This window comes from Leptopilina heterotoma, unplaced genomic scaffold (assembly GCF_015476425.1).
Source record: "Leptopilina heterotoma isolate Lh14 unplaced genomic scaffold, ASM1547642v1 Lhet_358, whole genome shotgun sequence".
In the NCBI taxonomy this organism is placed as follows: domain Eukaryota; kingdom Metazoa; phylum Arthropoda; class Insecta; order Hymenoptera; family Figitidae; genus Leptopilina; species Leptopilina heterotoma.
This window is the reverse complement of record NW_025111038.1, coordinates 1-1,047,500: the sequence shown is the minus strand read 5'-3', so window position 1 is coordinate 1,047,500 and position 1,047,500 is coordinate 1. Positions and strand designations below refer to the sequence as shown.

General features: G+C 29.7%; 16 protein-coding genes and 1 long non-coding RNA gene across 31 annotated transcripts in view; 10 read left to right on the top strand and 7 right to left on the bottom strand.

The window, feature by feature from the left end:
• The window catches only part of LOC122505433, a 777-nt gene extending 341 nt beyond the window's left edge, over window positions 1–436 (top strand). Inside the window, exon 1 of the mRNA XM_043617043.1 lies at window positions 1–436. This exon is cut by the window's left edge and continues 341 nt beyond it. Coding sequence (XP_043472978.1) covers window positions 1–436 — 436 coding nt within the window.
• Window positions 437–81,089: 80,653 nt separating this feature from the next.
• On the bottom strand, window positions 81,090–81,992 carry LOC122505431. Its single transcript, XM_043617042.1, has one exon. It carries the CDS (start codon window positions 81,990–81,992, stop codon window positions 81,090–81,092), a length of 903 nt encoding a protein of 300 aa, XP_043472977.1.
• A 3,989-nt stretch (window positions 81,993–85,981) lies between these two features.
• Window positions 85,982–86,785, bottom strand: LOC122505430. Its single transcript, XM_043617041.1, has one exon. The coding sequence runs from the start codon at window positions 86,783–86,785 to the stop codon at window positions 85,982–85,984; it is 804 nt and encodes a 267-aa protein (XP_043472976.1).
• A 23,045-nt stretch (window positions 86,786–109,830) lies between these two features.
• LOC122505429 lies at window positions 109,831–113,751 on the top strand. The gene is made up of 4 exons (XM_043617040.1): window positions 109,831–110,118; window positions 110,162–112,058; window positions 112,159–112,421; window positions 113,587–113,751. Exons 1-4 carry the CDS (start codon window positions 109,831–109,833, stop codon window positions 113,749–113,751), a joined length of 2,613 nt encoding a protein of 870 aa, XP_043472975.1.
• Window positions 113,752–134,217: 20,466 nt separating this feature from the next.
• On the top strand, window positions 134,218–139,422 carry LOC122505428. The gene is made up of 4 exons (XM_043617039.1): window positions 134,218–135,030; window positions 135,321–135,737; window positions 135,915–139,271; window positions 139,408–139,422. The coding sequence occupies exons 1-4, from the start codon at window positions 134,218–134,220 to the stop codon at window positions 139,420–139,422; spliced, it is 4,602 nt and encodes a 1,533-aa protein (XP_043472974.1).
• Window positions 139,423–288,617: 149,195 nt separating this feature from the next.
• Window positions 288,618–290,118, top strand: LOC122505424 (ATP synthase-coupling factor 6, mitochondrial). The gene is made up of 4 exons (XM_043617034.1): window positions 288,618–288,748; window positions 289,051–289,201; window positions 289,313–289,443; window positions 289,853–290,118. The coding sequence occupies exons 2-4, from the start codon at window positions 289,059–289,061 to the stop codon at window positions 289,885–289,887; spliced, it is 309 nt and encodes a 102-aa protein (XP_043472969.1). The 5' UTR covers window positions 288,618–288,748; window positions 289,051–289,058; the 3' UTR covers window positions 289,888–290,118.
• LOC122505414 (DNA polymerase epsilon catalytic subunit 1) lies at window positions 290,114–304,589 on the bottom strand. Its single transcript, XM_043617011.1, has 18 exons — window positions 304,351–304,589; window positions 303,943–304,066; window positions 303,644–303,862; window positions 303,334–303,560; window positions 302,983–303,226; window positions 300,639–300,955; window positions 299,663–300,462; window positions 299,139–299,580; window positions 298,472–299,063; window positions 298,155–298,369; window positions 297,862–298,045; window positions 296,116–297,791; window positions 294,893–295,538; window positions 294,645–294,746; window positions 292,567–292,841; window positions 291,761–291,893; window positions 291,266–291,477; window positions 290,114–290,547 (listed from the first exon to the last, which is right to left on the bottom strand). Exons 1-18 carry the CDS (start codon window positions 304,434–304,436, stop codon window positions 290,229–290,231), a joined length of 6,813 nt encoding a protein of 2,270 aa, XP_043472946.1. The 5' UTR covers window positions 304,437–304,589; the 3' UTR covers window positions 290,114–290,228.
• A 2,566-nt stretch (window positions 304,590–307,155) lies between these two features.
• LOC122505423 (protein C19orf12 homolog) lies at window positions 307,156–313,941 on the top strand. The gene is made up of 3 exons (XM_043617033.1): window positions 307,156–307,416; window positions 307,763–307,964; window positions 313,477–313,941. Exons 2-3 carry the CDS (start codon window positions 307,772–307,774, stop codon window positions 313,734–313,736), a joined length of 453 nt encoding a protein of 150 aa, XP_043472968.1. The 5' UTR covers window positions 307,156–307,416; window positions 307,763–307,771; the 3' UTR covers window positions 313,737–313,941.
• A 228-nt stretch (window positions 313,942–314,169) lies between these two features.
• Window positions 314,170–321,860, bottom strand: LOC122505417 (transcription factor TFIIIB component B'' homolog). 2 transcript variants are annotated; one of them, XM_043617023.1, is made up of 6 exons: window positions 321,619–321,860; window positions 320,843–321,396; window positions 320,014–320,458; window positions 319,238–319,680; window positions 315,598–315,693; window positions 314,170–315,492 (listed from the first exon to the last, which is right to left on the bottom strand). In XM_043617023.1, exons 2-6 carry the CDS (start codon window positions 321,351–321,353, stop codon window positions 314,864–314,866), a joined length of 2,124 nt encoding a protein of 707 aa, XP_043472958.1. In that variant the 5' UTR covers window positions 321,354–321,396; window positions 321,619–321,860; the 3' UTR covers window positions 314,170–314,863. The 2 variants fall into 2 exon arrangements, with proteins under 2 accessions (XP_043472958.1, XP_043472957.1); XM_043617022.1 differs by having other exon boundaries at window positions 321,700–321,859.
• Window positions 321,861–327,529: 5,669 nt separating this feature from the next.
• LOC122505422 (proteasome subunit alpha type-4) lies at window positions 327,530–336,303 on the top strand. Its single transcript, XM_043617032.1, has 3 exons — window positions 327,530–327,686; window positions 335,348–335,975; window positions 336,076–336,303. The coding sequence occupies exons 1-3, from the start codon at window positions 327,684–327,686 to the stop codon at window positions 336,216–336,218; spliced, it is 774 nt and encodes a 257-aa protein (XP_043472967.1). The 5' UTR covers window positions 327,530–327,683; the 3' UTR covers window positions 336,219–336,303.
• An 11,978-nt stretch (window positions 336,304–348,281) lies between these two features.
• Window positions 348,282–349,014, bottom strand: LOC122505425. Its single transcript, XR_006301920.1, has 2 exons — window positions 348,873–349,014; window positions 348,282–348,600 (listed from the first exon to the last, which is right to left on the bottom strand). It is a non-coding gene; the product is annotated as an uncharacterized LOC122505425 (long non-coding RNA).
• LOC122505420 (serine protease easter-like) lies at window positions 348,597–353,253 on the top strand. Its single transcript, XM_043617030.1, has 3 exons — window positions 348,597–348,740; window positions 348,944–349,297; window positions 352,420–353,253. Exons 1-3 carry the CDS (start codon window positions 348,683–348,685, stop codon window positions 353,139–353,141), a joined length of 1,134 nt encoding a protein of 377 aa, XP_043472965.1. The 5' UTR covers window positions 348,597–348,682; the 3' UTR covers window positions 353,142–353,253.
• A 10,556-nt stretch (window positions 353,254–363,809) lies between these two features.
• Window positions 363,810–374,714, top strand: LOC122505418. 5 transcript variants are annotated; one of them, XM_043617027.1, is made up of 8 exons: window positions 363,810–364,086; window positions 364,227–364,439; window positions 364,601–364,789; window positions 364,910–365,146; window positions 365,593–365,877; window positions 366,417–366,632; window positions 366,743–366,766; window positions 373,149–374,713. In XM_043617027.1, the coding sequence occupies exons 3-8, from the start codon at window positions 364,739–364,741 to the stop codon at window positions 373,473–373,475; spliced, it is 1,140 nt and encodes a 379-aa protein (XP_043472962.1). In that variant the 5' UTR covers window positions 363,810–364,086; window positions 364,227–364,439; window positions 364,601–364,738; the 3' UTR covers window positions 373,476–374,713. The 5 variants fall into 5 exon arrangements, with proteins under 5 accessions (XP_043472962.1, XP_043472961.1, XP_043472959.1 ...); XM_043617026.1 differs by having other exon boundaries at window positions 364,518–364,789; XM_043617024.1 differs by lacking the exons at window positions 363,810–364,086; window positions 364,227–364,439 and adding an exon at window positions 364,131–364,226 and having other exon boundaries at window positions 373,149–374,714.
• A 20,203-nt stretch (window positions 374,715–394,917) lies between these two features.
• Window positions 394,918–395,697, top strand: LOC122505427. Its single transcript, XM_043617038.1, has one exon. The coding sequence runs from the start codon at window positions 394,918–394,920 to the stop codon at window positions 395,695–395,697; it is 780 nt and encodes a 259-aa protein (XP_043472973.1).
• A 23,857-nt stretch (window positions 395,698–419,554) lies between these two features.
• LOC122505416 (TLD domain-containing protein 2) lies at window positions 419,555–1,002,380 on the bottom strand. 9 transcript variants are annotated; one of them, XM_043617021.1, is made up of 19 exons: window positions 662,219–663,374; window positions 659,945–660,690; window positions 583,925–583,993; window positions 579,123–579,229; window positions 540,412–540,500; window positions 489,140–489,368; window positions 488,058–488,209; window positions 484,592–484,984; window positions 484,292–484,480; window positions 478,567–478,914; window positions 477,045–477,193; window positions 475,992–476,156; window positions 473,398–473,564; window positions 464,424–464,586; window positions 462,050–462,275; window positions 458,191–458,277; window positions 428,168–428,449; window positions 427,281–427,450; window positions 419,555–421,077 (listed from the first exon to the last, which is right to left on the bottom strand). In XM_043617021.1, the coding sequence occupies exons 2-19, from the start codon at window positions 660,568–660,570 to the stop codon at window positions 420,942–420,944; spliced, it is 3,747 nt and encodes a 1,248-aa protein (XP_043472956.1). In that variant the 5' UTR covers window positions 660,571–660,690; window positions 662,219–663,374; the 3' UTR covers window positions 419,555–420,941. The 9 variants fall into 9 exon arrangements, with proteins under 9 accessions (XP_043472956.1, XP_043472947.1, XP_043472952.1 ...); XM_043617012.1 differs by lacking the exon at window positions 475,992–476,156 and having other exon boundaries at window positions 662,219–663,372; XM_043617017.1 differs by lacking the exons at window positions 475,992–476,156; window positions 659,945–660,690; window positions 662,219–663,374 and adding an exon at window positions 1,001,777–1,002,380.
• LOC122505421 lies at window positions 520,012–527,116 on the top strand. The gene is made up of 2 exons (XM_043617031.1): window positions 520,012–520,087; window positions 525,872–527,116. Exon 2 carries the CDS (start codon window positions 525,974–525,976, stop codon window positions 526,874–526,876), a length of 903 nt encoding a protein of 300 aa, XP_043472966.1. The 5' UTR covers window positions 520,012–520,087; window positions 525,872–525,973; the 3' UTR covers window positions 526,877–527,116.
• A 26,299-nt stretch (window positions 1,002,381–1,028,679) lies between the features above and the next one.
• On the bottom strand, window positions 1,028,680–1,030,758 carry LOC122505426. Of its 2 annotated transcripts, XM_043617037.1 has the most exons (4): window positions 1,029,509–1,030,758; window positions 1,029,190–1,029,414; window positions 1,028,802–1,029,050; window positions 1,028,680–1,028,726 (listed from the first exon to the last, which is right to left on the bottom strand). In XM_043617037.1, the coding sequence occupies exons 1-4, from the start codon at window positions 1,030,289–1,030,291 to the stop codon at window positions 1,028,712–1,028,714; spliced, it is 1,272 nt and encodes a 423-aa protein (XP_043472972.1). In that variant the 5' UTR covers window positions 1,030,292–1,030,758; the 3' UTR covers window positions 1,028,680–1,028,711. The 2 variants fall into 2 exon arrangements, with proteins under 2 accessions (XP_043472972.1, XP_043472970.1); XM_043617035.1 differs by having other exon boundaries at window positions 1,028,700–1,029,050.
• Between the last annotated feature and the right edge of the window lie 16,742 nt (window positions 1,030,759–1,047,500).

Below are 1,047,500 nucleotides of genomic sequence, written 5' to 3'. Positions count from 1 at the left end.
TGATAAACTCAGAAAAAATAAAAATCGTCATGAAAATAGAGACGTTCCCTCGGCTATGGGACTATTATCTACGAAAGGTAATATTGATAAGTGTCTATTTTGCGATTCTAGTGAACATGACAGTTGTGGATGTGAGGTGGCGAAAAAGATGTCACTTGAAAAAAGACGAGAAGTGGTAAAAAATAAACACGTGTGTTTTAATTGTCTCAAAAAAGGACATAGCTGTAAAGTGTGTAGAAGTAAAATAACGTGTGCTTGGTGTAATCGTCGTCATCTCATAATTATGTGTCCTGAAGAGGGAAAACGAGATAACGTGCCAGAAGATTCTCCTCCTGTAACGACAAGTTGTATAGCAAACCAGAGTAGTGTGTCTGAAGTTTTCCTCCAGACTATTAAGGTTAAAATCGTTAATGGAAATAATAAAGTGGTTGTTTGAGCTGTAATAGACACTGAATCTCAGAAATCTTACATTACGAAAGCGATGTGTGATATCATAGGATATGAACCTAGTGGTGAGCAGTTAATGGTGCATTCTCTTTTTGGTGGAAAAAGTTCCGGGACTGTTTCTCACAAAAAATATCGTGTTTGTCTAAATAGTCTAGACGATAGTCATTCGTTTATTTTTGATGCACTTGATCAGAAAATTATCTGCAACGACGTACCCTCGGTCAGTAGTGGAGTGTGGCTTAAAGAGCTGAAGAATTTAAATATTAATATTACTGACGTTAACAGTAAAGATCAAAGTGTAGCTGTGTTAATAGGAGCGGATGTAGCTGGACGATTGTTGACAGGTCGACTACATAATTTGCAATCTGGTTTAGTGGCAGTCGAAACTTTATTGGGATGGACTTTAATGGGTGAAATTCCTGGAAATAAATCTGAAAGAAAGGATGAAGTTTTAATTACGACAACTCTGTTTGTAAACAATAATGACGTTTCAGATTTGTGGTCGCTTGATATCCTCGGTATAAAAGATCCCATCGAAGTAAAAACAAAGAGTTAACATGATCATGAAGTCACCGAGAATCTTTTAAAAACTTTAAAAGTGAACGAAGAGAATCGCTATGAAGTGCAGTTACCTTGGATATCTAATCATCGGGAATTGAGAGACAACAAAGAAATGGCCATTCGACGTCTACAATCTACTGTGAAAAAATTGAAGTGTGAAGGATTCTACGATGATTATGATGTAGTGCTTAAAGAATGGATCAAAGAAGACATAATTGAATATGTTCCCGAAGAAGAGCAAGAGCAGTGGGGTCGATACTTACCTCATCGTCACGTTTTCAAGGAGGAGAGTACGACAGCACTGAGACCTGTATTTGATGCTTCTGCTGCGGATAAGTCTTCACCGTCGTTAAATGAATGCTTGGAAAAGGGTCCCAACCTTATCGAAATGGTAACCTCTATCTTATTAAAATTTCGAGAGGGTAAGTATGCTGTAATATCCGATATTAAAAAAGCTTTTCTTCAGATAAGTATTGATCCTCGAGATCGAGATTGTTTAAGATTTCTATGGTTAACAAAAGATAATAAAATAGTGATTTTACGAGATCGACGAGTCGTTTTTGGGGTCTCTTCAAGCCCTTTTATTTTAAATGTCGTTATTAATGTTCATTTACAAAAGATAATAGATAGTATAAATAATAATTCTGAAAATAAATATTGCAAACAAAATTTTGAAAAACTTCAAAAAAGTTTTTACGTTGATAACTGTATTGCGACTGTTGGTTCGATAAGTAAATTAAATGATTTTATTAACGATTCTAGAATTGCGATGTTGGAAGCTGGTTTCGATTTCCGTGGATGGGAATATAAAGGTGATGGTTTGCCTAATAACCAGGTAGCAGTATTGGGATTGACATGGAATAAGGAAGAAAACTTTCTTACTTTGAATTTATCTGCTCTGGACCAGTCTTGCGATGAAAAAATCACTAAAAGGAAAATTCTGTCAATGGCTCATCGAATATTTGACCCACTAGGAATGGTTTGCCCAATCATGTTATGCCCTAGAATTTTACTGCAGGAGACGTGGGCGCAAAATTTATCGTGGGATGATATAGTCGATGACCAGGTTATAAATCGATTCTTAAATTGGGTAAGCGAACTAAAAGATTTAAATAAAGTTGCATTGCCGCGATGTATTTTAGGAAATATTAATTCTGATCATGATATTAGTATACACACCTTTTGTGACGCGAGTAAAATCGCATACGCCGCAGTTGTTTATATTAGGATTGAAAATGACTCAGGGGTAAAAGTGAATTTCGTGCAGGCTAAATCAAGAGTGACTCCGATAAAAAAGAATAACTCTGATAGTCATCCAAGTATACCGCGTTTAGAGTTATTGGCAGCTACAATAGGCATTAGAATAACTGAGTCTATAAAATCTTCACTAGATTCTTTAGATTTGAGCAAAGTTATAATAAAATCTATTATTGGTCAAACTCATCAACTGTTATTGCTTGGATTTGTCGCGATTGTAACTGGGGAACTTTCGTAATTAATCGTGTTAAAGAGATACGTGAGTATTCAAATCCTGATCAATGGAATCACGTACCAGGTAACTTAAATCCGGCAGATCTGCCATCTCGAGGTAGTAGTGTATCACAGTTGTTATCTTCCGGATGGTGGGAGGGACCGAAATGGCTTTATGCGAAATATGAAAATTGGCCTAATAATGAAATAAATTATGATGAGCCTGAAATAAATAAAGAATTAAGAAAATCGAAAACGATTATTAAAGAAAAAAGCGCGATATTGATGTCCTTAGTTGTTGATCGTAAAAAATCCGATGGTCTTGAGTTAGATGCAAGGTGTTCGAATTACTGGAAATTGAAACGTCTTGTGGGATGGATTTTTTGATTCGTGAATAATAGTAAAATTGATAAAGAATCGCGAAAAATTGGATATTTGAAGTTCGAAGAAATACAACAGGCTAAGAATTTAATATTAAAAATAATTCAAAACGAAAGTTTAACCGATGTTAGTGATAAACGGATAAGTACACTTCTTCCTTTCACTGATGAAGAAGGTTTAATTAGATTAAAAACAAAGATAACTTTGCGTGACGACTTGTATAATTTTAGTTGTCCGGTCATTTTATCTGGCAATCATGAAATCACGAAATTAATAATAAAAGGGATACACGAGGATTTGAATCCTTTAGAGTCGATCCCGACACCATTACCTCTGAATCGCGTCAGAGAAGCTGCCATTTTTGAAATTGTAGGAGTCGATCTTACAGGGCCTATCTTTCTCAAAGGAAAACAAAAGGCATGAATCTCCATATTTACTTGCGCTATTTATAGGGCCGTGCACCTTGAACTTGTTACCTCATTGTCAACAGCTTCATTTCTACTGGCATTGAGAAGAAACATTGCAAGGCGAGGTAGACCTTCCGTGATCTACAGTGATAACGGTACTAATTTTGGGGGCTTAAATAACTTATTTAATCGTATTGACTTTGACAAACTGGTCCAGACAGGAGCGGTTCAACAGATTGAGTGGATTTTTAATCACCTGCTGCTGCCTGGTGGGGTGGTTTCTGGGAGCGGTTAAATGGAATTTTAAAACGATTGTTGAGACGCACTTTGGCGAAATCTAGTTTAGATTATGAGGAGATGTTAACAGTGCTACTTGATTGTGAGGCTGTTATAAATTCAAGACCAATCACTTTTTTATCTGAGAGTGAACACGAGATCGTACCACTTTCGCCGTCTCTATTTTTACAGGAAATCAAAGAAATCGGAGTAATTGATTTAGATTATATCGAAGAATGTCAGTTAGACAAACGTTATTCCTATCGACAAAAGGTTAAAGAAGATCTCCGAAAACGATTTCGCAGTGAATATTTAGGTACATTAGTTCTTCGAAATTCAAAATGTAAAAATATTAGGAGTATTCGTGTGGGTGATGTTGTATTAATTGAAATGCCGAATAAAAAACGTGTTGAGTGACCATTGGCTCGTATTAAAAGTGTGATTCATGGTAATGACGGCGAAATTCGTGTTGTAAAATTGGATACAAACAATGCAGAATTAACGAGGCCAATCCAAAAGATTTATCCTCTAGAATTAAAATACGACGATGTTACAAAATGTTACGATGACGTTGTAATTGATAAATTTAAGGGAACTTTAAATACTAATAAGATTAACAAGACAGCTGCATTGGAAAAGGTTGTTCGTTCTGAATGTCCACTGCCCGATGTAACGACGAAAAGTGGAAGGATTGTTAAAAAACCAACAAGATTGTCTTACACCTAATTCAACCGGAATAGCTTCAATTTTTTTTTATTCTTAATCAAAGGAGCAACAGAAGATTCAGTGGATATACTTCTGGATTCAATCACTCCAGCAACGATGAATCAATATTCAGGCTGTTTAAAGAAATGGGTAGCATTTGCAAATGAGAAAAATTACAAAATTTTGAATCCAAAGAACCACGAAGTAATTAATTTTTTGAAGTCGAAATTCGACGATGGCGCTAGCTATGGAGTACTAAATTCTTCGAGATCAGCGATATCCTTAATAACGAAAACTGATTTGTCTGGTGATGTACTTTTATCAAGATTTCTGCGAGGCTGTTATAAGAATCTTGATCTGAGATTATAAGAAACGTGAACGTCCAGGCTGTGTTGGCATGGTGCATTGGTAGGCGTTAGTCCCGCGAAAGGCAGCTATTAACTGGGGTTCGAGTCCTCACAGATGCACAGTGCAGTCGTTCACGCAGCTTATTTTTTCAGATCAAAAATTAAATTCAAAAAATATAATTATATACCGACAACCATATCGGAATAATTATCTTAAGAATAACACCTGACTCTAAACCAAAGAGTTCAATCAACGTCTAATATCGCCTATTACGTCAGGATTTTGAGAAAAGTGGGCGTAAAGACCCCAAAAACGCTTTTTTAAAGATTTTCAAAATTTCTTTTCTCTTTAACCTGACGCATTAGAGACTTCCACAAGTTCTTAAGTTAAAGCTTGTAATGTGCACTACACATATTCATAAAATAGAAAAAAATTTTCAAAAAATGGGGTTAAAAACACAAAAAATGTGTGTTTTTCGATTGCGTTAATAGACATCTTGCAATTGCTTGGTTTCGCTTGAAAATAGTTACCCGGGGTTTTTGGGATCGCTGATTACGAATCGGCCATTTTGAATTTTTGAAAATTAATATCGGATTCGTAATCAGTGACCCCGAAAACCCCAAGTAACCATTTTCAAGCGAATACATTGCAAGAAGCCTATTAAAGCAATCCAAAAACACACATTTTTGGTGTCTTCAACTCCATTTTTTGAAAAAAAATTTAATTTTTTTTATTTTATGGATATGGGTCTTGTAGTGCACATTACAAGCTTTAATTTAAGACCTTGTGGAAGTCTCTAACACGTCAGGTTAAACAGAAAAAGAATGTTGAAAATTCTCAAAAAAGCGTTTTTGGGGTCTTTACCCCCACTTTTCTCAAAATTCTGACGTGATGGGCAATTTTGGAAGTCGGGATCGTCTTCAGCGTCCAAAAATACATTGGAAACCATTCCAATGTCTCATAAAATAAAGTTAGTCTTTTTTTGTTGACCAGTGTAACATATGTGCTATTGATTATTGCACTATTGATTTAACCCCTTAACTGTTTGAGGAAAATACAACATGATTGTCCCAAAATGCCTAGCGGAATCTGATACTTTTTTAAATAGTATAATATATTTAAATTATAACTAATTATTCAATTATTTTCTAAAATATCATTAATGACCCTTATAATGTCTTATAATATTGATATAAATAAAAATATCTAACAATTTATGTACAAATTATATTTATTTTGAGTGATAGTGAACACGACCCACGCCCACGGGTGGATCGGAAACAGTTATGGCCATACTTTTTCACGACCCACCCGTGGGTCGGAAACAGGCAACGCAACGGGTTAAATTTATCTTGTATTATACATTATTATAGAAGTTATAATGTTACCAGCAAATGCTATAATATCAAGAAATGCATTAGTGATTTGATATCTATTTTATTTTAAATAAATAGTATATGCTACCAATTTATATTGTGCATTGTTTAAATTATCAAATATGTTGCTTTTCTGGAAAAAATGTTTTAAAAAATAAACATATTTTTGCTCTTTTACATTTGAATATCTATTTCAAGAAACATTTTTTTGGGGTTTTACACACAACATATACAATAGTTTCTATAGAAAATCACAATTGGCCTAAACTTACATTTTATCACAATATAAACTTAATACACTATTTGTGTATTTATCTGGAGGTTATATTATATTAATTTAAACTGATTTAGGACATGTGCAGTAACGGAATAAGAAAGTAAACGTTTATTTTTAAAGGAAAATACACTATTAATTTGTTAACTTTGGTTAAAAAAAAATTATTTAAACAATTGAATATTTTTAAGTTTGCATGCAAGGATATCTTGAGAAATAATTCCCCTTTAATTTAAAACAAAGAACACTCAAATAGATTAAAAATTGTACGCTGTAGACAGTTTTCAAAAAATGGTTGTAAAATAATCCCACTGTGATGCTTGCAAGTGATTTTTGAAAATGTTTTAAAACTCATTCAACACATCAGACTCATTTCGGAACTTTTTGGAAAATCTTCTGTATATTATAAGGTAGAGTAGAAGGAGGTAATGTAGTGCACTTTTCTTTCGAAGACTGCTGTGGTCGCAATTTTGAACCAATTTTGATCAATAAGGACTCGTTGGAAAGACAATGCTTCTAGCTACATTTATGGTGTACATTATTTTTTTGTATATGTAGATGGAGCTTTTCTATATCCAAAAAACTAAAGGCACTTTTTTCGACATTCTAAAATTTGTGGGGCAATGTAGTGCACCACTTTATTAGTGAAATAAAAAGCAGAGAATATGTTATAAACGATTTTATTTTATTAGATATAATATTAGGAACATAAGAAACTTAAAAAACTATAAACAAGTAGTGATGCCCACGAGACGAGACTTTGCACGTAAACACCGAGACGAGATCGAGACTTTGCATGCGGTATCATCTCGTCTCGTGGACAGAACTATAATCTAGAGATTTCTTTGGTCCTGTGTTAGATAAAACTGAAAGAAAACAGCAAAAATTTGCAAAAAGCAAACATGGTTAAATAATACATATTTACGGTACTCTGTATAGTTGAAATATATTGCCCCCAACCCCGTGCACTACAATGCCCCCAAGCACTTTCTTCACGTTGACTTCAATATCTCAATAAAAACAAAATTAAACGTCAAAACAATACTAAATTTTTGTTCAGAAGTAAATTTTACATGGAAAAAGCACTTATCTGATACTTTTTTAACGAGCCTTACATTTTTTTCAAGTCACTAAAAAACGGAAATATGGTTTCGAAATCTAATGTTTTTGAAGTGACGCCACAACTTCTTTTAGAAGAAGCACAATAAACCCAAAATGATATACAATAATATACTTTGATACTTTAAACCTACCATACCAACGGCAAGTAATTCAATTCATTCGTTTAGTCGGTAAAGCCAGTGCACTACATTACCCCCTGCACTACATTACCCCTCTTTACTCTATAAATACATTTTAAAAAAATAAAAAAAATCCGGCCCAAAGGTAAAGAAAATTAATTTGTTCATAAAAAAAATTTTTTTTACATTTCTTAAAAGTCGAAAGAAAATTAAAACTTTCATTCTTTGACAACTTTTTTCTAAACTCAATATTTTCGGACTTATCAGCTGCTGAATTTACGTCTACAATTACAAGGCCAAAATTTTGAAAATTCATAACTCGAAAATTTGGACAATTAAACAAAAATAAAAAAATACGTATTTGTTTTTTATACAAAATAGAAAAAAAATACTTTTGACCGATTTTAAGAGGTTGACTTATATATCACGTGTATTGCCCATATACAGATGAATAGTATATTCATACATTTATAAACATATCATATAGTAAATTAGATAAATAGTTATAATAATCTAGTTACATTATTTAATTAATCTTCTTTAATCGTTATTTTAATCATTGTTAAATAAAGTATTTTTCTAAAGTTTATAGCATAATAATTAAAGGGCTAGCTGGAATAAGGGGACGAACGCGAGACTTGGAAGAGAAACTACCAGTCAGGTAGCAGTGATAAGCCTTGAGTCGCTCACTGCTACCTGACTGGTACTATCCCTTTCAACCACGCGTACGTCCCCTTATTGCACTCAGACCTTCAATTATATTATGAAATGCAATTGCTACGAAATAGTTCAAACTATACCCAGGTAGAAATTTCAACTCTGTAATAACCAGTCACTGGGAAGTTTTTCTAGCTTCTGGCCTGTGATTGACCAGAAAATCTGGCAAGTGATTGATTAGAAATGCACTGCTTTAGCAGTCACTGGTTAGATTATCTGGCCAGTGACTGTCAAGTAGCTGACTGGACAGTTTTTTGCTCAAAATCTAGATTAAAATATAATTTTTTCTGGCTCTTTTTATTTTGTTTATAATTACATATTTATTTATGTTTTTGTGATTATTCAAATATTTAAGACTAATGAACCCAATTGACATTTTTAACTATTCTTTGTGATATTATGAATGAGTCATAATCTATTTTGATTTAAAAACAAACAGGTTTGATATAAAAAAATGTTTATATACATATTTATATAACCTTACAGTTTTTAACTCAACATAGTTTAGAAAAATAAGAAAAGAATTTTTCGGGCGTAATTTATGTACAAAAAAGTATGTCTATTATTAAATGTAACAAACTTAATGTAGTCCATTGTTAAAAATGGACTACGTATTAATAATCAGCGACCCCAAAAACCCCCGAGTAATAAATTTCAAGCGGAATCAATCAATTTTTAATTTCTACGTTCGCCATATTAAATCCGTTATTTTGAATTCTGGAAAACTGACTTCAGATTTGTAGGGGAAAGGTGTACGAGATGATCCCTCTAAGGGAGAATGACCATTATTCAAAGAAAAATCAGCATTTTTGAGTTGGTTTTGTACGAACTAGTAGATAATTAATTCATCTAACTTTTCTAATTAGAAATGTATGCAGCTAATTAATATTTTACAAGTAAATTTAATTTTTCTAAAACCTTACAAAAGGATCATCTTGGACACCGGGGTGTCCAAGATGAACCAAGATCATCATCACCAAGATGATGTTATAAATGTCTTTGAACTCTTACCAAGATTCATTTTTCTATTTTATAATTACGAGGCATTGTCCACAACAAGAAAATTAATGAAATAGATGTAGATTTCAACTTTTTGTTTAAAATAAATTAGTTTTGATAATAAAAACATATAAGAAGCGAGAAAAATTGAATTTTTTATTAATACTAGAAAATTCACTTTGAGGTGAGACGAAATACATGGGAATCAGGGAGGTCATCTTGTTCACCCATTGAGGGATCATCTTGACCCAAATGCCACTATTTTGTAATTTGTTTGTAACTCAACCTACGAGCTCTGTTATTCCATAATACCAATCAGAACACTTAATTGAAGATATACTGAAGCTGTAAGTACAAGAAAAATGGAATTACAGCTGCTACAACAAAAGTTATCTAAGTAAAAAGTTAAGCTTTACTTAGATCAAAAGTATGAAACTTTAATTTTTTACAATAGAATTTTTTTAATGACGCGTGTTGTCATGACAGTTTGACTGATTTATAGGTATGTCAGTGGCAACGTATTACCGTATTTGCCTAAAAGGTTACGCTAATAGGCTCTCCAAAACTCAAAAGGATCATCTTGCCCCAAGGGATCATCTCGTACACCTTTCCCCTAATTAGCAACCCCAAAAACCCCCAAATAACAAATTTGAAGCCGATCCGATTATGAAAAATTGATTTGCACGAATGCTTAGATTCCCAGTCATTTTGACCAGGATGTCAAAAATACTTTAGGAGGTACTCGGTAAATACAGGTTCTCTGCTATTTTTACAGTACTTTTCAGTTTTGGTTCTTAAAGATAAAGGTTTGAGCTTCCTTTATTTATTTATTTATTTATTTACAACATGAGATTCCGCGATCCAAAGTGGATCATAAATGGGTAACGAGAAGTCGTACAATCTTATCGTGAAAACCATACATAAATATACATTTTAAGGCCCAGCGGTTTCGATTGAAACCACTTTTGTGTTCGAACATTCATAACGTTGTTAAAAATTAATCAATTTTTCAGTTCTCAACGCCAAAGATCCACAAATTTATATTACTTTAAAAAAAAATTATAGTGCAATAAATTTACAACAATCTTATAATTATAACTATATTGAAAAAAATGTTTTTGCTAAGGGTTGTTAAAAAAATTAACAATTGTTAAATTACTTCAAGTAAAGCTCATCAAAATGACTACTCAGGGGTTTATGGGGTCGCTGATTACGAAAAATCTAAAAATCTAATGTTAGTTTTTCAAAATTCAAAATGGCGGATACAATATGGCGGACGAAAAAATTTGAAAATTAAACGAGGCTCATGAAAATGACTACTCGGGGGTTTTCGGGGTCGCTGATTACGAATCGGATGTAATTTTTTCAAAATTCAAAATGGCGGATCCAATATGGCGGACGAAAAAATTTGAAAATTGTGAACAAGGCTCATGAAAATGACTACTAGGGGGTTTTCGGGGTCGCTGATTATGAATCTGATGTTATTTTTTCAAAATTCAAAATGGCGGACGGAATAATTTGAAAATTAAGCTAGGCTTATGGATACTATCACCTGGTGTTCTTGAGGTCACTGACTACAAATTTAATGTTATTTTTTTGAAATTTAAAATGGCGGATTTAATATGGCGGCCTATTAAAAAAAGATGTTAGATGTTTATGAAACATGGTGTTCGCACTGTTTTTTGCTTACTACTCGGAAAGTTTTGTGTCTTTTCTTTTAGTTTTTTAATGTCAATATTAGCTTGTCACTTGTTTCTGAACAAGATTTCGCACAAGGTATTTTTTCCTCACAATCACTTTTTCGTTTCTGACGATATTTTAGCGTTAGCAATTAGTTTCTTTCTGTAGTCGCCAATAGCGTCACTCGTTCGTTTCTAATTTTATTTTACCTTTAGGCTTTTGTTTCTTGTTTGATTGTCAATGATAGCTTGTCACTTGTTTTTGAATTAGGTTTTGTATTAGGCATTTCTTTTCTCCTACAGCCACCAATTCCTATAACCCGTTTATTTCTTACAATATTTATGCGTTAGAAATTTGTTTTTTTATAATCACCAATAACGTCACTCGTTCGTTTCTAATTATATTTTTCCGTTAGGCTTTTGTTTCTTGTTTGAAAAAAATAGTTACCGCTTGCGAGAGAATTTCTATAAATGTTTGCAATAAAAAAGCCGCATCATTTATAAATGATGGGTTTTGGAGCATATTAACCCCAAAATAATAAGGGTTTTGTATAAAAAAATTGGTCAAAAATAGGGGTAAAAAAATTTTTAATTATGAATTAATTGGTTTGAAACATGTTACTCAGGGGTTTTTGGGGTGGCAGATTACAAATCTGATGTTAGTTTTTCAAACTTCAAAATGGCAGATTCAAAATGACGAACGACTTTTTTAAAAAATTAATTAATTAGCTTAAAAATCGTTACTCAGGAGTTTGTAGGGTCGCTGATTACGAATCCGATGTCAGTTTTTCAAAATTCAATTTTTAAGTTAATTAATTTTTTTTTAAATTCGGCTGCCATTTTGAATTTTGAAAAACTAACATCAGATTCGTAATCAGCGACCCCAAAAACCTGCAAGTGATCATTTTCATGAGCCTAACTCAATTTTCAAATATTTTTATCCGCCATATTGGATCTGCTATTTTGAATTTAAAAAAACTAACATCAAATTCGTAATCAGCGACCTCACGAACCTCCGAGTAACGAATTTTAAGTGAATCGAAAGAAATTTTAAAAAAGTCGTCCGCCATATTGGATCTGCCATTTTTAATTTTGAAAAACTAACATCAGATTCTTAATCAGCTACCACATAAACCCCCGAGTAACGAATTTCAAGTGAATCCGATGAAATTTTAAAAAAGTCGTCCGCCATATTAGATCCGCCATTTTGTATTTTGAAAAACTAACATCAGATTTGTAATCAGCGACCACATAAACCCCCGAGTAACGAATTTTAAGTGAATCCGGTAAAATTATAAAAAAAATTTTCGCCATATTGGATCCGCCATTTTGAATTTTAAAAAACTAACATCAGATTCGTAATCAGCGACCACATAAACCCCCGAGTAACGAATTTTAAGTGAATCCGGTAAAATTTTAAAAAAAAATTTCGCCATATTGGATCCGCCATTTTGAATTTTAAAAAACTAACATCAGATTCGTAATCAGAGAACTTAAAAACCCTTAAGTATAGAGCATCACTTAAAAAAAGTCGGGCCTTAAAGGGTTAAAAAGAATAAACAATATAAGCATAAATATATGTATAAAATTTTTTTTTTAAACAATATAAGATTTTGCGCATTCTATGATAATTTAAAAATATAATACAAAAGTTTATTTTGCCGTCGTGTTACAATTAATCATCTATGAGACCTTTAATGTAACAATCCATAGAACTAGTGAATTCTTTAATAGACGAAAAAAACAAGTCTATGTCGGGTTTCATAGATAGATAACATAAAGAAATCTCAATTTCAATGAAATAACGTAACAATACTAGCGATAATCTAACTTCAAAATAATATTCAAAATAAGCAAAATTATATTCATAGCAAAATCAAATTAATAATTAATTAGAAAAAATGATCTAATAATTAAGCTAATTAACAAGTTAATTAACAGGCAAAATAATCAATACTAAAACCAATAAATTTGCAAAATTACAAAAGCAAGCAAAATAGTAAGCAAAATTTAAATTAACGCGATGTTAATTTCAAAATAGCAAAACAAGCAAAACAAAGCAAAATTAATTTTACGCGAGCGATTTACAAATACGATGATCAGGAACTCTTCTTCTGCTGTGGAACGATAAATTGGTAGGAGAGGTTGACTTCCAAAGGACAAAAACCAATTTGATCAAGGCTTTCGATCTTTAGGGAAAATAGTCAACTCGGCCTAAGTTGACAAATTTGTTGGAACTTCCAACGACAATTGGTGGCAGCGACCAGAGGAAACATCCTTCCACGTGAATGTGTGTGTGCGTGTCAAAACAACAGAACAGTATGGGTTTGGTCCAAAACCAAACGCAAGGGCAGCATCCAAACAGCCAGCAATAAAATAATATCTGGTACGACCAGTGGTTAAAATTCAGGCGTCAAACAGCCAAAAGTGCAGCTTCGAACAGCTAAGGTGCAGCCTCGAACAGACAAATTTAAAAGAGCAGAAACCGCTCAAAAGTGCGGCATCAAACAGCCAAATTATCAAAAGTGTAAATGTGTGGCCTCAAACAGCCAAGCAGAGCATCGAACAGCCAGTGTGGTGAATGGTTGGACAGTTAACCTCCAAATATCCAATATCGTTCCTTCTTCAGGACTCAGAGTACAAATCCAAAAGAGAATCGCTCGTGACAAACATAAAAAAATAAAGCAAAGCAGTAAACAAAAAATAAAATAAATCGCATTTTATCGAGGTCGAGTCGCAGAGCAGAGATTTTTGCAGAAAAGTGTCCAAAAGGAGAAAGCTATAATTTTTCTAAATTTTAAATTAAATTAATTTTACTCGGATGTAACGTGTAAAAATATTCACGTTACAAGTTAAAAGGTGCGTGAAGCTAGTCTGGGAATTTTTAAGTTAATCATAGACAAAATTTGGGGAGCATTTATCTGAGAAGAGAGAACTTTAAATATAAATAAAGTTGCCATTAAAATTCTTTTTTCGGCAATGGAATGGAAGTTAAATCGCTGACAAAGACATTTATAATCTGAACCAGGAGCCGGGTAGGAACCATTAGACTTATAGGCAAGGTATTTTAAGAATCTTTTTTGAACTTTCTCTAGGTCGTCATTATATTTGTCAAAGTATGGAATGGATATAGAACAAGCATAAGTCATGCGGGAAAGAACTAAAGAGGTATATAGCATTTTTAGAGTTAATGGGTTTGAAAAATACTTTGCAGACGCGAAGAGAATAGATAGTGCTTTTGTAGCTGATAAAACAACCTTGGAAATCTGCTCATTAAAAGAAAGTCTGTTGTCAAAGATCACACCGAGGTAACAAGTCGAAAAAACTAATATGGCTTTTATGTTTTCACATTTTCTTTTAACAGGATTTCAAAAAGTGCAAAAAAACACCGTTTTTTGATCATTCAACCCCTCTTATTATGGGTCTGAATAAAAAAATTCTTTTTTGCTATTTTCCTGTTCATTGACACATAAACTTTCAATAGGGTAATGTCACATTGAGCGGACCGCCACTTTGAGTGGACCACCTGAGCTTTTAAGTTATCTGACAGCGGAAACGTGAAATAAATAAAACGAATAGCAGCACCGCACCTAAAAGCCGTAAAAAATTATGTTCCGCGATAATCATATAAGTTATCGTTTGATGTAACGCATTTTTAAGATCACAAACCAAAAAAGAAGTCGCTCTTACAATGAGTAAAGTGATTCGGAAGTGTAAAAGTAGTGTAAAATTTAAGTTTTAAAAGGTAAATTATTTTTTTCCTACTACTTTGGACATTGAAATTGATTGTCTTAGTTTAATTAAGTGATAATTTTGACTCACAAAAAAATTTGGTGTCTGCCATAAAAAGTTGCATGACACCAGGACCACTGTTTATAACCATGAGTGGACTGCCTGTTTTTTATATTTTTAATGTCAGTTTACCATTTTTATAGCAATAAATTGACAATAAATTGGTTTGAAACTATGTTTTATGTTCTTTATTAATTTTTTTGTGATTTTGATGTGACATGTGCCAAAATTATTAAAAATGGTTTCACTTGTAAATATTGCGACACAAACATGGTCTGAAGCTGCATAAGCATAAATTTTGTTTCAATATATCAGAAATATTAAATACATTAAAGAATTTAGAATAACTTTTACAATTTTTTAAGAGTGGTCCACTCAAGGTTACACTTTTTTCATTCCTTAAAAATTAGCTATTTTTTTAAAGTCAATTGCTTTTTCCAAATAAAAAAAATCAAAGCTATTATGGTATAAACACTTATCTAGGGATCTAAACTAAAGCTTGGAATAGAAACCTCCGATTAATTTGCTGTCATAAAGAATTATTTAGAAAAAAAGCTTAGGTGGTCCACTCAAGGTAACATTACCCTAAACACAAAAATTTTGAAATAAACATGACATGACCATTTTTTTGTTACCCAGTAATTAATTAATCTAAATCCCGTGTAAAAAAATTGTTGGGTTCTAGTGTGGTGCCAGAAAGACAGTCTATTCTCTAACTGGGCGCTGAAAAGACTGTCTGACCATGGGCTAATCAGACCAGTGACGATCGAACCACGCGTTGGTCCAGACTGGACGTGTAATGAGCAGTAATTTAAAATTTTAGGTTCGATTTCAATATTTTAGTTTTTTAATTTTAAATAATTTACCCAAATTTACTCGGTTCTCACGTTTATTCAATGTAATGTGAAAATATGAATTATTAATAATAATAAATATTGAACCGTACAAGGCCTCTTAAATAATAAAACAATAAATATTATTTGAAGGAAGTGAATTTATCATTCGGTGATTAAATATTAAATTTGAAAGAAGTTAACAATTTTTCCGAATCAATCTACACAAATAAATTAAATATCTTAAATAAATCTCGATAAGCTCATGGGCTTCAATGTATCGACAGCACAGCTGCTCTAATACAGAAACCTGCTTAATTTGAAAAATATTTTCGAAATTAATTAATAATTTCAAAATTATCAAAGAACTCAGAAAAAACGGTAGCATGGTGGGATACGAGCCCACGACCTTTCTATTGCCGGTAGACTGCTCTGACCACTGAGCTGTAGGAAGGGATAGTATATTTTCAAGGAACTCGGAGAGTCTCGGGGTGCATGTAGCTCAGTGGTCAGAGCAGTCTACCGGCAATAGAAAGGTCGTGGGCTCGTATCCCACCATGCTACCGTTTTTTCTGAGTTCTTTGATAATTTTGAAATTATTAATTAATTTCGAAAATATTTTTCAAATTAAGCAGGTTTCTGTATTAGGGCAGCTGTGCTGTCGATACATTGAAGCCCATGAGCTTATCGAGATTTATTTAAGATATTTAATTTATTTGTGTAGATTGATTCGGGAAAATTGTTAACTTCTTTCAAATTTAATAAATATTATTGTTATTCATATATTTATGTGTGTATATGTATTTAATGACAATAACTTATTATAATAATTATATTATTTTCAAATAAATAATATACTGCACTAGCAGTAAATATCATTTAAAATAATAATATTGAAAAATAATTTTAATAAAAAAACAATTTGCGTTAATTGGTACATTTTTTAAATTCATTCTTTAACAGGCCTTTAACATTATTTACAAACATGTTTACAATTTTAATTTATAACACTTATACAGATTAAATATAGTAATTTTATTATTTTATATAACACTTACAATGAAAAATATCCGCTCGCATGTGGGATCAAACTCACGCCCCCACCCTTGACGACCCGACTCGAAGCATTTAAACCGCACGGTCACTGAAGTCTGGGTGTGAACTCTCCTAATTTACTATATCAATGCCAGTGTCATATCTTCTGTTGCTTATAAGGACGAAGTAAAAACTATGACTAAAATTATTACACATAACAATCCCGAATTATTTTAATTATTATATATGAATATTTAAATAAATAATTCTTACTACAATTATAATCATTAAACAATTTTTTAAAGTATTACTTTCAGTTTTATCAAAATTTTTTTTAATAATTGAATTCTTATGACGAATTTCAATAGAATTCTTAAGTATAATTATACACTTTTCGAAGAATTCGATTAAAATTGTATTAAAAATAATTAAGAAATTCTAAAATTAACTAAGAAATTTTTAATAATAAAAAAATTCGGAGAATTTTATTATTTATAAAAATAATTGAATTATTGAGAAGAAACTTATAAAAAATTTGTAAATACTTATTGAATTTTTGTGAAAGGTTTTTTATTTATGAAAGTAATTAAATTTTTCCTTACATTTTATTTTGCCAAGAATCTTGTTAAAAATTTGGAAAATAATTGAATTTCAGAGAACGATTTTATTATTTATAAAGATAATTGAAATTTTGATGAGAATTTAACAAAATTTTTTAACATAATTGAATTTCTGTGTAGAATTTTGTTACTTTTGAAAATAATTAAATTTATACAATAATCTGTAACTTCTCCAACACTCAATTGTTTATAGTGTTTTTACCTAAAATTCTTTTACAGATAAATTATTTTTAATAATTAATCAAATACAATATGTTAAAAAATTTATCTAATTTCAGGAGAATTTGAATTATTAGGCATTTTTCAGAAATCTAAGTTCTTTAGAATTTTTAATTAAATTCATTTAAAATTTTATTTATAATAATTCATATAAACCTACAATTTTTATTTTTGAACGATTCTTTAGATTAACTAAATTATTCCATTGAATTTTAAAGTGACAATCCATGTATAAATTCAAAGAAGACCGACAAATCGGGCACTAAAGTCTTGATTGTACTGTGATTTGTACTTTAAAAATTTTGAATTCTAGTGATGCCAATGAAGTCCCATATCGCATACAGTTAGAAAGTCTAAATTAGACCGTCCAGAAAAATCCCATATAGTATACAGTTAGACGTCCAGATTAGACCGTCCAGATGCGTCTACCCAGTGAGAAATTGCCAATAGACTTTAATCGGTCACATATCGGTCCAATATTGGTTGCCGTGCTGGGCGCCGATTGACTCCCAATACCAATATGGGCTGATGCTTTGGATGTAACGGGTTCGCCAAGCATCGGTTGTTAATATTCGTCCAATATTGGCCGAATATTAGCAACCAAGAGAAAAAATTTTTTTAAATAAATTTTTTTAATTAAATAATAATAATAAAAAATTAATGTTTATAATTTTTGTTTAATATGTTTATTTGTTTAATTATTTATTTTTAATAATTCATGTAATTAATAAATAATTTAATATTTATAAATTATAATTATTTAAAAATGCAGCAGCTATTAGGAAATAGCATTCTGCAAAAAAATTCTATCATTGAAAAATCAATGATAGGCGAGAGATATCTGCGTCATTAAATAGATTCACAGATGATAGGCAAGAGATATCCGCGTCATTAAACAGATTCGCAGATATACTCTGGTCTCGCGACGAATCTCTCGATACTTATATATACACTGGAGTCGCCGTGTCAGTTGCGAGAACGGTTACAGCGTCCCTCTTTCGGCAGAGATAAGAATTGTCACGTAAACTGCGGGTACAATAAGGCCGTCGGTAAAGCGATTTAGCAGTTTACGTGACAATTCTTATCTCTGCCGAAAGAGGGACGCTGTAACCGTTCTCGCAACTGACACGGCGACTCCAGTGTATATAAGTATCGAGAGATTCGTCGCGAGACCAGAGTATATCTGCGAATCTATTTAATGACGCGTATATCTCTCACCTTTCATTGATTTTTCAATGATAGAATTTTTTTGCAGAATGCTATTTCCTAATAGTTGCTGCATTTTTAAATAATTATAATTTATAAATAATAAATTATTTATCATTTACATGAATTATTAAAAATAAATAATTAAGCAAATAAATATATTAAACAAAAATTATAAACATTAATTTTTTATTATTATTATTTAATTAAAAAAATTTATTTAAAAAAATTTTTTCTCTTAGTTGCCAATATTCGGCCAATATTGGACCAATATTAACAACCGATGCTTGGCGAACCCGTTACATCCCAAGCATCAGCCCATATTGGTCCAATATTGGGAGCCTTTATTGGACCGATGATTGGTCTCTTGGCTCCCAATATTGGACCGATATTGGACCGGTAAGAATTTCTCACTGGGTAGTTGGGGCAATCACTGGACTCCAGACTGCCCCGAAATTTTTCTACACGGGATGTGTTGCATATATAATATAATTATAACGAAAAATATACAACATAAAATTATCACAGCACTGAGTAATAAATTCTGAATTTCAACAAAATGTATTACTATTTGTCCAATTTTATTCTTCATCTGTAGATGATTCATCAAGAGGGACATTCGCGGCAGCATCCTTCTCTTTTTCTGATTGCTCTTTTTTACTAAAATAAATAGAGATCAATTATTGATACTTTTTTTTTTTTTTTTTGCTTAGGGAATTTTGGGAAATCTGCCTACAGATACCTTGGACTCCGCACTCCAAGGTTATGTGGGGTTGGTGTGATAAAACAAAAGGAAATAAAAAAAAATTGAAAAATAAATATATAAAATAGTAAATTTAATAAACTGTCAACCTACAAATAAAATTATAAACAATTTTTGCAAGGATCTGGAAAATAAAGGTCGCCCGGTATATTAATAAGATGTACAAATATTATAAAACATTTTCATATATTTAGTTACTCCTTTCTGGTTCTTTGCTTTTTACACTGTATAAGTCAGTCTTCGATGCATTTATCAATAGATGTTTTTGTAGCTTGAGAGTCAAGTAATCGCACAGATTCTGAAAACGTTTTGACATGGGTAATATTGATAAGCTTAAACACAGTTATTAAATAAAATAGATTTCATAGGAATGTTAAATTCTAATGTATATTTACTGACTGCATAAAGTTTTGAATCATTGAAAGCGAGATTTTTTGGGAACTTTCTTTAAATGTAAACATTTCTCCGACTTTAAAAGACAACAAGTTCTCTCCTTTCATAATTTTCGTAGAGCTTTAACCTAAAAAAAGAAAACGCTGTAATTTTGTTAATTAAAAGATACAAAATATCAATAAAAAATTTTTTAATCCCAATCTAAAAATTTTTTATAAAAGCAGTACTTTAAATTATTATTCAAAAGCCACACTATCCGCGCGCAAGCGCGCGGGCATGTTGTATGGAACTGCTTATTTTAAACAATTTGAAGCCATTTTATTTAAAAAATTTTTTAAAGAAATAATTATTATTTCCTAACAAAAATATGTAACTAATTAAAGGTGAAAGAAGATAACAATTATAGAGATTTAAATTTTCATTTTGTATTATTTTGAAACTTTAAAATTACAAAAAAAAATTTAACAAATTTAAACTTCTAATTTTTTTTTTAAATTCAAATACACTAAAAAAAAGTTTTACTTAAAACAGCGATAAGTTTCTCTTAAATAGCGAAAGTATTAATTGAAACACTGAAAAATTTCGCTAATAATAAAGTGAAATCTGTAGTTTATCCTGGTAAATATTTTTTGTCGTGCATATCCAAAAAAATAATTAAACTAACATCATATCAGATTTTCTAAAGTCAAAATAACGAATTTAACGTAGAAATTAATCAATTCAAAACTTTACCAAATTCACTCCAGAAATCACTGAATCCGATAAATTAGAAGAAAGTCAGACAAATGGAAGCTCTATTTTATATTTCTAAAATGTAATGTCAAATTTAACGCATTAGAAACGAATTTCAAGTGAATCTTATAAATTTTGTTAAAATACTATTACTGTTGTTAAACTTTCTTGTTGTACAAAGAAAATTGAATCTCGCAAAAATTGTTCCAAATTTTAAAATTTTATTTTAAAAATAATTTTGATTACGAAAATTTTAAATTATTCTAAAAATTAAAAAAATAATTATTAATTTAGCTTTTTAAACAAAGAATTTTGTATCTTTCGAAATTAACATACTGCAAAAAATTATAAATTAATTGAAAAATGATAAAGTTAAACAACTTTTAAATCTAATTTTTTTGGAAAACAAATTATCTGTCGTAAAAATACTAAGTATAATTTGCATTAATTATTTAATAACAAGATGTAATATAAATAATGAAGCATCACATTAAAGAAAAATATTCTAAATTCATTTTTAGAAACAAAGAAAAAAAATTTTAGGTAAATTTTAGGCGTATGATAGCCCCCAAATTTTAATTCTATACATTGATTGTTTAATTGAGTTTTAACTTTATAATTATCATTTACTCGGCAGGTATGTGTCCATAATTTAATTTTAACATTATTTAAATATAATAGAAAAATTAGGAAAATTAATAGAATTAGGAAAAACAGATTAGGAAAATTTGATTAGGAATTTTAACTTTAGGAAAAAGACTTTTAGGAATTTCTAAAATTAGGAATTTTAGATTAGGACAATTGGTAGGGAATCATTGAGAATAGATATTTGATGTAAATATTTGGTAGGGGGACAGTTTTCCCAATCTGCATTTCCCAATAGTTATTTTTCCCAATGGTCATATTTTCCAAAATATTATTTTTTCCCAATGGACATTTTTCCCAAAATATTTTCTTCGTAGTAAATATATAAGATGTAATAAACTAACTTCATTGTTATGTAGTAACATGGTTGCCACAAAATGATAAATATAAAATTCTAGGCTGTTTCCAGGATTTTCCAGGTAAATACTTATAAAATTCCAGTCAAAAATTTAAAAAATTTCTGGCCCAATAACACATCTTCAGCTCTAAAAATTTTTTAAAAATTCTAAATAACAAAAACCTAATAAGAATAAAAGACCAAAAATTTTTCTTCCTTAGAGATTTTTATATGGCAATGAGATAAAAACATTTTTTAATTTTAAGTTAAAATATTCTTAAATATCTTAAATAGGCAAAATTCCATAAAATTTTTGAATTAAAAAAAAATTATTTATTGTTCCTAAACTATGAAAAGAACAATAATAATTAATATCTGGGTCATCGAAATGAATTTAATTCACAATTAATAAATGTAGCCACAGCCGATAATCAGCAGGAGATGAAAAATTATTTTTTAAGCGAACTTTATTTTCTGTTTATTAACAATTGTTAGTCAAAAAATTTTTTACTGTTCCTAAACAATGGCTAGAACAAAATTTTCTCAAAAATCTTTAAAAACAGGCAAAATTCCAAAAAAAATTTTAAATTCCATACTATTTATAATTTTTTTATTGTAATAATAATAAATCATTTTATGATCTACTTTTACCTGTAAGATACTTTCTTTATCACTATATACTTTTTTTGGGAATTATGTTCATTGGGAAAAACGACCCATTATTGGGAAAAATTATTAATAGGAAAAACGTCCATTGGAAAAAAACCTATTGGGAAAACTGTCTACCAACCAAATATTTTTAACTGAAAAAATTGTGGGTGCGCCTTGAGGACACCCCACTTTCTTCCCCGAATGGTGTATGTGAGTGTGCATGTGTGAGTGCGAGTCTCATGTAGAGAAACGTTCTAGCTGTCGACTGGGTAACACGTGGAGAAGTGTGCTGGGTGAGAGGAATGAGAAGTGCAGAGTGTTGGTTTCTGTAATGTGTGGATGCAGGCTGAAATAAATGGAAATAAGATGAAATTGGAGTCCTGTCATTATTCCTGGTCTACGCCCTTCCGAAAAGTCAATTGTTAATAATTATTGGAATCAAAATATCCATACTGGTGACCCCGACATTCGGACATTGAGGACCACGGAGAAGCAAGTATTCCAATCTGCCAATATCTTGGACATCCAGAGTTAAAAAATCATTTCCACTGCATAAAAGGACCAGAAACATTTATACCAAACTGGCCAAGTAAAAAGCATCAACATTTTCGCAATTCTTCTCAACAAGTTCCACACACGTTTTCAATCACCCACGCAATTTCCGCCAAACCACGTTAGAAAAACTTTTCACAATTACCACCTGGTTGAGCCAAACTCCAGGTAAAGTCGCAGCACATCTCTTAACACAAAAAAAAGAGATAAAAATTTTATTAAAACATTAAAATAATAAAATATAAAAAAACAAAAAAATCATTCACGGACAACGAGGGAGCAACACCGGAAGTGAATTCCGGACGACGTTTTTTCTGACCTGGGGGACGCAGTGACCGGAGCCAAGCTGAAAAAAGAAAAAATAAATCTACTACAAAAATCACAGGGTGTGATTTTCCAGTTCATTCGTTCATCATCTCCGAGGAACTTGAGTTTTGGAGCAGCATTTTTTCCCGAGCACATGGTCGACGCCATTTTGAATTTGCCAAGAGCAATTTCCGGCAGCAGAGTCTTTGGCATCATTTTACAACACTAACCAAGAAGCATCGTCGTCGGTGGATTCACCAGGTGAAATCAGCAACGTTTTCTCCAGGTAAAAGTAAAAAAAAATATATCAATTTAAGTGTAAGGTAAATTAACTAGTAAAATATAAAAAAAACAATGTAAAATTTTTCCGTAGAATTTCTTTCGTATTTTTTAAAACATTTTAATAATTTAACAAAAGTAAAATTTATATTTCTTTTCTTGTAAAATAATTTAAAATAAAACTTTACATTTAAATAGAAAGTGACTGATTTAAATTAAATAAATCTCGCCAGAAAAATAAATTAATTCATAAAAAGCTTTGAAAAGCATTTAGTACCACAACAAAATTGTTTCTATCCAGAATTTTTGACATAATATCGCAGTTATTTGTTTTTTTTGCAAAAATGGTAATGTTTGAGTAGAGTACGCGGGATGGCGCGACCAGCAATCAAATTAGTATACTTAACCTAACTTTTAATAAATAGATGGCGTTATTATAATGAATTCAGTGTTTCGAAGTAAACTGGTTGTATAAAAAACAAAAAGAATTTTTCTCTTCGTTTTTATTTTCATAATCTTTTGGTTTTCTTTTGTGTCTTAGATATAGTCAATCCCCTCCTATATTTCAAGATACTAAAAACAAAATTCATGGGATTTTCATGATATGAAAAAGTGAGAAAATGTATTTGAAATAATTAATTGGAACACTGAGAACAACCGTAAAGTGATTTAGAAAAATATTTGGTATTTTAACAATCAATTTTAACCGAATAATTTGTTGAATTATTTTGAAAAATTTTAATTTTAGAAATAACTTGGTAAATTTCGCGTTGCATGACAGCTGATTTACACCTGTCATTATATGATTGTTTACATAACCTCAAATGATTTTGAAGAATCATTTCAATGCTTATTAATTATAAAACAATTTTAAAAAAAAATAATAAATAATTAACAAAATCATAAGAATAATAATAATTAAAACTTTTATTAAGAAAAATATTTTTACTATTTTTTTTTTGATATCATTGATTGCTGGTCGTGCTTTATGACCTGTCACTTGATTTGCGTTGTGTACTGTTTACAAATTGTGAAATATTAATTGTTGCCTGAAATCCACTAATTTTAATCTACGAATATATGAATGATTTTAATCTTCGATAATTGTTTCTCAAATAAATATTTGTTTTTCGATCGACGAATATAAATACTACAAACTGGAAATAATTCTCTCTTTGCAGCAAATAATAAATACACAGCATTAAGTGGAAGGAGAAAATCGCTTTGAATTTTCTTTTACATTGCTATATACTATTTTCTCTTTTCGAATCAAGTATGTGGAGTAATTGAGGAGGCCTGGTGATTGGTCTCGCGATTCGGTGGGACATCGAGAATCTTTTTATTCATTTTTTATCCCTAATATTTAAATACAAACAATTAATTTAAAATTTAATAATAAATACTTATTCTAACTTTTTATAAAAAAAAATAAAAAATGGTCATAACAAGGGGCCAATCCCAACCGGGTACATCAGGTGGAGGTTCATCTATTACTAGAACACCACCACGTGCGGGAAACGGGGACTCAAATCGCCCTCCTGCAGATAATTCTCTTACAAATAATCCAACAAATAATCCGAATATCATACAACCTCCTAACACTGCAGGAACATCCGATGGTCGCGTACCTGTAACTCATCGAGAAAATAATCAAATCAACGCTGATCGTGAAATGGCTCGCAGAATAGCAAATTTAGACGAACGCGAAATAGAGTTAAATAGGCGCGTCGAACAATTAACCCGTCGCGAACGCGAACTCGAAGCTCGAGTTACACAGAATCAACAACTAGCCGCTCCAAATCAACAACAAACCGATCCGATTTTGCGTCCGACCGCTACTAATCAATTACAGGAAATACGTCTCGACGCGGTTGTTAATGGCGAAAATAATATTAGACAAGTCAATCACGAAAATCATTATCACGTTAAGCTTCCTCCTTTTAGTTCAAGCGATACTGAGATGTGGTTCGCTCAAGCGGAAGCTGTGTTCGATAGACATGGAATTGAAATGGAATTAGCAAGAGTTCAAATTATAGTTGCTCAAGTAGATTCGGAATCGCTTCGTTGCGTTCGACACATCGTTATGGTAAATCCAAAACCGGAAAACGTGTACACTTAAATAGAAAACGAATTAATATCTCATTTCACAATTTCTAAAGAATCTCGAGTTTTGCAAATGATCCGAGGAGACGTTATAATTAGTGGGAAACCGTCACAAATGCTAAGTAGACTTAGAAGTTTAAATACAGGCGAGTGTACTGACGACGTACTAAAAGCGATTTTTATTTCGAAGCTTCCCCACCAACATCAATTAGCTCTTGCATCTTGCAATCAATTACCATTGAACGAATTAGCTGAAAAGGCCGATAGTATGGCAGATATAGATAGATTAGCTAGTATTCAAAACGCGGCTATTGACATAGAGGCTCCTCCTGCCCCAGCGACCGATAAAGTCGAAGTTTTAGCGGCTGAGGTAGCTTCTTTGAAAGCAGAATTCGAAAAATCAACAAACCGCAAATCTCGCGATTCTAAACGTAATGACCAAGAAAATAGTAGCAATTATAATGATAATTTTAACAATAATTATAATAATCGAGGCAGAGGTCGCAATCGTCCTTACAATCGCGGATACAATAACTATAGGGGACGTTCACGTGGCAGAAGTTATCGAGGTAACAATTACAGAAGAGGGTTCAATCCACGTCACAATCAATTTAATAGAAACTACTCTCAGGATAGATTTAGGCATTCGAGTCCTCACAATTACAATATGCAAAACGATTGCCGACACCGATCGATATCGGAATCTCGTTGTTCAAATTCAAACAATAATTGTTGTAGTCATAATGATTCGGGAAATTAATGTGCCGTCATTGCATTGAGACGAGCTTTGTCGGCGTAGGTTCTCATCGTCTCCATGTATGCGATCGAAACTCTAGACAGATTTTCCTTGTTGATACAGGCTCGGATTTGTCCATTATACCCGTGAAATATTTGCGTGGCCGAAAAAAGACCGATTTGGTTTTACATGCGGCAAATAACACAAAAATAACGACTTACGGTGTGGAGCGAATGAGTCTGAGTTTGGGTTTGAAAAAGGAATTTTCCTGGGTATTTTGCGTGGCTGACGTTCCTCGACCAATTTTAGGGGCCGATTTCTTGTCGAATTTCGAGTTAATTGTTGACGTAAAAAATCAAAGACTGATCGATTCTAAAACAAATTTCGGTATTCGAGGAGAACTGAGAATTCCACCTATCTCGGGAATTAATATTATAGTAGTCAATGATCCTTACAGTAGAATAGTCTCGGAATTTCCCGAAATAACCAGCCTAGATCAGGAGATGACAGCTCCAGCTTGTGGTGTTTATCATAACATTCACACTTTCGGTCCCCTTGCAGCGCAACGGGCTAGAAGATTACCCCCTGACAGGTTATTGATTTATTTATATATATATATATTATTATTTATATATATAGTTATTGGTTATTGATTAACGAACACGGTATTAAACCTACTAAAGAAAAAGTAGAAGCAATTATATCAATTATCCCAAACCAAAAACCGTTTCAGATCTTCGTCGGTTTTTGGGAATGGTAAATTTTTACCGTCGTGCTATGCCAAAAGCCGCTCATACTCAAGCACCCCTCTTAAATTTTCTTCATAATTCAAAAAAACGCGATAAAAGAATTATTAAGTGGGATGTAGAAACCGTAAGTGCTTTTGAATTAATAAAAAATCAACTCGCTAACGCCACGTTATTAGCGCATCCCTCTGTTAATGCTCAAATTCGACTGGTAACCGATGCTTCGGACACCGGCATTGGTGCAGTTCTCGAACAGCGTAATAAAAACGCATGGCAACCCCTCGCATTTTTCTCTCGTAAATTAACTCCAACTCAGAAAAATTACAGCACGTACGACAGGGAACTTCTTGCTATTCACGAGGCAATTAAATATTTCGAATATTATCTTGGAAGCGGTAATTTTAAAATCCTAACCGATCATAAACCTCTGGTTTATATGTTTAGTCAAAAAAAAGATAAAATTAACAAGAGACAACAACGCTCAATATCTTTCATATCTCAGTTTACGACTTAGATCGAGCACATTTCCGGTGAAGACAACTTAGTTGCCGATGCCCTTTCTCGAATCGAATCGATTACTACTCCCGTTTCTTTTAACATTCGGGATCTCGCGGAAGCTCAAGCTCAAGATCGTGAATTAACAGAATATTTAAAATCGAAAAAAACCGGATTAAAGTTGAGAAAGATTGGTTTTGGTCCCGATGATGTAGGCATTGTTTGCGACACTTATGACGATGTTTTCCGACCGTACATCCCTTTGTCGTTGCGAAGAAAAGTTTTTGATACGTTTCATAATCCATCCCATCCTGGAATAAAGGCGACTCAAAAATTAATTCAGAGAAAATTTGTCTGGCATTTCATGAACAAAGACATCGCCAATTGGGCGAGTACTTGTTTAGATTGCCAGTCATCCAAGGTTACGCGTCACAATCATTTAAAGCCTGCTCATTTCGTCGAGCCTCAAGCTCGTTTCCGTCACGTACATATCGATTTGGTTGGTCCATTGCCTCAGAGCGATGGTTTTTCGTATTTGTTGACAATGATCGACAGATTTTCTAGATGGCCTAAAGCAATTCCGCTACAAAACATCAGCGCCGAGACAGTTTGTAGGGCTTTTTACGATCACTGGGTATCCCGTTTTGGAGTTCCGGACACTTTGACAACTGATCAGGGAACCCAGTTCGAATCTCGTTTAATGCAATCTCTTCTCAATTTGCTAGGCTGCCAAAGAGTTCGGACCACCGCTTACCATCCCGCATCCAACGGTATGGTGGAGCGGTGGCACCGTTCGCTAAAAGCAGCAATAATGTGCCATGCCAATCCAACATGAACTCGAACTCTGTCAACAGTTTTGCTTGGTTTAAAAACGAATGTCATGAAGTGCGGCTCTTCATCTGCCGAGTACCTTTATGGTACCACACTTCAAATCCCGAGTGAATTTGTTCTTCCTTCTAAAGAACATGAAATTAAAAATAATTTTCTGACCGAGTATAAGCAACATATTACGATCCCTTTAAAGTCATTAATCGTGTCAATGACAGAGTTTTCGAAATCGACGTGAACGGTACGCGAAAAAGAATTTCGATCGAAAATTTGAAGCCAGCTCATTATTTGATAGATCAGGAACCAAAAGAAATAAATTCTGATTCAAAAAAGAAAAAAATCGAAGTCGATCACTCGAAAATCACGGGAAAAAATTCGGTTGAAAAGAAATATCCTGGTAAATTAGTTAGCGATAAGAAAAATCTCGAACGCAAAGTGGAGGACGCTCCACCAATTGTCAATCGAGAAAATTCTCCTCCCGCAAATAAAGTTCCAGAGAAAGTCGTAACGTTAAATAAAGAAATGAGTTTACCAAAAAACGTAAATCTTAAAAAACAAAAACATATTCCGTCGATATTGCGTAGGAAAACGACAAACGAAAACGTGAATCCCGCGAATAAGTCAAACGAAATTCCAATCCATACACCCTCGACCAGCAATCCACCCCTTCCTGGGAATTCTGCTAAAAGGGAAAAGTTTGTTCCGTCAATTTTGCGTAGAGGTCCAAAAAAAGTTACATTTGGTATAAATAATATCACGAAATATTAAATTAATTTAAAGATTCAATAAAAATGTATTTCCTTCCGACTCGCGAGACTGATCACCTTGCGAATCCTTGACAATTTCATTTCGATGAGAAGAGAGGAAAATTCTAAAAATATAAAAAAATGCTAGCATAATAAACAAAATCAATTAAAACACTCCTACAAGGAAATAAATTACACACTGCTGTAGCATATTCTCATTGTGCCAATGCTGTGTATTTCAAAAGAAAAAAATGAGTGATATAAAAAAATGTAACCAAATATTATATGCATAGTAAATTGTTTTTAAAAGAAAAAGTATTTATGACGAAACGTTAAAGTTGAAAAGTACGAGTAAAAAAAGTATTAGCAAAATATATATAAAAATAAAATAAAATTTAAGTTTGACGAAGAATATTTATTTAAAAAAATATGTAAATTATATATCATAATTATGGAAGCGAACACTCGTTAATAAACAAAAAAATACACTAAATAAAGACTGATTAGGTTAAGACTACGGATATATCACCGCAAAAAAAAGAAAAAAATTATTTATATCGACGTTGTTAATTTTAATGCCTTCTGCTAAATCTCTCCTCGACAAAACAAATGTAAAATTTTCAATATAAATTTTTAACACACACACAAACAAATTAAAAATTAAGTGTTATATCGTTGACACTCGGGGGGAGTGTGTGGGTGCGCCTTGAGGACACCCCACTTTCTTCCCCGAATGGTGTATGTGAGTGTGCATGTGTGAGTGCGAGTCTCATGTAGAGAAACGTTCTAGCTGTCGACTGGGTAACACGTGGAGAAGTGTGCTGGGTGAGAGGAGTGAGAAGTGCAGAGTGTTGGTTTCTGTAATGTGTGGATGCAGGCTGAAATAAATGGAAATAAGATGAAATTGGAGTCCTGTCATTATTCCTGGTCTACGCCCTTCCGAAGAGTCAATTGTTAATAATTATTGGAATCAAAATATCCATAAAATTGACAATATAGATTTTCATTGATTTGTTGAATTTTCTATGAATCACGTATTAATTAAAAACATAAAAAATAAGACACGTTAAAAGTTTATAAAATAAACATATTAGACAATATTTTTATGTATATAAAAATTGTATTAAATTACTATTTTGTAAAATATATTTAAATAATTTAAATTTATGTTGTAGTCTTTAATAATATAGTAATTATTTCAAATAATAATTATATCTGTCAAAAATTATGAAAAATAAATATTATATTTTTAAGAATTACATTATTTAGAATTTTGCAAGTTAAAAAATTATTAAAAAGTTAAAAAACTAAATATTCTGTAATTAAGAAATTAAAAAAATATAATTCAATTGAATGTAAATTATATCAAATAACTTTTTTCAATAATATTGAAATAATGTTAACATTAAATTATAGAAAAGTATTTACCTTTAGAGCAAATGATGGTTGTAAAGTTAAAAATTGAATTAAACACAATAACAGTGCTGCTAGATGATTAAAACGACAAATCTTCAAACTTTTCTTATTTACCTTCAGAAATTTTTAAATTAGTCAAAAAACTTTCTTCAGATTTATAAAAAAATATAAAAAATGCCAATACTTAACCCACAAAATTTAATTTTCAAAACAAACAAATGAATGCAGATAATTTGCTAACGGAAAGGAAACTTACGATTTTATAATGTATGATGAATTATTTATTAGAATTTTAAATATTTTGCAATGGACATTTTGAAATAAATTGTAAATGGTTTTGTGATATTTAAATATTTCTACAGGATATTTAATATCTTTAAGAATTCCCTATATAATATGATTATAGAACAAATGTATTTATACCACATTAAAAAAAAACTTCGTATCTTGAGTTAGCTTTTCCTCAACTGTCTTTAATCCCTCTTCATCAGCTACTGAAAAAACACTTAAGGGGGGATATATACAGTCATGAGGCCAAAAAAGACGCTTTTTCTTGATTTTTTTTTCTTAAATGGTTCAATATATTTATTCAAAAAGTTTTGCATATTATTCATAATGTTTTAAACAAGAAACTTTTATTTTTGTATAGCAAAATATTAATAAATTTCTTAGTTATGAACAATTATTTTATATAAGTTTAAAAAATCGATCTTTAGCGTGGACACGATAACAGATGCCAGAATCATCTGAAATCAAAAAGCAAAAAAGATTTTGTTTTTAGAGTCCTTTCTCTCGGGGGTAGACAAAGGATTTTCAAAAAAATGGAATTTTTGATTTTTTAGAGAAATTTAAATTTTAACTAGTGATTTTTGTTTAAAAAAATTGACTATATTTTTGTTGTAAAATGTGTTCCAATAATTGAAAAAAAATTCTTCGTCCACCCCCGAGAGAAAGCTTCTGTAATCGTGTCCACAGAAAAAAATACAAATTTTTAAAATAATAATTTATAACGAAGAAATTGATTAATATTTTGTAATAAAAAATAAATGGTTATTTTTAACCCTCCGTCACACACCTTGGAAAAAATTACGACTTTACACACGTTTAGAGGGAATCCCTCACCACATTGTAAAATAAGCGACATTACAACATAAACAAAGAAATCAACAAAAATTTAGTTTTAACACAAACTTACAAATATGTAGTAAATTATTCTAAATTATAAAATTAATAAAATTAATTTTCGGTCTCAAAAATAAAAATTAATTACACGAATGCACATCTTCGAATGAATTACACTTTACATGTAAAAATAATGTAACATTAACAAATAAGCAAAAAAATCATTAAATAATTTATTTTAATTATATTTATAATATAATTTTGTCATTGACTCTCGCAAGAACTAAAAGCAACACTAAAAGCAAATAAGAAGTATTAAAAGGAGCAAATCGAGAACTTCGTAACCTCGGTTATGTCGAGAAAGGATCTCGACGGCCGCCAAAAAGCGTGATTTAAACAGCTTTTAATTTGTTTGTTTATTTTTTATTCATTTATTTTGTGATTTATTTGTCCTTATACATTTTTTAATTTGTTTTGTGTTTTTTATTCTTATTTATACAGTTTTATCTTTTCAACATTATATACGTGTTTACTTTTTTTTCTTTTTTTATCCGTTTACAATTTTATCTTTTGACTTTTAACACTTCTTAAACAATTTTTTTTTATTATTGTTGTGCTGTAAATTCCGCTTAGACTATGAAATAGTTTTAATCATTTTTTTAAACTACGGACGCAGGAAAACCGCAGAGAGAAGAAGAAGGTCGCATTAGCGACAGAGTTGGAGCGCCATCCTCGAAGGCTAAAGTCTTACGACAGTTCCACGGGTTTTAGTGGCTCGGGCTGGTAGTAGGTCGCCAGTTTATTAAATTTATTATAACATTTATTTATTTATCTTTTTTTTTAATATTTCCTTTTGTTTCATTGTACCAACCCCACATAAACCCACAGTGGAACAAAAAATGTTTTGAAAACTTGATATTTTTATTTAACATAACCTTACTTTTTCGAGTTTTCTCTGGCTTTGAAGCTTCATAATTAAATAATTATTATGTTTAAACTAAATGCTTTTTTGGAAATGTGTTGAGGAGTAAATTGTCGAAAGGTATAGAAACTGATTTTATTTTGCAATGAGGAAAACAAAAGTTATTTAAAAAATACTGAAACCGTAGAAATGGGAGAAAATAGACGCCATTTTCATATGGTCGAACAAATGAGTGACTTTACTCCTTGTCGTCAGCTATCTAAAAGCGCCATTTTTGTGCATGTGGGATAAAAAATCTTTTTTATCCACTGAAAATGAAAAATATAATTTATATATTGAAAATGAAAATATATAAATTGCAGGGACTCTTTCCAACACTAATGAACACAAATATCAAGTTTGTGTTGTGTTTAGAACACAACACAATTCAAAAAATTGAAATGTGTTGTGTTCTGAACACAAACAGATTTCAATAGTAAATTGAACTCGCCACATGTGTTTGAGCAAATGTGTTTTGTCGAACACAACACAATTTCAATATTCGAATTGTGTTGTGTTCTGAACACAATGGGTTGTGTTCAGACCAGGGACCGACACGGACACGAAAAAAAACGAAAATTCGTGTCGTGCCCGTGCCTTGGCACGACACAAAGTACGTTTGTAAATTGTTTAATGTTATTGATAAAATAAAATCTAATATTTAAAAATTTTTAATCCACTTGTTTTGATACAAAATATACTTTTAATAAAAATAATTTATTATCTGTTTAGAAATTTTTGTTTGTCTGTTTTTCAATTTTAATTTTAATTTACTGAATTTATCCCACATAGCACAGTTTTTTCCGGGAAGTTTCCCACACTTAGAAAAGAAAAGCACAGAATCCGTACTGTGACAAACACCGGCCGTGTAAAATGCGTGTCAGTGCCCGTTCTTAATTTTATTTAGTTGGTGTCATTCATAGTTCAGAGACTATGCTCAAGCAGCGCGGCGTCGGTACGAACTAATTAGTACAGGATCTGTTTCATAGCGACCGACAGATACTGTACTTCTAAACAGTAGCATTTGAAGTACAACATCTGTACCTCAAGCCAAAGTCAAAATCCGTTTCACATTTTAGCACGACACCTATCACACAGTGACACTGCTGCTGCGTTCAATTGGAGTACAGATGCTGAACTTTTCCATTTTAGAATCTGTGCTTTTCTTCTCTCAGTGCACGTTAAGTTCAAAAATTTGACATGTTAAGTTCCTGGAAACTTCCAGGAAACTTGATATGTCTCAAGATTTAAATTTTCCACTGTTAACTTCCAGGAAATTATCAATGGAATTTTCCTGGAAAAGGGAATGGAAATTTCCTGAAAAATTTTAGAAAGTTTTTTTGGAAGTTTCTCTAAAATTATTTCTGTTAATTTCACAATTGTTCAGTAAATGTTTTTAGAAAATTTCCACTAAAATAGAAACGAAAGTTTCTTGTATAATGTATTCGTTAATTTTACATTAATTATTATTTAAAATAATAATAAATATTTAATACTTATACAAAATGGGGTTTTTTCATAAAAATAAAATTAAAAAAATTATTTAATTAACTTATTTATACTTTTCCCGCAGTTGTTTCTACTATTTTTGTTTTTGGAAACCTTATATTAAAGAAGACAAACTTGAAAATAAATTCGGGGGAACGGGGGATCGAACGCGGGTTTCGACGGACGCAACGCAACTACCTAACTAACTACGCTAAACTAACATGTGTGTAGAGGAAAAAAAATCTTTCTCTTAAGGTACAAGTAATCTTAATAGTTAGTAAATATGAATGGCGGGATAATTTAAAAATTTTATTCTCACAATTCAAATATTTCTTAAATATAATTGTTAGAATTTCATTTTTATGGAGATTAATAATTTTAAATAGTGCTTATTACTGATTATTTCATACATAATATGAGAATAATCAAACAAGTAATACAAGCAGTTTTAATACGTCAAATTAAGATATATTAAATACAAGTTTTTCTTTACCAGCATTATATCAATTACATTCAAAAATTTTGCTCAAATCAATGATTTTCAATATCTACTATTTTAATAGACCCAAAAGAATTCAAATATTTAGAAAAAATTTGTATAAAATTGTACTCAAATATTTAATTATTTTCATAAATAATAAATATTTCACAGCAATTCAATTATTAACAAAATTTTTATAAATTTCTTCGCAATAATTCAATTAATTTCACAAATAATAAACTTTTTTTATGAATAAAATTTTTTTTTTTATTAATAAATTATTTTGTTTTAGGAATTAAATTATTTTCCTAAATTAAAACTAGTCGCAAAATTTTAATTATTTTTAGTTTAATTTTAATCGAATTCCTATGTAGAAAAATGTAATTATTCTTAAATATTTGATTAAAATTCGTCAAAAGAATTCAATTATTTAAAAATTTGTTAAATGGATTTATTAAAAATAAATGCATTTAATATTGATTTCAATTTCAATAGGAAGACTATTTCAATGAAAAGAATTATATCTGGTGAAGAAAAAATTGTATTTAATATATCTTAATTTCACGTATTAAAACTGCTTGTATTACTTGTTTAATTATTCTCATATGTATAAAATAATCAGTAATAAGCACTATTTAAAATTATTAATCTCCATAAAAATGAAATTCTAACAATTATATATAAGAAATATTTTAATTGTGAGAATAAAATTTTTAAATTATCCAGCCATTCATATTTACCAACCATTAATATTACTTGTACCTTAAGCACGGGGGTGACACTCTTGAGTTGGAACTAACCTGATAGTTGACCGTCGCCACCGGTGGCGCTGGCTGGACATTGGACCGAGATTGAGTGAAATGCATGGGATTGCAAAGAAAAATTTAATTTACAATCATTAATATTAATTTGATGGTATTTATTTGTACATAATATTGATTCAGTAACTTTTTAGCATATTTTATAATTTCAAAAACTTAGAAAAAGTGTTCAATATTTTATTTATAATGAAAATTGTGCAACAATAAATGGCGCGAAATTCAAATTAAATACTAAATAATATTATAATAAATAAATTATCTAAAATATTTCTATTTATACTGGTAAAATATTATTAAACAATAGCTAATAACAATAATTGAAATAACCGAAAATAATTATAATATTATTAATTTGAATTTCGCGCCATTAATTGTTGCACAATTTTCATTATAAATAAAATATTGAACGCTTTTTCTAAGTTTTTGATATTATAAAATATGCTAAAAAGTTACTGAATGAATATTATGTACAAATAAATACCATCAAATTAATATTAACTAGCGACATACACCTCGCTCGCTAACGCTCGCTCGGTTGTCATCTTATTTATTTCTCCTTACATATATATTTATTATTACACATTATTATTATAATATTTGAAATTTTATTATTTATTGAATAGCATCTTCATTGTTAATATATACATATAAGTAGTATATGTACATATTAATATTAATTTTGTATATAATTGCATATTATTAAATTAATAATTGAGTTTTTTTGATGAATTTTAATCTAATTTTTAAGAATAATTGCAATAATTACATTTTTCGAGGAAATTGATTAAAATTGAATTAACCCGTTGACTGTCGCTGACGCATATATGCGCAAAACTAAACTGGCCAAAAGTGATTCATGACGCATATATGCGCAACTTAAAAAAGGTGATTAAAAACTTCTTAAATGTTCCTGAAACCGGTTACTCGGGGGTTTTCGAGGTCGCTGATTACGAATATGACATTCGTTTTCCAAAATTCAAAATGGCGGATCCAACATGGCGGACAACAAAATAAAAAATTGATCAGATTGACTTGAAACGTAGTACTCGGGGGTTTTTGGGGTCGCTGATTACGAATCTGACATCAGTTTTTCGAAATTTAAAATGGCGGATCCAAGATAGCGGAATTTTTTCAAAATTCGTCGAATTTGCTTGAAACTTGTTACTCGGGGGTTTTAAGGGTCGCTGATTACGAATCTAACATTAGTTTTCCAAAATTCAAAATGGCGGATCCAATATGGCGACGACAAAATAAAAAATTAATTATAATGGCTTGAAACTGAATACTCGGGGGTTTTTAGGGTCGCTGATTACGAATCTGACATTAGTTTTTCAGGGTATTTATCGAAATTTGATTTCACCAAAAATTATCATACTGATGTCAGATTAACCAGCTTCAAACAAATTCAATAAATTTTAAAAAATTTTCCGCCATATTGAACCAGATATTTTGAATTTTGAAAAACTGATTTCAGATTCGTAATCAGCGACCCTGAAAATCCCCAAGTATTCAGTTTCAAGCCAATCTGATAAATTTTTTATTTCGTTGTCCGCCATATTGGATCCGCCATATTGAATTTTGGAAAACTAATGTTAGATTCGTAAACAGCGACCCTTGAAACCCCCGAGTAACAAATTTCAAGCAAATTCGACGAATTTTGAAAAAATTTCCGCCATCTTGGATCCGCCATTTTGAATTTCGAAAAACTGATGTCAGATTCGTAATCAGCGACCTTAGAAACCTTAGGGTACCAAGTTTCATAAAAATCCATTAAACATTTTTTCAACACACTTTTGGCCCAAACAGTGGAAATCTCGTTGACAGCCAAGGGGTTAAAAATAATTGAAATTCTGCAATGAGTTTTATTATTTATAAAAATAATTAAATTATTGCGAGGATTTTATAAAAAAAGTTTTAAATAATTGATTTTTTAATAACAATTTAGATAAATTCTATTTTTAATATTTCAATTCTTATGAAAGTTTAATTCTTTTAGAAAATAATTGAATATTCTTGTAGAATTTTGTCAAAATGTTTTTAAATAATTAAATTCTTTTTGGAAATTTTATTAAAATATAATAGATATATTTGATTTGATATAATTTTGAAAACTTAAGATATATATGTAAAGATGTAAAAGGTTGTTTTTGTTGAGAATCCACATTTTTATTTTCAAATTAAAATGTTAAGCTTTTCGTCCATCGACGACAGACCTCTTCAGACATACTTTAGAAAACTGATTTACAACGCAGGAGAAAACGATTTTCATTTTTTAATCGTATTAAGCGTAAGTTGACTTTAATCCATTTTTTCATATTTCTTACAACAGCTGTACCATAAGTAATGCTAATGGTGTTGAAATAACCAACGTTGTCGAAAAAAATGGATTAAAGTCAACTTACGCTTAATACGGTTAAAAAATCAAAATCGTTTTCTCCTGCGTTGTAAATCAGTTTTCTAAAGTATGTCTGAAGAGGTCTGTCGTCGATGGACGAAAAGCTTAACATTTTAATTTGAAAATAAATGTGGATTCTCAACAAAAACAACCTTTTACATCTTTACTTAAATTAAAAAATCCAAAAAACAAATTTTTACATCTTTACTTAAGATATATATGTTCGTAAACAATAGATATTTCTATTATATTATTATTATTTTTTTTATTATTATTGTTATTATAATTTTATTATTATTATTACATATAAAATTCAATCTTACCAACAATTAGCGACATCTATTAGATATCATTATAGTGTTTATTTTAAATTGAAGTGTTAGAATTATCATATCGACAAATAACACTAAATCTAAAACGTTAATGACATATCTAAGAATTATTATTAATTGCTGATAAAATCAAATTCTTTTATTGGAATTAAAAGTTTATATAATATTATTATTTAATTATTTAAATATAGATATATAAAATTTATTGAATATGTGCATAATTTTAATATTTTACAATGTTTGACGAATTATTTTTTTATTTATATTGCTTTTTAATATTGACGAATTATTTATAATAGTTTTTTTTGTTGACCTGATCAAATAATAATGAATGCATTAAATTATATGTTCTATAATAAATTAAATTATAATTATTAATAATACTAAAACTCTATTATATTTTGGTAATTTAAGTTAAGAATAATACTTTACTATCTATATTATTTAATTTTTGTATTAGTAGATGTATTTTGTTTTGAAAGAAAACAAAACATTCATAGTTCATTAGTCAGTAGCAATTTTGTAACTGACACTGAATATATATATTTAATTTTGTCTACTAAAATTGTCTACTAAAATTTTTCTTCATTTGTTTATAAAAAAAAAATTGTTAAAAAAATATTTTTTTAACATTCAACGACAAAAATTATCATTAGATCCCATGCCAGGATTTCAATAGTTACTTTTATTATTTCTGAATTCCTTTGCCTGTAGGTATCAATGGGTTAATGTAAAAAATGTTTTCCTTAAAGCATTTTTTCAGTTAGTAGAAAATAAATTTGACACAATAACGTTTGACTTTTGTTCCACTGAAGACCATAAAAATAAAAAATTAGAAATATAAGCCTGGATAAAGTGTGGAGGAAAAAACTTTTTACAATAAAAAAGGAAAATAATTTTTATAAAAAAGTTAAAAATATATAGTTAAACTGTTTATAATAATAATATATACGTATATGATTAATAAGTGTATTAGAGGCAAGCAGTAAAGGTCATATCATCTTTTAAAATACACTGATATAGGCGCTACTTATTGTTAGTTAGCGCAACGCACAAAAACTCGTAGCGCAAACTTCAAAAATTTTTTTCCCAAAAACATCAAAAAGCACATTTTTAAAAATTTAACCACTTATTAAGGAAGGTTTAAATTTTGAGAAAATAATTTTTTTAGGAAACTCCAGGATGTCCTTAGCATATTTTTTTAACAATAAAAAATTATTGTTCAAACAAATTATTGAAAATTTAATTTTTCTTAACTTTTTTTTAATATTATAAAAAAATGACATTTATTTATTTATTTTCAGTTTCTAATTTTTCAAATCTATATATCTTGCAAAAAAATTTTTTTTTGCAAAACTGTGTAACGTCCTGTAATAATGACGTCATATTTTAAATATTAGAAATTTCTGTATTTTATACAAAGACATATTTTGAAGAAAATATCTAAACTGAGAGAAGATAGTTATAAGCCTAAAAATCAATACTCTAAAATTTTGAGTTTTAATCTTAGAGTATACTATCTTCGTCTCCACACACAAATAGAGATTTCTTAAAACTATGTTCTTTTAGTCTATGCCGCTAAAAGGAAGATAAAATTCCTTTAAGATGAACCTTATTTTTTACAACAGTCCCTTTTTACACAACTTCATCAAAATATGTTTTCATGAAAATAATATTAAATTTCTTTTAAAATATATTCTGTTTAAATTTAAATAATGTTAATAAAATTCAAAATGTCAAATTAATTAATTATTACTAATAAACAATAAAAATTATTAACAAAATAATTGTTTTTAACAAATTAAAAATATTTCTAACTATATAAAATCGACATAAATAAATTAATTAATTTTGATGTTTCGAATATTATAAACAAATAATTAACAATAAACAATTAACAACAATTAGAATTAATTGTTGAACAGTTAAAATATTAAAGTCCGAAATTATTAAATAACAATTTTGATTATTTGTTTTATTAATTAATAGAATGTTCAAACATATTATCCATAGTTTATTGTTAAATAAAATGTTAATTAACAAATTGTTATTATAACTATTAAGTAATAAAATAATAATCAGAATGTTATCGAATTAGTTACAATAAACAAATAATTATTGAAATCATTGATTATATTGTTGTTAACTTGAATAATTATGAATGTTTAAACAAATTATTAACAATCAATATTTAAACATTGTATTAATTAACCAATTGATTTGAAAATTATTAAATAACGTAAATTTCATCGAATTGTTTGTATTAACTAAATAATTAATAATTTCATAATTGTTAATAATAATAATTGCAATTGTTTAAATTAATTATTATAAACAACCGTATATTATTATGTTGAATATTTTAAATTTAGAAATATCTTAAAATTAAAGAAAAATGCTATTTCTGTAAATTCTAGAAATTGGAGTTGGAAGGGAGATGAAGTTGGGGAACGATAAGACTCAGCCCCTTTTCAAAGATCCTCCTACGCTTGAAACTGATAAAAATGGGACGGACCCAAAATTCGCCTATCAGGCCCATTTCTTAATGCATTTTCTCTCCATTTTCTTTTTCTTAAACCAATCCTAAAAATACTCAACCTCTTTTTCCCTTTCTACAATATTTTCATCCCCGAATTTTCCTCCCTTGAGAAAATCAGAAGTGGGAACTGTTACATAAATATCCGTGTTCCTTAAGGAAAATTCAGTTCTCAAAAAGCTATCAACTAAAACTAGAGTTCTCGAACAACTATCAACTACAACTTAGAGTTCTCTCCAAGTTCAAGTTCAAATTCAAGTTCTAAATCAAGTTCTAAATCAAATTCTATTTCAAGTTCTAAATCAAATTCTATTTCAAATTCTAAATCAAATTCAAAATCAAATTCTATTTCAAATTCTATTTCAAATTCTAAATCAAATTCTATTTCAAGTTCTATTTTAAATTCTATTTCAAGTTCTAAATCAAATTCTAAATCAAGCCATAAAAAGAAGGATCCAAGTCGACTTCATCTCAGCTTCCAGTTCTAATTTCAACGAAAATCATCTTTAAAGTGTTATTAAAAAGTGAGTACAAAATTTAAATTGCTGTGTTCTTTCTTTCCTTTCCATTCTAAAATATTATTAAATTAATTAACAAATTCCGTACGTCTTATGCGAATGTGCGAATTTGTCTCTTATTGAATTTTTGTCTTTTCTTTATTACAGTAGAGACTCCATTATCCGGACCCCTATTATCCGGATATTCGATTATCCGGACAAATTTAAAATTAAAATTTTTTTTTAATATAAAGTTTATAAGGTCTCAAGCCGTTAATTAACTTCTATTTTAAATTTATTTACACGAAATGTTGCGTTTTAAAGTGTTTTAATTATTTTAAGAAAATATTTATGTAAACATTTTGAAATATTTCTAACTAAATATTTATTAATGTTGACTTTAAAAGTTTTAGTTTGTTTCAGTCTTATTTTAATACATGTGCAAATAAATACATAAAATTATGAATCAAAAATTTGTTTAATTCGTACTTTACTCGATTATCCGGATTTTCGATTATCCGGACAAGTGCCTGCATCCATTAGTCCGGATAATGGAGTCTCTACTGTAATTGAATCAATTAAAGAAGCTAATTTTTGAAAGTATTCCCAAGCTATTAGACGCAAGTCTAGGCTTAAAATAAATAAAATTAATCAAAAGTATATCATTACGAACCATAATTAATATTTTGGGACGTAACAACTGTTTCGTATAGTTATTTAGTACCCCAAATACTACAAAATTACAAACTTTAAGAAAAATCGGTGATCAACCATTTACTTTTCGTATGGAACTGCCCTTGATATAAAAATTTAAATTTGTAGTATCAAATAAATAGTTATTTGTAGCAAATTCGAATTATTTAAGTCAAATGAATGGAATAATTGAATCTAATAAATATTGCTTTAAATCAATTAGGTCAATTACTTGATTTAGTAATGCATGGATTTTAATTCAAATAAATATTTATTTGCATCAATAAAATAATTTTTTTAAAATACACTGGAGACTCCATAGAGAGTACAGTCCGAGTCTTAGCCCTCTCTATGGAGTTCGTCCTTGACGCCACCTCTGGCGTCGAAAACTGTAAACACTCAGGATTGTACATTGAATAATAAAAATGTGTCTTTTTGTACAATGCATATTTTAATACACATTCTAATATATTTTACGTTTTTATGCATCTAGAAGATGTCGGATAATAATTAATAGCTTTTATTTGAAAAAAAACCACTGTAACAAAACTACAATATTTAAACGTAACGAATATTTATCAACGGAACACTCAAAACATACGCTCCTGTTTCGACTTTTTCAATTTCGTCAACGCCTATCTCTCTCCTTCTGTCCCCCTACCGCGTCGCGACCAAAGTTTTACTCTCTATAGAGTCACTCTCTATGGAGTCTCCAGTGTAACTAAATATTTATGGGATATTCCGCACGTCAACGCGGACAAAACTCTAAACAAAAATTGTTTTGATAGATTTAAACGTTCTAGGGCTTAAAAGATTTCTACATTCTAGCACTTTAAGATGGCGATGGGCGTTTTTTGCAAAAAACGAGGTAAATTATTATGTAACTCATTCTTTAACAGTTTTTTAAGGTCCCCGAATATAAATCTAAAGTTTTTTTAAAAAAAATCTAAAATGTCGGATCCAATATGACGGACAAAATTAAAATTATATCAGATTCGATTAAAACTTGTTACTCGAATCTACACTACCGGTCAAAATTGAGAGACCATCCATTTTCAGGTGATTGAAAAACATTTTAAAACATAAAATGTATGGAAACTAAAATATTTTGCTTTTTATTTTTTGAAAGATGATAAAATTTTGAAAAGAACAAGATCTTTTAGAAGTCATTTGGCCAATATTTTATTTAGATATTTTTAAAAAATCTTCATTTTCAATGTTTTACAAAAATTTGAATAACTTTTAAAATAATGAACGCTTTTTTAATGATCTTAAGCTTATTTTAAAGGTCATTTGCTACACTATAAGAATTACTTATAGGCATTAACGTGTAATTTTTTTCCTAGAAAATGCAGGCCGTCAAACTTGGACCAAAAAAATTCAAAAAATTTGGAACAATTTTTCTGTACTAAAAACTATTTTAGAAAATATATAAAACATTATATGGTGTAGATTTTTCAAGAAAATTTAATAAAAAAAATACACTGGAGCTTCACTTATTTTCAGTCTCACTTATTTTCAGTCTCACTTATTTTCACCATTTCCAGTCTCACTTATTTTCAGTTAAAAGGTTCTCCGTGCGTTCTCATTGGTTGATGTAAAAGAATCCACCAATCAAATCAACTCGAATGTTACGTTTCAGAGTGAAAATAAGTGCGACTTTGCCTTTCAGTTTGTTTGGACTTAGTAAAAATAAGTGAAGCTCCAGTGTACTTTTGAATTTTAAAAATTATTTTTCTGTAAATAAGAAAGTTTCAAATTTTTTATATTTTTTTGGATCAAGTTTTTATTTTAGAAGTTATTCAAATTTTTGTAAATCATTGAAAATAGCGATTTTTTAAAAATATCTAAATGAATTATTGGCCAAACGACTTCTGAAATATCTTCTTCTGTTCAAAATTTTATCATCTTTAAAAAAATGAGCAGAAAAAAATTTTAGTTTCAATAAATTTTATGTTTTAAAACGATTTTCATTCGACTGAAAATGGGTGGTCTCTCAATTTTGACTGGTAGTGTAAAGTCACTTTTTAAAAATTCAAAATTGGCGGATCCAATATGACGAAAAAAATTTCAAATTTATCCTACTCCCTTAAGGGGGGGTAGGGTCAAACAACTTTCAAAAAATCGTTTTTTTTATTTTCTTATAGTAGAACATCTCAGAAATGTCCCTTGAAATTTTTAAGTCATTTGGAGCAAAATTGCCAAAGTTATGGAGCTTTTACCCCTTGATTGTCTCCGTACCTGAATTGACAAAAGTTATAAATAAACAATAAAAAGTGATAAAAAAATTTTGTTTTTACATTTTTCGGAAGCTATTAAGATTTTGTTCAGGGACATAAAATAAAAATTAAATTGATGCAAAACTCTAGTAGATACTACAATATTAACATGGTTTGAGCAGGTGAATATTTTGTCCAGCGAATACTTTTAAACGCGTTTTTCTCAAAACGACCATTTCCAAAGTCGGTGAACATCATAACTCAAAAACTACTGCACCAATCTTCACAAAACTTGGCATACTTTTTTAACACATAAAATACCCGACCCCAACGTTTTTCTTTTGTTTATTTATTTATTTTTTTCCAAGATATAGCAACAAAATGGCGGATTTTTTGAGTGAAAATAGCGTTTTTTGCTTCCTTTAGTCGCAAAAAAAAATTACAAAATCTTCTTCAAATACTAACTAATAATATGCAAAAAAATTTAACATATAAACTTTTACCATTTCTTCAATAAAAATTAACAAAAAGATGCTTTTTTTCAGCCGTTAGACCCTACCCCCCTTAAAACGTGTTACTCGGGGGCTTTTAGGGTCGCAGATTATGAATATAAAGTTACTTTGTAGAAATTAAAAATGATGAATCCAATATGGTGGAAAATTTTTTAAATTTGATCAGATTTAATTAAAAAGTGTTACTCGGGGGTTTTTAGCATATCTGATTACGAATTTGAAGTCACTTTTAAGAAATTCTAGCTTCATACTGTTCTATAATGTAAACAATTTGTTATTATTACAAACTTTAAGCGAAATGTATCAAAATTGGACATTTTTTCAGTCATATGGGATCCACTATTTTCAATTTTTAAATTGTGATTTCAGATTCGTAATCAGACACCTTAAAAAACCCCCGAGTAACACGTTTTAATTATATCTGATCAAATTAAAAAAATTTTCCAACTTATTGGATCCGCCATTTTTATTTCTAAAAAGTGATTTCATATTTGTAATCTGTGGCCCCATAAGCTTTCGAGTAACACGTTTTAAGGGAATCGGATCAAATTTGAAAATTTTTTCCGACATTTTGAATTTTGAATTTTTAAAAAGTGACTTCAGACTCGTAATCAGCGACCCTAAAAACCCCCGAGTAACAAGTTTTAATCGAATCTGTTCAAATTTGAATTTTGTCCGCCATATTGAATCCGCCATTTTGAATTTTAAAAAAACTTTAAATTTATATTCGGGGACCCTAAAAACTGTTAAAGAATGAGTTACAAAATAATTTACCCCGTTTTTTGCTTTTAATTCATAAAAGTATTTTGAGATTTTTCGACCTTTTGACTTTTGACAGCTCTATTGGCATCGGAAATGAAAATTTGCAAAAAACGCCCATCGGCATCTTAAAGTACATGAATGTAAAAATCTTTTAAGCCCTAGAACGTTTAAATCCATCAAAGCAATTTTTGTTTAGAGCTCTGTCCGTGTTGACGTGGAATTTCCCTTATTTATATCAAATATGCAATTATTTTTCATAATTAATTATTTTAATTTAGACCAATATCTCTTTAATTGCGTTAAATAATTATTTATGTAGTCCTTATACCAAATTTATAATAAATAAATTAATGTTCTTCCATTTGCATACGTAAAAGTATTAGCACACTAAAAAAATTATCCCATTCAAATAATTTTTGTTATCTATATATTTATTTGATTCAAATAACTTGAATTATGCGAATATACGAAACTTTTTTCTTAGAAAATGCAAGTTGACAAACTTAGACCAAAAGAATTTAAAAAAATTTGAAACAATCTTTTAAATCCCTTCGCTGTTTGGAAAAATAGTCATATGATTGGCCCCAAATGTTCAGCAAAACCTGGTAGATGAATTTTTATGAAACTTACTATACAAGGGTTTTTGGGGTCGCTGAATATAAAAATGACGTCAAAAAAAGTTCAAAATGGTGGATCTAATATGTCGGAAAAATTTTTAAATTTTAAACAGATATTATAAGCAAAAAAAACAATGAACAGAAAGTGTAATGTGAAACCTTTGCAGCCTCCACGCGGCACATTCTGGGTCATGATTCGTTTTATCAGCTAATGGAAAGGATATAGAATAGAGTACATAATTTGATAAAAATCGGGATGAATTAAAAAAATTACGTCCCTCATTTATTTATTACTTAATTTAGGATCATTGCAATCAATAATGTGTTAATAATGATATAAAAACAATATCATGCGTTATTTATTTTATAATTTACATAAGAAATTGCATTTATTTTGCGCTAAGAAGTTTACTACTTAAGGTCGTTAACAGGCAACGGGTTAACAGAAAAATAATTTTTAAAATTCAAACATTTTTTTTACTAAATTTTCTTGAAAAATCTACATCATATCATGTTTTATATTTTTTGAAGGATAGTTTTTTGTACAAAAAAATTATTTCAAATTGAAATTTTTGTGTATAACTTTGCCGACCTGCAATTTCTAAGAAAAAATTACACGTTAATGTCTACAAGTAATTCCCATTCTGTAGAAAATAATCTTTAAAGAAAGCTTAAAATCATTAAAAGTGTTCATGTTTTTAGAAGTTATTTAAATTTTTGTAAAACATTAACAATAATGATGTTATAAAAACATCTTACACAGAAACAGAATTGTTAAATCTCAATACTCAATAATCTAATTCTTTTCACTTACATTACAATTCAACACTTCTTATTTTGAAAATTTCATATTTTGGAAATTTTGTATTGTAGAAAAATAATTTTTAGATTATGTATGGATTAAAAAATTCAATTTTGAAGTTCTGAATGTTATTCGCATGCTTTATAGTGATAGAACACTACTGCGCATGGCTGACATTGTCAAAACATTACTGCGCATGCATAACATTGCCGAACACTACTACGCATGCGTTATAGTGATAGAACACTACTGCGCATGCCTGGCATTGATATAATACTACTGCGCATGCGTAACATTGTCCGAACACTCTGCGCATTCCTAACATTCACAGAACACTACTGCGCATGCGTTATAGTGATAGGACACTACTGCGCATGCCTGGCATTGATAGAATACTACTGCGCATGCGTAACATTGTCCGAACACTACTGCGCATGTCTGACATTTACAGAACACTACTGTGCATGCGTAATATTAACAGAACACTACTGTGCATGCGTAACATTGATAGGACACTACTGCGCATGCGTAATATTAACAGAACACTACTGCGAATGCGTAACATTGATAGGACATTACTGCGCATGCGTAATATTGACAGAACACTACTGCGCATGCCTGACATTCACAGAACACTACTGCGCATGCGTAACATTCACAGAACACTACTGCGCATGCCTGACATTTACAGAACACTACTGCGCATGCGTAATATTAACAGAACACTACTGCGCATGCGTAACATTGATAGGACACTACTGCGCATGCGTAATATTAACAGAACACTACTGCGCATGCGTAACATTGATAGGACATTACTGCGCATGCGTAATATTGACAGAACACTACTGCGCATGCCTGACATTCACAGAACACTACTGCGCATGCCTGACAGTTACAGAACACTACTGCGCATGCGTAACATTGATAGGACACTACTGCGCATGCGTAATATTAACAGAACACTACTGCGCATGCCTGACATTCACAGAACACTACTGCGCATGCGTAACATTCACAGAACACTACTGCGCATGCCTGACATTTACAGAACACTACTGCGCATGCGTAATATTAACAGAACACTACTGCGCATGCGTAACATTGATAGGACATTACTGCGCATGCGTAATATTGACAGAACACTACTGCGCATGCCTGACATTCACAGAACACTACTGCGCATTCCTAACATTCACAGAACACTACTGCGCATGCCTGACATTTACAGAACACTACTGCGCATGCGTAATATTAACAGAACACTACAGCGCATGCGTAACATTGATAGGACACTACTGCGCATGCGTAACATTGTCCGAACACTACTGCGCATGCCTGACATTTACAGAACACTACTGCGCATGCCTGACATTAATACAACACTACTGCGCATGCGTATATCTATATACAATGAGTATGTATATATACGATACGATGAATAAAGGATAAAAGCCGAACGACAGAACGATGAAGTACGGAGTTACACGAACGACGGACGACAAAACGACGACGAATATCTTAATATTATAGGAGATGATTGTAAATTAAATTCTTCTTTGCAATCCCATGCATTTTACTCAATATCGGTCCAATGTCCAGCCAGCGCCACCAGTGGCGACGGTCAACTCTCAGGTTAGTTTATTCTTATGGGAACTGCAGCAGTGTCACCCCTGTGACCTTAAGAAAAACATTTTTTATTCCTCTACACACATGTTAGTTTAGCGTAGTTAGTTAGGTAGTTGCGTTGCGTCCGTCGAAACCCGTGTTCGATCCCCCGTTCCCCCGAATTTATTTTCAAGTTTGTCTTCTTTAATATAAGGTTTCCAAAAACAAAAATAGTAGAAACAACTGCGGGAAAAGTATAAATAAGTTAATTAAATAATTTTTTTAATTTTATTTTTATAAAAAAACCCCATTTTGTATAAGTATTAAATATTTATTATTATTTTACATAATAATTAATGTGTGACGATGTGAATTGCCACAGCCCCACAAAAAAAAGTGTTGTGCGCGGCAGACCAGACTAGTCATTTCCTATGTATTTTGACGCGCTGAACACGAATCCGAAGTCCGTTTAGCTCCATCACGTGAGGATTTTTTTCTAACCTCAAAAAATCTGTCGGATTTTGAGAGGTAGGCTATTTTTTCTTAAATTAATGGATTTACTTCAAACTTGGTAACTAGGGGTTTTTTGGGTCGCTGATGACAAATTTGAAGTTAGATTTTCAAAATTCAAAATGGCGGCTCCAATATGGCGGACGAATTTTTTAAAAGTTAATGGATTTACTTCAAACTTGGTAACTAGGGGTTTTTTGGGTCGCTGATGACGAATTTAAAGTTAGATTTTCAAAATTCAAAATGGCGGATCCAATATGGCGGACGAATTTTTTAAAAGTTAATGGATTTACTTCAAACTTGGTAACTAGGGGTTTTTTGGATCGCTGATTACGAATCTGAAGTTAGATTTTCAAAACTCGAAATGGAAATTCTCATATACATAAGTAAGGTATTCACGTCTTTTTATGGTAGCGCACTCTTTTGTCCTCAAAGGATCTGTGTAATGGTTTTCGTTTCAAATTGGTGCCTCCAGGTACAATATCCCTTTTCAGCACCCAACAGTAGTCGGACATCATATTTACATCCCATCTTCCTTGATAACGACGCTCAAATTCTTTAAGATCTTGATGGAATCGTTCTCCTTGTTCTTCACTGTAATCTCCCAAATTTTCAGGGAATCGATCCCGATGCGAGTCTACATAAGTAATGCATCTTTATGCTCATTAAGCATCCTAACTTACCAAAATTTTTAATCATATCACTAACTATTTGCTCCCAATTTTCACTCTTGTGATTACCCAGAAAATTTTCGACAACTGCTTTGAAACTAAGCCATGCGGCTTTCTCCTTTTTATTCATCTTGGTAATAAATTGCTCATCTTTTAACAATTTGCGAATTTGTGGTCCGTCAAAAACCCCTTCTTTTAGTTTCGCATCAGATTTTTCTGGAAACTTTTGTTCCAGGTATTTAAAACAGTTTCCTTCTTTATCTAAGGCTTTGACAAATTGTTTCATTCCTCCTAGTTTCGTGTGTAAGGATGGAATTATCACCTTTGAAGGGTCGATTAGGGGATTTTCTATTATATTTTTTGAACCTGGTTCGAAAGAATTTCTTTTTGGCCATTGTTTTTTAATGTAGTGATTTGCTCGATCTCTACTGTCCCACAAACACAGGAAACATGTTGTTTTTGTAAAACCAGATTGTTGTCCAAGTAGTATGCTTAAAATCTTAAAATCTCCACAAATTTGCCAGTTGTGTTCTCGGTATCTAATTTTATCCAAAACTAGTTTCATATATTCATACTTTTCTTTCATTTCCGTTGAATGCGCTATTGGAATTGGAGCATAAATATTAGTATTATGTAGTAGTACTACTTTTAAACTTCTTTTCGAAAAGTCAATAAATAGTCTCCAATTTTCATCTTTGTATATATTTGTTTTTAATTTATTTATGAGTCCGACAACATCTGAGCAATATACCAACGACGGATTTTCATCTTTTGTAAAATATTGTCGGAATTCTTTTTCTCTGTCTCGATAAAAGCTAGCTGTTGTGCCTTTTGATAACAAGTTTTTCTTCTTCAACACTGATGCTAGGTGTTCTGCACAATCCTTCGGCAATTTTAAATCTCTAATGAGATTGCTAAGTTCTTCTTGGTTAAACGTTTGTCGAATCTTTATCTCCTGTTCATCATACGGAAGGTAATAGTCGTCCTCATCATCGGTTCTCATGTCTTTATTTTCAAAATCTAGAACATCTTCAGTTGAACTGTCAATTTCCAAGGTTTTGGGAGAAGAAGGTGGATTGCATGAAATTTCTGGTTTTTTTACAGTGGGGACATTAGCATACAATATGTTCTTTTTATTTTTGTTATTATATCCTTGCACATTGGTGTTGCAAAAATAACAATCTTTTTGATTTAATGGTTTTTCCCACAAAGTTGGCTTTATGAACTTTAGTTTATCCTCTTTTTTATGATTCCAACGAGTTAACATTGTGTAACAGGAACTGCAAATTTTGTGTGGAACAAAATTTTTATCCTGATTGGTTATCTCAAGATCAAAATAATCTTTGTAGATCTGTTTGATATTTTCATTTATTGATTTACGATTTTTGGGGACATCGAATTGTCCACATATGTAACAAAATGCATCTGCATTGCTGTCGCATAAGTGTTCCGACGTTGTTACTGCAAAATTAAGTTTTGATTGAGAAGCGTCTTTGGGTGAGTCAGTATCGACCCAGTGTTGTCCCAGTCGTGTCTCGTCGTTGGCATTTCTGCTTGCCAACTTGTTCAGGCAGAATTTCCTCTGACGATTGAGAGCATCTCAGAGGTATTGTTGTTTGTCGGGTTGTTAAAGAGTCGAGCATAGTTTATTAATTGAGCTTAAAATTAATTGTCGCCTGACGGCGAAATTTATTAACTTAAATTTCATATTATTATTATTGTTGGAAAGCGTCGGAGTTTGCCTGACGTAAGCATAAGTTTAAACTAGAAATCAAATAGTTTAAAATCATACGTCACAAAAATTTGGCGCCCAACGTGGGGCCAGGCTCGAACCGAGACACGACTATAAACATAAATTTGACATTGTGTTGTACAATTTTTTTGCCAGAATTCTGAACTTAAAATTGCCACAGCCGATTTATTTTGCCAATACCAGAATTTATTTATTCATAAATTATGAGTGAATTAATGCCAAAAACTGCGTAAAATAAAATTGTAGAGTGCCTTTGCCATTAAATTTGAAAATTTCTTTTCTTTTGAGACTGTAAAAATTTCCTGCCGTGATAAAAATTGAATTCAGCAATTTAGAAATTTTTTTTTGCTTGTCGAAAGCCAGTTTTGTGAGAAAAATCCGAGTAAAATTCCCAACAAACTCGTGAAAAATCAAAAATTTTCCCAAAAATTTATGCCGAGCACATATTAGACCGGAAATAAAATTCGAATTAGTCACGTGACTGCAAATAGTGCGCCGGACGGTCGAAAGAAACGACGCGCCGGGAGATTTAAAAATTTCGACAGCCGAGAGAAAGTTTGCGCGCGCCAGGAAAAAGTGGCCCAGTAGTAGTAGTAATAGCGGCTACACAGAGAAAGAGAGAGAGAACGAGAAAAGAGATAGAGGGAGAGTCGAGTCACCAGTCCGCCAGAAAAATTAAAATTTTAAAAGGGGTCCCTCCTTGAGTAGGCACGTCCTTGCTTCAAGACAGCACAGTGCCGTATATACTAATTGTGCACCTCCCTGAAAATTTAAAATTATTCAGACTTAGGAATTTTTCTTTAAAATTTTTTTGAAATGGCAAAGGCAATTAGCGAGATGGAGGATTACAAGAGACGAATGAGAGTACTAATTGAATACCCACAAGTGAGCCAAACGTGGGAAACCATTAGTGAAATGCAGGTTGGTCAGATAGTGACGAACCTATTACGGTACCAACTATGTATTAGCGGGTCGTTGCAAGTTCTTAGAGAGAGACTATTGCGTGGCGAGATGAGATTAGCCATGACGGACGGTAGTGACGTGCCATTCAGTGACAGGTACGATCACGGGAATTCTGATAAAATCTTTTTATTGGAAGCGTTCTCTGAGCCGAACAATAGCCCGTTTCCAAATGTCACACGTCGGAGAGCCGGCCGAATATCATCTGCGGATGATGAAGAATCAGATAGTGGGGCAAGTCAAGTCATTGAGCGTATTAGTGCCAGGAAAACGCTAAGGAGTGGGGGAAGTAGAACGAGAAATGGAGCATCGCAAAGTAGACTTAGTCCGACCATCGTTGTGTCCACCCGAAATTTTACACCCCCACCTCCCAGTCATGACAACAGCAAGCATGACGACATTTTCCCCCACCACAACGAGTGCTCAGATGAGCATGACAACGAGCACGACTATGACATCACCCCACACTATTCAGTCGGCCACAATGGCCCCAGTGGTCCAGAGCCTTCGTGATTCAGTCGCGCGTTTGGGTTTTTCACCTGAAATAAAGAAAATTATGGAGTATGCCAAACAAATGGACCGCCAGTATTCGGGAGGGGGGTGGGAATTACAACAAAGCCAGTGTAGGTCCGAGGTTGCCGAGGGGCACCATCTGATTCACCACCAGCAATCAAGATTCGTATCCCCTCAAAGAAACTCCTTTGTAGGCAAGACCTCACACAATCACCAAAATGATAAAGTAAGGCCCACGCCCGCCCCCAGGAGCCAGTCAAGCCGAAGTAGCGGGAATGAAGACAGTGTAACTCAACAAAGAGTGCCACGAAATGGAGAGCCGGTAGGAGAGCCAGTGAGAAAAGAGACTGAAAGAAGTACGAGTAGTAGAGGGGGAAAAGAAAAGATTAATACCAGTCATTCAGAGAGAAAGACAAGGGAGGATCACGAAGAAAGGGTTAAGAGAAAAAAAGTTGAGTGGAAAATTGAATATGACGACAGCGAGGAGAGCCAAGTTAGTAGGGGATGCAGTTGTGGGAAAAAGAGCAGCAAAAAGCGAAAGTCCGAGAAGTTTACGGGGGAGAGCCGAAGATTAATCTTGGATGACTCTACGAGTGAGTCTGAATCTGAGAGCGATCTGAGTCAGAACATTAGTAGTGGGGGGAAAAACAAAGAAATTAAGTCCGGCCGAAGGTCCAAGGTGATTAGAACACTGAAGGACTGGGACTTAAAATTCTTTGGTGATGACGACAGTGCCGAAGAATTCTTGAAGCGCTTGGAAGACTGTAAGGCTTGGTCAGATTTTTCTGATCAAGAAATATTGCAAGCGCTGCCAATCATCCTTCAGAAAACTGCCAGCAGTTGGTTTAGGTCGTTGCGCCGTGAAATTAATTCTTGGAAATCATTCCGGAGAGCCTTTAAAAACGAGTATTTGGTGACGGTCGACGATGATGACGTCATAGATGAACTAAGAGCCAGAACCCAGGGTAAAGGGGAGAAAATCTCACCATATCTGACCAGCTTTAGATTAATCTTAGGTCATATAAAGCGACCTCTCAGCCAGAAGAAACAAGTCAAGATTGCCTATAAAGGTTTGACGCCAGCATACAGACGTCAATTAGACAGGTTGTATTTCGAATCGTTGAGCCAAATAGAGAAGATTCTGAGAAAATATGAGCAGGCCAGGGACTTAGACGAAAGATATACCCCCCCTCCACCAAAAGAGAAGATGCGTTTTCCTGCAGCAGCCGTGAAGGAAAGCAAATTCAAGAAAATGGTGAGATCAGAAGCAGCGACATCAGAGGAGGAGTCAGAGTCGAGTGGTAGTGACCACTCTACCAAGGAGATTAGAGAGACGAAGGAGGACAAAAGAAAGGAGAAGCCAGAAAGTGTATGTGTAGACGCCATGACAATTATGACAGCAGCCCAAAAATCAGCAGAGCAGAGCCAAGTAGTCAGTTCACCCCCACTACATATCTTGCCAGGACCTATGCAAATTGCATACCCAGCCATGTATGCAGGAATTGTGTCAGGAGGAGCCAAACCAGTTGGTTTGCCAAATGTAGAACAAAATGGTTCACAAGAGGCAACAAAGCAATTTATGGGAGTTTGCTTTCAGTGTCAGTCTATAGGACATCGGGCCAGAGATTGTCCCAGGAGGATCTGTTTTCAATGTCAGCAACAGGGACATTATGCCAAACAATGCCTCCTGAGGCAAGCCCAAGTGGAGTCATGCCTAGTGTGCAAAACACAAGGAGTAAACTTTTTGAGCTGCCAGAATTGTGTGGCAATACGGAGAGTTTTGGAAAGCGGTGCCTGGAGGGCATAGAGAAGCCCTGTACACTTGGGCCACGACAGCGGGAAAAGAAGAGCCGAGAAAGAGAACTGTGTGAGAGCTGTGCCAGAACCGACCGAGTAAAGAGAGCTTACTCTGTCAAAGTGTAGTTGAAGGAAATGCTGACGAGTGTGGGACTAAAGGTACGGATGTGATCCCAGTACCTATAGTCCAGGGGAGGGGAGAGGCTGTGAGAGTCACAGCTGACCCAACCCTAAGAAAAAAAAAATTTTTTTTCTTTGAGATCAGAGATGTTAGAAAGCATTGTAGTCAGAAAATTGAGAGGAGAGCCGAGTTTTTTTTAAGCCGTGTGCCGTAGAGAAAAGAGCCGAAAGCCGTGTGAGGTAGAGAGGAGAGCCGAGTTTCGTGAGCCGTGTGCCGTAAAGAGAGAGAGGAGAGCCGTGAGTATAGTGAGGTAAAATTAAATAAAAAAAAAGAGTTCCACTGGAGAAGAGAGAGACTTATACCAGAAAAGCGAGCCAGCTATTGACATCGGACAGTAGTTAGTCATTGGTAATGACGGTCCTACTGGGAGTAGTACCGGTCATGGGGAGGGGATTGTGACGATGTGAATTGTCGTTCTTTATTTTGTCGAAATTCTGAATCGTCATGTCATCTGTCGGAATTATCCCTGAACCGTGATCGTTAATTGGTATGGTAATTTAGAAAGTCGAAACTGCCGTGTGACCCACTATCAGTGGTGAATGTGTGTCGCGCGGCTAGTTAGTAGGAGAGAAAGTGCTAGAGGGCAGAGCCGCTCATTGTTAAAGAGAGAGACCGAGAGAGAAGAGCCAGTGGAACGAGAGAGAAGAAAAGTTGAAGAAGCCGAGCACGTGTTGAGAAAAGCAAGAAACAGGTGCCGGTAGTTTTTCGCCGACATATTGCAATTAGTGACCTACGAGATTTGTAGGAGAGTTACTGCGAGACGTGTAGAGAGTAGTGTGTTAAGAGACTTGTCGAGAAAGTGTGACAGTTTTCGTAAAATTTTGAGTTTGTTGAGAAATTTGTGTGTTGTGTCGAGAAAAGGATTAATAAAGAGTGTGAAGAGAAGTGAAGTTGTTTTCTTTGGATTATTCCCTAGTTATCCCCGAAGAAAATAGTTGCCGAGAAGCCAACATAGAGGAGGGATTGAGAAGCGTCTTTGGGTGAGTCAGTATCGAGCCAGTGTTGTGCCAGTGTTGTGCAGAACTTTGAACTAGAAAAAAAATTAAAAATTAAAAATAACGAATAAACTATACAAGAAACTTTCGTTTCTATATTAGGGGAAATTTTCTAAAAACATTTACTAAACAATTGTGAAATTAACAGAAATAATTTTAGAGAAACTTCCAAAAAAACTTCCTTTAATTTTTCAGGAAATTACCAGTCCTTTTTCCACGAAAATTCCATTGATAATTTCCTGGAAGTTAACAGTGGAAACTTTAAATCTTGAGACATATGAAGTTTCCAGGAACTTAACACGTCAAATTTCCGAACTTAACGTGGGAAACTTCCTGGAAACTTTCCGGAAAAAACTGTGCTATGTGGGACGAAATATTTTTATAAACTTACAGTAAGCTAAATCTCATGGTGAATCATCATATCTGGAACCACCTCGATTGCGTTTTCGTTTTGATTCTTCGGAACCCATGTCTAAAGGCTTCTTTTCATTTTTTGTAGCTATTAATATACATAATTAACTAATCAATAGACATAGTCTACTTATAATTTTTAGCTTTTTCACCTTCCCCAGTTTTTTCAATTTCACTGCTTTTTAAATCCTTTAACAAATTTTCGGACAAAAGGCTATTTTCTGATTCAATTTCAATGGTATTAGAATTGTTTGCAGATTCCACTTCTACTTTGCCTGCAGCATTTTCGATAAATCCTGTAGAAAGACCATTGGACTTGCCTGCAAGTTCAAAAATTTTGTTTTTAATTTGCACAAGTTTATGTACTTGAAGTAATTTGTACTTGAAAAAACCAGTGAATTAATGGAATTAAATAAAGAAAAAATTAACTAATAATTAATCAATTAATTATTTATTTAATAATGAACTACATTTTCCTCATGAAAATTTACAAATAAAACTGGTAATATTGAAATATATAAATATAAACAAGGTATGACAAGGTAAACAATATAATTGAAAAAAATTCTCTTTGATTTTTTTACAAAAATAATTAAAAACTTTTTTAATTTTTGTAAAATTATAAAGGAAATTTTTATGTTTTATATTTGCTTACTAATTTTGTCGAAAATGTCTTCTCTTTTTTCGGATGACTGAAATGGTATTTTCGGTTTGAACAAAGAAATTTTTTCTTGAGAAGGCAATTTTTCAATTTTAATAATTTTTGCAAGTGTTTGTCGAGATTTTTTTAAACTTTCTGCATTCAATGCATCGTCGGTCACGGTGGTCAGGAACAGATTTTAAATGAAGTGAAAATGTAGAGAAAATCTGTTTACATAGATTTTTTGTATACATAACTACAAAACAGAATCACTTTAACTCACATCTTTATTAGATCATGTGCATGTTTTACAGCATTTAAAAAATTTTAATTTTCAAAAAACTTGAAAATTCACGTCATGTCAAGGTGTTTTAAATAATAAAATATATTCAAATAATAAAATTGATTTTATACATGTATGAATGAGAATGAAACGACTGCTTTCTTCAACATTGATGACTATTATGGGTGATTTATCGAATTCACTTTACTATTTATATTTGTTTCACACGGAGAAAAAGAATAATCAAATTTACCCTGAGGAGTATCGACCTTGATAAGTTTACACTCTTCTGTTTAGAACTTAACCTAAGGAGTGTTAAATTTATGTTTTTCATAATAGGTTCACAGAGAAAAATGGAAAAATGATTTATGCAGACAGTGTAGTACTCCTTTATAGAATAATATGTGACAGGTACACATTATAGTATAAGAAGTTTCATAGCTGAACACTTTGGGACTCAACACAAGTTATCCCATTCATCAGCTTAAACAAGACTTTATATAGTCTAAGAGGGAATAAGAGTATAAAAAATTGTAATGAGAAATTACTTTCTCATGTAATTGTTAAAAAACGTGTCAGTGTACAAAACACAAGTCAATAATAGAAGCGAATATTGAACAACTAGTACTCAGTCCAGTTCTTTTGAAAAATGAACACCGTGCATATAAAGTAGATACCTACTCGAAAACCACAAGTTATTCTCTCTCTCACACACTAATGGTCGTTCACTTATCTTACCGTTTCACTTACTCTTACTACTCTCAACTATTATGCAGTGCAGTTAAGTTCATTAAATTATTAAATATTGCTGTGAGAATAATTTATTATACATTTCATTCAAGGTCAATTTACTATTTTGTACACGAAAAAAATGAATAATCAAATTTACCATGAGGAGTGTTAAACTTGAAAAAGGTTAAGAAAAAATTAATGTTTTTTATTTATTTATTGTTAAATTCTAATAACCGTATAAAATTTAAACTAGTTGAGAATATTATTTATTCAATATTATGAATATTGTTCACATCCATACTTACATTTATTACAAAGTAAAATTCACGCATGATCTAATTTATTTCATTGGTAAGGGATGTTTCTTAAATAGGAAATTTCCCCCATCGATTGCATAGCCGAGAGGCTTAATGATGTAAAAGCGTGCGATTTATAATTTTGTGTATATTTAGTTGTATGGTTCACGGTTCGCCGGAAAGATGTTTTATATAAATTTTCAGGTACCTCCGATTTTCTTTTTGAAGATGATAGTTCGAGATACCAGGAAGTCAACCCAAAAGTTTTTAAAATCAAAAACAAATGCCCCACCTATAAAAACGTCATAAAACCAAAAAAAATTCAATAAATCAGGTTTTACGTACAGAAAAAATATGTGGCACTTCTATATTGACTGGTTTCTTACATTTTTTGTAAATGGTTTCTCTAACTAGAGATACTAGGAAGTCAGTCCAATAGTTTTTAAATCGAAAACAAATGCTCCACCCCTTCAAAACAGCATAAAATCAATAAAAATTGAAAAAAATTCATTTTTACATAAAAAACATATATAGGAAGAAATTTATTATTTTTATTTTAATAGTAAACATTTTAATGTTAAATATAAAATGAAATTACTGAAAGAAACTAAACATTAAAATAGATTTGAAGTTAAACTTATTTTACAATGGGTAATTCAATTGACGTGGCGGGCGTTGTATACACATACAGCACGAAGAAGTTTGGCTGCGTAATCTTCTTGATTTTTAGATGTCTTGTAAAAACCTCAGATTTCAGAAAAATCGTGGTGGGAGGATTCCACTGCCTGCTCTGAGAAAAATCCCAATCCCATTTGGTATTTTTGACAAAAATATGAAACATGTTCTGTAATTCCATGCAATGTTGGAGTTAAACGTATGTCAGAATCCTTCAGACTTTGTTTAAAATTTTCAATGTATGACTCATAATTTGGATCAAGATGGTTAGAAAAACATCCATCAACGACTTTTTTGAGGAAATCAAATGTTGTAACGTACTTTAGACAATTGATTGGTGAGATTTGCCGCAAATAACTAACGTTGCGAAGAAGCTTGGCACAAGCATTTCCATTAAATCCAGCATTGCCATATGTGATTGATTTTTCTACATAGCAAAATTTAGCCCAGTTAATACTTATATCTTCGAAATTTTAGCCATGGGTAAGAATTCCTGAAGTGGGCCCCTATTTTTCATTGGGTCGGTGGATTTTTCTCATTCTTATATGTTTCGATAGCCTATGATGGCATAATAAAAACTTGTAAATAGTTTTCCGAAATTCGAATATTTGCCAAAGTTATTCAAGGTCAAAGTTATTTGTAGCGTTTTAGTAAATAGCTAATTACTCGCGATCGGATGAACCGATTTTATTAAAAATTGGAGGAGAGTTTACCTAAAGAATTGTACTTTAGATAAATGATCAAAATTTTAATTAAAAAATATAATTTGTTTAAATAAATTAACTTTTTAATTTTTGGGGTTAAAAAAAAATTTGTTCTCCATCTTTTTTTTGGATTTTTTTTAAATAATCAAATAGAGAATACTTTTAAGATTTTGTTTCAACAATAAAAAAGTAGGATTCTCTATCACTTTAGAAAATATAATATTTTTAGTTACAAATTTTTTTGAAAAGTTAAAGAAATTTGAAGCAAAACAAATGAATGAACTAAACTCGACAATTTTAACCAACCAAGTTTAGTTCATTCATTTGTTTTGCTTCAAATTTCTTTAACTTTTCAAAAAATTTTGTAACTAAAAATATTATATTTTCTAAAGTGATTCCCACTTTTTTATTGTTGAAACAAAATCTTAAAAGTATTCTCTATTTGATTATTTAAAAAAATCCAAAAAAAAGATGGAGAACAAATTTTTTTTTAACCCCAAAAATTAAAAAGTTAATTTATTTAAACAAATTATATTTTTTAATTAAAATTTTGATCATTTATCTAAAGTACAATTCTTTAGGTAAACTCTCCTCCAATTTTTATTAAAATCGGTTCATCCAATCGCGAGTAATTAGCTATTTACTAAAACGCTACAAATTACTTTGACCTTGAATAACTTTGGTAAATATTCGAATTTCGGAAAACTATTTACAGGTTTTTATTATACCATCATAGGCTATCGAAACATATAAGAATGAGAAAAATCCACCGACCCAATGAAAAATAGGGGCCCACTTCAGGAATTATTACCCCCATATGATTGTAAATTGTATTTACTGCTCCTAAGAGTAGATGAAGCTCTGGCGGTGGTATGAGGTCAAGAATAAGAGTGTCGCCGTTGTTTTCATTCCAAAAAAGTGGATAATTTATACAATTTTTGAACAATTTAGCTCTAAAAGATTTTTTTCCATCCCTTAGCCACGCTTCATAATTTGCTACGCAACTGCCAATGGTACGGTACTCCCCAGATGAATCCAACAAATCTGACTGTTGATCGCACCACGTACAATGATGTGCGGAAGAATGCTGCATCAATCCGGTTATTATATTAGCAAGTTTAAGGTCTGTTGCAACAAAATCTAATCATTCGTTAATATTCAGTTCCTCCCATAATAGTCTAACGTTTTTGTAATTTTCCTGCACTTTTTCAGCCGTGGCGATTAAAAAAAAATTTTGACTCCTGAGTCCTTATAAATTTCTCTTAATCCGTTGTTTTCTTTATCAGCATAACGATCATTGGCCTGAATTGACAAACAAACTTTGAAAAATGAATTGCCACCGTCGAGTCCAATTTTGAGTTTATAGTCGGAAATTCCAGGTTCTTGGGCGACAAAATCAGCGAATTCTTTTAAATTGTTACAAACAACTGCTACTGATTTGACAAGAGTTTCTTTATTTTTTAAAATGTTTACAAAATCAAATTCCTTGATTTAAAAAAAATCGTCAAGTACATGGCTTTTTTCTTGTATCTTATTTGTAGCACACGATTCAACACTTTTGCGACTTTCACTACTTCTACGAATTGTGCTAGCTAGCTTACGTGTTTTATTGTCACTTAAACCAAGTTCAATTTGGATATTACTTAACGTTTCTGCAGATATCAGTGTTTTTGATTGTTCCATTGTAAAAAATTTTTGTTTCCCGTCCTTGTCTTGTCCAAAAAGATATCCCGACATTTTTTTACGACTATAATCTTTTGACTCCTCTTTGAATTTAAAATTTTCTTTTAAAATATCGATAACTAAATGATCTTTTTGTTTCTTACTGAACTTGTCGTTGATAGCTTCTGCCAAATTTTTTTTCTTACTGTCTGAATTACAATCGTGTTTTATTCCTCTGCCAATCAAATTAAAACATTTCGAGCAACGACGTTCAATCACCCTCTTACTGTTATAACATTTCTTCGTAGATTTTTTCGACAATAAATTCTTTTGATTAATATTATAATCCAAAATAATTTCGCACAATTTACAGTCACATGTTTCTTGAATTATAGTGGATCTAGTGATTACTTTCCTGGTTTCAAAAAATTTTTTGTATTCATCAGGAATTTTAAAGTTTTCCATTTGCTTTCCAGCAAGTTTTTTGTAAAGTTTTGTTTTACAAGCACAGCAGATGATAGCTGGAAATCGGCTATCGGATATGTCATTTTTAGAGCAAAATGTTAGAAATGCCGAAATTATCTTATCCTTTAGAACCGCTTTAATTTCACAAATAAGAGTAACTTTTCTCAAACAGAAAAAACAAATGTGACCTGGTCTATGAAAAGGGACTTTACGTGTCAAAAAATCATTTTTTACTTCTTTGTTGATTCGGATAGAGTTTGAAACGCTCTTTAAGATGGTGAAAACCAAAAAGTCATAAGTTGATTAGAAGTGTTTAAAAAAATTTTTTAAAGTCAAAAGAAACAAGAGTAAAAATACAAATTAAAATAACGAAGACGATAATTTTTTATTATTTTGAAAATTTGACAGTTTCTTTGACAACTGTCAACAGTTAAAATTCAAATTTTATATCTTATTCGTAACTAGCGACCTCAAAAACCTTCTTTTTTTATAAAAAACGATCACTTTTTAGAGAAGTTGACAGCTGTCAACTATCAACTGTCAAATTGGCAATTTAACATCATATTCGTAATCAGTGGCCTTGAAAGCCCTTACAAACATGTGTCACTTATTTATACTTATTGTTGCTATTTAGAAAACTTAGATTATTTTTCCTATGTTTGGGGAGTTTGTTATTAATTTATATAAACAATTATTGAAAAAAAAAATTCATTACTTGTATGTTTTTTATTTTGATACTGTGATCCACGGTGAAGAAAATAAGCCTAAATTGATTAAAAAATATTAATATTTTAAAAAAGTTACAAGGGTTTTTCTAAGTTAAACTTTAACTGCTGTTTTCTCGAAAACTTGTTTTCGCACGTAAGGTCACTTTTCACTGTCCAGGTCACATATCTTTAAACGATTTTCCTCGTGTGTGTATGAATCCTTCTTTCTTTTTCTTTTCTTAACAATTTTTCCCATTCTAAGTTTTGAAAAGTTATTTTCTCGATATCTTCTTGCACTTACTGAAATATACAAAATTAATAAATTATAAGTTGACTTAGAGAAATACTATGATAAACTTAAGAGTAAATTTTCCTGAAAAAATAGTGAGCAATAAAATATGAACTTACATTGATCTTCAATATAGCTTTGACACTAAACACAACATTAGTACCACATCGAGTGCAATATCAACATGAACATAGGTTAAATTAAAGGTTAATAAACAAATAACGTTCGCTTTATAATTTATAACAATACCACAATCTTCACGAAAAATATTAATTTTTTCTTTTACTAGTTCCATGCTGTTTTAAGGATAAGAAATGCTTTTTTGTCTTAGAAAAACTATTACAATAACTTTCTAGTATCCAGAAGTACTATTCACACGAAGAAATCTGAGATACTCGTCAATATAAAAGTGCAAGATATTTGTGTTTTATGTAAAAACGAATTTTTATTGGTTTTATGCTGTTTTGAAGGGGTGAGCATTTGTTTTCGATTTTAAAAACTTTTGGGTTGACTTCCTGGCATCTCGAACAATCATCTACAAAAAGAAAATCAGAGGTACCTGAAAATTTGTATAAAACATCTTTCCGGCGAACCGTGGGTTAGGTAGGTGTTCAATCCCGTATGATTGTAAGATTTTCCGATGCATTTAGTTGTTAATTGTAAGTATGGAGATGTGGGAAGAATAAAACTTGTGAATTAATGAATATGAATATATAAAGAGTGCATTTATCATATTTTTCTTTTTTTTAATGATTGGTTATTGTTTTTTTTATATAAAATTGACGAAGTGAATAAAAGGAAACACTCGTTTCGCGTCGCGTCAGATATTTATTTTGACAGGTTCCGCGCCTGCGTTCCTTTATTGTGAAAATTTCGAAGTAGAGGACTGAGTCCAGTTTCTCTACTATGCACACTGCAGCGCGCCTTATAATCTTCGCCTGTGTTTCAATGCTCTTTACAGTGAAATTTGGAACTAAGGCCCTCTATACACTATACGCAATACCCTAAGATGCTTGATGAAAATGAATTAATGTACTCTTGCTGGACTGAGTCCTGTTTTTTCAATATTGACTCTCAGTTTTTCAAACTCCATTTTTCTCCGTGTTTAATTATCCTTAAGGGGTTACCCCCACTTGTAACTTTGAAATTTTACAAATTTTTTTGTATATTTTTGAAGCATAACTATCTAATAATACGTTCTTAAAATTTCAAGTCGATCTGAAAAAATTATCTAAGATATGAACATTAAATGAACAGAATCCGTTGCGTTGACGAAAGTCTAGCATGATTATAAACCACTACCAACAAATGTTTTGAACGCTATAGTACCTATAAACACTGATCTAAGTAAAGAAACTTTACTTAAACAATGTGAAGAGTTACTAACTGGACACAAAATAGATTTTTAAAAAAATTTTCTTACAACTGTAAACTGAAGTTAAAATATTAAACGCGTTTTTCTCGAAATGGCATTTTTTAATTCGGTGACCAAAATAACTTGAAAACTACTGAACAGAACTTCTGAAATTTGGCAGGCATATTCAATACATAAAAATGTAGTCTTTAATCGTTCGATTTTTTTTCGATAGAAAATGGTTGTTTTATAGCCGAAAAAACGACCTTTTCTTTAGTGAAAATCGAAACCTGAATTTTGATTGTCAGTCATTTTGTCAAAAATGCATATTTTTATAAATCCTTCGATTAAAGACTAGTTCATAGTGTTATTTAACTAAACCTATTGACATTTTTTGTTTCACATTTTTTTTCACTACAATTCTGGTCACCGCAAAACAAAAATAATAAAAAGAACCTTCATTTATCAGAAATTTCTAATAAAATTATTCAATATTTTGTAATAAAAAAAAATTCTAAAATACATATGGGACATTCTTTGCCAAGCGGGCCACCCCATCTCTCTCCCCAACTCTAAGTAATAAATTTCATGCAAATCGGAGGTTCTTTTAAAATTTTTCTGTCATATTGGATCCGCCATTTTGTATTTTTTAAATCCAGACTTAAATTCATAATCAGCGACCCTAAAAACCCCTGAGTAACAAATTTTAAGAAAATCGGAGATAATTCAACATTCTGCCTCCATATTGGATTATCCATTTCAAATTTTAGAAATCTAACTTCTGATTCTTGTTCTGCGACCTAAAAACACCTTTGCAAGCTTATTTTGAAGTGTTCAAAAGAATCATTATGTATTATTTAGCTTTTAATGTAAGCAATTCCTAGACCTAGAAATCTCACTGGCCTTCATTTACGCATACGTAGCATACAAATATGCTAATTAATTCCTTAAATTAGAGTCTCTCATTTTGAAACTTTTAAAATGTTGTAAAACTTGTAAATGATCTATTAAAGATGTGTGTTGAAGTGATTCTGTTTTGTTGTTATGCATACAATGAATCTATGTACACAGATTTTCTCTACGTTTTCACTTAATTTGAAATCTGTTCCTGACCACCGTGCGGTATAAATTTCTGATAAATCCAAGAGTAACTCCAACAGTTTTGAAGCACTTTCATAAGAATCTAAATTGTTGAAAAATAATTTAATAACAAAACATCAGAAATTTACAAAAAATATTATATTCAATATGTAATATTTTTTAATGTTTTTGAATATTTAATAAATAATTGTTTTTGTTTCTAGAAATATTAAATTTGAAATATTTTCAACTTACGAGCATAGCGATGGTGTTGAAGCACAGGGTATTCTTTACCCCATTCAGAATCAGGATTTTTGTGACAGGTGATTGATTTTTCTATTTTTTTATCGTCACTGAATGGGTAGAAGCAGGAAATGCAATTGTCATCATCATCAAAAAATAACCAGAAAGTCAAAACTACGCTCATACCATCGTGAAACTGTACAACTGAAAATGGAGCAGTTGTAGAAGAAGTCGATGGAGGAATTTCCATATTATATCTGAAAAATAATTAATTAAAGAATATAAAATACTTTTTATTCTTTTCCTCTAAGACATTTACCGTAAAAGAAACGTCGCTGAAAATCAAACTTTCCTTTGACGGTTAAGTCTTTGCATTCAATATGACTTGAAACTGTATCTAGATTGAACGTTCTTTTGTTTCCCTTTCAAACATATCTTCATAAAAATAGTTGATTTTCAGCTGTAAGATTAGAAGTTTCTTAAAAATTTTTTTAAAGTCAAAAGAAACAAGAGTAAAAATACGAAAAAACTAATTTTTTTGTTATTATATTATACAAATTAAAATAACGAAGACAATAATTTTTTATTATTTGGAAAAGATGACAGTTTCTTTAACAACTGTCAACAGTTAAAATTCAAATTTAATATCATATTCGTAATAAACGACCTCAAAAACCTTATTACTGTCTTTTTTATAAAAACGATCACTTTTTAGAGAAGTTGACAGTTGTCAACTGTCAAATTGTCAATTTAACATCATATTCGTAATCAGCGGCCTCGAAAACCCTTACAAACATGTGTCACTTATTTATATTTATTGTTGCTATTTAGAAAACTTAGATTATTTTTCCTATGTTTGGGGAGTTTGTTATTAATTTATATAAACAATTATTAAAAAAAAAATTTCATTACTTGTATGTTTTTTATTTTGATACTGTGATCCACGGTGAAGAAAATAAGCCTAACTGGATTAAAAAATATTAATATTTAAAAAAGTTACAAAGGATTTTCTAAGTTAAACTTTAACTGCTGTTTTCTCGAAAACTTGTTTTCGCACGTAAGGTCCCTTTTCACTGTCCAGGTCACATATAAATAAAAAAATTTTAATTGCCTTTAATATCCTCACATAAACGTTGACCAAGGTATAGAAAGGAATTGAAAAGCACATAATTTTAAGTTAGGTATAGATAGGTAGGGAAGAATTGGGCATGTATAGTTAGGTAAGACCTTTTCGGATCTAGCGGCCAAACTTGAATATGTATCTACAAATGAAAAGTATTTTTGGAATGCCTGGTTATTTGGCTATAATTTTGCTGTACATTATTTTAGTGTAGACTCAAATACCTATGAGATATGAATGAAAAAGAAACAAAAATTTTTAACTATCCTTGCCCCAGTACCGGGGCAAGAATAGTTAAAAGAATTCGAATGCTAAAAATGTTATAGAAAATCAGTAAATTTTTGTTTTCTTTATTTTACTGGATTTTGACTATTCAATATTGATATTAAGTATTAAAAATATGTATGGAACATTTTCTGAATTGCAATTATTGTATTAAAATTCATCCGAACTAGAATCAGAGGTTTAAACAATTTTCTTCAGACGACCACCAATTTCTTGGTCATAAGCTTCGTTTTCCGTATATAATTACGCACCATTATGTATATCAACCTAAAAAGAACAATTAAACACTTTTTTAAAATCTGCAATGGCATTAACAGGATTTTACCGTGCCGTATTATCTCTAACTATCCTTGCCCAGTGAGCCCATATTTCAGTTTTTTCTAAATTTTAAGGAACGACGTGAATTAATTTGAAAATAAATACGATATTCGTGTTCAGCAGGAAATTCCACTCTGGAAAACACTTGCGTAAAAAATATTCTGAAATTCTAATGTAGAAAACAATATGATAAACATTACGTTGACATTTTAGCAAAACATACTTTTTTCAAAAATAATATCCCAACTTCGCAAATGGTGACAGATTGACTTGCAATTTTTACAATCATCTTTTGGTGTTAAAACGCAAATATACCATGAATTACGCGATTTTTGAGCAAGCCGTCTAAGCGTTCAGCAACAAACTATCCTTGCCCTAAATATTGGTATTTATGGCAAATTTGATGCTCATGAAGTCAATTTTTATGAGTAAGTGAAATAAAGGAAAGTAATAATTAAAATTAAATAAAGTTTTAAGATAAATTTTACATTATACGTGATTTACATGAAAATCACACAGCACCGAGAATTTCTTGAAACTGGACAGGAAATCGCTCAGTTTATATTAGCAGACAAAATTTTAATAATTAGGCGAATATTGCATGCAATATTTATATAATATTACCTAAACATGTCAAGTCATTATTTTCAGTAAACTTTTTGCTTAAGTTTGATATTCAATATATTTCCTTATATGCGGACATTTAAATAACCTCACATTCTCCATGAGTTTTACCACGCAGTAATTCTAACCTCGCTGGGCGAGGTCCTGTCTAGTTTCGAGAAATTCTCGGTTCTGTATGGGATTTTATTTGCACTTTGGTAATTTGCACCCGATTATATGCACATGGACAGTCGCAGTTGACGCCAGTTATCACCAGTTATAAAGTCAAGCAAATTACAACTGTCAATGAACAGAGCCACTTTCTTTTCTTTTTTCATCCTTTTCTCAAGTAACTTGGATTTTGATTGGTCAATTTTTGTTAGTTGTCTACCAACAAGCATTTGATTTACAAGGAATTAAAAGGGGTTAGATAGATCACAAATTTATTCCACTTTAATATGATTGGCGCTAGTCAATATTGTGACTGCTGAGTGTAACATTATAAAATTTGAGTACATTTCTGGTGACAAGATGTTTTTCAAAACTACAGGTCCTGAATATAATAAAAACGTTTTAAACTCAGTAGCTTTGTATTTGTTGTAATCCCACAATGAACGCGGTTGTCTAAAAAATTCTTTAGGAGTAGTTCGACTTAGTATTAATAATTTCTTGGAAATTCTATTTATTTCCCCTGCACCTAATCTGTCATTTAATTGACCCTTAATAAAATTGTAAATTTTATAGCGAATAAACTGATATAAGTTGCATAATTGTAAGTTAATTATTGCTAATATTACAGTCCAAAGATGAAAAAACACGGAAAATTCGACAAATTTTTCTCTCCCAACTTTCACTTACAATAAAATGCCGATAAATGGTCAAAAATGAAAACAAAAAATCAAGTGTACACATAAATTATTCGAAAAAGCAATTATGGTAAAAGAAATTTAATCTGTTAATTTGTTTGGTGGACAAAGACAAAAAAAGCAGAAAGCGGAATCTCAGCATCTAATAATCGCAAAAATTCAAATTTTGTCTCAAAATAAGTAAAAAAATTTACAATAATTATTATATTTTAATTTTCAAAGTTTTAAATTAATTACATAAGTTGTTAATATCAAAAGTTTTTTATTAAATTTTTTTCGTCAACCAAAGGCTTCCGGATATAATGACATTGCTATTGTGCTGGGTTCAACTATACAAAATTTACAACCCAATGCAGCAAGTGCCAGAATGTCCCAAAGTCGTAGAAAACGGCATATTAAAAGTAGTAATTTAGAAACTCAAGAAAATAAAAATACTGGCTAGAAACTGGCCAAGTGTTGTTATAACGCAAAATTTTTTTACATTATAGTTTAGTTTGAAACACAAAAATCAAATATTTGTGGTATAATATTTACAGATAACAAAATGCAATACTGGCCAAGTACTGGCCAAATACTAGTCTAGTTTTTTCTATTCAAAAAGTTTCTATTTTTATAATTTTTTCGCTATTTTAAACACAAAAATCTGATGTTCCCAGAAGAGTGCAAATCAGATAGTACAAACTTTCAGGTAGTTTATGGAGGGTTATAGTGAAACCTAAAATTTTATATCCATCAGAAAAAAGTAATAAATTTAAATTATGCTAGTGAAAACTCCTTAAAATCTTTAAGTCACTGTAAAATCAGCCTGCGATGTCAAGTTCAGTTGACAACGGATCTCCGTGCTGTAAGCTTTGTTCCCAAGTACTTAAAAATCGTATATTTTGTTTAAAATTAAAAAGAAATTCTTTACTTATTAAAAGTGGAATATGTCGGATACAATTTTGATACATGAAACTCGACAAAAATTAAAAGTTGTAAAAAACGGGTGGTAGTGGAGATTGTTTATTTTCTTCCTTAGCAGCTGGACTTGCACAGAAAAAAAAAGTCTTAAAACTGTGAAGGGCTAATTTTAAAATCAGGCTTAATTTTAGTCTGTAACGATATTTTAGCCTCATAATTAACTTAAGAGTATTGTTAACACGCCTTAATCTTAAAGCAATAAATATTTATGACTTAATTTTATATGTGAGTCTTAAATGTAGTCTCAGCGAGACTAGTAGAAACTTTAAGAACTCAACAGATAAAATGAAGTCGAAATGTAGACTAGTTTTTAGTCCCCTAGCATCTATAGTCCTCTGGAAGGGGAGACGCGCTTGGTCGTGATCAGGTGACGTGTCATTAGTTGTCGTGGCGTTGCCTTGAGTGTACGTGTTTCCTTTATCTGTTAATCACCTATAGATTTTCATATTTTTGTGTACCGAATAAATAAAATAAAAAAATAAATAAATAAATTCATTGCTACAATATTATTCAGAGAAAAAGTTGCGCAGTAAAAATCGAAAAGTATCGAAATGCTTATACAAAATGGTGACTTTTATATATTGTTACAACTCGTTTATATTCATACATAGAAGATAAATTTAAAACAAATATGTATGAAAAGTTTTTATTATATTATGTGCAAGCATAGTTACACTGAACTGAAATGAATTTGATTCAATTAACCGATTTCTTGTCTATTATTAAATAATGACACTTATAAGGTACATGTTAACAAATGTCATCATGAAAGTAGATGAAAAATTAAACCTCAATAATAAAAGAATAAATAAATAATTTCATTTTATTATTTTAAATAGCTAATTTAACTTTTCTTACAGATGCTTATATTACAATCTGTTACCGGCATCTCCTGATATAGTTAATAACTATAACTTTATATTCAATAGAAAAATAAATTTGAACTGTATTATTTACTACTTTTAAGTATTTAAGAAAGCTTTATTTTAGTCACTATATTGACTTGCGAGTAATTTCAAGTTTAAAAGGAAACTACTTTTAAGTCCACTTTTTGGCAATCGGCTATTTTTAAGACTACATAGCGACTTCATTCAAGCCTGAGTACCGACTTTTTTTAAGACTCTTTTTACAAACTAATTTTAAGTCTAGGATGACTACTTTTTGTTACATCTTAAAATTAGCTCGTTTGTAGACTTTATTCAAGACTTATTTTTTTCTGTGTGGAAAAAATGACTACAGTCCTCTTCGTAAAGAAATTGTAACGCATATAAATTCAAAGGAAAATTGGCCACATTATAGTTTTTATGCTAAATATGATTTTAATATTTATTCTTCTCTGGCATATTACTCAAAAATGAAACGGTGCGGAGAAAATGGTACATATTTAGAGTGTCGTGCAGCTTCAGAGATATATAAGTTAAATGTTAATTTGGTCAGGCTATTTAATAAAGAGCACTGCAAAAAATGGCGTCTAAAAATAAGACGTTTAGACATTTATAAACGTCTTATGTAAATAAGCGTATTTGAGCGTCTTAAATGAAAAACATTACCTCCAAATACATGCATTTTAGAAGGCAAATAAGACGCTTATAAATGTCTAAAATGTGACCACGTAAACATCTTAAACCAAGACGCTCTTTTTTTACACTGAGTACTACTTTGAACAATTTTTTACACATAGCGAAAGTTCATTGACAATATGGTTACTATCTACAGGAAAAAATAATTCACAAGGACATATTCAGCTATTGAAACCGATTACAGATTTATTCGTACAATCTAATGTACACTGCAAAAAGAAGTATCTTATTTAAGATGTTTTGGTAGTCATTTCTAAGATGTTTTTGTAGCCACTTTTAAGTTATTTAAAATATCTTAATTTAAGATGTTTAAAGTATCTTCGTACACATTTTCATCATATTTTTTGGGAAAAAAGTTTTGAGGTTAACTATGGGCTTATATGTAAGACATTTTATGCATCTTAGTTTTTAGTAACTTAAATTTTTTTCGTATCTTACAATTCAGAAGTATCTTATCGCTAAACATCTTATTGAGACAGAAACGTATTAATTAAGATACTTTAAAAAACTTACAGAAGTATCTTACTTTTTTAAGATAGAAGAAATATCTAAGACGTATAAAACATCTTAAAAATCAGTAAGATTCTTTAGAAAACATCTTATTTTAAGATGTAAGGTACCATTTTTCCATCTTATATCTAATTTTAAGATATCAAATAAGACACTTATTTTTGCAGTGTAGTATTAAAAAAAATGGACTTATCGTCTTCTGAGCAAGTGAATGTAAATGAACCGAACAATAGCACAATAATATCTCAAAATGTACAGAACAATAATATAAACAGTGAGAGAGTAGCTTTAGAATTCTTGAGTTTGCAAAGAAACGTAAAAATTCATTCTTATCTTTAGGTTTACTACTACCATAATACACTTCGACGGGAAAAACTTTTTTGGATTGTAGATCACTACATAAGATTGCCAGAAACTTTTATTTGTTGATTTAAAAATTGGAAGGCCGTCAATATTACAAATTAATTTGATGTGTTTCACATCCAAACCTTTCTTCTTATATTCTCGAATCATTCCTTCTACAGTTTTTTTGAGTCCAAAATGATAGTAATGTCCTCCTTCAATTAAAAAAATTTATGTTTTTCTTGGTGTCTTTTCTTTACGAACTTTAGTTCGTGCATACAAAAAATTAATACTTCCGGATGTATTCAAATCTTCACTAATAGAGCTAAATTTTTTCCTTATATAAATATCGATATCATCGTTTTCATCAAATATGTTTTCTTCAAATGCTTCATCACAAATGTCAATATTCTTTACAGCTAACATTTTTTCATCATCTTTCTTAGCTTCGAAACAAAAATCATTTAATTGGTTTTGATTGGTTAAAAGACTCTGAAAATAATTACAATCAGCTTTAGTTTGTCGTTATAATATATAAAATTGTTTAGTTAAGTTTTTAGAAGATATGAGGCGATCTCTGTCAGAAAAGCCACCTTAAAAAAAGTTTTTTTTGTCAATGAAATATGTTAAAGTATACATAAAAACAAGTATGTATAATACCTAAAACCATAACAAACCAAACATACCTAAAAGTATGTATAAAAACCTATTGGTTTTTAGGTCTGTTTAATGCGTGTTTGCCATGTTGTCAGGGGCTCAATTTTTTGCAGTATAATTTTCAATAGAAACATCTTTTTCCATATCAACGGATTTAAAAGTTGTAAAAACGTTTTTTGTAGAGAAATTTCCAAACTTTTAAATAAAATTACTGATTATTTAAAAAATATAGTTTTGTTTAAAAAGAATAAAAAAATTTTTCCTTTTAATTTTCCATCCTCTTTCCCTCCTTTAAATTTTTTCAAAAATACCCTAAAATATTTCTTATTTTGTAAGCTTTCTTTTCATCTAAGTTTCATTTTGGGACATTGAAATGCGTACAAGCGACAGATGATTATGTAACGCGGTGCATCTTATCAATTCTGAATACTATTATCATTTTCACCATAAAGTTGTGCAGTGACATGTTATTTAGGAATTTTTAAAAAGAATATATTTTTTGGAACATGTGAAATCAGATTTTCAAAATTCAAAATGTCGGATCCAATATAGCGGAAGACTTATTAAAAATCGATTTAATTTGCCTGAAAATTATTACTCGAGGGTTTTCCCTCACCGACCGGTGATTACGAATCTAACTACAGATTTTTTTATTTTGTCATCATATTTGTAATCAGTGACCTCAAGAACCATCAAGGTAAATCCAATCTTTTTTAAAATAGTTGTTTTCACGAACAGTGTGAGTCAATTTTCATTCTTGCCAACTGTTAAAAAATCATTTTTGACGGCTAATTTAGTTTGTTATTAGCAATGTTGATATATCTTGTAAAGTACAGGGTTCAGGCTTTAATTTGACTCCTATGACAAGTCTCTAATACGTCGGATTTACCCAGTAGTTTTTAAAAACTGCCAAAAACACCCGATAAGAAGGCTTGAATAGAAAGGTATTAAAAATTATTTCATCATCAATGCCTCTTGTTTATGATTTGTAAATTGTAAGCTTTCAAATTAAATTTAAATAAGATCTTAAACTTTTATTTATAATTTATCGTTTCATTTATTAATCAACTGAAATTTTGTACCTAATTCTAAAATTAAAAGTCAAATTTCAAAAATATTAGGTTACCTATATTACTATTTATTGTAAGTAGAAAATGGTTGTCACTATAGTGGCGTGACCATGCCGCAATGTGAACACACAGAACAAAAATGTTTTCTTGTATGAAAACTTTCAATTGAGAAAAAACCCGAGAACTCACTTCTAATTGATATTAATGTTTTTTTACTATTTGAAACGAAACTTTATTAATGGAAACAATGATATGTCTAATACTTAACGCGAGTAATGAGAAAAACCCTTACAGATACCTTTCTGATTTTACAATGATGGTTCGTGTGAGCGTTGAGATGGTGTTAGTATGTTGTCTTAAGATTTGTTTGAGTATGTTAGTGAGCGTCGCCCGAATACAAAGAAAATTTAAGTGTGAAGTTGTGAATTTTAGCGCGAAAATTGCTGGTAAAATGAAATCAGTGTTTTGGTGTCAAGATTAAGATTAGTCATGGAGTTTTCCATGAATGTTTGAAATTTGAGATCGAAAATACTGAATATTCTTAAATATCGAAAAATATGCTGCTCTATTCGAAGTTTTTCTATCTGATCAAAATATATTCCAACTTACAATTTATTTAATAGAGCAAGAATAAACAATTCAATTATATTGTAAACATTAAATAGAAATTTATACTTCAATTGTTAATTACATCGTACGTTCAATCTTTTCTATTTGTTCAAAATTGTTGTAAAATTTATAATAAATAAAGTTAAAAAAATCTGCCTGCCCTTCAGGTGAAAAAATTCTCATCCGCGCTTCGCGCGGAGGGCGCACTAATATTGGTCGTCGCGCTTCGCGCTCCGACCATTGTTGTGCGCAAATGGCTCGCTTCGCTAGCAGTCGTTCGCGACCGTTGTGCATTATTTGCGTTCTTGTTCTTGTTTCCTATTATGTTTTATAAAACCTTTTTTTTCTTAAAGTTACTTCGACTTTAAGGATTACAATCTCATCACATTTTTTGTTTACTGATGATTGCGAGATTAAGTGGGCTTATATGACCATTTTTTTGTCTTGATGATTTAAAATGCTCAAATTTGATATTTAATATTTCTTCACATGCAGACATTTAAATAACTACCTAATCTTCCATGAGCTTTGCCACTTAATATCTCTAACCTCGCTCAACGACATCATGTCAAGTTTCAGGAAATTTTTGGTGCTGTGTGTAGAATAAGACCTTATAGGAGTTATTTGGCCAGAATTTTATTTAGATATTTTTTAAAAATCGTTATTTTCAATATTTTACAATAATTTGAATAACTTCTCTGTTATTTTAATTTGAAAAATATATCACGTCATTTTAAATTTTGAAAAACTGCAAAATGCCCAAGTACCAATGTTTTTGTTTTGTCAACTGCATTATTTTATCCGACATTTCAAATTTTAAACACTGACCTCATATTCATATTGTGCTGTCCCAAAACCCACGAGTAACAAATTTTATATAAATCCAATTAAGTTTTACGTTTGTCAAAAACCATGAGAACTCCGCAGGAGAAAGCAAATTTTCTTGATGATCCTAAAGAGGAATTGACTTTAACGTTTGTCAAAAATTATGAGAACTCCAGATAGGGCTGCGCACGCGATGAGACAAGACGATATTCTTAAGTCTCGTCTCGGTCTCGTTTAAATTAAAAATTAATAATTTTAAAATAATTAATATTTGAAAGAGAAATTATTTAATAAACATAGAAATTGATATATTACATATCATTACATTAACAAAGTAAGGATTAAATAATTTATTATTCTGCTTTTAATATTAAATTTAAAAGAAGTTAACAATTTTCCCGAATCAATCTACACAAATAAATTAAATATCTTAAATAAATCTCGATAAGCTTATGGGTTTTATATGGGCAAATCTAAAAAACATGCTCACTTCGACATAAAAAGGGAAAATTTTTTAATTTGTGAGCACTCATGCATTGTTTATATCATTTTACTCATAATTATTCAATAAATCAGAAAATATCAATGTAATTAATATTCATAAATTGCTTCAAAAGTTAGACGGAAAACAAACTTTCGGGTATTCTATATCACAGTTACAAACGACCTGACTTGTGAAATATTAAACAAGAAATTTCTATCCCGTTTGAGGATTTTTAAATCTAGCGAAATTATTAATAAATACATGGCAACAGTAAATACTAACCAAGAAAAAAAAGTATTTTTAAATATAATAAAAATATAAAGGATAATATTAAATTACCTGAAGACATTACGGTTTCTTTACTTTTGACGTTAATGAATAGGTTACAATTGACAATTAGTATGAACTTCGTCAATTACAAAAAAAACATAAATGTTAGTTAATTTTAAAATCATAGCTTTGCACCAACTTCAAAATACATACATGAAAAACGACAAGATGCAATAAATCACGATTTTTATACATTCCTAATAAAAACTTTTGGAAGCATTTTACAGGTATATATAAAAATGATAAATCTATCAGTTACAAAAGAAATTATGTAGTTTTGAATTATTTTGTAAGTGTGCCTTCAAATAAGGTGTCATTTAAATAAATATTACACTCCACCTTTCAGAATATTTTACCATTAAAGGTCAATTTATTTTAAAGGCACACGTTTTGTTAAAATACCAAATTGTTAACAATCGTTTGTCAAATACAATGTGTACTTAGAAATTTTTAAAAATTAAATGCTTCAAAAATTACATGCAAAAAAACTAAATAATTTATTGTGGTTGAAATTAGAGTCACCCCTTATTAAATACTCACCATTTCGCTATTTTTTGTTGCACACTTTTCTCACTTAGTATATTTGAAATGAATAAATAAGAAATAATAATACACAAAATATCAGATTAATACATAAATTGCTTCAAAAGTTATTTTCAGTTCAATCTTCCATCTCCTAAAAATCACCGCCAAATTTTTGAGTTTTTCTATTATTCTCTGACTTTTAAGTCGCGTAACACATAAATTATTCAATTAACTACTCCAAACTTTTTCTAAGGCATTGAGTAGTACAACATGTATTTTATCCAGAAGGAATTAGGTTTGTTGTAGGGCATACGTACATAAAAAGCAAAGTCACATAAAAGTTGAATGTTTTTTAGATTTACCTATATGTATCGACAGAACAGCTGCCCTAATACAGAAACCTGCTTAATTTGAAAAATATTTTCGAAATTAATTAATAATTTCAAAATTTTTAAAGAACTCAGAAAAAACGGTAGAAAGGTCGTGGGCTCGTATCCCACCATGCTACCGTTTTTTTCTGAGTTCTATGATAATTTTTAAATTATTAATTAATTTTGAAAATATTTTTCAAATTAAGCAGGTTTCTGTATTAGGGCAGCTGTGCTGTCGATACATATGAAGCCCATGAGCTTATCGAGATTTATTTAAGATATTTAATTTATTTGTGTAGATTGATTCGGAAAAATTGTTAACTTCTTTCAAATTTAATATTTAATCACCGAGTGATAAATTCATTTCCTTCAATTATGCTTTTCAGTAAGATAAAGCACAAGAATTATTATTTTTCAACTTTGTTAAAAAAATGTACGTCACTGAAGTTGGAATCGACGATAAACGTAGAAAATTATTATTTGATAGTTTCAAAGATTTAAATGTCACTAATAATTCCACCTCTTATTTCCCTAAGAAGTTAAACAATAAAAAAGTAAATTTTTAATCTACAACATTTGTAAAAATCATTTAATTCTTTCCGGTTTCGTGAAAAAATCGGTCTTCGACGCTCAGCGTCGACATCAACTTTTCAGGGACTTTAAAATTTTGTGTTTTTGGATTAGTTAAAATATAAAAAATAACTACGTTTTTTGTTTAAAAATTTGTAAAAATAGAAATTAACGAGCAGTCATTATGAAATACATTTTTTATTTAGGAAAATTCTAGATTAATTTAATTCTTAGTATGTACGAGACTATCGATGAAAATCCAAGACGAGAATAATACAAGTCTCGATCTCGTCTCGAATATTTTTCTGTCATCTAGTCTCGGTCTCGTTACTGAATTTCCAGACGAGACTGAGGCTTTGCTTGTCTCGTGCGCAGCCCTACTCCAGAAGGGAGCAAATATTTGTGATGATCCTGAAGAGGAAGCAAAATATACATGCAATGAACATCTTGATTCACATCCTGTTAAATTTAAGAACACTGTAAACTTAAAATAAGATGTAGTAGATACAAAACGTATTTCGCGATAAAAGACTTGTCATTCGAATGTTCCTCCAGAAATGAAAACAATGAAACTAGAAAATACATAAAAAATTTTACATATATTATATGCCCACAGAGAGAGAGAGGGAGAGAGTTTGATGATTAAGAGGGGAGAGTCAAATTCAAGAAATTAGAATTTCTTTTAATTGATAGTTATAATATATTATTGTTATAATCTTTTTATTGTTGTTATTACACGTTTCCCGTAGACCTCAGTCTACACGTTTTTTGTGCTCTCCTCTCAAATCTGAGATCATTGTGAAGTTGATCTTCATTGGACGATTGGGATTTAACCATTCAGCAAGGATTTGGACTGTCCCATCAATTTGGACTTTACCATTGATTTGACTTTACCATTCATTTGGACTTGGTACCAACTGCCCTTTTTGGTTTTTGTTGCAGCAGAGTCATCTTAAATTTGTAACTTGATTATTTTATTATTTATATGTACTTTGTGTATGTGTGTGACGTATGTAAATGAATGTCGGGTATTTTAAAGGATTATATAAGACGTATCGCAGTTATAAAAACTATCAAAATTTTATTGTCTTAATCTATAAATAAATGATCAAATTGTTTGGTATATTAAATTCAATTTATTGATAAAATGCCCCTGCAACATTCACCAACAAATCCCAATGCGTCACAAGTTAATATTAAACTTCTTTTTCAGAAAAATATGATAATATCACAATATAGTAAAACAAGTAAATTTTGGTTAAAAAAGAACCTATTAAAAATGAAATTAAGGTTTCTTTAAAAACATAAAAGTGACTACCAAAACAATCAAAATTATAATACTTCTACTTAGAGAATAGTAAAAAATTACTTCAGCAACTCAAAAAAAATTTGAACTAAGAAAATAAAAACAATAGTAATATTTTTGTTATCTAATTATTAGGAAAAAATAAATCATTTCTAGAGAGATAGGACAAAAAGTTAAAAATGGAAAAAAAACTTTTAAAAAAATTAGGAAAATTAATGTAGGAAATTATTTGCTGATTAAGAATTTTAATTAAGGAAGATTTCGACTATATCAGCAATTAGTGACATCTATTAGACGTCGATTGAACTCTTTGGTTTAGAGTCAGGTGTTATTCTTAAGATAATTATTCCGATATGGTTGTCGGTATATAATTATATTTTTTGAATTTAATTTTTGATCTGAAAAAATAAGCTGCGTGAACGACTGCACTGTGCATCTGTGAGGACTCGGACCCCAGTTAATAGCTTTTTCAGATCAAAAATTAAATTCAAAAAATATAATTATATGCCGACAACCATATCGGAATAATTATCTTACACCTGACTCTAAACCAAAGAGTTAAATCGACGTCTAATAGATGTCACTAATTGCTGATATAGTCGAAATCTTCCTTAATTAAAATTCTTAATCAGCAAATAATTTCCTACATTAACTATACAGCTCTTCGACTAGTGTATGGGCTTCATCTGAGATTATAAGAAACGTGAACGTCCAGGCTGTGTTGGCATGGTGCATTGGTAGGCGTTAGTCCCGCGAAAGGCAGCTATTAACTGGGGTTCGAGTCCTCACAGATGCTCAGTGCAGTCGTTACGCAGCTTATTTTTTCAGATCAAAAATTAAATTCAAAAAAAATATAATTATATACCGACAACCATATCGGAATAATTATCTTAAGAATAACACCTGACTCTAAACCAAAGAGTTTAATCGACGTCTAATAGATGTCACTAATTGCTGATATAGTCGAAATCTTCCTTAATTAAAATTCTTAATCAGCAAATAATTTCCTACATTAACTATACAGCTCTTCTTTGATCGTTGCCAAATTCTTCAGGGCATAAAAACAGAAAAGGCCAAGGCCAACAATACAAAATTTAATGACAGAACGTCACGTTCGGGCCATGCGTCTAAAACTTTGTTGACAGTCGATTTCGAGTATTGTTTTTATTGTAAAGGCTTTCATTATATAACTGCATGTAGCTCATTTTTAAAACTTTCGGTACAATCGAGGATTGACGAAGCACGCAAATTGCATATTTGCTTAAACTGTCTAAAAAAAGACATAATACGCGCAAGTGTCGGAGTCAGTCTACGTGCGGAAAATGTTCTAAACTTCATGACACCGTGCTTCATTTAAAAAACATAGAAATAAAAGAGTCGTGTGATTCCGCGTCGACTGTGTCTGTGTTTTTCTTAGCAGCGTGTAACACAATGTCGAGTAAGAAACAAGTATTGCTGGCAACGGCAATCATAATTTAGTAAACGATAGAGATGGCAAGCCTCATGAGTGTCGCGCGCTTCTAGATTCTGCCTCGCAGTCCAACTTCATTACAGAGAATTTATGTAAAAAGCTCAAATTAAGCACTAAACCAATAAAAATAAATATCTCGGGAATCGGGCAAGGAGAATCTCAAATAACGAAGCATATTAATCTCGTAATTAATTTACGTGTAAACTCTTTTAAGGCTAAATTATCGTGCTTAGCGTTACCTAATATAACAACTAATGTTCCAAATGCATCTTTCGAAATTGATAATTTGAATATCCCGGATGATTTGCGCATGGCAGATCCTAAATATTTCGAGTCAAACCCCATTGACATTTTGATGGGCGCGTCTATTTTTTGGGATCTCTTGTGTCAGGGACAAATTCGATTAGGGTCAAATTTACCCACTTTACAAAAAGCGCATTTTGATTAGATTATCTCCGGTTCATTGTCGCTAATACAGGAACCAAAAAATTCTTTTTGTTACTTAACAAAAACAAACGATCTTAACGATCAAATGTGCAGATTTTGGGAGTTGGAGGATCAATATGTTACCTCGAAAATTGATATTTTAAAAAATTGTCCTCTCGAAAATCATTTTAACAAAAACACACAAGTCACTCCTGAAGGTCGGTTTAAGCAGAAACGGCGCAAACAATCTTTTTCATGTATGGAAATTGTTTGTGAGGGGGGAGGGGTATTTAGAATATAATACCGCGAGTAATCTAATCTAATCTATCAACCGAGATCGAACTGGATTTTCCTCAAGAGGGGAAAGTGAGCACCTAAGTTATAAAACCCATTGTACCAAACTCCAGCTCGCTCGTTTATCGCAACCCCTTAGAGTCCTGTTCTTCTCCAGAAGTCCAGTATCTCTTCTATCGATAGGTTGCTCACCTGCTTAGGGTCAATAATTGCTTGAACCCAGCTAGATAGCCAGATCCTAGCTAACGCTGGGCATTCTGATAATATGTGAGTCGAAATTTCGTTACTCTCCCCACACAGTCTGCACATAGGTGAAACTTGTCTGTCTATTTTATGCTGATGGTAATTCAATAGTCCATGTCCCGCAAGTAGACGAACTACGGTTCTAACTCTGATCTTATCGAGTTTTAGGAAATCGCTCGCTCGCCTCTTGTTGAGTACTAGCCCCAACAGAGTTTTCGCTTGCCTTCCCACCCCAACGTTCGCTCAATACTTCTCATGCTCTTTTTGACCCCATCTTCCTATGACTCCCTTAACCAAGCAAGGCATTATTGCCACTGCTGGTTCAGGACCTATAAATTCCGTCTCGGAACCGATTTTCGCAAAGACGTCTACTCTTTCATTACCCTTGATTCCCGAGTGTCCCGGTACCCAAATCAATGAAAGTTTATTTGCTGAACCTAACTCATCTAGTACGCTACGGCATTCCCAAACGAGTTTTGATTCTATTGTGGGATTTTTCAGAGCCCCTAAGGCCGCCTGACTATCTACACAAATACTAATCCTCTTGCCCTTTGTTCCATTTCGAATGGATATTTGGGCGCAAGTTAAAATCGCGCAGACCTCTGTCTGCCAGACCGTGGCATATTGTCCTGGTGACGCAGCCACTTTAATGCAGACAGTTTTTCGATAAATTCCGAAGCCTACACCGCAGTCCATCTTGGAGCCGTCTGTATACCAGACTTCGTCCCCAAGTTGAAAACCTTTCTTCCAGTCAATTCTGGAAGGTGTAATGATCTTAAAGCGGAGTTTAAATTTCACCCTCTTGATCATTCTAACTTGCACCATACTTAATTCTGGAATTGATAGAATTGAGCGTGGAAGCTTGGTGTGTATACCACCAACCTTCCACCTTCCCTGTGCGGTTAACCTGATCATAGTAAGAGCCGCCTTTTTCACCGCGGCAATATGCAGAGGTACCTCGGCTAGCATGAATCCCAACGCAGCTGTTGGCGTGGTTCTCATAGCTCCCGTAATACCCCTGAAAATCATTGCTTGCAGTTGGTCTAGTTTCTCTTTAACCGTTATCAGTTGAGTCCTAGACCACCAAACAACCACCGCGTGAAGAAACCTGGGTTTTAAGACCATCTGATAGAGCCAGTTGACCATATTAGGCCTTAGTCCCCACGATGACCCTATTGCCCTTCTACACGCCCAAAAAGCAGTACAGAATCTTCTATACTGATATTCAAAATGTTCCTTCCAAACCAACTTTTTATCCAGGATTACTCCCAGATACTTAGCCGATTCAGAAAAAGAAATTTCTTTTCCATAAAATATCGGTTTCTTCAAACTCGGTACCTTATATTTTCTTGTGAAAACTACTATATTCGTTGTTGAGGTTTCTAATTAACTTATCTGCCACCAAGCACCACAATAAAGGAGAGAGGACTCCTCCCTGTGGGTACCCTTTTGAGACAAGGCCTGTTACCTTAGCCTCACCATACTCTGCTTCCAGGGCCCTTTCGCGAAGCATGCTGTCGATCCACTTAACTAGCGGCTCGGGCACACCTCGCATCCTGGCTGCCCTACAGATAGCTTTGCTAGAGATGTTAGGGAAGGCACCTTCGATATCAAGAAAGGTACCAACCCCATAGCCACCACTGCTAATTTGTCCCTCTATTCTGCCTACTGCCGAATGGAGGGCTGTTTCTACTGAGAAGCCTGCTCTATATGCATGCTGTCCCTGATAAAGGGGAAAATCTCTAAGACATTCCTGTCTAATAAAATTATCCACCAGTTTCTCTAACGTCTTTAATATAAAGGAGGTTAGGCTGATTGGCCTGAAGTCCTTCGCCGCAGTATACCCTGACCGACCGGCCTTCGGAATAAACACAACCCTCGTCTTTTTCCAAGACTCCGGTGTATAACCAAGAGCTATACATTGTGACGTTACAAATTTTCCATAAAAATATTAACTGATTTTCATATTAAGTTTGCATAAATTTTAATTACAAACAATCATTTTTTTAACAATAATAATAACTAAAACAAAGCTTAAAAATTAAAACTAGTTTATTGCCTAAACATTAATTTGATAATATAAATATTATCTATCGTTTCGCTTTTGCGAATTTTTGTTTTTCGTATTCTCTGAATATTTCTAGTATTTGAAATCATCGAAAACGACGTTCGTCGGTCAACCTGCAAGCAGAGTTCCCCTCTCGTCGTTGACAATTTCCCCCTTTCTTCGTACGAATCAAGGAGAATTTCCCCATTTCTCCTAAGAAATGACTCTTCGAGACTTGCCGCTCTCGCTATGTTCTCCCCGTTTTCGCTTTCTCCTACCTACCGGAAACTACTAAGTCACCCAACTTAGCTTGAAATAATTTTGAAATTGTTACCTTTTTCTTGTACCTAACCCGAGAATTGTTATAAATAATAACCTGAGATTTATTAACTTTATTATTATTCCGGAATTTTGATTATCATTCAGGAGTATTATTTATGAAACAAATAAGGGAGAATTTTCTCGTCAAATTTTCTGCGTAGTGAAAACCTCTTGTCAATCAGGCCCGAATTAATCGTTGCTAAAGGCCCGCTCTGATTTCTGTATTTTGGTTTATTTAGTTGTTTTATTTAGTTTTGAATCAGAGTAGCAACAAATTAGGAACTAATTTCCTGAAACAGTTGATGACGAGAAAGACACGGGTCAAGATACCGAAATTAGGATGCCGACAACTGTTCTTAAAGCTGAAATTGGGCTATGGCTTTTCCAGTGGTTACGCTCCTTTTTCCGGCGTAACAATACAAGATTCTGAAGGGCTACCGGTGGGGAGAAGCGAAGAAGGACCAGCAGGGTACGAGCCGGCAATCATCGTTATCATCGTTCTTTTTGGATCCTGCCTTTGATCGAATCAGACGCTTTATTCAAAATTTTGAGTGTTCCTCAAGTTATTAAAATTTAGTTTACATTTTGTAATTTCTCTTTTGCGCCTTTCTCTGGTACTTTACGGCCTTCTGCTTTTCACCTTGTGGATTATGCGTTTGTGCTTTTAAGCTTGTAAGTTATATTTTTTTATTATGAAAAATTTAATTACTAAACCGATTCGTTAGAATCATGTGATCATTATAATTTTAGTTCAGCCGGCCTCATGGCTGAACAAGAGACTTTTCTTTATGTTTTTGAATCTGAAATTTATCAATTAATTTGGTTAAAATGATTTTATTGCAATTTGGATAATAATTAATTGACTATTAAATTATTTTATTTTATTATATAGTAGGTTATTTCAATGTCTCTTGTTCAACCACGTGTTGCCTTCTGCCACCCTTTTTCCCCTTTATATTTTAAAATTTTACAATAAATTCTTCCCCGTTACCAAAGTTACCAACCCAACAATAATTTATTTTTATTAAATTATTGAAAATGACCCTTCTAGCTTACCCCAGTAACCATATTTGTTACCCTTTTAGGTGCCCTTTTATCGTAAATTTGGCTGAACCATTTGTTTAATTTATAAATTTTGTATGAACATTCATGTGTATTTTGTGTGTATTTATTTGTTGTATTTTATGTCTGTAAAAATTGGAACTTTAGTGTAAGAATTTGATTTGTGTCATATTGTTAATTATCACTTTATTACCCTTACTTGTATAATTTGAATATTTTATTTAAAATATATTTTATAATTTTATTAGTAATTGATGAGTATAATTCTTTAAACCACGACGCTTCCTTTGACCTTTTTGGTCCTAGCTAACCGGCAAAATTCTGTATATTTTATCCGTTTCTTAATCTAAATCCCTTTTGCTCTTGTTGCGAAATTTTGTGAATTCAATTTTGTATTTGAATTTGGATTTTAGTCAATTTTAAGGTTGTTTTGATTAAAATTTGGTTTTCTTTAGAAGTGACGATTATCAGAGAATTAATGGTCTTATTTTTCTGTAATCTAGGTACTTAATTTAGTTTATAATTTGACTAAAATTCTTTTAAAATTTGTTTGTTTTAAGTGACGATTGTTTGAGAATCAATGGTGTTGTTTCTCGGGAATCTAGGTACTTGTTTTCGCTATTAATTTTTTAATTCTAAATTTCGGGGAAACAATGGTCTTGTTTCCTTAAAATTATACTTGATTTTGTTAATTCTCTAATTTTCTTTTTATAAGAAAATGTCCCTAGAAAGGACTTGCGCTCAACAAATTATTTAGGTTGAGAAATGTATAAAGTATTCCTCTCTCCTTCCTTCCAATTGTATTGGGTACAAAGACTTTGGCTTAAAATTTAATACTTTTTTTGTTGTTAATATTTTTTTTCTTTTGTGTAATATTTATGAAATTGGATTTAGTTTATTTGTTTGTTTATTAAAAATGGTAATTCTCTTTGTTATTATTATTATTATGGTTAATAATGATTTATTGATTTGACTGTTTGTTTTTTTTACAAAATTTATAAACATGATTGGATTGTTTGTTTTAAAAATCTTATAAACATTATCGCTTTGTGAAAAACCCATTACAACATGCTCTCATAATTTTACACAGGGGTACTCTAATACAATCCAATCCTTTTTGCAAAAGAACCGGATATATACCGTCCCCCCCTGAAGCCTTAAATGGTTTGAAAGTGCTTATTGCCCAATCAATCCCTTCCGGAGTTACGACCTTGGCTACTAGTTTCCAGTGTTCCCGATATCCTCGGTTCCTACCTGGTCCTATGCCATGGCTGTTCTCCAAACCTTCTCTAAAGTCCGGGAAGTTTACTTCCATCAGGTGCTTTAGACACTCCCTTTTATCCTGGGCATACTGCCCATTAGGCAGCTTAATAGTAGTTAATTTTGCCATTGGGTCTCGAGCTAGTACTTTATGAAGTCTTGAAGCTTCTGGTACTCTCTCGATTCCCTCGCAAAAACTTCTCCAGCTGACACCCCTTGCCCTCTCTACTTCTTTCTTGTAAGAAACGCGAGCGGTATGATATTCATCCCATGCTCGCTGATGCCTACGTTTCTTGGCTTTATTAAAAAGCTTTATTACAATTTTCCTATGTTCCTCCAAACGGGGGCCCACCATTACCGACCCCATTGAAGCCCATTTTCTTAACTACACAGTTCCTTTCAAAGGAACAGATAATAGAATCTCGCAGATATTCCGCTGCAAGCTCTAACTCCTCCCTCGTTCCATAAGAAGTGGGGAAGCATGCAATGGAGGCCTTGAGGTCTTCACTGTATGATGCCAGTCGGTACTCCTAGGATTACGTCCGCACTCCTGCTCCCGATCTATCGATTCCAATCTAAACGTAATAAGCCTGTGGTCCGAGAGGGAATCTTCATCAGACACCCTCCAGTCCCCCACGCCATCACACAAAGACTTGGAACAGATCGTAATATCCAACACCTCTTTTCTGTTAACAGTAACGAAAGTCGGCTCCTTACCCTGGTTTAGAATATCTAAATCTGTACCTAACAGAAAATCTAAAAGTCTTCTGCCTCTGTCATTAATGTCTGTGCTACCCCAAACAACATGATGCGCATTAGCATCACACCCTATTATCAAAGGAAGCCCTCGCCTTTGGCAGTACTCTACCAACCTCTCCACCTCTCTTGGTGGTGCAGGTTCATCCCCTGTTCCCGGAAAATAAGCAGACGCTATTACCACCTCCCTTTTATTTCCTTTCTTTTCTAGATACTTAGCTTTAACTACAGCTAAGTCCCTTGTAGTTAATTCCAAAAGAGGGAAAGCGTTTAGACCTTTATAGATCAGACACGCCCTTGGAACTGGTTCCTGTGGTAAACTAACCAGCTCGCCACAGCCGTTCAGACCTCTAATTCTCCCCTTGAAAACCCAAGGTTCTTGAATAAAGGCTAAAGCTGTCTGCATCTTTGTCAAGCTCTTGACTAAAATCGCCGAAGCGCTCTTACAATGATGCAAATTAATCTGCGTACAATGAATCCCGGAAGCAGCCATTTTTAAGGCTGATTCACTGTCTCCTCAGTCACTTCCCCCCCCTGGGTACCCTGCCCAGCAGCTGTGTCAGTACCTTGCCTCGCCACTCTTAGAGTGATTTGACCTAGCCCAAAACACAGTTTCAACTGCCGGGCTTGGAGAGCTTCAATGTCGCTCTCTGGTACTCCTGACGCCAGAGTCCAGCCCACAGGCGCAGCTTGGTCTGCTCTCCCCTCGCCTCCCGAATACACCCTCCACGCGGATGTATCCACCCCGGTGTTTTGTCTACCGAGGTTTTTAAGGATTGAAGCATGGTTCACCCTAGGACCGGGTACCCAAGCCACAACCCTTACCAGCTTGATCAGCTCAGCCGGATCCACCACCTTGATGGCAAGACCCCCTAACGCTTGACTGAACCTAGGTATACGGCTATTTAGCCATTCCCTAGATTCTGAGTCCAGGCATTCTACTAGGATCGCTCCCCTAGTGAGGCGAACCTCTCCGAAATGAGGATAGGGTCCAACTTCGTCCCCCCAATCTCCTCATGAATTGCCACCCTTAATTGGTCCAGATTAGCCAACGTCATCTGGACCCTAGGATAGCCTTCCGCGACGATCGCCCCGGCTAATGACGATCTAGTGATCTCCACAAACGATAAGGTTCCCCCTTGTGGGCCCCTTAACTTTTTTGACGGCATTCTATTGTTAGGGGAAGCCTCCTCCGAGTCCTGCCGTCTTTTTCCCGACTCGCGCCTCAATCGCCATGGCACAGTCAACGTAACCATGGAAGGGTTTCTTCTTGGTCAGACTTCCACCAGTAAGAAGTCTTCGGAATGGACCCGCGGTCAAGCCTCTGTCCATCCCGTCTCTCTCGATATCCCTCTAAATCCCCGTGCCCTGAGACACTGCCCAGCGAAACACAAAAGATTCGGTTTCTGTAGCGGCCGACACATTTTGAAGGGTTCGTCCCCCAGTCCCCACGAGAGATATCGAGAAGTAGCCTCCCACTGGGTAAGGCCCCTCGTGCGCCTCCCACCAACGGCAAGGTTTTGAAACCCCTAGGGAAGGATACCAATCGATCCATTTCTCTTAAATAAAATTAAAAATATATATATTTAACTTATGATACTCTATACTATTAACATACAATATTATTTAGTCTTTAATTTTAACCGACCAGAAAAGACACCCAAAACTACAAAAACAAAGTGGAAAGAGGAAATTGTTATACAAAATGAGGGTCAAATTAAATTCTTACAATCAATTTAAACTCGCTTACTCGAAAGTTGTAAAATTTAAATTAAATAACAAAAACTTTTCGTTTTTTGCTTTAAATGTGGATAGAAAAAATTAATTCAAGTTATGCGCAGTCAAATTTTTAATATTTTTTTCAAAATTTTCGTGTATGGAGTTCCATGCATGGATTCGTTTCATGTATGGAGAACTCCATACCATCCATACTGCTTGCGCCGGCCCTGGGTTTAAGGTCACTTTACCTATGAAGGCTGAGAGAGGAATTAATTTAGGAGATTCCAAAAAATAGCTACAAATCGATTTCTGTCATTAGAGAAAAAATTAGCAAAGAATAAAGAATTAAAATTTCAATATGATAAATTTATTCAAGAATATATCGATTTAGGTCATATGACCAAACTTGATAAAGATGACCCTCTTTGTAGTAACGGCAGACATCGCTAAGTTGTACCGTCAAGTTTTAGTAAATGAATCTCAAAGAACATTGCAACGCATAATTTGGCGTTTTCATCCCCACTTACCGATTGACACTTATGAGTTAAACACTCTGGCTTACGGTACGGGCCCAGCTGCTTATCTCGCTATTTTTTTTCTTTTTTTTCGCTTAGGGACTTTTGGGAAATCTGCATACAGATACCTTGGACTCCGCATTCCAAGGTTATGTGGGGTTGGTATAATAAAAAAAAGAAAAGGAAAGATAAAATAAGTAAAATAATAAAATTTAATAAACTGGCGACCTACTGCCAGCCCCGACCCACTAAAACCCGTAACCCTTCTTTTGGAGCCCTTTATCCACCCTCGGAACTGTCGCAAGACTTTAGCCTTCGAGGGTGGCGCTCCGACTCTGTCGCTCATGCGACTTTGTTCTCTCTCTGCGGTTCTTCTGCGTCAATAGTTAAAATTAAAAACCATTCCAATGTCAAAGAATAAAGGAACAAATGTTAAAAAGTATTAAAAAGATTAAAAGGTTAAAAGATAAAATTGTAAACGGACATAAAAACAAAAATTAATCTATTAAAAATAAAATGTAAAAAGGACAGTATAAAAACTACACCGCACTTAAAGCACGCAGCCGATCTGTCCTCCTTCTGGCATTTGGCTCCAATATGGCCGTATTCCAGGCATCGATGACACCGGACGACCATTACTCTTCTTTTGATTAAGCAACAGATAAAACCAATTTTTACGTGTCCCAATTTCTCCAGCCTGTTCGCCTCTTCCAGATTGGTGACTACAACCGCGAGCTTCATCTCTCGGCGGTTGGGTCCTAAGACCGTCACTCTCCTGTTTCCTGGCTTACCCATTGCTTCAGACAACACTTGTTGCACCTCAGCTTCTTGGGTAAGGCAATCCAAATCACGGATCTCGAGTGTAACTCTTCGATCCAATGACTGCACCTTACCCATGCTTCCAACCGCTTTGGTGACCTCGGCGGTGAAAGCGTCCTTGTCGGAGTCTCCTCTGAACTTAATCAGAAGGTCCCCCTTGTTTGTAGCTTTTGCTGCTACTATTCTCGTATGGCTGTCCTCCGGGTTAACCTCTTTGCGAAGCTTACCTAGAACGTCAGCATACGTCAATCCTTGACCGACTCGGATTAGAACTGTGGATCTTTTTGACCCAATTCTTTCCAATTGAGGAACTTTGGATCTGGTACTTCCGTTTCCATTGGAGGAGCTTCCTCCTTCTTCCTCTTATCGGTTTTGGTTCGAGTCTCTTCTGGACTGTCACCCTCTCTCTTCCGTTTCTGAGCATCTCTTATGATGCTTTTGAGATTACGCCTATATGAACGCTCTCTCTCTTCCTTACGGTCCTTGCGGTTACACTCGGCACCGCTCAGAACGCATGCCAAATCGACGTCCGACTCATCGGCCACGACATGCTTTGCTTTTGCTTCTTTCAGCAGGACTTCGATGACTTTAAGTCCATCTTTTACCGTCTTCTTGACGCCCCTCTGAATGTCGCAAGACTCCATCATCTTTGCGACCTCCAACTCCAATTTGTCGAGACAAGTCACCTCCTCCTTTCTGAGCCGCAAGCATATTTCGCGACTCTCTTCTATTGCCTCGTCGTCCACTTCCGAGTGGATAGCGCTGCGTACGGTCTTTCCGCTACTGCAACTTGACACACTCAGAAGGCTCGACGCGCTTCCTTTTCTCCTTCTTTCTTTTTCCACGATGTTCTGTGGTTCTAACCTTTCCACGATCACACGTGGTACTGCAAGAAATTGTGCGCTCCCACAATCCGCGCGCACTTGAGCATCAGTCCTGGGACCGATGGTGAGATTTCCCGTTTCCGGCCTGCTCACATGGGGTACCTTCTCTGAATTTTCTGAATCCATTTTTTCTTGCTGTTTAGTTGCCCTTTAGTGAAAAGCCCCGCCAATACGACAAGGTCTACCGAACATATCCATGATGCCAGTCGTGTCTGGCAGCGAACCCACTTCTCCCAACTCATCAAAGAAATCAATCATGTCTGGCAGCGGACCCACTTCTCCCAGCCCATCAAAGAAATCAATGATGTTCGGCAGTGGATCTACTTCTCCCAGTACATCAAAGAAATCAATGATATTTGGCAGTGGATCCGCTTCTCCCAGCACGTCAAAGACATCGATGATGTTCGGTAGTGGACAACCATCGGCGGGGGCTTATCTCGCTATTAGATGTCTCACCGAGATAGTGCTAGAAATTCAGGATTCTCTTCCGGCAATTAATAAAATAATATTAGACGATTTTTTTCTCGACGATGTTTTGACCGGGGGAAATTATTTGAACGATTAAAAATTCATTCACCAAGATCTTGTACGTATTTTAAAGGGGCGAGGGTTTAAGTTAAGAAAATGGTCTTAGAATAATCAAGAATTTCTAAAACAAATTCAAGCTATCAATGAACAGGAAGTAAATTTCGTGGTCGGTATGACTCAGTATTTTAAAACATTGGGACTTTTATTGAACCCGGGAAATGATATTTTGCTTTTTTCAGTCAATTTGACTATTAAAAGTCTAACTGTCACAAAACGACGAATTTTGTCCTGCATTGCGCAGATTTTCGACCCTTTAGGTTTTCTCACGCCTTTCGCAACTGAAGTCAAGGTCATTCTTCAAAAATTGTGGCAACTTAAATTGTCCTGGGATGAATCTATACCCTTCGATTTGCGCACTCGTTGGTTGACATTACGAGAAAGTTTACCTGCTCTAGATCAAATTCAAATACCACGTCACGTTTTGTGCCAAAACCCTGTAAATATTCAATTGCATGCATTTTCCGATGCATCAGAGATGGCTTATGGTGCATGCACAAAAAAATTTTTGGGACAGTATCTGTACCTTTTGGTGCATCGGTTATCCTTGTCTAAAAATTTTACTATTCAATTTACTTTACACTTATTATTTCCTATTGTTTTTATATGAAGTGAAGTTAATTATTGGATACAATTTTTAAAAGGTATATCATGTGCACCTTACATTTTTCCGTGTGTGTCTATATTAGAAGCTGCGATAAATTTAATAATTGTACGGTTCGATTTCTGACTTCTGAAGCACGGGTAGCTCCCTTGAAAAAGATTTCGATTCCAAGATTGGAACTTTGTGGTTCTCTCGTACTTAGTCAGTTGGTAAAAAAGGTAATCGATTCCCTACAGTTGACTTTCAATGAATTATATTTTTGGACTGACAGTACTGTCGCATTAGCTTGGATACAGTCTTGCTCCAGTAGATGGAAAACTTTCGTCGTGAATAGAGTTAGCTAAATACACGAAAACGTTGGAAAAGGTAACTGGTACCAAATCGCCGGCACTGAGAACCCAGCTGATATATTGTCGCGAGGTTTAAATCCCAAGTCATTGAGAGATAGTCAGTTGTGATGGGGCGGTCCCACTTGATTGGAACTTCCAATTTCCAATTGGCCTATAAATCATAATAAAGAAGTCGTAAACGAAATTGTATTTTGGAAGAAAAAACAGTAAGTTTAATAGCGATCAATAAAAAAGATTCGGATTTTTTATCCGCGTATTCGAGTTTTTAGAAATTGCGCGGAATAGTGGCTTATTGTCTGAGATTTTGTTATAATTTGAGAAATAAAAATAATAAAAATCTGGGAAATTTAACTAAGCTTGAAATTTGGAACGCTACTGTTGCAATTTGTAAATTCGTGCAAAAAGAAGAATTTTCAGTAGAACTCGCTGCTTTAAACAAAAATCAAAATATAGCAATTAAAAGTCAATTGTTACCTCTTAGTCCTTTTTTAGAAAATGGTGTTATAAGAGTGGGAGGCAGAATAAAAAATTCTGATTTTGACTACGCGAAAAAACACCCTATTTTGTTACTCAAAGGTCGCATAACGAAAATGATAATTTTAAACGAACATGAACGATTGTATCACGCTGGCACTCAGGCCGTTCTTGTATCGCTCAGAGAGTTGTTTTGGCCGAAATGTTATTGCGCAAATCCGAGAACAGCTGTTTCTCATATGGGTGATCTTCCATCATCGCGCGTGCTTCCAATTCGACCGTTTCTGCGGACCGGAGTTGATTACGCGGGTCCGTTCGCCGTAAAGGATCGAAAAACTCGTGGTGCAAAAACAACAAAAGCTTATGTGTGCTTATTCGTGTGATTTTCTACTAAGGCAATTCATTTAGAATTGGTAGGTAGTTTGATGAGCGAAAATTTTATAGCTGCATTGCGACGCTTTGTTGCACGCAGAGGCATACCATCCGATATTTATTCGGATAATGGTACCAATTTTGTTGGCGCTAAGAAGGAGCTCGCGGAAATGACGGAATTTTAAGTAAATGAACAATCTACCATAATTTCATTAGTAGTCGAGTTAAATATTCAATGGCATTTTATCCCTCCACGGTCTTCACATTTTGGGGGTTTGTTCCAACAAACAAACGCCTCCCGGCGGGCGTGACAACAGTAAAAAATCATATGAAAAAGGTTCTCACTTATGCTTGTCTGGTATATGAAGATTTTTATTCTATTCTGGTTCAGATAGAAGCGTGCGTGAATTTACGTCCTTTGACTCCTATATCAGACGACCCAAATGACCTTCTTCCCTTGATCCCTGCGCACTTCCTGGTGGGTGAGACCCTACAATCTGTACCTGATCCAGACTCATCTCATCTTGCAGAAAATCGATTATCAAGGTTTCAAAGGATGCAGAAACTAGTCTAACATTTTTGGAAACGGTTGTCCACCGAATACATTGCGGAGCTTCAAGGTCGTACCAAATGGAGAACGAACGAAAATTCCAGAATTGGCTGCTGCAGAAAATTTTTTTTGTTGGTGGGTGACACGATAAGTCAACAACGAATCATCTGAAAGCAAAAATCAAAACGGTTTCTTATTCTGTATGACATTGGCTATGGACGGTACTACAACCAAAAATATTCATTGTTATTTAAAAAAGTTATAAACAATTAAATGTGAAAAAATTAAAAAGTCCGCAATTTTTTTTGTGAAAATGTTTCATGTTACCGGCTATGGCCGGTACTAACCTGGCCTTAAGACTTGTACAAAAATTCATATTTCTATGAAATGCCTACGCGACGACGATGGCGATCGCCTTTAATTCCCCCAAATTTATATCCCTTAAGTGGGGATCGAAAAGAAACGCGCGAAGGAAAAATAGATGTAAAACTACAAACTACAGATTCACACGCGCGAAAGTTTGTACAAAAGTAAAATAAATTCTATTATATTAAATTTTAGTCTAATATGAAAGTACAAACAACTAAAAATTATTACCTGCAGATATTTTCAATATCTGTTAAAGAAAAGAAATTACCAAAAATTTTATTTTTCCTTTGAAATACTTACAGAAGACTTGAGCTAGGAGTAGAACTTTTGGGTTATTCCTATAGAGAGCGATGGAGTATAGTCTTAGGGTTATGTAAGTAGCGTATTTCTAAGTTGTGTATGCTGCAGCCCAAAATAAAGTTTTTGGGCATATTCACAATTGTTTAAATATAACTACTAAACAAGGAATTACTCTTTTCGAATTATTTAATCAATATTTTGGATCTCTGGCATTAAGATCGCATATGCATTAGTGCAGGAGATGATTGAGTCGTTATTAAAAATATGAATTTTTTAAATTTACAATCATGCAAGTATTTCATTTGAAAAATTGAACAATTTTGTGTAATCAGTGTAAGTCTTATTAAATTATTGTAAAGGGCTTTTGAGTAGGGTAGAGGGCCCTAAGGTGACCACCCTAGGGAAATTCTTGTGCATTATTTAGCAGCACTGAATGCTTCAGGTTGTTTTTACTGTTTATGGAGACGAAGTTTTTGATAATGTTTAGACGTGTATAACCCATTAACACCCAAATGTCCAAAATTTTTGACTAAAGTTCAAGGTAAGAACTTTTATCCTAAATGATTAGACTTTTAAAAACCCTTCAGTACTAAAGGGTATTGAGGTCAGCTCTTTCAGAATCCGGGGTCAAAAAAGCATTTCGACCATCAGGGAAACCAAAATGGCGCCCAAAATGGAGAAAATACCGAAAAAATAGTAAGGTTTTTTTTTGAAACACGCTTTTCACATAATTAATAAGATTTTTTTAGGCGGGTCTCATGTATGCTATAGGTGAATAAAATAGTTGTACTTTCGAACTGTGTACTTGACAACTTAAAAATTCAAGATGGCGGATCCAAAATGGAAGAAAAATCAGAGCAAAATACTTGATAAATAGCAAATGCATCATCAATATTCAAAACTTGATTTAAATCATTTGAAAATTACTTCTCGGGGGGTTTTCGGGGTCGCTGATTACGAATATTAAGTTTAATTTTAAAAATTCAAAATGGCGGATCCAATATGGCGGATAAAAATTTTTAAAAATCGATAAAATTGCTTGAAATTACTCACTCGGGGGTTTTTGGGGTCGCTGATTACGAATATCAAGTTCAATTTTTAAAATTCAAAATAGCAGATCCAATATGTCGGATAAAATTTTTTTAAAATCGATAAAATTGCATTAAATTACTCACTCGGGGGTTTTCGGGGTCGCTGATTACAAATATGAAGTTTAATTTTAAAAATTCAAAATGGCGGTTCCAATATGGCGGATAAAAATTTTTGAAAATCGATAAAATTGCATGAAATTATTCACTCGGGGGTTTTGGGGTCGCTGATTACGAATATAAAGTTCAATTTTAAAAATTCAAAATGGTGGATCTAATATGTCGGATAAATTTTTTTTAAAATAGATAAAATTGCATGGAATTACTTACTCGGGGGTTTTCGGGGTCGATGATTACTCTCACCACGTGGAGGTCGACTAATTTTAATGTTATAAAAAATTTTTAAATAAAATATAAATACAGTTAAAAACACAAAAAAATTTAAAAATGAAAAAGTAGGGTGATGTGGAGTGATGTGAAACATGGGGGGATGTGCAACACCGCCGATTTCTGATCTATAGTTCGATATTGAACAGAGCCAAGTATTGCCATTTGTTTGTATCCTCAGTAGCTTGTTTTTTTATATAAAACTCACGAGACAGCTCGCAGCCAGGTTTGCTGTACGTAAGTTGACTTAAATTTCTCGGGAAGGAAATATTTCTCGCGCTTTACATTTCTAGTCGTTTCGTGAAGGGTTTTAATTTATTTTATAGATAAGAATGTGCTTATTGTTGCTTCTTTAAGTGTTTTTTAATATCTTTTTATATTTTTTGTTTCCATTGCATTGTATTGCGTACAAATCATTTTTCGCAAAATATCATATTTTGGGTGATGTGCAGCACTTTTTTTGGGGTGGACGTAACTGCTTTTTACGTGCAATAACTGCGATTCACATTATCAATAAAAAATGATTAGTTATTTTCCTTTAATTATATTCCTTATTCAGTTATAAATAAATAAAAAATTAAACAAAGAAAATTTTTTTTCTTTGGTGAAATCTCCACTTTTTAGAGGTCAACTATACCTTAGTAAATTTTTTTGGCAGATTTCGATTAGTTTACATTGAAAAAGCCTAAAATTAATAATTAAAGAGATTTTCATCAATATTTGTGCATTACATACCTGAATTTTACTGGTGTTGCACATCACCCCAACTTTTTTGGAAAATGTAAAAACAGACGTTTTTGAAAAAGCAAAAAATTTGTAGGAAAAATTTAAAATTCTTAAAATCTAATAATGCAGAAATATTCTATTATAATGCCTCCAAGTCATTCAATTTTGAAATATTTAAAAATTTAAATATTGGACATGTTTTTCGTCCAACGAAAAAAAACGTTGCACATCACCCCACAACAAAATTAAAAAATTAAAAAATACAAAAAAATATTAAAAAATTGTTCAAAAAATTTTTTAAAAAAGAAGACAAAGTTAAGAAACTTTGTCGAACTCCACGTAGTGAGAGTTGGGCAACTTCAGAAAAACGTGACGGTAACAAACAAAATAAAGTCTCCAAAACAACTAGAAATTTATGAATTTGTAGTATTCAATTTTTCAAATTGCACTTTTAAAATTCGTAATCAGCGACCCCTAAAACCTCCGAGTAAGTAATTCCATGCAATTTTATCTATTTTAAAAAAATTTTATCCGCCATATTGGAACCGCCATTTTGAATTTTTAAAATTAAACTTCATATTCGTAATCAGCGACCCCGAAAACCCCCGAGAAGTAATTTTCAGATGATTTACATCAAGTTTTGAATATTGATGATGCATTTGCTATTTATCAAGTATTTTGCTCTGATTTTTCTGCCATTTTGGATCCGCCATCTTGAATTTTCAAGTTGTCAAGTACACAGTTCGAAAGTACAACTATTTTATCCACCTATAGCATACATGAGACCCGCCCAAAAAAATCTTATTGATGCACGGAGAAAAAGGAATAGTTGACACATCCAGATACATGGATATCACAGCCATATTATATTGAAAAATACGGGATATCCATAGTTAAGGTTGCTGCATCCATATTCTATGGCTGGCTGTATATTGTTGGAGCAGCAAAAGATCTATGGTTGGGTGATCCATAGTAATGGAAATGGGAAACAAAAAAATTAGAATCACTCAATTAATTAAATTCTATGTCACTTGAGATATTTTATACACATTTTTGTTAATTAATACACACCACTTATTGAATAACCGCATATTTACAAAATAAATTATTAACCGATGGGGGAGACACGAACCCTAGACCTAACGCATACTAAACACTAACGCTATCCACTACACTATACACGCAACTACAATATTTGAGCATATAATATTCCTTATATACTATACACATATTTCATGAAAATGAATTTACATAAACACTAATAGACAATAACGATAATAAATAATGAACAATTATAACACTATTTATACACAATAAACTCACAACGTGATTATATAAACGTGACAGGAAACCGACGCGACGGACAAATTGAGACGACCATTTTTAAATGGATGCCATGATAATGAATTGAGCGCAACATGTATCGAAATTTTGAACTAACTATGGATCTCCCAACCAAAGTTTATATGGATGAGGCAGCCATATGTGAAAATCCATAGCATGAATTGTAAGCCCAACCATGCCTGTGGATGTCACATCCATATTTGATTCAACAATATAATATGGCTCCCTCATCCATTGAATATGGAATGTGCTTCCATTCTGAAAGTTGTCTCTTCCATTGAATTGTATAACACAACAATATTCTGCTCAACAATATTTTTATGGATATCTCTTCCAGACCTTTTCTTTCCGTGTGTGAAAAGCGTGTTTCAAAAAAAAACCTTACGATTTTTTCGGTATTTTCTCCATTTTGGGCGCCATATTGGTTTCCCTGATGGTCGAAATGCTTTTTTGACCCCGGATTCTGAAAGAGCGGACATCAATGCCCCTTAGTACTGAAGGGTTTTTAAAAGTCTAATCATTTAGGATAAAAATTCTTACCTTGAAATTCAGTCAAAAATTTTGGACATTTGGGCGTTAATGGGATAACTAAACGCGTTTGTTTCTAACAGAGATATCGTTAAATGTTGGTAAACAAATTTTAAAAGCATTGTCAGGTCAGGTTTTTGTCACCCGAAATTAATCCGGATAAATCCGAACTCTATACGGTTTGTGAACAACTAGTAAATCCGAAGTTGGTCAGATAAAGTCCGAAATTAATCAGTTAATTTTAACTAGTGAATCCGGAATAAGTCCGAAACAGTCAAAAATTAGACCGGACAATTTAGTAAATGTTAATAAAAAAATAATTATTATTACACATATTAATTATCATTACTTTATGGTAGTTTAACATATTTTTCGATATACCTATCGCAATTTTATTTACATTAACTTAGAATTTCTAACGCTTGGGGATTCGAACCTACACCTATCTAACATTATAACGCACTGAAATCGAATACACTAACCACTATACCACGCTCGCATTGGATTTCAAATTCATAATAGAATTTATGAAGTGCCACGAAAAGAAATAACAAAAAAGTAACACATCAGTGTTAATTGGGTGATTCTACAAACGAAGGACGAAAATCAAGAAAATTTGGACACAACATTTTTTTCTCATTTAAGGTCTGAAAAGTATTTTAACTTCAAGTTAATGGTACTAATAAAGACATCCATAAGTGGTGAGACAAAATATTAAATTTTACAAAAGTTATGGTTATTTATAAACAATTTATCCAGAGAATTAAAATCGTGTCAAGAAAATTCACATTAACATAAAAATTAACGAATGGATTTTTATAAAATTGGTTACTCGGGGGTTTACGGGGTTGCTGATTAAGAATCCAATGTCAGTTTTTCAAAATTCAAAATGGCGGATCCAATATGGCAGACGACTTTTGAAAAAACTGATCGTATTCGTCTAAAAATCGTTACCCGGGGGTTTTTGAGGTCGCTGATTAAGAATCTAATTAAATGAATTTTAAAAAAATTGTTTGATTTTTATTAAATTTGATTTTGTAAAATATATTTAAACGTTAAATAAGTTATTAACCTAGAGGAAAAGTTAGAACTTACAATTTACAAGTTACCACCATTTTCGCAACTTTTGAATCAGATAGTTCAAGATTATTTAAAATACGGAATACTTGATGCATACGGAAATTTCCGAGGACTGAAAAGAAATCGAGTACCCGAAAAAATCGAATACTAAATACTTTGAGTACACCTCTAGTTTTTAACGTTGAGTTTAATTTTGCATTTACTTTTTAATAATTTATTAATTTATTTTTATTTAATTTATTTAAGTAATTAATAATTAATAATAATAATAATAAATTGTAATTAATTAATTAATTATGATTATTAAAAATTATTTAAAATTTATTTATTTATTTTTATACATGTATGAACTATAAATATAGTAGTAGAACTAAAAAACATAATTAAATTGTTTAAACAAATTGTAAAAACAATGGTTAATTTGAAAAAAGTTGACCTCGGATTGGTAATAAGCGAAACAGAAAATCACCGAGTAACGATTTTCAGAAGAATATGTTAAGTTTCTCCAAAATCGTCGGCCATATTGGATCCGCCATTTTGAATTGAAAAATTTTAAAAACTGACATTAGGTTCTTAATCAGCAACCCCGAAAACCCCCAAGTAACGATTTTTACGAGGATCAATGAAAGTCATCGGTTTAATTAATTTTGGTTGTAATTTAATTAATAATTGTTTATAACAAATTACGGATGGTCTATTTGTTTCTATAAGCACAATTTCACAAATCATAGAATTGTAAAAGTAAGTTCAAGTGTCTAATAATAAAGAACTACTTTGATAGTGGGCTAAACTTTATTCATATAAAAAAATACTTATTCCATTTGTTTGTTTATGTCAATATAATTATTTATGCGAAATGAAAATTGAAAATTCAGTTATAGCAATTTCTTGCAAATTTAATTAGGATTATTTTAAGACCAGAAAATCGAACAATAGTTGAAAATTGTTAGTTTTACGCTATTTTTAGTGATATAGTATACATCCTATCTCAAAAGTGCCAGACGAATGAGAACCAGACGAATGAGAATTTGGCATTTTTTGTTTAAAAAAATAAAAAAATAACATTAAATGAAAAAATCCTTCAGTACTATCTTATAGAGAATAATAATCTACAAAACATAAGTCTATAGAATAACCAAAAAATAAAATATTTTTTTAAAAAATGTATGCCAGACGAATGAGAATTTGTCTGGTCACAACACAATCTCCGTCACAAATTGAGAAATCTTGGTTAATAGATTAGAAGATTCAATAAAACCCGATTGGTATCACATTTAGTTTAGTTTGATTAACAACTACAACGAAGAGTCACTTCATCAGAATGTTGATTTTTAATAATTTTTACATTTTTTGCACTGCCAGACGAATGATAAAAAATTCAGGGGACAAACTTCCCGAACATATTTTATAAATAAGATATAGAGAAACGTCATAATTATTTTCATATTAGTAATCTACAACTATTCAAAATTACTAATTCAGTATGAAATTTCCGCAAAACATTTGAAAAGTGATATTTATTCTCAATATGAACTGTCATTCTCCCAAAGGGACATGCCAGACGAATGAGAATTTAGCACTATAATGTGTATTTTTTGCAAAAAAATATTTTTTTTCATCGGTTTTTTTTCTGTGCCATAAAAGAAACCATTAAGATTTACAATTTCCATTAAAAGTAAAATTATTCTTTCCAAAATTAATATACAAAACATGCTTCAGACATCAAAATTCCCTCTTTTGTAGAATCACCCAATTATAATATTAAAAAAGAACTAATAATACTACTAAATTTGTAAAAACAAATTGACTGCAAAAGTGAATATTTTATCTATCATAAGTAAATACCTTGAACAAAAAGTCGGACCGATTTCGGACTAATCCGGAATTTGTCCGCAAGAGTACGGTTTATTGTGGAGTTTTTTCACCCTGAATTAAGTTTAAACTGAATACAGTTTCTTTATAACGATTGAATCCGTAATTAGTCCGATTTAGTCCGAAGTTAGTCAGATCATATGCAACTAGTAAATGCAGAAGTAATCAGATTGGTTTAACCAGTGAATTTGCAGCTAATCCGAAACAGTCTGCTTATGGTCAGGTTTTTGTCACTCAGAATTAGCCCGGATGAATCCAAACTCAATACGGTTTTTGTATAACCAGTGAATACGGAATTAGTCCAATCTAGTCCGAAGTTAGTCTGATAATATGCAACTTGCAAATGTGAAATTAGTCCGATTTAAATCCGGAATTAATCTGGCTATGGTCAAGTTTATGTCATACGAAAATATATTTATAGTTTAAATTTATCTGAATTTAATACAAATTGTTTTTAATATGCAAATTCAATATTATACCAAAATCTTTGCATGCAGATTTTGGATTGTTCCATACTTGTTTCGGATTAAATCTTTCAACTGGATTACTTTCGGATTATTGCCGACTAATTTCGTATTCTTTACATATTGATTTCGCATTATTCCGTATTTATTTTAGATGAATTTTTAACAGACATAATTTCGGATTGTTGCGTAATAATTACAGACTTAATTCATAGACATTCATGATTACTCCAGACTGATTTAGGATTCATAATTTCGCTCGGATTAACGTTAGATTAATGCGGATCATTTTCGGATATTTTTCGTATAATTATCGTCCTAATCCACAATAATATGTCTGGATTTAATCCAGATTAGTCCGAAATTTTCGCCAGGGATGATTCAATATGATTCAGGTGTCCGATTATTTCCGGATTCTTATCATACATATTTCGGATTGTTTCGTATTTGTTTTGGAATAGGATTTTACCACACTAATTCCAAATTGAAGCGGACTAATGTCGGATTGTTAGCGTACAGATTTCAGATTGTTTCTGATTATGTCTTTCAATTGAATTAAATTCCAATTGTTGCAGACAATTTCCGGATTCGTTGCATACAGTTTTCGGATTGTTTCGTACTTGTTTCAAAATAGGATTTTGCAACACTTAATTTCAAATTGTTGCGGACTAATATCGGATTTCTTGCTTACAGAGTTCGGATTGCTTCAGACATTTTACGGATTAAGTTTTTTTAACTAAATTAAACTCGGATTGTTGCAAACTGATTCCGTATTCTTTACGCTTTGATTTCGGATAATTCCGTACTTATTTTAGAAGAATTCTTCACCGGTCATAAATTCGGATTGTTGCAGACTAATTACGGACTGAATTCGTAGACATTCAGTATTACTCCGGAGTGTTCTCGGATTCAGGTTTTTGTTCCGATTAACGCAAATCATTTTAAGACCTTTTTCGTACAATTTTCGGACTAATCCGTAATAATCTGTCCGTATTTAATCCGGAGTTAGTCTGAAATTTTTACCAGGGAATACAATAATATTATAAATAAATATCGATAAAATTGTGTGTTATACAATTTTTGATAACTTTTAAAAAATGTCGTCCTGGCCCTAATGTGGCCACCATGCGTTTTTATGTAAAATCACTTTTTAATTTTTTTATGATGTAATATTTATCAAAATATATTATGTAAAATGTATGAAATAGGATAAATAATTAACAATATTTTAAAATGGCTTCTTATAAGCAAAAAACAGAGTTTGGAACTATTGACTCTGTGATTATAAGCCAAAAACAATACAATTCAAATGAAATTACCTTTAATTGATTGTTGCAACTATTTTTTTAAATTTTTCAGTGCATTTTTAAATGGTGGACACCTTGGGGACACTTTTTTTAAAGCAAAATTGCAGCTGTTTTTCTAAAGTCGTCTAAGTTTTATTTTCCTTAGTAAAATGAAAAAATTTTGTTGCTACAAAATTAGCTAAGGAGATGCAGTTTCAGGGCATATATTATTAATTATGTTATATAATACCGTTTAGGAATTACAGTCGTTCTAAAGATGGGTGGCCACCTTGGGGCTCCTTACCCTTATTAATTTTTTTATAAATGTTGTAAGGGAGAATGGGGCAAGGATAGTTAGTTGCTGTTATGCTTAGACGGCTTGATCAAAAATCGCGTAATTCATGGTATATTCGCGTTTTAACACCAAAAGATGATAGTAAAAATTGGAAGGCAATCTGTCACCATTTGCGAAGTTAGGAGTTTATTTTTGAAAAAAATCTGTTTTGCTAAAATGTCAACGTAATGTTTATCATATGTGGACGTCCGCATGAAAAGGGACCACTTTGTCGGTTCTAGATTCCGAGATATTCGCAATTTACTAATTTTGAAGAAAAATATCGAAATTTTTTTTATCTTTTTTTCTTAATCTACAGGGTCTACCACGTCGATTCATGCAGTTTTTATTAATTTATTGACACTCTAAGTATTTTATTTCGTTGTTAGAAAAAAAAATGAAAAGGGACCACTTTGTCGGAGATCCATTATTTTGTCATTGTTAAAAAATGAGGGGGGGGGAATTCGAAACCTATTGATTTTCAATCTTAAGGGTGTACTAGACTTAAAACAACTCTTATCTGAATAACTTCCCAGAAGAGCCGGAGAAATTCGCGTTACAATTTTTAATTTCGTGTTTTTGGAAAAGGAATTTTTAATTTTTTCTAAGATTTTTTATAATAAAGTCGCTTAAAAAATTTTTTTAGGCTACTTTTCTTTTCTTTGCTTGAAATAACTTTAAAAAATAACACCGAACCTTTAAATTCGTTAAATATTCCACTTTATTAATTAATAACCGTATTTTTAGAAAAGGGACCACTTTGTCGGAGATCCATTATTTTGTCATTGTTAAAAAATGAGGGGGGGGGGGGAAATTCGAAACCTATTGATTTTCAATCTTAAGGGTGTACTAGACTTAAAACAACTATTATCTGAATAACTTCCCAGAAGAACCACAGATATTCATATTACAGTCTTTGATTTCGTTTTTCTCGAAATGACGTATTTGATACTCCAAACTTTAAAATTCTGTAACTCATCGAATTTTTCACCAAAAAGGTTGTAAGACCACTCAAAATTTTCCAAATTTTGTCAGGAATTCGCCCATATAGATAAGTCCAATAGTGCCAAAGTGGTCCCTTTTCATGCGGACGTCCACATATTGTTTTCTACATTAGAGTTTCAAAATATTTATTTATGTAAGTGTTTTCCGGAATGGAATTTCTTGCTGAACACGAATATCGTACCTATTTATTTTAAAATTAATTCACTTTGTTTCATAAAATTTAGAAAAAACTTTAATATTGACTCACGGGGTAAGGTTAGTTAGAGATAATACGGCACAGTAAAATCCTGTTAATGACATTGCAGATTTTAAAAAAGTGTTTAATTGTTCTTTTTAGGTTGATATACACAATAGTGCGTAATTATATATGGAAAACGAAGCTTACTGACTAAGAAATTGGTGGTCGTCTGAAGAAAATTGGTTAAATCTCTGATTCTAGTTCAGATGAATTTTAATACAATAATTGAAATTTAGAAAATGTTCAATACATATTTTTAATGCTTGAGATATCAATATTGAATAGTCTAAATCCAATAAAATAAAGAAAAGGAAAATTTACTGATTTTCTATAACATTTTTAGCAATCCAAAAATACTTTTCATTTGCAGATACATATTCAAGTTTGGCCGTTAGATCCGAAAAGGTCTTACCTAACTATCCTTGTTGTGAACTACAGATTTCTATAAAAGTTTTAACACTTTGGAAAATCAATAAAAAATTTTTAAGACAGTTGAGCTGGTCTGGCCCAAAAACTTTTTTAAAAAATTAAGTTTTTATGAAAAAATGTTATAGAGAAAAGTTGTTTGTATTTTCCTGATCTTAAGTAATAATATAAAGTTAAAAATTTTGAAATTTGAAAAAATTGAGTTTTCAAAATTTTGAAATTACTGTAGTTTTTGTAGTTTTCAACAAAAATGGCTGGTTAACAAACTTAGCCTTCATTTTAACATCAATTTTAAGTGTGTTAAATTTAAAAAAGGTCCGATAATTTTTTTGTCTACAGACAGACAGAAAGACCTACAAACAGACGCAATCGCCGGACCATGTTTATTGGATTCAGGGGACCCCAAAAAGTGAAGATTTCATAAAATTAGCGAAAGTCAATTTTCGACCAAAACTAATTCTTTCTCATATGATGAGAATGTAAAAATGTTTGTTTTAAATCTTTTTTAATTATTATTTAATAAAAGTAAATTAATAGAAAGAAACCGACAGATTAGCTCAGTCGGATAGATGCCTCGCTTGGAGGTCGTTTAAGTACCGAGGGTATAAGCACCCTCGGCTCTTGTCGAAGTGCGTAAGGCCAATAGGGCAGGAGTATAAACAATAAATAAAAAAAAATAAATAAATAATAGAAAGACTCAGATTATTGTAAAACATTTAATCCACTTTTTTAATAAATATGAATTACTGCCAATAAACTCCCACATAATATTTATAAATGTGATTTCTGGAAACAATTCAACAATATTCTCAATTAATATTAAAAGAATTTATATGTTTTTAATGATCATTGTAAGTTATATCAACGTAAGTATTTATTGTGAATATTCCTTAAATATAGGATTACAATTTTCCGTGAATATTATTCAGGAAAGTTCAAGGAATATTTCTCATGAATATTCCTTGAACTTACCTAGGGAATATTCTATATTCGCGGACATTTACCTACTTCCGTGAACCTTCCTGTAATATTCTTTGGAAGGTTCCGAATATGCCAATGGAATATTCCAGGAAGGTTCTTGGAATATGTTGTGCTGTCTGGGCTATCTTATACTAAAAATATTGTTAATTTTTTAAAAAATATATTATACTTTTTAAACCTGAATAAATGCATATACACTTATTTATGTTTCAAAAATCTTCCACGTGAAATATTAAGGAATATTTCTTATTTTTTTTTTTTTTTTTTTTTTAATTGTTTATACTCCTGCCCTATTGGCCTTACGCACTTCGACAAGAGTCCCCGAGAAATACTTTTTTGGATTAAGCATAACCATTCTACTTTAGAAATCTTCTATATATTAACCTAATTTTGCGTCTACAGCCGACTTTATTAGGAGTACTCGCATTACGCCTGGACCACCCGTCAATGGGTTTTCTCGCCAGAGAAGAGGGAAACTGTAGAAAACCTCTCTGAGTACAACTGGTTTATCGACAGTCGAGTTCTAATGGTGTGTACCGGACAATAATCGACGGTGCACATCATTATACCTCGACGTCAAACCTCCCGCTCAGATTGTCTCACGTGCCGGAAAAATACCAAGCCAAGTGGGCGCGAACCAAGGATACTTATACCCTTGGTTCTTAAACGACCACCAACGCCAGGCACCTATCCGACTGAGCCAATCTGTCGGTAATATTTCTTATTTAAAAGAAAGAAGTTTTCATTTAAGTATTAGCGCAATAATTTTTTTATAACCCTACTTGGTTTTCCCCAAAATAACATTAGACGGTTTGAACCCGTATAATCCTTGAAATGACAAATTAGTTTGAAGCGTCAAAGTGTTTAGAATGTAATAATGTGTAGTGACTTTTCTTCATAACTTCCCCTGTAGAACGAATTTCGCGATTTTGCGCATATTGTTGGAAAAATCAACTCAAATGCAATGTTTTTGCTGAACAATGAACATTGTAACAAAATTTGACCAAAAGATTCGAAGTTATAAGCAATTTAAAAAAAATGTTGTCAAAGTTGATCATGGTTGCCAAAGTTGAGCCACTGTAGAAAATCAGTTAAATATTTAGGTAAATAATTAAAAATTACCTTCGAATGATAGAATGACACTTGGGAATGAGGAAAGGAACCATGAAATTAAAATAAAATCCCATATCCCGTGTAGAAATTGCAATGTGGCACGGTTAGGGACCGTAGAAGTTTACCCTTTTAATATTAAGGACCAAATAGGGCAAATGGCTAGGGACCCCACCAGGGGTGGGATCACGCTTAGAGATGGCGCTATGTAGCTCTTTTTGCTATTTAAAACAAAAAAGTTACATTTTTTTTAGAAACTTATTGAAAATTAATTTTACAGTCCTATCCAATTGGTACTTTTATAAAAATTGTAAAGAAAATGTATTACGATGTTATTTTGTTTGGATTTGTAATTTTAGTGAGATCTTATTTTGTTTTTTGAAAAAATCCATTCATATAATTTTGTAATTATTTATTAGCTTTCGCCTGTCGACGACAGGCATCCTCAGATAATTTTAAACTGATCGCATTTAGTTTATTGTCTACCGTGCCAATGTGGAGCTTGCTACATTGGTGAGACTGGTAGATATATTAACCCTAGAAGGAGTAACTGGGATGTCTGGACACCCCAAGCAAAATTCAAAATATTCCCATGGCTTAACCAATAATTTTTTTACGCTCAAAACCCGTTGATAATTTATTTTGAACCTCTATTGTTTAACACCTGTATGTGCCGCCAAAAGTTTTGCTCTAGGAAGAGCTCTATCTCCTGTTAAAATACGTCTGGGGTGTCTGGACACCCCAGTTACTCCCTAACGTTAGAAAAATTGTCAAGATAAGTAAATTCAAATTTTTTTTAAAAATCGTTTTTAATCAATTAAAATCATCTGATAAAGTATAAATTAATAGGTTATGCATGAAAAAGTTGTATTTTATAAAAAAGAAACATTTTTATACAAAAATTCTATTTTTATGAAAAATAGATATTCTGTATTTATATTAACTTATGAAATTTGTTCAGAATGAATGAAAATTTTTGTAAAGGAATGACTCATTGCGAAATATAGAAAGAGGTAAAAGGTGTGATGGCCTTGATTGACGAGCATTTTTAGAGAGAAATTAGTCTCTCATAAGAGTTAATGATAAGTGGTTGAATTATTACGACGAACAAATTCGAATATTGAACTTGCAATTATTAATATAAATGTGGAGTGCTTTTCTTTATTTTAAATCAAATTGTGATAAATAAATTATTTCGAATTTCAAATTTAAGGAACTGTGTTTTATTTGTTTAATTAACATTGACAATTACTTTAGTATTTTATTGAGAAATTTTATTTTGAACTATACGCAACAAGATTTACTATTACAATTACTTGGCTTGATGCGTATCTATGGCCCTTCGAGCCGGATCCTTGTGTAATATTAGTGAAGTTACTACGAGGAATTGAACTTTTTAGTGTTTATGAATGAGAGACTTAACAATTTTATTGAAATTACCACTTATCATGAACATTTGAACTTATTGAAAATTGAAACGACTTGACTACACTCTAGTCAAGATATCTGAACAACAACCTCCTGATCATAAATGAAATACAACTACAAAAAGGGCCCAAAAATACTACATCCTGGGATTACAACGTATTGAGCATCACAATTTCTTCATCTTGGTCCAGTATTTGGCATTATCACGGTGATACTTGGATGTTCCCACTGAATTTTTGGATTTTCTACAGCGATAATAATTTGAGGATTTTATAACCAACTTCTTTTCAACGGCTGTTGCTGGCTCATCAATTGCGAAGATACGTAAGCTCATTAGTATAATTGATTGTTTGTTTATTGATTGTAACCTTGCTATTGTTATAAGTTTGTTTTTGGTATGGCTTCTAATTTAGAAAATGCTCGTCGAAAGCGAACGAATTGCAAGACCAGTTTAACTAAATTTAATACTTTTTTTATCAAAATTGGCGGATCCCAATCAAGCTCAAATAATTGGTGTTGAGGAGATTCGATTACGGTTAAAAAAGATAGAAGAGGGTTGGGATGAGTACGATAAAGCACAAACTTTTTTAGAAATAAAGGCTCCAACTCGTAAAGCAGAGCGCGGGGAATTTGAAGACGAGTATTTTAGATAAGTAGCAGTTGCAGATAAATTCATTAACATGCTTTCCCCTCAAAATTAATCTACAGCATCCAATGTTGATGACCAAGAACTCTTGCAATATCGTTCGCGTATCGCGCAGCTCGAATCCGATCTTATTGCGCAGCGACAAGCTGAAATTGAAAATCTTAGGGCCATGGTGGGGTCACGTGCCATCACACCTTCCAGTGATATGACAAGTATTAGGGTACACTTCCCACTACCGAAACTTGATCTCCCCACTTTCGGCGGTAATTACGATGAATGGCTTGGTTTTAAAGATTCGTTTGTAGCTATCATTCATAACGATGACTCGATCCCGAAAATACAAAAGCTTAGATATTTGAGATCGTACATAAAGGGAAATGCTGCTCAAGTAATTGACAATTTACAAACTACGGAGGCTAATTATGATGTGGCCTGGCAGCTCTTAGACGAACGATACAATAATTATAGAATTATAAAACAAAATCATATGCAAGGGATCTTAGAGCTGTCATCACTGAATAATAAAGACTCTGTCGCGAATTAGAGAAAACTAGTCGAAACGATTCTTAAACATGTTCTCGCCTTGAACGTACTCGGAGAACCAACAAGTCAATGGGACAAAATCACAAAATTAGATAAAGAAACACGTCGAGAGTGGGAAGGATCGATTAAAGGAATTGACATGCCAAAGTTTGATAAGTTGATTGAATTTTTACGTGAAAAATGTCAAATTTAGGAGTCAATTAATATAGAAACATCAGACCAAAATTAAAACAATTTGAGATCAGGCAATAAAAATATTGTAAACAATAATAAAAAATATTTGGGCAAAAATCTTGTAAATGTTCAATCGGTTATTAATTGTATAAATTGTAAGGAAAATCATAGTATTAGACAATGTGAAAAATTTATAAAATTATCAATTAGTGAAAGATTTCAATTTGTAAAGAACAAGGGGTTATGTTTCAATTGTTTGGGTGGTAATCATTTAATCAATGAGTGCAAATCTGGAAATTGTAATAAGTGTCATCGCAAACACCATACATTACTACATATGGAATCTCGCGCTAAATCTACAACCGAATCTGATAAAGAAGTTCCACCCTTAAATATGTATAGCCATTTAAATGTCCAAAATTTATCAGAAGTTCTTTTGTCAACCGCCTTGATCGATATTATTGATAATGAAGGAAAAAGTCATGTGTGTAGGGTTCTGCTCGATAGTGGCTCTCAACCTAATTTATTAACAAAGGATTTAGCTGATCGATTGAAATTGAAAAAGAGAAAATTAGAATCATCGGTTGAAGTCATAAATAGTCAACAGCTTTCTTGTAATGAATGGGTTTCCGCGAAAATTGAATAAAAAAAATCGAATTATAATGTAGAACTTGATTTCCTTGTACTTCCTAAAATTACTGATCTGGGATACTGGGATTGCTGGGTACATACCCAGCAATCCCATAAATAAAAAAATCCTTAACATTCCTGATCGTATTCAACTTGCTGATCCATACTTTGATAGGCCAGCAACAATTGACGCATTAATAGGAGGAGATTTATTTTATGACCTATTATTGACAGAACGAGTTAAACTTGCTTTACCACGAACAATGCTTCAAAATTCACACTTGGGTTGGATAGTGACAGGAAGAGTTGGATGTGCCCAAGGTCATAAGGGTTTAAAGTCAAATTTGATCAGAGATCCATTGGACAATTTGCTGCAAAAACTCTGGGAAATAGAGCATCTTGAAGATAAACAACATCTTTCATCTGAAGAAGAAGAGTGCGAACGTCATTTTTCATTGAATATTGGAAGGGACGAAGACGGTCGCTACGTGACTCATCTGCCATTCAATGAGAAGGTTCAGGATTTGGGATCAAATTTTGAATTGGCGAGAAAACGATTCTTTGCAATGGAACTTCGATTGGATAAAAACAAGAACTTGCGTGATCAATACAATTCATTTATGAAGCAATATGAAGACCTCGGACGCATGGTACGTTTGCCTTTTATAGACAAAAAGAAATATTTTATTCCACATCATGCCATATTTAAGGAGAACGATTCAATAATCAAATTCAGGGTAGTCTTTGATAGATCAGCTGATTCGGATTCTGGACTCTCTCTGAATGATGTACTACAAATTGGACCAAATATTCAAGATGGAATATTTGAAATAATTCTTCGTTTTCGGAAACACATTTTCTTATTCAGCGGTGACATCGAAAAGATGTACCGACAATTTTTAATTCATCCTGAGGATTGTCGGTATCAGCTGATTCTTTGGCGGGCAAGTAGTAGGGAACCATTGCAGGCATTTCAACTCAGGACTGTGACATATGGGACATCAGCAGCACCTTACCTGGCAACTCGCTGTTTAAAACAGCTTGCAATAGACGAAGAAGAAGATTTTCCTGATGCTGCTGAAGTGCTAAGGGATGACCTTGTGGAATTGGTAGGAAAAGCTGGATTGCAACTGCGAAAATGGACAGCAAATGACGAGAGACTGCTTCAGGGTTTGCCGAATTGTGGTGAAAAGGGTGATCAACAGCTCTGCAAGGATCAGGTTAACAAAATGTTGGGTGTTGCCTGGAACTCTGTGGAAGATGCCTTTCAATGCAAGGTCAATGTGAAACCGATGAATGATCTTATTACAAAGAGATCAATTTTAGCACAGATTAATGAATTATACGATCCTTTGGGTTTGCTTGCACCAGTCATTGTCTACGGGAAGATGCTGCTTCAGGACCTGTGGAGACTGAACATTGGTTGGGATAATCATGTTCCCGACGAATTATCATCTGTTTGGCGAGCGTATCGTGATCAGCTAAATTTAACATCTGAATGGAAACTTCCACGCTCGATCAAGGTCACGTCCTCGAATGCGCTTCAGTTGCATGGGTTCGCTGATGCCAGCGAGAAAGCGTATGGGGCATGTTTCTATGTTCGAGCATCAAATGATCAACACACTTCATCGGTACTCTTGTGCGCTAAATCACGAGTAGCGCTAGTTAAAAAGATTACCATCCCTAGATTGGAATTGTGTGTTGCAACACTTTTGGTCAAACTGCTAAAAACAGTCATTTCTACGATAAATTTACAATTTTCCAAGATCATACTGTGGTCAGATTCCACAATAGTCTTAAATTGGATTAAAACATCTCCTCGTTCTCTACAAACTTTCGTTGCCAACAGGGTGAGTGAAATTCAGTCAGTTGATCAAGATGTGGAATGGAAGCACGTTCCAACCAAGGACAATCCTGCTGATCTCATCTCGAGAGGTCAGCTACCCCGTGACTTCGTTGAGAATAACTTTTGGAATCGAGGTTCCAGAAAGAAAAAAAGTGGTACTGCTGATAACTACTAAGATTAATCGATCAGAATTGTGGAAACGTATTTCTTCGCTCAATGGATTGATCAGATTTGTTGCATTGTGTTTGAGATTTATCAAGAAGTGGCGAACAAAATCTATAAGCACTGATTCATTTGTGGAAGAGCATAGGAATGCACTGAAGAGAATAATACAGCTGATCCAGCATGATGAGTTTCATGAAGAGATGAAAGCATTGAACAACGAGCGAGAGGTATCAACGAGATCGACGATTTTTACTTTAAATCCATTTGTGGAAGACGACACGCTACAAGTGAGAGGACGAATAAAAAATCTGACCTTGAATACAATCAGAAACACCCCATCCTGCTTCCCAAAAAACATCCCCTAACTGACCTCATTGTACGAGAAGCTCATGAAAAAAATATGCATTCGGGGCCGAATGCAACTTTGAATACGTTAAGGCAACGATATTGGATAGTTGATGGTCGCAGTGTAGTTAGGAAAATTATTCATACATGTATAAGATGTTTTAGAGCGAAACCAAAAGACCCAATGTATATTATGGGTAATCTTCCAAGGGATCGAATAACAACAAGTTATCCTTTTGAACGAGTGGGAATTGACTATTGTGGCTATTTTTATATTAAAGAGAAGCGTTTCCGTAACAAGAACAAAATAAAGGTGTATGCGGCAATATTTGTGTGTCTCACGACTAAAGCAATACATATAGAGCTTGTTTGCGATTTAACGACGGAAGCCTTTATAGGTGCACTTCGCCGTTTTTTCGCTAGAAGGGGAAAGTCGAAAATTATATATTCCGATAATGGGACAAATTTTTTGAGCACTGATAGAGAGTTGAAGGAACTTCACAGTCTTATAAATTCTGAAAAACATAATAATACCATAAAAGATCATTTTAATAATCAGGAAATCGAGTGGAATTTTATACCTCCCCGTATCCCGCATTTTGGGCGGCTATGGAAATCCGCTGTGAAGTCCCTTTAACACCACATGCGCAGGACGATAGGGGAAACATTGTTTGCATATGAGGAGTTGTCAACCTTTATGTATGAGATCAACCCATTGACGGGTGGTCCAGGCAAATGCGAGTACTCCTAATCTCAAAAAGTCGTTCTGTAGAAACGCAAAACTAGTTGGTATATAAGAGTGTGTGTTCTGACAGTTGGCCTAGCTTCAAGTCATTTAATAAGAAAAAAAATGTATGAGATCAAAGCTGTCTTGAACTCGCGTCCGCTCACTCCGATGTCAAGCGAACCGACTGATTTGTGAGTGTTGACACCGGGACACTTCCTCATTTAAAACCGCTTAACACAATACAAAGTGATAATTTTACAGATGTATCGACGAACCGCCTTTCTGTATGGCAACACATACAGAAATTAAAAATCGATGTATGGAAGCGTTGGAGTCAAGAATACTTGACTGAAATGAATGTAAGATCGTAATGGTTTAAGGGAGAGTCGGAAAAAATTGAGGTTGGAAGATTGGTTGTTTTGAGAGAAGAAAATTTGCCTCCATTACGGTGGCTGCTAGGTAGAATTGCCGAAGTGCATCCAGGTGATGACGGCGTGATTAGAGTAGTAACTGTAAGAGGGAAAAGGTGTGATGGCCTTGATTGAAGAGCATTTTCAGAGAGAAATTAGTCTCTCATAAGAGTTAATGATAAGTGGTTGAATTATTACGACGAACAAATTCGAATATTGAACTTGTAATTATTAATATAAATGTGGAGTGCTTTTCTTTATTTTAAATCAAATTGTGATAAATAAATCATTTCAAATTTAAGCAACTGTGTTTTATTTGTTTAATCAACATTGACAATTACTTTAGTATTTTATTGAGAAATTTTATTTTGAACTATACGCAACAAGATTTACTATTACAATTACTTGGCTTGTTGCGTATCTAAAATTACAGTTAAGATTTATTAAAAATTTCTGTGCTCTCTCTACAGTCAGAAATTAAATTCTAATACAGAAAAGCGTAGTATATGATAGTCAAATTTAAATTATAAATTCTATATTGTTAATAATATTTTAACATATATTAGAGAATTGTTAATTAAAACTTTGATTAAATATTAATTTACAGAATCATTTCATAAGTTATTAATTTTAATGTTAATATATTCAGATATATTAAGTTTGTAAAATTTTAAATTTATAACACCATTTTTAGTAAATATTAATTGTTTAAGACCATTTTATAGTTCATTTTTATGATTTTCACTATTCGTCAATTGTCTTTAATTTCTTTCACTTCAGATACGTTCAAATAATTATGTTTTTTGGAAGTAATACAAAAACTAATTTTTTCCCCTAAAAGTATCTATTTAACTTTAAAAACCTAAAATAGTTTTTAAATTAGTCAAATTTTTAAGGAACTACGTTTTTTGTGAAAAAAGTAAATTTTGCAACTTTTTGGGTTTTTATGGTTTTTTTCAAAATTTTTTGATTTATAAAAATATGAATAATATTATTGTAGTCCTTACTAAAAAACCAATCAATTCACTATAATTAATTTTTTTACGTCAAATATAAACCTTATAAAACAAGTTTAAAGCGTGGGGTGTCGGGACACCCCAGTTACTCCTTAGAGGGTGAGTAAATTAACGTACTCCTTCTAGGGTTAAAGACAGATTAAGTGGACATAAGAGGGATTGTAGAAACGATAGTAGAAAAACAGCTTTGGTCACTCATGCACATGAAAATGACCATCTATTTAATTTCGAAGCAACAAACATCATTTGCAACGAACGCAATTACAGACGAAGGAAATTTAGAGAGATGTTTCACATTCTCAGGTCCGAAAACTCTGTTAATAAACAAACTGATTTAAATAATTTAAATCACACGCAGAAAAATGCGATTGAAAATTGTGGAGTTCAGCGCTAGTAACTTAGATTTAATGCCCAAACTTGTCTACCTTTGCGGCTCCAGGATAGAAAACAGGGAAATGAATCGTAAAAGGTTTAAAGCACGTCAGTAGGCTTAAAATGTTTTCGTTCTTATGCACACTTATACGCGGAACAAAGCAGACTAAACACATTCATAGGCGCTTCTGGGCGGAGTCCAAGGCAAGTCTAGTGCCGAGTCCCATACTGAATATAATGTGAGCAGATCTTCTATTTATTTTCAATAAATGTGTCATAACCAAATAATTATTACAATAATTAATTGCATTATTTTAGAAAATAATGATTAATTAATAAATGAATTTAATTAAAATATTAAGTAATTATTGGTTTCCGTTTCCGGTACCGGTTAAAGTAACACGTGTGGGAACGCGATCTTGAATTTTTGGAAATTTTTAGTGAATTTTTATCAGAGGGAGGGTTTTGAGTGAAGTTTTGAGTTGTGTGAGGTGTTTCTATTGGAATAATTGAAAATTTGGGGAAATTAGGGGAAAGGGTTGTGTGATATAAGTGTGAAAAGTGAAGCAGGGAAGTGAAGGTTAGGTGTTGCGAGTGGGGAGAGTGAGTTAGGTAGTAAAGGGTTAAGTAAGTAGTGAGGGGTGAAAAAGATAAGGGGGGTGGAATTTAAGGGTGAGGGGGTTGAGGGGTGGTTCCAAGAACGGTATAAGGGGTGTAAAGTTGTTAAAGGGGGAGTGTGTGGAGAAAAGAATTGGCGCTTTTGACTGGTGTGGTGTGTAGGTAAGGCAGTTATGGCGTTCTTAGAAAGGTCTCCGATAAAGGACCGTAGAGGGCAGGAGGTTACGGATGAAACGAGCGAGCCAAGCGAGTCAAGAATTGGTGAAAAGTGTGGGAAAGGAAAGAAATCTGATATGGCTGTAGCAGTAATTGATAGCGTGGGGAAATTTAATAAGAAATTAGCAGTGCGAAGGGGTAGGAAGTCAAAAGCAGAGCTGTTAGGCTTGGAAGACCCGGGTGAGTCGCCGGCTAGGATGCATGCGTGGCTACGGTCAGGGGATTTAAACAGCAAAGCGGTTAGTGAGGGGTCGAAAAGTGATGAGGAAAAAGAGGAAGAGGGGGAAGAAGGGGGATGGATGGAGAAAATGCTGAAGATGGGGGAGCAAACAAACCGGAATATTGCGGAATTAAGTAAAAAAGTGGATTGTGGATTGGATAGGGTGGGGGGAGAGCTAGTGGGACTGAAAAGGGTATGGAGAGAATGGGAGGCAAAATGGGAGGAGGAAAAGGAAATAATTTGGGGGAGGCTCGAAGAATTGGATAAGGGACAAAAGGACGAAAATGAAGAAGTTAAAAAAGAGATGAACGACTTAAAGATAAGGGTAGAAGGGTTGGAAAATGAATTGGGTAGAATTAAGGGGGAGAGTGAAAAAAGGGAGGGACAAAAAGGTGGGGGGGTAGGGGAGGGTTTAGAAAAAAAGGTAGACAATTTAGCATGGAAGTTGGGGCAATTGGAGAGGGAGAAGAGGAGGAACAATATTTTGGTAAGGGGATTAAAAATGACAGAACTTGGGAGGAGAGAAAGATGAATTGGAAGATTAATGAAAAAGTCTGGGAGGAAAGGAATAAAGGTAACACCGTAAGAAGGGGGAAGGATTGCGTGTGGATTAATGGGGAAAGGTGGGGAGTTAATTGGGAGACTGGGGAGTTAAATAAGAATGAAAGGGAAAAGGGTTTTGGGGGTATGGGGGGAGAGGTGGGGAATTAACGGAGAAGGGGGGGAATAAAAGTTGTGTTTTGGAACATCTCGGGATTGAAAAATAAGGATGACGGTTTTTGGAAGGATATTGGTAAATGGGATGTGATAATGCTAAGTGAGACTTGGGTTGAAGATAAGGATTGGGAAAGGGTCAAAAGCAGATTGCCGAAGGAATTTATTTGGGAATGTCAAGGAGCAATAAAGGAAAAGGTAAAGGGTAGGAGTGCGGGTGGTATGGTATCGGGGGTGAGAAGGGAGTTAAATATAAAAGAATTGATGGGTGGAGGTAACAAGGAGGATGGTTGTATGGTGAGGGGGGTTAAGTTTGGAATGGAAAAATTAACGGTGGTAGGGATTTATAGAAGAAGAGGGGAAAGAAGGGGCTGGAGACAGCTGGAAGAATGGATTGAAAAAGGGAAGGGGGAAAAGATTCTGATAGGGGGGGACTTTAATGCTTAGACTGGAGAACTGGGAGGAGGGGAGTGGAGTGAAGAGGAGGAAAAGTATAAAAGGGTGTCCAAACATAAGGAGATAGACAAGGAGGGAAGGAAGTTGATTAGCATTATGGAGGAAACGGGGTGGGAAATATGTAATGGAGGCATTGAAGGGGATAAAGAGGGAGAGTTCACATTTATAGGGAGGGGGGAAACGGTTATAGATTATGTAATGACGGATGGGAGGACGAAGAGTAATATTAAGCGGATGAGGGTGGGGGTTGAGGGTGGTTCGGGACACTTTCCATTGATAGTGGAAATGAAAGGAAGAAAGGAAAAGTTAAAGAAAAAGATAGGAAGTAAAAGGGTTAAAGTCAGAATGGGAAACTGGGGAAAGAAAAGCGTAGTGGATTTTGAAAACAGGATGCAAGAGATGGAGGAAAGATTTAAAGCAGAAGCAGGGGTAAATGAAAGAGTTGAGAGATTAAGATGCGTGATGGAGGAGGTGAAGGGGGGCATAGAGGAAGAAGAGAACAGAACGAGGAGGAGCAGAAAGGGTTGGTGGGATGAAGATTGTGTCAAAAGTAGGGAAAATTTGAGGAAAACGGTAAAGGACTGGAGGGGGGGTAGAATTAAAAAGGAAGAATATAATAGGATTCATAGGGAACATGGGAAGTTAATAAGAGGAAAAAGGGAGGAGGGTAGGATAAGATTTATGAAGGAAGTGGAAGCGGCAATAAAAGAGGGCAAGGAGTGGGATATAATAAACAGGGAAAGGAAAAGAAGACGAGGTTTGAACAGAGAGATAGAAATGGGAACATGGACGAATTATTTTAAGGGTCTAAGTGGAGGGGTAGGGAGTAGAATAAGGGGGGAGGGAAGGAGAAAGGACATAGGGAGGGATGAGAAACAAATTACCAAGGAGGAGATAAGCGAAGCCATAGACAGACTTAAAAGAAATAAAGCGGCTGGGGGGATGGGATGGAAGGGGAATGTTTAAAATATGGTGGGGAGGTGGTGACGGATGAAATGTGGAAAATTGCGAATTTGGTGTGGGAGGGGGAAGGGTGGCCAGAAGAGTGGAAAACGGGCTTAATAGTTTCAATTGTAAAAAAGGGGGAGGGAGGGAAGGTGGAAGATTATAGGGGGGTAACTCTGATGCCTGTCGGGTATAAGGTGTATGCGGAGGTGGTTAGGAAAAGGTTGGAAGAAGTGGTGGAAAGAATGGGGCTAATTCCGCATAATCAGACAGGATTTAGGGAAGGGATGGGGACGGTAGATAATATATTCGCATTAAATTTTTTGGTAAACAGAAGCATTAAAAAGGAGAAAGGGAAATTAGTGGCGGTGTTTGTTGATTTTAAGGCGGCCTTCCCATCGGTTAACAGGGGGATTTTGTGGAAGACTTTGAGAGATTTGGGTATAGGGCAGGGGTTAATAGAGAGAATTAAGGAATTTTATGAGGACACCAGGGAAAAGGTTAAAATTGGGGAAGAGTTGGGGGAGGAGTTTTGGTTGGGTAGGGGGTTAAGGCAGGGCTGCCCCCTTAGTCCAATCTTGTTTAATTTGTTAATGGCTGACTTGGAGGAGAAAATGGAAAGAAAAGGTAAAGGGGGTGTGATTCTGGGAAAAAGACGTGTGTATGTACTAGCGTATGCGGATGATGTAGTGTTGATGGCTGAGAATGAAAGAGGGATGAAACTGTTGATGAAAGAATTTGAAGGATACGTCAGAAAGAAAGATTTAAGTGTGAATGTGGAGAAGACAAAAGTGGTGAGATTTAGAAGGATAGGGGAGTTGGAGGAGGTGGAATGGAAGCTAAATGGAAGAAGAGTGGAAGAAGTGAATGAGTTTTGTTATCTGGGTTATTGGTTTAATTGGAACGGGGAGCAAGAGTTAAATATTGAAAGAAGAATAGAAAAAGGGGGAAGGGTGATGGGGCAGGTATGGGGAATTGGGGAGAGGAGATTTAAGAATGATTGGAAGAAGCGTGTATGGTTGTTTGATGCTTTGGTATGGGCGGTGATTAGTTATGGAGTGGAAGTATGGGGGTGGGGTGAGATTGGAAAGGTTGAAAGTTTGCATGAAAGGTTTTTAAGATGGACTATGGGGGTAGATAGGAATTGTCCGGGATACATGTTAAGGGAGGAATTGGGAAGGGAAAAGGTTGTATTGAGGCAAAGGAAGAGGGCAATGGGATTGGAGGAGAAGTTGGAGCTGGGAAGAGGGAGTGATATCGCGAGAGAGTGTTTGAGGCTGGTTAAGAAAGGGAAAGCGATGAGAAGGAAAGATATTCCAAGATGGGAGAGAGAAAGAAGAGATGCGTTGGAGGAGGGAAGGAGATGGGGCGGAAATGAGAGGGAGGTGATGGAGGGTTGGAAGAAAAAGGATGAGAATGAGAGGTGGAGCAGGATAGTGGAGTCAAGATATAACAGATGGTATAGGATGGTGAGGGGAGAGAAGGAGCCGGGGTATTTAGGAAAAATGAAAAAGTATGAAAGATGGAATAGATTGTGTAGGTTTAGAATGGGTGAAGGAGTGAAAGAGTGTAGGTATTGGATGGATGATGAAGAGAAAATGTGTAGGATGTGTGGGTTTCGGGTAGAAGATTGGAAGCATGTTTTGGAGGAATGTATGGGGGAAATTGAAGTGGGAGGGGTGGAGGGAGGGATGGGGGACAAAATTAAGTGGATTTTGAATGAGAATGGGAAAGGGGAAAAATGGATAAAAAGATTAGAAAGAATGAGAGAAGAGAGAATGTATTAGGGCTGATAAAGGGAGGGGTTTTTTGTTTTGGGGTAAAGCAGTAATGCTTAAATTGAAAAGTAGAGGGTAAAGGTAGTTTTTAAAGTTTTAAATTTTGACGAAGCCAAAAAGGGCAAATGGAACGGGAAACGGAAACCCGGTGCATTGGCGGATTGCGATTAGTAGATTTAAGTAGAGCGTATTAAGTTAGTTGTAAGTGAAAATGTATTTTAGTTTTAAGTAGAGGATGTGTATTAGGGAGTCTCGAACCCTGCGTGAGCAGGGAGAGTAAATAAAGATATATATTAAGGAATTATTTATTGAACCTTTTTTCAAAATTAAACAATTAAAAAAATTTGTTGTGCACTTATACTTTATAATTATTATAAATAAATTTATACTATTAATATAAATTTATTATTATTGAGATATTATTAATTATTATTATTGAGAATTAATAATAAATTATTAATATTAATAAATATTAATAAATATTAATATTCATGTTAATAATTTATAATTAATTCTCAATAATATTAATGTTAATTAATAATATCTCAATAATAATAAATTTATTATTATTGTGATATTAATTAAAATTATTAATATTATTATGTTCAATATTATTATATTGAGATACAATTATTTAATATATTATATAATAATAAAAATATAGCTGTAGCATTGACGCGTAGTTATTCGACAAGTTTCATTTCAGCTTGTGACACTTGAGAGTATTTAAGATTTGAGAGTCCCATGCGAGCGTAGCATAGTGGTTAGCGTGCGAGATTTCGGTGCGTAAATATTCGGTTAGGCGTAGGTTCGTACCTCCAAGCGTTATGATTTTTCAAATGTGTATGTAATAAAAAATTGCGTTTAAGTGTATAAAAAAATAAAAAAAATGTGTAAAGTGAACTGTCAATGAATTGTCATCAGTATTTATCTTTTGCAATTAATTATAATTTTTTTTATTGATATTTGTTGAAATTATCATTTGGATCCGATCCGGTTGTCAGTTGGTAGAATGCCAGCGCTCGGCTGGCTATTAAATGAAAAATCCACGGTCGGTAGAGTGCCAGGTCCCAGCCGGTTGAATTATACACGGAACGGCTTCTCCCGGCCGGTCAGCGGGCGGTAGAATGCCAGTTCCGAGCCGGTTGCCAGCGCGTTTCTGGCCTAGTCACTATTCGGTAGAATGCCCGTTCACATTCGGTTGGCAGGCGGTTCCCAGCCAGTACAGTTACATCGGCGTCAGTACGGGCTAGGATCCGCGCCGGTTAGAAAATTTCCGCCTGGGTATTCTTAAAAACTTAATTTCAATTCCTGAAAAAAATCAATTATTTAAAAAAAAGTTTTTTTAATATTTTTTGAAAGGATTAAATAATTATTTTCAAAAATTTAATAAAATTATTCGAAAGAAATTAATTGTTTTAAATACAATTTTAATTAAATTTTTTTGAAATATGTTATTCAATTATTTTTTTAAATTTTAAAATAAAATTTTTTCTAATATTTCAATTATTTACACAAATAATTTTTCGAAAGAATTCAATTATGTCAATAAATAAGAAAATCACTCAAGAAAATTCAATTATTTTGTGGTATTTTAATAAAATTCTTTTCAAAATTCAATTATTTTCATAAATAACAATATTCATCACAAGAATTCAATTTTTTAAAAAGTAATAAATTTCTTCTTGGAAATTCCATTATTTTAAAAAATTCTAATAAGTCGTACGAAAGAATTAAATTATTTTCATAAATGATAAAATGTTTTTTAGGAATTCAATGATTTTTAAAAAAATTTAATAAAATTTCCCACAGACATTCAATTCAGCGGATGGAAAGAAGAACTCGCCGAGCGCTCGACCGAAAGGGATAGTTCCAGTCAAGTAGCAGTGTATGGCCCAGAGGCACTCACTGCTACCTGACTGATATTATCCCTTACAACCGCGCGCTCGGCGAGTTCTTCTTCCCATCCGCTAAATTATTGTTGCCAAATTTTTTAATAGAATTCTTTGTAAAATTTAATTATCTTTAAAAACTTTTCGCAATTCAATGATTTTAATATTTACTACCCAGGTAAAAATTTCAACTCTGTAATGACCAGTCACTGGGAAGTTTTTCTAGATTCTGGCTAGCGATTGACCAGAAAATCTGGCAAGTGATTGGTTAGAAATGTAACGCGCTGCTTTAGCAGTCACTGGTTAGATTATCTGGCCAGTGACTGGCAAGTAACTGACCAGTAACTGGACAGTTTTTTGCTCAAAATCTAAAATAAAATATTATCAATTAACCCGTGTAGAAATTGCCATATCTAGGCCATAACATGGCATGAAAGCCCAAGTCTGGCCAGACTTGGGCCAGATCTGGGAAGGTGTTTCATGTCATGTTATGGCCTACACAATGATCAAAAGATCTGGCCCCTATTTGGGCCATGGTTAAATTTCTACACGGGAAATATTTACTTGAATCAAATAATATTTATTGGAGTCAATTAATTGGTATTTGAGCCAATACACAGGAAAAAAAGTCTGACTCCGTTTATAAGAAATACAAAAATTTTTATATTAATTAGTATAGAGAATCATATTTTTAAAAACATGTATAAAAGTGTGCATGTTATCTAAAATTATGAATGTTTTAAAAAGACTGTTACTTTAGACTTTTCTGATTTTGACCGTATGGAACATAAAAATTATTTTTACCTAATATGTAATTATAAATGATTGACTAAGAGTATAGGGGAGATTAGGGAATATGTGGGCCACCTCCATTATTTAATAATATTTACAAGTTTTGATCATCTAATTTTTTTTATTTTCTTTTGTTCGTTCAAAGTAAATTTTTCATAAGCATTTTATGACTTTACAACGCTTTACAAATTTACAATTACCTACAAACCGTTAACAAAAATCACCTGAAAAATTGCATTCAAATATTTATTTTGGGCCTTCATGTTTTTATTGTTTTTACTTGTCTAAATTGTGATTCCGATTAATTTCATTTTCTTACTTTTTGTTTTCTAATTTTAAACTAATAATTAAACACTTTTAATATTTCTAACCATTTAATAAATATATTTCATCGTTATTTTTTTTAACTTAATTTAGGCAGTGGCCCACAATTCCCCAACATTTTTAAAAATCATAAAAGTGCAGTCTTTGGTAAAACTGAAATTTCTTTTAGATAAGTGATAATTTTGGTAAACTGACTATAATATATGATAGTTTAGACCTCCTACTGACACGAAAAATTTTAAAATTAAAAAAAAATATTTTTGTGTAAGATATTGAGCTAAGAAAAAGTGTGGCCCACAATACCCCAATCTCCCCTATTTTCATGGGACTGGTGCTTTTTTTCCTTAGTGTCAAGATTTTCTAGCTAGAGATTTGAAAAAATCTAGAATAATACTTTTAATAGGATTCGGCAAGTTTTTCTGATCAGTGGTAGACCAGTTTTTCTAGGTGGAATCTTAAATAATTCTTCAAATCAGTGACTGGCCAGTGTCTGGAAAGAAATTCTTATCACTATTATGATCAAATTTTCTGGTCAGTGACTTGACAAAAGTACTGTTCACAAGTGGGAATTGTTTTTATCCAGTGAAACTGGCCAGTCACTTATTCAGGACTGGCCAGATTGTCTTGGCAAGTAAAACTCGCTCTCGACTCTACATCTCTACGATAATTTCTTTTTAAATAACTTAAATGTTGAACAACTATCATAAAATAATGACTTATAAATTATCAAATGAATGATTTTACTCAAATATTTCAAAATTAATTTAATTTTAAAACAGTTGTGTTTACAATTTTCATAAATAATTGAACTTCAAAAGGTTTTAATTTCAAATATTATAAAATTTCAATTTTGAATGAATTTATAAGTAAAAATTTTAAAAAACTTAAATTTTTGAAAAATTTTAATAATTCAAAATCTTCTGAAATAAGTTAAATTTGTAAATATATATATATATAATTATTAAAAATAATAGATTTATAGAAGAATTTTAGTTAAAAATACTAAAGAAAATTGAATTTTAAAGAAGTTACAAATGTGTGGAAATTTGTCTTGAAAAACTAGAGTTTTTATTGTTTCTATAATATGGTAAAGTCAAGTTCAACTATTCACACGAATCTATCTAGAAATTTTTAATATTCTATCTACCCAATGGGAAATTAACCATGCCCGCATTAATGGGCCTATATTGGGAGCCAGCAGTACCAATGATGGTGCAATAATAGCAACCAATATTGGGCCACTATTGCTAGAGTCTTGGGAGTTGGGATTATCACGACTTTGCCAAGCAATGGCAGCCGATATTGGATCACTATTGGCTATCAAGGCAAATGCCGGACTTTCCAAGCCTTGGTATTCATTGGCAACAAAGATTGGTGTGGTTCTAGACAATAAGCCCTTTCTAGAAAAACGAACACGATTTGAATTAACCTATTTAATCTTGATAATGTCAAAAACAATTCTTTTTTAATTTGATTTTTTCGAAAAAAATTATGCATCGATAAGTAAAAATCGCAGCCGAGTGAGAGCAACGGTGAAAAATTAATTAATAAAAATAATTACATTTATTATAACAGTTTGTTTTAATATAATATAGCTATTTAATTAACTTAAAAAACTATTTTATTTTTTAATATACAAAACAAAGAATTTTTTTTACACATTTGAAAAATTTAATTTTACATTATTTTCATGTTTACAAACTAACAAGGTTATTTCAAAATTTATATTGTAATTAAAGTACTTAATCTCAAATATGACACCGGCACACAAAAAAAATAAATTTCGATTGCCAGGACTGTCATGTGGTAGGTTCTCTTCACTGCAAAAATAAGTGTCTTATTTGATTATCTTAAAATAAGATGTAAGATGGAAAAATGGTACCTTACATCTTAAAATAAGATGGTTTGTATAAAGTATCTTACTGATTTTTAAGATGTTTTATACGTCTTAGATATTTCTTCTATCTTAAAAAAGTAAGATACTTCTTTAAGTTTTTTAAAGTATCTTAAATTAAGATGTTTCTGTTTCAATAAGATGTTTAGCGATAAGATACTTGTGAATTGTAAGATGCGAAAAAAATTTAAGTTACTAAAAACTAAGATGCATAAAATGTCTTACATATAAGCCCATAGTTAACCTCAAAACTTTTTTCCCAAAAAATATGATGAAAATGTGTACGAAGATACTTTAAACATCTTAAATTGAGATATTTCAAATAACTTAAAAATGACTACCAAAACATCTTAAATAAGATACTTGTTTTTGCAGTGTTCCTTAAGATGTACCTAAAGAGAAAAATGTAGTCCCACCTCAAAGTTAGTTCGCGTTCTCTTTTTACAGGCATGGTGGGGTTGTGAAGTTTGAGAATTTAATTTCTATGGAAATTTACTTAATTTCTACACCTTGCACTGATTTTTCACTTTTTCTAAATGCTGGTTTGGATTCAGTGACTTTTTACATTCTCATTGCCCATTCTTTACTTCGATACTTTTCGATACATTCGACCTTTCCACTCCATGTCTTTTTTAAGAAAGGATAATTAATTTTTATAATTTTTATTTTTCCTAATTCGTATTTTACATAATATATATTTTTTCTAAGGTGTAAATCCTCTAATTTACAATTTTTCAAATCGTTATTTGACAGAATAACGGCCGATTTCACCACCTGTGATTAGTGTAATAATTCGTGATTAAAGTATCTTAACCATCAGAATGCGTTTCACCATAATCCAAATGATGATTAACGGAAAGTAATCACCGATTAACCTAATTGTCCAAATTTGACTCGTTTAACAACTTAAACAGCGATTTCACGAAAAAAATACTATTTTAACACCATATGTGGTGTTAGAGTTACACGCAACATTTTTAACTGACACCTATTGAAAATAAACACAAGTAATTATTATACGTGTAGATTTGGACACATGTAAATACACGAAGAAAAGTTTTTACACGTATAATAATTTTTTACATGTGTAAATACGCGTATATACACTATTATTATACATATAAAAAACGTTTCTTTGTGTATTTACACTTGTATTTACATGTGTAATACATGTCTAAATAGACACATGTAATTACACGTGTAAATTTTCACTAATATGTACACAGTACACAATATATACTTTATATATACCAATCGATCCGTATTGGTGCAAAGAATAAGATTTTAGAAATAAATGAGTAAGATTTTCTTATACGGCAACATAATTTTGCGGAAAGAACTCATTTTTTGATAAAAATGCGAGTTTTTCAGCTTTAATTGTGATTAACTCTATAAATTCTCATACAATTTATACTTTTTATATACCAATCGATTCGTCTTGATGCAAAGAATAAAATTTTATTATATATTAACTTCAATAACCAACTTAAAAAAATTTTTTTGAAAAAAAAATTTTTTTCAGAAAAAAAAAATTTGTTTAGAAAACAGTAAAAAAACAATTTTTTTTGACAATTTTTTAAAGTCTATCAATCCATTTCGAGATATTTTTATGATAAATATACCTGGTAAATTTTAGCCAAATTCGTTAAAACCTCTTCGAGTTATCGTGTTCACAAATATCGGGATATCCACACTCACACACATCCGGACAATTGTCTTATATAACATAGTCCTATAAATATAGAAGAAAATTTGTTAAAAGGATTTTTGAAAATTTTATAAATTAAACGACTTCAAAGCTTCCTCACGAGGAAGCAAAATTATTAGATATTACAAAAATTTTGAAAACTATCTACTAATTCGAAGTAATATGAGAAGAGACAATACGGTAAAGTTATGGTTAGAAGAAATACAAGTTAAAAAATATAGAAATTATAAAAAATAATTATTAGGAGTACAGAAAATTATAAGGAATGTTAAGTCGAAAACGTTAAAATTAGTTTGAAAAACATTTCATGTTTTTTCAAACATATGCTTTTACTATTGCTATTCCATTTTTTGATAAATACAACGACGAACTCGAGAAAATTCAAAAACGATTCTTAAAAAATCTTGCTTTTAAGTCCGACGGCGTTTATCCTCAACAGGGTTCAGACTATAAGCGTTTGTGTAAGAGGTTTAACTATTGCTGAAAAACGTATATTAACCGTAACAATCTTTTTGTTCAAAGTGCTTAATTCTCAAATTTACATTCCTCACATATTATCTAAAATCAACTTTCGCGTGCCGAGATTTAAGTCGCGTAATTATGAACCCTTTCATTTGTCGATACCATCTATCTCCATATCATATTCTGAACCTATTTATTTCTCTTGTTTTAATATAAACCAATTGTATTTGAAAATGAAACCGGATTTAGACTTATTTTTTTCTTCTTTAATCAAATTTACTTCTACCATTGAGCACTATATCGACACATGCCTGAACGATAATAATTGTTAAATGCGGCAACATGACATTATTCTTCCATTGAAATTTTTATACAATTTTGTTTTTATAATTTATATTATATATATATTTATATACTTTAATCTAGTTACCATGTATGGTCCATAGGGACTGCGGGACTAATGTTAAATAAATAAATAACAAATGATATTTCGATAAAATAAAAGTTAGAAAAATTAGAATTTAGAAAATTTACACATTATAAGAAAATATGAATCTCGGAACAATAAATTTTATAAAAATGGGTAATTCGGTAATATTAAAATTATAATGAATAATAATTCGGGAACATTCTGTCTATTGGTCATTCAAAAACAAAATGTTTCTGACAATTATTTTTTCGATCAAAAGAAATTATTAATTCTTATTAGTTAAAAAGAAATTCGATAAAATAAAGATTCGGAAAATAAAAATTGGAGACTTTTCATGCGCCTCCCTAAATATAAAATAAACAATAATAAAATAAAGATAAATATTAAAAACATTAAAGATTAAAAAATATAATAAGCGAATAGCGTAGTGATTAGCGTATTAGACTTTGGTGCGTAGATTAGGATAGGCTTGGGTTTCGTAACCCCCTGCGAGCGTTTAGAATTTTAATTTGTGAAAAAAGTGTTAAATGTGTAAAAAATGCTTCAATAAATAATCTATAAATAAATATTAATTAACATGCACCTTGCATAGTTAATTAATAATTTTTTTAATTTTATTTTTCAATAGAGAATATAATTTGGTTCCCACCGCTTGCTAGACATACGAATGCCGGTACAACGCCGATTCCGCTGGACCGAGTCGTCTTTCGGAACAAAATTTCCCTGGCGGGTTGGGCTACCGTAAATCTACCGAAGTTATGGTAGATTTAAGGTAGGTTTTGGGTAGACTTAAAAAATTGCTATTATTCAATGAAATATTATAAAATAAATTATTGGGAATAATAAAGTAACATTTGTAGATTAAATTTTTAAATTATATTATGTAAATTAAACAATTAAAAATAAATTATTGATATGTAAAAGTGACAAAGTAGTTTCCAGTGAATATAGTGGGTTTTAAATAGCATATTTAGTGAATAATAAAAAGAAAAAATTAGGAAAACTTATTTAATTTAACAAAAGTAATCATTAAAGCATTTATTTATTACATATTTAGGGCAAATTAATGTTTACTTATTGAATAATTAGGTAATGTTTAAAGTTGGAGATGTCAGTTCTACCGTGAGATGTATGCGTGTGTGTGTGAAGCAATGATAATATACTACTTGATATATCGCCGCGCATTTCTCACGACAGATGGCGGGACTGATATTCGAACTCCTCTGTTTTATCCACATTCAAAACAAGAAATAGAAAAACCAACTTTCCAAGATGAATTTTATTTAAAGTGTTTGGAAACTAATACCTGTTCATATATATTATTTAGAAAATCTAGTTAAAAAATAAAAATAAAATAACTAGAATAAAATCGATCTTTTTAACAAATAAAAATATATCGAATATCGTTGAAGTAACGTTACCCAGATAGCAAAATGCGCGTACAATGATAGACATATCGCTCGCATGCGTGCTGATTAACCTACACGGCGTGACTTCATTTGAGCACGCAGCTGCGTCCTCATATGCGACGCATAGGGGGCACACAGCGTGAATGTTGCACGCGTGACTGTGAAATGCTTGTCTAGAATATTTAAATTGTTTTAAAAAAATTAATTTTTAAATTATGAAGCTTGAAAATCGATTTAATAAATAAAAATGCGTAAATATAAATTAAAATTTAAAAATATTTATTCTTAAAATTAATAAACATCAATATTAAATTATTTTGACGAAAATGAAAAACATTATATTATTTATATAAAAAAGTAACTTTCAGTAAATTATATGTATATTTTTATAAATAATCTTTCAAGTTTAGGACTCATCATCAGCATCTTCTTCGCTGTTATAATTTGCGGAATTTTCATTCTCACTGCCAGTCTCTTGTTCTCTTTCCATTTCTTCAATTTCTTTTCTCAAGGCATCTTCATCTAAATTCCCTTTTTTTAGTAGATTGCGGAATCGCTGTTTCGTATGTCGTAAAACTTCCAACATGTGGGTTTTAAATATGGTTTTGTCCTTAGGACCCTCAAAGTTGCGACTTTGTTTAGCAGCAGCTGAAATAATTTTACAAAATATTTATGTAAAAATATACATTTAATACATACAAACTATAAAAAATAAATTATTATTATTAAATGTATTTATAAAATAATCAGATTAAAGAAAACTAAAATGACTGAAAATAGAAATAAAAATAATAATATTGACAAAAAGATAAAAACAATTTAAAAAAATCTAACTTAAAGGGGATACATTTTTTAGAAAGTTAATATGGTAAATGTATATAATGATATTACAACTAAATAAAGAAATATGTCTCGTTCAATTAAAATTTAGTATTATATAAATAATAGTCAAACATATGGTAACCAATAAATATATTAAAAATAATTAAAGCTAAAAAACGTTTGATCTTGTCATTTGAATCATGATTTAAAACATACTGTGAAATGAATTAGTAACCAAAAGGCTGCAAAATTAGTATTTTTGTTTAAAGTTTAGAATTCAAAAAAGTAAAAAAGAATATTTTATAGTGATAATGTAATGAATATCAGAATATAATAATTATATTTTTTTGTTTAGTTGACAAAAGTTAGTGATAGATGAAAAACCAGTATTTTATATTATTTGAGCCAAAAAAGCATTAAATATCAGTTAGAGAAAAAATGGAAATCATAGAATTTTTTTAATCAGTAGAAAATCAGGGAATATAAATCATAAAAAACCACAAATTAAAAAACTTTGATTATATTTAATACATGGACATTGGCACGATTTAAATTAATTATAAATTTGCTTTCATTTTTTTATAATGAAAGTTTCAAGCACATTAAAATTTTTCAAACAAACAATTTTTAAATATCTTCTTTTTCTTTATAAATAAAATTGCTACTTAAAAATTATTATTTAATTTTTAGTTAGCAATGAAGAATATTAAAATATTTAAAAATTTGATAATCAGGAAAAATAAATAATAATTAGTCAGGAAAAGTCAGGGAATTCTGAAAATTAAGTTTTGCAGCCACCCTAATATTATTAATTTTTCAATTTTTAATTTAAGAATAAATATTTAAAAAATATTTTTGAAAAAATGATTTAAATAAAAAAATCCGATTTAAATCAAAACAATCGGATTGTTTTGATTTAAAAAAACATGATTTTTATCTGCCCTGCTTTTTTTATAACAAATTTTTGCATCGTTTGAGAAAAAAAATTAAAAACTCAAAACTGTTTTGCTAGAAATTAATAGGATTTTTTTAGGTAGTTAGAATTTAAAACAAAAAACACTGGAATCGGTTAAAAATCGTGGACTGTAGACATTAATTTTGAACAGTGATTTGTTAAAAAATCCCACTGTGGCACGGCGAACGAGCAAACTTTGATGGAAGTGATGTACCCAGTAAACGAAAACTAATTGAAATGAATTAAAAAGAATTCACAAAGAGCTTTCGTGAATCCCGCTTTGTGACAAATACGAATTGGAGCCATGATGCAATTTTCCTGAATTCGTGAAACTGTATTGAACTTCCGAACCTTCTATCCGTACCAATTCACTGGACAAGTTTTGAGCCTTTAATTTTTTTCAATTCGTTAGCACGAATTCAATGCATTCCTTGGCCATTTCTTTCGAATGCGAATTCGTTTGGACAAATTGGTACATATTGAATTAAATTCAATTGAATATACAAAGAGCTTGAGTGAATCCCGCTTTGTGACAAATACGAATTGGAGCCTACCAAAAATGTTAATTCGTTTCAATTCATTTGAATTAGTTTTTTTTTACTGGGTACGCTACTATTTAAAAAAATATATATTATTTATATAAAAATCTACTACTTAATTTCTTTTGATCCACTAATAAAAATTTGAATGAGTAATAAAGACAAACTTCAATACTTTAGAAAATATTGAATTTTTTAAAATAAATGATTTTTTATTAAAAGACCGATTGAAAAAAAATAATAAAAAACTGTAGAAATAAAAATAAGCGTACATATATCATAACGTTAAATACCACCAAAATTGCAAATTAAAAACCAATTAAAAATAAGAACCATTATAAATGCAAAGAAAGAAAGGAAATTATATTTTCAAAAAAAGAAGCAAAAATGAAGAGGTATTTATAAAAAAAATGGTGCTTACAAAAATTCTACAATAGAAAAAAATATCGACAATCATTATAATTTTTACAAAAATATAACTATTCAAAGAAATAACGTCTCTATATTTCTCTGAATGGTCAAATGAACAAAAAAATTTATTCTTTCGTAATTAAAAAAATATTGTGCGCGAATGAGAAACAAAATATAATTTAAATATTTACTATAAGTATTAATAATTATTTCTAAATATTAAAACTAATACATAGTAACAGAGATTTAATTTAAAAAAATTTATTTGAAATTTTAGTATTTGAAGAACTTGAAAAGTATGGAAATAAAAATAGAGGATTAAAAAGGTAAAACCACTACAGAACATGAAAATGATTGTGATTTTTTCACGCATGTACCTCATGTAGAAAAAATTGAAGGTTATGTTTATATACACAAAGCATGCAACTTTTAACGATTTTAACTTACCACAATTAGATGCAATAAAAACTTTTACAAAGATTTGTTCACAATCATAGAATGCTAAAACTAAAACCTCAAAATCTGCGATTAGAAATTGTCACCATCACAAAATAAGTACTTACCGAAAATAACAAGCAACAAAACTGCGTATTTATGCTTTTAGCCGGAACGTGTTTGATGGGTCTGATGGTGCGAAAGCCGGAAGAGTAGTATAGAGCGAAAGATGCTACGGAGTTGCGCGTAGCACCTGCGCAGTGACTAATACCGCGAACATTTGAAATGTTACAAAAACAAAAATTTGCATAAATTGTTTAAATTTCATTAAGTAATTTGTAACGTTATTGATCTTATTGATAATAATAATAAACATTATAATTTATAACTATAAATAATAAATTTATTTCTATTATTATAATTTTAAATTTTAATAATATCAATAACATTACAAATTATATAATAAAATTTAAACATTTTAAGCAAATTTTACTTGGACAATTTTTGTAAAATACGCAATAAAAAATTTCATTAATTTAAATCATGGGATAAGAAATGAAAATAGCTCTAAAATGCATATCTAATATAAAGAAACAAGAAATTTGTTTCTTATTTAATCATAAGAAAAAACTTTTTTGCAATTTTTTCATAAGCGTTTAATTTACTGTTAATTTCTATAATATATTAATAGGCAATATTACCATCAGCCGGATATTTTAATATGACTGGAATCAGTGTAATATTACCGGGTACATGGGTAAATTACATTACTCGAAAACTTATAATATTTAAACTGTTCTTAAGATTTTTATTATATTGTGTGATTGCCGACGATTTTTATACACTTTTCCATGATTTTAAACAATCAAGTCTGTGCATAAAATTTTTAATTATTTAAAAAAAATGAAAAAAAATAATAAATAATAAAAAAATAGTTACCTATAAATTATTTTTTTCATAGTAAAATATGATTTTAGGTTCTAAAAAATAGCAAAAAAATTGTTACTCCTATAAATAAAATTAATTTTGATTGGTATAAATTTCACATATGATCTAAAAAAATTCATCTCTTTTGTTTCACAATTTTCGAATTTTTTATAATAAACAATCAAACATTTAATATTCTTAAAACGGGCAACAATAAATAAAATTATATTTACAAAACAATTTTTCAAGTTTCATAATTCCTAATTTTATAAGATTCAATTTCTAAACAATTTTTTATTTTAAATAATTTGAAATAATAATATATTATTATTTATTATTGTAATTGAAATGAAGGCATTAAGCCTTCATTATGCCTTCACACTCGTGAGCTGTAACACGCACTCAACATCAGTAAAATAGCAGGCATTATGCTTGCACTGTACTAGCCTTATCACACATGCAGTTAAAATGTATGCTTTATGACCATCACTGCGTGACCTGCACGTAAAATGCGAGACGTGCGACGCACGATTGCTATCTGGGTATGTTCACACCGTTCGTTGGCGTCACTTCTCTCTTGTTCGTAAAACGTTGTGCACGCGGTCGCTCGTTCCTCAGATTTATAATCCGTTAATTATTATTTTAGCTTTCTTTAATCAAACAACTTTTGTTGAACGTGTTGAAAATAAGCAAAGTGTTTAAAATAAACTGTTCTTATTAAATTGTATTATTCTTGGCTTTATTTTCCCATTGGTACACTCTATCAGTGTTTTTTGAACTTTGAATTTAAGAAAAATTGAAAGGCAAATTGGTTTCTATTAGAATGTCTTTTCATCCCTTCTATTATCATTATTTGGCGATCCTGCCAGGATCCAGTGGGAAAGATTAAAGCTGTTTGGACATATAAAATTTGTGTTTGTGTATAAAAGAGAAATTTGTCGCTTTTCTGTTGCAATGTCGCGTGGTCTTAAAGTTTGCTACTAGTTTTTTTTCGCATTAATTGAGTGCTTGTGGCTCTGTTCATAAGGAGCTTCGGACATATTGTTTAAAATACTATAATTATTTGATCGATTTTGATTTCTGTGGATAAATCGGTTAAGTGTTATGCATTCTAGTGAAGTTGCCTTTCCTGTGTTAACGCCGCCATAATTGTTTTCGCCTTCTTGCGCAGAGCATAGTGCGCGTGCTGTTCAATGAACATTGCTTTCGTCTGTCTGAAAGACTCTTGATTTACTTTTCGAAACGTCAAAGGACAAAATAAAAATAATGTCGCAACCACCAGCTCAGGAACCATTATTTTTGCAACAACTCATCAATCAACAGCTGCGCAACATCGAAACCTTAAAACGTCATTGCAGTTCAGCAAATCGAGCTGTAAGCAACGATCATATGACCCTTTCCGCGTTGAACAATCGATTAAGATTAATTACACAAATTTGGGATGTATGTGTGGGTTCCGATGGAATCATTCAGAACACTAGGAAGGACGAAGTCGATCCATACTTCGATGAAAATATATTCGAGTCTGCTGAGGAATACTTTTTAGAATTCAATGATCACATATTGCGAGAGGTCACTCGTTTTGAACGATTGGAATACCAGGAAATATCTCAACGTGTCAGCACCACACCGCAAGCGTCAACACCTCGACTTCAATCAACACCACTACCTACAATAAACATTCCGAAATTTTCCGGTAGGTTAACAGATTGGGCAACTTTTCGTGATTATTTCAATTCTTTAATTATTCAAAACCCAAGTCTTGATAATTTGCAAAAACTTCATTTTTTAAAGTCGTTTGTCGAACGTGAAGCATCACTTTTATTAAAAAATACACCTCTTACGGAAAGTAGTTTCGAATCTGCATGGGATCGTTTAAAAAATAGGTATGAAAATTCTCGCGCAATTATTCAAGCTGAATTAAAAGCATTATTTTCAATTCCTGCAATGAAAAATGAGTCTGTTATATCACTTAAAAATATTCGCAGTATTGTCACTGAAAAAATAGCTGCTTTAGAAAATTTGAACAGATTTTCAAAATTAACTGTTATTCCGAAGGAAAATAAAAGTTCTGATGGTGTAAGTGATATATTAGTTTTTTATGTCTTGCAAAAGTTTGATGTTAGTACGCGCTTAGCTTGGGAATTGCACTTAGGAAATACAACAGAATATCCTCATTTTTCATCTATTTTAAGTTTTTTGGATTCTCGTATCAGGGCTTTAGATTATTTAAATGTATCGAATTTAAAAAGATATCTGCAGAACAACGATTTAAATTTGTCAAATCAAAACGTTTATGTATTAATTGTTTCAGCAAGGGACATTTAAGGGACAATTGTCAAAGTAAGTTTTTTTGCACACATTGTAAGGGCAAGCATCACACACTGTTACATTTCAAAACAAATGTGAAATCTGATGAAGCAAGGTCTACGCAAAATCAATCGTCAAAGCCGGATTTTTTATCTGACGAACCGGAAGATTCGTCTGTCGTGCAGTTGTTACATGCGGCTCCGGGAGTAGTGAAGTCTCATCGAGTTCTTTTAGCAACTGCTCAAATTATCGTGAAATCTGAAAGTGGGCGTGCGGTTCAGGTACGAGCATTGTTGGATCAAGGTTCAACTCGGACGTTTATTTCGGAACAGCTCGCGAATGCTTTGCAGATTCAACCAAGTCAATCCAATGTTCAATTAAGGGGGGTTGGTGATGTTCATGCCGGTGTATCGTCAGGTCATACTTCTATTTCGCTTTGTTCGAAAACGGAAAAAGCTTCTCTTATCGGTTCAAACGTATTAATCGTGAAACAAATTACAAAATACATCCCTACTGTTGACAGTAAAATTCTAGAAAAATCTTATTTGAAAGAGATAAATTTGGCTGACGATGAGTTACTCACTTCATCCAGATCAATTCACATTTTAATAGGAGCTGATTTGTAAGGTTTAATCATACGCGACGGATTAAAGAAAGGTAATGTTAATGAACCTATCGCACAAAATACCATATTCGGTTGGATTTTGTTTGGAAACGTGGTAGATGACAATATAAATCAATCTGAACATTTCAACGATTTTGCTACCTCGTGTTTATGTATTTCGAATGATGATTTAACTAAATCACTTCAGCGGTTTTGGGAGGTTGAAGAAGTACCTCACTCTTCTACTTTAACTCCAATGCATCAGGATTGTGAATCCTATTTTGAATCCACATATTCGCGTTTAGATGATGGTCGTTATACGGTTAGGTATCCTTTCAAATCCGGTCCGCCGATTAATATTGGAAATTCGCTCAACTCTGCAAAAGCTTCTTTATCTAATTTAAAAAGAATGTTTGAAAAATCACCGCATGTTGCTGATCAGTATAAAGCCTTCATGGCTGATTATGAGGATCAGGAACATATGACTCGCGTTCATGAAGAACTTATTGATAAATCCCAAGTCGTTTATCTTCCGCATCACCCGGTAATTCGAGAGTCTAGTTCAACAACAGCAGTTCGTGCTGTGTTTAATGGATCAAGCAAAACTTCGAATTCAACGAGTCTTAATGAGCACATGCATATTGGTCCGAAATTACAGGGAAATATATTCGCAATTATTCTACAATGGAGAACCTATCGGTTTGTTTATGTATCAGATATAGCTCAAATGTATAGGCAGATTAGAATAGACGACAAAGACCGCGATTATCAGAGAATACTTTGGTATGATGCAGCATTGGATCAAATTGTAGCGTTTCGTTTAAATACAGTGACTTATGGCACAGCTGCGGCCCCATATTTAGCATTGCGAGTACTTCAACAATTAGTGAAGGACGAAGGTGCATTATATCCATTAGCATCATTTGTTCTAGAAAATCAAATTTATATAGACGATTGTCTTTTTGGTGGAGATTCGAAAGAAGAAATTGTTAAAAATCGAAATGAAGTAGTTGCACTTCTTAGCAAAGGTAAATTTCCTTTAAGGAAATGGGCCTCCAATTCGTTGTCACTGCTCAAGGATATTGATCCTTCTGATCATGGTCACGCTCTTGAAAAACCCTTGAATGATGATGATTCGATTAAAATTCTCGGTATCGTTTGGGTTCCAGCACAAGACACTTACCAATTTAGAATTAATCTCCCTTCCAACCCAATTTTGACTAAAAGAGGAATACTTTCTTTGATCGCTCGGTTGTACGATCCTTTAGGCTGGGTCTCCCCAGTGGTTATCACTGCCAAAATATTAATGCAAAAATTATGGCTCAAGTCAGTTAATTGGGATGAACCGTTATCTACAGATTTAGAAGAATTTTGGCTTACTTACTACAGTGAATTGACTTGTTTGAATGAGTTGTCGATCCCGCGATGGACAGGACAAGGAGAAGAGGTTGTCGAATCAACAATTCATGGATTTTCGGACGCCTCAAACGTGGCTTACGCGGCTGTAGTCTATGTTCGTCTTGTCTTAAAGTCTGGGGAAATTCTTACTACTCTTCTTTCAAGCCGAACCAAAGTAGCTCCCATAAAGGTACTTTCAGTACCCCGACTTGAGTTATGTGGAGCATTATTGTTAACTCAACTTGTATCCGCGATAAAAGCTGTACCAGCTTTTGCAAATTTAACTTCGACTTATTGGACAGATTCTACGATCGTGCTCGCTTGGTTAAAAAGGCATGCTTCAGAATGGAAGACTTTTGTCGCTAATCGGGTTGCGGCCATTCAATCAATAGCTCCGTGCAAAAATTGGCGACATATCGATACTAAGGAAAATCCCGCCGATTTAGGTTCGAGAGGAGTTCGAGCGTCTCATCTAGTAGTTAATCAGTTGTGGTGGAAAGGTTCTCCCTGGTTAGCTTGTCAAGAAATTTCATGGCCTTCCTATCAGGAAGCATCTGATCTGGATACAAACCTCGAAGCACGTATTCATGTCTCTCATGTTATTACGGATCCACCTGTGTGGTTTAACACCTTGTTGACTAGAGTTTCAAGTTGGGTGAAGTTTGTACGTATCGTCGCATATATTTTAAAGTTTTTACAACAGAAGCTCAAATTGACAATTCACGGTCGCAAGTTAGAAGAAAATCTTTCGTTTGTTGAAAGGTGTCAGGATAGTCAGTCAGTTATTATTCGTTTAGTTCAGTCGAGTTTATTTCCAACAGAAATATCAATGTTAAAACAAAAGAAATCGATTCCAAAAAATAGTCCACTTGTGAATTTAAACCCATTCCTTGATGAAAAAAATATATTGCGTGTAGGTGGACGACTTTCTAATGCGCCACTGGAGTATGATAGACGCCATCCAGCAATTCTCAAGAAACATCCTCTCGTTATTATGATAATTCAGTACTTTCATGGAAAATGCTTGCATGGTGCAACTCAACTAACTTTAAATCAAATTCGACAATTCTTTTGGATTCTTCGGTCGCGCCAAGTTGTCAAATCGGTAATTTATAATTGCGTAACCTGTGTTCGTTTGAGGGCCACAGTTGCCGAACAACTGATGGGAACGTTACCTATTAATCGTGTTTCGCGTCCAGCTGGACCATTTTCACACGTAGGATTGGATTACGCTGGTCCTATTAAATTAAAATCGCAAAAGGGTCGTGGGCATACGTCTCATACAGCTTATATAGCAGTATTTGTATGTTTCGCTGTGCGAGCACTCCATCTTGAAATTGTTAGTGATTACACAACGGAGGCTTTTATTGCAACATTAAAGCGATTTGTAGCCCGTCGTGGATTACCTTTAGTCATTCATAGCGACAACGGAACCAATTTCAAAGGGGCGAATCGCGAATTGGATGCTAATTTTCAAACAGTCATTAGATCGCCGGAAGTACAATCGTACTTGATTAATGATAGAATTCGATGGGACTTCATTCCTCCTGCTGCTCCACATTTTGGTGGAATTTGGGAGTCTGGTGTTCGTAGCGTTAAGTATCATTTACGAAGAATATTAAAAGATCGAACTCCTCATTTTGAGGAATTAAATACCTTGCTCTGTCAGATTGAAATGTGTCTAAATTCGAGACCTTTAAGTCCACTTACCGATGATCCTTCTGATCTTCGTGTATTGACACCAAGTCATTTTCTAATTGGTGGGGAACTAACTGCGATACCAGAAGCATCCTTACTTAATATTAAAGAAAATAGATTGTCTCGATGGCAATTGTGGCAACAACTCTTAGAATCGTTTTGGAAAGCCTGGTCTCAGGATTACTTGTTATCCATGCAACAGCGTAATAAATGGAAACTTGTTAATAAAAATATTGAAATTAATCAGCTTGTATTAATGAAAAACGAAACAATGCCTCCCACGAAGTGGCCTCTTGGCCGCATTACCAAGGTAAATTTGGGAACAGACAATCTTGTAAGAGTCGTTACGATCAAAACTGCCTCCGGAACCTATATTCGACCGATATCAAAATTAATATTGTTACCTGTGATTCATAAAGATTGATTGAAATTTTGTTTTATTATAGTTCAACATGATGTAATCAAAGTTGCGTTAAAATCTTTTGAACTACCGAGAGTTCAAGGGCGGCGGTAATGTTTGGAAACTAATACCTGTTCATATATATTATTTAGAAAATCTAGTTAAAAAATAAAAATAAAATAACTATAGAATAAAATCGATCTCTTTGACAAATAAAAATATATCGAATATCGTTGAAGTAACGTTATGTTCACACCGTTCGTTGGCGTCACTTCTCTCTTGTTCGTAAAACGTTGTGCACGCGGTCGCTCGTTCCTCAGATTTATAATCCTTTAATTATTATTTTAGCTTTCTCTAATCAAACAACTTTTGTTGAACGTGTTGAAAATAAGCAAAGTGTTTAAAATAAACTGTTCTTATTAAATTGTATGATTCTTGGCTTTATTTTCCCATTGGTACACTCTATCAGTGTTTTTTGAACTTTGAATTTAAGAAAAATTGAAAGGCAAATTGGTTTCTTTTAGAATGTCTTTTCATCCCTTCTATTATCATAAAGCAAGTCTAAAAATTGTATATTGAAATTAATCTTTTTTTAATTTAATCAATTTCAATGACAATTATTAGTATATTTAATAAAATATAAAAAATAAAAAAGCAGAAAATAAATAATTATACTAAGAAAGACAAAATATGCAATTTTTTCCCATTTTTAGGGTTCCGTACACCTACGGTGTATCGGCGGAACCCTATTGGTGAGACTCTGTTGTCCGTAGCCAAATCGTGTCCCCCCCCCTAGCGGCTAAACTATTTGACCTAAAGAGCTCAAATTTGGTCCAGATATGTATTTTCACTCGTAGATTACAGGAAAAATATAGCGAATGTTATTGGACGTGATGGGCATACCGTTGTCAAGGAAATAACAAGATTTTTGGCCGAAAATGCATAAAAAGTGACCATTCCCCCCCCTTAACTTCTAAACTATTCGACATGGAGAGCTGAAATTTTGCATGCTGGTGTATTTTTACTCGAATATTACAGGAAAAATATAGAGAACTTGATATGTAATGATGGCCATAGCGTTGTCAAGAAAAAACTAAAAAATTTAAAAAAAAAAAATTTTTTTTCCTAACTTTTACATTATTTGACCTAATGAGCTGAAAATTGGTATCCTAGTGTATTATTACAGTCTGACGACAAAAAATTTATTTAAGAAACTTTTTGAAAAAAAATCAAAAAAAATTTTTTAAATTTTTTTTTAGTTTAAACACGTGGCATTAAATATTTTAAGGAAGAGAGTGAAATTTTAAGAGAATAAATGAGAGATTGTTTTCTGACTTTAATTTCTTAACTAAAAATAAAAAAAAATTGGACAAGTGCGAGTTGTACTCGCACTGCAATGGCGGGTTCCTTACACAAATATTAAAACAATACTTGCAACATTTATCGGTAATTGGTAGAATTAAAATAAACAATTAAAAAATATATTAAAATCATTTGATAAAAAAAAATAACTAAAAAAAATTAAAGTATTGTATATCTAATATTGTAAACAATAATAAGCAGAGGAACTATAATAAATTTTGAAAATTTTGTTCCTCTGCTTATTATTGTTTACAATATTAGATATATACAATACTTTAATTTTTTTTAGTTATTTTTTTTTATCAAATGATTTTAATATATTTTTATAATTGTTTATTTTAATTCTACTAATTACCGATCAATGTTGCAAGTATTGTTTTAATATTTGTGTGCGGAACCCGCCATTGCAGTGCGAGTACAACTCGCACTTGTCCAATTTTTTTCTAAAATAAATAGAAAATTTACTTTTTAGACCAATTAAAATGAGATTCTAACTCCTCCTACTTTAAAAAAGCAATTTTTTATTCGTTGGTTCAACATTACAAAAAGGGAGTGAATATTCAATTTTTAAAAAGTTACATTTAGTCTTAACCCATTAAGAAAAAAAGATGTCTGGCCAATAAAAATAAACTCCTCCTATTTTCAAAATGCAATTTTTGATTTGTTAGTTGAGTGAAATTAATATTTGAAAAATAAAACATAAAAATAATACCAACCCCCAAAGAAAAAATGGATGATTTAGACCAATAAAAATAATAAACAAACTCCTCCCATTTTCAAAATCAATTTTTCTATTTGTTAGTTTAGTTAAACAAAATGGAGAAAAAATTAATATTTAAAAAATAAATCATATAATTCCAACCCCCAAATGGAAAAATGGATGATTTAGACCCATTAAATTAAAATTTAAACTCCTCCCTCTTAATAAAAACTATTTTTTATTCGTGGGTTCAATAGAACAAAGTGGAGAAAATATTAAACTTTAAAAAATTTAAGTCTCAACCCCTCACGAAAAAAAATGCTATTAGCCAATAAAAAAATCAAACTCCTCCCATATTTTTATTCATTGGTTCAGTTAAACAAAATGGAGAAAAATTTATTATTTAAGAAATAAAACATATAATTCCAACCCCTAAAAGAAAAAATGAATGTTCTAGACCAAGTAAAATAAAATTTAAACTCCTCCTTATTAATCAAAGCTTTTTTTCAATTGTTGGTTAAGCTAAACAAAATGGAGAAAAAATTAAATATTTTAATTTAAAACATACTATTCCAACCCCCCAAAAAAATAAATGTTCTAGACTAATTAAAATAGAATTTTAACTCCTCCTTCTTAAAGAAACCTTTTTTTCTATTTGTTGCTTCAATAAAACAAAATGGAGAAAATATTAAACTCTAAAAAATATAAAATTTATTCCCAACCCCTCACGAAAAAAGAGACAGCTATTCTCCAATAAAAAAAATCAAACTCCTCCTACAGATATATTTATTTATGGGTTCAGTTAAACAAAATGGAGAAAAATTAATATTTAAAAAGTAAATCATATAAATTCCAACCCCCAAAAAGAAAAATGAATAATTTAGACCAATTAAAATAAAATTTAAACTCCTCCTTCTTAAAGAAACCTTTCTTTCTATTTATTGGTTGAGCTAAACAAAATGGAGAAAAAATTAATAATTAAGAAATAAAACATATAATTCCAACCCCCCAAAAAAAATGGATGTTTTAGACCAACTAAAATAAAATTTAAACTCCTCCTTCTTAAAGAACAAGAGTTCTTCAATAGAACAGAAATATATGATTTATTTTTTAAATATTAATTTTTTCTCCATTTTGTTTAACTAAACTAACAAATAGAAAAATTGATTTTGAAAATGGGAGGAGTTTGTTTATTATTTTTATTGGTCTAAATCATCCATTTTTTCTTTGGGGGTTGGTATTATTTTTATGTTTTATTTTTCAAATATTAATTTCACTCAACTAACAAATCAAAAATTGCATTTTGAAAATAGGAGGAGTTTATTTTTATTGGCCAGACATCTTTTTTTCTTAATGGGTTAAGACTAAATGTAACTTTTTAAAAATTGAATATTCACTCCCTTTTTGTAATGTTGAACCAACGAATAAAAAATTGCTTTTTAAAGTAGGAGGAGTTAGAATCTCATTTTAATTGGTCTAAAAAGTAAATTTTCTATTTATTTTAGAAAAATGGGAAAAAATTGCATATTTTATCTTTCTTAGTATAATTATTTATTTTCTGCTTTTTTATTTTTTATATTTTATTAAATATACTAATAATTGTCATTGAAATTGATTAAATTAAAAAAGGTTAATTTCAATATACAATTTTTAGAATTGCTTTAAATAAAATTCATCTTGGAAAGTTGGTTTTTCTATTTCTTGTTTTGAATGTGGATAAAACAGAGGAGTTCGAATGTCAGTCCCGCCATCTGTCGTGAGAAATGCGCGGCGATATATCAAGTAGTATATTATCATTGCTTCACACACACACGCATACATCTCACGGTAGAACTGACATCTCCAACTTTAAACATTAATTATTCAATAAGTAAACATTAATTTGCCCTAAATATGTAATAAATAAATGCTTTAATGATTACTTTTGTTAAATTAAATAAGTTTTCCTAATTTTTTCTTTTTATTATTCACTAAATATGCTATTTAAAACCCACTATATTCACTGGAAACTACTTTGTCACTTTTACATATCAATAATTTATTTATAATTGTTTAATTTACATAATATAATTTAAAAATTTAATCTACAAATGTTACTTTATTATTCCCAATAATTTATTTTATAATATTTCATTGAATAATAGCAATTTTTTGAGTCTACCCAAAACCTACCTTAAATCTACCATAACTTGGGTAGATTTACGGTAGCCCAACCCTCCAGGGTTGGTCCGCGGCGGTTGCTAGACGGACGAATGCCAGTATATAGTCTTACCGGCGTCGGTACAGGCGCGCGCGGTACCGCGCGCCAGTAGGAAACTCTTTTCAAAAGTAATAAAAATTTTAGTAGAAGTTCGTTTATGTTCAAAAATTTTTTTAAAATTCAGTTATCTTTAGAAATAATAAAATTTTTTAAAATTCAATTATTTTTAACAATAAAAATAATAAAATTTAACTAATAAAATTTTTGACAAATTTCAATTATACCAAAAAATTTTCTGAATTAAATTATTTTCATTTTCAGCTATTTTAATAAAATTTTCCAAAAAAATTGAATTATTTAAAAAAAATTTTAATAACTACGCAAATATTTAATTATTTTCATAAATAATAAAACTTATCGGAAAATTTCAATTATTTTTAACACAATTTTAATCTAATTTCTCGAAAAATGAAATTATTCTTAAATTTTTTATTGAAATTCGTCAAAAGAATTTTAATTACCTATTTAAAAATTTGTTGACAAAATTCTTTAAATGAGAGTTCAATTTTAAAAAACATTTAATTCCTCAATAAATTATTTACTTTTGTATTTAAATAATTAAATTCTTGTAGAATTTTTTTATAAAAATTGATTTAAAAATGTATTTTAGTTAAAATTTTAGATAATATAATTGAATATGTAAATGATTTTGAAGAAGTTACAATAACAATATTCTTATAATATAAAATAATTATTTTATCTTTCCAACATCTTTATATAATTATTATAAAAATGAAGAAATCGCTCCGAGCTCTTAAAGAAGATATTGATGTTTTTAAATAATTTTACAATTAAAGAAATTCGTAAATTAATGTAACAGAACATTTTTTTGAGTAAAATTTTTTCCTTTATTTTCTAAAAATTAAAAAATTTTAATTTTTAATTTAAATTTGTAATTGACAAATAAAATTTATAAACATTTTTTCCCTTTATGTTTAAAACAATTGAGGGGACGGCTTCTAAAAGGGGATACGCGTGGATTCTCACGTATAAGTATTGACCAATAGTGTGATTTTAAAACATTTTCAATTTTCAAATTCAATGACATAAATTTATACACAATGAAAATGTGGATCTTTTTTCTTCCAGAAATAAATTTATATCTTGTTTAGTTTATAAAATAATGAGAAAAAACTAAATTTTTGAAAACCGAAAAATTTAAATGTTTTACGTCTTTAACTCGTGCTGGTGTTTTTGATTTTTCATATTTTGTAATCAAACAAAAACAAACTCACAGATTTAGGTTTCCTGAAACCAACTATATTTTTAAAATTTCAAAATCTTAATTAATAAAAAGTTTATTAATTTTTTTGAAAGGCATTGCAAAAAATATTTTTTTTCAACTTTTAACGCTTCGTTTATCTAGGAAATTTCAAGGTACGAAAAACTTCCAGTGAGAAAGTTTTTTATTGCGATACGGACAAGTTTTTTCTAAAATTTTATTAAAATGATATGGATATTTACAAAGTTATTAATGTTTAAAGCGTATGGTACGTCAGATTTCTCGCGCCTGGAACGCATTGAGTCCCAAATTGTTCGTTTGCAACGCGTTAAAAATGTGTTTGTCAATATATATAATAAAATTTATTGAAATTTATTTTTAACATAAATATTTTATTTTGTTATATATGTACAAAAGTCAACTAAAATAATATTTCTTATTTTTAAGTTTCTTGTTTCATTTAGTTCAAGGTTTCCACTCTTCGTCAAAATGATCTCGTTTACTACATTTAATGTTTTTAAAATAATTATTAAAAAACTCCTGTCCGTTTGGAGAACGATATCGATTTCCTTAAATGTGATAAAAAAATCTCGAAATCCTGGGAAAATTGTATTGGGTTTTACCGAACCTTTTTTTTTTGTAGTCAACGGTCGCGGCAACCGCGACTCATCTGGACACCATACCCAGTAAAAAAAAACTAATTCAAATGAATTGAAACGAATTAACATTTTTGGTAGGCTCCAATTCGTATTTGTCACAAAGCGGGATTCACTCAAGCTCTTTGTATATTCAATTGAATTTAATTCAATATGTACCAATTTGTCCAAACGAATTCGCATTCGAAAGAAATGGCCAAGGAATGCATTGAATTCGTGCTAACGAATTGAAAAAAATTAAAGGCTCAAAACTTGTCCAGTGAATTGGTACGGATAGAAGGTTCGGAAGTTCAATACAGTTTCACGAATTCAGGAAAATTGCATCATGGCTCCAATTCGTATTTGTCACAAAGCGGGATTCACGAAAGCTCTTTGTGAATTCTTTTTAATTCATTTCAATTAGTTTTCGTTTACTGGGTATTTTTCCGTAGAGTGAAAACAAATGACAACTTTGAGAAAAATAGCATATAAAAAAGGGTCCCAGTGGGAAATTTCCAACCGGCGCGGATCCTCGCCTGTACCGACGCCGGAGTAGTGGTACTGGCTGGGAACCGCCTGCCTACCGCCCGAGAACTGGTATTCTACCAAAAGATGACTTGGCCAGGAGCTGGCTGGCCATCCGTCTCGGAACTGGCATTCTACCGCCCGGTAACCGGCCGCGAAGAGCCGTTCCGTGTATAATTCAACCGGCTGGGACCCGGCACTGTACCGACTGCGGATCTTTCATTTCCTAGCCAGATGTGCGCTGGCAATGCTGGCATTCTACCGCCTGACAACCGGCTCGGATCAAAATGATAATTTCAACAAATATCAATAAAAAATAATAATTAATTGCAAAAGATAAATACGGATGACAATTCATTGACAGTTCACTTTACACATTTTTTTATACACTTAACGGTATTTTTTTATATTCACATTTGAAAAATCCTAACGCTTGGGGGTACGAACCTACGCCTAACCGAATATTTACGCACCGAAATCACGCACGCTAACCACTATGCTACGCTCGCATGGAACTCTCAAATCTTAAATGCTTTCCAGTACACTAGCTAAAATGAAAATTGTAAAATTACTACGCGGCAATAAACAATTTTCAAATACGGACTGATGTTATACCGGTATTCATGAATATTTTAATATTTCGTTTAAAAAGGAACTTGTTAAAATTGTTATTTTATTATTATATTTTTTAATATTTTATTACGTAATTATTAATAATTGTATGAAATTTGAATGCACAACACATTTTTTTAATTATTTAATTTGCAGAAAAGTGTCAATAAATAATTACTTAATATATTGTTTAAATTAAAAAGAGATTATTAATTAATTAACAATAAATAAATTAATTAATAATCTGTTTTTTATATATTTATTTAATGTGTTATTTATTGTAGGTATTATTATATATTGAACACATTTTCTTTCAAGTTAATATTATTATTTATTAAAAATTATTTATTTGATTGCACATTAATAAAGTTGGATTTTTATAAATATAATGAAAAAATTAAGTTTCTTATATTCTTCCTTTGCATCAATACAATTAATTTATTTATTGGTTAAATAATAATAATAATAATAATAATAATAATAATAATAATAATAATAATAATAATAATAATATTATTATAATAAATGCAATTAGTTATTGTAATAATTAATTAGCTATGATATATATAATAAAATAAATTTATGATTATACTGATAATGTGAACTATAACAATAAATGACGAGATCCGCAGTCGGATCCGCCCCAGCACCGAGCCAGTACAGATCTAACATCCATCATTCTTCCGACGCCCGTAGAAGAATGAAATCCGCAGGCGGAACAAATCTAGTACCACGCCAGTACTGACGAAAGTAGAAAGGCGGATCCAAAATTCTGAGCCTAATCTGTTCCGCGCCGGTTGAATTTTGGGATCCGAATCGGTACAAAACATCGGTACTGGCGGTCCGCACGGGCGCGGATCCCAGGCGGTTGTATAATCCGACATTCGTCCGACTTTTCCTCCTGGGGTTACTTCCTTGAAAAGTGCACATGATAACAAAAAAAATCTATTGTATGAAAATGTTTGCCAAAATACAGATATAAATAAAATATGTTAACTTCAAGTATTAAATACAATATGGAATTATTGTACAATTTATTTTGCGAATAATTCTGCAATATTTTTTTTAAAATAATTTCATATGTCTTTACGTACATTACATGTTAGAATAAATAAACTGATGCTACTGTTACACGGAGAAACTTTTTCTTCTAATATTGAATATATTTGGTTATCTTTGTTCTAAAAGTACGTTAGAATGTGAGGATTTTTCGTGCGTTGTACTAATAATTTCAACATTAATACGAAAATATGATAAGTTCGTTATATATTAAGCAACCTTCGGTGTACAAAAATTACTATCTGCATTAGAAATAGTCTTATTTTTCTTTAGAAAAGAATAAAATGCTAGTTTTTGTTTGTGAAATAATACGGTAATTCTAACCTTTTTTCCACATATAGATAGAATATATAACAGACATTCTAACGTAACATACCAATTTTGGAAGGACTGCGGGCGGACTTAACCGATTTCGCCCGAGCATCACCGAGTCCATCACCTGACGTCGCGAACTAACCCTAATGTTTTCGAAGTTGAAATTCACACGTGTATGAAAGAAAAAAACCTTTTATTAATAAACGTGAATGTCTCCTCATGCCAAATTAAATTCAAGAACTGTTCCTCAATATAACATAATTTTTTTCACGACTTTTACTTATTTACATAATTTGATTAGTAAGTTATTTTAAAAAATGCTCTCTCTCGAAGGCACATATTTTTCCACTCGTTTAATATATAAGGACGATTCAGCTGTGTACTTCTAACGAATCGTGCGATCTTTCGGTTTCCGTGACCAATCGTCGTGTCTTTACTTGCGTGTGCGTGTGTGCGTTAATAATATAGGTTAGGTTCTTACGTTGTGTTAAATATATTTACCTACAGTTACAGTGACATACACTAATGCCATCTACCATCAGATCCAAGTATCACTATCGTTTCTATGAGTATCTATAGACAATTAATTTGTTGTGTTTCTTTTTAATTCATGGCTTTCCCAACTTTGCAAAAATTATTATTTTCTTTCTAAAACAACATACTAATTTTCGTTAGTTTCTTTATGAAGAACTGTAAAATATATACTGAATGAGTGTTTTTGATAGTCTCAATAGCAATTTCTATAACCTATGTCGTTTTTCCCTTGAATCTAACCTAACATACTAAAATGTCTCACCAGTTTTAAGAATTAGTGGTATTAAAAGTTTCTCCGTGTATATAAAGTTAGATGAATCGTCATAATCCATAGTTAAATATTATTTAAAAAAAAATTGCTTTGATATTAAAAAACCAGTCAAAAATTAAAATAATAATATTTTTACTATTCTTAATAAACATTTATTAGTTAAATTAACATTAAATTTATGTCAAAATAACTGTGTACTAATTATTTGTACGTCAGTAAATTTTAACTATTTCCAGCCGATTTTGGCTAATTATTATTGGTTACTTTTTAATAATAATTAATCGTTTTTAACTAAATTGTTATTGCAAAAATTTATCAGTGACTTTACTAAAAATTGTATTTCTTTTAAGTAAACAAATGAATAAACTAAAATAGTCTTAATATGTTCCATGCAAACAACTTTGGAATCAATGCGTTCCAGGCGCGAGAAATCTGACGCACCATACGCTTTAAATATTAATAACTTTGTAAATATCCATATCATTTTAATAAAATTTTAGAGAAAACTTGTCCGTATCGTAATAAAAAACTTTCTCACTGGGAGTTTTTTGTACCTTGAAATTTCCTAGATAAACGAAGCGTTGAAAGTTGAAAAAAAACATTTTTTGCAATGTATTTCGAAAAAATTAATAAACTTTTTATTAATTAAGATTTTGAAGTTTTAAAAATATAGTTGGTTTCAGGAATCCTTAATCTGTAAGTTCGTTTTTGTTTGATTACAAAATATGAAAAATCAAAAACGCCAGGACGAATTAGAGACGTAAAACATTTTAATTTTTTGGTTTTCAAAAATTTAGTTTTTTCTCATTATTTTATAAACTAAACAATATATAAATTTATTTCTTAAAGAAAAAAGATGCGCCTTTCCATTTTCCACAAACTTCGGTAATTCAAATTGCAATTTGTAATATTTTCAAAAATTGACCAAGTGGATAAACTTAAACACGAGAATCCACGCGTATCCCCTTTTAGAAGCCGTCCCCTCAATTGTAATTAAGAAGTAGAAATAATGTAAATTATTTCCTTATGAAAATTGAGAATTTTCTACAAAAAAATTAAGAAACGGGAATTGTAATGTTTTTTTCCAAAATAAAAGATTGAGTTTGTGAATAATATTGTTATTGAGAAATAAAAATTATGCATAAAATTTTATTTCCTATTTTTTAATCATAATTTTTTAACAATTTTCTATTTTTTATAAATAAACAAGAGAAAAATTTGCATAATATAGATCAGAAAAACGAAATTTGTTATAGAAAAAAGCATATAATAAACAAAAAAACATACACAAAAACTAACTTCAGAGTGTGAGGGACAGAAAAAATTAAAGAATGAATACGAAGATTATTATAATTAATTTATTGAAAAAAATATCATCCTTCCAATATGGCGGTCGCAACGGGGTAAAATTTTAACAAATACACATGTTTTAGACTTCTTTTTAATTATTTTTCTATTAAAAAGTTGAATAAAGCTAATTGTGGAGCTAAAAGTTGTTTCAATTTGTTTACACGCAAATTTTAAAAACTATTAAAATGCATTTCTCTTTAACTATTTAATATATGTATATGTAAAACAAATCACATTAGTGTTTCAGGTTATGTTTACATTCGAAATGCTCCTGTCAATATAAGAATTGTTTTCATATGGAAAAACATTTTTTACTTCATTAAATTATTATAAAAATATCTACTCTAAATATTTAATTAAAATTTGAAGTGGAAATACATTTCTTTTCACTAAAGTTAGGAGTTAATGGGTGAATAGTTTATAGGTTATGTTGTGTCTCTTGTTTACAAATCTGAAAATATTAAATAAATATATTGTAAGAGACACACTGCAATAAAAAAATAATAATTATAAACTACTTTTAATTTCAAATCTTGATTAATTGAACACTCAGAGAAAAAGTTTATTTTACTTAACCAAACTTTTTAATTAACCTACATGGAAAGAAAAGGTCTGGAAGAGATATCCATAAAAATATTGTTGAGCAGAATATTGTTGTGTTATACAATTCAATGGAAGAGACAACTTTCAGAATGGAAGCACATTCCATATTCAATGGATGAGGGAGCCATATTATATTGTTGAATCAAATATGGATGTGACATCCACAGGCATGGTTGGGCTTACAATTCATGCTATGGATTTTCACATATGGCTGCCTCATCCATATAAACTTTGGTTGGGAGATCCATAGTTAGTTCAAAATTTCGATACATGTTGCGCTCAATTCATTATCATGGCATCCATTTAAAAATGGTCGTCTCAATTTGTCCGTCGCGTCGGTTTCCTGTCACGTTTATATAATCACGTTGTGAGTTTATTGTGTATAAATAGTGTTATAATTGTTCATTATTTATTATCGTTATTGTCTATTAGTGTTTATGTAAATTCATTTTCATGAAATATGTGTATAGTATATAAGGAATATTATATGCTCAAATATTGTAGTTGCGTGTATAGTGTAGTGGATAGCGTTAGTGTTTAGTATGCGTTAGGTCTAGGGTTCGTGTCTCCCCCATCGGTTAATAATTTATTTTGTAAATATGCGGTTATTCAATAAGTGGTGTGTATTAATTAACAAAAATGTGTATAAAATATCTCAAGTGACATAGAATTTAGTTAATTGAGTGATTCTAATTTTTTTGTTTCCCATTTCCATTACTATGGATCACCCAACCATAGATCTTTTGCTGCTCCAACAATATACAGCCAGCCATAGAATATGGATGCAGCAACCTTAACTATGGATATCCCGTATTTTTCAATATAATATGGCTGTGATATCCATGTATCTGGATGTGTCAACTATTCCTTTTTCTCCGTGTATTTTATTTGTCACGATAAAACAATTTTGTTGATTTAAATAAAAATTTGGTTCATTTTAATAAATACGTAAAATTTGTTTGTTTATTGGAAAGAAATTTTTTATTTGAAGTTGTTTGTTTCATTTAACCAAATTTGTGTTTTGAATAAAGAATATTGTTTACTTAAATACAGTTTGTTCGACACAACACACAAATTTGTTTGATTCAACCAAATCATTTTATTTAAATAAAATGAAAAAAATTCCGACGTCGTAAACTACGTTGTACATGACGCCGTAAACGACATCGTATCGACGTCATATATCACGTAGTATACGACGTCGGAAACAAAAGCGGAAATTGGGATAGTGAATGACGTAGTATACGACTTCGTAAACTACGTAGTAAACGGCGTAGCAAACGACGTCGTTTACGGTGTGGCGAAAATGATTATTTTAATATTATTTAATAAATACGTGAAAAAAGCAGTTATTATATAGAATAAAAATTATTTTAATTAAAATAAAATCATACATCATTTCAAAAAGGTCGAATTCCTAATTGACAATAAATAAGACGTTGTTTTCATATTCAAATTATTTTTTATTAATATAATATAAAATATCTTTTTTAACATTATGTAACTCATGAAAATCCTTTAGAAGAACAAGTATAACAAGTTAATAAATATACACTGAAAAAAAAAATTTATTTAATTCAAATAATTCAAATTATTTGAAAAATATTTATTTGATTCAAATACTTTTTAGTTGGATCAAAAAAATATTTATTTGATTAAAATAACTTGAATTATTTGAATCACACTTATTTGAACCAAATAAATCGTATTTGATTCAATTAAATAATTAATTAAATTGAATAAATGAATTTGTGTAATACAAATAATGAGTTACTTGAAACTATTCTGCCGTCCTTTTTAAAAAAGACACTATCTACATTTTAGCTCAATCGGAGATATTGAAGGAAACGCGTTTGCATCTAGATCTCTTAATAAAATTAAAAATTTTATAAACAAACTTATGTTCTTCACTAATTCGGACACGCTCTTTTCATTGGTGCAAAAAAAATTATTAATTTTAATTTATTAATAAAACTGTAGATAGTGCACATTTTTTATCCGAAAATTATGGAGAATACATGAAAAGTGCACTATGTGGTAGATAGTACCTACGTTTAAAATTGCTTTGTCCGTCCACTTTCCTGTTTAAAGCGTCACTATCTACATTATTTTCTAACACAATCCTTTATTTCTGTTATATTTTCATTATTATTTTATATTTTATTTTATTTATTATTATATTATATTTTTTAATTTTGAAAATACCGAACGAAAAATCACGAACAATAGAGGGGCTGATAGTAAAAATGGTTTATAATAAATAATAATGGGAGCAAAAGTAGAATAAGTGACTTGAGAGAAAAAACGGGTTAAAATGATTATGTAATTTCTTGATAAATTAATTATATTAATGCTTAAAAAATATTGTCAATAATAAAAAAACTTATTTTATTTGAATTCATATTTTGTAATTATTATAATTAATTTATCAAGAAATTACACAATCATTTTAATCTGTTTTTGCTTCTAAGTCACTTATTCCACTTTTGCTCCCGTTATTATTTTAAACCATTTTTACTATCAGCCTTTCAATACATAAATTTTATTTAACTTTACAACTTTATTTGATTATTATGTTCTGCATTAAAGCTTTATTAAATTAAATGTTAACTTTACAAAAAAAATAATTAAAATTGTTTTTTAATTTGCATTAAATATATGTGTTAATACAAAATAAAAGCTTTATTTGCAAATTATTTTATTATTTTTATTTTATTTGCATAATTAAACTTGTAGATAGTGCTCTCTCTCGCGGAAAGTTAACCAAAGTTCGAGAAAAATATGTACGAAAAACGTCACAATGTACATAGTTCTCTACTTTTGTGACTTTTGAAATCAGTTTACTGATTACCCTACTAAAAATCCATGTATAAGATCTTGTACAAGAAAATGCACACGTTCAGCAGCTAAACTTGTACAAGTTCTGGTAAGAACATGTACAATTTCTTGTACCAGGATTTGGAACAAGTTCTTGTATTAGAACTTGTACAAGAAAATGTACGAGTACTTGTACAAGAAAATAAACTTGTACAAGAAAATGTACAAGAACTTGTAAAAGTTCAAGTACAAGTATTTGTACATGAACACGTTCATGTTCTTGCACAAGTATATTTATAAATAATTTTTTTTTAGAAAATTGGATTAAGTAAATTAATAAATAAATTTTTTTTTTAAATTGGCATTTTAATAACTTATAAGCATTAAGACTTTCCACTTTAGGCAAGCCAAAAACTATTGCGCAGCTCTAAAAGTTTATAAAAACTACTGCGCAGCCTTTAATGTTTTTAATTTTTACAACTTAAAAATAATGTTTAAAGAAAATGTACAAGTACTTGCACATGAACCCGTACAAGATCTTGTACAAGATCTTGTACAAAATCTTGTACGGGTTCATGTGCAAGTTTATTTTCTTGTACAAGTACTCGTACATTTTCTTGTACAAGTTCTAATACAAGAACTTGTTCCAAATCCTGGTACAAGAAATTGTACATGTTCTTACCAGAACTTGTACAAGTTCAGCTGCTGAACGTGTGCATTTTCTTGTACAAGATCTTATACAGGGATTTTTAGTAGGGTAACCTATGTACATGCTCGTGAATCAGGATTTCAGGGGTCAAATGGGTTGAAAATCCTGAAAATTTTGTAGTTAGGTCGTCTCCTTCTACAGATAGTGATACTTTAAAAAATATTTCTCGAAAATCTCTGTAGATAGTTTAATTAACAGCTAATTATCTTCTAATATAATTATAATTTTCAATTACGAATACGACTATTAGATTCGTCTTTTCATTACGAATCCAACGGTATAAAGAACTCATTTTTCGTAAAATATGTAGATAGTGCCTTTTTTAAACTGGACGGCAGTATTCTTTTATTTATTTCACTCAAATACTTCGTATATTTGATGCAAATAAAAATTATTTGACACAATAAATTTATTTTATTGATTATTATAAACTTAATTATTTAATCCGAATAATTCGTTATTCAAAGCTAATACACTATTTTATCAAGACAAATAAAAAAATATTTCAATCAATTAAATAATTATTTGAAACGAAAATAATGAATTACTTGAAACTGTTCATTTATTTATTTCACTTAAATATTTCATTTATTAAATATAAATAAAAAATATTTAACCCAATAGGTAAATTTATTTTATCGATTCTAATTAACTAAATTATTAAATATACGAATAATGAATTAGTTAATACTAATACCCTATTTTATGAAGACAAATAAAAAATATTTCGACAAATAAAAATGTGTTATTTGGATACAGAATATACGGCACTGGCATTGATATAGTAGATTAGGCGTGATGCCTTCCAGCCTTCTGTGGCCGAGCGGTTTAAATACGTGCGTTTAAGACTTTCGGTATGCGTTAGGGGTGGGGGGACGGTGAGTTCGATCCCACATGCGAGCGAATATTTTTCATTTTAAGCCTTTTAAGCGTTATATAAAATAATAAAATTGTGTGTTGTGTTGTGAATAAAAACTGTGTGAACGTGTTTGTAAATAATGTTAAAAGTCTGTTAAACAATCAGTTAATATATATACCCAATGGGAAGTAAACGATTGGTTCAATAATGGGCCATGCTTGGCGAACTCCGTTCCATTATTGGAACATTAATGGCAACCATCATTGGACCACCAATGGTTTAAACTTGGGATGATCACGCTACTGCCAATGATCGGTAGCATCGGGCCAATATTAGTTGCCAAGGAATTGCCAAGGAAACAAAATCGATTTTCAAAAGCTTGATTTTTTATTGGCAGCCAACAAAAAACAAAGGTTTTGAAAATTGATTTTTCTTCATTATTAATTAAAATTTATTTTTAAAAAATATATTTTTCAAAAATTTATTTTAAAAAAATATATTTTTTAAAAATATATATTTTTTTAAATTAATAGAACATATTAATTTAATTTGTCACCTCTGGTAAAACAAAGATGAAAGACTGATAAATTCCCTCACTTTATATTTTACAGTGGATGGATGACTGTGAATGTCTTTGCGAGAGAGGAGCAGGTACTTATATAGAGCCAGTGAAACAGGTCACAAGCGAGAAAAAATCACTAGCATGCACTCTGGCGGCGCTTGTCGGAACTGTTTTCTGGCGCGCATGCATATCCTGACATTATCGACACAGCGCTTGGCAACCAACGTTGCGCCACTTCCGACAAGCGCCGCCAGAGTGCATGCTAGTGATTTCTTCTCGCTTGTGACCTGTTTCACTGGCTCTATATAAGTACCTGCTCCTCTCTCGCAAAGACATTCACAGTCATCCATCCACTGTAAAATATAAAGTGAGGGAATTTATCAGTCTTTCATCTTTGTTTTACCAGAGGTGACAAATTAAATTAATATGTTCTATTAATTTAAAAAAATATATATTTTTAAAAAATATATTTTTTTAAAATAAATTTTTGAAAAATATATTTTTTAAAAATAAATTTTAATTAATAATTAAGAAAAATCAATTTTCAAAACCTTTGTTTTTTGTTGGCTGCCAATAAAAAATCAAGCTTTTGAAAATCGATTTTGTCTCCTTGGCAATTCCTTGGCAACTAATATTGGCCCGATGCTTGGCTACCGATCATTGGCAGTAGCGTGATCATCCCAAGTTTAAACCATTGGTGGTCCAATGATGGTTGCCAATTGTTTTGCCAAGAAAAAACCATTGGGTACCAAGCATGGCCCATTATTGAACCAATCGTTAACATTGGCAACTTCCCGTTGGGTAATATAATATATAAATATAATATAATAATATATTAATAAATTAAAAAAAAATACTAAATATTTAAAAAAAAAATTTTTGTATTAAATATAGAATGAAATAATTTTTAAAATTGATTCAAATAATTATTTACTAGCTTGAAATATTACATTTATTTGATTTGAATAATTTGTATTTGATACAAATAACTATTTATTTGATACGATAAAACAAAATACTTAGGTCTAGTAAATATTTATTTGAGTTGAATAATTTTTATAATTGATTCAAATAATTATTTATTAGTTTAAAATACTCCATTTATTTGATTTGAATAATTTGTATTTGATTCAAATAAATAGTTATTCAGTAAATCAATTAGAATTCACTGTTATTGAACAATTAACTACAACAAACGCTTATGATGAAGCATGTAGCATGTTGGAAAAGATTGTTGAAATCTCTAGGGAACAATCAGTAGTACAAACCATGGACATTTCCAAAGTTTGTTTTCATATGGATGAAATGGTACTTAGTATATTTGCGCTGTGCCAAATCTATACCATTATTAATTACTAAAAGTCTGTTAGTGCATTTTTCTGAGAAATGTTCCAAATTTTTAAAATGGAAATTGATTTTAGTTCAAAAATTATTACTTACAAGAATTTTATTACTTTACCTGACTTTTTTTTAAATTTTTAAAAACTTTTGAATTTGTAATAAGTTAAAAACGACCGTTGGTACGTAATGCTGTAAGCAATGCTCAAAACTTTGTAAGTTAAATTATTATCCTTTTATAAATATGAGTGATTTTATTTATTATCTTAATTTAAATTCATCTCACTTCAGATATTTTTACTTATTACTAGATCTTTGTTATTTACATGACCAGAGCTGGGTAAATATTTGAAATGAATCTATTTAAAATACCTATTTGAAATGAAAAATGGCATTTTCTATTTTATATTTCAAATAGAAATGAAACAACCATTTTGCATTTTCTATTTTAAATAGATTTACAACCTATTTTCCATTTAAAATTCCATTTCCATTTTCAGTACTATTCAATAGTAATGCAAATTTTCACTGCTGAATTAAAACCTTTCAATTAAAGGTCCACCCCCATGGCAGCGTGAAAGCGGAAAGCGTTAGATAATAGAAACTTATGCTACAATGGAAATCTTCTTATTTCCTTTGAATCGAATGTTTTTATTGGCTAAACGCTTTTCATTTTCCTTTTTCACGCCGCCGTGGGACTGGACAGACCCTTAATGCGTTATGAAAAATCAAAGATCTTTTTTGTAAGTACAATACAATCCTTCCATCATCGGCTCCTGTCAAACGACTTTTCAGCCACGCTGGAATGATTTTACGTTCAAAAAAAGGTCCATGGGAGACGACATTTTTGAAAAGCAACCCATATAGCACAACATTTTTCAGAAAGTTTGCAGCAAGTTTGCGGTGCAAAGTTCGGAAGTTTGCATGTCAAGTTTGCAGCAAAGTTTATGGATGTATAAAAATGTCTGCCCGATTTAAAGTTTGCAATGCAAACTTGCTGAAAATTTGCATGGCAAAGTTAAACTTAAATGTCTGCGCATTAGTTTTCTATGACAGTTGAGATACGTTAACGTTGAGATTTTTTAGAAAGTTTGCGGCAAATTATTCTCAAGTTTGCTATAAAATTATTTGTAAGTTTTCCGTGAAAACTTGTAGCATAAGTTTGCATTGCAAACTTTAAATCGGGCAGACATTTTTATACGTCCATAAACTTTGCTGCAAACTTTCCATGCAAACCTCCGAACTTTGCACCGCGAACTTGCTGCAAACTTACTGAAAAATGTTGTGCTATGTGGGAATTGCTTTTAAAAGCAAACAAGCATATTAAAATTAAAAAATTTTCGAACTGTTAGGATACTCTAGATCTTATAATAAAAATTTTTTAAAAACCATTTTGCATTTTATATTAACCTATTTCAAATACATATTTTGCATTTTAAATAAGAAACAGACAACTATTTTCCATTTTACATTTTAAATAGGTTTTATGAATCTATTTGGCATTTTGTATTTTAAATAGAAATAAAGAACCATTTTACCCAGCTCTGTACATGACATAGGTTATATTTTACAATAACTTTTAAATTTGTATTACCCAGTAAAAAAAAAAGTATTCAGAATAGAGAAAAAGTATTGGTGGAGACGTTCGGTGAATGCGTTTTCGCGACAAAACCGTATTGGTGGGTCACGGTGAATACATTTCGCTTACCGTGAATACTTTTTTTTTAAACTCTCGATTTAAAGATTCCTAAGCAAAGTTGAGAATATTTATAAAGAGCGTAAGTGATCTGAAGTATAAAAATGACGATTGCGAGAAGGAAATAAGAAATTTTGAGAAAAAACGAAAAATTAAATGTGACAAACCTACAGCGTATGATGATGAAAAGGAACATTGACGATACCGACAGAAACTTGAGAAATCCAAGTAAATGTATGTGAAACAGTAAGTTCCGCCGGTAACGTCAAAGTTCCTTTTAATCATCATACGTTGTAGGCACAGAAAAGCATATGGTAATTGATCAACATTTGACAATCTGTTTGTCACATTCAATTTTTCGTTTTTTCTCAAAATTTCTTACTTTCTTCTCCCAATAGTCATTTTTATACTTCAGGTCACTTACGCTCTTTATAAATATTCTCAACTTTGCTTAGGAATCTTTAAATCGAAAGTTTTTAAAAAAAGTATTCACGGTAAGCGAAATGTATTCACCGTGACCCACCAATACGGTTTTGTCGCGAAAACGCATTCACCGAACGTCTCCACCAATACTTTTTCTCTATTCTGAATACTTTTTTTTTTACTGGGTAAGTTAAAAACGACATTAGTGCGCACTTATCTGAAAAGTGCTTTAAATGTTTAAGTGAAATAATTGTTACACTCCATATTTTAAGTGATTGTATTTATTATCTCACTTAAGTTAGATTTTTTAAAATTGTTATGAGTTACATAATGTTAAAAAAGATATTTTATATTATATTAATAAAAAATAATTTGAATATGAAAACAACGTCTTATTTATTGTCAATTAGGAATTCGACCTTTTTGAAATGATGTATGATTTTATTTTAATTAAAATAATTTTTATTCTATATAATAACTGCTTTTTTCACGTATTTATTAAATAATATTAAAATAATCATTTTCGCCACACCGTAAACGACGTCGTTTGCTACGCCGTTTACTACGTAGTTTACGAAGTCGTATACTACGTCATTCACTATCCCAATTTCCGCTTTTGTTTCCGACGTCGTATACTACGTGATATATGACGTCGATACGATGTCGTTTACGGCGTCATGTACAACGTAGTTTACGACGTCGGAATTTTTCAACTCAATTGAGTCAAACAAAAATATTTGCTTGTCTCAAAAAGTACATGTGTGAATTTAAAAATGGCGATCTCACTTGTCTACAGTCCGCGTTCGCGTCAAATTTATTAGTTAAATCGGTAAATCAAAGAAAAAAAATTATAAGTGTCGGTTAAATAAATACATTGTGTTCATTTTAGACTTACTGCATATTTAATTTGTGCCATAGTGAGAAGAATATTTACAAAAAGGTTTTGTGAAGTTTTCAGTTGGTTGTTTCGAATAAACTTTTTTCTGAGTGCATGTATAAAAATCATATAATATGTTTAATGTAATATTTTTAATGTTTTTTAGGGTTCCGTACACCTACGGTGTATCGGCGGAACCCTATTGGTGAGACTCTGTTGTCCGTAGCCAAATCGTGTCCCCCCCTAGTGGCTAAACTATTTGACCTAAAGAGCTCAAATTTGGTCCAGATATGTATTTTCACTCGTAGATTACAGGAAAAATATAGCGAATGTGATTGGACGTGATGGGCATAGCGTTGTCAAGGAAATAACAAGATTTTTGGCCAAAAATGCATAAAAAGTGACCATTCCCTCCCTTAACTTCTAAACTATTCGACATGGAGAGCTGAAATTTTGCATGCTGGTGTATTTTTACTCGAATATTACAGAAAAAATATAGAGAACTTGATATGTAATGATGGCCATAGCGTTGTCAAGGAAAAACTAAAAAATTAAAAAAAAAATTTGTTTTCCCTAACTTTTACATTATTTGACCTAATGAGCTGGAAAAATTTTTAGGAAAATAAAGTGTCAAAATTGATACATGAAAAACATGTAAAAATTGATAAATATTCTCAATTAATATTTATAAAATTAATTGATAATCATATTTGTTTAAACAATTTATTGATTGACATAAATCAGAAAATTATACAAATACTATAAAATAAAGTTAATTTATTAATTTATTAATTCAGCAATTGTTTAAACAAATAATTGTTATTTACCAACTTTTTACACAATCAACCTAGAAACTAGCAGTTTTTTCTAATTTTGCAATAAGTAAATACTCAGATTAGTTAATTGCAAAATTTTAAAAGACTACAAGTGTCTAGACGCTTTATTGTCTTAAGAATTAATAAATAACAATTTTTTGTTTAAACAAATGCTGAATTGTTAAAATTATAAATTATCTTCATATTTCACTACTCAAGTGTAATAATCGCGAAGTTAGATAAAAAACTGCAAATTTTTAAGTAATTTGTTACAAAAGTTAATAAAACAGCATTTATTTATTTATTTAAACAGATACAGACTGCAATATAATTATATCATTAGTAAAATATATTTCTAATTTCGTTCGCTGATTTAAAGTTTCGTTCAAGTTGGTGCTAAACACTAAGAGATATTGCAATTTGAATGTGGGCTGACCCACCCAGGTCCAACCCAGGACCTACCTGGGCTTCCTAGTTTCATTAGCAAAAATTTCTAAGTCCAAATCTAAAAAATTTTTTGCAACAAAAAATTAATGCTTAAAATGATTTAGAATAATGAAAAACGTGTTTTTAACATAAATTTTTTTGACATTTTTTTAAAAAGTGGATCACCCGCTTAATTGATTAGGAAAAATTTCCAAGTCCAAAAGACGAATATTTTTTTAGACCAAGAAATTAATGTTAAAAATGATTAAGAACAATGAAAAACCTGTTTTTAACGAAAATGTATAGATATTTTTTTTCTTGATATAATATAAAAATATTAATTTTTGAATTTTTATATTTGGATATTATTTTATTATTATTGTTGTTGTTAAACTATTTTTTTTATTTATTATCGTGTATTAGTGTCAATAATTACTATATTGAATCATCAAAAGCAAGTCCACAAGTCACTGACAATAAAAATTTTGATCTCAACTATAGTTTCATTACACTGACAAAAATACATGAGACATTTTCAACTACATCCCCTTAGTAGAGTAGAAATTAATAAAACGAACTACTTTTTTAGTTGGTCTGGCTACTTTTGATACTTATTTTAACTGTTTTATGTAGTTAAAAATTATTAATTAAATTAATGTAATTTTATAGTTAACTTTGTAACTGCAGGTATGTTACAGAAATGACTACAGAAAGTAGTAGATTCTACTACTTAAAGTAGTTCGATAGACTAATTTTGTAGTAGTTTTTACTTCTTCTAGGAGTTGAATTATTTTCCATGTAATTTATGTTATAGATTTTTATAGAAGATTATCAACTGTGAAAAGTTGTAAATGCAACTACTTTAAGTAGTAAAATTAACTACAGTTATCAGTTGAACTGTGTCAGGAATGCCTTTAAGTATTAAGCAACTCATCGTAGCGGGCGAGCGTGGTTAGGTGGTTAGGTTATCGGTTTACGAATGTTAGGGTCGAGCGTTCAACTCCCGACGTTTAGAGATTTTTCTCCGTTAGGTATATAGACATTAAATAAATAAGGTATAGGTAAACAAAAGTGGGTAGGGGGAAATATAAAAATATACAACTCGATAATATTTATAATAAATTATAAATAATTTTATTTTACCATTTTCAGTAGTTGTCTTTATTACTGAGTTATCTTAGTAACTTTAACTACATATCAGCAGTTAATTCTACTGCAAAACTGTCATTGGTTCCTATTTAACTAAGAAAAGTAGTTAATGCAACTGTATTATCACTTCATTCAACTACATATCTGATAATTAATGTAAGTTCAAAATTATCTTTGGGGACTTATTGAACTAAGGAACGTAGTTAAAAAGTAGTCAAATCTACTAAGAATTTTTTTCAGTGTACCTACTTTGATGGAGAGTCCACAATATGTGCAAAATGCAGGTAGCAAGTGCACTGAAAAAAAAGTATTGAACCAAGAAAATTTTTCTTGGTTGAAGCAAATCGTGGAATTGAATACGGCCAAGACTATTAAAGTATTGATTCAAGAAAACGATTTTCTTGACATAGGATATTTGGGAGAAGAACATATATTCTTGATCCAAGAAAATATGGAATTCGACCAAGAAGTTAGTCTTCTTATACGAAGTATGAAATGTATTAAATGAATAAAATATTTTCTTGTTCTATAAGAATATATATAGTTAATTGAATTATTTTATTTGATTCATTCAATTTTTTGTAACGTTCGTTCAAGTAATTCAAGATTTAAATGAAGAAAACATTTATTTTGTGAGAAGAACAGATATTCTTGATCCAAGAAAATATGGAATTCGACCAAGAAGTTAATCGACTTGTACGAAATCTAAAATGTATTAAATGAATAAAATATTTTCTTGTTCTAAGAATATATATAGATAATTGAATTATTTTATTTGATTCATTCAATTTTTTGTAACATTCGTTCAAGTAATTCAAGATTTAAATGAAGAAAACATTTATTTTGTGAGAGAACGCAGATATTCTTGATCCAAGAAAATATGAAATTCGATCAAGAAGTTAAGTAGCATGTAAGAAATGCAGAATATATTAATTCAAAATAATTTATGTATCAAATCAAGAAAGTATGTTCTCTGTCCAAGAAAATATTTTCTTGATTTGAGAAAATTTATAAATTTCAATCAAAAAAATAATTTCTCAATACAAGTAAATTATTTACTTAAATCCCCCCCCCCTTACCCCATCCCATCTTTTCTAATACTTAGGTCAAACATTTTTATTATTTAATTAATTAACATTTATATTTTTTATTTAAATAATTAAATAGGGGAGAGTGGGGCAAAATGGGGTACCTTTTTGAAATTTGCTGTTTACAGATAACCAAACGAATAAATCGATTCAGCTAAACTTCAGAATTCTTCTTTGTACACTTAGCTTTGAGGAAATTATGATAATAGCGGAGAAAAAATTTTTTGAAAGAACTTATATCGTATTTTCTGAGAAAGTGCTAATAGTATATTAAGCAACAAGAGGATAAAGGCAGCCATTTCTTTACAGTGATTTTTGTGACACGAGTGAAGGTCGAGGGCGCCGTAGGCGCCCCGAGACCGGAACAAGTGTCACAAAAATCATCGTAAAGAAATTGGCTGCCTTTATTCTCGTGTTACTTACGATATTTTTTATTCCTAATGCACAAAAGCGGCGATTTCAGATAGCAGACGACAGGGAGTAAAAGTCATTCACTTGTTCGATTTGTATGAAAATGGCGGCCGATTTCTCCCTCGGGCAAGAAAAATGCATGTGAACAGCTAATTTTCTTGCCTTTGGGAGAACACGGCCGCCATTTTCATACGATCGAAGAAATGAATGACTTTCCTCCCTGTCGTCTGCTATCAGAAAGCGCCGTTTTTGTGCATGTGGGATAAAAAATCCCATTTTGCCCCACCCGTGGGGCAAAATGGGGTGTCATCAAATAACTATGCAAAACATGGAATATTTTTTCAAAATTCATTAAATTCTTGTTGTATGAGATTATAAATACAAACAAAAAGTAGGATTCTTTATTACTATGAAAAAACAAGTAATATTTATTGGAATTTAACAAAAAAACATCCATATTGCAAAATATCGATAATGAGACATCGATGGTATAAGTTTCCAAACAAAAATATTGATTTTTCTGCAGGAAACCTTTAAATATGCATAATATAATGTTTTTAAATAGTTTTAATGAAGCGGCGTAGCTTCCGGCATGCCCCACACTTAGGTACCCCATTCTGCCCCACACTGCATATTAAAACAAAATGCAATGTTTACAAGTTATTGTAAACAATTAAACAATCTATTCTATTGGAAATTACTCTAGAATAAGTACTAAAAAAGATTCCACACTTGCCAAATTAAATGCATTATCCCAAAAAGTTTGGTAAGCACTTTAATTTTGAAAAAAATTCATATTTTTTTTGCTTAAAACTTAAAAGTTGTATAACTTTCAAAAAAAAATTTTCTTTGGAGTGTCTTCATAATTAATAACAGTTTCTTATCAACATGAATGATATATGTCGAGGATAAAAAAATTAAAAGTACCTATCATGGAAAAACAGAGGTACCCCATTTGACCCGCCTACCCCATTTTGCCCCACTCTCCCCTAATTGTTATTTTACATATATATTTACATTTAATTATTACTTAACACAAATACAACAAATATACCTTGAAAGAAAATTTTCCACGGTCGGAGGAATTGAACTCGGGTTGCACGCACCAGAAGCCGTCACGCTACCACTATATGCCATCCTAGGCTCAATGGACAGTTTTCAAAAACTGATATTTAAGTTGCATATACATTTGAAGAAAAATATTTTCTTGGATCAAGAACACCGGCATTGTGTTAAGTAAAAAAAAGTTTCAAAGCAAATAAATAAAATGATTCGATTCAAGAAACATGAATTCTCCACACAATACTTTATTATTTCGCTTAAGAACATGATATTCTAGATTCAATACTTTTTGGTACTTCGGAAAAGTAAAATATTTTGTTGAAATAATTACATATTGAGTTCTGACAAATACTAAATTGTCAATTCAAGAATTCTGTTCAATGCTAATAATTACTTGACACAAGAAAATGAATTTCTTTCTTCAAATAAATATGGGATTAATTGAATATAATTTTTAATCAACTTGAAACAAATATTTACTTATATTAACCTTCGTATTTTCTTGAATCAGGATTATATGAGCGTTGAATTAAGTAAAAACTTTTTTTAAAGGAAACAAAAGAATGATTTAATTTAAGATCTTACACTTAATTGAATTAAATAAATAAAATATTTCATTCCAGAAAATATAACATTCTCGCAAGAAATTAATGATTTTGAAACATGAGAATATAGAAATGCTTAGATTAATTAATATTTCTTTGAAACAAAATAATTTTTAATTGAGTTGAAACAATTATTAACTTGTATTATAATCTTCCCATTTTCTTGGCTCAAGACTATGGGTGTTGGATGAAATAAATAGTTGCTTTAAAGGAAATAAAAAAATTATTTGACTCAAGATACCAAATGACTCAAGGTAAATTACTTGACGTGAGAACATGATATTCTTGATTCAATACTTTTTCGAGACTTGGCGCATGTAAAACAGTTCGTTTGAAACAGTAAGATATTAACTTATGTCAAACCCATATTTTCTTATTTCAATAACTTTGATCAATTCTCAAAATTACTTGACACAAGAAAATAAATTTCTTCCAATAAGAAAATATGGGTTTGTTTCAAATAAATCAGGTCAAGAAAATGCATTTACTTGATTCAATGAACTTTTTTTTCAGTGTGCAAGTGCAATTCCTATACATTTAGCATTGGTTCGCAGTTGCACTTGTACTTCTACTTTGCCTTTTGCACCTATTGTGGACTCTCCATCAGAGTAGCGATTTTACTATACACCGAAAAAATGCCTAGGACGTTTTGACCGATTGAAGTAAAATTTGTCAATCTTTTAGGTATTGGTCTGACTTAAAATATTAGCTATATTTGATGAAAAAATATTGAGATGAACAAAAGTAACAAATTTTTCAAAAAATTAAAAAAATTTTTTTTTTTTTTTTTTGCAGATTGGCATAAATTTTTTAATTTATTAATAATATAAATGATTTTAAAGATATATAATAATAAATTGAATTAAAAAATAATATTAATATGAAAAAAAATTATGAATGTTCCAAAAAATTCGAAATTTTTTTTTTATTTTGCCAGATTGCTGTAAATTAATTAGTTATGACTTTTGTAAAATATATATAAACAATAAATTTACAGATTTTAAACTTATTAGTTAGAATGGGAGGTACCTATTCATTTTTTTCAAAAAATTAAAAAAATGGAAAATTTCCAAATTTTATATTTTTTAATGTATATCTTTTAAATTTTTTGTAATTAAATATTGCATGTTATTTAGTCATATTTTAGCATAACTTTGAAAAAAAACTGTCCTATAACTATAAGATGGAAGTATGTATAAAAATGTTTTAATATCAAAAAATTAAAAAATTATAATTGAGAGACCAATTACTATCAAGCTTAATTCAGTAGTATTTTTGGAGTCTCTGATAAACTTTTGACGTCAAAATAATGGAATTTAGAATTATTTGTTTATTTAATTATTAAAAAAAATTTCAATTGCAAAAACTTCGAAAATATTAAAAATGGAGATTTTTTATGATAAAATTGATACTGCAGGAATTCAAGAATACTTGTGATACAATACTTGCATTATGATACTGGGAAAAAACTTAGATACCCGTGTGGAAAATGAAAATTGGTCCTAGCCAGATCCTACCTATTTTGCCCTGTTAATAGCTTGGTCCTAGGTTGGCAGTGTAGGTTGGACCAACAATGGCTGGTGATGCGATTCTAGCCTGGTCCTAACTTGCGAGCCTAGTTAGGACCAGTTTATTTATATATTTTATTATAATTTTAATTAGTTTATAATATTTGCTAAAGAAATAACCTAAATTATTAATAATAAGTATTAGTTTTAATTAATTATTATTTTTTTCAATTAAATGATGACCAAAAGCGAATTTATAAATAATGTTAGTATATGTAGAGATTAATATATATTCTTCTAATAAATACATTAAAAATTATAAAAAAATTAGAAATTTGTTAATTAAATTATTTTACAGTATATATAATCATTAATTTGCATACTTATACGAATACAATGCAGAAAAATCGAAATAAACGCAAACCTAAGAAGTAAATAAAATCTAACGCACGCGGGAATCGAACCTACGACCTACGGACTACGAGACTAACGCCCTAACCACTATGCTATAGTATTTCAGATCCCTATTCCAATAAAAATGATAAAAAATAAAAACTTGTAGATTTTGTAAATATTGAAAAATAAGTTTTTTTTTAAATAAGAAGGGTTAAATAATTTTTTTTAAAGTGTTCTGGAAATAAAAAGTACACAAAAAATGCTTTGAAATTTACTATATAAAAAATAAAATTTTTATAGAAGTTTTAATTTTAAGTTTTTTAATTTTTGTAGAAGTATGTGAATTTGAACATATAACAACGTCCTTTAATATCAAATATTTTTTTGACTGGATCAGTTCACGTGGAAATGCTGTAAAATTATAATATGCAATTAATGAAAATAAATTATCTAATATCTAGATATATTATTTCAAATATAACTATATATGTTATATTATACTTATAATCTATGGAACCGATTTTATAGTCAAATTTCTGTTAAACGGTATTTTAATCAACTTTAATTAACATAGACAGTGATCCCCTTAATGAGTGGAAAATGTTGTATTATATTATAACAACAATTTTGGTGTAAAAAAAATCCTTCTTTTTTCTGTGTAAGTTTACGAACGATGTTTTTGAGTCGTATTTCTTTTCCTGAAAACTTTACTATCGGAAATTTCGATAAATAAGCATGTCAATAGCCCAACGCTAGAACTACGCAGGTAACAGTGAACCCGTAGCTCTAAAGCGTAACGCTTACGAAAGGGACAGTGGCAGGCAGGGGTGAAGCTGCAGCTGCAGGCTGGCTGCAGGGCGCCTTTTGCTGGGTGTACAGAACTGAACCTTGTCATTACCCCCGTTCCCCACCTCAGTCAAAACCTTGCGCGAAGCAGTCGGTGCGTTGCGTCGCGGCTCGTTCAATCACTCTCAGTCGCCAGTCTTTGCTCGGCTGTTGGAGGGGCGATGTCGTTGCCAGACTTTTTTTCCACCAGGGATTTGTAGTTTTGCTGTGACTCCGACAATCGTCCTCTCCATTAAGAAACTAACCAACATCGACTCAAACTTCTAGTTCCGTTTTCCGGATTTTTTTTTCGTATGTATTGTGTGCAACCTTTGAAACTCTTTGCAAATAAAGAAGGAAAGGCGAATCTGATAACCCGTCTGCAGTGAGACGGATAAAACTAGTGGTGTGTGCGCAAGTGCAATATTATAGAAAATAGTAAAAAGCGCAAGTTTTAATAGAATTGTGCTTTCTTTTGGATACGTCGCATGCGGATATGGATTGGGCGATCAAGGCGCGCGTAACGTAAGTCGAAAGGTTGATTTTTAAACAAAGTCTCATCATGTGCCTTCCTATGAAAATTTGTGTCTGCGCGCGATCACGGGGCGGGGTTTTATGTCGCTTCGCTCCGAGGTACACCGAACGCTCGATACGATTACATGACCGACGGACTTAGTATCTGATACCAGCGATGCACTTCCTCTACAGAAAAATCGGATACGATCCTACTTTACGTGTGACCGGAAACTTCAAGTGGATCTGTAATGCGAGACCTCAACCCGATTGATGATATAATATGTGGCTCGAATCTGCTTCTTTGTCCTTACTTTAAACACATTCAAATAGTTATTTTTCCAATTCAATGTTTCACCCTCTACAAAAGGAAACTAAAATATTCCCTTTCTTCTTTGTGAACATATTTTCAATTTGTTTTAAATCACATAGTATCCTCTTTTAATTTTTTATATTCCTTCTATATTAAACACAGAATAATAAATGCATATAACACCAAACGTAGTGAGCGTAACCACAAAATTTATGGCAGAATTTCTGAACAGTGGAATGTGTTTTAAGTTTAGTAGTATTTTGTACTCTGTTACTTTTTTGGATTTTCGGCCAACAGTAACGCTACTTTTGAACAATTAAATGTTTTGTACTTATGGAGGTCAACTTACTAACCAATAAAATAGGCTTTGTCTCGGTAACAAAATCAATACCAGTGAGACAATCATGTTCATGTAATATCGCAGTATTAGAAATACCACACTATTCGATTCAAAAGAACAAAGTTGTTTTACTAACATTGATTTTGTTGCTCAGTATTAATTTGTACTTGATGTTTGTTGACTATTAACCATGCAGTGAAATTTATTTTGAACAGGCTTGGTACAACAGCCGGTTTAGTGTACAATAATAGTTGTATGAGAAATAAATCTTTTGGTGCAAAATATTCTTCTTTGTGAGATTAAACAGGTTTTCTGGAGTTATTCTCACAACAAAATTTCGATATAATAGGTGTAATTAGGATATCTGCCTTTCGTGGATAATTAATTAGCCAATGGTGAATTGTAACATATATGCTGATTTTCGTCAGTACAACTTCATTATTCGATTATATCTTGGAAAGCGAAATTTTAGAGGTGAAATTTCGATATTAAAGTTGCTTAGAAACTTAAACTTCCTTTATAATTAAAAAATACCTCTTAAGAGGATTATCTTTTTTACCCCACAAGCACAAAAATGGCGCTTTTAGATAGCAGACGACAGGGAGTAATGCCATTCATTAGTTCGACCGTATGAAAATGGCGGACATTTTTCCCTATAGGTAAAAATTACGCATGGTCCCATGCGTTTTTCACCAAGAGTAATAAGAACACCATTTTTATACAAGTCAAACAAGTGTATGACTTTTATTTCCTGTCGTCTGCTATCTGAAGTCGACTTTTCATTGTCTCTGGAATAAAAAGTATCGCCAGAAACACGCGGCCAAGGCAGCCGAATTGTTTACGTCGACGTAAACAATGGTTGCTTTGGCTCTTTGTTGTTTACTTTAATATACTTATACATATATATATATTTTATCGAGATTGTTAATGGAAGTTTATCTGGATGGTAATAAAACTAACTGGTAATTCTTCTATTGGATAATCTTAAATTATATCATATGATTGTGTGGATTCTTAAATTTTGAAAAAGTTATCTAGTTCTGGTTAGCTGATGCTAATTACTGATTCTAATTGTAAGAACTTACTTACAATTAGTAATTTGCTAATAATCCATAATAATAGTGAAAACTTTGTAAATCATTTAAAAAATTAGGTTCATTCAGTTTTCTGGAGGTTAAAGTTTTGAACGTTCAAATGAACGAAATTTATTTATTTCTTCTTCAAATTAAATTTTTATTACTATAATTTTGCGTCACTATTAAGCAAATTAATTATAATGTTTCTAAATGTAAAATTTGAGTTTTTAATTTGAATTGTAATCAATAATCTATGAAAATATTTTTAACAGAAAATATTTCGTTCATTTGAACGTTCAAAACTTTTTGTTCATCAGTTTTCAACTGAGTTGTATGATTTTACAGGGAAGGAACAAAAAGTTTTGAACGTTCAAATGAACGAAATATTTTTTGTTAAAAATATTTTCATAGTTTATTGATTACAATTAATGTTAAAAACTTAAATTTTACATTTAGAAACTTTATAATTAATTTGTTTAATAGTGACACAAAATTTTGTATTAAAAGTTTAATTTGAAGAAGAAATAAATAAATTTCGTTCATTTGAACGTTCAAAACTTTAAGATCATTACAGGGAAAATTTAGATGGCAATTCCGAAATGTGACAGGTCTTGTCAATATTTTGAAAATATTATTTTTGTTTTTTTTGTTCTAATAGGAGTAACTTTTATAAATGAAATTGAGTGCGATTTCATTATCAGTGCATGATGTACTTTATTACGAGATATGTTGCTGCGAACGGAAGTCGGTTTCATCGCTCATGTTCTAAAATTCCAGTTATAGTAGAATTCTGCTGTTCTAATCAACAGGAGGGACGAAGATGGCTGTCATATGGAATAAATTTGTTCCTCTCGTGTTCCGCAAACAACAGACCCTATTAAAATTCAAAACTATACTGAGATCTGTCTACCATCTGGTGCGCAGCTTTACTCTCTAGGCAACCATTTTCTTTAGTAACTGCCAAGGCAACATTCTTTAAAGACTTTTTGCAGAGAAATTTTCTCATTTTTTGTACGCTTTTATTATTAGAAATTTTGTTTTTAAATACTTTTTTCTCAATTTGTAATTCAACAATAACACTGAAAAAAATTTCTATCTCGGAAACAACGAGGTAACTATAATAATGAAGCCAATTTTGTTGAAATAACAAAGATTCCAATTTCCCAGTTGAAATAAAAATGGCCACTAATAAGAAAGAAATTAGGTTAGGTTCACAATGTGAAAAAGTTGGACAATAATGGAGTTAATCAACTAAATATTCTTGTCATTTTAACTAACTGCTTTTACTTGGCTCCTTTACTAACAAGGGAAAATAGTTGATTCCTTGTAAACGGGTGCAAAGAATTTTTTTGAGTGTTAACAACTGTTTTCTTGAAGGTATCAAATTGATACCAAATTGCATTAACAGTAAACACATTAGATAAAGAAACTTGAAATTGAGAGAAATTAAATTAGTTATTAACACAATTGACTATATGAAAAATAAATTTTGTAAACATTTAAAAAAAATTTACCTATCTCTTATTATCACAGTAAATTGTGAGGTATTAAAATAGGATGCAACGCTCTTATTTTAGTTAATTTTCACTCATTTTTGAATTATTTTAATCTATTTTTGTCTTATTTTAATTCAATTTGGTATTGAAATGAAAGCATTGTATCCTATTTTAATGCCTCACAAATTCACAATTTTCAGTGTAATTAGTATCGGAACATATATGCTGCAGATAGTTTTCCTAATCAATGGCAGCGAGAGTTATTTTCAGCTCTGTGGAATAGACACACATTTCACACAAGTTATGAACCCGTTATTCTTTGTTTTCAAAACTTGAATCAATGTCATACCCATGCAAATGCTCGGGTGCGCATATTTTCCTATTGATAACTTACTCTTATTTCAAGATTTATGTATATATTTTGTCAATTTCTTATGGAACACAACAAAAGATTTTTTCATCAATAAAATATTCTTTTTTTTTAAAACAATCTTGTTTATTTCCACTTCGAAGTTCAACAAATTATGATTAACAACTTTTAACCTTCGCGCTCCGAAGCGCGAAGGTCACCCGGGGTGACCAAACAATGAAAAAAGTTGAAAATCTGAGGTAGGTAAACCTACAAGTACCATTAATCTCAAAAACTACCTAACGAAAAAAAAATATTTTTTCAAAATTTTTTTTATAGAAATTTAGAATTAATTTAGTGCTCTTACATAGAATTAAAAGGAGTATTTTACAAAAACTACCCTTAACCTCAAAAACTACCTAGCAAACATAAAAATGTATATTTTTTCAAAACTTTTTTCCAAGGAATTTAGAGCTAATTTAGTGCTCTATAACAGAGCATTAAAAAGAATTTTCTAAAAAATACCCCTAACCTAAAAAAGTAGACAAAGGAAATAAAAAGGCATTTTTAAAATTCTTTCTTCACAACAATTTAGAACTAATTAAGTGCTAATTTAGTACCATATATAAAAAATTAGAGCTGTTAAACTTCTTAAGGAAACATATGGTACTACATATGCTTGACGTATAGCTCCAAGTACCATACCCTAAAAAATAAGAATTTTTAAAAAACGCTTTCACAGGAATTTAGAACTAATTTAGTGCTAATTTAGTACCATATATAAAAAATTAGAGCTGTTAAATTTTTTAAGAAAACGTATGGTACTACAGGCTTGACGAATAGCTACAAGTACCATACCCTAAAAAATAAGAATTTTTAAAAAACGCTTTCACAGGAATTTAGAACTAATTTAGTGCTAATTTAGTACCATATATAAAAATTTAGAGCTGTTAAACTTCTCAAGGAAACGTATGGTACTACATATGCTTGACGTATAGCTACAAGTACCATACCCTCAAAAATATGAATTTTTAAAAAACTTTTTTACAGGAATTTAGAACTAATTTAATGCTAATTTAGTACCATATATAAAAATTTGAAGCAGTTAAACTATCTATTTAAGAAAACGTATGGTACACTAAAAAGTAAGAATTTTTAAAAATCTCTTTCACAGGAATTGAGAATTAATTTAGTGCTCTACCATATCATTAAGAAGAATTTTCCAAAAAACTATCCTCAACCTCAAAAACTACCTAACACAAATAAAAAGGCATATTTTTCAAAAACTTTTACCATAGGAAACATATTTTTTGCAACACTAACCTGTAAAATTGAATTTTAAACACTGAAAACAGTGTGTAAAGTGATTTTCAGTGCGTAAAATGATTACTTTACGCATTCTAGTGACTGTTTGATGTGAAACAATGACATAAAGCTTTGAAACAACAATTTACAATCACATTTTTTTATTTTAGCTTCAAGAAAACTTAATTCACAGTTCCCCCAGTAAATCCAAATATGTACTAATATAGGCAAAAAAGTTTTTTAAATATTTATAATAAAAGACCTGAGAAAATTTTTTTTTAAATTTGGTCTTTTAAGAGCCTTCTAAAGTGTAGTAGTACCTACCTTAATACAGAACATAATATTACACAATCTAAATAAGAATTAGAAATTTCTATACTAAGTAGAAAATATGGAAACGTTTACTAATTCAATAGAACAATTTGCTAATTTCTAGTATAAACCTACTCAATTAACACTAGAAACTTAGTAATTTTATAGAAAAAAACCAATTATACGTATGCAAAAAGTTACATTTAATTAGTAGATATTTTACAATAAAGTTAGTAGACTCTCACTAATACATGAGTACTTTTAGACTAAATTGTCCCCGAGAAATACTTTTTGGATTAAGCATAACCATTCTACATATGAAAATTCTATATATTAACCTAACTTTGCGCCTACAGAGCGACTTGAAAATTAGGAGTACTCGCATTCGCCTGGACCACCCGTCAATGGGTTTTCTCGCCAGAGAAGAGGGAAACTGTAGAAAACCTCTCCTGAGTACAACCGGTTTATCGACAGTCGAGTTCTAATGGTGTGTACCGGACAATAATCGACGGTGCACATAATTATACCTCGACGTCAAACCTCCCGCTCAGATTTTCTCACGTGCCGGAAAAATACCAAGCCAAATGGGCGCGAACCAAGGGTACTTATACCCTTGGTCCTTAAACGACCGCCAAGCGAGGCATCTATCCGACTGAGCTAATCTGTCGGTTAAATAACATGCATTTAGATGTCATTTTGTCCACAGCAATTGAAGTACATGTATTTTACAAACATGTTACAATTTCTGCGGTAAGTAGAATTGAAAGTTAAATAATTAAACTAATTATATTTTTAATGTGTATCTTTATAGATCATTGTATCACGTATTGATCAAATTAATTTTTCCAAACATTTTTAAACATAATTATTTTGTTAAATTATAAATAATTACACATTTTACAAACGCGCAGCAATTGAAGCATCCGCAGCAATTGACGCACTTACCCTAGGTAGTTTTTGAGGTTGAGGATAGTTTTTAAAAATTGTTATTTTTGAGGGTATCGTATACTTGTAGCTATTCGTCAAGCCTGTAGTACCATACATTTTCTTAAAAAATTTAACAGTTCTAATTTTTTATATATGCTACTAAATTAGTTCTAAAATCCTGTCGAACAGTTTTTTAAAAATTCATATTTTTTAGGGTATGGTACTTGTAGCTATACGTCAAGCATATGTAGTACCATACGTTTCCTTGAAAAGTTTAACAGCTCTTATTTTTTATATATGGTACTAAATTAGCACTAAAATAGTTCTAAATTCCTGTGAAAGCGTTTTTTAAAAATTCTTATTTTTTAGGGTATGGTACTTGGAGCTATACGTCAAGCATATGTAATACCATACGTTTCCTAAAAAGTTGAACAGCTCTAAATTTTTATATATGGTACTAAATTAGCATTAAATTAGTTCTAAAATCCTGTCGAACAGTTTTTTTAAAAATTATTATTTTTTAGGGTATGGTACTTGGAGCTATACGTCAAGCATATGTAGTTTCCTCAGAAGTTGAACAGCTCTAAATTTTTATATATGGTACTAAATTAGCACTTAATTAGTTATAAATTGTTGTGAAGAAAGAATTTAAAAAATGCCCTTTTATTTCCTTTGTCTACTTTTTTAGGTTAGGGGTATTTTTTAGAAAATTCTTTTTAATGCTCTGCTAGAGCACTAAATTAGCTCAAAATTCCTTTGAAAAAAGTTTTGAAAAAATATACATTTTTATGTTTGCTAGGTAGTTTTTGAGGCTAAGGGTAGTTTTTGTAAAATACTCCTTTTAATTCTATGTGAGAGCACTAAATTAGTTCTAAATTTCTATGAAAAAAATTTTGAAAAAATATTTTTTTTTTGTTAGGTAGTTTTTGAGATTAAGGTCATGTTATTCAGTGGTCACGTGTTCCCATAGTAAAGTATATGGGACACGTGACCACTGAATAACATGACCTTAAGGGTAGTTTTTGGAAAATTCTTTTTAATGCTATGTTAGAGCACTAAATTAGTTCTAAAATCATATGAAAAGAATTTTGGAAATATGTGCCTTTTTAATTTCTGTAGATAGTTTTTGAAGTTAAAGGTAGTTTTTGTGAATTACTTTTAATTTCTATTCTTGAGCACAAAATTATCTCTAAATTGCTCTAAAAAAATTTTTAAGAAATAATTATGTCTTTATTTTCTTGTAGTTTTTGAGGTAAAAGGTAGTTTTGTGAAAATTTTTCTTGTGCATTGTTTAAGAACTCAATTACCTTAGGTTAAAATTAGTTTTTGGAAAATATCTTTCAGTACTAAGTTTGAGAACTTTATTAGCTTTAAAATTCTATCGAAAAATTTTTTTTTTTAAATTTGTTTCTTAATTTTTATTAGGTAGTTTTTGAGGTTAAGGGTAGTTTTTGTAAAATACTCCTTTTAATTCTATGTAAGAGCACTAAATTTCTATAAAAAAAATTTTGGAAAAATATTTTTTTTCGTTAGGTAGTTTTTGAGATTAATGGTAGTTTTTGGAAAATTCTTTTTAATGCTATGTTAGAGCACTAAATTAGTTATAAATTCCTCTGGAAAAGTTTTTTAAAAATTCTTATTTTTTAGGGTATGGTACGTCAAGGTAGCTATACGTCAAGGTGGCAGTACCATACGTTTTTTTAAAAGTTTAGCAGCTCTAAATTTTTAAATATGGTACTAAATTAGCACTAAATTAGTTCTTAATTCTGGTATAGAAGAAAAATTTCTTTGTGAAAGTGGTACTTGTAGGTTTACCTACACGGAAAGAAAAGGTCTGGAAGAGATATCCATAAAAATATTGTTGAGCAGAATATTGTTGTGTTATCCAATTCAATGGAAGAGACAACTTTCAGAATGGAAGCACATTCCATATTCAATGGATGAGGGAGCCATATTATATTGTTGAATCAAATATGGATGTGACATCCATAGGCATGGTTGGGCTTACAATTCATGCTATGGATTTTCACATATGGCTGCCTCATCCATATAAACTTTGGTTGGGAGATCCATAGTTAGTTCAAAATTTCGATACATGTTGCGCGCAATTCATTATCATGGCATCCATTTAAAAATGGACGTCTCAATTTGTCCTTCGCGTCGGTCTCTTGTCGAGTCTATATAATCGGGTTGTGAGTTTATTGTGTACAAATAGTGTTATAATTGTTTATTATTTATTATCGCTATTGTCTATTAGTGTTAATGTAAATTTATTTTCATGAAATATGTGTAGAGTATATAAGGAATATTATATGCTCAAATATTGTAGTTGCGTGTATAGTGTAGTGGATAGCGTTAGTGTTTAGTATGCGTTAGGTCTAGGGTTCGTGTCTCCCCCATCGGTTAATAATTTATTTCGTAAATATGCGGTTATTCAATAAGTGGTGTGTATTAATTAACAAAAATGTGTATAAAATATCTCAAGTGACATAGAATTTAATTAATTGAGTGATTCTAATTTTTTTGTTTCCCATTTCCATTACTATGGATCACCCAACCATAGATCTTTTGCTGCTCCAACAATGTACAGCCAGCCATAGAATATGGATGCAGCAACCTTAACTATGGATATCCCGTATTTTTCAATATAATATGGCTGTGATATCCATGTATCTGGATGTGTCAACTATTCCTTTTTCTCCGTGTACCTGAAAATCTGCTCGACTTTTGCATCAATCGAATCGCGATTTTAAGTCACTGAACAAAATTTTATCGCCTTTCGAAAAATAAAAAACTAAATTTTTTTTAATTATAGAAAGTGAATTTATCATTCGGCAGTTAAATATTAAGAAGATCTCGGGGTGCATGTAGCTCAGTGGTCAGAGCAGTCTACCGGCAATAGAAAGGTCGTGGGCTCGTATCCCACCATGCTACCGTTTTTTCTGGATTCTTTGATAATTTTGAAATTATTAATTAATTTCGAAAATATTTTTCAGATTAAGCAGGTTTCTGTATTCGGACAGCTGTGCTGTCGATACATATGAAATCTAAGAGCTTATAGAGATTTATTTAAGATATTTAATTTATTTAGTAAAAATTTGATTCGGATAATTGATAGCTTCTTTCTTCTTAAATTTTTTTTTATTTTTTCTTGTTTATTTATAACAATTAAAAAAGGATGTACTACTGAAAATTGCCGGGGTGTTTATTTTGTATATTGCAAAAAAATAAAATCATCAAATTTTTACAGTAAAATTATTTTATGTTAATAAATACAATATATTTTGATGTTACAAAGAATTTTTTATTTGTTTAAACAAATTATTGTTATTATTACCAACCTTTTACAGAATGCACCTAGAAAGTTGCAGTTTTTTTCTAATTTTGCAATTTACTAAATCTTAGATGATTACAGATTACAATTGAGGGCGTGGAACGGATAACTGCCTGTAACGCATGGACGAAAGGGACTATACCAGTGGGTCAAACATCAGTGAAAGGCCTAGAGGCGCTCACACTGAAAGAATTTTGGGCAGGCTGCAGGCTTTACATGAGTGCCGCTACACGGAAAAAATTAATTTAGTACATTTTACGAAACTAATTTTGGAATAGCGGATACGGAGAGGAGTTTAGTATAAGATAAAACAGAATCAATAGTAATATATGATGACTGCGTTTCTCGAAAACTCAAAAAAAATTCTATGGAATTCACAAATGATCGGTTGGACGTTCTAATTCAAGAGTTTTGTAAAATGTTTAGCCTGAAGCGCATGCGCCACGGAAAAAAATATTCACGGAGAAAAAAACGAATAAAGCAGAAAAAAGAATTTCTTAATGTACCAATGAGCTCTCAAGACCATTTTTTCTCGTCTTCTATAGGAGATAGATGATTGGTTCGACACATGTGACTGCCCTCTACAACGCAATGGTTCGCTTGGATTGGCTTATTTTATTCTGACACTAACTTAACGGAAATACGCATACATATAAACGAATTCTGACGCAACGCACATACAATATAACTCGCACTTGTAGATGAAAGAATTGAGTTTCTTTATATACTAACTGAGGAGATTAAAACTGCGCTTGTGAGAAATGTCAATATACTGAATATTAATTTTTAGAAAAATCATTTTTTTAAAAGTTATACAAAATATTTTATAGTTTTTAAAATAACATTTTTAATTATAATTGGTTATAAAATCTCTATAAAATTTTTCAATTTTTAAAAAATAATTTTATTCTTAATTTTAAATTATAAATAAATTGCAAAAAAATTTTCAAAATTAAATTCAAACTCAAAAAATTTTAATATTAAATTGTCTAAAATTTGAAGTATAATAACAGTTAAAACTAATAAAAATTAGAATTAATTAAAATTTTGAGAAATTAATATATATGTACATTTATTGTCATCGGTAAATATTATGATAAACTATGAAATTTATTGGAATGTAAATTAAAAGAAATTAATAATAATTAAAAGTTTGGATTACAAAATCACATAAAAAATGTTACGAATTTGGAACAATGAAATGTGAAATACGTAAAAGAAAACAATTATCCAAATGTTGCCGGCAGGTAAAGCAGTTCTCTTTTTCCTTCCATATTATCTCTATATACAGCAGACAAGTTAATACCGACGCGACGAGACAAGCTTCAACATATCTATTTATAACGCGACTTTTGGTACACCCCGTATAGAATTTTACGAAACTCTGTGTTCGAGAATTCACGATAGACAGCGAAGTGAAAACTCAAACCACGCGTTTTTAGATTGCACGAAACATTTTTACCATTTTCTGATAAAATGTTCACCAGAAAATACGAAACATTTCTACATTCAAGCTTGTTTTATAAATTACAACACTGGTTGCAGTTTCTCGAAAATTGTTCTGCTTAAAGTAGTGAAAGTTTCTGGGTTTTTGAAAAACTTCGTCAAGGAATCTTAAATATCCGCTAGTGCGAAATTAGTTTCGTAAAATCTGCTGAACTTATTTTTTCCGTGTAGAGCTCGCTGCCTCTAGCTCGCAGTTAACCTCAAAAAGGCGAGAATCTACTCCTGAAAGGTAAGCAGCAACTCCTCAGGGGCAGCTGCTCACCTTTCGGGAGTAGATGCTCGCTTTTTTTGAGGTGAGCTGCGAGCCCTGTGCAAGGGGCATTAATTTCGGACATGAAAAGCCAGCAGCTTACCTAAAATTCTTTCAGTGCACTATTGAGTCATGTAAAGTTGGCACTACTTTTTTGGAAAATCAAAAATTTTACAAGAGTTCTGGGCACTTTGGCAATAGTTCTAGAGTTCTCTTACGATTTTTTTTTTTTCTTATGATTAACAATAAAAAAAGCGACAATGAAAAATCATAGTGCTAACTTTGCAGAGCACTATGATTTTTGCAAAAAAGAGTTCTGACCTAATATTCTGAAAGAGAATAAAGAGTTCTAGAGTTCTCTACCAAAAAAAACAAGAGTTCTGCAAAATTTCAAAAGTTATTAACAAATTAAAAAAATAAGATATGAAAATAATATTTTGCAAGTTCTGAATAGAGTTCTGGCATCGTTGCGAAGAGTTCTATAAGTATGTCTTATGACATTTTGTTCTAAATCCAAAATCAAAAAAGTTACAGGACTTTGAAATTTTCATAAATTTTCAAAATTTTAAAATTCAGAGTTCTGAGAGTTCTGAAAAGAGTTCTGGCATCGTCATAAAGAGTTTTACACGTATTTCTAATGACATTTTTCTTTATACAAAAAATCCAATTGTTACAGGACTTTGAGAAATTACAAAAAATCGGACAAGTGCGAGTTTCACTCGCATTAAGATCGAGGGTTCCGTACACCAAAATAAAACTCATTGTTTATAAAAAAATTATTTCAAAAGTTTTTACAAAATTTCAAAAAAAATAATTAAAAAAATAGTAATATATTTTTTTAAATTTCGAATAAATATTTTTATTATTTTATTTTATTAATAAATCTTTATATTTTTTCTTTTATAGTACTTATCTTCGCCAATCACATTCTCTTTATTTTTTCTATAATTTGCACTTGAAAAAGAATATACAAGCTGAATCTTAACTCACCAGGTTTAAATTTATAAAAGTTAAAGTAGGGACAGTGTAATTTTTTCGAAAAATTCAAATTCTTGCCCTTCAATTTCGCAAATAACTCCGACAATCAGGTTTGCTATATTTTTCCTGTAATCTTTACTTAAAACTGAAGATCCCTACCGAATTTCAGCTCAACAGGATAAGATTTGTAAAAGTTAAAGGGGGGGACAGGGTCATTTTTAGCATTTTTTTCGAAAAAATTGAATTTCTTTCCCTCCTAGTTCGCAAATATGTTTGTCAATCGGGTTCGCTATATTTTTCCTGTAATCTGCACTTAAAACTGATGAAGATCCCTGCCGAATTTCAACTCACCAGGTTGAGATTTGTAAAAGTTAAGGGGAGGGGACAGCCCATTTTGCGTGGCTGGGACGGACACACGAGTGATTTCATAAGGGTTCCGTCAGTACACCTATGGTGTACGGAACACTAAAAATTTCAAAATTTTAAAATTTAGAGTTCTGAGATTTCTGAAAAGAGTTGTAGCATTGTTATAAAGAGTTCTATAAGTATTTCTAATGATATTTTACTCTGAACGCAAAATACAAAAAGTTAGAGGACTTTGAAGATTTCAAGAAATTTAAAAAATTAAAAATTCAGAATTCTGAGAATTTAATGTTTAATAATTTTGAGGCAATCATGTTGCACTTTCCTCAAACAGTTAAGGGGTTAAAGTCCTGTAATTTTTTGGATTTTGGGCTTAGAGAAAAATGTCATTAGAATTGCTTCTAGAACTCTTCGCAATGATGCCAGAACTCTAATAAGAACTTTCAGAACTCTGAATTCTAAAATTTTGAAATTTTTTGAAAATTTCAAAGTCCTGTAACTTTTTTGATTTAGGATTTAAAACAAAATGTCATTAGGAATACTTATAGAACTCTTTATTATGATGCCAGAACTCTAATCAGAACTCAAAATTTTTAAATTTTTTGAAAATTTTAAAGTTCTGTAATTTTTTGGATTTTAGATTTAAAACAAAACGTCATTAGAAATACTTTTAAGAACTCTTCGCAATGATGCCAAAACTCTAATCAGAACTCTCAGAACTCTGAATTTTAAAATTTTAAAAATTTTTGAAAATTGCAAAGTCCTGTAACTTTTTTGATTTTTGATTTAAAACAAAATGTCATTAGGAATACTTACAGAACTCTTTATGATGATGCCAGAACTCTTTTCAGAACTCTCAGAACTCTGAATTTTAGAATTTTGAAAATTTATGAAAATTTCAAAGTCCTGTAACTTTTTTGATTTTGGATTTAGAACAAAATGTCATAAGACATACTTATAGAACTCTTCGCAACGATGCCAGAACTCTATTCAGAACTTGCAAAATATTATTTTCATATCTTTTTTTAATTTGTTAATAAATTTTGAAATTTTGCAGAACTCTTGTTTTTTTTTGTTGAGAACTCTAGAACTCTTTATTCTCTTTCAGAATATTAGGTCAGAACTGTTTTTTGCAAAAATCATAGTGCTATGCAAAGTTAGCACTATGATTTTTCATTGTCGCTTTTTTTATTGTTAATCATCAGAACTATTTAAATAATCGTAAGAGAACTCTAGAACTATTGCCAAAGTGCCCAGAACTCTTGTAAAATTTTTGATTTTCCAAAAAAGTAGTGCCAACTTTACATGACTGCACTATTGTCTGACTGGTATAGTCAGGTATAGTCCTTTTCGACCATGCGTTACAGGCAGTTATCCGTTCCATGCCCTCAATTTATAAACAAATTATTAATTTGTTTAAAAATTGTTTAAATAATAATTCAATTTTTATTCTTCATCTGTAATCATGTAGAGTTTAATAAATTACAAAATTAGTAAGAAAACTGCAACTTTCCAGGTGCATTCAGTAAAAAGTTGGTAAATAACAATAATAATTTGTTTAAAGATTATTTAAATAATAATTCAATTTTCATTCTTTATCTGTAATCATATAGAATTTAGTAAATTGCAAAATTAGAAAAAAACTGCAACTTTCTACACTGAGAAAACTGGAGGATTGGACTAAATATTTTAAGGGACTAATCGTTCATATTTGAGAGTTGACTATTGGAAAGTCCTGAATACATTTTAAATGAAGGCAAAAGGCACCATTAATTTTGTTTTTGTATTCGTTTCTAGGACTCTTCTAAATAAGTTTTATGCAAAAATTAAAATCATCCCCTTAGCAGTTTTTTAAAAAAATTGATTTTTGAGAAAAAGAAATCCAAATTTCCAAGAATTAGTGTTCATTACGAAATTGGATTAATTATTTAATTGAAATTAATTAAAATAAAATAAAAATGTATAATAATATTATAAATAAAGTAATACAATTGTATAATAAAGTATTTAGATATAAATTTATTGAATACATAAACGTGAACGCTGAACAGGTCAATATTCAAAATCAAACATGTTGGCTATTGTATTCTACAACAGACTTCAAGAGATTTTTTGCGTAATTAATGTGTGATTTTTGTAACTTGTATTTTGACCACGTTTTTTTGAAATCGGCATGAACCGATTCCATGGCCTGTTCACTAAAGAGTCCAAGTCCTTTTTGTGTTTTTGAGCAGTAGTAGGAAACATGATGAAAAACTGCGTGAACCTTTGGAGTTATCGTAATTTGCAAAGCAATGTAACTGTTTCGAAACTCCTTTATATATTTAGAATAATCACAATTCAAATGAATTCCAAAGCAGGCATTTACTACTCGACGAAAATCTTCAAAACATTTGACGTATTTTACACAACCGAGGTTTCCATTAGATCTTAAAATGTCTACTTTGTTCAAGAGAGTTTTACAAGCGTTTCCAGCAAACATAGAGGCTCCATTAAAGACATTACGCGAAACGTTACACTTTTTGGCCCAGTCTAAACTTTCTGTCTCAAATTCTATTAACATATTATTGAAAATATGATTTACGATACCAATCAGTAGGTGAAGTTCAGGAGGAACTATTATGTCGATGATAGTGTCTTTTACATTTTGAGAGCAAATGGGAGGGGAAATGCAGTTAAAATATTCTTTTGCATTTTTTCTTATGCTACCTGCATCTCTCCAGGCTTCAAAATTTTTTATGGAGTCACCTACAGTTCTATACTGCCCACATGATTCCAACTGGTCTTTAGTGGCAGTGCACCACGTGCAAGGGAAAGTACTGGCATGAGACATTAAGCCGGCAAGAATATTAGCGATTTTTAAATCCGCAGCAATTATTGCTTCTTCAAATTCTCTGATTCCTAACAAAGACCATAACATTTCAATCACATCATAATTTTCATCGGAGCATTCAGCTATTCCAAGCAAAAATAATTTTTTTACTCCAGAATCTTTGAAATTGTTAGAACCAATGCCTTCTTGATATTTTCGACGTTTGGGTTCATTAGTCTCATCATTTTCACTGATAGATTGCATTGACAAACAAATTTTGAGAAACCCTCCTCCGCCATCAACACCAAACTTTAAAGTAACCTTTTTGTTCACATTGTCTCAATCCTTTCACATGGTCAACCAATCCCTTCAAGTTATGACAAAAAACTAAATTCTGAATGTTTACTTTTTTTTCTCCCTTTTTAATACTTACAAAATTACACTCACGAACTTCAAAGTACGAATCAAGAATATGATTAACAGATATCAACTTTTCCGTTAAACCGGTTTCAATTAATTTTCGATTTTTAGTAGCAAAACGTAGATCGCAGGCAAGACCACGGATTTTATTCAAAGATAATGAATATTTCGATCCTATTTTAGACATTTCTTCGACTGATATTTGTTGTCGGTTTGAATTTGTGGGCTCTTTAGGCGAATTTATACAAATCTTTAATGGCTTTCCCCGTTTCTGTGAAAGTATAATATCATTTTCTTTATTATTTTCACGCGGTTCGATAGATTTTATACATTCACTTAGCAAGTGCTCCTTATACTTTGGCGGCAAGTTTTCATTGAGATGATTTTTTATGTTTTCATAAGTACTAGAAATATCACACTTATGGCTAATACCTTTTGACAACAAAGATAAACATTTGGAACACTTCTTTTCATTTGACTTTTTAGTGTTTTTATTGAGTCCCTTCGGTTTCATGAAATTATAATCATCTCGACATCGAACATATTTGCACAATTTGCAGATGCAAATATTTTTAGGATCCGATCTTAATGATATTGGAATTTTCCAGTCAGAATAATCAGGCAACTTTAAACAATTTTCGCTATTCGGGTTTTTGATTGAACGATAAACAACGACTTTACAAGCACTACAAATAACGTTTGGAATACCAGGATTTTCAATACTGCATTGAACTATTAATTCAATGTTTTGTTTCAGCTTCCCTTGAACTTTTCTCATGTCCTTTTGATCCTCTTGATTTTCCGAATGAGTTCTAGCGTGATCCTTACAATATTTATTCACCATGATTATAATCTAAAAGAACATAACACAAATATTTAGAATATAACTTTTGAAATAATATAACAGAATTATTACTCAATCAATCTTACTTACTATATAAACGATGTCACAACAATTTTACTCTAACCTCAAAAATCGATTTGTCAATTGTTTAAGAATACACATCTTTACATGAAAACGAGTGATAAACTGCGATTAATTTTGTCACAAAACAACACAACGTCGCTGCACTTTAACATGGTTCACAATAACATACAGCTATACTAAAATAGCACCTGTTTTTCTGTATTTTAAAGTGTGTTAATGTATATATATATACATACATTATAAGTATATATATGTTTGCATGTGCTAAATGCAAAGAAATATGTTATAATAGTTTTTTGACTATAACTATTCATCAAGTTTTGCACTGAACACTAATTTTTGGAAGTTTAGATTTTTTTCTCAAAAATCGATTTTTTTAAAAAACTGCTAAGGGGATGATTTTAATTTTTGCATAAAACTTATTCAGAAGAGTCCTAGAAACGAATACAAAAAGAAAATTCATGGTGCCTTTTACCTTCATTTAAAATGTATTCAGTACTCCCGTGGCGCTAGTAGTTGTAAAGATGAATGTCTGCTTAGTAAAGTACCTAAACAAAACTAATTCTGTTCAAATTTTTTAATGAAATTATTAATTGAACTATAAAAAATATATTTAAATTAATTAAAAAGCTACTTATTACAAAATTAAACGAAATCTAGATAAAATATTAATTTTCAAAACTTTATTTTCTGTGATACTTATCCCTAGTAGAAATTTGTCATGGAGCCACTCGATTGTTCAAGTTACTGGACAGTTTTTGTCACGGACGCTGATTCTACGCGGACTGGTAAATAACTGTAAAGTTACTGACCAACGCTCTTCGTCAAAGATTCAAGTTGAATTTGATATTGGCTAGACATAACTTCTGTCTAGTTTTTTTAATGTTATACTTTAAAGTACTCCTAGAAATTATAGTTCTAAGTTTGTCGTGTCGATGACACTGCAATAATGTCTAATAACTATAGACAGCTCGACTGATTATTTGCTAGAGTTAAATTTGTTCTTATTCTTTCCAATATTTTAAAACTTTTCATTTTAATTTGTTATTAATTAAAAATTTAATTAATTTATTATTATAAATTAATAATATTAATTAATAAAATTAATTAATAAATATTTACAATCATTTATAATAAATAGAAAAATAATAAAATTAGTTAAAAATTAATTTTTTAAATTACATTTTAGTTTAATTATAATTTTCTATTACTTAAAAATTTAATGAATTTATTATTATTAATTAATAATCAATTAATCATTTTAAATAATAAAATTAATTAATAAATATTTATAATAAATTAATAAAAATAATAAAAAATTTAATTACAGTAATCAATTTATTTATTAATTTTTAACGTTGCAAATTAAATTACTAAAAAGTTCTCAGTATCTATTGCGTTGAACGGCCGAGTGCATTAAGCGGTGCGACTTTAGTCCAGCGAGACCCTAGTTCGCTCCCCGTTACCCCCCAAGATTTTTTCGGTGAAATTGCGTTATCGTTTTAAGATTTATATAGATTATAATTGTTTATACTAATAAAAAATATTTGTTTCAGTGTTATTGTTAATAATAGTGCATTAAAAAAATGAAAGTTGTTTGAAAACAGTAAATATTTAGGATATGGGGCCATACATAAACCACGTAGCCTCTTGAGGGGGAGGGGGGGGGTCAAGCAATTGACTACGACAAGAGGAAAAAATGGCGCTAATACATGTAATAGCGTACTACATGGGGGGAGGGGGGGGGGGTCAAAATTCCCAAAAAATGGGGCTACGTGGTTTATGGACGGCCCCTATTTGAATTTAGAATTTTTTTTTAATTGAATTAAAAATCAAAAAGTAATGTAGAAAATTACATGTAATAATTTACTATTTAAATTATTTTTATATAATAATTCAACTAATTAATTAAAAATTATAAAATATTATATAATTTTTTATTCTATTCCATTTATTATGTATATATTATAATGGATACAGAAATTTTCCAAAAATATTTTTTATTGAATTTCTTCGGTGCTAAATAGAAACTTTATATTAATTGCATGAAATAAATGTGTTAACTACAGTAAATCTTAATATTAAACAGATTTTCAGTATTTTAAAAGAATTAATTTGTCTAGTTTTTCTACAGAACCGTTGACCAGAATTGAGGGTTCACGTGCAATACTGATTATTTATGCTTGTTAGGGAGCGTTCACAAATTACCTAACATTATAAAGGGGAGGGGGGTCTAGCTATTTGTTATGTACAGCAGAAAAAATGGCGCTAATATATGTAACAGTGTATTACATGGGGGGAGGGGGGTCAAAATTTTCAAAAATTGGCGTTACGTAATTTGTGAACGGTCCCTTATTTCAAAAAATATTAGGTTATTGTTAAGTATCATAATTATAAAAATTTTTTTTTAACTGTTTATTCAATTATGCGACAAATATATTTTGTAAATAAATATATATAGATGATGATATAGGTAATATTAATATGTAGGTATAGATACATCGATTTTATAATCTTCTGTATTAAACTAAAGTAAAGTAAAGTATGATTTCATTGTATACCCTTTCGGGTCTTTACAATCTCCTCACCATCACTACTAAACTTTCCTAACTCACAAACTCTTTGGGGTCCCTACTTTTGCGGCTGCAGCTGACTTAGGTTAGGAGTACTCGCATTCGCCTGGACATTTGGCCAGGGGAGAGGAAAACTGCAGAAAACCTACTTCCCGAGTACAACCGGTTTATTGACGTCGAGTCATGAATGTACATTTGGATAGCCATCACAAATGCACAAACATAGCGTCGGGCGTCAAACCTCCCGTTTGATATATCTCGATCAGCGAAAAAACCAAGACTGTAGCGATATTCACAGAGGGTCACCCATCCAAGCACTTACCGCGCTCAAATGGTGCTGAACCTACAGAGGTTCACAGGATCACAGGATCGCAAGCCACGAGTTCCGCCAACCGAGCTATACCATCGGTCTTCTGTATTAAACTAAACAATTATAGAAATTATAATTTTTTAATTAGATTAGTATTGTTACCTTATATCACCTTTAATGTCTTTTTGTAAAATATTTGCAAAATTTCCACATATGAAAAATTCTCGGAAAAATAATTAGTCTCACATTTGACAAAATTATTTATTTAGAAACATTTAACTATTATAAAAATATTATAAAAGAGGTTAATTTTTATTTTGGTAAATTGTAAACAAAAACGTAGATTTGACATTTCATATCGTAGAAGATAACCACTTTATTATATTAATAATATAATTAATAAAACGGCCGTTTAGTAAAGTTTACTTTTTGTTTTGTTGAACGAAAATGTCACCATATTGTTTAGTAAACTATGACTCAGGGCTGAGTGTGAGGTGTGTGAAGTTGGCTCCTCCAGTTTAATATTTTTAAGTTTTCTATATTGCTTTCGATTGTCCACGATTAGTCCATGTTTGTCCAACAAAAAACTTTTTTTGTTCAACTTTTGATTTTTTTAAAAATTAAAAAAAAATTTTTTTTTTAAATTTTTAAAAAATGACAAAAACAGAAAATTTAATATTTCCATTCCACATATCGTTTTTCTCGGGTATTTCCACCTTAAATATTTTATTAAATAAACATTTTGATATTTAAGTTTAAAGAAAATTGAAAAAAACGTCTATAGTGACCACTTTTTTCTAATCCGAAAAATTTGAATTTCCAAAACGGAAACAAACTAAAGTTACTAAGTAGTGTAACAAACTAAAACAGGTCTAAAACAATAAACACAACTTTTAAGATTTCATTCGAGTTTTCTTCGTTTAAATTGGTGGACAAACCAATTTGAGGGTTGGACAAACGAATTCATTCAGGACAATCAAAAGATTCACTTATTTGACAAAAAATTATGGCTTTTCTTTTACTTCACAACATTTAACATTTCTTTTGAGTTTTCTCAAATTAAATTGGTGGACAAACCGATTTGAAGGTTGGGCAATCGAATTAAGTTGTTGGACAAACGAAAACAATTAATAAACAATCAAAAGATTCATTTTAGGGGCCATCCACATATTACGTCACACTTTAAGGGGGAGGGGGGTCCAGCAATTTGTGACATGGCGCTAATGTATATAATAGAGTGTGACATGGGGTACGGGGGGGTCAAAAATGACCAAAAATAGTGTGACGTAATATGTGGATGGCCCCTTACTTGAAAAAAATTATGGTTTTTTTTTTCACTTCACAACTTTTAACATTTCTTTCGAGTTTTTCTCGTTTAACATGGTGGACAAACGATTTCAGTTGTTGGACAAACGAAAACAATTAATAAACAATCAAAAGATTCATTTATTTGATAAAAATTACGGTTTTTCTTTCACATCACAACTTTTAACATTCCTTTCGAGTTTTCTTAAATTAAATTGGTGGACAAACCGTTTTCATGGCTGGACAAACGAAAACAATTAATGAACAATCAAAAGATTCATTTACTTGAAAAAAATTATGGTCTTTCTTTTACTCACAACTATTAACATTTCTTTCAAGTTTTCTTAAATTAAATTGGTGGACAAATCGATTTGAGGATTGGACAAACGAATTCATTTGTTGGACAAACGAATTCCGTTGTTGGACAAACGAATTCAGTTGTTGGACAAACAAAAACAATTAATAAACAATCAAAAGATTCATTTATATTTGATAAAAATTTCGGTTTTTCTTTCACATTACAACTTTTAACATTTCTTTCGAGTTTTCTCAAATTAAATTGGTGGACAAACCGATTTGAGGGTTGGACAATCGAATTCAGTTGTTGGACAAACGAATTCCGTTGTTGGACAAACGAAAACAATTTCCAACATTTTTTAATTGAACTGGCGGTTTAGGAGCTATTTATCAATAATTTATGAATTTTTAATTTATAATTAATTTAGAATTGATTAATAATAAATTTATAAATTTTTTTCAAATAAATAAATCTTTTGATTGTTTATTAATTGTTTTCGTTTGTCCAACAACTGAATTCGATTGTCCAACCCTCAAATCGGTTTGTCCATCAATTTAATTTGAGAAAACTCGAAAGAAATGTTAAAAGTTGTGATGTCAAAGAAAAACCATAATTTTTTATCTAATAAATGAATCTTTTGATTGTTTATTAATTGTTTTCGTTTGTCCAACAACTGAAATCGTTTGTCCACCATGTTAAACGAGAAAAACTCGAAAGAAATGTTAAAAGTTGTAAAGTAAAAAAAAACCATAATTTTTTTTCAAGTAAATGAATCTTTTGATTGTTTATTAATTGTTTTCGTTTGTCCAACAACTGAATTCGATTGCCCAACCTTCAAATCGGTTTGTCCACCAATTTAATTTGAGAAAACTCAAAAGAAATGTTAAATGTTGTGAAGTAAAAGAAAAGCCATAATTTTTTGTCAAATAAGTGAATCTTTTGATTGTCCAAGAACTGAATTCGTTTGTCCAACCCTCAAATTGGTTTGTCCACCAATTTAAACGAAGAAAACTCGAATAAAATCTTAAAAGTTGTGTTTATTGTTTTAGACCTGTTTTATTTTGTTACACTAGTAACTTTAGTTTGTTTCCGTTTTAGAAATTCAAATTTTTCGGATTACAAAAAAGTGGGCACTATAGACGTTTTTTTCAATTTTCTTTAAACTTAAATATCAAAATGTTTATTCAATAAAATATTTAAGGTGGAAATACCCGGGAAAAACGATATGTGTAATGGAAATATTAAATTATCTGTTTTTTGTCATTTTTTAAAAATTAAAAAAAATTTTTTTTTTAATTTTTAAAAAAATCAAAAGTTAGACAAAAAAAGTTTTTTTTTGGACAAACATGGACTAATCGTGGACAAACAAAAGCAATATAGAAAACTTAAAAATATTAAACTGGAGGAGCCAACTCAAGAAGGCTAGAGACAGGAGGTGAAACTTCGGTAGTGGGGATGAGTCAAGAGTCTTCCTTTAACCAGGCGTTTTTCGTTTCGAAAAGTCGCCGGCGCGGTGCTTCTGCACATCACTCACACATTCAAATTCTTGTATACCGTGTTTCACATGTGCACTGTAAAAAAATTTTTCTGTAGATTTACAGTTTTTTACAGGAATTTGTAAAATACCACCTTTGAAAGTAGCGAATTTACAATCCCTTTAATAAAATTACTACTTTCAGCGTGTCAATTTTACAATTTTCTGTAAATTTACTACTATGAAAGTAAGTAATAATCAGTAATAATTTTGTCCTTTTATTACCTACTTTCATAGTAGTAAATTTACAGAAAATTGTAAAATTGACGCGCTGAAAGTAGTAATTTTACTAAAGGGATTGTACACGGAAAAAAAAAAGTTCACGAATCTCTCGTGAACTAGTATATCACTTTTGGATGGGACACAAAATTTCAAAATTTTCATTCACTTTTGATTAGAAATGGCGAACGTCAACGAAAAACTGAAACAAAGTTAATGAATTTTTGATGAACTGTTAATGAAGAGTAGTTCGTCAAAAGTAGAGGTACAAGTTCACGAAAAAATCGTGAACTCGCGAGTGTCAGTAGTATGCGCATCAAATATGGCTGATCAAGCATTCATCATTCAGTCGGTGTCATCGGTGTTTACATTCGGGAAAATTCTTTGATGAAAGTTATTATTTAGAATCAGTGTTTTTTATTACTTAGTGAATATTTTTGTTTGCTAATTTCCTTTGTGAAACAAATAATTCATAAAATGAATTAAAAGTTGCGATAAGGGACTTTTTCTACTTTGCACGGTCCTGAGTTTTACAGCAGACAAAGCTAATCGTTTCGTTTGTCGAAGGACAGTGTATCTAGATTTAGCCGTGGCGGTTAGTTGTTAGAAATATTATGTTATAGGGTATAGGTACTAGGTTCGAATTCCGTGAAGCGAATTACGAATTTTAATGTCGATAAAATTGTGTATTGTGTGTAGTTGGATGCGTAATAGGCGTCAAGTTATCAAATAAAGTGAAATACTATAAAAAAGTAGTGTCTGGAAATTATTTTTTCTTGTTTTTAGCATTTTTTAAAAGTTCACGAATTTTTCGTTAACCTTGACGAAAAGTTCGGAAACCGTACTATGTTTCTAGTGAAGGAGTTGATGAAATTTTGACGAACTGTGTTTGTTGATTTTCAAGAATTTTGTGTCCCATCCAAATGTGATATACTAGTTTACGAGAGATTCGTGAACTTTTTTTTTCCGTGTAAATTCGCTATTTTTAAAGATGTTATTTTACAAATTCCTGTTAAAAACTGTAAATCTACAGAGAATTTTTTTTACAGTATGTATGATATGATTTTAATTTGAGGTTAACTTTAAAGTGCAATCGAGACACAATGTGTGTCATAACGGATATATATAGAAATAATGTGAGTGATTATTAAATTAAGTGTTATTCAAATAATTAAAAATTCCAAAAACGTGCTGTATGAAAAGTTGTAACAAGAAGAAAGTTAAACACAGCACTATGACTATTACTTTTTGTTAACTTTTAATACACTTCATGCTATAGTTTCCACATTTTTTTGATTTAAAAACTTTTTTTTGAATAACTAAAAGATGTTTGAAAATATAAACACTTATATTTCATATTGTATTTGTATAGAATATATTTTCCTGTGTTTACGTGTGTAGCTGCGCAGAAGTCCGTGTGGCCTATTGCGGCGAAAACTTTTCTTGAAAGTAAACGCCTGACCATACATCAGCTGATGAGCGACTCAGCATTGCCATACCCCCACTACCGAAGTTTTACCTCCTGTCTCTTCTAGTCTTCTTGAGCCAATTTCACACACCTCTGAGTATGATTGACTACTTTCTTCTCTCCGTGAATACAAACGATAAATTGAAAAAAGAAAATTAGGTTTACATATTTTTATATATTATTATTAATTTTCACAGCTACAAATACTTCTATATAAATCTTTTTTTTAACTTTACACACCACTCACATACTCATCTTTATAATTTTTTTATTTTTTCCAATCGAATAAATTTCTCCTAAACGGCTAAAACACACACACACACACAAACTTATCTTTTTTCGTCAGAAAAACACGGTAATACGGCATATCCCCGAGCGATCACCCGTCCAAGTAGTAACCGCGACCAAAGTTGCTTAACTTCCGTGATAGACGAGAACCGCCGCGCTCCAATGTAATACATCCGCCTGCGCAAACACGTGGTCAAGACAAATTCTTTCACTACACAACTGCAGGCAAACATTATGCGCAGGCGGGAGTCTATTCATCTGGAGGTATATCCGTTTATGAGCGCACGAGTATAAATATATGCCACTCGGTGTAAACTACTTCTATGTTGACAAAGGGAAAAAAAATCTTTTTGTAGTTACATTTCAAAAATAGTTAAAGGAATTAATTTAGTTAACTCTGTATATAAATTATGGAAAATATTTGTGTACAATATGAAAATTATTTTTTAATAAAAAATTATATACTCAAACAATGTATATTTACATTAGAACTATTTGAAACAAAAAATGAAAACAACACTGTAACTTATAAAATTTATTTTGCTTATTTACTTATTATTATCTTTAAAACAAAGTATAAAATTATCCTAAACTCTACTTGAGAAAATTTCGATAATTCGACAGTTTACTATTTTTGAGAAAAAATTGTTTAAAAAATTAAAATAACTTATATTATTTTATCTATATAATTAATTGGATTTCCTACACTGAGAGAAGAAAAGCACAGATTCTGAAATGGAAAAGTTCAGCATCTGTACTCCAATTGAACGCAGCAGCAGTGCCACTGTGTGATAGGTGTCGTGCTAAAATGTGAAACGGATTTTGACTTTGGCTTGAGGTACAGATGTTGTACTTCAAATGCTACTGTTTAGAAGTACAGTATCTGTCGGTCGCTATGAAACAGATCCTGTACTAATTAGTTCGTACCGACGCCGCGCTGCTTGAGCATAGTCTCTGAACTATGAATGACACCAACTAAATAAAATTAAGAACGGGCACTGACACGCATTTTACACGGCCGGTGTTTGTCACAGTACGGATTCTGTGCTTTTCTTCTTTCAGTGTAACCTAACATTTGCGCATCGAGATATTGACTCGATATCTCTGTCCAGAATTTATCAGGGGCCTTACCAGTTTTTTCAGTATGAATTTCCTCTCTAGAATCCAAGCGGGATCTAGGGAGATATTTCTAATCCGGATTTCCTCACAAGAATCTTGCCAGTTCTAGTCAGGCTTTCCTAGGCTAGATTCTCTGGCGTGGTTCTAGCTAGAATCCAACCATTGGTAGGGAAACGAAGGGAAATTTCTACACGGGAATAGTCAATATGTGCCAAAAATTTTGTATCTTTGTTGGCAAATTATAATTGCCAATATTAGGTCGTAGCTTGGCCCAGTAATGCACGCATAGAAAGGGTTTGCTGTGGCAGCGAACATTTTGTTGCCACAGAAAACCTTGTTCGTTGAAATAGGGACAGCGAAAATGTTCGCTGTGAGATCAAACAAGTTCGCTATGACAGCAAACTCGCATAAATTTTTACTAATGTTTGCTGTCACAGCTAACATGTTCCCAGGTGCGATTTTTTGGTCGGCCCATAGTTGGGCCAACTTTTACAAAGTCGGTCCAACTTCTCGTGCCAGAGGTTGGGCCAACCATACAGATGATAACGGCGACCGTCTAATGGCGACGATGGTTGGCCCGACAACTCATAAGGAAGTTGGCCCAACTTACAATGCATATGTTGTGCCAACTATACATTTCAATGGTTGGTCCAAAGACTGACGCCAAAGTTGGCACAACTTTAGATGCGTAAGTTGGGCCAACCACAATTTTCAAAGTTTGGCCAACTTCAACAGCCAAAGGTAAAAAATTATTAAAAAAAACTACATTATTTAAACAATTAACACGTTATTATTAGCGGGAACATCAGATATAACCTTTACCTATTATTATTAAACACAATCTCATACATACATTTTCGAAAATATCTATCGCTCGCTGGGATCGAACCCCTAACCTAACGCACCGAAGACTTATACACTGACCACTACGCTACGCTCACATGGGAGTGCATAACGCAAAATGTATATTTAAGCTGCAACAGTCGGGCCAACCGTGGCCCAGAGTTCGGCCAACCAAGAAAGTTTAAGTCATTTAAACCGCATTTGACAAAGTTTTGCCAACCGTTGGGCCAACCGTGGCCCAGAGTTCGGCCAACCAAGAAAAATCAAGTCAATTAAACTGCGTTTCACAAAGTTTTGCCCACCGTCGGGCCAACCGTGGCCCAAAGTTCGGCCGACCAAGAAAGTTTAAGTCAATGAAACTGCGTTTCTAGAGTTGGGCCAACCGTTGCCCAGAGTTCGGCCAACCAAGAAAAATCAAGTCAATTAAACTGCGTTTCACAGAGTTTTGCCAACCGTTGGGCCAACCGTGGCCCAGAGTTCGGCCAACCAAGAAAGTTTAAGTCAATTAAACTGCGTTTCACATAGTTTTGCCAACCGTTGGGCCAACCGTGGCCCAGAGTTCGGCCAACCAAGAAAGTTTAAGTCAATTAAACTGCGTTTCACATAGTTTTGCCAACCGTCGGGCCAACCGTGGCCCAGAGTTCGGCCAACCAAAATAATGTAAGTCAATTAAACTGTGTTTCACATAGTTTTGCCAACCGTTGGGCCAACCGTGGCCCAGAGTTCGGCCAACCGAAACTGAAAGTCTTTTAAACTACGTTTGGATAAGTTGTGCCAACCTTTGTCGCCAAAGTTGGCCCGACGGTTGGTTAAACTCTGCATTTAATGATTGGCTTGCAAAGTCGGGCCAACTGTGGGCACAAGTACTTGCCAAAGTTGGGCAAACTCTGGCAACCAAAACTTTGCTTGCCAAAGTTAGGCCAACCTTGGGCCAACCTTCAAACTCTGGCGGCCAACCTAAATTCGCACCTGGGTTCGCTGCCACTGCAAACTTCTTAGCTGTGGTAGCTAATTTTCAGAGATTTTACAGCAAACATATGCTTACTGCTGCAGCTAATTTCTTTTTTTCCGTGTGACACATTAACGGCTAAAATTTTATATCAATGATGCACCGAAAAAAATCTCGATGGTATTATTAACTATGACTCTATAGTTAATCTTAATCTAGTAAAAGTAATAAGGATTCCTAATCATTATGGTTAGGATCGCTAGGTTGATTCGACAAATTCAAGCTTGGCAAAAACAACCCTGCAAATCCTAGTCAAATTGACTAGGATTTTAGTAACTTTGCCTATTTCCATAATGCGCACGCGTCTGCTTCTGTTTTGACAGTGAGTACCTCTATATATCTTTCGCGTCATTTATCGTGATTTCGTAAAACGATTTTTTATCATTACTCGCGTCTATTTTTTGTACATAAAATGGAGTTCTTACATACATCAAAATTGCTGGTTTCTCGGAACCTCTGGAAATATAGATAGTCCATGTTTTAGAAAGTAAACTATTTAATTATATTAGTCAATTCTTTCAGACTTTTTTGGTTAGGTTTCAATATAAATCGTCGAAATTTTTACGCACGTGGTGACAACATTTTTACTATTTTAATCGCGCAGTGTGTTTGTAAATTTACCTTTGCAATAATTTGTGTATTTAAATTTAAATATTTATTTCATAAGTTTAAATTAATTCTAAGGTATATAAATACAAAGTCAAATATAAATATGTTTAAATACAATAATTAATTTTTTTCTTTTAATTAGTTTTTCTCTTTTATTTGATAATAAGAATTTGATTAGCAATTTCAAATAATTATGATACACAGTGTAAATCTAATATTATTCTCCTAGTCAATTTGACTATTTTTTCCTGATTACATCGACTAATTTTCCTGGTCACTTTAACTATGCTTGAATCTTATTACTTTGACCAGGATTCTATAGTTGGCTCCTCTCGTAACTAGGAAACCTAGTCAATTCCTGGTATACGGGTCCTAGGCATTTTTTCGGTGTGGCAAATTACAATTGTCAATAATGGGAGGTAGCTTGGCCCAGTAATGGCACATTAATGGCTAACATTTTGTATCTATGATGGCAAATTATAATTGCCAATATTGGAACGTAGCTCGGCCCAATAATGGCACAGTTTCGGCCAGTGTAGTGTTGCTTATAAGAAACCCTTTTGCTTCCTCGACTTCACGTCACAGTAGTCAGAGTGTTAGGCTTTGGTGCGTCAGGTTCAGGTGTCGTTCCCCGCGAGCGGTAAGAATGTTTCAAACGTTTGAAAGTTTGCGTTTAATTTGAGAAAATAAGCCGTATAAATATTATAAATTAATTAGTTAATTAATTAAAAAATGTAATTATTTTTTTCATTTTTACCAATACTATGGGAGTAATGGCAGCCATTAATGTCTGCCGAGATCTGGCTGCCAACCTCGGCTGACGACCAGCCGCGGTTAACCTCCCAAGAGTCGGTCCAGTACTGTCTGCCAAGATTCGGCACCAAATTTGCCAATACTTGACCATTATTGGGCCGTTTTTAATTTCGCACTTGGGGTGTTTTTCATTGTTTAAAATGATTGTAAACATTAATTTTTTGTTGTAAAAAAATATTTTTTGTTTGGACTTAGAAATTTTTGTTAGTCAATGATGTGGGCAATCCATGCGGGCTCCCTGCGTGGCCATCATGGATTTGCTCATATGGATCAGCCCTCGTCGGGGACCCTCACGTCGTGTGGGCTTGATGGGGGCTTTTCCACATGCGCAGAGAAAAATGGAAAAATGATTTATGCAGTCAGTGTTTATAGAATAATACGTGACAGGTACACACTATAGTATTATCAGTTTCATATAGCTGAACACTTTGGGACTTTGAGACAAGTTATCCCATTCATCAGCTTAAACAAGACTGTTTAAATAGTCTAAGAGAGAATAAGAGTATAAAAAATTAGAATGAGAAATTACTTTCTCATGTAATTGTTAAAAGAACGCGGCAGTGTACAAAACACAAGTCAATAATAGAAGCGAATATTGAACAACTAGTACTCAGTCCAGTTCTTTCGAAAAATGAACGCAGTGCACATAAAGTAGATACTCTCTAAATCTGAATAAGTGAATTTTCACTTATTTTAAGTGAATAATCACTTATTCCATGTTTCAAAACTCTTCCACGTAGAATAAGTGAATATTCACACATGAAATAAGTGAATATTCAATTATGAGAAAAGTGAATACTCAGACATTAAGAAGTGAATGTAAATAAATAATCAGGATCAATATTATATAAAAAAAATATTTATTTACTATCAACTATTTAACACTCTCTTCTCTTCTCATTATCAGTCTGAAACTTATAAACATATCAATTTTTCAACTTTTTTAAGCTAAATTCCCAAACGGTCACCCATCTTAATATTAACTGCAAGCAATGTCGCTTAACTTTTATGATCAACGAGAAACACTACAATGCCACTTGATAAGTTGCCTTATACTCATAGAAAATTATTGGGTGATACTTATAAAGAGTTAGTTTATTGTGTTCTACTTTAACGTTTTGTTTAAGATTTCTCTTATTATATAAGTGACTGTCCACGAGAAAACAGGGCTTAGCTCCCAAACGTGAATTTCACAGGGCGAGCGATTGAAGTACTACGATTGAAGTTAACTACGCTTGACATACCCATCTTTAAAACGATATATTGTCGAAAGTAGTTGATATTTTTAACTTTTGACTTTTGCATTTGAAAAAGCAACATAAAATCTGTCGATTACCATAAAAAACTCAAATTGATTTTTTGGACCTAAGCCGTGTTTTGTCGTGGACAGTCGACGATTGAAGTTAACTACGCTTGACATACCCAGCTTTAAAACGATATATTGTCGAAAATAATTGATATTTTTAACTTTGACTTTTGCATTTGAAAAAGCAACATAAAATCTGTCGATTACCATAAAAAACTCAAAATTTATTTTTTGGACCTAAGCCCAGTTTTCTCGTGGACAGTCACTATGTATATAAATACTTAGTAAATAAAAAGTTAGTTATTAGATTACTGTTAATATAATATTTAACTGAATATTTTTTAAAAAATTTATTAAATTTTAAATGACAATTTTTATAATTAAATAAAATAAAAAATTTCTAATATATTAACTGAAATGATAAAAACATTGTTTTTCAACATTTAAAAGTTGGTATAAATAATAAATTGTAATATAATGCGCAGATGAATTTCTTTTTAACTAAATATTTCACTTATACATAAGTGGGGATTTCACTTATTGATAAGTGAAGACAAGTTCACACATAAAAAGTGAATATTTCACTTATGTATAAGTAGATTCTACTTATTAATAAGTGAGAAAAAGGTTCACACATGAAAAAAGTGAAAATTTCACTTATTCAGATTTAGAGAGAAAGTTTCGAAGTAGAGGACTGAGTCCAGTTGCTCTACTATAGACACTGCAGCGCGCCTTATAATTTTCGCCTTTTTTTCAATGCTGTTTAAAGTGGAATTTGGAACTAAGGCCCTCTATACACTATACGCATCACCCTAAGATGCTTGATGGAAATGAATTAATGTACTTTTACTGGACCGAGTCCTGTTTTTCCAATATTGACTCCCAGTTTTTCAAACTCCATTTTTCTCCGTGTAATAATAATTTTTAATCCTAAAAAACACATCTGTAATGAAAATTATTATAAGATATTAATTGTCACCAAAGAGAAAATTAATTTGAAAAACAAATTAAAGGAGAAAAAACTCACCTTGTGTTTGATCACATCAATAATCATATAATAAAAGAATAAATATAAAATTTTTTTGAAAACCATGATGGTAAGAAAGTTTATGGTCAGGAGTAACTTAGAAAATAACTTAGAGAGTAAATAACACCAATTTTTTGCGATAAAGGATGTTGTGATGCAAAATTAATATAACGTCCAGACTAAGTACTTTTTCGGTACCAGTTAGTCTTTAAGCTATTATTTTCAACTATAAGTGATAAATCCAAAAAATTAATTATATTATTTTTCCAATACTCTAAAGTGAATTTTAAGTTTTTATTAGCATTATTAAATTTTGTTAAAATTTCCTGATACCAAATTTGCAGCACTATAGATGAAATTGGAGATCCAATGGGTAAACCAAAGATTTGTTTATAAAATTCATTATTATTATTATTATTATTATATTATTATTATTATTATTATTATTATTATTATTATTATTATTATTATTATTATTATTATTATTCGTTTTAGGATTAAAAATTATTATTATTATTTGTTTTAGGATTAAAAATTATTATTATTATTAAAAATTGCCTGATGAGGACTTAATCAAAGTCAAAACTTGTAGCAATTTATACAATTTTTGTAATAAACGAACATCTTTAACCGTAAAAGGCCTCTAAATACTATTATCAATATTATTAAAAAACGGATCTTAAATAAATTTATTAATTTATAATATTTATATTCTAAAACATATTAATTAAGAGGCTGAAGTCTGCAATGTTTTTAGAAACAAAAAATATGCTCCAATTTTTAAGAAATTAATGTTTTTCATAGAACAAATACCTCATAATAATTTAAATTTGTAGCCAAAATAATAAATATCTCATTAGTATTTTTCTTTTCTAAAAACGTTGCGAATTTCAGCTTCGTTATTAATTAAAATTTTTTCTTTAGTACATTTAAATCTATTTAAATGGCACAAAAAGTGAGCACTAGACAAAATTGAATTAATTTTGAAATAATAAGTAAAAATGCAAAAATAAATTCTTACTATAGAAAACATATGTTTACAGGTATCGTATTATAGAAAAATAACTGCTTTACAATTAAACAAATATTTGAAAATTAATTTTTAAGTTTTTAATTTTTCTTAATTAATTTCTTTTAAAAATTGATGTTTTAAAATGCGATGCAAGCTTTCACTAATTTCTTTTCCCCTGACTTTTACTTATTTGTAATATTGAAGTTTTTATTTCAACATTTCTTTTACACTTTAAATTCTCTGAAAAATTTCTGTACATTTTATAGAAACAGAAATTTATAATCTGAAATATTCTTTTAAAAATTATTTTCTTTATTTGTTAAAACTAATAATTCAAAAATATTTACTTACACGAATTAATAAATTTTTAGTATTATAGTTATTCACAAATACATTTTTCCATTGACATAAATAACTAAATTGCAAATGTTTAATTGACGGCTGGAAATAGTTCTGTTAAACTGTTGTATTGATATATTGTTTGAAAAGTTGGAAATAATTTTTATATGAAGCTTGAAATAATTGTTAAATTAATACTTATTGTTTAAAATTTATTGATTTAGAGAAAAGTATTAAATCGAGTCGTGCAGTCATGATGTGTGCACGTGAATCTTAATAATCAATTAGTTGTTATCGTCAACAAATCACAGATATAAACTCAAACGGGTTTTGCAAGAACAAATTACTTTTGTAATTAGGTAATTAGAAAATATGCTCGACGATAGTAGCTAACATTGGTAGTAATTTCTTGTTATCAAAAACATTTTTAAAGTCACTTTTCCACATTATTGGAAATATTAAATTATGAAGGAAACACCTTCTTCACTTTTAATCAATAATTACGTTTTGTTTATAAATTCTTTTTCTTAAATTTTTTATCCCTATGCTTCTAAAATAAGTTTCATTAAAATTATTATGTTTCACTTAACAAATTTTTGGCTTATGTTAATTAAAAAATGATAAGAAAAAAGAAAATTGTAAAATTTTTCAGCAGGAATGGCAGAATTGTCGATTTAAATGTTACTGATTATTAACATACATTTAAAAAAAAATTAATAAAAATTGTATAAAAAATTAATGCTCTATTTCAATCTATACTCTTGTGTAATTTTGACCTTGGGCTTCAAACGTTTTCTCATCTTGAAATAAACTATTCTCGAGTCTGCAGCAAATGCAAAACGTGAAAGGGAGTTCCACATTACAAATTCTTATATGAAACTGAAGTTACCAACGTTGATTCAACGAAAAAATTAAAAAAAATTTCTTTCTAAAAAGATCAGGATATGAATTTTTTGCAATAAAACTTTATTATTTTCACCCCTAGTAAACTCCCAATACCCAAAAATAAATAATAAATTGTAAAAACATTAGTTCCCAATTTTTCACAACAGACTTTACAAAAATTCTAGAGTTTCAAGTAAATTGACAATTTAACGCCCCGGTAGTTAATTTTTTCTTCTGATATTTACTTATTGTGATATCACAAACCATTTTTAAAAAAATCCAATAAATTTTGAATCGGGGAAAGTGGTGATTTTAATTTTTTTTGTTCACGGATTTTGCCAAAATTTGAGAATTTCAAGTAAATTGACAATTTAACGCCCCGGTAGTTAATTTTTTCTTCTGATATTCACTTATTGTGATATCACAAACCATTTTTAAAAAAATTCAATAAATTTGGAATCGGGGAAACTGTTGATTTTATTTTTTTTTTGTTCACGAAGTTTGACAAAATTTTAGAATTTCAAGTAAATTGACAATTTAACGCCCCGGTAGTTAATTTTTTCTTCTGATATTCACTTATTGTGATATCACAAACCATTTTTAAAAAAATTCAATAAATTTTTAATGGGGGAAAGTGGTGATTTTATTTTTTTTTGTTCACGAAGTTTGACAAAATTTTAGAATTTCAAGTAAATTGACAATTTAACGCCCCGGTAGTTAATTTTTTCTTCTGATATTTACTTATTGTGATATCACAAACCATTTTTAAAAAAATCCAATAAATTTTGAATCGGGGAAAGTGGTGATTTTAATTTTTTTTGTTCACGGATTTTGCCAAAATTTGAGAATTTCAAGTAAATTGACAATTTAACGCCCCGGTAGTTAATTTTTTCTTCTGATATTCACATATAGTGATATCACAAACCATTTTTAAAAAAATTCAATAAATTTGGAATCGGGGAAACTGTTGATTTTATTTTTTTTTTGTTCACGAAGTTTGACAAAATTTTAGAATTTCAAGTAAATTGACAATTTAACGCCCCGGTAGTTAATTTTTTCTTCTGATATTCACTTATTGTGATATCACAAACCATTTTTAAAAAAATTCAATAAATTTTTAATCGGGGAAAGTGGTGATTTTATTTTTTTTTGTTCACGAAGTTTGACAAAATTTTAGAATTTCAAGTAAATTGACAATTTAACGCCCCGGTAGTTAATTTTTTCTTCTGATATTTACTTATTGTGATATCACAAACCATTTTTAAAAAAATCCAATAAATTTTGAATCGGGGAAAGTGGTGATTTTAATTTTTTTTGTTCACGGATTTTGCCAAAATTTGAGAATTTCAAGTAAATTGACAATTTAACGCCCCGGTAGTTAATTTTTTCTTCTGATATTCACATATAGTGATATCACAAACCATTTTTAAAAAAATTCAATAAATTTGGAATCGGGGAAACTGTTGATTTTATTTTTTTTTTGTTCACGAAGTTTGACAAAATTTTAGAATTTCAAGTAAATTGACAATTTAACGCCCCGGTAGTTAATTTTTTCTTCTAATATTTACTTATTGTGATATCACAAACCATTTTTAAAAAAATCCAATAAATTTTGAATCGGGGAAAGTGGTGATTTTAATTTTTTTTGTTCACGGATTTTGCCAAAATTTGAGAATTTCAAGTAAATTGACAATTTAACGCCCCGGTAGTTAATTTTTTCTTCTGATATTCACTTATTGTGATATCACATACCATTTTTTAAAAAATTCATTAAATTTTGAATCGGGGAAAGTGGTGATTTTAAATTTTTTTGTTCACGGATTTTGACAAAATTTGAGAATTTCAAGTAAATTGACAATTTAACGCCCCGGTAGTTAATTTTTTCTTCTGATATTCACTTATTGTGATATCACATACCATTTTTTAAAAAATTCATTAAATTTTGAATCGGGGAAAGTGGTGATTTTAAATTTTTTTGTTCACGGATTTTGACAAAATTTGAGAATTTCAAGTAAATTGACAATTTAACGCCCCGGTAGTTAATTTTTTCTTCTGATATTCACTTATTGTGATATCACAAACCATTTTTAAAAAAATTTAATAAATTTTGAATCGGGGAAAGTGGTGATATTATTTTTTTTTCTTCACGGATTTTTGACAATATTTTAGAATTTCAAGTAAATTGACAATTTAACGCCCCGGTAGTTAATTTTTTCTTCTGATATTCACTTATTGTGATATCACAAACCATTTTTAAAAAAATTCAATAAATTTTGAATCGGGGAAAGTGGTGATTTTATTTTTTTTTGTTCACGAAGTTTGACAAAATTTTAGAATTTCAAGTAAATTGACAATTTAACGCCCCGGTAGTTAATTTTTTCTTCTGATATTTACTTATTGTGATATCACAAACCATTTTTAAATAAATCCAATAAATTTTGAATCGGGGAAAGTGGTGATTTTAATTTTTTTTGTTCACGGATTTTGCCAAAATTTGAGAATTTCAAGTAAATTGACAATTTAACGCCCCGGTAGTTAATTTTTTCTTCTGATATTCACTTATAGTGATATCACAAACCATTTTTAAAAAAATTCAATAAATTTGGAATCGGGGAAACTGTTGATTTTATTTTTTTTTTGTTCACGAAGTTTGACAAAATTTTAGAATTTCAAGTAAATTGACAATTTAACGCCCCGGTAGTTAATTTTTTCTTCTGATATTTACTTATTGTGATATCACAAACCATTTTTAAAAAAATCCAATAAATTTTGAATCGGGGAAAGTGGTGATTTTAATTTTTTTTGTTCACGGATTTTGCCAAAATTTGAGAATTTCAAGTAAATTGACAATTTAACGCCCCGGTAGTTAATTTTTTCTTCTGATATTCACTTATTGTGATATCACATACCATTTTTTAAAAAATTCATTAAATTTTGAATCGGGGAAAGTGGTGATTTTAAATTTTTTTGTTCACGGATTTTGACAAAATTTGAGAATTTCAAGTAAATTGACAATTTAACGCCCCGGTTGTTAATTTTTTCTTCTGATATTCACTTATTGTGATATCACAAACCATTTTTAAAAAAATTCAATAAATTTTGAATCGGGGAAAGTGGTGATTTTTTTTTTTTCTTCACGGATTTTTGACAAAATTTTAGAATTTCAAGTAAATTGACAATTTAACACTCCGGCAGTTTTTTTTCTTCTACCTCTTAGTTATTGTGATATCAGAAAGCATTAAAAAAAAATTAAAATTTTTGTCACGGATTTTGCCAAAATTATGGAATTTTATGTAAATTGACAATTTTACTCCTCGGTTGTAATTTTTTCTTCTGGTATTCACTTATTGTAATGTCATAAACTATATTTTAAAAAATGTACAAGATTTCTAGTCGGGGAAACCGGTGATTTTGGTTTTTGTTTCGGATTTTGACAAAATTTGAGAATTGCAAGTAAAATATACATAATACCTTTAAAAAATTTTTATTGCAAATTTTGAAAATAATTAAATTATCAAAACTTGTAATAAAAAAAATTCGAATGTAAATATAAAAATAAAATTGATAAAAATATTAAATAACCTTAAAAAAATTATAATTAATTATTTTTGCAAAAAGTAATTCTGGATTTTTACATTCAATTTTTTTAAAAATCAATTATTTTCTGTACTTTTTATCATAATTGTAAGGTGTAGGTATTTAAATTTTTTATTTGTTCCTTTCTGTAATAAGACATTTCGAATAAGTTAATAAATAAAAAAAGAAAATCTTGAATTATACAAACAGAAGCTTATAAAAAAAATTTATTTTAAATGGTCAGTAAGTTCTTAAGATAATATAAATAAGATAATATTTAGCGTCTGCGCAATACTTTCCACATTTAAATCTTTTTAAAATCTTTTTTTGGTTTGAGATATAATTAACGGAACTCGGGCACTTAAATTCCCGTCACTTTTAACCCTGCTCTCTCCTATTAATTCAAAATTCATGTTAAATGTTAAATTTTGGCTTTTTGTAAAATTTTAATTTTATCTCCACTTATTTTAGAAGATTACTGAAAAAAAGAAATTTTAAAAGAAATACAAAAAAATTTTGTTTAACTAAATGATTTATAATAACTATTACATTTAGCTCTAGACTTATAAGGCTGCGATTTAATGCTTTATTTTTAAAATTATTTTTGCAAATTGTTAAAATTAAAATACGCTGTTTTGAGGCAAAAATAAAGTTCATTCATCTTTTTTAAAAACCTTTTTTTTATTTTAATTACTTTGTTTATTTGTTATTATACATTTCTTTTAGTGCGGTAATCAAATAATTTAATATAATATTATACGTGTTTTTTTGAAAATTACGATACTTAAAATAATAAAAATATTAAAATAAGTTTTTATTGAAATAATAAGTTGGATTAAGAAATATAACTACTACTAATCTGTATTATATGAAAATCAACATTTGAGATAGAATATAATAACTATTCTTTTCTCGAACACAGGCAGCTGATCTTCATACCTGAAATTTAGTATAGAAAATCTTAAACATAAAAACAAATTAGTTTATTAAAAAAAATTATACTTAATTTAAATTCAAACATAAGTTTGCATTGTTTACTTTGCATTAACTAAATTCATAATTTTTATCTTAATATAAACAAAATATTTTTTCCACCTTTGTTGAAAAATATGATTTGTTTGAATACTTATGTTGGATTTAAAAAAGTTATTCCACTTTAGTAAAACAAAAAATATATTTAAGAATTTTTATATTATATTTAAAGTTTAAATAAAATATACATGTACTTTAAAATTTACAAAAATTTATGTTTTAATGAAAAAATTATTTTTCGAAGGATGTCAAATTGAGAAAACCTAGTCAAAAAATTTGTATAGAATTGGACTAGACTGATTTTAATTGAATATTCTATAGAATTTGAACAGAAAATTTGTTTTATTTTTCCAATAACTATATTATATTCTGTTGAAAATTTTATAATTAGAATGTGCTTAACAAAAATTGGTTATTTTTTGGCCTTGAAAAAATGTTTTCTCTTTTTGCACATCAAAATCGTTGGTAACTTCAGTTTCATAAATTAGCAGAAACTCGATAAAATGTTTCTAGTTAAATTATATTACATGTTCTATAGAATGCTCTAGTCTGTATTCCAATTCTATTGAACTTTTTTGACTGAAAAAAATATCAAAACATTGCATCGCAACAATTTGATACCCTCAAAAAAAAATTAAATTAAAAAAAAAATTCAAGCAAATGTAAGTACACTTGACATATATTATTAATGGAATGTTTATGTCTAGCAACGTCTATAAATATTAAAGTAATTTTAAACAGATATCAACATTATTTACCTTTTCCATTTTAAATAAGCTACAAGAAATACATATTTGACTAGAAATAAATATATTCCCACTCATTCCCAATTGTCTTTTTAGCTTTTAACATACATCAATAGGTGAGGTGTTATTATTTCATCACTACTGGCCATTAATTTACTTTGTGCCATATCATCATATTTACACCAACTTTGACCATTAAAAATAAATGCAGTATAATGACCACTGTTTTTCGTAGATGCGGAAGAAATATAATTAACGGCTCCAACAAGTAAATACTGTTCTGCTTCTACCTTAATTGTTTGATCTATCGTCTTTAAAAAAAAAGGTATTCGAGATTCCGAATTTTCCAAATAACTATCATCTGACATGAGCGATAAATCAATCAAAATGTGAGAACCGTATTCTCTTTTTAGTGTAATCTCATTTTTGCAGTTAGGACAAGTACTTCTAAGATCATTACGAATATCGTCGATTGCCCTTTGAATGCGATTGTCATTAACTGAAAGAACTATTTTCACGTTGATGGGAGTGTGAATGTTCTTACGTTCATTTTGATATTGGCATGTTCCACATTTTTTTTGCACTGTATGTGATGGAGGCAAATTCTGAAATAAATATTCACTTAAATGTGCCACGTTGCTATTGCAGTTGAAAGATTTTAAATTTCGGGTATTTCTTTCTTTTTTAGTGATTGGGAGGTCTCCTAAAATTTCGAACCTATCTTTATAATGCTCCGTCTCAATATTACCATTTGTTAGAATCTTCAAGGATAAGTTTCCAACTGGAACATTCGAATTATTAACGACATCATTAAATTCTTTGCTTACAGTCAAAGCTTGTAAGACTAACACCAAAAAGCTATCAAATGCACAAGTCTCAGAAATCGTAATTTTGCATTTCCCTTGCAGATACAATGGGTCACTTACACTGCCATTTTTCATAATAGGTATATCACCATCAATGTAAGTGATATTCGTTTTTAAATCCTTCAAAAGATTGTAATCGGACATCGAATTTTTTTCCTGCATAACAGAACAAGGTGTACTTTGGTAACAGTTTATGTCATTCAGTTGATCATTTTCGAGAGACATCAAATCGACATTGTTTTCTGTTATCATTTCTTCTTTCACTCTAATTTCTTTTTCATCACCTTCCAAAGAACAGTGATCTGACATTGAATTTGAATCTTTTTCATTTCTTCCCTTTTCTTCTTTCAATGTCTTAAAAATGTCATCGATTAAAATTTTATTCTTAGAAGATTTTGTGAACACATGTTTATCTTCCTTCTCTACAACATCTGTAAGCCTTCGGAATTTTTTCCCCTTCTCTTTTTGCTTCGTTGACTTTGATTTTGCTTTCCTCTGTAAATTTTTTTGTTGTCGTAAATACTGCTTGTTAAATATTTCCTTTTTGCTTTCTTCTATTGCCCTTTTCGCCATTCGTTTAATCGAATTCATTCGAAAGTGTTCTTTTTTCTTCGGTTTTCTTTCTTTCCCATCACTCCATACTTCTTTAATGAAAGGATTGTCTTCCGGTTCAGGATAAAGCGGTGATTTTTTCGAATGAAGATTCATTTTTGGTCCTATCGACGTTTTTAAACTCGCTTCCTTCATCATATCTTGGACATTAGCTTTTAAATCACGAACTACCTTACCAATTGTGTTCTGTTTTCGATTTTTAAAAACTTTATGCTTGATGACTTTATTGTATGACTCTACATAAGCATTGCTGACTCTTGAAATATTTTCGTCTATTAAACTGATCATCAACGTTCCGCATATTGAGATGTAGGGCATAAATTCAAGAGTCAAATATTCTAAAAATTTCGGAGCATATAATTCGTTTGAAATGTCCTCGATTTCAATAGAAGCTTCTTCCTCTGACAAAACTTTTTCTATCGCAATGAATTTCGAATAGTACCTTTTGTAAAAGGGCGAGGTACTGTATTTCGCAGTCGATTTTTCATAAATGAATTCAAATTCCGCCTCTGCAATCATTTCTTCTTTTGCTTTCTCGTAGTCTGTAAACTCTTTTCCAAGATCTGAAATTTCACTTTTCTTACTTAATTTAACTCCGTTCAAAGATGCCAATGTTTCTATCGCGTTCATTTTGTCTTTAGCTAGAAGAATATGGGCTACATTTTCGTAAATTGTGTCTAGCTCGATAACATTTTTGCATAATAGCAACAAGCTGAAAAATTCTAGAAAGATTTCTTTTTTTGGTTTTAAATTGGGAAAATTTTTATCTATATAACGCGATGCGGTATGCATGAGATGAGCAATACATGATAACAAAAATGTTATTCTTGAAGGTATTTTTCCTTCAGTTACATAATCATATGTTACCTGTATATACTGTTCGACTGACATTGCGTTCCATTCAAGCAATATTGAGGTCATGGCTGCCCAGGACCAATCAACTACTATTCCTGCGAATATAGGCCATATGTTGTCATTATTTGGATACAAACTGCAAACAAACGATTTAAAATCTTTCAAAAATTTACTGATAGAATTTGTATCATGTTGACATGTTATCATTTCAGCAGCTGGAAAAACAGACTCTACCAATCGACAGACAATGCAATAGTAATATATCTGATTACAATTGTATGGTCGACGAAGAAATCCTCCAGTCGAGTCTAAGTGTGCAATTAGAACTAACAGAGTTTCGACAATTGTTCTAATTTGACTCTTTGAAAACATTACTACCCTGAGGGGTAATCCTGCAGATTGAACGTAAGGATCATTCAAATCATTGTCATTTAGGCACAACTGAAACAGGTCCTGCAAATTTTTGCTTTTTAGCTCTAAGTTACTGTCTTTGTTCATTTCTGACGTTATTTTATGAACTGTATCTACTTTCACGACACCTTGTGGATGTCCCTTATCCCACAATTCTATATTCGTTTTGCGAATCCTATCACGATAAAAATCTCTAGCACTTTGATCTTTTAGTTTTTCTTTCGCTCTTTGACGCTCTTCTCCACGAATTTGCTGACATTTTAAAATTTTTGTTTCTTCATGAGATTCGATTATTTCATTATCACTTCGAATAATGAGAAGAGTAGTAGGGTTGTTCAAATTGTTGATTTCAAACCTGAAATGTTGATTGTGACTTCCACTATTACATTTTGCATATGCTACAATACTGTGTTTCATGTTATCATTTTCTCGCATAGATTGAAAGCCTAAAGGACACGACACCTGTACATCATCCTGCATAATTAATTTTAAAGATTCTCGAACAGCATCTCGAGAGTAATGACCTTCATCTGGATGTGTCCATTTAGTTCTTGGAACCTTGTAAGTTCCAATATCAATTGCATAATGAATATTTTTTTTATTACTACTAACATTTTGCTGTTTGGGAATTGAAGTGTCAATTTTTTCATTAAGGTTTATTTCACTTTTTGAAGTTGAGCTAGAAGAACTTGAAGCAGCGGCCAATGATTCACAATCTTGAAGCAGAGAATGTCTTCCTAAACTATCTAAGCTACATTCACTATTTGAGTCTTCCTCTTTGAAATCAAATATTGTCGAATCTTGAAGTTTTTTACAATCTAAGACTTCAAGTTCATCTCCATTTACGTCTATATCTGTATTACATAGGTTTCTGCATTTCTTTTCATCAAAAAAATTGATTTCCTTTTCGCCGTCAGTAGATAATATTTTACCAGTTTCCTTTGTATTAATCGAGTTGACCATTTTTAAATTTAAAGAATCACTACCAGGAGCCAATGATTCAGAATCTTCAAGCAGAGAATGAGTACCTAAAATTTCCAAGCTACGTTCACTATTCACATCTTCCTTGTCGAAATCAAATTTTGTCGAGTCTTTAGGATTTTTACAATCTATGCTTTCAAGTTCTTTTCCATTTATGTCATTATCTTTCATGCATACGTTTCTGCATTTCTTTTCATCAAAAAAATTGATTTCCTTTTCGCCGTCAGTAGATAATGTTTTATCAGTTTCCTTTGTATTAATCGAGTTGACCATTTTTGAATTTAAAAAATCACTACCAGGAGCCAATGATTCAGAATCTTCAAGCAGAGAATGTGTACCTGAACTTTCCAAGCTACGTTCACTATTTACATCTTCCTTGTTGAAATCAAACCTTGTCAAGTCTTTAGGATTTTTACAATCTAAGTGTTCAAGTTCTTTTCCATTCATATCATTATTTGTAATACATACGTTTCTGCTTTTCTTATTCTCAAGAACATTGATTTCTTTTTCGCCGTCAGTAGATAATATTTCATCAGTTTCCTTTGTATTAATCGAGTTGACCATTTTTGAATTTAAAGAATCACTACCAGGAGCCAATGATTCAGAATCTTCAAGCGGAGAATGTGTACCTGAACTTTCCAAGATACGTTCACTATTTACATCTTCCTTGTTGAAATCAAACCTTGTCGAGTCTTTAGGATTTTTACAATCTAAGTGTTCAAGTTCTTTTCCATTCATATCATTATTTGTAATACATACGTTTCTGCTTTTCTCATTCTCAAGAACATTGATTTCTTTTTCGCCGTCAGTAGATAATGTTTTATCAGTTTCCTTTGTATTAATCGAGTTGACCATTTTTGAATTTATAGAATCACAATCAGCAGCCAATGATTCAGAATCTTCAAGCAGAGAATGTGTACCTGAACTTTCCAAGCTACGTTCACTATTTACATCTTCCTTGTTGAAATCAAACCTTGTCGAGTCTTTAGAATTTTTACAATCTAAGTGTTCAAGTTCTTTTCCATTCATATCATTATTTGTAATACATACGTTTCTGCTTTTCTCATTCTCAAAAAAATTGATTTCCTTTTCGCCGTCAGTAGATAATTGTCCATCAGTTTCCTTTGTATTAATCGAGTTGACCATTTTTGAATTTAAAGAATCACAATCAGCAGCCAATGATTCAGAATCTTCAAGCAGAGAATGTGTACCTAAACTTTCCAAGCTACGTTCACTATTTACATCTTCCTTGTCGAAACCAAATTTTGTCGAGTCTTTAGGATTTTTACAATCTATGCTTTCAAGTTCTTTTCCATTCATGTCATTATCTTTAATACGTACGTTTCTGCTTTTCTCATTCTCAAGAACATTGATTTCTTTCTCGGCATGTGTAGTCGATTCTTTATTTATTTTAATCGAGTTGACTGTTTTATCTTCTTCTATGTTGCTATTTTTCAAGCTTTTCTCGACTTTTCTTGACTCTTTTTCTCTTGACTCTTTTTCTTCTAATACATCAAAATGCTTTTGTCGTTCATTGTTTTTATGATCGTGTGTAAGTAATAAATTTATGCACTCTGTACAATCATGGTTGTCAACAGGAATAAAGACATTAACCTTTTGTAATTGTGATTGTTCTTTTAAAATGTATAAGTTTACTTTATACTCGTATAAATTTGTGAACATGCTGACTTCAAAATCAGTCCCATACTCTTCATCTCTTCGCATTTTTTTTTCATACTCTTCGAATGTGTTGTAGTCAACGCATGTAGACTTTAATAGTTCAAAAAACTGATTCCAATTATCCTTTACGTATTCAAGAATTTCCTGTCTGATTTCTCTATAATTTTTTTGAGTCCCATGAGCAGCAAGCGACAGAGCACGAAATAAACCATTGTCGTCGGCAGTAATTGGAATAAGATTAAAGTTGTGAATGGAAACTAATTGGCTTTTTCCCTCCAATTCCAAGGAAACAATTTTTTTAAATTCCTGGTCATTTTTCCATATCCTATATAAACGACTTTTCAATAAATTATCACATTTCACCTTCGCTTTTCCAGCAACCTTGAAACACAAAATTATTATTTGGAAACTCACGTTGGTGAAATTTATAATTCTCATGATCTGATCAACAATTGTTAGAAATAAAAGCATCTTTACATTAAAAACAATATTTTTTGTGTACACATTTTTTTTATTGACTTAATATTGTGAAAGTTTTGTTACTAGACAAAAGTTTAAAGAAAAAATATTATTTCTTCTCAATTGTCGATTATAAACATTGTGAGAACTTCACCAACGTAGAATTTCTTATAAACCAAAAAATGTTTATTATTACAGGGTGATTGCATCAGTAGTGAATCAACTGCCATAAAAATGGTCATCTGTGCTTATGAGTTTGTATTTAATATTACAATTTGACAAATTTTTTATGTTTAAGTCGAACTCCTAGTTACTAATGTGGTGACAAAAATCAATGTTTCTTCTAAGGATGTGAATAAGAGCATATCTTCGATGTTCGCTTTAAAATAAAAAATTTTTATTTGTGATATAATTATCTAGCGAAATACGTGAAGATTTTTCGAAATATTAATATTTAAATTTCCTAGACAACTGTAAGTAACGAAATTTAGGCAAAAATACAGATCGACATTTTTGAAAAAAAAATTTTTTAATATTTTTTTGTAGTTCAAAAGTAGTATAATACCCTACTGTATTTTAATTTTCTTAAAAAAATTCTATTCTTTAAGAGAAAGTGTTTAAAAAGTGTATATTTTGGTGGAGTCAAAGTGGTGCAACCCCTTAAATACAAACACGTTAACATTGAAGACTATTTTTCTAGCAGTTGATCTACTATTGATGCAACCACCCTAGAGAAAAGTAACTTATAAATGTAAAAAAATAAAATTTGTACATTGTAAAATAAATTAAAGATAAATTAACCATTTATAAAAAGATAATTATTAAGAAAAGAAGTATCGCAAATTTTAGTATCACATTATTTTAGAAATTGTTTACTTCTTTTTTATATTGGAATTGTTTATTATAAAAACCTATGTGAAAACGTTCACGGGAATTATACCTAGGAATTCTCGGGAGTCACTTCCAGAGAGAGAATCCAGGGGAACCCTATAGAGATTTTTGAGAAATTCCTGGGAATTTGTCAGGAGTAAAAATTTTGTTTTTAAAACCGGAGAACCGTCACATTTTTGTTCATTAGAAATTCAATTAAAAACAGTATTATTAATAAAAATGTGAAAAGAATTATTGTCTGTTATTTTAAATGAATTAATTTATCATTATTTGTGACCTGGACAGTGAAAAGGGAACTTACGTGCGAAAACAAGTTTTCGAGAAAAAAGCAGTTAAAGTTTAACTTAGAAAAACCCTTGTTACTTTCTTAAATATTAATATTTTTTAATCAATTTAGGCTTATTTTCTTCACCGTGAATCACAGTATCTAAATAAAAAACATGCAAGTAATGAAAATTTTTTATTACTAATTGTTTATATAAATTAATAACAAACTCCCCAAATATAGAAAAAGTAATCTAAGTTTTTATCTAGCAACAATAAGTATAAATAAGTGACACATGTTTGTAAGGGTTTTCGAGGTCGCTGATTACGAATATGATGTTAAATTGACAATTTGACAGTTGACAGCTGTCAACTTCTCTAAAAAGTGATCGTTTTTTGTAAAAAAGACAGTAATAAGGTTTTTGAGGTCGCTGATTACGAATATGATATCAAATTTGAATTTTAACTGTTGACAGTTGTCAAAGAAACTGGCAACTTTTCTAAATAATAAAAAATTATCGTCTTCGTTATTTTAATTTGTATAATAACAAAGAATCAGTTTTTTCGTATTTTTACTCTTGTTTCTTTTGACTTAAATTTTTTTTTTTAAACATCTAATCAACTTATGATTTTTTGGTTTTCACCATCTTAAAGAGCGTTTCAAACCCTATCCGAATCAACAAAAAAGTAAAAAATGATTTTTTGACACGTAAGGTCCCTTTTCATAGACCAGGTTACATTTAATGATTAAATTTAAGAAAAATTTGAAATAGTGGTTGCAGGCTTCACAATGCCTCTAAAGAGCATTTAAGGGGAAATAGGGAACTGAAAATTTAAAAATAGGAGACTTTTAGGGGACCATAAAAAATAGTTAAATAAAGATAAAAAATATAATTTATTTATACAGGGTTGCTACAAAAATTTTACTTTATTTTTCCCTGACTTTTCCCTGATTTCCAAATATAACTTTAACTTATTCCCTAACCCTAAAGAATATTCTGATTCACTCACAAAATTATTAGATACTCAAAAAAATGTTCTATTAAATTTATTTACAAATTTCTTAAAAGTAAAATTATTCGAAAACATCAATAGTTTTATTTAAAATAAAAATTTAATCATTTTTTTCATTGGAATTAAGATGTTCAAAAATTTTTAATTCAAACATTTTCAAATTAAACAACTCCTAATAATCAGAAATGACCGACTGACAAAATCATTATTTTATTATTATAAGAATATTGTTACTGTAATTTCTTCAAAATTATTTGTATCATTTCAATTAAATTAACATTTTCTAGAATTTTTAACTAAAATTCCACTTTCAATCAATAACATCAATTATTATTCAATTAAACATTTTCAAAAAAATTAATTCTACAGAATAGTTAGTTAAAAGTACGAAAAACAATAATTTAATTCTACGAGAAATCAATTATTTACATACAAAAAATAAATAATATTGAATGTTTCCTAAAATTTAATTTTTACGAAGAATTGTATTAATAACTTTTAAAAATATTTAATTTCTTTTAAGGAATTTAATTAAAATTTTAATAAAATTTATTATATTAAAGAATTTTATAACAATTTTTGAAAATAATTGAAAACTTTTTGAAGAATTTTATTAAATTTTTTAAAAATAATTGAATTTCTGAGCAGAATTTAAATAATAATTGTTGAAAACAATTAAATTCATGAGAAGAGTTTTATTAAAACTTTTTTAAATAATTGACTTCTTCAGAAAAATTTTTAAAAAAATGTTGACAATAATTAAATTCATGAGAAGAATTTCCCTTTCTATTTATAAACATAATTTAATAAATTATTCACGAGAGTTTTTAAGAAATTTTGAAAATAATTGAATTTCGGCAAAGTATTTTATTCCTTTTTAAAAGAATTGAATTCTTGTGATGAATTTTGATATTTATCAAAATAATTGTATTTTTGAAAAGAATTTTATTAAAATTCCTTACAATAGTTGATTTTATGAGAAGAATTTATGCGATTTTGTTGTTTATCAAGCTAATTAAATTCTTTTGAAATAACATAAAAATTTTTGAAAATAATTGATTTTTTGAGACGAATTAAAAGGTATTTATGAAAATATTTGAATTATTGCTAAAAATTTTATTGTTTTATTGAATAATTGAATGTTTCTTAAAATTGAATTATTTCCACTAGTTTTAATAACAATGACCTTTTTCAAGGAATTTATTTAAAATTGTATTAAAAATATTTGAAATTCTGCGATAAAAATAATTAAATTCGTAAATGAAATTTTATTATTTATGAAAGTAATTAAATCTTTTCGTAGAATTGTATTAACAAGTTTTTTCTATAATTAAATCTGTTGATAAATTTTATGAAAATAGTAAATATTTAAAAACATTAAATTGCGAAAAACTTTTTAAAATAATTGAAATTTTGCAAACAATTTTATTTAAATTTTTGAAAATAATTGAATATTTGGCGAAAAATTTTGCTATTTACAAAAATAATTGAATTCTTGACGAGATATTCATTAAAATTTATAAAAATCATTGAATTCGTGCAAAGTATTTTATTGAATTTTGTTTAAATAATATAAATTTTGACAAGAATGTAAATAAAAAATTTTGACAATAAAATTGAATTCTTGAGAAGAATTTTGATATTTATCAAAATAATTGAATTTCGGAAAAGAATTTTATTGAAAATCCTTAAAATAATATTAATTTCATGGAGAGAATTTTGTTGATTATCAAGATAATTGAATTCTTTTGCAGAATTACTTAAAATTTATTGAAAATTAATTGATTTCCTGCAACAAAAAAAATAGGGGAAATTTTCAAAATAGGGAACGTTTAGGGGTCAAAATTAAAAAAGGGGACTTTTAGGGAAATAGGGGACAGACTCTGAAGCTTGTGGTTGAAATATGTTTTAAAATTTTGTTTATAAAATAACCTAATTTTATTATTTTAATCAATTAATTAGGATAAAGTGGAAATAATAAATGTAATAAGAACTCACGAAATATAAAGTATTTTCGATAAACTTCTAAATTTTCTTAACACTTTTTTGTGTTTTTTTAGGTTAATACACTGGGGTCAAAAAGTTTCAGTACATTTGTACTGATTACTGTTAAGTGCTCGCTTCACTTAAAATTCAAATATTTCTGTAAAAATGTATGTAAGAGCTATCAAAGTAGGATCATTTTAAAGTTCAATATTATTAGAGTCAAATAGGCTAAGATATAACCAATTTAATAGTGTAAATATTAAAAATATGATTCTTTAAAGTTAGAGATTTTTTGTGAAAATTGCGATTTTGAAATCCGGAATTCAAGCGTACGCCAATTAAAGAAATTTTTTTTTAAAGTTTTGATAATTGCACAATAAAAAGTACAAATTTCATTCTTTAATTCTAGACCAAAATAATTCACATATATTAAGTAATTTCTTCAAATTCTATAAAAATAATATCTCTTGCTCTAAATTTTTCGAAGAATATAAATTGCAAATTCGTCGTTTTCATTCACTTGTTCAATCAAATAACCACACTTTTGAAAAATATAGAACATCTTCATCTTAGGAAATTTAAGTTGTTGACATGAAATTTATCCCTTTTCTTATAATTTTACAAATTTTAACTCTATCATTATTCCTTATTTTCATTCTAGGTGTCTATTTTTTTATTTTTTAATAAAAAAGGTGCACATTTTTTCAAAAGTGTGGTTAATTGAAAAAACAAATGAACAAAAAAGACGAATTTGCAATTAATATTCTTTGAAAAATTTCGAGAGCAAGGGAAGTTATTTTTATAGAATTTGAAGAAAATACTTAATATATGTGAATTATTTTGGTCTAGAATTAAAGAATGGAATTTGTACTTGATATTGTGCAACTATCAAATCTTAAAAAAAAATTCTCTTCAATTGGCGTGCGCTTGAATTCTAGACTTCAAAATCAAATTTTTTACGAAAAATCTCTAACTTTAAAGAATTATATTTTCAATATTTACACTATTAAATTTGTTATATCTTAGCCTATTTGACTCTAAATTTATTGAACTTTAAAATGATCCTACTTTGATAGCTCTAACATCTATTTTTACAGACATATTTGAATTTGAAGTGAAGCAAGCATTTAAAAGTAATCAGTACAAATGTACTGAAACTTTTTGACCCCAGTGTACATGCAATTGTTTCAACTGGAAGTTGTCTCATCACTTCGACATTGAAAACTTGCCTATATTATTTTTTATATAATTAACATATTTACCAATTATATTCGTATATTTATATACTTAGTAATAACTTAAACATTTAAACAAGATTTGATTTATTCCATTCTGCAACAAATTATATTTTGATGTTATTTTAATTTATCTGACAGTCTAATTTTTAAATAATGATAAATTAATTAATTTTCAATAAAAGACTTAATAGTCCTTTTTACACTTTCAGTAATTCTTCTATGTTTTTTTAAATTTATTTTCTAATAGTAAAAATGTTACAGTTTCTCCGTATCATAAAAAAATGCTTTTTACTCCCTGAATTTCTGGGTATAATTCCAGGGAACTTTTTCACAAAAGAATATTGCTTGACGTAATAGAAAAATTTTAATTTGATAAACAGACATATATCGGTCAGGGAAAGAGAGAATTTTATTCAAAATAAAGAAAAATTCAATTTTATTCAAAAATTAAAATTTATTGTGAACTTAGAAATTTTTTAATTTAATTAACTTTAAATGGTTTTATCACCATTTTGTATACATTGTTAGATCTTAATTTATTGTTAAATGTCAGTCCAAAGAAAGCGGAAATAATATTAGTAAAATTTCTGAAAAAAAGTCAGAAAAGTCAGGAAATTTTTGTCTCAATCCTTATTAGAGACACTCTGATAAATTTTCAATTAATTTTATTGTTTTCCTATTAAAGTAATATTTTTTAAAAATGTAATGATTAAAAAATGCATTCTTCCTTTAAACGTACAGGACTTTTAGCATTTAAAGTGGAAAAAATGTCCACAAAAATTTACAGATCTTTCAGAAATTAGTTTAAAGTTCAGAAAAAAATCTATTTTGTTGCAATGAGTGATGGCACTTACCTTTTCAAAAAATTCTTGTGTCAGAATAATGTCCTCAAAACGGTCCCATGATTGTAAAACAATGTTCAGAAATGCTTTCTTAAGCTTTTTTTCGGCCATTTTTGCATCCAATATAAAATTAAATTTGACAAGCAGGTACAATCGACATAATATTCCAATATGAAATGATCGTCATTATTTAAAATAATTATTGAATCTTTCTAAGTCCATAATATATTTTTTTCACATGAATCACACTAATAATATCACAGTATTTTATTTTAAAATAAATAAGTCTTCCTTTGTAATTTTGATAATTTACATAAAAAACTATTCTTTTATTATAACACGTGCTTTTTCCAATACAAATATACAATAGCGGGAGAATTTTTCTTTCACCATGCGTCCATCCATACACACTAATGCAGAACATGATAAAACACGCACAGCGCTAGTGCGCGCAGTAGCGTGAGTTTGCGCAGTGCGACTACTCTCATGATGGCGCCAATATTTAAATGATGATAATATTTACTGGATAAATTAATTGCACTTAACCTAAAGTCGTTGAGGTGACGCTCCACGAGAGAAGGTACCTTACCAGTTTCAGCGATGCCAGGCGGCGTACGAAACGAATCCCCACTCTCGCGGTTCCATATGAGCACACACACATTCATACGTCCGGTTTCTGCTCTCGTCGATGAGCCTCTTTTTCGTTTTCCTCGGCTTGCTTGAAAAGTGAGGCGTGAAATGTGAAAATAATACTTCTCAGAGAAGTATTATTTCAAAGATTATTATGAGAAAATGAATAATTAATCACTACATAATTTTTACTTTTAAAAATAATTGAATTCTTGTAATTGAGAAAAGAATATTATTAAAATGAATCAAAATAATTGAATTTTCGGGAATAACTTTGTTATTTATCGACATAATTGAATTCTTTCGAAAAATTATTTATGTGAATAATTGAATTTTTAGGAAGAATTTTTTTAAAATATAAAACAATAATTGATTTATTTCAAAAAAATTTAATTAAAATTGTATTTAAAATAATTGAAATCTTTCGATCTATTTTATTAGAATATTTAAAAATAATTGAATTCCTGTAAAACATTCTAATATTTTTGTAAATAATTGACTTCTTCCAAAGAACTTAAAAAATATCATTTAAATAATTTAATTTTTCGAGGAATTAAAATTAAATTTTTTTTTAAAAAAATACATTCTTTGATCAATTTTTGTAAAATTGTACTAAAAATAATTGAAATCCTGCGATGAATTTTTTTATTTAAATCAAAATAGTTGAATTATTGCGAAAACTTTTAGTAAAATGTTTGAAAAGAATTGAATTTCTATATAAAAAATTTTGTTATTTAAAAAATAATTGAATTCTTCATAAGAATTTTATAAACATTGTTTTAAATAATGAATTTTTTCGAAATTTAATAAATATTATGATAATTTTATTTTAAATTATTCAATTATTGTAGAAAACTTTGTTTATGAAAATAATTGAATTTTTCAATTAATTAATTTGAAATGGGTATTAAAAATAATTCACATTCTTCAAAAAAAATTATTATTCATAAAATATATGAATTTTTCTTTAGAATTTTATCAAATTTTTTTTTAGATTGAATTCTATTTGGCAAATTTATGAAAATAGTAAACATTGAAAATCATTAAATTGAAAAAAGTTTTTAAAAATATTTAAATTTTACAAAGAATTCTTTTACAATTTTTAAGAATATCTGAATGTCTGTGTGGCATTTCATTAAAGTTTTTTTAAAAAGAATACACGGAGAAAGAATATATATTAAATTTTGTAAAAATATTTTCAAATTGGGGAAAAAGTGCGACAAAGCGAAATTTTGATATAAAAAATACTAAACTTTAAAAAAACTTATGTGAAATTTAGTATAATTATATCAAATATAAAGAATATTAATTAAATTCCAATCTAACTTTAATGAATTTCACAAAACTTTTTTTAAAGTTTAGTATTTTCTATACCAAAATTTCGCTTTGTTGCACTTTTTCCCCAATTTAAAAATATTTTTACAAAATTTAATATATATTCTCTCTCCGTATAAAATTTCCTAAAAGCATGTTAATATTTATGAAAATAAGTGAATTATTTTTAAAAAATTTAATTACAATTGTATTTAAAATAGGTAATTAAATTCTTTGATCAATTTCTGTAATATTGCATTAAAAATAATTGAATTCCTGTAAAAATTTTTATTAAAACGTTTAAAAAGAATTGAGTTTCTGTGAAAAATTATGTAATTTTTCAAAATAATTGAATTCTTGATAAGAGTTTTATAAACATTGTTTTAAATAATTAATTTTTTCGAAATATAATAAATTATGAAAATTTTATTTTAAATAATTCAATTCTTGTGGATTTTGGATGAATTTTATTAATTTTTTTATAATTGATATCTTTTGTGAAATTTTGTGATAATACGAGATATTGAAAATAATTTAATCGTTTTAAAGAATTTGATTATAATTTTTGAGAATAGTTTTTTGATTTCTAGTATTTTTAGGGTTTCTTAATTAAAAAAGCAAGTATTTAATTACTATTTATATAATAAAAATAATTTAATATTTTTTCTTAATTTAAAGTTAAAAGATTATTAGTAAATACAAAAAGTACATAAAAATAATAACTTTTAAATTAAAATATTATAATTTATTAATCAACAATGGATTAAGTTATTACAGAATAATGAGAGAATACAAAAAAATAAGAATCTGATAAAAAATATATTTACTAATATATAAATTATTTAATAATTAATTATATATTAATTAATTATTCATTTTCTCATAATAATCTTTGAAATAGTACTTCTCTGAGAAGTATTACTTTCAAATTTCACGCCTCACTTTTCAAGCAAGCCGAGGAAAACGAAAAAGAGGCTCATCGACGAGAGCAGAAACCAGACGTATGAATGTGTGTGTGCTCATATGGAACCGCGAGAGTGGGGATCGTTTCGTACGACGCCTGACATCGCTGAAACTTGTAAGGTACCTTCTCTAGTGGAGCGTCACATACTTGTAGAAAAATCAAAAATATTTTCTAGAAATGACAATTAATATACATATATAATTAAAGATAATTATTTAAGTACTACATTTCTTTAATATAATTTTTAATTTTCATGATAGATTGCGCAAAAAAGGTTAGTTTTTACAGCTGTAAAATTTGTTTAAAGAAATTTTAACAAGCAGCAAAATAAGTTTTAAATAAAAAATAATTTTAAAAAATCCGTTCAGTTACACAAACAACAAAATTTTGACTTTTACAATGTCCCTGAACTCAATTATAATGTTAACAATTGTCAACTTATATCAATAAAAAAAACATATAAAAAAAGTTGAAAAATTAAGATATTAATATTGCTTCTGACGCAAAAAATAATTAATTTAATTGAAATTCTCGTATTTTAGAAAAGCAATAAGCAAAAAGCTAAAATAACCACTTTCCCCGCCTCGAAATCTTTTAATTTTTTTTAAAATGGTTTATGATAATACAATAAATGAATACCAGAAGAAAAAAAACTACCCAGGCAAGAAATTGTCAATTATGGCAAAATCCGTGACAAAAAAAACAAAATCACCGCTTTCCCCAACTTGAAATCTTTTGCATTTTTTTAAAAATGGTTCCTGATATTACAATAAGTAAATATCAGAAGACAAAAAAAAACCGGAGCGAGAAATTGTCAATTTACTTACTTTTCAGGAATTTTTGCAAAATCCGTGATAAAAAAACCAAAATCACCACTTTCTCCGATTCAAAATTTATTGAATTTTTTTAAAAATGGTTTGTGATATCACAATAAGAGAATATCAGAAGAAAAAATTAACTACCGGGGCGTTAAATTGTCAATTTACTTGAAATTCTCAAATTTTGTCAAAATCCGTGAACAAAAAAAATTAAAATCACTACTTTCCCCGATTCAAAATTTATTGAATTTTTTTAAAAATGGTTTGTGATATCACAATAAGTAAATATCAAAAGAAAAAATTAACTACCGGGGCGTTAAATTGTCAATTTACTTGAAATTCTAAAATTTTGTCAAAATCCGTGAACAAAAAAAAATAAAATCAACAGTTTCCCCGATTCAAAATTTATTGAATTTTTTTAAAAATGGTTTGTGATATCACAATAAGTGAATATCAGAAGAAAAGATTAACTACCGGGGCGTTAAATTGTCAATTTACTTGGAATTCTAAAATTTTGTCAAAATCCGTGAACAAAAAAAATTAAAATCACCACTTTCCCCGATTCAAAATTTATTGGATTTTTTTAAAAATGGTTTGTGATATCACAATAAGTAAATATCAGAAGAAAAAATTAACTACCGGGGCGTTAAATTGTCAATTTACTTGAAATTCTCAAATTTTGGCAAAATCCGTGAACAAAAAAAAATAAAATCAACAGTTTCCCCGATTCAAAATTTATTGAATTTTTTAAAAAATGGTTTGTGATATCACAATAAGTGAATATCAGAAGAAAAAATTAACTACCGGGGCGTTAAATTGTCAATTTACTTGAAATTCTCAAATTTTGTCAAAATCCGTGAACAAAAAAAATTAAAATTACCACTTTCCCCGATTCAAAATTTATTGAATTTTTTTAAAAATTGTTTGTGATATCACAATAAGTGAATATCAGAAGAAAAAATTAACTACCGGGGCGTTAAATTGTCAATTTACTTGAAATTCTAAAATTTTGTCAAACTTCGTGAACAAAAAAAAAAATAAAATCAACAGTTTCCCCGATTCCAAATTTATTGAATTTTTTTAAAAATGGTTTGTGATATCACTATATGTGAATATCAGAAGAAAAAATTAACTACCGGGGCGTTAAATTGTCAATTTACTTGAAATTCTCAAATTTTGGCAAAATCCGTGAACAAAAAAAATTAAAATCACCACTTTCCCCGATTCAAAATTTATTGGATTTTTTTAAAAATGGTTTGTGATATCACAATAAGTAAATATCAGAAGAAAATATTAACTACCGGGGCGTTAAATTGTCAATTTACTTGAAATTCTCAAATTTTGGCAAAATCCGTGAACAAAAAAAATTAAAATCACCACTTTCCCCGATTCAAAATTTATTGGATTTTTTTAAAAATGGTTTGTGATATCACAATAAGTAAATATCAGAAGAAAAAATTAACTACCGGGGCGTTAAATTGTCAATTTACTTGAAACTCTAGAATTTTTGTAAAGTCTGTTGTGAAAAATTGGGAACTAATGTTTTTACAATTTATTATTTATTTTTGGGTATTGGGAGTTTACTAGGGGTGAAAATAATAAAGTTTTATTGCAAAAAATTCATATCCTGATCTTTTTAGAAAGAAATTTTTTTTAATTTTTTCGTTGAATCAACGTTGGTAACTTCAGTTTCATCCTTAAAATGATATTATAAATCTCAAATTTTATGACATAGAACATATAGTTCTAAAATATCAACTTATTTCAATAAATTGAAATCTAATATATTATTAGAATAAACTATTAAAGATTTTAGTTGCATATTTATATAAATCGTATTTTTTGTAATAACTCGATGTAATACAAAATTAATTTATCACAAACTAGACTGAGAATTATTCAAAGAATGTATATTTTTCTTTTAGTATGAACTTATAAACAAATCCATTGACAATCATAAAAAATTGGACATTTTTTGAACATAATATGAATTTTTTATTATTTCATTTCTTTATTTGAATCAAATTATCTCAACATCACACAATACAAACATTCTTTTTCTATTTCTTGAAAAAAAAACATGTTTTAGTACAGCTTTCAATATAGGTTAGGTTTTCAAGTGTAAAAAGAAAGTTTAACCTGAAAATACTAATAAATAAAAATATGTCCCACGTGATAACGCGAAAAACATTCGTAAAAAAATATGGAAAGTGGAAACTTTGAATGAAACTGCATTTAAAATATAAAATTAATACTTAATTAATTAAAATGGTTTAAATATTCTTTGACACTGATGAACTTAAAACGCAATATAATTCACATCAGAAAAGTTGTGAAATTAACAAATCTCTAAATCAGAGATGTGAATTTATGGCGTTTTTTGGTATAAAGTTTGACAGAATCAAACACAACTTATCACAGTAATGGTGACTATAATGTCTATTTTAGACATACTTACACTTCATTGGATTTCAGATTAATATTATTTCAAGTTTAGATATTAATTTTTTTCTGTGTATACGAAGATGAATTACGACATTGGAAGGTATTTAAAAAAACTGATTTAAGAAATGATGCATTTTCTTATGCCAATAAATTAAATGATGGGTTTTTTTATATAACGAAAAATTGGATATAATTTCAATAGAAATCATTTTCCAGAAACAAACAATTTTAAAAACAGTATTATGATAAACATTTATGAATAAAATTTTGACCCAGCATACAAAAGTATGTATTTATAATGTAAAATAAATTAAAACAATTTTGTATTTTGTTTTTTTTAAACAAAATATGGAGAAAATATCACTTTCTCACAAGTTCAGAAAATTTCTCGAGTTTAGTATTTATAAGGAAGTTGAGAACTGTATCTCCCAATGTGCGGTTGCGTTAAATGCGAAACAGCGGTTCAACTTGAGGTTAAGCACGCTGCTTACTCTCGAGGGGAGAACGGTTCTCCTTTTTGGGGAAAGCGGGTACACTTTTTGGAAAGTAAGCGGCTCTATTTGTGTGGAGAAGAGAACCGATACTCCTCAAAAAGTATAACCGTTCGACGTTTGCGACGCTACTGCTGTGCTTTATAAAGGGAAAACAGCGCTCTCTTGCCAAATCAAACGGCTCTCTTTTTTTTCTCTCCGTGTAGATCTCCGAAATTGTATATAGTTTGTGTTTGTATAGTATGATGCTTGCGTTAGCTCATTTGTGTGTGTGAAATACTTTCGAAACGATAATTCTATCCTCCTCCTTCTTACGTCTTTTTATTTTCTGTCCTTTTCGACTCACTCATAATTTTTAGTATTGACTATATTAAAGATTGCAATATGTATTTTATTCTAAAATTTAAAAGAATTATTTCAATTTTTCTTATTCTTTCGATACTTTCACAGACTGCGATTTTAATATAGTCATTTTCAAAAATTATAATTCTTTTATTAAATTGTATTACAATTTTATTAATTTTTGTAAAATATATTAAGGGCTGCCTACTAATATGAACAATATTAATTTTTAATATAAAACACGATTTCCCAAATTATGCCGAAATTATGGCAGTAGCATAGTAATAAAATAATCATAAATAATATTAGTGTAGTCTTTTTTGCAATTGACGGAAATGGGTGACTACACAGAGAAAAAGGAATAGTTGACACATCCAGATACATGGATGTCACAGCCATATTATATTGAAAAATACGGGATATCCACAGTTAAGGTTGCTGCATCCATATTCTATGGCTGGCTGTATATTGTTGGAGCAGCAAAAGATCTATGGTTGAGTGATCCATAGTAATGGGAATGGGAAACAAAAAATTTGAATCACTCAATTAATTAAATTCAATGTCACTTGAGATATTTTATACACATTTTTGTTAATTAATACACACCACTTATTGAATAACCGCAAATTTACGAAATAAATTATTAACCGATGGGGGAGACACGAACCCTAGACCTGACGCATACTAAACACTAACACTATCCACTACTCTATACACGCAACTACAATATTTGAGCATATAATATTCCTTATTTTCATGAAAATGAATTTACATAAACACTAATAGACAATAACGATAATAAATAATAAACAATTATAACACCATTTATACACAATAAACTCACAACGTGATTATATAGACGTGACAGGAAACCGACGCGACGGACAAATTGAGACGACCATTTTTAAATGGATGCCATGATAATGAATTGCGCGCAACATGTATCGAAATTTTGAACTAACATTGGATGAGGCAGCCATATGTGAAAATCCATAGCATGAATTGAAAGCCCAACCATGCCTATGGATGTCACATCCATATTTGATTCAACAATATAATATGGCTCCCTCATCCATTGAATATGGAATGTGCTTCCATTCTGAAAGTTGTCCCTTTCATTGAATTATAAATTTTAATAGAGAATGTTTCTGGGAATTGTTTAAAAGAAATATGTAGTAAATTGTCGCGGATTGTGGAATTAGGTAGGAGGACGCTAAAACATATGAAGTTGTAATATGGTTTTGAAGAACGTTAGAAATAGTACATTACTGAGACTAAGAATAGTTTTTGAATTATGACACAGACTTCAGTTTCAAGTATATATTTCCGCCGCATATACATATAATATAGTAAAAACTAAAAAGTCAGTTGGTTTATTTATTCAATTCTATAGTGAAAATTGACACTTTTCCCTATAATATATTCAACTTGAAAGGAATATTAGACTAAGATTTTAATAATAAAAAATCATTTGCACTTTGTTGTTCGTATGTTAAAATATTAAAATTAGCGCTCAGTTCTCGACTCTAGATTAATTTACTGAAAAATTTTAAAATTTGTTTTTAAAAAGTAAATGACTTTTTCTCTATTAAAAAAATCTTTTCCTTAATGAAAAAATCGAGAAACAATATAGAAAGAAGATAAACAGCTTCAATGAATACGAAAGTAGACAAAAAAATTTTTTATCATCCTATTAACAACCTAACATTTTAGATGTATAAATTTTTAAACAGAGCCTAAGATGTTAAATTTATTTTGAAAAAATGTTATAAAATGATAAATGAGTTTAAAATAATAAACAGTTTTAATAAACATTATTATTACTATTGTTGTAGTGGAAGAGTATTTTTTATTCGATAGACGTAAAATTAGGATAGATGTATATAAAATATTCATTGAGGTAATTTCGTGATAAACCCAGAACACTTTAATATGTCTAGATGTATATGTATTTGAGGGTCGCGCGATTAGCATCCGCGACAGTTGCACACTATATGTATCCAACCTCACAAAGAACAGTGTGTCATAAAAATTGGTTCTAAAAAATATGGTCGTAATTTTATGTCCCAACTACAAAATGAATTTTTCGGATTCTGTCTCAATTTTAAAATACTGAAAAAAATAATTCTTTCCATTTTAATTTAAGACTGTGGAATTCTTGAAGACTAAACAGTAGTTTTGAATTTTCTAATTAAAAAATTGCCTGAAATATGACTCATGAAATGAGTAAAGTTCAGAAATCCAATTGTTATTATTCCATTCACTTATTTAAGATATAAATATCTCCGATATTTATATCGGAGAATTATATCGGCAGAATGTTTGTAGTTCATTAATCGCATTAGTATAGTTATTTGCAGCTTCAGTAATTGAATATAATACTTATAACGAATATTGTCATAGATTATTTATTATTATTATTATTGAATTATGTCACTTTTATTGTGAAAAGAGTAAACGAGATTAGTTTTATTGACTACATTATTAAAAATTTATTCCATTCCCATGTTTCGACATTTAGTATATATATTTTCTATTATAACTTTGTCGATAAAAAAATTTATCTTTGCAGACTTACGATTAGCTTTCAACGATTCTATGTTTATCAAAATTGGTAATTATACTATTACTATTATTTTAACATTTTTTCATAGCAAATCATTTATTGTTGGAGACATACGATCTTTAATTTAATAAATAAGAAAGTGCGCCTCTGCGGTTTAAACTGTATTGGCTACCTTTTAAGGGTTTTGCACTATATTATATAAATTATTAGGGGAACATAGTCTAGGTCGGCCACCTTTTTGACTTTTGTTTATAACTTTTTTTTAAAAATGAATTTGGACAATTGAAGTATATGGTTGGAAAGTCCTGTTTAATAGGAACATTTTTTCTGTACAAAGTAAATTGACAGGTTTAAAAATGAAAAAGTTATAAAGATTTAAAAAAAAAAAAAATTTGTAGTCCAGGTTGGCCATTACAGTCAAGGTCGGCCATGTTTAAAATTCAAAGGGCATTAATCGTTAAAAAATAAAATAACATGTTTGGAGTTACGGAAAATTGATTCTTTATTGTTTACAGTTTGTAACTTAATGAAATAACAAAATAATAACAATAAACAATATAAAAAAATAAATATAAATAAAAAAAAGTTTTGCACTAAAATATTAATAAAATTAAATAAAAATATTAATAAGATGATCAATTATATTATGAGTTATACAGAATTGCAGTTTTTGCAAATGAAGTAGCTCGTCCTCAACTTTGCGCATTTTAAACACATAGTGGCCGACCTTGACAGTAAGTAACATTACCGAATTGTTGTAACCATAAAGAAATACGTTTCGGGATTCGATTTTTTACTTTGTTTTCCTTTCAACCATGAGTCCCACAAATTTTCTGCATACTTGCCTTGACGATTCAATTTGTTTTTTATCTTTTATTAATGGTTTTTCACATTATGCACAAAACTTTTTTTGAGCTTTTTTTGTACCGACGTCACAGAAAACACAATTTTCGATTTTCCGAAAATGTAATTGAACAAAAAGTTAGGTTTCACTAAGACAAGCTTCGACAAAAATGCGCGTAGGTGGCGCTAGTGAACTTGACAAAAAAACGCGAGTGGCCTACCTAGACAGTAGGCCAACCTTGACTACATTCCCCTATTATTATCATTTTCAAAATGATAAAACATTGAAATAGTCAGAAAAAATTATAGGGTAAAATCATTATTTTAATAAATAATGTTTTTGCTTATTTTTTTTAAATAATTGAGGCATAAAAATGTTTGTGTATTTGTTTCATTCAAAATTTTTAAGAAAGGTTTGCGTGTATGATGTCAATAATATATAATCAAAGATGCGGTGATTATATTTGGTTTTAATTAGTACAACTTTTCAACATGTTGAGGAGTTTATCTTTAGCAAAAGTGCAACAAACAGTAATGTAGAGTCCATAGAGTGAGTGTCGTTAGACTTAATGTCGCCCACGTTACATTAGAGTTTGATAAGATATACTCTAAATACTGTTTGCGAAGAGGCAAAGTACTTGCCGTTTCACATACACCTATAAATATATATAATATTTCTCTCTACAACCTTTTTTATCATTTTCAAAATTAATTTTAATTGACTAATAACAAGTAATAATAAATATTTTAACTTAGCGAGCGTGATAGAGAATTGATTGAATTCTTTAAATAATATTTAGAAACCAGAAAAAAGAATTAAGTTAATAAATAAATAATAAATGTTGAGATATAGATGATATTTTAAATCACAAATATTAATAATAATAAAAATAATATAAAAAAATTAAAAACTAAAACGTGCAGGTCGCGATGAGAAATTGACCGAATAAGTCATTTCTACGTATTCTAAGTTTGTCTCGCTTAAAAATAGAGCATTCAAGCTAATTGCAAATTCTTATTTGTCTCTCATAAATTAGTTGCTTAAAATAGCAAAGTACTCTTGGTAGATTATCAGCTAAACCGCACAGGTGCTTTGCAAATTCATTGTAAAATGGATCACACTAGAAGCAAACTTTCATTTAAGCCACTTTTCTTGCTTTTTTCAGCATGTAAACAATATTGTATGCGGGCTGAAAATCATGTGCGTAAGTTAGGATATAAGCTTAAAGTTTTGTTCAGTCTCAAGCCAACTGCCAAATTCAGTTTCTCTTTCAGCTAGCATATGCGGATTTGTTTCATTATTTACTCATGCTGTCTGCAGATTGTGCCTCACTTTTGGTTGGTTGAATATTGTCACTGACATATACCGGCAAGTGATGTCAAAATCATTGAAAAAATAAAAATTTTACTAATTATTTAGCGCAAAGCGATGTCATAATTAACAATAAAGATGAAATGACTTTTTGAAAATATTAGTGAAAAAATCTTTCTCTAAGACGTGAATTTTATACTGGAAATGCATTCTTTTAATAGTTAATTTCTTTGAATTTTCATTGTCAATCACGTCGTTCTTTTCGAGACGGGTATTTGAGAGAATAGCATATATGTAGTTAATACGTGATTTGAATTTAATAAAATTTTTATGTATTAAATGGTTTTTCATTCGTATATAATATATACATATAACCATTTACTTTATACACTATTTGAATAGCTATTTGGTAAGACGTTTGTTAATATTTTATAGCGGAAGTCATTTATTATTATTTTTTTTACTTTCAATTTTAAAACAAATCTTGTCTATTGATTTTATGCGATTCATTATTTTATTACCGTTTGGACTTTTATAATAAATTAATTAAGTGCATGTGTAAAATGTATATATGAATTTTTTAACATGACAGAGTGTTTCAAATTAAAGCTATTATTATTATTATTATTATTATTATTATTATTATTATTATTATTATTATTATTATTATTTATAAATTGAATAATTATTTGCTGTTTTCATTTTTAGGCATATGGCAAATTTTTAAAATGAACAAATGAATTTCTATGCTTTGGTTTTATTTTACAATAAAATAAAAGCATAGAAATTCATTCACTATACACAGAGAAAAAGGAATAGTTGACACATTCAGATACATGGATATCACAGCCATATTATATTGAAAAATACGGGATATCCATAGTTAAGGTTGCTGCATCCATATTCTATGGCTGCACGGAAAAAAATTTCTTATAGAAAACACAAACTTTTTAAAAGTTAGTTTTTTAAATAAATAATTAATAAATAAATTTTGTATTGTGTTGATCTTTCAGCACTAATTGAGCACTAAATAATATGCTATTCATAACTATTGTGTTGGCGTTTTTAATGTGTTTTTCGTAATGGTGCGGATAGCGGTTCGCTCACTCATTTAAATAAGTTTTTCTTTTAAATAAATAATTAATAAAAAAAATTTTTTATTTTGTTAATCTGCGAACACTATTTGAGCACTCAATTGTAGGCTATGAAAACGAATTATAAAACGAATTTAAAACATTTTTAAGGTGTTCACTCTTTCGAAGAAATGTTTTTTATAAATAAATAATTAATAAACAATTTTTTATTGTGTTAATATTTAAGCACTAATTGAGCACTAAATTTTAGGCTATTGATAAATATTTTGTTGTTGTTTTTGACGTGTCTGTCGTAATGGTGCGGTTAGCGGATTACTCACTCAATCGAAAAAAAATTTTTTTTTAAATAAATAATTAATTAAAAAATTTTTTATTTTGTTAATCTTTGAGCACTAATTGAGCACTAAATAATAGGCTATCGATAAATATTTTGTTGGTGTTTTTAGTGCGTTTTTCGTTATGGTCTGGCTAGCGGATTACTCACTCATTCGAAAAATTTTTTTTTTTAAATAAATAATTAATAAAAAAATTTTTTATTTTGTTAATCTTTGAGCACTAATTGAGCACTAAATAATAGGCTATTTATAAATATTCTGTTGGCGTTTTTAAAGCGTTTTTCGTTATGGTCCGGCCAGCGGAACGTTCACTCAGCAGAACCATTGTTTTTTTTAAATAAACATTGAGCACTAAATTCGGCAATATGGTACAAAAATAGCACTAATTCAGCACTAATTAATGGTATAATTTAAATTCATTTTTATGAAAGTGGTTCGGCCAGCTTCACAGACCTCAGACGGACTTGAATTGCGCAATCGACCAATTGAGAGACAAGCTGTTAAAAATAAAGGATACTTTTCAGCCAATGATATTCGTCGTTGGACCTTTAATAAAAATCCAGAAAGCAGTCGTAGTGGTAGATGAACAACACTACGAATTCGATTCGCAAATTAATGGAAAACCTGAAAAATCGGTTTTAAAAGCACTCGACTTCGCTTTCAAAGTATTTTTTGTGCTAGAATGTCATTATCCGAAAACATCGTCATCATTATGGCATTTCATTCAAAATAGTGCATACGACATATCAGTTGCTGGTGATAGGCCAAACGCGTCAGTTAAAGTATTAGTGGGATTAGTCAAACATGCGTTAGATCAAAAATAAGTCAAAAGTTATTTTATTCTCTTATGTTGAAAATTGTTTTCTAAAATGTTCGCGTTCACTTGTACAAATTGTACACTTGTACAAATTGTAAATGCTCATTTGAGACTAATCAAAACTTAATGAGACATGTTAATTTGACACATTCCCAGTTAACATTGTTCACATGTTTGGAAAAGTTTTGTCAAAAGTCATTTTCTTTAGTTGACTCGTTTTTAAGACACAGACGAATGAAGCATCAATATGTAAATCCGTTATCTAGTAATGTATCTACTTTTGAATCGTCTTTACCTTTTGTAAAAGATATTTTAGTTTCAGAAAGCGAAAATGTACATGTTTCTTTAGATTCTGAGAGTGAATCATCGTCGGATGAAGAGTTAATTTTTAAAGATCCCAATAAATCGGACAATACTAGTTTAGCTGAAGCAGTTTTTCAAGAAAAAAAGTAATTTTGAGTCAGAATTAAATTTTGCTAGTAAATATTTATCAAAGTTCAGATATATCAAGAAAAAAAGTAAATGAAATAATTAATGATGCTTCAAAATTAATAAAATGTACAGTTAATAACGTTCAAAATGAAGTTTGCAGTCGTTTGGAAAACTTAGGGGCTAGTGAAAAATATATTGACGAAATTAAAGATATTTTCACACAGTTTTCAAAGCCTTTTGAAAATATTAGAACTGAAAAGCAATGTTTCTGAAACTTTAAAAACTTTGACACTTTTATTGTCCCAGAAAGTTACAAAATTGGCGAGCGTAAAGAATATAAGTATGTATATACTTTCAGGAAGTGTTAGCAAAAATGTTCCCGTTGTAGGTCAGTTTATACCAATACGACATGTTTTTAAAAAGTTTTTTGAAATGCCAGGCGTTTATCACGAAACTATAAAATATATGAATTCATTAAATTCGCAAAATGAAATAGTATCTAATATTGTGCAAAGTCCTTTTTGGAAAAAAAAATTGCTTCGACATCCAGGAAAATTTGTATTGCTCTTATTAATGTATTTCGACGATTACGAAACTATTATCCGATACTGCAGGGTGTCTACTATTTTCGTTTAACAAAATTCCCGGTTATTTCCCGGTTTTTCCCGGATATATCCTAATTTTTTCCCGGTTTTTTTTCTTATCAAATGTAAATTTAAATTTGATTTTAAACATAAATAAATCATTAAATTTTCTGAAAATAATGATTTTTTCAAGTTTTTAAAAATAATCTTGTCTCTTTATAATTATAATTGAAAATTGGATTTTTCAATTTTATTAAAATTACATTGATAATAATTGAACTTCTGCAAAGAATTTTACTATTTATAAAAATAATTGAATCCTTCCAAAGAATGCTATTATTTATGAAAATAATTTAATTTTTGTGAAGAATTTTATTAAATTTTTTGAAAATAATAAGCAGCAATAATTAATTATTTACTTAATATCTAATAAACATTTAATTTGCTCAAGAAATAAATAAATATCATTTATTTGAACATTCAGAAATTTAAAATGATAAAAATTTAAGAGAAGTTCAATAATTATAATTATTAAATAATAATAGAATAGTATAATTTTTAGAAGCAAAAAATTGATTTAAAACTGTAAGAGGGACTTAAAATTTTAAAAATAAAATTATAATTATGGTCACTAACTTCCCTTGATTATTTTCGAAAAATTTAAATAAAATTCTTTAAAAAAATTCAATTATTTTTCAAAAAAAGTAAAAAAATTTCAATGATTTGTTTAGAAAAATTCAATTATCTTGAAACAATAAAATTGAAAAATTACAACAATTTTATTTTTTAGATTTAAAAAAATTTTGCGAAAGTTCAATTTCATTAAACAATTTTAAGTATGTATATTTTTTTAAATTAACTAATAAAAATTTTAATTATTAATCTTCGCAGTAAGAAACATGAATACATTAGAATTTAACTCTTTATAATATTCAATTATTAATCAATTATTAAATTAAAATACTTTGAAAATTCTATTTGTTAAAAAGTTTCTAATGAATTTCTTTAACAAATTTAATTACATATTTTCAGTCGAATTTCACAATATTTCTATTAACTCCATAATTTTTTAAAAATTTATTTACATAATATATTTGAATTGGTAACTGATTTTTTATCATCAAATTAATTATTTTTAACTAACTTAAATTTAGAGAACAGTATAAATATCTATAAAAATTGAAATAAAAATTGATTTTTTAAAAACAAATTAAAATAATAAAACTTTTTTAATTTTTGTGAAAAAATTCCCGGTTCGGTATAAAATTCCCGGCTGATTCCCGGTTTTTCCCGGTCAAATAAAATTCCCGGTTATTTCCCGGAATTCCCGGTTAGTAGACACCCTGGATAGGAAGTAGGAAGGGTATATCAAAATGTGGCGCAGTGTATCTAGGTTTGCCGAGTTTGCCACCTCAATTTCAATCAAAAATAGAAAATATATTTTTATTCATCTTATTTAATTCTTTAGATTGCACTGCATTTAAAAATATGATTGTTTTCGAAAAAGCAATTCAAGAATTGAAATTTCTACAAACAGAGGGTATATTAATAGACATCGATGGCATTCAAATAAAAATTTACTTTGATTTGGCAATAATAATAGGTGATAACCTCGGTTTAAATTCGATTTTCGGTTTCATGGAAGGTTTTAATGCGAAAAAATTTTGTTGAATGTGCTTAATTGATATCAGTGAAATAAATAAAACTTTTAAAGAATGCGATTGCGAACTACGAAACGTTTTTAATTATAACAGTTTATTAAAAGAAAATGATCAAAAAAAGTCTGGAATTAAGGAAAAATGTATATTTAACAAAATTCCCGGTTTTGATGTTACAAATAATCCAGCAGTTGACCTACAACACGACTTAGCAGAGGGTATTTGTCGTTATGACTTGGCTCGAATTTTACACAATTTCATTTAAATTAAAAAATACTTCAAATTTGAGCACTTGAATGAAATCATACAGGCATACAATTATGGTTCAAATGATAATATTAATGAACCACCTGAAATTACTCAGTCGCAGTTAAAAAATAATTGTATAATTATTTCAGCTGCAGAAATGCTAAATCTTGTAAGAAATTTGAATGTAATGATCGGCATTTTTGTTGACGAAGGTGACGAATGTTGAAAATTATTATTATTATTATAAGAAATAATAGAAATAGTAATAAGCAAAAACGTAACTATCGAAACACCGAAATTACTAGAACTTAAAATTTTTGATTATCTTAGCTTGCTGTCAGAGAAATTTCCGAGTAGTTTAAAACCGAAGCATCATTTGCTTATTCACTACCCCTCTGTGATGCGTCAAGTTGGTCCTCTCTGGCATATTAACTGTATGAAATTTGAAAGCAAACATCATGAAGCGAAAAAAATATATCATGCGGCTGTTTCTCGAGTCAATGTCTGCAAATCTATCGCCCTCAGGCATCAACTTATTTTAAATTATAGATTCTTGACTAATAATTCAGTAAAAGAATGTTATACTACTGGTCAAATCAAATCTGTTCCGATTCAGAATTTACAGGATGTTATGAATTTTATTCACTTAATCCCACAATGTTCGACTTATTTAGTTTCAAAGTTTATTAAGTATATGGGTTTCAAATTACAACAAAACAATGTAATTGTAAGCTTCTCCGAATTGGGACCTGTCTTTCATTTCATTCATTTAATTACTTTGAATGGAAAAGACGATTTTTTTAAAATTACTAAATGTATGACAGATTGTTTTTTTAATGAGCATTTCCAAACGTATAAAATCTACGATATTTCTTCTCATCATTGGGAAATCCTTAGAAAAACCGATTTAGATAAAGCTATTACTTCGCAAGTAAATAAACTCAGCGATGGCTTCTACTACATTTCAAAAAATTGGATGTGATTTGCGTTGTGATAATTAAATCACTTAAGATCTTCTTTGAAAGTAATGATTTGCTTGCTATTTATTTTAATTCGAAATTGTTTTATATAACTGTTATGATTCCATGTACGTTATTTACTGAAAAATATTGCATTTTATTTATGTATAAATAAGCAAAGCTTTATATATTTAGTTACATCAACAGAAAAAAAAGTTCAATAAAAAACATAGTTTAAGAGAAAAATAATGTTAAATTTTTAAATATATTTCTTTAACTCTTAATTTAAGACTATTGTTAATTGAGTTCAATAAAAAGTATTCATTCTGTATGAAAGAATTTTTCCTTAATAGTATATTCAAAATTTTTAATAATAGTTAAAAAAATAAATTTTAAATAAATAATTTTTAAATAAATTTTATTTATTATTATTATTTATTTATTTTATTTATATTTTTAAATAAATTTCTCTTTGTAAATTACACATATTATATTGCATATTGTATTTGTATTAAATAGTAATATTATTAATTCATTGTTTATTAATAATTAATTAAAAATTAATGATAATTAATAATAATATTAAATAAAAACTTTTTAAATTTATATATACTTTTTTAATACTTTAATAATTATACCTTCATATTAAATTAAAAAACTATAACAAATAATTAAATATTTAAATGTGAGAAACAAAATAGAAATTATAAAAATTTATTAATTAAAGAATTCTTAATATTAATTTTTATAAACATAAATTTACAATTTAATTTTTTTTTATTTTCTTAAGTAATTACATAAGCACAAATTATTAAAAAATATTTATTTTCTTAATACTATAAAAAAAATAAGCACAAATAATTAGAAAATATTTATTTTCTTAATATTATGAATAAAATAAGCACTAATTATTAAAAAATATTTTTTTTCTTAATATTTTGAATAAAATGTGTTCGTGATATACATTTTAGAATAATGAATTTTGAATTTAGCGCCACTTTTTACTCATTAAATGGTAGTTTACTTTGGACCTGATGTTTCAAATGAGTTTTAAAACATTCTCTAAAATCACTTGCAAGCATCTTAGTGGGATTTTTTTTACAATTAACTTTTTAAAACTGTCTACAGCGTAGAACCTTTAATTTAAAACAAAGAACACTCAAGTAGATTAAAAATTATACGCTGTAGACAGTTTTAAAAAGTTAATTGTAAAAAAATCCTATGATGCTTGCAAGTGATTTTTGAAAACTAAAACTTTCATTCTTTAAAAACTTTGTCCTAAACTCAATATTTTCGGACTTATAAGCTACTGAATATAGATCCACAATTAAAAGTCAAAAATTTCGAAAATTCATAACTCGAAAATTTGGACAATTAAACAAAAATAAAAAATGCGTATCTGTTTTTTTCGATACAGAATAAAAAAAATATTTTTGGCCTTTAGATTCGATTCGATTCGAAAATTTTTTATAAGATTCGATTCGAAGTAATTTTATCGGATTCGATTTGATTCGAGACCTCAATTCCTGATTCGCACATCTCTATCGCTGATTGGGTAGTATTACCAGATTTTTTCCGGTTAGGTTAAATATAATTCTGGTTGTATTAACTAGAATATCGTGTTAAATATACCCCAACCAGAACTTTTTTTCAGTATCTAGTAAAACGTATAAAGCATAATCTTATTTTAAGATGTATTTAAGATACCATTTTACCAAATACGTCACTAATAATTTTTTATTTACCATTTATGATTCTATCTAAATTTAAATCAGCGGAAAGTCGCTGAATGAGTAGCGATAAGTATGCACTAATGGAACAGGGAACAATGACTGCAATAATTTTTCTATATAGAAATATAATGAGCTGCACACTTATGTATCGCTACCCTATCAACGACTTTCCGATGATTCAAATTTAGAGAGTGATTTAATTATTATTACATAGCATTTATTTAATTAAGTCAACAGAAATTTATCGATAAAAAAATTATCATCTCGGAAATAGATTTGAAGTTTGTGATATAATTAAAAAAAGAGACTTTGGAATTGGGCGATATGCAATTTAACAAGAAGATGAAACAATCTGCGTGTCAGCAGTAGCGAAATATGTATAGCACTTTCGAGTGGGTGTTGGTACGCCTGTTGCAGAGAGAGAGGGAGAGAGAATAGCAAAACTGAATGAGAACTCATGTCAATGAGCGAGTGAAAGAAGAATGAATGAGTGAGCAGCATTGGCGAATGTTAGAGAGAAACTTGTTAAGATGAAGGCAGAGAAAGGTTTCATGGGAGTAGAAATGGAAAGGTGGAGAAGGGATAATAATAAAAATGTAAAGGAATCACGCGGGAGGGGAAGAGATGGGCAAGGAAGAAAATGAAACAAGTTTGCGTATAAAAAGAAAGAGAGAAAAATTGATAAACCGTGATATATTTGGTTTATTCATAGGTATATAAAAGCCATCGAAACATTATATACTATAGAAAATGTTTTTGCAACCAGACTTCCCAAGTGCGAAATGCCAAGACTGCAAAAACGGCCCATCATTGGTGCAGTAATGTCTGCCAAGAATTGGCAGTAGTTACTGGGCCATTATTGGTGTTAAAAACGTCCCATTACTGGGCCAATGATGGCGCCGATGGTCACAATTTCAAATTTTTTAAGACTGGGCCAGCTCTCGGCCCAATAATGGCACATTCATGGCAAAGTTTATCAATGTTTAATGGCAAAAGACAATTGCCAGTGATGTGCCGACCATCGGCCCAGTAATGGCTCATTATTGGCACTTTAATGGCAAAAAATTTGTATCGTTCATGGCAAATTATAATTACCAGTATTGGGGAGTAGCTTGGCTCAATAACGGCACAATATTGGCAAAGTTGATCAATCTTTAATGGCAAAATTCAATTGCCAGTGATGTCACGAAGATCGGACCATTAATGGCACATTAGTGGCACTTTAATGGCAAACATTTTGTATCTTTGATGGCAAATTATAATTGCCAGTATTGGGGCGTAGCTTGGCCCAATAACGGCACATTCACGGCAAAGTTGATCAATCTTTAATGGCAAAAGACTATTGACAGTAATGTGACGAAGATCGGCCCATTAAAGGTACATTAATGTCATTTTAATTTGGTAAAATTTTTTATAAGAATTTAATTTTAAGAAACATTCAGTTATTCAATAAATTATTTATTTTGTATTTAAATAATTGAATAAGCTTGAAAAGGATTCAAATTTAAATATTTGAAACTTTGAATTTTCTATATTTTTAACTGTCAATTTTAAAGAATTAATTTTTTTGAAAAAGTTTAATTAAGTATTAATTTAAAAAAGAAGTTATTAATGTTTTCAAATAATTTTACAATTAAAGAAATTCGTGAATAAATGTAACAGAAACCTTTTTTCGAGTAAAATTTTTCCTTTATTATCTAAAAATTAAGAAATTTTCAATTTCACTTTCAATTAATATTTGCAATTGACAAATAGAATTTATAAACATTTTTTTCCTTTATTTTTTTAAAATCTTTGAATTTTTCTTAAAGCAATTGTAATTAAGAAATAGAAATGATGCAAATTATTTCCTTAAGAAAATTTATTGAATAAATGAATGTTTTTTTAAATTTAATTCTCATAATTCAATTTTAGGAAACATTTAGTTATTCAATAAATTATTTATTTTTGCATTTAAATAATTAAATTCTCGTAGAATTTTCTAGTAAAAATTTATTTCAAAATGGATTCTAGTCAAATTTTTAGATAATAATTAAATATTAAAAATATACCATGAATTTTGATATTAAAATTTTTTTAAATTCAATTGCCAATGATGTGACGAAGATTGGCCCATTAAAGGCACATTAATGGCACTTTAATGGCAAAAATTTTGTATCTTTGATGGCAAAATATAATTGCCAGAATCGGGGCGTTGCTTGGCCCAATAATGGCACATTCACGGCAAAGTTGATCAATCTTTATTGGTAAAAGACAATTGTCAGTGATGTGACGAAGATCGGCTCATTAATGGCTCATTATTGGCACTTTAATGGCAAAAAATTTGTATCTTTCATGGCAAATTATAATTGCCAGTATTGGGGCGTAGCTTGGCCCAATAACGGCACATTCATGGCAAAGTTGATCAATCTTTAATGGCAAAATTCAATTGCCAGTGATGTGACGAAGATCGGCTCATTAATGGCTCATTATTGGCACTTGAATGGCAAACATTTTGTATCTTTGATGGCAAATTATAATTGCCAGAATTGGGACGTAGCTTGGCCCAGGAATGGCACATTAATGTCTATCATTTTGTATCTATGATGGCAAATTATAATTGCCAATATTGGGACGTAGCTCGGCCCAAGAATGGCACAGTATCGGCCAGTGTAGTGTAGCATATAAGAACCCTTTTGCTTCCTCGACTTCAAGTCAGAGTAGCAGAGTGGTCAGAGTGTTAGGCTGTGGTGCGTCAGGTTCAGGTATCGATCCCCGCGAGAGGTAAGAATTTTTCAAATATTTGTAAGTTTGCGTTTAATTTAGGGAAATAAGCCGTATAAATGTTATAAATTAATTGGTTAATTAAATAAAAAAAAATTTATTTTTTTCTAATTTTGTCAACACTGGGGGAGTAATGGCAGCCAATATTGGGCCATTAATGTCTGCTGAGATCTGGCTGCCAATAATGGGCCACTAATGTCTGCCGAGATCTGGCGGCCAATATTGGGCCATTAATGTCTGCCGAGATCTCGCTGCCGACGTCCAACCGCTGTTAACACCACAAGAGTCGGCGCAAAGTCGGGCCAATATTGTCTGCCAAGTCTCGATGCCAGCTTTGCCAATACTGGGCCAGTGTTGGGCCGCGTTGGTTTTCGCACTTGGGTTCTCTTAAATTTCCATAGTATATAGCTTAAACGTAAAAAAAATTCTCCCGATAATGTTTAAGGGGCCGTACACAAACCACGTAAGGCATATTTTGAAAAATGTTGACCCCCCCCCCTCTCCCCACCGTAAGTCATTTTCTATACATTAGCGCCATTTTTTCTGCTGTTCGTAAGATTTAACTTGACCCCCCCTCCCCCCTTAATGCCTTACGTAGTTTGTGTATGGCCCCTAAAATAAAAAAACTACTCCTCAAATAAAAAAAACACTGCTAAGTGGTTTTTGAATGAAAATGAATCTTATTCTGGGTATCTTATGTATCATAGGCGCATAAGATGCACTGAGATTGTATACGGAGTAACATCTTGATTGTAGTGGGTAACATAATATTTTTGTAACATCTTTGATGGCTCAATAAGAATTCAGTCTCATTTTTGTTGCAGCCCGAAATGAGAATTTCATAGAACGTGGCGCCACCTAAAAGTCTGATTTTTGTAATTTTTTCAGTGTAATGATAATGATGGTACCGGATAACAAACATATCTCGACTGAGTGTAAATATATTTATAATATATATAAAGTGTGGTTAGAATATTTATTGGAAATTATTCAATTATCTCAAGTAGGAGGGTAACGTGTATATACATATACCTAGTAAAATATAATGTGTGTGTAGGCTCATTCAAAGTATGTAACTAAATTCGCTCGTGGAGGCAAGTAGGGTCAAATTTTTAACAGCAGTTGCTCCAATAAATTTACGACTGTCAATTATTTCATCATAAGTACTATTAAACGGTTCGCACGTTATTGTATTTTGCGAGGGAGGAATGAATCGTTTCGTCGCGTTTATTGTCCAACTTTCCGAATAAAAAATATCAACTACCATATAAAAATATATTCTGTCTAAAACTGAATCAGTGAAATTTTACTCTATTCTCGCGATTTGAATCAGTGAAATTTCACTGAAGATCAGTTAAAAATGATTGAAATTTCAGTCATTTTTCACTGATTGGATAATTAAAAAATAACTGAAATTTTCAATATGAGTGACATAAATTTTCAGTAATTTTTTAATTGTCAAATCAGTGAAAAACGACTGATATATTTCAGTAATTTTTAACTGATTTTCAGTGAAATTCTACTGATTCAAATCGCGAGAATAGAGTTACTGATTCTCAGTCAAATTTCACTGATCTTCAGTGGAATTTCATTGATTCAGATTTAGAGAGTTCTTTTAACCGGAAAATTTATATGAGGCATTTCACGTCAGAAATATCACGATTTGCAAAGGGTATGCCGATTTGCGCAAAACTTCGTGGGATTATAGTTCTACATAAAATACTTCTTTCCGCCAAATTTTTTCAAAAAAAATTCAAAATTTTTGAAGATACGCCATTTTGAATTTTAATATTAATTTTATAAAATTTTGAATATCTCGGAATATTTTTTATGGTTTTTTATGAAATTTACACATTTTTCAGGTAAAAGTATGTACTTTAAAATGCAAATAAAGTTATAAAAAAATTAATTTTTAAATAAAAAAAAAAATTCTTTCATTCAAAAATCAATGATAGGCGAGAGATATCCGCGTCTTTAAATAGATTCGCAGATGATAGACAAGAGATATCCGCGTCATTAAACAGATTCGCAGTTATACTCTGGTCTTGCGACGAATCTCTCGATACTTATATACACTGGAGTCGCCGTGTCAGTTGCGGGAACGGTTACAGCGTCTCTCTTGCGGCAGAGATAAGAATTGTCACGTAAACTGCTAAATCGCTTTACCGACGGCCTTATTATACCCGCAGTTTACGTGACAATTCTTATCTCTGCCGAAAGAGGGACGCTGTAACCGTTCTCGCAACTGACACGGCGACTCCAGTGCACTGAGAGAAGTCCAGGGCGTAATAGTTACCGCTAGATGTCGCTATAAGCTACTGTTCTTGTTGCGTTTGAGATGTTTCGAATCTAGGGCTCAGACGCCCCGAGTCTGTCAAACATTGTTCCCGCATGTGAGAGAACAACTCGTGACCGAAACTAAAAGTTGTAAGTAATCCCGCTTCGGGACGTTCCACGTTTTTTATCGGGGCTTGAGACGTCCCGATCGAGGGTTCACATAAGAACATTCAAAATTATCACTCAAGCCTCGCACGGGACGTATTAGTTCCCGGACTTCTCTCAGTGTGTATATAAGTATCGAGAGATTCGTCGCGAGACCAGAGTATATCTGCGAATCTATTTAATGACGCGGATATCTCTCGCCTATCATTGATTTTTCAATGATAGAATTTTTTTGCAGAATGCTATTTCGATTATTTCCTAATAGTTGCTGCATTTTTAAATAATTATAATTTATAAATAATAAATTATTTATTATTTACATGAATTATTAAAAATAAATAATTAAACAAATAAATATATTAAACAAAAATTAAACATTAATTTTTTATTATTATTATTTAATTAAAAAAATTTATTTAAAAAAATTTTTTTTCTTGGTTGCCAATATTCGGCCTATATTGGACCAATATTAACAACCGATGCTTGGCGAACCCGTTACATCCCAAGCATCAGCCCATATTGGTCCAATATTGGGAGCCTTTATTGGACCGATGATTGGTCTCTTGGCTCCCAAAATTGGACCGGTAAGAAATTTCTCACTGGGAAGTCGCGTAGTACGTTACCGTAGTCGTGCATTGCTGCTGCAACTATGCCTATTTTTTACAAAAAGTTAAAGTCAATAAGCATGACTTTCCTTAATTATTATTAATTTTTTAAAAAATTTTATTAGACTTCTCTCTAAATCTGAATATGTGAAAATTCACATATTTGTACGTTATAAGTCGTCTTCTTGATCAATAAGTGCATATACACTTATAATAAGTGAAATTTCACTCAGAATAAGTGAAAAATTCACTTATTTATAAGTGTATATGCACTTATTGATCGAGAGGACGACTTATAACGTACAATAAGTGAAATTTCACATATTCAGATTTAGAGAGTTCTTTATTGTGCTCGTCGAGTACAAAATTCAGCACAACTTTTACTTTATTAAAATTAGGATTTTTGAAAAATTGACAAACAATAGCGCGTTAATGTCAAAAGGTATGATTTTCCTTGATTATTATTATTATTTTTTCAAAAAGAGTTATTTGACTTTTTATTGTTCTTGCCGAGCACAATAGCACAATTTTCATTTTTTTTAAAAATAAAATGGGTATTATTTAATATCGTTTTTAATTTTTTTAATTTAAAATTTTCAGAGCGTCCACCCAAGTAGAAATGTCCGGAGTTAGGACGGAGTTAAACACCGACATGGTACTGACTCAGTACTGACCGTCGGTACTGACTTTCGGAACCCGATCAGTACTGGGAGTATACTGACTCCAAAACCGAATCAGTACTATGTCGGAGTTAGAAAAGTTCTAAAATCAGTACTGGCAGAAAACTGGCTTAACACTAAATCAGTACTGCGAAGGAGTTAAAAAAACAATCAAAATTTGTTATAATGTAATTAAACATTAAACATCGTTTGATTTATTAACAATTAAAATATTTGCAAAGATTTGTAAAAACATTATTCATCAACAATAATATCAAACATTTTATTAATTTATTATTAACTAATAGATATATTTTAATAATATAATAATAAATTATTATTAATTAATTATTTTTAGAATTATTACGTATTATTAATAATAAAAAAAATTTTATTTTTTAAAGCTGTATATATATTTTTATTTATTTATTTAACAAAAATTTTTCTTAAATAAATTTTTTTTTATTATTATTTTAATAAATAATTAGATTATAAATAATAAATAAATAATTATATTAATAATTTTTACCATATTATTATGATGTATCTATTAATTACTACATAATGACTTGATAAAATGTATATAAAGATATATGTATAATAATTTTTCTTGAAATAAATATAATATGCAGTGGATTTATTATTAAAGCACTGTATATATCGGTCCCACAATTCAAAAGAAAGTTTATGCGAGATTACTCCCGAGCTTGCGTGGCTATGCGGTATGTGTATTCGATTTGCGTCCTCGAGGTCTAGGGTTCGGTCCCCCGTGCGTGCGATATTTTTCCGTCTTAGTTTTAAGTGTTTTGTGTATAATTCTTAACAGTGTTACATAAAGTATAAGTTTAAATAATTAATAACCAGTAATAATAATAATTTAGTCATTAATTTAAATAAATAAGATTTAAATAAATAATGAAAAAATAAGAAAAATATTTTTTTAAAACTTATTTTAATAAAAGGAATTCTAATAATTAATTAATAATAATTAATACTAATAATAATTATTAGTATTCAATAAATTACTCCCCATGCTTTAATAATTAAATAAGGAGCTTATACTGACTGCCGGTAAAAATCAGTACTGGACAGCGTTACCAGCCAGGGTTTTCCCAGTACTGACTTAGTACTGGAGTCAGTACTGCAATACTGGCAGTCAGTACAAGATCAGTACTATGCCAGTATTACATTTCTACTTGGGCAGCAAGGACTGAGAAAATTTTTTTTGAGTTTTTTCTGACTGTTCAGTGTTTACCAACCTTATTTCTACTTTCTTGGGACAAAAATATCGTTACTAACTTATTAATATGTTATAATATGGTTACTAATATATTTGTGTCAAATTTTCTCAAGTGTACCAATCTCAAAAGTTTGATTTGCGGAGATTGAAGTTTGATCACAGCGAAATTTTGATATAAAAAATACTAAACTTTGAAAAAAACTTATGTGAAATTTAGTATGATTATATCAAATATCAAAAATATTAATTAAATTCTAATATATAACTACTAAATTTCACATGTTTTTTTTAAATTTAGTATTTTTATCTCAAAATTTTATTGCTTCGCACTTTTTCCCCACTTTGTAAAATACTTTTACAAAATTTAATATATTATTCTCTCTCCGTACATATAAAGTATTTTTAAATAATTTTTAGTTATTTAATTATAAATATCTCAGAACCAAAAAAAAGGTCATTTCCTTTATTTCGCTTGTTGAAAGTATACGTCTTAAGCTTTATTTTAAACTAGAAAAAATGGGTCCTTTCTTTAAAAAAAGTCAAAAATATTTTTGATTTTAAAAAAGGGTTAAATTTTGAATTGTTTCAAAAAATTCATACCTGTTGAATAATAGAAAGAAACTTTCAAAAATCTGCTCTTCTGACAACCTGTAAATTTGAGGTTGATACACTTGAGAAATTTTCCCATTTATAAAAAAGTTAATTTGCATGAAATTCACTGCCATTCCCTGACCGCTGGACACTGTGATTTTAATAATGTCCTGGTAAAATCAAAATAAGCTTTTATTGAATGTAATAATCCCTTTCCCTAACAATGTAGTCCTTTTGTGTATTTTTACTTCAAAAATAATAAACACGTACACGGAAAAAAATAGTGTGCTAAAAACACACATAGCGAACTGTTGCGTATATTGCACGCACACTACCATGCGTGATTTGCTTGGAATCCATCCTATTTTCGCATGGTGTTGTAGTAAAAGCCATGGCTCATGTGGCTTTCGCCAAGGCACCCCAAGTAGAAATGTAATACTAGCATAGTACTGATCTTGTACTGACTGCCAGTATTGCAGTACTGACTCCAGTACTAAGTCAGTACTGGGAAAACCCTGGCTGGTAACGCTGTCCAGTACTGATTTTTACCGGCGGTCAGTATAAGCTCCTTATTTAATTATTAAAGCATGGGGAGTAATTTATTGAATACTAATAATTATTATTAGTATTAATTATTATTAATTAATTATTAGAATTCCTTTTATTAAAATAAGTTTTAAAAAAATATTTTTCTTATTTTTTCATTATTTATTTAAATCCTATTTATTTAAATGAATGACTAAATTATTATTATTACTGGTTATTAATTATTTAAACTTATACTTTATGTAACACTGTTAAGAATTATACACAAAACACTTAAAACTAAGACGGAAAAATATCGCACGCACGGGGGACCGAACTCTAGACCTCGAGGACGCAAGTCGAATACACATACCGCATAGCCACGCAAGCTCGGGAGTTATCTCGCATAAACTTCCTTTTGAATTGTGGGACCGATATATACAGTGCTTTAATAATAAATCCACTGCATATTATATTTATTTCAAGAAAAATTATTATACATATATCTTTATATACATTTTATCAAGTCATTATGTAGTAATTAATAGATACATCATAATAATATGGTAAAAATTATTAATATAATTATTTATTTATTATTTATAATCTAATTATTTATTAAAATAATAATAAAAAAAAATTTATTTAAGAAAAATTTTTGTTAAATAAATAAATAAAAATATATATACAGCTTTAAAAAATAAAATTTTTTTTATTATTAATAATACGTAATAATTCTAAAAATAATTAATTAATAATAATTTATTATTATATTATTAAAATATATCTATTAGTTAATAATAAATTAATAAAATGTTTGATATTATTGTTGATGAATAATGTTTTTACAAATCTTTGCAAATATTTTAATTGTTAATAAATCAAACGATGTTTAATGTTTAATTACATTATAACAAATTTTGATTGTTTTTTTAACTCCTTCGCAGTACTGATTTAGTGTTAAGCCAGTTTTCTGCCAGTACTGATTTTAGAACTTTTCTAACTCCGACATAGTACTGATTCGGTTTTGGAGTCAGTATACTCCCAGTACTGATCGGGTTCCGAAAGTCAGTACCGACGGTCAGTACTGAGTCAGTACCATGTCGGTGTTTAACTCCGTCCTAACTCCGGACATTTCTACTTGGTACCATGCGAAAATAGGATGGATTCCAAGCAAATCACGCATGGTAGTGTGCGTGAATATACCCAACGTGCGTGCAATATACACAACAGTTTCGCTCATGTCTTTAGCACACTATTTTTTCCGTGTATAAAATTTTGTTTGCGATAAATTATTATTTATAAAAAAATATATACACGGAGAGAAGGGCGTAGTTAGATTAACTACTTGCGCAGTTAAATGTACTAAACAGAATAGTCGATTTTGGACTGACTAGACTGGTAGTAGGATTTACTAAACAGGCGTTTAGTCATTCTGACTACTCAGGAAAAAGTTAATTCAACTGCACAGAAAGTCAAACGGACGAAACTGTTTAGTAAAATGTAAAAATATTGAAATATTGTTTTCTACATTTAATTTTGCAATAATTTCAATAGTAATAGAAAGTCAACGTGCAATTTTTATATTTTAACAGAAAACAAAAACATAATTATCACAAAAATTTCGAGCAGTTAATTTGCATATTTTTAAGAGGTTATGTTGATTTTTTCTGTAATCACTACAGAAATTATTTTTCAAACTAAATATAGAAAACTGCATTACTATTGGTAAACACATGTTTGGCAATAATAGAAGCGTTTCGTTCAATTTCTAACCTCAAAATAAGCACTTCGTGAATATCGAAACTTACCTGCAAAACGCATTAGCGCCATTTTGAAAAAAACAGTGTACTGCGCAGTGTTCTGTGAGTTTAACTAAGCATTCAGTGTCTTCGACAAAACTGTTTAGTAAAATCGACTAAACGAAACTAAATGATGTTTTTTAAATGTAACTGAATATTCAGTTATTATTACTACATACTGACTTACTAAACGTGTTAAGTAGAATTAACTACAACTTTTCTCTCCGTGTATTTTTACTCGATTTTTAATGTATAAAATAGAAAAAATTTAAAATAAAAACTCACTTTTATGAATCGATGATCAATTGGATATCCTTTTCGATGTGTGGGGCTTTCCTCATAAAAATCTTGTTCTTCATCTCCGTAATCATACAAGGATTCTAAATCCATGCTGCCTGAAAAAATAAATTCTAATTGACATACAGATTTTAAAGATAAAAATTATTTATTTGAATGAAAAAATTTCCATCAAGCTTGATGGAGCATTTTACCATTTTGTTAATGATTGTTCAATTGCATTGTAACTTTCCAGAAATCTTTTCTGGAATTTAATAAACAACAACACTAGAAGTTTGTTACTGCTCAAAATTCGACCGATAATAACGAAATCCCTCAAGTTTGCAGTGCATAATTTTTGTATCTGGTCAATGCACCAGTTAATGAACACTTATTAATTATTATCAAGAAAGAAAACTGGAGAGTCAAATTCAGAGGTTCAAAAAGTGTATGTTTCCTTTGCTTATGAAGAGAGTTAAATAGTCCTTCTAAAATAAATTTTGAATTGATTAAATAAAAAATTTGAGATAACAGATTGTAACACCTCTAGCGGACAAACGGTATACTTATAATTTTTCACAATGTGTCGTCTGCTGTCAAATAGTAAAACCATTTAAACACGCAGTAAACAACATCAGTGTCTAGAAAATGTTATTGAAACGTTAGGATTTGTTTAATCATTACATGAAATTTTAACCAAAAATTTATAGATTTCTATTATATGTAAAAAATGTAGATGAGAAAAGAAGGAAATATAAATGCTTTATGTAAATAGTACACGCAATTTTTTAAAAGATGTCTCTTTTTCTAGGTTATATCATCTCTCCTGAAAACACTATCTGTGTAGATGCTGCGTAGTGAATAATGGCAAATGCAAGGAATAATACGATAAATGTAATTTGCACATTCAAATATTTGCAAAATAACTTATATCAAGTTAATATGCCTTCCAAAAATTGGTCTTATTCTAAGGGAAACAATTCTTTCTTTGGATTTATAAAAATGGAAGAAAATGGTGATGTTAGAAAAAGAGTGGCATTATATTCTGAGTCAGGTGTGCGCATTTACATTGATGATAAATTGATTCCTTTTTCAAATCACATTAAATTTAGCAAGATTGAAGATCTTGAAAATCTTTTACAACACGGAGAGAAATATCTGGGCTTTTTAGCATGAAGTTCTTCATACTACGATTGCAAGAAACCTATGCGATTTCGGTAAAAGTTTTCTGCAATGTGATTGGTCGGCCCAGGCTCTGGGCGTGGCCTAATAGCCAGTTGCAAGGGTCTAATACCGAAAAAGCATAGGATTCTTGCAATCGCAGTATACTTTCTTGCAGTCATAGTATACTAACATTTCATACTTTTAAAATACAAAGCATTCATGCTATAAACGATTGATTTTTCTCTCCGTGAAGACATTGAAAATTATAAACAATGAGGGACACAGTAAAGTGAATTATTTTCTTTATTAATACTATTTTTTAAATGAAACATCAATTCATATTAGTCTTATTATTAGGTATGTACCTAATGCAAAGTAAACAATTGTTTAAATGTTTTTATTCAATTTTTAAATCTATCAAATTACAACAAAATAATTGCTATTTGTAACATTGATTTACACGCATAATATTTTCGTTTGATTAATTTTTTTAATGATAATTGTGTATGTTTCTTAACGGAACAAACTTATTTATTTTTATTAAGAAATTGCGACCTGATTTTTACATATAATAATCAATTCTTTTTTTTTATCTATACAATTATTATTTTTAATAATACTGCATTTTTACACACGTACAACACAAATATGTATTTAAAATATTGCGCTTACCGCAATATTTGATAAAATTATTGCTATTTATTTTATTGAAGACTTACTTATTTTAAATAAATTGTGTATAAATTTGGGTGACCAACAATGTTTGTAAGTTTTGTAATTAAATAAATTTTCTATATTTAACAAAAATAAAACGTTTTTTTGTTGCACATTTTTAATTAAAAATTGTGGAAGTGAGCAATTTTTATTTTATTTTTCTAGTTTTTTTCAGAGCCACTTCAGTTTTTTGTGACAATTTAGTCGCTTCAACCAATTTTGCCAATTTTCTTAATCTGTGTTCTGTTCCATCCGGCATTTTTGTTATAAACTCTGTTATGACATCGCTCTCTTCAAAATGAAGATCGCAGATTTTATTTTTTTTTTCAAAAAATGTTCACCACCAGGAATTGCTTTTCTCCACTCAAATAACATCTCCTCCTATAATTGATATATAAACATTAATTCATAAATAAAAACAGAATTTGTAAATAATTAATGCATATTACGTGAAGCAAAATGTTTTTAAATACTTTTTCAAAAGTCACATTCTTGACTGCAAAATTAATTTATTATACGTAAAATATTGATTACTAATTATTATTAGTTATATTTTATAAATATAATATTTTACTTGTAATTTATGACTATAAACTATTGTCATAATTAAATTAATATTTTAAACACAGGTAAATAATAGGTATATATGTATAAGTTTAAAATTCAAAATTGAGGTTATGTAGACACGTTTTATTTATTTCATGTTAAACTATATGTACTTACGGTACCAGGTGAAAAGAAATTATGTTTAATACATTTTTCATCACTTCTGTTCTTTTTTTTAATGTACCACGATGAAGGACACTGATTCACGAAACAGCTACTCATTTTGTTGATTCTTATTTTTTGAAATGTTTGAAACCGGCATCGAAAGTCATAACAACAACACACACAATTGACAGTTGATCACATATACAGACACACACATGTAATAAACACTATACGTGAATTGTAGTACAAAGCTACTTCATGCATTTTATGTATTTAATTTAGGGGTTAGGTTGCCATATTTATTCATTTCGCGCCGGATAAGGAAGGGATTTCTCAAGATGGTTAATTTGTCCCTCTGTTATTAACTCATTTTCCCTCCAAGAAAAATGGCACGAATATCTGTCAATGGTGTATTTGAACATTTAGATTGTTATCCAATAGTCAACTCTCAAATATGAACGATTAGTCCCTCCAGATGTTTAGTTCAATCCTCCAGTTTTCTCAGTGTAATTTTTATATAATTTGATAAAAGGAACCTTTTAAATGATTAATTAATTACAATTTCTGTATTAGATAAGGGGCCGTACACATAATACGTCACGCGGCTAGGGGGAGGGAGGGGGTCTAAGAATTGTGACTAAGTGTGACATGGGGGGGGGGTGAACTCATGTGTTACGTCACAATCTTTTAAATTCAAAGATTATAAGAAATTATATGTGACAATGTCACTTTTTCTATATAAAACAAGTTAAAAATGCTGTAAACTATTTAATATCTATCACGTACCTGTTTAACATCTATTGGTATATTATTTATAATATGATAAATAATATATTCTCTTAATTTGAATCAATTAAAAATCATGGTTTTTACTGACAATCAGCAGTGACTGACTTTTTGCTTCTGAATCAGTTAAAAATAACTGAAAAATTATCCACAAAACACCGAAATTTTTCTAAATATTGTATATTAAAGATTTGCTTGCATAATTCGAAAAATTTACTTGCAAAGTTTATTTTAAAATTGTGTAGGGTCAATTGGGGGTAAATGTAAACAGTAGATGTTTCAGCTAAATTTACAAATTTAAAAATAAGTACGACGTCAATATTTTTACCTCAGCTCACCTACAAGATGTTCTGAGTATTGCCAATATTTTATTTTGACAATTGGCAATGCCATAGTGTAAGTTATTTTTTAATGCAAAAATGATTGAAAATCAAAATTTTACTGTTTCAGTATTTTGTCTCGCATTTTCATAAAAATAAATTTAAAAATCAAACAAAAATATGTCATTCTTCCTTATTAATGAACTAACAAAAATTGACTTTGATTTTTGATTTTCGTCAATTTAGTTAATAAATAATTAAGTGTTTACATTTACCCCGAGAATTCGAAAACTCGGGGTAAATGTAAACAGAACTTTAACTACATTTTAAAAGAAAATAATTGAATAAATTTGCTTCTATTTCATAATTTCATTAATTTGGCAATGTAAATATTACATAGAAAAGGAAATTAGGTCCTCTTTGAAAAAAAAATTAAAAAAAAAAAAAAAAAAAAATTTGATCAATTTTTAAAAATATTTTTAGGTTCATTCGCCATTTTGAAAATTTAAAATTTGACTTTAAATTCGTATTCAGCGACCTCAAAAACCCCCGAGTAGCCAGATTCAAGCAAATTTGATCAATTTTTAAAAATATTATTTTTAGGTTCATCCGCCATATTGGATCCACCATTTTGAAATTTAAAAATTCGATTTTAGATTCTTATTCAGCAACCTTGAAAACTTCTTTTTACCAAGTTGAATGAAAATCTATTAAAATTTGTTCAAGTTATTCAAGTTTTTACATTACTAATTTTGTAATGGTTGATTGTTTATTTATATGATACATTATCAGTCAACTGGTTGATTTACTATACATCTACGAAGAATTTTTTTCCAGTTTTTCCATCCCTTAAAACAGTAGTATACTTGAAATAACTTGTTTCTTAAACCTCGCTTAACTACAGTGGTGTTTACATTTACCCCGAATTTTAGGAAAATTTCAAAATCTCGGGGTGAATGTAAACAGTCAGTTTTAGGCGATTCAGGTGCATCAATATTTTTTTGTACCTCATAAAATTTTTCTAGGTAACACTAGCAACAAGTTCATGCAAAAGAAATTCGTCCGTTTTACCTAACAAAAAAAACTAAGTTTTTTGGTGAAAGATACATATTCCGTTTACATTTACCCTAATTGACCCTAAAGATTTAAATTTCTCACTCCAATAAATGTCTATCGTCAAATTTTCTTAAAAATATAGCTTGAAAGTTTACTGAACATTTGAATTACATTTTCGACTATTATACTTTCGTGAAAATTTTCCTGAAAATTTAAGTTAAATTTTCAGGAAAGTTTCGCACTAAACACTTATTGAAGTGGGATATTTAAATCTTTACACAATCTTCACTAAACTTTGCATTTAAATATTTCGAAGCTTGCGAGTAAATCTTTAATAAATTGTTAGAACAGTTTCGGTGCTATGTAGGTAGTTAAACGTGACTAATTTGAATTAATAAAAAAAAATTGTATTGAAACATCAATTATTTTTAACTAATTGTCAGAAAAAATATTACTATTTGAATTAGTGTCTGATTTTTTGCTTTTAAATCAGTTATTTTTAACTGATTCAATAATTTAGAGTGTATAGGATATAATATATAATGTCCAATGTATAAAATTTACAGTGAAATTTACGTGTGTGACGTGACGTAGGGGGAGGGGGGGGGTTCAAGATTTGTGACGAAGTGTGACATAGGGGGAGGGAGGGGTTAAAAATGGTCAAAAATCGCGTGACGTATTATGTGTACGGCCCCTAATAATACTTATACTTCTTCGTCGAAAGTGTCCATCCATTGAATAGAGTGCAACCACTCTATTTAGAAAAAAATTTATAAAAAATATACGAGTTGAAGTGAAAAATTAAAATAAATTTCACGTTTTCAAAAAAAAAAGGTTGTTTTATATTATTTCGAAAATGATAACATAGATAGGATAAGAAATTTCATAAGAAAAAAGTTTGGTTACTTTGCAGGCTTCATGCTGGTCATCTGCATTGGCACATCAAAAAATAAACTCTTAAATTCAATCAGTGGAAAGTATATTAATAAATATTTACATAAATGAAATAATTTTTATTTAAATTACATAAATAAATTTAATTCCCAATGGGAAATGCACCACGGGCGCAGTACTATTCCAGCATTGGCAGTATCGGGGCTACACTGAATTTCAGTATTGGTACAATACAGATATAACGTAGGCATGTAGACAATGTTCTGTACTGACAATCGGTACTAACTCAGTACTGGCGTCAATGCAGAATGTTAGTGTTGCGGTAGTACAGGTGAATACATATTTTCCGTGACACGCCGATGTTATTTTTATTTTTATAAATAAAATTATAAATTAAAAAAAAAAAGAATTTTATGCTATTCTCATGTCATGTATGCTTGGAATGTTAATACCTGTCGAAGAACATTTGTTTTGCTATTTACCTGAATAATTACCATCATGAGGTCTTGAACGCAAGACGCTGCTAGGAGCGGATGCTCTACCAACTGCGCCACGGAGGCTCATGAATGGAAAATTAGAATATACATACATACATACGAATAAGGAAGTATGAAAATATACACTGTAACTTGAAAGTGGGATATTGTAATTGCAATAATAGTATATTATAATATATATGTGACTGTCCACGAGAAAACAAGGCTTAGGTCCAAAAAATCAATTTTGATTTTTTTATGGTAATCGACAGATTTTATGTTGCTTTTTCAAATGCAAAAGTTAAAAATATCAATTACTTTCGACAATATATCGTTTTAAAGATGGGTATGTTAAGCGTAGTTAACCTCAATCGTTGACTGTCCACGATAAAACACGGCTTAGGTCGAAAAAATCAATTTGAGTTTTTTATGGTAATCGACAGATTTTATGTTGCTTTTTCAAATGCAAAAGTCAGAAGTTAAAAATATCAATTACTTTCGACAATATATCGTTTTAAAGATGGGTATGTCAAGCGTAGTTAACTTCAATCGTAGTACTTCAATCGCTCGCTCTGTGAAATTCACGTTTGGGAGCTAAGCCTTGTTTTCTCGTGGACAGTCACATATATGAGGCAAAATTTCTCAAGTGTACCAATGTCAAAATTGCAAGTTGTTGGATCGGGCTAATATTTTCACAGTATTTAGTACTATGTATGAGTACTTCAAACACCAAGTATTATGAAATTTTATAAAAAATTGTAGAGGGGGAGGGGGTTGAAGATTTTGGATAAATAAAGTTAACGCAATTCTAAAGTTAGTACTGTAAAGCACTACAAAATCCGCATCCAGCGAGTCCAATATGAAGTATTTTGGATAAATTGACGTTTTATAAATAAATATTTATAAAAATTAATTAACAAATGAATATCATTTATAAAAATAAAGATAAAGTGTTAGTTTTTTTTAAACAAATGTTTATACAATTCTACTTTTAAAAAAATGTATTTCAGTTATTTGCAATAATTGTTTAAATAAAATATTCAACACCTTATGCGTGTGTTGTGCTGCATAACTATCTTCCCGGCTTAATATTATTTCACATTTCTATAAAGAATATTTTTTTATTTTTTACATATTTGATGTAAGAAAAGATGATTTATTTTTTACATCAATAATTTTTTATTATTTTAATAGTATTTATTATTATTAAATTATTTTGTAATTAATTTATTAGGAATTTTTATAAATATTTATTTATAAAACGTCAATTTATCCAAAATACTTCATATTGGACTCGTTGGATGCGGATTTTGTAGTGCTTTACAGTACTAACTTCAGAATTGCGTTAATTTTATTTTGTTGTAAAATATATCAATTTTTATTAATTTTTATTAATTAAATAATTAATAATTCGAAAACAAAAAAAAACGTCATTTTTTCGTTTTAGTTATTGAAAGTACACATCTTAAGCTTTCTTTTGGTACAAAAAAAGGAAAAAAGGGCCCTTCTTGAAAAAAAATTTTTAATTTTCAAAAAAAGGGTTAAATTTTGAATTTTTTTTCAAAATTTTTTCACCATTTGAAAGAGCGTGAAAAAACCTACCAAAAACATATGGGTCAAAATTTTTTTTACTTTATAATATAGAAGCTACGATTTTTTAGAACACTCACTGTTCATACTTATCCAAAACCTTCAACCCCCTCTACAATTTTTTTAGAAAATTTAATAATACTTGGTGGTTGACGTACTCATACATAGTACTAAATACTGTGAAAATATTAGCCCGATCCAACAACTTGCAATTTTGACATTGGTACACTTGAGAAATTTTGCCCCATATGTATATATATATATTTAATATATATTACAGAAGAATATTAAAATATAAGGAATCATTTAAAAATTAATTTTTAAATGAAAGATTAGCGCAATAAATTTAAGCTTAATGAATAAAATTCCTAAATTTTTATATAAAATTTATATTCTAACTTTTCATTTAAATAAAGAGATTTTAGAAAATTGTTTGCCATATTAATTTATTAAAAAAATTTGCCATTATGAATAACAATAATGCCAAATGCAAATAAGTACCGAATAATAACATTACACCATTAAAACAAATACGAGACTTTTATACATAAGAACATTGTTTAAATATTTATCAGAAGAATAATAAAACAATAAAGAATATTTCAAGATTCAGTAAAAAATGCTTCATGTCAATCATACTCAAAATTGAGATTTGCATATAATTAAAAAATGTCAAAAAAGTGAGGTTACTTTTTGTGAAATGTGAATGAAAACAATAACAACCTAACAAGATGGTTGGTTTTACCAAGAAGGTTGTGTTAATTTTATTAAATTTGTTTAACTTGTCCACTGTAGTTCGCTTTACCAGCTCTCACTAGTTATCAAAATCAAGTACAAAGTAAATTCAACAAAAGTCATTTTAACCATCTTAAAAAATAAAAAGTATATTCAACTTCACAATTTTAATTCATATTACTAAAAATTTAGTTAATATAAGAATATGACTACAAATATTTTAGCTAACGATAAATTGTTAATTTCGTATTGAATTTCTTTTCAGTGAATAATTAACAAAAAAATTATTCAATTTATTAATTTTGAAATTAAGTTCTTAAAAACATATTTACAGTACTAAGCCGAAGTTTACTTGCCAAGATTTGGAATTACTATGGCGAAAACATTTATTCTGTACTGCGCCAAGATTACCCTGCCAAGACTTGGCAAAATGCTGGAAGAACAAATGGTTCTGTCCTGCGCCATTTGTCACTGTTGGCATTGTACAGAGATTTCCCATTGGGATTTGAACCAATGAATTCAATATTGAAGTAGATACCATTTATAATTGATTTAAATAAAAATGATTTGATGCAAGTAAATATTTGTTCATAATATATACAAGTAATCAGTTATTTCAATCAAATAAATTTTTTTAGTGTATTGAAGCAAATGTAATGTAACATCTTTTTTGAACTCTTGAGGTAAAATTACATCCAAATATGTCAAAAAATTACAATAAAGAATCTCAACAACACAATACTTTTTCATAAGAAATCAATAAAAAACGAGATAAAGAAGACTTTATATATAACGCTCCACAAGAAAAGGGACCTTATTTAGGGGAGAGTAGTCAAGGTTGGATCAGGTTCTGACTGTTTTCTATAACTTCTCCTGTCTACCGAATTTGACGATTTCCTCTTATATTATTGGAAAGTTCTACTAAAATGCAATGTTTTTGCTAAACATTGTAAAAAAGTTGGTGTCGCTATGTGATAAAACGAAATAAGCGCCATTATCCAACCTTGACCACTCTCCCCTACTCTTGTCATAAGGTCCCTTTTCTCGTAGAGCGTCACATATTATTACACTTTAAGGGGGAAAAATATAAAACCTTTTCATGATTATGTTTTAAAAAATATGATAAGTTGCTTCTTAATGTTTTAAAATATGTAAAAATTTGTACTTCCCATAAGGCAAGAATGATTGTAAAAGAAAAGGTAGTGTAAAGTAAAACAAATAAAAATAAAATAAAAAATAAAATGCAATTGAAGCAAAAGAGGAACGTGAGAATAGCGAAGAAAGTTTTTCAGCTTTAAAAGATTTCGTGCACACTACACGTGTTCAGTGTATGTTATGCACATGTGTGGTGAATTGTGCGATCATCTGGAATGCTTCACTATATACAGAAAGACGAACGGAACCAACATCAGGTAGCTTTTTCCCAGGGGAAAAAGGAAGCAAAGACGAAAAGAAGAAGAAATAAAAGATTCCCAGAAAGTGGACCCACAGTACATGTTAAGGAGTTTAAAAGGACTACAAAAATTAAGATACGCGATTTTCTTAATACAGTGCAACATTTAGTTAAGCAGATGTAAAAAACATGTTTCACACTCGTTTTACAACTTTATTGTATTTTCTCTTCGTATAATAAGATCAATAATATTTTAGATGATAAAAATAAGATAAAATATAGGAAAGGAATGAGAACATTCGGTATCCATTTTAAATTAAAGGAAGAGTCTAATTTCTAAAAAAAGTCCACTTCATTAGAAAATAAATAATACCATAGTCTTCCTTACTACTTAACAAACAAAATCCACTATACAAAAGTTATTTTCATCAAATAATAAAATTTATAAACAGAAAACCAAGTACACAAATTTTCTTCCGACTTTACAAGCTAACCATCGCATCGGAACAACTTTGGGCACGACGGTTGGCACAACTCATGGAAACGTAGTTTAAAACACTTAATAAAGTTTTGAAATAGGGGAGACTGGGGCGAAAAGTTAAAGTGTCAAAACAGTTAAAATTCATTATCTTTCGAACGGAAATAGTTAGAGCATTGCAATTTTAATTATAGAAGGGTGTTATCACCCTAAGTAAATGTCCGGAGTTATGTGACATTCTGCTAATTTTTGTGGTGTCCATATTTAAATTTTTTTTTCACCCTACTTTTGAAAATTTTTTCGTAAAAGAAAATATCAACTTTTAAGTATATTTTTTGCATTTATTCTCACCGCGATTTTTTTACTTCATTATTTGGGTCCCCTGAAGAGATACCTAAAGGAATTTGCTAAATATCTTCAGTCAGATTTTTTATATTTGTTGTTAAAGCCAAAAACGCACCCTGGGGCGAAAAGTTAAATAATGGGTGGGGCGAAAAGTTTATTTATTTTTTTTATTTATTTAACAAGTATATGGGACAAGCCCTTTCGTACATAGTACTCTTACAATCTAAAAGTTATTGAAACCGCAACTTATATTATACAATATTAACTGTGTAATCAACGCTAGGTAGTTTTAACTCAAAAGTCTAAAATAAACCTACGCAATGAAGAGGTGAATCTTAAGAAGTTACTATAAAAAAAGTCAACAATATTTGACATCGAATTAGGCTCTCTACTTAATCTTGTTACAAAAGAGTGATAACCGTACTTTGTTCGATGAAAGGACTCCAAAAACAGTGTATAATTTCTAGTTGCCCTTATAGGGTCAGACATCATATTAAATAATGATAATAAATTTGAACAATTATTTATACCATTTATAATCTTATAATAAAAGTCAAGTCATTAAAAGTTAAGTCATTAAAAAAGTTAAATGTATTTTTACATGTTATTAAATTTTTTTTTTATTTTTCGTTTTTTTGGGTTTATTTGTTTAAAAATGATTTATTTGACATTAGGCAAATACTCTATCAAAAAACAAGACCGCTCACGTGAAATAAACCAAAATTTTTTTTTTTTTTTGAAATTTCAATTGAGGCCTTGGATCCAATAACTCGCCCGACGCTCGAAGGCACGCGCTAATGCCAGTCGGGTAGCAGTGAGTGGCCCAGAGGCGCTCACTGCTCACTGACTGGCAGTTGCGCGTTCCTCCGAGCGTCGGGCGAGTTATTGGATCCAAGGCCTCAATTTATTAACTTTATAACTATTCTAAAGCTTTTGTTAAATAAACAAAGATCTTTTATTAACTAAATTACTTGTTTACGTATACTTTAACTTATCTACTACTTAACACCTATCAGAAAATAGTTTTAGTAGGCTAAAAATAGAATTTAACTTTTTGCCCCAGCATGGGGCGAAAAGTTAAAAAAAACAAAATTTAAAAACAAAATTTTTTTTTTTTTTTAAACAAAATTTTCAAAAAAGGACAAAACATATATTGTATGCGAAAATATCAGAAACTTTTTTATTGAAAGTTGTAGGGGACAAGTTGCCCAACAATATTGATGTATAAATATTTGCATCTAAGCGGATTATATTGTCTAAAAAAAATCATTTATGCAAAATTTAACTTTTCGCCCCAGTCTCCCCTACATATATTTTTATACAATTCCAGTGATTAGCGTATGAAACCTCGGAGCATTAGGATAAGGGTTCAACCCCAGCGAGTGTTAGATATTTTCGAAAATGTAAGAGATATGTATATGTAAATAATGAGTTAATTGTGCAAATAACTTAATTATTTTTTGGGTTGGTATTACTATTTATTTAAAGTTAGACCGACTTTGGGAGAAGTTGTCGGGCCAACCTAACCGTTGGCATTTTGCTAGTTGGCCCAAGCATGGCCCAGCGTTAGGACAAACAATGTTCCTCGGAGTTTAGCCGTTTTTTGCCTTCTCAACTATTTTACAGTAGTTCTGTCAACGTTGTTTAATAGAAAAATACTCAAAACAGTACAAGTGACTAAAAATAAACAATGTATAGTACCTAATGATAAAAAAAGGAAAGCGAAAAATATAGAAAATCTAAAGATGTTACGTACTTCTAAGAAGTATACCACAAGGAGACAAATATAAAATTGAAAAAGAATGTGAGTCGAAGATTTCCCACAGCGCAAATTTTTTTGTTCCTCTCGAGTGAGTTTGAAAGATGGTCATTTAACTTTAAAGCAGGTCGTGACCGCGACCTTAGGGTGTCGAGGCTGTAAGATTCAGGAAACTTAGGGGATGTCGAGAGAGAGAGAGAAGAGCAGGTCATATTAACGTTAAAGGGGGGGGGGGTTGGAACCCTGGTTTTCTCTACAAAGATCAGGTTACTCTGTCACTTTTTCTCTCTCCACTCCCACGAAGCGACAGATGGTAGGTGTAAAATTTTCAACGCCCGATCTCACCGTTTAAAAACGGCCAATATACTTTCTAAAACACCATTTATATTACGGAAAATTTAATCTTTCAAATTATTAAATAAATAAATAAACAATAATGAATAATTAAATAAATAAATCCCCTTACACAGAAAAAAATGCGAATGGTAAAAACAACCACATTTGTGTAGTTAGAAAAAAAGTAGTTAAAACTACCATATTCAGCAGCATTTTAACTACACTTCCTCAGTTATTGGAACCAAAATGAAGTAGTTGGTTTTATGTAGTTAAAATAACTACTTTACGTAGTTGAAATAACTAACAGATGCTTGTAAATGGCTCAACTATAGTGTAGTAGTAAAAACTATTGTTAAAAACTATTGTTAAAAATAGTTAATTTTACTATTGTGTTAGCAAAAATAACTATTTTGTATTAGTTGCAAACAAAATGAGACTTACTGTTTTTATATAGTAAATACAAGCTCTGAAAGTTGTTACTTTTATGATTTATGAAGTTGAAACAACTATTTCTTACTAGTTGCAGAGAAAGAAAGAAATTTACTGTTTTCATATAGTAAAATCAATTGTTGAAAATAGTTATTTTTACTATTTATGCAGTTGAAAAGATCATTTTTTTCTACAGAGAAAAAACGTGAGTGGTAAAAGCATCCACATATGTGCAGTTAAAAAAATATAGTTAAAACTACCATATTCAGCAGCATTTTAACTGAACTTCCATAGTTAGTGGAACTAAAATTGAATAGTAGGTTTTATGTAGTTAAAATTACACCTACACGTTATGATTGTGAATAACTCAACAATAGTGATGAATCACAAGTTTTGAACGTTCAAATGAACGAAATATTTTGTATTAAAAATATTTTCATAAATTATTGATTCGAATAAAAATTTAAAACTTAGATTCTACATTTAAGAACTTTAAAAATTAATTTTTTTAATAGTAACTTAAAATTATTGTCATAAAAATTGAATTTGAGGAAGAAATAAATAAATTTCGTTCATTTGAATGTTCAGAACTTTAGGATCATCAATAGTGCAGTAGTTAAAAGTACTGTTAAAAATAGTTATTTTCGGAATTTCTGTAGTAGAAATATCCATTTCTTGCTATTTGCAAAATAAATTAAAATTTACTGTTCCAAAGAGTAAAAACAACTGCTGGAATTTGTTATTTTTGTGTTTAATGTACTTAAAAGAACCAATTCTTACTAGCTTTTAATAATTTATCTCTATGGTGGTAAGAAACATTTATTTTTATAACTACAAAAGTCATAAAAGTAACAATTTTTATGTTATTTTTACTATATGAAAATAGTAAGTTTAATTTTTTTATAACTAGTAAAAAGTGGATAATTTTACTACAGAAATTCTGAAAATAACTATTTTCAACAGTACTTTTAACTACTGCACTATCTTTGAGTCATTTAAAATCATATGCTGGCTACATTTCAACTAAGTCCTTGAGCTTAAAAAATTAGTTACTGCAACTAAACGGAGTAGTTATTATGACTGAATCTAAGAAGATTGTCCTCAAGTACGATGCCAGTCATCGTAGCGTGCGAGCGTGGTTAGGTGGTTAGGTTATCGTTTGCGAATGTTAGGGTCGTGCGTTCAATCCCCGGCGTTTGGGGATTTTTCTCTGTTAGGTGTATAAGAATTTAATATATAAATTATATATGAACAAAAATAGGTAAGAGAAAATATAAAAAAATGGACCTCAATAATAATAAAAAACAAATAAATAATTTCATTTTACTACTTTAAATAGTTAATTTAACTATTTTTTACAGTTGTTACAACTACAATTTGTTACGGGCGCCTATAGGAACTATGAGAATTTAGTTACTGCAACTAAATGAAGCAGTTAGTATGACTAACAACAAATAGTTAAGATAACTGTTTTAGTAGTTAAATTTACTGTAAAAATGGTATTTATTACTACATTTTACAGTTAGACTAACTATTCTGTCATAGTTTATTTTACTAAATAATGTTACGGGCGCCTATAGGAACTACAGAAAATAGTAAAAAAGTAGTCATATTTACCATATTTTTTTTTGTGTGTAGAATTAAAAGACAAAAAAGTGTTCTATCTTTTATACAGTAGGATCTTTCAATAGTGCAGTTCTGAACAGTGCAGTCATTAGTGAGTTGAGTAGACAAAGGGTTTCGGGAGGAAAAGGGAAAGGGAATCTGTGACGTCAAATACAGTGCCGTCGCTCATTTTATTATTTAATATCATTTAGTGGTGCCCAGTATTAAGTAGATAGAAGTAGACCCTTAATTTTCTTGACACAGACTATACACAGGTTATAAGGGGGGACTTAGTACGCGCCTGTACAGGTAGATAAAGTGACCATAATACGCCTGAGTTGTATAAAAATATTTAAGCGTAATAGATTTTAGCTGTATATAAATTTTAATTCCTTTGTATCTTCTCGACATTTCCTTATTTAGTCGTCCGTATTATCTCGTACTAGCGTCGCGTCAACCTCTTCGAAGTCGAATTCGCTGTCTTCGTTTCCATTCAACAAGTCCATTTATTTTAAAAAGTTTTATTGTTATATAAAATTTCTTTATTTAAATTTCTTTAAATGTTGTTTCTAAATTTATATTAATTAAAATAAAATAAAAATTGCAACTCTAATTATATCAATAATATTTAGAAGAGCGACTGTAGCTACATCTCTTAACTACAGTTCAGAAATGCCTTCTCTTAGGGAAGATAATTATTTTAAGCGTTTTGCACAATTTTTATATTATTTATAGTTCGTGTCAATAATTCCAACAGAATTCTGCTATTCCATTGGCTGATTTTTTATACAATATAGAAGGAAGGCAAACTTCGTAACATTAGTGCCTTCCCTAAAAAAAGGCATTTTTTATTACGACTGTAGATATGAGTTTTTTAAGGTACTTTTCATTTGAAAATCATGATCTTAATCTGAGCAACATTTCCTAAACTACTTATGTGAAAGAGAATGTGAAAATGATTTGACAAAAAATTAAATTTTTTTGTTAAATTTGAAAATTTTTTGGCTGAAATTTAAATTAAACATTTTTTTGGTCGAAAGTTAAAAATGAAAGTTGAAAGTGAAAAATATTTGGGTAAAATTAAAAGTGAAAATTTTTATGAGTGAATGTTGAAAGTAAAATTTTTTTGGGTGCAATTGAAAGTGAAAATTTTTTTGGGTGAAAATGTTTTAGGTGCAATTCATAGTGTAAATGTTTTGCGTGAAATTGAAAGTGAAAATGTTTTGGGTGAAATTTAAAGTGAAAATGTTTTGCGTGAAATTGAAAGTGAAAATGTTTTTGGTAAAATTGAATGTGAAATTTTTTTGCGTGAAATTGAAAGTGAAAATTTTTTTAAGTGAGAATTGAAAGTGAAAATGTTTTTGGTGAAATTGAAGGTGAAAATGTTTTGCGTGAAATTAAAATTTTTTTAGAGTGAAATTGAAAGTGAAAATGTTTTGCGTTAAATTGAAAGTGAAAATGTTTTAGGTGGAATTAAAAGTGAAAATGTTTTGCGTGAAATTAAAAATTTTTTTTGGTGAAATTGAAAGTGAAAATGTTTTAGGTGAAATTGAAAGTAAAAATTTTTTTGGGTAAAATTGAAAGTGACAAATATTTTGTTGAAAGTGAGAATGTTTTGCGTGGAATTGAAAGTGAAAATGATTTAGGTGAAATTAAAAGAGAAAAATTTTTTGAGTGAAATTTAAAGTGAAAATGTTATGCGTGAAATTGAAAGTGAAAATGTTTTTGGTGAAATTAAATGTGAAATTTTTTTGCGTGAAATTGAAAGTGAACATTTTTTTAATTGAAAATTGAAAGTGAAAATGTTTTGGGTGCAATTAAAAATGTTTTGCGTGAAATTGAAATTTTTTTGGGTGAAATTGAAAGTGAAAATATTTTGGGTGAAATTGAAAGTGAAAATTTTTTTTGGGTGAAAATTGAATGTGAAAGTGAAAGTTGAAATTGAAAGTGAAAATATTTTTGGGTGAAAGTGAAAGTTGAAAGTGAAAGTTGAAAGGGAAAGTTACGTGAACGCACCCCATTGATAAAATATCCCTGCTATTAAATAAATTGTATTAAAGATGGAGACTAATAATGCATATATAGTAAATGAAGTAGAATTGTTTATAACATTTAAAAATTAAATAATGTATTAGATTTTCAAATCTTACTCTCTAAATTTGAATTAGTAAAAATGTTTACTAATTCGAATTAGTGACTGACTTTTTGCTTTTGAATCAGTAATTTTTACTAAAAATTTAGTAGAACTTACTATTTAATAGTACAATTTACTAATTCAAAAGCAAAATGTCAGCCACTAATTCAAATTAGTAAAAAATTTTACTAATTCAAGTTTAGAGAGTAGTACCTAATGATTGGAATCTAGAAATAACGCAAACCTAAGAAAATAAACAAAATTGCGCACAAGGGGAATCGAACCTACGACCTATGGACTTACAGACTAACGCTCTGACTACTATGCTAACGGCGCGTGTGTAGTCATGTGAAGTTAGCATCACTTTTTCAAAAAATGAAAAAATCACATGACATGGTTGCCACAAAATCTAGATTTCAAAATTCCAGGCTTTTTCCAGGTTTTCCAGGTTAAAAATATTAAAAATTCCAGGTTCAAATTTAGGAATTATTTGTGATGAAAAAACAAGTATTTTACAAAACAGTGTTAACAATATTCATTATTATATAGTTATAAATTAATGTTCTCTTAAACAGTTAAAATCACAGGCATTTTTATGTTTATTTTTCTGAAAGTGATACTTTTGATATTCGATTTTTCAATTTATTTTTTTTTAAATTATATGGTTTTTTCTATTGAAACTACTTTATTTCATACTCAAAAGTAAGAATTTTTTATAAATATTATAATATAGAAAAATTAAACATCAGACCATTAACTTTATTTTAATGTGCATTCACATTTTTTTATAATATTTTTAATGTATAAAAACATCATTAATCATCGTGAAGTAATTTTAACTTAAACTGAAGACAAAATTTAAACATTTTTATCACATATAAAACGGAGGTACAAAAATTTTTAAAATGCACATAATGATAGAAAAACATTGTATTTTTTAACACTATTTTTAAAAAAAATTTAAGAGTTTGAAAAAAACCATAAAAATTTAGTTCTCTTATAAATTATAAATTTTTACTATAAAAATGGTTAATAATATTATTAGAGAGTAGATTCTATAAAATTAATCGAGATATCAAAAATGTCACTTTCCTTTTTTTAGAACAATCTTAACAACATTTTTCACAGTTTCAGTCAATAATTAAAAAAAAAATAAATTAATTTAAAGAGAAAACATGGAAAAGGGAAATTGCATGTTAACATTTTTAAAGAAAAAAAAACATGTTGAATGGAATTTTTCTTAATATCTTTCATTAACCCAAAAAAATTCCAGAAATTCGTTCAAATTCCATGCTAATTCCAGGTTTTCCATATCCTTTTTCAATTTCCATGCTATTTCCAGGTTTTCCAGGTTGTGTGGCAACCATGCATGAGTGCTGAGTTTTCTAGAAATAGTTCTGTAGTTCTATAACGATTTTTTCAATATTTCCGGCAATTGACACTAAAAAAACCATATGAAAAATTTGGAATTTTGACAGCAAATCAACACACAAATACTACACACAATTCCAATAAACTTTTATTCTAAACTTAAAATCAAAAAAACTACAAAATTTTGAAAAATTACAAAAAAAAATTTTTTGGGAAAATTTAATTCTTTTTGAGTTCTGAGCAGAGTTCTGATTAAAATTTTAAAATTTAGAGTTGTGATTAGAGTTCTGGCATCGGCATAAAGAGTTCTATAGGTAATGCCTTTTATGTCGATGCCAGAACTCTAATCAGAACTCGCAGAACTCTAAATTTGAAAATTTCAAAATCCTGTAACTTTTCTTATTTTGGGTTCAGAGCAAAACGTCATTAGAATTACTTGTAGAACTCTTTATGCCGATGACAGAACTCTAAACAGAACTGTCAGAACTCAAAATTTTTAAATTTCAACATTTCTTGAAAATTTTTAAATTCTGTAGGGGAGAGTGGGGCAAACCGGACCCCCTAACGGTTTTTTGACTCTTGTGACTAAACGAATCAACCGATTTCATTTTTCGATGGCTTGTTTGAAAGATCATTTAATTGCTCAACTTTTTCCCAGAGACACCTATACTTTATCTTTTATTGTTTAGTTGCTGTGTTAACCTTAAAAAATTTTGCAAACGGTCCGGTTTTCCCCACCCCCTGGGGTAAACCGGACCCCCCATGGGCAAACCGGACAGTTTGGTTTTTTATTTATAATATTGCATTTACATAATCTACAATAATAAATAAAAAAATCGGACAAGTGCGAGTTTCACTCGCATTAAGATCGAGGGTTCCGTACACCAAAATAAAACTCATTGTTTATAAAAAAATTATTTTAAAAATTCTTACAAAATTTGAAAAAAATAATTAAAAAAATAGTAATATATTTTTTTAAATTTCGAATAAATATTTTATTATTTTATTTTATTAATAAATCTTTATATTTTTTCTTTTATAGTACTTATCTTCGCCAATCACATTCTCTTTATTTTTTCTATAATTTGCACTTGAAAAAAAATATACAAGCTGAATATTAACTTACCAGGTTTAAATTTATAAAAGTTAAAGTAGGGACAGTGTAATTTTTTCGAAAAATTCAAATTCTTGCCCTTCAATTTCGCAAATAACTCCGCCAATCAGGTTCGCTATATTTTTCCTGTAATCTTTACTTAAAACTGAAGATCCCTACCGAATTTCAGCTCAACAGGATAAGATTTGTAAAAGTTAAACGGGGGGACAGGGTCATTTTTTGCAATTTTTTCAAAAAAATTGAATTTCTTTCCCTCCTAGTTCGCAAATATGTCCGTCAATCGGGTTCGCTATATTTTTCCTGTAATTTGCACTTAAAACTGAAGATCCCTGCCGAATTTCAACTCACCAGGTTGAGATTTGTAAAAGTTAAGGGGGGGACAGCCCATTTTGCGTGGCTGGTTTGATTGAATTTTAATTAAATAAATATTTTTTTTAATAAAAAAATAAAAATGTTTGTCATTATCAGGGAAACAATATTAAAGGGTCCAATTCTCATTGGAAGACAATTATTTTCATTGTAAGTAAATATTTTAATGAAAAAAACATTTTATTTAAAAATAATTTTTATGAAACTTTAATTCAATGGAAATATCCTATGGCCGGTTTGCCCCACCGAAAACGGTTCGGTTTGCCCCACAGGCCCATTTTGAATGAAACTGAAATTACCAACGTTGATTCAACGAAAAACTTACACTGAAAAAAAAAGTATTGAACCAAGAAAATTTTTCTTGGTTGAAGCAAATCGTGGGATTGAATACGGCCAAGACTATTAAAGTATTGATTCAAGAAAACGATTTTCTTGACATAGGATATTTGGGAGAAGAACATATATTCTTGATCCAAGAAAATATGGAATTCGACCAAGAAGTTAGTCTTCTTATACGAAGTATGAAATGTATTAAATTAATAAAATATTTTCTTGTTCTAAGAATATATATAGTTAATTGAATTATTTTATTTGATTCATTCAATTTTTTGTAACGTTCGTTCAAGTAATTCAAGATTTAAATGAAGAAAACATTTATTTTGTGAGAAGAACAGATATTCTTGATCCAAGAAAATATGGAATTCGACCAAGAAGTTAATCGACTTGTACGAAATATAAAATGTTTTAAATGAATAAAATATTTTCTTGTTCTAAGAATATATATAGTTAATTGAATTATTTTATTTGATTCATTCAATTTTTTGTAACATTCGTTCAAGTAATTCAAGATTTAAATGAAGAAAACATTTATTTTGTGAGAGAACGCAGATATTCTTGATCCAAGAAAATATGGAATTCGATCAAGAAATTAAGTAGCATGTAAGAAATGCAGAATATATTAATTCAAAATCATTTATGTATCAAATCAAGAAAGTATGTTCTCTGTCCGAGAAAATATTTTCTTGATTTGAGAAAATTTATAGATTTCAATCAAAAAAATAATTTCTCAATACAAGTAAATTATTTACTTAAATTCCCCCCCCCCCTTACCCCATCCCATCTTTTCTAATACTTAGGTCAAACATTTTTATTATTTAATTAATTAACATTTATATTTTTTATTTAAATAATTAAATAATTGTTATTTTACATATATATTTACATTTAATTATTACTTAACACAAATACAACAAATATACCTTGAAAGAAAATTTTCCACGGTCGGAGGAATTGAACTCGGGTTGCACGCACCAGAAGCCGTCACGCTACCACTATGCCATCCTAGCCTCAATGGACAGTTTTCAAAAACTGATATTTAAGTTGCATATACATTTGAAGAAAAATATTTTCTTGGATCAAGAACACCGGCATTGTGTTAAGTAAAAAAAAGTTTCAAAGCAAATAAATAAAATGATTCGATTCAAGAAACATGAATTCTCTAGACAATACTTTATTATTTCGCTGAAGAACATGATATTCTAGATTTAATACTTTTTGGTACTTCGGAAAAGTAAAATATTTGGTTGAAATAATTACATATTGAGTTCTGCCAAATACTAAATTGTTAATTCAAGAATTCTGTTCAATGCTAATAATTACTTGACACAAGAAAATGAATTTCTTTCTTCAAATAAATATGGGATTAATTGAATATAATTTTTAATCAACTTGAAACAAATATTTACTTATATTAACCTTCGTATTTTCTTGAATCAGGATTATATGAGCGTTGAATTAAGTAAAAACTTTTTTAAAGGAAACAAAAGAATGATTTAATTCAAGATCTTACACTTAATTGAATTGAATAAATAAAATATTTCATTCCAGAAAATATAATATTCTCGCAAGAAATTAATGATTTTGAAACATGAGAATATAGAAATGCTTCAAGTAAAAGAAATGCTTAGATTAATTAATATTTCTTTGAAACAAAATAATTTTTAATTGAGTTGAAACAATTATTAACTTGTATTAATCTTCCCATTTTCTTGGCTCAAGACTATGGGTGTTGGATGAAATAAATAGTTGCTTTAAAGGAAATAAAAAAATGATTTGACTCAAGATACCAAATGACTCAAGGTAAATTACTTGACGTGAGAACATGATATTCTTGATTCAATACTTTTTCGAGACTTGGCGCATGTAAAACAGTTCGTTTGAAACAGTAAGATATTAACTTATGTCAAACCCATATTTTCTTATTTCAATAACTTTGATCAATGCTCAAAATTACTTGACACAAGAAAATAAATTTCTTCCAATAAGAAAATATGGGTTTGTGTCAAATAAATCAGGTCAAGAAAATGCATTTACTTGATTCAATGAACTTTTTTTTTCAGTGATAAAAAAAAAATTTTCTCAGGATACAAATTTTTCTTGTCTACTTTTAACCCAAGTAAACCCTTTAAAACCTAAAATAAAAAAAAACGTGGGGAAAGTAGTGATTTTTAATTTTTTGTCGAATTTTTTTCAAAAATCACGCAATTTTAATTAAACTAATAATTCCTCGCATCGGTAGTCATTTTTTTCTTTAGATAATTGTTTATTTTGACATTAGACGTTATTTTAAAAAAATTTCAAGTCATTCCATGTCAGGGAAAGCAGTGATTTTTATTTTTTTTCGAATTTTTTCCACAAATCACGAAATTTTAAGTAAATTAATAATTTTTCGGCTCGGCAATCGTTTTTTTTTTTAATAATTGTTTATTTTAATATTAGACGCTATTTAAAAAAAATTTCAAAAGATTCCAAATCGGGAAAAACAATAATTTTGGTTTTTTTGTCACGGATTTTTGGAAAATTCGAGAATTTCAAGTAATTTAATAATTTTTCGCTTCGGTAGTTACTTTTTTCTTTTGATTATTGTTTATTTTAATATTAGACGCTATTAAAAAAAAATTTTAAGTGATTCCAAGTCGGGGAAAACAGTGATTTTAAATTTTTTTGTGTCACGAATTTTCCAAAAATATCGGAATTTCAAATTAATTTATGTTTCCTCGTCTCAGTAGTAATTTTTTTCTTTTGATAATTGTTTATTCTGGCATTGGACGTTATTTTAAAAAAATTTCAAGTCATTCCAAGTCGGGGAAAGCAGTGATTTTGATTTTTTTTGTCGAATTTTTTCCAAAAATTACGAAATTTCAATTAAAAAAATCAAAATCACTACTTTCCCCGACTTGGAACCACTTAACATTTTTTTTAAATGACACACGACAGTAGAATAAACAATTATCAAAAGAAAAAAACGACTACCGAGGCAAGGAATTATTAATTTACTTAAAATTTCGTGATTTTTGGAAAAAATTCAAAAAAAAAATAATAATCACTGCTTTCCCCGACTTGTAATGACTTGAAATTTTTTTAAAATAACGTCTAATGCCAAAATAAACAATTATCTAAAGAAAAAAATTACTACCAAGGCGAGGAAACATTAATTAATTTGAAATTTTTGAATTTTTGGAAAATTCGTGATACAAAAAAATTAAAAATCACTGCTTTCCCCGACTTGGAATGACTTGAAATTTTTTTAAAATAACGTCCAATGCCAGAATAAACAATTATCAAAAGAAAAAAATTACTACCTAGGCGAGGAATTATTAAATTAATTAAAATTCTCGCATTTTCCAAAAATCCGTGACAAAAAACCAAAATCACTGCTTTCCCCGACTTGGAATTACTTGAAATTTTTTAAAATAACGTCTAATGCCAGAGAAATCAATTATCAAAAGAAGAAAATGACTACCGATGCGAGGAATTATTAATTTAATTGAAATTGCGTGATTTTAAAAAAAAATTCGACAAAAAAATTAAAAATCACTATTTTTCCCATGTTTTTTTTATTTTAGGGTTTAGAGGGTTTACTTGGGTTAAAAGTAAACAAGAAAAATTTGTATCCTGAGAAAATTTTTTTTTTTAAGTTTTTCGTTGAATCAACGTTGGTAACTTCAATTTCATCATTTTGAGAATAAATGTTTGTCAAAAAGAAACGCTTTACAAATTCATCAAAGTTTTGTGGTAAATATTCCTGAGGTGTGTACCTTCAAAACCTAAGACCTAATATTTGGAAACATTACACGATTTCCTCAGAATTTCCTTAAGAAAAAATTCGTAAAAGTGTAGAAAAAAAAAAAAAAAAAACACTTTTGCTCCCTTCGTCGCACAAACGCAAGCTAAAACTGTCAGATTGAAAAAATAAGGTATACTAAACATGGTTGTTTTAAATTTGTAAACAACACTTTTTCCAATTTCCCCATTTCGGAAATATTGAGAGGGGTCCGGTTCACCCACCGGTCCGGTTTGCCCCACTCTCCCCTAATTTTTTGGATTTTGGGTTCAGAGCAAAATGCCATAGGAATTACTTGTAGAAATCTTTATGAAGATGCCAGAACTCTATTCAGAACTCATAAAATGTTATTTTCATAACTTTCTTTAATTTGTTAATAACTTTTGAAATTTGGCAGAACTCTTGTTTTTTTTTGGTAGAGAACTCTAGAACTCTTTATTCTCTTTCAGAATAATATTAGGTAAGAAATCTTTTTGACAAAAATAATAGTGCTATGCAAAGTTAGCACTGTTTCTCAATGTTGCTTCTGTTGTTTGTTAATAATCAATCAGATTTGTCTTGTAGTTTAGTCATTTTTAGGATTTGAAAACATTGTTATAAAGGTTTTTTATCGAACACTATTGGAGGTTCACAGAACTATGATTAGAACTCATGGAACTCTCAATTTATCAAAAACAAATTCTTTTTCAAACTTCAACGTTTTGTACTTCAGTTTTGTAGTTTTTAGGTTTTGAAAAATTTGTTATTACACGGAGAAAAAAATCAGGGCTTTGTAGCATGGAGTGGTCTGTACCTTTAGCGCATGGGCGCTTCCTTGCGGCGAAAGAACGAACTCGTACGATTGCAGCAAGGCTCCTTACTAAAATAGGGCGAGCTCTTGCTGCAATCGTACAAATTCGTTCTTTCGCCGTAAGAAAGCGCCCATGCGCTAAAGGTACAGACCACTCCATGCTAAAAAGCCCTGATTTTTTTCTCCGTGTAGGGTTTTAATTTTTCATAGTTCTGTAGTTTTTTTGATTTTAAGTTTAGAATAAAAGTTTATTGGGATTCAATAAGGTAGTCCAAGTTGGGTGGGGGAAATTCAATATGGCTGACATCAGCTGATTTACCGGAGGACAAACAATGCATTGAATTCAATGGGACAAATCAGTTTTTTAACCATAACTTTTTAAATATTCATTTTTGAACCATAGTGTAATGGAAAATTATTCTTTATTTATCGAAATCTATTTTTTAAAACAATAAAACCAAAAAATTAAATTTTATTGTTTTAAAAAATAGATTCCGATAAATAAAGAAGAATTTTCCATTACACTATGGTTCAAAAATGAATATTTAAAAAGTTATGGTTAAAAAACTGATTTGTCCCATTGAATTCAATCATTCAATGCATCGTTATTGTCCTCCGGTAAATCAGCTGATGTCAGCCATATTGCATTTCCCCCACCCAACTTGGACTACCTTATTGCCGGAACTACAGTAAACCCTCGTTAACACGAACTAGAAGGGACCGAAAAATTAGCAGTTCGTGTTAAAATAATTTGTGTTAACGAGGCATTCATAATAAATAACATAAAGTACCATAATTATTAATTTTGCTTTTAGGTCGATATTCGATTGTTTTCTTTCACTCATAGCAATGTAAACACTATTTCTTGTATTATTTGATGGAAATACGTTTTCATACTAATTGATCAAACGATTAATAGAATTATTACATTATCAAAAATATTTTAAGGGGTGAAAAAATATTTGGAACAAAGAACTCGAAGTGTGATGGTACCAATTTGTACGCGTTAACCGAGCTAAGAACGAAATGAGGACCGCAAAAACTGTTCGAGTTTCGTGTTAACCGAGGAAGTCTCTATACAGTTTATATGCATCTCTGCCGGGACCTCAATTTTTGTTCGTGTTAAGAGAGAATTCGTGTTAACCGAGTACGCGTTAACGAGGGTTTACTGTATTGAAAAAATCGTTTCTTTACCGCTTGCGAGAATATAAGGTGCAATGGATATTTTGTAAATCATTCATTGTAATTAGTAGGGCTTTAATAGGGGAACTTGTCTCGGGCCACATTAGTTTTCCACTGACATTTTGGGTAACGAAATTATTGATTCCACAACACTGCCGTGCAAATCGAAATAAGCGTATCTGCAATTTTTATCAAAATTGAGATAAATACAGCACAAGAAGGCTAGAGACAGGAGGTGAAACTTCGGTAGTGGGGATGAGTCACGAGCCTGTCTTTAACCAGGCGCTTCGTTTCGAAAAGTCGTGTGTTTCACATGTGTATGATATGATTTTAGTTTGAGGTTAACTTTAAAGTGCAATCGAGACACAATGTGTGTCATAACGGATATATAGAAATAATGTAAGTGATTATTAAATTAAGTGTTAGGGGAAGTGCGCCGGTTGTGGGCACCCCTACGTAAACTTCGACGGCAAGCAGACTTTACTGATCTAAGTATTGCAAGTCGTGTTCGTTGACAATACGGACTTTTCGCATTGATAACGAAACAAATATATGCATTTGTGTAATAGCTGTGAGCATAATAAAGAAAATTTGCATTAAATAAATAAAAAAGTAATTTTGTATTGTTTTCGAAGAGCAACAAATGGGTGTAGATTCGTTCAGAAAAGAAGGGTTTAATTTTTTTTTTGCAGTGTTGTCATTATATTTTGTGATTTACCTTCGTGTTTAACCAAAATCCTGCATCACAAAATGTGTTGGTCTTTTTAAAAAATGACTGTAATTCCCGGTTGTGGGCACCTTTATGTTAAGGAAGCTCTACCATCTGACAATGATGTGGACTACTGTCTCATCTATCTAAACTTTCTGCCAAGGAAAGTGACAGCCGCAAACTCCAATAAATGCGATGAATATAGTCGTTCAGTGCATTAGAAGTGCGTTATCCCGTGTAGAAATTACCCTACTAGGGCCATAGTAAGGAATGAAACGCCGCGCCCGATCAGGCCCAGATCGGGGCGACAAGAAAATGTGGATTTCCAGATCAGGGCCACATCGGGCGCGGCGTTTCATTCCCTAATAGGTCGGCCCTATCCGGCCCTGATCAGATCAGGGCCCCAGCGAAATTTCTACACGGGATGGTATGCGTACTAGCTACTTCACATGCAAGCATTATGCTTTTGTTAGCGATGAGCATAGTGTGAAAACGTGTCATCATTTTTGTTCTTTATCCCGGCAAATTCTCTTAAAATAAAGAAACTTTCATTTCTTCTTTATTTGTGTTGGTTTCCTTTAATATTTTTCCATTTTTAGCGGATTTTTCAAGGGTGCCCACAACCAGGTACAAAATTTTTTTTGTCAAAAAATTCCCATTTCACTAAATTTCTAATAAAACTTTTTTATTTAAAGGAATCAATTTAATTCCTTCACTGACAGTCACCTTAGACCTCTATAGCTTTAAATTCGTACACATATATTTGTATAATATGCACATGGACAAATGTTATGAGGCAAAAACAAAAGGGTGCCCACAACCGGAACACTTCCCTTATTCAAATAGTTAAAAAATGCCGAAAACGTGCTGTGTGAAAAGTTGTAACAAGAAGAAAGATAAACACAACACTATGACTATTACTTTTTGTTAACTTTTAATACACTTCATACTACAGTTTACACATTTTTTTGTTTTTAAAACTTTTTTTTTAATAACTAAAAGATGTTTGAAAATATAAACACTTATATTTCATATTGTATTTGTATAGAATATATTTTCCCGTGTTTACGTGTGTTAGATGCGCAGAAGTCCATGTGGTCTATTGCGGCGGAGACTTTTTTGAAAGAAAACGCCTGACCATAAACCAGATGAGCGACTCAGGTATTGCCATACCCCCACTACCGAAGTAGTGAGTTGAGTCTTTAACTTTACTTTACTTTTTAGCGCCATCGGATATTTTTTCTTTTATCGTAGCAGCTCAAGAATACTGAAAACAGCTTCAAATTGCTCGAAAGGATAGAAATGAAGGAACATTAATGTAGAAAGTCACTTATATGGTGCAGGCATCGTAGATTAACAGTGGTTTCATTTTTCATGTTTTCACATTACAAAAGTTTAAATGCGTTTTCTGGAAATGACGTTTTTCAAAAGGTGGGCAGTCTAGCTGGAACAGTTTTGATCGAATTGACTTCGGCCAAAGTGTACTAAAGTGTACTAATGCTTTCGAGTACTTAGCGGATTTTTGTTTGGTTTGATTCTTTTTTAATCAAACATAGATTTTTTGAAATAGATTTTTTGAATAATTTTCGCCCTAAAAATCGACTTTTTCCTCAAACAGCTGCCAAATACACAAAAATTAATATTTTAAAAATATCCTACGTACCCTAAAGCTAAATCTGTCAAAGATTCAGAAAAACTTTGAATTTTTGTTTTAGATAAAACGGTCTAACCAGAATCTGGCCCACCGATTTCCCCTGCAGAGAAACGAGACCAAGTTCGGCGCCCTCTATAAGCATCAAATTGAAACTTTTTTTAAGTATAAATATATTTTCGTAAACTTAAAAAGTTAACAAATAAAGTCCTCGAAACCAAATTTTATTTACTTAATTCCTGTGTCTTAAAAAAAATTCATGAAAAACAGGTTCAAAAGACACCTACTCAAAGGTGTCACTCCCCTTTATCATAACATAATATTTTACAACAAATTTTTTTAGAATTTTCTGGTGTGTTTTTTAGCCCCTACAGATTTTTAAAAAAAAGCATAAAAAAATCACGGCGTGCGTGAATTTAACTCACTGAAACGTCTAAAAAAAGTGGGTTTTAATCAGCCGAAACCACTATAGAGTGAAAAGGAAACATTTTTTGTCAAAAAATAATTGGCGGCGTTTTTTCAAATTTAGCCGATTTTTGGGGTAAAAAAACCCTTGTAAATTGAAAAATTTATTACCGATCGTTACACCGAAAAAAATGCCTAGGACCCGTATACCAGGAATTGACTAGGTTTCCTAGTTACGAGAGGAGCCAACTATAGAATCCTGGTCAAAGTAATAAGATTCAAGCATACACTGAGAAAACTGGAGTGTCAAATTCGGAGGTTCAAAAAGTGTATGTTTCCTTTGCTTATGAAGAGAGTTAAATAGTCCTTCTAAAATAAATTTTGAATTGATAATGGAAATCTACTTGTATATTCTCTCCCATTATATCTGAGGGTTAAAAGTTGCGCAGAAAATGTGTACGATCTGATGCGCGCGAAATTATTTTTCTGACATTTTATGTATTTAATTTAGGGGTTAGGTTGCCATATTTATTCATTTCGCGCCGGATAAGGAAGGGATTTCTCAAGATGGTTAATTTGTCCCTCTGTTATAAACTCATTTTCCCTCCAAGAGAAATGGCACGAATATCTGTCAATGGTCAGTATTTGAACATTTAGATTGTTATCCAATAGCTAACTCTCAAATATCAACGATTTGTCCCTCCAGATGTTTAGTCCAATACTCCAGTTTTCTCAGTGTAGTTAAAATGACCAGGAAAATTAGTCGATGTAATCAGGAAAAAATAGTCAAATTGACTAGGAGAATAATATTAGATTTACACTGTGTATCATAATTATTTGAAATTCTTAATCAAATTCTTATTATCAAATAAAAGAGAAAAACTAATTAAAAGAAAAAAGAAAAAATTAATTATTTTATTAAACATATTTATATTTTACTTTGCATTTATATACCTTATTGGAATTAATTTAAACTTATAAAATAAATGTTTGACGCAGGGGCACCGAAAAAAATCTCGATGGTATTATTAACTATGACTCTATAGTTAATCTTAATCTAGTAAAAGTAATAAGGATTCCTAATCATTATGGTTAGGATCGCTAGGTTGATTCAACAAATTCAAGCCTGGCGAAAACAACCCTGCAAATCCTAGTCAAATTGACTAGGATTTTAGTAATTTTGCCTATTTCCATAATGCGCACGCGTCTGCTTCTGTTCTGACAGTGTTTACCAGTGTTTACCTCTATATCTTTCGCGTCATTTATCGTGATTTCGTAAAACGATTTTTTATCATTACTCGCGTCTATTCTTTGTACATAAAATGGAGTTCTTACATACATCAAAATTGCTGGTTTCTCGGAACCTCTGGAAATATAGATAGTCCATGTTTTAGAAAGTAAACTATTTAATTATATTAGTCATATCTTTCAGACTTTTTTGGTTAGGTTTCAATATAAATCGTCGAAATTTTTACGCACGTGGTGACAACATTTTTACTATTTTAATCGCGCAGTGTGTTTGAAAATTTACCTTTGCAATAATTTGTGTATTTAAATTTATTTTCATTTGAATGTCATAAATAATTAAAAATAAATAGTTTTTGTTAAGTGTATAAAATTGTTTACTCGAAATGTATAAAACATTATCTGATTAAGTATTGTATTTTGACTCGAAAATCTATAGTGTCTATTAAAAAATTAAAATACCAAGTCGTGTTTAGTTCCAGAGGTTATATTTCCAGAGGTTCCGAGAAACCAGCAATTTTGATGTATGTAAGAACTCCATTTTATGTACAAAAAATAGACGCGAGTAATGATAAAAAATCGTTTTAGGAAATCACGATAAATGACGCGAAAGATATAAAGAGGTAAACACTGTCAGAACAGAAGCAGACGCGTGCGCATTATGGAAATAGGCAAAATTACTAAAATCCTAGTCAATTTGACTAGGATTTGAAGGGTTGTTTTTGCCAGGCTTGAATTTGTTGAATCAACCTAGCGATCCTAACCATAATGATAAGGAATCCTTATTACTTTTACTAGATTAAGATTAACTATAGAGTCAAAGTTAATAATACCATCGAGATTTTTTTCGGTGTATATCCGTATATAGTTCACTCTACAGTGGGTTTCGGTGCAGATTAAAACCCACTTTTTAACATTTTTTTCGGACGTTCCAGTGATCCAAAATCACGCACGCCGTTATTTTTTTATGCTTTTTTTAAATTTGCAAGAGCCAAAAAACATGCCAGAAAATTAAAAAAAAATTTTTTTAATATGTTGTGACGTTCCTGAAGTTGGCGTCGACGCTCAGCATCAAAAACTATTTTTTCTTATTTTTAGTGATAAAATTTTAACGAATTTTACGTCTTTCATTCGCCTAAGAAGAAAAAACTTCTGAAGACTACTTTTTTAATTAATATTAAACCTAGAGAAAAAATGAGTCATTTTTTCGGTTTTGTGAAAAAATTATTTTTCGATGCTCAGCGTCGACGCCAACTTCAGGGACCTATTGAAAAATAAATGTGCAAAGTCTCATTTAGATAAGTACAAGTACCTATCTCTTTTTATTTAAAAAAAAATTGCATTTGAAAAATTTCTTTTTTTTAGGATATACTGTCTTCTTAGTTATATCATTAATGCGGTTTTGAGAGAAAAGTACAAGTTTTAAAACACAAAAAATGGAAAAATTGATTAAAAATTGCTTAAAGTTAAGGAAATTCTCTGTCTTTTCTCTGACCGTTAAACACCTCATTATGATGCAGTAGGTGCCCGTGATGTCTCATGCCAAGATGGACTCATTTATCTGAATCAATGAAATTCCGTTGAAAATCAGTTGAATTTAACAGATTATTCAGTTTTAGAGAGATATGGTTTCACGACGTCGGGTCGGTAAAGAAAAAAAGACAACAAGAAACGTTAGACGATCGTGTGCAAAAGACACATTGCTCTCAAACTCCTTATATTCGAGAAATAAAATTCCTCAATCTCCCGAAAAGGTTTTCCATTTCTGAACCGGTCAATCAATGAGGTTTCCGTCTACAGCAACTTTTTCTCAGATACAACTTCAAGTTCAACTTGCGCATAACGGCAGATAATTTCTTCGAAATATAAACTTAACCTCTTAAGACAATAATCTAATGTTTAGTTCAACGAGTTCAACAAGCAAACTTAAAAAAGTAATAAATTAAAAATAATTTTCACCGCAATACAAAAATAATAATTTAACATATAAATATTTATATGTTAAATTAACGAAATCAATTGCATATGGATGGAAAAATAGAGAATTTATCATTGAGTCTCTACTCATCCATTTTGCATATTGTATGAATTTCATCTTTTAATGAATCAATGAATTACAGATTTTGCGGATAAAAGCAATAGAATATTTAATGTGTCAAGTTATTTTCAGAATGTGTCAAATAATGGAGGATTCATTCAACTTTCTTGCTCTTTAAATTTATCTCATTTTATATGGTCGCCGGAAACAACTAATCAATCATCATCGAGAGAACACTACGAAAATTTTATCAATACAAAAACTAATCACAACTGTAACTAATATAACCCCTACACATAGATATTGATTAAAGAGGAGTGACATAATCAAATTCGGGGTGTGAATTTCAAAAACTAGTGTTAACTATTTTCCTCCAGGGATTTAAAAATAAACGGAAATCCAAAACCGTTCTTTCCCGTTTTAGGAGAGAAAATATATATACGTCAAAAAATGTAAAAGAACTAAGAAGATAAATTTTTCTTCCTAAATAATATACCTAAGATTGAAAAAATATCTCAAACTTGATCACGTGTATGAATAAGATTTCTAGATATGGCTAGGTAAACCCATAACGGATTTCGAGTCTATTCGTGAGGACTTGCTATGAATACCAAATAAATGACGTTTCATTTGAATAGTGAAAATTGTTCTTTAAACAATCCGAACTAAGTGATGTTTAGTATTATAGGGTAAAATATTTTTAAAATAGGGTCAAACTTGAAAAGACTAAAACTGATTTCAAAATCATTCAACTATTTTTCAATTTTTACATTGAAAGAAAATAATTATAAAATTTTAAATAAAAAATATTAAATGTAAAATACTTTCAAAATTTAATAACTATTTTCTTTCAGGTGTAAATCTTTAAATAATTTAATTAAAATTTTCTTTACCTCTTTAAAAAAATTTTATCCCTTAATAGTTTTTATAAATGAAACATATTTTTCTTCTCTTTAAAATATTATTTGAAAGCACACATATAAACATAACTTTTACAATTGCCATAATTCAAGAGTTTTTCAAAGTGAGTTTTACATCTGTAAGCCATTCAGACATAAATATATATAAAAAGGGTTTAGAAGCTAAACTGTTCTAAATTACTTTACAACGTGCCTCCGGATGTGCTATTTCTACCTGATTTTACAGAGTCAGCTTTTAAAAAAAATTTTAACCTTTTTTTTGAAAGAAAAACAAAAATACACATGTTTTCAAAAATATATTTTATAAAGTGAATTTTCTTGTTGTACATATTTAATTTCGAAAATATTTTAATTCTTTATTTAATTTTACACACGAGCTGAAAATTCTTCAGATACATATTACGAGACATGAAAACGTAATGTTTGATTTATGCGAACGACTGCTAACAATAGAGAATAAAGACTATTCTTTAATAATACCCAATAATAGAGTAGGATTATGTTTTGCATTTCTATACTCGACAAGCTTTTCTTATTTGAATAATTAAATATTTGTTTTGTATATTTTAAGAAGCATATTATTACATTATACGCGTTCAAAAAAAATGGTACGTAATTTTTTTCGAATACGTGACTCTGTCAATATTAGAAAATTATTCTCGTTTGTATGACTTCGAAAGATAAATATTACTAATTAGAAACAAAAATTTCTTTCACTCGTGTAATTTTCAATTTATTTTTGTTTTATCAAGTGAATTTCGAATAGAAGGACAAAGACTACATAGTTATAATTTTAATTTTGAAAGAAAAATTTGAAAATTTCTTGTGAGAAAATGATGAATCTGTTTCAGTAAACGGAAATAGGAGGAAGTTTAAACTATCCAGGCCCTTTAAAGAAGGCTTTATTGTCTTAGGCTCTCTTTCAAAAGAAAGGTATAACATCATCTACCACGGGGTTATTAAAATGCGGGTAGTCCTTATACAGCCCCTATCTATAGATTTCACAGACCCACATCAATGAAAATCCCAATGTGCCACTGAACATTTTTTCAGAGATTTCTTAATCAAAACATTTATTCACCAAACTATTAATTTTCAATAAATTTCAATAAAAATGAGTAAATGACAAATTGCTTTTTTTAATTGAAAAATACCCCTACATAAAAATAAATATAAAATTACAACTAATAAAGAATAAAACACGTACTGAGAGAACTGGATAGTAATATAAATATAACAACATTTAAATAATAAATACAAACTAAAATGCACTAATATGAGAACCGAAATAAGAGCTAAATAAATATTACAATAATGACCAAAAAGGCCAAAAAGTGTCTAAAATCTGAGTGAAAACCAAATCATGCCTATAAAATGTGCAAATTTTCCAACGTTGACAAAAATCAACCATGTCCTCTTCCACACATGTGGACAAATTAGCGAAATTTCAAGAGTCGTAAACTCGACTTTAACAGTGGTCTTCGACATGTGACCAAAAAAAGAAAAAAAGGTTTTGCGATAGAGACCTGAGTATTATTTAGTGTGGAGTGAAGATTTTATTGTCCCTTCGACTTTTCTCCTGTAACTATAACGGACAAAAGATCAAAGCAATATGCGTCGTTTCGGATGCATGCGCCAAAATTCGAGAAAAAGAGAATATAAACTGAAAACATCGCCTTGAATTATTACGAGCACTTTGGTCCCCGAACTGTCCTACTACTGATTCTCTCATCTTATTCTTGCAGCATCATTTCTCTCTCTCTCTCCTTCATTTCATAGTATACTCCTTCACCAGGAGCGGATTCGTCGACTCAAAACTATATATTAAAACTCGTCCTCAAATTTATGATGTCTTTTAAAGTTTTTAAAATTAAATACAAAAATCCTAATTTCAAAATGAGTTTTGAGATTATTTATTTCAAGTTTGAATTTTTAAACTTGAATTTCAAAATTTCATTTTCATAATTTGATTAATATTTTTATTTGATTTTTAAAACATAATTTTAAAATTTAGAATTAAAATTTTAATTTGCAAATTCGTTTTTTAAAATTAACTAGCTCCTCCGACGGCCGCAAGCGGCCGTCTACGGTGCTAGTTTTTATATGTCCATTGTCCAAGTCCATTATTTCATTAATAATAATATTCAAATTTTTTCAGTTAATAATTTTCTAATTTATATTTGAAATGTTGACGTTTTTTTTGACAATGCAAAATAAGATTTATTATGAGTACTTTCTTTTAACAAAAATAAAATTTATATATTCGCGCTCTTTTTAAATAACATACGACTGCAGCGCCACCTTCACATGTACAAACAATTTTAAAAACACCCTTCTATTAAGATTTTACATTCTCATTGCCCATTCTTTACTTCGATACTTTTCGATACATTCGACCTTTCCACTCCATGTCTTTTTTAAGAAAGGATTTTCAAAATAATCTCATCAGCAACAACAATTCTCCACATTTTTTTTAGAGAATATAAAAATAATTTTTCGTCAAACGTCATAAAAAAATTAGTTATAAAGTTCTTACATAATGTTCAAATTCTAAAGAAATTCTTCTTTTCTGTAACACTTGAAATCAATAAAAAAAACTTTAGTCTTTGACTTGATCTTATACAAAACTAAGGAAACAATGTCAAGTTGCATTGAAATATTGTTATATTCTCATTAATAAAATTTTGTAATAATTTTTCCAGGCTCTAATATTTGCTGAGACGAAACAAACTCGAGAGAGGGAAAGAGAGGGAAATAGAGAGAAAGAAGGGCGCAAGGTGGATTATGCTGAGAAGAAGAGTGGTTCCTTTGAATTAGTCATATTCGTTTTGTTAGTGCGTCGCTTAACAAAGGTAGATTGAATTTTTTCAACAGAATGAAGGAGACAGGGGGGAGAAAAAGATAGAAAAAGAGAGGGGCGTTTCACGTGTAAAAACCGGCTTGATGATTTTTTAAAGCGATGGCTTTGGGTTTTTAGATTTTTAGGCCTTTAAGAATCAATGCGCCCCTGGACCTCTTTCTCTTTCTCAATCTTTTTTCTCTCCCGTGGATGATGATATTCGTCCCTCTCTTTTTTCGAGTTTAGCCTCTCCAACGCCAACTCTCCCTTGGTCTCTCTCTCTCTCGCTCTCTCGCAGGCAACTCTATCCAGAGCAAAAGCCCCGCGGCGTTGCCATGCCGGGGTTTCAAGATCCAAGAAACTCTACAAAAAACCACCACAGGAAAACATCACCAATACGAACAACATCTTCCTCCTCCATCATCGTCTCTTCTTTATAGTTATACTTCTCTCATCTTTTTTTCTAATTGCAAAGACACTACATGCCATGCACTTTGTAGAACATGCGACGTTACTTCGAATCCAATATTCAAGAAGAAGAACCCTTTCTTTCCTTCTCCGAAATCATTTTTCTTCAGAGTTCATAATTCGACATAATTCGACACTGAAACATTTTCACTTTTAAAACTCAGACTCGATTCAAAATAAACCCCCGCACAAAAAACGAAATCCACCAATCACAATTTCTACGAACATTTAAAAAAATATCCACAGAAATAAAATAAAGGAAAGAAAAAATTAAGAAGTCTAATTAAAAGCTACTTGAAAAATTTTATATTTTGAAACCGGTTTTTTTTCTACAAAACTTAGAGAAAAAAAATACATTTCTAGAATAAAAACTACAATGACGATTTCAATTTCAACACAGTGTACTTGACCAATTTACTTGGAAAAAAATATGAGCGAGATGAAATTAAATTGAACTCTCCGTCTGAGCGACCCATCATATTTATCTCTCCCACAAATAAACAATTTTTTCTCACACAAAAACTAAACGAATTCAATTGCTCTGCATGAAAACTCTTTTACGACAACAACCAATTGTTATTATTGTTATTTCTTTAATATTTGAAAGTGGTACTTTTCCTTGAGCCTGGTTAAAAGCCAAAACGGCCAAAACAAAGTGAACAATCATTGACAAAGACCCGCCAAGTCATAAAGAAGCGCAAAAATTTCCATGAAATATGACTCACTTTAAAACGACTAATAATTACTGATGATATTCTAATCCTCACCCGCAGCTTGTCGGCAAAACAAAAATAAATATACAAAATCGTTTAATGCGTGGGTTTTGTCACTGGTTTTGCAATGGAAAATATCGCGAAAGACAATTGCAAAATATCGTGAAAAGAAAAAAGTACTCCCGCGCGCAAGTTAAATTGAACGTAGGTACATATATGTTTAGATTCAACGAGGTTATGTATCATGTATTATATATATATATATATATATATATATATATATATATATATATATATATATGGGATATAAATACCTGTAGCTTCACGTGAAGCGTCACGAGGCGCCAAATCTTTCTCCCAATGTTCACACCAAAAAACAGTAAAAAATCACACAAAGAACACAAACAAAACACCAAAAAATAACAAATATCACGTGGAATTCGCTTTAATGTCCACGCACATTCAAGCAGCACTGTACACGACGAATCCGTACACAATAAAGGATTACAAATTGAATATTATGGCTATGCCCGAGGTTCATGAATGAAACTGAGAACAAGTTCTGCCTTCTGCCTCCCCCGAGATTCACAACAACCGGCCAATTGCCCAGAGAGAGAACTTGTATTACACCACTAGGTTTATTCCCCTAGGACTAAAACTGACAACACCGTGTGGGTGGGGAGACAACACTGATTGGTTCAAATTCCCTTTCCAGGCAACATGAAAAAATTAAAATTTTCCACCAAATTCCTACAAAAAACAAGAAATCCAAGAAATAAAATAAACGCTAATTGTTTTTGGTAAAACTAAGAAAACAACTTATTATTCTTATTATTGTTCAATGTTTGAAAATTGTTTTTAATGTTTTTAATGAACAAATGTAAAATATAACCTCAAATTATGTGACCAAATTTCCTAATTAGATTGGACAAACAATAGAAAGTATCATGCAAAAATTTATTAATAAATAAGTTCAATTATCCTATTTTTTTTATTTATAACACAGAGATGATATCTATTAGAAAATAACGAAAATAATAGCACAAAATTAAATTTTTCTCTGGTTTAGCGACAGAGCACTTCACAGGGAATTACATGACTATAAGTATAGCGATTGGTGAACCTGAAAAATTTGAAAACACAACCTGCTTCTTTGAGTGATTAAAATATTTGCATTTTATAAAATTGCAATTTCTTTTATCCTTTTTTATTTTTCATCATGCTTGAAAAATATTTCGTGTTTGTTTATTTTTAAATACTAATGTGTTTCAGTTGGTGAATATAATTTTTATTTGAATCATGTTGTCATTGTCGGAGTCGGCCATATTCATTTTGTAGCAGCTGATTTGTCACAGTGATTTTCTACAGAAATAAATCAGAAAAATAAAAAGTAAGTTTTTCAAAGAAACTCGTTATTAATTTAGTAATACCAACTTTTACTAAGCTATCCTTTTCTATTTTTGTCAATTTACAAGTAATATTTTTCGATTCTCTCATTGTACATGAGTATTTAATATAGTATTTAACTTTTCATAACCTAAAAATGTTTTCCAAATATTATATAATGTATAGAAAGAATATTTATTTTCGACTAATTTAAAAATCAATAAATGAATTTATTGGAAATCAACTACTTATTTATTCAAATAATTTATATGTTTATTGGAATATAAAACTAATTTTCGATTTCAGATTTTAAAATGCTGTCCCGAAGAATTACTGTGTCAATTCCAAAAATTGTAAAGAGAAATATCGGAATTACTGCACCTGCTTTACAAGCAGCAAGCGATCCTATTCAAAAATTGTTTGTTGACAAAATTAGAGAATACAAATCAAAGAGTTCGTAAGTTATTTAAAATTATCCTGTAAATTTTTATTTTTTTATAGAAAAGAATATTTGAGTTTATTTTCAATATTCAACTAATATTTCTTCAACTCCTTTTTTTAAATAAAGGGGTGGTAAATTAGTTGATCCTTCGCCAGAAATTGAGCGAGAAAGGAAACAAGAATTAGAAAAAATTGCTAAACAATACGGAGGAGATGGACAAACTGATATGACACAATTCCCTCAATTCAAATTCACAGGTTTGTTACTTTCATTTCATTTTTAATTAGGTAAACAAAATTTATTATCTATTTCATTTCAAAACTTTGTAAAAAGTGATTTTTTATAAATGAATAAATGGTTGTAAACATAAAAAAATTATCAGTAATATTAATTAAGAAAATTTTACAATAATATATGTAATATTGTGACTGCACTTTTCGTTTTGTCAGCAAGAACTTTAAGTTCAAGTTATTAAATTATTCTTTGATAGTTTGTTAATTAAAAATTAAATTTGAAAAATAAGGTTTACCAGATTTTGACAGTTTTTATATTTTTTACACGAAACCCGTAAAAAAGTTTTAAATTTAATAAAAATAAATCGAATTTGGTAAAATTAAAAAAACTGCAAATAAAAAGTAGAATAATTCTTGTTTTTTGATATTACAGAACCCAAAGTAAATGTTGGAACCGCAGAAAAGTAAACCATAGGAGGAATGCCATTAAGGAAGTAGAGAATGAAAAAAATTGGAATCCTTTAGATTCAAATGGATTCGCAAAAAATCAGTGATTGTTTTGCATATGTGTACAGGAACTTTTTTTCAATTATTTAATTAAAAACCCGACTCTCTTTGTTCAACCTAATTGTAATTTCAATTAATAGTTGTCATGATCATTTTCCTGCCTTAAATAGAATAAAATATGAAGAAATTTAAGAAAATGTTGAAATTTATTATTTTAACTTACACGTAGAAAAATATTTACAGTTCACAGAACTGACATCATTATTTTTTAATTTTTCTTAAAAAATTTTTTTATCTATTTTTTAGTCCATTGGTTCAATGATTTCGATGAGGTTTGTATTTTCCAAAGCTTCTAGTAAAATTTCCATTTGACATTTAACAGCAACTGTTTTATGAATCATTGCAAAAACTTTCATTTCTTTTTTGGTAATTAATGTCTTAAAATTACCACCGCATTGGCATAATTCTTTAATATTGTCCTTTTTCACTTCGAGACAGCGACGACATTGTAAATCTTGAAGAATATAAGCCATTGTTTTTCGATTTAAAAGATCCAATAGTGCCATTTCAATTTCATCATTTTCATAACTCATCTCACAAACTGGACATTTCCACACCTGTCTAAATATAAAAAAAATTTCAAATTAAATTTTATTTTTAACTATTTTGTTTTTATTCGGATATGATAATTTAGATTACTGAATCAAAAATAAATGTTGTTTATGTTCTGATTCTTATAACAAAATCAAAATTCCACTTTGTTTAGTTTTGATTCCAATATCAGAATGAAAAGTCTTTCCTTTTTAATTATGATATAAATATCTGAATCAAAATAAAAACTTTAGATATTTTAATATCGAGGGAAATAATGTTTTATGTATTGATGTCATGTTATATACACTATAAATTTGCGCAGTAACGTTTGATGTACATTTTAAATGCGTAAAATTTGTTGCGCATATCAAATATATCAGAAGATAATATCGTTTTGAGATTTGATTCAATGCCAAATCAGAAGTAGAAATTCGAATCGAATTCTGTTTCCATAAGAAAACCGAATGTAATTTGAAGTAGACTTTTGTTTCGTTACTGTATCAGAATCAAAATAGAAAGTGACTTTTGTTTCTATATCAGCAAACAAAACTAAAGTGGAATGGACTTTTGTTTCGTTACCAAATCAAAATCAAAATACATTAATAATTTCGTTTTGTTATAACATATAACGAAATCAAAATTCGATTTCCGTGAAGGTCCCTGTTTAGAAGCCATCGAAGTGACCTAAATGTTTAGTAATATTTCCATAGTGAATTAAAAATAATTTTCTTTTTTCAGTACTTACCTGTTATTTTCGAAGGCACGATAGTTGTCTCGTGAAAGATCAATGTCTCTGGTATGGTTACAACCCTGACAAATTACTTCCGGCAATGTGAAGGAAACGGAAGGATCTCTCCATTCAGCCTCATCACTATATACACTAACATTAACTAATCTCAATAAATTTTCTTTCAGATTGTTAATTTCTTCCGTGACTTCTTTGTCCAGTGATAAAACCTAAAAAAAATTATTAATTTATATATCATTAAATTAAATTATAAAAATCCAATTTAACTTTAAATTTTTGTTTTTAATAATTGCTTTTTTTAATTCATTTATTGATTAAATAATTATGAACTTAAAAATTTAGAACTATTTTTATTTTCAATATAGATTTTCAATTATTGGATTAAAATATAAAATTACAAAAAAGAAAAGTTTCTGATTAAAGTCATTTCCATTGACTTAAATAAAAAAATTGTAAAAAATTTTATTCTTTACGATAAAAAAATATATTTACTTGACAAACTGCTTTTGTTACTTCAACTGCGGGTTTGACTATTCGTTTTCCAGAAACTATTGTACCTAAATGAGGACTTTCCTCCGATTTTAATACTTTCTCGGGCAATTTTTTGTGTATTTTCTGAATGAGTCTGTAAAACAAATGATTAGTTTGTAAACATTTAACTAACAAGTAAAACTACCCAAGTGTCAGACGCCGAATTTATTGAAACTTTTCATACGTCAAGAGGGATAAAAAATAAGATATACGTGTTTTTTTTATATCGGCGGTAACTGACTTTAAAGGGTAGAAACTACCCTTTTAATTTTAAGGGATGTAAATATTCAATAGTTATCTTAAAATTGCTTAAATTCGATGGAAACTGGTTACTCGGGGGTTTTTGGGGTCGCTGATTACGAATTCGATGTCAGTTTTTCAAAATTCAAAATGGCGGTTCCAAAATGGCGGACGAGATTTCTGAAAATTGCTTAAATTCGCTGAAAACTGGTTACTCGGGAACCGCCATTTTGAATTTTGAAAAACTGACATCGAATTCGTAATCAGCGACCCCAAAAACCCCCGAGTAACCAGTTTCCATCGAATTTAAGCAATTTTAAGATAACTATTGAATTTACATCCCTTAAAATTAAAAGGGTAGTTTCTACCCTTTAAAGTCAGTTACCGCCGATATAAAAAAACACGTATATCTTATTTTTTATCCCTCTTGACGTATGAAAAGTTTCAATAAATTCGGCGTCTGAAACTTGGGTAGTTTTACTTGTAAGTGATGTGTAATATTAAAGAAACTATAGAAATCTATTAACTGAAAGAGTTTCTGCGACATTTCGCCAGTGATTAAAGTTTTAGCAAATTGTGCAGTGTTTTCTAAATTCGCCAAACCAAGACGTTGCGTGAAACTTTGACTGGAAACACTTTGGCTTCTTTGTCTTGGACGTGGAGTCGAGTTTCCTGGTTCGTTGTCATTCATGTGCTGATAAATTGCATTTATATAACCCGCAATAATATTGCTGAAAACTGTTTGACAAGCCGCTTCTTTTGGTAAATATTCCATTAAGTTCCAATTCATTATTATTTCCGGCTAGATATTTAAAAATAAAATGTCCAGTTATTATCTAGATGTATATTATAAAAAAGTATTTATTGTTTAAATGTTTTTTTTAAATTTGTTAAAAAATTAAAAATTACCTACTTCTATCAAAAATTAAAATTTTAGATTTTTAAAAAATTTTACTTAATTAGAAAGCAAAAATGTGTTCTTGAATTAAAGTAATATAGGGTAATGTCAAATTGAGTGGACCGCCTGAGCTTTTAAGTTATCTGACAGTGGTAACGTGAAATAAATAAAACGAATAGCAGCACCGCACCTAGAAACCGTAAGAAATTATGTTCCGCGATAATCATATACGTTATTGTTTAATGTAACGCATTTTTAAGAACACAAACCAAAAAAGAAGTCGCTCTTACAATGAGTAAAGTGATTCGGAAGTGTAAAAGTAGTGTAAAATTTAAGTTTTAAAAGGTAACTTATTTTTTTCCTACTACTTTGGACATTGAAATTGATTGTCTTAGTTTAATTAAGTGATAATTTTGACACAAAAAAAATTTTTTGTGTCTGCCATAAAAAGTTGCATGTCACCATGACACCAGGACCACTGTTTATAACCATGAGTGGACTGCTTGTTTTTTTCATTTTTAATATCAGTTTACCATTTTTATGGAAATAAATTAACAATAAATTGGTTTGAAACTATGTTTTATGTTCTTTATTAATTTTTTTATGATTTTGATGTGATATGTGCCAAAATTATTAAAAATGGTTTCACTTGTAAACATTGCGACACAATCATGGTCTGAAGCTGCATAAGCATAAATTTTGTTTCAATATATCAGAAATATTAAATACATTACAGAATTTAGAATACATTTTACAATTTTTTAGGAGTGGTCCACTCAAGGTTACACTTTTTTCATTTCTTAAAAATTAGCTAAAGCTTGGAATAGAAACCTCCGATTAATTTGCTTTCATAAAGAATTTTTTAGAAAAAAAGCTTAGGCGGTCCACTCAAAGTGACATTACCCTACTTGTTATCTTTAAATTCATTTAAGGGGTATATTTGAAAATATACTTTGAAATTTTCAAAAAATTGAAAAAAATTTTTTTTGCTTAAAATACTCTTTGCGGACACCAAAATGATATGTCATTAGTTATATATCGATATCTTAAGTAAAAAGACAATTTTCGAACTGTTCAAGCAGGGTCGCGCGCTAACGTTTACATTGTAATGAAAACTTTAAACTCGTTTTTCTCAAAACTGTATTTTAAAAATCGGTGGACACTCTAGCTGCCACAATTTTCAATCGATTCTCTTAATTCTTTTTTTATTTTGTTTGTGATATAATTATCTAGCGAAATACGTACGGATTTTTCGAAATATTAATATTTAAATTTTCTAGACAACTTTAAATTATGAAATTTAGGCAAAAATACGGACTTTTTCCTTCAAATCGATGCCATTTTGCGAAAAATAAATTTTTTTTAAAACGGATACGTATTTCGCTAGATTTTGAGCTACAGAAAATAAAGCATTTTTACTTTTTGGTCTAGCTTAATTCTGGACCGAGTTATAGTGTCCACCGTATGGCAATACATTTTTAAAGCACTTTAAGATATCATCTGTCAAACCGACAATTTAAAAAAAAAAATAAATTTATATATATTTTTTTGTAGTTCAAGAGTAGTACAATACCCTACTGTAATTTAATTTTCCTAAAAAAATTTCTATTCTTCAATAAAAATTGTTGAAAAAGCTTATGTTTTGAACAGGTCAAAGTGGTGTAACCCCTTAATTCGTTAGCTTGTTATGAAATTTAATTTTCTTACCCCTTCTTCACTTTCTTCCTCTTCATCATCCACGTTTTGTTCGGCTTGACTTTCTTCCATAACTGACTTTGGTACTTTGCCTCGAACACCACCATGATTCGTCTGCAAATTACATTTTTTTGATTAAGAAAACTGAAAAAGGACAAATTTAATTCGTAAATTGATTTTAATTTTCCTAAATAATTATTATTTAATTTTAACTAATTTTAATTGAATTGATATTTAATTAAGTTAAATAATTATCTCACCAAATCCAGCCATATCAAATATTCCCAACATTTTTCAAAACGAATATCAATACTGTGAAACAATTCCTTTCGTCGAATGGATTGATCAATATATTCGACATATCCTAATGCATCGAGAACGCTCCTTTTCTTCGTGCAAAGAATAATTTTATTAAAATTAGCAAAAACAATAACAGAGCCGAGTCTCTGAAATTCGGCGATTAATTGAAGGAATAACTTTTTCATGTAACTATGAAGTGTTCGACGTAGTGCAGGATCGTAAAGTAAAGACTGTGGTGAACGAAGCCAGCGATAAAAATGAATTATCTGATAATCAGCGAACATATTCTTGTAAATAGTCACATCTCTCAGCCAGGCGTTCACCATATTTCGCAACACTTTAAAAGCCGCACTGCACAATGCTGTCTCATCGTAACTTGGAATTCCTAATGTTGACGATTCACCGGCAATCATTTCCTGCAGTGTTGCTTGTGGTGCACTATGAAATGCAACAAATGAACTGGTTCCATCAACATCGTTTACGTGATGAGCCTGAAGTAATGTATTCACCGCTAAACTGTCAATTTCCAGTTCAACGCAAATGCTCGAGTAAGTGCCAGTTTTGTTGATTTCGCAACTCGAACTGTCTTCAAAATCCGTAAGCAATCTGTTTATTAAAATTAAATTAAAATTATATTAATGCAGGGTAATTCATAGAATTGTGAATTACTCAAATAAATTCTAGTTCATAATTATCATCTCCAATCAGGTTCGCTATATAATTCAGTGAACTAGAAAATCTGTCATACAAAAATTCTATTAAATAAATAAATCTTTACTTAAATAAAAACTCTGCAATATAAAGTTCCATTGACTGAACATTTTTAAAAAAAATTACAAGTTTTTTAAAAATTGAAACCTTTAGTATCATTTCTATTATTTTTCATTCCCACTGTAAAGTTTTATCCTAGTAGAAATAACTAAAAACTTGTATGTTTTGCATATGATTATTAAAATTTGGAACATATATATATATATATAATTTAGTATTTTTTGTTATCTAAAGAGAAAAAAGAAGGGTGCGGTGCTAACTTTTTGGGACTTTTAGCTATTTTTTGATTTTTTCCCATGAAAAATTATATTGATTATAGTTAAAAGAAAGAAGAAATTAAATTAAATGAATTACTATTAATATAAAAATAATGAAATTAATAAAAAATATAATATAATAATTTTGATCTCACCGATTATCGTCATTTTCACTGCCCCCAAAATCCGGTTTTTCAGTTGGCGAACACCAAAGAACAAAATTATTCTTCTGCAAGTGTCGCGCATAAAATAAATCGGCACCAAATAGTGTCGCATCCATTGGAATATTTCCAACTGGTGCGTGGAAGTATCTACACTGTTCTAACATTAAATGCAAAGTTTTTTCACATTCCAAATAATGTCGTATCATCGCCTTAGCACCAACTTTCTGCCACTCTAAAGTACTGTACAAGTTTTCAACATCCGCAATATGAGTCTTAATGAATGGAAATTCATTTATCATCGGCATTTGATTTGATAGATGCGAAACTTCCATTGCCGTCTGTAGAACCAAAATTGTTGCTCCCTTCATTTCATTTTTATAATTTTTCAAAGCTGTTTGTATGGCTTTGTAAATTTTCACTGCGTCCGTTTCGACTTTCACTTCGAAATGTAAATTTTCCGGTGTATTTTTAAAATTTTCCTCCAATTGTTTTTCATTAGCGAGATTCCTCTCAGCGGTGTATAACGAGCCCATGTTTGGCATCTGACTAGTTTTGGCCGAATTTAGAACGAATATGTGACAACGTTTACTGGGAGTTAGAAATAATCCCCAAATTGCTCGCTGATGATTCGATGACCAGTGATGGTAGAGGAAAATGTATTTCAAGGCTCCTGTTTGTTCCAAATACGGTTGGTAACCAACACTCTTGAAGGTTAGTTGTTCGAGTTCGAAAGTATCGGAACCGTCGGCAATCGTTGCACTCATTTGCCGATCAACAGTGCAAACACAACCCAGTTGCAGAATTGCTCTGAATTCGAGTGTCATTTGTGATTCGTAAATTCCCTCGACGTCTGGTGTCATCAACTCTTTCAGTAATCCCTCCTTATGGTCACGAAATTTCGATTCAGGGACACTGTACTTGAAGAGATTGTAGACGGTGCGACCTCGTGGTAAGATTTTTGTGCACTTTCGCCAATTTTGCTGTTCAGTTGGATCGGGCCGAGGGTTGCGACTGTTCATGTAGAAAATCCTTGGTACGATGAGACGTAATTGATGTAATTCTTGATCGACGAGTGCCCAGAGACGAAATAAGCCTGGCTCATTTGTCTCAATTATCTGTATTATTTGCCAGGGTGTAATGAGTAATTTTTGTTGTGCTCGACGTAAAAATCCACCTAAAGTGCTACTGGTTGGATTTCTTAAAACTGAGCGATTCACATGATCAAAATTATTGTCTACTTGTTTCTTTGTTCTCTTTGCGCCGGGTTCGCGGCCTTTTTGTTTCAATTGATAGACCCATTTTCGCTTATGAAATTCAATCCAAGCGATGAGCTCTTTTCTTGTTGTTCCCATTGAAGGTGGATTGCCTAAAACTTGTTGCCATGATTTTGTCATTGTTTCATTTTCATCCTCTGATGATGATACTGCCCGTTTACGCTTCGAAACGGCGGATGTTACCGGAACTTTAAAAATGGATGATTGTCTCGTCCCAATGTCTTCAATGTCAATTTCACTATCTGCTTCCATTGTTGAATCAAGATTTTCAACTTCTTTGGGGACAACTTTGAAAATTTCGTTTATTTTCATTTGGGATTTTGCTTTATTTTTCTCTGAAACTTTTTTATGTAACCAATCGGGATGCTTGACTCTTGGCACTGGATTCGAAAGCTGCAAAAAATATAATTTAATAGTAAATATTAGTTAAATTCTCCGAAATTGTAGAGAAAAAATGACTTACCCCTTGCATCGCTGCGGGGATGGTGATGATTTTTTGAATAGCACTTCCAAGTCTCTCAATATAGTAACCCCAATCCAAAATTTCCCGAATATTTGGCTCTTGAATACTTGGATCTTTCAGCCATTTTCTGAGATAATGTCTAGTAACGCTTGGCTCTGATTGGAAAATAGCTAAAGGTATAGCTCTAAAAAAATGTTTTTAAATTGGGTTCAAATTATTTTTCTAAAATCAATGGATGTAATAAGATAATTAATTTAATTTAATTTAATTTACTTTATTTAGTTATCAACTACCTTTCAGTGACTGGAGATCCTTCAGGCTTTCTTGAAATTATATATTTACATGCTAATCCCGCATCTTTTACCATTTGATCTCCTAAAAATTCCGCGAGTCGCTTGGCAGTGGAAATCGACGTTGATTTTTGATTTCCATAATCCTCAAGTGTTCTCGACATTGACTTATTTTCGGAAATCAATTCAAACAATTCCGAATCCGGAAGATTTGCTCCCTGAAAAATACATTCTTTTAAATAATAAAACAATAGATGCGAAAAACAATAATTTACATAAAAATTATGAAGGCTTATTTACTTATTTAGAATTAAACTTACTTTGCTGAAGAGTATATCGAGCCAATAATCCGCAACTTTTGCAACTGAAGCGTAGCACTGTTCAAGCGTTTCGCCTTTTAAAAACGATTCAAAAACGGATGACTGAAAAATTTTAATAAGCTGAAGTTCACCACGTCGTTTAATCTCGAAACCCTTTAATTCGGCAAGTGAACCATCAAAATTAAAAACGGCATATCTTTTCTTCAATTTCTTTCCCTCTTCCTTCGAAGCAGGCAATACCATTGCCAAATACGGTCCATCAACTTCAAAAAATATTGAATTCTCATTACGAACGTTATACGTTAAATTCTGCTTATCAACAAGATCATGATACACATTGTTCGTGAATTCGTCTTTAACCATGAAATTAAGCACAGCATTCGGATAAGAAATGGTAATTTTTGATTTTTTCGGATGTGTCGTCTGTATGACAACATTGTCGGGAAATGAGGCTGGTAAAATGCACCAAATTCCATCGGTGTCAAGTTCAAGTGGTCGGCCAACTTGTTCGACAATTTCACGAGCTTTCATAATAATATGCGCTCCCGTGTAACAAACAATGCCTCCCATTTCCATGCTGAACCATCGCGATCTGTGAATAATAATAATAATTATATTTCTTTGAGACGATTAAAGTTTAGAAATTAATTTTTCAAGAATGCAGTACCCGCGTCGCATGACGTATCCATAGAAAGAGTTCAGAATACATTTGTGAGCGAGCTGAAGGGAATCGTAGAGGACTTCTCTTCCTTTCGCCAATTTAATTTCAGCAGCGTCACCACTTGCAATGGCAGCGGAAACCTGCTGTTTCGCCACTTTTGTCATGCCTTTATATTCGTATCGTCTGTCCCTAAAAGCACGAACAGTATCGACGTAAAATGAATTCTCCCTCTGACAAATTGTTTGAGTTCTCTCCTCAGTTCGCGTTATTTTCACTTTTCTATAAGCTTTGCGACAAAATTCCGTCAATCTTTTTTTCTCATATTGCGCCTGATCTTGTTTCGAGAGCTGATGAAATGCTCTCTTTGGTCCACCGGGATACAGCGATGGAAATTTCTCTATTTCCAATTGTTGTTGTATTCGTTGATATTCGCCCAAACTTGCTGGCACTGCAAGTAAAAGAATATTAAATGTAACGTAAAAATAAAAATGTATAACAAAATAAAGAAGAAAAAGAAGAAAATTACTGACTGGTTTCGCCTCTCCACATCCACTTCATGTCTCGTTGACAAAGAGCGCCCGGTTTATTGTAATCGCAAGCAGCGCAAACAGTTTCGTTCACCATTGCCGAAGGTTGCAAACGATTCGTGAGAATAATATTCGGATACATTGCGCCAACGTCCAAATGATAAATCACAGGTTTTTCCATTCTAAACGGTTGATCTTTCAGTGCTTTAAGTTTTGTCTTTATCTCATCTAAAACTTGCTCAAAATTCGTAACCATGTCGAGTGGTATTTTTTCCTCCTCTTCAATTGCATGTTTCATTGCACCCTCAACGCCGCTTATCAATTTTTCGACGGCACTCGGTACAATTTTAAATTTGTATGGAATGTCGGCTCGAAAAACGCCCGATTCCAAAGCCTCCACATGACCGCCAACGTACGTCTCTTGATCCAATACGTGACCATCGGCAGTTAATTTATTGAACTCTGCTTCCTGTTTATTTGGATAGACAATATTTGCGTGATATGCCTCAACCATTAAAAGTGTTTCGCACAATGTTCCAGAACCTTTACGTAAAACTTCGTCAGGCTCCATGGGAATAATTGTAGACAGAGCGAAAATAAACGGATGCACATATTTTTGATAGAGATAGAATGTGGCGACTGCATCAGACACTGAATAACTTGCCAACACTGTTGGCTCCTCGGAGGCGAGTCGACACATTTCTTCGGGATCCAATTCAACTGGATCATAACGTAGCTTTGCCTTTGCAACGGCCTTTAAATTCTGCGAGCCCACTGGTAAATACGAGTCACGCTTTACCCAACTGGAAGTAGATTGGAATTATTTTCAAATTGTTAAATTATTCTCAAAAATAGGTAAAATTTTTTAATTCAAAAAATTTAAAAACTAAAAGCACCATATATAATATGGTTCAGAAGGGGAAAATAAAAATAAATAACAACTTGTAATTGTAATTGTCTAATTAAGTCAACTAAATACCATAAACAATCCATGTGCATTGCAGGTCTACTGACATAAACACCTTCTTTGTTTTTTGAGAATCCGATTCTCTCTTTCATGTCCATCCCGTGAATTGCAGCTCTTGTTTCAACGAATGGCCAATCGAAAAAGTCACCATTATACGATACAAATATGTGTGGTTTTACATCATTAATATGATCGAAGAACTTTTTAATTAAAGCTTTTTCATTTGGTTCATTGAAGACCGTGAAAACGCCTTCGAATTCTGGTTTTGGTGTGTATTCAAAATCTTCAATATCAGAAGAAATTATTTCCCTGTTTGTTATCAAGTAACCCTAAAAAAAATTCCTAACGTTATTGAATTGTATATTTATTAACTTCAAAGATTAAATAATCTTACGTTATTCATATTATATTATCTATTAATTTAATTATACATTATAGTTTGAAGTATAAATTAATAGTACTCATAAAAATATACATTAATAATCAGGGTGGTTACAAGATTCAATTTTGCAATTTCCCTGATAATTTACTGACATTAAAATGATTTTCCCTGACAAAATTCTTTTTACAGGAAAAATTGCCAATTTAATAGGATATATTTGATAACTTTTAGAGTTTATTCTGCTTTGCTTTGGTCTAAAGTTCATTTTCATAAATAAGTCTCAATTTCCTTAAGGGGGTCACATAATTGAAAAAGGTCAAGTCGTTTCTTTTTTATACAACAAGATAGACAGAAAAAATCATGTTTTTTTGAAAAAAAAATTCAAAACCGCGTAAAAATTCAATTTTTAATATTTTCAAATAATCCTAGTTAGATTGAAATGAAATTTCATTTGTTTATTTTAGATCAGTCAGTGTTATAATTTGGAATCATTAAAATATTTTTACTTGCAAAAATTTGAATTTGTTGTTCAAATGATATTGAATAATCCTAGAAAAACTCTTAAAAAACGACCAAATATATGGGCAATTCCACGTGAGATTTAAGTCGACCTCTTAAAATCGGACAAAAATATTTTTTTTCTATTCTGTATCTAAAAAAACAGATACGTATTTTTTATTTTTGTTTAATTGTCCAAATTTTCAAGTTACGAATTTTCGAAATTTTGGACTTTTAATTGTAGACCTATATTCAGTAGCTTATAAGTCCGAGAATATTGAGTTTGGGAAAAAGTTGTCAAAGAATGAAAGTTTTAGTTTTCTTTCGACTTTTAAGAAATGTAAACAAAAAATTTTTTTTTATAAACAAATTAATTTTTTTTAACTTTGGGCCGGATTTTTTTTTAATTTTTTTAAATTTATTTATATCTTATAGTATAGAGAAGATTTTCCATATAGTCCCGAAATGGGCCTGATGTGTTAAATGAGTTTTAAAACATTTTCAAAAATCACTTGCAAGAATCACAGTGGGATTTTTTAACAATTAACTTTTTAAAAATGTCTACAGCGTAGACCCTTTAATTTAAAACAACGAACACTCAAATAGATTAATAATTATACGCTGTAGACAGTTTTAAAAAGTTAATTGTAAAAAAATCCTACGGTAATGCTTGCAAGTGATTTTTGAAAATGTTTTAAAACTCATTTAACACATCAGGCCCATTTCGGAACTTTTTGGAAAATCTTCTATATATATTATAAGGTATAAATAAATTTAAAAAAAATTAAAAAAAAAATCCGGCCCAAAGTTAAAAACAATTAATTTCTTTATAAAAAAAAAATTTTTTTAATAAAAAATTAAAAAAAATTTTTGTTTACATTTCTTAAAAGTCGAAAGAAAACTAAAACTTTCATTCTTTGACAACTTTTTCCCAAACTCAATATTTTCGGACTTATAAGCTACTAAATATAGGTCTACAATTAAAAGACCAAAACTTTGAAAATTCATAACTCGAAAATTTGGACAATTAAACTAAAATAAAAAAATACGTAGAGTAGAACGGGGTGAAAAAGCCATTTAACTTTTATTTAAAAACTGTTAAACCGATTTATCAGCGATTTAGATTATACATAAATACTATTAGGTAATACGCAACTTTTGATTCTAGTTTGGGTGTTGTACCTATAGTAATATAGTTTTTATTGTAAATAAAAAATATTTCCGTCAAGAATATTCAAGCTTAATAACTAAACTTTCAATACCAATTGGAAATTTAAGAAAAAAAATTTTAAATTCAGATTTTATAGCGTAAAATGTAAAAATGTGGCTTTTTTACCCCGTTCTACTCTATCTGTTTTTTTTCGTTACAGAATAGAAAAAAAATATTTTTGGCCGATTTTAAGAGATCGACTTAAATCTCACGTGGAATTGCCCATATGTATCAATTAAATACGGTGATGAAATGTGAAAATACACCTGTCCGTCAATCATGTAAGAAATCATCATAATTTGATCGCTGTTCGCGTCTGGAAATTTTAATGGTAATTTTGTTGTCTCAATATCGTAGGCAAGGACAATTGGCTCGGGTCTTTCGACAATGTCGTCTCTCCTTGTAATTATCGGAGGATTTTGTGTGCCACAAGTTTTTATCGAGTACCAGGCGCCAACGAAAATTTTTAAATCAATTGATACCCGAACGTGATGAGGTACATCGTGTTCTCTGCGAAAAAAATATTCGTTTCAACTATTCTGTTAAGGCAATTTGCTTATACATGATAAATATAAAAGTACTTAAAATAACATGAAATTTTACATTCAATTGTTTACCTAATGTCAAGAATATTATCCATGTGATCGACCATTTTTTTTGTCTCATGAACATTGTTGGGATTTAATGTTTTCGTCATCAACTGATCATAATATGTGTTATTCTTCTCGCGCTCTTTATTAAGTCTCACTGCACTCATTATTTCTCTTTTCACTTTCATTAAATTTACCAAATTTGAGAATTTTAATTTCAAATACCTTTGTTTCAATCCGATCAAATGATTCGGCTGAAAGTTATAAACAATATTAAAATTAATAAATATTCAATAATAATAATAATAATATACATAATAAATTGAATTAAAATTACCAAATCGAGATCTTCTTTAGTAACTAATTCAATTTTCAAAATGAATCCAGAGTATTTTTTGAATAAATATGTCGAGACTTCCTGAATAGTGTCTTTTCGGCACAAGACATAAAAATATGGGTGATAAGGTAGGGAAACTTTAAAACGAGTAAAGTCTTCTTCAATAAAATAATAATCAACGCCACTAACAAGTTGTTTATCATCTTCAACAATGTCCGTCTAAAACCAAAATATATCTTTCATTAACGTAAACATAGTAAAAATACAGAGTTTTGTCAATATTAGGCAAATTTTATTACCGCGTGCATATTTAATAAAAATCCTATTCTTTCTTTAACGTCCGTTACTCTGTGGAACCCATATAAGGCATCAATTTTAATATTTTCGTTTACTTGGTTCAGTCTTGCCTCTGCAGTATTTTCTCTGTAAATCATTTTTTTAAATGCTCAAAAATCCAAACATTAATTCATTTTTTAAAAGTTTTAAGTACATATAATGAAAAATACAACTGTAAAGTATATAAATAAAGGTATAATACAATGTATTTTGAGGTTAAGTTGAGTTCATAAAAATGTTAGATTATATACAAAGTATTATAAAGATATCAAGTATTATTCAACATTCTCTTGTAAAAAGTTAATAGTAATCTTGTTTTGAACACACCAAATAAAATAAAAACTGCACAATATAAAAGTAAAAATGTTAACCTGGGGACATTTTCTCCTGGACCATTTTTCCTCCTCCATGCATTGTCACTTCTATCCGCACGATATCGTCCAGTATTGACAGACATTTTGAGAAAACGATTTTATACAGAGAAATAAAATTTCACACTTTCAATTACACTAAGTATACTAAATAATATCAGTTAAAATTGGGGAACATGACTTTTTCAGTCTGTCACATTTCGCCATTACCGCCATTACTGTTTTCCCGGTTTTCGCGCTTAAAGGCCAACGCAGAATAGATCTGTAACCGAAACCGCAATCGTAACCGTAAGCGTAAGAATGAGTTAGAGAAGGATAAACAATATACCTATCCTTCTTTAACTCATTCTTACGGTTACGCTTACGATTGCGGTCCGGTTACAGATCTATTCTGCGTTGGCCTTAAAAGTGTATTTAAATCACGTGACCGTATCATCAGCGCCATTGTGATGTGACGAGCGAATATTATCTCGCTCGAACATTCTCGATATATCGAATTGCGATATAAAAGCGCTAAATTTTAATAGTTTATAAATAAATATAAACAATTTGGTAATTCTAAATAATATTTCCCACGGGTTAAAGCGAAAATCTCTGAGATGAAAACAGGAAATTCTTTGTTAGAAGAATTGTCACACTTAAATAAATTCCAAACTTGTTGTGTTTATATATTACGAACGAAAAACATTTCTTAGAAATGTCGTAAATCTAGTAAAGTTAAAATAGAAATTGGATATTGAGTTTCTTCGGTCATAAAACCTAATCCTTCGAAGTAATGTAAAAAACATCTCAAGTGCCGTTTTCTAAAGGACAATGGAACATGTGTTCAACACATTTGTGACTGCAGGGATTGCAGTGGAATTTTAGAGAATACGAAATGTATAAAGAATCTGCGTTATAATTAATATTGATTAATTATATTATTAATAATTATTGTTATTAATTATTATTATTTAGAATACAGTATGTTATATGTTGTGAGATGATACTTCTTAAATGTGTGCACTGAAAGAAATTCTTAGTAGATTTGACTACTTTTTAACTACTTCCCACATAGCACAACTTTTCACTGTAAGGTTACCTGAGACGACATCTGTAGGGCTTGTAAGGTTATCAAGTAAGAGTGTGGTAAACACGATGAAGTCTAAAAACTTCCGCCTTACTGTAGCCTTACACATGAAAGTCACTGTAAGCTTACACAGTAAAGTCACTGTAAGCTTACACGGTAAGGTCATTGTAAGCTTACACAGTAAAGTTACCCTGCAGGGTAACTTTACTGTGTAAGCTTACAATGACCTTACCGTGTAAGCTTACAGTGACTTTACTGTGTAAGCTTACAGTGACTTTCATGTGTAAGGCTACAGTAAGGCGGAAGTTTTTAGACTTCATCGTGTTTACCACACTCTTAAGCTGCGGTTACACCTCTGCAGGCTGCCTGCCTGCGCAGGCAGGAGCAACGAGAGTAAGGGAGAAGTTTGAAGTCACTGACTCTCTTACTCTTGTACGTTACCATGACAACCTGCAGGCAGGCAGGCTGCCTGCAGAGGTGTAACCGCAGCCTTACTTGATAACCTTACAAGCCCTACAGATGTCGTCTCAGGTAACCTTACAGTGAAAAGTTGTGCTATGTGGGAATGGAGACTTACTCAACATTGCTCTGCCCTTTTCTGACTTCTAAACATGTCCAAAAATTGAACTAACTAAAACTTGTGATGAATTTTTTAAAACTGTTGGCGAAATCAAAGACATACTATACATGAAAAACTTCTATCAGATCCGAAGCAAACCCTGGTTCCATACATTTATTTCACGCAGAGAATGGATAACCTCTATAGGCAGAATGAGGAGTAACCATTACTCCTTAAACGCAAGCATGTACAGGAAGAACCTTGTAAGTTCTCCAGGATGTTCTTGTAACCCGAATGTGATACAAGATATAGATCATATCCTCTGGGCTTGTCCTAAATTTGATTTATATCGGAAACCACTACTAAAATCATTCTCCAAAGCTCTAAATTGCCCTCCTCCATTTCGCAGTATTCAGTTTTTAAGCAATCCAACACTCAGACTAGTATCACCTATATTTAGATTCTTAAAACTTTGTAATATAAAAGTCTAACTTTTATATGCTTCTACCAGGTATCATTTCAATTTTTTTTTTTTTTTTTTTTAATTAATTAATTATTGTTATTAATTATTATTTTTTTATTTTTTTTTATTAAAATTCTCTCCATGCGTTCACGAGTCTGTTCGATTGGTGCGGTGTCGTTCTCTCTCTCTCTCTTCAACTACGGTTGGAGAGAGAGGGAGATTGTGCGCAGCTTTATCTCCGAGTACGGTGTGGACTCGGTGGAGAGGCGGCTTGTTGTTTCAGATAGATCATGGCTGTATGTACAAGGCTTTAGTCCACAGTACGTTGCCAGTCGTGAGTTGTATTCAACCCATGACTATAAAAGCCTTTCTCTAAAGGCCTTTCTCCAATAGGATCCAAAAACTCTGCGAATGACTGCGTTGCGTTGATTTTAGCATGTGTTGCTATAGCAACCGACGCAGACGCAGAGTTTTTAAAACCTATTGGAGAAAGGCCTTAAAGGCCTTTCTCCAATAATCCCAAAACTCTGCGAATGACTGCGTTGCGTTGATTTTAGCATATGTTGCCATAGCAACCGACGCAACACAAAGTTTTGGGAACCTATTGGAGAAAGGCCTCAATAGGTTTTAAAAAGTGTGCGAAGGACTGCGTCTGCGTCGGTTGCTATAGCAACACATGCTAAAATCAACGCAACGCAGTCATTCGCACACTTTTTAAAACCTATTGGAGAAAGGCCTTAATAAGAAGAAGAAGAAGAAGATGAAAAGGTCTATAGCCTTATAATTGTTATTTCTAACAGTTATTGAGTTATTAATCGACGTAAATTGTTGTAAAGAATTTTTAAATAATTACAAATGACGAAAATAGTGCGTCAAATTTTAACTAATTTTAGACAGTATTAGATGACAACATCAAAAGATTCTTTTGTGAGCAGATTAAAAGGCGATTTATCGAAAAATATAAAATACTGACAGGTATCTAATCTTTCATTTTAATTTATTAAATAATTGAATATGAATTTATTTAATTTTATTATTATTATATATTTTCTATTAAACTTTCACATTCATCTCTTAAATAAGAAAGAATACAAATTATTTCCGCGATTATTTTTTAGTAATCTTATTCGCCTTTGAACTACAACAGATAATTTTGTGTTAGTAAATAAAAAAAAAAGTTTTGTAAATCGTTAAAAGGTTTCGTAAATTTCATTAAATTTGTATACGTTCAGTTGGTATAATTTTGCAAAAGTTTATAACCTAGAAATTAAAATTTAGATTAATTTTATATTTTTTATGATTAATTATATTATATTATTAGATTTTGACTATGGCCCTAGCTATGCAAATGACGACATTATTAACATCCTTGCCAACCAGGGATCTACTTTGGGAAATATCAAATTTAGCAGTGATGAAAGAAATGAAGGTTGCATTAAAAGAAACGACAAAAAGTGGGTTTCTCGTTGGTGGTGCTGTCATGTTATCGGGTCTTTTTGCCGGACCACCAGGAATATTGATTGGTAATTAAATAATTTAATCCATTTAATCATAAAAGTATACAACTTTAACAACTTTACAAATAAGTTTCAACATTCTCCATTCATTTTCATTTACATAATGTTTATTTACTTTCTCTGTTGGGATAATTTTTTAATTTAAAATTTTTAAAAAATCAGAGAAATTGAAAGTAGTTACAGAAATCAGGAAAAGTCAAAAAGTTCTATAAAAGTACTGTAAAAATATCAAAGTTTTAGGAATACTACAAAAATTCTCCTCATTGGTTAAAAGATGCATCTCAATAGATTAATTTATATGCAAAAGAAAAAAATATTGAACATTTTAAAGATTAAAATCAAAAACACTATAAACAAGTTGTTCATTTCATAAAATATATACCAATTGCTTAATTTTTCATTATAGATCATTTTCACAAGAATTAATTAAAATTTCGATACAGGAAAAAGTTATTTCAAAAAATACAAAAAAAATTTGTTTTCAAATTTTAAAAAAATTGTATAAAAAAAAATTTTGTAGATGAGTCATTTCATTATATTTCGACTAAAGTCGTTGCCGACTAATTTTAAAAAGTTATAATATTTTGCAGGAATGTTTTTTAAGATATTAGGATCACCGAACAAAACGAATTTTTAAAATATTTTTTATATTTATTGTAAAATAAGCATCTAAAGTATATGAAGTCGTAAAAACTGTCACATTTTCATCTATTAGAAAATATTAAAGAAAACACATAATTTACTATAAAAACGTAAAAAAATTATCAGAATTTATTAAGAATGAATTATTTTATTATTATAAATTGGTAGAAACAATTATAAATGAGAAATATTAAATAAAAAATGATTTTAAAGTTCACCTGGCAAATAACCTATTTTTGCAAATTTCATTCACCAAATGTGAGAAAGAGAAATTATTAAATTGAATAAAACCTTATGAGATATAAAGTACCTGTGATTAACTTTTAGTTTTTCTTAACACTTTCTTCCTTTTTTTCACAAATGTTAAAAAATAAGCAATTAAAACTGGCACTTTGCTTATTTTCACGACTTTAAAATGCAAATAACTTCTGCCCAGAAAAATGAAAAATTACGAAAATTGGGCAATAATTAATTGATCACTAGATACACTCACTGGAAAAAGATTTTCTTTGGTCCCGAAGCTATTTTCCGAATTAATTAACTTTAAACTTTTCACTATTTTTGTCAGGTTAATACATGTGTTTTTTAAAGGACGAAGTTGGCTCTTCTTGTTTAATCGTTTTGAACCAACATCAGTTTTAAGAGAACATTAATTTATAACTACATAATAATGAATATTGTTAACACTGTTTTGTAAAATACTTATTTTTTCATCACAAATAATTCCTAAATTTGAACCTGGAATTTTTAATATTTTTAACCTGGAAAACCTGGAAAAAGCCTGGAATATTGAAATCTAGATTTTGTGGCAACCATGATTACTATTTAAATGTTGTTTTGATTTTTTTCTAGTATTTTTGGGCATGTCAAGTGGAAAAAAGTCAATTGATTCAGAAGAAATCAATTCTAATGCTCTTGTTGAAGCTATTAAATTGTGTTTATTTGATAGTCATATTTTGGCGAATAAATATTATTATTTAGTATAGTATATTTATAATAATATATATATTATTAATATATTTAATTATTTCTACTAAACATAACGTTTTATGTCAAACTTATTAAATTTTAGCAATTTTTAATGAGTGTCTCACAACTGGAGACATTTTTTTTTTTTTTTGACAAAAGCGATGTGCTCGGAAAATGTATCGTAAAATTTTTTGAGTTCATCGAAACACTACACTTTCTTTTAATAAAAGTTGCGTATTTCTGTTACCTTTCGAACGGTGTATTTTATTTACAATTTCGTTTACCCGTTTACAATTTACGGGTCAAAAATAAAACCCGTCTCACAACTGGAGACTCTCCCCTACCATTTGTCAAAAGTTTCAAAAACACATATGTATTTTAAACAATTTTTTTCTATTAATCCCATTAAATGTCCATAATATATTATATGGAAATGGAAACTAGAAAAGTTAAGCTTTATTTTCATATAATTTTGATAAAAATCGACGGGGGGGGGTGTTTTGAGATATTAAGAGTTTTTTAACCTTTCAAACAGAAATTTCTCTAAGAAATTGAGAGAAATTTAAAAAATAAAAATAGCAATAGATACTTCATGAAATTCTCTACAAATAATTTAATTTTTATATAATAAAATTTATTAGAAAATCGCTCTCCTTGCGATTGGTTTTTCTCGGTGAAATAGTTTGAAATGAAATGCCTCATATATTCTAGATGAAAATGAGTCCATATAACTTTCTTTTGAAAAATTGAAAATCGTCACGAATGTGAAGCTTCCTTATGAGGAAGCAAAAAGTGATTTTTTTTAAAAGGAATAAATAAATCTATGACGTATTTTAATTAAATTTTTTATTCTATAATTTCATTACCAAACAACTTTTTAAAAAATTACACAAAAAGATTTCAAAAGAGTTATGGTAATGGTTCAAAATAGTCTAATTGATTTATATAATTTGATTGTTGTACAGAAAAAGTTCAACAACGCCAAAATTTAATAGGATGAAAAAGAAGTTTAAACTTAAATTTTAAAGGCAAATTCAGCATTTTTTCGTTCTTCTGCACAGGAGTCATAAGTGATAAAAATAACCAAAAATGAGCAAATCGTCAATTTAAAGGTAAATTTTTTTATATTTTTGCAATATAAAAATAAAAAGTCATCATAAGAAAGTATTTTTTCAACTAACATTTTGAACTTTTTTATACATTAATCAATTAATATAAGTCAATTGGGTCATTTTAAACAAGTATGAATAAAGCAATTTATATTATCATAATTGTTTTAATATACACTCAAATCTCGCTATAACGACCTTCTCTATAACGAGCGCTCTCTATAACGAGGGCTCTGTCTCTCGGTATAGCGAGAAAAATTTCCTCCTGATTACCCCCACTATTTATAAACAAATGCACATTCAGTTGGATTAAATTTGGTTAAAATCAATATTATTTATATAAAATAAAAATAAAAAAAGTCATAAAAAGTCACTTCTTATTTGAAATTATATCAATGAGTCGAATATCTTCAAAATTTTAGCTTATATAAATTTCTGTATGTTAAAGTTCAAATTAAACTAGGTTACGTTTGTAATTTTGACATTATAAAAATTGTAAACACTAAAAAAAAATGAATGAAGAATTGCGCTCGTAATAGAGGGAGACTTGACTCCCGAACTTCTCGTTATAGCGAGATTCGAGTGTATTTTTATTAAATTTTAATAGCTGTCAAATAACTTATTTTCTACCCAGTTCAATTTTTAATTCAAATTTCAATTTAAATACTAAAAATAATAATTTATTTATAAAATAATTGCCTAAAATGTCAATATATGTTAGATACTTTAGATACATTATTTAGATTATAATTATTTTAAAAATGTTTAATAAATTTTAAAGAGTTTTTAAGCATGCGCATGCAGAATTGTATTTTATATTAAGTTTACCTGTTTACGTCCTCATAAAATTTCACATTTCTCAGCAATATGTTTCTTTATCTTAGTCAAATTTTTTGCCAGTAAAAGAAACTTACGTTCTCTTTTTTTTCTGCAATGCAATGCTCGTAAGTGTAAGACCATTGCTGGAATGTCAAATATTTGCACAATGCAAAAATATGGGAGTCGGTTTCGGACCACCCCCATTATTTTCACAAAATGTTTTGCCGAACACTTATGTCAATGGAATCAATTTCATTTGAATATTGTACATTGAATTCAAGGTCATAAAGTCGATAAAGACTTTATTGGTATGGGCAATTTTACTAGTGGCATAATCTCCCCTATTAATTTTTTTATTTTTTCTAGTACAATTTGAACTGTATTTTCGTCTTGTCATTTTTTCAAACGAGAAGGTTAAGATTAATAAAAAACAAATATTACATAATACCTATTAAGTGCGTTTTTTATCTCATCAAGTACTTGGCTTTTTCACCCCTTTTTTTATTTTCTTTCATACCATTTTTACAATAAGCTATAACTCTGGTCTTCAAAAGGTTAAGTATAGTTTTCTCTTTATGTAAAAGCATTTACTTTTATTTTCCCTTCACTTAAACAAGTTGTAATACACTACCGTCCGTGAGTATCAGGATGCCCCTTTTTTCATGAGTGGAAAAATACTTAAAACGTAGAAAATAAGAATAACAAAAATTTTTCGTATTTTTTTCCTGAAAGCTAATGAAATTATGAAACGACTGACACCTTATCGAAGAATTTTCGTTGACTTTTCTGTCAGATACAGAAAAAATACTGGATTTTGCATGCTTTTCGTAATTTTAAATATGTTCATTTAATAGATATACTAAAATTCAAAAAAGCTTTTTAATTACTTAATTATTTAATTTAAAAAAAATTTTTTTTTGAAAAAGTGTCAATACGTTTTTCAAAATTTTTTTATCCGACTTTCACAGTTTCAAATTTTTTTGGAAAAATTTATATCACAATACCATTAATTAATTTAGATTCTACATTGAATAGAGATTGAAACAAGACCAAGAACGCTAAAAAAGTTCATTAGTTTTCGAGAAATTAAAAAATTACGAAAAGCATGCAAAATCCAGTATTTTTTCTGTATCTGACAGAATAGTCAACGAAAATTCTTCGATCAGGTGTCAGTCTTTTCATAATTTCATTAGCTTTCAGGAAAAAAATACGAAAAATTTTTGTCATTCTTATTTTCTACGTTTTAAGGATTTTTCCACTCATGTAAAAAGGGGCGTCCTGATACTCACGGACGGTAGTGTATGTTTGAAAAGTACACCGAGATTTTTTTGTGCAGAGCAACTCAAAAATTAAAATCCAAAAAAAAACTATAATATTATAGATACAACAGCCAAACGAGAATCAAAAGTTGCGTGTTACCTAATGAAACTTATATTCTAAATGTCTATGGTAAAACAGTTGAATAGTTTTCATAGAAAACTCAAATGGTTTTTAGTGTTTTTTTGTAAATAAAGGGGTTCAATTATTGTCGAGTATGTTGACAAATTATATTCTTTGAAATGAACAATGACAAATTAATATTTGTTATTTATTATGTGTTGTAAATGTAAATTTGTTCCTTCCCCCAGTCTAATCAATTTTAGTTAGAAAGAATACTTATTGATTCTTTAAAAAATTTATAGAATTTTTTCTTCTAATAATACATAATTGTTCTTCTTTTTCTAAATGAGCAACCTTTGAAGCTCGGGTTATTTCATCGGGTGCAGGGAAAAAGTCAAAATTCTTTTCGGAAATCAGAAAAAATTCGGGTAACCAAATAAAATTTTCAACAACAGTTGTTCCGAAAATTCATTACAAATAATAGAAAAATAGTCTTTTAAAAACCTATAAATTCTGTTCTTTACCTAATGAAAATAAACTTTAATTGTACAACTAATATTGTAATAGCAATTAATATTAAAAGAGTAATATTGTTTCAGGTGGTGTTGCTGGCAGTTGTTTAGCAGCGTACTTAGCACAAAATAAATTTAAAACAGTACCCGAAATATTTAACGAAGACCTCACTGATGAACAAAAGGAGAAACTTGCCGATGAATTGAGAAAATGTCTTACGGCACAAAATATTTTTACAATCGTCGAACTGGGGCTTCGTTTGCAAAACAATGACTTACTTATGGAAGCAATAGTGCAAATTGTTAGACAATTTATCACATCAGATTTAGCTTTAAAACTTATGTGACTTTTAATATTTTACAAGTTTTTATAAGAAATTCCAAAATATAACAAAATATAATTATGTAATTATACAATATCTACTTAAAGTATAATATTTTTTCTAATTCAAATTTAAAAAAAAGTCATTAAGTGAAAAATAATATATGCAACATTTTTATTACAAAAACATGTAAATAACGGGAAAATATAGATTAGTAAATATTTATATTTTAATAAAATAAAAATATTTTAAAATTTAAATTTACTTTAACACTTATTTATATATATCTAGGTATAAACCTATTCACTTTATTTTTTGTATACCTACTCGTTTGTTAGTATTTAATAAAATCACATTTATTAATAATAATAATAATTTTTTTTTTATTAAAATTTAATTACATTTATTGCAATTCAATTTCTAAATTCTTTTTACAATAAAAGAAAATTGAGTTAAGTATGTTTGAACTTTAGATATTTTATTAAAGTAATAATATAATTCATTATAAAACGTGTTTTTAACAAGTTTGATTTGGGAAAACAAAAAACAGGATGCGTAGTTTCTTGTATCATAGTTCTAAGTGTCAACTACAAGTAGAAAAGTACAATTACAAATGTACACTTTATAAACGACATTTACCACTAATATAAAGAAAAAAAATTGCTCTTTACTGCACGGAGAGAAATCTGTTGCTCTTAGCGCATGAGGAGGTCGTACTAAAAGCGCATACACACCACCATGCGTAAGTTGCAAGAAATCCATGCTGATTTTTCATGGATTTGAGCAACTGTGGCACAAGTGGGCACAAAGCTGTGCAAAGTTAACACCGGCCTTTGCAAAATTAGGTACAGACGTCTATGCGAAAAACGAACCAACATGTCTCTACCATTATTCGTAACACATTTCTCTCCGTGTGTAAAGCTGATAATTAATGTAGAAAGAAAAATAATATTCTTCTATACAAGATTGGCAAATAATTCTTCTTTTTAATCACATAATTTTTAGTTTATTCGAAAAATGTAATAGAGTTTCAATACCAAAACGTAAAGTGAAACTAAAAAGAATAAACTATCAATATAGTTTTAAACAAAAAGGGTTTTGAGTTCTGTTTTTAGTTTGAAATTGTCTAACATTGAACCCATACTAAATTGCTATTCATTAACGTTTGTCGCTTGTGATTTGACATGCACGGGTTGTGCTTCAGAAATTTTCGAATTAACTGTCGCCAAAAGTTCTGGCGATAAATCGACTGGTGTCATATTTTGTTCGGAATTTGGATCGTTTGCATTATAATCTTTACTTACCATATAAACCTGTACGACAGTTTTTCCTGGTTCGCCAGGTGATTCACGAGTTATAATAACTAAAGAACCGGGCTCAATATCTTTCATATTGGGAATGACGTTCGAAATAATGTCATGCGACTGTGACTCAGATCGTTCGGTTTCTGGGGTATTTTTCAATTCCGATTCTTGTGCTTTTGACTCGTCAGCATCGGAATAATCGGACGATTCAATATTTGGTGCTTGTAATTTTCGTCTCTTTGGCAATCGTCCCGATCTCGTTGGTTTCACATTATAAATTTCCATGTCCTCCGTATCGCTACTAGATTCATTTGTCTCATCATAAACTGACAATGAATTTAGGGATTTACGCTTACGTCTCGTTCGTCTCGATTTTTTCTGTGAGTCCTCGTTTCTCGATTCGCCGGAGCTTAAATCGCCGTCGATATCCTCGTCCCCAGAATTTCCGAGTTCTTCGATACTTCCAATCACGAAGCCTGGAATTAAAATGTATAAGTGTATGAGTAAAAAAAATATTATATTATAAATAATGAGTAAAAATCATTTTTATGTTTTGAATTATAAAATTATAATTAACTTACGACACTTGGAGGGACGTTTCGATTTCTGTTTTTTAGCCACTTCCGTTTTCATTTTTAAGGCCTCCGCTTCTTTTCTTTCATTTTCCGCAAAAATCTCTGTAAGAAAAATTCTATTATTTAAAAACGAAGATGTAAAATTACAGTCGAAATCTGCAGAATTAAAAATTACACATAATTTTTCGAAAACTAAAATTTTCGTTCTTTATAGTAAATTTTTTATTTATCCGAAAAGTAAAGAATCGATATCATCTTTTGATATACATGTTACGGTCGCGAATTCAATAATAATTATCATGGATATTTCAAATCAAATAATAGTGCATTTATAAATTACATTTGCTTGACATTTACTACACGTTTATTATGAATTCTAAATAACGAAACTGTAACAAAATTTTCAGTTTTAAACTACTTATTGAATTATATTTATAAAACTAGCTGCGATACCCGTCTTCGACGGTTTATTAGTTATTGTTATTCCTACTTATATATTAATAGCTACGATACCCGTCTTCGACGTGTTTCTTAGTATTTTTAAAGTTTTCCATATTGAGTATTGATTAGTATTTAACCAACTACATTAAACTAATTTTCTTGATGATTATTAATATTAATTGATGAAGAAGAAAACGAAATTTTAAGGAAAGTAAAAAGATAATGTTTAGAATTTTTAAAATCGCCCTAAGTGTGAAAACCATCATTGCTTAATAACGGCCCAGTACTGGCAAAGTTGGCACCTCGTCTTGGCCGATATTATTGGGACGACTCTCGTGGTGTTAATTACGGTTGGACGTCGGCAGACGCTAATGGCCCAATATTGACTGCCATTACTTACCCAGTATTGTCAAAAAACAAAAACTAATATAAATTATTACATTTTTTATTAATTAACTAATTAATTTATCATATTTATACGGCTATTATTCCACTCTGTTACTCTGACGTGAAATCAAGAAAGCATAATGGTTTTATAAGCTACACTATTTATCGATATTGTGATATTATTGGGGCGAGGTACGTCAAAATTGTAAAAATTGATGGCAATTGTATTTTGCCATCATAGCAGATACAAAATTTTTGCTATTAATGTGCCATTACTGATCCGAGCAGCGTCCCAATATTCTTAAACTGAAATTACCAACGTTTATTCGACGAAAATTTTTACTTTAGCTAATTGCTAATTTTAATATTAACAGCCCATTAAAAAAATTACGAAAGGATCACGGATTTCCCGAAATTACTGGAAATTCAACTAGATTATTGTTTCCTGACCACGCAAGCATTTTTTTTCTCTTAATAATAATATCTCTTAATAATCAGAAGCCATTTAAAAAAATTGCAAGAGGATTCAATGCGAGGAAAGTAGTGATTTTTATTTTTTTGTTACGGTTTTTCCAAAACTCCCGGAATTAAGTTTTATCCAACACTTTCGATTACAACTTGCCATCATAGATAGAAAAGTTTAGCCTAATAATCTGATAGTAATGTGCCACTATAGATCCGTGCTAAGTTTCGTTACCAGCAATGAGACGTTTTGAATGCCAATATTGGCCCAGTAATTTTTGCCAGTTTTCTGCAGACATTCACTGAAAAAATTACATTCTAATTTTAAGAAAATCTTCTTAAATATGCGCCAAGAATATTCCCCACTTAAATTAAGTGGGAAATATTCTTACAATAAGAAGAACATTATTATTAAAAGAATATTTCCCACTTTATTTAAGTGGGGGAATATTCTTGGCGCATATTTAAGAAGTTTTTCTTAAAATTAGAATGTAATTTTTTCAGTGTTGACGGGCCCGTTTTGCAGTCTTGGAATTTCACACTTGGAGCTTATAAAAAACCATTTATTAGCTTTTTTTCCGAGAAGCACCACGTGGAGGTAACCACTATTAGTTGTTTTTGGCAAGTTTTTAAATCCCGTGCAGAAATTGCCCTAACAGGGCCCTGACCCCGCATGAAACCATGAACCCGACCGGGACCTGACCTGGCAGCTCGTCAAATCAGGCTTTGCGCCATGGCGCCGGCCGGGTTCCTTGTTTCACCCAGGTCTGGACCCGGCCAGGCCCCTGTCAAAATTTCTACTCGGGATTATTTTCCAGGAGCTTAGTAAAACTAAAAAAATTCTTGTTAATTAAATTCGATAAAAAATATGAAACATTTTCATTTCAGTATTACTAAATTATCTTGGATCATAATTTGTAAAAACAAAAAACATCTTATTTAAAAGTAATAAGTAGGTAAAATAAAAAAAATTAGATATTAATATTTTCAATTTTTATAGGTAAAAATATTTAAACTTTTAAATTTTAGATTTAAAATTCCTATTTTTTTCTATTTTTATGATAAAATTGAAATTAAAATTACCAAGAAAACAAATTAATTAATTAATTAGAAAATATCAATACCAACTTAATGCAAGAATTAATTAATATTTAACCCTTTGAGTAGCAGTGATACATTTAATTCATATGAACATTTTTTTGTTAACTTCTGCATAACTTTCTTGATTTTAAAAACCGAATATTGAAACAATTTTTTTGGTCCAATGAGGCAAATTTCTTGCTTTAAATACTGGTCTTTAAATAAAAAAAGTTTAATAACTTTCCATAAAAAGCTTGTTTAAAAATCAAGAATCATCATTTTTGTAGAAAAAATTTGATCAGAAAAAACGAAAAAAATTTCAAAATACGTCTTTTTTTGAAATTTTAGTATAGAAATGGGTTGTATTTATCTAAAAAAGTTAGCTAAGGATAGTTTTGCATCCATTTTATAAATAATAAAAATTTGTCATTTTTTTGATTTTTCGAATTTTTTGAAAAAATGTCGTAACTTTCGTTCACAGAAATTTTTTTTTTACTTTTTTCGAATTCTCATGTCTCAAAACGAAAAAATATATAAAAATTTTCAAGCTTGGAGCATTGTACAGACAGAAGTCTGATTCTATTAATATAGATAGATAGATTTAATTACTAATAAATGAATGATTAATATTATTTGATTGAATAAATAGTTTTGTGTATAAAAAGTAAGAAATAAATATTATTAATATTATTTATCAGTTATTTTTTGACCAAATTTATTTATAAACCGTAAATAAATAATTTTTAAACATTAGCATTGTTATTAAATATTTTTAAGTTTAAATAATTTTTTTACTGAAAATCTAGTGCAATAGAAAAAATTTTAAGACAAACTTAGAAATAATTATTTAAATAAATAAAATTTTCGTTGCTTGATTTGTTTCTGAAAAATCCTACAAAAATTTCTAACAGTGTATAAAAGATGCACCTGCAAGACAGGATAACTGAATCGTCTTTTTTTATTCGTAAATAACATTGCCCAAAATTAAGTGGGCAATGACGACATTGCCCGGGCATTACTGACTATGCCCGGGCACTGTCACATTTTACTAAATTTTGTTAAAAATACCCGGGCAATGTCGACAATGCCCAGTGGCCGTGGGCATTGTCGACAATGTCCAGTGACTGTGGGCATAGTCGACTTTGCCCGGGCATTGTCGACAATACCCAAGAATCGACAATGACCGTAACATACATATAATATAAACGTAATTTTTTTATTTTTCTTATTAGAAAAATACTAAATATCTTTCCATTGTTATTATATTTTCTCTTACCCATTTCCTCCTTTAAAAGATCTTGATCGAAAACCTGACACTTAAGGGCCTGTTCAATTAATTGTCTATTTGTTTTTTCCTCCTTTTTAAATTTGAGTTTCAATTCTTGTCGCGTTCTCTTTGGGAAAAATCTTTGCATTAAAAGAAAATCAGTGCCAATATTACTGAGTGCTTTATAAAATCGTAAAGTGTCCCATTTTGACCAGTCTTTGCTTTTTTGACGTCGCTTATAAAAACCACCTCCATTCGTTTCATCGTGTACAATTGGTCCAGATCTATTCTTTTGCTCGGTTCGCTCGATTATTAAACTCTTTTCATCGACAATCAATTGTCCATCGGGACCAACTTTCACTCGAGGAACGGGCATTGCCGTTGGTTGCTCTTCTTCCTCCTCCTCCTCCTCCTCCTCGTCATCATTTTCCTGTTGATCTTCCGCGGCATTTCTGTAATTTTTAATATTATTGAGTTAATCCAAATTTTTATTTTTATTTCAAGTTGAAATAATTTCAAGTTTTATTAATGTTAATTGGATAATTAATTAGTTACTTTTAGTACATTATTTTTACTAATTTATTTTTAATCAATAATTAATTTTAAAAAACTCAAAAATTCCTACCAATTATAAATCCATAAATTTAATTTAAAACTATTAAAAAATTAATTTCCTTATTTAGTTTTACTACCTAAACTAAATTTTTAAAAATTGATTTAAATTTAAAAAATTGGGAAAAATCAAATTTGATTTGTACAAATAATGAAATTTCAAAACAACTCACGAGCTAACGGACATTTTTCTGGCGGCCGCTGAATTTTCCGATCTTGTCATTGGATTTGTAACTGGATTATAATAAATCAAATCGTACATTGTCAATTTAGTTCGATCGGGTGTTTTGTTCTCGTGTTTAAGCATAAATTCCCTTCGTGCATCGGCTAATTTTTTTGCTGATTCCGAAACTGTTAATCGTCTCTTCTGTTGGCCGACTTTTATTTTTGAAATATTATGAGCACCACTTGATAGCTCCTTGTTACTTTGTACAGAACAAATTGAATCGTTTCTTACACGCATGGGAGTAGATGATGATTTTCTACTGTCGTCTTCAGATTCACTTGCACTCGCCCCACTTCCTTGAATGCTATTTTTTCGTATTCTTCCGCCACTGTCGAGTCGTGGAACCGGTCGCATAAAGCACGAACGATTCGCAATTTGTTTTGAAGAATTCACTGTAATTTCACATTTTTTAAAATTCAAAATATGTTTAAAAAAAGCTAAATAAAAATATTAGTAACAAAATTAATCAAAACTGCTTCTCTAATAATAATTATTTACTTGCGGATTATATTAATAATCATAATGTAATACGGATATAAAATAAAATATGTAATTAAAATAGAAAGCGCTACCAAGCAGGGTGGACTTATCAATTATTTGAGATGTTTCCTCATAGGGTTCAAAAGACAAATTTAAAAAAATTGTTTACACTCTTGAACAGTCCCTAAATAACTTGTAAAGTTTAAAAATGTTCAATTTATATTTTTTGATAAAAGGTTTCATTAATCTTAATATTCAGAACTCATGAATCGTTTAATAATAAATATATTCTATACCTTCAACATGCGAACTCAAAGTTTCTTGAGTATCTTGATCACTTTGATTTTTGTCAACATTATCATCTCTATTCGCTGTAATTTGTTTCTCAGTTTCGTTATTCGAATCATTTGGTTCATTAATAATTTGAATATTGTTGGAATTTTCTATCTTATTATTATCCTGACTAATTTCAATTTTTCGACTTTGCTCAATATTTTCAACAAATTCTTGTTTCATATTATGTAATTCAATTGTGATTTCTGCATCATTCTCAGTCTCCACAACAGAATTTGCTGATTTTTCAGACTCATTTTGTTTATTGTCAGTGTTAGTATTTGAAATAGAAATCGAATTTGCAGATTTCCCCCCGTCAAAATTAGAATTTGAAATTGACTCATTTGATGGAGGATGCAAACTTTGTTTATCTGCATCTGAAGGCAAATTATTTGAATCGTCGGCTTTTGCTTGCTCTTGTAATTTTCGACGAATTGGCACAGTCGCCTGTACTTTTAAACGAGCACGTCGCATTTCTGATTTTTTTATGACATTTACGACATTTACAAATGAAAATCTGGAAAAAAGAAAATTTTAGTAACAATTTTGTTTTTCACATAACATTATTTACTTATTATGTTAAAATAAAATATGTTATCTTCGCTAAACAACGAAATTCGTTAAATTGTTTTCTCAAAAAAAGAAATAAATATTATATGATAATGCTATTTTTTTATGTACATAGAATAAAAATATTTTATATTGAGCAGATACTTATGTTGACAGATGGAAAGTTTACCTATATTACATATTCATGTTTTTTATACACATGTAGTTTATTACAAAATAAAGTTGTTCTTGTTTTAAATTTATTACTAACCTGATGAAAGAATAATAACTGATTTTTTTATGAGATAGACTTTTAACTGAAATCAGGAAAAATAGTGAAACAAATGCATCTCGAAGTCACATTATTCGCAAATAAAGGAGTAACAAACACAAACGTGCATTGCATGTAGGTTATGTTGATGTAACTTTCGTTCTTTTGCGTTATGCTTACGTTCCTTGTTTCTAGGAACATTTGGTATTCTTTTTTCAGAAATACTAGGGGTGCGACCGTCTGTACCAAAAACATGGTAAGTTCTCAAATGCGCCACTGGACAAAGGCAGGCCCCACATTTGTCATATCTGAGGAAAGTGAAAAGTTTGTTCGAGAGATGGAGCAGGTGTTCTTGGTATAGAAATTAGTCAAGTGAATTCAATTTCTTGCCAATTTCGCTCCGTATAGTGAAAATAAATTTAAGTGAATGGTTAATTAAATGGAAATTAATTAATTGTTCTATATCAATTGCGAATAACATTTTTTAAGTAAGTTGCTCTTTTTATTTTATATTAATAATAATAATAATAATAAATATTATTATTATTGTTTAAAGAAATGTGGAAATTTTTTTTAATAACTAATTTATGAAACATTTTATTTTTAAATCGTTTTTATTTATATTTTTTCTTTGGAATAATTTAATAATTCCTTTAATAATAAGATTTTTTGATATTTTCAAAAGCTCTTTATTTTTATAGAATTAGTTTGTATTTTAATTAAATAACGAGATTAAGAATTCTTTATTGTATTATACTTAATTTTACTTTCATAATTATAAATTAATTGCATTTATTTTAAACTTAGAAAGTACTTAAATTTTCTTGAAGACAAATAAAATATAATTTATTAACAATTGTAATATTGAATATAATTCTATTTTCTAATTTGAATTTCATTTAATTAATTTTTTAAATTAGCTAAAGTAAAAGTTTTTCTGAATTCACGTTCATACTTTTAGAAATGATAAGGGTGCGATCCCATGTGAGCAGAATACGTCGACCGAAAACAGAAAACCATGAGAGTAAAAAGAACAACAATATCTACCTATCTCTTTTGCACTCATGATTTTATGATTTCGGTTGACGTATTCTGCTCACATGGGATCGCACCCTCAGACTTCTTATAAAGTTTCAAATATTACGGAAGTTTAGAAAAATTATTCCAATTTTTATTTTATAATTAATGGTATTTATATTAAAAACAGTAATATTTTGAAAAATAATTTTTTTTTGTAATATATAAAAAAAGCAGGCTTCGCACTCATCTACTAAAATCTATACTATTTACTCCTTTTTTTGTCAAATTTCTGACACTAAATTATAATTATAATTGTTATTGAAAATTCTTTTAAACAATTGGAAATTGAAGAATGCTCGCAATGTTTTTTAATATTAAATTACCATGTATTGATGCGCAAAACTCCAAGGATTAATTTCAAAAAAGACAAATCAGTAAACTCCAATATTATATAGAAATTGTGTAGAATTTTCTGTCAAAATGCAGCCGAAAATCGACTTTTAATCTTAAAAATCCGCTTGGAAGCGTAAAGTTTTCAACAAAACAAGAGAAGATCTTATTTATATTCGTTTGCAATTTTATTTTTTTCCTGGAGCTCGAGTCGATTGTCGTCTGCATTTTGGCAATAAAATAATTTTTTTGCCAATAAATTTATATTCTTAATTATATTACAATTTTTATACTCACTTTATAATTTTTCTATAGTTATTAATATAATTTTTCTATAATTTTTCTATAGAATAATGCAATTTGTAATTGTTTTTGTTTAATATTTTTGAGAGATAGGATAGATATTAATTTAGCAATAATAGAGGGGTAAATAAGGATTTTATTTTAAAAAATTTAATTGACGAATAAAGTTACAAAATTTGGTCGAAAAATTGAGATTAAATTTTAACATATTTTTTAAAACTTTTAATTACATTATTTGGCTTTAATATAATTTTTAAAATTGTAACGGTCTGTGATGCCTAATTATTTATAACTTTTTTTATCGTCACTACATCTTAAGGCTCGATTTTAATCATCAGAGCTTCACTTTGATCGGAATCTAAAAAAAAGAAGTCACATATTTTAAGAGGTTAAAATAATGAAATATTTATAGAATTCAATACCATTGTCAAATAATTAATAAATTATTACTCTTTCTCAGGCTTCGCACTCGACAATTACTTTTAAAAAAGTAGCAGAAAGTAGCTTTAAATCTGAAAATAGTAGTAAAAAGTAGCGATCGAAAAATTAAAATTTGACGATTAAAAAAATCTCGTTTTAATCGAATCACAAAAAATTGATTGAGAATAATTTTTTTTCAATCATTAGAGGATTTAAACTAATGTAATTTGTGAAAATGTATCTTTTAGTGTCAGAAATTTGACAAAAAAAGGAGTAAATAGTATAGATTTTAGTAGATGAGTGCGAAGCCTGCTCTTTTTATATATTACGTTTCCAAAAAAAATTATTTTTTAAAATATTACTGTTTTTAATATAAATACCATTAATTATAAAATAAAAATTGGAATAATTTTTCTAAACTTCCGTAATATTTGAAACTTTATAAGAAGTCTTATCATTTCTAAAAGTATGAACGTGAATTCAGAAAAACTTTTACGTTAGCTAATTTAAAAAATTTATTAAATGAAATTCAAATTAGAAAATAGAATTATATTCAATATTACAATTGTTAATAGATTATATTTTATTTGTCTTCAAGAAAACTTAAGTACTTTCTAAGTTTAAAATAAATGCAATTAATTTATAATAATGAAAGTAAAATTAAGTATAATACAATAAAGAATTCTTAATCTCGTTATTTAATTAAAATACAAACTAATTCTATAAAAATAAAGAGCTTTTGAAAATATCAAAAAATCTTATTATTAAAGGAATTATTAAATTATTCCAAAGAAAAAATATAAATAAAAACGATTTAAAAATAAAATGTTTCATAAATTAGTTATTAAAAAAAATTTCCACATTTCTTTAAACAATAATAATAATCTCTCTATATTATAAAAAGATTTCGCCGCCGGATTCAGTGCCCTGAAGTTGGCCACAAATGGTCAAAGGTCATCGCTCTGAAGTTGGCCTCAGGTCACATACGTAGGTCAAGAGGTGAACATAACCTCAAAATCAGGTCAAAAGTTATTGCGGTCACAGACGTAGGTCACGAGGTAAACATAACCTCAAAATCAGGTCAAAAGTTATTGCGGCCACAGACATAGGTGGAGAGGCGAACATAACCTTAAACTTAGGTCAAAAGAGGGCCTATGAAATCGACAAATTTCCTTATATCTTCTGGAGTTAGATCAAAATTGACCTATTTATTAACTTACACATAAAAAAAGCCCTCATTAAGGCCTTCCAAGGGATCAAAATTTAGATAAAATTCAACCTTTTTTTTAACTTAAAGGGGGACATTAAGGAGTCGTTATCGTACGTCACAATTAATGTCAACAGTGTCAAAAATTAAATTACATTTCTACGTACCTTCCATATTATTTAAAATCGACTTCATATTATTACAAATTAAAATAAATTCAAATAAATTTTATTTTCAATTTACAAAAATTTACAAAAATAATCTATTAATTTTTGTAATATTATTAATTAAATTAATTTTCCTGCTTTATTGTTTATTAATATTACAGGGAAGAAACGAATTTTTTAACTCAAAATCTAAATAAAAAGAAATTATTCATGTCTTATATTTCGGACCTGATTTCAAATACTACAATCTGAATCTATAATTTTGAGATACAAAATTGGTTACTTCCCCGTAATGTATCTTGAAAACAAATTGAATAATACAAATAATTTCAACAAACACTAATTTTACTGAATTTGGCTAAAAACTAATATTGATAATAAATATTATTAATTAATTCTTAATTTAAAAATTAATTTTAAAATAAAAATAGAGGGTTGGCGATTCGATGTTTTTAGCATTCGACGTTTTTATCATTCGACGTTTTAAACATTCGACGTATTGACAATTCGATGTTTTGAGAATTCGACGAATTGACAATTCGATGTTTTCAAAATTCGACGTTTTTTCCATTCGACTAAATTACGAATCGTCTACTGGACAATTCGAATAGATGGCGTTTCGACTATTTAACCATTTTTACAAATAGCTTTTCCACCACTTTAAGATTATAATAGATGACGTTTCGGCTACTTGCTTTTTGGCTCAGGCTGGAGTCCCATGGTAGCGTTTTGCGTTGCGTTTTGTAACTAGACAATGAGTGCAAATAGAGCAAACATATATCTCTATCTCTCTCACACTCATTGCCTAGTTACAAAACGCAACGCAAAACGCTGCCATGGGAATTCAGCCTCAAATTAAATTCACCCACAAAAATTTTCTACCAAATTAGCTTTCGGATAATTTGAAATTCGCTTAGTTGTATTTTCCTTAAAAATTAGTTTAGATTAATTTGCATTTCGAGATTTCGAAATATCGATTAAAATTAATTCTATATAATAAATATTCGATTAAATGATAATTCGAACACTTTTAATTTCTATAGAATAAGGAATATGTAATATTACTTTTCGGTTCATTAAATTTAGGTTAGTTATAAATTTGGCTATAATAAATTTCGTTAATATTCACATTATATTGAACCACCATTCGACAAAATAAAATTAGGTTTAATTAAATTTCGGATTTTTAAACTTTCGACTAAATAAGAAATCGACTATTTTAAAATTTTTTCAATTATTGTTTAGTGAAAATAAAAATTATGTCAATGTTAATTCGTGAAAATAATTTTCTTAAATTTTGTATTCGATAAAAATAAATTCGTAAAGTTACAGATTCTACGTTTGTGAATTCGACATAATAGTCATTATGCTCTTTTCATTCTGATACAAATGTATGCAACCCGTTTTATACGTATAATACATTTTCGACGTATTATACGTATAAAACTGTATAAAACTAGGTAAAATACATAATCATGATGGCAGACTTATTTTGACATATTTACCCTCTTTACCATAACCTCAAATGTTTGTTATTTATTATTTATATTCCCATTATTCCTATATTTAAATTTAAAACAAAATTTTAATTGATAAAAAAAGTTTTGCACTACTATGACACTAGTGAATATACGTTATGTTGTATGCTTATATATACATCATATACATATATTACTGTGACGGCTATGATTAAATTTCTAAATAAAAGAAATTAAATATGTAAAGATTTTAATTAATAAACATTTTATTTTACTATTAACAAAACGATTAACAAAACAATCCCATGTGAGCAGAATACGTCGACCGAAAGCAGAAAATCATGAGTGCAAAAGAGATAGGTAGATATTGTTGTTCTTTTCACTCTCATAATTTTCTGCTTTCGGTCGACGTATTCTGCTCACATGGGATCGCACCCTCAGGGTACAGTCCCATGGCACCGTTTTGCGTTGCGTTTTGTAACTAGGCCATGAGTGTGAGAGAGATGAAGATATAGGTTCGCTATATTTGCACTCATTGCCTAGTTACAAAACGCAACGCAAAACGCTGCCATGGGACTCCACCCTGAGGCTGGAGTCCCATGGTAGCGTTTTGCGTTGCGTTTTGTAACTAGGCCATGAGTGCAAATAGAGCAAACATATATCTCTATCTCTCTCTCACTCATGGCCTAGTTACAAAACGCAACGCAAAACGCTATCATGGGACTCCACCCTCATACTTTACGCCGACGCTTCGACGCTTTGACGGTTTTACACCGACATGGGACGGCACCTTTATGTTTTTGGTACAGACGGTGGCACCCCAAATACTAAATAAGTATAGAATTTTTATTGCTAGCAATTGGCAGTATTGTGACTGTTTCCATGATTTCGGTCGGTAGCATTTTTTTGCACTGTCAGTTTATAAGGTTTATAATATAACGTTTATAAAAATTCAATAATCTAGAGTTTCTATTCCATTTTTTTCAATTCTAGAAGAAAATGGTAAGTATCTTTTAATAATTTTTATACGAATAGATAGGAACCCATTAGTATTTTTTATGTCACTTTTACTTTATAGATATTTTTAGGTTAGGAGGGAAATGCATTGTCATCAACAATTTCAAAGTTTAATAATCATTTCGCTCTAATATTTTTTTAAATAAAATAAAATTGAAATATTATTTTAAAGTTAATATTTAATTTTGAGTTGAACTTTGAAAAATAACATTCTATGAAATGAATGTCGGAAATGTAGGAAAATGAAACTATAATCTTTTTTGGGAATATTTTTAACAGAAAACCATATTTTTAAATAATAAATACGGAGTGGCTATTCGGCCAGTTAACTGTCAAAATAAGGTGGTTTAAATTTTGCCAGTGAACTGTCAGAATAAGTTGGTTTCCTTATTTGGCCAGTGTATCCAAAAAAATACACAATTAATATCTAAATTTGGCCAAATAAAAAAGGGACTCTATTTGGCCAGTCAAAATAAACAGTTTTTAATATTTCAATATACGGGCAAACTAATGTTTTGATAAATTTAAAAAAGTTAAAAAAAAACAAAGAACAAAATATATGAAGTAGAGACAATTTAACAAAAAGGTTGGAAAAGGTGAAAAAGTATTACGGAGTGTCTATTTGGCCCGTCAGCGGGCCAAATAAGTTACTTTTATTATTTGGCCCGTCACCCCAGTTCCATACATTTCAAGACGGGCCAAATAAAAAAAGTAGTTTATTTGGCCCGTCAGATAACAAATTAGCTGTAATTAATAACAATAGATTATTATTATTACTATTTTTACAAATAAATTAATTTAATCACCAGGTACTATTTTTTACATGAATTTGACATGCAGGTAATGTATATTTTAACCTCAAAGTAAAGATGCAAATTATAAACATATTTAGTACATAATATTATAAATTATATTTAAAAATAATTTTTAAAAGTAAACAATAAAATTCTTTAAAATATAAATGAATCATAAATCATAAAATATCAATGAAAATTTCCAATTTCCAATTTCATTTTTTAAAATTATTTACGGGAATTTAACTAAAAAAAATTTTAATTGCTTTTCTTGAAAAGGCTAATTTTTATTCATAGTTAAATAAATATTTAAATACTTATTTACTTTTTCAATAATTTCACTTTTTCTCACTTTAACTGTAATTATTCTAAAATTTAACTTTTTAAAAATATAAAAATTAAAATATTATTTTTACAATAATGAAAATTTCCGAAGTATACAATTTTTACATTCTCATAAAAAAATGAGAAAGTCTTGGATTTGTGCGATTTTTTTTAATTTAATTATTTCTTAAAATTTTGTTTATGAATTCTTCCAAAGGACTTTATAAAATTTTTTTTAGAGTTATAATTGCTGTGAAAATTTTAATATTTAGAAAAATAATTCAATGTTTGAGAAGGATTTTATTTAAATTTTTTAAAATAACTGAATTTCTGAAAATAATTTTTTTATTTATAAAAATAATTGAACTCTTGCGAAAAATGTATTTATTTATGAAAATAATTGAATTCTCACCTCACGTAGAATTTTATCAAATTTTTGTTTATAAATAATATTAAATTCTTTCGTGAAATTGTATTAAAATAGTAGATTTTTAAACTAATTGAGTTTTAGAGAATTTGATTATTTGCCAAAATAATTTATTTTTTTGTGAAAGATTCGTTTGTTTTTTAAAAATAATTCAATCGTTTCAAAGAATTTTATTAAAATTTTTAAGAAGAATTTTCTTATTACATTACCTGTCAAATTCATGTAAAAAATAGTACCTGGTGATTAAATTAATTTATTTGTAAAAATAGTAATAATAATAATCTATTGTTATTAATTACAGCTAATTTGTTATCTGACGGGCCAAATAAACTACTTTTTTTATTTGGCCCGTCTTGAAATGTATGGAACTGGGGTGACGGGCCAAATAATAAAAGTAACTTATTTGGCCCGCTGACGGGCCAAATAGACACTCCGAAAGTATTATTAATAAATAATATTAATTTTTTATTATTATTGCTTGTATTTATAAAAATATGTATATATATATATAATATGGGAGAGTGCTAGTTTCTCACAAAAAATTTTAAAAACAATTGATCGATACATACATTGTTAAAAATGAAATTTTATTTAAAAAATTTTAAAATCTTATCGTAAATTATTTTAAATTTTTTTAAAAATATTTTTATTAAAAACTACGCGTGAAAACAAAACTTTTCATCATAATAACGTCCAATTTGATCAATTTTTGACCGAGTTATAAGCATTTAAATCAAAAATTTACGTAAAAAACGTCATTTTTCAAAAATCTGTATCTCCTGAACCGCACAGAAAAAAATGCGAATGGTAAAAACAACCACATTTGTGTAGTTAGAAAAAAAGTAGTTAAAACTACCATATTCAACAGCATTTTAACTACACTTCCTCAGTTAGTGGAACCAAAATGAAGTAGTTGGTTTTATGTAGTTAAAATAACTACTTTACGTAGTTGAAATAACTAACAGATGCTTGTAAATGGCTCAACTATAGTGTAGTAGTAAAAACTATTGTTAAAAACTATTGTTAAAAATAGTTAATTTTACTATTGTGGTAGCAAAAATAACTATTTTGTATTAGTTGCAAACAAAATGAGACTTACTGTTTTTATATAGTAAATACAACCTCTGAAAGTTGTTACTTTTATGATTTATGTAGTTAAAACAACTATTTCTTACTAGTTGCAGAAAAAGAAAGAAATTTACTGTTTTCATATAGTAAAATCAATTGTTGAAAATAGTTATTTTTACTATTTATGCAGTTGAAAAGATCTTTTTTTTCTACAGAGAAAAAACGTGAGTGGTAAAAACATCCACATACACTGCAAAAATAAGTGTCTTATTTGATATCTTAAATTAAGATGTAAGATGGAAAAATGGTATCTTACATCTTAAAATAAGATGTTTTCTAAAGTATCTTACTGATTTTTAAGATGTTTTATACGTCTTAGATATTTCTTCTATCTTAAAAAAGTAAGATACTTCTGTAAGTTTTTTAAAGTATCTTAAATTAAGATGTTTCTGTCTCAACAAGATGTTTAGCGATAAGATACTCGTGAATTGTAAGATGCGAAAAAAATTTAAGTTACTAAAAACTAAGATGCATAAAATGTCTTACATATAAGCCCATAGTTAACCTCAAAACTTTTTTCCCGAAAAATATGCTGAAAATATGTACGAAGATGCTTTTAGTATCTTAAATTAAGATATTTTAAATGACTAAAAAGTGACTACAATAACATCTTAGAAATGACTACCAAAACATCTTAAATAAGATACTTCTTTTTGCAGTGTTCTACTACAGAAATTCCGAAGATAACTATTTTTAACAGTACTTTTAACTACTGCACTACTGTTGAGTTATTCACAATCATAACGTGTAGTAGTAATTTTAACTACATAAAACCTACTATTCAATTTTAGTTCCACTAACTATGGAAGTTTAGTTAAAATGCTGCTGAATATGGTAGTTTTAACTATATTTTTTTAACTGCACATACACTGCAAAAAGAAGTATCTTATTTAAGATGTTTTGGTAGTCATTTCTAAGATGTTATTGTAGTCACTTTTTAGTCATTTAAAATATCTTAATTTAAGATACTAAAAGCATCTTCGTACATATTTTCAGCATATTTTTCGGGAAAAAAGTTTTGAGGTTAACTATGGGCTTATATGTAAGACATTTTATGCATCTTAGTTTTTAGTAACTTAAATTTTTTTCGCATCTTACAATTCACGAGTATCTTATCGCTAAACATCTTGTTGAGACAGAAACATCTTAATTTAAGATACTTTAAAAAACTTACAGAAGTATCTTACTTTTTTAAGATAGAAGAAATATCTAAGACGTATAAAACATCTTAAAAATCAGTAAGATACTTTAGAAAACATCTTATTTTAAGATGTAAGATACCATTTTTCCATCTTACATCTTAATTTAAGATATCAAATAAGACACTTATTTTTGTAGTGAAGTATCCATTTCTTGCTATTTGCAAAATAAATTAAAATTTACTGTTCCAAAGAGTAAAAACAACCGCTGGAATTTGTTATTTTTGTGTTTAATGTAGTTAAAAGAACCAATTCTTACTAGCTTTTAATAATTTATGTCTATGGTGGTAAGAAACATTTATTTTTATGTTATTTTTACTATATGAAAATAGTAAGTTTAATTTTTTTATAACTAGTAAAAAGTGGATAATTTTACTACAGAAATTCTGAAAATAACTATTTTCAACAGTACTTTTAACTACTGCACTATCGTTGAGTCATTTAAATTCATATGCTGGCTACATTTCAACTAAGTCCTTGAGCTTAAAAAATTAGTTACTGCAACTAAACGGAGTAGTTATTATGACTGAATCTAAGAAGAATGTCCTCAAGTACAATGCCAGTCATCGTAGCGTGCGAGCGTGGTTAGGTGGTTAGGTTATCGGTTTGCGAATCTTAGGGTCGTGCGTTCAATCCCCGGCGTTTGGGGATTTTTCTCTGTTAGGTGTATAAGAATTTAATATGTAAATTATATATGAACAAAAATAGGTAAGAGAAAATATAAAAAAATGGACCTCAATAATAATAAAAAACAAATAAATAATTTCATTTTACTACTTTAAATAGTTAATTTAACTATTTTTTACAGTTGTTACAACTACAATTTGTTACGGGCGCCTATAGGAACTATGAGAATTTAGTTACTGCAACTAAATGAAGTAGTTAGTATGACTAACAACAAATAGTTAAGATAACTGTTTTAGTAGTTAAATTTACTGTAAAAATGGTATTTATTACTACATTTTACAGTTAGACTAACTATTCTGTCATACTTCATTTTACTAAATAATGTTACGGGCGCCTATAGGAACTACAGGAAATAGTAAAAAAGTAGTCAAATTTACCATATTTTTTTTTGTGTGCGCTTATTATGAAAAAAATCAAGGTAGCTCATTTCAAAGAGTACTAAAAGAAAAAAAATGTTTAAAAAAAATTTAAGATGCAAAAGCAAAATAATTTCCGATTTGGCCTGGAATGCCCCCTATATAATAAAATAATTGAAATTTTGTAAAATTTAATTGAAAATAATTTTTTTTAAAGTATTTTGTAACAATTTTTGAAAATCAACTTTTGAAGAATTTTCATTGCAAATTTTGAAGATACATAATTGAATTATCAAAAATTTTAATAGAAAATCTTTAAATGTAAATTTAAAAATGAAAATTAATGTAAATTATAGCTTCTAATTTTTTTAATTACATATTTCCGAAAATTCAGATATTTACAAAAAATAATAACATTTTAGAATTATTTTGAATATTTTGGAAAAAAAATCAAGTTCAAAATTTTTAATTGAAATTCCTCAAGAAATTAATTTGATTTTTTTAAATTATACAAAAATTCTTTTAAGAAATTCAACTATTTTCAAAAAATTACATTAAAATATTTTTAAAAACTAATTCTTTATGATAAAACAATTGTTTTATCATAATTTTTTAAGATTCAATTATTTTCGAACAAAGTAAATAAAAATTGATAAAAATTTACTGTTTTAGATTTTTTAAATTTTTGGAGAAATCATGGAGAAATCTATTATGCCACAAAACATTACCCTATTTCAAAAAATATTTTTTGCTAACAATAAGCATTCAAGTGCTAAATTCTCAGTTTCCTGGCATGTCCCAATGTGAAAATGAAAGTTCATAAAATATGTAAATATTATTTTTAAGCGTTTAAATAGAAATTTACACGTGGATAATAATTTCAAATAGTTTTACTTTACAAAAAATAAATAATTGTTACATTACTGTGCGGTTCCATGGGAGATTTTAGTTTTTTCGGAGTAAGTAAACCAATTGCATCATAAAAAACATTAAAATTATTAAGAATTTCCATTCCGATTAATTCACAATTTTTACAATGCAGTGGTTAGTAAAGGTTAACTAATTATATGATATCACTAGCATTTTACTTAATTTGCTGTTCAATTAACTAAAATTTTGTACTTTGTCATCGAAATGGGCATTTGGTCAGACAAATTCTCAGTTTCCTGGCACGCATTTTTAAAAAAAATATTTTATGTTTTTATACTTTTGTTGTTCTAGGTGTCGTAGAACCTTATTCCCTGTTGACCAGTATTCTGAATTTTGTTATTAAGCCTTGTTTTTCAGTTTTTCAGACGAAAAATGACCAAATTCTCAGTTTCCTGGCACTTTCTGACAGAACTTTCTGACACATGTGCATAAGGTGTAAAATTTACCATTTTTATTTTTTTGACTGGCCACTTTTAGGTAACTTTGATAATACTTTTAACTTGAATTAACCTACTTTTTAAAACCTGCACGTAAAAAAAATAATGTGCCAAAATTTTCTTCATTTTCTTCCTTCGTTTGTAGAACTACCCTTATAATTAAAAAATTATTATCTTTCAAAAATTATTGAAAAATATTTTTAAAAAATTAATTATAAGAATTTCTTTATTATAATTTTTTGAAAATATTATACCTTAATAAAGTAAGAAAAAAAACATGGACAAGTACAATTATTATAAGAAATTGACTTTTTGTTTTTAAATAATTGAATTCTTATAGAACTTTCGGAAAACTATTTAAAATAATTTATGCAGAGATGAAGTTTGTTGTAAATTGTAGAAAATAATTAAATTCAGGAAGGGTTATAATTGTTATTTTTAGAAATTATTAAAATTCATAAATTTTACTCATTTTCTGTAAACTTTTATTTTTTCCTATAAACAAAATTTTGTCAGGGAAAATAATTTTAATGTCAGTAAATTGTCAGGAAAATTGATAATCTGAAACTTGTGACCACCTTAAGGTGGTCACAATAATATTAAATAATAATAATAATATAATTAATAATATAATAATAATAATAAATATTATTAATATAATAATAATATAATTGATTTTCAATAGGCCAAAAGATACCTAATTTATTGTCAATTGACAATAAATTAGGTATCTTTTGGCCTATTGAAAATCTATAATTTAAATAACTTTATCGACATAAGAAGAAATTGTAAGAAAACTTCGTGAGACACAAATGTCAGAAAGTGTGTGCAGAATAAAAACAAATTGCTTTTTTTCCTTCAAATGTGCATAAAAAACTTGGTCTATACTATCAACAAAAATAACAAAAAGCATAAGATGCTGCTACTTTATACAAAAATTTTAAACGAAATGTACATCTTGGAGCCCTCTCCCCTATATATTTATTATTTTTATAATATTAATTATAGTATAAATTTTAACAAAAATTTCTTAATAAGTTTAGTTCATTTTCACACTTAAAGCAGAACCAATTTACCCGTTTTGGAATTTTTAAAAAATTTGTACAAGATTGGTTAAAATGTTAAACAAACAAATAAATATCCAACAGATTATTATGCCAGTTTTTCCTTTGACGCAGAATCGCCATGTATTTCTCGTCACTGGCCAAATAATCAAACCACCTTATTCTGCCAGTTAACTGCCCGTATAGACATGGTCTAATAAATATTAAGTGTAGTTGGTTAGTTTAATTGTTAATTTAAAGATAGAATTAAAAATAGAATCTCTAATTGACATTATAGTAAAAGTTGTAATTATTTGCCAGGCTCGACGATATGATACACGAACAACGATTTTTTCGCCTGAGGGTCGATTATATCAAGTAGAATATGCAATGGAAGCGATAAGTCATGCAGGAACTTGTCTTGGGATATTGGCGACTGATGGAATTTTATTGGCTGCCGAAAAGCGAAATACAAATAAACTTCTCGATGAGGTCTTCTTTTCGGAGAAAATTTATAAACTGAATGACGACGTTGTTTGCTCAGTGGCGGGTATCACGTCAGACGCAAATGTCCTGACAAATGAGTTGCGATTAATTGGACAACGATATCTCCTGCAGTATGGAGAACCAATTCCATGTGAACAACTTGTCTCTTGGCTTTGCGACGTTAAACAGGCGTACACACAATACGGTGGAAAGAGACCTTTTGGTGTTTCAATTCTCTACATGGGATGGGACCGTCATTATGGTTATCAGCTTTACCAGTCAGATCCGAGTGGTAATTACGGTGGATGGAAGGCGACGTGCATTGGTAATAATTCAGCGGCTGCAATTTCATCGCTTAAACAGGAATATAAAGAGGGCGAGACAACTTTAAAGGATGCAATGGCTCTGGCTATTAAGGTTCTTTCCAAAACTTTGGACATGAATAAACTTTCAGCCGAGAAAGGTACCGAAAATTTAGAAAATTCATGTTTTTATTCATTTGCAAATCTGAAGTATATACAAATTAATTTTTTATATTCATTAATATAATAAACTTATTCCAGTCGAATTGGCAACTTTAACCAGAGAGAATGGAAAAACAAAGACGAAAATTTTACCAGCTGCTGAAGTTAATGCACTAATTCAGGAGCACGACAGATTAGAGGCACTTGCCGAACAGGCCAAAAAGGAAAAGCAAAAATCTTAGTTTTATTTAAATGTGCTTCTTTCAATTGTCTACAAATTTGGTTAATAGATATCTATTCAATAAAATGGATTCTTTTTTATTCAAACAAGAGACTTCAATTTCTAAACATTAGAGTTTATGTGAATGATTTGCGGTGTGCTGCAACTCGCAACAAAATCATGTAAAACAAGAAAATCTACAAACCGGTTAATTTGTTTTTGTAAAATTAGTAATTTAAGAAAAGCTCCCAGGGATACCGGAAGAATTACGTGAAGTACTGTACCAAATTTCAGAACCATTGGTCCAGTAGATTTTGAGTTATGGCGTACAATTGTTGTTTTTCAAAAACAAGTTTCAGAAAAACGCTTCAACCTTTAAGGTTGAATATTTTAATACCTACCTACTGAGTTCGTTGAACTGACGATTTCGTCCAAAAACTAAAACACAAAAAATAAAAAATTTTGAATATTAACGCATGCTATAGTGCAAGAACAGTTTACCAAACTGCATTCTTTCCTTAAGTCCAACGCACAATAGGTTCGCGAAAGTCGTTCGCGAACGAGACGCGTGAGATAGACAAGGACACAAATATATCTCTGTCCTTTTCTAACTCATGCTTTGTGTTCACGAACGACTTTCGCGAACTTATTCTGCTTAGGCCTTTAGTACAGAACAGGGCTCGAACTAGGTCCGTAAATCCCGTAAAAGTCCGTAACTTTGCTTGAAGTCCGTAAAAGTCCGTTTTTTTTTAAAAAAGGTCCGTAAAGTACGTAAATTATACGATATAATTTGGATAATTTTAGAGAAATTACAAATGATTGAAGGAATTCAATTATTTTCAAAAGTAATAAAATTCTTCGCAAAAATTAAATTATGTTCAAAAATTTTTAAAAATTCTCGTCAAAATTTCAATTATCTTTAGAAATAATTAAATTCTTCGAAATATCAATTATTTTCAAAAATTTTAATAAAATTCTTGGAAAAATTTCAATTATTTTCAAAATTTTTCCTCAATTCAATGATTTTTAAAAAGTATCTATACTATTCTAATAAAATTTTCCAAAAGAATTCAATTATTAAAAAAAAATCTACTAAAATTCTACACAAACCTTTAATTATTTTCAAAAAATAATAAAAATTCTACAGGAATTTCATTATTTACAAATTTTTTTATAAATTTCTTCGCAATATTTAATTATTTTCATAAATAATAAAATTTTTACAGGTATTTAATTTTTTTAGAAAATAATAAAATTCTTATTAGGAATTCAATTATTTTGATAAATAATAAAGCTAATTGCAGAATTTCAATTATTTTTAATACAATTTTAATCGAATTCTTCAAAAAATGTTATTATTGAGGCATTTCACGTCAGAAATATCACGATTTGCAAAGGGTATGCCGATTTTCGCAAAACTTCGTGGGATTATAGTTCTATATAAGAGACTTCTTGCCCCCAAATTAAAAAAAAAAAAATTCAAAATTATTGAAGATACGCCATTTCGAATTTTAATATTAATTTTATAAAATTTTGAATATCTCGGAATATTTTTTATGGATTTTTATGAAATTTACACATCTTTCAGGCAAAAGTATGTACTTTAAAATGCAAATAAATTTAATAAAAAAAATTAATTTTTAAATATAAAAATTAAAAAAAAATTTTTTAAACAATTTTTTGTTTATTTACTCCTTTCTGAGAAAAATGTTATTAACATATTTGGATTCCTTGTGAATTCACCTTTAATTTCATAAAAAAAATTGATGGAGACTCAACTGGTTCCGGAGATATTGAATTTTTTGTAAAAAATAGTCATAGTTACAGCAGCAATGCACGACTGCGGTAACGTACTACGCGACTTGTGCAGTATGGTGCTATGGCGCGGCGACGTTTTTTTTTACAAAAAATTCAATATCTCCGGAACCAGTTGAGTCTCCATCAATTTTTTTTATGAAATTAAATGTGAATTCATAAGGAATCCTAATATGTTAATAACATTTTTCTCAGAGAGGAGTAAATAAACAAAAAATTTGTTTTAAATTTTTTTATTTAAAAATTAATTTTTTTTTATTAACTTTATTTGCATTTTAAAGTACATACTTTTACCTGAAAAATGTGTAAATTTCATAAAAATCCATAAACAATATTCCGAGATATTCAAAATTTTATAAAATTAATATTAAAATTCAAAAAGGCGTATCTTTAATAATTTTGAATTTTTTTTTAAATTTGGGGGAAAGAAGTCTCTTATATAGAACTATAATCCCATGAAGTTTTACGAAAATCGGCATACCCTTTGCAAATCGTGATATTTCTGACGTGAAAAGCCTCTATTCTTAAAAATTTTATTAAAATTTATCAAAGAAATTTAATTATTTTAATAACCTTTGCTACAATTTATTTATTAGAATTTAAATATTATTTTTAATAAATTTTTGATTAAATTTCTTTAAAGAATAAAATTATTACATTCAAAATTTTTAATGCAATTCTTTGCGTAAATTATCAATTATCTTTATAAATAATAAAATTCTTCTCTAAAATTGAATTATTTTCAAAAAATTTAATAAATTCATTTATTTATTCATTTAAATTTTCATTCATTTATTCATTTATTTAAATTTAATAATTTCTTGTCAAAATTTCAATTATTTTCAAAAATTTTCTCTAATTTAATTAATTTTAATATCTACTATTTTAATAAAATTTTGCAAAAGAATTCAAATTATTTGATAATTGATTGATACAATTCTTAAAAAGAATTCAATTTTAAGAAACATGTAATTATTTAATAAATTTTCAATAAATTGTTTTGTTTTGTATTTAAATAATGAAATTCTCGTTCAATTTTTTCATAAAAATTGATTTAAAAATGGATTTCAGTTAAAATTTTAGATTATAATTGAATATTAAAAGTATTAGAGTGTAAAGTTTTAGAAATATAATAATTAAATTTTGAAAAGGTTTCAGATTCAAATCTTTGAAAATTTGAATTTTTTATATTTTTAACTAACAATTCTGTGAAATTAATTTTTTGAGAAATTTTAATTGCGGATTTTTTTTTATATTATTTGAAGTTTTTATTTTCTAATACATATTTAATTGAAGAATTTACAAATAATTGAAATTTCGTAAAATTGAATATTGTAAAGAAATAGATTTGAAAATTGTCAAAGAATTTTTTCGAAAATTATTAAAAATAATCGATTTTAAGAAGAATTTTAGTTAAAAATTCTTGAAAATAATAATTGAATTGATAATGATTTTATCATTCTATCTTTAATTATTATAAAACATGAAGTAATCGATCGCTCCGAGTCGAAGAATCGGAGTTATCGATATCTTCATGTTTTTTAGTTATGAAAAAATCTAATTTATAGTTTTAAGTAAAATGTTCTCTTATATATATTTTTGTCAGTAATTGGTCCGTAAATGGTCCGTAATTTTTCATTTTTGGTCCGTAAAGTCCGTAATTGAAGGGCTACATAAAATAAGGGGACGAACGCGAGGCTTGGAAGGGATACTACCAGTCGGGTAGCAGTGACAAGCCTTGAGCCGCTCGCTCACAGGTCTCCTCAGAAGTGGGCAGGTTATTCTAAAATGTAACGCTGCAAACTTGGTGGGGAGTTGTTCCAAATGACTTCCAGATTTCAAATTTTCAAACCGATAAATCGTACCTGATCCTCTTTTCGAATTATCTCTTTTACAGATAGTCGGAAACTTAAAAATGTATTATCTTAATGTGGAAGCTTTGATTCAGAAGACTGCTGATTTTTCGTTATTAAAAAATTTTTAGACAAAGATTTTATAGATAATTATGTTCATGATTTTGAGAAAAGTGGGGGTAGGGGAGAGTGGGTCAAGACGGGGTACTTAAGGTTTAAAGCGCAAAAAACGAAAATTATCGAATACAAATTATATTATTTTATTTAATATCCATCTTTGGGAATCAGTCTTTAGTAATAAAGGCGCACAAAGGCCATTTGTTTCTTAAAAAATCATAAAATTAATAATATGGAAAAATTGCAAATCTCCCTATCTTGACCCACCGGCGCGGTACTAAAAAAGCAGCCTATTTCTGTCGACAAATTTTACAAGTAAAGGTTGCATCTTCATCTTCGTCATTGGCACCAGCACAACGGCACGAAGCCCATTGGCCGCAGACAGAAGAAGCAGCCCAGCCTTCATTTGAGTCTAAATAATAACCATTACAATTTATAGAGATCCCCAAGGAGCACGTAAGTTTATCTTGACATCACTGTAATATTACATTGGAGATTCGTTATATTACACTGTAATATTACAGTGATCTTACTGGGATATCAAAATGTCCGCCTGGAGGTAATATTACGTTGTTACATCAAGAGAATATTACCTGGTAATATTAAGGTAATATTACACTGTAATATTAACGTAATGTTAAGGTAATATTCAGATAAAATTAGAATAATTTTATAATTTAGAAAAAAACATTTCACAAAGTTGGACTCGAACCCAGAACCATGTGCATAGTAATCATGAGTCTTACCACTGAGCCAAACTTACTTGTAGTGTATTAAGATTCTCGACGGTATATAATCTTTGTAAGTTTTTTAAAGTTCTTCATATTTTATCAAAAATCTTAATACACTACAAGTAAGTTTGGCTCAGTGGTAAGACTCTTGATTACTGTGCGCAAGGTTCAGGGTTCAAGTCCAGCTTTGTGAAATGTTTTTTTCTAAATTATAAAATTATTCTAATTTTATCTGAATATTACCTTAACATTACGTTAATATTATCTTAATATTACCAGGTAATATTCTCTTGATATAACAACGTAATATTACCTCCAGGCGGACATTTTGATATCCCAGTAAGATCACTGTAATATTACAGTGTAATATAACGAATCTCCAATGTAATATTACAGTGATGTCAAGATAAGCTTACGTGCTCCTTGGGGACAAGGTGTATTTTCCACTTTACCATCGCTAATTATTGATTTAACCTGACAAGCTTTTTTCTTATTTATTCAGTCTTGATTTAAGTAGTTTTCTTAACTTCCCTTATTTCTCTTTTCTTTTGCTTCATTTGTGTACCCCGCCTTGCCCCACTCTTCCCTACCCTATCTTGCCCGCACCTACGAAATTGAATAAAATGATTAATTACTACAATTTACGATTCAGCAAAGAAAGAAACATATGCTTCCCTTCTTCTGTAACCCTTGCCAGCTATAAAAAATTTTATATAGTTCATTAACTGTTATTATTAAATAATAAACACCTCCTAAAAAAAGTGAAAAATTCACAAGAAAATCGTCGAAAACAGTTTTTTTAGTAAAACAGATAAAAAATTTGTTTTCATGGCTTTTAGGTTTTGTAAACAAGAGACTATCGTCTCGGTGCAGTATTATGTAAAATATAATCGCGATTGGTTAATTCGTTTGTTAAATAGGGCCGGTACCCCGTCTTGCCCCACTCTCCCCTATAAGTCCCAAAAATCACTTGTTAGTTTTTGTAAATACAACTGTTTTAAGAAATGATTGGATTGGTTTAAAATTTGTTACTCAGGGGTTTCTGGTCGCTGATTGCGAATATGATGTCAAAATAAAAATATCTGTGGACAAATTCCTAATCAGCGAAACCCCGCGAGTAACGTGTTTCAGGCAAATTGAATCGATTTTTAAAAGTCGATCGCCTATCTGTATAAGAGATAATTCGAAAAGAGGATCAGGTACGATTTATCGGTTTGAAAATTTTGAATCTGGAAGTCATTTGGAACAACTCCCCACCAAGTTTGCAGCGTTACATTTTAGAATAACCTGCCCACCTCTGAGGAGACCTGTGCGCTGCTACCTGACTGATATTATCCCTTTCAACCACGCGTTCGTCCCCTTATTTTATGTAGCCCTTCAATTTTAAATACTTTCACTGGTTCGAGCCCTGACAGAACGTCAAAGTTATGTCAGAATATGAGAAAATTAACTATTGTTCAAGATTTTATGTATTTCTATTACACTAGTTTAGAAATTATGTTGGGTAAGATTTTGAAAATATTATTTTTTTGACTAATGTAAATGATAATGACTAATGAAACGAAATAATGGTTCGTTTCTCAGTTATTGCAAGAAATATGGGAAATGGTGAGTAACAAATATAAAATTGTTAAAATTTGGACAGAACGTCATTTTTCTTTATGGCGAGGATGTATTGCTTGTATGAATATTATTGGTATTCTTTGGTTTATCGTTGCTGAAAATCGAAAAAAGCGATTTTTTTTTAAGTTTTTCTAAAATTTACGCGCTTTATTGCTTCTAATAAATTATATAAACATCTGTTCTGTATATTTTTATAATTGCATGTTGAAAATAATTACAAAAAAGTTTCTTATTTTTCATGATTATTATTTATTTATTTATATAGAAAAAATAAGTTCCTAGGGCTAACAAGCCCTCAAAGGAACAGTACATAGTAATAATATTTATTTATAATAGGTTACATCTTCACGAAGTTGCATCCAGCAATATTTTAATTATTATATAATTTCTTTTCGACCAAAAGTTTGAGTGTTCGTAAGAAAAATAAAAAGTTTATTTTTATTACAAACCAAAAAATACCAATAATATTCGTACAAGCAATACATCGTCATAAAGAAAAATAACGTTCTTTCCAAATTATAACAATTTTATATTCGTTGCTGGTAGTAGGTCGCCAGTTTATTAAGTATGATATTTTTATTTATTTATTTTTTTATTTTCTTTTTTATTATACTAGCCCCACATATCCTTGGAGTGCGGAATCCAAGGTATATATTATTTATTATTTCCCAAAATTCCCTAAGCAAAAAAAAATCATTTTCGTTTTCAGCGACTCTCAATTAGCCTGAAAATCACATTTCCAAAAAGGTACCCAACATGAAAAAGGAAATAATTATTTATTTCTAATAATACTTCTAAGAATTGAAATGAGATTGATGCAAGCGATAAATTACTTTGTCATAATATTTCAATAAGTGTTGTGCACCACGGTTCTCCCGCCCTTTCTATCCATGGTAAAAATAAAGGTAAATAGTTATAATTATTATTATTATTATTATTATTATTATTATTATTATTATTATTATTATTATTATTATTATTATTATTATTATTATTATTATTATTATTATATTTTTTCGACAGACTAATAAAAAATGGTGAAGTCAACTACAATATAGCTGTCAACTGTAGTCATAGTAAATCTGAGATAAATGAAATCATACTTATTTCTTAAGAGCTTACTAAATAACAATTTGACAAAAATTTTGTAACAACATTTTTTGTAGATATTAATAATACAGGCAAACCTCTATACGGCGGAAACTCGCCTGGTAGAAGTAGAAGGGATTATATATCAGTGAGAGTTGTGACTGTGTGAGTGCCATGAAATTCAGGGCCAAAAAGTTTCGAATTGTAATTTTTATACGGATGTTTTTTTATTTAAATTATTTAATTTATATTTGATTTATAATTTTTGTTCATTTTGTGATATATTTTATATATTATAAAAAATGATAAAATAAATAGAAAAACAAATCAAAGTAATTTTAAAAAAAAATAATTATATTTAAAATTCGTCGCAAAAATTAAATTATTTTTTATAAATAATAAAATTCTCCTGAGGAATTCAATTATTTTCAATACAATTTTAATAAACTTTAAAAATCAAATTTTAAAATTATTAACAGACACGATTATTTTAAAAAGTTGAAAAATTCTTTGTATAATTCAATTATACTTTCAAAATTTTTAATTATAACTATTAAAGAAACTCCATTATTTTAAAAAAGTTTAAAGATATTCTTTAAAAGAATTTACTTAGGATTTTTATAAATTTTAATTAAATTTTTCGCGAGAATTCGATTATTTTCATAAATAATAAAATTCTGCGAAGGAATTCAATTATTCTCAAATTTTTTGACAAAATTCTTTGCAAGAATTCAATGATTTTTAACACATATTTTTAAATAAGGTTATTAATAAATTATCATAACTTCTATTTCATATTTAAAGATCATATATATGATTTAAAATGGTTGATACATCCCTGAACGTTCACTCACTAATAGCATTTTAACGAACCTCTCTACGGTGGAATCGTCTAATTGCTTTCCGCCGTAGAGAGGTTTTCCTGTATCTACAATTTTTATTCAAAACTTTTTTCCTATCTTTAACAATACAAAATTTATAATTAGGTATAATTTACATTATAGAACAGAAACACTTCGGAGATAATTTAAAGGAAATTTTCTAATGAATAATTTGATTGGTAAAAGTTTTGATTATATTTATTGATTTTGGATAACTGCAAAGAGGGCGGACAATCATGGCCCTCACTCACTTTGAACCATTTTCTAGAGAATCGATAAATATTTGGTACGTATTTTTTTATTTTGGCAGGCATGCTATTTTCGAGGTTGAAAATGGGGGTAAAAATAAAAAAACCTTAAGTATGTGCGCAAAGATCAGTTTGATGCAGTTTTTTTAAATTCAGCGAATTCGCTTTAAATTCGTTATTCCAAGGTTTTTGGAGTCGCTGATTACGAATACGAAGTCCGATTTGCAAATTTCAAAACAGCGGATGACTTTATGTTTAATATTTATTTGATTCGCTTAAAAATCGTTACTCGGGGATTTTTGAAGTCGCTGATTACAAATACTGGCATCGGTATTTCTAGCAGGGCTAAAAGTATTGTTAAATTTTAAATAAACAAAGAATATTTTTTTAATAAAACGACGTTTTCTATATAGTTATAGAGTGTCTTTGTTGAACTAAGAAAGATCTAGATCAAGAAAATCAACAGGGATTTCACTGATTTCTAAATATTCAGTTAAATTCTTCTGCACTTGACTTTTGACTGAAAATAGTGTTAAAAAAACAAAAAAAAATTTTGAACTATGTTCTTAAATAGTTCAAAATTTAGGTGCGGGTCCCCTTAATAATTTTCCAAAAGTTTTTCCAGAATTCAATTATTTAAGTGCAAATATTCAATTTTTTATAATAATAAATGATAACTGTAACTATCTACGTTTTTTCAAAGTTATTATAAGATATTATATTTTCAAAAAATTATAATAATGAAATTTAAAAAATTTATTTTTTAAAAATATTTTTATATAATTTTTTGAAGACAATTTTCATTTTTAAATTTACAGACTTTCATTACCCATAATGAATCGAGTATTCAAAAATTTTATTTTAGTGCAATCAAACATAGAATACAGTCAATAGGGTTTAAGGCATAATGATCAGATTGAAAAATATTGTAATATAGATGGCTGATTGGAAATTTAATATTGTAGCTTTAACGTTTAAGTAACGTTAAAAAGAAATGCCTTTTTCAAGAATTGCAAGTATAGTTCGTCTGAAATCCAAAAAGGTAATTGATTTACATTTATTATAAGATTATCTAGTTATCCCAATTATTTCGATTGGATTTCTTTTTTTATTCAAAACTTTTTTTCCTATGACTGAAAATCGACATGATTTTTTTTAAAGAAAATCATACTCTTGACTTTGACAAGTCGCCATTTTGTCAAATATATATGAATTATTTTTTAAGTTTTTCGATTGATAACTAGGTAATCTTATAATAAATGTAAATCAATTTCATTTTTGTATTTCAGACGAACTATACCCAGTGAGAAATTTCTCACCGGTCCAATATCGGTCCAATAAAGGCTCCCAATATTGGACCAATATGGGCTGATGCTTGGGATGTAACGGCATCGCCAATCATCGGTTGTCAATATTGGTCCAATATTGGCCGAATATTGGCAACCAAGAGAAAAAATTTTTTTAAATAAATTTTTTTTAATTAAATAATAATAATAAAAAATTAATGTTTATAATTTTTGTTTAATATATTTATTTGTTTAATTATTTATTTTTAATAATTCATGTAAATAATAAATAATTTATTATTTATAAATTATAATTATTTAAAAATGCAGCAGCTATTAGGAAATAGCATTCTGCAAAAAAATTCTATCATTGAAAAATCAATTATAGGCGAGAGATATCTGCGTCTTTAAATAGATTCGCAGATGATAGACAAGAGATATCCGCGTCATTAAACAGATTCGCAGTTATACTCTGGTCTTGCGACGAATCTCTCGATACTTAGATACACTGGAGTCGCCGTGTCAGTTGCGAGAACGGTTACAGCGTCCCTCTTGCGGCAGAGATAAGAATTGTCACGTAAACTGCTAAACGCTTTACCGACCGCCTTATTATACCCGCAGTTTACGTGACAATTCTTATCTCCGCCGAAAGAGGGACGCTGTAACCGTTCTCGCAACTGACACGGCGACTCCAGTGTATCTAAGTATCGAGAGATTCGTCGCGAGACCAGAGTATATCTGCGAATCCGTTTAATGACGCGGATATCTCTTGTCTATCATCTGCGAATCTATGTTAAGACGCGGATTTCTCTCGCCTATCATTGATTTTTCAATGATAGAATTTTTTTGCAGAATGCTATTTTCTAATAGCTGCTGCATTTTTAAATAATTATAATTTATAAATAATAAATTATTTATTATTTACATGAATTATTAAAAATAAATAATTAAACAAATAAATATATTAAACAAAAATTATAAACATTAATTTTTTATTATTATTATTTAATTAAAAAAAAATTATTTAAAAAATTTTTTTTCTCTTGGTTGCCAATATTCGGCCAATATTGGACCAATATTGACAACCGATGATTGGCGATGCCGTTACATCCCAAGCATCAGCCCATATTGGTCCAATATTGGGAGTCAATCGGCGCCCAGCACGGCAACCAATATTGGACCGATATTGGACCGATTAAAGTCTATTGGCAATTTCTCACTGGGTACTTGCGGAAGGCTAGTCACCGGAATTCATGTTTTTTTCTGAGAGCGTCACTTAATGGCTCGTTTCTCAGAAAGTTTTTGATAAAAAAATGTTTTCTTTTTTTAAATTAAAGCCTTATATATGTACTTTTAGGTAATAAATTGTATTTTTTAAAAAGTTTAATGGTTTATAAGGAAAAAATCTTGAAAAAAGTAAAAAAAACGATATCTTAAGAATTGTTTTTTCTTAATTTTGTACTTCATTTTCGGTTTCGGCTGGCCATTTTACATGAGAAATGAGAGCCAAATGTCGTGGATCAAAATCACTGTAAAATTAGTATGTACAACGATTTAAATCTGTGTTAAAACTTTGAAAATAACCACTATAGTAAAGTTTTTAAACTTCAAATATGAGAATTTGATTTTTTTTCTCTTTTTGAGCCTTTTGACTGCACTGGCACAGAAGTAGCCGCGAGTTCTTCATCAATACACCTCCTCAATTTTCTTTCACAGAAAATTCTAAATCAAATTCTTTAAACTCTCGCTTTCTATCCCATTTTAAGTTTATGATATTTGTTGTGCGCCGCGCCGCGCCGGCATATTTGCTGAATTGAAAAAATAACAAAAAGCTTAAAAATCCAATCACTATTTGTCGTTTATCGACAGCACGTCGACAGCATGCTATGTGGGAATCATAAGCCATGACTAATGTGCCAGAGATAGTGGGGGACTTCTAATGAAAGTCAAGGTTCTTGATGGACCTCCAAAATATTACTTAATTAGAGTCGTTTCTTCTCGAGTCAAAATTATGGAGAGAAATACTTCCTTTCACGTCAAGTGGATTTTAAATCATTTGAAACCGCAGTCTCTAATTTTATTTTTCAGTTCTTATTTTTTTCTTTAATAGACCAATAACAAAAATTAAATAATAATTAATACATTTTTATAAAGTAATAGATTCAATAAAAAATTTACCTATTAAAATTAAAGTTTAATAATGAATTTAATAAAAGTCATGATTAAATAACAAATTGAATAGAAATAAAGATTTAATGATAAATATTTGTTTGTATTTAATAAAGACACATTACTTATTATATTTATGTATATGGAAAATATAAATGGCGGGAAGGTCATGCATATGAAATCAGTAAATGTAAAATAAAAATATACGCATCTAAATAATAATTTTTTTATTATCGGCATGGTAATCAAAACAAAAGTTTAAGAATTATCGAATGAGTTTAAAAAAATTTATTTACAAATTTTTGTTTGAAAATTATTTTTATAGTTCTTAAAAAACATAATCTTTTTCTGAGTTTCATGTATAATAAAATCGAGTTCAGAATATTGAATGGTATTTTACCGAAGTTTGAATAAATTATCGACGAATTTCGAAATCGCCTTGAAGATTTTTGTCATAGAATCCATAATAGTTATGGTGGGAGAAGTTCTTGATGAACCCAGTCTTTTTTTCTATAAGACAATTAGGGATTTGAGTTACATTATCAGTCCAAGATTGCCTCTTTCTCTCGTTGGATGTTTTAAATGCGTAGTCCTATTTAAAAACACAAAAAGAACGAAAATATATATCTATTCAAAATTCAGGGTTTTTTCCATTTTATTCATTTGGAATTTAAATGGAATTCTATCAACAATCTTGTTTCATTATCGTTATAATTTATTTTTTTACTATTCGTAAGTTAATATTTAAATTTTTATTGATAATTTAATAGGTACTTAATTTATTTATGAATTTTTAATAAATTAAAATTATTAATTCAATATTTTTATTTTCATTTTCAGTGATTAAACGAAATGTTTTCTTACATAGGTTTTTTTATTATTATATTATTATTATTTGTATGTTCCTAGAGAAAAACTAATGAAATTTTTTTCAGAATCGTCAGCTTTGGACTGTTATACTGCGAAAGGTGAATATGGAAGTTGCATTGAAATTCGGAGTTGTCCAGCAATGGTGGAAATTCTTAAAATGTATCCTCTGCAAAGTGAAACTGTGAAATATTTAAAAGAATCGAGATGTCGAGTTGCAGGATCATCAACTTCAGAAGTTATTATTTGTTGCCCTTCGCATTCATCATTATCATTCACAACATCAAATCCAAGTTGGAATGCCAGTGATCATAATTTACTTCCTACGAATTGCGGACAAGAAACTATGGGCAGAATTGTTGGCGGAGAAGTCACGGATATCGACGAATTTCCCTGGATGGCTCTGTTGGAATATCAAACACGTTAGTATTTTATTCATTTAAAAAAAGAAAATAAATATGGGTAATTCTACGTGAAATTTTTCTATGACATTTTAAAATCGGTTAAACATATTTTTTTCTCGTCCTTTATATTTTTATTTTTCTTCAACTTTTAAGTAATCTAAAAAAATTTGTTTTTAAATTTGGACATGATTAATTTAAATTTTTTATTTATTTATTTATACCTGATAATATACAGAAAATTTTCCTGAAAGTCCCGAGATGGACCTATGTTACGCATCACAGTGTGATTTTTTTTTACAATTGACTGTTCGAAACTGTCTACATCTAATAAGTTTTAACCGATTTGAATGTTAAAATGAAAAATTGAAGAATATATAGACAGAATCAACTTGCAACTTGCAAGCGAATTTTAAAAAATTGTTTAAACTCCTTAAACTCAATCGGCCAATCTCGGGACTTTTAAGAAAGTTTTCTGTATATTATCAGGTATAAATAAATAATGAAAAAATTAAAATTAATCATGTCCAAATTTAAAAAAAATTAATTTCTTTATAAAGAAATAATTTTTTAAAATTAAAAATTAATTTTTTCTTTTAAATTAAGTAGGGGAGATAATAAAATAATGTAAATAACCTGTGAACGCACTATTTTGTGATGCATATGTTGCATGAGGTTTTAGGGACATGTCATTTTTGCGAATACTATAATTTATTTCATATTAATGACCTATTTTATATTATATTCTTTGCATAGAACCACTTTATCAATAAATAAATAAAGAATTTATTTTAAAACACAAATTAGCAATCGAGCTGCTGAAAACAAACAAGTCTGAAAACTATAATTCATTTTATTATTATATTATATTAATTACATATTTTACATTATATATTATATTCTTTGCATATAACTACCTACAAATAAATAAACAAAGAATTGATTTGATTTTTCTACAAAAAAACGAAAATTTGTGTCTCTCTCTTTAATAAATTATCCGTGTCCGGTTTAGCCCCACCAATTTTGGGATTTTCGTTTTTGAGGTAGTCACCTTCGAAGCAATATATCACCAAAGCTACTGTAGTTTTTTAAAAACGAACAAGTGCGATTTGTCTTTTCAAAGTTATAAGCTACTGAAAATAGGTCTACTTTTAAAAATCCTAAATTTCGAAAATTTGGACAGTTATAAAAAAATAAAAAAATACTTATTTAATATTTTTCTATAAAGAACGAAAAAAAATATGGTTAACCGATTTTAAAATTTCGTAGAAAAATTTCACGTAGAAATTGACCATATACACTACCGTCGGAAATTATCGGTACGGCTCCACACGCACGGCCCAGAAACATAACAAAATTTAAATCACGATTTTCTGTATAAACAAATGTCAGAAAATTAACAAATATACCATTAGAAAGCTTATAATATTCTACTTTGAATAATACACAATTAAAATTTTTTAATACATTACACAAGATTATGGTAATCGACAAAAAAAAGAGAAATTAAAAAATGAAATTTTTTTTGACAATTTTTAAACTTCTGCATATTTTTTAAAAATTATAGACAAAATTTAAAACGTATATGATGTCATATCCTTCAAGTCTCAACTTTAATTTAAGATCGAAAAAATTAAAAAATCTTATTCGGTTCGCGAGATATCATTATAAATGTCAGAGCATGTTTTTGGTATTGAAATAGTCAATTTTGTACGGTTTTTGACTAAAAATGCTGTGCCGTTTATAATGATATCTCGCGAACCGAATAAGATTTTTTTTACTTTTTTTATCTTAAATTAAAGATGAGACTTGAATGATGACATCTATTTAAGTTTCAAATTTTGTCAATGTAATTTTTAATTACATACAAAATAATTTTTATTACAAGAGAGGAAATTTATTTAAAGCTTCTTATAAACAATAGATATCCACTGAAATTATCTGATAAATAATTGTAATTTAATATTAGAAGAAAGATTGATGTTACATTTATAGTTCTGTCAATAGCAATTGTTTTGAAAACAATTTTGAATAAGACTTTTTTATTGCATGAAAAATCTACTAAGAATTATTTTGCACCAAAAATTGAATAAGAATGTTATTGCATTTGTTTTTATATATTAAGCATTATATGAACGGGAGGCGTCGATATTTTTAAAATTTGACCTTAATTTTTTTAAGTTATTAAATTTGCTATTTTCACCGAATTCGGTCAGTTTAATTTTAAAATAAACTATATTACAAAGGAAAGCTGACGTTTTTTGCATAAACAACTCAAATATTTATTGGAAATTTATTGTTAGACTAAAACATACTTTTAACAAAAACAACAATTTTTTTAATGTATATTATATAATTATAATTGTTATACTGAACATGGTGGTAATGTAAAAACTGTTTTTAAAAATATAAAAATTTCAATCTATTACAAATTTAATGTACTTTTAGAAAGAAAGAAAAATATTGTAAGAAAGTTAATTTTGGGGAAGTTGAGTCATTAATTTATCACGATACCAAAAATATTAGATTCTTAGAATCTTGTCGAATTTTTTTGAAACGTGATAGTCAGTGGTTTATGAGGTCGCTGCGCTGATAAAGAAAATCTGACTTTTAGATTCCTAATCACCGAGCCCAAAAAACCCAGAATAACAAGTTTCAAGCAAATCCTATCAACTTAAAAAATATCACTATGTTTGGTCGGCCATATTGGATCCGCCATTTTGAAATTTGACCTCACATTCGTATTCAGTGACCTTTTAAACCTTTAGAATAATCATTATTCTCATATTTTTGATGGATTTGAAATAGTTGAAGAGTATTAGTGACTCAACTTACATCGGACATGATAAAATTGTTAAGAAATTTTTGTTTTCGAAATTTGCATTCTCTTTTTGCTATTTTTTAAAAATTAAAGAATTGACTTAGCATGCATGCATGCTTTATGAATAGAGCATCAAAAGATCTTGAAACATGTTTGCCAATATTTTTGTCATTACACAGAAAAAATTTAACAATAAATTATAGACTGACCGGTGTCAAACGTAATTGATAAAACTGGGAAAATTTTTGTTAAGTTACGTTATTACTAGATAGGATAGGAGAGTAATAAGTATAAAATATTAATGAAATTCTTGGAATTTTAGCAAACGGAATAAAAACACTCTGCAGTGGCGTTGTAATCAATAAACGCTACGTATTATCAGCAGCTCACTGCATCAAAGGCAAGGGCCTTCCTAAAAATTATAGAGCCGTGAATGTTCGCCTCGGCGAATACGACACAACTTCTAATCCAGATTGTATTATTCAATCGGGCTATCAAGTTTGCGCCGACCCGATTGTGATAATTCCAATCCAGGAAATAATAACCCACGAGGATTATGTTCCGAATTCAAAAGGCCAACCAAATGACATTGCCTTATTGAGACTCTCAAAAGACATTGTATTCACAAATTACATTCAACCAATTTGTTTACCACAGAATTCAAATGTCGAAAGTCTGTTGTATACTGCCGGATGGGGTAGAACTGAATATGGAACAAATTCTGACAAGAAATTAAAATTATCAGTTCCTGCAGTTAGCATTGAAAGGTGTATTCCTTGGTATAGATCGGCAGGGGCTAATCTAGGACATGGACAAATTTGCGCTGGTGGCGATAAGGGAAGAGATTCATGCCGGGGAGATTCTGGTGGTCCACTTATGGCGAAATCGCGGGGAACTGTTGACAATAAACCAAAATGGGTTAGCGTTGGAATTGTTTCATTCGGACCATCGCCTTGTGGACGTGAAGGGTGGCCCGGCGTTTATACCAAAGTACACGATTTTATGCCATGGATTCTTCGTAATATGAGACCTGCTAAAAAATAGTCAATTAATTACTTATTTTACATTATATTCATCCTTTATTAGCTCGATTAATAAAAACTATTATATAATGCAGCTGAATAATTTAAATAAAATTTTATATTTGAACAAATAATTCTTGAGTTTTTAAAAGATTTTATCTATTTAGAACAACATTCAGGGTGTCTACAACACCTGGAAAACCGGGAAATGTCAGGGAATTTTTTTCATCATGACTTGAAATACTTTTGAACAATATTTTTATTGCCCAAAATTATTTTTATAAATTTTTAGTAAAAAATTAATAGTACCTAATAATGAATATTGCCTTTCTAATTTGCAATTCTCTTTTATTTTGAGAAATAATATGAACCACAGACATACATATACACGGAAAAAAATTTTTACTGTGGGGAACAGCTAATTTCAAAAATAAATAACATAAAGAATCTATTCAACTAATTCAGTGAATGATTTCCAATGCAGTAGTCAAACGGTCAAACTGTTTCTCTGATATAGAGAAAATGAATTTCACTGGTCAGCCATATTGGAAATATTTGACAGTTATTTCAATATTTAATTACGCACAGTTAATAAAATGATCAGCCAACATGATACATATATAAAACTAATACTTCCTTTAAAAAATCACGTTTGTTAATAATAAATAATAATAACCTTTGTTCAATTTTACATAATATTCATCTACTCCAGGATTTAAATGAATGAAAGTTTCATCAGTTTCTAATAGACACACATCTTCATTTTCTTTATAAGTAATAGTACTACCATTCGTGTAGTATTCATTAATTTTTTCAATCTATTTTCTTTAGTATTTAATATTAATTTAATTTAACATTATAATTTATAATAATAATGAATTATTAATGCAATATTGAAATTTTTATAAATTTTAAATTTAAATTATTAATAATCATTATAGTAAGAAATTATTCTATTAATGATTAATAATAATTTAAATATAACTGTATTTCAATTATAATGCAAATACTTCTCATAATAAGTACTGACTGGTATAGTAAATTACTAATATTATGAATCAAAATTTATTATTAATTAACTATATTAAATAATTACAAGTAAATATACATATATTAAATTAATATATTATAAATATACATTAAATAAATATATTAAATAATGTTAAAAGAATGGTCCGAATGTTTTGATTTATTTACCTACTTTTGCTGTATAATTAATTCAATAATTATACCAATTTGAAAAATGAGAACTTTTGTTAAGTTAAAAGAACAATTTTTATAATAGAATAATGTATTCTGAAATGTAAAAAATAAATTTGAAAGATTTGTATATATAAATTTTCATAAGACTTTACCAAAATTAGAAAGATGTACCAAAATTTTTATAGGTTATGTGTTCACACATTTCAGAAATAGTCAAGAATTTCAGAAATGATCAGGAATTTCAGAAATGGTCACAGCTTCGAAAATGGTGGAAGTAAAGTGGGAGGAGCTTGTAAAGTATTTGGTTAGGAATGGTGAGAAACGTTCGAAAACGTCAGAAGTGGTGAGACTGTTCAGGAATGTTCAGAAATTCTGACCATTCATGACGATTCCTGATTTTATTTTTAGTAGGGTTAATGAATACTACACGAATGGTAGTACTATTACTTATAAAGAAAATGAAGATGTGTGTCTATTAGAAACTGATGAAACTTTCATTCATTTAAATCCTGGAGTAGATGAATATTATGTAAAATTGAACAAAGGTTATTATTATTTATTATTAACAAACGTGATTTTTTAAAGGAAGTATTAGTTTTATATATGTATCATGTTGGCTGATCATTTTATAAACTGTGCGTAATTAAATATTGAAATAAGTTGAGAATAATTTTTACAGATTGTGGCACACAAAATGATTTAGGAGGCGCAAAGCGGAAAACTTTGACAATAAAGCAGCTGTTATTTTCCGAAATTAATTTTATTTTTCTCTCGCCTGACTCCATCTAAAAAAATTTTTTATTTTTATTATATTATATATAATTTAAAATATGCATTTCTTTAACACATGCACATGCATTTTCATAACCTTCAAATGTACATGTACATAAACGTATTATAACAAAATTAAATTTACTTTAGAGAAAATCTTAAAAATTTTGTTCATTAACAAAAAAACAATTTTAATTGTATTTAATTACAAAAGATAAATTATAATTTACAATTAATTTAAGAAACTTACCGCAGAAATGCAAGAAATCAGTTTCGCTAAAAATCCTGAAAATGTTTTGAAACGTTTGAAACTAACATAGTATCAAGTGAACATAGTAACAAGCGAACACAGTAACAGTCTAAGGGTACAGTCACACGATCAATGCATCTGCATGATGCATGCATGCACAAACATTTGACTGTTCACACCTCAATTTTTCGCTCTCGAAAAATCATTTTTCTGGCGGGATATTTAAAATTGATTAAAATTTAAAAATAACGTATTACTAATTATTACAATAAAAAATAAAAAAAATTGAACGTTTATTATAAGGAATTAATTGTAAATAAATTTCTCTTAATTAGTGGCATATTTTAATATTGTGAATTTTTATAATTTAAAATATGCCACTAATTAAGAGAAATTTATTTACAATTAATTCCTTATAATAAACGTTCAATTTTTTTTATTTTTTATTGTAATAATTAGTAATACGTTATTTTTAAATTTTAATCAATTTTAAATATCCCGCCAGAAAAATGATTTTTCGAGAGCGAAAAATTGAGGTGTGAACAGTCAAATGTTTGTGCATGCATGCATCATGCAGATGCATTGATCGTGTGACTGTACCCTAACAGAGGAACCGGTAAGTTCTCAAATGCGCCATGTTACGCGCCGAGTTACCGTTTAATACGCAACTCTAACAAAAGTGATTGATTGGCCGGATTCAACTTGGTTAAATCCTTTAAAAAGGAAGCGGGATAATTTAAATAAAACAATATTAAATTCCGTATAACGGAAGGGAAACCCGTTCGAAAGAAGATAATTTATTTGTCTCCTTTCGAAGGTAAAACCCTTTAAGTTTATTGAAGTACTTTGTTCAATCAAGCTGGCTAAGGAACTTGACGACAAGAACCTTTCTAGTCAAGCGCAAGATTAGAACTCTGCAAGTTTGTTGTCAGATGAGACGGAGATGCTCTCCGTCTTGTGTACATTTTAGTCCGAGTGCGCATGCTCGCTATGACGCGCACTCTTGTTGGATATGTATTCAACATCGAGACACTAACACTTTTAAGGCACGACACTGTGAATTCTATACACACATAAAGGAGTATCTCTTATACATACTATTCACTCATCATACTTTTCTATATTTCTAATAAATTGTTCGATTATGATTAATGAATCTAAATTACAATTACACCACATTAAAATGTGTGAAGTGTCTTACATTACAATTTATATTATACATAAACAATATAACTTGAAGATAATATAATATATACATAATTTCTAATATGTAAACATACTCATGTGCATATATACATCTGCACATCATACATGCATATATATATATATATATACCCAATGGGAAATTTACAACTGGCGTAGTACTGCGCCAGCACTGGCAGCACTGGCGGCAAGGCTGAGAGCCAGCACTGGCATGGCACTGGGATGATAACGCCGTCTGGCGCTGCCGAAGTACTGTCTGTCAGTGCTGCCAGACAGCGCTGGCGCAGCACTGGACCAGTGCTGGCTGAGAATATTGCCGCAATAAATGCCGTATTGCTATTAATTAGTCGTAAATTCATAATTATAAATAATTTAACAACAAAATGGTAAATAATATTAATAAATAGTTATTATTCATAAAATATTTCTCTTCTTAAAGAAATTGTATTGAAGATGGAGACTAACAATGGATATAGTAAATGAAGTAGAAAAAAATTGTTTATAACATTTAAAAATTAAATAATAAACAATTACAGTAAGTGTGCATTAGATTTTCATACGTTAGAACCTAACGATTGGAATCTAGAAATATCGCAAACCTATGAAAATAAACAAAATTGCTGACGAGGGGAATCGAACCTACGACCTACGGACTAACAGACTAACGCTCTAACCACTAAGCTAACGACACATGTGTACTGTAAAGTATTAACATCTCAGTATCATTCAGACATACAATTATTGAGTCAAAGATGAGAAAAAAATAGGGATACGTTAGAAATAATAAATTGAAATAAAATAAATTAAACTAAATTTTTTATAATTAAATTAAGTAATTTTACTTTACTTATTGCATTTAACATTTTACGTAATTCTTAAATTACGTGGTAATTTTTTAATAATTTGTTATTCATAGTAAGAAGTATAATAGTATTTTAATAGGAACCAAATTATTATTGAGATTAAAGTTTAAATTTTGTTTATAATTTTAATTTGTTTAAATAATTTATTATTTACAAAATTAGACAATTGTGTTAAATTGTTATTATTAAATTTAATAAGAATAAAAAATGAACAACTGAAAAGTAAAATATTAATTTTTTTCAATAAATTTATATTTATAAACATTTATAAACTTTTTTAATAATTTTTTTCAAGTTTATGTCAAAAAAGCAATGTTGGCAAAGAGCGTTGTGAACAATTTTTCTATACTCAGCCAGCACTTGCCGCCGTGGCTTGTCCAAGCTTTGGCGAAACAAAAATTCTGTACTGCGCCAGCACTAATTGTCGAGGCTCGGCTAGACTACGCCGAACAATCGTCTGAGTACTAAGCCAGTGGTGAACATCGGCACTACACTGGCATTTCCCATTGGGTATATATATATATAAATTATTATAGAAATTATAAATGAAATCAATTCATATTTATTTATCAGAAAAAATGCCAAATGTGGAATTTCCAAAACGTGCCTTTTTCATGAGAAAAAGGATATAACGAATTTTGCAGACAGATGTAATTTTATTGCTCTACCTAAAAAGGGTCATCTTAAGAAATTGGTTCGCATATTTTTATGACACCTTCTTTACCTACGGTTTACAACTCTATTGGATTTCTAGAAAACGTTGTTTTTTTAGTTGACAAGAAATTCTATTTCCTTATTACTGAAAATGTGTTTTTGAGTCTTAGACTAAGTTTTATGATTTTATTAGAAGAACACATTGCTTGGAAATCCCTAAGGCTATTTCTTAATTCTTCTTTTCATTCGTATTTTCAACATAAGAATGTTTTTTGAATACATTCCTACTTGAAGGTATATTTGTAAAAATACGATGCTAAGTTCAATTCAATCTCAAGGCTTTAATCAAAATATAATTAATATTATATTTTGCCGCGACATTTTAAACACATCTCGATTAATCGAGAAATACTCGAGCGAGATAATAGTCGCTCGTCACAGCCACTGGACAAATGCGCCACCGGTCAAATGCGCCACGGATCAATTGCGCCACTGGACAAAAGCCCCACATTTGTCATATTTGAGGAAAGTGAAAAGTTTGTTCGAGAGATGGAGCTAGGTGTTCTTGGTGTAGAAATTTGTCAAGTGAATTCAATTTATTGTCAATTTCGCTCCGTATAGTGAAAATAAATTTAAGTGAATGGTTAATTAAATGGAAATTAATTAATTGTTCTATATCAATTGCGAATAACATTTTTTAAGTAAGTTGCTGTTTTTATTTTATATTAATAATAATAATAATAATAAATATTATTATTATTGTTTAAAGAAATGTGGAAATTTTTTTTAATAACTAATTTATGAAACATTTTATTTTTAAATCGTTTTTATTTATATTTTTTCTTTGGAATAATTTAATAATTGCTTTAATTTAATAATTGCTTTAATTTAATAATTGCTTTAATTTAATAATAAGATTTCTTGATATTTTCAAAAGATCTTTATTTTTATAGAATTATGTATTTTAATTAAATAACGAGATTAAGAATTCTTTGTTGTATTATAGTTAATTTTACTTACCTAATTATAAATTAATTGCCTTTATTTTAAATTTAGAAAGTACTTAAGTTTTCTTGAAGACTAATAAAATATAATTTATTAACAATTGTAATATTGAATATAATTTTCTAATATGAATTTCATATTTAATTAATTTTTTAAATTATATAACGTAAAAGTTTTTCTGAATTCACGTTCATACTTTTAGAAATGATAAGACTTCTTACAAAGTTTCAAATATTACGGAAGTTTAGAAAAATTATTCCAATTTTTATTTTATAATTAATGGTATTTTATTTATATTAAAAACAGTAATATTTTAAAAAGTAATATTTTTTTGGAAACGTTTAATATATAAAAAAAGCAGGCTTCGCACTGACGTACTAAAATCTATACTATTTACTCCTTTTTTTGTCAAATTTCTGACACTAAAAGCTACTTTTTTACAAATTACATTAGTTTCAATCCTCTAATGATTGAAAAAAAAATTATTCTCAATCAATTTTTTGTGATTCGAAAATGAAAATTTATAATTGTTATTGAAAATTCTTTTAAACAATTGTAAATTGAAGAATGTTCGCAATATTTTTAAAAGATTAAATTACCATGTATTGATGCGCAAAACTCCAAGGATTAATTTAAAAAAAAAGACAAATCAGTAATCACCAATATTATAGAAATTGTGTAGAATTTTCTGCCAAAATGCAGCCGAAAATCGACTTTTAATCTTAAAAATCCGCTTGAAAGCGTGAAGTTTCTAACAAAACAAGAGAAGATCTTATTTATATATTTATTTGCAATTTTATTTTTCCTGGAACTCGAGTCGATTTTCGTCTGCATTTTGGCATTAAAATAATTTTTTTGCCAATAAATTTATATTCTTAATTTTATTACAATTTTTATACTCACTTTTTAATTTTTCTATAGTTATTAATATAATCTTTCTACAATTTTTCTATAATTTTTCTATAGAATAATGCAATTTGTAATTGTTTTTGTTTATTATTTTTGAGAGATAGGATAGATATTAATTTCGCAGTAATAGAGGGGTAAATAATATTCAATACCATTGTCAAATAACACAAGCACACAAAAAAATAAAAAAGTCAAAACCCAGAGGTTACACCCCCCCATCTCCATGTTTTTGGGGTCGCTGAAACCGAATATGACCATGAAAATTTTTTTCGTCGGCCATTTTCCCGCTACCACCCCCTTACACCTGCTCCCTGGGGTTGGAATTTCAATTTTAAAAAAGTGGACAAGGGTGTCTATTCCTATGTTTTTTGGGTCGCTAACACCAAAAAAGACTACCAAAAACAAATTCTTCCCTCCCTTAACCCCTTACAACCCCCTTAACAACCCCAGGGTGAGGGTTCGAAATTCGAATTTTCGCGAAAAGTCGATTGCGGTGTCTAAACCTACGTTTTTTATTCGCTGAAACCAAAAAAGACTACAAAAATCAAATCCTTTCCACCCTCAACCCCCTACAACCCCCTTCAATAATTTTTGATAATTAATATTTAATTTTCAATTTCCCAAAAATCGGTCCGTTTTATTTAAAAAAAATTATTGCAGGGGGTAGTAGGGGGTTGAGGGTGTAAAGGATTTGATTTTGGTAGTCTTTTTTGGTTTCAGCGACCCAAAAAAAATAGGAATAGACACCCTTGTCCACTTTTTTAAAATTGAAATTCCAACCCCAGGGAGCAGGTGTAAGGGGGTGGTAGCGGGAAAATGGCCGACGAAAAAAATTTTTCATGGTCATATTCGGTTTCAGCGACCCCAAAAACATGGGGATGGGGGGGTGTAACCTCTGGGTTTTGACTTTTTTATTTTTTTGTGTGCTTGTGTTATTTGACAATGGTATTAAATATTATTTACCCCTCTATTACTGCGAAATTAATATCTATCCTATCTCTCAAAAATAATAAACAAAAACAATTACAAATTGCATTATTCTATAGAAAAATTATAGAAAAATTGTAGAAAGATTATATTAATAACTATAGAAAAATTAAAAAGTGAGTATAAAAATTGTAATAAAATTAAGAATATAAATTTATTGGCAAAAAAATTATTTTAATGACAAAATGCAGACGAAAATCGACTCGAGTTCCAGGAAAAATAAAATTGCAAATGAATATATAAATAAGATCTTCTCTTGTTTTATTAGAAACTTCACGCTTTCAAGCGGATTTTTAAGATTAAAAGTCGATTTTCGGCTGCATTTTGGCAGAAAATTCTACACAATTTCTATAATATTGGTGATTACTGATTTGTCTTTTTTTAAATTAATCCTTGGAGTTTTGCGCATCAATACATGGTAATTTAATCTTTTAAAAATATTGCGAACATTCTTCAATTTACAATTGTTTAAAAGAATTTTTAATAACAATTATAAATTTTCATTTTCGAATCACAAAAAATTGATTGAGAATAATTTTTTTTTCAATCATTAGAGGATTGAAACTAATGTAATTTGTAAAAAAGTAGCTTTTAGTAGTGTCAGAAATTTGACAAAAAAAGGAGTAAATAGTATAGATTTTAGTACGTCAGTGCGAAGCCTGCTTTTTTTATATATTAAACGTTTCCAAAAAAATATTACTTTTTAAAATATTACTGTTTTTAATATAAAAAAAATACCATTAATTATAAAATAAAAATTGGAATAATTTTTCTAAACTTCCGTAATATTTGAAACTTTGTAAGAAGTCTTATCATTTCTAAAAGTATGAACGTGAATTCAGAAAAACTTTTACGTTATATAATTTAAAAAATTAATTAAATATGAAATTCATATTAGAAAATTATATTCAATATTACAATTGTTAATAAATTATATTTTATTAGTCTTCAAGAAAACTTAAGTACTTTCTAAATTTAAAATAAAGGCAATTAATTTATAATTAGGTAAGTAAAATTAACTATAATACAACAAAGAATTCTTAATCTCGTTATTTAATTAAAATACATAATTCTATAAAAATAAAGATCTTTTGAAAATATCAAGAAATCTTATTATTAAATTAAAGCAATTATTAAATTATTCCAAAGAAAAAATATAAATAAAAACGATTTAAAAATAAAATGTTTCATAAATTAGTTATTAAAAAAAATTTCCACATTTCTTTAAACAATAATAATAATATTTATTATTATTATTATTATTAATATAAAATAAAAACAGCAACTTACTTAAAAAATGTTATTCGCAATTGATATAGAACAATTAATTAATTTCCATTTAATTAACCATTCACTTAAATTTATTTTCACTATACGGAGCGAAATTGACAATAAATTGAATTCACTTGACAAATTTCTACACCAAAAACACCTAGCTCCATCTCTCGAACAAACTTATCACTTTCCTCAAATATGGCAAATGTGGGGCTTTTGTCCAGTGGCGCAATTGATCCGTGGCGCATTTGACCGGTGGCGCATTTGTCCAGTGGCGCATTTGAGAACTTACCACCATGGGGTGTGTTCCACTGTTTCAAAACGTTGAAAACAGACTTGAGGTTTAGCTGGCCCCTCTGTTATACCAGGTGGCGCATAGAAGCTTCCGTACACTGTAAAAAAATCTGGTGTAAAATAACACGAAACTTGTAATTTCACACATCAAAATTATAGGTTGTACGTAGTAAATTTATTTCGTTCCAAAAGTAGTTTTACTATTTTTAATAATTTTACATTATACGACTATGTAATTTAATAGTTTTGTGTAAATTTACTACGTCCGACGTAGGAAAATTTGATCACTATGTCCGACGTGGTATTTTTACATTGCGTGTATTTCTACACTTTGACGTAATATTACGTCGCACGATCTGTACAATTACATGGCGAATGTAATTTTCTTATTCCTTTAAAATTTTCAAAAAATTTTCAAGTTTTTATAAATAACTCTAAAAAAGTGTATATAATGTACATTTATAGAAAGTATAATATGCTAATTTATAAGTAAATAATAATATTACAAAAAGTTTTGGGCAATATTTCATAAATACAAAAAGTTACGACTGAAAATATTATTTCAAAAAATATTTGCAGGTTATGTAGATTACAGTCGGCGTGTAAAAATACCACGTCGGACATAGTCGTCGGTCGTACCGGTCAGTTGCCACATAAAGGTGCTCAAACTGTTTATTTGAGACTATTTAGTTTAACCTAAATAGTCTCAAATAAGCACCTTTTTGTGGCAACTGACCGGTACGACCGACGACGTCGAAAACACCCATGGTAACACGTAAGAGTTAGGCTGCAGTCCCATGGCAGCGTTTTACGTTGCGTTGTAATGAGAGAGAATACAGCAAACGTATATTTGCGTCTTTTTCTCTCCCATTACGACGCAACGCAAAACGCTGTCATGGGACTCCACCCTAAAGGTACCGTCCCATATCGGCTGAAAACAGATATTACGTTCTCACTCACTCACATGGTTTACGCTTTACGCCGACGCTTTCACGCCATCATGGGACGGTACCTTTACATTCGCGAAAGATGTTCGCGAAGCAGTTGTGCGTTGGCCTTTAACCGATTGTCAGTATGCTAAGGCCTTATGAGTTTTACGAAGATATATTGTGATTCGGCCTATATTTGAAGGAAAATATAGAACAATTTAGAAAAGTGCTCAAGGCCAACGCAGAATAGATCTGTAACCGGAACCGCAATCGTAAGCGTAACCGTAAGAATGAGTTAAAGAAGGATAGGTATATTGTTTATCCTTCTCTAACTCATTCTTCCGCTTACGGTTACGATTGCGGTTCCGGTTACAGATCTATTCTGCGTTGGCCTGTAGCGTTTTGTGTTGCGTTTTTTAACTAGGCCATGAGTGCAAATATAGCCAACATATATCTCAATTTCTCTCACACTCATGGCATAGTTACAAAACGCAACGCAAAACGCTGTCATGGGACGCCAGCCTCACTCTTGGACATAACCAACCAACTAGTTAAATAAATAAATAGTTGAAAGTGAAATAAGTGAAATTCTTTATATAACAAATGCAACAGTCTGATTCTTTTGTAAGTATCATCATATTACAATCACATTATACTAAAAGTTCTACGTAAATAGTATTGATATTATTTTCTGAAGAAATACTATGATTAAAGGGAAGAAATTCTCGAGAAAATATGAATTATTGATACTTTGGTGTTTTCAGGTAAACATTTTGAATTAAGTCGTACGTAATAGAATCTGTAGTGACAAGTTTATTTTAATCGAGATTTAAACAGTTAAACTATGTCAAACATCGACTGTCGAGGTGTGAAACGGGGAAGATGCTCCTGCGAGCATTGCACAGAATTTTTGTCAACTTCTTTAAAAATTGAATGCGCTTATTGTGGCTGTATACCCGTGAAGCATTCAGTATTAAGTATATATTTTGTAACAATATTTATTTACATCTTTCTAAATTATCTTTTTAAACATGTTTAAAATGTTTTTGACATAGATTAAGAGAACTTGGTTTTACACTTTGATGGCGTAAATCAAAATGGTCAAAATATTCAATCTGGAAATAATCGTGATTTTCAGCCAGAAAATAATCTATTTGTTAATCCCGAACACGAAACTTCTGAAGCTATTGATGACGAAAATGAAAATCGTGAAGATTTTGATGCCGAAAATGAAAATCATGAAGATTTTGATGCCGAAAATGAAAATGATGAAGAGATGAACCGCAATCAATATGATAATCTGCCGGAGGAAGATTTAATCGAAATGGTATAATTATTAATTTTATATGAAGTACAAAAATTTTAATGCTTTTAAATGTTTACTATATTTATTTATGATAAACAATTATTTATTTCTGTTAAATTTATGTCAACATTCTTAAAACAGGTTAAGATGCAGGATTTAATACCGTCTACTTTTAATGAACACTTTCATTCGGACATCACAACTGAACTATTTAAGGAGAAAGAGTTGAAGAAAAATGATTTCTGTAAAATAGTCAGGTTAATTGCAAACAAATTAGTGGAGGCTGGCAAAACCAATCCAACATACATATTGTTAGCTTCAATTGTCGCTACACAAAGATTTCCTGGACTTAGAGGGAATAACACAGAAGTGATTCATGTTTGTATACCAAAATATCTATCTTGTTGTTAGCTGATCATATTATGTACCCAAACGCATTCATGCTGTCCTTCTGGTCTGGCGGAATTTTAAAAGCAGTCATTTCTGTCAAAATGTTATTAGTTCATAACATATGAATGAAAATTTGCACGTCACGAGTTAAGAATATTTGATAGAAATGATACTAATTTCCCAAATTCCGTCAATCCGGAAGAACAGCACTTATGTTTTTGAGTATATAAATTTTAATTTTTGTGTAGTGTGTAAAAGGTAAAAGTGCTGTAAAAACGATGCAATTATTACATTGATCTTTAATGTAAAAATTGCAAAGACTTTAATCTTTTTTTATATTTTGGTAAAGTTATTTCTGGGTACAATTGAAATGACAGTATTATTTTTCTAACCGTTATAAGTATAAACATAACATGTTTATATTACAATTTTAGAGAAGAATGCAGATTCGTCTAGCACAGTGTTTAAAAAATAAGGTACAGAGAGCAAAAGAAGTTTGTTCTAAAGAAAGTGAGAAGGAATATTGTGCCATTTCCGAAAACGAATTATTAGAAACAAATGTACAATTGCTGTTAGAGGAATCACAAAAGTCGAAAGTGGATATAAATAGAGTAAAAAATCTTCTGACTGCAACAAGAAGCGAAAGACAAAAAGATGCAAAATCGCTTCCAGCAGAAAAACTGCTTGAAAAATACCCTATTTTGCAGGATACTAACTTTGTAAGTATATAGGCCAAATTTTGGCCACATAACTTTTCATCCTTTTTTTATAGTTGTTCTTTTAATTAGTTGTTTATTACTCTACTTTATAATAATATTTTCATATTTTTTAGTTTAGATTATTACTTCGGTGTAAAGATATTTCTTATAACAACAGTTTTAGTTGCTTAAAAAATGACGAACATTACTTTAAATTTGTTTATTTAATATTTACTATAGTTATGATTTGTTAAAATTATTACAGTTTTCGAAAGTTTCGAATGAATACGTTAAAATTATGAAGTATCAATTAAGAAAAGCATTTAGACAAAACAAATTTTTTATAATGCAAAATATAAATTGTAATTTAAATATACTCATCCCAATAGATCCGATTTTGTAAATAAATTCACTATCATTTTTAATTTAAACTTTAAAGATTAAATTGTTAATTAAAAAGTAAATTTATTCCTATTATAAAAGATATCCTTTTTTATTATATTCAATACCTACTTATATTTGGTATTTCATACTATAGTGATTCTTTTTATTTTGTGCAGCTTCTATGGGAATTTGGGGAATTGGTAGGAATGTCTACCAACTCTATGAAAAAAAACTTAGCAATAGGTATACCAAAATTAGTGTCAATATTACCGGATGAGGACGTTACAGAAAGAGTTGATCTTTTTTTACTAGAAAAGGTGGATTCATTTTTTCCAAACAAAAATACAAAAAAAGGTTCTCAGGCAAGACGCAAACTTGTCACAGTTTTGGAGGTAATTATTTTAAAGTATTAATATTATTCATGAGATGCTGAACGGCACTACACTGTTATGAGCATATACGTTTAATTTAAAGGAAAATTTTTCTGAATAATCTTAAAAAGTTTTCAGTGGATTTGAGAAATAAGGTTAGATATTTTTAAATATATTTTCTAAACGTAGTTTCCCTACTAAAAATAAAATCAGGAATGGTCAGACAAATGGTCAGGCCGCCTGACCACTTTAATCCAGTTTTCTTACGATTCTGAATGGATCTCGTCAGAAATCTATCACAACTGATCAGGAGGAAGTTTAAAGTGGTCACAAGTTTGCTACTATCCCCTCCTCTTTGTTGACCCCGCCCATAATTGGTGACTATTTGAGACCATTTGTATCTCATTTTTGACCATATTTTTAAGCCACTTCTGTTTTATTTATTTAAACAATATCCAAAAAGTTGCAACAAATTAATTTTAAAAAATATATTTTATTAATTAATATCAGTTTGTTTACATACGGAACAACTTAAAACTAATTCCCGGAGTTAAATTAAAATTTGGACCCTACGGGGATCGAACCCCGACGCATGATCTAACCTAGTGCCTAAACTAACTGCCCTAACGACTGCGACTACCGAACCGACTTACATATTTCTGGATTCAACTGTCTATATATGAGCGGATGGGAAGAAGAACTCGATGTGACGCTCCGCTGCACGCTGTATTGTCAGTCAAGAGTTCCAAATGCCAATAAAATTAAAGTTTGAAATTTTAAATTTTAAAAAGTGCTACATTATAGAAAATAAAGAGGCGCATCTTTTTTTCCTTTGAATTTTTTTTTATAGGACAATTAGTTTAAATAGTAAGTGCAAAAAACTAAAAAAAATTTATTTTTATTTTTCATTCAATTTTAAAACATAAATCATCGTAGTTAAGACAAATATTGATAAAATTAATCGGTATTTGATATACAAACTCGTTAGAGTCTATAGAAGACGATAACATATCAAAAAACTTAAAAATTATTAATTGTTTAATAATATTTAATTATTATTAATGATCTACCAGCAATCACATTTTCTTACCTTCGCCGACAAAAAGTCAGTGGGGAAGTTTCGAATTAAAAGAACTTCCAGTGAGAGAGACATTCGTTCTTCAATGTATAAAGATGTTTTCTGAAAAATTTCAAATTGATTAATTGAAAAGTTTAGAAAATATCGAAGTTTAAACAAATTGCGCGTGGCGCGCTAGCGAGTCGCCGTGTATAGAGAATTATATTCTGTGTATAAATGATCTGCTTCTCATAACTTTTACATATACATTTATTTACTATCGCAAATAAATTGTTTTCAATTATATTAAACTTTTATAATAATAAATAATAAAATTATTTAAACATTTTTTAAATGTAATATGAGGCATTTTACGTGAAATGTCCTAAGTTGAAATTTCAACTTCTTGAAAAAAATTGAAACTCGAGGAATTTGTTGCTCTATCAAGTAGAAATGTGACCCAAAAAATATTTTTGATTTTTTCGAAAAATTGGAGGGGGTAGAGGGGGGTCAATTTGACCAATTTTGCCAACATCGGCTACTTTGTGAATTTTTTCTGAACATACTTGTAATGGGAAAAATTTTTTAGAATATGTTTCTGAAAGGTTTTTTCGTCCTCTTTCCAATGGTGTATTTTATTTTTTAATATTTTAAAAATTTACCCTAATTTTTGATGATTTATATTTAATTTTCAATTTCCCAAAAATCGGTCCGTTTTTTTTAAATAAATTATTGCAAACGAAAGCTGAGGTTTTTTCCTATCGGCATGTAAATTTTCAGAATGCCCTTTTTTTTTTGTTTTTGAGTTATTGAATTTCAAAGAATAATTGCGGCGCGCTGCGTCGCGGTTGCACTGAGCCGCGTGGCAACCCATGGCAACCGGCGTGAGACGAGGCGCCCGGGACGCTGCGCGCCGCAATTTATTCTTTGAAATTCAATAACTCAAAAACAAAAAAAAAGGGCATTCTGAAAATTTACATGCCGATAGGAAAAAACCTCAGCTTTCGTTTGCAATAATTTATTTAAAAAAAACGGACCGATTTTTGGGAAATTGAAAATTAAATATAAATCATCAAAAATTAGGGTAAATTTTTAAAATATTAAAAAATAAAATACACCATTGGAAAGAGGACGAAAAAACCTTTCAGAAACATATTCTAAAAAATTTTTCCCATTACAAGTATGTTCAGAAAAAATTCACAAAGTATCCGATGTTGGCAAAATTGGTCAAATTGACCCCCCTCTACCCCCTCCAATTTTTCGAAAAAATTAAAAAATATTTTTTGGGTCACATTTCTACTTGATAGAGCAACAAATTCCTCGAGTTTCAATTTTTTTCAAGAAGTTGAAATTTCAACTTAGGACATTTCACGTAAAATGCCTCATATATAATATTGAAACCTTATATTAAATTATTATAATTAAACACATTTTAATATGTGAAAATAAAAATAAATAAAATATTTTTTAAATACTAATAAATGTTAATAAATAACTCAAACTAATGTTAAGGCATTTTAATAACATATTTAATGAAATAATAGATACATAAAAATATTTTTAAATAACAAATTAATAAGAAAAATATTTATTCATATAGGTAATATAAATAATATTTTATTCTATTCATTTAGTAATAATTTATTAATTTAAACATTAAATCAATTTTAATTTATCAATATAAATAAATTGAAAACAATTTATTTGCGATAGTAAATAAATGTATATGAGGCATTCCATTTCAAAACGACCCCCTTCGTAAACAATTGCCAATGTAAGACAATTTTTAAATGAATATTTCTTCCATTCTGTAGAACCAAATTACTTTTTATATTAGTGATTACGAAAGTAGAATTTCTGAACTTTCTGATAAGAAAAAAATATATTTTTTTAATAATTTAATTTAAATAGAAAATTGAGTTTAAAAGTTAAGCTTTGAAAAATCTCAAAACACGTTACCTCCGATTTTAATAAAATTCATATTAAACGAAAACTTGAATATTCTTCTTTTTATTTATCAAACGATAATAATGGACATTTCAGTGGATTTTAAAAAAATAATTAAATTTTACAGACATTTAGAAGGTTATTATGCATAAATTGGGAAAAACAAATGCCGCCCTATACTTAATAAATGGTTTTCTCAATATAACCTTCGAAATGTTTGTGAAATTGTATTATTTTCTCAAAATCCACTGAAATGTCCATTATTATCGTTTGATAAAAAAAAGAAGAATATTCAAGCTTTTGTTTAATATGAATTTTATTAAAATCGGAGGTAACGTGTTTTGAGATTTTTCAAAGTTTAACTTTTAAACTCAATTTTCTATTTAAATTAAATTATCAAAAAAATATATTTTTTTATTATCAGAAAGTTCAGAAATTCTACTTTCGAAATCACTAATATAAAAAGTAATTTGGTTCTACAGAATGGAAGAAATATTCATTTAAAAATTGTCTTACATTGGCAATTGTTTACGCAGGGGGTCGTTTTGAAATGGAACGCCTCATATGTAAAAGTTATGAGAAGCAGATCATTTATACACAGAATATAATTCTCTATACACGGCGACTCGCTAGCGCGCCACGCGCAATTTGTTTAAACTTCGATATTTTCTAAACTTTTCAATTAATCAATTTGAAATTTTTCAGAAAACATCTTTATACATTGAAGAACGAATGTCTCTCTCACTGGAAGTTCTTTTAATTCGAAACTTCCCCACTGACTTTTTGTCGGCGAAGGCAAGAAAATGTGATTGCTGGTAGATCATTAATAATAATTAAATATTATTAAACAATTAATAATTTTTAAGTTTTTTGATATGTTATCGTCTTCTATAGACTCTAACGAGTTTGTATATCAAATACCGATTAATTTTATCAATATTTGTCTTAACTACGATGATTTATGTTTTAAAATTGAATGAAAAATAAAAATAAAATTTTTTTAGTTTTTTGCACTTACTATTTAAACTAATTGTCCTATAAAAAAAATTCAGAGGAAAAAAAGATGCGCCTCTTTATTTTCTATAATGTAGCACTTTTTAAAATTTAAAATTTCAAACTTTAATTTTATCGGCATTTGGAACTCTTGACTGACAATACAGCGTGCAGCGGAGCGTCACATCGAGTTCTTCTTCCCATCCGCTCAATATAAAGAGCAACTGTAAAATAGTAAAATTCAATTACCAATATTATCAAGAAATCAGAATAAACTGTTAAATAATTTTTATTAATTAATTATGTTTTAATTTAGTCATAATAGGTTATGTGAATTAATAAAAATTAACATTATTAATTGAATCAATAATAAATTAAGTCTTAACTTTACAATTTGGAATGTTTCATAAACTACACGGAGAAAAAAATGCTGTTGAATCAATGACATATGGGTTTGATTCATTGAATAGTGTCATAACGGGCTGCCTAACGTATATGCTGTTGTTTTGAAAGCACCGATTCTAATGATTCGATAGTATCACTTTCTTTGAAACAAAAGCATATTTCTCAAATTGACAGCATACTATGTTAATTCGAAGGTGAATCCTTTTGAATCAATAAACAAAATTTTTTAATTTAACAGTATATGCTTTTGAGTCAATGACTATAACTTTTAAATTTAAAAGCATCATTTTTATGATTCAAAAATTTGTACTCTTAATTTTTTTAGTTGTTGCTATCGATTGAATAACACCATACTGTTAATTCAATTCTTTTATGTGGTTAAATATATACCAACGATAAATTGAAAAAAGGGAATTTTTGTTCACATGTTTTTTATATACTATAATTAATTCTCACACCTTTAACACAACACTTTTTATACACATCTTTTTTTCAATTTTTCACACTAACATATACATCTTTATTATTATTTTCATTTTTTCCAACGGCTAAACACACACACACATACACATTCAAACACACTTATCTTTTTTAGTCAGAAAAATACGGCTATTCCCAAGCGGTCACCCATCCATTTAGTAACCGCGACCAACGACGCTTAACTTCCGTGATAGACGAGAACCGCCGCGCTGCAATGTAATACATCCGCTTCTCAACGTTGGGCACTTACTTTGTGGTTAAATACCGTGCTCGAGATTTTTCGCGTATATAAGGGAATTTATATAGTGAATTTATATTTAACTAGTCATTAATTAATTAAAAGAATTTAAATAATACTTTTTTATATTAGAATCTCAAAAATGACAGGTTTAATAAACATATAAATATATGCGGGTAAGTATTTCAATAAATTTAGTACCTGTCAATGTCTCAAAACATAGTGTTCTTATTTTTATAGCATATGCTATAGGCAGTCCGCAATAGCACCACTCATTGAAACGAAAGCATATGCTTTCGTTTTCAGAGCGCGCTTCTTTAGAGCAAACAATTTTTCATTTGATTTAAATTTACATGCATTTTCTTCAAATTTATCTATTAGATGCTTCAAATGAATAATGTCAAAGAAGCAATAAATTATTCTGTTGCTATATATAGATGAACTATAGAAACAATTTGCACAATATCATCAATTCTACAGTACCGTACTTTTAATTTAAACAGTTTCATTTTTTCGTTTTAAGCAATATACTTTTCGATTAATAAATGTGTCATTGAATCAATGACGGGGAATTCAATAGCATGGAGATATTTGATTCAACAGCACTTTTTTTTCAGTGTATAATACGAATACAGATTAATAATAATTATTATTATATCTGCATTTAAAATAAATTTAGTATTTAATATTAATTTAATTTAACATTATAATTTATAATAATAATGAATTATTAATGCAATATTGAAATTTTTATATATTTTAAATTTAAATTATTAATAATCATTATAGTAAGAAATTATTCTATTAATGATTATAATAATAATTTAAATATAACTGTATGTATTTCAATTATAATGCAAATACTTCTCATAATAAGTACTGACTGGTATAGTAAATTACTTAGTTAAGTTAAAAGAACAATTTTTATAATAGAATAATGTATTCTGAAATGTAAAAAATAAATTTGAAAGATTTTATATGTATATATAAATTTTCATGAGACTTTACCAAAATTAGAAAGATGTACCAAAATTTTTATAGGTTATGTGTTCACACATTTCAGAAATAGTCAAGAATTTCAGAAATGATCAGGAATTTCAGAAATGGTCACAGCTTCGAAAATGGTGGGAGTAAAGTGGGAGGAGCTTGTAAAGTATTTGGTTAGGAATGGTGAGAAACGTTCGAAAACGTCAGAAGTGGTGAGACTGTTCAGGAATGTTCAGAAATTCTGACCATTCATGACGATTCCTGATTTTATTTTTAGTAGGGTTGGATGAGTAAAATAATTTTAATATTGTTTACTTAATTTCATTTTTAAGTATTGTTTAATTTTTTTTAGTGTTCCTTACCAATAATTTTAAAACAAATTTTTTAATTTATCCAATTTGTTTTATTGAATATTAAACATTTTTTTAAGGGCACTAATGAAGAAAGTGGCGCAACGGAATCACCGGATGCAAATAGAGCACCATTTTTAATAATCTGTGGTGACTCCACAAAAAATGTCAAATGTTATGTTGACGCGGAACCACTTTTCGTGGAAACGCCATTAAATGCGATTTTATTAGTAATAGCCGCCTATTGGATTTTTGATATCAGCTTTGATAAACATTTTCAGAATCAATTGATTCTTTTAAGCATGGTCATGTTCGGTAATCAGGCTGAAAAAATTCTTGGTGCGCATAAAATCGAATCTATATCCGTAAATAACTTACTTATTAAAGCTAAATTAAGCAGTCGCTAAAAACTTGTCTGATTTGCAAAGTTAGTCAGGAGTAGTCAAATTTCATTTTGTTTTTATATTTTACTTCATTATTTTATATGCTATAAGCATAAAACTATTTTCTTAATTACCTTTAGACTTGTTAAAAATTTAACTGTTCTATTCAATATATCTGAAGGGAAAAAAGTCAGAATTATTTTTTAATTTATAATAAAACAGTATTATTTTCCTACATATTAAATAAGTGTTAAAAGGTAAAATTCATTCCACTTAAATTTATATTATTTTGTATTTTATTTTAGTTTTATGTATTATTGATTAAGAAAGTGTGTTGTACAATATATAAAAAGTTTATTCAATATGTATTAATACAGATGATATAAAATGTCACACATTATCTTTAATAAAAAGTTATTGAATAATAAAATAAAATTGCAAACAAATTTATTTCGAAACATACGACACAAACATAAAATATTTTTTATTTCAATTAAAAACAATTTTTTTTTCATTATTTTATTAAATCTGATAGCATAGTTTGATTGAGATTTGTTCATAAATAAGCGTTAAGCCGGAAGAAGAATAACAAATAGACTTGTATTCGTAATCGCATTTATAATTGTCTGTAGTTTATATATTGAATTTCTTTAATGTAATTCTTTTTTTAACAACATTCGAGATCATTGAAACTATATACAAGTTCACCGTATCCGACTAAACTGCGTTCCATTATCTGATGTTTTGTTTACTATTTGAAACTATTAAACAATTATTATGATAAAAAGAAAAAACAGAGAAGTATCTTATAATTAAGTAGAAGAAATAAATTTGTAGATAATTTTCATTCATTTAAAGTATTTGTTGCTCTGTTGTTGCATTAAAATAACAATAAATTGTGCTATGTTTAAAAAATGCTATGAAATACTTTCGATCCACAGTTGACAGTCGTAGATATTCCACATTTATATTTAAATATATGTTGATAAAGTTAGCAATAATAAATATTTATTCACAATGTTGTTTGTACATCAATAATTTAATAAAATAAAAGTCCTGACGTACAAAAATGTCTATTCAGTAAACAAATATTTTCAACAGTAATATAAGAAATAACAGACGAATTAATTTCATTTCGCTATTGAAATAAAAGGTTGTATTTAACATTTATTTATTTACTGTGTTTTGCCTACATACTCTGTAAAAAGCCGAATAATAAAAAAACATTTATTCACTTTAACACTTGTAGGTTAGGAGATTACTTTGTTTACAAATTAGTCATAAAGGTGCAGTCCACTGCGGTATCGTGAAACGGCAAAAGGTTGAGCCAATAAGAAATTTCTATTAAAATCATATTTCCATTGAATCGGAAGTTACTATTGGCTAAACGTTTTCCGTCTCTCGTTTTCAGGGTGCGGTCACATCTAAGCAGAAAAAGTAAAACCGAGTGTGTGTAAACATTTTATACCTGTCTTTTTCACTTTTGCATTATGCTTTTATTATCCAAAAGTTCGTAATTGTTTTTTTCAATTTTTGGAAAAATTGTTTTATTTGTTTGTAATAGTGTTGTTAATAATTATACGAATGATTAGAAAAATGAAAATTTTCAAGAGTTGTGATTGTAAGGAGATCCCAGTCTGTGCGATTTTCCCATTGAAGCTTAATGTAAGAATTCAATCGATTGTGGGACCCCCTTAAATCTGCTGTGACAAAAACATGAATAGAGGTTAGTATTTCACTTTATAAACAAACAAACTTTTTTTCTTATTCAATTGCTCACTTTTAATCAATTTTTGCTTTTTTCTTTCTTAAAATTCATAATAAAATCAGTTTAAGTACATAAAAAATCAGTGCCGTGAAGAAATTTATTAATAAACTTGTCAGTAACAACATGACAGCCATTGCAATTGTATTTTGATATCAATTTATGTATGAAAAAATGATTCCGATTTTCGGTTCATTTCTATAAAATAATTTCAATTTTTGTATCAATTTGATGCCTTAAATCAAATTAAAACGTTGCATACTAAAATGATACCATCCAATTTACTGTATACATACACGGAAAAAAAATCAGCCTAATAATGCATGGAGTCTATTGGTTCGATTTTTACATGAGCCCATTTTGCAAATATCACACAGGAGTTTACTAAAAATGCATGGCTTTTGTGACTTTTGCCACAGCACCATGCGAAAATAGGATGGATTCCAAGCTAATCACGCATGGTAGTGTGCGTGCAATATACACAACAGACGCTCATGTGTTTTTAGCCTAGTATTTTTTTCCGTGTACACTGTAAAAAATTGTTTAGAGAAAATTCACAAAAATTTCTTCTTTTCTGTGAATTTTACAACTAATGATGAATATTTACCAAGATTGAAAAAAATAATTGTAGTTTATAGAGATTCGTTTTATTTCACAAAATATGTTTGATTACAAAACTATTTAACAAAATATTTTTCACAAACCGTAACAAACAATTATGAAGAACAATAATAAAATAGTATCAATATTATATTAATCATATAACCCACACTAACAATAAAATTACTTATCCCTAGAAATTGAAATTCGTCGAAATTAACTGATGTACACAAGTAGATTAAAAATTCACTATATTGCTGTTCAATAAATAATTATAAAATATAATATTATAATATATTTATTTTGAATTAAATTTTAAACACTCATTTTTTATTTAAAACACTGTAAAAACAAGAAGAGTTTCACGCGCGGATGTATAGTTCCTATGGCAAATGCTGTAAAGCAACTGACGCTAAAAGGACCTTTTGTCAAAAACTTCTAAGAAATTGTAAAAATTTTCCAAACCAGATGTGACAAACATTTCAAAAAAAAAATTTTAAATAACAGTATTGAATTTTCAATAACAGTAATGAATTTTCAATAACAGTATTGAATTTTCAATAACAGTATCGAATTTTCAATAACAGTCATGAATTTTTAATAACTGTGTCTGTATTTTTCAATTACAAACCAATGGATTTTCATTTTTTCAATAACAGTAATGAATTTTCAATAACTGCGTTTGTATTTTCAATTACAAACCAATTAATATTCACTCGGTTGGAAGTGAAAAGAGATAAATAAGTAAGTATATGTGAGAATTGTTGCGATTATTATTGTTTATATACATAACTTAATTGTTACTAAAATTCCCTCTATAATTAAGAGAGAAGAATTGCAATTTTTCACTACACAGACAGCACCAGGCATTTTCACTCACAATTTATTTTTTACATGCTTCATTGAACTAACAATCACTTTTATAAACAAAATTAGAGGTTATGTCATGTCTTATTTTGTTTTTAAATATAATGATCTTCTCCTCCGCGAGAGGCTCTTCTATCGATGTAAGTGAGCCTAGAGGAATCACTGTTATGAAAAATGCGGCCACGTTTGACGCGGATTTATCACGGGCGTTCGGTCTCCTTATACTACTCCATGTATTCACTTCAAGTTCTTTAATTTTCAATTCAAGCTGAATTGAATTAAAATTCAATAACTTATGTAATTGAAAAGTTGTTGAATTTTCAATTCTTTTCTAACAGTGTACCTAACTTGCCATTTCACCAAATCACACAAATTTTTCACAGCAAAACTGTTTTCAGACGTTTCAGACTGAGTCCTACCGAACTTAACCTTCTTACTGTGTAAAATTATGATTATTGGTCAAATGGCAAGTTAGGTATTTGGCTACCACTGCGTGTATAAGAATTAAAAATTTCAAAATAAATAGATCCCATCGTTTGCCCACAATCAGACAAGGCTTAAAAATTGTTAATTTAGTGCTAGTTTCTTACAAAAAATTACCTTTATATTTTTGTTCGTAAATGGTCTGTAATTTTTCATTTTTGGCCCGTAAAGTTTGTATTTTTAAATATTGTGTCACTGGTTCGAGCCCTGACAATTTTTTTAAAAATGTTCATTTTATATTCATAATTTATAACGTTGGTGACGATTACAATGATTTAGAAAAAAAAAAAAAATATCGACAGATTAGCTTGGTCGGATGGATGCCTGGCTCGGTGGGCAGACCAAGGGTACTTGGTTCGCGCCCATTAGCCTGGGATTTTTCCGGCACGTGAGATATTCTAAACGGGAGGTTTGACGTCGAAGTATAAGGCTGCGGTTACACCTCTGCAGGCTGCCTGCCTGCGCAGGCAGGAGCAACGAGAGGGGCCGTCCATAAATTACGTAAGACATTTAGGGGGGAGTGTTCTAGGAATATCAGGCATGCGCAGTAGTGTTCTATGAATATCAAGCATGCGCGCAAAACACCCACACATGTATACTCAACATATACACTAATCACATGTACATGTATACTCACACATGTACATAAATTATATACACATGTATACTGACTCATGTGCAGATATAAACTGCTACATATACACAAATCACATATATAGATTTAATAAACGATTGATAATATAAATTGTTGAATTTTTTAAGGTTCGTTGATGCACGTAGTGTCTGTTGAAATTTTTTTAAATATACGTAAGTACCTCACTCGCTAGTGCTGCGCTGTCTGTGTTGTAAGGGAAATTATTTATTTACTTGTGTACTAACTTATTCCCAAGTGCGAAATTAAAAACGGCCCAAAACTGGCCCAGTGACGGCATAGTCAGTGCCTACTCTTGGCAGACAATAGTGGCCCGACTGTCGGGAGGTTAACCGCGGTAGGCCGTCGGCAGCCAATCATCGGCCGATTCTCGGTAAACATTAATGGCCCATTATTGGCTGCCATTACTCCCCAGTGTTGAAAAAATTAAAAAAAAATATATTTTTCATTTAATTAACTAATTAATTCATAATATTTATACAAGTTTATTTCCCTGAATTAATCGCAAACTTACAAATATTTGAAAAATTCTTACCGCTCGCGGGGATCGATACCTGAACCTGACGCACCACAGCCTAACACTCTGACCACTCTGCTACTCTGACGTGAAGTCGAGGAAGCAAAAGGGTTCTTATAAGCTACACTACACTGGCCGATACTGTGCCATTATTGGGCCGAGCTACGTCCCAATATTGGCAATTATAATTTACCATCATAGATACAAAATGATAGACATTAATATGGTATTCCTGAGCCAAGGTACGTCCCATTTCTGGCAATTATAATTTGCCACAAAATGTTTTCCATTAAAGTGCCACTAATGTGCCATTAATAGGCCGATCTTCGTCACATCACTGGCAATTGAATATTGCCATTAAAGATTGATCAACTTTGCCATTATTGAGCCAAGCTACGCCCCAATACTGGTTATCATAATTTGCCTTCAAAGATACAAAATTTTTGCCATTAAAGTGCCACTAATGTGCCTTTAATGGGCCGATCTTTGTCACATCATTGGCAATTGTCTTTTGCCATTAAAGATTGATCAACTTTGCCAATATTGTGCCATTATTGAGCCAAGCTACGCCCGAATTCTGGCAATTACAATTTGTCATCAAAGATACAAAATGTTTGCCATTAAAGTGCCACTAATGTGCCTTTAATGGGCCGATCTTTGTCACATCATTGGCAATTGTCTTTTGCCATTAAAGATTGATCAACTTTGCCAATATTGTGCCGTTATTGAGCCAAGCTACTCCCCAATACTGGTAATTATAATTTGCCATCAAAGATACAAAATTTTTGCCATTAAAGTGCCATTAATGGGCCGATGGTCGGCACATCACTGGCAATTGCTTTTTGCAATTAAAGATTGATCAACTTTGCCATGAATGTGCCACTATTGGGCCGAGAGCTGGCCCAGTCTTAAAAAATTTGAAAATCTGACCATCGGCGCCATCATTGGCCCATCAATGGGACGTTTTGAACACCAGTAATGGCCCAGTAACTACTGCCAATTCTCGGCAGACATTACTAGACCAATTATGGGCCGTTTTTGCAGTCTTGGCATTTCGCACTTGGGTTTATTTGTTTGACAGAAATCAACAATAATTTTTTAAATGGATAATCAGTGAAAAATGACTTATATTTCTGTAAGTGTAATTTTCAACTGACTTTTAGTAAAATTATTTGTTTGAAAGAAATTTACAATAATAAATAAATCACAATAAAATAACAATCAGTGAAGAATGACTGATATTTTAGTACTTTTCAACTGATTTTCAGTAAAATTCCACTGATTATGAATCCAAAGTCACTTTTTAAAAATACAAAATGGCGAATCCAGGATAGCGGACGAAAATAAAAGATTTATAAGAGAATACGTAAAAATAACATTTCGTATAATGTACAATGACAATTTTTTAAAATGTCACTTCATAATTTTTGTCTTATTACACAATGATTCTAAATAAAATAATTTATATTTTTATAAATATTAATAATTTTTTACATTTTCTAACCACTACAAGGTTTTAATTTTGTAAATGTTCAAGCTCTAGTTTAGAAAGAAAAATTTATATCTCCCTATATTACAAGAATATATCGCTGTCGCCGCTGTCGCCGCTGTTTCAAGATTCCATCCCCCCTCCTCAAAGGTCAAAGGTCAAAGGGCAAACATAACCTCAAAACCCCTTTCCCACTCAAGGTCAAAGGGCAAACATAACCTCAAAACCCCGTTCCCACTCATAGGTCAAAGGGCAAACATAACCTCAAAACCCCCTTCCCACTCAAGGTCAAAGGGCAAACATAACCTCAAAACCCCCTTCCCACTCACAGGTCAAACATAGCCTCAAAACCCCGTTCCCACTCACAGGTCAAACATAACCTCAAAACCCCCTTCCCACTCACAGGTCAAACATAACCTCAAAACTCCCTCCCTACTCATAGGTCACATGGCAAATATGACCACAAACCCCCCTCCCCACTCATAGGTAATATGACAAATGTAACCTCGAAACCCCCTCAAAACATTACCTTAAACCCTCATTTATATTATTACATTACACCCCTTCTTCCCACTCACAGGTCACAGGACAATCATAACCTCAAAATCTCCCCTCTCCTCTATTCTCACTCACATGTCACACGTCAAATATAACCTCAAAATTGCCCCTCCCTCTTTATCCCCAAGGACAGGTCACAGGGCAAGTATAACCTCAAAGGCCTCTTGCAAGTGAAAGCTATAGTATATTCAAAACAACCTTTTTTTACTTTTATATTAATTATTAATAAATTATAATTATTATAATTAACAATAATAATAAAATTCATAATTTCAACATAGAATTTTATGTTATTTATGTTATTTATTTATGAATTTTATGTTTTTATTTTTTTTTTAAACCAATAATTATAATTTTTAAATATTATAAAATACTATTGACGTAAATTATTAAAGAAAGAAGAAGAAAAAACAAGGGGGTTGGCGCGCGAAGCGCGCAGGGGGGCGGAGCCCCCCTAGTATATATATATATATATATATATATATATATAATATATATATATATATATTATATATAATATATATATATATATATATATATATACTAATTTTCACTTAAAAATCCATTTTAAGACGATTTTAAGGGTTTTTTTACAACCCCTTCCAAGTTTGAAAAAAAATATTTTTTTAAATAGAAGATTTAACTAGTATAACAGATATCAAAAGAAAAGTCACAAACACAACAGAAAGCAAATATCAAAACTCAAAATCATAAAAAATTACATTTTTTTACAAACTTAAAATATCAACAATATGTATGCAAACTAGACCAACTTGACAACAACATAAATGTAAAAATTAGAGTTATGAATTGACCAAGGATTTTATTTTTGGAAATGACTCCTAGTGAGTCTCCTAATCATCCTACACAATTTCAAAAAAAATCGCTGCCCGGAAACTCTCAATTTTTTGACCTAAAAAATCAAAAATGGTTTCTTTTTTGCTATGAAATCACCGAGAATTTTAATACAAAACTTTCAAATTTTTCTATTTCCGACAGTAATATTTCTTTTTAAATAACTTCATTCTTAAAAAACAATCATACAATTATTGTTATTTATAAATTATTTATTGAATAATTTTATTTAAATATTTCAATATTAATTGCCATTTAAAAGAATTGAGTTTACAATTTTCAAAAATAGATGAACTTCAAAAGGCTTTAATTTGAAATTTCATAAACTTTCAATTTTTAATGAATGTAATTAGAAACTTTAAAAAACTTAGATTTTTTCAAAATTTTAATAGTTCAAATTCTTCTTAAAATTAGTTACATTTATCAATATATCGTCGGTTGGGTGCAGAAAGATGCCAATTCAGACTAATTAACAAATAGAAATTTTTTTTATACAAAATTTTTTTTTCACACAAATTTTTGTTTATTTAAGTAATATATGTCGATTTTGGTAAAAATTATTTTGAATTTAACAATTACCATTGTTATGAACAATTACATGAACAATAATCAAGTTTCTTTGACATTTGTAAACATTTTATGCATTTTTTAAACATAAAATGTTTATATAATATGTACATTCTTTCAAAAACTTTAAAAATTTATTAGCACAAACAATTAATAATTTGTTTATAACAAATGTAATTACATTTGTTATAAACAAATTATTTACTTTTTAAACAAATAAATGGCTCTACTTGATTATTGATAACTAGATTATTGTTCATGTAATTGTTAATAACAATGGTAATTGTTAAATTCAAAATAAATTTTACCAAAATCGACATAGATTACTTAAATAAACATAAATTTGTCTGCAAAAAAAAAAATTTTTTATAAAAAAGTACAATAGTTATCTATTTGTTAATTAACATTGTTTGTAACAATTTAAATAAATTGTATTATACATTATTATTTGTCTGGTGGTCATGCTAGACTAATTTAAATTGATTCCAATCATCTGCAACGAAAAAATAAAAAAATTAACATGATTTTTTCTAAAAATATTGTAAATTATTAACTTTGAATAACAAAAAAAATATAAACAATTTAAAATTCAAAAATTGGTTTAGAGGAATCTCTTAGAAATTTTATTCCCTTCAATTTAAGACCAAATCCATTAAAATCCGATAAAATTTGTAGGTCCCAGACAATTTTAAACAGTAAATTGTAAAAAATGCCAATGTGCGCGGGGCGAGTTTAACGCCATATAAAGCTCTACAAAGCTGCAGTTTTTAATTAATAACATTTTTCTAATTGAGGCTTATTTTTTTTGAAATGGTTTTACACTCGGAGACATTTAAGGAATAGAATAAAATTTTAATTTTTTTGTCCCAATCTTATGTATGCGTTTCTCAACATTCTTTTCAGTTATATATGTTTTTCAGTGTTACGAAAAAGAAGCGCGAGTTCCAAAAAGGCCGCTAGTTCACACTTGTTACGCAATGTACTAATTGAGTATTAAGATTTAACAATAATTCTATTTCTGTGTAAGATATTTTTAAAAAATCATTATTGTCAATGTTTTACAAAAATTTAAATAACTTCTAAAAACATGAACACTTTTAATGATCTTAAGCTTACTTTAAAGGTTATTTTCTACAGAATGGGAATTACTTGTAGACATTAACGTGTAATTTTTTCTTAGAAACTGCAGGTCGGCAAAGTTATATACAAAAATTTCAATTTGAAATAATTTTTTTGTACAAAAAACTATTCTTCAAAAAATATAAAACATGATATGATGTAGATTTTTTAAGAAAATTTAGTAAAAAAATATGTTTGAATTTTAAAAATTATTTTTCTGTTAACCCGTTGCCTGTTAACGACCGTTGGGTAGTAAACTTCTTAGCGCAAAATAAATGCAATTTTTTATGTAAATTATAAAATAAATTGTTTTATATCATTATTAACACACCATTGATTGCAATGATCCTAAATTAGGTAATAAATAAATTATTATTTATTATTTTTAAATAATATAACAATTTAAAAACGCTGAATTCGAGTTTGACCATCATTTTTAAAACTTCAAAATGCAGGATCCAAATTGGCGGACATACTTTTTGAAATTCATTTGGATTTTTATTAATTTCAGTATCTAGGGGTTTTTCGGGTAGCTAAATTCAAATTTGACCTTAATTTTTAAAAATTCAAAATAGTGGACATAATTTTTAAAATTCATTTGGATGTTTATCAATTTCAGTATCTACGGATATTTTGGGTCGCTGAATTTAAATTTGTCTTTCAAAATAAAAAATTATGTGTTATCCATATTTTAAATAGTTTCTTTAAGTTAATTTGTTGCCGGCACTGTGGTGTCATTACCCAGGCACGAAGTGACGCCGAGTTCAGGCTTTATAAAGATTGGCCGAGCATTGGTCAACATTGATTGAGCATGAGTGAATCAGCGAGAGCAGGAATGATCGAAGCTTTAATGTAACACCGATTCCAGACTGCAGCGCGAGCCTTGATTCAGCATTGGACATCAATGCTCAATCAATGCTGCGGACGCCTAATGCAGGACTGAAACAAGACTGCTTCCACTGTTCCCAAATTTACTCGTTTCTCACGTTTATTCAATATAATGTGAATATATTAATTATTAATAATAATAATAAATATTATTGTTATTATTTTAATTCATGTGCGTATATATACATATATATTTAATGACAATAAGTTATTATTTGTAATAATTATATTATTTTCATATAAATAAGAATATATTACTAACAATAAATATCATTTGAATAGTAATTTTAAAAAAATAATTTTAGTAAAAAAAGACAATTTTTCTGTTAATCGTTACATTTTTTTCTTGATTTTTAACATACTTTTAACATTATTTATAAACATGTTCACATTTTTTATTCACGACACAACACACAATTTTATTTTTTTATATAAACGCTTATAACAAAGAATGAAAAATATTCGCTCGCATGTGGGATCGAAACACACGCATTTAAACCGCTCGGCCACAGATGGCTGGAAGGCTTCTCGCCTAATCTACTATATCAATGCCAGTGCCGTCACTCAGTATGGGACACCAATGTTCGTCCCATGCTCGATTCAAGACTCGGTCAATCTTGTTACAATATTCAGTTCCTTTATTGCCGTGTGCACTGTACAATATTAAATATAAATATTTATAAATTATTTAATATTAAAATATTTTTTCTGATAATTTTATAAGTTAAATTATATATTATTTTTTTTCTCGCACAGCGTGACGTTGCGATTGTCGTGCTCCCACCATCCCATCTACTCAATACACTTCCCGCCTGTGACGTCATGAGGGGAAAGCATTGAGTAGATGGGATGGTGGGAGCACGACAATCGCAACGTTTCAAGGTTATTTGTGTTTAGTCGCGCGCGTTTGACGAAAAATATATTTTTGATAATATTCAGTAAACAGTTAAACCTAGTGTAAAACTACTAGGCAAAAATATTTATTACTACCTAATGAACATTTTTTTCACTGAAAATTTTTCAGATAAACGAAACTCTTGAACTTTGAAATAATAATTTGACTCTGTGCAAGAAAAAAAATAATATATAATAATTTAACTTTATTGATATGAATCTTATGTAATTAATATATATAAATATTATACACTAAATAAATATTAATATTTATTTACCAATTGATATCTTAATAACAATAATAATAATACTTATTATATTATTTAATAATAATTAATAATAATAATTTTTAAATAGTATAAAAAATTACTAAAAATTATCAGAAATAATATTTTAATATTAAATAATTTATAAGTAATTATATCTAATATTGTTAAGTGCACACGGTAATAAATAAACTATCAAGATTGATTCAAGCTTGAATAAAGACTGGATGTTGAAGCTCCACTCACGAAGATTGACCGAGTGTTAAATCGAGCATGGGACGAACATTGGTGTCCCATGCTGAACCAATATTGAGTGACAATGATATAAAGACTGCTTCAACTCTGGGTTACCCACGCTGGGCGTTCAAGACTCAGTCAAGTTTCAACCCATCGTCAGCACTGGTCTTTCGCGCCTGGGTAGTGAGTTTTAAAAGTATAAGTTGGTAGTCTAGTGTGGACGAGAGAATCAGAATGTCTAAGATAGACTATCAAGCGAGACGTCGCGCAAAAAGTATCTGTAAAGCAGAAGGGCAATCGTGCCGTAATTTGTAATAGTAATCGTATTTGTTGTTGAGTGTGAATTGCGAGAATAGAGACCAAGTTGGGTCGTAATCGAGGACTTTAAAGTGAACGTTGTATAGTATCGGCTAACCAACTTCTTAAGTGTATATTAGAACTGAGCACATGCCACCTTTGTTGTCAATAAATATTAATTCCTATATTACTATTCTTACACACGAGGCTTTTAATTAAAACAAAACTATCCTAACATATGAATTCAAAATGAGGGACGTAATTTTTTTAATTCATCCCGATTTTTATCAAATTTTGTACTCTACTCTATACCCAGTAAAAAAAAACTAATTCAAATGAATTGAAACGAATTAACATTTTTGGTAGGCTCCAATTCGTATTTGTCACAAAGCGGGATTCACTCAAGCTCTTTGTATATTCAATTGAATTTAATTCAATATGTACCAATTTGTCCAAACGAATTCGCATTCGAAAGAAATGGCCAAGGAATGCATTGAATTCGTGCTAACGAATTGAAAAAAATTAAAGGCTCAAAACTTGTCCAGTGAATTGGTACGGATAGAAGGTTCGGAAGTTCAATACAGTTTCACGAATTCAGGAAAATTGCATCATGGCTCCAATTCGTATTTGTCACAAAGCGGGATTCACGAAAGCTCTTTGTGAATTCTTTTTAATTCATTTCAATTAGTTTTCGTTTACTGGGTATCCTTTGCATTAGCTGATAAAACGAATCATGACCCCAGAATGTGCCGCGTGGAGGCTGCAAAGGTTTTACATTACACTTTCTGTTCTTTGTTTTTTTCGTTTATAATATCTGTTTAAAATTTAAAAATTTTGTCCGACGTATTGGATCCACCATTTTGAATTTTTTTGACGTTATATTTATATTCAGCTACCCCAAAAACCCTTGTATACTAAGTTTCATAAAAATTCATCTAACAGATTTTGCTGAACATTTTGGGCCAATCATATAATTATTATTTTTCCAAACAGCAAAGGGGTTTATAAGATTGTTTCAAATTTTTTAAATTCATTTGGTCTAAGTTTGCCAACCTGCATTTTCTATGAAAAAAGTTTCGTATATTCGCACAATTCAAGTTATTTGAATCAAATAAATATATGTGACTGTCCACGAGAAAACAGGGCTTAGCTCCCAAACGTGAATTTCACAGGGCGAGCGATTGAAGTACTACGATTGAAGTTAACTACGCTTGACATACCCATCTTTAAAACGATATATTGTCGAAAGTAATTGATATTTTTAACTTCTGACTTTTGCATTTGAAAAAGCAACATAAAATCTGTCGATTACCATAAAAAACTCAAAATTTATTTTTTGGACCTAAGCCCTGTTTTCTCGTGGACAGTCACATATAGATAAAAAAAAATTATTTGAATGAGATAATTTTTTTTAGTGTGCTAATACTTTTACGTATGCAAATGGAAGAACATTAATTTATTTATTATAAATTTGGTATAAGGACTACATAAATAATTATTTGACGCAATTAAAGAGATATTGCTAAATTAAAATAATTAATTATGAAAAATAATTGCATATTTGATATAAATAAGGGAAATTCCACGTCAACACGGACAGAGCTCTAAACAAAAATTGCTTTGATGGATTTAAACGTTCTAGGGCTTAAAAGATTTCTACATTCGTGTACTTTAAGATGCCTTTGGGCGTTTTTTGCAAATTTTCATTTCCGATGCCAATAGAGCTGTCAAAAGTCAACAGGTCCAAAAATCTCAAATTACTTTTATGAATTAAAAGCAAAAAACGGGGTAAATTATTTTGTAACTTATTCTTTAACAGTTTTTAGGGTCCCCGAATATAAATCTAAAGTTTTTTTTTAAATTCAAAATGTCGGATTCAATATGGCGGACAAAATTCAAATTTGATCAGATTCGATTAAAACTTGTTACTCGTGGGTTTTTAGGGTCGCTGATTACGAATCTGAAGTCACTTTTTAAAAATTCAAAATAGCGGAAAAAATTTTCAAATTTGATCCGATTCCCTTAAAACGTGTTACTCGGAAGCTTATGGGGCCACAGATTACAAATATGAAATCACTTTTTAGAAATAAAAACGGCTGATCCAATATGGTGGACAAATTTTTAAATTTGATCAGATATAATTAAAACGTGTTACTCGGGGGTTTTTTAAGGTATCTGGTTACGAATCTGAAATCACAATTTAAAAATTGAAAATAGTGGATCCCATATGACTGAAAAAATGTCCAATTTTGATACATTTCGCTTAAAGTTTGTAACAATAACAAATTGTTTACATTATAGAACAGTATGAAGCTAGAATTTCTTAAAAGTGACTTCTGTTACAAACCAGAATAATAAATTTATGTTGTTCCTTTTATTCGAGCTTTTGAGATGGCTCTTATTTAAATTCGGTTTGGGAAGGCACCAAGCTGCCAGGGTCTTTAAGGCCCTGTTTAATTGTGTGGGTTCGTGATCCTACTTTTAAAAGTTACCGTTTCTGCTTTGTTTTAACTCTGATAAATAATTATTTCAATTTACTTTATTTATTTCAGGAGTTTTAAAATAAATAAAATCAGATTTGGCATTCACATTAAAATTTTATTTTAACAAGATTTTAAGAAATTTACAAACTTGCACATGTTTGAAAGAGAATTAAAGTTGAAAGTAACATTAAATCATTGAAACGATACAGACTTACCGCTAAAATCCTTAATCCTACCGACAGGGCATAATTTCTTTTAGACGGCGCAGGCGCTACGCTCGCGGACTGGCCGGTCGAGAAACAGGGATCCTCCATCGGGCAAAACACAAGTTGAATGTCGAAAATTAAGTCGTCTATGCGACCAATTTTTATTTACGCGAAGTCGCGAATTTTGTGGGGCCACTGCATTGAGACGGCGCAGGTACTAAACGTACGGACTGGCCGATTAACCTTTAAAGTGCTAAGTGTTGAAAAATCACGCTCAGTGCTAACCCCGGTCTGTCAGACCGCTATTCCCTTTTGACAGTTTTTTAGTCATTTATAATTTTTAAAAGACAACTATTATAAATATTTTTTACTTTTTAACAAAAAAAGTCATTTCTGTATTATGCATTTATTTATTTTATTTATTTTATAATAAATGCAGTCTATGAGAACTGTCAGTAGAACTAGCTGCGCGTCAAGTTGCGCAGACGTCACTCATTGGAATATACTGGAATATACTTTCACTTAAAGCTAACCCCGGTCTCACAGACCGCTATACTTCAAATATTTATTTATATTACAAAATTTAACGAATAAAAATTTTTGAAAAAGTTGTCTCCTAACAGATTTTTATAAAATATGAAGCTACTAAAAAGTTCAAGTTCTTATACTTTGAAAAAAAGTTACAAGCAAAGAAAATTTTAATAGCGGTCTGTCAGACCGGCATAGCACTTTAAAGGTTAACAAACAAGATTCACAATTGTTATAAATATTTAATTAATTGGAATCTCACTCAACACAGCGCGCACTGGACTCTGTCGGTTAGAAGATTCTATTTTATTTTTACGTCCGCCTTTCGCGTTATACTTGCTATGCAAAAGTTCTACGCGGGGTCCGACGCGCAGACGGGCTTAGTCCCGGCATTTCCTACTTTCTTGCGACCAACAGATCTGCTAGGCCGTAGCCGGGACAGGTGTTGATCGCTTGAAGAGGAAAATTGTACAGCAGCGATAGAAATTTTGCGACAAGCCTCTACTCCTTGTCCTGATGTCAAAGTGGGGTAAATTTGTCAACTAAGGATTTTTAGAATTAGAAGTAGGGAAATTCTTCAGGCCCATTGGACTTTGCACTATGCTGACGTTTCTGATTGCATGCAGTTTTCGTGAGAACGGAAACGGCGTTGTTAATTTGATACTTATCAGAAACAATTTTTTTTATAACTAAATATATAAATTATAATTATATTGTAAAGAAAGAATTTTTTTATTTATAATTATAATTTATTTATAGTTATAAGTGTTTAATATAAGTTGTATAAATAACGTTATATTGGTCCTACATTTTATAAGTTACTAGTATATGTATTTTGCATTCATAATTATACATATACACATATACATGCAACTTACAGTCCTCCGGCATTTCTATTGTTAACAATAAGTTACAATAAAATGTTTAGCTATTATCAAATTATTTTCTGTAAATTTGGAATAGTGCATAAGACGAATAAAATATATACGCTACATAAAGTGTTGAGTCAGCCTCCAAATGCATGTGCATTTGTTATGATATTCTAGTCCCTAAGTTTGTAGGCCCAAAGGGGAAAAAGGAAGGAGAGACAAGGAAAGACAATAGGAGAGACAAGGCAATGAGCAGAGGCATGTGTAGCATGCTTGCATGTGTGCCCGTAACGCGAAGAACTCAAGGGTGTGGTCGTGTTAGATCTTGTAGCCAGCGGAATCAGCGGATGTGCACGTATACACCTAGGTCGTCTCAATGCATATGTGTGAAATCCATTACCTTTAGTTATTTTCAAATAGAGGTTTCTTTTATTATATAAAATTTTAAGTATTAGGTAATAATGTTTATAAATTTATGCATATAATTTATAAACAATATTATAAAATATATAGGAATTTATTATGTTTTATAAATTCTGTCCTATCTTTTGTAGCTTTATTAAAAAGAAAAATAATAATAAAATAGTACCTGTTAAGTACCTTGTACGTAACAACTTCAAATTCGTAATCAGATACGCTATAAACCCCCGAGTAGGGGAGACCGGGGCGTAATGGCTAAGGGGCGTAATGAATAATTATAATTTGTTTAAAAACCGTAAATTGTAATAATTTCGCACAATAGACAAGTTATTGTACTTGGTATACTGCAAGTTTGTCGGAAGTTTCATTAATATTTATTCATTATTGTAAGAAATATAGTCGAAAAACTATTTTTGACATACGAAAGTAACTTTTCAAAATTTTCGTTTTTTCGTTCTATTTTTTTCAAAAATACCTTTAAAAAAAAACTGAAATGAGGTTTCGATCTTGACACGTTTGTTTTTAAGGGACAATTCGAGATTTTTGATTCACACTTCCGGTATTGTTAAAAATAAGCCAAATATTTGCCGAGTACCCCCGGGGCGTAATGGCTAGTTTTTCCCGGGGCGTGTTGGCTAATGCAATACGCTATGTATAAAGAGCAACCTACCATATCGGCGAAGTGTAGGTTTGTTTTCGCGGTTACTTGTCACTTAGTTTAAGTATGTTTAGGTGTTTTTAACAAAATTTTAAAGTTTTGGTCTAAAATTTACAAATAGTAGATTTCAAGCTACGATTTTAATGAGAAATTGAAGGGCTACATAAAATAAGGGGACGAACGCGAGGCTTGGAAGGGATATTACCAGTCGGGTAGCAGTGACAAGCCTTGAGCCGCTCACTGCTACCTGACTGATATTATCCCTTTCAACCACGCGTTCGTCCCCTTATTTTATGTAGCCCTTCAATTACAAAAAAAATTGAGAGAGTGCCAATATCACAGAATATTATTGAAAAAGCAATAGTTGAAGTATTACTGAATAAAAATAGCATTCACGGAATACCCAGGAACCTTAATTTACAATATACAATAAGATTAGAAACTGTAGATAATAATTAGCAATCATTATTCATTACGCCCCGGGAGTTATCCATTACGCCCCGGCTCGGGCCGTATTTTAGAGCTCTGCATTGCTCCAGAAAAACTGTTGTAGAATAAAAAGTAAGAGTCATATCGGGACGTTTGTAGTCTTAAAAGAAAGCTGAGATACCAAAGTAACTTTTCTGGATGATAAACATTAAATTAGAACAAAAATGTCCGAGTAAAACAACAAAAAGTGAAAAGTTAGCCATTACGCCCCGGTCTCCCCTAACACTTTTTAATTAAATCTGATCAAATTAAAAAATTTGACAACCATATTGGATTCATCATTTTCAATTTCTAAAAAGTAACTTTATATTCATAATCTGCGACCCCAAAAGCCCCCGAGTAACACGTTTTAAGGGAATAGGATCAAATTTGAAAATTTTATTCGCCATATTGGATCCGCCATTTTAAATTTTTAAAAAGTGACTTTACACTACCGGTCAAAATTGAGAGACCACCCATTTTCAGTCGAATGAAAATCGTTTTAAAACATACAATTTATTGAAACTAAAATTTTTTTCTGCTCATTTTTTTAAAGATGATAAAATTTTGAACAGAAGAAGATATTTCAAAAGTCGTTTGACCAATAATTCATTTAGATATTTTTAAAAAATCGCCATTTTCAATGTTTTACAAAAATTTGAATAACTTCTGAAATAAGAACTTCCCAGTGAGAAATTGCCAATAGACTTTAATCGGTCCAATATCGGTCCAATATTGGTTGCCGTGCTGGGCGCCGATTGACTCCTAATATTGGACCAATATGGGCTGATGCTTGGGATGTAACGGGTTCGCCGAGCATCGGTTGTTAATATTGGTCCAATATTGTCCGAATATTGGCAACCAAGAGAACAAATTTTTTTAAATAAGTTTTTTAATTAAATAATAATAATAAAAAATTAATGTTTATAATTTTTGTTTAATATATTTATTTGTTTAATTATTAATTTTTAATAATTCATGTAAATAATAAATAATTTATTATTTATAAATTATAATTATTTAAAAATGCAGCAGCTATTAGGAAATAGCATTCTGCAAAAAAATTCTATCATTGAAAAATCAATTATAGGCGAGAGATATCTGCGTCTTTAAATAGATTCGCAGATGATAGACAAGAGATATCCGCGTCATTAAACAGATTCGCAGTTATACTCTGGTCTTGCGACGAATCTCTCGATACTTATATACACTGGAGTCGCCGTGTCAGTAGCGAGAACGGTTACAGCGTCTCTCTTGCGGCAGAGATAAGAATTGTCACGTAAACTGCTAAATCGCTTTACCGACGGCCTTATTATACCCGCAGTTTACGTGACAATTCTTATCTCTGCGGAAAGAGGGACGCTGTAACCGTTCTCGCAACTGACACGGCGACTCCAGTGTATATAAGTATCGAGAGATTCGTCGCGAGACCAGAGTATATCTGCGAATCTATTTAATGACGCGGATATCTCTCGCCTATCATTGATTTTTCAATGATAGAATTTTTTTGCAGAATGCTATTTCGATTATTTCCTAATAGTTGCTGCATCTTTAAATAATTATAATTTATAAATAATAAATTATTTATTATTTACATGAATTATTAAAAATAAATAATTAAACAAAAATTATAAACATTAATTTATTATTATTATTATTTAATTAAAAAAATTTATTTAAAAAATTTTTTTTTCTTGGTTGCGAATATTCGGACAATATTGGACCAATATTAACAACCGATGCTTGGCGAACCCGTTACATCCCAAGCATCAGCCCATATTGGTCCAATATTGGGAGCCTTTATTGGACCGATGATTGGTCTCTTGGCTCCCAAAATTGGACCGATATTGGACCGGTAAGAAATTTCTCACTGGGTTGAACCAAAAAAATATAAAAAATTTGAAACATTCTTATTTACAGAAAAATAATTTTTAAAATTTAAACGTATTTTTTATTAAATTTTCTTATAAAATCTACACCATATAAAGTTTTATATATTTTCTAAAATAGTTTTTAGTACAGAAAGATTGTTCTAAATTTTTTGAATTTTTTTGGTCCAAGTTTGACGGCCTGCATTTTCTAAGAAAAAAATTACACGTTAATGCCTATAAGTAATTTTTATAGTGTAGCAAATGACCTTTAAAATAAGCTTAAAATCATTAAAAAGCGTTCATTATTTTAAAAGTTATTCAAGTTTTTGTAAGACATTGAAAATAACAATTTTTTAAAAATATCTAAATAAAATATTGGCTAAATGACTTCTAAAATTTGTGATAAAAAATAGTAATTTTATAAAATTTTTTTTTCTTTTCAAAAAGAAACTTATAATTTTGTAAACAAAATTGTGATTGAGAAACAGAAAAAATGCAAAATAATTTTTATTTCTTAATCTTAGTTTTTTTTAAACAATTTTCTAACTTTTATCAAAATTATGGAATTTTACAAATTTTAAGAAAATAAATATTAGAAATCATAACTTCTTAGAAAAACTTTTTGTAGAAATCAAAACTTCTTAGATAAACTTTTTTAGAAAACAGATTTCATGAGAAATCGCTTTTTTAGACAAAAAGGATTAGAAAATATTTTTTAGAAAAAGTGACCACCTACCACATATCGTCAGGTGAGGCTATTTTGTGCATCGTTTCTGCTATATTAAATCTTTTTTGTTTATTTTCCAGAATAAATTAAAAAAAAATAATTAATTAATTTTCTTTAAAAATTATTATAAATTGACAACTCGTAGGTACGTAAAAATTACCAACACAAATATTACTTTTTGACGAATTTTTTTCTGTTAACTGAAATATCAAATGTAAATAATTCATAATAAATATTATCGTCATTAAAAACCTCACTCGCACAAAATAGCTCCGCTTTACAGTAGAAAAATTATGTATTTTTTATTAGTTATATTAATTATTATTAATTAATAAAAATTAAATTTCTTTTAGTCTGAAAGAGACGTAATTGATGAAAATTATGTTGAAAAATGTGATGTCGAATTTGAAACAAATTATTTTAAAGAAGAGAAATTTATGCATTTTCAAGAAGTAAGTGTTAAAAAATATACATAGTAAAATACTTCATTTTTCATAAATTATTAATTGTTATCAATATAAATGTGCGAAAAGCTCGAATAGCTGAGCCGAAATTTTTTTGAACCGAGTCGGGTCGATGTATCGAGTACTCAACTAAATTCAAGTATGCAAAGTAAATTCGAGCACTCGATTGAATTCGAGTTTTTAAATTACTAAAAAACTATTAATAAGTAGAAAATTTTGAATGTATGTTGTATATTGAAGGAATAAAGTATATGAGTTTTCAGTTTCAAACTATATTTAAATTTACTAATTATAATATATGCAACGATTATTTTAATTTTCTCTAGAATTCGAAAATATTCGAAATACTCAAAATATTCGAGTGCTTGTAAAAAGAAAAGCTTGAAAAGACTCGATCGAGCTTTTTGCACTCCTCTAGTTATCAATTAATAAGAACTAAAAGGGATTCAAATATTGTTATTAAAAATTAAATTTCTTTTAGTCTGAAACTACTATAAGTGATGAAAATTACGTTGAAGAATCTGATGCTGAAACAAGTGACTGTATTTCCGAGGATGAAATAGAAAAAAATTCTAGTTTAAGACACTTTAACGATTATAATTATTATGCGCCAGAATATAATGAACTTCGCTTATGGGCAGTCTCAAGAAAAATTTGTCAGAATCATTTAGATGACCTGTTAAGAATTCTTAGACGGCGTCTTCTACCTTACTTGCCTATGTCATCAAAAACATTTTTAAAAACAACATCTGCACGATATAATATTATTACAATAGATGACAATGATGATACAAAAGGACAACTAGCTTATTTTGGAATAGAGAAGGGTTTAGCAGAATGCATTAATGTTAAAGAATATAAATCAGAAGAGATATGGCTAATATTCAATTCTGATGGACTTCCATTGTTCAAATCTGGCCCTGGAGAATTTTGGCCAATCTTATGTAGAATTTATAATGATCCTGATGTTTATGATCCTTTTCCTGTTCTTATATACCATGGAAATTCTAAACCAAAAGATTTAGAAGTTTATTTAGATGAATTTATCAATGAACTAAATTCGATTTTAGAAAATGGTATTTCGATATCTGGAAAAAAATTTAAAGTTTTGATTAAGTGTTTTACATGCGATACGTTAGCCCGCGCATTTTTAAAAAAATGTAAAGGTCATACTGGAAAGAATGCTTGTGAACGTTGTGTTGTTGAAGGGAAATCATCTGAAAATCGTATGCCATATTCTAAAATTGATTGTGAAGAAAGGTCTGACACTTCATTCCGTAATAAAACTGATTCTGAACATCACACTGGAACATCTCCCTTAGAAAAAATAAAGCCTAAAATTAATATGGTGCAAATGTTTGTGTTGGACATTATGCATCTCTTGTTTCTTGGAGTTATGAAGAGGCTTCTTTCATTTTGGACCACAGGCTCCAACTTTAATGTTAAACTTGGCAGAAACCAGATTAATGAAATTTCTAGGCGCATGAATTACATATGATTACAATTGCCATGTGAATTCCAACGTAAACCGAGACCTTTAAAATACTTATCATTTTGGAAAGCAACAGAATTTAGATTTTTTTATTATATTGTGGTATAATTTGTTCTCAAAAATATTTTTAAAAGCGTTAACATTTATAATCACTTTTTGTTACTTCACGTTGCAAGTAGAGTTTTATGTATACGAAATGTTTCTCAACGATGTAATAGACTTGCTAAGCAATATTTAACAAGTTTCTTTCAAGCAACGAATGCTTTCTATGGGGCAGCATCTCAAACAATCAACTTTCATAATTTAATTCATGTAGCTGATGATAAAATTAATTTTAATTGTCAATTATCAGCGGTTTCTTGTTTTCCTTTTGAAAATATGCTCGGAAAAATAAAATCTCTTCTTCGTTCTGCAAACAGGCCTTTAGCTCAAATTTGCCGTAGATTGCATGAAAGCGTAATTGCCAATAAACGAAAAAATTTAAGTTCTTATAAAACTAACATTTTGAAAGAAACAAGTTTAGGTATAACATCAGTAAAATATAAACAATGCACGCTTAATCTTAAATCACCCGATAATGTAGTAATCTTAAACAATGACATGATTTTTCAAATTCAAAGAATGTCACATTTTGAAAACACAGTACGTTTAGAAGGCTCAATATGGACAATCAAAAAAGAAATTTTTAACTACCCTTGTAATTCTGCAACTTTAAAAATGTGGGAGCTTTTACCAGAAAAGTCACAGAACACGTACTCATTTTTATTAGAAGACATTTACTCAAAAGCTATAAAACTAACATTAAATTTCAAACCCAATGCAATAGAAAAAGTTTATGTAATTCCCTTACTGCACTGTTCAGAGTAAAGAAATTTAAAAAATGTAAAAATTTTAAATAAAATGAATTTACTTGTTAAAAGTGTTTTTTTCTAAAATAAACAAATTTTATTCGTCTTTGTGCTTTAAACGTAGGTATATTAGATGTATCTTTAAACGAAAAAAGTTTCTATGTATTTTTATATTTTATATAATCTTTATTTCAGCCCATTCACACAGAAACGGACATAGTTAAAATTCATTTCGTTTTTATATATTCATTTATGCATTTATATTTTTTGTAGTAAGAATAACCTCAAATATACTTCATAGTATAAGCTTAAAGCGATAAAAGTAAAATGAAGTATTCATTTTGTGAAAAATTCCCAGGAGAAGACGTTAATTTAATACCAAGACCACCCTTAGCACCGTTAGGATGACGAAAGATGTTAGAGTACGCTTAGAATAAAGTATTGTTTTCATTTCTTCGAAAATTCCCAGGAGATGACGTTGACTTAATACCTAGACCACCCTTAGCACCGTTAGGATGACGAAAGTTGTTAGAGTACACTTACAGAAACGTAAAGTATTCATTTTGTCGAAAATTCCCAGGAGAAGACGTTGATTTAATATCTAGAGTCTAGACCACCCTAAGAACGGATGGGATTTACCAAAAGTTATCAAAGCTGTATAATTTTAGCCGGGATTGTCATGTAGTAGATGTTATTTAATAATTTAATTTTCGGGTTTGTTTAACAAGCAAGGTCACGCACTGATGACAAGAAATGTCTGTATAAATGATCTGATAAAAATTTTAAAAGTCGGGAAAAAGTCTGCTGGCGGTTACAAAACTTGGATGGGCCATGGATGGCTTCCATGTATGGCCCACAATTAAACATGGAGCAAAGCTAGGGAAATTTCTACTTGGGGAATGCAGATATTATAAAAGTAACTATTAAAATCCTGCCCTACTAAAAATCCCTGTATAAGATCTTGTACAAGAAAATGCACACGTTCAGCAGCTGAACTTGTACAAGTTCTGGTTAGAAAATGTACAATTTCTTGTACCAGGATTTGGAACAAGTTCTTGTATTAGAACTTGTACAAGAAAATGTACGAGTACTTGTACAAGAAAATAAACTTGCACATGAACCCGTACAAGATTTTGTACAAGATCTTGTACAAGATCTTGTACGGGTTCATGTGCAAGTACTTGTACATTTTCTTTAAACATTATTTTTAAGTTGTAAAAATTAAAAACATTAAAGGCTGCGCAGTAGTTTTTATAAGCTTTTAGAGCTGCGCAATAGTTTTTGGCTTGCCTAAAGTTGAGAGTCTTAATGCTTATAAGTTATTAAAATGCCAATTAAAAAAAAAATTATTTATTAATTTACTTGATCCAATTTTCTAAAAAAAAAATTATTTATAAATATACTTGTGCAAGAACATGAACGTGTTCATGTACAAATACTTGTACTTGAACTTGTACAAGATCTTGTACATTTTCTTGTGCAAGTTTATTTTCTTGTACAAGTACTCGTACATTTTCTTGTACAAGTTCTAATACAAGAACTTGTTCCAAATCCTGGTACAAGAAATTGTACATGTTCTTACCAGAACTTGTACAAGTTCAGCTGCTGAACGTGTGCATTTTCTTGTACAAGATCTTATACAGGGATTTTTAGTAGGGTGGCATGAGATCTAATGATAATTTTTGTCGTTGAATGTTAAAAAAATATTTTTTTAACAATTTTTTTTATAAACAAATGAAGAAAAATCGATTTTTATAAGAAACTTATAGCGCTATTTGATTCTACGCTAAAAACCACTACGAAAACATATATTACATAATTTTTTAAGAAAGACCTATTGGTGTAAAAATGTTATAAACAATTAGCCTGCATTCATATTGTATGAGGTATAAGGATCGTTTTTAAAGTTAAAGATTTTTTTTAAACAAAATTAGCTTAATCAAGAGAGTTTTTGACGTTAAGAATTTTTTTAACAAAATTTTTACCTCAAAAACTATTTATGTAAGTAGAAATAAATAATAAAATGTCTTCCGAGCGAGCGAGGAGTATGACGCTAGTATTTTATTAAAAAATAATTTTTTGAACTTTTTGACAAATATGTTTAAACAATTATTTTTTAAAGTTGTTTTTTTTCATGAATTAAAGCTTGGAATGTCCTTAAAAATTACCGCAATTTGTGAAGATGTCACGGTGGTCTTCAAGCACTTTTAGGTTTACCTAAAATGAGTCAAAATTGTGCTAAAGCAGTTTTATCTGGAATCGTCCCAAGATTCCAAATTTTCATTTCCGAAAATCGTAGCTGATTCTTTTTTCGAAAAAAACAGATATAGAGTAATGTCACCTTGAGTAGGCCGCCTACGCTTTTTTTCTAAAAAATTCTTTATGAAAGCAAATTAATCGGAGGTTTCTATTTCAAGCTTTAGTTTAAATCCCTAGATAAGTGTTTATGCCATAATAGCTTTGATTTTTTTTATTGGAAAAAACAATTTACTTTTAAAAAAAGCTAATTTTTAAGGAATGAAAAAAGTGTAACCTTGAGTGGTCCACTCCTAAAAAATTGTAAAAGTTATTCTAAATTCTTTAATGTATTTAATATTTCTGATATATTGAAACAAAATTTATGCTTATGCAGCTTCAGACCATGTATGTGTCGCAATGTTTACAAGTGAAACCATTTTTAATAATTTTGTCACATATCACAAAAAAATTAATAAAGAACATAAATCATAGTTTCAAACTAATTTATTGTCAATTTATATCTAAAAAATGTTAAACTGAAATTAAAAATGGAAAAAACAGGCAGTCCACTCATGGTGACAAACAACTTTTTATGGCAGACACCAAAAATTTTTTTTTAATCAAAATTATCACTTAATTAAACTAAGACAATCAATTTCAATGTCCAAAGTAATAGGAAAAAAATAAGTTACCTTTTAAAACTTAAATTTTACACTACTTTTACACTTCCGAATCACTTTACTCATTGTAAGAGCGACTTCTTTTTTGGTTTGTGTTCTCAAAAATGCGTTATATCAAACGGTAACGTATATGATTATTGCGGAACTTAATTTCTTACGGTTTCTAGGTGCGGTGCTGCTATTCGCACTATTTATTTCACGTTTCCGCTGTCAGATAACTTAAAAGCTCAGGCGGTCCACTCAAGGTGACATTATCCCTATGGGAAATTCCACGTGAGATTTTAGTCGACAGTGGGATTTTTTTACAATTAACTTTTTAAAACTGTCTACAGCGTAGACCCTTTAATTTAAAACAAAGAACACAAATAGATTAAAATTTATACGCTGCAGACAGTTCTAAAAAGTTAATTGTAAAAATATCCCATGTGATGCTTGCAAGTGATTTTTGAAAATGTTTTAAAACTCATTTAACACATAAGGCCCATTTTAGGACTTTTGGAAACTCTCCTCTATATTATAAGGTATAAATAAATTTAAAAAAAATTTTTTTAAATCTGACCCAAAGTTAAAGACAATTAATTTGTTTATAAAAAAAATTTTTGTTTACATTTCTTAAAACTCGAAAGAAAACTAAAACTTTCATTCTTTGACAACTTTTTCCTAAACTCAATATTTTCGGAATTATAGCTACTGAATATAAGTCTACAATTACAAGTCAAAAATTTCGAAAATTCATAACTCGAAAATTTGTACAATTAAACAAAAATAAAAAAATACGTATCTGTTTTTTCGATACAGAATAGAAAAAATATATTTTTTGGCCGATTTTAAGATGTGGACTTAAATATCACGTGGAATTGCCCATATACAGTACCGTCCGAAATTGTCAGTCCACCCATTTTCAAAGGAATGACAAACATTTTTTAACATAAAATTCATGAAAAGTAAAATTTTTTTTGGTTTATATTTTGAAAGACGATAAAATTTTGAAAAGAATAAGACCTTACAGAAGTCATTTGGCCAAAATTTGTAGAAGATATTCTTAAAAATCGTCATTTTCAATGTTTTACAAAAATTTGAATAACTTCTAAAATAATGAACGCTTTTTAATAATCTTAGGCTTATTTTAAAGACCATTTTCTACAGAATAAGAATTACTTATAGGCATTAACCTGTAATTTTTAACTTGGAATAAGCATGACGTCAAAGTTGGACAAAAAAATTCAAAAAATTTGAAATAATATTATTAAAAGAAAAATAATTTTTGAAATTCAAACATATATTTTTATTGAATTTTCTTGAAAAATCTACACCATATCATGTTTTATATATGTTCTAGAATAGTTTTTAGTACAAAAAATTGATTTCAATTTTCTACAATTTTTTTGTCTAATTTTGACGTCATGCTTCCCTATTGAAAATCCCCATATGGGAAACCACATGGGAAACCACATGGGATCCTATGTCAAAAACCATGTAAAACCCTACTTCCATGAAGGAAACCACGTGGTTTACCATGTGGTTTCCCATGTCAAACCATATGGGAAATTGAGACAGGATTTTAGTTAGGAATAGGCATGGGGTATTTGAACGGTTTATCTATGCATAAAACCATATCAAATCCCACATGTTTTTCCCAGTCAAATCCTAAACAGAATCCCATGTGAAAAACAGTATCATTTATTTATAATTATTTTCCCAAGTCAATCCCCAAGTGAAAAACAGTATCATTTATTTATAATTATTTTCCCATGTCAAATCCTAAACCAAATCCCATGTGAAAAACATTATCCGCCTTATTGAATATCTCTACATGGGAATCCACTTGGAATTTTACAAGGGATTTCACATAGGATTTTATATGGGAATTGACATAGGATTTCATGCAAGATTTCACCTAGGATTTAATGAGACATCACAAAGTATTTTATTAAAGATCCAATGAAGAAATTTTCAAAGGATTAAAAATTATTTAATAAAAAATTAAATAATAAATAGTATTAGTGTTACAAGTCATCAAAAAAGTAAAAAAACGATCATTTGAAACACGTCCTCTCTGCTACAGGTTCTCAGCTTTTATATACTTCCAGAATCGTCTCAACAGCGAGAGAAGTCACTTTCGCCACCTAGCGGTGAAAGTATAGGAGCGACAGTAATCTTTAACATTACTAAGGAAACCATGTGGAATACCACGTAGGATTCCATGTGGTTTCCTACGTGGGGATTTACATGGGATTTTACTTAGAAATTTAAGTAGAAATAAATTCCCAAATGAATTCCTAAGTAAAATCCCATGTAAATCCCCACGTAGGAAACCACATGGAATCCTACGTGGTATTCCACATGGTTTCCTTAGTAATGTTAAAGATTACTGTCGCTCCTATACTTTCACCGCTAGGTGGCGAAAGTGACTTCTCTCGCTGTTGAGACGATTCTGGAAGTATATAAAAGCTGAGAACCTGTAGCAGAGAGGACGTGTTTCAAATGATCGTTTTTTTACTTTTTTGATGACTTGTAACACTAATACTATTTATTATTTAATTTTTTATTAAATAATTTTTAATCCTTTGAAAATTTCTTCATTGGATCTTTAATAAAATACTTTGTGATGTCTCATTAAATCCTAGGTGAAATCTTGCATGAAATCCTATGTCAATTCCCATATAAAATCCTATGTGAAATCCCTTGTAAAATTCCAAGTGGATTCCCATGTAGAGATATTCAATAAGGCGGATAATGTTTTTCACATGGGATTTGGTTTAGGATTTGACATGGGAAAATAATTATAAATAAATGATACTGTTTTTCACTTGGGGATTGACTTGGGAAAATAATTATAAATAAATGATACTGTTTTTCACATGGGATTCTGTTTAGGATTTGACTGGGAAAAACATGTGGGATTTGATATGGTTTTATGCATAGATAAACCGTTCAAATACCCCATGTCTATTCCTAACTAAAATCCTGTCTCAATTTCCCATATGGTTTGACATGGGAAACCACATGGTAAACCACGTGGTTTCCTTCATGGAAGTAGGGTTTTACATGGTTTTTGACATAGGATCCCATGTGGTTTCCCATGTGGTTTCCCATATGGGGATTTTCAATATTTTTATTTTTTTTTAACAATTGTTCCAAGTTAAAAATTACAGGTTAATGCCTATAAGTAATTCTTATTCCGTAGAAAAAGACCTTTAAAATAAGCCTAAGATTATTAAAAAGCGTTCCTTATTTTAGAAGTTATTTAAATTTTTGTAAAACATAGAAAATGACGATTTTTAGGAATATCTTCTACAAATTTTGGCCAAATGACTTCTGTAAGGTCTTATTCTTTTCAAAATTTTATCGTCTTTCAAAATATAAACCAAAAAAAATTTTAGTTTTCATGAATTTTATGTTAAAAAATTTTTGTCATTCCTTTAAAAATGGGTGGACTGACAATTGCGGACGGTACTGTATATGTTTTTTTCGAAAAAAGAATCAGCTACGATTTTCGGAAATGAAAATTTGGAATCTTGGGACGATTACAGATAAAACTGCGTTAGCACAATTTTGACTCATTTTAGGTAAACCTAAAAGTGCTTGAAGACCACCGTGATGTGCTTTTTGATTTTTTCGAGAAATTAATTTTTGAATTTTTTATTGCTCGGCTCGGGCCATACGGCTTGCGTCACTTTTTTTAAAAGAATTTTTATCTTGTAAACTATTGGTCCTAGAAAAAAATGTTTTGCATAAAAATTGAAGAGAATGTATTGAATTTTGAGACGCATGCTTATTCCCGAAATCTTTTTTGACCAAATAGTTATTTGATATAAAACTACTTAACTTAAAATTCACATAATATGCACATTATTTGACATAAATTTCATTGCACACTAAAACCATTTAACATAAATATAATTTGTCATAGAATTCATTAAACAGAAATATTATGTTACATAAAACTCAGATAACTTAATTCCCATTTGACATAAAACTCATTTAACATAAATTTCTTTTGACATAAAATTCATTTAACGTAAATTTTATTTGTTATGAAATTCATTTGACATCAATTTCATTTGGCATAAATGTCATTTAACGTAATTCTCATTTGACATAAATATCATTAGACATAAAATTAGCTTGACATAGCACAATAGTATGAGGTAAGGTTATGTTGAGTACTAATCGTAAGGCACATAAGGTTACACAATATTGCTGCGGTAGACCTGAGGTGAACTAAAAACTTCCGCCATGGAGGTAAGGTTACATGTTAGGGTGTGGTGAGTATATATGATAAGGCCATGGTAACCTTACACGTTAAGGTTAAGGTAACCTTACACGTTAAGGTTGATGTAACCTTACACGTTAAGGTTGAGGTAACGTTACATGTTAAGGTTGAGGTAAGGTTACATGTCAAGGTTGAGGTAAGGTAATTATTAAGTTGTAAGGTTGAGGTAAGGTTAAGGTAAGGTTGTGATAAATTTACCAGTTATGGAAAATATTGAAAAAATAATTAATAAATAAATATTCAATTAAAAAGTTAGTTTGTTGCTCTTCTCTATTTTGGAAACCTGACATGAAGCAGAAAATTTTGAAAACAAATTTGGGGGGACTGGGATTCGAACCCGGGATCGACGCGCATAAACCTATCATTCTAACTAACTGAGCTAAGTAGAGAACTGGTAGAAGGAAAATTAATATTGCCTTTAAGGAGTTAATCATCTTCTTGGTTCACCTTAAAGGCAACATTAATTTTCCTTCTGCCAGTTCTCTACTTAGCTCAGTTAGTTAGAATGATAGGTTTATGCGCGTCGATCCCGGGTTCGAATCCCAGTTCCCCCAAATTTGTTTTCAAAATTTTCTGCTTCATGTCAGGTTTCCAAAATAGAGAAGAGCAACAAACTAACTTTTTAATTGAATATTTATTTATTAATTATTTTTTCAATATTTTCCATAACTGGTAAATTTATCACAACCTTACCTTAACCTTACCTCAACCTTACAACTTAATAATTACCTTACCTCAACCTTGACATGTAACCTTACCTCAACCTTAACATGTAACGTTACCTCAACCTTAACATGTAACGTTACCTCAACCTTAACGTGTAAGGTTACATCAACCTTAACGTGTAAGGTTACCTTAACCTTAACGTGTAAGGTTACCTTAACCTTAACGTGTAAGGTTACCTTAACCTTAACGTGTAAGGTTACCATGGCCTTATCATATATACTCACCACACCCTAACATGTAACCTTACCTCCATGGCGGAAGTTTTTAGTTCACCTCAGGTCTACCGCAGCAATATTGTGTAACCTTATGTGCCTTACGATTAGTACTCAACATAACCTTACCTCATACTATTGTGCTATGTGGGAGCTTGACATAAATTTCATTTGACGTGAATATCATTTAACATAATTATTATTTAACGTAAAATTAAATTTATATAAATTTCATTTAGCATAAATTCCATTTAACATAATTCTCATTTGGCATAAAATTTACTTGACATAAATTTCATTTGGTATAAATCCCATTTAACATAATTTTCATTTGACATAAAGTTCACTTGATATAAATTTCATTTGACGGATAACTATTACACATAATTCTCATTTGACATAAAATTCAGTTGTCGTAGATTTTATTTTACATAAAGATCATTTGACATGGAAATATAGGCGCGAATTTCAAAATTGGCGAATCACAATGTTGTTGATAATGAGGTGCTGTAAAATCTTATAATTACCCACTTGTCCAAATTACCACTTAACCGAAAATCATTTAACCGATTAATCAAACTTCAGAAATTTTGTTTAATATACTAAAACATTATCAAACTTTTGATTTAATACTGTTTTTAACTAGTAAAATATTTGAAATTCTTAACTTGTCATAAGTATAATTTTTGTTTTTAATAAATATTTGTATAAAATTTTATTTATTTAGTACAATTTTGAACATACCTAATACTTCTTTTAATTAAAATGAAATTCAGATATTTTTAGGGTTCCGTACACCTACGGTGTATCGGCGGAACCCTATTGGTGAGACTCTGTTGTCCGTAGCCAAATCGTGTCCCCCCCCTAGCGGCTAAACTATTTGACCTAAAGAGCTCAAATTTGGTCCACATATGTATTTTCACTCGTAGATTACAGGAAAAATATAGCGAATGTGATTGGACGTGATGGGCATAGCGTTGTCAAGGAAATAACAAGATTTTTGGCCAAAAATGCATAAAAAGTGACCATTCCCCCCCCCTTAACTTCTAAACTATTCGACATGGAGAGCTGAAATTTTGCATGCTGGTGTATTTTTACTCGAATATTACAGGAAAAATATAGAGAACTTGATATGTAATGATGGCCGCATAGCGTTGTCAAGGAAAAACTAAAAAATTAAAAAAAAAAAATTTGTTTTCCCTAACTTTTACATTATTTGACCTAATGAGCTGGAAATTGGTATCCTGGTGTATTATTACAGTCTGACGACAAAAAATTTATTTAAGAAACTTTAAAAAAAAAATTTTTTTTTTAATTTTTTTTTTCAAAAAAAAAAAATTTTTTTAAATTTTTTTTAGTTTAAACACGTGGCATTAAATATTTTAAGGAAGAGTGAAATTTTAAGAGAATAAATGAGAGATTGTTTTCTGACTTTAATTTCTTAACTAAAAATAAAAAAAAATTGGACAAGTGCGAGTTGTACTCGCACTGCAATGGCGGGTTCCGTACACAAATATTAAAACAATACTTGCAACATTTATCGGTAATTAGTGGAATTAAAATAAACAATTAAAAAAATATATTAAAATCATTTGATAAGAAGAAATAACTAAAAAAAATTAAAGTATTGTATATCTAATATTGTAAACAATAATAAGCAGAGGAACAAAATTTTCAAAATTATAGTTTCTCTGCTTATTATTGTTTACAATATTAGATATATACAATATTTTAATTTTTTTAGTTATTCTTTTTTATCAAATGATTTTAATATATTTTTTTAATTGTTTATTTTAATTCTACCAATTACCGATAAATGTTGCAAGTATTGTTTTAATATTTGTGTACGGAACCCGCCATTGCAGTGCGAGTACAACTCGCACTTGTCCAATTTTTCTTTTCTAAACTATAACTTTTTATAACTTTTGATAAGTTTAAATGCCAAATGACAAAAATTTTTCGTCGTCAAATTGGCATTTGTTTAAATTTTATACATCTAAATTACCCAGTAAAAAAAAAAGTATTCAGAATAGAGAAAAAGTATTGGTGGAGACGTTCGGTGAATGCGTTTTCGCGACAAAACCGTATTGGTGGGTCACGGTGAATACATTTCGCTTACCGTGAATACTTTTTTTTAAACTCTCGATTTAAAGATTCCTAAGCAAAGTTGAGAATATTTATAAAGAGCGTAAGTGATCTGAAGTATAAAAATGACGATTGCGAGAAGGAAATAAGAAATTTTGAGAAAAAACGAAAAATTAAATGTGACAAACCTACAGCGTATGATGATGAAAAGGAACATTGACGATACCGACAGAAACTTGAGAAATCCAAGTAAATGTATGTGAAACAGTAAGTTCCGCCGGTAACGTCAAAGTTCCTTTTAATCATCATACGTTGTAGGCACAGAAAAGCATATGGTAATTGATCAACATTTGACAATCTGTTTGTCACATTTAATTTTTCGTTTTTTTTTAAATTTCTTATTTCCTTCTCGCAATAGTCATTTTTATACTTCAGGTCACTTACGCTCTTTATAAATATTCTCAACTTTGCTTAGGAATCTTTAAATCGAAAGTTTTTAAAAAAAGTATTCACGGTAAGCGAAATGTATTCACCGTGACCCACCAATACGGTTTTGTCGCGAAAACGCATTCACCGAACGTCTCCACCAATACTTTTTCTCTATTCTGAATACTTTTTTTTTTACTGGGTAGTCATTCAAGTCATGTCTTATAAAATCAAATCAATAATAAATATAAACCCTTTTGAATCTAATGGTGAAAAGGTTTAATGTTTTTTTTATAAAATCATCATTTGTCACAATTTTCAAACAACATAACAATAACTCAACAGAAATACATTGTCTGCTAATTTTATAAAAAAAACATTAAACCTTTTCACCATTAGATTCAAAAGGGTTTATATTTATTATTGATTTGATTTTATAAGACATGACTTGAATGAATAATTTAGATGTATAAAATTTAAACAAATGCCAATTTGACCACGAAAAATTTTTGTCATTTGGCATTTAAACTTATCAAAAGTTATAAAAAGTTATAGTTTAGAAAAGAAAAAATATCTGAATTTCATTTTAATTAAAAGAAGTATTAGGTACACTGTAAAAAATTTCGGAATTTTTTCCGATAAAAAACTAGGATATTTTTCCGAAATTAGGTGGAAATTACGGATTTCCGAATATTTAGTAGGAAATATTTCCGAAAACAGTAGGAAAAATACTTTTTCCACAGAAAAATGGAAATTGTTCCTCAATATTCTGAAAATTATCCGAAAATGAGTAAGTGCACACTGAAAAAAATAAAATCTCATAGTGAGAGGAAATTATCTTAAAAATAAATTGACAATTTATCTTTGATGTAGGAATATTTATCTTCAAAAAGAGGATTTTTTGTTTCAATTTGAGAGGATTGATATGAAAAGATTACTTTTACATTTGTTTAAATTTTATACATCTAAATTATTCATTCAAGTCATGTCTTATAAAATCAAATCAATAATAATTATTATTGATTTGATTTTATAAGACATGACTTGAATGACTAATTTAGATGTATAAAATTTAAACAAATGCCAATTTGACGACGAAAAATTTTTGTCATTTGGCATTTAAACTTATCAAAAGTTATAAAAAGTTATAGTTTAGAAAAGAAAAATTGGACAAGTGCGAGTTGTACTCGCACTGCAATGGCGGGTTCCGTACACAAATATTAAAACAATACTTGCAACATTTATCGGTAATTGGTAGAAGTAAAATAAACAATTAAAAAAATATATTAAAATCATTTGATAAAAAAGAATAACTAAAAAAATTAAAATATTGTATATATCTAATATTGTAAACAATAATAAGCAGAGAAACTATAATTTTGAAAATTTTGTTCCTCTGCTTATTATTGTTTACAATATTAGATATACAATACTTTAATTTTTTTTAGTTATTTCTTCTTATCAAATGATTTTAATATATTTTTTTAATTGTTTATTTTAATTCCACTAATTACCGATAAATGTTGCAAGTATTGTTTTAATATTTGTGTACGGAACCCGCCATTGCAGTGCGAGTACAACTCGCACTTGTCCAATTTTTTTTTATTTTTAGTTAAGAAATTAAAGTCAGAAAACAATCTCTCATTTATTCCCTTAAAATTTCACTCTTCCTTAAAATATTTAATGCCACGTGTTTAAACTAAAAAAAATTTAAAAAAATTTTTTTTTTTTGAAAAAAAAAATTAAAAAAAAAATTTTTTTTTTAAAGTTTCTTAAATAAATTTTTTGTCGTCAGACTGTAATAATACACCAGGATACCAATTTCCAGCTCATTAGGTCAAATAATGTAAAAGTTAGGGAAAACAAATTTTTTTTTTTTAATTTTTTAGTTTTTCCTTGACAACGCTATGCGGCCATCATTACATATCAAGTTCTCTATATTTTTCCTGTAATATTCGAGTAAAAATACACCAGCATGCAAAATTTCAGCTCTCCATGTCGAATAGTTTAGAAGTTAAGGGGGGGGGGAATGGTCACTTTTTATGCATTTTTGGCCAAAAATCTTGTTATTTCCTTGACAACGCTATGCCCATCACGTCCAATCACATTCGCTATATTTTTCCTGTAATCTACGAGTGAAAATACATATGTGGACCAAATTTGAGCTCTTTAGGTCAAATAGTTTAGCCGCTAGGGGGGGGACACGATTTGGCTACGGACAACAGAGTCTCACCAATAGGGTTCCGCCGATACACCGTAGGTGTACGGAACCCTAAAAATATCTGAATTTCATTTTAATTAAAAGAAGTATTAGGTATGTTCAAAATTGTACTAAATAAATAAAATTTTATACAAATATTTATTAAAAACAAAAATTATACTTATGACAAGTTAAGAATTTCAAATATTTTACTAGTTAAAAACAGTATTAAATCAAAAGTTTGATAATGTTTTAGTATATTAAACAAAATTTCTGAAGTTTGATTAATCGGTTAAATGATTTTCGGTTAAGTGGTAATTTGGACAAGTGGGTAATTATAAGATTTTACGGCACCTCATTATCAACAACATTGTGATTCGCCAATTTTGAAATTCGCGCCTATATTTCCATGTCAAATGATCTTTATGTAAAATAAAATCTACGACAACTGAATTTTATGTCAAATGAGAATTATGTGTAATAGTTATCCGTCAAATGAAATTTATATCAAGTGAACTTTATGTCAAATGAAAATTATGTTAAATGGGATTTATACCAAATGAAATTTATGTCAAGTAAATTTTATGCCAAATGAGAATTATGTTAAATGGAATTTATGCTAAATGAAATTTATATAAATTTAATTTTACGTTAAATAATAATTATGTTGAATGATATTCACGTCAAATGAAATTTCTGTCAAGCTAATTTTATGTCTAATGATATTTATGTCAAATGAGAATTACGTTAAATGACATTTATGCCAAATGAAATTGATGTCAAATGAATTTTATAACAAATAAAATTTACGTTAAATGAATTTTATGTCAAAAGAAATTTATGTTAAATGAGTTTTATGTCAAATGGGAATTAAGTTATCTGAGTTTTATGTAACATAATATTTCTGTTTAATGAATTCTATGACAAATTATATTTATGTTAAATGGTTTTAGTGTGCAATGAAATTTATGTCAAATAATGTGCATATTATGTGAATTTTAAGTTAAGTAGTTTTATATCAAATAACTATTTGGTCAAAAAAGATTTCGGGAATAAGCATGCGTCTCTGAATTTTAATAATATTACTTCCTCATAGAGGAAGTATTGTAATACCAAAATTTTTCGAGTTCGTTTTTTTGACATATCTTTATGTTATTTGATCTCAGGAGTTCAAAAACGACATTTTTAAAAAATGTCATTCCGTATGTGTGTGTGTGTGTGTGTGTGTAAACATCACATTTGTTTTTTAAATTGTAAATCTCACCTGCGGACATAAAATGAGAGTACTTTGAGATAGATTAATAAAGATTAACTAAATTTTTTTTTATTTTTAATTTTGCAAAAAAACGTTTTTTGCCTATAACTTTAAAAAAATGTTTGGACACCTATCAATGTTTTTCCATAATTTTGTAGAGTTTTTTTAGACGCATCTTTTGAGCCCTAATTGATCATTTTTCGTCTATATTTACCGGAGATATTAAACTTTTAAAAATCAAAAATTTTGGAAAATAAGACTTTTTTGAAAATGTTGTTTAAAATGTAGAAGTAATATTAAAATTATCATTACCAACTTGTAGAGCATTAAAAAACGCTTCGATTGACCTATTTTTGAACCTAATTCAACAATAAATTTTGAAATTATTGGTATTTTAAAAACCAAAAATTGTGGAAAATGACATTTTCTCAACTTTTTTGTTGGAAAATTTTTGTTTAAATATTAAACTATTATAACTATCTTGTAGGGTATTATTTAAAAATGCCTTGATTGACCCAAGATTCAATCACTTTTACCATATTTATAAAAAGTTATTCATATATTTGTATTATTTTTATTTCTATGAGGAAGCAAAGTGTTCATGAAATGAGCACCAAAATTATAAAAAATGTACAACTTGGCAGCGGTTTTTTATTAAAAAATAATTTTTTAAACTTTTCGACAAATTTGTTTAAACAATTATTTTTTAAAGTTGTTTTTTTCATGAAGGGAATAACCAAATTTTATAAAAAATTAATTTCTCGAAATTATCAAAACTCACATCTGGTTCATCTGGTTCACTCACATTTGGTTATTCCCTTCATGAAAAAAACAACTTTAAAAAATAATTGTTTAAACAAATTTGTCGAAAAGTTAAAAAAATTATTTTTTAATAAAATATTATTAAAATTCAATACATTCTCTTCAATTTTTATGTAAAACATTTTTTTCTAGGACCAATAGTTCACAAGATAAAAATTCCTGAAAAAAAGTGACCAGAAAGTTTAATTAACAATATCTTGCAAAATAATTAAAATTTTGCAAAATTTTTGAGTGTAGGGGAGAGGGCCCCAAGGTGGTCAGGGCCCTAAGGTGGTCACCCTAAGAAAATTTTTGTATATTAGTTAGTATCTTCAAATGTTTTTTGTTATTGTTATTATTTGAGAAGACAAAGATTTTAGTAAAGTTTTGAGGTAAATAATCGTATGAGTCTCTTTGTAACGTGAACGTCGTAAAATTTCTGTTTTTAAATGATCGAGAAATTTTTTTCTCAGGGTGTTAAAATCATCGAAATTAACCATTTTAAATTAGTAAAAATCGTTATAATTATCTTTATATATCGTACAATAATATTCCAAATAAATATAATTAATATTGTGCTTTAAAAAATTTTTTCATTAACGTTTAAAAAATTGTGTCTTGGCCCTAAGGTGGACACTTTTTTGGCCACAAGGTGGTCACTTTTGATTTTTTATGAAAATGTGTTTATACGCCATATTTATCAACATTTATCACTGTGAATGTGAATTTTATCAATTTTTAAGTTTTATGATGAATAATAATGAAATAGAATTATTTTCAAAATTTTACCTGTCTAATACATACACAAAAAGTATCATTTTTGACGAAAGGACAAAGTGCAAAAAAAATATGCAATATGTTTCTGTGATCCTGAAAAACAATTAATATTAAATAAACAACTTATAATACGTTTTTTACATTTTTTTAAAACTTTTTTAGTGAATTTTTGTATGGTGACTACCTTGGGGCCACTTTTTTAAAAGTCGAATTTTCAACTTTTTTTAAAAAGTGCCATAACTTTTTTTTATTAATGAAATGAAAAAAACTTTATGATAGGAAGTTAGGTAATAAGATAAAGTTTCAAACGCCGTATTATTGACCTTTATATATAATTCCATTTGAAATCTACAGTCGTTCAAAAGATGGGTGACCACCTTAGGGCCCTCTCCCCTACTTTAAAAGCACCCTAAATACAACATATTAACCAAGTATAAACAAAATCTGAGATTCAAAAGTTCTTCCAGCTATGGAACGCCCCAATACCACAGTTCATATACTTTCACCGCCAGGTGGCGAGAGCGACTGCTCCCCCTGTTAACATAATTTTTTAACACTATATACACTACCGTCCGTGAGTATCAGGACGCCCCTTTTTCCGAGTGGAAAAATGCTTAAAACGTAGAAAATAAGAATGACAAAAATTTTTCTTATTTTTTTCCTGAAAACTAATTAACTTTTATTAGCGCTCTTGGTCTTGTTTTAATCTGTATTTAATGTAGAATCTAAATTATTAACTGGTATTGTGAAATAAATTTTTCCAATAAAATATGAAACCGTAAAAGTAGGATTAAAAAAATTCAAAAAATTATCATGAATATTAAAGTGTCAAAAAGGTCAATGTAAAATATGTTCATTTAATAGATATACTAAAATTCAAAAAATCTTTTTAATTACTTAATTATTTAATTTAAAAAAAATTTTTTTCTGTTGAAAAAGTGTCAATCTGTTTTTCAAAATTTTTTTATCCGAATTTCACAGTTTAAAATTTTTTTGGAAAAATTTATATCACAATACCATTAATTAATTTAGATTCTACATTGAATAGAGATTGAAACAAGACCAAGAACGCTAAAAAAAGTTAATTACTTTTCGAGAAATTAAAAAATTACGAAAAGCATGCAAAATCCAGTATTTTTTCTGTATCTGACAGAATAGTCAACGAAAATTCTTCGATCAGGTGTCAGTCTTTTCATAATTTTATTAGCTTTGAGGAAAAAAATACGAAAAATTTTTGTCATTCTAATTTTCTACGTTTTAAGCATTTTTCCACTCATGAAAAAAGGGGCGTCCTGATACTCACGGACGGTAGTGTAACTGAGAGTTTATAGCTCAGAAGAAGTGTTTCAAATTATAGAATTTTTTTTCTTACTGATGATTTGAAATGATAATACAATTTATTATTTAATTTTTAATTAAATAATTTTTAATCCTTTAAAAATTCTCACAATGTAATCACATATCAAATCTTTTGTGAAATCCTATGTGAAATCTTATATATGAAACATGAAAACCCATATGAAATCCTTTATGTATTCTCACATAGGACTTCATGTTGATTTTTATGTAGATACACAAACTCAAATTCCCACATAAATTCCTGTTTGAAATCGTGTCCCAAATATACATGTGCTTTTACATGGGATCCCATGTAGGATCCCATGTGGGTATTTTAAATTGGGAAAATTTTAGAAGGCCTGGAAAACCTGGAAATGTCAGGAAAATTTTTTTCAGATTAGTTGTAGACACCCTGATAATTTACCCAAGTGGCACGTAACATTACTGTAATGTGACATTTTCACATTGAACCTTCCAATTTTATTCTATACATGACTCGATTTGGACGCAAGCACATAATTAATATTAATGCTACCCGACTGATAATAATTGGGATGAGGTTCAATTTAGACTTAAATGGAAGGTATATAAAATAGACAAAACAGAATAAACGGAAATTACAAGGAAATACTCACTTATTTTTATAATATATTTTGGTTTATTTCTTATTCTTATTTACAAGGTCCAGTATGTATATATTTTTATATTTCAATAAAGTATAATGCGCACTGCTCTGCCAGAAAGTTCGGTAAGCCGAAAAGGAAATGTTTTATTATAGAAGCGATGTGATCGGCTGGAAGTCTGATATAGGAATTATTCTATTTCGAAAACTCGAGTTTATTGGGCAGGGATAAGAAACAATGATTTTCCTTTGTTTCATCATCTATAATATTGATAATTAATAATTATTCTTTATTAATAATCAATAATTAAATGAATATAAGTATTATAATATGTATTGTCGGATGTACACCGCCATCTTGATATTTTTGTGATTTATCTTCAAAACGCAAAAAGTGATAATTTGTGACTGTATAGTCAATTTTCATTTTTTCTTTTTAAATATATTAATTTCATTTTAATTCGCTGGTTCGACATAGGAACTAACAAGTTGCTAAATTTTTCTTTCATCAATTCCCTAAAAAGGACGAGCCTGCGGATTCGCTACGAGTTTTCATTTTTGAATTTATATTTTTTCTCTAGTTTTCTTTTGTTTTTTTGTTAATAATTAACATTTACAACGACGATGATGACGACGATGACGACGACGACGACGACGACACAGCTAGACATCAAAACGTAAAGTGTGTATGTTTTTTCTCTTTTTTAAAGATTTTTTTCTCTTTTATTTATTTATTTTTTCATTATTTATGCGTGTTCAATCCCTGCAGTCAGTCTGAATCTAATTGACAATGTACGAAAAAGTTCCCGTTGTTCTTGGTACTTTTTTTAACAATGGGCGCGCAAGAAAAAAGATCACGCTTCATTATTGGTCGCTGGGATGATTTTACAATTATGATGTTTTATCTTTTCTAAAACGTATCAAAAGAGTTCTCGAATTATTTTCCAATCTTGATTATTCTTTTTTTAAAAAGAAATTTTTTCCAACTCTATTTTCAAAAACATTTGATAATTCTCCAACATTTATTAACTTATAAATGAAAATTTTCTTTACTTACATAATTTATTTATTAAAAAATAAATAGAAATTTTATAAAATATTTTTTTTCAATAAAAATAATTTCTTTATTAGAATCTTTGAAACAGTTTGAACAAAATTTTGTAAATATTTCTTTAAAAATAAAAAAATGAAAAAGAGTAATTCCTCATGTTTAGAAAACATTGCGATGAAGCAAAAACGAATTACATTACAAATTATTATTTAAAATTCACGTCAATTTGGTCGTTAATTAAAGAACAGTTTAATTTATCATTTCAAACACCTACATTTTTTGAAAAATAACCTTAATGATAATTACATTATTATCATCGATTATTTTTAAATTAAATTTTTATTTAAAAATTGAAGTTAACGAAATTCAATTTCTAAATAAATTAATAATGAATAAAGGTGTTTGAAATAAATGTCATCGAAAATTTTCGAAAAAGTTTATAAATTTAAGTGATTGACGCTTTTTAGATCGATTTTTTTGTAAATTTTCACAAAATAAAAAATGAATAATTTACTCGATTAAATACTTAAATTAGTGAATTTCGCCTCCTGCAATATTGGAAATTCCCACTACGCCCATGGATGCTTTCTGTGCCGTAATCAAATCGATAGAAAATTAAAAAACAGGACCATAACTTAAAATAATTACAATTCTTAATTTAATCTCTATTCTAATTTCTCATCAAATTTAACGCGCAACAATTTATATATAAATATATGTAAAATTGACTAGAAAATCAATTCTTAATAATTCTAAAGTGTTTTTTTCTTCTTTTTTGTTTTGAAAAAAGATTATTTGAAAAATTTTCTATAATATAAAAATGGGACGTACCTGAAATTTTCCCGGTACCTTTTTTCTATTTATCACAATGTTTACAGGTACCTGGATTTTTTTAGGTACTAATTGACATTAGACAGATTTTCAACAAAAAAATAATACAATAATAGTAGAATAATTGAAAATTTCTAGAAATTTTTTTTTGAATATTAATCTTATTATGGTCCTGTTTGAAGAAAAATTTATTGCTACATAATCATATCAACAAGATTTAGAGAGTAATTTATTTGTAACAAATGTTTGACACACAGTAATATTTAATTTTTATAAATTCACAAGCAGAGTTGTAAATTTCTTTTTCAACAATAGACCAATTTTCTCATAGAAATAGCAAGAAACTTTTCTTCTGCCTTCTATTATATGTTTATCCAGTCGAAAAAATCTTCACACAATAATCATTTCTCATTATTTTTGTATCGAGGAACGATCGATTGCTGCTTATTTTTGTGTTGACTCGTCGTATGTAAAATATGAACCGAACGAGTCAGATATGACAGTTATTTTATTTTTTCGCAACGACACCCTTTATTAGCAAAGTGTTCAATCGTTACTATCGAACTCTAGAAGGTTACACTAACTTTACATCATTAGGTTTTTTTTCTTTTTTTCTTTTTTTCTTTTTAATAATTTTATTTAACATAGCGCCGTTTACGCTTAGCCTTTTTTTATATCATTTCCTCCACAACTTTCACATCGACTCTGTTTTTACAAACACGTACTTAAATCAAATGGAAATTTTTTTCGCCAAAAAATTGAAGCGGTGGGATTCAGTTTTGAAACAAAAATCAATTTTTTTCAAATTTCCTTGTTTATTACTAATTTTTTTTCTCCTCCTTGCTTAAATTGTGAATGAGACGCTTGAACTTTTTAAATTTTTATTACTATAAATTGAAACTGTTTATATTTATATAAATATAAAGAAATGATAGATTATTATTTGTTTCTAAGTAAAATTTCCATTTATATTCATTTTAATTTTTTACTTGCTTAAAAATATTTTTTTTTACTTGTTTAAAATAAAAAAATGAGGAAAATTCAAGGGTCTCTTTTGTTTAAATAAATAAAAAGAAAACGTTCAAAACTCATAAAACTACTTTCTAGAAATATAAAAATTCTTATAAAGCTAAGACTAAATATATAAAATTATATATATATAAATTAAAAAAGAAAATTATAAACCAAATTACATATGGCACTAAATTAACTTTAATCCAGACAAACCGAGAAAATCTTCCGTATCGCTTCAATTTCTAATGATATAATTATGTATTCACAATCGAATCTCTTTGAGTAAATTCGACCACTGATATGATTTGAAACTAAAAAACATTTTAACTTTGAAAATATTTGCAAATTTCAAAGTATTTGATATTTTTCTTAGGAAAAAAATTAGTTTAAGTCAAAATCATTGATAACGATAATTTAAATATATTTAGTATTGCGGGATTTATTTCATATTTTCGAGTTTGCTCTTTGAATTTTGTTAAAAAGAATTATTTCGTAAAAGATTTAATATAGACAATTATAATTTTCTTAAAAATTTACAAATTCTTTTTTGTAATTGAATTATAAAATAAAATAAAATTTAATTTTGACTCAAACTAATTCCTTTTACAAACACGAAGTACCTTAAAATTTTTACATTGATAATTTTTCACTTATTTTATCCCTTTCTTTAATTTTGAGGATCGAAAATCCACCGAGTGAAATATCGAAATAAAAAAACGAGAGCAGTTCGTTTTATTTTGCTGCTTAATCAAAGAGACAATTCAAAGATAGGTTTTTATTCGTTTTTCTCTTCCTCCTTTTTAAAACACGGCTTACGTTTTAATCGATTCGCCAACAAATTCAACTTCTATACAGTGCGTAGAGGCAGTAGCATTAATATATATTTTTCTCATTTTCTTTTTATTAGCGATTTCAAATATAATCTCTTTATTAATTTCCGAAAGTGAAATTTTTGAGGCAATTATCAGTATTCAATAATTAATTGAAAATTAATTTATAATTTAATAATTAAGAAATTAATTGTAAAGTAATTTTTTCACTCTGAAATAATTAATAATTAAATAAATACTATTCTTTATTATTAATTAGGTATATAATTAATTTTTCCGTATTTATTTTTATAGTTTTGCCTCAAAAAATGAACTTTCATTAATGCAATTTTTTCCTGTTTTTTTTTGCACTCGACTCATTTCTACGCCGACGTGCTTCTAAGATCCATTAAAGAGCTCGCTTCAAGCTTTAAAATCGGTCTCAACCATTTATACATACTTTTTGTTTCTGTGACTTTTCTTGCAAATCTACTTCGTAAGGAAAATAGTGTTTTACTTTCTAAGAAAGCGACGTTCCTTCTTGAAAGCGACTCTATAATGTATCAAGAAGCAACGCTATTTAGTATCACAAGAGTATGTCTAGATTTCTTTTTCTAAAATTACACTCTAGATTCTAGACATGATTCTAAAATTTTATTAACACGTCATACTGCATTTTTTTGGTTTGTGTGTGAGAGTGTGTGTGTGTGTGTGTGTGTGTTTTAATCTAAAGCTAAGCTGCCATCTAAACAATAAATTATTTTGTGCTCTAATTCATTTATTATCGCGTCGACTTCTCGTTCTCTCGTCAACAAAACAGTGAGAAATGTTCGAATAATTAAATTTTTTTATGGACCAAATTTATTAATAATTCATTTTCATTTATTTATTTAACATTTCATTTTTTGCCATTTTTTGAAATTTTGTTTGCAAATTAAAATTGTTTTAAACTCAACTTTAGTCTATTTTATTTTTTATACCTTTCTTATTACATTTAAATTTTCCTCTAGACATAGGAATTTTTATTTAATTTTGTTTTCTCAAATTTTTTTATTTTCATCGTAATTACCATTTTTTAGTTTCAAACTTTGTCTTATTTTTTATCACAACTAAAAAATTTACTCAACTCTTAAATATTAGATTTGTCAAATTCTTTATTTCCTTATCTTCAATTGACTGAAAGTTCTGTATTTTTTTAATATTATTTTTTCCAGGTTTATATTCCTTCATTTTAATTGTCTGCCTATTTTCCTTTTCTCATATTTATTTAAAAAAAAAAAAATAAATGATATTGAAATAATTTCAAAAAATAGCGAAAAATATAAAAATAATTTCTTCGTGAAAAAATGGATTATTTTTTCCCTAAACCTGAAAATTTAATTCTGGATTAAGAAAAAAAATGTAAAACAACTAAAGTTTGTAAAGAAAACAAATTTTATTAAGATCAAAAAATTGTAAAAACTTAAAAATTTTTTGAAAAAAAACTTCACTGGATAAAATTTAAATCACGAAACACTATGTGCTCGATGATTTAATACATATATAAATATATTTGTTCTGAACTTAAAAGACAGGATATTAAAAAAATGCCTCGTGTTTCACATTCTCGATTACAAAAAAAGGAAAGAATAAAAGTAAAAACGATACAATAAAATCACAGTCCTATGTACACAATAAATTTATCATTAAAAAATCGTTAAATCTAAATAAAAAAAAACTTAAAAATAAAATTGTATCGATTTTTGGTTTTCAATAAAAGTCTTTTCTGTTTGAAGAAGAGAGTTCCGAGAGTACGATGCGAGGCACAGGCGAGTTTTTCGTTGTGTGGTCTGTTAATGACATTTTTTTTCTTACACGAGCTCAGACAAAAATTTCCCCCCCAAAAAAGTACAAAAACAAAATTTAATCTTTTTTACAATTTTGTTAGTTCTCGTACCAGATTTATTTGTTTGTTTTTTAATATCAAGAAACAGCAAATATAATATATTTGTCTTTTTCACTCAGTGCAATGTATAATTTTTTTCCATTTCTTTTTTTTGTAATTTTTTTTTATTTATACGAATCATCTAATATAGGCTATATGATTCTGTTCAGATCTTAAATAAACGAGACACCCGCCGGGTTGAAAAAACGTCATTTCAGAAAAGAAATGCATTTTTCCTCACGCGCGAGTTCTCGGGGATTTGTATATAGCGCTCATCGAAACAATCATTGTAACACGATCGTAATGTATGTATATATTTACATTTACTATCTACATTATCTACACATCGAAAAACAGTTAGTTTTGCTTGATTATTTTTTGTATCTCATCATGATATCCGCGACACATCGATCTTTTTTTCCTTTTTTTATATTATTATTATTATTATTATTATTAGTAGTAGTATATGAAGCAAAAAACGGCCTTTTTAATAATAATCTCAGGAAATCATTGCCAAAGACATAAAAAATGATAAAATAATGATTCCATTGAGTAAAATATTCCATTTCTCTTTCTTTATAAAGAAGAAATAATAATGCCTTCTCAAAGAAAAAAAACAAAATTTAGACATGAAAAGAAAATATTAGTGAATAAATATTTTCTCGACGAAAAATTTTCTTGTTTTAGAAATTAAGAAAACGCGCGAGAATATATATAGATATATAGTACAACGCAAAAAAATAAATACTGCTAAATTAAAAAAAAAGAAATTTAAAAATAATAAAAGTCTATGAGCCGAGGTCTATCGTAGAGAAGAGGCGAGTTTTTGCTCTCTTCACTTTTCTTCTTCATATTTTTTTCATTCTCAAGCACTTCATCATCAATTATCGATAGGAATAAAATGAATATTCAATCATTTTTTGGGAGTCGACTTGTTTTTTTTTCACTGGGCTTTTTTTTTATCCATTCGACAATTGTCACTCTCCCCTTTTGTACCGGCTCTTAGAGTCAATTTTTAGTCTTCATCTGATCTCTCCTGGTACTGGGTGCGAGGTCGCCACAAAAAGGCCCTGAGTTTCAGGTTTAATTAGGCTCCAATGACGACAAAGATCACGGCATTAAATTTAAAGCCGAATCCTATATGAATGCCCAGCATTCCAATGTCTTGACGACAAAATCCTCACGAGGCGCCAGCGGCTCGTTACCATATGTACTGCAAGACTGTGTCCTGCCCTGGTACAAATCACCATCCAGCCATAAACCAAACTTCCCACTGAAAGAAAATTTATTTTCCATTAATTTATTTATTCAAAAATGTTATTTTATATAGTGATATATATGGGTGATTCTACAAACGAAGGACGAAAATCAAGAAAATTTGGACACAACATTTTTTTCTCATTTAAGGTCTGAAAAGTATTTTAACTTCAAGTTAATGGTACTAATAAAGACATCCATAAGTGGCCAGACAAAATATTAAATTTTACAAAAGTTATGGTTATTTATAAACAATTTATCCAGAGAATTAAAATCGTGTCAAGAAAATTCACATTAACATAAAAATTAATGAATGGATTTTTATAAAATTGGTTACTCGGGGGTTTACGGGGTTGCTGATTAAGAATCCAATGTCAGTTTTTCAAAATTCAAAATGGCGGATCCAATATGGCGGACGACTTTTGAAAAAACTGATCGTATTCGTTTAAAAATCGTTACCCGGGGGTTTTTGAGGTCGCTGATTAAGAATCTAATTAAATGAAATTTAAAAAAAATTGTTCGATTTTTACTAAATTTGATTTTGTAAAATATATTTAAACGTTAAATAAGTTATTAACCTAGAGGAAATGTTAGAACTAACAATTTACAAGTTACCACCATTTTCGCAACTTTTGAATCAGATAGTTCAAGATTATTTAAAATACGGAATACTTGATGCATACGGAAATTTCCGAGGACTGAAAAGAAATCGAGTACCCGAAAAAATCGAATGCTAAATACTTTGAGTACACCTCTAGTTTTTAACGTTGAGTTTAATTTTGAATTTACTTTTTAATAATTTATTAATTTATTTTTATTTAATTTATTTAAGTAATTGATAATTAATAATAATAATAATAAATTGTAATTAATTAATTAATTATGATTATTAAAAATTATTTAAAATTTATTTATTTATTTTTATACATGTATGAACTATAAATATAGTAGTAGAACTAAAAAACATAATTAAATTGTTTAAACAAATTGTAAAAACAATGGTTAATTTGAAAAAAGTTGACCTCGGATTGGTAATAAGCGAAACAGAAAATCACCGAGTAACGATTTTCAGACGAATATGTTAAGTTTCTCCAAAATCGTCGGCCATATTGGATCCGCCATTTTGAATTAAAAAATTTTAAAAACTGACATTAGGTTCTTAATCAGCAACCCCGAAAACCCCCAAGTAACGATTTTTACGAGGATCAATAAAAGTCATCGGTTTAATTAATTTTGGTTGTAATTTAATTAATAATTGTTTATAACAAATTACGGATGGTCTATTTGTTTCTATAAGCACAATTTCACAAATCATAGAATTGTAAAAGTAAGTTCAAGTGTCTAATAATAAAGAACTACTTTGATTTTAGTGGGCTAAACTTTATTCATATAAAAAAATACTTATTCCATTTGTTTGTTTATGTCAATATAATTATTTATGCGAAATGAAAATTGAAAATTCAGTTATAGCAATTTCTTACAAATTTAATTAGGATTATTTTAAGACCAGAAAATCGAACAATAGTTGAAAATTGTTAGTTTTACGCTATTTTTAGTGATATAGTATACATCCTATCTCAAAAGTGCCAGACGAATGAGAACCAGACGAATGAGAATTTGGCATTTTTTGTTTAAAAAAAACCGGACAAGTGCGAGTAGAACTCGTACTAAAACCGAGGGTTCCGTACCCACGTTTAAAACTTTTACTTTTTTGATGAAAAAATATAAAGATCAACTCCAATATTTTTCGCTGTATTTTTTCTGTAATCTACAGGTGAAAATAAATAAATAACCAATTTTCGTCTCTTCAGATAAAAAACTGTGGGCGCTAGGGTAAAAAACACGCATTTCTGACGAAATTTTTAAAAACTTTGAGTTTTTCGCTAAAAAAAATATGAAGATAAAATCCAATCATGTTCGGTCTATTTTTCCTGAAATCTACACATGAAAATTCATAAAATAAGCAAAACTATAGTCCAATAGGCCAAGAATTATGAAAACCAAGGGGGGGGTACACACTTTTTTTTTTAAAACGAAAAAAATTTTTAGTTTTTCGCAAAAAAAAATATGAAGATGAACTCCAATAATTTTTTCTGTATGTTTGTTGAAATCTACACGAAAAAATAAATAAAAATATATAACGCCAGTCCACTAGACTAAGAATTGAGGGAACTAGCATAGGTTATAATTATTATCAAAAATTGAAAAAAAAATTTAGGTTTGCGCTCAAAACGGAATGAAGATCAATTCTAATCATTTCCACTATATTTTTCCTGTAATCTACACGTGAAAATACAAAAGTGTACCAATTTTCAGCTCTTTAGGTAAAAAACTGTGAGTGCTAGGGTGAAATACACGCTTTTTTGACGAAATTTTTAAAAACTTTGATTTTTTCGCTGAAAATAATATGAAGATCAAATCCAATCATGTTCGCTATATTTTTCCTGGAATCTACACACGAAAATACATAAAATAAGCAAAACTGCAGTCCAATAGGCCAAGAATTGTGAAAACCAAGGGGGGGGGGGTACACACTTTTTTTTTAAAACGAAAAATTTTTTTAGTTTTTCGCAAAAAAAATATGAAGATGAATTCCAATAATTTTTTCTGAATGTTTGTTGAAATCCACACGAAAAAATAAATAAAAATGTATAACGCCAGTCCACTAGATTAAGAATTCAGAGAACCAGCAAGGGTTAAAGAATTTTCGAGCTTCCAAAAAGAGATTTTAGTTTTTCGATGAAAACACCATGAAAATAAATTCTAATAACTTCCGCTATATTTTTCCTGTAATCTATGCGTAAAAACGAATAAGTATGCCAATTTTCAGCTCTCCAGGTAAAAAAATGTAGGCACCAGCGGGGGGGGGGGGTACATGGATTTTTTTCGAAATTTTCAAAATTTTTGACTTTTTCAATAAAAACAGAATGAAGATCAATACCAAATGTGTTCGCTATATTTTTCCTTTAATCCATTTTTGAAAATACATATGCATACCAATTTTCAACTTTCTAGGTAAAAAACTGTGAGCGCTAGGGGGGAGGTACATGCCTTTTTTTGCGAAAAATGGCCAAAATTTGATGTTTTTTGTCGAAAACTCTATGAAGATCAATCCCAATCACGTTCGCTATATTTTTCCTGTAATCTACGCGTGAAAATACATACGTGTACGAAATTTTAGCTCTCTAGGTGTAAAACTGTGAGTGCTAGGGGGGGGGGGTACATGGTCATTTTTGTAACCGTTCCAATAGGGTTCCTACCGGGGTACGGAACCCTAAAAATAGAAAAATAACATTAAATGAAAAAATCCTTCAGTACTATCTTATAGAGAATAATAATCTACAAAACATAAGTCTATGGAATAACCAAAAAATAAAATATTTTTTTAAAAAATGTATGCCAGACGAATGAGAATTTGTCTGGTCACAACACAATCTCCGTCACAAATTGAGAAATCTTGGTTAATAGATTAGAAGATTCAATAAAACCCGATTGGTATCACATTTAGTTTAGTTTGATTAACAACTACAACTAACAGTCACTTCATCAGAATGTTGATTTTTAATAATTTTTACATTTTTTGCACTGCCAGACGAATGATAAAAAATTCAGGGGACAAACTTCCCGAACATATTTTATAAATAAGATATAGAGAAACGTCATAATTATTTTCATATTAGTAATCTACAACTATTCAAAATTACTAATTCAGTATGAAATTTCCGCAAAACATTTGAAAAGTGATATTTATTCTCAATATGAACTGTCATTCTCCCAAAGGGACATGCTAGACGAATGAGAATTTAGCACTATAATGTGTATTTTTTGCAAAAAAATATTTTTTCTCATCGGTTTTTTTTCTGTGCCATAATAGAAACCATTAAGATTTACAATTTCCATTAAAAGTAAAATTATTCTTTCCAAAATTAATATACAAAACATGCTTCAGACATCAAAATTCCCTCTTTTGTAGAATCACCCATATCTAATTAAAAAAAAGTCGTCGCGGTATACCCAGAGTTGCTTCTCAGGGTGGAGTCCCATGACAGCGTTTTGCGTTACGTCGTAATGGGAGAGAAAAAGACGCAAATATACGTTTGCTGTATTCTCTCTTATTACAACGCAAAGCAAAACGCTGCCATGGGACTGCGGCCTCAACGTCTTTAATGCGTGTTTAAAAGCCGGAGAGTTCCCCAGTGACTGGAAAGTGCAAAAGTTGGTCCTCCTTAGGAAAGGCGATAAACCTCTGGATAAAGTCTCATCGTTCAGACCAATTTGTTTATTGGACACGATGAGCAAACTTCTAGAGGGGATGGTTCTAGAAAGACTTCAGGAAATCCTGGTAGGCGAAAATAGCCTATCAGAGAACCAGTTTGGCTTCCGGAAAGGCCGGTCAACAGTTGATGCAATACTCTCTGTTGTGAAACTGGCAAAGGAAGTCAATCAGGGGAAGAGGAAGGGTTTCTGTGCTCTTGTTTCCATCGACATCCGGAATGCGTTCAATTCCGCGAGATGGGACATCTGCATTGAGTCGATGAGACGCAAAGGAGTGCCGACTTATCTGTTGCGAATGATAGACAACTATCTCAGTGACAGATGGGTCGTGTACGAAGGCAATGTGTTCCATCTCAAGGAAGAGATGACCTGCGGGGCACCACAGGGGTCTAAGGTGGGTCCATTCATATGGAACGTCATGTACGACGATCTCCTGAGAATGGAGCTGCCCGAAGATACGATCCTGAAAGCCTTTGCGGATGACGTACTTCTGGTGTGTAGAGCGCAGGAAACCAAATTCCTCGAGATAAAACTCGATGAAGGTCTGCGACAAGTAGAGCGTTGGTTGTCTCGTCATGGCCTGCAAATGGCCTTAGAGAAGACAGAGGCTCTGCTTGTTACAGTCCGGCGAGTTTTTGAAGCCCCAAAGGTGAAAATAGGTGGAACTGAAGTCTCATGGGGAAATCAACTTAAGTACCTGGGAGTGATGTTGGACCGAAGGTTAAGCTTCGGTCCTCACGTGAACATCACAGCACTCAAGGCCGCTGAATGTATGGGTAACCTATCTAGGTTAATGCCCAACATTGGTGATCTTAGGGAAAAGAAGCGGCGCTTGGTGGCGACCGTGGGTCTAGCAAAGCAGCTTTATGCTGACTCTGTATGGGCTGATGCCTTTAAGACCCACGCCATCTTGGACAGATTGCTCTCTGTGCAGACAGGGAGCGCATGGAGAGTAATCTCAGCCTACAGGACGGTGTCTGATTGCGCTGCTCTAGTTCTTGCAAGTACACCGCCAACAGATTTGTTGGCAAAAGAAAGACAGGAAGTCTTTCAGCTCAATAAAGAACGAGTTGTCTCGCAGGAACAACAGAGCGGCGGTAGCCTAAAGATGGCTATCCGCAAATCGGCAAGAATCAGACTAGTCGATAGTTGGCAGGCAAGATGGGATGGGGAATCCAAAGGAAGGTGGACATACCGCCTGATTCCCCACCTCGCCACCTGGTTAGAAAGAAAGCACGGCGAGGTTGGCTGTTACCTTACGCAGGCGATGACTGGTCACGGCTGCTTCGGTCAGTACCTTCATAGATTTAAGATAAGAGAAGAGGCGAAATGTGTGTATTGCGGCGCTGAAATAGACGACGCGGAACACACTCTCTTCTCCTGCGGGCAATGGAGTGAGCTAAGACGGGCCATGTTTGACGCGGTGAAAACTCAATTCACCGCTGATGACATGGTCTCAACTATGCTTCAAAGCGCGGACTCTTGGCGCCACATCGAGTTCTTCATTACCTCGGTAATGAAGATAAAAGATGTGGATGGAAGAAGAGGTTAACCTGGAGTAATCACTGGGGACGATTCGCGGGAGGGGGAGGAGGAACTAATTCTCGTTCCTCCTCCCACTCCCGCGGCTCCCCCCCGGTGGTTAATGGAAAGATTGTTTTTTAACAATGGACAGAGAGGAGTAAGAGAGAGGACTTCCACTTGCGAAGTAAAGCCATTAGGTAGTTCCGCAAGTGGAAATAGAGTCCTGGAAATAGGGAGTTGGTTTTAGTAGGTCGATAGAGCCTAAGCTAAACTTAGTTTAGCCTATGCTACACGCGGCTCAATGTTCAACCCTGCAAAACTCGTGGTACGGGCCACGAGGGATCTGATGAACAGATTTCCAACTTCCTTCGTAAAACAAAACAAAAAATCTAGCGAGTGAAAATATAGTAAATAACTTACTCTCCAGCGCCGATTGCTAAACTCTCATTGTTTCCCTTGATAAAGTAAAGATTGTCGCCAGTCCAGTTGAAGGCCTGGAACCTCGGGGTGAATCTGAACAAAAGGGATTCTCCAGTTCCATAGAAATGATCACTTACATGTAAAGAACAAGAGGTTAATGCTCCAAACACCTGGAAAAACAATTTTAAAAGATTAAAACATTATTTTTATTAAATTTAAAATTAACTAACCCGAGTCAAAATTTTAACTCTCTTTTAGTTCTAAATTTTGACTCGGGAAGCGATATAAAAAATATTTTTTCTAAACTAAAAAGTAAAAATAAAAAGAAATTTCAAAATCTTTGGGTAAAATTAATTTTTTTTCTTTTGCATTTTAATTGAAAATTCATCTTAATTCTTAGAACAGATTTGAAATCGTGTTTTTCAAAGCTTTATCTAAAATATTAATTTTTAACATTATCTTGTGCTTGAGTTATAATATGGATTTATGTGAAAGTAAAAAAGCAACAAGGAAATGGATACGTTGCACAATTTAATCATTATGCAAGCTGCCAAGCTGAGTGAATAAGATGGATTGAATTATTAATTTTTAATACAAGCTTTGTTTTCTTTACTTTCCACTTGGTAATTAATGTAAATCGAAAGATTGGAGAATTTCATATTAATCTATTCAAAAAGAAAGAGAGAGAAAAAGTTAAATGAATAGCAACAAAGATTTCTCATCTATAAGAAATCAACAGGAATCTAATGCTCGTAAACGACTGACTTTTCTTTCTTGAAAACCATTATAAATTCAAGTGACTTAAAAAACCAGATTAATTTTAAGTTGAAAAGGAATGATATGATAAAAAAGAGAAATATATATAAATAAAAGGAAAAATAACTCACATTTCCCTCGGTATCTTCGATAACGAGAAGAATTGGGCTTTCAACCTTGGCCATTTTTCTGTACATGCTATTGAGACTGAATCCATGTTGGCTCGTGCTGAAAACCAAAGTCCAAACATAGCCCTCCGCCCTGGCTGGCAAATGCCGACAGAGATGTTCTCTGTGATCATCACTGAGTATTTCTGTGGTACCGACTAGATCTGGAACAATAATTTCCGTGTCCAAAGAGACTGCACTATTCGCATAAAGGGCCCTTCTGAGCTCTTCACTCATAGACAGCACCTGCAAAATTTACAAGAAAACATTACTCTCTTTCTTCTCAAATTTTCCTTCATTCTATAATTATGCAGATATTAATCTGCAAGTCTCGCAAGTTCAATTTTGGTCAAAAATTACTTTTTAATGTCAAAAAATCGCAATTCAAACTCTCAAACGAAGTCACGAGGTTTGCAGATTAAGGTAACGATATTCAACATTAACTACATTGTATACCTAATGTATTTAAAAAATTTATTTAATATAATTAAATAATTATTTGGCATATTCATTAACTTACATAAAATTAAAATGTTCCAAAAATTAAATCAAGTATTAATCTTAAAAAGTAAGCAAGTAAATTATTTACTTTAATAAGATTTTAACATATTACAAGTCTAGAAATAGAAAATAAAAATGGGTTTTCATCATAATATGCGAATAATTTTTTTATTTGAATAATAATAAATTCAACTCTAGTTGAATTTATCAACAAGAGCTAAATTTTTACAATAATGTCAATGCAATCATTCAATCAATTGCATCAGCGTGCAACGATTGTTATTATTACTTCTTTTACATCTGTAACAATATGTAAAAAAATATTTAAAATTCTATTACAACCAACGCACATTTTCTTATCGAGATTCTAATAAATGTTATTCTTGTTTTGGACAAAGAAGATAAAATTCATCTGAATCTTGCTTTTGTGTCAGAAATCAAGATGCTTTTTTATTGGAAAATTCGTTGCAAGCTGAAAATGCGATTTAGAAATAATTCAAGTACAGTGCCGCTCAATAACTCTCTGCTGCATAAAGTAAAAACGGTAAAAACCTAGTGACCGCATTTTCCGTTAGGTCGTGATTTGTTTATAACCTAAGTGAACTTCGACCTTACGGAAAATGCGGTTACTAGCTTTTTACTTTGGACAGCAAGTAAAAAGTTTTGCCCTTTAATCACTACAGTGATTAAAGGCATTATAAAATGTTTTGTATATTGTTTATTATTAAAGTTACGAAACTCAATGAAGAAAAATATTTGAAAACTCATTTCCTAAGCTTATTAACACTATTGTATAGGATGTAAATAGCAAAACTTAAAAAAAACGTATTTTTTAAAATTGTTGTCAATAATTAAAAAGGAGCTTTCAAATAATACTTTATACCGATATTCGTAACTTTAATGATAAACAATGTAAAAAACTGTTTATAATGATTTTAATCGCTGTCTGGTGGGCAAAATTTATTCAGCGGCACTGCATATAAAATATTTGGAGACACCTGTGAATCATCTAATTTCTAGGGGTTCGCCTAAACAGTCTAATTATTCTAGGTCTCTACGTCTAGACAATAACATTGGCACATCTACAGAGTGTCAAGTGTCGTGTTGAAAATGTTAGTGTTGGGTTATTTCTTTAAATAACAAGACATGAAATAAGAATAATAATAAAAATATATCATTAGATATTGCACTAGAATCAACTGGGACAATGGTTACTTGGTTAGTCATCTATAAAAGAAGAACAGATTGCTTCAGTTGTATATAAAAGATTTCCCAACATAAAAAAATATGAAACAATTATTTTTTTAAATATTAATTCTTGTATTCTCATAAAGTAGTGGATATAATTTTTGAAAATTGGTAATTAAAAAAATTAGAAAACGTTGATTCTTAATATTATTGTATTATTAAAATTATTATTTTTATTATTATCTTATAATTATTATTGTTTTGCGAAAAAACTGATGCAAAGATCAGAAGCTTTGAGTGTACATCAATTATCGCGTTATCTTATTTTATTGTCATAATGATAACGATTCCTAGAAAGGTATTCCGTTTCTTTAACAAAAGAAGTTGCTGAATATAAACAAAATAGATAAATAATTTTACTTGCTACCCCTTTCAGGCCTCAATTTTTTTCTTACTAAAAGAATATAAAACAAAAATGCAAAACAAATTCTACTTAGAATTGAAAATTAAAATGAAAATTTTAATTACATTGAAATTAATGAAAAACCTTCTAATCTTGTTTTTTATATGAAAGGGATAATCCAATTCAATGAAACTTTAGCGACGATAACAAATAAAATTATATGCTCTCATAGTATATAAATCTTCCACGAGACAGATTAAAACAGATTATATTAGTGATGGTCCAGCTGCATCATCCGCTTATTTGAATATTTGTCACAATAGGAAAATTTTCGAATTAAGAAACTCGGACTTTGATTACTTTTTGCGTTTTTTTATATAGACACTTTTATAATCTTTACGAGAAAAATAATTGTTTAATTCAATTTTAATAACAATTAAAATTATTGAAATATTTCATCTTTGCGTCAAACATATAAGATTTTCACCGGGTAAGATAACAATGAAAAATGAGAAATTACGTACGTAGATTCTGTCTATTTGAGAATTCGTGTTTAATCTACAAATTATTCTTACAATTTATATGAATAATCGTCACGTGCAAATTAATAATCACTGTTCTATAAGAATGTCAATTTTTTGTATTTATATTTTAATTATTTTTTTATACACGTGAAACAATTTTCTCGAGATTCAAATAAATATTGCAATGAAAAATTAACTTTTCGTACGTTTGGAGTTAAAAGTGAAAAATTGTATAATTTGTCAAATTTTCCTTAATTCTCAAGTAATTTAATTGTGGAATCTTTTTTTATTTATATTTCTACTTGACACTTGTATTATAGTTGAGGTCGAAAAAATTTGCAGATTTACACGTGATTCAACTTTCTATTTGTTAATTATCACCTCTTCATGATTTTTCATTTAAAAAAATAATGCCAATCAAATTTATTTTTATTTTGTTAAAATTTTTGTCAAAAAAAGAAAATTTTTCAATTCTTATATATGAAAGAAATGAAAGCATCTCTTTAAAATAATAATTAGAAAAGCATTTCTAACTTTTTGCTGTACTTTTTAAAATTTAATTTAAAAAATCAGAACTTGAACATTTTTTTAATATACAAATTCTGAAATTTATTTTTGTTAAAAAACTATACGAATTTTAGTTGCAATATTTCCTCATGGAGGAAAGAAAAATTATCTGCTATACTTGAACCTTGAAAAAGAAATTTATAAAAAAATTGACAATCTATATCATACAAGTTCAAACTGGTATAGTATTTACATTTTTCGATGATTTTTTGCCACTTGAACTGAGTCTGATTAGAAATATTGCGTACGAGAGTTTAATGTTTACAATAATAAAAATTCGATAACCGGCGTGACTATCACGTTGCTCATATCAAAGAATAAAAAATGGCAGCCAATATTTACGAAAAAATGTACATCCAAATAAAAAATCAATAAACAAAATGACGAGAAAATGCAAAGAAGAGTAAAAATGTATTTTCGATTGCATTTAATGCAATGTGTGTTGAATAGATTTTTATCTTAAAGTCTTAAGGTCAAACGTTTGGAGAAGTAACTTCTTCCCGTTCTATGTCACGATTAAATTAATACATATATATGAGATAAAGACTATCCCTATGATGCAGTGCGTCTCTCTTATCATTAACTGTCTACTACAATGTGTTATTATTTTTATCAACAATTAAAAAATGATGTGCTACTCGTTTGCACGCGTTGATCAGCATGAATGATCTATTAACCCTGACATGAAACAATCATTCGCATATACAATTTATATGCTAAGAGGTATTACGTGAGTACGAAAAATAACAATAACAAATAAACCACAGTCAATGTCTTATTACTGTAGACACAATCTCTTGTTTATACGAAACTGCGTTATGCGAAATTTGGCAATTAGCCAAATAATCAATTGTCATATATTTTTTATCGAGGTTAATTTATTAAATAGAAATAAATACTTAATTAAAATAAATCTAAAAGAAATAATTCTCTTAAAAAACAAAGTCTTAAAGCACTTACAGCTGAAACGTGTTTTTCAAAAATTCAATCCATTTTTGGGCTTAAAAGATCATATATTAATAATTTAATTAAATATTCATTTTTATTGCTATAGGTATTTTTATTATAATTTTCTTTTTTATGAAGCCCTAATTAGTGAAAATTGTAAATTTATTGGAAACAAAAGAGGTTTAAAATAGAATTTCACAAGCAGCGGGTGAGAAAATTAATAATTATTATATAATTTGTTTTAAAATCAGGAATGTTATTTAAAGACTGAAAACAATAAACCAATTATCTGTAAATGCGTGTTTTGTAACTTTATACAACTGTCGCATCACTGACCTAAGTCACACACAACACAATAATAACAGGTATTTTTAATAATAAATAATGCTGTTCTTCTTTTTGAAAATTAAAACAAAAATATTATTTTAAATGCTTATTAAAAAAATACTCAATTATTTTTTAATAAAAAACATTAATTTTAAAACTTATTTTAAAAATCAAAATAATCTGAATCAAAGAAATCTTCTCTTCTACCTATATATTATTCAATTTTTCGCTGAAATCCAACCAGACAAGCTGGTTGTTTATCCGATATTCTCATTTGTTGATTTTTATTTTTTTACTTTAATATTTTATAAATGTAGTAATAATTAAAATTAAAGTTTCTTTGTCTCTAAAAATAAAAGCAACAGAAAATAATCAAGTAATAAATAAAGCAGGTGATAAAGTTAAAAATTTTCCAGCAAAATAGAATGCTTAGTAAGTTTTATAATCCATTCGATAAAGATATCAATTTCTTTGAAACAAGGACTCATTATTTATTTGATAAATAGCTATTTAAAGATCATATCAGATTTTGTAGAAAAAACTTCTCTCAAAATAGAAAATTTATAAAATTATTTGAAAAATTGTAATAATTTATAATAATTATTATACACTCAGAAAAAGAGTTAGCTGCCATAACCAATTAAATAGTTGCTATAGCGCGATCCAATTAATTGGTTAGCACATCCAACTATTGGATACTGTTTCCATGCGAAAAGGTACCCCAGCTATGTATGTAATGCAGCTAAAAAGTTGGATGTATCAACCAAGAAATAGTTGCCCCATCCAATAAATTGGATCGCGCTATAGCAACTATTTAATTGGCTATGGCAGCCAACTCTTTTTCTGAGTGTATAGTAATAGTATCAATAGGTAATAATTAAAGGGCCTAATTATGAATTATTGGAAAATTTTGACATGTCCCTATTAATGAGGCATTAGCAATCCCTGTGTCTTATTAAATTCTGTTCCAATTTATAAGACACTCATTTAAATCAATATAAATATTGTGAATTAAATTTACTTTTGCTATAGCTTAATTAATCATATTTTAATCATATGAAATATCAATATTTTTATTTGATTTTTAGTAGTAGTATCTTATTAAATGTCTGATGATTGGAACCTATTGAAAATATTATTCTAAAATTTAAATTCTCAGAAATTTGATGGACATCGAATTGACATCTGCTTGGAGCAAAAAATAAAAAAAGTGACAAGGCAACACATGAGCTGAATTTAAAAATATCTATTTTCCTTTTACTATTAAGTAATCTTGGACGAAACCCAAGAATTTTTTCTACACAATTTCGATGATGATTATTATATTTTTAAAACCATAAGGAAAGCTCATCGTCAATATATTAAAGAAAATTAATTACCGAAAGCATTCTCGATGAATGTTGAAAGACATAATTTAAAGTGGAACAAGTCTCAGCTGTCATAATGAGATTAAAAAAAAACACACTTTATGAATGTCTCCCACAAGTATCGCGGAGACAAAGTCCCGAACAAATATTTGACGTATTTTCAGAAGAAATTTACGATGTCACTGTAGAGAAAATCTTTTGTGCACGAGGACCGAAAACGAACTGCAAATCAAATGAGATTCTCATCTGCTATTATTCGATGAAAGTTTTGCAAGAAAAAATAAACACGAAGTAAAAATAAACAAGAAAAAAAGATACATCTTCCCTTTCACCCCTTCTCTATACTCGGTTACCTTACTCAAAATGTTCAACTATATATATATTTAACACCTTGTAAATTCAAGATCAAGAAACTTACTTGACCTTGAATTTTATTATGTTCCCCTTTCGCGGTCCTTCGCTGAGAATTTATTTTTGGATTCGATTTAAGAAAAAAATCTTACCAATAAACTATCCGGAAAAGGCGGAGCTTATAAAAGAAGAATGCTTTTTTTAGTTGAAAGATACTGCATTTTGCTGATGAAATTGTTTCATCTCCCGAAAGAAAGAAAAAAAGAGAGAGAGATAAGATAAACAATCCAAAAACTTATTTTTCGTTGAATAAATATAATAAAAAAGGTCTACTATAAAATTAAATCTTGGCATTTTTATTTTTCACGATAGTTTAATAATTTTTCCATAACAATGATTAATGTTTATAAGACTTTAGTCTGACCTAAACATACAGTATTGGTGTTCCTCGCATATACGTATGGCTGAAACAGCAATACAGTGAAGCAATCATTACTATGGAGATGTGACGATTGCTATTAGTATATTATACAAACGTTTCAAAGATCGTTAAGAAATAAAAAAAATATTCAACTTATAATTACAAACAAAGGAACCCGCAGGAAATTCATTAGTTATTTGCGCCCCAGTTGATTTTATCTTATAGATTTTCAATTTTAACTTCGTATTCAGTCTGAAGAAAACTATTAATTTCGAAAACTTATATAGGAAAATCGACTGGGACTCAAAACTATTTCCTGCTGGGATTTTTATTAATAATAACATGTTGACAAAATTTTGACAAATCATAGAACGTCAGGTATTTGAGATATTTTGACCTATATGTGGAAAAAACAAGTTCTTTGGCTATTTATTAAGTCACGTAGCATAAATAAAAAACTTATGTCTCTTTAAAAAGCCTTTTGAAACTTAAAAAAATCTTTATTTGGCTCTGAGATATGGTGTTTAACCTTTTTTGTAAATTACATATTTAAAATCAGAATTACAAAATTCAAAATGGAGAATTCATTATGTCGGCTGAATTTTTTTAAAAGTCAAACGGATTCGCTTATGAAACTTGTTACTCAGGGGTTTTTGGGGTTAATCACTGGATTACGAATCTGATTTCAGATTTTTTAAATTAAAAATGTCGGATCTAATATGTCGGCCAAAGGTTTAGAAATTCAACAGATTTGCGTTTGTATTTTAAAAGACTTTGCAGAACAAAATAAAGATTTTTCCAAGTTTCAAAATCCTCTTTAAAGGGGAAGAATGATACTTTCAGATGGCGTTAAGAATTTTTAGAACAAACATTCTTTACTTATGATACATAATGACTTCATAAATGTCCAAAAACGGGATTTTTACACTTTTAGGTAAGAATTTGTCAAAAACGTGACGTATTGTTCAGTTCTTGATTCTGATATTCGTCAAAATTTTATCGACCTATGTAATGAATAATAATGAAGGAATTACTAATAGAAACTATAATGACTATACTTTTGATACTCTTATTATTGGATTTTCTGTTTTGAATTAAATATTCATTTATGTAAGCAAAAAAAATTAATTAGTATAGGAAATTACGCACTAGAAAAATTATTTCACTTTAATATAAAAAAACCGTTTTGTTGATTTTCAATACATATGTACCTAATCTCCTTTTTTCGCCACAATAGTAAAAGAATTAATTAAAATAATCAAAAAGATAACTAAAGCAATAACAATTTAGACAGTAAAATATCATTTTAACAGAATATAGAATTGTTAGAATGTTATAGCTTGGCAGAATTTTCATTAATAAAAATCGATTATCAACGTTTTAGAATTTTTATTCGTAAGAATAGTAATGGGACAGAAATGAAATATGATTGAATTTTAAATGTTGTGAAAAGTTGTTTGTCAGAATTTAAATTAAACAGAATAGAAATTTAAAAGAATATTAATTTAGCAGAAAAAAAAGTAGAAAGAATTCTCATTTAGTAGAATATTTATTTGTTCGAATTATAATTTAGCAGAAAGTTAATTTGATCAAATTTAAATTTACCAGAAATTTAATTTGACCGAATATCAATTTATGCGAAACGTTTTTTGATAGAATTATAAATTTACAGAATCGTAATTTAATAGAATCTTAATATGTATTTTTAGCATCGATTTTAATTAAATTTAAAAACTTGCCCCCCCCCAATTTTCATATGAAACATACAAATGTAGGATGTACTCGCACTTAGTTTGTATTCAAATAAATGCTTTGGTTGTATAATATGAAAGAAATTCGTGTTTCAATGAGTTAATGAAATATTTCGTTGCCATCTTTTCCAAATGACAGTGAGCATAAAATAAAGCGCAATTTCCTAAATTATATCGTTTAAGTGCTTCTGCTTTATAAACGAAATCTGAAGCACGTGGGTGTGACGCACAAGCAGCACAACGAATGAAATCTGTCCCCCTTTAAGTATTATCTGCAATTTTCTAAATTAGATAATTCTCCCTATGAAGAAATAAAAATTTACTCGTGACCTTCTTCCTATTCCATGCAATACTTAGCAAACAAAATAAGTTTAAAAATAATAAAACTGTGAAAATAAAATAAATCTCGTTTACTTCTAAGAAACATAAGAAGATTGTATCTTCAAGAGAGGAAAACAAAAGAACAATTGAAAGGATAAAATTCGACAAAATTTTCCATTCGACTGTTGGTAAATTTTAGAGTGCAACTGATCGTTGCGACCGCGAAATAATCGCAAAAGGCCCTTGGCGAGTTTCTAAAGTGGCCATTCAAGGCGACCGGGAAGAGATTACCAAAAGTCACCTCACCAATGTTATATTGAAAAGCGACACGAAATAATCCCAAAAAATTATTATTTTAATTATATTATTATTTCTTCAAAAATTAGAAGATATCTTCTCAGCATCAATAATTTCAAAGGTCAGAGGATTGACAAATTAAGAGATTACTTTAATCGAAAATTGCTCAAAGTTACTGCACACAATTGATTATTGTCCTTGAACTTGAAGAAAAACTTTTCCATTGTTCAAATTAATCATTTAACTGAAATTAAACTTTTGATAATATAATGTGTTGCAAAAGATGTGTCAATTGTGTCTTTTAAGTATACTCTGAAATAATTTATTTCCTTAAATATTTCATTTCTTAAAAAGTTTAAAAACTTTTTGAAATTCCAAATTTAATTTAATACTAATTTTAATATTTTATAGTAGAAATAAATATATCATAAGTTTACCATAAATTTTATCGACCTGACGTCACAGTGTTTTTCGTCACGCGGAAGTGTTTTTCCCCGAATCCTAAAAATAGTATTGCAACCCCCCAAAAGAATTTCGACTCATTAAAACTAAATCCCATCATTTTGTTTATTAAGAAAAGAGAAGAGAAAGATTTATTCAAAGAAAGATTTATTCAACTAAATAATAAAAAGAAAAAATTAACTGCGAAATAGCTTGGTTTTCTTTGTATGTAAATTATAGAAAAGGAGGAAAAGAAAATTAGACATAATTTTTGACTCTTTAAATTAATAGTTACGAAATCTTGTCTCATTATCAAAAGATAAAGATAAAATTTACTTTTAGATAATAACTTGAAAAGAGGGGAAGGTATCTAAATTGATAAAAAAAACGCAAAAAAATTTTACAACGCAATATAAATGTTCTTAAAAATAAAAAAAGAACAGGCTTATAATAGAGGCTTACTTTTAATTATATTTTTAAAAACAAAAAATGAAAATTTCTCTCTCCATAAATAATAATTTAATTTTCGTTATTTTTAGTCACATTTTTCTATATTTAACCTGACAATTATCTTATCAAACAAATGATAATGCTCTCTGCTTGTGAACAATTAACGTGTATGTTTTTTTAATAAAATTAATATAAATCTAATTATAAAATTATCTGATTACCTTTAAAGAGGAATATTAGTGATAGATTTCTATTTTTTTTAAATGATTTGATGATAAAGAAATTCACGTTTCATCATTGCAACAAAGATAAAAAAATCCGGGGGTCATTGGTGATTCGATAAAAGAAACAAAATTATATGCAATACACTTAATACAATAAACGAAAAAAGAACAGGAAAAAATATAATAAAGTAATATAAAATAATAATAATAATAATTACTATTATTTTTATCTTTGTAAAAGAACTTTTAAGAATTGAATTTTTTTTTAAAATGCCTATAATATGTAAATCTTTTCTGCGAATAGTAAATTTTGGTATTTTTTCATTATACCAAAACTGTAAGTTTAATTAAACGTAATTAAGGAATTAATTTAATTTTTTTTAATTGTAAAATTTGAAAAATCTTTGCTTTCGGTTTTTTAGAATTATGACCAATTCCAGTGATTAGGGGAGAGTGGGGCAAAGGCGCTATGCGGGGCAAAGACGTTTTTTAAAATATCTCCTTTATTTTCTGTCTATTTCAATTGGTATTAAAAATTAAGTTGCAATGCAATCAGACCAATTGATTAAAAAAAGAAAAACCTAAAAATATCAAATATTTTAAGAAATATAACAAAAAAATTATTTTGCAAAAATAAAATGATAATTTTACTGAACAAACTTTTATTTTTTAAAACATAAGTTTAAGTATTTAATTTTTAAAAACGTAACATGTAAATAAATTAAATATTTCTCTACACAACTGGCGTGGTGTTTTAGTTTAATTTTGTATCTAAATATTTTTAATTTAAAGTAAAAAAAGAAGTTTGTTATGTGGGGCAAAGGCAATATTGAACATAATTTGTTTAAAAACAATTGAATATTCGAATTTTTCTATGTATTTATCGTATTTATTCACAATATAAGGTTAAAATCACTAAAAGTTTTTATTTTCTATTTAAATAGTTTAATTCTTTTAATAATATGTTGTTAACCTTATGTTTCGTAAATATTATACTGAGCAATTCCACGCCAAGTGATCATAAGAATTTTCGATGATTTTAGCAATATTAAAAATACTTTCAGAATTTGTTCCTTTTTATACATGGAATAAAAGTGTATAAAAGTTTTTTTTAAATTTTCAAAATTTTTTGAGTTACCTCTTACTCAAAATTTTGGTCGGTTTTTCAAAAAATGCACATAACTTTTTTTCTTGTTAACCGATTAAGATAATTTTTTTGGAAAATACTCATAATAAGAAGTACTTTAAAGAAAAAAAATAAAATTTAATAAAAAATTTTTTTTGCCCGAAAAAAATTTCAAAAAATTTTTTGAATTCAAATTTTGAAAAAAATATATCTTCGATTTGAAAAGTTTTTTTTGGTAAATATTGTCAATTAAGTAAAGAATACTTCCTGTAAATTTAATTATGGGACAAAAATAACTTTACGAGAAAAAAAATAAAGTGTGCAGCGCGGCGTGCCGGGACTTGTGCATGTATTCACTTATGGCTGCGCAAGTTTCGTTTCAAATCACTCTAATAGGTCACAATTCTTTACCAAAACGCTTTTTCTTTTTTATAAATCTTCGTAATTAAATTCTCTATCAATCTCTTGAGCCTTATTTTTGAATTTTTGTTTTTAAACATTTTTTAAATAACAATAAGTATTAAAAAAATCATAAAATCGTAAAATATATTTTTTTAGTTTTATTAATTAAGAAAATTAATCAAAAAACCTATTAAAATAATTTTTAATTGATAAAAAATAAAAAATTATTTAGTTAAAAATTGTTATACAATAAAAAGTTATTATTTTGTCATAAACTGTACTTAGGGTTAAAAATTTATATTTTTTCTGAATTGTGCAATTTTTCATAAGTAAAGTATTCAAGTATAAAAGAAAAACTAAAAATTTATTATTTAACCCTTGTTTAAACAATTTATAATTTTCAATTTTTCAATTAATTGTTTAGAAAAAATTAGAAATTTCTAACCCAAATGAAGCTTATGAAAAAATGAAAAAAGTACATAAGAAACAAATATAAATTTCTTACCCTAAGTATAAATAGTTTATGAAAAAATAACAACAATTAATTGTTTAAACAATGTTTTAATAAATAATTGTTTTTTTATCATCAGTAGATATATTACTCATGAAAAATTGTACAATTGAGAAGAAACTAGTAATTTCTAGGCCTAAGTATACAGTTTATAAAAAATAACAACAATTAATTAATTAAAAAGTGTTTAATTAATTTATTTTTTATCAATCAAACATTATTTTAATAGGTTTTTTAAATAATTTTCTTAATCAATAAAACTAAAAAAAATATATTTTACGATTTTATGATTTTTTTAATACTCATTGTTATTTAAAAAATGTTTAAAACAAAAATTCAAAAATAAGGCTCGAGAGATTGATAGAGAATTTAATTACGAAGATTTATAAAAAAGAAAAAGCGTTTTGGTAAAGAATTGTGACCTATAGTGTGATTTGAAACGAAACTTGCGCGGCCATAAGTGAATACATGCACAAGTCCCGGCACGCCGCGCTGCACACTTTATTTTTTTTCTCGTAAAGTTATTTTTGTCCCATAATTAAATTTACAGGAAGTATTCTTTACTTAATTGACAATATTTACCAAAAAAAATTTTTCAAATCGAAGATATATTTTTTTCAAAATTTGAATTCAAAAAATTTTTTGAAATTTTTTTCGGGCAAAAAAAAATTTTTTATTAAATTTTATTTTTTTTTCTTTAAAGTACTTCTTATTATGAGTATTTTCCAAAAAAAATTATCTTAATCGGTTAACAAGAAAAAAAGTTATGTGCATTTTTTGAAAAACCGACCAAAATTTTGAGTAAGAGGTAACTTAAAAAATTTTGAAAATTTAAAAAAAACTTTTATACACTTTTATTCTATGTATAAAAAGGAACAAATTCTGAAAGTATTTTTAATATTGCTAAAATCATCGAAAATTCTTATGATCACTTGGCGTGGAATTGCTCTACTAATAAATATCACTTGTTAATTTTTTTAAGGCTTATAAATGCTTTCTTTTAGAAATATAAGCGAAAACGTCGCTGCCCCAGCGTGTGGGGCAAAGGCATTATTTTGTATTGTTTTAAAATTTCATTACATAATGTATTTATAATTATAATATACTAAATAACAACTATTACAATTTCTTGTTGATTAGTTTTAGAATAATGAAACACAAAGACCGCATAAATTAATTGCTTAATTTAAAAAATATACATCGATAAATGTAAACCTAGCGCCTTTGCCCCACTCTCCCCTATAGAATATCGTTTAGATAAAAAGTTATGCAAATAAGAAAAAAGTTGGATTTAATTAATTGTTATGTTTTAGTTATTTATTTTTTCCCTGAAGAGATAAAGGTCGCGCAATGCAGTGTATAAAAATATTCACTAAATGAAAAAATTTACAATTATTTTATAATGACATATAGAATTACACAAAAACAGCAAAATAAAAAAAAACAATATACAAATACCTAAAATATGTGACGCTTCATGGTGAAAGGTGGAAAAAATTTTAGGTTATGTTTATAATCGTTTTACCTTGATTCATAAGCATTTTTTATATATTTTTTAAAACCAAAAGTCTTTTTTTTTAATATTTTAGTGATGTAAAAAATTTTTTAATATCATTATCTCGTACTGAGAGTTAATTCTCTTTATGTATTTTCACTTTATAGTGAGCAATCATAACCTAAAATTTTTTTCATCGTAAAAGGTATCTTTCACCGTGGAGCATCAGGTATAAATTTAAATTACCTTTAAATGTTTTTGAAGTGCAAGGTTTTTACTATATGTATTCAAATTCCAATGACACTTTTGAAAAAAATTAAAAGTAAAATCTTGATTCAATTAGTAATAAATAAATAATTTAGTACTGAAAAGAAGCCTCTGATTTATTACTATTCTTATAGTTTGGATAATTAACAAGCTTTTAAAATATGAATGAAGATAGTAAATTATTTTTTCAATAAAGTGGGTATTGATCTGTCAGATGAATCTGCATACAATTTTTATTTTTTTATCCTTTTTTTGCAATTTCTGCAAGTATGTATCTCATTAAAAACGAGTACGATATCTTCCTAATGAAATTCAATCCCAAGAGACTCAACCAGTTTTATCCAGGAATTGTTAATAATAATCTCACATCTGAATCTACGTGTTGAAAATTGTCTATTAGTTATAAACGAAATCTCCCTACAACGTTTTTCTTTTGAAAATTAGAAAATTAGAAAAAAGAATTGAGGCATTCTTTTACGCGCATAAACATAATATATAAAATTTAACTAGAAAATAATTTTATAAATAAATGTAAAATTCATCATCATATTAGTTAAAATTAAATATTAAAAATGAGAAAAACGAGAAAAATGTAATTTATTAATAAAAATAGAATTTCTTGGATTCTAAATAAATTTTTAAAAAATTTAAATCTTTTAAAAAGTTTATGACTTAGATTTACATGGCCGATAAATGATTAATAGGAGGTGAAGAGAGAAATTTCAAAAAGCGCTACAAAATTAAAGAAAAAACATAATTATAGTTAAACCTAATAATTAATAAGATTTTGTATCCTTATAATGTGGTCTATAGCTAAAAAATATCCGTCCCTTTTTGGTTTGGTAAAACAATGCTTTCATGAGGAAGCAATAATGTAGTAATGATTTATAATATATCAATAATAATAATTTAATTCAAAATTGATATGTAATTAAAAAACATTATAACTGCTAAAAGTTGCATTCAATAAAGGTGTATATTTTTATTATTGCAAGTGCGTTAAAAAGTTTTTGTTAATTTTCAAATTATTGAGAAAATGTACCTTTGTTTTTCTTTTAAGATATTTAGTAATCTTGGAGATTGGATTTGTAAACTTTGGCCTGGCCATCTTGATTAAATTAAATTTGAAATTCATTGTTGAGACTTCGTTACTCCGACTCGACGTGGAATGCAATTTTTCTCGTAGTTTTTGCATTGTTGGTATTCAAATTATTCACGACTCAAATCGATCTTTTTATTTGTTTAGAGAATTTTATAAAAAAAAATTTGCAAGAAATCTCTCACTACTGTCTAAAAATGACAATTTTATCTTATACTGAATGATTAATAAGTGTTTATTCTTTTTTAAATTAAGAATCAAAAATATTTTTTAATAAGAAAATAAAACGCTTTTAAACACTAGTTTTTCATTTTTGTTCTTGACCACGAAACGCTTTTTATTGTTCACAAAATATATTACAGAATGATATATTTTCTTAGATATGCTACTTTTTGAAGAGATCACATCTCGCGAGTGACTTGTTTACTTTTTTCTAAGCCGTCAATTATTCTTTTTCCGACACACTTCACTTGCCAGTGACTAAAGCTGTACTGAAATGACTGAAAGTCTTCTGTTGTCGAGTGTCGACGAATTGATTCATATAAGGGGGCAAGGAATTATTAGCTAATGCGAGTCGCGGTTAAGCTTATCTATCGCGCATTGCCGGTCGCGCAACACGTGTTTACAATTTACTATAGAATAAATTTATTATTTACCCGTGTGACACAGTGCACGTAGTAGGTAAAAATTACTACTTAATTGCTCTGTCTTACAAATCATTTGAAATATCCTTACTTGATTAAAAGGATTAAAAGTAAGGTCAATTCGTTGAAAAAGTGCATATTTTTGAGAATTTTTTTGTCAATACAGAGAGAGAGTTAATTTGTTTTATCAATTTCTATTTCTATATATATATATATATATATTATAATACTGCTCAACATTATTTTTCCAAATTTTCATGTCAAAATATTGAGAATTGAGCGAATGAATGTGAATCTCCTAAGGCCTCCCAGGGATACCTGAGGAATTATGTGAAGAAGAACCATTGAAAGGATCTGGCATTATTTATAAACGTTAAAATATACGAATATCAAAATATGACAATTTCTACAAGGGTAGTTTTGTAGAGCCTTTCATGACGAATTTTTGACCCCTTATTTAAACTTTTCGGTAATATTAGCCAAAGTAATTAACATTTTAAAAAATCAAAATTTTGAAAAAAGTTACAACTTTAAGGTAATAAATTGATATTTAATTATTTTTCTTTTTTTTCAAGTTTGCAATGCTTTTTTTAGAACAAATATTTCGACTCCTCATTGAATATTTTTTGGACATGTTAGCCAAAGTTATTGACAATTAAATAACTTGCTAATTAATTGCAAAATTAGCAATTTTGAAAAAAATAACTTTTTGTGGTTTTGTTGGTATTGAATTTTCAATAATATATGACAATAATACAACTTATAAAATTCATAAAATGAAGACAAAAATTGGCGTTTTAACTTTTACAACGGTTTTGTTAACTTTCTTTTTAAACCTCTTTTGAACCTCTCAACGATGAGGAAAAATTCAGACGTTTAGAGGTTGAAAAGAGGAGTTAGAAGTTTTAAGGAGACTTACACAGGAAAAAAAAGTCTGACTCCGTTTACACCTTAAATTCAGCCCATGTATTTCACGTAAGTCTTGTATAAGAAGAATACCCCAAGGATTTGGAACAATGAACATGTACAAGAACATAACGAAAAAAATTAGTTCACTCTTGTGTACTTGTACAAGATCGTGTATAAGTTTATGTACACGGAAAAAATTTTGGTGCACCAGTCGTTCCTACTAGTGCACGAGCTATACCAAACCGCAGGACGAATGTTGTCCTAGCGCTTAGTATAGCAGACGTACCGTTTTGTGACAGCAGGCGCACCCTTTTGGTGAGCCCTCTGCATTATTTAACCCCTTCGCAGTCAAGACCAAAATCTCATAAGTGGGCTCAAAATGTCGACAACTTGTTAGAAAACTAAAATTTGTGCAAACGAGCATACTATTGTATTTGAAGTCGCTGATTACGAATCCGATATCAGATTTTGAAAATTCAAAATGGCGAATCCAATATAGGGGACGAAATTTTCTAAAATTCATCGGATTCACTTAAAACATTTTACTCGGGGGTTTTCGGGGTCGCTGATTACGAATCCGATTTCAGATTTTGAAAATTCAAAATAGCGGATCCAATATGGCGAATGAAATTTTCTAAAATTTATAGGATTCATTTGAAACTTGTTACTAGAGGGTTTTCGCTGATTACGAAAAACTTTTAAAATGATAATAAATACAAAAATTTCCGACGCAGTCAGCTGTTAAGTATACTACGTTACTTACGACCGGACCCCAGAGTTTACCACGTGGAGGTATGCGGTCGAATTTTACACTTCTTTATTTATAAATTATTGTTTAATAATAATAACCTTTAAACATTCATAAATTAATATTTTTATTATTTAAAAAAAAATGTCAAAACATTTCAGTTAAAAATAATATTTATAAATTAATAATAAAAAAGTACATGTTTCGGTAACCTATTCGCAGTTTGAAGTTAATTGTTGTTTACATTTTGGTTTCTTAATCTTTTTTTAATTTTTCTTTTCAAATACTTTCAATTTTAAAATTAATGTATTGAAAATCTTCGAATTGTTGCAAAGAATTTTATCAAAAAATTTGATAATAATAGAATATTCCTTCAAAGAATTTCTTTATTTAGAGAAATAACTAAATTCTCGCAAAGAATTTTATTAATATTTTTAAAAATCCTAATTAAATTTTTTTGAAAAATTTCTTTGAATTTTTTTTAAACTAATGGAGTTTTTTTAATAATTTTAATTGAAAATTTCGAAAGCAATTGAATTTTATGAAGAAGAATTTTATTAAAATTGTATTGAAAATAAGTGATTTCTTGCGAAGAATTTATTAAAATTTTAAGAAATAATTAAATTGTTTATGAAGAATTTTATAGAAATATTTAAAAATCATGAAATTTTTTCGAAAAATTCAATTAAAGTTGTTTCGAAAATAATTGAATTTCTTTAAAGAATTTTATTAAAATTAAGTATTATTCAAAATAATTGAATTCATCATAAGAATTTTAATTACTTTTCGAAAATAATAGAATTATTTCAATTCTTTTGACGAATATATTCAAAAATTGTATTGAGCTAGTAATTTAATTCTTATATAGAATTTTTTTTAAATATTTTGAGAATAATTAAATTGTTTTTCAAAAATTTTAAATTCTTGTTGAAACTAAATTTTATGGGAATTTTTGAAAATAATTAAATTCTTTCGTTTAATTTTATTTTAATTGGGTTAATAATTATTTAATTCTTGCAAAGAGTTTTAGTATTTATAAAAATAGTTGAATTATTTCGAAGAATTTATTAAAGTTTAAGAAAATAATTGCAATTTATGAAAATATTTTAAAATATTTGAATTCATCTAAGGAATTCAATTAAAATTGTTTTGAAAATAATTGAATTCCTGCAAAGAATTTTACTATTTATAAAATTAATTGAATTCTTCTGAAGAATTTTACTATTTATAAAAATAATTGAATTTTTTCGAAGGATTTATTAAAATTTTAGAAAATAATTGAATTCTTTCGTGAAATTTTCAAAATAAAAAATTTTGTAATTTGCAAAACAGTAATAAGTTGAATATCTTGTACCGCGTGTAACATTTCCTATTGCATAAGAATGTGGTAGAAGCAATACAGGGTTTAAGGTTCAATTACGACTTAAAAAGGAGTTGTCAGAGTTAAATAGAACTTACGCAGGAGGAAAAAAACACCAAGGGTTTGTTAGGTGCAGGTTAGGGTTAAATTATTATACTTACCAGGAGGTAAGCAGGTCTAAAAGTTCGACTCGGGTAGTATCTAATTTCTAAATGCATAACGTATTTTATATATAGACCCATTGTCAACCTCAAAACATTTTTCTCCAAAAATATGCTGAAAATGTGTACGAAGATATTTTTAAAATCTTAAATTAAGATATTTCAAATAACTAAAAATAAGTTTCTAATAAAACATCTTAAATTAAGATACTTCTTTTTGCAGTGCGATAGATAATTTAACACTTAATAATTGTTATCTCCTTATCGAGCATTTTTGAAGAACTTTAAACACTTAAAAAGTATAATTGTCCTTTCAACTTTCATCTTATTTCATTTATAAATTGAGGTCTCAATTTTTCAATTAAATCTCACGTCTTAAAAAAGAGGTTAAGATATTTACAAGTACTTTTCAAATATTATAAAATATTATTATCGAACACGATTCAAGAAAACAAAAGGTTGGGAAATTAATCGACTATTCATGAGATCATTTCTGAAAACAAGTGTCGACTGGCAATGAAGAAGTTTTAACCTCTCTGTCTCTCATAATGAGATGATAAATGTCTACATAATTAAAATGAAAACTTCCACCTAGGTAGACCTTGAAAAACATTTATTTACTTCGAAATTCTTTCACTGAGAAAACCATTTATTTGAATCAAACATATTCCCTTTAAATAAAACTTGGAATATATTTTTGCTATACAGTCAAATATAATTATGTATAAGTTTAATTCAAACCTATTTTTTGGTCCATTTAAAGAAATAATATATACATATATTATTTGTATCTAATTCAAACATAAATTATATGTTAGAAGAAGAAGAAGATTGAAAATTATCAGTTAATTAGATAATTGTGTTCTATAGCACGTAATCAAGTGCAAACAAAATTTTACTAGGGTAAGAATTCCTGAAGTGGGCCCCTATTTTTCATTAGGTCGGTGGATTTTTCTCATTCTTATATGTTTCGATAGCCTATGATGGTATAATAAAAACCTGTAAATAGTTTTCCGAAATTCGAATATTTACCAAAGTTATTCAAGGTCAAAGTAATTTGTAGCGTTTTAGTAAATAGCTAATTACTCGCGATCGGATAAACCGATTTTAATAAAAATTGGAGGAGAGTTTACCTAAAGAATTGTACTTTAGATAAATGATCAAAATTTTAATTAAAAAATATAATTTGTTTAAATAAATTAACATTAACTTTTTAATTTTTGGGGTTAAAAAAAAATTAGTTCTCCATATTTTTTTTGATTTTTTTTTAATAATCAAATAGAGAATACTTTTAAGATTTTATTTCAACAATAAAAAAGTGGGATTCTCTATCACTTTAGAAAATATAATATTTTTAGTTACAAAATTTTTTGAAAAGTTAAAGAAATTTGAAGCAAAACAAATGAACGAATTAAACTTGGTTGGTTAAAATTGTCGAGTTTAATTCGTTCATTTGTTTTGCTTCAAATTTCTTTAACTTTTCAAAAAATTTTGTAACTAAAAATATTATATTTTCTAAAGTGATAGAGAATCCCACTTTTTTATTGTTGAAATAAAATCTTAAAAGTATTCTCTATTTGATTATTAAAAAAAAATCAAAAAAAATATGGAGAACTAATTTTTTTTTAACCCCAAAAATTAAAAAGTTAATGTTAATTTATTTAAACAAATTATATTTTTTAATTAAAATTTTGATCATTTATCTAAAGTACAATTCTTTAGGTAAACTCTCCTCCAATTTTTATTAAAATCGGTTTATCCGATCGCGAGTAATTAGCTATTTACTAAAACGCTACAAATTACTTTGACCTTGAATAACTTTGGTAAATATTCGAATTTCGGAAAACTATTTACAGGTTTTTATTATACCATCATAGGCTATCGAAACATATAAGAATGAGAAAAATCCACCGACCTAATGAAAAATAGGGGCCCACTTCAGGAATTCTTACCCACTAAAGGTAAAAAGGTCTGCCACAACAATAAAGAAGATTGCAATATCTATCCCAGATAGATCGAAATCTTACAATCAGTGTTTAAAAATCGTCAAAATAGGAATAAATGAAGAAGTAATAATGAAAACAATTTTCTTTTGAGTTTGAAAAAGTAATTAACAATTAATAACAAAAATAATCTAGCCGAGCCTCGAAAATTAGTACTGGCGCAGTACAGAACTTTTGTTTCTCCAAAATTCAGACAAGCTTCGGCGTCAAGTTCTGTCTGAATATAGAAAAAATGTCCACAAAGCACTTCACAGGCATTGATTTTTATTATATAAACTTGAAGCAAAAAAAATGTTGGAATAAACAAATAAATTTTAACAATTCATAATTACTTTTTAAGTAATTAAATTTTTAATTACTTTTTCATAATTAGGGTTAAAGTCTTTGGTTAACTTTCGTCGAACCCGGGTTTAATTCCCAGACCCCTTAAACTTATTTCCAAAATATTTCTCATGAATGCTATGCATGGACATTTTGCTGTTTGCGACAAGCTTGAGGCAATCATGCCAAGCTTGCTGTAAGCTCTTGTGCTATTTGGGATTAATATCATAAAACAGAATTTTTAGCGGCAAGTTTTACAGCAATCTTGCTGCAAACGTGACGTAAGTTTGCTGTAATCATAGCACAATATTGTAGCAAGCTTACCATCCCAAGCGGCGCGTAATATCATTTTAATGTCACTGTAATATTACAGTGATCTTATTGTGATTTTGAAATATCCGCTACATGATAATATTACAAGTGATATTAAGGTAATAATTTTATCCTGTATAATGGAAAACAAAATCATTTTGATATTAGGTACACCTATTACGAATTTCCAATGTATTATCACAGTGATGTCAAGATCATATTTTACTATTTATTCATATTATTTACCCTTTTGTTGTTAAATTATTTATTACTATTAATTTATAATAAACTTTAAATATTAATAAGATATTTATTGCGTCAATATTCACAGCCAACGCAGTACACAGTCAGTTGTACTTTTCCCATTGAGCTAGACTATGATTTTTAGCTGATTTTTAGCTTATTTTTAGCTGATTTTTATTGATAGCAATAAAAAAAGATATTCGTAAAAAAATTATGTATATTTGCCTGACTAATAGATATAAATTTGTGACGCGCTCCGAAGAAAGGTACACAGAAAAAAATGCGAATGGTAAAAACAACCACATTTGTGTAGTTAGAAAAAAAGTAGTTAAAACTACCATATTCAGCAGCATTTTAACTACACTTCCTCAGTTAGTGGAACCAAAATGAAGTAGTTGGTTTTATGTAGTTAAAATAACTACTTTACGTAGTTGAAATAACTAACAGATGCTTGTAAATGGCTCAACTATAGTGTAGTAGTAAAAACTATTGTTAAAAACTATTGTTAAAAGTTAATTTTACTATTGTGTTAGCAAAAATAACTATTTTGTATTAGTTGCAAACAAAATGAGACTTATTACTGTTTTTATACAGTAAATACAACCTCTGAAAGTTGTTACTTTTATGATTTATGTAGTTAAAACAACTATTTCTTACTAGTTGCAGAGAAAGAAAGAAATTTACTGTTTTCATATAGTAAAATCAATTGTTGAAAATAGTTATTTTTACTATTTATGCAGTTGAAAAGATCATTTTTTTCTACAGAGAAAAAACGTGAGTGGTAAAAGCATCCACATATGTGCAGTTAAAAAAATATAGTTAAAACTACCATATTCAGCAGCATTTTAACTGAACTTCCATAGTTAGTGGAACTAAAATTGAATAGTAGGTTTTATGTAGTTAAAATTACACCTACACGTTATGATTGTGAATAACTCAACAATAGTGATGAATCACAAGTTTTGAACGTTCAAATGAACGAAATATTTTGTATTAAAAATATTTTCATAAATTATTGATTCGAATAAAAATTTAAAACTTAGATTCTACATTTAAGAACTTTAAAAATTAATTTTTTTGATAGTAACTTAAAATTATTGTCATAAAAATTGAATTTGAGGAAGAAATAAATAAATTTCGTTCATTTGAACGTTCAGAACTTTAGGATCATCAATAGTGCAGTAGTTAAAAGTACTGTTAAAAATAGTTATTTTCGGAATTTCTGTAGTAGAAATATCCATTTCTTGCTATTTGCAAAATAAATTAAAATTTACTGTTCCAAAGAGTAAAAACAACTGCTGGAATTTGTTATTTTTGTGTTTAATGTAGTTAAAAGAACCAATTCTTACTAGCTTTTAATAATTTATCTCTATGGTGGTAAGAAACATTTATTTTTATAACTACAAAAGTCATAAAAGTAACAATTTTTATGTTGTTTTTACTATATGAAAATAGTAAGTTTAATTTTTTTATAACTAGTAAAAAGTGGATAATTTTACTACAGAAATTCTGAAAATAACTATTTTCAACAGTACTTTTAACTACTGCACTATCGTTGAGTCATTTAAAATCATATGCTGGCTACATTTCAACTAAGTCCTTGAGCTTAAAAAATTAGTTACTGCAACTAAACGGAGTAGTTATTATGACTGAATCTAAGAAGATTGTCCTCAAGTACGATGCCAGTCATCGTAGCGTGCGAGCGTGGTTAGGTGGTTAGGTTATCGTTTGCGAATGTTAGGGTCGTGCGTTCAATCCCCGGCGTTTGGGGATTTTTCTCTGTTAGGTGTATAAGAATTTAATATGTAAATTATATATGAACAAAAATAGGTAAGAGAAAATATAAAAAAATGGACCTCAATAATAATAAAAAACAAATAAATAATTTCATTTTACTACTTTAAATAGTTAATTTAACTATTTTTTACAGTTGTTACAACTACAATTTGTTACGGGCGCCTATAGGAACTATGAGAATTTAGTTACTGCAACTAAATGAAGCAGTTAGTATGACTAACAACAAATAGTTAAGATAACTGTTTTAGTAGTTAAATTTACTGTAAAAATGGTATTTATTACTACATTTTACAGTTAGACTAACTATTCTGTCATAGTTCATTTTACTAAATAATGTTACGGGCGCCTATAGGAACTACAGGAAATAGTAAAAAAGTAGTCAAATTTACCATATTTTTTTTTGTGTGTACCTAAGAAGCAAAAGATTGTAGGTTATTATGTTTATTGTAATTTTTGAAACGAAAATACACAAACAGCAATAATAAAATATAATGATATTTACATCTAAAATAATTAATAAAAAGTGATTTGAGTTTTATATAGGTACAATTACACGGAAACTTTTAATTATAAGGCAAAAAAAAACACAAACATAATCTGAAAATGATACACATCTTATAGGTACCTTTCTTCGGAGCGCTTATATGTATTCGACCTAATATATTGTAAATAAAAAAATGTATGTATGCAGCTCTTTGCACACGGAGAAAAATGAGTTTGCTATTATATGGATAGCGAATTTTTAGCTATTACAGCTAATAATTAGCTGTTTTAGCAAAAAAAGTTAGCTATTTTAGCTAATTATTAGCTGCATTAGCTAACAATAATTGCTATCCATATAATAGCAATTAAGGTTAGCTAAGGTAGCTAAAAATTAGCTGAAATAGCTAACTATTTTTCTCCGTGCAGTATTACGTAAACAGTATGTAAACAATCAATATTGAGAAGAGAATAAAAAATTTCAAATCTTTGTGCTAATGAGAGAGAACAAAACTGTATCTAAATGAAAAGTTAAACTATTTAACTATCTATGAGTCAATAGTACGGGAGATTCTCCGAAAAAAGGGAAATTTTAATCTTTTTTCTTAAAGATCGTACACTGAAAAAAAAATTTATTTGATTCAAATAATTCAAATTATTTGAAAAATATTTAATTGATTCAAATACTTTTTAGTTGGATCAAAAAAATATGTATTTGATTCAAATAACTTTAATTATTTGAATCACACTTATTTGAACCAAATAAATCGTATTTGATTCAATTAAATAATAAATTGAATTAAATAAATGAATTTGTTTAATACAAATAATGAGTTAGTTGAAACTATTCTTTTATTTATTTCACTCAAATACTTCGTATATTTGATGCAAATAAAAATTATTTGACACAATAAATTTATTTTATTGATTCTAATAAACTTAATTATTTAATCCGAATAATTCGTTATTCAAAGCTAATACACTATTTTATCAAGACAAATAAAAAAATATTTCAATCAATTAAATAATTATTTGAAACGAAAATAATGAATTACTTGAAACTGTTCATTTATTTATTTCACTTAAATATTTCATTTATTTAATACAAATAAACAAATTTTCGACAAATAAATGTGTTATTTGAATACAGAATATACGGCACTGACATTGATATAGTAGATTAGCCCGAATTCTCACCAAGTCTCAGTGGCCGTGCGGTTTAAATAGGTGCGTTAGGGGCGGGGGGACGTGAGTTCGATCCCACATGCGAGCGAATATTTTTCATTCTTCGTTTTAAGCGTTATATAAAATAATAAAATTGTGTGTTGTGTTGTGAATAAAAACTGTGTGAACTTGTTTGTAAATAATATTAAAAGTCTGTTAAAATATCAGTTAATAAATATAATATATAAATATAATATAATAATAAATTAATAAATTAAAAAAAAAACGAAATACTTAAAAAAAAATTTTTGTATTAAATATAGAATGAAATAATTTTTATAATTGATTCAAATAATTATTTACTAGCTTGAAATATTATATTTATTTGATTTGAATAATTTGTATTTAATACAAATAACTATTTATTTGATACGATAAAACGAAATACTTAGGTTTAGTAAATATTTATTTGAGTTGAATAATTTATATAATTGATTCAAATAATTGTTTATTAGTTTGAAATATTCCATTTATTTGATTTGAATAATTTGTATTTGATTCAAATAAATAGTTATTTGATGCGATAAAATAAAATATTTAGGTCAAATAAATATGTATTTGGTTCAAATACACATTTATTGGATTATAACCAAATAAATGATTTATTTGAATCAAATAATTTTTATTTGATTCAAATAAATTTTTTTTTCAGTGTATAACTATTCTGCTTGATTCCGATAAATAAAAATTAAAAACAATATGTAAAATTTCTATAAAGTAAATGAAAAATCTATTTTGGAAAAAATTGTCTTCACTATACTTAACAAGTAGTAAACTGTTAACGGAAATGTTTGTAAAAGCACAATGCATATATTGACGCTCAAAGGTCAATTTATATTTTAAAAGCTGATATTCAATAACTCAATCTGCGATGTATTTTTCTTAATGAATGATTAATAGAGACATTGCGATAGGACTGGAAAACTAAAACCCGTTAACCTTTCAAAGTAACAGGAATATATTTTATTAAAGTAAACTAAAAATTCCTTTTCATTCTCTGCGGCAAGATTTGGTTCAATTTGATTTGATTCAATAAGATAAGAAATCAATGCATGAGACTCACTCGAAAAGAATAATAAAAAAGGGGATGGTGGTACTATTATTATACTTCGGCTGAAATTAAGAAAAGGAGCTTTTAAATTTCAAGTACTTCTAGGGGCTTTGAAAAGCCTTTGTTTATGCCATACGATAAGACAAACGATTACATTGGTTGAAAAATCGATTTCTGTTATTGCGTAAATTGTTAGCTTCTCAGTCAAAGGGTAGCCTTACAATCACAGCTTCGCCATGATAACTTCATGACCGAACTCTCGTTAAAAAGGCTACCCCGTTTCAGAGTTTTATTTATTTACACCAGCTCCTCCGACGGCCGCTAGCGGCCGTCTACGCGGTGCTAGTTTTTATATGTCCATTGTCCAAGTCCATTATTTCATTAATAACAATATTCAAATTTTCTCAGTTAATAATTTGCTTATTTATATTTGAAATGTTGACGTTTTTTTTGACAATGCAAAATAAGATTTATTATGAGTACTTTCTCTTAACAAAAATAAAATTTATATATTCGCGCTCTTTTTAAATAACATACGACTGCAGCGCCACCTTCACATGTACAAACAATTTTAAAAACACCCTTCTATTAATATTTATTAATTATTAAATATTAATTATTATTAAGTTTGCTTAATATTAATAAATAATTAATAAATATTTATAAATAATAAAAATAATAATTTTTTTTAACTGCCGCCAAAAATCGGCCTGTTCCGACTACAGCGCCTAGTCAACTCTTTGCCATCTTATTTTTAGCAGTTGCATAGATCTGTTTTCGATACATTCGACCTTTCCACTCCATGTCTTTTTTAAGAAAGGATACACTACCGTCCGTGAGTATCAGGACGCCCCTTTTTTCATGAGTGGAAAAATGCTTAAAACGTAGAAAATAAGAATGACAAAAATTTTTCGTATTTTTTTCCTGAAAGCTAATGAAATTATACCACGAACCCCTAACCTAACGCACCGAAGACTTATACACTGACCACTACGCTACGCTCACATGGGAGTGCATTACACAAAATGTATATTAAAGCTGCAACAGTCGGGCCAACCGTGGCCCAGAGTTCGGCCGACCAAGAAAGTTTAAGTCATTTAAACTGCATTTGACAAAGTTTTGCCAACCGTTGGGCCAACCGTGGCCCAGAGTTCGGCCGACCAAAAAACTATAAGTCAATTATACTGCTTTTCTTGAGTTTTGCCAACCGTCGGGCCAACCGAAACTGAAAGTCTTTTAAACTACGTTTTGATGAGTTGTGCCAACCTTTGTCGCCAAAGTTGGCCCGACGGTTGGTTAAACTCTGCATTTAATGGTTGGCTTGCAAAGTCGGGCCAACTGTGGGCACTAGTACTTGCCAAAGTTGGGCAAACTCTGGCAACCAAAACTTCGCTTGCCAAAGTTAGGCCAACCTTGGGCCAACCTTCAAACTCTGGCGGCCAACCTAAATTCGCACCTGGGGTTTAAAACACACATTCGCTCTTTCAGTTTTATTCTTACATTTGTTTTAAATTGTGTGTGTACTTTCGGGCAATAAAAAATAACTTCTTTAACTTTAAATACGTTTTCCAATGATTTTTACCGCCTTGTTCCTAATAGCCCCATTTTCTAATTTCGAAAAAATGCTTTTTTTTGTCTTTTTTGCTTAAAATTTCATCTTTGATCAAGACAATTATTTAACCCTTTAATGTGCTCGCCAAGATCAAGAAAAGAAACAAAAAATTAAGGCAATATTTCAATACACAAAAATGTTACAAGCCTTTAAAGTTGAAATCCGTTCCTAATAGCCCCAGTTTACGGTACCGTACATTATGTACGGTACCGTACCGTATTTTGATTTGTTTAAAATAAATTGTATTTAAATAGAACTATAAAATGCTGACAAATTTAATTAAATCGGACACACGTATATTTTCTAATTCTGAATTAGTAAAAGTTTTGACTGATTTCTATATTATAGTGAATTACATTGTACTGCAGGTCAGTTAAATTTTACAAATAAATTGATTTTATTAATTAATTAGCAAAATTGAACTAATTTTTAACAAAAAATGAACCACTAATTAGAATTAGTTAAAATGTTTAATAATTCTGATACAAAAAGTACCATTTTCTCCTTATAGCTGATTACTTTGATTGCTTTATCGTTTCGGTTAAATACCAGTACTGTCGTACTACTGCGCCATTTGTAAATTCTTACTTTGAAAATATTAAAAACTTTAAATTTAAACATTAGAAATTTTGAAAAAATTTATTGTTTCTGGTTTTTTAGTTTTAAATATTATTATCTAAATTTTAATATTTTATATCTTGAAAGTATTTTATTTTATAAAAAGCAAATCTTAATGAGGAAGCAAAGTATTCATAACATGAATGAAATGAATACAAAACCTTATATTTTAACTTTGCCTTGTCATTTATAAAATTGTTTAATTTCGGTTAAAAAAGTTTTATCACTATCAATGTATAAAAAATAATAAAAATACCTAGTAACTTATTATCAATTTTTTTAAAACTGAGGCGAAAATATTCTATTCTATTTATAGATACTTAAAATTTCTTTCACGACCAAAAAATGGTCTTTTAATCCTCAAAGAAAAAGAAAAAAACATCTAATTCTTGTGAATATGAAGTATATTATCAAGATAAATCTTGACGCTTAATCATACCGTGCAATTGAAACAGGTATTTGAAAAGTGTAATGTGTTATTGTTGTTTGTAGTTTTCAGCATGCTATATCCAAGGCAATCACCTTGGAACATAAGTAATGTTTACAAAGGATTTTCCACACAAGTTGTATTATAGTGAAATGTTCCAAAATATTGAGTGATAAGCGTTAAAATATTATAATGCAATATTACATCAAGATATGTATATATGTATATGCTTATATAAACATATTCGCATGCACGACAGTGTGTGAAGTGCAATTGGGCAAAAATATCGAGTGCCGAAAATTTTCACAACAAAGTTTTTTAATAAAAATTATCATGTGTATAGTAGCCTGAAAAAGGGGATAACTATTATGTGCAAGCAAAAATTACCGACGGGAAGTAAAGTTATATAGAGTTCACGTAAGAATAATCGTTCATTGAGATTGATACTCCGCGAAGAGAGATATTTTTGTCCATGAAACAATCACCTTGAAATTTCAGGTTAAAAAAAATATCACATTACAGATACGAACCAATTTAAAAATAAGCCAATTCACTTTTTTCATTGGCACAATCACTATGGCAAATATAATTATTAAAATCAATTATAATTTCATTAATTAGATGTTATAATTTTTGTTATCAAAACTCGATCAAAATAAATAAATGGATGGAATCGAAATAATTAATCAATAAAATTTGTCATTATAATGTATGTATCTAATGTAAAAATAGAATTAAGGCGATCAATAGCTTTTCTCATCTTAGTAACGAGATTTGGAACAATGAATTGATTTTTTATTTAAAACTCATCGCTAAAAATATTAAATTTTATATTGGATGGAGTTCAATCTCGAATTTTTGATATGACCTCAATGAACGATTAAGATTTTGTGATTAAATCTTTGACGAATAAATTTATTTATTAATTTTTTGAATTCATTCAATTTTTAAAGTATTTGTTGCTTTTATTTATATAATTTTTGTTTTCGTTTTTTCGTCAAAAATTTGTAAGAGAAAAGTTTGCAGCTAAAACAGTGTGAAGTGACATCGATTATTTATTATAAGGGTGCCTTTCGAATAGCCAAAGAGGTTGTACCTCTGGATCCTGAGGCTGCTCGTAATAGTCGGCGGAAGCTGTTGTCTTCAGGATGCTGTAGAGTTTAACGTATGGAGCCTTGATCAGCTGCGATACGAAGGCAACCCCAAATGTCAATTTTATATCTCTTTACATAAATTGCTAAAAAGTTTTCGCATTAACGAAATTGTTTCTGTCTCTTGCTTATCAAATTTTGGTTTAACTTTTCTTTAAAGAATTAGTAGATAATAAATAGTCAATAATAAATAACCTATTGATGTATAATATTATGTAATAATAATTAATAATAATAGTTTAACTTTACCAAGAAAATAGAAATAAGACAAATTTCTATATATTCACTATAATTTTAAAAAATAACACAGTGGAACACCAAAAAATGGGTTAAGATTTGACTGTAATGGGATGAAAGTACTACCCCCGCAGAGTAAAATCCCCAAAGGATTTTGAAAAATTAGCGTCTGTTTGATTTTTATTGTAATTTTAAGTTTTGATAATTCAGTAGTTTATTGAATAATCGCTCTAATCAACTTTTGGTCAGTAAATAAATAACAACAATAACTTCTTACTTTCTTGAATAAAATTGTAGTTTTTATTCCAATAAACAAATTTTATTAACGAACTACATATGGTTAAAAATTACCTTTAAGTAATGTTTTGGGGGAAATTATTCGATTTTTCTCAATTTTTTCACACTACGCCGCAAAATCTTACATTTTTTTATTTAAATTTTAACTGAAACGTTACTGAAATTAAAATTAAATAACTCTTTTGAATATTTAAACAAAAAATGTTACTCAAGTCGGATTAGTGTCTATAAATTCCGTTTAAGAGACTAAAATTTCAATGTTTTAAGGTTTTTGGTCTATTTGGAGAAAAATAGCAGTATATATTTTTCTTTAACTTTATCACTTCAAATTATAATGTCAACTTTTTATTTTAATGTAGTGTATAATTTAAGTGACATTATTTCAAAGGTGATTCGAAATCAGTACAAAAGTACTAAAATAGAAAAGTTGTCAAAAATGCACGATTTACTGATCGAAAGCTGATTAGAGCGATTATTTAATAAATTACTGAATTAGCAAAACTTAAAATTACAATAAAAATCAAACGGCTGCTAATTTTTCAAAACCCTTTAGGGGTTTTACTCTGCTAGGGTAGTACTTTCATCCCATTATAGTCAAGTCTTAACCCAAAAAAATTGTTCTAAAATTGTTCTAAACTTGTTCCACTGTGTAATTAATATTTTTTTCTGTGAAAAATCTATACCTGCATAGCACATTATCTTGATGTAATGCTTACTAGCGATATTCGTCAAGTTCGTCATTAAACTCAGAGCAACTGTGATATGTCCGCATCATAACAATGTAGAATCACTGTAAGCTTACACCTTAAGTTCAACGTAAGCTTACATGCAAGATTACCGTAAGCTTCCATCAAAGGCTCGCTTGAAGTCTACACTATAACCTTACTGTAAACTTACAGTGTAATCTTACGTTGTAAGCTTCCAGTGAGCCTTAAATGGAGGCGTAAGTTGACCTTTGAATTTATAATCGAGGGTTTTTGGGGTCGCCGATTATGAATACGGTGTTAGTTTTTCAAAATTAAAAAGGACGGATTCAATATGGCCGACGACTTTTTCAAAAATCGATCTAATTTACTTGAAACTCATTACTCGGCGGCCGCTGATTAGAAACACAAGGTCAGGTTTTCATAATTTTTAAAATTCAAAATGGCGGATCCAATAGGAGGACGACTTTTTCAAAAATCGATCCAATTTGCCTGAAATTTATATCTCGGGGGTTTTTGGGGTCAGACAAAACACAATAGTAGTGGAACAAAGCAAAGAGTCGGTTTTATGATCCTGCTCCTTAATTATTTAAAATTTTGAAAACCTGACATCGGATCCGTCATCTGCGACCCCGAAAATCAAAGTGTAATGCGTTTCAAGCGAATCTAGATGACTTTTAATTTCTTTTGTCTGCCATCCCTACTAAAAATCCCTGTATAAGATCTTGTACAAGAAAATGCACACGTTCAGCAGCTGAACTTGTACAAGTTCTGGTAAGAACATGTACAATTTCTTGTACCAGGATTTGGAACAAGTTCTTGTATTAGAACTTGTACAAGAAAATGTACGAGTACTTGTACAAGAAAATAAACTTGCACAAGAAAATGTACAAGATCTTGTACAAGTTCAAGTACAAGTATTTGTACATGAACACGTTCATGTTCTTGCACAAGTATATTTATAAATAATTTTTTTTAGAAAATTAGATCAAGTAAATTAATAAATAAATTTTTTTTTTTAAATTGGCATTTTAATAACTTATAAGCATTAAAGACTCTCCACTTTAGGCAAGCCAAAAACTATTGCGCAGCTCTAAAAGCTTATAAAAACTACTGCGCAGTCTTTAATGTTTTTAATTTTTACAACTTAAAAATAATGTTTAAAGAAAATGTACAAGTACTTGCACATGAACCCGTACAAGATCTTGTACAAGATCTTGTACAAAATCTTGTACGGGTTCATGTGCAAGTTTATTTTCTTGTACAAGTACTCGTACATTTTCTTGTACAAGTTCTAATACAAGAACTTGTTCCAAATCCTGGTACAAGAAATTGTACATGTTCTTACCAGAACTTGTACAAGTTCTTACCAGAACTTGTACAAGTTCAGCTGCTGAACGTGTGCATTTTCTTGTACAAGATCTTATACAGGGATTTTTAGTAGGGATATTACATCCGCCATTTTGAATTTTGAAAAACTAACACCGGATTCATAATTAATGGTCCCAAGAACCCCCTAGTATTAAGTTTTAGACAATTTGGATCGATTTAAAAAAATTGTCCGCCATATTTGATCCGCCATTTTGAATTTTAAAAAAGTAACACCGGATCAGCCAGTTTTTAAAAAAAAATTTATCTTTGGGATGAAATTTAAATTTTTTTTATAATTTCTACAATATTTTTAAGAGTATGGATTAATAAAAGAGAATAAAAATTTTCTTAAAATTTATACAGTTTTATCAAATTTTATAATTTTTGCTTCATTATTTTTAATCTCCCTTTATTCGAAGGTGTGTATTTTGAAAGGAGTTCTTTATTTTTAAACGTCAAGTATATGTAGTTGTTGCTCTGCCTGTCCTCTTTAAAATGAGGTGTTTTTGGATTTGATATGTTCATTTTTATTTTTTACGAAAGTTATGATTTTTTGAATTTGGTGTGACATATGTGTCACGCTGTGACTCAAAGGGTTAAAGTGTGAATATCGCTCGTAAGCTCAAGGGTAGTCTCATTTTTTCATTTTTAAAGCCTTCTTAACATTTGGAACAAGAAACAATTTCTAATAACGCAAATGTGAAAAAATGAAGATCAGTCTACATCTATCAATGTCATTAAACAAAATCATTTGAAAATTATTCGAAAATCTAAATTATAAAACTGAGACGAAGAATGAAAAATTAGGACAAAAAAATTAATTTTGCCACAAAAACAATTTAAACACATTGTATCAAAGACGAAGTAGAAAAAAAGTCCACTCACTGAAATGCTGACTTGACTTATTCACATTTTTAAAACAGTAATGAAATGACGAATCTGTTTTAAATATAAGAAAACAAAGAGGAGTTAAGCGAAACTCGTTAATGAAAACTTATTGAAGAAACAAGTTTCTTAATGCGTAGTTTGGGACAAATCATGAAATAAAAAGAAAATGAAATGAATTTGTGATGTCTTCCCGAAAATGTTTCTTCTCCCTTAAATATTCGCGAAAAAATTACATCGGACAATATAATAAATAAATAAAAAAAAAATGATAAGGAGAGAATGTGTGTAAAGAAAGAAAAAGATTTACCTCCCAAGACTCGCGTGTTAAATCGGAAATGTCATCGCTGTCGCTGTTACGATTTTTATCGTCTTCGGGATTTTCACCACCCTCAGTGTCGTGCGGCGATAATTCCGGTGAAAGATCCGTGTCCGTGTCAGATAAAATATAGCCACGTTCTTTCCAATAATTCTCGTCCAGTTCACCGTAAAGCGATGGAACCCAAGCGTGGATGAACTTGTAAAGATCGTCCACTCTGCAAAATAAGAATAATAAATAAATAAATAAAATGACATTGTTCGCTAAATATATAGAAAATGAAAAACAAATTGAAAATAATTAGACAAATGAATTAAGGTCAATAAAAAGGTAATTTAAAAATAATAAAGAGAAATGAAAAAATATTTTGGAATAAAAAATAATAAAAAAAATTGTATAATTGAAAGCGAAACGATTGATGCATTACCTGCGAGTTAAAAACAACTGAGCGTTTCCAACTAAACCCGGTATGTTGAGATAATCATAGAAGCGAGACATTTTCTTGACTGTATAATGATTGTCAACAAAGTCTATTTTGCGAGCAGCTTTAAAATGAATTTACGATGAAATAGAAAAGGATAAAGATATTCTACGACTTCTATATCTATTATTATTGATGCAACTTCAAACTTAATGTATTAAATATATTCCTACACTTGCGCACGGTTCAACGTCATTTGCATTCCAAACTTATAACTATTCAAAATCTCGTCTTTAACATGACTTTTTACTCATGCCACGTGACTTGGATTCATTAATAAATATTACATTAACTCGAAAATCAGTGTCAAGAAAAGCACCAACATTAAATGCTAATTTTATTCTAATTGAGACGAAAATTGCCATTTAAAACGTGAACACTTGTAATCTTATCGCTTCTTAAACATTTTGCAAAATTAATATATTACATTCTTAAAAATATGTGCGCTCTTCTTTCAATACTTACAATAGTACTATGTGAAAACATTCATTCGAGGGGATATTTACTGGTTGAAAACGTGTACACTCCAATACACTTATTACGCTAAAATTACACTTATTACCAAGTATTACAGGACAATACAGAGATATGTCTAGGTATTACACCCACGTAATAACGTACTATTACGCCCTATTACGCGATATTACACGACTATTACAAGAAGAGTGTACATTCCAATACGGGAGTATATACCCCCTCGCATTCATTAATTGTTTCTGAAAAATTTTCTCCAATCTTTTTTCTTTAATTTATTAATCTTCTAAGCTTTTTCTCGTTTTCATGAATTACTTCCCAAATATTCATCCCACTTTTTATGTAGGTAAATTAAAATTGACTTTTTTTGAGAGAAATAACAAAAATTGTTCAGTCATTTCCCGGATCTTCAATTCAGTGGACACCAGATACAAAATAAGTAATTTTTTAAATCTAATGAGAATAAGAATTCTCAGACATTAAAGAATAATTGTAGAATAAAAAGAAACGAAAAATTAGAGAAAATTTTTAAATAAAAATTTTAATTTTTCCGGTGATAAATAATTATTGTCAAAGGACAAATTGTGTGAGATAAAATTCTTTTAAATTTTATCTGAGTTAAAACCTCTATAATCAGAAAACGATTGAAATTACTCTTAAATTGTTAGTGGTCAGCACTAATTGCACCTGATGACGTCATTTCTATAAAAAGAAAAGAAACTTTTTCACAGCTGCTGCTACTGGAAGTTTATTTTAGTTAAAATTAATTCTAAAACTTGTTGACACGCGCGTTACAATAAATATTACAGTTAAGCGTGAATACGAGTTATTTGTTCTATAATTGCGAATTGTGGAAAAAATTTGAGAAGAGAACAGTTAACTTTGCTGCTTATTACGTGGCTAACTGATTGTACGCAGGTAAACAGACCTGACACTCTCACAAGCTCTTTTTATAATTTATAGGTACGTGTGAATCGCGCCAACTTTAAAAAACTTCTGACAAGGATAAAAAGATCTTATTGTATACTAAAAATGGAAAATAAATTATTTTAAAAAATAATAAAATATAATATAGATAAAAATTTATGTTTATCTTCTTTTATTTAGATATTATTATTATTTCCATCAAAATTATAACCATTGAAATTGTTGAAAAATGCTTGAAAAAAGCTTGAAATTATTGAAATTTTAATAAGACTTTGAATGCGAGAAAAAAAGAAATTCATTACAACGCAAATCAGAAGATAAAATAACAGTAAACGAATAATAAAAGAGACGGAACTCATTAAATGAAACAAAAGAAAACAAAACTCATAGTGAAGAAGATGTATGAGCATAAAATGAGTAAAACGATTGTGAAAAAAGGGAGTTTAGAACAAAATGAAAAATGAGAAAATTTCCCCATCTTACCTGTTGCGTGGAACACTGAACCAGTATTCAGGTCGCAATTTCTTTTTCCCATAGCTCATAATTGGAGTTGATCTCGGGATTTTCTTGTCCTTTGGCCTTCCAGTTCGAAGCCTCAAATATAAAGGTGGATCCTCGCACGATCGTGCCGGTCGTGGAATTAATTCTATTTGTAAGAAAAAAAGACAAGAAGAATAAATATTTTTTTCTATATGCAAATTTTTTAGTAAAAAAAAGGTAAATTTCAATCAGTAGCGCATTAGCTTAAAAATAATTCACTGAAGCTCACGCAGCTTTCCACAAAACGTCCACCGAAAACTTGAACAATTCGCACAGAAAAAGACAAAATAAAAAAGAATTACATTGATTGAATTAACACACGTTTCACCAAATAAACCAGCTTATTTAATTAATGTACGTGTAATAAAAAAATACTTCCTCTGTGAAGAAACAAAATGTGAAAAAAATTTATTCATATTTGCAAAACTGAAGGGACAGTTAATAAAATTGTTTTTCGAAGAAACTTAAGCATATGACGAAAAAGTAGAAAGAGTATTAAATATGTAAAGATACAAATAAAACATTAAAAAATAATGTTTTTTTTATATTTTTTAATATTTAAACTTTGAATGGCTTCATAATTAAACAAAATTGTTAATAATTACTACAATTAAATTACAATAAAACTAAAAAATATAATAACTTTTTAAAATAATTATAAAAGAATTACAATAGGAACATTTTCCGTTTTCGCATTAAGTAAAAATTCCTGAAGTGCCCCCCCCCCTATTTTCGCAAAGTTGCAAAATTTAAAATAAGTATTTGTATTTGAAAGTACCAGTATCTGGTAATATTTTCACGGAGTATTTTAAAAATATTTAAATTATTTATATTTTTTATTGTTACTTAAATATTTATGAACCCTTATAATAAAATAATTTTAACTAATTGAGTTTTTCCATAAATTAAACAAAAATTTATGGTTATATCAGTGAGACTTTCAAATAGGTAATAAAATAAAAAATTTTTTAAATTATTTTTTTTATGTTTTAATAATTTTGTTACAAACAAATGCAGTTTAAAATGCTTTCCACACGCGATTAAAAAAATTTTTTTTCTAAACGTTCTTTACAATGTAGGTAAACTTGATTTTTAAATATTAATTGTTTATAATTTTTTTAATTTTAAACAAATTAATACAATTTTTTAAAAAAGGCTTTTTATTTTCCTATTCCGTTATTGCACATGGGGTCAAACCATTATATTTCGAATAAAGTCGTTGCGGCATAATTTTTAAAAAAATTGATACTTTTAGAAATGAATCTGTTTGATCTCTGAAGAACGAAATGAAAAAAATTATGTTAAAATATTTATTACTTTTCTTAAAAAAGGAGTGTAAAGTGGAGAAGGTGCGGAAAAATATCACTTTTTCAGCAATTAGAAAATATTTAAAAAAGCATAGAAAAATTCTTAAAAATGCATCAAGATTTATTGATTCATGTTTAAAATTAGTTGATTAATTATTTTTTAATAATAAAACTAGTGACAATGTAAAAATAATAGATAAAATATGTTTTTAAAGTCGATCCGCCAAATAACCTAATTTTGACGTTTTTATCAATTAATTACGGGAAGGTGGAATTATTGAATTAAATAAAAACTCACCGAATATAGAGTATTTTTGATGAACTTTCAGGATTTCTTATAGCTAATTAATTTTTCTTTTAAATATACAAAAAAACAAAAAAAAAACATGAATCAATAAATCTTGATGCACTTTTAAGAATTTTTCTATGCTTTTTTAAATATTTTCTAATTGCTGAAAAAGTGATATTTTTCCGCACCTTCTTCACTTTACACTCATATTTTAAGAAAAGTTAAATATTTCAACATAATTCTTTTCATTTCGTTCTCCAGAGATCAAACAGATTCATTTCTAAAAGTATCAATTTTTTAAAAATTATGCCGCAACGACTTTTTTCGAAATATAATGGTTTGACCCCATGATCTAATCTAAATCAGTTCATATTAATCCAATATGACCATCAGACAATTAATAAATCATAAAATAATGTATTTAAATTGTTATAAACAATATTAATTAACAAGTAGTTAACTTTTGTTCCTCTTCACCAAAAAATTATTTTTTTCACGTTTACTTTTTTATTTAGGTTCATTTAAAAAATATAAGAATGTAAGTATGACTACTTATTTTAAATAGGCTGTGAAATTAAAATAAATACTTATACTCTCATTCTTATATTAATCAAATAAACCTAAAAAAAAGTAAACGTGAAAAAAAATTTTTAGTTCAGAGAAATCAAAGTTAACTATTTGTTAATTAATATTGTTTATAACAATTTAAATAAGTTACTTTTTAAACAAAAAAGGACACATATTCTTGAAATGAACTTAAATTAAAAAGAAAATGTGGAAAAAAACATTTTTCAATGAAGAGGAATCAAAGTTATCTATTTGTTAATTAATATTGTTTATAACAATTTAAATAAGTTACTTTTTAAACAAGAAGGACATATATATTCTTGTAAATTTGTAATGAACTTAAATTAAAAAGAAAATGTTAAAAAAATCTTTTTTTAGTGGAAAGGAATCAAAGTTATCTAGGTATTTGTTAATTAACATTGTTTACAACAATTTAAATAAGTTATTTTATGTTTTATTAATGGTCTAATGGTCACATTGGATTAATTTGAACTTATTTAGATCATGTGCAATAACGGAATATGAAAATAAACGTCTTTTTTTTAAAAATTGTATTAATTTGTTTAAAATAAAAAAATTGAGGGCGTGGATCGGATAACTGCCTGCTACGCATGGTTGAAAGGGACTATACCAGTCAGACAACAGTGAGCGCCTCTATAGGCTTCTCACTGATGGCTGACTGGTACGTCCCTTACTCCCTTTCGATCATGCGTTGCAGGCAGTTATCCGTTCCACGCCCTCAATTATAAACAATTAATGGCTTTCGTCAGACTTTCTTTAAACTTTGCATTTTTGCAATGCATAATTTTTTGACCGTATCAAATTATAAATATATTGAAAGATGAGAGAATAAAAAAATATTAATAATAAAAAAAAAATTATAAAAATTCAACTAATGATATACAAAACCGTGAACGTGTCAACAGCGCAGCGCGCGAATGTATAGAAAACTTATAATAATAGACCTATCTTATAGAAGAAAATGAAAAACTGTACACTGCAAAAAGAAGTATCTTAATTTAAGATGTTTTGGTAGTCATTTCTAAGATGTTTTGGTAGACACTTTTTAGTTACTTGAAACATCTTAATTTAAGATGTTAAAAGTATCTTCGTACACATTTTTTGTGTATTTTTGGGGCAAAAAGTTTTGAGGTTAACTATGGGCTCTTATATGGAAAACACTTTATGTATCTTAGTTTTTAGTACTTATGGCGCATCTTACGATTCTCAAGTAACTTATCGCTAAACATCTTATTGCAACAGAAACATCTTAATTTAAGATACTTTAAAGAACTTACCAAAGTATCTTACTTTTCTAAGATGGAAGAAATATTTTCATCACTGCTAAAACGTATAAGGCATCTTAAATATCAGTAAGATGCTTTAGAAAACATCTTATTTTAAGATGTAAGATACCATTTTTCCATCTTACATCTTATTTTAAGATATCAAAAAAGACTCCTATTTTTGCAGTGTATATTTAAGTTTTCATAACATTGATAATTATATATATAATAAATTAATCTTTTCGATTTTTGGAAGACGTATAAAAGGTAAAAAAAAACACTTTTTATAATACGTCTTCCAAAAATCGAAAAAATTAATTTATTAAATAATTGTAGAAGAATTTACTGAATATTTAATTGATATACGTGCAGTAAATAATTGCTTCCTCATAGAGGAAGTATTGTAATACCAAAATTTTTCGAGTTCGACTTTTTGACAAATCTTTATGTTATTTGACCTCAGGAGTTCAAAAATGACATTTTAAAAAAATGTCATTCCGTGTGTGTGTGTGTGTGTGTGTGTGTGTGTGTGTGTGTGTGTGTGTGTGTGTGTGTGTGTGTGTGTGTGTAAACATCACATTTTCATAGATATCTCAAAATCATGAAGAGCTTTTGGGTTGAATTTTTTTTTAAATTGTAAATCTCACCTACGTACATAAAATGAGAATACTTTGAGATAGATTAATAAAGTTTAACTAAATTTTTTTTTGATTTTTAATTTTTCAAAAAAACGTTTTTTGCCCATAACTTTAAAAAAATGTTAAGACACCTATAAATGTTTTTCCATAATTTTGTAGAGTTTTTTAAACGCATCTTTTGAGCCCTAATTGAACATTTTTCGTCCATATTAAGGGGATTTGAACCTTGATGACGTCACAGTTTGTGCAAAGCATTAGTTTTAAATCTGTGACGTCATCATGGTTCAAATGCCCTTAACCGGAGATATTAAACTTTTAAAAATCTAAAATTTTGGAAAATAAGACTTTTTTGGAAATTTTGTTGAAAAATGTTAAAGTAACTTTAAAATTATCATTAGCAACTTGTAGAGCATTAAAAAACGCTTCGATTGACCTATTTTTGAACCTAATTCGATAATAAATTTCGAAATTATTGGTATTTTAAAAACCAAAAATTGTGGGAAATGACATTTTCTCAACTTTTTTGTTTGAAAATTTTTGTTTAACTATTATACTATTATAACTATTGTAGGATATTTAAAAAACATTGATTGACCAAAGATTCAATCACTTTTACCATATTTATAAAAAGTTATTCATTTATTTTTATTATTATTATTATCTCTATGAGGAAGCAAAGTGTTCATGAAATGAGCACCAAAAATTATAAAAAAAATATACAACTTGGCACCGGTTTTTATATTTGTTGCAAATATTAATTATAAAGAATTCAAAATTTGTTTAAGTGAATCATACCTATTTGAATATTTTGTGGATGAACATTTACATATTAATAATATTATTAACTGTCAGTCTAATATTTTTTAAAGGTTTAAGCCCCTATTATTTAATACCCCTATTTTTTTAAATAAAAAAAATATTTAGAGGTCGCTCAAAGCGCTCACAGTTTCCCATGTAAAATGCATGGGGAAAAAACACTTTTTCGTAGAATTGGTATAGAATCCTTGAAAATCAATATTTTTCATTCAGCAAACTCTGTTTCTCTTCAGAAGACTTCAAAGAATAATGCTAAATTATTTATTTAATCATTTTTTTAAATTAACTATTTTTTATAGTACTCCAAAAAACCCCATAAATTTCAAAATTACAAAAAAATCGTTAAAAAATATTTTTTATTATTTTTATCAAAGTTTTTTCCTAGATTATGAATAAATAACACAAATATTGATTTTTAAACATTATTCCATGTAATTGCTAATTTGTTTAAAAAACAATTATTATTGTTTATTTACAACTTTTTATCAAATTGAGCTAAAGAGTTTCGATTTTTTCTCAATTTTCCAACTTTTCAGGCCGAATGTAACCAGTCACTATCAACTAACTAAGAATATTAATTTTACCAAGTGTTTAAACAAATTACTATTGATTAATTTTATCTTTTTATCAAAATGAGCTACAGAGTTGCAACTTTTTTTTAATTGTACATTTTATTTTTTTTGTGAGGTAATAATTAATGTAAGACTTAATTATCGAGTAAAAATTGTGAACAATAAATTTATTATTATAAAAATTTTAAGTACAAAAATTTTTATTTACGTTATTGAAATTACTACTGCGATAGCTTCAAATTTAAAATAACAATTTGTTTAAACAATTCGTAAAATTGTAATTCTTAGATTGTTGTTAGTAACTAGTTACATTTGGCTTGGAAAAATACAAAATTGAGAAAAAAATTGCGACTCTGGAGCTCAATTTGATAAAAAGATAAAATTGAACAATAACAATTTGTTTAAACAATTGGTAAAATTAATATTCTTAGTTAGTTGATAGTGACTGGTTACATTCGGCCTGAAAAGTTGGAAAATTGAGAAAAAATCGAAACTCTTTAGCTCAATTTGATAAAAAGTTGTAAATAAACAATAATAATTGTTTTTTAAACAAATTAGCAATTACATGGAATAATGTTTAAAAATCAATATTTGTGTTATTTATTCATAATCTAGGAAAAAACTTTGATAAAAATAATAAAAAATATTTTTTAACGATTTTTTTGTAATTTTGAAATTTATGGGGTTTTTTTTTTGGGGTACTATAAAAAATAGTTAATTTAAAAAAATAATTAAATAAATAATTTAGCACTATTCTTTGAAGTCTTCTGAAGAGAAACAGAGTTTGCTGAATGAAAAATATTGATTTTCAAGGATTCTATACCAATTCTACGAAAAAGTGTTTTTCCCCATGCATTTTACATTGAGCGCTTTGAGCGACCTCTAAATATTTTTTTATTTTCAAAAAAAATAGGGGTATTTTTTTCTCCATATAGAACAATCCTAGGGGGTGAGAGCATTAAAATTACGATTTTATTTTTTTCCCATGTATTTTTGGACCACCCTAATGTGGAACCAGCCAACTTCAATTGATACGTATTAATATTCCCACCGGTTTTCTTAAAAAATATAAAATAAATTTTGACAAAATATAAGGAAAATGGTATTTTATTTATAAACGCATGGGTACACATGGGTATCTAGTTATTCATTTGAGGCTAAACTTTGCTTGAAAATATTATTTTTTAAATGAAAAGTTTGATATTTTTCAAGAAAAAAAGACAATCGAATACAAATTGACATTAAGGATTGAGGGGGTATATACTCCCGTATTGGAATGTACACTCTTCTTGTAATAGTCGTGTAATATCGCGTAATAGGGCGTAATAGGGCGTAATAGTACGTTCTTACGTGGGTGTAATACCTAGACATATCTCTGTATTGTCCTGTAATACTTGGTAATAAGTGTAATTTTAGCGTAATAAGTGTATTGGAGTGTACACGTTTTCAACCAGTAAATACCCCCTCGTTAAGGATGTACAGTAGGTTTCAATTATTCCTTCTTAGTTTGAACGTGTCGCACTCATATGTTTCCATGGGAACATATGAGTGCGACACGTTTATGCTAGGAAGGCATTTTTGAAACCTACTGTACGTGCACGTTTTTTTTTTTTTTTGCACTTTTTTTTACACATATCAAAAGTTGTACGTAAAAAAAAAATTTCTTGCAAAGTTTGGAGTCGGTTTACTACGGATTTATTGAATAATACGAATTTTAAATTATAAACTTTTAACATTGATGTGACAGTAACAAAAAAAGTTTTTTTCTGAAGTATGAATATATCCAATATGAAAAATCTCATTTTGAGGTTTATATTTTTGTCAGGGAAAGTCGCGCACGTTCATCCTTAAAACAAATGAAGAAATTTATATTTTTCTATTTAAACATTCATTTTTTTACATTAAAATTACTTTATTTGTACCTATAATAATAATTAGCTATAATTTATTGAATAAAATTAATAATTAAAAATTGAGTATAATTAGTTGGTGATTAATTAATTTCTTCAGTACGATAATCTTTTGGACAAAAAGAGTTAAATAATGCTTAAGTGAATTGAAAATACGCTACTGATAGAGTAGGCTACAATTTTCTAAAAAAATACCTGCTGACGATCAAAGAACGAAAACAATTTTCTCGTCTTTGCTTATGAAAGATGTAATAGAAAATTGTCTCGTTCGGCAATTACTTTTCGTTAATGTTCAAAAACAATAATTTAATAATGACTTATTATTTATGAAACATTATTTGTATTTGTATTTGTATTTGTATTTTTTTTGTATTTGTATTTACTTTTAAAATATAAATTAAATATATGATTAAACAGATATTATATATTTTTGATTTTCATTAATTAATATATTAATTATAGTACAGTTTATTTAAATATTTTTAATTTTGTTAATCAAGCCGCTACAAATTTTAATTTTCAATGTTAATTACAGTGTCTACAAAAATCATTAATTTAATACTATCTTACGTGCCCTTTAAATGTAATGAATATTAAATTCTTTATTCGAAAAATGATAAATGGCTAACAATAAGTGGAAAAATAATGATAATACACATTTCCATAAAACGTAGATTGTGATAATGATAGAGTGAAAGCAGAAAGCAAAGATGCCCGAAAACTCAAAGAAAATCTCAATTTGAGCAAATTAAAAATAAATATAAATATAGCTACATATATGAGATAAAATTGAGAACAAAGCATAAATTTTGTCATAAAATGTCAATTACAAAATATACTCCAAAAAGCGTTAAAATAAAAAGTATGCACACGAAGCTTAAAAAAGAAGAACAGAATAGAAAATAATGAAAATATGAAAAAGAGACAGAAAGCGAAATTTTCTGAAACGCAAATCGCGAAAAAGGAGGGGAATACAAATGCAATTACAATATGAACCTACCGAGGCCTTCAAGTTCGGGAAAATTAGGTGCTTGGACTAGAGGGACAACAGAAACAGATGATATTTTACCATTAGTATGAAATACAAAGATTCCACTTTTAATTATTAATAATAATAATGAAATTTGATGATGAAATGATTTTTGTAATTTCTATCAATGAAAATGAATTTTGCAAATGATTTTCACTCCAAGATGAAAAATGTTTCCAAATCTAAAAAATGATTTTGCACACGTTTTTTTCTCATTATTCTCAAATTGAATATAATTAATTAAAAACAAGGTTTTTATAGTTAGTAAATAGAAAGAAATTATCTGATTTAAAATTTAAATAAGAAAACGAAACTTGACAAAGAGTTAAAAAAATTCCACACTAGCTTTATTGAAACTTCAAAAGCACATTATTATTTCATTGTTTGAAACAAAAAAATAATAAGAATCATAAATGCGTCAGAGGATCTAATCGTGAAAAACTGTTTAAGATTGGAATAAGAAATAGAAAAATAAGAAAAAAATTGTAAATGAAAAACTCACTGTCAAAACTGACGAAAAGTTCGGGCATGTCATCGACGGACACCATGCTACGATAATCCAATTTTGGTGGTACTGTCGAGGCTTTACTTCCTCGATTACTATCCACACTGCTGCTCCCCGAAGATGTCAATGGCTGTTGGCGAATAAACGTCCCAACCGAAGATCGTCTGCAAAAAATAAAAACTTAGTATTTTTTCCTTTTTTAACAATCGAACAAACAATTGCGCTTAAAAATTACGATTCTATCACATATTTTCTACTCTCAGTTTGATAAAATAGAACGAAACAATAACAAATTGCATAATAAACATTAAATAAAAAAAGTGAAATGAAAATTGTAACATTTATCTTGTTGTGCGTTTACTATTTTCTTTTATTATTTTTCCATTCTAAAATTAATTTAAAAAAACTTCTAATTTAATTTAATTTAATTTTCAAATTTATACAAATTTTTTAATCAATTTTCTTTTAAAATAATTTAATTCTGAAAATAATTTAACCTTTATTTGCCACACCTTTGTAGGTCCATTGGACCCCAATTTGGAAAATTGTTATAAAAAAATCTATTGACATATTACAAAAAATATTGTCGCTAAGTGGTTCATTAAATGAAGAGTTTTATGATAAAAACGAAGAAAAATAGGCCATTGAACTCCTCAGTGGCAAATAAGGGTTAATAATTGTTAGTTGCAACTTCTTTTGATAAAAATTTTGTCAAATTACGAAAAAGATTAGTGACCAACCACAAAAAATTCAAATAAATAGAAATTTTGCAAATAAAAATTTCATTTAGTAGAAACTTTTGTTTCTACTAAAAGTTTATCCTGAGGTCATTAATTTTAGATCGTAAACATCGGCCCTATATCATTAAAGAATAAGTAAGTGACAATAATTTTAAAGACTCGTAATTTGTAAGCTCACTTAAACAGCTTGACGACACTGAATGGACAATGACTGAACAAATTCAATGCCAGCGAGAAACAGTAAAAATAAATTGCAAATTCGTACGCAAAAAAGCTGTTTTACTGTGTCAGCCGTGTCAGTAAGCTAAAAGAAACTGCAATAGTTGCAAGTGAAGTTTCTTTTAATTGTAAACCTTTCCTAAACAGTTAAAAGTATAAAATGAGTATTTACTCATGACATGTCATTTAAGTATTTGTTGGTTCATTTATTTTTTATAAAATAAGTAAAACGTTACGCAAATGAAAGATATTTTTTTTAATAAAGTAAGTTGAATAACATTTTGAAAATTAATTGTAAAACTTTCTTTATCTTAATAAATTATTGCAATATTACAGTTCAATTTCACAAAATCATACACTCAATTGATTCAATTTTTTAAATTAAAAAAATTGTCTTCACTTGTAAATAATGCGTAAGCAAGAACCTAGTGTAAGCGCATTGAATAACGAAAAGAAAAAATGTCCTGTACAATCGTTGTTTTCCTGTGTATTTCCAAGTATTTCCAGTTTTTATAATTATGGTGAACGAAAAACTTATAACAAAGCCGAATGAAAAAGAAAAATTTTAAATGACGGTAAGAACAATGAGGAATTTTTATTACATTTTACGATTACAGTACAAAAAGTCCAAAATAAAAGGTCCAAGACAAAATGTCCAAGCCGAAAGGTCCAAAGAAAAAAGATCCAAAGTCTGGAAAGTCCAAAGTATTTAAAGTCCAAAAAGTCCAAAACGAAAAATTTTTATTTAAAATTAAGGCACAAAGATTTTGTTAATTAGTTAAAATTTCAAAAATGTAGAGTGTCCAAGTGCTTCCATGTAAGACAAATGTCGATCTTCTTCATTGTAAACTTGATATCGTGAAACAATGCTAAAAATGTTATCTTCTGTAATTTGGAAAGAATTTCGCGGTAAGTTCCTCACTCAACGTGTAAATAACGAGTTTTCCTCATTATTATAACTTCCGCTTCTAAGTTATCCATTTTAGAAAAAAATAACACAAAAATTTAAAAAAACGAAATAAATTGCAATTGACAACACGAAAATTTGAATGTAAACGATGTAAACAGCATGAAAAATTTTGTGAAACTAAGGTTACGCGTGAAACAACATCATGTCAAACAAAAGACAGCGGAATAAAATATTTGTTTTCTGCTTAAATTAAATTATTAATATTAATTAGGTATTATTTAAATAAAATTATTTTTGACTTTTCCTTTTTCGGATTTGTTATTTCGTATACCTTTTGAACATTTAGACTTTTTGTACTTTGGAATTTCTAATTATTTGGACCTTTTGTACTGCTATTACATATGTTGATAAATTGATGGATTCGAAATTCTAACCGAATAGAGCTAATTCTTAAGGAGACCTTTAATTTAGAATATGATAAAATAATAATTTCCATAATAAAATTCTTAAATGTAAAAATAAAGAACAGCTAAAAGAAACGAGAAGTCGGAAAAAATAAAAAGGAAAAAAGTATCCTCATTTTTCTTTCCTCAGGGCAAGTTGATGATAGTTGAGTCTGATATGAGGCGATGAGATTTAAACAAAACATGGGAGGGAGGGTGGAAGGGGAAAAAGGGACGAACAAGGGATTTACTGGACGAAGTTTTTGAGGCGAAACTCACCCCATAAGACTTGAAGAGATATGAGGATTGCCGAAGGCGTCCTGAGAGAGTGTGGAGGCAGTGAGTGGAGGGGTTCCTCCAACTCGACCACCTCCGCCGCTCTCTTCGCTGGGGGTTTTAGCGAATAGGCCCGAGCTAAAGTCACTCACCAGGTTGATCGGCGAGCTTTAGTCCACCACCATTTACACATTCTTAGTTATTCACAAGATGAATAATTTCCACAGTACTTAAGCATTAATTGCCCGCATTTTTATCAACAAAATACATAGACACTTCTCATTTCGTTTGCCTTCGCAAATATTATTCTTACCAAACATTTATATTTTAATCCTTTTAAACTATTAATTACCTATGATAATTAATAATAATTATATTAGTTAATTTTACTCTAAACTGAAAATATTCTTTTCTTTCAAACCAACTGCATTAGATCTAGTTTAGAAATTAATTGAAAAATTGGACACATTTATTACAAATTATAAAAATATTGGAAAATTAAATTTTTTATGCGGAAGAAAAATAAAGTAACTTTTATTACTTTCATATTAAAATTTAAATTGTCAGGAATTTATGCTCCTTTCTAGTAATGTTTACTACTTCTGAAGGAGATATTAGTAAAAATTAATAAAACATAATTCGATCATAGCAAAGTTTACTCCAAAAATAATTTACTATTTGTAAATAGTAAAAGTTACTCTATATTTCGTTTTGGCTATTTTAATATATTATGTATGTATTTTTATCAATACAAGTTAAAAATAATGAAAAAAAATTGTGGCGTGCGAAACCAAATGAGATGCATCTTAAAATTGCTTATCGGCTTGCAGCGAAGTTAATCAATTCAAATGAATTTGATAATCGCTTCATGCATTTCAAAATTTAATTAAAATGTTGACTTCGTGTCTCGTTCGATGCATTAATAAAGAGAGCAATTTAAAAGGCGAAGCCTATGTCTATATATAGAGAAATAATTCGAACGAGAACGAATTTTACGAAATTTGCACGAGTGATTAGAGAAAAATAAAAAAAAACAAAAAAGCAGGAAAACCTCACCTGGAAAATACTTTGCTGAAAACGGAAGAATGTTGACTGTCAGCGCTATTTGGCAGACTTGACAATTTTTCACTCGATCTACTGTCCTCTTCTTTGTCACCTGTTAGGCCCTCCATCCAAGTCAATGGATATGAAAGTCGTTTCAACATCTGCAAACGTAGTTAATGAGAGAAATGAGAAAGTATTTTTAATTATCATTTATAGTCAAGTTTTTGACAAAAATTATCTTTCTTATTTGGTTTATTTGTCATTTTCAGTTCATGTATAATTTTAAGTTTACTGTTTTCTTGTAGTTTATTTCAGAGATGGCTTCATAATTATATAGTCTACCCAGGTAAAAATGATTCGTACGAATTTCGTTCAGAAATCCGACCAAATTCGTACAGAATTCGTATGAATTTACTAGTAAAATTCGTGTGGTGTTTTAAAACGTTTTTTCGCACGAATATTCGTGCGAATAATACCCGAATTTTTAATATGGATTTTCAAAAAACAAATTTCGTTCGGAAATTCGTATGGAAATTCGCACGGAAATTCTTTTGATAATTTAATTAAAAAATTTTCGGCTAATTTTCTTAACAAATTCCGTACGAAATTCGAGCGAATAACTAACGGATTTCTTTTGGAAAATTTTTTAAAAATCGGAAATTCGTACAGAATTCCGCATGAAATGCCAGCTAAAAATTTCTTTTAAAAATTTTCGGCCAAATTTCCATTCGAAATTCAAGCAAAATTCGAGCGAATTACCACCGAATTATTTATGGAAAATTTTTAAAAATTTCTTCTCGGAAATTCCCTATGGAAATTCGTACTGTAATTTTATAAATAATACAGTAAAATGATGTTCATTGAACGATTTAAACTTACAAGTAAAGTCTTTCTGTTTTGAAATTGATAAATAAAGCAAAATGTTTGTGTCCTCCCAAAATTTTGTTTCTTGAATTTCGTTATTTATTTGTATATTATATTTAATAAATTGGATTCATTAATTCTTTATTTCAAATATTAAAATAAATTTTAAGTATTTAAAGAAGGAACAAATTATACGAGGAAAGAATAAACGGAAGCAGAGAATTTTTTATCATTTCTGTTAAATTATATTTCTTTTAAATAAAAACTCGATTAAATAGAAATTTTGTAACATTAAAACTTTTTTAAGACCTGATACACTGATACACTTCTCACGTAATAGTCATGTAATAGTCACGTAACAGAGTGTAATAGAGCATTATTACGTCAGTGTAATACCACATAATATAGAGGTAATATTCTGTAATAATCAATAATACCCTGTAATAGTTCTGTAATTCCCTGTAATACTGGATAATACGCGTAATAGCAGGAAAATTTAGTGTATTAGAGTGTACACCATTTTAATAAGTAATTACCCTCTCGGAACTTATAGTGAGCTGATATTTCCTTGAAATGAGGTTTTTTTATTTAATTTCTATTAATGAATTTAAAATTAAAGAAGAAAAAAGACTTATATTTTCATCTTCTTTTTAAATTTTTATATTCATACCTTATTTTTCCTTGTCTCTTGCTTATCTTCCTCCTTGTGCTCGTCGTCCTTTTCAGCCTCTTCGGCATTACTGTCTAAACTGAATGACACGGAACTTGCCTTCTTTCTACAAACACCGGAATCAGCGTCAAGTGTTGTTGTGACATTCGTCGGTGCAATTGTAATCGGTGGGACCCAGTCTGTTGAAAGAACAATGTCCGCGTCAGAATAAACTTTTTTCGAAGGAATTGGTTGCACAACTGGAAGAGGAGGATTTGGGTCGCGAATATCGATACCAGAATCGTGGCACGATTGCTTGACTAGAGAACCTTCCTCCTCAGGAATGGAATTTGGTTTTGTTCCATCCACCTGCAAATAAAACATTTAATAAAAAGTCTGTCATTTTAATTTAATTATGCATAGAATCAATAAATTTATCAATAAAATTTCCCGTTCAAAAATAGTCAGTTTGTTTTTCATTCAAATAATTATTATTAAGGCACCTCTCACCTCTACTGCCTGCCGCAACGAGAGTAAGAGAGAAAAAGATTTAATTTTCTTTAAGTTTTCTAAACTCAGCAATTAAAAAATCACTTTTAAAAAATGTCGCTTTGTGTGTGTATACATTTTCAAAATTCTCGATTTTCTATAAAAGCTACAGGGATGAACTTTCTTTTAATTGCAGATCTCATTGAGGGACATAGAATCAATAGTCTTGAATTTTAATTGATCAAGTTTAATCATGTTTTTTCGTGTTTTACAATTTTTCAAAAAAAAGTTTTTGCAAATATTTTTAAAAAAGTGTATAAGCATTTAATCAAAAAGTTTAAGAAAATCATTACTCGGGGGTTTTTGGGGTCGCTGCTTACGAATCTGACATCAGTTTTTCAAAATTCAAAATGGTGGATCCAATATGGCGGTCGAAAATTTAAAAAGTTGTGTTAAACTTCTGGAAACATATTAGATAGGCATTTTGAATTTTGAAAAACTGACATCGGATTCGTAATCAGCGACCCCAAAAACACCAGAGTAACAATTTTCAAGCGAATCCGATGAATTAAAAAAATTTTTGGAAAAGGTCAGCCATTTTGAATTTTCAAAAATAGACACCGGATTCGTAATCAGCGACCCAAAAAACTATTAAAGCATGTTGAGATATAAAATTTTCTATACAGGGTAAATTGAACCATTTTGGTACCGATTTCTGCAATTTAATTAAACTGTAGGAGGGTTAATAACTTAAAAAACTAAAATTTTTAAAAATCTTCCCAGTAAAAAAGGATTTTTTAATATAGCATTTTGGACGATTGAGCAAGCCGTCTGCTCAATTGTCCAAACGGCATTTGGACAATTGGACTGGTTGCTCAATTATCCGATGCATTAGGTACAATCATCCCAAATGTTTTTCGAGGCTAAAAAACTGCTAAATTAAAAAAAAAAAGTACTGAAATGTTACAGAAACTTTAAAGAATTCTTAATTCCAGACAAATACAGAAAAATTAGGTATAAAAATACCTCGAGTGAGGAAAAAGAACAAGATTTCTAAAATATTACTATTTAACTGACAGTGCAATGCTGTACCGTAAACTGGGGCTATTAGGAACAGATTTCAACTTTAAAGTCTTGCAACTTTTTTGTGTATTGAAATATTGCCTTAATTTTTTGTTTCTTTTCTTGATCTTGGCGAGCACATTGAAGGGCTAAATAATTGTCTTGATCAAAGCTGGAATTTTAAACAAAAAAGACAAAAAAAAGCATTTTTTCGAAATTAGAAAATGGGGCTATTAGGAACAAGGCGGTAAAAATCATTGGAAAACGTATTTAAAGTTAAAGAAGTTATTTTTTATTGCCCGAAAGTACACACAGAATATAAAATAAATGTAAAAACAAAACTAAAAGAGCGAATGTGTGTTTTAAACGTTGCTGGTATCATAGTAGAGGTCGATGATGGAATCACTAGTCGTTTTTTGCGACTAGTCGGTACCAACACTCTTTTACAATTTCGAACCATCTTTGAACACTAAAAACCAAATTAGGTGATAAAAAACAAAAGAAATTACGAAAAACTTACATTTTGACAACACACTTTAACAATTCGGAAGAAATAATTGTGTTCCTTATGTACCCGCCGTTTGTTAATTTTGGTTTTTGCTTCTAAAATCTTACTGTAAATACAAAATAAACGTATTTATTACTTAGTGAACTCAATAAAGTTTATCATTAGAAATCCCATTAATAAAAAACAATCACTTTGAGATTTTAAAAATGAAACAACTTACATCAGCAATCAAATGTTTTCCACGTTTGAAACTTCACTAAAACACATTAAGTCACTTACAAGCTACTATTGTTCACAAAATATTTAATAATCACAATTATTGCATTGAAAAGTGTTGCCAGTTACCGCAGCAACAATTTGTCAAAAGCAAGTAACACAATTTATCGATAAACGGCGCCGATAGCATCAACTCCACTCGAAAACAGAATTTTGTTCCTAATAGCCCCAGTTTACGGTACTTGAAATTTATTCTCTAAAGTTTCTGTAACATTTCAGTACTTTTTTAGGGTTCCGTACACCATAGGTGTACTGACGGAACCCTTATGAAATCACTCGTGTGTCCGTCCCAGCCACGCAAAATGGGCTGTCCCCCCCCCCTAACTTCTACAAATCTCAACCTGGTGAGTTGAAATTCGGCAGGGATCTTCAGTTTTAAGTGCAAATTACAGGAAAAATATAGCGAACCCGATTGACGGACATATTTGCGAACTAGGAGGGAAATAAATTCAATTTTTTCGAAAAAAATGCTAAAAATGACCCTGTCCCCCCCCTTAACTTTTACAAATCTCAACCTAGTGAGCTGAAATTCGGTAGGGATCTTCAGTTTCAAGTGCAGATTACAGGAAAAATATAACGAACCTGATTGGTGAAGATATTTGGGAACTAGGAGGGAAAGAAATTAAATTTTTTTGAAAAAATTGCAAAAAATGACCCTGCCCCCCCCCTTAACTTTTACAAATCTCAACATTATGAGCTAAAATTCGGTAGGGATCTTAAGTTTCAAGTGTAGATTACAGGAAAAATATAGCGAACTCGATTGACGGACATATTTGCGAACTAGGAGGGAAAGAAATTCAATTTTTTTGAAAAAATTACAAAAAATGACCCTGTCCCCCCCTTTAACTTTTACAAATCTTATCCTGTTGAGCTGAAATTCGGTAGGGATCTTCAGTTTTAAGTAAAGATTACAGGAAAAATATAGCGAACCGGATTGGTGGAGTTATTTGCGAAATTGAAGGGCAAGAATTTGAATTTTTCGAAAAAATTACACTGTCCCTACTTTAATGGAGCTCTCACAGCTCTGCCTGCCTGCCTGCGCAGGCAGTAATTGGAGTAAGAGAGAAAATCAATTAGAGTGAAAGAGACAGTAAATTCAAATTTGTATGCTGCCTACTAGCTGTGAGAGCGCCTTAACTTTCATAAATTTAAACCTGGTGAGTTAAGATTCAGCTTGTATATTCTTTTTCAAGTGCAAATTATAGAAAAAATAAAGAGAATGTGATTGGCGAAGATAAGTACTATAAAAGAAAAAATATAAAGATTTATTAATAAAATAAAATAATAAAAATATTTATTCGAAATTTAAAAAAATATATTACTATTTTTTTTAATTATTTTTTTCAAATTTTGTAAGAATTTTTGAAATAATTTTTTTATAAACAATGAGTTTTATTTTGGTGTACGGAACCCTCGATCTTAATGCGAGTGAAACTCGCACTTGTCCGATTTTTTTTCTTAATTTATCAGTTTTTTAGCCACGAAAAACATTTGGGATGATTGTATCTAATGCATCGGATAATTGAGCAACCAGTCCAATTGTCCAAATGCCGTTTGGACAATTGAGCAGACGGCTTGCTCAATCGTCCAAAATGCTATATTAAAAAATCCTTTTTTACTGGGTTATTAGCGTTATCATGGACTATCAAAACATAGATGGGTGATTCTCCGCGTAGCGCACGATTTGGTTTATGAAATTAAAAAAATTTTTTTTTTCGTTATGATTAATATCAATATATTTTTTTGAAGATAAAGGCTTTAGAAAGAAAAATCCATAGCGGGCCGGAAAAATTATTTATAATTTTTGTTGTAAACAAGTGTAGTAATTAACTAATTCACTGTTTGGACACATTCTGTCAAAAAAAAATTTTGCGGTAATTTAAACAATATTATATCATAAATCTCATTTAAAAATTATTATTTCGGTAATTTATGGTAATTTATGGAAATTTTTGCGATAATTCATAAAAATATGTAAAATTTAAATTATTAGTAAAAATTTGGATTTTGGTAATTTATGGAAATTTTTGGAAATTTATGGAAATTTTTGCGATAATTCATAAAAATATGTAAAATTTAAATTATTAGTAAAAATTTGGATTTTGGTAATTTATGGAAATTTTTGGAAATTTATGGAAATTTTTGCGATAATTCATAAAAATATGTAAAATTTAAATTATTATTAAAAATTTGGATTTTGGTAATTTATGGAAATTTTCGCGGTAATTTATGGAAATTTATGGCAATTTGTAAGGTAATTTAAAGAAATTTTGTCGGTAATTTTTAAAAATATTCAAAGTAGAAATCACAATTTAAAATTTTTATTTCGGTAATTTATGGAAATTTTTGCGGTAATTTATAAAAATTTTCGTGGTAATTTATGGAAATTTATTTAATTAATTTATGGTAAATTTTTCTGAGCAATAGGTTTTTTTTATTCCTTATATATGTGGCACCATAACACTACATTTGCACTAGGTTCTTCGTAATACAAAGGTCGGTGGAAATTCTGATGCCGGTGGAGACTAAGGTCGGTGGAAACTTTTTTCAATCGCCTTCAGTTATTTTTATTTTTTTAAAAAAAATATCATTAATTTTCAATCGGTTTCAAATGGACTTCATTTGTATTGACTAAAATAATATAACTACGCTTCATTTAACCTTTTTTATAAATAATTGTTTAATTTGTAATAAAATATTTAAGGGTCGGTGGATGCCGGTGGAGACTATTTTGTGATTCCCTTTTCAAATTCCCAACATAAAATGAGTGAAAAATGAATAAATCAATTAGAACATTGATTCTTTTTCCTGAATTAACTTAAGGAAGTTATTTCTTGTGTTTACAAAAGTAATTTTAAGTTAACATTTCATTTTCATTTAAATAATTCACTGTTTGTTAATAAAATAATAAATAGCATCCAAATTTGCTGTCAAGCATAAACTGAAAAAAACATATATAAAATGAATTTTAAAAAAAAATTTTTTTTATTCAACTGTACTAAAGTAGACAATACTAAAATGTCAATAGTAATTGTATTTATTATTGCATATTACTAAAATTATTAACTTTTTTTTCTAAACTTCCTATGGGGACAGGTAAAAATTTGACGTTTTCAGCCTTAAAACCACTTATTTATGAAAAATTATAATATTAGATACAAAAGTAATTATTGGTTTTTGTTTCTAAACATATAGATAACCTTTTTACGTTGGAATTGTAAAAATATGGTCAGTGAGTCAGTGAGCAGTGAGCGCCTCTGGGCCACTCACTGCTACCCGACTGGTATTAGCGCGTACCTCCGAGCGTCGGGCGAGTTATTGGATCCAAGGCCTCAATTGAAGAATTTATGTGTAAATAAGAAATTGTAGTATTATTCATTATTAATTTAATATTATGTACTTATTCAATACCTTATCAGAATTAAGAGAGTCTTGTTGCTCATCGTCTACTGATAACGAACATCGGTCTTTGCTGGGAACAGCCCAGTGATGGTCCAGCATCGAACGCCTGCGCTCTTCCAATGTTTTGTTAGCTTGACCCCCGACAGCCTCACCGCTGCTCTCCTTATCCTTATCTTTGGTCGAAGCCGAATTTTCATCCTGTTACAACATCCATTCAAATAAAAATTCAATTCAATTTTAAAATACAAATTATTATTATTATGTAATTTTGTAATACGATGTACAAAATTTGAAAAAGAGAAAACTTACGGTTTGTAGATTTGTAGGTGTGACGAGATCTCTCTCGAAAGCTTTGGGAAAAGCATCTCCTTCACGTTCAGCACAACTGCAAACACTCTCACTATCGTCGGTTGTTAATTCCGGGAAATTCTCATCTTTCCCAGGAGATTGACATTTACTTGCTCCAGATTGTGAAATTTTTTTCATGTAATATATTTCCGGTTTTTTATCTTGATTATTTGATTCCGTATGACTGACACGCATGTGAGCGATGTCATAATAAATTGCGGCATTAACGACAAATTCCATGGGCGCAATAACACCATAGGATTCAGCGCCATGCTCAATGACAAGTGGATCCGAGACATTCGGATCAAACATCACTGCATTTGGTGTTACTAGTAAAACACCTCCAACCACTCCCTAAAAATATTGACAAATTAAAAAGAATAAATTATCATCAACTCTCTAAATTTAAATTAGCGACAAGGATACAAGGATTAGCGACAGAAGGTTCAAATTAAAAGATCTAATCCGAAAGGTCCGACAACTTAAAAGCGCCAAGAGATAGATAAAACCTATCCAAAAGTTTTAAAAATTTCAATCCTAAAGGTCCAAAAATTTAAATGTTTAAAAATTTACCTTCTTTTGATTTTAAGTTTACTTTTTTTTATTTATAACACTTGTTGACAAAGTTTGTTGGTGAGGTAGACGGAAGGGTAGAGGGGAACTGTGAGCGGCACCAGGAGCGTATATATAAGTTTTTAATAAAGGCATACAATGAAATATTCATCTAGGCAGTTCGTACGGCCCTGTTTCTTTTTATTTTCACGTTTGACTGATCCTCTCGATCGAAGCGTTAGGTCCCCCGAACCGACGCATCGATTGAAATTAGTGATCTTCGAGCGAGTCTCGTCTCGAAAAGCCGAGAATCTCGAGAGAAAAACAATGAAAACAATAAAATTGAATGTTACTATTTCATCTTTTTCTTTCTATGAAAGGACAGAGTCTCGTCGTGCATCTCTAATTGAAATTCCAGTGTACACTGTTTTTATCTTTTATATATTGGTTTTGGAATACATTTTTTGTTCTGGACATTTGGAACTTTTTGTACTTTTGGAAATTCTGTCTCTTGGACCTTTTCAAACCATATCGGACAGAGAAATCTGTTTAACCAGTCAAACACTAGTTATATATATTTTTTTAATTATAAAGTTTATAAGCATTTAATACCATAAATTTTCTAAAAATTAGAATTTCAATACGTTGCGTTTTTATGTATATTTTAATGATTTTAACAAAATGTTTGTGTAAATCTTTTGAAATATTTCTAACTAAACATTTATTAATGTTGATTTTAAGAATTTTAGTTCGTTTGAGTCTTACTTAAATACATATGCAAATAAATACATAAAATTATAAATCAAAAATTCGTTTATTTATTTCGTACTTTTTTCGATTATATCAATATGATAAATCATATTGCAGATAGTCTTTTATTTTATAACTTAACACCGTCCGACACGATTTTTCACACACAAAAAAATCAAACATTTTTGGAAACTAGGACCAAAAAAAAAATACCTGTGTCTGGCCGTTTTGCTGGATCAAGTCGTTTGTGGCTTCTAGGGGTGAAAACAACCCTTAAATGAAAAGTGACAAGTAATAATTTAAAAATAGATTCAATTTGCCTAAAACTCGTTACTCGGGGGTTTTTGGGGTTGCAGATCACGAATCCGATGTCGGTTTTTTAAAATTAAAAATGGCGGATCCAATATGGCGGCTGTCAAAATAAAAAATTGATCGGATTCGCTTGAAACTTGTTACTCGGGGGTTTTTGGGGTCGCTGCTCACGAATCCGATGTCAGTTTTTCAAAATTCAAAATGGCGGATCCAATATGGCGGACATATTTTTTAAAAAATGATTTAATTTGCCTGAAACTCGTTGCCTGGGGGTTTTTGGGGTCGCTGATTACGAATCTCATGTCAGTTTTTCAAAATTCAAAATGGCGGATCCAATATGGCGGACATCTTTTTTAAAAAATGATTTAATTTGCCTGAAACTCGTTGCTTGGGGGTTTTTGGGGTCGCTGATTACGAATATGATATTAGATTTTTGAAATTCAAAGTGGCGGATCCAATATGACTGCTAACTTTTTGAAAAATAGATTCAATTTCCCTGAAACTCGTTACTCAGGGGGTTTTGGGGTCGTTGATTACGTATCTTAAGTCAGATTTTAAAAATACAAAATGGCGGATCTTATAAAGATGAAGATTACAACAAATTTCAATATTTTTACAAATGTGTCTTTGCATATTGGACATTTTTTTAATGACAAAGCTAACTTTGTGGTAAGTAAATTTATTCGATAATAGGAAGCGTAAGTAAGATGAATTATTAAATATAAAGTGATTGTTTAACAATGCTTCTAAAGTGAAAATATCAACTATTGACATTTGTTTAAAAATCGTTTAAAATCAATTAAGAATATTTAATTGCAAAAAACAAAAAAGAATCACACAATTAAATTTTCCAGTTTCATTCTAGATCTGTAATCTACATTTTGATCCTACATTTTTAATTTTGAAAATCTGACTTAAGATTCTTAATCAGCGATCCCAAAAACCCCCTGAATAACAAGTTTCAGGGAAATTAAATCTATTTTTAAAAGTGTTGACAGCCATATTGGATCCGACATTCTGAATTTTGAAAAACTGACATCGGATTCGTGATTTGCGACCCCAAAAACCCCCGAGTAATAAGTTTCAAGCGAGTCCGATCAATTTTTTATTTTGACAGCCACCATATTGGATCCGCCATTTAAAATTTTAATAAACCGACATCGGATTCGTGATCAGCGACCCCAAAAACCCCCGAGTAACAAGTTTCAAGCGAATCCGATCAATTTTTTATTTTGACAGCCGCCATATTGGATCCGCCATTTTTAATTTTAAAAAACCGACATCGGATTCGTGATCTGCGACCTCAAAAACCCCTGAGTAACGAGTTTTAGGCAAATTGAATCTATTTTTATAATATAACTTGTCACTTTTCATTTAAGGGTTGTTTTCACCCCTAAAAGCCACAAACGACTTGATCCAGCAAAACGGCCAAACACGGGTATTTTTTTTTTGGTCCTAGTTTCCGAAAATGTTTGATTTTTTTGTGTGTAAAAAAAAAAGTTAAATTTTGTCGGACGGTGTAATAGTTAAATTATTGTAAAAATTAGAAAGCAGGACTAATAATCAATAACATTAATTTTTCCATTTTCATTTGTGTGACTAGAATTTTAGTGTTTGACCAGTCGAACAGCTTCGATATGTGTTAAAGTTTTTGACCTTTTGGATTGAACCATTCAGATTGAATCTTTTTTTTGGACCTTCTGTACCATTTATATTAATATTTCAGGCCTTTTACTCGTTCGAATTGCGCTTGTGAAATTCATTAAGTGAATAATTAGTCTATCAGTTTATTAAAGAAACGGAGTCTTCTTACCTGTCCATCTGTAATGTGACGAACATTAATTTTAAGAAACCTCTCTTTATATGGTCCATCTTCATCCATGATTGTAGTGTTGCTTTGAGGTGTTTTAACCCTTTCCAAATGTCCAGGTTTGGGAGAAACAGGTCTTAGATTGTCCAAAAGTTCTGTGAATTAAATGAAGAAAAGTTGAAGAATTAATCTACTACATAACAAAATTGAAAATAAAAAACAGATTTAAAAAATTGCTTATTTCTGTACAAAAAATAATTATTTCAAAATTTCAGGAAAATTAACGTTTTCTGCTGGGTATTTTAAAAAAATGTTGTAACATTTCAGTGAAGTGAAATGTCCACAAGGAAAATATCGATTAAGACTGATGTAAAGTGTCACTGCTTGCTTTTTCTTTCTTTCTTTTTTTTAAAGAGTTGAGTCATAAAACTTGATATCTACTTTATGGTATATAAACTGTGCGATTAAACATTTTGTGATTACGTTTTAACGATTGAACGAGCTGTTGCCTAGTCCGGGTCACTTAAAATTTAAATAAATTAAAATTTCTAGTCACTAGCAGTTTATATAAAGCAACAGTACTGTCACATAGAAGTTATTTTCTAAAAATAAAAAGCCAGGTTTGAAAAATGAACTTTCTTCTGTAAAATATTGAATTTAAGAGAGAAGAAAAGAGTTACCTGACTTCTGGAACATAACCTGAGTGTCTATTGGCGCTATCAGTTGAATAGACAGCTTATGAATAACTATTTTCAGACAAACCAGAATTGTGAGAGACTCTTATCAATTCGGTAGTTATTTGAAGAGATGCAAAGCAACTGATAAGCTTCTGAACGTGATATATTCACATTAGAAGAAACTTAAACAGTTCTGAGCTCAAAGCATTCATTCGTAAACAGGCAAAAGGTGACATGCTCCTTTCTTTATTATTTATAACATTAATTTTACGTTTTCATTTTTTATGCATTATTCAACATTTTTATTCTCTCAGTTACTATAAAAATTTTTGTATGCAAACAGTTTCAGTTGATCGCATAGTTGGCATAATCAATTGAAGAAGTAAATTAAATATTGAAACTACTTGCCTTTCTCTTCAGGTGGAAGATCATCTTGAGAATCATGGTCCTGAGCAAGATCCGGACTTGGTGCTTCGGCAGTCACACCTTCTCTTAGGCAACCTTCTCCTTTTGTTGGAACCCATAATTGTTGACCGGGATAAATAAACGTGCTACCAAGCCTGTTGAGTTTGCTCAATTCCGACGGTGTTGTATCGAATCTCGCCGCTACCGATGTAAGTGTATCTCTGTCGCCCACCTAAGAGAAGAAAAATAAAATAAAAACATGAATCAATATCTTCATTCCTAACTCTTAAATAATTCACTCGTTTCTCTCTAGAAAAAAATTACATCACAATGTCAAGTTGTTTTGAGATAAATCTGTTTTACAAACAATGATTCAATCGGAAAACTGACAAATATCATAAATCAAATATTAGCAATTTATTAATAGCCTTTTATCATTCTTAATGTTTATATTACATTAATTTTAGCATTAATGAAACATAAAGAGCAAAATAACAATAGTAAATATAAATATTTTTATAAAAAAAAGTGCAGTAAAAGAACTGTAGAAAACAAAACCTAAAGGTTTTTAATAATATATATTAATAATATTCCTTAATAAAGGAAATCTGAAAAATTGACTAAAAAAGAATAAGAAATTTTCTTCTTGTACCTATAATATACAAAGAATTAAATAAATTTGTTCGGAAATAAACCGCAAGTAAATGAACGGATAATCGAATTAAAACATCTGGTAAAACCATCTTCAATATGGCATTGATCCAGTAAAGGTGAATGAATATTTTTCAACTGAAGAAAAATAAAATAAAATTCTATAGAAAATCCTTTAAAAAACTTATAGGTGATCTTATGTAGAATTCTTTCTAGAATATTGAGTTGACTATGTAGGTTGATAATGTCCCAAGCAGGACTGAAACTTTTATAAAAATTTATTAAAGATTTACTTGCAAACTTCGGAGTATTCACTTGCAAAGTTTAGTGAAAATTGTGTAAAGATTTAAATGACCCACTTCAATAAATGTTTAGCGTTTAACATTCAAATTTAATTTTCGTCTACATCTATTTAGGCGAAACTGTAATTTAAATGTTTAGGTGAGTTTCACGCTAAACATTTATTGAAGTGAAACATTTAAATTTTTACACAATTGTCACTAATATTTTCAAGTCAATACTTTGATGTTTGCAAGTAATTCTTTAATAAATTTTTAGGGAATTTTCGGTGCTGTGTGGGGTATAACTTTGTACATATACATACGAATCATGTACGTATACCACCCTCTTGAAAATTACCACATGCTGTTTGTTTGGTTGTTTTTATTGGTTTTAAGTGTTTATTGCGGTTAAACTTTCATATTTTTGTTATAGTGAAGGAGAATAAAACGAAAACATTCGGACAAATAGTTTTTAAAATTAGTTTACTCCAATGTTTCGAAATCTTAATGATTTCCTCTTCAGGGAGTTTATAAAAATATAAAATAATTTTACAAAAAATATAAAATAATATACAAAAAATATAAATAATATACAACAAAATATAAAAATAATATGCAAATAATATACAACAAAATATAAATTAATATACAAAAAATATAAAGTAATATATAAAATAATATGCAAAAAAATATAGATATACTTAACATTCGTCAATCAGAAAAATTATAAAATTTAAAAAGTATATAAATTTCAAAACAAAATATAATTAATCTAACATTTATTCATAAATAATAAAAAGGTTATAATAATATCTTACCAAAAAAATTAATAAATAAACATTCGTCAGCAAAAAATAAAAACAAATTCACCTATCAAACGTCAGAGAAAACATAGAGTTTGGAGTCATAACTAAAATAAATGAGAATCGAAATTATAATAAAGAATAATAAAGAATTTAGAATTAATAAAGTAAAATAAAATATCAAAGTTTTAATTAAAAGAATTAAAAAAATTTTAATAGTTACTTAATTAAAATAGGGGAGACTAGGTGCGGTTGTTACTCAGGTTAAAATCCCCGTACAGGATCCTTAAAGGATCCTCTCGGGATCCTGTGCAGGTCCTATGCAGGATCCCGACCGGATCCCGTACCCGTCCTGTACAGGATCCCGACCGGATCCCGTGCAGAAAATTGGAACAGGGTTCCTGTGCAGGTTCCGATGCAGGAACCTTAGCTATCAAAGGTTCCTGTAAAGGTTCCTGTACAGAAACACTTGCAGGATCATGCACAGGAAACTTTGTAAAGGTTCCTGCACAGGAACCTTTACAGTTTTGTAAACTGCAGGTACTTAAGTATAAAGGATCCTGTAAGGAACCCGTAAAGGATCCTACACAGTTTCCTCAATTAATTTATTTATATTTTTAACTCCTGCGCAGTAGTTTTCTATGAGTTTCTCGGATGCGCAATACATTTTTCTGTCCAACATTGTTATACGAGCCTAACATATTGAAATATGAAGTCTATGTATGTCAAATGTTGCTTAACATATAAAAATTTAAAAAATTAAAAAGTTTCCTGTACATGATCCTGCAAGTGTTCCTGTACAGGAACCTTTGATAGCTAAGGTTCCTGCATCGGAACCTGCACAGGAACCCTGTTCCAATTTCCTGCACGGGATCCGGTCGGGATCCTGTACAGGACGGATACGGGATCCAGTCGGGATCCTGCATAGGACCTGCACAGGATCCCGAGAGGATCCTTTAAGGATCCTGTACGGGGATTTTAACCTGGGTACGTTGTGCAGTTGTTACAAATGGAATATCTCAGAAACAGTAAGTTATAGAGATGGGGTTCCAAAGAGAAAAATGTTTAGTTCTTATGTACGAACTTATTGCAATATGTTTAAAAATTATATGCAAGCTTTATAAGTAAAAAAATAGGCACATTGCTTTTGAGGATAAAAGTAAATATTTCTCTGCCTGATATGATATTTTTTAAATCATTAATAGACCTTTATACTTAACAAAGTAAATTTTTTTAATATCAATTCTATGAGGATTAAGCTTTAAAAAACTGCCTTGGTTGTCCACATTTAGTGTATACTTATTTTTAATAAAGTGTTTTATTGTAAAAAATTTACTTGTTGTGCAGTGTTGTTACAAGTGATAAATAATGAGAACGGATATTTTTTCCAAAATTCAGCATATTACTTTGAAATGTAAAATATTTGTCAAAAATGTAATCACACTCATTTTTTATGAAAAATCTCATGGTTTTTCTAAATACGTCTTAAAAATTAATGAAAAAAAACTTTTTTATGTTTCTTTCATTTCGAAACAATATTAATGCTGCCATCTCTATGGAACTGTCACGTACTATTACGTTGAGTCAAAAATTATGAATAATTAATAAAAGTTGTTATATGAAATTATTTGTCTTTAATTTAGAAATGTTATAGATGATTCTTGGTGTTGTAACAACCGACATTCACTTTGTGCAGTTGTTACAATATACACGTCTTTAATAAAAATTTGTCAAGAATGTGATCGTTTGTTTTCGAATGACATAAACAAAAGGTTGTCGAAGATTTTCTTGGAATTGCAGCGAATTTTAAGGCTTCTACACTGCAAAAACTGGTATCTCACTCGTGTCTTAAAATGAGTTGCTTTAAGTGTTTAAACCATTCAGATACAAAATCTGTTTTATATTGAGACATTTAATTTCATCTCGTGTCTCATTTTAAGACATTAAAGGTAACTCAATGCGTATAAGACACGTAAAACGTCTTCTTAGTGTGAGACGGATACTCGAAACACATTTCGTGTCTCAAAATGCATTGCTAAATGTGTAAGACACTTTGAAACGTCTTAAAATGAGACACATATCTGTTTCAAATATGTGGACTAAGACATTATGTGTTTCAAATATGGGACAAAACGTCTCAAAATGAGACACTTGTTTTTGCAGTGTAAGAACGTGAAATTCAAAAGCTCCCATTACCCCACGCTCCCCTAAATCTTATTTTAAGGACTATCTGAAATTAAACAAGTCTTGAAAGTAATGCAAGTCTTAATTTAAACCCAGCTTGCGTGAAAATACGGATAGGCAATCTGAATTCATAGTTCTACCTTTTAAATTAAGTATACAACTGATGATTTTTAACATGATTCTCTTAAATTCAGCACATTCTTTGCTGATAATCAGCATGCTTTGCTTTTTAAATTCAGCATAAATGTATGATTTGCAATTCAACGAGGGCTGTCTTAAAAATGTTCCATCTTAAATTAAGAAACCTTTCATTTTATGCCAATCATTAAAAAAATATGTAGGGGAGACTGGGGTAAACCCGCTCACTTTTTTTCAGATCGGATAAAATCTAGGAAATTATTCTCTAAATCCAAGTTAATTTATATCATTTGAAAGCTTTTGATTTCTACTAAAAAAATAAAAAATAGTTTTTGATTTATTTTTTTTAGTTTTACTTAGCGAAACTTTTTAATAAACATATACCAAATTTCGAAATCACAATTTTCCAGGGTAAACCCGCTCACTTTATCTTTTCAAGACGGAACAGTTTTATTTTTTAAATATTAAAGTTCGTCTTATTCCCGTCTTAAGTATGATTTATTATTGATAATTTATGAGTTATATAAACAATTCTATAAACAAAAAATTGGTTTAATAAATAATTAACATAGATTTCATGAATTACAACTATGGATTTAAATAGTGTTATATTTTATTAAGAGAAAGTGAAATGTAGTTACAATTTTGGTTTTAATAAGTCATAAATTGTGTTATTGTTGAAATATAATACGTGAAATTATTTTATTCTAAATTTTAAATTTAAAACTAAGTGAGCGGCTTTACCCCGACTTCACGTGAGCGACTTTACCCCGAGTGTATTCCTCACATTTCAGAATAAATTTAATTAAATCTTTTTAAAATAAGACAAAACTATATATGTACTTCGATGAAGGACATCCAATAGCAACAAAACAAAATTTCCCAGATAAATTAAGACTCAAAAATAATGATCGAAAAACTTAAAAATCCAAAATACGTTTTTTTTTCTGACACCTCTAAAAACATTTGATCGTCTCTGATTCTGTGTTGAATTCATGAAACTAAACAAAAGTTCGTTAATATAAGTTGAATGTTAAGTACTATTCACAGTACCAATATCTCCATCTTAAGTTGAGTTCATAGCGTAAAATCGCTAGTGAGCGGGTTTACCCTGTGAGCGGGTTTACCCCAGTCTCCCCTAAATTAAAAACAAAATATTTCATGTTGTTTTCATGTCATACATACTTGGAATGTTTATACCTGTCGAAGAAAATTTGTTTTGCTATTTACCTAAATATTTACCATCATGAGGTCTCGAACGTAAGACTGCAATATTCCAACAATACACGGAAAATCTTTGTTCAAGAAAGATTACAAAATTTCTTCAGGAAATGAAGATATGGAAAAAATTCTATGACTGTTTATAAATGTTTTGTATAATAAATGAAACTTTTCTCTATTTTTACGAAACTGTAAATAAATCCTTTTTAATATTTTAGGAAAAGGTATAAATGAAATTTCAGAAATAATTTCGGAGAATCGGAGCTCTTTATAATTCTTTTGAAAGTATTCAAATTGGGCGATTATCAATTCGCTCCCGTGAGGGGAAGGGGCCTTCCCCACCATGCGGCCTTGTACCTGACTTCGGGGTTAGGAGCGAACGTAACACAGCGGGGCGCCCGGTCCCTTAATCCCTCATTAAGTCATCCTTCCTTAATGACATTCTTTAAAAAATATAAATTTCTCAAATATAAACATTTTTCAGTTTTCTTTATTGAATTTAGATTCCTTATTTTATTACGAATCCATACGTATGTTGTTTGCCTTAAAAATGTTAGTATTTAAAAAGTTTAAAATTTATTATTAACTGACTGATTATAATTCTCAAGTTTTTCCAGAATTCAACTGAAGTAAAAAGTAGATTATACTGCCAGAGAAAATATACATTTGCTTCAAAGTCAAATTTACTATGAATTTATTTGAGTGTCAGTTGAAAATAAATTAAAATTTTTTTAAATATTAACATTTTTAAGGCAAACAACATATGTATGGATTCGTAATAAAATAAGGGATCTGAATTTAATAAAAAAACATTAAAATGTTTACATTTGAGAAATTTATATTTTTTAAAGAATGTCATTAAGGAAGGATGACTTAATGAGGGATTAAGGGACCAGGCGCCCCGCTGTGCTACGTTCGCTCCGAACCCTGAAGTCAGGTACAAGGCCGCATGGTGGGAGAATGCCTCTTCCCCTCACGGGAGCGAATTGATAATCGCCCCGCCCCGCTGTGCTACGTTCGCTCCGAACCCCGAACCCCGTGAGGGGAAGTGGCATTCTCTCATTATGCGGCCAGGGGTTCGGAGCGAACGTAGCACAGCGGGGCGCCTGGTCCCTTAATCCCTCATTAAGTCATCCTTCCTTAATGACATTCTTTAAAAAATATAAATTTCTCAAATATAAACATTTTAATGTTTTTTTATTAAATTCAGATCCCTTATTTTATTACGAATCCATACATATGTTGTTTGCCTTAAAAATGTTAATATTTAAAAAAATTTTAATTTATTATTAACTGACACTCAAATAAATTCATAGTAAATTTGACTTTCAAGCAAATATATATTTTCTCTGGCTATATAATCTACTTTTTACTTCAGTTGAATACTGAAAAAACTTGAGAATTATAATCAGTCAGTTAATAATAAATTTTAAACTTTTTAAGTACTAACATTTTTAAGGCAAACAACATATGTATAGATTCGTAATAAAATAAGGAATCTGAATTCAATAAAAAAAACTGAAAAATGTTTATATTTGAAAAATTTATATTTTTTAAAGAATTTCATTAAGGAAGGATGGCTTAATGAGGGATTAAGGGACCGGGCGCCCTGCTGTGCTACGTTTGCTCCGAACCCCGAAGTCAGGTACAAGGCCGCATGGTGGGGGAAGGCCCCTTCCCCTCACGGGAGCGAATTGATAATCGCCCGACTGCCCATTCATAGTATAATTCGTAAAAGTCATAATAATTTTTTTTTGAAAAATTAAATTTGAACATAAATATGTTTAGAATATTATTTTTTTATTGTTTCACTAGAGATCATGGAGCCGTTCCGAAATGAGGTAAAAAGTGTTAATTAGTTTATACTGACAAGTTATTAGACCTATAAAATTTATGTATTAAAGTGAATGGTTCTTTTCTTTAAATTATTAAGTGTATATACTATTTAAGAAAATAAAATTGCTTGTCACAAATTGTTCCACTTGAATTCGTAATTTATAATATTAAATTATTATATTGGTTAGCATTGATTTAAGGAGTGGTTTTGCATATATATTCTTTAAATATTGTAATAAATAAATTTAAATGAATAAAACATTAAAATTTATATAAAAATATTAAAATGTATAAGTAAAATAATTACTAGCTTTTTAATTTCGTCAAAATATAGAATCTTTTCAGTCGAAAAAATTAACCTTTACTTAATTATTCCATATTACATTTATTTTAATTTAAATTAATTAAAAAAAGTTAATTTTATTAAAACCTTATTTCTTCTCACAAGTGGCTAAGAAAACCCAGGTTTAGTATATAAGAGAGATTCAAAGCAACTCGTGGTATGTTATGCGTGCGTGCGAAAGCGAGCGTTATATGTATTCGTATAGTTGTAAGATAGTGTTAGTTTTAGGTGCGTTATTATAGTGTAAGTAATCTGTGACAGAATTATATACTTTGTGTGTGTCAGTGTGTGTGCGACCCCTTCTAAACCCGTGTGTCTGCGCAGGTCTGTTCCTTCAGCGTAACTCACAGACATTTAATTTTTTCACGCGAGCCCGTATTTTTACGAAACTGCTCTTGAATTCTTATTTTCTGACGTAATAATTCAATAGACACTTTAACTATTTTTCTAAATTTTTTTACATATCCTCATTTCCTGAAGAAATTTTGTAATCTTTCTTGAACAAAGATTTTCCATGTAGTATAATTATGTTATGTATTGGGAATGGACGTGGCTTATTCAATATGGCGGCTTATATACCCCAAAATAGTGCAAAATAAACGTGTAATATCAATTTTTTTCCAAAATGCTAATTAAAATAGAAAATATTTTTGCTTGGGCGAATACAACTTCTTCCCATAAAAACATGATTGCAGGAAATCGCGTTCTTAATGCCAATTATATTATTATGATTGGAAAACTTAAAAATAATGACAGTGACTAATATAAAAGAACTGCCGCATGAAATTAATAATTATTAATTATTATTTATGTTGTCTTTCTTTTTCATTTATTACAATTTATTTATAAATTTTATTTTGAAAATAAAAAACATGATTAAAATTTTGTTTACTATAGGTTAGGTTACTCCAAAACAATTTTCAACTGTAAATAAATGTAAATAATTAAAAAACAAAAAGGCACACTCTTTTCTTGATTGTAACTTTATTTAATTTCACAGCGATTTTCTAAGCCTTTAATTTATCCATTTTTTCCCCTTTTCTAAAAAAATATTCAACTTCTACCATGCAATAATTTGGTTTTGGAAATCTATGTAGAGATACTAATAAGTATTTTTTGCATTACTGTTACATCCAGAAAGTGAACAATTATAATTCTTAAAGTGATAAGAAGTTTTAGAACGATTTACTAGCTTTACACCTTCCATTTTTCGAAAATTAAATATATTTACATTTGAGACACTGTTAACTTTGATCAAATCGGGGTATTTAAATAGTTTGATTTTCTGCCACCAGTTGGCGTCCGATTTATGTCAATTCCCAATAATATACATTATATTTAATATATACATAATTTTACTTTAAACAGTGTATAAAATTGTCCAAATCCCAAGTTTTTTTTATTATTAGGTCTTTGATGAAAGATAAGGAATTTGTGATATTTCTTAAAGTAACAGTAAATGTATTGCAGTTATACTGCTAAAACCTAAAAATAAGGAGGATGATGACTGTCTTTTCGGGGCAGGCGGCGAGAGGGGAATTCACATGCTTTTATATGGGATTAAAACTGCAAATACCAACTGTTTTAATATATATTTTATAAGTGAAATATGCAATACTTAATATATTAGACATAAAAAATAGTATTTTTAATAATTCCAATTCATTATTCTTAAAAAATATTTTAAAAAATAATTATTTAATTACGTAAAAAAAATGTTGTAAAAAAATTTTATGAGCATGGAGATCGTGACAACAGCGCATTCCATATGCATGCTAGAAACAGTGTTGGTAACACTGAATAAGATTTCATTCGTATATGATTACATTGCGACGTTGCCACGTTTCTGTATATTATGTTAGAGAGGTTAGAAAATCTGTAATTTTACGTCAGTTTTAATGTTATTTCTAAAAATCAGGACAGTCGGTTTACTCAATTATTTTTTTAAATTATTCCAAAAGTATTAAACTTTAAAAAAGTATAATTTTTAAAAAAAGTTTAACTTTTTTACACAAGTTATTATCAAAATAGTGGCACTTCAAATAACACTCCCCATAAGAGCCCATATAAAAACATGCAATTACAACAATTAAATTCTCAAAAACGGGACAGTAAAAAATTTAAAAATAAATTGTTCCATAATTTAGACATTCTTAACAACGAGTTTTTCCAAATTTCAAAAAATTCTTAATATTTTTATTTGAGTCACCATCCTCCTTAAATGCAACTGCATCAGTAAAATCAAAATCAGTAAACTAAATAAAATATTGTAATTCTTGCTGTTAGTCTTGTTTCATCATTAAACTATAAAACGGAATTGATGATCACCTGAATATATATTATATTAAGTAGAATATAATATATAGGAATTTCTGTTCCACATAGAGTCATTGTTATAATATGATGATAGAAGAAAAGAGATCAATTACTCGACTTTTTTTTGCTATATATAACATATACCAAATGAGAAAAGAGAAAAATAGGCTTTAAAACAAGCCAGAAGAAGAAATGGGCAACTGAAAGGTGAAAAATGAAAAAAGTTGACATCAGACACTGCACTGTTCTATAAAATGAAGAGACGGTAAAGTTATATATACACATATGGGGCAAAATTCCTCAACTGTCCAGGTCAAAAAATGAATTTTCTCTAAACTTTGCTAAAATGTTACTTTTATTAGTAGAAGTGTAAATATAAATTTTTTTTGAATTTGATAAAATATTTTTTGAGTTATGGAGTTTCAAAATTTTGATTTTTTTGAAAATATCTTTTTTTCAATTTAATATAATGATAAGTAAAATTAATCAAATTTAAAGTATGAATAGTGATTTTTAAAGGGGTTTACACGGGCTATAAGCTGGTGATGAAAAAAAGTTGTTTTCTTTCAATTTGACCTTGAAATTCAAGGTCAAATTCTTAATTTCAATATATCTCAAAATCGATGTTTTTTTTTCTATAACCTATCCCAATCGAAAGCTTACCTTTTTTCCTATGAGCCATGCAAAAATCAGAGTGGGACCATAGAAACTTTTGAGGAAAATAATAATTTATCATTATTTTACATAGAAAATAACGATTTATAATTAATTTCTTTAAAAATTTCCATGGTCCCACTCTGATTTTTACATGGCTCATAGGAAAAAAGGTAAGCTTTCGATTGGGATAGGTTATAGAAAAAAAACATCGATTTTGAGATATATTGAAATTAAGAATTTGACCTTGAATTTCAAGGTCAAATTGAAAGAAAACAACTTTTTTTCATCATCAGCTTATAGCCCGTGAAAACCCCTTTAAAAATCACTATTCATACTTTAAATTTGATTAATTTTACTTATCATTATATTAAATTGAAAAAAGATATTTTCAAAAAAATCAAAATTTTGAAACTCCATAACTCAAAAAATATTTTATTTAAATAAATAAATAAATAAAAATAAATAATAAATATTTTTTTTAAATTCAAAAAAAATTTATATTTACACTTCTACTAATAATAGTAACATTTTAGCAAAGTTTAGAGAAAATTCATTTTTTGACCTGGACAGTTGAGAAATTTAAGACCAAAAGAGTTCAAAAATCTTAATCGGTTCGTGAGATATCATTATAAACGGCAGAGCATTTTCAGCCAAAAACCGTTCAAAATCGATTAATTCATTGCATTTGTCAAAAAACATGCTCGGACGTTTATAATGATATCTCACGAACCGAATAAGATTTTTGAACTCTTTTGGTCTTAAATTAAAGATGAGACTTGAATGATCACACCTATATAAAGTTTCAAATTTTTTTCTACAATTTTTAAAAAATGTGCAGGGGTTGAAAAAATTTCCAAAAAAATTTTATTTTTAAAATTTTTTTGTCAAATTTGTCGATTGCTGCAATCTTTGTATAAATTATTAAAATTTTCAGTTATGTATTATTAATCGTAGAATTTAATTATCTTTCGAATGGTATATTTGTTAATTTTCTGACAATTGTATTTACAAAAAAATCGTAATTTAAAGATTGGTATGTTTTTGGGCCGTGCGCATACAGCCGTACCGATAATTCCCGACGGTAGTGTATATATATTTTTTTATCCCCTTCCTCATTCTAAAGTTTCAGAGCACAAAAGTGTTTCTTCATATCTGTTATATAGTCCAAAGAGAAAAATTTATTATTGAGAGGAAGCCTCTTCCAGAAACACCAGACAATTGAGATTCTCTAGCTGCTCTCATTTTTGCTTCTTCTCAGCTAAATTATATCTTTCAATTCTACCAATATAAATATTTCGTGAAACTTACTTTTCCTGATTAAGTGTACACGACCTTCTTTCTAAAGTCAATATTATCAAATCAAAAAGTAATGTAGAAAATTACATGTAATAATTTACTATTTACATTATTTTTATATAATAATTCAACTAATTAATTAAAAATTATAAAATATTTTTTTAATTAATTACAGTCGGGTCCCCATACTGTTACATTTCCAGAAATTTCCCACTCCTCCAGACTCAGCTCTGTTATGTGCTCAAAGTATGTCTACTGCGCACCTTTCAGGAACGTAAATATATACACCTCAAGTTTGGCCTAGAAGTATATGCCCCCTTTTCTTTGGGCTTAAGAATACGGCCCTGAAAATTGGTGACGTAACGTGACGTCACCTAACACTTCTGAATTTGGAGGTTATGCAAAAACATAACACTACTGAGGACATAACAGTTTGGAATCTAACAGTATGGGGACCTGACTGTATAAATATTTTTTGACTTTTGTTTATAACTTTTTTTTAAAAATGAATTTGGACAATTGAAGTGTATGGTTGGAAAGTCCTGTTTAATAGGAACATCTTTTCTGTACAAAGTAAATTGATTGGTTTTAAAATGAAAAAGTTATAAAGATTTAAAAAATAAAAAATTTGTAGTCCAGGTTGGTCCTTACAGTCAAGGTCGGCCATGTTTAAAATTCAAAGGGCATTAATCGTTAAAAAATAAAATAACATGTTTGGAGTTACGGAAAATTGATTCTTTATTGTTTACAGCTTGTAATTAAATGAAATAACAAAATAATAAAAATAAACAATATAAAAAAATAAATATAAATAAAAAAAATTTTGCACTGAAATATTAATAAAATTAAATAAAAATATTAATAACATGAACAATTATATTAATAGAGTTATACAGAATTGCAGTTTTTGCAAATGAAGTAGCTCGTCCTCATCTTTACGCATTTTAAACACAAAGTGGCCGACCTTGACAGAAAGTAACATTACCGAATTGTTGTAACCAAAAAAAATACGTTTCGGGATTCGATTTTTCACTTTGATTTTCTTTCAACAATGAGTCCCACAAAATTTCTGAATGCTTGCCTTGACGATTCAATTTTTTTTTTATCTTTTATTAATGATTTTTTACATGATGCACAAAACTTTTTTTGAGCTTTTTTTGTACCGACGTCACAGAAAACACAATTTTCGATTCTCCGAAAATGTAATTGAACAAAAAGTTAGGTTTCACTAAGAAAAGCTTCGACAAGTATGCGCGTAGGTGGCGCTAGTGAACTTGACAAAAAACGCGAGTGGCCTACCTAGACAGTGGTCCAACCTCGACGATACTCCCCTATATATTATAATGGATACAGAAATAATAATAATAATAATAATAATATGTTTATTTGTTTTAAATCTACAAAGATTTATACAAAGAGGTTTAGCCTTAAATTACATTGTTACATTCGAGGTGTTACCTCAGTATTTAGTATTTCGGTTATGAAGGACAATATTTTTTTCCCATTAGTTTTATCCAAATTATTTAGGTTATCATACCATTCATCTCTTATCTCAATCTGTTCATTCTTTCCAATTATACTCCATCTTATACTTGAGAATCTTGTACATTCCGTTAATACATGATACAATAAATCTTCATACTTAAAAAGTCTCTGGCAGCAAAAGTCACAATACGAGTCTTGATTAATGCTAAAATTAAATAACTTTCCCCCCATTTTAATAACTGGTTGAAACTTATTAATTGATCTCAGTTGTGCAATTGTTTTACTCTGACTGAAGGAAATGCCCAATGAGGTGAGATACTTTTGCGGTCCCTCTGACAGGCCAGAAACTATCTGATTATATAGAAGAAGAGGGGAAGACTTTTGAGCTTTTTGCAAGTCTTTAAATCTACATTTTGCTATATAACGTTCTATCCAATGTTTTTTATTTTTTTGTAACGAAATCAATGATAAATTTTCCCATTCCTCCTCCCCCACCTCCACAAAGAATTCCCTAACCTGTCTAGCCTAATTAAATTTTCTTTTTATCTTATCCCCTTTTTTCATTTTTTCCAACTTCCTCAGTCTCACAAGACACTTCTTTGGATATCGATCATCGGTCATGTTTAAAATTTTTTCAATCCAATTAAGTATAAGTTTAAATATTTCGCATGACAGATGATTTCTTCCAGTTTCCAATCTAATTGCATAACCAGGTGTATTAATTGGCACATTTAAAATTCTTTTAAAAAAATTTGTTTGGATTTTCTCAATCGTATCTAGGTATCTTAAACCCCAAATCAGCGCAGCATATAGAGGAACACTAAACACAAGACTTTTATAAAGACGAGAAATTGGATCCAATGCGTCCAGTTTCATTCCCGCTGTTAAAGATACTGTGGAATTTACGTACAGATTAGACTTTTTTACAACTTCTTCACTTGCATTCAGAAAAAGAGAGGATTGTGAAAACATTACTCCCAAATATACATAATTTTTAACTATTTCCACCTCGCTAGTTCCATATTTAAAAATTGGTAGTTTTTTGTTATGACAATGTCCTCCTCTTCTGAATATAACAATTTTTGTTTTTTAAGTTAACCTCTAGACCGTTTAATTTACAATATTCCTTTAAGTATGAAAGTATTTTTCTCATATCCACCAAGGAGTCAGCAGGGATAGCTATGTCAACAGCGTATGCTAAAAGTACTATTTCAGTTAAATTATTAATTGTAACACCTTTTATTCCCTTAGATTTAAGAAACTCTTCAAAGTCAGCAATAAAAAGTGAAAACATCAATGGACTCAAAACTTCTCCCTGCATAACTCCCTTCGTGATTCTGATTGGTTCCGATATACCACTCTTCAACTTGACTGAAACAGTAGCCTTGCTATACAAATCTTTCACTATATTCACAAATTTTGTTCCTACTCCCATTAAATATAATTTATTTAATAACAGATTATAGTTTATAGATGGGAATGCAGATTTGAAATCTATGAAGAGTACGTATAATTTTCTACCTTCCATACTCAATCTATTTTGTATTAATGAGTTTAACGTAAATATATGGTCCGTATATTCCCTTTTTTTCCTAAAGCCCGCCTGCCACTCTGGTATAATATTTGATTCATCCGCCCAAGCTGTTAACCTATTTGAAAGAATTTGAGTAAATATTTTAGTAATATTATTAACCAAATTGTCTGTATTTGTTAAATCTCCTTTTTTATATAGCATTCTTACTAACGTATATGACCAGCAGTTTGGCATCTTTTCATCTCTTAATATTTTATTGAAAATTGAGTTAAGATACAAAATTAAATTGGCAGGCAAGTTTTTTAGGAATTCATAAGAAATTCCATCAGGACCTGAAGATTTTCCCTCTTTACATTTCTTTAAACTGGCCACTGTTTCACTCAATGTTATCTGTGATTCTAAAAAATGTTTTGAGATAATTTCATATGAGTTAACGTAAAATTATCTTCAATTTGCAAAAGAAACTGCGACTTAAAATGATCTGTCCATGCTTTCATATCCAAGCATACTACAGGTTGTTGTCGTTTAAATCTATTAATAATGTACCAAAAGTGTTTCGAATTTCTCACATGTTCAAGTGAATCAATTAAATTTTTATTATAATCTTTCTTTTTTGTAACCACCAATTTATTAAATTTTTTTTTAGAATCACAATAATTAATTACATCCACCTCCTTAAAACGTGATATTTTACATTGTTTAAGTAACAATTTAAGTTGTTTCTTATTTTCTTTACATTCCATGTCAAACCATGGTTTAGAATTTACAAACTTACTCCGTCTATTAATAATCATTTTCGCTTCCACTGCTGCTGACTAAATAGAATTTATCAATTTACTTGTAAGAACATTTATTGACAGCCTATCAGTATCAGTATTTTGAGGATATTGTATTTTAGATTTATATAATTCAGCCTTCTCCGCATTCCATTTATATAAGGGATAATTTTGTTTACAATTATTATGAGAGTCTTTCCCAAATGTACCTGATAAAGAAACTACAATAGGGAAATGATCCGACTTTGTTACAATATTTAGTACTTCAAAATTATTAATGTTACACAAACTAAGTGGATTAACCCATACTAAGTCTATTACTGATCGACTTTTCCCCACATGGGTGACACGGCCTATGCTTTATCATGTACGAATGTGTCAAATGTTTTGAAAATGGCCACCAGTTGTCGCTAATATTATCTTTGTCCTATGTAAGTATATAGAATGCATTGCGAAATAATATTAAAAGCTGATAAAAAGTAGAAAACAATATTAATAAACTTTTAAATTATTTTCGGTTTTTAAATGACATAAATAATTAATAAATACGCACATTTTTCATTTAGTGCAATTACTGCAAAGTATTTAATAATGAAAATAATAATAAAGTAAAACTCCACTTTTAAGATAGTTTCCGTAAAGTATTCTTATAAATATTTATTTATTTGCTCCTACACAATTATATGTTTAAATATATTGTGATCCTTAAACAATTGAAGGGATTCCGAATACTTTTATTTATATAATATACAATTTTAACAAAATAAAGTTTAAACTTATAGTTTAATAAAATTAAAGTAATATTTGATTAATTTAGCTATCTTCCTTTTTTACAAATTCATAATTTCTTTGTATCAAGCAAGTAATTATTTTAAATTAATAATATTAAATTAATAATTCCATTTTATGATATAGAAAAATAAATTAAGCTAATACTTCATTTTCTTGTTTAAAACAGTTAATAAAAGTTTATTTTCCATCAATATGTTATTTATAACCTGATCAAATTGTTTTGTTTAAAATTTGACATTCTTTTGTGAGAAAAATTTTTATCAAGTGAACAATTCTATTTTTTTACTTAAATATGATGTGATGAAAATAATAAAAATATACTGTTTCTGAAATTGTAAATTACACCTGCTTCTACAATGAATTAAATATATTTTCTTTTTTGCTCAACTGTGCAAAGTATAAAATTAAAAATTTAGTTAATTTTAATTTTTCTTTTTACGAAATAGAATAAGACAATACCTAAAATACATTATCTTGACTCATAGGAAAAAATTAAATTTGCAAAAGAATATTAAATAATAAAATTATAAAATAATAATAATACATTGCAAATAAAAAAATATATGCCTAAATAAAAAAATTTATTATATATTATTATATATCAATATAATATAATATGACCAAGTGTTAAATTCAATAGCATACACAATATGAATAATAATATATAATTAATTGTTAAAAAAATATTGATTAATCAATTAATTATTATATATTTATACGCCTATATAAAATAATATAAAATATAGGTAATATGAATATAATATAAATGTAATCACATATTATATAAACAAAAATTATTATAATTATATAGATTTATATATACAAATATCAGTAATAATTGTTTATTAATTAATAATCTTTTTCGGCAAATTTAATTTGCAAATGAAATTACAACTTGAAACTCAGTAAAATCTAAATTACAATTTGATTAATTTGTAAATAATTAATCAAATTATAGTTAATTTGTATATATAAGTGATATATAAATTATAGATAAAATATATAAAATTATACAATTATTTAATTATATAATATAAATATGTACATATTTTCAACAATATCAATCAATTTTGTATATAAAATAAAAAAACAGTATTTAAAAATGGTTTATTGAAATTATATCTGAAAAAATTGAGTTCTATCATTTTAACAATATTAATTATTTTCATTATTTAATACTTTGTAGTAATTGCACTAAATGAAAAATGTGCATATTTATTAATTATTTATGTTATTTAAAACCCGAAAATAATTTAAAAGTTTATTAATATTATTTTCTACTTTTTATCAGCTTTTTGTATTATTTGGCAATGCATTGTATATACTTACATAGGACAAAGATACTATCAGCGACAACTGGTGGCCATTTTCAACACATTAAACACTCTGCAACTTATTCGAGTCACCCCCGTGCTTTTCCCTCTTAAAAATGTAAACTGTGCGGGGGTATCTCTTATCGTTCTACCATTTAGTACAAACATGCCGAGCTCATCAAAACATTCTGAGATTAGTTTTCCTCGTTTATCTATAGTATTGTCAAGACTATGTCTGTTACAATTTATACAAGTATTTGAAAAAAATTCCTCATCTAAATTATTCAATTCGCAAATTTTACAATTAAAATCCCCACCAATTATTAAAGGAAGATTTGGAAAGTTCAATGTTATATCATAAATTTGTTGTTTAATATTATTTACAAATTTAACTATTTCTGAGTTTGGATTATTATAAACTAACCCTACTATCAAAGAAATATTTTCACTTATTAGTTTAAAAAAAATACTTTCCTCAGACAGACAAATTAAATCTACTTTATATTTATTTTTATTGATAAGAAGACCTCCTTTCCCATGACCTTTGACGTAATCCTTCATAGCCAAACTGGAGATAAGATGAAGTTCAGGATTCTGCACAGATCGGATTCGAACTGAATGAGATGTTTCCCAGGTTTCACATAAACAAATCACATCACCATTTGTAGTATAATCAATTATATCATCATAATTGGTTAATCCTCTGACATTCCAGAAAATGATTCGGGGCGAATTAGATTCATTCTCAGCTGTTCTTCTCCCTGCTGCAGATCCGGGGTGTTGTCCTTCTCCATCGTCATTTTTTTCAGAAAAGATTTGATAGACATTTCATTTGTAGTTGATTTAATTTTTTTCGTTTTTATACCAACTGCATTCTTCTTCTGTCGCATTCTTTTCCGGCTTCCAACAGAGCTTTGAGATTTTATTGAACTTTCGTCCTCCGATGAATTATTATTATCAATTTTATCTATTAATAATTTTTCAATTTCTGATAACTCGTAATATTTCCTTCAAGAAACAGACGTGTACCTCTAATGCATGTTGATTTTCCTTGATCTTTCAAAATGTCTTTGTAATACTTTAATTCTTTTCTTATATTTTTGTAGAGTAATGAGACAAGGCCTAAATACGGTTGTTTAAATGTTGTTTATTAAAATCCCAACTAGTTTCTTATCTGTTGTTGTTCTGCCGTAAAGTCAACAGAAAAGGACACATTGAGTGAACGAAGGTTCTTTGCATTTTGAAATATAAATTCTCTATATTTTACGTTAGAAAATTTAATTAAAATTGATCTTGGATCATTTTTTTCCCCAATGGAAAAATTGCTTCAAATTGCTCATCTGGAATAATTATAGATGCTTTCTTAAACAATGTTTGTATAGAATCCAATAAATGTGATTTATCCGTTGAATTGTATTGAACATTATAAAGAATAATATTTTTTGATCTATCCCTCATCTCCAAAAGTTCTAGTTTTTTTTCAATAACTGAAATTTTTTTATCGCAATGAGAAGATTTCTTTTCCAACACTAGATATTTGGATTTGCAACTTTTTAAATCCTCCATAATTTTGTCCTGAGAATTTTTTAAAGATTTAACTTCGTCCGTGATATTGTCCATTTTATTAATTGACGACTTTACATCACTTTGTACACTGAGCATAAGCTCTTTTAATTCTTCGATAGTAGTCATTTTCTTTTAAACTCCACACTTTATAATCACTCTTGTCACTATACTTTCTCACTTGTGAAAATCAACAGATCAACTTAACAGCTCACAATCTCACGAGAGCGAACCAAAACACGTCTGTCCTCTCTGAAGGCCAGAGCTAAAACTCAGGATACAGAAATTTTCCAAAAATATTTTTTATTGAATTTCTTTGGTGCTAAATAGAAATTTTATATTAATTGCATGAAATAAATGTGGTAACTACAGTAAATATTAATATTAAACAAATTTTCAGTATTTTAAAAGAATTAATTTATCTAGTTATTATACTGCGGGTATAATAAGGCGGTCGGTAAAGCGATTTAGCAGTTTACGTGACAATTATTATCTCCGCCGAAAGAGGGACGCTGTAACCGTTCTCGCAACTGACACGGCGACTCCAGTGTATATAAGTATCGAGAGATTCGTCGCGAGACCAGAGTATATCTGCGAATCCGTTTAATGACGCGGATATCTCTTGTCTATCATCTGCGAATCTATTTAAAGACGCGGATTTCTCTCGCCTATCATTGATTTTTCAATGATAGAATTTTTTTGCAGAATGCTATTTTCTAATAGCTGCTGCATTTTTAAATAATTATAATTTATAAATAATAAATTATTTATTATTTACATGAATTATTAAAAATAAATAATTAAACAAATAAATATATTAAACAAAAATTATAAACATTAATTTTTTATTATTATTATTTAATTAAAAAAAATTTATTTAAAAAAATTTTTTTCTCTTGGTTGCCAATATTCGGCCAATATTGGACCAATATTGACAACCGATGATTGGCGATGCCGTTTCATCCCAAGCATCAGCCCATATTGGTCCAATATTGGGAGTCAATCGGCGCCCAGCACGGCAACCAATATTGGACCGATTAAAGTCTATTGGCAATTTCTCACTGGGTATATATATATATATATTTTTGGTATGTATAGCTATACAGAAAAGAACCATTTTCTTTAAAGAAATATTGAAAATTACTGCAAAAATTCAATAAAATCTCTTTTTCACATTCAATCAGTTTTTGGGTCCATTAATTATTCACACATTCACTTTATTATATTTGTATTGGTTTTTTTAGATAAAAAGGAAACTTTTTGAGCCCGGCACTTATTGATATTAAATAATTTTACAAAAATGGCCAGGCTAATATATATATATATATATTCCATTTTTATTATCGCATGAAGCTTTTAATTTTTCCGATGTAATATGTGATTTAATTTTTATGACATTGAATAATGGGAGGTTTTGTTAACGAAATCACTTATTGAATTAAATAATTACTTGTCGTTTTATATACTTTGATAATTTGAAATCATATAGATAAGAAGGATAAGAAGAATCGTATCCTTTCATTGTTAAAAAGTGTATATATTTTCGTTTATTATATATCAGAGGAAATAATCTACAAAGCTGTAAACCAGATGCTTTTGTCGTAGGAACTCTATATTAACAATTTGTATGTATTTTCCTATATGTAATTTCTGTAAACAGCGGAATCACAGTTGTCGTTGACGCTTACGATTTGTGATTTAGGCATCTGCTATTTCGATATCTATTCACAGAATTGACCTTTCTAATTAATCGGAGCTGTAATTAGGAATGACTTGACCCCCTGCAACGTGTCACACTCCCTTGTCGATAAATTAATTGCTGTTGATTACACTAATCAGACCGTCATTCCCTTGACATGCGTACAAAATATTATTCATCGATAAAATTGGCTAATTTTTTGTGATGTGTGCTTGATAAATTTACCCTTTTCTGCATTTAGTTAAATTAAACTTTTATGTTAAAATTTTAGAGAATAGCGAGGTTATATATCGTTTCTGGCCTGGGTAACATTTTTCTAATATTTCCATAGAATTATGTATTATTATTAATACTTTTATAATACATATACAGTATACCGATCTTTACAAAGTAGGTTTGTATACCAACTTAATTTCCTTAATTTCTATAAATTTCAAAAGTTGCAACAAAAGTGAGTCGGGTTTTTTTCTGTGAAATGAAAACCAGTACTGGCTATAATACTGGCACATTACGTGTCCAACATCGCGCCGGTGTCAGTATGACTCCATCACGTCTGCAGCAAGGTCAAACCCCTAATTTTGCAATATTTAATTTTTTTGACCCTGGATTCGGAAAGAGCGGAAAATTTTACGTCCGAATACGTTTTGACCATTTTTATGAACCAACGTTTAACCCTCCTGCGTACCGTGACGAGTATACTCGTCCAAATATTTTTTCTCATAACTTTTAAACAAATTAACTTTAACACACGAGACAAAGTGCAACTTACAGTGCAAGGTTCATAGTTAATGATACATACATAATAAAGTCTCTAATTAAAGTATTTGTTAATAAACAAAGTATTAAATATTTGTTATAAACAGTAGAGGATAGGTCACACTGAGAAAAATAGATATTAAGCCTTATTATCTAGATATTAATGGCCAATATCTGTGACAGTGAACTATGTAAACTTCTTAGATGTTCAAATTTAATATCTAAGATATTGGAAAAAGACTTGTTCAAACATAACCTCACATTTACAGATTATACATTTTAACATCTGAGATATTAAACCATAACATCTGGATGATATGCGTTAGCATCTTTTCTTAATATCTAGTATATTAAGATTTTTAATATCCAGTTTTCTCAGTGCACAAAATAAAAGTTGCAAATACATACTTCTCTTAAAAAATTGTTTGATTTTAATGAAACTTGATATTTAGGGGTTTTTGGGGTTGCTGATTACAAAATCTGAGGTCAGATTAAAAAAATTCAAAATGGCGGATCCAATATGGCGGATGAGATTTTAAAAAATTCATCCAAATTTCTTGAAAATTTATAATCAGGGGTTTTTGAGGTCGCTGATTACGAATCTAAGGTCATATTTAAAAATCCAAAATGGTGGATCCAATATGGCGGGTGAGTTACTCAAAAATTTATCCAAATTTCTTGAAAATTTATAATCGAGGGTTTTTGAGGTCGCTGATTACGAATCTAAGGTCAGATTTAAAAAATTAAAAATGGCGGATCCAATATGGCGGATGAATTTTAAAAAAATTGTTTAATTTTAATAAAACTTGGTATCTAGAGGTTTTCGTGGTCGCTGATTACAAATCTGAGGACAGATTTTCAAAATTCAAAATGGCAATATAAGAATATTTTATAAATTTAACAATTCTTTAATTGTTTAAACAAATCATTGTTATGTACTAACTTTTTACAAAAAATATCTAGAAACGCGCAGCTTTTTTCTAATTTTGCAATTAACTAAGCTGTGTAATATTACATGAAGATTTTTCATAAATTTAACGATTCTTTAATTGCTTAAACAAATAATGTTGTTGTTTACTAACTTATTACAAAAAACATCTAGAAGCATGCAATTTTTTAAATTTTGCAATTAACTAAGCTGAATAATATACCTCCAATTTTGCAATAAACAAACATGAATTTTTTGAATAATACTGATCTTGTTAACTTTAAAAATTTGGAAAAAGCATGTTTCTAAGTCTTTTGTGCAAGGAGTTAATCAACATCTATAATTATTTGTTTAAATATGTGTTAAATTGTTATATTCATAAAACATCATTATGTAGTACTACTCAACTTAGGAAGTCTAAAAAATGCACATTGTTTCATATAACAGAGACGTAGTTTTTGAAGGACTCGTAAAATACGATATAGTTACGATATTTATATATCTATAACAAATCTAAAAAATTTCTAAAACTAGCGGCCATATTGGCTCTGATCTTCTGTATTTTTAAAGTCTGATCTCAGATTCGTAATTAGTGACCTCAAAAAACCCTAGACACCAAGTTTCATTAAATTTTTTTAATAAAAACAAACAATTTTTTAAAAATTCGTCCGCCATATTAGATCCGCCATTTTGAATTTTTCTAATTTGATCTTAGATTCGTAATCAGCGACCTCAAAAACCCCCGATTATAAATTTTCAAGAAATTTGGATGAATTTTTTAGAAACTCATCCGCCATACTGGATCCGCCATTTTGAATTTTTTAAATCTGACCTCAGATTCGTAATCAGCGACCCCAAAAACCCCTAGGTACCAAATTGTAGCAAAATCCAACAGTGTGAAAAATTTGTGCATTTAGAAACAATTTTATGGGTGAAAATATAGGTACGCAGGAGGGTTAAAGGTCAATTGCAGACCATCTTGGTCTGGTGTTAGAAAAATTAAATATTTCGAATTAAGGTGTTTAACCTTGAATATTCGTTGATGTTGACGTGATAGGGTCATACGGACACCGACATCATAATCAGCGACCCCAAAAACATAAAGATCACACTGAAAGAAACTTTGTTACAATATTTAATATTTTAGGGTCACTCTTTAGTATATTTAGTTACAAGTGTAGGACCTTTTGGTATAGTAAGGATTTTCCTTAGTACTTTTAAGAAGGCTTAGAAGTAAAATAAAGAAATATAATATATTTAAAAAGATAATTCAGTATAATCTTCACAAAATTCAAAATGTTTGTATTAAAACTCGAAATGTCAAATTCTGATACGCCCTTTAAGAAGTATTATAACCAAATATTTCAAATTCCGCGGTTACAATTCTGTTTAAGTCCGTAATAGTTTCAAATTTTAATAAAGTTGATATGAAAATGCACGAAAAATGAAAAGAAAAAATTGACGAGAATTGTCGAAACTTGCCGAAGTTGAACGAATGAGTCTTGCCTGAATTAACCGACTCTGAACGAGCAGTAACAAATCCGCCACGACGCGTCACTACGATCTATTACGTCTGCCCAATGGGAAATTGCCAATGCTCACCATTGGCTAAATAATGGACCAATATTGGCTGCCAACAGTTTTTTCTTGGTCAAACATTGGCAACCAATATTGGGTCACTATTGCCAGAGACTTGGGATGATCACGACTTTGCCAAGCATTGGCAGCCAATATTGGATCAATATTGGCTGCCAAGACAAATGCCGGACTTTCCAAGCGTTGCACGGAAAAAATAAGTTCAGCAGATTTTACGAAACTAATTTCGCACTAGCGGATATTTAAGATTCCTTGACGAAGTTTTTCAAAAACCCAGAAACTTTCACTACTTTAAGCAGAACAATTGTCGAGAAACTGCAACCAGTGTTGTAATTTATAAAACAAGCTTGAATGTAGAAATGTTTCGTATTTTCTGGTGAACATTTTATCAGAAAATGGTAAAAATGTTTCGTGCAATCTAAAAACGCGTGGTTTGAGTTTCCACTTCGCTGTCTATCGTGAATTCTCGAACACAAAGTTTCGTAAAATTCTATACGGGGTGTACCAAAAGTCGCGTTATAAATAGATATGTTGAAGCTTGTCTCGTCGCGTCGGTATTTGTCTGCTGTATATAGAGATAATATGTGGAAGGAAAAAGAGAACTGCTTTACCTGCCGGTAACATTTGGATAATTGTTTTCTTTTACATATTTCACATTTCATTGTTCCAAATTCGTAACATTTTTTATGTGCTTTTGTAATCCAAACTTTTAATTATTATTAATTTCTTTTAATTTACATTCCAATAAATTTTATAGTTTATCATAATATTTACCGATGACAATATATATATTAATTTCTCAAGTTTTAACTGTTATTACTTCAAATTTTAGACAATTTAATATAAACATTTTTTGAGTTTGAATTTAATTTTGAAAATTTTTTGTCAATTTATTTATAATTTAAAATTAAGAATAAAATTATTTTCTAAAAATTGAAAAATTTTATAGAGATTTTATAACTAATTATAATCAAAAAATGTTATTTTAAAAACCATAAAATATTTTGTATAACTTTTAAAAAAATGATTTTTTTAAAAATTAATATTCAGTATATTGACATTTCTCACAAGCGCAGTTTTAATCTCCTCAGTTAGTATATAAAGAAACTCAATTCTTTCATCTACAAGTGCGAGTTATATTGTATGTGCGTTGCGTCAGAATTCGTTTATATGTATGCGTATTTCCGTTAAGTTAGTGTCAGAATAAAGTAAGCCAATCCAAGCGAACCATTGCGTTGTAGAGTGCAGTCACATGTGTCGAACCAATCATCTATCTCCTATAGAAGTCGAGAAAAAATGGTCTTGAGAGCTCATTGGTACATTAAGAAATTCTTTTTTCTGCTTTATTCGTTTTTTTCTCCGTGAATATTTTTTTCCGTGGCGCATGCGCTTCAGGCTAAACATTTTACAAAACTCTTGAATTAGAACGTCCAACCGATCATTTGTGAAGTCCATAGAATTTTTTTTGAGTTTTCGAAAAACGCAGTCATCATATATTACTATTGATTCTGTTTTATCTTATACTAAACTCCTCTCCGTATCCGCTATTCCAAAATTAGTTTCGTAAAATGTACTAAATTAATTTTTTCCGTGTGGATATTCATTGGCAACAAATATTGGACCAATATTAGTGACCAATTAATTACCAATGCTTTAAATTAAATTATTGCTTGGTTATTTATTGGTTACCAATACTGAACCAACGTTTGAAATCAATATTTTACAAATACCAACACATAGCAAAAATTTTTCAAAAAAAAAAAAAAAATTAAATTACTAATCTAAAGAAAAAAAATAATTAATTTAATTAGAACACTCTGTTAAAAACAGAATGTGATAAAAATCAGACAAAGACAAAATTCATCTAAGTTTGAGAATGCAAGTGTCTCTTCTTATATAGAAGTGGTAACACAACTTGCTGGTGAGTGAAAGAAGCTCTGGCGCACCCTGGTGTTCGATTTTGAAATGTCCCGCGCTGCTTCAAAGTATATGCTTGAAATTACTTTGGATAAGTGCCACCAGGGTGCGCCACAGTTTCTTCCTCTCACCAGCAAGTTGTGTTACCAGTTCTATATATAGAAATTCTATATATTCTCTTATAAGAAGAGACGCTTGCATTCTTAAACGTAGATAAATATTATCTTTGTCTGATTTTTATCACATTCTGTTTTTAACAGAGTGTTCCAATTAAATTAATTTTTTTTCTTTAGATTAGTAATTTAATTTTTTTTTTTGAAAAATTTTTGCTATGTGTTGGTATTTGTAAAATATTGATTTCAAACGTTGGTTCAGTATTGGTAACCAATAAATAACCAAGCATTAATTTAATTTAAAGCATTGGTAATTAATTGGTCACTAATATTGGTCCAATATTTGTTGCCAATGAATATCCAACGCTTGGAAAGTCCGGCATTTGTCTTGGCAGCCAATATTGATCCAATATTGGCTGCCAATGCTTGGCAAAGTCGTGATCATCCCAAGACTCTGGCAATAGTGGCCCAATATTGGTTGCTATTATTGCACCATTATTGGTACTGCTGGCTCCCAATATAGGACCATTATTGCGCCAATGGTTAATTTCCCATTGGGTGTACGATTAACTGTTTTTCAGTTTAATTTTGAAGGTGTTAAATAAAAATTGTTAATCAAAAAACAATACAATGTTTGATTTTTTATTAATAAATTATAATTTTTATTTTTGGTTTTAAACAGTTTAAAATATAATTTCACCTATCTCACAAGCGCAGAAAAATCTCTGTTTAGTATATAAAGGAGCATTCAGACCTCTGCAGGCTGCCTGCCTGCACAGACAGAAGATCGTTCACATCTCATTTTTCAACGGGAAAAGTGAGGTGTGAACGATCTTCTGTCTGCGCAGGCAGGCAGACTGCAGAGGTCTGAATGCTCCTTTAAGCAGATTCTACAATGAGAGAAGGTGCGCATCGGTGTTCATAGCTATAGGTATACTAAAGCATGCTGTGGTATATCTATAGCTATGAACATCGATGCGCACCTTCTCTCATTGTAGACTCTGCTTTAAGGCTGCGGTTACACCTCTGCAGGCAGCCTGCCTGCCTGCAGGTTGTCATGGTAACGTACAAGAGTAAGAGAGTCAGTGATTTCAAACTTCTCCCTTACTCTCGTTGCTCCTGCCTGCGCAGGCAGGCAGCCTGCAGAGGTGTAACCGCAGCCTAAGACGCTCTCACAGCTCTGCATGCATGCCAATGCATGCATAGTTGTCATGGGAACACATGCTGTGGATTTTTATGAAATTTACACCTTTTTTCAGGTAAAAATTTGTAATTTAAAATAAAAAAAAAGTTAATAAAAAAATTAATTATTAACTAAAAAATTGTAGCTATATCTCCGGCTGCTACTCTTGAAAAAACTGATTTTTAATAGATTTTCTTTAAATTTTGAGAAAATGTTTCTTTGTAAATATTTCAAAACTCTTTGCCATGTCAAAAAACGAGATATTGTGGTTGACATTTTTTATTTTTAACATAATCGCATGTAAAAGTTAAAGTTTGAACTTGAATATCTCAAAATTTGGCATCGCAAAGGGTTTTAAAATTTTTACCACATTTATAGGGCACCCGAAGAGATATTTTCTCAAAATTAAAAGAAATTCTATGGAAAAACAATTTTTTCAAGAGTAGCATTTGAATCCTCCGTGGAGGATTCGAATTCTTTTAGCATCGACCTTGGCATCGACAAAGATTTTCTATGGTAAAAAGCACAAAAAATTACTGTAGAGCCTTACAAATTTCCAAAATTGATAAAGAAATTGTCGTTTATCATCAATTTTAAAAAAATTTAGGAACCGTTTGTACCACAGGCCGGCAGTATTTACTAAACAAGAATCAAACAATACTTTTCCGAAGGTTTTCAACGTGATAATTCCGAATCCAGCTTCATAATAGACCCTACACGTCAGGTTTTCGAGGTATTTTAACTTAAAAGTGCAAAAGACCAGTTTTTTAACATCAAATGATAATTGTTATGCCAAAAGTTTTCTTTAAAATACATTTTGAAAATTTTAAATATTTTCATTTTCCTCTGAGTAATCGTTTATTCTGTTTACTGAGTTTGTCAAATTCTTTAAAAACTGAGTAAAAACAGACAAAACTTCGATAATGAAGAAGAATATTACTACAAATCAGGATATAAATTTCAAATACTTCTGCGTATTTTCGGTACAACTGAATGCGAATACGATGTCAGATTTAACAAATCGTCTGCCATATACGATCCGCCATTTTGAATTTTGGAAATCTGACATAGAATTCGTATCTATAGTTATACCGAAAATCTGCAGAACCATTTGAAATTTAAATGTTTGTAGTTAAATTCTTATATATTATCAAAGTTTTGTCTATTTCTACTGAGTTTTTGTAGAATTTGACCAACTCACTAACAAATGAAGATTTTTTAAATATCAGAAATAAAAAAAATCGAAAAACTGAGTTTATTCAAAATTTCATATACCCATTTTTTCTTTTTTGTCTTAAAATTATTGTATGGCTTTACTGAAACGATACCAAAAAACATTAGATAGGCATTAGAGTAAATAATGAAAAAATTAAAATAAAATTATTAAAATAAGAGGAAATCGTTAAGATTTCGAAACGTTGGAGAAAAATATACAATAACATTTGGTCTGAATGAATTCGTTTTTATTTACCGTACAACTAACTGCTCGGACGTAAGGGATCGTTCATATATTATACGTAACACTTTTTGGGGGAGGGGGGGGTCAAGCTATTTGTTACGATAAGCCAAAAAATGGTGCTAATGTATGTAACAGTGTGTTACATGGGGAGAGGGAGGGGGGTCAAAATTCTCAAAAATTAGCGTTACGTAATATATGGACGGCCCCTAAAAGATTGATCATTAATAAAAAAAAATTTTTTTATTCTTTTATTAAAAAACTAATTTTTTTATAACCATTATTTTTATTTTAAAGTACACATTTTTACCTGAAAAATGTGTAAACTTCATAAAAATCCATAAACAATAGTCCGAGATATTCAAAACTTTATGAAATTAATATTAAAATTCAAAATGTCAATAAAATCTCTTTTTCTATAATATTATTAAGTTTTTGGGTCTATTAATTATTTATAGATCAACATAACTATTTTCGTATTTGTTTCTTTAGGTAAAAAGGAAACTTTTTCTGCCCAGTGCTCAATGATATCACCAGATTAAAAAATATCTTAACAAATCGAGGCCAGGCTAATATATAATTATATATATATATATATATATATACATATATCTGGCAAGTTGTTTGGCCCAGCATGAAAAATGATGATCTAGTTTTCAAGCTATTTGGTGAAAAATTGAAATTTCTAAAATCTCTTGGAAAATTCTATTTTGCAGAAATTTGTAGAGGAAATACTGTTCTTGATTGACAATATATAGAGGCATACGTATGTATACAAGTGATTTTCGAAGCTATATGATTTTGGCTGCTACAAGTCATACATAGTTTGCGTTCACGTGACATTCCTTGATTCACCCCTTGAGCTTAGAATCTCGCAAACGCTTCGAGGAAAATTTTCCTCGTCCTTTATATGTAGGGAAGAGTGGGGCAAAATGGGGTAGGCGTGTCAAATGGGGTACACCTATTTTTCCATGATAGCTACTTTCAATTTTTTTAATTTATATCATTCATATTAATAAGAAAATGTTATTAATTATGAAGACACTACAAAAATTTTTTTTTTTTAAAGTTATACAACTTTAAAGTTTTAAGCAAAAAAAAAAATATATTTATCGAAATTAAAGTGCTTACAAATCTTTTTGGGATATTGCATTTAATTTGATTGATTTACAATAACTTGGAAAAATTACATTTTGTTTTAATATGCAGTGTGGGGCATACCGGGTGCTACGCCGTTTCATTCAACTATTTAAAAACATTACATTATGCATATTTAAAAATTTCCTGCAAAAGAATGGATATTTTTGATTCGAGACATTTATACTATCGATGTTTCATAATAATAAATAATCCTACTTCTCTTTGCATTTATAATCTCATACAACAAGAATTTAATAAATTTTGAAAAAAAATTCCATGTTTTGTATAGTTTTTAGAAAATACGATATAAGTTCTTTCAAAAATTGTTTTCTCCGCTATTATCATAATTTCCTCAAAACTAAGTGTATACAAAGAAGAATTTAAATGCTTAGTTAAATCGGTTTATTGTGTAAACAGCCAATTTCAAAAAGGTACCCCATTTTGACCCACTCTCCCCTATTGTATATACTTACATTAACATACAAACGAGATGAACTTGCTATGATATAATAACCAGAAATTAAATTTACCTTATCCAAAACTACTCATGTTAATTAGTTTTCAAACTTCCTAAACTTTAATCAATTCTAAAATAATCAAATATTATTCTTTAACATGGAGTTGATTAACCGGTCTTGGACTTTGAATATTCATTATGAATAATTATGTGAAAAAATCTTTAATTAAAAATTTATATTATTATCACAATTGTTTGTTCTTGGTAATTTCATTATTATTAATATTATTATTATCATCGGATTGATATGAATAAAAGTAAATTTATCGATGAATCATTGAATTTTGTATATCAGATTATAGGTCAATATAATACCTTTTGTAATTAATCAATTTTCATTATAATATATATATATATATATATATATATTTCTAGGAATACGTTCAAGTAATCATGTTACAACAAATTATAAGCCGTGTAGCCAGATGTGCGGATTATCCAGTAAAGTACGCAGCAGGTAATTTCATTAAGCAAATTAATATTACCCACAGTCTATTACCCATCCTCTTAACAGATAACTCACATTATTGCGGATTTGCTAAACATCGCGCTCGTCCAATGGCTCGCTACTAGTTATTACTATCTTCTAATTCCATGCGCAAATATACTGTTATAGAGAACTGTATCTAATTTCAGAAAAAATCAATCAAACCAAATAAAATAAAAGTAAAAATGAAAGTATAAAATTATAAAATAAAGTTTATAAATTCTAAATAAAATTTTAGCACCTATAAACTTAAATCAATGATGAAAAATTACAACTTATTTAGGGTAAAAGATACAGTAGTCGGCCACCTCTAAATTCTGAATAACTATAAACCATATAGATGAGACAGAAAAAATTTATATGTTTCTAAACATTTGTAGTGTCATTGTTAATAAGCCTATGCTTTTGCAATTGCAAAAAACATTATTTTTTAAGGTTTAGAAGAAAGTCTACATCATAATTTTTGGCAGAGCTTTACACACAAAGAAAAACCTGCCAGTAGAAAAAGAATTATTAGACAAGCGAAAAAGCGAATTGGACAGACAGCTTGTCCAATTCGCTTTGTTGCATTTGGCGAAATGGTCTTGTTCTTCAATTAGTCTTTGTTATAGGTCCAATTATCCTAAAATTTTTCTGGGCTTTAAAAAAGAAGAGTTTTGCTTTATTAGTGTTAAGAACTAAAAGAAATTTTAAAAAGTATGAAAATTCCTACAATAAGAGGAAAGTAAGTAAAATACGAGTATATACACGGAAAAAAAAGTTCACGAATCTCTCGTGAACTAGTATATCACTTTTGGATGGGACACAAAATTTCAAAATTTTCATTCACTTTTGATTAGAAATGGCGAACGTCAACGAAAAACTGAAACAAAGTTAATGAATTTTTGATGAACTGTTAAGGAAGAGTAGTTCGTCAAAAGTAGAGGTACAAGTTCACGAAAAAATCGTGAACTCGCGAGTGTCAGTAGTATGCGCAGTTCGTAATGCGCATCAAATATGGCTGATCAAGCATTCATCATTCAGTCGGTGTCATCGGTGTTTACATTCGGGAAAATTCTTTGATGAAAGTTATTATTTAGAATCAGTGTTTTTTATTACTTAGTGAATATTTTTGTTTGCTAATTTCCTTTGTGAAACAAATAATTCATAAAATGAATTAAAAGTTACGATAAGGGACTTTTTCTACTTTGCACGGTCCTGAGTTTTACAGCAGACAAAGCTAATCGTTTCGTTTGTCGAAGGACAGTGTATCTAGATTTAGCCGTGGCGGTTAGTTGTTAGAAATATTATGTTATAGGGTATAGGTACTAGGTTCGAATCCCGTGAAGCGAATTACGAATTTTAATGGCGATAAAATTGTGTATTCTGTGTAGTTGGGTGCGTTATAGGCGTCAAGTTATCAAATAAAGTGAAATACTATAAAAAAGTAGTGTCTGGAAATTATTTTTTCTTGTTTTTAGCATTTTTTAAAAGTTCACGAATTTTTCGTTAACTTTGACGAAAAGTTCGGAAACCGTACTATGTTTCTAGTGAAGGAGTTGATGAAATTTTGACGAACTGTGTTTGTTGATTTTTAAGAATTTTGTGTCCCATCCAAAAGTGATATACTAGTTCACGAGAGATTCGTGAACTTTTTTTTTCCGTGTATAGTAAAATCCCTATATGAAAATGTTGAATCTATACTTATCGCTGTACAGTTCTAGCAGTTCTAGTTGATAATAAAGGTGAAAAAAAGAGTAATGAAAAGTTCTACTTTATCAACAGTGGATGTTTATCTGTACTTAGATAATGAAAAAAATCAATTTTCAGATTGTTATTGTTATGTATGTTAATGCGCCTTTTCGCTTGTCTAATAATAATAATTCTATTTTTACTATGGGTGGTAAATTTGACTACGTTTTAAATTTCTTGTGGTTCCAGGAGGTGTTAGTATAACCAATTGTAGTTAAAGCAACTATAAAAAAAGTTAAATTAACTATTTAAATACACTGAAAAAAAGTGCTGTTGAATCAAATAGCTCCATGCTATTGAATTTCCCGTTATTGATTCAATGACACATTTATTAATCGAAAAGTATATTGCTTAAAACGAAAAAATGAAACTGTTTAAATTAAAAGTACGGTACTGTAGAATTAATGATATTGTGCAAATTGTTTCTATAGTTCATCTATATATAGCAACAGAATAATTTATTGCTTCTTTGACATTATTCATTTGAAGCATCTAATAGATAAATTTGAAGAAAATGCATGTAAATTTAAATCAAATGAAAAATTGTTTGCTCCAAAGAAGCGCGCTATGGAAAACGAAAGCATATGCTTTCGTTTCAATGAGTGGTGCTATTGCGGATTGCCTATAGCATATGCTATAAAAATAAGAACACTATGTATTTGAGACATTGACAGGTACTAAATTTATTGAAATACTAACCCACATATATTTATATGTTTATTAAATCTGTCGTTTTTGAGATTCCAATATAAAAAAGTATTTTATTATTTATTATACATAGTTCCTGCCTTTCGGCTTTGAACGAACTTCCAGCATTCTCCTTTACCTTACATAAAAAGTGTTATTTAAATTATTTTAATTAATTAATGACTAGTTAAATATAAATTCCCTATATAAATTCCCTTATATACGCGAAAAATCTCGCGCACGGTATTTAACCACAAAGTAAGTGCCCAATGTTGAGAAGCGGATGTATTACATTGCAGCGCGGCGGTTCTCGTCTATCACGGAAGTTAAGCGTCGTTGGTCGCGGTTACTAAATGGATGGGTGACCGCTTGGGAATAGCCGCATTTTTCTGACTAAAAAAGATAAGTGTGTTTAAATGTGTATGTGTGTGTGTTTAGCCGTTGGAAAAAATGAAAAAAATAATAAAAATGTGTATGTTTGTGTGTAAAATTGAAAAAAAGATGTGTATAAGAAGTGTTGTGTTAAAGGTGTGAGAATTAATTATAGTATATAAAAAACATGTGAACAAAAATTTCCTTTTTTCAATTTATCGTTGGTATATATTTAACCACATAAAAGAATTGAATTAACAGTATGGTGTTATTCAATCGATAGCAACAACTAAAAAAATTAAGAGTACAAATTTTTGAATCATAAAAATGATGCTTTTAAATTTAAAAGTTATAGTCATTGACTCAAAAGCATATACTGTTAAATTAAAAAATTTTGTTTATTCATTGAAAAGGATTCACCTTCGAATTAACATAGTATGCTGTCAATTTGAGAAATATGCTTTTGTTTCAAAGAAAGTGATACTATCGAATCATTAGAATCGGTGCTTTCAAAACAACAGCATATACGTTAGGCAGCCCGTTATGACACTATTCAATGAATCAAACCCATATGTCATTGATTCAACAGCATTTTTTTCTCCGTGTAGTAAAAAGAAATTATTTATTTGTTTCTTTGTTATTAAGAACATTTTTTAACAAAATTTTAGTTTTTTATTCAAAAGATATGACAAAATTTTCATGATTTTCATTTATCAATTACAATTTTTTTTACATAGTTAAAATTTCAAGTCAAACATTTACCAGCTACGTACTATTACCGTAACATATATATGGGACATTCCACGCCAAGTCGGAAATCATTTTGCTTTTGCATCTCAAATTTTTTTCAAATATTGTTTTCTTTCAGTGCTCGTTGAAATGAGCTACCATGATTTTTTCAAATCTTTTCATAAAGCGATTTAAGAGATACAGATTTTTAAAAAATTATGTTTTTTTACTTACCTACATTTTTTTGAAATGCTTATAACTCAGTCAAAAATTGATCAAATTGGACGTTCTTTTAACGAAAATTTTTTTTTCACACGTAGTTTTTAATAAAAATATAAAAAAATTTTTTTCTAATAATTTACGATAAGATTTAAAAAATTTTTAAATAAAATTTTATTTTTGTCAATTTTTTCAAAATTTTTTGTATGAAACTAGCACTAAATTAATAATTTTTAAGCATTGTCTAATTGTGGGTAAACGATGGGATCTATTTATTTTAAAATTTTTAATTTTTATATACACCGAAAAAAATGCCTAGGACCCGTATACCAGGAATTGACTAGGTTTCCTAGTTACGAGAGGAGCCAACTATAGAATCCTGGTCAAAGTAATAAGATTCAAGCATAGTTAAAGTGACCAGGAAAATTAGTCGATGTAATCAGGAAAAAATAGTCAAATTGACTAGGAGAATAATATTAGATTTACACTGTGTATCATAATTATTTGAAATTGCAAATCAAATTCTTATTATCAAATAAAAGAGAAAAACTAATTAAAAGAAAAAAGAAAAAATTAATTATTGTATTTGAACATATTTATATTTGTCTTTGTATTTATATACCTTAGAATTAATTTAAACTTATGAAATAAATATTTGACGCAGGGGGGACGCGAACACCTGAACATAACGAATACGCACTTTGAAACCTGGAACTATAACCACTACACTAAACACGACTTGGTATTTTAATTTTTTAATAGACACTAGATTTTCGAGTCAAAATACAATACTTAATCAGATAATGTTTTATACATTTCGAGTAAACAATTTTATACACTTAACAAAAACTATTTATTTTTAATTATTTATGACATTCAAATGAAAATAAATTTAAATACACAAATTATTGCAAAGGTAAATTTTCAAACACACTGCGCGATTAAAATAGTAAAAATGTTGTCACCACGTGCGTAAAAATTTCGACGATTTATATTGAAACCTAACCAAAAAAGTCTGAAAGAATTGACTAATATACTAAACAATAAGATTAAATTGCAAAAATTGATTGAATTAATAGGAACTCTTGTAGCGGCCTGTCCTGCAATTGCGTATGGATGGCTTTATTATAAGCAACTGGAGATGGTAAAAATTAGAGAATTAAAAATTCAAGTAAATAATTTGAATTGATTAATATCCTTACCAGAGGAAGCAGTGAGAGAGTTAAAATGGTGGCTCTCCCAGATTTCAATAGCAAAAAACAAAATTCGACCCGCCTCATTTGATATGGAAATTTTTTCAGACGCATCCGGTAGGGGCTGGGGCGCAACCTGTGGCGAGTTAAAAGCAAATGGTCTCTGGAACAAATTAGAACGCGAAATGCCAATTAATCATTTAGAACTAAAAGCAGCCTTTTTAGCCTTAAAGTGCTTTGCAGCCACCAAATCCGACAAACAAATCCTACTACGCATTGATAATGTAACTGCTCTAGCATACATTAACAAGATGGGAGGTACTAAATACCAACACCTAAACGAAACTGCTAGGCTCATTTGGGAATGGTGCATGAGCAGAAACATTTGGATTTTCGCGGAATATGTGGCTTCGAAGGACAATCCTGCTGACGAGGGCTCCAAGATTGCTAACCTAGATACCGAATGGGAACTGGCTAATAAGGCTTTTCGCTTGATAGTTAATAAATTTGGAACCCCTTCGATCGATTTATTTGCAACGCGAATTAACGCAAAATGCGTAAGGTTCTGTTCTTGGGAACGGGATCCAGAAGCCTCTGCAATTAACGCAATGACGGTTAATTGGAGGAACGATTTCTGGTATGCCTTTCCCCCCTTTTCCCTTATAAATCGTGTTTTAAAGAAAATTCGAGATGAGAACTCTACCGGAATTTTAGTAGTCCCTCATTGGACCGTACAACCGTGGTTCCCAATTTTTCAAGATCTCCTTATTTCAGAAACCATAATTTTTCCTCCAAGTACTAATCTTCTTCTTTCACCTTGCAGGAAAGAAATTCATCCACTTGCAACAAGCCTTTCCCTGGTGTGCGGAATTGTCTCAGGGAAACCTGGAAGGAAAAGGGATTGGAAGAGAAATCTATTAAAGTGATGACAGCCTCCCTCACGAACAGCACAATCAAACAGTATGAATCGTCATTAAGATATTGGTGGTTCTTCTGCCAAAAGGAGAATTTCAACCCCTACTCAGCAGACGAGCAGACAATCTTAAGATGCCTCACGAGAAAATTTTCAGACGGAGCTAACTACAGCTCTCTTAACACGATGCGATCCGCTATTGCATTAATCAATAATCAAAGTAACTCCGACAGCAATCTACTTCAACGTTTTTTCAAGGGCATTTACAAACTGAGAACTCCGGCTCCCAGGTACAATTTTACCTGGGATGTCAGCATTGTATTGGACACATTGGCCAATCGGAACCCGATAGAATCACTAGATTTACGACAGTTATCGTTAAAATTAACGATGCTCCTTGCGCTTAGATCATCATTTAGAATGCAATCGATTGCCCTTATAAAGACTGATAACATAAAGTTCAATAATCAAGGAGTGGAAATTAAAATCGACGAATTAATCAAAACTTCTCGCCCCGGAGCCCCGCTGCCGTACGCCTGGTTTCCGTTCTTCCGAGAAAAACCCCAATTGTGCATCGCTCAAACGCTCCTTCATTATCTTGAAAAAACAAAGTTGATTAGGAAAGATTGTAAAAATCTTTTATTATCCTTCAAGGAACCACACAAGCCGATAGGTAGCCAAACAATCAGCAGGTGGTTAAAAATGATCATGGAAGAGGCTGGAGTAGACGAAGTCTTTAAACTGTATAGTACAAGACATGCATCGACTTCTAAAGCTTCCCAGGCAGACTTGGACATCAACTCGATAAAAAACGCAGCAGGTTGGTCCCAACGCACTTCCACACTCGCAAAATTTTATAATAAGCCTATTAAGAGGACAAGCGAAAATTTCGCCAAAGCAGTATTTTCAAATTAGTAATTAATAATCTTTTCTTTTGTCTACTCCTTAAATAGTACCTGACTTAAACTAACTGTAATTTTAAAGATGTTTTTTCCTGGGTACCTGATTAATATTAAGCCTTTGTCTTTAATAATTTTCTAAGAGAATCAATAAAGTTTTTATTCTTATCTTTACTCTTTTCTCTAAACATCTACATGTTAATATCTTCGAACAAGGAAATGAAATATAATTAATGATTAAACGAACTTAGTGAAGTTCGATCATAATTATATGAATGAACTTGTTCGAAGATATATATTCCCACCCTGAACAATTAAAATAATAATCCCACCCTCAACGTTTCTCAAATATTCCCGCTCTAAACTAAATGAACTAGATGGGGAAAAGATGGAATAGGTAGACTATAGAGAAGGCTCTTTTCTTTTCTATATCTCTAAAATGTGGCGTCACTTAGCAACAAGTTGCGGTACTACATGTTCATTACATCTTCGAACAAGTTCATTCATATAATTATGATCGAACTTCACTAAGTTCGTTTAATCATTAATTCTTGTTAACCATTTTCGCAAAACTTTTCCCTTTTCATAAATATATTATTAAATTATTTTGAAAATCTAAATAATATCACAATTGCAAATAAATAAATTTGCTTTTAAAATTAACACTGTTTAAACTATGTAATATTTACCTTGACCTAACCACACTTTTCATCTATGTCAACACTTACTTTAGTTCAATGCGCATGATCGACTTAATTGGTGATCAACTAGAACACAGTGAGTCTGGCACTTTTCGTGCATATTTCTCAGACATTTGAGGCTTCGGATTTTAAAAGGGCACACGCGCGAACACACGGCAAATAAGTTGTCCCCTGGAGATAAAATTTTGAAGTTGTTCAAAATGAATTTTAAATTATTGTTTCTTGTCCAGAATTTCAAGGCGAAACTTTTTTTCTAATAAAAATTTTTTATATAATTTCTCGTTTTCACGAAAATTGAAAAAAAGGGATTTTTTAAGTTAAGAAATTTTAATGAATTTTTGACTTCAACTCGTGACTACTTCGTTAAATATTAATATTTTTCCACGAAATTTACACACATTATTCTTCAAACTATTCCAAGAGTAAAACAATATTTGGAAATTAAAAAAAATTGTATGTCAAAGTAAATAATTATTTAAATAATTTTGTCGGAAAAATGATTCTCCTATTTTCAATTGAAAAAGTTGAGTGACGAATTTTCGTTTTCGGAAAACTTTCAGCGACAAAAATGTTCATTAATATGTTAATTAATTAATGTTAATATGTTAAGTTTTTTGGAAAATATCTCGGCATTTAATAATAAATTAAAGACAATAGAGCAATTTTAACATCGTCACGCTCTGCTGTAAAATTGCGGCGTGGCGGCGCACGTGTAGCATGGCCGCCATTACAAGACTAATGTTATTATAGTTTATTTACTCTCCCTACAATAGGTAGGGTTCGAGACTCCCAAGTACATACATAACAATCTTAACCTATATTTACAAAAATCCTTACAACTAAACATTCTCTTCATACAACTTAACCTAAAAACGCAACTCTCTCTTCGCTCTCTACCTTACGCTCTTAACCTATCGCCAGTGCCGGGCTTCCGTTTCCAGTTCCTTCTATGCCCATGCTGGCTTCGACCCAATTCGCCCACCCTTTTTCAAAAACCTTCTACTCCTTTCTCACCTCTCTTACACCCTCCAGTCATCCACTTTTACCCATCCATCCATCCAAGCAAAATCTTCTCACCTCATTCTCAGCCTATACCTGTCTATCACACTTTACACACTTCCATCACTCCACCCATATCCTCCCCCACAACATACTTTACCCCATCCACCCAAATACAATCCTTACCCATTCTTACCTGTTTTCCTTTCACTCTCTCCGTCCACGCTCTTTCTCTCAATAGCCATAGCATTCTTCTCTCTCTCCAACATCTATCCTCATCTATTCTTATTACACTTCCTTTCAGTCTTCCTTTCACCCTCATTACATCCATTTTCTCTTCCTCACTACCCAACTCCACCAACCATAACTTTGGAACCCCATATTCACCCCTTCCTAACGCTTGTACCATTTTCACTGTGACATTAACCCCCACCCACGCCAACACTTTTTCCACTGCTCTTTTACCCTCCAACACACCTACATTCATACCTCTGATCACTACATTCTTTTTCCTTTTTTCATTTTCTACTACATCCACTCGTCTTGTCAAATCCGCCATTTTCCACTTCAACCTATCATGTTCACTTCCCTCAACTTTCTCTGTCCCCTCATTCACTTCCTTTATAAATTTTTCTAATCCATTCATTCTTCTCCACATGCTTTCCTTATCCTTTTTCCACTTACTATCCCATTCATTCCACATTTCCTGCAATTTCTCCAACCTCTCTTCAATTTCCATTATCTCTTTGTCCCTTGATTCCCCATCCTCACATATATCCATCAAATTTTCCTTCACTCTCTTAGCTCCTTCATCCATCGCGTCCTTCATCATCCATACTAATTCTAACAAATCCATGCAATCCTCACACGTCATCTTTTTTCCATTCTTTCCTATTCCCCTTTCAAATACCCGCGCCTTTTTCTCATTCTCGCTAACACTACTTGAGTCAAACTCAGCCATTCCAGAAATCTACCTTATCACTCAAATGCTCAAAATTTTTCCACTGTCTCTCTCTCCTCTCTCTCACTTCAAGCAACCTAACCTCACAAAACACACTTCTCTTTTTTACCTTTTTTATCACTCACACATTCACTACTCTATACCAACATACCTTTCCTTTACACTACCGCAAATTACACTACACACTCAGCACTCTACACTACCCACCCTTTTTTAAAACCTTTATATTTCTCAAAAAAACTCTTAACTCTTTCCACACGCGTGTACACCGAAACGGTACCGGAAACGGAAGCCTACAAGACTAATGTATAGTATAGATAGACATTGTTTACGTTTACAGCAGAGCGCGACGATGGTAAAATTGCTCTATTGTCTTTAATTTATTATCAAATGGCGAGATATTTTTCAAAAAACTTCCTAACATATTAATGAACATTTTTGTCGCTGAAAGTTTTCCGAAAACGAAAATTCGTCACTCAACTTTTTCAATTGAAAATAGGAGAATCATTTTTCCGACAAAATTATTTAAATAATTATTTACTTTGACATACAATTTTTTTTTTAATTTCTAAATATTGTTTCACTCTTGGAATAGTTTGAAGAAAAATGTGTGTAAATTTCGTGGAAAAATATTAATATTTAACGAAGTAGTCACGAGTTGAAGTCAAAAATTAATTAAAATTTCTTAACTTAAAAAATCACGTTTTTTCAATTTACGTGAAAACGAGAAATTATATAAAAAATTTTTATTAGAAAAAAAGTTTCGCCTTGAAATTCTGTACAAGAAACAATAATTTAAAATTCATTTTGAACAACTTCAAAATTTTATCCCCAGGGGCCAACTTATTTGCCGTCTGTTCGCGCGTGTGCCCTTTTAAGATCCGGAGCCTCATTTGTAGAAGCAGAGTTCGGTCTCCTTCATAGAGTTATTAGAATAGAGTGCGCAAGCGACCAAAATGTTTCTTAGGCGCATAGACGGAGACAGCCATACGAAAAGAAGACCCCTTTTCTTTCTTTCTCTAATAACGCATGTGCGATAGTGAAACAGCTGATCCATCGAAACAACTGTTGCTTGCTTGCAATTATATTTTTCTTTTATTTACATGACAAATAAATAATTTAAAATAAATTTAAAATTAAAATAAAACATTTATAATATTTAAAACAATTTTTCATGCGATCTTTTTAGACAAAAACCTAACCAAAAACTTTCATTCTTGCACATGCGCCAATAAACAAGGTAAGAAAAGGGGTCTACTTTCATGCTTTTGTCTCTTTCTATGCGCCTAAGAATGCCTCTCACGGTAAAAGGTATAACTCGCGCACTCTATTCTAATAACTCTATGGTCTCCTTACTCTTCCTTCCTGCTTCTTATAAAACATAATTTAAAAAGTCTAATAACATGGATTTCTTCTTTACCAGCAATACCTGGACCCTACTGCATAACCCAACCTCTCTGTCAAAACTCTCTAATCATAGAGGCACATTTCTATAAAAAAATGTGCTTCTACAAAATCTTTAAAAGTAATTAATTTAAAAAAAATCAATATGGAAAATAATAATAAAAAAATTTTTGAAAAAATTTTTGTTGCATGCTTATATTTTTTTCTAAAGGGTAAGAAACTTTTTTACTTTCTCTTTTTCACAAATTAAAAGATAACCTTAAAATACACATTACAATTAGATTTGAAACAATTTTTAATTTTTTATTTCAGATCATTTTATAATTTAATCCTTTTTGAAATCTTTTGTGCTTTGTCTTGATTTTGTTTAACGTATTTGTGAAAATTATTCATCCCCTGATGAGGAACTATAATATGGTTCGAAACTAGTTGGTATTTCAAAATAATAAATATTATCTAAACAAACCGTAAAATAGGCCTTTTCATTATCTTACAAATGAATATTTATTACGGTCAAAAAAACAAAAATCACTATTATTTGTAATGTTTTAACAAATAAATAAATTATTAATTAATTATTACTTATTAATTAGTAATTCATTTTTGTTATTATTTATAATAGGTTTTAATAGTTTTTCTATTAATAGTAGGTTTAATTTTTGTAGTTTTAATTTTCATAGTAGGTTTGTTTAAAATTAATAAATATTTTAACTAATATTTAAAAGAAAACACTTTTCTGTTATTAAAATGCACAAATAATTTGATACTTTTAGAAATGAATATTTAAAAAAAATAAATCAGGGCCCTACAAGGGATCATCCTATCTGGCCCTGATCAGGTTAGGCGTTTCGTCCCAGGTGTGGCACGGATCGGATTGCCTGATCAGGGCCATATTTACCCCTATCAGGGCCTGATCGGCGCCATACAAAAATTTCTGCACGGGGCAGTGTATATGTATATAAATGTCTAACTTGCCATTTGACCAAATCACAATTTTACACAGTCAGAAGGTTAAGTTCAGAAGGACTCAATCTGACAACAGTTTTGCTGTGAAAAATTTGTAAGATTTGGTCAAATGGCAAGTTAAGTATTTGGCTACCACTGCGTACACTGAGAAACTGGATAGTTAAACTTAAAGGGTTAGGTTTTGAGTGTTAAGCCTGATTCTCTGGATAGTTAACTTTTCCCTCCGAGTGAGTCTAATTAAGGTACTACTACACTTTAGAAGGCTCTTAAAAGACCAAACTTAAAAAAAAATTTTCTTAGGTCTTTTATTATAAATATTTAAAAAAACTTTTTTGCCTATAATTAATACATATTTGGAGAATAAAAATAATGGTTTGTTTTTAATTTTTATTTAATATCATAATCTGCAGACAGCATTCAGATTGAAACTCCAAAAAGTTAGTTGTCCAATTCCGGACAGTTTATCTTAAGATTGACAAATCGGAAACAAAAAATCCAAATTGCTTTTTAAAAAGGAAGGTGTCTTGCATAGAAATCTACGACCATTAATGAAAAATGGACTAAAATAAAAAAATAGCAGATGTTTCAATAATTTTTGTCAAAACACACTATGTTTTTTAGTATTTTTCTAGTCTGCAAAAATGTTTTTTTTAAATTTTTTTACCATTTTCTGGTAAATTCTCACACAGGACATGCTAACAAACAAAACGAGTTATTATTTATTAAAATCGGTTCAGTAGATTCAGAGATAAACTGACCGCAATTTGAAAAAACGTTTTTTTGAGAAAAACGTGTTTAAACTTATATGTATCGTTAGAGGCCATCCATAAATTACCTAAAATTTTTTTTCAAATTGAAACCCCACCATTTTTTTATGTCAGACACTGTGACATACATTAGCACCAATGTTTCTACTGGTCGTAACAAAATGCTGGACCCCACCATCCCCTTATTAAAGATTGACTTAATTTGTCAATGACTTTTTACATTAATTGAATATTTTTTGAAAAATTTACTTTTATTTTTCACAATTGGTTATAAATACTTTAGGAGGTGTTTTCTGAAGTCATAAGGAGTTAAAAAATACAATAAAAAAATAAAATTTTTTTAAATTCTAAAGTGTAGTAGTAGGGGAGAGTCTCCAGTTGTGAGACGGGTTTTATTTTTGACCCGTAAATTGTAAACGGGTAAACGAGATTGTAAATAAAATACACCGTTCGAAAGGTAACAGAAATACGCAACTTTTATTTAAAGAAAGTATAGTGTTTCGATGAACTCAAAAAATTTTACGATACATTTTCCGAGCACATCGCTTTTTTCAAAAAAAAAAAAAATGTCTCCAGTTGTGAGACACTCATTAAAAATTGCTAAAATTTAATAAGTTTGACATAAAACGTTATGTTTAGTAGAAATAATTAAATATATTAATAATATATATTATTATATACTAAATAATAATATTTATTCGCCAAAATATGATTATCAAATAAACACAATTAAATAGCTTCAACAAGAGCATTAAAATTGATTTCTTCTGAATCAATTGACTTTTTTCCACTTGACATGCCCAAAAATACTAGAAAAAAAATTAAAACAACATTTAAATAGTATACCTGCAAAGTCGTATTTTTTATGCTGCCCCGATGGGTGTTGACACCGTCTCACAACTAGTGATATGCTGTGTCTCACACCCAGAAATTGGCGCTATTTTGAAAAAGGAAAATTAAATTATTTTCAACCGTAAATTGGAACAATGCAATATTGCATCACAAAATATAAGGAAATCACTCAAAGAAAATGCATTACATTTACCTTTTCCAATTAATTAACTTGGAAAAAAAGTACTTTGCATTTATTGAAAAAACGCTTTTTAGTCGATTATCACACACAGTGTTGGTATTTAACAAAAACAGTTTATATATCCGCTTCGGCGTACACGAAAAAGTTGGCTCATATAAAAAGAAATGTTTTTATATAAACCAATCGGCTTTTTAATATTGCATGTTAAAAAAAATTGACTGTCTCACAACTGGAGACTCTCCCCTACCTTAATCATCGGAGTGTCTATATTTATCCCTCCGAGATTGTTACGAAAAACTTAACCTCAAATATAGTCTGTTTGTCTCTCCAGATAGTTAGTTGAATACTCCACTTTTCTCCGTGTATATAAAAATTAAAAATTTCAAAATAAATATAGATCCCATCGTTTGACCACAATCAGACAAGGCTTAAAAATTGTGAGAGCTAGTTTCATAGAAAAAATTTTGAAAAAAATTGATCGATACACACATTGTTAAAAATAAAATTTTATTAAAAAAATTTTCAATCGTAAATTATTAAAAAAAAAATTTTCATTTTTTTATTAAAAACTACGTGTGAAACAAAAATTTTTGTTAAAAGAACGTCCAACTTGATCATTTTTTGGCAGAGTTATAAGCATTTCAAACAAAAAAATTTACGTAAAAAACGTAATTTTTCAAAAATCTGTATCTCTTAAATCGCTTTATAAAAAAATTTGAAAAAAATCAAGGTAGCTCATTTCAACAAGCACTGAAAGAAAAAAAATATTTGAAAAAAATTTGAGATGCAAAAGCAAAATGATTTCCGACTTGGCGTGGAATGCCCCATATATATGGGCAATTCCACGTGAGATTTAATTCCGAATTAGCGTGGGCATATTATATATATATATATATATTATATATATGGGGCAAAATTTCTCAAGTGTACCAATGTCAAAATTGCAAGTTGTTGTATCGGGCTAATATTTTCACAGTATTTAGTACTATGTATGAGTACTTCAACCACCAAGTATTATGAAATTTTATAACAAATTGTAGAGGGGGGAGGGGGTTGAAGATTTTGGATAAGTATGAACAGTGAGTTTTCTAAAAAATCGTAGCTTCTATATAATAAAACAAAAAAAATTTTGACCTATATGTTTTTGGTAGGTTTTTTCCCGCTCTTTCAAATGGTGAAAATTTTTTTTTTAAATTTTTAAAATTTAACCCTTTTTTTTGAAAATTAAAAATTTTTTGGTTTTTTTTTTCAAGAAGGACCCTTTTTTTTTTCTTTTTTTTTGTACCAAAAGAAAGCTTAAGATGTGTACTTCCAATAACTAAAACGAAAAAAATGACGTTTTTTTTTGTTTTCGAATTATTAATTAATTAATTAATAAAAATTAATAAAAATTGAAATATTTTACAACAAAATAAAGTTAACGCAATTCTGAAGTTACTACTGTAAAGCACTACAAAATCCGCATTCAACGAGTCCAATATGAAATATTTTGAATAAATTGACGTTTTATAAATAAATATTTAAAAAAATTAATTAACAAATGAATATCATTTATAAAAATAAAGATAAAGTGTTAGTTTTTTTTACACAAATGTTTGTACAATTCTACTTTTAAAAAAATGTATTCCAGTTATTTGCAACAATTGTTTAAATAAAATATTCATCACCTTATGCGTGTGTTGCGCTGCATAACTATCTTCCCGGCTTAATATTATTTCACATTTTTTATAGAATATTTTTTTATTTTTTACATTTTTAATGTAAGAAAAGATGGTTTCTTTTTTACATTAATAATTTTTTATTATTTTAATATCAACAAGAAATTTTTACGTAATTCCTAATAAATTAATTACAAAATAATTTAATAATAATAAATAATATTAAAATAATAAAAAATTATTGATATAAAAAAGAAATAATCTTTTCTTACATCAAAAATGTAAAAAATAAAAAAATATTCTATAAAAAATGTGAAATAATATTAAGCCGGGAAGATAGTTATGCAGCGCAACACACGCATAAGGTGATGAATATTTTATTTAAACAATTGTTGCAAATAACTGGAATACATTTTTTTAAAAGTAGAATTGTATAAACATTTGTGTAAAAAAAAACTAACACTTTATCTTTATTTTTATAAATGATATTCATTTGTTAATTAATTTTTTTAAATATTTATTTAAAAAACGTCAATTTGTCCAAAATATTTCATATTGGACTCTTTGGATGCGGATTTTGTAGTGCTTTACAGTAGTAACTTCAGAATTGCGTTAACTTTATTTTGTTGCAATATATTTCAATTTTTATTAATTTTTAATAATTAATTAATTAATTATTCGAAAACAAAAAAAAACGTCATTTTTTTCGTTTTAGTTATTGAAAGTACACATCTTAAGCTTTCTTTTGGTACAAAAAAAAAGAAAAAAAAAGGGTCCTTCTTGAAAAAAAAATCAAAAAAATTTTAAATTTTAAAAAAAAGGGTTAAATTTTGAAAATTTAAAAAAAAAATTTTCACCATTTGAAAGAGCGGGAAAAAACCTACCAAAAACATATAGGTCAAAATTTTTTTTGTTTTATTATATAGAAGCTACGATTTTTTAGAAAACTCACTGTTCATACTTATCCAAAATCTTCAACCCCCTCCCCCCTCTACAATTTGTTATAAAATTTCATAATACTTGGTGGTTGAAGTACTCATACATAGTACTAAATACTGTGAAAATATTAGCCCGATACAACAACTTGCAATTTTGACATTGGTACACTTGAGAAATTTTGCCCCATATATATATATATATGGGTCAAAATAAGTGAAACCGGCCACTTGAAAAATTTTTATCTCCAATTTTCAAGTTATCTATGATTTTTAGTAGATATATGAGTACACTTTTTCCCCCTCCCAATGGGAAGTAAACGATTGGTTCAATAATGGGCCATGCTTGGCGAACTCCGTTCCATTATTGGAACATTAATGGCAACCATCATTGGACCACCAATGGTTTAAACTTGGGATGATCACGCTACTGCCAATGATCGGTAGCCAAGCATCGGGCCAATATTAGTTGCCAAGGAATTGCCAAGGAAACAAAATCGATTTTCAAAAGCTTGATTTTTTATTAGCAGCCAACAAAAAACCAAGGTTTTGAAAATTTATTTTTTTAAATTATTAATTAAAATTTATTTTTAAAAAATATATTTTTCAAAAATTTATTTTAAAAAAATATATTTTTCAAAAATATATATTTTTTTAAATTAATAGAACATATTAATTTAATTTTTCACCTCTGGTAAAACAAAGGTGAAAGACTGATAAAAATTCCCTCACCGTATCTCACAGTGGAGGGATAACTGTGAATGTCTTTGCGAGAGAGGAGCAGGTACTTATAGAGCCAGTGAAACAGGTCACAAGCGAGAAGAAATCACTAGCATGCACTCTGGCGGCGCTTGTCGGAACTGTTTTCTGGCGCGCATGCATATCCTGACATTATCGACACAGCGCTTGGCAACCAACGTTGCGCCACTTCCGACAAGCGCCGCCAGAGTGCATGCTAGTGATTTCTTCTCGCTTGTGACCTGTTTCACTGGCTCTATATAAGTACCTGCTCCTCTCTCGCAAAGACATTCACAGTTATCCCTCCACTGTAAAATATAAAGTGAGGGAATTTATCAGTCTTTCATCTTTGTTTTACCAGAGGTGACAAATTAAATTAATATGTTCTATTAATTTAAAAAAATATATATTTTTAAAAAATATATTTTTTTTAAATAAATTTTTGAAAAATATATTTTTTAAAAATAAATTTTAATTAATAATTAAAAAAAATCAATTTTCAAAACCTTGGTTTTTTGTTGGCTGCCAATAAAAAATCAAGCTTTTGAAAATCGATTTTGTTTCCTTGGCAATTCCTTGGCAACTAATATTGGCCCGATGCTTGGCTACCGATCATTGGCAGTAGCGTGATCATCCCAAGTTTAAACCATTGGTGGTCCAATGATGGTTGCCAATTGTTTTGCCAAGAAAAAACCATTGGGTACCAAGCATGGCCCATTATTGAACCAATCGTTAACATTGGCAACTTCCCGTTAGGCTAAAATATTTTTCAAAAAAAAAATTTATTTTTGAAGTAATTAGGTATTGAAGTTTTAGGTCATTTTATTTTCTTTTTATTATTACTTTGAAACAAATAAAGATAATTAAGTAATTTTTTTTTTTTTTAAAGCTTAAAGTCTATACTTTAAAGATGAAATAAAGCGATTGCTAAAAAATGAAAATTTATAATTGTTATTAACAATTCTTTTAAACAATTGCAAATTGAAGAATGTTCTCAATGTTTTTGAAAGATTAAATTACGATATATTCCCAGGTGCGAATTTAGGTTGGCCGCCAGAGTTTGAAGGTTGGCCCAAGGTTGGCCTAACTTTGGCAAGCAAAGTTTTGGTTGCCAGAGTTTGCCCAACTTTGGCAAGTACTTGTGCCCACAGTTGGCCCGACTTTGCAAGCCAACCATTAAATGCAGAGTTTAACCAACCGTCGGGCCAACTTTGGCGACAAAGGTTGGCACAACTTATCCAAACGTAGTTTAAAAGACTTTCAGTTTCGGTTGGCCGAACTCTGGGCCACGGTTGGCCCAACGGTTGGCAAAACTATGTGAAACACAGTTTAATTGACTTACATTATTTTGGTTGGCCGAACTCTGGGCCACGGTTGGCCCGACGGTTGGCAAAACTATGTGAAACGCAGTTTAATTGACTTAAACTTTCTTGGTTGGCCGAACTCTGGGCCACGGTTGGCCCAACGGTTGGCAAAACTCTGTGAAACGCAGTTTAATTGACTTGATTTTTCTTGGTTGGCCGAACTCTGGGCAACGGTTGGCCCAACGGTTGGCAAAACTCTAGAAACGCAGTTTAAATGACTTAAACTTTCTTGGTCGGCCGAACTTTGGGCCACGGTTGGCCCGACGGTGGGCAAAACTTTGTGAAACGCAGTTTAATTGACTTGATTTTTCTTGGTTGGCCGAACTCTGGGCCACGGTTGGCCCAACGGTTGGCAAAACTCTAGAAACGCAGTTTAAATGACTTAAACTTTCTTGGTCGGCCGAACTTTGGGCCACGGTTGGCCCGACGGTGGGCAAAACTTTGTGAAACGCAGTTTAATTGACTTGATTTTTCTTGGTTGGCCGAACTCTGGGCCACGGTTGGCCCAACGGTTGGCAAAACTTTGTCAAATGCGGTTTAAATGACTTAAACTTTCTTGGTTGGCCGAACTCTGGGCCACGGTTGGCCCGACTGTTGCAGCTTTAATATACATTTTGCGTTATGCACTCCCATGTGAGCGTAGCGTAGTGGTCAGTGTATAAGTCTTCGGTGCGTTAGGTTAGGGGTTCGATCCCAGCGAGCGATAGATATTTTCGAAAATGTATGTATGAGATTGTGTGTAATAATAATAGGTAAAGGTTATATCTGATGTTCCCGCTAATAATAACCTGTTAATTGTTTAAATAATTTAGTTTTTTAATAATTTTTTACCTTTGGCTGTTGAAGTTGGCCAAACTTTGAAAATTGTGGTTGGCCCAACTTACGCATCTAAAGTTGTGCCAACTTTGGCGTCAGTCTTTGGACCAACCATTGAAATGTATAGTTGGCACAACATATGCATTGTAAGTTGGGCCAACTTCCTTATGAGTTGTCGGGCCAACCATCGTCGCCATTAGACGGTTGCCGTTATCATCTGTATGGTTGGCCCAACCTCTGGCACGAGAAGTTGGACCGACTTTGTAAAAGTTGGCCCAACTATGGGCCGACCAAAAAATCGCACCTGGGTTAATGCGCAAAACTATAAGGATTCATTTAAAAAAAAGAAAAATGAGTAACCTCCAATATTATAGAAATTGTGTAGATTTTTCTGCCAAAATGCAGGCCAAAATCGATTTTTAATCTTAAAAATCCGCTTGAAAGCGTGAAGTTTCTAACAAAACAAAATGTGTTAAATGAGTTTTAAAATATTTTCAAAAATCACTTGCAAGCATCACAGTGGGATTTTTTTTACATTTAACTTTTTAAAACTGTTTACAGCGTAGACCCTTTTATTTAAAACAAAGAACACTTGAATATATTAAAAATTATACGCTGTAGACAGTTTTAGAAAGTTAATTGTAAAAAAATCCCACTGTGATGCTTGCAATTGATTTTTGAAAATATTTTAAAACTCATTTAACACATCAGGCCCATTTCGGGACTTTTTGGAAAATCTTCTCTATATTATAAGGTACAAAAAAATAAAAAAAAAATAAAAAAAAATTCAGCCCAAAGTTAAAAAAAATTAATTTGTTTATAAAAAAAAATTTTTTTCAATAAAAAATTTAAAAAAAAATTTTTTGTTTACATTTCTTAAAAGTCGAAAGAAAACTAAAACTTTCATTCTTTGACAACTTTTTCCTAAACTCAATATTTTCGGACTTATAAGCTACTGAATATAGGTCTACAATTAAAAGTCCAAATTTTCGAAAATTCATAACTCGAAAATTTGGACAATTAAACATAAATAAAAAAATACGTATCTGTTTTTTTTTCGATACAAAATAGAAAAAAAATATTTTTGACCGATTTTAAGAGGTTGACTTAAATCTCACGTGGAATTGCCCATACATATGAGAGAGAGAGAGAGAGAGTTTTATTGAATATGCAAAATGATGAAAAAATTTCAAATTACAAATTACTCACCGTATAAGCAGTTGTGCTAATGGGTTGTGATACTCGGCCATGTTTCTTTTCTTGAGCAGAAGAACTATCTTTGCTATCATTATCGGAATCTGAAAAAAATATATTAAAAATTATTTGACAAAGTTAGTAAAAAATTTGTACAAATGTGGGAATTTGTGATGTCCAAGGTTGCTTTTGATATTGATTTTGAAAAAAAAAATTATTTTCAATGGAAACTGTAGACCTTTCTATTATGCCACAAAACGTAAACCGCTTTCAAAAAATATTTTTTGCAAAAAATAAGCATTCAAGTGCTATACATTCTCAGTATCTTGGCATGTCCCAATGTGAAAATAAATGTTTATTAACCTAAATAAATATTGTTTAAATGCAAATTTACACTTGGATAACAATTTTAAGTACAGTTGTAGTTTACAAAGATTTAAATAATTGTTACATTACTTTATATGTTACCTGGTCTATGAAAAGGGACCTTACGTGTCAAAAAATCATTTTTTACTTTTTTGTTGATTCGGATGGAGTTTGAAACGGTCTTTAAGATGGTGAAAACCAAAAAGTCATAAGTAAGTTGATTAGAAGTTTCTTAAAATTTTTTTTAAAGTCAAAAGAAACAAGAGTAGAAATACGAAAAAACTGATTTTTTTGTTATTATACAAATTAAAATAACGAAGACGATAATTTTTTATTATTTAGAAAATTTGACAGTTTTTTTGACAACTGTCAACAGTTAAAATTCAAATTTGATATCATATTCGTAATCAGCGACCTCAAAAACCTTAATACTGTCTTTTTTTATAAAAAACGATCACTTTTTAGAGAAGTTGACAGCTGTCAACTGTCAAATTGTCAATTTAACATTATATTCGTAATTAGCGGCCACGAAAACCCTTACAAACATGTGTCACTTATTTATACTTTTTGTTGCTATTTAGAAAACTTAGATTATTTTTTATGTGTTTGGGGAGTTTGTTATTAATTTATATAAACAATTATTTAAAAATTTTTTTCATTACTTGTATGTTTATTATTTTGATACTGTGATCCACGGTGAAGAAAATAAGCCTAACTCGATTAAAAAATATTAATATTTTAAAAAAAGTTATAAGAGTTTTTCTAAGTTAAACTTGAACTGCTGTTTTCTCGAAAACTTGTTTTCGCACGTAAAGTCCCTTTTCATAGACCAGGTCACATATTTTATTTAAAACTACATAAACTATATTTGTAAAGAGACACTTGTATAGCCAGGTTATGTAGGCTAAAGACGGGTGTATAAACAAATAAATAATAAAAATAATAATATTTTATTTAAAAACTATTATCTTGAATGCTGTTCCTCTAATTCATTCTTAGTTTTCCTGGCATCATAAAAACGTTAAAATTGTTAAGAATTTTCATTCCAACTAACTCACCATTTTAACAGTGCTTAATAAAAGCAAACTAAATATGATATCACATGCATTGTACTTAAGGGGACATTCCAGTTCAAAATGTCAAAAAAATCGGTCTTTTTTGTTTTTAATTTCGGATTTCTTATAGTGTCAAGAATACTCTCCTAAAATATTATTGCAAAATTCGAAGTAAAACAAAAGTTATACATCCTTATTCTTCGCCATGTCAAAGATGTTTTTGTATGCGGATAAGCAATCGAATAATTTAAATGTTTTCTCATTTGCATTTTTTAAAAAAGACAAACAAAAATGTATTTGGTGTTGCTGATCACAAATTAGATATCAAATTTTCAAAATTCAAAATGGTGGATCCAATATGGCGGAAAAGAAAATTTTTTTATTTTTATTTTTTTTCGTTTAATTTTTTTTTCGTCCACCATATTGCATCCGCCATTTTTAAATTTGAAAAAATGATGTCATATTCGTAATCAGCGACCTTAAACTTCCCCCGTAACGATTTTCAAGCAAATCCAATGATTTAAAAAAAAAATGTCCGGCATATTGGATCCGACATTTTGAATTTTAAAAATCTGATTCCATATTCGTAATTAGCGACCTCAAAAACCCCCGAGTAACGATTTTCAAGCAAATCCGATGATTTTAAAAAAAAAAATTTCGAAACTTATGAACAAAAACTTTAAATGCGTTTTTCTCAAAATGTCTTTTTTTGATCTGGTAAGAGTGATATCTCGAGTTCTTCTGAAGCGATTTTAAAAATCAAACGGCTTTTGATTCAGCGTCATCATGCCTATAAGTGGAACCTCAAAAACTGGAAAATTTCCAACTCCGTCTTTTCTTAAGAGAAATTCTGAATAAAAACACCTTTTTTTTGCATATTTTGGGGACAAGGACTCTAAAAAAAAGGGGGAAGAAAATTCCACTTTTTTGAGGTTCCACACCTAAAGAAATATCTAACGAAGAGAATGTCACTTCGTTTTTGGTTTTATCTGTTTTAGAAATTTTTTTTTATGCTTAGGGACTTTTGGGAAATCTGCCTACAGATACCTTGGATTCCGCACTCCAAGGTTATGTGGGGTTGGTCCAATGAAACAAAAGGAAATATTAAAAAAATCGGACAAGTGCGAGTTTCACTCGCATTAAGATCGAGGGTTCCGTACACCAAAATAAAACTCATTGTTTATAAAAAAATTATTTCAAAAATTCTTACAAAATTTGAAAAAAATAATTAAAAAAATAGTAATATATTTTTTTAAATTTCGAATAAATATTTTTATTATTTTATTTTATTAATAAATCTTTATATTTTTTCTTTTATAGTACTTATCTTCGCCAAACGCATTCTCTTTATTTTTTCTATAATTTGCACTTGAAAAAGAATATACAAGCTGAATCTTAACTCACCAGGTTTAAAATTATAAAAGTTAAAGTAGGGACAGTATAATTTTTTCGAAAAATTCAAATTCTTGCCCTTCAATTTCGCAAATAACTCCGCCAATCGGGTTCGCTATATTTTTCCTGTAATCTGCACTTGAAACTAAAGATCCCTACCGAATTTCAGCTCATAAGGTTGAGATTTGCAAAAGTTAAGGGGGGACAGGGTCATTTTTAGCATTTTTTTCGAAAAAATTGAATTTCTTTCCCTCCTAGTTCGCAAATATGTCCGTCACAGTAAAAAGTAAATCTTAATTTAAGAGCTGCCTTAAATTCAACACTGTCTGCTATAATGTTAAATGATACGAAAAACGTGCGTAAATTCAACATTGACTGTCTTAAAAATGTTGCATCTTAATTTAAGGCAGCTTTCGTGCCTTAAAATAAGATTTTCTTTTTACTGTGGTCAATCGGGTTCGCTATATTTTTCCTGTAATCTGCACTTAAAACTGAAGATCCCTGCCGAATTTCAACTCACCAGGTTGAGATTTGTAAAAGTTAAGGGGGGGGGCAGGGTCATTTTTTGCAATTTTTTCAAAAAAATTAAATTTCTTTCCCTCCTAGTTCCCAAATATCTTCACCAATCAGGTTCGTTATATTTTTCCTGTAATCTGCACTTAAAACTGAAGATCCCTACCGAATTTCAGCTCATGAAGTTAAGATTTGTAAAAGTTAAAGGGGGGGACAGGGTAATTTTTTAAATTTTTTGTAAAAATTGATTTTCTTTCCCTCCTACTTCGCAAATATGTCCGTCAATCCGGATCGCTATATTTTTCCTGTAATCTGCACTTAAAACTGAAGATCCCTACCGAATTTCAGCTCACTAGGTTGAGATTTGTAAAAGTTAAGGGGGGGGACAGGGTCATTTTTAGCATTTTTTTCGAAAAAATTGAATTTCCTTCCCTCCTAGTTCGCAAATATGTTTTTCAATCGGGTTCGCTATATTTTTCCTGTAATCTGCACTTAAAACTGAAGATCCCTGCCGAATTTCAACTCACCAGGTTGAGATTTGTAGAAGTTAGGGGGGGGACAGCCCATTTTGCGTGGCTGGGACGGACACACGAGTGATTTCATAAGGGTTCCGTCAGTACACCTATGGTGTACGGAACCCTAAAAAGGTAAATAAATAAATGTTATAATAAATTTAATAAACTGGCGACCTACTACCAGCCCGACCCACTAAAACCCGTAACTCTTCTTCTGGAGCCCTTTACCCTCCCTCGGAACTGTTGTAAGATTTTAGCCTTCGAGGGTGGCGCTCCAACTCTGTCGCTAATGCGACCTTCTCCCTTTCTCTGCGGTCCTCCTGCGTCCGTAGTTAAAAAAAAATAATTAAAACTATTACAAAGTCCAAGCGGAATTCACAGCACAACAATAATAAAAAAAACAAATTTTTTAAGAAGTGTAAAAAGTCAAAAGATAAAATTGTAAACGGATATAAAAAAGAAAAGAAAAAAAAGTAAACACTTATATAATGTTGAAAAGATAAAACTGTATAAAGACGAATAAAAAACACAAAACAAATTTAAAATGTATAAGGACAAATAAATCACAAAATAAATTAATAAAAAACAAACAAATTAAAAGCTGTTTAAATCACGCTTTTTGGCGGCCGTCGAGATCCTTCCTTGACATAACCGAGGTTACGAAGTTCTCGACTCGCTCCTTTTAATACTTCTTATTTGCTTTTAGTTCTTGCGAGAGTCTTCTTCGCCTCCTCAAGGGCCGTCCTGAAGACTCCGCATCCTCCGCTGCCTGCAATATGGGTGGTTGACACCTTATTGCCAAACTTTTCCTTGCATAAAAAGCAACTTGGGCTCTTCTTACAGTTGGAGAACCTGTGACCGGTTTCACCGCACTTAAAGCACGCAGCCGATCTGTCTACCTTCTGGCATTTCGCTCCAATATGACCGTATCCCAAGCATCGATGACACCGGACGACCATTACTCTTTTTTCAATTGGGCAACACATAAAACCAATTTTTACGTGTCCCAATTTCTCCAACCTGTTCGCCTCTTCCGGGTTGGTGACTACAACCGCGAGCTTCATCCCTCGGCGGTTGGGTCCTAAGACCGTCACTTTCCTGCATCCTGGCTTTCCTATCGCTTCCGACAATACTTGTTGCACCTCGGCTTCTTGGGTAAGGCAATCCAACCCGAGTAAAAAAATAGTACGGCCTATGTATTTACTACGTAGTGTTTGTGTAGGATTAAAATAGGTCTCCTATGTAGGCCAACTTATGTACATTTTATGTAGAGTGTATGTCGAGTTTCCTATGAAGGCCTGTAAGATGTAGTATCTATATAGGATATACGTAGGCCTTTCTATAGTCAATTGATGTAGACCTCTCGATGTAGTGTCGACATAGATTTTGTGTAGACATATCTATGTAGGTCTACAATTGCTGAATCTATGTAGGATCTACATCGACATTCCTATGTCTAACAGATATAGGTCACCCAACGTAGTATTGGGGTGATATTTGGGTAGGTCTTTCTATGTAGGCCTACAATTTCTGAATCTATGTAGGATCTACATAGGCATTCTTATGTCTGACAGATATAGGTCACCCAACGTAGTATTGAGGTAAGTTTTGGGTAAGTCTTTCTATGTATATGAAATTTATGTAGGATCTACATTAGTATTTGTACTTAGGAAAGATATAGGCCACCCAACATAATGTCGAGGTAAGTTTTGAATAGGCTTTTCTATGTAGGCATTTAATTTTTGAATCTAGGTAGGATCTTCATCTGCATTCATATGTAGGAAATATACAGGACAACCGACGTAATATCGAGATAAGTTATGAGCAGGCCTTTCTATATGTAGGTCTACAGATGTAATATTTATAATATATATAGGATATACAAAGACTTTTAAATAAAAAGAATGATTAAAAATAAAATAAAACAAGCTATTTGTCTGTTAATGAAAGATACTTTTATCCTAAATTTTATTACAAAATTTTGACTGTCAAAAAGTTAGAAATATGTTTATAACTAGATCAGCATTATATTATATTATATTATTCTAAAAATTTTAATTTATTTAAAAATAACTATAAGTTTTTATAAAATAATTATTTATCAAAAATCATTCATACTTAGAAATGTAATATAAGATCGTATAAGTTTTTCTTTTACACTGTTTATATATTAGGACGACATGACAGGACGGCGGACAGCTATCAAATTTTGTAAACCATTTTTGAACAAAGATTATTGCAGTAGTATTAGGCTTATGTGAGTCAGTTTTCTCTGGCTCTATGATTTCCATTTTAGTCTTAATCGATCAAGCAAAGAATAAAAATTACATGCATCTTCCAAGTGCGAATTTAATAAAAGCAGAAGTTAAAATATAATATTGTTTCTTATTCTATTTTATACCTTTAATCCTAATAATAACAATTATATTGTAAACAATTAAAAAATTAAGTTTGTTAATTTTATTGTAAATGGTAAATATTTTTTCTCTAAAGGCAAAAATATAAAATATTTCAAGTATTTTCTTATTTTCAAGAGTTTGACACATCTGGTTTATTTTGGTTGACCATCTCTAAGGGTTCCTCATTGTAAGAGGGTCTCTTTATAGCTTTTCCAGTTATCTTTTTTTTTATAGATTTACTTAGACAAAAACTTAGAAATTTTTCAGATTGAAATATACAGAGCAAATGTTAAGAAACTTCAAATATTTTCTGTAAAATCTTTTTCCGAAGGTCTTTCGAGCGTCAGTTGCTCTTTAGCATTCGTTTGAAAGAGTCTAAAACCGCATGTGATAAAATTATTTTGAAGTTAATATTTTGTTGTGAAGTAAGTTTTTTCGCGAATTGTTATATTAAAATGGATATTTTTAAGTGAACAATTTGTTGTAAAGTGAATTGTTTAAGTGTTCTTGTGTTATAAAAAGTTTTAAAGGACTGATATATATTTTAATTATATTTTGTGAAAATTATTAATTTCATTTATTCAATAAATTAAAATAATGTATGTGTCTGAAATAATTATAATTAAATTAAATATAATAACTACTTATATAATTTGAATATCATGTCTTAATTTTATTCCGTAGTTTGTTTGTTTATTAGAACTACATTAATTAAATTCCCGCATGTAATGTTAATACCAAACTAGATTAAATATAAATCCTTACTTAATTTTTCTTGTAATTTAAATTATATAATTTTTACCAAGTGATAAATTCATAAGAATATAATTTCCTACTATTTGCAAAGAAAACATTGCAGTTTAAAATTTGCAGTTTAAAAATTACTATCTAATAAAATTATAAAATTTCAAATTTATTTATAATATAATTATATCTTGAGTGATTATAAATCTATGTAGAAAGTACTTATAAGCACTACATAGATCTTATAACAATTGGCCTACATAGACTATATTCAAAATTTCTATTTACATTCTACATAGTCAGGCCTATGTAAATATTACAGAAAAATACTACGTAGATTCTATATAGCGTGACCTACGTAGAACATATATACTTCTGCTACATGGGCTCTACATCTTCTGCCATACATAGATGTAGCCAAGCGTTTGTAGATCCTACATCATATGGCCTATGTACGACCTACAGTAAAACTGTCACGTAGGTTCTAGCATGTTGGGCCTACGTAAAATTTGAGGGGGCGAGCGTTACATTCTTACGTAGAACATACATTATGTGGCCAATGTAGGACCTACAGTAGAACTGATACGTAGGTTCTACCATGTTGGGCCTACGTAGAATTTGTCACGTCCAGCGTTACATTCTTACGTACATATTACGTAGGATTTGACTCGCAGGCCTATGTCGCCAGATAGGCCAACCAATATACACCCTACATACTGGCGATTTTAATTTTTATTCGGGAAATCACGGATCTCGAGTGTAACTCTTCGATCCAACGACTGCACCATACCCATGCTTCCAACCGCTTTGGTGACCTTAGCGGTGAAAGCGCCCTTGTCGGAGTCTCCTCTGATCTTAATCAGAAGGTCTTCCTTCTTTGTAGCTTTTGCTGCTACTATCGCCGCCATTTTGAAATAAAAATGAAAATTTTTTTTTACAAATTCTTAAATAAATTATTTATTACATGTAAAAGAAATTATTTAAATAAATGTCATAGTTATTTTAATAATATATACTAAAAAAGCCTTCTTTTTGCCTGTTTTGAACTGGAATGTCCCCTTAATTTGCAGTTTAATTAACTAAAAATGTGTACTTTGTGATGGAAATTGTCATTTGTTGCACTTCAAAATGAGTATCATATGATACTCATTTTGAGTAAAGTTTTTTTCTGTGTAAAGGAGCATTCAGACCTCTGCAGACTGCCTGCCTGCGCAGACAGAAGATCGTTCACACCTCACTTTTCCCGTTGAAAAATAAGGGGAGATTTGGATATCTATTAAAATTCAAATCTTCCCTCATTTTTCAACGGGAAAAGTGAGGTGTGAACGATCTTCTGTCTGCGCAGGCAGGCAGTCTGCAGAGGTCTTAATGCTCCTTAACTTAGTATTTTTCCGGCACGTGAGATAATCTGAGCGGGAGGTTTGACGTCGAGGTATAATGATGTGCACCGTCGATTATTGTCCGGTACACACCATTAGAACTCGACTGTCGATAAACTGGTTGTACTGAGGAGAGGTTTTCTACAGTTTTCCTCTCCACTGGCGAGAAAACCCATTAGACGGGTGGTCCAGGCAAATGCGAGTACTCCTAATTTTCAAGTCGCTCTGTAGGCGCAAAAAATTTTTATTAAGTAATAAGAATGTTTGTAAGAAAATTTCTACGGTTGTAAAAACACTTGTATAGCCAAGATTATAGGCTTAAGAAGGGTGTATAAACAAATAAATAATAATAATAATAATAAAAACTCTCAGTACAGCCAACAATTTTCAATCATTTCAAAAAAACTTTTTTTAAATAGTCCTCATTAAATTTATAAAAGATTGGTGAAACCTATACCTAATATTTGATTTTCACTTTGCATAAATATTTAATATTGTTATAAACAAATGAATAAAAGTAATTTTTTAATATAAAATGAAATCAAAGAACATTTTTATTGTTCTTAAAGTTAATTATTAAGTTTATTAAGTTAAGTTTATTAAGTTTATTAAGTTCTTAAATTCATTCTTACAGATAAGAATTATGGAATTGTGCTGTTGAGCAGATGTAATTTGTTATAAAGAATTTATTAATTTAGACGTTAACACTCATGAATCTCTATTTCGGGGTTACGGATTGCGAATGTGATATCAGTTTTTCAAAATTAAATATGTCAGACAAATTGAGGGCGTGGAACAGATAACTGCCTGTAGCGCATGGTCAAAAGGGACTATACCAGTCGGACAACAGTGAGAGGCCTAGAGGCGCTCACTATTGTCTGACTGGTAAAGTCCCTTTCGGCCATGCGCTAGAGGCAGTTATCCGTTCCACACCCTCAATTATAAAATGAAAATGTTAAGTTTTTATGAAATTCAGTAACTACAAGTTTATAATTCCTAATTCATAAACATATTCAGAGTCACCATAAACCCCTAAGTAACTTGTTTAACGCTAATTAAGTAGGGGAGACTTAACAATAGAATCAACTTAACAATAGAAAAGGAATTCATTAAGATTGCGGACAAAAACGGAATTGGTTTGGAATTTAAGGGCATAAAAGTACAAATCCACTTTAATTCACCCCTTATTACTGGGAAGTAATTCTGTTCATCACAAATTATGCTTTTATGCCAAGCAACAAATCTTTTAAATAATAATCTCTTAAATAGAATGTCATCGAACTGAACATTTTGCTAAACACTATATAGAGGGAAAGAAATTTTTCTATTAATTAAAATTTATTGGCAAATAAATAATAATAATTAATAATAAATTATTAATAAATTATTAATTAATAATTAATAATTTAATAATTTTACTAAATAAAAAATTTTCAAAACTCTATTTTGAACATTTTGTAATTCAGCTCAGTAGATATTCCATTAAACGAAAATTAGATAAACCGCAAAATTACGTTAAACATATATATTTGATTATATTAAAATATGTCTAAATATAAATTTGACGGCATAATAATTCTGTCATGAATTATTTTCGTGAAATGTAAATTCCTTTAAAGTACAATTTCATTACATATACATATATTATAGTTTTAAAAATTTAAATTAAATAAAAATGTTGCTTTACAAAAGTTAAAACAAGCAGAAAATCTTATACCTGACTATTTCTTTTTAACAATAATTCATTTACATCAAATTTCTTTTAAGCAAAATACCCCTATTGATAAGTAAAGTTATTGGTTATGATAACGTTTATTGTGAAAGATTGGTAGTAATTACAATAATTGTATTAATGTAATGAGCAAAGTCACGATACATTCTATGGCGTGGGTATTCATTTCAGTAACTGAATATGTGTGTGTGAGTGTCAGTGTATACTATTTTGTATATTGAACTATAGGTGTCTCTTAATGCGTGTTGCATGATTTGAATTACAGATAAATACAACTCCCCCTCTCAACACGTATTCACTTTAATGTCTTTCTTTTCACTGATTCCCATCCCGACACGACACTTTCGATGAGATGGTCCGAATAGACTTTTTGTGAGAATGTCTGCTATCATTTCGTTCGTTTCGCATGAGTTTTTGTGCTTCCTGATTATCACAGTAAATTAGAGTTGCTCCTAGATTTGGATCCAATTGTCCAAGTTCGGTTAGGAATTTTCGAAGGTATACTGTTTCCTTGGCTGCTTCTGATAAGGCTATGTACTCATCCTCCGTGCTTGATAAGGCGACTGATTTTTGCTTTCTCGATTCCCATACAATGGAACTGCCTGCCATTTGGAAAGTAAATCCTGTATACGAGCGACGATCATCAACGTTGGAACCCCAGTCAGCGTCGACATATCCGACTAAATCCTTTCCGGTTTTGGTGAATGAGAGTCCAAGGTCACGAGTACCTTTTAGATAACGAAGGACGTGTTTTGCTGCGTTCCAATGAGCTTTTCCTGGATTTCGATTGAACTGGCTCAATGCGCTTACTGCATGAGCAACATCGGGCCTCGTTGACACTGCTAAATACATTAGAGATCCGATTAATGATTGATAAGGGATCTTTTTCATCTCGGTGATTTCCTCTTCTGTACTCGGCTCCATTGATTTACTCAATTTGATATTTCCGTCCAGGGGCGTTGTCACGGGTTTAGCGTCCTGCATCCCAAATTTGTTGAGAGTATCGTCGATGTATTTTCTCTGATGCATGATAATTGAATTTGTGTCTTGCTGAAATTTAATTCCTAGACAATAGTGTAGCTTGCCTAGATCTTTCATGTCGAATTTTTGAGCTAAAAATTTCTTCAATTTTGTAAATGATTGAACTGAATCAGCTGCGACAATTATATCGTCAACATAAACGACCACGATCAGAGTACAATCTTTATTCACGAGTTTGTACACACATTTGTCGCTGTTTAGTTGTTTTAATCCGTAGTTCCTCAATTGTTCATCGAGTTTCTTGAACCATTGTCTTCCTGACTGTTTCAAGCCATATATTGACTTTTTAAGCAAATAGACGAAATCTTCTTTCCCCTTCTCTATGAAGCCGGTTGCCTGTTCCATGAATATTTCCTCCTCCAAGTCACCGTTGATATATGCCATAACTACGTCGAGCTGATACAGATTGAGACCTTGTTCGGCCGCAAAGGCCACGATTGTCCTGATGGAACTCTGCCTCGCGACGGGAGCAAAGGTTTCTTCAAAGATTTCCTCGTTCGATGATGAATCCGTGCTCGAGTCATGATCCTCGTTGATACTTTGGTAGTCTGAAGATTCTTCCGTATTAATACTTGCGTTGTCATTGTGATTTTCGCCTGGATATTCACAATTATTTTGAAAATCGAAAGCGATCGATGTTCTGCTCGGCAATTTTTCCACGATTTCAGGTTTCGTGTTCTCGAAGTTCTCGATGAATTTGACGTCTCGACTGCATACTATTTTTCTCGTTTCATTCGCTCGGCCTTGCCGTTTTGTTGCGGCGTATAGGCTACTGTCCTTTCTCGTTTAATTTTGCTCCATTCGAGAATTGAGGTGAATTCTGATCCGCAGTACTCTAGACCGTTGTCGGTACGCAACGTTTTTATTTTTTGTTCAGTCCAATTTTCGACCATTGATTTGAATTTCAGGAACGCTGATTTCACTTCTTCTTTGGATTTCAGGAAGTACACTTCAACCCAGTTGGACTTATCGTCGATGAATGTAGCTAAGTACGAGGCTCCGCCCAGAGACTTGGTTCTCATTGGACCACAGACGTCAGAATGTATCAACTCGAGCAGTTTTTCACTTTTCGATGTAGAATTTTTCGGGAAAGGTGTTGCCGTTTGCTTTCCTAGAATGCAAGTTTCACATGTAGACAATTTATCTCCGGAATTGATCTTCAGTCCATGTACCATGTTTTTATCGAGAAGTTTACGTAAATCTAGTTCATTTAAATGACCGTACCTTTTGTGAAGTTTGTCGAACTCGCTCACTTGCGTGTTGATTTCAGCTGTGGATGCCGCATCCACTCTTTGAGTTTGTATCGTGTTGAAAAAATATAAATCGTTTTTCCTTTTTGCCTCGAAAATCGCTTCATTGTTTTCACTTAAAATTGTTGCACCGTTTTCCGTAAATAAGACACTACGTCCGTGTTTAGTTGCTTTCGAAACTGAAAATAGATTTGTTCTAAGTTCTGGCACTAAAAGGGTATTTTCTAGTCTAATTTTCGATTTTTGGTGATCTGAGGGAACTTCAAGGTGAATTGTCCCTTTTCCTTCGATGACAGCTGTTTCGTCTACGGCTAATTTCACTTTTTGATCCTTAATTGGAACTAAGTTTGAAAAACGAGATTTGTCCCAACACATGTGCGAAGTTGCACCACTGTCTATGCACCACTGGTTATCACTCGGTAGTTTAACGGTAAACGCAATTTCTAACGAAGCTTTTTCACTCGATAGCACTTTTTCGACGCCATTTTTAACAGTTTCTTCCGCTTTCGACGCGTTTTGTTTATTATCTGATGCTTTTTTTCTGCATTCAGACGCTTTGTGACCTACTTTCTGACAGTAATTACACTTAAAGTTCTTTTTATGTTTCCAACTGTTATTTTCTTTAGTCGAACCGGAATTTCTAACACTTTCGTCACTTTTCACTTTTTGTTTATGTTGACTAGTCTGTGTTTTCGAATAAAAGGCACCTTGAGAGTCTTGGTTGAATTCTTTTCCTTTTCGGGCACTGAATTCCTCTAACAATTTTACTTTTAACACTTCGGGTGACGGCAGCTCGTCTCGAGCTTCGATCGCACAACGGAAATTGTCGTAGCTGTTGGGAATGCTGTAGAGAAGAAGAATGGTAAGTAGATCCTCTGAAATTTTGATGTCAATTTCTCCGAGTTTGTCGACTGTGTTGAAGAACGAGATTAAATGTTCCGGCATGCTGCAATTTTCGTCCATTTTGGTAAACAATAGCTTTTTCAGCAAGGTTGCCTTTCTGTCAGGACCTTTGGATTGGTAAACCAATTCTAGTTTCTGATAAACTTCGTTGGAGGTGACACAATTTTTGATGTGACAGAGCTCGGACGGATTCATTGCGAGTATTATATCGGCTTTCGCTTTTCGGTCTCTTTTCTCCCATTCCGCTACTTCTGCCGCATTTGCGGCTATATTCTCAGGTTTAGCGGTCGTGCCGCTGACATATTCCCAATGATCACCTTTTACTAGGATTGCCTCTACTTGTATTCTCCACGTGTCGTAGTTCTGTTTGCATAATTTTTCCATCTGTACAGACGACGTTGACGCCATTTCGAATTTTCACTTCACACACACTGAACTGCAAAGGACGCTATCAGAATGACGGATTTGAGGTTAACCCTCTCGCGTCCACAATCCCGTTTCGAATTCGACTGAACTTTGAAGTCACTATAACTGCAGTAACAGGGGCCTGGGCCCATAACCTATTGGTTACGATAACGTTTATTGTGAAAGATTGGTAGTAATAACAATAATTGTATTAATGTAATGAGCAAAGTCACGATACATTCTATGGCGTGGGTTTTCTTTTCAGAAACTGAATATGTGTGTGTGAGTGTCAGTGTATACTATTTTGTATATTGAACTATAGGTGTCTCTTAATGCGTGTTGCATGATTTGAATTACAGATAAATACAACAAAAATTAATCAAATTTAAAGTATGAATAGTGATTTTTAAAGGGGTTTTCACGGGCTATAAGCTAGTGATGAAAAAAATGTTCAATTTGACCTTGAAATTCAAGGTCAAATTCTTAAATCAATATATTAAATTGAAAAAAAGATATTTTCAAAAAAATAAAAATTTTGAAACTTCATAACTCAAAAAATATTTTATCAAATTAAAAAAAAATTTATATTTACACTTCTACTAATAATAGTAACATTTTAGCAAAGTTTAGAGAAAATTCATTTTTTGACCTGGACAGTTGAGGAATTTTGCCCCATATATTAATTCCCATATATATGCTAACATTATTTATGAATTTGCTTTTGGTCACAATTTAATTAAAACAAGTAAAAATCATTAAATAATAATGTTATTTATTTATAATTTGACTTATTTCTTATTAATAAATAATTTATTCATTAATTTTCATGAAAACTAAATCTCCCAGGCGCGAAGTGACGCCGAGTTCAGGCTTTATAAAGATTGGCCGAGCATTGGTCAACATTGATTGAGCATGAGTGAATCAGCGAGAGCAGGAATGATCGAAGCTTTAATGTAACACCGATTCCAGACTGCAGCGCGAGCCTTAATTCAGCATTGGACACCAATGCTCAATCAATGCTGCGAAAGTCTAATGCAGGACTGAAACAAGACTGCTTCCACTGTTCCCAAATTTACTCGTTTCTCACGTTTATTCAATATAATGTGAATATATAAATTATTAATAATAATAATAATAAATATTATTGTTATTATTTTAATTCATGTATGTGTGTACACCGAAAAAAATGCCTAGGACCCGTATACCAGGAATTGACTAGGTTTCCTAGTTACGAGAGGAGCCAAGTATAGAATCCTGGTCAAAATAATAAGATTCAAGCATAGTTAAAGTGTCCAGGAAAATTAGTCGATGTAATCAGAAAAAAATAGTCAAATTGACTAGGAGAATAATATTAGATTTACACTGTGTATCATAATTATTTTAAATTGCTAATCAAATCCTTATTATCAAATAAAAGAGAAAAACTAATTAAAAGAAAAAAATTAATTATTGTATTTGAACATATTTATATTTGACTTTGTATTTATATACCTTAGAATTAATTTAAACTTATGAAATAAATATTTGACGCAGGGGGGACGCGAACACCTGAACCTAACGAATACTCACTTTGAAACCCGGAACGATAACCACTACACTAAACACGACTTGGTATTTTAATTTTTTAATAGACACTAGATTTTCGAGTCAAAATACAATACTTAATCAGATGATGTTTTATACATTTCGAGTACATAATTTTATACACTTGTCAAAAACTATTTATTTTTAATTATTTATGACATTCAAATGAAAATAAATTTAAATACACAAATTATTGCAAAGGTAAATTTTCAAAAACACTGCGCGATTAAAATAGTAAAAATGTTGTCACCACGTGCGTAAAAATTTCGACGATTTATATTGAAACCTAACCAAAAAAGTCTGAAAGAATTGACTAATATAAATAAATAGTTTACTTTCTAAAACATGGACTATCTATATTTCCAGAGGTTCCGAGAAACCAGCAATTTTGATGTATGTAAGAACTCCATTTTATGTACAAAGAATAGACGCGAGTAATGATAAAAAATGGTTTTACGAAATCACGATAAATGACGCGAAAGATATAGAGGTAAACACTGTCAGAACAGAAGCAGACGCGTGCGTATTATGGAAATAGGCAAAATTACTAAAATCCTAGTCAATTTGACTAGGATTTGCAGGGTTGTTTTTGCCAGGCTTGAATTTGTTGAATTAACCTAGCGATCCTAACCATAATGATTAGGAATCCTTATTACTTTTACTAGATTAAGATTAACTATAGAGTCATAGTTAATAATACCATCGAGATTTTTTTCGGTGTATATATTTAATAAATGTGTATTTATATTTAATGACAATAAGTTACTATTATTGGGAACGGCTAAACTGCGATACGCCATCTGGTGGTGAAAATTGGAACTAGAGAGATCGGTCTGGTTTAAGGGAAAATACACGTGACAGATGTAAATAACATATTAAATCGTTTTATATTTTAGGTTTAAAATAGAAAGAACTTCATAAAAAGTAAATAATAAATTGAAGAAATTAAATCGAATTTCGTCGGAGTAAGATTTACTCCCAAAACATCAAAAACCAATAATTTTTGCTCAGTTTTTGGGTGCAGCAGTAGAAAGTGCTTTATTCGTAAAATTGTAAAATAATATCATCAAAACATAAACATAAATTTTTTTCTAAATATTTTGTGGCAATATTGTTGCTTTATCTATAATTAAATTATTTAGCGAATATTTTTTTTCGTTGGTCAATGTTTTAAAGTTCAACTTGGTCAAAGATTTCCAAGAGCTGGAGAATTAATGGTCAATTTCGAAAATAAATTGGGCATAAAGGAGTCGCATTTCACAAAAGATGATTATTCTTTTTTACTGAAGCAGGGAAGTTATTAAAAATTGTATTAAATCTGCTTAAATATAATTAAGGCTCTAAATTGTTACAGAATTACTATTTGTGATGCGCTCTCAAGAATTTTATAGGTTATGTTGACGATAGTTTTATCTTGATTAAAAGCATTAAAAGTTTCTTTTTGTTCCTGTAAAATCGAAATCAGTTTTTATTGAATATTTTGGAAATAATGAAGATTCAAACATTATTCGATTATCACGCATATTCGATGTTTGCAAACAGAATGCAATGAACTTTTGGTTGATTTTGATTTTTCCATTTGCAGTTTTCTACAAAAGGTAACATGTCCGGCATTTTTTATAACCTTTCACCCTCTATAAAATTCGACTTAAATGTGTCGAATTGGTGTGAAAACCAATATTTCTGTTCAAAAAAGCTGCATTTTTTGATTTTCAATCAAAATTACACGTGTTTACTTTACATCTGTCATTAAAACAGACCGATCTCGCCGGCCATATTGGTTTGTGACGTCACGACCACCGTTCCCAATAATAGTTATATTATTTTCATATAAATAATATATTACTAACAATAAGTGTCATTTGAAGAAGTAACATTAAAAAAATAATTTTAGTAAAAAAATACAATTTTTCTGCTAATCGATACAATTTTTTCTTGATTTTTTAACAGACTTTTAACATTATTTACAAACTATGTTCACATTTTTTATTTACAACACAACACACAATTTTATTATTTTATATGACGCTTAAAACAAGGAATGAAAAATATTCGCTTGCATGTGGGATCGAACTCACGCCCCCCGCCCCTAACGCATACCGGAAGTATCTAACGCACGCATTTAAACCGCTCGGCCACAGAAGGCTGGAAGGCTTCTCGCCTAATCTACTATATCAATGTCAGTGCCATCACTCAACATGGGATACCAATGTTCGTCCCATACTAGTTTCAAGTCTCAGTAATCTTGTTACAATATTCAGTTTCTTTATTACGTGTGCACTGTACAATATTATCTATAAATATTTATAAATTATTTAATATTAAAATATTTTCATAAGTTAAATTATATATATTATTTTTTTCTTGTACAGTGCCAAATTATTATTTTCAAAGTTCAAGAGTTTCGTTTATCTGAAAAATTTTCAGTGAAAAAAATGTTCATTAGGTAGTAATAAATATTTATGCTTGGTAGTTTTACACTAGGATTAACTGTTTAGTAAATATTATCAAAAAACTATTTTTTGTCAAACGCGCGCGACTAAACACAAATAACCTTGAAACTCCAGCATTACCAACTCAACACATACGTTAAACTCTTGAGTTGGCAATGCTAAAGTCTCAAGGTTATTTGTATTTAGTCGCACGCGTTTGACAAAAAATAGTTTTTTGATAATATTTACTAAACAGTTGATCCTACCCACATAGCACAGTTTTTTCCGGGAAGTTTCCAGGAAGTTTCCCACTTTAAGTTCGGAAATTTGACGTGTTAAGTTTCTGGAAACTTCCAGGAAACTTGATATGTCTCAAGATTTAAAGTTTCCACTGTTAACTTCCAGGAAATTATCAATGGAATTTTCCCGAAAAAAGGACTGGAAATTTGCTGAAAAATTTAAGGAAGTTTTTTGGAAGTTTCTCTAAAATTATTTCTCTTAATTTCACAATTGTTCAGTAAATGTTTTTAGAAAATTTCCCCTAAAATAGAAACGAAAGTTTCTTGTATAATTTATTCGTTAATTTTACATTAATTATTATTCAAAATAATAATAAATATTTAATACTTATACAAAATGGGGTTTTTTCATAAAAATAAAATTAAAAAAAATTATTTAATTAACTTATTTATACTTTTCCCGCAGTTGTTTTTACTATTTTTGTTTTTGGAAACCTTATATTAAAGAAGACAAACTTGAAAATAAATTCGGGGGAACGGGGGATCGAACGCGGGTTTCGACGGACGCAACGCAACTACCTAACCAACTACGCTAAACTAACATGTGTGTAGAGGAAAAAAAATCTTTCTCTTAAGGTACAAATAATCTTAATGGTTGGTAAATATGAATGGCGGGATAAAATTAGTTTTCAACTACAATAATTTATAAATAACTATTTCGGTTTCCGTTTCCGGTACCGGTACAATTAGCACGTGCGGTGTCGCGATCTCAGAGAAATTTGAAAATTTTTGTTAGTTTTTTGTAAAGGGAGGGTGTTAAGTGAAGTGGTCGGTTGTATTGAGTAGTGTTGAATATTTGGTGGTGATAAAAGTGAGGTAAAAGGGTGTTTTTGGTGAGAAAATCTGTAAAATTGTGTGTGTGAGTGAAGGTTAGGTAAAGCCGGGGAGTGAGAGTGTGAAAGGAAATTAATACGGTGGAGGAGTGCGTGAGGGGTTTTGGGGTGTAGGGGTGGGCTAAAATAAGGGTTGGGTAATACAGGAGCAGGGGGGAGAGAGTGTTGTAAGGGGTGTAAGGTGTCTAAGAGAGGGTGTTTTGAGAAAGTTAGTGTATAAATTTGACTAGTGTGGTGGGTGGGTAAAGAAGGAATGGCTTTCTTAGAAAGATCGCCTATTAAAGAACGTAGATGGCAGGGAGAAACGAGCGAAGTAAGCGAGGCGATATTGGTAGACGTGAACGGGGCGCAAGGGGAGACGGCGGCGGGAGTAAGGTAGTGAGTGAGTTGAAGCCGGTAGGCGCGAACGGGCCTGAAAAGGGAAAGACGGGAGACGCAAGAGACTCGAGTTGGCTGCACAAGTGTCTGACAGCGTACAGAAATTCGATAAGGAAATATTGAAAGGGGCCGTCCATAAACCACGTGGACAATTTTTCACCAATTTTGACCCCCCCCCCCGCCCCCCGTTGTGGACAGTCGTGGACATTTGTTAAACCCCCTCCCCCCTATACAATTGTCCACGTGGATATTGCAAAATAAAAAAATAAGTTTTTTTGTACTCCTGTATGTTAAAAAATAAAAAAGATTATTTTTGAACATATTTCAAAGCAAGAATGTCAGTAAAGTCAGGGAAATGTCAGGGAAATTAAGAAAATTGTGACTTTTTTCGACTCATTGAAAATAATTATTTTATTTCAAGTCTTTTGTTACAATTTTTGAAGAATAAAAAATATTTAAAGGTAAATTTTAAAATGAAAATTAATAAAAATTAGCTTCTAATTTTTAAAAATTCAATATTTTCAATTACATATTTTCAAAAATTCAAATATATACAAAAAATAACATTTTAAAATTATTTTTAACATTTTAGAGGAAACAATCATGTTTAAAATTTTTAAATAAAATTTATCAATCAAATTCAAAAATAATTTTGAAATATAACAGAATTTTAGAAGAACTTTCGGAAAATCATTTAAATTAATTGATTCAGAGACGAAGGTTTAGTTTGACATTGTAGAAAATAATTGAATTCAGGAAGGGTTATAATTAGCATTTTAAAAAATAATTAAAATCATAAATTTAACTCATTTTCCGTGAACATTCATATTTTCCTGTAAAAAGAATTTTGTCAGGGAAATTAATTTTAATGTCAGTAAATTGTCAGGGAAATTGATTAACTGAAACTTACGATCATCCTGATTAAGCTTAAGATATCTTTTTTGGAAATATTTTTGATTGTATGTCCACGTTGACATTTGCTTTAACACCCCCCTCCCCTTCGTGGACAAACGTGGAATTTTGATTCACCCCCCCGCCCCCAAATGTGTCCACGTGGTTTATGGACGGCCCCAAACAGCGGGGCAGAAAAACGGGCTTGGAGAGATTGGGTCAGGTGGATCCAGGGAAATCTCCAGTCTTTATGCATGCCTGGCTTGAATCGGGGGTACAGACTAACAAGGCAGTTAGCGAGGGTATGAGCCGCGAAGAGGAAGTGGGGGAGATAGAGGAAAGGGAGGAAATGTGGATGGAGAAATTGTTAAAACTGGGAGAGCAGACAAATAAAAATATAGCGAAGTTGAGTAGAAAGGTAGATATTGGGTTGGAAAGGGTAGAAGGGGAATTGGGGGGAATGAAAAAAGTGTGGAGTGAATGGGAGAAAAAGTGGGAAAGGGAAAAGGAAATAATTTGGGGAAGGTTAGAAGATATGGATAAGGGACAACATGAACTTAATTCGGAGGTAATAAAGGAATTAGAGGAGTGTAAATTAAGGGTTTTGAAATTGGAAAAGGAGATGGGAAAGCAAAAATTGGAAGTGGAAAAAGAAACGGGGGTAGAAAGGGACATACAAAGAAAGGTGGAGCAGCTGACGTGGAAGTTGGGACAAATGGAGAGGGAAAAGAGGAAAAATAATGTTTTGATTAGAGGATTGAAAGTGATGAAGGACGAGGGGAAAGGGAAAGTGGAAAAGTTGTTGCGGGATTTGGGGGTAAGGGTCGGGGTAAAAGGAGTAAGAGGTGTGGGTGGGGTGGAAGAGGGTAGAATGGGGCTATGGGTGGTTGAATTGGAGAACGAGGAGCAGAAGAGGGAGGTGTTAAGGGTTAAAGGTAGACTAAAGGGAAAGCAAGTGTGGATAGAGGAAGACAGAACGTGGGAGGAAAGAAGGGTCAATTGGAGGATTAATAGGAAAATGTGGGAAGAGAGAAATAAGGGTAGCATGGTAAGAAGGGGTAGAGATTGCGTGTGGGTCAACGGGGAGAGGTGGGGGGTGAATTAGGAGTCAGGGGAGTTAAGAAAAGAAGATAGAGAAAAGGGGTTTAGGGACAAAGGAGGGAAGGGGTTGGAAGTGGAAAAAGAAGGGGGGAATAAAAGTAGTGTTTTGGAATGTGTCGGGAATGAAGAATAAGGATAAAGGATAAAGAGAAATAAAGCTGCGGGAGGGGATTGGATGGAAGGGGAATGTTTAAAGTTTGGGGGGGAAGCGGTGAGAGAAGAGTTGCTGGGGATTGTGAATATGGTTTGGAGGGGGGAGGGTTGGCCGGGAGAATGGAAAACGGGGTTAATAGTACCAATAATAAAGAAGGGGGAAGGGGAAAAAGTTGAAGATTATAGGGGAGTCACGCTCATGCCAGTGGGGTACAAAATATATGCGGAGGTGTTAAGAAAAAGACTGGAGGAAGAAGTGGAAAGGGGGGGAATGATACCACATAATCAAACTGGTTTTAGGGTGGGGATGGGTACGATGGATAACATTTTTGTTTTAAATTTTTTATTTAATAGTAATTTAAAGAGGGAAAAAGGGAAATTAGTAGCGGTATTTGTGGATTTTAAAGCGGCGTTCCCATCGGTAAATAGGGGTATATTATGGAAGACGATGAGGAATATGGGAATAGGTCAGGGTTTAATCGAGAGGGTAAAGGAATTATATACGGATACAAGAGAAAGGGTAAAAATTGGGAGGGAATTTGGGGAAGAGTTTTGGCTGGGTAGGGGGCTGAGGCAGGGCTGCCCCCTTAGTCCAATATTGTTTAATGTGTTAATGGCTGATTTGGAAGAGAGAATGAGAATGAAAGGAAAAGGGGAGGGTGATTCTAGGTAAGGGTAGGGTATATTCGTTGGCATATGCGGATGATGTGGTTTTATTGGCAGAGGATGAATGTGGAATGAAATTATTATTGGGGGAATTTGAGAGGTATTTAAGGGAAAAAGATTTAAGTGTGAATGTGGATAAAACAAAAGTATTAAGATTTGGAAGAAGAGGGGCGATGGAAGTTAAATGAGAGAGGAGTGGAAGAAGTGAATGAGTTTTGCTATCTGGGATATTGGTTCAATTGGGATGGGGGCAGGAATTGAATGTTGAGAGACGTATGGAAAAAGGGGGAAAGATGATGGGGAAGGTTTGGGGGATTGGGGAAAGGAGATTTAAGAATGATTGGAAGAAGCGTGTGTGGTTGTTTGATGCATTGGTGTGGGCCGTGTTAAGTTATGGGGTGGAAGTATGGGGTTGGAGTGAGATTGGAAAGATTGAAGGTTTGCATGAAAGGTTTTTGAGATGGACTATGGGGGTGGAACGCAATTGTCCGGGGTATATGTTAAGGGAAGAGGTGGGAAGAGAGAAGATTGTGCTGAGGCAGAGAAAGAGAGCGATGGGGTTGGAAGCTAAGCTGGAGCAGGGAAGAGGGAGCGATATAGCGAGGGAGTGCTTGAGATTAGTGAAGCAGAGGGAAGGGAAGGGAAGAGGCGGGCTATCGAAATGGGAAAAGGAAAGGAGAGACGCGATGGAGGAGGGGAAAAGGTGGGGTGGGAATGTTAGTGAGGTAATGAGAGGATGGAAGAAAAAAGGTGAGCAGGAGAGGTGGAATAGGATAACGGGGTCTAAATATAATAGTTGGTACAGAATGGTTAGGAGGGTGGGGGTGCCTGGGTACTTGGTAAGAATGAGAAAGTTTGATAGATGGAATAGGGTATGCAGATTTAGAATGGGTGAGGGAGTGAGAGCGTGTAAGTATTGGATGGATGAGCAGGAGAAAATGTGTAGAATATGTGGTTATGAGGTGGAGGATTGGGAGCATGTGTTAGCGAGATGTGTAGGGGAAATGGATGTGGGGGGAGTGCAAGGAGGATTAGGGGATAGAATGATGTGGATATTGAATGAGAGTGGGAAGAGCAAAAGATGGATGTGTGAATTAGAGAGAATGAGGAATGAGAATATATGCTAAGAGAATTAAAGGGGCAGGAAAAGGGGATTATTATTGGATTGTTAGATTCGGAGTTACTTTTATTTTATATTATATTTTTTTGACGAAGCCAAAAAGGGCTTATGGAACTGGAAACGGAAACCCGGTGCTCTTGACGGATTGCTTATTTTGTAATTACTTTAATTAGAATAAGTTAGATTAAGCGTTGCGTTGTAGTTGTTAACGAATTATGTATTGATTAGGGTATTAGTAGATAATTATGTATTAGGGAGTCTCGAACCCTGCGTGAGGCAGGGAGAGTAAATAAACAAATAATAAACAACTATTTCTATATTTTCGAATGTTAAATTATTATTATTTATATTAATGGTAAAAAAATGAAATTTATTATTTTCTAGAATTTTTAACTAAAATTCTTCTCTAAATCAACTATATTTAGTAATTTTTGAAAATATATATATATATATATACATTCATATATTTTAATTTGAAACCTTTTCAAAATTATTCACATATTTAAATACAGAAGTAAACAATTTTTTAAATAATAATTCTTATAAAGAATTTTATCAACAAATTTTTAAATAATTGAATTCTTTTGACGAATTTTAATCAAATTTTTAAAAATAATTACATTTTTCTACATAGGAATTTGATTAAAATTAAACTAAAAATAATTAAAATTCTGCGACTAGTTTTAATTTAGGAAAATATTTTATTTCCTAAAACAAAATAATTTATTATTCAAAAAAAAAAATTTTATTCATAAAAAAAGTTTATTATTTATGAAATTAATTGAATTATTGCGAAGAAATTTATAAAAAATTTGTTAATAATTGAATTGCTGTGAAATATTTATTATTTATGAAAATAATTAAATGTTTGAGTACAATTTTATACAAATTTTTTCTAAATATTTGAATTCTTTTGGGTCTATTAAAATAGTAGATATTGAAAATCATTTATGAGAACAAAATTTTTGAATGTAATTGATATAATGCTGGTAAAGAAAAACTTGTATTTAATATATCTTAATTTCACGTATTAAAACTGCTTGTATTACTTGTTTAATTATTCTCATATGTATAAAATAATCAGTAATAAGCGCACTATTTAAAATTATTAATCTCCATAAAAATGAAATTCTAACAATTATATACAAGAAATATTTGAATTGTGAGAATAAAATTTTTAAATTATCCCGCCATTCATATTTACCAACCATTAAGATTATTTGTACCTTAAGAGAAAGATTTTTTTTCCTCTACACACATGTTAGTTTAGCGTAGTTGGTTAGGTAGTTGCGTTGCGTCCGTCGAAACCCGCGTTCGATCCCCCGTTCCCCCGAATTTATTTTCAAGTTTGTCTTCTTTAATATAAGGTTTCCAAAAACAAAAATAGTAAAAACAACTGCGGGAAAAGTATAAATAAGTTAATTAAATAATTTTTTTTAATTTTATTTTTATGAAAAAACCCCATTTTGTATAAGTATTAAATATTTATTATTATTTTGAATAATAATTAATGTAAAATTAACGAATAAATTATACAAGAAACTTTCGTTTCTATTTTAGGGGAAATTTTCTAAAAACATTTACTGAACAATTGTGAAATTAACAGAAATAATTTTAGAGAAACTTCCAAAAAAACTTCCTTAAATTTTTCAGGAAATTTCCAGTCCTTTTTCCAGGAAAATTCCATTGATAATTTCCTGGAAGTTAACAGTGGAAACTTTAAATCTCGAGACATATCAAGTTTCCAGGAACTTAACACGTCAAATTTCCGAACTTAACGTCCCAGGTGCGAATTTAGGTTGGCCGCCAGAGTTTGAAGGTTGGCCCAAGGTTGGCCTAACTTTGGCAAGCAAAGTTTTGGTTGCCAGAGTTTGCCCAACTTTGGCAAGTACTTGTGCCCACAGTTGGCCCGACTTTGCAAGCCAACCATTAAATGCAGAGTTTAACCAACCGTCGGGCCAACTTTGGCGACAAAGGTTGGCACAACTTATCCAAACGTAGTTTAAAAGACTTTCAGTTTCGGTTGGCCGAACTCTGGGCCACGGTTGGCCCAACGGTTGGCAAAACTATGTGAAACACAGTTTAATTGACTTACATTATTTTGGTTGGCCGAACTCTGGGCCACGGTTGGCCCGACGGTGGGCAAAACTTTGTGAAACACAGTTTAATTGATTTAAACTTTCTTGGTTGGCCGAACTCTGGGCCACGGTTGGCCCAACGGTTGGCAAAACTATGTGAAACACAGTTTAATTGACTTAAACTTTCTTGGTTGGCCGAACTCTGGGCCACGGTTGGCCCGACGGTTGGCAAAACTATGTGAAACGCAGTTTAATTGACTTAAACTTTCTTGGTTGGCCGAACTCTGGGCCACGGTTTGCCCGACGGTTGGCAAAACTTTGTCAAATGCAGTTTAAATGACTTAAACTTTCTTGGTTGGCCGAACTCTGGGCCACGGTTGGCCCAACGGTTGGCAAAACTTTGTCAAATGCGGTTTAAATGACTTAAACTTTCTTGGTTGGCCGAACTCTGGGCCACGGTTGGCCCGACGGTGGGCAAAACTTTGTGAAACACAGTTTAATTGACTTAAACTTTCTTGGTTGGCCGAACTCTGGGCCACGGTTGGCCCAACGGTTGGCAAAACTCTAGAAACGCAGTTTCATTGACTTAAACTTTCTTGGTCGGCCGAACTTTGGGCCACGGTTGGCCCGACGGTGGGCAAAACTTTGTGAAACGCAGTTTAATTGACTTGATTTTTCTTGGTTGGCCGAACTCTGGGCCACGGTTGGCCCAACGGTTGGCAAAACTTTGTCAAATGCGGTTTAAATGACTTAAACTTTCTTGGTTGGCCGAACTCTGGGCCACGGTTGGCCCGACTGTTGCAGCTTTAATATACATTTTGCGTTATGCACTCCCATGTGAGCGTAGCGTAGTGGTCAGTGTATAAGTCTTCGGTGCGTTAGGTTAGGGGTTCGATCCCAGCGAGCGATAGATATTTTTGAAAATGTATGTATGAGATTGTGTTTAATAATAATAGGTAAAGGTTATATCTGATGTTCCCGCTAATAATAACCTGTTAATTGTTTAAATAATTTAGTTTTTTAATAATTTTTTACCTTTGGCTGTTGAAGTTGGCCAAACTTTGAAAATTGTGGTTGGCCCAACTTACGCATCTAAAGTTGTGCCAACTTTGGCGTCAGTCTTTGGACCAACCATTGAAATGTATAGTTGGCACAACATATGCATTGTAAGTTGGGCCAACTTCCTTATGAGTTGTCGGGCCAACCATCGTCGCCATTAGACGGTCGCCGTTATCATCTGTATGGTTGGCCCAACCTCTGGCACGAGAAGTTGGACCGACTTTGTAAAAGTTGGCCCAACTATGGGCCGACCAAAAAATCGCACCTGGGGTGGGAAACTTCCTGGAAACTTCCCGGAAAAAACTGTGCTATGTGGGTAGTGTGCAACTACTAGGCATAAATATTTATTACACCCTAATGAACGTTTTTTTAACTGCAAATTTTCCAGAAAAACAAAACTCTTGAACTTTGAAAACAATAATTTGACACTGATGTGTAAGAAAAAAATAGTAATATATAATTTAACTTTATTTATATATGAATCTTATATAATTAATAGTAATAAATAATATAATAATAATATAAAAATAATATAATAATTAATATAAATATTATACACTAAATAAATATTAATATTTATTTACCAATTGATATCTTAATAATAATAATTAATAATAATTTTTAAATAGTATACAAAATTATCATAAAATATATTTTAATATTAAATAATTTATAAATATTTATATCTAATATTGTTAAGTGCACACGGTAATAAAGGGGCGCATGATTATTCCTCAAAATTCAATTTCCTAATGTTCAAAACATCGAAATTCTTATCATCGAAACATCATTTTGCATAATTTTCAGTTTTCGAAATTTCATTCAACATAATTTTTAATTTATCGATTTATTCTTTATCCTATTATTTAAATAGTCGAATTGTTTTTTAATATAATTTTTAATATGTCGAAAATTGTTTTTGACATACATTTTGTTTTTCCGAATTACTATTTGTCATAATTATTAATCCTCCGAATTGCCATTTGACATAATTTTCAAACCTTCGAAATATTATATATTACATAACTTTCATTTAACGAAATTTTATTTGTCATAATCGTCATAATGTTCATTTACTCGAATTCTCATGTGACATAACCTTCAAATCTTCGAAATGTCATATTTAAGAAATATCATTTATCGAAATTTTATTTTACTCTGGGTTACCCACGCTGGGCGTTCAAGACTCAATCAAGCTTCAACTTCAACCCATCGTCAGCATTGGTCTTTCGCGCCTGGGTGGGCTTTAACAGGGTTGCCTACCTGGGCCCCAGCTGGGATTTTCCTAGGTGGGCTGTGGCTGGATTTACCGTTAGAAGCCAAAGAATCGCCCACCTGGGCCATCCTTGCTGGGGCCCACCTAGAACCTGGGAAGCCCACCTGGGACCCACCTCACTTTTCCACACGGGATGGGAGCTCCGATAAATCTTAGAAAAAAAGTGTGAAGGAAATGAGAGAAAAATTTGTGACTTTATATATAGATGGACAATGTCCAAAAGTTCAAAATGGCGGATCCAATATGTTTCCAGAAGCTTAACACAACTTCTTAAATTTTTGACCGTGATATTGGATCCGCCATTTTGAATTTTGAAAATCTAGGGGAAAGTGGGGCAAAATGGGGTAGGCGGGTCAAATGGGGTACCTCTGTTTTTCCATGATAGGTACTTTTAATTTTTTTATCCTTGACATATATCATTCATGTTGATAAGAAACTGTTATTAATTATAAAGACACTCCAAAAAAAATTTGTTTTGAAAGTTATACAACTTTTAAGTTTTAAGCAAAAAAAATATGAAGGTTTATCGAAATTAAAGTGCTTACGAAACTTTTTGGGATAATGCATTTAATTTGGCAAGTGTGGGATCTTTTTCAGCACTTATTCTTGAGTAATTTCCAATAGAATAGATTGTTAAATTGTTTACAATAAGTTTGAAACATTACATTTTGTTTTAATATGCAGGGTGGGGCAAAATGGGGTACCTAAGTGTGGGGCATGCCGGAAGCTACGCCGTTTCATAAAAACTATTTAAAAACATTATATTATGCATATCTAAAGGTTTCCTGCAGAAGAATCGATATTTTTGTTTTGAGACATTTATACTATTGATGTTTCACTATCGATGTTTTTTGTTAAATTCTAATAAATATTACTTGTTTTTTCAAAGTAATAAAGAATCCTACTTTTTGTTTGTATTTATAATCTCATACAACGTTATTATCATAATTTCCTCAAAGCTAAGTGTACAAAGAAGAATTCTGAAGTTTAGCTGAATCGGTTTATTCGTTTGGTTCTCTGTAAACAGACAATTTCAAAAAGGTACCCCATTTTGCCCCACTCTCTCCTAAATACTATTTTAATATATAAGAATTGAAAACATTTTATCATTAATTTTTACATGTTTTTTGAACGATTTTTTCTTTTAATAAAATAAATATATAGGTTTTTTGATTGAAATTATGAAACTAAAATTTTTTTTTGAGGTTGCAAACATGCAAGATTTTACATAGGAGTAATGGGAACAATCCCCTTGCCCCTCACGACCTCCTAGACAATCCTTAATTATTAAAGATATGTAGGGGAGACTAAGCGCGGTTGTTACAGTGCGCAGTTGTTACAAATGGAATATCTCTAAAACAGTGAATTATAGAGATGGGGTTCCAAAGGGAAAAATGTTTAGTTTTTATGCACAAACTTACTGCAATATGTTTAAAAATTTTATGCAAGCTTTACAAGTAAAAAAATAGGCACATTGGTTTTTAGAGGCCAAAAGTAAATATTTCTCTGCTTGATATTCTTTAAATAACTAATAGACCTTTATACTTAACAAAGTAAATTTTTCAATATCAATTCTATGAGAATTAAGCTTTAAAAAACTGCCTTCGTTGTCCACATTTAGTGTATACTTTTTAAATAAAGTAAGTTTTTGTAAAAAATGTACCTGTTGGGCAGTTGTTACGATTTTGTGAAGTGTAGTTGTTACAAGTGATGATGAGAAAGAATATTTTTCCCATAATTCAGCAGATTCGTTAGAAATGTAAAATATTTGTCAGAAATGTTATCACACTCATTTTTTTATATAAAATCTCATGTTTTTTCTAAATTCGACTTCAAAATCATTCAAAATTAATGAAAAAAACTTTTTAAGTTACTTTCATATCGAAATAGTATTAGTGCTGCCATCTCTAAGGAACTGTCACTACTATATTACATTGAGCTACATAACCCCCCAGTAAAAAAGAAAGTATTGAGTGGAGCGTTTAGGAATTGAGTGAAGCTCTGAGCCAATACGGATTCGAGTAAAAACCGTATTGGGACGTTTGACTCAATCATTTTTTCATCCGCCGAATACGGTCTTATTTTAGCATTAAAATTAAAATCACATGAGCAGAGTACACATTATAAATTGAAAGCACAATTGTCCTGGAATGTAAAAATGCCGATTTTGATAAGAAACAGTGAATATTTGTTAAAAATTGGTAAAAGCAAAGTTTGACAAGCGCGACTGAATTTACTATGTGAATAAATGAAGTGGTAAGTTTAAATGGATTAAAAGAAATCTACTGTTACCGACAGAAAGTTCCTAGAGAATTGTAAAACAATGAAATTTCATTGTTTTGTTGAATTTACCACAATTTCTAGGAACTTTCTGTCGGTAAAAGTAGATTTCTTTCAGTCCATTTCGTCCATTTAAACTTACCACTTCATTTATACCTCTAAAAACATTTGATTGACTCTGATTCTATGTTGAATTCATGAAACTAAACGAAAGTTCGTTAATATAAGTTGAATGGTAAGTACTATTCACAGTATCAATATCTCCATCTTAAGTTGAGTTCATCGCGTTAAATCGCTGGTGAGCGGGTTTACCCCAGTCTCCCCTACATTATTGGGAACTATATAACTAATAATTATGTACTTAAATTAAACTATATTACGAATAATTAATAAAAATGGTTATAAAAAATTATTTGTCTTCAATTTAGAAACGTTGCAGAGGATTCTTGGTACTGTAACAACCGACATTCACTTTGGGCAGTTGTTACAATTTACACGCTGTCACTAAAATGCTTCTAGTTATTTAAATAATAGATATAGAGCTAAATCAATTATTGCCTTTTAAAGCTGGATAATATACCTTTGATTTAATAGTTTGACCAAACAAATTGGAGTTAAACTCTAATCACAGTAACTGTTTTTATCAAAATTGTAACAACCGCGCTTAGTCTCCCCTAACCTGTCAATAAGAATTTTAATACAATCTGAAATAAATTAATTTTTAAATATTCTAAATTGGATGGAAGATAATTAGTGTTCGGTTAATTAATATTAACTCAATAATTTGGACATTTAATTGAAATAAATAAATAAATTTTAATGGAGTTTTTTACAATGATATGACTATTTTCTTTTATTAATAATGTATAAAGCTTAGATCGAAATTGTTTACACAATTTAAAATTTTTGTTTATATACATAAATGAAATCTCGTGTACATGATGAACCGACATCAAATAGTTTATGATAAGAGCCAATAATCTTCAATTTATCGGATTGTTTTCAATATACAACTTAAGCTTTCTTATTGTCTGTCTATGCGCGCGGTATGTATTTTTTATACATCAGGAGTGTTTTTAAATGTCAATTAAAATTATTTAAGCTAATGTCCTTCTATTTGTCAAATCCATCATATCCAAGGACACACTTTTTATTTCCAAGTTACATTGTTATTTAACCGTAAAAATAACTATGGACTGCAATAATAACTGTTAAGCAATTGAAAACTTATTTTCTAATTAAATATTTAATACAATAAATGATATACAATATTCAAAATTGGCAAATTAATTTTTCAATTTTTTATATTTTTTTAATTTTTGAGAAAATATTTTAAATTATTTATTTATTTATTCAAAATACACGGGCTTTAAAGCTTTATTAATTATTAATAATTATAATAAATTTTGGATATATAAAGCAGATCGGAATTATATAACTTAAAATTTTTAAAATAAAATAAACTATATTACATTTACTAGATGAATAAAAGACAAATTAGAATTAAAAAAACAACAAAATTTTCAAGGCAATTTTAGTGGTTGATTATTCTATTTTTGGAGCAAATTAAATAACAATAAATAATTAACGCAAAGAAAAAAGGCAGCATATCTATATAATTTGTATTGCGGGTAAATTTAACCAATGCTTTAATAAATAATTATAACTTCCTTTTTTCTGTCCAAAAAATGTTATTAAAAAATTTTGAAAATTTGAAACATTACCGAGATATAAAAAATATCGAGGCGTTCCTCGGACTACGTAATAAACTACGTAATTTTGTAGTGCTTTCTTAAAGATGTGGACATTCTTGGCTTCGTATTCGCCGTTTTCCCATTCGGATGCTGATACAGGAAAAGTGCAATCCATATTTTTTGAATATTATTCACACTTTTCTGACAATTATACTTTCACCAAACACTCACAATTTTCTTCCATTGTTGTTTATTAAAATCCTTTAAGAAATAATTTAATGCATCATTTATATGTAACAAATTTTGAATTTTTCTTTCAATTATAATTAAAAATTCAAGTTTAAATAATTTAATAATTAAGATTATTATTTAAGTGTATTGTACTTTATGTAAATTTAAATTATCATTTAATTTTTCTAAGAATTAAAACAAAAACTATTTTTTTAAAATAATTTCAATACGTCATTAAAATAAACTGTTACTGAAAAGAAATTTAAAAAAATTGTATACAATTTTCAATGCTATAAAAATTGAAAATATTTGTCAAAAGTCACATACGTTACGACCGGAGAGTTGAAACTGGGAATGAGAGTTTCTCACACCTCAATAATTATCAGAAGCAGGACCGTCACACTGACTGCAGAGAAAATGAACTCTCGTTTGTAGAAAAAAATTATATTAATTATTTTTTACCAGTAATTCTATTTAGTTTAAGAAAATAGTTAAAGTTTATTTAATTACTATTATTTATGGAAAAGATTATAATCAGTAACAAAATTAAGAAAAAGCAATTTTCGAATGTAATATACAATAAAAGAATTCTTTTGGACGCAGAGAAAACTTATGTTTCCAGATTTCGGTTCGTTTCTTTTATTTTAATATGTTCGTAGTATTATAATTCATTATTGTTGTTTGAATGGTAATCAAATATTTAGTCACTTTTTAAAAATTTTCTCTGAGATACAGTTGAATCAGAAATTTTTGAGTTCAATATAAAATAAAGATGGGTACTTGTAAGTTAGAAAATTTCTCTAATTTTTTTTATTTCTAAATACGAAACAATTTAAAAAAGTTTTATACTATAAATATAATATTAAAATTATAAAATAAATCAATAAGTCATATTTTTGCATAATATAAAAATTGAATTAAGTTTGATTTTATAGTGCAAAAGTCCTATTTTGTTAAAATCCGTTTAAAAAAAGTCTTACATTCCAAACCCTATATTTAGATTTAGTATAGAGATTTTTATAATTATTAAAAAAAATATTTTCAAATAAAATATTACTTTTCAATTGAAAAACATAATTTATATTAGTATTATTCTAACGAGGTATTTTAAAATTTTGCGACGGACCTGAAAGTATTAAGTATCCACAGATCTTTTTGCATGCGTCTGTTAATCACAAACAGTTTTACTTAGAAGTCCATTAGTTAAAGCAGACGTAGAAAATGAGGTACTTAATTATTTTTTCAAACTATTAAAAATATATTTTCTTTGTTAGCTATTATAGTCTTTGAAAAAGTTAACAAAAAATATTTTTCTCACAGTTTCTAAATATTGTATATATATATATATATATATATATATATATATATATATATAGCAGACGTTCGATAAGATAATAAAAAAAGAGGTTACTTTATATATTGATAATTAAAAGCATATCATAGACTTGAAAACCTGATAACAATTTTCAATATATACACATTGTAAAAAATTATCATTATTGAATAGGCATAATAAGAAAATAATTTATTTATTTATCAATGATTCTGTAGTTAACTGAATGAAATATATTAAAATAAAGAAAATTAATTTTAGAAAAAATTATTATCAATAAAAATTAATAATGTAAGAAATAAAACTATAAAAGTAAAATTTTAAAGTTTTTTAAATTACAATTATTTATAAATTATAGAATTAAAGCACAAAATTTGAAAATGAACTTCAAAACGTAAATTTCCAAATTTAAATCTATTATTTTTTCTTATTTTTAATGTTCTTTGTTACTAATTAAAAGCTTTTTTAACTTCTACGTCTGCTTTCGTAACATAATTTAAAAGACAATATTTGCAGAAGACTATTAAATTGTTATAGATTATTATTATACTAATTATTTATTATTGCAAGTAATTAATTTATAAAAATTACTGTACCTACTTAGAAATAATTATATTTTAATGGATAAAAAATGGTTTTTAAGAAATCATTATAAATATTCAATATTGAATTTTGAAAAACAAACCATTTTCTTCAGTTTAAAAAAATTAATTTAATAAAAATTCACTTATAATTTTAAGTACTTCATTCACTAAAACTTGAGTATAAAAAGAAAACTTAAGAAAGTAAATATAAATAAAGACTAAACTGTCAAGTAACACACGTGAATCGTTTGTTTAAATTGTAAATATCACATTCACACTGATTAAAGCGCCACATCGGGGAAAAATGGCGAAACTTTGTTCATTTTGAAATTCAAAAATTATATTTTAGTTAAAAATGAAAAATAATTGTGAAAATAGTATTAAAAAAGGCACTAAATAAACCGTGACTTAAAATAGAAGCGAGTCACGAGACTTTACGCGTAATACAAAAGATTTGCGGAGAGTGAGAGCGAAGCATGTAACGATCACTGAGCTTGAAAACCTTGGTGGCCATATTGTTAAAGAATTACGTCACAATTGGCGCCTTTATTTGATTTTTCAAGTTTGCTTAGGAAATAGAAACAGTATCACTGACAGTATCACACGCACTGTTTAATACTCTCGACTATTTAGAGTTTCCTTTAAAAATAATTAACCAGTTAGTCATCTACTCTGTGATAAGCTCAATTATAGTTTAAATCATTCAATTTATTATAGATCCACTAATTTCAAACTTTCAGACTCGTTGAGAAAGAAAATTTTTAACTTTATTTGTAAAAATCAACAATTTTCTAGGTTATGTTAAAAAGTGTATGTTTTTTTAATTAATAAATATATGTTTCAATTCTAGCACTGGTTAATTAAAACCGTTAATTGGAGATTATTTTACGTGCGAATATTCTATTTAGAAATTTTTGTTATCTTTTAATAATATACTATTATTACTATTTTTATAAATATAAACAGTACCTTGCATGACATGTTTTTAGGCTTTCATGGAAATAATAATCGATATGAAAAGTATACTACTTTAATTCAAAACTAATTTCTACTTCAAAATTCTCATTAATAATCTTTTCTTTTCATGTAAAATGTCTTTTTCTTAAATATGGTCACTTTATTAAAGGTAAAGGGCTCCAGAAGAAGGGTTACGGGTTTTAGTGGGTCGGGCTGGTAGTAGGTCGCCAGTTTATTAAATTTATTATAACATTAATTTATTTATCTTTTTTTTTTAATATTTCCTTTTGTTTCATTTTACCAACCCCACATAACCTTGCAGTGCGGAATCCAAGGTATCTGTAGGCAGATTTCCCAAAAGTCCCTAAGCAAAAAAAAAAAGAAAAAAATGAAAAATGAAATATTTAAAGAAAAATAATGAAATAATTATAAATGAAGAATTTATAACTCAACCGATATTAAGAAATACTCGCTATAAAGGCAACCATTGATACAGGTTCGAATCCTCTCAGATGCACAGTGCATTCGACAACAAAGCTTATATTTTTAGAACAAAAATTAATTTAATTTTGATAATATTTATTTGTCAACAACATTTTATAGATACATTATCTATATATATATATATATATATATATATATATATATATATATGTCTCCTTAATGCCGGTAAAGTCGAAATTTATTCTTCATTCGTAATTATTAGATATGTATCTTAACTCGGCGAAGTTAATATATATCTTTAAAAATAATATACCACATAACAATGATTTGGGAGTATACATTTTTAAAATGGTCAAAAGTAATTATTTAAAAGGAATTTTCAGAATTGTGAAGAGAATGAGAATTTCAAAAACTTTGTATGTAATTCAATACGTGACATTTTGTAAACGAGTAACACACGTGTGACTAAACTTTTGTTTCCAAACAGACTCACGTTTCGTTTTGAACTACACACGATATTTTTATGAGCCAGACTTTTTACAACACTACGTGTCAATTCTCGTTAAATGTATTACAATCAGTTTAAATATTTACATATGTGATGAAAATATAGATTTGTTTTTTGTGTATATTTAAAAAAAATATTTGAATTGTATTTTAAACTCTCTTTTAATGATCTTATATTTGTAACATTGTGTAAAATATAGGTACAATATTACAATTTAACTTTATTTTCTAGTACTGGCTATCTGCACGGAAAAAATAAGATCAGCAGATTTTACGAAACTAATTTCGCACTAGCGGATATTTAAGATTCCTAGACGAAGTTTTTCAAAAACCCAGAAACTTTCACTACTTTAAGCAGAACAATTGTCGAGAAACTGCAACCAGTGTTGTAATTTATAAAACAAGCTTGAATGTAGAAATGTTTCGTATTTTCTGGTGAACATTTTATCAGAAAATGGTAAAAATGTTTCGTGCAATCTAAAAACGCGTGGTTTGAGTTTTCACTTCGCTGTCTATCGTGAATTCTCGAACACAGAGTTTCGTAAAATTCTATACGGGGTGTACCAAAAGTCGCGTTATAAATAGATATGTTGAAGCTTGTCTCGTCGCGTCGGTATTAACTTGTCTGCTGTATATAGAGATAATATGGAAGGAAAAAGAGAACTGCTTTACCTGCCGGTAACATTTGGATAATTGTTTTCTTTTACGTATTTCACATTTCATTGTTCCAAATTCGTAACATTTTTTATGTGATTTTGTAATCCAAACTTTTAATTATTATTAATTTCTTTTAATTTATATTCCAATAAATTTCATAGTTTATCATAATATTTACCGATGACAATAAATGTACATATATATTAATTTCTCAAAATTTTAATTAATTCTAATTTTTATTAGTTTTAACTGTTATTATACTTCAAATTTTAGACAATTTAATATTAAAATTTTTTGAGTTTGAATTTAATTTTGAAAATTTTTTTGCAATTTATTTATAGTTTAAAATTAAGAATAAAATTATTTTTTAAAAATTGAAAAATTTTATAGAGATTTTATAACCAATTATAATTAAAAATGTTATTTTAAAAACTATAAAATATTTTGTATAACTTTTAAAAAAATGATTTTTCTAAAAATTAATATTCAGTATATTGAAATTTCTCACAAGCGCAGTTTTAATCTCCTCAGTTAGTATATAAAGAAACTCAATTCTTTCATCTACAAGTGCGAGTTATATTGTATGTGCGTTGCGTCAGAATTCGTTTATATGTATGCGTATTTCCGTTAAGTTAGTGTCAGAATAAAATAAGCCAATCCAAGCGAACCATTGCGTTGTAGAGGGCAGTCACATGGGTCGAACCAATCATCTATCTCCTATAGAAGACGAGAAAAAATGGTCTTGAGAGCTCATTGGTACATTAAGAAATTCTTTTTTCTGCTTTATTCGTTTTTTTCTCCGTGAATTCTGATTTTTTTCCGTGGCGCATGCGCTTCAGGCTAAACATTTTACAAAACTCTTGAATTAGAACGTCCAACCGATCATTTGTGAATTCCATAGAATTTTTTTTGAGTTTTCGAGAAACGCAGTCATCATATATTACTATTGCACTGTAAAAACAAGTGTCTCATTTTGAGACGTTTTGTCCCATATTTGAAACAGGTAAGATGTTTTGTGTCCACATATTTGAAACAGATATGTGTCTCATTTTAAGACACATACATGTCTTAAGCTGAGATGCTTGACGTGTTTCACTGATTGTGCGTTTAATAGAAAAAATCCGTCATGCACAGTAATTTCATGCTTTTTTTCTTCAAGAAAACTGACAGTTTTAGGTTAGTTTTTCACATTGTTAATAGACCAATGAAATGTGATCATGTGATCATTTCACAAACTCTTAATATTGAATCTTTTTTATCGACATTAGGTACATAACAAACAAAATAAAAAGTTTAAATATTAAATATTAATTTAAATAGTTCCACACATATTATTTGAATAAATAAATAATAATACCATTGTTGAAAGAAGAACATTTATTTATTCATAATAAGACAAATTGTGGAAAATATATTTTTTAGACATTACTGACACTGGAGTTATGGCGTTTTTATCGACTAAACAAAATGCGAATGAAAAGTAATTTTGAAGCTGCCCGTACAATGCGAGTGCTGCCAATAAAAAAAACAAAACAAAGTACATAACCTGAAAGTGTCAAATTTTGTTATTAATAAATAATAAGAAACCTTTATTTTTAAATGATTCTAAAACGAAATTTTACTGTGTGCGTAGCTATTTTGCGCATGCGCTAAGATACTTTAAGTATCTTACCCGCTTAGTGTTTCATTTTGAGACACGATATGTGTTTCGAGTATCCATCTCACAGTCAGGAGACGTGATATGTGTCTTATACGCTTTAAGTCACGTTAAATGTTTTAAAATGAGACACGATATGAAATTAAATGTCTCAATATAAAACATATTTTGTATCTCAATGGTTTAAACACGTAAAGCAACTCATTTTGAGACACTTGTGAGATACCAGTTTTTGCAGTGTGATTCTGTTTTATCTTATACTAAACTCCTCTCCGTATCCGCTATTCCAAAATTAGTTTCGTAAAATGTACTAAATTAATTTTTTCCGTGTGTGTTACACGCAAGAGGCCATTTAAACAAGAAGAAGAAGAAGAACTTTATTTTCAACGTAACAAGAAAGACTTTATTTAAAGAATTTTTTAACGCAAGATTGATTTTAACCAACTTTTTAATTTTCTCTCCTTTTTTATTGAATCAATCAGAATAAAGAAACTTGAGAATAACTTCCTTACTTTGTCGACTAGAGTGTTATTGCATAATCGCCACGGTTCTTTTTTTTATTATTAAAAATATTCAACTTTGATTGATATTTGTTTAAATGTGTTAGAATGCGGTTTTCTCTTACATCAACAAACTTTGAAACTTTTCATTTTATAGTTCAGAGAAATTTGAAAGCTTTGATAAATTTCCCTCATTTTATAGAAAAAAAATTAATTTGATCTTCAATCAATATTTCCGAATTTCTAACAAAAGTAATCAATTTTTCATTTGAGAAGGAATATTTGTGAATTAAAAGTAAAAAAGTTTAAAAAACTCACCTCTCGAAACTTTGTCGATGGATTCAAAGCGTCCTTCAACTTTATTCCGCAAAGAGTCGAGATCGAATGGAGTTGTGAATCCATGATCCACACTGCGACTTTTGCTCCTAAAAAAGAAAAGATTTCAATAAATTTATTTAAACCATAGGTAATATTTATTTTTTGAAACATTTAACCTTGTAAGAAATACTATTTTTTAAAAATAAATATTCTCTTTAAATGCAACTCTTTAGAGAACCACATTATCACAAAAAAATTGATATACACTGTTAGAAAATTCTGTTGTGATTTTACAGCAAAAGTACAGGAAACAATTATCCATCAAAATAATAATGTAATTTTACTTTACTAAAGTGCTGTAAATTTACAGTATACCATGTATTTCGGAAATATTCCCTACTATTAATTCGGAAATTCTACCATTTGAATATTTACATAAAAAATCAAAACTGTTTATATTGTTTTCTGATATGTTATAATAAAAGTAAATTAACTAAAAAAAAATTTTTATTGGCATTTTATTATCATTATTACGGAAATGCGATGCCACGATTTGAACCCTTAGTCGTATATAGTGTTGTCTATGTCTTGTTTGGAGCCATCAACCTTGGGAGCTGCGCCTAGACGCGCTCGACCAAGGGAGGCTATGAAAGTCTCTTGCAAAGGGGCCGTCCATAAATTACGTAAGGCCATTTGGGTGGGGAGGTGGGTGGACAATTTTTCTATGTTAACTTACATGGGTGCACATGGGTGGGTACCTGGTTAAACGAATTTCTTACGTAAGATATATTTTCTTACACTACTCCATAAATTTCGGAAATTCTCAAGCTATGATAGGGTCGTTCCAGAATGAGCCAAAACGCAACGAAGACGCGACGCGTCCCAATGCCAAAGATGTTAATATTAAGCTAAATTTCTGCATTAATATTTATTATTTTGACCAAAGGAAAATATGTTTAATAAATTTTATATAAATTAAGTATATTCTAAGAAATACAGAACTATACACTAAACACCAAACATTTGTTTATTAATTCATTTTATTAGTTAAACAATTTTTTGCAATGCTACTAGTAAATTCTCGTAAAAAAATACCTAAGCAAAAAATTACGTAAGATAGGGGGGTGGGTGGTTCAAAATCTTACAGAGCCTTACAGACGTGGGTGCATGGGTCAAAATTTAAGAAAAATGCCTTACGTAATTTATGATAATAATTATGATCTTTATAATTGGGACGGTCCCAAAGTACTATACATATATATTGGCCCGACGCGAAATAGTCATTATAGGGTCAGAATTCGTGAAATTTTCACAGAAAATAAAAAGTATTTTTTTTTAAATCGAAATGTTGAAAAAACATTTCTATTTGACCTTAAGAATGTGTCCACCAAAAAACAAAAAAAAAATTATTTTTTATAAAAGTTATTGCAAAATTATTTTTTTAAAACTTTTTAAACAAAATTTGATTTCTCCTTAATGAATGAACCGATTTAAATGAACCAGGCGGGAATATAAAGGGGATAAAATATACTTTTGTTCAGAATTAGAAAATTTTTAAAAAGTTTATTTTTTAATAATTATTTAACAAATTTTTTATAAACAATTAATTTTTTTTAATGTTCTGCGCCTTTTAAAAATTTGAAAAAAATATTAACATACACTTAAAACTATAAGAAATCAAAATCCGTTGAGAGAATTTTTGAGCGACCATTATTTTAAAAGTTATAATGAAAATTATATTGAACTGAGATGCGATTTTGATGATTTTCAGAATAAAAACGTTATACATCTCCGAACTAAAGTAAAGTTAAATTAAAATTTTGCATAAGACAAAAAATAAGAATAAACTAAATTACAGTATCAAATATAAGAAACATGTGGACCATACTCTATTCTTCTTTACAGTCTAAAATTATTCACCACTAAAATGCAAAATCAAAAAGTAATGTAGAAAATTACATGTAATAATTTACTATTTACATTATTTTTTTATAATAATTTAACTAATTAATTAAAAATTATAAAATATTATATAATTTTTTACTCTATTCCATTTATTATGTATATATTATAATGGATACAGAAATTTTCCAAAAATATTTTTTATTGAATTTCTTTGGTGCTAAATAGAAATTTTATATTAATTGCATGAAATAAATGTGTTAACTACAGTAAATCTTAATATTAAACAAATTTTCAGTATTTTAAAAGAATTAATTTGTCTAGTTTTTCTACAGAACCGTTGACCAGAATTTATAAAGTTGGGCTAGATAATAACTTGATGAAAAAAGCGTGACACTCCATTCCAGTTATTAGCCAGTTGGCTTGTAAAGTAACTAGACAATTTCAAGCGCGACTGGACAGTTCCTTTATAATAACTAGGACAAATTTCTACTAGGGATATATATATATATATATATATATATATATAAAAAATAAAAAATTATTAAAAAAAAAAAATTAAAAAAATAAAAAAATAAAAAAAAAAAAAAAAAAATTAAATAAATTTTTTTTTTTTTTTTTTTTTTTTATTTAATTTTTTATTTTTATTTTTTTTTTATATATATATATATATATATAAGGTATCTTTTGGCCACAGGAAAAATTTTTTATTTTGAACACACAAATTCTTTAAAGTATTTTTTTAAATTGTCAAAATTTTTATGTAAAAAATGGCCCCAAGATGGACACCTTTTTAATAATCTCTATAAAATCTCACAAAACTATTGAAGATTGTGTATAATCAAAAACAAAAGTAAATAAGAATATAAGAAGAAAGTCTGAAACCATTTACATCTTACAATCAGAATGAATGAAAAGTAGCCTATTTTTATATGCTTAAACTAGATTAAGTCAATTCAGGCCTTAGAATAATAGTAAGAATTATTTTAGAAGTAAGTAGATATTTCGATCCAAGGAAGGTAAAAGTCTCGACATATTGGTGGTGTCCATCTTATAGGATTTCTAAACTGTCCATCTTAAGGTCCATGACCCAATTTTTTAAGCCCCAGAAAAAATTTGTATTCAAATAAAATATGAAAAAAATAATTTTAGAATATTATTGTATAATACATAAATAGTATTTTAACGATAAGTACCAATTGAAAATCAAAAAATTAAATAACTTTACCGACTTAAGAAGAAACTGTAAGAAAACTTTGTGGAACACAAACAGCACGTGTGAGCAGAATAAAAACAAATTGCTTTGTTTCTTTCAAATGTGCATCAAAAATTTCGTCTATAATAACAACAAAAAGCCTAATGTGCTGCTACTTTATTCAAAAATTTTGAACGAAATGTCCATCTTGGGGCCCTCTCCCCTATATATATTCAAAATATACGAGTTATTGAACTGAGTTCAACAATTTAATGTATTGTCCCCCACATCAAACTATATGTTTAAGCAATATATATTACAAAATTGGAGTTTCAACACTCTAATTAACTTCGTGAGCGTAATAGTGACCTAATTTAATAAATTAGTTTAGTATTTTCTGTACAATTAAAATAATAAATGATTCAAATTTTGGAATTTTCAATATATTTCGTAAATTACTGTTTTAGAACAGTACAATATAAATATTATGAATGTTAAAGGTAAAAGAGCAAGAGTTGGAATTTAATTTGTGAAATGGGATAATTCGATTAAAAAAAATATATATAATATGAAAGGATTGAAATGAAATTGACAAAGTTAATAACTACAAAACAATTACACAAGCAGTATATAATTAATATCAGAGGTCAAAATAAATTCAAAAACGTTGATCATGCCAAAAAGTATAATCTAATATTAAACATCAAGCGTGCAATAAATTCTTATTTTATGGTCAACAAACCTTTACGAGAGAACTTTTTTTGAAATATGAAGACTCCTATTAAAATTGTTGAATTTTTTTCGTTTTATTTTATTTTTCATTTTATTTTAATTTTTTCTACTCTGAATACATTTTTCATTCAAACTGATATAAAACGAGGTTTTTATGTACTTAAGTACATAATTTTATTTTACTACTAAAAAGAAAATATTCTAAAAATAATCACTCGGTTTTGTTAATTTTTTTTATTATAAAAATAACGTGAGCATAATAAAGACCTTGTAGTTTTACAAAAGAACTTTATGGGTAGATAATTTTATAGAGTCAATAAAATAATAAAAACAAAATTTTATAATCACATGTAATCTAAGTTTTGAATGAAAACAAAATTTTTAGCGCTCAAATTGATAGGTAGAAAAAGTGTTTATTTAAACAATATTTTAATAAAATAAAATTAATTTTTTCATTAAATTTTTTCCAATTTTTTCAATTATTTATTCATTGAAATATGCTGATTTTTTTTAAAATATAAAAATTTTCGATTTTATTTTTGATTTTTTCAAATTTGTAGGTACACTATATAGACACAACAGAGATTAAAAAAGACAAAATATTTTATGGTCCAATTTTCAAATTTTGAAATATATTGAAATTAAAATATTCAAATGGTTTATTTATTTTATAACTTTATACTGAAAAAAATTTAATTGATTCAAATAACCGATTAATTGACTATTATCAATTAAATATTTACTTGAATCAAATAATATTTATTGGAGTCAATTAAATGGTATTTGAACCAACAATTTCAGTACTTGAAGCAAATACCATTTAATTGACTCCAATAAATATTATTTGATTCAATTAAATATTTAATTAATAATATTCAATTAATCGGTTATTTGAATCAAATAAATTTTTTTTTCAGTGTACAAAGAAAAAGAAGGAATAAAATAAAAAAATATTTTTTTCTGGATTACAAACCTGAAATAAGTTGATGTGAGATTTTCCGTGGATCTTGTGTGCAAGACATCCTGGGACATCCGTCGAGATCTACAAGAGAACAAAAAATGCAAAAGAAAACAAAAATGAAAATACATGCTAGCAAAAGTGTGCAAAAATTAAAAACTAAATTAGAGAAAACTAAGTACAAGTAAAAATTGCAAATGAAGCAAGTAAAAAGTATACGCAAATAATTTTAATTAAGCTCACTAGAAAATGCAATATTTTTCTTCGTCTATGTCATTTTATAATCAATATGCAGAAATTATTGGGATTTTATTCGATAAATAAAAATCATGATGGAATGATGAAATTTCTCTTTTTTGCTACTACGTGAGGGAGAAAAAATACAGACGTAAATTTGTATGCTTTTTAAATACATTTTATAATTAATTTATTTATTGCAGAAATATTATATTTAATAAGTTTTAATGGTGAAAATTTTGTACATTATATAAAATTTTTTCTTTTAATTGTTTTCTGGATCTAGTGCAAGCACCTTTTTGTTCAGCTTCAATAATGTTTTTATAATTTTCTACAAAGTTTACCATTTTTGTAACCATTGACAGTTTCAAGATGCCTCAACAATATAATTATATGTATGTGTAATCTGCATACAAATCAGCTTGTTATTAAGTTTCATGCATACGAATGTTTTAACTCATTTTCGAACTGTTCTTACAATGTGGATCTAGAAAAGTCTTTTTTCTTTTTGAGAATAAAAACCTCAAGAATAATTATAATAATTAAATGACTACCTTATAAGAAATAATTTTAGAATGGAACATTAATTTTCATGAAGTAATTACACTTAACTAAATTGTCTGCAATTATAGTGATCTTATTTCATCTATTAAAATCAGTTAATGAAAGTTCCTATTAACGTTTCAATTCAAGTCTCTTTTGGAGAGCTGATCAACTATCTAAGATTTCGCAGTTCAATTTAATGGAGTGCTCAATGGCAGATATGAAAGAGAAAAAGAGAGAACCAACTTGAGAATTATTGGTTTAATATTTATTTATTTTGTTCACATATTTAAGACGTAAACTAAGACTTACACCGTAGAAGTTTCTTTACAATATTTATACTAATTTGTTCAGAAAATTTTTTTTCCGAAAAATTATCCTAATTTTCGGTACCCAATTCTCGAAGTTACCCATTTAGCACGTAAATCGTAATATTAAAATGTCCACCTAATAGTCATATTTCTGGGAAGTTATACTGCACTATTACGGTAACGTGGAGTAGTAGAAAATATAGGTAACATTAAATCGCAGAAAACGACTGATCTCTATATTAACTGTATGGGCGATTGCTATAGAAAAGTCCGCTTCCGGTGTAAAAATAATTGAGGATGATTCCAGAATAGCTATAAGAATCGTCTCGTCTTTCAAGACAATGCGATGCGCGTACATACATTTTTGTTTACTGCCCCTAAAAATGACGGGCTTGCGCTTGAAGGACCCGAGTAGAAATTTAAACCCTACTAAGACTCTGAAAATGTAGTCGTAAAGTAGGGTCTGATTTCAATACAATTTTTAAAAATTAGACCCTCCCCGAGTCGAAATTTAGAGCCTACTTAGCCTCTGAAAATGTAGGGGTTATTTAGGTTTAGCAGTCGTAAAGTAGGATCTGTTTTTAATACAATTATTTAAAATTAGACCCTCCTTTGACTCCCAAAACAGGCTGAAATTTCCCATTCTTCCATTTGGAGAAGTAAAGGAGGGTCTAATTCGAAGAAACCTATACCTTACTTTTAAACCTCGTAGACCCTACTTTCATACTCCTAGACCCTACAACTAGAAAAAGAAAATTTTGAAGAGTTGCTCAGATTCAATTGAAGCACTTGGGATGAGTAAAAGTGGAATTTTGTGTTTTATCAATTTGGAGTACTTTTTGCATTTGTAGTGTTTCAAGTAATGCATTAAAAAATAATTCAAAATTTTCTTTTAGAATGTAGGGTCTAGGAGTATGAAAGTCTACGAGGTTTAAAAGTACGGTATAGGTTTCTTAGAATTAGCCTGTTTTGGAAGTCAAAGTAGGGTCTAATTGTATTAGAATTAGACCCTACTTTATTACTCCTATCACTCAACAAACCTTGAAAATTCAGGGTGAAAGTAGGGTTTAAATTTCGACTCGGGGAGTGTCACGACGGCAATTTTGAATATTTCGACTTAAATTTTTTTACAAATACTTGAATATATAATAATGATGACGGTTTATTTTAATTTAATGTATCAGTCATATTTTGTTAGAAAAAAAAATCCGCCAAATCGGACTGTTTTTTCCCTTGTCACAGTAGACTTCCCCCTTAAGCTGAGTCCAGAAAATCCAAAATAAGATAGTCCAAGCTGCACGGAGAGAAAAATCAAGCGTCTTTAGTATGGAGACTTCCTATGGTAATTTTGTATGAACGCCCTGCTTAAGAGGCGTGTCCTTATACCTCAGTTGCATGAAACATATACACTAGAACCTCCAACGATTGCAGCGTGACCTTCTTGTGTGCAATAGATGGAGGTTTTCACCTTGGCGCCATCTTTCCATAAAAGTGTCAACACTCAGGGCCGTACACTCTCACATATTTTGTATTGGCGTAAAATGTCATTTTTATCCTCGCCATTTTTTATTTTTTTTTTAAATATTATGTTTAGTTTCAATGCCTAAGTGCGTTCTTTTACGTTTTTGACCTTTTTCAGTCTCATGTTGAAATATGAAAATACAACTTTAAAAAACGGGGCGCAAAAGAACACTAAACTTAGAACAATACTGCCTTCGCATTAATATGGCGGTGTCCTCCCCTCTCACCCCCCTAGCGGATGACCACCAAACTTTCGTAAACAACTGCAATAGATAGAGATGCAATCGTTGGAGGTTCTAGTGTACTAAAATAGCATGGATCTCTTGCAATCGTAGTATACTGACGTCCCATGCGTATAAAGGTAGAACTTTTATGCTGATAACGTAGAAATTGATACAAATACAGCAGAAATTTTACGCCTATTGCGCATGTGCATTCTTTTACTAAATAAGGTTAACTGTCCATACTAAAAACGTTTGATTTTTCTCTCCGTGTGGTTCGGGGAAATCCAATATGGCTGTTATTGGAGGACAAGCAATGCATTGCAGTCAATGGGACGAAATCAGTTTTTCGTCCATAACTTTTTCAATATTTATTTTTAAACCAAAGTGTAATGACAAATTATTCTTTATTTATCGAAAGCAATTTGAAATTTTCTAAAAACGAAAAAAGTACTTTTTATGGACACCAAAATATTAAATGTCTAAAAAACCATATGAAAAGCACACTGAAAGAAACTTTGTTACAATATTTAATATTTTAGGGTCACTTTTTAGTGTATTTAGTTACAAGTGTAGGACATTTTGGTATAGTAAGAATTTTCGTTAGTACTTTTAAGAATGCTTAGAAGTAAAATAAAGAAATATAATATATATTTGAAAAGACAATTTAGTATAATCTTCACAAAATTCAAAATGTTTGTATTAAAACTCGAAATGTCAAATTCTGATACGTCTGTACGATTAACTGTTTTTCAGTTTAATTTTGAAGGTGTTAAATAAAAATTGTTCTTCAAAAAACAATACAATGTTTGATTTTTTATTAATAAATTATAATTTTTATTTTTGGTTTTAAACATTTTAAAATATAATTTCACCTGTCTCACAAGCGCAAAAAAATCTCTCTGTTTAGTATATAAGACAGCTCACATATTTTCACAGTATCGTGAATTATGTATTTGTATGCGAAGTCTTATACACTGCGTTTATGTATGCGTTTCGTCGTTAGTGTGTGTTTGCCGATGTGAATTCTCAATGCTTTATATCTGTAGTGTGTGTGTGTGTGTGTATGTATGTTAAGAATAAAAATTTAGAAAATCCATTGTTGTCTATCATTGAGTAAAAAAAGGGAGTAAACTTTGTCGAAGAGTTTGGTCGTCTGCTGTCACCAAAAATTCGGAATTTAAAATAAGAAATAATACTTTTAATTTCTTGAATATTATATTATATTATGCTAAAATACTGTATGAAATCGAGTACAGAATATACGCTTTTGTGTTTACAGAAGATCAGGGAAAATTATTTAAAAGTAAAAGTTGTTTTTCGTGATGAAACCGTATTGTCTAACAAGTGAAAATTATCAAATTTGGCATGCATAACAGAATCACTTGCCAAAAGGCAGATCGATGAAACACCCATCTTAACTATAATTTTGAGAAAATCTGTTTCTTTTATTAATATATAGGTAGGGGAGAGTGGGGCAAGACGGGGTACCTAAGGTTTAAAGCGCAAAAAAACGAAAATTATCGAATATATACTTTATTATTATTTTTAATTATGATCTTTGGGAATCAGTCTTTCGTAAAAAAGGCGTACAAAGGCCATCTGTTTCTTAAAAAAGCTTATAATTAATAATATTGAAAAAAATGCAAAACTCCCCATCTTGCCCCACCGGCGGGTAAGATGGGGTACCCGTAGGGGCAAGATGGGGTACTAACAAAAAACAACCTATTTTTGTCGACAAATTTTACAAGTAAAAGTTGCATCTTCATCTTCATGCATAACTGCAGTGAGCCCATTGGCCGCAGACAAAAAAAGCAGGCCAGCCTTCATTTGAGTCTAAATAATAACCATTACAATAGAGACAAGGTGTATTTTCCACTTTACCATCGCTAATTGATGATTTAACCTGACAAGCTTTTTTCTTTTTGGTCACTCTTATTTTATTCAGTCTTGATTTTAGTAGTTTTCTTAACTTCCCTTATTTCTCTTTTTTTGCTTAATTTGTGAACCCCGTCTTGCCCCACTCTCCCCTACCCTATCTTGCCCGCACCTACGAAATTTAATAAAACGATTAATTACTACAATTTACGATTCAACAAAGAAAAAAAACATATGCTTCTCTTCTTCTGTAACCCTTGACAGTTAGAAAAAAATTTATACAGTTCATTAACTGTTATTATTAAATAATAAACGCCTCCTAAAAAAAGTGAAAAAATGACAAGAAAATCGTCGAAAACAGTTTTTTTAGTAAAACAGATAAAAGATTTGTTCTCATGGCTTTTAGGTTTTGTAAACAAGAAACTATCGTCTCGATGCAGTATTATGTAAAATATAATCGCGATTGGTTAATTCGTTTGTTAAATAATGCCGGTACCCCGTCTTGCCCCACTCTCCCCTACATTTGGCTTATTATAAATTACAAACTTTTTTGAAACCACTTTTAGATTTCTTTTTGAAATTATTACAGCTTTGCGCTAAAGTTAAATGACGTTAAAGTAAACAAAAAATTGCTTTGACAAAAATATAAATGGGAAAAATAAATTAATAAATAAAAAATAACACTAAAAGAATTTACTTGATTCAAATAACCTATCAGTTGCCTTATCTTTAAATTGAGGCTTTTTAAAGGATGAACCTTCTTTTCCTCTTTTCTCGTGGACCTTAATGGATACTACAGAAACTAAAAACAACAAAACCACACACGAAAGAGAAGACAGGCTCGAGCTAAGGCCCCGCAGGGGGCTGAATCGAGGGTCATCAAAACGTCGTCAAAACTCGAATGATCCTGCCAAAAGCATGCCAAAGAAAAATATGAAGGGACTACATATGGGAACCGCATCTTTTTCTTAAGTAGCAAGGACGTCACTATCTAGGGCAGTCATTGCAGAGGGCTACTCGAGGGTTGTGATGACGAAAGAGCATCTCGACCAACTCAAGTTGGTAGACAAAATACTAGGGTGAATACATCTGCTTGGAGGGTGTATTCGGGAAGCGAAAAAGAGAGGGACCCAGTCATTAAGGCTGTGGGCTGGACTCTCGCGCTCGGAGTTCCGGAGAACGAGATAGAAGTTCTCCAAGCTCGACAGTTTAAACTGCTTTGGACTGGGCCAAATCACACTAAAGTGACTAGGCAAGGGATAAACGCAGCTGAAACGAACGGAAACAAAAGAGAGGTGGAGAACTTGGTAGATTACTGTCAACAGCAAGGTTTCTCTTTGATAGTAGGTTGTGATGGCAATGTGCACCATGTCGTAATTCTTGTAAGAAAGAGGTAGAGAAGATAAGGGTTATCAGCTAGAGGAGTTTTTGTGAGGGAATCGAAAGAGAACCAGAAGCATCAAGACTCCATAAAGTACCAGCTAGAAACTCAATGGCCAAATTAACTACCATTAAGTTACCTAATGGCCAATATGCCCAGGATAAAAGGGAGTATCTAAAGTATCTGATGGAAGTAAACTTCCCGGACTTTAGAGAAAGATTGGAGAAGAACTATGGTGTGGACCAAGTAGAGCCCGAGGAAATCGGGAACACTGGAAACTAGCAGCCAGAGTCGTGACTCCGGAAGGGATTGATTGGGCAATAGGCTATTTCGGACCATTTAAGGCCTCTGGGGGGACGGTATATATCCGTTTCTTCTTCGAAAAGGACTGGAATGTTTTAGGTTGCCTCTGTTCAAAATTATGAGAGCGTGTGGAGCTCTTTGTTATACACCGGAGGCTTGAAAAAAGACTAGGGTTGTGTTTATTTCGAAGGCCGGTCGGTCAGGTTATACTACTGCCACGAACTTCAGACCAATCAGTTTAACTTCTTTTATATTAAAAGCTTCAGAGAAACTAGTAGGTATACAGGGAGGGTTCTATCTAGAGATCCCTGCACCGACATGTTACCGACATTTTTAGCCCAGACTCAAACCATTGGGGGGGGGGTATTCAGACTGTTATGCTGAGCCGGATATGTCGTCATACTTCCTAGAATTTGGGGGGGGGGGGTATTGAGATCATGATGCAAATGTGATTCTTGGAATTTATCTAATTTCTTGGAATTATAAAGAAATCCTAGAATTTTCCATATGGGTTGATGACTCAGAATTTTGGAATTTTTTATTGGTATTTCCCGTTTTTGTTTTTTACAGGGTGCATTCTTTAACGAAGACGCATAATTTCTTTGTTTTCGCAAAATGGGGTTGATAACTCATTATCATTGGTATTTCCTGTTTTTGTTTTTTACAGGGTGCATTCTTTAACGATGACGCATAATTTCTTTGTTTTCGCAAAATGGGATTGATGACTCATTATCATTGGTATTTCCTGTTTTTGTTTTTTACAGGGTGCATTCTTTAACGATGACACATAATTTCTTTGTTTTCACAAAATGGGATTGATGACTCATTATCATTGGTATTTCCTGTTTTTGTTTTTTACAGGGTGCATTCTTTAACGATGACACATAATTTCTTTGTTTTTCGCAAAATGGGGTTGATGACTCATTATCATTGGTATTTCCCGTTTTTGTTTTTTACAGGGTGCATTGTTTAACGATGACACATAATTTCTTTGTTTTTCGCAAAATGGGGTTGATGACTCATTATCATTGGTATTTCCTGTTTTTGTTTTTTACAGGGTGCATTCTTTAACGATGACGCATAATTTCTTTGTTTTCGCAAAATGGGATTGATGACTCATTATCATTGGTATTTCCTGTTTTTGTTTTTTACAGGGTGCATTCTTTAACGATGACACATAATTTCTTTGTTTTTCGCAAAATGGGGTTGATGACTCATTATCATTGGAATTTCCTGTTTTTGTTTTTTACATGGTGCATTCTTTAACGATGACACATAATTTCTTTGTTTTTCGCAAAATAGGGGTTGATGACTCAGAATTTTGGAATTTTTTATTGATGACTCATTATCATTGGTATTTCCTTTTTTGTTTCTTACTTATTTTATTCTTGGAATTATTATTTTCGTCTAAATATTGCAAATCACTGTTTATTAGATTTTTATCTAAGGAATTTTTACAAACATTTTCGGTACTTTTTATAAGAATGCTTTTGATTTTACCGCAATTCCAAGAAAACTATAATTAACTTGAAGGTCAAAAAGGTCATATCTCATGTATATAAAGAGGGCAATTTTTATAAACGAAATCATTCCTGCAGTTTAAGTTGGTTAATGAACATATTAGCAGAACAACGTCGTGAAATTCAAGTGCGCTTGAACAAATAAATTCAAGAAATACATAAAGTTAAAAGTTTAATTGAAGCAAGGTCACAGTTAAATATTTTAATAGAAAAATTTGAAAATTTCAATTTAAGTGATAAAAATGAATTTCGATAAGTTAAACAAAGCAAGCAAAGTCTTTGTCACGAAAACAACAAAGGAGTTAATCATCTATGCATTCTATAAAGTAACAGACATTCGAAAAATTGATACGAAATTTGGTCCGAATATTGTTGCTGAAATAAATAATGAATTTAACATTTTCCTACCACCAAGATTGCTAAAAATATTTGAAGAGGATGCAAATCTTTTCAACAGTCTAAAAGCTGAAGCTGTCAGAGGTGGTGTATATTTAAGAAATCGTGGAGGACCTTACAATCAGATAGAGTTTGTTCCTGAGGGAGTTGACCAGTAGAAGACATAAAATGTCATATTTACCATGTGAAGAAATGTTATTATCTAAAATTTACAACTTGAATCCATCATTTACAAAGCAAGTTGTCGTTGGAGCAGAACTAGACATAAATGGAAATATAATACCAAAAATTCAACTAAGAAGCAGCCATCCACGAGTATCATTGTCTTTGGAGCTTCAAGAATGGCGCCTATTGTGTGATGCAGTAAAACATATCATGCGATTTTTTAACGGAGATTGTGATGCAACAGTGCTGGATTGTGAAACGTTTACAATACGTTTTAGTGTTACATATCGTTTAATATCAATTGAGCGTTCAGATAAATCTTATACATTTAGTGAAACGTCATTTGCAATTTTTAATGAACTTATTTCTTGTGTCGAACAAAAATATGTAGAACTATCAAAATTCAATTTGCAGTATAGTAAAGATATAATTGTAAAGTCTATTGCAGAATTAATCTTCAAAAATAATGTAAAGTCTACAAAACATGCCACGGATTTTATTAAAAAATATTACAGTAGAATACTTCAAAAAGTGATGGGAAGAACAAATGTTTTAAATTTAGAGACATTATTGCTGGAACTTGTCACATTTCACTGCAAACAATTATCAAATGAAGTTATTCATCTACTGTCAAATATTCAATGTATAAATGGTAAATTATTGTAAAGAGAGGATAAATAAATACAAAATGCATACAATTCAATTTATTTTTATTTTAACCTTTCTTAAATACATTATAATTCAGATTCGTTTATCCAACTGTTATGAGAATTATCAAAACCTAATCATTTTACAAATACATTAGATTCTCGTTTTTTTAATACTTTTTCAACTAAATATACATCTGGATATTTAACTTTAGAAAGTTCTTGCTCGTAAAAACATCCACTTATTAGATTTTCCTGATAATCCTTCACGATATATGTTATTGGATTAGTATTTTTTACATCGCTTATAGTAAATATTTCTTTAGTCCAATTTGGTGTATAACCTTTCTCAAAAACATGTTTAACTTTACTTATACGTACTCTATCTCCAACTTTAAATTTCTTATTATATTGCCTGTTTACTGCTACTTTTTTAAATACATTAAACAACAAATTTTTTTCATTTTGAGCATTTACATTTTTCGGTTTCATTTTTATTGTTCGATGTTTACTATTATTATACGCATTTACTAAATCACTTAATATATCTATCCATTTGTAATTACCGAGTAAACTAAATTGCATCCACATTTCATTCTTCAAAGTACGATTAAATCGTTCACAAATTGACGCTTTCAAATTTTTAAAATGTGAATTATAAAACTCTTTTCCTTTATCTACTTGCAAATTTTTCGGTATGCGTTTTTTAATTAAAATAGATTTCATTGCCGCAGTCACATCTTCACCTTTTTTGGACTTTACTGGAACAGCCCAGGCAAACTTTGAAAATGTATTAATGACGGTTAACTGTACTTGTAACCTTTATTTTCTCTCGAATAAGGTTGCATTTCAACAAGATCAGCTTGCCAAGTCTCGTCAAAACCTCGAATGTCAACATTTCTTCGCTTATAATTTTTTCTCGCTGGTTTATGTAACTCTTTCACCAACTGTAGTTTTTGATCCTCCATTGCTAATTACCTTCAAGTGTGCGCAGTCTGCTGTCTAATTGTAAAATAATGTCTTTGTTGGTAGACATCATCTCTATATTTCTTTCAATACTGATTCTTAGATTTTCAAAATATTTTTTTATCAAATCTTCTAAATCTAAAATCTTTACAACATTGTCATTTACATCATTTCTCACAGAACTGATTACATCATAGACGGCGTTCGCTTTAGATTCAATAACTTTGTTTACAGCATTCAAGTTTACTGCATCACTGTTGCTCTCAGCATCAGCTACGTTACAAAGTTTCTTATTTTAAATATTAAAATCTCCTTCAGCAGTCAACTTAAAACTAAGTCCTTGTGGACCTCGATTTGAAGTTTCTGCGCTTTTAAACTGACGTCCGAATATATCATGAAAATGATAAAAATTTCTACAACTGTTAATTAATAAACAATTCTATCTTCTCTCAACTCTTCAATAATTGATACAATCTCATTCCCAGTAAAAAAAAATTCGATACACGGATAGAAAAATAAAAAATAAACAGTATTTTTTACAAAAATATTTTAAATTGTTAACTTTGAGTAACAAAAAAATAAATAAACAATTAAAAATTCAAAAATCGGTTTAAAGAGATCTCTTAGAAATTTTATCCCCTTTCATTTAAGACCAAGAACATCAAAATCTAATAAAATTTGTAGGCTTTAGACAATTTTGAAGAGTAAAGTGTAAAAAATCTCACTGTGAGGCGTCCCGGGTAAAAAATACTGCGCTGGCACTGAAACGTGGTCGCGCTTCCACAAAAATTGCAATATCTCGAAAACTATTAAAGTCTCCATCGTTTTCTTTTTTGTAAATGAAAGGTGAAATTATAAGGAATATTTTATTATATATCGAAAAATACTCAAAAATCGGTCCCGTGCTTAATAAGTCGATTCAAAAAATTTTTTTTTACTTTTTTTTGAAAAAAACAAAAAAAATTTTTTTTTGAAAAATTCTGAAAGGACATAATTTTAACTATAACATATTTAAATTTTATTAAAATCCGTTAAATTGTTTCGGAAATATTCACATTTGAAAAAAATCTTATAAAAAAATTCAAAATGGCGTAACTTTTACAATTTTGAAAATGTTTAAAAATCCTTTGGTACACTTATTTTTGTTATCAAATATAACAACTTCACCAAATTACAGAATAATCCGAAGACCCCATGCAAATTGTAATTTTTCTGACGGAGTCTTACCCATACATTTATTTATTATAATAAATTACAATTTTTTTAAGTATAATTTATTGTAAAAATTGTATAAAGCGAATAGTAGAGAACTAATACAAACTACATTTTAAATAAATATTTACATTTTATACATCAATTTCATCTATTTCCATTGGATCATGCTGTTGGTAACCCCAAGGAAAGGTGTCAGTTTTCCCTGGTATCAACATTCTTTTATCATCCTGCCAACTTAGAGCAATTTTATTTTGTTTGACAGTGAATACTTCATGTTTTTTGCTGCGTATAAAGTGCTGAGATCGGATCAGGTTTTCATTTTCATTGAGAGTATGCTTAAAATCATCGAAACCTATTTTTTTTAAAGTTGAATTTTTTACCCCTTTTGCTTTCTTTTTAGCTTCCTCATCACCCCATAATTTTAATGCATATAGTTTTGATCTTAAACCTATAAATTTGTCTACAATTTTACCGTTATTTTCGACTTTCATAAGACCTAGGATTTTTTTATTTGCAAGTGGTATATTATAAATGTTGTTTTCAGGATAATCGGATGTATCGAATTTATGTAAATCTCTTTTAATATAATCATAAAAATTTGGTACTGTTATGTGATAAACAAGACTGTCAGTATCTGTGTAGAGTAATTTTGCACAATCACTGAAAGTCTCTTTAATGTAATTGTAATGAAAGTCATATGTTATTATCTTTGATATGTCTAAAATAGTGAATCCTATGTAAATTGGTTTGTTAAAGTATACCTTTGTTTTATTCATCTCAATAATGACCATGTCTTTATCGAATATGGTGCAACTATGAAAGTTTGGTTGAGCAATCAAATTTTTCGCGCAATACCTTCCCTCCCATTTTGTTATTAATCTAACATCTTTGTGTTTTCTAACATTTTCCATTGTCTTGCCAAATACAGAATTGTTCATTAGCTTGTAAAAATTCTTCTTAAATTCATTACTCGATTTTTTTTTAAGCTCGGTATTTAAATCAATATAGGGTTTTAACCACTGCCTTTGCTTAAATTTTAAAACTCTATGTATTTTAGTTAATTTCATTCCCAAAGATAAATATAGCTTTAAATTTCTATAGTGAATTGTATAGTTCTTCTTTGGTAATAAATTTGAAATTAATTTAGGAATTGTACATTTTGGGAGAGGAGGTATGAAATGTTCAGGGCATAACGGCAAGTCTTTATGTGAATCATGAAGTTGAGTTGGATAATCTCTAAATCTACTTCAAGAATATATCCTTCAGGAGAATCATCTGGAATATTTAAGAAAAAGTCATTACTATAATTTTCTAACCATTCATATTCTGTATATGGCAAGCTCTCGCTCATAGAAGCACCATACTGATTATTATTTATATCGAAATACATGATATAAGATTCTGGTATTAAGGGATTAAAATCTTTTTCCATAAATCTATTATTAGCTTTCGCGTATCTGTTTGAGCATTGTGAAACACCACCCCTTATTCCCTTTTCAATAAAAAGCAACATTTCTACATCTGTCAACAAATCAAGTTTTATGTCTGTGTACTTGAGCATAGCGTCAAATGCCAGTCCTGGGGCAGTATAGTAATGTAATGCGTCCAAGTTATAAGTTGTAAAACAAGTTTTTCTAAAATTTTCAAAAATGTCGGCAAGTAGTAGAACGTCAGTCTGTAAATACAAGTCAGAGTATTCTCCTATTGTTTTTAAAATAAACGTTTTCCATACATTACAAGCATGTTCATATAGTCTTCGTTTGAAATATGAGCGTCATTTAATTTAGAGTAGAAAGAGTCTTTTACTGGCAATTGACCTTCTTCTAATTTTTCCCAGCTACTAACATATTCGTAAGGAAATATTCCTTTTCTTGTCAATAAATTAAACTCGTCCATATTTTTACAATACTTTTTAGTAATTTTTTTCTCATCATTTTCAAGATAGGAGGATAATTTGTCTAAACTGCTGGGCATAAATCTAAATGAATCAAGAAATCTTAATACTACTTTGGTACCCTTCACATATTTTGAAAATGAAATGAACTTTTCTTTGTTTATTGGTAACAGTTTTATTTCACCCTCAAAAGACGTTGCTAAAGCTTTAATAATGAAATGTGCATCATATCCTGACAAGTTGTGAAAAATTATGGGAACAACATGTGAATCTTTATAATTTACATTGCAACCTTGATGTGCCGGACCACGATATTTTCCCGTGAAATGACAATGATCGCGGTGTTTAATGTCATCATTTTCAAAAGGTTTTTCACAAATATGACAAACTGTTGCTGTGTGAAATTGAATTTGTTGTAAAATAGTTAAATTTTCCATTGGAATAATATTAGTAAAATAAGTATTTGCTTTTTCAGCCAATTGTTTTAATTCAGCCATGAACCAATCAACACAATCTGGACCTCGATATGATTTAAATTCTGAAAGAGATTCGTCAAAATTGCAATGTACATAGAAAGCAAAACTTGTCGGGATATGTTTTTGGTATGTTGATGTGTTTGTGTGTGTACTTGCTATTGGTTCTAAGAGACTTTCAGTGTCAGCATACACGACAAAGGGAACACTTTCTTTATTTATGTAATTTTTAAATTTTAGAATTTTATCCTGTTCATTAGGTAAAATTACTCGACACATGTTTATTTTATCACAATCCATTTTATGATTATTAAACGATTTTTCATATTTAAAATGGCATAAACATCTATCACAAAGTATGGTTCGATTTCGATCTTTTGTTATTTGAGTAAAACTCAACGAGATAAATTATTGATTAATGCAAAATGATAAACTTTGTTAATTTGAAAATTATTATCATCATCATCGTCTAAATCAAGTTCTGTATTTTCAATCATTAATAAGTGATAAGTAGGTTCATCTGATTTGTTTTTACTTAAATAAAGTGGAACAATTTCATTCTTTTTATTACTGCTTTTATCGATTCCGTAAACATTAATACTTAAATTGTTTAATTTTTCAAATTTTGTAATATCGCTGAGAGAAATGGGGAATTCAAAATCATCAAATTTTAAATCAGTATCTTTAAATTGGGGATATGAACTTGTAAGATCATTGTTCTTTTTAGCTGGATAACGTTGGGCAATAATAGACCATAAAAAACAGTATTTATCAAAATTTTTAACATTAATAACAGCTCTTTTATCGATTATAAATTTTGGCATTCTTATAAAAGTTGAGTATCCAGCTGCAAGAGGGACATATTTGTTTATATTAACACTTAAATTTATAATTTCATTTAAAGACCAACCTGACTTTTTTTGTTGAAAATCATCAATCTTAACAAAAAGTTTTTCACGAATTTTATGATCAAACCATTCATCAAAGTTTCTTGATTCTAAAATTTTTGAATTTCTAGTATTAAAATATTTAATATCTTCAATTTCGTCACCTTCTTCTAAAACAGTATAATTTGCCGCAAGAATAACATTAACTTTCATGTTTCCCACCTTTTTAAATGCATTTTTTAATCGTGAAATAATCATTTTCTTTGCATCACTGAGAAAACTGTCCATATTTTTATGTTTTAAATTAATAACAACACCTGTTCTAATTCGATTCTCGAAAGCATTCTCTAATTCTTCCCACCTGATCCATCTCTCATCCTTTTTAAATAAACCAGTTCCTGTTCTTCTTAGTTTCTTAAACTTTCTGCTATTTGCTTTCAATAGTCCAATAGTTGATAAAATCTTTTTTTTCTCTCCACATGACACAGATCCATTTCTTAACAATTTATTCAGCAATCTAATGTTTTTTACACTATTATTTATCCAAAAATTTAATTCCTCTGTTGTAGTTTTTTTACTTAATGTTTTAAAAGCATTGTTCATAATTTTCACAACATCTTTACAATAGTTAGAGCTTTTATCAGTTTCTATAACTTTAATTGCTGCATTTAATTTATCCAAATTCATTTTCATCACTTGTATTGAAACTGTCAATTTTTTTCACTACAATGATTAACTCCGATCAGACTAAAATTGAACTTTTAACTATAGCGATTTTTTTAAAACGAGATGTTTAAGCGCACTTGAATTTCACGATGTTTTTCTGATATGTTGATTGAACAACTTAAACTGCAGGAATGATTTTGTTAAGAAAAATTGCCTTCTTTATATACACAAATTATGACTAATTTTACTTCAAGTTAATTATGGTTTTCTTAGAATTGTGGTAAAAAAACAAAAACAGGAAATACCAATGATAATGAGTCATCAATAAAAAATTCCAAAACTCTGAGTCATCAACCCCTATTTTGCGAAAAACAAAGAAATTATGTGTCATCGTTAAAGAATGCACCATGTAAAAAACAAAAACAGGAAATTCCAATGATAATGAGTCATCAACCCCATTTTGCGAAAACAAAGAAATTATGCGTCATCGTTAAAGAATGCACCCTGTAAAAAACAAAAACAGGAAATACCAATGATAATGAGTCATCAACCCCATTTTGCGAAAAACAAAGAAATTATGTGTCATCGTTAAACAATGCACCCTGTAAAAAACAAAAACGGGAAATACCAATGATAATGAGTCATCAACCCCATTTTGCGAAAAACAAAGAAATTATGTGTCATCGTTAAACAATGCACCCTGTAAAAAACAAAAACGGGAAATACCAATGATAATGAGTCATCAACCCCATTTTGCGAAAACAAAGAAATTATGCGTCATCGTTAAAGAATGCACCCTGTAAAAAACAAAAACGGGAAATACCAATAAAAAATTCCAAAATTCTGAGTCATCAACCCCTATGGAAAATTCTAGGATTGTTTTATAATTCCAAGAAATTAGATAAATTCCAAGAATCACATTTGCATCATGATCTCAATATCCCCCCCCCAAAATTCTAGGAAGTATGACGACATATCCGGCTCAGCATAACAGTCTGAATATCCCCCCCAAATGGTTTGAGTCTTGGCTAAGTGGTTTGAGTCTGGGTTAAAAATGTCGGTAACATGTCGGTGCAGGGATCTCTAGATAGAACCCTCCCCGTATACCTACTGAAACTGATGGATAATTTTATTAGACAGGTATGTATAAAAGATTATCCTCTACATTATCAAGGATTGGTGCACTATCAAGATAGTGTAATAATATCTATGCAATACATATTTAAATTAATAATACTGAAGAAAAGAAAATCTCCATGAGATTGCAAAGCGTTCATAAAATGAACACCAATTAACAATTGTAGCATATGAGCGATTCCACGGGAAGTGATCAAGATAAAAAAAATTGTTCTCCAGTCGTGCCTAAACTTGGGGCTTTTGAAGTACTAATAGATAGTAATTTTTGGTGAAAATATTTTTTCACTTAGGGGCCGTACACATAATACGTCACGCGATTTTTGACCATTTTTGACCCCTCCCACCCCCTATGTCACACTTCGTCACAAACCTTGAACCCCTCTCTCCCCCTACGTCACGTCACACACGTAAATTTCACTGTAAATTTTATACATTGGACATTATATATTATATACAACACTCTAAATTATTGAATCAGTTAGAAATAACTGATTTAGAAGCAAGAAATCAGTCACTAATTCAAATAGTAATATTTTTTTCTGACAATTAGTTAAAAATAACTGATGTTTCAATAAAATTTTTTTGGATTGATTCAATTATTAGTCACGTTTAACTACCTACATAGCACCGAAACTTTCCTAACAATTTATTGAAGGCAAGCTGTAACGCGTTCTCTAAAACAAAATTTACCTTTATAAGATTATATTAATTTGTTATTTGATTATTAAAGAAAAAGGAGTAAATTGAATACTAATAATTATTATTAATATTTCTGTAGTAAATAAACTTTTATGAGTAACAATAAAAATGTAAATAATTAGCAAAATTGCTTTTATTGAAATAAGTTTTAAAAAAATTTTTCTTTTTTTTCATTAATTTATACAATCTTATTTATTTTAATTAATTACAAAATTATTATTATTATTGTTTCATTATGACGGTTCAATTATAACAACAATATTATTATTATTGTTTATAATTATTTAAATTTATATTTTATGTAACACTGTTGAGAACTTAAACTTCCTTTTGAATTATGGGAAGGATATATACAGTGCTATAATAATAAATTCACTGTTTATTATATTTATTTTTAAAAAAATTATTATAAATATATGTTTTATATATTTATATACATTTTAACAAGACGTTATATATTAATTAATAGGTATAGCATAAAAATATGATAAAAATTATTAATTTAATTATTTATTAATTATTATTTATTTATTATTTAATTATTTATTAAAATAATAATAAAAAATATATATTTATACATTTTTAAAAAATAAAAAAAAATTTATTATTAATAGTACATAATAGTAAAAAAAATTAATAAATAATAATTTATTATTATTATTATGTACCTATTAATTAATAATTAATAATTTTTAATTAAGTGTTTGATGTTATTGTTGATGAAGAATGTTTTTAAAAATCTTGGATAATATTTTAATAGTTAATAAATCAAACTATGTTGTTATTAATAATGGCCGGTTTGATGCCATTATAACAATTTTTTTTGTTTTTTAACTCCTTCGCAGTACTGATTTGGTGTTATGCCAGTTTTCTGCCAGTACTGATTTTAATACTTTTTTAACTCCGAAGTATTACTGATTCGGTTTTGGAGTCAGTATACTCCCAGTACTGATCAAGTTCCAAAAGTCAGTACCGACGGTCAGTACTGAGTCAGTACCATGCCGGTGTTTAACTCCGTCCTAACTCCGGACATTTCTACTTGGGATTATTAACCCATTAAATCTCAAGCAGAAACCAATGATTCATTAAAGAAACTATTACATTCTTAGGAAAATCAAAAATAAATGGATCATTGTTTTTTTGTTTATCATTTCAAATTCTTTAACAATAATTTGACAAAAACAAAGATAACTCATCGAAAAATAGATATTTTTAAAATGTTCAAATTGGAGATTGTTGAGGAGGATGTGAGCTTTCGTACGCATATCATGAAAACTCTACAAAAAATTTTTGTACCCAGATAAAAACCAAAAAGTATCCCAAAAACGTCCTTTTTTCAATTTTCAAGGTCAAATTTCTCGAAAACGTATGGTGATGGAACAATTCTAATTACGGATTCGCATTCAGCATAAAAAAAACGAACAAAAATCACCCTATGCGATCCCAGAAATAAAAAAAAGTGAAATTCTGTTGCACTGTGTTATTTAAGAGCAAAAAATTATTAAAATAACCATTGTACCGTAGAACCCCTTCATCACTTCACATGGAATTGCTCATATACATATTATATATAAAGGTTTAATAAATAAAATAGTATAACATAATAATAATATAAAAATATTATCATTTTGTTATACAAAATATTTGTTAAAACTTTATCTGCAATATTAGGTAAATAAAATGTTGACCTGAAATCTTTCCTGATTTTAAGAGTTTCACTTCATATGTAATCTACCAAACAACATTTTTTTCCTAATTGATTTAAAAATTTTATTTTATATTACATATTTTTTAAAATTATTCTTCTTTTCATTGTTAATCGTTTTTGTTAATTTTATGGTGTAGTATATTGACAGCAATCAAATCGAAATTCATTTGAATAATAATAATAATTTCAATAACATAGTATTCCAAGAATAATTCGAAGAGGAAATTCCATTTAGTGCTTTCCAATTATAAAGGGGCATGTTGCCAAGAAACTTTCGTCACAAGCAAGTTTGTTTATTTACGATTCTATTTTTGAATATGCATGTAATTGACGATCACCAACAGGTGAATGAAATAAAATTTCAGCCTTAATTTATAAATTATTAAAAATTAAATTTTTATGTAAAAGATGGTAATTTCAATAAACAATTATATTGACATATCAAATAGTTATATTTGAATACAGTACTTCCTCCTAGAGGAAAAAAAATAAAAAATATTATTTAAATAAATACATTTTCACCCACTTTATTCCAAAGTAAAAAATGTGATCGTCGCAGTACTACGCCAGTGCTGGCAGCTACGTCGACAGTCAGCGGCAACGAGCAGGGCCTCTGGCGAAGTACTGCCTGTCAGTGCTGACAGACAGCGCTGCCGCAGTACTGGTCCAGTACTGGCTGAGAATATTGCCGCAATAAATACCGTATTGCAATTCATTAGTTGTAAATTAATAATTATAAATAATTTAACAACAACATGGTAAATAATATTAATAAATAGTTATTATTCATAAAATATTCCTCTTTCTTATTTAATTGTATTAAAGATGAAGACTAGCAATGGATATAGTAAAGAAAGTAGAAAAAAATTGTTTATTATCCATCAGTTCAAAATGTCAAAAAAATCGATTTTTTTTGTTTTTATTTTCGGATTTCTTATAGTGTCAAGAATACACGGAAAAAATTAATTTAGTACATTTTACGAAACTAATTTTGGAATAGCGGATACGGAGAGGAGTTTAGTATAAGATAAAATAGAATCAATAGTAATATTTATGATGACTGCGTTTCTCGAAAACTCAAAAAAAATTCTATGGAATTCACAAATGATCGGTTGGACGTTCTAATTCAAGAGTTTTGTAAAATGTTTAGCCTGAAGCGCATGCGCCACGGAAAAAAATATTCACGGAGAAAAAAACGAATAAAGCAGAAAAAAGAATTTCTTAATGTACCAATGAGCTCTCAAGACCATTTTTTCTCGTCTTCTTTAGGAGATAGATGATTGGTTCGACACATGTGACTGCCCTCTACAACGCAATGGTTCGCTTGGATTGGCTTATTTTATTCTGACACTAACTTAACGGAAATACGCATACATATAAACGAATTCTGACGCAACGCACATACAATATAACTCGCACTTGTAGATGAAAGAATTGAGTTTCTTTATATACTAACTGAGGAGATTAAAACTGCGCTTGTGAGAAATTTCAATATACTGAATATTAATTTTTAGAAAAATCATTTTTTTAAAAGTTATACAAAATATTTTATAGTTTTTAAAATAACATTTTTAATTATAATTGGTTATAAAATCTCTATAAAATTTTTCAATTTTTAAAAAATAATTTTATTCTTAATTTTAAATTATAAATAAATTGCAAAAAAATTTTCAAAATTAAATTCAAACTCAAAAAATTTTAATATTAAATTGTCTAAAATTTGAAGTATAATAACAGTTAAAACTAATAAAAATTAGAATTAATTAAAATTTTGAGAAATTAATATATGGGTAAATCCACAGAACCGGTCGATTTCATGTTACTGACAAATTTCTCTATTTTTAAAGTATTGTATTAATTATTTTCATATTTTTACTACTTTATAAAAGCTATGAGAATCTACTGAATTAAGAAAATTAAATAAATTTTAACATACTTCCCTTATATTAATAATAAAACAGATTAAATTAATTTAAAACATGAAATTTGCAGTGTTACTCAAGGTACTTTTTTCTATTCTTATAGGCATAACTTTTTTGGCATACAACGAAACAATTCTAAACGATGGTGAATTATACTTTACTTTTTGTAGAATGTATTGAAGGTTAAAAAAAAGATGTGCTCTTAATTACAAAGAAATTGTAGTACAGATAAATAGTGTTACTCATTATTTTTGAATAATACAATTTCTGGAAACTTTGCATAATAACTTTTGTGGCGTTTGATCAATTAAAATTTCTTACAACAGTACTTATTCGTCTTCATCAGACGAATAAATCTTCGTATTGTAAAATAATGTGCCTTTAGAAATATAGAAAATATTAAAATAATTATCACCTGAAACTTGATCGTGAACAACTCTAAACATTGCCTTTTTCTAGGAGCACATCTACAGATTGGAATGAAATGAATTGAAAACGTGCGTGATTATTAAAAAGCGTTATTATAATTCTTTTATTAAAATGCCAAATTCTATTTCTAATTTATAATGTCAAAAAATTGAGAATTACAATCAATTTTTCATTATTATTAATTCATTAAGTTCATTATGAATGTATCAGTCAATGTAAAGAATTGACTGTCTTTTCATTTGTTATTTTTTTTAAATTTGCGTCAAAATTAAGATAATTCAACTTATAAAATTAAAAAAAATTATTGCCAAAATAATATTTATTAATTAATTATTATATTAATGATAAATATTAATTATCTTATACAAATGATTATAATTAATTCTATTTTATTCTTTAACTTTTGCACATATTACAAAAATATATATAGAAAACAAAAGTAGAAAGAAATACACATTTTTAATTATATTTTCTGAAAAAACTCATTTTCGTTTTTGGCTTTTACTTTGCACGGCATTAAAATAAAATGAATCACGTAAAAAGATAATTTTGTTCTAAAATAAATTTCGAAAAAAATGAACCATAAATGAAAGCTGTGCTTGCAATTAGAAATTTTTCATTTTTTTAAGTGAAAATCGACCACTTCCATGGATTTGCCCATATATGTACATTTATTGTCATCGGTAAATATTATGATAAACTATGAAATTTATTGGAATATAAATTAAAAGAAATTAATAATAATTAAAAGTTTGGATTACAAAATCACATAAAAAATGTTACGAATTTGGAACAATGAAATGTGAAATACGTAAAAGAAAACAATTATCCAAATGTTACCGGCAGGTAAAGCAGTTCTCTTTTTCCTTCCATATTATCTCTTTATACAGCAGACAAGTTAATACCGACGCGACGAGACAAGCTTCAACATATCTATTTATAACGCGACTTTTGGTACACCCCGTATAGAATTTTACGAAACTCTGTGTTCGAGAATTCACGATAGACAGCGAAGTGAAAACTCAAACCACGCGTTTTTAGATTGCACGAAACATTTTTACCATTTTCTGATAAAATGTTCACCAGAAAATACGAAACATTTCTACATTCAAGCTTGTTTTATAAATTACAACACTGGTTGCAGTTTCTCGAAAATTGTTCTGCTTAAAGTAGTAAAAGTTTCTGGGTTTTTGAAAAACTTCGTCAAGGGATCTTAAATATCCGCTAGTGCGAAATTAGTTTCGTAAAATCTGCTGAACTTATTTTTTCCGTGTACTGTCATAAATATGCACCCAGAGAAAAATATTATTTAAACCAAATATATTTTATTTGAATTAAATAAACGTATATTTGTCTCAGAACCAACTAGACTTTTTATTTCTTTTAAATGAAAATTTTATTCTACATAAAGAAAACATATATTTGAGATAAATAAAATTTTATTTAAACCAAATAAAATTTATTTTAAACAAATAAAAAGTCTAGTTGGTTCTGAGACAAATATATCATTTCTCTGGGTGTGGCCAATTCTCACATATTATATTGGTGGATATGGAACAGTATTGCTGTTTCAGCCATACACAGTGTAGAACAGCCATATGTATGTGAGAGACAGTAATATGTAGGTATATGAAGAACACCAATACTGTATTTTAAGCGCAATACAGTATTGCTGTTTCAGCTATACGTTCTAACCATACTCGTATGACAATATCGACAATAAACTTTTTTTCAAAGTACATCAATTTTCGAGTCATAACCTCGAAAAATGGAACTGACAAAAATAAGTAACCAAATACCGATGATTTGCTTTTAAAAAATATTAAAAGGGGAGGGGTTAAGGTCTATTCAGTAAAAAAAATGCATATTTTTGAGAATTTTTTTTTGCATATGGTGAGAGTTAATTTATTTTATCGCTTTGTATATAATATTGCAACATTTGAACAATATTTCTCTAAATTTCCATGAAAAAATATTGAGAATTGAGCGAGAATTGAGTCGAGGAATTATTAATTGAGTTGAAATTTCGAAATTTTTGGAAAATTCGTAACACAAAAAAATTCAAAATCACTGCTTCCCCGACTTGGAATCACTTGGAATTTTTTTTAAATAACGTCTAATATTAAAATAAACAATTATAAAATGAAAAAAATTACTACCGAGGCGAGAAATTATTAATTTACTTGAAATTCTCGGATTTTCGGAAAATCCTTGACAAAAAAATCACTTTTTAGGTCCTCTTTCCGATGGTATGTTTATATAAATTATTATTTTTTTTAAATGAGTTATGAGCAAAAAAGCTGACCTGCATAGTCATCCATATATATATATATATATACTATCCTATATGGATAGTGATAGATCGATATTCGAGTGTAGTTTGTGGCAAATATCCCGCATCAGGTCACAGCGTTTGTCAAACTAGGCAATTTCACTTTGTTAATTCAACATTCTGTATGTATACCTACGTGTACGCGTAAAACTAATGTATTCTAATATTTTCATCTGCCTTTTCTTTTCTCCTCTACAATACGTTTTATTTAAACTTTTTAAACCGTTCAAATAATTCCGTTTATAATATGAGGGGCTGGATCTTAAAACAACACATAAAATTTCTACAGCGGTATTCGCTTGGCTTTTTTCTCAAAAACTGTTATAAATATAAAAAAAATCATGAGAAGAAAAAAGATGCGCAAGGAAATTTCCTATAAGATAGTGAAAAACTTTATTTAAAAAAATTATTTTTGGGGTGTCAGGTGCCAACAAAAACCACTGTATAAATTTTATGTGTTGTTTTAAGATCCAGCCCCTCATATGTACTCTGTAAACCACTCTTTAAGATTCTTTTATCTCTTCAACCCAATGAAAAATTTCCGTACTATGCTATTGCTGACAGTTGGCAAGATAGAAGTATATGTCTTTCTTTCTCTCTCTCATTATTTAACGCAAAAAGTAGCGTTCGAACGCAAGCATGCGTAAACACCGCCTAATGGCTGCAACAATGCATCAGTTCAGCGTTCAGCGTTGCTTTAGTAAATGAAGTCTAGTACTGACCCAATGTTGGCGCATAGTACTGACTGAGAAAAATTAAAATTACTTTGTGAGAAAATTAATTTTATGTAATTAATATTATGTTTTTTAATAAAAATTAATTCTTTTTTATTTATTTAAAGTAAATATTCTTTTATTAAAATTTAAAAGAAATTTATTTAGATACTTATTTGTCATTAACAAAGAAGAATATCAATCTTTATATCCTAAATTATAAGATTACACGGAAAGAAAAGGTCTGGAAGAGATATCCATAAAAATATTGTTGAGCAGAATATTGTTGTGTTATCCAATTCAATGGAAGAGACAACTTTCAGAATGGAAGCACATTCCATATTCAATGGATGAAGGAGCCATATTATATTGTTGAATCAAATATGGATGTGACATCCATAGGCATGGTTGGGCTTTCAATTCATGCTATGGATTTTCACATATGGCTGCCTCATCCATATAAACTTTGGTTGGGAGATCCATAGTTAGTTCAAAATTTCGATACATGTTGCGCGCAATTCATTATCATGGCATCCATTTAAAAATGGTCGTCTCAATTTGTCCGTCGCGTCGGTTTCCTGTCACGTCTATATAATCACGTTGTGAGTTTATTGTGTATAAAAAGTGTTATAATTGTTTATTATTTATTATCGTTATTGTCTATTAGTGTTTATGTAAATTCATTTTCATGAAATATGTGTAGAGTATATAAGGAATATTATATGCTCAAATATTGTAGTTGCGTGTATAGTGTAGTGGATAGCGTTAGTGTTTAGTATGCGTTAGGTCTAGGGTTCGTGTCTCCCCCATCGATTAATAATTTATTTCGTAAATATGCGGTTATTCAATAAGTGGTGTGTATTAATTAACAAAAATGTATATAAAATATCTCAAGTGACATTGAATTTAATTAATTGAGTGATTCTAATTTTTTTGTTTCCCATTTCCATTACTATGGATCACTATAGATCTTTTGCTACTCCAACAATATACAGCCAACCATAGAATATGGAAGCAGCAACCTTAACTATGGATATCCCGTATTTTTCAATATAATATGGCTGTGATATCCATGTATCTGGATGTGTCAACTATTCCTTTTTCTCCGTGTACTATAAAATTTTTAATTATTCTAAATAAATAATTATTTAATAACTTGAACTTTATTGCTTGTTTAAAAGTTTCTTTGAATCCTGATTGAGAGACAATAAGATAACAAGAAGTTAAAATTTGTTAAAATTTAAAATCTATATTTATGGCTTAAATAGCACCAACAAATTATTATTATATCTTAAAGGAATGTCCAAAGATAAAAATTTGTTTATATGTAAATTGACTAATAAGTCCAACTGGACTAATTTTTAATCTCGTATTTATTTATTTATATATTTATTTATGCAAATGTGTGTATGCAGACAACCGATATTGTTTGGTCCAAGTTATTTTTTTGTAACCAATATTTTTTTCCTCTTCTCTACCAAGATACACAAAATACTGTAAGGTAAGTTGTCAATTTGTCATTGGAATGAATGCTTGAATAAAATAACGCATATTATTTTTTGGAATGGAGATATTCCAATAGATACTTTCGCCATTTGGAATAAACGGGAAATAAAAATCATGATGACATTTGTGATTTGCTCCGAAGAATGTTTACTTTAAAAAATATTATTAAGGGATAATATTGGATAATTTTAGATAAGAAATGCCCGTATACATGCCTTTAATATTGAAGCTATTTGATATTGAAATCGAGTAGTATTTAAAAAGTAAGAGTTATGTGCGTTCTAGTATACTTCTATTTTGTGAGGAAATGATATTGTTACAGAAAATAATGTGCCCCTAATTTGAAAACTTAATGTTTCATTAATAAAAAGTTCCCATTTCGTGAGATTTACCCATATAAGTATGAGCAACTTAAAAAAGTGATTAAAAACTATTTAAATATTTCTGAAACTGGTTATTTGGGGGTTTCCGGTGTCATAGATGATGAAACTGTTATCAGTTTTTCAAAATTCAAAATGGCGAATCCAATATGGCGAACGACAAAATTAAAAATTAACCAGATTGCCTTAAAACTTGTTATACTTAGGTGTTTTTATAGGGTCGCTGATTATGATTTATTTAGTTAAATAGGTACCGGCCCTGATAATAACTGTGTGAATTTACATTTTAGCAAGCATTTTGTTAATTGGCATGGATTTTCCAATATTTAAAGAAAAATTTATCTTCTCATATCCTCTCAAATGAAGAATATTCCATTTCCATGTACACAGTAAACTACGAGCAACTGTTCAAGTATTTCTTTTTCCTTTTTAATAAGAAACCATACGCATAAAAAATTTCCAAGAGCGAATTTTGAGTTTGTTCTTCTTTTTCTATAATCACCCAATGGGAAATTTACAACTGGCGGAGTACTGCGCCAGCACTGGCAGTACTGGCAGCTACGCTGACAGACAGCACTAGCATAACTCTGGGATGATAACGCTGTCTAACGCTGGCGAAGTACTGCCTGCCAGTGCTGCCAGACAGCGCTGGCGCAGCACTGGACCAGTGCTGGCTGAGAATATTGCCACAATAAATGCCATATTGTTATTAATTAGTCGTAAATTAATAATTATAAATAATTTAACAACAAAATGGTAAATAATATTAATAAATAGTTATTATTCATAAAATATTTCTCTTCTTAAAGAAATTGTATTAAATATGGAGACTAACAATGGAATGAAGTAAATGAAGTAGAAAAAAATTGTTTATAACATTTAAAAATTAAATAATAAACAATTACAGTAAGTGTGCATTAGATTTTCATATTTTAGTACCTAACGATTGGAATCTAGAAATATCGCATACCTATGACTAGACTACGCCGAACAATCGTCTGAGTACTAAGCCAGTGGTGAACATCGGCACTACACTGGCATTTCCCATTGGGCAGGAAGAGAATACGGTCATAATCATAGACCTGAGAGTTAAAACTATTATTTATCGGAGGTCGACAAGGCAGACTGAATTTTAATAATACGAGGCTCAAATTTAACTATGTGCTCACAAAATCGTATGCAGAATTTAGTTCCACTTACGGGTAAAACTCTTTTGTAAAAATCTCGCGTAAATAGAGACAACTAAATTAGGACAGAGATTTCCGGCGAGAGTCCTTCGCCTCTCTCTCTCTCTCTCTCTCTCTCTCTCTCTCTCTCTCTCTCTCTCTCTCTCTCTCTCTCTCTCTCTCTCTCTCTCTCTCTCTCTCTCTCTCTCTCTCTCTCTCTCTCTGTTATATTTATAAAGGCCAGGTTATGCAAATACACGGAAAAGTTTTTGGGCGAGCAGACGTCTCTCACTCGCCTCCCACAGAAAAGGTTTTCTGCTTTCTCTCTAAAGAGAGCTCTGATGCCCCACAAGAGAGCTCTGACGCCCCACAGTAGGAAAGCAGCAGTCTCTGTGGGTGAAATGAGCTACCAAAATGGGGCTGTCACTTTACCATAGGTACTGGTCACTCAGCGCCACCACAACAGGTACAGCGACTCGCCCAAGAACTTTTCCGTGTATATCGTCGGACTTTAAAAATTCGGTTCAAATTTTCATACACGGAAAAAAAAGTTCACGAATCTCTCGTGAACTAGTATATCACTTTTGGATGGGACACAAAATCCAAAATAGTACTGTTTCCGAACTTTTCGTCAAAGTTAACGAAAAATTCGTGGACTTTTAAAAAATGCTAAAAACAAGAAAAAATAATTTCCAGACACTACTTTTTTATAGTATTTCACTTTATTTGATAACTTGACGCCTATTACGCACCCAACTACACAAGATACACAATTTTATCGCCATTAAAATTCGTAATTCGCTTCACGGGATTCGAACCTAGTACCTATACCCTATAACATAATATTTCTAACAACTAACCGCCACGGCTAAATCTAGATACACTGTCCTTCGACAAACGAAACGATTAGCTTTGTCTGCTGTAAAACTCAGGACCGTGCAAAGTAGAAAAAGTCCCTTATCGTAACTTTTAATTCATTTTATGAATTATTTGTTTCACAAAGGAAATTAGCAAACAAAAATATTCACTAAGTAATAAAAAACACTGATTCTAAATAATAACTTTCATCAAAGAATTTTCCCGAATGTAAACACCGATGACACCGACTGAATGATGAATGCTTGATCAGCCATATTTGATGCGCATTACGAACTGCGCATACTACTGACACTCGCGAGTTCACGATTTTTTCGTGAACTTGTACCTCTACTTTTGACGAACTACTCTTCCTTAACAGTTCATCAAAAATTCATTAACTTTGTTTCAGTTTTTTGTTGACGTTCGCCATTTCTAATCAAAAGTGAATGAAAATTTTGAAATTTTGTGTCCCATCCAAAAGTGATATACTAGTTCACGAGAGATTCGTGAACTTTTTTTTTCCGTGTATATATATATATATATATATATAGTTCTCTTCATATTATTTCATTAATATGCATTAATGAAATAATATATATGAAGAGAACTAGATGTAAAAACGAAATTATTTTAATTCAAGAAACAATCTCAAAAGTAAAACCCAGTAAAAAAAAAGTATTCAGAATAGAGAAAAAGTATTGGTGGAGACGTTCGGTGAATGCGTTTTCGCGACAAAACCGTATTGGTGGGTTACGGTGAATACATTTTGCTTACCGTGAATACTTTTTTTTTTAAACTTTCGATTTAAAGATTCCTAAGCAAAGTTGAGAATATTTATAAAGAGCGTAAGTGACCTGAAGTATAAAAATGACTATTGCGAGAAGGAAATAAGAAATTTTGAGAAAAAACGAAAAATTAAATGTGACAAACAGATTGTCAAATGTTGATCAATTACCATATGCTTTTCTGTGCCTACAACGTATGATGATTAAAAGGAACTTTGACGTTACCGGCGGAACTTACTGTTTCACATACATTTACTTGGATTTCTCAAGTTTCTGTCGGTATCGTCAATGTTCCTTTTCATCATCATACGTTGTAGGTTTGTCACATTTAATTTTTCATTTTTTCTCAAAATTTCTTATTTCCTTCTCGCAATCGTCATTTTTATACTTCAGGTCACTTACGCTCTTTATAAATATTCTCAACTTTGCTTATGAATCTTTAAAACGAGAGTTTAAAAAAAATGTATTCACGGTAAGCAAAATGTATTCACCGTAACCCACCAATACGGTTTTGTCGCGAAAACGCATTCACCGAACGTCTCCACCAATACTTTTTCTCTATTCTGAATACTTTTTTTTTTACTGGGAAGTTGTCAATCGGCTTAAAATTTCCACAAACTTTAGTACTATTAGTGACTACTTAAACCACAAAATACTATGAAATTTTATTAATATAGGGAGAGGGGGTTGAAAATTTTGGTCGAGTCTGATGAGTAAATTATTCAAAAAATCATAGCTATTACATAATAATGTGAAAAATTGTTGTCCTAATATGCTTTCGGAAGGTTTTTTCCTGTTCTTTCAAATGTGGAAAAAATTTTTTTGAAAAAATGCAAAATTTAATTTTTTTTTAAATTAAAAATTTGTTTGTATTTTTTAAAAATGGACCCTTTTTTCTTTCTTTTAGCCTTAAAATATAGCTAAAGATGAATAGTTTTAAAAATTAAAATAAAAGAATGACGTTTCTTTCGTTTTTAGAGATATTAATTATTTAATTAATAAAAATTAATAAAAAATTATAATTAAAAATACATTTGAACTGAAAGTGCAATGAGTTATAATAAAGGAGAAGTTAATGAACTTAATTATCAGTTGATTAACAACTAGTGAGAGAGACGAAGGTTATTTGCACCATTCTCGAGATTAAAATAGTCTTCATGTCTCCGTGGAAGGAGAGTTTTGTGATTGAAAATAACTTTCCTTTGTTTTATTCTTTTAATAATAAAATTAAAAATTCTTTTAGGTCAATAACATGGGAAATGCAGAATTAATTTTAGGACGAGAGCTATATATTCTTCGTTTTTGCTCTAATATATCTTGAAAATCGTTAAAGCTCATTCATAATTAATTCATCGATTGGTTACTAGATCTAGTAAATTTGAAGCAGGTCAAGGCAAGCGAAAGAAAAAGCACTTTATTACATATTTTATAAAAATTTTAAAGAAAGGAAACAAATTATGATTAGTAATAAAACGTTTAAATAGAGTATTAATTAATATAATGGTGGTTTAAATTAAACATTTAATTTTATTTCGTTTCACTTTCAATTTTTTATAATGAAATAAAAATGAAATATAGAAATTTAGTAAAAATAAATGACTTTTAAAAAGTAATTCTCCTCCAATGAAATATTAATATTCAAAAGAAGCGTCGAAGGCTATAAAATGTTTTTGCTTTGTAGCATAAGCAAAGAGTCCAATGATCTTACATCTCATTTTTCAAAAATGGCACTTTCAATGTTCCTATCCAAGGTTAAACGATGAATCATTAATTTTTTTCGCTGACAAATTTCTAAAGTAATCTTAATCTCTTTAGTAATAATGAATCAAAGCTGTTACAGTATTATAAATGTATTGCTTTATTTGAATGAAAAAAGGAAAAGACAGTTTTTTAAAGATTTCAAAATGAAGCAGAAAAAGGTAGCAATCCAATTGGGAATTTAATTTCCCCATCTGTGCGATTCAAATATACGAAGTACATAAGAATAAGTATTTTGTGTGTGCGTGTGTGTGGAATATGTGCATTGAGAAAATGCGAATTGACGTTAATACTTTAGTGCATATTACACAACACAATCTTCTATAACTTTTCACCACAATGTATTCAAAGAAGCGGAAACAATTTCCATGAACATTTGTTTTTACTGAGACTTTCAGTCACATTTAATGAAAAAGGAAAAGAACTTTATGGCAGGAAGCTTTTAGGTCAACTTTAAACTTTACGGAATGCAGCGAATTTTCTATTATACTTGCTATTACAAAATAATTATGACTTGTGAATGTCTTTCTGTTTAACCAAAACCAAATGAATCGTACATCTTTTATACACCACCGGCGGTACCCTAGTAGAAATTTGTCCTAGTTATTATAAAGGAACTGTCCAGTCGCGCTTGAAATTGTCTAGTTACTTTACAAGCCAACTGGCTAATAACTGGAATGGAGTGTCACGCTTTTTTCATCAAGTTATTATCTAGCCCAACTTTATAAATTCTGGTCAACGGTTCTGTAGAAAAACTAGACAAATTAATTCTTTTAAAATACTGAAAATTTGTTTAATATTAAGATTTACTGTAGTTAACACATTTATTTCATGCAATTAATATAAAATTTCTATTTAGCACCAAAGAAATTCAATAAAAAATATTTTTGGAAAATTTCTGTATCCATTATAATATTATACATAATAAATGGAATAGAATAAAAAATTATATAATATTTAATAATTTTTAATTAATTAGTTGAATTATTATATAAAAATAATGTAAATAGTAAATTATTACACACGGAGAAAAATGGATAGTTAAAAGTAGATAGTTAGAAAATATATAATCAAATTTATTATCTGTATAGTTAGAAATATTATCTTCCTGAAATATTATATATTCCCGTTTAGTATATCTACACGGAAAAAAAGTACGTGAATCCTTCCTTGAAAGTGCTTGACTTTTGGATAGGACACAAAATACAAGGCTGTATCATATAATTTTTATTAGAAAATATAGAAAAGTCCTAGAGTTATTCTAGTACTAGTATGGGCAACAGTGTTTTTTAAATTTTAACGAAAAGTCATTTGTTCAGTTTTATAAAGTACGTGAAAGATTAGTTGACTGCGCTTGAAAATTCTGTAGAGCATGCGCAGTGTGCGTTGCGCGTTTCTACCCAAGGTAAATGCCAGCTGATCGTCTGTTTCCATTTGTGTTAATTTCAGATGTAAATATACTATTATTTTATGAAAAACAAATAGTGTTAATATATATTTGTCTTCAAGAATTGACTTTCAAAAAAATATTTTTTATTTTGTGTTTCTCACAAAACAGAATGTTATGTAAGTCTCAGTTTTCAGTGAAATAGCATATCTCAGAAGTCGTGAAAAATTTCACCATGTGGTATACAATACCATGTGGTTTTGTTCTTATGAACAATTCGATACGTACACGGAGAAAATTTATTCCTGAAATTTTACTGAATTTAGTTCGGTAAAACTGGGATGAAGTGTCAAAACAGTAATTTTTCAAGAACTAGACTGTAAAAGAAATTGCATTGAAAAATAATGTAAAAATCATAAAGCTCACGATACATGTATTAGCGCTTCAGTTACAGTTCGGTAAAACCTAAGCCAAGTGCTCGCTACATTCATATTTATTGAATAGTTCGGTAAAACGTAAAATAAAGTCTTCGGTAAAACTGACGAGTTGCAATTTATTGAATAGTTCGGTAAAACATAAGATAAAGTCTTCGGTAAAACTGACGAGTTGCAATTTACTGAAAGTTCGGTAAAACTTGAAGAACAAAAATAAAAAATAATGTTACTTCAGTAGATCTATATTAATACTGCCGTAGGGGAGACCGGGGCGTAATGGCTAAGGGGCGTAATGAATAATTATAATTTGTTTAAAAACCGTAAATTGTAATAATTTCGCACAATAGACAAGTTATTGTACTTGGTATACTGCAAGTTTGTCGGAAGTTTCATTAATATTTATTCATTATTGTAAGAAATATAGTCGAAAAACTATTTTTGACATACGAAAGTAACTTTTCAAAATTTTCGTTTTTTCGTTCTATTTTTTTCAAAAATACCTTTAAAAAAAACTGAAATGAGGTTTCGATCTTGACACGTTTGTTTTTAAGGGACAATTCGAGATTTTTGATTCACACTTCCGGTATTGTTAAAAATAAGCCAAATATTTGCCGAGTACCCCCGGGGCGTAATGGCTAGTTTTTCCCGGGGCGTGTTGGCTAATGCAATACGCTATGTATAAAGAGCAACCTACCATATCGGCGAAGTGTAGGTTTGTTTTCGCGGTTACTTGTCACTTAGTTTAAGTATGTTTAGGTGTTTTTAACAAAATTTTAAAGTTTTGGTCTAAAATTTACAAATAGTAGATTTCAAGCTACGATTTTAATGAGAAATTGAAGGGCTACATAAAATAAGGGGACGAACGCGAGGCTTGGAAGGGATATTACCAGTCGGGTAGCAGTGACAAGCCTTGAGCCGCTCACTGCTACCTGACTGATATTATCCCTTTCAACCACGCGTTCGTCCCCTTATTTTATGTAGCCCTTCAATTACAAAAAAAATTGAGAGAGTGCCAATATCACAGAATATTATTGAAAAAGTGATAGTTGAAGTATTACTGAATAAAAATAGCATTCACGGAATACCCAGGAACCTTAATTTACAATATACAATAAGATTAGAAACTGTAGATAATAATTAGCAATCATTATTCATTACGCCCCGGGAGTTATCCATTACGCCCCGGCTCGGGCCGTATTTTGGAGCTCTGCATTGCTCCAGAAAAACTGTTGTAGAATAAAAAGTAAGAGTCATATCGGGACGTTTGTAGTCTTAAAAGAAAGCTGAGATACCAAAGTAACTTTTCTGGATGATAAACATTAAATTAGAACAAAAATGTCCGAGTAAAACAACAAAGAGTGAAAAGTTAGCCATTACGCCCCGGTCTCCCCTAACTCTCAATTTACCTACTTTAATCACTACCTAAACCCCCTACAATTGTTTACGAACAAATACTAATTGATACACCTGCCTACAGTACATTCTAAACGCATACACTAATACACACATCGCACGCTTTACATTAATGCTTCAGAAAGTTTCAACTGTCCTTATATATTAATCTCAATTTTATTTCACCGCTTGTGAGAAAGATTCAAGTTAATAAACTATCGTTGTACAAAATTAAAAATTATTTATATTAATGAATCATTTCTAACTATATTCAAGGTCAATTTATGAAATATTTTTAAATTATGTTTTTATTATTATAAAGAAAAATGTTTAAATTTGTATTTAATGGAATAAAACAATAATTTATGAAAATCCTTATTATTCTCAAATTTTTGTGTTTAAAATTAAAAATATATACATATTAAAAGTGCAAGTTGGAAATTATTAAATTAATTAATAGAAAATTAATCTTTCTGAAATATTAAATAATAATTGTGAGGTATTAAAAAGCGAAAAGGAAATAAGCAAGTAAGTAAATAAGGAATAAAGTAAGCAAGAAGGAAATAAGCAAGTAAGAAAGTAAGCAAATAAGAAAGTAAGTAATCAAGAAGGAAATAAGCAAGTAAGCAAAGTAAGAAAGGAGGAAATAAGCAAGTAAGCAAAGTAAGCAAGAAGGAAATAAGAAAGTAAGCAAGTAAGCATATAAGGAAGTAAGTAAGCAGAAAGAAAACAAGCAAGTAAGCAAGAAGGAAATTAGGAAGTAAGCAAATAAGTAGGTAAGCAAGTAAGCAAAGTAAGCAAGAAATAAATAAGCAAGTAAGTATGCAAATAAGAAAGTAAGCTAGTAAGCAAGCAAGTTATTTCCTTTTTGCTTATTTATTTTTATTTTTTTTTATTTTTTTTACTTATTTACTTACTTACATACTTACTTATATGTTTGATTGCTTACTTATTTATTTCCTTTTTGCTTACTTACTTGCTTTCTTGATTGATTGCTAACTTACTATTATTCATATTTAATTAAAATGAATAAATTATATGTTAAAAAAATAAGTATGTTATTGCCATTTTATATTTTCTTTTTACATGATTTAAAAGCATTTATTACATATTTGGCAATTAATAAGTGTTTAAAATAATTAATTAATTGAATTTTAATTTAAATAATAATAAAATGATTATTAATTAAGTCTAAATAAGTTGTAAAAATCAACTATTAGTGTGAAAGTCTTTCATTTGGCTGCGGGACACTTGAAATAAAGTATTTCAATCCAGAAAACTAAAACTTTAGGCAAGTCAAGGAAGTTTTACCGAACTATTCCTGAAAACTAACACTTTAAGCAAGTCAAGAAAGTTTTACCGAACTATTCCTGAAACGTTAGTGCCCATCAAGGAGGTATTTATTTAATTTACATTGAACGTTCAGTTTCAATTTTTTTTCAACTTTTACAGTACTAGTTCTTAAGGAATAAAGATATCACATTAGATTTTAAATATTGTTACCAAAAAAATAATATAAAAATTATTAAAAATTACGATTATGCTACTATATCCCAACTTTATTGAAAAATTCGGTAAAATGTAAGGAACAAATTTTCTCCGTGTACTTTTAAGTGTTAAGTGTGTGTTTATATTTAAGTTATACGCGAATACACTAGAACCTCCAACGATTGCTATCTATTGCAGTTGTTTACGAAAGTTTGGTGGTCATCCGCTAGGGGGGTGAGAGGGGAGGACACCGCCATATTAATGCGAAGGCAGTATTGTACTAAGTTTAGTGTTCTTTTGCGCCCCGTTTTTTAAAGTTGTATTTTCATATTTCAACATGAGACTGAAAAAGGTCAAAAACGTAAAAGAACGCACTTAGGCATTGAAACTAAACATAATATTTAAAAAAAAATAAAAAATGGCGAGGATAAAAATGACATTTTACGCCAATACAAAATATGTGAGAGTGTACGGCCCTGAGTGTTGACACTTTTATGGAAAGATGGCGCCAAGGTGAAAACCTCCATCTATTGCACACAAGAAGGTCACGCTGCAATCGTTGGAGGTTCTAGTGTATATGTGTGTGTTATAGGTTAGTTCATAAGTGTTGACGAACGTCGAAAAGTGATACAATAATTGTTCTTTGTTTGTGTGATTAATTATCCAAATATGTGAATGAATGAGTGAATTTCAGAAAAACTGTGTGAACAAGTGGAAATTATTATTTTTATTTTACAATTTTTTTGAAAGTCAATGAAATTCTCAAGCAAGGTACTAGAAATTTTCATTGACTGCTTTTGAAACTCTCATGCAAAAGTACTAGATTGTTTTTAGTATTTTGTGTCGTATCCAAAAGTCAAGTACCGAGTCAATGAAAATTTCACGTACTTTTTTTTCCGTGTATAGATAATCAAATTTATTATCCTGGATAGTCAACTTGCCGAGCGCTTGCGCAGAAGTTTAATTACCGATTACCGATTACAACCGTTTTCGAACGAGTTTTTCTCTGCACACAGGCACTTTTTACAAAATCTGACAACGTACATTTGTCACAAATGTTTTTAATTGTCTGAATTCAAAAGATTTTGTTAATCCATGCAGAAACGCGGTTACAGGATTGGAAATACAAAAGGAATTTAATGACAGGTGGCAAGAAGTGTGTTACAGCCATTTTGCCAGTGGAGGGCAGAAGCATGCAGGGAGCGAAAAGGCTCAGCTGTCAAAATGTAATCCTGCAACCGCGTTTCTACAGGAATTGACAAAATCTTTTCAATTCAGACAATTAAAAACATTTGTGACAAATGTACGTTGTCATATTTTGTAAAAAGTGCCTGTGAACAGAGGGAAATTTGTTAGAAAATGAATGCTTACCAATTTCACGTCATTTAAACCGGTCAGTGCCGTAATTGTTGGGTAATAACTGTTGGTCGCACATTATCGAGAAATTTGAGAGACCATCGAATTATTCGAAATTTAAAAACATTGTCAATTTTTTTTATACTGAATTTCAGATATAATATTGCTTAAAAAATATATAAAACTTACGATTAGCAACATAACCTTTAAACCTGTCAAAAGGATTTAAACATTTCAAGGGTACCGTTAAATTAATGTACTATTAATTAAGAACAATATTGTTCTTTAAAATTTTCAGATTTTCCATAAAAAATTATTTATCTAGGAAAAATGTTCACTAATTTCTTAAAAAATTAACTTTTATCATTAAATATTTCTTATTGATCAATTTAGATGTGTAGGTATAAACACAGCAACTTGCGTTTATTATCTAGGATAGTCAAAGTAAACATCTTGGATAATGGCAGTTAGTATGTAAGTTTGATTATCCCAAGATACTAAATTTAACTATCTAGATGGTTGTCCTATAGTTGAGTATCCAAGATCGTCACCCTGATTATCTAGATAGTAAATTTAACTATCCATTTTTCTCCGTGCATGTAATTTTCTATATTACTTGTTGATTTTTAATTCAATTAAAAAAAAAATTCTAAATTCGAATATCCTAAATACACAGGCACACAAAAAAAAAAAGTTTCGTGGCCGAGACACTACAGTAGTATATTTCCATGTATTTTTGGCCGCTGAATCCGGATTCGAAGTCAGAATTGACAGATGTGCTCAAAATTATGAGCTAAACTCAAAAAACGACTCAAAAAACCGAATTAAAATGACGAAAATGAAAAATTTTTTCTGTGACATTGCAAAAGTATATTCCTATGTATTTTTGCATGCTGAATCCGAATTCGAAGTCAAAATTGACAGATTTGCTCAAAATTTTGAGATAAACTCAAAAAACCACTCAGAAAAAGACTCAAAAAACCGAATTAAGATGAAAAAAATTTTGTATGACACTACACTACTATATTCCCATGTACTTTTTCCCTCTGAATCCGAATTCGCAGTCAGAATTGACAGATTTGCTCAAAATTTTGAGATAAGCTCAAAGAACTGATAAAAAAAGCGATTTAAAATAAAGAAATGGCAATTTTTTGCTATGACACTACATTACAGTATTTTCATATATTTTTACACTCGGATCTCGCATTTGAAGTCAGAATTATTCTAATGGCTCAAAATTTTGAGACACACAAGAAAATCTGTTAAGTTACAAAAATTAAAGTCAAGAAACTCTACTTTTCTTGCTAGTACACTACATTAGTATATATTCTCATGTTTTTACATCTGCTTCTAAATTCAAAGTTAAAATTATTAAATTGGCTCAAAATTTTAAGTTAAATCCAAAAATGCTCAAAATTTAATTTAATGCAAAAGAGTTCATTTTTTTTGGTATTCGGTAGTGTATTCTCATGAATTTTATATACGCTGAATACAAATTCGAAGTTAGAATTATCAGAATGACATAAAATTTTTTAGAACTCAAACCCTGGTTACAGGTACAAGCATGCATGTTTTTGAGCACTTTTAATGAAATCCAAAATTTTGAGCCACTTTGAAAATTCTGACTTTGGAATCACAGTGAAAAAATACATGGGAATACACTAGTGTAGTGTCATAGCAAAAAATTTCCTTTATTCATATTAAATTACATTTTTATCAGTTTTTTGAGTATATCTCAAAATTTTGAGCAAATCAGTCATAAATCTGTCAATTCTGACTTTAAATGCGAGATCCGATATGGAAATACTGTAATGTAGTGTCATAGCAAAAAATTTCCATTTCTTTATTTTAAATCGCTTTTTTTATCAGTTCTTTGAGCTTATCTCAAAATTTTGAGCAAATCTGTCAATTCTGACTGCGAATTCGGATTCAGCGGGAAAAAGTACATGGGAATATAGTAGTGTAGTGTCATACAAAATTTTTTTCATCTTAATTCGGTTTTTTGAGTCTTTTTCTGAGTGGTTTTTTGAGTTTATCTCAAAATTTTGAGCAAATCTGTCAATTTTGACTTCGAATTCGGATTCAGCATGCAAAAATACATAGGAATATACTTTTGCAATGTCACAGAAAAAATTTTTCATTTTCGTCATTTTAATTCGGTTTTTTGAGTCGTTTTTTGAGTTTAGCTCATAATTTTGAGCACATCTGTCAATTCTGACTTCGAATCCGGATTCAGCGGGAAAAAATACATGGAAATATGCTATTGTCATGTCACAAAAAAAATTTTTAATTTTTTTGGTTCAAATTCGTGTTTTGAGTCGTTTTTTGAGTATAACTCAAAAAAAAGAACCAATTTGAGCATTCGGACTTCAGATTCGGATTCAGCGGCCAAAAATACATGGGAATATACTACTGTAGTGTCTCGGCCACGACACTTTTTTTTTGTGTGCCTGTGATATTTACTGTTTTCAAACAACTACCATTTTTTTAATGCACTATTATTAACAATAACACTGAGACAAATATTTTTTATTAGTATAAACAATTATAATCTATATAAACCTTAAAACGATAACGCAATTTCACCGAAAAAATCTTGGGGGGTAACGGGGAGCGAAACCCGGGTCCCGCTGGACTAAAGTCGCACCGCTTAACGCACTCGGCCGTTCAACGCAATGGATACTGAGAATTAATAACCACTGCACATATGTTTCAGTTCAGTGCCGTAACTAGAGATTTTAAGCATTGGTATATACTTTTAATATTTTCTATGTAATAAAACATTTTAGATGATTTTTTAATTATTATAACTTTTTAGTAATTTAATTTGCAACGTTAACAATTAATAAATAAATTGATTACTGCCCAGGCGAGTACTGACGCTGGATTCAGGCTTAAATTAAGATCAGATGTTCGAGCTTCACTCACGAAGATTGACCGAGTCTTGAATCGAGCATGGAACGAACATTGGTGTCCCATGCTGAACCAATATTGAGTGACAGTGATATAAAGACTGCTTCAACACTGGGTTACCCAGGCTGGGCGTTCAAGGCTCAATAAATCTTCAATCCATCGTCAGCATTGGTCTTTCGCGCCTGGGTGTAATTAAATTCTTAATTATTTTTATTAATTTATTATAAATTATTATATGTAAATATTTATTAATTAATTTTATTATTTAATATGATTAATTGATTATTAATTACCTAATAATAATAAATTCATTAAATTTTTTATTAATAGAAAATTATAATTAAACTAAATGGAATTTAAAAAAATTAATTTTTAACTAATTTTATTATTTTTATATTTATTATAAATGATTGTAAATATTTATTAATTAATTTATTTTATTAATTATTAATATTTTTTATTATTAATTAATTTTATTAATTAATATTATTAATTTATTTTATTAAACCGACAGATTAGCTCAGTCGGATAGATGCCTCGCTTGGTGGTCGTTTAAGGACCAAGGGTATAAGTATCCTTGGTTCGCGCCCATTTGGCTTGGTATTTTTCCGGCACGTGAGAAAATCTGAGCGGGGGAGGTTTAACGTCGAGGTATAATGATGTGCAGCGTCGATTATTGTCCGGTACACACCATTTGAACTCGACTGTCGATAAACCGGTTGTACTCAGGAGAGGTTTTCTACAGTTTCCCTCTTCTCTGGCGAGAAAACCCATTGACGGGTGGTCCAGGCGCAATGCGAGTACTCCTAATAAAAGTCGGCTGTAGACGCAAATTAGGTTAATATATAGAAAATTTCATAAGTAGAATGGTTATGCTTAATCCAAAAAAGTATTTCTCGGGGACTCTTGTCGAAGTGCGTAAGGCCAATAGGGCAAGAGTATAAACAAAAAAAAATTTATGTTATTAATTATTAATATTATAAATTAATTTTATTAATAATTATTAATATTTATTATTATTAATTAATTTTATTAATTTATACCTAATAATAAATTAATTAAATTTTTTATTAATAACAAATTAAAATGAAAAGTTTTAAAATATTGAAAAGAATAAGAACAAATTTATCTCTAGCAAATAATCAGTCGAGCTGTCTAGTTATTAGACATTATTGCAGTGTCATCGACACGACAAACTTAGAATTATAATTTCTAGAAGTACTTTAAAGTAACATTAAAAAAACTAGACAGAAGTTACGTCTAGCCAATATCAAATTCAACTTGAATCTTTGACGAATGAGCGTTGGTCAGTAACTTTACTGTTATTTACTAGTCCGCCTAGAATCAGCGTCCCCCAGTGGGAAATTTGCAACTGGCGCGGATCCTCGCCTGTACCGACGCCGGAGTAGTGGTACTGGCTGGGAACCGCCTGCCTACCGCCCGAGATCTGGTATTCTACCAAAAGATGACTTGGCCAGGAGCTGGCTGGCCATCCGTCTCGGAACTGGCATTCTACCGCCCGGTAACCGGCCGCGAAGAGCCGTTCCGTGTATAATTCAACCGGCTGGGACCCGGCACTGTACCGACTGCGGATCTTTCATTTCCTAGCCAGATGTGCGCTGGCAATGCTGGCATTCTACCGCCTGACAACCGGCTCGGATCAAAATGATAATTTCAACAAATATCAATAAAAAATAATAATTAATTGCAAAAGATAAATACGGATGACAATTCATTGACAGTTCACTTTACACATTTTTTTATTTCTTTATACACTTAAACGCAATTTTTTATTACATACACATTTGAAAAATCCTAACGCTTGGGGGTACGAACCTACGCCTAACCGAATATTTACGCACCGAAATCTCGCACGCTAACCACTATGCTACGCTCGCATGGAACTCTCAAACCTTAAATGCTTTCAAGTCTCACTAGCTGAAATAAAAATTGTAAAATTACTACGCGGCAATAGGCAATTTGGAAATACGAACTGATGTAATACCGGTATATTTTCAATACTTTACTGAATGTGTATTTATGAATATTTCAATATTTCGTTTAAAAAAAAAATGTTATATTTTTATTATTATGTTTTTTAATATTTTATTACATAATATATCGAATAATATGAACATAACTTCACTGCAAAACAATTTATAACATATAAGTAATAGTATTAAATTGAATAAAATTTTAATGCACAACACATTTTTTTAATTATTTAATTTGCAGAAAAGTGTCAATAAATAATTACTTAATATATTGTTTAAATTAAAAAGAGATTATTAATTAATTAATAATAAATTAATTAATAATAATCTCTTTTTTATATATTGTATTTAATATGTTAGGTATTTATTGTAGGCATTATAATATATTGATCACATTTTCTTTCAAGTTAAATATATTTTACTTCTTTCAAATTAATATATTATTTATTAAAAATTATTTATTTAATTGCATATTAATAAAGTTGGATTTTTATATATATAATGAAAAAATTAAGTTTCTTATATTCTTCCTTTGCATGAATACTATTAATTTATTTATTGCACTGAGAGAAATGGATTGTCAGATTTTGATGTTAAAAAGATGATGTTACACGATACTATCATTATGCTACTGCCAACCATCACAGATGCTAAAAAAATATAGTTATGCTACCCCGTACTACCAAGATGTTACTCCTGATGATATTGATGGTAACGATGACTATCTAGATAGCTGTCTGTATACGTAGCATTAAAGATGGTCACCCTAACCACAATTATGTTACCCACTACTATAAATTTCTCTCCGTGTGGTTAACTAATAATAATATTATAATAAATGCAATTAGTTATTGTAATAATTAATTATAATAATAAAATAAATTTATGATTATACTGATAATGTAAACTATAACAATAAATGACGAGATCCGCAGTCGGATCCGCCCCAGCACCGAGCCAGTACAGACCTAACATCCGTCATTCTTCCGACGCGCGTAGAAGAATGAAATCTGCAGGCGGAACAAATCCAGTACCGCGCCAGTACTGACGAAAGTAGAAAGGCGGATCCAAAAGTCGGAGCCTAATATGTTCCGCGCCGGTTGCATTTTAGGATCCGAATCGGTACAGACCATCGGTACTGGCGGTCCGTACGGGCGCGGATCCCATGCGGTTGTATAATCCGACATTCGTCCGACTTTTCCTCCTGGGCCGTGACAAAAACTGTCCAGTAACTTGAACAATCGAGTGGCTCCATGACAAATTTCTACTAGGGTAATTGTGCGACCCCTACTTTTTTATGACTATTCAATATCTTTTAACTTCCCGTGCAGAAATCGCCACTTTTGTTCGCGATTACCGCCCTGGCCCCGGTCGGGTTTTCATGATCTGGCCCCGACTTCGTGGCCCCGACCAGGACCAGGCCGGGTTTGCCCAAGGATCTACAAACAGCGCACAATGGGATTTTTTTTACAATTTACTGTTCAAAACTGTCTACAGCCTACAATTCTTAACCGGTTTCAGTATTCTTTATTTTAAATTAAAGGCAAATAAATTCTTAAGACATCCCTTAAGGTCAATTTTTTAGTTCTTAATTGTTTTTAATTTTTATTTTCAATCAAAGTTAACAAATTAATACAATTTTTCAAAAAAGGAGGCTTATTTTCTTATTCCGTTGCTGCATATGATCTGAATCAGTTCAAATTAATACAATATGACCACCACACAATTAATAAAACAGAAAGTAATTTATATCAATTGTTATAAACAATATTAATTAACAAATAGTTAACTTTGATTTCTTTCCACTAAAAAATGTTTTTTTCACCTTTTCTTTTTAATTTAAGTTCATTTAAAGAATATTTGTCCTTTTTGATTATAAAATAACTTATTTAAATTGTTATAAACAATATTAATTAACAAATAGTTAACATTGATTCCTATTCCACTAAAAATTTTTTTTCACATTTTCTTTTTTAATTTAAGTCTATTTAAAGAATATTTGTCCTTTTTGATTAAAAAATAACTTATTTAAATTGTTATAAACAATATATTAAATAACAAATAGTTATGTAACTTATGTTCCTGTCCACCAAACAAATTTTTTTTCCCGTCTACTTTTTAATTTAAGTTCATTTTAAAAATATGTGTCCTTTTTGTTTAAAAAATTACTTATTGAAATGGTTACAAATAATATTAATTAACAAATAGTTAATTTTTGTTCCTTTCCACCAAAAATTTTTTTTTCACGTTTACTTTTTTATTTAGATAATGTTAAAAGACCACGGATATATAATATTAAATATTTAAATAAGTTATATTATATGCAAAAAAGACATATATTCTTTAAAAGAACCTAAGTAAAAAAGAAAATTGGTAACAAAAATTTTTTGTTGGACAGGATCATAAGTTAACTATTTGTTAATTAATATTGTTTATAACAATTTAAATAAGTTATTTTTTAATCATAAAGGAAAAATATTCTTCAAATGAACTAAAATTAAAAAGAAAATGTGAAAAAAATATTTTTTATTGGAGCGGAATCAAAGTTAACTATTTGTTAATTAATGTTGTTTATGACAATTGAAATATATTACTTTATGGGTTTTTAATTGTCTGCTGGTAATATTGGATTAATTTGAACTGATTTAGAGCATGTGCAGTAACGGAATAAGAAAATAAACGTCCGTTTTTAAAAAATTGTGTTAATTTGTTAACTTTGATTGAAATTTGAAAATAAAAGTTATAAACAATTAAAAACTCAAAAATTGGCCTCGAGGGATGTCTTAAGAATTTATTCTCCTTTAATTTAAAACAATAGGACAAACGCACCAATGGTCGAGGGTGAACCATTTGTCGATGTTATCATGGTGATAACCAAAAATATTGCCTAAAATGTTAAATTTATTTGTGGTTATAATATTAACATATTATTTTTGACATTTATAACTCTTAAAAACTCTTAATTATTTTTCACACTTAAATTGAAATTCCATGTTTAAGGCAAAAAAATAAATTATTATTAATTAATAATCTTTAGTATTATTGTGAATTATTAATAATAAAAAATTTTTTTATTATTTTAAAAAATAGTTAAATTATAAATAATAGAGAATAAATAATTAAATTAATAATTTTTACCATATTATTATGATAAACATATTATATATATTATATAATATTATTTATTATATATATTATATTATTATATATTATATATATTTATATATATATATATATAACATACATTTTTAATAATTTTTCTATTAATAAATATGATACAGTCAATTTATTATGATAACACTGTATATAACGGTCCCATGATTCAAAAGGAAGTTTAAGCGAGGTCGCTTCCAAGCTTGCGTGGCTATGCGGTATGTGTATTCGACTTGCGTCCTCGAGGTCTAGAGTTCGATCCCCCGTGCGTACGATATTTTTCGGTCTTAGTTTTAAGTGTTTCGTGTATAATTCTTAATAATGTTACATAAAGTATAGGTTTAAATAATTATTAACAATAATAATAATAAATTAGGCATTAATTTAAATAAGATAGTCTGTCTAAATTAATGAAAGAAAATAAGAAACATTTTTTTTAAAAACTTAGTTCAATAAAAGCAATTCTAATAATTATTTACATTTTTAATGACACTCATAAAAGTTTATTTACTACAAAAATATTAATAATAATTATTAATATTGAAGTAAATACTCCCCATGCTTTAATAATCAAATAACGAGCTTTAATATAATAAAATGCAGTCAGTATTGGATTTCTACCTGGGTAGCGAAAAGATCGGGGGAAATCCCATGGCCCCGACTGGGTCCCGACAGGGCGGCCAGATCGGGCAAAGTGCAATGGCCCCGGTCGGTTTTAGTGTTTCAACCAGGCCGGGGCCAGGTCGGGTTGCCAGATCGGGGCCCGGTTTGTCCCGATGTGGCCCCGACCTGGCCCCGGTCAAAATTTCTGCACGGGTTAGAAAAACCAATAACTACACTGTAAAAAATTTAGGGAGTTAACGAACTCGGGAGTTGGGAGTGAAATTTTTCGAGTTAAATATCAACTCCAAAAGAGAGTTAATTTCTAACTCCCTTCATTCAACACCCGCGCGAGTTATTTTTTCCTTGGGGAGTTAGCATTTGGGTGTGAAATTTTAACTCTCTTTATTTAACTCCCCTGGCATTAACTTCCCAATGGGTGCGACTTTTATAGACCCCCCGGGGGAGTTAAAATTTAACTCCCTTTTTTTACAGTGTAACAATTTTTCCTTTTTATTTCCAATAAACGTATAAAATTAGAAAATGCAAATGACGAAAGTTGAAAGAAAAAATTATAAAAATTTTGAAGGTACTTTTACAACTGAAAAATCATTTTTAAAAAAATTAGTGAAATCACTGAAAATGGGGGTTTACTTAAATATCTTATTGAAAAATTAATATTTTTTGTTGTTAAGGTATTCCGTGTAGAAATTGCTGTATCTTTACCTAAGCTGAGGGTAATGCTGATTTTCTAATCAGGAGCGGCATTTTATTCCCTACACAGGACTATATATAATCTGAACTGTTTACATATATATAAATAATTATAATAGTTAACATTAACCAATGGAAGTGACAGTAACCAGTAATGTGGATCTGTTTAAAATATAAATAATATATTTATATTTTAAATTATATCATATTACTATTGTCTCTGCCGTTTCTCATAATACAACAAAAACATGATGTACGGATACCTTTTTCTGCGACGAAGGTTTTTTCAAATTTATTTAAAGAATCAACAGCAACATTTCTCTCCTTTAAAACTCGACCTTGCTACACACAGACATCACGAAAAAAACATGTTTTAAAAAATTAGCATACCCTTGGGCTATTCCGTTGTGTGTAGTGGACTTTCAGGCATTCATAGACCATGACAAAAAATCTATGTTGGATTTACTTCAAGTTTTTGCATAATTCATAAATTCCCCTTCAAGTTTCTTTATATGCATATGTATACAATTCTCAAAACAATTCTAATTAAGAATTAAAATATTTTAATTGAATTTTTGAGTTTTAGTAAGAAAATTTTCAAACTTCACATATTTTGAAAAATACTTTGCTATGTGGGTTTTTATTATTAATATAAGACATTCATTATGATTGTTGAAAATTTTCTTGATTTTTATTTTTATTGATTCAAACTCTATTCTTTTTGTGATAAGAAAATTGAATTTTTAAATATAAGAAAATCGTTTAATTTCTTTCAACAATTTCGCAAAATTCCCAGGAAAGCAATTTGAAAGTGGAAAACGTTGCGGGTCTACATTTCCCAAAGCGAGGGTAAAAGAACCAGACCGTGACTGTGTCGCATATACTTTGGGGACAGAGAGAAGATGAATTTAACAGTTACACGTGAGTCGTATGCAAATGCACTCAAGCAAAAATTTCTGTCAAATGCCAGTATTCACAACTGGCGCAGTATTGCACCAGTACTGGCATGCCAGCAGTTGGCTTGCCAGTACTGGTTCAGTACTGGCTTCATTAAAATTTCTGTACTACGCCAGTACTGCCCTTTAACTCTTTGCCGTACATAAGTTTTCCCCACCTCAGAAACAAGCAGTTTGACAGTTGAATCACGTGGACAATATCAGGGCCGGATGTTAGTTTGATTTTGAGATTAATCATATTTACGCTGCAGAAATTATCATGTAGTAAGTATGTAGTTCGCTCAACGCCCCATAGGAGGTGTTGCTTAAAACTCTCTCGGAACTAACATGAAACTTGAAAAGTATATAAGGAGGCAGCATTCTCACGAATATTTGTAGAATTTTATTCTGCCCGTCCTCTCCTATTTTTGCACTGATGGATGTGAGGTAAATAATTTTTAGACTCTGAACGAAAGGGTTATTCACATTTCAATGTGATAGAAAATAATAACCATTTCTATAAAATAAATAATTAAAAAAATTAATATTTTTAATAATAATAATAAATAAAATAATTATTAAATAAATAAATTTATTATTTAACAAAATTTAATAAAAAAACATTTTTTTTATTATTGGTTTTTTAATGGCAGCCAATAATGTGCCAATAATGGTTTGCCAATTATTGGCATCGGCGTGGACATCCCACGATTTTACCATTAGTGGTCCATTATTGGGTGCCAATAATGGGACAATAATGGAATGGTGGCTCCCATTATTGGGCAATTAATGCACCAATGGTTTTTTTCCCATTGGGATGTAAGTATATACAATGCATTGCGAAATAATATAAAAAGCTGATAAAAAGTAGAAAATAATATTAATAAACTTTTAAATTATTTTCGGGTTTTAAATAACATAAATAATTAATAAATACGCACATTTTTCATTTAGTGCAATTACTACAAAGTATTAAATAATGAAAATAATTAATATTGTTAAAATGATAGAACTCAATTTTTTCAGATATAATTTCAATAAACCATTTTTAAATACTGTTTTTTTATTTTATATACAAAATTGATTGATATTGTTGAAAATATGTACATATTTATATTATATAATTAAATAATTGTATAATTTTATATATTTTATCTATAATTTATATATCACTTATATATACAAATTAACTATAATTTGATTAATTATTTACAAATTAATCAAATTGTAATTTAGATTTTACTGAGTTTCAAGTTGTAATTTCATTTGCAAATTAAATTTGCCGAAAAAGATTATTAATTAATAAACAATTATTACTGATATTTGTATATATAAATCTATATAATTATAATAATTTTTGTTTATATAATATGTGATTACATTTATATTATATTCATATTACCTATATTTTATATTATTTTATATAGGCGTATAAATATATAATAATTAATTGATTAATCAATATTTTTTTAACAATTAATTATATATTATTATTCATATTGTGTATGCTATTGAATTTAACACTTGGTCATATTATATTATATTGATATATAATAATATATAATAAATTTTTTTATTTAGGTATATATTTTTTTATTTGCAATGTATTATTATTATTTTATAATTTTATTATTTAATATTCTTTTGCAAATTTAATTTTTTCGTATTAGTCAAGATAATGTATTTTAGGTATTGTCTTATTCTATTTCGTAAAAAGAAAAATTAAAATTAACTAAATTTTTAATTTTATACTTTGCACAGTTGAGCAAAAAAGAAAATATATTTAATTCATTGTAGAAGCAGGTGTAATTTACAATTTCAGAAACAGTATATTTTTATTATTTTCATCACATCATATTTAAGTAAAAAAATAGAATTGTTCACTTGATAAAAATTTTTCTCACAAAAGAATGTCAAATTTTAAACAAAACAATTTGATCAGGTTATAAATAACATATTGATGGAAAATTAACTTTTATTAACTGTGTTAAACAAGAAAATGAAGTATCCCAGGCGGAAATTTCCAACCAGCGCGTATCCTAGCCCGTACTGACGCCGGTGTAACTGTACTGGCTGGGAACCGCCTGCCAACCGAATGTGAACGGGCATTCTACCGAATAGTGACTAGGCCAGGAACGCGCTGGCAACCGGCTCGGAACTGGCATTCAACCGCTCCCTGACCGGCCGGGAGAAGCCGTTCCGTGTATAATTCAACCGGCTGGGACCTGGCACTCTACCGACCGCGGATTTTTCATTTAATAGCCAGCTGAGCGCTGGCATTCTATACCGACTGACAACCGGGTCGGATCCAAATGATAATTTTCAACAAATATCAATAAAAAAAATAATAATTAATTGCAAAAGATAAATACTGATGACAATTCATTGACAGTTCACTTTACACATTTTTTTTATTTTTTTATACACTTAAGCGTAATTTTTTATTACATACACATTTGAAAAATCCTAACGCTTCGGGGTACGAACCTACGCCTAACCGAATATTTACGCACAGAAATCTCGCACACTAACCACTATGCTACGCTCGCATGGGACTCTCAAATCTTAAATACTCTCAAGTGTCACTAGCTCAAATAAAACTTGCAGAATTACTACGCGTCAATGATACCGCTATATTTTCAATACTTTATTGAATATGTATATTTAGGACTATTTCAATATTTCGTTAAAAAAGAAACTTGTTATATTTTTATTATTATATAATACATATATTGAATAATTGTTTTTCAATATAATAATATTGAACGTAATAATATTAATAATTTTAATTAATATCTCAATAATAATAAATTTATTATTATTAAGATATTAATTAAAATTATTAATATCATTACCTTCAATATTATTATATTGAGAAACAATTATTCAATTATTATTGAGATATTATTAATTAATATTATTATTAATATTAATAATTTATTATTAATTCTCAATAATATTAATGTTAATTAATAATATATAATATTAATTAATAACGAATTTTTTTAATTATTTAATTTTTAAAAAAGTCTCAATAGCCGGTTGCTTTTTCAGATCCGAATCGGTACAGACCGTCGGTACTTGAGGTCTGTACGGGCGCGGATCCCAGCCGGTTATAAACTCCGACGTTCGTCCGACTTTTCCGCCTGGGATTAGCTTAATTTATTTTTCTATATTATAAAATGGAATTATTAGTTTAATATTATTAATTTAAAATAATTACTTGCTTGATACAAAGAAATTATAAATTTGTAAAAAAGGAAGATAGCTAAATAATTCAAATATTATTTTAATTTTATTAAACTATAAGTTTAAACTTTATTTTGTTAAAATTGTATATTATATAAATAAAAGTATTCGGAATCCCTTCAATTGTTTAAGGATCACAATATATTTAAACATATAATTGTGTAGGAGCAAATAAATAAATATTTATAAGAATACTTTACGGAAACTATCTTAAAAGTGGAGTTTTACTTTATTATTATTTTCATTATTAAATAATTTGCAGTAATTGCACTAAATGAAAAATGTGCGTATTTATTAATTATTTATGTCATTTAAAAACCGAAAATAATTTAAAAGTTTATTAATATTGTTTTCTACTTTTTATCAGCTTTTAATATTATTTCGCAATGCATTCTATATACTTACATAGGACAAAGATACTATCAGCGACAACTGGTGGCCATTTTCAACACATTTGACACATTCGTACATGATAAAGCATAGGCCGTGTCACCCATGAGTAGGGGAGACCGGGGCGTAATGGCTAAGGGGCGTAATGAATAATTATAATTTGTTTAAAAACCGTAAATTGTAATAATTTCGCACAATAGACAAGTTATTGTACTTGGTATACTGCAAGTTTGTCGGAAGTTTCATTAATATTTATTCATTATTGTAAGAAATATAGTCGAAAAACTATTTTTGACATACGAAAGTAACTTTTCAAAATTTTCGTTTTTTCGTTCTATTTTTTTCAAAAATACCTTTAAAAAAAACTGAAATGAGGTTTCGATCTTGACACGTTTGTTTTTAAGGGACAATTCGAGATTTTTGATTCACACTTCCGGTATTGTTAAAAATAAGCCAAATATTTGCCGAGTACCCCCGGGGCGTAATGGCTAGTTTTTCCCGGGGCGTGTTGGCTAATGCAATACGCTATGTATAAAGAGCAACCTACCATATCGGCGAAGTGTAGGTTTGTTTTCGCGGTTACTTGTCACTTAGTTTAAGTATGTTTAGGTGTTTTTAACAAAATTTTAAAGTTTTGGTCTAAAATTTACAAATAGTAGATTTCAAGCTACGATTTTAATGAGAAATTGAAGGGCTACATAAAATAAGGGGACGAACGCGAGGCTTGGAAGGGATATTACCAGTCGGGTAGCAGTGACAAGCCTTGAGCCGCTCACTGCTACCTGACTGATATTATCCCTTTCAACCACGCGTTCGTCCCCTTATTTTATGTAGCCCTTCAATTACAAAAAAAATTGAGAGAGTGCCAATATCACAGAATATTATTGAAAAAGTGATAGTTGAAGTATTACTGAATAAAAATAGCATTCACGGAATACCCAGGAACCTTAATTTACAATATACAATAAGATTAGAAACTGTAGATAATAATTAGCAATCATTATTCATTACGCCCCGGGAGTTATCCATTACGCCCCGGCTCGGGCCGTATTTTGGAGCTCTGCATTGCTCCAGAAAAACTGTTGTAGAATAAAAAGTAAGAGTCATATCGGGACGTTTGTAGTCTTAAAAGAAAGCTGAGATACCAAAGTAACTTTTCTGGATGATAAACATTAAATTAGAACAAAAATGTCCGAGTAAAACAACAAAGAGTGAAAAGTTAGCCATTACGCCCCGGTCTCCCCTAGTTTATAAAACTATGCAAAACACAAACGAGAACTAAAAAAATTAACATCGGTAATTTATGGTAATTCATGGAAATTTTCGCGGTAATTTATGGAAATTTATGAAAATTTTGACGATAAATTTTTAACTAAAAAATTTAACGTTGGTAATTTATGGTAATTTATGGAAATTTTTGCGGTAATTTATGGAAATTTATACGATAATTTATCAAAATATGTAAAACACAAATTAGACCTAAAATATGTTTTAGAGGTAATTTATGGAAATTTATTAGGTAATTTACTTATTTGGTTTTTTTGAAATTAGTTCAATTAAATAATAATTTAACTTAATTACGCAGTTAAACGCTCTTTATTAATTGTAAGTGTAAAAGGAGTCGAAAATTAAAATTTATTATCCTGTAGCTTCGATAGGGTAGTGGTTAAGAGTGTTAGGCTAGAAGTCCGTAGGTCGTAGGTTCGATTCCCCACAGAAGCAAATTTTATTTCGTTATAGGTTTGCGTTTATTCTGCGTTGTAAACATTAATTTGAATAAAAGTTAAAAGTTAGGGATTATTACATATTTGCAAATATAAATTAATTTTTTTTATTATATTAATATTGAATTTAAATAAATTTTCCACTAGATTGGAAAATAGACGGTCTGGTCTGATTCAGGCCAGCGACAGAAGATTTTTCTACACGGGTACTAAACCAGTACTGAACCAGTACTGCGCTAGTACTAAACCAGTACTGCGCTAGTACTAAACCAGTACTGGATGCCAGTACTGCGCCAGTAACATCGAACCAGTACTGAAAAGCGTTATCATTTCGGTCAAATACCAGTACTGGTTCAACCATGGCGGCCAGTACTCCGCCAGTACTGGTGTAGTACTGCGCCATTTGTCAATTTTTGCTTGGGTGCACGTGCACTTTTCCCAACGAGAGACAACAATAAATTGACCGTGGTACGCGCGTGCGACTGACCATCCCGTATGTATCAGTGATGAGTTGAGAGCAACAATAATTATTTTTCTTCTGCACGCCGGATCGTCGTACGATGCGGGAAATATGGCCCTGGCACTTAATAAATATACAACTCTCCTGAAGCATACGAATGACTGAAAATTCACTCATAAATTATACTCTTTTGCGTCACAGTTACTCTTGATGAAAATTCCATTGTGCGAATCGTATTATTTACTTTAATTTTATGCAAAGAATTACAATATCTTTCTTTTAACTTTATTGACCACATCGTTTCAAATTAACAACTATTGTAACTAACCACTGTAAAAAGTATCCAAATAGTTGTAATTAACCATAGTTATATAACTGACTAATTATTATACTACTTAATTATAGTTATAAATAAGAAAAGTCAGAAATATCAACAATATTGTAGTTTTAATAATACTTAGTCTTCTTTACAAAGAGAATGTAAAAATATGGAATAAATAAATAAAAATTCCTTTAATGTTCAAGTAAAAACAAAGAGCCTGCGTTAAAATATCAATCTGTCTTGAATGCAAATAATTTCTTTAATTTTGCTTCCTCATAGAGGAAGTATTGTAATACCAAGTTTTTCGAGTTCGATTTTTTAACATATTTTTATGTTATTTGACCTCAGAAGTTCAAAAATTACATTTTTAAAAAATGTCATTTTGTATGTGTGTGTGTGTGTGTGTGTGTGTGTGTGTGTGTAAACATCACATTTTCATAAACATCTCGAGATCATGAAGAGCTTTAGGGATGAATTTTTTTTTAATTGTAGGTCTCACGTGCGGACATAGAATGAGAGTACTTTGGGATACATTAATAAAGTTTAACTATTTTTTTTGGATTTTTAATTTTGCAAAAAAACGTTTTTTGCCCATAACTTCAAAAAAATGTTAGGATACCTATAAATGTTTTTCCTTAATTTGTAGAGTTTTTAGACGCATCTTTTGAGCCATAATTGAACATTTTTCGTCCATATTAACCGGAGATATTAAACTTTTAAAAACTAAAATTTTGGAAAATATGACTTTTTTGATAATTTTGTTGAAAAATGTAAAAGTAACTTTTAAAATATCGTTACCAACTTGTAGAGTATTAAAAAACGCTTCGATTGGTTATTGGTATTTTAAAAACCAAAAATTGTGGGAAATGACATTTTCTCAACTTTTTTGATTGAAAATTTTTCTTTAACTATTAAACTATTAATAACTATCTTGTAGGGTATAAAAAAATACATCGATTTATCTAAAATTTAATCACTTTACCATATTTATAAAAAGTTATTCTTATATTTCTATTATTATTATTATCTTTATGAGGAAGCAAAGTGTTCATGAAATCAGCACCAAAATTACATAATATAACAAAAATATGCAACTTGGCAGCGGTTTTATATATATTAATATTGTTTTACTGAAAATCTTCAAATTAAATTTTTTCACTTTTCTTTACGTTTTCTGACCTGAGGAACTCAAAAATTACATTCTCAAAAAATATCATTCCGTGCAACAATTTTATGCGACTATTACACGAATAGCACTGGGTGCGTAACAAAAAGCGTTTTGTGGATAACGCCCGTTTTGATATAATTGAGTGAGAATGATTACAATATCCTCTAGTTTATATTAACAAAAATTCACGTTGATCAAAGGCTTATGCTTGATGCTAAGAATAAATATCTCAGATCAACACTACTAGTAGTTTATTTATACTTAAAAAGAGGTTACAAAATGTTTTTTCCTTTTTATAAACTCTTTAAATCAATAAAAAATAGTGTTCTTTCTTACTCATATTAAAAGTAATTATATTGTATCATTTAAACGCAATAAAAATCTATTTTAGAAAATCTACATTTCAAAATTTTTTTAAATTTTCATTAAAAAATTTTCTCTGTTGAAAATTAGAAGTGGTTTAAGACTTAAAATAATGTTTTAAAATAAAAATTCACAATGTATGTCGAAAGATATCTTAAGACTTAAAGTTATAAAATAACTAACTTTGATTAAAATCAAAATTTCACTAATGCTCCAAACATTTAGTGGTTGTGCAAAAATAGAGTCTAAAAGGGTTATACAAAAAAATTTTTGTTTAATAGCTGACTACAACCTTTAGTCAAGATAATTTACTTAAATTTTATTGCTTAATAAAGGTACAATTGAATAAAAAAATTTTGTTTAATGTGCATTTATAGTTTTTGATCTATTAAAGTTCAAAAACTATAAGTTGAAATATATCTCCGTTCGTCGTTTTTTGTTATACGCCCCTATTGCACCCAAAGCTTCAATTCAGGTTCAAAGTAGGTCACAAATTTCGACTCGGAAGTTTTATTATTATTATCATCATCAGCATCGAATTGTAAAAGAAGAAAAATATTTCCATATATATACATATATACTTTCTTGATAAGAGAGATACTTCTCTATTTATTGAATGGCTGACACGTTACATCGTTTACTGTCTCGCCGGCCTTCACCGTGAACAATATTCTTATTTCACAGTTTTGTCATGATTAAGATCAAGATTCTTCTTCAGTCTTATTTAAAATGTTAACAATCTACACATGTGTGTTATCTAATACAAAAAAGTCAAATCATATCATTTGATCTATAACATGATCAGTAAATTTTTTTTTCATAAACAATAATCTTATATCCTTTCTTAAAAAAGACATGGAGTGGAAAGGTCGAATCCCAATGGGAAATTTACAACTGGCGTAGTACTGCGCCAGCACTGGCAGCACTGGCGGCAAGGCTGAGAGCCAGCACTGGCATGGCACTGGGATGATAACGCCGTCTGGCGCTGCCGAAGTACTGTCTGCCAGTGCTGCCAGACAGCGCTGGCGCAGCACTGGACCAGTGCTGGCTGAGAATATTGCCGCAATAAATGCCGTATTGTTATTAATTAGTCGTAAATTCATAATTATAAATAATTTAACAACAAAATGGTAAATAATATTAATAAATAGTTATTTTTCATAAAATATTTCTCTTCTTAAAGAAATTGTATTAAAGATGGAGACTAACAATGGATATAGTAAATGAAGTAGAAAAAAATTGTTTATAACATTTAAAAATTAAAAAATAAACAATTACAGTAAGTGTGCATTAGATTTTCATATTTTAGTACCTAACGATTGGAATCTAGAAATATCGCAAACCTATGAAAATAAACAAAATTGCTCACGAGGGGAATCGAACCTACGACCTACGGACTAACAGACTAACGCTCTAACCACTATGCTAACGACACATGTGTACAGAAAATTATTAATATCTCAGTATCATTCAGACATAAAATTATTGAATCAAAGATGAGAAAAAAAATAGGGATACGTTAGAAATAATAAATTGAAGTAAAATAAGTTAAACTAAATTTTTAATAATTAAATTAAATTACTTTATTTATTGCATTTAACATTTTACGTAATTCTTAAATTACGTGGTAATTTTTTAATAATTTTTTATTCATAGTAAGAAGTATAATAGTATTTTAATAGGAACCAAATTATTATTGAGATTAAAGTTTAAATTTTGTTTATAATTTTAATTTGTTTAAATAATTTATTATTTACAAAATTAGACAATTGTGTTAAATTTTTATTATTAAATTTAATAAGAATAAAAATTGAACAAATGAAAAGCAAAATATTAATTTTTTTCAATAAATTTATATTTATAAACATTTATAAACTTTTTTTATAATTTTTTTCAAGTTTATGTCAAAAAAGCAATGTTTGCAAAGAGCGTTGTGAACAATTTTTCTATACTCAGCCAGCACTTGCCGCCGTGGCTTGTCCAAGCTTTGGCGAAACAAGAATTCTGTACTGCGCCAGCACTAATTGTCGAGGCTCGGCTAGACTACGCCGAACAATCGTCTGAGTACTAAGCCAGTGGTGAACATCGGCACTACACTGGCATTTCCCATTGGGATGTATCGAAAAGTATCGAAGTAAAGAATGGGCAATGAGAATGTAAAATCTTAATAGAAGGGTGTTTTTAAAATTGTTTGTACATGTGAAGGTGGTGCTGCAGTCGTATGTTATTTAAAAAGAGCGCGAATATGTAAATTTTATTTTTGTTAAGGAAAAGTACTCATAATAAATCTTATTTTGCATTGTCAAAAAAACGTCAACATTTCAAATATAAATAAGCAAATTATTAAATGAAAAAATTTGAATATTATTATTAATGAAATATGGACTTGGACAATGGACATATAAAAACTAGCACCGTAGACGGCCGCTTGCGGCCGTCGGAGGAGCTATAGTTATATTTAAATGTTTCCTTCGTCCACAAAATTTTTCGTTCAACGTTTTCAGCAATATGTACACTAAAAAAAATATATATATATATATATATATATATATATATATAATATATACATATATATAATAATATATAATAGGGTAAACGTACCAATTGTCGAGGATGGTTCCTGTTGTCGAGTAAACAAACTTTGAATTTTATTTAAACAGTGTAGCACATTGTAAATGAAAAAGAGTAATAAATATTAGTTTTTTTATGCGTTATAAATGTGAAAAAAATATATTAATATTATATACACAAACAAATGAGACATTTTAGACAATATTTTTTGGTTATTACCATGGTAACATCGACAAATGGAACAACCTCGGCAATTGGTACACTTACCCTATATACCCAATGGGAAATGCCAGTGTAGTGCCGATATTCACCACTGGCTTAGTACTCAGACGATTGTTCGGCGTAGTCTAGCCGAGCCTCGACAATTAGTGCTGGCGCGGTACAGAATTTTTGTTTCTCCAAAGCTTGGACAAGCCACGGCGGCAAGTGCTGGCTGAGTATAGAAAAATTGTTCACAACGCTCTTTGCCAACATTGCTTTTTTGACATAAACTTGAAAAAAATTATAAAAAAAGTTTATGAATGTTTATAAATATAAATTTATTGAAAAAAATTAATATTTTACTTTTCAGTTGTTTATTTTTTATTTTTATTAAATTTAATAATAACAATTTAACATAATTGTCTAATTTTGTAAATAATAAATTATTTAAACAAATTAAAATTATAAACAAAATTTAAACTTTAATCTCAATAATAATTTGGTTCCTATTAAAATACTATTATACTTCTTACTATGAATAAAAAATTACCACGTAATTTAAGAATTACGTAAAATGTTAAACGCAATAAGTAAAGTAATTTAATTTAATTATTAAGAATTTAGTTTAATTTTTTTTATTTCAATTTATTATTTCTAACGTATCCCTATTTTTTTCTCATCTTTGACTCAATAATTGTATGTCTGAATGATACTAAGATATTAATACTTTACTGTACACATGTGTCGTTAGCATAGTGGTTAGAGCGTTAGTCTGTTAATCCGTAGGTCGTAAGTTCGATTCCCCTTGTCAGCAATTTTGTTTATTTTCATAGGTTTGCGATTTTTCTAGATTCCAATCGTTAGGTACTAAAATATGAAAATCTAATGCACACTTACTGTAATTGTTTATTATTTAATTTTTAAATGTTATAAACAATTTTTTTCTACTTCATTTACTATATCCATTGTTAGTCTCCATCTTTAATACGATTTCTTTAAGAAGAGAAATATTTTATGAATAATAACTATTTATTAATATTATTTACCATTTTGTGGTTAAATTATTTATAATTATTAATTTACGACTAATTAATAACAATACGGCATTTATTGCGGCAATATTCTCAGCCAGCACTGGTCCAGTGCTGCGCCAGCGCTGTCTGACAGCACTGGCAGGCAGTACTTCGCCAGCGTCAGACAGCGTTATCATCCCAGAGTTATGTCAGTGCTGTCTGTCAGCGTAGCTGCCAGTACTGCCAGTGCTGGCGCAGTACTCCGCCAGTTGTAAATTTCTCATTGGGTATATATATATATATATATATATATATATATTCCAAGCTTGAAAAATTGATAATGAAAGGGGTATAATATTTATACCCCTTCCAACAATACGTTAATTACTCACACATATGAATTCCTAAGAAAATTCTGAATTTTTGACGACGTTGAAGTCCACAACGTTTATCAACGAAAAAATTTTTTTTTTTAAATAGAAGATTTAACTAATATAACAGATATCAAAAGAAAAGTCACAAACACAACAGAAAGCAAATATAAAAACTCAAAATCATAAAAAATTACATTTTTTTACAAACTTAAAATACCAACAATATGTATGCAAACTAGATCAACTTGACAACAACATATGTAAAAATTAGAGTTATGAATTGACCAAGAATTTTATTTTTGGAAATGACTCCTAGTGAGTCTCATAATCATCCTGGAGAATTTTAAAAAAATCGCCACCCGGAAACTCAATTTTTTGCCCTAATAAATCGAAAAATTAGGTAAAAATAGAGAAAAAAATGGCAAAATTAGAGTTAACAATTGACCAAGGATTTTATTTTTGGTAATGGCTCCTAGTGAGTCTCCTAACATTCCTACACAATTTCAAAAAAATCGCTGCCCGGAAACTCTCAATTTTTTGACCTAAAAAATCAAAAATGGTTTCTTTTTTGCTATGAAATCACCGAGAATTTTAATACAAAACTTTCAAATCTTTCTATTTCCGACAGTAATATTTCTTTTTAAATAACTTCATTCTTAAAAACAATCATACAATTATTGTTATTTATAAATTATTTATTGAATAATTTTATTTAAATATTTCAATATTAATTGCCATTTAAAAGAATTGAGTTTACAATTTTCAAAAATAGATGAACTTCAAAAGGCTTTAATTTGAAATTTCATAAACTTTCAATTTTTAATGAATGTAATTAGAAACGTTAAAAAACTTAGATTTTTTCAAAATGTTAATAGTTCAAATTCTTCTTGAAATTAGTTAAAATCAATATATCGTCGGTTGGGTGCAGAAAGATGCCAATTCAGACTAATTAACAAATAGAAATTTTTTTTATACAAAATTTTTTTTTCACACAAATTTATGTTTATTTAAGTAATATATGTCGATTTTGGTAAAAATAATTTGAATTTAACAATTACCATTGTTATGAACAATTACATGAACAATAATCAAGTTTCTTTGACATTTGTAAACATTTTATGCATTTTTTAAACATAAAATGTTTATATAATATGTACATTCTTTCAAAAACTTTAAAAATTTATTAGCACAAACAATTACATTTGTTATTAACAAATTATTTACTTTTTAAACAAATAAATGGCTTATTTCGGCAAAAAGAAAAATTAGTTTTCTTATGTTAACGAGTTTAAAGTCATGTAAAGCTCTACTTGATTATTGATAACTAGATTATTGTTCATGTAATTGTTAATAACAATGGTAATTGTTAAATTCCAAATAATTTTTACCAAAATCGACATATATTACTTTAATAAACATAAATTTGTGTGAAAAAAAAAATTTTTTACAAAAAAAATTTCTATTTGTTAAATAACATTGTTTCCAACAATTTAAATAAATTGTATTATACATTATTATTTGTCTGGTGGTCATGCTGGACTAATTTAAATTGATTCCAATCATCTGCAACGAAAAAATAAAAAATTAACATGATTTTTTCTAAAAATATTGTAAATTATTAACTTTGAATAACAAAAAAAAATATAAACAATTTAAAATTCAAAAATTGGTTTAGAGGAATCTCTTAGAAATTTTATTCCCTTCAATTTAAGACCAAATCCATGAAAATCCGATAAAATTTGTAGGTTCCAGACTAACGTTCCAGTTTAACGTCATATAAAGCCCTACACGGCTGCAGTTTTTAATTAATAACTTTTTTCTAATTGAGGCTTATTTTTTTTCGAAACGGTTTTACACTCGGAGACATTTAAGGAATAGAATAAAATTTTAATTTTTTTGTTAGGACGTAAAGAACATATTTGTTTATTAACATTTTATAAACAAATTATATAAAAAATTATAAAAAACAAAAAAATTTAAAAACAAAAAATATATTCAAATAGTACAATCCAAGACGAAAAAACCCATATTTTAATTTTAAAATCCGTCAACTGGAACTCGAGAAAAAAATTTGTTAATGAAGCAGTACTAAAAAATTCAATTGTTAATAACTTTTACAAAAAATTATTTTTTGCCTTAATATTTTCAGGGATTCTTCTTAACGATATTAAGAGTCAAAAAAAACTATTTTGGTTTAAAAAGAAATTTTTTAGTTTCAGGTGATCCGTTTGAGAAATTCTGACCCATTGAGAAATAAAAATTATGCATAAAATGGATATATTTCTTATTTCTTAATCATAATTCTTAACAATTAACAATTTTCTAATATTTTTTATAAATAAAAAGCATACAAATTTGTATAATTTAGATCAGTCAAACGAAGTTTCTTATAAAAAGCGTATAAAAAACAAAATTTATTTGTTAATCATAACTTTTAAAAAAAATTTTAATTTTCCAATTTCAAATATTATTTTATTATAAATCATGAAAAATACCTGCATATTTTTTATTTGTCAAACAATATTTTCTAAAGAAAAAAAACAAAACCATACGCAAAAGTCAAACTTCAGATGTGGACAAACAGAATGAATGAATTATTGATTATTATATTTAATAATAAGTACACTCAAATCTCGCTATAACGACCTTCTCTATAACGAGCGCTCTCTATAACGAGGGCTCTGTCTCTCGGTATAGCGAGAAAAATTTCCTTCCTATTACCCCCACTATTTATAAACAAATGCACATTCTGTTGATTTAAATTTGGTTGAAATCAATTTTATTTATATCACAATGAGCATAAAAAGTCACTTCTTTTTTTAAATTATATCCATGAGTCGAATATCTTCAAAATTTTAGCTTATATAGATTTTCTGTATGTTGAAGTTCAAATTAAACTAGGTTACGTTTGTAATTTTGACATTACGTAGATTGTAAACACAAAAAAAAATGAATGAAGAATCTTTAAAGTGGGGATTTTTCATTTCTCCTCTTGCGCTCGTAATAGAGGGAGACTTGACTCCCGAACTTCTCGTTATAGCGAGATTTGAGTGTAATATTATATTTAATTATTGCATATTTTTACTTAAGTAATTCATATTTGGTACAAATAACTATTTATTTGATGCTATAAAATAAAATATTTATGTTCAGTAAACATTTAGGTACTTATCTCAAATAAATAAAAACAAATAATTATAAATACAACCGAGCGAGCGTTAGCGAGTGAGGATATGTCGCTAGTTTTAAATAAATTATGAGATTTGTACCACATTTATTATTACGATACACTCATCGACTCTCGGATCTTTTTCACTTATGGGACAAAATTCTCTCATACCTTTTACAAAAACAAATAAATCCCCATTTTTTATAGGATTGGTTTCTTCGCAAAATTTTGCAAATTTCATGTTATTTTTAACGATATGTCAAATTAAGGATTAACGACAGTATCTATTCTTTATTTTTAATGCTACTTGCAAAATTTTTAAAATTCTAATGTAATTTTAACCTCATAATGGATCAGCTGTATAACCTAGGTCATCTTGAAGTTAATGTTTTGAAACTTTGATAGACACACGGAGAAAAATAATTGGATAGATTATACTAAGTATTGGATAATGTATCTATTTTTGATAGACTCTGGAGCGCGATCCGATTAGTTGGATAGTGCGACCAATTTTATTGCATCCTTAAAAGTTTGATATTTTAACCAATTCCAATAGCTAGGAGAAACATTCTCTTGGTTGCTTTGTCCAATTCTCTAGTGCACATTTACTTTCGAGTTTTAGTTCATCTATTTTTCACTGGTAGAATATCTACCTTTTTATTTAATAATATTAATAATATTGAGTATCTGAGAAGTAAATATGAAAAACCCTTTCATCACTACTACGTTAATTTCAAGTAGGCAAAAAGCTTACGTTCTGCTTTTCAAACATAACTTATTTTTAAATAAAATTTAAAAAATAATGAGTCTCCTTTTAAAAGTTTCAACTAATAAACTACAAATTAGTTTCAAAATCACATACAGAAAAGATAAATAAAGTAGGGTTAGGATAAAACTTTTGTGGAATTTTCACTATATTATTAAATATATATATAAACTACCCTTTAAATGAAGCAATCAAAACTTCGGCATTGACTGGAACAGCCATTCGAATAAAACTTTCAGTGTTTTCGTCCATTTATATAAAGCGAAAACAATTCACGAAAACGCAATGTCAAAGACGCCTTCACGACAAGAACCATATCACATCCATTAGTTTTTTTTTTTTTTTTTATTTATACTCCTGCCCTATTGGCCTTACGCACTTCGACAAGAGTCCCCAAGAAATACTTTTTTTTGGATTAAGCATAACCATTCAACATAAATTTTCTATATATTAACCTAAGTTGCGTCTACAGCCGACTTTATTAGGAGTACTCGCATTCGCCTGGACCACCCGTCAATGGGTTTTCTCGCCAGAGAAGAGGGAAACTGTAGAAAACCTCTCCTGAGTACAACCGGTTTATCGACAGTCGAGTTCTAATGGTGTGTACCGGACAATAATCGACGGTGCACATCATTATACTTCGACGTCAAACCTCCCGCTCAGATTGTCTCACGTGCCGGAAAAATACCAAGCCAAGTGGGAGCGAACCAAGGATACTTATCATCCATTAGTTTTTTGTACACAGCGCTTGCGCGTCACGTGACTGAACCGGTATACTTGCGAATTGGATACTTTATCCAACACGTTGGATAAAATAACCAGTTATAATGATGGAATATCCAACTACAGATTAAAATTTTTAAATGTTGTAGTGACCATCCCAGTTAGCTGATCAAACATTTTTGATAGATAATACAACTAATTTTATTTTATCCAATAAAAATTGTATACATTATCCAACCATTTTTCTCCGTGCCTTTATTTATTTAAAGAAAGAATTATTTACATATTAATGAGTTGACAAATGATAACAGCGGATGGGTTATTGAGTTGTCCAGAAGATAAAAGGTACGGGAGGAAAGTTGCAAAAGGATCGAGCGAGTAAAAGAATTGAATGCAAAAGATCTGAGAGTCGAGTGTATAGTTTGAATGTATGATATTGTTGTTATTGATTTCATTGTAACGGTTGCTACAGTTACCGTTTTCATTGCAAATGGAAATATGGTTACCATTTCGGCTCTAGTACTTTAAAAATATCTGACGTATTTGGTATCTTATAATAAGACGTAAGATATAAAAATGGTATTTTCCATCTTAGAATAAAGTATTGCATCAAATATCTAATTGATATCTAAGATGCTTCAGGTATTTTAACAGTACCGTCAACTGGGGCTATTTTGTGCATCCGGGGGCTATTTTGTGCACGCGAGTTTTTTAATGAAAAAAATTATTAAAATGAATTATTTTAATCTGCTATTTTGTAAAATGAAAGTTTGATTACATGACAATAGAGAGCACTAAATGTTATTATTTAATTCTTTGGCAATTAAGAGAAAAAAATTCCTAAAAACGGAAAATTTGTTTAAAAAATTTTGAAAGTTCGGAAAAATTATACCAGATCTTCTAGAGTTTTAATGTGTCTCATAAACTGTGTTAGATATTTGTTTTCAATTGTGTTGTGATGATACATACGTAATGCGCTAACTTTTTATTCATTATTTTAAGAGAAAAGTGGAAAAAACTGAAAAACCAGGATTCCATGGGGCTATTTTGTGCACTTAAAAAAATCAAATATTTTTCATAAATATTTTATTTAGTAAGTAAAGAAGATTCTGTTTATCATTTTTATACATTTTTGTCTTACTCTTCTGTCAAAAAACTGTAAATACGTTAATTAAAATCATTAAAACGATTAAAAGCTCTACCGGTGCACAACGTAACCTCAAAAAATGAACTTTAATTAATATTTATAAGTTTTTCAAATTAGTTTTAAAACTATTTTCTCGTTTCTCTTAAAATAACTTGAAAATCATATTAGATATTAAATTGTTATCTATTTAACCTTAAAAATATTTATTTCAAGTTTTTTAAAAATATCATTCAAAACCATTAAAAAAGCTCCTATTGAAATGATGTTTTAAAGTTATTTATAAGTGTTTAAACGATCATTTTATAATTATATTAGTATATTATTATAAAATATATATTAAAAAAGAAAAAAATTTTATTTACTATCTGCGTAATATACAATTTAAAGAAAGATTGTTAATTTTTAGTAAATCCAGATTTTAGCAAAGTTTTAGTGCTTTATTTTACATTTTTTGTATAGTATATCTACAAAAAAAATTTTACTAGGTCATTCTTTTTTTAACTTACTCTCAAATATATACACAAAAGATTTCATGAAGCAGAAACGATTAAAAAAATTGTTTACGCAACATTACAGAAAAACAAAGTTCGATGCACAAAATAGCCCCATCCCGGGAGTTATTGTGTTCACGACTTTCAATGACTACAACTAAGACAAAAAAATTTTTTTCTTTGCAAAATTTATAGGAAACCTTCAGAAGGATGTCCACAACATATATCAAAAGTTGATTTTCTTTATTCTCTTAATTCTGAATTTAAATAAATCTTTGAATAAAAAAAAGCTATTTGGTGCACAAAATAGCCCCGGTTGACGGTAATTAAAATATTTCTCCCATCTTAACTTAAGTTAAGAAAACTTTTTTCAGCTGCCTAGCCCTGGAATTTAACGAAGGTATAGTTTGCACAGTTTATGATCAACGAATTAAAAAAAAATTACAAGTCATACAAAATAGTGTCTTACATCTTAAAGGGTCTACACACTTTAAACGCGCTAAAAAGGCTATTTTTGTAAATTTTTTTCAGGTTTAAATTATAAATATTAACATGTGAGGTTTTATATATAAATAAATACACAAAGTGCAAAACAAAACTGCTTTAATTTAAAAAAAAAAATTTTTATTTATAAATAATTAATGAAAAATATTTTCTTAGAGCAAACATATTTATCATTCAATTAATTAATATATATTTCTGATTATATGCCTGTCATGTACTCTGATATATAATGACCGTTATATATACGTACATGTATGTTAAACAAAGACAGAACATTTACTTGCGTATCACATTGCAGACAGTTAATATCGCGTTGGGTGTCCCATTTTCATAGGGAAAATAGATTTTCAACCTGCATGACGTTAAATTAAATTTTTTATCTGATTCAACGTGAAGGAATTTCTAATTCAATAAACTTATTATCAACATTTTTATTACCCTAGTAAATTTAGTATAATCGAAAAAACATATTCCAAAAGTGTCAAGCATTTGTCATTTGATTTAACTAGATGCTGTACAAGAATAATAATTAACAATTCATAATTACTAAGTATTTAATCAACCACTAGTCCTAGTTTTCCAAAAAATGATTAGGAAGCGGATATTAAGATATTCGTTGAAATAAAATTTTATTTAGTTTATAATATAAAATTGTAATTTTACTACTTTACATCTTAGAACAAGATACCTTGTAAGATATTTCTGTTTGCAGTGTATAGACGAAATAAATAAAAACCCGTCGAAACGGGTACGACAACTAGTACATACACTGAGAAAACTGGAGTATTGGACTAAACATCTGGAGGGACAAATCGTTGATATTTGAGAGTTAGCTATTGGATAACAATCTAAATGTTCAAATACACCATTGACAGATATTCGTGCCATTTCTCTTGGAGGGAAAATGAGTTTATAACAGAGGGACAAATTAACCATCTTGAGAAATCCCTTCCTTATCCGGCGCGAAATGAATAAATATGGCAACCTAACCCATAAATTAAATACATAAAATGTCAGAAAAATAATTTCGCGCGCATCAGATCGTACACATTTTCTGCGCAACTTTTAACCCTCAGATATAATGGGAGAGAATATACAAGTAGATTTCCATTATCAATTCAAAATTTATTTTAGAAGGACTATTTAACTCTCTTCATAACAGTAAAAAGAAAATCTTATTTTAAGGCACGAAAGCTGCCTTAAATTAAGATGCAACATTTTTAAGACAGTCAATGTTGAATTTACGCACGTTTTTCGTATCCTTTAACATTATAGCAGACAGTGTTGAATTTAAGGCAGCTCTTAAATTAAGATTTACTTTTTACTGTGATAAGCAAAGGAAACATACACTTTTTGAACCTCCGAATTTGACACTCCAGTTTTCTCACTGTAATTATAATAAAATAAAAATACTCCAAAGGAATGCTATATAAACTAGGGATTTTCTTTATGCTAAATAATGGGACCTGCAAAAAAGTACTACACTTAATTACAATTATTGTGAAAATTAGGTAGGCAAAGGCGTACCGCTGATTTACAAGTTGACGCATTTCACTTGCGCGCTTGGTTTATTGTATATAAAGTTTGTTGTCCTCTGACTGCGTAGACATTTCTCTCGTTTCTCACTATAACTACAGTTACCTCAAACCAATTATAAATAGCTATCAAGAGATTCACTCGAGGAGAACAAACTTCTATATTATATGATTCAATTTCACAGACTGCTGGGAAAAAACAGAAAACTCAAAAAAGCGGAAAATTTACAACTATACACACTATTTACGTCGATAAAATCAACGTCAAATAAGTAACAAGGAAAACTTTATATGACACTAATTTATAAACTAGATTATATTTTTAGTTAAAAACATTCCATAACATAATTTGTTTAATGTTGTTATCCAAATAAACATTAAAAAGTTAAAAATGTTTCAAAAAATCTTCTTTAGACGCTTATATTAGGGTGGTTTTTTAATTGGGCGATGTTTCCAAATCTTTGGTCTCATCCCAAATAATTAGTCAAGGTATTAAAAAAAATTTTTCCTGCAAGTGAAGCAAATCGAACAATATTAACACGTGCCTCTAGTCGACTGAAATTTTATAAGGAAAATATATGTAATTTTTCCTGGAAATCACTCAAAATTTTTTCAAGCTTATACAAATTCATTTAAAATTCTCAAACTTTGGGTTTTTTAGTACATAATAGGAGGTACAAACTCCAATTTTTTCAAATTTTTTCGAAAATATTTACTCCATTTTTAATTTTGATCAATATGCCGCTATCACAGTAAACAGGACTAGTACATATATTGATTTTACTTTTTAAGGTGGTTAGTTCATGGAGGCTAGTCAAAAGTAATCTTTTTTTTTTAAAGTTCAAAAAAGAGTTAATTTTTATAATATAAAATAGAAAATCACTTTTTCATAACGCGGTGCGAAAAAGTTCCCTTTTTTGCACCGCGTTATGAAAATAATATTCTTTACACGGAGAGAAAAAAAAGAGAGCCGTTTGATTTGGCAAGAGAGCGCTGTTTTCCCTTTATAAAGCGCAGCAGTTGCGCCGCAAACGTCGAACGGTTATACTTTTTGAGGAGTATCGGTTCTCTTCTCCACACAAATAGAGCCACTTACTTTCCAAAAAGTGTACCCGCTTTTCCCAAAAAGGAGAACCGTTCTCCCCTCGAGAGTAAGCAGCGTGCTTAACCTCAAGTTGAACGGCTGTTTCGCATTTAACGCAACCGCTCTACCGACAGGTAGAGCCGCTTACTTTTTTTTCTCTCCGTGTATGTTATGACGTATAAATTTGTAAATAATAGAAAATTAAAAAAATTAGTAATGTTTTGAAGAAAGTAGTGTTTTGTAGTTAGAGACGTGGCAACACAGCAGTCGATTACTATGTGCTGATTTGTAAACTTGATTTTTGTTTGAATTTTCGCGCTACTTCATTTCTCCCGCAGCTGTTGCGATGTTGCCACGTTCTTTATGTCACTCGGAATAACAAAAAATTTATATCGAACTTTAATTTTTGAATTAAAAATTCTCTGTAACTGAACGATAAATTGTACATTATTTTAAGTATGATGTGCACCGTCGATTATTGTCCGGTACACACCATTAGAACTCGACTGTCGATAAACCGGTTGTACACTCGTGCTCATTAATGCCTTCCCTCAGGGAAGGCACTAATTTCACGAACTTTGCCTACCATCTATATTGTATAAAAAATCAGCCAATGGAAAAGTAAAATTCCTATGGAATTATTGGCACGAACTATAAAAAATATAGAAAGTGGGCAAAACGCGTCAAATTAGTGCCTTCCCTGAGAGAAGGCATTAATGAGCACGAGTGTACTCAGGAGATGTTTTCTACAGTTTCCCTCTCCACTGGCAAGAAAACCCTTTAGACGGGTGGTCCAGGCAAATGCGAGTACTCCTAATAAAAGTCGGCTGTAGACGCAAAAATTAGGTTAATATATAGAATTTTCATATGTAGAATGGTTATGCTTAATCCAAAAAAGTATTTCTCGGGGACTCTTGTCGAAGTGCGTAAGGCCAATAGGGCAGGAGTATAAACAATAAAAAAAAAAAAAAAACAATGCAAATATTAAGAAAAATACTAAATTTTGGACGATATCTCGAGAACCGAACGGTAAAAATTCTAATATTCAAACAGTAATGTGCATTAATATTTTAATTAATTTTGCTGAAGTTTTCAAGCAATTCTCTATTACCATTGATTTTGAACTAACCTTAATTTAATAATCACTTACATTATTTCTATATATCCGTTATGACATACATTGTGTCTCTATTGCACTTTAAAGTTAACCTCAAATTAAAATCATATCATACACATGTGAAACACACGGTATACAAGAATTTGAATGTGTGAGTGATGTGCGCAGAAGCACCGCGCCGACGACTTTTCGAAACGAAACGCCTGGTTAAAGACAAGCTCGTGACTCATCCCCACTACCGAAGTTTCACCTTCTGTCTCTGGCCTTCTTGAGTTCGACAAACGAAAACAATTGTGGAAACATTAAATTTTTAGCTTTTATCATTTTTTGGTTTCTTGAAAAAAAAATTTTTTAATTTTAACCCTCGGAGCACACACCTCTTTTTTCGAACTAAATGCACACTCAGGGTCACTTAAAAAGTTTCATTATAAATATTTTATTACAGAAAAAAAATGCTAAAAGTAGGGGAGTAAAGTCGACGTGGGACCACCTTTTGACTTTTGTTTATAACTTTCTTTAAAAATGAATTTGGTCAACTTAAATATATTGTTGGAAAGTCCTGTTTAATAGGAACATTTTTTCTGTTTAAAGTAAATTGATTGGTTTTAAAATGAAAAAGTTATAAAGATTAAAAAAAATTTATAGTCCAGGTTGGCCCTTACAGTTAAGGTCGGACCATGTTTGAAATTCAAAGGGTATTACCGTTAAAAAATAAAATAATATTTTTAGCGTTAAAAAATGTATCCTTTATTGTTTACAGCTTGTAAAAAATTACACTTACAAAAAACAAAAAAGTAAAACGTTATTGTTACAAAAAAGTAACGTGTAACAGTTTAAACTAACTTAATGAAATAATTAACAAAATTTACAGGATTTAATATTATTTTTCTAATATCTTTGGCAAAATGTGTGAGTATATGTGTGTGTACCAATGTTTTTTTGTATATTTATTAAAAAAGTATCTGTCAAATTCATGTATTATAAATGGTGGTCCGACCTTGACAAAATGCACCATTGTCGAATTGTTCTAATAAAAAAAGATACTTTTCCGGATTCGATTTTTCACTTTATTTTTTTTCAACCATGAATCCAACAATACTTCTGCATGCTTGCCTTAAAGATTCCATGTTTTTTTTATATTTCATTAATGGTTTTTCACATGATGCATAAAACTTTTTTTGAGCTATTTTTGTACCGAGGTCATAAAAAACATTACAAATTCTCCAAAAATGGAATATAACAAAAAGTTAGGTGTCACTAAGACAAAAGCTTCGCCAAGCATGCGCGTAGGTGGCGCTAGTAAACTTGTCCAAAAAATCGCGAATGGACTACCTAGACAGTGATCTAACCTCGACTATACTCCCCTACACAATTTTTCAGAAAAACGAAAAGATTATAAATAAAAATTCTTTACTGTAGTTTAAAAAAACGCATTTTTTGCAAGTTAATGGAGGTGATTTTTAATTTTTGACGAGATCTAGGCGACAATTGACTATGGAACATTATACTTGGAGAGCACTGGTACGTCTTACTAGAACCTAAAACAATTACGTTTTGGTCACAGGACCTCTAATTATTGTTAAATTTTTTTAAATAAATTTTAGTTTAAACTAAAAGACAGGTTCACACAGATCCTGTATATGTGCTCCGAGGGTTAGAAAAAAGGAAAATTTTGATAAAAATTTTTTTGTTGGACATATGTGGACTAATCGTGGGCAATCGAAAGCAATAAATAAAACTTAAAAATATTAAACTGGAGGAGCCATCTTCAGAGACCTAACATCTGTTTTTTCTAATTACAGACATAATAAACCATAATTATAAAACATGATCGTTGTTTTAATTAAGTTATATAAATAACAGTTAACATTTTCAGCGATTTTGCAATGCAAGTTTACAAGACATTTTAAGAAATTTTTTCTGTCATTATTTAGGATATTTTTCTGTTGTTTATTTTAATTATACACTCTTCTACACGAAGAGACCGAGCGTATTTTATTCTTTCGCATTGCAAAGTCCGAAAATAAGGAGAACTTTTTACATTATCTACTATTTTCTGCACTAATCCAACAAATATTCACAAAATTAGTAAAAAATTTTACTATCTCGCACAATATTAGCTATCAATGTTTCATACAGGAACACTTGCATGATCCTACACATGACAATTTTTAATTTTTAAGATGCTAAGGAACATTTGACATACATATGCTTGTTTTTTCGATATGTAAGGCTCCTAGAACACTGCTGGACAGAAAAATGTACTTATAAAAGTAAATAAATTATTTGAGGAAACTGCAAGATCCTTTACGGATTTCATACAGGATCCTTTACAAACAAGTACCTACAATTTACATTATCGACACAGCGCTTGGCAACCAACGTTGCGCCACTTCCGACAAGCGCCGCCAGAGTGCATGTTAGTGATTTCTTCTCGCTTGTGACCTGTTTCACTGGCTCTATAAGTACCTGCTCCTCTCTCGCAAAGACATTCACGTCATCCCTCCACTGTGAGATACGGTGAGGGAATTTTTATCAGTCTTTTACCTTTGTTTTACCAGAGGTGAAAAATTAAATTAATATGTTCTACTAATTAAAAAAAATATTTTTGAAAAATATATTTTTTAAAAATAAATTTAAATTAATAATTAAAAAAATTAATTTTCAAAACCTTGGTTTTTTGTTGGTTGTCAATAAAAAATCAAGCTTTTGAAAATCGATTTTGTTTCCTTGCCAATTCCTTGGCAACTAATATTGGCCCGATGCTTGGCTACCGATCATTGGCAGTAGCGTGATCATCCCAAGTTTAAACCATTGGTGGTCCAATGATGGTTGCCAATTGTTTTGCCAAGAAAAAACCATTGGGCACCAAGCATGGCCCATTATTGAACCAATCGTTACCATTGTCAACTTCCCGTTGGGTATAGTAATAATATGAATTTGAATAATACTGTATAGTCAATTAGCTATGTCACAATAAAAAACCGATTAATTAATTTTAACCACCCAACTCAATCAAAATACTGTTTAGGATCAATAAAATATTCCCTTGATAAAAAATATTTTCTTTTATTGTAAAGAAATCTATTCGATTAAAAAATTATGTTCTGATTCAAGGATAACCAAAGTTTTATGTACACGGAGAAAACTGGATGTTCAAAACACGGTGGTCTTCAAGCACTTTTAGGTTTACCTAAAATGAGTCAAAATTGTGCTAACGCAGTTTTATCTGGAATCGTCCCAAGATTCAAAATTTTAAAATTTTCATTTCCGAAAATCGTAGCTGATTCTTTTTTCGAAAAAAACATATATATGGGCAATTCCACGTGAGATTTTAGTCGACCTCTTAAAATCGGCAAAAAATATTTTTTTTCTATTCTGTATCGAAAAAAACAGATACGTATTTATTTATTTTTGTTTAATTGTCCAAATTTTCGAGTTATGAATTTTTGAAATTTTTGACTTGTAATTGTAGACCTATATTCAGTAGCTTATAATTCTGAAAATATTTAGTTTAGGAAAAAGTTGTCAAAGAATGAAAGTTTTAGTTTTCTTTTGACTTTTAAAAAATGTTTACAAAAAATTTTTTTTAAATTTTTTATTTTAATCTATTTCTGTTCTTTATTTTAAATTTAAGGGTCTACGCTGTAAACAGTTTTAAAAAGTTTATTGTAAAAAAAATCCCACTGTCGACTATAATCTCACGTGGAATTTCCCGTATATATGTTTTTTTCGAAAAAGAATCACCCAATGGGAAATGCCAGTGTAGTGCCGATGATTACCACTGGCTTAGTACTCAGACGATTGTTCGGCGTAGTCTAGCCGAGCCTCGACAATTAGTGCTGGCGCAGTACAGAATTTTTGTTTCGCCAAAGCTTGGACAAGCCATGGCGGCAAGTGCTGGCTCAGTATAGAAAAATATTGTTCATTCAAAAGATATAGATTTTACAAAAATGAACATTTTTTGTTTTAACTATTTTCCCCTAAAATTGTTAGTTTTCGAGAAAAATGCAAAAAACCATAAAATACCATAAAAATTGGTTAAAATATACTCTCAACTAAAAGGACATGTAATTTTAACAAAATAAAGTTTCTTTATGTATTTCGGTACGCTGATTACGAAAATCATAGTGAAAATTGGCTACTCGGTGATATTCATGGTAAAAACCATAAAAAACACCAAAAATATGGTTTTTTGCGATTAACTCGCAAAAAACGCAAAATTTCTGTATATACTAAAAATAGTAATTAAACTGCTCGTGTAAAAATTTCCGACCCTGGCCGTAACCCGGTTCGAAACAGGAAACCAGTTAAAGGCTCAGTCTGGCTTAAGCGTGCTTGATCAAGACCATGTGGGGCCAAACTCAAATTTTGATCAGACTGAAACTTAGTTTGCCCGGCTTCGTGATGTTCCGTCCCACCGGGCACTTTAAAAAGGGCTCTCCTGTCCTCGTCCTTTTTTACGTATAGAAAGAGAGTCAAATTGACTTTCTTGTTGGTATTAGAAGGTACTTAACCCGGACCCAATGCCCCTCCAACGATTCCCTTTAAAAAAGCCCTTTTTAAAGTGCCCGGTGGGACGGAACATCACGGAGCCCGGCTTCGCTCCTGTCCTCGTCCTTTTTTACGTAAAAAGAGAGTCAAATTGTCTTTCTTGTTAGTATTAGAAGGTACTCAACCCAGACCCAATGCTCCTCCAACGAAAATATATATATATATATATATATTTTATACGAAAAAATTTGAAAGTTTATTAAATGTTTAGTTTTTAACTGATTGATGTTATTTACATAATACTAACGAAAATAACGCGCGTGTGTGGCTTCTTTTTGTATGGTACATAAACATAGGGGAAACCGGGGCTGAGAGAAATGGATTTTAATGGTTAGAAGTAGATGTTATCAGGTACCATCATTATGTTACTGAGTTACTGAGTAAAAAATGTTATGTTACCGACTACAATCAAGATGTTACTCAGTACAATCTGGATTGTAACTGATACAATCTAAATAGCTGTCCGTATTTGTAGCATATCAAAGATATGCCCCATACAATCATTATGTTACCCTGTGACATATTTTTCTCTGTGTACTGAAGATTTTTTAACATTAGTTATGAGATAAATTGTTCTTTTCCGGTTAACAGCATTTTATCGAGTCACAGTTGTGAATTAATCGATCATTTTATTAGTTAAATTAAATAAATTATAAATTTTTTCGTATCGATTTTTTAAAGAATCGATTCGTTTCAACTACGATTTGATTCAAAAATCGAACATCCCTCTGTTAAAAATCGGTTCTAATCGTGACAGTTCTCCGTGCAGAAATTGCCCTAACCGGGCCGCCCTGACCCCGCATGAAACAGGGTGTCCGACCAGGCCCAGGCCGCTTTTATTGTTTCACCCCGTTTTAGGGGAGCCCGGTCTGGATCCGGCCAGGGCCCAACACGGGTTGGGTAAAACACGAAGGTGGAATTGGTTCAATTACGGAAATTAACCAAGTAAAAAAACAATAAAATATTTAAGGACTTAAAAAAGTTTTTCGTTTAAACATCAAAATAGCTTTTACATTGTATGCTGAAAAGAACTTACGTTTCAAATCCTACATGAGACTTTGTGATATGATGCAATACGCATAATATAGTCTACATAAAATATAAAAATCAGAGCTCTAAATTGTTTATAAGATAATAAGATTTATGTCATCAAGAAAAAACCAGACAAATGATTATAGTTTCCATCTTTAATACATTTCAATTAATGAGAGGAATATTTATGTGAAAGTTTATTCATAGCATATTTACTCTTTTTTACTTATAAATTTCCCATGTTAAATGATGCGTTTACAATCACTTTATCGTAATTGAAACAACTAATAATTTAATTTTTAAATTTTAATTAACATTAGAATTAATAATAGATTTTTAAATTTAAACTATTTTTTTCTAAATAAGGTTTTTGGTTTGCAATTACACTGGAACCCCCGAGGTTTGGACTGCTATGTAATGGTGTCCAAACTTCGGAGGGGACACCTTGACGCCTGAAAGTATAAATATTCAGGGCCGTACGCTTCATTAAAACGAAGATGCGCTTAATGAATATTACATATTCAATGACAATTTTGTTGTCAATTTATTAAAACATAATTGAAAAACATTGTTTTTAATTTTTTATATTTATAATTAACAACTGATTCACAAGATTAAATTTATTAACAAGTTTTTCAAAAGAGCCACAAAACGGTACACTTTATGCAAACGCTACTGCTTCTAATTCAACGTTTGTCCGCGCTTCCCGCCGACCCCTCACTCTACTTTGTCTATACTCTATGTCAAAACAATCCAAACTTCGGGAGTCCAAACCTCGGGGGTTCCAGTGTATAAGGAAATTATTTTTAACCAAAAGCGGTCATGAAACATTTTGTTTTGCAAAAAAGTAATTTTTTTGCTTAAACCATAAAATATTTGTAAAAAGTGCAAAAAAAATCGTATAAAAAATTTTAAAAATACGTATTTCTTTATTTTTCAAGTAGAATATCATATTTCATTGTGAAAATAATTCGCAATATATCATCGGACTGACTGCATGATTTGATATGGAGCTGATCTAGGCATTTATTTAAGAAAGAAGTAAAGTTATTTGGAAAGAAATAGTAGAAAAATGGGTTTAAAAATAATGTTTACCTTACGACAGAATCGGGTACAAAGATGTTCCACCATGATGGTCTCTTTTGTCTAGTATGAAGGCCTTCAGTGCTGCCAACATCAGAGGGGACACTTGTGGTGCCCTTTCTCCTTTTCCGATCGGCCTTGGGAGGCTTAGCAAGTGGATGCCACGACTTCCTTCTTCCCTTTTTCATTTCCCGATCAATCGCCTTCTGATCCTCGAGATCAATATCACGATTCTCCTCTAGAAGATCCTGCGACACATAAAATACGGAACCACGTCTCGCACTACTCTCACTACTCCTGCGCTTCTCTTTTTCCTTTTCCTTCTCCTTTTCCTTGCTCTTATCCTTTTCCTTGTTTTTCTTCTCCTTCTCATGTGACATGGAATTTTCTTTGTCCTCGAATATACTGCTACGTCTTGCACGTTGAAAGAGACTGTCACGTTTCGCTTTCAAATCATCAAAAACACTGTGCCGACGTGCTTTATTGTTTCTCAATATAACAACGGGCTCCTTCATTTTACCATCGTCGATTGATTGACAACTTTCGACCAAGGATGGAATCGAATTTGTTGATGCGAACTTGCCGCCTTTGGGGCAAGTATTGTTGCTATCGTCGCTGATGTACATCCTGCTTTCCATAATACGACGGCAAATAAATTCAACCGGAGGATGTGTTCTTCCTCGAAGAATTGATGTAGAGGGAAGAATTATTCAGGCTCGTCCGCCTTTTAAACTCTACGGCTTGTGTCGCATATTATTCTGAGGGAAATCAGGTTTCAATTTTAGAGCGGCTTTAAACTCAACTTCCGAGAAAATTGCTTTTTAAAAGAAAACAATTTCAAGCATCGGACGAGTGACAAATATTTTTACCTCGTATTTTTAAGGCGTTTTTTAGGAACACGAAAACTCAATAATCTCAACTATTACTGTTAAATAATATTGAATTCTTTCACAAAATTTACTTAATAAATAGTAATCTTTATTTTTTTGACTACTTGAAATATTGTATCAATAAAAGAACTAAAGACAGATAAAAAAATAAATGTAACATAAATTTTCAACAAGTTACTGCATTATATCAAGTGCTGCTTCAACTAAAGAGAAATTTGTTGTTATATAAAAAAATATAAATTGTGCAGTTTAGAAAAGTCAATTTTCTCGGTTTCTTACAATATAAATTGAAAAATATTATTGTAGTCTAAATGTTTGTAAACTTTGAAAAAAAACAGATTAAGTAGCTTCTTCTTGTAAAACAGATAATCCGCTAATAATAAATTATTGATAAATTTAGGTTCACATATAGTTTATTGTTGTACAGTACTTTAATATTGTTGTAACAGAACAAATTTTTTATTTCTTTCTCTACGATTTCAATTGACAGAAATACCAATTTTTGTTACATTTGGTTTTAATTAATAAATTGATCTAGGTTAATTAATTTGATTTCAATTTAATTTTATAATTAATTTGAATCAAGAGTAAATAATGAAATTGAAAAACTTTGAAACTTAATGAAATAACCTTCATCAAAATTTTAATGTGTGTCTCATCATGAAAGTGTGTTTCTACTTAAGAACTCAGAGTTTTACTCGTGAAAACTTTTACGCAAGAAAAACTTTTTTCAACTCAAAAAAGCATTTAAAAATATCCGAAGTTTCACATTTAGACTTCACTATATTTTTAATTAGTGTGAATATTTATTTTCCTCTTCTAAATGTAGCAACATTTTTTTGTTTAATCAGAAAGAAAAAAAAAGATGAAAAAACATTTTAAAACGTTTAAAAAGTCTCCAACACTGATAATTAGTGTTATATGGTGAAAGCAGCCTCTCAGCACGACCGCCTTTTCACTTCATGTTAGTCCAAACAACAATCTCGCTAAAGAATCTAGAGTTTTCAAGAGCAAAAAAAACGGAACTTTATTCCTCGATTTTTGCAACCTTTTTCTCTACATGCATTAAAGCAATTATTTACTTTGCATTAGATTTCCGAACATTTTATTTTTATTGAATTAAAGAAAATTTCAATTTTTTTTATTAATATTTGTAAAATAATGTTAAAAAATGTTTTATTTATAGAAAGTCAACACTCACGTATGTAACTAATTTTTTTCTGTGCGTATATTTATTAATATATCCTCAAGTGTGGAATTAATACATAAACAAAAATATATATATATATATATATATATATATATATATTAACGACAAAAGCACGTGTTTCAATGACACGGAACTTCGCTTATTCGATCACCGATAGAGATTATTAATACATTTATATACACTCGCCTTTTATCAAACAAGTTGCAACCTTTCAACCACCGGCTTGATTGCAGTCGAATAATCTTTAATCCCGTTTGGATAATCCAATTTATTGACCCCAATGTTGATCTCTTTCCTTTCGAATTCACCGCAATCTTTTTTATTTCGATTACTACTTTTTAATAATCAAATATTTATTTTGGTAGTTTTTTTAATCCCGGTAATTTTTAGTATATTTAGAAATTTTATTAATCATTTCTTGATTACAGAATATTTCTAGTAACTCTGTATAGTTCCTTCTTTTGTACCTCTAGTATTTTTTTAGTGATTCCTGTAGTTTTTCAATAAATGCTGTTGCCTTTGGACACTTCAAAAGGGTATTTATTGATTTTTTTACTTTTTCACAGTATTTTTTTTAGTTTTGTAAAGGACTTCATAATGTTTCCAGTAATTTCAATAGTTCTTTCAGTAACTGCAAATTGGCTGTCATCAAAATTTTTCTATATTCTCCAGTAGGTTTTGTAGGAACTCCATCATTTTTACCTTTTTTATTTTAAAAATGACTCTCTTATTTTCTCGTTTTTGTCGAATTCACTACTTTAGTTATCAAATTCATAAGTTTCTTGTAAATTACTTTCCTTGGATTGAGTATCACTTGAAAAAATCTCTTTCGCTAGATTTTGCACAAATTTTTTATATTGTTATAAATTTACATATTGAAAGAAGGAAAATATTCAGAGAAAAAATTGTTTATTCCCTGATTTTGAATGTAAAGGAACGAGAGGAATTTTCATCGATTACTAACGATATTTTCACCGCCGATCGACCTCGCAATCGGCGAATGTGAAATGCACTGAGTTGGCGACATCGGTGAGTCGCTGTAATGGCATAAAGCGTGAAATGCTATGTAGAAAACACTTTCCGAATTGCACACTAACAATTAACACAAACACATACACACACATTTATATACACGCACACGCGATTTGTCGCGGTTCAAGTTGAAGGTTGACCGAATAAATTTTTTTTCATTTGGCAAAAAATTCTTTACTTATAAAAGTAATGAACCAATTTTGGGCAATATTGGGTTTGTTATTTTATTTATTTTTCGAATTTGAAAAGAGGAAGGGCAAAACGTGAAATCGTCGTTTCGTTTCGAACATGAAATACAGAACTAAGAAGCAGCAAGCGAGGCCGCTTGTATTTATACAGTGAGAACGTAGACAGTCTCTTTGCTTCGATTCTCTCTCTCGCACTCGTGATACTGTCATCTTTTTTACTCATGTTTTATAAGAGAGTCTCTCCTCTCTCTTTCACGTGGACGATACTGTAACGTACGTGTGTTTGAGTGAATACAACAGCTCGCACTCCCACTCATTATAGCTTGAGGAAACTATATAGGTTCGTTGAATTTGTGAAATGGTATTTACAATGTTGCCAAACGAATAGTATTTCTGCCTGCTTGTCAATTTAGGGATGATTATTAATGTGTTCTTCTCTCATTTGAAAATATAGAAAAAAGTATGTAAAAACAAGTCATTCATTAGTTGACATAAATATCATTTTTTTCACGAGATTGAAAATATGGTTCAAATTTTTGACCATATAAACTATAGTTTTATTTTTTATAGAAATTGGCTTTCAAATACTTAGTTAAATTTCTACATTTAAATAATCCATTAATGAAAGTTTTCAATTACGATCGATTAGTTTCTTTCAAAATAAATGTTTTTTATTTTTTGTAAATGTATTCTCTAAATCTGAATCAGTAAAATTTCACAGATTCCTGCCCAAAGGGGAATTTACAACTGGCTGAGTACTGCGCCAGCACTGGCAGTACTGGCAGCTACGCTGACAGACAGCACTGGCATAACTCTGGGATGATAACGCTGTCTAACGCTGGCGAAGTACTGCCTGCCAGTGCTGCCAGACAGCGCTGGCGCAGCACTGGACCAGTGCTGGCTGAGAATATTGCCACAATAAATGCCGTATTGTTATTAATTAGTCGAAAATTAATAATTATAAATAATTTAACAACAAAATGGTAAATAATATTTATAAATAGTTATTATTCATAAAATATTTCTCTTCTTAAAGACATTGTATTAAATATGGAGACTAACAATGGAATGAAGTAAATGAAGTAGAAAAAAATTGTTTATAACATTTAAAAATTAAATAATAAACAATTACAGTAAGTGTGCATTAGATTTTCATATTTTAGTACCTAACGATTGGAATCTAGAAATATCGCAAACATATGAAAATAAACAAAATTGCTGACGAGCGGAATCGAACCTACGACCTACGGACTAACAGACTAACGCTCTAACCACTATGCTAAGGACACATGTGTACAGTAAAGTATTAACATCTCAGTATCATTCAGCCATACAATTATTGAGTCAGAGATGAGAAAAAAATAGGGATACGTTAGAAATAATAAATTGAAATAAAATAAATTAAAGTAAATTTTTAATAATTAAATTAAATTACTTTACTTATTGCATTTAACATTTTACGTAATTCTTAAATTACGTGGTAATTTTTTAATAATTTTTTATTCATAGTAAGAAGTATAATAGTATTTTAATAGGATCCAAATTATTATTAAGATTAAAGTTTAAATTTTGTTTATAATTTAAATTTGTTTAAATAATTTATTATTTACAAAATTAGACAATTATGTTAAATTATTATAATTAAATTTAATAAAAATAAAAAATGAACAACTGAAAAGTAAAATATTAATTTTTTCAATAAATTTATATTTATAATCATTCATAAACTTTTTTTATAATTTTTTTCAAGTTTATGTCAAAAAAGCAATGTTGGAAAAGAGCGTTGTGAACAATTTTTCTATACTCAGCCAGCACTTGCCGCCGTGGCTTATCCAAGCTTTGGCGAAACAAAAATTCTGTACTGCGCCAGCACTAATTGTCGAGGCTCGGCTAGACTACGCCGAACAATCGTCTGAGTACTAAGCCAGTGGTGAACATTGGCACTACACTGGCATTTCCCATTGCCCCAATGGGAAATTTACAACTGGCGGAGTACTGCACCAGTACTGGCAGTACTGGCATAACTCTGGGATGATAACGCTGTCTAACGCTGGCGAAGTACTGCCTGTCAGTGCTGCCAGACAGCGCTGGCGCAGCACTGGACCAGTGCTGGCTGAGAATATTGCCGCAATAAATGCCGTATTGTTATTAATTAGTCGTAAATCAATAATTATAAATAATTTAACAACAAAATGGTAAATAATATTAATAAATAGTTATTATTTACAAAACATATAGTAAATGAAGTAGAAAAAAATTGTTTATAACATTTAGAAATTAAATAATAAACAATTACAGTAAGTGTGCATTAGATTTTCATATTTTAGTACCTAACGATTGGAATCTAGAAATATCGCAAACCTATGAAAATAAACAAAATTGCTCACGAGGGGAATCGTATGAGTCTCGTTGAAACGTGAACGTCGTAAAATTTCTGTTTTTACTCTCTAAATCTGAATATGTGAAATTTCACTTATTGTACGTTATAAGTCGTCCTCTCGATCAATAAGTGCATATGTGACGCGACACGAGAAAAGGGACCTATCGCCGCAAAAGAGAATTTTACAGGGAGAGCGTTTAAAACGACGCCATGCGCAGAAAACCCGTGTATTTACGCGTACATGCTTAACTTTCGGGCTTTATATTATTAACACTATTGAAGTTTTTCAACTTTTGATTTTTTCACGTGAAAGAGCAAAGAATAATCTGTCGAATAGCACCATAATCTCAAAATCGATTTTTTTAACGATAGGTCCCTTTTCTCGTGTCGCGTCACATATACACTTATAAATAAGTGAATTTTTCACTTATTCTGAGTGAAATTTCACTTATTATAAGTGTATATGCACTTATTGATCGAGAAGACGACTTATAACGTACAAATATGTGAATTTTCACATATTCAGATTTAGAGAGTAAATGGTCGAGAAATTTTTTTCTCAGGGTGTTAAAATCATCGAAATTAACCATTTTAAATTCGTAAAAATCGTTATAATTATCTTTATATGTGGACGTCCACATGAAAAGGGCCCATTTTGGCACTATTGGAGTTATCTATATGGGCGTATTCCTGGCAAAATTTGGAAAATTTTGAGTGGTCTTAGAACTTTTTTGGTTAAAAATTCGCTGAGTTACGGAATTTCAAAGTTTAGAACGCCAAACACCTCATTTCGAGAAAAACAGAATTAAAGATTGCGATACCAACTAATTGTTGTATCTCTGGTTCTTCTTGGAAGTTATTCAGATAAGAATTGTTTCCAGTTCAGGGCACCTTGAAGATAAAAAACCAACAGGATGTAAATTTTTAAAACCATCCCCCCTCTTAATTTTGAAAAATTTCGTACTTAAGTACTAAAAATCGACAATATGGGCCCTTTTCTAAAAAGGAGAATTTTTCTATTAAAAAACCATTTTTATACAATATTAATGATAAGGTACAATTTTATTGTATAATTTGAAGAAAAGGAATATATATTAAACTTATTAAAAAATTTTTGACAGTCTCTATTATGAAAAAAATGACGCAATATCCAAATTTTCATTTCGAAAATTACAAAAAAAAGACTCTAACATCAATATCTCTGGTTCTTCTCGGAAGTTATTCAGATAAGAATTGTTTACAGTCCAGGACACCTTAGAGATGAAAAATCAAGAGGTTCTAAATTTTTCCACACCTCGATTTTTAAAATAAGGATTACTTTTGCAAATGACCGACAAAATGGGCCCTTTTCATTTTTTTAAAGGACCAATGAAATCAAACAGTTAAATTATCGATATAAATTAATGAAAACCGCATGATTCGACTTGTCAAAACATGTAGATCGATAATAAAAAATAAAAAAGAAATTAAGATTTTGCTCCAAAATTACTAAATTGCGATTATCTCGAAATCTGGAACCGACAATATGGGCCCTTTTCATGTGGACGTCCACATATATCGTACAATAATATTCCAAATGAATATTATTAATATTGTGCTTTAAAAAATTTTTTCATTAACGTTTAAAAAATTGTGTCTTGGCCCTAAGGTGGACACTTTTTTGGCCACAAGGTGGTCACTTTTGATTTTTTATGAAAATGTGTTTATACGCTACATTTATCAACATTTATCACTGTGAATGTGAATTTTATCAATTTTTAAGTTTTTTTTTTCTTGGAGAGTACAGTTAAGGAGTCTAACTTTAATTCCATTTAAATGGGAAATTGATTTTTTTTATTTAAGTGCATAATAATAGACGTTAAAAAAGGGTATGTTTTTTTGACATAAACAAATGGAATAACTCGGCCAATTTTCACTTTATCGATTTCGTGTAAAGGGCATTTGATTTCATTTGTTTTCACAAAACTTTTCCAAAAAAAAAATCCGATCTAACTTCAAGAGGTGGAGAGTTAACTTTTTTTAAAAAAAAAATTCCTGACAAGTTAATTATTAATGTTTTTTATTGAAATTCGCACCACTTACAGTTTGATACATGTATTTTATGTAAAAAAATTAAACATAAGGTTTTGTGCATTTTTTTTTTAATTTATAACAAGTAAAAGTAAATGTATCCATTTTTCAACCTCTGAACGGCGGAGTGGGGGTACTCGGAGGAGCGTGATTCTCGCCGCCACAACTGAATTCAGCTGTTCAAATTTGCAAAAATGGCCATAACTTCGTTAATTATTTACCGATTTTTATCTTTCTTTTTTTAATTTGATGTATTTTTTTACGCCGAATCCAAAAATGATTTTATATGTTTTCAAATTACAATATTTTTAATAATAAAAAAGAAAATTTTTTTAACAACAAATTTTTAATTATTATTTATCATATTTGACAAAAAATTCTTTTCGTACATATAATTCCATTAAATTTAAAATAATATTATGACATAAAAAAATTAAAATTAATTATATATATAAGCTTGTAGCATCAGGTACACATATGCACGCCTGTTCAACTATCAATACAACAATGCTACACACTTATAAGTAAATAATTTTATTTTTTTTATGTCATAATATTATTTCAAATTCAATGGAATTATATGTACGAAAAGAATTTTTTGTCAAATATGATAATAAATAATAATTAAAAATTTGTTGTTAAAAAAATTTTCTTTTTTATTATTAAAAATATTGTATTTTGAAAACATATAAAATTATTTTTGGATTCGGCGTAAAAAAATACATTAAATTAAAAAAAGAAAGATAAAAATCGGTAAATAATTAACGAAGTTATGGCCATTTTTGCAAATTTGAACAGCTGAATTCAGTTGTGGCGGCGAGAATCACGCTCCTCCGAGTACCCCCACTCCGCCGTTCAGAGGTTGAAAAATGGATACACTTACTTTTACTTGTTATAAATTAAAAAAAAAATGCACAAAACCTTATGTTTAATTTTTTTACATAAAATACATGTATCAAACTGTAAGTGGTGCGAATTTCAATAAAAAACATTAATAATTAACTTGTCAGGAATTTTTTTTTTTAAAAAAGTTAACTCTCCACCTCTTGAAGTTAGATCGGATTTTTTTTTGGAAAAGTTTTGTGAAAACAAATGAAATCAAATGCCCTTTACACGAAATCGATAAAGTGAAAATTGGCCGAGTTATTCCACACGGAAAAAAAAAGTTCGAAGATTATTCGGGAACTTCGTTCTTAACTCTTGGATACGGCGGGTAGTTCACAGAGAACTAAAGGTTGCCTCGTTTAAATATGTCATTTACTATTTCTTTACAAATTATAACTATTGCACCACTTCTCGGCAAACTGTTCTTGAAAAAGTCGGGAACTGTTCAAGAAAATCGAAAAGTTAGGCGAATGCAAGAAAAAATGGATTCTGCTTCCCCCCTCCCACTTCTCCTCCTTGACACGTCCGCACACACACACACATTTATCCTTGAAGATCACATACAATTTTTATTTTTTATTAAGTTTCTGAAATAGAAAAAACCATATGAGAGAAAAATCGACGGCGGCTGGAACAGAACTCGCGTACCCGAGGAATAGAAGTCCGGCGTCTTATCCATGTGAGCTAAACAGGAGCGTTAAATACCTCAGCATAAAATAAATATATAAGGCACGCAAGTCTTACTGACGTTGAGACTGGTGCGCACAGTTTCTGCGCACCAAGATTCCTTGACGAGTTCCCGAAAATTTCAGAAACAGTTGCGGCCAGTGCCATGGACTTTACATGAGAAAGAAATGAAAAAAAGACTATTGGACTATTTACAGCGTTTTCTAATACAGTTCCCGAATTTCTTTCAAACATTCATTGATTACCATTGAATGTTCGACGCTAGTTCAGAGCTGTTACCACGTATCCAAGAGTTAGGAAATAATTCCTGAAATATCTGGGAACTTTTTTTTTCCGTGCATTTGTTTATGTCAAAAAAACATACCCTTTTTTAACGTCTATTATTATGCACTTAAATAAAAAAAATCAATTTCCCATTTAAATGGAATTAAAGTTAGACTCCTTAACTGTACTCTCCAAGAAAAAAAAACGAAATTCGCAGGTCCAAAAGTGGGGAAATTCCGTTGAAAAATTACATGTTTTTAGTTAACAAATGGAATTATGCATAAACTATTTACCCGATCAAGTTGAATTTTTATGGGATTTATTCAGCCTCGCACGGGGAATATTTCTGGAAAGTTAGAAACAAATTCGATAATTATTAACAAAGTTATTAAACAATTAAAAAAGTGCTATTTTTAATGGTTTAAATTCATTTGCAACTAAACTAATTAAGCTTTTTTAACTTGCGACCAATCATTTGAAAGCTATTTCCAAGCTCTATAACTTTCAATCACAACTTTTTCCCCTAAAATTTAACCGGAAGCAACAGTCATCGAAAAACCATGTTTTTCAAACTTTGGCGATTGTTTACACCATTTTTCGCAACCGGAAATGTGGTGCAAACTATGGGGCTCTTATTTGGGGCCCTCAAACTACAAGAAACTGCTTTGACTTTTCAGGTTGCACTTATGTGCACTTTTTGTACTCACCGACTGGCCTATTAATATATAGAAAATTTATGTAGAATGGTTATGCTTAATCCAAAAAAAAGTATTCCTCGGGGACTCTTGTCGAAGTGCGTAAGGCCAATAGGCCAGGAGTATAAACAATAAAAAAAAAATATATTATATTATTAATTAAATAAGAGTGAATAATATCTCCGTAAAATTTGTAATGTTATTTTTATTATAAATCTTAGTGGATAAATAGAAGAAAGATCTATTTATTAAATGTCAATGATTAAATATTTAATATTTTGACATTAACGAACAGAAATTTGTTTACTAAGATTTTAATAAAACACGTTGATTCCTTTTGGAAATAATTTAAAAGAACATGAAGTTACAGACATTAAAAATAAAGTATGGACATTTTAAGTGGTCACTAAAGTGGGTTAAACTGATAATTAAACTGATTGTCACATTCTCCTTGAAAATAGTGTCTAATTTAATATCCTTGACGATTATTTCATATATTCAGAACAATAATTATTATTGACATTACTACCTTGCCGTTAAGCAAAATCATAAATTTGGATATATTTACTATTTCTTTCATTATTATCTTTTATTTACAAATTAAGAAAAAAATTACATACTTAACAATTTAATACTTAAAATAAAAATACAATTTTAGATGATTTTGTTTAGTTAAAGTTCGTTTATAAGATTAATTGCAATATATAGAGAAAATATTTACTGCTTTCATTCAAAAATATTATTTGTCTAAATATTTACATTAATTCAAAATTTATATTCTGTTTTGGATTAAATAAAAAATATGTTTAAAAATGTTATGTTTGATTCAATAAAACTTAAAAGTTGATAATTTATATTTTAAAAACAACTATAATTTATAATTGAAGGAAGTGAATTTATCATTCGGTGATTAAATATTAAATTTGAAGAAGTTAACAATTTTCCCGAATCAATCTACACAAATAAATTAAATATCTTAAATAAATCTCGATAAGCTCATGGGCAATGTATCGACAGCACAGCTGCCCGAATACAGAAACCTGCTTAATCTGAAAAATATTTTCGAAATTAAATAATAATTTCAAAATTATCAAAGAATCCAGAAAAAAACGGTAGCATGGTGGGATACGAGCCCACGACCTTTCTATTGCCGGTAGACTGCTCTGACCACTGAGCTACATGCACCCCGAGACTCTCCGAGTTTCTTGAAATATACTATCCCTTCCTACATTATTTTAATGATAATGTAGGAAGGTTCTTAAAGATGGTAAGCCTAATTTTACAATTCATAGGCAATTATAATTGAAGGAAGTGAATTTATCATTCGGTGATTAAATATTAAATTTGAAGAAGTTAACAATTTTCCCGAATTAATCTACACAAATAAATTAAATATCTTAAATAAATCTCGATAAGCTCATGGGCTTTATTTATGTTTGAATTAAATATATAATTTAGGATGAATTTATCATCCTTATATATTATAACTATATACACTGAGAGAAATGGATAGTCAAATTTTGATGTTAAAAAGATGATGTTACACGATACTATCATTATGCTACTGCCAACCATCACAGATGCTAAAAAAAATATAGTTATGCTACCCCGTACTACCAAGATGTTACTCCTGATGATATTGATGGTAACGATGACTATCTAGATAGCTGTCTGTATACGTATCATTAAAGATGGTCACCCTAACCACAATTATGTTACCCACTACTATAAATTTCTCTCCGTGTAATTATTTTAAATGAACTAAAATATATGTTTGGCTTCTGACAAGAAGCGGAAAAAGTTTAATTTTTTCAAATGCAAAAATTGACTAATTAAAATCGATATGTTTTAATTTATTAAGGCGTACTTGCGTTTGCGAAGGCAAAAAATAGGCCCCGCTTTAATGTTTTTTTTCACAGTCATTTTATTTAAAATATTAAAAACGATTTTTGCACCTTAAAGTATATTATATAAACTAAAAACAAGTTGTAAATCCAGATGTTCATTACATGAACATTTTGCTTCCTCTTTATGATCAGCAAAAAAAATTTGCTTCTTCGTGGAGGAAGGATTATCGATAAGTATATATTTAATATTTAAATCATTTTTAATACAATTTAACATTTATAAAATAAAGTTCATTCGTCTTAATAGAAAGAATAAAATTTTCTTATACACTAATATGAATCTAAATAATCAAAAAGAATTTTAGTAAAAAAGTAAATTTTTCAACTTTAATTGTAATTAATTCTATAAACTTCAATAGAATATATACTTTATATATGAATCGATTCGTCTTCACGGAGAGAAATTTATAGTAGTGGGTAACATAATTGTGGTTAGGGTGACCATCTTTAATGCTACGTATACAGACAGCTATCAACTGTTTCAATTAAAAGTGGTTTAGAATTTAAATATCCATAACTGGAATGCAAAAAATCATTGCTATGGTTTAATACAAGAATTTATTACCAATACACGGAGAGAAATTTATAGTAGTGGGTAACATAATTGTGGTTAGGGTGACCATCTTTAATGCTACGTATACAGACAGCTATCTAGATAGTCACCGTTACCATCAATATCATCAGGAGTAACATCTTGGTAGTACGGGGTAGCATAACTATATTTTTTTTAGCATCTGGGATGGTTGGGAGTAGCATAATGATAGTATCGTGTAACATCATCTTTTTAACATCAAAATCTGACTATCCATTTCTCTCAGTGTTGATGCAAAGAATAAGATTTTTAATTTATTTTTCAATAAATAATAAAATTTTATTGTACAGAAACAAGATTTAAAAAAAATGAATTTTTTTTTAAAAGAGCAATTTTTTTGCCTATAATAATTTTAATTCTATTAATTTAAATACAATATATAATTTATATATACCAATCGATCCGTCTTGGTGCAAAGAATAAGATTTTAGAAATAAATGAGTAAGATTTTCTTATACAGCAACATAATTTTGCCGAAAAGAACTCATTTTTTGATAAAAATGCGAATTTTTCAGCTTTAATTGTGATTAACTCTATAAATTCTTATACAATTTAAACTTTGTATATACCAATCGATTCGTCTTGATGCAAAGAATAAGATTTTATTATATATTCACTTCAATAACCAACTTAAAAAAAATTTTTTGGAAAAAAAATTTTTTAAGAAAAAAGTCAAAAAAAATTTTTTTTTGAGAATTTTTAAAAATCTATCAATCCATTTCGAGATATTTTTATGATAAATATACCTAGTAAATTTTAGCCAAATTCGTTAAAACCACTTCGAGTTATCGTGTTCACAAGAATCGGGATCCACACACACACACACACACACACACACATACACACATCCATACATACATCCTGACAATTGTTCAGGGTCTTATATAACATAGTCCCATATAGAAGAAAATTTGTTAAAAGGATTTTTAAAAATTTTGTAAATTAAACAACTACAAATAGCTTCCTCACGAGGAAGCAAAAGAACATTTTTTTTCGATTTTGAACCGTTATTTACGATTCGTAGAGGGACCCAAACATTGCGATCTCAAATTTGTAAGAGTTTGCAGTGCCCCGCATAGAGCCTCTCCTGACTGTCTAAAATCAAAAAAACAAAATTTGTTCTTTAATATACATTAATACCTAGTGGACGTATATGATGAAATTAAAAAAAAGTAAAAAAGACGAAAATGCGGTACTTTTAAAGTCAAAAATTCAAAAGATCAAAATCACTATTTCTTAAAAATTGACTTTAAAAGTACCACATTTTTGTTTTTTTACTTTTTTTAATTTCATCATATACGTCCACTAGGTATTAATGTATAGTAAAGAATAAATTTTGTTTTTTTGATTTTAGACAGTCAGGAGAGTCTCTATGCGGGGCACCGCAAACTCTTACAAATTTGAGATCGACAATTTTTGGGGCACTCTACGAATCGTAAATAACGGTTAAAAAACGAAACAATTTTTTCTTTTTTTAGTTTTTATAATGTACTTTAAGGTGCAAAAATCTTTTTTAATATTTTAAATAAAATGACTGTGAAAAAAACATTTATGTGGGGCCCATTTTTTGCCTTAAGGCAAAAAATACGTACGCCTTAAGGTAAACATAATTAATTTTGTAAACATTTTTTATAATTTATGTAATTTTACATTCCTTTGTAACTGAAAAAAGCAATTTTTTAATAAATTTTAGTCTGAAGAGGTCGGCAAACCAGGTCCAACGAAACGTCGCTTTAAAAAAAAATGGAAAATTTATTTCATTGCAACCTTCCCTATGATCATTTAATTTATTATAACTAACCAAAACAAACCTGAAAGGATATAAATCTAATTTATCAATGATACTTAAATTTGATTTGATCGAAATATAATAAAACTATTGCTATACATAACTTTAAACAAATATCGTTAAATATTTTATCCAAATGAGAACATAAGTTTTTGACAACTTTAAATTTATTATTGGTCAGTAATTATTTATAATTCGTACAAATAGATATCCAACAAGTTATAATTGAAACCTAAAGATAGAAGAAACAAACAGCATTTTATCAGTAAAAGAAGGAAGAAAAATATTTTCTACTTCTTTATAAATAACTTATTTATAATAAGCACTGTTCTATCACTTTATTTATATATGAATTAATAAAAAATAATTGACATTCTTATTTAAAATATTGATAAATTATAAAAAAAATTATTTTTAATGACTCTTATATGATTTTACATTTCATAGTTTTTTTTATTAGTGCACTTTTTTATTTTTTTTATGATCAGAGAATTTTGTTCATGAATTTAAAATTAGTAAAACAAAACTGACCGACACTGTTCTTGAGATTTGAAAATTAATTTAAAGGTTCTTAACCTTGAATTATTATTGCAACAGTAAAATAATATTTAAAAGTGTCCATTCAATTTATGTACTTTTCTCTTACATATATTACAATAATTTTGATGTTTATTTGATCATGAGGCTGATTAATTTTATATATAATAAAAATCGCACTTGACCGATTAATATAGTCAACCTTAAATCAAGATTTGCAAGTGGACCTTGACGGGCAAGGCTTTCTTTAGAATACCCCGTGAGACGCCCTTCTCTCAATTTTTTTATTTTTCTTAATATTGGAGCAGTGACTTACAGAGATATATGCACAACACAGAAGTCTCTTATATCTTTAAGCATGAGTACTTTATAAATTGTTATTTAAATTCAAATTTTAATTTTTAAATATTATTCTTTTCAACTACACCCGGAAAAAAATGTGTTTGAAAGAAAAAAATTGTGTTTTTAAATCGGGTTTTAAATTGAAGATGAAATTTGTTAGAGTTGAAAAAAATGTTCTTTGCTTTTATAAAAAATAATTTTTGAATGTTGAAACTACTATCTCAAGTTTTCTAATTAAATATTTTGGTGAGAATTTAGAAACACAGAAATGTGTCCAAATTTATCTTGCAACTGTTCGTGCACAGTAAAAAGACAAAAAATCATGCACGATGTGTACGACAAATGTACCACAGTAAAATTGAATTGAGAGAACCACTGTACTTTTCTTCTCGACAAATACACTAATTGGTCCCGTACGAATTGACGAATTGTCACGTAACGCCTCTCGTTAAAAAAGCACGTCATTTATAGGGTTTTTTCACCCGCAACATATTTTTCCTCTTTTTGCTTTTGTTTCTCTTAGTTGCATATTTCAACTTATATTCAAACACTGACATGGACAATAATTACCAAGAAAATATGAAAAAGCATGCCAAACGTATGAGAGAGGGTAACAACAATATATTCGCATAATAGCAAAGACAATAAAGGAATGCAAACGAGGCAACGCGGCTGGTACAAGACCACGGGACCGTTTTTGTGCAACGGATGCTTACTTGAATGTAGGTCGTTCAATGGCAGAGGAAATATGGATATTTTATTTCAGAAACTATAGAAATAAATATATTGAAAGTTTTGTTTTATATTTTTTAATCATTTATTTAATTGATGCTTATAAAATTTTTTAATTTAAATATAATTTATATTGTTTAATTATTTTATTAATTTTATTATTTAATAATAATAAATGTAAATATATAAACGGCGTCATAAAATGAGACACATATATCTGTTTCAAATATGTGGACACTAGACATCTCAAGTGCCCAGGTGTGGTTTTTTGGTCGGCCCAGAGTTGGGCCAACTTTTACAAAGTCGGTCTAGCTTCTCATGCCAGAGGTTGGGCCAACTATACAAATCATAACGGTTCACAGTCCATTGGCGGCGATGGTTGGCCCGACAACTTATCCCAAAGCCGTTTCAACTTTAAATAGATAGTAATAACAAGAGTAAAAAATTATTAAAAAATTAAATTATTTATACAATTAACACGTTATTATTATCGGGAACATCAGATATAACCTTTACCTATTATTATTAAACACAATCTCATACATACATTTTCGAAAATATCTAATGCCCACTGGGATCGAAAAACCTAAAAGCGGCCAGTAAAAAAAATTACAAATTGTAAATTTTACAGCTATTTATAAACAATTCAACCACGCGACCCAGGATATGAAAAGAAAATTAACTTTAACTCACAAAATAAAATATAGATTTCCATAACTTCTGTTACTCGGGGGTTTTCGAGGTTGCTGATTACGAATCCTATGTCAGATTTCTAAAATTCAAAATGGCGGATCCAATATGGCCGACAAATTTTCAAAATTTGCATGCAATTTACACGAAACTTGTTACTCAGGAATTTTCGAGGTCGCTGATTACGATTCCGATGCTGAATTTTTCGAATTCAAAATGGCGGATCAAATATGGCGAACATTTTTAAAAGTTGACAGATTTGTGTAAAAATATTTAATCGGGAGTTTTGACTTCAAATTTGGATTGACTCCAAAAGCGTTCGAGAGTAAACATTTTAGACAAATCCGGCAATATTTAAAAAAAAATTGTTTGCCATATTGGATCCGCCATTTTGAATTTTAAAAAGCGGACATCAAATTCGAATTAAGCGACCCCAAAAACCCCAGAGAAATAAATTTCGATCAAACCGTATCAGTTTTGAAATTATCCGCCATATTGGATTCGCCATTTTGAAATTTTAAATCTGACATCATATTCGTAATCTGTTAAATTAAAAAATTTTTGTAGACGCCATTTTAGGTACGCCATTTTGAATTTTTTAAATCTGACTTTAAGTCAAGAAGGCTAGAGACAGGAGGTGAAACTTCGGTAGTGGGGATGAGTCACGAGCCTGTCTTTAACCAGGCGTTTCGTTTCGAAAAGTCGTCGGCGCTGTGCTTCTGCACATCACTCACACTTTCAAATTCTTGTATACCGTGTGTTTCACATGTGTATGATATGATTTTAGTTTGAGGTTAATTTTAAAGTGCAATCGAGACACAATGTGTGTCATAACGGAAATATAGAAATAATGTAAGTGATTATTAAATTAAGTGTTATTCAAATAGTTAAAAAATGCCGAAAACGTGCTGTGTGAAAAGTTGTATAACAATAAGAAGAAAGATAAACACAACACTATGACTATTACTTTTTGTTAACTTTTAATACACTTCATACTACAGTTTACACATTTTTTTGTTTTTAAAACTTTTTTTTTAATAACTAAAAGATGTTTGAAAATATAAACACTTATATTTCATATTGTATTTGTATAGAATATATTTTCCCGTGTTAACGTGTGTTAGATGCGCAGAAGTCCATGTGGTCTATTGCGGCGGAGACTTTTTTTGAAAGAAAACGCCTGACCATAAACCAGCTGAGCGACTCAGCATTGCCATAATACGATTTTTTAATATTTGTGCGCCATAGTGGATCCTCTTTTATGAATTTTCAAAAATTGATATCGGATTCGAAATCAGTAACCCCGAAAATCCCTGAGTAAAAAATGATATAAAAATTCATGAATGTTAACGTCTAAATTAATAATATGTTCATAAATTTTGTTTATAACAAATTTGTGTGCTCAATAACACAATTCCATAATACAGATTAACTGTAGGAGTGAATTTAAATAACTAACAATAAAAAAAAAATTCTTTGATTTTATTGAAATACTAGCTGTCGTACCCGTCTTCGACGGGTTTTACACTGCAAAAACTGGTATCTCACTCGTGTCTTAAAATGAGTTGCTTTAAGTGTTTAAACCATTGAGATACAAAATCTGTTTTATATTGAGACATTTAATTTCATCTCGTGTCTCATTTTAAGACATTAAAGGTAACTCAATGCGTATAAGACACGTAAAACGTCTTCTTAGTGTGAGACGGATACTCGAAACACATTTCGTGTCTCAAAATGCATTGCTAAATGTGTAAGACACTTTGAAACGTCTTAAAATGAGACACATATCTGTTTCAAATATGTGGACTAAGACATCTTATGTGTTTCAAATATGGGACAAAACGTCTCAAAATGAGACACTTGTTTTTGCAGTGTAGTTTCTACCAATACATTTAACAATGTTTCTACCAATCTAGAAAATCAGAAAAAAGCCGAAAATTTAATTTGACCGGAAAATTAATAATTAGTTACCAATAGCTATTTCGGTAGTATAATATTACTATTTGAATAGTCTCCACCTTTTAGCAAAAAATAAAAAATTATCAAAAATTCGAAAAACCCAATTTCTTAAAATTCAACATTTTTTCCTCTCTGTTATGACATTTAGCTTCATTATTTTTGTGCTCTTAAAAAATAATTTACTTATTTAAAAGTCTTCAATGTTTGGTAAAAAATCTAAAATTATGGAAAATTAGCAAAAATTCAAAAAACCGAATTTCTTAAAACTTAACATTTTTTCTTCTTTTTTATGGCATTTAGCTTCATTATTTTTGTGCTCTTCAAAAATACTTTACTTAATTTGTTATCTCTACCCTTTGGTAAAAAATCTAAACTTATGGAAAATTAGCAAAAATTTAAAAAACCAAATTTCTTAAAATTCAACATTTTTTCTTCTTTTTTTATGGCATTTAGCTTCATTATTTTTGTGCTCTTCAAAAATAATTTACTTATTAAAAATTCTCCACCCTTTGGTAAAAAATCTATAATTATGGAAAATTAGCAAAAATTTAAAAAACTGAATTTCTTAAAATTTAACATTTTTCCTTCTTTTTTATGGCATTTAGCTTCATTATTTTTGTGCTCTTCAAAAATATTTTACTTATTTAATAGTCTCCAACCTTTGGTAAAAAATATAAATTATGGAAAATTTGCAAAAATTCAAAAAACCGAATTTCTTAAAATTCAATATTTTTCCTTCTTTTTTATGGCATTTAGCTTTATTATTTTTGTGCTCTTCAAAAATATTTTACTTATTTAATAGTCTCCATTCTTTGGCAAAAAATCTAAAATTATGGAAAATTATCATAAAATATTTATTATAAAACATCTTCGTTTTTATAGTCTCAGAACTTCTTTTAATTAAAGAATACTGAATGAATTGGATAAATAATTATGAATTGCATTATTTTGACGTTAAAATCTTAATCAGAGACCTTAAAAATACTACTGAATTAAACTTGATAGTAATTAATAACAATTATAATTTTTTCGTTTTTTTGATATCGAAAATATATTTATACTTACATCTTAGTCATATCATTTTTTGTGCAAAATTATGCGAAAATGTGACTAAATAACATGTAATACTCAATTATACAGTGTTTGAAAGCATTACATTATTATTATTTAAGCATTTACATTAAACAATGTAAACTTTGTAAACTTGCGAATTTTTTAATTTTTTGAAAACTTTTTTATACTTAAATCTTAGTTATAGGACACTATTTCTTGCAAAATTATACTAAAATGTGACTAAATAACATGTAATACTCAATTATGAATAGTTTAAAAGCAGTCCATTAAAAAATATAAAATTTGGAAATTTGCGATTTTTTGAATTTTTCGAAATCATTTTTATACTTACGTCTTAGTTATAGGACAGTACTTTTTTAAAAATTATGTTAAAATTTGACTAAATAACATGTAATACTGAATTATAAAGAGTTTAAAAGCAATTTATTAAAAAATATAAAATTTGAAAAATTTCGATTTTTTGAATTTAAAAAAAAAATTTTATACTTACATCTTAGTTATAGGACATTATTTTTGGCAAAACTATTCTAAAATGTGACTAAATAACATATTATACTCAATTATAGAAAGTTTGAAAGCATTTTTTAAAAAAATGTAAAATTTGAAAATTTTTGATTTTTTCGAAAAAATGGAATATCTCCCGTTCTAATTAATATTTTTCAAATCTGTAAATTTATAAACCTTCCTTGGCCCAAGGTCTAACATTCTGCCAAATTTGGTTTCAAATGGTTCAGCAGTTTTTAAGTGATGCGCGAACAAAGATTCTGTGACATACCGACACACATACATACATACATACATACACGAAATTTTTTATTGGAATATTTGACACCCTTGATGCCTAAAACGAATAATTATGTGCGAAATTTAAAGTTCTGAGCAATGTACAGACAAAAGTCTGATTTTATATATATAGATAGGTTTTACATTGGAAAAAGTGCTTTTTTGCATTTGTTTATAACAATATAAATATTTATGCAATTTAAAAATTAAATATTAGATTTCAACAGTCTTTTACAAATTTAATAAGGATTATTAAAAAAAAAATTTTTGAATCGATTGAAAATTGTTGGTTCTACGCTATTTTGAACATATAAGCGTATGTGTATTCTGTTAGAAAGTGCCAGGAAACTATGAACCAGGAAACTGAGAATTTGGTCATTTTTCGTCTAAAAAATTGAAAAACAACGCTTAATAACAAAATTCAGCATACTGGTCAACAGGGAATAGGGTTCTACGACACCTAGAGCAACAAAAGCATAAAAACATAAAATATTTTTTTTAAATGAATTTTTTTTCCTGCGTGCCAGGAAACTGAGAATTTGTCTGACCAAATGGCCATTTCGATCACAAAGTACGCATTTTTAGTTAATTGAACTGCAAGTTAAGTAAAATTAAAAGTAGGTCAAACTTATTGTTACCCTCCTATACTCTCTGAGTCAAATTTCTGCACGGGTATCATGGAAAATCGTCAGTTTGAACGCCTGGTGGGAATAATGGGAGTTACGGTGTATGGCGATAGAGTGGAGATAAGTTTTCATCGCAGAGGGTTAACAAAATCTATTACCCAGGTAGAAATTCGTCAAGTATTACTTGTTTCCTTCCAGTAGCTGTAGAGTCGAGAGCGAGTTTTACTTGCCAAGACAATCTGGTCAGTCCTGAATGAGTGACTGGCCAGTTTCATTAGATAAAAATAATTCCCCTTTGTGAACAGTACTTTTGTCAAGTCACTGACCAGAAAATCTGATCATAATAGTGATAAGAATTTCTTTCCAGACACTGGCCAGTCACTGATTTGAAGAATCACTTAAAATTCTGCCTAGAAAAACTGGTCCACCACTGATCAGAAAAACTTGCCGGATCCTATTAAAAGAATTATTCATTCTTAGATTTAAGTGTTATTGGTAGAGTAATTGTTCATTAGTCTTAAATATTTGAATAAACACAAAAATATAAATAAATATGTAATTATAAACAAAATAAATAGAGCCAGGAAAAATTATATTTTATTCTAGATTTTGAGCAGAAAACTGTCCAGATACTGGTCAGTTACTTGCCAGTCACTGCCCAGATAATCTAGCCAGTGACTGCTAAAGCAGCGCGTTACATTTCTAATCAATCACTTGCCAGATTTTCTGGTCAATCACTGGCCAGAATCTAGAAAAACTTCCCAGTGACTGGTCATTATAGAGTTGAAATTTCTACCTTGGTAGTTTGATTTTATTAATTAATTTAAATGTAAATAAATAATAATAATATAAAACATTGTTTTGTTACTCTTAATGTTTTAGTACCTATATACTTAGGCTATTTTCGACTTTCCCCCCGGGTTAGTCGTGATTGACTATAGATCCAACAGAGAATGTTACTGATGATTGGACAATTGGTAACCTGGGGTTAACAAAAAAATAGATTACTTAATTCGTCAAATTAATTCTAAACTCGAAATAAATTTCAAAAAATTCGTCATTTAATCATATTTCACTTACTGATGCAAGGATCTAAAGTGCACACAAAACCTATACTATGAAGGAGTTTACACCGTAAGCCTTAAATATAAGCCTCCGCGAGCATAAACGGATATGCCTCCATGAGGATATACTTGCGTCTGCGCAAAGTGTTTGCCTGCAGCTGTGTTGTGAAAGAGTTTGCCTTGACCACGTGTTCGCGCAGGCGCAAATATATGCTCCTGGAGGTATATCCGTTTATGCGCGCGGAGGCTTATATTTAAGGCTTACTGTGTAAACTCCTTCTATAAACCTGTTCGTCGAGTTCTCGTCTATCTTAGTATACCCATCCACTCGTTTAGGATCTCGACTTAAATCTATATATATTTTAGTTTAATTCGATTTAAGGTATTTGTCGCGCGACTGGTCACTCTCAAAAGTTTGTATCCGTTGACTGTACTTATGAAACGATTATGAATGCGAGTTTCCGAAAAACTTTTGCGGACGTACAGTTTGACACACAGATGTTCTCAATGTATATTCATAACCTCTCGCATGAAAAACGATCGTGGCAACGTCGCAAGTTTGGCGTATGGCCGTCTTTAAAATTTCGCGCCAAAAGTAGCAGACAAGCTGTAGTATTTAACAAGCGCTATTGCCACGTTTACGAATTCACCTGTCATTTACAGTAAATGTTAAAATAATTTTTCAAGTTTGATGTTAAATATCTTTTAAACGAGACGGTGAAAAATTTTCATTTTTTTTATAAAAGTTCATTTTGGTTCTATAAATAAAACTTTAGTTTTTCTAAAAAATCTGTCGATTAGTATAAGTGCAAAAATTAAAAATCTGTGGTTTTCATTTGGTTTTCCTATACCGTACATGTTAAAAATCGAAACTTTGATTTCATTTTTTGAGACTTACAGACGGTCAATTTTATTTTAATAGGCCTTATTTTGTAGATAAATATCCAAAGAATAATTATGTGAAATTTAAAAAAATTCTGTCGAAAACGAATTTACGCGACAAATACCTTAAGTGAAAATAGACGAAGCGAGTTGTACGCAACTTCCGGGGAAAAAGAACGAAACATCTCCTCTCTCTAAATATATATTTATAAAGTGAGAATGAAAAAAGTGCGAGTGCGAAAAAGAATTAAAGGAATATATTTATACGTCATTTGCACTGAGAGAAAAGAAAAAAATGTGCGAAGTAAGTAATTGCGGCGCCAAGTCTGACGTTAACAGTCTTTTCATTGCTTTCTCCTTATTTTCCTTTTTTTGAAAAAAGAAAAAATACAGATACAAAGAAAAAAGCAAAGGAAAGCAAAAAGAAAACGAAACAAGACTTAAATAATGGAAGCATATCATTTTACAGTATTTATAGCATACATAAGAAATTAACGCAATTTATGCGGAACAAAAGAAGGTTGAAGAAAATGTCCCACTTTCAATAAAATTCGAATATATAAAGTTCTTGAACACAGTTTTTGAGTTCTTTATTATTCTTCAAAAATGTGAACTACTTTTTAAAAGTAATGTTAAGAAATATTGACTACAACTATATCTACACTGAGAGAAATGGATAGTCAGATTTTGATGTTAAAAAGATGATGTTACACGATACTATCATTATGCTACAACTGCCAACCATCACAGATGCTAAAAAAAATATAGTTATGCTACCCCGTACTACCAAGATGTTACTCCTGATGATATTGATGGTAACGATGACTATCTAGATAGCTGTCTGTATACGTAGCATTAAAGATGGTCACCCTAACCACAATTATGTTACCCACTACTATAAATTTCTCTCCGTGTATATACACCCCTACAGCACCCAAAGTTTCCTGAAAATTTATTAAACATTAATTTACTTGCAATTTTTAAATATTTAAATGCAAAGTTTACTGAAAATTATGTAAAGATTGTGTTTGGCGTGAAACTTGCCTGAACATTTAAATCTTTACACATTTTTCACTAAACTTTACATTTAAATATTTAAAAAATTGCAAGTAAATATTTAATAAATATTTAGGAAACTTTCGGTGCGTGGGGGTAAATTGTAGGAAAAAATATGTAGGGGAGAGGGCCCTAAGGTGGTCACCCATCTTTTGAACCACTGTAGATTTCAAATGGAATTATATATAAAGGTCAATAATACGGCGTTTGAAACTTCCCAGGAGGAAAAGTCGGACGAATGTCGGATTAAACAACCGCCTGGGATCCGCGCCCGTACGGACCGCCAGCACCGATGGTCTGTACCGATTCGGATCCTAAAATGCAACCGGCGCGGTACAGATTATGCTCCGACTGTCGGAACCGTCTTCCCACTATTGTCAGTACTGGCGTGGTACTGGATTTGTTCCGCCTGCAGATTTCATTCTTCTACGCGCGTCGGAAGAATGACGGATATTAGGTCTGTACTGGCTCGGTGCTGGGGCGGATCCGACTGCGGATCTCGTCATTTATTGTTATAGTTTACATTATCAGCATAATCATAAATTTATTTTATTATTATAATTAATTATTACAATAACTAATTGCATTTATTATAATATTATTATTAGTTAACCAATAAATAAATTAATAGTATTCATGCAAAGGAAGAATATAAGAAACTTAATTTTTTCATTATATATATAAAAATCCAACTTTATTAATGTGCAATTAAATAAATAATTTTTAATAAATAATATATTAATTTGAAAGAAGTAAAATATATTTAACTTGAAAGAAAATGTGATCAATATATTATAATGCCTACAATAAATACCTAACATATTAAATACAATATATAAAAAAGAGATTATTATTAATTAATTTATTATTAATTAATTAATAATCTCTCTTTTTAATTTAAACAATATATTAAGTAATTATTTATTGACACTTTTCTGCAAATTAAATAATTAAAAAAATGTGTTGTGCATTAAAATTTTATTCAATTTAATACTATTACTTATATGTTATAAATTGTTTTGCAGTGAAGTTATGTTCATATTATTCGATATATTATGTAATAAAATATTAAAAAAACATAATAATAAAAATATAACATTTTTTTTTAAACGAAATATTGAAATATTCATAAATACACATTCAGTAAAGTATTGAAAATATACCGGTATTACATCAGGTCGTATTTCCAAATTGCCTATTGCCGCGTAGTAATTTTACAATTTTCATTTTAGCTAGTGAGACTTGAAAGCATTTAAGGTTTGAGAGTTCCATGCGAGCGTAGCATAGTGGTTAGCGTGCGAGATTTCGGTGCGTAAATATTCGGTTAGGCGTAGGTTCGTACCCCCAAGCGTTAGGATTTTTCAAATGTGTATGTAATAAAAAATTGCGTTTAAGTGTATAAAGAAATAAAAAAATGTGTAAAGTGAACTGTCAATGAATTGTCATCCGTATTTATCTTTTGCAATTAATTATTATTTTTTATTGATATTTGTTGAAATTATCATTTTGATCCGAGCCGGTTGTCAGGCGGTAGAATGCCAGCATTGCCAGCGTACATCTGGCTAGGAAATGAAAGATCCGCAGTCGGTACACGGAAAAAAATAGTCGCAGAAATTTTCAGCGACTAATCGAAGACTCTCGGATATGAACGAATCATTTATAGACTTTTAGAAATGTTCTACGATTTTAGCAGAAATTCTCCAAAAAAAGTCGAGGACTTTCTAGAAACCTAGTAGCGGAAAACAGTCTCGGAATTATTCTAACACTTCATAGAAGGTTTCGTCGACGAGTCGCGGAAAATGGTGCGCACAAAAGTTGCGCGCGTTAAAACCAATAAACACTGTTTTTTTAACATTTTTTTTTAACAATTTATGACAATTGATTGTCAAGATTATTATTATTTTTATTATTCAATGTGTCGATATTAATATATACATTAAAAAATTCTAAATAATTTCCGCGACTGTCAATTAAAAATTAGAACGCTGTAGAGTAAATTCAGGTTTGTAATTTTCCGCGACTGTGGCGGAATCGGTTACATGCGCGTGGAGTCTTCATTTTCTTCGACAGTCGCGGAAAGTTTCTTCAAATGTAGTCTATTTCTTCAAAAACTGTGAATATGATTTTTAAAACACTTTCCACTAAATCCGAGAGTCTTCAACAAAGTCGAGGAAAATTTCCGCGACTTATTTTTTCCGTGTACAGTGCCGGGTCCCAGCCGGTTGAATTATACACGGAACGGCTCTTCGCGGCCGGTTACCGGGCGGTAGAATGCCAGTTCCGAGACGGATGGCCAGCCAGCTCCTGGCCAAGTCATCTTTTGGTAGAATACCAGTTCTCGGGCGGTAGGCAGGCGGTTCCCAGCCAGTACCACTACTCCGGCGTCGGTACAGGCGAGGATCCGCGCCGGTTGCAAATTTCCCACTGGGGGACGCTGATTCTAGGCGGACTAGTAAATAACATTACTTTTGATCAGGTAAGGCAATTTAAGTAAAAATTAGTATCTCTGGAGGTTTTTGTGGTCGCTGCTTATAAATCTGCTATGAAATATAAAAATTAAAAATTACGGACTAATTTTTAAAAATAGTTTACACCTTTATAATAAAAATGACAAATAAAAAAAAATTCTCCATATTGAATGCGCCATTTTGAATATTAAAATCTGAATACAGATTTCTAAGCAGCGACTACAAATACCCCCAGAGAGACTAATTTTTACTTAATTTGTCTTACCTGGTGAAAAGTAATGTTATTTTTAATACGTTTATGAAACAGCGTATGTTCCATTGGACATTAAAGGTTAAAGCGTTTATAAATTAAATTTTTTGTTTTTGGATATTAAAGAGCAGTATTTAAGCTTTAATTTGGTCCTATGCGGACAGATTTACTGTTTCGATATTTGGTTTTACATTCATTTAAAATATGCCAAAAATGCGTAATTTGCGTATTGGAACGTAAATTGCTTAAAAACTAGAGCCCATCCAATATTTTCAAGGTCAAATTCGGATTCTACGGACAAAATCCTATAAGAATTGTCTTTCATTGGTTGGGCAACAAAATTTTGTTAGCCTGTGTCATTAATCGTAGAATTTAATAATCTTTCGAATGATATATTTGTTAATTTTCTGACATTTGTATTTACAAAAAAAAATCGTGATTTAAAGATTGTCATGTTTTTGGGCCGTGCGCGTGCAGCCGTACCGTGTTTTTAATTTTAATGTACACTATGAAAAGAAGAAATCTCATTTTAAAATACTAAAGATAGTCAAAATTAAAAATAATTTATTATTTTTAATAAAGCATTCTATAGTTTTAAATATAAATAAAAATTCAAATCATCAACAGCCGTGCAGTAATTTCCCCACATTTGTCCCTGTCTCAAGTGTGTCCCTCGCTAGATTCTGACTAGAATCTCTAGTCTGGTAAAAGTGGTAGGGTCCCTATCAAATTTTAGTTTGACAATTTAGACGAGAAAAAATCACTAGAACCATATCAAATTCTAGTTAGGATAATTTAGACTTGCGAAAAATGATCAGGACCTTATCGATTTCCAACTGGACAAACTATTGTTCAAGTATCATACTACATAAATTACCTTTTTAGATAAATAATTCCAATTAATTATATGAAAAACTTATTAGCATTATTTTTTAATAAAGCATATTATTTACTTATTAAATTTTTAAGATAGGGGAGAGGGCCCTAAGGTGGTCACCCATCTTTTGAACGACTGTAGATTTCAAATGGAATTATATATAAAGGTCAATAATACGGCGTTTGAAACTTTATCTTATTACCTAACTTCCTATCATAAAGTTTTTTTCATTTCATTAATAAAAAAAAAGTTATGGCACTTTTTAAAAAAAGTTGAAAATTCGACTTTTAAAAAAGTGGCCCCAAGGTGGTCACCATACAAAAATTCACTAAAAAAGTTTTAAAAAAATGTAAAAAACGTATTACTAAGTTGTTTATTTAATATTAATTGTTTTTCAGGATCACAGAAACATATTACATATTTTTTTTGCACTTTGTCCTTTCGTCAAAAATGATACTTTTTGTGTATGTATTAGATAGGTAAAATTTTGAAAATAATTCTATTTCATTATTATTCATCATAAAACTTAAAAATTGATAAAATTCACATTCACAGTGATAAATGTTGATAAATATAGCGTATAAAAACATTTTCATAAAAAATCAAAAGTGACCACTTTGTGGCCAAAAAAGTGTCCACCTTAGGGCCAAGACACAATTTTTTAAACGTTAATGAAAAAAATTTTTAAAGCACAATATTAATTATATTTATTTGAAATATTATTGTACGATATATAAGGATAATTTTAACGATTTTTACTAATTTAAAATGGTTAATTTCGATGATTTTAACACTCTGAGAAAAAAATTTCTCGATCATTTAAAAACAGAAATTTTACGACGTTCACGTTACAAAGAGACTCATACGACTATTTACCTCAAAACTTTACTAAAATCTTTGTCTTCTCAAATAATAACAATAACAAAAAACATTTGAAGATACTAACTAATATACAAAAATTTTCTTAGGGTGACCACCTTAGGGCCCTGACCACCTTGGGCCCTCTCCTCTATTATAAACAAAATTTCAATATTATAAAATATTAATATGAAAGAACAAAATTTTGTGATAAATTACATATGGAATAGCCCATATATTCATATAATTAATAAAAATATGTATTAATAATTAAAAAGATGTTATAATCAAAAGTATAATGTAATTTTATAATATCTCCCTAAAATTCATAACCCAGTGGGAAATTTCCAACCGGCGCGGATCCTCGCCTGTACCGACGCCGGAGTAGTGGTACTGGCTGGGAACCGCCTGCCTACCGCCCGAGAACTGGTATTCTACCAAAAGATGACTTGGCCAGGAGCTGGCTGGCCATCCGTCTCGGAACTGGCATTCTACCGCCCGGTAACCGGCCGCGAAGAGCCGTTCCGTGTATAATTCAACCGGCTGGGACCCGGCACTGTACCGACTGCGGATCTTTCATTTCCTAGCCAGATGTGCGCTGGAAATGCTGGCATTCTACCGCCTGACAACCGGCTCGGATCAAAATGATAATTTCAACAAATATCAATAAAAAATAATAATTAATTGCAAAAGATAAATACGGATGACAATTCATTGACAGTTCACTTTACACATTTTTTTATTTCTTTATACACTTAAACGCAATTTTTTATTACATACACATTTGAAAAATCCTAACGCTTGGGGGTACGAACCTACGCCTAACCGAATATTTACGCACCGAAATCTCGCACGCTAACCACTATGCTACGCTCGCATGGAACTCTCAAACCTTAAATGCTTTCAAGTCTCACTAGCTGAAATAAAAATTGTAAAATTACTACGCGGCAATAGGCAATTTGGAAATATGAACTGATGTAATTCCGGTATATTTTCAATACTTTACTGAATGTGTATTTATGAATATTTCAATATTTCGTTTAAAAAAAAATGTTATATTTTTATTATTATGTTTTTTAATATTTTATTACATAATATATCGAATAATATGAACATAACTTCACTGCAAAACAATTTATAACATATAAGTAATAGTATTAAATTGAATAAAATTTTAATGCACAACACATTTTTTTAATTATTTAATTTGCAGAAAAGTGTCAATAAATAATTACTTAATATATTGTTTAAATTAAAAAGAGATTATTAATTAATTAATAATAAATTAATTAATAATAATCTCTTTTTATATATTGTATTTAATATGTTAGGTATTTATTGTAGGCATTATAATATATTGATCACATTTTCTTTCAAGTTAAATATATTTTACTTCTTTCAAATTAATATATTATTTATTAAAAATTATTTATTTAATTGCACATTAATAAAGTTGGATTTTTATATATATAATGAAAAAATTAAGTTTCTTATATTCTTCCTTTGCATGAATACTATTAATTTATTTATTGGTTAACTAATAATAATATTATAATAAATGCAATTAGTTATTGTAATAATTAATTATAATAATAAAATAAATTTATGATTATACTGATAATGTAAACTATAACAATAAATGACGAGATCCGCAGTCGGATCCAAAAGTCGGAGCCTAATCTGTTTCGCGCCGGTTGCATTTTAGGATCCGAATCGGTACAGACCATCGGTACTGGCGGTCCGTACGGGCGCGGATCCCATGCGGTTGTATAATCCGACATTCGTCCGACTTTTCCTCCTGGGATGTCCCATTGGACATTAAAGGTTAAATTGTTTTTAATTTAATTTTTTTGTTTTTAGATATTAAAGAGCGGTATTTAAGCTTTAATTTGGTCCTATGCGGACAAATTTACTGTTTCGGTATTTGGTTTTACATTCATTCAAAAAATGCCAAAAATGCGTATTTTGCGTATTGAAACGTAAGTTGCTTGAAAACTAGAGCCAATCCAATATTTTCAAGGTCAAATTTGAATTCTACGGACAAAATCCTATAAGAATCGGCAATAACATTTTAGGCAACATGCAATTAATGAAATTTTGTCGGCCTGTGTGATATATAACTGAAAATTTTAATAATTTATACAAAGATTGCACCAATCGACAAATTTAAAAAAAACACTTTTTTTGGTTATTTTTTCAAAATTTTTTTGAAATCTTTACGAAAGAAAAGAAATCTATTTATAGGTGCTTGCTATATTTTTTAAAAGTTATTGTCAAAAACTTTTTTTTAATTTAAAATAAAAAAATCATAGAAATGTTTATATTTTCGTTAAAATTATTTCTGTAAGTTGTTCTCCAAAGAGACCTACAAAATATTATAGTTATGTTATTTTTACAAAGCTTTCTGTGAGAAAGCAATATTTAGAAAATTTTTTTTATTATATAAATATATAAATATGTATTATTATAATATTATAAATAAGAAATTACAATTTTAATTTTAAAAAAAGGAATCAAGTTATTCATAGAATGATTGAATTTTCATAAAACAATCAATTTCTTAGTATATAAAATTGAATGGATTTTTATCTCACTCATATAAGTGGTCAATAACCGACCAAAATAATAATAATTATTGTATGCGAAGGTTATTGTCACGTTTCGTATTTTTGTAATTCATGCGATTTAAATAATGAGTCAATTTAAAATTTGCATTTAATAAACTTTATCTTTTAAATTTATGTGTTTGATTTATAACAGAGCAATGCAAGTAAAAGTCCACTCATACGAATATGAAAATGAAGAAGATATCGTAATTTGTCCCCCTAGATTTTCAAAGTTTACTAACGTGTTCATTTGTCATATTTACTGTAAATTCTCTTCAATCATGTGATTGCGACATTGAGATAAAGCCAAGCGAACACAAAACGTTGATTACATTCTCTTGAGTACATATAATCAAGAATTCATTTTCAAAAACCGCACATGAAAATTTGAAGATTTCGATTAAATCCAAATGCAGATGATGTAGGGTTAGTTCACTAGTTCCTGCGGTATTCCAGTCAAGATATCTTTTGCATAAAAAAAATATTTATAGCAAAGGAATTAAATTAAAAATGTATTAAACTAATTATTTGTATTCTTAAAAAATTTTTACAACAATTAATAGCCTATAAAATTATAGCATTTGCTTAAATTTAAATAATTAAAAAGAATATCAAAAGCGTCTTATCCTGCGCGCTGTGTCAATTGATGCGCTTCATTTTCTGCGGCCAAAATAACATGCATTTAGATGCCATTTTGCACTCAGCAACTAAAGCACATGCATTTTACATGCATGTTTCAGATTCTGCGGTAAGGAGAATTTAAAGTTAAATAATTAAAGTAATTTTATTTTAAATGTATATCTTAATAGACAATATTGTATCAAGTATTGTTCAAAATAATTTTTTCCATGTTTTGTAAACATTACTTGGTACTTCTGTTGAATCGCGCATTAATTCTACCACCGTTTCATTTTCTGTAGGAAACATATAAGGGAAACATATAAGCTACTAAAAATAGGTGTACTTTTAAAAATCCAAAATTTCGAAAATTTATAACTAGAAAATTTGGACAATTATACAAAAATAAAAAAAACGTATTTAATATTTTTCTATGAAGAACGAGAAAATATGTTTTAATCAAATTAAAAGTATGAATAGTGATTTTTAAAGGGTTTTTTACGAGCCATAAGCTGATGATGAAAAAAAATTGTTTTCTTTCAATTTGACCTTGAAATTCAAATTCTTAATTTTATGGTCTCACTCTGATTTTTACATGGCTTATACCCAGGCGGAAATTTCCAACCGGCGCGGATCCTAACCCGTACTGACGCCGGTGTAACTGTACTGGCTCGGAACCGCCTGCCAACCGAATGTGAACGGGCATTCTACCGAATAGTGACTAGGCCAGGAACGCGCTGGCAACCGGCTCGGAACTGGCATTCAACCGCTCCCTGACCGGCCGGGAGAAGCCGTTCCGTGTATAATTCAACCGGCTGGGACCTGGCACTCTACCGACCGCGGATTTTTCATTTAATAGCCAGCTGAGCGCTGGCATTCTACCGACTGACAACCGGGTCGGATCCAAATGATAATTTTCAACAAATATCAATAAAAAAAATAATAATTAATTGCAAAAGATAAATACTGATAACAATTCATTGACAGTTCACTTTACACATTTTTTTTATTTTTTTATACACTTAAACGCAATTTTTTATTACATACACATTTGAAAAATCCTAACGCTTGGAGGTACGAACCTACGCCTAACCGAATATTTACGCACCGAAATCTCGCACGCTAACCACTATGCTACGCTCGCATGGGACTCTCAAATCTTAAATACTCTCAAGTGTCACAAGCTGAAATAAAACTTGTCGAATAACTACGCGTCAATGCTACAGCTATATTTTTATTATTATATAATAGGGGAGGCTGGGGCGAAAAGTTAAACTGACAAAACCGTTAAAATTCATTATCTTTCGAACGAAAATAGTTAGAGCATTGCAATTTTAATTATAGAAGGGTGTTATCACCCTAAATAAATGTCCGGAGTTGTGTGCAATTCTGTTCATTTTTATGGTGTCTATATTAAAAGTTTTTTTTTAACCTACTTTTGAAAATTTTTTCGAAAAAGAAAATATCAACTTTTAAGTATATTTTTTGAATTTATTCTCATCGCGATTTTTTTAGATCCTTATTTGGGTCCCCTGAAGAGATACCTAAAGGTATTTGCCAAATATCTTTAGTCAGATTTCTTATATTTATTGTTAAAGCCAAAAACGCACCCTGGGGCGAAAAGTTAAATGTATTTTTACATGTTGTTAAAAAATTTTTTTTTATTTTTCGTTTTTTTGGGTTTATTTGTTTAAAAATGATTTATTTGACATTGGGCAAGTACTCTGTCAAAAAATAAACCGGTTAACGTGAAATAAACCAAAAAAAATTTTTTTTTTTTTTGAAATTTCAATTTTTTAACTTTACAACTATTCTAAAGCTTTTGTCAAATAAACAAAGATCTTTTATTTACTAAATTACTTGTTTACGTATACTTTAACTTATCTACTACTTATCACCTATCAGAAAATAGTTTTAGTAGGCTAAAAATAGAATTTAACCTTTCGCCCCAGCCATTTAACTTTTCGCCCCAACATGGGGCAAAAAGTTAAAAAAAACAAAATTTTCAAAAAAGGACAAAACATGTATTTTTTGCGAAAATATCAAGAACTTTTTTATTGAAAGTTGTAGAGGACAAGTTGCCCTACAATATTGATATACAAATATTTGCATCTAAGCGGCTTATATTGCCAAAAAAAATCATTTATGCAAAATTTAACTTTTCGCCCCAGTCTCCCCTATATTAAATAATTGTATCTCAATATAATAGTATTGAACATAATAATATTAATAATTTTAATTAATATCACAATAATAATAAATTTATTATTATTGAGATATTATTAATTAACATTAATATTATTGAGAATTAATAATAAATTATTAACATGAATATTAATATTTATTAATATTTATTAATATTAATAATTTATTATTAATTCTCAATAATATTAATTAATAATATCTCAATAATAATAAATTTATATTAATAGTATAAATTTATTTATAATAATTATAAAGTATAAGTGCACAACAAATTTTTTTAATTGTTTAATTTTGAAAAAACTCTTAATAAATAATTACTTAATATTTTGATTAAATTCATTTATTAATTAATCATTATTTTCTAAAATAATGCAATTAATTATTGTAATAATTATTTAGTTATGACACATTTATTGAAAATAAATTTATAATGTGATTTATAATGTGATTTATAATGTGATTTATAATGTGACAATAAATGACGACATCCGCAGTCGGATCCGGCCCAGCACCGAGCCAGTACAGACTAAACATATTCGTCATTCTTCCGACGCCGCAGAAGAATAAGATCCGCCGGCGGAAGAAATCCAGTACCGAGCCGGTACTGACAATAGTGGGAAGACGGTTCCGACAGTCGGAGCATAATCTGTACCGCGCCGGTTGCTTTTTCAGATCCGAATCGGTACAGACCGTCGGTACTTGCGGTCTGTACGGGCGCGGATCCCAGCCGGTTATAAATTCCGACATTCGTCCGACTTTTCCGCCTGGGTAGGAAAAAGGTATAAGCTTCCCAGGCGCGAAAGACCAATGCTGACGATGTTATTATAAAGGAACTGTCCAGTCGCGCTTGAAATTGTCTATACTCTGTTCAAAGAGAGAATGACCTCGGCAAAGGACGATTTTTCGTCTAGTTCGCGCAGAATGTTGTAAAAATGAAAAAGTTGGTGTGGTTTTTAATATAGAAACGCCTTTTTCGATAGAAAAAATGAGTACTATAATATTACAGGATTAGGAAAAATTCTCAAAAAAGTTTCTTTTTATAAAGTAAGAAAAAAATTTCTTCTTTAATCATTAGATATGCATTTTATAGTCATTTTTATTTACTTCATATACAAGTGTAATATTACAGTAACATTAATTATTTAATTTATTTAATTTAATAATTATTTCTTTATTTAAAATTAAGTTTGTACAAATTAAGTTATTTCTAATATCTTTTCATACACTGAGAAAACTGGATAGTCAAACTTGGAGAGTTAGGTTTTGAGTGTTAAGCCTGATTCTGTGGATAGTTAACTTTGCCCTCCGAGTTAGTCAAATTAATCATCGGAGTGTCTATTTATCCCTCCGAGATGGTTACGAAAAACTTAACCTCAAATATAGTCTGTTTGTCCCTCCAAATAGTTATACTCTGTTTCACGAGAGAAAGACCCTCGTAAAAACCAATTTTGGTTTTCTTTGCGCGCGCATATAGTTGTAAAATAAGGCGTGTGTTATTTGATTTTCCAACAAATCAGTTTTCATCTTGCCGCATATATTAAATACAACGAACACTAATACTAACACTTTTTTTTTACTTTCCAAGTTTATGAAAATAAGATATATAAACTATTTTCTATTTCGCGGGGAGCCAACCCGTCAGCTCACCCTTTAAACTGACCTGCTCGGTACAGTGCGAGCCTCGGTGCGAGCCCTTTTGTGTTGAGAAACCTCACCCATATTATTGGTTAAGATTTAATAGAAAAAAATTATGTACACCCATTTTTACTGTTAGGTCAACCTTCGTGCGCAAACGGCGGGTCCTTCTCTGGTGAAACAGAGTATAGTTGAATACTCCAGTTTTCTCCGTGTATATTGTACATAATTTGTATTATGTAAAATATATCTGTATTATTTAAAATTTAATTTTTAATATTATATTTAGATATATCTAAAAATACTGGGTATACCCAGTAGGAAATTTGCAACCGGCGCGGATCCTCGCCTGTACCGACGCCGGAGTAGTGGTACTGGCTGGGAACCGCCTGCCTACCGCCCGAGAACTGGTATTCTACCAAAAGATGACTTGGCCAGGAGCTGGCTGGCCATCCGTCTCGGAACTGGCATTCTACCGCCCGGTAACCGGCCGCGAAGAGCCGTTCCGTGTATAATTCAACCGGCTGGGACCCGGCACTGTACCGACTGCGGATCTTTCATTTCCTAGCCAGATGTGCGCTGGAAATGCTGGCATTCTACCGCCTGACAACCGGCTCGGATCAAAATAATAATTTCAACAAATATCAATAAAAAATAATAATTAATTGCAAAAGATAAATACGGATGACAATTCATTGACAGTTCACTTTACACATTTTTTATTTCTTTATACACTTAAACGCAATTTTTTATTACATACACATTTGAAAAATCCTAACGCTTGGGGGTACGAACCTACGCCTAACCGAATATTTACGCACCGAAATCTCGCACGCTAACCACTATGCTACGCTCGCATGGAACTCTCAAATCTTAAATGCTTTCAAGTCTCACTAGCTAAAATGAAAATTGTAAAATTACTACGCGGCAATAAACAATTTTCAAATACGGACTGATGTTATACCGGTATTTATGAATATTTTAATATTTCGTTTAAAAAGGAACTTGTTAAAATTGTTATTTTATTATTATATTTTTTAATATTGAATGAAATATTATATATAATATTATATATTATATATATATGAAATATCATATATAATATTGAATATTGAATGAAATTTGAATGCACAACACATTTTTTTAATTATTTAATTTGCAGAAAAGTGTCAATAAATAATTACTTAATATATTGTTTAAATTAAAAAGAGATTATTAATTAATTAACAATAAAGAAATTAATTAATAATCTGTTTTTTATATTGCTTCCTCATGAGGAAGCTTTGCATTGGTGACGATTTTAAATTTTTCAAAACAAGGTTATATGGACTCATTTTCATCTAGAACATATGTATATTCAATTATGAGCAAATGTCCAGATGTATGTGTGTGTGTATGTATGTGTGTATGTATGTGTGTGTGTATGTGTGTATGTGTGTGTATGTGTATATCACAAAAATTGTGTACAAATTATCTCAGACAAATTTTGATGGATTGTCCTGAAATTTTGCAGGTTTATTGCAGTCATTAATACCTGAAATCTGACACAAGGATTTTCAAAAATATCTACAAAATTTTTTTTTATACAATTTTTTTAAAATTCAGAAAATTTTTTTTTTTGTATTTTCTGAAATAATTTTTTTATTTGTTAATATTTTTATTAATTATTCTTAAAATTACATTCCTGGCAAGAAAACGAATCGATTGATGTATACAAAGTATATATTTTATCAAAATTTATAAAATTAATAAATATTTTTCTTTTTCACAAAAAATTCAAATTTTGTATTTTTTTCATAATTAATTTAATATTAATATTAATATTTTGAAATGATTATTCTATTATAAAATAGAAGCAATTGGCAAATGAAAGTGTAAATTTCACCAAATATTTATACAACAACTTATAAATGATTTATATAATTTTATTTTTAACAAATCTTCTGGACGAACCCTTTTGTACATAATTTTTTAAAAGTTTGCAAAACCGCAATTTTTATATATTGAGGAAGCTAAATGGTCATAAAATGAACAACTTGTTTTTATTTAATGTGTTATTTATTGTAGGTATTATTATATATTGAACACATTTTCTTTCAAGTTAATATTATTATTTATTAAAAATTATTTATTTAATTGCACATTAATAAAGTTGGATTTTTATAAATATAATGAAAAAATTAAGTTTCTTATATTCTTCCTTTGCATCAATACAATTAATTTATTTATTGGTTAAATAATAATAATAATAATAATATTATTATAATAAATGCAATTAGTTATTGTAATAATTAATAAATACTTTTAATATTTTCTATGTAATAAAACATTTTAGATGATTTTTTAATTATTATAACTTTTTAGTAATTTAATTTGCAACGTTAACAATTAATAAATAAATTGATTACTGTAATTAAATTTTTAATTATTTTTATAAATTTGTTATAAATTATTATAAATATTAATTAATTAATTTTATTATTTTTATATTTATTATAGGGTAAATGCACTAGTAGTCGGACACTTAAGGATACAATCTTAAATTATGCTTTTTTTCTTGAAATAGCAAATATCTACTGTGCTTATAAGCACATTATTAATTAAAGGAGTTCTTCAGGATTAAAAATCATATAAATTTGTTACAAATAGTTGAGTATTTAATAAAATATAAACATTTTAATAAAAAATTACGAATGCTTTAGTAGTCGGACACTTTTTCCCCTTGTTTCTATAGTCGGACATCTGTCAGATATTTTGAATTTATAAAGTAAAAAAGATAATTTTTTAATTGCTATCTGCTGGAAAATCGAATTATAGCATATTAGAAGTTATTAATATAATATTTAGACCCTATACGTTTTAATATTTATGATTAATTATCAACAAAACTTTGTGCCACTCATCGCGCTACTCGAAAATGGTTGTATCTATAGTCGGACACCATGATTTTTAAAACATTAAATAAAATATTTCTTGTTTAATTATTTTCGAAAATAACACTATTTTAATAAAATATAAACTTCACACATTCGTCTAGTATACTTTTTAAAGTAATTATCACAATGCATTATTACTTATTTGCCAAAAAACACGAAAGTGTCCGACTACTAGTACTGTCCGACTATACCCGCACTTACCCTAAATGATTGTAAATATTTATTAATTAATTTTATTAATTAATATTATTAATTTATTTTATTAATTATTAATATTATTAATTAATTTTATTAATTAATATTGTTAATTAATTTGATTAATTAATATTAGTAATTTATTTTATTAATTATTAATATTATTAATTAATTTGATTAATTAATATTATTAATTTATTATAATAAATTAATTAAATTTTTAATTAATAACAAATTAAAATGAAAAGTTTTAAAATATTGGAAAGAATAAGAACAAATTTAACTCTAGCAAATAATCAGTCCAGCTGTCTATAGTTATTAGACATTATTGCAGTGTCATCGACACGACAAACTTAGAACTATAATTTCTATGAGTACATTAAAGTAACATTAAAAAAACTAGACAGAAGTTATGTCTAGCCAATATCAAATTCAACTTGAATCTTTTACGAAGAGCGTTGGTCAGTAACTTTACAATTATTTACCAGTCCGCCTAGAATCAGCGTCCGTGACAAAAACTGTCCAGTAACTTGAACAATCGAGTGGTTCCATGACAAATTTCTACTAGGGTATGTGTCACGACAAATTTAAAAAATCATAACTATCGTAAAAATTAACATCAAATCCGAAAACATCCCAGGCGCGAAGTGACGCCGAGTTCAGGCTTTATAAAGATTGGCCGAGCATTGGTCAACATTGATTGAGCATGAGTGAATCAGCGGGAGCAGGAATGATCGAAGCTTTAATGTAACACCGATTCCAGACTGCAGCGCGAGCCTTGATTCAGCATTGGCACCAATGCTCAATCAATGCTGCGGACGCCTAATGCAGGACTGCAACAAGACTGCTTCCACTGTTCCCAAATTTACTCGTTTCTCACGTTTATTCAATATAATGTGAATATATGAATTATTAATAATAATAATAAATATTATTGTTATTATTTTAATTCATGTATGTGTGTATATATACATTTAATGACAATAAGTTATTATTTGTAATAATTATATTATTTTCATATAAATAAGAATATTTTACTAACAATAAATATCATTTGAAATAGTAATACTAAAAAAATAATTTTAGTAAAAAAAGACAATTTTTCTGTTAATCGTTACATTTTTTTCTTGATTTTTAACAGACTTTTAACATTATTTATAAACATGTTCACATTTTTTATTCACAACACAACACACAATTTTATTGTTTTATATAAACGCTTATAAAAAAGAATGAAAAATATTCGCTCGCATGTGGGATCGAAACTCACGCACCCCGCCCCTAACGCATACCGGAAGTTCTCAACGCACGCATTTAAACCGCTCGGCCACAGAAGGCTGGAAGGTTTCTCGCCTAATCTACTATATCAATGCCATGCCAGTGCCGTCACTCAACATGGGATACCAATGTTCGTCCCATACTCGTTTCAAGTCTCAGTAATCTTGTTACAATATTCAGTTCCTTTATTGCCGTGTGCACTGTACAATATTAAATATAAATATTTATAAATTATTTAATATTAAAATATTTTTTCTGATAATTTTATAAGTTAAATTATATATTATTTTTTTCTCGCACAGTGTCAAATTATTATTTCAAAGTTCAAGAGTTTCATTTATCTGAAAAATTTTCAGTGAAAAGAATGTTCATTAGGTAGTAATAAATATTTATGCCTAGTAGTTTTACACTAGGATTAACTGTTTACTGAATATTATCAAAAATATATTTTTCGTCAAACGCGCGCGACTAAACACAAATACCACCATCCCATCTACTCAATGCACTCCCCGCCTGTGACGTCATGAGGGGAAAGCATTGAGTAGATGGGATGGTGGGAACACGACAATCGCAACGTCGCGCTGTAAAGTCTCAAGGTTATTTGTGTTTAGTCGCGCGCGTTTGACGAAAAATATATTTTTGATAATATTCAGTAAACAGTTAAACCTAGTGTAAAACTACTAGGCATAAATATTTATTACTACCTAATGAACATTTTTTTCACTGAAAATTTTTCAGATAAACGAAACTCTTGAACTTTGAAATAATAATTTGACACTGTGCAAGAAAAAAAAATATATATAATAATTTAACTTTATTGATATGAGTCTTATATAATTAATATAAATATTATACACTAAATAAATATTAATATTTATTTACCAATTGATATCTTAATAACAATAATAATAATACTTAATATTAATAATACTTAATAATTATACTTAATAATTAATAATAATAATAATAATTTTTAAATAGTAGAAAAAATTACTAAAAATTATCAGAAATAATATTTTAATATTAAATAATTTATAAATATTTATATCTAATATTGTTAAGTGCACACGGTATAATAAATAAACTATCAAGATTGATTCAAGCTTGAATAAAGACTGGATGTTGAAGCTCCACTCACGAAGATTGATCCGATGTCAGGTTTTTTAAGATTTTGAATAAAATTAAGTCATTTTCGACAAGTTTTTAAGTGGTCGAAGGTCTATAAAAATAGACATAAAACTTTCGTCTTTACATTTTTTAATGAAAATTTGTACAATTTTAAAATCAAAAATAACCAAATTAAAGACCATAATGAAAGAATAATTGTTTTGTTGGCTCCCAATATTAGGCCATTAATACGCCAAAGGTTTTTTCCCATTTGGCAATTAAAAAGTTAGTGTTTTTAATTTTTTAGTATTGAACATAAATAATTAATCTCTTAAACCCAATGGGAAATTTACAACTGGCTTAGTACTGCGCCAGCACTGGCGGCAAGGCTGAGAGCCAGCACTGGCATGGCACTGGGATGATAACGCCGTCTGGCGCTGCCGAAGTACTGTCTGTCAGTGCTGCCAGGCAGCGCTGGCGCAGCACTGGATCAGTGCTGGCTGAGAATATTGCCGCAATAAATGCTGTATTGTTATTAATTAGTCGTAAATTAATAATTATAAATAATGTAACAACTAAATGGTAAATAATATTAATAAATATTTATTATTCATAAAATATTTCTCTTCTCAAAGAAATTGTATTAAAGATAGAGACTAACAATGGATATAGTAAATAAAGTAGAAAAAAATTGTTTATAACATCTAAAAATTAAATAATAAACAATTACAGTAAGTGTGCATTAGATTTTCATATTTTAGTACCTAACGAATGGAATCTAGAAATATCGCAAACCTATGAAAATAAACAAAATTGCTGACGAGGGGAATCGAACCTACGACCTACGGACTAACAGACTAACGCTCTAACCACTATGCTAACGACACATGTGTACAGTAAAGTATTAATATCTCAGTATCATTCAGACATATAATTATTGAGTCAAAGATGAGAAAAAAATAGGGATACGTTAGAAATAATAAATTGAAATAAAATAAATTAAACTAAATTTTTAATAATGAAATTACTTTACTTATTGCATTTAACATTTTACGTAATTCTTAAATTACGTGGTAATTTTTTAATAATTTTTTATTCATAGTAAGAAGTATAATAGTATTTTAATAGGAACCAAATTATTATTGAGATTAAAGTTTAAATTTTGTTTATAATTTTAATTTGTTTAAATAATTTATTATTTACAAAATTAGACTATTGTGTTAAATTGTTATTATTAAATTTAATAAGAATAAAAAATGAACAACTGAAAAGTAAAATATTAATTTTTTTCAATAAATTTATATTTATAAACATTCATAAACTTTTTTTATAATTTTTTTCAAGTTTATGTCAAAAAAGCAATGTTGGCAAAGAGCGTTGTGAACAATTTTTCTATACTCAGCCAGCACTTGCCGCCATGGCTTGTCCAAGCTTTGGCGAAACAAAAATTCTGTACTGCGCCAGCACTGATTGTCGAAGCTCGGCTAGACTACGCCGAACAATCGTCTGAGTACTAAGCCAGTGGTGAACATCGGCACTACACTGGCATTTCCCATTGGGAAATATGCTTATCAGTTAATAAATGTTTTTTTTCGTTTAATGATAATACAAGACTGCTTAGTAATAAACTTAATTTTACTTTTTGGTCGACTTACCTTACATAATTATTATTTTATAAAAAATTTGATAATTTATTATTTCGCTTTACTGCGCTCGCATTTCTGACCCCTTCGTATTTGCTAAAACAGTGCCTAATATAGCTTCCTTCACATGTTTGTCTGCGACGCAGTTTTTTGATTTTTGATCGAAGTGTATTGCGATTATTTATATTTTCTTTAAACTATGGTAAAACTGTCGAGGCTCTTGCCATATAAAGTACCCGATTTGGGGTTTTGGTCGGAATTCTGGTAAAACCCCTAAAATAAAAAAATACTGGGCCAACTTTTCTTGACTGCTCAGCCGGCCATCTATGAATGATCAAGGGAGGGGGTGATTTTTAAAAAATAAATTTAAGACAGATTTAAGCATATTAGTAGATTTGTCGAGCAATTAAATTGTTCAATAACGTATCGCAATCAGAAAGTGATTTTATGATCACAATTATCATAAAGTAAACTCTTGTATTGGTTCGATTGGTTTAAGGGAAAAATTATAAAACATTTTTAAAAATTTAACATTTTTTGAGTTTAGCCGGTCTTTGATCCTTTTCAGACTACAGCCGGCCTCAAATTGAGATGCTTAAAAACTGTTAAGAAAATCATTTTTGACAGCTAATTTAGTTTGTTGTTGGCAATATCGCTATATATATTCTTAAAGTACAAAGTTCAGGCTTTAATTTGACTCCTATGACACGTCTCTAGCATGTCGAATCAACCTGGTGGAATTTTTCAAAAACTGACAAAATCGTAATTTTTTGGTTCTTTTCAAACAAGTGAAAACAATGTTTTTAGATTATTTAATCGTAGGAATGTGTTAGCTTTTGACAAAATAATACAAAACATTAGTATTGTTATAATATAAAAAATGTATACCAATAAGTACGGCACCTTTAATAGTGATCAATGGTACATAATCAAAAATTATTCCCACTGTGTGCATGTGTAATGTTCTTATAAAATTTATAATTAAAAGATTATGTGATGTTCTGAAGAGATTTAAAAAAAAAAAAAAAAACGAGGAACAATTTATTGGGTAAATACTATCCATTTGGATTACTTCCAAATCAATCAAGATATTATATATTATAGATTATAGATATAATTTTATGTGTCATATAATTCATTAAATAAATCGGAATTATCAAAGAGAGAAATATTGTGCGTAATAAAAATGATCATCTACTATGAAGGAGTTTACACCGTAAGCCTTAAATATAAGCCACCGCGCGCATAAACGGATATACCTCCAGGAGCATATATTTGCGCCTGCGCGAACACGTGGTCAAGGCAAACTCTTTCACAACACAGCTGCAGGCAAACACTTTGCGCAGACGCAAGTATATTCTCATGGAGGCATATCCGTTTATGCTCGCGGAGGCTTATATTTATGGCTTACGGTGTAAACTCCTTCTATATTGAAATAATGTAAATCGTGAATCTTTGCAGTTGTATATATGTATATAGGTACTTATTAAATTAAAGAAAAATCTCTGATTAATATTGGAACTGAATGTATGTATGTATGTATGTATGTATGTATGTATAAATGTGAACAAAACGGACTATCCATTTCTTGATTTTTTATGATGACACGATTCATATTCGGAAACAAGAGTAATGACTTTTTTTGTTTCAACTGAGCACACTTTGTTAGCAGTAATTGGTAATGTTTCAACAATTCTGATATATATGTATTTGCTTGTGCATGTAATATTCACTAACGAGATATAAAGCAATAATGAATAAGCACATTGTGCGTAAAAAATTGTTTTCCGAGTTTCTTGGAGTTTTTTCTCCTTTTAATTTGTTTCTCTCTAAAAAAAAATCCTACTTTGTTAAAGATATACTGTATCATATATACCTATTATATATTTTACAAGAAAACTGAATGAACATTGAATTTAAAAAAACCATGCGTTTCTTCTTTCGTTTAAAAAAATATTGCTGATTCAGATAGTTATTATTAATTTTATAATGAATTATTGTTAAGAGTAGTTTACAAAAATATGTAAGAAAAAAAAACAAATAAAGATAACTTTATTTAAATGACAGATAGAGATTTAATTGTAATCAGTGATTCGTAGAATTCGGCACTTTAAAAACAGAATTTACGACTTTAAAACTAATCTGAAATGCATCAGTTAAGCTATAAAAATCTATTGCGTAATTCCACATGTGCGAGCAGGTGGTGAAACTAATACTTGTTTATCGAATCAGCTTCAGTCGTATATAAGACTAGCAGCACTGAAGCAGAAATTAAAAATCCTATAAAAAATAGACACACACAAATCTAATTAAACATTTCATATTCAAAATGACGAGATAAACAATACAATTAAAAAAGGAAATAAGAAATAACTGTTAACGAATAATTAAAATGCTCTTGAGAAAATAAAACAAAAATGACCTTTAATTGGCTGTATTACAACCACTACTATCTGCTAACAAGATAATAATCATAATCAGTTATAGTTTGTTATAATAAATTCTTTATTATTACCATAATAGCATCTGATTATGTTTATTATCATCTTCTAATAACTACGCAACTTTGTTTGAATTATTATTGCAGCGTGAAACAATCAATAACCCTTTAAGAGATAAATAAATGGAAATTCTGACTTTAAACTGCTCCAAACAACCAAAAATGGCTATTAATTAACGCATAACAGAAAAACCATTGTAGCAATTTCCATAACAATTTTAATACAATATTGTAATCAATATAATATGTGACCGCGTCTGAGAAAAGGGACCTTATGACCAAACTCAACTTTTCGAGTAAAATGCGTTTAAAGTTTTTCATTCAAATTACTGATTTTAATAAAACAATTGCGCTGAGAAAAAAGTTGTATTTTATGGTTGTGATTGTAGCTGACTGAAACAAAACTATTTAGGTTACACCAACCAAATGATTTGCTTATTTGTGAACTATTTACAAAGTAATGTTGAGAAGAAAACGATAAGTCAGTACATAAGTAACCATACTTGGTAGTGGTTTAAGCATTAAGAAACGTTTTTTTCAGAGTTGTGAGTTTTACTTTTTATTATTTGAGTTTTTAATATCCATTTGATATACTTTGATGTCTAAGAGAAAACACAACGTTCATGAAATAAACATAAAGATGTTAAACACCCAAAATTAATGTTAAGTTAGTACCACTTGGCAGTGATTTTTTAATAAAATGTTACAAATTGAAGAAGGAATATTTATTTTTTGCGTTTTCGTTCAAAAATAATAATTTTCTTTAAAAATTTGGAAATATTTCCAACAGAATTTGCCATTTATTCATATACTAACTTTTCTTTAAATGTCCATAGTATTACAGGAATTTTTTCCAATTCTATGGAACAAATTGCAAATTCGTTTTAAAATAAAGCATTATTTCTAAAATTTCAAAAATATTCCAGCATTATGACAGGAAAAGGTAGTATTTTAAAAATTTTGGGAATTTTTCTTTTCCCCTTATAGGAAATAATCATATAACTTTTTTCGGTGTACTTGTATCATTAAAAAATTTTATTTCACAATAAAGAGTAACTTAGTGTTCCTTATTAATAATGCATTCCGTATCAATCTGACATTTTGATGAAACTAACTACAATAGAGTATTAAAACTAATCAGAAATTTACACTAAACCAGAAGAAACAATTTAAATTTCATTTACAAAAAAATCAGTGTTTTAAGAGATATGAAAAACACAATAAAAAATATTAAATAAAAATGCAATCAAGTAGAAAAATAATAGGAAACTACCCAGGCGCGAAGTGACGCCGAGTTCAGGCTTTATAAAGATTGGCCGAGCATTGGTCATCATTGATTGAGCATGAGTGAATCAGCGAGAGCAGGAATGATCGAAGCTTTAATGTAACACCGATTCCAGACTGCAGCGCGAGCCTTGATTCAGCATTGGCACCAATGCTCAATCAATGCTGCGGACGCCTAATGCAGGACTGAAACAAGACTGCTTCCACTGTTCCCAAATTTACTTGTTTCTCACGTTTATTCAATATAATGTGAATATATGAATTATTAATAATAATAATAAATATTATTGTTATTATTTTAATTCATGTATGTGTGTATATACACGGAGAGAAGAGTTGCAGTAAATGTGGCAGAACGCGTTTAGTAAATCATTTAGTGCACCGGTTAGTGGCGCCAACTGTATGTTTAGTATAATACACTACGACACCTCTCTGTTTAGTAGAATATACTGTTTGCTCAGTGTATCTTACTATCTTACTAAACAGTGCAGTAGATGGCACTGTCTGTACCGTCAGTCCAAACCTAACGATTCTGTTTAATAGATTTAACTGCCATGTCAGTAGAATCTACTACGCCCTTCTCTCCGTGTATACATTTAATGACAATAAGTTATTATTTGTAATAATTATATTATTTTCATATAAATAATAATATATTACTAACAATAAATATCATTTGAATAGTAATTTTAAAAAAATAATTTTAGTAAAAAAAGACAATTTTTCTGTTAATCGTTACATTTTTTTCTTGATTTTTAACAGACTTTTAACATTATTTATAAACATGTTCACATTTTTTATTCACAACACAACACACAATTTTATTATTTTATATGACGCTTAAAACAAAGAATGAAAAATATTCGCTCGCATGTGGGATCGAACTCACGCCCCTAACGCATACCGGAAGTATCTAACGCACGCATTTAAACCGCTCGGCCACAGAAGGCTGGAAGGCTTCTCGCCTAATCTACTATATCAATGCCAGTGCCGTCACTCAATATTGGTTCAGCATGGGACACCAATGTTCGTCCCATGCTCGATTCAAGACTCGGTCAATCTTGATACAATATTCACTTTCTTTATTACCGTGTGCACTGTACAATATTATCTATAAATATTTATAAATTATTTAATATTAAAATATTTTTTATGATAATTTTATAAGTTAAATTATATATTATTTTTTTTCTCGCACAGTGTCAAATTATTATTTTCAAAGTTCAAGAGTTTCGTTTATCTGAAAAATTGTCAGTGAAAAAAATGTTCATTAGGTAGTAATAAATATTTAAGCCTAGTAGTTTTACACTAGGATTAACTGTTTACTGAATATTATCAAAAATATATTTTTCGTCAAACGCGCGCGACCAAACACAAATAACCTTGAGACGTTGCGATTGTCGTGCTCCCAGCATCCCATCTACTCAATGCACTCCCCGCCTGTGACGTCATGAGGGGAAAGCATTGAGTAGATGGGATGGTGGGAACACGACAATCGCAACGTCGCGCTGTAAAGTCTCAAGGTTATTTGTGTTTAGTCGCGCGCGTTTGACGAAAAATATATTTTTGATAATATTCAGTAAACAGTTAAACCTAGTGTAAAACTACTAGGCAAAAATATTTATTACTACCTAATGAACATTTTTTTCACTGAAAATTTTTCAGATAAACGAAACTCTTGAACTTTGAAAATAATTATTTGACATTGCAAGAAGAAAAGTAATATATAATTTAATTTTATTTATATGAATCTTATATAATTAATATAAATATTATACACTAAATAAATATTAATATTTATTTACCAATTGATATCTTAATAACAATAATAATAATACTTATTATATTATTTAATAATAATTAATAATAATTAATAATAAGAATAATAACACAGCCACACAAAAAAAAAAAAAAAGTTCTGATCTAGGGGTCTCACTATATAGACTTTATGTTTTTTGGGTCGCTGAATTCAAATCCGAGGTCCATTTAACCCCATCAGATCAGGATTTTGACATAACCTCAAAAAATCAATATGGTGGACATGTTTTTGAAAAGTTTATCGGATTCGCTTGAAATTCGTTACTCGGGGGTTTTTGGGGTCGTTGATTACGAATTTAAAGTCTGATTTCGAAAATTCAAAATGGCGGATCCAATATGGCGGACACGTTTTTGAAAAATTCATCGGATTAGCTTAAAACTCGTTACTTGGAGGTTTTTGGAGTCGCTGATTACGAATTTAAAGTCAGATTTCAAAAATTCAAAATGGCGGATTCAATATGGCGGACATGTTTTTGAAAAATTCATCGGATTCGCTTAAAACTCGTTACTCGGGGGTTTTTTGGGTCGCTGATTACGAATTTTAAGTCAATTTTAAAAATTCAAAATGGTGCATCCAATAAATATGTTCTTTTAAGGAATTAAGAACTTGAGTTATTCAATTTACAAGGAATTACTCTATATCTTACGTGTGCCTGCATCCAGGGCACCTCCACGAGGTGACGGTGGGCAACGGAGTTTTCCGCTATCCGGCTAAGTCACTGGGTAATGGCTTCGATGCCGTCATGGCGGACACACGTAGAAAACGTGTCAAGGAGAGTTCAGAATAGAGTCGAAGTCGGTATGAACGCGCTGATACAACGCGCTCGTCCTATGTATTCCATATGGACGAGCGCGTTAATATCAGCGCGTTCATACCGACTTCGACTCTATTCTGGACTCTCCTTTACGATGCAGGGACTTGGAACCCCAGTATCATATTTATTAGAGGCACCATTTTGAATTTTTGAAATTGACTTTAAATTCGTAATCAGCGACCCAAAAAACACCCCCGAGTAACGAGTTTCAAGCGAATCCGATGAATTTTTTAAAAACGTGGCCGCAATATTGGATCCGCCATTTTGAATTTTTGAAATCAGACTTCAAATTCGTAATCAGCGACCCCAAAAACCCCCAAGTAACGAGTTTTAAGCTAATCCGATAAAGTTTTCAAAAACATGCCCGCCATATTGGATCCGCCATTTTGAATTTTTGAAATCTGACTTTAAATTCGTAATCAGCGACTCCAAAAACCTCCGAGTAACGAGTTTTAAGCTAATCCGATGAATTTTTCAAAAACGTGTCCGCCATATTGGATCCGCCATTTTGAATTTTCGAAATCAGACTTTAAATTCGTAATCAACGACCCCAAAAACCCCCGAGTAACGAATTTCAAGCGAATCCGATAAACTTTTCAAAAACATGTCCACCATATTGGTTTTTTGAGGTTATGTCAAAATCCTGATCTGATGGGGTTAAATGGACCTCGGATTTGGATTCAGCGACCCAAAAAACATAAAGTCTATATAGTGAGACCCCCAGATCAGAACTTTTTATTTTTTTTGTGTGGCTGTGTAATTTTTAAATAGTATAAAAAATTACTAAAAAATATCACTAATAATATTTTAATATTAAATAATTTATAAATATTTATATCTAATATTGTTATAAGTGCACACGGTAATAAATAAACTATCAAGATTGATTCAAGCTTGAATAAAGACGGGATGTTGAAGCTCCACTCACGAAGATTGACGTTCAAGACTCAGTCAAGTTTCAACCCATCGTCAGCACTGGTCTTTCGCGCCTGGGTATAATAAAAATAGTAAAGTAATTAAAATTTTTTTTCCCTTCAAGATAAATACAGTTTTACTGTGAATAAATTTTCTTATGATATTTTTTAATTATCTTATTCAGTGTATATTTAACATTTAATGAAGAATGATTTCGGCGTATATTTTTCGAGTAATTTAAAGTTGAGAAGATTTTGGCATTTTATAAATGAAGAAAGAGAAAAAAACTTGATCCAGTTTAGCAAAGTTTGAGTTAATGGTTAGAAATTGTCAGAGGAGTAACTTTAGTAATACCATCGATGGTATGATGTGCCTGCCAGATACTTGAAACTTTCTGATATGCTCTCAATGTTCAAGAGAGGGAATGTTTACTTGTTCGCTTCCTAACATGTTCCGAGTTATAAGACGAGTTTATTGTGCAACAGCTGTGACCATAGAGTATGATTACTTTATAAAAACAGATTGGTTTGGATCTACACCCCTTTGTAAAATTGCCAATACGCTCTCAAGATTTTACTTCATTTTCTATACGTTAAAGTGTTTCACCTTTTTATTTTCTTTATTATATATTGAAAACCAAAATCTATACCAGTTGGAGAATTAAATCTACATTACTCAGTAGTTACATTTTATATCGCGTAGATTAAAAAAGAAATTTTAATCAAACTAAAAATAATAAAAATGTAGATTGAACTCACGATTATTCGTTCACATAGAGTTGAAAAAAGACAATTCATCAACATAGTGTAGGGGAGCGTGGGGGAATTGGAGCCCCTTAAGAAAAATTATTTAAAAAACCAACTTATCTTTATAATAATACGTTATTTTCGTCATTCCCTACTCATTTCGTTATTTATCTTTAATTATGTTTAATTAGAAACTTAAAAGGAGAAAGTAAATTGGAAAAAAAAATTTTTCTGTATCCCTTTGCCGAAAGTACTGTCTTCCCGGTCTGATTTGGCTCCGGGAATAGCGACTTTTGTGGCCGGCTCGACAGACCCAACAAGCGCTCTGATTGGTTACAAGAATTTCAACACACGTACATGTTAGCATAGCAACCACACAGACACGTTACATACAGAGCTCACGTTTTGAAAACAACTGACAGTCATCAAAATAATGCATGAAATTTCTTATTTTCTTTTATTATTTTTTAATTATTAAATATTTATTTGTAAAAGAAAATTTCTTGTTTACTATTTTTTAAATTTTACTTACAATTATTTTTTACTTATAATTTTTTTTTCATGCCCGCCCCGACCAGCTAAGTCTCGGCTTCGCCTCGACTTTGCAAAAGTCGGGCGGGCAACTTATTGAGCTATTTTATTATTCAAACAATAATTATTTAACGTACTTTCGGCTGGGGATACAGAAAAATTGTATACGACACACGGCCAGAAATTTGGATACCCTAGCGAGCGTGATATATCACGCCTCGGCCTTATATATCACGCCGGCCAGGAAATCCAACTTTCTGGCCTAGTATCGTAATATACTATTTCAAAAAAAATACATTTTTTGCGATCACCCAATTTGTGGGGTAATGGGAGCTTTCACTTGAAATTTAAAAAATTTCTATATTTTAGGAATATTTTTTATTTTCTAATAGAAAAAAGTGTTAATACTTACAATGAAGCCAAAACTTTAGACTTAAAATAAATTTTTTCCTAAATTATAATTGAATAAAAAATTTCTGAAAAAAATTAAAGTTTTCATTTTTCCCACCAAAAATGATTTTTTAATTAAAAGTTTTTTCATAAGGTGATATCTTTTACAATTTTGAAAGAAATAACGAAAGAGGCAACATAGTAACGAAAATTCTTTGGTCTGACACTAATTCTCCCATTACCCCACAGAATTTTCACAGGCCAAAATTTGAATAAAAAAATAAAAACATAAACAAATTTTACTATTATTTCGATTTTTATACAAGTATACATATCTACACATATTCACCTATAATATAATGAAAAAACAGAACTAAATAATACGATTTTAACTACTTATGGTGATGTTTAGAAATATTTGGCATTTTACAACGAAAACTCAAAAAATACATTTTCCCTTGTCTTTACTAAAAATTTGTCAAGAATGTAATCGTTTGTTTTGGAATGATATAAACAAAGGTTGTAGAAGATTTTCTAGACATTGCAGCGAATTTTAAGGCTTTTAAGTGCGTGAAATTTAAAAGCTCCCATTACCCGCAAGCTCCCATTACCCCACGCTCCCCTAACTATGTGCAATGATCATTATTGAGGTCAAGGATTGTTCGTTATCGTTGTACATCTGCATTTATTTACATGCATATCATCTCAAACAGATTTTAAAAAATTATTTAAAAAATGTTGCTTAAAATTGTAGCACCCTAAAAAAGTAATCATTTTAGTGGATTTCTCTAAATTTAACACATATTTTTCTCCCATATATATAGAATCACAGTAATAGTTTTCAATTACATTAACTGATAAATCTATTTATTTATTTCATTTTAGTTTAATGTTGTTGACATTAGGACATGAAAGAAATTGGTTTTATACATATAACTCAGCACCAAAGAATAAAAATATTCTACATTCAAGTGGGATAATTTTTTTATGTAAGGATATTAGAAGAGGATTTTTCATGTGTGTGGGTGTGTTTTTCAAAACTTTCCAAAATCTCAATAAACTCAACTTCTAAATAAATAAAAATTAAGGTAAAGAAAATTACGTATAGGGTGATGTGGGGTGATGTGAAACATGGGGGGATGTGCAACACCGCCGATTTCTGCGATCTACAGTTCGATATTGAACAGAGCCAAGTATTGCCATTTGTTTGTGTCCTCAGTAGCTTGTTTTTTTATATAAAACTCACGAGACAGCTCTCAGCTAGGTTTACTGTACGTAAGTTGACTTAAATTTCTCGAGAAGGAAATATTTCTCGCGCTTTACATTTCTAATCGTTTTGTGAAGGGTTTTAATTTATTTTATAGATAAGAATGTGCTTATTGTTGCTTTTTTAAGTGTTTTTAAATATCTTTTTATATTTTGTGTTTCCATTGCATTGAATTGCGTACAAATCATTTTTTGCAAAATATCATATTTGGGGTGATGTGCAACACTTTTTTTTGGGGTGGACGTAACTACTTTTTACGTGCCATAACTGCGATTCACATGATGAATAAAAAATTCTTAGTTATTTTCCTTTAATTATATTTCTCATTCAGTTATTAATAAATAAAAAATTAAACAAAAAAAATTTTTTCTTTCTTTGTAGTGAAATCTCTACTTTTTAGAGGTCAACTATACCTCAGTAAATTTTTTTTGGCAGATTTCGATTAGTTTGCATTAAAAAAGACTAAAATTAATAATTAAAGAGATTTTCATCGATATTTATGCATTACATACCTGAATTTTACTGGTGTTGCACATCACCCCAACTTTTTTGGAAAATGCAAAAACAGACGTTTTTGAAAAAGCGAAAAATTTGTAGGAAAAATTTAAAATTCTGAAAATCTAATAATGCAGAAATATTCTATTATAATGCCTCTAAGACATTCAATTTTGATATATTTAAAAATTTAATTATTTGACATGTTTTTCGTCCAACGAAAAAAAACGTTGCACATCACCCCACATCACCCTACTGCCCAAGTAGCACGTAGTATTAAAATCATATTAAAATGTTCGTCTAATGATAATAACACTTGAATGTTACCGCAATTATTTACATGATGATGAAGCATAAGAGAAGCTTCTCTTGTTTCATCATAGATATAAATTTTATTGCAATTTTTATGTATTCTATATATACGCTGTAAATAATTTAAGGAGTTGACGGTCACCGGTGGTCTGGTATAGGAAATTGTAAATTATATTGTACACATTTTTGTGTAAATATTTTGATAATTTTTGTATACAGAATTGAAAGCATACAAGCAGGATTTATGTTGCCCCTCGCGCAGTTGATGACTCGCTGCGTATAAGCGGGGTCTTCCACTTTCATGCGTATCCCCTTATTGTACATGGGTCCTCAATTCGAATATGTTCTTGCTCCTGTACCAGTTCATTTTCTTGTACAATATCTTGTACAGGATCATATACAGGAATTTGTAGTTGGGTATTATTAAAAATAAAGTGGGTAGATAATCAATAAACCTCTCTATGACATCCCGGAAGACATGAACATTTTTCATTACTTTAAAGTTAACTTTAAAGTAATGAAAAATAAAATATTTAATGTTTAATTACCATTAAAAATCTAGACAAAAATCGCGGTTTTAAAATTTTTACAATCTTTTAAAAATCTATTGCCACATTCCACTGAAATATTACCCTATCATATTAATTTAAATTATTTGTTTTAAAATTTATTAAAGTTATTATTATTGCTTATTATTATATGTTCAGTAATTACCTATATTAATAAAATCATACTTCTGCCTGTACATTGCTTCAAACTTGGAAATTTTCATATATTTTTTCGTTCTGAGATACTAGAATTCGAAAAATGTATACAAAAAAATTGACTGTCTGTCTGTATGCAAAACTTTGTTCGCGTATCACTTAAAAAAGGTTCAAAATTTTTTAATTTTTGAAAAATGGATGCGACAATATCCGTAGCTAACTTTTCCAGATAAATACAACCCATGTTTACAATAAGATATAAAAAAGACGTATTTTTATTAGAGTTTCGTGGCCAAGGGCCGAAACCCTTATAGCGAGACTTCAGTAGTTCTTCCTAGAAACCGTTGCCATGGCAACTGTTGCTATGGTAATGGTTATAGTAGAAACGGTTGCTATGGTAACCAAAAAAACTACTAGATGTTGAATAAAAGTAAAAATTATTAGTTTGTATGATACTTTTCTATTTATTAATAATTACTAATGTCTATGGGGTTTAAGGTGGTTTTATTATTTATTTATTCTTCTTATCCTTTTATGCCACGAAATCCTTAGATGTAAGCACATTGCGCCTGCTTCTCTCACTGATTTTTTTCCCTTTTTTTTGGATCAAATTTTTTTTTAAATCGCGATTCTTCAGTTTTGAGCAAGCTTTTCAGCGAAAGTAATTAAAGTTTTTTATTGAATGACTACTTCAGGTAGGAAATTTGTTACATTAGAAAAAAAATATTGTTTCGCAATATTCATAGTTTTTAAAATCAAGACAGTTATGCACGAGTTAACAAAAAAAAATTCATGTTGCTTAAAAGCGTCACTGGTCTCAATGGGTATCAAGTTGGTATTGATATTTTCTGATTAAATAATTAACTTGTATTTTTGGTAATTCTAATTTCAATTTTATCATGAAAAAAAAGTTAGGAATTTTAAATATTGATACCTAATGTATTTGATTCTACTTTTATTACTTCTGAATAAGATATTTTTTGTTTTTGCAAATTATGCTCCAAGATAAGGTAAAAGTACCAGTACCTGGACATTGCAAAAAATGGAACCAATAGATGGACAGTAACAAAAAGAATTAAAACTGCTTTCAATGTAAATGAAAAAATAATATATGCCGTTTTTTAATATTAGCTTTTGGATCTCTGTTGGTTATAATTCAATTTTTTAATTTCTAAGCACAAAATTTATCAAAAAAAAATTATAAGTCTCGAACTACTCAAAATGAGTGTCCAAATTTACCTTCTGCTTCATAACCTCAAAAACCAGCAGCACCAGTAGTTGGACCAAAAATTTAACAGGCTTTAATCTAATTAAATAATGAATTAATTAACATAAAATGACTAACTAATAAATTTAATAGCTGACAATATTAACTAATATACAAATGCAAACATTGTATGTAAATAAATATCATGGGTATTTTCTTATAATATTGGTCCTTATCGTGTCCAACTACTGGACCGACTGGACCCTCTAAAAAGGCATGTCTAACTATTACGGTAAAGAAGCAATTAGTTATTTTCTAGATTTATATTTAACTAAAGTAAAAATTTAGACTAATTTTTTTAATTTAAATTCTTTAATCACAATACAAACGAAATATAAAAAGTTTGTCAAGTAAAACTATACTATTTTTTTAAAAATCATTGCTAAATTTGCTTCTATCTTAAAAGTGTCCAAGTACTGGTGCTTTTACCTTAATTTAATAATGCAACAATGAAAATGTTTTTTAGAAGATGGAGATATTTTTTGTTGATCAGAGTCAATATATTTTCAAAGATGTTTAAAACATTCTAAGGATCATCCTTATCCTCCATTTGGAGTCAATACATACATAAAATCAATAAAACAATAAATAAATTTTACGAGGATGATTTTTTATGCATTTTAAGATTCATTATCATTTAATCATTTAAGAGTAGAAAAAAAATTGATTTTTCACTTTTATTTTATTTTGGCAAACAAGACGAATGCATATCTTCAGATTTCTCAGATAAATTACGCAGCAAACATTTTTTAGACGAATCTTGTGAATTCATTTTATGATTTCTGAAATTGTACACGTGTAACTATCTCATGAAAGTTCGTTTTTAGATTTTAAATTTTGGTCAATGAACTGCAAGATAAACAGAATCTGAAGAAAGGCTCATATTTAATTTCTTTAAATTTGCATTAATAAGTAATTATTAATTAAATATTATATCATTACTAATACCTAAATATTTATGTACGCAAATTAAATATTTTTACATTATGTATTTTTATTTATTTCAAAATATATAGTCAATAATAATATACTGCAATTTCTTATTAAATATTTATAAATAGAAATTGTTCAATACAAAATTTTTTATTACAAAGTAGTTTTAAATAAAACTACTTTTTTCATTATATTAATCTCTGGAAAATTTCCAACACTTGTAAAATCATATCTTGCTGATAAAACACTGCAATCTTAATGCATTAGACTTCTTAATAATTTTCTTCTTCAAATAATTAAAGTTGCTACCTTTCTTCGAATTTGCTTATTCTTTGTTTTTATAGTTTTTCGAAGAAAAAAAACAAATACATTTTAACGTAAATTTTGTTTTTCCAAAAACCATAAAATTTGAAATCTTTGTAAAAATTAAATTTTTCCAATTTAAAAAATCTTTACTACATTTTTCTCGTAAATCAATAAATAACAATAAATTAAGCATACAACAATTACATTAGTAAAAAAAGGTAAAATAGTTAAAATAGTTTTAAAAAATACATAAAAATAAAAAAGAATTGAAATAGTTAAAAATAGTTAAGAAATAGTTTTAAAAAGATTACTTAAAAACGTATATCTAAAAAATGTTTGTAAATAAAAAACTTTTTTCAAATGATGATCAAAAATGTTAATTCAAAAATTACAAAAACAAGTTTATATTATTACGATACAATATTATTCTTTTATGTTTCATCGCAATTTACGTGGAACACATTTTCCTAATTGTTATAACTTCACAATTTAAAAAATGAAATGAAAAAAACTATTCATTGGCCAATTACTTTTTGCATTTAAGTTATAACAATAAAATGTAATAATTTTCATATTCTTAGTAGATTTTTTTCAGTATATTAAATATAATGCATTTTACAATTATCACAATGTAATTTGTAATTATAATTACTATTATTTATTAAAATATTAAATAATTTTCAATTATTAAATTTAATAAATGACTATTATACATTAAGCAACATGACCTTAAATGGAATATTTAAATACACTCATATTTTTTCCGTTTCATAAATAAATTAATAATTCAGTAAATTTGTCAATGAAAATAAAGAGGCAAGTGTTTAATGATTATTGTTTTACATCTGTCTATTTATTGAAAATTAATTTGAATTTTTAATAAACTTTTAAATAGTGACGCAAGTATGAAATGATCGTTTTACTTTAAAAAAGCTGCTATAGAGAACGAAACATTATATTACCTTTGGTAGCTCGAAAAATAAAGTTCCAACGTTACACCACTCATTATTTTCTTTTCGTTTTTAATAACATTACCTACATACAATAAGGATAAAAATAAACCCGCCTGTTACAAAAATAGAAATAAAAAGAGTATAAAAAAATATTTGGATAAGGAATTGCAAAAACAAAGGGAATTTAGTTAAGAAAAAACCACATAAATAATTTATAATTTTTTAGAAAAAAATCTTAGAAAAAGTAGAAAATTTTACCCTAATGTTTCTTCAAGATTTTCTTTCAATGAAAGAAGCGAAGAACGCGAGAGCAGAATACTTCGATAAACTGCCAAAAAATTTGCATGAAATCTCTTTTAGTGATAATTGAGTCAGCTAAAAATATAAGAAAAATTGAGAGGAAGAGTAATGACTTGACCGATTACACTCAACGAATGAAAAGGGGAGATACTGATATTAAAAAAGTGCCTAAGAACGTGTATCAGGAAAAGAAAATATAAAGAAGAAATATTTTAATATTTGAGCAATTCCATATCAAATGATCGACGATTTTTCTACATTGTTAGCAATTTTCTTGAAACTTTTTTTCCTTGTAGCTATAAGGATAAGATATGATAAAGTAAAGACGATTTTGAAAATTTCGAAAAATTTTTGAAAATATTCAAATTTGAAAATTTATGTACTAATTTTTTAAAATTAAGATAACTCAGGTTGTTTTCAATATTTTTTCAACATTTTTTTTTAATTTCTCAGTAAAGCTAGTACTTTTTAAATAAATTAAAAAAAAATTTTTCATTAATTATTAAAAATTTTTCAAAAAAATTTTATTTTTTTATTTTTTAAAAAACACCCCCCTTCCGATTTTTTAAATTTTTTTTATAGTGATAGCCAAAATCAATAAGAAATTTTTTGTAAAAGTTTCATAGTGGGATCGCGATAACTTTTCGAGAAATCAACGAAAAAGTATATGGCGCCCCGTTGAGGCTGACGCACTCACGAACGTATGACCAAGAAGTTGGCAACGCCATTTCATTTTTTCTCAACAAAATTTTGATTAAACTAAAAAACGAAAATTGTGCTACACCTAGCAAACGATAACAAATATTGTGCTGAAAAATAAATTTGAATATTTTTCAAAAATTAAAAAAAAATTTCTTTTATACTTCAATTTTTTTGAACATTTTTAAAAAATCAAAACTTTGAAAAAAAATGTGTGCTGAATTTTGCTCGGCGAGCACAATAAAAAAGTCCAAGAACAATTGTACAACAAGTTAATAATTATTTTATAAAATCATACTTTTTGACTCAAAAATTTTTTTTAACCTTTTTGAAAAATCAAAAGTTTTAAAAAAAATTATTTGTGCTGTTACAAACCAGAATTTACTTTTTTGTTAAAAAATTGAGCTTTTGAGATGGCTCTAAATTCTAATTTGGGGAGGCACCAAGCTGCCAAGGTCTGAAGGACCTTGTTTAATTTGCGGGACCGTTATCCTACTTTTAAAAGAAACCTGCGATGCTTCGTTTGATTTATAAATTAAATTCTTTTGACTTTAATTAGTTCAGGAGTTTTAAAGGAAGTAAACCAGATTTAGTATTTTACATGCCAACATTTATTTAAACATTATTTCAGAACAGAATGCAAGGAGTTAACAAAACTTGCTAATGTTTGTGTTGGAGGATATAAAAATTTGTATATATACAAATTTAAAAAAAAATTAAATCCCCATATGGGAAACCACATGGGAAACCACATGGGATCCTATGTCAAAAACCATGTAAAACCCTACTTCCATGAAGGAAACCACGTGGTTTACCATGTGGTTTCCCATGTCAAACCATATGGGATATTGAGACAGGATTTTAGTTAGGAATAGACATGGGGAATTTGAACAGTTCATCTATGCATAAAACCATATCAAATCCCACATGTTTTTCCCATGTCAAATCCTAAACCAAATCCCATGTGAAAAACATTATCCGCCTTATTGAATATCCCTACATGGGAATCCACTTGGAATTTTACAAGGGATTTCACATAGGATTTTATATGGGAATTGACATAGGATTTTATGCAAGATTTCACCTAGGATTTAATGAGACATCACATAGTATTTTATTAAAGATCCAATGAAGAAATTTTCAAAGGATTAAAAATTATTTAATAAAAAATTAAATAATAAATAGTATTAGTGTTACAAGTCATCAAAAAAGTAAAAAACGATAATTTGAAACACGTCCTCTCTGCTACAGGTTCTCAGCTTTTATATACTTCCAGAATCGTCTCAACAGCGAGAGAAGTCACTTTCGCCACCTAGCGGTGAAAGTATAGGAGCGACAGTAATCTTTAACATTACTAAGGAAACCATGTGGAATACCACGTAGGATTCCATGTGGTTTCCTACGTGGGGATTTACATGGGATTTTACTTAGGAATTTAAGTAGAAATAAATTCCCAAATGAATTCCTAAGTAAAATCCCATGTAAATCCCCACGTAGGAAACCACATGGAATCCTACGTGGTATTCCACATGGTTTCCTTAGTAATGATAAAGATTACTGTCGCTCCTATACTTTCACCGCTAGGTGGCGAAAGTTACTTCTCTCGCTGTTGAGACGACTCTGGAAGTATATAAAAGCTGAGAACCTGTAGCAGAGAGGACGTGTTTCAAATGATCGTTTTTTTACTTTTTTGATGACTTGTAACACTAATACTATTTATTATTTAATTTTTTATTAAATAATTTTTAATCCTTTGAAAATTTCTTCATTGGATCTTTAATAAAATACTATGTGATGTCTCATTAAATCCTAGGTGAAATCTTGCATAAAATCCTATGTCAATTCCCATATAAAATCCTATGTGAAATCCCTTGTAAAATTCCAAGTGGATTCCCATGTAGGGATATTCAATAAGGCGGATAATGTTTTTCACATGGGATTTGGTTTAGGATTTGACATGGGAAAATAATTATAAATAAATGATACTGTTTTTCACTTGGGGATTGACTTGGGAAAATAATTATAAATAAATGATACTGTTTTTCACATGGAATTCGGTTTAGGATTTGACTGGGAAAAACATGTGGGATTTGATATGGTTTTATGCATAGATGAACTGTTCAAATTCCCCATGTCTATTCCTAACTAAAATCCTGTCTCAATTTCCTATATGGTTTGACATGGGAAACCACATGGTAAACCACGTGGTTTCCTTCATGGAAGTAGGGTTTTACATGGTTTTTGACATAGGATCCCATGTGGTTTCCCATGTGGTTTCCCATATGGGGATTTTCAATAGGGTAGAGATTCGACATTGGAACAATACAGAATTACTTACGTATATTTTCCTTAATCCTACCGACAGGCCATTATTTTCTTTCACACGGCGCATGTACTACGCGTACGAACTGGCCGGTTATGAAACAGGGATCCTTTGCCGGGCAAAACACAGTTGAGCTTTGAAAATTGAGCCGTCTATGCGACCAATTTTCATTTTCAGGAACTCGCAAATTGTGTAAAGAAGAGAGTCTTCTTTAGTTTTGTGGGACCACTGAATTGAGACGGCGCAGGTACTACGCGTACGGACTGGCCGGTTAAATAACAAGATTCACAAATTGTTTAATATTTAATTAACTGAAACCGCACTCAAAACAGCTCTCACTGGACTCCGTCGGCTTGAAGAGTTCTATTTTATTTTTTCGTCCGCCTCTTGTAGTACCAACACTTCGCGTGTCTATTACCAGGGTCCGACGCGCAGACGGGCCATTTCCTTTTTTCTTACGATCAACATATCTGCCAGGCCGCAGCCAGGACAGGTGTTGATTGCTTGAAGAGGAAATTTGTACAGCGGCGATGGAAATTTTGCGACAAGCCTCTACTTCTTGCCCTGATGTCAAAGTGGGGTAAATTTGTCAACTAAGGATTTTTAGAATTAGAAGTAGGGAAATTCTTCAGGCCCATTGGACGTTGCATTTTGCTGACAATTTTGATTCTCACGATAGTCTCATGAGAACGGAAATGGTCTGGAATTTGAAATTTTACTGAAATAGTTTTATAACTAAAGACATAAATTATAATTATATTGTAAAAGAAAGAATTATTTATTTATAATTATAATTTATTTGTAGCTATAAGAGTCTAATATAAATCGTATAAATAACGACTATATTGGTCCTACATTAATATGTTACTGGTATATGTATCTTGTATACATAATTATACATATACTATAGACGCAACATAATGTCCTCCGGGATTTTGTTGTGAACAAAAGTTACAACAAAATGTTTAGCTATGATCAAATTCGTTTCTGTAAATTTGGAATTGTGCTTGAAACAAAATAAAAGATCATCATAAAAAGCGATGTGTCAGCCTCCAAATGCGTGTGCATTTGTTATGATATTCTAGTCCCTAAGTTTGTAGGCCCAAAAGGGAAAAAGGAAGGAGAGACAAGGAAAGACAATAGGAGAGACAAGGCAATAAGCAGAGACATGTGTAGCATGCATGTATGTGTGCCCGTAACGCGAAGAACTCAAGGGTGTAGTCGTGTTAGATCTCGTAGCCAGCGGAGTCAGTGGATGTGCACGTATACACCTTGGTCGTCTCAATGCATATGTGTGAAATGCATTACCTTTAATTATTTTCAAATAGAGGTTTCTTTTATTATATAAAATTTTAAGTATTAATAATGTTTATAAATTTATGCATATACCGTAAGTGAGGCTAAATTCGCTCATGTAGGGTAAATTCGCTCAACCGATGTCTATTTTTTAAAATTCGATTAACATACTTTTTAGACAGAAATATTTAAGATTTACAATTGTTTTGGTTAATATAAATGATAAACTTTAATTTAAAATTTATTTGCAGCAAATTCATTGGTAACTTTCAGTAGAAATTATATTTAAAACACAAGTGAATAATTTTCATATTGAACAAGTAGTATAAAAAAGTAGGAAATAAAGCTTTACTTCAAAATTTTTAAGTTGAATACTTCTGAACATTACATTTCCTGTATCTCCAACATGATTTTCATAAAGCACAAAAATTAAAGCAATAAACAGATTCTGCAAAAAATCAATTTAAAAAAAAAATTCAAATTTGTTGTGTAAATTCGCTCAGGAAATAAGTCTACAAAAAAGATGTTTGGGCCTGGATATTTTAAGTATGTTAATTACTTTAATTTATGATTCGATTTTTTTAAATAATAGTACTCTTATAACTGAAAATTAAACGATTTAAAACGGTTTAAGCACTAAACTGTCAAACTTAACCTTGTTTTTTATGGTTATGAGTTCGTTTGATTGAATGATTGAATCTAATTACTTATTGATAAAACAATATTAAATATTTATTCCAATAACTTCGAATATTGTTCTTAATTTTTTTCTTTATTGATTCTAAAGAATATTTAGTTTCATTTTTGCAGATTATAATATATTTTGCCAGAATAATAATGGTGAGCGAATTTACCCATCATTTAAAGGTAAAGTCGCTCACAAAAAAACGGCTTATAAATAATTTTCTGCAACATATTTCAATTTCTTTATGCAGTAATAGAAAAGATAAAGGGTTAAAGATTATATATTTTCAGTGCCAATGTTTATTTTCATCGTTTCCCGAAGTTATTTAAAAAAGAATTGAAAAATTGAGCGAATTTAGCCTCACTTACGGTAATTTATAAACAATATTATAAAATATATAGGAATTTATGTTTTATAAATTCTGTCCTATCTTTTGTAGCTTTATTAAACGGAAAAGTAATAATAAAATAGTATTTTTGGGCGTTCATGTTTTTATTGTTTTACAAGGATTTTTAAGAATTGTCTAGTTAAAAAAAAATTTTAATATAGGGGAGACTGGGGCGAAAAGTTAAATTGTGAAAACAGTTAAAATTCATTATCTTTCGAACGGAAATAGTTAGAGCATTGCAACTTTAATTATAGAAGGGTGTTATCACCCTAAATAAATGTCCGGAGTTATGTGACATTCTGCTAATTTTTGTGGTGTCCATATTTAAATTTTTTTTCACCCTACATTTGAAAATTTTTTTGTAAAAGAAAATATCAACTTTTAAGTATATATTTTTTGTATTTATTCTCACCGCGATTTTTTCACTACATTATTTGAGCCCCCTGAAGAGATACCTAAAGGTATTTGCTAAATATCTTTAATCAGATTTTTTATATTTGTTGTTAAAGCTAAAAACCCTGGGGCGAAAAGTTAAATGTATTTTTACATGTTATTAAATTTTTTTTTTATTTTTCGTTTTTTTGGGTTTATTTGTTTAAAAATGATTTATTTGACATTAGGCAAGTACTCTGTCAAAAAACAAGACCGTTTACGTGAAATAAACAAAAATTTTTTTTTTGCAACACTAACCTGTAAAATTGAATTTTACACACAGAAAACTGTGTGTAAAGTACTTCCTTTTATAGCGGTGTGTAAAGTGTTACTTTACACACCGCTAGCAGTGTGTAAAGTGAATTCCAGTGTGTAAAGTGATTTTCAGTGCGTAAAAAGGTTACTTTACGCATTCTTGTGACTGTTTGATGAGAAACAATGAAATAATGCTTTTAATTAACAATTTACAATCACATTTTTTTATTTTAGCTTCTAGAAAAATTCATTTAACAGTTCCCCACTACACCTAAAGTTACAGTAATATTGGCAATATTGCTGCAAGTTTAGTTGTTGTAGTGTTGCAAAAAATTTCGTATGGCACTCGTGCGTAAATCAGATTATACTTGTGTGACTTGCAGCACTCGCCTTCGGCTCGAGCTGCAAACGTCACACTCGTATAATCAACGATTTTACGCACTTGTATCATAAATAACTATTTTAGAAATTTTTTTTTAACTTTATAACTTTTCTAAATCTTTTGTTCAATAAACACAGATCTTTTATTAACTAAATTACTTGTTTACGTATACTTTAACTTATCTACTACTGAACACCTATCAGAAAATAGTTTTAGTAGGCTAAAAATAGAATTTAACTTTTTGCCCCAGCATGGGGCGAAAAGTTAAAAAAAACAAAATTTTCAAAAAAGGACACAACATGTATTTTATACGAAAATATCAGAAACTTTTTTATTGAAAGTTGTAGGGAACAAGTTGCCCTGCAATATTGATATATAAATATTTGCATCTAAGCAGGTTATATTGTCTAAAAAAATCATTTATGCAAAATTTAACTTTTCGCCCTAGTCTCTCCTATTTTTTCTTTTTTTTGAATTCGACTCAAAAAAAAAATAAAAAAATTTGCATGAAATTTAAATTAAAAGATAATACAAAGCTTTTTGTAAAATGAAGCATTCGGGGAATTGTGGGCCACTAATTTTTTTAGAAGTAGGGGAGACTGGAGCGAAAAGTTAAATTTTACATAAATGATTTTTTTTAGACAATATAATCCGCTTAGATGCAAATATTTGTACATCAATATTGTAGTGCAACTTGTTCCCTACAATTTTCAATAAAAAAGTTTCTGATATTTTCGCATACAATACATGTTTTGTCCTTTTTTGAAAATTTTGTTTTTTTTAACTTTTTGCCCCATGTTGGGGCGAAAAGTTAAATGGCTGGGGCGAAAGGTTAAATTCTATTTTTAGCCTACTAAAACTATTTTCTGATAGGTGTTAAGTAGTAGATAAGTTAAAGTATACGTAAACAAGTAATTTAGTTAATAAAAGATCTTTGTTTACTTAACAAAAGCTTTAGAATAGTTATAAAGTTAATAAATTGAAATTTCAAAAAAAAAAATTTTGGTTTATTTCACGTGAGCAGTCTTGTTTTTTGATAGAGTACTTGCCTAATGTCAAATAAATCATTTTTAAACAAATAATCCCAAAAAAAAAAAAAAAAATTTTTAATAACATGTAAAAATACATTTAACTTTTCGCCCCAGGGTGCGTTTTTGGCTTTAGCAACAAATATAAAAAATCTGACTAAAGATATTTAGCAAATACCTTTAGGTATCTCTTCAGGGGACCCAAATAATGAAGTAAAAAAATCGCGGTGAGAATAAATGCAAAAAATATACTTAACCCAGTGAGAAATTGCCAATAGACTTTAATCGGTCCAATATCGGTCCAATATTGGTTGCCGTGCTGGGCGCCGATTGACTCCCAATATTGGACCAATATGGGCTGATGCTTGGGATGTAACGGCATCGCCAATCATCGGTTGTCAATATTGGTCCAATATTGGCCGAATATTGGCAACCAAGAGAAAAAAAATTTTTTAAATAAATTTCTTTTAATTAAATAATAATAATAAAAAATTAATGTTTATAATTTTTGTTTAATATATTTATTTGTTTAATTATTTATTTTTAATAATTCATGTAAATAATAAATAATTTATTATTTATAAATTATAATTATTTAAAAATGCAGCAGCCATTAGAAAATAGCATTCTGCAAAAAAATTCTATCATTGAAAAATCAATTATAGGCGAGAGAAATCCGCGTCTTTAAATAGATTCGCAGATGATAGACAAGAGATATCCGCGTCATTAAACGGATTCGCAGATAAACTCTGGTCTCGCGACGAATCTCTCGATACTTATATACACTGGAGTCGCCGTGTCAGTTGCGAGAACGGTTACAGCGTCCCTCTTGCGGCAGAGATAAGAATTGTCACGTAAACTGCTAAATCGCTTTACCGACCGCCTTATTATACCCGCAGTTTACGTGACAATTCTTATCTCTGCCGCAAGAGGGACGCTGTAACCGTTCTCGCAACTGACACGGCGACTCCAGTGTATATAAGTATCGAGAGATTCGTCGCGAGACCAGAGTATATCTGCGAATCCGTTGAATGACGCGGATATCTCTTGTCTATCATCTGCGAATCTATTTAAAGACGCGGATTTCTCTCGCCTATCATTGATTTTTCAATGATAGAATTTTTTTGCAGAATGCTATTTTCTAATAGCTGCTGCATCTTTAAATAATTATAATTTATAAATAATAAATTATTTATTATTTACATGAATTATTAAAAATAAATAATTAAACAAATAAATATATTAAACAAAAATTATAAACATTAATTTTTTATTATTATTATTTAATTAAAAGAAATTTATTTAAAAAAATTTTTTTCTCTTGGTTGCCAATATTCGGCCAATATTGGACCAATATTGACAACCGATGATTGGCGATGCCGTTACATCCCAAGCATCAGCCCATATTGGTCCAATATTGGGAGCCTTTATTGGACCGATGATCGGTCTCTTGGCTCCCAATATTGGACCGATATTGGACCGGTGAGAAATTTCTCACTGGGAAAAGTTGATATTTTCTTTTACGAAAAAATTTTCAAAAGTAGGGTGAAAAAAAAATTTAAATATGGACACCACAAAAATTAGCAGAATATCACATAACTCCGGACAATTCAGCATAAATTTAATTTTTTCAAAATTTTGATTTTTGAAAAATATTCAAAAAATTTTAGTCAAAAAATGTAATTTTCTATAATAATTATTAACTTTTTGAAAAATTGTTAAAGACTTTTTTTATTGTGCTCACTAAACACAATTCAGCACAAATTTTATTTTTTCAAAATTTTGATTTTTGAAAAATGTTCCAAAAAATTGAAGTAAAAGAATTTTTTTTTTAATTTTTGAAAAATATAAAATTTTTTTTTTTGCACAATATTTGTTATTGTTTGCTAGGTGTAGCACAATTTTCGTTTTTTAGTTTAATCCACATTTAGTTGAGAAAAAATGATATAACGTTGCCACCCAGGCGCGAGCTGACAGTGAGTTCAGGCTTTACGAAGCTTGATTGAGGGTTGGTCAGTATTGGTTAAAGATTGGTGGGACAGCGAAAGCAAGGCTGCTTGAGTCCGGAATAGTAACATCGATGTAAACCTGACGCTCAGTCTTTGTTGAAGACTGGCGTTCAATCTTCAATCAATGCTGCGGAAGCCGAAAGCAGGACTGAACAAGACTGCTTCCACTGTTCCCAAAATTTACACGCTTCTCACGCGTTCATTCAATATAACGTAAATATATTAATTATTATTATTAATAATAAACAGTATTGTTATTAATATATATATGTATTTACATATTTAATGACAATAAGTTATTATTATAATAATTATAATATTTTCATATAAATATTACATTACTAACAATAAATGTCATTTAACATAATAATATTGAAAAATAATATCAGCAAAAAAAGACAATTTGTGATAATTTGTACATTTTTTAACTTCATTTTTAACAGACTTTTAATATTATTTACAAACAAGTTCACAAGTTTTTATTCACAACACTTATTAATTATACAGATTAAATAGTAATTTTATTATTTTATGTAACGCTTATAATGAAAAAATCCGCTCGCATGTGGGATCGAACTCATGTCCCCCCGCCCCAGACGCATTCCGGAAGTCCTTGACGCGGCCACTGAGTCTCGATGAGACCTCGGACTAATGTAATATATTAATGCCAGTGCCGTATACTTTGTTACTTATAAGGGCAAAGTGAAAACTATGACTTAAAATTTTACACATACTAATCCTGAATTATTTTAATTATTAAAAATGAATATATTAAATAATTCATAATAAAATATTGTAATCATTACAAAATTCAACTTTTAAAACATTTTACAATTAAAAATATTTAATGCATAATTTAATAAACATCGATAAATAATTGATATTTTTTATTATTCAGTAACAAAATTATTAACATTTATTATTAGATATATTAATAATATATTATTTAAATAAATATAATTTGGAATAATAATGAATTATAATGTTAAATATTATAATTATTATTAATTATAATAATATTTATTAATTGAACAATAATTATTAATAATTATAATAATTAATTAATAAATAAATAATAATTAATTAAATTAATATTAAAAGTTAACATAATTAATAAAATTATTAAATATGATGCAGTGTCAGGAATATTTATTGCACATTTTAATTATTATTTATTAATTATCTATAGTAATTTTGAAAACATTTATAAAAAAAATTTTCCATTTAACTTTCTTTAAATATGAATGTTACAAATAATAATATATTTATACTAAATAAATATAAATATTTATTTATCAATTGATAACTTAATGTTAATTATTATTATTATTTGAAACAATTATTATAATTATAATTATTATAATATTATTTAATTAAGTGAACACGGTAATAAATAAAGATAAACTGAATATTGTGTAAAGATTGATTCAAGCTTAAATCAAGATTAGATGTTCGAACTTCACTCATAAAGATTGACCGAATCTTGAATCGAGCATGGGACGAGCATTGGGTCCAATGTTGAACCAATATTGAATTAATATTGATTGACAGTGATGTAAAGACTGCTTCTACTGTGAGTTACCCACACTGAGCGTTCAAGACTCAATCAACCTTTAATCTATCGTCAGCATTGGTCTTTCGCGCCTGGGCAACTTCTTGGACATACGTTCGTGAGTGCGTCAGTCTCAACGGGGTGCCATATACTTTTTCGTAGATTTCTCGAAAAGTTATCGCGATCCCACTATGAAACTTTTACGAAAAATTTCTTATTACTTTTGGCTATCACTATAAAAAAATAAAAAAAATCGAAAGGGGGGTGTTTTTTAAAAAATAAAAAAAAAATTTTTTAATAATTAATGACAATTTTTTTTTATATTTATTTAAAAAGTACTAGCTTTACTCAGAAATTTAAGAAAAAAATTTTGAAAAAATATTGAAAACAACCGGAGTTATATTAATTTTAAAAAATTAGAACATACATTTTCAAATTTGAATATTTTCAAAATTTTTTTCAAAATTGTCAAAATTTTCTTTACTTTATCATATCTTATTTTTATAGCTACATACAAGGAAAAAAAGTTTCAAGAAAATTGCTAACAATGTAGAAAAATCGTCGAACATTTGACATGGAATTGTTCATTTTTTATTCTTGTAATATTGTAATATTACTTTCTCCAACACTTCGTCGGCTTAGTGGAAAACTGTACCATTTCAGGTATTCGTTATAAACTGTACCATTTCGGTAAATTGTTTTAAAACATACCATTTCGAGAAAAAAAGTTTTTTGATTTTTTTCCAAGTTTGTCAACACTGCTGCTACACGGAAAGAAAAGGTCTGGAAGAGATATCCATAAAAATATTGTTGAGCAGAATATTGTTGTGTTATCCAATTCAATGGAAGAGACAACTTTCAGAATGGAAGCACATTCCATATTCAATGGATGAAGGAGCCATATTATATTGTTGAATCAAATATGGATGTGACATCCATAGGCATGGTTGGGCTTACAATTCATGCTATGGATTTTCACATATGGCTGCCTCATCCATATAAACTTTGGTTGGGAGATCCATAGTTAGTTCAAAATTTCGATACATGTTGCGCGCAATTCATTATCATGGCATCCATTTAAAAATGGTCGTCTCAATTTGTCCGTCGCGTCGGTTTCCTGTCACGTCTATATAATCACGTTGTGAGTTTATTGTGTATAAATAGTGTTATAATTGTTTATTATTTATTATCGTTATTGTCTATTAGTGTTTATGTAAATTCATTTTCATGAAATATGTGTAGAGTATATAAGGAATATTATATGCTCAAATATTGTAGTTGCGTGTATAGTGTAGTGGATAGCGTTAGTGTTTAGTATGCGTTAGGTCTAGGGTTCGTGTCTCCCCATCGGTTAATAATTTATTTCGTAAATATGCGGTTATTCAATAAGTGGTGTGTATTAATTAACAAAAATGTGTATAAAATATCTCAAGTGACATTGAATTTAATTAATTGAGTGATTCCAATTTTTTGTTTCCCATTTCCATTACTATGGATCACCCAACCATAGATCTTTTGCTGCTCCAACAATATTCAGCCAGCCATAGAATATGGATGCAGCAACCTTAACTATGGATATCCCGTATTTTTCAATATAATATGGCTGTGATATCCACGTATCTGGATGTGTCAACTATTCCTTTTTCTCCGTGTAGACATAAAATAAGGTTATGCTTTTTTAAAAAACGGTATCTTAAATATACTCTTGTTCATCTTTTCAATGTATTAATTCAAAATTTCTAATAATTTAAATTAATTGCTTGTTAATCATTAGAAATTCTTTAGTGCAACGCTTTTATAGATCTTCATCGAAATGGTATGTTTTATAACAAACTTTTGAAATGGTATAGTTTATAACGAATACCTGAAATGGTACAGTTTTCCACTAAGCCGACGACTTGCTCTGAAAGGAGTACTTTTCTTGGTAGAAAAGTGTGGCGAAAGTAGAACTTTTCTCAACTGCTCTGAAGAGCGTGGCGAAAGTAAAATTTGGCGTGGCGAAAGTAAATTCAGCGTGGCGAAAGTAATTTTTAGCGTGGCGAAAGTAAATCATGAATTTATTCTTTTTTCTTGTTCTTTGACCGAGATTTATTTTGTATCTAACTTCTTCCCCACTCAAAGCATTCATCTTTTATTATATTAAACATAAGCACACGTTAAATTAAAATTATACGAAACTCACGAAGAAACCTTTCCTCGCAAGGCGTTGGAGAAAACGTAGTGCACAACTCGTGGTGAAAGAATGATTTTTCTCGAGTAATTGCTGCTCTCTCTACGCTCGAGCCGCAAACTTCACTCTCGAAAAATCACACTTTCGCCACTAGTTGTACAATGTACTATTATTGTCAGTATGTAATTATATACATAATATACAGACATTCGTGCAATAAAAGAAAAAATACTAGAAATGATAATTTTAGTTTTTTGGATTGAAACTTAAAACATGATAAGACAATAATAATAATTGCAATCCATAATGATAATAGTAACAAACAAAACACATACTTACGAAAAATGCATAACTGCACATATTTGAAATTGGTACTCACCTGAAACAAAAGATAGAAAAAAAAGTTAAAAATATAATTTATTTATAAGAATACAAACTTTAGTACAACTTTTAAATACTTTTTTAAGAAATTTTAGGACAATAAGGAATACAACGGTAAATATTAATTTACATTTAACAAGTCTTTAAGAAAGAATGTGATGTACAGTCAAAACAAAAGTTAGTCCAATGTCATAATTTCGTAATTGAAAAGAAAAAGACAAATTAAATTTTAAATTCGTTTTGGTGGAAAGACTAAGAATTTAATTTTGAACATTTAAAACGATTGAAAGTTGCATTTGAATAAAAATCACAATTTTCTGACTATAAGAAACATTTGTTAAATTTTAGGTTATGTTTCTTAAATCATTTATTATTGACAAAAAAGTATAATTTGTATGCAAATATAATTTTAAATTATTCAAAATGTAAAAAATTAAATTCCTTACGCTTCTACCGAAAGAAATTTAAAATTTAATGTGACCTTTTCTTTTAAAATACGAAATTATGACATTGGACTAACTTTTGTTCTGATTGTTTGTCGAATTCTTTCTTAAGGTCTCTTTCATCACATAATTTTTAATTTTCTTAAGATATAGAAAATTAAAACATAACAGTTTACCTTAAGCTTTGGTTTTTATTCTATTTCATTGATTCTGTTTTATCTTATACTAAACTCCTCTCCGTATCCGCTATTCCAAAATTAGTTTCGTAAAATGTACTAAATTAATTTTTTCCGTGTAGAATATAGTAATTGTTACTAGTTTTCAAATTAGTTTTATTTTTATATAGAATAATTTTTTTATAAATTCGCTTTTAAAAATCTTACCACAAATATCTTTTAAAATCTGACAAGTTTTGCTATTTTTATTTTTTATAATAAATATATATAATATAATAATATTATATATTATTATTATTAATATATTATTAATATTATAATTTATTAATATAATAATAATAATAAATTTAATCCATCATGCTTTAAACATTTTTTGTATTATTAATTTTTAAAGAGCCGAAAGTACATTCGCACTGTCATTCTATTGCAAAATGCGTCCGGCTCAGTGCAAATTTCAGCCCGCCAAACACCCGGCGTTGTACTGGCATTCGTCCATCTAGCAACCAGCGCGGTCAAAATTATATTCTTTATTAAAAATTAAAATAAAAGAAATGTTTAATTAACTATGCAAGGTGAATGTTAATTAATATTTAATATTTCTTTCAAATTAATTACATTCATCTTTTTCTCTTTTTTAAAAACATTTATAAAGTATAAATGAAACGCAGTAAGTTACAAATGTTTATTTTAGTTAATTTTGTATTGATTTCGAATAGTTATAAAGTGAAGTGTTCAACTAATTATTCCTAAATAATAAAATAAAGATAAATATTAAAAACATTAAAGATTAAATAAAAATATAATAAAACTTTAAATTTATTTGCATAAAATAAATAAAATGTTAAAATATTGAAAAATATTTGAGTAAAAATTATTACTCATTTTATATATAAGTTTTTGTTTAGCGGTATTGTATATTGGCGTTATTTTGCTCACATCCGCAAGCGAGCGAATAGCGTAGTGGTTAGCGTATTAGACTTCGGTGCGTAGATTAGGATAGGCTTGGGCTTCGTATCCCACTGCGAGCGTGTTTAGAATTTTAATGTGTAAAAAAAATGTAAAATGTGTAAAAAATGCTTCAAATTATCTATAAATAAATGTTAATTAACATGCACCATGCATAGTTAATTAAATATTTTTTTTTATTTTATTTTTCAATAGAGAATATAATTTGGCCCGCGTCGCTTGCTAGGCGGACGAATTAGTACACGGAAAAAATTAGTTGCTGAAATTTTCCGCGACTTTGTAAAAGACTCTCGGATTTAGTGGAAAGTATTTAAATTTTTAAAATCACTGAGTTTTAAAAATCATATTAACAGGTTGCAGGAAAAATAAACTACATTCGAAGAGAATTTAGAAAAAGGATTCGAAACTTTCAGCGTCAGTCGCTGAAAATGAAAACACAGCCGGCGCGCGAACGATTTGGCGACAGTCGCGGAAGTCTTGTTCTATAGTATTCTAAACTTTCATCGATAGTCGCGGAAAATGAAAAATTCGGCTGACCAATGAAAAAAAAAATTCTTTCAGTTCTTATTTATTTTATTCTTATTATGCCTTATATTTAATTACACTCGTACATTTATACATAATCACGACACTTATCACATGTAATCGAACATTATTTAAACACTTATTTCCATTTTATTATTTTTAATTTATCACATGTATAGAAGAATTATAATATATACGGGTACGGAACCGAGGGTTCCGTACCCTCGTTTAAAACTTCTACTTTTTTGCTAAAAAAATATAAAGGACAACTCCAATATTTTTCGCTGTATTTTTTCTGTAATCTACAGGTGAAAATAAATAAATAACCAATTTTTATTTCTTCAGATAAAAAACAGTGAGCGCTAGGGTAAAAAACACGCTTTTTTGACGAAATTTTTAAAAACTTTGAGTCTTTCGCTGAAAAAAATATAAAGATAAAATCCAATCATGTTCGGTGTATTTTTCCTGAAATCTACACATGAAAATACATAAAATAAGCAAAACTGTACCCAGTGAGAAATTTCTTACCGGTCCAATATCGGTCCAATATTGGGAGCCAAGAGACCAATCATCGGTCCAATAAAGGCTCCCAATATTGGACCAATATGGGCTGATGCTTGGGATGTAACGGGTTCGCCAAGCATCGGTTGTTAATATTGGTCCAATATTGGCCGAAAAGTGGCAACCAAGAGAAAAAATTTTTTTAAATAAATTTTTTTAATTAAATAATAATAATAAAAAATTAATGTTTATAATTTTTGTTTAATTATTTATTTTTAATAATTCATGTAAATAATAAATAATTTATTATTTATAAATTATAATTATTTAAAAATGCAGCAACTATTAGGAAATAATCGAAATAGCATTCTGCAAAAAAATTCTATCATTGAAAAATCAATTATAGGCGAGAGATATCCGCGTCATTAAATAGATTCGCAGATATTCTCTGGTCTCGCGACGAATCTCTCGATACTTATATACACTGGAGTCGCCGTGTCAGTTGCGAGAACGGTTACAGTGTCCCTCTTTCGGCAGAGATAAGAATTGTCACGTAAACTGCGGGTATAATAAGGCCGTCGGTAAAGCGATTTAGCAGTTTACGTGACAATTCTTATCTCTGCAAGGCAACAATATTGGACCGATATTGGACCGATTAAAGTCTATTAGCAATTTCTCACTGGGTAGTCCAATAGGCCAAGAATTGTGAAAACCAAGGAGGGGGGTATACACATTTTTTCTAAATCAAAAAAAATTTCTAGTTTTTCGCAAAAAAAAGTATGAAGATGAACTCCAATAATTTTTTCTGTATGTTTGTTGAAATCTGCACGAAAAAATAAATAAAAATGTATAACGCCAGTCCACTAGGTTAAGAATTGTGAGAACCAGCAAGGGTTAAAAAATTTTCGAGCTTGCAAAAAGAGATTTTAGTTTTTCGATGAAAACACCATGAAGATCAATATTCTAATCACTTCCGTTAAATTTTTCCTGTAATCTACGCGTAAAAATTAATAAGTATGCCAATTTTCAGCTCTCTAGGTAAAAAACTGTGAGCGCCAGGAGGGGGGGGGAGAGGAGTACATGCATTTTTTTCGAAATTTTCAAAATTTTTTAGTTTTTCGCTGGAAACACTATGAAGATCAATACCAAATATGTTCGCTATATTTTTCTTGTAATCCATTTTTGAAAATGCATATGCATATCAATTTTCATCTTTCTAGGTAAAAAAACTGTGACCGCTAAGGGGGGTACATGGCTTTTTTTGCGAAAAACGGCAAAAATTTAATGTTTTTCGCGGAAAACTCTACGAAGATCAACTCCAATCACGTTCGCTATATTTTTCGTGTAATCTACGCGTGAAAATACATACGTGTACCAATTTTTAGCTCTCTAGATGAAAAAACTGTGAGCGCTAGGGGGGGGGGGGTACATGGTCATTTTCCGTAACCGTTTTAATAGGGTTTCTACTGGGTACGGAACCCAAAAAACAAGTTTTTAATCCATTTACATATCTTGAAGAACATCTACATAATCAAAACGAAAGTTTCCAATTAAAAGTTTTAACACCACATTGCTAAATTTAGTGTGAATTCATCATTAAAAGATAAAAGTAAAAAAAAGGAGAAATTTTAAAAGTAGGGTACGTTTAGGGGCCAAAATTAAAAAAAGAGGACTTTTAGGGAAATAGGGGACAGACTGTGAAGCCTGCGGTCCATTTTAGAGAATACCATTTTTAACGTTGTAGTTTGTTTTTACTTTTCTACATTTAGCATTGTAAGTCTCAGACGAATTGTTCATTCGGACATTCTGTGAATAGGTAAAATATTAAAACGCACTTCAGACATTTTCTACCCGGTAAGAAGCGTAGAATAGAAAAGAATTCAATTTCTAGAAAATATGCTTGAAAACGAGAAATTTGAATTATTCTGAATACGCGAATTTACCTCAGAGTTCTATTCCACGGGAACCATCAAAATTTCAGAAAAATCAATTCTTCTTTATTGCTCTCGTCGATCGGGAGATAGAAAAGAATTCAAATTTTCTATTTTTCCTAATGCGCAAAGTTTTATGGTATTGCAAGTTCTTGAAAAAAATATGAAGTTCTATTCTTTTCAATTGACTGCTAACGATTCTAGCTAGTCAATTCAAAAGAATAGAATGTTCGACGAGTAAATCTGAAATGTTTATTATTCTCAATTGACTGCATTGAATTTCAGAAGCGCATTAAAAGGAATAGAACTTCTGACAAACAATTTGAAAAAGCCTAATTTTTCTAATTGTCTGTAAGAACTCCTCTAGTTATTGTCTTAAAATAAAAAGCAGTGACAGTTATGTTTCGCGTCGTGTGAATTTCATTGTAATTTCTGTGCTAAACAGCTAAACTATTAAAATTAAATATAAAAACTAGTGAAAATATGGTTTAAAGACGCAAAGTGCTTACGATAAAATATAAAATGCTCTTATTGAAAGAAATTTTCAAGTGTTAAATGTTTAAGGGTTTAAGTCAAGTTTTGAAACCTAACCTCACTTTCTAGTGGAATCTTGAGTGGCAGTGAGTTAATTCAGAGGAATAGAAATTTCTACTGATTTGCTGTACTTTCTCATTCTTTTAAATGCGCGTTTCATATTTTTGTGAAGTCAATTCAGAATAATAGACTTTTCTGAAATTTTGGTCGTTTCCGTGGAATAGAGCTCCGAGGTAAATTCGACTTTTAAGAAGAATACAACTTTTGAATTCTTTTCAATTCTTCGCTTCTTACTTAGTACAGCAATAATTAAATTATTTTCGACTGCTCGCTTCTTGTTTTTATTATTTTCCTTTTTAGGAATTTTTAATTGTTAGATGATTAACATTTTTTCTAATATTATTTTTGATGTAGCTTTGTTATTAAAATAACTAATTTCAATATACCACAATGGAACCGACAGATTATCTCAGTCGGATAGATGCCTCGCTTGGCGGTCGTTTAAGGACCAAGGGTATAGTACCCTTGGTTCGCGCCCATTTGGCTTGGTATTTTTCCGGCACGTGATACAATCTGAGCGGGAGGTTTGACGTCGAGGTATAATGATGTGCACCGTCGATTATTGTCCGGTACACACCATTAGAACTCGACTGTCGATAAACCGGTTGTACTCAGGAGAGGTTTTCTACAGTTTCCCTCTCCACTGGCGAGAAAACCCATTAGACGGGTGGTCCAGGCAAATGCGAGTACTCCTAATTTTCAAGTCGCTCTGTAGGCGCAAAACTTAGTATTAGGAAAATGTATATAAGAAATATTATGTAAGAGAAAATGTAAACACACTTGTATAGCTAGATAAGCTTAAGACGGGTGTATAAACCAAATAAATATAATATACCACAATGGCACAATTACATATTTTAAGAAAATAAGCATGATTGATTTTTGTCTGGCCAGGAACACTGAAAAAACCTAGGTTCAAATTGAGTAGCCTAAGCTACTCAATTTGAAGCGCAACAAAAATGAACCTCGTAGGTGGCGCCACGTTATATGGCGTTTAACATGGGCTCATTTTGAGTTGCAACAAAAATGAGTCCAGGTTTTTTGTGTGAATGAACCATGTCCAACAATTTATAAAATATGTATTATTACAGTGAAGACCGCACTTGAGTTTATTCAAAAATATATTAATCTGAATCAATTCCACTCACCTTATTCATAAGTTTGTATAAATGTTTCACTATTATTTATTTACTTACTTATTTATTTAAATCATAACATAGAACATTGAAGCGTAATTATGAGGAAAGAAACCTAAGAATAAATCTCTAGTTTTTGTATTTCTGCTATTTTCAATAATTTTACGATTTTACAAATTAACAAAGATATTTAACATATTTAAATATGATTATTTTGCTTATTCATAAGATACTTTGTTTCATTAAAAATTTTCTACTGCGATTTTTTGATCTCATTTTCTTTCGTTTTGTAGGGTTTTTGAGATGCATTTTTTAATTTTTTATAGAACATTTTTTTTTGTTTAAATCTTTCATATGTGCATTATATTTTTTCTTTTGCGTTTTTTATACATAAGATTATGAAGGCAGAAACAGTTTACCTATAACACTGCAAAAATAGGTATTTTTTTGTATACCGTAAACCGAGGCTACAAGGAACACCGGGGCTATAAGGAACAAAACTCTGTGTTCGGGTGGAGTTGAAGTTATCGGGGCCGTGTATGAATAAATTGTGTTACTTGCTTTTGAAAAATTATTGCTGAGGTAACTGCCAATACTACTCAATGCAATAATTGCGACTATTAATAATTTTGTGAACAGTAGTAGCTTGTAAGTGAGTAATTGTGTTTTAGTGAAATTTCAAACTTGGGAAACATTTGATTGCCGAGGTAAGTTGTTCCTATTTTAACTTCTCAAAGTAATTTTTTTTTATTAAAGGGATTTATTATGGGAAGTTTTATTGAGTTCACTAAGTAATAAATACGTTTATTTTGTATTTACAGTAAGATTTACGAGAAAAAAACCAAAATTCACAAACGGCGGGTATATAAGGAACACAATTATTTCTTCCGAATTGTTAAAGTGTGTTGTCAAAACGTAAGTTTTTCGTAATTTCGTTTGTTTTTTATCACCTAATTTGGTTTTTAGTGTTCAAAGATGGTTCGAAATTGTAAAAGAGTGTTGGTACCGACAAGTCACAAAAAACGACCAGTTATCATCATCGACCTCAACTGTTGATACCAGCAACGTTTAGTTTTGTTTTTACATTTGTTTTATATTCTGTGTTTACTTTCGATCAATAAAAAATAATTTCTTTAACTTTAAATACGTTTTCCAATAGTTTTACCGCCTTGTTCCTTATAGCCCCATTTTGTAATTTCGAAAAAATGCGTCTTTTTCGTATTTTTTGCTTAAAATTCCAGCTTTGATCAAAACAATACTTTAACCCTTCAAACTGCTCGCCAAGATCAAGAAAAGAAAAAAAAATTAAGGCAATATTTCAATAAACAAAAAAGTTGCAAGACTTTAAAGCTGAAATCTGTTCCTTGTAGCCCCAGATTACGGTATCTTAAAATAAATAGTTTTGATACCGGTCACGGTGTGGATGACACGGTCAAAGGGTGCGAAACGAGGAAAATCTGATTCGACTTGGGTAGAAAGAAACTAGTTACGTAAAAAAAAAAAGGTAGTGACCGGGTAACAACGCAGAAGAGGGACTCTTCTGTATATTACCGGCGATCGGGCACGTCTCGAGGGCCGGTCATACGTTGTTGCGTAAGCGCAGAAGAGGGACTCTTCCGTAATTTACGCGCAACGCAGAGACTTCTCGAGCGAATTTCGCCCTTAGCGACTGCGCGGTCTAATAGTTTGTTTTTTTTATTTGGGGCTAAAAATGCACTCGGCGGATCGGAAGAGAGGCTCTTCCGTACCGTAACGAACGACGAAACGAGGTTAGATAGGTGGTCTCCCGTAGTACGGAATCGCGGAAGAGAGACTCTTCCGTTAATTCGGCGGACCGCAGGGAGACGACTCGCTCTGGAGTGCACACGCAGGGGCGACTATTTTCGGAAGAGTGGCTCTTCCGTATAGCGCGTCTCTACGGGTACGTACCGTACGAGTATCACTTCGTCGTCAAACCTTGCAGAAGAGGGACTCTTCCGTACAGTTGGACGACAAGGCGAGACACCTATCAGCGTCTTCTCGGATTACGATTTTCGGAAGAGGGACTCTTCCGTATCGGTAATACCGGAGAAGGGTAAAACAGTACTTACTGTGAACACAGTAAGACCCAAAAACGTCGAGTGAGGTGAGGAACACTTCAGGCTCGGCAAAAATGATAAAAAGGCTCTGGTGAATTGAGTTGCAAAGAACTTTATTCGTTAGAGGAGAGGATCAACATCGAGTGCAAGTGAGTGATCGACTGACTGGGTGGTCTCGCACCCCCGCCTTTTATAGGGGTGATGAGGCATGTCGGATGCGAGAGAACTCAATCTTAAATAGGATTTCTTAAGATAACGCTCGTAGCGTCAAAAGTTGACACTAATCCTTTCGGACTACGTTCAAACACGCTCTTTCTCTCTCACTCGTACACACAATTTGCATACCGAACGAAAGAGTTAATGTTAACATATAATTTTATAATATTCAAATTATTTATATAAAACAAACATAAATTTGCATACAAGTTTCAATCATACCTTAATATTAATTTGCGGCGTCGATTCTTCACGTAAGAGGCATATAGGGTTGGCTGTTATTCGAGTATATGCCTACAAGTATGCATATATATATATATATATATATATATATATATATATATATTTATATATATATATATATATATATATATATATATATACGTATATAGGTATATATATGGGTATATATATACGTCTATAAACATATACTCATATGATACCAACGTATATGTACATACGTTCGGTATCGATCCGCGATCTTAAAATTATATAATAACCTGTTTATTTAACCAATTTCCCTAAATTTTAAACGCGAGAAGTATCAGGAAAATAGAACCGGCACGGAGGTATGCGAATGCTTCGAGAGTGAAAGGTCGGAAGGAAATGGGGAGAGTAGAGGGTGAAAGAAAATGGGCCGGACGTCCGCCGGCGAAGCAACGAATGAACGAGGGAAATGGGCTAGTGCACGTCAGACGGCGAGCGAGACGGCCGTATGAGTAAGACGGAGAGAGAGGAGTAACAAAGAAAGGGGGAGCGTGGATGAAAGAAAATGGGCCGTGCGCGTACGAACGGCAGTGGAAAGGAAAATGGAGAAAGCATTGCTATACCCGCTGGCTCGAAATAGAGAAATATAAGCTAACTTTCTTTTACGTGTTCAATAACAATAATTTGGGTTTTTTTTTATATTAAAAATTATATATAACTATATTAATTACATTTCAATTAATATACAGCAGTATATTATTATATATTAATTAATTAATATATAGTTATTGTTATAATTATTGATAAAATTATTAATGATTATTGTAGTGGTAAAAGAATAAAATAATGTTTTCCTACCAATACGAATGACATTATTACTTGATAAATACGAGATGGAAAATTAAACCTAAAATGCTTATTTAATTTCTTTAATTAAATTAAACAACCGTTTACAGTTTAAACATCAAATTTTCTCTGGTCAAACGATCATTTTATTAACAAATGAGAGTCATACAACTCTACTTATGTAGACAATGTGTCCATATTTAATACAAAAAACTGACGTTTCGGCTACAATTTGCGAGCCTTTTTCAAAGTTTAAATATATAAAAAACAAATATAAAAACAATTTTCTTACAATGTGCTCATAATTAACTTTTCTAACCTAAAAAACAAAAAACAAACTTACAAAAAACATTTTTTAAACGACGCGTAGAATCTTCCATTCATAAGCAACGGCGTAAAAACTGGTTTTATAATAAAAAAACAAAAAAACTTAAAAACATATCATAAAAAACCAAGAAAACATCCTAAAAGATGCTCTTTTTGAAAAAAGAAACCAACAACGAACTAATCAATAACATGTGGTCAGTGACGTAAACAAAACATGAACAAGTTAAAAGAAACTAGAAGGGAAATTTCATGACACAAATGCCAAGGTGGATTCACAACTGATAGTAATTTATCATTAAAGCTCAAATCATATAACGAGAGCAATTTTAACGTAAAACAAGTAAAAAATAATTAACAACATAAGTTATTTTAAAATATAGTTATAAATGTCACTAACAGTTTTCATTTCAGTTTGTAAATTAACAACACGACTTTTAAATTTCTTAATAAAAATAGATTCTAAAACTCTTCTTTTAAACATATTATCCTCTCTAGCTAAAATTCTTATATTATCAAAATCAAACCTGTGATCAAATTCCCAACTATGTTTTGATAAGCCCGTATTTAAGTCACCAATTCTACAATTTCGCTTATGTTCAGACATTCTAGTTTTAAGTCTTCTACCAGTTTCTCCAATATAAATCATATTACAACCCAAACAACTAATTAAATAAACTACACTGTTAGAAAATTCTGTTGTGATTTTACAGCAAAAGTACAAGAAACAATTATCCATCAAAATAATATTGTAATTTTACTTCACTAAAGTGCTGTAAATTTACAGTATACCATGTATTTCAAAAATATTCCCTACTATTAATTCGGAAATTCTATCATTTGAATATTTACATAAAAAATCAAAACTGTTTATATTGTTTTCTGATATGTTATAATAAAAGTAAATTAACTAAAAAAAAAGTTTTATTAGCATTTTATTATCATTATTACGGAAATGCGACGCCACGATTTGAACCCTTAGTCGTATATAGTGTTGTCTATCTTGTATGGAGCCATCAACCTTGGGAGCTGCGCCTAGACGCGCTCGACCAAGGGAGGCTATGAAAGTCTCTTGCAAAGTATTATGTATATATTGTCCCGACGCGAAATAGTCATTATAATAATCAAATTATTTATTATATGAATGTTGAATGACTTTTCTTCGATCGACAGTTAAAAATGAATTAATTTAATGTAATAATCGCAAATTAATAAGGAATAAAATATTATCTTTTTGTCAAATTATAAAAATTAATGTTATATTTATTAAAATTATACATCTCCGAACTAAAGTAAAGTTAAATTAAAATTTTGCATAAGACAAAAAATAAAAATAAACTAAATTTGTTACAGTATCAAATATAAGAAACATGTGTACCATACTCTATTCTTCTTTTCAGTCCAAAATTGAACCCCTTGATGCAAGAACCAGACATAGCTCAATGAAATTAAATGGGCTGCGTCTGGTTCTTGCATCAAGGGGTTCAATTATTCACTAATACTAAAATGCAATATAATTAAAAAATAGTTTTTATTGAAACTATTTTTAAGCTTAAAAAATGATTCAGCTATACTTTTAGGACTTAAAATCATATTCTTAAGGTTAAAATTCAGTCAATGCTATAGTTATAATGTAAAAAACCTCAGCTAAAATCACAAAATGAATATCTGTAAAATTCTTTGAGTTTTATACTGTGATTTCGCAAACAATTTACTGTAAATAAAAAGTACAATTTTTTTTTGCTGTGAATTATTCAAATACAATGAAATTTTGCTGTATTTGTAAGGTTTTACTGTAAAAATTACAACATTTTTGTGAATTTACTACATTTATGTGTTATTACAGCAAAAACTGTAAATTCACAATATGTTTGTACTGTAAAGTTGCTGTAAAATTACAGAAATTTCTAACAGTGTACATTAGACAAATTTTCTTTTGATTATTTATCTTTTTTATTATTTAAATATAAATTTTCTAATTCATTATTATTTTTGAAAAAAACATTAATATTATATTTTTTTAACATTAATTTTAGCTTTTCACCTAGAGTCCCAACATAAGGAAGTGTGACATTTGGTAATTTATCAATATTAAATTTTGAAGATTTTCCAGAACAATTGTAAATTTCGTGAATTCTTTCTCTTATAACTTGATTAATTAAAGGTAAAGGGTAACTATTTTCAATTAAAGTGCTTTTTACTAATTCTAAATTTTCATATCTAAATTCAACATCCGAAAGCTTTATAGCTCTATCAACCAACGATTTTATTAAACCTATTTTTTGTGAAAATTCCTGATGTGAATGGTAATTCAAATACTGGCCTGACCAAGTGGTTTTTCTAAACCAATTAGTCTTTACTTTTCCATCAGATCCTCTAATCAAATTTATATCTAAAAAACTTATTTTTTCATTATTCTCCAAATCATACACGGAAAAACCTTTGAGAAGTCTGTCTTCCCACTGTCACAAAATTTCGCTTCTCACTGCATGGAAAGTCTGATCGCCCGCCACTGGGTGCGTAGCATTACCGTTTTCGATAGACAAACTTCCCAAAAAGTTTAGAAAATTACAACTGGGTACGTTGGTCACCCAGTTTTGGAGTGCAGATGAACAAGTTTAGTGGTGGCGCTGACGCATAAGTTTCGGGTCAGCAGACTGCTTAAAGGTTTTTCCGTGTAAGTAAACTGCAAAGATGGGTCAATGCTATTAAAAGTGTCAACAAAACTAGAAACTTTATCAAAAGGAATAACTGTAAAAATGTCATCCACATACCTCTTAAAAATTATAGGCACAAAATCCAAGGATTGTAGAGCCTTTTCTTCAATATATTCAAGAACTATATTCGAAACAATAGGAGATAACGGTGAACCCATTGGGCACCCCGAAATTTGCTTATAAAATTTGTTATTAAAGGAAAAAACAATATTATTGAAAACTAATCTAAGAGCTAAAATGATTTCATCTTTTGGTAATTTAAACAAATGTGTATTTTCTGATATTTTTTTATCAATTATAGTTTCAGCTAAGTTTAGAGGGATGTTATGAAACATATTCACAACATCCAGAGACAACATAACAAAATTATTAGGAATGATTAAACCACTAACTTCTGTTTTAAAAGACCAAGAATCTTTAACATAAGACTGAGATTTTCCTGAAATTGGTTTTAAAACTTTTGATAAATAAGCAGCTAAATCATGAGTTGGAGAACCTATCGAAGAAACAATTAACCTCCATTTAAGATCTGGTTTATGAACTTTAGGTAAAGCATAACATTTCGCCACGGTTGAACCTGGATTTTTTAATATATACGCTAACGAACTATTAATAAAATTCTTTTTTTCCTATTTTTTTACCAAATCATTAACTTTACTTTCAATAGTCGGCACTAAGCTCGTTTTAGAAGGTGAGTAAAGAGAACTGTCATTTAACATTTCAGAAACTACATTAATATAAGTATTTTTTTCCGTTGCAACAGTTATGTTGCCTTTATCAGCCTTTACAAACATCAAATCTTTGTTTATTTTTTGAAATTTATTAAAATGTTTTAAGTTCTTTTCAAAAACAGTTTCTCTCTTGAATTTTGAATTTAATTTAAAATTACTAACAATTAGTGACAATTTATTTCTAATATCAATTTTTTTATCAAAATCAAAAGACCTAATTCCATATTTAATATTAGCGATAATATTGTTTATCGGAAGAGATCTATAATCATACGAAACACCAAAATTTTTTTTTGTTTCGCCAAAGCTTGGACAAGCCACGGCGGCAAGTGCTGGCTGAGTATAGAAAAATTGTTCACGACGCTCTTTGCCAATATTGCTTTTTTGACATAAACTTGAAAAAAATTATAAAAAAAGTTTATGAATGTTTATAAATATAAATTTCTTGAAAAAAATTAATATTTTACTTTTCAGTTGTTCATTTTTTATTTTTATTAAATTTAATAATAATAATTTAACATAATTGTCTAATTTTGTAAAAAGTAAATTATTTAAACAAATTAAAATTCTAAACAAAATTTAAACTTTAATTTCAATAATAATTTAGATCCTATTAAAATAATATTATACTTCTTACTATGAATAAAAAATTGTTAAAAAATTACCACGAAATTTAAGAATTACGTAAAATTTAAATGCAATAAGTAAAGTAATTTAATTTAATTATTTAAAATTTACTTTAATTTATTTTATTTCAATTTATTATTTCTAACGTAACCCTACTTTTTTCTCATCTTTGACTCAATAATTGTATGTCTGAATGATACTGAGATATTAATACTTTACTGTACACATGTGTCGTTAGCATAGTGGTTAGAGCGTTAGTCTGTTAGTCCGTAGGTCGTAGGTTCGATTCCCCTCGTCAGCAATTTTGTTTATTTTCATAGGTTTGCGATATTTCTAGATTCCAATCGTTAGGTACTAAAATATGAAAATCTAATGCACACTTACTGTAATTGTTTATTATTTAATTTTTAAATGTTATAAACAATTTTTTTCTACTTCATTTACTATACCCATTGTTAGTCTCCATATTTAATACAATTTCTTTAAGAAGAGAAATATTTTATGAATAATAACTATTTATTAATATTATTTACCATTTTGTTGTTAAATTACACAGGCCAACAAAATTTGATTTAATTTACTTTCCAAGAATCAGACAATACTTTTCCGAAGGATTTCGACGTGCTGAATCCGAATCTGGCCTCAAAATAGACCCATCACGTCAGCTTTTCGAGATATTTTAACCTAAAAGTGCAACAAACCTGTTTTTAGTTATATTTGATGTCATGTAACATCAAGTGATAATTTTTTATTTAAAAAGTCAATATTGCGTCTAAAAGTGCTACTCTTCCCCTTTAATATCCATTTTGAAAATTTTAAAAATCTTCATTTGTCTCTGAGTAATCGTTCATTGAATTTTTTGAGTTTGGCGAATTCTTCGAAAACTAAGTAGAAACACAAAACTTCGATAATAAAGCAGAATTTAACTACAAACATCTAAATTTTAAATAGTTCTAAGGATTTTCGATATAACTAAATACGAATTCGATATCAGATTAACAGAATTCAAAATGGCATATTTGAGGAAAATACAATCAATTTGAAATAAATCGTCTGCCATATTGTATACGCCATTTTGAATTTTGTGAATCTAATATCGAATTCGTATTCAGTTATATCGAAAATCCTTAGAACTATTTAAAATTTAGATGTTTGTAGTTAAAATCTGCTTTATTATCGAAGTTTTGTGTTTCTACTTAGTTTTCGAAGAATTCGCCAAACTCAAAAAATTCAATGAACGATTACTCAGAGACAAATAAAGATTTTTTTAAATTTTCAAAATGGATTTTAAAGGGGAAGAGTAGCACTTTTAGACGCAATATTGACTTTTTAAATAAAAAATTATCTCTTGATGTTACATGACATCAAATATGACTAAAAACAGGTTTTTTGCACTTTTAGGTTAAAATATCTCGAAAACCTGACGTGATGGGTCTATTTTAAGGCCGAATTCGGATTCAGTACGTCGAAAACCTTCGGAAAAGTATTATCTGATTCTTGGAAAGTAAATCTTGTCGGCCTGTGTTATTTATAATTATTAATTTACGACTAATTAATAACAATACGGCATTTATTGTGGCAACATTCTCAGCCAGCACTGGTCCAGTGCTGCGCCAGCGCTGTCTGGCAGCACTGGCAGGCAGTACTTCGCCAGCGTTAGACAGCGTTATCATCCCAGAGTTATGCCAGTGCTGTCTGTCAGCGTAGCTGCCAGTACTGCCAGTGCTGGCGCAGTACTCAGCCAGTTGTAAATTTCCCATTGGGTTGCTGGAAAATGTTGTGCTATGTGGATTCTGTCATTTGACAGTAGTTCAATTTGATATGCAGCAAAAATGAGTGCAAGTTTAAGTTTCTTGTTCAATAAACTTTTATTTAGTAGAAAAGTTAATATAATAAATATGTACAATAGAAGTCTTTCCCTTTCATCAACTGCTAACTAAGTTTCAAGAAGTAAAGTTTTTAAGTTTAAGTTAGCTAAGCTGACTGGAAAACCCCGCTGTTGAGCAGAGAGCTAAGTCAACCGCAGGAAACAGCAAATGACATATCTCGAGCGAGTTCTTGTAAAAAGTAAAAAGAGTATCAGAAAAGTCGCTGCTCTTGAGAAATGCGAACGAGTCAAACGAAGAAGAATACTTTTGTGCATAGGTACACGATCAACAGAGGCGCACACAATCTTGAGGAACCTGTTTTTAAGCCTGTAAAAATACCCATTCATCAGGTAGTGTTTGGATACTATAAATAGAATTTCTGGAAGTCAATCGATGATCGAGTTGAACTTCATAACAAACATTATCAGCTCTGCAATTTATTTAAAAATAATTGTTTCCGAACTTTTTACATTTAAAAAGACAATCTTATCAATTTAGATACTTTTATCCCATTTTTAAGACACCCGTTTTTTGCAGTGATGTAACTTAATTAATTTTTTTCGAAATTTTTGCCATTGATAAAACATTTGCTTCAAGTTTTGGCCTAATATTCGTATCTAAGGAATAACCAATTAAGGCATTGGTAAAAATTGGTATTCACTATTGGTCCAATCTTTGTAACTAATAAATAACAGAGGCTTGAAAAGTGCGGCTTTCTATTTATTAGCTAAGAACAAATTCAATTTTCGAATTACTTAATAAATTATTCTGTAGAAATATCTGAATTTAGTTAGTGCTTATTTTGTTCCAGACTGGTATAAACCTTTGTTAGAACTATAGTATAGAGCTTTCTGTATGAGTAGACAGCGAGACTTTATAATGAATATAGTCAATAATTTTTACAATAATTAAAAGTAAACAATAAAGAATTGGCGTTTAAGATGAAATCATAAAAAAGAAAGGAAACAAGCTTTGCGTGATAATGAAATCGTCTAATATGAACGGTCAACTTTTACGAGGTATATCCACACACATATGAGGCATTATTCCTGAACTGCCCCAAAAATAAAAAAAAGTTCTTGGATTTCCTTTATACTTTGGAAATATGTTAGCCTAGTAGGTACAAGTTACTACACCAATTTACAGGTCCAACCCCCCACCCCAATCAAAAGGGTGGGGGGTTGAAATTTCAGCTTCAACTCGAACATGCATTCTTTAAACATTTGTAGTTTCTACTTAAATTATTCAATTAAAAAAAGGAAGTAGTGTTTTAGAAAGGTTTTTTTGTGTACTTTTAAAATATTTTATTTATATAATAAAAAAAAAATTTTTTTGCAAAAATTTTTTAAAATAAATAGTTTTTTGCAATTTTGTGCAAGTTCGGTAGTTTTTATTTTCTTTTTAATAATCTCAAATGAAAGCTTGGGAATTCCCCTAAAAGAAGATATAAGTCTGAAAATGGGCCGAAACAATTTGCCAAAGATATAGTGTAATAAGTAAAATTTGTCCGTCCGCTCGCGCACTCCAGCGCGATGAACAGTGGGATTTTTTTTCAACTTACTATTGAAAATTGTCTAGAAACTACAAATTTTATCGGATGTTGATGTTCTTGATTTAAAACTACTAAGAGATCCATCAAAGTCGATTTTTGAATTTTTAATTGTTTATTTTTTTCTTGTTACTCAAAAATTTGACAAATTACAATATTTTTAGAAAAAATCATGTTAGTTTTTTTATTTTTCCATTACACATGATCGAAATCAATTTAAATTAATCTAGTATGACCACCGGACAATTAATAAAGCATAATACAATTTATTTAAATTGTTGCAAACAATGTTAATTAACAAATAGATTACTTCGGACCTTCTTCATAAAAAAAATTGGTTTTTTTGCAGACAAGTTTAAATTTATATCTAATTTAGTAAAAAACTATTTTACAGTTAAAAATTATCATTAATATTAACAATTATATAAACAATAATCAACTTCCTTTTGTATTTGTAAACATTTTCGTCATTTTTTAAACTTTAAATATTTATATCATATGTACATTCTTTCAAAAACTTAAAAAATTTATTAGCTCAAACAATTACATTTGTTATAAACAAACTTTTTATTTTTAAACAAATAAGTAGCTTTTTTCATCAAACAAAATTTTTTCCTTTTTTTTATATTTACTATCATAAAAAAGAACTCCTTAATGAAATGGGAATACTATAAATTATTCATTTAATTCTAACGAACATTATAAGTTAAGAAATATTTATATTTTTAATAAAGTAAACCATTATTCAGTTAAAACAGTTTGCATTTAAATGCATATAAATAAATAAATTTTTTCTGTGAAAAAAGAACAAAGTTAAATATTTGTTAACTTATAATATTTATTAAAATTAAATGAATAATTTATAGTATTCCCATTTCATTAAGGAGTTCTTTTTTATGATAGTAAATATAAAAAAAAGGAAAAAATTTTGTTTGATGAAAAAAGCTACTTATTTGTTTAAAAATGAAAAGTTTGTTTATAACAAATGTAATTGTTTGAGCTAATAAATTTTTTAAGTTTTTGAAAGAATGTACATATGATATAAATATTTAAAGTTTAAAAAATGACGAAAATGTTTACAAATACAAAAGGAAGTTGATTATTGTTTATATAATTGTTAATATTAATGATAATTCTTAACTGTAAAATAGTTTTTTACTAAATTAGACATAAATTTAAACTTGTCTGCAAAAAAACCAATTTTTTTTATGAAGAAGGTCCGAAGTAATCTATTTGTTAATTAACATTGTTTGCAACAATTTAAATAAATTGTATTATGCTTTATTAATTGTCCGGTGGTCATACTAGACTAATTTAAATTGATTTCGATCATGTGTAATGGAAAAATAAAAAAACTAACATGATTTTTTCTAAAAATATTGTAATTTGTCAAATTTTTGAGTAACAAGAAAAAAATAAACAATTAAAAATTCAAAAATCGACTTTGATGGATCTCTTAGTAGTTTTAAATCAAGAACATCAACATCCGATAAAATTTGTAGTTTCTAGACAATTTTCAATAGTAAGTTGAAAAAAAATCCCACTGTTCATCGCGCTGGAGTGCGCGAGCGGACGGACAAATTTTACTTATTACACTATATCTTTAGCAAATTGTTTCGGCCCATTTTCAGACTTATATCTTCTTTTAGGGGAATTCCCAAGCTTTCATTTGAGATTATTAAAAAGAAAATAAAAACTACCGAACTTGCACAAAATTGCAAAAAACTATTTATTTTAAAAAATTTTTGCAAAAAAAATTTTTTTTTTATTATAAAAATAAAATATTTTAAAAGTACACAAAAAAACCTTTCTAAAACACTACTTACTTTTTTTAATTGAATAATTTAAGTAGAAACTACAAATGTTTAAAGAATGCATGTTCGAGTTGAAGCTGAAATTTCAACCCCAGTTCAGGAATAATGCCTCATATATGACGGGTTCCACGTCAAGTGACCCAGGTCAAAAATTTACATGGAATATTTGAAAAATTTGTAGTTTCTTTAAAACAAAACGAAAATACGTTTTCTATTTTGGGTTTTGCTGCTGTTTTTCAACACTTTCTAATAGTGTGAACAAATGTAGAGAAAAAAAATTGTTTGACCTTGAAAAATTAAATTAAAAAATAAAATTTCATTTTTTTATCAAATGGGCAGTTTGTATTTTTTTAAAAAAAATTTTATCATAAAGGTGAGGTTTTTTTCTAAAAAAAATGTATAGGTCAAAACGTGGGACAAGAACTTTTAACTAGTCAAATTAAGCATTTACTTCTGCCGTGCACCGTCCCACAGTGGAATTTTTTTTACAATTTACTATTAAAAAATGTCTATAGCTTACAATTTTTAACCGATTTGAGTGTTCTTTGTCTTAAGTTAAAGGGGAATAAATTCTTAAGACATCCTTCGAGGCAGATTTTGGAGATTTTAATTATTTATAATTTTTTTTAAATCAAAGTTAACAAATTAATACACTTTTTTAAAAAAAGGAGGTTTATTTTCTTATTTCGTTGATGCACATGATCTAAATCAATTTAAATTCATCCAATATGACCACCAGATAATTAATAAAGCATAAAATAATTTATTTCAATTGTTATAAACAATATATAGCCCAACAACGAGCAGGGGCGGTGGATTGCAGAAGTAAATGTTTATTTCGACCAGTTAAAAGTTCTTGTCCCACGTTTTGACCTATACATTTTTTTTTAGGAAAAAACGTCACCTTTATGATAAAAATTTTTTTTTTAAAAATAAAAACTGTTCATTTGATGAAAAAATGAAATTTTATTTTTTAATTTAATTTTTCAAGGTCTAACATTTTTTTCTCTACATTTGTTTACACCATTAGAGAGTGTTGAAAAACAGCAGAAAAACCCAAAATAGAAAACGTATTTTCGTTTTGTTTTAAAGAAACTACAAATTTTTCAAATATTCCATGTTAGACCAAAAATTTAAACTTTGACCCCCTCCAGTTTTAATATTTGTTTAAATAAATTAATAATATTTGGTATTTTTAATTGTATCTAATAGGACTACTGTTTCTGCAAAATTTTAACCCGATCCCAAACATTTAAAATTTTGACCTGGGTCACTTAACGTGGAACCCGTCATATACACAAATATATAACTATACACAAGCAAAGAGTATAATTAGTTTAAAAATGAATTCATTTCAGAGTTTAACTTCCCGGAGCAGCGGCCAGGAGGAATTTTTAAAACCAGGTATAAACGTGTTCCTGGTGCAAGCGGGTCGTAAACCTTTAAATGAAATTCGCAGCGCGCATTCACGTTTCAAAATGTTTACGAGAGCTTTATTCCTCCTGTGATATTTTTTTTTTTTTTTTATTGTTTATACTCCTGCCCTATTGGCCTTACGCACTTCGACAAGAGTCCCCGAGAAATACTTTTTTTGGATTAAGCATAACCATTCTACATAAATTTTCTTTATATTAACCTAATTTGCGTCTACAGCCGACTTTTATTAGAAGTACTCGCATTGCGCCTGGACCACCCGTCAATGGGTTTTCTCGCCAGAGAAGAGGGAAACTGTAGAAAACCTCTCCTGAGTACAACCGGTTTATCGACAGTCGAGTTCTAATGGTGTGTACCGGACAATAATCGACGGTGCACATCATTATACCTCGACGTCAAACCTCCCGCTCAGATTGTCTCACGTGCCGGAAAAATACCAAGCCAAGTGGGCGCGAACCAAGGATACTTATACCCTTGGTCCTTAAACGACCGCCAACGCCAGGCATCTATCCGACTGAGCTAATCTGTCGGTTTCCTCCTCCCGTGTGGAAAAATTTTAGGGCGCTGACTAAGCGCTTAATAGACTGTCTAACGTCTTTCTAGACCCAGGGCAGACTGTCTTGTCGAGCGGCTGTTCAGAATTGAAACGAAACTTCCACGCTATCGTCTAGAATAGACCAGCGTTTCTGGTCTGATCAGCAGTGCTAGTAAATTCTAATCTACGTCTATTCAAAATTTCTCATTATATGTTATGACAACTATTCTTAGAATGATAAAACTTAATTATATTTGAAATAATTTTGATGACTTTTTTTTACATAAAAAGGATAAAAAAATATTTTAATTTTCTGTATTTTTCACTTCAACTTTCTTTAAGCGTAAGGCTTTGTGTCTCTCCCAATCTTTGGCATTGGAGATATAGTAGTCTTTTTGTAAAATAAAATTTACTGCAAATCAAAACAGCCGGATAAAACTAGCAGTCGTACTCAGCACCAATCTTTAGGCGTCAACTACTAATTAATGAAATTAATAAATAAAAACTTACTAAATTTGCTATTTAGTGGATATTGATTTTTAAATAACAATACTCGATTGTTTTTTAAATCATTAAGTATTACTAAATTTGAAGGAGAGGCATATTGGTAGATGACGCCTAAACATTTATGCTGAATACGACTGATAGCTTCAGCCGACTAGTCAAAACACATATATGTGTTTTGACACATAGATGTGTTTCTATAGAAACACATCAAAATCTATTATTTTCAGTGCACATTTAAAATTAAATTATACAGAAAACAGCAACAACATAGCACATTATTATTCACATAAAACAGAAACCACAACGAATACTAAAATTCACAAAGAAAATGCACCATACGCTGACTGATCTAACGACGCCAAACGACGCGACGTCATTAGGCGCCATGTTACTTAACAGCTGGGCATACATCGACGCATGCGCATATAACATCCTAGACCAAATCTAGACGGTCTTAATAACACCGTACTAGGCGGACATATTTGACTTAGATTTTTTCTAATAAGCCAATCTGTTAAGTCACTGATTCGGGACTTGATGGACCGTCTAGAATTAGACGGACTTGATGATTGCTAATCGGGAAATCATTGGACTCTAGACTGCCACAATATTTTTCCACATGGGCTGTGATATTGATATGTATATATATATATATATATATATATATATATATATATATATATATATACAAGAAAATACCAGGGATATAACATTATTTTATAAATAAATAATTTATAAAGTAATATTATAAATTAGCATTTAAATTTGTTATCATCTATATATATAAAATCAGACTTTTGTCTGTACATTGCTCAGAACTTTAAATTTCGCACATAATTATTCGTTTTAGGCATCAAGGATTCCAAATCTATATATATAAAATCAGACTTTTGTCTGTACATTGCTCAGAACTTTAAATTTCGCACATAATTATTCGTTTTAGGCATCAAGGATGTCAAATATACCAATAAAAAATTTCGTGTATGTATGTATGTATGTATGTATGTATGTATGTATGTATGTATGTATGTATGTATGTATGTATGTGAGTCGGTATATCACAGAATCTTTGTTCGCGCATCACTTAAAAACGGCTGAACCATTTGAAACTAAATTTGGCAGAATGTTAGACCTTGGGCCAAGGAAGGTTTATAAATTTACAGATTTAAAAAATATTAATTATAACGGGAGATATTCCATTTTTTCGAAAAAATCAAAAATTTTCAAATCTTACATTTTTTTAAAAAATGCTTTCAAACTTTCTATAATTGAGTATAACATGTTATTTAGTAACATTTTAGAATAGTTTTGCCAAAAATAATGACCTATAACTAAGATGTAAGTATAAAATTTTTTTTTTTAAATTCAAAAAATCGAAATTTTTCAAATTTTATATTTTTTAATAAATTGCTTTTAAACTCTTTATAATTGAGTATTACATGTTATTTAGTCAAATTTTAACATAATTTTTAAAAAAGTACTGTCCTATAACTAAGACGTAAGTATAAAAATGATTTCGAAAAATTCAAAAAATCGCAAATTTCCAAATTTTATATTTTTTAATGGACTGCTTTTAAACTATTCATAATTGAGTATTACATGTTATTTAGTCACATTTTCGCATAATTTTGCACAAAAAATGATATGACTAAGATGTAAGTATAAAAATATTTTCGATATCAAAAAAACGAAAAAATTATAATTGTTATTAATTACTATCAAGTTTAATTCAGTAGTATTTTTAAGGTCTCTGATTAAGATTTTGACGTCAAAATAATGCAATTCATAATTATTTATCCAATTCATTCAGTATTCTTTAATGGAAAGAAGTTCAGAGACTCTAAAAATGGAGATGTTTTATAATAAATATTTTATGATAATTTTCCATAATTTTAGATTTTTTGCCAAAGAATGGAGACTATTAAATAAGTAAAATATTTTTGAAGAGCACAAAAATAATAAAGCTAAATGCCATAAAAAAGAAGGAAAAATATTGAATTTTAAGAAATTCGGTTTTTTGAATTTTTGCAAATTTTCCATAATTTATATTTTTTACCAAAGGTTGGATACTATTAAATAAGTAAATTATTTTTTAAGAGCACAAAAATAATGAAGCTAAATGCCATAAAAAAGAAGAAAAAATGTTGAATTTTAAGAAATTCGGTTTTTTGAATTTTTGCTAATTTTCCATAATTTTAGATTTTTTAACAAAGGGTAGAGATAACAAATTAAGTAAAGTATTTTTGAAGAGCACAAAAATAATGAAGCTTAATGATATAAAAGAGAAGAAAAAAATGTTAAATTTTAAGAAATTGGGTTTTTCGAATTTTTGATAATTTTTTATTTTTTGCTAAAAGGTGGAGACTATTCAAATAGTAATATTATACTACCGAAATAGCTATTGGTAACTAATTATTAATTTTCCGGTCAAATTAAATTTTCGGCTTTTTTCTGATTTTCTAGATTGGTAGAAACATTGTTAAATGTATTGGTAGAAACTACACTGCAAAAACAAGTGTCTCATTTTTAGACGTTTTGTCCCATATTTGAAACACATAAGATGTCTTAGTCCACATATTTGAAACAGATATGTGTCTCATTTTAAGACGTTTTAAAGTGTCTTACACATTTAGCAATGCATTTTGAGACACGAAATGTGTTTCGAGTATCCGTCTCACACTAAGAAGACGTTTTACGTGTCTTATACGCATTGAGTTACCTTTAATGTCTTAAAATGAGACACGAGATGAAATTAAATGTCTCAATATAAAACAGATATTGTATCTCAATGGTTTAAACACTTAAAGCAACTCATTTTAAGACACGAGTGAGATACCAGTTTTTGCAGTGTAAAACCCGTCGAAGACGGGTACGACAGCTAGTTGTAAATGTAATGAGAGAGAGCCGTTTCGTTACAATGTGTTTTAACTTTTATGGTTTGTAAAGATTCTGTATGGCGACTAAGTGGTTGGAAGAAATTGCGTGAGACGTAGTAATATGAGAAATATATATTTTTTAATTTTTTTTTCTTTTATTTTCTTTTAAATTTATTTATTTTTTATTTATTTATTTTTTGTTCCCCATAATTTTTAGTATTGCATTTTTTTCCCTTTTTTGGTATAAATTATTTTTTAAATCTCTTTTGTGTTCATATAGACGGTTTTTTAGAAATCTTTTCGTTTGTCCAACCTAATTGCCTGGACAATTGTTACAAGGAATGGAATAAACTATATTTGAATTTTGTTCCTTTGTTAGTTTGTCTTTAACACTTCGTTTAAATCAACTAACAATCTTTCACAAATATTCACAAGCAATAAAGACAAACTAACAAAGGAACAAAATTCAAATATAGTTTATTCCATTCCTTGTAACAATTGTCCAGGCAATTATTTTGGACAAACGAAAAGATTTCTAAAAAACCTGTCTCTATGAACACAAAAGAGACTACTTAAAACCACAAGACAAACAAACAGCACTAACTAGACATATTGACAAATATAACCACACTTTCGACTTCGATAATACAACAATTTTAAATAAAACTGAAAAATATAGAAAAAGATTGGTTTTAGAAGTGACTCGCATTGTCACTTTAAACTCGGTTATCGAAAGAAAAGATATTGAACATCTATCAGAAATTTATTTGCCACTTCTCAAAAGATTTAAAAAATAATTTATACCAAAAAAGGGGGAAAAAATGCAATACTAAAAATTATGGGGAACAAAAAATAAATAAAAAATAAATAAATTTAAAAGAAAATAAAAGAAAATTAAAAAATATATATTTCTCATATTACTACGTCTCACACAATTTCTTCCAACCACTTAGTCGCCATACAGAATCTTTACAAACAATAAAAGTTAAAACACATGTTAACTTAAAACCGAAAAGTCAAAAGTCTTCAGTATTTAAAAAACAGCCAAACATATCACATCTCACATCTCAATACATTAATATTGTTCACAAGTGTTTTGTTTTATTTAAAAAAAAGAGAAATAAATAAATATTTTTTAAATGTTTAAATAAACAGTGAAACAACAATAATGTGCAAAAATTTTATTATGTAACCAGGTATGAGTTTTAATGTCTTCTTAATAAATTTCATTTATTCCTAATTCATGTATATAAAAATATTTCATTACCATTTTATTATCAAACTAAAATATATGTAATTTGCAGAATATCAATAAAATTACTGAAGAGGATCCAAACGAGGATCGAAACGTCTAAAAAAATTTAAAAATTTAGTTTTTTCATTTTAAATTTGGTCCTACAAACCACAAAATCTCTACACTAATATAATAATTGGATCACAGAAGAGTCTTATATATTTATTAATAATATAATAATAAACCATAAATATTCATAAATTAATATTTTTATTATTTAAAAAAAAATGTCAAAATATTTGTGTTAAAAACGCGTTTTTCATTGTTTAAAATCATTATAAACATTAATTTTTGTTATGTAAAAAATTATTTTTTGTTTGGACTTAGAAATTTTTGCTGGTAAATGATGTGGGCGATCCATTCGGGCCCCTCGTGTGGGCCCTCAAGATTTTTCCCTTATGTAAGTTCAATATTTTCAAAAAAGTAGTATTAAATATTTGTTAGAAACGTGTTTTTCATTGTTTAAAATGATTGTAAACATTAATTTTTTGTTCTAAAAAAATATTCGTTGTCTGGACTTAGAAATTTTTGCTATAGTCAATGATGTGTGCTATCCATGAGGGCCCCTCGTGTGGGCCCTCAAAGATTTGCCCCTATGTAAGTTTAATGTTTTCAAAAAAATGTAAATAATTTTATGTTAAATATGTGTTTTTCATTGTTTATAATCATTATAAACATAAATTTTGAAGTAATAACAAATTAATTGAGGTTTGGACTTAGAAATTTTTGCAAGTCAATGATGTGGGCAATCCATGCGGGCCCCCTGCGTGGCCCTCATGGATTTGCCCTCGTCGGCCCCTGCCGGGGGCCCTCACGTCGTGTGGGCTTGATTTGGGCTTTTTCCACACAGGTCTTATAAAGAAAAAAGATTAAACAGATTGTAAAACATTGTTTCAAATCATAAGACCAATGAAAACTTTTGCTCCCACGGAATAAAAAGCCGTTCCTCACAATTTTAAAAACCGCTGCCAAGTTAAAAGATGAATATATTGTGTTCTTTTTGTGAACACTTTGCTTCCTCATTAAGATTTTTTTCGATCAATTTATTATTTTTTTTATTAATATATAAATTTTATTACATACATTAAACTCTTCTGTTTTAAAAAATTATTTTTACCATTTGAAAATTATATTTTTCATAATTTTTGGTTTTAAAATACCAATAATTTCGAATTTCTGCTCAAATTACGTTAAAAAATAGGTCAATCAAAGCGTTTTTAAATGCTCTACAAGTTGGTTATGCGACTTTTAAAGTTACTCCCATATTTTATAACAAAATTTTTAAAAAAGTCTTATTTTACAAAATTTTAGATTTTTAAAAGTTAAATATCTCTGGCTAATATGGACGAAAAATGTTCAAAAAGGACTCAAAAGATGCGTCTAAAAAACTCTTCAAAATTGGAAAAAAAATTTATAGGTGTCCTAACATTTTTTACAGTTATGGGCAAAAAACGTTTTTTTGCAGAATTAAAAATTCAAAAAAAATATAGTTAAACTTTATTAATCTACACTAGAGCTTCACTTATTTTCACCAAGTCCAAACAAACTGAAAGGCAGTGTCGCACTTATTTTCACTCTAAAACGTAATATTCGAGTTGATTTGATTGGTGGATTCTTTAACATCAACCAATGAGAACGCACGGAGAACCTTTTAACTGAAAATAAGTGAGACTCCCGTGTAGAAATTTGTCGTGGCCTTCCTAGAAATAGACTACAGCTAGATAGCATTTGTCGTGGAAAATTATTCTGAAAAAACTGTCCTGGCCCCGAAATGTTAATGTACAGTTTTCCCCTTTATTTTCTTCGCTATGAATACAGTCTAGAATCTGGCTAAAATTTGTCTAGGATACTGAATTGAAAATTCAGTACAAGTTCGTATAGCAGGTTGTCCAAGAATTAGCTAGGCACTGTCTAGGACGCTGACTTAAGAATTTAGTACAAGTTCGTGGAGAAGGTGGCTCTGAGAGTCTACTAAGCTAGCAGACGAAATCAGTTCTTGACGTAGTGCTTGATGAAAAGAAACCAAGAGTCTACAATTGTTACTTATCTTGTTGTGAAGATAAAATCAAATTTATAAATCTAGTGAAAAGTTTTCAGTTTTCCATTTCTGAACAGGGACAGTGTACAAGTTTAAATATATTACAGAGAAAAGAAGATTTATTAGAAAAAGGACATGTGATGTCATCATTCATAGTCTCAGATTGTTTTTCATATTATAATGTTCATAATAAGTAATAAAACTTTGGTAATTTTAAGTGAATTTTTTGTGATTGCAACAATATAATATACAATTAATTTTATTATCGGTATACAAGTACGAATCTTTATAGTGAATGTGTTTGCGTTTTAAAGAAAAAATCCAATGTAGCAAAATATGTTACAATTAATTTCAAAAATAATTGTAACAGGAATTGTGATAATAACAAATACTTTTGTATTACTCTTTTGTTTGTTTAAAAGTTAAACAAACTAAAGAGTAAAGTTGAAAAATATTCTTTTATTATTTATAAACCTAACAATTATTCCCAGTATGTAGAAACTGCTTATTTTAATATCCAGGAACTGGCTAGGAATGATTTATTTTACTAGACAAGGACTAGACAAAATAACTGTACAAAATCTTGACGTAAATTTTTTTTTTTTTTTTTTTTTTTTTTCACGGTAAATTTCTACATGGGCTGGAAATTGTGAAAATAAGTGCGACTACAAATAAGTGAGACTGAAAATAAGTGAAGCTCCAGTGTATCTCAAAGTACTCTTATTTTATGCTCGCACGTGAGACCTACAATTTAAAAAAAATTCATCTTCAAAGCTCTTCATAATCTCGAGATATTTATAGTAATGTAATTTTTCACACACACACACATACAAAATGACATTTTTAAATTCCTGAGATTAAATAACATAAAGATATGTCAAAAAAACGAATTTGAAAAATTTTGGTATTACACTGAGAGAAATGGATAGTCAGATTTTGATGTTAAAAAGATGATGTTACACGATACTATCATTATGCTACTGCCAACCATCACAGATGCTAAAAAAAATATAGTTATGCTACCCCGTACTACCAAGATGTTACTCCTGATGATATTGATGGTAACGGTGACTATCTAGATAGCTGTCTGTATACGTAGCATTAAAGATGGTCACCCTAACCACAATTATGTTACCCACTACTATAAATTTCTCTCCGTGTACAATACTTCCTCATGAGGAAGTAATTATTGCCACATAGGTTTAGCGTTTCTGAGAATTAAAGTTATAAGTTTTGAGCTCTCTGTAAGCCCCATTTGAACTGTTTATTAAGTCGCTTTAACTTTTTATAGTATGCTTCGAAAAGTGCTTGTGGAAAAAAAATCCTTTTTTTGGAGACTAGTGTAATAAATGTAAATTCTCAAGATCTTGTAATAAATAATATTTATACAAATGATACACTGAAAAAAAAATATTCTTGTTTTAAGAGGATTCCTCTTATTTCAATGCATATTTTGCTCTTGTATATGACTCAAAAAACGTTCTCTTATTTTAAGAGGATTATTCTCCACTTAAGAGTAAATCCTCTTAAATGCTTTATTGAATCACTGAATTAATAAAGCGTATGTGTTCAGTTAGGTTCCGTAGCATAGTGGTTAGGGAAATAGTGCTGGATGTATATATATAGATTTGAAATAAAACAATGCCGCGTCTGCGAGTGCAGTGTTACACTGCCGTTTCTTTTGTATTTTATGACCTATAAGACTGACAAATTTATTAGTTGTATATTGAACTTGTTACTTGTTTTCGTGTATTTCTATCATTGTTATTAAATAAAGTGACTTAAAAAAACATAGTGGTTAGGGCGTTAGTTTCGTAGTCCGTAGGTCGTAGGTTCAAGTCTCGTGTGCGTTAGATTTTATTTATTTCGTAGGTTTGCGTTTATTCCGATTTTTCTGTATTGTAAAGGTATCAGTATGCAATTTAATGATTATATACACCGTTAAATAATTTAATTAACAAATATTCATTAAAAATTTTTTTTTATATATATATATATATATATATATATACATACATATATATATATATATATATATATATATATATATATATATATATATATATATATAGGTACTAACATTATTTATGAACTCGCTATTGGTCACGATTAAATTAAAAAAAAATAAAAATCATTAAAGAATAATGTCATTTATTAATAATTGAACTTATTATAAAAATTAGTTAAAAATGATCTCAAATATGCTATGAGCAGTTTTTTTATTTCGTAGGTTTGCGTTTATTCCGATTTTTCTGTATTGTAAAGGTATCAGTATGCAATTTAATGATTATATACACCGTTAAATAATTTAATTAACAAATATTCCTTTAAAATTTTATATATATATATATATATATATATATATATATATATATATATATATATATATATATATATATATATATATATATATATATATATATATATATATATATATATATATATATATATATATATATATATATATATATATATATATATATATATATAGGTACTAACATTATTTATGAACTCGCTATTGGTCACGATTAAATTAAAAAAAAATAAAAATCATTAAAGAATAATGTCATTTATTAATAATTGAACTTATTATAAAAATTAGTTAAAAATGATCTCAAATATGCTATGAGCAGTTTTTCCAGGGTTTTGGGAGAAGGAAGAATTCTGTAAGTAAGGGTCAAGCAGTATTTAATAAGGTTCTAGGAACACCTGCGTTCCCCCTTTTACCATCTAAATTTGTCGCTAACCAGGGGTTTGCAGGAGGTAATCAGAGTTAACTTGCAATGCAAATAAACTCTGTTTTCATTCTATTACATCAAATCGGGATGTATCCAATTTTTCATAATTATTATAATTTTTCTTTGATTGAGAGTGATTACAATGTTTTCTGATTTAAAAACAACTCAGAGGCATATGCTTTTTATCCTAAATAGCATGCACGCGTCTGGCAAGCAACAGTACTGCAGTGTAAGAATAATAAAGTATAAGAAATCAGAAAATCAGAAAAACATTTCAATGAAAAATAAACAATTTTCTGTTTTTTTAATAGATACTATAATTTATTTCTAACTTTTGAAAACAGTTATTTATATACTATATGAATATATATTAGGGTGTCTGTTATTTACCAAGTTGTTTATATTTCTTGCGACGCCCCCTAAATTATTAGTTTACCATCTAAAACAAAATGTTAGACCAAAATAAACCCTAAATATTCACAATAAACCTTGCTCCAAAGACGATACATTTCCCATTTAAAATACATGGGATTTTGCTACTTTTTACAAATTAATTTTTTTTTCCTGAAATATTTCATTTTACGCTTTTACGGAAAAATTATTATGAAAGGATCCATATAAAATCATTTATGCATTCCAACGATATAAATTGCGAATTATTTTCGCAATGACATATGTTATCCTACTCAAAAATAAATAATAAAATGCGTATATTTTTAAATTTTGAATAGGATTCTGTTTGCACTTTTTACGAATATTTTATGATTTTAGCAAAAAAATTACTTTTTTGTATTTTCTTCTATAAAATTGCGTAATTTTCATATTTTTTGTTGCTCTTAGGGCTCATTTTTTCCTTTGTATTCTTTTTTATGAAAAATTACGCAAAATAAAAAATAATAGAAAACAAGTGATACAAATTCAATTAAAAAAAAATTTTTTTTCTTAAAAAGGACTTTTTTTCTCTTTTTTTATTTTCAGGATTTATTGATACTCATGTGTAGTATTTAACATAAAAATACCATTTTGTATTTTTTTGTTTATCTATTAAGAGAAAAAATTATTTTCAATTCTTAACTAAAAATTCTAAAATTTCGTAACTTTTCAGGTTTCTATACTCATACCATCGCTTATTTTTTAATTTTTAACATCAGTTTGAAAAATCTTGGCAATAGTAAAGAATATTGATAATTAACATGATGTCCGAAAATGATGTTAATAATCTATATGATAATGATGATGTTCGAAAATGTTATTTATCCCGGTTAGTTATTTAAGACTTTAAAATTTTTTAAATAAAGTTTAAAATGTTTTGTCAATAAAATTAAACATAACTTATTATGAGAGAATATTATTGCCTGATTGAGCCGATTAATTAAAAAAAATTTCAACTATAAATAGAAATTTTTGTCTCTTTTATAGATATTGCCTCTGAAATAAATGTAAATATATAATAAAATAATTTTTATGAACAAAAAAATTGTAAAATGTTATTAAAAAAGAAAATTTTTTTAAAGAACTTAAAAAAATAACAAAAATTGTATTTATGAATTCCAATATGAAAAATAAATAAGTAAAAGAATTTTTTCTCGCCTTTTGTAAAACATTGTTGATAATACAAGTATAAAAACCTGAAAAGTTGCAAAATTTAAAAAGTGCATAAAAATAGTAAAATCTTCTGGATAATTATAAAAGGAAAAAAATACACTTTGAGTGGTGTGTATACAAGTGGCGTGCAACCTCAGGATTGTGAAAAAAAAGTGAATTTGAGTTTTGTGTGAAATATCTAAAAAATGGCGATTTATAGGCCCTTTTATTAGTTCTCGAAAAAAACGGTCGTGGCATCATAATCGCGCAGTGTCGGTCTGTGTTGCGTCATTCACGTGTTCACCGAAAAAAATAAAATCTCAAAGTGAGAAGAAAATTCCGCTTAACAATTATTTTTACATTTTATTTTTAATATGCGAATATTCATTTACAAAAAAGAGGAATTTTTGTTTATATTTAAAAGTTTTTTAACTAAAAGATGAATTTTAACCTTTCTTCTTTGTTTGAAATTATTCCTCTCAAATTGAAACAAATTTATACTAGAAAGAAGATTTTTAAGCTGTTTTTTGTTTTTCTGAACGCACCTTCAAACTGCTTAAAAAGTGACATTTAATGGAAAATGTAAAAGAGGAAAAACCTCTCAATTAGAAATGAAAACTTTAGAGCCCATATATAAGAGGAAAAAATGCGGCAAAAGAAGAGGAATAGTCTAAAATTGAAATTATTTTTTTTTTCGGTGTTCGGATATTTTCGTATATTGAATAGTGGGGAAGTGTTTCGTACCCATTCGTCACATGGATCCCACCACATTCACAGTGATCATGATAGCATCATTGACACGAATGAACGAGATAAGAAAATGGACTTGATGAGACGCGAATACGATTTAATGCGACGTAAGTTGGAGCTGATGCGCAACTCTACAACTTCCCCAGGTATTCAGCAGCCTCAGCCTCATCTAAATTTTAACTCACTCAAGGATTTTCTCAGCGAATTCCAGGGTGATGGTTCCGAATTCAGAAGATGGAGAGACCAATTTAATTTACTAAAGACGACCTATAAATGTGATGATGATCTTGGAAGATTGCTTCTCGGATCGAAGCTAAAGGGAAAACCACTGCGGTGGTTCCACTCCAAATCAGAGATCGTTGGAATGACGGTGGATAATCTGATGATTGAATTGGCATCTATGTTTGATCATCGTCAAGATAGGATGACATCACGGAGAAAATTCTGAATCATTTAGCGATTCCTTCCATGTCATTGATCCTGGCAAATTCAATTCCAGTGGTTGAAGAAGAGCTTTTGGAATATCTCGTGGACAGCATTCCGGACATATTATTACGTAAACAAGCGAGGATCCAACAGTTCAAAGATAAATCGGACCTTCTGACCACATTTGAAAAAGTCTCTCTAAAGGATGAAACACGATTAGTTAATAAAAGCAAAAATAATTTATGCAAGGATATCACCAGTGAAGCAGCAGCTAAAGAAAAAATTCCATCAAGATCAGCACCATCCCCTCCACGCTGTTTTAATTGCAGTAAAATAGGACACATGGCGATCAACTGTCGCCTGCCGAAGAGACCTCTAGGTGCATGTTTCAAGTGTTTTGAGCTTGGACATCAATCGAAGGACTGCACTAATAAAAGAATGCAATTGAACAAATATCAGGTTTCCAATATGATGATTGAACACTGAACAGTAGACGTACGAGTACATTCGAACACATGATCTGATCAGACCTTGGTACTTGATGACAACGAAAAGGACAACACTCTGGATAAACAGTGCTTCAGGATTATTTCGTACGAGTTCGACGATGGAGGAGAGGGGAGTCGTGTTGTATCTCTAGCGACACTTCTCGACACAGAAAGTCCAATAAGTTTTATCAGAGTAAGTCAACTTCCAGCGGAGAACCATTATTTTTATGGTTTTTTATGGTTTTCACCATGAAGATGAGCTAGTCGCCAATTTTCATTATGATTTTCGTAATCAGGGCACAAAATTAAGTAGGGAAACTAAGTTTCAAGTCGATTGGCGGTTCGAGTTATTCGGAAGTACACCCAAAAAGATATACTTCCGAATAGCTCGAACCGCCAATCGACTTGAAACTTAGTTTCCCTACGTAATTTTGTGCCCTAATTACGAAAATCATAATGAAAATTGGCGACTAGCTCATCTTTATGGTGAAAACCATAAAAATAATGGTTTTTTACGTTTTTTTAATTAAGGTAAAAAAATTTTAAAAAATGATTTATACAAAAGTTGTAGATCTCATCAAAATACATTTTTTAAGTTCTATACATTTTTCTCCAAAAATGCATTGTTTTCGAAAATAATACAAAAAACTCTCAATCACAGGTAATTCCATGCAAAAATCATGGTTTTTGCTATCATTAGTTTCTTAGCACATTTTAAATATAGAAATAGGGTCGAATTGATTCTTTGTACACTTTTAATATAGAAAGGGAGTCAAATTTATATTTGGTTGGTATCAGAAGGTACCGAACCCACCCCGACCCTCCTACAACAGGAAAATAAAAAGGATGAAATATGGCCTCAGGAAGCTGAAAAACCAGAGGCATAGCTGAGGCTAAACTTTCCAGTAGTCTTTGGAACATCATTGGGAAGCAAGTATAATCACGCAATATCAGTCGCTGAAAACAGTTGGTTTGAAAACTGTCACATTTCGGCGACTGCTTGCATTGTTTTAACATACTGCTTTTCCGTGAATTTTGATTTTAATCAAACAATCCGGGAAAGCAGTATAGTTAAAAATAAAGAAGTTTCTTATGAAACAGCCACCGACCGATTTTCATTCTGTCAAGAGATATGTATGATATCTCTCGACAATGATTTTGCTACTGAAGGACCTATTAGTGGTGAAGGAACAGTAGTGGAAATTGATGAATGCAAAATCGGAAGGCGAAAATATGAACGTGGGAGAGTAGTGGAAGGCTCGTGGATTCTGGGATTCATACAACGAGGTAGCTCTGAAAGGTATCGGTTGGAAATCCGTCCCGAAAACAAAAGAGATAAGCAAACATTGCTAACTTTGATTAAAAAGCATGTGTTAGTAAGGACAGAGATCCACACCGACTGCTGGAAGGGCTACTTCGATTTAGAATCCCATAGGTATGTGCACAAAACTGTAAATCATTCAATAGAATTTGTTAACAGTGAAACTGGTGTACATACCCAAAACATTGAGTCTTCCTGGAGGTCGATGAGACGATCTTTATCTCGCGGCGGGGTACGCAAGGAAAAGCTCGACGAACACCTGTGCGAATTTTTATGGCGCCGTCGAGTAATAAAATTAGAAGCAGATCCTTTCACCCAAATCCTAAAGGATATAAAATTGGTTTATCCTGGAAAAAGCTCTTAGCTATTCAATTCTACAATTGAGGGGCTGGATTCTATAAGCGGCTCTCCGCTCGGAGCCACGCGCTAAAACCAGTTGGGTAGCTTTGAACAGTCTTCATTTAAAAAAATTAAAATAATTTAATAAAACTAAAAAAAAATTTTTTTAAATAAAAACCAAAAAAAAAAAATTTAAATATTAAAAAAAATAAAAAAAAATATGCACTTCTAAGACTTTTCTTCGACCTTCTCGTGGTGAAGTGCGTGAGTAGGTATATGTTATTCAAAATGCCGAAACCAACGAAAAAAAGCATCCAGAATGTCGGGGTGGGTTCGGTACCTTCTGGTACCAACTGCATATAAATTTGACTCCCTTTCTATATGCAAGGAAAAGGGAACATAGCTGAGGCGGGCTGCGCCCGCCTCTGGTCTTTCTGCTTCCTGGGGCCATATTTCATGCTTTTTCTTTTCCTGTTGTAGGGGGGTCGGGGTGGGTTTGGTAATCTTTTGGTACCAACTGCATATAAATTTGACTCCCTTTGTATAGGCAAGGAAAAGGAAACATAGCTGAGGCGGGCTGCGCCCGCCTCTGGTTTTTCAACTTCCTGAGGCAATACTTCATGTTTTTTTTTCCAGTTTCCAAAAATAAAAATGGAATTGGTGATAAAATAAACTAGTGAAAAATCAATAATGTTTGGTCCAAGGAGACTTTCTTTCAAAAAATTCCAAAAATTTATTAATAAAACACCGTCCGACACGATTTTTCACACACAAAAAAATCAAACATTTTCGGAAAGTAGGACCAAAAAAAAATACCCGTGTCTGGCTGTTTTGCTGGATCAAGTCGTTTGTGGCTTCTAGGAGTGAAAACAACCCTTAAACGAAAAGTGACAAGTTATATTTTAAAAATAGATTTAATTTGCCTAAGACTCGTTACTCGGGGGTTTTTAGGGTCGCTGATCACGAATCCGATGTTAGTTTTTCAAAATTCAAAATGGCGGATCCAATATGGCGGACAGCTTTTTAAAAAAATGATTTAATTTGCCTAAAACTCGTTGCTTGGGGGTTTTTGAGGTCGCTGATTACGAATCTCATGTCAGTTTTTCAAAATTCAAAATAGCGGATCCAATATGACTGACAACTTTTTTAAAAATAGATTCAATTTTCCTTAAACTCGATTCTCAGGAGTTTTTAGGGGTCGTTGATTACGTATCTTAAGTCAGATTTTAAAAATTCAAAATGGCAAAAAAGAATCACACAATTAAATCTTTCAGTTTCATTCTAGACCTGTAATCTGCATTTTGATCCTACATTTTGAATTTTGAAAATCTTACTTAAGATTCGTTTATGAGCGATCCCAAAAACCCCCCGAGTAACAAGTTTCAGGGAAATTGAATCTATTTTTAAAAATGTTGACAGCCATATTGGATCCATCATTTTGAATTTTAAGAAACTGACATCGGATTCGTGATCAGCGACCTCAAAAATCCCCGAGTAACGAGTTTTCGGCAAATTGAATCTATTTTTAAAATATAACTTGTCACTTTTCATTTAAGGGTTGTTTTCACCCCTAGAAGCTACAAACGACTTGATCCAGCAAAACGGACAGACACGGGTATTTTTTTTTGGTCCTAGTTTCCAAAAATGTTTGATTTTTTTGTGTGTGAAAAGAAAAGTTAAATTTTGTAGGACGGTGAAATATTTTCCGACTTAATCAGATCAGGTAACGTGGTGATTTACTTGGACGACATCTTAATTGCATCGGCTTCGATTGAGCGTCACTTGGAGGTTATAAAACAAGTCTTGTCATTAATGGTAGAAAACAAGCTCGAATTACGTATGGATAAATGTCGGTACCGCGTAACATTCGATAAGTCTAATCATTTTTGGGAATGTGTGCATATTTTCGTAAGTTCGTTCTGGATTTTTACATGATAGCTAAACCTCTATATGACCTCTTAAAAAAGAACGTCGAATTTGATTTTGGCGAGAGTCAGTTTCAGGCTTTTGAGAATTTAAAATTGAAATTGACGGAATCACAAGTTTTAGCAATCTACGATATAAACGCAGAGGCAAAGCTTCACTGTGACGGGAGTAAATTGGGTTTTGGCGCTATTTTATTGCAACGAAAGAAAGATAATCATTTTCATTCAATCGCTTATTTCTCTAAGCGCACGTCAGACATTGAATCGAGATATCACAGTTTTGAGCTCAAAATACTTGCAATTATTTACGCGTTGAGACGTTTTCGAATTGATTTGCAAGGAATTAGTTTTAAAATAGTCACTGACTGCAATGCTTTGAAGCTGACCCTCAACAAAAAAGACATTAATCTGCGTATATAGGTGGTCCGCTGAACTCGAGAACTACTCCAAAATTCTTGAACATCGAAACGGAGAAAAAATGCGTCACGTTGACGGTCTCAGTCGATCGATCGGTGTTATGGTGGTCGAAGATAATTCCATGAATCAAACTTGATAGCCAGTCAAAATATAGATAAAAACATTGTAGAGTTACGAAAAAAATTACAAGAAACCTAGGACAAATTATATGAGATGAGAAACGGTATTATCTATGGAAAGCGAAATGACTTGATATTATTTTACGTTTCATTGAATATGGAAAATAATATAATCCGGAAGTATCATGACGAATTGGGCCATTTTTGTGCGGAAAAAACATCTGAGGCTATACTTCGAAATTACTGGTTCCCTCAATTAAAAGACAAAGTTAAAACATATAACTAACTGTTTAAAATGTATCGCGTTCTCACCCATTACAGGAAAAAAAGAAGGTTACTTTAATTCAATTCCTAAAGGAGATATCCTCTTTTTAACTTGTCACATAGACCATTTTGGTCCTATCGACAAAAATATCTCTTCGAAAAAATATATATTATTAGTCATCGATAGTTTCACTAAGTTTACGAAATTGTATGCTGTTAAAACTACTATCTCGAAAGAAACCATTGATTGTTTACTTCAATATTTTAGGAATTATAGCCGTCCAAAGACAATCGTGTCAGATCGTGGCACGAGCTTTACCTCAGACGAATTTAAGTCATTTATGGAAGAAAATAACGTTAAGATGCTGTCAGACGTTGAGTTTTCCTTAAATAATTTGGTCCACAGCGTAACCGGTATTACGCCAAGCAAATTACTGTGTGGCGTGAATCAAAGGGGAAAAACTTTTGACTACATTGCAGAATACTTGGAAGAAAATACTCATGACGAGGACAGAAACATGGAAAAAATTAGAACCGAAGCGAACGAGAAAATTTCTAAAGCCCAAGAATATAACAAAAAATATTTTGACGGAAAAAGGAAAAAACCTTATCAATACTAAGTAGACAACCTTGTGGTTATTAGAAATTTCGATAGTAAGGTGGGCTCGGCGCGGAAACTTATCCCGCAGTATAGGACCTTATAGAGTTATAAAAAACGCAAAAACCTTACGTAGGTACCTGGGAGATTTCGAACATGAAACCTTGGTACTCGGATTTCGTTTCCTTACTATGCAAATGTTACGCTGAGCATTTTTCAACAACGGCTCAATTCGAGGCGAATTAATATTCAGGATGACCGAGTGATAGGCTTTGTAAACTCGGATCATAGGACCAAAACCTTATGTATCTCGAAAATATGTGAAATTCAATCAATCTTTTACATCTTTAATCAAGATTAATCCCCACTTGTATTGGAGTATGGCTAGAGACTTGAATGAGAGTTATTTCACAAAATGTACTTCCTAGGGAAAAAGTAATAAGCAATTATATTAATGATTATATTTATGACTCATATCTGTGATTGTGTGTGCGTATGTGTAAATATGAAATTTTGTAAAAAAGAAATTGGTAGGTGTTTTAATAATATTATTTGTATTTGTGTGACTCGATAATGCTAAATATGTGATTTTTACGTAACTTTGTAACATAATTGTTGCAAATGAAAATGATGAACATTTTACAGAGATTTTAACCTTAATCGAAAATTTGTTGCCGTTAACAACTATAGCTTATATTTCGAGACGAAATAACATCAGGACGACCGAACTGTAAGCTTTCTTCATTCATTTTTCTCAAAATGGCATCGATTTGAAGAAAAAAGTTCGTATTTTTGCCTAAATTTCGTTACTAAAAGTTATCTAGAAAATTTAAATATTAATATTTAAAAAAATACGTACGTATTTCGCTAGATAATTATATCACAAACAAAATAAAAAACCCGTGTGGAAAAAGCCCAAGTTCACCCGAATAGAAGTCGGTTTCTGGTCAGGGGCTATATGGACTAATTTTTCACGTAAAAGGAATATCAGATCTGGTAGGGGACAAGTCGAGTTCAGTTTTTTGAAAGCCTTACTAGGAAATACTTGAATTCTGGACAGTTTAATTTCAACTTAAAAAATTTAAAGTTATTATCTTGACATAAAAGTAATATTTCTTAATCCAGAATTTCTTTTTTTATATTAATAAAGTTTTTACCTGCCACTGAATCTGCATCTTTAGTTGAAAACTGGAATTTTTTTATTTTGACTTCAAAATAACAAACAAAAATTTTCAGTTATCAAATTTGACACAATAACATACAATAAATATATAAAAATAGAAAACATTTAAATATAGAAAATATAAAAAAAATAGAAAATTATATTTAAATTAAATTATAATTATATTTCAATTATTTAAATGTAGATCATATAAAATTTTTGAACTTTTCAAAATTTAATTATTTTCTGTCAAACTACACAGCTGATTAACAATAAAATATAGAAAATTAATACTGTTTGTGTTTATAAACGTGTATTTTATATTAAAAGAAAAAGTAATATGTGTAAAAGTTTAGCAAAGTAAAATTCAATTATGCAAAAGGTTTAACAGAATAAATGTATAGGTTACAAAAACTTAAACAAAGTTTATGTGTAAATTATATTTTTACCTCGATAAATTATCTTGTTTGAAAATTCTTCAGAATATATTCTTTTTTTAGAGTTGAAATTATTCTTCTATTTCTGCTTCGAATTCTAATCTTATTGGTTATAAAAAAAAGATAAAGTTTTTTAACCCTCAAAAATGACAGTTATAAAAAAGATGAATAATTTCACATTATTATTTTAACCTTTTAATTTTCAGGAATCCAAAGACATAAAAACAAAAAATTTTCCAAACATTTCCTGTGCATTGAATAGCTTACTTTTTCTTTTAAAAATAAAATTGAAATTTGAGCAAGTCTTCTTTGAAGAGGTTGCTTTTTTAAAACCTAGTGCGAGCAGTTATTGTTCCAGGATGTCAATTTGACATTTCAATTTGTTTTTGCATATAAAACACAAGTTTAATTACGAATTAGTTAAAAAAAATAATTTTCAAAAAACCATTATAATATTAGTCAGGCCCTAGTAGAGTGCTCTTAGATTTCGCCCAAATAGCCACCAAATAAAATGGTGTATCAATTCTGGCTGGGATCCAGCCAGAAGCCCGATAAGTGCCCAGGTTACGTCTATGATCCCTTCCCATAACACGACTAGCGCCCAACTTTAAGTCGGGCTCCCCGGCCATGGCACGGCTAGAGCCCAGATTCAATTTCCACACGGGAAAGAACTAAGAGGATCCATTGAAATTTGGGGCATCCAGAGTGTCCACCGATTTGCAAAATATAGTTTCGAGAAAAACGCGTTCAAAGTTTTCATTACAATGTAAACGTTAGCGCGCGACCCTGCTTGAACAGTTCGAAAATTTTCTTTTTACTTAAAATATTGATATATAACTAATGACATATCATTTTGGTGTCCAAAAAGAGTACTTTAGGCAAAAACAAAAATTTTTAATGTTTTGACAATTTCAATGTGGTGTAATCCCTTAAAGAAACATTTTTCATATAAAATTTCTATCAATCTGCACATAACAGACATAATCTATAATATTATAGACATTTTTCAACAACTTTTATTAAAAATTATTCAAAACTCCATTAACTAGATACGGGAAAGGTTTGAGCTGTAAAACTGTTACGTCAAAAAGGTTCAAATGTCCATTGGCTCTAGAGACTATTAATTCAAATTTTAAGAGCAAGTGAAAAAAGTTCTTAGGAAAATTTATTTATATATTAATTTATGTTATAATTCTTCATTTAAATGCAATGTGCAAAAACAAGTACATACAGGAACAGTAAGATCAAAGATAAGGTGACCTTAACTTCTTTATCTTATCTTACATCTAATCAATAATAGTCTTTAATTTTCCGTGAGACAGTAGGCAATCATGATTAAAGATAAAATTTCTAAAAAATGTAGAAATAAAAATGTAAATAAAAAGTTTAAAAATGTGAAAATAAAATTTGTCACTCATTTTTTTCAAGAGAGTAATTACCTTTTTAATTGCGAGTAAAAAAATGCTAGATATTAGATCTGCAATGAACGACCCGAGAGCGGTCGTTATAGTCAGGGAGCATATCCGATGACATCGTACACAACAAAACAAGAGTTAATTAACGCCAACTGTATTGGTATTACGTAATGCGAGGCCGCCTTTATTCATTTACACCTTATTTATTCTTGTGAGCATGAGTTTTTGCATTCATTATTATTATTATTGCATATTTGTCTCTTAGGTGTCTTCTTATAAAAGTAGAGGAAAGGCTTGCAGGTTGTACCACCTAAGCTTTTTTGCTCCTAACTCATTAAAAAAAATTAATTTATATGAACATACCATCGGAAAGAGGACCTAAAAAGATACAAATTTGACCCATAAACAATTTAAATTGGCAAAAAATAAAATTTTTACAATCAAATTTAAAAATTATGTAAAATTAACGTTTCGAAATTTAGACTTACAGGTTGACCCACCTTGAAAAATTGATAATAATTCCTATGGAAAAACTCAAATAAATTTCTGAAAATTTATTAAATTTCACTTAGATTTAATGTTTCTGAACATAATAATTTCAATTCAAATTTTTTAAACAAATAAATAAACTAATATGTAAAGCTAATGTAGTAAAAAAGAGAAAACCGCTGCCAAGTTGTATATTTTTTTATAATTTTGGTGCTCATTTCATGAACACTTTACTTCCTCATGGAAATAAAAATAATAGAAAAATATGAATAACTTTTTATAAAAATGTAAAAGTGATTGAATTTTGAGTCAATCAATGTATTTTTAAAAAAATTTAGTTAAACTTTATTAATATATCAGAAAGTACTCTCACTTTATGTCCGCAGGTGAGATCTACAATTTAAAAAAAAAATTCAACCCAAAAGCTCTTCATGATTTCGAGATATTTATGAAAATGTGATGTTTACACACACACACACACACATATACGGAATGACTCTGTATTTCAAAAAATTGTGTGTTTCTTCTAATGGTGTCAAGTACGGATAAAGGAGTAGTGAGGAGGAGGACTGAGCTCTCCTTTAATCTTCTTGATTAAGATGATTTTCAAATAAATTTAACCACTTTTGAAGGAAATGAATTTATCATTTGGTGATTAAATATTAAATTTGAAGAAGTTAACAATTTTCCCGAATCAATCTACACAAATAAATTAAATATCTTAAATAAATCTCGATAAGCTCATGGGCTTCATATGTATCGACAGCACAGCTGCCCTAATACAGAAACCTGCTTAATTTGAAAAATATTTTCGAAATTAATTAATAATTTTAAAATTATCAAAGAACTCAGAAAAAACGGTAGCATGGTGGGATACGAGCCCACGACCTTTCTATTGCCGGTAGACTGCTCTGACCACTGAGCTACATGCACCCCGGAGAGTCGTGGGCTCGTATCCCACCATGCTTCCGTTTTTTCTGAGTTCTTTGATAATTTTGAGATTATTAATTAATTTCGAAAATATTTTTCAAATTAAGCAGGTTTCTGTATTAAGGCAGCTGTGCTGTCGATACATTTAAGCCCATGAGCTTATCGAGATTTATTTAATATATTTAATTTATTTGTGTAGATTGATTCGGGAAAATTGTTAACTTCTTCAAATTTAATATTTAACCACTTTTGTTTATTTAGTTGCAAAGATTAAAGAGTCAGTGAGTCCCAGTCGTCCCTCCTACCAAACTCATCGAACATATTGGCCACCTGACCAGCCCAATTGAGTTTTAGGTCTGACGATTCACGTTTGTTTAAAATTCATTATTTGAGTGAAGATTTTTGTTGTATTATTTACCAGGGTTATAGGTCTATAGTTTCCAGGTTTATCTACTTTTCCTTTTTGTAAATCATTTTAAGATTGAATGTTTCTCATTCTATCGGAACGGTTTCCCTTTCGAGGATTTTATTAAATAAAAAGTTTAAATATAATATTAAGCTTTCCGGTAAATATTTCAAAAATTCGTAATTTATTCCGTCCGGTCCCTGAGCTTTATTGTTTTTAGTTTTTTTGAGGTTAAACCGCGGCTACTATTAATAAACAACATCCTTTGATTTATTAACTTTTAAAATATTTTCCAAGATTTTTAAAAACATTATTCATCAACAATAACATCAAACATTTAATTAATTTATTATTAATTATTAATAGGTTTATCATAATAATATAATAGAGGCATTCTTTGTCAAATTTTACCCCCTATCTGTCCATTTTTAATTTCAACGAAAAAAATTAATAATACATAATCAATAATACATGAGTTTTAACGTATAAAAAATATCTTAAACATAAAGAATAAACAGTTAATACACTACTGGCGGAAATTGTGCGACTGCTAACACCTCGAGCTATTAAAAAACACACCCGCGTCGGGGGCGAAGCCCCCCGAAACCTAGTCGTGTACTTCGACGTATTAATAAAAATAATATCATTAAAGGATAAAAACAGAATTTTTCACACGAGCGATCGCGAAATAGTACATTGCGTAACAAGTGTGAACTAGCGGCCTTTTTGGAACGAGCGCTAAGTTTTCGTAACGAGTCGTAGGTGAGGGCGCCCTCACCGGAGACGAGTTACGAAAAAGAAGCGCGAGTTCCAAAATGCCGCCACACGTGTTGCGCACGATACTTTTCATAACAAAATCATAAAAAGGCGTTGACACTGAAAAACATATATAACTGAAAAGAATGTTGAGAAACGCATACATAAGATTCGGAACACAGAACCACTGTCAAGCGTACTTACTAGCTGATCGCGGGGGGGGGGGGGGGGTTCGGGGGCCTCCCCCCGACGGGGTCCAGGGGCGGAGCCCCGGTCAGGGGGTTGGGGGCGAAGCCCCCCGACTACAAAAAAACTAACTCAAAAGAATAATAATAATATTCGACATTTTAAAGAATCGCATTTTATAATACCCCAAGCTACCGGACGCGTCGGGGGGCGAAGCCCCCCGAAACCTAGTCGTGTACTTCGACGTATTAATAAAAATAATATCATTAAAGAATAAAAACAGAATTTTTCACACGAGTAAATGTAAATGTAGTTAACTGAACGAAAACATAATCACGCCTCTTCTGGACGGAATTGCAACTACTCGAGCGTTACAAAAATACTCGAACAAGCACAAACAAAGCTCTTTTTTGAACTGAACTGTCATTCGCAGTATTTTCGTAACAACGTACTAAAAAGAATAACTTTACATTGGCCTACGGAGAGACAAATAACGCCATTTTTATGATTGCGTTATGAAAAGAAGGTTAGAAACTCTCAGTATTTGACAGATGCTGTATTGCAGCTGTAATATAGATGGAACATCGACAACAAAACATCGATGTTACTCAACATCGACATCGAAAAAATGTAACATCGAAAGACATCGATGCATCGATAGAAAAGCATAGATGATTTCGATGTTTTTAACATCGAAAATTTAAAACCTCAAAAATTATTTAATTCGCTATAGCGCAGCTAAAACAGTTCTATAGAGTTTCACTATAAAATCATTCTATATAAATTGTAGTGAATATTCTATAGAATTTCACTAGAACGAATCTATAGAATTTCTACATGAATTCTACTAAATTTTTGTGATTTTCAATTACATAGAAAGAATATAAATTTCGTGAAATAATTTATTTAACATTACATTATTGTATGGTTACTAAGTTTAGTGAATTATATCAATTTAAATGATTTAAAGAATTTTAACCTAACAGTTTTCAATCAAATCAAACATAAAATTTAATTACAAAATTATATAAAGCTAAAACAAATAATTTCACGAATTTAAATTTTTTCTAATTAAAGCTAAAATTTACTAGAATTCGTGTAGAAATTCTATAAGATCATTCTAGTAAAATTCTATAGAATATTCACTAGACTCCCAGTAAAAAAAAAATTTGGAAGAGAGCGAATAGTATTGGCGGTATCCTTTTTCAAGTTACAAAGCACATTTTCATAGTTCCTTCGTTATATATTAGTAAATTCTTAACTTCCTTTCATGAGCCTCCGTGGCGCAGTTGGTAGAGCGTTTGATTTCTAATCCACTCCTAGCAGGTCTTGCGTTCGAGACCTCGTGATTGTAAATATTTAAATAAATAGCAAAACAAATTTTCTTTGACATGCATAAACATTCCAAGTATGTATGACATGCGAGAACAGCGTGGAATATTTTTTCAATTTTAATTGAAATATTTGTTTATTGACAGATATGAGTAACAGATATTTGTAACTGTTCTAAAACTGTGACAATTATCTTTGTCACCATGTTACAGATCGGTTACTTAACTGTGACATCCCTCTGACTACGACATTTTGCGTGCCCAGTGAGTCCCCTGTGAGTCATCAGTTACAGAACATGTTCTTCAATTATTTGTCACAGTTCTGTAACAGATCTGTAATAGTGTTTGCTGGGAATCTATTCATTTTGCTTCCTCTTAAAGAAAGCCTTATAGTGATGTCGATTTCCGATTTTTTTAGAATAATCTCAAGATGGCTATAGGAGATATCTAAGATATCCTACGATATCAGTAGAATATTAGAATTCTTCGCTCTACTGGATATTCGAAATATTTTATTTAAGGCAGCAGTCTCCTTTAGAAGGCGAAAAAAGCGTTTTTTCAGGAATTTTTTTGAAAGGGAAGGAAATGATTGCGATAAACGAAATTTTTGGGTGATATTCTACTGTATTTGAGCTTCAAAAACCAACTTTTATTTTGAAAAAATATTTAAATTCTTCTTAGTAACAACGATTTTTGTGGAGCGCTGCAGTCTGTATTTTTAAATCGGTGCCGGTGATGGAGATCGTACGATGCATCTGAAACAGTCAAACCAAATTTTTTTTTACTTTTTATAAGTGTCTTTTCTATTTGAACTAAAAAATACCGAAGAAATTAAAAAATTCTAAATTTTTTTCGAAGTTTGAAAGAAAGTTCACTTTAAAAAAAAATTTCACTTTAAGGTGCAAAAAAATAGTTTAAATAATACTTTTGTCCAACTATTTTAGTTCAAATAGAAGATAATTTAATACTGAAGCGAGAACACTTTGATTTTTGTCAATTGGACAAAAATTCTTTTTGCTATCACCGGCACCGTTTTCTATGACGTGTGAAAATGAAAATTCGAGAAAAAGCTATTTAAAGTTTTAGGTCCAAAAAATACAATTTTAAGGATACTTACACTAATTAAATTTTAATCAGCTATTCCTGGCCCATATAGTAGTCTTTCCTCTTCCTCGAAGAACTCAATTTGTCGAAGATTTTCTTCTCGTCGAACTGTCTGAGCCTCCTTGCTCGAAAATGACGAGCGTCGGTTTCCCTTGTTATGCGCTCCGCATCGATATTATCGGCAAACTTTTTGCATTGCTGCCCGATAACAATATCGAGCAGCTGCATAGTAATCAGCACATATGCATAGGCCTCGTTAAAAATGCTTGCAGACAAATTTGCCGCTATTTCGACGATTTTAGAGCCGGAATTGACGTGTTTTGGGTTTAGGTGCGACACAAGCGAATTGAACGCTTCATTTGAATTTTGAGTATGTGTATACACTATACACCTTTTCAGGTGTATACAATGTGATACAAGGTTAGGTAAACAATAGAACGCTATATGAAGGGGCGGAGTGCGCGCGTTGGGGTCTGCCCGAGCATTCACACGTGCTCGACGATCGGTCACAAAATCTGTTCTACCTTCAAAAATATATCAAATTGGCCTCTAAAATTTTAAAGACATATTCTTGGATAGTTTTGGAATGGATTTATGACAGAAAAAAAGTCGATTTTTTAAAGCCTATAAAGGAGACTACTGCATTAAACATTTTCAAGATATTGAAACATATGAAAATTACTTAAATGTATTGTGGGATTCGTGTGATATTTTTAAATGATTAACATATTAAAAAACTTAAAGTGCTCATTTAAAGCGGTTTTGTTTAAAGGAATTGGCGCGCAGAAGTTCTTCTAGTATCTTTTAATCGAGATGGTAAAAAATTTTCATTTTTTTTATTAAAGTTCATTTTGGTTCAATAAATAAAACTTAAGTTTTTTTAAAAAATCTGACGATTAGTATAGGTGCAAAAAATAAAAATCTGTGGTTTTCCTATACCGTACATGTTATAGATCGAAACTTTGATTTCATTTTTTGAGACTTACAGACGGTCAATTTTATTTTAATAGGCGTTAGTTTGTAGATAAATATCTAAAGAATAATAAAGTGAAATTAACAAAAAATCTGACGAAAACCAATCGACGCGACAAATACCTTAATAATGTAGTGTCAATATAAGTTTTGTATTCTAAGTCTTGAATAAAAATTTAATTGAATTAAAATACTTACATAACATAAAACGCTATATACTTATACATACTTTGTTTTAATTTGGGACATTTTTCCCAATCCACTTTTCCCAACGACTTTTTTCTCAATGAACATTTTTCCCAACGAACAAATTTCCCAATGGTCATTTTTTCCAATATTTTTTTCCCAATGGACATTTTTCCCAATGAAAATAAAATTTAAATTTTTAATCACAATGAACAATTGCAATCGTTGTCAAGACTAACTTCATTGTTGTATATGATAAAAAAAGTCATTTGTTAATCATAACCGTTAGAGTAAACTTGTATCAAAATTGTAAGTGAAAAAATTCAAATTTTTATTATGGCTGAAGCAAATTTACAAGTAATTTATACCAATAGAAGTGTCAGGCTTAGTATTTCCGGATTTTTGTATTACAAACATTCATCAAATTCTAAACTCGGTCGAATATATTGGAACTGCAAACAGAAAGGCGAATGTCACGCTCGAGCAACCACATCTAGTGACTTAGAAAATTTAACACTTTTCAAAGGGCCTAAAGAATCTCTCCATGAACATGCTCCGAACCGAGACGCTGTCGATGCTGAGCGAATAGTGGCTAGGGTTAAAAGAGTAGCTGAAGAACATCCGGAGTTACTTCCAGCACAAATTATACGTAGAGAGCTGCAAAATGTCCCATCAGGTAGAAAATAGCACTAATGCTTAAATATTAAAATCAATAAATTATTAAATTTATTTGAATAATTCAGTAATTAACTATAACTATATTTAATATAGGAATCCTGTCAGAGATGCCGGAACGGCCAAATCTCCGAAAACAAATTTCTCGTACTCGCTTACGGCATATTTTTTAGTAACCCTATTTCTTGTTGAGAAAAATTGTCATTGGGAAAACGTCCATTGGGAAAAACGACCCGTTTTTAGGAAATTTGTTCATTGGGAAAAATGTCCATTGGAAAAAGAGACGTTGGGAAACGCGGATTGGGAAAACTGTCTACCAATTGTTTTAATATTTAAAAGAAATGGTGTCAGTCATTGTTGGGGGAGGAGCATAAAAACTTCTTTTGTGAAAATTATAGAAAGGTAAGAAAAATATAAATATCAACTTACTATCGGAATTTTATTAACCTAGGGAAATTTCCCCTATAATCTAATAGAGGTATCGCTTCGTCCGATTCGTCGCCTGAATAAGTATCGGAGTCGTTCATGAATTCGCTTTAACTAAAATCAATAAAACAGATTACGTCAGTCGGAATATATATTTTGACATGCATTTACCTCGTGTAAGGATTGGAAAAAATATACATAGTATAATATAAATATATAGAATAATATATTATGTAACTTCTTTTTCATTACTTTAAATTTTTTTATATATGTATTTAATAGGAAAACTTATTCAATTTAAAAAAAGTACATGAGCAACTCCGCAGAAGATATTTTAATTATTTTTGAGCACCCTCCCCGAATTACTTGAAACTTGGAAATATTACATTTAATTGTTTACAGTTTCAAAAAATCAGCTTTTTGAGCCAAAACAATTATTTATTTATAAGATACAAAAATTTATCAAAATTGTTTAACCTTCGCGCTCCGGAGCGGTCACCCAGGGTGACCATGCAATGAGAGATGTTGTAAATCTGCTCGACTTTTGCATCAATCGAATCACGATTTTAAGTCAGTGAACAAAATTTTATCTACTTTCGAAAAATAAAAGAAATATAGTACATTATATTACTAGTGTGGAAAGGCGGACATTATTCTATTATATTAGGGGAGACTGGGGTAAACCCGCTCACAGGGTAAACCCGCTCACTAGCGATTTTACGCTATGAACTCAACTGAAGATGGAGATATTGGTACTGTGAATAGTACTTAACATTCAACTTATATTAACGAACTTTTGTTCAGTTTCATGAATTCAACACAGAATCAGAGACGATCAAATGTTTTTAGAGGTGTCAGAAAAAAAACGTATTTTGGATTTTTAAGTTTTTCGATCATTATTTTTGAGTCTTAATTTATCTGGGAAATTTTTTTTGTTGCTATTGGATGTCCTTCATCGAAGTACATATATAGTTTTGTCTTATTTTAAAAAGATTTAATTAATTTATTCTGAAATGTGAGGAATACACTCGGGGTAAAGTCGCTCACGTGAAGTCGGGGTAAAGCCGCTCACTTAGTTTTAAATTTAAAATTTAGAATAAAATAATTTCACGTATTATATTTCAACAATAACACAATTTATGACTTATTAAAACCAAAATTGTAACTACATTTCACTTTCTCTTAATAAAATATAACACTATTTAAATCCATAGTTGTAATTCATGAAATCTATGTTCATTATTTATTAAACCAATTTTTTGTTTATAGAATTGTTTATATAACTCATAAATTATCAATAATAAATCATACTTAAGACGGGAATAAGACGAACTTTAATATTTAAAAAATAAAACTGTTCCGTCTTGAAAAGATAAAGTGAGCGGGTTTACCCTGGAAAATTGTGATTTCGAAATTTGGTATATGTTTATTAAAAAGTTTCTCTAAGTAAAACTAAAAAAAATAAATCAAAAACTATTTTTTATTTTTTTAGTAGAAATCAAAAGCTTTCAAATGATATAAATTAACTTGGATTTAGAGAATAATTTCCTAGATTTTATCCGATCTGAAAAAAGTGAGCGGGTTTACCCCAGTCTCCCCTACTAGCTTCGCTCGTGCGCAGGAACTTTCACACTCATCAAATAATGGCTTCGACACGTGTTCCATACGATATTTTTTTCAAATTTTGAAATAATTGCTACTTTATGTAAGTGTTGAAAGTGTGCGTAACTGTCCATTATTTTACAAGCGATTAGGGTTTTTTTGGGAAATATTAAATCAGAAAATTTAGATTCTGAATTTTTGGAGTTTGAGCAAAGTTATATTTCCCAAAAACCCTTTTTTTATTCTCCCATACTTTCCTCTACTTTTCCAGACTTTGCCCGAACTGCAAAAATTAAGAATTTAAATTTTCTAATTTAATACTCCCCAAAAAACATTTTTTTTCTCTCCCATACTTTGCTGTACTTTTCCGGACTTTGACGAACTCCAAGAATTCAGAATTTTAATTTTCTGATTTAATACTCCTCAAAAAACATTTTTTCTCTCTCTCATACTTTGCCGATCTCTAAGAATTCAGAATTTTAATTTTTTGATTTTACATATCCTAAAAAACCCGCTTCCCATACTTTAGTGTAGTTCTCCATTTAAAAATTTCGCCAAAAAATCCTACTTTCTTGTTCCCATACTTTGTTGAACTGTTGCCGTACTTTAAATATCGTTGTTAGACACTTACATTCCGAAGTATGGGAAACGTTTATAAGCCGTACTTTACTGTATTTTGTTCATACTATACTGTATTTTGATGAACTTTGCTGGATTTTGTCCAAACATTCTTTTCCACGCGGGTATTTACCAACTTTTTGCAAAATGCATCTAGAAAGTCGCAGTTTTTTCTTAATTTTGCAATTCACTAAACTCTATATGATTACAGATAAAGAATAAAAATTAAATTATTATTTAAACATTTTTTAAACAAATTATTGTTGTTATATTTACCAACTTTTTAAAGAATGCACCTAGAAAGTTGCAGTTTTTCCTAATTTTTCAAATTACCAAACCTTATATGATTAGGTACAATTTTTATTCTTTATCTGTAATCATATCCCAATGGGAAATGTCAGTGTAGTGCCGATGTTCACCACTGGCTTAGTACTCAGACGATTGTTCGGCGTAGTCTAGCCGAGCCTCGACAATTAGTGCTGGCGCAGTACAGAATTTTTGTTTCGCCAAAGCTTGGACAAGCCACGGCGGCAAGTGCTGGCTGAGTATAGAAAAATTGTTCACAACGCTCTTTGCCAACATTGCTTTTTTGACATAAACTTGAAAAAAATTATAAAAAAAGTTTATGAATGTTTATAAATATAAATTTATTGAAAAAATTAATATTTTACTTTTCAGTTGTTCATTTTTTATTTTTATTAAATTTAATAATAACAGTTTAACATAATTGTCTAATTTTGTAAATAATAAATTATTTAAACAAATTAAAATTATAAACAAAATTTAAACTTTAATCTTAATAATAATTTGGGAGTTTCGCTGGAACCAGCACAGAGTACAGACGTATTTTTGTCACTCTCTGCTTTGCGGTCTTATTATAATCGTTAATAACTTTTCTTAACAAAATAACGCTTGTTTGTTCAAGTTTTGTGACATTCAAACAATTAGCCTATCTGGCAAGGTGATTTTCAATTATTTTATCAGTGGTCTGGTGTTTGTTTTCTTTAATTTGGACGTGTACAGCAAGTTTTTCTGTAAAGAATGTCACTTTCTGAAATTCAAACATGGAGAATGACGGAAAACGAAACTACCCAGAAAGATGAAGACAAACTTGATAAAATACTAAATTCTATCAATGGCCTAACATGTTCACACAACAATGTAATTGAGGAAATTAAATCCACAAACAAAATATGTAAGTCATTAAATTCTCATATATCTGAGCATGATAATAAGATCAAAATATTAGAAGCAAGGGTTTGCCATTTGGAAAGTACTATACGTGCAAAAAACATTATTATTTTTAAATTGGAAGATTCTGAAACTATAAACAGAAACCTTCTGGAAAGTATTATTAATGTTTTTGCCAAAATAAAATTGGAAATCCCCACAATTGCAATAGAAGATGTTTATCGGCTTGGAAAAACAATGGGAAATCGTCCAGTGATTGTTAAGTTTATAGCAACAATGTGGGTTAAATTGGCGTTCAATAAAGTCAAGGAATTTAAGAATATTAATTTGGTTATTGCCAATGACAGGTCTCCAGAGGAGAGAGAGAGACGGCGCAAATTATTGGGATTTGTGCGTGACCTTCAAGCTATACACATTGAAGCAAGATTAAAAGGAGATAGAATTTTAATCGACGATAAACCAGTAAATAAGGAAATAATTGAAGAGCTTCTCTCAAAAGAAAAACCAGGTGGGGAAAATCGAGGTAGTTCAAAGAGAGGGAGATCCCCTACTGATTCCAGCACGCCCCCTCCCTCAACGAAGGATAGTAAACGAATCAAAGCGAGACAGAAGATTTCATCGCCAAAACGTGTGGAAACCAAAAATATGAATATGAACGACTTCTTAATTGTGAAAAACAGCGAAGCAGTGGGAAACTCTAACACTCACAAACCAAATGCAACGAGCACAGGAGCAGAAAAACAAAACGAAAAATAGCAACCACACAGTAATGTTTCTGTATCAGTGGGACAATTCTCATCGCAAGAAGATTCTCGACTCCAGGATTCATCGACGGCGAACATTCATTTTTGGAACATACATGGAATAAAAAATGTAATAGATTTAAATGATAATGTAAAACCAGATGATATTTTATGTTTATGTGAGACGTGGAACGAGAATGATGAGGTGAGCCGCTTTCTATCTCCAAATATTAAAACTATAGTATCCCCGGCAAAAAAATAAATTATTATGGCAGATCTTGTGGAGGATTACTGATAGCTTTTAATGAAAAATTTTACTCAGCTAAAATAATTGCAATTGAATTTAATTATATTTTTCTTTCATTTAAATCTCAGACCAAGGATTTTATTTTAGGACTAGTTTATGTTTTACCAAATGAAGACTTTGAAAACTTTTTAGAAAATTTTAATATTATTTTAAATTTTATCACAGAAAATTATCATGAAACCCCTATAGTAATAGGTGGTGATTTTAATAGTAGAGTTGCCGAACTAAATGAATTGGACCCAGAATTTTTTAATAATAATACGAATTTTCAAGCTTGTAGACTTTCTGCAGATAAGACCATTAGTATTAGAGGTAAACAATTAACCGACCTTATGGAAATGAATGAATTTATGCTCTTAAACGGCCGCTCATGCAGTGATACCCCGGCAAACTTCACTTTTCTCGGTCCACAAGGCGAGAGTGTGATAGACTTGGTATTGTGCACGGTAGAAGCACTCTCATTATTCGTTGACCTCTCGGTCATGGATCTAGCCACCCTTTCCGATCATGTACCGGTTTCACTTCGTTTTTCGGCAATTACTTTACAATCAAACTTAAAAAATAAAATAGTATCAAAGAAACTCTTTTTTGATCAAGATAAAGCAACACTGTTTACCTCTGAAATAGCTTGGAGGAAAGAGGTGGCTGACATTGGCTCGGGGGTTGATCGAATGTATGAGACATTAATAGAAACAATAAGAGAGGTGGCGTCGAACATAGGTTTTCAAAAAAATGATAAGTCTTTTAAATTTTTTAATCATAAACCTTGGCATGATGAAGTATATTATAAAGCAAAAAAAGAGTTAGAGTGGCTTTAAAAGTATGTAAGAGAGATGCATTTTCTAAAGAAACAAAAATTAAGTATTATGAGGAAAAGAGGCATTTCTGCAAGATTCAAAAAGAGAAAAAATTAACCTATTTTAAACACATTATAGATATTGTATCAAACTGTAATAATTCATCCCAATTTTGGAGGGTTATTAATTCAACTAGAAAAAAAAATATTCCATAAACAAAAATAGATCTAGATTCTTGGCACGGGTTTTTGTTAGAAACCTTTCCACAACCGAAGGCAGAACTTATTCGTAATTTAAATCTTATGGGACAATCCCATGAATTATTGGATGGTGCTATAGATACGGCAGAAATCATAAGAAGCTTAGCAAAATGTAAAAATGGAAAGGCGCCTGGCATCGATGAAATAAGTAATTCGTTTTTTAAAAATTTACCACAAAATTGGATTTTTTATTTAGAAATTCTTTTCAACAAGGTTCTTCAATCAGAAGTAATGCCTAAAGAATGGGGTAAATCTATCAAAGTTACTTTTCTGAAAAAAGGGGATAATATGAAAGCAGAAAATTATAGGTTGATAACATTAATAAACTGTATTGCTAAAATCTTTACCCAAATATTGAATGCAAGAATAATAAAATGGGCTACGGAAATGAATCTCATACCAGAGTCTCAATCAGGATTTAGGGGAGGCAGAAGTTGCGCAGATAATCTCTTTGTCCTTCTAGCCTCAATCCAGATCCATTTGAGAAACCCTGACAGAGCTGTTTACGCTATATTTATCGATTTTAAGGGCGCCTTTCCATCCGTTGATCACAATCTTCTGTGGAAAAAACTTTATGTATTGGGAATGAGCTCCAAAATGATTAACATTATTAAAAACTTTTATGATGTAGCGCAGACCTGTGTTAGGACGTCAGAAGGATGCTCGGAGTTTGTTAAGGTTACAAGGGGGGTACTTCAGGGGGAAGTTTCAAGCCCATACCTTTATCTTTTGTTTACTTCGGATTTGGACAATTTCTTTGTTGATCATGGATGTAAGGGAATAGCAATTGACAAGTCTACAGAGCTTCCTCTGTTGAGTTACGCGGACGATACGGTTCTTCTTTCAGATTCTCCTATGGAGGTAAATAATAAATTAAAAGTTCTGCAAAAGTATTGTGAGGAAAATGCATTAACTGTGAATACTGAAAAAACTAAAATAATTATTTTTACTAAGTCTGCTAACTCATCAGCTAAAAGATTTACATCGTTTAAATATGGTAATGGAAAAATAGAGGTGGTCAAGTCCTTTACTTATTTGGGAGTTGAATTTTCAAATTCTTGTACGTTCAAACAAGCGGTTAAGAAAACGGTTAGCACTGCGAACGCAGCTGCAGGTTTAATCCTGGGAACTATTTACTCGGTTAGGGCAGAGTCTTGGACGGCTTACAGCAGATTATTTGAAAGTATGGCGCTGAGTATTCTGCTGTATACGGTACAGATATGGGGCCTGAATTATGCGGAAAGCTTGGAAAAAGTACAATTATCTTTTATAAAACGATTGCTGATGCTGCCCATATGCACTCCAAACTACGCAATTAGATTGGAAACTGGCTCTTGTCATTTGTCTTATGCGATTTTTAGAAGCGCTTTGTCGTGGCTTAAAAAAATTTCATGTATGGAAAATTCACGGTATCCGCGACGTTGCTTCGAGAAATTACAAAAATTAGCCTTAGAAAGTCCAAAAAGTAAGTGGAATTGGTATGCCCAATTGCGACCATATTTTAAAGTATGCGGTTTGGAGGGCAGATGGAGCGATCAGACAATCGAACAATTAACATCAAACGTAGATAAAATCTTGGATACGTACAAGCCAAGTCTTTTTAATGTTGATAGAGAGCGCTGTAGACTTTCAGAAAGCTTACCCATTTTCCCTAATTTAAATCTGAAAAAAGGAACCCAACCGTACCTAAATATGAAAATGCCACTGCAGAATAAAAGAATTATGGCACAGATCCGTTTGCTAAATCTGCACATATGCAGAATTGTCTTCGAGAAAAATAAATATGTACTTGACGCCGTCGAAAATTGTAGCCTTTGAAATTTGGATAAAGAGAGTATCTTCCATATATTGTCAGATTGCCCATCCTGCTCCCACATTTGGGAAAGAGAACTAAAAATTACAAATACCAGCACCTCTCTTCTGGAAAATTGGTATGGTATACTGTCCTCAGAAAATAGAAATATTATAATAACGTTTACTAAAACTTTTTTAAGAGTGTTAAGAGACCGAATGAAAATAAAAAATCAGCTTAATTTATAATGGAGCGAAACCCCACTTGTATGAACAAATTTGTAAATAAGCAAGTGTAAATTAAATAAATAAATAAATAAATAATAATTTGGTTCCTATTAAAATACTATTATACTTCTTACTATGAATAAAAAATTATTTAAAAATTACCACGTAATTTAAGAATTACGTAAAATGTAAAATGCAATAAGTAAAGTAATTTAATTTAATTATTAAAAATTTAGTTTAATTTATTTTATTTCAATTTATTATTTCTAACGTATCCCTATTTTTTTCTCATCTTTGACTCATTAATTGTATGTCTGAATGATACTGAGATATTAATACTTTACTGTACACATGTGTCATTAGCATAACGGTTAGAGCGTTAGTCTGTTAGTCCGTAGGTTCGATTCCCCTCGTCAGCGATTTTGTTTATTTTCATAGGTTTGCGATATTTCTTGATTCCAATCGTTAGGTACTAAAATATGAAAATATAATGCACACTTACTGTAATTGTTTATTATTTAATTTTTAAATGTTATAAACAATTTTTTTCTACTTCATTTACTATATCCATTGTTAGTCTCCACCTTTAATACAATTTCTTTAAGAAGAGAAATATTTTATGAATAATAACGATTTATTAATATTATTTATCATTTTGTTCCTAAATTATTTATAATTATCAATTTACGACTAATTAATAACAATACGGCATATATTGCGGCAATATTCTTAGCCAGCACTGGTCCAGTGCTGTGCCAGCGCTGCTGGGCAGCACTGTCAGGCAGTACACAGGAAAAAAAGTCTGACTCCGTTTACACCTTAAATTCAGCCCATGTATTTCACATAAGTCTGTCATTGTTTAACGGGACTGACTCCGTTTACATCTTAAATTCAGCCTCAAAAATAGGCTGAAAATAAAACTTTTTTTTTAGTGTGTACTTCGCTAGCATTAGACAGCGTTATCATCCTAGAGTTATGCCAGTGCTGGCGCAGTACTCCGCCAGTTGTAAATTTCCCATTGGGATAGAGCATTCTGTAAAAAGTTTAATTAATAAATAAATGTTTATCGTCAAACTTTCTTGAAAATTTAACTTGAAACTTTTCTGAACATTTAAATTACATTTTCGGTAAAGTTGTGCATTTAATCGAGTCGAACCGAACATTAATCGACTCGACAGCAGAAAATTCGAATCGGAGATCATTCGATTCGAACTAGTCAATTCGAAAATCGGCTTTTTGAATTTCGAATTGCACAACTCGACTCGGTCTACTTTCGATTTTCGAATTGGCAAGTGCGAATTGAATTTTCTCTTCATTCGAATTTTGCACATCTCTAATTTTCGGCTACTCTATTATAAGCGAAAGTTTCACGCTAAATATTTATTGAAATGAGACATTCAAATCTTTACACAATTTTCACTAAACTTTGCAAGTAAATTCTTCGAAATTTGCAAGTAAATCTTTAATAAATTTTTAGGAAAGTTTGGATGCTGTGTGTGTATTAATTCCCTTTAAATATATATTATATTTATTTGTTTAAAAATTTTTTAGTATTGTAACTTATTATTGTATTTTATTATGCATATTACAAACATTAGTTTACAAAGATTTTGACCTGCAGCATTTCATTGTCATTTCTTATGTAAAATTTGCTTGCAAATCCGAATATGAAGTCAGAAATTAAGAAAGTAGAACAATTTTCGAGATATAGCTAAATTTCAATTTTTTTAGTTACGACAAAAAGTGGATACACTAATTTACCATTATTTCCGAATGAAGTTGATCGATTTCAATTTTCTTTGAAGCAAATTAAAGGTAATTAAATTTCCCATAAAAAAGTATTTACAACATTTTTTAATTGGACTGACGGTTTAGAACCCAATGGGAAATAGCCATTAGTCTACCATTGGTGCATTAATGGCCCAATATTGGAAGCCATTGGTTTTCTCTAGGTTTATTATTGGCACCCAATAATGGACCACTGATGGTAAAATCGTGGGATGTCCACGCCGATGCCAATAATTGGCAACCATTATTGGCACATTATTGTCTGCCATTAAAAAACCAATAATAAAAAAAATTTTTTTTAAATTTTATTAAATAATAAATTTATTTATTTAATAATTATTTTATTTATTATTATTATTATGTATTATTATTAAAAATATTAATTTTTTTAATTAATTATTTTATAGAAATGGTTATTATTTTCTATCACATCGAAATGTGAATAACCCTTTCGTTTAGAGTCTAAAAATTATTTACCTCACATCCATCAGTGCAAAAATAGGAGAGGACGGGCAGAATAAAAATCCACAAATATTCGTGAGAATGCTGCCTCCTTATACACTTTTCAAGTTTCACGTTAGTTGCGAGAGAGTTTGAAACAACACCTCCTGCGGAGCGTTGAGCGAACTACATACAATTACTTACCGACGCTGCAGAAATTATCATGTAGTAAGTATGTAGTTCCCTCAACGCCCCATAGGAGGTGTTGCGCGAAACTCTCTCGGAACTAACATGAAACTTGAAAAGTATATAAGGAGGCATCATTCTCACGAATATTTGTAGAATTTTATTCTGCCCGTCCTCTCTTATTTTTGCACTGATGTATGTGAGGTAAATAATTTTTAGACTCTGAACGAAAGGGTTATTCACATTTCGATGTGATAGAAAATAATAACCATTTCTATAAAATAATTAATTAAAAAAATTAATATTTTTAATAATAATAAATAATAATAATAATAATAATAATCATAAATAAAATAATTATTAAATAAATAAATTTATTATTTAACAAAATTTAATAAAAAACATTTTTTTTATTATTGGTTTTTTAATGGCAGCCAATAATGTGCCAATAATGGTTTGCCAATTATTGGCATCGGCGTGGACATCCCACGATTTTACCATTAGTGGTCCATTATTGGGTGCCAATAATGGGACAATAATGGAATGGTGGCTCCCATTATTGGGCCATTAATGCGCCAATGGTTTTTTTCCCATTGGGAAGCTATTTATGAATTTGTTTGGAATTTCTCATTATTTTTAACAAAATTTTAGAAATTTTTTTTGGTAAATTACATCATAGAAAACGTGTTTACTTTGGGTTTTTTTTGGACTACAAAGTACAATTTCTTGGGAAGAAAATAAGCCGTTGCTGATAAAAATTGAATTAAAAATATAGAAGATATAAGCACTTAAGTAAAAAAAAAGAAAATTAGCTTTTACACAATTTTACGATTTATTAAGGGGAGGAAGGTCTAAACGGTGAAAAAAAGCATGTTTTTAAGAATTTTTTTTGCGATACGCAAAAAGTTAATTTATTTTATCGCTTTGCATATAATATTGCAACATTTGAACAATATTTTTCTAAATTTTAATTAAAAAATATTAAGAATTGAGCGAGATAATAAGATTTTCCTTAGGCGCCTAAAAAAATTGATTTGCGGTGTACACTCTAACTCGCAATAGAATCATCTAGAACAAAAAAATTAAAGTGCATTTGTTAAAGGAGATTTTTTTTGAGGTAATGCTGGGAGGAATTTTTTTTCAATTTTTCGTAGCACTTGAAAGCCAAAAAGTCGATTTTCGATATAAAAAATCGATTAATTTGTTATAGTAAAATTGGTAATTTTTTTTCAAAAAAAGCTCCCAGCGTTACCTCAATTTTTTTTTGGAGTCGCCTGAGGAAAATCTCATTATCTCGCAAAATTCTTAATATTTTTTAATTATAATTTAGAGAAATATTGTTCAAATGTTGCAATATTATATGCAAAGCGATAAAATAAATAAACTTTTTGCGTATCGCCAAAAAAAAATCTTAAAAACACCGTTAAGACCTTACTCCTCCTTTAAGACATATCGTATGGTTTAGGGTTTTAAAAAATTTTAGACATTAGAAGTATCTTAAATTCGATTTGCACTGCTTTTTTATGGATATTATCTGTTTCTCAAATCAGAAACCAACAAAAATCACCCACAAAGAGATAAAGTTTTTTTTCCCTTTGAAATAGCCACTTTGCATACCCGAAATATTATACCTTTTTATCTCCAAATTTCTTTCTCTTTTTATACCCTATTATCCACCCAGCAAACACGTTATATAAGTATTCTATAACAGTGAGGTTACAGTGTTATAGAACATTTGTTCCTAACTAGTTATAGATCTGTGATAGAACCTGATTGTAACAGAGTTCTAGAACATAGTTACAAGTTAGTTACAGAATAGTTCTGTATTATGCTTATGTCACAGTTCTATCACAATGTGATGTAAGAGTTACATAACTTTAATGTCGCAAATTTTCTGTAACTGTTGTTCCAACCTTGTTCTATAACTGTGTATGAACATTGTTGTGTAATTGGTCTAAACATCTGTTGCAATGCAGTTCTGTAATATACAGTTTAACATTGTCCGAACAATGTTAAACTCTTCTAACAAATTTGGTGTAGTTCATATTATTTTTAATATAATATAATATAATTCGTAATAATTTATAAAAAATACCTATATGGGTGATTCTTCATTAAGTGGTCACTTTTGATTCCCCTCTGTTTCCTATTTAATAACTTGAAAAATTGTTATCTAATCTACTTCAAACTTTTGCATAATTAATCTTCAATGTGTTTTTTAGTAATATCATAATCGAAAAAATTTTTTTAATTAAAACAAAAGTTGTAATTCAATTGCAAATGTTCAAAAAATGCACATTTGTCGTTTCTCCACACATGAATCATGAAGTTTAATATGTTTTATTTTGCACAAACTTTATTTTAAACGTTTTTTTATTTATTCTATTCGAAAGTTCATCTCAAAAACTAAGTTTTAGTGTGTCGTTTTCTAATTTCCATTAAAAAATCTGTGTAAAAATATTTTTTTAATATTTTCCCCAATCTTTTTTTATTTAGAACTGGAGTTTACAATTTCATTGATTTTCATTAATTTTATTCCCTTTTTTAGTGCGATTTTATTTGCCATTAATATTATTAAGTTAATAAGTTGTATTTATGTTAAATTTGCAAAAAGAAATATAATTTTTAGATTTAAAACTACAAAAGTTACTATTATTTTATAGCGTATTTTAATGGTATGTAACTCCATACCCGACAAAATTGCCGAATTCTAAATGTATAAAAAAAAATAAAAATAATAGTGATTTAGAGTAAGCAAATCTCTTTAATAATCTGCAAAAATTGTTTATTTTTATGAATTTTTACGGTTTCAATGAATTTTTTTCTTTGATTTGTAAACTCCAGTTCCTGTAAACTCCAGTTCCTAATTTCGTTTCGCGTAATGGAAGTGTTTTGTTTTCTTGAATAAATATTATTAACCTCGATTAACCTGTATCAAAACAAGTAATTTCAATAACAGGTATGAGTAAAAATATTATTTATTTATTTATTAAAGCAGTTTAAAGTAATTATTTGCTTATTTACACTATTTATAATTATTCACAGTCGAAAATTAACTTTTTCAAATAAATTATTTAACCTTTAAATTACAAATTTTTAAATTGTTTGTATATAAAACTAAAGAAAGAATTAAACTCAAATATCTATAAAATAATCATTTTCAAGCTTTATTAAAAAGATCTAAATAAAAAATTTCCAAAAAATTTAATTAAAAAAGAAAATTTTAACATATTCAAAAGTTACCACTTTGTGGAGAATCACTCATATAGTAATTATTGACAACAAATTGCTTTCTTATTTCTTTTATACTACTATCAGTAGCATTTTTTACTCTATCTTTAAATTTTCTTTAGTTTTATTATTCTTCTAGTGACTATTTAAACAATATTATTATGTATAAAAGTCTCATAAATGTTTTAAAGGTGCATGTAATGTAATCGAGAATGTAATTATTCGTTAATTGTTTGACATTATTATTATTCGTAATAGCAAATTTTTTTGATAAATTAATTTCACAAAGAATTTTGTAAAATCTATTTATATTTAAATGAAAAATTATAGAATATAAGTTTGTTATAAAAATGTAGAAACTTCATTAATTAAGCTTAAATTTATTGCTTTAATCTTTCATTTAAAAAGTAATTTTTAAGCCTTTCCTTATGCTTGTAACTTTGAAAATTTACATTTTTCAATTAACATTATTAAATATAATGTATATTATACATAACATAATTATACTATTGTTGCAAATACAGTATCCTTTTTCAAGTTACAAAGCACATTTTCATAGTTCCTTCGTTATATATGTAAATTCTAAACTTCCTTTCATGAGCCTCCGTGGCGCAGTTGGTAGAGCGTTTGATTTATAATCCACTCCTAGCTGCGTCTTGCGTTCGAGACCTCGTGGTTGTAAATATTTAAATAAATAGCAAAACAAATTTTCTTCGACATGTATAAATATTCCGGGTATGTATGACATGCGAGAACAGCGTGGAATATTTTTTTAATTTTAATTAAAATATTTTTTAATGACAGATATGAGTAACAGAAATTTGTAACTGTTCTAGAACTGTGACAAGTATCTTCGTCACCATGTTACAGATCTGATGCTTAACTGTGACAACCTTCTGACTACGACATTTTGCGTACCCAGTGAGTCCCCTGTGAGTCACCAGTTACATCACATGTTCTTCAATTATTTGTCACAGTTCTGTAACAGATCTGTAACAGTGTTTGCTGGGCACTATCTATCTCTTTTTATACCTATGTACTTTTATCTCTTTTTATTTACACATATCACTCAGCCACGCAAGCTGTGAAGATATTTTTCTTGAACTACCTTTGAAATTTTAGGACTGTATTGATCTCTTTTTATCTCTTACTCTCTCACTCTTTATCTCTCAGTTGATCTCCTTTTTAAAGTTTTAATTTCTCTTTATTTATCATGAAATCGTCACGTAGCTAATTCAATGTATAGGAAAGAAATAGACTGCAGTCTATTGCAACCTATTGCACACACTAAAAAAAAAGTTTTACTTTCAGCCTCTTTTTGAGGCTGAATTTAAGATCACAGAGAAAAACTGAACTCAAAATGAGTCGTAAAAGTGACTCATTATGAGCTGCAACAAAAATGAACCTCACAGATGGCGCCACGTTCTATGTCATTTAACATAGACTCATTTTGAGTTGCAACAAAAATGAGTCCGATTTTTTTCTGTGATGTAAACGGAGTCAGCCCCGTTAAACAAGGACAGACTTATGTGAAATACATGGGCTGAATTTAAGGTGTAAACGGAGTCAGACTTTTTTTCCTGTGCAATTGAGTTAAAAGAATAAAAGTGATAAGTATTGTATGTACTGATATGTAATTGGGATTAGAAAGCAAAAGAAGAAAAAAAAGTATGGTATTAGAATAAAGTTAGGATAAAAAGAAAAGAAAGTGAATAGTAAAAGAATTAATAGAGATAAAGTAAAGGTTATTAAAAGAGATTGAGCAAAAGTAGGTGATGGAAAGAGATAGATTGAATCAAATCGAGAGGTGATAGACTAAGATTAAACCTAAGGTGCAAATGGTAATGAGTGTGTACTAAGATTAAAATGTGGATAAAAAGAGAGAAGTACAAGGATGAAAAAGATTGAAGGGTATAAAACAAATGTTATTTATACAGATAAGGAAAAAAGTAAATAGTAAGATTCAAATGAGAATAGAAAGAGATTAAAGTAAATAGTAGATGGATGAAATAAGGGTTATTAGAAGAGATTGAGAAAAAATATGAGATAAAAAGAGATTGAAAGGATTAAAAAAGGAAAAGCCTAAGATAAAAGAAGGTCATAAGCAGAGATCAGTGTGTTCTTGGTTTAAAGTTTTTTATTTAATTAAAGTTTAAAGCTTAAATAGATTAAAACAGCGACAGAAAGGGAAGAAAGTAGATAGGAAAAGTATTGAAGAAGATAAGATAAATGTTATTCAAAAAGATTCAGAAGAAGAGAAGATAGAAAGCGATAGTAGTAATAAAAATGGGGATAGATTAAGAGAGATAAACTTTATCTCTTTCCATCTCAGAGATAAACAAATATTCCAGGAGATAGGATTCCTATCCCTTGACCTTCAGCAGGGAAATATAAAACTGGATAAGTATGAAGTGACATTGAAAAGGGTATAAAAGCTTAACTTTGGGGATTGAAAAAGGATTCAATGGGATATAATAAAGGTTGTTGAAAAAGATTAAGAAAAAAGAAAAAATCAAATTTTTTCTAATTTAATAGAAAAGAGATAGACTCTGATAGAACCGAAGGAATAAAAGGAGACAAGTATGGACTGAGATTTAAATAGGGATAGAAAGGAAAAGAAGTGAATAGTAAGATGATAAAAGGCGATAAAGTAAGGGTTATTAAAAGAGATTGAATAAAAAGGGAAGATAGAAAGAGATTGAGGGGAATAAAAAAGGGATAGGCTGGGATAGAAACAAGATTATTAAAAGAGATAAGTATATTCTTAGATGAAATTAGAGATAGAAAGAGATAGGTGTGGATATTGTAAGTGTTAAAAGAGATGAAATAAAGGTTATTGAAAAAGATTTATACAGAAGGAGAGATAAAAAGTGATTGAAGTGATAAAGTGGGGATAGACTAAGATAGCGAAACTTTATCTCTTTCTATCTCAGAGATAAAAAATATTCAAAGAGATAGGATTTCTATCCCTTTACTTCCAGCAGGGACGCCTTCTTTTATTCATTTTGCTTTACTGCATCTGGCTTGTTTGGAAATTTTAAAATTCCAGATTTCGAAAACATTATCTATGACTTGTTTACAAAGTATAAGAAAATCGATATAATTTACTAATATCTTTTAAAGATGTCTGTGTGTGTATTTTTTTATTTGAAAAAGTCAAGCAAATACATCCTTAACTTTGTAACTTAATTTATATTAATTCTTTCTTATTGGAATAGGTGTAAATATGTCTTTGAAAACACATTTCCTTACGTTCCATCTGGATTTCTTCACAGAAAATTTATGCGACGAAAGTGATGAACATGGTCTAAAATTTTTTAAAAGCTTAAACCATACGATATGTTTTTAATAAATAGTAAAATTGTGTAAAAGCTAATTTTCTGTATTTTTACATGAGTGCACGGAGAGAAATCTGTTGCTATTATTGCTTGCAGAATCTTTACAAATTTTATTAGTCACTGCTGAATAGAATTTTAGCTTGAGGTTATAATAATTTATATACGAAATCATCTATTTAATGTAATGGAGAGTTCGATGCAATAAAAACAAAAAGCAGCTGCTAATTTTGCACGAAATCTTTATTATAAATATAAAGAGAACGTGCTATAAAAGTATTAGATTCTTCTTATAAGAATCGCTCGAACTCCGACTGATTTTCAGGCGGACTTTATACAACACAATCTTACCTGCGTATACGCACATATAACTCACACACACATATATTTTTCTGGATGATTTCGAGGAACAGAACGAACGCGGTGACGTTTGCAATAACATAACCTAACAATTTTCACATGTTGCTTATATATTCAAACACGAATAAAAATGCAATAATTTTTAAATAATATACTTACTATTAAATACATATTATCTTTTTATAACAGCAACAAGTATTAAATACTACATATAATATATAATGTTTTACAGGACTACAAAACTGTCCAGAGAAATATATATGTGTGTGTGAGTTATATGTGCGTACACGCAAGTAAGATTGTGTTGTATAAAGTCCGCCTAAAAATCAGTCGGAGTTCGAGCGATTTTTATAAGAAGAATTTAATACTTTTATAGCACGTTCTCTTTGTATTTATAATAAAGATTTCGTGCAAAATTAGCTACTGTCTCTTATGCTTATTGCATTGAAAGTATTTTTACAATAAGTATATGAATCCATGCTAAAAATATAAGAGAAACGTTAAGCAATTTAAGTAATGTGCTCTTTCGAGTAATATTAGCAGCAGATTTCTCTCCGTGTGCTTATATCTTCTATATTTTCAGTTTAATTTTGATGGGCAATGGCTTATTTTCTTCCTAAGAAATTGAACCTCCCCATTCTATGACTCGATCTACGCTCTATTCACAGTCGCCTAGTTGAGCCAGTTCACAGCTGCGCAAGGGACTTGCGCACTGTAACAGATCGAGTTATAGAATTGGGAGGCTCAATTGTACTTTAACGTTCAAAAAATAAAACCCGAAGTAATCACGTTTTTCATGACGTAGTTTACCGAAAACGTCGATCCATTAAAAAATGTTGTAAATACTTTTTTATGGGAAATTTAATAACATTTAATTTGCTTTAAAGAAAATTGAAATCGATAAACTACATTCGGAAATAATGGTAAATTAGTGTATCTACTTTTTGTCGTATCTAAAAAAATTGAAATTTAGCTACATCTCGAAAATTGTTCTACTTTCTTAATATCTGACTTCATATTCGGATTCGGGAGCAAATTTTACATAAGAAATGACAGTGAAATGCCGCAGGTCAGAAAATTCTTTTAATTTTGTAAACTACCCAGAAAACAAACGTGCGCCGCACGATGTCCGTCTCGCGAGAATGGCATTCGTGCGTGCACACTGCGAGCAAATAACATTCACGCACGTGATTAGCACAAATGCGCACACTAAAGCTATTCATATGCTTAGCTTTTTATGGTAACGCACGAAATGATTGCTTTTTGTGCCACGCATGCGGACACATCTGTATGGTGTTATAAGAGCATACGTGATATTTACTGCGCACATATGAGTGCAAAATTCCTGCAGCACTGCAAGCATTTTGTTATCTGGGTAGTGAAATTAATAATATATTAATTTATAACAAGCAATATAAATACAATATAGTTTCTCCATCGTCATTTATTTGCTTTGAAAACAATAATAACTGTGTGTTAAGAACATAATCACAACACAACTGAAAAATTGACAAAGACTTATAAATATTCTTCTCACTGGTACAAATTAAATAGTTAGTCTTACAATTAACATAACGCACTCATTTAACGGACACTCATAATTTTGTTTTTTTGATTTACCTAATGAATTGACGCGAACGCGGATTATAGACAAGTCCCTATTGAAAATCCCTATATGGGAAACCACATGGGAAACAACATGGGATCCTATGTCAAAAACCATGTAAAACCCTACTTCCATGAAGGAAACCACGTGGTTTACCATGTGGTTTCCCATGTCAAACTATATGGGAAATTGAGACAGGATTTTAGTTAGGAATAGACATGGGAAATTTGAACAGTTCATCTATGCATAAAACCATATCAAATCCCACATGTTTTTCCCAGTCAAATCCTAAACCAAATCCCATGTGAAAAACAGTATCATTTATTTATAATTATTTTCCCAAGTCAATCCCCAAGTAAAAAACAGTATCATTTATTTATAATTATTTTCCCATGTCAAATCCTAAACCAAATCCCATGTGAAAAACATTATCCGCCTTATTGAATATCCCTACATGGGAATCCACTTGGAATTTTACAAGGGATTTCACATAGGATTTTATATGGGAATCGACATAGGATTTCATGCAAGATTTCACCTAGGATTTAATATGAGATATCACATAGTATCTATATATATATATAAAATCAGACTTTTGTCTGTACATTGCTCAGAACTTTAAATTTCGCACATAATTATTCGTTTTAGGCATCAAGGATTCCAAATATACCAATAAAAAATTTCGTGTATGTATGTATGTCCGTATGTCACAGAATCTTTGTTTGCGCATCACTTAAAAACGGCTGAACCATTTGAAACCAAATTTGGCAGAATGTTAGACCTTGGGACAAGGAAGGTTTATAAATTTACAGATTTGAAAAATATTAATTTGAACGGGAGATATTCAATTTTTTTGAAAAATTCAAAAACCAAAAATTTTCAAATTTTACATTTTTTTAAAAAATGCTTTCAAACTTTCTATAATTGAGTATAACATGTTATTTAGTCACATTTTAGAATAGTTTTGCCAAAAATAATGTCGTATAACTAAGATGTAAGTATAAAATTTTTTTTAAAAAATTCAAAAAATCGAAATTTCTCAAATTTTATGTTTTTTAATGAATTGCTTTTAAACCCTTCTATAATTGAGTATTACATGTTATTAAGTCAAATTTTAGCATAATTTTTCCAATAATACTGTCCTATAACTAAGATGTAAGTATAAAAATGATTTCGAAAAATTCAAAAAATCGCAAATTTCCAAATTTTATATGTTTTAATGGACTGCTTTTAAACAATCTATAATTAATCATTACATGTTATTTAGTCACATTTTAGCATAATTTTTCAAAAAATAATATCTTATAACTAAGGTTAAAGTATAAAAATGTTTTCAAAAAATTTTAAAAATCACAAATTTTACATGTTTTGATGATTTGCTTTTAAACTTTGTATAATTGAGTGTTACATGTTATTTAGTCATATTTTAGCATAATTTTGCACAAAAAATGATATGACTAAGATGTAAGTATAAAAATATTTTCCATATCAAAAAATCGAAAAAATTATAATTGTTATTAATTACTATCAAGTTTAATTCAGTAGTATTTTTGGGGTTATTTTTATTTTATGAAAATACTCTTTTTTAAGAAAATATGTTATATACCAGTACCAGTCTTTGACGGGATTTAGTTTACCATAATAGAATTGACAGAGTGTCTACCGATTGGGCGGGGAAACCGATAAATAGCCGGGAGTTTAATTTGACAAGGAAAAACCGGGAATTTTCTAATCAAATTAAAAAAGTTTTATTATATTAATTTGATTTTAAAAACTGCTTTTTACTTTAATTTTTATTGTCTAATTGTGACACAATTATTTATAATTGTACTCTTCTTTGACTCCAAAAGCTGGTGTAAATTTAGGATTAATTTTTAATACATTAATTGCAGTACTACAAACGCACAAAGTACTACAAGTTGCCAAATACTGTTCCGGAATATCAAATTTGATAGAAAAAAATCTGTCACTGATTGAAATAGTAATATTTTCCTCACGAAATAGTTAATGGTAACTAATTATTAGTTTTTCCCAGTAAAATTTAATTCCCGGCTATTTCCCGGTTGGTAAAAACCCAATCAAATGTATTAGCCGAAACTAAAACCCGTCGAAGACGGGTCCGACAGCTAGTTTTATTAAAGATCCAATGAAGAAATTTTCAAAGGATTAAAAATTATTTAATAAAAAATTAAATAATAAATAGTATTAGTGTTAAAAGTCATCAAAAAAGTAAAAAAACGATCATTTGAAACACGTCCTCTCTGCTACAGGTTCTCAGCTTTTATATTCTTCTAGAGTCGTCTCAACAGCGAGAGAAGTCACTTTCGCCACCTAGCGGCGAAAGTATAGGAGCGACAGTAATCTTTATCATTACTAAGGAAACCATGTGTAATACCACGTAGGATTCCATGTGGTTTCCTACGTGGGGATTTACATGGGATTTTACTTAGGAATTTAAGTAGAAATAAATTCCCAAATGAATTCCTAAGTAAAATCCCATGTAAATCCCAACGTAGGAAACCACATGGAATCCTACGTGGTATTACACATGGTTTCCTTAGTAATGATAAAGATTACTGTCGGTCCTATACTTTCACCGCTAGGTGGCGAAAGTGACTTCTCTCGCTGTTGAGACGACTCTAGAAGAATATAAAAGCTGAGAACCTGTAGCAGAGAGGACGTGTTTCAAATGATCGTTTTTTTACTTTTTTGATGACTTTTAACACTAATACTATTTATTATTTAATTTTTTATTAAATAATTTTTAATCCTTTGAAAATTTCTTCATTGGATCTTTAATAAAATACTATGTGATATCTCATATTAAATCCTAGGTGAAATCTTGCATGAAATCCTATGTCGATTCCCATATAAAATCCTATGTGAAATCCCTTGTAAAATTCCAAGTGGATTCCCATGTAGGGATATTCAATAAGGCGGATAGTGTTTTTCACATGGGATTTGGCTTAGGATTTGACATGGGAAAATAATTATAAATAAATGATACTGTTTTTCACATGGGATTCGGTTTAGGATTTGACTTGGAAAAACATGTGGGATTTGATATGGTTTTATGCATAGATGAACTGTTCAAATTTCCCATGTCTATTCCTAACTAAAATCCTGTCTCAATTTCCCATATGGTTTGACATGGGAAATCACATGGTAAACCACGTGGTTTCCTTCATGGAAGTAGGGTTTTACATGGTTTTTGACATAGGATCCCATGTGGTTTCCCATATGGGGATTTTCAATAAAGGTGAGACTACCATTTTTAAATTCACACATATACTTTTTGAGACAATCTATCACGGAAAAAACTGCATGGTTGGGACAATCATATATGTGACGCTCCACGAGAAAAGGGACCTTATGACAAGAGTAAATAAGGTCCCTTTTCTCGTGGAGCGTCACATATATTGAAAAATACGGGATATCCATAGTTAAGGTTATCACATCCATTTCTATGGATACCACAGCCATTTTGATGGATACTACATCCATTTATTTAGTTGACACATCCATATAAATGGATGTGATAACCTTAACTATGGATATCCCGTATTTTTCAATATATATGGTTGTCTCAACCATGCAGTTTTTTTCGTGTAATATTTATTATTGAACTGAACAATATATTTTCTATTCAAAGTACTAATTTGGTTAAATGCAACAAAGAACCGTAAGTGAGGCTAATTTCGCTCATGTAGGGTAAATTCGCTCAACAGATATCTATTTTTTAAAATTCGATTAACGTACTTTTTAGACAGAAATATTTAAGATTTACAATTGTTTTGGTTAATATAAATGCTAAACTTTAATTTAAAATTTATTTGCAGCAAATTCGTTGGTAACTTTCAATAAAAATTATATTAAAACTACAAATGAATAATTTTCATATTGAACAAGTAGTATGAAAAAATAGGGAATAAAGCTTTACTTCAAAATTTTTAAGTTGAATCCTTCTGAACATTACATTTCTTGTATCTCCAACATGATTTTCATAAAGCACAAAACTGAAAGCAATAAATAGATTCTGCAAAAAATCAGTTTAAAAAAAATTCAAATTTGTTGTGTAAATTCGCTCAGGAAATAAGTCTACAAAAAAGATGTTTGGGTCTGGATATTTTAAGTTTGTTAATTATTTTAATTTACAATTCGATTTTTTTTAATAATAGTACTCTTATAACTGAAAATTAAACGATTTAAAACGGTTTGAGCACTAAACTGCCAAACTTAACCTTATTTTTTATGGTTATGAGTACGTTTGATTGAAGGATTGAATCTAATTACTTATTGATAAAACAATATTAAAAATTTATTCGAATAACTTTGGACATTGTTCTTAATTTTTTCTTTATTGATTCTAAAGAATATTTAGTTTCATTTTTGCAGATTATAATATATTTTGCCAGAATAATAATGGTGAACGAATTTACCTTCATTTAAAGGTAAAGTCGATTACAACAAAACGGCTTATAAATAATTTTCTGCAAACATATTTTAATTTCTTTATGCAGTAATAGGAAAGAGAAAGGGTTAGAGATTATATATTTTCAGTGCCAACCCAATGGGAAATTTACAACTGGCGAAGTACTGCGTCAGTACTGGCAGCTACGCTGACAGACAGCACTAGCATAACTCTGGGATGATAACGCTGTCTAACGCTGGCGAAGTACTGCCTGCCAGTGCTGCCAGACAGCGCTGGCGCAGCACTGGACCAGTGCTGGCTGAGAATATTGCCGCAATAAATGCCGTATTGTTGTTAATTAGTCGTAAATTAATAATTATAAATAATTTAACAACAAAATGGTAAATAATATTAATAAATAGTTATTATTCATAAAATATTTCTCTTCTTAAAGAAATTGTATTAAATATGGAGACTAACAATGGGTATAGTAAATGAAGTAGAAAAAAATTGTTTATAACATTTAAAAATTAAATAATAAACAATTACAGTAAGTGTGCATTAGATTTTCATATTTTAGTACCTAACGATTGGAATCTAGAAATATCGCAAACCTATGAAAATAAACAAAATTGCTGACGAGGGGAATCGAACCTACGACCTACGGACTAATAGACTAACGCTCTAACTACACGCATAGAAAGGGTTTGCTGTGGCTGCGAACATTCTGCTGCCACAGCAAACCTTGTTCGTTGAAATAGGGACAGCGAAAAAGTTCGCTGTGAGATCAAACAAGTTCGCTATCGCAGCAAACTCGCATAAATTTTTACTAATGTTTGCTGTCACAGCTAACATGTTCGCTGACACTGCAAACTTCTTAGCTGTGGTAGCTAATTTTCAAAGATTTCACAGCAAACATCTGTTTACTGCTGCAGCTAATTTCTTTTTTTCCGTGTACTATGCTAACGACACATTTGTACAGTAAAGTATTAATATCTCAGTATCATTTAGACATACAATTATTGAGTCAAAGATGAGAAAAAAATAGGGATACGTTAGAAATAATAAATTGAAATAAAATAAATTAAAGTAAATTTTTAATAATGATTAAATTAAATTACTTTACTTATTGCATTTAACATTTTACGTAATTCTTAAATTACGTAGTAATTTTTTAATAATTTTTTATTCATAGTAAGAAGTATGATAGTATTTTAATAGGATCCAAATTATTATTGAGATTAAAGTTTAAATTTTGTTTATAATTTTAATTTGTTTAAATAATTTATTATTTACAAAATTAGACAATTATGTTAAATTGTTATTATTAAATTTAATAAAAATAAAAAATAAACAACTGAAAAGTAAAATATTAATTTTTTCAATAAATTTATATTTATAAACATTCATAAACTTTTTTTATAATTTTTTTCAAGTTTATGTCAAAAAAGCAATGTTGGCAAAGAGCGTTGTGAACAATTTTTCTATACTCAGCCAGCACTTGCCGCCGTGGCTTGTCCAAGCTTTGGCGAAACAAAAATTCTGTTCTGCGCCAGCACTAATTGTCGAGGCTCGGCTAGACTACGCCGAACAATCGTCTGAGTACTAAGCCAGTGGTGAACATCGGCACTTCACTGGCATTTCCCATTGGGAGGTTATAATAGTTTAATTATTATTGATAAAACCGTAATTAAAAGACTATTAAGTATTGTATATATTATATATATTGCAATCGTGTATGTATGTACTTCTGATATAACTGAGAATAATTATCCAAGTTGAACGATTAGTTCAACTATAAAGACCATTCGTGATGAACTAGGCTGTACCTTGGAAAACGCTGCACTGCATGCTATTGTGTGTTATTTGTAGCTTTTACAAGTGCATCACTTACATAAGTCTTTGAATCATGGGCGAGGTACTTCTAATTATCGAACACAATGAACCATCACGTGTCATTTTTAGTTTCATAAATGACTTATTTTCAAAACAAAATAATGACGAGCAATTATTCTACTCTGAGCAATTGCTTTAACAATAGAAAATAAATTTATTGCACTTTTTATTTATCATACTGAGAAAAATTCTTAATAAATTTTTCTACTTTTGTTTTATTATTATTATTATTTTTCTTGAGAACCATCCATCTGCTCTTCTCCAAGTAGAAATGTCTGGAGCTATGATGGAGTTTAACACCAGCATGATGAAAGTACACGGAAAAAATTTTTTCAGGGAAAATTCCCGAACTGCACCTGAACCTGAACCTGAGTTAAAAAAACAAACAAAATTTGTTATAAAGGTATTAAACATAAAACCGGCCACATTTAATAACAACATCGTTTCATTTATTAACTGTTAAAATATTTTCCAAGATTTTTAAAAACATTATTTATCAACAATAACATCAAACATTTAATTAATTTATTATTATTTATTAATTAATAGCTATATATCATAATAATAATATAGAGCAATTCTACTGAAAGTGATCTGAAGAATTTTCGATGATTTTAGCAATACAGTCAACTCTACGAATAGTGCCGCTATCAATAGTGCCACTTCTCCTCTTTCACGCTCGAGCTCTATCCCCACTTTAGCGACTCTAGCACGGCTTCTGAATTTCGAGTTTCCCCTAAGAGAGAAATATACAAACAGTGGGGGTACTACAGTTCCAAGAAAAGTCGTAAACGCTGTGCAATTTTGCGCCACTATTCATAGAGTTGACTGTATTAATAATACTTACTAAATTTGTTCCTTCATATAAATAGAATAAAAATGTATAAAAGTTTTTTCAAAATTTTTTGAGTTACCGCTTACTCAAAATTTTAGTCGGTTTTTCAAAAAAGGCACATAACTTTTTTCCTTGTTGACTGATTAAGATAATATTTTTTGGAAAATACTCATAATAAGAAGCACTTTAAAAAAAAGAAAAAGAAAAAAAAATTTTTTTTTGCCTAAAAAAAATTTTAAAAAATTTTGTGAATCAAAATTTTGAAAAAAATACCTCTTTGATTTAAAATATTTTTTTTTAGTTATTGTTTATAAAGTCAAGAATACTTCCTATAAATTTAATTATGGAACAACAATAACTTTACGAGAAAGAAAATAAAATGTCCAGCGCGGCATGCCGGGACTCATGCATGTTTTAGCTTATGGCGGAGCAAGTTTCGTTCCAAATCACTCTACAGGTCACAATTTTTTACCAAAACGATTTTTTTTATTGTGCAATTTTTCAGGAGTAAAACATCTACAAATGAAAAAAAACAAATTATTTATTTATTAAATTGTTTAAACAATTAATTGTTGTTATTTTTTCATAAAATATACTTAGGATTAGAAATTTCTAGTTTTTTCTCAATTGTTACAATTTTTCATGAGTAAAACATATCTACTGATGATAAGAAATACAAAATTATTTATTATAAAACTGTTTAAACAATGCATTGTTGTCATTTTTTCATAAATTGCACTTAGGACTAGAGTTTCTAGTTTTTTTTAAAGTGCAGTCCATTAAAAAATTAAAAACTATAAATTATTTAAACAATGGTTAAATAATAAGTTTCTAGATTTAAGTTCAGTAAATTGAAAACTTTACAAAATAAATTGTTTAAACAATGTTTAAATAATTAATTTTTGATTTTTCTTTTATTCTTGAATGTTTTAGTTACAAAAAAATGCACAATTGAGAAAAAAAATACAAATTTCTAGTCCTAAGTACAGTTTAAGAAAAAAATATAACAATTAGTTGATTAAACAATTTAATAAATTGGTATACTTTTTTCATACATCAGAAAGACTCAAACATTCTTTTAATAGGTTTTTTGATCAATTTTCTTAATCAATGAAGTTGAAAAAAATATATTTTACGATCCCAATGGGAAATGCCAGTGTAGTGCCGATGTTTCCACTGACTTAGTACTCAGACGATTGTTCGGCGTAGTCTAGCCGAGCCTCGACAATTAGTGCTGGCGCAGTACAGAATTTTTGTTTCGCCGAAGCTTGGACAAGCCACGGCGGCAAGTGCTGGCTGAGTATAGAAAAATTGTTCACAACGCTCTTTGCCAACATTGCTTTTTTGACACAAACTTGAAAAAAATTATAAAAAAAGTTTATGAATGTTTATAAATATAAATTTATTGAAAAAATTAATATTTTACTTTTCAGTTATTCATTTTTTATTTTTATTAAATTTAATAATAATGATTTAACATAATTGTCTAATTTTATAAATAATAAATTATTTAAACAAATTAAAATTCTAAACAAAATTTAAACTTTAATCTTAATAATAATTTGGTTCCTATTAAAATACTATTATACTTCTTACTATGAATAAAAAATTATTAAAAAATTACTACGTAATTTAAGAATTACGTAAAATGTTAAATGCAATAAGTAAAGTAATTTAATTTAATTATTAAAAATTTAAAGAAATAAAAATTAAATAAATAAAATTAATTAAATTTTAAATTTAGTTTAATTTATTTTATTTCAATTTATTATTTCTAACGTATCCCTATTTTTTTCTCATCTTTGACTCAATAATTGTATGTCTGAATGATACTGAGATATTAATACTTTACTGTACAAATGTGTCGTTAGCATAGTAGTTAGAGCGTTAGTCTATTAGTCCGTAGGTCGTAGGTTCTATTCCCCTCGTCAGCAATTTTGTTTATTTTCATAGGTTTGCGATATTTCTAGATTCCAATCGTTAGGTACTAAAATATGAAAATCTAATGCACACTTACTGTAATTGTTTATTATTTAATTTTTAAATGTTATAAACAATTTTTTTCTACTTCATTTACTATATCCATTGTTAGTCTCCATCTTTAATACAATTTCTTTAAGAAGAGAAATATTTTATGAATAATAACTATTTATTAATATTATTTACCATTTTGTTGTTAAATTATTTATAATTGAGTGCTTGGATACAACAAGGGGACGTACGCTCGGCGAGCCGCTTTAAAGTCAGTCAAAGGTACCGTAAAGTGTAAAAAATGAAAATTCAAAATTTTGAATTTAGAAAACTGACATCTTATAGGAAATAAAAATGCGCATCTTTTTTTTCTTTGAAATTTCTTTGAATAATTAATATTTTTATATGATAATGGAAAAAATGTGATTAATTTTCAATGTTAAATTTCATTGAATTTTAAAACATAAATCGTCGTATCTCCGACAAAAATTAATGAATTCTTTTGATTTTTGGTATACAAATGCATTTGGACCTATAGAAGACGATAATATTACGAAAATGTTAAAAGCAATTAATTATTTATTGATTTTTAATTGTTAATACTGACAGGTCAAAAATAATTTTTTCTTATCTTTGGCTGCAAAAAGTATGCAGGGAACTTTAAAATTCAAACAACTTCCAGTGAGACATTTGTTTATTACGATGTGAAGAAGTTTTCTGTAAAATTGCAGAAAGATTAGTTTTATATTTACAGAAATACAATAGTTTTAAGAAAAATGCTCGCGCCGCCAACGATCCCTACCGCACAGATTTTAAGGTTGGTTGCACTGTAAAGTTTTATTTATGTATAAATATATGTGTGTAATATTTGCATTGAATTATTTATTAACTATTACATACTATACAACATAGGTATACACTTTTTTAATAATTTTGTAAAATATTATGTGTATGAATATAAATATTACAAATAATTCTAGCAATATTTAATTAAATTAAAATTATTTCTGATATTTATTTTTGTTAGTTTATCGTTTATTTACAACTCAATTTTTATCGACTCTATAATGCATTAAAACTATTACTCAATATGCTGCAACAACACTTAATGTCCTTTTTAATTACATACTATGTTGAATCTAGTATAATCTAATAATATCTATTAAAATATAATAGTTCAAAATATCACAATTGTCAAAAATTGTTTAAAATAAAAATTTTTCCTAGTTTTTAAACAATAATATTATATTAACATCTAAAAACGTTTTATAAATTTAATATTGTTAAAATAAAAACATTTCTTTTAACACAGATATTAATCTTAATTTAATTAAATATCTGCTAGATTTATTTGTAATATTTATATTCATACACATAATGTTTTACAAAATTATTAAAAAAGCTTATACCTATGTTGTATAGTATGTAATAGTTAATAAATAATTCAATGCAAATATTACACACATATATTTATACATAAATAAAACTTTACCGTGCAACTAACCTTAAAATCTGTGCAGTATAGGGATCGTTGGCGGCGCGAGCATTTTTCTTAAAACTATTGTATTTCTGTAAATATAAAACTAATCTCTCTGCAATTTTACAGAAAACTTCTTCACATCGTAATAAACAAATGTCTCACTGAAAGTTGTTTGAATTTTAAAGTTCCCCGCATACTTTTTGCAGCCAAAGATAAGAAAAAATTATTTTTGACCGGTCAGTATTAACAATTAAAAATCAATAAATAATTAATTGCTTTTAACATTTTCGTAATATTATCGTCTTCTATAGGTCCAAATGCATTTGTATACCAAAAATCAAAAGAATTCATTAATTTTTGTCGGAGATACGACGATTTATGTTTTAAAATTCAATGAAATTTAACATTGAAAATTAATCACATTTTTTCCATTATCATATAAAAATATTAATTATTCAAAGAAATTTCAAAGAAAAAAAAGATGCGCATTTTTATTTCCTATAAGATGGCAGTTTTCAAAATTCAAAATTCAAAATTTTGAATTTTCATTTTTTACACTTTACGGTACCTTTGACTGACTTTAAAGCGGCTCGCCGAGCGTACGTCCCCTTGTTGTATCCAAGCACTCAATTATTAATTTACGACTAATTAATAACAATACGGCATTTATTGTGTCAATATTCTCAGCCAGCACTGTTCCAGTGCTGCGCCAGCGCTGTCTGGCACCACTGGCAGGCAGTACTTCGCCAGCGTTAGACAGCGTTATCATCCCAGAGTCATGCCAGTGCTGTCTGGCAGCGTAGCTGCCAGTACTGCCAGTGCTGGCATAACTCTGGGATACTCCGCCAGTTGTACTGGCCAGTTGTAAATTTCCCATTGGGATTATATGATTTTTTAAAAACTTATTATTATTAAAAAATGTTTAAAAACAAAGACAAACAAAAAGCACGGTTTAAAATTCCAAAACCGGGCTTGAGAGATCGATAGAAAATTTAATTACGAAGATTTAGAAAATAAAAAAAATCGTTTTGGTAAAAAATTGTGACCTGTAGAGTGATTTGGAACGAAACTTGCGCCGCCATATAAGCGAAAACATGCGTGAGTTTCATGTATATGAAGGAAAAAATTGAGTGAGTATTATTAATACACGGAGAGACCCACATCTGTAAAAATTACTAAAAATGGTTTCAATGACCGGAAATAGGGAGAATTTATCAAAATGTACTACAGAAAAAGATAAATTTACAAAAGAAATAGATAAATTTGCTACATTGAAATAGCAAGTTTTAATGTTTTGTGTAAGAGTTGTAAATGTAGCAAAAATTGATTATAGTTTTCTCTAATTTAATTAGACAAAATCTGACAAATAAAAACATTTTCCACTAAAACCTACTATCCACTGTAGTAATTTTTGGTGAGCAAGTGTGGCTAGCGAGTGCAGTCATATGGCGCCTGCATTTCTATTGGTTGCTAACTTCGTCAATCTCCGTAAATGAGCCGATGCCATCCGATCATTGACAGTGACTATGTTTCGCGTATGTAAAATAAATTTAGATATTATCTACAATAATTAAATACTAGAACCAAAAGGGCGCGCGTTGCGCGCCCACTCCTGGTCCTTTGACACACAAAATAAAACCTTAATGTAACCTTACATTAAATCTTAATTTAATAAAAACATATATGTTTATATTTTAATAATTATTTTTCTGTTAATAAGATTGTTTAAAAAATTTTTAATTTTTTTAATCTAAGTTTGACGAATTGAATTTTCTATAAAAAATTACACGTTAATGCCTATAAAAAATTCTCATTCTGGAGAAAATCACCTTTAAAATAAGCCTAAAATCATTAAAAAGCATTCAGTATTTTAGAAGTCATTAAAATTTTTGTAAAACATTGAAAATTATCATTTTTTAAAAATGTCTAAATAAAATATTGATTAAATGACTTGAAAAATTATGTACAAACTCCAAGGATTAATTTAAAAAGAGAAAAATCAGTAACCTTCTATATTACAGAAATTGTGTAGATTTTTCTGCCAAAATACAGGCGAAATTTTTTTTAAATTAATACTTGGAGTTTTGCACATCAATACAGGGTAATTTAATTTTCCCAAAATATTGAGAACATTCTTGAATTTGCAATTGTTTTAAAGAATTGTTAATAACAATTTTAAAATTTCATTTTTTAACAATCCCTTTATTTTATCATTAAAGTATAGACTTTAAGCTTTAATTAAAAAAAATTACTTAATTATTACTTTCTCATAGAGGAAGTATTGTAATACCAAAATTTTTCGAGTTCGATTTTTTGATATATCTTTATCTTATTTGACCTCAGGAGTTGCGGACATAAAGTGAGCGTACTTTGTGATAGATTAATAAAGTTTAACTAAATTTTTTTTGGATTTTTAATTTTCCAAAAACACGTTTTTTGCCCATAACTTTAAAAAAATGTTAGGACACCTATAAATGTTTTTCCATAATTTTGTAGAGTTTTTTTAAACGCATCTTTTGAGTTCTAATTGAACATTTTTCGTCCATATTACCGGAGATATTAAACTTTTAAAAATCATAAATTTTGGAAAAAAATATTTTTTTTGAAAATTTTGTTAAAAAATGTAGAAGTAATCTTAAAATTATCGTTACCAACTTGTAGAGCATTATAAAACGATTCGATTGACTTATTTTTGAACCTAATTCGATAATAAATTTCGAAATTATTGGTATTTTAAAAACCAAAAATTGTGGAAAATGACATTTTCTCAACGTTTTTGTTTGAAAATTTTTGTTTAACTATTAAACTATTATAACTATATTGTAGAGTATTTAAAACTACATTGATTGACCTAAGATTCAATCACTTTTACCATATTTATAAAAAGTTATTCATATATTTTCCTATTATTATTATTATCTCTATGAGGAAGCAAAGTGTTCATGAAATGAGCGCACCAAAATTATAAAAAATATACAACTTGGCAGCGGTTTCTTTATTTGTTTCAAAGTAATAATAGCATGAAAATAAAATGATCTAAAACTTTAACACCAAATTACTTTAACAATACAATTTTTTTTGAAAAAGTTTCCCTTATTGTGAAAAAATTTTTTTTTCCTTATTGGGTCAAAACCCATTATATTAAAACATCAAAGATGTTTTTGTTGGGATTAAATTATTCTCTAATTAATGATTTATTACCATTTATTAAATCAATTTTAATTAATTGTGCACTATCTGCAAAAATTATGTAAATGCTACATTTTAGTGCTATAAATAATTTTTTCATTTTGCAAAATGTATTAATTAACATTTTTCCCGTCTAAGACACTAAAATTCAATATAAGTATTCAAAAATTAAACTTAAAAGTAAAATTTAATTAACTTTCCAAAATCATTAAAAAATTTCTTGACTTTGTCTTGTTTAATAAAATTAATATAATTTTGGAAATACTTTACATGTTATAATGTTCTTTAGATAAAGCTGAAATAAGCATTCAGTTTATTTTAATACAATTAATGTTAATAGTATTAATTTATGCTAATAGTATTTAACATTAAAATCTACAAGTAAATATGTAAATAAAAAGCCAAACATGACAGAATTTTATGTATTATCCTAACTTCAATGCTTGGCCATTTCTAGTTAAAAAAAGTATCAAGCTAAAACAAAAATTGTCTGTTTCAAAACATTTACAATATAAAATGTTTTTTTGCCGTTTTTCGCGAATTTTTTTTTTAAAGTAAGAATTTTTTTGAATGAAATAAAACATTTCTACTATGTTGTTCATATATTTAACTGTAACTCATATTTTTTATAAGCGTTTATATCAAAAATCTTCCAAATTAGGAGCTATTGCATATAGAGCTGCTCCGCCGGAGTTCATGACTGCCGTGCAGTCCTGAGCCAACAAATTTTGTCCGAAAGCAAAAAATCAAGTTTATTCATATTTTATAAATATTTTATTATTAAGTGAACTAACTTTTAAGTGAAAATATTAAAAATTGACACTACTTTAAAAAAAAATTCGATTTTTTGCCTACTTTTTTGCAACTTTCTTATTTTAAAAAAGGTACTAAAAATTTTTTTTCTTTTCAAGTTTAGTTCACTTAATAATAAATTTAATAACGAACAATTTCCAATTTTTTATTTTAAAATCGGTCAATAACTTTTTGAGCTACACTGCACGGCAATTTTAAAAATCCTGTTTTGAGAAAAACGCATTTAAAAAAATAGTATCAAAAATTGATATTTAGGGGAGAGTCTCCAGTTGTGAGACACCTCCAGTTGTGAGACAGTCGATTATTTTTAACATGCAATATTAAAAAGCCGATTGGTTTATATAAAAACATTTCTTTTTATATGAGCCAACTTTTTCGTGTACGCCGAAGCGGATATATAAACTGTTTTTGTTAAATACCAACACTGTGTGTGATAATCGACTAAAAAGCGTTTTTTCAATAAATGCAAAGTACTTTTTTTCCAAGTTAATTAATTGGAAAAGGTAAATGTAATGCATTTTCTTTTAGTGTTTTCCTTATATTTCGTGATGCAATATTGCATTGTTCCAATCTACGGTTGAAAATTATTTAATTTTCCTTTTTCAAAATAGCGCCAATTTCTGGGTGTGAGACACAGCATATCACCAGTTGTGAGACGGTGTCAACAACCATCTGGGCAGCATAAAAAATACGACTTTGCAGGCATACTATTTAAATGTTGTTTTTATTTTTTTTTTCTAGTATTTTTGGGCATGTCAAGTGGAAAAAAGTCAATTGATTCAGAAGAAATCAATTTTAATGCTCTTGTTGAAGCTATTAAATTGTGTTTATTTGATAGTCATATTTTGGCGAATAAATATTATTATTATAATGATTCTAGAACTGGCACCTTATTATTATGGCACCTGTTTATTACCTTCAAGACTCTAATTTTGAACTGAAATAAAAAATATTCTTTTTTTGTTTAAGACAACATAAACTTTTTTATAATAAAAAACTGGGTACTGGTTTAAGATTTATTAAAAAAATATTAAACCATGTAAAGTATTTCTGAAATTATATTAATTTTTTAATAAAACAAGGCAAACTTAAGGACGAGATCAAGCATTTTTAAAATGATTCTAGAAAGTTATTTAAATTTCTTTACAAGTTTAATTGTTGAAAAAGTAGATAATGTTAGTGACTTAGACGGGAAAGTTGTTAATTTATTACTTGCATTTCTTAATTACAAAAAAGAAAAATCATTTTATATCACTAAAAAGTAGTATTTTACACAATTTTTAAAAACTTACCTCCTTATCCTTATTTTTAATCACAAAAATTTTTTTCGTCTTTTAATTTTGAAAAGAGAAAAAAAGTGTTCTTCACATTGCACTTTTATTTTTCTGTATTATATAATGCGAAAATCTGTTAATAAACTATAACTACACTGTAAAAAAGAGAGTTAAATTTTAACTCCCCAGGGGATTCTATAAAAGTCGCACCCATTGGGGAGTTAATGCCAGGGGAGTTAAATAAAGAGAGTTAAAACTTCACACCCAAATGCTAACTCCCCAATGAAAAAATAACTCGCGCGGGTGTTGAATGAAGGGAGTTAGAAATTAACTCTCTTTTGGAGTTGATTTTTAACTCGAAAAATTTCACTCCAAACTCCCGAGTCCGTTAACTCCATAAATTTTTTACAGTGTATATATGTATACTCAAGTATAAAATAGACTACCAACTCTCTCTCCTCTCTCTCTCTCTCTGGTCACTCAATAGACTGCCTACTGGTTGAAAGAAACCCTTCAAACAATAGGCCAGGTACTCGAGCAGGCCTTTCGTTTCTCTTTAAATTTTATATATATATATATATATCTTTCAAATATTTTTCTGTCTTCTTCTTTCTAAATAAATAACATAAATCGGTCCCTGTTTATAACGCAGAAAATCTAACGCTACTGCTTTCTTCCTCTTTCCAAATAGAAATAACATAAATCGGTCTCTGTTTATAACGCAGAAAATCTAACGCTATTGCTTTCTTTCTCTTTCGAGGATAAGCAACATTAGACTGTCTCTCTTTACCTAATTTGCATATCTACTCGTTTCATATTAAGGATAAAGTGAAACGTAGGTCGTTCGTTATCTCAGAAATTGACCATTATAAATTAATAAATTTTGCATTTATTCCTGTCCCAAGAACTATGTCTTATAATATTATTATAGTTTATTTATACTCTCCCTACAATAGGTAGGGTTCGAGACTCCCAAGTACATACATAATAATCTTAACTTATATTTACAAAAATCCTTACAACTAAACACTCTCTTCATACAACTTAACCTAAACGCAACTCAACCTACCTTTCTACATTTACAAACGACTATAGTAATTTTACGTACACAATATTTCTGAGTTTACTACAGGTGTTTGGAACTATTGGACGAAATAGTAAGAAAGTTTACTAATTTAGTGAACATTTGTCGGATCAGTGACTTAGTGTAGAAAATAGTAAAAAATACAAAAAGTTTCCTTATTTCCGGAGGTTGCAATGTGAAAATAGTAAATTCCAGTGTGATTTTATACACACTGAGAAAACTGGATATTTAAACTCTTAATACACTAGATATTAAGAAAAGATGCTAATGCATATCATCCAGATGTTATGGTTTAATATCTCAGATGTTAAAAAGTATAATCTGTAAATGTGAGGTTATGTTTGAACAAGTCTTTTTCCAATATCTTAGATATTAAATTTGAACATCTAAGAAGTTTACATAGTTCACTGTCACAGATATTGACCATTAATATCCAGATAATAAGGCTTAATATCCATTTTTCTCAGTGCAAAAATTACACATCTCGGGCTCTCTGTGTATTGCTAAAATCATCGAAAATTCTTCAGATCACTGCTCTTGGAATTGCTCTATAATAATAAATTATTATTAATTTAAAAATTTTCTATTATTTACAGTATTATTATAATAAATGACGTCCTTCCTATGTCAAGTGGAAGAGGATAAATTCGGAAACAAGTAAATATATTTATTAATTTCTTTTAAAAATTAAGCAAAAATTCCAGTTTCTCCCAGTTAGAGCCATTTTCAAATGGGGTAAACTAGTGACTTCCATCTAAAACCCTATATACAATTTCTAGACGAGAATGTTCAGATTACACCAGTCGGTTGTATATAAGATGAAAAAATAATTAGGTTTTTCCTTTTTAATTTAATGAAAAAATCTTGGGGGAATAATTTGACTTATATCAAAGCAGGCCATCGGTTGTTTTTTTCAATAATAGGATAATTCCATAATTCGAATACATCAAGAGTAAATTTAGATCTGAATGACATGAGGCGATTTATCTGGGATTTAAATTATATCTCGAATTTTTATTATTAGAGTAGTCTGATTTTTAAAAGATGTAATTAAGATTTGGTTTACTAGATATGCTAGAGTACTTTTATCCAGTCGTGCCTTATCAGTCCGAAAGAATCTTATAGCACACAGCGAAAATTTCAGCGACAAAGCAACCAACTGTCACATAATCATATCTACCTTTATTATTTCACATATTTATATATAATATACCTATATTTGCATAAAAAGCTATAACATTTATTTCCATTAAGGAGGTTCTACCGATAATTTAATTAACAAACAGTTAAAGTTACTTCTTCACTGAAAAAAAATTTCGATGGTATTATTAACTACCCAGGCGCGAAAGACCAGTGCTGACGATGGGTTGAAACTTGACTGAGTCTTGAACGCCCAGCGTGGGTAACCCAGAGTTGAAGCAGTCTTTATATCATTGTCACTCAATATTGGTTCAGCATGGGACACCAATGTTCGTCCCATGCTCGATTCAAGACTCGGTCAATCTTCGTGAGTGGAGCTTCAACATCCCGTCTTTATTCAAGCTTGAATCAATCTTGATAGTTTATTTATTACCGTGTGCACTTTGGTAAGTGGTAATATTGGTATATTAGATATAAATATTTATAAATTATTATTCTTATTATTAATTATTATTAAATAATATAATAAGTATTATTATTATTATTATTATTATTGTTATTAAGATATCAATTGGTAAATAAATATTAATATTTATTTAGTGTATAATATTTATATTAATTATATAAGATTCATATAAATAAAGTTAAATTATATATTATGTTTTTTTCTTGCACAGTGTCAAATTATTATTTTCAAAGTTCAAGAGTTTCGTTTATCTGAAAAATTTTCAGTGAAAAAAATGTTCATTAGGTAGTAATAAATATTTATGCCTAGTAGTTTTACACTAGGTTTAACTGTTTACTGAATATTATCAAAAATATATTTTTCGTCAAACGCGCGCGACTAAACACAAATACCCCTTGAGACGTTGCGATTGTCGTGCTCCCACCATCCCATCCAGTACTCAATGCACTCCCCGCCTGTGACGTCATGAGGGGAAAGCATTGAGTAGATGGGATGGTGGGAGCACGACAATCGCAACGTTTCAAGGTTATTTGTGTTTAGTCGCGCGCGTTTGACGAAAAATATATTTTTGATAATATTCAGTAAACAGTTAAACCTAGTGTAAACCTACTAGGCATAAATATTTATTACTACCTAATAATAGTGTTTTTGAGATAACTTATTGGTAATTCTTTTTCTTTGGTTTATATTCATTATATATTTCTTATAAATATCTCACTTGTGTCAATTGAGGTAAATGAGGAGTTAATTTCATATTATTTGTAAACTATAAATTTTTATTAGTATAAATAAGAAGTTATCAACCCTCCAAGTCAATCAATAAAAAAGAAAAAAAGAAAAAATCTTTTCTTTAACGTTTCGATAGCACAGCTATCCTCTTCAGAAACGTAAGAAAAATTATTAAAATTATTTACAAAGACATGGTACGAGCGTTTTCATTCATCGAACTCAACTGACAAACTTCTTACGTTTCTGAAAAAGATAGCTGTGCTATCGAAACGTTAAAGAAAAGATTTTTTCTTTTTTATTGATTGACTTGGAGGATTGATAACTTCTTATTTATACTAATATAATTTTACCAAGTGATAAATTCAACAATACTATATAAATTTTTATGTTTTTTTTTAAATTATATATTTTATATTGTTATTTTTTTAATTTAATTTTATTCTTATATATGTATTGAGTAAATGTGCATATGTTAGTATGTATTCTCAATATTGTAGTAAGTAAAAAATCATGTAACTGTTTCTTGTGGTCTTTCATATAGCCCTAAGAACTTTGATTATTATAAATAAATAAATAAATAAATAAATAATGAACATTTTTTTCACTGAAAATTTTTCAGATAAACGAAACTCTTGAACTTTGAAAATAATAATTTGACACTGTGCGAGAAAAAAATAATATATAATTTAACTTATAAAATTATCAGAAAAAATATTTTAATATTAAATAATTTATAAATATTTATATTTAATATTGTACAGTGCACACGACAATAAAGGAACTGAATATTGTAACAAGATTACTGAGACTTGAAACGAGTATGGGACGAACATTGGTATACCATGTTGAGTGACGGCACTATGGCTTTGATATAGTAGATTAGGCGAAAAGCCTTCCAGCCTTCTGTGGCCGAGCGGTTTAAATGCGTGCGTTAGATACTTCCGGTATGCGTTAGGGGCGGGGTACGTAAGTTTCGATCCCACATGCGAGCGAATATTTTTCATTCTTTGTTATAAGCGTTTATATAAAATAATAAAATTGTGTGTTGTGTTGTGAATAAAAAATGTGAACATGTTTATAAATAATGTTAAAAGTCTGTTAAAAATCAAGACAAAAATGTAACGATTAACAGAAAAATTGTCTTTTTTTACTAAAATTATTTTTTTAAAATTACTATTCAAATGATATTTAGGTATTGTTAGTAATATATTCTTATTTATATGAAAATAATATAATTATTACAAATAATAACTTATTGTCATTAAATGTATATATACACTCATACATGAATTAAAATAATAACAATAATATTTATTATTATTATTAATAATTCATATATTCACATTATATTGAATAAACGTGAGAAACGAGTAAATTTGGGAACAGTAGAAGCAGTCTTGTTTCAGTCCTGCATTATACTTCCGCAGCATTGATTGAGCATTGGTGTCCAATGCTGAATTAAGGCTCGCGCTGCAGTCTGGAATCGGTGTTACATTAAAGCTTCGATCATTCCTGCTCTCGCTGATTCACTCATGCTCAATCAATGTTGACCAATGCTCGGCCAATCTTTATAAAGCCTGAACTCGGCGTCACTTCGCGCCTGGGTAATTATCTTAACCTAGTAACAGTAATAAGGATTCCTAATAATTGTGGTTAGGATCTCTTGGTTGATTCAACAAATCCAAGCCTTGTAAAAACAACCCTGTAAATCTTGGTCAAATTGGCTAGGATATTTACTAATTTTGCCTATTTCCATAATGCGCATGCGTCTGCTTCTGTTTTGACAGTATTTACCTGTAATGCTTTCGTGTGAATTATCGTGGTTTCGTAAAACGATTGTTTATTATATTTCGTGTCTACTTTTTGTACATAAAATGAGTTTTTCACATATATCAAAATTGCTGTTTTCTCAGAACCTTTCGAAATATACACGAAGAAAAATGGAAAAATGATTTATGCAGTCAGTGTAGTACTCCTTTATAGAATAATATGTGACAGGTACACACTATAGTATTAGAAGTTTCATAGCTGAACACTTTGGGACTCAACACAAGTTATCCCATTCATCAGCTTAAACAAGGCTGTTTATATAGTCTAAGAGGGAATAAGAGTATAAAAAATTGGAATGAGAAATTACTTTCTCATGTAATTGTTAAAAGAACGCGGCAGTGTACAAAACACAAGTCAATAATAGAAGCGAATATTGAACAACTAGTACTCAGTCCAGTTCTTTCGAAAAATGAACGCCGTGCACATAAAGTAGATACGTTCTCGAAAACCACAAGTTATTCTCTCTCTCTCACACTAATGGTCGTTCACTTATCTTACTGTTTCACTTACTCTTACTACTCTTAACTATTATGCAGTGCAGTTAAGTTAATTAAATTATTAAATATTGCTTTGAGAATAATTAATTATACATTTCATTCAAGGTCAATTCACTATTTTGTACGCGGAAAAAAAGAATAATCAAATTTACCATGAGGAGTGTCAAACTTGAAAAAGGTTAAGAAAAAATTAATTTTTTTTATTTATTTATTATTAAATTCTAATAACCGTATCAAATTTAAACTAGTTGACAATATTATTTATTCAATACTAGAACAAATTCTTGCGCGCTACGCGCGCCTGTTCAAATAAAATATATACATAATTATAGGAAATTCAATTTTTTTATTATTTACTAACTCTTTTTTAAATGTTTCAATGAATTTTTCTTTAAATCCTAAAACAGAATGATCAATACTATTTTTTAAAATAAATATAAATATACTTTAAACAAAATTTTATTTTTATAACTAATTTACTTTTCTATTATGATCCGATTCTCATAAATTAAAAAAAGAAAATATTGAAAGCTTTATTTAATTAGTTTGCGACTTTTATTATTTTATGATTATTCGATATCTTTTAACTTGGAAAATAAAATAACTAAAATTTTTTCTTTGTTATGTAAAGTAACCTATAAACCTATAACCTATAGTATACCTACTATATCTCGATATGTTTGAAACCAATAACTTTTGTCCACTTTATGAAACAATTAAGTTTTATGCTTTTAATAATATTAAAAAATTAAGAAAAACTCAATTTAGAATTAATTTTCCAACATTTACATTAAATATAAGAATAAATATAAGATTTTTTATTAAATTCTTCTTAACTAAAAATAGTATATTATTGTATCGAATGTAATTCAATCCTCTAATGGTATCTAGCGTAGTATTTGAGAAGAGTATTTAATAAAAATTAATTTTGACTTCAGATAATTAAAAAAATAATCTGTAATTTATCTGAAACAATTATAATCTGAAAATAGATTTTTTTCTTAGGTGCTTTTCTTCGCGACGCGTTACATTTATTAGAATTTAACAAAAAACAGATAATGAAAAATATCGATATGTCGACAGTAAAACATCGATATTATAAATACCTCGAAACAAAAATATCGATTCTTCTGCGGAAAGTTCTTAAATATGCCTAATATAATGTTTTTAAATAGTTCAATGAAACATTACAACAAAATGTAATGTTTCCCAGTTATTGTAAACAATTTAATTATCTATCCTATTGGAAATTACTCTGAGTGCTGAAAAAGACCCTATACTTGCCAAATTAAATAGATTATCCCAAAAAGTTTTGTAAGCACTTGAATTTCAAAAAACATTCTTTTTTTTGTTTAAAACTTTAAAGTTATGTAACTTTCAGAAAAATTTTTTGTAGTCTCTTCATAATTAATAACATTTTTTTTATCAATATAATAATCATGAAGAAACAGAGGTACCCAATTTGACCCGCCTACCCCATTTTTCCTCACTCTCCCCTACAATAGCTCGATTTCACTTGAAGCATAAGAGTTTTAAATCAAAAATTATAAAAAAATTATCTCATAATTTTTACAATATAATTGATCAAATACTTGCACATGACATTGTATATGTTCAAAATTTTTAACAAAAGAATTTCAAATTTCAAAAAATATGTAAGTTTCTTCCTTCTACAAAGGTACTTTCTCCACTGGTAAAAATGACTGGTTGTCATTGTAACTCATAAAAAAATTACAAGTTTAAAAACTCTAATTTACTACAAATATTTAAAATTATATTTTTTGTGAATCATTTATAATAAAGAATATATTTTTTTACATTTTTTGCTTAAAAGATTGTTAATTTCTTATTTTTTATGTTATGATTTTTTTGAGATTTAGAACCTTTCTTAAGTCGTCTGTTTTGAAATGATATTTGATTTTATTATTGCAGATGATTCTGCGATATCCACCGTAATTAAAATTAATTTTTACCAGTGGACAAAGCATATATCGTTTACTTTCCAAATTTTTTCCCTTAATTGCACTTTTTTCGAAATCAGTCACTAATTTCTTCTAACCTTTAAATAAAATATTCTGTTGGACTTTTGTGCTTGTTTTAAAATTCCTTGAATTTTATTATACGTCATTAGTGAATATCAGTGAAAATTAAAACATTAACTTCAGAATTTGTAAAATTTTATTTAAAAATATTTTTTCTTACATTATTTACTATTTCTGGAGTAAATTTCTCTAATTTTTCTAAAGAAATTTTCTTCAGTAACAGATCACGTTATTTAGTAAATAAATTAATATTAAACTTTATTTATTAAAAGTCTACGGGCAGGGCCCTTTAGCACAAAAATACTTAACAATTTTTAGAGGAAATTTTACCAATTCTGAAGTAAATGTTACTAATTTTTACAAAAATTGTCTGCGAATATAATATAATGCATGGATTTTTAAAACAAAAATAAATGTTTAAACAAATTTAAAAAAAATTTATGTATAAATATCAATTGTGGAAATAGTAAACTTTACTATTTAAAAATCATTATTTTCGGAGTAAATTTCATAACATCTGAAGAAAATATTTAGTAAATATTTAGTAAAATAAACTATCAACGTATTAAAATTTATTTTGGAAATAGTAAAAATTTAATATTTGTTCTGTTAATTTGTGATATTTTTTATCAATTTTCATAGTCTGCAAATTTTCTAATTTTTTAATCAAATTTTTTGTTGGAACGTTTTAACTATTTTCAAAAGAAATATCTTTTAAAAATATTTGAAAAATTTCGATTCAGAAATAGTAAAATTTACTTCAAAAATAGTCAAATTTAAACTGGGAATATGTATTAATTCCAAATGACTTCTGTAAGGTTTTATTCTTTTCAAAATTTTATCATCTTTCCAAACATATACAGAAAAAAATTTCAGTTTTAATAAATTTTATGTTAAAAAATTTTTTGTTTCCTTTAAAAAGTGGTAGAACTCACAAATTTGCCCGGTACTGTAAATATTTCACATTATAAATCCCGAAAAACATAAATATAGCAAACTAAACGTATTTAAAATTGAAGAACCAAATGTATTACCTGCCGCTACGCGCTATTGCAAGGGATAATACCAGTCAGGTAGCAGTGAGAGGCTCAAAAGCGCTCACTGCTCATTGACTGGTATGGTCCTTTACGACTGTGCGTAGCGGCAGTTGATATATCCGGCCTCTCAATTATTCAAAAATTTCACTATAAACATAATTTTTTATATACATATCGCTTCTACTATCTCCTAAATATATTTTTACGGATTCAAATGAACGTACCCTCGACAATGCAACATACATCTGACCGTGATTAAATACATCTCTTCTTAAATCTATATATATTCTGTTAAATGTTTGTCCTTGAGACTTGTTAATAGTCATTGCGAAAGCCAATTTTATAGGAAACTGTCTTCTTTTAAAAGTGAACGGATATAAATTTTCACAATATAAAGTTACTCTATGTAAAAAGGCAATATTTCCACTCTTATCTCCCGTTAATATTTGACATTTAATAACATTATGTGATAAATCTAAAATAAGCAACCTTGTTCCATTACATAATCCTTCATTAATACTAAGATTTCTAATAAGCATTACAACAGAATTAATTCTTAAATGCAATTCATGTGGTGGCAAAGAAGGTGGAGAGAGAGTGTTTAAATATTCTGGTAAGAATACATCAGTAAATTTTCCATTATCACAATTTTCAGTAGAATCAATACTTTTATATATTTTTTCACCTTTACTGTCTAAGAGACGCATCACTCTCTTATTAATATCATCAACGTCAACGTTTCTAGGTGCTAAAATTGCACACTTCGACATCTCCTCAAATTTATTTTGTTGTATAAACTGACTATACATTTCTTCAGCAATATCTACATTCCCTTTTTGAATAATATGTTCTGGTAATATAACATTATCATCAGCATCATTTAATTCACCATTGCCAAGTTTAAGTAAAAAATCTACAAATTCCGTTTCTTGTGGTAAAGCTCTCATATTATCTGTTAATGTGTGTTTTTTGAAATGTTTCCACAGTTTACTATTTTTTATAGATAAATTTACTATTTCTGATCTAGTACCCCGTTCTTTAATTGGTAAAGTTTGTCGAAAATCTCCGCCTAGAATAACAATTTTACCACCAAAAACTTCGTTTGAACTCATTATATCTCTTAATAGATAATCCATAATTTCTAAAGCATATTTTGGAGCCATTGGTGCTTCATCCCAAATAAAAACATCTATATTTTTTAAAAAGAGGCCTTCTTTTGATTGAACTTTAATGTTTGAAGATGAATCACTGTATAATGGAACGGGTAAGCCCAAAACTTTATGAACAGTTTTTCCATTAGGAAGCAGAGTCGCAGCTATACCTGTAAATGCCATGTTGCAAACATTTATTCCTTTACTTCTTAATAAATGCCATAGTGTAGTATATAAAAATGTTTTTCCAGATCCTCCACAACCATCAACATATAAGCACTTAGAACTATCAAGAGAAGAATCCTTTAAGGCATCAAGAACATAATCAACTACAAGTTTTTGTTTTTCATTTAATTAAGCATAATTCTGTTTTCCTATGTTAATATGTTCTACAATATTTATATCATTAACTTTTTCAGTAACAATTTCATCTTGTATATCTAATAACCCCCGAAAGTCAGTTAAATTATATCCTTCGTTAAATAACATTGTTTTAATATTTCTATAAGCCCTTTGTTCAGCTTCAATGTGGATAAGTTTTGAATAATCTTCTGACATTTGGCCCTTAAATTGTTCCCAAAGTTTATCCGGATGTACAGGTTGACAATGAATCTAAATTCTTGTAAATAACTGTCGAAGTGAATGAGGCATCATCCATAATGCAGCTTCTTCCATTGTCCTAATCCACTCACTATCATCTTCTACAAGTCCTAATGCCAAACAAGCAGATGTGAAAGATTCATGAACAACTCCATTAACTGTTCTCAAACTTTCAAAAGAAGTTGCTCCTTTTACTGTAAGCAACAATAATCTAAGGTGAAATAATTCCAATTGATGTGGATTAACAGAATACATTCTTCCCAATACTTTTTCTTTACGAATTCTTTGTTTCCATTCAAGAGATTTTGTTATCCATGTATAATGCTCTGGTATTTCTGAATAATAATAATTTTGAGCATTACTATCTCGTTGGTTAAGTTTAAAATAATCCAGAAGTTTTGTATTTTTATTTAAATCGAAAGAAATGTCGTTACTATCCTTTTTTTCTCGAATAATAACATTCTGTTCATTTGGCAAATGTAGGGGTAAGCGGTTAACGCTATGACTCTTTTTCCCTAAAGGTTTACTTAGAATTCTCCAAACTGCCTCAACTGGACCAACATATCTATTTTCTTCATAATGATGTATTTCATTATGGTTAACAGTTACCTCGCCATTCGCATTTGTGATAACAATAGATGCAGCATCATGCCCTTTCAGAATATATTTATATAAATATTTAACAGACTTGATACTCGAAACTATTTCAACATTAATATGGCAATTAAATTTTTATGAAAGTTTAGGGCAGTACGGAACAACATTAGAATTATCAACAATAAATCCATTTGGTCGTTCATATGCTTTATTATTATTTCTTCGACGACAATGAACATAGCAATTTTCTTCAATTGTAGTTTCTTCTTGGTAATTTTTTGGAAATTTTTTTGAACATTTTCCATCTATTAAACACCAATCTCCACAAGGTCCGTGAATATTATTTTGCATTATTATTTTATGTAAAGTAGGATTAATATTTTCATCAGGAATCTCTGCAGAAATATAACGATCAACACTTTCAACTGTTAATATTTTAGAATTTTCTTTCAATATAACTAACAAATGAATGTGTGGCAATCCTCGCTTTTGAAATTCAATAACATAAACATAAGATTTTACCTCTCCAAATAATTTATTATCAACAATAAGTTTAAGTAGATGTTTTACTTTTAATGCGAAAACCCTAGTTACTATATCAGGTCTATCAGCAGCAGTTTGATAGGGGAATAAATTTTCCTGTATCTCTTTCCAATTAGGATTACATGTCATTGTAATAAATAAATCTGGTCTACCATGACGAGCAACAATAGCCATCGAATCCTGATATTGTTGCATCATATTACGAGGTGATCCTATAAAAGTGGATGGCAATATAAGCGTTTTTCCCACGTGTACATCATTTTCCAACTCATGATTGTGTAAATAATCGATCAGTCCTTTATATGTTTCACTTCTTAATTGAGCTTGATTATTTGCACAAAATCTTAATCTATCTTTTTCTATTTTTACATAATTGTCAACCACCCATTGTTGAAACAATCTACCTCCATATAAAAATTGATTAAATTCTTTATCTCTTACAGCAATTTTGTATTTAATATAGGCAGACCTAGAAATAGTATGATTTCTACTTCTGTAATTACTATCACTACGAATCATATTAATATTATAACCCTTATTTCCAAGTGGATAAAATATGGGATAAATCCATGGTTCAACATTCGGATCTAAATTACTAACCAATTTTAATTCCTTTGTAGATTTATTATAAACCGTTACATAAGATTCTGGTATTTCTCCCTCAGAGTTTGTATTAAAAATTGCAGCAACTTCATTAAAACTTTGAAAATTATATCTATTTTTATCAAAGCCTTTTTTCAAAGTGAACAATAATTGTAATTCAGGAATTTCTTCATTTTTTTGTCTTGCTAATTCAGTTTCTATTCTAATTACCTCTGACATCATCATGTAAGATTTTGTGTATGTATTAGAATTTCTCATAATATTTTCTATAGATTTTAAAACGTCTTCATCCAAATTGTCGTTACTTTTTAATCTGTATCTGATTGATTCCTCAGGGTAATAAATAAATAATTGACCAAAACATGGATCTTCACCTTTATCCGGATATAAAGCACTATTAATTTGATAGTAAATTTGACCTTGAATTTTGTAACAGAATGGTCCTCTTCTTCTTCCATTAAAATTAATTACATTAGCATTTAAAGATGCAAAAGAAAAAGAATTATTGTACAGCCTTATATTCTTTTTAAAACGACCAGATTTTTCATGAAGCCCTTCTAGCAAAAGCTTTAATTCATCTGGATATTGTATAGAAGTTAAAACAACACCTCCATGACTACAACAGTCATTAAAACTAACTTTTCTACCAGCAACTTGTTCATCTTTAAAATGTTTAGCTTGACAATGTGTGCAGTAATAATTCATTGGACCTAGATAATTTTCAACATTATTTGTCTTAAATGTTTTATTATCATCTAAATCTATATTTAATATTTTCTTTGGATCAGAAATATTCAAATTTGAATTTATACTATTATTTACCAGTTTCAACTCATTTTGAATTTGATGATTTAATACTCTTTCACAATAATTTCTTTGACATAGAGTATTTTTTGTTTTTGACAAAGTACTTCTATCACTGTTTATATTTTTTAATTTAAGGTTTTGAGCATATTCTATTTTAGATTCAACTTGAAGTTTTTTCTTAGTTGAAGTGTGCACTTCACCTGAATAATTTACATTATCAATTTTACGTTTCAGTTTTTGCCTATCACGATAATTTTTCTGAATTTCAGACCTACATTGTTTGAGTGTTGTTGACGCATTATTTTTTTCATTTAATTTAGTTATTACTCTCGGAAAAGAAAGGACAGTGTGTGCTTCCTCTAAATAATTTGCATTATCAACTTTACGCTTCAATTTTTGCCTTTCGCGATAATTTCTTTGAATTTCAGCCTTACTCTGTTTAAGTGTTGTTGATGATTCAACATTTCCTTCATTTATTTTATTTATTGCTCTCGGAAAAGAAAGGACAGTGTGTGCTTCCTCTGAATAATTTGCATTATCAACTTTACGCTTCAATTTTTGCCTTTCGCGATAACACCGTCCGACAAAATTTAACTTTTTTTTTCACACACAAAAAAATCAAACATTTTCGGAAACTAGGACCAAAAAAAATACCCGTGTTTGGCCGTTTTGCTGGATCAAGTCGTTTGTGGCTTTTAGGGGTGAAAACAACCCTTAAATGAAAAGTGACAAGTTATATTATAAAAATAGATTCAATTTGCCTAAAACTCGTTACTCAGGGGTTTTTGAGGTCGCAGATCACGAATCCGATGTCGGTTTTTTAAAATTAAAAATGGCGGATCCAATATGGCGGCTGTCAAAATAAAAAATTGATCGGATTCGCTTGAAACTTGTTACTCGGGGGTTTTTGGGGTCGCTGATCACGAATCCGATGTCGGTTTTTTTAAATTTTAAATGGCGGATCCAATATGGCGGCTGTCAAAATAAAAAATTGATCGGATTCGCTTGAAACTTGTTACTCGGAGGTTTTGGGGTCGCTAATCACGAATCCGATGTCGGTTTTTTAAAATTTTAAATGGCGGATCCAATATGGCGGCTGTCAAAATAAAAAATTGATCGGATTCGCTTGAAACTTGTTACTCGGGGGTTTTTGGGGTCGCTAATCACGAATCCGATGTCGGTTTTTTTAAATTTTAAATGGCGGATCCAATATGGCGGCTGTCAAAATAAAAAATTGATCGGATTCGCTTGAAACTTGTTACTCGGAGGTTTTTGGGGTCGCTAATCACGAATCCGATGTCGGTTTTTTAAAATTAAAAATGGCGGATCCAATATGGCGGCTGTCAAAATAAAAAATTGATCGGATTCGCTTGAAACTTGTTACTCGGGGGTTTTTGGGGTCGCTGATCACGAATCCGATGTCGGTTTTTTTAAATTTTAAATGGCGGATCCAATATGGCGGCTGTCAAAATAAAAAATTGATCGGATTCGCTTGAAACTTGTTACTCGGAGGTTTTTGGGGTCGCTAATCACGAATCCGATGTCGGTTTTTTAAAATTTTAAATGGCGGATCCAATATGGCGGCTGTCAAAATAAAAAATTGATCGGATTCGCTTGAAACTTGTTACTCGGGGGTTTTTGGGGTCGCTAATCACGAATCCGATGTCGGTTTTTTTAAATTTTAAATAGCGGATCCAATATGGCGGCTGTCAAAATAAAAAATTGATCGGATTCGCTTGAAACTTGTTACTCGGAGGTTTTTGGGGTCGCTAATCACGAATCCGATGTCGGTTTTTTAAAATTAAAAATGGCGGATCCAATATGGCGGCTGTCAAAATAAAAAATTGATCGGATTCGCTTGAAACTTGTTACTCGGGGGTTTTTGGGGTCGCTGATCACGAATCCGATGTCGGTTTTTTTAAATTTTAAATGGCGGATCCAATATGGCGGCTGTCAAAATAAAAAATTGATCGGATTCGCTTGAAACTTGTTACTCGGAGGTTTTTGGGGTCGCTAATCACGAATCCGATGTCGGTTTTTTAAAATTTTAAATGGCGGATCCAATATGGCGGCTGTCAAAATAAAAAATTGATCGGATTCGCTTGAAACTTGTTACTCGGGGGTTTTTTGGATCGCTGATTAAGAATCTTAAGTCAGATTTTCAAAATTAAAAATGTAGGATCAAAATGTAGATTACAGATCTAGAATGAAACTGGAAAATTTAATTGTGTGATTCTTTCTTGTTTTTTGCAATTAAATATTCTTAATTGACTTTAAACGATTTTTAAACAAATGTCAATAGTTGATATTTTCACTTTAGAAGCATTGTTAAACAATCACTTTATATTTAATAATTCATCTTACTTACGCTTCCTATTATCGAATAAATTTACTTACCACAAAGTTAGCTTTGTCATTAAAAAAATGTCCAATATGCAAAGACACATTTGTAAAAATATTGAAATTTTTTGTAATCTTCATCTTTATAAGATCCGCCATTTTGGATTTTTAAAATCTGACTTAAGATACGTAATCAACGACCCCAAAACCCCCTGAGTAACGAGTTTCAGGGAAATTGAATCTATTTTTAAAAAAGTTAGCAGTCATATTGGATCCGCCACTTTGAATTTCAAAAATCTAATATCATATTCGTAATCAGCGACCCCAAAAACCCCCAAGCAACGAGTTTCAGGCAAATTAAATCATTTTTTAAAAAAGATGTCCGCCATATTGGATCCGCCATTTTGAATATTAAAAAACTGACATGAGATTCGTAATCAGCGACCCCAAAAACCCCCAGGCAACGAGTTTCAGGCAAATTAAATCATTTTTTAAAAAATATGTCCGCCATATTGGATCCGCCATTTTGAATTTTGAAAAACTGACATCGGATTCGTGATCAGCGACCCCAAAAACCTCCGAGTAACAAGTTTCAAGCGAATCCGATCAATTTTTTATTTTGACAGCCGCCATATTGGATCCGCCATTTTTAATTTTAAAAAACCGACATCGGATTCGTGATCTGCGACCCCAAAAACCCCCGAGTAACGAGTTTTAGGCAAATTGAATCTATTTTTAAATTATTACTTGTCACTTTTCATTTAAGGGTTGTTTTCACCCCTAGAAGCCACAAACGACTTGATCCAGCAAATCGGCCAGACACAGGTATTTTTTTTTGGTCCTAGTTTCCAAAAATGTTTGATTTTTTGTGTGTGAAAAATCGTGTCGGACGGTGTAATTTCTTTGAATTTCAGCCTTACTCTGTTTAAGTGTTGTTGATGATTCAACATTTCCTTCATTTATTTTACCTATTGCTCTCGGAAAAGAAAGGGAAGTGTGTGCTTCCTCTGAATAATTTGCATTATCAACTTTACGCTTCAATTTTTGCCTTTCGCGATAATTTCTGTTTTACCGACGGGGTACAAGGATAAGCCGATATATGGCGCCACTAGCGAATTCCAAACCTCTTGGTGGGAAATTTAAAATTTTATTTTTTAACTTTCAAAAGGTTAGAAAGGCTGCTCTGTTTTACCGACAGGGTTCAAGGTTAACTAATAGATGGCGCTTCTTTAATTTTTAAATTTCGCGGGCGTTGTTATCAACTATTTTGTTTTACCGACAAGGTTCAAGGTCAACCTAATAGTTGGGTCCACTAAAATTTAATTTTACAAGCGTTGCAAACTACTATCTTGATTTTTAAATTTTACGGGCATTGCTTATAATTAAAATAAGTTTAGAGTTTTACAATTAAAACTGATGTAATGTTTACTAATACAATAAAAATTTATTGAGTAAACAATAAGCTGTTTTGAATTCAAATTGAATTACACCAGATCGGTAATGCAGATTTCTACTTTATCAGCAGTCCGTAAGGTAAGGATCTGACAGAAATTTTTTACTCGGACGCTAAAGTAGGCATCTGTTTTACCGACCGAGTTAGTTTTAGGTTAGACCGCTAGATGGCGCCATTAAAAATTTAATTTCACAGGTATTGCAGTATACTATTTTTTGTTATTTTTCCCGGGCATTCGTGTCCACTATTTTGTTTTTAGAACATAATAATCTAATAAATGGTGCGTGTTCTTGAGTGTGAAATATAATAATAGTAAGTAAATAAAAATTACATAAATATTTTATACCATTTTAACATCGCTTAAGCATGTTTATGTTAAATAAATTATTCTTCTAATTTATATTTTTCTAGAACCTTTTTTCCGAACTCTGCAATAATATTTTTCTCTTGAATTTCTAGTTTACTAATATTATTTTTTGATAACATTACTAAACATAACCTTAAAATCCATTGTATTAAACATAACCTTAAAATCTATTTTATTAAACATAACCTTAAAATGTATACCTTATTATCTAACGTAATACTAATGACGGTATTTAATTAAATACAGTATTTATAACATTTTATACAGTTATTACATTCAATATACAATATTTACACTTGTTTTATTTTAAATTCAATATGGTTGTATAGACCACCAATATACTTTAGCCGTAATTGTCCAGAACTAATAGCTTCTTGCATTTGGTCCAAGCATATCGAGTCATCAGTGAACATTGGTATAAATCTTGAAGGTAGGAATGTATTGAACTTTTTATCCACCTCAACGACGACCTTGACTCCATACCTGGTGTTGACAACCTGGATCTTTGTTATAGGATACTTATCTCCAGGAGTCAGCTCGGAAAGCGGCTTCGTAGGTAGGAAAGCATCCATGCGACCAATGGCGTTGATTTTTGTTAGGTCCATCTTTTCTTAGAGATAATACTTTGTAATGTCACAAAAACAGAATGACTAAATCGGCTCAGATACCTCTATTTATACCCAAATATCACGCATTATCCCCAACATTACTTTTACGCATGCGCAGTACCGCTACCACTATTTTACGCATGCGCATTACCCCCACTTTTATTTATTGAGCCACGCCTACTTTGTGACGTCATAAGACTCATTGTTATAAGTGAGTCTTTTTCAATAAATTTCAATAATTCAATTAATAGGTAAAATAACTTTTTACACGAATACATTCGGACAAGTGGTTTTTTAATATAAAAAATGCTCCAACGTTTCAAAATCAATACGATTTCCTCATCAGGGAGTCTACAAAATAATACAAAAAACAAAAAAATAAAATGAAAATACGAAGACATTAAATAATAATTTATAAACATTAAACATTAAATAAAAGAACAAAAAGGAAATACACGAAGACTTAAAATGATAATTTAACACAACATAAATAAATAAAACTAAAATAATATATAAAACAAAAATTAAAAAATTAAAAATTAACAAAAAATAAAACAATAATTAAAATCAACATAAAAGACACTATAAAGAAAACAATAAAAATATCTTACCAATAAAATGTTTTACATTACATGTCAAAATAATTAAAAGATTTTAATCCGAAAATTGGAATGTAACATTTGGAGTTAGTAACTGAAATTTATAAAAAATATTAATTAATAAAGATGTTAATGTTAATGGGAATTTAAGTTAATTAGTAAATAAAAAGTTAAATAAAAATAAAATAAAAAGGGATAATTGAATTAACAGATAAAAATTATATAAAAGAATCATAAATAAACAATTATAGTAAAATAAGAACAATATTAACAATACGATTAGAAATAAAAATTAGAAATAATTAGAAATAAAATTTAAAAAACATACCAAGGAAACGTACTCCATTGTTAAAAACAATCAAATAAATAATAAAAATAAAAATAATACACAAAACGTTGGAGCATTTTTTATATTAAAAAACCACTTGTCCGAATGTATTCGTGTAAAAAGTTATTTTACCTATTAATTTAATAAAATAAACTCGGACGTAAAAGTTATTTCAATATCAATAATTCAATTTTTTGGCGATCATTTACCATTAAATATGGAATTAACCATTCAATTTTATTAATTATAATTCTAAATTCTTCACGCTCAGCTGCTTCAATGTTTACTACAGCATTTAGATCAGTACGAGATCTTGTTAAAATAAGTTCATGTTTTGCATTTACAACAATCTTTCGATAGTCTTCAGCAAAACCAATAATCATACTTAGTGGAATATTTACATCAAAATATCCAGCATCATTTGTTACTCTACTATCATCATCATAAGGTAGATAACCAGCATTTTCAGAGTAAATCATTTGATTAGGTGTTTGAGAAATTAGATTTTTCATTGTGGGTGTAATACCAATATTTTTAGAGCGATCAATTTCAACACCATTTAATTCATAATGAATCTCATTAAACAGGAAGGAAATACCATTGCTAATTAACTTTGTATTAGTTACAAGCGTATTGTTTGGCTTAACAATTCTGCCAGTGACGTGTAAAGTACTTTTAGAGGGAAGAATGTACAAGTCTTGATGTTGAACTGCAATTCGGATCTCGTCACTGTTATTAAATGCTGATGACACGTATGGTTGATGTGCATGAATCTCATAGTGTGCCACAGAATTATCAAATTTAACTGGACTTAGAATGTTTAAAATTTCTTCCATTTTTGTTACAACAACAAATAAAAAGTATATGAAAAATCAATTTTTTCCCTTGTTTTCTTCATAAACTCTTAGGCCGAGCTGCTTCAGAAATAGTATGTTCTAAGATGTTAGTCTCTTGCGAACTGATTGAGGAATGAATGACTTCTGACATGGCAACTCTTTTATATAGCTTCCACCAGTTTTTCTATGAAATACAATACCCATTACGTTGATTTAACGTGTAATCGAATTGTTATAGTTTCACCTCTAAAATTTATTAAATCTCCGTCTTGATCAACGATTCTTACTTGAATATTATGTATTGTCTTCACGGCGATTGGAAGGTAAATGACGTGAGATGGAACTTCCACAATCTTATATCCAGCTGGAACAATTGGAAAAAATTCGTGAATTGTGTGTACCTTTTTATTATTTATGTATGCACCAGAAGTAATGTTACATTCAATTCTGATAGCATTTACCTTAAGAATGGCTACTGGTACATCTGACGTATGAGCCTTATTAGCTGTCAATATTCGTGGAGTAAATCCTAATAATTTACCAATTGAATCGTTTTGTTTAAAACTCACTTCAAGGCTGCTTGTTATTTCACTACGTAAAGTATTATTGTTAGGTTTGATTCTTACAATTTCAGATCCATTTTCAATAGAGTTTTGAATATATTTTTCAATATCTTCAATTTCATAGCTTCCAGGGGGTATAGTAATCACTTTATCACCAATATAAAATTTATTTTTACCTTGATCGATATTAGGAATTGAATTGAAAGTTAGTAATTCAACTAAGCCAAGTACATAATTTTTATTAGATAACAATTCTATCGGAGGAAAATATTCTGCCTCCAGGACAGATGAATTGCCTGAGATAGACAGAGTAAAAGATTCTTCCATGTTGATGACTTTTTATTAACTGATTAGGTGGAATGATTTACAATCACTTACATAGAATATATTTTTTATATTTTTCAAGCTGTCCACATAAGAATTTCAGACATAAATGACCACAATTAAAACTATTATAATCTTGATAATTTTGATGATTATACTGTATTAAAGTATTGTAACCTAAGTAATTGACAAGTTCATAGGGTGGTTGAAGATTACCAAAACTATCAAAGTATACTGCTTTATTATTAACTTTTTTATATGCAACCCAATGAGTTCCAGAACCATCTTTATCATCTAAATTAATAAGTTTCATTTTTTCGAGGACCACTTATAGGTAGTTCATTTCGCATAAAAACTCCTCGAAAATGGGAAATTTTCATTTCTTTAGCATATTTAAGTAAATCTAGATCTGTAAGTGCTCGTTGAGGCAGCTTTAAACTTTTTTTTTGTACATCGTCTCTTAATACCTTGTTCTTTAACATATGGTTTCAAATGAAGTCCCAAACCTTGTCGGTATGGTTTTAAATGTAGACCTCTGCCAAGTGCCACTGCTTCCAACTCTCTATTGTGACGCTGAGCTTCCTTCAACTGCTCTTTTGCTGCACTTGCATCATTAACAGCTTTTGCTACTCCAGCAGCTCCCCCAGTAAACGCTCCAAGTGCACTTAGACCAGCAAAAATTGGAATTAATGGTAACAGACCACCAACTTTTGATGGCACAGGTAGAATACGAGGTGTTAAAACTTTTTCTCTACCACCTGCATTCCTTACAGCTTTTCGAGCTGTTTCAATAGCTGACTTTATTGTTGATCGAGCATCATTACCAGGAATTATTGATTTTCTTGCAGCATCAACAATTTTTCTAAGATTTACTCGTTTTTTTGATTTTATCTTCTATACTCGTTTCTTTGACTTTGTCTTCTTCTTCTTTACTCCCATTCCAAATTTTGATTTTGCTTTCATAGCGTTTGTTATTGCGTAAGCTGCAGCTCTTTTACTATATCGTGCGTCTGGAGCAAATACACGTTGCCACGCTTTGTCAGCTAATACTCTATCAGCAGCGTTTCTTTCTTCAACGTTTTCTCGATTTTTCGAGTAAGCAATATCGTGCTTCACTTGTTAGCTATATAAGTGCTGTATTTATACCTTTAGCGGCAGTCTAAATCAGGATGCGGTTCAAGGAACAACTTCATAAGCTGCCAGTCGTCAATCTAGACTCGATTGTTGAACAACAAGACAAGAAAGTGAAGCGTCATGGTAGCTTGTTATCAGGTAGTATTCGAGCTATTTTTTGTGGACCATCAAATTGTGGAAAGACAAATGTACTGCTTTCTTTAATTTTACATCCTAATGGTCTTAGATTTGATAATATTTACTTGTACTCAAAGTCTCTACATCAACCCAAGTATAAATTCTTGGAACAAGTTGTAAGTAATGTTGAAGGAGTAGAGTATTTACCATTTAGTGAGCATGAAGAAGTCATTACTCCTAAAGATGCAAAACGGAATTCAATATTTATATTTGATGATATTGCTTGTGAGAAGCAAGATAATGTAAGGGCATTTTTTTGCATGGGTAGACATGTTGATGTTGATTCTTTTTATCTTTGTCAAACATATTCCCGCGTTCCTAAACATTTGGTACGTGATAATGTTAATTTACTAGTTCTTTTTCGTCAAGATGAGAAAAATTTAAGGCATGTTTATGATGACCACGTTAATACTGACATGACATTTAATAAATTTCGAGAACTATGTTCAACATGTTGGAATTCAGACAAGTATGGCTTTGTAGTAATTGATAAGGATTCTGATTTAAATGATGGAAGATATAGAAAAGGATTTGATAGCTTTGTAACACTATAAATATAAGATCGTTCCTAAAATATTGTTAGTTCAATATGAAACCTTGTAATAATAACATGTTTCATAAAGAAAAAGAATATCTTCATTAAATTGCTAAAGCTAGTGAGGCAATTAGGCGAAAACATCGTATGTTAAAATTAGGAAAAGAAGAAGCTGAAAATGTGTTGAATGAAACTTTCAAACCGATAATTCATTCTTACAAAAAATTATCAACTTGACAGACAGTGAACATGAAAATGTCAAGATTGAAAATGTTAAGATAAAAAAGAAAGAACAGAAGGAGGATGATAGCATAAACTATGAAAGTGAAACTGAAAAATCTCTATACTTAAAAAAAATTTCTATAAAAATATATATTCTATAAAAATTTATATTATAAATTTATATTCTATTCTATAAAAAATTTCTATACTTATTAAATCATAATAGAAAGCAATGTTTAGATTCAACATACGGCATACGTAAGCTAAGTGATGGATCACTTATGATTGGTGATTCACCAATAACTCTTGAAGATCAGTTTGTTAAAATTGGTGATAAACGATATCTTCAAACACCTGGATTACTTGAACTTTTATTCAAAAGTAAACCTACCAGATCGTTTATAAGTGAAGCTGATGAAATGAACTATAAAGAGATTCTGATTGCTACTAATGCACACAAAAAGAAGTACAGTTCCTCTGAATCTATACGTACAGATAAGAGTTACAAGTATTTGAATTTTATATTTCAATTCTTCCCTCGAACACCTACCAAACAGCCATCTGTAAGCGGTAGTTCATTACCTAAATTTATGATTACAAACAAAAATTTTCAACGAGAATATATCTATTGGGATGATCCAAATGAGTTGGTTGACCGTCTTAGACTATTAATGGCTTCTCAAGCTGCTGGAAATCCTAGTCACAATAATGAAATCATGTCTATCATTGAGGAACTGCGTGAAGCTAAAATTATGTATTAAGATGTGTTTTAGCAAATATCATTCATTTCAACAATGAGCTTTGATGTGTTCGGACATCCTCTCAATCAAAGAGGAACAGCAAGACGAGGGCCTCCTGGAGTTGGTTTTAAACTTAATTCTCAAGGTAACTTTGACGTTGAAGGAAGAAAACTCTGTAATCTTGCTAACGCTGAAGAAGAAAACGACGCTGTCAATTTAAAACTTGTACGACATATGATAAAACACGAAGTGCGTTTATTGTATGAAGCTAGTGCCTCACTTAGGTCAGAGGTGGGCAATAACAACTTATTTCTAAAAGTTCTTGAAGACTCTATTACAGAAAAAATAAAAAATTTTGAAAAAGATATAAATCAAGATTTATCTTATCGAACAGCTGAAATTATTAGTGAATTGGATATTCGCTTAAGTGCTCTCGAGAATGAACAAAAAAAATTAACAGTAGTGAATGAACTTCATACTCAGGCTAGAAAAAATTATCCTCGACGGCGAGTTGAAATGCGTGATATTGATGAGACATGGCAAGCAGATTTAGTAGAAATGATACCTTATTCAAAAATAAATAAAGGTTTCAAGTATTTATTAACAGTTATAGACATATTTTCGAAATATGCTTGGGCTGTTCCAGTAAAAAGTAAAAGTGGAAAAGATGTTTCTCATGCTATGCAATCTATATTTGCTAAAAAACGCATACCAAAAAACTTGCATAGTGACAAAGGAAAAGAATTCTATAACTCACAATTTGAAGCATTAATGAAAAAGCATAAAATAAATTTTTACTCAACATACAGTAATATGAAGGCTTCTATTGTTGAACGGTTTAATCAAACACTCAAAAGAAAAATGTGGATGTAATTTAGTTTACGAGGAAATTACAAGTGGTATGATATATTGCCTACTCTTATTTCCAACTATAATGATACAAAACGTAGAACAATTAGAATGAAGCCTAAAGATGTTACTTCAGAAGACGTTGAAATTTTAAAAGAAAGGATCTCTAAACTGAGAAAAATTCCTTTAAGACGACCAAAGTATAAAATTGGTGACAAAGTTCGAGTAAGCAAATATAAAAATGTTTTCGAGAAAGGATACACACCCAATTGGACAACAGAAATATTCACCGTGGATCAAGTTGTATCAACACAACCAGTGACTTACAAGCTCAAGGATTACCAGGGTCAACCCATTAGCGGAGGATTCTATGAAGAGGAACTTCTTAAAGTAAAATATTTAGACATTTATTTTGTGGAAAAAATTCTCAAGACACGTTGAAACAAAGTTCTTGTCAAATGGCTTGGCTTTGATAATTCCCACAATACTTGGGAAGATAAAGCAAATGTATAATCTATTATTCGCAAATCGTCCCAAGTAACTTAACGCAAATCAATCAAAGATTAATGTTAGCGTAGAACCTCTCTATAAATCAAAACTGCTTCCAATAACAGACCTTTACACTGCCAGTGCCAAATTTAATTTACATTAAATCAATAATGAATCATTAATGAATCAACTATAAATCAATAATGAATCAACTATGAATCAATAATGAATCAACAATGAATCAATAATGAATCAATAATGAATCAACAATGAATCAATAATGAATCAATAATGAATCAACAATGAATCAATAATGAATCAACAATGAATCAATAATATATCAATAATGAATCAACAATGAATCAACAATGAATCAATATTGAATCAACAATGAATCAATAATGAATCAATAATGAATCAACAATGAATCCATAATGAATCAATAATAAATCAACAATGAATCAATATTAAATCAGTTGGCACTGGTATTGTAAAGGTTTGTTGTTGGAAGTAGTTTTGATTTATAAAGAGATTCTACGCTAACAATAATCTTTGATTGCTTTACTGGATGATTGGCATTTGCGTTAAGTTACTGGGGGCGATTTGCACATTTAAATTATATTACATTAATATAAGTTTTAATCATATGTTATAATGTATATATGGAAGGTATTTTTAAATAAAAACACATGGAAATTGAATGTAATTGCATCATTTATTAACAAACATTTTATTTTTTACAATCATGTTTTACAAAATCATTCGTCGATTGTGGGGATCGCATAATGTCCCTACGGTAGAGTGTCGGTACTCCCCGGTAACAAATACCGTTTGTCGTCTTGCGGACTTAAAGCTACTTTAATTTGTTTTACAGTCTCAAGGTTGTGTAGTCGCGATCTTATATTATACTGTGTTCGAGTTTGAATGTCAAAATCTCGCAGACATTTTACATAATCATCAAAGTGAATGGATTTTTTCACAACGCCGGATTTAATGCCTTTAGCTTTTTAAATAAAATCTTGACCTTCAACCCGTACGCTGTACATCTTACTCCGCAAGCCAACAAATTCGGTAACGATTTTGCCGTTACATTCATCTTTCATTAGACCGAGAATCTTTTTATTGGCTTGCGGAATGCCGTACACGTTGTTTGCGGGATAGTCTGACGTATCGAACTTTTGGATGTCATTTTTCATGTCATTGTAGACATCTTTACATTTAATTTCGTAGATTAGACTGTCTGTATCGGTATACATCAGTTTACAATTGTCACCGTATTTTTTTAACATATACCCGTAGTGAAAATCGTAAATAAGCGATTTGGATACATCAAGCACACTTAACCCCACATAGATCGGTTTGTTGAGTAGTACCTCGGTTTTACGCAGTTCAATGGCAACCAGATTTTCGTCGAATATCGCTCGACTATGGAAATTCGGGCGAGAGATTAGGGCTTCAGCTCCATAGCGGCCAAACCATTGGGTGACAAGCTTAATGTCGACATGTTTACGGACATTTTCCATTGTTTTGCCGTACACAGCGTTGTTCATGAGCTTGAACAAATTTTTCTCGAACTCATTCTTAGCATTGGTTCGCATCATCGTATTATAGTCGATATATGGTTTAAGCCATGTTGATTGCTTAAACTGTAAGACTCGGTGGATTTTAACAAGTTTAATACCATTAGAAACAACTTGTTTGAGAGTTCGATAGTGGATAACATATTTTTCTTTGGGTAGGAGAGTTGTTAATAATTTCTCCTGTTTCGATAGGGGAGCTTTTGCATTTTCTGCACAAAATGGCATGTCTTTGTGGGTATCGTGAATACTTTCAGGATACTCTAAGTCAACTTCGAGTATGTATCCAACAGGTGAATCGTCAGATACATTAAAATTGAAGGAGTCGTCGACATTTTCAACCCATTTGAAGCCGCCATAAGGGAGCGCTTGAGCCATTGCCCAGCCATATAAATTGTTGGCGTCAAAGTACATGATGTAGCTTGTATCTTTGCTATCATCGAAATTTTCCATATATGGATTATTCGCTATAATATATAGGTTGCAACATTGACTTATGACACCTCTAATACCAGACTCAACAAACATAATCATATCGATATCGGTTATAAGTTGCAATCCTATTCTCGTGTACTTGAGCATAGCATCCCAAGTTATACCGGGGGTCGTATAATAGTGGGCAGGATCTAACCCGTACGCTTTAATACATTGTTCTCGGAATTTTTCGAAGACATCCGCAAGTAACAATACATCTGTTTTAATGTATAAATATACATAGTCGTAGAGATTTTGACAGTCAAACTCGGTCCATACATTTAGCGCATGCGCATACTCATCATTAGAAATACCGGCATCGTACAGACTACTATAAAATTTCTCTATGGGGGGTAATTCGGTTTCGTCGATTTTTCTTTTTGAGTGAAAGTACTCATAGTGGAAAACACCTTTGCGCGTTAGCAATTTTATTTTATCCGGATCTGTCACCGTTCTAGCAAAAACGGAGTTTACAATTTTATACTCGTCTAAGTATGATGCGAGTTTTTCTAGGGATGCTGCCATGAATCGCAATGAGTCAATGAATCTAAATTTGACCTCACTCCCCTTGACATGTTTAGTAAAAGAGATATACTTCTCTTTGTTAATGGGGAGGAGGTCAATTTTTCCTTCAAAGCTCGTTGAGATCGCGTGTATTATAAAATGGGCGTCATAGCCACTTAAGTTGTGGAACACTACGGGAATTGTTTGACATTCTTGGTAGTTTAGATTGCATGATTCATGGGCAGCACCCCTATATTTGCCAGTAAGGTGACAGTGATCGCGGACTTTCTTTTCGCTTGCCGGTATTTTCTCATGACAAATGTGACATATTGTCGCTCGCTTAAAATCATTGATTTCTTGAGGAGTTAAGGCATTCATTGGTATTGGATTTTTAAAAACATTATCAATTTTTTCAGATAATTGCCTTAATTCCTCAGTAAACAGTTTAGCAGGGTCAGATTTATTTTTCAGACACGGCACATATTTACATAATGATTCGTCGTAGCTACATTTTATATAATAGCCGATGCTTAACAATTTGTGGCGCTGGAATACCTCAGTCTTACTTAAATTGTCTACATCTTCATCGGCGGGAAGCAGTAGACTTTCGCAGTCGGCGTAAATTACATATGGCACCTTTTCTTTATTCTTATAATTTTTAAATGTGATCAGACTCTTGTCAGGCGTCGGTAATTTAATTTTACACTCATTCATTTTTTTACAATTTTCAATATGTGCGTTCAATCTTTCAACACATGAAAAGTAGTGTAAACAGCGGTCACAGATATGTATTTTACCATTTTTAGCCGACAATTGTGTAGACACAAGGCGTGACAGATCTTTAATCCATACATAATGGAAGTTTATAAAATTATCGTCGTCATACAATACAGTATCATCATCACTTTCATCCGCATACATGTCGGCAACATACAAGAGATTTACATGTTTATCTCTTTTTTCAGAAGTAAGGTGAAGAGGGTGTACAGAAAAGTCACCATACCTTTTTGATAAGCCATACACATTAATTGAAACATCATTAAGCTTTTCAAATTTCGGAACATGGTTTTCAGTGTCGCTGATTACCAATCTAGCATTAGATTTTTAAAATACAATGTGGCGTTTCGAATATGGCTATACGAAATTCGAATATGGAATACGCCATTTTAAAAAATTTATCAGAGTTACTTAAAAGTTGTTACTTGGGATTTATTGATGTCGTAGATTAAAAATGTAATATCAGTTTTGAAAATGGCGGATCCAATATAAGAACAAACAGAAAAAATATAAAAAAACAAAATAAATAAAGGAGTGTAAAATCCGACTGCATATTTTCGTAATCAGAGAAAACCCTTTAGTAACGAGTTTCAAATGAATCCGATAAATTTTAGAAAATTTCATTCGCCATATTGGATCCGCTATTATACATTTTCAAAATCTGAAATCGGATTCGTAATCAGCGACCCCGAAAACCCCTGAGTAAAAAGTTTTAAGTAAATCCGATAAATTATAGAAAATTTCGTCCTCTATATTGGATCCGCCATTTTGAATTTTCAAAATCTGAAATCGGCTTCGTAATCAGCGACTCTGAAAACCCCCGAGTAAAAAGTTTCAAGAGAATCCGATGAATTTTAGGAAATGTTGTCCGCCATATTGGAACCACCATTTTGAATTTTCAAAATCTGATATCGGATTCGTAATCAGCGACCCCGAAAACCCCTGAGTAACAAGATTCAAGTGAATTCAGTCGATTTTTAATTTTCATGTTCGCCATATTGGATCCGCCATTTTGAATTTTCAAAATCTGATATCGGATTCGTAATCAGCGACTTCAAATACAATAGTATACTCGTTTGCGGAAATTTTAGTTTTCTAAAAAGTTGTCGACATTTTGAGCCCACTTATGAGATTTTGGTCTTGACTGCGAAGGGGTTAACCCTTTGCTGTTGATATGTTGCGAAATGTCGTCTAGAGTCCTTTTTGGGGGAACAGCCAATGAGAAGAGGCGTTTATGCTTGTGTTGATAAGTTAGTTATGTGTGAGAATGTAAGTGTCTAAACTTGCAGGATCGTACCTTCTCAAAATTGGAACCCATTTATATTTTACAATAAATTATATTTAATTATACTAATTGATCACTAAAAATAAGATTTTTTGTGTAAAGTGTAAATGTATATTTCGACGCCCCCCGACTGTAAAATGTTTATTCGAATCTCCGTGCAATAAAATGTTAACTCAGAAATTCGTGCTGTATAATTGTTTTTAAAAATTTCATGCAATTAATGTTAACTCAAGTTGCATTCAATAAAATGTCAATTCAACCACCAGTGCAATACAATGTTATTTAAAATGCTAAAATTTTTATTTCCAGCCTTTAAATTGTATGAGGTTAAATTAGATTATTAATTTATTTATTAAATTACTTAAATAGATTGAAGTTGCAACTGTTGACAGCACAATAATATTCGTATAGTTCCTTATTTATGGGTTAAGTTTTTATAAAAAAAGTCAGTAATTCAGAATGTTGAATAAAAGATTATTTTTTTATGGTGAAATATCTGCATAGTTTTCCACTCTTTAGACAAACAGTTTGGTTCTTCTTCAGCAGACCAATTGGTTGAAAAAAAGAGTTATTATATATGTACAGCGTTAAAAACTGCTACAAAATGGAAAACTAAATTCAAAAAAGGGACTGTTAAAGTAATTTTAATATTTTTAAATATTTATAATTTTAATAAAAATAGTTTTCAAAGTTAGAATTAGTTAGTTTCTTTCATTTTCCTAATTAATTTAGTATAAGTAAAAAATATTTATAACATAACTTTTTCACTTTCGCAAGAAAAATTCACTAATTATAAAATTATAAATTATTAAAATTATTATTATTATTATTATTATTATTATTATTATTATTATTATTTTTTATTATTTATTATTTAATTATGTTTTTCTTTAACCTCATATAATTTAAAGGCTAGAAATAAAACTTTTAGTATTTTCAATAACATTATATTGCACTGGTGGTTGAATTGACATTTTATTGAATGCAACTTGAGTTAACATTATATTGCATGAAATTTTTAAAAACAATTATATAGCACGAATTTCTGAGTTAACATTTTATTGCACGGAGATTTGAATAAACATTTTATAGTCGGGGGGCGTCGATTTGCAATTTATTACAATTTAAAAATGGCAAATTTGATTGTTAAAGACTTTCATCAAACATAAATATCCTATGTAAACATAACCTTAAAATCAAACTAACATCCGGCCCTGATATTGTCCACGTGATTCAACTGTCTGAGGTGGGGAAAACTTATGTACGACAAAGAGTTAAGCGTAAGGCTTTGTGTACCTCCCAATCTTTGGCATTGGAGATAGTAGCCTTTTTGTAAAATAAAATTTACTGCAAATTAAAACAGCCGGATTAAACTAGTAGTTGTACTCAGCACCAATCTTTAGGCGTCAACCACTAATTAATGAAATTAATAAACAAAAACTTACTAAATTTGCTATTTAGTGGATATTGATTCTCAAATAACAATACTCGATGGTTTTTTAAATTATTAAGTATTACTAAATTTGAAGGAGAGGCATATTGGTAGATGACGCCTAAACATTACTTAACAGCTGGGCATACATCGACGCATGCGCATATAACATCCTAGACCAAATCTAGACTGTCTTAATAACACCGTACTAGACGAACATATGAGGCATTTTACGTGAAATGTCCTAAGTTGAAATTTCAACTTCTTGAAAAAAATTGAAACTCGAGGAATTTGTTGTTCTATCAAGTAGAAATGTGACCCAAAAAATATTTTTGATTTTTTCGAAAAATTGGAGGGGGTAGAGGGGGGTCAATTTGACCAATTTTGCCAACATCGGCTACTTTGTGAATTTTTTCTGAACATACTTGTAATGGGAAAAATTTTTTAGAATATGTTTCTGAAAGGTTTTTTCGTCCTCTTTCCAATGGTGTATTTTAAGTTTTAATATTTTAAAAATTTACCCTAATTTTTGATGATTTATATTTAATTTTCAATTACCCAAAAATCGGTTCGTTTTTTTTTAAATAAATTATTGCAAACGAAAGCTGAGGTTTTTTCCTATCGGCATGTAAATTTTCAGAATGCCCTTTTTTTTGTTTTTGAGTTATTGAATTTCAAAGAATAAATTGCGGCGCGCAGCGTCCCGGGCGCCTCGTCTCACGCCGGTTGCCATGGGTTGCCACGCGGCTCAGTGCAACCGCGACGCAGCGCGCCGCAATTTATTCTTTGAAATTCAATAACTCAAAAACAAAAAAAAAGGGCATTCTGAAAATTTACATGCCGATAGGAAAAAACCTCAGCTTTCGTTTGCAATAATTTATTTAAAAAAAAAACGGACCGATTTTTGGGTAATTGAAAATTAAATATAAATCATCAAAAATTAGGGTAAATTTTTAAAATATTAAAACTTAAAATACACCATTGGAAAGAGGACGAAAAAACCTTTCAGAAACATATTCTAAAAAATTTTTCCCATTACAAGTATGTTCAGAAAAAATTCACAAAGTAGCCGATGTTGGCAAAATTGGTCAAATTGACCCCCCTCTACCCCCTCCAATTTTTCGAAAAAATCAAAAATATTTTTTGGGTCACATTTCTACTTGATAGAACAACAAATTCCTCGAGTTTCAATTTTTTTCAAGAAGTTGAAATTTCAACTTAGGACATTTCACGTAAAATGCCTCATATTTGACTTAGGTTTTTTCTAATAAGCCCATCTGATAACCCTCCTGCGTACACGGAAAAGTTTTTGGGTGAGCTGCCATTCCACGATTAGAAAAAAATACTTTTCTTCATACCTCGGTCGAAAGTACGTATTTCCCGCTGCGATTTTGCAGCAGAAAGTTAAACATTTGTGCTTTGGTTGATTTTCATACCCAACCTCTATTACAGCGGGAGTAAAAGAATTCTCTGTCGGTAAAAACACCACTGTCGGTAAATAAGAAAATTTCGAGTTCAATGACAATTTAACGAGTAATTGTTATCGCAATATAAAATGAGAAAAAAATTATCAAGAAAACTTTTTATACTTTATAAATTTATTATCCACAAGCTCTGAATATTGAAATGAACGAAATCTTTTGCTGATATAATTATTTTCAAAAATTATTTTAATAAACATTAAAAACAAAAATAAAATAATTAATAATTTTGTAATTTCTTTTTTAATACGTACCAAAATGTTATTATAAAATTGTAATAATTTGAAGAAATAATGAAAGTGTTTTCATTAGAATGTTTAGAATTTTAGAAACATAGAATTAATTTTGTACCACCAGAAAAATTCTTTTGAAAATATAATATTAATTTATCTTTCACATTTTTTTTCGTGCCTGCCCCCGACCAGAAGCACTCGCTTCGCTCGTGCATCAAATGTCGGGGCAGGCGAATATTGTTTGCAAGAGAGAGACAGAGAAAAAACCAGAGCTTCACGAGTGTCCGCTAGAGGCGTTGAAGCGAGGAGCAAAAGTAAAAAAAGATGGCCGGCTGTCAAATGAAACTCGATTGCAATTTTCTTAAAAAATAAATTACCGAGCGTACTTTCGACCGTATATAAGGAAAAATAGTATACATTACACGGGCAGAAATTCGAAAGCCCTAAACTACGCGATAATGCCCTCGGGCATCATTTCGCGCAGTGCAGGAATTTCGAACTTTCTGCCCTTATAATGTAATATACTATCTCACAATTTGGGTGCTCCGCTTTCTCTCTTAAGAGAGCTGTGCTGACCGCACCGGGCGAGCAGCACCCCCAGTATGGTGTGCTGCTCTATCAAACTGGGGATGCCTCTCTACTTTAGTTAAAGGCGCGCAGCGGCAACCACAACCGATACACCTGCTAACCTAAAAACTTTTCCGTGTACCTATTTTCACCCATAAAATTGTTTCCAAATGCACAAATTTTTTACACTGTTGAATTTTTCTACAATTTGGTACCTAGGGATTTTTGGGGTCGCTGATTACGAATCTGAGGTCAGATTTAAAAATTTCAAATGGCGGATCCAATATGGCGAATGAGTTTTTCAAAAATTCATCCAAATTTCTTGAAAATTTATAATCAACGGTTTTTGAGGTCGCTGATTACGAGTGTAAGGTCAAATGAGAAAAATTCAAAATGTCGGATCCAATATGGCGGACGAATTTTTAAAAAATTGTTTGATTTTATTAAAAAAATGTAATGAAACTTGGTGTCTAGTGTTGTTTGAGGTCACTAATTACGAAGCTGAGATCAGAATTTAAAAATACAGAAGATCAGAGCCAATATGGCCGCCAGATTTAGAAATTTTTTAGATTTTTTATAGATATATTGGTATTTTACGAGTCCTTTATAAACTACGTTTCTGTTATATGTAACAATGTGCATTTTTTAGACTTCCTAAGTTGAGTAGTACTACAAAATGATGTTTTATGAATATAACAATTTAACACATATTTAAACAAATAATTATAAATTTTGATTAACTTCTTGCACAAAAGACTTAGAAACATGCTTTTTCCAAATTTTACAAGTTAACAAGATCAGTATTATTGTAAGATTCACGTTTGTTAATTGCAAAATGGGAGGTATATTATTCAGCTTAATTAATTGCAAAATTAGAAAAAATTGCATGCTTCCAGATGTTTTTTGTAAAAAGTTAGTAAATAACAACATTATTTGTTTAAACAATTAAAGAATCGTTCAATTTATGAAGAATCTTCATCTAATATTACTCAGCTTAGTTAACTGTAAAATTAGAAAAAAGCTGCAAGTTTCTAGATATTTTTTGTAAAAAGTTAGAACATAACAACAATTATTTGTTTAAACAATTAAAGAATTGTGAAATTTATAAAATATCTTTATATTGCCATTTTGAATTTTTTAAATCTGACCTTAGATTCGTAATCAGCGACTTCAAAAACCCCCGATTATAAATTTTCAAGAAATTTGGATAAATTTTTGAAAAACTCATCCGCTATATTTTATCCACCATTTTGGATTTTTTAAATCTGACCTTAGATTCGTAATCAGCGACCTCAAAAACCCCTGATTATAAATTTTCAAGAAAGGACCCCGCACCAAATACATGGGAAAAAAGATCCCGGTGAAATTTTGTTATACTTCGCAATTTTGTAGTTTATGACCTTCTGATTAAGAAATGTAAATGCCAAAACTTAAAATAATGGACAATTTTTTTGTTATATAACATTAAAGACATAAAAGGTACTGTACAAACTACAGCTTAAAAAGGGTAAAGCGCGCAACATAGAAAATGATTAACAGAATGAAATAAATATTATGCAGCTCTCCAAAGCAAAGAACATTTATTTAAAAGCGTTTAAAGTTCATGTATGGTAAATATTACTGCAACCAACAAGCATAAAACAACCATTGTTGATAAAAAGTCACACGCTTTTATTTTAGAAGAGTAGAAAGATTTTTTGATATTCCTACAACAATTATACTCCTAGATTGTGTAGTCGAAAGTGTTAAAAAAATATTATAGTAGCTACCAACAACCATACAACAACCATTGTTCATTAAAAGTTACACACAATCATTTAAACTAACTTTTAAAGACTCTTATTTTTTTCAAATATTGTACGCCTATAATGTGCAGTCGAATGTGTTAAAACAATATTATAGTTGCTACAAACAACCATACAACAACCATTGTTGAATCAATGTCACTCAGAATTGATTAAAGTACATAAAAAAGTCTACCTAATATTTTGTTAACACTGACAGGCCTAGATTCTGTAGCCGTATGTGTTAAAAAATATTATAGTTGCTACCATACAACAACCATTCTTGATTCAAAGCCGCACACGATCATTATCTTTTTATGTGTTGAGAAAAAGTGCATTTTAGAAATAGGAGGAGTTTAATATTTTTTTATTGGCTAAAAGTCTTAATTTTTTTTAAAAGGTTGAGACTTAAATGTTATATTTTTAAAAATTGAATATTCTCGCCATTTTTAAATTGAAAAACGAAAAAGAAATCAGCATTTTAGAAAAAGGAGGAGTTTAATATTTTCTTATTAGTTAAAAGTCTTTATTTTTTTATAGGTTGAGACTAAATGTTACATTTTTAAAAATGAAATACTCTTGTTATTTTTAAATTGAAAAACGAATAAGAAATCAGCATTTTAATAAAAGGAGGAATTTAATAGTTTTTATTGGCCAAAAGTCTTTATTTTTTTAGGGGTTGAGACTTGAATGTTATATTTTTAAAAATTAAATATTCTCGCCATTTTTTAATTGAAAATCGAAAAAGAAATCAGCATTTTAGAAAAAGGAGGAGTTTAATATTTTTTTATTAGCTAAAAGTCTTTATTTTTTTAGGGGTTGAGACTAACTGTTATATTTTTAAAAATTAAATATTCTCGCCATTTTTTAATTGAAAAACGAATAAGAAATCAGCATTTTAGAAAAAGGAGGAGTTTAATAGTTTTTAATTGGGTAAAAGTCTTTATTTTTTTTAGAGGTTTAGACTAAATGTTGCATCTTTAAAAATTAAATATTCTCGCCATTTTTTAATTGAAAAACGAATAAGAAATCAGCATTTTAGAAAAAGGAGGAGTTTAATAGTTTTTAATTGGGTAAAAGTCTTTATTTTTTTTAGAGGTTTAGACTAAATGTTGCATCTTTAAAAATTAAATATTCTCGCCATTTTTTAATTGAAAAACGAATCAGAAATCAGCATTTTAGAAAAAGGAGGAGTTTAATAGTTTTTAATTGGGTAAAAGTCTTTATTTTTTTTAGAGGTTTAGACTAAATGTTGCATCTTTAAAAATTAAATATTTTCGCCATTTTTTAATTGAAAACGAATAAGAAATCAGCATTTTAGAAAAAGGAGGAGTTTAATAGTTTTTAATTGGGTAAAAGTCTTTATTTTTTTAGAGGTTTAGACTAAATGTTGCATCTTTAAAAATTAAATATTCTCGCCATTTTTTAATTGAAAAACGAATAAGAAATCAGCATTTTAGATAAAGGAGGAGTTTAATATTTTCTTATTAGCTAAAAGTCTTTATTTTTTTATAGGTTGAGACTAAATGTTACATTTTTAAAAATGAAATACTCTTGTTATTTTTAAATTGAAAAACGAATATGAAATCAGCATTTTAAAAAAAGGAGGAGTTTAATTGTTTTTATTGGCCAAAAGTCTTAATTTTTTTTAGAGGTTGAGACTTAAATGTTATATTTTTAAAAATTGAATATTCTCGCCATTTTTAAATTGAAAAACGAAAAAGAAATCAGCATTTTAGAAAAAGGAGGAGTTTAATATTTTTTTATTAGCTAAAAGTCCTTATTTTTTTAGGGGTTGAGACTAAATGTTATATTTTTAAAAATTAAATATTCTCGACATTTTTTAATTGAAAAACGAATAAGAAATCAGCATTTTAGAAAAAGGAGGAGTTTAATAGTTTTTAATTGGGTAAAAGTCTTTATTTTTTTAGAGGTTTAGACTAAATGTTGCATCTTTAAAAATTAAATATTTTCGCCATTTTTAAATTGAAAAACGAATAAGAAATCAGCATTTTAGGAAAAGGAGGAGTTTAATATTTTTTTATTGGCTAAAAGTCTTTATTTTTTTAGAGGTTTAGACTAAATGTTATATTTTTAAGAATTGAATATTCTCGCCATTTTTAAATTGAAAAACGAATAAGAAATCAGCATTTTAAAAAAAGGAGGAGTTTAATAGTTTTTAATTGGGTAAAAGTCTTTATTTTTTTAGAGGTTTAGACTAAATGTTGCATCTTTAAAAATTAAATATTCTCGCCATTTTTAAATTGAAAAACGAATAAGAAATCAGCATTTTAGGAAAAGGAGGAGTTTAATATTTTTTTATTGGATAAAAGTCTTCATAATCTGGGAGTATAATTGTCTGAAATAAAATAAAAAAATGTAAAAAAAACATACCAAAAAAATTGGCACAAAACTAATACCTTCTCATATGATAAGAAAGTAATCAAAATAAAAAAAGAAATAATTAAAAAAATAAGGGAGACTTTTTAGGAACTTTAAATGATTGTATGTGACTTTGAATCAACAGTGGTTGCTGAATGGTTGTTGATAGTAACTGTATTTTTTTATCACATTCGGCTAAACAATCTAAGGCTATCTGTGTTAAAAGAAAATAAGAAAGGCTTTTTATGTATACTTAAAATGATTGTGAGTGACTTTCATTCAACAATGGTTGATGTATGGTTGTTGATAGCAACTATAATATTCTTTTAACACATCGGATTACACAATCTGGGCGAATAATAGTTAGAAGAAAATAAGGGATTATTTTAAGGTACTTTCAATAAATGTGTGCGACTTTGATTCAACCATAATCGTTTTATGGTTGTTGGTAGCAACTTCAATATTGTTTTAACACATCCCGCCACACAATCTGGGCATATAATTGTTGGAGAAAAATGTCGGAGGCTTCTAAGTTACTTTAGTCAATTCTGCATGACATTAATTCAACAATGGTTGTTGTATGGTTGTTGGTAGCTACTATAATATTTTTTTAACACTTTCGACTACACAATCTAGGAGTATAATTGTTGTAGGAATATCAAAAAATCTTTCTACTCTTCTAAAATAAAAGCGTGTGACTTTTTATCAACAATGGTTGTTTTATGGTTGTTGGTTGCAGTAATATTTACCATACATGAACTTTAAACCCTTTTAAATAAATGTTCTTTGCTTTGGAGAGCTGCATAATATTTATTTCATTCTGTTTATCATTTTCTATGTTGCGCGCTTTACCCTTTTTAAGCTGTAGTTTGTACAGTACCTTTTATATCTTTAATGTTATATAACAAAAAAATTGTCCATTATTTTGAGTTTTGGCATTTACATTTCTTAATCAGAAGGTCATAAACTACAAAATTGCGAAGTATAACAAAATTTCACCGGGATCTTTTTTCCCATGTATTTGGTGCGGGGTCCTTTGGATGAATTTTTTAAAATCTCATCCGCCATATTGGATCCGCCATTTTGGATTTTTTTAAGGCGTATATGCGTTTGCGAAGGCAAAAAATAGGCCCCACTTTAATGGTTTTTTTCACAGTCATTTTATTTAAAATATAAAAAACGATTTTTGCACCTTAAAGTACATTATAAATACTACAAAAAAAATTGTTTTGTTTTTTAACCGTTATTTACGATTCGTAGATTTATACCTAGGGGGCCATTCAAGTATTACGTAAGCATATTTTTGAGGTTTTTAGATCTCCCCTCCCCCATTGTAAGATTTTTTATATGTATTAGCGCCATTTTCTCTAATGGAAATAAGCAATAGCTAGACCCCCTCTTCCCCCTTAAATGCTTACGTAATACTTGAGTGGTCCTTAGTGGACTAATGTGATGAAATTAAAAAAAAAGTAAAAAAATGAAAATGCGGTACTTTTAAAGTCAAAAATTCAAAAGATAAGAATCATCATTTCTTAAAAATTGACTTTAAAAGGACGCCATTTTCGTTTTTTTTTATTTCATCACATTAGTCACTAGGTATTAATGTATACTGAAGAATAAATTTTGTTTTTTTTATTTCAGACTGTCAGGAGCGGCTCTAGAGGGGGCACTGCAAACTCTTACAAATTTGAGATCGACAATTTTTCGGGCCCTCTACGAATCGTAAATAACGGTTAAAAAACGAAACAATTCTTTCTTTTTTTAGTTTTTATAATGTACTTTAAGGTGCAAAAATCGTTTTTAATATTTTAAATAAAATGACTGAAAAAAAACTTTAAAGTGGGGCCTATTTTTTGCCTTCGCAAACGCAAGTACGCCTTAATGTGGCTTCAGATTCTTAATCAGCAACCCCAAAAACCCTTGAGATACCAACCCGTGTAGAAATTTCGCTGGGGCCCTGATCAGGGCCGGATAGGGCCGACCTATTAGGGAATGAAACGCCGCGCCCGATGTGGCCCTGTTCTGGAAATCCACATTTTCTTGTCGCCCCGATCTGGGCCTGATCGGGCATGGCGTTTCATTCCTTACTATGGCCCTAGTAGGGTAATTTCTACACGGGAAGTTTTATTAAAATCAAACAATATTTTTAAGATAAGTATGTATTTGCAACTTTTATTTTGTGACCTATCCTCTACTGTTTATAACAAATATTTAATACTTTGTTTATTAACAAGTACTTTAATTGGAAACTTTATTATGTATGTATCATAACCTATGAATCTTGCACTGTAAGCTGCACTTTGTCTCATGTGTTAAAGTTAATTTGTTTAAAAGTTCTGAGATAAAATATTTGGACTAGTATACTCGTCCTCACGCATTTGGTAACAACTTAGTTTGGACGAGTATACTCGACACGGTACGCAGGAGGGTTAAGTTACTGATTCGAGACTTGATGGACCGTCTAGAATTAGACGGACTTGATGATTGCAAATCGGGAAATCATTGGACTCTAGACTGCCACAATATTTTTCCACACGAAAAATTTGGCTCGTTTATTCTACTAAGAAAAACCTATTATATTTATAATATTAATTATATAATCCTGTCAAGTTTAATTTCTTGTTATTTATATATTAATAAGTACCACTGATAACCCTTTCCCTAGTAGAAATTTGTCATGAACCAGAATTTATAAAGTTGGGCTAGATAATAACTTGATGCGAAAAAAGCGTGACACTCCATTCCAGTTATTAGCTAGTTGGCTAGTAAAGTAACTAGACAATTTCAAGCGCGACTGGACAGATTCTTTATAATAACTAGGACAAATTTCTACTAGGGTAATTGTCAATATTATAATATTTCATGTTCTAAATTATAATTTCATTCCTGATTCAATACGCCCCGGGCCGGGGCGTAATGGCTCACCTTGCATTTCTCTAAAAACAATGTTCTAGAAAAAATATATGAGTGATATTAGGACGTATTTAACCGACAGATTAGCTCAGTCGGATAGATGCCTCGCTTGGCGGTCGTTTAAGGACCAAGGGTATAAGTACCCTTGGTTCGCGCCCATTTGGCTTGGTTTTTTTCCGGCACGTGAGACAATCTGAGCGGGAGGTTTGACGTCGAGGTATAATGATGTGCACCGTCGATTATATTATTGTCCGGTACACACCATTAGAACTCGACTGTCGATAAACCGGTTGTACTGAGGAGAGGTTTTCTACAGTTTCCCTCTTCACTGGCGAGAAAACCCATTAGACGGGTGGTCCAGGCAAATGCGAGTACTTCTAATTTTCAAGTCGCTCTGTAGGCGCAAAAATTTAGTATTAAGTGTATATAAGAAATGATTATAAGAAAATTTGTAAAGGAACACTTGTATAGCCAAGATATGTAGGCTGAAGACAGGTGTATAAACAAATAAATAAATATTAGGGCGTATTTTTTTTAATTAAAAGCTGAGATGTTGGACTAAGTTTTCCCTATGATAAAATTTTAATTAATGCAAAAATGACGAAGTTAAGCAACAAAAAGTAAAAAGTAAGCTATTACGCCCCGGTCTCCCCTACTTGATTATGGTTACATAACTTTAAACGCGTTTTTCTCGAAATTACATTTTTCTAAGTGGTGCAGGTGATTTAAAAAAATCTATTCGACCGATTGCTAATTTTCTTTTTTCATCTTATTCTACATAACCATGGCTATGGCCCGAACTAGAATAATTCAATTTTAATCATAACTTTTTTATTTTTAACTTTTTGTCAATAAAAAACAGTCAATTTTTGATTTTTTTGTTTAAAAGTCCGCAATTTTGTCATTAATTAACAAAACTGGTTCGTTCTAGTTCAGGTCATAGCCACTGTCATACAGAACAATAATCAATTTTATTTTTTTGACTTAGACAACGCCAACGGATGTTATCACCTGCACCAACCTCCTACTTCGTTTTTTTGTTATAAACATTAACTGTAAATATCTATAACAATATCAAGTTTAAAATAGTGGATTAATTTTTTTTAACAATTTATAATAATAATACAAAGATGTAAAAAGATTTAATGTGATTATATTTTATTTTATAATAAAAAAAAATCCGAAATATGCTTTCAAAACAGATTTGAACACCAGACTACCCCCTTAAGAAAAACCCTATTTTCAGTGATTTGACTAATTTTTTTATCACAGAAAAGAACTGTACTAAAAATGACTCGGAAAAGTGACTCATTATGAGCTGCAACAAAAATTAACTTCGTAGACGGCGCCACGTTCTATGCCATTTAACATAGACTCATTTTGAGTTGCAACAAAAATTAGTTCAAGTTTTTTCTGTGATATCTTCCGAAGAAATTAACATTTTTCAACGTTCATAGACTCATTTTAATCGTATTTTTTTCAGAATTGAGATATGATTAATCAAAAACTTTATTCAAAGTTTAAATATTTTTTTGAAATAACGGATTTTACTTATTCTTTTTTAGCATCTTAATAGTAATTATAATTTTTCCAATTTTCTTGAAAAACAATATTTTTTAAAATTTCAAAAGCAGGCAGTTGCTGACATCTATTAAGCATATTTCTGTCAGAAGCGGTTGTTCAAATTTAAATGCAGTGAAATTTTACAGCTCTTGGCGTAAAACACTGATTATTTTTATTTTTGAAAGTTGTAAGGTATGGTGGCGGATTTGGTGTATTCAACTTAAATATTATGGAGATGTTAAAATCATCTATTAAAACTACTAGAAATGATGAAAAATAACAACAAAAAAAACTGATGATTTCACATTATAGAAAAAAGGGTTTCACTTCAGTTATAGTTACAATTTGGACATGTGAAGTAGCTGGTGACTGTTTTAACGCAACTAGAATAAGAGAAGACCGCAAGTGTCACATATTCGAGAATTGTTGCGGTGGAGCACAAGAGGTATTAGTACACAAAAAATGCAAAGACAATTGAAACTCGTGCAAAAAAATGATGCGCCACTGTACGTTACAAAAATTACGCCATCATACCAAGGTCCAAGGTCTAAACAATACGTTCTATACATTTACCTGACTCAATTTTCAAAAAATCTTCACTCCGGTACTGTTAACGCACATATTTAATAAAACTTTTTAGTTTTTTTTCACTACTTTTTTATTCAAAATCGCTTAGAGTACAAAGCACGCGTTTGCTCATTAATACTATACTGCATATAAAATGTCATCACGATAAAAGACAACGACTATAGTGATAAGGCGTTTCAGATGTGACGTTACATGCCAGATTTGACAAGTCCGACACCATACCTTACACGCCACGATACCTTACATTCCCCTATATTTTCCAAGTTATTAAAAGATATTGAATAGTCATAAAAAGTAGGGGTCGCACAATTACCACCGGTGGTGTAAACCAAAAGCTCAAGCCGATTGCCTTGATAGTAAAAGAAAAAGAGCTTCAAAAAGAAAGCTTTTATTTTAACGTTTTGCTTTTCTCACCTTTTCTCCCCCTCTTATTCTCACATACACACAAACACTTTTTACAAAGCTCAGTTCAACCCTTGTGCATCACTTTGAAGGTTTAAAGAAGACAGGAAGTCATTTTATAGAGAAAAATTCAAAAGGGTTCTCAATCGTTTGTACGTCACTTATAGCCTTCCTTATCGTCTTTACAACTCAATTCTAAGAAAGGCAGCAAATATTATTTTTAAGCCTTTTCTTATATCATTTTGGAAAATAATAATAAAAGTACATAAATAATTGTAATAAATAAATTTAAAGATAAAGAAAAATTTGTTTTCTTACCAAATGCTTAGAGATTTAAACGGCGTAAAAAAAGTCACTTACCTGCAAAAAGAAAAAAATAATTAATAATTATAAAAATGAGTTAGAAATTCTCTGTAAAAAATATACTTATTTAATTATATATTATATTTAATTATATAAGTCTTTTAACTTATACTCTAACTTTAAGTGTTTTTCTCTGTAGAAATTTATTTTATAAACTATATAATTAAAATTATATTTTGCATCTACAAACTGACTTTAAATGAGTGCTCGCATTTCCCTGGACCACCCGTCTAATAGGTTTTCTCGCCAGATGATAAGAATAAGAATCTGAAATCAGTTTTTCAAAATTCAAAATGGCTGATTCAATATGTCAGACAAATTTTCAAAATTGATCGAATTAATTTTTTATTTTGTCGACCGCCACATTGGATCAGCCATTTTGAATTTTGAAAAATCAATTTCAGATTCGTAATTAGAGACCCTGAAAACCTTCGATTATTCAGTTTCAAGCCGTTATAATTAATTTTGCTTCCTCGTGGTAATTGAAGTTAATATACAATAAAATAGTATTCTTTGCGTCAAGACGAATCGATTGATCTATATAAAGTATCAATTGTATGAGAATTTGTAGAGTTATTCACAATTAAAGCCAAAAAATTCGAATTTTTATAAAAAAAATCAGTTCTTTCATCAAAATTATGTTGCTGTACAATAAAATCTTATCCTTTCTTTCAAAAATCATATTCTTTGCAATTTTGCATGAAGACGGATCGATTGATGTATATTAAGTATATACATATAGTATCTATCCCTATTAATATAAAATCATATCGCCGCCGCCGCTGTTTCAGAAAGTTTTAAGGGACCCTTATAGTAGGGGGAACATAGTCAAGGTTGGCCCACTGTCAAGGTAGGTCCATCGTCAGAAACAAGTTATATTTGACCTAAATTCAGGTCAATTTAAGGGCAGTTTTAACCTACAGGCCAAAATTACTCAAAATTTAGGTCAATTTTAAGGGCAGATTCAACCTACAGGTAGAAAACTAACAAACTAACCCCTCTGCCCTCAAAATTTAAGTCAATTTTAAGAGTAGTTATGACTTAAAGTTAAAAATGGACAAACTTATCGCTCTGCTTTCAAAATTTAGTTCAATTTTAAGGGCAGTTTTGACCTAAGCGTTAAAAATTGCGTTTTACTCTGCCCGTACAATTTATGTCAATTTTAAGGGCAGATTTAACCTACAGGTAAAAAATTGACAAACTATTGCCTCTGCCCTCAAAATGTAGGTCAATTTTAAGGGCAGTTTTGACCTAAACGTTAAAAATTTACAAATAATTTCCTCTGACCTCAAAATGTAGGTCAATTTTAAGGGCAGTTTTAATCTACAGGTCAAAAATTAACAAACAATTCCCTCTGCTCTCAAAATTTAGGTTAATTTGAAGGGCAGTTTTAACCTAGAGGTAAAAAATTGACAAACAATTCCCTTTACCTTAAAAATGTAGGTCAATTTTAAGGGCAGTTTTGACCTTAACGGAAAAAATTGACGAACAATTCCCTTTGCCCTCAAAAATTAGGTCAATTTTAAGGTCAGTTTTCATCTACACCGCAAAAATTGTCGAAAAAACTTCCTCTGACCTGACCTTTCCTTAAAATTTAGGTCAAATTTGACATATTTTTTAGCCTATACATGAAAAAAGCAAATTAATTAGGATTTTTTAAAAAATCGTACCCTTATATTAAAGTTTGACGGAATTTTCGACCTATTGGTTAAAAGAAGTTTGACCTAAATTTCAATATTAAGTTTCAATCAATAAAAGATGTTATAAATTGACATATTTTTTTTTAAAATTCTATTAAAATTATTTTTCTGTCCTCAAAATGTACTTTAACTTTAATGGCAGTTTTTTCCTACAAGAAGGGGGTCAAATTTACCCAAAAAATGACTTACGTAATTTATGGACAGCCCCTAATGGCCCTTACATTACGTCAACATTTATGTCAACTGCAGGTAAAAAGGGGCCCAATAATACTTTTGACACTGAGAAAAAAGAATTATCAAATTTACTATGAGGAGTGTCAAACTTGAAAAAGTTGACACTATAATCACTTCCGTAAAGTAGAATTCTCTATTAGTTATCTTTTTTAATATCTCCTGTTATAATTTACTCTAACTCATTACTATCCCATCATATTAAGATAACATGATTTTAAAAATTAAAATAAATATTAAAAATAGTTAGGGGGTTGGCGCGCGAAGCGCGCAGGGGGGCGAAGCCCCCCTAGTTTATATATAATTATATTATTATATTTTTATCCCACAGGCACGAAAAGGGTGTTTTTTATGCGTCGAGAGAGGGCGTAAAAGAACTCATTTTTCTCTGCCTGCAAAAATTGAATTCTTGCTCTCCCTAGAGGAAAAATACTGTGTAAAAAAGCAAGGTCACATCAAAAATGGCTATTTTATTACTCTTGACCAAGAAGGCTAGAGACAGGAGGTGAAACTTCGGTAGTGGGGATGAGTCAAGAACCTTTCTTTAACTAGGCGTTTTTCGTTTCGAAAAGTCGCCGGCGCGGTGCTTCTGCACATCACTCACACATTCAAATTCTTGTATACTATATGTTTTACATATGCGTATGACATGATTTTAATTTGAGGTTAACTTTAAAGTGCAATCAGTGCAATCGAGACACAATTAACAATGTGTGTCATAACGGATATATAGAAATAATGTGAGTGATTATTAAATTAAGTGTTATTCAAATAGTTAAAAATTCCGAAAACGTGCTGCGTGAAAAGTTGTAACAAGAAGAAAGATAAACACAACACTATGACTATTACTTTTTGTTAACTTTTAATACACTTCATGCTACAGCCCTGCCGGAAGAATGTACTGAAATTGTACTGGGGATTTAGTACTGAGAGCTCAGTGCTATTTCAGTGAAAATTTGCTGCGTTTCAGCACTGAAATTGTACTGGGAAAAATTACCTGCAAAAGGGTCGCTATTGGTGATGTTTATGGCCTGACCGTAATTAAGTTGAAGGACGAATATTTCTTTGTTAATGTTAAAAATAATTTTTATTTATATTTTAACATTATATTTGTTTTTCATGAACTCAGATTCTTTACAAGTATTTATTAGGTATGCTAAATATTCTTGTAATCTAAATTCAAAAATAATATCCGTTTTTACGTAACAATTAGAGTTTGCGAGATAGTTTATAATTTTTTTAATTAAACATTTTTTTTAATGAATTTTAAATATTTGTAATCATAAAACATTACAGATTTAAATTCTTTTGTTTTGAAAAGTGAATTATTTAAATTGTGAACTTTTTAAGCCATAAAATTATAATCCCATACAACAATAGTCTTTCGGGTCTATTCTTAAAGCAGGGGTTGCAATATAAGTTTAAAATTTAACGGGAATTTCGTTGAAAATTTTGTTAACCTTTTTTCAATTTCACTTCTAGACTGTTAACAATGGTTTGTTGACATAACCTACATTTAAAACTATTGTTAAAGGACTATAAAAATGTCTACTGAAACATTAAAAAAACGGACTGAAATTGTACTGGAGGCCAGTACAATTTCAGTACTTTTTCAGTCCATTCTTCCGGCAGGGAGTTTACACATTTCTTTGTTTTTAAAACGTTTTTTTAATAACTATAAGATGTTTAAAAATATAAACACTTATATTTCATATTGTATTTGTATAGAATATATTTTCCCGTGTTTACGTGTGTTAGATTGCGCAGAAGTCCGTCTGGTCTACTGCGGCGAAAACTTTTTTGAAAGTAAACGCCTGACCATTAGGGTGTCCCAAAAAAATAAAAAGTTTTTTTATTGGGTCTCATCCCCTAAAAATCTTTCAATTTGTGTAAAAATAAGAACACAATATTTGGAAATAAAATTTTTTAATAATCACCCGTGGTTCAGAGCCTTTGAACCATAAAAACGCTAAAAATTTAGTGTTTTTTCATTTTTAACATAAATATAAATGTCAAAATATAATGATTAGGGTGTCATTGTAAAGATAATTAAATAACCTTTTGATCCATATGTCACAGTGTAAGATTCAATGAAAATTAAGAGTGTTACAGTCGATTAAATATCAAATTTAATGGAAATTTTGATGATTTTTAGACACTCAAGTAACTATAGTACTTTTTTCACATTAAACAGTAAAAATATTTAGATTTTAATTTTTTTATTGAGAGTCTAACATTTCAAAAATCCGTAATTTAATCGTTGATTAAATTCGTCTCAAAATCCGTTACCCGATTTTGAGACGAATTCGATCAACTTTTATGAAGTTTTCCGCCATTTTGAAATTTGAAAAACTGACATTGGACTCTAAATCATCGACTTCAGTATTATTTCTTGATCACTGATTTTAGTTAATTTAGTGGTTATATCTAAATTTATTGTTTCAATTTTTGTTGCAAATGTTGAAGGAATGATAAAAATTAAAAAAATAGTTTCGTTCACTAAATCTAGTGTATAATTGTCATTTTCAATCAAATCGAGGTCCACAAGGGCTAAAAATTTTCGTAATGTTAGACTCTCAATAAAAAAAATTAAAACCTAAATATTTTTTACTGTTTAATGTAAAATAAAGTACAAGTTACTTAAGTGTCTAAAAAATAAAAATCATCAAAATTTTCATGAAATTTGATTTTTAATCCATTGTAACATTCTTAATTTTCATTGAATCTTAAATTATGACATATGGATCGAAAGGTAATTTAATTATCTTAACAATGACACCCTATTCATTATATTTTGACATTTATATTTATGTTAAAAATTAAAAAAAACTACATTTTTAGCGTTTTTATGGTTCAAAGGCTCTGAACAACGGGTTAATATTAAAAATTTTTATTTCCAAATAGTGTGTTCTTATTTTTACACAAATTGAAAGATTTTTAGGGGATGAGACCCAATTAATAAAAACTTTTTATTTTTTTGGGACACCCTACTGACCTCAGCATTGCCATACCCCCACTACCGAAGTTTTACCTCCTGTCTCTAGTCTTCTTGCTCTTGACTAATGTTGTATTGAGTTTCGGTAGGGTCAAAGTAATATGAAACGGGTAATACATTCTGAACCATGAGATAGAAGAGGACAGATATATCACGTGATACACTGCAAAAACAAGTGTCTCATTTTGAGACGTTTTGTCCCATATTTGAAACACATAAGATGTCTTAGTCCACATGTTTGAAACAGATATGTGTCTCATTTTAAGACGTTTCAAAGTGTCTTACACATTTGGCAATGCATTTTGAGACACGAAATGTGTTTCGAGTATCCGTCTCACACTAAGAAGACGTTTTACGTGTCTTATACGCATTGAGTTACCTTTAATGTCTTAAAATGAGACAGAGATGAAATTAAATGTCTCAATATAAAACAGATTTTGTATCTCAATGGTTTAAACACTTAAAGCAACTCATTTTAAGACACGAGTGAGATACCAGTTTTTGCAGTGTATAGTCACGTGATGCCGCGTACCTAACCTTCTCTCACACAATTGCAAATGGCTGCCTACCTGCTTTTTCGTGTTCGTCGTATTGTATCTGTTTCGCCGGTTTTCTAAACTTCAATTCACTCCCGTAATTAAATCCTGTTAAAAAAAATTAATCCTAATGTGCCACTTGAAATTGCCGAAATGGCAGAAGAAGCGCGAGGAGTTGTATTTTTTGTGAATATTATTTTTATTAATACTCCCTACTAAAAAAATAATGAGGAATCATGACAAAACATCAGAGTTCTGATTATTCGTCAGATTTTCTGATGCTTCTTCTTGACTCTGATGATTTGTCATTTTTCAGATTATTTCTGACAGAATTTTTAGAATGGATTTGATGCGTTTTGTGAGAACTCTATCAGCTTCTCACTTCACTTCACAAACCAAGCTGACCATACTTGAAGCGTATCTTTTAATTTCACAGATTCGGAATTTTTAAATTATAAACTTCAATTAGTTAAATTAAACAAATTTCAAGTCATAAAATTTTTGTTTAAAAAATCATAAACCTTGAGAACAATTCCTTTTTTTGCCCACTCGACTCAACTCAGTCCCAATGACCAATTCGCTATGCACCTTTCTTTAACAATAGATTTTCCGAATGTGAATGTGAAGATTTAAAAACAAGAATTTTATAACTTTAAAATTCTGCATTTTAACTAATTCAACTTTGTAACATAAAAATTTAGAATCTATGGTATTTTACGATTCCAAATATCTAAAATTTATTTTAAAAAACGTTTATTAAAATAAATTATAAGGTTTGGGTGATAATTAAAAAAATGATTTTTAAAATAAATTTTAGATATTTGGAATCGTAAAATACCATAGATTCTAAATTTTTATGTTACAAAGTTGAATTAGTTAAAATGCAAAATTTTAAAGTTATAAAATTCTTGTTTTTAAATCTTCACATTCACATTCGGAAAATCTATTGTTAAAGAAAGGTGCATAGCGAATTGGTCATTGTGACTGAGTTGTGTCGAGTGGGCAAAAAAAGGCATTGTTCTGAAGGTTTATGATTGTTTAAACAAAAATTTTATTACTTGAAACTTGAGCAATTTAACTAATGGAAGTTTATAATTTAAAAATTTAGAATCTGTGATAATTCATGTTTCCAAATATCTAAAATTTATTCTCAAAACCTTCATTTTGAAGAAATTATAAGCTATCTCGTGAACTATAACTGATATGTAAAAACTGATATCATTTTTGAATTTTAATCCAAGACAGTATAAGGTATACGTAAAACAGTCTTCAAAATAATCTGAGTTTATAAACATTAAATATAATGTTGAAATAAACAAAAATGATTTTAAACATTAAAAAATGTATAATGGTTTCTCGATGGTATACTTAAGTTTTAAAAGGCGTGACGACCCTTTTACATAAAGGAACAAGAATACATCCCCAAAAAAGATTTTTTGCTGGGCTATAAAAAAATTCGGTGGCAGTCATAAAAGTTTTCATGATTCTTGGCAGTATTTTGAAGGGTTCTATTTCTTTTTCATGTTTTTGAGCTGCAATTGTAAGAAAAACTGCTCAAAAACACCAGAAATTCTGATTATTTTTCTGATGTTTTGTCATTATTTTTTTAGTAGGGCTACTAAGAACTCCACCAGGTTTCGGGGGGCTTCGCCCTCCGATGCATTCGATGGCTTGGCGTATTATAGCATGAAGTTTTTAAAAATGTCAAAGTTTTTTATTATTATTTTGAGTTGGTTTTTTTGTAGTCGGGGGGCCCAACCCCCCCCCCCCCCCGCGCGACGGAACAGGCTTGTACGTTTCAACGTATATCGGTCAACTAGTCTGTAACATAACTAAATGTCTTGTTTTTAATGCAATGTGTAAGTTGATTGCCATTTGTGGTGTTACTATTTTCTTTCAGTTTTTATTGTCTTTTAGGGAAGTTAGTTCTTGTGCCTTTGGAATAAAAAGTATCGTAAGCGCTACGTGGGTAAGCCATTTATTTTCTCGACTGATGTTTGCATCACTCGTTTCCGGCTCGGGCTGCAAACATCGGTCTCAACAATAAATGATACGCTTTACCCACTAGCTGCTTAATGTACTATTATATATAATTTATTTATCACAATGAAACTGAAAAATTCACACTTTTATTAAAAATCATTTCCGTCTTTAAAATTATGTTTCTGTATGTTACGTATGACTTCGTAACTATTTTTAATTTATTTTAATAAATTAAAAATTCTTATATTATATAACTTCATTAAAAAATTGGGTATTTTGTAATTAGATTTAAGTACACTATACATACAAATCATTCACACAAAGACAATTTAAACTACTTATCATTGAAAAGTAACAAATTTACTATTTGTTATCCTTAATTTTACCTAAATAGTAATTTGGATTTATTTTCTTTGTACCAACAATATTAAATGACATTTTATTTTATTAAAATTAAAAATTGTTAAGAAGTATGGACAACACACATATTTCGAAAGAGTTATTTTCCAGTGGAAAACTCTAAATGTATTGGTTTAAATACCAAGAAAAGAAACATGCACATTAAAAGTATAGTGGATTTAGAGCATTGAACTCGTGTTAGCCAACTTTAGGAATTTGCAAGCTTGCTAAAAGCTTGCCTGGCAACAAAGAAGTTTAATGAACTGTGTGTAACAGTCTCCCCACTATTAACATTTTAATGCAATTTCAGCGTGTGATCCATAACTTCGATCGATTAAACGATGGAGTCTCAATTTGTTCCTCCCGCAGTAAGGCTGCGTAATATATTGTTTCTACCGAAAATTGGTAGAGTTTATATTTTGTATTTCCCGCAAAGTCGGAGGTTTATATTTTATCCCCAAAGGAAGGGTTGATTTGTGAATTTAATAATTATAGTGAATTTATACGACATAAATTGTGAAGTGAAATATTTATAAAAAAAGTTGATTTAAATATTGAATTAAAGTTTTGTGAAAGAAAGTGATTTGAGTAGTAATAAAATAGTAAAGAAATAGTTTGAATTAAATAAAATAAATTAAAATAATTAAAGTCTCACTGATATTAAAAATATCAACCTCCGTCTAATGCACTTAAAATCGATTGATTAAATAATATCATCAACCAAATATTTAAATGCAGTGACCCTGTAGTTTGAATATTGTAAGTTGATTTGAAATTATTAATTTATTATTTATTGTTGGAACAAATTAAAGAAGATTCTTTATAAAGAAATTAGAGAAAATAAGCGATAAGCAATTTTGATGACAATAGTGTCACTTTTCAAGTGACATAACTTGGATTATTTGCGGAAAAACACAGAAGTCTAAGGGTAATAACAATATATAAAATATGTTATTTTTATTGGTGAGTAAAATTGTCAAATAACTACTATTATTCACACACACATTGAGAGTCATACACAATACTATTTGACATGAATTTAATAAATTCTAAAAAACCTTTTTCTGTTTATATTAACTAAATATAAAATGTGCAATAACTATTGCTAAAGAGTTATAGCTAATTATTTGGAATAACTATAATTGTCAATATATGTAAAAATATAAGATACACATTATTATTTCTAATCTTGGAGAATTTAAAGTTGAATAAACTGTGAGAATCACATTACACACACATTGTAGTGTTTTATTACAATTAACTTTTTCACACCTGTCTTTTTTACTTTATTCCTTTTATTTAATTATAAATACCGTCTATCCGGGGTTGTTGAACAATAATAATCTAAGAAAGGGTTCACTACCTTTAAATAAATAAATTATTTTCGAAGGGCAAATAACGTTTTACCTTGAGACATTTTTATTTTAATTTTTGTGTTTAATTAATTTGTTAGCAAATTGTTAAAACTAATTTTTGTAAAAATAAGAATTTTGATTAATAAATTAAAGTATTCAAAATTCATCCTTAACACTGTACAATAAAATATTATTATTTATTTGAAAACGAATTAAAAATGTTATTCTTCGCATCAAGACAAGTCGATTGATGTATATAAAGTATATAATGTATTGAACATTATAGAATTAATTACAATTAAAGTTGAAAAATTCACTTTTTACTAAAAATTTTTTTGTTTATTTAGAATCATATTACTGTATAATAAAATTTTATTCCTTCCATTCAGACGAATCAGCTTGATTTTATAAATGGTAAATTGTATAGAAAATTACTTAAAAATTAAATATACTTGTCGTTAATGCTTCCTCCACGAGGAAGCAAATTTTTTGTTTGTCGTCCACCATATTGGATCCGCCATTTTGAATTTTAAAAAACTAATGTCAGATTCGTAATCAGCGACCCTGAAAATCCCTAAGTAACCAGTTTCATGCGAATTTGATGTGGTTTTTGAGGTTACTTTCACCCCTTGAGGTTGATAGGGGTTTATTTTCTGGACATAGGGTTATGGCAAACATACAACATCTCAATTTTTGAAACAGTTGTTGCCAAATCTTTTTTTAATATAGGGAGATATACGTTGTGGTCGAAGGGCGCGACTGTTTCGCTTTTGAAAGGTGAAAATGAACTTCAAGTTCATTTAATTTAGCCTTCAGGGTTCTCATCTCCACCTCGCATCAACAGTGAGAAGAACAAGAGTAAAAGAAAAATTTGAGTTAACAGATCAACTTTACTAATACACAAACAAACACGCAGAACACAATAACAACTTGAACACGGAATCGATGAAAGCAAACAACTTTGGAAATACCGTGATAGTACACGGAAAGAAAAAGTCTAAATAATATTATAATATATTATAGAAAAGTTGGACAAGATGGACAATTTATAATATTTATTTGATTTCCTAAAAATTATTTCAAGATGTCTAAGAAACTTTATGTTGCGTATGATAAAACGTTTGAAATGTATTAAAAAAATTATAGATTATAAATATTCTCATATAATAGAAAAAATGTTTTTAATTGTCGTAAAATTATTATTATATTTTATGAAACTACGAGAACGATCGCGCGCTCCAGCGCGCGCGTTTTTTCTTTTGCGCATTCCTTTTTTTAATATTTTAATTTTTTTAAACAAAAGTACTTACAATGAGAATAATGGCGCAAATATAATAAATGTTTTAAAGAAAAATTGGAAAAGAAATGTTTATGAGAATGACAATCAAGATCACCATCAGCAGTTGTAGTACAAATTGCTGCAACTTCATTCACACTTTGTAAATTATAACGTCTACTATCCATCCCAGGCTTTAATGAAAATAATAATTGCATCTCAGGCTCAATTTCTGCATTATTTTCAGTCATTGTTTTTTTAATTTCTTCATGCATCATACGGTAGGACTGTGCAAATAGGTTACAATCCCGAAGGGCTGTATCTATTCCATCAACAATATCTCGGTTTAATTGAACATTATTCTTACAACGAATTTCGGAAGCTTCGTTTTGATCAACAATAAATAACTGTCCAAATGAAGGAGAATCGTTTCTTTGAGACGCATGCTTATTCTCGAAATTTTTTTTTATATCAAATAGTTATTTGATATAAAACTACCTAACTTGAAATTCACATAATATGCACATTATTTGACATAAATTTCATTGCACACAAAAACCATTTAACATAAATATCATTTGTCATAGAATTCATTAAACAGAAATATTATGTTACATAAAACTCAGATAACTTAATTCCCATTTGACATAAAAATTATGTAACATATATTTCCATTGACATAAAAATCATTAAACATAAATTTTTTTTGACATAAAACTCATTTAACGAAAATTTTATTTGTTATAAAATTCATTTGACATCAATTTCATTTGGCATAAATGTCATTTAACGTAATTCTCATTTGACATAAATACCCAGTAAAAAAACTTATTCAAACGGATTGAAATAAATTAAGATTTTGGTAGAAAGCGGGATTCGTTTAAGCTCATTGTATATTCGATTGAATTCGATTCAATTTGCCTGAAGTTGTGCAAACGAATTCGCATTCGTAAGAAATGACCAAGGCATGCATTGAATTCGTGCTGACGAATTGAAAAAAATTAAAGGCCCCAAAACTTGTCTATTGAATTAGTATGAATAGAAGGTGTAGAAGTTCAATACAGTTTGACGAATTCAGGAAAATTGCAGCATAGCTCCAATTCGTATTTGTCACAAAGCGGGATTCACTGAAACTCTTTGTAAATTCTTTTTAATTTATTTCAATTAGTTTTTGTTTACTGGGTATCATTAGACATAAAATTAGCTTGACATAAATTTTATTTGACGTAAATATCATTTAAAATAATTATTATATAACGTAAAATTAAATTTATATAAATTTCATTTAGCATAAATTCCATTTAACATAATTCTCATTTGGCATAAAATATACTTGACATAAATTTCATTTGCTATAAATCTCATTTAACATAATTTTCATTTGACCTTATCTTCACTTGATATCAATTTCATTTGACGGATAAGTGATTACACATAATTCTCATTTGATATAAAATTCAGATGTCATAGATTTCATTTTACATAAAGATCATTTGACCTAGAAATATAGGCGCGAATTTCAAAATTGGCGAATCACAATGTTGTTGATAATATCTAATTGGTTACTTTTAAAATTGGCGCCGATATTTTTATGTAAAATGTAATTTGTGTGAAATGATTTTTATGTCAAATGAGAATTTTGTTAAATGACTTTTATGACAAATGAGAATTGTGTTAAATGTCTTTTATATCAAATGAACTTTATGTCAAATGAAAATTATGTTAAATGGGATTTACACCAAATGAAATTTATGTCAAGTAAATTTTATGTCCAATGAGAATTATGTTAAATGGTATTTATGCCAAATGAAATTGATGTCAAATGAATTTCATAACAAATAAAATTTACGTTAAATGAGTTTTATGTTAAATGATTTTTATGTCAATAGAAATTTATGTTACATAATTTTTATGTCAAATGGGAATTAAGTTATCTGAGTTTTATGTAACATAATATTTCTGTTTAATGAATTCTATGACAAATGATATTTATGTTAAATAGTTTTTGTGTGCAATGAAATTTATGTCAAATAATGTGCATATTATGTGAATTTTAAGTTAAGTAGATTTATATCAAATAACTATTTGGTCAAAAAAGATTTCGAGAATAAGCATGCGTCTCGTTTCTTTCTGCATACAAAGATGTATTCATTTGATAATAAACCTGACTATGTATTTTGAAACAATATGGTCCTGGTCGTCTATTGTTAAAATTAACTAAGAAGCTTTCGTTGAAAGAAGCAAAACCAAATGAATTATTGTAAGGTCGTATATTATGAAGAAAATGCCCAGATAATTCTTGGGTGCCATCAAATAAATTTTGTAATATGAGTGGAGGAGCAGGTAGATCTTCAAGAATGACTTCGCCATGTTTACAACAATCATGAAATGAATTTTTTTTATTAGATACTCTTTCTGCTTGGAAATGTTTAGCATTACAATGCTCACATGAAATGTTTATCGCACCAGCAAAATGTTCTTCTATATGCGAGACTGAAATACTGTCAGAGAAATTATGATTCTGTGCAGAATTCCGTTTTTTTGGCGATGAGTTCTTTGATAAACTGCATTTTTTTACTTGATTTTCATTTTTTAAATTAGTATATTTTGTAACATTTCTTGAATCAATACAATTATCTAATGATCTCGAAGTCATGCATTGTAATTGTCTATTATTAAAAGTTTCCTCTGAACTGTTGATTTTTTAATTAATTGTTGCATTTTCAATAATTACATTATCTTTGTCTTCATAATTTCCTTTGTGTATTACTTCTCCTGATGTACTATTATTATTCTGCGCTGATGTTGAAGGCATACTTTGTAAACTTCTGTTTATAATAATTTCTCCCTCATTTCTATTAGTTTCTGATTTTATAAATAATTCACTGTTAACTTTATGTTCACAAAGTTTTACATAAGAATGATCACGTGTAATGTTTATTTCATTACAATAACCTGTCTCTGTATGTGACTTTGAAATAATATCAGACTGATTTTGTTTTTGAACAGAAGTATGTTTATTTTGTCGAGAGGTGCGCTTGTAAGCAACATTTCTGTCACGAATTGACGTTTTAACCTTAGAAGTAGAAATATTTTCTTCTGCTGATGATAAAGCTGTGGATGTGGTTTGGGGCCTCTTATTTAAAGTTTGCTCTGCACTAATGAATTCATTAGAATCCAATGATCCAGAGCGAACAATTTTATTATTTTCTCGCCTATTTTGTCGAGGTTTTTTTTGATAAGCAGCTTTTTTTGACGTTTTATGATTTTATATTTTTCTTCTTCTTCAGAAAAATAAACCATAGCTCTTTTTTTTCGTTGCTTCTCAGTTATTATTAATCTTGTATCTTTCATTCCATTGCTTGAATCAATAGAAATATTATTAACATCATTTGCTGGAATTAAAGGCAAATTTTCTAAACAACTATTAACAACATTTTTTTTACAAACATTGCTGGTTGAATTCAACGATGATAAATTATTGTCAACAATTTTATTTTCTTCATTTTGGAAACTTTTTTCTCCAGCTCGATTCCTAAGATGACACTCCCAATTATATTCAACAGTCATAGTTCTAATATTAGTCGACCTTACTGACGGAAATTTACTTAAACGATTGTTTTTCTCATGTTATAATAATAGTAATTGACAGAGTGGGGCATAATATTAAAAAATATCGATGTTGCGAATGCTATTGCATATATTCCACAAGCAAGACTATTGTTTGGTTGTTGATCAACAGTTGTGAAAACTACTGGAGATTTAAAAGGATATAATCTACTTAAATATTTCCTTTGATCTTCATTTAAACATCCTTCATTAAGACTATCATAAATATAATGTCTCATTTCATCATAATAAGTGCAAATCCAATGACCTTTCTTGATAGGTCCACTAAAAAGTATTTGAATATGCTTTTTACCTTTTTCAATCGGACTAATAAATTCAAGCGTATATAAATACAAAGTGCTTTGCATGCTAAAAGCAGAATTTGATTCTCTTCTCAATAATTTTTCGAATTCATCAATACGAGTATCATTTAGCGTTCCTTCTTCAGTAAGTATAATATTAAAATCTGTAACACTTAAATTAACAGTTTCTTCTTTGTTCGACATGATTTCTTTTAATTTATTGAAAAGATATCGCTTCTAAAAAATAGTTTTTCATAAAATTAATTAATTTAGAACACATGTAAATAATGTTACTATTGTCACATTTAACAGTAACTGGAATTTTTATCTTTTCCTTTCTTATTGAAGATTATTAAGAATGTAAAGAATGTATCTTCATCTATTAATCTAATTTCGTCTTATCTCAAGAATGTAAGGAAGGTATCTATTCATCTTTTTATCTAAATTTGTTATGTATTTATTTACACTCTCTCAACAATAAATATAAGTATATGTTTGGTAAGTTTTTCTGTTATGTATCTGTTTATATTTTTTATTCTTTTATCTTTTATTCTAGTATCTGTTAATCTAGTAGCTCTTGGCTAAATCTTTGTTTACCAAGTATCTGGTATCTCGTAATCACATGTTATCAATAGTACTTATCTTTAATTTTTATATATTTTATCAACAATAAATATATGCGTATTTTTTGGAAGCTTTTCTGTTTTGTATCTGGTTTGTATCTGTTTAGTATCTGTTAATCTAGTATCTGTTAATCTAGTACCTCTTGACTAAATCTCTGTTTATCAAGTATCTGGTATCTCGTAATCACATGTTATTTTTAGTACTTATCTTTAATATTTATAAAGTTTTTTCCAAATAATAATAACTAACTACCAAAATGTTGAAAAATCAATAATGAAGATTAAGAAAACAAATATAAATCAATATCAAATCACAATTATTACCACTATAATATAATTATGTAATGTACAAACATCAGAATCTAAAGAAATCAATCAATATTCTACATTCAGAAATCAAAATAACAGGCAAATGTCCTTTATTCCTTTAAACTTTAATTAAATTAATGTCTTTAACTTTAATTAAATTAATTAAATCCTTTAAATTAATAAATCAAAAAATTCACATTATATTTACAAACTCCTCCTAATTAATATACAAATAATATTAACAAAAAATTTTATTTGTATTTACATGTATTTTAATACTTACGTACGTATCGTATGTAATGTACTTTAACTTTTTTTCAATGTTCATAAAACAAAACCACAAAATTCACAATCAACACTTTCAGAAGAAAAATCACTCGGCAAATAACAGTCCATACTTCTTATCGAAACGATACACGTGTCACACTTTGCAAATGGCTGACAATTGCTAACACTTGTAACATTTTGTAATGTTTCGTACCAAAAACTTTGCGTTTCACACTGAGGTGAGGTTACATAGCTGTAGCGAACAAACAATTTTTGTTTGGAAAAAAGATGCGCGCGCAACAATTTTGAAGCGTCTAAAATGAATCATAAAATTAAATATATTTTAATATTAAACTTTTAATTTATTACAAACCAAACCATAAATAAAAATTATTATAATAAACTACTTTTAGTTAATTTTTAGTTAATAATTTTAATTAATTATTTTTTTAATTTTAAAAAAGAAAAAAGAAAAACGAAAATATAAAAGTGTGAGGTCACCATCATTATAAAATTCAGCCAATAAGGAAAAAGTTCTACACTTGAAGTTAGCTGCTTTGACATCAGTAAGTAATGTCACGATTATATCCAATCAAAGTAAAGGATTTTGAAAAAGAGCCAATCAAGAAAAAGTTCTACACTTGAAGTTAGTCGATCTTACGCACCTCGTTTTTACGAAAGGATCAATATACAGAAGTAAAATTATTTTAATACTTATAAGAAAGATGAGTTCAGATGTGTATTCCAGACAAGTTTAAAAAAATTACTATACTGTATGAAATATTTTGAAGAATCGCGCACGCGTCAGTTGCGCAGTATTCTGCTGCGCATACATTTGCACAGTGAGAATGTCCTCTAGTATCGAAGGACCACCTGCAGCGTGCGTTGCGTAGCTAGTTGGTTAGGGTTGCGTTCTATTAATATTAGGGTTGTGCGTTCGATTCCAGTCGTTAGTAGATTTTCTGTTAGGTGGGCTATCATTAAGTATAAATAAATGTTTAGAGTTTATAGTGTATGAATTCTGGGTGCAATATCAAGATACGTGGTGCTTTAAAAAAGTTTAAAAACTAAAAGGTAAACTGTATAAATTTTTTAAAAATAAATTTTCTGTATGATAAGTTATTATACATTTCATTGTCAGGTTTTACATTTATATACAGTATAGTAATTTACTTTATATTGATTCAACATATTTACTATACTGTATTAAGAATCTTTCAATGAATGTAAGGATTAAATATTTCATAGAAAGGCTATGTATTTTAAAACAGTATTGTAATTTATTTCATATTGATCCAAATTTTATTCATATATTTGTCTTTATTTTCTTTAAACTTTATTGTAATTGTTATGAATATTAATTAGAGATACAGTATTAAAACATTTTTAAAAAGTGACTCTTGTCCAACTTTTTAATACAAACATTAAAATATTCTTTAGACTTTTTCTTTCCGTGTATTGAAAAATAAAAATGTACATGGGATGTAAGTGGGTGTAAACATACCCACTGTATTATTGAAAGCCTCCGAGACCAGTTGATCAAACTACTCTCTTTTTGTCGCCGCATTCGCAGAGAAAGAGAAAGGCAGAAGATAAAAAAATGTTCATTTTGTTTTTGGAGGGAGAGAGAGAGTCTTCTCTTTCTTACAAGCGAAGGGCGAAACAATAACAAGAATGCAATCAGGGACGTATTTATTGCATGCTGCTTTTGCAAGAATAAAAAACCTTTTCCTTACCTTGCCACAATTTTATTACATTATCATGAAAAGGAGCATTACATTTCATAAGTGAATAATTATTTATTTTCAAATCAAACTAAGGCAGAATCCAGGCGAAAAAATTCTATACAATTCTATAATAAATGATTATATATAGAATCATTCATAGAATTTAATTAAATTTGTAAATTTTAAGGGTTCCGTACACTTGGTGTTTGACGCAACCCTATTGGTGAGACTCTTGCGCCCTAAGCCAATTTCGTGCCCTCTTTATTTTAGTAGAGGGAGACTCAGAGTCTCCTACAGAACTACAAAACATATTTATAAGATATTTAGGAATAATGTCAATTATTCACATTCGTAAAAAAATGTTTTATTGTAAATCGGATAGTATCCCATTACTTGTACTGATAAATACTTTGATTCAGTACTTATTATCCAATAATGACAAAATGGATTGCTTTCAATCCTGGTTTAATATTGATTCAACATTATTTAAGAACGGACTCAATGTCAGTTCGTTAATAATGGATGAAATAAATTTTGGTTCAATATTTAAATTTAAGACTTGGCATTGGTATTTACATTTGCAGCCTTGGGCGAATATTGGCATTATCTTGGCAACATTGCTCCCAAGAGCTGTTCAATCTTATGCCAATATTTTTTTCTCACTACGAGAAAGATTACTGTAGAGGCTGGTGAAATTGATGTGGTTCGTGCGTTTAATTATCCAGTGTGAGTAATAAATAATGAGTAGCTTTATATATATATATAAACGCAATGCACGAAGATGCACGGAAAGGAAGGATAACCACATTGAAGGACTGAATGATTTTGAAAGTTAAAAATCATAATAAAAGCAAAGTCTGTATGGTTCTTTAAGTAGGAACACATACACAACAACTCAAGTATAAATACATAAATGGCCGTGAACTAAATCCTAAAATCATCAGTCAACCTCGTGTCTTGCTTCAAAACGAGATCAGACAGATCCGACCTTAATCTCATAGTCCTGAAAAATTGCTCGATGATAATAATCATCATGATTGACGACTCTTATTATATTACTGCAATTCTTTAGAAAAACGAAATTGTTTAATTGTGACAAATTCCATAAGACCTTTTCACCTTATATTTAAAACATCAAGTGTAATTTTTATTGTAGGGTCCTAACGAACTGTAAGGCTTTGACAGGGAAAAGTTGATAACGACTTGTTCAATCCGGTGCCGCTTAAAATACCAGTGACCCTGTCCACCCAGTTAGTATTGCCGCAAAACGAGACAAGACAAGATTCTTTTCAATCTCGTACCGTCTTGAAATGTTAAGACGAACAAACAGGTCAGAAAAACAGGAGATTTAGTAAAAAAAATTAAGAAAACTGAAATTATTCAAGAAAATCAGACAATTTTATCAAAAATACTGGAATAAGTATTAAATTTTTAGAATTGAAGGCAAAGTTTTGATTTTTTGTGTTGAGAAATCTTTGAAGATACTAAAAACATTTAATTCTTTTTAAATTTTCCATGTTGTGTTTATAAACTTTAAAATCATCAAAAATATTAATTTATTTATGTACATACATTGGTATGTCCATTATTTTAAATAATCTAAATTTTGAAGAATTTTCACAAAATTGTTATTTATAAAATATTCAGAGAATAATTTTACTTAAAAATTAAAAAATAATTTAATTTTAGAATAGTTGAGTTTACATATGTATGCAATTTGTAAGTATAAATTATGAATTTTCAAACGGTTTTAAATTATATTCTTTGAAAATATTTTTGAAAGACAAAAATAGTAAACTTCTGGAGTACCAGTTCTTGTTGACATAATTTTATCTTTAGATTTTGCTATATGATCAATAAATTAAAAACTTTTTTCTTCCTTTAAATATAATTAAAGACTTATATGGTAGATTGAAAAATTGCGAAAAAAGTTAAGTGTTAAAACATTTTATTTTTTCCATGCACGGAGAAAACTGGAGTGCTTAACGTACTGTCTGGAGGGACAAACAGACTATGTTTGAGGTTAAATTTTTCGTAACCATCTCGGAAAAGTTAACTATCCAGAGAATCAGGCTTAACACTTAAAATCTAACCCTCTAAGTTTGACTATCCAGTTTTCTCAGTGTGAATAGAGATTTTAAATTTATAAAAATTTTGGTGGTCTTATATTTAACATTAAACTACAAGTTTAATTATATAACTAAAATTCACAGAGTAATTCCATAAAATATATAGATATAATATTATTTATCTAATTAAATTTACCTACACTGAGAGAAATGGATAGTAAGATTCTGATGTTAAAGAGATGATGTTACACGATACTATCATTATGCTACTGGGTACCATTTTTTCTTTTCTTCTTAAATGACTTTTGGCGTAGCCGACTGTCAGAACTAAAATCTATGAAGAGAAAGAAAATTTTGGTAAATCTCCTTAGTCATTGGTTGTGTATTATAGATAGTCAGTGATTGCGGAGATAATGTTCCCCTGATTTAAGTGTCTCGAAATTTCCATGTCCTCAGTGGCGCTCCCAGTTATCCATTTTGTAAGAGGTAGTAAATGTCGATGAAATGGAGAGATTGGGATAATGGAGAAGAGATTCAAGGAAAAAAAGAAAAAAAAATTGACAACAAAAACAAATAGGGTCAATTGATAAGTAAAGTGATTGAAGTTATTAAGTGGTCCCAAACGGTATCGTAACGTACGTCCCCCGTCATTGGCAATGAATTTGATAGACAGGCGATATATCCCGCATTATTATATTGGCTGTCTAGATTGGCTTAAGAACCCACCCAGTTCAATGACCACTTCATTATCGGGAGGGAAGATCATGTCATCGATTGAGACCATTCTAGGATCGACATTCGGGAATTTTCTTAGTAAATAATTATAGAGTTTATTTCTTTTAGGTTGTAAAATGGGGCAGTCATGAATAATATGATCCAAGGTTCTCCTCTCCTCACCACAGCTTAACGTCGCATTCCAGTTAAGTCTTGAGAAAAGTTCGAACGTAAAGGTGTGACCGGTGCGCAATCTAGTTATTGCATTTATCCAAGATCGCGGATACGTAATGTTTCTAAACCAAGGTCTGACCGTTTTGTACGTCACCCTGGCAAAGTATCTGTGATTGGATAAATCTCTGTCAGTAAATGGCCAAGAGAAGGCCAAGTTTGTCATTTTGTCTTGAATAAGGATGTTATTCTTAAGATCAATAATTGGAGCTCCCATATATATACGATTTTGGAGTGTGCCATTAACTTCTCTGCAAATTGAATCTACAAGTTCATTACCCCTAATGTTAGAGTGTGAGGGAATCCAGATAAATTTAATGTTGGGATGGAAATCCGCATAGTCAGAAGGAAATAAAAGGTCAAGGATGAGGTATAAGACATAAGGATTGTCCTTGTAAAGAAGACAGTTGTTGAGTCTCATAAGAGATGATAATGAGTCCGAGATGATGATAGCGTGTGAGAATCGGTGATCAATAATATAATGAATGGCTTTATAGATGGCAAACATTTCAGCCGTCAGTATTGAGACGCAAGGCTGCAAGGGAATGGCTTGAGTATAGTCATTATATTCGTCATGGAATGCCGAAGTTGCCAATCCTGTGTCAGAATTGAAGGAGCCATCTGTATAAATGGGAACAAAATCTTGAAAGTCTGATTGTAAAATGTTACGTAGCTTTAGGTCTGGATTATCTAAGTTCCTAAGTATGTGTCCGGCGGTGATGTCACATTTGGGTGATTTTATAAGTGAAGTCAGTTTCCAGTCAAAATATGCAGGTTTCCGCAATGTGTAACAGATTTTAGTTAGGGGATAGATTCTACAGAAGGATTCAAGGAGAGGTATCTTTTTAATATTAAATTTCAGTCTTGTAGTTGAAGTTTTATGTTTTAGAAGTTTAAGGAGAGGAACAAGAGGGTTGTCCTGCCATTCGGCATTTCTGACTATAAAAGAATTGGAGAGGTGTATTCTCCTTAGTTCAAGAGGGGGCTCGTTCGCTTCCGACAAAAGAACCGGGATAGGAGTTGATCTAAGGCATCCCAAAGAGGTTCTTACGGACGCTGATTGGATACGATCCAAAGTTTTCAGTAGGGTTATTGAGGAGTCAGTGAAGAGGGGTGATCCCCAGTCGAGAATCGATCTAATAAGACCCCTATAGGCCATCAGCGTAAGTATAGGGGAAGTTCCCCAGGTGGCGCGAGAGATGATCCTAAGAATTCCTAATGCCTTAGTGGCCTTGTTAGCAATATATTTAATATGAGCATGCCAGGTGAATTTACGGTCAAGAACAATACCCAGGTGTTTCATCGTTGTCGTACAGTTGATAGGTGTATTATCCACGAGTATCTGTAGATTGTCAAAGTTGGCGCGAGATCTAGAAAATATACAACAAGTGGTTTTAGCTGGGGCAACAGACATTCCCATGGACTTCAGCCAATCTGAAAGGACCCTAATCGCATCTGAAACCAAGTCCGTAATGTCTTCGTCTTTTTTGAATTTTATGTAGAGGAGTAAATCGTCCGCGTACATGACGTATTTGATGTTTTCGGGTAGATGTAGTCCTAGGTTTCGTAAGTATAGATTAAAAAGTAAGGGTGAGAGTACTCCTCCTTGGGGGACACCAACCCCGCATTCCCTAGGAGTGGAGGTTGATGAGCCAAAGTAAATATGTCTGTTAGAGGTTATGTGGTTTATGAAGTTAATTGTGCAAGGGTGAATGTCAAGGTCGGTCAAGATGTCGTGAAGTAAGTCCGGTCTAACGTTGTTAAAGGCTCCCTTGATATCGATTGAGATTGCGAGGGTGTTAAAGGAGTCTAAAAAACCGGCTGATGTATCCGCAGCGAAGGTGGCAACACAGTCGACAGCAGATCTGCCCTTACGGAAACCGAACTGTTGTTGAGGGATAAGGTCTCTGGATTCAATTTCGTGCTCCAGTCTTCTGTGTACTAATTTCTCAAAGATCTTTGACAATACCGAGGTGAGTGCTATAGGCCTGAATCCTTTTCCTCCCAGCTTCGGAAGAGCAATAACCCTTGTTTTTTTCCAGGAGTCAGGGAATGAGGACTTTAGGTACATTCTATTGAATAGGATTAACAGGAATTCCTGGGCTATAGGACCTAGTTGTTTGATTGGTAAGCCGGAAATACCATCAAGTCCTGGAGAGGATTTTGTTTTGCATGAGGATAATGCGGATTTAAATTCGTTCTCAGAGAATGGTGGAAAGTTAGGATCATTCAACAACAAAGGAGTCCTCAAGAATGGAATTTGAACAGGAGGGATGTCTTCCATGATGAGGTCGTCTCTGAATTTTACCATTTCAGGTGTATTTGAGTCAGTTGATATGTTAGTATTGATTTGAGCGGAGCGTGATGTTAGTGCTTTAAGGGTACGCCACAAAGTTGACATGCCTCCTTTTGGGGATATTCCCTGACAAAATTCTCTAAAGGCGAGGGATTTTTGCTCTCTCAGGGATCTTTTGATAATGGCATCCCTTCTTTTAAACTCAATTCTATTACTATTTGATTGGTCACATTCATACCATCTGTAGTTTTCCCTTCTTTCAGACAACAATTCATCGCAACGTTCATTCCACCAAAGGGGTTTGGAATATGGACGGATAGGACCGGATCGAGGAATAAAAGCACCAGCTTCCAGTAGGTTGATTTTTAGTGTTTCGGCAAACTGTTCCATCACAGATGATACAAAAATATAGTTATGCTACCCCACACTATTAAGATGTTAGTCCGCATAATATTAATGGTAACTGTTACTATCTAGATAGCTGTCCGTATATTTGTAACACTAAAGATGGTCACCCTAATCATCATTATGTTACCCAGTACTATAAATTTCTCTCCGTGTAATGAGTCACTTTTCTGACTTATTTTGAGTACAGTTTTTTTCTGTGATCCTAATTATAAAATTTTATTAAATTTTATTCATTATCACTGAAGAAAATGATTAAAAAATTATTAAAAATTACAATTATATCTCCCTACTTTATAGAAAAATTCTGTAAAATGTATAACGAATAATTTTCTCCGTGCATAGAAAAAAAATTTGTTCCCAAAATTCAGCTACTGTTGGATAGTAAACTGAAAAGTAGCTAAATTAATTACTTTCTACAACTATACACAATTTATTTTTTTCATGAATTTTTATTTGTTCAAATAAATAAAGTTTTGTGTTTGTTTAAAAAGTAAAGATATAATAAAATCTTCTAAATAATACTTCTGCTTTGATATTGAACATAAAATGTTAATTGATCTTTATATCATTGCCGGATAAATTTTATTACATTGAATATCGCATTGTCTATTGACCCCTTACACTAAAAAACCTGGTTTCAAAATGATCGTTTTGGATTTTTTTTAAAGACACGTAATTTTTGTATCATATTAAAGAAAGGCAATTACACCGGCACACAAAAAAAATTTGGATTGCCAGGACTGCCATGTGGTAGGTTTTCTTCCTTAACCCTTTCACACCCAGCCATAACTGGACGGTTAAAAAAACGTAAGTGTAACGTTATTCATAGTTTTCGGGGTCGCTGATTACGAATCTGATATCAGAATTATAACATTTTTTTAATTCAAAATGGCGTATCCAATATGGCGGGCAACTTTTTTACAGATTGATCGGATTGGCTTGGAAATTATTACTCGGGGGTTTTTGAGGTCGCTGATTACGAATATGACATCATTTTTTAAAAATTCAAAATGGCGGATCCAAGATGGCGGACGATTTCTTTTAAATCGTTTAGTTTTACCAGAAACTTGTTACTCGGGGGTTTTCAGGGTCGCTCAATACGAATCCGGTGTTATATTTTTAAAATTCAAAATGGCGGATCCAATATAGCGGACGTTATTTTTAAAATCGTTTAGTTTCACTAGAAACTTGTTACTCAGGGGTTTTCGGGGTCGCTGATTACGAATCCAGTGAGAGTAGAAAGAAACAAGTCCATCTACTGACAGAAATAAATAAATACACAATCGCAATTTTAAAATAAACTACAAATTCGTGATAAGAGACCATAAAAACCCTTGAGTGACAAGTTTCCCTCTAATCCAAACAATTTTTACATTTGTCGTCCGCCGTATAGGATCCGCCATTTTGAATTTTTAAAAATTAACACTTAATTCGTAATCAGCGACCCCGAAAACCCCCGAGTAACAATTTTCAGGTGAAATTAAAATGTTTAAAAATAATCTTCCGCCATCTTGGAACCGTCATTTTGAATTTTAAAAAACTGATATTATATTCGTAATCAGCGACCCTAAAAACCCCCGAGTAACAAGTTTCATGCCAATCCGTTTAATTTTTACATTTGTCGTCCGCCATATTAGATCCGCCATTTTGAATTTTGAAAAACTAGCACCGGATTCGTAATCAGCGACCCCGAAAACCCCCGAGTAACAATTTTTAGGCGATTTTAAAATATTTTAAAAATTCATGATTTTTAACAATAATTTATGAATTTTTTTAAACAATAGGAATTTTTTAACATGATCTAGGTTACTTATTTTTAAAGCCTTATTCTTCCTGAAGAGAACGCACGAAATTAGATTCAAAAATATTAAGTTTTTTCAAAGATATTGAGGTTTTTGTAGGTGGGACGTATATGTCCCATGGGCGTGAAAGGGTTAAAAATCGTTACTAGGTGGTTTTTGGGGTCGCAGATTATGATCTTAAAGTTTTAAACGTTCAAATGAACGAAATTTATTTATTTCTTCTTCAAATTAAACTTTTAATACAAAATTTTGTGTCACTATTAAACAAATTAATTATAAAGTTTCTAAATGTAAAATTTAAGTTTTTAACATTAATTGTAATCAATAAACTATGAAAATATTTTTAACAACAAATATTTCGTTCATTTGAACGTTCAAAACTTTTTGTTCCTCGCAGATTGCGAATATGATATTAGATTTTTGAAATTCAAAATTGATTAATTTTGAAAAATTGCCCGCCATTTTGAATTTTTAAAAACTGATGTCAGATTCGTAATCAATAACCCCGAAAACCCTCGAGTAACGATTTTTAAGCAAATCCGATGATTTTTAAAAAATATTGGCCCCCATATTGGATCCGCCATTTTGAATTTTAAAAATCTGATATATTCGTAATCAGCGACCCTAAACACTCCCGCCATATTGGATCCGCCATTTTGAATTTTGAAAATTTGATATCTAATTTGTGATCAGCAACACCAAATACATTTTTGTTTGTCGTTTTTACAAAATGCAAATAAGAAAACATTTAAATCATTCGATTGGGTTTTGCTTACCCGCATATAAAAACATCTTTGACGTGGCGAAGAATAAGTTAGTATGTATAACTTTTGTTTTACTTCGAATTTTGCAATAAAATTTTAGGAGAGTATTCTTGACACTATAAGAAATCCGAAAATAAAAAAATAAAAAATCGATTTCTTTGATATTTTAAACTGGAATGTCCCATTAAAGCGTCTTGAAGATCACACGTATGTAAATAAAGAAATTTTTATAATATTATATTATACAGTAGGGACTCCGCAATTTCAATATTGACGTGTTAATTTTTTTCTAAGGATGTTCATTCATACACGGAAAAAAATTTCCTGTGAAAATTACAAGATTTCCTGTGCCATCTATGAACGGCGGTTGCACCCTGTAAAAAAAGTATTGGGAGGTACGGGATTCCGCATTGCGAGTGCCAACCTGCCAATGCGGTATTCGCGAATTACCGCATTGGGTGTCGTGGTGAATACGGAAATCAAGGGGTCCCAATGCGGTGCCAGTTTTAAGCTTTAAAAAAACGAAAATACGTGACAGGAGGAAATAATTAGTGTCAGTGCAGAAATATGCGAGTTAAAGGAATGAGAAAATAATAATAGTGAGTGTAAAAATGAAACATTAAGAAAAAAAGGTAAGTTGAACTGTCAAATATGGGCCCAATGCGGCATAGGCTGATTTCAATGCGCCACAGCAAAAGCAACTTTGACTGGTTTGAATGGCGTGAAATAGGTAAACAAACATTTTCTAACACATTTGTCTCCGTACACAGACACTTTTCACTAAATCTGCCAACGTACAATTGGTAAGCATCTTCTAAATTACAATAATCGAAAATATTGTTTAGATTCATGCAGAAACGTGTTTATAAAATAAATAATTGGAAACTAATGTAATGCAAATCATATGTCAGCTGGGCCACTGTGTTTGCTCGATTCGCTCTGCTTGCTTCTGCCCTCTACTGGCGACTTGCAATATCCCAAGATTTACTCTTTGATCTTCCACATTTATACATTTTTTGAATATTAATAATAATAAATTATTTATTCTTAAACAATTTTGCGCTTGTTCCGCGTTATTTAAATTGCAAAGATTTGAGGTTATGTTATGCACGTTCTACGCATGCGCCGTAGTAATATCGACAAAAAATAATGGCTGTTTTCGGCATTCACCCAGGGTTAACCCCGAGTTAACAATTATCCAATCATCAACAACATTCTGTTGGATCTAACCAATCACCGTTAACCGGGAGTTAACCCAGGGCGAGTGCCGAAAACGGCCAATATACGTCTATTTCTGTAAAAAAAATCAAGACGTAATATACGTAGTAATATACGTGTAGAAAATTACGTATATTACCATGACGTATATTACTTGCAAACTCTGGTCAAACCAAACGGCGCGCGGGGATATCTAATGCTGAAACAGAATAAGTTGGTAAAGTAGAGATTACTTTAGTACCACTTTACCATTTGCATTTAATTAAATTACAATTTTTATTGTCTAATTAGTCTTATTAATAGACATAATTAATATTTTTACTTTCTTTTACCAATGTAAATTATTTTTTCCCTTACTTACAACGTTTTTATAAGTAATTATGAAAAATAACGTTGCTATAAAATCTCAATGAAATCTATGCACATTTCAGTTAATTATTAATTATTTAGAGCTTTTTTTGTAAAAGTCTTTGCATAATTTCATTCTCCAAATGTTCAGTTTCAATTTCCAATCGTTTTTTCCATCATATTCTGTCTATTAACAGAATTATAAAGCCATTTACATCGCGCAGAATGTTGTAAAAGTGAAAGAGTTGGTGTGGTTTTTAATTTAGAAACGCCTTTTTCGTTAAAAAAATTAGTTTGAGTCGTGGTCTTAGTCTTTCCTTAAAATGTTGACAATAGGAAAAAAATTTTTCTTCCGTTTTACATTTATAAGGGTTTCCATAAACCTGAGTTTAAAAGGTCATAAAAAATTAGAAAAATTTGTATAATATGTATTTTAAAAATTTTTACAAATTATTCAGAATCTACAATATCTAACGATTTCAATGATATGTTATTTTTTTCGAAAAAATGAAATTTAAACATTAAGAGGATATATAAACTTTTAAAGTATTCAATTTAACTGTCCCTTAATTACATTAATTTCAATTTATCAGAGACAAACGATATACTGTTTAAATCGTATTAACATAAGGATTTCAAATTTAGCATTTAAATTTTGTAAAATTAATTTGTTAAATTATTTAATTTTTCATAAATTTATTACCATTTGAATGTTTTGTTTAGGGTTTTGGGTTATAAATCATGCATTTGTTGAGATCAGGCCCATATGGGAAAGGAGTGGTCATATCTTTTTGATGTAGAAGAGTGAAATACAAAATTGTTACTGATGGATATGCACTTAAGAAAAAAAGTGGTAAAACGCCATTTTCAAATTTTTCTCCGCCTTAAAAGAAAAAAATCTGCGCGAGCGAGGGCATTCTCTTTTTGAACAGAGTATAGTGAATCCGGAGTTGGTCCGTTGACGTCCGAAATTAATCAGTTAATTTTAACTAGTTAATCCGGAATTTATTCAAAACAGTGCGATATATTGTCAGGTTTTTGTCATCCGGAATTAGTCCGGATAAATCTGAAATCAATACGGTTCGTATACAACTAGTGAATCTGAAATTAATCTGAAACAGTCAAAAATTAGTCCGGACAATTTAATTAATGTTAATAAAAAAAATTATACAATTATACATATTAAGCATTATTAAGGGAAGTGTGCCGATTCTGGGTATACTTTTGTTTTTGCATCATAACATTTGTCCAAGTGCATATTATACAAATATATGTGTACGAATTTAAAGCTAGAGGTCTTAGGTGAGTGTCAGTAAAGGAATTAATTTGATTTCTTCAAATAACTTCTTTCGGAATAGGATTTTGCCACACTTAATTTCAAATTGTTGCGGACTAATATCGGATTTCTTGCTTACAGAGTTCGGATTGCTCCGGACATTTTGCGGATTAGGTTTTTTTTAACTAGATTAAATTCGGATTGTTGCGGACTGATTCCGTATTCTTTACATATTGATTTCGGATGATTCCGAAATTTATTATTTATTTATTTATTATTTATTATTTATTATTTATTTATTTTAGAAGAATTCTTCACCGGTCATAAATTCGGATTGTTGCGGACTAATTACGGACTAAATTCGTAGACATTCAGGATTACTCTGGAGTGTTTTAGGATTCAGGTTTTCGTTCGGATTGATATCAGACTAGCGCGGGTCGTTTTCGGACCTTTTTCGTACAATTTTCGGACTAATCAGTACTAATCTGTCAGTATTTAATCCGGAATTAGTCCGAAATTTTTACCAGGGTGTACATCTCATAATCAGAATGCATTAAAAGTAGCCTATTTTCATACATAAAACTATAGATTAAGTCAATTTTAGGTCTTAATATCATATTTTCAAGGGTATAATGCAGTTAAAAATATTTCTATAATAAAATAAATAAATAAATAAATAAAAGATTAATAAAATATGTAAAAAGTTGAAATTAAACTTAAAAAATGTTTTTTTTTATAAATTATACAATGACAAATGAAACGAAGGAGTCAACTTAATATAATAAGAGATCGCATTGTATAAAACGGTCCCATAATCCAAAAGAACTTGAAGTGAGATCACTTCTAACCTTGTGTGGCTATGTGGTATGCGTTTTAAAGAACGCGTTATAGCATTTTTCAAATTTGTTAAATTTTATCTTCGAATCAGTATACTGATAAGTATATTTGGGCGGTATTTCGACAGTGATATTTCATTACTGACCCAGTACTGCCGGTATAAAATAAGTACTGGACACCGGTACCATCCAGGGTTTGCCCAGTACTGACTCAGTACTGCAATACTGGCAGTCAGTACTATGGTAGTATTATATTTCTACTTTGGGAAGATTGAAGCAGAATAAAGCGGGAAGCGAAAGTAAGCACGAGATAGAAAAGAACATAAATATCGTTTGTCATTGTCTATCTTAAATTTTCGTTGACTTCCCGTTCGACTTAGAGCACAGGCGTGAGTATTTTCCTGGTTGGGGACTTCTCCTCATGGGATGGAATTAACGATTATCAAGAGACACGACATTTGTTCAAAGCTTCCTTTACTCTCTCCGTACTGTATATTCTAGGCAACAAGCCGATGAATATTCCAGGTTATCACAAGAGTACCCAACTCAGGCTAATCCACTTTTGCGCAATGCTGCAAAATCGTTGTGTTGTCTATACTCCTGTCGCGTTTGTTCGAACAATTCTCTCTCTCTCTCTCTCTCAACGCATGTCACAAGCATCCAAATGAGTGACCTCTTTGAATATCAGTATTGCTATAAACAAATTCTTTATTTAATTTTCATTTTAAAATTCAATTAAAAATTCTTGATTGAGTATTATTGTAACGATTTTCTTATTTCACAAAATAAATAAAAACCGCGACAATACAAAAACAATAAAAATTATAAAACAAAAGATTTCAAATAAATAAATAAAATAACGAAATTTCATAAAAATACAAAACACACGATATAGTAAACACACAAATAATTTACAAAAAGAAATAAAAATTATATTTGTGTCAAAGGTTTAAATAAAATAGACCTGACGTCAGGAATTACTTGTTTTGCTGCAAACCAAAGGCGGCATCCCCACTACTTCGGTGAGCTGTTCACCAACATTTTGGACTGTCACGCGCCCAAAATTGTACCGCAGCGTACCAAAACCATAATGGAGCTGCTGTCACATACGTTGTTCCGCTACAGTCCCAAAGGTCTCTCAGTGTAGTATAATTTATTTTATTTACAACGGAAGCTCACCCGATCATCTTTTTGAGGGAAGATCCTGGCCTTATGAGTCGTTCCAACTTCAAAGTATCCAGTCATAAAATTAAATCCGTTAACTTCCGTCATTGTTAGAATTCATTATTCGATGGTAGCAAACGGCCACACTTAATAAATAAAAAAAATATATTTTACATAAAAAAAAGAATATTGATAATGGAAATCCACTTGTATATTCTCTCCCATTATATCTGAGGGTTAAAAGTTGCGCAGAAAATGTGTACGATCTGATGCGCGCGAACTCATTTTTGTGACATTTTATATATTTTTAATTTATGGGTTAGGTTGCCATATTTATTCATTTCGCGCCGGATGTTATAAACTCATTTTCTCTCCAACAGAAATGGCACGAATATCTGTCAATGGTGTATTTGAATATTTAGATTGTTATCCAATAGTCAACTCTCAAATATGAACGATTAGTCCCTCCAAATGTTTAGTCCAATCCTTCAGTTTTCTCAGTGTAGAGGACACGGAAATTATTACATTAGTTTTTATATCTCCATTGTCCAAGTCTATTATTTCATTAATAATAATATTAATAACCGACAGATTGGCTCAGTCGGATAGATGCCTGGCGTTGGTGGTCGTTTAAGGACCAAGGGTATAAGTACCCTTGGTTCGCGCCCACTTGGCTTGGTATTTTTCCGGCACGTGAGACAATCTGAGCGGGAGGTTTGACGTCGAGGTATAATGATGTGCACCGTCGATTATTGTCCGGTACACACCATTAGAACTCGACTGTCGATAAACCGGTTGTACTCAGGAGAGGTTTTCTACAGTTTCCCTCTTCTCTGGCGAGAAAACCCATTGACGGGTGGTCCAGGCGTAATGCGAGTACTCCTAATAAAGTCGGCTGTAGACGCAAATTAGGTTAATATATAGAAAAATTTCTAAGTAGAATGGTTATGCTTAATCCAAAAAAGTATTTCTCGGGGACTCTTGTCGAAGTGCGTAAGGCCAATAGGGCAGGAGTATAAACAATAAAAAAAAAAAAAAAAAAAATAATAATATTAATTATAATATTCAATATTCAATTAATTGGCTTTTGGATCCGTAAAAAAAGAAATCAAAGAATTTTCTTATTTTAGACGTTTCGGCATCAAATGTGTGCCTTCATCAGTGACTTTATTGTTCTATAAATGTAAGAGATACAATTTGTACAAACCGTAGAGTAATAATTTGATTGAGAATGTTTTGAAGGCACACATTTGATGCCGAAACGTCTGAAATAAGAAAATTCTTTGACTTCACAGGAAAAAAAAGTCTGACTCCGTTTAGGTACACCTTAAGTTCAGCCCATGTATTTCACATAAGTATGTCCTTGTTTAATGGGGCTGACTCCGTTTACACCTTAAATTCAGCCTCGAAAACAGGCTGAAAGTAAAACTTTTTTTTAGTGTGTTCTCTTTTCACGGATCCTAAAGCCAATTAATTGAATATTGAATATTATATATTAAGGATCAATTAAAACATAAAATGATGTCATTAATTATAATACAGACATTATAATTTGCTTATTTATATTTGAAATGTTGACGATTTTTTTAACAATGCAAAATAAGATTTATTATGAGTACTTTCTCTTAACAAAAATAAAATTTATATATTCGCGCTCTTTTTAAATAATATACGACTACAGCGCCACCTTCACATGTCCATACAATTTTGAAAACACCCTTCTATTAAGATTTTACATTCGCATTGCCCATTCTTTACTTCGATACACAGGAAAAAAAAAGTCTGACTCCGTTTACACCTTAAATTCAGCCCATGTATTTCACATAAGTCTGTCCTTGTTTAATGGGGCTGACTCCGTTTACACCTTAAATTCAGCCTCGAAAACAGGCTAAAAGTAAAACTTTTTTTTTAGTGTGTACTTTTCGATACATTCGACCTTTACACTCCATGTCTTTTTTAAGAAAGGATAAAATACTTCGAAGTCGGACCGGTCACATTTGCCAGGAGCACTTATATCGCTTCAAAATGTTAGCTGAAAAAACAGTATTTAAAGACAGTAGATGAGTTATTAACAAGAACCAGGTTAAAGTTTCATAAAAAATAATAAAAATAAAAATATTGTGGTGAATTATCCTAATTCCCTCATTCCCCTCATATTCGGTTTCAGCGACCCCAAAAACGTAGAAATATACTCTCTAAATCTGAATATGTGAAATGTCACTTATTGTACGTTATAAGTCGTCTTCTCGATCAATAAGTGCATATACACTTATAAATAAGTGAATTTTCCACTTATTCTGAGTGAAATTTCACTTATTATAAGTGTATATACACTTATTGAACGAGAGAGCGACTTATAACTTACAAATATGTGAATTTTCAAATATTCAGATTTAGAGAGTAAGGGTCTGCCCTCTGGGTCAAGGAATTTTTTTTGTGTGCTTGTGTTATCAATTAAAAAAAAAAGCTTATCATGCCCAATATAATGATACTTTGGTGAAATAGTTGTTAAATAATTATTAAATACCGAAATAATTGAAATAGGGCTGAACTATTTTATTAGTAGAAGTGTAAATATGAAATATTATTGAATTTGATAAAATATTTTTTGAGTCACAGAGTTTCAAAATTTTGACTTTTTTGAAAATATCTTTTTTTCGATTTAATATATTGATATGTAAAATTAATCAAATTAAAAGTGTGAGTAGTGATTTTTGAAGGGTTTTTCACGAGCTACAAGCTGCTGAACAAAAAATTGTTTTCTTTTAATTTGACCTTGAAATTCAAAGTCAAATTCCTAATTTCAATATGTCTCAAAATCGTTTTTTTTATTTTTTTCTAACCTATCCTAATGGAAAGCTTACCTTTTTTCCAATGCGGCATGTGAAAATCAGAGTGGGATCTTTAAAAGTTTTCAAGAAAATATTAATTTATGACTACACTGAAAAACTGTTGGTAGAGCTGTTCGCCCAATGCGGTGAACTGCTGCGTTAAAAAGGAACGCACAGCTCACTTTATTTTTGGGCGAGTTACTCTCCTTTCTGGGCGAGCAACTCTCCTTTTTGATAGAGCTGCTGACCTTTTTGTCAAGCAGCCGCTCGCCAACGCCATTGGTAGTCAAGTTTAGGAGAGCAACTCGCCTAATTTTGATAGAGCTGTGAGTTTAAAGTTAAGTAGCGCTGCACAACAGTCAATAGCGGAACTGCTCTACCAACAGTTTTTCAGTGTATTTTATAAGGAAAATGATGATTTATAATTATTTCCTTGAAAACTTTTCAAAAACCTACTCTGGTTTTCACATGCCGCATAGGAAAAAAGGTAAGCTTTCCATTAGGATAGGTTAGAAAAAAATAAAAAAAACCGATTTTGAGACATATTGAAATTAAGAATTTGACTTTGAATTTCAAGGTCAAATTAAAAGAAAACAATTTTTTTGTTCAGCAGCTTGTAGCTCGTGAAAAACCCTTCAAAAATCGCTACTCACATTTTTAATTTGATTAATTTTACATATCAATATATTAAATCGAAAAAAAGATATTTTCAAAAAAGTCAAAATTTTGAAACTCTGTGACTCAACAAATATTTTATCTAATTCAATAATATTCCATATTTACACTTCTACTAATAAAAGTAACATTTTGACAAAGTTTCGAGAAAATTCATTTTTTGACTTGGGCAGTTGAGGAATTTTGCCCCATATACTTCTTTACACTCGTGTAGAAATCACCATGCTATGCCTAAAATGATTATTGGCCCTAGCTTGGACCTAACTTGGCAACCCCTTTTTATATATCCTGGGCTGGTCCTAACTTGGTACTAGCTAGGAGATCCAGTTATGACTTAGAAAAATTTTTAGGAAAATAAAGTGTCAAAATTGATACATGAAAAACATGTATAAAAATTGATAAATATTCTCAATTAATATTTATAAAATTAATTGATAATCATATTTGTTTAAACAATTTATTGTTTGACATAAATCAGAAAATTATACAAATACTATAAAATAAAGTTAATTTATTAATTTATTAATTCAGCAATTGTTTAAACAAATAATTGTTATTTACTAACTTTTTACACAATCAACCTAGAAACTAGCAGTTTTTTCTAATTTTGCAATAAGTAAATACTCAGATTAGTTAATTGCAAAATTTTAAAAGACTACAAGTGTCTAGACGCTTTATTGTCTTAAGAATTAATAAATAACAACAATTTTTTGTTTAAACAAATGCTGAATTGTTAAAATTATAAATTATCTTCATATTTCACTACTCAAGTGTAATAATCGCGAAGTTAGATAAAAAACTGCAAATTTTTAAGTAATTTGTTACAAAAGTTAATAAAACAGCAAAATTTATTTATTTATTTAAACAGATACAGACTGCAATATAATTATCATTAGTAAAATATATTTCTAATTTCGTTCGCTGATTTTAAGTTTCGTTTAAGTTGGTGCTAAACACTAAGAGATATTGCAATTCGAATGTGGGCTGACCCACCCAGGTCCAACCCAGGACCTACCTGGGCTTCCTAGTTTCATTAGCAAAAATTTCTAAGTCCAAGTCTAAAAAATTTTTTGCAACAAAAAATTAATGCTTAAAATGATTTAGAATAATGAAAAACGTGTTTTTAACATCAATTTTTTTGACATTTTTTTAAAAAGTGGATCACCCGCTTAATTAATTAGGAAAAATTTCCAAGTCCAAAAGACGAATATTTTTTTTAGACCAAGAAATTAATTTTAAAAATGATTGAGAACAATGTAAAACCTGTTTTTAACGAAAATGTATAGATATTTTTTTTCTTGATATAATATAAAAATATTAATTTTTGAATTTTTATATTTGGATATTATTTTATTATTATTGTTGTTGTTAAACTATTTTTTTATTTATTATCGTGTATTAGTGTCAATAATTACTATATTGAATCATCAAAAGCAAGTCCACAAGTCACTGACAATAAAAATTTTGAACTCAACTAGTTTCATTAGCATAGTGGTTAGGGCGTTAGTCTCGTAGTCCGTAGGTCGTAGGTTCGATTCCCGCGTGCGTTAGATTTTATTTACTTCTTAGGTTTGCGTTTATTCCGATTTTTCTGGATTGTATTCGTATAAGTATGCAATTTAATGATTATATATACTGTACAATAATTTAATTAACAAAATTTCAAATTTTTTTATAATTTTTAATGTATATATTAGAGGAATATATATTAATCTCTACATATACTAACATTATTTATGAATTCGCTTTTGGTCATCACTTAATTGAAAAAAATAATAATTAATTAAAACTAATACTTATTATTAATAATTTAGGTTATTTCTTAGGAAATATTATAAACTAATTAAAATTATAATAAAATATATAAATAAACTGGTCATAACTAGGCTCCCAAGTTAGGACCAGGCTAGAATCGCATCACCACCCATTGTTGGTCCAACCTACACTGCCAACATAGGACCAAGCTATTAACAAGGCAAAATAGGTAGGACCTGGCTAGGACCAATTTTCATTTTCCACACGTTATATTTCCGAAAAATTAACAGTTGGTATATTCAAAATTTGAAACTTTTATTTCCGTTCTATAAGTTTATTTATCTCTAGGGAAGAGAAAAATAATTGATGAACACAGTCGCTTAAATTAAATAATAATTGAAATCAAAGGTCTGAGGCAACGTTTGCAAATAAATTATTATGCGCCTTACCTCTACGACCTTCGCGTTGATTGCGCCAGATTGAAAGATCGAAAAGACGGAACTGGCCCATTCGTTTTAGATGGCTCTAATTCCTCACGCTTAATGGACTTTCCATGTCGATTAAGTGGAGACTGTATAACATTATAACATTGTCGTCAAATTCCATTTGCTTTTATACGGAGCATTCCATTTTAAAATTACATAGAAAATTCAATATCTTGGTGGTTGGGAAGAAAGTCATGACCACTCGGTTTTGTTTTGAAAAACATGACACTTCAAAATTAAATTAAATATGAACCTACTTACACTGTAAAAAAATTAGAGAGGAAATAGGAACCGGAGTAGGGAGTAAAAATTTTGGAGTTAAAAATCTACTCCACAATGGGAGTTAATTTACTTCCTCCAAAGTTATATTATTCCAAAATAACCACGCTATAGATCACTGTTTAAATTATTAGCTTTTAGTGAAGTTAAATTAACTCCTAATATTTTACTCTTTCTCTTTTTACTTCAAAAGCGTGCGACATAAAAACTACAATCTTTTATGGTATAAAATTTAAATCCATATTTTTTAAATAAATTTTTTAAATAAAGTTAAGAATTTAAATTACATTTCAAAATATAAATAATTATTTTACAGCAAAAATTCTTAAGTTATGTGCAAAAGAATCAAGTATGAAACTATCAAAAAATGTTTATTAAAATTTACTTAAAAATTAGTACTTCAAACCCTCAGATTTGCAAATTTCCGCGCACCAATCCATATTTATATATTATATGTGTCATCGCAACCCACACACCAGTTTTTAATGTTATTATAACAATAATAGCTCATTATAAATTATATACAAAGTCTGGTGAGTTTGAATTTCTAAAGTATCTCTATGAGCTTTCACTCAAACCCTATACAGGCTTCCGTGAACATCACAAAGATAAATAGTTTTTTGAAATATTGACAGATCCTGACATAGAACTTTTGACATTGTTCTCATTTTCAAAGATTTATATATATATATATATTATACATTTATCCTCGTGCTAATTACATAATAATGGAAAATTTCATTCTTAATGTGGCAGAGAGAAACACTTTCTTTTTATGAAATAGTTTGACACTTCCAATTCCAAATTCTTTTATCCTGTAATGGATAAATATTTCTTTCAATTAGATCAGATTTCTGTAGGTTGAAATTTGAGTAAGTTTTGTATCACGTATTTTTTTCTCTCTTTTTTATAATCAGATATGAGATTACTTAAATTCCAGATAAAATATTTTGCAGGAAGTACTCTAACGAATTGAATTTAATTTTTTTAACTTGAATATTTTTATTATTAAATTTTTTTATTATCTTATTATTATAATATATTATACTAGCTTTAATCTAGTGTCACTAGAAGTCTAGTGTCGCCTGCCTAATAGTATTTTTTAAAAATAATAAACATTTATTGAAACATTGTCTTCAACATAGGTTTGTGAACCTCTTAATTAAAATTTTAATTTTTCCGCCGTGAAATGTTAGCCAACTTCCGAAAGTTTTTAGAAAAGAAAGCAAAATCAACAGAAAAATATTTATTGTCTTCAGACAAAGATAATGATTTGTCCATTCTATGTTTGAAAACCATGTTAGTATAAATAAAGCTCACAAAATTTAATTGTGATAGCGAGCCACAAATGTAAAACACAAATAGCAAAAGTAACAGGAAATTATTGTTAAACAATTATTAGTTGATAATATGTATATGAAATTTTTCGAAGTCAGGTTACGTAACAGAAGTGACAGTTCAAGTTTATCACGTTGAGACTTGTGATGAAAGCATGTCCTCCAGAATTTTTATTACTGGTTAGTAGAGCAGACAACTTTACCGCACTCTTAAAATTAAAATTTCTTTGCTATTTCGTGTGGTTCAATGTTGCCTGGCTCACTGTATACACATTACATTCACAACAAAAATTGTTTATAATAAATTTAAATAAGACTTAAAATTCATTATCACATCGGAATCTACGTGCCAGAAACTTTTGGACATAATTTGTTTGCGTAAAACTAACTTATATATAGAATAAGAAAAAAATTTATTCAGTCATTTCTCAAAAAATTAAAAATATTTTCAATTCATTTAATACACAACATCTCTCAATCGACATTATTAGTTTGCGCATTCTTACAGGAGTGTCAGCTAGAGCAACAGCATCATCAGCGTAAAGTAATAAAAGTAAATCTTCAGTATCGTCTATATTCAGACCCTCATTGCCAGCGATCCTGAGCTTTCTATCAAAATACGTTATAAATAAAGTAAACAGAACAGGACTTAAATCTCACCCTGCAGTACACCCTCTCTCATTTCGACAGGATGTGAAGTTTCAATCCCAATTCTAATCATAAAATTCGCGTGATAATACATTGCTTATATATAATTTTAAGTAGTTTAGCGCTCACCCCCATTTCATGCAGCTTCTTCCATAACACGAAGTCGAAAGTCGACGAAAATCAATAAATAAAGCATGTGCAGACGATTTACTTGTTCTTAGGCGAAAATGTAAAACCAACTGCAGGGAGTAAACATTGTCTATACAATTACTTCCCGATCTAAAACCGTTCCTCGTCTTTGGAAGTAGCGAGTTTCCTTCAGCCCAATCAGAAAGTCTCGTGATGAAAATTTGTCCAAAAATTTTAGCAACTTTCAAAGACATTTACATATTTAACCTTCTTATTTGAATCCCAATACAGCTGATTAATATACCCATCAAATAGACCAGACCCAGTTTTAGCTACCGAACGTTTTAATTTCTTTACGGATTAAGGCGGTGTTTACATGCTTGCGTTCGAACGCTGCGTTTTGCGTTGATTAATGAGATAGAGAAAGAAAGACTTCCAATTATCCTTCCCAATCGTAACCATTATTTCAATAATGGGCCATGCTTGGTGCCCAATGGTTTTTTCTTGGCAAAACTATTAGCAACCAACAATGGACCACCATTGGTTTTAGCTTGGAATGATTACGCTACTGCCAATGATCGGTAGCAAAGCTTCGGGCCAATATTAGCTGCCAAGGAAACAAAATGAATTTTCAAAAGCTTGATTTTTTATTGGCAGCCAATAAAAAACCTGTTTAATTAAAAAAAAAATTATTTTTAAAAAAGTATATTTTTTAAAAATAAATATTAATTAATAGGGGAGAGTGGAGAGTTGTGCAACATGGGGAGTTATGCAACACCTTAATATTTGTCAAATGGCAATTATTGTAATAGGTTTCAACTATTGTTAACTTCTTTTTTCGTTAAAATCTAACTTTTGTACTAGTACTCGTCACCCCAACAAGCATTTATAGTGCTTTTCCAGATAGTGAGTTAAAATGTGTTTCAAAAAGTTTTTTTGACACTTTGCGTTTAGGACATTTACACAAAGTTTTTGAAGGTAATTAAAAAGGTTAGTATACAAAAATAATCACAAGTTTATTAACTTTATACCTTTTAACCTTTTATACCTTTTTACCTTTCAATATACTAAATGCAATTTTGCATATATATTCGACGTTTAGATAATTATATGGCTGTTTTGAAAATGTAGTAAGTGGGCAGTCGTGCAACACATCAGTTAAAAAATTTTTTTAACCTTATTCGAATTTTCCATAAGTTTTTGGTATTAATTATGAATGATTCAAATGTTTCATGTAATATTGCATATAATTATGCATGTAATTTAAATATTGTTCTTTAACCCCTTGACAGTCTATGGCATATATTGGGCATATCTCTAGAACTTTTAAACTTTATGTCTTCGTTTATTATTATATTTTAAAAATTATAAAAATAATTTTGCAGTACCATAATTTGATAAATTATTGTGCTCTTTAAATATACCTTGTGTATAATAATCATTTTAATTAGGTAGGGAACGACAAAAGTAAGTAAAAGTGTCGAAATCGCCAATTTCTCGTGTGTGACATTGACCGTTTTTTTCAGTTTATATGGTATAACTTTTTTAACGAGTCATTATATATTATGTGACTTATAGTAGATGTAGTGGGGAGTATAAGGAACCAAAAAATCATTGAGACAATGATGTGCCTCAATTAAGATAAAAATGGTGTACCTTCAAACTTGCGAGACAACTTTTCTTAAATTTTGACAATTTAGCAATTAACTTGATATAACTTTTTTAACGAAGATTTTTAAAGAACCATAAAACAGGGTTACATTGTCTACATAATAAGAAGTAATTTGAACCCTTACAGGAATATGTGCCACTTATACATTAGGAATGCAGTGACTTCAAAAGTTAAATTTAAAAACGAAACTCATAATAAAAACCCACATTTTTGAAGGGCACATGTTGAATTTGACTTCTAATCACTTTTAACTCATTGTAATCTCTTCTCGTATATTATAAAAGTATACAAAAAAATCGTTAACCTCTACACTATTCCTAAAAAGAATTTATCTAGGAAAGAATATGAGCTTCTACTGTCATAATCATTGCTTCATGGAAAAAGAAAGCATTAAACTCGCAAGTTTGCCTAAAATTTATTATTTATAGGTTTCTGGGGTCCTCTGATTACAAATCTGAGGTTAGTTAAAAAAATTTTAAATGGCGAATCCAAAATGGCGGACGAAATTTTAGAAAAATTATCAGATTTTAATATCTTTTGACATTTAAGAGTTTCCTGTTTTGCTGATTACGAATTTGAAATAATTTTTAAAAAATTTAAAATAGAAAATCCAATATGGTAGATACATTTCTGAAAAATCAAATCTTATTGCATGATTTTTCTTGAACTTCTGGTTGTTAAATATAATGATTTGAATGTAATTCAAGAATTGTTAAAAAAATTTTACTAGACTTTTAGGGGCCGTACACAGTTTTTTATTTATTATTTTAATTTAGCTTGATCGAGTCCTTGATTTCCTTTCGAGTCTGTTGTCCGAAATGGTGAACGGCTTCTTCGAAGAATTTATTATGATTGTTCATGTTAGATCTTATTAGTTTTAAGGCCAGTGAATAATTAATGAGTTGTATTTTTGACCCTATTAATATATAAATTTTGATGATGTAAAGGCCTAATTACGGTTTGTAGGTGTTAATTAGGCCTTTACATCATCAAAATTTATATATTAATACGGTCAAAAATACAACTCATTAATTATTCACTGGCCTTAAAACTAATAAGATCTAACATGAATAATCATAATAAATTCTTCGAAGAAGCCGTTTACCATTTCGGACAACAGACTCGAAAGGAAATCAAGGACTGGATCAAGCTAAATTAAAATAAAAAATAAAAAACTGATCCTCTGTAAGATCTCTCTACGTCTATCTATCTGTATTTGGATGATATGTACTTTACGAATAATGTCCTGATGAGGAACTAATAAAGGTTCAAAACTAGTTGAGAGAAAAAGAAAGAAAAGTTCTTTTCACAAGAAATTAACACCTACAAACCGTAATTAGGCCTTTACATCATCAAAATTTATATATTAATACGGTCAAAAATACAACTCATTATTAATTATATCTTACACTCTAAATTATTGAATCAGTTAAAAATACCTGATTTAGAAGCAAAAAGTCAGTCACTAATTCAAATAGTAATATTTTTTTCTGACAATTAGTTGAAAATAACTGATGTTTCAATACAATTGTTTTTGATTGATTCAATTAGTCACGTTTAACTACCTACGTAGCACCGAAACTTTCCTAAAAATTTACTCGCAAGCTTTGAAATATTTAAATGCAAAGTTTAGTGAAAATTGTGTAAAGATTTAAATATCCCACTTTAATAAATGTTTAGCGCGAAAGTTTCCTGAAAATTTAAGTTAAATTTTTAGGAAAATTATCACGAAAGTATAGTCGAAAATGCAATTCAAATGTTTAGGAAAGTTTCAAGCTATATTTTTAAGAAAATTTGACGATAGACATTTATTGGAGTGAGAAATTTAGATCTTTACACAATTTTAAAATAAACTTTGCACTCTCTAAATCTAAATATGTGAAATTTCACTTATTGCACGTTATAAGTCGTCTTCTCGATCAATAAATGCATATACACTTATGAATAAGTGAATTTTTCACTTATTATAAGTGAATATGCACTTATTGATCGAGAAGACGTCTTATAACTTACAAAAATGTAAATTTTTACATTCAGATTTAGAGAGCAAGTGAATTTTTCGAATTATGCAAGCAAATCTTTAATATACAATATTTAAAAAAATTTCGGTGTTTTGTGGATAATTTTTCAGTTATTTTTAACTGATTCAAAAGCAAATAGTCAGTCACTGCTGATTGTCAGTAAAAACCATGATTTTTAACTGATTCAAATTAAGAGAATATATTATTTATCATATTATAAATAATATACCAATAGATGTTAAACAGGTACATGATAGATATTAAATAGTTTAAAGCATTTTTAACTTGTTTTATTTAGAAAAAGTGACATTGTCACATATAATTTCTTATAATCTTTGAATTTAAAAGATTGTGACGTAACACATGAGTTCACCCCCCCTCCCCCATGTCACACTTAGTCACAATTCTCAGACCCCCTCCCTCCCCCTAGCCGCGTGACGTATTATGTGTACGGCCCCTTATAGATAATAGGACTTAAAATTTTGGAAATTTTAACAGTATTAAACAATTTTAAAGATAACAAAAATTAATCAATTTTAAATTTCATTTTATTTTTATAAGCTTAATTTAATTTTAAATTATTCATTTAATTTATTTAAATTTTATTCTGTTTTTAGAATTGTAAACTTCTTTTTTTCTAAGTTTCCATGGTAATATTATTTTTAATGTGTCAAAATGTTTTAGTAGAATTCCACTAATTGAAAGTCACTTTTTTATTAAATGAATTAGTGAAACTGTTTTATCGACTACTAATAAAACAGTTCTACTAATTGTTAGTAGAATTCTACTAAGCAATTAGTAAAATCTACTAATAATTAGTAAAATTTCACTATTTGTTAGTAAAATTATTACTAAATCATTTGGTGGAAGACTTTTCGTCATTTCATTAGTAACTTTCTACTAATTCAGATTTAGAGAGCTTAGTATAATACCCTCTTCCTTTCTTCTTATGTCATGTTGTTTACTCACTAAATCTTTGTATATTTTTACAGTTACCCCAATGCTTTAAACAACTATTCATTTCATTTGTAATTTTTAATTGTTTTTCATGTAAATCTAACGATTGTTTAAAATCTAGGTACCTATACTTTATCATGTTGTGAGCATAATTATGGAAATAATGGATTTCTTAATAGACTTACAAGAAATAATTTTTTTTAATGATATTAGTTCATGTTTATGATTGGATTGTAAGATTCACTTTTTTCTTGATTAATATACAAAAGAGCCTGTCCAGTTATGTATCTAAATAAAAAAATAAAAAATTGAAAATATGGAATAAAAAGGCAAATTTGAAAATATTGGACAAATCTTTCCCGTATCTGATTTATAAAAACCGTATTTTGTTTATGAAGTTTTAAATAATTTTTAATGAAAGTTGTAAAATGTCTATAATATTATGGATTACGTCTGTTATGTTATGTGCAGATTGATTGCAATTTTACGTAAAAAATGTATTTTTAAACAGATGTTTACCTTTATGAACACACTGAAAAACTTGTTACTGAGAGGTTAAAATTTGTTCGAAAATTCTTTTAAACCTAATAACTGGAACGCGTTTTTAATTAAGTCAACTTCTTTTTTAAAATAAAATATACATAGAAGATAATTTTTGGTATTAAAATGAATTTTTTAAATTGAAATTAAGTCTAACGTAAACTGCTGTAGCCGAAATAGGGTCTAAAACAAGAGGCAGTTTCTTTAGTCTTCAGTGAGAAAGCAGTTAAAAAGAAGCTAATCAAGTATATGTTTCTATTTCTGAAAAAGCTTGTATAGTGACGAGACGAATATAAAAATTGCATAATATCGTCAAATATACTCACTGCCAAGCGAATCCGCCAGTAATTCCTTCCCGTAGGCGATCTTTGAGACTTCGTTGTCTAGAAGGTGTGCCCGCAGGCCCCGTGTTATCCTGCGATCCCGGGGGAGTTTCCCTTCCTTCACCACCACCAGCAAACAACTCCATTTTCTTTTTAAACCAAACAACTAGCCACACTTTAACAACTTTCCTCCATTAAGACAAAAGGAGTAAGAAAAAATACTTTTCATGACAAGTTGCTCTTCAATTTATTTTCTTTTCACGTCGCGCACTTTTTTTAAATACAAAATTTGTGTTTAAAAAAAAACTTGGTGATTTAAAAAAAATTGCTCACCACTTGTACTAGTTTTATTCTAATGTTCGTTAATGTAGACTAAAGACGCAAAATGTTTTGATGATGGCTCACATATTTTTGACTCGTACTTTTGACATGGTGCCAATATTATACGAATCACTTGTGGCAATGTTCATGCTAGGATAAACCTCAAAGTTTAAGCTTATATTTGAGTTGTTTATAGGGGTTGGAGAGTTTAAAAGCGGTTACTGTTTTCTGGAGCACAAATTGACGGCTACAAACGAAGAAAACAAGTTAACAGTCACAGCTTCGCTTTTCCTTTGAGAGAGAGAGAGAGAGAGAGAGAGAGAGAGAAAAGAAAATGTAAATTGAAAACTTTTGTTTCAAACCGCACATTGCAGTAAAAAAGTCTTATCTCAAGATATGTCTGAACTCATGAGTGAAACTGGATTGCTTTCACTATGATATATACATGTTTTTCTCTCTTTCCCTCATGAATAGTTTTTTAATTTTCTCTTAACGAACGCACTTGATGATCCCTTACCGAATTTTTCAATTTGTGTTTACATATTCAAATATACTACTTAGTGATGGTATCATCACGATCATTGTAATACTATTTTATAAGAAATGTGCCCCATTTAGATGTAAATCCTTTGCAACTAAACAAAATAATTGTAGGGTATCGACTAATATTTGAAAGTACAATATTCGCAGTCTTGGAGTTTTCATCGAAATAATAATAATAGTAATAATAATGTGTTAATTGTTTAAATAATTTAATTTTTTAATACAGTTTTTGGTTCCCGTGTAGAATCATTCTTTAAATATTTGCAAAATTTTAAGAATTTTCACCGCACGAAATCAAAGATATTCGCTATCAAAGTTGCGTTTTTTGCATGTAAAGCATGAGTAATGGGTGGGGAGGAGTACATTTTCATAAATATAAACATAAATTGTTTATAGATTTTTTTCATAAACTAATATGTAATACACAAATACATTTTGAACCAAAATGTACAACAAAATTTATAGTTTACCGTCCCGTTTTTTACAATTATGAACTAAAGCTTCTATTTTATGAGGTTATTTGTAGTATTTAGTACCCCCACCACTGTGATTTGGCACATGTACGACTGTATTTTGAAACAGACAAACTTTTGACTCCGATTACAGGGGATGTGATAGCTTAAATTTGGTCAAAAAATGCCTAAAGAGGTGCTCACTTAGCGTGTTTTGACTCAGCATTAATATGCTAGAAAGGTATAATAGATTAAAAGGAACATGACGTTACCGGCAGAAACTTACAAAGAAGTGCATTACATTTTAAAGTTGAAAAGAAATGAACTTAGTAAGTTTCTGCCGGTAACGTCAAGTCCCTTTTAATCTAATATACGTTTCACCGCTTCTGCAAGTTTTGGCCGGTAATGAAATCTTTAATTCGAAAGTTTAAAAAAAAAGTATTCACGGTAAGCAAAATATATTCACCGTAACCTCCCAATACGGTTTTCATGCGAAACCATACTCAGCTTAAGTTACCATCAATACTTTTTTTACTAAGAAGTATTTATATATTTTTGTACTTTACAATATTTTTTTACACTTTTTGAAATGTAATTTATAATTTATTTAAATGCATTTTGACGTAGCGTAACGACCCTCATTAGGAATTATCTTAAATATACTATAGCTCTCGTTTGAAAGGGCCTCAAAGGAGATGACCTCTTACCAGATTTTAAGGTTATGTTCGCCTCTTGACCTAATCAACTATCACCCCTGAGCATAAATTTAACAAATCCAAGCTTTGTGAAAATAACTCTACAATTACTATAGTTGGCACTTTTTGTACATAAACTTGGTCTAGTCTCGTAGAAATAAAAGAGGAACTGATGAAAATATCAATTAGTGTATCGTTATTTTAAAAATTTTTCAAATTAAATCTTAATTCTGAAAATGTCCATTTCAAGAGAATGACCCACATGTTATGCTTGTAGAAGTTGGAGGGAGCATATATTCAAGGGGATCGTTTGATCTCGACAGACGGTACAGTAGTATGAAACTACTTTGGTCAGCCGCAAGTTCCACATCAATGGATAAAGAATATCCAATATAAAGACTCTATCATCAAACAGATGCTTGGAAAATAAGTGATAGCACACTAAACTTTCATTATTTTCACATCAAGCGGAATTTAATCTTCTAATCCATATTTATTTTATTTATATAACATATATGTAGGTGTTTCTCCCGCGAAGAAAATATTAATAATTATTATTAACATTTTTTACACAATTACATAAATATAAATACATTTTCTAAAAGATAAGGGATCTGGAATCCACACTGAGAAAACTGGAGGATTGGACTAAACATCTGGAGGGACTAATCGTCCAGTTTTCTCAGTGCATGATGGACCAAACAAATGGTTTACACTTTTTTAATTTTTTTTAACAAATTGAAAAAGAAAAGAAAAATTGATGAAATTTGAATTTCAATTTTTTAACAAATCATTTCTAAATTTTTAAAAAGCCTTTCATCTCAAAAAATTTATTAAAATCGATTATAAAATAAAGGCTTTAGATTTTTATAAATAAAAAATTCTCATTGGGGTCGATGGGGACTTTTCAAGTAATACCAAAACTTATAATATTAATAACTTTTTTTAACAAAATATTAATTTTCAATTTGTTTCTCATTCACTACATTTTTATAATCTCACGAACAAAATGTATTATGTTTCTCAAAAGTGACTACAAAAAAATCTTAAATTAAGATAACTTTTTTTTTGCAATACATTATTTCTCTTGTCAATTATAAACTAAAACTGTAATTATTAGTTGTTTTAATTACAACAATTTTTATCATTAAGGCATAATTTAATGTGGGATACTTTGCAGTTTGGTTTTCAACAATAAAAGAAAAAGAAAAAATCTGAACCACTTTTAGAAAATTGCGATTATTTCATAAAATAAAATGGACAAAATAGGCCTTTTTCTCGCGGACGTAGACACATATTTAATTTGCTTAAAAAAGCAGTCGATCCATATGTTCTTTAAAAAACAAAGAACATAAGTTTTATTTAGTAAACAGGGTATCGATCTGCTTGAGAATTTAGGCCAATAATAGGTAGGCTGAGAAATTCTAATAGTAGGTCAAGTGTAGTGATTAGCAGCATTCTCGCTTCTGCTGTTGTTCGTGATTCCGTAGCTATATTTTCTAAAGAACTTAATGATTCGAATTGTGATTCAGTTTTAAACTTTATAATTATACAAACCTGCACTAAATCAAAAAAAGAAATATATTATATTATCTACGAACTACAATAGTTCAAACAATGCACAGAAAAAAGCGTGGACTCATTTTTTGCTGTGTATCAAAATGAATCAATTTTAAACGACATAAAACGTTATTTTACCGATACACGGTTGTTTGCTGCTTATCAAAATGAGTATCTTGTACAGGGATCCAACTTAGGATTTTCCTATGTGTTTATCAACTATCGACTACATATTCTTATCCAGCAGTGTGGAAATATTTAGACTCGATCCTGATCTGAAATAAAACATCCTATCCGACTTGAACTTGACCTAATTTTAACAAAGCATGACTGTAATCGGTTTGAAATAGACCTTCAAACTGTAGCTGGTCAAAATCTTTTATGTCAACATTAAATAAATATGTATTCAATAGCTGTATTGTATATATAGGTGACCGTTTTTTTGTGAAAGTAGAAATTTCTAAAGTCAGTGGGCTGAATTTGCTTCAGAAATTAAAAAAAATTAAAAATCTTTTGCTTTGAAGATATTATGTATATAATATAAATAATAAATAATAAATATGTATTCAATAGCTGTATTGTATATATAGGTGACCGTATTTTTGTGAAAGTAGAAATTTCTACACTGAAAAAAAAAGTTCATTGAATCAAGTAAATGCATTTTCTTGACCTGATTTACTTGAAACAAACCCATATTTTCTTATTGGAAGAAATTTATTTTCTTGTGTCAAGTAATTTTGAGCATTGATCAAAGTTATTGGAATAAGAAAATATGGGTTTGACATAAGTAAATATCTTACTGTTTCAAACGAACTGTTTTACATGCGCCAAGTCTCGAAAAAGTATTGAATCAAGAATATCATGTTCTCACGTCAAGTAATTTACCTTGAGTCATTTGGTATCTTGAGTCAAATAATTTTTTTATTTCCTTTAAAGCAACTATTTATTTCATCCAACACCCATAGTCTTGAGCCAAGAAAATGGGAAGATTAATACAAGTTAATAATTGTTTCAACTCAATTAAAAATTATTTTGTTTCAAAGAAATATTAATTAATCTAAGCATTTCTTTTACTTGAAGCATTTCTATATTCTCATGTTTCAAAATCATTAATTTCTTGCGAGAATGTTATATTTTCTGGAATGAAATATTTTATTTATTCAATTCAATTAAGTGTAAGATCTTAATATAAGTAAATATTTGTTTCAAGTCGATTAAAAATTATATTCAATTAATCCCATATTTATTTGAAGAAAGAAATTCATTTTCTTGTGTCAAGTAATTATTAGCATTGAACAGAATTCTTGAATTAAGAATGTAGTATTTGGCGGAACTAAATATGTAATTATTTCAACCAAATATTTTACTTTTCCGAAGTACCAAAAAGTATTGAATCTAGAATATATGTTCTTAAGCGAAATAATAAAGTATTGTCTGGAGAATTCATGTTTCTTGAATCGAATCATTTTATTTATTTGCTTTGAAACTTTTTTTTACTTAACACAATGCCGGTGTTCTTGATCCAAGAAAATATTTTTCTTCAAATGTATATGCAACTTAAATATCAGTTTTTGAAAACTGTCCATTGAGGCTAGGATGGCATAGTGGTAGCGTGACGGCTTCTGGTGCGTGCAACCCGAGTTCAATTCCTCCGACCGTGGAAAATTTTCTTTCAAGGTATATTTGTTGTATTTGTGTTAAGTATTAATTAAATGTAAATATATATGTAAAATAATAATTATTTAATTATTTAAATAAAAAATATAAATGTTAATTAATTAAATAATAAAAATGTTTGACCTAAGTATTAGAAAAGATGGGATGGAGGTAAGGGGGGGGGGTAATTTAAGTAAATAATTTACTTGTATTGAGAAAGTATTTTTTTGATTGAAAACTATAAATTTTCTCAAATCAAGAAAATATTTTCTCGGACAGAGAACATACTTTCTTGATTTGATACATAAATGATTTTGAATTAATATATTCTGCATTTCTTACATGCTACTTAATTTCTTGGTAGAATTCCATATTTTCTTGGATCAAGAATATCTGTTCTTCTCACAAAATAAATGTTTTCTTCATTTAATCTTGAATTACTTGAACGAACGTTACAAAACATTGAATGAATCGAATAAAATAATTCAATCATCTATATGTATTCTTAGAACAAGAAAATATTTTATTCATTTAATACATTTTATATTTCGTATAAGAAGATTAACTTCTTGGTCGAATTCCATATTTTCTTGGATCAAGAATATATGTTCTTCTCCCAAATATCCTATGTCAAGAAAATCGTTTTCTTGAATCAATACTTTAATAGTCTTGGCCGTATTCAATCCCACGATTTACTTCAACCAAGAAAAATTTTCTTGGTTCAATACTTTTTTTTTTTCAGTGTAAAGTCGCTGGGCTAAATTTGCTTCAGAAATTAAAAAAAATTAAAAATCTTTTGCTTTGAAGATATTATGTATATTTATGGTTTTGGATGTGCTGAACACGAATCCGATGTCAAAAATAAGTTGACTGCAAGCTGTCAATGCAGATGTCAATCTTTTAAAAACGACCATTTTTGTGGGATTTTACATCAATTTACTCCTATAAAAATATTTTAAGAAAACTAAGGTCAATCCAAACAACAATGTGTAAAATTGACAGTTGACAGCTGTCAAACTTTCTAAAACCAGTTTTTTACAGTTTTTACATTAAATTACTCATGTACTCATATGAAAGTATTTTCAAAAATATTTGTTAGCAATAATAAAAAATTCTTTTATCAAAGTTACATAACTTTAACTGTTAGTTAAACAAGCAAGTTTTATAATAAGTGGATAATGTGAATTTAATCAAAAAGTTTATGAAATCAGTTTATGAAAATCATTACTCGAGGGGTTTTCGGGGTCGCTGATTACGAATCTGGCATCAGATTTTCAAAATTCAAAATAGCGGATCCAATATAACGGATATTTAAAAAACAAATTTTTTTAATAAAAATAAAAATTTTTTGAAAAAGGTCCGCCATATTGCATCTATCATTTTGAATTTTCAAAAATGGACACCGAATTCGTAATCAGCAACCTCAAAAACTATTAAAGCATGTTGAGAAATAAAATTTCCTATGCAGGGTAAATTGAACCATTGGTACCGATTTCTGCAATTTAATTAAACCGTAGGAGGGTTAAAAACAATGAGATAAACCTTAATAGAAATATGTAATATTGACAGTTAACAACTGTCAATTAAGGTGTCAAATTTTTAAAAAGGCGACACTTGTCAACTGTCAATATTACATATTGCTATTTGGATTAACCTTAGTGTTCTTAAAATACTTTTATATGAGTAAATTAATGTAAAATCCCACACAAACTGTCGTTTCTAAAGGATTGACTGGCAGGTGTCAAAACTTACTTTTGACATCGGATACATGTTCAGCACATCCAAAACCATAAATATACATGTTATCAATGCAAAATATTAACAAAGAAAAAGTTATCATACAAAATGTACAAAAGTGCACTAGCTAATCATATGAAGGTGTCCAAGAGCGCTTCGAGTGCTTTTTGGATATTTTTTCTTTTATCATAGCAGCTCAAGAATAATGAAGACAGCTTAAAATTGCTCGAAAGAATAAAAATTAAGGAAATATTAATTTAAAAAGTTACTTATATGTTAAAGGCATTGTAGATTAACAATGGTTTCATTTTTTCATGTTTTCACATTATAAAAGTTAAAATGCATTTTTCTCGAAATTATATTTTTCAAAACGGTGGACAGTCTGGCTCGAACAGTTTTGATCGGATTGACTTTGGCCAAATTGTTTTTAGTTCGTCATTTATACGTACTCGAAAGCATTATCGAGTACGTAGCAGATTTTTTGAAAAAATTTTGTGTCTTAAAAAAGACACCTCAAAGGTGTCACTCCCCCTTAAATCCTATTTAAGGGTGGCATGAGTTAATATTGATCAATTGGTTTATCCTTGTGCACAGCTCATTGTTTTCACATTCTAAAGCAAATTTAACCGACGACCTAAGAAATTCCAACTTTCGCAAAATAACGGTCACCCTACTGTACTGTATATTTAATTAATATAATTATGTCCTAAGTGTATAAAAGTTCGCGTCTTTAAAAATGTTAATCGGATGATGTGTCCTTATTGAAATATGTACTTAAAAGTGAATTAATTGTAAATCAAATCTAAAAGACTTAATACTTGGTGTATTTTCCGAGGAAGTTTCGCATACACATGTGTGTGTGTGCGAAACAAAACTAAATTATGTGCGCAATTACTGGGAAATCATCTGAACTTGACATTATAAAATATATGTGTACATTTTACATATACACGGAGAAAAAGGAATAGTTGACACATCCAGATACATGGATATCACAGCCATATTATATTGAAAAATACGGGATATCCATAGTTAAGGTTGCTCCATTCATATTCTATGGCTGGCTGTATATTGTTGGAGCAGCAAAAGATCTATGGTTGGGTGATCCATAGTAATGGAAATGGGAAACAAAAAATTGGAATCACTCAATTAATTAAATTCAATGTCACTTGAGATATTTTATACACATTTTTGTTAATTAATACACACCACTTATTGAATAACCGCATATTTACGAAATAAATTATTAACCGATGGGGGAGAAACGAACCCTAGACCTAGCGCATACTAAACACTAACGCTATCCACTACACTATACACACAACTACAATATTTGAGCATATAATATTCCTTGTATACTCTACACATATTTCATGAAAATTAATTTACATAAACACAAATAAACAATAACGATAATAAATAATAAACAATTATAACACTATTTATACACAATAAACTCACAACGCGATTATATAGACGTGACAAGGAAACCAAGGAAACCGACGCGACGGACAAATTGAGACGACCATTTTTTAATGGATGCCATGATAATGAATTGCGCGCAACATGTATCGAAATTTTGAACTAACTATGGATCTCCCAACCAAAGTTTATATGGATGAGGCAGCCATATGTGAAAATCCATAGCATAAATTGTAAGCCCAACCATGCCTATGGATGTCACATCCATATTTGATTCAACAATATAATATGGCTCCCTCATCCATTGAATATGGAATGTGCTTCCATTCTGAAAGTTGTCTCTTCCATTGAATTGGATAACACAACAATATTCTGCTCAACAATATTTTTATGGATATCTCTTCCAGACCTTTTCTTTCCGTGTACTATTTACAATAGGAAGCTTTCAGAAAATCTTAGTTTCCTTTCATTCATTTTACTTCTCGAGCCTTTTCTCCGTGTTAGGTGACATATGTATGTTGCTACGTCACTAAAGTGACCTACTTTAACATTTATAGTACGATTACTGTGTGTGTATGTCTGGAAATACCTGGTAAATCGCAAAAGTCAGAAATAGAGAAAGAAGAAACACACTCTTTTTTTAATTTAATTTAATAAAAAAAATTCATAAACGAACTCACCCTAACAGCTGTTATGATATCCTAGTTGCATCTGGAAATTTCATTGTACACAAAAACCATTTAACATAAATATCATTTGTCATAGAATTCATTAAACAGAAATATTATGTTACATACACGGAAAGAAAAGGTCTGGAAGAGATATCCATAAAAATATTGTTGAGCAGAATATTGTTGTGTTATCCAATTCAATGGAAGAGACAACTTTCAGAATGGAAGCACATTCCATATTCAATGGATGAGGGAGCCATATTATATTGTTGAATCAAATATGGATGTGACATCCATAGGCATGGTTGGGCTTACAATTTATGCTATGGATTTTCACATATGGCTGCCTCATCCATATAAACTTTGGTTGGGAGATCCATAGTGAGTTCAAAATTTCGATACATGTTGCGCGCAATTCATTATCATGGCATCCATTAAAAAATGGTCGTCTCAATTTGTCCGTCGCGTCGGTTTCCTTGGTTTCCTTGTCACGTCTATATAATCGCGTTGTGAGTTTATTGTGTATAAATAGTGTTATAATTGTTTATTATTTATTATCGTTATTGTTTATTTGTGTTTATGTAAATTAATTTTCATGAAATATGTGTAGAGTATACAAGGAATATTATATGCTCAAATATTGTAGTTGTGTGTATAGTGTAGTGGATAGCGTTAGTGTTTAGTATGCGCTAGGTCTAGGGTTCGTTTCTCCCCCATCGGTTAATAATTTATTTCGTAAATATGCGGTTATTCAATAAGTGGTGTGTATTAATTAACAAAAATGTGTATAAAATATCTCAAGTGACATTGAATTTAATTAATTTAGTGATTCCAATTTTTTGTTTCCCATTTCCATTACTATGGATCACCCAACCATAGATCTTTTGCTGCTCCAACAATATACAGCCAGCCATAGAATATGAATGGAGCAACCTTAACTATGGATATCCCGTATTTTTCAATATAATATGGCTGTGATATCCATGTATCTGGATGTGTCAACTATTCCTTTTTCTCCGTGTAAAACTCAGATAACTTAATTCCCATTTGACATAAAAATTATGTAACATAAATTTCTATTGACATAAAAATCATTTAACATAAATTTCTTTTGACATAAAATTCATTTACCGTAAATTTTATTTGTTATAAAATTCATTTGACATCAATTTCATTTGGCATAAATGTCATTTAACGTAATTCTCATTTGACATAAATATCATTAGACATAAAATTAGCTTGACATAAATTTCATTTGCCGTGAATATCATTTAACATAATTATTATTTAACGTAAAATTAAATTTATATAAATTTCATTTAGCATAAATTCCATTTAACATAATTCTCATTTGGCATAAAATTTACTTGACATAAATTTCATTTGGTATAAATCCCATTCAACATAATTTTCATTTGACATAAAGTTCACTTAATATAAATTTCATTTGACGGATAACTCATTACACATAATTCTCATTTGACATAAAATTCAGTTGTCATAGATTTTATTTTACGTAAAGATCATTTGACATAGAAATATAGGCGCGAATTTCAAAATTGGCGAATCACAATGTTGTTGATAATATCTAATTGGTTACTTTTAAAATTCGCGCCGATATTGTTATGTAAAATGTAATTTGTGTAAAATGATTTTTATGTCAAATGAGAATTTTGTTGAATGACTTTTATGACAAATGAGAATTGTGTTAAATGTCTTTTATGTCAAATGAACTTTGTGTCAAATGAAAATTATGTTAAATGGGATTTATACCAAATGAAATTTATGTCAAGTAAATTTTATGCCAAATGAGAATTATGTTAAATGGAATTTATGCTAAATGAAATTTATATAAATTTAATATTACGTTAAATAATAATTATGTTAAATGATATTCACGTCAAATGAAATTTATGTCAAGCTAATTTTATGTCTAATGATATTTATGTCAAATGAGCAAAACGTTAAATGACATTTATGCCAAATGAAATTGATGTCAAATGAATTTTATAACAAATAAAATTTACGTTAAATGAATTTTATGTCAAAAGAAATTTATGTTAAATGATTTTTATGTCAATAGAAATTTATGTTACATAATTTTCATGTCAAATGGGAATTAAGTTATCTGAGTTTTATGTAACATAATATTTCTGTTTAATGTATTCTATGACAAATGATATTTATGTTAAATGGTTTTTGTGTGCAATGAAATTTATGTCAAATAATGTGCATATTATGTGGATTTTAAGTTAAGTAGTTTTATATCAAATAACTATTTGGTCAAAAAAGATTTCGGGAATAAGCATGCGTCTCGAAAAAAGTAGTTTCGTAGATTACGAATTAGAGAATGTTACGTGGAAAGAAAGGAATAGTTGACATATCCAGTGTATATGGGTATCACAGCCACATTACATTGAAAAATACGGAATATCCATATATATGTGGATACTGCAGCCATATGCAATGGCTGTCTATGTATGGTTAGAGTAACAAGAGAAATACGGTTGAGTGATCCATAGCAATGGAAATGGGACCCATAGAGTACAGATGTACTCCATGTAAATTGAAGGCGCTTTAATAATATATTGGTGATTTTTCTGAAAGTGACATTTTTTTATGTCTCGATTAATTTTACAAAATCTACTCTCTAATAATTATTATAAATTTCCATTGTAAAAATTTAGCACTTACTTATCATTAAAAAAAAAATTATACAATTTTATTCATTTGCATTTATGCAGTAACTAAAATAATTTTTTTTTGAACTCTTAGAAATTTTTTTAAAATAGTGTCAGAAAGTACAATGTTTTTTCTATGATTATATACATTTTTGATAAAAATATCCTAAACAAAATTTTAACGCACATTAAAATAAAGCTGAGAATCTGATGTTTAATTTCCCTATACCTATATTATTTATAAAAAGGGGTAAAATTATTGCTTTTATAAATAATCAAATTTCACATATTGGCCTGAGTAAAAATTCAATTTCATCTTCGAAGCCTTGCTTTTTATTAAATAAATAATTGAATATACAAGTAAATTTATTAGTTTTGAATTTGAATACGATTCGCGGGTTACTAATAGATCGCCATCTATAACAGACTATTGGACTTTCTCAGTGTAAAACGATCACTTGTGCATCACACATCATTTATGTAATCTTATTATTGTTTAAATACATTTCAGTTAATTAATATAGTTTCCCTGTTTCGATCTCAACCTGTAACAGGTTATATAGGCCCAGGCCAAAACTTTTAATTAACTTTTCTTTGTGAACGAAGTGTTGTAAAGTGTTTAAAATTCGGGGACGCTATGTTTTAAGGTTAGGTCGCGGCGTGGCGTGTCGTTGTGTAAAAACCCGTGAAACGAATCTGAAACAAAATGAGTTCGTCTAGCTTTTCCCGAATAGATACTTTGAACAAAGAAAATTACGATACTTGGACGATGCAGATGGAGGCTCTCCTCATAAAAAATGATGCATGGGGATACGTAAATGGTGACATTGTAAAACCCGAAGTAATAGCAGGGGACGCCGCGAGTGCTGCGAACGTGAAAGCTTGGACAACAGGAGATGGTAAAGCGAAGTCGGACATAATTTTGTCGATACATCCGTCAGAACTTAAGCAAATTAAGGGATGCACGACTTCGCGTAAAGCCTGGTTAAAGTTGAAAGCGATATTTCAATCAAAAGGTCCAGCTTGAAAAGTTACCCTCCTAAAGCAACTGACCTTGCAGCGAAAGGACGACGGCGATGATGTGCGGGAACATGTGCAGAAATTCTTTGACGCGAAAGATAAGCTCGCTGAAATGGACGTTGAAATAAATCCGGATTTGCTCTCGATTTTATTATTATATAGTTTGCCCGGATCTTTTGAAAATTTCAGGTGCGCCATAGAATCGCGCGACACCCTTCCTGAGCCGGAAGATTTACGAATTAAAATCATCGAGGAAAGTGACGCTTGAAAGAATGAAATGCGATCAGTTCAAAATGCAATGTTCGCGAAGAAAAATTCAAAATTTCAAAAGAGTGCGCCATTTAACGAAAACAGTGAAAATAAAACAGAATTTAAGTTTCGTTGTCATAAATGTAGGGAACTTGGACACAAAGCCGCGGAATGTACAAACCGGAATAGTGAAAGAAATCGACAATATGCTAAGAAAGCAGACGACGTGGTTTTGTGCGCGATTGAAAGTTTTGTTGAAGTAGACGAACCGAAAGCGTTACGTTCGGAAAATCATGTTTTAAAAGGAACTTGGTGTCTCGACAGTGGTGCCACGTCACACATCTGTAAAGATTCAAACGATTTCTCGGAATTAATCGATTACAAACGTGGAAAATTGAATCTCGCGAGTGACGCTTCGACCGAAATAACTGGAAAAGGAACTGTTTTGTTTACATTGAATGTTGCCGGTAGTGTTAAAAACGTTCGTTTAAATAATGTGATTCAAGTCCCAGACCTTCGTTCTAATTTGATATCAGTGTCGAAAATAACCGACAACGGCTGTGAAGTAATTTTTAGTAAAAATGAAGCGGTAATAATCGGAAGTGACGGCGATACGAATTTAATCGCTAAACGATGTGGTGACTTGTACTATGTACACGAAGTTCGCGACGAGTGTAAATCGGCAATCGCGGAAAATACGAAATCATCGAAAGTGTTGGAAACGTGGCATAGGAGAATGGGTCATCTCAATGTCCAGGACTTGCTGAAAGCAGATCGTGATAAATCGTTGTTGGGAATTAAACTCGAAAAGTGTAGTGACAAACTGGATTGTGACATTTGTGTTCGTGGTAAAATGACTCCTACTCCATTTCCCAAAAGCTCGGACAGGAAGACAACATCGTTGAAAATAATCCACTCCGACTTATGTGGCCCAATGAGAGTCAAATCTAACGGTAAATCGAAATATTTTATCACATTCATCGACGACCATTCGAAATGGTGTGAAATAAGATTTTTGCGAACGAAAAATCAAGCTTTGGAAGCATTTAAGGAATTTAAAGCACTTGTCGAAAACAAGAAGAACTTAAAAATAAAAAATCTCCAAACAGATAACGGAAATGATTATCTGACTAACGAATTTTCTCAATTTTTGAAGGACAATGGCATCGAAAGAAGATTGACTGTCGCCAACAACCCAGAGCAGAATGGAATCGCCGAGAGAAAAAATAGGACCTTAGTGGAAATGGCCAGGTGCCTATTGATTCAATCCGGACTTCCTTCTTCGTTTTGGGCGGATGCATTGTCGACAGCGAATTACATTAGAAATAGATGTCCCACAAAGAGCTTGAATGGTCGTACCCCTCATGAGATTTGGACGGGAAGGACTCCAAACGTCAATTATCTCAGAGAATTCGGATGCAGTGTCTACGTGTTGAATCGGAAACCTGCAATCGGAAAATTTGAAGAACGTGCAACGAAAGGGATCTTTCTCGGCTACGCTGAACAATCAAAAGGATATCGCGTCTGGATTCCTGAAAAATGTAAAGTGGAAATAAGTCGTGACGTTAAATTTTCAGAAGATCTTAAGACTCCATCGATCGAAACTTACCAAGACATTTTCCCTGATGATGTTCAGAAGAACCGGACTGAAATTCACTCAACAGAACACAAACAAGTGGAAATCGAAATCAGACCTGTTAACAGAACGCATGACCTTCTTCATCAGCCAGAAATTCTTGAAGATGATGAACTCGACATGGAGGAAGACGAACTAAGCGACGAATACATCACAGGCGAAGAAAATATTGAAGAAGAAGACAATGAAGAGCCAAAAAGAGGAGTAGGAAGACAAAGAAAAATAAGAACTGGGTTACGTGGAAGGCCAAGAAAAGAGTATCATTATCAAAATCAAGCTACGATATCAGAAAGTGAAATGGTTTACCTTGCCGAAGTCCCACTAAAAGAAGCAACAGACGGTCCCGAAGCGGAGGAATGGATGTATTCTATTGCTGACGAAGTAAAATCGATTTTGAAAAATGACACATGGGATTTAGTGCAACGCCCTGAAAACAAGCAAATTATTGGAAGCCGCATGGTATTGAGGAATAAATATCACCCCGACGGAACCTTGGAGAGAAGAAAAGCACGGATTGTGGCCCGTGGATTCTCACAACGTCCTGGTGTTCATTTCAATGAGACATTCGCTCCTGTCGCTCGATTGGAATCAATTCGCCTATTAATGTCACTCGCAGCTCAACATAAAATGTCAATCAGGCAATTTGATATTACCACCGCATATTTAAATGGACTGATTGAGGAGGAAGTGTTTATGGAGACTCCACATTTTTTTAAAGAAGCTCTCGAGATTACAGGACAGACAGAAGAGAAGAATAGCAACATCGCAGTAAAAGCTCACAACATGCTTAACGATTTAAAAACATGTAACAAAGTTTGTTTCTTAAAGAAATCTTTATATGGATTGCGTCAAGCCGGCAGAAGCTGGTATTCAAGAATTAGCCAAGTTTTAAAGGATTTTGGAGCAAAAGAATCAAATGCAGATCACTGTGTATACTACATCGGACAAGGGGAAGACTCTCTCATCATCGCTATTTACGTTGACGACATCTTAGCCATCTCGAGGAAAACGTATAAAATCGAAAAATTACCGACAGATTAGCTCAGTCGGATAGATGCCTGGCGTTGGCGGTCGTTTAAGGACCAAGGGTATAAGTATCCTTGGATCGCGCCCACTTGGCTTGGTATTTTTCCGGCACGTGAGACAATCTGAGCGGGAGGTTTGACGTCGAGGTATAATGATGTGCACCGTCGATTATTGTCCGGTACACACCATTAGAACTCGACTGTCCATAAACCGGTTGTACTCAGGAGAGGTTTTCTACAGTTTCCCTCTTCTCTGGCGAGAAAACCCATTGACGGGTGGTCCAGGCGCAATGCGAGTACTCCTAATAAAAGTCGGCTGTAGACGCAAATTAGGTTAATATATAGAAAATTTATGTAGAATGGTTATGCTTAATCCAAAAAAAGTATTTCTCGGGGACTCTTGTCGAAGTGCGTAAGGCCAATAGGGCAGGAGTATAAATAAAAAAAAATCGAAAAATTGAAGGAAGCCCTTACAAAAGAATTCGAAATTAAAGATTTGGGGGAACCGACATGCTGTTTGGGAATTGAATTTTCACGAAGGGAAGAAAAAATCACACTAAATCAAAAGGGATACATCATAGAGCTCCTAAATCGATTCGGAATGATCAACGCCAATCCTGTTTCCAATCCAATAGATACAAACGTGAAAATGATCAAAGAGGAAAAAGAATCCAACGACAAGGAATCGAAACCACCATTTAGAGAGTTGGTGGGCGCTCTTATGTACCTTGCTGTGGCCACGAGGCCAGACATCGCTCACGCCGTGAGCGCTCTCAGGCAATTCAACTCCAGTTTCGGTCAAACTCACTGGACATAGCGGCGAAACGTGTTTTGAGATACCTTAAAGGTACAATGAATCTAGGACTCACTTATCGATCATCAGAAAGTCAGTTGGAAGGATTTGTTGATGCGGACTGGGCTAGCTGTTTAGTCGACAGAAAGTCATACATGGGGTATGTCTTCACTTTAAATGGCGGGGCCATTTCCTGTAATTCCTGTAAGCAGCGAACAGTGGCTCTCTCTTCTACAGAGGCTGAGTATATGGGATTGTCCAAGATTACAAAGGAGGCTATCTACCTTCGATGATTTTTATTGGAATTGGGATTTAGAGGTCTAGAAGCAGTCAATATTTCAAACGACAACATGGGGGCCCTAGAATTATCAGAAAATCCTGGTTACCACGCGAGAAGCAAGCACATTGACGTGCGACACCACTTTGTCCAGGATTCATTAAAGAGTGGTCTCATAAAGCTGAATTACTTGCCAACGGAAGTTATGGTCGCAGACATCCTTACGAAAGGTTTACCAGCACCCAAACATCTAAGTTGTGTGAAATTATTAAAATTAGAAGAGGTTTAAGTGTTATCGAAAAGTGGTCACTCTCGCTCTCTAGGGGAAGTATTAGTTTTGAATTTGAATACGATTCGCGGGTGACTAATAGATCGCCACCTATAACAGACAATTGGACTTTCTCAGTGTAAAACGATCACTTGTGCATCACGCATCATTTATGTAATCTTATTATTGTTTAAATACATTTCAGTTAATTAATATAGTTTCCCTGTTTCGATCTCAACCTCTAACAAAATTTAACGGAATATTTCGATGATAATATAAAATTACGATGTGAAATTTGTATATTTTACTAAAAAATATATTTTAATTGATAACGTGAACGATATTAACGTGTATTTTTAATAGAAATACTCGCGAATCAGATAAAACTAATCTAATGAAGCAACAAAGTGAATCTTCTTCAAAGAAGAAAAATTTTAATATTTTTAACTTTCGCGCTACCAACGATTTTTTATAACACGGGCTCCGAAGCGGTCACCCGGGGTGACAAAACACTTTTTTATTTTTATTTTCCAAAAACGATTTAAATTCATCAAAGTTTTTCCGAATAATTATGTATTAATACAAATACCGTATTTCAATAATGTTTTTATGTATATTGCATATAAAATTTAATTATTATTTAAACAATTTTTAAACAAATTATTTTTTTTATTTACCAACTTTTTACTGAGTGTATCTAGAAAGCTGCAGTTTTTTCTTAATTTTTCAATTTACTTAACTCTATTTGACTACAGATAAAGAATAAAAATTGAATTATTATTTAAGTAATATTTAAACAAATTATTTTTGTTATTTACTAACTTTTTACTGAATGTACCTAGAAAGTTGCAGTTTTTTCCTAATTTTGCAATTTACTAAATTCTATATTATTGCAGGTAAAGAATAAAAATTAAATTATTATTTAAACAATTTTTAAACAAATTAATAATTTGTTTACAAATTGTAATCTGTAGTCATATAGAGTTTAGTACATTGCAAAATTAGGAAAAAACTGCAACTTTCTAGGTGCATTCCGTAATAAGTTGGTAAATAACAACAATAATTTGTTTAAAAATTGTTTAAATAACAATTAAATTTTTATTCTTTATCTGTAGTCATATAGAGTTTAGTAAATTGCAAAATTAGAAAAAAACTATAACTTTCTAGGTACATTTTGTAAAAAGTTGATAAATAACAACAATAATTTGTTTAAACAAATAAACTGTAAAACTTTGATGAATTTATTTTATTTCTTTGCAATATACAAAATAAACGCCTGGGCAATTTTCAGTAGTCTAGTACCCAGGTAGAAATTTCAACTCTACACGGAGAAAAATGGAGTTTGAAAAACTGGGAGTTCGATTAACTGACGGTCCGCTAAAGTTAAAGGCGCTGTTAAGTTGGCTTTAACCGCCTGTGCGTTCCACCAACATGTTATAAGCCATGGTTAACTAAACGTATACTATGTTCGTAATAACATTACTTTCTCCATTATGATTGGTCAATTCTAACGAAAAGTGTGCGTTTTCTAGATAGAATTTTGACTGTTTCCCTTATCCCTTTTTAAAAAATTGAAACTGTTTAAAATAAAATTTGTTACTGGACCAAACTTCTGCGTCTATTATTTCTAAAAATCACTATAAAATTCTTTATAAATTCTATAAATTTTAATATAATTTATAAAATTATTTTATTCAATTATTTATTTATTTATTCAATTATAGACGGGACATGCCCTTTTGTACATAAGTACTCTTAGCCTAATATAATATTATTTATAAAAATTAAATCACTTAAAAACTAGGTTAGCTACTATTTATCAATTAATATAATTTTCCGCAATAAAGAGGTTCCAAAAATATTTAGAATTATTGATTATTGAATATTCCGTACTCGCAATGAAATTATTATAACATAATTTAGAGAGTTTCTTGCAATCAGTTCGTAGTTTAGAAAAACAAATATAATCAATCATACTTCCAGACCTCTTGAATTTAATATGAGCAATTTTTTTCTTTAATGTTAATTGTCTAAGATCACTCGTGAACCAAGGTGGGAATGATGAGTCATGAACAAATTTTAATGGGACAAAATCATCCAACGCATTGTACAAATAGTTATAAAAAATATTGACCGAATTGTTCATATCATTCTCATCCAGCACTGCACTCCAAACAATTGAATTAAGAAAAGATGTTATACCTGCAATATTCGCTTTACTGAAATCATAATTAACATTATTAGGATTATTAACATGAACTTTATTATTTCTATCAATATTAATATCAATTAACAAAGGTGGGTGATAGCTGTCAATTGGTAGAATGTAATCATTAGAAGGATTCACAGAAAAAGTATCACTGTCCCCGAAGACTAAATCTAAGAGTGAGTATTTTACAAACTTTGAATTACTTCTTTATCAAATTTCAATTATCTCCAATTCAATTAATAATAACAAAATTGAAATATTTTAAAAACTTAAATTTTTAGAATTTTAAGTAAAATTTTCCTAGACTTTTATTAAATAAATTACCTAATTTAAATTATTTTAAAATTTACTAATTAATAAAAATTGTAATTGTAACTCTTTGTACAAGTCAATTCAATTATTTATAAATTATTAAATAAAAATTCTTTGAAACTTTGGTTTTTTTTTGAATTTTTAATGAAGTTTTTTAACAAATTGTAATATTTTTAAGACAGTTTCACAAAATTTCAATTAATTAAATAATTTTTTAATAAAATTACTTTAAAAATTCAATGATCTTTAAACAATTTAATTAAAATTTGCAATTTTTTCAGAATTTTAAATAAAATTATTTAATACTTGAATAAGTTTTGAAATAAGTATTGAATCATCAAATTGGGGAACTATCAATTTTGCTGTATACATGAAAAGTGCACATGAAAAAACTGCACACATGAAAATTTAAAAAATAAAATCATTAAATTAAATAACTGTACAAATTTAAACTGACCACGAGAAAACCGCACACTATTGGAAATTACTAATTTTAATGAAGAATTAAAATTATTTTCAACTGTATACAAGTTCACTTTAAACTTATTTTTTGGTTTTTTGTCCTGATCAAAAAGTCTAAAGAAATTAAAAATCCAATAAAAAATTTGAGATATAAAAATTTAAATGGTTGTCTTGAATGAAATTGTCCTTTTTTGAGTTGCTCATTTTGATGACTGTGAACCCAAAGTAGACAATTTAATGATTTTACTTTTTAAATACAGTTTACTCGTATGCATTTTAACTTATGCAGTTTTCCTATATATACATTTGAATTGTGGAAATTTAATACTGCCTCAACAAATTGTACTATTTTTATGAAAATTTCATAAAATCTCAATTCATTTTTTATTATTTTTTAATAAAATTATTTTAAAAATTTAAATCTTTTAACAACTGAATTAAAATTTACAATTTTATTAGAATTTTAAATAACATTATTTAAAACTTGTATTAATTTTAAGAAAATTTCAATTAATGTGTTTATTTTTTAATAAAAATTTAGGTATACCAAAATTTATTTTAAAAATTCAAGTATCTTTGAACAACAGATTTAAAATTTCTTTGAAATAAAATTTATTTGACTTTTCCCTTAATTTCTGACTTATGGTTCATAAAATTTATTTTTCTGTCAACAAGAATTACACTGTCTGTCACTTTTCAAAACACTTTTTAGGTTAGGGTACGTTAACCGACTGTTAACACACGTTAACCGACCTCTTGTGGCCGGTTAGAGTTAACATTGGTTAAATCAAGATAACGTTCCGTTAAAAGTTGGTGAAACGCAAGTAGAAATTTGACGGTCCGTTAATGTCTTAATCGAGGTTGGTGGAATCGGGCATAATTCATTTCCATCAAACATCTTAGGGTATTGCGTATAGTGTATAGAGGGCCTTAGTTCCAAATTTCACTGTAAACAGCATTGAAACACAGGCGAAGATTATAAGGCGCGCTGCAGTGTGCATAGTAGAGAAACTGGACTCAGTCCCCTACTTCGAAATTTTCACAACACAGAAAGAAACCCGACTCACTTTTGTTGCAACGCATTTGGAAGTCGGTCTCGAAATGAGTAATCGGCAACTTCAAGTGACTCAAAATAGAAAAAATGTCAGGTTCTAATTTTTGTGTGTGTGTTATGTTGGCAACAACTATAGAAAGTGTCTGCTGCGCGTTGCGCCGTTACTTTTTTTGTGTTTCGCATGTTTCGTATTATATGGTTGCCATCCCTGTCAGTCAATTCACAAGTGACTAACCTGAAAAATTGCTTTTAATTTCTCATAAATGCGATAAGTCGACTTCAAGTATTAATGTTTTGACAAGTCCAACGTGTTTATTCATTATATACAATTATTTTAATTCATATTTTTATGAATTATTCCCAGTTATTCCAATGCTATTGTAATTTTATCATAAATCCAAAATGATACCTCTTTTACTCATTTTAAGTCTTTTTCCTAGAAACTCAGAATGAGTCGAAGGGGTATCATTTTTGTTGCACTTCAAAATGAGTATCATATCCCAATGGGAAATTGCCAATGCTCACCATTGGCTAAATAATGGACCAATATTGGCTGCCAACAGTTTTTTCTGGGTCAAACATTAGCAACCAATATTGGGCCACTATTGCCAGAGTCTTGGGATGATCACGACTTTGCCAAGCATTGGCAGCCAATATTGGATCAATATTGGCTGCCAAGACAAATGCCGGACTTTCCAAGCGTTGGATATTCATTGGCAACAAATATTGGACCAATATTAGTGACCAATTAATTACCAATGCTTTAAATTAAATTAATGCTTGGTTATTTATTGGTTACCAATACTGAACCAACGTTTGAAATCAATATTTTACAAATACCAACATATAGCAAAAATTTTTCAAAAAAAAAAAAAATAAATTACTAATCTAAAGAAAAAAAAATTAATTTTATTGGAACACTCTGTTAAAAACAAAATGTGATAAAAATCAGACAAAGACAAAATTCATCTAAGTTTGAGAATGCAAGTGTCTCTCCTTATATAGAACTGGTAACACAACTTGCTGGTGAGTGAAAGAAGCTCTGGCGCACCCTGGTGTTCGATTTTGAAATGTCCCGCGCTGCTTCAAAGTATATGCTCGAAATTACTTTGGATAAGTGCCACCAGGGTGCGCCACAGTTTCTTCCTCTCACCAGCAAGTTGTGTTACCAGTTCTATATAAGAAGAGACGCTTGCATTCTCAAACGTAGACAACAGGGAGTAAGACTAAGGAGACTGAACTGACTGTGTGAAGTCTCTCAAAAATGAAACCTTTTTCTGTAGGGGAACTATACTCGCAGAATGACAAAACTTATGCTCCGCGTGCATGCGCAGTACATGCGCATATTGCCCTCTCTTTTTATATCGTAAAATATGAGCAAGTGAGAGAACAAAAACATATCAATAGGTTATGGTTATGTTTTGACATATGATTCCTAAAATAAAATTTCAAAATTATGGTTTGTTGCATACCAGGATGCAAAACATCATATTACAATGATCGACAAACGAATAAATTAACTTATTGATAACTTTTATGTGACATTTAAAGCTGTTTATTTATAAAGTATATAATTAAAGTAAATTACAAATTCGTAAATATTATTTATTTAGGAATTGTTCAATTGTTTCCACAAAGAATAAAACACTTTGTAGTTATATACCAAAAAAATTTATTCTGAACATTTATAAATATTTCATTATATTATTAATATATTACTTATCACTGAAAAATATACACTCTTTAGTATATATTTTTGTATGCACATATATATTTATTAAATTAATTTTTTTTTTCAATTTACTAATAGTTATTATTAATAATATTTCCTGAAACGAAATGAAAAACGAAAATGAATAATATTTCCAACATTCACAAACATTAAACATAACCTTCTCAACTTGTAGCTTATCATGATTTTCTCAGTCGCATCTGAGTTACTGAGAAAGACAGAGACAAATATATTGCATGTGCGCATGCGCGAAAACCATAATTTTCAGTCTTACGTATAGTTTCAATGCGACGAATGGTTTCACTTCCATAGCATTAGTTCAGTCTCCTTAGTCTTACTCCCTGATATGCGCAAAGAAAACCAAAATTGGTTTTTACGAGGGTCTTTCTCTCGTGAAACAGAGTATAACTATTTGGAGGGACAAACAGACTATATTTGAGGTTAAGTTTTTCGTAACCATCTCGGAGGGATAAATAGACACTCCGATGATTAATTTGACTAACTCGGAGGGCAAAGTTAACTATCCACAGAATCAGGCTTAACACTCAAAACCTAACTCTCCAAGTTTGACTATCCAGTTTTCTCAGTGTATGAAAAGATATTAGAAATAACTTAATTTGTACAAACTTAATTTTAAATAAAGAAATAATTATTAAATTAAATAAATTAAATAATTAATGTTACTGTAATATTACACTTGTATATGAAGTAAATAAAAATGACTATAAAATGCATATCTAATGATTAAAGAAGAAATTTTTTTCTTACTTTATAAAAAGAAACTTTTTTGAGAATTTTTCCTAATCCTGTAATATTATAGTACTCATTTTTTCTATCGAAAAAGGCGTTTCTATATTAAAAACCACACCAACTTTTTCATTTTTACAACATTCTGCGCGAACTAGACGAAAAATCGTCCTTTGCCGAGGTCATTCTCTCTTTGAACAGAGTATAGACAATTTCAAGCGCGACTGGACAGTTCCTTTATAATAACATCGTCAGCATTGGTCTTTCGCGCCTGGGAAGCTTATACCTTTTTCCTACCCAGGCGGAAAAGTCGGACGAATGTCGGAATTTATAACCGGCTGGGATCCGCGCCCGTACAGACCGCAAGTACCGACGGTCTGTACCGATTCGGATCTGAAAAAGCAACCGGCGCGGTACAGATTATGCTCCGACTGTCGGAACCACTATTGTCTACTCTCTCCGTGTAGACAAATATTATCTTTGTCTGATTTTTATCACATTCTGTTTTTAAAAGAGTGTTCCAATAAAATTAATTTTTTTTTCTTTAGATTAGTAATTTATTTTTTTTTTTTGAAAAATTTTTGCTATATGTTGGTATTTGTAAAATATTGATTTCAAACGTTGGTTCAGTATTGGTAACCAATAAATAACCAAGCATTAATTTAATTTAAAGCATTGGTAATTAATTGGTCACTACTATTGGTCCAATATTTGTTGCCAATGAATATCCAACGCTTGGAAAGTCCGGCATTTGTCTTGGCAAAGTCGTGATCATCCCAAGACTCTGGCAATAGTGGCCCAATATTGGTTGCCATTATTGCACCATTATTGGTACTGCTGGCTCCCAATATAGGACCATTATTGCGCCAATGATTAATTTCCCATTGGGATGATACTTATTTTGAGTAAAGTTTTTTTCTGTGAATAAGGGAACGCAGGCGCGGAACCTGTCAAAATAAATGGCCGACGCGACGCGAAACGAGTGTTTCCTTCCCAGTAAAAAAAATTCGATACACGGACCGCGGAGTTCGTATACGAGCTCGGTAGCTCGTATGAGAAATATGAGAAAACTCTCATACGAGCCTTTTCCGTAATGAGAAGTGTATAGATGCTTGTATACGAGGTGACTTTTAAAGCATTTTTCTTAATATAACACTATTTTAAAGTAAATGTAGATAATAGAAAAGAATTTTCAAAGTAAAACAAAGCTAAATTTATAAGGGAAATGAAGTTTTAAGAAAAAAAGGATAATTTTATTCAAAAAATTTATTCACACTGAAAACAGGTTAGAAGTTGATAATTCCTTGTTACTCTAACTAACCGACATTAGATATTTCTCGTATACGGTAAGCAGATTTTGTATTAAATTTAATTATTTTATATAAGAACATTTATATAATAAATAAATAATAATATATTATTAATTAGTAATGAAAAAACTTATTAATTCTACCGCCAATACAAAATCGTGCTTACCGCATCCGAGAAATATCTACTGTCGGTAAGTTAGAGTAACAAGGAATTATCAAATTCTAACCTTTTTTCAGTGTGAATAAATTTTTTGAACAAAATTATCCTTTTTTCTTAAAACTTAATTTCCTCTATAAATTTAGCTTTGTTTTACTTTGAAAATTCATTTCTATTATCTACATTTACTTTAAATTAGTGTTATATTAAGAAAAATGCTTTAAAAGTCACCTCGTATACAAGCATCTATACACTTCTCATTACGGAAAAGGCTCGTATGAGAGTTTTCTCATATTTCTCATACGAGCTACCGAGCTCGTATACGAACTCCGCGGTCCGTGTATCGAATTTTTTTTACTAGGTTTTATTCACTTCGTCAATTTTATATAAAAAAAACAATAACCAATCATTAAAAAAAATAAAAATATGTTAAATGCACTCTTTATATATTTATATTCATTAATTCACAAGTTTTATTCTTCCCACATCTTCATACTTACAATTAACAACTAAACGAATCGGAAAATCTTACAATCATACGGGATTGAACATCTACCTACACGGAGAGAAATCTGCTGCTAATATTACTCGAAAGAGCACATTACTTAAATTGCTTAACGTTTCTCTTATATTTTTAGCATGGATTCATATACTTATTGTAAAAATACTTTCAATGCAATAAGCATAAGAGACAGTAGCTAATTTTGCACGAAATCTTTATTATAAATACAAAGAGAACGTGCTATAAAAGTATTAGATTCTTCTTATAAGAATCGCTCGAACTCCGACTGATTTTCAGGCGGACTTTATACAACACAATTTTACCTGTGTATACGCACATATAACTCACACATATATATTTCTCTGGACAGTTTTGTCATCTGGTAAAACATTATATATTATATGTAGTATTTGATACTTGTTGCTGTTATAAAAAGATAATATTTATTTAATAGTAAGTATATTATTTAAAAATTTTTGCATTTTTATTCGTGTTTGAATATATAAGCAACATGTGAAAATTGTTAGGTTATGTTATTGCAAACGTCACCGCGTTCGTTCCGTTCCTCGAAATCATCCAGAAAAATATATGTGTGTGTGAGTTATATGTGCGTATACGCAGGTAAGATTGTGTTGTATAAAGTCCGCCTGAAAATCAGTCGGAGTTCGAGCGATTCTTATAAGAAGAATCTAATACTTTTATAGCACGTTCTCTTTATATTTATAATAAAGATTTCGTGCAAAATTAGCAGCTGCTTTTTGTGTTTATTGCATCGAACTCTCGATTACATTAAATAGATGATTTCGTATATAAATTATTATAACCTCAAGCTAAAATTCTATTCAGCAGTGAGTAATAAAATTTGTAAAGATTCTGCAAGCAATAATAGCAACAGATTTCTCTCCGTGTAACCATACAACTAAATATACGCATAATTATAAATCGCACGCTTTTACATTAAGCCTCTCGGCTACGCAATCGATGGGGGAAATTTCCTATTCAAGAAACATCCCTTACCAATGAAATAAAATAGATCATGCGTGGATTTTACTTTGTAATTAATGTAAGTATGGATGTCAACAATATTCATAATATTGAATAAATAATATTGTCAACTAGTTTAAATTTGATACGGTTATTAGAATTTAATAATAAATAAATAAAAAAAATTAATTTTTTCTTAACCTTTTTCAAGTTTGACACTCCTCATGGTAAATTTGATTATTCTTTTTTTTCGTGTACAAAATAGTGAATTGACCTTGAATGAAATGTACAATTAATTATTCTCACAGCAATATTTAATAATATAATTAACTTAACTACACTGCATAATAGTTGAGAGTAGTAAGAGTAAGTGAAACGGTAAGATAAGTGAACGACCATTAGTGTGAGAGAGAAAGAGAGAATAACTTGTGGTTTTCGAGTAGGTATCTACTTTATGTGCACGGCGTTCATTTCTCGAAAGAACTGGACTGAGTACTATTTGTTCAATATTCGCTTCTATTATTGACTTGTGTTTTGTACACTGACACGTTTTTTTAACAATTACATGAGAAAGTAATTTCTCATTCCAATTTTTTATACTCTTATTCCCTCTTAGACTATATAAAGAGTCTTGTTTAAGCTGATGAATAGGATAACTTGTGTTGAGTCCCAAAGTGTTCAGCTATGAAACTTCTAATACTATAGTGTGTACCTGTCACATATTATTCTATAAAGGAGTACTACACTGACTGCATAAATCATTTTTCCATTTTTCTCCGTGTATAATGACCAGTCACTGGGAAGTTTTTCTAGATTCTGGCCAGTGATTGACCAGAAAATCTGGCAAGTGATTAATTAGAAATGTAACGCGCTGCTTTAGCAGTCACTGGCTAGATTATCTGGGCAGTGACTGGCAAGTAACTGACCAGTATCTGGACAGTTTTCTGCTCAAAATCTAGAATAAAATATAATTTTTTCTGGCTCTTTTTATTTTGTTTATAATTACATATTTATTTATATTTTTGTGTTTTTTTTAATATTTAAGATTAATAAACAATTACTCTACCAATAACACTTAAATCTAAGAATGACAAATTCGCACGTATGGGGCAACGAACCCTAGAGCCTGGAGACACAACGCATGTGCGTTATCACGCAGCCACGGTGACTAGACAGTAACTTATCATAACTACAAGTTTAAGAACTGAAGTTCTATTCTGATTGTGACCAGAGTTTATGGCCAATGACACTTGTATAGCCAAGTATGTAAGGCTGAAAACAGGTGTATAAACCAATAAATAAATAATAAATAAATCATGACCAGATAAACTGTTTAGTCACTTGTCAGAGAAAGAAATTCTTATCACTATTATGATCAGATTTTCTGGTAAGTGACTTGACAAAAGTACTATTCACAAAGGGGAATTATTTTTATCTAATGAAACTGGCCAGTCACTCATTCAGGACTGGTCAGATTGTCTTGCCAAGTAAAACTCGCTCTCGACTCTACAGCTACGGGAAGAAAACAAGTAATACCTGACAAATTTCTACCTGGGTACATACTTTTTTAATTGTTATAAATAAACAAGAAGAAATGAAAAAAAAATTTTAATTTTTTTTCGGAAGATAAGATTTTGTTTAGTGACTTAAAATTGTGATTCGATTGATGCAAAAATCGAAAAGATTTACAACTTTCTTCATTGTTTGGTCACCCCGGGTGACCGCTTCGGAGCGCGAAGGTTAACAATTAATTTTGCGCAACTCAAAAACTCTTGAGGATGAAATGAAGTAGTTTCAATAGGAAAAACCATATAATTTAAAAAAAACACTTCCGAGCTAAAATTTGAGGCCGACACTTTTAACACCGAATTCAGTGTTAATAAATAAATGTTACAAATAAAGAGTAACACATTTGAAAAATTTAACAAGAAAATATCCGTACTTTAGTTTATATTACTACACGGAAAAAAATTTCCTGTGAAAATTACAAGATTTCCTGTGCCATCTATGAACGGCGGTTGTAGTATCCACAAACGGCTGAGTTTGGGAAATACACAAACCAGAATGAGTCTTGTCTCAAACTTCAGTTTATGATTCAACAGCTTAAACAGTCACGCAGCAGACGAAAAGCAGACGTTCACTTGAATTTTCTTGCGCATGCGTGGATTTCTTGGTGTTATAACAGATTGGTTTGTGGTACACACAAACCAGCTTGTTGGAAACACAAAACTCGCCTGCATAAAGCACAACTTAACCTATTTGTATATTTTACGAAAAAGTTTGTGTTTTCTAGAAGAAATTTTTTTCCGTGTATTTTGAAAATACGAAAAAGAAAATACTACTCATTAATTATAATTTAATGAATCTTAAGTTATGAATAAATTTTTATTTAATATTATTGTTTTGAAATTTTTTTATAATGGAAAAGTTTCAAGAATATTTTTCAATTTTAAAATTGAAAATGATCTTGATCAAAGGAACGTTGTAACGAAGAGAAATCAGAAAACTGGTGTGTGGAAGCTTGAGGGAATTGAGAAAACCAATATTTGCTACGTCAATCAAGAAACCTTCGGGTTTTTGTGGAAAATCAATTTAAAGCTTCTGCGAATAACACGTTACGAATAAATGCTTATTTATATGAGATTTTCAAATTAATATATATATATATATATATATATATATTATATATATATATTATATTATATATTATATATATTATATTATATATATATGACGGGTTCCACGTTAAGTGACCCAGGTCAAAATTTTAAATGTTTGGGATCGGGTTAAAATTTTGCAGAAACAGTAGTCCTATTAGATACAATTAAAAATACCAAATATTATTAATTTATTTAAACAAATATTAAAACTGGAGGGGGTCAAAGTTTAAATTTTTGGTCTAACATGGAATATTTGAAAAATTTGTAGTTTCTTTAAAACAAAACGAAAATACGTTTTCTATTTTGGGTTTTTCTGCTGTTTTTCAACACTCTCTAATGGTGTAAACAAATGTAGAGAAAAAAAATGTTAGACCTTGAAAAATTAAATTAAAAAATAAAATTTCATTTTTTCATCAAATGGACAGTTTTTATTTTTAAAAAAAAATTTTTATCATAAAGGTGACGTTTTTTCCTAAAAAAAATGTATAGGTCAAAACGTGGGACAAGAACTTTTAACTGGTCAAAATAAACATTTACTTCTGCAATCCACCGCCCCTGCTCGTTGTTGGGCTATATATTGTTTATAACAATTGAAATAAATTATTTTATGCTTTATTAATTATCTGGTGGTCATATTGGATGAATTTAAATTGATTTAGATCATGTGCATCAACGAAATAAGAAAATAAACCTCCTTTTTTTAAAAAAGTGTATTAATTTGTTAACTTTGATTTAAAAAAAATTATAAATAATTAAAATCTCCAAAATCTGCCTCGAAGGATGTCTTAAGAATTTATTCCCCTTTAACTTAAGACAAAGAACACTCAAATCGGTTAAAAATTGTAAGCTATAGACATTTTTTAATAGTAAATTGTAAAAAAAATTCCACTGTGGGACGGTGCACGGCAGAAGTAAATGCTTAATTTGACTAGTTAAAAGTTCTTGTCCCACGTTTTGACCTATACATTTTTTTTAGGAAAAAACCTCACCTTTATGATAAAATTTTTTTTAAAAAAATACAAACTGCCCATTTGATAAAAAAATGAAATTTTATTTTTTAATTTAATTTTTCAAGGTCAAACAATTTTTTTTCTCTACATTTGTTCACACTATTAGAAAGTGTTGAAAAACAGCAGCAAAACCCAAAATAGAAAACGTATTTTCGTTTTGTTTTAAAGAAACTACAAATTTTTCAAATATTCCATGTAAATTTTTGACCTGGGTCACTTGACGTGGAACCCGTCATATATATATATATATATATGGAAAATATTATTAATTAATATTATTGTTTACACTCGCACAAGTCTAAGTAAAATATAAAATATGATTTCTTGCGGTGCGAATTTAATTTATTAGTGAGAAGGAATTTAGAAATAAAGAAATAAAGAAATATACGCAGTCATAAACAATTCAATCTTGGTCTGACTAGTCGAAGCCATAAAGTAAAGAAGAAGAAGAAGAAACAATTCAATCAATTATATATTCGAAATGGAGTAATAAATTTTACAATTAAAAAAATATAATTAAAGATTTAAATCACTTCGCACTTATTAATAAATTTCTTTAAAAGACAATTACAATAAAGATTACTGATTCACAATATCAATCTAACATATAGACGTTTGTCGACGAAGAGAGCTAACACGAATATGTAATTGTTACATATTTGTTACATAACAAGATTAACTTTAATTTTTTAATTTGAAATGAAATAAATCTACGTTTCAGTCAAGTGAACACTATACATAAATATTAAATTCCAATTTTCTTTAAAAAAGAAATTAAGTAACAATGTATTAATAAAGTAAACATTAGTAGCGTAGCGTCATTATATCAAGCAGCGTGGGCTGTGTCTGTGGTTTGGTTGGTTTTAAGTGTTTATTGAAGTTTAACTTTCATACTTTTGTAGTTTATTGTAAATGTATACACTGCGGTGCTTTTCTGTATATTCTATGTGTCCCCTGGCGGTTTTATGAACCAAAGGAGGACTGGTTGGATTCACTGTAAAAGTAATTGTTACTGTAATTTTGTTCTATCATACCAACCCCACATAACCTTAGAGTGCGGAATCCAAGGTATCTGTAGGCAGATTTCCCAAAAGTCCCTAAGCAAAAAAAAAAAAAAAAAAAAAATAATCCAATGCTGGCGTTTATAAAATTATTATCATTCTCTTCTTAAATGTTAATAATGTGATAAATAAGCATTGATTTACACTAAATATTGCATAAATTGCATCTTGGAATGTATATTTATTTATCCCAAAAAATTTATTTTTCATAAAATTAGGTTGATTTTAGATTGATAGTACTTAATAGATTGATAATTATAATAAAAAATAGTAAATAAGTTGCACTTGAGTATTTATAATATATAATGAGAGAAACGAACAATATGGTACTTAAAAAAATGTTGAGTTTTTAATGTATATACATAATGCGTTAAATAAATTGGTCACCTTGTAAAATATTTTTTATTTTGATAATTTCTCCTTCAATCTTTCCTTTATAATATTTTGGGCATACAAAATTATTAATACGGAACGATTCCAATACTCGACGACGTTTCCTACGTTGGAAAAGAAGTAAGAATCTAATAAGGGTCTGACGTAGGATTCTACGTGGGTTCAAAAGAAGGAAACGACGTAGAAAAATATTTGGAAACGGCATAGGCATAATAAGATTCCATTGTATGCCTTTTGGCCTTTACAATCTTCTCAACATCATTACTAAACTTTTCTAACTCACAAACTCTTTAGGGTCCCTAATTTTGCGGCTGCAGCCGAATTGAATTAGGAGTACTCGCATTTGCCTGGACATTCGGACAGGGGTGAGGAAAACTGCAGAAAACTTACACCCGAGTACAACCGGTTTATCCAAGCAGCCATCATAAATGCACAAACATAGCCTCGGCGTCAAACCTATCGTTTGATATATCTCAATCAGCGAAAACCACCAGAGGCTGTAGCGTCCAACAGATCTCCCATCCAAGTACAAACCGCACTCTAACGATGCTTAACCTCCGTGATCGCAAGCCACGGGATTTGTACAAATGTACTTGCAAAAGTATATAACAAATACTGCTACTTAAACCAAATTACAAAGCAAAAAAGGCTGCGCTATTATTATTGAACACAATTTTACGCAAGTTAAAGTTGAACTTAGTGAGTGAACTATCAAAGAAATCTTGTCTGTCAGCAAAGTTATTAGCCAATTTTGATCGGTGATTAATAAATCACCGAATTGTCACAATAATTTAAACGAGAGTGCTTTTAAGGCAACAGGCGTTATATATCTCAGTGATCTCGTTGGAGCTGAGAATTTAACCGCAATGCCAAGATTATAACTATAAAATTATCATTCAAATACTTATAAATAACTTTAAAACATTATTTCAAAAAGAGCTTTTTTAAACGTTTCGAACGATATTTCTCAAAAACATGAAAGCTGAGAATGAAAGAAGATTTTTAAGGTCACGCAATTTCAAGTGTGAAAAATACTTTGTGTCACGTTTAGTAGAGACCCCTCCTATCCCCAAAAACGTGAAATCGTTTATAAACGCTCATTGAAGTACTTTAGTCAATGATTAAGAAAAATAATTAAATTATAATTTAAAGAGAAGATAACACGGAAAAGGAAAAGTACATGTTAACATTTTTAAAGAAAAATTAAATGTTGAATAGAAAAAAGGAATCAACGCAGTCGACCGCGTAGCGATCGACAGAGGCGCTAATCTTTAATACATATTTACGAAAGTTTCGGTGCTGTGTGAGTGTCAACTGACAAAGATTTAAATAATAACATTATAGCTCTGAATTGGAAATGCTATGAGCTGTTATGGCGAAAAAATTCTCAGTTTCAGTCCTAATTTTTTCCGTGTAGCTACATATCAAATAAGGTACATCACATTTAATTTACTACCCAGTAAAAAAGTATTCAGAAGAGCAAAATTGAATTGGTAGTAACTTAAGCTGAATGTGGTTTTGCGTGAAAACCGTATTGGGACGTTACCGTGAATAATTTTTGCGCACTGAGAATACTTTTTTCTCAAACCATTCGAGTGTTCTGAAGTATAAAAGTGCCAATTGCGATAAGGAAATATAAACACTAACTTTTATAACTACTTTATTAATATTTATTTTGTATTACTTTAATAGAGGACTTAATTGTTGATATTCTCATATAAAAAGGATAAACTTTTTCTATTTTTATTACAAGCGGGAAGTAAAAAAACATTAGCTTCATTATTTATTTATTTACAATGTCCCCGCGGTCAAAAGAGCATAAATGTGTTACTAAGGAGTACAGAAAGTGTGTTGTATCATATAACAGATAAAAAAATAATGTCAGTGAATTATCGCAAATTCTCGGTATATCGAACTAAACAGAAAACGTATTATAAAGTTAAGTTTAGTTAAAGTTGAATTTCCCTACTTTAGGGGAAAATTTACAAAAATAGGTGTTTGCTTTTGTGAGAGAGATTACGAAATTAAAAAATCAGTCAGAGAAGCAGGCGCAATGCGCCTACATCATAGGGTTTCGTGGCCTGAAATGACAAAAAAATAAATAAATAGGGGAGAGGTACGCACGTTGAGACACACTATGGTACGCAGGTTAAAACGCTCACGGTGTGAAAATAGTACTGTCATTAAAATTGATTTTGAATCCACTATTTTTAAGCGTTTTACATGTTCTTCACCTGTAAAAATTGCGAATATAATGATTTCGATTAATTATTTTTGTCCAAAATAAAATTTAATTTTTTGATTATCTTCCCGGTAAGAAGCGAGGAATTGAAAAGAATTCAGAAGTTCATTTCTTTTGAATGGGCGAATTTCCAAAATAATCCAATTCCTCGGTGGAGCAAGGAAAAGTAGCAAAATCTATTATTCTTAATTGACTTCACCAAAATATGAAACGCGCATTCAAAAGAGTGAGAGAGTACAACAAATCAGTAGAAATTTCTATTCCACTAAATTGCTTTACTATCACTCAATATTTCACTTGAAAAAAGGTTAGGTTTTGAAAACTTGACGTTAAACATTGCGAACACTTGCAAATTTCTTTCATTTATGTCAATAAGAGAATTTTTTATTTTATCGTAAGCACTGTCCGTTTTTAACCATATTTTCACTAGTATTAATATTTCATTTTAATAATTTAGCACTGAAATCACAATGAAATTCACACGACGCGAAAAATAGCTGTCACTGCGTTTTATTTTAAGACAATAACTAGAGGAGCTTCTACAAATAATTGGAAAGATTAGGCTTTTTCAAATTGTTTGTCAAAAGTTCTATTCCTTTTAATGCGTTTCTAAAATTCGAAGCAGTCATTTGAAAAGAATAAACAATTTCTATTCGTTTAAAATGACTACGTAGAATCGTTTAAAGTCGATTGAAAAGAATAGCTATTTCTTATTTTTTTCAGTTCGCTTTTACAAGATTTACTTTGTCGATTCAAAAGGATCGGATTCTGTATTTTTTTGGATCGTTGAGCAGCAGAAAAATTTTGCGCATTGAAAAAAATGGAAACTCTTAATTCTTTTTTATCATCTCATTGACACGAACAATAGAGAAGAATTAATTTTTCTGATATTTTGCTGTTCACAGAGGAATTGGGTTTTTTTTGAAAATTCGCCTATTCAGAAAGATTAAAAAATCCTAGTTTAACAGAATATTTCTGGAAATTTAATCTTTTTCTATACCTCGCTTCTTACCGGGTTCTTTAAGTTAATTTAATATTTTAATTTTCTTCTTTGGGCTAAGACCATCAGAATAAGTAAATAAACAACAAACAATTAGAATCTGACGTAATTATTCATTTTGTTTCAATTTAAAATAAATTACTACACGGAGAGAAAAATCTAGCTTTAATAGTATGACACTACCTATACTAATTTCGCATGGACTATATTCACGCTTCAAACGCATGAAAACATACCGAAAAACCATGGTGAAGCGTGGACCCATGGTTTTTGGGTATAAATTCATGCGTTTGAAGCGTGACTATAGTCATGCGAAATTAGTATAGGTAGTGTCATACTATTAAAGCTAGATTTTTCTCTCCGTGTATAGGTGTCTTAACGTGCGTACCACTTTTTTTTGGTCAAAAATAACATGTTTAAAAAATCAGCTATAAATTTTTCATTTTTGTCAAAAAAAAAAAATTTCTTTGGCAATGTTGTAGCCCTGGACAATACTTTTAAGAAAGCATTTCGAATTTTTCGCTAAATTTTGTTTGTTAAAAATTATAACTGAAAGACAGAACTCGTCTCAACGTGCGTACCTCTCCCCTAATAATTTATTTAGAAATTTTTTTTGTTCTTAAGATTGAAAATTTTTTTTCTATTACCATACTAACGGTTGCCATGGCAACGGTTGTTATGTTGTCTTAAGACTTAAGACATAAGACTTAAAACTTAAGAACTTCTTATACTGAAGTCTCGCTATAAGACTTAAGACTTAAGACTTAATACATAAGACTTAAAACTTAAGTCATAAGAACTACGGACGGACACCGAAGTCTCGCTATAAGGGTTTTGGCTCTTGGCCACGAAACTCTAAAAAGGAAAAAAATAAAGTAAGATCATAATTCCATAATATATCATATCATAATAATTCCTGCTTTTTTCACTCTTAATTTATAGGAATAAGAAACAAATAGCGTAGAAGTACTCTAAGGGGACGACTTGACTAAACGTCACTAAAACCCACATTGGAAGATTATCCCTCGATCACCATTTTTCAAATGAAGGCTGACAAATAGAATCTGTACAGATTACATCTTTTAACATAGCCGCTCAATTGTCAAATGAAATCTCTTCAAACTTCAATTTATCAGTGCCAATATAAATTTTAAGCAAATCTTAATACAAAAAAATGCCAATGCATCAATCAAAGAATTCTTAATTTCTTATTTATCGACAACTGTATCGATTTAATTATCATAAGAACACCTAACTTTAAATCAAAGAGTTTAATTGACATCTAATAATTAAAATTAGCATTATCCCAACCGAAAAGTTCAATAATGTGCCGCTGCTTACAATAGGCGCGATATCATTGTGCCAGTAAAGGAAGTCTTTACTAACTGTACTAACTGGCTGAAGAAAATTAAAATTACTTTGTGTGGAAATAAATTTTATTAAATTATTTTTTTCAGCAATGGCAAATTAGTATTGTGCAAGTACTAAGTCAGTACTGCAATTTTGCTATTGTCAATTCTGTATATTTTAATAACAAAATTATTATTTTTAAACATATAGTTTAAATGAAATTTAATTTTTCTTCTTTTTAAAAAGTAGAAATTCTTTTATTAAAATTATTTTTCTTTCTTGAAGCTATTGTGAAAATAGCCAAGCCAAATACGGGACAGAATATAATTTTTTAATTATATCGCCAATAATACTAAAGTTTCACCTTCTTGAACTGGGGAAACAGAAAAATACTAGAAAAACAACATAGCACATCATATTTTCTGAAATATCGCAGCAAACTTGCAATACAACTTCAACAAGGTGCGTTTAAATTAGGTACCAACATGGGACATTGTGCACAATCTCCAAAGCGTTATTTGTATTCATCTTTAATAGCATTTGATAGGACACGATTTCCTAAACGTCGCGTCTGTGACGTTCCTTGACACGACACATCCTCTCAAGAGAAAAACACAATCGCATTCAGAAAACTAATCAATGAAAAATAATTACAGTCAGGTCTCGAAACTATCCATGTGACACTCTGATCCATATGAGGAAACACAGCCAACTCAGTTCATTAAAACATTGCCTGTTTCAATGTAAAATTCTCCAAAATCCATTGCTTAAATTCAGTAGTGACTGCCCTAAAAATATATTGCATCTTAATTTCAAACTGCTTCGCTGCCTTAAAATAAGATTTTCTTTTTAATGTGTAGACAATGACAAAGTTTGAAACGTTACCAATTTCAAAACGAATTGACTATATTATTCCAATATGGTAAATAGCCAATCTATGCCAAGACTTTATAGCGTCATGATAAATTTCCACAAGGGCAGGTGAACACTCAAGTAGTTATCACTATGGTAATCTGTTATCAGCGTCTGTACATAAGAGAGAGTGAGAGCTTTTCGAGGTCAAGGGGACAGGAGTTTTCACTCTTAATGGAGGGGAAGAAGGAGGAGCAATGCATATAGGCCATAGGGTGCGATCCTCGTTTAACATGTTTTGCACGTGTTTCAACCTGAACAGTTCTAGTGTTTCGATCCGTGTGCTTTTTACCTATATTAATGTGCATAGGCTCAGGACACAAAGTGAAAGAGAAACAAAGAGCACGAAGCACCCACTAATGTTATCTGAACGTTTGCAGCCAGCAAGAGCGAGAGGGAGTATAGGACTTTTTGATTGTGGCAACAATAATGGCGACTGTGATGTATTGGTAGTCGGCCTACTTCGCGAGACAATCCGCGCACAATGCTTGGGGGTGGCTTGTTGCTGTGGGCTAAAAAGCTTCGAGTCTACATAGGTAGGCCGCCTCCCCTATCTAATTTGGGGGAAGGAGGAATAGAGGAGGAACACGGGTGCGTCGGTGTAGGTGACGTCAAGGTCGCCATTTCACCCCCTTTACTTCCCCTGTTCCATTCCTTCTTGTTCCCCACTCTTCATTGCATTCCCCCTCCTATCACCCCCTATCACTTCTTCCCCACTTCTCTCTCATCAACATTCCATGCTGAATCTCCTCTTCTTGATAAGAATTCAAGCAAAAATTTTATTCATTCAATTTCAAATTTTTCTTATTTAATACAAAACCAGTTTTCGAAAATGAGGGGTTGAAGCCACTGAAAATTAATAGCGTTTTTTGACATTTTTCAAAAATTCTACCAAGTAAAGTACAGATTATTTTGCTTCATATATACATGTATATTACATGTAATATAGATTTTTCTAACAGTGTATATAGCTATACAAACTTTACTGATATCCGAAATTAAAGACTGAGCCATGCCCTTTCAAAGGAGACCTTTGCCAAATTGATCGCATGGATCCTTAGGGCAGGAGTTGTTTTTATATTTGGGGATGCAAAAAGAAAATGTAAACAGTATGTAAAAATTTTAAACTCAGTACATTTCAATAAGATATGCGCACGTTCTGGGATTTCGAAGTTACTGATACTTATTTTTATGTGAAGATTACAAAAAAAAATGGCGGGCCCGACTTAGGTTATGGTTACAATCTACTACGGAAAAAAATAAACTTTTTCTGTCTCCCCTCTTAAATTTGTACATATCTGTATCTAGTGAGTTGAAGTTTCCCTACTAAAAATTCTTATATGATTCCCTACACGGAAAAAATCTTGGGTGACGTGCAATCCCAATCGTCGGAAAGTGGGGGAACTATAGTTTGGATGTGCTACGTTCTCAATTCGGGAAATCTACGTTCCCATGTTGGTGGCGCTGAACACCCAAGATTTGAGACTCAAAACCTTGGGACTGCAATAGCCGCATCTTGGGCGTTCAGCACGCCCAAGTTGGAAATGCAGCTCCTCCAAACTAAAGTCGTATCGCATTCGTACATTTTCGGTCTACTTGGAACGGCACGTCACCCAAGATTTTTTCCGTGTATAAGTCCGTATATCGTAGCTTTGATTCATCTCGTACGCAGTTTTGTTTATTTCATAAGTTTGCGTCATTCCAAATTTTAGTTATAAATAAGTGTACCAAAATTTGAAAATCGAATACATACACTGTAATTGCCTATTATTTAATTTTTAAATTATATAAATAATTTTTTACTTATATTTACTACACGGAGAAAAATAGTTGGATAATGTATACAATTTTTATTGGATAAAATAAAATTAGTTGCATTATCTATCAAAAATGTTTGATCAGCTAACTAGGATGGTGACTACAACATTTAAAAATTTTAATCTGTAGTTGGATATTCCATCATTATAACTGGTTATTTTATCCAACGTGTTGGATAAAGTATCCAATTCGCAAGTATAAGGTAGTTCAAGTTGGGTGGGGGAAATCCAATATGGCTGACATCAGCTGATTTACCGGAGGACAAACAATGCATTGAATTCAATGGGACAAATCAGTTTTTTAACCATAACTTTTTAAATATTCATTTTTGAACCATAGTGTAATGGAAAATTATTCTTTATTTATCGAAATCTATTTTTTAAAACAAGAAAATTTAATTTTTTGGTTTTATTGTTTTAAAAAATAGATTTCGATAAATAAAGAATAATTTTCCATTACACTATGGTTCAAAAAGTCGCACTATCCAACTAATCGGATCGCGCTCCAGAGTCTTTCAAAAATAGATACATTATCCAATACTTAGTATAATCTATCCAATTATTTTTCTCCGTGTATATTCATTGTGTGTTAGTCGTCATCTTTAATAAAATTTAATTAAAAAGAGGAATATTTATTTGAAAGAAAACTATTACCTATTTATTCATATTTACTCTTTTGTTGTTAAATTATTTACAATTATTAATTAACAACTACAAATAGCAATACCCAATAACAATGGAATGTCTTAATCTGTCTCCAACCAATTAAACCAATTAAATCCTTATGTTGGGAAATCCCTTTAACTAACATTAACCCACTTTGAAGATTGGGAATCCCAGTTAGGGCCACATTAGCGCCCAATCTACTTTTTCAGACATACAGAGAAAAATAGTCAGCTACCGTATCCAATTCGTTGGAATCTAGAGCACGGTCCAATTAATAGGATGGGGCAACTATTTCTTGGTTAATACATCCAACATTTTAGCTGCAGCTTTGCGATAGCTGGGGTACCTTTTCGCTTGGATACATTATCCAATAGTTGGATGTGTTAACCAATTTATTGGATCGCGCTCCAGAGTTGAGGGAGAAAATCTCGAAAAATTGTGTGACATCATTTGAGAACGCTCCCTAAGTTACAGATCTGCAAAGTTTAAACAAATTTGACCGAAACTTATTTTCAATCTATTTTGTGCGGGATCCTTTTTGTCGATACAATCGCGACATAAAAAAATGTTAATGTATTCGGTTGGCGTACAAATTTATGATTCTACTATACATCAAGTAACAACGTACCATCCAAAAATATTGACAGTAAGAAAAAAAATAAACAAGCCTTTTGTTTTATCAGAAACGTGGACAGAATATATTTTCTAGTAAAAAATTCTCTCTTGCATATGTTTAGATTTGATGTTTGCACATGTTTAGCTTGGAACACATTCGGAGAAAAAAAATGTAGGGCCCTGACAAATTTTGCCCTAAACTGCCACTGCAGTTTCTGTATGAGTTACAGAACAGTACGTTTCACCGGCATCGCCAGTACAAACACTATACAGTATGCCAGTACTACGAAGAATATTTTAAGCCCGTATGGACCCAGTACACTGGCTTAGTCGTTCATTTCTACTTGGATGTTGTATGATATATTAATCATTAACATACGAAGAAAGAAAGAAAAAAAAATTGTTAAAAACATAATTGCATTTAAGAATTTACAAACTAGGGTTTGAAGCAATTCTACTTTTTTTACGGAATCAGCAACGCAGAAAGGTCAACGGAAGAACCTTGAAGAATCAGTAAGAGGATTCATTGTAATCCAATATAAGTCACGTGTTTATGATGCAAGTCTGGGATAAATGTTTTCTACTCAGATAAAAATGAAATATTTACGTTGAATCAGAATTGGACGCCCGTGTGGAAATCTTCCCATATTCGCCCAAAGTGAGATTGGACGCCAATATTGGCCCAAATGGGCTTCCCAAAGTTTGAAAAATGAGGAAATAAAATAATTTATTTAATTAAATTAATCACAATTTTGTGGAGGAAAGGCATCTGACATTTTTGTCAAATTTGAATATATATATATATATATATAATATAATAATATAATAATAATATAATATAATATATATAATATATATATATATTGCATTTCAATGTTCAGTAGCTGAAAAATCAATAAAATGGTTATCAATGTAGAGAATAATGTAAAACATAATCGCATAAAATACATATAAAATATAGTGAGTTTTATAAAATGGATTAAACGAATTTTGAAAATACATAAAATAGTAATACTAAATGCAAAAGACCAAACACATCTGTTGATTTTCCGATTTGACATAAGTGAGAGAACATTAAAATTAATTTATCTCGAAATCATGACAAATACAGTTATGCCTTTCTTCCACAGAATTAAAGTCGAAAAATTTACATTTTTTTAAAACTTTGTTACTATACAATAAAGTTTTATTTCATTATTGAAAGCGATTAAAACTCTTATTCTTTACAGCAAGATGAATCGATTAATGTATATAAAGTATCCATTTTATTAAAAATTAATATAGAATTAATCACAATTAAAGCTGAAAAATTCAGTTTTTATTAAAATTTTTTACCATTATTCAGAATTAAGTTACTACATAATAAGATTTTATTCTTTGCAACAAAAATTAGTTAATAATTTGTTCTTTCAATGTTCATGCTCCCTCCATGAGGAAGCAAACATTTTTGCTGATCGTAAAGAGTTGTTGGGCGATATATCGGAGATCTCACATAACCTAGGAATTTAAGAGACCTTAGAACAATCATAATCAGTAATGATAACAATATCTTGATTAATAATTAAAAATAATTTCAAAAGACAATTTAAACAGACTGTAAACAGACAAACCGCAAATATTTCTAGCTTTATATGCATAATCGCGAACGCGATTTTTTTTTTGAAAAACTCACTGCTTAATAACATGGCGTTTACTCGTCAATTGTCACAACCGTAACTAGCCCTATTCTACATCCAGTTATATATCAGTGATTCATTATTTGTAATTGAATTTCCACTTAATATAATAGGAGTATTGAATTTCAGTGCTTAGTGTATATTAAAATTACGAACATTTTAAACAGTGCTTTTTGAACACTCAGAACTGACCTTCCAAATCTGACTATTCTAGTTGATAGTTTAGGTATAGGTATGAGAAAAAAGCACGCTTTTTCAGACAAAAACTTTATCTGATGGAGTCTACAGTTCTCTTGTAGCATGAAACGCGGAAAAGTTAGTAGCTATTGTCCTATAAAATCGCGTCAAATATATAAACAGTAAACATATATATATATTGTGAATCCCGCGGGATTTCGTGATATAAACGCGATTGGGAAAATGTCAAACACTTTCACCGACCTAGTGACCCTGTTCCCTTCTCACAACTAAAGATCGATTTCGTCAGGTTCCATCGAAAACGAAATGCAAAATTTATATGGGAAGAAGTTAGTGATGCATTACGAGCGAGTATCGTCTCAGCGAGATTCTTGTTCTTGCCGAGACGATACTTGCTCGTAATGCATCATTTAGGGTTTATCAAATGATATTAATTTGTCAATCGTTCTAACTTTAAATAAATAAAATATGAGTACCAGAGTTTAGCAATTATCGAGTTTACTACAATTCAGAGATTATAACGTTTTCTGCGATTTAGAGAAGGCGTGTATTCAATAAAAGAGACGAGAATTAAACCTTCGAAAGAAATGTATGTTATAATGAATAATAATAAAAAATTTCAAATAATAACATTAATTAATAATATTAATTAATTGTTTAAAACGCTTAAGTAACTCATTTTGAGACACGAGTGGGACGTCAGTTTTTAAAAGTTATCGTGCAAATTTGAATTAGTAATTTTTATTCAAAAATAACAAAATGAGAATAGTTTAAAGAAAGTTGTTCAAAAAACAAGGAATTAATGAGTAGATTTTAGGTTAAATACCCATAAATGTGAAGAAGTAGTAAAAATTTCGTAAGAATCGGTCCAGTAGTTTCCGAGAAAATCTTTACACAATAAGAAAAACAGTGATTTTGAGAAAAACGAGTTTAAACTTTTTGTCATTGAGTTACAGTGCTCAAATATAAGAACGAGTGAATTTAAACAAAAATTTAAAGTTGACTGAAAGAAATTTCTGTAAAATTAAATTCAATAAAATAAAGTCTATTTACCACTGCGAGCAAAAATTTGCCAAACCTAGTATTGTTTATAAAATAAAATATTTTAAATATTTTAATATTAATACTTCCGGGTGACAAAATCAACATTTATAAAGAAAACATTTTTATAGAAAAAAGGAGACGTGTATATGAGAATTTAATTAGTAAAATATCAATTTATACTCGAACAGATATTATTGTGTGAAATTCCTAGTGACACTTTCCGTGCACAAAGTCTGGTTAATCGCTAGAGTTTGAATTGAGGGTGAAGGTTAACCCCCCTGAAGAGTTGGCACGGTTTCAAAAGCCAAGAGCATTTGAGAAGCTTTCCCGACGCACTTATCCGCGGATTGAGGAGCTATAAACCCTCGCAGTCAACTTTGCCTATTCCTACTTGTCGATGAATTATTTACCTCGGATCGAATAATCTATTTGTTGTCACAGACAATGTCTTTTTTGCTATTCCAACGATTGCACATTGTTTTTTTTCTCTTCTCCAACTATAATATTTTACTTAACCAATTCTATAACTTCGACAAAACTGAAAAAATATGCATGCAATTAATTAACACGTGTAATATCAGATGTAGTTAAATGCGGACAAACATTTTTGTGCAACACATAATATGTAAAGCATCACTTTGCATGCTCATGAAGTAGACGCAAAACATTACTTTTCTTCAACCATATCTTTTACCAAAACAAAACGTGTTGCACAAAGTTCTGTGTGCACATACGCAAGAAGAGCTTCTTTCTGTACTTGATCCACAATATACTATTGTCCTATTATGTAATTAACTGAATATTATTGCTTCTCTTATTTAACGATTTTTTAAATAAAAAAGAGTGAAAAAAAATTTTCCTGTAATTTTTCTTTGAAAATTTTATTTTGGCTTACATATAGCTATTTTTAGAAATCAATTCATCAAATGAAACCTTATACGTGATAGCAAATTCGTAAAATTACGTAAAAAGTCTATAATATATATACCCAATTAAAAATCGACAACTGGCGCAGTAGCGAGTCAGTACTGTACAGTGTCGGCGTATAGTACTGCATACCCGAGTGCATACCAGTAGTGGTGCGTCATTGCAGTAATACCGGGATGATAATGATAATCAGATTTGCTAATGAAGAAAAATAATTTACACAAATAAAAAAATAATAATACGCAACTATTTAGTACACATTAAATTCAGATTTTCAAATTATGATTCAATTAATATTTAAAACTTCGGAAAATGCATTCTTGGTATCTTATTATCTCTCAATCAGAAAACCTCGAAACTTTTTTTCCAAAAATATGCTTTACTGGTGTAGGAGGTCTAACCAGACCCAGCTCTGGTGCCAGATAATAGCACCAGAATATGTGGTAATAAATTTCGTAATGCTTTTTAAGGGGAGACACCACCTTTATTTTCACCCCATTAAAATTAAATTATTCAACAAGGTAAAATATTTTTTGCCTCTTTTTTAACCTAAAAACATAAAAGATGGCCAAGTTAATTTAAATTTTTGAAGAAGTTAGTATTTTTTTCACCTATTTCTAATTATTCCAAATCCATGTGAGAAGTTGTTTAAAATTGTAAAATATGCATGGAAAAAATTGGCTTTGATAAATATTAAAAACTGCAACAGGAGATTGATTTTTAATAGTCAAATCTTCAAATATATGTTCCGCATTTACTATAGAATATTATATTATAGAATAATTTAAGGACAAAGTTCTTAATTTTGGCTACAACAAAACCATAACATTTTTCTAGATTTGTTTTATAACAGAGGTACAGCATAGTTATAGAACAAAATAAGAAGAAAATTTTTAAAACACTGGTGATACGATTGTTCTATAAAAATTACAGAACATTTTTTATGGAAAAATTATAGAACAAAAATTTAGAACAATTATATAACATGATAAGAACACTGTTGTATAACAAATTTATTATCATATAGTTCCATAACATTATAATAGCAAATGTTCTAGAACAGTGTACTTTTTATGTTATAGAACATTTATAGTACGTGTTTACTGGGATGCATAGAGAAATATGTCTTTGCTGAATCTTATAAGAAAATGGTTTGCGCATATGAGTGATTTACGAATGATTTCGAAGGTCAACGACCATGCCCAAGTGTTCTTACAGGTGGATCCTTTTTTCTATACACTCAGAAAAAGAATTGGATAATATATCCAATTCGTTGGATTCTGGAACAAATCCAATTAATGGATAATGTATCCAAGCGAAAAGGCACCCTACCTATCGCAAAGATAATGCAACTAAATAGTTGGATATCAGGTTCTTTCTGTGTACTGACTGATCAAATATTTCGCACTATTTGTGAATGACTTTTTTTTAAATTTAAATGTATAGAGTATGCAGCTCATTATAACGGTGCCTTCAGATTTTTCATAAATTTCGATATTTTTTATTCGTTTTCTTTTTTATAATAAATTTTTTTTAATAAAATTTTAATAATCTCGTTTCTATTTATGTATAAATTAACGTCGGGGAATTTTGATCTAAGATTATTATGATATTACTTTTTGGGTTTAACACATGTGCATATTATAAATAGGTTAATTAATTAGTCCTAACTTTAACCACCAATAATACTTAGTTGAAATCTTTATAAATTTGGGTAGTTACAAGAATATATAATGATCAAAGAAACTCAACTTTAGTCAAACACTAATTTAAAAAATAGATAATCACTTTGGAAACGAAGAAAAAGTTAACAAGAAGATTTTTTTTTTGACAAATGAGTTTCACACATTAAAATATAAGTATAACGATCATGAACAAAGATAACTAATTGCTGCAGCGTACCGGCATTGATTGCATTATGGTTATCGCGTATGTTTAACATCAAAATTAACACATGACATTAGTACATGAACAATTGCATTATTATCAACAAAGCATGTGTCTCTTATAGTTTTTTATTTTGCAGCCAATACTAATTTACGAAAAAAGTAAAATAACTTAAAACACAAACTAATAAACAATTTCTTAAAAAACTATATTTTTAATGAGAAAAATCGATAACTATATCTTTTTTCCACAGCGCTGAAAGCTGTTTAAAATTTCAAGGACACAACTTATTAAAAAGAGAATTGGAATCTGAATTTTTAGGCCTATTAATAATAGCGCTCGATTCATGAATTGTGTCATTGGTTCATAAGAAGGTCGTATCGGATAATCGATACGAGCTCAAAACATTCCTTCAATGAAAGAAATTTGAATAATATTTTCCTTTAAAAAAATGAAAATAAATGAAAATACAATGAAAAAAGATTTGAAATACTTATTTTCAAAATACGAACATTTGTATTAGAGGTATACAAATTTAAAAAATTTAATTCTCTGCAAAAGAATTATCATAGACTTAGTACAGTTCATATTTCGAGTTTTGTATTAAATCCCTCCAAAGAATTAGTCTTTGAAAATTTGTTTTTCGGTACATTATTATTTAAATTAACAATTGTTCATCAATATTACAATGATCGTGATAAAAAATGCTTACCCTATAATTTACAAAGGAGATATTAAATCCATTTACTTTTTTAATGTCACCTATAAAAATGTCGATTCGACGAATTTTAACAAAGGTATGTTTCAATCATTTATTTTTTTAAGGTAATAAAAGAGAGGAATATGTAATTAAAATTGTGAAAATCGAGTAATCCTCGCGGAATGATCGTCGCGGAGTAACTGGCGTATTTTGAGTCCTCTCGACAGTATTCAGAGGTGAGCGGAAGCGCGCAACTCACCCTCATTTTCCAACCCTCTCTCTCTCCCTACATGGATGACCGACCCTCACCATTTTCTCCGTGAAACTTAACAGTACTAGCGACTCGAATCACCCTTCCTCTACCCACAAACTCCACCTTCCTACTGGACTCCTCCATGACACAGATGCGCTAAATAAATGTATACACAAAGTCCAAAGGCCCAACAAGGATATTCACCTAGATCAATGGTCTAATCAAATCGGACAAAACAACTTAGTTTAAATATTAACTTCATTTCAGATTAAGAAACTGATTTCAAGACCGAAAATTCTCCGTAAATTCTTTTTACTTATAGTTCAAAGTCAAAATAGTCTGGATTTAAGAAAAAACATACTTAGAGCTCATTTAGTCCCAAAAGTCCAATTTTTTGGACAAAATTTAAGCTTCCCGTTTAATCAGAGTATTTTTTAAAAAAATTTGTGCTTCATGTTACTCATTAATTTTTATGTCCTCTCTAAGAATTTATAAGAATTATTTGAGATGCCCCTCAATGCCCCGCAAGAAATTTTAGCTTAAAAAACACAGAAAAAACTTTTGGTGAAATTTTTGATGCGTGTAAAATTAGCCAATTTTAAGGAAGTACCCTCGGAAATAGAATTCACAGCGAGTTTTTGATGAAACTTGGAATAATGGTAGATGTTGGTTTAAAAAATATGTAGTTAAATTTTTAGAGGTCTGCACAATGTATAAGAAGAGTTATAAACAATTTTATGTTTTCACATTTTACATTGTCTTATGGGAAAATGCACTTTCATGATCTTTAAAATTCAATTGTGAGAAAAATGACAGCAAGACATTGATGTAACTTTCTACAGTTAAAGCTAAAGAACTGATGTTTAAATATTGTCCAAAAAAATGTTCAGACACAACCTGTGAGACTCAAAATTAATTATTTTGTTTAAAAAAAACTGTTGGCATGCAGATTATTTAGAGCAGGATGTAGTCAATAATAATACACAAATACGGATGAAATCGGTCGTTTATTAAGAGCTCGTAGACGATCGAGACGTTCACGGTCGAAGCGATATCGAGAACAGAAGGAGTGCGTGCGCACGCGGCAGTGACGTAGAATCAACTACTGTTAGAGTCAAGCGAGATATTCAGCGCGAATATACAATATTCCAACACTCCCTCCCGAGATTGACTCGTTTACAATATAAATAAAAATTATCAATTTTACAAATTTCAAGCTAAAATAATTTATAAGTTTCTCAATTTATTTTAAATATAGTCGTTTCAAGTCCATCCTTTCTCAAGTTGAATATTCTGGACACTTTAGCATTGTCGAATTTGATATATGTAATTTCTGTAAATCTTAGGATACCTTTCGAACAGCTCATCTACCAATCTACCAATCATTATGTCTAAGTTTCATTCAGTAACTGAAAATTATTCAAAATAATTAATTTCGTCATTTAAGTATATTTATTACCGTCGTCACATATCGTATACTGTCCGTCGTGTATTTCAGTTGTTCATTAAAATTTTTCTTAGAAGAACTGTCGTTTAATCATTTGATTATTCAAACTGTCTAGAAGAGAAACTGTCTAATAAAAAAAACCAACTAATATATAAATATTAGTTGGTTTTTTTTGAAATTACCTAAGAGGAATCTGTCGTTATTAGGTGTATATATATAGTAGGGTGTCCCAAAAAAATAAAAAAAATTTTTTTATTGGGTCTCATCCCCTAAAAATCTTTTAATTTGTGTAAAAATAAGAACACAATATTTGGAAATAAAAATTTTTAATATTAACCCGTAGTTCAGAGCCTTGAACCATAAAAACGCTAAAAATTTAGTGTTTTTTCATTTTTAACATAAATATAAATGTCTAAATATAATGATTAGGGTGTCATTGTAAAGATAATTAAATTACCTTTCGATCCATATGTGACAGTATAAGATTCAATGAAAATTAAGAGTGTTACAGTCGATTAAAGATCAAATTTCATGGAAATTTTGATGATTTTTAGACACTTAAGTAACTAGTACTTTTTTCACATTGAACAGTAAAAAATATTTAGATTTTAATTTTTTTATTGAGAGTCTAACATTACAAAAATCCGTAATTTAATCGTCGATTAAATTCGTCTCAAAATCCGTTACCCGATTTTGAGACGAATTCGATCGACTTTTATGAAGTTCTCCGTCATTTTGAAATTTGAAAAACTGACATTGGACTCTAAATCAGCGGCTTCAGTATATCTTGATCACTGATTTTAGTAAGTTTAGTGGTTATATCTAAAATTATTGTTTCAATTTTTGCTGCAAATGTTGAAGGAATGATAAAAAATAAAAAAATAGTTTCGTTCACTAAATCTAGTGTATAATTGTCATATTCAATCAAATCGAGGTCCAAAAGGGCTAAAAATTTTCGTAATGTTAGACTTTCAATAAAAAAATTAAAACCTAAATATTTTTTACTGTTTAATGTGAAAAAAGTACAAGTTACTTAAGTGTCTAAAAAATAAAAATCATCAAAATTTTCATGAAATTTGATCTTTAATCGACTGTAACACTCTTAATTTTCATTGAATTTTAAACTATGACATATGGATCGAAAGGTAATTTAATTATCTTTACAATGACACCCTATTCATTATATTTTGACATTTATATTTATGTTAAAAATGAAAAAACACTACATTTTTAGCGTTTTTATGGTTCAAAGGCTCTGAACCACGGGTTAATATTAAAATTTTTTATTTCCAAATATTGTGTTCTTATTCTTACACAATTTGAAAGAATTTTAGGGGATGAGACCCAATAAAAAAAACTTTTATTTTTTTGGGACACCCTAATATATAGTTACGCATTAAACTTTTATCACACAACTTTGTTGTTCGTTATTATATCAGCCAATTATTATGTAATTGAAAAACATTCGATATTTACACAATCGTACTTAACATATTATTTCATACATTCTTGATGAACATCTGTCATGTCATATGCCTTAATTTATTTCGCCAATAGTTTTGTACATATCGTTGCAGCTTTATTATCATATTTAACTAGTCGTTGTAAATAAAACTTTGTCAAACTTTTTCGTCGGGGATTCGCTTATCGTCATAATTTTGTTAAAATATGTGACGCTCCACGAGAAAAGGGACCTTATGACAAGAGTAAATAAGGTCCCTTTTCTCGTGGAGCGTCACATATTGACTTTCATCAATAGCAATATTCAATCTCAAATTTTAATAAACAATATAAATTTGATTATTAGTATTTCAAGAGATAATGTCTTGAAACAGTCGCATTACAAGAATCATATCTGAAAAACATTATTTGCTATTAGCAAAAACTTATGTTCAAATAAGCAAACAGGTCGTTTCGTCTGCTTATGAAGTTCAAATATAATTTTAATTCCAGTCAAACGTTAAATTATTCAGTTGCTCAAGTTCCACTCGTTTCCAGTAAGATTATAATATAAATGTTATCTTAACTTATAGTTTTATCTACGTGATAGAAAAATAATCAATCGTTATTCTTTAAGAAATATCAAGAGCTTTTTTATAGAATTCCAAACTGTCATTTGTTTCCACGTTCCTTTTGTTCTTGATTTGATAACTGTTTTAATACATTTGTTGATTTTATAAAATTTATTAGCTGTTCAGAATTTCGTTCACATCTGCTTCTTGTATAACTGTCATGCTTTTCGTTGTCTCTAAGTCGTATTTTCATATCTAACAGACATTCAGGTTCACATGAGTTTGATTAAGATCGTTATGTGTTATTGTTGTTTACACTGTTCGTATAAAAATTAATATTTAGATACTGTCGCATAAATTTATTTTAAGTCATATAAATTTTTATGTTTTAAATACTGGAATTATTGACCTTGTTTTCAATTTAAAAGATCTTAAACTGTCGCATTTTCGATTAAAAGACTCATCTTAAATAAATATTTTGACTTTTTACTATTTTTAACTATCATTAGTTAATCTATTATAGAATATAATTTATACTTTGTCGTCAAATACAATTGGTTATTAATTCTTTTCAACCAATCGTTTTAATTTTTAGACTCTATCGTTTGTTTAACAGTCAACTGGTTTTCAATAATCTTTAATATAGATGTAAAATAAAATTTTTGTGTCTTATTTCCTGTTCTAATGAACTCGTCTTTTATATTAGATTCTTTAAAACAATCGTAAATTCAGCAAATTTAGTTTTTACTAATTTAAACTATTTTCTTACTATATGAGTCTCGTAATTTTCTCGTGTGAATTTAATATTTATTTAATTATACTTTTGTTCAATTCATCTCCCTTCGTTTCTAATAATCGTTTTTAAGGTTTAGTAAACTGTTCTTTATTTTATCTCCCTCCGTTTTTAATAATTCGTTTTTAAAGTTTAGTAAAATGTTGTTTATTTTATCTCCCTCCGTTTTTAATAATTCATCATTGTTTTTCTAAAAATTTACTGTCTTATCAATTTTATTTTAATGAACCAATCGTTTAATGACAAATTCATTTATGGAATTGTTCTGCTTTAAGTATTTATTTTATCATCTTTTACTATGAACATTTTTTTTGTTATTGACAAATAATCTAAACATTTGAATCGTTTAATTTCATTTCGTTAAAATAATCGTTTATTATAAATTTACTTAGAGAAATTCGAAAGTTAATTTATTTATCGTATCATTTGTTTAAATCTTTCTAGGATTCTATTTGTCAAGAAATATCGAAACTGTCATATATATTTTTGTATTTGTGGTGTCTTGGGGTTCAAATAATAAAATAGATTTATATAAGAACACTTTACAATTAAAAGCCAAAAGAATATATATATACACAAGCGAATAGTATAGAGTCTGAGACTGAACTGACTAGTGGAATAATTCAAGAATATGAGTTCCTACAATTGACCTTGAATCTACTACTGACATCTAACATAGTTTAATGAACTATATTACATTCCTCCATACCAAAATTGAACAATCCTTTTTTATATTAATAATAAGTTAGACGATCAACAGGTTTAACACTTCTTTTTGGTTTTTGATTAATGTTTGAATCAATTTTAACTTTGCTCACAACACTTTCACTTCAATTCGGGACTTGTACATTCTCCTCTCCCAAACTTAATTTTGAAGCATTTAAACTCTTAGATAATTGTTCACTTATTGAATCATCATGTTGCTCCCTCGAAGATTCCTCGGGTTGATCTTGAAGTCCACTGTCCGTAGACTTAATTATTTGGTCTGTGTGTCTCTTCCACATCACCGATGAATCAGTGTTTTCGGGATTACATAAGAATGTTCTATTTCCAAGAACTTTATCAATAGTAGCTGGAGACCAGGAAGGTTTCATGGGGTTTTTATAATTTCTAACGAAAACTTTCTCACCTTGAGAAAAAGATGCATTTCTATGACCCTTGAAATATTTAACCTGATTTTCATTTGCTAATTCTGTTCTTTTAGATCTTAATAAATCCAGACGACTTCTCAATTCGTGTCCGATGAAACGTTTAGCCGGTGATTCGACAGTTGTGCAATGCGAAGCATTCCTATATGCAAACAAATAGCGAGTCATAGCAATCTTCAAAGTAGACGATGAAACCTCCTGATCACCAAGATCCTTCCTAATTCCTTGCTTGAAGCTTCCGACGGCATTTTCGGCGAGGCCATTTGTCGCCGGGTGATATGGTGCTGAGGTTTTGTGTAAGATTCCATTCATCTTGCAGAATGTTTCGAACTCCTCCGAAATTAGTTGTCTTCCGTTGTCAGAAATCAAAACCTTCGGAATCCCAAATCTAGCAAATATATCTCCTTTAACCTCAATCGTTGATTGTAAATCAGTACGTTTCATTTCGATGACTTCCGGCCACCTGGAATAAGCGTCGATCAGCAACATAAAAACCCTTCCGTGGAACGGTCCCAGGAAATCCAAATGAACTCTCTCGAACGGTGATGCAGCTTCTTTAAATTTGATTAATTCAGCTTTCTCTGGATTCTTTGACTGCAATTTACACGAATTGCATTTTTTTCCAAAATCTTCAATTTCTGAGTCTAATCCAGGCCACCAAAAATATTGGCGAGCTAACGGCTTCATCTTTGCTATAACATTGTCCAATTGTGCACCGAATTCACAAGACGCGGCTTTGTTCTTAATTCTTAATTTTGTACTCCAGTATTCCTTCATCGAATTTCAGCTTCCAGATCATTTACTCTTTGTTTACTATTATTTCTCTCTAGTCTCAATCTATCAATGGTTTCCTGCATTTCCACATGTCTTGCAGTTGCTTCTTGCAATTTCGCCCTGTATTCGTCTGACATGCTGATTCCCTGAACACTTAGCTAGTGAATAGCACACACACCACGTTTTCTTAAAAAGTTCTAATCAGTTCATAAAAATGATAAAATCACACACAACAAAATCCAAATTGTCCTCGTCGCCAATTTGTGGCGTCTTGGGGTTCAAATAATAAAATAGATTCATATAAGAACACTATAATTAAAAGCCAAAAGAATATATATACACAAGCGAATAGTATAGAGTCTGAGACTGAACTGACTAATAGAATAATTCAATATGAGTTCCTACAATTGACCTTGAATCTACTACTGACATCTAACATAGTTTAATGAACTATATTACAGTATTGTAAAAACTTTTTCGTATAAATTCATACATATATATTCTTACAATTTAGAAGACTGTCGTCGAAAATTATTTAGATTTTAGGCTTTTATTTTATTTCTATTATATCTCTCTAACTTTCGTAAATAACCAATAGTCATTTAATTAGTTTGTATACGCTACAATATAGGTTTATTTGTTTTAACAAAATCGTTATGAGAATAATTTGAATTCATCTAGAATATTGTTTACTTATGTTCGTTAATTTTCGCTTTATTATTGTGATGTAAAAATTTGAACTTTTGCAATTGCTGACATTTTGGAAATTTTCGTTAACCATTTTATCATTGTCCTTTTGTAAAATTTGGCAAAAATTTCATTTTTAGAGTATTTTTATTAAGTCGTTTGTTGTACAATCGTTATTTCGGCTTTCACTTATTTTTGAGAATTTCGTTATTTTCATTCGCTTTTTTGTAATCTACAGTAGTGTCAAAAACGATACGAAGTATCTGAAGTGTTAAACCTGTAAAGTGTTGTATATATAAGTTTGATGCAAACAATTCGTTCGCTTTAGGATTAAACTATTCACATAAATATCGTTTAAATAAATCAAAAAACATGTCTAAAATAACAGTCGAAATGATTACTGTTTCTTTGAAAACAAATTCGTATATTTATATTTTTAAATGAATCTTGTGATTACTTTAGGACAAAGTAATCGTTTATTATTATTTTTTTACTATCGAAATAATAAATATTATTTTCGAGACATATCGTTATAATTATTGCTGCATTTATAATCAGACTTTCTTATGGTTAAAGAAATAATTAGGTGAATTATATTTTTCTACCAACGTGAAAATATTTTTAGGCATTGAAGGAATAATGATTTGATTTAACATACTTACATTTCGGTTCCGATGTTCTGTGAAATCAATTTTTAGTTCTCCATTCGTACTTGTTTGTGTCTTTCGTTGTTGAGTTTTTAAACTGTCATTTTATAATCAAATTGTTTTAATAGTTGACTGTCGTTACTTTTTTTTTGTAAAAGTGTTTACTATTATATTATTACAAGATCATTCAAATAGATCAAAATTAACATTTTCGTCATAATATTTAATTTTGAAAACTGTCTTTCATTATTAGCTTAATCAGTAATACTAAAGCTTATTATTTGAGCTGACTAAACTCTTACCGGTAATACCTCTTTGTTTTCCTAACGTTTTTTTATTATAATTTTTTACTGAGCGACAGTGGTCATAGACTGGTGGCAGTCTTATAAAAAGTAGTTTTGACATTCGTAAAAATATTGTTTTTGAATTCTTGATTCTTTCAAGAGCAATCTTTTTTTGTGACTTATATCGTTTATTTGAACATTTCTTTTTGTTTAAGTTTCAAGTAATTTAAAATAATTACTATCACTTTAAAATCCAAAGGATTTTTGTAAACTGACAGTATTCGATTTGTTTGGGCCAAAACAATAGAATTTTAAAAACAAGTAATACTTTATTCGTTATTAAATTAAAAAGAGCTTCGTCTGTTTTTCATGATATAAACATTTTAAAACAAGAATTGTTTTTCTTCTCTTCTCGTTTTTTGTTTTTGTTTTTATAATTAGAAATAAGTTTCTCACGTCGATCAAAACGAAAATTTATAGAATCTCATTTCGTATCATATTTAATTAATTATATTTGTTTCAGTTACACTCGTTAAATTTTATTTCGCATCGTTTGTTTAGTTTACTTAAAGTTTTTTTTTTATCGTAAGTATAGAAAATTATCATACAATGAACTGTAGTTATTTCATTTATGAGAATTTCTTGCAATTTAGGTTCGTTTTTTTTCTTTGTTGTTAAAAAGAATTTTAAGGAAATAACTGTCGTATTTAAAATATAAAAACTATCATCTGTAATTTATCCGCCAATAACTCGTAAAAATACACAAAAGGTTGTAGATTAATTTAGAGTTCAAATATTTATTCGTTAACAATTAAATTAATTATTAAATTATAACATAATTATAATTTATTGAATCCATTATTATTTATTAAATAATTAATACTATACTGTCGTTACTAATTCGCTAATAAAAATTTATTTTAAGTTTTCTCTTAAGTGAATTCATGGAAAGATCAGTCATTTGGTTTAAAGTTATTATTAGTAATTGTCGTTTAATTTTTTGTTAACAATTCGTTCATTTATGTACTTTTTTAAAATTTATTTATTTTTTAAATTTTGTCTGAATTAAAGGAACAGTCATTATCTTGGAGTACTGGACAAATAGATTTATCTATAATTCTAAGTCGCTATAGCTGTGTGATTTGATCATGAATATATGTGAGCCTGATAACTAAGGACCTCTACATTTAATTTGTAAATTTTCGCACTTTTCATGGACAAGGTGAAAGACAAAATTTTCCGGAGAATGAGTCAGTTGATCGTTGACGATAAAATAGTAAACACGTATTCTTAATGTAATTGAAAGTATATTTAAACTAATTTTTATTAAATGTGACAATGTTAACCAGCAAATGTGTTTACGTTTTTTTCATACCTTAATTAACGCGTCCAAGTTTTTTTGCTATTAAGAACAATTTTTCATTATCAAAATTCAAAGACGCGTTTTAACAATAGCTATTTATCATCTTTCATTCGTTGCTGAATCTGTAGTTTTATTTTTGTTATGAATCGTCAAGGTCATATAAAAAAGGGTAAGATTCAGTCAATTTGAGTTAGCACTATCGTTTATATTTAAACTGTTATTTATGATTTAAAATTAACAAATATCCTTTCGTTATTGCCTGATCTTCCGACTTTTTCATCTCTGATTGATCGTTAATACTGTCTTTCAACTTATCGTGATCACCATCGTCATTATTAACAATACTTTCCTTTTTTTATAAATTTATATTGCATATCATTTAAATTATGAACATTCGTTTTTTAATTTTCTTTATTATTTACTGTCTTCATCTTAACTTTCGTATTTACTGTCTTCCTATTGTATGACATTGTTTAATTTATAAAAATTATTCATTATTATTATTATTGAATTAACAATCGTCTCTACTGTCGTTATAACACATGCCGTTTTATAATTTGTTGTTATAAACGTCTTTGACAGTGTTTTCTATGAATAACAGTCGTTACTAATTGTCTCAGTTTCGTTCTGAGAGATCAAAATATCAATCATTTCGTTAATCAATTTTCTTCGTAGTGCTTCTAGGACCTCTACTTTCTTCTGGTGACACATTTGCCAGACAAATTAAAAAGTTTATATAAAACAGTCATTTAAATTTATGTTGTCGACAACCCCTCGTACAGTCGTTAGATATTAATAAATCGTATACACAGTCGTCATTCATACTGTCGTAAACAATACGTTTTCTGTTCATTTACCAATCGTTTATCACCTGTAGAAATTATAAAGTCATTTATAAAATTCTGAATTATCGAAACAATTTGTTTCCTTGATTGAATCAGAAAATAAATTTTCTGTCAACCTTCTCGCATATTCAGACTTATTATTTGTGGTTAGATCCACTGGGTTTTAAATTCCCAACGCTATTGGACGTCGACACCAACTGGTTTTGTCCCTTTTTCCACATTTATCTACTTGTTTTGTAATGTCCAATTCGCTGTTCAAGTTAATGGTACCTTAAAAACAAATTGTTAATTATATTTTAAAATAAACATTCGTTATTTGTTAAAAACTAGAAAAACTGTCATTAAATATTTTTCGTGCTTCAAGATTGTCTGCTTCTAAACCGTTAGAACAGAACACATGCTAAAATGATTTGGAACTGACTCATTTTTCCAACCCTCGTTACTATCGATTGTTACGAAAAACAAACCTAGTTGTTTCAGTTTATCGGGAATGAACACAACTCCGTCCAAAAAGAAACAACCCAGAAAAACGGTTTCATGTGTCTCAAAATTTTATAAATGAAATATAAAGAGTTTATAACACATCGTCTTTAAATACTGTCATTCTGAAGAAAACAAAACTTTTCGATAAAAAATAACCTCTAGTTTGAATCTGGTCCTTCGTTCGTTGTAGCGTTTTATTTTTAACGACGTCAAATAATAAATTAAATAAATACTTAAATATTTATTCATAAAGTACTTTTTGATAAACTATATAGTTATAATAAAATTAATAGAATATAGAAACATACATTCATTAAAATGTATAGTCGTTAGATGTGTATTCTGTCACATTTTAATTCTTTTCTATACAAAAGAATTTTTAACACAGTCGAACAGTCGTAATATTTTCTAACTAAAACATCGTTTTAAATACATGTATATTATTTGATCTCAAAATTATTTGTGCACTATATTTTATGTTTAAATGTTGATGTATCGATACATTTTATATTTTCAAAAATTTTATTATAAATAATTAACTGGTTATTAAATTCTTAAACAGTCGTAAATGAACTATATTTATTACAGCATCCGTTGAATAGTTTAAAAATGGGAAAGATTATAATTAAACAGATATTTGAAAATAAAATTAATAGTAATTAAAATATTACTATTAGGTTGAATTTTTCTTAGGTTAACTCTGGCAATCGTTAGAAATAAACTTTTTCACATATCGTTTAATTTGAGGTTAGAATTGTCATTTGACTTATCCACAAAACATTCGTCAAAACAGTCATTAACAAGAGTTTAACCATATATTAATTTTAATATTAAAATAGTCATTTCCTGTATAATTTAACACCAAAACGTTCAAAATTATTTAATTCTGAAAATAAAAATACTGTCATATTTTCATATCCAATAATCGTTCAATAACAGATCTGTTTAAACATTTTAAAATAATGTTATGCATGCAAATGTGTAAATCGTGTAATTTGTGTAAAAACTTGCAAGTTGGATGTAAAACGTTTTACTTACTCAAACTAATCGTTTTTTACCTTTCAGCGTATGTTACGGTCAAAAATTCGCTTTTGATTTTCACTTGGCTTTTAAGTTGATATCCATTTTCCTTTGTCGAACTATTCTTTATTTTTATTACCTCCGTAGACACAATCGTTATATAAAATTTTTTTTATTATAATCCAAATTCCTTTCGTTAATAGTCGTCGAAGAAATTAGTTTTCTGGAATTTTCATTCTCCTTCGTATACAAAATGCTTTAGCCACAGTCGTCTCGTGTCGTAGCAAAAATCATTCGTTCGGTAACATATTTTCTTCTTTAAAGGGCCTTTTTGAAAAATCCTTTCTGTCTTCTTAAACACTTCGTTTCCAATCGTTAGAACACTTTTTATTGTCCTGAGCATACACTGTATCACAATGGCTTCCGCGCGACAAGTCTATGCACGCCGCGAGCACGCCGTACGCGACGAACCGACTTTTCGTTAATTTTACCGAAAACTACATCCAGCGCAGTTGAATCATGCCTGGGCCCATAACCTGTTGGCATGCAGATTATTTATAGCAGGATGTAGTCAATAATAATACACAAATACGGATGAAATCGGTCGTTTATTAAGAGCTCGTAGACGATCGAGACGTTCACGGTCGAAGCAATATCGAGAAGTAGGAGTGCGTGCGCACACGGCAGTGACGTAGAATCAACTACTGTTAGAGTCAAGCGAGATATTCAGCGCGAATATACAATATTCCAACAAAAACACCTTTTTTATCAATGAGAAGTTACTAAGCACAACACTTGGCAACGTTGCTTCTTAGAGGCACTTATATAGGTTATGGTGAAAAAAGCGGGAGAGACGAAACATTTAAAATTTCTTTTACACCATCTATGATAAATACTATTGTATTTATCATAGATTTAAAAACATTTTTTACAATATTAACAATATTATTATTAAATATTATTAATATTAATTTAATTTTTTGATTATAGAAAGTTTGGAAAAATTAAAAGTAACACCGAATTAATAATTTAATCTAAATAAAAAGAAATAAATTATGAGAAATTAAAAGCAATTTTTCAGGTTAGTCACTTGTGAATTGACTGACAGGGATGGCAACCATATAACACGAAACATGCGAAACACAAAAAAAGTAACGGCGCAACGCGCAGCAGACACTTTCTATAGTTGTTGCCAACATAACACACACACACAAAAACTAGAACCTGACATTTTTTCTATTTTGAGTCACTTGAAGTTGACGATTACTCATTTCGAGACCGACTTCCAAATGCGTTGCAACAAAAGTGAGTCGGGTTTCTTTCTGTGTAATAACAATGACAGACGACGCGAAATGAGACCGGAGGAAGCATTACAATGTTGCCAACACGTTGCCAAGCGTTGCATTAGTACTACCCCAGGTAGAAATTGACTATAGGCACATTACTGGTTCAGTACGAAAAAATTTCAACCAGTATTGACTTTCATACTGGCCTATTACGTGTCCAACATCAGCAGGTAACGCCTCTGGCTTGGGCTTAGTACTGAAAATCAGTAATGTAATAGTACGGATTTTCTGTTCCGACTAGTAGTAGACCAGTAATAAAGCAATGCTGCGCTAGAGAAACATAACCCCTAAACATTCACTACATAATTTTGAAATCTAAAATTTGGAAAGAAAAATTATAAATAGACAAATTAGGAAGTTGGAATTTTATTTTGAAATAAGAAATAAAATTTACTTTTAAGGATTTAGTCTGTAATTTGATATTAGTTAACAAGAATAATTATGTATTCACATGAACTTGAAATGTGTTAGAATAAATGGTTCTGTTTTACTTTTATTCATACGAATTCGTGTTAATCCATTTATTTTGTAATTTGTATATTTGTTAAATAATAATTTATCATAATAATTGGAAACGGTAATAGGTAGTAAAAATTTTCTACCGAATTAAATTTACAGATAACCTAAATTCTAAACTATGATGGGATTAGAAAATTATTGACATATTTAAAGAATTGAATATAGAATGTTATTAAGGGGACATTCCAGTTCAAAACAGGCAAAAAGAAGGCTTTTTTAGTATATATTATTAAAATAACTATGACATTTATTTAAAAAATTTCTTTTACATGTAATAAATAATTTATTTAAGAATTTGTAAAAAATTTTTTTTTATTTTTATTTCAAAATCGCGGCGATATACGCCATTTTCGAAAATGACCATTTTCGGTGGTAAGATCGATTCCAAACTTTCTAAAATAGATAAAACCAAAAACGAAGTGACATTCTCTTCGTTAGATAATTCTTTAGGTGTGGAACCTCAAAAAAGTGGAATTTTCTTTCCCCCCCTTTTTTAGAGTACGTTTTCCCAAAAATAAGCAAAAAAAGGTGTTTTTATTCAGAATTTCTCTTATAAAAAGAAGGGGAGTTGGAAATCTTCCAGTTTTTGAGGTTCCACTTATAGGCATGATGTCGCTGAATCAAAAGCCGTTTGATTTTTTAAAATCGCTTCAGAAGAACTCGAGATATCACTCTTACCAGATCAAAAAAAGACATTTTGAGAAAAACGCATTATTAAAGATTTGTTCATAAGTTTCGAAATTTTTTTAAAAAAATCATCGGATTTGCTTGAAAATCTTTACTCGGGGGTTTATGAGGTCGCTAATTACGAATATTGAATCAGATTTTTAAAATTCAAAATAACGGATCCAATATGGCGGACATTTTTTTTTCAAAATCATTGAATTTGTTTGAAAATCGTTACGGGGGGGTTTTTGGGGTCGCTGATTACGAATATGACATCATTTTTTTAAAATTAAAAATGTTGGATGCAATATAGTAGACGAAAAAAAAATTAAACGAAAAAAAAATTAAAATTAAAAAATTGCCTTTTCCGCCATATTGGATCCGCCATTTTGAATTTTGAAAATTTGATATCTAATTTGTGATCAGCAACACCAAATACATTTTTGTTTGTCTTTTTTAAAAAATGCAAATGAGAAAACATTTAAATCATTCGATTGCTTATCCGCATACAAAAACATCTTTGACATGGCGAAGAATAAGGATGTATAACTTTTGTTTTACTTCGAATTTTGCAATAATATTTTAGGAGAGTATTCTTGACACTATAAGAAATCCGAAAATAAAAACAAAAAAAATCGATTTTTTTTACATTTTGAACTGGAATGTCCCCTTAAATAATAAATTAAAGTTATAGTAATATTATTTCTATTTGATGTAATATCAACTTATTAACGGCTGTATTAGTAGTTTAACCTCAAAACAGTAATAATAGCAGCTGTTTCACTAACGCATTGCACGTACTGAGCCAGTAAAATGCCGGAGTTCCTAATAGTACAAGTTACACGGAAAATCAGTACTGTCAAACAGTATTATATTAGTAGTGGATCGGAAGTTAACTACGGCTGTTTACGAAAATTTCTGCTTGGGACGTGAGTAAATTCAAAACTTAAATGGTAATTGCATTGACTCACAATGCAGAGAGGGTCCTTCCTTAAATAACTTGTGTAGAAATTTCTCTATATTTCCCTACTAAATGATTGATTTTGAATACACCAGAGAATCTAGTCTAGAAAAATCTTATTAGAACCTGTCTAGATTCTCATGACGAAATTTAGAGTGGAAATACTAAATACCCACAAGGGCTCTCAAATTATATCCAACATAAGGGACATTATTTCCCGTTCAGAAATTGCCACACTTAACCCTGTTTTAAAGTAGGGCGTTGCAAGGGTATTGTCTAGAACATTCTGATTAGATATTAAAATATTTATAATTATAAATAAGGGTATTGTCTAGAACATTCTAATTAGATAAGTCGAATCAGATTCTAGTAGAGAACTATACAAACAGTTTATTTGGACCTAAAACTTTGTTTTTTATTATGAAAATAGTTTGTCACTTCGAGTAAATTTGTAGTAGAAAATGCCGTTGGATCCAAGAATGTAACGAGAATGCATCGGTTGATATTATTTTTAATGTAAAGTGCAATATGTTAGACTTACATTTCTATGATTTTTACAGAATATTATAACCAGAGAGTTTTTATCTGTTTACGAATTAAAAGTCAGATTTTTGAAATAAAAATGACGGATTCAATATGGCGGACGAATTAATAAATTTTTTTTGAATTTTTACATAACTTGGTATCAAGGTGTTTTTAAGGTCACAGACCATGAATTCTTTTGTGTGCCTGTATCCAGGGCACTTCCACGTCGTAACGGCGGGCAACGGAGTTATTCCGTGATCCGGCACAGTCCAAAAACTTACAGATACTAAGTTCTGTAATAATAATCACGTAAAATCTAATATGTATTCTGAGGTTAGGAAAAATCCTGACGTGATGGAGCAAAACGGACTTCAGATTCGTTTTCAGCGACCCCAAAAACATATAATACATCAGGTTTGGTCGAAGGAACATTTCATCGATTTTTTTGTGGACCTGTGTTATTATTATTATATTTAAATAACTACTTATTTAACCCTAGAAGGAGTAACTGGGAGTCTGGACACCCCACGCAATATTCAAGGTACGCCCCTGGCTTAACCAATAATTTTTTCACGCTCGAACCTTATTAATAATTCAGTTTGAACGTCTAACTGTTGACACCTATAGTGCCGCCAAAAGTATTGCATAGGAAAAGCTCTATCTCCTGTTAAAATACGTATGGGCTGTCTGAACACCCTAGTTACTTTCTAACGTTACAAAAATTAACAAGATAAGTAAATTTAAATTTTTTTAAAAAATCGTTTTCAATCATTAAACTTATCTAATAAAGTATAAATTGATAGGTTATGCATGAAAAAGTTGTATTTTATAAAAAAAAAAGAAACATTTTTATACAAAAATTCTATTTTTTATGAAAAATGGACATTCTGTACGTTTGTAACTACTTATGTGAGTTAAGATTTATTGAAAATTTCTATGCTCTCTCTCTACAGTCAGAGATTAAATTCTAAAACAAAACAAAAAGGGCAAATGACACTCAAATTTGAATTATAAATTCTATATTGTTAATGATGTTTTAAAATATATTAGATGTATTTAAAATTGTTAATTAAAACTTTGATTAAATATTTGTAACGATGGGCTATGTATTAATACAAAATACGTCACACACAGCCATCGTAGTCGCGTTCAGCGTGAAAGCAAGGAGATAGTAGCGACCGCGCACGACTCTACCGACTTGGCTCGAGGTGCTCTTTGGGCCTAACAGTTACGAACTCACTTTGGGCATTAGGCTCAGATAGTGGTGCTCTTCTGTGAGTAAAATGCTTTCAAGGGAAATGTACGTTCTACCCAGGTACTCTTGGGTCGAACGAACTTTCTTCTAGTACAAGGCGGCTAACCATCAGAGGTGCTCTCGTGGAAGGTTGCCGTACGCCTAGTTTCATTTAATTTCCATCCCCAATGATTCGAGGCGCACCTCCTTCACACGAGGTGACGACAATGGGACAATTTCTTATCAAGGGTGCTCCCAAGAGTTGAGATTGTACCCCCTAGATTCATATTCTCTCGTTACCGCGTACGGCAAAAATTTCGATAGCATCCGAAATTTGAATTAACCTCTCTGTGCTAATTGCGGTTAATTCTAAAAAGTTCGGACTCGCGTAACGTAGAAACTTATTCTAGAACGGTTTTACGAATATGAATTAATCCTGCACCGGAAATGCAAGCGAAGCGCGTAATTAATTGTATCTAAAATCTAGTGCAAGCAAGAATCGAAATACTCCGCAAGAACCGAGAATTATATGAATTAGTATTACTTGTTTAAATGAATTTCTAATGTTTACTAAAGTATTTCTTTCGACGAGAAACATATGTTAAGTTCCTTTTCATAATATTTTATACACACTATTTTTATATTCACACTTATTGTTTTCTTACATTTCTTACTTTTATTGTTTAATATTTTCTTTTTATTTACAATATATTCACTTTCGAAAGTTTTAATTTGGACTAGTTATTGTTTACACCTCTCCACGAATTCACAGCAGAAATCATAATTACGTAATGCTCAATCTAAAATTCACTAATTATTAGTTAAAGAAACTGCGATAGGTACCCGGACTCCATCCGGCGAGCGAATTCCGCAGCAAATAAAAATCATATCATTACATATTAATTTACAGAATCACTTCATAAGTTATAAATTTTATTGTTAATATATTCAGATATATTAAGTTTGTAAAATTTTAAATTTATAACACCACTTTTAATAAATATTAATTGTTAAAAAGAGTAGAGATGATTCTATCACTCAGTCGTATTTTAATAAATAGTGAAAATTAACGATCACTCCGAGTCAAGGAAAATAAAAATAAAAGAAATTCAATTCTTTTTACGTTTCGGCAGCACAGCTGTCCTCTTCAAAACGAAAAAAAGAAAATTAGAAAAATTAAAATTATAAATTAAGATAGGTACATTTTTGTCGCTACGATTAGCGTTTAATGTCATATTGTAATCGTAGCGACAAAGATGTATCTATCTTAATTTATAATTTTAATTTTTCTAATTTTCTTTTTTTCGTTCTGAAGAGGACAGCTGTGCTGCCGAAACGTAAAAAGAATTGAATTTCTTTTATTTTTATTTTCCTTGACTCGGAGTGATCGTTAATTTTCACTATTTATTAATTGTTAAAGTCCATTTCATAGTTCACTTTTATGATTTTCACTATTCGTCAATTATTTTCTTTAATTTCTTTCACTTCAGTTGTTCAAATAATTATGTTTTTTAAGGTACTACTACACTTTAGAATTAAAATTTTTTTTTATTGTATTTTTTAACTCCTTATGACTTCAGAAAACACCTCCTAAAGTATTCATAACCAATTGTAAAAAATAAAAGTAAATTTTTCAAAAATTATTCCATAAATATAAAGAGCCATTGACAAATTAAGTAAATCTTTATGGTGGGGTCCAGCTTTTTATTAGGACCAGTAAAAACATTAGTGCTAATGTTTGTAACAGTGTCTGACATAAAAAAGTGGAGGGGTTTCAATTTGCAAAAGAATTTTAGGTAATTTATGGATGGCCTCTAACGATACATATAAGGTTTAAACGCGTTTTTCTCAAAATAACGTTTTTTCAAATTGCGGACACTTTATCTCTGAATCTACTGAAGCGATTTTAATAAATAATAAGTCGTTTTGTTTGTTAGCATGTCCTGTGTGTGAATTCACCAGAAAATAGTCAAGAAATTAAAAAAAACATTTTGGCAGACTAGAAAAATAGGTACTGAAAAAAATAGTGTATTTTTAAAAAAATTATTGAAACATCTGCTATTTTTTTATTTTAGTCGATTTTTCATTATTGGTGGTGGATTTCTATGCAAGACGCCTTCCTTTTTAAAAAGCAGTTTGGATTTTTTGTTTCCGATCTGTCAATCTTGAGATAAACTGTCCGCAATTGGACAATTAACTTTTTGGAGTTTCGATCTGCACAGTAAAAAGTAAATCTTAATTTAAGAGCTGCCTTAAATTCAACACTGTCTGCTATAATGTTAAAGGATACGAAAAACGTGCGTAAATTCAACATTGACTGTCTTAAAAATGTTGCATCTTAATTTAAGGCAGCTTTCGTGCCTTAAAATAAGATTTTCTTTTTACTGTGTGGATGCTGTCTGCAGATTATGATATTACATAAAAATTAAAAACAAACCATTATTTTTATTCTCCAAATTTTTTTCAATTTGGTCTTTTAAAAGCCTTCTAAAGTGTAGTAGTACCTTAAGTAATACAAAAACTAATTTTTTTCCTAAATGTGTACACGGAAAAAATTAATTAAGTACATCTTACAAAACTAATTTTGGAATAGCGGATACGGAAAGGAGTTTAGTATAAGTTAAAACAGAATCAATAGTAATATATGATGACTGCGTTTCTCGAAAACTCAAAAAAACTTCTGTGGAATTCACAAATGATCGGTTGGACGTAAAATTCAAGAGTTTTGTAAAATGTTTAGCCTGAAGCGCATGTGCCACGGAAAAAAATATTCACGGAGAAAAAAACGAATGAAGCAGAAAAAAGAATTTCTTAAAGTACCAGTGAGCTCTCAAGACCATTTTTTCTCGTTTTCTATAGGAGATAGATGATTGGTTCGACACATGTGACTGCACTCTACAACGCAATGGTTCGATTTGATTGGCTTATTTTATTCTAACATTAACTTAACGGAAATACGCATACATATAAACAAATTCTGACGCAACGCATATACAATATAACTCGCACTTGTAGATGAAAGAATTGAGTTTCTTTATATACTAACTGAGCAGATTAAAACTGCGCTTGTGAGAAATGTCAATATACTGAATATTAATTTTAAAAAAATCATTCTTTTAAAAGTTATACAAAATATTTTATAGTTTTTAAAATAACATTTTTTAATTATAATTAGTTATAAAATCTCTAAAAATTTTTTCAATTTTTAAAAAATAATTTTATTCTTAATTTTAAATTATAAATAAATTGCAAAAAAATTTTCAAAATTAAATTCAAACTCAAAAAATTTTAATATTAAATTGTCTAAAATTTGAAGTAATAACAGTTAAAACTAATAAAAATTAGAATTAATTAAAATTTTGAGAAATTAATATATATATATATATATATATATATATATATATATATTAAATATTATGATAAACTATAAAATTTATTGGAATGTAAATTAAAAGAAATTAATAATAATTAAAAGTTTGGATTACAAAATCACATAAAAAATGTTACGAATTTGGAACAATGAAATGTAAAATACGTAAAAGAAAACAATTATCTAAATGTTACCGGCAGGTCAGTTCTCTTTTTCCTTCCACATATTGATCTCTATATACAGCAGACAAGTTAATACCGACGCGACGAGACAAGCTTTAACATATCTACCCAGTAAAAACGAGTGTATTGAAATCGATTGAAATGATTACAAGTATAGCTGAATTCTTGAAATCATTTTAATCCAAACGAATGACATTTTTGTCCATCAATAAATTTATTCCAATCTCAGTAATCTATTTGAACACACTTAAATTCAGTTGAATTCCTGTTAACATTTCAAATCTGTTAAAATGACGAAAAATGATATCAATTTAATCCAGTTTAATGCTTTCTGAAAATTTCAAAAAGTGAAATCATTTGAATCCTTTCTTGGACATAAACATTGTTAACATTTTAATTTTTTTGGATTGAAATGGATTAAACTGATTACAAATATGCTATGAATTCTCAATCATTTTAATCCAAACAAATGTCGTTTTCGTCTTTTTTGTGATATCATTTTAATTCATTTTAATACACACCTTCTTACCGGGTATCTATAACGCGACTTTTGGTACACTCCGTATAGAATTTTACGAAACTCTGTTCGAGAATTCACGATAGACAGCGAAGTGAAAACTCAAACCACGCGTTTTTAGATTGCACGAAACATTTTTACCATTTTCTTATAAAATGTTCATCAGAAAATACGAAACATTTCTACATTCATGCTTGTTTTAGAAATTACAAAACTGGTTGCAGTTTCTCGAAAATTGTTCTGCTTAAAGTAGTGAAAGTTTCTGGGTTTTTGAAAAACTTCGTCAAGGAATCTTAAATATCCGCTAGTGCGAAATTAGTTTCGTAAAATCTGCTGAACTTATTTTTTCCGTGTAGGGGAAGTGCGCCGGTTGTGGGCACGCTCCGGTTGTAGGCACCCCTACGTAAGCTTCGACGGCAAGCAGACTTTACTGATCTAAGTATTGCAAGTCGTGTTCGTTGACAATACGGACTTTTCGTATTGATAACCAAACAAATATATGCATTTGTGTAATAGCTGTGAGCATAATAAAGAAAATTTGCATTAAATAAATAAAAAAGTAATTTTGTATTGTTTTCGAAGAGCAACATATGGGTGTAGATTCGTTCAGAAAAAAAGGGTTTAATTTTTTTTTTTGCAGTGTTGTCATTATATTTTGTGATTTACCTTCGTGTTTAACCAAAATCCTGCATCACAAAATGTGTTGGTCTTTTTAAAAAATAACTGTCATTCCCGGTTGTGGGCACCTTTATGTTAAGGAGGCTCTACCATCTGACAATGATGTGGACTACTGTCTTATCTTTCTAAACTTTCTGCCAAGGAAAGTGACAGCCGCAAACTCCATTAAATGCGATGAATAAAGTCGTTCAGTGCATTAGAAGTGCGTTATGGTTTGCGTACTAGCTACTTCACATGCAAGCATATTATGCTTTTGTTAGCGATGAGCATAGTGTGAAAACGTGTCATCATTTTTGTTCTTTATCCCGGCAAAGTCTCTTAAAATAAAGAAACTTTCATTTCTTCTTTATTTGTGTTGGTTTCCTTTAATATTTTTCCATTTTTAGCGGATTTTTCAGGAAGCCCACAACCGGGTACACAAATTTTTTTGTCAAAAAATTTCCATTTCACTAAATTTCTAATAGAACTTTTTTATTTAAAGGAATCAATTTAATTCCTTCACTGACAGTCACCTTAGACTTCTAGCTTTAAATTCGTACACATATATTTGTATAATATGTACATGGACAAATGTTATGAGGCAAAAACAAAAGGGTGCCCACAACCGGAACACTTCCCTTATCTTTTGAACTTTAAAAATCCAAACAATTTTTAAATACGTCAAATTTTTAAACAACTACGACGGGTTTCTTTAAAAAAAGTCAATTTTGCAATTTTTTGTTGTTTTTACAGTTTTTTTCGAAATTCTTTTAATTTATCGAAATATGAATAATCCCGTGTAGAAATTTCCCTACGTTTCCCTACCAATGGTTGGATTCTAGCTAGAACCACGCCACCCTGGTAAAAATTTCGGACTAATTCAGGATTAAATACGGACAGATTAGTACGGATTAGTCCGAAAATTGTACGAAAAAGGTCCGAAAATGATCCGCCCTAGTCTGATATCAATCCGAACGAAAACCTGAATCCGAAAACACTCCGAAGTAATCCTGAATGTCTACGAATTCAGTCCGTTATTAGTCCGCAACAATCTAAATTTATGACCGGCGAAGAATTCTTCTAAAATAAGTACGGAATCATCCGAAATCAATATGTAAAGAATACGGAATCAGTCCGCAACAATCCGAATTTAATCTAGTTAAAAGAACTTAATCCGCAAAATGTCCGGAGCAATCCGAACTCTGTAAGCAAGAAATCCGATATTAGTCCGCAACAATTTGAAATTAAGTGTGGCAAAATCCTATTCCGAAACAAGTACGAAACAATCCGAAAGCTGTCTGCAACGAATACGAAAATTGTCTGCAACAATCCGGATTTAATCCAATTAAAAGACATAATCCGAAACAAATACGAAATTAGTCCTTCAATTCGGAATTAGTGTGGTAAAATCATATTCCGAAACAAATACGAAACATTTTGGTGAAACTGGAATTTCTTTTAGGTAAGTTGATAATTTTAGGAAACTGACTATGATATATGTTAGCTTATACCTTCTACTGACACGAAAAATTTGATAAAAACAATTTTTGCTGTAAGATATTAAGCTAAGAAAAAGTGTGGCCCACAATACAATTTCCCCTAGTTTTTATTTTTTCTCACGTATTTTCCAAAAATCTAGGAATTTCAGCTTATTTAATAATTCCTCATCTTGGAAGCAATTTTTTCTTGTGATTATAATTTATTTTAATATTAGAAGCCATTTACAAAAGATTCCAAGAGAATTTAAAGCGGGGAAAGCAGTGATTTTTAATATTTTTTCTGTCACGGATTTCCCAAGAATCTCGGAATTTTAATTTAATTAATAAGTCCTCGCCTTGAAAGCAATTTTTTTCTTTTGTTAATTGTTTATTTTAATATCGGAAGCCATTTAAAAAAGATTATAAGAGGATTCAAGGCGGTGATAACAGTGATTTTGAATCACTGGCCAGTAATGTCTGCCGAGAATTGGCAATAGTTACTGGGACATTTCTGGTGTTTAAAACTTCCCATTGTTGGGCCAATGATGGCGACGATTGTCATTTAATTTTCCAAGACTGGGACAACTCTCGGACCAATAATGGCACGTTAACGGCAAATTTGATCAATCTTTAATGGCTAAATACAATTGCCAGTGATGTGATGAACATCGGGCCAGTAATGGCTTATTATTGGCATTTAATGGCAAAAATTTTGTATCTTTCATGGCAAATCATAATTGCCAGTAATGGAACGTAGCTCGGTCTAATAACGGCACATTAATGGCTAAAACTTTTTATACAAGATGTCAAATTATAAAAGCCAATATTAGGACGTAGCTCAGTCCAGTAATGGCACATTATTGGCACTTTAATGGCAAAAATTTTGTATTCTTTGTTGGCAAATTATAGTTGCCAATATTAGGACGTAGTTCGGCCTAGTAATGACTCATTAATGACTAAAATTTTATATCTATGATATCAAATTATAATTGCCAATAACGGGACGTAGCATGGCCCAATAATGGAACAGTATCGGCCAGTAGTGTAGTTTATAAGAACTCTTTTGCTTACTCGACTTCACGTTAGAGTAGCAGAGTGGTCAGAGTGTTAGACTTTGGTGCATCAGGTTGAAGTATCGATCCCCGCGAGCGATAAGAATTTTTTCATGTAAATACTACGTAGTATTTATGTAGCCTTAAAATCGGCCTTCTATGTAGGCCAAGTTATGTACATTCTATGTAGAGTGTACGTAGATTTTCCTATGAAGGCCTATAAGATGTAGTATCTATGTAGGATATACGTAGGCCTTTCTATAGTCAATTGATGTAGGCCTTACAATGTAGTGTCTACATATGTTTTGTGTAGACATATCTATGTAGGCCTGCAATTTCTGAATCTATGTAGGATCTACATCAACATTCCTATGTCTGACAGATATAGGTCATCCAACATAGTATTGAGGTAATATTTGGGTAGGTCTTTCTATGTAGGCCCATATATATTAAATTTATTTAGGATCTACATTAGTATTCGTACATAGGAAAGATATAGGCCACCCTGCGTAATGTTGAGGTAAGTTTTGTATAGGCTTTTCTATGTAGGCCTTTAATTCGTAAAATCTATGTAGGATCTACATCTACATTCGTATGTCGAAAAGACACAGGCCACCCAACGTAATATCGAGATAAGGTATGAGTAGGTCTCACTATATAGGCCTAGAGATGTAATATCTGTATAGGATATACGAACACAATATGATATTCATTAATATAATTTAGAAAAAACCCTGATTGCATATGAGCAATCAAAAATCAAATAAAACAAGCTATTTTTCTGTTAATAGAAAATCATTTTTATCCAAAATCTTATTTAAAAATGTTGACTGCCAAAGAGTAAGAAATATTTTTAGAAGCATTTAAAATATATTTAAAAATATAATTATTTTACAAACAATTGAAAGCAACTTTTTAATTTATTAATATTATTAAAACTGTAAAACATTTTTCATATGAAGGTAAAAATACAAAATGTTAAAAGAATTTTCTTGTTTTCAAGAGTTTGTCACATCTGGTTAGTCGTAGTTGACCATCTTAAGGGTTCCTCATTGTAAGAGGGGGACTATTTTATAGCTTTTTCCAGTTCTCTTTTTTTCTTATAGATTTACTTAGCCAAAAACTTAGAAGTTTTTCAGATTGAAATATACAGAAATATTTTCTGTAAAATCTTTTTCCGAAGGTCTTTCGAGCGTCAGTTGCTCTTTAGCATTTGTCAGAAAGAGTCTAAAATCGCATGGGATAAAATTATTTTGAAGTTAATATTTTGTTGTGAAGTGAGTTTTTTTGTGAATTGTTGCATTAAAATGGATATTTTTAAGTGAACAATTTGTTGTAAAGTGAATTGTTTAAGTATTATTGTGTGATATCGAATTTTAAAGGACTGATACATTTTAATTATATTTTATAGAAATTATTAAATTGATTTATTCAATAAATTTAAAAAAATGTATATAAAATAATTATAAATAAATTGTGTATCATAAATACGAGTTTAATTTTTTTTATCTTATGAAAAACTGGAACTGAGTAAATGTATATAAATATAATGAAATTGTTTTAATTTTATTCTTTTATTTAATTGTAATTTCTGTTTGTTTATTAGAACTAGAACAATAAAATATTTACAATTAATTTTAACACCAAACTAAACTAAATATCAATCCCTTCTGTTTGTAGAGAACAAATTACACTCTATATAGACTGTATATTATTTGGCCTAGATAAATACTACATACACATAGATTTGACATCAGTTTGTCTACGTAGAGATGACATTTACACTCTATGTAGATTCTATATTATTTGGCCTATATAAATATTACACTCCAACCCTACGTAGATCGTATGTATATTTACCTACATAGAGCCTATGTAGAACTTTTATATAGGTCCTACATTGTTAAGCCTATGTATAGTCTATGTAGCCGAGCGCTAGGCCGAGCGTTACATTTCCGTCATAGACTGTATGTTAGTTTTAACTCGCAGGCCTATGTCGCATTGTAGGCAAGATAACATAGGGTCTACATAGAGCGGAGCCTAATTTTTATTCGGGCGCTCGCTCGGAAGACATTTTCTTATTTATTTCTACCATTATTTATTTCTATCATTAGATCCCATGCCAGGATTTTAATAGTTACTTTTATAATATCTGCATTCCTTTGCCTGTAGGCATCAATGGGTTAATGTAAAAAATATTTTCCTTAAAGCATTTTTTCAGTTAGTAGAAAATAAATTTGATACAATAACGTTTGACTTTTGTTCCACTGAAGACCATAAAAATAAAAAATTAGAAATATAAGCCTGGATAAACTGTGGAGGAAAATATTTTTTACAATAAAAAAGGAAAATAATTTTTATAAAAAAGTTTAAAATATATAGTTAAACTGTTTATAATAATAATAATAATATATACGTATATAATTAATAAATGTATTAGAGGCGAGCAGTAAAGATCATATCATCTTTTAAAATACACTGATATAGGTACTACTTATTTAGCGCAACGCACAAAAACTCGTAGCGCAAACTTCAAAAATTTTTTTCTCAAAAACATCAAAAAGCACGTCTTTAAAAATTAAACCACTTATTAAGGAAGGTTTAAATTTTGAGAAAATAATTTTTTTAGTAAACTCCATGATGTCCTTAGCATATTTTTTTAACAATAAAAAATTATTGTTTAAACAAATTATTGAAAATTTAATTTTTCTTAACTTTTTTTTAATATTATAAAAAATTGACATTTATTTATTTATTTTCAGTTTCTGATTTTTCAAATCTAAATATCTTGCAAAAAATTTTTTTTTTTGCAAACCTGTTTGGCACAGTTATTTAGTACCCCAAATACTACAAAATTACAAACTTTAAGAAAAATCGGTGATCCACCATTTACTTTTCGTATGGAACTGCCCTTGATATAAAAATTACTTCCTCATAGAGGAAGTATTGTAATACCGAAATTTTTCGAGTTCGATTTTTTGACATATCTTTATGTTATTTGACCTCAGGAGATCAAAAATGACATTTTAAAAAAATGTCATTTCGTATGTGTGTGTGTGTGTGTGTGTGTGTAAACATCACATTTTCATAAATATCTCGAAATCATGAAGAGCTTTTGGGTTGAATTTTTTTTAAATTGTAGATCTCACCTGCGGACATAAAGTGAGAGTACTTTCTGATATATTAATAAAGTTTAACTAAATTTTTTTTTGATTTTTAATTTTGCAAAAAAACGTTTTTCATCCATAACTTTAAAAAAATGTTAGGACACCTATAAATGTTTTTCCATAATTTTGTAGAGTTTTTTTAGACGCATCTTTTGAGCCCTAATTAAACATTTTTCGTCCATATCAACCGGAGTTATTAAGCTTTTAAAAATAAAAAATTTTGGAAAAAAAGACTTTTTTGAAAATTTTGTTGAAAAACGTAGAAGTAACTTTAAAATTATCGTTATTAACTTGTAGAGCATTAACAAACGCTTCGATTGACCTATTTTTGAACCTAATTCGATAATAAATTTCGAAATTATTGGTATTTTAAAAACCAAAAATTGTGAAAAATGACATTTTCTCAACTTTTTTGTTTGAAAATTTTTGTTTAACTATTAAATTATTGTAACTATCTTGTAGGGTATTTAAAAATAAATTGATTCACCCAAAATTCAATCACTTTTACCATATTTATAAAAAGTTATTCATATATTTCTATTATTTTTATCTCTATGAGGAAGTAAAGTGTTCATGAAATGAGCACCAAAATTATAAAAAAAATATACAACTTGGCAGCGGATTTTTAATTTGTAGTATCAAATAAATAGTTATTTGTAGCAAATTCGAATTATTTAAGTCAAATGAATGGAATAATTGGATCTAATAAATATTGCTTTAAATCAATTAGGAAAATTACTTGATTCAGTAATGCATGGATTTTAATTCAAATAAATATTTATTTGCATCAATAAAATAATTTTTTTAAAATAACTAAATATTTATGGGACACTCCGCACGTCAACACGGACAGAGCTCTAAACAAAAATTGCTTTGATAGATTTAAACGTTCTAGGGCTTAAAAGATTTCTACATTCATGTACTTTAAGATGGCGATGGGCGTTTTTTGCAAATTTTCATTTCCGATGCCAATAGAGCTGTCAAAAGTCAAATGGTTCAAAAATTTCAAAATACTTTTATGAATTAAAAGCAAAAAACGAGGTAAATTATTCTGTAACTCATTCTTTAACAGTTTTTTAAGGTCCCCGAATATAAATCTAATAATAATAATAATAATAAATCTAATAATCTAATCTAAAGTTCTTTTTAAATCTAAAATGTCGGATCCAATATGGCGGAAAAAATTCAAATTTTATCAGATTCGATTAAAACCAGGGACCGTCACGGAATCAAAACAAAATTAAAAAATACTTTTGTTTTGATTCGGATATGGGTATCAGAATCAAAATTCCACTCTATTTCGTTTTGGTTCCAATATCAAAATCAAAATTCAACTCTATTTCGTTTTGGTTCCAATATCAAAATCAAAATTCCACTCTATTTCGTTTTGGTTTCAATATCAAAATTCCATTCTATTTCGTTTTGGTTCCAATATCAAAATCAAAATTCCATTCTATTTAGTTTTGATTCCAATATCAAAATCAAAATTCTTTTTTGTTTTAATTTTGATAAAACACTACTGCGCGTGTATAAGTATCATTGAACCTAAATTTTGTTGCAAATGTCAAATATATCAGAAGATAATATCGTTTTTACATACGAAATCTGAAATAGAATTCGAATCGACTTCTGTTTCTATAAGAAAACCGAATTGCAGTATTATAATATCAGAATCAAAATAGGAAGTAAATTTTGTTTCGTTAACGTATCAGAATCAATATAGGAAGTAAATTTTGTTTCGTTACATTATCGGAATCAAAATAGGAAGTGAATTTTGTTTCGTTACAGTATCGAAATCAAAATAGAAAGTGAATTTTGTTTCGTTACAGTATCGGAATCAAAATAGAAAGTAAATTTTGTTTCGTTACAGTATCAGAATCGAAACAGGAAGTAAATTTTGTTTCGTTACCGAATCAAAATCAAAATACATTAATAATTTCGTTTTGTTTTGGAATATCGTAACGAAATCAAAATTTGATTTCCGTGACGGTCCCTGATTAAAACTTGTTACTCGGTGGTTTTTAGGGTCGCTGATTACGAATCTACACTACCGGTCAAAATTGAGAGACCATCCATTTTCAGGTGATTGAAAAACATTTTAAAACATAAAATGTATGGAAACTAAAATATTTTGCTTTTTATTTTTTAAAAGATGATAAAATTTTGAAAAGAACAAGATCTTTTAGAAGTCATCTAGCCAATATTTTATTTAGATATTTTTAAAAAATCGTCATTTTCAATGTCTTACAAAAATTTGAATAACTTTTAAAATAATGAACGCTTTTTAATGATCTTAAGCTTATTTTAAAGGTCATTTGCTACACTATAAGAATTACTTATAGGCATTAACGTGTAATTTTTTTCTTAGAAAATGCAGGCCGTCAAACTTGGACCAAAAAAATTCAAAAAATTTGGAACAATCTTTCTGTACTAAAAACTATTTTAGAAAATATATAAAACTTTATATGGTGTATACATTTTATAAGAAAATTTAATAAAAAAAATACGTTTGAATTTTAAAAATTATTTTTTTGTAAATAAGAATGTTTCAAATTTTTATATTTCTTTGGTTCAAGTTTTTATTTTAGAAGTTATTCAAATTTTTGTAAAACATTGAAAATGGCGATTTTTTAAAAATATCTAAATGAATTATTGGTCAAACGACTTTTGAAATATCTTCTTCTGTTCAAAATTTTATAATCTTTAACCCTTTCAGTGTGTAGCTAAAATATAACAAAATGGTCCCGAAATGTGTAAGACCTTCTTGTGAATAAATTTTCATGACACTAGGTACTAAGGGGTTTTTTGGGGTCGCTGATTACGATGCCGGTGTTAGTTTTTAAAAATTCAAAATGGCGGATCCAATATGGCGGTCATGGTTTTGAAAAATTCATTGGATTCGCTTAAAATTCGTTACTTGGGGGTTTTCGTGGTCGCTGATTACGAAAGAGTTATTAATTTTTAAAAATTTTAAATGGCAGATCCAATATAGCAACTCATTTTTAAAAATTCATTAGATTGGTCTGAAAATTGTTAATCTGGAATTTTCGGGGTCGCTGATTGCTATAATCCGATGTTAGGTTTTCAAAATTCAACAAAGAGGATCCAATATGGCAGACGATTATTAAAAATGATGTACTTCGAAAATCTGACTTCAGAATCGTGATCAGCGAGCTGAAGAATCCCTGAGTAAGAATTTTTAGAAAAATTTATCCACTATTAATATTTAAAAAAAAATTTGGCGGACATTTTGGATAAAAAATCATGTATTTTGAAAATCTGACTTCAGAATCGTGATCAGCGACCTCAAAAACTACCGAGTAAGAATTTTTAGAAAAATTTATCCACTTTTAAAATTCTGAAAAATTTTAGGCGGACATTTTGGATAAAAAATCATATATTTTAAAAATCTGACTTCAGAATCGTAATCAGCGACCCCGAAAACCCCCAAGTAAGAATTTTTAAGAGAATTTATCCACTTTTGAAATTTTTCAAAATTTTTGGCGGACATTTTGGATAAAAAATTATGTATTTTGAATATCTGACTTCAGAATCGGGATCAGCGACCCCAGAAACCCCCGAGTAAGAATTTTTGCGAATATACGTTAAGATGTTTTTATTGTTTGGGCCATGACGTGTATACACGTCATCCACAGTTTGGGCCAGTTTTTTTTCATGACGTGTATACACTTTATCCACAGTCAAGGGGTTAAAAAAATGAGCAGAAAAAAATTTTAGTTTTAATAAATTTTATTTTTTAAAACGATTTTCATTCGACTGAAAATGGGTGGTCTCTCAATTTTCACCGGTAGTGTAAAGTCACTTTTTAAAAATTTAAAATGGCGGATCCAATATGGCGAACAAAATTTTCAAATTTGATCCTATTCCCTTAAAATTTGTTACTCGGGGGCTTTTGGGGTCGCAGATTATGAATATGAAGTTACTTTGTAGAAATTGAAAATGATGAATCCAATATGGTGGACAAATTTTTCAATTTGATCAGATTTAATTAAAAAGTGTTACTCGGGGGTTTTTAGCGTATCTGATTACGAATTTGAAGTCACTTTTAAGAAATTTTAGCTTCATACTGTTCTATAATGTAAACAATTTGTTATTATTACAAACTTTAAGCGAAATGTATCAAAATAGGACATTTTTTCAGTCATATGGGATCCACTATTTTCAATTTTTAAATTGTGATTTCAGATTCGTAATCAGATACCTTAAAAAACCCCCAAGTAACACGTTTTAATTATATCTGATCAAATTTAAAAATATGTCCACCATATTGGATCCGCCATTTTCATTTCTAAAAAGTGATTTCATATTTGTAATCTGTGGCAACATAAGCTTCCGAGTAACACGTTTTAAGGGAATCGGATCAAATTTGAAAATTTTTTCCGCTATTTTGAATTTTTAAAAAGTGACTTCAGATTCGTAATCAGCGACCCTAAAAACCCCCGAGTAACAAGTTTTAATCGAATCTGTTCAAATTTGAATTTTGTCCGCCATATTGGATCCGCCATTTTGAATTTTAAAAAAACTTTAGATTTATATTCGAGGACCCTAAAAACTGTTAAAGAATGAGTTACAAAATAATTTACCCCGTTTTTTGCTTTTAATTCATAAAAGTATTTTGAGATTTTTGGACCTTTTGACTTTTGACAGCTCTATTGGCATCGGAAATGAAAATTTGCAAACTACGCCCATCGGCATCTTAAAGTACATGAATGTAGAAATCTTTTAAGCCCTAGAACGTTTAAATCCATCAAAGCAATTCTTGTTTAGAGCTCTGTCTGTGTTGGCGTGGAATTTCCCTTATTTATATCAAATATGCAATTATTTTTCATAATTAATTATTTTAATTTACACCAATATCTCTTTAATTGCGTCAAATAATTATTTATGTAGTCCTTATACCAAATTTATAATAAATAAATTAATGTTCTTCCATTTGCATACGTAAAAGTATTAGCACACTAAAAAAAATTATCTCAATCAAATAATTTTTTTATCTATATATTTATTTGATTCAAATAACTTGAATTATGCGAATATACGAAACTTTTTTCTTAGAAAATGCAGGTTGGCAAATTAAGACCAAAAGAATTTAAAAAATTTGAAACAATGTTATAAACCCCTTCGCTGTTTGGAAAAATAATAATCATATGATTGGCCCAAAATGTTCAGCAAAATCTGTTAGATGAATTTTTATGAAACTTAGTATACAAGGGTTTTTGGGGTCGCTAAATATAAATATTACGTCAAAAAAATTCAAAATGGTGGATCCAATATGTCGGACAAAATTTTTAAATTTTAAACAGATATTATAAACAAAAAAAACAAAGAACAGAAAGTGTAATGTAAACCCTTTGCAGCCTCCACGCGGCACATTCTGGGGTCATGATTCGTTTTATCAGCTAATGCAAAGGATATAGAATAGAGTACAAAATTTGATAAAAATTGGGATAAATTAAAAAAATTACGTCCCTCATTTTGAATTCATAATTTTTTATTTTGAAAGACAAATTTAAATTCAGCGACCCAAAATGTCCCTAGATATTGAAATTGATAAAAATCCAAATGAATTTTAAAAATTATGTCCACTATTTTGAATTTTTAAAAATGAAGGTCAAATTTGAATTTAGCTACCCGAAAAACCCCTAGATACTGAAATTAACAAAAATCCAAATGAATTTCAAAAAGTATGTTTGACAATTTGGATCCTGCATTTTGAAGTTTTAAAAATGATGGTCAAACTCGAATTCAGCGACCTGAAAAACCCTTAGGTACTGAAATTGATAAAAATCCAAATGAATTTCAAAAATGATGTCCGCCATTTTGAATTTTTTAAAATTAAGGTCAAATTCGAATTTACCGACTCCAAAAACCTAAATACACTAAATGTGACTTAAATTAAAAATAAATTTTCATAAATTTTACTTGTTTTTAAATTGTTATATTATTTAACCCTTAAACCGCACCCTGGGTGTGCGACACCCATATTCTAGCTTTTTACTCTAATATTTCGGTTAAGTTCGTAAAAATTGAACATGTGTCGTTATTGGACGATAACATTTTGTACTTAACTTTATGTTCCGTGAGGGACATTAGTCTTCCAAGTGTCTTTGTGTATTTGATAACTTTATGAAGTTGTCGGCGAAAAATTTCTGCTTGTTTGACACCCAGTTTTTGGTTTAAGGTAATTTCAGTAGTTTTAAAAAACAATTTTTTAATTATTAAAATTAAATAAATCATTATGAAACCTATTTTCCTTCAAAATAGATGTAATGAGCTATACAAGATAATTTTTCCGAAAGATAATATCCTATTCCAGCTTGGAGAACACACTTAAAAGTCCCCGGGTGTCGCACACCCAGTGTGCGGTTTAAGGATGGATTCGGCAGTGTGCGGTTTAAGGGTTAAAAATAATAAATAATAATTTATTTATTACTTAATTTAGGATCATTGCAATCAATAGTGTGTTAATAATGATATAAAACAATTTATTTTATAATTTACATACAAAATTGCATTTATTTTGCGCTAAGAAGTTTACTACCCAACGGTCGTTAACAGGCAACGGGTTAACAAAAAAAAAATTTTTTAAATTCAAACATATTTTTTTACTAAATTTTCTTGAAAAATTTACATCATATCATGTTTTATATTTTTTGAAGAATAGTTTTTTGTACAAAAAAATTATTTCAAATTGAAATTTTTGTGTATAACTTTGCCGACCTGCAATTTCTAAGAAAAAATTACACGAATGTCTACAAGTAATTCCCATTCTGTAGAAAATAACCTTTAAAGTAAGCTTAAGATCATTAAAAGTGTTCATGTTTTCAGAAGTTATTTAAAATTTTTATAAAACATTGACAATAATGATTTTTTAAAAATATCTTACACAGAAATAGAATTGTTAAATCTCAATACTCAATAATCTAATTCTTTTCACTTACAGTACAATTCAACACTTCTTATTTTGGAAATTTCATATTTTGGACATTTTGGGCTTTGGGAATTTTGTATTGTAGAAAAATAATTTTTAGATTGTGTATGGATTAAAAAAATTCAATTTTAAAGTTCTGAATGTTCTTCGCATGCTTTATAGTGATAGAACTCTACTGCGCATGCGTTATAGTAATAGAACACTACTGCTCATGCGTAATAATGATAGAACACTACTGCGTATGCGTTATAGTGATAGAACACTACTGCGCATGCGTTATAGTGAAAGACTACTACTGTGCATGCGTAATACTGATAGAACACTGCTGCACATGCGTTATAGCAATAGAACACTACTGCGCATGCCTGACATTGATAGAACACTACTGCGCATGTTTGACATTCACAGAACACTACTGCGCATGTCTGACATTGATAGAATACTACTGCGCATGCCTGCCATTGATTGAACACTACTGCGCATGCGTACCATTGATAGAATACTACTGCGCATGCGTATATGTATGTACAATGAGTATGTATATATACGATACGATGAATAAATGATAAAAGTCGAACGACCGAACTTCAGTACGGAGTTACACGACCGACGGACGACAAAACGACGACGAATATGTTAATATTATAGGAGATAGGAGATTGGGCCATTAATGTCTGCCTACGACCAACCGCGATTAACCTCCCACAAGAGTCGGTCCAGTACTGTCTGCCTAGATTCTACACCAACTTTGCCAAAATACTTAGTCATTTATTAGGTTTTTTATATCGCATTTGGGTTATTATCAAATAGAAAAAACTTGCTTCCGAGGCGAGGAAACAATAATTTAGTTAAAATTTCGTGATTTTTGGAAAATACGTGAGAAAAAAATAAGAAATACTGTTCCCCACCTTTTTTTATTTTAGGGTTTAGAGGATTTACTTGAGTTAAAAATAAACAAATTTTATTGTGAAGAATTTGTATCCTGAACTTTGTAGAGAAAATTTTATTGTTAAATGAACGTTGGTAACTTGAGTTTCATCTTATAACGCGAACCCTTCAACTTTTTCGATTATTAAAAATTCTTTATTGTTGTTATTGTTACAATAGAAGTTAATTAGTTTTCGAGAAATTAAAAAATTACGAAAAGCATGCAAAATCCAGTATTTTTTCTGTATCTGACAGAATAGTCAACGAAAATTCTTCGATCAGGTGTCAGTCTTTTCATAATTTCATTAGCTTTCAGGAAAAAAATACGAAAAATTTTTGTCATTCTTATTTTCTACGTTTTAAGCATTTTTCCACTCATGGAAAAAGGGGCGTCCTGATACTCACGGACGGTAGTGTATAATTTTCTTCTATTTGCCTAAACTGCGTTTGTCGAATAGCAAATGCCTAGCCAGTTAGCTAATTGCCTGATCCCTTCAGACGAATAATAGTAATATTGAAGCTCGTTCGTCTACTCAGCGCCGATTAGCTAACTGCCTAGGCGTTTAGCTAAATGACGGATTCTTGTATTTGCCTACGACATATATACGGGACGCATGAATAATCTCTAGAAATTATTAGTTAGAAGTTTTAAATGATTGAATTTCATTAATTAGAATTTTCTTTTAGCAGAATTTCATTTATTTCGAATTTTTGTTTAATCGATTTTAAATTGACCCGAATATTTACATTAACAGATTTATAAATACTCGAATTTTTATTTATGAGAATTATCATTTAACACAATTTCCATTAATGGTAGGGGAGAGTCTCCAGTTGTGAGACGGGTTTCATTTTTGACCCGTAAATTGTAAACGGGTAAACGAAATTGTAAATAAAATACATCGTTCGAAAGGTAACAGAAATACGCAACTTTTATTAAAAGAAAGTATAGTGTTTCGATGAACTCAAAAAATTTTACGATACATTTTCCGAGCACATCGCTTTTTTCAAAAAAAAAATGTCTCCAGTTGTGAGACACTCATTAAAAATTGCTAAAATTTAATAAGTTTGACATAAAACGTTATGTTTAGTAGAAATAATTAAATATATTAATAATATATATTATTATATACTAAATAATAATATTTATTCGCCCAAATATGACTATAAAATAAACACAATTTAATAGCTTCAACAAGAGCATTAAATTGATTTCTTCTGAATCAATTGACTTTTTTCCACTTGACATGCCCAAAAATACTAAAAAAAAATCAAAACAACATTTAAATAGTATGCCTGCAAAGTCGTATTTTTATGCTGCCCAGATGGGTGTTGACACCGTCTCACAACTGGTGATATGCTGTGTCTCACACCCAGAAATTGGCGCTATTTTAAAAAAGGAAAATTAAATTATTTTCAACCGTAGATTGGAACAATGCAATATTGCATCACAAAATATAAGGAAATCACTAAAAGAAAATGCATTACATTTACCTTTTCCAATTAATTAACTTGGAAAAAAAGTACTTTGCATTTATTAAAAAAACGCTTTTTAGTCGATTATCACACACAGTGTTGGTATTTAACAAAAACAGTTTATGTATCCGCTTCGGCGTACTCGAAAAAGTTGGCTCATATAAAAAGAAATGTTTTTATATAAACCAATCGGCTTTTTAATATTGCATGTTAAAAAAAATTGACTGTCTCACAACTGGAGGTGTCTCACAACTGGAGACTCTCCCCTACTTTCCATTAAAATGAATTTTTATTTATACGAATTTTTATTTACAAGAACTCTTATTTTACATTATTTCTACTTAGTCTAATTTTGAAAAGACAGAATTTCCATTTCGGCGAATCTTTATTTGTCTAAATGTTTATTTCCATGAATTATCATTTGACAGAATTCTTAAAAGAACGAATGTTCATTTGTGCGAATTTACAAATGGCCGACATAACAACATGCCGAAAGATTTCGGCGCCAGTTTCAAAACTGACCAATTAGAAAATGTTAAGAAAATTGTGATTGGTCAGTTTTGAAACTGGCGCCGAAATCTTTCGGCATGTTGTTATGTCGGCCATTTGCAAATTCGCACAAATGAACATTCGTTCTTTTAAGAATTCTGTCAAATGATAATTCATGGAAATAAACATTTAGACAAATAAAGATTCGCCGAAATGGAAATTCTGTCTTTTCAAAATTAGACTAAGTAGAAATAATGTAAAATAAGAGTTCTTGTAAATAAAAATTCGTATAAATAAGAATTCATTTTAATGGAAAGTACCATTAATGGAAGTTGTGTTAAATGATAATTCTCATAAATAAAAATTCGAGTATTTATAAATCTGTTAATGTAAATATTCGGGTTAATTTAAAATCGATTGAACAAAAATTCGAAAAAAATGAAATTCTGCTAAAAGAAAATTCTAATTAATGAAATTCAATCATTTAAAACTTCTAACTAATAATTTCTAGAGATTATTCATGCGTCCCAAATATACATATATCGTGGGAGTGAAAGTAAAAAATTGTCAGAGCAAGACACGAGGTGATTCAGTCAAAGAGGGATGAAAATCTGTAACCAGCGAGTGAGAGAGGAAGGAAGGGATGCGAAACGGAGTAGCACTCTATATAGACTCCAGAAGGCCGAGAAAAAGGTAGAGGGCCGGTCGATGCCGCAAGGTCACTCAATATCGACAGTCTTGTCCGGGATACCTTAAGCTCACTTTTCGACAAATTTCTATCAATTTCGATTCACCTTCCCCTCATTTATTCATTAATTAATCAAAAGAATAATTAATCCTATCCCCCTATTATATTCTCCATTAAAAAATCAATATTTCATCTGAATATATTAATTTTTAATAGTTCAAAATTATCTCTGGAGTATATAAAATTAAGAAATTTGTTTAGAATTCTCCTACTGACCTACATTCGAAAAATATAACGATCCCATTATTTTCGAAAAGACGATCACAAAAAATAATTTCTCTACAATTAATTGACAATTCCATAAATATAGTACCTATCTCCCTTTAAAAAAAGTTACTTCAAATTTACTAATGCATCCCGTGTAGAAATTTCCCCATTTGTCCCTATCTCTAGTAGGGACCTCGCTAGATTCTGACTAGAATCTCTAGTCTAGAAAAACTAGTCGGGCTTCAATCAAATTCTAGTTAGATAATTCAGACTGGAAAAAACTCACTAGGACCTTATCGATTTCAAACTAGACAAACTAGTGTACAAGTATGACATACATAAATTATCTTTCTATACATATAAATAATTCAGATTAATAGATAGAAAAACTTACTAGCATTATTTATTAAAAAATTTTGCATATTATTTAATTATTTAATTTTTTAACATTTTTTAAACAAAATTTTAAATATTGTAGAATATTTTTACAAAAAATTCCAATAAAGCAATTTTATTAAATAAAAATCTTTTATTTAATATGTAAATTAAAAGAATAAAACATAAATAAATATTAATTATGTGGGTATAACTAATTTTTATTACCTAAATATTGTAATATTATTCGTAAAAATAATTTTTTTTTAAAAAGATATGTATGTGCAATTATACTTTAAAATGTTTTTCACAATTAATGCAAGTATTTAATAATAATTAAAAAGATGCTATAATATTATAATTACAATAATAAATTGAATAATATAATTATAATAATTATAGTAAATATAAAAAGCACTGCAATTAGTAATGTTTAATTTTTCAATAATGTCATAATTAATTATTATTAACTATCATTAGGAATGCAGAGTTAAATAAGAGTGATGAATAATAACTCCCTAAAATTCAAAATATTATGAATTAATTATATCTATAACGTTATTGAAAAATTAAATATAACTAATTTATTACATTACTTTTTATATTTTTATATTTACTATAATTGTTTTAATAAATAATAATAATAATAAATAATATAATAATAAATAATATATTACAATATTTAGTTAATAAAAATTAATTATATCCACATAATTAATATTTATTTATGGTTTATTCTTTTTTAATTTACTTAATAAATAAAAGATTTTGTTTAATAATTAAAAAATTAAGTAATCAAATAATATGCAAACTTTTTTAATAAATAATGCTTGTAAGTATCATCTAACTAAAATTAGATTGGAACCCGACTAGTTTTTCTCGACTAGAGATTCTAGTCAGAATCTAGCGAGAGCCCTACTAGAGATAGGGACAAATGGCGGAATTTCCAAACGGGATGTACTTTAAGCGGAAGTCCATCCAACCTATCATGGCCGAGAGGTATGTGTATCCGTCTGGTGTCCCCAAGGTCAAAGGTTCGAACCCTCATAGGCACGAGATTTTTCGTATGCAACAATCATTAATAATGTTAATATGAATGGAGAATTCAATTATAAATAAGTTAAGTTGAAAAATAATAATTTTTAAAACCGGTAGAAGTGAACTAGAACTTCTAGTCGGGGCCCTATCAACTAGAGCGTGACAAAATCGACTAGAACCCCACCAGTTTCTCTAGTTGGAGCCCTTTTTCAAATGGGGTAAACTGGTGAGGTCCCCACTAGAACCCGACCACCATTTCTACACGGGATATTCTCACCATTTATTTTATATGAAAATTATCAAAAAAAAATGTCTACAGTTTAGAAAAATGTTTATAACAATAATTGTTTTAAAGAACTATGTTTTTTGAGGGGGAGTGACACCTTTGACCCGAAAAAAAATCGAATTTTTTTTTTTGCTTAAACGATACCTTATAAAGTGTAGAATATAAATTATATCATTAGAGATGATTTCGAAGTTATTTTATGTGAAAAAAATCAAAATCTGCAAAAGGTGTCCAAGAGCGCTTCAAGTGCTTTCAAAACTTCAAACGCGTTTTTCTCGAAATGACGTTTTTCAAAACGGTGGGCAGTCTAGCTAGAACAGTTTTGATCGGACTGACTTCGGACAAGTTTTTTTTATCGTCATTTACTAATGCTTTCGAGAACGTAGCGTATTTTTTTTTGGTTTCTTTGTTTTTTTTGGCAACAGATTTTTTGACAAATTTTCGCCCTAAAAATCGACTTTTTACTTCAAACAACTGCCAAATACACCAAAATTAATATTTTTAAAATATTCTACGTACTCGAAAGCTAAATCTATCTCAGATTCAGAAAAACTTTGAATTTTTGATTTAGATTAAACTGTCTAACCGGAATCTTGCCCACCGATTTTCTATGCAGAGAAAGGAGACCAACTTCGGCGCCCTCTATAGGCAACAAATTTAAACTTTTTTTACGTATAAATATATTTTTGTAAACTTAAAAAGTTTACAAATAAATCCCTCAAAACCAAATTTTGTTTACTTTATTCCCGTGTCTTAAAAAAATTCATAAAAAACAGGTTCAAAATCAAAGGTGTCACTCCCCCTTAAGCTTTTATTCCAAAGCTATACTAATCAACTTCTGATTCTAGAAAGAAAAAAAAAAATTCCCAAAAAAAGCAAACTTGGTTAAAAAAAATTGTTTAAATAATTGTTAATAACAATTAAATTTAATATTAATTGTGTTATTTTGCTTTCAAAAATTAAATTTCACTTAATTTTGTAAACTCAATAAAGTGTTTTTGTTTTTAATGTCTCCGAAAGTATTTAAATTTCAAAATCTTTCAATATAGGCAATTTGTTTTTTATTTAATATTTATAATCGTATTAATATTAATAATTATAAAATCGTTTTCACACTTTTCATTTGCATGTGTTCTGTGACAATTTCTCAAAGTTTCATAGAAATCGAAGAAATAGGGGACAACTTTAATTTTTTTAGCAAGGACCTACCCAGATTAAAATTAAAAGTACAATTATTATTTAAATAATTTTTAAACAAATTATTATTCTTATTTTTGTTTAAATTATAATTTTATTCTTAATGTAAATCGGCATTTGAAAAATGTTTGGTAAATTTGCATGATTAGAAAAAAGTGCATCTTTCTAGTATACTATTCTGTGAATACTTACACGGAGAAAAAAATGCTGTTGAATCAATGACATATGGGTTTGATTCATTGAATAGTGTCATAACGGGCTGCCTAACGTATATGCTGTTGTTTTGAAAGCACCGATTCTAATGATTCGATAGTATCACTTTCTTTGAAACAAAAGCATATTTCTCAAATTGACAGCATACTATGTTAATTCGAAGGTGAATCCTTTTGAATCAATAAACAACATTTTTTAATTTAACAGTATATGCTTTTGAGTCAATGACTATAACTTTTAAATTTAAAAGCATCATTTTTATGATTCAAAAATTTGTACTCTTAATTTTTTTAGTTGTTGCTATCGATTGAATAACACCATACTGTTAATTCAATTCTTTTATGTGGTTAAATATATACCAACGATAAATTGAAAAAAGGGAATTTTTGTTCACATGTTTTTTATATACTATAATTAATTCTCACACCTTTAACACAACACTTTTTATACACATCTTTTTTTCAATTTTTCACACTAACATATACATCTTTATTATTATTTTCATTTTTCCCAACGGCTAAACACACACACACACATACACATTCAAACACACTTGTCTTTTTTAGTCAGAAAAATACGGCTATTCCCAAGCGGTCACCCATCCATTTAGTAACCGCGACCAACGACGCTTAACTTCCGTGATAGACGAGAACCGCCGCGCTGCAATGTAATACATCCGCTTCTCAACGTTGGGCACTTACTTTGTGGTTAAATACCGTGCTCGAGATTTTTCGCGTATATAAGGGAATTTATATAGGGAATTTATATTTAACTAGTCATTAATTAATTAAAAGAATTTAAATAATACTTTTTTATATTGGAATCTCAAAAACGACAGGTTTAATAAACATATAAATATATGTGGGTAAGTATTTCAATAAATTTAGTACCTGTCAATGTCTCAAAACATAGTGTTCTTATTTTTATAGCATATGCTATAGGCAGTCCGCAATAGCACCACTCATTGAAACGAAAGCATATGCTTTCGTTTTCAGAGCGCGCTTCTTTAGAGCAAACAATTTTTCATTTGATTTAAATTTACACGCATTTTCTTCAAATTCATCTATTAGATGCTTCAAATGAATAATGTCAAAGAAGCAAAAAAATAATTCTGTTGCTATATATAGATGAACTATAGAAACAATTTGCACAATATCATTAATTCTACAGTACCGTACTTTTAATTTAAACAGTTTCATTTTTTCATTTTAAGCAATATACTTTTCGATTAATAAATGTGTCATTGAATCAATGACGGGGAATTCAATAGCATGGAGATATTTGATTCAACAGCACTTTTTTTTCAGTGTAGTAATAAACAATAATAATTTGTTTAAATCTTGCTTAAATAATAATAATAATTATGTTTTAAATCTGCATCGGTATTTATGTAAGGTCCGGTAAAATGCAAAATTAGAAAAAAATACACCTCTTTAGGTACAATATGCACAGAAAGAAACCCGACTCACTTTTGTTGCAACGCATTTGGAAGTCGGTCTCGAAATGAGTAATCGGCAACTTCAAGTGACTCAAAATAGAAAAAATGTCAGGTTCTAGTTTTTGTGTGTGTGTTATGTTGGCAACAACTATAGAAAGTGTCTGCTGCGCGTTGCGCCGTTACTTTTTTTGTGTTTCGCATGTTTCGTGTTATATGGTTGCCATCCCTGTCAGTCAATTCACAAGTGACTAACCTGAAAAATTGCTTTTAATTTCTCATAAATGCGATAAATCGACTTCAAGTATTAATGTTTTGACAAGTCCAACGTGTTTATTCATTATATACAATTATTTTAATTCATATTTTTATGAATTATTCCCAGTTATTCCAATGCTATTGTAATTTTATCATAAAGCCAAAATGATACCGCTTTTACTCATTTTGAGTTTTTTCCCCAGAAACTCAGAATGAGTCGAAGGGGTATCATTTTTGTTGCACTTCAAAATGAGTATCATATGATACTCATTTTGAGTAAAGTTTTTTTCTGTGTGTAAAAAGTTAGTAATTAACAATAATAATAATAATTTATTTAAACAAATAGAAATTTAAAAAATGCACAGTATTCTTACAAATTTATTGCCTGTCATTTTCTAAAAAGAAAAATTGAATTCGGTTAAAATTTACGAATTATACACGGAGAAAAATAAATAGTAATAATTATACTATTTTCGATGAAAAATTACTACTTTTAAGTAGTAATTTTGAAACTGCTCGAAAAATAGTAACTTTTGCTTCGTATTCAAACGATTTTTACTTTTTTGAAAAAGTATAATTTACTTCAAGGAATCTAAATTTTATTAAAAGCCGAGTAATATTTAAAATGTCCCGAGCAATTAATACTCTGAGCGAAGCAACTTTTATTACGAATCAGAGCAATTATTACTATTTCGGTAAAGATTTTTACTCGTAAAAGTAGTAATCCGTACCCACACAATGACGCGCCTCACACCGACGGGCGAAACGAATGCCGGCGCGCCTGCGCGTCTGTCCACGCCGTGACGAAAAAAAATGCTGGTGTAGAGAGCTATATTGTCTCGTTTTATTTTAATAAATTAAAATAAAATAATCAGTGCGTTCAAAAAATATTTTTTCAAGTAATTAACACTCTGCATGTGTATTATTATTCATTATTCATAAGTTTTACTTTTTTTTCACATTCTTACTTACAATTAACAACTTAACATATCGGAAAATCTTAACATCTATACAGTTTCGAACCCTACCTAACTTATATCTAACGCAACCTAAAATCGCACGCATTTATACTAAGCCTCTCGGCTACGCAATCGCTATGGAGAAAATTTCATGTTACCCGTATATATCTCTTTTCGATAAAGTGAACCATAAATTATATTTATTTAGATAAGTTACTGAATTAAAATATAAAAATTTATAATAATAATAATAATAAACAGTATTATTAATTTAAAATTACTTATTTTAATTATTAAATTATTAGATTATAATGTTAATGATTTTATTTATTTATATATTTTTATTAATTAATTAGTAATTCATTAAAAATTAATTAACTAATTTTAAAGTGATTATACATGAATTTCATACTTTGGAAATTGATAAATAATTAAAATGCATATAGCAATTAATGATCGCACCACTGATATAAACAAAATTGTCCAAAAAACTGAACCGTGCTACACGTGCTTCTTGTAGTGTTCTAAGTCGGTTATATTACCCAGAGAATATTACCGAGAATATAACCGACGATTAAATTTTCTGAGAATTTAAGAGAATGTGACATAACCTCACTTTTGTCATTGCTCTGTGGTAAATTCGATTGTCCGACGTTGTGTTTTTATTTAGTAGTTGTTATTTTGTTTATTTAAGTGACTATATATTTAAAGATTTAAAAAATGACAAAACCATAGAGTGTAAAATGGAAATATTTTAAAAGCAATGAATACAAAAACAATTAAATTCTTCTGTAAATTTTGTAAATAATAATATGCCACAAATGCTATATATTAAAGGTACTTGCACAGCTCTACTGACTGCAGGTTGTCATGGTAACGCATAAGAGTAAGAGAGTCAGAAAATTCAAATTAAATGGTTTTTCTCTCTTACTCTCGCAGCAGAGCTGACAGAGAGCCTTTATTCACAAATAATTTCAAAATATTTATTTTAAAAAATTTTAAATTCATTGTATATAATGTTAAATATATTACTTATTCTTTATTTATATATGTCTATATTCAAAAGTATCTAAACTTTTATTCGTACTAAGTTACGCATATTTTATAAACCTTATAAATGTAAATGTCATTAAATTTATAACTTAAAAAATATGTGGTTTTACTTTTTTTTATTTACATAAATAACTTAAAGAATTCTTTTAGATAAAAGTAATCATCGCAATTGTGCTGAAATATATGTATTTATATTAATAAAAATAATAAATATACATTATTTAAATAAATAAACTTAAATTCTCAATATTCTCTTAAATTCTCTTATAGTCTCTTAAAAAAATTAAATTACCGTAATTTCCTTAGGGAAATTACCCCAACTTAAATTCTCGAGAATTTAAGAACACTAGCTTCTTGTAACCTAGAAATGTTGGATCACTTTGACGTCAGGTTACGGTCGCTGCGCATGACAGTAGTGACGTGATCACACACATAGGTGTGTAACAGTAGTGGTACGGATTACTACTTTTACAAGTAAAAAGTTTGTTCTGCAATAGTAAAAGTTGCTTCTTGCAGAAGCAATCTTTATTTTCCGCAGTATTAATTATTAGAATTTCTACAAGTAATATTTACAACAAATCGAATGTAAAAAGTAATACAAAATTTAATAAAATTTACAATGACGATGTAAAAATTAAAATTCTTAAAGCAATTTTTAAACGTGACTACTGTAATAATTACTATTAGTAATTTTTACTACCAGAAATAGTAATTTTTACTTCATGCGAAGTACACTTTACTATGAATAGTAATTTTTAATATAAAAGTAGAATTATTACTATTCCATAGGAACTTTTACTTGAAACTCAGCACCATTTTTCTCCGTGTAGGTGATTTTGAACATTAGTTTGTATGTAGAGTATAGGGGACGCATGACGATTCCCGACAAAAATCCTGTATAATATTCGATAGACCTTATTTCATTTGTCGAAACTTCTTTTTTATGTAATTTTCTTTTATAAGAATAAGAATGTGTTGCAAATTGTTTATAAACACAATGTTTTTTCAATTAATGCTAATGAATGATAATAATAATTAATATGAAGATGGAAATAAGAGAATGTTTAAAAAATTGATTTCATAATATATAAATTTTTATTGAACCGAAATAATTTTGAAAAGAAACTTTGTTTTGATAAATTTTTGTTAAATATAATTATAGTTTAACAAATATTTTAGGTAATAAATAGTTTATAATGAAAAGTTTACATTTATTAAAACTTGCATATTTCAAAACTTAAATTGCAACAAAATGTCATTTTTCAGAATTTATGTTTAAGCAGCTTTCATTGAATGCAAATAATTAAACAGAAAAATCTATAATTGACTAAATGTTTAGTAAAATGAATTATTAAATGTTAATATTTTATTACAACAAAATTTTCTTTCATGTTATAGTTATTAAATAGATATTAAATTCAGTTGATTGTTTATTTAGACAAATTCTATAATTTTTCAATTAATATATAAACGAATTTTCAAATTACAAATTTTTTAAATAATTTAAATGTTATGTGACGGAGTTTACATTAGATCGAATTTTAATTTATCGACATTTTTATTTGCTGGAATATCTATTAAACGAAATGTTCATTTAAACGAATTTTCAATAAACAAAAAATTCTATAATGAATTCCTTCTTAACGTACTTATTATTTCATTCAAATATTATTTCACGGAAAGTTAATTTAATCGATTTTTTATGTTTCAGATTCGTTGTCTAAAAGAAATTCAATGAACGGAATCTTTGTTTAGTGGAATTTTCATTTTTCTGAATGTTCAATTCTATGAATTTCATTTGTAGAATTTTTATGTGACCCAATTGTCATAAATATTAATTTCTACATTACCGACATTTAAACACACGAAACTTAATATCGCCAAAACTCAATTTGTCCTACCTTTTTCTATTGTTGTCCTTGTCTTACTAACTTTTTTAAATATGAAAGTTACAATTAATAATATATTTATACTAAATAAATATAAATATTTATTTATCAATTGATAACTTAATGTTAATTACACAGGCCAACAAAATTTGATTCAATTTACTTTCCAAGAATCAGATAATACTTTTCGGAAGGTTTTCGACGTTCTGAATCCGAATCTGGCCTCAAAATAGACCCATCACGTCAGGTTTTTGAAATATTTTAACCTAAAAGTGCAAAAAACCTGTTTTTAGTCATATTTGATGTCATGTAACATCAAGAGATAATTTTTTATTTAAAAAGTTAATATTGCGTCTAAAAGTGCTACTCTTCCCCTTTAATATCCATTTTGAAAATTTAAAAAATCTTCATTTGTCTCTGAGTAATCGTTCATTGAATTTTTTGAGTTTGGCAAATTCTTCGAAAACTGAGTAGAAACCGACAAAACTTCGACAATAAAGCAGATTTTAACTACAAACATCTAAATTTTAAATAGTTCTGAGGATTTTCGATATAACTGAATACGAATTCGATATCAGATTGACAGAATTGAAAATGGCATATCTTAGGCAAATACAATCAATTTTAAGTAAATCGTCTGCCATATTGTATACGCCATTTTGAATTCTGTCAATCTGACATCGAATTCGTATTCAGTTATATCGAAAATCTTTAGAACTATTTAAAATTTAGATGTTTGTAGTTAAAATCTGCTTTATTGTCGAAGTTTTGTCGGTTTCTACTCAGTTTTCGAAGAATTCGCCAAACTCAAAAAATTCAATGAACGATTACTCAGAGACAAATGAAGATTTTTTAAATTTTCAAAATGGATATTAAAGGGGAAGAGTAGCACTTTTAGACGCAATATTAACTTTTTAAATAAAAAATTATCTCTTGATGTTACATGACATCAAATATGACTAAAAACAGGTTTTTTGCACTTTTAGGTTAAAATATTTCAAAAACCTGACGTGATGGGTCTATTTTGAGGCCAGATTCGGATTCAGAACGTCGAAAACCTTCCGAAAAGTATTATCTGATTCTTGGAAAGTAAATCTTGTCGGCCTGTGTTATTATTATTATTTGAAACAATTATTATAATTAATTAATATTAAGAAGAAAGAAGCTATCAATTATCCGAATCAAATTTTTACTAAATAAATTAAATATCTTAAATAAATCTCTATAAGCTCTTAGATTTCATATGTATCGACAGCACAGCTGCCCGGATACAGAAACCTGCTTAATCTGAAAAATATTTTCGAAATTAATTAATAATTTCAAAATTATCAAAGAATCCAAAAAAAACGGTAGCATGGTGGGATACGAGCCCACGACCTTTCTATTGCCGGTAGACTCCTCTGACCACTGAGCTACATGCACCCCGAGATTCTCCGAATTCTTTGACATATACTATCCGGCAATAGAAAGGTCGTGGGCTCGTATCCCACCATGCTACCGTTTTTTTTCTGGATTCTTTGATAATTTTGAAATTATTATTTAATTTCGAAAATATTTTTCAGATTAAGCAGGTTTCTGTATTCGGGCAGCTGTGCTGTCGATACATATGAAATCTAAGAGCTTATAGAGATTTATTTAAGATATTTAATTTATTTAGTAAAAATTTGATTCGGATAATTGATAGCTTCTTTCTTCTTAATATTTAACTGCCGAATGATAAATTCACTTTCTATAATTATAATTATTATAATATTATTTAATTAAGTGAACACGGTAATAAATAAAGATAAACTGAATATTGTGTAAAGATTGATTCAAGCTTGAATCAAGATTAGATGTTCGAGCTTCACTCATAAAGATTGACCGAGTCTTGAATCGAGCATGGGACGAGCATTGGGCCCAATATTGAACTAATATTGAGTGACAGTGATGTAAAGACTGCTTCTACTGTGGGTTACCCACACTGAGCGTTCAAGACTTAATCAAGCTTTAATTTATCGTCAGCATTGGTCTTTCGCGCCTGGGTCGTTTTCAATACGAGCTGTCGTTAGTGAGACGCAGGCGAGTCGGAGTCAAGCCGAAGTCAAGCTAAAGCTTAGTTTTGTTTATATTGACCTTAAAAATGATTAGTAACAAACAAATTATTTTTATCTCATACGGTTTTATAGCTATTCAAGATTAAAAATTGTCCGACTACTGTCTGATTTACCCTAAGTTGTAATTTCATAAAATATAGTAGTATTACAGCTACATGTATTTTATGGAATTACCCTGTGAATTTTTGTTACAAAATTATAATTGTTTAATGTGAAATATAAGACCACTAAAATCTATCGTATATATAAGTCTTTAATAATTTTAAGAAAGAAAAAAGTTTTTAAATTAGTAATAACATAGCAAAATCTAAAAAAAATTATGTCAACAGAAACTGCTACTCTTGATGAAGTTTACTATTTTCGTCTTTCGAGAATATTTTTAGAAATTATAATTTAAAAACTTTTGAAATTTCGTTATTGAGGACCTGGATCGAAGAACTGGCTCTTCGCTTGGACCGCAAGCGCTAATATCACACTGAGAGAAAAGAAGGTACACTGCTGTTCATTTGGAGGTTGTGTATCGCAATTCAAATTTGGATCAACTGCGCACTCTAAAGGGGCGTGTAACGCGCCCCTTTAGAGCGCGCTGCTGACTCTTGACTCGTGGGATGCAGTGAGACCGCATGGTCAAATAACCTAGGTTATGGAGCGTGTAACGCTTATAATTTAAAAACTTTTGAAATTTCGTTATTGAGGACCTGGATCGAAGAACTGGCTCTTCGCTTGGACCGCAAGCGCTAATATCAGGGGCCGTCCATAAATTACGTAAGACATTTAGGGGGGGGGGGTCAGCAAGATCTTACGAACAATAGGAAAAAAAACCTTTTTTTATATAGAAATTTTAATTAATTCTTGTCAAAATTATATTCTTGGTACGAATGGATAGAGAACGAAAACTTTAGTGAAGCTATATTGTGCATTACTCTTAAGAAGTAAAAAATTTGAGGTTCTTCGGAGCGCGTCACATGTATATTTTATTCAAATTCCCTGAGTTTTCCCTGACTTTCTGCTATTTTTAAAATTCCCTGACTATATTGGGATACAAACAAAAAAAAAATTTTAAATTGGACCCAAATACAAAAAAAGTTAATTTGTTAATAAAAAATTAATTGCCAACTCAAAAATTTAGTCACTTAAATTAAAATAAAAAAATTCGGATCTCTTATTTTCAATAAATAGATATCTGCGAGGAAATCTTTCCAAATATTTTGTTTTTAAAATTGCTTGGTATTTTTTAATATGTAATTAAATATTATCATATTAAAATTTAAATTATACTTTTATGAGTATAATTACTACAATAAAAAACCTGAAAAATAATTTTTTTTTAAAAACGTGATGTTATAAATAAATGCCAGAAAATATAATCTATTAGACTCAAAAATTTTCCGGATCAATTTTAAGTCTTCAATGAATGGCCATGTCATTGGTTGCAATATTGACAGAGGTCATTTCAATCGTGCTTACTTTATTAATTCACATTGATCGATGATATTTTTTTGCATAACGAGCAAACAATCAAGGGGCCATCCATATATTACGTCACGCTATTTTTGACCATTTTTGATCCCCCCCTCCCCTATGTCACACTTTGTCAGGGACATTTTTCTGCCGGTTGTCACAAATTAGTAGACCATCACCCTTAATATATGGCCAATCTAAGTTCGATAGACAAAAAAATTTTATATTCCGAAAAAGTTAACCAAATATGTAAAATTGAAAAATTCAAATTTGTATTAAGAATCCATCACCGCACCTACACAACACTAAAATTTTCCTAAAAAATTATTAAAGATTTACTTGCAAAGTTTAGTGACAATTGTGTAAAGATTGAAATGTCACACTTCAAAATAAATGTTTAGCGTGTGACACTTTTCTGAACATTTAAATTATATTTTCAACTAAATCTATCATAGGCGAAAATTGATCGTGACACTTTCCTGAACATTTATTGAAGTGGGACATTTAAATCTTTACACAATTTTGACTAAACTTTTCAAGTATATACTCCGTAGTTTGCAAGTAAATCTTTAATAAATTTTTATGAAAGTTTCGGTTCTGTGCATAATCGAATTTTTTAAATTTGAAAATACATTTTTAAAATTTTTATTTAATAATAATCAATAAAATATTTAATTAAATGGACTTAATTTTAATATTAATCAATTTTAATAGATCAAATATTCTATAGCTTACACTTTAAAATGCAAATAAAAATAATAATTTGCAGGAGGAGAATAATTGTTGGTGCGAATGAAAAAAAGCCGAATGAGACAAAAGCGTTTTCTCATTTTCTGAATATCGGTCATGACCTTCGTCGGCCTGGAAAACCGATGGTGAGTCTCTTTCTCTCTCTCTCTCTTTCTCACTTTGGTTGGCCTTGTCAGTATTTTTCTATATTTTTTTATTTCTATTTTATTTCATATTTTTTTTGTAATTTTCTTCTCCTTCATAGTCGATTTATTAAATGGCAATATTTATTTATTATTAGTTCAATTACTTGCAAAAATCAAGATTTTTAACCAAATAAAATTAGTTAATAAATCTAAAATTTTCATTATACTTTTTCGGAAATAAAACATTTAACGAGGAGGTAGGGTAAACGATACAGTACCAGCGGCGCAAAAAGCTTCACTCAAAATCCAAAAAAATTCAAAAAAATTGATCTAAAGATCCACTTATTTATAAGAATATATTGCATTTAGTGACCGAGAGAGCGACTTATAATATTTAATATGTGAAATTTTACATATTTATCGTTTAGAGATATTAATTGACATAAATAAACTCAAATTGTTTATAGTAATATTTAAATACTCTCTCTCACACACAAATAAGGCAAAATTCAATAAACAGACAAGTATAAACTTATTGTATTTTCAATTTGTCTTGCGTAATAAAAAAATCGTATATGTCTTTGAAAGAAAACACTAGTAAAAAATAAAATCTGCAAAGTATTAAAAAATTCTAATGACAATTAGAACTAATATTTTATTTTAAAACATTTCGCTATCGTTTTCGACCGTTAACTATTAAAACAGGAAATCAATAACAAAAATAATGAGAATAATAATAGATTTATAGAGAGAAAGATAAGAGAGAAAATTAACGATATGTTTCCCAACCTCTTTGGCGAGTCCATGCTCGTTTCCCGCGCCCTCGTGGTGAATAATTATTATTACATACACATAAAAATACTTACATTTTTCCCGGTTCAGTCATGTTGTTTGATAGTCGTCACTGTCGGGGACAAACGTCTCCCTTGGGTCCAGATTCCAATTAATATTTTCCCACTAATATTTTTAAATATGTAACTAAAGCAGGAATAAACACGCGGAAAAATTAAATATCACGCACCAAGAAGTTTTCCCGAGACGACAAATGGACGTGTGAATTCGAATATGCGACTTTTTTTACCAACTACATATATAAAATTAAAACTGAAACAAATTGTTTAACATCGTACTGATTATGAAACGCGTGCACAAAACGAATTTTTGATTGTTAGTAACAAATTGCTATAATCAATTTAAAGTATGGTTATTGATAAAAGTTCACTCTCGTGCTCATAAGTCAAACATGACTTTCTATATCTGCGGCAAACATGTCTGTCCACGGAAATCGCCTGCTTACGAGTTAAAGGATTATTATCAATGTCGCGATTTTCCAAGTGAAGAATTAAATTATTGTTTACGATATTGACAACCAATTATAATTTTGACTCCGTTTCACTGTGTTATTTTTTATGCACGATGTTTTTTCAACGTTGTAGTTTGCTCCAACTGTCATCGATTGTTGTCGAGAAATTTTGATACTGTTAAAATGGAAGCGTGGCGCCATCTATCCTTTATAATTGGTACTCCCTAGTGGAAGCGACAATTGTCGATAAATTGTAAATCTGAAACAAATAATTTGAATTCATAAATACTTATTAAACAAACTCATTTAGTGAAATGAATAATAAACTTATATTTAAAATATTATTACAAACTAGCTAAAATAACGCACGCGTGTGGTTTCTTTTCATATGGTATACATAAACATCCTAAAAAACATTTTTCATTTTCATATTAAATTATATTTTGAAAATAAAAGTAAATTTATTATATAAGCAAGAAAAGGTTAAATGCATATGTAAATATGAGAAATATTGAAAAAAACAAAAGCATACATAAAAGTCTAAGTTCTGGTATAATAATTTTACTTATGTAGTTTAAAATTAATTGAATTTTCAAAGAGTTGCGTTTACAATTTTCATAAATAAATGAATGATACTTTCATTAGAAATTTTAAAAATTACTTAGGTTTTCAAAAATTTTAATAATTTAAATTCTTCTGAAATTTGTTAAATTTTTTAATATGGGCAATTCCACGTGAGATTTCAGTCGACCTCTTAAAATCGACCAAAAATTTTTTTTTTCTATTCTGAATTGAAAAAAAACAGATACGTAGGGGAGAGTGGGGCAAGACGGGGTACCGGCCCTATTTAACAAACGAATTAACCAATCGCGATTATATTTTACATAATACTGCACCGAGACGATGGTTTCTTGTTTACAAAACCTAAAAGCCATGGGAACAAATCTTTTATCTGTTTTACTACACGGAAAAAATAAGTTCAGCAGATTTTACGAAACTAATTTCGCACTAGCGGATATTTAAGATTCCTAGACGAAGTTTTTCAAAAACCCAGAAACTTTCACTACTTTAAGCAGAACAATTGTCGAGAAACTGCAACCAGTGTTGTAATTTATAAAACAAGCTTGAATGTAGAAATGTTTCGTATTTTCTGGTGAACATTTTATCAGAAAATGGTAAAAATGTTTCGTGCAATCTAAAAACGCGTGGTTTGAGTTTCCACTTCGCTGTCTATCGTGAATTCTCGAACACAAAGTTTCGTAAAATTCTATACGGGGTGTACCAAAAGTCGCGTTATAAATAGATATGTTGAAGCTTGTCTCGTCGCGTCGGTATTAACTTGTCTGCTGTATATAGATATAATATGTGGAAGGAAAAAGAGAACTGCTTTACCTGCCGGTAACATTTGGATAATTGTTTTCTTTTACGTATTTCACATTTCATTGTTCCAAATTCGTAACATTTTTTATGTGCTTTTGTAATCCAAACTTTTAATTATTATTAATTTCTTTTAATTTACAGTCCAATAAATTTTATAGTTTATCATAATATTTACCGATGACAATATATATATATTAATTTCTCAAGTTTTAACTGTTATTACTTCAAATTTTAGACAATTTAATATAAACATTTTTTGAGTTTGAATTTATTTTTGAAAAGTTTTTGTCAATTTATTTACAATTTAAAATTAAGAATAAAATTATTTTCTAAAAATTGAAAAATTTTATAGAGATTTTATAACTAATTATAATCAAAAAATGTTATTTTAAAAACCATAAAATATTTTGTATAACTTTTAAAAAAATGATTTTTTTAAAAATTAATATTCAGTATATTGACATTTCTCACAAGCGCAGTTTTAATCTCCTCAGTTAGTATATAAAGAAACTCAATTCTTTCATCTACAAGTGCGAGTTATATTGTATGTGCGTTGCGTCAGAATTCGTTTATATGTATGCGTATTTCCGTTAAGTTAGTGTCAGAATAAAATAAGCCAATCCAAGCGAACCATTGCGTTGTAGAGTGCAGTCACATGTGTCGAACCAATCATCTATCTCCTATAGAAGACGAGAAAAAATGGTCTTGAGAGCTCATTGGTACATTAAGAAATTCTTTTTTCTGCTTTATTCGTTTTTTTCTCCGTGAATATTTTTTTCCGTGGCGCATGCGCTTCAGGCTAAACATTTTACAAAACTCTTGAATTACCCTGCTTAAAATTCTTGTACAAGATCTTATACATGATCATGTACAAGATCTTGTTCAAGAATTTGTACTAGATCTTATACTGGTTCAGATACAAGAAAATGTACACAGAATTGAAACAAGTTCTTGTATCTGAACTTGTACAATAGAATAATCTGGTACAAGAAATTGTACTTGATCTTGTACAATTTTGATTTAAAAATTTTTTTTGGATTATTAAAAAAGTTATTTATTAAAAATTTAAATTTTAATAACTTACTATAGTATGTAAGACTTGTCACTTGTAATGCCTAAAAACTACTGCGCAGCTGTAAAGGCTTAAGAAAACTACTGCGCAGCTCATAAAGTTTTCATTTTTTGATACACATAGACATGTACGAGAACACATACAAGAACTTGCACAAGTACTTGTACACGAACTTGTCACCGTTTTCGACTCAAAACAATTTCTAAATATTTGAAAAATGTGTACAAGATCATGTACATTTTCTTGTACCAGATTATTTTCTTGTACTAGATCTTGTACAAGTTCAGATACAAGAACTTGTTTCAATTCTGTGTACATTTTCTTGCATCTGAACTTGTATAAGATCTAGTACAAATTTTTGAACAAGATCTTGTACAGGATCATGTATAAGATCTTGTACAAGAATTTTAAGCAGGGTAGAACGTCCAACCGATCATTTGTGAATTCCATAGAATTTTTTTTGAGTTTTCGAGAAACGCAGTCATCATATATTACTATTGATTCTGTTTTATCTTATACTAAACTCCTCTCCGTATCCGCTATTCCAAAATTAGTTTCGTAAAATGTACTAAATTAATTTTTTCCGTGTAATAAATAACTGTTTACGACGATTTTCTTGTGATTTTTTCACATTTTATAGGAGGTGTTTATTATTTAATAATAACAGTAAATGAACTATATAAATTTTTTTATAACTGGCAAGAGTTACAGAAGAAGAGAAGCATATGTTTTTTTTCTTTGTTAAATCGTCACAGTTTCAAATTTTTTTGGAAAAATTTATATCACAATACCATTAATTGAGGCCTTGGATCCAATAACTCGCCCGACGCTCGGAGGAACGCGCAACTGCCAGTCAGTGAGCAGTGAGCGCCTCTAGGCCACTCACTGCTACCCGACTGGTATTAGCGCGTGCCTTCGAGCGTCGGGCGAGTTATTGGATCCAAGGCCTCAATTAATGTAGATTCTACATTGAATAGAGATTGAAACAAGACCAAGAACGCTAAAAAAAAGTTTTTTTAATTAGTTTTCAAGAAATTAAAAAATTACGAAAAGCATGCAAAATCCAGTATTTTTTCTGTATCTGACAGAATAGTCAACGAAAATTCTTCAATCAGGTGTCAGTCTTTTCATAATTTCATTAGCTTGCAGGAAAAAAATACGAAAAATTTTTGTCATTCTTATTTTCTACGTTTTAAGCATTTTTCCACTCATGAAAAAAGGGGCGTCCTGATACTCACGGACGGTAGTGTAACTAAAAAAATATTGCTTTTTTTCATTTTTTGACAAGAGAAAAAAAATTTCGTTTTTCTCTCTACTTTTGAATAAACATAACAAAAATTTTTTTTCATTTTTTTATTAAAAAAATAAAAAAAATTACAACAATTTATTTTTTTTTAACTTTGAGTATGATAAATTTTTTCTTTTTTTCTTGAGAAACATACCTTGAAATGCTAAGAAGGTTTTGCAAAAAGTTTCAGAGTGGGCCTGACAAGTATATGATGGGTTTAAATACCCAGATAGCACAACATTTTGCAGCAAATTTGTGTAAACTTGACAAACGTCCGCCTTGTGTAAAGTTTGCGGAGCAAACTTGCAGAAAACTTGCGTGGCAAGGTAAATTAAAATGTCTGCGCAGTAGTTTTCTGTGACATATAGAGCTGCGCACTACATTTTGTCACCTTCCCTACGAGGGAAGACAACATTTCAAAAAGACATACATTTTGAATACAAAAAGATTTTTTTGAAAATTTTTAAAGTTTTCAGAAAGTTTCCCAATGGGAAATGCCAGTGTAGTGCCGATGTTCACCACTGGCTTAGTACTCAGACGATTGTTCGGCGTAGTCTAGCCGAGCCTCGACAATTAGTGCTGGCGCAGTACAGAATTTTTGTTTCGCCAAAGCTTGGACAAGCCACGGCGGCAAGTGCTGGCTGAGTATACTCTCTAAATCTGAATTAGTAAGATTCTACTAATTCTTAGTAAAATATTACTAATTGAAATGGGGAAAAGTCGTCCACTTAGAATTAGTAAAAAACTACTAATTCAAATAGTCATTACGTCATTACTAATTGAATTAGTAAAAGGATAAATGCAGAAGACGCACTTTTGCGCATGCGCAATTTTTCACCAGCTATTATTTGAAATTGCATACATTAAAAGATTTATATTTTCAAAAAATATATTAATAGAAATTTAAAAGATACAAATATTTATAAAAATATAACAGCCAATATAAATTTTTTAATTTATATTTGACTATTATTTTTATAAGCTTGTGTAACTTTTTAATTTCCTGGATATATTTTTTAAAATGTTGTAGATTTTCTCAAGAAATATAAAATTAGATTGAAAATAAATGTTTATTTAAAAAAATAATCGGAATTTTTAATTATAACAGAAACTTTTAAAACAATAATTTTAAACTGTATAGTTAAAAACTATAATTTAATGTATTTCGTGAATACAGTTGCTTTTACACTAAACATTTTTTGGCTTTTCTTCTTAAGCATATACATACAATATATTTTAGTTTATAAATAAAAGTTATATGTTTATAAAATGTTAGAACAATGACGAAAATAAAATTGTAATATATTAGAATTCAGAAAGCAAAGAAAGACAAATGTGCAACCACACATGATTTGCGTAAAAGGTCAAGAAAAAGACACTTTCTTTATTCAGGCTGATGGATTTTTAATGTCATTATCAAAAGAAGCTTGCCCTCTTCATACTTTCAACCTTCTTTTTAAATTACATTACGTTTTAAATGTCCATTTTGCCGAGTCATTAACGTATTTTTATAATTTTCTTGAATATTTTGTGTACAAAACTATTGAATCTAAACATGCTAAGAAATCAGTCTCTTCACTTCAAGTCGCTTTAAGAAACATAAATTTTTCTACAGCGATTATGCCCTCTCAACTGTCGCTCCAAAATAATGGAGAAAATTCTCTTCAAGAAGATGACTTGCAGGCTTACACGGAAAAGTTTTCGGGCGAGCTGCGTTCTCCGCGCGTAGAGAAGGTTTCCTAAAAGAGAGAAGGCACATCGCCTTGTAAATGGGTGAGCTTCTCTCTCTACTGGGAACGCTGCTCACCCAGTGTTGGACGAGCTGCGCTGAAAGTCAGTGGTAGATACACGACTGGTAGAGCAGCTCGTCCAATGCTGGCCTGCTGCGCTATCTTTTTGCGACTATTGCTGCACCAAAGTGAAGTTGCGCAGCGTTACTAGAGCAAATAGAGTTGCTCGCCCCAAAACTTTTCCGTGTAGATAAAAACGTTTATAGATTCTTCTACATTAGTCCCTTCCTGAAAGAAAGGAAAGATAAAATGATTATACAATTTAAAAAGAAAGATTAAAATTTATTATTTAATTTTAAAAAATTACATCTAAAAAAGCAAACCTTTAGAAAACAAAGTAAGTCACTATTTGGTACTTGCTTAATTGCTGTCAGTTTTGCATTTTTTTTCTTCTAGCTTCCTGTTTTAAAATTTGTATTGGGGAGAATTTCCGGCAGTAGAATCAAACCACGCAGGTTTTCTATAATAGTAAAATAATTTAATTAATTTTAATAATATTATTACTTAGTCAGAGTTGTCACGCTTTTGCTCATTTCAAATTCCCTGACTTATTCCAGGTTTTCCAGGTTAAAAAACGAAATTTTTCCAGGTTTTTAATTTTTAATTTTTTAATTTTTTTAATTTTTTTTTTAATTAGTATTTTAGATAATATATTTGATTTATTTCGATTCACATTTCTTTAGCATGATATTTGAGGTTAGAATTCTAAAATGTTAAATTTCTATAATTATAAACAAGACATGAAATACAATATTTTACGGTTTTTATGTAACTGTACAAACAAATTAAATAGAATAAAAAAACAATTAAATATCTATAGTATTAATAATAAAAATATAAATTAAAAAAAATATTGTGTTCAATACTTGAGTGAGCTGAGATGAGGATAAATTGCTTCTCACTTTACTTATACTTATTTGAACTTTCACACAAGCATTCCACAAATATTTAATAAATATTGTTTTTCTCCATAAATGTGATTGAATTTGTTCCACTTTTTTCATTTATTTCTGGATCTATTGATGACTGATATCACAGTGTGAATAATAACGCCAGCGTTTAATAATACCGAAAACGAACACTACGAGCGCTATTACCACGTCACATGACCATTACTATTTGAATTAGTGGAATTTTTTACTAATTTCAATTAGTAAGAATAATACAGAATAATTCTACTAATTTATAAGTAAAAATCAATAAAACCCTACTAAAAATAAAATCAGGAATCGTCATGAATGGTCAGAATTTCTGAACATTCCTGAACAGTCTCACCACTTCTGACGTTTTCGAACGTTTCTCACCATTCCTAACCAAATACTTTCCAAGCTCCTCCCACTTTACTCCCACCATTTTCGAAGCTGTGACCATTTCTGAAAATCTTGACTATTTCTAAAATGTGTGAACACATAACCTATAAAAATTTTGGTACATCTTTCTAATTTTGGTAAAGTCTCATGAAAATTTATATATACATATAAAATCTTTCAAATTTATTTTTCACATTTCAGAATACATTATTCTATTATAAAAGTTGTTCTTTTAACTTAACAAAAGTTCTCATTTTTCAAATTGGTATAATTAGACCGACAGATTGGCTCAGTCGGATAAATGCCTGGCACCGTCGATTATTGTCCGGTACACACCATTAGAACTCGACTGTCGATAAACCGGTTGTACTCAGGAGAGGTTTTCTACAGTTTCCCTCTTCTCTGGCGAGAAAACCCATTGACGGGTGGTCCAGGCGTAATGCGAGTACTCCTAATAAAGTCGGCTGTAGACGCAAATTAGGTTAATATATAGAAAAAATTTCTAAAGTAGAATGGTTATGCTTAATCCAAAAAAGTATTTCTCGGGGACTCTTGTCGAAGTGCGTAAGGCCAATAGGGCAGGAGTATAAACAATAAAAAAAAAAAATAAAAAAAAAATAAAAAATTGGTATAATTATTGAATTAATTATACAGCAAAAGTAGGTAAATAAATCAAAACATTCGGACCATTCTTTTAACATTATTTAATATATTTATTTAATGTATATTTATAATATATTAATTTAATATATGTATATTTACTTGTATTGTAATTATTTAATATAGTTAATTAATAATAAATTTTGTTTAATAATATTAGTAATTTACTATACCAGTCAGTACTTATTATGAGAAGTATTTGCATTATAATTGAAATACAGTTATATTTAAATTATTATTAATCATTAATAGAATAATTTCTTACTATAAAGATTATTAATAATTTAAATTTAAAATTTATAAAAATTTCAATATTGCATTAATAATTCATTATTATTATAAATTATAATGTTAAATTAAATTAATATTAAATACTAAATTCATTTTAAATGCAGATATAATAATAATTATTATTAATCTGTATTCGTATTATAGTTTATGAAACATTCCAAATTGTAAAGTTAAGACTTAATTTATTATTGATTCAATTAATAATGTTAATTTTTATTAATTCACATAACCTATTATGACTAAATTGAAATATAATTAATTAATAAAAATTATTTAACAGTTTATTCTGATTTATTGATAATATTGGTAATTGAATTTTACTATTTTACAGTTGCTCTTTATATAGACAGTTGAATCCAGAAATATGTAAGTCGGTTCGGTAGTCGCAGTCGTTAGGGCAGTTAGTTTAGGCACTAGGTTAGGTCATGCGTCGGGGTTCGATCCCCGTAGGGTCCAAATTTTAATTTAATTCCGGGAATTAGTTTCAAGTTGTTCCGTATGTAAACAAACTGATATTAATTAATAAAATATATTTTTTAAAATTAATTTGTTGCAACTTTTTGCATATTGTTTAAATAAATAAAACAGAAGTGGCTTAAAAATATGGTCAAAAATGAGATACAAATGGTCTCAAATAGTCACCAATTATGGGCGGGGTCAACAAAGAGGAGGGGATAGTAGCAAACTTGTGACCACTTTAAACTTCCTCCTGATCAGTTGTGATAGATTTCTGACGAGATCCATCCAGAATCGTAAGAAAACTGGATTAAAGTGGTCAGGCGGCCTGACCATTTGTCTGACCATTCCTGATTTTATTTTTAGTAGGGAACTACTAATTTATTAGTAAAAGATTCCGTTACTAATTGAAATAGTAAAAATTTTACTAATTCAGATTTAGAGAGTAGAAAAATCGTTCACGACGTTCTTTGCCAACATTGCTTTTTTGACATAAACTTGAAAAAAATTTAAAAAAAGTTTATGAATGTTTCTAAACATAAATTTATTGAAAAAAATTAAAATTTTACTTTTCAGTTGTTCATTTTTTATTTTTATTAAATTTAATAATAATAATTTAACATAATTGTCTAATTTTGTAAATAATAAATTATTTAAACAAATTAAAATTATAAACAAAATTTAAACTTTAATTTCAATAATAATTTGGTTCCTATTAAAATACTATTATACTTCTTACTATAAATAAAAAATTATTAAAAAATTACCACAAAATTTAAGAATTACGTAAAATGTTAAATGCAAATAAGTAAAGTAATTTAATTTAATTATTAAAAATTTAGTTTTATTTATTTTATTTCAATTTATTATTTCTAACGTTAATCCGTAGGTCGTAGGTTCGATTCCCCTCGTCAGCAATTTTGTTTATTTTCATAGGTTTGCGATATTTCTAGATTCCAATCGTTAGGTACTAAAATATGAAAATCTAATGCACACTTACTGTAATTGTTTATTATTTAATTTTTAAATGTTATAAACAATTTTTTTTCTCCATATTTAATACAATTTCTTTAAGAAGAGAAATATTTTTTGAATAATAACTATTTATTAATATTATTTACCATTTTGTTGTTAAATTATCTATAATTATTAATTTACGACTAATTAATAACAATACGGCATTTATTGTGGCAATATTCTCAGCCAGCACTGGTCCAGTGCTGCGCCAGCGCTGTCTGCACGGAGAGAAATTTGAACCGTAAAAGACAGTGTCTAATTCAGAAGGTTAAAAGAGGGGGAAAGTTCACGGTAAATCTGAGTGATTTCACCGAGTTTTTCCATTCACGAATCGCAAGTGGCAGTGACAGTAACCGTCAGAGAGCGCTACATCTTGTAGAAAATTATGATGAGTTTCCTTTCATCGCCTAAGACTCTGATCACACCGTGATTTTACGTTCAACCTTCTCTCCGTGTGGCAGCACTGGCAGGCAGTACTTCGCCAGCGTTAGACAGCGTTATCATCCCAGAGTTATGCCAGTGCTGTCTGTCAGCGTAGCTACCAGTACTGCCAGTGCTGGCGCAGTACTCCGACAGTTGTAAATTTCCCATTGGGTTGCTGCATAATTATAAATAATTTAACAACAAAATGGTAAATAATATTAATAAATAGTTATTATTTATAAAATATTTTTCTTTTTAATTAAATTGTATTAAAGATGGAGACTAACAATGGATTTAGTAAATGAAGTAGAAAAAAATTGTTTATAACATTTAAAAAATAAATAATAGACAATTACAGTAAGTGTGCATTAGATTTTCATATTTTAGTATCTAACGATAGGAATCTAGAAATATCGTAAACCTATGAATATAAACAAAATTGCTCACGAGGGGAATCGAACCTACGACCTACGGACTTACAGACTAACGCTCTAACCACTATGCTAACGACACGTGTGTACAGTAAAGTTTTAATATCTCAGTATCATTAATTACACAGCCACACAAAAAAAAATAAAGTGTCTTGATCTGGGGTCGAGACATATGTATTCCGATGTATTTCGATGCGCTGAATCCGAATCCGCCATCAGAATTTGGCCAATGGGTCCTGGTTTCGTCCTAACCTCAAAAAATACCCTAAAATCGTTAAAATGGTCACTTTTAATTTATCAAAATTGAGTCTAACCGCATATTGTTAATTTTCTAAGATCCCTTAATTTAAATAAACTATTCTATAAGCTTTTTATTTGAAAATTCATATAAAACATTAAATCTATCGAACCTAACCTCAAAAACACATCTAAGATTCCAAACAAACAAATTATACCATACACAGCGCAATAAAAAATAGGTAAGGTCATGAAAGTTACAAATTAGGTGTTTTTATGACTGCTGATTACAAAGCCGGTGTTAGTTAATCAAAATTCAAAATGGCGGACAATATAATTAAAAATTTGTTTGGATTGGCTTGAAAATCGTTACTCGGTGTTTTTCGGGGTCGCTGATGACGAATCCCATGTCGGTTTCTAAAAATTCAAAATGGCGGATCCAATATGGCGGTCTTTATTATTTTAACGATTTTTTTAAATTTATTACTCGCGGATTTTTGGGACCTTTGATAACGATTCCTATATCAATTTTTATTACCTTAAAGTCTTACGAATTGTTTTCTAACAATTTTTTCTAACAATTCGTAAGACTTTAAGATTATAAAAATTCATATACGATTCGTTATCAAAGGTCCCGAAAAACCGCGAGTAATAAATTTAAAAAAATCGTTAAAATAATAAAGACCGCCATATTGAATCCGCCATTTTGAATTTTTAGAAACCGACATGGGATTTGTCATCAGCGACCCCAAAAGCCCCCGAGTAACGATTTTCAAGCCAATCCAAACAAATTTTAATTATATTGTTCGCCATATTGGATCCGCCATTTTGAATTTTGATAAACTAACACCGGATTCGTAATCAGCAATCATAAAAACACCTAAGTTGTAACTTTCATGAGTTTACATAATTTTTATTGCGCTGTGTATGGTATAATTTGTTTGTTTGGAATCTTAGATGTGTTTTTGAGGTTAGGTTCGATAGATTTAATGTTTTATATGAATTTTGAATTAAAAAGCTTATAGAATAGTTTATTTAAATTAAGGGATCTTAGATAATTAACAATATGCGGTTAGATTTAATTTTGATAAATTAAAAGTGACCATTTTAACGATTTTAGGGTATTTTTTGAGGTTAGGACGAAACCATGACCCATTGGCCAAATTCTGATGGCGGATTCGGATTCAGCGCATCGAAATACATCGGAATACATATGTCTCGACCCCAGATCAAGACACTTTATTTTTTTTGTGTGGCTATGTTATTGAATCAAAGATGAGAAAAAAATAGGGATACGTTAGAAATAATAAATTAAATTAAACTAAATTTTTAATAATAGAATTAAATAACTTTACTTATTGCATTTATCATTTTACAAGTAGTAATTTTTTAATAATTTTTTATTTATAGTAAAAAGTATAACAGTATTGTAATAAGAACCAAATTATTGTTGAGATTAAAGTTTAAATTTTGTTTATAATTTTAATTTGTTTAAATAATTTATTAATTACAAAATTAGATAATTATGTTAAATTATTATCATTAAATTTAATAAAAATAAAAAATGAACAACTGAAAAGTAAAATATTAATTTTTCTCAATAAATTTATGTTTACAAACATTCATAAACTTTTTTTAAATTTTTTTCAAGTTTATGTCAAAAAAGCAATGTTGGCAAAGAACGTCGTGAACAATTTTTCTACTCTCTAAATCTGAATTAGTAAAATTTTTACTATTTCAATTAGTAACGGAATCTTTTACTAATAAATTAGTAGTTTTATTGATTTTTACTTATAAATTAGTAGAATTATTCTGTATTATTCTTACTAATTGAAATTAGTAAAAAATTCCACTAATTCAAATAGTAATGGTCATGTGACGTGATAATAGCGCTCGTAGTGTTCATAGTAAGAAGTATAACAGTATTGTAATAAGAACCAAATTATTGTTGAGATTAAAGTTTAAATTTTGTTTATAATTTTAATTTGTTTAAATAATTTATTATTTACAAAATTAGACAATTATGTTAAATTGTTATTATTAAATTTAATAAAAATAAAAAATGAACAACTAAAAAGTAAAATATTAATTTTTTTCAATAAATTTATATTTATAAACATTCATAAACTTTTTTAATAATTTTTTCAAGTTTATGTTAAAAAAGAAATGTTGGCAAAGAGCGTCGTGAACAATTTTTCTATACTCAGCCAGCACTTGCCGCCGTGGCTTGTCCAAGCTTTGGCGAAACAAAAATTCTGTACTGCGCCAGCACTAATTGTTGAGGCTCGGCTAGACTACGGCCGAACAATCGTCTAAGTACTAAGCCAATGGTGAATATCGGCACTACACTGGCATTTCCCATTGGGTATTTTCAAAAAATTTTCTCAATTTCATATGAATGCTATTATTTACAAATTTTTTATAAATTTCTTCGCAATAATTTAATTATTTTCAATAAATAATCAAATTGTTTATACAGGGATTTAATGATTTTCATAAATAATAAAATTCTTTTTAGGAATTCAATTATTTCCATAAATAAAACTCATTGTAGAATTTCAATTATTTTTAATAGAATATTTTAAGGGGGAGTGACACCTTTGAGGGATTTATTTGTAAACTTTTTAAGTTTACAAAAATATATTTATACGTAAAAAAAATTTTTAATTTGTTGCCTATAGAGAGCGCTGAAGTTGGTCTCCTTTCTTTGCAGAGCAAATCGGTGGGCAAGATTCCGGTTAGACCGTTTAATCTAAATCAAAAATTCAAAGTTTTTCTGATTTTGAGATAAATTTAGCTTTCGAGTACGTAGGATATTTTAAAAATATTAATTTTGGTGTATTTGGCAGTTGTTTGAAGTAAAAAGTCGATTTTTAGGGCGAAAATTTGTCAAAAAATCTGTTGCCAAAAAAAACAAAGAAACCAAAAAAAAATACGCTACGTTCTCGAAAGCATTAGTAAATGACGATAAAAAAAAACTTTGTTCGAAGTCAATCCGATCAAAACTGTTCTAGCTAGACTGCCCACCGTTTTGAAAAACGTCATTTCGAGAAAAACGCGTTTAAAGTTTTGAAAGCACTTGAAGCGCTCTTGGACACCTTTTGCAAATTTTGATTTTTTTCACATAAAATAACTTCGAAATCATCTCTAATGATATAATTTTTATTCTACACATTATAAAGTATCGTTTAAGCAAGAAAAAAAAATTCGATTTTTTTTCGGGTCAAAGGTGTCACTCCCCCTTAATCGAATTCCTCGAAAAATTTAATTGTTCTTAACAATTTTAATTAAAACGTCAAAAGAAATCAATTATTTAAAAATGTTTTCATAACATTCTTTATGAGAATTTAATTTTAAGAAAGATTTAATTATTCAATAAATTATAAATTATTTATTTTTGCATTTAAATAATTGAATTCTCGTAGAATTTTCTAATAAAAATTGATTTAAAAATGAATTTCAGTTAAAATTTTAGATTTCAATATTTATTATTCAAATTATTTAAACATTCAAATAATATTTGAATATTAAAAACATTATAGCATGAATTTTGTTACGTCCGTAACTTCTTCACATATACTTACTTTAACCTATAATATTTACATGTTTAATTCCTTTGAATATATTATATTTGTTGTACTCTCTTATATTATTGCATTATATTCAGTATATTCCATAAATATGGTAATTATTATTATATATCTGATTTATAAATTATAACAAATTAAAAGGAAGAAGAGTAATATTTTGAACCATGTAAAAAGAATAACGATCGTGCATCAATTAGATAATCTGCTATACGGAAGAAGAAAGATAATATTTAATCGGGTAAACAATTTTGGATGACCTTCAACGGGGGAGACAGGAAACAGCAAGGTACGGAAGTATCGAGTGGAAGGCCTACCCCGCTTGCCAACAACAATGTTTCTGGAACGCGCAACAGACTTAATGACCCAACTAGCATCAAATCAATGAGGAAGATTTGGTATAAAAAGGGGTATCATTTCTGATTAGAACAGAGAGTAATTTTTTGGAAATCAACAGTCTACATTCAGTCGTCTACAAGTGAACAGTCCCAGTGTTTCAAGTTAACACTATCCCAGTATTGCAAGTGAACATTATCCCCAAGTATTAATTTAACGTACATCGTTAAAAGTGAACTATTTCCCCAAGTGTTAAAATTGAAATCAATTTATTTCAACATTGTATTTTATATCAATTTCCAAAATACAATTTTCAACAATTTCCAAAGAAAATATAAACTTGGAAATAAATTCGAGTTTCTACAAGTCAATATTGAAATACCACATTCCAAATTTCGTTACATCGAAATTTGCTCAAGAGGCGACAACCGTCTGGAACCAGCAGATATTTTTCGGAATACAATACACTATCTCATTAGTGTAAACAACAGCAATTAAACTGAACCACTAAGGACAACAGTCGACGGCTCCTTTACGTCTACTCCCCAACACCATTCAAGATTGGATTACCTGATTATCATCACACATCTATACATCGTTATTCTTTAAGTAAGATTCATAATTTTGTACTCATTGTAATTTTGTCAATCTCTTTTCTTTCTTGTTGGTTTTTAAATAAATTATTCTCTCACATTTAGTAGGCTCATTGACTTATCCTCATCCCAAATTGGATTCATTTATGAAACCAATTTAAAACGAGGAACGTTAGGTATATTTAAAAGGGTTTCTCGTTTTGACGTAACAGAAGCCCTTTTAAATTTTGGTGCATCGGCCCGGGAAAATTATAAAGTCGATCAGCCATATAATTTTGTCAAATTTTTAATAACATTCGAAAATTTTAATGAATATAATTTTTAAATTAATGAAATAATTCAATAAAAATAAATAAATCAATGAGTATACCAATTGTTTAAAAAAAGGGGAAATTTTTTTTGTAACAAATGATAATAACAAATAATATCAACATACAATAATTGAAAATAATCAGTATCATAAAAAAAAATTAAAAAAAAAATTTTTTTTTATTAATTTAACACATTTTATGCTAATTGATAACATTATACAAGATTTAAGTCGCAAGGTGCATTCATAAATATACATCTTATATTGGTATTGATGAATAGAGGTTCGAGTCCTCTTAACTTATAAATTTTTCTTTAATGTGCATGGTGCATTTATTAATTCAATTCTGTATTAATAAATAGAGGTTCGAGTCCTCTCAACTTATAATTTTTAAAGTTGCAAGGTGCATTCATCAAATTAAATCCTTTGTTATATTACTGAATAGGGGTTCAAGTCCTCTAGACTTATGGAATTTTTGTCTTGTATATGAATCATTTTTGACATATTAATTTATGCTAAAACAAAATTTGTTTTGTTCATTTAATTGTGATTTGTTATTATTATTACATGTTTAAAAATACTTTATTATACTGAAGCAAGATAAAAAAAAATTAACCACAAAGGAAAAGTGTATTTTATATTCAAGAGACAAGATTGACAATTTTACAATTAACACTATGCTAGTTTTTAATGTCTTCTTCGAATAAAAATACTACCGATTCCTCACATTTAACTCGTTTACAAATAAAGAATAATCCAGAATTAGCATTGAATTCGGGAATTCCTAATTATAAAATAAAACCATCAACAAGTACACCCAGATATTCTAAAGAAAACCCTAATCCCTTAGAATTACAAGAACAGTTTGACTCAGGGTATATTAAGTCCCAACTTTTTGATACTGACGATAATTTATTCGACAGTGACAGTAACGATAGTGAAAATACCATAACTGAAAAAACCTTAGTGGATCAGAATTCAAATAAAAGCTTAAATAAGTCTTTAACTGGCGAAATTGAAACAGACGATAACTCTGAAAATAATTCTCTTGATAACACTAGAAATAGTAACAATTTTGAGGAAAACATGGCTCTTCCAAATAATCAGCAAGTGTCTTTACGCGATGCTTTAGAAACAATACCAATGTTTGACGGAAAAAAACATATCACTATCTATATTTATTGAAAGTTGTTTAGAAGCAAAATCTATGCTTCCTGATAATGCACAAGTACAAACAAATTTAGTAAAATTAATTAGGAGTCGAATTTCGGGTGAAGCAAGAAGAATTATAATAGGAAATAATTTTAATACAGTAGAACAGTTAACAGAAAGATTAAAACAAATTTACGCGCCAGCAAAATCTGTATATCAGCTACAAGGAGAACTAGGAGCAATATATATGTGGGAACACGAAAATGTAATTTCTTATGGGTCAAGAATCGCAGAAGCAGCAGAAAGAATATTAGACGCGCATAGGATTAGCAATGAAAATAGAGTAGATGAACCATTTAAAGCAAGTTTAGATAAAACAACTGTTGATTGTTTTTCGCGAGGACTTAGACCAGAAATTGAAATAAGAATTGGAACAGCAGATACATTTCAAGATATAGTTAACAAAGCAGTAGAAATAGAAAGAAAATTGTTATCACACCGCGAACTAAGAAAAAATGAGCATAATACTGAATATAATTCTCATCCTAAAAATAATAAAGACTTTGCTAAAACAACAAAAATTAATATCGCTCAAGATAACATAATAACTTGTTTAGTTTGTGGAAAAAAGGGTCATTTTGCAGTAAACTGTTTTCAACTTAATAAATTGATAGGACCAAGAAGAGAAAACTCCTTTTATCCAGGATCACGACAAAATTTTTCAAACCAGAATCAAAATCGATTCAACAATCCAAATCCAACGTTTAATAGATTTCAAAGTCAAAACTTTTACAAAAATCCTCAACAAAATCACTTTCAAAATCAATTTAGAAACACATCACAAAATCAGTTTAGAAACATACCACAAAATCAATTCCGAACTCCATACCAAAATCAAAGACAAAATCAACAACAAAACATTTTCCAAAATCAACAAAGAAATTTCTCTCAAGAACCAAGAACTAACAATACTACAAGCTTTGCGAATAGAAGTATAACGTGTAATTATTGCAAAAAATTAGGACACATTTCCACCAATTGTAGGAAAAAGATGTGGGATGATAACAATAGACAACAACAAACAAATTCACAAACACAAAATCAGGGAAACTCCAAAATTCCTCTTCAGTAGGGTGCTCTGAGGAAGAATTAAGAAGAAATTACTATGCATCCAGAAACATTAATTTAGCAAAAACTAATGCAATTCCATACATTCGAATTGATACTAAAGAGTTGAAAGTTCCAATAACAATGATGATTGACACAGGAGCAGGACCAAATTTATTAAAAATTCGCGCATTAAATCCTGATATAAAAGTTGATGAAAATAAATGTCTTAAATTAACAGGAATTAACGATCACGCAGTTTATACTTTGGGACAAGTAGAAATTAATATTTTCGGAATTCCAACAATTTTTAATTTATTACCCAATGAAGTTCCAATCGAACATGACGGTATTTTAGGAACAGAATTTTTTGTCCAGAATAAAGTAAAGATTAATTATGAAGAAGGACATCTAGAAATCAATAAACAAAAATTTAATTTTGATTCAAAAAATTATTTTACAATACCACCAAGGTCCACCTGTAACATTCATGTAAAGATCTTAAATAAAAATAAAAAGGAGGGTTTTATTCCAAGATTAGAAGTAAAAAATGGTGTTTACTTAGGTGATGCAGTAGTTTTAAACATAGAAGGCATAGCTTATTTAAAGGCAATCAACACACTGAATGAATCAATTGACATTCCAATTTTTGAAATAAATTTAGAAGATTTTGATGAAATAGAACAAGAAACTCCAGTAAACAAACATGATATTAAAAATGAAGACACATCAATTAAACAAATAATTGATGTATTTTCAAAAAATATTAAATCAGAAAATATTTTCAACATTACAGGCAACGATAGAGTTGAAGAAATTAAAAAATTACTTCGTCTTGAACACTTAAACAAAGAAGAATTAGAACACATCATGAACTTAGTAAAAAATTATTCAGACAGATTTCATATACCTGGAGAATATTTAGAAGGAACAGATCTCATAAAACATAGAATCATAACAACAGATGATACACCAATTATAACCAAACAATACCGATTTCCGCCTGTTCACAAAGAAGAAATGACACGACAAGTAAACGAATTATTAAAGCAAAAAATCATTAAAGATTCGGACTCACCGTACAATACACCAATATGGATTGTACCAAAGAAAAATGACTCACAAGGAAATAAAAAATGGAGATTAGTTTTAGATTTCAGAAAACTTAATGAACGCACGGTAGGTCAATTTTACCCACTACCTAATATTACGGACCTACTGGATCAACTCGGAAATGCTCAATATTTTTCAGTTTTTGACTTGGCGTCAGGTTTTCACCAAATCAAAATGGATCCTAGAGATTCTTATAAAACAGCATTTTCAACGCCATTTGGACACTATGAATTCGACAGAATGCCTTTCGGACTGAAAAATTCGCCAAGTACATTCCAAAAGCTTATTGATCAGGTATTATTGGGTTTACAAGGATCAGAACTATTTGTTTACTTAGATGATATTGTGATTTATGCAGACACCTTGGAGGAACATGAAGAAAAATTCTCTAAACTTATGGAACGATTACGTTTTGCTAATTTAAAATTACAGCCAGACAAATGTGAATTTTTGAGATTAGAGGTAGGATACTTGGGACACATAATAGATAAAAACGGGGTAAGACCCGACCCGAAAAAAGTAGAAGCGGTAAAGAAATTTCCAAAGCCAAAAAATGTAAAAAATATAAAACAATTTTTAGGATTAGCAGGTTACTATCGAAAATTTATAGACGGATTTTCGAAGATCGCTAATCCTTTAAACCAACTTTTGAGAAAAGATATTCCTTTCCTTTGGACTGATAAACAACAGACAGCTTTTGATATGTTAAAAAATAAACTATGTGAGGAACCACTACTAAGAAGACCCGACTTTTCACAACCTTTTATACTGACAACAGACGCTTCAGGTTTCGCAATAGGAGGGATTTTATCGCAAGGAGTGATTGGAAAAGACCAACCAGTCGCCTACACGTCAAGAACTTTAAATGAATGCGAAAGAAAATACGACACGTATGAGAAGGAAGCCTTGGCCATCATATATAGCGTGCAACATTTTCGACCATACCTTTATGGTAGAAAATTTACATTAGTAACGGATCACAAACCATTGGTTTGGTTTCAAAATTCTAAAGATCCCTGCTCCAGAGTAACAAGATGGAAGCTGAAACTAGCAGAATACGATTTTAATGTGGTCTACAAAGCAGGCAAAACAAATGTCAATGCTGATGCCTTATCCAGAAATCCAGTTGAAGATATTATTGAAGAAAAAGTACAAGGAATAAAAGAAGAAAAAATGGAAGAAACTCAGGAAATACAAGAAAATATAATGATATGTGTGCAAGAAAAAATTGAAAAATATATACATTGTGTAGCAAATGAAACTAAATACTACTTGAATTCGGAGATAATAAGAAATCTCCATGATATGGAAAAAATATTTAAGGACAATGAATCCTATGAAAACTCAGAAATATTAAGAATTCTTCGATCTATTAAAAAATTATTTGAGGACAATGAATCCTACATGAATTTGGAGATAAGGAAAAGTCTCCAATCTATTGAAAGAATATTTAAGGACAATGAATCCTATTTGAATTTGGAGATAAGAAAAAGTCTCCCACATATTGAAAAAATAATTAATGAATGCTACACGAATTTGGAGATAAGAAAAAGTCTCCCATCTATTGAAAAAATATTAAAGGACAATGAATCCTACATGAATTCGGAGATAAGGAAAAATCTCCCATCTATTGAAAGAAATTATTGTACAAGTAATGAAACTTGTAATGTCATAACAAGAAATCAAAGGAAAATACAAGAAAATGATAATCAAGAAAAGAATATACAAGAAAAGAAAAATGAAGAAATCGAAGAAATTGAAAATAAAGAAATAAAAGCACACAAAACAAAGAAACGAGGTAGACCGAAGAAACATAGCACACGTTTGAATACCTCCTTTTCCAAGAAGAGAAGGGGAAGACCGAAAAAGGTATGCAATACAAATAATAAGAGAAAAGAAAAATTTTATAATGAAGTTATTCCTGACGAAATTGAGTCAGATCCTGAGTATATTAATGAAAAATCAAAATTGAAGAAACACGAAGAAATTGACCAAGGCTACGTAAATTCGAATTCTGAAGAATCATCTGATGAAGAAGATAACTTAGTGGAAAATGAAAATTGTGAAAATTTAAATAATAATCAAGAAAAATATATTATCGACTGTAGAGACCAATTACCAATGCGAAGAGACAATCTAACTTATTTTCTTTCAGTCAAAGGAGATCCTCGAGATAATGGATCCAGATCATTAGCAAAACGTGAAAAATTGCCAAATTTTGGTAAACTTCAATTAGGTATAGCAGAAAAAATAAAAAGAGGTATATATTACCATATCGCTCTCCCTATAGAAAATGAAATAAAAGAAAATTTATCTGATACAATAAAAATAATTAAATATACAATTATTTCAATGAAAAACTTATGCGAAGAATTAAAATTAAAAAGTATCAGTATTGCAAAAACAGCCCAAATAAACAATATAACTTGGGACGAAATCCTATCAATGATAAAATTAATTTTTGAAAATTCATTTGTAAAAGTTGTTATATGTCATGGATATACAAAATATCCTACTAAAGAAGAATATATACGGTTAATCGAAGAAGCTCATTCAAGCACAGTTGGAGGACATAAAGGTGTAACTAAAACTTATGGTCGAATACGTCAAAATTATTATTGGGAAAACATGAAAAATAATATTCAAAAATATATTCAAAGCTGTCTTCAATGTCAATTAAAAAAATTAGTTAGAGTCAAAACAAAAGATCCAATGATTATTACAGACACGCCAGGTACAGCATTTGAAAAAATTGCAATGGACATTGTTGGTCCATTACCAAAAACTAAAAACGGAAGTGAATATATATTAACAATACAAGATAATTTAACAAAATATTCATTAGCAATTGCACTTCCAAATCATCAAGCAAGTACAATAGCTGACGCATTTATTAAAAAATTTATTTGTATTTTTGGATCACCTAAAGGAGTGTTAACAGATCAAGGAACAGATTTTTTAAGCAACTTAATGAAAAGATTAGCAAAAAGATTTAGAATTCGTCAATTTAAAACAACTGCTTTTCACCCTCAGTCTAACGGATCAATCGAACGATCTCACCATGTTTTAGGAGAATATTTAAAACAATTTATAAATAAAAATGAAGAATGGGACGATTGGTTAGAACTAGCTATGTTTTCATATAATACAAGCATTCATGAAGGTACAAAGTGTACTCCGTACGAGTTAATTTTTGGAAAATTAGCACGATTACCATCAAGCGATCCGCCACTTGAACACGAAAAATTAGAAACATATGATCAATATTTAACAAACTTAATAACAAGACTTCATGAAATGAGAAACATCGCTAGAGAAAATTTAATTTTAGCAAAAGAAAAGTCAAAAATCTATTATGACAAGAATTGTAATCCACAAAATCTTAAACTGGGAGATGAAGTATTTCTATTACATGGAGGAAAAATTCATAAATTTGCTAATCAATACACAGGTCCACACAAAATACTAGAAATTTTAAACAAAGGAAACGTTAAAATACAAGTTAAAAATAAACAAAAAATAGTACATACAAACAGACTTAAACTTTCCCACATTAGGCAAAATGAATAAGAAAAACATTATACTAAAAATAAGTATAATCTATTTCCAGATATGGAAAATGAAATAAGGAAAATACTACAACTATGCTTATTATTTATCATAATAAGTCTGACCAATGCATTCATAGGATTTGACTGTGGCTCAACAGAACCAAACATAACAACACTATCCTTAAAACAGGTAGGAGATTGCGAAATTGAGAAAAAACCAGTAAAAACTGAACATAGCTATATACAATTAATACAACTAAGCGGTACTACAAAAACTAAGGTTATACAATGTAAAATTAAAGTCAGCCGCCATGTTGAGCATTGCGGGGCATTTTCACACACGTCAGCTGTTAGGAACGGACAAGGAATATACATCCACGAAGTATCTTATGATATATGCAATACAATTCATGTAACAGGAATTTTTTCGCCTACTACGAGTTCACAATTAATAGAGTTAAAAGTGAATTCCACTAATTACCGTAGTGTAACTTTAGCAGGATCAACAAATATAGATGGAGATTGCGATGGAGCATCTTACAGTGACGTCTACAACTCATGGGAAAACGTAATAGTGCAAGCATCATACGAGATAACCTTACAAGAATATTTCGCAACAGTAAACTTAGAAACAGACAAAATCCATTTGCAGTCGGGGACAGTTTGTAGTTTATCAGAATCAAAATGTATAGATAGGGAAAATGGAAATACATTTTGGAGCGCTATACCGGAAGATGTATGTAACCTCAAAAAATACGAAGTAATTTATGAAGGAATAGCAAATAAAACATATGAATTAAACAATAATAAGGAAGATAAAGAAATACTCTACTCTTTAGTGAGTCACGATATAACATTCGCACTAGCTGAAAAATCCAGAGAAATGATTTGTGGATATGTCTACATAAGAACTGAACATCCTAAATTAATTATCCTAGAAACAAGACCAGGTGGATCTCCTTTAAGTAACAAAAAACCCTTAGTTCAAAACATGGATATGTTTTCCTATATAAACACGAAATTTATTTACGTTGAACGTCATTTAAGAAAAGAAATGTATGAACTATATTATGACGTTTTAACAAAAAAATGCCTATTAGAACAAGAAGTATTAAGAAACGCCTTAGTCTTAGCAACTCAAGCTCCCGATTTATTTGCATACCATTTAATGAAAAAAGAAGGGTACATGTCAGTTTTAGCAGGCGAAGTTATTCACATGATAAAATGTATACCAGTTGAAATTAATTTAAGAGAAACAAAAGAATGTTATATGCAATTACCTGTTACAAAAGATAATATAACGTATTTTTTAACACCTATAACTCACATTTTAACTAAAGTAGGAACACCAGTTGAATGTAATACTTTTTTACCATCAATGTTTATGATTGGGAACTCTTGGTTCCAAATGTTACCAAAATTAGTAACTGTAGTACAACCAGGGATAATGAAACCAGACAAACGTGAAACTTGGAAATATAATGTTCCTCCTTACCTAGCTACTAGTGGGTTATATTCACATACAGACTTAGAAAAATTAAGAAATCATATTATGCTACCAGCAGAGAAGCCCATAATTTTGAATACCTTTGCAAGAGGAATAATGGGACAAACTATACATAACACAGGCCTTAAATTTTCTAACATACTAGATGAAGATACAATAAATAAAATAGCAGAATCAGCATGGGCAAAAATCTGGGTAACATTTACTAGTTTCGGAACTGTAAGCGCAGGATTTATAGGCGTGATAATAGTAATGAAAACAATAAAATTTATCGCTGACACCTTTATACATGGATATGCATTATATAGTGTTTTTGGGTGGTCTCTACACCTTTTAGGATCCATATGGGACTCAGTAACTAATGTACTATTACATTTAGGAACGGACCCTAAGACTACATCAACAACAAATCAAAACAATAAAGAAGAAAACGAAGCCTCAGCTCCCGCAGAAGAAATTAATCTACTACAGAAGAAAGAAGGTAATATAAACAACGAAGAAGCAATCCAATTGTATCCACCAATACCTTCCATCCATAAAAATTCAACAAACTTTAGACTATAAAATGACACCTTCCTTTATAAATGTATTAAAAACCTTGTTAGAAGAAAACACGAGAGAGAACCTTCTAATAAATTCAAATTATCAAGCACCAGCAGACGCTATGAATCAACCTCAGTATGTTACGGAAATAAAATTCAAAAATTTTATAATTTGCAGTACAAGTGACAATCTAGAATTATCAAGAGAAAATGCAGCGTATCGTTTGATTGAAAAATTAACCAATGGAGAAAACGCATTTTTAAAAAAAGAAACAATATCATTTAAAATAAAACTTATTCAGAAGGTAAATGATTACTGCTATAAAAAAGATATGGGTATCCCAAAATTTTCAATATTTAAAACAAATGTGTCAGAAAGAACAATAAATTGGTTAGTAATTTGCACAGTAGGAAAAATTAAAAAAACCGCTATATCAAGTGACGCCTTAACAGCAAAAGCAATATCAGCCTTAATAACTTTAGCAACCTTATATAACATAGAAAAGTATAGTAATTCTCTTGAACACACGATAGCTGAATCTTTTAAAAAAATGACAGTCATAAATGAAAAGAAAAACTCCTTTGAAAACACAAATCTTCCTTCCACTTCCACATCCAACGAAAATGAAGAAAAGAAAAGTTTTAAAAAATGTACTTTTTGCGGACATCGCAAAAAGAACATTTATCACAAAATATAAAAAATAATTATACTTGATTCTGTTTCAGAAATGGAGATTAAAAATAAAATGATCTTATTAACCTTTGCCATTTTAATAGGAATTAACAAAGGTACATTTCAAATCATACCACAAGATGTCTCATTTACGCAATCACCAGGATTATATTTTGAACCTCTAAAAAATATACAATTCCCTATTGGTGAAGTAAAAGTTATTTATTACATTAACCACAAATTATTATTCAGCAAATTAGCGAACTTTAAAAAATTATATGAAAACACTAATCAAAATTGCATATTTTGTATTACATTAAAAAAACAATTTGAATATAAAATTAAAAAATTTGAAGCAATAATTAATGAAACAAAGAAAATTATAATTGAAACAACAGAACCGATACAAAAAACAGGCATTTTTAACTTTATAGAAAAAAAAGAAACAATTACTAATATCACAATGAAAACAACAGATAAAAATACATTTTTGCAGCAAATTTTTATTTTAGATCCCCCCAATCCAATTGATATATACGAACAATTATTTTCAATTGAAAATTACATTAACACATTGCAAAACATACAAGAAATTCTCGTAGCTTCAATGAATAACAAATGGCATCAATCCATCCCAATAAAAAGAAATATACTAGACTACACTTTAAACACTAAAACTCTTTTAAAATTTCTAAAAATCGAACTTTTCAACTCAAATAAGAATTTATTTATTGTATACTCATTTCCAAAACAAATATCAGAAAGTTTCAAATTATTTAAAATCTATTCATACCCAATATATTATAACAACTCTTTTATTTCTATAAAAATAAACTCACAAATCATCGGTATTTCTGAAGATAATAAAAAGTATTTTCTAACCTCAAATCTTGAAGAAAAATTTACACCATTTATTAACCATGTTGAATTAAAACCAACTTGTGAATCCAATGTGTTAATTAATTCAATATATTATAACTGCGAATTTATTAGTTCAAATGAATTCCCATTTTTGACCCCATTACTTAAACATAACTCTTGGATATATACTACAGAAAAATTAAAACAAATTGACATACAATGTTTCAAAAAGTCTTTCACTAAATTATTGAAAAATAATGGAATTCTAATATTACCATCCGATTGTTCAATAAAAATAAAAAATCAAATATTACCGATAGAAATAGAAGAAATATCTAACTTACCTTTGAAAACACCAATTCTAATACAAGATAAAATGTTAATTGTAAATTCTAACAAAAAGACTTTAAATATATTTGATCAAAATGGTTTAAGTTTTCAAAATCCTACTAAAATCATTAATGTAGAAAAATATGAAATTCAAAATTATTTATCTTTTATATTCATAATAATAATAATAATTAACTTAATTGTTATTGTAATATTGTATTTAAAGACAAAGAAGAAAACTCAAAAATTAAAAAGAAATAATTTCTTGAATTCTTATGTAAAAAACGAAGTTTGCACAGAATTAATAGAAAAAGAAATAAAGGAAACAGGAGTATAAAAACAAAACAAGTTTGACTCAAAATTAATTTTTTTTTATTAAACAATAATTATGTAAAAGTAATATTAATAATATCAGTCAACAAAAGAAGTATTATTCAAATTCTATTAAAAAATAATAATTATATAAAATTATTATTATCCGTCAAGGTCCGAAATACTGAAACAAAAAGAAGAAAATTTTTCTATCAGAAATAGAAAATATATAATGAAATACAAAAAAAAGCACACTTACACGATTCACCTTAGTTCCCTGTAGCATCCATTTCACGCCACCAACAAGGATTGGAGTTCCTAAAGGGTCCCTCGATTCCAACACATGCCTTTTTATACTAGAAATTCCTTCCTCTTTAGTACCGAATAAATTAATCTTCCACTCAAAAGGAATATCGAAACGTAGACTGTAGACTCTGATGTTTAATCGTTTCTCTCTATATACCAATTGTTTAAAGTTATCATCAAACCATTGGTCATATCCACAAACCTGTAAAAAAAAAAAAAAAAAAAAAAAAAAAAAAAAAAAAAAAAAAAAAAATAATAAAAAATAAAAAATATATAATAAATAAATAAAAATGAAAATAGACAATCAAAAGCATAAAAATATGTATAAAAATTACACGTACTCGAACCAGTGAATTATCCACAAACTTTACTGTCCGATGATAAAGACAAAAGATTTCCCCAGTATGAAAAAACTTATCAAATAATAATTTGTGGTCCCTGAGAATAGTTTCCCTCTTTGAAGCAAATTCAAAAGGTAAAATTATATTATTGCCTTTATAAGTAACTGTAGGAATGTCTAACAGTATTCTCTTATTTCCAACCCATGATATCTGTTCTCCATGAACCTGGAAATAAAAAAAAATATATATAATAATTCTTAATAATATAAAAAAATATAAATATTTTTTTTTTACTAAATAAATTTTTTTTTATACTTACAATTTTAAGTTTGAAAAATTCAAAAATGAAATATTTCCCTTCCAAGAAAAATACGCCATTAGGTCCAACTGAATTTAATTGCCGGACAAGAACAAATCTTATTAAATTCTCACACGGTAAATCAGACCACCAAGCCTTTCCAGTGAATCTCATCATGTTATATGAAACTATGAAATCAGGAAAAAATCCCTCTCTTGGTCTCCAAATATCATATTTCTTTAACGATGCAGTCAACTTTTCGAAAACTGATAAGGAATTTATAGAATTCCTTGAATTAAATAACTCAAAGTTCTCGGATCCCAGTCTTAAGAGTAGTTTAGTATCTCTTTTCTCTTCCACCTGTTTTTTAGTAGGTACCAAATTTATTTTTTCGTCCTCTTTCCAGGAATGGTCCTCGTTAAACACATTAACACTCTCTACTAAAGTCAGTGTAGAACTTGTCGTAGGTATCACATTATCCTCTTGTCGAAAACATTTTCTGTTCGGCACATCAGAATGTTCACACAATTTTCTTTTATTACTTGTAGAAAATATAACACTTTTTTTGGAACATTCTTCATCTAATTCCATATCATCACCAAAATTGCACTCATTTTTATTGTCCAGATCAAAAATTTCACCTTTCATGGAACACTCTTTATCTAATTCCATATTATCACCGAAACTACACTCATTTTTATTATCCAGGTCAATAATTTCATTAAAATTCTCAAAATCATCGAAATGTTGTAATTCTTCATGTAAAAATGTTTCTAAATCAAGGACACGATTAATATCGGACATTTTTTTTAAAATAAGAAAAGATCAATTACAGGAAACAGACCGTACGAAACTAAAATTTAGACACAGAAAAAACAACAACATCCTACCTAATATCCCTACCATTTTCCTTTTCAAACTTAAGAAACCAATTGAAAATTGAGATATTCCTGTGGGTTGTACCTTAAAGTGATAACGAAAATCAAAAAACAAACAAGAGATGCTAAAATCTAAGTAAGCCTGCTTAGAAAATATGCAAGCCTACTTAGAAGACATGCAAGTTGCATAAAAAAAATTATTTGTGGATTCTGCCTGAACTATAAGAGCTAGAGAAAATCTGAATACAGTTTTGGAATCGGCATGAAAAAATACAGCTAAAAACACAAAGAAAAATTAAAATCGAACGATTATTAAGGAAGTTATGGCCAATTTTGTAAAATTGCATGATTTTAACAATTTAAATTTCGTTTTCGCAAACAAAAAATTTTTTTTTTGTACTCCGCTAAAAAAAAAAAAAAAAAAAATAAAAAAATAAATAAATACGACAAACTGTAATAAACTTTTTTTTGTGTGTCCTTAAGAATACAAAGAATGGATAGAATAAATGCATTATTGATTTTAAGAATATAGATTATTATCAAAATAATTATTGTAATTCATATGAAATTGAGTAAAAAAAAAAAAAAAGATAAATTTAAATGTTAAGCGAAAGTTTTTTTTTGTTTTTTCTAAAAATACAAAGAATGGATGGAATGAATGCATTATTGATTTTAAAAATATAAATAAAGATAATTATTGTAATTGAGATAAAAATTGAGTGAAATAATACAAGCTTGGATGAAATTTTCTTTAAGAATACAAGAATGCATAGAATGAATGAATAATAATAACATCTCCTCCAAAATATAATTGTTCGAATAGTTTGAGCATGTTTCGTTTCTCTCCCATGCTCAATCTAAGGGGGTAGGTGTTACGTCCGTAACTTCTTCACATATACTTACTTTAACCTATAATATTTACATGTTTAATTCCTTTGAATATATTATATTTGTTGTACTCTCTTATATTATTGCATTATATTCAGTATATTCCATAAATATGGTAATTATTATTATATATCTGATTTATAAATTATAACAAATTAAAAGGAAGAAGAGTAATATTTTGAACCATGTAAAAAGAATAACGATCGTGCATCAATTAGATAATCTGCTATACGGAAGAAGAAAGATAATATTTAATCGGGTAAACAATTTTGGATGACCTTCAACGGGGGAGACAGGAAACAGCAAGGTACGGAAGTATCGAGTGGAAGGCCTACCCCGCTTGCCAACAACAATGTTTCTGGAACGCGCAACAGACTTAATGACCCAACTAGCATCAAATCAATGAGGAAGATTTGGTATAAAAAGGGGTATCATTTCTGATTAGAACAGAGAGTAATTTTTTGGAAATCAACAGTCTACATTCAGTCGTCTACAAGTGAACAGTCCCAGTGTTTCAAGTTAACACTATCCCAGTATTGCAAGTGAACATTATCCCCAAGTATTAATTTAACGTACATCGTTAAAAGTGAACTATTTCCCCAAGTGTTAAAATTGAAATCAATTTATTTCAACATTGTATTTTATATCAATTTCCAAAATACAATTTTCAACAATTTCCAAAGAAAATATAAACTTGGAAATAAATTCGAGTTTCTACAAGTCAATATTGAAATACCACATTCCAAATTTCGTTACATCGAAATTTGCTCAAGAGGCGACAACCGTCTGGAACCAGCAGATATTTTTCGGAATACAATACACTATCTCATTAGTGTAAACAACAGCAATTAAACTGAACCACTAAGGACAACAGTCGACGGCTCCTTTACGTCTACTCCCCAACACCATTCAAGATTGGATTACCTGATTATCATCACACATCTATACATCGTTATTCTTTAAGTAAGATTCATAATTTTGTACTCATTGTAATTTTGTCAATCTCTTTTCTTTCTTGTTGGTTTTTAAATAAATTATTCTCTCACATTTAGTAGGCTCATTGACTTATCCTCATCCCAAATTGGATTCATTTATGAAACCAATTTAAAACGAGGAACGTTAGGTATATTTAAAAGGGTTTCTCGTTTTGACGTAACAATTTTAAGAAATAATTGAATTTTGAAAAGGTTTCAAATTACATAAACTCTTTGAAAATCTTAATTTTTCATACTTATTACCAACAATTCTGTAGAATTAATTATTTTGAAAAAGTTTAATTAAATTTTTTAAAAATTATTTGAAGTGTTTATTTTGTACTACGTATTTAATTGAATAATTTCTGAATACCTAATTGAAATTTCGTAAAATTGAATTGTAAACAAATGGATTTGAAAATTCTTAAAAAACTTTCGCAAAAATTATTAACCCTTTCAATGTCACTAAATCCAAAAACTGGCCAGGAGTGTCACTGATGCCTTTGACCAAAATCTTATTTTTTTATATTGAATTAATATAAAAAATAAGATTGAAACACTTGAAATTGGTTGCTCGGTTTTTTTCAGCGTTTAAGCCGAGCGAAGATCGAGTTATTTGACTGAACTCCTCAATTTATGTCAAATGAAATTTATGACAAATGAATTTTAGGACAAAATAAAATTTATTAAATGAATATTATGTCAAATGAAGTATATGTTGAACAAATTTTACCTCAAATTAATTTTCTGTCAAATAAAACTTATGTCAATTGAAATATATGTCAAGTGATTTTTATGTGAAATAAAATTCAAGTCGATTGTATTTTTAAGTTAAATGGAAATTATGCTAATTGATTTTAATATCAAATAAAATATATGTTGAATTAATTCTATGTCAAATTACATATATGTTATATAAATTTTATGTCTAATGAAATATATATCAAATGGATATCATATTAAATGCCATTTATGCAATATAAATTGTATGTTTAATGAAATGTATGTCTAATAAATTTCAAATTAAATGTTTGTTGTACCAAATAGATTTTTTGTCAAATAAAATTTATGGTAAATGGTTTTATGTCAAATGACTATTATGTCAAATAAGATTTCGGGAATAGTCATGCGTCTCGATAATATTTTGCAGGATTAAAATTTGTTAATTAGGGCAGAGTGCACTGTGGGCTAGACGACCTACTTCGATGGCCAAAAGTCACTTTTAGAATTTTATTAAATGAAGTTTACCATTTCAATGAGTAGTAACCAAAGTAGTTATTCTACAAATTTGGTTGTCAAATGATAATATATTTTTAATGTACACTTGCGCAAAGTTTGAAAAAAATTCTAATTTTTATAAAATGTATTTGTAATAAAAGTCATTTGGTTTATAATTATTTAAAAGAAGTCACTCTATCTTTTTTTCTAATTTTTCTTTCTACATTCGAAGTAATAAAAATAAAAATAGAAGTCAATTCGTTTAAAGTTGTTAAAGTACCACATGGTTTTATTTAAGTAATTGTAAAAATATTCATTAATGTTGTTATAGTTGGTTAATTTTCAAGTTTTAATATTTGAGACAATTTTGCAATTCATTGCAAAATTAATCAAATATTAATAAACTTTGAAATTCTTTTAAAGTGTAATTTTTTTACTCACTTCTTGTGCGTGAGGAAATAACTAATTTTGTTTCTTATTCCACATAATATCGTTTAATGTATATTATAATTCTGTTTAATATATTTTTACAATATATTACTAACTCTCGCTCTCGAAACCTCAACCGTACCGCGCTTGCGCGGAACGGGTGGGAGCAACTCACGCGCTGATTGGCTCTTGACAAGGTGGAAGGGATGTCGCGGATGCGACTCAGCAGAGGAGCATAAATACCGCGCATTTCCCTGACTCACGCTCTTACCTCGCCAGCCTTCGAAGGAGGAACACGTCTCTCACGCCGAGAGACACCGACACCTGCGCGGCGTCGCTGACGCCACGCTCTTTCGCCAACTGTCACTCTGCCGAGTGACGCTCTCAGCCGCCATTTCCAACACGGACGCCTCGCCGGCCACCTCGCCGCCTGCCAAACCATTTCTACCAATTTGTCCTTTTCAGGACAAACAACAAAACAAATTCTACATTGACAATTAGTCCTTTTCAGGATAAATTGTCAATCTTTTACGGAAGAATATTTTTGGTTCAAACATAAATCAAGACGTTCCTGTCGCCACGTCGAAGTCTCACGGACAGAAGAAGAAGAGGATAACAACCGCCACCCGGACAATCCTCCAAGGACGCCCAGCTTACCGGCTTACGTGCACTGACTCCTGTAGAAGGTGCTGGTAGGGACGACCTAAGGCCCATAACCGGGACCTTCTGAGTCCGACCCAGTTTCCCTCAGGTGAGAGCACGCCGCCGCCACACTCCGGACGACCAGATGACGTCACTCAACGTCGTCCCAAAGATAGACTCTTCAGAGGACTAGTGAAGTGACTTAAGGCCCGTAAGGCGACCTTCTGAACCGAACTAGTCTTCCAGCGAAGCCTACCCTGTGGATGGCCAATGACCAACGCCAACGACCACATTCACGTTAAGGCGAACATTTGTTTCACGCACTCCCCTCTATTTTCTCCGCCTTTGAACCAGTCGCTCTCACTCTCACACAGTGACCGGTATCAATGTAGTACATCCGAAAGTAAACTCCGCGAGACTCCACTAGATTTTCAATTGTCTTAACTTCTGATTTCTTTAATAGACCTTAAAGAATAAGAAAAATCCGCCCACTTTTGCCCAAATTCAGATTCTGATATAATATATGCTTACATTGATGAATTTAGCTATATACCATATATTACACTTATTTAACACCTTATCGTGGACAGTGCATCTTTCATGTTTTATGAATTACTACATGATTTGTAATTTGTATTTTTCAATTAAATCTGGTTAATTTGCAATAAAAATAGGTGAATGTATAATAATATCATAAAAAACAATTATAAAAATGTCGAAATTAACCAAACGAGAAGTTCTTGACATTATTTCAAGGAATAATGATATAAAAATTACTTCTAATGAAATTTTATCTATAATCAATATAGATATTAATAATATCTCAGAAGAAGATTTCAAAAAATTAAAAAATTCATTAACTTCATTGAAATGCAAAAATTTGAAAAAATTTGAAAGTGCAAAAAGGATGAAGGATAGATATAAAGCAATGAATTCTAAATGGTTAGATTCTGATTTTTCCATATCAATTTCTGAAATTGATGAAAACAAGCCTCAATCATCTAAATTTGGTCGTCCTGCTATTGAATTTTCTGAAAAATCATACCGTTCACAACGTCGAGAAGTTACTGAATATAGTGCAGAATTAAAACATGATCCACAGTAGTTTTATACTACAACCATGTGTAGTATACCTTACTTTTTCAATTTGACAATTTTTACATTTGTTTGTGCAACGCTGGGAACAAAAGCTTTTTTTAGTTTTTTTACACTTTTACGAATTTTTTCTTAAGGAAATTCTGAGGAAATCGTGTAATGTTTCTAAATATTAGGTCTTAGGTTTGGAAGGTACACACCTCAAGAATATTTACCACCAAAACTTTGATTTTTGATTTACCAAAACTTTGATGAATTTGCAAAGCGTTTTTTTTAAACAAATATTTAATCTCAAAATGAGCCTGTGGGGCAAACCGGCCATAGGATATTTTCATTGTACCAGACTTTCAAGAAAATTATATTATTATTTAGAATGTTTTTTTCATTAAAATATTTTCTTTCAATGAAAAATAATTGTCTTCCAATGAGAATTAGACCCTTTAATGATGTGCACCGTCGATTATTGTCCGGTACACACCATTAGAACTCGACTGTCGATAAACCGGTTGTACTCAGGAGAGGTTTTCTACAGTTTCCCTCTTCTCTGGCGAGAAAACCCATTGACGGGTGGTTACCCATTGACGGGTGGTTCAGGCGGAATGCGAGTACTCCTAATAAAGTCGGCTGTAGACGCAAATTAGGTAAATATATAGAAAATTTCTAAGTAGAATGGTTATGCTTAATCCAAAAAGTATTTCTCGGGGACTCTTGTCGAAGTGCGTAAGGCCAATAGGGCAGGAGTATAAACAATAAAAAAAATTCAATCTTGTATTATTATTTACATTAGGGAGCGTTCACAAATGATGTCACGTTTTTGGGGGAGAGGGGGGTGAAATTGCATGAAATTGCGTGACAGGGGGAGAGGGGGTCTATAATCCCGAAAAATTGCGTGAAATCATTTATGAACGCTCCCTTATTATAACCATTGTTCACATGATTCTTTATGTTTGTTATAATTGTAGATTATACAAATTTAATATTATAGATAAAAAACCCAACTGGCCAGTTTACCCCAGGGGGTGGGGCAAACCGGCCAGTTTGCAAATTTATTTAAAGTTAACACAGCAACTAAACAAGTACATTAAGCAACAAGGGTATAAAGGCAGCCATTTGTTTACGGTGATTTTTGTGACACGAGTGGAGGTCGAGGGCGCCCCTAGACCTCCACTTGTGTCACAAAAATCATTGTAAACAAATTGGCTGCCTTTATTCCCATGTTACTTACGATATTTTTTATTCCTAATGCACAAAAGTAGCAATTTCAGATAGCAGACGACAGGGAGTAAAAGTCATTCACTTGTTCGACTTATATGAAAATGGCGTCCGTTTTCTCTCTTGGGTAAAAATAACGCATGGGATCAGATATTACTTTTGCACATGGGAGAAAATGGACGCCATTTTCATATGGTCGAACAAATGAGTGCCTTTACTTTACACTTTACTTTACTTCACAGCACCGAAACTTTCCTAAAAATTTATTAAATATTTACTTGCAATATTCGGAATATTTAATTGCAATGTTTATTGAAAGTTGTATACAGATTTAAATGTCCCAATTAAATAAATGTTTAGCGAGAAACTTTCCTGAACATTTAAATAAAATCTTCGCATAATTATAATTATGCGAAGATGTAATTTCATGTTCAGGAAAGCTTCGCGCTAAACATTTATTTAATCGGGACATTTAAATCTTTACACAATTTTCACTAAACTTTTCAGTTAAACATGAGGAATATTGCAAGTAAATATTTATTAAATTTTTAGGAAAGTTTCGGTGCTGTGGGGGTTTAGGTGTGAAAAAGTTGCGCAATTAAATGATCTTTCAAACAAGCCATCGAAAAATGAAATCGGTTGATTCGTTTAGTCACAAGAGTAAAAACACCGTTAGTATGGCCGGTTTGCCCCACTCTCCTCTACCTAAAACGTTTGTTACAAAACGCTTACTTTTTTAGAAACAAAGAAATGTAAAAGGAATAATTAATAAATGAATGTTATTTTAAATTAGTTTTATTTTTCACAAGTTATATATAATTTTATAATCTAACACTAACTTTGTGCATGCAAAGTTGCAAGTTGACACAATAAGTTTTTCAAAAGTTATCGTAGGGACACCATTGTGTCTACAGACAAACACGAAAACAGACATACAAACAGACACTTTTTCTAAACCATGTTTTTTGAACTCAGGGTACCCCAAAACGTCGAGATTTCATGAAATTAGCGACCCTGCCAGATTTGGATTTACTATATGTCCACTTTTAAAGTGGACAAATGGTAGACATATAGTAGGCATACGGTAAAAGTGGAAATAAACTATTTAGAAGGTGTTTGATAGCAAAAGGATGTGTTAAATATGTAAAATGGATGTTTAGAGAATAGATTTTAGCAAATATTGCAATAAATAAATCTCTAAATAATTAATAATTACTTGAAATTCCTGACAGATTTGATAAACATAAATGTATGTGAGACCTGTCAATGTATTGGTAACATGCGTGATACTTGTAGCAGACTACGATTCACTACGATCATATTCTGAACGGCGGAACGAAAGTAACTGATTTGGATAAACACGCGAAGTTTCAAAATGATGTGTAAATATAGTAAACATTGAAAAAAATTGCTTTCTTTGATTTAAGAGATATTACTAATAAAACATATCTTTTACCTTTAGAAAGCGTTTTTTTACAACAATGTGATCAAAAATTAGAAATTTAGCAAAACTTTTTCGATTATTAAAATAAATATATTTATTTAAATAAATAATGGATTTATTCTATCACTCAGTCGTATTAAATAGTAAGAATTTGATGTAATCGATCACACTGAGTCAAGGAAGTTAAAAATTAAAAAACTCTCAAAAAATTTTCAAAATCTTTCAAAATTTTGTAATAATTTTTAACTTATTTAATAAATTGTAGTTTCTGATGAGGACGGCAGCGCTGTCGAAACGTAAAAAGAGAGTTTTTTAATTTTTAACTTTCTTGATTCAGTGTGATCGATTACATCAAATTCTTACTATTTAAATAAATATTATTCAAAGCTAAAAATCAGTATTTTACTTAGAAAAATAAATTTGAATAACAATTTTTTAAACAATTTCATGTAAAAAAAATAACCTGAACAATTAATTTTGATTGAAAATCAATTATTATTATATTTAGTAAAATACAAAAAATAACTCCTCCTACTTTAAGAAAGCAATTTTTTTATTCTTTGGTTCAATAGCACAAAAAGGGAGAAAATATTTAATTTTTAAAAAGTTACATTTAGTCTTAACTCCTTAAGAAAACAAAGACTTCTGGCCAATAAAAATAAACATCTCCTATTTTCAAAGTGCAATTTTTTATTTGTTAGTTGAGTTAAAGAAAATGGAGAAAGTTATTAATGTTTGAAAAATAACACATATTACTATATGTGTTATAGAAAGAAAAGAAAAAATGAATGATTTAGACCAATAAAAATAATAAACAAACTCCTCCCATTTTCAAAATAAATTTTTCTGTCTGTTGGTTGAGTTAAACAAAATGGAGAAAAAATTATAATTAAATTTATAATTCCAACCCCCAAAAGAAAAAATGGATGTTCTAGACCAATTAAAATAAAATTAAAACTCCTCCTTCTTAAAGAAAAATATTTCTTATTTGTGGCTTCAATAGAACAAAATGGAGAAAAGAATAATATTTAAAAAAGATAATATTTAGTCCCAACCCCCAAAAGATAAAATAGATGTTTAAGACCAATTAAATTAATATTTAAACTCCTCCCTCTTAATAAAAGCTATTTTCTATTCGTGTGTTCAATAGATTAAAATGGAGAAAATATCAAACTTTAAAAAATATAAGTCTCAACCCCTCACGAAAAAAACTGCTATTAACAAAAAAAAAATCAAACTCCTCCTACATTTTTATTCATTGGTTTAGTTAAACAAAATGAAGAAAAATTTATTATTTCAGAAATAAAACATATAATTCCAACCCCCAAAAGAAAAAAATGGATGTTCTAGGCCAAGTAAAATAAAATTCAAATTCCTCCTTCTTAATCAAAGCTTAGTAGTATAGCTAGGCCGGTTCTAGATAAAATCGGTAATGTAGATTCCTACTTACTGACCGCAAGGGTAAGTTACTGACCGTTGGTGGGGTATATGTGGGTAATTTACCGACCGTTGGTGGGGTATATGTGGGTAATTTATTGGCCGTTGGTGGGGTACCTGATTTGCATATATTTAAATTAGTTAACCCTTTTAATTGACGTTAGTGGAGTACTTTATTTGCATATATTCAAATTAGTTAACCCTTTTAATTTGCATATATTTAAATATATGGCAAAGTTACTGAGCGTTGGTAGGGTACCTGATTTGCATATATTTAAATTAGTTAACCCTTTTAATTTGCATACGTTTTCTATTGTTTATTATTTAACTTTCATTGTTAACCCTTTTAGTTTATGCAAATTCCACCTACTATCAACCCTTTTGGACGTAGAATATGCAAATACCACCCCCTCCCACCACCCACTCACCTATGTAAAATACATTGCTCTTAGTTAACTACCCCCCACCCACTTAGTATAAACCAGAAATTTCAAAAATCGTATAGAGAAGCGCGAGGGATTAAGCGTTCGCGAGATACCGCGCAGGCGTTGTGGGTAGTGGGAGTGGTTGGTGTGGTAAGGCCCAGTGCGCAGCAAAAGTGCGCGTACGGTTACCGCGTTAAGTGAGTGAAAGTTTCATGCGTCAGACCTGTCTACCTGACTCTTGCAGCATACTTCACTGTTACTACAGCACCATAGGGATAAATGTATTGTTCAAAAATATGTAAGCAAGTTTCAACTTGTCTTTTTCCAAGATAACAATAGTATTTTTTGAATATCTTTAAGCATGTTTCAACCTGCATCTTGAATAAAATAAAGACGTTGTCTAAGAAACCTTCAAACAGGTTTTAACTTGTCTGTAGATAATAACAAAGACATTCCTTAAGAAACCTTTTAGTGACGTCATTTTCATGCGAGTTTGAACACGTCTTCTAAATGACTCTTCTTTTGAGGTAGTTGCGTGCGCAGTGGGAGTTAAAGAAGAGTGGGGTTTAAGTGATATAAGGTAGGTTGGAATCAACGATTCGACACTTTTGTTAAAATTTCCAGCAGCAGCAGCTTCAGCAGTATTAGCAACATAAGCAGTAATAGCAGCTTTAACAACTACAGCATCATCTGCTCATTTAGTACGTAAATTTCACTTCCTTGATTGAAACATTTTGTATTCCAAATTAGTTTTTTTAAATTTAATATTAAAAATCCATCTTTTTTCTTTTCTTACAGATATTAAAACAATGGACTTCCAAAAAGTCAACGCCACTGGTCGCATGGATAGATTTCTGTCAACGAAGCCGCTTTCTGATTTGACTGTGAATGAGTTATACAACGTAACTAAAATAAACAAGGTGCAGACCAAATATGGTTCTAGGATTGTAGTAGACCTGGATGCTACATTTACCACTTTTCTGCCGGCAAGGTTCGCAAAACTATTTGAAGCTAACCCTACCTCTTTCACAATGATGGAAGAAGCCGTACAGTCGGAGAAGTTGCGATTAAAATATATTGGTGGCAAATTTAATGTTATTAAATTTGAATAAGAATAAATATTATAATATTATACTGTAAAAATTATGTAATTATTTAAATGCTTCTAATAATAAAAAAAAATTACTTTTAAATTGCTTCTTTTATTATTCTACCTTCATATTTTAAACAATTTTTAAATTAACAAAATTTTGTATAACATTGTATAAGTAAATTTTTATTAAAGTTAAAGGAAAAAAAATTCAAGTTTATAATATTAAAGGAGTAGGTATATCAAGAAAGAAAGACAACATTTTTTTTAAAATTATAAAATTCATTTATTTTTATATATATGTAGAAATTCAAACTTATTACAATAGTTGTTCATAATTTTCATAAAATGATATCAAATTAGTATTCACATCATCCACTTCATCGATACCATTTGAGAAGTTTCTCAGTTCACTTGTTACATTAAAAAATCAATTTCGAAGCTTAAATATATTGTTTACTGCACAATTTTCAGTTTGTGTAATATGATGTGTAGATGTGGGTGGTAAAAATTCAGTTTTAATATTCTTAAACGCTGGACAGTCAATTTCTTCTAAATTGTATACATTCATTATATACTTTTCTAACCACTGTTTTTTTCACAACCTTTAACATAGATAGTTTTTGCTCCTCGTAATGCATCTTGTAAAATGGTTCGCACTTCATCATAACACACATGTCCAACCATCCAAGGGATTGAATGATAGTTATTTGTTAACCACAGGTTTTCACTTTTATAACGTCCAGGTAGTAAATTCCAAGCACAAGGTGGTTCAAAAAGGTAAACTCTTGGTTGAGCATCTGCCTCCAAAGGAACTATAGCCAACTCTTTGAAAATAAACTCATTGCAGGTTTTTTTAAAACCTTGAACGTCTACTATGAACTCCATTTTTGAATAGAAATGTGTTTCTACTTCAGGGATGTGTCTTATATACCTCTCCACTTTACCCCCCACCACTTTGTTTCCCTCTCCACTCCTTATAACTTTTTAGTAATCCCACTGATTGGTTTATACTGAACTATACGATCATGTATAACGAGACAATATGCAGTTGTATTATCAGGTATATTTTCTCTGGCTTCAAATTCTAAACGTACATCGACTGCAGACTGCTTCAAAAACTCATTTTGTTTTGAACAATCAATAACAATTAAAGGTGCATTTGATTTAAAAATATCAATCGCTAAAGTAGGTTCAGCATCTTTTCCATAATAAAAAGATTAAAAATTAGCATACATTTCATATAATATAGAATACTGATTTTGATTAAAATTTATATTTAAATTTTCATAATTGTAAGATTGCGAGTTCAAAAAGAGTTTTACATTCGTAATATTACAATGATCAAAGTAACAGGATGTTTCTTTGAGTTGATTCTTTCTTCCAGTTTGAAATCCAACAATTACATATCGTGGTTTCTTTAATTGAGATGAAGATTTAAGTTGCCACATAACTCTTGTACTAGCTGGAAGTAAAGGATACTCATACATTTCCCACGATCGAAAACTCATAGAAATTAATGGATCCTATTCAATAAATTTTAATAATTTTATTTTATTGCTATCAGATGGTAAAATATATGGTACTAACCATTCAATTTTATTAATTGTAATTTTAAATTCTTCATTATTGTCAAGATTTTCTGTTTGAATAACAGCATTTAAATCACTTCGCGATCTTATCAAAATGAGTTCATGTTTAGCATTCATAACAATTTTCTTATAATCTTCAGCAAAACCGAAAAGCATACTTAGTGGTATTGTCACGTTAAAATAACCATTTTCTAAAGTCATTTTTAAATCCAAAGCAGAATATTCGAAAACACCTGCATTTCCAGCACGGATAAGTTGAGAAGGGGATAATGAAACCAAATTTTTCCTGGTTAAAGTATGACCGACATATTTGCATCGATCAATCTCAATTCCATTTAATTCATAACGAATTTTATCAAATAAATATGCTACAGCATTGTTGATTAGTCTAAGATTATGTGTTAAAGTTACTCCATCATTCCTCGTTAATCGTCCAAATATATTTAAGGAACTACTACTCGGTTAAATAGTTAAATCTTGATTTTGAACTACAATTCAAATTTCATCACTATTGTTGAAAGATGACGTTGCATATGGTTGATGACTATGAATCTCATAATTTGCTATGGATTCATCAAATGTCACTGGAACTGGAATGTTGAGAATTTCCTCCATCTTTATTCTTATAACAACGACACAAAATAAATAGATAGAATTTTTCAACTCCCTTCTTCTTCTTTCTTTTTTTTACTTTTGATGTCTGATTTTCAAACCAAGTTGCTTCAGAAATAGTTGATTCTGAGGTGTTAACACCTTGTGAGTTATATTCACACTGATTTTATGATTGTAAATAATTCTCATTACACTGATTTTATATGTAAACGAATTATTATTGTCTCTCCTCTAAAATTAGCTATATCACCATTCTGATCCACTAATCGAAGTTGAATATTATGTATTGTCTTTACGGTGACTGGAAGGTAAATGACGTTTGCTGGAATCTCTATAATCTTATATTCTGGAGGAACACTTGGAAATAATTTATGTATAGTATGTACTTTTTGACCATTTATATAAGCACCTGTTGTAATATTACATTCAACGCGTATAGCATTTACTTTCATTATTTGTATAAGATTTGTGGACAAATGATATGTATCTGAATGTAGTTTTATTGGAGGAAATCCTAATAATTTACCAATTGAGTCTTCAGGTTCGAAATCAATTTCCATATTTGATTTAAGACGTAAACCTAATGTAGTTTGATCAACTTTTACATGTAAATAATCTTCAGGTGTTACTTGACGCTTAATAAAAGCTATAATATATACAAGCTATAATAAGTAGATCAACAAGACCAAGTACATAATTTTTATTAGATGTGAGTTCAATTGGTGGGAAGAATGAAGCTTCTAGAACTGAAGAGTTCCCACTTAACGTAAAAGTAAATGAATCATTCATGTTGGATATCTACTTCCATACTGAAGTATACAAATTATTACAGTCTTATAAAGACTGAAACTGTTCTTCACATTAAGTTGATTACATAGAAATTTAAGACACAAGTGACCGCATATATACGTATCAAAATCTTGATATCTTTTATGATTATATTTTATACGGCTACCAACACCTAGGTAAACAATGAGATCCAATGGTGGTGAAAGATTACCAAAGCAGTCAAAGTATTCGGTTCCATTGTTTACCTTTTTATACGCAATCCAATGAGTTCCAGGACCTTCTTTATTATCAAGATTTATTATTGCTGATTCATATTGAAATGGCCCTCCTATGGGTAATTCATTTCTCATAAAGACTCCTTTAAAATATGGTATTTTTAAACTTTTAGAATATTTTAAAAGATCATAATCACTTAGTGCACGGAGAGGTAGCTTCATTATTAGTTTTTTGATATTTTTTTCTTATTATATAATCCTTTGCCTTTGTAAGGTTGCATATAAAGGCCAAGTCCTCGTTGATATGGTTTCATGTATAACCTTTTCCTAAAGCAATGGATTCCATGGTATGATTATGTCGTTGAGCTTCTGAAAGTTCTTTCTTAGCAACATTAGCTTCATTTACAGCTTTCTCTATACCGCTAGTTCCACCACTAAGCGCCCCTAAAGCACTCAGTCCGGCAAACATTGGAACAAGAGGTAAAATACCCCCAACTTTTGAGGGTATAGGAAGAATTTGAGGTGATATAATTTTAGATTTACCGCCATACTGTTTTATAGCCTTTCTTGCACCAATCATAGCAGTTCTAATTGTATCTAAAGAGTTGTTATTAGATTTCAGACTTTTTAGCAGCATTAACAATCTTCTTTAAAGTAACATGTTTTTTAGAAACAACCTTCTTCCTATTCTTTTTCTTTGATTTTTTGTCTTCATCTTTTTATATTTCTTATCAACTTTTATCTCCATCCTAAATTTAGACTTGGCTTTCATTATATTAGTTACAGCTAATGCAACTGCTTTTTCACTTAATTTAGCGACTTTAGAAACAACCCGTTCCCACGCTTTCTCAGCAAGTATTTTATCTGCAGAATTTCTTATAGCCACGTCTTTATCTTTTGAATAAGCTATATCATGATCTTTACAAGCTGCATCTAAAGGGTTTATACCATAATCACCACGTGCAAGACGTTTTGCCAACTTCGTACCAGGTCCACAATATTTATAACCTGGGAAATGAAACTCGAATGGTAATTTATTGATTATAGTATTGAGAAAACCTTGACCACGACCACGACAAGAAATTTTTTTATTATTCTTTTTCACTTTATCATGAGTAATCATTCCTCACTCGACTGTGGTTCACAACTAACTGATTTGATACAGCTATATAAACGCTATATTTTTACCTATACCTTCAGTCGATTTCAAGATGCGGTTTAATGTACAAGATGTTCAACTCCCAATAGTGAATGTTGATAACCTTCTTCCAAATAAGGATGATGGTGTAAAACGTCATGGATGTCTATTTTCAAACAGCATTCATGCAGCTTTTTGTGGACCATCAAATTGTAGAAAGACAAATGCTCTTTTGTCTTTAACCATACATCCGAATGGTTTAAGCTTTGAAAATATATATTTATATTCAAAGTCTTTACAACAACCAAAATATCAATTTTTAGAAAAAGTTCTTAGTAAAGTTGATGGTATTGAATACTTTTCATTTAGAGAACATGAAGAAGTGGTTTTACCTAAAGACGCTAAACCAAATTCAGTATTTATTTTCGATGATATTGCTTGCGAGAAGCAAGACAATGTAAGAGCATTTTTTTGTATGGGTAGACATGTCAACGTTGACAGTTTCTATCTATGTCAGACATATGCCCACATTCCCAAACATCTTGTTAGAGATAATATTAACTTACTAGTACTTTTGAAACAAGATGAGAGAAACCTTAAGCATGTTTATAATGATCATGTAAATACAGATATGACTTACAATCAATTTCGTGATTTATGCTCAACATGTTGGAATTCTGATAGATATGGGTTTGTTGTTATAGACAAAGACCGAAATTTAAATGAAGGAAGATATAGAAAAGGTTTCGATTGCTTTATTCAGTTATAAGTATCTATTGGTTTACAACTTTCATTAGTATAATTTAAGACATCAATATATAAACATGTTTCGGAAAGAACGAGAAACGCTTCATGAAATAGCAAAAGCAAGTGATGCTATACGTAAGAAACATCGTATACTTAAAAGTGGTAGAGAGACTGCAGAAAATATATTTAAAGAAACTTTTCAACCATTAGTTACTCCATTGGAGAAATTGGTGAATAGAAATTATAATCCAATCAAGAGTGAAAATGTATCAAATATAAAAAAGGAAGAAGAAGAAGACTTTGAAACAACATTCAAGACTGCTGTTAGTGATAATGAACCATTTGATATACCTGCATATAATAACTATACATTTAATGATCCTATATATGAAGTAGAAGATTTAAAAAATATAAAAAGTAGAAATATAATTGATGAGTTATCAAATCAAGAGTATCAAGATGTTATACATAAGCAAAACGATATGTTAAATGATAATTTAACAGTTCAAGAGTCTTATGAGCAGAATAATATACAACAACAACAAGATTCCAATAAATTAATAAATAAATTCATAACATTATTGAATAAAAATAGAAAACAATATTTGGATATGGTTTACGGAGTGCGGAAAGTTAAAGATAGAGGTTCATGATAGGTAATACAGAAATTAATTTTGATGGTCCTCTCATAGACTTAGGTGGAAAGAAAACATATACTAAAACAGATGGATTACTAGAACTTTTAATTAGAGAAAACCTAATAAAGATTCTATAAGTTCAGATGATTTAGCCAACTATAAAAAATATTACAAGCTACTATGCACATAGAAGGAATTATAGTCAAATAAACCTATTCATACAAACAACAGTTTTAAATACACAAATGTTATTGCAAAGCTTTATCAGAAAACTGGAGAATCTTTACAGAAAAGAATTTATTACCGCAATCTATGTTAGTGAAAAAAGAATCATATTCAGACTACATTCTACTGGAATATCCAATAAACTTGTTGACCGTTTACGATTACTTATAGCATCACGAGAGCTGGAAATCCGAGTCATAACAATGAAATTATAAGTATTATTGAAGAATTATCGTGCCAAGTAAAATTAGATATAAGGTGTGTGTATATCCCCTCCCTGAATCAGTATTGTGTTTGCGTATTGATGTCTTCCTAAATATACTTA

What these genes read in the sequence shown, in the direction of transcription:
- LOC122505431 (XM_043617042.1), bottom strand. Translation starts at nt 81,992, where the DNA reads ATGGTCAACTGGCTCTATCAGATGGTCTTAAAACCCAGGTTTCTTCAC.
- LOC122505430 (XM_043617041.1), bottom strand. Translation starts at nt 86,785, where the DNA reads ATGGCTGCTTCCGGGATTCATTGTACGCAGATTAATTTGCATCATTGT.
- LOC122505429 (XM_043617040.1), top strand. Translation starts at nt 109,831, where the DNA reads ATGGAATCTCGCGCTAAATCTACAACCGAATCTGATAAAGAAGTTCCA. An exon ending in AGCTTTCTTGTAATGAATGG is followed by an intron (nt 110,119 to 110,161) that starts GTTTCCGCGAAA and finishes ATTATAATGTAG; the next exon opens with AACTTGATTTCCTTGTACTT. An exon ending in TGGAAGACGACACGCTACAA is followed by an intron (nt 112,422 to 113,586) that starts GTGAGAGGACGA and finishes TAATGGTTTAAG; the next exon opens with GGAGAGTCGGAAAAAATTGA.
- LOC122505428 (XM_043617039.1), top strand. Translation starts at nt 134,218, where the DNA reads ATGTCGCAACCACCAGCTCAGGAACCATTATTTTTGCAACAACTCATC. An exon ending in AAAATAAAAGTTCTGATGGT is followed by an intron (nt 135,031 to 135,320) that starts GTAAGTGATATA and finishes ACACATTGTAAG; the next exon opens with GGCAAGCATCACACACTGTT. An exon ending in CTTCTCTTATCGGTTCAAAC is followed by an intron (nt 135,738 to 135,914) that starts GTATTAATCGTG and finishes GACGGATTAAAG; the next exon opens with AAAGGTAATGTTAATGAACC.
- LOC122505424 (XM_043617034.1), top strand. Translation starts at nt 289,059, where the DNA reads ATGCTGTCCCGAAGAATTACTGTGTCAATTCCAAAAATTGTAAAGAGA. An exon ending in GAATACAAATCAAAGAGTTC is followed by an intron (nt 289,202 to 289,312) that starts GTAAGTTATTTA and finishes TTTTAAATAAAG; the next exon opens with GGGTGGTAAATTAGTTGATC. An exon ending in CCCTCAATTCAAATTCACAG is followed by an intron (nt 289,444 to 289,852) that starts GTTTGTTACTTT and finishes TTGATATTACAG; the next exon opens with AACCCAAAGTAAATGTTGGA.
- LOC122505414 (XM_043617011.1), bottom strand. Translation starts at nt 304,436, where the DNA reads ATGTCTGTCAATACTGGACGATATCGTGCGGATAGAAGTGACAATGCA. An exon ending in CCAGGAGAAAATGTCCCCAG is followed by an intron (nt 304,067 to 304,350) that starts GTTAACATTTTT and finishes AATGATTTACAG; the next exon opens with AGAAAATACTGCAGAGGCAA. An exon ending in GATGTGGAGAGGCGAAACCA is followed by an intron (nt 299,581 to 299,662) that starts GTCAGTAATTTT and finishes TTTTACTTGCAG; the next exon opens with TGCCAGCAAGTTTGGGCGAA.
- LOC122505423 (XM_043617033.1), top strand. Translation starts at nt 307,772, where the DNA reads ATGGCCCTAGCTATGCAAATGACGACATTATTAACATCCTTGCCAACC. An exon ending in ACCACCAGGAATATTGATTG is followed by an intron (nt 307,965 to 313,476) that starts GTAATTAAATAA and finishes ATATTGTTTCAG; the next exon opens with GTGGTGTTGCTGGCAGTTGT.
- LOC122505417 (XM_043617023.1), bottom strand. Translation starts at nt 321,353, where the DNA reads ATGCGACGTGCTCGTTTAAAAGTACAGGCGACTGTGCCAATTCGTCGA. An exon ending in AGAAAAATGTCCGTTAGCTC is followed by an intron (nt 319,681 to 320,013) that starts GTGAGTTGTTTT and finishes TAAAAATTACAG; the next exon opens with AAATGCCGCGGAAGATCAAC. An exon ending in GAAACGTCCCTCCAAGTGTC is followed by an intron (nt 315,493 to 315,597) that starts GTAAGTTAATTA and finishes TTTTAATTCCAG; the next exon opens with GCTTCGTGATTGGAAGTATC.
- LOC122505422 (XM_043617032.1), top strand. An exon ending in TAAACTTTCAGCCGAGAAAG is followed by an intron (nt 335,976 to 336,075) that starts GTACCGAAAATT and finishes AACTTATTCCAG; the next exon opens with TCGAATTGGCAACTTTAACC.
- LOC122505420 (XM_043617030.1), top strand. Translation starts at nt 348,683, where the DNA reads ATGGAATTCTATCAACAATCTTGTTTCATTATCGTTATAATTTATTTT. An exon ending in AATTTATTTTTTTACTATTC is followed by an intron (nt 348,741 to 348,943) that starts GTAAGTTAATAT and finishes AATTTTTTTCAG; the next exon opens with AATCGTCAGCTTTGGACTGT. An exon ending in TCTGTTGGAATATCAAACAC is followed by an intron (nt 349,298 to 352,419) that starts GTTAGTATTTTA and finishes TTGGAATTTTAG; the next exon opens with CAAACGGAATAAAAACACTC.
- LOC122505418 (XM_043617024.1), top strand. Translation starts at nt 364,167, where the DNA reads ATGATTAAAGGGAAGAAATTCTCGAGAAAATATGAATTATTGATACTT. An exon ending in ATAACACAGAAGTGATTCAT is followed by an intron (nt 365,147 to 365,592) that starts GTTTGTATACCA and finishes TTACAATTTTAG; the next exon opens with AGAAGAATGCAGATTCGTCT. An exon ending in CAGTGGATTTGAGAAATAAG is followed by an intron (nt 366,767 to 373,148) that starts GTTAGATATTTT and finishes CATTTTTTTAAG; the next exon opens with GGCACTAATGAAGAAAGTGG.
- LOC122505427 (XM_043617038.1), top strand. Translation starts at nt 394,918, where the DNA reads ATGTCATCAAAAACATTTTTAAAAACAACATCTGCACGATATAATATT.
- LOC122505421 (XM_043617031.1), top strand. Translation starts at nt 525,974, where the DNA reads ATGACAGCCTCCCTCACGAACAGCACAATCAAACAGTATGAATCGTCA.
- LOC122505416 (XM_043617021.1), bottom strand. Translation starts at nt 660,570, where the DNA reads ATGGAAAGCAGGATGTACATCAGCGACGATAGCAACAATACTTGCCCC. An exon ending in TTAGCACAACTGCTTATACG is followed by an intron (nt 489,369 to 540,411) that starts GTGAGTAATTTG and finishes TTCTTCTCTTAG; the next exon opens with GTGGGCGACAGAGATACACT. An exon ending in AAGAGACAAGGAAAAATAAG is followed by an intron (nt 477,194 to 478,566) that starts GTATGAATATAA and finishes CTACGTTTGCAG; the next exon opens with ATGTTGAAACGACTTTCATA.
- LOC122505426 (XM_043617035.1), bottom strand. Translation starts at nt 1,030,291, where the DNA reads ATGTCCGATATTAATCGTGTCCTTGATTTAGAAACATTTTTACATGAA. An exon ending in AATTTTTCAAACTTAAAATT is followed by an intron (nt 1,029,415 to 1,029,508) that starts GTAAGTATAAAA and finishes TTTTATTTCCAG; the next exon opens with GTTCATGGAGAACAGATATC. An exon ending in TGGATAATTCACTGGTTCGA is followed by an intron (nt 1,029,051 to 1,029,189) that starts GTACGTGTAATT and finishes TTTTTTTTACAG; the next exon opens with GTTTGTGGATATGACCAATG.